General features: G+C 47.9%; 4 protein-coding genes and 1 pseudogene across 6 annotated transcripts; 3 read left to right on the forward strand and 2 right to left on the reverse strand.

Moving 5' to 3' along the window:
* The first annotated feature begins 9,693 nt into the window (after positions 1 to 9,693).
* Positions 9,694 to 68,980, forward strand: LOC144762105 (uncharacterized). 2 transcript variants are annotated; one of them, XM_078647227.1, is made up of 2 exons: positions 9,694 to 9,757; positions 64,726 to 68,980. In XM_078647227.1, the coding sequence occupies exon 2, from the start codon at positions 65,383 to 65,385 to the stop codon at positions 66,466 to 66,468; it is 1,086 nt and encodes a 361-aa protein (XP_078503353.1). In that variant the 5' UTR covers positions 9,694 to 9,757; positions 64,726 to 65,382; the 3' UTR covers positions 66,469 to 68,980. The 2 variants fall into 2 exon arrangements, with proteins under 2 accessions (XP_078503353.1, XP_078503352.1); XM_078647226.1 differs by lacking the exon at positions 9,694 to 9,757 and adding an exon at positions 25,439 to 25,489.
* Positions 68,981 to 125,369: 56,389 nt separating this feature from the next.
* Positions 125,370 to 871,000, reverse strand: LOC144761524 (uncharacterized). The gene is given in 19 exon segments (XM_078646848.1): positions 125,370 to 125,899; positions 197,707 to 197,823; positions 197,826 to 198,518; positions 199,301 to 199,439; positions 206,346 to 206,681; positions 208,837 to 209,883; positions 279,575 to 279,711; positions 321,264 to 322,295; positions 357,612 to 358,049; positions 468,683 to 468,851; positions 547,268 to 547,622; positions 676,181 to 676,195; positions 734,995 to 735,392; positions 735,513 to 736,057; positions 783,959 to 784,717; positions 792,823 to 792,877; positions 823,154 to 824,244; positions 854,766 to 855,620; positions 870,854 to 871,000. Coding segments are annotated over 18 exon segments (8,478 nt in total). The 5' UTR covers positions 855,388 to 855,620; positions 870,854 to 871,000.
* On the forward strand, positions 258,312 to 290,455 carry LOC144762106 (uncharacterized; annotated as a pseudogene). The gene is made up of 3 exons (XR_013596052.1): positions 258,312 to 258,374; positions 265,531 to 265,590; positions 288,756 to 290,455. The product of XR_013596052.1 is annotated as an uncharacterized LOC144762106 (transcript).
* Positions 547,633 to 605,108, reverse strand: LOC144764114 (zinc finger and SCAN domain-containing protein 12-like). Its single transcript, XM_078650284.1, has 3 exons — positions 604,804 to 605,108; positions 589,590 to 590,369; positions 547,633 to 547,944 (listed from the first exon to the last, which is right to left on the reverse strand). The coding sequence occupies exons 2-3, from the start codon at positions 590,148 to 590,150 to the stop codon at positions 547,633 to 547,635; spliced, it is 873 nt and encodes a 290-aa protein (XP_078506410.1). The 5' UTR covers positions 590,151 to 590,369; positions 604,804 to 605,108.
* A 30,968-nt stretch (positions 871,001 to 901,968) lies between the features above and the next one.
* On the forward strand, positions 901,969 to 1,127,703 carry LOC144761537 (extracellular calcium-sensing receptor-like). Its single transcript, XM_078646854.1, has 7 exons — positions 901,969 to 902,022; positions 969,923 to 970,214; positions 1,017,923 to 1,018,750; positions 1,090,423 to 1,090,536; positions 1,124,086 to 1,124,313; positions 1,124,523 to 1,124,646; positions 1,126,790 to 1,127,703. The coding sequence occupies exons 1-7, from the start codon at positions 902,015 to 902,017 to the stop codon at positions 1,127,701 to 1,127,703; spliced, it is 2,508 nt and encodes an 835-aa protein (XP_078502980.1). The 5' UTR covers positions 901,969 to 902,014.
* Positions 1,127,704 to 1,153,433: the final 25,730 nt, after the last annotated feature.

Consider the following 1,153,433-nt stretch of genomic DNA (forward strand, 5'->3'; position numbering starts at 1 on the left):
TAGGAATCAATGGCAATTACCGAATCGGTAAATACCGATTCAGTAATTACCGAATCATACCGATTCGGTAATTAAATCGGTAAAAATACCTACATCCCGATTGCCAGTTCTTAAATACCGAATCGGTATGATTCGGTATTTAAGAATTGTAATCTGGGATTACCTGCATCTGGCCCTCAGTGTCTGGAGTCTATCCCTGCACTTTCCTGACAACATTTCTCACAAGTTAGCACTCCACAGCTTTCTGTCGACCTGTCTATTAAGTAGACCCGGGCGGAGTTGCTCTACGCGAAGCTCTACAGAGTTGGGCAAAAACTCTGTGGAGCTCCGCTCCGCACCTCCCACCCCCCGCAATAAATATTTTTAAATTAAAATTACAATTAAAGTAAAATAAAAGCCCACTTACCTTTATCACGGCATCTCCGGCTCCTCGCCGTAATCCCCTACATCAGACGTACGTCATGGTAGGGCTGCGCATGTAAAACCCAAAGTGCTCTATTAGTGGTAGTGTGGGCGAGCAGCAGTAGGCCTAGCACAGAGGAGTGTAAGGCATTTATTGCACAGCAGTGATCAATAATGGACACACGACTCAAGATGGAGAACCAGACCAATTTTAGAAAAATATTATGTGTTTGGATTTTATTTTAAGAACAGGGTCTTCGTAATAAGGTAAGCACGTTTTTGATTAAAAATACTTTCCACTTTCAAAAATCGACACTAAGGGCCCCATTAGGATGACGGGCGGACATTGTCCGCCCGCCACCCTATCGGAGAACGTGACCGCCCGCCATAAGGGCGGGGGTCCCGTGGGGGGAATTAGGATGTGCCCGCCACAGTGGCGGGCACATCCTGTAGTTTTACCATTGTGACGGGCAGTGCACTCTCCACCGCCCGCCACAATGCAAAAAATGCTTTTACGCATTTGCATATGCAAAGCGGCAGGCACCGCGTGGTGCCTGCCGCTTTGCATATGCAAATGTGGGGGGGGTACCTTAGGTACCCCCCATGTGCCCCCCGACAGTGGCGCCAACCTGGGGGCCCTGCAGGGGGCCCCCGCAGCAATGTCCGCATGCCTTTCCGTGGCGGCATTTCCGCCGCGGAAAGGCCCACACATTTCGCCATCGTAATATGGCTGGCGGTGTCCATTGGACTCCGCCACCATATTAATCTATTACCGCCGCGGTCGCAAGGCGACCGCGGCGGTAAAGCGGCGGACGGTCTTTCCGTCCGCCATTGTCCCCTCCGCCATCCTAATCAGGCGGAGGGGAAAACGAGAGTGGTTGCCGGGCGGATTGCCTCCGCCTGGGTGGCGGTGGCCACCGCCACCCTGGCGGAGGCAATCCGCCCGATATCCTAATGGAGCCCTTAGAAACTTTTCGACACAGTCCAATGTTATCCTATGGGGAAAACAATATTGTAGCTAAACAGGTAAGTATTGCACTTCCAATCCCAGTTTTCGGGACCAAAAGTCAACAAGGGCCCAGGTCAGGTAACAACCAAAACTGCACCACCAGCGGCACAGATTCAGACGTCAAAATCGGAGCTTGACCCAATGCTATCCAATAGAGACAGCAGATGCCTGGAGCCACACTGATTGCAAGTAAGTAGATCTGTTGCAGGGTCCAAGCTTTGGGAGTTAGATTAAGCACTGGGGGAAACATCATTTACTACGAAGTCTTTACCACGAATTACTTTTAGTACGATTCACTTACCCCGCAAACGTCATCACCACGCAAAGTTCTTTCCTTCCAGTCTTCGTTCTCTCGTCCTGCTCCTTCATAATTAATAAAAGGGAACTATAAAAAAACAAGGGGGGCTGAGGAGGCTTGGGGGAGGGCTGGGGGGGGTCTCCCCCCCCAAAAAATAATATAGCAAAAAAAATAACAAGCAAAAAAAAGATATTAAGTGCCTCTGACGATCATGAAAAGAGCCTCCCCAGCGACGTGACATGTACGTCATTATAGTAGTCCTATCTCTATTTTTTCTAAACGTTTTTTGACACTCGTTTCCGTGAAGGGCAGTGGAGAGGTGAGATAAGGATAAAATGTTTATACATAAAAAATTAAAAATAAAGCGCATTGTAAATTAAAAATGTTTTAGTAAAAATGTAATCTGTAGTATTGTTTTTTAATAAATATCGATATTTTGCTTTGTTAGGCAGTTTTGAGATAATTTTTAGTAGCCTATCAGTATCATTATGTAAATTTAGAAGGGACGTAAGAGGTTAGTTAACGTAAAATTTGCGGAGTAGAATCATGCGTTATGAATTGCTGCATGGTAAAGACACATGCGAAGTAAAATTCGCGTGGTAAAGCCATGCGTGGTACAGGTAAGCTTTGTAAAATCATATATTCAAGCACTGGGGGAGCCACACAGCAGCACTAAACATATATCACCAGCAGCACAGTGGTGACCAGTTGAAGGTTGCAATTTCGATGTTCGGCAAACAATGATTTTCAACTGGGTTCTTCTTTTGGCAAAGAGGCTTCAGGCATGGCACCGGAGGATGCAGAAGGAAGAACGATGACAACAGAGGTAAGTAGAGATGGAGGGGGTCATAAGGGCACCGTTGGTTCAGCTCATCAGGGCCCAGGGGCTTCGGGTGCAGGGGTGTCATTTGACGTAGGAGTTTTCTTACCGGAGCCGGTCGTGGTCAGGGGTAGCCTCTGGATTCACATTACCAGTGCCGTCGTGGAAGGCAGGAGAGGTTAGTCTATGCTGGACACAAGGCCAGGATCGCCGGGGAGACTTCACTGCACAGAAAAACTACTCCGACTCGGGCTGTGGACGTCGGGTGTAAAGTGGGCAGGAGACGCAGATCCGCCGGGATCCGGAGTCCTTGGAGTAGTTTCCTTCAGGACAGGTCCACTGTCCACGGTAGATAGGAGTCTTTTCTGAAGGCAGCAGTCCTCCCAAAGGTTACATAGGTCGCTGGCTGCAAGACAGGTCGCAGGTTCTCAGAAGCTGGAGACAGGCCGGTAGAGCTGGGGCCAAGGCATTCGTCATCTTCAGTCTTCTCTGTAGGGTCACCTTCTTTCTTCTTAGGTCATCGCACATCTAGTTTCGATCTTCTTAGGTCATAGCACATCAAATTTAGGAGGCGTTTTAGGGGAGTAGCAGGTAGGGCCAATGGGCACTTTACCTGGGATGACTGCACCCTCTATTATGCCACACTCCTGGGGGTGGGGGTGCATAGACCAAGCCCTGATTTGAGGGGTCTCCCCATCTTCAAGATGGCGGGAACTGAAAGTTGTGCTTCACCTTGCCTTCCCCCAACTAAGGGGTGGGGTTCACAGAGGTGGGCACACCTCCTATTCTTTTGAATTTTTCCTTCCGGTTTTACCGCCCAAAGTGGGAGTGTAAACCAGGGGCTGCCACCTGCTGCTAGCAGCAGAGGCTGGGGTCGCATTACAAAGGTGGCAGGCCTTTGAAGCTTCCCTCTTCAAGCACTGGCCCCCCCTGGGGAAGGGGATATGCCACCTCTGCCTAGGATGTGCATCTATTCTGGTCCCAGAGAGTAGGGTCTGTCCACCCAGGGGTCCAGAAACATGTCTGTGTGCGGCAGGCTGTCTGAAGCCAGTCAGAGACCACACCAGGGTTGGTAGGTTTTCAGGGGGCACCTTTGAGGTGACCTTTGAGGACATGTTATAGTAAATAATATTTAAAAAATTCCGTTCTGTGTTCTTCAATGTAGGTGCAGCTAATAAGATTTAAACATGCAATGAACCAAAGAAATTAAACATTAAAAATATAGCAACACGTGAATTCATAATTTGCATTTATTATTCTGTATACAAATTAGAATAATACTTAGAGCAATTAAAACCATATATGATCTCAAATCATTTCAAGCAATCAATAATATCAAATAAAGAAATTTCTCAATATTATGTTTTCTTTACAAAAAAAATTCTTTACCATAAATTCCATCACATATATAAAACAGAGACCATTTTATACAAATCTCATTGCTTCACTTGCTTCACTATATAAATAAAACAGTGTACAATTAACAGTTATTAACTGTATCCTGTGTCAACGTGTTTCAGTGTGTTATGTTCTTTTTGAAAAACACCTTCCTCAGGACTTTATTATTAAAAACATTTAATCTTCATTGTGCCAAACAGTATATCCTTGTAATGAGATCAACATATATTATTTTGCTTCACAAAAAGGTAGTTAAAAACATGGTCTATTCCATAATGCCTCCATCAATTCAAGACCCGGTGGTATCTATATCTCACCTGTGGTATAATACACCCTGCCTTAGGGCTGTGAGGCCTGTGAGGCCTGTGAGAGGGGTGACTTACCTATGCCCCCAGGCAGTGTTAGCTGGCATAGCACCCTGGCAGGGTGCACTGTCAACTTTGTTGTTTTGTCCCTCACAGGGGCATGCAAGCTGCAAGGGCAGTGGCAGGGTCCCAGTGAGGGGGGTTCCAGGGACCCTCTTCAGCTCCCAGGCCCTGGGTACCCCGGGTACCATTTACTAGGGGTTTACAGGGGGTACAAGTTCCAATTGGGGATTTGTTTTTAGGAAGGAAACACTGGCACAGGGGACCAGGTTGGCAGGGGCCATGTGCACTGCATTTAAAACCACATCAAAACCAGCAGAAAAGTGGGGGGCTGACCATGTGAAAGAGGCACTTTATCACACTCACGCAGAGTGGTTCAGCACTCAACTTCCAAATCAATTGTAAATGTGACAGTATTTATAATCCATAGTTCACAGATAAGAGTAGCGGAGCAGTATCTCCTCAAACAACCAATATAAGTCGTTCCTTCTTTGAAAAAGATTCTTTTATTCTTTATTCATCAGTTTTTCTTAAAAATCACAGCATGCAATTGGTAGCCAATGTGTTTCGTCCATCTGGGACTTCTTCAGGGATACAAAATATATACAAAACATAAACTTATTTGCAAAATATACAAAAGTTAGAAACCAAGCATATTTACACTGCACAAAGAACCAGACAGTACACAGAATATCAATTTAAGTCCACAAAATTCATTTGTTCCTTTGTTACAACAATGATTCCCTTTAAATTCTGTATGAGAATGTCTAACAATAACTAACAAACACTATATACATATTTATACAGGGAGAAATACAAACTCATGTACATGTAATCACAATATTTTGTACAATCATTCCTTATCATAATAATACAGAGTGTTAACTACTAACCTATAGTTCCTGAACTAAGATGCCCCAACGTGAGAATTAGAGAGAGGACTCTCTACGTACTGCATGATTCATGATAACGCAATCACTAGTGTACACTTTGTAATAATTCCATGTTACACTATCATCCCTCACCCTCTCTTAAGGAACTCAGGGGCATATTATCAAGGGGGGGCGATAGGAAATTATCGACGCTTTAGCGGCCGTTTTCGGCCGCTAAGCGGCGATAATTCTATCGCCCTATTAGCAAGCTGTCGCTGACAGCAGTTAGCGACAGCTTGTAGGCGATATCGAGCGGTTTGGGGCCCGCTTTGCATATCAGCGATATTTATCACTAATGACATGCAAAGTGGGTGTACCCAACCTGTTAGCGACTGAAAGCAGTCGCTAACATCGCTATTACCAACACAGGCGTAGCAAAGGAAATATTTGCGCAAAGCGCGAATATCTCCAAAAACGAACGCCTGCTCAGACCAGTTCTATCCAATGGGAGGTGGATATAATGGCTAAGACCCTGTTAGCGATAATGCGTGAATATCACTGTATTCTCAGCGATATTCACGGATTTCGCCGCTATCGCTGGAAATGTTATCGCTTTTGAGATAAACGTTGCTAATAGCACGTTATCTCAGCGATAAAATCCGGTGATGCGCGGCGATAAAAAAGTTGCCGCTAACCCTACTTAGCGATAAGTATCGCTATTTGTTGATAATATGCCCCTCAGAGCGGGACTCCACCTGATTGTTCAACTGATTAGACCTTAGCAGCTTGTCTCTCAGCGCCTGGATAACCTGCGTATAAATAACAGCGCTTTGCAAATCTTGTCCGAGTGACTGATTGACAGACAGCAACTGCAGTGCTGCTGTGGCAGAAGCATACTCTTGTTTATGGGGTGAATCTCTATTAACTTCTATTCTCATCTTGGGATCTCCGCTTAAGATCACTTGCTCACCTCTCCAACCCGCCATCTTGCGATGTCCCTGCTGCCTGCGTGGACTATTTCTCAGTGTGGACTCCATCGTCTGGGATGTGATTCATGCCAGCAACTCCCATCGATGCTCAAATGTTGAAAACTGAGACGTAATCAGTCTCCTGGTTTCCTCAACGTCCTGATCTGTTTTGTTTGGGAGCTGGTACGGGGTCCACCTGGCCCTTTCTAACTCTTTGTCTCAAAAGCGGGACCTCTGAAACTTTTTCGCACTCTTGGTCCGTTGATGGAATTGTTTACGGCATGCAAATGACGATGATGATTGATCCACGTTGCTAACCTTCTCTTGCTCCCTCTTGGACTTTTGATGGAGCCCAACTGGATTTTAGGTCGCTCACCCTAACTGTGTTTTGTTTCCCCTCCTTACTATCTTCCCAATCCTGTTATCTCTCCCCTTTTTCTCTTCAATTCACAATTTTTTTTAGGAAACAATCTACACCAGATTAGATCTGTCTTTTACGGCAGTGGTTCCCAAACTTTTTTTGACCGGCGGCTCCCTTGACCTACTTGCCATTGGCCACGGCTTCCAATTATGCTAATGTTTTGGGGCGGGTGGAGAGATGTAAACCCAGCCTCGGGAGTACTTACATTTTTCTCCCTGAAAATAATTGGGATGAAGCTGATGAAGCTATTATAATCATACGGCCTCCCTCTCGCATGCAACCTCCACAGTGCCAGCAGTGAGCACATTCATGGATGCTGGTGCTTGGCCCTTCCCTTTAGCCTTTACAGGACACTGTGTGCCATTGGTGCTTTTACCTTTGGCCTCCTCTCTGTATGTCTGCAGGGCGCACACTTGTGCGTACATGGGGCAGTGGTCATCCTGGGCCGGCTCTCACGTCTCCACTAAAGTTCACTTTAGTGGGACTGCGCATTTGGTGGTCGTTTTGAATGGATTAAGTGCCCACAACACTTAGAAGATACATTGCACGAGCCAGGTTACGGCGGGCCACGAGAGTTGCTGGTGAAACACATTACTCTTGACACTAAGGAGGTGGATTTTAAACCTCTAATTGAACTCTGGATTCTGTGAACGAACTACAGGCTATTGTCAGAACTCGCCGCAAGATATTGGAGTTGCTCTTGTTATGTGACTTATTGTACACTCATGCAAAGGAATGAATTTGATCTCATGATCTTACTGACATTATACGGTATTGGATGCCCTGAAGAAGTTTTGGCTTCAGAACGAAACGCGTTGGCTGTGACTGTTTAAATAAAGAGAAGAATACACACCCTGAAAGAAGGAATTGCATTAATTGGATAAACTTTTTATATTTATGCATATTCAAGAAATTATATACTGAGGTGGTGCAACTTTAATGCAAGTGTTATGATAAAGTTCACTCGAAATGCACTTTCCTTCCTCAATCTCCATTAGTTTGTCCAGAAAAGGAGATGATCACCTTGGAATTGCCGCCCCATGTACACTCCATCCCCCTCACAGTGCCAGTAGCACTCACTCAATGCCACAGCAGGAGGTGGCTTGCCTCGGGCCTCTCCCCTCATGATTCCTCTGTGTACTAGCTCGGTGCTGGAAGTGTAGGTGCACACCTTGGGCCTTCCGCCCCTCGTTCCTCCAGGGTCTCTTTGCCAGCACCCTGACCCTGGGTGAATGTGCACAGTTTGGACCCACTGCCCTTCTCTCACCAACCCTCTTAATGTGTCAGCATTGTGCACAGGATGGAAGTGCACAACTGGTGTCCAAATGTCAATCTCCACTAACCCGTTAGTGTGCCAGCATCGCGCCTTGGAGTGGAAGTTCCCACCTGGGATCTCCTGCCCCTCATTGTGCCAGTTCTGTGCCTTGGAGTGAAAATGAATATCAAGGGCCTTCGCCCCCTCTACACCTGGCCTCTACTATGCCAGCTCTGTGCCTCGAGGTGCACCTGCTGTCCCTCTCTCCACCCACCCCTCAGTGTACCCTTCCCGGAGTGGAGGTGCTCACCTTGTGCTCGCTGCTGCCGATGGCGCCAGTCTGGGTTTGCGACATGGATGAATATTATTTATTTTTGACGTTGTTCTTATTAACGCTTCAACAATACCTGCGGCCGCCTGCTAAAGCACATTATGCACCCTGAAGGCAATTGTCACAAACCAATCCAGTGAGATAAGTGTACAAGGCCTTAACATGTGTGAGCACGGCTAAGAAAACTATTTATGGGGAAGTTTGAAAATACAGCATTGCCATTGAATTGCAAGCTCTTGTGGTACATTAAACTCAGCTCAGGTTTCAATGGTTTCAATTTATAATTCCTCTTTCGCTGAAATGCTTGGGAAAACCTCTTCAGTGTGCTCCAACCCCAGTGAGCATGTGCAGGATACGCGGCCATATACAGATTGTGTTTTATGTGTTCACATTCAGACCTCCCTAAGCGTCGCAATCCGCATGAAAAACATGCTGTTGGTGTTCCAAATAACCAAGAGCGACCTCATATACAGCCTGATTCATGAAACGAAAATCGGCTCGCAATTATTGCATTTGGGATTCATCATCCCAAATGCAATATTCGCTATTACAGAATTCGCTATTGTGCGAAGAATTGCATTTAAGGAATCTCTATTTGAGATTCCTTAAATGCAATTCATCAACCAATTTTAAATTGCTAATTCGCAATTTCGGGCCGCTATTTACCGAGAGGTCAGACCTCTCGGTAAATAGCAAAACCTTAGAAAAATGCTTTTAAACGCATTTTTCTAAGTTGCATGTTGCACACACACATGTCCTTTGGACATGTGTGTGCGCAACACCTGTTTCAATTTGCATTTAAGGGGTGGTACAGGGTGTCCTTTGGGCACCCCTGGCACCCTTTAAATCGCTATCTGATTTGCGAGTAGCAAATTGCTACTCGCAAATAAGGAATACTCCCCATTCATTCCTATGGGCCTTTTGGCCCATAGGAATGAATGGGGAGTTATTCCTTATTTGCGAGTAGCAATAAGAAATGTGTAGAAATCGCTATTTATTTAGCAATTCCTACATGAATACCGTTTTGCGAGTCTCTAATAGCGATTCCTTATGAATCTCTATTAGAGACTCGCAAAGCGGTACCTTGATGAATCAGGCTGATAGTGCCGCAGTGTGTTCATGTTAAACAACTGGCGCGTGAGTACTGATGCCATAAAACGGGCTGGAGCAGTGGCTCCCAAACTGGTGCGCACCCGTTCTCGGCGCCCTTGGCTAGTTTTGATGGCGCGCTGGGGTGTCGCGGCGCAGAGATTGGGAACCACTGTTTTACGGCAAAGTAACAGAACTCTCTTATCTTGCCTTTGCCCCTTGGTTCAGCCCCCCACTCCCCAGGGGGAGGGGGACAGTGGCTGGACCGGGGGTCTCAGTGGAGGCCCCCCCCCCCCCCCCCAGGCAGAGCCCGGGCACCAATGATTGGCGGGAGATAAGGGGAGCAAAGGCAGGGAAAGAGAAAGAGCAGGCCCACCAAGCATTGGGGCTGGGCCGGCTCAGCCATAAATCTAGGGTAGGAATGTGGTAGGGATGATAAGGGCTATTTAAGGGGGGGCACCGGGCGCAAGGCCCTCTTTCTCCGGGGAATTTTGTCAGGAGAAGAGGCGCAGCGTCGACAAAGTGCGAGGTGAGGTGGGGGGAGGGGTGGGCTGGGGGGTGCTGCAGCATGGTGGGCATAGGAGAGAATGGGTGGGTGAAGGGCACGGGGCAGCAGGGGCGGTGGGTGGTTGGGGGCTGGGAGTGCAGAGGAGGGTGAAGCGAAAGGAGAGGGGATGCTCGCGGTTGTCACTTTTGTAAGGCACCGTTCGATCCTCTTGTATTTTGTTGGCTCACGATGTCATTTTTGCCTCATTTAATGTAATGTTTGCTTTTGTAATCTGTTCACTTGTAATGTTCTCATGTTTCAGTTCTATTCCTATTGTGAAGCCTCTGACGCCTTCGGGTAAAGTCCGCGCTGCATAGAAATGCACAAATAAATAAATATGGTGCAATACAAGTAAAGGTTAAGAGTGGGTGTTTTAGGGCGGAAGGTAGAGCGACGCGGTTTGTCTGCCCGCAAATTAGCTGACCATTGACGGCGCAGGGAGGGGGGGGGGGGGGGGGGACACCAGCGGGGGTTAGGGGTTTGCTGCCTAATACTGGCTGGGGACGGCAAGGGGCAGGCTTGGGCTATTATGGGGATTGGTTCTGGGCGGGTAAATGCACGGCTATTGGTTTCAAGTAATGGTGACAAAGGCATCGGGCACAGAGGAGGTCGAAGGGGTGTCCGGCGAGGCAGTGGGGCGCTCAGGCGACAACAAGGACAGCAGAGGGAGTGACAGTGGGCAGGGGTGGGGGGGAGGCTCTACGGCTGGACGGTGAGTGCAGCCTCGAGGGATCGGACGGGTATGCAAGCGCTGCCGGCAGAGGGCTTAGTGGCGGCTACAAGGAGAGGTAGCGTCATGCGAGGAAGAGGGCGATGTCGCCTCTTAAATATAATAACGGGAAGGTGCGGAGTGACTATGGGAGACCAGACACCTCCAAAGACACCTCCAAAAGTGATTCACGTCCTCTTGGTATTTGGAGGAAGACTCCCCACTACTCATATTTTCCATGCCCATGGAAGTGCCCTCCCAGTGTGTTCCTGTGGTTGGAGTGTCTGCCTCTTTGGAGTATTTTCCATGTACTTGTGTTTGGTGCCCTTGTGTAACATGCACACACCACTTTGCCCTTGTAACACACGGTTTGCTACCTCTCACATGTTTTTATCGTTGATACTTGCACAAGTGCCACCCTGCCTACATAACGCTTGTTCTTGTTCCCGAATGCCTAGCACCTTTTGCAGTATTACACCTCAAATGATACTTTGTTTTCTCTTGTAACTGCACACTTGTCACTTTTTTCTTCCTGTGCACTTTTTACTACCTCATGTATTCAGTTTGCTCACAATTGTCACTATTACCTTTACTACCTCATGTATTTTTGGCTGCTCACAATTTCTACTACCTCATGTATTCAGTTTGCTCACAATTGTCACTATTACCTTTACTACCTCATGTATTTTTGGCTGCTCACAATTTTTACTACCTCATGTACTCAGTTTGCTCACAATTGTCACTATTACCTTTACTACCTCATGTATTTTTGGCTGCTCACAATTTCTACTACCTCATGTATTCAGTTTGCTCACAATTGTCACTATTACCTTTACTACCTCATGTATTTTTGGCTGCTCACAATTTCTACTACCTCATGTATTCAGTTTGCTCACAATTGTCACTATTACCTTTACTACCTCATGTACTTTTGGTTGCTCACAATTTTTACTACCTCATGTATTCAGTTTGCTCACAATTGTCACTATTACCTTTACTACCTCATGTATTTTTGGCTGCTCACAATTTTTACTACCTCATGTATTCAGTTTGCTCACAATTGTCACTATTACCTTTACTACCTCATGTATTTTTGGTTGCTCACAATTTTTAATACCTCGTGTATATTGTTTGATCACAAATGTCACTATTACTTTATGTAACGCAACGAATGCTTTTGTAATGTTTCTCATTATGTTCCATTTCTGTTCCTTTTGTGAAGCGCTCTGACACCTTCGGGTAAAGTCTGCGCTATATAAAAATGCATAAATAAAATAATAAATAAATATGGGATGCACCAGAACGTACATTCAAGGATAGCGAAAAAAAGCGCCAACGAGGTAGCCATGGAGGAGGCATAAAGGGGCGGTTTACAGGGTAAAGGAGGGAGGCATGGGGTGGCTGGGAGGGGGCGACCAGGAGAAGGAACGTGGGAGGAGAACAGGGACGGCCGCCGATGGTACTAAGGGCCGGGAGCTCTACCTTGTGGCCTAACTAGGTACATTGTCCCACTCTTTTTCCCTTATGTAATTTAGGGCCAGATGAAGGTAGGCAAATACCGGTCGGTATCGCCCCCAAATTCGGTAATTTCGGCTGTTACCGACCGGTATTTGGAAAATGAGATGTAGGGCCACCTAAAATACAGATTCGGTAATTTTACAGATTCGGTAATTTTACAGATTCGGTAATTTTACAGATTCTGTAAAATTACCGAATCTGTATTATGAGATGTAGGTAGCACTGTAATCAGTGCTACAGGGCTTTAAGAATTCGTTATTTATCACCAACTAGAAGTTGGTGGTAAATAATGAAAAGCATTGAGAAAAAAAAAGCAACATGTGCACCCATACACGATTGAGGGGTGCAACAGGATGTCAAAGTGACACCCTGCCACCCTTCAATGTTTCCCCCAAATACCGAATCGGTATTTACTGATTCGGTATTTGACATTCATTCCTATGGGACTCCAGGCCCATAGGAATGAATGGCAATTACTGAATCGGTAAATACCGATTCGGTAATTACCGAATCTTACCGATTCGGTAATTACCTAATCTTACCGATTCGGTAATTTTAAAAGAGAAATTACCTACATCCCATTTACCTGTTCTTAAATACCGAATCGGTATGATTCGGTATTTAAGTGTAGGTAAATTGAGATTACCTACATCTGGCCCTTATTCCCTTAGCCCTCTATCTGGACCTTCCTATATGCTTTTTTTGTCTTCATTTATGAAAGCCTATCAACATTTACCTGTTGGTCTGTAGAAATACTAGAATAGCATGCTGATATTGTCCCTACAGTTATTCATCTCCTGTTGACATCCTAGTAACCTACCTTCACTATTGAAGTCTTTGTTGTGGAACTCTCTAGCCCGTTGAGCCCCCGCTAATCTCTACCGCTTACGAGGCACTTATGGCTATAAGTTTGGACTATTCTTTCCATTCCTGATTTGCAACTGTTATTGTTCTGTCCCAGACCATCTAGACTACTTTATCTTGCACTCCTGTGGAGGCCATACTACTACTTTTACCTTCTTTTTATCTTGTTGGTACTTATATTTGCAGCTGAGTAGGAACACTTGGTAGGAGCGCACAGGCTGCGGATCTCTGCTTTTCAGTGTCCCTCCCACTCTCCTCCCCCTGATACATCCCCCTTTACCTTACCCCTAATTGCCCTCACGTCCTTCTACATCCTGATGCATCCCCCTTTACCTTACCCCTGCTTGCCCTCGCGTCCTTCTACATCCTGATACATCCCCCTTTACCTTACCCCTGCTTGCCCTCGCGTCCTTCTACATCCTGATACATCCCCCTTTACCTTACCCCTGCTTGCCCTCGCGTCCTTCTACATCCTGATGCATCCCCCTTTACCTTACCCCTGCTTGCCCTCGCGTCCTTCTACATCCTGATACATCCCCCTTTACCTTACCCCTGCTTGCCCTCGCGTCCTTCTACATCCTGATACATCCCCCTTTACCTTACCCCTGCTTGCCCTCGCGTCCTTCTACATCCTGATACATCCCCCTTTACCTTACCCCTGCTTGCCCTCGCGTCCTTCTACATCCTGATACATCCCCCTTTACCTTACCCCTGCTTGCCCTCGCGTCCTTCTACATCCTGATACATCCCCCTTTACCTTACCCCTGCTTGCCCTCGCGTCCTTCTACATCCTGATACATCCCCCTTTACCTTACCCCTGCTTGCCCTCGCGTCCTTCTACATCCTGATACATCCCCCTTTACCTTACCCCTGCTTGCCCTCGCGTCCTTCTACATCCTGATACATCCCCCTTTACCTTACCCCTGCTTGCCCTCGCGTCCTTCTACATCCTGATACATCCCCCTTTACCTTACCCCTGCTTGCCCTCGCGTCCTTCTACATCCTGATACATTCCGCTCTACCTTACACCTAATTGCCCTCATGACCTTCTTCTAACTCTCTACTTCTCACCCCTGATCTAACATGCCCCCTTCAATCACTCATTCATCCCCATGACTACACTCTCTCCAAACATGGCCCTAACTCCTGGACCATCCTTTACCCCCCAATCTGTCTAAAAATGCTAAGAAAAACTTCAAACATAAACTACTCATTCGTAACCCTGAAACACTTATCGTCGATAACTACCTCAGCCTCTCTTCCGCCATAAAAAACAACTACATCTTTTATTCCAAACGCCGCTCCAAATGGAAAAGCACTTTCCTACGTCAGCTCCCAGTCACACACTCAATCAAAATTCCCCATGGATTTAAATTATCCACTACTCCCTCCCTAATTTTCCCTGGTGAAATCAACATCTCCATCTTCAAAACGGGTAACATCCTCATTCAAGCTGCCGAATCACACCTCTCCATCTTTTGAGCACCACTTCAGCACCCTGTCTCTCCACCTAAACAAATTGAGCCCTATTCCTCTGTATACCCAACCGATCAACACGTCCCCCGCTCTCTCCCCTTCTTCTACACAACTCCCCCTCCCCTCTCTTCTCTCCCACCAACACCTTAGTCCAAACACCTACTTCCCACACCCCCTCCCCTGTCATCTCTACAACTAATACCATCTTCCAATCACAGTCACCCATATATTATCCCCCTCCAATGACCCTCCCTCTTTCTGACATTCCCACTGCACCCCCCCGCTTCCAACCACCCACATCCGCCAATGACCTGTCCCCCTCTCCCCTTCTAGAATACCTAACCCTTATCCTCCCTCCTTGACCCCCCCAACCTGAATCCCTACCCCTCCACCCTGGCTCTTCCACTGTCCCACCTCTGGCCGTAGCCTTGCCTAATCCTCCTTCTCTACCGCCGAATTTCTCAGCACCGTTAATCCCCAATGCAGTCCTTCTTCAAACTCTTTATCACTACCCACATCACCCGAGTTTTCTAATCTCTTGTCCTCATCATGCCACCACCTACGCCTAATATCCCTATTTCTACTCACTCCACCTCCATCGACCCCTACACACCCCACACACAATTGCCCCCCCCACAAACACTATCCCTTCCTTCTCACCCTCATCCTCCCCTTCTAAGATCCCCCTCTCCCCTATAACCCTGACCCCACACAACATTGAACGCAATCTCTCCTCACTGTCGAATGAACTCTCTCGACTTAGAGAAGATGTTAAATCCCTCAGCTCTGGAACCCTACTCAAACGTGCAAACTCACCCCACCCCCAAAATCACCGCCAACATCAATCCTCATCATTGGAATACTTCCCCCCTCCACGATCAGATGTCTAGACCTCGTCGCACCTCGAACCACCTCTCCCCATTAGACCTCTCCGACCTATGCACTTCTTACCATCCTAATCCCTTAGTCAGCAACCCACCTCCCCCTACTCCAACATCCCCGTCATTCTAGGTACTAACAGAATACACTCCTCTCCCGGCTCCCCTAGACCCCCTCCACAACTCACCACCATCCACTCCTGTCCTCCCCCAAAACAACCCTAAACCGCTCACTTGCATGCTTGTTAACTGTCGTTCAAGCCACTGAAATCTTCGAATCTATCCTTAGCGAATCAATTGACATTGCGTCCCTCATGGAAACATGGCTCAATGACCATTCAACGAGCATGCTTGATCTACTTCCCCCCCACATATTCTATCCTCAGAATAGGCAGACCTGATAGAATGGGGGGGGGCCTGACCATAATCTTCAAAAGTGAACTTCAGCTCTCCCTTGTTAACCACTCTGGCCACTCCACCTTCAAATACCTTGGAGCTGAACTTAAAGTTCAAGATGCCCACCCTATTTGCTTACATACTATCTATCACCCTCCTGGTGATCCTCAACCCTTTATCGACAAACTTTCTGACTTGATGATACTAGCCGCATTATCCAACTCAAACAATCTCTTCCTTGGAGACCTTAACCTCCACTTGAATGACTCCAATGATCCCACTAGCACCCTCTTCAACCACCTTCTTGAGATCAACGACCTCAAACAAATATGTCAGTCCCCCACCCACACCAAAGGAGCCCTCCTGGACGCCATCATTATCAACAATGACTTGGCATTCCTGACCAACATCATCCCCATTGACTGGTCCGACCACCACCTCATAATGTTCACCATTGCATTCACGCCCCTCCCTACCAAACAAATTAAAAGCATGAAATGGATCAGAAATCTAAAATGTACCCCTCCTGATGAGCTTGAGTCCAAACTCCAAGCGCAACTGCTCCTCATTCCTCCCTCACAAAACGCAAATGAGCTTACTGAGCACTTTGATCAAGCTGTCACGGATGTCGTAGACCAATTGGCCCCTCCTAAACTTAAAACTCTAAGAAACGTCCCTTCCAAATCATGGTTTAACCTAGAACTTAACAACGAAAGATGCTCATTAAGACTGATGGAAAGAACCTGGAGACAGCATCCCTCCCACTCAAACCCGACACTCCTCAGATCAGCTGGATCTACATATAAAAAACAAATTTTTAATGAAAAGGCATCCTTCTTCCGCACGCAATTCGATCGGGCCAAAAACAGACCTAAAGAACTGTTCAACATTATCCGTCACCAAACCTCCTCAGCTCCGCCTAACCAGACGGCCTCTACCGCTAGATGTGATGAAATTGCCCTCTTCTTCTCTGAAAAAGTCACCAAAATAGATCAATCCTTCACGCAACGCTGATCCCAACCAAACCACTACTTACTCCTGACATCTCCTCTAAGTCACACCCTACACTCCTTACACCCCCTGGAACCCCCTCTCACTCCCCCGCTTCCTCACCCTAACCCCTCCTTTCACATTCCTTCCACTATTGCGACCCTACACCACCCCTCACACCCTTCCACCACTACTCCTCTTGTACCCATGCACCCAAAATCACAACCAAAAAACAATGCCTCCTGGCAAAATTTCCTCCCTGTGACTGAGCGTGAAGTCCACAGCATCATTGCTAAACTAAAACCATCTTCCCATACCAGAGACCCCCTCCTTTCTAACCTTGTCCAAGACCTAAAGCACATCATTGTCCTATCCTGGACCACAAGCATCAGCACCTCCCTAGCTACTGGAAATGTCCCTAGCTCTCTTCAACTGAGTCAAATCTCCCCCATTATCAAAAACACTAATGCTGATCCTAATGACGTAAACAATATCTGCCCCATCACTAACCTCCCCCTTCTTTCTAAAGCCCTCGAAAAATGTGTCTTGCTCCTAATAGACAAACACATCGAAAATTCAATCTTCTGGACCCCGTACAATCAGGCTTCAGAAAAGGCTGCAGCACTGAAACTGCCATGCTTAACATTGCTGACGATATGCACCACTCCCTTGATAATGGCGAGACCTGCCTACTTATCCTCCTTGATCTCTCCGCAGCTTTTGTCACTGTTAACCACTTTGCCCTACTTAATGTTCTCAAAGATCGTTTCGGCCTCAATGGTACTACCCACAAATGGTTTGTCTCCTATCTTTAACATCAAACCCAGCAAATTAAAATTCAAGACTGTCTATCGAAACCCACTCCCTTCAACCTAGGAGTCCCCCAGGGTTCTATTCTCTCTCCCTCTCTCTTTAACCTCTTTATGGAACCCCTCACCCTCATTCTTAAACAAGCTGGTATCAACTACCACCTTTATGCCGACGACACCCAACTCTATTATAAGATCAAAACCCAGTCTGACATCATTCACCTTAATAACACCCTCACTAAAATCCACTCCTGGTTCCACCTTAATCATCTCAAACTAAACCCCCAAAAAACTAAAATTGTTCTCTTCTCCCCTAAAAACAACCCTCTCCCCATTCAAACCTGGATCTCCGACCTCAATGCCCTCAGCTGCTCTCTCTCCTTGTCCAACTCTGTAAAATCTCTTGGTGTCTCCATCAATAACAGTCTAAACCTCAATATCTACATCAAAAATTTGGCTAAAGGAGCCCTCCTCACTCTCCGTCATCTCAAGAAAATCAAACCCTTTCCCCCAACTGAAGATTTTAAATAAGAAGTTCAATTCCTGGTCCTTTTGCGAGTTGATTACGGTAACACCATCCTCATCGGAATCTCCAAGGTCCACCTAGCTCCACTCAAATCTGTACCTATTCGTGAAGCCAGGCTCATCACCGACTGCAAACAGTTCGACCACATCTCCCCTGCCCTCAAAACTCTTAAATGGCTCCCCATCGAAGGCAGATCTGCCTACAAAAATGCTTGCATCACACACAAAGCACTCCATCAAAATACACGCCATACCTTGCCAATAAACTCTGCAAAGCAGGCAGCACACAACCTCTGAGAAGCACTAACGCTCTCCTCCATGTCCCCCCCGCTAAAAAAGAAATCTACACAATCCCGCTTCTTCTCTGGAAATGCCCCCTACATCTGGAACGCCCTCCCCAAAGACCTACAATGTAACCCCACCTACTCTAGCTTTAAAAAAGACCTCAAAATGCAACTCCTCAACAAATATTGGGGGTCTTTACCTGCACCTTAAACTCGAGGGGCCTCATTTATGAAAAGTGACGCATCGCTGCATGAAAACAGCGATGCGTCACTTTTCATTGCGCCCTCCTTGCGACACCAATGATGCGTCATATTTACAGTATGACGGATCATGTCGCAAGGAGTTACAGATACGTCAGTATTTCTGACGTATCTGTAGGCGCAAAAGTGACGCATTGCTGGAGTATGTCACAAAAGTGACGCAACTCCAGCAATGTGTCCTTTCACATGGGGCAAGCCCCATGTGAAAGGACCTGCGTCAGTCTTACGCCTGCTGTGAGGCAGGCGCAAGATTTTGACGCATTTGAGTCCTAGAAGTGGCGCAGTGAAATCTCATAGATTTCACTGCGTCACTTCTATGACCCTTTCTTGCGTCAGAAAGCCCCCCCTTGCATACATTATACCTGGCGCAGGTATAATGTGGCGCAGGGGTTTACAAAGTGACCCATCTACCTAGATGCGTCACTTTGTAAATATGGCGCAACAAGGCGCATTTTTTACGCCTCTGGTGCGTCACAGCGGCGTAAAAGTGATGCACAGCCTCATAAATGAGGCCCGAGGTACTTAACTATTTACTCTTTCTAGCTATTTACATGATTTGTATAATCTCAAGCTGCTCTTTCTTCTGTGTTTACCTGCAGTTATTCCATGATGTTGTTGTTTTGCGTTACTGTTACTAGCTCGGTCATATAAGTGCTCTGATGTTTTGTTATTCCATGATGCTGTAATTTGTTTCTGAACGTAACTAGCTCTATCATGTAAATTGCTCTGATACCCCCGGGTCCTGCCAGCGCTGTATAAAACCTCTAAAATAAATAAATATTATGGTACTCCTGTTACTCATTCCTCTGGTCCTGGTTATCCTAGCTGTGATCATCCTCATAATCTTCTAACTTCTGGCCCAAATCACGCTCCTGATTCACCTGAACCTCCTTCTGCTCCTTCTCTTCCAGGTTTTCCTCCTTGTGAGGGCTGTCCACAGCCTGTCACCGAGGCGTGAGGGCTGTCCATAGCCTGTCACTGAGGTGTGAGGGCTGTCCATAGCCTGTCACTGTGTGAGGGCTGTCCATAGCCTGTCACTGAGGTGTGCGGGCTGTCCATAGCCTGTCACTGTGTGAGTGCTGTCCATAGCCTGTCACTGAGGTGTGAGGGATGTCCATAGCCTGTCACCGAGGTGTGAGGGCTGTCCATAGCCTGTCACTGAGGTGTGAGGGATGTCCATAGCCTGTCACTGAGGTGTGCGGGCTGTCCATAGCCTGTCACTGTGTGAGTGCTGTCCATAGCCTGTCACTGAGGTGTGAGGGATGTCCATAGCCTGTCACCGAGGTGTGAGGGCTGTCCATAGCCTGTCACTGAGGTGTGAGGGCTGTCCATAGCCTGTCACAGTGTGAGGGCTGTCCATAGCCTGTCACTGAGGTGTGAGGGCTGTCCATAGCCTGTCACAGTGTGAGGGCTGTCCATAGCCTGTCACGGAGGTGTGAGGGATGTTCATAGCCTGTCACTGAGGTGTGAGGGCTGTCCATAGCCTGTCACTGTGTGAGGGCTGTCCATAGCCTGTCACTGAGGTGTGAGGATGGGCCATAGCCTGTAACTGAGGTGTGAGGGCTGTCTATAGTCTGTCACTGAGGTGTGGAGGCTGTCCATTGCCTGTCACTGATGTGTGAGGGGGGTCCATAGCCTGTCACTGAGGTGTGAGGGATGTCCATACCTGTCACTGGGGTGTGAGGGCTGTCCATAGCCTGTCACTGAGGTGTGAGGGATGTCCATAGCCTGTCACTGAGGTGTGAGGGCTGTCTATAGCCTGTCACCGAGGTGTGTGGGCTGTCCATAGCCTGTCACTGAGGTGTGAGGGCTGTCCATAGCCTGTCACTGAGGTGTGGGGTCTGTCCATAGCCTGTCACTGAGGTGTGAGGGCTGTCCATAGCCTGTCACTGAGGTGTGAGGGATGTCCATAGCCTGTCACTGAGGTGTGAGGGCTGTCTATAGCCTGTCACCGAGGTGTGTGGGCTGTCCATAGCCTGTCACTGAGGTATGAGGGCTGTCCATAGCCTGTCACTGAGGTGTGGGGTCTGTCCATAGCCTGTCACTGAGGTGTGAGGGCTGTCCATAGCCTGTCACTGAGATGTGAGGGATGTCCATAGCCTGTCACTGAGGTGTGAGGGCTGTCTATAGCCTGTCACCGAGGTGTGAGGGCTGTCCATAGCCTGTCAATGGGGTGTGAGGGCTGTCCATAGCCTGTCACTGAGGTGTGAGGGATGTCCATAGCCTGTCACTGGGGTGGAGGGCTGTCCATAGCCTGTCACTGAGGTGTGTGGGCTGTCCATAGCCTGTCACTGAGGTGTGAGGGCTGTCCATAGCCTGTCACTGTGTGAGGGCTGTACATAGCCTGTCACTGAGGTGTGAGGGCTGTCCATAGCCTGTCACTGAGGTGTGAGGGATGTCCATAGCCTGTCACTGGGGTGTGAGGGCTGTCCATAGCCTGTCACTGAGGTGTGAGGGATGTCCATAGCCTGTCACTGAGGTGTGAGGGCTGTCTTTAGCCTGTCACCGAGGTGTGTGGGCTGTCCATAGCCTGTCACTGAGGTGTGAGGGCTGTCCATAGCCTGTCACTGAGGTGTGGGGTCTGTCCATAGCCTGTCACTGAGGTGTGAGGGCTGTCCATAGCCTGTCACTGAGGTGTGAGGGATGTCCATAGCCTGTCACTGGGGTGTGAGGGCTGTCCATAGCCTGTCACTGAGGTGTGAGGGATGTCCATAGCCTGTCACTGAGGTGTGAGGGCTGTCTATCGCCTGTCAGTGAGGTGTGAGGGCTGTCCATAGCCTGTCAGTGAGGTGTGAGGGCTGTCCATAGCCTGTCACTGAGGTGTGAGGGATGTCCATAGCCTGTCACTGGGGTGTGAGGGCTGTCCATAGCCTGTCACTGAGGTGTGAGGGATGTCCATAGCCTGTCACTGAGGTGTGAGGGCTGTCTTTAGCCTGTCACCGAGGTGTGTGGGCTGTCCATAGCCTGTCACTGAGGTGTGAGGGCTGTCCATAGCCTGTCACTGAGGTGTGGGGTCTGTCCATAGCCTGTCACTGAGGTGTGAGGGCTGTCCATAGCCTGTCACTGAGGTGTGAGGGATGTCCATAGCCTGTCACTGGGGTGTGAGGGCTGTCCATAGCCTGTCACTGAGGTGTGAGGGATGTCCATAGCCTGTCACTGAGGTGTGAGGGCTGTCTATCGCCTGTCAGTGAGGTGTGAGGGCTGTCCATAGCCTGTCAGTGAGGTGTGAGGACTGTCCATAGCCTGTCACTGAGGTGTGAGTTCTATCCCTATTCAGTTACTTGGTGGGTTGAGAATATCTTTACTGGCCGGTCAATGGGTGGAGTAGGTTTGGCTGGTCACTGGGTGTGTTGTCCAGCCTTTTACACTGTCGATACTAGGGAGTCACTGAGTGATGGATCTGGGGAATGTCAATAAGGGGAGTGGGGGCTGAATTCTGCCATTTGCTTGTCACTGAAGGCAGGGTCTGTCTACAAACTACGATTACTGAGTATTACAGAGTGAGTGAGTCTTGTCAATAGCCTGTCACAGGGTGTGATAGCTTACTGCAGCCCAGTACTGAGGTGTGAGGGCTGCCCATTGCCTGTCTCAGCTGTGATTCAAAAAGGGGGTGGTGATGGACAGAGTATTCTGAATTAAGCAGAACACTCCTACCCAGTCCACAGATCAGGGCTTGATCCATCACCGTTTTTTAGCTCACTGCACCATCCCAGTTCAGAACCTGGCTATATGCAAATTAGTCTGTCCCTGGCCCAGTGCATCATGGGAACAGGGCAGACCAAACTACCAAGCCAATTCTTTACCGGAAAGGAAACAAGCTTCCGGGGACCGGTTTCTGGCATTACAGCCGTCTTCGGCCCGGCTTGCTTGAATCCTGATGGTGCAGTGAGCAAGGGACTCATGTCTGAGCATACCCTTCCACACTTGTAGTGGCCAAAACGATTCAAAAAGGGGGTGGTGATGGACAGAGACTCTGTCCATCACCACCCCTTGTTGTAAATAATTTTGTCTCAGCTGTGAGGCATGCCTGTAGCCCACTATTTGGGCTGGAAGGCATGTCTACAGTCTATTACATGACTGTAATGCGGATCATGGCTTGCCACTGTGGGGTGATGCCTGCACAGAGCCTGTTGCTTGGATTCAAGGCCTGTCAGTGACCAGGGAACAGAGTTTTGTTCATAGTCGGTCACTGAAGGTGAAGCTCAAAGCTCACCTCTCAAATCACCCTCCTTTGAAATGTGTCACTCTCCTGGGACTCCCTCTACCCTCCCAGAAACATATTTGCATTTCTATTGATGACAGTGGAAGCCTCTTCAGCTCTCCCTGACCACTGAGAGGGGCGTGCCGAGCCTGTCACTGGGGGTTAGTCCTGTCTACAGCTGTGACTCAGGAAGTGACGTAGTGAGGACACTATGGGCTCTAATGTTATCAAGGAAACTGTCCAATTCCCCCAGTTCACTTTTTAAAAGAAAGCATTGGGTCGTTGGCCCTCTCACCCCTGGGCTCTGGTGACACTGCACCTGCTGCACTAATGAAGGGGCTGGAATAGAATAGGGTTCCCCCTTTCATATGAAAAATACTGGTCATTTGTTTGTTTTGCTATTCAGGGAGAGACAAGAGTTGGAAGTGGGAAAAGAATTTGTAAAAAATTGGCAAGATGCTCCCCCCTCCCCCCCCAAGGGTACTGTGCCGCGTGTTTATTCTTGTTCCAAATATTTTATTGTGTTTTTTAATAGAACACACAGTCAAGCAAAGTACTGAGGGGCCATTGCGATACCCTGCACTCACCCCTGTAACAGGGGGCCATGGATATTACAAATATGATCTGGTAAAAAGACACAGGTGCAACGCATCTCCCGTGGCTCGAGCAAATAATCCAATCATCGAATCATTCCAACTATCCAGCTGGGTCTAAAGCCCCTGACGCAGTGTGTGATCTGTGGCGGTTTGTTTATGGTTTCTACGTGATGTGTGTCATACAGCTAGATTCATCAAAGACCCGTTTTACGAGTCTTTAATAGCGAATCATAAGGAATCGCTATTACAGACTCGCAAAAAGGGATTCATGTAGGAATCGCTATATTTATTGCGATTCCTACAGCTTCCTTATTTGCGATTAGCTAATTGCTAATCGCAAATAAGGAATAACTCCCCATTCATTCCTATGCGCCTACAGGCCCATAGGAATGAATGGGGAGTTTTTCCTTATTTGCGATTAGCAATTAGCTGCTCGCAAATAAGGATGCGAATTCAAGGGTGCCAGGGGTGTCCAAAGGACACCCTGTAGCCCCCCTGTAATGCAAATTTACACAGGTGTTGCGCACACACATGTCCAAAGGACATGTGTGTGTGTAACATGCAATTGAGAAAAATGCACTAAAGTGCTTTTTTCTATTTTTTCGCTATTTACCACGAAGTCAGACTTCGTGGTAAATAGCGACCAAAAATTGCGAATTCGCAATTTAAAAATGGTTAATGAATTGCATTTAAGGAATCTCAAATAGAGATTCCTTAAATGCAATTCCTCGCAAATATGCGATTTCGTTATTTTGCATTTGGGATGATGCCCTCTCCTGGCCCCGCCCCTTCCCTGCCCCCTGTGCACTCTCCTGGCCCCACCCCTTCTCTGCTCCCTGTACCCTCCCCTGGCCCCACCCCTTCTCTGCTCCCTGTACCCTCCCCTGGCCCCGCCCCTTCTCTGCTCCCTGTACCCTCCCCTGGCCCCGCCCCTTTTCTGCCCCCTGTGCCCTCCCCTGGCCCCGGTCCTTCTCTGCCCCCTGTACCCTCCCCTAGCCCCGCCCCTTCTCTGACCCCCTGTACCCTCCACTTGCCCCGCCCCTTCTCTGACCCCCGGTACCCTCCCCTGGCCCCACCCCTTCGCTGCCCTCATGTACCCTCCCCTGGCCCCGCCCCTTCCCTTGTGTCCCCTCCCCTGGCCCCGCCCCTTCCCTGACCCCTGTACCCTCCCCTGGCCCCGCTCCTTCTCTGACCTCTGTACCCTCCCCTGGCCCCGCCCCTCCCCTGCCCACTGTACCCTCCCCTGGCCCCGCCCCTTCTCTGACCTCTGTACCCTCCCCTGGCCCCGCCCCTTCTCTGCCGTCATGTACCCTCCCCTGGCCCCGCCCCTCCCCTGCCCCCTGTACCCTCCCCTGGCCCCGCCCCTTCTCTGACCTCTGTACCCTCCCCTGGCCCCGCCCCTTCTCTGCCGTCATGTACCCTCCCCTGGCCCCGCCCCTCCCCTGCCCCCTGTACCCTCCCCTGGCCCCGCCCCTTCTCTGACCTCTGTACCCTCCCCTGGCCCCGCCCCTTCTCTGCCGTCATGTACCCTCCCCTGGCCCCGCCCCTCCCCTGCCCCCTGTACCCTCCCCTGGCCCCGCCCCTTCTCTGACCTCTGTACCCTCCCCTGGCCCCGCCCCTTCTCTGCCGTCATGTACCCTCCCCTGGCCCCGCCCCTCCCCTGCCCCCTGTACCCTCCCCTGGCCCCGCCCCTTCTCTGACCTCTGTACCCTCCCCTGGCCCCGCCCCTTCTCTTCCATCACGTACCCTCCCCTGCCCCCGCCCCTCCCCTGCCCCCTGTACCCTCCCCTGGCCCCGCCCCTTCTCTGCCGTCACGTACCCTCCCCTGGCCCCGCCCCTCCCCAGCCCCCTCCCTTTCCTGGCCCCGCCCCTTCTCTGACCTCTGTACCCTCCCCTGGCCCCGCCCTTTCTCTGCCCTCGTGTCTCCTGGCCCCGCCCCTTCTCTCAAAGTCCCGTCACTCAGGGCATCTGTTTTTGGAGTCGATGTTGGATCGAATCAGAGGCCTTCTCTCTTTCTTGCACCTTTAGTGACTGAAGCCAATGAGCGGCAGCCTTAGGTCAACAAATCAGAAGCGCGCTTTACTAGCCAATCGGAGTACGCGCCGCGTGCTTGTCCTAACCAATGGGATTCGTGGGAAACTCGGCCCTGCGAAGAAAGCGGCGAGAGCCTCGAACAACTGTGGGAGCCCGGAGCCCGCGGCTGGAGGGTAAGTCAAGGAGCTGAAGCCCGCGCTGCGGCCCCGGGGGGAGGGGCAGGGCCCCCAGGGTAACTGCGCACCCCCCTGGCTCCCTGCTCTCGGTGTCCTCTTGTCCTGTGCAGTCCTTTTATTTTATTTTAATTATTATTATTCTTTTTTATGCAGTCCTTTATTTATTTATTTATTTTATGCGTGGTTCTTTAGCGCGGACTTTACCTGAAGGTGTCGGAGGCTTCACAATTGGAACGTTAATGATACATGAGGAGAACATTACAAGAGAACAAATTACAAAAGCAAACGTTAAGTTACATGAGGCAAAAGTGACAATTGTGAGCAAACAAAATACAAGAGGAGCAAACGGTGCATTACAGGAGGAAAAAGTAACGTGTGCAGGTTACAAAGGCGAACAAAGTACAAGTAGAGGTGTAATACTGCAATGAATGGAGGACACTCAAACACAAGAACAAACGTTACGTAGGCAATGGTGGCACTTGTGCAAGTATCTGAAGCAAACAAAATGTAAGAGGAGCAACCAGTGTGTTAAAAGAGAAAAGTGACGTGTGCATGTTACAAAAGAGTACCGAACACAGGTAGAAGGATAATACTGCAATGAATGGCAGACACTCAAACCACAAGAACACACTGTAATTGTATTGTATTGTAAATGCATTTATATAGTGCTTACTACCCCTGACGAGGCGTCGAAGCGCTTTTTCGGCGGGTAGCACGCTACTCCAGGACCCTTGGAGGATTAGTGTTGAATTAGTAGTGAAACATGCAAGTACATTTTAAGTGGTGGATTGGTTAGTCAGTTATTTGGATTTGGAATGATGCTTTCCTCACTGTCGCCCCCCACCGTATCTGCCTACTGTTTACTCAGTACCTTTGCCTCAAGCCCCTACTTGTTGCCTCTTAACGCCCACAGCACCCCGTTGACTGCCAGCCGCCTGCATCACCACTCTCAAATGTTTGACAAAACTAGATTTCCACGGGTCCTGCCACGCAGCACCGCGCACTACCCGGACACCCCCTTATTCTCCTCCAGCCCCTTAAATAGCTCACTGCTCTTTATCAAACACGCTCTGGCTCCAAAGCACACCCCTCAAAATCGCCCACTCCGCGTGTAATGACATATTTTATTACAACATTCCTTCGAGGCGGGAATCTGAAAAGTGACAGAAGGCACAGCATCGATTCCAGGCACGTTTCAAGGCGCCACGTGATGGCTTGTGTCGGTCTGATGCTACAGCCCACCCAGGGCGGACCAAACGACGCGTGGCCAGGCCTGTTATCAAGCAAGCATCTACTCCAAAGCCGGACACCAAAGTCCAGGGCCACACTCGAGGGACTGCATGAAGGCCGGGTGTCTACAGCAGGTCGCAAGGCCCAGGCTGAAGGTGTGGCTTCACTTCAGGGCCACACAAGGTGCCAGGCCAGGGGCTAAAGTCCATTGCATCACAAATAACATTTTAATTTTACTTTATTAATACTGAGAGCACCAGTCTCAGCCGCTCAGAGACCACATTTTGCAGTTAACGCAAATGGAGAGCGTGGACTCTTTCTTATGGTAAACTCGGGAGTTCACCCTGAAGGGGGTTCGTGTACTTCTATCCCAGCCGACCAAAGCACACAAAGGAAAATGAGTGAGTCAAGGAGTATCTTTAATAGTCACTTAGAGTGCATGGTGAACTTTCCTAGAGCGAGAAGTGAGAGGCAAAGAGGCTCTCTATGGACTAGTTCTTACTGCCACAGAGCACACAGTGAGCCGTCTCAGTTGGAGAGGAAAGAGTACGTCTGACAAACATCCAGAATGCACAGGACGTTCACTCTGAAATGGGGTATTTTTAATTTCAGAGCTGGGACAACCTCCACCGTCAAACTTTCCCCACCATCTCAGCTCTGTAAAGCTCTGTAAAGTTTCCCAGGTCCACGCGTAATGTGCTGCTCCAGTACAGGTTTTTCTTTTTTGAATTCCGTGACTTCTTGTCTCGTCTATTCAGTTATACAGCAGGACTACAAGTCCCAGAATTCAAACGAGAAAAACATGATTGGACGAAGAGAGCATCCATGGACCTCGGAAACTTAGCATTTTTTGCATCAGGGATGCATCATCCCAAATGCAAAAATCACTATTTAAGGAATCACTAAATTTGCAATTACTTAAATTGCGATTGCATTTAAGGAATCACAAATTGCGATTCCTTAAATACAATGCCTACGCCTCGCATTTCATCCTATATACTCCATGCCGCGTCTTTCCTTTGCCCCGTACTTCTGTTCTCACTGAAGCGACCTTCAGTATCCTTGGCCCCTCTTCTCCTGTCCTCAGGGCCCACTATCTCTCGCAGTGGTGCTTTCTCGACTAGAACGTATTTCCCACACTAGGTAGCTGCATGGAGATTAGCCCTAACCCAAAGCCCCCTGAACAGCCCCGGGCGCGAGGAGTGCCGTGAACCGAGCCTTCAGTTTTGAAGGCCTGGGAGGAGGTGGTGGTCCCGAGCTGAGGCGGATTGAGTTCTAGATTATCACCACGTTGCCTGAAAAGGATTGGGCCATCAACCTTTCCTTCTTGAAAGTGGGAGGTTCAAGCAATAGATTTTCCACATTACGTGAGGGTCTAGAGCCTCCAGAGAGTTTCAGTTTATTCGCCAGGTAGCGGGGAGAGGAGGAGTGCAAGGCTTTGTGGGTGATACAGGCAGTCTTGTAGATAGATCTTGCCTCGATGAGAAGCCAGCGGAGGGTGGATAACATGGGTGTGATGTGGTCACTTCTTGAGGCCCCATAAATGAAACGAGCTGCTGAATGGAGAACAGATTTAAGGGGTGACAGGTGGGATTTGGGGAGGCCAGTGAGAAGAGCATTGCAGTAGTCCAGTCTGGAGAGGACCAGCGATTGGACCAGGGTTATAAGGTCCTGCTCCGGGAAGAAGCGTCAAATTCCCCAAAGAAAGCGCAATTGGTATCGAGCAGATTTTGCAATGGAATTGATGTGGGAGATTAGATTGGGTTTTTTGTCGAGTATGACACCAAGGGATTTTGCGCTGTCGACAATGATGGGTTTATTGTTAAGTAGATTCATCTGATCCATCCATGATTGAACCGGGGGAGGAGAAAGTGAAGAGGAGAGGAGGAGGAATTCAGTTTTGGCGGGATTCAGAATCAGTTGATGAGTTGACATCCAGTTTTGAATGGAGTCGAGAGTAAAGCTTAGGATGGAGAGATCATGAGTGGAGGCAACCTTGAGGTAGATTTGAGGGTCGTCTGCATAGAGATGATAGTGGATCCCGGATTTACTTAGGAGATTTCCCAGAGGTTCCAAATAGAGATTGAACAGTGTGGGTGCAAGTATAGAGCCTTGAGGAACACCTTGACCTACCACCAAAAGAGATGAAAGACTGGGATCTATCCGAGAGGAAGGAAGCAAACCATTTAAGCACAGTGCCCTCCATGCCCATTCTCTGTTTTATTTTAAAGGTTTTATATAGCGCGAACATGTCCCTTGCGGGTATCAGAGCGCTTTACAAGTAAGGTAATTAAACAAAAAAAACAATGTACAAAAGAAACATAGTATTTCGAGATAAAGACTTATGTTACAGCTGGTTGTTCCAAGAGTCCAAAATAATGTTCATGTAATTTTCGTCATTAGAAGAGATTTAACTTCTTTTTTGAAGGATGCAGATGATGGGTTGAGTCTGGTTTCTGGGGTAGTGCATTACAAATCCTTGGAGGCTGACATTGACGGATGTGGATAAGTCTGTGAGGGAGCTTTTTAGGTTTCTCTTCCATACTTTAGGCCTTGTTAGTTGTGCTGAGCGCATTTTAACTGATACCTTGATGGAGAAGGTGATGCAGTGGTCATCAAACCAATCACAGGGGAGGATTGTGTTAAGTTGAATGGCCTCTGGGTTGGCAATCACCAAGTCGTGGGTTGAGCCTTTGACATGTGTGGGGCTATTGCAGATTTGGTTGAGGTCAAGGTCCGAAAGGAATGTTTTGAGGTTATTTACTGCCGGGTCCTTAGGGTTGTTCCAATGGAGATTGAAATCACCGAGGAAGATTTGGATATTTAGTTGACCCGTATGTGTGGTCACAATATCCATGAGTTGCTCGATGAAGGTGAGGTTATCGCCTGGCGGGTGGTAAAAAGTGTGCAGTGAACAAATTGGTTTGTTATTACTTGTGACATCTAAGCAAAGATATTCACATGAGGAAAGATCCGGTGAGGGTGAGCCGTTCACTGCAAGGCTGTTCCGGTAGATGCAGGCAATACCGCCTCCTGGTCTAGTTGACGTGCTTTATAGAAAATGCATTGTTCCATTGACCCTGTATCCTCAGATTTCCTAAATGTGCTCCATCACTTGTGGGACTTATCTGTTGTCACGGTCACTGAGGGAGTAGGTGTTTTGAAAGGTCCACCAAGTGTTATGTACTTAAATGCCCACCATTGTATCTCAGTCTGAACCCTTTGTGTTACAACCACTAGATCATCTCAACACCATGTGACTTGGGGCCAACTGCTGCAACTGCAGAGGGCGCATGTGGAGGCGTGCATGAGTGACGAGGGGATGCATGATGCGGTCATGCCCATGAGTTTCATGACAGTCCTCACTGTCAGAGTCTGACAATTCTGATACAAGCGAGTTTCTTGTTTGATAGCTTGTATTCTCCTTTGGGTCGGGTATGTCCATGCAACCTTGGAGTTTAATCTTGCTCCTAAGAAGGTTATTTCTTGTTCTGGCTTCGATGATTTTTTGTGGTTTATTGAAAACCCCAATTTTTGCAGCGTAGTGATCATCTGCTGGACATGTAAGATTTTTGCTTTGAATTTGCCTTCATCAGCCAGTCGTCTAGGTAGGGAGAGACGTGGATTACTCTCCTCCTTAGGGATGCTGCAACCGCTACTAGGCACTTTGTTCAGACTCTTGGTGCCGATTCTATCCCGAAAGGCAGCACTTTGAATTGGTAGTGAGTGATCTCGTGGAAAAACCCAAGGTATTTTTTGTGAGCTTGGCTCATGGGGATGTGTAGATAGGTGTCCTTTAGGTCTATTTTGCCATCTTTCTATCCTCCACTGAAAGCTTTTTCATTATTTCTTCGATGTCATCCCATTGTTGGTAGCCATACCTGTTGAGGAGAGCAATGCGCCATTGTGTTGCTGCTTTGTTTTCCATTTTTCTCCCTATCATGTCCATTCTTTTGCTTTCGCGGTCTGGAGGTGGACCAGTGGAGGAATGGGCAATGCCCCTTCCTGCCGTGATGACAATGATGGAGTCTGGCACTGTTTCCCTGAATGTATTTAGGGTCTTTTGTTGAGGGTTTATATTTTTTCTCCACCCTTGAGGATACCCCTTTTGCTGAGTCAGGCTCCTTGAAAGCCTCCTTGCCTTGGCCCAGGATGCTTGGAAGCTTTGGGCGGTATTGTGTGCCCTTGGTGGATGGTGCCAGAGTCTCTAGAAGGAAGCAGGAGTCTCCTTTTTTCCTCCTCTAGGGGGACCCCCAAAGCTATCAGCTGCTTTCTTGATGAGGCTGTTGTAGAAGGCTATATTCTCTGGTGGAGAAGCCTTTGAGGGATAGCTACAGACTTCTTTTGGACTTTCTGTGTCAAGTTTGTTCTATTCTTCCTCGAAAGTCCCCGCGGGGTCCTCTTCTTCTGGGGCGTCGCGCTCCTCTTCGACATTGTCTTCGCGCGGTTCGGGGGCTGCCGGAGATTTGAGGATAGCTTCCTCTTCGGTGTTTTCTGGCGTCGCCGGCAGGCTTCAAGGGTATTCGGAATTCCATTGGTGCCTTGTTGAACTCCTCCTTCTGTTGAAGGAGTGCCGCCATTACCGCTTCCAGCCGTCTCCTCTTTCTCCACCAAAAGGGCCCTTTCGGGGGTCTATGGCCAGGAAGATACTCTACTTGGGTGTGGGGGTTTCAGGCTCCCAGGGTATGTTCTTTCCCTTCATGGCCTTTTGTTCAGCGCTTGCCTTTGTCGATTTAGACGATCTTCCCTAGTCTGTATCTCTGGGGTGGGATCCATGGGGTTATTTTGGTCACTGCTGGCCCTCTGTCGCCGTTTCCTTCGAAGCCTGGGATGACTTTTGCGCCTTCCTTTCGTGGCCCTTGGTTTCAGGGTTTCTTACCTTGTTCGTCTTCTTCTCAGTGTCCTTTGTTGCTTTCTTTGCCGTATGCCTTTTCTCGGTTTCCCCTTCGAGTATCTCAACGTCTGACCCCTGTGTGTTGATTCTGCGGGTACTCCCTGCTCATCCTCATCGCTTAAGAGGACTAAGTCCCTCAGCAAAGGTGGTTTCTGGCTTTGGAGCATGGCTGCGTAATGGTCCTCCCTCTGCTTTCAGAGTACCTGGAGTGTCTTCGACACCAACACCGCACAGGCCTCTCAGTTCTTATCCTTGTGATCCCTCGGCAAGCAGAGGTTACAAACGTTGTGTGGATTGCGCTGAGTAAACTTGTGGTGGCACTTGGGCAGAATTTGAAAAGGGTATTTTCCATGGCCTCTACCTCGTCCCCTTTAGATACATGTGCGTCGTTTCATTGGGGTCCACTGACGGAAAAAGTATTCGGAGGTCTTTCTTCTTCTCTGGTGTCTTTGTAGTCGATGATCGATGCTATTTTCAATTGAATTCTTTGATATTCTCTGGGATTTCGTCCAAATCTTTGGAGAGTCTCCCTTTGCTTCCAGACTCAACGGTGGAAAAAAGAATCAGAAGATTGTGGTAAATAAATAATTAATTACCGGTTCTATTTTTGACTGGATACAATATAACAGATAGCTCAATAAATAAGAGTCAAGATTCGAGGTAGCTAGAGTTGACAGGCTTTAATTAAGCATAAAGGACTGGAACAGGACAGCCTGTACGGGGATGGGATGGCAGGGCCCGGCAGCTGCCGGGGCAGGATCTGGGAATGGCTAGCAAACTTTTAATAACAGTGCACAATATTTATAGTTAAACAAATACATTGTATTCAATACAGTAGGCGTAGCAGTAGGCGGAGTTTGTAGCAGTCGCGAAAGATAAGGCATAAAGTGGGTGTAACAAGAGGTGTGTACAGGGCGTATACATAGACATGTGATGTAAACGTAACAGAATATGTCATAAAAAGGGCGGAAACATGGAGGGGGCTACCTGAGCAGCTGGGACCTCTAACCTAGTGGTGCGCGCAAACTGACAATGACGTGTTACCAGGGAGAACTGGGGGCTATGACTTCTGCGCTAGAAGAGGAGACTAAAGTCTGGAGGGTCAGAGCGACATGTACCTAAAGCCTATCTAGTATCTCGTGTTTAGAGAACATGTTGATAGAATCCAAAAGTTATCAGGGCAAAGGCTAACAGACACTAAGACTGGTGCATGCATTATTCTAAATGTATTGCATGTGCGAGGAATATTCTATGAATATTAATACAGTATTTCTCTTACATGGAGACATAAAGGCTAGACCATGACGGAAACTATTGATGCGATTCAGTAGCTTAGGAATGCAGAGAAGGAGGGCTGGACTGATAACTAGAATCATAACATACTCTTGGCAGACTCGGAGGCAGAGCCAGGCCGAGCCGGGCACTGCGAGACATGAAAGTAAGCTAAGGGTCAGGGATACAGGTGGGGGCTGTATCGCTCCTCGGAGAGGGTTCAGGAGACAGGAGCTGAATCTGAGTCCGGGCCCTTTTGAGGCCTAGAAACGGGGACTTTTCAATGAATTAACGTGCACACTGTAAAACGTGGCAACGTAGGATTACATAGGCCTGATATTCGTTGTATTCACGAGGACTGGAAACTGGCATACTAGAGATGGACACAACTGTAATTGCGTCTTTAATTGATCAGAGGGGAATACATGCATATCGATCATGCACATATAACATAAGATGGGGAACACGTAGGCACATACAACATGGCAAAATTTACTTTTCCACATTCCCTCCTTGTGCCCTACGTTTCCATCAGGAAACATCTATATTCATGATACCATCTATCATTTCATACAGCATCATTTGCTCGTCTCGAATTGTCTTGGAACGGGACTTAGGACTAGGAATACAAGAGGTAGCACAAATGCCGCAAATCGCAGGGCCACATTGTATACAGAGGCAGCAACTGAATATGATCATTACTGCAATACCTAGGAATGACAATACTTTCCATCCCCAGGCAGATATAATACTCCAGAGCCAACCGGACCATGTCCAGGTGCCTGGATTCTGGTGTAACTGATGGCCAATTTTATGAAGTCTGGTTATAGCTGAATAAACAGACGGCGCGTTATTAGGAATGAAAATGCAGCAACTAGATCCGATGACTCTACATGCTCCTCCTCTATCGGCCAGTATGACGTCAAGAACGAGACGATTTTGGAGCACGACAAATCTCATAGCAGATTGCTCTTCGGTTAAGTTACCTAGAGCAGAAGTAGTCTCATTCACTACTGCTTCAAGGGTTCTGGTTAACCTACGTATTAACTTACTATTCTGGACAGGGCCTATAAAAAAGAAGAAACCTTTATTAAAGTCTTGATATTGTTCTAGAGTAGTTTCAGTTTGATCGACAATTGGGGACTCGATCTCCCTTCTATGCCTGACGTGTACTAGATGTGTGTTTCTGTGATAATCAGATGGGGCTAGAAAAACTGGTGGCAGTAGGAAGGCAATGTAACAGGTTCCATCCCAATCGAGGGGCAGACGAATATATGCGGTCTGACCACAAACAAAATAAGAATGACGTGATGCTCTGAAAATAGATTTCCCACTGTCACTGTACTCGACAGTAGTAGTGCAATCACTATGTCCTACATGTGCGGAACCATTCTTTCGGACACATAATTCGCCTTTGACTGGTAGTACTGAAATAGCAGGTAAGTCTGGAGTAGTATCAGACTGAACATTCAGGACCATAAAATTCGAAGAATAATTACCTAAATCATATACTTCATTTTCTAGATCTAACCCTGTTCTATGGGGGAGACCTTGCTTGTCTGGAAAACATGTTCTATTCAGAAGGGACATATCATTTGAAGATGACGTTAACATGGACCATGCTCCACATGAACCATTATGTGAAAACGGATAAGGAAAGAGTGGCAGAACTCCCTTCGGTGTCTGAAAAGGGGGGAGTCGACCACACACCCAACAATTAGTGGCATTGCTGGTCTGGTGTGAATAGTGTAACATTCTTATAAATGTATTATTTCTCATAGCAAGACGATAGGATAGCTCGTGAGGAGGCAGATCACTAAATGTGTGCTCTACTGTAGCATTAGAAAACTTATTTACATGAGAAATTGGAAAACATAAATGCAATGCATAACTTGTGCAGGTAACCATCAAACTTAGAAACAATATAAAACTTAGAAAAACGATACATCTTATAGAGTTTTGACTAACTCTCTCACTATGGGGGTCTATCTCATACATGTCAGATACCTGTCTAACCGTTTCACCCGAGAGGGACTTAGACAATTAAACTGGCTGACTTATTTTACTAGACCGGAGCTTTAATTTATACTCCTGCTGCAGAGTTTTCTCTAACAGAGGAACTTTCAGTTCGGGATTGAAATTAATGTCTGATTTAGAGTCTTGTTTCAGGCAGTCTTTAGTAATGGAACAGTCTTTGGAATTGTCATTAAAAGTCTTTTTTCGGATCCCATGAAATTTCTTGATATGCGACAGATGGACCCAACCCTTGCGGCCCTCCAACTTCACGGCCGTACGGGTGGTCAGAAGGACTAGTCTCGGCTCCTTCCAGCGAGGCTCCAGCGGACTTGAACGATCAAAATTCCGGACCAACACGAGGTCGCCTGGAATGACCTCATGTGGTTTCACTTCAGTATTGTCTGGAAATGCGGCGGCAACCTGTGAACGACAAGAGTGTAGGGCAGACATCAAGGAAGCTAGGTAATCTGTCAGCATATTACTGGAAACATCTGTAATACTACGGGGTCTAGGTGTACCCCACATGTTTGGGGGGCGGCCGAATACGACCTCATAAGGGGACAGACCTGACCTGGAATGTGCGACCATACGCATAAAGAATAAAGCAACTGGCAGGGCAACTAGCCAGTCTACCCCTTTCTCTTTACATGTCTTAGCAATACGGATTTTCAGGGTTTGATTATGTCTCTCTACGAGACCGGCTGCTTCAGGATGGCGCACACAATGGAACTTCCACTGGTACCCTAACAGAAGGGAAACATGTTTCATCAACTCAGATGAGAATGGCTGGCCGTTATCAGAATACACGACCCTAGGGAGTCCATAACGGGGGAAGAATTCACGAACCAACTGCTTGGCAGTGGTCGCTGCTGTGTAATCTGGAACTGGATATGCTTCTGTCCACCTGGACAAAGCGCATACAACTACGAGGACATACTTGAAACCTCGACATCGCTCCATCTAAATATAATCCATCTGGAGGACTTCAAAAGGGTGGTCAGGAGGTTGGAATCCACCTTGTTCCACCGGGACACTTTTACCTGGATTGAACTGACAACATATCATACAAGTACGGACTTTCTGCTTGGCTGCAGCTCGTAAGTGCTTGTTGAACCAAAGGTTCTGGATACTGTCTAACATAGCTTTTTCTCCTAGGTGTGCTGGACTATGTGCGGTATTGATAATGACTTGAATGGCTTGGGAAAGGTGCCTGCATGCGCTATACTAGTCGCATTTAAGCGTGCTGCGCTTATTATTGATTTTAAACCTCGTTTTCTGACATTTGCACTATTTTGTTTGGAGCCTCGTTTTAATTGTATAACTGTTTCTGGCCTCATACCTGCATTTTAATTTGTGCCCCCACCGCGTTTTTTCGCGGAATTTCACCGGTTTTGTAATTTCTTCGTGGCGCTTGGCCGCCATCTTGGGGTGGTCTCTGCCTCCTGTGCCACTTGCTGCAGCGCTCTAGCGCTTCATGTAGCCCAGGTGAGCTGGTATTTAAGGCGAGCTCTCCCACTGTCCTCCCTTGGGAAAGGTGCCTGCATGCGCTATACTAGTCGCATTTAAGCGTGCTGCGCTTATTATTGATTTTAAACCTCGTTTTCTGACATTTGCACTATTTTGTTTGGAGCCTCGTTTTAATTGTATAACTGTTTCTGGCCTCATACCTGCATTTTAATTTGTGCCCCCACCGCGTTTTTTCGCGGAATTTCACCGGTTTTGTAATTTCTTCGTGGCGCTTGGCCGCCATCTTGGGGTGGTCTCTGCCTCCTGTGCCACTTGCTGCAGCGCTCTAGCGCTTCATGTAGCCCAGGTGAGCTGGTATTTAAGGCGAGCTCTCCCACTGTCCTCCCTTGGGAAAGGTGCCTGCATGCGCTATACTAGTCGCATTTAAGCGTGCTGCGCTTATTATTGATTTTAAACCTCGTTTTCTGACATTTGCACTATTTTGTTTGGAGCCTCGTTTTAATTGTATAACTGTTTCTGGCCTCATACCTGCATTTTAATTTGTGCCCCCACCGCGTTTTTTCGCGGAATTTCACCGGTTTTGTAATTTCTTCGTGGCGCTTGGCCGCCATCTTGGGGTGGTCTCTGCCTCCTGTGCCACTTGCTGCAGCGCTCTAGCGCTTCATGTAGCCCAGGTGAGCTGGTATTTAAGGCGAGCTCTCCCACTGTCCTCCCTTGGGAAAGGTGCCTGCATGCGCTATACTAGTCGCATGTAAGCGTGCTGCGCTTATTATTGATTTTAAACCTCGTTTTCTGACATTTGCACTATTTTGTTTGGAGCCTCGTTTTAATTGTATAACTGTTTCTGGCCTCATACCTGCATTTTAATTTGTGCCCCCACCGCGTTTTTTCGCGGAATTTCACCGGTTTTGTAATTTCTTCGTGGCGCTTGGCCGCCATCTTGGGGTGGTCTCTGCCTCCTGTGCCACTTGCTGCAGCGCTCTAGCGCTTCATGTAGCCCAGGTGAGCTGGTATTTAAAGCTCACTCTGCTAGCGCAGCGGTGACGCGCAGCGGTAGCGCCTGACTCGCGCCGGAGTCGAGCCAGAGTCTGCCCGTCTGCGCCCGTCCGCGCTAAGTACGCGCGGTACGCCAGGGAGTTTATCTTTTATTTTTACCTAGTGTATATTTGTGTGTCCGTAGCTGTCGCCCTGTCAGGATGATTATGTATTCCGGTGCCTCGCTTCTTGCCATCAGAGATACTCTACCACGCTGCTCTACCACACCCCACCATCCGCTGTGTGGCCCGTTTCAGTGTGCTTGCAACAGATGGTCATTGGACCAGCCTGTAGGTATTCGCGAGCTCGCCACTTCTCCCGCCCCACGAGCTCCTCCTGGTCTCTCTCCGTTGCCTGGTAGCTTGGGATCTGGTCTACGTTTTTTAAATCTGAACACCAGATCTCTAGTGAAACACCATCTGTCTGTGGCTGACCTCATTCTGGATAAGACACCAGATCTGTTGGCTGTAACTGAAACCTGGCTACAAGATACTGATGACGCCATAGTCAATCTTGCCTGTCCTCCGGGCTATTCATGCTTTAGATCCAACCGCCACTCTAGAGGTGGAGGAATCGCCTTATTTATCAGATCCGCCTATACATGTACCTGGACGGTCTTGCAGATTGCTGGATGTGAGAGTGCGCTGTTTAAGGTTTCCATCAGCCCACAGTTCTCGCTGTCAGGGATGGTTGTTTATCGCCCTCCAGGCAGCGATGTAGCTTTTAGAGGTGCCTTTCCGGAGGCTGTGAGCCTCTTGGCTAGTGGATGTGCAAACTTTTCTATCTTGGGCGACCTAAATCTCCACTTTGATAGGCTAGAGTCTCTGGCCATCAGTGGTTTTTTGGCCGATTTAGAGGCTTTGCAGTTGACCCAGCTTATTTCTCAGCCTACACACGTGGCCGGCCACACCCTTGATCCGTTTTTTACCACTCTCTCTGATGTTCGGATTGTGGCGGTTGATCCTGTGATATGGTCTGACCACTATCTGGTGTCTGCTTGGCTTCCCCTCCCTGCTAATCCTACTATACCGCCTCCTTTGCGGATACCCCGGCGTCACTGGAACAAACTTAGGTTAGAGGACCTTCACCGTATTTTGGGTGCTGAGCCATTAGGTCCCCTGCTGAATGCCACCTCGGGCTATGACCGGTTCTGTAACTGGATTACCAGGGCGCTGGACGCCCTGGTACCCATCATCTCCAGCAAATCCAGTCCTCGGCAGGCTAGCCCTTGGTATGACAGCGCGCTGCGTGCAATGAAGTCCTCTTGCAGACGGGCGGAAAGGGTGTGGCGTAAGTCGTACGATGCCGACAAGAAATCCATCTACCTGGCCTTAGTTAAGCTTTACCATCGAGCTATATGCAGGGCCCGGGCGGCGTTTTACGCAGCCGAATTTCGAAATAGCCTTAACCCGACTAAAACCATCTTTAAGACCATAAAAGACTTAATGGCAAAGAGAGTTCCCCCACAGTTGGACAGTTCCACTGCCCACTGTGAAGCCCTAGCCACCTTCTTTTTGGATAAAGTCAGGAAGATCTATCTGGCGTTTCCAAGCACATTGTCTCCTGTGATTCCCTGGAGCGGCTCTAGCAGCTGTCCATCGCTGCACTCCCTTCCTACCATCTCCAATGAGGAGTTCGCAAAGTGGGCCCTGCGAGTCAAGTCTGGATCGCCTGCAGACCCGGTAAGATCTGCTCTCTTCAGGGACGTTGCTTTTCAGGGCCGCACAGCAGTGTGCTCCCTGATTAACCTCTCCCTAACCTCTGGCCTGGTCCCTGCCAAATGGAAGCAAGCGGTGGTTTCCCCGATCCTAAAAAAACCATCTTTGGATCCATCGAGACCTGAAAACTACCGCCCTATATCTTTGCTCCCTTGGCCGGCCAAGGTTATGGAGGCCCATGTAAATCGGGCCCTCACGGAGCATATGACCCTTGTGAATGTCCTGGATCCCACGCAGAATGGGTTTCGTGCTGGCCACAGCACCGAGACGGCCCTTCTGGCAATGGTTGAGCATTTGCGAAGTGTGCTCGATGCAGGTCAAACGGCAGCGCTTATTTTACTAGACCTGAGCGCTGCCTTTGACACTGTCTTCCATCGCATCTTGCTACACCGCCTGCAGGACATTGGCATTTGTGGTTCAGCTCTGCAGTGGTTCCGCTCCTTCCTCAGTGATCGCTCCTTCTGCGTTGCCACCCCTCCTTTTCAGTCCAAGTACCATCCTTTGGACCTGGGGGTCCCTCAGGGCTCCTCGCTGAGTCCCACGCTTTTTAATCTGTACGTGCAGCCGCTGGCTGAGGTCGTCAGGCAATGGGGCCTTACCATGGTCTCCTATGCTGACGACACTCAGTTGGCGGTTACGATCAGCGGGGATGCCAAGCAGGATGCCCTCAGGTTCCGAAGTGGACTGAGAGAGGTGGCCAGCTGGATGAATAACAACTGTCTCCAGCTGAACGCGTCAAAAACAGAGGTGATGATCGTTGGAAGGGAAGCGGACCACTGGGGGGACGAATGGTGGCCTCCAGAGCTGGGATCAGCGCCGGCCCCTGTCCTGGAACTCAGGAATCTCGGAGTATGGCTTGACCACACGCTAAGCTTTGTGACTCATACAAAGAGAGTGGCGGCCTGCTGTTTTGGAGTACTACGCGGGCTAAGACCCCTGCTGCGATTCTTCGATGCTCCTACAAGACAGCTGGTCATTCAAGCAATGATCATCTCGCGGTTGGATTACGCCAGTTCTCCTTTTAGGAGCGAACCAAGCCGAGATTCTCCGTTTACAACGAGTCCAGAACGCGGCGGCTAGGGCGGTGGTTGGTCTGCCTCGAACCTGCCCCACCTCTAACACCCTGCGGTCCTTGCACTGGCTCCCGATATGCAAGCGTATCCAATTCAAGGCTCTCTGCCTGGTTTTTAAAATTCTGAGAGAGTTGGCACCCGGAATACTGAATACACTGATCTCTCCCTATGTTCCTACCCGCTCACTACGATCCCTTGGACAGTCCTTGGTGGTCGTCCCCCGCTTCAGACTTAGTCGGATGGGGGGTCGCTCCTTCCGCGTGAAAGCCGCAACCCTCTGGAATGCGCTCCCCTTGGAAATCCGCCTTTCGAATGACCTAATGTCTTTCCGTAGGGCCCTGAAAACCTTCCTGTTTTAATTGTTTCTAGCTTTTACTGTTTGCTTTTTGTTACCGGACCTAGTGTTGTGTTGTGTTTACCTTTCCCTGCGCCAGGACGCTCCTTCGCTGGAGCAGCTGTGCGCATTAAAATGCAACTAACATAACCATAGAGTCGGGGAGAAACCATGTGGCTTTTCCCTTCGTCACCCATCCCTGATCTGTCTGGACCCCTCCTTGTTCGGACCATTTCTTGATTTCTTCAGGAGTAGCATGTAACTGTATGTCTATGACATCTTGTGTAGGGTCCTTAACTGTCATACATGTAGTCTGTTCTGGAATGAATGTCTGTGTCTTGTTAACTGGAATGTCTGGTGTCTGAGCTGTAAGCTTGGCTGTTCGATCTGCTAGATCATTACCTTGGGAAATGATGTCAGTAACTTTCGTATGTGCCTTGCACTTCATGATAGCAATAGCTGTCGGTAAATGTATTGCATCTAACAGAGCTTGAATGAGGAGACCATGCTGAATCTTGGTTCCATGAGAAGTCATGAAACCTCTCTCCTGCCAGAGCACTCCGAAGTCGTGTACAACTCCGAATGCGTAACGTGAATCTGTGTATATATTTACTTTCAGGTTCTTGGCACGTATGCAGGCTTGGGTCAGAGCAACTAGCTCTGCTGCTTGAGCAGACAGGGTGTCAATACGGTGTGTCTCTATAACTTCAGTTTCAGTAGTCACTGCATACGCGGCTACTAGTTCTCCTGTACTAGTTCTCATACATGAACCATCCACATAAAGTGTAAGGTCGGGATCAGGTAGTGCAATGTCTGTCAGGTCTTGTCTTGGCTTGGTCATAGTGTTAATAACTTCCACACAGTCATGTGTGGCAGGATTTGAAGTAACTGACGGTAACAGTGTAGCGGGATTTAAAATGTTGCAGCGTCTGATTTCTATGTGTGGCTGGAACGGTGTCAATTCGTAACCTGTTAAACGTGCAATTGTCAAGTGCTGTGTCTGTGTTCGGTTCAAAAGAACTTCCACGGAGTGTGGAACTTGTACTGTCAGGGAGTGTCCTAACACTATGGAATCACTTTGTCTGATAGCTAGAGCTGTGGCTGCAACTGACTTGAGGCACGCAGGCAGAGCCTGGGCTACTGGATCTAATGTGCTCGAAAAATAAGCACAAGGCTTGATTTGTCCTGCTTGATCTTGTGTGAGAACAGATAATGCTGTACCTTCACGTTCTGTGACAAAAAGTGTAAAAGGCTTACTGTAGTTCGGTGTAGCTAGAACAGGTGCTTGGCATAAAGCTTTCTTTAATTCATTAAAACTAAGTGTATGTTCAGATGTCCAAGGGAGGACAGTCGATACGGCTGCCTCCTGTGTCGTTAACTGTATCAGTGGCTTTGCTAGAAATGCATACTGAGGAATCCATTGTCTGCAGTAAGAAGTGAGGCCGATAAAAGCACGTACCTCCTTCTGTGTCTTGGGCTGTGGAAGACTCGCTATTAACTGGATACGGTCTGGTGTCAACTGCCTACCCCACTTGGACAGTAAGTGGCCTAAGTAGATCACTTGCTGGACACAGAACTGGAGCTTCGAAGGGGACACCTTGTGCCCCATCTCGGCTAGGAAATACAGAACTGTAAGTGACGCTCGCTCGCAAGCATGTTCAGAACGGGCTGTGATCAGTAGATCATCGACATACTGGAGCAGGGCAGTGTCAGTTGGCATGTGAATGTTGTCTAGTTGTCTCTTAAGTGCTTGACTGTAAATACTAGGACTTTCTGTGAAACCTTGAGGAGCTCGTGTGAATTTATAGCTCCTTCCATTTAAACAGAATCCGAAAAGGTACTGGCTGTCTGGATGAATCGGAACACTGAAAAATGCGTTCTTGAGGTCTATTACAGTAAAAAATGTAGCTTCGGGATCAATAGCTGTCAATAAGGATGAAATATCTGGGACTACTGGATACTGAGGTATGATACATTTATTAAGTTCTCGAAGGTCAATCACTAATCGATATACTGGAGGTGCATTTGGATCAGTACGTTTCATGACTGGAATGATAGGAGAATTACATACATTGGAGTCAGTTTCTACAACCACTCCTTGAGCAATGAGCTCGTCAATAATTTTGGATAAGGCTGCTACAGCCTCAGGTGGCAATTTGTACTGTCTGATCCGTGGCAGGACTATACCTTGCTTGAGGGTCACACGATGGGGTGTGATTTGCATAAAACCTACATCAGTTGGACCTTGCGCCCATAGATGCTGGGGGACATTCAGTAATCTTGGATCAAAATCGCGTAATACATAGTGACCTTTAAAGTCCCTTAAAAACAAACGTATTCCTTCTGGGGAACAACAAATTACTGCACCTAATTCTTTCAATGTTTTAATGCCTAACAAATTTTCTGGACATGACTTCGTAAGTAACAAATCAGTAGTTCGGGACAATGGACCAACTTCTAGAGTAACTGGCTGTGATATCTCGTTTACAATAGGCTTTCCTGAAAATCCAAGGGAAACATTTTTAGAGCCTGAGAGCGGAGCCCCTGGAACCTCGTCATGACTGATAGTAGTCCTACTTGCCCCTGTATCAATCAAAAACTTTCTGTCTTTCCCCAATACTTGACTGTGTACATAGGGACCCTCTTGATCTACAGGTATCTCGATGAGAGGCAAGCCTACCACCCTCTCTAGGCTGTTTCATGAATACTGTTGATACTCTGGATACTCTGTCTGAGCATACTGGTACATTTGCTGTGTAACATGCTGTGTTGCAGCGATGGGCTGCAATGCTGGAACTGTCTGTTGTGCATTCTGTGGTGACTGAGAAGTCTGTGAGACTTGTTCTTGTCTAGGCGGACGTGGTCTTTCTTTAGTCTTACCAGTGGCTATGTTATGTTTCAGAACTGCACACTCGTTTATAAAATGACCTGGCTGTTTACAATAATTGCATGTCCCTTTAACGGGAGCTGCTGGATGACTGGCTTGATTCGGACCCCTCTTCTGACTGTCTTGTGGAACAGATTGGGCAACTAATACTTTCATTTTCGTGTCTTTCATACGTTTCCTTTCGTGTTCTTGCTCTTCCCTGATTCTGTTCTGGTGATACTGGAGCATCTGGAGCATTTGTGACGGGGTATTAGCTTGCCAGGTACTTTCGACTTTCAAAACTCGATTTTTAACTTGTGGGCTTGAATTCTCGACTAGTTTAGTAACAAAAAGATGAGGGTATGACTCGCTACCTGTCTTCAGACCACTGTTAATTATAAAACATTTTTCGAATCTAGAATAAAAATCACTAGTGTCTTCGTCTAGTTTCTGTTTACAAGCTGAGATTGCATCCCAATCTTCCTTTTTCGTGGCTAATAATCTTGGCAAAACCTGAATCAATAACTCGGGTAATTCTTTACATTTGTCCCCAAGACCGGTACCTGGTACTCGTGCATTATCTTTAGCTTCTAGAGCTGTCCAATCAATCTTTTTCTCTCCCACCTCCCATTCTTTTTCCTTGAGTTTTTCATATATGCCCGCAGGCAACAGGACTTTTAGCATTTTAATAATATCTGGATACGTGTATTCTCCCATACGGAGCATGTCTTTTAATTCTCGATGGAACCCTGCTGGATCTTTGTCGTGACAGGGAATTAATTTTTTCATCTCTAAGAGTTCCATCTTGGTGATAGGGGTGTAAACAAATACTCGTTGCATTTGACCATCCGGTGTCCTAACTGGGTGTACTTCTCGTAACGGATGCTGTCTATCTATGTAGAATGGTTTACTTTCTGGAGGTGAGACGTGAACAAAATGCGGATTCAGAAACGTTCGGTATTTGTGGCGCTGTTCTAGAATGGTACTAATTGTCTAGAATGGTACTAATTAAATCAGTACCTAAACCTTTCCATCTATACTGGAGCAACTCGTTCAGAACATCATGTAACGGACCTGGATCAGAATGTTGACCCTCATACAGTGTAATGAGGTGCTGGATCATATACATACCCACCAGTCGCTGCTCGGCTGGTGGCAGTTTCAGAAACATTTGTGCCACTATTTCGTCTGGAAAAGTGGTAGAATCAGTAATCCATCGGACTGCTGATCGGGCTAGTTCTTGTTCATGCATGGTACTAAGTTCACTATAACCGATTCGTGATTTCAGAATGTGATCGGTAGCTTGAAATACTTGCTCAAGAGAACCTTGTTCTGGTGCTGGAAGATGAAAAACTTTCTTGTGTTCTAGGCGTGAATGTCGGTCTGGAAATCTAGATTTACCTACATACGCTATTCTGATGGGATTCTCGTCGTCTACCTCTTCAGTAGAAGAGTTGTCTTCTTTCTCACTTACTTGTGCTGCTTTACGATTGTCGTGTAACCTTATTATTTCCTTACGAATTTTCTTGTACATACTCTCTATACTACTGAGTGTCTTGTGTCTTCCCTCGGCTATATTATCACTCCACCTTGTCAGAACTTTCATTTCGGTCGGATCTTTAGTCGGACAATCTTGTTCCCTTATTAAACAATTAATTAGAAACTTCAATAGCATGAGCTGGGTCTCAGCTTTCCTTAGAGACATGATTTCGCCAATACTTTCTGGATCGTCTCCTGTACGGATGAAACGATATATTCTGTCTAGATCTTCTTTCATATTCGGTAGGGTGTCCAAATACTCGGTCACCCGTCTTACACGCAATGAATATATAACCATATTATCATCGCCTGGGACTGGATCATAACGGCATTCGGTAAGAGCTCGTCTGATATCTGCAACGGACTGATGTTTGGGCGTACGCTGTAACGCACGTTCATGTAACTCGACTAATGTTACACGTTTGTGTGGCGGCGGGGTACCAGGAGGACCTCCCCCCGCGGCCCCTAAACTGGAATCGTCGACTGATACTCTTCGTGCTGGCAGAGTGACTGATGTAGCGGGAACTTGTACTGTGGGCTGGACCGGGGGTACCGTAACAGGTGCTGTAACAGGTGCCCCGGTGGCTGGAAGAACAGGTATTACATTATTTACAGGAGCTGGCGGAACAGGATTTGCATATTCTGGGACTGTGTCGTCCAAATAGGACGAGAGAAAAATATCAGCTGCGGTCGGTTTGTGACGTAGCTTAATCGGAACTAATGGCGGCGGAAAATTACATGGTGCTTCCGGGGTTGCTTTCGGCAAGCCCTCGGCAAGAAGAGGATACATACCCTTAATGAGGGCATTTCTCTGTCTGTCTGACTGTTCGGCTTTAACTCGTTCACCTATTTCTATCAGTTCCCTTTCTTGGGCTCTTTCTGAGGATTCTCTACTTAATTCTGACTTTCTGATTTCTTTTTCGGTTCTTTTATGAGATTCTTTGCGCCATAACTCGATGGCATCTTTCTGGGACTGTCTGGATTTCTTTTTCCATAATGCTTCTTCTACTCGCATGATGCACTCGGCATCCCATGTACCTGATACAGGCCATCTATATTTCTCTTCTAATTCCTTGGTATACTCGACCCATAAGTCTAGATATAATATGGCACTTATGCCATGCTTATGATACATAAAATGACCTGGACTGTCCCTAGGCGGGACAGGAACTGCTTCCTCGAGCAGACCTTTTCTAGTTTTGAACTGACGTAACTTTGAGAACAGAGGCATGACTGGACTGGAGTCTAGACACAATACAATACACAATAAACACAATAATAACTGTAATACGAATCATTCATACCACGACATTGAAAACACATGAAATAACATTTACAAAATACTACCTGGAATACTAAGAACAGAAACACATGAATTTCTCGAGAACAGAACTGACTAGAATTACTAGATGCACTGCTGAAACAGTACGAAACTTACCGGTCCCATTAAGAGACACGTCAGGACCCGCATCCACCTAGGTGGACACTTCGTGTTGGATCTGTGTACCCAAACCCACGGACCAGAGACAAATTAATTGACCCTCTCTAGATACTACCCCAGCAACGGTACTCACCGGGCAGCAAGAACGGAAGGCCTCGGACTGGACTGGACTGCTACGACGACGGACGGACGAACTTCGGACTTCAGTTACAGGTGGGCCTCCGGATACCTCGGACCTTGGACTCTCGGCTTGGGCTCTGGTCGGGACTCGCCGCGTTCCTCCACCGCCTCGTCTGGATGCTGGACCGCAACCTCCGTCTCCTCCGTGGGCCTGAGGGATACTTGAAGCAGAAATATCTGCACGTGCACGGTATGATTCCGTCACGGCTGCAGAGGGTCAGGGGGCTTGCGTGGCTTCTCCGGCACGTGGGGAAAGGGCAAGTCCCTATTCGGGCGCCATTATGTGGTAAATAAATAATTAATTACCGGTTCTATTTTTGACTGGATACAATATAACAGATAGCTCAATAAATAAGAGTCAAGATTCGAGGTAGCTAGAGTTGACAGGCTTTAATTAAGCATAAAGGACTGGAACAGGACAGCCTGTACGGGGATGGAATGGCAGGGCCCGGCAGCTGCCGGGGCAGGATCTGGGAATGGCTAGCAAACTTTTAATAACAGTGCACAATATTTATAGTTAAACAAATACATTGTATTCAATACAGTAGGCGTAGCAGTAGGCGGAGTTTGTAGCAGTCGCGAAAGATAAGGCATAAAGTGGGTGTAACAAGAGGTGTGTACAGGGCGTATACATAGACATGTGATGTAAACGTAACAGAATATGTCATAAAAAGGGCGGAAACATGGAGGGGGCTACCTGAGCAGCTGGGACCTCTAACCTAGTGGTGCGCGCAAACTGACAATGACGTGTTACCAGGGAGAACTGGGGGCTATGACTTCTGCGCTAGAAGAGGAGACTAAAGTCTGGAGGGTCAGAGCGACATGTACCTAAAGCCTATCTAGTATCTCGTGTTTAGAGAACATGTTGATAGAATCCAAAAGTTATCAGGGCAAAGGCTAACAGACACTAAGACTGGTGCATGCATTATTCTAAATGTATTGCATGTGCGAGGAGTATTCTATGAATATTAATACAGTATTTCTCTTACATGGAGACATAAAGGCTAGACCATGACGGAAACTATTGATGCGATTCAGTAGCTTAGGAATGCAGAGAAGGAGGGCTGGACTGATAACTAGAATCATAACATACTCTTGGCAGACTCGGAGGCAGAGCCAGGCCGAGCCGGGCACTGCGAGACATGAAAGTAAGCTAAGGGTCAGGGATACAGGTGGGGGCTGTATCGCTCCTCGGAGAGGGTTCAGGAGACAGGAGCTGAATCTGAGTCCGGGCCCTTTTGAGGCCTAGAAACGGGGACTTTTCAATGAATTAACGTGCACACTGTAAAACGTGGCAACGTAGGATTACATAGGCCTGATATTCGTTGTATTCACGAGGACTGGAAACTGGCATACTAGAGATGGACACAACTGTAATTGCGTCTTTAATTGATCAGAGGGGAATACATGCATATCGATCATGCACATATAACATAAGATGGGGAACACGTAGGCACATACAACATGGCAAAATTTACTTTTCCACATTATGGCTACCGTGCACAGGGACTGACGTCACACAAGGGATGGACATAGCACCAAATGGTGGCCGACGACGCCCCAAGCACAAAAAAAACCAACAACAACAAAACCAAAGACTATTTCAGACTCAACCACTAGATGGTGGATTAATACACATGTGAATCCAGAAAAGGATTCATGCTGCAAAAACCCACTTTCCTACAGGTGGCGTTTTAGAGGAAGGATGCTGACAGGCAGGCAGGGTTGGTACCAGGTCAGCTGCTTCTCTCCTCCACTTTTCCGGCTCTTCAGTGTCCTTTTCTCTTAGCTCGTCACGATCTGCTTCTCTGGTGCCAGGGACTCCCCTAAATACTGAATTTTGGGTTGTTAGGGAAGTAGCCTACTGGCTACTGACCATTGGGGTCACTACTCTTCCTATATGACCCCTTCCTGTGGGAACTGGGTATAACCCTGTCCCAGAAATCATAACTATGCCATCACAAAGATGGCTCATTCTGTAAACTTGTGTCCACCTCACAGTAGCCCACCTTAGGGGTGGTACTAGCCTGGAGGTGACACCTACCAGACTAGCTAATTTTCCCACTTGTCCAAGTGTCAACTTTTAAAATACAATAATATTCCTTAAAAATCACTACTGTAACCAAAACGCTTTTACTCAACTGTTTACAGGAGATGTCCCTGGACTGAATCTAGGATCCAGTCCGGTGGTTAGAAAAGTAATCCACAAAGTAATTAATTGCATTGAACTAGAAATTCCCATTGAGCTCAATATCATATTGTGTTTGAAATTGTATTGCCTATTGCAACAACTAACTATTGTACCCAAAAAGTCTATTGCCTATTTTAAAAGTACTTAACTAAAGTAACTCATTCTGAGAAAGTATATTTTGATACCTTGCTGGTTCTATAATAAAAACAACCATATCTTTTTATACAAACAATTGGCCTGGAGTTCAGCTATTGAGTGTGTGAGACCATTTGCTGACTGAGTGTGTACAACAAATGCTTTTCACTGTCCTCTGATACTGCCTTACTGCTCGACCAAGCTACCACTTTAGAGAGTAAGGTTATATCTAACTTTAGTCTCTGCCAAACCTCTGGGGACTGTGGACTCTGTACACACTGTACCTTACTTTGGTCCAGTATTTACAGAGCCAATTTCTTACACTTACAGAGGGTACTAAAGGTTTTGTCAATTGGGAGGATCAATTGTACAGTTTTGGGAAAGAGCTCTGGCACTGGGGACCTGGTTTGTAAGAACCCAGTGCACTTTTTTTTTTTTTTTTTTTTTGGGTTCAACCTGCTTTATTGGTGTAAACAAAATATGATACACAGCTTGAGTCGCCTACAACCCGGAGGCCGGCAGCAAAGTTAACGAACAATACACAGCCCAGTAGCCGGCATCCCGGGGGCCCGGCGGCGCATAGAAAGACATATAGGATACTGGTTCAGCAGCCTGGGGAGTAGGACAAGCAAGGATAAGCAGCAGTTGAACAGGGTTTTGTGGTCGAAAGATGAGATCCCTCACCGTTATGTTTGTTGCTAAAAAAAACAGGAACCCAAAACTTCCCAACTCAGGTTATAACTACGAGGCCGATCGTGACTGTACTAAAGTGCGAATGATGAGTGGTGCAGCAAGGTGGGTCAGGCAGGCCGTAGCCCATGGCGGAACTGATGTCTGGGTCTGCTATCCCTGTGTGGCAGAAGTCTGCAAAGGTGTGTCCTACAGACGTAGAGTATAAAACGGGGTATCTTCTAGCAAGATCATGGAACGGGCTGTGGATGCAGAAAAAGGGGAATAGTCATGCCCAAAGTGGAGGGGGGGGTGTGGGTCAGGCCACGCCTGGGCGGCCTAGTTCATACAGGACGTCGCAGGGGCATGAGAGCGTGTGGGGACGAAGAAAGTCAGATGTCGCAGGAGGTATCAAGGGGCTGCGATCCGGGAGGGATATCAGCGCGCTGAGGAGGGGGAGGCAGGTCGCCCGAGCGTGCATCGTCATCCGGACGCGTGAGCAGATAGTGCGTTAGTGGTTCCCAAATATCTCTGGGCCTGCAGGAGAGGGGTACTAGTTCGGCAAAAGTGGTGTGCTGATCTTGGCAATACGTCAGATCTGTAAGCCAGTCCTTAAACTTAGGCGCTCGTCCTCTGCCCCAGCGGCAAGCAACTCGTCGCTTGGCTAAGAGCAAGGCGGTGTCAACAAATTTCCGGCATCCTTTAGGCATGTGCATCGTGTATCCGAGTATGGCGACCAAGGGGTCTGCAGGCACCGCCTCACCCACCATCTCCGCAAGAGCCTCCACAACCAACTGCCAGTAATGAGCAACCTGAGGACAGTCCCATGCCAGGTGCAAGAAATCAGCATGATCAGCACGGCAGCGGTCACATCGGTCGCTGTCAGCCAGACCAAACCTATATTTCCGAGCCGGAGTATAATATATCCTCTGAAGGAATTTGTAGTGAATAATTTTCAATCTGCTGCTAGCAGATACACGAGAGGTGAGCGTGCAGCAATACTTCCACTGCTCATCGGTAATGTCGATGGCAAGTTCAGTCGACCAGCGCAACCGAGTATTAGAGTCCGGCTCAGGGGCAGCAACGCGAATTTGGCGGTAAAGACCGGAGACCAAGTGGGTCCCGTCTTGTGACCCCAGCAGGAAGTGCAGTGGCGCTAGGGTATCAGGTTCATTGGGATAATCAGGTAAGATGTCCCGCATCCCCGCACGTAGCCGAATGTAGTAAAAGAGTTCAAGGGAGGTGTGCGCTTGTGCCTTGAAGAACAATTCCTCAGTCTTAAAACCACCCTCATGGAACAGGTCACCCCAACAGGCGATGAGTAATTTGTCACACAGTTGACGGAAACCGCGTTCCGACAAGAGAGATAGTTGTGGGTGGTAAGAAAGTGGCAGTTTAGGAGAGTAGGGCAGCGGGCATGACAGGTGTCTAGCAATGCGGCGCCATGCATCTAATGTGCAGGAAACTGAGGTGTTCGCAGTGGTGATGGACGTCTCAGGACAGTGCAGCAGACCGTTGAGTGGTATAGGGTGTACGATCCAGTCCTCTACCGCTATGTGCGGCATGAAAGGAGTTGGAGCCATCCAATGGTAGGCAAAGTGCGCTTGTGCACATTGGTAATAAGTTTCAAAATCAGGGACGTCAAAGCCACCTCTATCGTAGGGGAGGGTCAGCGTCGACCATTTTAAGCGGGGGGATTTGCCACCCCAGAAAAGCCTGCGCAGTTCCGTGCGGAGCGTTCTGAAGAAAAAAGCGCCAGGGTAATAGGGGATGTTAAGGAATAGATACAGGAAGCGAGGTAAGATCACCATTTTAATGAGTGAGGCTCTACCCGCCATGGAGAGTGGCAGAGTGATCCATCTGTCCACTGAAGCAGTTAATTTGGTCATGGCTACTCCATAGTTGGCACGTAACGTCTCATCTCTATCGCGAGAGATACAAATCCCCAAATATTTAAGATCATCGCTACACCACTCTAGTGGGTAATCGAGAGGGAAGAACTGTACGGCATCAGTGAGGGGAAAAAACTGCGACTTTGCCCAATTGATGTGGACACCTGATACCCCTCCGAACATTATGAATTCTCTAAGCAGGGGATTGAGATGCGTCTCAGGACGTTTAACATATAATGTGATGTCATCAGCATAGAGGGACACATCTATTTGCCGCTGCAGACATAGCACTGCTCCCTCTCGGTGTAGCTGCCGTAAACGACAGGCAAGCGGTTCGACCGCGATGGCAAACAGTAGGGGAGAGAGCGGGCATCCCTGCCGGGTGCCTCTTGTAAGTGCGATAGGTAGTGACAGGCGGCCATTGATTAGCACTCTCGCAGTTGGGTCAGTATACAAGAGTCGAACCCAAGAGATAAACAATTGGGGGAAACCCATGCTGGCTAGAACCGAAAAGAGGTAAGGCCACTCGATCGAGTCGAATGCCTTAGTGGCATCTAGGAACACGGCTGCGACAGGGACGTCGGGGTGAACCGTGCGAAGCACGGCAAAGAGGGTGCGAAGATTATGGGATGTAGATCTTCCCGCCACAAAGCCAGACTGATCAGGTAGGACCAGCCTGGTCATGAGCAGCGACAGTCGGGTGGCTAAGACCTTGGCTAGGATCTTGACATCGCAGTTTAGGAGGGACAGTGGTCGGTATGACTCACAGGTGGTGGGGATTTTATCCGGTTTCAGAAGGGAGGTGATCACCTCACGCATAGAGCGGGGAAGTATCCCATCAGCTAGGGATTCCGTGAAGACCTCGCGGAGCACCGGCGCCATTATGTCGATGTAGGTTTTATAAAATTCGGCCGGTAGGCCTAGAACCCAGTGCACTTTAAGTCGAAATCACATGATTTACCGGGCAGAAAATGGGAGTGACCATGTTAGAAAAGAAAACAAGTTACTTACCTGTAACTTTGGTTCTCCAGTATTGGTAACTTTCATAGATTCCCATGGGTGTCAAAGGTTGCAGAAAGGTCAAGGAGAATTAGAAGATAGATCCCCCCCGAATCGAGTATCCGCAGCGCGTCATCAATCACTTGCAGCAGGGCCGTTTCAGTGCTGCAGTTTTGGATGAAGCCGGACTGAAGATTGTCAAGAAGATCATTGTCCTTGATATGACGAGAGAGTTGTTTCGCTGCACATCTTACTGTGATCTCCGCAAGAAAGGGTAGGTTAGTGATGGGGCGGAAGTTGTTGAGGTCATTCGCATCAGCAGTGGGGTTTTTAAGCAGAGGGGTGACCTGCCCAGTTTTGAAGGAGACAGGAAGGAAGCCTTGACAGAGGGAGAGGTTGACCAGAGTGGTCCAATAGGAAAGAGAATGGGTATAGAAGTCAATGGCAATGGCACTAGGGATGGGGTAAAGAGAGTGGTTGGAGGGCTTTGTTTCGAGAATGCATTTAAGGAGGGTATCTTCAGAGATGGGGTCAAAGTTCTGCCAAATGGCTAAGGATTTGCGCTCCTCTGGAGGGGTAGGATGAACGACCTGATCCACAAGTGATTTCACTTTTTCGTCAAAGAATATAGCGAAATCCGCTGCTTTCTTTGTAGAATCGTCCAACTTGGAGGTTGAGGGAGAAGAGTTAGGATTCTTGATGAGATCAAATAGTTTCTTGGGTCTGTTTTTGGCGGAGTCAAGGAGTGTTCTAAAGTGCGACGCTTTCCCAAGGAAGATGTGCTTGTGGTACTTGGATCTTGCTGAATGAAGCGTGGCCAAATTATCGGTGGAGGGTGCTTGCCTCCATTGTTTCTCCAGGATTCTTATGTGCTTCCTTTCTTCATAGAGGGATTTGTTGAACCAAGGTGCTGAGGGAGTGGGCCTTTTCTTTTTGCTTTGGAGAGGAGCGACGTTATTGATTTCGACTGCAAGGACTGTGAGGCATTGGGAGGTGAGTTTGTCAACATCTAGGTTCGGGTCTAGCCTTGGAAGTGACAGCAAAGCTGATTCACAGAGGGAACCGAGGTCAATATTTTTAGTGTCACGGAATCAGGAGGGAGGCCTCTTAGGTTGGCCAAGAGTTATAGAGTGTGATAGGTGAAGAGAGAATGGGATGAGGAGGTGGTCAGACCAGTCTACATGAATAGGGGTAGCGATCGAAAGCATGTCTGCTTTAGAAATAACAAGGTCCAGGATTGAGCCCTTAGAGTGTGTTGATTCTGTACAGTGTTGGATAAGATCTTTTTCAGAGAGGAAGGTGGCCATGGAGTTTGCAGAAGAGTCTTGCGGTAGGCCCCAGTGGAGATTGAAGTCACCCACGAAGGTCTGATTGTCACTTTGCGAGTATTGGTCGCTGATGAAGTCAGTGAGTTCCTCCATAAACGAAGGGCCGCTACAAGGGGGGCGGTAAATGGCATGGAATCTGAGGGGTGAGCGGTGGTGTAGTTGAAACTCAAGAGAAAGGCATTCAAAAGTGCGGAAGGTCGAGTGAGAGCTATCGTTGAACCAGCTCTCTGTGAGGAAGTCAAGTCAAGTCAAGTCAAAAATTTGTATAGCGCACTACTCACCCAGAGGGTCTCAAGGCGCTTGAGGGGGGGTGGGGGTGGTGTTCGTTACTTATCAAATAGCCAAGTTTTGAGTTGTTTTCTGAAGGAGAGGTGGTTCTGTGTAAGGCGGAGGTGGGAGGGGAGAGAGTTCCAGGTTTTGGCCGCTAAGTAGGAGAAGGATCTTCCTCCCATGGTGGCTCTTCGGATGCGTGGAATCGTGGCAAGGGCTTGATTGGACGATCGTAGTTGGCGGGTGGGGGTGTAAAAGGTCAGGCGCGTGTTGAGGTATTTGGGTCCCAGGTCGTGGAGGGCTTTGTGTGCGTGGGTGAGGAGACGGAACGTTATTCTCTTGTTGACTGGGAGCCAGTGAAGGTCTCTCAGGTGACCGGATATGTGATTGTGGCGGGGTATGTCTAGGATGAGTCGGGCGGAGGCGTTCTGAATGCGTTGGAGTTTATTCTGTAATTTGGCTGTGGTTCCGGCGTAGAGGGTGTTTCCGTAGTCCAGTCGGCTTGTGACAAGAGCTTGGGTGACCGTCTTTCTTGTTTCGGTGGGGATCCAGCGGAAGATCTTTCTGAGCATACGTAAGATGTTGAAGCATGATGATGAGACGGCGTTGACTTGTCTGGTCATCGAGAGGGAGGAGTCTAGAATGAATACCACGTTGCGAGCATGGTCCATTGGTTTGGGTGCGCTGCCAAGGGCCGGTGGCCACCATGAGTCGTCCCATGCGGAGGGGGATGATCCTAGGATGAGGACTTCCGTCTTGTCAGAATTCAGTTTTAAGCGGCTGTTCTTCATCCACTCGGCAACGTCTTTCATCCCTTCGTGTAGGTTAGTTTTAGCGGTGTTTGGGTCTTTGGTGAGGGAGAGGATCAGCTGGGTGTCGTCGGCGTAGGAGATGATGTTGAGGTTGTGCTGGCGTGCGATGGATGAGAGGGGGCTCATGTAGACGTTGAAGAGGGTGGGGCTGAGCGATGATCCTTGTGGTACGCCGCAGATGACTTCGTGGCCTCTGACCTGAAAGGGGGGAGGCGGACTCTCTGGGTTCTTCCAGCGAGAAACGAGATGATCCAGTCCAGTGCTTTACCTTTTATCCCGACGTTTCTGAGGCGTTGTACAAGGGTGCTATGACGGACCGTGTCAAACGCTGCGGAGAGGTCCAGGAGGATGAGGGCAGCTGTTTCCCCGTTGTCGAGAAGTGTTCGGATGTCGTCTGTAGCTGCGATGAGGGCGGTCTCGGTGCTGTGTTTGGCTCGGAAGCCGGACTGTGAGGGGTCGAGGGAGGCGTTAGATTCGAGGAAGGCTGCGAGCTGATTGTTGACGGTCTTCTCTATGACCTTGGCAGGGAACGGGAGGAGCGAGATGGGGCGGTAGTTCTTAAGTTCAGTCGGGTCTGCTGTGGGTTTCTTCAGTAGAGCACTGAGTTCGGCATGTTTCCAGCTTTCTGGGAAGATAGCGGTGTTGAGGGAGCATTTGATGATATCTCGGAGATGGGGTGCGATGATGGAGTCGGCCTTGTTGAAAATGTGGTGGGGCCATGGGTCGGTTGGTGATCCGGAGTGTATGGAGTTCATCAAGCGGATGGTGTCTTCAGTGCTGATTGGGTCCCAGGCGCCAAGGGTGGTGGTGCGGGGCTTCAGTTCGGTGGTGGTGAGGGGGGTGGACTGGTCGCCAAAGCTGTTATGTATGTCAGCGATTTTGCTGTGGAAGAATGAGGCTAGGGAGTTGCAGAGGTCTTGAGAGGGAGTGATGTCGTTAGAGCCGGCGCTGGGATTGGTTAGCTCTTTGATGATGCTGAAGAGTTCCTTGCTGTTGTGGGCGTTGTTGTCGAGTCGATCCTTGAATGCTAATTTCTTGGTGGATCGGATCAGCTGGTGGTGTTTGCGGGTGGCGTCCTTGAGGGCGGTCATGTTGTCTGTTGTTGGGTTTTTTCGCCAGGCTTTCTCGAGGGTGCGGCAGTTCTTTTTGGAGTTCTTGAGGTCGTCATTGAACCAGGAGGCTTTTTTGCTACCTGGTTTGTTGTGATGGTTTTTTAAGGGTGCTAATTCGTCGGCGCAGTGGGTGATCCATTGTGCGAGATTGATGGCTGCTTGGTTTGGGTCCGATGGTTTGGTGGGAAGGTTTTGATTTAGCGATGTGGTTAGCTGGTTGGTGGTAATTTTGTTCCAGTTTCTGCGTGGGACTTGTTGTGGGTGGTGGTGGGTTGTGGTCTTTCTGAAGTTGAAGTGGATGCAGCTGTGGTCCGTCCAGTGGAGTCCTGTGGCGTGAATGAAGGAGATATGTTTGCTGGAGGAGAAGATTGGGTTGAGCGTGTGTCCGGCGTGGTGGGTGGGGGTGTTTACCAGTTGTATGAGTCCGAGAATGGCGAGGTTGTCCAGCAGGGTGGTGGTGTTGCTGTCGTTATTCTTTTCCAGGTGGAAGTTGAGGTCCCCTAGGAGAATGTAGTCCTCGGAGGGGAGGGCGTGTGGGCTGATAAAGTCAGTGATCTCTTCGCTGAATTGTGTGCGGGGTCCTGGTGGTCTGTAGATGAGGGTGCCTCTTAGTGTGGTCTTGGGGTCGGTGTGTATCTGGAAGTGGAGGTGTTCGGCGGCGGTGAAGGTGTCGTCGGAGCTGGTCGTGATGCGGATGGTGTTCTTGTGGACGATGGCGATGCCTCCTCCTGTTCGGTTGATGCGGTCCTTTCGGATGATCTTGTAGCCGTCCGGGATGGCTATGGCGAAGTCGGGCGCTGATGCAGTATTCATCCAGGTTTCTGTAAGAAAGGCGACGTCCGGCGTTGTGGTGTCCAGTAGGTTCCATAGTTCAATGGCGTGTCTGTGGACCGAGCGGGTGTTGAGCAGGATGCATTTCAGGTGGTTATTGTCGGAGCTCTGTTTGGCATTAGTGAGCATAGTGTAGGTCTTGATGCAGCAGAACTTGCAGGATTGGCAGATGAAGGGTCCATGGGTGCGTCCTGGGGCGGCTTGGTGGAAGTTGTGGAGTCGGCCGGTGTTGAGTGCAGAGAGGGTTGCGGCGTCGTAAGTTAGGCGGGGAGGAGTTGGTTTGGCGGGGGCCAGGGGGTCTGGCACTGGGCGCGGTCCAGGCGCGGACGGGCATAGACGGGCTTACCTTTGGCGCGCCTTCGGCGCGCATGGGGCGCGACCGATGCGCGTGAACACTGCGCTTGCGTGCATCTGTCATAAATGGATCGTGGAGGGGGCGGAGCGAGGGAGGAGCAGCTGGGAGGCGGGAGCGGGGTTGCGAGGTCTGGGGTTGCCGGAGGGCTACGGGGGAGGGGCCGTGGGGGAGCAGGAGAGGCACAACAAATGGCACGAAAAACAATGCAGGACGGGATCGGGGGGCACAATCTGGCAAAGACACCCAAAGCGGCGATACCAGGCAAAGCGGAGCAATATTATGTAATGAAATGGGCAAATCAAAACAACTTATTTGCAATGGCAGGCGCAGCAATGAGCACAATATTATATGACGAAATAGGCAAATCAAAACAACTTATTTGCAATAGCAGGCGCAGCAATGAGCACAACGATACCAGGCAGCCCAGGAGGGAGCAATGTGGACACCAGGCAGCCACGAACACCAGGCGGCTCAGGAGCGAGGTGGAGCGACCGGTTCTGACCAGGGAAGAGTGTCAATATTGTGAAGGGTGATGGTATTGGAGATTTCAAGTTTGTGTTTTATTGCAGATCTGTAGTTGTGGAGCAGACAGCGCAGCTCTGTCAAGACTGTTTTGGTGACAGGGGGACTCGTGGCTCTGATGGGTGATCGGGATATTGTACTTATACGGGGGTCCTCGGGAGGGTTTAGGTGGATGCATGGTTCTTACAGAGGAGATGGTCGGAATAGTGTAGATAGTAGGGTGACTAGGAGATGTAAGTTGAAGAAGGGTGGCGTTCAAGGGCTTGTGTGAGTTAACGATGTTTGCAGACGACAGGTTATGCTTGGCTATAATGGGGTGAGGGGGCAAGGTGAATCTCGTGGGAAGGTGAGAGTTTTCCAAAGGAGTTGAGGTGTATGGAAAAGTGGAAATCTTGGAGCTTAAAAGTGAAATGGTCGCTACAAGCTGGGAGATGGAGGTGATAAGAGAGCCTAGCTTATTTTCCAGAGAGAGTAGGGCAGAGCACAGAAGGTTGGGTGGCTCGATGGAAACAGTAGGGGGTGAAATTGGTGGTGGTTCAGTTATCTGCGCACTGAAGGGCCCGGACCTTAAAGTACGTGCACCACTCTGCGCGCTGAAGGGCCCTGGCCTTAAACTGCCAACGCCCCTCTGCGCACCGAAGGGCCCCGGCCTTAAAGTACCGGCACCCCTCTGCGCACTGGAGGAAAATGAAGAACACCCATTCCGGTGCCCCCATGGACCCCTGCCCCCACCACAATAACGGCAAAGCCGCAGATCAGCGCCCCAAGCTTCAGCGTATCATCAACCGCCCCTTCGAGACCACCTCCTTCCCCGACGACTTGAAACACGCTGAGATCAACCCTTTCCTGAAAAAACCTTCAGCAGACCCCACTGCTGTGATCAACAAGAACCTCACCCGCAAACTCCAGAACGCTGTGGCTAGACTAGTCCTTAACTTACTGCGACACCTCCACATCAGCCAACACCTGCGGGCCCTACACTGGCGCCCCATCGAGAAGAGAATAACTTTCAAGCTTCTTACCCATGCACACAAGACCCTCCACAACACCGGACCCGCAAACCTGAACCACCACCTTGTGTTCCACGCTCCCCAGCGCTCTCTCCGCTCGGCCCAGCTCGCCCTCGCAACGGTAACTCTGATCAAGAAAAGCAGAACAGCGGGCGTGGCTAGCCAACACCCAAGATGGCTGCATTTGCTAGAGCCCCGACTGCCACTTGAATAATCTTTCCCCTATATCCATTACAACCATCTGGTGAGCCAGCTAAAAGCACCGACTCGGAGCCCCCCGGACGTGGCTCTTCGAAGGAACTCAGTGAACCTCCGGTATCCGCAGAACCCCCCTCCCGCCTATTCTCCACCAGCACGTTGAGACCCATTCCGGGTGAGTAGCTTGTGCTTTATAAACCCCTGATTGATTGATTGTCCTTGCTGCAGGCGGACTCCTGATCGCGGTGGCGGCTGAGTGGGGCCTTGGTGCGGCCTGTGGTGCGGGCAGTCCTGCTCCTGTGACTCCCCATACCCTAGAGTTCCCTTATATGACCTTCTTGGCTCCGTTATTTGAGTAAGCATCTCAGCGACAATTGTGTCCGCTTTCCTTTACTGACTGCTCGTGCTGCACCCTTGGGACTGAGATCTGGTGGGGTCTGGCGGGTCAGGGGTCCCTGCAACATCTCGACTGTCTTGATTGGGCACCTGAAGTAGTCTCACCATGACAAAAGGCAAAGCACCATGGATCAATTTACTAGGGCTGCTGTGGCTGATCCCCGGGGGAGGAGGCCCTAATGCCGGTCCCGATAACGCAGCACTGCTGGCAGCCATCACCCAATCGAGGAGAAATCGGGGTATATAGCGAGGGGAGGAGGGGGTAGAGAAGAGGGGGAGAGGGAGGAATAAGCGGAGAGTAAGGAAAGTTAACTGGGTGAGAAGGTTGGAGGAGAGGTGGACTAAAAAGGGGGGTGGCAGGTAGGAATAGGGGGGAGTACCGGGACGGTGCAGATTGGACGAGGAGCGTATTAGCTAGAGGTAAGGCTGAAGTGATGAAGGTGGGGTATACTGTGAGGTGGAGGAATGGGAGAGGAGGGCACAGGGGAGGGGGAGGGAAGAGGGCCAACCTGTGCTTCTCGAGGGTGCAGCCTATTGGAGTGTAGGGGGGTCAGGGGAGGAGAAAGGGAGTAAAGGGTGGAGCTAGATGAAGAGTCAGGGGATAACCGCAGAGGAGGGGAGTAGGGAGGGTAAGAGGTGGTCAGAGAGAGAGAGACAGGTGTCTTTGCCTTGGATCATGACAGTACCATTGTTATAGAGTGAGTTAGTGAGGGAGCCGTTGAAACACGCGGAGGGGGAAATTTTTAGTTGTTTCCCATGAGGGATAGGAGAGGAGGAGGTGACGTTAAGGGAATTGTATAAGCTGGTGGACCAAGAGGGGGTGTCTTGAGTGAAGAAAATGAAATTGTTTTTGAGCCTCCCAAAACGACCATTGTAAAATTGATCAACAAAAAGGGAATCGGGGAAACATTCAAAAGTGTTATGCTTCAATCGTTTTACTGAAGCTTTAGTCTGGTTGGAAAGATAAATGATTTTGTAGCAATTAATTCCATCTTTAACTCGAGTGGTGGCCATGTTGGGAAAATGAGGAGGAGGAGGGTGGGGGGGATATGAGAAGGGTGTTACTAGAAAAGTGGTGCCGTCTGGGAAGTGAGGTGATTAGGAACAGGTTGTTACTGGTGTGGTCAGCAGCCACGGGGCTCCATGACACCCCAGTGCATCAACACCGACAGCCCCGTGCATCAACACCGACAGCCCCGTGGATCGACACCGACAGCCCCGTGGATCGACACCGACAGCCCCGTGGATCGACACCGACAGCCCCGTGGATCGACACCGACAGCCCCGTGCATCGACACCGACAGCCCCGTGCATCGACACCGACAGCCCCGTGCATCGACACCGACAGCCCCGTGCATCGACACCGACAGCCCCGTGCATCGACACCGACAGCCCAGGGCATCGACACCGACAGCCCAGGGCATCGACAGCCCAGGGCATCGACACTGACAGCCCAGGGCATCGACACTGACAGCCCAGTACTGTCACCACTCTGCGAATCAAAGTGCCCGGCCTTAAAGTACCGGCCCCCTTTGCGCACTGAAGGGCCTTAAAGTACCTGCACCCCTCTGCGCACGGAGGACCCCAGCCTTAAAGTACCGCCCCCCCCCCTCTGCGCATGAAGGGCCCAACCTTAAAGTACCAGCAGCCCTCTGCGCACTGAAGGGCCCAAGCCTTAAAATACTGGCCCCTCTCTGTACATGAAGGGCCCCAGCCTTAAAGTACCGGCCCCCCTCTGCGCACTGAAGGGCCCCAGCCTGAAAGTACCGGCACCCCTCTGCGCACTGAAGGGCCCCGGCCTGAAAGTACCGGCACCCCTCTGCGCATTGAAGGGCCCCGGCCTTAAAGTACTGCTACCCCTCTGTGCACCGAAGGGCCCCGGCCTTAAAGTACCGGCCCCCCCTCCGCGCATGAAGGGCCCAACCGTAAAGTACCAGCACCCCTCTGCACACTGAAGGGCCCTAGCCTTAAAATACCAGCCCCTCTGTGCACTGAAGGGCCCGGCCTCAAAGTACCAGCACCCCTCTGCGCACGAAGGGCCCCGACCTTAAAGTGCTGGCACCCCTCTGCGCACTGAAGGGCCCTGGCATGAAAGTACCAGCACCCATCTGCGCACGGAAGGCCCCAGCCTTAAAGTACCGCTACCCCTCTGTGCACTGAAGGGCCCCGGCCTTAAAGCACCAGCACCCCTCTGCGCACTGAAGGGCCCGGGCTTTAAAGTACCGGCACCCCTCTGCGCACTGAAGGGCCCGGACCTTAAAGTACGTGCACCACTCTGCGCGCTGAAGGGCCCTGGCCTTAAACTGCCAACGCCCCTCTGCGCACCGAAGGGCCCCGGCCTTATAGTACCGGCACCCCTCTGCGCACTGGAGGAAAATGAAGAATACCCATTCCGGTGCCCCCATGGACCCCTGCCCCCACCACAATAACGGCAAAGCCGCAGATCAGCGCCCCAAGCTTCAGCGTATCATCAACCGCCCCTTCGAGACCACCTCCTTCCCCGACGACTGGAAACACGCTGAGATCAACCCTTTCCTGAAAAAACCTTCAGCAGACCCCACTGCTGTGATCAACAAGAACCTCACCTGCAAACTCCAGAACGCCGTGGCTAGACTAGTCCTTAACTTACTGCGACACCTCCACATCAGCCAACACCTGCGGGCCCTACACTGGCGCCTCATCGAGAAGAGAATAACTTTCAAGCTTCTTACCCATGCACACAAGGCCCTCCACAACACCGGACCCGCAAACCTGAACCACCACCTTGTGTTCCACGCTCCCCAGCGCTCTCTCTGCTCGGCCCAGCTCGCCCTCGCAACGGTAACTCTGATCAAGAAAAGCAGAACAGGGGGCGTGGCTAGCCAACACCCAAGATGGCCGCATTTGCTAGAGCCCCGACTGCCACTTGAATAATCTTTCCCCTATATCCATTACAACCATCTGGTGAGCCAGCTAAAAGCACCGACTGGGAGCCCCTTGCGCTCAGGAGTCTCCCGGACGTGGCTCTTCGAAGGAACTCAGTGAACCTCCGGAATCCGTAGAACACCCCTCCCGCCTATTCTCCACCAGCGTGTTGAGACCCATTCCGGGTGAGTAGCTTGTGCTTTATAAACCCTTGATTGATTGATTGTCCTTGCTGCAGGCAGACTCCTGATCGCGATGGCGGCTGAGTGGGGCCTTGGTGAAGCCTGTGGTGCGGGCAGTCCTGCTCCTGTGACTCCCCATACCCTGGAGTTCCCTTACATGACCTTCTTGGCTCCGTTATTTGAGTAAGCATCTCAGCAACAATTGTGTCCGCTTTCCTTTACTGACTGCTCGTGCTGCACCCTTGGGACTGAGATCTGGCGGGTCAGGGGTTCCTGCAACATCTGGACTGTCTTGATTGGGCACCTGAAGTAGTCTCACCATGACAAAAGGCAAAGCACCATGGATCAATTTACTAGGGCTGCTGTGGCTGATCCCCGGGGGAGGAGGCCCTAATGCCGGTCCCGATAACGCAGCACTGCTGGCAGCCATCACCCAATCGAGGGACATGTTGGATGCCAAAATTGGTGCGGTGGCTCACATGTCAATGTACTGTGTGAAAATCTACGGAAGGGGGTTGAGAAGATCACAGAAACTGAGACCAGGGTATCTAATGTCGAAGATATCGCAACTTTTCTCCAGCAGAAGGTGGCCATGCTCACGACGTTACTAAGTAGCGGGCTGCGCGGGCCGAGGATGCGGAGGGCCGTGCCCATCATGGCAGCCTACGGTTTGTGGGTTTCCTGAAGGCTGCGAGGGTGTCAGTGGACAAATTCCTCATTCAACTGATTAGGGCAACTGTTTCCCCGTCGTCTCTCTCCTCCTCCTTTGTTGTAGAACATACCCATACGGCTCTGGTGAGGCTGCCCTCCTGGGTGCATGGCTGCACCGAGTTATTACTAAAATCCTTAATTTCCTGGATAGAGATGCTATCCTGGGGGATGACATAGACTGATCATAAAACTACCACGCTGAGGAACAGAGGGGCAGTGTAATTTAGCCTCCTTGCTCACCCAACCCCTCAGTACAGTCAGATACAGTGAACAACCCCTGCTGGGCTTCTCGGGGGGGGGGGGGTCTGTCTGCGCCACGCAGTGGAACACACCATGCGCCAAACAGAGGGCAAGAAATCTAAGCTGCATTTTCCTGCCTGGAAGAACGATCCCAGCGAGACTGAGGGTACAGCTTCACAAAGAGAAGAGGGAATCCCTGCCTCTGCTCCCACACAGGACTAGGATATAAAGGCATTGCTATTAAATATGCGCCAAAGCCTCACATCCATTGAATACAAAATGGACGCCATGAATATGCGCACGGAGTTCATTACACAAAAATTAGAAAAACATCGTCTATATCTGTTACTGTCTAATGGTTGTTTCAGCACACCTATTTTACACTTTAGTAACAACTGTTTAATAAATGCTTATTGAAGACGTCCCTACTGTTTATTCTGTGTATCTCTCCGAGACTAAGCGAGCACAAGTTTCCACGGTCTTGAGGGATCAGGGTTGTCATGTTCGATAGTTGCCAAGAACGATTCTCTCCTTGGTAAGAGGAGTTTCTAGTGGCACTGTGAGCTAGCTGATACACTGGCCTACATATCCGGAGGGGGTATCTGGAATCAGTCTGCACAACAAGCCCGCAGTGTATATTGTCCAAACGTGCAGATCCTGTATAGGTTTTATAGGAACTACACAACACTAGTTAATCCCATATGATCAGAGAAGGAGACGTCCTTTATTAGCTTTGTGTCTTCTACTCATTCACATTCCATTGTGGGCTGCCATTGACTCTATTTAACATAAATTAGAACATTGGAATGTTGGGAGCTCCATTGAAAACAATGGCGTGCTCTGGGCTTCTAATGGCTGGTATAAGCCTGGAGCTCCAACGTTCCAATGTTTCTTTGTTCACAGCTCTGGCTGTAAACAAAGGCTTCAGGGAGCCTGAGGGGATTCAAATCCCCTCACGCTCCCATAAGGCTTTGTTTTTTTTGTTAGAACATTCTGTCCTCTAGTGACAGAATGTTCTAATAGCCTTATAGCCCTTCGTAGATGGGCTATACCGCTATTAAAGTCCCTCTCCCTTGTTAAAGGCCCTCGCCTTCGGCTCGGGGCCTTTAACGCTGGAGAGGGCCTTTAATAGCCGGTATAGCCCTCTACGGCAGGCTATAAGGCTATAGAACATGGTCTTGGTTTAGAGTTGGACAGGCAGGGACTCAGTCACAAATGTGTGGTTATCCCCTCTGTCCTATTACTACTCCATTATATCCTAATAAATATATATAAAGTGGACCAGATATCTGTCAGGTTTGTGACCAAAGTACCCATCAATCCACTGCGCTGTGAATCAGACCCAAAGTGTTAATTATTGTTTAGAAGTTTATTCTCATGCAGCCCTAATCTAGATTTCTTTTTTCCCCAGTCTGACAGGTGATTGAAACACAGAAAGAAAGTAAAAAAACCTTAAATGTCTATAAGGAAGTCCTCTGTTCAAATAGATTCGGAAACACAGAACAAGGAAGTCCCTTGAATTTATTTCAAGAATCAAAGAAGAAGCTTCTCAGACATCGGACACTAGAGCCGCATCGAGGAGACACCAAGTCTGAAAAATAAAAAGAGAAACAAACTGAAGATTTTCATCTATGAAAAATCATGTGTATTTCTCATAAATGTGAAAGCGACTTTGAATGCGAAGAATTTCTTTCAGACACCCACTGGCACCGCACACCAAAGAGCTGATCTAAGTATGTTTATGCCTGCACTTTACCTGGAGTGGAGCGTGAGTCTGTTAGCTGGAATGCCCGTGAAACAGGCTACATAAATGTACAACATGACTATACCTTCAATGTAAAGAGATGAAACAGAACATCAAAATACTAATAAATAAGGATATTAATAGCAGAAGACATAATATAAATACTCTGAATTATTCAACAATTTTATTAATTGAAGATGAATATCTTAAGATAGGAGCCACAAAACTGCGGAAGTTTGGAAAATGTTCTGAATTCAACAATACTGGTAATATGCAGGTACAACCAAGAATCCACCTGAAAATCCACAAATGTTCTGATGTGACATGGCTTCTGCTGCAGATTACAGTTTATTAGTCCATCAGAGAAGTCTCACTGAAGAGAAGCCGTATAAATGTTCCGAATGTGACACGGCATACAAAACAAAGGAATATTTATTAGTCCATCTCCGAACCCACACTGGTGAGAAACCATATGAATGTTCTGAATGTGACAACGCTTTCAGGCTAAAAGAGCTTTTATCAATTCATCTCCGAACCCATACTGGTGAGAAACCATATGTATGTTCTGAATGCAGCAAGGCTTTCAGGCAAAGGCCTCATTTAGTAAGACACCAGATCATTCACACCGGTGAGAGGCCGTATAAATGTTCTGAATGTGAAAGGGCTTTCAAGAAAAAGGAACATTTATCTATGCATGAGCGAATACATACGGGTGAGAAACCATATAAATGTTCTGAATGTGACAGAGCATTCCGTAAAAAGCAGCAGTTATCAGTACATGAACGAACGCATACTGGCGAGAAGCCGTATAAATGTACAGAATGTGACAAGGCTTTCAGTCAAAAGTCAGATTTTATACATCATCAGAGAACCCATACTGGTGAGAAACCATACAAGTGTACAGAATGTGATCGATCTTTCAAGCTAAAACAGTTTCTTACAGATCATCACCGAACACATACTGGTGAGAAACCATTTAAATGCTCTGAATGTAATAAGGGTTTCACACGAAGATCTTATCTAATAATTCACCAGAGAAGCCATACTGGCGAGAAGCCGTATAAATGTACAGAAAGTGACAAGGCTTTCAGTCGAAAGTCTTATTTTTCACATCATCATAGAACCCATGCTGGCGAGAAACCATATAAGTGCTCCGAATGTGACCGCTGTTTTAGCTTCAAAGCTCTTTTATCAAGTCATCAGCGAATACATACTGGCGAGAAACCATATAAATGTTCTGAATGTAATAAGGCTTTCAACCGAAGGTATCATTTAATACTTCACCAGAAAACCCATACTGGTGAGAAACCGTATCAATGTCCTGAATGTGGAAAGGCTTTCAGACAAAAGAGTCATCTGTCAAAACATGAGAGAACCCATCTGAGGCTTTCACCTCAAAGGTACAGCTGATAGGACTCAGGCAAAACCATACTATGGAGAAGCCTTGTAGGCGTTCTGAATGTGATAAGGCATTCAATAAAAGAGCATTTATAAAAGCATTAGCTAACACATAATGGCAAGAAGCCTCTTCGAAGTTCTGGATGTGACAAAGCCTTCAAGTGAATGATTTGCTTTTATTTCTACATCAGAAAAATAGGATTTTATAATAATTAGAATGCTGATTCATCAGGTGAACTTGTTTGTCCCTGAAAGAGCCTGCCTCAGACTTTTTCAGATATCCAAGTTTGGCTTCAAGGACCTTCCTAAAACTGAACTCATAAATAACTCACTATTGTATCCAGTCTAATCAAAAAAGCTCAGATAAAGTGCTTTGCAACATGATCCTCAGTGCACTGAAGAAACTCTAAGCTTTACCATTGTCTTCTTCATGGCCTTCATCGCCAAGAAAATGCGGAATGCTTGGTACAAGCTCTCTCTTTTCCAAGGTTCTCTACGGTGGGATTGTAAATGCTGTTTTTCTGTCACATGGATGGGGCCAAAACCCTGCTCACTAACAACACTGAATCAATCTTAAATTCTCAGAAAAGGTATATACGAGGCTGCTGATTTAAAAATATATTCAAATATGATCATATTTTTCTAACCCAAATCAACACTGGTTGTTGCTGCAATTAAGTATCCTCTTCAAGGTGCTTTACATTGCAGATAAAACCGTGCCAACTAATGCATTTCTCTATACATGACTGAAAAACGAAACCCCTCATGAAGGAGGACGAGCAACATTACAACATAAGACACCTGAACGTTGCAAGTGAAGACGTGCAAAAACTAACAAGCATCCGCAATGCCAACTGATCTCCCCCATTGAAGCTATTTGTTTTGCTAGCTTCAAGTGTTTTGTTATTTTTCAAAGAGAGTGTGGAAATTGATGCACTCTCATGGAATACTCAAAGCTAATTAAAAAAAAATGCCTTCCTCATATCAGCAGTAGAAAGATGCAGGTCAACCAGTTAGAAACACAGCAAAGCAGAAATGCTGCGGGTTGGAAGCACACAGGGGCGCCAAAGAGCGCTTATCCGAGATCCCACGCTTAAGAGAGATGCTTCACTTCCTGATCTAAATAAAAAATGGATCCATTTCCACTCTTGCCAGGAATTGAAAGTTTGTGGGGCTATTTAAACCGGTCCTGCGATCAATCTGCCTGTAGCTGTGGCTGAAAACACCGGGAGCCGACTGGGGTCATAACGGAGCAACACTGTAACTGATTGAAGGACAGTATTTGCAGACTGTGTGGGACTTGTTTATGAAAATTTGGAACTCTCAAATGTGTGCTAAACTTGTATTTGGGAATGCGATTGTCTCTTGTTGCTGCCTTGTGGAGCCCTGTTATTGACCTAACGCAGTGACTCAACAGGAAACTATAAATGTGGGACCGCACCAAGCTTCAGACCTTCGGCTCAAGAACAGTAAAGCAACATTGTAAGATGGGAGAGGGTAGATACAGTTCTTGAGCTGCAGCAAGTGGTGCGTGAGTAGCCTTCGGTTGGTGGATTCAGGCTACCCTAGTCCGTAATGCCCATGTTGGATTTAATGGTGAAACATTCTTTACTTTCAATTTGATGTTTGTAGGGTGTTGGGGGAAGATGTTTTTTTTATTGGTGATTTGGGTTCTCGGTGTGGGTGGCGGAAGGAACAGTTTGGAGGGAAGTAGGTAATTGATTTGTTGCAAACTCTACAGTGGAATCTTATGATCATGTGCCTCCTAAGAGGAAATGAAGAGGTTACTTTATAGGAGTCCTGTGATTGGTTCCATACATTCTCATAGACTCCCACTGAACAGTCCAGGTTAAGTATGCTTCAATCGGATGTTAAATATATCATGTAGTACGGCTGCTAAGCCTGCTTTCTAACATAAATCATTCACCTTGTGATAGAATGCTGTAAAATGGTAGACACTCGAATTTGTATTAGTAATCGTATAAGAGCAAGACCTCAAGTGGATCTTGCCTATGACGTCATATAGTCTAATCGAAATCAAAGATGGCCGACAGATATAAAAAAATCCTTTTAAATCTTCAGATTTTCGTCAAATTTGGCACAAAAATTTGTGTACACGTAGAGTGCATGTTATATGCATGCCCACGTTGGATCTAGTGTGTAACATAAATATAAATCCAAAACAGCCACCTATAAGGACACCAGGAATAAGTAACACACACTGTAGCGAAAGTAAACTTATAATTTGCATCATTTGTATCCTTACAGCACATACTTTGAACATGTGGATACTTTTTCCATTGTAATTAAGCAATACAAGATTGAAACTCAAAATAATCTTTATCCAATAATTTCCCAGATGATCATATAAGACGTACATGATTTAAAACACCACAAGTAATATAAAAACAATCAAATATTTTAAAATGCGTCAATAAAAATAATATAAATACCAGGCACAAAAGCCATAAAAAAAAGACCTGTTCTAAAAACGTGAAATTATGTAATACAATCACAAAAGCCAGGACATAAGGTGGAAGAAGAATTGAGTGTTCGTTTTTGAAATAACACACTTTCTCACACGTAAAATGTCCCTCAAAAAACGGCCAACCAAGTAACCGGTATGTTGGCCACTTAGTTGCTGTAAGAAGAGCAAAGCAGCTTTGCATTTAACCGCATCGATGTGGCGCATTTTCCCCGCTGTGCGCTAAGAAATGCAGAATCCCGCGGTTCATGACGAGCTGAGCTCGTCATGAGCGTCGAAGGGGTTAATACATTTGTACCTGCACAACAGAGGCAATAGAAATTTCCTGGTACAGGGAATATAGAAATTACAAAAAGAAAACAAAGTGCAATAAGGTCTGGTTTGATTGCTCTCACACAGGCAAATGCAAATATCGTTTGGAGAGTATTGCCCTAAGGGGAAACAACATCCAGCGTATCGTTCCTAACAATACAAGATTATATTAAACCCTGATAACATTTCTATTTGAAACAGCGATGATTCGAGTTTGTATGCTGTCTTAATCTTGATGAGTTTTCACTGCAAAAGCAAAGGTCGGTGCGCGTGAGGCTCGCCTTTGAGCATTTGCATTGATTTCGGAACAACTTTTTGCTCCCACAGCTAATAAGTTCTTTGCTTGCATTAGATGCCTCCGGAATGGTTGTCCAACGTGGTACCATTACTCCAATCTGCTTCCAGTCCCAATCCTTTATATTTGCATTTATATTTGAAACAAATACCGAAATAAATGAACACTTATAATTTAACAAGCATTGGCATAGCCAACAGGTCCCGCCTTTGGGACCTTGTAAGTGTTTAGCTGGAGTTGTTGGATTTGCAAATGTCTTTAAACTATGTTGTAGAGCAGTGTGGCTGCTGTGCTGTGCAGTATGTTGAAAAGTTATAATAAAAAGAGAGTTATGCAAATTTTTGTTACCTTTATATATAACCAAGAAGGCATTATGTACAAATGAACAACCCTGTGATAAAAATGAATTAACATAACAAAGATCTTCTAGTTTTTTTGTCCTTACAATGCTGGCAACTTCTTTCTGCCGGTTCTAATGCTTGTTCGTTGTATTTTTTTAGGTCTCGCCTAAGCCATCGTGTTAACGATGCTTTGGCAAGATATTAATTAGGGACTTTAAAAAATGCTTCCAAAGGCTTTTCCAGGCGGATTGCCTACAGTGCATGTGTGCAGGCGCGTGCTCATCGCACACCACTGGCAGCCTGTGAGCCTCTCTCCGCACTGCTGGTTTGCTTGCAGCCGGCATCAGACTTCAAAGGAATCCACTCCCCCGCCGTTTCTGGCTTTGCTTGCTGAAGGCTGTCATGCCCAAGATCACACCGACTATCAGATGCAGCAGTGAAATGAAAAAAGCCCAACAGTTCACTTTGAGAGATCCCTCATGCTGCTGCTATTACCTTGCCCCCTGGTAGCTCCCTGATGATAGGAGGTGCAGGTAACACAGGACCTGCACATGGGTGTGAATTGCATTGGTCGTGCCACATAGTTACACGCCACATAATTATTCTGCACTCAATGCAACATACACTCCAAATACCACTCAGTGCCACATAATTACACACCACATAATTACACTCTACTATATACAACATACACTCCAGACAATACCACTCAGTGCCACATAATTACACGCCACATAATTACACTGCACTCAATGCAACATACACTCCAAATACCACTCAGTGCCACATAATTACACGCCACATAATTACACTGCACTCAATGCAACATATACACTTCAAATACCACTCAGTGCCACATAATTACACTCCACATAATTACACTGTACTCAATGCAACATACACTCCAAATACCACTCAGTGCCACATAATTACACACCACATAATTACACTCTACTGAATGCAACACACACTCCACACAATACCACTCAGTGCCACATAATTATATGCTACATAATTACACTGCACTCAATGCAACATACACTCCAAACAATACCACTCAGTGCCACATAATTACACGCCACACAATTACACTCTACTGAATACAACATATACTCCACACAATACCACTCGGTGCCACATAATTATATGCTACATAATTACACTGTGCTCAACGCAACATACACTCCAAATACCACTCAGTGCCACATAAATACACTGCACTCAATGCAACATGCACTTCAAATACCTCTCAGTGCCACATTACACGCCACATAATTACACTGCACTCAATGTAACATACACTCCAAATACCACTCAGTGCCACATAAATACACTATCTATCTATCTATCGCCCTCACTCTATCTATCTATCGCCCTCACTCTATCTATCGCCCTCACTCTATCTATCGCCTTCACTCTATCTATCGCCCCTCACTCTATCAATCTATCTATCTATCGCCCCTCACTCTATCAATCTATCTATCTATCACCCTCAGTCTATCTATCGCCCTCACACTCTATCTATTGATCGCCCTCACTCCATCTATCGCCTTCATTCTATCACCCTCACTCTATCTTTCGCCCTCACTCTATCTATCTATCACCCTCTATCTATCTCCCTCACTCTATCTCTCTATCTATCTATCGCCCTCACTCACTCACTCACTCTATCTATCGCACTCACTCTATCTATCGCACTCACTCTATCTATCGCCCTCACTTTATCTATCTATCGCATCATCACAGCATCTCTCAGCACCACCACGGCATCACTCAGGGGCACCACAACATCACTATGCGCTACCACAGCATCACTGAACGCCACAGCATCACTCGTCGCCACCACAACATCACTCGGCGTCACCACAGCATCAATCTGTGCAACCATTCAACAACTGGTTCAAATATGTTTTTTCAATGTTTCAAGCTTTATTACAAATGTCACAAAAAGATGTTAATATTTCACTTCTTGGATTTTCGTCACAATAAAATACACTGAACATAATCTTCACAAAAGTTATTTACAAAAGTTTAAGCTATTGCCATTATAAATTACAATAACTTTTATTTAAGTATTAATTATTAAAAAAAATTAAAATACATTGTTATTTGTAATATCAATACATCGAAGTCATCTAAATACAACACATATTGCAATACAAATTCTATAGGTGTCACATTTGCCAAAGTTATAACTATTGGCATTGTAAATGACAAAGCTATTAATTCCGCTATTTTCAAAACCAACACATAAATAAAAAAATTGTCATTTACAATACCAATAGCTCAAACTTTCCTAATGCGAGACCTATTGCATTGCAAATGCTTGTTGAAGTCAGTGGCTACAAATCTCATTTTGCCTAGATCGTGCCCTGCAAATGTTGTTGCGAATTGCGCTGTTTTAGTGCTTGTGTGAACACATGAATGCATGTGTTAGTGTAATCTTTTGGATAAGCAAAATGCTATTTGTCGATGCTGTGAAGCATTGGCAAAAAACCAGAAAGCACAAAGACGCGGATGCTGCGGTCGGCCACGTCATTCTGTAGGTGCACACGTGATGATGTATGCACACACAACTGAAAACATATTTCATGTACCCTGAGGGGTAGGGTAAGAACCAAGGAGCAGATGGGAAGTGGGTGAAGCAGAAGCAACAGGAGTACTTCTATTTGAGAGGGTGAAATAGCACAAAAGCAAAGAACAAAAAATACATGCACTCTCTTGGAGGGTGTAATGAAAAATAAAAATGTAGTTCTCTAAATGTGAGTAATGGAAGTCAGCTACTGAAAAGGAAGTGAAAAAGGATACCCTCCAGAGGAGGGACAAACACAGGGAGAGGCAGGTAAGTCACTGAATAAGAAGCAAGCAAACAAGAGTAACCATACAGCCGACCAATTGTAAGCAATAGGCAGGCTCTAAGCCCACTGTAAGGGTTTGTTTTGGTCCACAAGAGGCTTTCAGCTTCAGACATAAAAGCGGTTTGGTAGGTGAGATATAAAAAATACCCATTTTAAAGGATTAGCAACACCTCCAAAACAAGGAAGCCTTGAATTGACATGAACACATGGCAACAGTAAGGGTTAACTTTTTGTAATGATAACTACGGTGGACAGTTCTATAATCTTTAAAGTTCCTTGTAAGAAGAACAGGTTATCAGATCTGAATGGGATTCTTCTATGGAATCTAGGGCTCTGTTTGTTGAGAGATTATCTCTGACTTTTAATCCTGAAGTACATTTGATATAAATCTTTTTCATTCCACAAAATATTAATAAATAAATAACCTGGTGTTTGTACATCACGAACTAATCATCCGTAAGGATCTCAAGGCATGGGGAAGATTAGACACGCTATTGCCCAGAATCACATGGTGCTGGGCTGACCTGTCGCAGGCGCCGGGGATCGAACCCTGAGCCCTATATTCTAGTGAAACAAAAGGGGATGATCGACGGAGCGTTTGAGCAAATCAAACACTCACCCCCAGTCAACTGATCTGGGTTTAATCCATCACCATTCTTTAGCCCACTCTGCCACCCCAGTTCAGACATGGCCATATGCAAATTAGTCTGACCCCGTGCCTCATGGGAACAGTCCAGCGCGAACTGCCAAGCCATGCCTTCCCTGGACCGGAAACAAGCATCCTGGGACCGGTTTCGGGTTCATAACCCTCATTAGCCAGGCTATCTTGAATCCAGTGGCCAAGTGAACAAGGGACTCCCGTCCGAGCATACCCTGCCACACTTAGGGCGAACTAAGCAAAACAAAAGGGGATGATGGATGAAGCGTTTGAGCAAATCAAACACTCACCCCCTGTCAACTGATCTGGGTTTAATACATCACCATTCTTTAGCTCACTCAGCCACCCCAGTTCAGACATGGCCATATGCATATAATCTATATTCTACTGTCAGCCACCCTGGCCACTGCGCCACACCTCTTCCCTGTGTGGAAAAGTGTCCTGCTTAATGTTAAAATCAGACAAGAACTCATTACCTATCACTTAGAGTAAAAAAAATAGACTGTCTCATGCAGCCCGAGATTACGATTCCTAAGGATCCTACTTACTGTCCCATGGAACCAGTCGGACATCGTCTCCTGCACAAAAGGGCAGTGCAAGAACTCTTCGGTCTGCCTTTTCTTTCAGTGCAAGCCCCATTCACCTCACAAGTGAGTTCTCTGTGTTGGGTTTTGATCAGTTTTGCCAAAGTGGGAAAATGTGGCATTTGGGTCCGGGCTTGCCCATCACCAAGGAAAACCTACAACTTGGGTAAAATCACTCATATTCTGCTAATTTCTGTGAGAGAACGTTCCAGAATTTGTGGAAATCCACACAGTTCCTACCAACCAGCATTCCCACACACCTCTCAATAAACAAGGGGCCTCATTTATGAGCCCTTGCGTCACTTTTACGCCGCTGGTGCATTACTTTTAGAGACGCACCAGTGGAGTAAAAAATGTGCCTTGTTGCACCACATTTACAAAGTGACGCATCTAAGCAGATGCGTCACTTTGTAAACCCCTGCGCCACATTATACCTGCGCCAGGTATAATGTATGCAGAGGGGGCGTTCCTCCGCAAAAAGCCTCGTAATAGTGATGCAGTGAAATATATGAGATTTCACTGCATCACTTTTAGGACGCTGTTGCGTCAAAATCTTGCGCCTGCCTCACAGTAAGACTGACACAAGCCCTTTCACATGGGGTTTTCCCCATGTGAAAGGACGCATTGCTGGAGTTACGTCACTTTTGTGACACATTCCAGCAATGCGTGACTTTTGCGCTTACAGATACGTCAGAAATACTGACATATCTGTAACTCCTTGCGACATGATGCGTCATACTGTAAATATGACGTATCATTGGTGTCGCAAGGAGGGCGCAATGAAAAGTGACGCATCGCTGTTTTCACGCAGCGATGCGTCACTTTTCATAAATGAGGCCTATGGTACCTCACTTGTGTTGTGCGCAGTGACTTCTTCAGGGCTAAGAAACAAACAATAGTGCAGAATCGGGAATGAAAGGTATGCCACAATAGCATCCAATGTCAGTTTCCCGTTGTGACAGACTAACGTTGAAGGATCGGCTCATGTTGCCTTCTCGAGCCTGTGGAAACCCATGCTGTCTTAAATGTGTTACCTCGGTTGTTTAGTGACAAACTAGTGAAATTTAAGAAAAATTATAAGAACACTTTTAGATCAAATAAACTCGTCCAGAGTTAAGGCATGCTTGTTCCCTGTGAGTCCAGTTGTGACATATGAACCTAAACAGTCAACAGTGACTTTGCTACAGTGAATTTAACATAACGACACCCACTTAACCCCTTGAATGCGGCCAAAATGTTCCCGCAGTATGGGAAAATTTCATACGTCCGCAAATCGGACGTCTCCCACCTGTCCGACGCACACGCCCACCATTACGTCCGGCGGCTGGGGGCCGTCTGACGCATTCAAGGGGTTAATGTTGCCTGGTACCCGAAGAAATGTAATAAAAAACAAAATACCTATACTCAAAACATGAAGGCCTTAGGGGAAAAAGACGGGTAAAAAGAAAGAAAAATAATGCTAAGTACACAATCCCTGTAAGAGCAAGTTTATCGTGGTAAGGTGACCAAATCTGACCGGGAAACCAACCTTGAATCCGGTTGTATTTCCTTCCCGAATGGGATTCAATAGGGTCCAATGTCAGACACACAGTCGAGACTGCACATATCCTGTGTCCATAAATAATCCCTCCTACTCACAGTATACGTATCCTGGATGTGTTTCCCAATGAGGAGTTCCTGAGGATGAGTAAATAAAGAAAAACGATCTAATTACATCTAAAAATACACCCAGAGGGAAAATTTCAGGGGCATATTCTATATACTTTAAGAGTATGGTATGTGGTCCCACGTACCTTAAACGAGGATTTAGTGGTAGTGCAAGTTTATTCAGGCATGAATAAATAAAATCTGTGGTGCATTGCACCCTCTCGATGCAGGTTGTGTTAAAGAAAATAACCGGCAGCCAAATCCTAGCCGGTATTAATACAAGACTTTTGCATAATAAAAAGGATCAAAGGAAAGTGTGTCAGAATAAGCGAGTAGACAGACCCCGTGGTGAGTACTTAAAAGATGCCCCCAAACGCAGATGCTTGTATCTAGCTTAATTGTCACTGTACCGCTAATTGCAGAATAACTTTCAGTTAGTTATGGGTGCTTACCTCTGTGATAAACAGACCTCCTTCCGGTATTTATGCAGGAGAACACACGATTATATAGGCCTGGGTGCGGAAACAGTTGTAGGACTGTATCGGCTCCAAAGATGTTGGCCATCTTGGAACGGTAAATTCAGTACCCAGCTTAACAATAAAGGTTTAAAGTGGGCAATTCATCAGCCCCTGAGGTGAGTTGATGTAGAACTCAAGGGTCGTGGGGTATTGATCAGCATTATGCTCGATGGGCTAATGTATAGTAGTAAAACAAATACCGTCGGCCATCTTGGAGTGTCTAATCTCCGCATCTGGCTTAGTAACAGAGAGAGTGATGGGCAAATAACAGCCCGAGAAGGAGTAAAGAACATATCAAATTAAAGCAATTGTAGCTGTGTGCATTCAATAAGGATCTGAAAATATAATTTTGATTATCGTTGTGTGCATACAAAAAAAAGGTTGGTAGAAAGAAAACAATGCTGATGCCCCCATGTAATGGTGTGTCCACAGCAAGTTTCGAAATGTGAAGGAGAAAAATGTAAAAAAACATAATAGACGGAACGTGGGTGAACCAACCCTAGGGTAACGAATCCATCTGGATACAAGTTACCTGAAACAATAAGTTTTTAAATATTTGAATCCAAGAAAAAAGGGGGTCTCTAATAGTAGACTTCTAAGGCAACATTAAAGGAGAGTCCAGGTAAAGGGATTCCCGAGTTCAGTGTGTGCTGCAATCGTCTAAATCGAACTGTACGGAATAATAGTTATCAAAAATCCAAATAACACATATTGTATGCTCACAGGATCTACATGCACAATCCTGTGGGTCATCTTAAGATAGTTAAAATTATACAGTAATACATTGGTGCCAGAGTAAGCATATCAGTTCCAGAGTAAAGAAGATAGGTTGTGATAGTAGAATCCTAAATCCGAGGGGAAAAGAGAACAGGTACAAGGAGCATGATAGATGCTTAGCGAACAAATGAGCGTCTAAAGTGACAGCCTATGGTGCTGAGGAAATCAAAACCATGTTACGACGTGTAGTCCTAGGTAAGCTTGCACGTAAGCGTATGGAAGCAGACTTCAAAACTTCATTTCGAACTCAACAGTAGTAGTAAGATAGAAATCGCATCACAAACAAGTCAGAAGACCACATGAAGATTGTGGTACTGAGTAAATAGATATTTCATCTTTGTAACATTACACCTCATGCGGGGACCGTGAACGCTAGTCTCCCAAAAAGTTGTGTAATTCATGGTCTGTTTAGGCCCATTTCCACACTTCTTAATCGCATGATCCAAGTTGCCTTCCTTCTCCTCAATGTTAGTTCCCTATTGCCACCTCTCTCGTCGCTGGGTGTGGGGTCAAAGCCGTAAAAGGAGAAGGTTTTGTGGCTACCCTGAGCAGGATATTCCAATATGTGCATGGCTACGGGGTACCTGGTGTCAGCCTGTTTGCCCGCCCTGATGTGTTCTAAGAGGGGGTCTTTCAGAAATCTGATTGTCCTGCCAATGTAGCTACGTTGATATTTGCGTACAACTGCGTAGACCACATAGTTGGTCCGACAGTTGATGTTCGTATTTATCTTGTAAGACCGGCCATTCGGGCCAGAAAATTCTTTCTTTTTGTCAGTGGTCCATCTGCACCATCCACATTTGAAAAAAACAAATCTGTGAGTCGAGAGAAAATGTGCCTGATTGCCCATCCTAGGATAGCTAGGGCTAAGTAAGTTTCGGCTCTTCCCCTTGCGGAAAGTTGTTTCTGGTTTGGAAGAAATGAAAGGTTCTAACGTCTTATCAGCACATAGTACTTACTGCTCAGGGTAGCCACGAAACCTTCTCTTTTATGGCTTTGACACCATACCCAGGCAGGGAAATTACCACACCTTCCCTCGACTCCCAGTGGATGATCGTGCCCACTTCAACACTACGATGACTGAGACACTATAGTAACTGAGAAACTGAGGATTTCAGGCGTCAGACAGGGCTCAAGAAACACTTATATGTCATTTTGAGTGAATATGGAATTTGTTAATCTGTGTAGGAAAATAGGATCTGCTTCCGATAGTTACCTCCACTTTTTGCTGACGTCTCACAGTTTTTCTCATAGTCTGACTGGGATCCTGCCATCCAGGACCCCAGTCTATCTGCTCTCTCCCTTACATCGATATGTTTGGACTTAAGGGTACCCCAGTATCCAATCTGGAGTGTACCTAATCAGTCCCTAGTATTTGGTAGACATGTACCAAGGGCATAGGTACCCCAGAGGCCTCCCAGGGGCTGCAGCATGTATTATGCCACCCATGAGAGGCCATTCAAAAAGACACAACAAGTCTGCTACAGCAACCTGTGTAAGCCGGCGCTTGTGCCTCTTACTTAGATATAGTTACACTATATCTATCTAAATCACTACAATTAAAAACCTATCAGTCACCCCTATGGCAGGCCTTATCAATCCTGAAGGCAGGGCTCTGGGTTTTATGTGAGAGGGTGCCCCGGCATGAGTAGGGCCCCTCTGCAGCCTTGGGAGACTATTCTCCGGGGTTGTCTGTGATGCAGCCAGACATATAGGTTAAAGTGCATTATAACCTCGCGGTAAATGCTAACTTTAAAACGGCTGCTTAGAAACATGTTGTGTTTGGTGTGAAACACCTTGGAATCATACCTCCACACCGTAACTGGTGTGGGAGGTATGATTCCACCCTTCTGACACCACAACTGTGGGTCACCGGTCTACCCGGTACCAGCTTTCCTAACCCGGGCAGCACAAAATGGATGCTGCCAGACACAGACACATTTCTGCCCTCCTGCTGCTGAGCCAAGCTCAAGCAGAGGAAGGCATGACAATAGGTATCCTGTCACAGGGAGGTGTGACCATCTCCCAGACAAGATTTAGTGTATTGGGGCTGGGTGGGTGCACTCTGAGAGTGCCAGAAAGTCTGCACTGGGAGCACATTTGGTGTCCCTGTGCATAGTCCAGCTCAAACCAGTTCTGGGAGCCATTGGCTCCTGCTCTGGTGCACAACTGGACAAAAGTCATGGGTTTAGCCACCGTTCTGTCCTGCCCCTCCCATAGGAGGGTCCCCTGAATCTATCCACCCCTTCCCATGGGTATAAAATGGGTTACCTGGCTACAGGACATTGGATTTTACCTGGACAAGATTCTACTATAGAAGATACCAAGTACTATGACTGTCTGCAAGACACTGGACGACTGAAGAATCTCCCTTGGAGTAAAGGAGCAGGGCCGGCTGTGCAAGCTGTGCACCTGCTCAGGGCCACCAAACCCCAGGGGCCACCACGCCAATATATATCCTTAATATATTAATCCTCTGAGGATGGATACATATTTGCGTGGTGGCCCCTGGCAGGGATTTGGCAGCCTCCGGCTCTGTTCCACTTCCAAACACCCTGACCCCCTCCCCTCTTTACTGGCCTGCGCGCTCCGCCCCGCCCTGACCCCCTCTTCCGGGCCCCCTACCTACGCTCCCTGCCCAGGGCCACCATGAGCCTAGAGCCGCCCCTGCAAGGAGTTACTCCCCTGCAGTAGCAGGCACCTAGGCGCCTCAGTCCGGCTTGCATCTCCTGAGCTCCTGAGGACTCTGAAGAATTCTGCAACACAGGAGGTGGGTTTCTGAAGGTGCCCTCTCAGCAATTGTAAGGCCAGTATCCCTCATGGGGACTGCGTGACCCGAACCCCTGTGCACCGCGTACATTTGTACTTGCATATGCTTGTTGGCGATTCCCGAGCTTGTGCATTGGACTCCATGTAGTCCTGACCCAGAGCAGTATTTGCACCAAAGAACTCCGACCTCCTTGCACTGTGTGCTTCGTGGGCTGCTCGAGGTCTTCTCGCTATCCCTGGTCCATTGGCTTGTGAGTCCTGGCGAGGGTCACCTTGTTTGTTCTTGGACTTCCCTGGTTTCTCCAAAAGTGCCCTGACTCTCCATTGCTTGGAGAGTCCCCTGGACCTTGCTGGTCCACACCGTAACCTGTTTGTCCTTCCTGTGTGGGCTGCATTTGCCAGGGCTTTTTGGTGCTTCAGCCGGACACCGACCCCTCAGCACTCGACATCCTTCACGGGACAGCTCACCTCTGGATTCTGGTCATCCTTGACATCTCCTGGTCCTCGTGGCTGAAGAGTCAAGCATCCCGTCGACACACCTGAAGCCCCTGACATTGGTGGGCATTCTACTACCGAGCCCCTGGTCACCTGAAGTGACCCAGCCTCTGTCCCCTCTGCTTTCAGGTTCCTTACATCCAGAATCCAGGCTTGGATTCCACTGGACACTTTTCATCTTCCCGGCAGCAGTACTTCTTTGCAGCTTTCCATTGAAAACAACAGAGGTTTCCGAAACCAATTGACCCTTATGCACCCGGCTCCTCTGGGCTAGGTATCCATGGGTGGGTTGGCCTTAAAACTTCTTAAGTACCAAAGGATTTGCCCGAAGTCCTCCTAGAAGTGTCCTTAACGTGTAAAACTGTAACCGTGACTTTCGCATAGAGTTGTACGGAGCCCACGTCTGTGCTCACACACTGCACCCGTCCTCCGTGGGGTCTCGATCTATTCACCAGGGGTGGTTCCTTGGGGTCCTAGCGATTTTACGTACTCTAGGCACTGTGTCTATTCAAGTCGCGATTGTTATACCATTTTTTTAGTATATGGTTTGGTCTCCTCCTGGAGCCCGCTGTGTATTGGGCTACATACATTTGTTCTATTGATCTAATATTGTGTACTTTGTGTTCTATTCTCTTGTAGAGAACCGTAGAGAGTGTTGTATCAATAAATACATATTTTTATCTAAACACTTTGTGGTTCTACTTTCATTTGGTCATTCAGAAGGTGGTATTCTGGTAAAACAAGTTGCTTTACATTCCTTCAAGATTAAGCCTGAAGGCTGCTCTCCACAGCTACCACTAGGATAGCTTTTATTAAATGTTATCTTTGACCTCATACATCATAACGGTCGTTTGGACTGGTGCACGATGCCCACTTTAATTAGTGGACAGCATATACCAGGCCACTTTCTCACATCGGTGTGCAGCGGTTGGGATTCAAACTTGCATTGTTTTACCAGATAAATCTCATTGAGTGATTAACTGAAAACCACTAAGTATTAGGCACATATAATACTAAGAATAGAATAAGTAAGTTCTACTGAACTTAGGGCTGGGTAAGTCAAGGGTCTAGCACAACCTTTCTTCAACCTAAGAGAATTTAGTTCCCACTAGGGTAGGTAGGCGCCTACACCACACCGCGCTAGTAATGTCTTCTAAAGGAGAAGCCAGCGGCTCTCTGCCTACTAGGTACAATGGCTTGAGATTCCAATAATTAAAAGCCATGTGCGTGTCTAGGAAGCTGGGGACAGGGAGAAACCCTAGTACTCAACGCCTCATTGAGGTACAAGTCTTAGATGACCTTAGGAAGACCCCAGGGTCAGATGAGGTGGAAAGAGTGGATGGGGCAGGAGATGAGGAAGGGTTAGGAGGTCTCACCATCTGTGACGTAGACTCAAACCCTGACTAGGAGGATCAAGATGATTCTAACCTGGACAACCACGCCCAGGAAGAGGATGGGGAAGGCCTTGGGGGCCCTCTCTTTACTCCTCCTGGTAGAGTACAGAGTTTGCCTTGGAGAACTAGAACTAGGACTCCCTCCGTAGAATCTGACCACTCGGGAACTTCAGTAGCGACTTCCAAATCCCATAAGAGATCGAGCTCCTATGACAAGCAGTGCCAATTTCTAGAGCTTGAGACAGTCAAGCTGCGGCTCAGGCAAGAGCAATTGGCACTAGATAGGGAGTCCCTACAGCTCCAGAAGGCAAGACGAAAGTTGGGGCTAGAGCCCCGTGGTGGCAGCAACAGTATCCCTAGGGTTAAGGAGTACAACCGTGATCATAAGAACCTGACCAAGAAAGTCCCTCCCTACCAGAATGGGGATGACAACCACAAATGGATAACTGCGCTGGAGAGGGCCTGCAAAGTACAGCAGGTCCCTCAGGAGCAGTGGGCAGCAATCCTGTGGCTCTCCTTTGCAGACAAAGGTAGAGACAAGCTCCTCGCTGTCAGAGCAGAGGATGCTGATAATTGCAAGTGCTCTGATTGACGGGTTTGGCCTAACCACTGAACAATACAGGATTACGTTCAGAGACACACAGAAGACACAGACTCAGGACTTGATTGTGCTACTAAGGCTCTGGAGGGCTGGTTACTTGGCAGTAAAGTATATGATTATACAGAATTGTACAACTTGATTATGAGGGAGCAGATCCTTAATAATTGTCAGAATCAGCTGTTGCATCAGCACCTGGTAGACTCTGGTCTGACCTCTCCCCAAGAATTGGGAAAGTAGGCAGACAAATGGGTCAGATCCAGGGTGAAGCAGAAGGTACAGAACCAAGGTGGTGACCAGAAGAAGCAAGATGTTAAAACTCCAGATAAGGGTGGGGAGAAGGGTAAGAGAGGAAGACCGGCCCCAATGGCCCCCTTACACTGGGCTCAAGGACTAGGTGGCTATCCTTGAGGCAAGGTGTCGGGTAGAAATGGTATTTTTAACTAAGTGATCGTGCACACAGCCCGCGAAACCTGAAGACCATGGCATGTCTGTCCAAACAATCAAACTGGCAGAACTTACGACCGCAGACGACAAAGCTTCTGTCAGCTGTGGTACTCCCTCATTAATGACGAGTACACTCACAGGATGGTTGCCAGGGTACAGAGTGCATGCAAAAACCCACTGATCAGCAGGGTGAAAGTTGTCGCATCACTCCTCCTTGGAGCAGCAGAATGACATACAGATGCTCTCAGCATGGACAGCAGGACGCAGATCGCTGCAGGAGGTACGCCTGGCAGTACGGGGGCAGTGTGCCAGGAGAGTGCTGGGGGCTCCGAGACATCCTTGCCTGGAGTGGAGGGCATGACCTTGAACTCTTCTGGACTGGGCTCAAGGCTATCTGAGTCGAGCCTGGATCAGGAAGACGCGGTCTCTCGCCCGCTTCTTCCTATATTTACCTTTGGCTTTTATTCTTGTAGATTTCACTGCGTCCCTTTTACGAGGCGTACTTGCAAGGGAACGCCCACCCTGCACTGGAACGCCCACATGAAACCTCATGTGGCGCAGGCGTTTACAACGTGACGCATCTCCCTAGATGCGTCACGTTGTAAATACGGCGCAACATGGCGCATGATTTATGCTGCCGCTGCGTCACAGAAGTGACGCAAGGGCGGCGTAAATGTTTCGCAAGGGGCTTGTAAATCTGCCCCTGAGTCTTGTCCCTGAAGCGCTTTAGTGTTGACTGCATGGAGGCCAATCCTGATGGTGATCTAATAGGACTAAGGGCCCTGTTACATTTGTGGGTCTGCTGGCTCTGAGGGTGGTTGACCTGCCTCATGCTTCATTGTCCGAGTTTCCTGTGTATTATACTCTTAAAATAGCATCTGCTGTTTCCTTCGGTTTTCTGTCGGTAAAGGACAGGACTTCGCAGCTTGGGGGTATTTCCCGCGACAAAATATATTGCTGGCAAACCACTCACTGCTGCAGATGAAACCTATTACAACCACTAGAACAAGGTACGAAAAACGGCACAATCAGGGGACAGAGGCAGGTAAAACGGCACAATCAGGGGGGCAGAAGCAAGGTAAATGGCACAATCAGGGGGGCAGAGGCAAGAAAAACGGCACAATCAGGGGGGCAGAGGCAAGAAAAACGGCACAATCGGGACAGAAGGCACGAAAAACGGCACAATCAGGGGGGCAGAGGCAAGATAAACGGCACAATCAGGGGACAGAAGGTACGAAAAACGGCACAATCAGGGGGCACAGGCAAGAAAAACGGCACAATCAGGGGACAGAAGGCATGAAAAACGGCACAATAAGGGGGCAGAGGCAAGAAAAACGGCACAATCAGGGGACAGAAGGCACGAAAAACGGCACAATCAGGGGCAGAGGCAAGAAAAACGGCACAATCAGGGCACAGAAGGCACGAAAAACGGCACAATCAGGGGACAGAAGGCACGAAAAATGGCACAATCAGGGGACAGAAGGCACGAAAAACGGCACAATCAGGGGGGCAGAGGCAAGAAAAATGAGCTTACCTGCAGTGGAATGGAATGGAAGGCACGTCTCCTGGCTGCTTCTGGCGGTGGAAGTCATGTCTCCTACTGCTCCGTTTTCAGTAGACGATGACGTCAGACTCTCACGAGAGAAACCTGCAGCTCCAGGAGAGGAGCGTCATCACGTCATCCTCTTCGCCCGCCCCAGCCACAGATTACCTCCAATCCGAGCGAAGGGCTAGACGAGCTACTCCCGGGGTCTCCGCAAGCTACCGGTAGTTCGCGATCGACCGGTTGGAGACCCCGGCTCTATAGCAACAAATCACAAGACGAATGCCAATAGTGATATCAATTCTTCATTTCATTCGCATACCATGGTCACACTTCTCAATTGTCATGACCATAAATCTATTTATTAGTGTTTTTACTTTTTTTGTGTTTTGACAAAGAAGAGACTTTTTTAGATATATTATTCAGAAACTTGAAAAAACAATTTGTAGAACGTTTCAATACACAGGGGCACTACTGATACAATATTTACAACAAAAAACATATCACGTAGGCATTACACAAACAAATATCACATTGCATACAGTCTTTACAAAACCATTTCAAAGCTCAGGTTCTGTTTAAACGAAACCTTATTTAGAAACCAAAAATGCCCTTGGAACTTGCATTGTGACAAAATAATTAAATTTGTTCCTCCGAGGGCTACTGCCAAACAGGGTCCCTACTAAGATCATAGAAGTGCACCACTCAAGCTCATTACCAACAGAATTTACAAAGATTTGTGATTTTATCTTTGCGCTTAGTAGGGACCCTGTTTGGTGTGAATGAAATAAATAATTGATATCAGTACTAACTTTCTAAAAGTGGCGTTTTCAGAATTGTAACTTAAAATCTTACTTCATCATTACAGAGTTTTAAATTACAACCAATTTGAGTGTAAATAGTAATTTCCTAACATAGTTCCATCCATAGTTATCGCTCATTAAATGTTATAAGGCTGGGGTCACCAACCTTTTCTGTAACGGGAGCTACTTCTGATCTGTGAACATCAACATGAGCTGCTAATGGCCAAGCAACTCGCGCATTTCTACGAGAGACCCTCCCCTTGCCCAGCTCCATTGACTTTAACCCCTTCGCTGCGGGGCTGTTTCCTCTGCTGTGCTGGGGGGGCGCGCACAACGCCCCGGTGCTCATGACGAGCTCAGCTCGTCATGAGCCATGGCGCTCCGGTGCTCATGCCGAGCTCAGCTCGTCATGACCGCACCCGTTTAATGGAATGCTCAGCACAGCAGGGGAATCAGCCCAGCGTGCGAGCGTTCCAACGGTCATGACAAGCTCAGCTCGTCATGAGCACTGGAGCGCCGTGGCTCATGACGAGCTGGGCTCGTTATGAGCACAGGACCGGTTAAGCCTAATTTATTTCAGCCCATCCTGTGATTTGAACAAAATACTTTAAAGTTTCCTAGAAATATTGATAGGAATGCCTTTGGATTTGTGTTGTCAACACGTTTCAAGACCTTTCAATTAACAGCAGTCCCTTAAATTATCATTATAATGCAGCTCAATTAACAAACATTAAAGAAAATCAAAGGAAATGTGGAACTGTGTGATATTCTTAATGCTGCGTAATCTGGAATTCTGGGAGGGCGATGCCGAGGATGTCGTTATTGTAGTCGCAGTGCGTGGCAGTCGGCCGGTGCACAGCTTTGCTGAATTACAAATGCAGATGGTGTCAAAGAGGTGTAACTCTCCGGCTGCAGCTGCGACAAGATGGCTGTATTTTTCAAGGTCCGGATCAGCTGAATGTCAGATTTGTTTTACGCAGCTACTTGACTGGAGCATGAAACGAAGCACGGAGTTTGTCCTCTACTCCGCATTCTTTGAAAGGTTAAGTATTGACTTTAAGCTTCTCATGGCTCCCTTTCCTTTCTTGCTGTCAGTAAACCACACGTTTCTTTGTTCTTGTTCAACTAATGAAGCAACTGTGAAAGGTGAGAAATAGGAATTCCGCACACAAAAAACAGTTAATACTTTCCAAAAGCATTTAAGTCAAAGTCATTATTGATAGTCTGAAGAAATCCTTCAAGTCCATGCACTCTTGTTTTCTTTTTGAAAAATGATTCTTTATTGAAAGCGACGAGTAAATCAAGCAGATTAAATCCAATATTCACATTCCATTAGCCGACGCGTTTTGTCCATGAAAGGGACTTCTTCAAGGCTCTAAAGTTAGATCAGGATGTACATTCACAATCAAAATATGTGTATCTGCTATTGGTTCTTATGATAAAAAAAAACATCAAGGCACGGTGGCTGAAATTCAGCGTCTCAGCATCTGATTCGAATTTTTAGGATTGCAACTTCTGTTAGTGGGACCTTACGAAAATGAGATGCAAGGTAGGCGTTCCCGTGCAAAAACTGCCTCCTGCAATATTTACAAGGAATTCCTTGTACGGTGCATAACCAAAAAACTGCCTCTGACTCCAGTTCGAGGCAATTTTTTTAAGTCCAGAAAATAGCTTGTCTTAAAAATGGTGCAAACACTTGAGGCCTCATTTCAGAAGGTTCTGGTGCAGGACTGCACTGCATGGAATGCTGCTGTGCTGCCCTGCGACCAAACTACAGGGCAGGAATGCGCACAGTCAATAAGATAGGACGCATTCCTGCGCCTCATTCATGAAAAGTGTTGCATCGCACTGCACCACTCCTATGGGGCTTTGTTGGGTGGGAACGCCCACCCTGCATACATCAGACCTGATGCAGGTATAATGTGGCACAGGGCTTCACAAGGTCACGTATATGCCTAGATGAGTCACTCTGCAAATATGGCGAAACTTGGTCAAGAATCACGCTGCAAGTACGTCAAGAAAATAATGCACCAGGGGAGTGAAACTGTCCTAAGGGGATCATGAATAAGCCCCCGGGTTTTTTTCCCCTAAGTTGGCGCACAATGGCTGCCATGCACCAACACAGGCTCCCTTGTGCCACGGTGCAAGGGTGACTGTGTTGCGGAGTTGACTGATGTTGTAGCTTCATCTCTTCTCGAGACGTCTGCAGGTGGGGCTACACTAGTGGAGGGTGGGAGTGAACCAGTTGGTCTTCTTGGTGGGTTGTTTGCCTGGTCTTTTCTTGAGGGGTGCCAGGCTGTTGGTGTAGTTTGAGATCCATCGGTGGAGGTTGCGCGCTGCGGTGTTGGCATCTGTAAGTGTTGGCGGAGTGGTGCTGCTGATGGAGTTGACAGGAAGTTCTTCGATGGCCTTGATTCAGCCGGAACCGGGGGGGCAATGATGGCGATGGTGTACAGTGGGCGGGGTGAAGGTGTGATGTAAACAAAGATGGCCAGTACAGGAGAGTCCTGTGGTGTGACTGTAGTTAAAGTTCCCGCTGGCGGAGAAGAATGACTCGAGTGTGTGCCAGGCTATGTGGGTTGGTGCGGTGACTAGCTGCTTGAGTCTGATGTTGGCAGGGCTCTCCAGGATGGAGGTGGTGTTCTGGTCACTGGGGTTGTCCAGGTGGAACTTGAGGTCTCTGAGTAGGATGTAATCGGTGGATGGGAGAGCCTGAGGTGCGATGAGGTCTACAGTGGCATTGTTGAATGGGGGTTTCTGGCCCGGAGGGCCTGTAGATGAGGGTGCTACAGAGGGTGATGTTGGGGTTGGTTTGGATCCGGAAGTGGAGGTGTTCCATCGTCACTGTTGGGTTATATGAGTGCGTAGTCAGTCGGAGTGTGCCTTTTTTGAACAATGGCAATGCCACCTCCTGGGGTGGTCCGTGCGGGTGAATTTGTAGCCGTCTTGGATGGTGATGGTGATGGCGATGTCCGGGTTGGAGCGAAGGTTGGTCCAGCTTTCCATGAAGAAGGCAATATCTGAAGAGGTGACATCCTGGTACCAGATTTCTATTGTGTGTTTGTGGAGGGACCACACATTGAGGAGGATGCAGTTGAGCCGGTCGGCTGCACTTTTGGTCGGCAGAAAGCGCTGGTGTGCTGATGTGGCAGAAGGTGCGTTTGCGGTTTCAACAGGTGCAGGCTTGCTAGATGGCAGGCGGTGTGGCATCCAGGGTTGATGGCGAGGAGGGTGCTGGTGGTCCGAGAGGAAGGGTCCTTAGTGCTGGGAGCGGTCCTGGGGTGGATGGATGCAGACAGGCTTGCCTTTGGCGCATCAGTGGTATCGCCTCTGAGCATGGCCGCACAGCGGCTGCCATTCTGTAGTGTTGCAAGGGGGACTGGACAGCTGGGAGGGGGAAAACGTGGGAAAGGACACTAGAAAGGGGAGGGGATGCAGGGGTTGTAAATATTTGTTTTTTCAATTCTTACCTCGAGGCCGGTCCCACGTCTTCTCTGCTACTGCTCTCCTGAGTCTGCTTCCAGGAACAGGAGGCAGGCAGCCAGGCTTCCTCCCCTAAGCCAATCACAATGCTGCAAAGAGGCATTGTAAATGTTCTTGAGCGCCGTGCCAAGGCATTCAGCCAGGGGCTGGAGGGGTGGGCATGTTCTCCATGCAGGCTGTAATGCAGCCTGCATTGCGAACAGGGAGGTGCGCATGACTGCTTTGGGCGGCCTGAAACGGCAGACCAAACAGTCTTTGCACACTTGAGTGGGCATACCACTGCACCCCTGCCCTGCTCCATGGGTCGTGCAGCCCCACCCACCCTGCCACCCACAAAAAAAGCATAGCATGAGTACCTCAGAAAGTTAGCATGTCATGTTTCCTCTTCCTGCACTGCTTGAAAGCAGTGGGGGTGACGCTCTTCCGCCATAGCAGATGAGCCGTCACTGGGGGTGCGTCACCCACAGGTGCTAGGGCTGGACCAGACTCGACCCCCGGGCCTCCTCCGATACGGGTCCCACCTTTTCCTCACCTGGACATTGACACCGTGGCGCAATCTGCTGCACTCTCTCTAAATCTGTGACTCAGCCAGCAGGAGCTTCAGCCGGCCGGGATTTCACAAGCCTGGGTTCAGCAGTCACCACCAAGTCTGCTGCTGAACCTCCCGGTGCAGGTGATGCATGTTGGACCCGGCCTCATGGCGTGGTCCTACCCCTCCCGCATGGCGGGCCCAGGACAACATCAGCCCTCCTCCGGACCTCGGGCGGCCCCTTCGGCCCGACCCTGCACACCCCAACACCACCGATCCCGCTACCTGCCCGGATCCCCATCATCGGCCTGGCCCCAGCGTAGGCCCCTCACGACCTCAGCACGAGGCCGTGCCGGACTCCATCTTGGGCCCACCACGTCACGACCACGTGGCCTCGGCCCAAGCCTCGGCCCCAGCGAAGCCCAGACATCGAGGCACCAAGATCCATCCAGGTGGTCGAGTGGCCACCCGACAGATCCCGGAGGGAGAGGAGTTTCGATGGCCCTCCAGCCGTCCCCGGACGCCTGGTATCGATCGCCCTCCGGCCTCCCTGGGCGCTGGCTCCACCCCCCTGCTGGGTGTCTGGACACCATCATCCCGGCCCCTCTGGCCCCCAGGCGTGAGGGTCCGGACATCAAAGGACCTCCGTCCTATATCTGGGCCAGCCCCGGAGTAGGACGCTAGTTGTATCCTGGACTGGAAGCCCTGCTGACGCTGTCACGGCCGACACCAGACGAACTCATCCTTCTTGTAACCTGAACCATCTGAGAGCCTGCTGGCGCTGCCGCGGCCTACCTTGCTGAACCATCTGAGAGCCTGCTGGCGCTGCCGCGGCCTACCTTGCTGAACCCCCTGAGAGCCTGCTGGCGCTGCCGCGGCCTACCTTGCTGAACCACCTGAGAGCCTGCTGGCGCTGCCGCGGCCTACCTTGCTGAACCACCTGAGAGCCTGCTGGCGCTGCCGCGGCCTACCTCGCTGAACCATCTGAGAGCCTGCTGGCGCCGCCGCGGCTCGAACCTCTCGGAACCCCCCAGCTCGAGGATTGAGAGCTGTGCGTAGGGTATCCCTTCCTCCACCCAGAGTAAGACTGTCCCGCTACCTTACCCTCCTTGTCCGAGACTTTACGGATCCCGCGATCCAGCTGTATATACTGCCAAGAACTCTCAACCGTTATTACTTATAAAAGCTTGAGAACTTGACCTCCTGTGTGGTGTCCGTTTGTAGTGTTGTGATTACTCTGCTGTACGATCCTAGGAGGGGCCCTCATTCAGGAGGCCTCTCGGCAACGCTCGGCTACTTCTCGACAGAGGGGTTGACCTAGGGGTGGTCAGTCAGACATCTTCTGCCTCCCCCGGGTCGCCTTTCTAACATTGGTGGCAGCGGTGGGATCCGAGCCCACGCAGATCGTACAGAGAGTGATTCACTCGCTACCCAGAAAAACCCACTGCGACCATGAGCACAGAATTCCAGAAGGAGAAGATGGAAGACTACAGTCACAAGGAGCTGAAACAATTCTGCAAAGATCTAGGCATCGCTACCACTGGCTTAAGCACCAAAGAAGACTTCAAATCGGCCCTGCAGGCCTGGGTGGACGCCGGTGAGGCGCCACCTCCGAGTGAAGATAACCCGGGCCCGGACGGAGGCCCGGAGGCTCAGCTGAACCCAGCGGGAGAGGGACCCGCAAACCCAAACACGGGCCTCTCCCACGAAGACGCCCGAGAACGAGAGAGGAACCGGCTCCACGAGCTGGAGCTTGCGCGACTCAGACAAGAAGGAGAGATCCAACTGGCAGAAAGGAAGCTAGCCCTCGAGCAGCTACGGCTAGAAGGAGACCTAGAAGAAAAGCGAAGACAAAGAGACCTCGAGGAGAAGAAACTCCTGCTCGAGCACGAGCGCGTCCTCAAAGAACTAGAATTTAAAGCCAAGGCAAACGAGACTGCCACCTCCGGGGGTAAGACCTCACCTCCCCCGGTAGACACAAAGGTGCACATACCCAAGGATGTCGTCAAGGAGTACTATAAGAACGACGACATCCAGCAGTGGTTCAAAGCTTACGAGGTCGCCATGGCCGCCCATCGAGTACCCCTCAGGGACTGGGGTGCCGGCCTGTGGGGGAAGTTTATCAACGAAGGGAGAGACGCCCTGCTGGAGCTCCCTGATACCGAGAGGACCTCGTACGAGCACATGAAGACCGCCCTCCTCACTCGCTACGGACTCACCCCCGAGATGTACCGGCAGCGATTCCGAGACTGCAAAAAAATCCCCGGTACCACATGGGTGGAATACGTGAACTATTACAGTCGAGCCTTCGAGGGGTGGACTCGGGGCTGCCAGGTCACCACCTACCAGCAGTTAGTCGACCTCATTCTATGGGAACACCTGTCCAATAACTGTTTCGTCGAACTCCGGCAGCACCTCCTCGACAGCAAATTGACTGAGCCCCGAAAACTCGCTGTCGAGGCAGACCGATGGGCGAGCACCCGAGTTCCCCGGAACACGATGGGAGATTACGGCGGGGGGTCCCCGGGGAACCACCGACCACGAGGTGGCGGAGTAGGCCAGAGCCGGGGTCGAGACGCCCCCCAGGGGTCATCCCCTACCTCCACGTCGCCAACCCTGGGCCGGAGAGGGGGCCCCCCAGCCAGGCCGGGGCCCCGCCCAAACGTTACGTGCCACAGATGCCAGCGACAGGGTCATTATGCGAATGACCCCCTCTGCCCGATGAACCAGCGACCCGGCACCACCGGGCCCCCAGCCCGCCAGATCGCGGCAGCTGCCCTAGGTGAAGAAAGAAGTGAGGAAGAGGACAACGACCACGAGCAGGCCGAGTGGGAGCCCGCCGCCATGACCTTAGCCTGCCTGGGTACTCACGACATGATCCCCCGAGGGCCGATCCCCGGCAACACCCAGAAGTACCGCCAGTGGGTCACCATCAATGGTCGCCGGACCGAAGCCCTCCGCGACACTGGGGCCAGCGTGACAGCGGTCCGCTGCCATCTGGTGACCCCGGAACAGATCCTTCCTAACGTCCTGTGCCCAGTCCGATCCGCAGATAACTCCGAAACTATGTGTCAGATGGCCCGCATCCCCTTCGAGTGGGGGGGAGTGTCGGGCGTGCTGAAAGTGACTGTCCGCGACGATGCCCCCGTGGACTGCCTCCTTGGGAACGACCTGGAAAGTTCCCCATGGGCTGGCGTCGAACGAAGAGAGCACCTGGGGATGCTAGGCCTTCCCGAGTGGGTCTGTGCGACCACCCGCTCCATGTCCGCCCGAGCCTCCGCCCCGGCGGTGGAGGCTCCAACAGAGGAGCCAGAATGGCCCGCACCTCCACCACCCGTCGTCCCCGAGGACGCCGACACCGAGCCCGGCCCCCAAGGGCCCGACCAAGAAGGTCTCACCGAGCTCAACCACCTCCCGGAACTCGCTCAATGGCGCCAAGAAGGTGGCCCCACCCGCGAACAGTTCCGGCAGGAACCGAAAACCTGCCCCTCCCTCGAGGGGATGCGACAGCAAGCCGCTACGCAAGCCGCTGGAGACCCCGCGGGGTCCCACTGGGTCTACTGGGACAACAACCTCCTTTACAGTGAGCAGAAGATTGCCGAGCTAGGGGCCGGCCGGGTGCTAGTTGTACCCCTCCGGTTCAGAGACTTCCTCCTGAACTTAGCACATGATGTGCCCCTCGCCGGGCACCTGGGGCAGGACAAAACTTACAGCCGCCTGGTGACCCATTTCTACTGGCCAAAAATGCGCACTGATGTACAGAACCACTGCAGGACCTGCCCGACCTGTCAAGCCAGCGGGAAGAGCGGGGGGAAAGTCAAAGCCCCGCTCCAGCCGTTCCCTGTGGTAACCACCCCCTTCGAGCGAGTGGGAATAGACATCGTAGGGCCCCTGGACCCTCGCACCTCGCAGGGGCACCGCTTCATCCTCGTCCTGGTGGACCATGCCACCCGCTATCCTGAGGCCATCCCCCTCCGAACCATCACGGCCCCCGTGGTGGGCCGAGCCCTCATGAGCATCTTCTCCCGAGTCGGCTTCCCCCGAGAAGTCGTGAGTGATCGGGGGTCCAACTTCATCTCGAAGCATATGCGGTCCCTATGGCAACAGTGCGGGGTCGCATATAAGTTCACCACCCCGTATCATCCCCAGGGAAATGGACTAGTGGAACGCTTTAACAGGACACTGAAGGGAATGATCAAGGTCCTAGAAGAGCCCCTCCGGCGCAAATGGGATGTCCTGCTGCCCTGCCACCTGTTCGCCTACCGAGAGGTACCCCAGAAATCCCTGGGGTTCAGCCCGTTCGAACTCTTGTACGGACACCCGGTTCGAGGCCCCCTTAGCCTGGTCAAGGAGGGCTGGGAGACGGCAGTTCGAGATGCCCCACCGGATGTCTACCGGTACCTCCTGACACTCCGCAACCAGACTCGGAAGTTCAGGGAACTTGCCGAGGCCAGTCAGGAGGAAATGAAACGCTGGTATGACCAGAACGCCTCGTCCATCGAGTTCGAGCCGGGCCAGCAAGTCTGGGTCATGTCCCCGGTTGAACCGTGTGCCCTCCAGGACAAATGGACGGGGCCCTTCAGGGTGGTGGAGCGCAAGAGCCCCGTCACCTACCTGGTAGACATGGAGTCCCCCAGGAACCCCCTCCGGGTTCTACACGCTAACCGGCTCAAGCCGCACTTTGCACGCACTGAACTGAGTCTGCTGCTGGCGACCGATGACGGAGCTGAAGACGACTCCGAGCCACTACCAGATCTACTCAGCACCACCGAGAAAGACGGCTCCTTCGAAGGGGTCCGGCTCTCCTCTACCCTGACCCCAGAGCAGCAACAAGACTGCCGGAAGCTGCTGGGGCAGTTTGCGGATCTGTTTTCCCTCACGCCGGGGGTCACCCAGTGGTGTGTCCACGATGTGGACACCGGAGACAGCCCCCCTGTGAAACAACGTGCTTTTCGAGTGCCCGACCGGGTTCGGGCCTGCATCCAATCCGAGGTAGCCAAGATGTTGGCCCTGGGGGTCGTCGAACCCTCCAACAGTCCCTGGGCCAGTCCCGTTGTTCTGGTCCCGAAAGCCGCTTCCCCCGGAACAGCGCCCGAGCTCCGGTTCTGTGTTGACTACCGAGGACTGAATGCAGTCACCAGGACCGACGCACATCCCATCCCCAGGGCGGATGAACTGATCGATCGCCTAGGGGCCGGCAGATACCTCAGCACCTTCGATCTCACGGCGGGGTATTGGCAGATCGGCCTTACCCCTGGCGCACAAGAGCGATCGGCCTTCTCGACGCCAGATGGCCACTATCACTTCAAAGTGATGCCCTTCGGCATGAAAAATGCGCCGGCCACCTTCCAGAGACTAGTGAACCAGGTGCTGGCCGGACTAGAGGAGTACAGCGCCGCCTACCTAGATGACATTGCGGTGTACAGCCTTCACTGGGATGAGCACCTGTCCCACCTCTGGGAAGTCCTGACGGCCCTCCGGCGGGCCGGACTGACAATCAAAGCCAGCAAATGCCAGATAGGCCAAGGGTCCGTGACCTATCTAGGACACCAAGTGGGGAGCGGTCAAGTGGCTCCCCTCCAACCAAAGGTAGACGCCATCCGGGCCTGGGAGCCCCCGGTCACCCAGACCGCCGTCCGAGCCTTCCTGGGGCTCACCGGATACTATCGGCGATTTATAAAAGACTATGGGAGCATTGTGGGGCCCCTCACCGAACTGACCTCAAAGAGATTACCCCAGAAGGTGCACTGGACCCCTGCGTGCCAGACAGCATTTGAGACTTTAAAGACTGCCATGTGCACCGCCCCTGTGCTCCAGGCCCCCGACTACAGCAGAGAGTTCGTAGTCCAAACCGACGCCTCGGAGCACGGCATTGGGGCGGTCCTGTCACAAGTTAACCCCGAAGGAATCGACCGGCCTGTGGCCTTCATCAGCCGACGCCTCCTGGCAAGAGAACAGCGGTGGAGCACCATCGAGAGGGAAGCCTTTGCCGTGGTATGGGCCCTCAAGAAGCTCCGGCCTTACCTCTTCGGCACCCACTTCCGAGTCCAGACCGACCACCAGCCCCTGCGTTGGTTGATGCAGATGCGGGGAGAAAACCCGAAACTGCTGCGCTGGTCCATTTCTCTGCAGGGGATGGATTTCACTGTGGAGCATCGCCCCGGCAACGACCACGCCAATGCCGACGGCCTGTCCAGATTCTTCCACTTCAGCGAGGAGAATCCCCAAGAAAATGGGTGACTCTCCCCTGCCTTCAGCTGGGGGGGACGCGTGTTGGACCCGGCCTCATGGCGTGGTCCTACCCCTCCCGCATGGCGGGCCCAGGACAACATCAGCCCTCCTCCGGACCTCGGGCGGCCCCTTCGGCCCGACCCTGCATGCCCCAACACCACCGATCCCGCTACCTGCCCGGATCCCCATCATCGGCCTGGCCCCAGCGTAGGCCCCTCACGACCTCAGCACGAGGCCGTGCCGGACTCCATCTTGGGCCCACCACGTCACGACCACGTGGCCTCGGCCCAAGCCTCGGCCCCAGCGAAGCCCAGACATCGAGGCACCAAGATCCATCCAGGTGGTCGAGTGGCCACCCGACAGATCCCGGAGGGAGAGGAGTTTCGATGGCCCTCCAGCCGTCCCCGGACGCCTGGTATCGATCGCCCTCCGGCCTCCCTGGGCGCTGGCTCCACCCCCCTGCTGGGTGTCTGGACACCATCATCCCGGCCCCTCTGGCCCCCAGGCGCGAGGGTCCGGACATCAAAGGACCTCCGTCCTATATCTGGGCCAGCCCCGGAGTAGGACTCTAGTTGTATCCTGGACTGGAAGCCCTGCTGACGCTGTCACGGCCGACACCAGATGAACTCATCCTTCTTGTAACCTGAACCATCTGAGAGCCTGCTGGCGCTGCCGCGGCCTACCTTGCTGAACCATCTGAGAGCCTGCTGGCGCTGCCGCGGCCTACCTTGCTGAACCATCTGAGAGCCTGCTGGCGCTGCCGCGGCCTACCTTGCTGAACCCCCTGAGAGCCTGCTGGCGCTGCCGCGGCCTACCTTGCTGAACCACCTGAGAGCCTGCTGGCGCTGCCGCGGCCTACCTTGCTGAACCACCTGAGAGCCTGCTGGCGCTGCCGCGGCCTACCTCGCTGAACCATCTGAGAGCCTGCTGGCGCTGCCGCGGCCTACCTTGCCGAACCATCCTGTTAGCCTGCTGGCGCCGCCGCGGCTCGAACCTCTCGGAACCCCCCAGCTCGAGGATTGAGAGCTGTGTGTAGGGTATCCCTTCCTCCACCCAGAGTAAGACTGTCCCGCTACCTTACCCTCCTTGTCCGAGACTTTACGGATCCCGCGATCCAGCTGTATATACTGCCAAGAACTCTCAACCGTTATTACTTATAAAAGCTTGAGAACTTGACCTCCTGTGTGGTGTCCGTTTGTAGTGTTGTGATTACTCTGCTGTACGATCCTAGGAGGGGCCCTCATTCAGGAGGTCTCTCGGCAACGCTCGGCTACTTCTCGACAGAGGGGTTGACCTAGGGGTGGTCAGTCAGACATCTTCTGCCTCCCCCGGGTCGCCTTTCTAACAATGCAGCAGGGCCCCCTTAGGCGTGAAGTTGCTGCGCTCCCGCCACACAAGTTTGGCGCAGATCAGGGGTCTCACCCTCCACAGCGTCCGACCAACCAACATCCTCCAGGCCGTGATGCAGAGAGACGCGTCCCATCATTGGTAATCTCCTCCGTGCACCCCGGTGTAGGGGTGGCACATTCTATGCGATACAGACTTCCCTATGTTGGCACGCAAGAGCACCTCTACCATTCGCAGCTCCAAGGGGCACCAGGGGGTCTCACACAGAAAGCAACATGTCTCCATGTGACCTGGCAGACTTCACCATCAGATAAGGCTGATTGTTGAAGCCTCAATATCTAGAACAACGGCCCAGCAACTCCACACCAGCTCTGCCTCCCACTTCGGGGCCCAGACGCAGGACCAGCGAGGCCTCCGGACCCCGGGAACTGTCTGCGCTTTCAAGCTTTTCGATGCCATGGTGTCACAAGGAGTGCCCAATAATAACTGATGCATCACTGGTTTTGCCCAGCGATGCGCCTCTTTTCCTGATTGTAGCCCTGAATTTCCTCTTCCCCTGGGACTCTGGCTGGTCATCCTGGCTGTTGGAGGGCTTGGGATGGTTGTTGATCTGTGCTGCACTTGGCCTTGGCTGCTCCAATCTGCATTCCATTGATTTTGCTTCCTATTTTTCATTGGAGGTGGACTTATAGGCTAATTCGCCTGTAGAGGCAAAAAAGTCACGTTGGGCTGACTAACGTGAGTTTTTTGCCCGCAAATTGGCCTTTTGTCAAGGCCCGCTAACGCCAGAATTTATATTGCCTTCACACTAGTGTTAGCTGCAGTTTTCACCACGGCTACCTGAAACTATAGCCATGTAGCGACGTATTGTAAATACATCGTTAACAGGGTGATAGTTTTTGGTGATAGGCCGCGTTAAGAAAACTGCAGCTAACCAACGCTAATGCTAGTTAGCGGCAGTTCTTATACATATTCCCCAAAATGTCTCTTTATCCGGGTGACCAATTGCTCTTTGACCGGCCCTGTTGCCAAACGCGGGGTCCCTGAGCACTGCTGCTCTGCACTGTCCCTGTGCTCTGCTTGTGTCTTATCTTGTTTATGAGTACGCCACAGGCCACAACTCACTCTGTGAAGCACTGAAAGTGGTCAACCCATCTTTGGGGAGAAGGAGATACCCATTGGCTGAACTGTACATCATGTTCTGCAGTTCAGTTGAGAGCTGGATGGCCGGTTCAATCGAAAAACAGCCAGGTCTTGAGGTTCTCCCTGAATTGAGGTAGTGATGGCGATCGCCTGAGATAAAGAGGAAGAGAGTTCCAGGTCTGAGCAGCAGAAGGGTCTTCCTCCGGCTGTGGTCTTGCGAATCTGTGGGATGGTGGACAGGGCCAGATGAGCGGGCTAGAGTTGTCTGGTGGGAGTGTAGAAGGCAAGGCGGTGGTTGAGGTACTAAGTTCCGATGTTGTGGAGGGCCTAGTAGACGTGAGTGAGGAGCTTGAAGGTGATTATCTTGTTGAGCTGGAGCCAGTGGAGGTCTCCCAGGTGCCAAGAGATGTGTCTGTGGTAGGGAATGTCCAGGATAAGTCTGGCAGCGGCGTTCTGGATTCTTTGCAGCTTCTTTTGGAGCTTCTGAGGGGTTCCGGCGTAGTGTGTGTTGCCGTAGACAAGCTTGCTGACGAGTTCTTTGGTGACTGTTTTTCTGGATTAGATGGGGATCCACTTGAAGATCTTTCGGAGCAGGCAGGGCGTGTGGAAGCAGGAGGATGAAACAGGTTTGATTGGGGGTTCATTGAGAGTTAGGAGTCGAGAATGATGCTGAGGTTACGTGCGTGGTCAGTCGGTGTTGGGGGGACTCTGAGCATTGTGGGCCACCAGGAGTCATTCCAGGATGAGGGGTAGGATCCCAGGATGAGGACTTCTGTCTTGTCGGAGTTGAGCTTGAGGCAGCTGACATTCATCCAGTGGGCCGCTGCCTTCATTCCAGTGTAAAAGTTGCTCTTTGCGCTGCAGGTTTGTCGGTGAAGGAGAGGATCAGCCGGGTGTCGTTGGCATAGGAGACGATGTTGAAGCCGCAGTTTCTGACGATGTCTGCCTGTGGACCCCTGTAGATGTTGAACAGGGTGGGGCTCAGGGAGGTGCCCTGGGGGACGCTGCATCTGATCTCTCTAGGTTCGGATGTGAACAGTGGGAGCCTGACTTTCTAGATACGGCTGGTGAGGAAAGAGAGATCCGCTCTAGGGCTCTGCCATGGATGTCGGCATTGTGGACTCTTGCGCAGAGGGTGTAATGGGAGTCAGTGTCGAAGGCAGCAGAGAGGTCCAAAAGGATGAGGACTGTGGTTTCGTTTCAGTCGAGGAGATTGCAGACATGGTCTAGTGCGGTGAGGAGAGTAGTCTTGGTGCTGTGGTTGCTTCTGAAGCCAGATTGGGAGGGGTCCAGATGTGGTTAGTTTAGATGAATTCGGTGAGTTGGGCGTTAATGGCTTCCTCAATGACTTTGGCCGGGAAGGAGAGCTGAGAGATCGGTCTGTAGTTCTTGAGGTCTGTTGGGTCTGCAGAGGGTTTCTTCAACAGGGGATTGATCTCTGCGTGTTTCCAGTCTTTAGGGAAGGTGGTGGTCTCGATGGAGCAGTTGATGGTGCAGCAGAGGTCGGGTGCAATGGTGACGCCGGCTCAGTTGAAGATTACGCGGGGGCAGAGGTCCGAGGGAGCTCCGGAGTGAACGGTCTTGATGATCCGTAGTGTGTTGTTAGTGGTGAGGGTAATCCAGTGGGTCAGGGTCGGCTGGGATCTGGAACATTTGGGTGCGGTGGTTGTAGGGGAGGGGGTTGGTGGGTCTTGTGTTATGAAGCTATCGTATATGTCTGAGATCTTGCGGTGGAAGAAGTTGGTGAGGTTGTCACAGAGGGCTTGGGAGGGGTGGATATCTATGGTGTTCAGGTTGGGTTTGGCAACATTTTCGATCCCAGTGATCTTTGCTGTTGTGTGGGTTGGCATTGATTCATTCCTGTATGGCAGTTTTCTTTGTGGCTCTCATGAGGCAGTAGTGTGAGGTGGCTGCAGTTTTGAAGGCAGCATGGTCTGCCATGATCTTACTGCTCCTCCATATTCTCTTGAGTCGTCTGCAGGTGCCTCTGGAATCTTGGAGAGTGGGGGACAACCAGCTGGGTTTCTTGGCGGTCTGTTTCCCGGATTGCTTCCTGAGGGGAGCCAAAGTGTTGCCACAGTCGGAGATCCAAAGGTGGAGGATGCGTGCTGATCTGTTGCCGTTAGTGGAGGTCGGCGGTGGTGTGTTGCGGCGGTGTTGGGCGTGGTGGAGTTGGGTGGGTTTGGTGAATGAGAATATGGTAGGTCCATTTGAGTTCAGAGGTGTGACTGACGGAGATGTTGTTGCTGGCAATGGGATCGAGCGTGTGTCCTGCTGCATGCTTTGGAGGGGTGACCTATTGCTTGAGTCCGATGCTGACTAGATTCTCCAGTAGAGATGAGGTCGCCAAGGAGGAAGTAGTCTGTTGAGGCGAGGGCGTGGTGTGCAATGAAGTCGGCTTTGGATTTGCTGAAGGGGGTGTGGAGTCCGGGGGTCTGTAGTTGAAGGTGCAGTGGGAGGTGGTGTTCGGGTTGGTCTGGATCTGGAAGTGGTGGTGCTCCATGCCGGGTGAGTGGTCATCAGTGCTGGTTGTAAGGCGGAGGGTGTTCCTGTGGAGATGCCTCCTCCTGGTCAAGTTGGCGCGCCCCTTGTGGATGATCTTGTAGCCGCCGGCGATAGTGGTGGCGATGTCCGATGCAGATGAGGGGTTTAGCCAGGTTTCCGTGAGGAATGCGACGTTGGGGGAGATGGAGTTGAGCAGCAGTTCCCAAATCTCCAGGGCATGTTTCTTGAGGTGTGTTGAGTAAGATGTACCTGAGGTGGTCGTGTAAAGATCTTGGGGACGTGCGGTGGGTGAGTCTGGTTTGAATAGGCTGGAGAAGGCACCGTTGCACAGGTGAATGGTCCATGGGTGTCTGGTGATGCGAGGTTGCAGACGGCGTTGCATCTGGTGTTGAAGGCGTGGAGTAAGCAGGCGTCCTATCTGTAAGCAGTGCAGGAACCAGGCTTGCTGGCGCAGTCCAGGTGCAGACGGGCGCAGGTGGGCTTGCCTGTGGTGCACTTTCGTCTGCCATTAAGTAGTGGTGCGGAGATGGGAGGTGCTGGTCAGCTGAGAGGTAGGAAGCGGCGATGGGAAGGGGCGGGCTGCAGGGGCAGGCAGCACTGAGGGCGGGAAGCATGACAGGAAGCGAAGGAGGCACAGAGAATGGAGACGGAGGAAAAAGGGCACAGAAAGAGAAATACAAGAAATCTAGAGAAATACAAGAAAAAAGAACAAAAGGAGCAGACAATACTCACCACTGGACCAGGGATGAGGCGCTGGTGGGAGCCTGCGGGTGGAGGAGGGCCCCGAACAGTATTACCGGAGCGTAGAAGGAGAGATAGCTACCGGGTGGAGCTGCGCGGCCAGGGGAGCAACGCACGCTGAGCAGGTCAGTGAGATCGCTCTGTGATTCTCACCTCAGTGGTATCCAACTGAGGCTGCTAAGCAGCTACTACAATCTGCACAAATAACACTGGGACCTGAAGAGCTGTTCAAAGCTGTCGGCAGATTGAAAATTATAAACTTACAGCTTCACCACTGCGCTTCATCCCATAACCATAACTGCGCCTCGGTGTTCAGGCAAGACAAGGAAACACATCCCACAGGATCAGAAACCAAAGAAAATACTCCAACCACCCACCCTACGCACGCCATTGCGTGCTGAGCATGTAGGTAAGTGCTCAGTGCCACACATTGGGTTAGTAAGAGCTATAACAATGCTGTATTCATTATCAAATAAATCAAGGGAGAAAAGATATGTCACAAATGAATATATATGATTTTCTTTCATGTCCGGGCCTTTGCAGACAATTAAAACAACAACAAAAGGCCGGTAGTGGAAAGGTGGTAACCCTTGTTTCTCTATGTGCATTATTTTTTTTTTAATGACAATGCATGCTCACGTCTATATTCTCATTAAATGAACATTTCGGCCATCATCTCTGTTTAGGTCTCGCCTAGCGATGCAGCGTGAAGCGCTGTTGCTAGCGGGATCTATTGTTGTCGACTTGAGTTTGGAAGGGGGACAGGACATGTGCACGCATATGTTTTAAAACAGCAGGTGCAAGTTTGCCCTGGGCACAAACCTGAACCAGGAACTTCATTTTGTGACAATTTAATCATGGAAAGAAGGTTGCTGGCTTTGATTTGCGAGCTTGCGACTAGCTCAGACAGGTGCAATGTATTTTAAAAAAAGAGTCTGAAACGCTTCTTTAGTGCATGACAAATGTTCCCAGTATGTAACAACTTGAATCTTGTTTCGGTGAAGGATGGGGTATTCTGGGCCTTGCTTCTAGTTTGAATTTCATAATAGCCAGGCAGCTGTCCAACAAACAAATCAGTATGGATTATCACTCTAATTAAAGATACAATCACCACATGGTAAGGAGGGGTGTAACCTTATTATGAAACGAGAGAAACATCAGCAAAGTGAATCCATAAATCAGTGTTTGATAAATGGCTTTTTTGGGAAACATTTACTTTACTAGGGTGAAAAGGCAAAAAGGGGCAGTTGTTTTTCTAGATTCTTATTGGATGAACCATTTCATATTAAATGTTTTTGGAGGCCCCCAGGGTGTACATCTGCCTCAGACCTGCCTGACCACTTCTTTAGAAGATAAGACAAAAGAGAGTTGCTTTATTGTACATGGTATTCTTGTATGCCAAAAGTCTGAAAACCTCATACCAACATGTTCACAAATTAGACATGTTGGTTTCAAATAAAAGTTTTAAAAGTGACAATATTGGGCGAGAACACAGTTAAAACAGGTGCACGCCCCTTGATTACTGTCAGCGCCAGTCTGTATACCTATATAAGAATTGTTTTTCATCCCTCCACCTGTACATAAAAACCCCCTATAAATAACTGAGCAATGTTCCCACGTCCCCGCCCTTGAATCTGGCACCTGGTTCTGAGACTCTTTAGCTGCGTCTAATCATGAATGTAAGAGGGTTCAAATTCAAACACTATTTAAGATACCAATGTGGTCCCTTAGCCAAGTGTCCCGCTCAGTCTCTGTCGAGCAAAGAAAAGCAGACGGGTATCTTTAATGAAGGCCGTGGGCTGCATGCTGGCCCTGTCATGGTGCCGGGGCAGCGGACTCAGAGGATTAATGCACCTGCTGCAGAGAAGTGTGTACCTGCTGCAGAGATTTTATTTATTTATATTTATTTATATTCATTTATTTATTATGAGTTTTATATGGCGCTAACCAGACCCGAATGTATCGGTGCGCTTTACAACAAGAATCACTCGTAGGATACATTAAGCAATTTAGCATAAAAAAAATTTAACTGGTAAAGTAACATATCGCAGTAGAATGTAAAGGGAACATATGACGCCCGCTGAGGTAGTCGCAGGGAACCCCATGACTCGCGGAGTGAGTGGGGGCGGGAGGTCGTCATGCGGAGAGTGAGGTAGAGGTCATTGGTGACAAAGTGTCCGTGTGCTACGACGGTTTGTCTTCGGCGACAGGCTTGAAGCTGTCCGTTTGGGGGAGATCGGTTGAGGAAGAAGTCCTTGAGTTGCCTTTTGAATTTTATGTACGAGGGGTTAGTCCTGGTATGGACTGGAAGGGAGTTCCATATTTTCGGTGCACTTCCTGCGAAGGGTCGAGATGCGTTTTATTGTCTGCGAGATTTTGGGGGGATAAGGAGTAGAGTGTTTGTGCTCCTCAGGGTTCTTGACTGCCCGGCCTTCTGGAGTTTAGCAGCCAGGTAGGCTGGTTTCCCTGTTTGCAACACTTTGTGTGTGAGGCAGGCAGTTCTGAAGTTAGCATGCATTTCGACAGGGAGCCATTTTAGCTCTTTGAGTGCAGGCGAGATGTGATCATATTTCCAAACCCGTAGTCCAGTCTGGACAGTACCAGGGATTGTGTAGCTTGTTTGAGGTCACTCGGAGGGATGAAGGGTTTTATTTTGTTGAGTAGTTTAAGGTTGAGAAAGGCGCTCGTTGCAGTGTTTTGATGTTTTTGTTCATATCTAGTTTGGGGTCCAGAGTGATTCCCAATGATTTTGCGGAATCAGCTAGGGTGAGGATGTGGTTGAGAGCCTCGATGGTTTTTATCCAGTCTGTGATTTGGGGGTTCTCCTCTTAGTTGGAGATGAGGAGGATTTCCGTCTTATCCTGATTTAGTTTTAAGTGGTTGCATGAGAGCCAGTGCTGGACTTCTCATAGAGTGGCGTTCAGTCTATAGATGTCTTCGATGGAGGAGGTATCCAGGTAAATTTGGGTATCGTCTGTATAGAGGTAGAGGGGAATGTTAGTTTTTTTTAGTATGATGGTAAGGGGCACCATATAGATGTTGAAAAGTTGGGGGGTGATTACCGATCCTTGGCGGACACCCCTACGTACGGGGAGTGGGTCAGACAAGAAGTTCTTGATTTTTATACTTTAGGTGCGGTTCTGTAGGAAAGAGGTGAACCACTGTAGGACGACCTCCTCTGCTCCCGCCCTTTCTTGAAGTGTTTTGATAAGTAGTTTGTGGTCAATCGTGTTGAAGGCTGCCGATAGATCCAAGAGTATGAGTAGGCAGCATTGGCCTTTGTCCAGAGATTTGTGCATATCGTCTATTACATGTAGGATCGCTGACTCTGTACTAGAACCTTTTCTGAACCCCGATTGATGAGGATCAAGAAACTTGGTGCTGTCTAGGTATTGAGTGAGTTGGAGGAGAACGTATCTTTCCAGAATTTTCTCTAGGAGAGGGAGGTTAGAGACGGGTCTGAAGTTGTTCAGATAGTTTGTGTCGGATCCAGGATTTTTCAGTAGAGGAGTGACTTGGCTGATTTTGAGACAGTCAGGCATGACTCCAGTACACAAGGAGCTGTTTATAATCTTAGTCCAGTGCGGGGCTAGGCATAGTTTGAGCTTTTTGGCCAGTTGGGCAGGTAAGGGATCCATGACGTGTGCTGAGGGTTTGGTGTTCGAGATCATTTTGATGACCTCTGCTTCGGAGATGGGGTTGAAAGATTTCCAGAAGTTAGGGGGGTGCTTGTGTGTGATGTCTTCTGACACAGTGGGCGATATACTGTTGTGAGGAGAGCTTCGTACGTCCAAGAAGAGTTCTATCATGGGGATTTTGTCATTGAAGAAATTGGCAAAGTTGTCACACAGGTCTTTGGAGACTATAACTTGTGTCATGGGGGTTTGGAGGTTTGTTTCTTGATGAGGCTGAATAGTTCCTTGGGTCTGTTCTTTGCTTTGTCCAGGGCGTTGCAAAAGAAGGACTTTTTTTCATTTGTATGTGTTTGTTGTATCTCCCTCTTACTGCTTTGAGTCTAGCTGGTAGGAGTGTGGATGGGTTGCTTTGCCACAGTCTTCCTGCCGCTCTTGGTTCTCTTCTTTCTGAGTTCAAGTCTGAATTGAACCCTGCTCTGGAAGGAATGTTCCTGACTCTTTTTAGTTTCAGGGCGGATATTTGGTCCATAATAGAGGTCATTGTGGAGTTGTACCAGATCTTCATCCCTCCCACGTTACCTGAGGCGGAAAGCCGGGTGCGGGCGAGCGGGTGTATTTTACCGACATTGGCTAATTTTAATGATTGTTGCTACTGACAGTGATTTTTAAATTGTATTTGCTTCTGTGTTCATCGCGCTCTATTAGCTGCTAATCACCTGTATCAGGCGGAAAACCGGGTGACCTCTAGGACGCTTCTGCGCTTTACTGATCTCTGCTATCATTCACCCCTCATTGTCCTGCCGCATTTGTCGCGCTGCCTCGCCCTGAGTATACATCACCCAGTCAGCCGATCTAGGTGCTGAAGTGGGTGCAGGGACGTGTAGGCTTCACGCTTGTGGCGGCCATCTTGGGAGGGGGCAGGCGCGCTGGGCGGCAGTCTAGTGGTTTTCCCTAGCGCCGGCGACGTCTTAAAACTAAGCACACTCGCTTCCAGCGGACGTGCCTAAAGAGCGCCAAAGGAAAGCCCGTCTGCGCCCGTCAGTGTCCCGGAGGCGGACGGGTCGGACGGGTGACTGCGCGAAGGATGCTAACATACTCCCATGATGAGCTGCTGTCTCTCAGGGTCAAGTCTAATACCTGTTGCACGGTATTTCCCAAACTAGTCAAAGGCAAAAGGCGCTGCCCCGGATGCAGTTGGCTACCAGGTAATGGCTCCATATCCATTCCTAAATTCATTCCCAAAAAGAGTAACTGCGTATTACTAAACACCAGGTCCCTAGGGAAGCATGCACTGGAGATCTATAATCTATTGACAGATACCAAGCCCACCTGTCTCTTCCTGACAGAGACGTGGCTGGGAGACAGTTCAGGTCCGGATATAGCCACTGCGATTCCCCCTAGCTATGTCATCTTTAGAAAAGATAGAGCCAACAACAGGGGTGGTGGGGTGGCCTTGGTAGTGGACAAGCGATATGCATGCTCTATTATAGACACTGATGACATCTTGGGTTGCGAAACTTTGGGATTCTCTCGTTCCCTGTCGCCACACCAGTCGTGCTCGGGGCTCTTGGTTTATAGACCTCCTAGCCCTATGGGCTCTTTCCATGAGGAGCTCCACTCAGTAATCTCTGCTCTTTGTATAAAATCACAGCACTGCCTGCTTTTAGGCGATTTTAATATCCACATGGATATTATGGATACAACAGACAGCATTTAGCTGAGTGATACTACTGCCTCTGAGGGACTCATTCCCTATCTCTCGGCCCCTACACATGTCAAGGGTCATACACTGGACCAAGTGTTTTCTACCATCCCGATCGACATCTCCACTCCTGTACCAGTCCTTTGGTCGGACCACTTTTTAGTGGACTTTCAGATCACTCTTGCAAACAAAGCATGTTCTAGTGGCCTGGCCCGCACGGCTCAGAACAGTAGAGCCTTCCATCGCGTCTCTCCAGACCTGCTAGCGCAGGCCTTACTTTCTCACCCATGCCTGCTGACTGGCGCCCTAGAAACCAATCTTAGGCACTTGCAGACTTGGCTTCTTCAACAATTTGAGGACTTCGCCCCCCTTCGTGACGATCGCACTAATTCTCCCAGATTATCGGCCCCCTGGTTTTCTTCAGCTTTGGCTGAGAAGCGGCGGCATTGCAAAAAAGCCGAGAGAATTTGGCGTAGGCATTATGATTCTTTATCTAAGGAAGCTTACAGAGAATCTATGAAGGAATATCACCATGACATCATCACAGAAAAAAAGTCCTAATTTGCAAGAAGAATTGAGGAAGCCACTAACTCTTGCAAAGAAATTTTTCTGATAGTGAAGGATTTTATCTCTCCTTCCTGCTGTACGCCCAGAAGCTTGCATTCTGAGCTCTGGGTTAATGAGCTAGCTAACTTTTATGCAAATAAAATCATATCTATTCAGGCCTCCTTTTCTGTTGTGGATGTGACATGACCATAACCCAATCTGGATCCCACGGCACATGCTAACTATAGACCTATTTCTCTTCTGCCTGCTTTGGCGAAAACTGTGGAGAAACACGTCCATCTAACTCGTGCCAGTTTTCTTGAGACACATAACATCCTACACCAGTCACAGTCGGGCTTCCGTTCCAACATGAGTACCGAGACAGCTTTGCTTGAAATCTCGGAGGCCATCAAAGAAACCATGGACTCAGGGGGCAGAGCGCTGCTGGTGATGCTGGATCTCTCGGCGGCCTTTGACACCATCCCCCATGGCCGTCTCCTTTCTAGACTCTGGGAGATTGGTTTAAGGGGGTCGGTGTACAGTTGGTTTGAGTCTTTTTTAGCTGACCGCCAACAAACGGTCTGGGCTCCCCCGTTCTCTGCCATGATGCCGCCATTAGAGGTGGGAGTTCCCCAGGGCTCAATTTTGAGCCCTACTCTTTTTAATATCTACATGGCCCCCCTGGTGGCACTGGCAGAGGCTTATGGAGCTCAGATTGTGTCGTACGCTGATGACACCCAGCTCCTATTCGCGTGTGATAGAGGCTCCGATTTTGACGGGGGGATCATCAGAGGCTGTCTAGAGGCTGTATTCGACTGGTTTCAGCAGAACAGCCTCAAGTGCAACTCTGACAAATCGGAGGTGTTGTTTTTTGGTTGCCCTCCAGGCCTGCGGCGATGTTTCCCCCCGCCAGCGACTCTGCGGTCGCCAAAAATCTCAGAGTACAGGTCGATAACGGCCTCTCTCTGAAACCTCAGGTGTTAGGACTAGTGGGCAAATGTTTTGGTCTTCTCAAAATGACCAGGAAATTCCTGCCCCTACTCTCGCTGGAGCACAGAAAAGTCATTGTGCAGGCATTAATAGGCTCACGCCTGGACTACGCCAATGTGTTGTATCTTGGCCTTCCGGATTTTCTCCTAACGCGCATGCAAATTGTCCAAAACTCTGCCGCGCGTGCCATTTTTGGCCTCAATCTGAGAGCCAGTGCTAGTGATCTTCTTAAAACCCTCCACTGGCTTACAATTAGAAAGCGCGTTGTGTTCAAAGCGCTTACTGTGGCCTTTAAAGCACTTCATGGCACAGGAGCTGCGTACATCCGAAAGCGGATGGCGTTTTATCAGCCATTCCGATCGCTTAGGTCTTCCACCTTGGCCTTGGCAGCTGTTCCAGCGATTCGGTGTGCCCGGTGTGGGGGACTTTCGTTTAGACGTCTGGCTCCACAGCTGTGGGACACCCTGCCTCTGCCTTTGAGATCCAATGGCAATTTGCTAGCTTTCAGGAAGGACCTTAAAACTCTGCTTTTTGTTCAGTACATGCCCCGCTCTGCCTCCACCGTCTGTACCGCCGAGGGTTTTAAAAGCGCCGGGACACTCCTCGGAGTAGCTGAGCGCTATATAAAACTCCCCCTAACATTAACATTAACATTAACAAGTGAGTTCTGTTGTTGAGCGTTCATCCATGTGTAAAGGGAGGAGGGAGCTTACACTCTCCTCCAGGTCTGCAAGTGGGATTTGGCTTATATTTCTCACCCAGCGCAGAGGGTCCCAAATGCAGGGTTGGTCTTGAATCCTATGGTTTAGGTGGAACAGAATGATATGGTGATCCGACAAGTCCACAGGCAAGGTTTGGTCGATGGAGAATTTATTTGCTTAAGCGATAATGGCGTCGAGGATAGAGCCTTTGCTGTGTGTTTTCTCGGTGCAGTGTAGGGTGAGATTGAGGTTGCTTAGAAGATCATTGAGGCTTTTGATTAGCGCTGTGTATTCATCTTTCCAGTTTAAGTTGAGGTCACCTAGAAGTATGTTGTTTGGGCTCTGGAGTGAGGAATGGTTTAATAGGTCGGAGAGGTACTCTCCGAAGGGGAAGGTGTTTCTTGGCCGATGGTAGAGGAGATGTGTGTACCTGCTGCAGAGATGTGTGTACCTACCTGCTGCAGAGATGTGTTTACCTACTGCGGAGATGTGTATACCTTCCTGCTGCAGAGATGTGTGTACCTGCTGCAAAGATGTGTGTACCTACCTGCTGCAGAGATGTGTGTACCTACTTGCTGCAGAGATGTGTGTACCTACCTGCTGCAGAGATGTGTTTACCTACTGCGGAGATGTGTATACCTTCCTGCTGCAGAGATGTGTGTACCTGCTGCAGAGATGTGTGTACCTGCTGCAGAGATGTGTGTACCTGCTGCAGAGATGTGTGTACCTGCTGCAGAGGTGTGTGTACCTGCTGCAGAGATGTGTGTACCTGCTGCAGAGATGTGTGTACCTGCTGCAGAGGTGTGTGTACCTGCTGCAGATATGTGTGTACCTGCTGCAGAGATATGTGTGCATGCTGCAGAGATGTGTGTACCTGCTGCAGAGATGTGTGTACCTGCTGCAGAGGTGTGTGTACCTGCTGCAGAGATGTGTGTACATACCTGCTGCAGAGATGTGTGTACCTGCTGCAGAGATGTGTGTACCTGCTGCAGAGATGTGTGTACCTGCTGCAGAGATGTGTGTACCTGCTGCAGAGATGTGTGTACCTACTTACTGCAGAGATGTGTGTACCTGCTGCAGAAATGTGTGTACATACCTGCTGCAGAGATGTGTGTACCTGCTGGAGAGATGTGTGTACCTGCTGCTGAGATGTGTGTACGTACCTGCTGCAGAGATGTGTGTACCTGCTGCAGAGATGTTTGTACCTTCCTGCTGCTGAGATGTGTGTACCTGCTGCAGAGATGTGTGTACCTGCTGCAGAGATGTGTGTACCTGCTGCAGAGATGTGTGTACCTTCCTCCTGCTGAGATGTGTGTACCAGCTGCAGAGATGTGTGTACCTGCTGCAGAGATGTGTGTACCTGCTGCAGAGATGTCTGTACCTTCCTGCTGCGGAGATGTGTGTACCTACCTGCTGCAGAGATGTGTGTACCTGCTGCAGAGATGTTTGTACCTTCCTGCTGCTGAGATGTGTGTACCTGCTGCAGAGATGTGTGTACCTTCTGCAGAGATGTGTGTACCTGCTGCAGAGATGTTTGTACCTTCCTGCTGCTGAGATGTGTGTACCTGCTGCAGAGATGTGTGTACCTGCTGCAGAGATGTGTGTACCTGCTGCAGAGATGTGTGTACCTGCTGCAGAGATGTGTGTATCTGCTGCAGAGATATGTGTGCATGCTGCAGAGATGTGTGTACCTTCCTGCTGCAGAGATGTGTGTACCTACCTGTTGCAGAGATGTGTGTATCTGCTGCAGAGATGTGTTTACCTACTGCGGAGATGTGTATACCTTCCTGCTGCTGAGATGTGTGTACCTTCCTACTGCAGAGATGTGTGTACCTACCTGCTGCTGAGATGTGTATACCTTCCTACTGCAGAGATGTTTGTACCTTCCTGCTGCTGAGATGTGTGTACCTTCCTACTGCAGAGATGTTTGTACCTTCCTGCTGCTGAGATGTGTGTACCTGCTGCAGAGATGTGTGTACCTGCTGCAGAGATGTGTGTACCTTCCTGCTGCTGAGATGTGTGTACCTACCTGCTGCAGAGATGTGTATACCTTCCTGCTGCAGAGATGTGTATACCTTCCTGCTGCAGAGATGTGTGTACCTTCCTGTTGCAGAGATGTGTGTACCTACCTGCTGCAGAGATGTGTGTACCTTCCTGCTGCAGAGATGTGTGTACCTACCTGCTGCAGAGATGTGTGTACCTGCTGCAGAGTTGTGTGTACCTACCTGCTGCAGAGATGTGTGTATCTGCTTCAGAGATGTGTGTACCTACCTGCTGCAGAGATGTGTGTACCTACCTGCTGCAGAGATGTGTGTACCTTCCAGCTGCAGAGATGTGTGTACCTACCTGCAGCAGAGATGTGTGTACCTTCCTGCTTCGGAGATGTTTGTACCTACCTGCTGCAGAGATGTGTGTACCTGCTGCAGAGTTGTGTGTACCTACCTGCTGCAGAGATGTGTGTACCTACCTGCTGTAGAGATGTGTGTACCTGCTGCAGAGTTGTGTGTACCTACCTGCTGCAGAGATGTGTGTATCTGCTGCAGAGATGTGTGTACCTACCTGCTGCAGAGATGTGTGTACCTACCTGCTGCAGAGATGTGTGTACCTTCCTGTTGCAGAGATGTGTGTACCTACCTGCTGCAGAGATGTGTGTACCTGCTGCAGAGTTGTGTGTACCTACCTGCTGCAGAGATGTGTGTATCTGCTGCAGAGATGTGTGTACCTACCTGCTGCAGAGATGTGTGTACCTACCTGCTGCAGAGATGTGTGTACCTTCCTGCTGCAGAGATGTGTGTACCTACCTGCTGCAGAGATGTGTGTACCTTCCTGCTGCAGAGATGTGTGTACCTACCTGCTGCAGATATGTGTGTACCTTCCTACTGCAGAGATGTTTGTACCTTCCTACTGCAGAGATTTGTGTACCTACCTGCTGCTGAGATGGGTACACCTTCCTGCTGCAGAGATGTGTGTACCTACCTGCTGCAGAGATATGTGTACATGCTGATGAGATGTGTCTACCCACCTGCTGCTGAGATGTGTGTACCTTCCTGCTGCTGAGATGTGTGTACCTGCTGCAGGGATGTGTGTACCTTCATGCTGCTGAGATGTGTGTACCTGCTGCAGAGATGTGTGTACCTGCTGCAGAGATGTGTGTACATGCTGATGAGATGTGTCTACCCACCTGCTGTTGAGATGTGTACACCTTCCTGCTGCAGAGATATGTGTACATGCTGATGAGATGTGTCTACCTACCTGCTGCTGAGATGAGTACACCTTCCTGCTGCAGAGATATGTGTACATGCTGATGAGATGTGTCTACCCACCTGCTGCTGAGATGTGTGTACCTTCCTGCTGCTGAGATGTGTGTACCTTCCTGCTGCTGAGATGTGTGTACCTGCTGCAGAGATGTGTGTACCTGCTGCAGAGATGTGTGTACCTGCTGCAGAGATGTGTGTACCTGCTGCAGAGGTGTGTGTACCTGCTGCTGAGATGTGTGTACCTTCCTACTGCGGAGATGTGTGTACCTACCTGCTGCAGAGATGTGTATACCTTCCTGCTGCAGAGATGTGTGTACCTTCCTGTTGCAGAGATGTGTGTACCTACCTGCTGCAGAGATGTGTGTACCTTCCTGCTGCAGAGATGTGTGTACCTACCTGCTGCAGAGATGTGTGTACCTGCTGCAGAGTTGTGTGTACCTACCTGCTGCAGAGCTGTGTGTACCTGCTGCAGAGATGTGTGTACCTTCCTGCTGCAGAGATGTGTGTACCTACCTGCTGCAGAGATATGTGTACATGCTGATGAGATGTGTGTACCTTCCTGCTGCTGAGATGTGTGTACCTTCCTACTGCAGAGATGTTTGTACCTTCCTACTGCAGAGATGTTTGTACCTTCCTACTGCAGAGATGTTTGTACCTTCCTACTGCAGAGATGTTTGTACCTTCCTACTGCAGAGATGTTTGTACCTTCCTACTGCAGAGATTTGTGTACCTGCTGCAGAGATGTGTGTACCTACCTGCTGCAGAGATGTGTGTACCTGCTGCAGATATGTGTGTATCTACCTGCTGCAGATATGTGTGTACCTGCTGCATAGATGTGTGTAACTACCTGCTGCTGAGATGTGTGTACCTTCCTGCTGCAGAGATGTGTGTACCTTCCTGCTGCAGAGATGTGTGTACCTACCTGCTGCAGAGATGTGTGTACCTGCTGCAGAGAAGTGTGTACCTGCTGCAGAGATGTGTGTACCTTCCTACTGCAGAAATGTGTGTACCTTCCTTCTGCAGAGATTTGTGTACCTGCTGCAGAGAAGTGTGTACCTGCTGCAGAGATGTGTGTACCTTCCTACTGCAGAGATGTGTGTACCTTCCTTCTGCAGAGATTTTTGTACCTGCTGCAGAGAAGTGTGTACCTGCTGCAGAGATGTGTGTACCTGCTGCAGAGATGTGTGTACCTGCTGCAGAGATATGTGTACCTAACTGCTGCAGAGATGTGTGTACCTTCTACAGAGATGTGTGTACCTGCTGCAGAGATGTGTGTACCTGCTTCAGCAATGTGTGTACCTGCTGCAGAGAAGTGTGTACCTGCTGCAGAGATGTGTGTACCTGCTGCAGAGATGTGTGTACCTGCTGCAGAGATATGTGTACCTAACTGCTGCAGAGATGTGTGTACCTTCTGCAGAGATGTGTGTACCTGCTGCAGAGATGTGTGTACTTGCTGCAGGGATGTGTGTACCTGCTGCGGAGATGTGTGTACCTACCTGCTGCAGAGATGTGTGTACGTACCTGCTGCAGAGATGTTTGTACCTTCCTGCTGCAGAGATGTGTGTACCTTCCTGCTGCAGAGATGTGTGTACGTACCTGCTGCAGAGATGTTTGTACCTTCCTGCTGCAGAGATGTGTGTACGTACCTGCTGCAGAGAAGTGTGTACATGCTGCAGAGATGTGTGTACCTGCTGCAGAGATGTGTGTACCTGCTGCAGAGATGTGTGTACCTGCTGCAGAGATGTGTGTACCTTCTGCAGAGATGTGTGTACCTGCTGCAGAGATGTGCAGAGATGTGTGTACCTTCATGCTGCAGAGATGTGTGTACCTTCTGCAGAGATGTGTGTACCTGCTGCAGAGATGTATGTACCTGTTGCAGAGATGTGTGTACCTGCTGCAGAGATGTGCAGAGATGTGTGTACCTGCTGCAGAGATGTGTGTGCCTGCTGCAGAGATGTGTGTACCTGCTGCAAAGATGTGCAGAGATGTGTGTACCTTCATGCTGCAGAGATGTGTGTACCTTCTGCAGAGATGTGTGTACCTGCTGCAGAGATGTGTGTACCGGCTGCAGAGATGTGCAGAGATGTGTGTACCTTCATGCTGCAGAAATGTGTGTACCTTCTGCAGAGATGTGTGTACCTGCTGCAGAGATGTGTTTACATACCTGCTGCAGAGATGTGTGTACCTGCTGCAGAGATGTGTGTACCTACTTACTGCAGAGATGTGTGTACCTGCTGCAGAGATGCGTGTACATACCTGCTGCAGAGATATGTGTACCTGCTGCAGAGATGTGTGTACCTACTTACTGCAGAGATGTGTGTACCTGCTGCAGAGATGTGTGTACATACCTGCTGCAGAGATGTGTGTACCTGCTGCAGATATGTGTGTACCTGCTGCAGAGATGTGTGTACCTGCTGCAGAGATGTGTGTACCTGCTGCAGAGGTGTGTGTACCTGCTGCAGAGATGTGTGTACATACCTGCTGCAGAGATGTGTGTACCTGCTGCAGAGATGTGTGTACATACCTGCTGGCAGAGATGTGTGTACCTGCTGCAGAGATGTGTGTACCTGCTGCAGAGATGTGTGTACCTGCTGCAGAGATGTGTGTACCTGCTGCAGAGATGTGTGTACCTACTTACTGCAGAGATGTGTGTACCTGCTGCAGAGATGTGTGTACATACCTGCTGCAGAGATGTGTGTACCTGCTGCAGAGATGTGTGTACCTGCTGCAGAGATGTGTGTACCTGCTGCTGAGATGTGTGTACGTACCTGCTGCAGAGATGTGTGTACATACCTGCTGCAGAGATGTGTGTACCTGCTGCAGAGATGTGTGTACCTGCTGCAGAGGTGTGTGTACCTGCTGCAGAGATGTGTGTACATACCTGCTGCAGAGATGTGTGTACCTGCTGCAGAGATGGGTTTACCTACTGCAGAGATGTGTGTACCTGCTGCAGAGATGTGTGTACCTGCTGCAGAGATGTGTGTACCGGCTGCAGAGATGTGCAGAGATGTGTGTACCTTCATGCTGCAGAAATGTGTGTACCTTCTGCAGAGATGTGTGTACCTGCTGCAGAGATGTGTGTACATACCTGCTGCAGAGATGTGTGTACCTGCTGCAGAGATGTGTGTACCTACTTACTGCAGAGATGTGTGTACCTGCTGCAGAGATGCGTGTACATACCTGCTGCAGAGATATGTGTACCTGCTGCAGAGATGTGTGTACCTACTTACTGCAGAGATGTGTGTACCTGCTGCAGAGATGTGTGTACATACCTGCTGCAGAGATGTGTGTACCTGCTGCAGATATGTGTGTACCTGCTGCAGAGATGTGTGTACCTGCTGCAGAGATGTGTGTACCTGCTGCAGAGGTGTGTGTACCTGCTGCAGAGATGTGTGTACATACCTGCTGCAGAGATGTGTGTACCTGCTGCAGAGATGTGTGTACATACCTGCTGCAGAGATGTGTGTACCTGCTGCAGAGATGTGTGTACCTGCTGCAGAGATGTGTGTACCTGCTGCAGAGATGTGTGTACCTGCTGCAGAGATGTGTGTACCTGCTGCAGAGATGTGCAGAGATGTGTGTACCTGCTGCAGAGATGTGTGTACCTGCTGCAGAGATGTGCAGAGATGTGTGTACCTTCATGCTGCAGAGATGTGTGTACCTTCTGCAGAGATGTGTGTACCTGCTGCAGAGATGTATGTACCTGTTGCAGAGATGTGTGTACCTGCTGCAGAGATGTGCAGAGATGTGTGTACCTGCTGCAGAGATGTGTGTGCCTGCTGCAGAGATGTGTGTACCTGCTGCAAAGATGTGCAGAGATGTGTGTACCTTCATGCTGCAGAGATGTGTGTACCTTCTGCAGAGATGTGTGTACCTGCTGCAGAGATGTGTGTACCGGCTGCAGAGATGTGCAGAGATGTGTGTACCTTCATGCTGCAGAAATGTGTGTACCTTCTGCAGAGATGTGTGTACCTGCTGCAGAGATGTGTTTACATACCTGCTGCAGAGATGTGTGTACCTGCTGCAGAGATGTGTGTACCTACTTACTGCAGAGATGTGTGTACCTGCTGCAGAGATGCGTGTACATACCTGCTGCAGAGATATGTGTACCTGCTGCAGAGATGTGTGTACCTACTTACTGCAGAGATGTGTGTACCTGCTGCAGAGATGTGTGTACATACCTGCTGCAGAGATGTGTGTACCTGCTGCAGATATGTGTGTACCTGCTGCAGAGATGTGTGTACCTGCTGCAGAGATGTGTGTACCTGCTGCAGAGGTGTGTGTACCTGCTGCAGAGATGTGTGTACATACCTGCTGCAGAGATGTGTGTACCTGCTGCAGAGATGTGTGTACATACCTGCTGGCAGAGATGTGTGTACCTGCTGCAGAGATGTGTGTACCTGCTGCAGAGATGTGTGTACCTGCTGCAGAGATGTGTGTACCTGCTGCAGAGATGTGTGTACCTACTTACTGCAGAGATGTGTGTACCTGCTGCAGAGATGTGTGTACATACCTGCTGCAGAGATGTGTGTACCTGCTGCAGAGATGTGTGTACCTGCTGCAGAGATGTGTGTACCTGCTGCTGAGATGTGTGTACGTACCTGCTGCAGAGATGTGTGTACATACCTGCTGCAGAGATGTGTGTACCTGCTGCAGAGATGTGTGTACCTGCTGCAGAGGTGTGTGTACCTGCTGCAGAGATGTGTGTACATACCTGCTGCAGAGATGTGTGTACCTGCTGCAGAGATGGGTTTACCTACTGCAGAGATGTGTGTACCTGCTGCAGAGATGTGTGTACCTGCTGCAGAGATGTGTGTACCGGCTGCAGAGATGTGCAGAGATGTGTGTACCTTCATGCTGCAGAAATGTGTGTACCTTCTGCAGAGATGTGTGTACCTGCTGCAGAGATGTGTGTACATACCTGCTGCAGAGATGTGTGTACCTGCTGCAGAGATGTGTGTACCTACTTACTGCAGAGATGTGTGTACCTGCTGCAGAGATGCGTGTACATACCTGCTGCAGAGATATGTGTACCTGCTGCAGAGATGTGTGTACCTACTTACTGCAGAGATGTGTGTACCTGCTGCAGAGATGTGTGTACATACCTGCTGCAGAGATGTGTGTACCTGCTGCAGATATGTGTGTACCTGCTGCAGAGATGTGTGTACCTGCTGCAGAGATGTGTGTACCTGCTGCAGAGGTGTGTGTACCTGCTGCAGAGATGTGTGTACATACCTGCTGCAGAGATGTGTGTACCTGCTGCAGAGATGTGTGTACATACCTGCTGCAGAGATGTGTGTACCTGCTGCAGAGATGTGTGTACCTGCTGCAGAGATGTGTGTACCTGCTGCAGAGATGTGTGTACCTACTTACTGCAGAGATGTGTGTACCTGCTGCAGAGATGTGTGTACATACCTGCTGCAGAGATGTGTGTACCTGCTGCAGAGATGTGTGTACCTGCTGCAGAGATGTGTGTACCTGCTGCTGAGATGTGTGTACGTACCTGCTGCAGAGATGTGTGTACATACCTGCTGCAGAGATGTGTGTACCTGCTGCAGAGATGTGTGTACCTGCTGCAGAGGTGTGTGTACCTGCTGCAGAGATGTGTGTACATACCTGCTGCAGAGATGTGTGTACCTGCTGCAGAGATGTGTGTACATACCTGCTGCAGAGATGTGTGTACCTGCTGCAGAGATGTGTGTACCTGCTGCAGAGATGTGTGTACCTGCTGCAGAGATGTGTGTACCTGCTGCAGAGATGTGTGTACCTGCTGCAGAGATGTGTGTACCTGCTGCAGAGATGTGTGTACATACCTGCTGCAGAGATGTGTGTACCTGCTGCAGAGATGTGTGTACCTGCTGCAGAGATGTGTGTCCCTACCTGCTGCAGAGATGTGTTTACCTACTGCAGAGATGTGTGTACCTGCTGCAGAGATGTGTGTACCTGCTGCAGAGATGTGTGTACCGGCTGCAGAGATGTGCAGAGATGTGTGTACCTTCATGCTGCAGAAATGTGTGTACCTTCTGCAGAGATGTGTGTACCTGCTGCAGAGATGTGTGTACATACCTGCTGCAGAGATGTGTGTACCTGCTGCAGAGATGTGTGTACCTACTTACTGCAGAGATGTGTGTACCTGCTGCAGAGATGCGTGTACATACCTGCTGCAGAGATATGTGTACCTGCTGCAGAGATGTGTGTACCTACTTACTGCAGAGATGTGTGTACCTGCTGCAGAGATGTGTGTACATACCTGCTGCAGAGATGTGTGTACCTGCTGCAGATATGTGTGTACCTGCTGCAGAGATGTGTGTACCTGCTGCAGAGATGTGTGTACCTGCTGCAGAGGTGTGTGTACCTGCTGCAGAGATGTGTGTACATACCTGCTGCAGAGATGTGTGTACCTGCTGCAGAGATGTGTGTACATACCTGCTGCAGAGATGTGTGTACCTGCTGTAGAGATGTGTGTACCTGCTGCAGAGATGTGTGTACCTGCTGCAGAGATGTGTGTACCTGATGCAGAGATGTGTGTACCTGCTGCAGAGATGTGTGTACCTGCTGCAGAGGTGTGTGTACCTGCTGCAGAGATGTGTGTACATACCTGCTGCAGAGATGTGTGTACCTGCTGCAGAGATGTGTGTACATACCTGCTGCAGAGATGTGTGTACCTGCTGCAGAGATGTGTGTACCTGCTGCAGAGATGTGTGTACCTGCTGCAGAGATGTGTGTACCTGCTGCAGAGATGTGTGTACCTGCTGCAGAGATGTGTGTACCTGCTGCAGAGATGTGTGTACCTGCTGCAGAGATGTGTGTACCTGCTGCAGAGGTGTGTGTACCTGCTGCAGAGATGTGTGTACATACCTGCTGCAGAGATGTGTGTACCTGCTGCAGAGATGTGTGTACCTGCTGCAGAGATGTGTGTACCTGCTGCAGAGGTGTGTGTACCTGCTGCAGAGATGTTGAAAAAGAGAACAGGAGTATTCCATAAGCAATTCGTCTCATACGTCATGATTCCACTCTCCATTCAGTAAGTTATCTTCTCTTTATACGGCCTGCTCAGCCATGCTACCTTCCTGCACCTCCTCAGGCTGTGCACTGGTTCACCTCTCGCCTCCCCCGCCGGGTGCCCTTCCCATTTGTCTCTCTATCCACACTCTCACTTTCTTACGAACTCGTCATGCTTCTCATATTGGTTCACTTCAGGTCTTCGAGACGTTTCTTTCCAATGCCTTTTCAAGATTTCCGTCGCTCAAAACCGCGCTCTAGTCCTCTTGTTGGAGTGTCTCTGCATACACAGCTGCACCTTCTTTATGATCTGAGGCCTACTCTCTCCTTCCTTCTCTTACATTCTTTCTGCTCCTCGATCTGGAGTTCATTCACCACTTGGTGCACAAATGAACTATCCCTCTCTGTCTTCCTTTCAATCTTTTCTGTGCAGCTCTCACCCCCAGCTATTCACCATGCCACATAATTCCACTACACACCACACATTTCCACCGCACACAATTACACAACTAACAATTCCACCTCAAACAACATACATCCACTCTACTCCAAACCAAAACATGAGGGTAAAAGACATTGGGCCATATGTATGAAGCAAATTCGCATTCGCAAATGCCAAAATTCGCAGAATTTCGACGTTTGCGAATGCGAATTTGCAAAATGGTATGTATAAAGGAAAACCTGCTGCAAAATAAGGAATCACAAAATTTGCAAATTGTAAATTGTCCCTAAGGAATCGCAAATTACCACCAACTTCAAGTTGGTGGTAATTTGCGAATTCCTTGAAAAATGCCCATTTTTGCATTTTTCAAAGTGCCACATGTTCACCCATGCATATTTCAGAGGTGCAACAGGGTGTCCTTTGGACTCCCCTGCACCCTTGAAATTATTCTCAATTTGCGATTTTCAAATTGCGACTCGCAAAATTGAGAATACCTTCCCATTCATTCCTATGGGACTCCTGGCCCATAGAAATGAATGGGAAAGTATTCCTTAATTGCGATTAAGGAATACTAAGAATTCGCAAAAAAATGCGAATTTGTACATACATAGCAATTGGCGATTCTGAAATAGCGATTTCTTAAAATGGGTACCTTAATACATATGGCCCATTTTCATTTACAATGCCAAAAGCTCTAACTCTTGCAAATGAGAGACCGATTGCATTGCAAATGCTTGTTTTAATTAGCTTTGAGTGCTGCATGGGATGCGCCGCGGGGCAAAAATGGCACAGATGCGTGACGCTTCTGTGCTGTAAAGGCGGCGCATTGCTGGAGTTGCATCGCAAGCGCGACGCAGGTCCAGCAATGCTCTGGGGGGCCCTATCTATACAATGCTGCGTCAATCCTTACGCCTGCTTCAAGCAGGCGCAGGGTTTTGACGCAGCATTGGCCTTAAAAGTGACTGAGTGAAATCTTGTAGATTTCACTCAGCCACTTTTAGGAGGCGTTCCTGTTCCAGAACACCCCTCCCTGTGTAGGAACTCCTCCTTCTGGCGCAGGGCTTTACAACGTGATGCATCGCCCAGATGCGTCACCTTGTAAATACCCCTCACTATGGTGCATCTTTTGCACCGCCGCTGCATCACAAAAGTGACGCAACGGCAGCGTAGAAGAGGCGCAAGGGGCTTGTAAATCTGCCCCTTAATGTAGAGCCAGTGTTGTTAGTGCCCCGGGCGCTGGCACCATCCATTGTGAGTCTGCCATCATTTCCGACCCTGCTGTAGAGATCCAAGCGAAGGACGTGGCTTGCACCAAACATTCGCAGTTTTTTGGTGAAGAAGGCTGTGAAGAAGACAATGGTAAAGCATATAGGGCTAGATGTAGGTAATTTAAATTTACTGATTCGAAAATATCGAATTTTACCGATTCGGTATTTCCGAATCGGTAAATGCTATGTAGATAAAAAATCGGTAAAAATTACTGAATCGTTAAGATTAGATCGATAAGGTAAGCACAGAAGCACTCTTCAAAGTGCTTCCTACATTTCATTTACCGATTCGGTAAATATCGAATCGGTAAATGATGATTCGGTACCGAATCAGTAAATTTGCCACCTACATAGGAAAAGCCTATTACCAGTCGGTAACGGCTAATTTCGGCCGTTACCGACCGGTAATGGCCTTCCTACATCTGGTCCTTGGTTTTTTCCTTTACATTGAGAGGTGGTGAAGAAGTGTCTAAAATCAGGTTGCGACGCACTTTATCTGAGCTTGTGTTTTTATATTTGTGATAAAAGTGAAATATGTTTGGGTTCAGTTTTAGGAAGGCCTCAGTAAACGAAGCTTGTTTGACAAACTGAGGAAGGCTGTCTCCAACGTTGGCTCTTTCAGGTACCATGAATAGAATGTTCTTGGGTGCCTTTGCATTCAATCCGTCAGTCGGTATATATAAAGCGCTGCAAATCCCCCGTGAGGGTCTCAGGGCGCCGGGGTTGCTAACTGCTTCACAGAGAATGCAGTACAATCGAGGCAAAAGCAGGAGAAAGCACCCAGAAAAACAGGGAGGCAGGAGAGGGGTGCAGCAGCATGGGAGAGCTCGGCCCGGAGTCTGCACAATGGGGTAGCGCTGCGGCCTCCATTAAGTAGGTCCTGGGAGGAAGGAGGGGAGATGGGAAGCAGTGGGCAGGGCAAAGCGGGAGGCAAGAAAACAGGCATCAGGCGGAGCAGCAAATGGGGGGAAAAAACAGGACAGTTTTTGCGACTCCGACGCAACTGTAGTGAAGTGGCCACTTTCAAGACCCAGGCGGATGAACTCACACAAAAGCTTGAGAGACGGGGCTACCCGAAGATGATCCTCAAGAAGAGTTATTAGAGAGCACGAAACCAGAACAGGGATGTTCTCCTGGAGGAGACTATCAAGACCCCAGGCGACATCCCGCTAACCTGTGTGACGACATACAACAATGCCTCTTTTGAAGTGAGTAAATCCATCCGAAAACATTGGAAGATCCTAAAAAGTAACAACCACAATTGGGAACTACCCTTGTTTTCTTATAAGAGAGCTAGGAGCATAAAGGACTCTCTAGTACATACTCGCCCAAGGGCCAAGAACTCTGCCAACACCAACACTATTACCACCGCATGGGGCCTCCCGCCTGTGACAGGTCACTTCCCCTGTGGAGCATGCAGTGTGTGCCACCTAACCACAGCCACGAAACAACTGGAGCTGGAACCAGGGAAAGTTTGGCGACAGACTACCCACACAAACTGTAACTCCACAAATGTGGTGTATCTTATTTCCTGTCCTTGTGAGCTGCGGTATGTGGGAATGACAACCAGGAAGATTAAACAACGAGTGTGCGAGCACCGGAGTAATATTAGGTGCCGAAAAGCAAGTACAAGACTGACGGACCATTTTCTGTCTTTGAGTCACACCACCAATGACCTAAAGTGGACCATATATAGATTATAGATCGTCTTTAATAGCAAAGAGTACTGAATAGAGTATGGACCGTCTTTAATAGCAAAGAGTACCGAATAGAGTATAGATCGTCTTTAATAGCAAAGAGTACTGAATAGAGTATAGATCGTCTTTAATAGCAAAGAGTACTGAATAGAGTATAGATCGTCTTTAATAGCAAAGAGTACTGAATAGAGTATGGATCGTCTTTAATAGCAAAGAATACCGAATAGAGTATAGATCGTCTTTAATAGCAAAGAGTACTGAATAGAGTATAGATCGTCTTTAATAGCAATGAGTACTGAATAGAGTATAGATCGTCTTTATTAGCAATGAGTACTGAATAGAGTATAGATCGTCTTTAATAGCAAAGAGTACTGAATGGAGTATAGATCGTCTTTAATAGCAAAGAGTACTGAATAGAGTATAGATCGTCTTTATTAGCAATGAGTACTGAATAGAGTATAGATCGTCTTTAATAGCAAAGAGTACTGAATAGAGTATAGAACGCCTTTAATAGCAAAGAGTACTGAATAGAGTATAGATCGCCTTTAATAGCAATGAGTACTGAATAGAGTATGCAAGTTCATTCTTTAAGGGGTTGTCTTTTTCCCCGTCACTTCATTTGCACCTTTCCCTTCTTCACCCCCCTCGGGGCAGCCTGGCACTGCCTTTTCTTGCCTGAACGCCAGGCGTTGCACGACCCCCTTCAACGCCTGGAGACAGTTTTATTTTTAATATCTCATTATTTTCAGCCATGAATGAGCAAAAAGAAGTAACCTCTAGGGGGCGGCACCAGCACTTCCAATAAAGGTTTTGATTTGAAAGTTTTATTCTGGGATTTTGTATTTAATAACGATTTGAGCGAATGTCTATGGCTGTATGGCTGAACACTTTTGTTTTTCTTGCTGTGTGTAGTGTTTTGGGGTAAAACCACTTAAACTAACACCTTGTTTTGACTCTGCACTTCCTCCTTCCTCCTCAACAAGACAGAGGCTGGTTATGTGGTGAATGGGGGTCTGTCAGAGGGACGGCCAGAGGGTTCACACTGAGGAAATGTTTTCTTTTATATGGTGCGCATGTAGTCAAAGTTGAGTTCAGAGCAATTTAATAAAAGGCATAGTAGACATTGAAAACTATTAACATTTAGAGTTGAAATAATTGAATCACGACGCTCTTCAGGGGTAGTAAGCATTATATAAATTAATACATTGCCTTGCACTCCTCTGTTTGTCACAGAAGTGCTCTCTCGATGAACACAGGCTGTAAGTGAAGCGTTTGAAAACCCGCAGTATGTTTGAAAACCTGCACGGCCGGAAGAGGCACAAGACAAAAAAAAAAGGATATGCGTGATGACCCCTTACCTTGGCCATGAGAGTTTGGTGGGCCGTTGGCCTTGGAGGGTGGCGGGCACAGACGGAGCCTTACCAGCACACACAGGCCCTTCTCCTCTGTAGAGACCCGCCCCTCCCCCTTTGTACCAGCACATTCTGGGCAGGCCCGGCGCGGTGCTGTGAACCGCTGATAGGAGTTTGCCCCCCCAACCCCTTCAACTCTCTGCCCCCCGTCAAGAGGAGTATGCAGATGCCCAGTAGGTGTTTGAGCCCTGAAGCGGGGGGGAGGGCAGGCAGATCTCAAAACCGGCCCTACTTGTTCAGGATGGGCTCGTCAAACCCACCATACATACCCCCCTCCCCCAGAAGCACCTATGGACCTCCTACTCCCACACCATTTTTATTTTATGCATTTACGTGATTTTCAATAGTGCGCATCCTGCCGTAGGCGCCAAGCGCATAACAATTTTAAAAAGTTGCATTGCGTTAAAGATGTGCATAAGATTGCCCGAGAGTTAATTAAGTGGCAGGCTGAAAACAAGAACAACATTACGCCAATGTTATACGCATTTTATACACGTACAGAGTTACACAAACTTTACAAACTATAGAAAGGAGGCTAAGCAAAATAAACCAGGTTCCTCTTGCCGACGCAAAATATCATCTTAGCACTTAGAAACGGCAGCCGTGAAGTAAACCTCTGTTCATTGTTAACTTCTTACATGCACCTTCTGGGGCCAGAAATCAGTGGTACTAAGAAAATACCACTATTTGCCTGTAATAATGTGTTACAGAGAAGGAGTGAAGTTACAGTATCGCACTGCTCTGAGCCCCACAGCATGGTAACAGAAAAATTAACCTGTGCGAGGGCTTTGCTCACATCAAGAAAACGGAGAGCAAGTACTGCAATCCTCTAGGTTGATCCGGGGCTGTCCTGAAGAAAAACAAGCATCGATCTCTTGTCTTTATGGGGCCATGTGTTTCTAATTAGAATCACATGGCCCCATAAAGATAAGAAAGTGCTTTGCGACAGCAGCAAAACAGGCAACCAAGTCCAGATCGGAGGCCAAATCGCGTGAACCAGAAACCATAATTTCCAATGGCAGGCCACCGTTTAGCATAAACGGTGAAGCCAGCCTATGGAAATGAGGGGCGGGGCTTAAAGCCCTCTTCTGAAAGTCCTCATTAACAATAAATCTCGCCAAGGCGAGCAGCGCTTCGCGCTGCAATGCCACGCGAGACCTAAAAACAAAGGAAAAGCACTCAGAAAAACAGGGGAAGGAAAGAGAAAGCAGCGAGAAAAACGAGGGGAAAAGCAGGAGAAAGCCCTCTGAAAAACAGGGAGGAAGGAGAGTGGAGCAGTAACACGGGAGAGCTTTGCCGAGGCTCTTGGTGCTGTATAACTGCTGTTCAACAGTCTGTCATATTTATAAAAAGCATGTTTTATCAACAGTTTGATTGAGTGGATGCTGTATCAGATGTTCCTCCACAGTTTAGCATCAGTGATTTCTCCCTCACCAATATCAGCTACTGTTACATTTAGTGAAAGCATATTCACACTTACAGTCTTGTGTTTCCAATGTAGAAATAAAAGTATGTTTCCCTTGAAGGCATCGTCACATTCAGAACATCAAAGTGGTTTCTCGCCATTGTTAGTTGATGGATTGATTATTGCTCATTTTTATTAAATGCCCTACATTAAAAACTCTCATATGGTTTCTCAATAGTATAGTTTTGACTATATTGTTTCAACTGTGGTCCTGAGGTGAAAACCTCTGATGGGTTTTCCGATGGTTTGACAGAACAGAACTATGTCTGTAAGCTTTTCCACATTCAGAACATTTATATGGCCTCTGTATGTATTCGCTGATGCTCTGCTAAAAACAGTTTTATCATGAAAGCTTTGCCACATTCAAGACATTTATATGGTTTCTCACCAGTATGGGTTCTCTGATGATATGAAAAATCTGCCTTATGACTGAAAGTCTTGTCACATTCTGTACATTTATATGGTTTCTCACCAGTATGTGTTCGCTCATGTACTGATAACTGATGCTTTGTAACGAACGCTCGGTCACATTCAGAACATTTATATGGTTTCTCACCCGTATGAATTCGTTCATGCATTAATAAATGATGTTTAGGTCTGAACCTCTTTTCACATTCAGAACATTTATATGGCTTCTCACCGGTGTGAATGCTCTGGTGTCTTAATAAATAACGCTTTTGCCTGAAAGTCTTTTCGCATTCAGAACATTCAGAACATTTAAATGGTCTCTTATCTGTATGTGTTCGGAGATGAATTGTTAGAAGCTGCTTTATACCGAAAGCTTTCTCACATTCAGAACATTTAAATGGTTTCTCGCCAGTATGTGTTCGGAGATGAATTGATAAAAGCGGTTTTAGACTGAAAGATTTGTCACATTCAGGGCATTCATATGGTTTCTCACCGGTATGTGTTCGCTGATGGATTAATAAACGTTCATTTGTCTTGTATGCCCCGTCACATTCAGTACATTCATACGGCTTCTCGTTCGTGTGAATTCTCAGATGGACTAGTAAACGATGCCTTACAGCAAAACCCTTACAACATTCAGAACACTGATATGATTTCTCACCAGGGTCATCTTTTAGGTCGACTCTTACTGCCTCCATTTTGTGGCATCTCTTCAAAGGTTCATCTTCCATTAATAAAATTGTTATTTAATCCAGTGTAGTTACATGATATCATCTGTCATTAATTTAACTGTGTTTTTATTGTTGTGTTTAATATCTCTTTATGGTCAACGTTTAGTCACTCAATGCACTTATGTTGCCTGTTTCCTCTGCACTTCAGCTTTCAGACTCAAGTTGAAATTCCTGTTAAAGGGTTGGTATAAACATACAAATATCAGCTCCTCGGTGCGCTCTGCAAGAGGGTATCAGGAAGAGCTTCATTGCATTGGAAGATGTTCTTACATCCATGAGAAACACATGATATTTGGGAAATTATAATCTCCAGTTTTAGTCTCTCTTTTTTATCTTGGTATCTCGACGATGGAGCTCTAGTTTCTGATGTCTGAGAAGTGTCTCCTTCGACCCTTTATATCGTATTAAGTTATTAAGATTTATACAGCGCACGAATACCACGCGGTGTCTTGACGCTAACAGTCCAGAAGCGAGCGAGTGCTGATTCTTGTTCAGTGTTTTCACATCTATTGGCACAGAGGACTTCTTTACAAAGATTTAATGTTCTTCTTTACTTTCTTTCTGATTTTCAATCACCTGTCAGAATTAAAAATAAATCTGGAATTGGTGCTGCACGAGCAAAACAATTTAAAGAATCATAAACTATAAGCTAGGACCATGGGCCTGACTTAGGGTTTGGTGGACGGACGGACGGACACTCTTGTCACGCACCTGACAGGTATCTGGTCCACCTTGTATAAGTGAATTAGGATATAATGAAGTAGTAATAGGAGACAGGAGATCTGTCTCGTTTGCGATGGAATACCTGCCTGTCAAATTCTAATTCAGGCCTCATGTTCGTTATGTTAAACAGAGACAACAAACATTCACAGTGCATTGTGAGTGAGTACCCAACACAAACCTAACACTTCTCTTCCTCTCCGATCATGTGAATTAACCACTATAAGAAAAGATGAGGTTTTATTGGTCGCCCATCAGCGTCCATGCCTTGCACCTATACGTTTGGGTGAATGAAGCTATAGAACGAACTCTGCAATATTAAAGCACTGAAAAGAAGACCTGAGTCCGCCACAACATTACCATATACAATGAACTCCTGTCACACTGCACTCTATCAGTCATTCTCTGCACACATCAGCTCTCTTCCACACATCCTGGACACAACAGACCTGGTTTCCACACACCAGCCATGCTCATGTATGCACTAAGGGAGAAGCAGAAGAGAACATTTAATTATCTGAGTTTTGAAGAATGCAAAGGAAAGGAGCTGCCCGCGCACCATAGGTTTCTGAGACGGGAGAAGGGTGCAGAGGATGAAAATGAATCTCAGGGAGATGTGATGTAAAGGGACTTGGGCGCCAGTTGATGTACAGAAGAATGCTCACAATGCACGTCTCCACTGTGCAGCCACCCAGGGTCCTCTACTAGTCTTTTTCGAAAAGCACATTTTTGCTGTGTCCCCATTATGGAGTGTGCAAGACCTATTCTCCCTCATAAGTTGGCATCAACTCCAGACATTGACCCAGCTATGGACGACTTCCTTAAACAAAAAAAGGTAAAATGGAATTGATAAAGCACTTAGACACTGCCAGGATAAATGATTAGGTATCCTGTGTCCTTTGACTCAATTTTAGAAATATCAGGAGATGCTGCCCTCATAGGGACACCTGTCAATTTGCCTATTCTCAGAGGTTAGAGCCAATGGGCTATCTGCCTCTTGAGCAATGTCAATGCTGCTCTAGCAGCAGAGAGGTGGAAATCTATCCTCATGAGAATAGACCCTAAGCGGTTGGACATGTCACAGAAGGACCTTGGTTCTGAAGCAGAAGGGCATCTCTTTGGTGATCACTCCATCACGGATATAGCTGCCTACGTAAAAACCTTCACCTCTCTGGATGAGGCGCAACGAAACCTCAAGAAAGTCTTTACCCCTCGTGTTTTTCACAGAGCCGTGCAAATACAGGCATGTCATGTTGTTTTAAATCCCCCCTCCCCCTTTGAAAGCTGGGTGGTAGACTCGCTCTCTTACTCAATAACTGGAGGCAAATTACTTCAGACCAATGGGTTTTTCAAACAATTCAAGGATATCGAACACAATTTTACTCCACTGCGGTTTTGTTTTGTACAGACATTTCAAAATGGAGGGAATACATTGCCTAAGAGACTATTTTCTGAAGAACAACTTAATGAGCAAAATAAATCTCAAGCAAGCTGATCTTTCCATTCTCATTCGTCATTTACATTCTTGTTACCTACAATTCATTTGGCAAGGCCGCAAGTTCCAATTCCTCTCATTACCTTTTAGCCTCTCTTCAGCCTCCTACTGTTTATCCAAACTCCTGAAGCCAGTGGTAGCCTTCAATCAGGGGATTTTAAGTGTGCTAATCACCCGTGAAGGTCTCAAGGCGCTTGGGGGGGAGGGAGCATCTCCGGTCAGTCGAAGAGCCAGGTCTTGAGGGTCGTCTGAAGATGAGCAGGCTGGGGGCTTCTGATGTTGATCGGAAGCTCGTTCTAGGTCTTGGCCGCAATGTAGGAGAAAGGTCTCCCACCTGTTCTTGCTCTGCGGATGCGCGGGGGTTTAGCGAGGGCGGTGGATTGGAGGTTTCTCTTTGGTACGTGGAATGAGATTCTTTTGTTGAGATATTGAGGTCCTGTGTTATGGAGGCATTTGTAGGCGTGTGTGAGTATCTTGAACGTTACTCTCTTCTCGACGGGGAGCCAATGGAGGTTTTGCAGGTGTTAGATGATGTGTTTGTTTCGAGGGATGCCGAGGACGAGTCTGGCTGCAGTGTAGAGATTTGCTGATCCCGGCATAGAGGGCGTTTCCATAGTCCAGTCTGCTGGTTACGAGTGCGTGGGTGACGTCTTCCTTGATTTGGGGGGATCCATTTGAAGGTCTTCCGGAGGATGCGGATGGTGTTGAAGCAGGTGGTGGTGACTGGAGAGGGAGGAGTCGAGTACGATGTAGAGGTTCCAGGCGTGGTCCGTTGGGGTAGGGGGCTGCCGAGTGCGGTGGGCCGATAAAGAATGTAGGAAAGCCTTGCACAGCTGGGTAAATCCGTTGTAAAGCAAAATTGGTGTCTGTGGCGTGCGCCCGGAACTACGCTGTCTGGCCAGTCAGCGTGAACACTCAAAGACTATTGCAAAGCTACCCCCACTGGAGGAAGACTCCCGGTGCACAGCAAAGGAAAAGACTGACACGTCTTGTGTATGAGTGTAAAGTCCATCCAAAGTTAAATCATGAAAGATAAGAAAGTTCCTTAGTGTTTTTATTCCATCATGGTAATTTCCAAACGATAATTCATCAATGCTTCAAGATGCAAAACCACCAACATAATCCATAAACGATATCATGCAATCATCACTGATCCCAATGCATTTCGGGCAGATGTAAAGCCCTTCCTCAGGGGATCGCTCTACAAACGTAATACTCTGAGAGCACTTTGGGTGATTGAGCACTGCAATGCTCACGTTTTACTTAGCATGTGTTTCACTATGTGCACGTCGTCACATTTTTGGTTTGTTCCATATTGACGTTTTATTCATTCACCAGCACATCGGGTCGTGTGTGTTTTTCATCTTGTTTCCACTTTGTGTTTAATTTAGCACTTGATCGAGGACTGGGTAGTGGTGTAAGAACATTATGGCATTGATAATGACATTACTATGTTTCCTTTTACGTTTGTAGAGCGATCCCCTGAGGAAGGGCTTCACATCTGCCCGAAATGCATTGGGATCAGTGATGATTGCATGATATCGTTTATGGATTATGTTGGTGGTTTTGCATCTTGAAGCATGGATGAATTATCGTTTGGAAATTACCATGATGGAATAAAAACACTAAGGAACTTTCTTATCTTTCATGATTTAACTTTGGATGAACTTTACACTCATACACAAGACGTGTCAGTTTTTTCCTTTGCTGTGCACCGGGAGTCTTCCTCCAGTGGGGGTAGCTTTGCAATAGTCTTTGAGTGCGGTGGGCCACCAGGTGTTGTCCCATGTAGAGAGGGAGGGTCCGAGGAGGAGGACCTTTGTCTTCTCCGAATTGAGCTTCAGGCAACTGCTGTTCATCCAGGATGAGACGTCCTTCATTCCTTCCCGGAAGTTGAGTCTGGTGGTGATAGGGTCCTTGGTGAGGGAGAGGATGAGTTGGGTGTCGTCGGCGTAGGATACCATGCTGAGTCCGTGCTTTCTGACGATGGTTGTGAGGGGGGCCATGTAGATGTTGAAGAGCGTGGGGCTGCGCGATGATCCTTGGGGTACTCCGCAGTTGATCTCTGTGGGTTCGGAGAGGAAGGGTGGAAGTCTGATTCTTTGGGTTTTGCCGGTGATGAAGGAGTGGAGCCAGTCGAGGGTGGTTCCCTGTATGCCGGCATCATGGACTCTGGCGGTGAGTGTGTGGTGGGAGACGGTGTCGATGGCTGCAGAGAGGTCGAGTAGGATCAGGGCCGTGGTGTGTCCTTGGTCGAGGAGGGTGCGCATGACGTCTTCAGCGGCAAGTAGAGAAATTTCAGTGCTGTGGTTGCTGCGGATTGGGAGGGGTCGAGGATGGAGTTTTCTTTGATGAATTTCATTAGTTGGGCGTTGATGGTCTTCTCAGTGACTTTGGAGGTGAAGGGGAGGAGGGAGATGAGTCTTGAGGTCCGTAGGATCTGCTGCGGGCTTCTTGTTACGTCTTCATGGAGTACGATTAATTATATATCTGGACAATATATTAATTATGGCCAACTACATGAAATTACTACAAACACAGACCGTGTGGGCAATATCTCTTCTCTAGAATCTAGGGTTTATAATAAATCAAAAGAAACCAATTCTAATTCCATTGCAGACAATTCAGCTCTGAGGTTTCTTTATAGATTCCAAGAAATCCTCTCTCTTTCTCGCTCGGAAGAAGATCAAAGTAATCAAGAAAGATATTTGTTCTGTTCTAAAACTAAACAAACTTTCTCTCCGCAGACTGGCAACAATTGTGGGCCTTCTTTCGGCACCCATTGAAGCAATTGTTCCTGCTCCTCTTCATTATCGAGCGCTCCAACGCCTCAAGTTCATCATCTTCAAAGGGGCCTCCCTTACTCAGTGTTAGTTTCGCTTTCCACGGTGGCACAGCAGGAGTGTGAGTGGTGACTCTCCCAGATGAAGGCCTGGAATGGAAGATCCATTTTTGGCCAGGACCCAGATATCACGTTTGAATCCAACGCCTGCAGATCCGGCCGGGGGAGCACGATGTGGAAATGTTGTAACAGGAGGAAAATGGTCCCCAGAAGAAATGCAATCTCATATAAACTGCTTAGAGCTGCTTGCAGGTTCCTTGTCTGTAAAAAGCCTAGCTCCGTCAAATGTAGATTGTTCTATTCCTCTGCAAATGGACAATGTCTCCGCGGAACGTTACATGAACAAACTGGGCGGAGTAAAGTCCACAATAGTAACTCTCTTCTGGCCCTCACAAGTGTGGTTCTCTCAACTGCTAGAACTCACTGTGGACTTTCCAAGAATAAGTCCCACGTTTCTCTTGAACCCTCAGGGTTATCCTCACGATTTGATCATCAAAGGACATTTGCATCTGATGACCTGGAAGATTTCAGGTCAACCTGGGATGTCTCAGGACTTTCGTCAGACGCATTGTCAGTTACTAACGATTCCTGGGCTCCTTCCACTCAATCCAGTTATGTATACGCCTGGGCTTCCTGGGTTAGCTGGTGTGTGGAGAGAGAGATAAATCCCATACCTGCATCTCCTGTAGACGTTATCAATTACCTTATTCCCCTTTTTTGTGGCTGATAAAGCCTAAAGAACAGTTGATTCTGACACCTCAGCTATTTCTGCTGGACATTTTCTTGTGAAAGGAGAACCGGTAGGTAAACCTTGTTTAGTATGTAGAGCTCAAAAACCAATCAGACTCAACATTCCCGCAAAACTGAAATATTCATCTCTAAAGCCTTTACTTCAGCAGGCCGCCTGGAAGAGATCCTTAAACCAGCCGATTGGTCGAGGGAGTCCACTTCCCGAACATTCCATTTTAAACCAATTGATCATGTGTCTTCTAATGTTATTGCACAGCTTTAAACTTGTCATAATCAAACCTCCGGTCTTGTAATGGAATGTAAATCCCCCCCACTAACGAGACAGGAGGTTTGGATTCTATTAAAGACACGGAGGCGAAGATTATCCCACTCTGCCCTCCCGAATAGTTATAAATACTTTTATCTTCCAGCTTGAATGCAGTTGGCGGATCCCACGTGGTCGTAGATGGTGGCCCTTTCGGGTGGATACCTTTCTACTTTGGAATGTTTCAAGTTTATCGTTTACGTTACAAGTCGAGACATGTCTAAGATGGACTCTTTGGATTGTTCTGCTTTTACGGCAAAGAAGAGGGCAGTCGCTGCTCAGCAGGGATAATTACTGTTCACTGATTGGTGGATCGCACATGAGGTCACAGCTGATCTAGACAGCTGACCTCCTTCATACTTTTGCTTATAATTTTGGCATCCATGTTGTGTTTCACTTTGCTGCTAGAGCTACAAGTAAAGAAGTTCAGTCATAATTTTCACCTCCGTGTCTTTAACCCCTTCGCTGTGGTGGCTATTCCGCTGCAGAGCTAAGGGGGCAGAGGGGGCGCGCGGCGCTCCGACGCTGGTGACGGAACCGCTCCGTCACCAGCCTCGGTGAGCTGTGCTGATGACGGAGCGGTTCCGTCATGGCCCCTCCCGCTCAATAGAACCCGCCGCACAGGCGTGAAATCAGCGCCGCGCAGGCGCGTCGGGCGGGTCATGACAGAACAGCTCCGTCATCAGCGCAGCGCCACCGCGGCTGATGACGGAGCGGTTCCGTCATCAGCATCGATGTGGTTAATAGAATCCAAACCTCCTGTCACGTTAGTGGGGGAGATTGACACTGTCATTTCAGTGCTCTAAAAGCCTGCAAGGTGTTTCATTCCATGGAATCTCACAGATTACTATACATGTGAGGGAACCAGCGTTTGGGCCTTTGAATTCTGAAAAGCTCTGGGAGCAGATGATTGGCACTGTGAGAAACCACCCCAGGCCCCCGGTCGACAGGTTGTATATGGTTTGAGGCACATGCAATTTGGCACAGATTCTTAATTGTATGCATCCTATTTAGTCATGCATTCATTAAAGTACATTTAAAGGTGTGGCTTGACAGTGTCTGCTCACAATCAAAACCTTTTAACAGTTTACCCAGTACAAGCAAATATGCACCCCTATAACATTTTGGTATCTCAAACATGCAGAATTTACTGAGAAGAAAAGGTCTGGCAATGCCAGGGCATGCATAATGTGATGTGCAAAACATGCCTCATTTTTTAGACCAATCTCATGGTCAGTGCTACTAACCAGACCATTTAAATAAAACTGGGAGCGCCTGTTCTCAAAAGGAATGATATAGTCTATCAGGAACACCCGCAAGACTCCATTAAACTTCAGAAACGGGCCAGCCCAATCCAGCACTACGCTTCGCAGTTTGCACTACTAGTACAGTGCAAAAACTGTGCTATAACACGTAGCGTAGCAGCAATATCAACAATACCCACAAATGCTTTGATAAAGCACTTTTACATGCTAAAAAGCATATAACCAATTCACAAAAAATTAACTGTAAAAGAAATTTTACGCAATGAGAGAGGTGATGATGTTGGAGTCCCCCCTAACCTTGGGAGAGGACCAAGCAGATGCCTTGAACACAAAGAGCACATTATGCTGAACGATCCGGTGGTGGTCCCATCCTCTTAGGACCACCCCAAGCACAGTTATGGGCAAAAATACAATCCCAACCAAAGGCCCTGCAAAGCATCATGGTACGGGATTAGCAGTGGGCAGTGAATATTGAAGGGCCCAATTCACAGAACTAACTTAAGACAAAATCCTAAACTTACTACCATTTTGGTATTCACAGAAGTTAGGACTCGTAACTTTAGGACTCCTAAACTGAGAAAAACACTAACTTTAAGACTTTCGGTATTCACAGAAGGCATTTAGGAGTCCTAAAGTTAGGACTCCTAAGTTCTGTGAACACCGAAATGAGTAGGTGCCTTCTGTGAATGCCAAAATGGTAGTAAGTTTAGGATTTTGTCTTAAGTTAGTTCTGTGAATCGGGCCCATAGTGTCCAGTATCAAAATAATTCTACAAAGAGCTGCAGTTCCATTAGTCGTTACTAGATGTCCCTCATGAGTCAAATGCAAAATCAATTAAACCCTTTCATGAAGCTTTTGCATTTGTGTTCAAGGCATCTGCTCGGTTCTCTCCCTATGTTAGGGAGGATCCCAAAATCATCACTGCTTGCTAAATTATCGTTTTCACTTTTGGGAAATGACTATATGCATTTTAGAATATAAAGGCAGAGATACTTATTTTATCATAACTTTTCAATTATTGCTCAGAGCAGACAGGCACACCGTGGTAACAGCTACGCACTACGTAGTTGAGCGTAGTTCAGAGTATACTTTGCATGGCTGCGTGTATTGCTAAAACACAACCTACGCCCAGGGTTACTAATAATGAGGAAGCTCCAGTGTCGGCGGGAAGAGGGCCTGTGGGGGAGTGTCCCATTTGTAAGCCCCTTTTATTTCATTCCTTCTTTTTAAATGTCATTTCCTTAAAAGCACCATCCCCCACACCGTGCTGCTGCTCTGCTCACGTCAGCTGTAGTGCACAGTAATGCTTCTACATTGGAATGCCATCTTAGAATAATTATATTGTCATTAATGTATCATTGCTTCACCGTTCGAAGAAGGCCACCACCTCTGGAAGCAACAATAATAATACAATACGCACAAGAAGAAGGCCACCGCGTGTGATGCTTCCAGAGTGGCCATCTTGGAATGGAATTATGCATTATTTTATTATTCCACAGATGGTGGACACATTGCTTACTTATTTACTTATTTATAGGTTTTTTATAGCGCCTGAATCACCCCCGAAGGGGTATCTCTGCGCTTCGAACAGTGCTGCCGGAAGTCTGACGGGGCAATGTTAGAACAGGGTGGTCTTGAGAAGCTTTGTGAATTGGAGATAATCTGAACAATGTCTCATAAGGATGGGGAGCAGGTTCCAATAAAGGGGAGCGAGGTAGGAAAAAGCTTTCCCACCCAATCTTGATTTCCTGACCCGGGGGCCAAGAGAAGAGATTTGGTTTCAGAGCGAAGAGTCCTGGAGAGGACATAGTGATTACATTTCTCAGCAAGATAGGAGGCGCCATTGTTACACAAGGCCTTGTGAACGGTGCAGCAGGTTTTAAACGTAATCCGCTTACACGCCGGAGGCCAATGGAACTGTTGAAGGGGAGGAAGGGAGGCAGTTTTCGGGGGGCATTCAAGACAAGGCGCGCTGCAGTGTTCTGAACCACCTGCGATCTGCTTAGCGAGGACTCGTTGGCTGAAATCAGGAGATCGTTGCAGTAGTCTAAGCGGCTTGATACCATTGTCTGAATACGTGTTTTACGTGTGGAATCTGGGAGAAAAGGAAAAAGTCGCTATAACAAACCCAGCAAGTGGAAGCAGGAGCTAGCTGTATAATGCTCCTTCATGGTCAGGGCCTGATCTAGGCGGATTGCCAGGTTCTTAACGAGGGTCTTGGGGGCAGTAGGAGCACCAAGGTACGTCGGCCACCACTCTGATGCCCACAGCAAAGGTGCCTCTCCGAAAAGCATAATCTCAGCCTTCCCTCCGTTAAATTTGAGAAAATCACTTCTCATCCAATTGGAGATGGCTTCTAAACAATAGAGCCATGTTTGAACTTTAGGGGTGTGGCTCAATGGTTAGAGCGGCAGACCCTGATGCAGAGGTCTGGCCTGGGACCAGGGTTCGATTCCCGCCTCGGCGGGGTCTCGGGCTCAATTTCCTCGGACCTGTTAATTCTCGCCTCGGTGCCTATTCTAATCACGGGCCCCACGCTGCAACTCTGGGCAATAGCTTGCTTAGCCTCCACAACGGCCCCCACAACGCTAAGGATGCCTGGCTTCACCCTGGGGGTGCCCAGGAGTGGACACTTCACAGGGAAAGCCAGGAGGGGTTCCACAGCAGTATGAGTATTAGCGCCAGTAAGCCAAATAGGCGACACCGCAAGGTGACCGTCTGGTGACAGTGCGCTCTATAAGTACCACGACATTTACATTGACAAAACAATAACATAAACAAAGAATATGGTTTTACCCCCTTCAGTGCTGGCCACGTTCAGCGGACGTCGCGTGCACTACCTCGGTAGTGCTGCGCACGTCCGTTGAACGTTCCGGCCCCGCCCGGGCAATAGAACGTTCCGCACCAGCACAGAATGTTCAGCGCAGCAGAGGGGTTAAGTTGCATTGTGGAACGGATTACACATAATGAGGTTTTCTCTCACTGCTAGTCGGGTTTTCATGGGAGCATTAGTAAAGTTAACCAAGTTTTTAGCTTGAAGCTGTACTCACTTTGAATAATCTGAGACTACAATGAGTTTCCACTTTTGACTTTGTGCTAGATTTTTCTGGAACAGTAACTGGGTAGCTAAGTGCCTGAGTATAACATTCTCAAACAGATCTGGCCAAGAAATATATTTACTTTGAGGCTGGGCTTTCCCTCCAGCACCGAGAGCTTCTTGAGCCCAAGCGTTGACTGCAGATTGCTGTGGGAGGAAGATTGAGGTGGACCGACTAATAGTAAAAGATTAGTCTGGGCTCCCCAAAGTACACAGAGTATTCCCATTCACTATGCACTAATATTATTTCCAACTAATGCTGCGTGATCATCAATGCTGTACTGCGTCCGTCTACGGGAAAATACAGCAGCAGAGCTTCATAGAGATGCCCTGTATAATGTGGAGAAGTGTGGCTCAATGGTTAGAGCGGCAGACCCTAATGCAGAGGTCTGACCCGGGACCAGGGTTCAATTCCCGATGCGGCGGGTCTTGGGCTCAATGTCCGCGGACTCGATAATTCTCGCCTCGGTGCCTACTCTAATCATGGGTCCCACTGTGGTATATAAATAAATAATACCGGATCTAGGTTTTACTGGACATAGCAATAACAGATAGCTCAATAAATAAGAGTCAAGATTCGAGGTAGTAGGAGTTTGCAGGTTTAATACAGCATAAGGGACAGGAACAGGACAACCTGCACAGGAATAGGATGACAGGGCCCGGCAGCTGCCGGGGCTGGATCTGGGATGAGCGCGCTAACATTTAATAACAGTACACAAGCATATATACTAAAACAGTTGCATTACAATGAATACAGTAGGCGGAGCAGTGGGTGTGGTCAATAGCAGTCGCGAAAGATAAGGGTGAAAGTAGGTGTAACAGGAGGCGTATACATAGACATGTGATGTAAACGTAACAGAATATGTCATAAAGGGGGCGGAAACATGGAGGGGGCTACCTAAGGAGCCGGGACCTCTAACCTAATGGTGCGCACAAACTGACAATGACGTGTTACTAGGAGAAGCTGGGGGCTATGAACTCTGTGCTAGGAGTAGAGACTGAAGTCTGGAGAGTCAGGGCGACATGTACCTAAACAATATCTAGTATCTGATGTTTAGAGAACATGTTGATATAAACTAAAAGTTATCGGGGTAAAGGCTAACAGACTCTAAGACTGGAGCATGCATTATTCTACATGTAGTGCGTGTTGAAGAATATTAAATGACCATAAATACAGTATTTCTCTTGCATGGAGACGTAAAGGCTAGACAATGACGGAAACTATTGATGCGATTCAGTAGCTTAGGAATGCAGAGAAGGAGGGCTGAACTGATAACTAGAATCATAACATATTCTTGGCAGACTCGTAGGCAGAGCCAGGCCGAGCCGGGCACTGTGAGGCAGGAAGTAAGTGAAGGGTCAGGAACACAGGTGGGGGCTGTATCGCTCCTCAGCGAGGGTTCAGGAGACAGGAGCTGAATCTGGTGTCCAGGCCCTTTTGAGGCCTAGAAACGGGGACTTTACAATGAAATAACGTGCACACTGGGAAACGTGGCAACGTAACTTTACATAGGCCTAATACTCGTAGCTTTCACGAGAACTGGAAACTGGCATACTAGAGATGGACACAACTGTAATTGCGTCTTTAATCGATCATGGGGAATACATATGCATATTAATCATGCACACATAACATAAGATGGGGGACACGTAGGGACACAGAACATGGCAAAATTTACTTTTCCACATTCCCTCCTTGTCACTACGTTTCCATCAGGAAACATCAATATTCATGATACCATCTATCATTTCATACAGTATCATTTGCTCGTCTCGAATTTTCTTGGAACGGGATTTAGAACGGGACTTGGGACTAGGAATACAAGAGGTAGCACAAATGCCACAAATCGCAGGGCCACATTGTATACATAGGCAGCAACTGAATATGATCGCTACTGCAATACCTAGAAAAGACAATACTTTCCATCCCCAGGCGGAAATTATATTCCAGAACCAACCGGACCATGTCCAGGTGCCTGGATCTTGGTGTAACATATGGCCAATTTTATGGAGTCTGGTTATAGCTGAATAAACAGACGGCGCGTTATTAGGAATGAAAATGCAGCAACTAGATCCGATGACTCTACATGCCCCGCCCCTATCGGCCAGTATGACGTCAAGGACGAGACGATTCTGGAGCACGACAATTCTCATAAAGGATTGCTCCTCGGTTAAGTTACCTAGAGCAGAAGTAGTCTCAATCACTACTGCTTCAAGTGTTCTGGTTAATCTATGTATCAGTTTACTATTCACAACAGTACCTAAATAAGGGAAGACACCTTTATTGATATCTATATATTGTTCTAGAGCAGTTTCAGTATAATCGACAATCGGGAGGTCTCTTTTGTGTCTAGTATGTACTAGGTGGGAATTCCTATGGTAGTCAGGTGGGGCTAGAAAAACTGGTGGCAGTAGGAAGGAAATGTAACAGGTTCCCTCCCAATCGAGGGGCAGACGAACATATGCGGTCTGACCACAAACAAAATAAGAATGACGTGAAGCTTTGAAAATAGATTTCCTGCTGTCACTATACTTGACAATAGTAGTACAATCACTATGTCCTACATGTACGGAACCATTCTTTCGGACACATAATTCACCTTTGACTGGTAATACTGACATAGCAGGTAAGTCTGGAGTAGTATCAGACTGAACATTCAGGACCATGAAATTCGAAGAATAATTACCCAAATTATAAACTTCATTTTCTAGATCTAACCCTGTTCTGTGGGGAAGACCTTGCTTGTCTGGGAAACATGTACTGTTAAGAAAAGACATATCTGTTGAGGATGACGTTAACGTGGACCATGCTCCACACGAACCATTATGTGAAAATGGATAAGGAAAGAGTGGCAGAACTCCCTTCGGTGTCTGGAAAGGGGGGAGTCGACCACACACCCAACAATTAGTGGCATTGCTGGTCTGGTGTGAATAATGTAACATGCGGATAAAGGAATTATTACGCATAGCAAGACGATATGAGAGTTCATGAGGAGGCAGATCACTAAACGTGTGCTCTACTGTAGCAATAGAAGACTTATTTACATGAGAAACTGGAAAATACAAATAAAATGCATAACCTGTGCAGGTAATCATGAGGCTGAAAAACAATATGAAACTTAGAAAAACGATACATCGGATTGAGTTTTGACTAACTCTCTCACTATGGGGGTCTATTTTATACATGTCAGAAACCGGTCTAACCGTTTCACCTAGGGGAGGACTTAGACAATCAAACTGGCTGACTTATTTTTCTAGACCTTAGTTTTTTCTTATACTCCTGTTGCGGAGTTTTCTCTAACAGGGAGGGTTCAGTATCATTGTCTTTTGCGGGACAGTCCTTAAGAATAGTACTTTGGCAGTCCTTAAAATCCTCGGAAATGTTCTTTGAAACAGGCTTTAGTCCGTAAAATTTCTTCACATGTGACAGATGGACCCAGCCCTTCCTGCCTTCCAGCTTGACGGCAGTACGGGTGGCCAGGAGGACCTGTCGGGGTTCCTTCCAGCGAGGCTCCAGCGGACTTGAACGATCAAAATTCCGGACAAGAACCATGCATCCGGGAACGATTTCATGCGGTGCCACCTCGGTATTGTCTGGAAATGCGGCGGCAACCTGTGAACGACAAGAGTGTAGGGCAGACATCAAGGAAGCTAGGTAATCTGTCAGCATATTACTTGAAACATCGGTAATACTTCGAGGTCTAGGTGTACCCCACATATTAGGGGGGCGGCCGAATACGACCTCATACGGGGACAGACCTGATCTGGAATGTGCGACCATGCGCATATAAAACAAAGCGACTGGCAGAGCTACTAGCCAGTCCACACCTTTCTCTTTACATATTTTAGCAATGCGGATTTTCAGGGTCTGGTTATGTCTCTCTACGAGACCGGCTGCTTCAGGATGGCGTACACAATGGAACTTCCACTGGTACCCTAACAAAAGGGAAACATGTTTCATGAGCTCAGATGAGAATGGCTGGCCGTTATCAGAATATACGACTCTAGGGAGTCCGTAGCGGGGGAAGAATTCACGAACCAACTGCTTGGCAGTGGTCGTGGCTGTGTAATCTGGGACTGGATATGCCTCTGTCCACCTGGACAAAGCGCATACAACTACAAGGACATACTTGAAACCTCGACATCGCTCCATTTGAATATAATCCATCTGGAGGACCTCAAAAGGGTGGTCAGGGGGCTGGAATCCACCTTGTTCCACCGGGACACTTTTACCTGGATTGAACTGGCAACATATCATACAGGTACGGACTTTCTGCTTGGCTGCAGCTCGTAAATGCTTGTTGAACCAAATGTTCTGGATACTGTCTAACATGGCTTTTTCTCCTAAATGTGCAGGACTATGTGCGGTATTAATAATGACTTGAACCATAGAGTCGGGGAGAAACCATGTGGCTCTACCCTTCGTTACCCATCCCTGATCTGTCTGGACCCCTCCTTGTTCGGACCATTTCTTGATTTCTTCGGGAGTAGCATGTAACTGGATATCTATGACATCTTGAGTAGGGTCCTTAACTGTCATGCATGTAGTCGGATCTGGAGTATGTGTCTGTGTCGGATTAACTGAAATGTCTGGAGTCTGTGCTGTAAGCTTGGCTGTGCGATCTGCTAGATCATTACCTTGAGAAATAATGTCAGTAACTTTCGTATGTGCTTTGCACTTCATGATAGCAATAGATGTCGGTAAGTGTATGGCATCTAATAGAGCCTGAATAAGGAGACCATGCTGAATCTTGGTTCCATGAGAAGTCATGAAACCTCTCTCCTGCCAGAGCACTCCGAAGTCGTGTACAACTCCGAATGCGTAGCGTGAATCTGTGTAAACATTAACTTTCAGGTTCTTGGCGTGTATGCAGGCTTGTGTCAGAGCAACTAGCTCTGCTGCTTGAGCAGACAGGGTGTCAATACGGTGTGTTTCTATAACGTCAGTGTCAGTAGTCACTGCATACGCGGTTACTAGTTCTCCTGTACTTGTTCTCATACATGAACCATCCACATAAAGTGTCAGGTCGGGATCTGGTAATGGAATATCTGTCAGATCTTGTCTTGGCTTAGTCATAATGTTAACTACTTCCACACAGTCGTGGGTGGCAGGATTCGAATTAACTGACGGTAACAGTGTAGCAGGATTTAGAACGTTGCAGCGTCTGATTTCTATGTGTGGCTGGAACAGTGTCAGTTCATAACCTGTTAAACGTGCAATTGTCAAGTGCTGAGTCTGTGTTCGATTTAATAGAACTTCCACGGAGTGTGGAACTTGTACTGTCAAGGAATGTCCTAATACTATGGAATCACTTTGTCTGATAGCTAGTGCTGTGGCTGCAACTGACTTGAGGCACGCAGGCAGAGCCTGGGCTACAGGATCTAGTGTGCTTGAAAAATAAGCACAGGGCTTGTATTGTCCTGCTTGATCTTGTGTGAGAACAGATAATGCTGTACCATCACGTTCTGTGACGAAAAGTGTAAAAGGCTTACTGTAGTTCGGTGTAGCTAGAACTGGAGCTTGGCATAAAGCTTTCTTTAGCTCATTGAAACTAAGTGTATGTTCAGATGTCCAAGGGAGGACAGTCGATACGGCTGCCTCCTGTGTCGTTAACTGTATCAGTGGTTTAGCTAGAAATGCATACTGAGGAATCCATTGTCTGCAATAAGAAGTAAGGCCGATAAAAGCACGTACCTCCTTCTGTGTCTTGGGCTGAGGAAGACTCGCTATTAACTGGATACGGTCTGGTGTCAACTGCCTACCCCACTTGGACAGTAAGTGGCCTAAGTAGATCACTTGCTGGACACAGAATTGAAGCTTCGAAGGGGACACCTTGTGCCCCATCTCGGCAAGGAAATACAGGACTGTAAGAGATGCTCGCTCGCAAGCACGTTCAGAACGGGCTGTGATCAGTAGATCATCGACATACTGGAGCAGGGCAGTGTCAGTTGGCATGTGAATGTTGTCTAGTTGTCTCTTAAGTGCTTGACTGTAAATACTAGGACTTTCTGTGAAACCTTGAGGAGCTCGTGTGAACATATAGCTCCTTCCATTTAAACAAAATCCGAAAAGAAACTGGCTGTCTGGATGAATGGGGACACTGAAAAATGCGTTCTTGAGGTCTATGACTGTGAAAAATGAGGCTTCGGAATCAATGGCTGTCAATAGGGAAGAAATATCTGGGACAACTGGGTACTGGGGAATAATACATTTATTGAGTTCTCGTAGGTCAATCACTAATCGATATACTGGGGGTGCATTTGGATCAGTACGTTTCATGACTGGAATGATCGGAGAATTACATACATTGGAGTCAGTTTCTACAACTACTCCTTGAGCCATGAGCTCGTCAATAATTTTGGATAAGGCTGCTACAGCCTCAGGTGGCAATCTGTACTGTCTGATTCGTGGTAACACTACACCTGGTTTGAGAGTCACACGATGGGGTGTGATTTGCATATAACCTACATCAGTTGGACCTTGCGCCCATAGATGCTGCGGAACATTAGACAATCTCGGATCAAAATCTCGTAATACATAGTGACCCTTGAAGTCACGTAGAAACAGGCGTATTCCCTCTGGGGAGCAGCAAATAACTGCACCTAATTCTTTCAGTGTTTTAATACCTAACAGATTTTCTGGACATGACTTCGTAAGTAACAGATCAGTAGTGCGGGCCAATGGACCTACTTCTAGAGTAACTGGCTTAGATATCTCGTTTACAATAGGCTTTCCTGAAAATCCAAGGGAAACATTTCTAGAGCCTGAGAGCGGAGCCCCTGGAACTTCGGCGTGACTGATAGTCGTCCTACTTGCCCCTGTATCAATCAGAAACTTTCTGTCTTTCCCTAGTACCTGACTATGAACATAGGGACCTTCTTGATCTACAGGAATCTCGATGCGAGGCAGGTCTACCTCCCTCTCTAGGCTGTTTCATGAGTACTGTTGGTACTCTGGATACTCAGACTGTGCATACTGGTACATCTGCTGTGTAACATGCTGTGTTGCAGCAATAGGCTGCGGTGCTGGAACTGTCTGTTGTGCATTCTGTGGCTGAGAAGTCTGTGAAACTTGTTCTTGTCTGGGCGGACGTGGTCTTTCTTTAGTTTTACCAGTGGCTATATTGTGTTTCAGAACTGCACACTCGTTTATAAAATGACCTGGCTGTTTACAATAATTGCATGTCCCTTTAACGGGAGCTGCAGGATGACTGGCTTGATTCGTACCCCTCTTCTGACTGTCTTGAGGAACAGATTGTGCAACTAGTACTTTCATTTTCGTGTCTTTCATACGTTTTCTTTCATGATCTTGCTCTTCTCTGATTCTATTCTGGTGATACTGAAGCATCTGTAACATTTGGGACGGGGTACTAGCTTGCCATGTACTTTCGACTTTCAAAACTCGATTCTTAACTTGTGGACTTGAATTCTCGACTAATTTAGTAACAAAAAGATGAGGGTATGACTCGCTACTTGTCTTGAGGCCACTGTTTATGATAAAACATTTCTCAAATCTAGAATAAAAATCACTAGTGTCTTCGTCTTGTTTCTGTTTACAGGCTGAGATTGCATCCCAGTCTTCCTTTTTAGTGGCTAATAATCTTGGCAAAACTTGAATTAACAGCTCTGGTAATTCTTTACATTTCTCTCCAAGACCGGTACCTGGTACTCGTATCTTATCTTCAGCTTCTAGAACTGCCCAATCGATCTTTTTCTCTCCCACCTCCCATTCTTTTTCCTTGAGTTTTTCATATATGCCTGCGGGCAACAAGACCTTTAGCATTTTAATAATATCTGGATACGTGTATTCTCCCATACGGAGCATGTCCTTTAATTCTCGGTGGAACCCTGCTGGATCTTTGTCATGACAGGGAATTAGTTTCTTCATCTCTAAGAGTTCCATCTTTGTAATCGGAGTGTAAACAAACACTCGTTGCATTTCACCATCTGTTGTCCTGACTGGGTGTACTTCTCGTAACGGGTTCTGTCTATCTATGTAAAACGGTTTACTTTCTGGGGGTGAGACATGAACAAAATGCGGGTTCAGAAACGTTCTATATTTGTGGCGCTGTTCTAGAATGGCACTAATTAAATCGGTACCTAAACCTTTCCATCTATACTGGAGTAACTCGTTCAGGACATCGTGTAACGGACCTGGATCAGAATGTTGACCCTCATACAGAGTAATGAGGTGCTGGATCATATACATACCCACCAGTCGCTGCTCGGCTGGGGGCAATTTCAGAAACAATTGTGCCACTATTTCATCTGGAAAAGTGGTAGAATCAGTAATCCATCGGACTGCTGATCGGGCTAGTTCTTGTTCATGCATAGTACTTAACTCACTATAACCGATTCGTGATTTCAGAATATGATCGGTAGCTTGAAATACTTGTTCTAGAGAACCTTGTTCTGGTGCTGGATGAGGAACAGTTTTCTTGTAGTCTAGACGTGAATGTCTACATACGCTATTCTGGCGGGATTCTCGTCCTCTACCTCTTCAGTAGAAGAGTCATTCTCTTTCTCGCTTACTTGTGCTGCTTTACGTTGTTCATGTAACTTTATTATTTCCTTACGAATTCTCTTGTACATACTCTCTATACTACTGATAGTTCTGTGTTTACCCTCGGCTATATTATCACTCCACCTTGTCAGGATTCTCATTTCGGCCGGATCTTTGGTCGGATAATCTTGTTCCCTTATTAAACAATTAATCAGAAACTTTAATAGCATGAGCTGGATCTCAGCTTTCCTTTGAGACATGGCTTCACCAATACTTTCTGGATCATCCCCTGTACGGATGAAACGATATATTCTGTCTAGATCTTCTTTCATATTCGGTAGGGTATCCAAATACCCGGTCACCCGTCTTACACGGATGGAATATATAACTGTACTATCATCACCTGCAACTGGATCATAGCGGCATTCAGTAAGAGCTCGTCGGATATCTGCAACGGACTTATATTTGGGCGTACGCTGTAACGCACATTCATGTAACTCGACTAACGTTAAACGTTGGTGTGGTGGCGGGGTACCAGGAGGACCTCCTCCTGCGGCCCCTAAACTGGTATCATCGACTGATACTCTTCGTGCTGGCAGAGTGGGAAATTGTAATGTAGGCTGGACCGGGGGTACCGTAGCAGGTACTCCGGTGTCTGGAGGAGCAGGAATGGCATGATTTACAGGGACTGGCGGAACAGGATTTGCATACTCTGGGACTGTGTCGTCCAAGTAGGACGAGATGAAAATATCAGCTGCGGTCGGTTTGTGACGTAGTTTGGTCGGAACTAATGGTGGCGGAAAATTACTGGATGCCTCCGGGGTCGCTTTTGGCAAGCCCTCGGCAAGAAGAGGATACATACCCTTAGTGAGGGCATGCCTCTGTCTGTCTGACTGTTCGGTTTTGACTCGTTCACCTATCTCGATTAATTCCCTTTCTTGGGCTCGTTCTAAGGATTCTCTACTTAATTCTGACTTTCTGATTTCTTTTTCGGTTCTTTTATGAGATTCTTTGCGCCATAACTCGATGGCATCTTTCTGTGACTGTCTAGCTTTCTTTTTCCATAATGCTTCTTCTACTCGCATGATGCACTCGGCATCCCATGTGCCTGATACAGGCCATCTATACTTTTCCTCTAACTGTTTGGTATACTCTACCCATAAATCTAGATACAATATGGCACTTATGCCATGCTTCTGATACATAAAATGACCTGGACTGTCCCTAGGCGGGACAGGAACTGCTTCTTCTAACAGACCTTTTCTGGTTTTTAACTGACGTAGTTTAGAAAATAACGGCATGACTGAACTGTAATCTGGACACAATTACAATACACAATGAACACGATATTTACACCACTCTCATACCACGACATTAAAATACATGAAGAACATTTAAAATAACAGTTCGGACAGAATACTACCTGGAATACTGAAAACAGAATACATGGATTTTCTCGAGAACAGAACTGACTAGAACAGAAACTAGATGCACTGCTGAAACAGTACGAAACTTACCGGTCTCATAAAGAGACACGTCAGGACCCGCATCCACCGAAGTGGACACTTCGTTTTGGGATCTGTGTACCACCAAACCCCTCGGACCAGAGACAATTAGATTGACCCTGTCTAGATACTACCCCAGCAACGGTACTCACCGGGCAGCAAGAACGGAAAGCCTCGGACTGGACTGGACTGCTTCGACGCCGGACGGACACACTTCGGACTTCTGTTACGGGTGGGCCTCCGGATACCTCAGACCTTGGACTCTCGGCTTGGGCTCTGGTCGGGACTCGCCGCGTTCCTCCACCGCCTCGTCTGGATGCTGGACCGCCACCTCCGTCTCCTCCGTGGGCCTGAGGGATACTTGAAGCAGAAATATCTGCACGTGGCCGGTATGGTTCCGTCACAGCTGCAGAGGGTCAGGGGGCATACGTGGCTTCACCGGCGCGTGGGGAAAGGGCAAGTCCCTGTTCGGGCGCCATTATGTGGTATATAAATAAATAATACCGGATCTAGGTTTTACTGGACATAGCAATGACAGATAGCTCAATAAATAGGAGTCAAGATCCGAGGTAGTAGGAGTTTGCAGGTTTAATACAGCATAAGGGACAGGAACAGGACAACCTGCACAGGAATAGGATGACAGGGCCCGGCAGCTGCCGGGGCTGGATCTGGGATGAGCGCGCTAACATTTAATAACAGTACACAAGCATATATACTAAAACAGTTGAATTACAATGAATACAGTAGGCGGAGCAGTGGGTGTGGTCAATAGCAGTCGCGAAAGATAAGGGTGAAAGTAGGTGTAACAGGAGGCGTATACATAGACATGTGATGTAAACGTAACAGAATATGTCATAAAGGGGGCGGAAACATGGAGGGGGCTACCTAAGGAGCCGGGACCTCTAACCTAATGGTGCGCACAAACTGACAATGACGTGTTACTAGGAGAAGCTGGGGGCTATGAACTCTGTGCTAGGAGTAGAGACTGAAGTCTGGAGAGTCAGGGCGACATGTACCTAAACAATATCTAGTATCTGATGTTTAGAGAACATGTTGATATAAACTAAAAGTTATCGGGGTAAAGGCTAACAGACTCTAAGACTGGAGCATGCATTATTCTACATGTAGTGCGTGTTGAAGAATATTAAATGACCATAAATACAGTATTTCTCTTGCATGGAGACGTAAAGGCTAGACAATGACGGAAACTATTGATGCGATTCAGTAGCTTAGGAATGCAGAGAAGGAGGGCTGAACTGATAACTAGAATCATAACATATTCTTGGCAGACTCGTAGGCAGAGCCAGGCCGAGCCGGGCACTGTGAGGCAGGAAGTAAGTGAAGGGTCAGGAACACAGGTGGGGGCTGTATCGCTCCTCAGCGAGGGTTCAGGAGACAGGAGCTGAATCTGGTGTCCAGGCCCTTTTGAGGCCTAGAAACGGGGACTTTACAATGAAATAACGTGCACACTGGGAAACGTGGCAACGTAACTTTACATAGGCCTAATACTCGTAGCTTTCACGAGAACTGGAAACTGGCATACTAGAGATGGACACAACTGTAATTGCGTCTTTAATCGATCATGGGGAATACATATGCATATTAATCATGCACACATAACATAAGATGGGGGACACGTAGGGACACAGAACATGGCAAAATGTACTTTTCCACACCACGCTGCAACTCTGGGCAATAGCTTGCTTAATCTCCACAACGGCCCCAACAGCACTGGGATGCCTGGCTTCACCTTGGGGGTGCCCAGGAGGGGGCATCTCACAGGGAAAAGCCAGGAAGGGTTCCACAGCGGTATGAGTGCAGCGCCAGGACGCCCCATTGCTGGGGCAGCAGTGCGCTATACAAGTACAAATTCATTCATTCATTCAATGTTCTCTCAAAGAGAGCAGAGGGTTAGGATGGAGTAGGGGGGCTTCTAACCTGCTGCAAGCAGTCTGCTTAGACTGGACATGGAGGGACCCTAATACTACTCAAGTTGTGAAAATTGCTTACGGGGCTGATGGAAGGAAACTAATATTACATGAATACAAAACTGGGAAGATAGACCGAGAACTCTTATTTAGGAGTGGGCGGAATTTGCATAATCGTGTTACGGAAATCTCTGCGAAATGGTAAAAAATCTCCGGGAACACGCAGAAATACCTCAAACATGCGAAATTGCTTGTTCGCGATGCTTTTTTACTGTTCGCAATCGCTGTTTGCGTGCTCGGGGAGAAATATTTCGCGAACAGGTCGAGAATCAGCCTGGCTGCTGCATTCTGTATCGTCTGGAGTCTTTGCACGAATTCAGAGTTTGTGCCAGCATAGGGAGCATTGCCGTAGTCAAGACGGCTGGTGATGAGGGCCTCAGTCACTGTTTTTCTGGTGTTGGCGGGAGCCATCTGAAGATTTTTCAGAGCATGGGGGGGTATAGTGTTGAAGCAAGCTGATGCGATGGAGTTGACCTGGCGTCTCGTGTGAGCTCGCTGTCCAGTATAATGCAGAGTTTGTGAGCGTGGTCTTTTGGTGTGGGGGGTGGTCCGAGCTCATGTGGCCACCAGGAGTCGTTCCGGAGGGAGGTGTGTCTGCTGAAGAGGAGGATTTTCGTCTTGTCTGTGTTCAGCTTGAGACAGATGTCTTTCATCCGTGTTGCTGGGTTCCTCATGAAGTTGTGGAAGTTGGCCTTAGTCTGGGTGGTGTTTGCAGCGAGTGCGAGGACGAGTTGGGTGTTATTGGCGTAGGAGATTATGCTGATGTTGTGAGATCGGACTATGTCTGCGAGAGGAGCCATGTAGGGCTGAGAGATGAGCCCTGGGGTAATAAGCAGATATTAGGCCGGGGGTGCGAGACAAAGGGCGGAGGCAGAATCTCTGGGTGCGTCCTGTGAGGAAGGATGCTATCCATCTGAGTGCATCGCTTGTGATTCCGATCTTGCGAAGTCGTTGGATGAATGTGTGGATTGACACCGTGTGAAGGCAGCAGAGAGGCCGACGAGAGCAGCGGTTTCCCCTCTCTCTAGTAGGGCTCAGATGTCATCTGTTGCTGCGATGAGGGCCGTCTCTGTGCTGGGGTTGGTCCGGACGACTGATTGGGATGGGTCCAGTAGGTCTTTGCTTTCCGTGTTTTGGTGAGTTGGATGTTGATGGCCTTTTTCAGGACTTTGGCGGGGAACAGGTGTAGGGAGATCAGGCGATGGTTCTGAGGGCCTTGAGAGTCCACTGATAGTTTCTTGAGGAGGGTCCTGACCTTTGTGTGTTTCCATGCATCGGGGAAAATAGTTGTGGAGGCATTGAGGATGTTGAGGAGTTGGTGGCTAATTTTGTTGCATCCATGGTTGAAAAGACTGTGGGGGCAGTGGTCGGTGGGGTCTCCTGGGTGGATGGATTTTATATGAGGGGGTTGCTGGTGTGCTGAGTAGTTCCTAAGAGGTGATCATGTGTCTGGGGGTTGTTGTCGATGGGTTGCAGAGGATGTCGGAGGGTTGGGGTTCGAAGTTTGTGTAGATGGTCACTATTTTGCTGTGGATGTGGTCGGTGAGGGAGTCGTAGAGTTCTTGGGAGAGTGGGATTGAGTTGTCCGTCGCTGTGGGGCTGGAGAGTTCTTTGATGATTGTGAAGAGTTCCTTGGTTCGCTTGGTGCTGGTTTTGATGCGCTGTACGAGGACCTTCTTTTTCGTGGCTTTGAGCTGGCGGTGGTAGTTTTTGGGGGTGGCTTTGTCTGTGGCCCAGTTGCTGTTGTACTTCCTGATTCTCCATTATCTTTCTTGTTGTTTGCATTCATGTTTTGCTGCGATACCAGATGTTAGGAGCACTAATGTCATGCACTTCACGAGGCGGTGTTGTGGCGTCGGTGTGGCGTGCTAGTGGTGGAGTCAACATCACTGTCAACGGCAGCCGGGCGATGGAGTTTCACTGAGGCAGAGAAACTAGTGGAGTTAGTGAAGGGGCTAAGGTGGTGTCATCTTTGAGTCAGGCAGTGCAGTCAAAGTCGCTAGGGCGGTGTCGATGTTCAGCAAGAAGCGGTGCTGACGGTGAGACCGGGGCTGTGGTGTCGGCAGGGTCAGTGCTGCCCACTCCCAGTGAGCAGGGTCGGTGGCGTTGGTGCAGGCAGTGGCATCGGAGATGCTTTACTTGCTGGTTACAGCTTAGTAGACACCTCCAAGGGCCCAGAACTGGTGTTGGAACCACAAGGGAGGACAGAAGTCCCAGCAGTGGAGTTAAGATGCTATAGATCAAGTCTTTTGTGGCCCGGAGACGTCTAAACAGGAGGCAAGCACCCCCAAGCCCTTGGATATTCTTCTCAAGCAGGATACACAGCAACAAGGACTAATCCTGAGAGCTCTCCGGCTCTTTCTCTTGACAGTCTCCTCTTAATCCAAAAGTATTCTAAAAGTCCGGGGTTTTAGGTCCAATACTTATACCCCTGTTGGCCTTTGAAGTGAGCCTACTTCAAAGGGCACTCTTTGTAATGCACAGATCCTGCCTTGCCCGGTCTTCACTCCAGAAACACTCCAGGAGGGTGGCGACAGCATTGTGGGAGGCCTGGCACAGCCCTATCAGGTGGCAATGACAACTCTTATACCCCTCTAGGGTGGCGGTGGCAACTCTCCCACCGTGGCGGTGACAACTCGTCCACCCCTCTAGGGTGGCAGTGACAACTCGTCCACCCCTCTAGGGTGGCAGTGACAACTCGTCCACCCCTCTAGGGTGGTGGTGATAACTCGTCCACCCCTCAAGGGTGGCAGTGACAACTCGTCCACCCCTCTAGGGTGGTGGTGATAACTCTTCCACCCCTCTAGGGTGGTGGTGACAACTCTCCCACCCCTCTAGGGTGGCAGTGACAACTCGTCCACCCCTCTAGGGTGGTGGTGATAACTCTTCCACCCCTCTAGGGTGGTGGTGACAACTCTCCCACCCCTCTAGGGTGGTGGTGATAACTCTTCCACCCCTCTAGGGTGGCAGTGACAACTCGTCCACCCCTCTAGGGTGGTAGTGACAACTCTTCCACCCCTCTAGGGTGGTGGTGACAACCCTTCCACCCCTCTAGGGTGGCGTGACAACTCTTCCACCCCTCTAGGGTAGCAGTGATAACTCTTCCACCCCTCTAGGGTGAGAGTGACAACTCTTCCACCCCTCTAGGGTGGCAGTGACAACTCTTCCACCCCTCTAGGGTGGCAGTGATAACTCTTCCACCCCTCTAGGGTGAGAGTGACAACTCTCCACCCCTCTAGGGTGGCAGTGACAACTCTCCCACCCCTCTAGGGTGGCAGTGACAACTCTTCCACCCCTCTAGGGTGGCAGTGACAACTCTTCCACCCCTCTAGGGTGGCAGTGATAACTCTTCCACCCCTCTAGGGTGGTGGTGATAACCCCTCACATTATGTCTCTATCATATATAGGTTGTGAATTATAGCTAAAGCACAAAGTGTTCTTACAACATATTTGAAAGTGAAAAAGAAAAACCTACCTGAAGGTTACACTTGATTTGTACCTTGTCCCTAAGAGCCACAAACATCAGAGTTGCCACTATATAGTGTACATGTCCTAGTTACATGCTGCAATTTAAATTAAGTCAGTACCTCATATGCTTCAAGAATTATAGTGCACAACATAGTCTGTAGTATATCCTATCCATTTCAATTGGGCGACCAGATGGCCGCAAATTGAAAATCGGGTCGTATGGATTCAGATTGCGTTGTATGTACCTTGTGTGTAAGCCACATGCATTTAAAATGACACAATGTAGTAGGGTATGCTATAGAATGTGTTGCGGTTGGAAATCAAGCTCTATCTAGTATGGATCATGACTGATGACACAATATACGTGACTCATTTTGCAAAAAATGGAGGCAAATTTTATAAAACATGCGTTTAATCAATGAACGATCCTTACCACTTCTAAGCATGGCAGAGGCATGGAAATGACTAGATTGTATGGTTTTAGAATTATGGGCCAAAGCGTAAGGCATACTTTTTCAAACATGTGACGTAATTGAAAAACATCATACATTCAACTTCACATTTTGACTAGTTCCCTATATGCCACATACACGATACTTCACATGGGTATGTAGAACAGGACTGGGAACAATGCATTTTACATTATGTCTCTATCATATAAAGATTGTGATTTATAGCAGAAAGCGTAAAGTGTTCTTACAACATAATTGAAAGGGAAAAAGAAAAACCTACCTGAAGGTTACATTTGATTTGTACCTTGTCCCTAGAGGCCACAAACATCAGAGTTGCCACTATATAGTGTACATGTACTAGCTACATTCTGCAATTTAAATTAAGTCAGTACCTCATACGCTTCCAGAACTATAGTGCATAGCAAGGTTTTTCCCTTGGCTGGAAGCTGAAAAAAAAACGTAATATAATACCAAAGGTATATAGATCACATCAAAGCATCAGATCTGACCTTTCGTATAAGTGTATTTATATCTTGTGCACTCAAACAGTGTATCTGATATCCATTCTGAGCTATTTGGAAAATTAGCAAATCTTGTCAAAAAAACTTTCTAGTTTTGGAGCCAAGGACCCCATAGTGTACCTCAGATGACATTGCAGGAGTGTCTATGACCCATTTCTAGACTCCAGGGGTGACTTTTTGAAGTTTTTGGGTTTAAGGGGGCAAAGTCACTTCTTCCACCCAGCCCAAGGTGCTCAGAATCGGGTACGATATCAGGTTTTTCCCTTGGCTGGAAGCTTGAAAAAAACTTCAGATAATACCAAAGGTACATAGATCACATGAAAACATCAGATCTGAGCTTTCTAACAAGTATATTTAGGTCCTGGGCACTCACAAAGTTACTGTGATATCCATTCTGAGCTATTTGGAAAATTAGCAAATCTTGTCAAAAAAATATTTTTTAACGATTTTTGCTAATTTTCAGTATCAACCCTAATGACTGTTTTCAGGTCCCTGTAGCCACCAGGACCCCCTTATATAGCTCAGGTGATATAGCAAGAGTGTCTAGGGCTCATTTCCAGCCTCCAGGTACATGTTTGACTCCTATTTCTGACATTTCGAGGTGTTTGGTGTCAAACTCCTTTTTTCCATTATAGGCCATAGAGCCCAGAGTCACATCACATTTCTAGTTCTGGAGCCAAGGACCCCATAGTGTACCTCAGATGACATTGCAGGAGTGTCTATGACCCATTTCTAGACTCCAGGGGTAACTTTTTGAAGTTTTTGGGTTTAAGGGGGCAAAGTCACTTCTTCCACCCAGCCCAAGGTGCTCAAAATCGGGTACGATATTAGGTTTTTCCCTTGGCTAGAAGCTGGAAAAAAAACTTCAAATAATACCAGAGTTAGACAGATCAAATGAAAGCATCAGATCTGACCTTTCTAAAAAGTGCATTTATATCTCGAACACTCAAACGGTGTCTCTGATATCCAGTCTGAGCTATTTGACAAATTAGCAAATCTTGTCAAAAAAAGTTTTTTTGACGATTTTTGCTAATTTTCGGTATCGACTCTCATGACAGTTTGTGGGTCCTTGTGGACATCAGGAACCCAAATTATACCTCAGGTGATATATCAGCAATGTATGAGACCCAATTCAAGCATCCATCCACCTGTTGTAGTGATATTTGTCACATTTTAGCTGTTCAGGGTACAGAGTCACTTCTTCTACAGAAGGCTATGGTGCTTCATGTGCTCCAAGAGGTCAAAAAAATATATAACACAAAATCATTTAAAAAGTGTACAGGTGCAACTGCAGTGTTTGGAATGCTATAAATGTGCAATTGTAGTGTCCTGTGCACCTCCAAAATGAATTTCTATCACCTTTGAAGTGTACCTGAAGCAAAAAATGGCTTTGTCTCAAGATGCATCAAAGTGTGAAAAAATGCAAAAAAATTGATTAAAATAAAAATAATTGTGGCTTTCTTGCATTATAAACACACAATGAATGAAACAGAGTCAAAAAATAAAAATAAAGTTGAAAATTAGCATTTTCAGTTTCAGGGGGACATGGTCACTTCTGTGTACGAGGTCGTGGAACTCTGAGCTGGGTAAAAGTTTAGCTTGAGTGCCCTCCCCATGGAGGTCAAAAATGTTAATACATCAAAATCATTTAAAAACTATATAGGTGTAATTGCAGTGTCCTGAATGCTATATGACTGCATTTGAAGTGTTCTGTGTCCCTCCAAAATGAATTTATAACACTTTTGAAGTCTGCTGAAGCAAAAAATGACTTAGTCCAAAAACATCATAAAGTGTTACAAAACGGTCAAAATTGGGTTAAAATGAAAAAAACAAAGTGCTACAGTGGCCCAATAGCATGCTGAACATATAATGAATGATATAGAATGAATAGTTTTACAAAAACATTAAAAAAAATGTATTTTAAATTTCAGGGGGACAAGGTCACCGAAGTCATGGAACTACGAGCGGGGTAAAATTTCAGCTTTCCCCCTTATGGAGGTCAAAACTTTTAGTGCATCAAAATCATTTAAAAACTATATAGGTGTAATTGCAGTGTCCTGAATACTGTATAACTGTATTTGCAGTGTTCTGTGCCCCTCCAAAATGAATTTATAACACTTTAGAAGTCTGCTGAAGCAAAAAATGACTAAGTCCAAAAACATCATAAAGTGTTAAAAAACGGTCAGAATTGGGTTAAAATGAAAAAAACAAAGTGCTACAGTGGCCCAATAGCATGCTGAACATATAATGAATGATATAGAATGACTAGTTTTACAAAAACATTAAAAATTGTTATTTTAAATTTCAGGGGGACAAGGTCACGGAAGTCATGGAACTCCGAGCGGTATAAAATTTCAGCTTTCCCCCTTATGGAGGTCAAATATTTTAGTGCATCAAAATCATTAATAAACTATATAGGTGTAATTGCAGTGTCATGAATGCTATATAACTGCATTTGCACTGTTCTGTGTACCTCCAAAATGAATTTCAAACACTTTTGAAGTCCCCTGAAGCAAAAAATGACTAAGTCCAAAAACATCAATGGTGCATCAAAGTGTTCAAAAATGGATTGAAATGAAAACAAAGGAGTGTTAAAGTGGCCTTAGAGCATTATAAACACACAATGAATGAAACAGAATGAATAGCTTTACAAATAAACATGAAAATTAGCATTTTAAATTTCAGGGGGACAAGGTCACTTTTGTGTCCGAGGTCATGGAACTCCGAGTGGGGTAAAATTTCAGCTTGCCTCCCTTATGATGTTTAAAATTTTTAATACTTCAAAATCATTTAAAAACTATATAGGTGTGATTGCAATGTCCTGAATAGTTCCCAAATGTATTTTCAGCACTTTTGAATCATCCCTCATCACAATTTTCATCAATTTCCCAATCATCACCAGCGCTTCAAAGTGACATAAAACGGTCAAAAATGGTGGAAAATGAAAAAAAGCAAGGAACATGTGCCTAATAACATGCTAAACATAATGTATATCTCCATTAATTTTGAAATCAATTTAACCTTTTCATGCATCACTAGTGATGCACACTAAACCTGATATGCAGCACTGGTGATGCATGTGCATCACTAGTGATGCAAATGCATCACTGGTGAGACAAGAGTCACCTTTGACCAAGCCGGAAAAAAAAGGTGCTCAATCATAATATTTTGACGCCCTCTTTCATATGCACCCCCCTTTTTTCAGAAAAAAATATTGGGGTACCCTTTTTTCTAGAGAGCAGCACCAGTGATGCATTTTTCCCCTGGGCCCCTCCCCCAAACGAAAACACATTGACCTGAAGCCTAAGTGTATTCTGAGTCATAAAAAGTTTATTAGATGAAAAAATATTGTACGGGCACTTTTTTGCACAAAAAGTCACTTTTTGGCACTTTTTTGAGAGAAATAAAATAGTTCGCAGATTTTTTTTAAATCGACCGAATTTAAAAAAAATGCTCTTGTTGGATGGCTTTGGACATAAGGCCGCATAAACAAAAGGAATTTTTCAAATATCTGTTTTTCTCACTTTTTTATTGCTGTTTGAAATTTCTGACTTGACTTTTTGCATCATTGGTGATGCATGTGTTTAACATTGAGCTTGGGAAAAATGAAAAAAAATAGACTTTGGGGATTGTTTACTAGGGCAAGTGATACATCAAATTAAGACTCATATGGTAGCCTGACCTTTGACCAAGCCGGAAAAAAAAGGTGCTCAATCATAATATTTTGACGCCCTCTTTCATATGCACCCCCCTTTTTTCAGAAAAAAATATTGGGGTACCCTTTTTTCTAGAGAGCAGCACCAGTGATGCATTCACCCGAAAGGTGTTTTTTCCCCTGGGCCCCTCCCCCAAACGAAAACACATTGACCTGAAGCCTAAGTGTATTCTGAGTCATAAAAAGTTTATTAGATGAAAAAATATTGTACGGGCACTTTTTTACACAAAAAGTCACTTTTTGGCACTTTTTTGAGAGAAATAAAATAGTTCGCAGATTTTTTTTAAATCGACCGAATTTAAACAAAATGCTCTTGTTGAATGGCTTTGGACATAAGGCTGCATAAACAAACGGAATTTTTCAAATATCTGTTTTTCTCACTTTTTTATTGCTGTTTGAAATTTCTGACTTGACTTTTTGCATCATTGGTGATGCATGTGTTTAACATTGAGCTTGGGAAAAATGAAAAAAAATAGACTTTGGGGATTGTTTACTAGGGCAAGTGATACATCAAATTAAGACTCATATGGCAGCCTGACCTTTGACCAAGCCGAAAAAAAAAAAGGTGCTCAATCATAATATTTTGACGCCCTCTTTCATATGCACCCCCCTTTTTTCAGAAAAAAATATTGGGGTACCCTTTTTTCTAGAGAGCAGCACCAGTGATGCATTCACCCCAAAGGTGTTTTTTCCCCTGGGCCCCTCCCCCAAACGAAAACACATTGACCTGAAGCCTAAGTGTATTCTGAGTCATAAAAAGTTTATTAGATGAAAAAATATTGTACGGGCACTTTTTTGCACAAAAAGTCACTTTTTGGCACTTTTTTGAGAGAAATAAAATAGTTCGCAGATTTTTTTTAAATCGACCGAATTTAAAAAAAAATGCTCTTGTTGGATGTCTTTGGACATAAGGCCGCATAAACAAAAGGAATTTTTCAAATATCTGTTTTTCTCACTTTTTTATTGCTGTTTGAAATTTCTGACTTGACTTTTTGCATCATTGGTGATGCATGTGTTTAACATTGAGCTTGGGAAAAATGAAAAAAAATAGACTTTGGGGATTGTTTACTAGGGCAAGTGATACATCAAATTAAGACTCATATTAAACTGAACCTCAAGCTGAAAAAAATAAATAGCATTTACGATCACTTTTTTATAAGCGACTTTAACAATTGTTTTTTAGCTATATTAAAAAACAAGGTAACGCCGTAAATTTTAGAAAAGAGATTTTTTCAAAGTAAAACATAGGTGTGACCTGACTTCACATTAGGCTTCATAAACAAAAGAAAAAACATCTCTATGTGTTATATTCACTTTTTAATAACACATTTTCGTTTTAGGCACAAGCAAAAAGCAGCATTGGTGATGCATGTGTTTTTCAATGGGGTTTTTTAAAGTCTACCAAAATACGGTTTACCAATACATTTTCATTATTTTCTCCTTGGTATCTCATTATGCACATGTTAATAAACAGGTTCATGCATTATTAGCTAAATAGCATAAAAACACACTGAATTATTAACAATAATCTTTGAGATTTAGGTGACCAGATGGCCGGAAATCGAAAATCGCCTCGTATGGATTCAACTTCCATTTCGTGCACTTTCTATGTGGGCCACATGCATAAGAATTGGTACAATAATGCATACGAATCTTAGCAATTGAAATTAAGTCTTTAACTTATATGCTTTAAGAATTCAAGGGCACATTCTGCTATGTATTATATCCTATCCATTTCAATGGGACGACCAGATGGCCGGAAATTGAAAATCGCATCGTATGGATTCATATTGTGTTGTATGTACCTTGTGTGTAAGCCACATGCATTTAAAATGACACAATGTAGTAGGGTATGCTATAGAATGTGTTGCGGTTGGAAATCAAGCTCTATCTAGTATGGATCATGACTGATGACACAATATACGTGACTCATTTTGCAAAAAATGGAGGCAAATTTTATAAAACATGCGTTTAATCAATGAACGATCCTTACCACTTCTAAGCATGGCAGAGGCATGAAAATGACCACAAGGCAGTGGCTTGATGTTAGCTGTATGCTGCACGTGGAATTATGGATCCAGATTGTATGGTTTTAGAATTATGGGCCAAAGCGTAAGGCATACTTTTTCAAACGTGTGACGTAAATGAAAAACATCATACATTCAACTTCACATTTTGACTAGTTCCCTATATGCCACATACACGATACTTCACATGGGTATGTAGACCAGGACTGGGAACAATCTGCATTTTACATTATGTCTCTATCATATACAGATTGTGATTTATAGCAGAAAGCGTAAAGTGTTCTTACAACATAATTGAAAGGGAAAAAGAAAAACCTACCTGAAGGTTACATTTGATTTGTACCTTGTCCCTAGAGGCCACAAACATCAGAGTTGCCACTATATAGTGTACATGTACTAGCTACATTCTGCAATTTAAATTAAGTCAGTACCTCATACGCTTCCAGAATTATAGTGCATAGCAAGGTTTTTCCCTTGGCTGGAAGCTGAAAAAAAAACGTAATATAATACCAAAGGTATATAGATCACATCAAAGCATCAGATCTGACCTTTCGTATAAGTGTATTTATATCTTGTGCACTCAAACAGTGTATCTGATATCCATTCTGAGCTATTTGGAAAATTAGCAAATCTTGTCAAAAAAACTTTCTAGTTCTGGAGCCAAGGACCCCATAGTGTACCTCAGATGACATTGCAGGAGTATCTATGACCCATTTCTAGACTCCAGGGGTGACTTTTTGAAGTTTTTGGTTTTAAGGGGGCAAAGTCACTTCTTCCACCCAGCCCAAGGTGCTCAGAATCGGGTACGATATCAGGTGTTTCCCTTGGCTGGAAGCTTGAAAAAAACTTCAGATAATACCAAAGGTACATAGATCACATGAAAAATCAGATCTGAGCTTTCTAACAAGTATATTTAGGTCCTGGGCACTCACAAAGTTACTGTGATATCCATTCTGAGCTATTTGGAAAATTAGCAAATCTTGTCAAAAAAATAATTTTTGACGATTTTTGCTAATTTTCAGTATCAACCCTAATGACTGTTTTCAGGTCCCTGTAGCCACCAGGACCCCATTATATAGCTCAGGTGATATAGCAAGAGTGTCTAGGGCTCATTTCCAGCCTCCAGGTACATGTTTGACTCCTATTTCTGACATTTCGAGGTGTTTGGTGTCAAACTCATTTTTTCCATTATAGGCCATAGAGCCCAGAGTCACATCACATTTCTAGTTCTGGAGCCAAGGACCCCATAGTGTACCTCAGATGACATTGCAGGAGTGTCTATGACCCATTTCTAGACTCCAGGGGTGACTTTTTGAAGTTTTTGGATTTAAGGGGGCAAAGTCACTTCTTCCACCCAGCCCAAGGTGCTCAGAATCGGGTACGATATCAGGTTTTTCCCTTGGCTGGAAGCTTGAAAAAAACTTCAGATAATACCAAAGGTACATAGATCACATGAAAACATCAGATCTGAGCTTTCTAACAAGTATATTTAGGTCCTGGGCACTCACAAAGTTACTGTGATATCCATTCTGAGCTATTTGGAAAATTAGCAAATCTTGTCAAAAAAATATTTTTTGACGATTTTTGCTAATTTTCAGTATCAACCCGAATGACTGTTTTCAGGTCCCTGTAGCCACCAGGACCCCCTTATATAGCTCAGGTGATATAGCAAGAGTGTCTAGGGCTCATTTCCAGCCTCCAGGTACATGTTTGACTCCTATTTCTGACATTTCGAGGTGTTTGGTGTCAAACTCATTTTTTCCATTATATGCCATAGAGCCCAGAGTCACATCACATTTCTAGTTCTGGAGCCAAGGACCCCATAGTGTACCTCAGATGACATTGCAGGAGTGTCTATGACCCATTTCTAGACTCCAGGGGTAACTTTTTAAAGTTTTTGGGTTTAAGGGGGCAAAGTCACTTCTTCCACCCAGCCCAAGGTGCTCAAAATCGGGTACGATATTAGGTTTTTCCCTTGGCTGGAAGCTGGAAAAAAAACTTCTAATAATACCAGAGTTAGACAGATCAAATGAAAGCATCAGATCTGACCTTTCTAAAAAGTGCATTTATATCTCGAACACTCAAACGGTGTCTCTGATATCCAGTCTGAGCTATTTGACAAATTAGCAAATCTTGTCAAAAAAAGTTTTTTTGACGATTTTTGCTAATTTTCGGTATCGACTCTCATGACAGTTTGTGGGTCCTTGTGGACATCAGGAACCCAAATTATACCTCAGGTGATATATCAGCAATGTATGAGACCCAATTCAAGCATCCATCCACCTGTTGTAGTGATATTTGTCACATTTTAGCTGTTCAGGGTACAGAGTCACTTCTTCTACAGAAGGCTATGGTGCTTCATGTGCTCCAAGAGGTCAAAAAAATATATAACACAAAATCATTTAAAAAGTGTACAGGTGCAACTGCAGTGTTTGGAATGCTATAAATGTGCAATTGTAGTGTCCTGTGCACCTCCAAAATGAATTTCTATCACCTTTGAAGTGTACTGTTAAAAGTTAGATTGAGAATGTCAACATTATCGGCACCATCTTGCTCTCCTTGGGCCCATTCGTGCGCGTAAGCGGCAGCCATTTTGTACACCATGGCCTCCCTGCCCCTCGCCGATAGCCAGCGTCTCTCTCTCTCTCTCTCTCTCTCTCTCTCGACCTCGCAGGCAACCCCCCGCGCGCTGACAACCCCCCCCCTCCACTCTCACATGTCTTGGGTCATAAACCCCTCTTCAGCGCGGCTCTGCCTCGGAACCCCATCCTGTTCCCAGCGCGACACTTCCCTTCATTCCTTTTATGGTCCCAGGCCCTTTGATGCAAACCCCCTTTTCCTGTGTGCCCGTTTGTCTTCCTCGTTCCCAGGCCACCACCTAAGCTCTGCGGGTACTGTTTATTGCCCCCCCCCCGTACAGTAGGAAGCTTCCCTCATTAAAGGACCCTCGAGTTGATCAAAGCCCCCACCCTATGAGATCCGATCAAACCCCCCACATTCTGTGAATCGGCGGAATGTCCCGCTGCGCGATAATCATCACCTGTTGTGACCGGGGTGGGGACTTCAACTGTAACTGTGTGTGGGAACGGGCCTGAAGGGGAGATTCGGAGGATATCCTTTCCGTACATCAAAGCATTACCAAGAATGTGTTGTATGTAATAAAGCAATAAACCTGTGTATAAGAGGCCAGGCCTCAGAGATGCGGGTAGAGCACCTCGTGACGATACTTGCTGTCCGATCTGATGTGTTCTCCTCCGGAGAGATTCTGAATAAAAACCCTTGTTTCCTGCCTTCCAGTCTCCAGCGCCTGCCTCTTCATTGATTAATATCTTGTGGGTTTAGGAGGCGACACCGCCGGGCAATACTTGGATCTTTTAATCTGGTTGGTAGCCTGACCCTTTAACAATTGGTGTCCCAAACGTGGGGCCCATCAGTGACTCATGGATCCAGTGGGAGAGGTCCTGACGACAGAGTGAACGACTGCAACGATCGGGAGCGCGCCTGTCTGATAGACCCTCGTCTGACAGCCGATCATCCGAACTTCACTGGTTCCGAACAGACCTCTCTCGAGTGATCTACGGTCCTGACTGGGAACCATCAGGAGTGCCGCGAGGAATACAAGGAAAAGAGGACGATCGGGCGCTGGATTCGGAAGACAAGAAACTGTCCATGCGGTCCGGGTAAGGTCGTGTGAACACGACGAATTGCGAAATGGTTATTTGAATTGTCCAGAAAATACTAGTATTACTCTTTGTTAATTTATTTGGAGATCCTCTGTCTGCAAACGGAGAAACAACAGGCTCTCCCTTTGCAAACAGTGGAGGATAGGTAATGCAACTGTTGTGTCTATGTTTCTCCCCCACTGATTAATTACTTGAAACTGAACTATTGTTCACAGACTGTTTTCTGGAGATTCTCTGTCTGCAAACAGGAAAGAGCCCCTCTCCCCCCCCTTTTTACAGATAGTGAAAGGGTAGGTAACGCAGACCTTTGCGAGCCTACTTATTCTCCCCACTGAATTGTTTTTTTATTTTTTGATATTGGTTCATGAGGTATTCACTGCCTGCAAACAACGTAGAATAGAAATATTCTGTCCAGTCTTTGCACGCAGTGATAAGATAGGCAGTGCTGACTTTTTGTCCCTCGTTGCGAGCCGTCATGTCTGTCTTCTCCCCACTGATCGGTAGCCTGTTTAGCCCGGACCGCTTATTAGAGATGAACCATCCGGCTCCACCGGAAGGCACCCCTAATAAGGACATGTTCATGAAGCATGGATTGATCGCTATAGCCTATAACAAACTGTGGCATAAATATACGAAAAAGAATGGAGAAAGTCAGTAGCCACTGATAGGATCCTTCGATGATGACAAAATAAACGTGCTAGAAACAGCCCTAGGTAAAAATAAAACAACGCCCACTATGCTTGATAGTTTCGGCATGTGGCGCAAAGAAACTGAACAACATAAAAGGAAAATTGAGAGTAGGTTGGAAAAAGAGCTGCGAAAAGCAGCCCACCTAGCTGCTCAGAAGCTAGAAGGAGAGATAAAGGAAAGAGAGAAAGCCAAACAGAAACTAGAAATGGAAACATCAAGCCAGTGCCCGGTTAGAACGCCCTCCATGCTCTACCCTGATTTATCCTCGAGACAAAAACGAGCGAGCGATGATCTGCTGTTAGGCCCTCCGGCCATCTACATGCCCCCTCCATATGCCCCTTCCCAACCCCTAGCACAACACCCACCACCCCCAGGTGCAAATGAGGGTAGTGCCACAGCTTCGGCCCCCATGGTCTCTGTGCCGGCCGAACCCCTTGTACCAAATACTCCGCAAACAACAACGTTGGGCGACCCTGAGACCCGAGGGGCCGGTTCCGCAAGAATAAACAGACTAAGGAAAGATGAGCGAACAGGGATCGATAAGATAGCAAGGACACTGGTAGAAAGGAAGGAAGGCGAAGAGTACATCACGGATATGTTTAAATCATATACGGGGAGTCACAGACGACACTTTACTGTACGACTGTGTTACCATGTCTTGAACGCATACGAGGACCGATATCGAGACCAAGGTCCCGAGAGCCTAACGACTCTGTACCGGAAGGTCGATATCGGGGATGAGGGCGAGTGTGATGTGACGGACCTCCTTACGCGCACGCTTGAGGTTTTCCGCCACCTCACTGAACGAGAATCGGGAACTAAACCCACGACATCCGTGGCGACCGAACCACAAACTGAGCAACCTAGCACCATGATGCCAATACGAGAGGCTGCCCCTTACTGGGTTCCTCCACGAGGTGCAGGGACTCACGATGATGCAAACCACCAAGATGCAAAAGGAAGAGTAGTGTACAACTGGGTCTACCAGCCATGGGACCGACAAGAGATTCTGACATTCCGAAAATCTCTGCCTGACCTACGTAAAAACCCCACTGCCTTATATACTGAATTGGGTACAGCCCTAGGTTCAACGATTATGACCCTGGCTGACATCGACTTGTTTTTTGGGTTATGTCTACCAGCTGATGTGTGGAAGCAAATCCGGAAAGTCGACCACCTTGAGCTGCTCGGACATACCTGGACACAACTCGAGGAAATTGACAAACAACGGGGACCGGGACAAAAGCCTTTGATATCCATTTTAGACCTCCCGGATAAAATTGTACAGAAATTAAAAACCCTGATTCCAGAAAAGAAAGTGGACTGGTCGATAGTAACGGCCTGTCGCCAGAAACCCCAGGAGGATGCATCGGAATACTTCTCCCGGTTCGAAACGGTGTTCTCCGATTACAGCGGCCAGGACATGACCACCGCAACCGGACACCATCTGTTTGTCCAGAATTATGTTAAGGGTCTGTCATCCGAGGTCTCCCAGAAACTGCAGGCTAGCGAGAGTAGTTGGGCAACCTCCAAACCTACGGCTATCCTCCAGATGGCCCAATATTATGAACATCAGAAAAATGAAAACGATAGGGCAACCGAGAGAAAGAAGAAGGATTTGAAAGAAAGGGTGATGATAGCCCAGCTGCAAGGGGTGACTATAGGACGAGACCAATACCGGGGAAACTATCAGACGAACGCCCCTAAATCCCAAGACCGTACTTCGACTCCCCACAGTGGACGTACAGACATTAGAGAGGACCAGTGTGCTTTCTGTAAAGGGACTGGCCATTGGAAATCCCAGTGCCCAGTTCTTCTGGACATGGTCAGAAACAAAGACCCCAAGGACATAGCAAATGGGCCGAGAAATAAGGGACAACAGCGAGGGCCCCCAAATGACACGACTAACGACAGATCAGGTAGACCAAATACATTTGATCGACCCAGGCAGAACCAATACCAGCAATCTGACTATGATGACACCCACAACTTTGCATAGGACTGCCAAGGGCAAGGGAGGGATCCAGTCGAGCTCTATGTTGACCAGCAAGGCCCTTACGTCACTGCTAAGGTCCTGGGTACCAAGTCTCCATTTCTGGTAGACACTGGCGCAACACGTAGTGCGTTATCTAAACGACTGATTCCGGGGGCACCCTTGTCTGGCTCACTTATAACATCGACAGGTTTCGATGGAACGCCCTCCACTAATCCTTTGTCCGCCCCGATCCTCTTTGACGTAGAAAACAACACCACTGACACCTAGTTTTTGCTTTCCTCCAATAGCCCTGACGCCATTATGGGACTTGACCTATTGAAACACTTCCGAGCGACGATTAGATGTTCTCAAGACGGAGTTCGAGTTTTTCTTTACGACAACTCTGTCCTGCTTAGACATTGCCCTCCCCGACGCATGTTTTCCATCACCGACACTGACACATCCCTACTTGACACTCTGCCTCCATATCTATGGGCCAAGACGGATTCGGACGTAGGGCGCATGTTGATCGACCCAGTGCACATTACTGTCCGACCAGACGCAACTCTCCCAAAACTTCCACAATATCGGATATCGCCCGAGGGCGAGAAGGCATTGGTAAAAATTATTCAGTCGCTAGTCGACGCCGCAGTGGTGGAGGAAGTAGTTAGCAACGTTTGCAACAGCCCGATCTTGCCCATCATCAAGAAACCGGGAGAAGGAGATGAGAAAGCATACCGTTTTATCATTGACCTTCGAGAGATCAACAAAGTGGTGGTACCCCAGTACCCTGTGGTCTCGGACATCACCACCATCCTGACTTTGATTCCTTCTACTGCCACCACCTTCACTGTCATTGACCTCAAAAATGCATTCTTTTCCATCCCCATCCACCCAGACAGCCGATACCTCTTCGGCTTCACCCTAAAAAAACGCTCATATAGGTTCTGCCGAGCACCCCAGGGCTACACAGAAAGCCCTAGCATCTACAGCCAGGCCCTCAAGAGACAACTATATCAAGTCCAGTTACCCGACGGAGTGGTGTTAGTGCAATATGTCGATGACATCCTCTTAGCGGCCGACACCACTCCATTAGCAGTCACAGCCACCATTCAACTCCTGCACTTCCTTGCGGAAAATGGCCACAAGGTCTCCAAGAAGAAGTTGCAATTCTGCCAACCCCAGGTCACTTACCTAGGCCACCTTTTGTCCAAAGAAGGAAGAAAACTCACTCCTGATCGAATCCAAACCATTCTAGATACTCCTGTCCCTAAGACCCAGAAGCAGGTTCGCTCCCTATTAGGCCTCACCTCCTTCTGCCGACAGTGGTTACCAAACTTTAGCCTCGTTGTGAAACCACTGCTTTCTCTGCTAGGTAAAGACATCCCTTTCCCACTCCCTTGGACCCCTGAGTGTCAAACCTCCTTCACGAAACTACGAGATGCCCTTTGTTCAGCCCCCGTCCTAGGTACCCCTGATTACAAAAAGCCCTTCTCCCTTTACACTCACGAAAGGGAGGGGTGCGCTTTATCTGTCCTGACCCAGGCCATTGGCCCTAAGCAACGACCGTGCGCTTACTTCTCTGCCACTCTTGACCCTGTAGCCAGAGCCTTGCCTGCCTGCCTTCGAGCCGTAGCTGCTGCTGCGATCTCTATCCGACAGAGTGAGGGGATCGTACTCTCGAATTCCCTCACGGTACTGGTACCCCATGCAGTCGACACCCTCCTGAACCAAACCAAAACGCAACATCTGACGAGTGCACGACTGACTGGATACGAACTGACTTTGCTTGCACCCCATATCGCCCTGAAAAGATGCACCACACTGAACCCGGCAACTCTGTTACCCTTGCCAGAGAACGATCCCAACGTGCACCCTGTACATGACTGCGTGACTCTTACGGACGAACAGACTAGAAGTAGGGTTGACCTTAGAGACACGGCTTTCCCTGACCCTGACGGAGAGCTGTGGGTGGACGGTTCTTGCATCAAACTCCCCGATGGCACCACTTCCGCTGCCTATGCAGTCACCACGGCCCGAACTGTAGTTGAGACAGCCCGTATCACGCAACGATCTGCCCAGGCGGCGGAACTGATTGCCCTGACCCGAGCCTGCATCCTGGCAACAGGAACTACAGCGAACATTTACACCGACAGCCAGTATGCCTTTGGGGTGGTTCACCTTTTTGGGCTCCTTTGGAGGGAAAGGGGATTCTTGACCTCACACGGCACCCCTATTTTGCACGGGGATCTAGTCTCCGCCTTGATCGAGGCCGTCCTTCTCCCCAACAAGCTTGCAGTCGTCAAATGCCAGGCACACAAAAAGGTGACAGACATCATTGGGCAGGGAAATGCGCTAGCCGACATCACTGCCCGAACGACAGCTGAAAATAGGACGACAACACATATGTACGTGACCAGGTCACAAGCAGAAAAATGGACTGATGCTAGAGACACTATTAGGGACATTCAAACGGCTAGCACACAACACGAGTTGACTGAATGGACACGGGTGGGATTACAAGACGATGAAGGCTGCTGGCGGACAAGAGACACAAACAAGTGGTTGCTACCTGATTCATACCTGATTCCCATACTGGCTATGGCACACTCCCCTGCCCACATAGGATCAGCCCCCATGATTGAACTTGTCTCCAGAGTTTGGCACAATGATAAAATCACAGACTCCGCCAAACGTCTGGTCCAACAATGCTTGATATGCCTGCAACACAACCCCGGGAAAGGAACTGTAGTGCCCCGGGGAGGATTTGGGGTCCCAAACCACCCATTTGAGGTCCTGCAAATGGACTACATCCAGCTGGACAGGTGCCAAGGCCTGAAATATGTACTTGTCGTGGTGTGCGCCTTTAGCAAATGGGTGGAAGCATACCCAACCCGTGACAACACTGCTATGGCCACCGCAAAAGTACTGTTAAAGGAGTTTTTCCCCCGTTACGGCCTTTGTCGTATTTTATGGAGCGATAATGGCCCCCACTTCATAGCCGAAGTCATCCAGTTCCTCTTGAAGGGGTTGGGCATCAAGCAGAAATTTCACGCAGTCTTTCACCCCCAGTCCGCTGGACTTGTTGAGCGACACAATGCCACACTAAAACTTAAACTGGCCAAGATAGTAGCTACCACGGGTCTGAAATGGCCAGACGCCCTCCCACTAGCATTGCTATCGATGCGTTCCACCCCCACCAGACATCACTTAACCCCTTATGAAGTTGTTTTCGGCCGACCCATGAGTATCTGGTCTGCACCAAAGCCAACTTCCATTCATGACGTCCCGGACGTCCTAATGTCTGATTATCTGTATAAATTGACTGAAACTCTGTCTGTCATTCATCAGCAGGTGCAGCAGGCCATCCCCGATGCTTCCAGGGGTCCGGGTCACGCCATCCAACCCGGGGATTTCGTGCTGATCCGAAACTTTCAGCGGACGAAAAGTTTGGAACCCCGGTGGACGGGCCCCTGGCAAGTGTTAATCACCACCCGGACGGCTCTTCGTGTGGAGGGGAAAAGGCATTGGCTGCACGCGCACCACTGTAAGAAGGTCTCCCCGACCCTGGCCACGGCAGAAAACATCGGCGACCAAGAAGAGCTCCTGAACAAGGACCGACCGTCACTAACCTGCTATCCTGATACCGAAGCACTTGAACTTTCCAAATTCTCTGATCCCACTGTGCCATCCAGAGAAGGGTATTTCCTGCGTCGAAAGGAGGGAGCTTCGGCTAAGTAGACCACAAACTAAGTTGAATCTCAAAACGGTGACCCAAAGCAATCAAGGGTTGCCTAGAGAGAGGCTAAACTAAGTCTGTGGTTCTGCCCACTACCGAGCACCTTGAAAATGAAGATGATGGAAGCGCCAGATAAGAAGATGATGGAAGCGCCAAATAAGAAGATGATGGGGACAACAGGAAATACCCACTACAGAAACCCAAGAACAGACAGACTCCACAGCTCAAAGACAATTGCACTCTTCATCGCAATCCTTTTTTGCTTTCTCCTCATGACCACACTCTGGATTGTGGAAGAAAATGCACCTGCTCATGAGACATTCCTGACCACTGCTCAGCCTATCACCACGAAGGAACATTATCTGATTTCGCTCTCTCCCCAACTCAGAGAGAGACGAAAGGAGTTTTGGAATAACTCTTTCGTACAGCTCCTTCACCAGCACAATCTCGCCACCAATGCCACCAACTGTTGGATCTGTGGGTTGCTACCCCACGCCACTGGACACTCGATACCCTTCATCCCCTCACCCTTCTCGGTTCATGGCTCCTGCCTTGCTTGGCTGATCCTCCTGCAAGAAAGCTATAAGGACAATGCCACCTCCAGCAAAACCGTAACGCCTTTCTCCCACGGGGTCCGGCGAAACAAAACAAAGACACACTTCTGCCCACAGACCTCCAACGACTCCATCCACATGGACATCCCTGCTAAAGAACGAATTGAAATGCAGGTGTTCAACAGTCCAACCAGACCCACCTTCTCCTACCTGCGGAAACGAACGGCTGCCACTCTGACTGTGGCCCTATCAGTCATCAACGTCACAGGCCACATGTGCATAGAAGGACATGGGACACAGCTGGTGGGCCGCAGCGCGTGCCGATTTACCCGAACTTTGGACACTACGGATCCACCTTCCTTTGTGTCGTCCCCAAACATGTATTTCGTCTGCGGCACAAAGGCCTACACCTGGCTCCCCAAAGGCTGGGGGGGCACTTGTTTCATCTCCTTCGTCCTTCCTCCGACTTATGTGGCCCCAGCGAATCATCATAGGCAAAAATGAGCCAAGGACATTGAGCAAGCCGACTCAACAGGAGCACAGTTCCTCGATGCTATGAAGGGACTTGTTCCTCTTTGGGGCCCGATGGCAAACAGCCGGGCCATCCGACATTTGACTCAGGCAGTTGAGACCACAATGAATATCACAGCTGGTATCTTTGCCAACAACACCGCCGAACTCCAAGCGGTCCGCTTGGTGGCCCTACAGAACCGCCTTGTCCTAGATGTGGTTCTTGCGGACCGTGGTGGAGCATGCCGCATTATTGGGTCCAGCTGCTGTACATACATACCGGACAACTCGCCCTCAGTGTATAAAGCCATCGAACATCTTCACAGACTCTCTTCGGAAGTCCACCAGGAACAGGAAGAATGGTCGCTTGGTGGATGGTTCTGGAACACCGTTAAGAACTGGGGCTGGAGACTGTTCACCATTATCCTAATTCCTGTAGTAGTAATATGTGGCCTATGCTTAGGAATTCAATGTCTGCCACCCCTGTGTTCATTATGTGCGAACTGTATTTGCCCTAAGGCCGTGGACTTTGGAAACGAACGCATGGGAGCATTATATGATGCCGAGGTTGGGAATTTGATGAAGATTGACATTGAGTAGGCAAGTTGGCTAGATATGTTGAAAAGGGAGGACTGTTAAAAGTTAGATTGAGAATGTCAACATTATCGGCACCATCTTGCTCTCCTTGGGCCCATTCGTGCGCGTAAGCGGCAGCCATTTTGTACACCATGGCCTCCCTGCCCCTCGCCGATAGCCAGTGTCTCTCTCTCTCTCTCTCTCTCTCTCTCTCTCGACCTCGACCTCGCAGGCAACCCCCCGCGCGCTGACAACCCCCCCCCTCCACTCTCACATGTCTTGGGTCATAAACCCCTCTTCAGCGCGGCTCTGCCTCGGAACCCCATCCTGTTCCCAGCGCGACACTTCCCTTCATTCCTTTTATGGTCCCAGGCCCTTTGATGCAAACCCCCTTTTCCTGTGTGCCCGTTTGTCTTCCTCGTTCCCAGGCCACCACCTAAGCTCTGCGGGTACTGTTTATTGCCCCCCCCCGTACAGTAGGAAGCTTCCCTCATTAAAGGACCCTCGAGTTGATCAAAGCCCCCACCCTATGAGATCCGATCAAACCCCCCACATTCTGTGAATCGGCGGAATGTCCCGCTGCGCGATAATCATCACCTGTTGTGACCGGGGTGGGGACTTCAACTGTAACTGTGTGTGGGAACGGGCCTGAAGGGGAGATTCGGAGGATATCCTTTCCGTACATCAAAGCATTACCAAGAATGTGTTGTATGTAATAAAGCAATAAACCTGTGTATAAGAGGCCAGGCCTCAGAGATGCGGGTAGAGCACCTCGTGACGATACTTGCTGTCCGATCTGATGTGTTCTCCTCCGGAGAGATTCTGAATAAAAACCCTTGTTTCCTGCCTTCCAGTCTCCAGCGCCTGCCTTTTCATTGATTAATATCTTGTGGGTTTAGGAGGCGACACCGCCGGGCAATACTTAAGGATCTTTTAATCTGGTTGGTAGCCTGACCCTTTAACATTACCTGAAGCAAAAAATGGCTTTGTCTCAAGATGCATCTGAGGGGATGAGTGTTTGAGGATTTTAAACGTCAGAGTGAGAGACTTAAACATTATTCTTTGAGCCACCGGAAGCCAATGGAGATTATGAATGGTTTTCCTGGCTGAACAGAATTTGGGTAGGCCAACCAGAGCCCTGGCGGCCGCGTTTTGAACGCGTTGGAGACGGGAAAGCTCAGCCTGATTGACTCCAAGAAAAAGGGAACTGACATAGTCTAGTTTAGACAAAATCATGGCTTGCACAATGAGTTGTCGGGTGGGAGCGTCGAAGAACTTAAAGGTGGATCGAAGTTGACGCAAGATCCCAAAACACGTTGCAGCCGTCCTTTTTGTGTGGACGGAAAAGCTCAGTTGGGAGTCAAACCAAACCCCAAGATTTTTTACTTCAGTGACGGGGGTAGGGGTAGGACCAAGCTCATGCGGCCACCAGTTATGGCCCCATAAATGAGTTTGTTTTCCCACAATGAGCACCTCGGTTTTCTTGGCATTCAATTGCAGGAAATTGTCATTCATCCAGTGAGCCACAGATATTAGTCCCTCACGGAACTTAGTAGCCTCAAGATCGGAAGCCCCACTAATGGCAACCGCCAGCTGAGTGTCGTCAGCGTAGGACACGATGGATAAGTTCCCACGCTTGGCGACATCAGCTAGCGGTTGAACATAGAGGTTGAATAAAGTGGGGCTAAGAGCTGATCCCTGCGGAACTCCCTGGGCGATCACATGTGGTTTGGATTCAAACGGGGGGGGGTGGTGACCCTGAAGGAGCGATCAGATAAAAAAGATCTGAACCATTCAAGGGCCAAATTGTCCACCCCGGCCTCAGCCAGACGTTGGAGTAAGATGACGTGGGAGACAGTGTCAAAGGCGGCACTTAGATCAAGTAGCACCAGTGCCGCGGTATGACCTGAATATATATATATATAACACAAAATCATTTAAAAAGTGTACAGGTGCAACTGCAGTGTTTGGAATGCTATAAATGTGCAATTGTAGTGTCCTGTGCACCTCCAAAATGAATTTCTATCACCTTTGAAGTGTACCTGAAGCAAAAAATGGCTTTGTCTCAAGATGCATCAAAGTGTGAAAAAATGCAAAAAAATTGATTAAAATAAAAATAATTGTGGCTTACTTGCATTATAAACACACAATGAATGAAACAGAGTCAAAAAATAAAAATAAAGTTGAAAATTTGCATTTTCAGTTTCAGGGGGACATGGTCACTTCTGTGTCCGAGGTCGTGGAACTCTGAGCTGGGTAAAAGTTTAGCTTGAGTGCCCTCCCCATGGAGGTCAAAAATGTTAATACATCAAAATCATTTAAAAACTATATAGGTGTAATTGCAGTGTCCTGAATGCTATATGACTGCATTTGAAGTGTTCTGTGTCCCTCCAAAATGAATTTATAACACTTTTGAAGTCTGCTGAAGCAAAAAATGACTGTCCAAAAACATCATAAAGTGTTACAAAACGGTCAAAATTGGGTTAAAATGAAAAAAAACAAAGTGCTACAGTGGCCCAATAGCATGCTGAACATATAATGAATGATATAGAATGAATAGTTTTACAAAAACATTAAAAAAAATGTATTTTAAATTTCAGGGGGACAAGGTCACCGAAGTCATGGAACTACGAGCGGGGTAAAATTTCAGCTTTCCCCCTTATGGAGGTCAAAACTTTTAGTGCATCAAAATCATTTAAAAACTATATAGGTGTAATTGCAGTGTCCTGAATACTGTATAACTGTATTTGCAGTGTTCTGTGCCCCTCCAAAATGAATTTATAACACTTTTGAAGTCTGCTGAAGCAAAAAATGACTAAGTCCAAAAACATCACAAAGTGTTAAAAAACGGTCAAAATTGGGTTAAAATGAAAAAAACAAAGTGCTACAGTGGCCCAATAGCATGCTGAACATATAATGAATGATATAGAATGACTAGTTTTACAAAAACATTAAAAATTGTTATTTTAAATTTCAGGGGGACAAGGTCACGGAAGTCATGGAACTCCGAGCGGGGTAAAATTTCAGCTTTCCACCTTATGGAGGTCAAATATTTTAGTGCATCAAAATCATTAATAAACTATATAGGTGTAATTGCAGTGTCATGAATGCTATATAACTGCATTTGCACTGTTCTGTGTACCTCCAAAAAGAATTTCAAACACTTTTGAACTCCCCTGAAGCAAAAAATGACTAAGTCCAAAAACATCAATGGTGCATCAAAGTGTTCAAAAATGGATTGAAATGAAAACAAATGAGTGTTAAAGTGGCCTTAGAGCATTATAAACACACAATGAATGAAACAGAATGAATAGCTTTACAAATAAACATGAAAATTAGCATTTTAAATTTCAGGGGGACAAGGTCACTTTTGTGTCCGAGGTCATGGAACTCCGAGTGGGGTAAAATTTCAGCTTGCCTCCCTTATGATGTTTAAAATTTTTAATACTTCAAAATCATTTAAAAACTATATAGGTGTGATTGCAATGTCCTGAATAGTTCCCAAATGTATTTTCAGCACTTTTGAATCATCCCTCATCACAATTTTCATCAATTTCCCAATCATCACCAGCGCTTCAAAGTGACATTAAACGGTCAAAAATGGTGGAAAATGAAAAAAACAGCAAGGAACATGTGCCTAATAACATGCTAAACATAATGTATATCTCCATAAATTTTTAAATCAATTTAACCTTTTCATGCATTACTAGTGATGCACACTAAACCTGATATGCAGCACTGGTGATGCATGTGCATCACTAGTGATGCAAATGCATCACTGGTGAGACAAGAGTCAAGCTGGTAGCCTGACCTTTGGAGTTTTTTCTGTAATTTGGCTGTGGTTCTGGCGTAGAGGGTGTTTCCGTAGTCCAGTCGGCTTGTGACAAGTGCATGGGTGACCTACTTTCTTGTTTCGGCGGTGGGGACCCATCGGAAGATCTTTCGGAGCATGCGTAAGGTGTCAAAGCATGATGATGAGATGGCGTTGACTTGTCTGGTCATCGAGAGGGAGGAGTCTAGAATGAATGCCAGGTTGCGAGCATGGTCCGTTGGTTTTGGTGCGATGCCTAGGGCCGGTGGCCACCATGAGTCGTCCCATGCAGAGGGGGATGATCCTAGGATGAGGGCTTCCGTCTTGTCAGAATTCCGTTTTAAGCGGCTGTTCTTCATCCATTCGGCTACGTCTTTCATATATTCGTGTAGGTTGGTTTTGGCGGTATTTGGGTCTTTGGTGAGGGAGAGGATCAGCTGTGTGTCGTCAGCATAGGAGATGTTGTTGAGGTTGTGCTGGCGTGCAATGGATGCGAGGGGGCTCATGTAGACGTTGAAGAGGGTGGGGCTGAGCGATGATCCTTGTGGTATGCCGCAGATGACTTCGGTGGCCTCTTAACTGAAGGGGGGAGGCGGACTCTCTGGGTTCTTCCGGCAAGGAACGAGATGATCCAATCCAATGCTTTTTCTTGTATCCCGACGTTGCTAAGGCGTTGTACAAGGGTGCTATGACAGACTGTGTCAAACGCTGCGGAGAGGTCCAGGAGGATGAAGGCAGCTGTTTCCCGTTGTCGAGTAGTGTTCGGATGTCGTCTGTGGCTGCGATGAGGGCGGTCTCGGTGCTGTGTTTGGCTCGGAAGCCAGACTGTGAGGGGTCGAGGGAGCCGTTAGACTCGAGGAAGGCAGCGAGTTGACTATTGACGGTCTTCTCTATGACTTTGGCAGGGAATGGGAGGAGCGAGATGGGGCGGTAGTTCTTAAGTTCGGTGGGGTCTGCTGTAGGTTTCTTCAGGAGGGCACTGAGTTCGGCATGTTTCCAGCTTTCTGGGAAGGTAGCGGTGTTGAGGGAGCAGTTGATGATATTCCGGAGTTGGGGTGCGATGATGGAGTCGGCCTTGTTGAAGATGTGGTGAGGGCATGGGTCGGTTGGTGATCCGGAGTGGATGGAGTTCATCAAGCGGATGGTGTCTTCAGTGCTGATCGGGTTCCATGCGCAAAGGGTGGTGGTGGGCTTCAGTTCGGTGGTAGAGGGAGTGGGCTGGTCGCCGAAGCTGTTGTGTATGTCAGCGATCTTGCTGTGGAAGAACGAGGCTAGAGAGTCGCAGAGGTCTTGAGAGGGAGTGATGTCGTTGGTGTCGGCGTTGGGATTGGTAAGCTCTTTAACAATGCTGAAGAGTTCCTTGCTGTTGTGGGCATTGTTGTCGAGTCGATCCTTGAATGCTGATTTCTTGGTGGATCGGATCAGCTGGTGGTGTTTGCGAGTGGCGTTCTTGAGGATGGTAATGTTGTCTGTGGTTGGGTTTCCTCGCCAGGCTTTCTCCAGTGCGCGGCAGTTCTTTTTGGAGTTCTTGAGGTCGTCATTGAACCAGGAGGCTTTTTTGCTTCCTGGCTTGTTGTGATGTTTTATCAAGGGTGCCAATTCGTCAGCGCAGTGGGTGATCCATTGTGCGAGATTGATGGCTGCTTCATTTGGGTCCGATGATCTGGCGGGAGGGTTTTGGTTTAGCGATGTGGTGAGCTGGTCGGTTGTAATTTTGTTCCAGTTTCTGCGGGGGACTTGCTGTGTTTGGTGGTGGGTCGTTGTCTTTCTGAAGTTGAAGTGGACGCAGCTGTGGTCCGTCCAGTGGAGTCCTGATGCGTGATTGAAGGAGATGTGCTTGCTGGAGGAGAAGATTGGGTCGAGCTTGTGTCCGGCGTAGTGGGTGGGGGTGTTTACAAGTTGTTTGAGTCCGAGATTTGCGAGGTTGTCCAGAAGGGTGGTGGTGTTGCTATTGTTGTTCTTTTCCAAGTGGAAGTTGAGGTCCCCTAGGAGAATGTAGTCCTCGGAGGGGAGGGCGTGTGGGCTGATAAAGTCAGTGATGACTTCGCAGAATTGTGTGCGGGGTCCTGGTGGTCTGTAGATGAGGGTGCCTCTAAGTGTGGTCTTGGGGTCGGTGTGTATCTGGAAGTGAAGGTGTTCGGCGTCTGAGAGGGGGTTGTCGGAGCTGGTCGTGATGCGGATGGTGTTCTTGTGGACGATAGCGATGCCTCCTCCTGTTTGGTTGATGCGGTCCCTACGGATGATCTTGTAACCGTCCGGGATGGCTATGGCGATGTCGGGCGCTGATGAGGCGTTCATCCAGGTTTCTGTAAGAAAGGCGACGTCCGGTGTTGTGGTGTCGAGTAGGTTCCATAGTTCGATGGCATGTCTGTGGACCGAGCGAGTGTTGAGCAGGATGCACTTCAGGTGGTTGTTGTTTGAGCTCTGTTTGGCGTTTGTGGTTGTAGATTGGTTCTTGATGCAGCAAAACTTGCAGGATTGGCAGGTGAAGGGTCCATGGGTGCGTCCTGGGGCGGCTTGGTGGCAGTTGGGGAGTCGGCTGGTGTTGAGAGCAGAGAGGGTGGCGGCGTCGTATGTTAGGCGGGTGGAGTGGTTTTTGCGGGGGCCAGGGGGTCTGGCGCTGGGCGCGGTCCAGACACGGACGGGCGTAGACGGGCTTCCCTTTGGCGCAACTTCGACGCGCATAGGGCGCGTCCGCTGTGTGTAAATTGCACTGCCATGAATGGATGATGGAGGGGGGCGAAGTGAGGGAGGAGCAGCTGGGAGGCAGGAGCGGGGTGGCGAGTGGGGAGGGGATCGGCTGTAGATACTGTAGGAAGCGGGGGTGGGGCTGCGGGCGAGCAGCGGCAGGGAGCGGGGAGGAGAGCCGGGCTGGGGCACAAAATGGCACCAAACAACAACAACAACAATGCAGGACGAGATCGGAGCGCAGTCGAGCACAGTCTAGCACAGATACTGCTGCAAAGATGTGTGTACATGCTGCAGAGATGTGTGCACCTACCATGAGTACAGAGATGTGTGTAGATGCTGCAGAGATGTGTGTATCTACCTGCTGCAGAGATGTATATACCTACCTGCAGCAGAGATGTGTCTATCTGCTGCAGAGATGTGTATAACTTCCTGCTGCAGAGATCTGTGTACCTGCTGAAGAAATGTGTGTACCTGCTGCAGAGATGTGTGTACCTGCTGCAGAGATGTGTGTGCATGCTGCAGAGATGTGTGTACCTGCTCCAGAAACGTGTGTACCTGCTGCAGAGATGTGTGTACCTGCTGCAGAGATGTGTGTACCTGCTGCAGAGATGTGTGTGTGTTAGAAAGGCGAACACGGGGAGGCAGAAGGTGTCTGACTGACCACCCCTAGGTCTACCCCTCCTTCAGAGAAGGGACCGAGCGATGTCGAGAGGCCTCCGACGGGAGGGCCCTCTCCTAGAATCGTACAGCAGAGTAACCACACCACTACAAATGTACACCACACGTAGATAGAGTTTTCAATCTTTATCGGGCAATAAGTATCGTTTCAATATATACAGCAGATCCAGGGATCTGGAAAGTCTCGTGGCCAGGGGCAAGGTAGCGGGACAGTCTTATAGATGGTCGGTTGCAAGGGGACCCTACGCACAGCTCTCAATCCTCGAGCTGGGGGGTTCCGGAAGGTTGGGCCGCGGCAGCGCCAGCAGGCTCCAAGATGGTTCAGCGAGTGTGGACCGCGGCAGCGGCAGCAGGTTCCAAGATGATTCAGCGAGTGTGGACCGCGGCAGCGCCAGCAGGTTCCAAGATGGTTCAGCGAGGGTGGACCCCGGCAGCGCCAGCAGGTTCCAAGATGGTTCAGCGAGGGTGGACCGCGGCAGCGCCAGCAGGTTCCAAGATGGTTCAGCGAGGGTGGACCGCGGCAGCGCCAGCAGGCTCCAAGGTGGTTACAGCGAAGATGGACCGCGGCAGCGCCAGCAGGCTCCAAGGTGGTTACAGCGAAGATGGACCGTGGCAGCGCCAGCAGGTTCCAGGGAGAGCAGCAAGGGGAGTTCGTCTCAGGGTCAGCCGCGACAGCGTCAGCAGGGCTTCTCGACTCCGGGATACAACTGCCGTCCTACTCCGGGGCTGGCCCAGATATAGGTCTGGAGTCCTTTAATGTCCGGACCCTCTCGCCTGGGGGTCAGAGGGGCCGGGATGATGGTGTCCAGACACCCAGCAGGGGGTGGGGCCAGCGCTCAGGGAGGCCGGAGGTCGATCGAAACCAGGCATCCGGGGACGGTTGGAGAGCCATCGAAACTCCCCTCTCCTTGTCTCTGGTTGAGTGGCCACTCTCCCACCCGGAGGGTTCTTGGTGCCTCGATGGCGGGCTCGCTGGGGCCGTGGCCGCGGCTGGTCCGGGACCACGTGTCTGTGACGTGATGGGCCCAAGATGGCGTTGGGCCTGGAATGAGGGTCCGGGGTGGGCACCGGACCGGTAATGCTGGGGCGGCCCGAGGGTACCGTGTCAGTGGTTGTGGGCCGCCGGGTGGCGGATCTGGTGGTTTGGAGGGCGTGCAGAGGGGTGCCCGAGGCTGACCCGGGCTGGGTGGAGGGCCGATGTCGTCCGGGGCCCGCCATGCGGGAGGGTATAAACCACGCCACGAGGCCGGGTCCAACAGTGTGCATGCTGCAGAGATGTGTGTACCTGCTGCAGAGATGTGTGTACATGCTGCAGAGATGTGTGTACCTTCCTGCTGCAGAGATGTGTGTACCTGCTGCAGAGCTGTGTGTACCTTCCTGCTGCAGAGATGTGTGTACCTGCTGCAGAGATGTGTGTACCTGCTGCAGAGATGTGTGTACCAGCTGCAGAGATGTGTGTTCCTGCTGCAGAAATGTGTGTACATGCTGCAGAGATGTGTGTACATGCTGCAGAGATGTGTGTACCTTCCTGCAGCAGAGATGTGTGTACCTACCTGCTGCAGAGATGTGTGTACCTACTGCAGAGATGTGTGTATCTGCTGCAGAGATCAGTGTGCATGCTGCAGAGATGTGTGTACTTGCTGCAGAGATGTGTGTGCATGCTGCAGAGGTGTGTGTACATGCTGCAGAGATGTGTGTACCTTCCTTCTGCTGAGATGTGTGTACCTGCTGCAGAGATGTGTGTACCATTCTTCTGCTGAGATATGTGTACATTCCTCCTGCTGAGATGTGTGTACCTGCTGCAGAGATGTGTGTACCTACCTGCAGAGAAGTGTGAACCTGCTGCAGAGATGTGTGTACCTACCTGCAGAGATGTGTGTACCTGCTGCAGAGATGTGTGTACCTACCTGCAGAGATGTGTGTACCTTCCAGCTGCAGAGCTGTGTGTACCTGCTGCAGAGATGTGTGTGCATGCTGCAGAGATGTGTGTAGCTGCTGCAGAGATGTGTGTACCTGCTGCAGAGATGTGTGTATCTGCTGCAGAGGTCTGTGTGCATGCTGCAGAGATGTGTGTACCTGCTGCAGAGATGTGTGTACCTGCTACAGAGATGTGTGTGCATGCTGCAGAGATGTGTGTACCTGCTGCAGAGATGTGTGTACATGCTGCAGAGATGTGTGTACCTTCCTTCTGCTGAGATGTGTGTACCTGCTGCAGAGATGTGTGTACCTTCCTTCTGCTGAGATGTGTGTACCAGCTGCAGAGATGTGTGTACCAGCTGCAGAGATGTGTGTACCTACCTGCAGAGAAGTGTGTACCTGCTGCAGAGATGTGTGTACCTTCCTTCTGCTGAGATGTGTGTACCTGCTGCAGAGATGTGTGTACCTTTCTTCTGCTGAGATATGTGTACCTTCCTCCTGCTGAGATGTGTGTGCCTGCTGCAGAGATGTGTGTACCTACCTGCAGAGAAGTGTGTACCTGCTGCAGAGATGTGTGTACCTACCTGCAGAGATGTGTGTACCTGCCTGCTGCAGAGATGTGTGTACCTGCTGCAGAGATGTGTGTATCTGCTACAGAGATGTGTGTGCATGCTGCAGAGATGTGTGTACCTGCTGCAGAGATGTGTGTACATGCTGCAGAGATGTGTGTACCTTCCTTCTGCTGAGATGTGTGTACCTGCTGCAGAGATGTGTGTACCTTCCTTCTGCTGAGATGTGTGTACCAGCTGCAGAGATGTGTGTACCAGCTGCAGAGATGTGTGTACCTACCTGCAGAGAAGTGTGTACCTGCTGCAGAGATGTGTGTACCTTCCTTCTGCTGAGATGTGTGTACCTGCTGCAGAGATGTGTGTACCTTTCTTCTGCTGAGATATGTGTACCTGCCTCCTGCTGAGATGTGTGTGCCTGCTGCAGAGATGTGTGTACCTACCTGCAGAGAAGTGTGTACCTGCTGCAAAGATGTGTGTACCTACCTGCAGAGATGTGTGTACCTGCCTGCTGCAGAGATGTGTGTACCTGCTGCAGAGATGTGTGTATCTGCTTCAGAGATCTGTGTGCATGCTGCAGAGATGTGTGTACCTGCTGCAGAGATGTGTGTGCATGCTGCAGAGATGTGTGTGCATGCTGCAGAGATGTGTGTGCATGCTGTAGAGATGTGTGTACCTGCTGCAGAGATGTGTGTATCTTTCTTCTGCTGAGATATGTGTACATTCCTCCTGCTAAGATGTGTGTACCTGCTGCAGAGGTGTGTGTACCTACCTGCAGAGAAGTGTGTACCTCCTGCAGAGATGTGTGTACCTACCTGCAGAGATGTGTGTACCTGCCTGCTGCAGAGATGTGTGTACCTGCTGCAGAGATGTGTGTACCTGCTGCAGAGATGTGTGTACCTGCTGCAGAGATGTGTGTATCTCTGCGGGTAGGTACACACATCTCTGCAGCAGGTACCTGCTGCAGAGTACCTGCTGCAGGTACCTGCTGCAGTGTGTACCTGCTGCAGAGATGTGTGTACCTACCTGCAGAGATGTGTGTACCTTCCAGCTCTAGAGCTGTGTGTACCTGCTGCAGAGATGTGAGTGCTTGCTGCAGGGATGTGTGTACCTGCTGCAGAGATGTGTGTACCTGCTGCAGAGATGTGTGTACCTGCTGGAGAGATGTGTGTACCTGCTGCAGAGCTGTGTGTACCTGCTGCAGAGATGTGAGTGCTTGCTGCAGAGATGTGTGTACCTGCTGCAGAGCTGTGTGTACCTGCTGCAGAGATGTGAGTGCTTGCTGCAGAGATGTGTGTGCATGCTGCAGAGATGTGTGTACCTGCTGCAGAGATGTGTGTACATGCTGCAGAGATGTGTGTACCTTCCTTCTGCTGAGATGTGTGTACCTGCTGCAGAGATGTGTGTACCTTCCTTCTGCTGAGATGTGTGTACCTGCTGCAGAGATGTGTGTACATGCTGCAGAGATGTGTGTACCTTCCTTCTGCTGAGATGTGTGTACCTGCTGCAGAGATGTGTCTACCTACCTGCAGAGAAGTGTGTACCTGCTGCAGAGATGTGTGTACCTTCCAGGTGCAGAGCTGTGTGTACCTGCTGCAGAGATGTGTGTGCATGCTGCAGAGATGTGTGTACCTGCTGCAGAGATGTGTGTACCTGCTGCAGAGATGTGTGTACCTGCTGCAGGGATGTGTGTAGCTGCTGCAGAGATGTGTGTGCATGATGCAGAGATGTGTGTACCTGCTGCAGAGATGTGTGTACATGCTGCAGAGATGTGTGTACCTTCCTTCTGCTGAGATGTGTGTACCTGCTGCAGAGATGTGTGTACCTTCCTTCTGCTAAGATGTGTGTACCTGCTGCAGAGATGTGTGTACCAGCTGCAGAGATGTGTGTACCAGCTGCAGAAATGTGTGAACATTCTGCAGAGATGTGTGTACATGCTGCAGAGATGTCTGTACCTTCCTGCAGCAGAGATGTGTGTACCTACCTGCTGCAGAGATGTGTGTACCTGCTGCAGAGATGTGTGTACCTGCTGCAGAGATGTGTGTACCTGCTTCAGAGACGTATGTACCTGCTGCAGAGATGTGTGTACCTGCTGCAGAGATGTGTGTACCTGCTGCAGAGATGTGTGTACCTACCTGCTACAGAGATGTGTGTACCTGCTGCAGAGATGTGTGTACCTTCCTTCTGCTGAGATGTGTGTACCTGTTGCAGAGAAGTGTGTACCTTCCTTCTGCTGAGATGTGTGTACCTGCTGCGGAGATGTGTGTACCTGTTGCAGAGAAGTGTGTACCTTCCTTCTGCTGAGATGTGTGTACCTGCTGCAGAGGTGTGTGTACCTTTCTTCTGCTGAGATATGTGTACATTCCTCCTGCTGAGATGTGTGTACCTGCTGCAGAGATGCGTGTACCTACCTGCAGAGAAGTGTGTACCTGCTGCAGAGATGTGTGTACCTACCTGCAGAGATGTGTGTACCTGCTGCAGAGATGTGTGTACCTACCTGCAGAGATGTGTGTACCTTCCAGCTGCAGAGCTTTGTGTACCTGCTGCAGAGATGTGTGTGCATGCTGCAGAGATGTGTGTACCTACCTGCAGAGATGTGTGTACCTTCCAGCTGCAGAGCTGTGTGTACCTGCTGCAGAGATGTGTGTGCATGCTGCAGAGATGTGTGTACCTGCTGCAGAGATGTGTGTACCTGCTGCAGAGATGTGTGTACCTGCTACAGAGATGTGTGTGCATGCTGCAGAGATGTGTGTACCTGCTGCAGAGATGTGTGTACATGCTGCAGAGATGTGTGTACCTTCCTTCTGCTGAGCTGTGTGTACCTGCTGCAGAGATGTGTGTACCAGCTGCAGAGATGTGTGTAGCTGCTGCAGAAACGCGTGAACATTCTGCAGAGACGTGTGTACCTTTCGTCTGCTGAGATATGTGTACCTTCCTCCTGCTGAGATGTGTGTACCTGCTGCAGAGATGTGTGTACCTACCTGCAGAGAAGTGTGTACCTGCTACAGAGATGTGTGTACCTACCTGCAGAGATGTGTGTACCTGCCTGCTGCAGAGATGTGTGTACCCGCTGCAGAGATGTGTGTATCTGCTGCAGAGATCTGTGTGCATGCTGCAGAGATGTGTGTACCTGCTGCAGAGGTGTGTGTACCTGCTGCAGAGATGTGTGTGCATGCTGCAGAGATGTGTGTACCTTCCTGCTGCAGAGATGTGTGTACCTACCTGCAGAGAAGTGTGTACCTGCTGCAGAGATGTGTGTACCTACCTGCAGAGATGTGTGTACCTGCCTGCTGCAGAGATGTGTGTACCTGCTGCAGAGATGTGTGTACCTACCTGCAGAGATGTGTGTACCTGCCTGCTGCAGAGAAGTGTGTACCTGCTGCAGAGATGTGTGTACCTACCTGCAGAGATGTGTGTACCTGCCTGCTGCAGAGATGTGTGTACCAGCTGCAGAAATGTGTGAACATTCTGCAGAGATGTGTGTACATGCTGCAGAGATGTGTGTACCTACCTGCAGAGAAGTGTGTACCTGCTGCAGAGATGTGTGTACCTACCTGCAGAGATGTTTGTACCTGCCTGCTGCAGAGATGTGTGTACCTGCTGCAGAGATGTGTGTATCTGCTGCAGAGATCTGTGTGCATGCTGCAGAGATGTGTGTACCTGCTGCAGAGATGTGTTTGCATGCTGCAGAGATGTGTGTACATGCTGCAGAGATGTGTGTACCTTCCTTCTGCTGAGATGTGTGTACCTGCTGCAGAGATGCGTGTACCTTTCTTCTGCTGAGATATGTGTACATTCCTCTTGCAGAGATGTGTGTACCTGCTGCAGAGATGTGTGTACCTACCTGCAGAGATGTGTGTACCTGCTACAGAGATGTGTGTACCTGCTGCAGAGATGTGTGTGCATGCTGCAGAGATGTGTGTACCTGCTGCAGAGATGTGTGTACATGCTGCAAAGATGTGTGTATCTTCCTTCTGCTGAGATGTGTGCACCTGCTGCAGAGATGTGTGTACCAGCTGCAGAGATGTGTGAACATTCTGCAGAGATGTGTGTACATGCTGCAGAGATGTGTGTACCTGCTGCAGAGATGTGTGTACCTTCCTGCTGCAGAGATGTGTGTACCTTTCTTCTGCTGAGATATGTGTACATTCCTCCTGCTGAGATGTGTGTACCTGCTGCAGAGATGTGTGTACCTACCTGCAGAGAAGTGTGTACCTGCTGCAGAGATGTGTGTACCTTCCAGCTGCAGAGCTGTGTGTACCTGCAGTAGAGATGTGTTTATCTGCTGCAGAGATCTGTGTGCATGCTGCAGAGATGTGTGTACCTGCTGCAGAGATGTGTGTACCTGCTGCAGAGATGTGTGTGCATGATGCAGAGATGTGTGTACCTGCTGCAGAGATGTGTGTACATGCTGCAGAGATGTGTGTACCTTCCTTCTGCTGAGATGTGTGTACCTGCTGCAGAGATGTGTGTACCTGCTGCTGAGATGTGTGTACCTGCTGCAGAGTTGTGTGTACCTTCCTGCAGCAGAGATGTGTGTACATGCTGCAGAGATGTGTGTACCTTCCTTCTGCTGAGATGTGTGTACCTGCTGCTGAGATGTGTGTACCTGCTGCAGAGATGTGTGTACCTGCTTCAGAGACGTATGTACCTGCTGCAGAGATGTGTGTACCTGCTGCAGAGATGTGTGTACCTGCTGCAGAGATGTGTGTACCTACCTGCTACAGAGATGTGTGTACCTGCTGCAGAGATGTGTGTACCTTCCTTCTGCTGAGATGTGTGTACCTGTTGCAGAGAAGTGTGTACCTTCCTTCTGCTGAGATGTGTGTACCTGCTGCGGAGATGTGTGTACCTGTTGCAGAGAAGTGTGTACCTTCCTTCTGCTGAGATGTGTGTACCTGCTGCAGAGGTGTGTGTACCTTTCTTCTGCTGAGATATGTGTACATTCCTCCTGCTGAGATGTGTGTACCTGCTGCAGAGATGCGTGTACCTACCTGCAGAGAAGTGTGTACCTGCTGCAGAGATGTGTGTACCTACCTGCAGAGATGTGTGTACCTGCTGCAGAGATGTGTGTCCCTACCTGCAGAGATGTGTGTACCTTCCAGCTGCAGAGCTTTGTGTACCTGCTGCAGAGATGTGTGTGCATGCTGCAGAGATGTGTGTACCTACCTGCAGAGATGTGTGTACCTTCCAGCTGCAGAGCTGTGTGTACCTGCTGCAGAGATGTGTGTGCATGCTGCAGAGATGTGTGTACCTGCTGCAGAGATGTGTGTACCTGCTGCAGAGATGTGTGTACCTGCTACAGAGATGTGTGTGCATGCTGCAGAGATGTGTGTACCTGCTGCAGAGATGTGTGTACATGCTGCAGAGATGTGTGTACCTTCCTTCTGCTGAGCTGTGTGTACCTGCTGCAGAGATGTGTGTACCAGCTGCAGAGATGTGTGTAGCTGCTGCAGAAACGCGTGAACATTCTGCAGAGACGTGTGTACCTTTCGTCTGCTGAGATATGTGTACCTTCCTCCTGCTGAGATGTGTGTACCTGCTGCAGAGATGTGTGTACCTACCTGCAGAGAAGTGTGTACCTGCTACAGAGATGTGTGTACCTACCTGCAGAGATGTGTGTACCTGCCTGCTGCAGAGATGTGTGTACCCGCTGCAGAGATGTGTGTATCTGCTGCAGAGATCTGTGTGCATGCTGCAGAGATGTGTGTACCTGCTGCAGAGGTGTGTGTACCTGCTGCAGAGATGTGTGTGCATGCTGCAGAGATGTGTGTACCTTCCTGCTGCAGAGATGTGTGTACCTACCTGCAGAGAAGTGTGTACCTGCTGCAGAGATGTGTGTACCTACCTGCAGAGATGTGTGTACCTGCCTGCTGCAGAGATGTGTGTACCTGCTGCAGAGATGTGTGTACCTACCTGCAGAGATGTGTGTACCTGCCTGCTGCAGAGAAGTGTGTACCTGCTGCAGAGATGTGTGTACCTACCTGCAGAGATGTGTGTACCTGCCTGCTGCAGAGATGTGTGTACCAGCTGCAGAAATGTGTGAACATTCCGCAGAGATGTGTGTACATGCTGCAGAGATGTGTGTACCTACCTGCAGAGAAGTGTGTACCTGCTGCAGAGATGTGTGTACCTACCTGCAGAGATGTTTGTACCTGCCTGCTGCAGAGATGTGTGTACCTGCTGCAGAGATGTGTGTATCTGCTGCAGAGATCTGTGTGCATGCTGCAGAGATGTGTGTACCTGCTGCAGAGATGTGTTTGCATGCTGCAGAGATGTGTGTACATGCTGCAGAGATGTGTGTACCTTCCTTCTGCTGAGATGTGTGTACCTGCTGCAGAGATGTGTGTACCTTTCTTCTGCTGAGATATGTGTACATTCCTCCTGCAGAGATGTGTGTACCTGCTGCAGAGATGTGTGTACCTACCTGCAGAGATGTGTGTACCTGCTACAGAGATGTGTGTACCTGCTGCAGAGATGTGTGTGCATGCTGCAGAGATGTGTGTACCTGCTGCAGAGATGTGTGTACATGCTGCAAAGATGTGTGTATCTTCCTTCTGCTGAGATGTGTGCACCTGCTGCAGAGATGTGTGTACCAGCTGCAGAGATGTGTGAACATTCTGCAGAGATGTGTGTACATGCTGCAGAGATGTGTGTACCTGCTGCAGAGATGTGTGTACCTTCCTGCTGCAGAGATGTGTGTACCTTTCTTCTGCTGAGGTATGTGTACATTCCTCCTGCTGAGATGTGTGTACCTGCTGCAGAGATGTGTGTACCTACCTGCAGAGAAGTGTGTACCTGCTGCAGAGATGTGTGTACCTTCCAGCTGCAGAGCTGTGTGTACCTGCAGTAGAGATGTGTTTATCTGCTGCAGAGATCTGTGTGCATGCTGCAGAGATGTGTGTACCTGCTGCAGAGATGTGTGTACCTGCTGCAGAGATGTGTGTGCATGATGCAGAGATGTGTGTACCTGCTGCAGAGATGTGTGTACATGCTGCAGAGATGTGTGTACCTTCCTTCTGCTGAGATGTGTGTACCTGCTGCAGAGATGTGTGTACCTGCTGCTGAGATGTGTGTACCTGCTGCATAGTTGTGTGTACCTTCCTGCAGCAGAGATGTGTGTACATGCTGCAGAGATGTGTGTACCTTCCTTCTGCTGAGATGTGTGTACCTGCTGCTGAGATGTGTGTACCTGCTGCAGAGATGTGTGTACCTGCTGCAGAGATTGTGTATCTGCTGCAGAGATCTGTGTGCATGCTGCAGAGATGTGTGTACCTGCTGCAGAGATGTGTGTACCTGCTTCAGAGACGTATGTACCTGCTGCAGAGCTGTGTGTGCCTTCCTGCTACAGAGATGTGTGTACCTTTTGCAGAGAAGTGTGTACCTTCCTTCTGCTGAGATGTGTGTACCTGCTGCAGAGATGTGTGTACCTGTTGCAGAGAATGTGTACCTTCCTTCTGCTGAGATGTGTGTACCTGCTGCAGAGGTGTGTGTACCTGCTGCAGAGATGTGTGTATCTTCCTCCTGCAGAGATGTGTGTACCTGCTGCAGTAATGTGTGTACCTGCTGCTGAGATGTTGAAAAAGAGAACAGGAATATTCCACAAGCAATTTGTCTCATACGTCATGATTCCACTGTCCATTCAGTAAGTTATCTTCTCTTTATACGGCCTGCTCGGCCATGCTACCTTCCTGCACCTTCTCAGGCTGTGCACTGGTTCACCTCTCACCTCCCCCGCCGGGTGCCCCTCTCTCTCTCCACACTCTCACTTTCTTATGAACTTGTCATGCCTCTCTCATATTGGTTCACTTCAGGTCTTCGAGCCGCTTCTTTTCCATGTATTTACAAGATTTCCGGTCCTCAAAACCGCGCTCTAGTCCTCTTCTTGGGGTGTCTCTGCATACACAGCTGCACTTTCTTTATGCATCTGTGGCCTGTTCTCCCCTTCCTTCTCTTACATTCTTTCTGCTCCTCGGTCTGTAGTTCATTCACCACTTGGTGCACAAATGAACTATCCCTCTAAATCTTCCTTTTAATCTATTCTGTGCATCTCACATCCCCTATCAATTCACTGTTATATTTGGGGGTCTCTAGTTGGCACAGGTAGGTACTTGTGACAAATAGGGACCCTCTCCTCCAGTCAGGGAAAGGATTACACTCCTAAAATAACCCCTGCTCACCCTCAAGGTAGCGTGGCGAGAGCAGCCAAGGCCTTATTTCAGAGGCGTTGTAAGTTAAGCAGTTGTGGTTGGTTGAAAGCTTTTATTCGATATGCAAGATGTCTTGAAAGCATACATACACATGAGACATATTTATAAAACAATGCAATGTACGTTAGTCAGTTAAATGTTAAAACAGATAAAAGTGGGAATAATCCATGATAAATTAGCTAAAAAATGAATTAAATTGAAACTGAGAGTCTCTTGCAACGAATCAACCTTGGAAACACCACAAACTATTAGAGGGGCGGAATCGATCATTAAAATCCGTAGTGCGACCAAATGCCTACGTGTTCCCAGGCGTTTAAAACGGGGTTTGAGCCAATATCTCCTGGGTTTAATATAGTCTGGGCACTCAAAAAGTATATGTGCTACAGTTTCTGGCCTAGCTGGGCAAAGAGCACAGAAGGACTCCCTTCCATTTTGATACAAAGGTCCCAATCGGAAGGGTACCTACCCTAAATTTGTAGTACAGGGACCTATCTGCTGGCAGGGAGATTAGATCCAGAAAGGGTTCAAAAACAGCCACATCCTTTAGTTCCAAAAAAGATGCAGTCAAATTGCAATGGTGATGGTTACTGATGAGGTTGCCAGAAACCCACTCCCAATATAACTTTTTGAGGTCAGCCTTTGGAGGAGCAGATTTTGAGATCCAACAGTCCCCCAAGCCCAACTCCCCCAAAAGACTTTTAATGTCCCTCAGCCACTTGATCTTGGCCCAACCTCCCATGTTCATTATCTTTGCCAGGCCGTCAGCATAGGACTTCAGCTCCGGGACCCTCCAAATGCGGGACAAAAGAAGCAGTGGACGGAGGCGAGCCTGATCTTTAATACTCTTGCAGCCAATGTCCAGGAGCACCGGGACTGTCGGGGTGCTTGAAGGGAGGGCTAGGAGATCCTTCAAAAGTTTATTCTCTGCCTTAGTGAGAGAGTCCATATTGCAATGACCCCATAACTCTGCCCCGTACAATGCTGATGTTACGCCTCTTGCCTTGTAGATCTCAATTGCAGGGCTCACCGCTTGTCTCGGAGATGCTCGAAATTCTCTGAGCAAAGCACCTCCTACCTTTTTATGGTTGAGAACCATCTTATCAATGTGGGCGGACCAGTTCATATTGTCAGTAATACGTAGCCCTAGGTAGTCGAATTTTGAGACTTTCTCCAGGGGGGCGGAGTTCAAGACAGGCGGCTCTCCCAATTTCCTTGGGGGGTGCAAAATCAAATATTTCGTTTTTGCCACGTTTATAACCAGACCCCTAGATACACAGAAGTCCTGGAAGCGGGTCAATAGCTTCTGTAGGCCCTGGGGAGTTTTTGAAATAAGCAGAGTATCATCTGCGAAGAGCAGAGTGGAGATCCTTGCTCCCCCCAGACAGGGTGCGTCCGCTGGTTCTTGCTGGAGATGCTCAACCACACCGTTTACGTATAGCGAAAAGAGTGTGGGAGCTAACACGCAACCCTGTCTGACTCCCCGACAGACCGGTATCCTGTCCGTTGTTTCCCCATTTTGCCCCCATCGGACCTGGGCATAATTACTGGTGTGGAGTTTGATGAGTAGGGATAGCATGTAGGGGGGCAGTCCCAGTCCCTGAAGCACCCTCCAGAGTTCCTCCCTAGGAACCAGGTCAAAAGTAGTCTTCAGGTCAATGAAGGCCAAATAAAGACTGCCCTTGCCTAGTTCCACAATTTTCCAATTTAAGAGTGCTAATCTGAAAACCTGCTCGATGGTCCCCGTTCCTGAGCGGAACCCAGCCTGAAAGTCAGATAGCACTCTATTTTCTTCCACCCAGTTAAGAATCCTGCCCAGAATTACCTTTCCTGCCACCTTTTGGGTAGAATCGATCAGGCTTATTGGCCTATAGTTCCCTGGGCTGTTCCTACAGCCCTTTTTATAGATGGGAACGACCACCGCCCCTTTCCATGAATCAGGTACAGGACCACCCTTTAAGATGTCATTTAAAAGGGCAGCAATTACAATGCCCCAGTCAGATGGGTAAGCACGTAGGAGGTCGCCAGGAAGACCATCCGGTCCTGGAGCTTTCCGCGGTGCCAGCCATTTTATGACATCCTCGACCTCCCTACCTGTAAACAGATCTAAGGTGACGTCTCCTAGCGAGGCTGGGGCAGGGGCAGGATCATTTAGGGGGCCATCTACAGGAGCATATAGGGATCCAAAGTGTTTCGACCAACTCTGGGGAGGGATATTACAGGTCCTCAAAGTATCGTCTGGTCTGTTGCGGGCACCCCCCAGTTTCCAAAAACCTCTAGCATCCTTGCGTTTACTGGCAGCTAGTAAGTCAGCCCAAAATGTTTCCTCCCAGTCCTTCTTCGCAATTTGGAGGGACCTGGAGTAAGCCTTCCTAGCCTCTCTGATCTTAATTTGAGATTTAGATTTAACTGCTGCTACCAGTCTGGTCTTGGACTCTCTACATATGTGGGTGTACCATCCCTTGGAAACTCCCTGTCTTCCCTTTGTCGCTCGTCTATTTGGGGGAGCAGTGAACAGTTTGATTAGGGCCTCAGTGAGCTCACTAAAGACACCACACGCCATTCCCAATCCTCCCTCAGAGTTCCCTAAGTTAAGTTGTGCTTGGGCTAACCGGTGCGTTATGGCTGCAACCTTTTCCTCTGAGAGAATCAATTTTTACCACTTTATTTTCCTCCCGCACAAAGCTACTTGTGACTCGCCCAGTTCCACTACAGGGGGGGTGCCAGGCTTCCCCTATCAACTAGCCACAAAGGATCTAAAGTGAGGGAAAGTGAGTTGTGATCGCTCTCTATTGAGGGGACCACAGACATGTCCTTCACCGAATTCCACAAACACACATCAAGCAAGATATAATCAATTCTTGATGTGTGGTTGGGCCTGTTGTATGTGTGTACCCCCCCCCTTATCCGACTCTGTCCTCCCATTTAAAGCCCTCAAGTTAAACTCCAAGCTGAGGGTATACACCTGCAGGGCCACCTCGGTCCACCTCTTAATGGGGGCTATTCCAAGGGCAGGGATTCCCCTCCTAGCGTCCTCCTCGTCCTGGTCCAGGGAAACATCCGAGCCTAAGGGCTCGAATGTGCAGTTAATATCACCGGCAACCAGGGTACAAGCCTTATATGGAGTTGATCTCAAGAGATCCTCCAAGAGGGCAATTGTAGGGGACTGCCTTCCCCCCTTAGTGCCACGTGCATAAATGTTAAAGATGTTCAAAATGGCGCGACCCCTGGAGTCCTTCATGGTAATATTAAGGATGTCCGGGCTACCAATCTGATGCTCCCTCATCCTACAATTCAATGCGGCAGCAACCCAGATAAGAAGGCCACCAGATGGGCGTCCCCTCCCTGATTCTGAGCGAACTGCTGGGGTAAAGAAGGTAGAGTATCCCGCCTTATGAATAGGATCCATGCTCCATGTCTCCTGAAAAATGCATATGGAGTGCTCGTCCACAAATGCATTCCAGTCAGGTAGTGTCAATTTCCCTGAAATTTCGGTGACGTTCCAGCTGAGAACCTTAAAAGATGGGTCCGTCACAGCTGGAACGCCCCCGGATGCCAGGTCATGTGTTGGGGCAACCTCTTGGAGATCCATCGGGGTTCCAATTTTGTCGGGTATCTCTATCGTTCCCAGTGCATCTAATAGTGTGGAGTGGATTTCAGATGGGGGAGGCGATGGGGGCTGCATCAAGGGATGGGACAGGGGCTCTCTCAATTTCTCTACCAAAGTCCCGCCCCCGGCCTTAAGTCAGTAACCCCTGGGGCCCCAGGTCATCTCCGGCCGTCCGGTTTGGGGAAGGAAGAGGGGCGCCACGGGATATCGTGGACTTCCCCTAGGGCCTAAACAAATATCCCCATTTACAAGCCTGGGCGGATTACCAGCAGGCCTAGGGTAGAAGTAGGTCAGATCCACTGCTCTTATTCCAGCGCCTTCCCCTTCTTGTTTTTGGCCACAAATTACCTCAGACACTCTACTATCCTAGAAGTTAATAATAATACAATCTCCCTCCAACCGCTTTTTACCCTGGCCCACCCAACCAACCCTTCGAACACCAAGGATTAGTCCATCCATACCTATTGGGAGTGGTTTGTTAGCTTTTAACCAATGGAGACACTTGTTTTTTAAAGCCTGGAGGGACTCGGGCTGGGTAGGTTTCAATGGTGGAACATTAACGAGCACTACTACAAAGGGGTGGCAGTCAGGGGGAAGATTAACCGGGGGTATCCGAGAGGTAACCTTGGGGGGAGCTATTTTGGCAGCATCAGGTGCCGAGTTAAGACTAGACACCTTAGCTGGCTGGACGGTCCCAACCCCCTTGGTATTTGCACTCAGCTGAGCAGATTGATTACTCTTGGCCAACCACACGGCTGACGGAGTGTGTATTTGAGATGGTTTATTGGGTGCACAGACATAATATCGACTCCAAAATATCGTTTGGACAGAATATCGAGTCTTAAATATCGTTTGGACAAAATATCGACAGGACAGAATATCGACAGCCAAAATATCGTTTTTAAGGTAAGTGAAGTAATATCGACTGTAAATAATATAGAAAGTGAAAATATCCAAGTATATAATCTAGATAGTAAAAAATATCGTTTTTTAAATAATATTTAATTATTTATAGTGTTTTTATGTTATAATATGTGTGAAAAGTGTCATTTTATGTTATAATTATTTTTAATTAATGATTTTTTTTTAATTATTGTGTAATTTTATTCTGTAGCGGGTTGTGGGTTTATTAATTGGTAGTAATAATTAATTAATTGGTAATTAAATAATATTTGTTAATTATTTAAAATTTAATTGGTAATTAATTTAATTTAATTAATTAATTGCTAATTATGTACATTAAAATAATGTATTTCCTGTAGCGGGTTGTGGGTTTATAGGGGAATAGGGTGGGAAGTAATGTAATTATAAATAATTAAATATGTAAATGTATTAATTGGTAGTAATATTTAATTAATTGGTAATTAAATAATATTTGTTAATTATTTAAAATGTAATTGGTAATTAATTTAATTTAATTGATTAATTGCTAATTATGTTAAATTAAAGGGGTATTTTTAGGGTTCAGGGTCAGTTTTTAGTTTTTGGGTAAAGGGGTATTTTTAGGGTTCAGGGTCAGTTTTTAGTTTTTGGGTAAAGGGGTATTTTTAGGGTTCAGGGTCAGTTTTTAGTTTTTGGGTAAAGGGGTATTTTTAGGGTTCAGGGTCAGTTTTGGGTTTTTGGGTAAAGGGTTTTTTTTAGGGTTCAGGGTCAGTTTTGGGTTTTTGGGGTACAGGGGTACAGTGTAAAAATAAAGTAAAATTAAATTTACATTAATTTAATTTAATGAAATGAAATGAAATTAAATTATATTAAATTAATTTTAAATAATTTAAATTATAAAAATTATTATATACTTACCAATACTTACGTTGTAATGGTAGTGCGTTGTAAAAGTTGCGTTGTAACGTCATATATCCACTGTTGCACTCTTTGGAGTGGGAATAGTAATTTTAACCCCTACGCTATCCAACGCTTTCCCTACTGTTGCACCCACTGGAGTGGGAATAGTAATTTTTACTCTTTTGTATTTGTACGTTAATAATATTGGCTATTATTTAATTACATTTTGTTACTATATATATATATGTTTTAAGAAATATGATTAAAAAATATTATTTTTTGACTTTCATTAATTATTTAATTATTAAAAGTTATTTTAAGTATTGTTAAGTATATTTTAGTAATTAATTTTTTATATTAATGTAATTAAACATTGTTTTTATTAAAGTCGATATTTTTTACAACTATATTTTTGTAAACGATATTTTTAACTCGATATTTTTGTACTTACCTGTTTGTAGATAGAAACTCGATATTTTGTCTCTCGATATTTTGTCAACGATATTTTTGTTGGTCGATATTTTGTCCCTCGATATTATTTCAGTGATCCGGTTTATTGGGCTGATTTTTAGATACCATAGGGGGTTTTGCTTTTAAAATAGGAATAGGAGGGACGGGGCCTGGCTTAGTGTGTTAAGCAGTTGTGATCACATACAGTAACCCAGTGACAACACTACAAATGGACACCACACAGGTTTTATATAAAAAATAAGTAGACTTTATATAGAGTTACCACAAGACCATAAACGACAAAAGTACACACTATGATTACTTTTAGATGGCAGTTTTAAGCTTAGTTCAGTTCAGTTCTTAGATGCAACACTCTGCGTCAATGTACCTTAGGTTGCGTTGCGCTTCCACGACAAGCAATATCGCAACGATGGGAAATGCTTCACAGTTCAGATACAAAGAAATAAAGATGTGAAGATCTTCCAGATGCGGCACGCTTCTCGGGGATACGAGAAGCTTCTCAGTTCGATGTGTGGACTACAGCGGCGACATCCAAGATGCGAAGGCAGCAGCTCGAGCGGCAACACTCTTCTCCCACGATGCGTGAAGCTTCCGCTCGATGCGACAACTACAGCGGCGACATCCGAGATGCGATGGCAGCAGCTCCGATGGCGGTGCGCTTCTCGGGGATTCGAGGTGCTCTTGGTCGATCCCCTGCAATGCGACAGTTCCAGTGGCGACACCCTCCTTCCCTGGAGTTGCGACGCAGGCACAGTGACGGCGACACGCTCCGACCTCGTTGCAAAATTCTTCTCCTGATGCGGTGCAGTGCGACAGCCACAGCGGCGACACTCTCCTTATTCGGAGTTGCGATGGCAGCAGCAGCAACGGCGACATGCTTCTTCTCGTTGAGTCACACTTCCAGCTCCTTGCGACACGCAGTTCCTCAGAAGGCCCAAAACAGCAGCAGGCACTTCCACAAGAACTCTGGGGAGCTGGGGTTTGAAGTCTGTTGTCCCTGAGACTTCAGCAGGAGGCAAGCTCTTTTCCAAGCCCTTGGAGATCCTTCACTAGTTGAAAGCAAAGTACACAAAGTTCTTTTCTCCTTCCTTTGGCAGTAAGGTAACCACTGCAGGCCAATCTCCTAAGCAGCACTTCAGCTTGGGAATAGTCTCTCCTCAGTTTCTTCAGGTTCCTCTCCTCAGTAAAGGTTTCTTCTTGTAATCCAAAAGTGATCTGATTTCATGGGAGCAGGGTCCCAATATTTATACCCAAAATCCTTTGTTCTCTGAGGGGAGAGGGGCCTTTGCCCAGACCAAACCAGTTCTGAAGCACTCTGTTTACCAGACTTCTCCTTTCCTTTCACAGTGCAGGACAGAAACGTCAGACGCCCCACAGGAGGTGGAGCCAGCATTGTGGAAGGCAAGTACAGTCCTGGAGCACTTTGTTGACAGGACTCCTTCTCTTCTTTCAGTGTGCAGGGCAGAGACATCAGCCGCTCCCCAGGGGGCGGAGCCAGCATGTGGAAGGCAGGCACAGCCCTATTCAGAGTTCAGGTGAACTCCTCCCTCCCATCTAGATGCACCACTGGATGACTCAGCCTGTCTCCTGGAATTCCCCAGCCCTGTCACTCACACAACCAGACATAGGAATACACAACCTACCAGAGGCAGGTTTGAATGGTTAGGCAAGCAAATACCTACTTTCTAAAAGTGGTATTTGCAAACACAGAATATTAAAGTAAACTTTACTAAAAGATGTCTTTTATTATTCTGAGTTCAGGCATACTAAACTCAAATTTCTACCACGTTCTCTGAGCCTGTTAGGATTATAAAATGTAACAATGCTAATAGCCCATTCTGGCCTATGGAGAACAGGTAGCCTTGCAATAGTGAAAAACGAAAATGGCTGTAATTCACTATTAGGACATGCCACACACACCAGGGCTCGTCCTACCTTATACTTACAATGCACCCTGCCCTTGGGCCTACCATAGGGGTGACTGATATGAAGAAAAGAGAAGGTTTAGGGACTGGGAATCGGGTGCACTGGCCCAGTCAGCATGACAGTGCCAGACTGCACGCAGGCTCTGCAATGGCAGACCGTAGACCCATTTTACAAGGCTGCTTCTGCGGGAGGCACAACCAGTGCTGCAGGCCCACCAGCAGCATTTGGATTACACGCCCTGGCACACGCAGTGCACTAGACCAGGGTCTGACAAGTAAACCAGATAGCTAAACATGGAATCACAAATCCATACATCAATTTACAACAGGGAGCACTCGCACTGTGGCACTGGACAGCAGTGGCACAGTGCCCAAAGCATCTAACACCAGCAAAAACACATGAGGCAACAGCAAAAATGGAAGGGAGACCCACGCCAATGGTGCCAGGTCTAACATTCACCATGCCACATAATACCACTACACATTACACATTTCCACCCCACAGAATTCCACAACTAACAATTCCACCTCAAACAACTTCCATCCACTCTACTCCAAACCAAAACACATGGGTAAAAGACATTGTCATTTACAAGGCCAAAAGCTCTAACTCTCGCAAATAAGAGACTGATTGCATTGCAAATTCTTGTTTAAATTAGCTTTGAGTGCTCCATGGGAGTGCATCAAGTTCCACCCTCGCTCTTTGAAAAATGAATACTTCGCAAAAAGCCAATAGTTCCTCCATTAAGTAGGTCCTGGGAGGAAGGAGGGGTGAAGGGAAGCAGTGGGCAGGGCTAGACGGGAAGCAAGAAAACAGGCATCAGGCGGAGCAGCAAATGAGGGGAAATAAACAGGAAGAAGCAGTGAAAAACGTGGGAAAAGCAGGAAAATCTGTTAGAAACACAGGGAGGGGAAGGAGAAAGAAGTACAAAAAAACAAGGGAAAAGCACTCAGAAAAACCGGGGAAGGAAAGAGAAAGCAGCAAGAAAAATAAGGGGGAAAGCAGGAAAAAGCCCTTTAAAATACTGGAAGGAAGGAGACTGGAGCAGCAGCACAGGAAAGCTGGACCCGGGGCTCTTGGTATGGTATAACTGCTGTTCAACAGTCTGTCATATTTTTATCAACATTTTGATTGAGCTGATGCTGCATCAGATGTTCCTCAACAGTTTAGCATCTGTGATTTCTCCCTCACCAATATCAGCAGCTAATATATTTATTGACCGCATATTCACACTTAGTCTGGTGTTTCCAATGTAGAAATAAAAAAAAATTCAATTGAAGGCCTCGTCACATTCAGAACACCAAAGTGGTTTCTCACCATTAAGTGTTAGCTAACGATTGATAAATGCTCATTTTTATTAAATGCCTTACATTAAAAGTACTCATTTGGTTTCTCAATAATATAATTTTGACTATATCGTTTCAGCTTTGGATCTGAGATAAACACCTGTGATGGGTTTTCCGATGGTTTGACAGAACAGAACTATGTCTGTAAGCTTTTCCACATTCAGAACATTTATATGGTTTCTCGCCAGTATGTATTCGCTGATGCTCAGCTAAAACAGTTTTATCTTGAAAGCTTTGCCACATTCAGGACATAGATATGGTTTCTCACCGGTATGGGTTCTCTGATGATATGAAAAGTCTGCCTTATGACTGCAAGCCTTGTCGCATTCTGTACATTTATATGGCTTCTCACCAGTATGTGTTCGCTCATGTACTGATAACTGATGCTTTGTAATGAACGCTCGGTCACATTCAGAACATTTATATGGTTTCTCACCCGTATGAATTCGTTCATGCATGGATAAATGATGCTTTAGTCTGAACGCCTTTTCACATTCAGAACATTTATACGGCCTCTCACCGGTGTGAATGCTCTGGTGTCTTAATAAATAACGCTTTTGCCTGAAAGTCTTTTCGCATTCAGAACATTTAAATGGTCTCTCATCGGTATGTGTTCGTAGATGAATTGATAAAAGCTGTTTTATACCGAAAGCTTTGTCACATTCAGGGCATTTATATGGTTTCTCACCGGTATGTGTTCGCTGAAGGATTAATAAACGTTCATTTGTTCTGAATGCCCTGTCGCATTCAGAACATTCATATGGCTTCTCATTTGTGTGAATTCTCTGATGGACTAGTAATCGATGCCTTCTAGTAAAACCCTTACCACATTCAGAACACTGATATGATTTCTCACCAGAGTCATCTTTTAGGCCGACTCTTACTTCCTCCATTTTGTGGCATCTCTTCAAAAGTTCATCTTCCATTAATAAAATTGTTATTTAATCCAGTGTAGTTACATTATATCATCTGTCATTAATTTAACTGTGTTTTTATTGTTATGTTTAATATCTCTTTATGGTGAACGTTTAGTCACTCAATGCACTTATGTTGCCTGTTTCCTCTGCACTTCAGCTTTGTAAATGTACATGTATTTATATAGCGCAAATCACCAAGCAGTTTCCAAGCGCTTGCTTTGGGAACCCATCCTGGTATTCCCCTGTGAGATAACCCCGCAGGGTATCCGCAAGGTGAAAGCCAGGCATCCCGCCGTGAGGGGCCGTTGTGGAGATTAAGCAAGCCATTGCCCAGAGTCGCAGAGTGTGAACCCGTGAATAGAATAGGCACCGGAGCGAGAATTATCGAGTCCATGGACATTTTAGGACTCAAGACCCCGCCGAGCCGGGAATTGAACCCTGGTCCCGGGCTGACCTCTGCTTCCAGGTCTGCCTCCTCTAACCAGTGAGCCACACTTCTCAGACTCAAGCTGAAATTCCTGTTAAAGTGTTGGTATAAACATAAAAATATCAGCTCCTCGGTGCGCTTTGAAGAGGGTGTCACGGAGAACTACTTTGCATTGGAAGATGTTCTCAACTTCATGAGAAACACATGATCTTTGGGAAATTATAATCTCCAGTTTCAGTTTCTCTTTTTTATCTTGGTATCTCGACGATGGGGCTCTAGTTTCTAATGTCTGAGAAGTGTCTCCTTCGAGGCTTGATATCATGTTATGTTATTAAGATTTATACAGCGCACGAATACCACGTGGTGTCTTGGCGCTAACAGTCCAGAAGCGAGCGAGTGCAGATTCTTGTTCAGTGTTTTCACATCTATTGACACAGACGACTTCTTTACAAAGATTTAGTGTTCTTTTTTTACTTTCTTTCTGTGTTTCAATCACCTGTCAGAATGAAAAGGAAATCTGGAATTAGTGCTGCACGAGCAAAACAATTTAAAGAATCATAAACCATAAGCTACGACTATGGGTCTGACTTAGAGTTCGGTGGACGGACAGATGGACACTCTTGTCACAAACCTGACAGATATCTGGTCCACCTTGTATAAGTGCATTAGGATATAATGAAGTAGTAATAGGAGACAGGAGATCTGTCTCGTTTGCGATGGAATACTTGCCTGTCAAATTCTAATTCAGGCCTCATGTTCGTTATGTTAAACAGAGACAACAAAATTTCACAGTGCATTGTGAGTGAGTACCCAACACAAACCTAACACTTCTCTTTCTCTCCGATCACGTGAATTAACCACTATAAGAAAAGATGAGGTTTTATTGGTCGCCCACCAGCGTCCATGCCTTGCACCTATACGTTTGTGTGAATGAAGCTATAGAACCAACTCTGCAATATTAAAGCACCGAAAAGAAGCCGCGAGTCCGCCACAACATTACCCTATACAATGAACTCCTGTCACACTGCACTCTATCAGTCATTCTCTGCACACAACAGCTCTCTTCCACACATCCTGGACACCACGAGCATGCCTTCCACACACCAGCCATGCTCATGTATGCATTAAGGGAGGAGCGGAAGAGAACATTTAATTAACTGAGGTTTGAAGAATGAAAAGGAAGGTAAACATCCTTTACAACTTTTACCACGAAGTGCTGTTACAACGCAGGTTTTATTACGCATACCATTACAACGCATTACACTGGGGGGCGCTCTAGGATAGGGAATAAGTTTAATTTACTATCCAACACCTTCCTTAGTGTCCACGGGGACTGGAGTTGGAATAGTAAATTAAACTATTCACTATCCCGCATCCCCAAGTGTAATGCGTTGTAATGGTATGCGTAGTAAAACCTGCGTTGTAACGTCATACATTCAAAAGGAAGGGAGCTGCCCGTGCACCAATGGTTCCAGGGGAGGGGAGAAGGGTGCAGAGGATGAAAATGAATCTGAGGGAGATGTGATGTAAAGGGACTTGGGCGCCAGCTGATGTATAGAAGAATGCTCACAATGCACGTCTCCACTATGCAGCCACCCAGGGTCCTCTACTAGTCTTTTTCGAAAAGCACATTTTTGCCGTGTCCCCATTATGGACTGTCCCAGACCTATTCTCCCTCATAAATTGGCATTAACTCCAGACATTGACCCAGCTATGGTCGACTTCCTTAACCCTTTAACCGCAGCGGAAATTACGCAGCGGTGCGGGTGATTTATGGCGTGGGCGTGGTTCGGACGGCCCCCGGCCGTCCTCCGCACACGGCCACCGTGACGTCTGACGGCCGGCGGCCGGCCGACGCACGCAAGGGGTTCAATAAAAAAAGGTAAAGATCCAAAAATGTAATTGATAAAGCACTTAGACACTGCCAGGATACATTATTAGGTATCCTGTGTCCTTTGACTCAATTTTAGAAATATCAGAAGATGCTGCACTTACATGAACACCTGTCAATTTGCGTATTCTCAGAGGTTGGAGCCGATGGGCTATCTGCCTCTTGAGCAATGCCAATGCTGCTCTAGCAGCAGAGAGGAGGAAATCTATCCTCATGAGAATAGACCCTAAGCTGGTGGGCATGTCACAGAAGGACCTTGGTTCTGAAGCTGAAGGTCATCTCTTTGGTGATCACTTCATCACGGATATAGCTGCCTACGTAAAAACCGTCACCTCTCTGGATGAGGCGCAACGAAACCTCAAGAGAGTCTTTACCCCTCGTGTTTTTCACAGAGCCGTGCAAATACAGGCAGGTCATGTTGTTTTAAATCCCCCTCTTCCCCTGAGAAAGCTGGGTGGCAGACTCGCTCTCTTACTCAATAACTGGAGGCAAATTACTTCAGACAAATGGGTTTTTCAAACAATTCAAGGATATCGGGTAGACTTTTATTCCACTGCGGTTTTGTTTTGTACAGACATTTTAAGATGGAGGGGATACATTATTGATGGAGCAAGGACTCGCATGTAACGCGACTTGCTTGTATTAAGTCCTCTCGACATAACGTTAATACACTAATCAACATGTTTGTCTTATTAATATTGCATTACACGACACAAATGGGTGTCCGAGTGAAGCTTGCTTATGTGTTTTACTAACCGTAATACTCTTGCACCTAAGATGGCTGCTGCTACTCAGGGTTTTCTACTGCGCATGCGTCTTTCATACTCACGTGACATGACGTATTCTTTGCTTTGGAGGGAATCTTACGCGTCTGCGCACTAGTATTAATATGGCTGAACTATGTTCTCACATGCAAGAACTCAAGTCGCTTGGGGGGGGAGGGAGCATCTCCGGTCAGTCGAAGAGCCAGGTCTTGAGGGTCGTCTGAAGATGAGCAGGCTGGGGGCATCTGATGTTGATCGGGAGCTCGCTTTAGATCTTGGCCGCAATGTAGGAGAAGGGTCTCCCACCTGTTCTTGCTCTGCTGATGCGCGGGGGTTTGGTGATGGTGGTGGATTGGAGGTTTCTCTTGGGTACGTGGAAGGAGATTCTATTGTTGAGATATTGGGGTCCTGTATTGTGCAGGCATTTGTAGGCGTGGTGAGTATCTTGAACGTTACTCTCTTCTTGACGGATAGCCAATGGAGGTTTTGCAGGTGTTAGATGATGTGTTCGTTACGAGGGATGCCGAGGACGAGTCTGGCTGCAGTGTAGAGACTTGCTGATCCCGGCATAGGGGGCATTTCCATAGTCCAGTCTGCTAGTTACGACTGCGTGGGTGACGTCTTCCTTGATTCGGGGGGGGATCCATTTGAAGGTCTTCCGGAGGATGCGGATGGTGTTGGAGCAGGTGGAGGTGACTGGAGAGGGAGGAGTCGAGTACGATGTAAAGTTTCCAGGCGTGGTCCGTCGGGGTAGGGGGGCTGCCGAGTGTGGTGGGTCACCAGCTGTTGTCCCATGCAGAGAGGGAGGGTCCGAGGATGAGGACCTCCATTTTCTCCGAAATGAGCTTCATGCTGCTGCTATTCATCCAGGATGAGACGTCCTTCATTCCTTCCTGGAAGTTGAGTCTGGTGGTGGTGTGGTCCTTGTTGAGGGAGAGGATGAGCTGGGTGTCATCGAGGTAGGATGCTATGCTGAGTCCGTGCTGTCTGATGATGGCAGCCATGTAGATGTTGAAGACCCTAGGGCTGAGCGATGATCCTGGGGGTATTCTTCAGTTGATCTCTGTGGGTTCGGAGAGGAAGGGTAGAAGTCTGATTCTTTGGGTTCTTCCGGTGATGAAGGAGCGGAGGGAGTCGAGGTCGGTTCCCTGTACGTCGGCATCGGGGACTCTGGTGGTGAGTGTGCAGTGGGAGATGGTGTCGAAGGCTGTAGAGAGGTCGAGTAGGATCAGGGCTGCGGTGTGTCCTTGGTCGAGGATGGTGTGGATGTCGTCTGTAGCGGCAAGTAGAGCGATCTTGGTGCTGTGGTTGCTGCAGAATGCGGATTTGGAGGGGTCTAGTATGGAGTTTTCTTCGATGAATTTCATTAGTTGGGTGTTGATGGTCTTCTCGGAGACTTTGGCAGTGAAGGGGAGGAGGGAGATGGGTCAGTAGTTCTTGAGGTCTGTAGAATCTGCTGAGGGCTACTTGTTACGTCTTCATGCAGTACAATTAATTATATATCTAGACAATATATTAATAATGGGCAACTACATGAAATTACTACAAACACAGACCGTGTGGGCACTATCTCTTCTCTAGAATCTAGGGTTTATAATAAATCAAAAGAAACCAATTCTAATTCCATTGCAGACAATTCAGCTCTGAGGTTTCTTTATAGATTCCAAGAAATCCTCTCTCTTTCTTACTTGGAAGAAGATCAAAGTAATCAAGAAAGAGATTTGTTCTGTTCTAAAACTAAACAAACTTTCTCTCCGCAGACTGGCAGGAATTGTGGGCCTTCTTTCGGCACCCATTGAAGCAATTGTTCCTGCTCCTCTTCATTATCGAGCGCTCCAACGCCTCAAGTTCATCATCTTCAAGGGGCCTCCCTTACTCAGTGTTAGTTTCGCTTTCCATGGAGGCACAGCAGGAGTGTGAGTGGTGACTCTCCAGGATGAAGGCCTGGAATGGAAGATCCATTTTTGGCCAGGACCCAGTTATCACGTTTGAATCCAACGCCTGCAGATCCGGCCGGGGGAGCACAATGCGGAAATGTTGTAAGAGAAGGAAAATGGTCCAAAGAAGAAATGCCATCTCATATACACTGCTTAGAGCTGCTTGCAGGTTCCTTCGCTGTAAAAAGCCTAGCTCCGTCAAAAGCACATTGTTCTATTCCTCTGCAAATGGACAATGTCTCCGCGGAACGTTACACAAACAAACTGGGCGGAGTAAAGTCCACAATAATAATAGTAACTCCCTTCTGGCCCTCACAAGTGTGGTTCTCTCAAGTTCTGGAACTCACTGTGGACTTTCCAAGAATAATTCCCACGTTTCCCACGTTACTCTTGAACCCTCAGGGTTATCCTTACGATTTGATCATCAAACAACATTTGCATCTGATGACCTGGAAGATTTCAGGTCAGCCTGGGACGTCTCAGGACTTTTGTCAGACGCATTGTCAGTTATCAACGATTCCTGGGCTCCTTCCACTCAATCCACTTATAGTTTTTTTTTTTTTTTACTTTATTTTTTCAGCAGAATAAACAATACTTTCCCCCCCCAAGATTGGCATCATTGTATGGAAAATACAAGTGTACGCAGTTCACACCCCCAGCACGGCTTCAACAGTTGCAGATAGAACAGGAGATGCAAGAATCAGATCCACGGGATACAGTGCAAGTATAGAGACCGACAATAGGTAACATGTGCGCAGTCATCAGGGTAGTACCCCAGCCCCTACTCTCCCTCCCCATCACCCGCCACCCCTTCCTCAGGTCCCGATTCCTCGGAAGAAAACAATGCAGCACTAGTAGCATCGGAGTCGCAGTCAGTCGACTCCACAGCACACATCATACGCCATGCAAGCAAGTCCTCCTGTAGCCGCTCATCCCTACGCATATGTAGCATGTGCGTTTCTTCAGCTAATGTCCATTCCCCCACATCCCGAAGCCATAATGTCATGTCTGGCGCCCTTTGTCCCATCCAGGTGATAGCCACCCGCCGTCTAGCCAGCACTAAGAGCAGCTGCAGCATCTTATATGACAGATTCCTCTTCTTAGGTTTGGGGACCAGGGCTAACAAGCAATGGATCGGGGTCAGGTCAAGACGCAGTCCCGTGACCCTCCGGATGTGGGCTACTACTACCCTCCAGAAGTCGCCGACCAGTGGGCACTCCCAAGCTAAATGGAGAAATCCGGCTCCTACTGAACCACACCTAGGACAGGCATCCGATTTATCTGCCGCAATGCGGAGCAGAGCAACTGGGGTTACGTAAGTGCGGTGCATGAAATTAAAATGGATTAATTTGAAATGTGCGTTACACAACACCTTCTTGGTGAGCGTCCCTATCCGCCCCCGCTGTCACGGGTCCAAGGCAACCCCTAAATCTGCCTCCCACGCCGCCCAGGACGGAGACACCGGAGGCGCCGAGTCGCTTCTCATCGCTGTATATAAAAGCGATATCAATCGCCGTCCCGCGCCGCACGATTGCAGGATATTCAAAGTATGGGACACCTGGGGCGCCTCAGGGAACTGTGGCCACGTCGCTCTCGCCATGTCCCGCAGGCCGCCATAGTGAAGGTATTGGCCCCCAGTAAGACTGAAGGCCTCGATAGCTCTCTCCAGGGTCACAAAGGACTCGTCCGGATATAAGTCTGCCAATGTGTCGCAGCCGCCCTCACGCCATTCCCGAAACGACATGTGCTCCTCCATTAGTGTGACCGGTGCCAATATCCATATTGGCAGCTCCCTATGAAAAGGGGCCCGTCTCAGCACTCTTTCCACCACTCGCTGCCAGATCCCCGCAGTATGTCGAACAATATACGGAAGGTTGCCATCCGCCCCTCTGCCACGCATCAGAGCCAATTGCAACGCCGTCTCATCTGCGCTACCAGCCAGGAGTCGCAATTCCCAATTTTCCGCGCCCGCGAACCAGCGCGCAGCCGGTATAAGTTGGGCCGCGTAATAGTAGAGATCAAAGCGTGGGGCCTCCAAGCCCCCCTCCTCCCAGCGTCTGACCATCGTATGTAGCACAACTCTGCTGCGTCTGCCCGCCCAAAGCAGGGAGGTAAGCATCGTATTAAGCTTGTTGAAAATTCGAGGAGGAAGAGGACAGAGGGTATTTTGTAGGATATACAATATTCTAGGCAGCATCACCATCTTTGAGACGGCCAATCGTCCCATGAGAGAGAGTGGAAGCGTATTCCAAAAGGATACAGATTGTTGCAGGGAACTAAGCACACGGTCGGCGTTTCGGGCCAGCAACTGTTCATCAGAAACAGCCACCTGAATACCCAGATAGCGGAAGGCCTCCATCTCCCACCGCAGCCCCAGGGGCGCGAAACTCACACGAGGGTCTTCACCGCATCCCGCAAGGGGAAAGATCAGGGATTTCTCAGGATTAAGACGCAGCCCAGAAGCTGCACCAAAGCGTTCCAAGTGGCGTAACAGGATCGGTAGCGACTCCCGCGGGGAGGTCAGGTAGAACAACGCATCATCCGCATAAAGCGAAACCAGGTGTACCACATCCCTCACTCGTATTCTCCGCCCGTAGTGTCACTGCAAGGGGCTCAATCGCCAGAGCGAACAGGAGTGGTGACAGGGGGCACCCCTGGCGGGTGCCCCTGCCCAACCGCCACTCCTCCGAGCGGGCCGCTCCGAGCCTGACCCTGGCCGTAGGCGCACTGTAAAGGATACAAATCCAAGTGCAGAAAAGGGGCCCCACCCCCGCCAACCGAAGCACCTCCAATAGGTACCCCCAGCTAACTGTATCGAAGGCTTTAGCCAGGTCTATCGAGACCAGGACCTGAGGATCCTCCCCATCGCGCACCTCATGTAGAACGTGGTTCAGGCGCCGGAGATTCATGGCGGTGTTGCGGCCCGGAATGAACCCGCACTGATCATGATGAACCAAGTGCGTCATATGTGGAGCCAGCCGGGTGGCCAAGATCTTAGTAAGAATTTTGGCGTCGGTATTGATTAAAGTGATCGGCCGGTAGACCACAGGATCACAGTCATCCCCACCCGGTTTCAGGAGCATGCAGACCTCACCCTGCTGCATGGTGGTCGGGAGCGCGGCTCGCTCCACCGCTTCATGGTAAACCTGCAAGAGAAGGGGCGCGAGGGTATCAGCAAACGCCTGTTAAAACTCTGGGGGAAAACCGTCTCCACCCGGCGACTTACCCTTCGGCAGGGCGGCCACTGCCACCTTGACCTCCTGAAGCGTCACTGGAGTGTCCATGTCCTCAGCATCCTCTTTAGAGAGGGTCTGAAGGGGCAAATCCCGGAGGTATGGCCTCTGTCACCAGAGGGTCAGCAGTATAGACCTTCTGCAGATGTGTGCGGAGCACCGCAAGGAGGTCCCGTTCCGAGTGTACTAGGACCCCAGCGGGATTTCTCAATGCAACAATCCTCGCAGGGGCCGATTCCCTTCGGAGAATCCAGGCCAGCAATCGGCCCGACTTGTCCCCCTCACGGTGAAGGCGTTGGCGATACCGACCAAGAGTGAATCTATCTAACCGGTCTAGGATATCATGGACGCCTTCTCGGGCTGTCCACTCCGAGTCCACGTGCGACCCATCCGGGTCCGGTAAGGACTGGTAGTGGCTGAGGCGCTTCTCCGCACACGCGAGGTCACGGAGCAGCTGTTTACGGACTCCATATGTCAGACCCATACAGGCGCCCCGCACGACTGCCTTAAGGGCATCCCATTTGGTCGCAAAAGGAATATCACCCACTCCCCAGTTTAGGTCCAGATAAGTACGTAGAGACGTCTCCACATGGTCCCGTCCCACCGGATCCTGCAGAAGATCCCCTGGCATCCGCCAGGTCCTTGGGCGGGAGGATGGGTCCACCCACTGTACCGTGCACGTCACGGGCGAATGGTCGGATAAGAACCGGGCCTGATGTGTGACCGATAAAACAAGGGATGCGCCAATGTTGGCCGCAAGGACCCTGTCGAGCCTGCTATGTGTGTTATGTGTGGGGGTATAGCAAGTGTAAAGCTTCAGTCCCGGATTACCGAGGCGCCAGACATCTACAGCACCCAGATTATCCATCACCTCCCGGAGTCGTGTCGTCATCCGAGGTTTTGTACCCGCCCGGGGGGGATGCCTGTCCAGCAGTGGATCCAGTACACAATTAAAATCTCCAAACCAGAGGAGGGGGACATCTAGGTCCGTCGCTATAAGCTCCTGCAGGCCGGTAAAGAAACTCGGGTCATCTATGTTAGGTGCATAAGAGTTCACCAGCAGGAAGTCCTTCCCATCCAGTTTCACACATATAAGAACATATCTGCCCTCAACATCAGCCTCAACATACTGGACCGCCAGGGGAACCCCGGGTGCCACCCAGATCAGGACCCCCCTAGCATAGGTAGAGAAGGAGGAATGGAACACCTGACCCCTCCACTTCCTCGCCACTGATACTCCATGCCGACGAAGGAAGGATAGCACCCTATGCCGCTTGGAGCTAGTACCCAGGCCACGCACGTTCCAAGTTAAAAATTTGAATCCCATAAGCGTTTGTCTTGCCCATCCGGGCACCCAAGTTTAACCTCTGCAAGCAGCCTCCTAGGGGCGCGAACAGTAGTACACACCATGCCAAAAACAAATACCCCCCACAACTCCCCCCAACCCCACATTACCCGCAACCACCCAACCCCTGAAACAGTCCCCCCCCTCCCGCACCCACGAGCAGGAATGACTCAACAGGGAAACACACCATCCCAGTCATTCCATGCCAGCGCCATCCAAAAACAATAGGACTCAACACCCCATCAGAACCAGTCCCCCCCCCACCCGCGAGCAAGAGGACAGCAACAACCAAGAACGCTACTCTGCCATTCCCCTGCCAGTGCCAGGATGTGCACAGCCACCCCATACACCACACGCACCCCACACTCACACACAACCAACCAAAACCACCCCCCCAACTCCCCGAGGACCCAATGTTCCAGGACAGTCTCCGGGAATGGTCATGAAAGTCAGTTCCAATGCTGGGCGACGGTACGCCATAAACTCTTGGACCTCGCACCACATCGCCTCGGCCAACATGGTATCCATCCTCTGTTCAGCCCACCAACCAGGGTTCCCAGAGCCAGGTAGAGACAGCATTGGGTAGGCAAAAACCAGGATGGACGACTCACCCAACCTCCCAGGGCAACAACATTTTAACAAGACAGTACCTCATATCAGAGTTCACTCAGGCCGTGTGTCAGAGAGAGCAGTTTCCGGTACCACCGGGGGAGCAGAGTGTACATCCGGCAAAGTTTCCTGCAAGGTATCTGGGACCAGGATCTCACCAGGTGCAGGGGCCTCAGGTGACTCCGGAGCGGCCCCCGCCGTCGATGGCCTCACGTGCAGCGCCCCATCCTCTCCTACGGTAATCCGGGGCTCGGGAGAACCCCGGGATCCAGACCTGCGTCTCCCTCTGCCTCGCCGGCGCCTCGGGGGCCGGGTCCCCCAGGTCTCGCGGGGGCCACCTCGCTCACCAGGTGGTAGGTCGTCTCCCCGTATCTCGAGCCACTCCCACACCTCCGCCGGGGACTCGAAGAAGTGAGCGCGTCCTTGGGAGAGCACCTTGAGTTTGGCCGGGTAAAGGAGCATGTATTGTAGCTTCATGTCCCGAAGTTTCTGCTTGACTCCCAGGTAGGACTTCCGTTGCTCCTGCACCTGTTGAGTATAGTCTGGGTAGATGGAAACACGACTATTTTCAATGGTGATGGACTCCATTTCTCTCGCGGCCCGTAGAATACAATCACGATCCTTATAATTTAGGACCTTTGCAATGATGGCTCTAGGTGACTCGCCTGGGCGTGGAGGGGGAACCAGGGCCCTGTGTGCCCTCTCAATGACAAAGACACTGGACAGTCCGGTCGGGCATAGCTGGGTACGGATCCACGTCTCCAAGAAGCGTTCAGCGTTTCCCGCCTCAAGGCGCTCCGGCACGCCAAGGACCCTGATGTTGCTCCGACGGGCCCTGCCTTCCGCATCTTCCGCTCTTCTCTCCAGTGCACGGGTAGCGGACGTCAGGTGCGCGACCGATTTCTGCAGGGAGGCCACTTCAGTTTGCAATTGTGCGATGTTGCCCTCCGCGCCTGAGACCTTGTCCGCCACCTTACGGAGGTCCGTCCGGAGGAGGTTTACATCGATCGACACAGTCTCGATCTGTCTCTCCAAGGCAGAATAGGATCCCTGGATTGCCTTCAGGATCTCTGCTCGGGAAGGTTCATGCGGGTCCTCGCCCCCATCGTCCGGTCCCGTCTGCCGCGTGATCCTCTGCGATGGCAGTCTTGGGGTGGTATACTGCACGATGGTGTTGGGTTGGGAGGATTTCGCAGTCCTATCCTTGCGGGTCGTCATCCTGGGGGGCAGACCGGGAGCCCCCTTGAGGCCCCTCAGCTAGGACTCGCCCGGTCCCACCGGGTAGGCACAGATCCCAACAGCAAAGCGAAGGCGGGAGGACTGGGGGAGAGGACAATTCAGCAGGGCGCACCAGGCAAATCCGGCCCAAGCGACGACCCCCACCACTAGCAAAGGGAGAGCGTGGCAACCAGTGGGCAAGATGCACTCACCGAGCTGGGCGGGAGGACCTCCAATAATCAGATCAAAAGCAGCTTACCGCCAACCAGCGCACCTCGGGCGAGCCCCCTCCAGTTCCAGGCGCAACAGTGTGATTTTCAAGCCTCTTGGGGCAGCACAGTCCGAGTTCCGCTGCCACACAGGGGGGGGGCCGCTCCGGCAGTCGGGGAAAATAGCACGTAGGTTATGGGGGGGCCCCAAGTCGCCCGTGTCCCCCAGGAGTTGACACTGCAGGACGCCACTAAGTACAGCGCCAGGGCAAGGTCCACGTGGAATGGTCTCCGTAGCACTCCGCAGTAGGGACGGAGGCCGCAATCCCCACAGCTGCAGGGAAACCACAGGGGACAGTCCGCACAGGCCGCACCGGCTCGTAGTGCAGGGGCGGACCTTAATGCCAAGAGGCCCGGCGGGCCAGCGTCCAGCTCACGGCGATTTCACCGCCTCAGTCCCCCAGGAGTCGCGTAGAGCCCCAGGCACCAGGGGAAACACTCACCCTGAGCTGCTCTCCGCAGCCGGGAGCTCCGGTGAAGGATAGGGTCGGTGGGGGGAGGGGCCAGCACCTCAACCCCCTGCACAGGTCAGCGGGAGTCACCGGACCCCAGCTCAGCCCTCCACTGGCCTCACAGGACGTCCGCTACAGGTCTCTGATCATCGGGAGGTCCGCCGTGCACGCGAGCACCTCCCCAGCCGGGATACTTCTTCAGCAAGCGGGCCGCACGCACCGCTACTCCCTCGTGCAGGCCCAGTCCGCGGTCTCGCGTAGAGACAGGCGGAGCCCTCCGAGCGCCGCGGTGTTTTCCGGCGGTGTTAACGGGGCACCGGAGGCTGTCCTGGCAACGTGGTGGTCCCAGACGGGACAAAAAAGGATCCGGACCGTCAGCACCCCTTTGGAGGGTCCAGCAAGGATCTCTTTGGCAGGATATAAAGGGTCCTCGGACGGAGCTGGTGAAGCTCACGTCCTGTCGGCCATGCTGCTTGGCCACGCCCCCCAATACACTTATAGTTACACCTGGGCTTCCTGGGTTAGCGGGTGCGAGGAGACAGAGATTAATTCCATATCTGCATCTCCTGTAGATGTAGTCAATTATCTTGTTCCACATTTTTGTGGAAGGAAAAGCCTACAGAACAATCGATTCTAACACCTCAGCTATTTCTGCTGGACGTGTCCTTGTGAAAGGAGAACCGGTAAGTACATCTTGTTTAATATGTAGAGCTCTAAAACCAATCAGATTCAACATCCCCACAAAACTGAAATATTAATCTCTTTGGGATGTAAAGGTGGTATTGCATCTCTTTCTTAAGGATCCTTCACAGGTATTACATGAGGCGGAGAAAACTCCGAATATTGGTATTACATATACATCGGAATATATACGATCTTTAAGAATCCCTAGGTCACCTCTTTGCACTTTACTAGAATTAGGAAAAAGAGATGTTTGCCAAAATTGTAATATCACTACTAATCCAGTAGGAACTAAAACTAGTGAAGTCAGAGCTTGTAAAACATCCTCTGATAATACATCTCAGTCTTTTTCCTTTCTGAGTTTGAATTGTCGTTCTCTTCCTGGACATAAGACGGAGATTTTTAATTTGTTACTTGATGAGGCACCTGATGCCTTATTTTTGACAGAAACTTGGCTTCAGGACAGTTCTGATCCTGACATTGCAGCAGCTCTCCCGGGCTCATATGCGATTGTCAGACAGGATAGACCATTGAAACTAGGTGGAGGTCTAGCTATTATTTTTAAGAAAAACTATAATTGTGAATTTAGCACACTTCCATGCTCTGGTTGTGAAGGTGCTATTTTTAAGCTTATACTTGCTCCCAACTACACCTTTTCAGGTGTCCTTGTCTATCGACCGCCTGGCGCAGTATCTAAGTGGCAAACCACCTTTTCAGACCTGCTCAGCCCTTTGGTAATGAAGGCGGCAAATTTCACAATCATTGGCGACTTAAATGTACACTTGGACAAAGAGGATTGTATAACTGCTATTGATCTTATTGCCGATTTAGCTTCCCTTAACCTAAATTTGAGAAATACCGGACCCACACATCGTGCTGGTCACCTATTAGATCCTGTCTTTTCCAATATTACAGACATGATTATGTTCCCCGCCCTACCTATTCCTTGGTCTGACCATTTTGTAATTAAATTCCCCATTCAAATAAATACGGGACAAAATGAAAATACATTGAACACTAATCAATACATTAGGAAGTGGAAAAAAGTTAGATATTGATGCTCTAAATGCATTCCTTGAAGCACATACCCCATGCACAAAGACAGAGGTTAAAAATCTTTCCCCACTAGTACAGAAATGGCTCATGACAGCCATTGATACGTGCCTGCCCAAAACGAAATTAAGAGGTCACGTCCATCGCCCCCCTGCCCCCTGGTTCAGTGATATTTTGAAAAAAGAGAAAACCTAATGTAAAAGCGCTGAGAGCAACTGGAGAAAAACGTATTCCCTTGAAGCCAAACAAGAATATAAAACTAAACTGACATACTACCAGATGCTGTGCAGGAAAGCAAAAACAGAATATGTTTGTATGACGATTACGGATGCTCTTAACCAATCCAAAACATTGTTCAATATCGTTAAAGAACTAGCTGGGTCAAATACCGTTCAAACACCTCCTGATTTAAACAAAATGCAATGTGACCAATTAGCTTCCTTTTTTGTAAATAAAGTGGATAAAATTTACCAGGGTATTGAACGTATACAAAAGGACCAAAATCAGTCGAACATGACTATCCTTAGTAGCCCAACCGAGGACTTATGCAATAATATTAATGTATCAGATTCAAGTGTCACTGTTAACATGCACGCTACACTAGAAAGTTGGCCTTTGCTGAGGGTTGATTCGGTCATCGACTTACTAAACACGATCAAATCTGGCTCACCAAAAGACCCTCTACCATGTTCTATTCTAAAGCAATTAAATAGGAACGCCATGACTACGATCACGGACCTTCTAAATGCTTCCCTTCAGGAAGAATATGTCCCAGCAGAATGGAAGCATGCAATGGTTCATCCATTGTTGAAGAAAGTTGGAGCTGATCCAAACATGCCCTCAAATTTTAGGCCAATTTCTCTTCTGCCTATTTTTTCAAACATTTTAGAAAAACATGTTCTTCAGTCCCTCACTGAAGGGTATATTATCAAGGGGTTTTATCTCCGCTTTTTTTGGCTTTAAAAGCCAAGAAAGCGGAGATAAAATGATCTCCCTATTACCAAGCTGTCGCTAAAACCAGTTAGCGACAGCTAATAGGAGATAGCGACCATCATGGGCCCCACTTTGCATGTCAGTGATATTTATCACTAATGACATGCAAAGTGGGCGTGCCAAGATGTTAGCGACTGGAAACAGTCGCTAACATCGCTATCTCCTATTACCAACTTTTGGAGATATTCGCGCTAAGCGCGAATATCTCCAAAAGCTAACACCTGCCCTGAGCAGTTCTTAGCCATGTTATCCAATGGGAGGTGGATAACATGGCTAAGAGCATTTGCTCGATAATGCATGAATATCGCTGACTTTTCAGCGATATTCATGCATTGCGGCCGTTTTTTATCGCATTTGCGATAAACCTTGCTAATAGCAAGGTTTATCTGCGATAAAAATCGCCGGTTTGCGGCGATAATTTTTGTCTCTAAACAAGTTAGAGACAAAAACTATCGCTAGTTGTTGGTAATATACCCCTGAGTTTATAAGGACACACGATCTCTTGCCCCCGCAACAATCTGGTTTCCGCATAGGCTTTTCAACTGAGACTACGTTGCTTGGAGTGACAGAGAACATCCGCGCCATGATGGATAGAGGAGAAACGGTTGCACTCGTATTATTAGACCTTAGTGCCGCGTTTGATACGGTGTCACACGCGGTACTTTTACGAACACTCTCCTCTATAGGTATTCATGGCGCTGCTATAAACTGGATTAAGTCCCTGCTAAGCAATCGTACGTTTCAAGTCTTCTCCCAGTCTGCCTGCTCAGAGATTTTAACTCTTAAGCATGGAGTACCGCAGGGTTCAATTCTAAGCCCATTGCTTTTTAACTTATATATGAGTCCACTTGCCAGAATAGTAGAAGAGGCAGGTTTAAATATGTTTTCCTATGCTGACGATTCTCAGCTCCTTTTCTCTCTCTCTTCAGCAGAAAGCGATCATCCCTCCACGTTAAAACTAGGACTGGGTAAGATCGCGGGATGGATGCAAGCTAATTTTCTAAAATTAAACGGCGAGAAAACAGAGCTAATTGTTCTAGGAAGAAATAAAGAACTATGGGGACCACAGCATTGGCCATCTGAAATGGGCCCTCTTCCGATGCCAGTCCTACAGGCTCGAAATTTAGGTGTCATCATTGATGAATCTTTGAATATGCACCAGCAAGCCGTTAAGACTTCAGCCACCTGTTTTGCAGTCTTAAAATGGCTAAAAAAATCTGTTGGATGCTACCTGATTGTACAAAAAAAACAGTTATTAATGCTTTGGTAACTTCAAGGCTTGATTATAGCAATGTGCTATATTTAGGGGCAAAGAAAAGAATCAGAAGGATGCAAATGGTGCAAATGGTGCAAAATGCGGCGGCGAGACTCTTATTCAAAATCCCTATGTCTTGCTCTACTTCTAAATACATTCGTGACCTACATTGGCTGAAAGTCGAAAATAGGATTAAGTTTAAATCCTTGTGCTTTATGCATACAATCTCAACCGGCACTGCCCCAAAATACTTGCAGAAACTTGTCCGTCCTTACCAACTGTAGGAAGGTTGAACCCTGACTATGGTTGCCCCCAACTTTTTGCCTGGTGTTTTGCTGGTTTTCTGACTTAGTTGACCTGAGGCCCTGCTATTCAGGACCTCAGGCCCACTGCTCTCTCTGTAAAATGGATTCCATGTACCTTAGGTACATATCTAAATTGGATACTGAGTCACCTTATCAGTCCCTGTACAGTGTACCTTAGGTACCCAGGGCATAGGTGTACCCAGGGCCTACCAGGGGCTGCAGCATGTATTGTGCCACCCCTGGATGGCCATCCAAATCTGACACAACTGGCTGCTTGACAGCTGGGGCAAGGTGGTGTAATCACCCTTTGCTTTAGATATAGTATACCTATATCTAACCCTAAAAAATGGACACACAGATCTCCTATCAGTCACTCCTATGGCAGGCCTTAACAATCCTGAAGGCAGAGTGCTTGGAATCGTGTGAGATGGTGCTCTGGCATGAGCTGAGCCTGTCTGCGGCTTTCGGGATCCATCCCTTAGCCGTTTCCATGATATCGCATACCATATACTCTTAAGTGCATTATAATCCTCGCGGTTATATGCCAACTCTGGTATCGCTTTATCAAAACATGTCGAGTAAGGTGTCATACGAATTGGAATACTAACCCCTCGCCAATTCTGGCGACGGGGTTAGCATTCCACCCTTCTAGAGGGACACGACATGTATGTAACCCCTAACCCCGGTTAAAGTCAGACAGAGCCTTAGCATCCACAAAATGGATGCTGCCACCGAGACACAAGTCTGCCCTCCTGCTGCTGGGAGTCCTCCCAGAGCAGGAGATAAGGACAAAGGGTTTCCTGCCAGGGGCGGTGCCAGCACCGTCCCAGACAGGGTTTTGTGTATTCCAGGTAGGCAGGGCTTTAGAGGAAGGTGACTGCACGTGGCACCCCGGTGCTCACTGTGCATAGGCTGGCTGGAACCAGTTCCAGGGTCACTCCAGACCCTGTGCTGGGGAAAAGCCCGCCAAGGAAGTGGGTGTAACCACCCCCCTCCTAGTCCCACCCATAGGGCAGGACTTAGTCGCGTGCCAGCCCCTTTTTACAGGATAAAGGTAGGAACTGGCCCCCTTCCAAAGCAGATCATCTTTGAATCCTGAAACTACTTTCTGCGAAAGGAACTCAAGACTTCTTCCTAAGATTTCTCCCTTGTGACTAAGGAGTAGTCACCCTGCATCCGCAGGCACCATCTAAGAACACTGCGGTCTGCTGCAAGTCCTTCCTCCGGAATCCGACTGCCCAGCTCGACGAGAACCGGCTTCCCTGGCACCTCTGACCTCTACCTGCATCATCAGTCACGCTGAGATTCGTGGGTGTGACGAGACCTCGAGGGACCGGCCATCTTCAAGACTGCACGACTTCTTTACAGCAAGCCCGCCGAGTGAATTCCTGGTGAGTGCTTTGGGGTCCGAGAAGCCCCCACCCTGAGCAGCTCCAGCACCGAAGAGCAGCCCCCCAGCATCTCCAAGATCTGCGTGGGGCCCTTCTGCTTTTTTTCTGCTCACCGCGTTGTTTGGCTACTAGCCCGCTGGCTTGTGGCCTTCCTGACGACGCCCGACGACATTTCTGCTGCTGGTCTGGTTGCTCCAGACTGGCCCTTGCTTCCCTCCATCGGAGAAGTACCCTGGACCCTCCTGGTCCGCCCAAGACGCCATTTTAGGTCCACCGCGTGGGCCTTGCATTTGCCAAGACTTGTTGCCCAATCCTGGGTCCAGCGACGTCGACAGCAAGAACCTTCGTGGGACAGCTCGCACCTCCATCCTGGTCGCCGACAACGCCTCCTGGTCCGAGAGACTGCAGAGCCCAGCAGTGCCCACTCACCTGACTGCGGTGACTTCGCCCGGTGCCATCCTGGTGCCCACTTAATCACTGGCTAGTGATTCAAGAACTTGGTCCCCTCTGCTTTCAGGTTTTCTTCTTCCTTGATCCAGGCTTGGATCCATCGAACTTTTCTTCACTGGTCGCCTGCCAGCAACTTCTTCCTTCCAGGCTCCTGGTCCGGCAACGAGATCCCCGACGTCTTTTCAGACCTATGCAGCTGCAGCCCCTGGGCTAGGTAACTTCGGCACTTCGGTGTCCCAGCATAGCCTCACTATCCTAGGGTCAGGATCCACTGTCGTTTTCTTCCTACCAGGTCGGGTTCGCCCGTGAACACTAACTTCGCCTTTACTAGCCTCCATAGACTTTGTCCCGCATCCCGCGTGAGAGTGCACACTCTGCACCCGAGTCCCCTGGGTCTCCTAGTAGTAATCTAACGATTCCCTAGTCCAGTCCTAGCGATTCCAAAGCCTATTAGAACTGTTATTTACCTGCTAGTAATTCGCATTCCACTTTTAAAGTATATGGTTTTTCGTGCCCCTCGGGCATTTGTGTATAACGTGCTAACTTAAGTATTTTCGTAAGAGTTTTGTTGTGTGCCTAGCACCCTGTCCTCATAAAGAGTACAGGGTTGTTGTGATTCTAATAAATACATTGTTTATTTTCATAACACTTGTGTGGTGTCCTTTCACTGGGTGTTCAAGGGGTAATGTGATGGTAAAACAGCTGGCTTAACACGCCCTCTAGAGTCTTAGCCTTAGACTGCTCGTATCCATGCTACTAGGATAGCTGGTCTATAAGGTTGACTTACAACCAATCATCAATAAGGGTTGTTTGGACTGATATATAGTGATCACTAGAATAGTGAGCACTGCACATCAGGCCAACTTCTCACACCAACCATCTAGAACCCTTAGGTCAGCAACAGCCAATAACTTCGTGATCCCTAAAACCAAACTGTCACGGATGGGTGGGAAATCTTTTGTTTTCCTGGGTCCATCTCTCTGGAATGCGATGCCATATGCATTACGTACGGAGATGAGCCACGTGAAATTTAGAAAGGCCTTAAAAACCTGGCTATTTAACATCTAATATTGCTTGGCACTAGAACGCACTTCTGAATTATCAAGCGCCGGGAAACCCTTTGGTGGGTAGCTGATTTGCGCTATATAAATTAAATAAATAAATAAAAATAAATTTCTTTCTTGGCCTCTTAATGAATTCCTTTCTTTGAAACAATTGTCTACAAAATTAACAATCCTTTTGTGTTTGTTTCTGATGTTGAAGCACGTGATGTTGATAATAAATCATTTTGTCCACAGGGGGTAGCATTTTATCTTACTAGACGTACAATGAAAAATTCATCCTCAATTGTTTACCCTACTTTCAATGAATGTGAGAAGTTATCTGTGGGCTCTTGCCTTCGTTGTTATGAATCTCAAACTGCTGCTTTTCGCCCTTCATCAGTATCCCAACTGATTATATCTTCCAAGAACCCTTATTCCCGTGTCTCCTCTACTTTGGCCAGGTGGGTTTGATGGATCATGGCAGAGGCGGGAATAGGCGTTACCTTGTACGGAGACCATTCAGTCAGAGGACTTGTAACCTCTAAAGTCTTTATTTCAGCAGCCGATTGGAAGAGATCCTTAAGGCAGCCGATTGGTCGAGAGAGTCCGCTTTCTGAACATTCTATTTTAAACCTATTGATCATGTTTCTTCTTTTGTTATTGCACAGCTTTAAACTTGTCATAATTGAGCCTTGGTTTGTAAGAGAATGTAAATCTCATCCACTAACGTGACTGGAGGTGTGGATTCTATTAAAGACACGGAGGCGAAGATTATCCCACCCCACCGTCCCAAATAGTTATCAATACTTTTATCTTCCAGCTTGGATGCAGTTGGCGGATCCCACGTGGTCGTAGATGGTGGCCTTTTCGGGTGGATACCTTTCTACTTTGGAATGTTTCAAGTTTATCGTTTACGTTACAAGTCGAGACACGTCTGTTGAAACCTGGGTCGGGTCGGGGACAATCGGTATTTGCCCAGCGGTATTGCCTCTGTGACCCTCTAGTTATTTAATCAATGAAGAGGCAGGCGCTGGAGACTGGAAGGCAGGAAACAAGGTTTTTATTCTCTCCGGAGGAGAACACAACAAAACGGGCAGAAGGTATCGTTCTGAGGTGCTCTAACTACATTTCTGAGGCCTGGCCTCTTATACACTGTTTTATGACTTTATTGCAGATTACATATTCATGTTAAAGCTTTGATGTATGGAAAAGACATTCCCGGAACTCCCCTTTTGGGCCCGTTCCCACACACATTTACAGTTGAAGTCCCCACCCTAGTCACAACAGGTGATGAGTATCGCGCAGCTGGATATTCCGCCGAGTCACGGAATGTGGGGGGTTTGATCGGATCTCATGGAGTGGGGGCTTTGATCAACCCGGGGATCCTTTGATGGGGGAAGCTTTCTATTGTACGGGGAGGGGCAAGGAATGGTATCGGCAGTGCTGGGTGTCGGCCTGGGAACGGGGAAGACAAACGGGCATACGGGGAAAAGGGGGTTTGCATCTAAGGGCCGGGGATCATGAAAGGGAAGAAGGGAGGTGTCGCGCTGGGAACAGGATGAGGGCCTGGGGCAGAGCAGCGCCGAAGAGGGGTTTATGATTCTAGGCAGGTGCAAGCAGGGGGTTGGTCAGCGTGCAGGCTTAGTGAAGGCGAAGGGCTATGTCAGGGGCCAGCGGCATGAAAAAGGGTTCGTTCGGATCAGGGCATTCAAAAATGGCGGGTGCGCACGACAAAAGTGTGGCATCAGGGGAAGAGGCAAGATGGCGCAGATAATGTTCACCAAACCGTACTAATTTTCAACAGTCCTCCCTTTAACATATTCAAGACATCTTGCTGGTTCATTTTCTACTCGGTTCTATTGTGGTGGGCATGAGAAAGAAAACGGTAGGAACCCTAGATGAAAAAGAGTTGTAAACAATACATTTTAACATTTCTAGGTTTAGGAGGTGGACCTATTTGATAAACTTTGATCAAGTTGTTTTAGCAGGAAAGTCATAGAAATGTAATACAAAAAAACGATTCTGTAGCGAGAGCAGCGAATACATTTCATAACGTGAACTGGTAAGTTACTACATATATCAGATTCGGGTTGGAGCATGATCAATACAATGGCGGCTGGGAGAGAAATGAGGCATAGCAGAAACGGTGATTGAGGATGTCAAATGTTCGAAGTTAACGAGTTCTCATTATTCTTTGTTGTCTTTCGTTGGCGCTGAGGAGCACCGGCGGGGGAGCTACAAGTCCAGCTCTGTTCTAAGTTCTGCGTTGCAGGGCACGACCCTTTCCTCGCGTTTCTGGTCGGAAAGATCCTTTTCGCCCTGTGTCCTTTGAGGTGATTGTCAGAAAGTTCAGATGGAAGAAGAGCATACAAAACAGTCCATAGGGTAGGTCGGAGAAAAAGGGGGATGGAGCAAGGCCAAATTAGGAACAAACTAGGGGAACGAGAGACTTCAGATAGGCGGGCGTGTGACGGAATTCAGAGAGCGGGGACTTGTCGGCAAACACTGGACATCGAGCAGGGGCATCAGGTCGGCCCTTTCTTCTCAGGTTGTCGAAAACAGTGCCTCGTCCTGCCGCTCTTTTCTGTCGTGGTCTCGCCTTGGCTAATGTCGCAGGTGTTCCTTAGTCTGCAGTCAGGCCTCGTGCTCCCACATCCGGTCCTTCTCTCCTCCAACAGCAGTACCCTTAAACAAGTTTGAAAAGACAGTCTTTAGAGAATTTGCAGATGAAGATAATCAAAAAGTCTATTTCTCTCCCAGCTCCAGGCAAAGAATGAAAAATGTCCGTTATATTAGGGTTCACAATTAACATATAAATGACCGATGACGGGCCTGTTGGATTTACTAGGACTTTCCTTCACAATTATTTATTACAGTTTCGACAGTTCATCTGATGGAGACCCACCTTCGTAAGACGGGTTTGACAAAGATATGCCGTTCTCTAGGGCTTTATATTTACCAAGGGTACTGTGTGCTATCGACATGGTACTAAACAGATATTTTGCTGAGGGACGAACATAGGCTAAACATTTATTTTCTATCAATGCCTCCTGCTTCTCAACTAAACATTTTCGCTTTCGGCATGGTACAGTGTAATGGTTTTCTTTGCTCCAGTCTAATCTTAACTTTGCAAAACATCATTCTGGTCCCTATGCAGCCTCTCGCGGCCGGATTACTAAATTAGAGAAGACAGGGGTCTCATCGGAAGACACCTAGGGACATAGAAAACTTATGGTAAGGGCGTAAATCGACCCATCTCTCATAACCGGGAATGAGGGGTAGTTTCATAACTCCAATTTGGAGCGGCTGATACAGGGGATGTAACAGGGGTGATCATTTTTCCTGTCTGGGTATTGCGACAATTCGGGGCGGGGAGGGTCGCGTATTCTGAGGTCCTTGTTTTATACTATAGGAGCCGTTGACATGTAGTTCCCTTATTTCGGGCCAGATTAGGGAACCTCTGTCGTCTTACCTGTCCTTTCCCTTACGGCCCAACCTCGGTTCATTGACTTCTAGCGGAAAAGGAGAGGTAATGACACGGTCTCAGGGTGATTGTATTAAAGACAAGTTTTTGTGCAAATACTGACGGTATTTGAAGCCAATTAGGTGGTGCGCTAGGGGTGGCAGTCTGCCAATTTCGGGGCTAATCACTCGGAAGAGTGGGAGTGCAAAAATAGAGGGAGAGAGAGAGAGAGAGAGAGAGAGAGAGAGAGAGAGAGAGAGAGAGAGAGGGGGAGGGAGAGAGAGAGAGAGAGAGAGAGCGCAACGGCAGGCTAAATAGTACACGTGCAACAGAGAGGGTGGCAGTGTATTCAAGAAAGGCTATTTAGTGCATTACACAGTAAAGGGCATTCACGGGTCTGCGTTAGAATCTTGTAATCATGCAGTTTGAGCATTAGACAGGGTAGAGGGGACGTGCCTTGAGAAAAAGGAAAGAAGAAAGGAGGTACCATTTTGTCGCACTTTCTCGCATTCTCGGTCCTTCGACCAGTTGGGTCAACGCCTCCGTCACACACACACATTCTCTCATAGTTTCGCATCATACGTGACATGGGTTCATTCGTCCGGTCTGGTTTAAGGGTGATCACTTTTTATCAGGTTGTGCTAATTTTTTTTCGGGTTTGTTCGATACGTGAGTAGTTTGCAGGCGTGCTTAGGCACCACCTTGCGGCGCTAGTCTGCTTCGTGTATTAGACATGGCAAGGCTTCAGATCTTCGCCACACCTCGGCTGTAATCTCTGATGTAACCTGCAGAGGGAGGAAAAAAGGGGGTGGGGGAGACAGCATTCGCGCATATTCAAATACATGGATTCATAAGTCCTTTACTTACCTCTTACTCGTCTTTCCTCCTCGGGGCAGGGTCCCCGGGGATATGGTTTCTGGAGTCGAGGGGGGTAGTGTGTCCATATAGGTCGTGTGCGGGGAAACGTGAAAAGGAAACCAGAGGTGCTTAGTGCGAGGTATCTAGTCAAAGGATGTATCTCACTATCGGGATCCTTAAACCTCTTTCAACGCTGTGGCGTTCTAAGGTTCTTCGGTTCTTGGGTCAGCTCCGTTCCCTGATACCTTGGAACGTTGTACTTTATAACATTTACATTATTTCATTTCACCCTCCTTTTACATTCCCTCATTTACACCGTTCGTTTTACCCATCCTCGGAAGTCATGGTCTTCCTCTACGCGAGAGTTCATGAGTCAGTCGCGTACTTTGAAGGCAGAGTGTCGTGTTGTCGATCCGATCCGTCCTCCAGGGCTGGGCAACCATCTTCTTTTAACCTTAAAGAGAGAGCAGAGTAGGGTGCACAGAAAAGAACTTTCCCACCGATCCCACATTTTTTTAAAATAAAGCATGCAATACCCGTCCATAGTTTCAAAAAAACTTTATTTTGCAAAATCATTTCAGCACGTGGATTATGAGGGTGCGGTCGTATTTGGCCGGTCGTGGCAATGGCTAAAGTGCGTACAGTGGGGGGTGTCGTTTGCAGCAATAAAAACATCGGGAAGTTTTATTCATTCATTTGTAAGAAACTAAAACGTCTATTAATTGGCTGGGGGTTCGGGGGGCATTTATTTTCATAATTTAGAAGCATAATCATAATAGTTGCAATCAGATTTCCTATATGCATACTGTATGTGTGCATCGTAGATGAGGTTATACATCAGCTATAAGAAAATATATTACATTGTACATTTGTGATCAACATTTGTAACGGGATCCTTTCATACTGTTCGTCGAGTGAGCTCTCCTTGTCTTTTCTAGCCAAGTGTACAAAGGATCATATAAAGTCTCAGAACATCAAGTTTATATTAGCGCGAAGGAACACCACGAGGTGTTCATAAGTTCCGATTGATACCAGCGCCATCTTGGGCGGGGCCGGCTCAGTCCGGAAGCAGCATCAGGGGGAAATGTTTCCCATTACTGGCAGTTGGACCAGAGTCCTTTTCGGCAGTTCTAGAATTCATGCTAACAGAGGGAGTGGCAATGTCACGTTTATTTCGTTGGCGATCAAGGCAGCCGTCCCTTACCGGAAACCTGCAGAGGCCGAAGGTTCCGCCGGGGACCTTTGTAGGATCTTCAAGGCTGCGGGGATGCTGTCGGAGATGGGGGCTCGTGCCCCAGTGGGCAAATGTTCGAGTTACATTGCTGGTCAAAGTTACTCTAGTGGCCGGGGCCCGCCTTCCAGCGGACCCGGACGCCATTTTGAGGCCCTACAGGGGCCACTCTCGTCGAGTTTGCAAGAGTGGGAGAGATCCTTTGGAGTGAAAAGAAGAGGTCCCTGTTGTGTGAAAGCGGGACGTTCAGCTGGGGTGCAGCTGTGATGCCCCCACCTGGGGGGCGAGGGAGACTCGTTCGCGCCGTCTCCTTCTCCCGGTGCACTCCGTGCTGCTCTTTTTCATCGCCCCGCATGAAGGTCTCTCCACATCCGGTGTTCCCCAAGTCTTGTGCTCAGTGCTGTGGGAGTATGGCCACCTGTGGCGCGCATTCGGCGCGGCACGAGTATCAGTGCAGTCATTGCAGGTTCGGTGTTCCGAAAATATGGCCACCATTGCACGTTCGGTGCTGCGCAAATACTGGGGTGCCACCATGGTGTGTTCGGTGCTGTGGAAGTATTGGCACCATCGCCTGACTGGGGGTGTTCGGCGTTGGGCCGGGGGCTGGGAGACCTCCTATCGGTGGAGGTGGGAGAGGCTCGTCCGCGTCGCCTCTCCCTCCCAGCCCGACCTGGACGCATTCCTGCAGGGGTATGGACAGGACGTCCCGCCGCCCAGAGTTGCTGCGGCTGTCACGGAAGGGAAAAGAAAGAGGTGCCTCGTTCTTCTCTGGACATGTGGCGGGACTACTTAAGTCTATCCAGGCCCGTTGCGGCTGGCCGAGGAGACATGTGGCGGGACTACCTACAACTGCCCAGGCTGCTGGCTCCTGCCTCTCCTCCGGCTTCCCCATATGTTAAGATTTCCTGACCAAGAGTTGGCAGCGGGGCCCGCCTTATATGGGTTGTCGCTGGTTGGGCGTAGCCGTAACCCTACCCTCCTTCGGAAGGTTCCAGAATGGGGGGGGGCGAATGTTCTGTTTGACTTTCATTTTCTACAGTTTACCGTTATTATTTCTTGTTTGTTGAGTTAAATTAAAAGTTCAAGTTCATCAATGGTCTACGGATTTTGTTTTACCATTTCTTTCTTTCCAGGTTGCTTTTATGCTAAGTTTCTGCTAACAGAGGTTGAGTAACACGGAAACACGTGTAGAGGGATGACGCAGATTCGTACATTACATACACACAAACTCAGACGGGGGACAGTACAAGTACGACATACAAAGACCCAAGACGAATATAAAACAGTTATTGGTCATGATTATCTCTTTCCGTCTGTGAATTTTAAAGCGAGGCTGGGTTCCCGTCTTGACGTTGCCCGACCTAGGAGAACTTGAGCATGCCGCTGAAATTGTCCTGGCGAAATCTGTGCCATCGGGCATAATCAAACGTGGTGGTTCTATCTGGTCTGTCTATGTAAGTCAGGTTCTTCTTTGTCTCGCGCTTTTTCTCGTACTGCCGGTCTGTCGTTCCTGTCGGCCCTTTGCCTTTTCTCACGCTCAGCAGAGTCGGGCATTGGGCTTTCCAGTGTCCGACATACCTACAAAAAGCGCATTGGTCTGGCCCTAAGTCTGGTCGTCTTTTGCATAGTGTCGGGGGATAAGTTGTGGGTAGCGGTGTCCTGGGGTTGTCCTGTCGGTATATTTCTCTACTTGGTTTGTCCTCGTCTTTTCTCTGTCGTTGCATAGCCTCTCTGCGCCACATACCGAGACTGTCGAGCATAATTGGCGTTGTCTTATTATTTCGAAGGGCTATTTCTAACGTTTCTATTTTATCAAGGTCAAAGGATCCTGCCAGTGGCCACTGTTTGTCTTGACTTTCTTTGGTATACCTGTGCCACAATTTATTATAGGCTATGGTAACTAATCCATAGTTTATGAACATATCCTTATTAGGGGTGCCTTCTAGTGGAGCTATATGGTCCACCTCTAATACACGGTCCGGGCTGAACCAATTATCAATCAATGGGGAGAAGACAGACATGACGGCTCGTAACGAGGGACTAATAAGTCAGCAGTGCCTATCTTATCACTAGGTGCAAAGACTAGACAGAATATTCCTATTCTACGTTGTTTGCAGGCAGTGAATACCTCATGAACAAAAATAAAAAAGAGTAACCAAGAACGCGGAACAATCAAGCAATTAATAAATAAATAAATAGGATAGAAAAAGGACAATGGGGAGAGTAAGTAGGGCGCAAAAGTCTGCGTCCTCTACCCTTTCACTAACCGCAAAGAGGAAGCTGTTGTTTCCGGTTTGCAGACAGAGAATCTCCAGAAGACAATCTGTGAACAGTAGTTCGGGGTTAAAGAACCCAGTTAATCAGTGAGGGAGTGGGGAGTCTCCCAAAAACCGTTGAGAAATAATAGAGTCAGTGGGGGAGAAAGATAGGCGCGACGGTTACGTTACCTATCCTTCACCGTTTGCAAAAGAGAAGGAGCCTACTGTTTCTCCGTGTGCAGACAGTGAATCTCCAAATAGGTCAAACAAAGAGTAATACTAGTATTTTATAAATAATCAAGCAATCAAACAATCAAGAAATCATTTCGCAACTTGTCGTGATTACACGACCTTACCCGGACCATGTGGACAGTTTCTTGTCTTCCGAATCCTGCGCCCGATCGTCCTCTTTTTCTCGTATTTCTCACGGCACTCCTAATGGTCCCCAGTCAGGACCGTAGATCACTCGAGAGAGGTCTGTTCGGAACTAGTGAAGTTCGGATGATCGGCTGCCAGACGAGGGTCTATTGGGCAAGAGCTCTCCCGATCGTTGCAGTCGTTCACTCTGTCGTCGGGACCTCTCCCACTGGATCCACGAGTCGCTGATGGGCCCCACGCTTGGGACGCCAATTGTTGAAACCTGGGTCGGGTCGGGGACAATCGGTATTTGCCCGGCGGTATTGCCTCTGTGACCCTCTAGTTATTTAATCAATGAAGAGGCAGGCGCTGGAGACTGGAAGGCAGGAAACAAGGTTTTTATTCTCTCCGGAGGAGAACACAACAAAACGGGCAGAAGGTATCGTTCTGAGGTGCTCTAACTACATTTCTGAGGCCTGGCCTCTTATAAACTGTTTTATGACTTTATTGCAGATTACATATTCAGGTTAAAGCTTTGATGTATGGAAAAGACATTCCCGGAACTCCCCTTTTGGGCCCGTTCCCACACACATTTACAGTTGAAGTCCCCACCCTAGTCACAACAGGTGATGAGTATCGCGCAGCTGGATATTCCGCCGAGTCACGGAATGTGGGGGGTTTGATCGGATCTCATGGAGTGGGGGCTTTGATCAACCCGGGGATCCTTTGATGGGGGAAGCTTTCTATTGTACGGGGAGGGGCAAGGAATGGTATCGGCAGTGCTGGGTGTCGGCCTGGGAACGGGGAAGACAAACGGGCATACGGGGAAAAGGGGGTTTGCATCTAAGGGCCGGGGATCATGAAAGGGAAGAAGGGAGGTGTCGCGCTGGGAACAGGATGAGGGCCTGGGGCAGAGCAGCGCCGAAGAGGGGTTTATGATTCTAGGCAGGTGCAAGCAGGGGGTTGGTCAGCGTGCAGGCTTAGTGAAGGCGAAGGGCTATGTCAGGGGCCAGCGGCATGAAAAAGGGTTCGTTCGGATCAGGGCATTCAAAAATGGCGGGTGCGCACGACAAAAGTGTGGCATCAGGGGAAGAGGCAAGATGGCGCAGATAATGTTCACCAAACCGTACTAATTTTCAACACGTCTAAGATGGACTCTTTGGATTGTTCTGCTTTTACGGCAAAGAAGAGGGCGGTCGCTGCTCAGCAGGGATAATTATACCAGAGATTGTTCACTGATGGGTGGATCCCACATGAGGTCACAGCTGATCTAGACAGCTGACCTCCTTCACACTTTTGCTTATAATTTTGGCCTCCATGTTATGTTTCACTTTGCTGCTAGAGCTACAAGAAAAGAAGGTCAGTCATAATCTCCGCCTCCGTGTCTTTAATAGAATCCAAACCTCCTGTCATGTTAGTGGGGGAGATTGACACTGTCATTTCAGCACTCTAAAAGCCCGCGAGGTATTTCATTACAGAGAATCTCACAGATTACTATACATGTGAGGGAACCAGCATTGGGACTTTGAATTCTGAAAAGGTCTGGGAGCAGATGATTGGCACTGTGAGAAACCACCCCTGGCCCCCGGTCGACAGGTAGTATATGGTTGTGCCACATGCAATTTGGCACAGATTCTTAATTGTATGCATCCTATTTAGTCGTGCATTCATTAAAGTACATTTGAGGTGTGGCTTGACAGTGTCTGCTCACAATCAAAACCTTTTCGCAGATTACCCAGAACAAGCAAATATGCACCCCTATAACATTTTGGTATCTCAAACATGCAGAATTTACTGAGAAGAAAAGATCTGGCAATGCCAGGGCATGCATAATATGATGTGCAAAACATGCCTCATTTTTTAGACTAAACTCATGGTCAGTGCTACTAACCAGACTAATTAAATAAAACTGGGAGCGCCTGTTCTCAAAAGGAATGATATAGTCTATCAGGAACACCAGCAAGACTCCATTAAAGCTTCAGAGTTTCATCTACATTCTGCCTTCCCCCATGAAAGTGATCAGCACGAGGCAACCGGCCAGCCCAATCCAGCCAGAGGACCCATTGAGCTGTATATATCCAGAGCCGGATGATTCGGTCCTGATCTCCGTCCCGTATTGCGCTCAAGATGTTGTTGTACTGACTTTATGTCCTGCCTCTGCTCCTTGTTCTTGTTTTGTGTCCTCATTTTCCTTTATAGCATATTGGTATTTGCGGTGAAGTGCTCTGATACCCTCGGGTCCAGCCAGCGCTATACAAAACTTGAATAAAATAAATAAATAAAAACTTCACTCAATTAAAGATGACTAACAATTAGCCCTGGGCATAGTACTAGGCTTCGCCGTTTGCACTACTAGTACAGTGCAAAAACTGTGCTATAACACGTAGCGTAGCAGCAATATCAACAATACCCACAAATGCTTTGATAAAGCACTTTTACATGCTAAAAAGCATATAACCAATTCACAAAAAATGAACTGTAAAAGAAATTTTAGGGAATGAGAGAGGTGATGATTTAGGAGTCCCCCCTAACCTTGGGGGAGGGCTAAGCAGATGCCTTGAACACAAAGAGCGCATCATGCTGAACGGTTCGGTGGTGATCCCATCCTCCTAGGACCACCCCAAGCACAGTTATGGGCAAAAATACAATCCCAACCAAAGGCCCCGCAAAGCATTATGGGACGGGATTAGCAGAGGGCAGTGAATATTGAAGGGAACGATTCACAGAACTAACTTAAGACAAAATCCTAAACTTACTACCATTTTGGTATTCACAGAAGGCACTTACTCGTTTCGGTATTCACAGAAGTTAGGACTCCTAAACTGAGAAACATCCTAACTTTAAGACTCTCGGTATTCACAGAAGGCATTTAGGAGTCCTAAAGTCAGGACTCCTAACTTCTGTGAATACCGAAATGAGTAAGTGCCTTTTGTGAATACCAAAATGGTAGTAAGTTTAGGATTTTGTCTTAAGTTAGTTCTGTGAATCGGGCCCATAGTGTCCAGTATCAAAATAATTCTACAAAGAGCTGCAGTTCCACTAGTCGTTACTAGATGTCCCTCATGAGTTAAATGCAAAAGCAATTAAACCCTTTCATGAAGCTTTTGCATTTGTTTTCAAGGCATCTGCTCGGTTCTCTCCCTAGGTTAGGGAGGATCCCAAAATCATCACCGCTCTCACTGCTTGCTAATTTAACGTTTTCACTTTTGTGAAATGACTATATGCATTTTAGCATGTAAAGACAGAGATGCTTATTTTATCATAACTTGCCCTGTGCAAGATGTGGTTTGCAATTATTGCTCAGAGCAGACAAGCACACCGTGGTAACAGCTACGCACTACGTAGTTGAGCGTAGTTCAGAGTGTACTTTGCATGGCTGCGTGTATTGCTACTACACAACCTACGCCCAGGGTCACTAATAATGAGGGAGCTCCAGTGTCGGGGTAAGAGGGCCTGTGGGGGAGTGTCCCATTTGTAAGCCCCTTTTATTTCATTCCTTCTTTTTAAATGTCATTTTCTTAAAAGCACCATCCCCCACACAGTGCTGCTGCTCTGCTCACACCAGCTGTAGTGCACAGTAACGCTTCTACATTGGAATGCCATCTTAGAATAATTATATTGTCACTAATGTATCATTGCTTCACCGTACGAAGAAGGCCACCACCTGTGGAAGCAACAATAATACGCACAAGAAGAAGGCCATCCCGCGTGACGCTTCCAGAGTGGCCATCTTGGAATGGAATTATGCATTATTTTATTATTCCACAGATGGTGGACACATCGCTTATTTATTTACTTATTTGTAGGTTTTTTATAGCGCCTGAATCACCCCCGAAGGGGTATCTCTGCGCTTCAAACAGTGCTGCCGAAAGGCTGACGGGGCAATGTTAGAACAGGGGGGTCTTGAGAAGCTTTGTGAATTGGAGATAATCAGAACATTGTCTCATAAAGATGGGGAGCAGGTTCCAATAAAGGGGAGCGAGGTAGGAAAAAACGTTCCCACCCAATCTTGATTTCCTGACCCGGGGACCAGGAGAAGAGATTTGGTTTCAGAGCGAAGAGTCCTGGAGGGGACAAAGGACCATATTACCAAGATGTGCGTTAAAAAACTCACAACGCACATTTCCCTATCGCCGGATTTTATCGCCGTGTTAGCGCGTCATTATCAACGCGCAACACGTAGGCGATATTAAATCCAGCGATAGGGAACATTAGCGCGTGAAAACAAGCGTTGTTGTCACACGCTAATGTGTGCCTTGATAATATGGGGGGGTGGATTCAGCTTTATGATCCACACCCCCATGTTATCAATGCCTAACACCTGATCAGAGCAGGCGTTGGGAGACCTGCGATAAACGAGTTTATTGCAGGTCTCCTTCTCCCAACGCCTGCCTTGGTGATAGGGTGTTACCACCTCCAACCACATTTTACATGTGGTTGGACGTGGGAACGTCCACTTTGACATGCAAAGTGGGCTTGAGGCAGGCATTAGCATGCCCTTGTTAATAGGGCGCTAGAAGTATTGCCGCTTTCTCGGCACAATACGCCGAAAAAGCGGCGATACTTCACCTTGGTAATATCGCCTATACTGATTACATTTCTCAGCAAGATAGGAGGCACCATTGTTACACAAGACCTTGTGAACGGTGCAACAGGTTTTAAACGTAATCCGCTTACGCGCCGGAAGCCAATTGAACTGTTGAAGGGGAGGAAGGGAGGCAGTTTTCGGGGGGCATTCAAGACAAGGCGCGCTGCAGTGTTCTGAACCACCTGCGATCTGCTTAGCGAGCACACGTTGGCTGAGACCAGGAGAGCGCTGCAGTAGTCTAAGCGGCTTGATACCATTGTCTGAATATGTGTTTTACGTGTGGAATTTGGGAGAAAAGGAAAAAGTCGCTGTAACAAACCCAGCAAGTGGAAGCAGGAGCCAGCGGTATAAGCAGCATGCTCCGTCATGGCCAGGGCCTGATCTAGGCGGATTGCCAGGTTCTTAACGAGGGTCTTGGGGGCAATAGGAGCACCAAGGTACGTCGGCCACCACTCTGATGCCCACAGCAAAGGTGCCTCTCCGAAAAGCATAATCTCAGTCTTCCCTCCGTTGAATTTGAGAAAATCACTTCCCATCCAATTGGAGATGGCTTCTAAACAATAGAGCCATGTTTGAACTTTAAAACAATAACATAAACAAAGAATATAGTTTTAACCCCTTCAGTGCTGGCCACGTTCAGCGGACGTCGCCTGCACTACCTCGGTAGTGCTGCGCACGTCCGTTGAACGTTCCGGCCCCGCCCGGGCAATAGAACGTTCCGCACCAGCACGGAATGTTCAGCGCAGCGGAGGGGTTCAGTTGCATTGTGGAACGGATTACACATAATGAGGTTTTCTCTCACTGCTAATCGGGTTTTCATAGGAGCATTAGTAAAGTTAACCAAGTTTTTAGCGTCAAGCTGTACTCACTTTGAATAATCTGAGACAACAATGAGTTTCCACTTTTGACTTTGTGCTAGATTTTTCTGGAACAGTAACTGGGTAGCTAAGTGCCTGAGTATAACATTCTCAAACAGATCTGGCCAAGAAACATATTTACTTTGAGGCTGAGCTTTCCCTCCAGCACCGAGAGCTTCTTGAGCCCAAGCATTGACTGCAGCTTGCTGTGGGAGGGAGACTGAAGTGGACTGACTAATAGTAAAAGATTAGTCTGGGCTCCCCAAAGTACACGGAGTATTCCCATTCACTATGCACTAGTATTGTTTCCAACTAATGCTGCGCTGATCATCAATGCTGTACTGCGTCCGTCTACAGGATAATACATCAGCAGAGCTTCATAGAGATGCCCTGTACAATGTGGGGAAGTGTGGCTCAATGGTTAGAGCGGCAGACCCTGAGGCAGAGGTCTGGTCCGGGACCAGGGTTCAATACCCCCCTCAGCGGGTCCTGGGCTCAATTTCCTTGGACCTGATAATTCTCGCCTATGTGCCTATTCCAATCATGGAGTCCCACGCTGCAACTCTGGGCAATAGCTTGCTTAATCTCCACAACGGCCCCCACAACGCTAGGATGCCTGGCTTCACCTTGGGGGTGCCCAGTAGTGGCCATTTCACAGGGAAAAGCCAGGAAGGGTTCCACAGCGGTATGAGTGCAGCGCCAGGACGCCCCATTGCTGGGGTAGCAGTGCGCTATACAAGTACAAATTCATTCATTCATTCAATGTTCTCTCAAGAGAGCAGAGGGTTAGGATGGAGTAGGGAGGTTTCTAACCTGCTGCAAGCAGTCTGCTTAGACTGGACATGGAGGAACCCTAATAATACTCAAGTTGTGGAAACTGCTTACGGGGGCTGATGGAAGGAAACTAATATTACATGAATACAAAACTGGAAAGACGGACAGAGAACTCTTATTTAGGGGTGGGCGGAAATTTCGAAATTGTGTTACGCAAATCTCCGCAAAATGGTAAAAAATCTCCGGGAACACACAGAAATTCCACAAACACGTGGATTTGCTTGTTCGCGATGCTTTTTTACTGTTCACAATCGCTGTTTGCGTGCTCGGGGATAAATATCTCGCGAGTAAGCATTTTGAGAACGCGAACAAGCTAAATTTTTCGCGAAGCCGCGGAATGCAGGATTTTGGGCAATTTCGCGTCCTCCACGGAATGCAAAATTACGCGAAATTTCCCAAATTCTGCAAAGTCCGCAAGCGGAACGGAATTCACTGCCCAGGCCTACTCTTATTCTCATCTCTTGTAAGGTTCAGTTGGATCTGGTCGATCCACAGTAGTCGAAGACACTGCTTTTGCATCTTTGTATTGTGTATTGCCGCCCTCCATGAGCTGGGCTAACACGGCACGTGGGGCATAATACAAACTCACGTGGCAGTAGAGAATGAAGCTGATTTCTTATTCTTCTGCTCTTTATTTGTGAAATGTAGGAAACTATTCTTAATCTCATGGTTGAAGAAGTTAGAGGTCAGACATTTTGTGATAGCACATAGATTATGTAAATCTGTGAATTCGCGGGGGGAGAGGGAATCTTTCTTACATACCTGAACCTGTTTATGCCTGGAACAAATGTATCTCTAAAAAGTAGTTTAATATAAAGTATTTATAAGTTTGAGATGTTTTATGGTGATTAAATAGTTTTTAACTTGTTTGGCTACATTTGTTAAAGTATCTTAACTAAAATGTGATGCTTGTTATTAATGTCTAATAGATTATCTATTTATTGAATCTATTTATTATGCTATAACAGGTTTCCAAAATAAACTAGAATTTTACTTAAGTCGTTTTTATATAATTTATATAGGCAAAGCATGTCTCTGATTTGAATTTGTGGGAAGACATCAAGTCTTTTCCCTGAAGAAGGTGGTTGAATCATTTCAACCCACCGAAACGCGTCACGCTGGTTCAACAAAAGCACTAAATCAACTTTATCCTAGCCAAAAAAGAGATTGTCCACAATAGTGGTTTGACCAATGACTTTGTTTAATTCGTGTGTAGCAATGACAAAAAATTATTGTCTGTGATAATCTCACATTTTACTATATGTATTTACTGGGATTCTTTGTAATAATGTGCATACACTCAACCAGGGATGAAACGGTCCATAGATATATACATTCGCTATAGAGGTCAACCTGCTCTGCTGCGATCTTCTGAAGGTTACCAAGAGAGTCACTGCAAATGAGCAAAAGGTACACACCCTACAGAAGGAGATAAATACCTTACGGACTACAGTGGGGAAGCTTTGAAAGAAAGTGACCCGCCTAGACTACCGTACAGAAGATTCCAAAGGAAGATCGCAATGGAACAATCTGCGGTTTCTAGGATTTCCCAAGAGGAGTGCAGGGAGTTTGTGGAAACACACGCATTGCAGATTGAACTCCAGGAGATCGAAGTCAGTCAGTCAATCAAGTAGTATCAACCGATGGGGTATCTAGCAACTGTGCTGCAGGTTTCAGTCAAAGAGCCAGGTCTGGAGTTCTCTCCTGCAGTGGCTGAGCGAAGGTGCACTGCTTAGGCAGAGAGGGAGGGACTTTCATGTTTTGGCAGCAAGGTGAGAGAACGAGCGACCTCCGGTGTAGCTGACGCATGTAGTCTGAGCGAGGGCGAGGTGTGTGAAGCACAGGTTCCTGGTGGGTTGGTGGAAGGTCAAGCGGCGGTGCATGTCCTATATTGTGGGCGGCCTTGTATGCATGGATGGGAGCCGGTGGAGGTTCCTGAGGTGTTAGGTGATGGACGTTCTCTTGGGCAGGTCGAGAATCAGCCTGGCTGCTGCATTCTGTATCGTGTGGAGTATTTGCATGAGTTCAGAGTTTGTGCCAGCATAGGGAGCTTTGCCGTAGTCAAGTCGGGCGGTGATGAGGGCCTCTGTTACTGTTTTTCTGGTGTGGTGGGGAGCCATCTGAAGATTTTTCAGAGCACGTGGATGGCATTGAAGCAGGCTGATGCGATGGAGTTGACCTGGCGTCTCATGGTGAGCTCGCTGTCCAGTATGATGCAGAGTTTGTGAGCGTGGTCTTTCAGTGTGGGGGGTTGTCCGAGCTCATGTGGCTACCAGGAGTCGTTCCAGCGGGAGGAGTGTCTGCTGAAGAGGAGGATTTTCGTCTTGTCATTGTTCAGCTTGAGACAGATGTCTTTCATCCGTGTTGCTAGGTTCCTCATGCAGTTGTGGAAGCTGGCCTTAGTCTGGGTGGTGTTCGCAGAGAGTGCGAGGACGAGTTGGGTGTCGTTGTGAGATCCGACTATGTCTGCAAGAGGAGCCATGTAGGGATGAGGGATGAGTCCTGGGGTTCTAAGCAGATATTAGGCCTGGGGCGCGAGACAACGGGGGGAGGAAGACTCTCTGGGTATGTCCTGTGATGAAGGAGAAGTCATAAGTCATAAGTCAAAAGCTTTTGTAGAGCGCACAATTCACCGGACGGTCTCAGGGCGCTTAGCAGTGAAGAACAACAACCTTGACAGAGGCTAGGGACTGAAGTCACAGCGATTATTTTGGGAAAAGCCAGGTTTTTAAGTTTTTACGAAACGACTGGTGGTTTGTAATTAATAAAAGATGGGGGGGTAGTTTATTCCAGTGTTGAGGAGCCACATAGGAAAAAGACTGACATCCATTACGCGACGTCCGAGCCCGTGGCTGAACCAGAAGAGATTTTGAGCTGGATCTTAATGATCTAGTAGGGCGATATCAGACCAGTTTTTTTGCAAGATATGCGGGCCCGGTGCTGTAAAGGAGTTTGTGGGTCAGACTGAATACTTTAAAATGGCTTCTCTGGCGGATTGGCAGCCAGTGCAGTTTCTTGAGGCTTGGGGTAGAGGCTGATCTAGGGGGTAGGCCTAGCACCAGTCTCGCCACAACATTCTGCAGCGTTTGTAATTTAGAGAGTAAGCATTCATTGATTGTTGCGAACAGAGCGTTGCCGTAGTCCAAGCGGCTTAGACCTTGCACCAGTGGCTTTCTGGTTTCTAAAGGTAACCATTTAAAATGTTTTCGCAATTTATGCATGATCCCATAGCAGATGCCGGATACTTGAATAATATGGGTTTTCATGGAGATAGAACAATCTATCATGATTCCCAGGTCACGTACCACCTCCTTCTTGGGGCCACCAGTCCTGTGACCAAACTTCATTAGCCTTACCAAACAGAATAATTTCCATTTTACTGGAGTTCAATTGGAGTTTGTTGCCACACATCCATTTGCTGATGTCAATCATACACTTTTTAAATCTAGTACAGGTTTCAGAAAAATCAGAATTACAGGTGATAAGCACCTGAGTGTCGTTGGCATAAGACACTGTTGTGAAACCATGGGATTTTATTATATTGGCCAACGGAGTTAAATATAAGTTAAATAACATGGGGCTGAGAATCGACCCCTGAGGGACTCCTACAGTAAGAGGCCGACTACTAGATACGAGAGTGTCTACGTTAATAGAGGTAAGGCGATCCGCAAGGTAGTTTTTAAACCAGGATAGGGCCTTGCCTCTGACACCTATCTCCCACAGCCGATGTTTCAGAATGCTGTGGGAGATGCGGAATCGCCTTTATCTAGTGTAAGTCTAATGTTGTCCACGATCTCCATATCAGCTGTCTCAGTGCTATCCATCTGAGAGCATTGCTTGTGATTCCGATCTTGCGAAGTCGTTGGATGAATGTGTGGATTGACACCGTGTGAAGGCAGCGGAGAGGCCGAGGAGGATGAGGAGGAGGGCAGCGGTTTCACCTCTGTCTGGTAGGGCTTGGATGTCGTCTGTTGCTGCGATGAGGGCTGTCTCTGTGCTGTGGTTGGCCCGGACGGCTGATTGGGATGGGTCCAGTAGGTCTTTGCTTTCCGTGTTTTGGTGAGTTGGATGTTGATGGCCTTTTTCAAGACTTTGGCGGGGAACGGGGGCAGGGAGATTAGATGGTGGTTCTGAGGGCCTTTAGGGTTCGCTGATAGTTTCGCTGATAGTTTCTTGAGGAGGGTCCTGACCTACGCGTGTTTCCATACATTGGGGAAAGTAGTTGTGGAGGCATTGAGGACGTTGAGGAGTTGGTGGCTAATTTTGTTGCATCCAAGGTTGAAGAGACTGTGGGGGCAGTGGCCGGTAGGGGCCCTCTGAGTGGATGGATTTTATCCGGGTGGGGGTTTTCTGGTGTGCTGAGTAGTTCCTAAGAGGTGATCATGTGGTGATCATGTGGCTGGTAAGTTGTTGTTGGTGGGTTGCAGAGGGTTGGGATTCGAAGTTCGTGTAGATGGTCACTATCTTGTTGTGGATGTGGTCGGTGAGGGAGTCGTAGAGTTCTTGGGAGAGTGGGATTGAGTTGTCTGTCGCTGTGGGGCTGGAGAGTTCTCTGATGATTGTGAAGAGTTCCTTGGTTCGCTTGGTGCTGGTTTTGATGCGCTGTACCTTCTTTTTCGTGGCTTTGAGCTGGCGGTAGTAGTGGCCCAGTTGCTGTTGCTTTTCCTGATTCTCCATCATCTTTCTTGTTGTTTGCAATCATGTTTTGCTGCGATACCAGATGTTAGGAGCACTAATGTCATGTACTTCACGAGGCGGTGTTGTGGCGTCGGTGTGGAGTACTGGTGGTGGAGTCAACGCCACTATCATCGGCAGCCGGAGATTGAATTTTATTGAGGCAGTGCAAGAGGTGCTGAACTCGGAGGCGGTGCAACTAGTGGAGTTAGTGCTGGTGCTAAGGTGGTGTCATCGGTGAGTCAGGCAGTGCGGTCAAAGTCGGTAAGTGCAGCCACGGTGCAGGCAGCGGTGTTGATGTTCAACGAGAAGTGGTGCCTTCGGTGAGACCGGGGCTTCGGTGTCGGCAGGGTCAGTGCTGCGCTCTCCCAGTGACCAGGGACCATGGCGTTGGTGCAGGCAGTGGCTTTACTTGTTGGTTACAGCTAAGAAGACACCTCCAAGGGCCCAGAACTGGAGTTGGAACCACATGGCAGGACAGAAGTCCCAGCAGTGGAGTTAAGATGCTGTAGATCAAGTCTTTTGTGGCCCAGAGACTTCTAAACAGGAGGCAAGTACCCCCAAGCCCTTGGAGAATCTTCTCAAGCAGGATACACAGCAACGAGGACTAATCCTGCGAGCTCTCCGGCTCTTCCTCTTGACAGTTTCCTCTTAATCCAGAAGTATTCTAAAAGTCTGGGGTTTTAGGTCCAATACTTATACCCCTTTTGGCCTTTGAAGTGGGCCTACTTCAAAGGGCAGTCTTTGTAATGGTATATTCACTGATATTCTAGGTCACTTGTAACAACGGCCTTCTGACTGGACCTGATGGGTCTTGTTTAAAAACCCTCACACACCAAACTGGTTGGTGTCATGCTTCATCATCGGGGTCCAACCAGGCAGCCGAATGCCGCCTGGTTGTGGTTCCACGTCTGACTACAGCGGAGCAGGTGTCGTGCAAACGTGTGATGTGGATGAAGGTGAGTTTTAAAAGATACCTCTGGGAATCCTTACCTACTGTTTTATTCTTGGTGGCCCAGGGTATTGTTAAAAAATATGTGATGCAACTACAATTAGAAAAATTGTTACTAAGGGTTGGCTTATGTGGTCTACATGTTTCAGTCCCTTCTGGAAAAAATAAGCGGGACTTTCTTCAGGACCAAAAGGTAGGTGAAGTGAGTGGCAACATTTGGTACCACGGGTGATTTTTGTCCGGCACACGCGCTAAGGTGTGTGGAAAAAGGTGAAAAGTAAAATGAGTGTTTGTATACTTACAGACACTAAACAACTGCAAGAAAAAACCTGTGAGAAAAAGGAACAATACACAACATGTATGATGCAACACTTTAAAAATTGGCATACAATGCGATTGATTGGGTGTCATGCATGATAGTTCCTGTGGGGCCAGATCAAGTGACAGATGCTCGGAGAGCGCAGCATGCACGTACTGGTTTGTGGCATGCTATGGCAGGGTCAGGGCGTAGCGCTTGCTGGTAAAGGAACTGCCAAATGGCTAGTGAGTAGATCAAGTGGGTAGATCAACATTGGGGCGTGCTGAAGGGGCGGTGGAGGGCCCCACGCTATTGAGGCACGTCGTGTACTACATGGTGGTCTAAAACAGGGCTGTGAGGGGTGCCTTGGTGAGATTATTTCTCATAACGGTATTGCTACCAAATATATTGTAGAATATAGTCTACAATATATTTGGTAGCCATACCGTTATGAGAAATATTCTCACCAAGGCACCCCTCACAGAGCACGGGGTTGCCCTGTTTTAGACTTGATCTGGTCCCAGAGGGGACCCTGGTTGGACCCCGATGATGAAGCATGACATCAACCAGGTTGGTGTGTGAGGGGTTTTTATACAAGACCCATCAGGACCATTCAGAAGGCCGTTGTTACAAGTGACCTAGAATATCAGTGAATATACCTACACATAGTGGGCTGGTCCACATTGATTCTACATAATACATTTGGGGACAGGATGCGCCCCTAAAACCCTTGCTCTCCCCTTTGATTATCCCACAGTCTTTGTAATGCACAGATCCTGCCTTGCCCAGTCTTCGCTCCAGACACACTCCAGGAGGGTGGAGACAGCATTGTGGGAGGCCGGGCACAGCCCTATCAGGTGGCAGTGACAACTATTCTACAACTCCAGTGTGGCGCTGACAACTCTTCCACCCCTCTAGGGTGGCAGTGACAACTCTTCCAGCCGTCTAGCCCAGGAACACCCATTAGCCTGGTGATGGTCCATCAGGATATGCAGGGCACACCTCAGCTCCCTTTGTGTGACTGTCTAGAGGGAATACACAAACAGCTCCTGTCATTCTTAATCAGACGTTGATTCCACAGGCAGAGGCAAAACATGGTAAAGCAAGAACAGCCCGCTTTCTAAAAGGGGCAATTTCAAACACACAATATAAAAAACACCTTCACAGAAGGATGTTTTTTTTAAATGCTGAGGTCAGGGAACCCAATCTCCAAATCTCTCTCCCTTCCCAATTGAAAGCTACACTTGTAAAATGTTAAAAGGTGGCTCCAATAATAACCTACGAGAGGGAAAGTCCTTGCAATAGTAAAATATTGCTAATGTCGTCATTATTAGGACATGTAAAACACACCAGTGCATGTCCTACCATTCACACTGGGTCGGATTGGTAAATCGGGCAATGGCCGAGGGGCCGGAATACGAGTTCCAGCTGTGGGCTGCTTTTCTGAGCAGCCTGGGGTCTTATTTGGGCGGTGTCTTTGTTGTTCGGATGCTGCCAGCGGCCCAGTGGGTGCCTAAGTGGCCTTTCTGGAGGCAGCTGGGTGTCCATTACCCCCCTTATATCAACGGGCTGTGGTGTCACTCCTCTTGATGGCCCATTATGTGTGCAGATTGAGCGGGGGCAGGTGGCCTGAGCAGAAGTGGCATCACTTGTTTTCAAGGTGTGTTTCACCGGTGTGAACTAATCCGTGCATACATGGGGCTACCTGGGAGAAGTGTGGCTCACTGGTTAGAGGAGGCAGACCTGGAAGCAGAGGTCAGCCTGGGACCAGGGTTCAATTCCCGGCTCGGCGGGGTCTTGAGTCCTAAAATGTCCATGGACTCGACAATTCTCGCTCCGGTGCCTACTCGATTCACGGGTTCACACTCTGCGACTCTGGGTAATAGCTTGCTTAATCTCCACAACGGCCCCTCGCGGCGGGATGCCTGGCTTTCACCTTGTGGATACCCTGCTATCTCACAGGGGAATACCAGGACGGGTTATCTAAGCAAGCGCTTAGAAACCGCTTGGTGATTTGCGCTATATAAATTCCTGTACATTTACATTTACATTTACCTACCTTAGGGGTGCCTTTCATGCAGATAAAGGGGACGGTTAGGGCCTGGCACGTAGGTGCACTAGCCAGGTCGACATGGCAGTTACAAACTGTGCGCAGACACTGCAGCGGCAGGTCTGAGACGTGCTTCAAGGGCGCCTCATGTGGGTGGCACAATCAGGGATGCAGGTCGGCTGGCAGGATTTGATTGACAGGCCCTGGGCGCACACAGGCTCATTTTACTAGGGGCTTACCGCTGAATCAAATATGCGAATAATGGAAAACCAATTTACACAGGGAGCACTTGCCCTCTGTCACTGATCAGGCGTGGTGAAGTGCAGAGTATACAAGCCACAAAAAACAAAGCCCCGCAGACCATCAAACATACCGGCGGTAGAGTCAAAAAAAACAGGGGAAACCATGCCAGCCAAAGCAGCAACCTCCAAAACAAAGCAGCAACCTCCAACAAAACTAGACATAAAGCACCCCTACCAAAGACTGAACACACAACTGCAAAATAAAGAATACTTGGGGCATATTTACAAGGGCATTGTGCCACCGGAGCGTCACTTTTTATGACGCTCTGCTGGCGCAGTGCCCTGCTCCATATTTACAAGGCAGCGCTAAGCCACTTTGTGTAGCTTAACACCGCCTTGTAAATAGGGGTCTCCTCGCCTCCGTTTTCTACCACAAAGGGACGTGCAATGGATGCTGCTGTGGTTGTACCCACGCAACACCCACTGCTCTTTGACACGCCCCCAAATTTACAACGATCTGTACATCTGAGGCCGCGCCAAAAACTAACGCCTTTGAAAAGGAGGATTTAGAGTGGCGCAACGAGGAGGAATACTTTTATTTCTAACCAGATGTGAAGGAGACTGAACAAGAAAAAAAGGATACATAGAGATGAAGGGCAAAGGAAAACAGGAAGAAAAGGGGAACGAAGAGGAACAAAAGGGGAATAAAGAATGGGATTACACCTGGAAGAAAGTGGGAAAAAGGTGAATTAAAAAAAAATAAGGTACGTGTGTCGGTGTCTGTCTGTCTCTCAGCTGGGGTTATCTGTGGTTGGGAAGACCCCCCCCCCCCTCACCACCCACACCTGAAGCTCCCCGTCACCTGTCTTTGGTTTGGACGGTCATTTGCGTCTCCTGAATTTTAATTTAAAACCAGTGCGGCTGCTTCATTCAGAAGCGGAAATAAAACAGATGCAGATTTGCAAGATGCAAAAGAAGGGTCCCCCATCCCCCCTCCCCCCAAGTTACAGACCAGCGCATGGGTGGGGCTGGGGCACTAAACCGCCTGCATTCCAGTACTTAATTTGTAAATAAATAAATGCCAGGGCTCTCGTCAGGAGACACACACATTGCCCCTGCCAGGCTGCTGATGATAGTAACACAACTTCCAACCATCCCACTCCAAAGAGAGGGACAATTCAGACTATTCCAGGCCCCCGAAGCTATAAGAGATTGAGTTGTGCCGCAGGTAATTGGCATTTTTCATGTATATTGAATTAATAATGGACTGTTGCTGTGGTCATCTCTAAAGTAGCCAGACAGCGCCTCCCTGTGGCAGACTGTCACAAGTACCAGTGTTGACAATTAGGTGTCGGTGCCGAGCACCGGTTCAAATTAAGTAGGCCTGGGTGGTAATTTCCCTTCCGCTCGCGGAATTTGCAGAATTTGGGTAATTTTCCATTCCGTGGAGAATGCAAAATTACCGAAAATTCTGCGATCCGCGACTTCGCGAAATTTTTTGCTTGTTCGCGTTCTCAAATGCGAACAGTAAAAAAGCATCGCGAACAAGCAATTTCGTTGTTCGCAGAATTTCTGCGTTTTCGCAGAGATTTTTTTACCGTTTCGTGGATATCCTGTGGGCGCCGTACCGAAGCAGCTCAGGATCAGTGTCGGGGTACAGGGGTGAATTAGGGGAGTCAGACACGGCTGCACTTACACCAGGTGACACCAGAGGCGTAAGGGGCAGGTTTGGAGCTTTGGGAGAAAAGTGGTTCATACCTTTTCTCTGTGACGCAGATCAGTGATCCCCTTGTCCTCTTATCCATCCACCCATCCTTTCACTTATCTATCCACCCTTTACTTCATCCACCCATCCTTTAATCCAGCCACTTTTTCATGTATCCATCCATCCACCCTTTCACTCCGCCCATCTATCCCTACACCCTTCCTTTCTCTTGTCCATCCATTGTTTCACTCATCCACCCTTTCACTCATTCATCCTTTCACTCATCCAGCCGTCCGTCCACCCTCTTACTCTTCCCCACTTCTGTCCATCCATTCATCCACCCATCACTCATCTATCCACCCATGCATCCAGCGGGGTTCACACTCCTGCATTACTCACAGTGCCCAGAGGTGGCGCTCTGGTTCCTGTTTGTTGCTCTTTTTTGCGCCACAAGCTCGGCCCCGGGCTTCTGGGCGCTTCACAGGAGCCCCAGCTCCATTGGAGGTTTCATGATCTGCCCAGGATCACAGGGTTGAGAGCCCGCGCCGGGACTGGCCCTGCCTCCCCCCCTCCAATGAAAGGGCTGCGTGGGGGGGCTGAGGGCGGATACTGAGGCCTCTCACGCAGGAGGGGGCCCGGGTGCTGCCCCCGCCTAGCGCCCCCCCATGCTGGGCTGGGAGATAGGGGTGTTGGGGTGGGGGTGGGGAGGGAGGAAGGGGGGGCTGTGCTGGGAGGAAGAGATAGTGCTGCCCCCGCCCTGCCCTGGCTTTGAGGGGGCCCTCTGATGCCTCCCACGCTTGGACGGGGCAGGTGTGCCCCCCCCATGCAAGTGCTAGCTGCCCCCCCCCCCCCCAGACAAGTGCTGGCTTTGGAAGTGGCCGCTGCAGGATCGGACATTTAAAACACAAATGCACGTTTTATTTTTACCTTTCAGCAGCATGGAGCGCAATGGCAGCCAGAGAGAGGGATGCAAGGGTGGGGCACCACAGGTCTTTAAAAGACCACCCCCTTGTTAATGACGCTTTGTTGGTTTTCCACTCCTTAGAGAGCCCCTGCATGGCCACTCTGACTATTGCTGGAAGAATTAGCACTTTACACAATACCAAGCCCTGTCAGCTGAAACCCCCGAGGAATCGGGAGGCGGGAGACTAGCCCTGAAATCGGCAGTCTCACGCCTGAATCGGGAGGGTTGGCATGTCTGCCCCCCCCCCCCATGACAAGTGCTGGCTTTGCATCTGCCCCCCCACTCCTTCGAGACAAGTGCTCTGCCCGCGCCCCGCACCCACGTATAAATACAATAATAATAATAATAATATATCTATATTTATAAACTATTCTTTATAACCACGGAGCCGCAGCGCGGGCATTAACCAGCTGAGCTACCTACCACCACTGCTGCCGGAGGCTCCCACTGTCCGAGGCTCTCCCTGTCCGAGGCTCCCACTGTCCGAGGCTCTCACTGTCCCAGCCTCCCACTATCCGAGGCTCCCACTGTCCGAGGCTCCCACTGTCCGAGGCTCTCACTGTCCGAGGCTCTCACTGTCCGAGGCTCCCACTATCCGAGGCTCCCACTGTCCGAGGCTCCCACTGTCCGAGGCTCTCACTGTCCGAGGCTCTCACTGTCCCAGGGTCTCACTGTCCATGGCTCTCACTGTCCGAGGCTCTCACTGTCCGAGGCTCTCACTGTCCATGGCTCTCACTGTCTGAGGCTCTCACTGTCCATGGCTCTCACTGTCCGAGGCTCCCACTGTCCGAGGCTCTCACTGTCCGAGGCTCCCACTGTCCGAGGCTCTCACTGTCCGAGGCTCTCACTGTCCCAGGGTCTCACTGTCCCAGGGTCTCACTGTCCCAGGCTCTCACTGTCCCAGGGTCTCACTGTCCGAGGCTCTCACTGTCCGAGGCTCTCACTGTCCGAGGCTCTCACTGTCCATGGCTCTCACTGTCTGAGGCTCTCAATGTCCCAGGCTCTCACTGTCCGAGGCACTCACTGTCCGAGGCTCTCACTGTCCGAGGCTCTCACTGTCCATGGCTCTCACTGTCCGAGGCTCCCACTGTCCGAGGCTCTCACTGTCCCAGCCTCCCACTATCCGAGGCTCTCACTGTCCATGGCTCCCACTGTCCCAGCCTCCCACTGTCCGAGGCTCCCACTGTCCCAGGCTCTCACTGTCCGAGGCTCTAACTGCCCATGGCTGTCACTGTCCATGGCTCTCACTGTCCGAGGCTCCCACTGTCCGAGGCTCTCACTGTCCCAGCCTCCCACTATCCGAGGCTCTCACTGTCCATGGCTCTCACTGTCCGAGGCTCCCACTGTCCCAGCCTCCCACTGTCCGAGGCTCCCACTGTCCCAGGCTCTCACTGTCCGAGGCTCTCACTGCCCATGGCTGTCACTGTCCCAGCCTCCCACTGTCCGAGGCTTTCACTGTCCGAGGCTCTCACTATCCGAGGCTCTCACTCTCCATGGCTCTCACTGTCCGAGGCTCCCACTGTCCGAGGCTCTCACTGTCCCAGGCTCTCACTGTCCCAGGCTCCCACTGTCCCAGCCTCCCAGTGTCCCAGCCTCTCACTGTCCGAGGCTCTCACTGTCCGAGGCTCTCACTGTTCAAGGCTCTCACTGTCCACGGCTCTCACTGTCTGAGGCTCTCTCTGTCCACGGCTCTCACTGTCCACGGCACTCACTGTCCGAGGCTCTCACTGTCCATGGCTCTCACTGTCCGAGGCTCTCACTGTTCGAGGCTCTCACTGTTTGAGGCTCTCACTGTCCACGGCTCTCACTGTCCGAGGCTCTCACTGTCCCAGGCTCTCACTGTCCCAGGCTTCCACTGCCCCAGGCTCTCACTGTCCCAGGCGCTCACTGTCCGAGGCTCTCACTGTCTGAGGCTCTCAGTGTCCCAGGCTCTCACTGTCGCAGGCTCTCACTTTCCCAGGCTCTCACTGTCCCAGGCTGTCACTGTCCCAGGCTGTCACTGTCCGAGGCTCTCACTGTCCGAGGCTCTCACTGTCCCAGGCTCTCACTGTCCCAGGCTGTCACCGTCCCAGGCTCCCACCTCTGTCCCAGGCTCTCACTGTCCCAGGCTCTCACTGTCCGAGGCTCTCACTGTCCGAGGCTCTCACTGTCCGAGGCTGTCACTGTCCGAGGCTGTCACTGTCCGAGGCTCTCACTGTCCGAGGCTTTCACTGTCCCAGGCTCTCACTGTCCCAGGCTGTCACTGTCCGAGGCTCCCAAGTCTGTCCCAGGCTCTCACTGTCCGAAGCTCCCACTGTCCCAGGCTCTCACTGCCCCAGGCTCTCACTGTCCGAGGCTCCCACCTCTATCCCAGGCTCTCACTGACCGAGGCCCCCACTGTCCCAGGCGCTCACTGTCCGAGGCTCACTGTCCGAGGCACCCCCACTGTCCCAGGTATTCACTGTCCGAGGCTCACTGTCCGAGGCACCCCCCACTGTCCAAGGCTCTCACCAGTGTCCGAGGCTCACTGTCCGAAGCACCCCCCACTGTCCCAGGTGCTCACTGTCCGAGGCTCACTGTCCGAGGCACCCCCCACTGTCCAAGGCTCTCACCAGTGTCCGAGGCTCCCACTGTCCGAGGCTCTCACTGTCCGAGGCTCTCACTGTCCGAGGCTCTCAATAGTGTCCGAGGCTCTCACTGTCCCAGGCTCTCACTGTCCGAGGCTCTCACTGTCCGAGGCTCTCACTGTCCGAGGCTCTCAATAGTGTCTGAGGCTCTCACTGTCCCAGGCTCTCACTGTCCGAGGCTCTCACTGTCCCAGGCTCTCACTGTCCCAGGCTCTCACTGTCCGAGGCTCTCAATAGTGTCCGAGGCTCTCACTGTCCGAGGCTCTCACTGTCTGAGGCTCTCAATAGTGTCCGAGGCTCTCACTGTCCCAGGCTCTCACTGTCAGAGGCTCTCAATAATGTCGGAGGCTCTCACCAGTGTCCGAGGCTCTCACTGTCTGAGGCTCCCACTGTCCCAGGCTCTCACTGTCCGAGGCTCCCACTGTCCCAGGCTCTCACTGTTCGAGGCTCTCACTGTCCCAGGCTCTCACTGTCCTAGGTTCTCACTGTCCCAGGCTGTCACTGTCCCAGGCTCTCACTGTCCGAGGCTCCCACTGTCCCAGGCTCTCACTGTTCGAGGCTCTCACTGTCCCAGGCTCTAACTGTCCGAGGCTCCCACTGTCCCAGGCTCTCACTGCCCCAGGCTCTCACTGCCCCAGGCTCCCACCTCTGTCCCAGGCTCTCACTGACCGAGGCTCCCACTGTCCGAGGCTCTCACTGTCCGAGGCTCACTGTCCGAGGCACCCCCCACTGTCCCAGGTGCTCACTGTCCGAGGCTCACTGTCCGAGGCACCCCCCACTGTCCCAGGTGCTCACTGTCCGAGGCTCACTGTCCGAGGCACCTCCCACTGTCCAAGGCTCTCACCAGTGTCCGAGGCTCACTGTCCGAAGCACCCCCCACTGTCCCAGGTGCTCACTGTCCGAGGCTCACTGTCCGAGGCACCCCCCACTGTCCAAGGCTCTCACCAGTGTCCGAGGCTCCCACTGTCCGAGGCTCTCACTGTCCGAGGCTCTCACTGTCCGAGGCTCTCAATAGTGTCCGAGGCTCTCACTGTCCCAGGCTCTCACTGTCCGAGGCTCTCACTGTCCGAGGCTCTCACTGTCCGAGGCTCTCAATAGTGTCTGAGGCTCTCACTGTCCCAGGCTCTCACTGTCCGAGGCTCTCATTGTCCCAGGCTCTCACTGTCCCAGGCTCTCACTGTCCGAGGCTCTCAATAGTGTCCGAGGCTCTCACTGTCCGAGGCTCTCACTGTCTGAGGCTCTCAATAGTGTCCGAGGCTCTCACTGTCCCAGGCTCTCACTGTCAGAGGCTCTCAATAATGTCGGAGGCTCTCACCAGTGTCCGAGGCTCTCACTGTCTGAGGCTCCCACTGTCCCAGGCTCTCACTGTCCGAGGCTCCCACTGTCCCAGGCTCTCACTGTTCGAGGCTCTCACTGTCCCAGGCTCTCACTGTCCTAGGTTCTCACTGTCCCAGGCTGTCACTGTCCGAGGCTCTCACTGTTCGAGACTCTCACTGTCCCAGGCTCCCACTGTCCCAGGCTCTCACTGTCCGAGGCTCTCACTGTCCCAGGCTCTCACTGTCCGAGGCTCTCACTGTCCAAGGCTCTCACTGTCCGAGGCTCTCACTGCCCGAGGCTCTCAATAGTGTCCGAGGCTCTCACTGTCCGAGGCTCTCAATAGTGTCCGAGGCTCTCACAGTTCGAGACTCTCACTGTCCCAGGCTCTCACTGTCCGAGGCTCTCACTGTCCCAGGCTCTCACTGTCCATGGCTCTCACTGTCCATGGCTCTCACTGTCCATGGCTCTCACTGTCCATGGCTCTCACTGTCCATGGCTCTGACTGTCTGAGGCTCTCACTGTCCATGGCTCTCACTGTCCATGGCTCTCACTGTTCGAGGCTCTCACTGTCCGAGGCTCTCAATAGTGTCTGAGGCTCTCACTGTCCCAGGCTCTCACTTTCCCAGGCTCTCACTGTCCATGGCTCTCACTGTCCATGGCTCTCACTGTCCGAGGCTCTCACTGTCTGAGGCTCTCACTGTCCATGGCTCTCACTGTCCATGGCTCTCACTGTCCCAGCCTCCCACTGTCCGAGGCTCTCACTGTCCGAGGCTCTCACTATCCGAGGCTCTCACTGTCCATGGCTCTCACTGTCCGAGGCTCTCACTGTCCGAGGCTCTCAATAATGTCGGAGGCTCTCACAAGTGTCCGAGGCTCTCACTGTCCGAGGCTCTCACTGTCCCAGGCTCTCACTGTCCGAGGCTCTCACGGTCCCAGGCTCTCACTGTCCCAGGCTCTCACTGTCCCAGGCTCTCACTGTCCGAGGCTCTCAATAGTGTCCGAGGCTCTCACTGTCCCAGGCTCTCACTGTCAGAGGCTCTCAATAATGTCGGAGGCTCTCACTGTCCCAGGCTCTCACTGTCAGAGGCTCTCAATAATGTCGGAGGCTCTCACCAGTGTCCGAGGCTCTCACTGTCTGAGGCTCCCACTGTCCCAGGCTCTCGCTGTCCGAGGCTCCCACTGTCCCAGGCTCTCACTGTTCGAGGCTCTCACTGTCCCAGGCTCTCACTGTCCTAGGTTCTCACTGTCCCAGGCTGTCACTGTCCCAGGCTCTCACTGTCCGAGGCTCCCACTGTCCCAGGCTCTCACTGTCCGAGGCTCTCACTGTCCCAGGCTCTCACTGTCCCAGGCTCTCACTGTCCATGGCTCTCAATGTCCATGGCTCTTACTGTCTGAGGCTCTCACTGTCCATGGCTCTCACTGTCTGAGGCTCTCACTGTCCATGGCTCTCACTGTCCATGGCTCTCACTGTCCATGCCTCCCACTGTCCGAGGCTCTCACTGTCCGAGGCTCTGACTATCCGAGGCTCTCACTGTCCATGGCTCTCACTGTCTGAGGCTCTCACTGTCAGAGGCTCTCAATAATGTCGGAGGCTCTCACCAGTCTCCGAGGCTCTCACTGTCTGAGGCTCCAGCTGTCCCAGGCTCTCACTGTCCGAGGCTCTCACTGTCCCAGGCTCTCACTGTCCCAGGCTCTCACTGTCCGAGGCTCTCAATAGTGTCCGAGGCTCTCACTGTCCCAGGCTCTCACTGTCAGAGGCTCTCAATAATGTCGGAGGCTCTCACCAGTGTCCGAGGCTCTCACTGTCTGAGGCTCCCACTGTCCCAGGCTCTCACTGTCCGAGGCTCCCACTGTTCAAAGCTCTCACTGTCCCAGGCTCTCACTGTCCTAGGTTCTCACTGTCCCAGGCTGTCACTGTCCCAGGCTCTCACTGTCCCAGGCTCCCACTGTCCCAGGCTGTGACTGTCCGAGGCTCTCACTGTTCGAGACTCTCACTGTCCCAGGCTCCCACTGTCCGAGGCTCTCACTGTCCGAGGCTCTCACTGTCCCAGGCTCTCACTGTCCGAGGCTCTCACTGTCCAAGGCTCTCACTGTCCGAGGCTCTCACTGTCCGAGGCTCTCACTGTCCAAGGCTCTCACTGTCCGAGGCTCTCACTGCCCGAGGCTCTCAATAGTGTCCGAGGCTCTCACTGTCCATGGCTCTCACTGTCTGAGGCTCCCACTGTCCGAGGCTCTCACTGTCCGAGGCTCTCACTGTCCATTGCTCTCACTGTCTGAGGCTCCCACTGTCCGAGGCTCTCACTGTCCGAGGCTCTCACTGTCCTAGGCTCTCACTGTCCATGGCTCTCACTGTCCCAGGCTCTCACTGTCCGAGGCTCTCACTGTCCCAGACTCTCACTGTCCCAGGCTCTCACTGTCCATGGCTCTCACTGTCCATGGCTCTCACTGTCCGAGGCTCTCACTGTCCATGGCTCTCACTGTCTGAGGCTCTCACTGTCCATGGCTCTCACTGTCCATGGCTCTCACTGTCCCAGGCTCTCACTGTCCATGGCTCTCACTGTTCAAGGCTCTCACTGTCCGAGGCTCCCACTGTCCCAGGCTCTCACTGTCCGAGGCTCTCACTGTCCCAGGCTCTCACTGTCTGAGGCTCTCACTGTCCCAGGCTCTCACTGTCCCAGGCTCTCACTGTCCATGGCTCTCACTGTCCATGGCTCTCACTGTCCGAGGCTCTCACTGTCCATGGCTCTCACTGTCTGAGGCTCTCACTGTCCATGGCTCTCACTGTCCATGGCTCTCACTGTCCCAGTCTCCCACTGTCCGAGGCTCTCACTGTCCGAGGCTCTCACTGTCCGAGGCTCTCACTGCCCATGGCTGTCACTGTCCATGGCTCTCACTGTCTGAGGCTCTCACTGTCCATGGCTCTCACTGTCCATGGCTCTCACTGTCCATGGCTCTCACTGTCCTAGGTTCTCACTGTCCCAGGCTGTCACTGTCCGAGGCTCTCAATAGTGTCTGAGGCTCTCACTGTCCGAGGCTCTCAATAGTGTCCGAGGCTCTCACTGTCCCAGGCTCTCACTGTCCCAGGCTCTCACTGTCCCAGGCTGTCACTGTCCGAGGCTCTCACTGTTCAAGACTCTCACTGTCCCAGGCTCTCACTGTCCGAGGCTCTCACTGTCCCAGGCTCTCACTGTCCATGGCTCTCACTGTCCCAGGCTCTCACTGTCCCAGGCTCTCACTGTCCCAGGCTCTCACTGTCCGAGGCTCTCACTGTCCGAGGCTCTCACTGTCCCAGGCTCTCACTGTCCGAGGCTCTCACTGTCCCAGGCTCTCACTGTCCGAGGCTCTCACTGTCCGAGGCTCCCACTGTCCGAGGCTCTCACTGTCCACGGCTCTCACTGTCCATGGCTCTCACTGTCTGAGGCTCTCACTGTCCATGGCTCTCACTGTCCATGGCTTTCACTGTCCATGGCTCTCACTGTCTGAGGCTCTCACTGTCCATGGCTCTCACTGTCCATGGCTCTCACTGTCTGAGGCTCTCACTGTCCATGCCTCTCACTGTCCATGGCTCTCACTGTCCCAGGCTCTCACTGTCAATGGCTCTCACTGTCCCAGGCTCTCACTGTCCGAGGCTCTCACTGTCCCAGGCTCTCAATAGTGTCCGAGGCTCTCACTGTCTGAGGCTCTCAATAGTGTCCGAGGCTCTCACTGTTCGAGACTCTCACTGTCCACGGCTCTCACTGTCCGAGGCTCTCTCTGTCCACGGCTCTCACTGTCCGAGGTTCTCACTGTTCGAGGCTCTCACTGTCCCAGGCTCTCACTGTCCCAGGCTCTCACTGTCCCAGGCTCTCACTGTCCCAGGCTCTCACTGTCCATGGCTCTCACTGTCCATGCCTCTCACTGTCCATGGCTCTCACTGTCCCAGGCTCTCACTGTCCATGGCTCTCACTGTCCATGGCTCTCACTCTCTGAGGCTCTCACTGTCCGAGGCTCTCAATAATGTCGGAGGCTCTCACCAGTCTCCGAGGCTCTCACTGTCTGAGGCTCCAGCTGTCCCAGGCTCTCACTGTCCGAGGCTCTCACTGTCCCAGGCTCTCACTGTCCCAGGCTCTCACTGTCCGAGGCTCTCAATAGTGTCCGAGGCTCTCACTGTCCCAGGCTCTCACTGTCAGAGGCTCTCAATAATGTCGGAGGCTCTCACCAGTGTCCGAGGCTCTCACTGTCTGAGGCTCCCACTGTCCCAGGCTCTCACTGTCCGAGGCTCCCACTGTTCAAAGCTCTCACTGTCCCAGGCTCTCACTGTCCTAGGTTCTCACTGTCCCAGGCTGTCACTGTCCCAGGCTCTCACTGTCCCAGGCTCCCACTGTCCCAGACTGTGACTGTCCGAGGCTCTCACTGTTCGAGACTCTCACTGTCCCAGGCTCCCACTGTCCGAGGCTCTCACTGTCCGAGGCTCTCACTGTCCCAGGCTCTCACTGTCCGAGGCTCTCACTGTCCAAGGCTCTCACTGTCCGAGGCTCTCACTGTCCGAGGCTCTCACTGTCCGAGGCTCTCACTGTCCAAGGCTCTCACTGTCCGAGGCTCTCACTGCCCGAGGCTCTCAATAGTGTCCGAGGCTCTCACTGTCCATGGCTCTCACTGTCTGAGGCTCCCACTGTCCGAGGCTCTCACTGCCCGAGGCTCTCAATAGTGTCCGAGGCTCTCACTGTCCATGGCTCTCACTGTCTGAGGCTCTCACTGTCCGAGGCTCTCACTGCCCGAGGCTCTCAATAGTGTCCGAGGCTCTCACTGTCCATGGCTCTCACTGTCTGAGGCTCCCACTGTCCGAGGCTCTCACTGTCCGAGGCTCTCACTGTCCATTGCTCTCACTGTCCGAGGCTCCCACTGTCCGAGGCTCTCACTGTCCGAGGCTCTCACTGTCCTAGGCTCTCACTGTCCATGGCTCTCACTGTCCCAGGCTCTCACTGTCCGAGGCTCTCACTGTCCCAGACTCTCACTGTCCCAGGCTCTCACTGTCCATGGCTCTCACTGTCCATGGCTCTCACTGTCCGAGGCTCTCACTGTCCATGGCTCTCACTGTCTGAGGCTCTCACTGTCCATGGCTCTCACTGTCCATGGCTCTCACTGTCCCAGGCTCTCACTGTCCATGGCTCTCACTGTTCAAGGCTCTCACTGTCCGAGGCTCCCACTGTCCCAGGCTCTCACTGTCCGAGGCTCTCACTGTCCCAGGCTCTCACTGTCTGAGGCTCTCACTGTCTCAGGCTCTCACTGTCCCAGGCTCTCACTGTCCATGGCTCTCACTGTCCATGGCTCTCACTGTCCGAGGCTCTCACTGTCCATGGCTCTCACTGTCTGAGGCTCTCACTGTCCATGGCTCTCACTGTCCATGGCTCTCACTGTCCCAGCCTCCCACTGTCCGAGGCTCTCACTGTCCGAGGCTCTCACTGTCCGAGGCTCTCACTGCCCATGGCTGTCACTGTCCATGGCTCTCACTGTCTGAGGCTCTCACTGTCCATGGCTCTCACTGTCCATGGCTCTCACTGTCCATGGCTCTCACTGTCCTAGGTTCTCACTGTCCCAGGCTGTCACTGTCCGAGGCTCTCAATAGTGTCTGAGGCTCTCACTGTCCGAGGCTCTCAATAGTGTCCGAGGCTCTCACTGTCCCAGGCTCTCACTGTCCCAGGCTCTCACTGTCCCAGGCTGTCACTGTCCGAGGCTCTCACTGTTCAAGACTCTCACTGTCCCAGGCTCTCACTGTCCGAGCCTCTCACTGTCCCAGGCTCTCACTGTCCATGGCTCTCACTGTCCCAGGCTCTCACTGTCCGAGGCTCTCACTGTCCCAGGCTCTCACTGTCCGAGGCTCTCACTGTCCGAGGCTCTCACTGTCCCAGGCTCTCACTGTCCGAGGCTCTCACTGTCCCAGGCTCTCACTGTCCGAGGCTCTCACTGTCCGAGGCTCCCACTGTCCGAGGCTCTCACTGTCCACGGCTCTCACTGTCCATGGCTCTCACTGTCTGAGGCTCTCACTGTCCATGGCTCTCACTGTCCATGGCTTTCACTGTCCATGGCTCTCACTGTCTGAGGCTCTCACTGTCCATGGCTCTCACTGTCCATGGCTCTCACTGTCTGAGGCTCTCACTGTCCATGCCTCTCACTGTCCATGGCTCTCACTGTCCATGGCTCTCACTGTCCATGGCTCTCACTGTCCCAGGCTCTCACTGTCCGAGGCTCTCACTGTCCCAGGCTCTCAATAGTGTCCGAGGCTCTCACTGTCTGAGGCTCTCAATAGTGTCCGAGGCTATCACTGTTCGAGACTCTCACTGTCCACGGCTCTCACTGTCCGAGGCTCTCTCTGTCCACGGCTCTCACTGTCCACGGCTCTCACTGTCCGAGGCTCTCACTGTCCGAGGCTCTCACTGTCCGAGGTTCTCACTGTTCGAGGCTCTCACTGTCCCAGGCTCTCACTGTCCCAGGCTCTCACTGTCCCAGGCTCTCACTGTCCCAGGCTCTCACTGTCCATGGCTCTCACTGTCCGAGGCTCTCACTGTCCGAGGCTCTCACTGTCCGAGGCTCTCACTGTTCGAGGCTCCCACTGTCCCAGGCTCTCACTGTCCGAGGCTCTCACTGTCCCAGGCTCTCACTGTCCCAGGCTCTCACTGTCCATGGCTCTCACTGTCCATGGCTCTCACTGTCCATGGCTCTCACTGTCCCAGGCTCTCACTGTCCATGGCTCTCACTGTCCGAGGCTCTCACTGTCTGAGGCTCTCACTGTCCGAGGCTCTCACTGTTCGAGGCTCCCACTGTCCGAGGCTCTCACTGTCCGAGGCTCTCACTGTCCCAGGCTCTCACTGTCCCAGGCTCTCACTGTCCATGGCTCTCACTGTCCATGGCTCTCACTGTCCATGGCTCTCACTGTCTGAGGCTCTCACTGTCCCAGGCTCTCACTGTCCCAGGCTCTCACTGTCCGAGGCTCTCAATGTCCCAGGCTCTCACTGTCCGAGGCTCTCAATGTCCCAGGCTCTCAATGTCCCAGGCTCTCACTGTCCCTGGCTCTCACTGTCCATGGCTCTCACTGTCCCTGGCTCTCACTGTCCATGGCTCTCACTGTCCCAGGCTCTCACTGTCCATGGCTCTCACTGTCCCAGGCTCTCACTGTCCGAGGCTCTCAATGTCCCAGGCTCTCACTGTCCGAGGCTCTCAATGTCCCAGGCTCTCAATGTCCCAGGCTCTCACTGTCCCTGGCTCTCACTGTCCATGGCTCTCACTGTCCCAGGCTCTCACTGTCCATGGCTGTCACTTGTGTCTGGGGCTCCTGGTTAAAGCCTGGAGGAGTTACTCCACTCTGCAGATACGGATTGGCTGACAGCCTGCTGACTTCCATTGGTTTCTCCTGATAGGCAACCTTGCTTCGGATTGCCTGTCAGCATGCTGGCTCGGATTGGTCGCTGCTGATTGGACCGTGAGGACTCTCTTGTGAGGCTTTGTTATTTATTTGTTAATGACTTCTACAGACTTCCCCAGAGGCATCTGAGGCTTCAGAATAGCCCCAGGGGATCAGAGGCCTCAGAATAGCCCAAGAGGCATCAGAATAGCCCCCGAGGCATCGGAATAGCCCCAGAGGCATCGGAATAGCCCCAGAGGCATCAGAGGCTTCAGAATAGCCCCAGAGGCATCAGAGGCTTCAGAATAGCCCCAGGGGCATCAGAATAGCCCCCGAGGCATCGGAGGCTTCAGAATAGCCCCAGAGGCATCAGAGGCTTCAGAATAGCCCCAGAGGCATCAGAGGCTTCAGAATAGCCCCAGAGGCATCAGAGGCTTCAGAATAGCCCCAGGGGCATCAGAGTCTTCAGAATAGCCCCAGAGGCATCAGAATAGCCCCAGAGGCATCAGAGGCTTCAGAATAGCCCCAGAGGCATCAGAGGCTTCAGAATAGCCCCAGGGGCATCAGAGTCTTCAGAATAGTCCCAGAGGCATCAGAATAGCCCCAGGGGCATCAGAGGCTTCAGAATAGCCCCAGAGGCATCAGAATAGCCCCAGAGGCATCAGAGGCTTCAGAATAGCCCCAGGGCATCAGAGGCTTCAGAATAGCCCCAGGGGCATCAGAGGCTTCAGAATAGCCCCAGAGGCTTCAGAGGCTTCAGAATAGCCCCAGAGGCATCAGAGGCCTCAGAATAGCCCCAGAGGCTTCAGAACTAATAAATTCATTTCCATGTCCCTCAAGGAAGCCCTCTCAATATTGTACGTTTGTAATCTATGCCTGTACCATCTTCATCCTCACGTGTTTTTTGTGTGACTGCCATCTATTGTTTTATTTTACTTTTTGTTCTTCCTCGTTTGTGTCTGTAAAGTGTAAAGATGTAAAATTCTCCTCTTGTAACATACTTAGGCCTAGATGTAGCTAAATGTGAATTACCGATTCATAAATACCGAATTTTACCGATTCGGTATTCATGTATAGGTAATTCAAATGTAGGTAGAAATTCGGTAACAAATACCGAATCGGTATGATTCGGTATTTACCGATTCTGTAATTACAGAATCAGTATTTGTCATTGATTCCTATGGGCCTTGAAGCCCATAGGATTCAATAGCAAATACCGAATCGGTAAAAATACCGAATTTACAAGGGGGACAGGGTGTCACTTTGACACCCGGTTGCACCCCTGTTTCTGGCTTGTGTGCCATGTGACACACAGACATGCCCTTAGGGCATGTCTGTGTGCCACATGGCACAGGTGTACATGCACAGATGTGCTTGTACACAGGAATTCGTTATTTACCATGGAATAGTATTACATGGTAAATAACGAATCGGTAAGGGCCTGTGGCACTGATTACAGTGCCACCTACATATTGATTTACAGAATCGGTAAATTTACCGATTCCGTATTTTACCGACTCTGTATATTTACCGAATCGGTAAAATTACCGATTCTGTAAATCAATGGCTCCCTACATGACAAATCCCAAATACCGGTCGGTAACGGCCGAAATCGGCCGTTACCGACCGGTATTTGGCGAGCTACATCTGGCCCTTAGTTCTATTGTGAAGCCCTTTGACACCTTTGGGTAAAGTCCGCGCTATATAAAAATGCATTAAATAAATGAAAATAAATAAATAAAAACTCTGTTTAGTTCCCACAGGAAATTCTGTGCCAACGTGTTTGTATGCATTTTGCATCTTCCATTCTACAGCGATTTACAATTTACAAGTTTAAATAATTATAAAGACTAAAACAAACTAGCAAGTGTATATGATTAGAATTATACAGTGGCCATACTTTTGACCCTGTCAGAAAATTCAAGAAAGAAATGAGCTCAATTGATTCAGGGCTCGCAGCTCGTGGTTCATTGTGTTCAGTAAATTCATGGCACAAATGGAGATGTGTAAATGAGTCGTTTTGTTGAGAATTGTAACTCAAATAATCTATAGTATTCTTTGTACGAGGGGACATATGCTCATTGGAAATGATCATCTGGTAGAAACCAGAAATAAGTGTGCATTTGATATATAAGGTCCAGACCACAGACACTGCTAGTTACATGTCTTGCAATGGTGGATGCTGCAAAGCCAGGCACCAAAGGGCCTGTGTTTTATTTTTGTTCTTCCTCATTTGTGTCTGTAATGTGTAAATATGTAAAATTCTCCTCATGTAACATACATGGTTCTATTGTGAAGCGCTCTGACACCTTTGGGTAAAGTCCGCGCTATATAAAAATGCATTTAATAAATAAATAAAAACTCTGTTTAGCGCCCACATGAAATTCTGTGCCAACGTGTTTTTATGCATTTTGCATCTTCCATTCTACAGCGATTTACAACTTACAAGTTTAAATAATTATAAAGACTAAAATAAACTAGCAAGTGTCTAGGATTAGAATTAAACACTGGTCATACTTTTGACCCTGTCAGAAAATGTCATGAAAGAAATGAGCTCAATTGATTCAGGGCTCGCCGCTCATGGTTCATTGTGTTCAGTAAATTCATGGCACAAATGGAGATGTGTAAATTAGTTGTTTTGTTGAGAATTGCAACTCAATAATCTGTAGTATTCTTTGTACGAGGGGACATATGGTCATTGGAAAAGATCATCTGGTAGAAACCAGAAATAAGTGTGCATTTTCTATATAAGGTGACATGTAACCAGCAGTGTATGTGGTCTGGTAGTCTTGCAATGATGGATGCTGCAAAAGCCAGGCACCAATGTGGCTGTGATTTCACCCTCACCCTGCCCAGGCAGTGCCTTGGGAGCTCTGATGAGCCACCCACTTCCTGACCAAGGCTTGATGACATGTTTTATTTTATTTTTTTATTCTATTTAATGCGATTTTCTATAGCGCGAACATTACCCGAAGGTGTCAAAGCGCTTTACAGAAGAACCAGTTGCGATACATAAGGGCTTAGGATTACATGAGTTACATAAAAGATACAGACAGGAAAAAAAATTGCAAATGTACAAGTTGTAAAGTCACTTAATGAAGAGATACAAATGGATAAACTCCAAGAATCACATAGGAATGGTAGTGAGTACAAAGGTCAACTACATATACTAGAGGTTAGAGTTATCTCTATATACATATATATACAAATAGTAGATTTTCTCAGGATTCCATTTTACCAGCGATTCGGCTTGCACAAGAATATATCACATATTTACAGACTGAAAAGAGAAATAAAAAAAATAAAAAAGAGGGTTGAAGCAGTTTCATGATATTTTACACAACTGCTCCCTGCTTCTTTATGCTTATCTCTTCCATGGACTTCACTGTTTGGGAGAAAGTGTCACTCCAAGTGTCACACATTTGACTGTCGAATGTCACTCAAATAAACTAAACTTTAAAATGTCACGCATTCAGCGTGAGCACCTGGCAGCTATGAGAGAGAACGAGACTGTCCACAGAGAGGACCGAGCGTATGAGCAGTGACCAATCCGAAGCTGCACGCTGACAGCCAATCCAAACTCACGCTGCTTTGAGCAGCAACCAATGGGAGCCAGCAGGCTGCTGCTAATCGGGAAACCCACACTGCTTGTCATAAACAGCCACCGCCAGTCAGCACGATGACAGCCAATCCGAGCCCGCGCTGCTTATCAGTGGCAGGCTGCCAGCCAATCCGAGCCCGCGCTGCTTATCAGTGGCAGGCTGTTAGCCAATCCGAGCCCGCGCTGCTTATCAGAGGCAGGCTGTTAGCCAATCGGAGCCCGCAGAGAGGAGTCACGCGGCCCTGCAGGGTGGACCCGGAAGAGACGCGCGGTGGGAGCCTTGAACGGTGGAGCCTCGACCCGTGGCTGGTAGGTGACGCAGCGAGTCGGTGCAGGCGCCCCCGGGGGGCTCTCAATGCTCCCGGGCAGATCAAGACCCCCCCCCCACGTGCCTACGAGGCCCCTGACCTTTGTAATGAAACCGGGGCTCCTGTGAAGCGCCCAGAAGCCCGGGGCCAGCTCGAGGCGCTTGAAAGAGCAACAAACGGGAACAAGAGCGCCACCTGCAGGCACCGTGAGTGATGCAGGACTGTGAACCCCCCCAATGGATGCATGGGTGATGGGTGGATGCATGGGTGGATGCATGGGTGGATGCATGGGTGGATGGATGAATGCATAGCTGATGGCTGGATGCATGGGTGATGGGTGGATGCATGGCTGGATGGATGACTGATGGCTGGATGCATGGGTGATGGCTGGATGCATGGGTGATGGGTGGATGCATGGCTGGATGCATGGGTGATGGGTGGATGCATGGGTGATGGGTGGATGCATGGGTGATGGGTGGATGCATGGCTGGATGGATGACTGATGGCTGGATGCATGGGTGATGGCTGGATGCATGGGTGATGGGTGGATGCATGGCTGGATGCATGGGTGATGGGTGGATGCATGGGTGATGGGTGGATGCATGGCTGGATGCATGGGTGATGGGTGGATTGGCTACAATGGTGGACGTAAGGCTGGATGAGTGAAAGCGGAAATGGATGGCTGAGCGAACTGGTGAGTGGACGGATGTGGAAGAGGTGTGGCGCCGCGGCCAGGGCGACTGACTCCGGAATCTGGGGATCACGGTTCGATCCCCGGCTCCGGCGGCAGGTCAGCCCAGCACCATGTGACTCTGGGCAATAGCTCGCTTAATCTTCCCGACGGCCCCCAGCGCCTAGAGACTCTTACGGGTGATTGTGCGCTTTACAAATGTGGATTATTATTATTTATAAGAGTGAAGGGATGAATGGCTGAGTGAAAGGGTGGATGGACAAAGGAGTGAGTGAAAGGATGGGTGTACAGGTGAATGAGGGCAAGAATGGATGCACAAGAGAAAGGATGGGTGGAGGGATAGATGGATGAATGAAAGTGTAAATGGATGGATGGTCCGCTCGCAGCCAACCTCAGTAGACAGAGACTCCACATCATCTCCCACGCCGACAACACCCAGCTGATTCTCTCCCTCGTCAACGAACCAACAGTCGCCAAGAACAACTTTCACGGCTGGATGAAGAACAGTGGCCTCAAGCTGAACTCCAAGAAGTCCTCATCATGGTCTCCACCCCCTCCGCCTGGACGATTCATGTTGGCCCTCAGCACCTCGAACTTGCCCCACACCCACAACAACAGACAACGCGCAGAACCTCTGCATCACCCAGGACTCCTCGCTCACTATGAGCCGCCAGATCTATGCCTTCTCATCCTCCTGCTTCCACACATTTCCCCACCTCCGAAAGATCTTCAGGTAGATCCCCACCACATCCAGAAAGACAGTCACCTAAGCACTCGTCAGCAACAGAATTGACTACTGCAATACACTGTACTCCGGCATCACTAAGAAACTCTTCTGCAGAACTCCTCCGCCAGACTCCTCCTCAACATCCCCCACCGCAGCCACATCACCAGCCACCTCAGACACCCCCACTGGCTCCAGTCTACAAAAGAATCCCCTTCAAGCTCCTCACATATGCAACACAGGACCTGCATACCTCAGCCACCGCCTCGCATTCCACGCACCCACCAGAGACCTGCGCTCCGCCCAACTGTCCCTGGCTACCGTCCCATATATCTGCAAGACCACAGCCAGAGGAAGATCCTTCTCCTACCTCGCAGTGAAGCCCAGGAACACTCTGCCTCTCCAACTTAGGCACTCACCGGCTCTGCCTCAATTCAGGAAGGACCTCTAGACCTGGCTCTTCGGCTGAACCACAGCGCCTCGACGGACACGCAGCTCTTTCCCTACCCCACCCCCCCCCAGCACCTTGAGACCCTTACGGGTGAGTAGTCGGGCTTTACAAGCCTGTGATTGATGGATAAGAGAAAGGATAAACGGATGGATGTGGGAAAGGATGGAGAAAAAGTGTGAATGGTTGGATGGATAAGTGAAAGGGTGGATGGAGGAATGGATGAGTGAAGGATAGGTTCGGAGATGAATGGCTCGCTTCATCGATTTGCGTCCAATACAATTTTACGCAGTATGTGTTTACATTAAAGTTCATTAGCATTTCAGGAATCTTTGCTAAAGTTCCTTTGAGTGAACAGAAAGCGCGTTCGATGGGAGTTCACTACGTAGTGCTAATTAACTTTAATGTAAAAAGCTTCCTGAAAATGCATTGAATGCACTTTCTGTTCACCTAATGGGTGTTTAGTAAGTATATTTGAGCTGCAGTGTAATTTTGTTATACACTACAGTAGGACTCTGTTATATATATATATATATATATATATATATATATATATAAAGAAAAACAATTTGTAGGTGTGCGCATTTGTAACTTTTAAAAGGTGTATACCCAATGGCAACTTTCCTTCTTTTTTTTTGGCTAGATTTGGAATTACTTTTGTTAAATGAGTCAACATGTAAAGGCTTTAAAGGTTTCCTTAGTTCGATTTCTCCCCTCCCCCCTTCAATACAGTAACATATGTTGCATGTAGGGGGTTAGATTCATGCTTACCTGTAAACACAGCATTTGTGGTAAATTTCCGGAAGCCTTTGATGGCGTCAGCAGAGGGTTTTCTATTACTGAGGGGTTATATTGGTCTATGGGGAGGTGTTCTTTAGGGTTGGCTGAATTCCTCTCCATCCCCACCAGCACAGAAAAAGCAATAATAGAACTAGAGATGGTGCTTATCAGATTGACTTAATTGAAGACTTGATCAGGGATTTTGTACACGCTCTCTTTACCACCAGGGACTTTTAGATTGTTACTAAGCAGCAATGGGCACTGTTGGAATTGGTGGTCTCTGGTTGGCGCAGTGCAGCACTGGCGACAAGCAGGGACCCTCTCTTCCAAGTCAGGGCAAAGGATTACTCCCAGAAATAACCCCTGCTCACCCTCTAGGTAGTGTGGCGCAAGCAGTCTAGGCTAAACTCTGGAGTACATATGGTTAAACATTTGCAGGATCACACACAATAACCACCAACCCACCACACAATGACACCAAACTGTATTTTAGTAAAAATATATCTTTATATATATAGATTTAAGCAGGCTTGTAAATACAGTCTTATCAGTTAACACGGGTTCCAGTTACTTTCAATAGACCATATATACTCTTCAAGCAGTGCCTTGTAAATACAGTCTCTTCACTTTCAAGAAATGGTTCCAGTTACTTTCTGATTATGTCACAGGTCTTTATAGCAATATTTAGGGCCTTCTGCCCACTTTCCTGAAGGTATGGTGCTCCTTAGTCCTTCTATGCGCTTCGTAGCGCTCTAGTTCGCTTTGTGCTGCTTCGCGGTAGATGCCCTGCTAAACCTCACGCATCTCGCGTGAGACGGCGTTCGGCGCGAACACTGAGAATGGCTGGTACAAGGCTACAAGCAATCCCACTGCCAGCGCACTGCTCTAAGCGCGCTCTATGCCTCTGGGGCGCCCAGCCTCAATGCTCACACGAGGGGGGCAGAGGCAGGAGGGGTGTATGCTGCACCCAAGGCGCTCGGGGGCCAATCACTCAGACAGAGGCTTAGAGCTGGCAGTGCGAGACGTCAGGACTTCAAGGCGCACACTGCAGGCTCCGTTCAAGTACATATCATGACGTGCACACTTCAGCTACTTTGATGTGCACACTTCTTGGGTGAACCTTAAAAGCGGACAGTCAAAGGCAAGTTTAAAGCGCCCAGTTCTTTTCAGAGTGCAGCCGTGCGCTGCGTGTGAGGCACAGTACCTTGACTTTCCTTGGCGGTTCGGGTCGGACGGCTCTAGGCTGTCGTCCAGCGGGGCGGTGCTGTCCTGGAGGGCGGGGTGACGCGGGGGCCACGGGGTTGCTTTCCTCCAGGCGGGCGGTGCTCCGGGGGACACAGGCTCACAAGGGCAGAGTCCTGGGGTCCTGGAGAGGGGGGCAGCAGATTGGATGATCGCTTACAGCAGGTCTTCTCATGGAAGGCGAGCCCACGCTTCTGGTCCGTTTTTTCTGTACTTTCCACGGGCGGGGGCCAGCAGATCGTGGTGATTGGACCGGACGGGTCCTCTGCTTTGCGTTGGGAGCTTCAGCCCAGGGAGGCAGTCACGGTGCTGGGGTCAGACAGCGCTGACCTTTGCGGTGCGAGCTGCGGCTCGGCGGCAGGAGCTCACGGTGCTTGGCAGGACAGGGGCAGCGCAGGCTTGTCAGAGAGCACGATGGGGGCAAAGCGCACTCAGCTTTCCGGGGCAGCGATGCAGGGACACAATCCTCAGCAGCAGTTCCTCTTCCAGGGGGGGGTAGCGCCCACTGTTCCTGGGGCGCAGTTCAGGGGGCAAGTTCCACAGCAAGCCCTTGGAGATCTTGGTGAAAGTTTGGCACAAGTTGAAATTAAAGCAAAGTCTTTCAGTCTTTCTTTCCTGCTCTCCTTCAGCAGCAAGGCACCCACCACAGGCCAGTCTCTTGGGGTCAGAGGCAGTACTTCTCCATGCAGCTTCCAGGGTCCTCCTCTTCAGGCAGAGCTTCTTCTTTGCGCAAACAGGATCTGATTTACAAGGAGCAGGGCTCCTACTTTTATACAGCATTTTCTTTTGTTCTTACAGGCCAGGGGGGCCTTTGCATAACTGCTCTCAGCCCCTGAGCACTTGTTGGGGTACTTCTGGCTTCTGCTTTCAGTGTGAGGGCAGGCACATCAGTCGCCCCCCAGGGGGGCGGAGCCAGCATTGTGGGGACAGGGGCTGCCAGGAGCACTTTGTTGACAAGCTTCGCCCTTCCTGGGCCAGGTGCAGGCTGAGTCATCAGTCGCTCCCCAGGGGGGCGGAGCCAGCATTGTGGTGGCAGAGCACAGCCTGATGCAGAGCCCAGGGAAACTCCCACCTCCCACTAAGGTGTAATCTTCCCATTCACCACCTGTCATTCCCCCAGCCCTGTCACTCACACAAACCAGACAGTCAGATACACATCCAAGCAGAGACGGGCTGAAATGGTTAGGCAAGCAAATGCTAGCTTTCTAAAAGTAGCATTTGCAAACACAGGATATTAAAATAAACTTTACTAAAAGAAGTATTTTATTATTCTGAGCTCAGGCATACTAAACATTAATTTCTACCATGTTCCCTGAGCCTGCTGGGATTATAGAGTGTAATAATTCCAGCAGCCCATCTGGCCTAAAGGGAACTGGTAGCCTTACAATAGTGAAAAACGAATTTGGCAGTAATTCACTATTAGGACATGCCACACACATCAGAGCATGTCCTACCTTACACTACAATGCACCCTGCCCTCAGGCCTACCATAGGGGTGACTAATATGAAGTTAAGGGAAGGTTTAGGGGCTGGCAAGTGTGTGCACTTGCCCAGCCAGCATGACAGTACCAGACTGCACGCAGGTTCTGCAATGGCAGATCCTAGACACATTTTAAGGCTGCTTCCCTGGGTGGCGCAACCAGCGCTGCAGGCCCACTAGCAGTATTGGCATTCACAAGCCCTGGCACTCCTGGTGCACTTTACTGGGGACTGATAGTAAATCCAATGAACCAATCATGGAAATCAATCACATATACATTTTGCACAGGGAGAGCATATGCACTTTGGCACTGGTCAGCAGTGGCAAAGTGCCCAGAGTCATTAAACCAACAAAAACAGGTCAGAGAGAGTATTGGAGGAGGGCAAAAAGTTTAGGGATGACCCTGCCAAGAGGGCCAGGTCCAACAGGCACCCAGTTCCAAAGTCGGTAGCTCTGGATATTATATTGCATCCTCTTTCCAAAACAATCAGCATTTTTTTGCATCTTAACGAGGCTACTTTAAGAACTTTTGCTTTTATGGGATTGACCATATAGGCGCTGATCCTCGAGGAGGTAACAGGGAACTTACCTTGCGACGCAAAGAAGCCATGCGGATAATGCGTCTAAAATCAGTAGAACAACAAGGCCTCAACATAGATTATGAGCTACAGTAATTACTTTCTAGGAGAATGCAACAAACGGTATATACATGAACAGCGGACTTGGAGATGATTGGCATATGTGATGATCTATATGGAGAGTCCGCACTTCTCGTCTAATTGGTTCCATTGATTATTTCAACTGCCATTATGACAACGATGTAACCACCCTGCGCAAGATATGTGGTTACCCAGTGGATGATGTACAAAGCAAACAATAGTTTACACTGACACTGTTACTTGATAGGGTGCAAGTGAACAAAATGTTAAAACATGGTCTTTATACCTAGATGGAAAGGAGCTATAATAGATTTAAACAATAACGTAAATTCATGTGGAACTTGTTAGGTCTTCGAAAATGAAGTGTCATCTTGCAAGGCGTGGTACTGTTTTAAGAGACCAGATGGAGACTTGTCATTGTATTGAAGTATTAGTGTTTTTTTTTTTTTTGTCTCCCTAAAGTGCAATGGGGGATTGATTGGTCATGAGTCAATAATATTTTAGTAGCAAGATGGGGAATATTTGCATGCTGTGCAATAAACGATGATAACCAAGGGAATCAGTGTAGACAAACCCAACGCGGAATTTACAAAAATAAAGACAGGATGGCACATGTAAGATGGCAGCTGTTCTTGGATGACACATGACTAGGCAGCACATCGCATTAGACGCGCAGTCAAGCTACAATTTTTAATACCCGGCAGGGTAAAGGGTTCCTCTATCGCAGCCTTATAATCGTGGCGTGGATTATAGACACTACGCTGTAAGGCGTACTCCCTGTTACACGCTCCACCCTGTCAACAGGTATGCCCATTGCTGTTGGTTGGAGAAGGTTAAGATTTTTGCTCCCTTAGTTTTAAATAAGCGGATAATGAAGATGTATACTTTTTAGGAATTTATTACAGTAATTGAGAACACTACAAAGAGGAAGACGGTCATTCGCAGCATTATTCGGATATTAATGCCATGACTTGCACAGTTTTGAATTTGAAATAGTAAAGATAATATGATTTAAGATTACTGACGGGTGTGCTACGGAACACTGGTGAAACATGACATAATAATAGGGCAAATGCCCCGTATTTTGGGTTTTGCCCGATTAACATCTATTAGAATACTTTTATTTTGCACAGATGCACCCTGCAAGATTATATTCATCTAATATCCGGGCCGAACGTACATTCGGAATTAAGGTAGGATAAACCCCATAGCAGCAATTTGGTTTGCTTGGCATTATGGTTTAATACTGACAATATATGGCATATATTTGACTGCTGGATTGAACGCACAAGCTATATTACTGGTGAAAACACCTGACCCGCAGCACCCGGAAACACGCAGCACCCTGAAACACAGATGACCCGCAGCACGCTGAAACACAGCTGACCCGCAGCACGCTGAAACACAGCAGGCCCGCGGCCCCATAAAGCACAGCTTCATGGGGCTGGCAGCACCCAGGAACACAGCTGACCCGCAGCACCCAGGAACACAGCTGACCCGCAGCACACAGAAACACAGCTGACCCACAGCACACAGAAACACAGCAGACCCACAGCACCCAGGAACACAACAGACCCGCAGCACCCAGGAACACAGCTGACCCGCAGCACCCTGAAAAACACCTAACCCGCAGCACGCTGCAACACAGCTGACCCACAGCACGCTGAAACACAGCTGACCCACAGCACGCTGAAACACAGCTGACCCACAGCAAGCTGAAACACAGCTGACCCACAGCACACAGAAACACAGCATACCCGCAGCACACAAAAACACAGCTGACCCGCACCACACAAACACCGCAGCCCTGCAGACCCATGAAGCACAGCAGACAGGCAGCACCCTGAAACATAACAGACCCGCAGCACGCTTGAACACAGCTGACCTGCAGCACCCTGGAACCGCAGCACACAGAAACACAGCTGACCCGCAGCACCCTGGAACACAGCTGACCCGCAGCACACAGAAACAAAGCTGACCCGCAGAACGCTGATAGGCTGAATTCTCACCCCTTCCACTAGATTTGTGCCCTCCCATCTATCACCTCCTATGTATCTTCACTGTTCCTTGCCTCCAGTAGACCAGTCTTTTGCGAGCCAGCTAGGTTTGTGCTACAGAAATACCAATCCATACTACTTGTTTTAAAGCTCTTTACTTAGAGATCGCATATGGGCTGGCGACAACTTTGCTACCAAACTTAAAAAGGAGCAAAGTTATTCAATTTTGGAACATAATCTATCGTGTTTAGGATTCAAACTAATGGTTTGATCTTTCTACCACAATGGTGCATTATGCACAAATCAGTTTTCTAGTTCTTTTGTAAAATTATGGTCTGTTTAACGCATTCTTGTAACATGTTTTTCGTTGTGGACGTCACTTGAGTGATGAATGAGGTACTTCATACAATGCCACCTCGAGATGTTGAAGCAAAAGAAACGCTGATCTAGTCTACGAGGCAACATGCTCGTTGCTCCAATAGTTGGGTTCTTATCTCCCCAATAGGAGTTCAGGTCAATGTGAGCAAACCATGTGTTAACAAGGTGGAGGGAGTAGGGGACATATTACCAACAACTAGCGATATTTATCAATACATGGGCTTAGCGAGTTTTTTCTTATCGCCAAGCATCGCCGGATATTATCGCAGAGATAACGTGCTTTAAGCAACGTTTATCTCTAAAGCGATAAAATAACCGGCGTTAGCAGCGAAATGCGGCGTGAATATCGCTGTTAATACAGCGATATTCAGGCATTATCGCCAAAGGGGACTTAGCCAGAATATCCACCTCCCATTGGATATAATGGCTAAGAACTCGTCTGAGCAGGCGTTAGGTTTTGGAGATATTCGTGCTTAGCGCGAATAGTTCCATCTCTATGCCTGCGTTGATAATAGGCGATAGCGATGTTAGCGACTGTTTTCAGTCGCTAACAGGTTGGGTACGCCCACTTTGCATGTCATTAGCGATAAATATCGCTGACATGCAAAGCGGGCCCCAAACCGCTCGTTATCGCCTACAAGCTGTCGCTAACTGCTGTTAGCGACAGCTTGCTAATAGGGCGATATAATTATCGCCGCTTAGCGGCCGAAAACGGCCGCTAAAGCGGTGATGATCTCGTCTGCGGACAATAAATCAAAGGAGGTCTTCAAAATCATGAATGAACTTACCTCAGACGACAGAACTCTCCCGGCTCAGACCCCCACCCAAGAGACCTGCGATGCTCTCAATCTTTTCTTTATCGAGAAAATCAATAAAATCAAGGACTCAATCCCCCCCTCCCTCAGATACCCCCCCAGACACCCTTCCGAACAACTTACTGACCTTCACCCACTTCCCCACCCTCAACCCCAACTCACTAGCTGAACTTGCGACCCGGGTAAAATCGGGCTCTCCGAACGACTGCTGCCCTCCTTCGGTCCTACGGGATGTCTGTCTCAAACTACCCGACTGCATCTTACCCCTGCTGAATGGCTCTCTCAGCACCGGCATTGTCCCCAGCACCTTCAAGGAGGCCATTCTAGTGCCTCTCCTGAAGAAACCGGGTGCGGTCCCGGCGGAACTCTCTAACTACCGTCCCATATCGCTCTTGCCCTACTTTTCCAAGCTAATGGAGGCCCACGTCACCCGGTGTCTCTCCAACTTCATCGAGACCTCCGGCCACCTGGAGCCTAACCAGGCCGGCTTCAGGCCAGCCCATTCCACTGAGGCCGTCATCCTAGCAGTTTTAGACACGTTGAGGAGGAACGCTGACATAGGGATTCCCCAGGCCCTCGTACTCCTGGATCTGTCGGCCGCGTTCGACACGGTTGACCACAACATCCTTCTTCACGGTGTCGAGCGGGCAGGCATCCAGAGACCTGCCCTCAAATGGACGCAGTCCTTTTTGACCGGCAGAACACAAGCCGTCCGCTTGGGCCCCTACACAGCGTCCAAAACCCCCACGACTTGTGGAGTCCCTCAGGGTTCTTCCCTGTCACCCCTATTATTCAACCTCTACCTCCGGCCCCTGATTCACTCGCTTCAGAGCTGGGACATCACAGTGTACAACTACGCTGACTACCTGCAGATCATCTTCCCACTCAACTCCTCGGACGCCGTGAACAACTTCCATTCCGCCATGATACACATCCAGCAGTGAATGAACTACAACCAACTAAAATTAAATCCTGGGAAAACTGAGCTCCTCCTCCCCGGCTCCAGCCTTTCCCACTGGGGTCCGCAGTTCTGGCCTAACGAATTAGGCCCCTCCCCGGTCCCTGTGAAATCAGTAAAAAGTCTTGGTGTGACCATCGATGCCGAACTCTCCCTCCGATCTCAAGTGGGCGCTGTGATCTCCTCGTGTACGTTCCAGCTTCGTAAAATCCGTAAAGTCAGTCACCTTCTACCACCAGCCGCTCTGGTCCAGGTTATCATCTCCCTAGTACTATCCCGTTTGGACTTTTCCAACTCCCTGTATCATGGACTCCCACAATCACTGCTGCGTCGCCTCCAGGTCGTGCAGAATCAAGCAGCCCGTCTCATCTACAAAACTCCTAAATGGCAGTCGGCCAAACCTCTGCTACACAAACTGCACTAGCTACCTATAGAACAAAGGGCGGCCTTCAAGCTGGGCTGCCTCACGTTCAAATCCCTCCACTGCTCCAGCCCCGCCTTCCTGACAACCCACACCGTCCAACGCGCAATCTCCGTTCAGCTCACCTCAACCTGCTTGTTGTCCCCAGAACCCAAACCAACAAATTTGATGGCCGTCGGTTTGCCCACCTACCCCCGAAATTTTGGAATCCTCTTCCCCTGTCCATCAAATCCAGTAGCTCCCTTCTTCATTTCAGAAAACTGCTCAAAAACTTCCTTTTTCCCCCCACCCGGCTAAACTCCGCCTCCTCAGACCCCACACTCACCTCTGTCTTACAGTGCCAGGAAACCCACGGTGTCAGTGCGCTCTACAAATTTCATCTAACATAACATATCGCCAGGCTTGGTAATATGCCCCTAGATCTTTAAAATGTATTGTAACGATCGAAGACAAAGACCTTTACCCCTAGGGGAAAAAAAAGAGTCTCCTTCAATCATTGATCCAGTGGGATTCTGAGTCTTTGAGCAAATACCAAAAAATGAGAGCGGTTGTGGGGGAGGGTGTTTTTGTAAACACTGTAAACTAATTTGGCTGTTATTCTGGGTAAATGAAGAGTTACTTGTTTACAACGCGTCTTTTGTGAGGCAGGCAGAGACCGCAGGTAGGTGTGTGTATAAGCCGCCTGAGCCATTGCTGGTGCACGTTACCTGGAACATTAAGTTGCATTGTTCATAAGAAAAAAAATAGACAAGTTTCAGCACATTTTAAAATGTGAACTCTTATTAACTCTAAACAGAAATAAAACCTTTTAATGAAACGGAGGCAAAAAACAAGACAGGAGTGAGTCATCTGCTAAATGTTAAGATGCAATAGTCCAAATCACTTAATAATTTGCAAGAATTGTTCTGCCACATATCAGATACGTTCACATTGTTTGATAAGAAGCCACTTTACAAGTTTATCCAGGAAAAAGGTGAAGCATACAAGTGTTAAATGTCTGATGGATTTTCACACTAGTCGTGTGGATAGTGATGAAATGACTAATAGTAGATGTGTCCTACATTTGAAAGAAGGCCCAGTTGTAATTATAGACGAGGTTTCACCTGTATGACATTCCGAAGGGGTTAAATTGCATATATGTTACAGATCTGGGAATGCCTTACACTGTTGTAGTGGAAGGGGTTTAGAAAAACAAGTTTGTGGGAAAATTGGCTGGAAAAAGCATGACCTTTTGACATTAATCTGAACACCTACACCGGAGAACCTATATCTCAGGATTTAGACATTTCAACCTCAATGTAGGGACTCACAACTCAATAAGTTATCGTAGTTGGACAAAGTGTGCAAATAGATAGTAGGATCCTAAAGAAATCCTTAAAACTATTTTCAGGCAGTTCTTTGAGGTGAAAAAGTTTTTTCGCGTTAAATTATTCAAAAAGAAAATGCTTTACCTAGAGTAAGGAATGTCGGAGGTATGCCCTGGATATGTTAATGATTTTTATAACTCGTAGCTGCTGCCCGAAAGGGTGTTGTTGAAATGGATCCAAAACAACCGTGATTTTCATAGTTTATTTTCTGCTGCACAGCTGTGCATCCTTCTGTGAACAGGTCCAGATGCAACGAACTTTAAACAAACACTTTAAGCAGAACCTAGCACACATCTGAAAGTAAGCATACCGCATGCATGGCTGTGGGTCTGATGATACTAGGGGGCCCATTAGGATGGCGGGTGGATCGCCCTCGCCAGGCCGGCGGTAGCGGGGGCGATCCACCCGCCATCCTAACCAGAATGACCCCCCGCCATGTTAGCATGGCTGGGGGGTCCGCGACGGACGACGGCTTTTCTGCTCCGGTCGCAAGGCGACCGGGGCGGAAAATGGTTTATATCGTGGTGGTGTCTATCAGACACCGGCAGCCATATTTGGATAGGCATTTTGCAATGGCTTTCCGTGGCGGCCATGTGGAATCTGCTTTGGGGGCCCGTTGCGGGCCTCCAAGGACTCCGGGGGGGGGTGCACATGGGGGGTACCCCCCAGCAGTTATTGCACCTCATGAGGTGGTGCTACGGTTCAAACAGTACCCTTCGGCATTGCAAGAAGTAGCACCACGAGCCAAGAAAGCATGGTTTATTTATATCCGCACAGGGACTCAAAAGAAGGCGGTACAAAACACAAGGGCACAACTTATGTACATATAAGGTAATATCGAGAAGCACAATCGATCAGTGGGAGTAGCTAACAGTCTTGGGGGCTGACAAACACATTCCTATCTGGAACTAATCATTAACAGATGTGAACCCTAACGGACATCAGCAAAGTAGGGGATGCTAAATATAACTTGTTTCCGGGCAGATTCCAAGCGCCGTGAACAGGAAGATAGGACAAAGCACATGGTCGGCACTAAGCAGCATGTAGCAAGTAAAATGGCTGCCACGAATATAAAATGGAGTCCGCTAAATGTCAAGATAACGGCTAGAACTAAGATGTCTTCTGCTAATGCTTAATCTAATCGCTGTCAAATTACAACAGCCATGTTGTGCATGGAAGTGCACAGCATGCCTTCCTTCCGCCCGCCACAATGGTAGGAATGCTGGATGCGCCCGCCACTGTGGCAGGCTCATCCTAATGCCACTAACGGGACACCCGCCCTTATGGCGGGCGGTCTCTTTCCATGACAGGATGGCAGGCGGACAAAGTCCACCCGTCATCCTAAAGAGCTCCTAAGAGTCAGAAGCGCTTGCAAGGAATGCAAATGAGAATGTAACAGGTGTCCTGGTGGGAGGCAAACAGAGGTTTACAGTCGAGGCTACGATATGAACACTGCTAATTGAAGTAGCGGGGACTTAAGCTGAAACACCCGGTGTGTGAGTCCCTCGGAGCTCTATTCTCGATCAGAAGCCAGTACAGTTAGGGTCTACAGGGGGAGGGATGACTCTTTCTGTGTAGGCCAATGATGGTGTGAAGTGCGCAGATTTGGATCAGCCATAACCTTGATTAGCCGGTCGGACAAATTAAGATATACACAATCTCAGTAATTGAAGCTGCAGATTGCCCAATTCCCCCACAGTGGTCCCCGGTGCTGTCTGTGTGCAAGATTAAAGTTGCAAAAGTCATGCCCTGGGAAAGCTAAACAGCTTTTTAACATGACCGCATACATGGCTTGTCAGTGCTGTGGTCGAGTAAGCCTTAGATTGGGTGGATGGAAGGACTTTTGCCTAAAGAAATGTGGAAAAGAAGGCCTCGGCCAAGCCCCCCCCTCCCCCAAAACGTAAAAATAAACAAAAGGGGATAGGGTAGGAACACCCTGACCTCCTAGCCGTGGTCCCCCAGGAACGCCGCTAGGGCCTAAATCAGTTTTGCTTTTAATATTTTTGCTGCAAGATCAAAAAGATTCCCGACAAAAATAAGGGGTATGGTCTCTCACGCCTCTATAAAATGAGGCCCCCGGGTGGGCCAGCTCCCCAAAGCATATTTTAACTCCTGGTGCTTTCTAAGTTGGGGGATTAAGTCCCCTTGAATCCTGAGGGACAACTAGCCCACCAGGTACCACCAGTAAGCCAAACACAGCTGGATTGCTGAGAGTTGTCCGAGGCCACGCCCCCTTTATACACCACTCTTCAAACGCGCCTCCTGGTGCACTGCTGCTCGGGGGATGAAGTCCACTTTGGTCCTGAAGTGCTCTGGACGCAAGAGGACCTCATTGCCCCACCAGAAGTGCACCAGGAGGTGCGTTTGTGCAGTGGTGTAAAAAGGGGGCGTGGCCTCAGCCCACTGCTAGCAATCCAGCTGTGTGGGACTTACTGGAGGTACCTGGTGGGCTAATTGGCCCCTAGGAACTCTCAATATTCCATTAGACTTAATCCCCCAACCAAGAACGTGCCAGGAGGTGCGTTTGCAGACTGGTGGAGAAAGCAGGCGTGGCCTGTGTCCACCTTTCAGCAATCCCACTATCTGGGACATATTGGAGGTTTCAAAAGTAAAAGTAAAGTCCACATTTGTAAAGCGCACAATCACCCGTAAGGGTCTCTAGGCGCTGGGGGCCGTCGGTAAGATTAAGCGAGCTATTGCCCAGAGTCACATGGTGCTGGGCTAACCTGCCGCCGGAGCCGGGGATCGAACCGTGGTCCCCAGATTCCAGCGTCAGTCGCCCTGGCCGCGGCGCCACACCTCTCCCAGGTTTCAGGTAGGCTAGTTGGCCCCTAAGGACCCCCAACAGCGAAGGGGACTTTAATCCTCAACCAAGAGCGTGCCAGGAAGTGCGTGTGCAGAGTGGTGGGGAAAGGGGGCGTGGCCTGCTATGAGAATTTAGCAATCCTGCTGTGTGTAACTTACTAGAGATAATCGGAGGGGTGGTTGGCCCCAAGGTTCACCTTTTACATCCAGTAAGTCCCACACAGTGGGATTGCTAAGAGGTCCTCGTAGGCCACACTCACCTTTCTCCACCACTCTGCAAATGTGCTTCCTGGTACAGTACTGGTTGGGGGATATAGTCCACTTTACTCCTGAGGGACTTTGGCGGGCAAGTACCCCTCCTGGTACCTCCTGTAATTCCGATGCAACGGAATTCCTGAGCGCTGGTCGGAGTCCCAGCTCCCTTTTTCCACCACTATGCAAATACGACTACCAATTAAAGAAGCATTTGTAGTGTAATCGGAGCTATTGGCTTTTTACATGTAAACGTTTTTATTAATGTTTTGTGTAGTGGAATTATGTGATATGTTGTGCAGTGAAATTATGTAGATAGAAAGTATGTGGTATTTAGTGTATAGGAATTATGTAGAGTGGGATTATGTGTTATGGAGAGTGATTATGTGGTATGGTAGTCTGTGTTGTGGAGTTGTAACCTAAGGTTTAGTCTTCTTTGTTTCCATAGAAGATAAACTATAAACTCCATGAGACACAAAAAGAAGGAATCGCTGAGGAGCACTTGTGGACCTAGTCAGAGGTATGAGCTGGGCCACTGGAATTATGCGACTGTTTGGCTGCTTCGACTTTTGCACAATTATACATTTTCCGCATTAGCCACATAATCCATCATCGGCTGCCTAATCTGCAGATTTGAACAAAAAAGGCCTTGTTTCTAGCTCACACGTTCCAAAGAAGTTAGCGACAATTGTTACAGCGTGTGTATAGTCAAGAGTGGCAGGTAGCTTAATTTTTTATAAAGAAGGACATTTGCGGTCCAAAGTATAATTACAATGGATGCTAGCATAAAGGGTGTAGTAACAGCTTACATAAAAAGAATAGAGCTGAACAGGAGTGGTGGTAGCATTCACATGACACTTTCTCCATCAGAAGAAAGTTGTTTATTAATTGAGCAAGAGACATTGGTTTGCATATGAAGGGTTTGGAACAATTCTACCAGCTTATTTGGAGGTAAGAGTTTTTAAGTGGACTTGAGTGCAGAAATGCCCTCTACATCAGAATCTGAGCCCATGTTCTGTGCAGACTCAACATCACCCATAACGCTGCCAGACTCCACTGAACCTCCCATGAAACAGCCACATCTATCCACACCTCAACATTCTCCACTGGCTGCCGGTCCAAGAAGACGTACGTGCAAGCTACTCACCCACACCTATAACCTATAAAGCTCTTACCAACACCAGTCCAGCTTGCCTCAACTTCTACCAAGCCACCAGACTCCTTTTGATCTGCGTCCCAGGCCAGAGCACACCACCCTCGCTTCAAGAAGAACCAGAAGCGGTGGAATCTCCTCATACCTCACAGCCAAGAGCTGGAACGACCTTCCAAAACAACTGAGAACCTCCCCCTCCCTCACGGACGTTCGAAAGAACCCTTAAGGAATGGCTCTTCCGACAAAACCAGCATTAGCTCCTCCACCGTCAGGCCTGCCCTACACAGGGCCTCGATGCCCTCGCGGGTGTGCAGCTGCACTCAACAAATCAACATAACACAGTATTATCTCCTTACAACAGGTAGCATGCAGAATGCGGCTGCACGCATGGCAGACTGTCTATGAGCCTTCGATCCTATACAGAGTTGAGTATGTGTCAGGGGATGAGAATGTAGTTGCAGATTTAGGATACACTTACCAATGAAGGAGCGTCGGAGACCGATTAGACGAAGTGCTATTACTATGAAAAGGATGGAAGACTACGCGGAGGAAAAAGACTTGTCCGATGTAACAATTCCTTTGAATGAGGAATTATCATTTAAAAAAAACTTGGGTAATCTGGGAAAATCAGTAATTTGTGAATGGGGAATGGATGGTTGTTTAGGAAAAGGAATGACATTCTCTGGGTGGCCTTGGGCAGTTTGATTTGTAGATGAGCCATGAGGATGACATCGTGAAGACCAGAGCTAAGAAATTGTACTGGCGGGTGGGTCCTGATTTAGACACAGCATCGAATGTGAGAAGGCTGACCAGCCCCCAGGCAATGCGTAGGCCTCGTTTGCGTCCTTTGACAAGTCCATGCATGCTTTATAAATGTCTGACAGTCGGTATCATTGATTGGGCTGGTAAAGAACTTCCATACGTATATGGATGGTGTGAACGCAAGGAAAATATATAGTAGCCCGTTGAATGCTTGACTGTTCAGAAGAATATCCCTTTAAGTGCGCCCGTCGGGCAACGGCCGTCGCGAGCACTACCTCAATAGTGCTGCACACGTCCGTTGGCCGACGCGGCCCCGCTCACTCAATGGAACGCCTGCACCGTGGCGGAAATGCCGCTGCGGTTAAGGTGATCTGGAACTGTTGGGTTCTTGATATCGGAGAATTTCTGAAACCGATATGCATGCGAGTGGAACCTCAAATGAATCTGAAGAAAAGAGAGGTAAGGTGAACCGGTTCGGAAGAGTCATATTTGCCTCAAAGAAGTTTGAGGAATTCATTTGAAAATTTAGTAAATTAGGAATAGTTTTAGAGTGCTTTAAGTGGGGGTCGTGTGTAGAAAGTTTTTCCCTATAAGTGATAATATCTATTAGGGGTCAGGTGTGTCATTATATATGTAAATAGAAAATGTTTCTATTGAGGAGAGCTTGCCTGGGGATTTTTTTGGGGGGTGGGCGTGGGGTATTAGTAATGAAGGATGTGTAATATTAGTGAAACTTCTGCACTGCTTTCTGGTTCTGTGCTTGTCTATTGAACATTTGGTGTTCCTTCTGCTTCTGATATGAACAAGAGGAGTTGGAGGAAGAGTTGGTGGCATGCAGATGCTGTCATTGTATCCTGCAGGGTTGCAATAAAAGGAAGTGTGGGCACGGCATACAATTATTTGTACATGGGGGTCCCACCCTGTTCCCTTCTGCAGCATAATGCCAAGCCTCAGCCAGTTGTCATCCTAGGTGAGTCCAGTGGTTTGGGAGTTCTATTAGTACCAATTGTCCTTCTTATTCAACACTTTGGTACATTCTTCTGCTATCGCGAGGGATAGGTATGCATTTTATAAATACCCAGAAGAGAAACGGAATCAACACTATAGTTAAGGGTTATATTAGTCCACCTTTTAAACTTAGACATTGAGGGCCCGATTCACAGAACTAACTTAAGTCAAAATCCCAAACTTACTACTTTTGGTGTTCACAGAAGTTAGGATTTTGTCTTAAGTTTATCTTAAGACACACTTAAGACAGACTTAAGTTAGGAAAATCCTAACTTCTGTGAATACCAAAAGTAGTAAGTTTGGGATTTTGTCTTAAGTTAGTTCTGTGAATCGGGCCCTCAAACATTTAGCCTAATTGGCATTTTCTTCCGTGAGGAATATTTTTAGTGTTTTCGTTCACTGTGAAAATGGTTTTGTAAATTAGATGTCACATATACCAAAGAAAATTACAGTATAGCAGTCAGTGAAAAATCCCAACAAAACATGAAATTCACCCACACCAGGAATTGTGCATTAGGATGACATATTTCAGTGTGTGGCGAAACCTAGGAGCACCTGGATCTGTTTCACGGTAGTCGGCACAGGCCAGGTCTCAATGGCCTGTATCTTCTTTGGGTCCATCCGAATACCTCCCGCCGAGATAATGAACCCCAAGAACTCCACCTCAGGGGTACTAAACTGACACTTCTCCAACTTAGCGTATAGTTGATGTTCCTGTAATGTCTGTAACACTTGTAACACGTGTTCAGTATGCTCTGCCCTGATCTCAGAGTAGACAAGAATATCGTCCAGATAGACGATAACAGTTCGGTCTAGATATTTACTGAGGACCTCATTGATAAAAAAACTGGAATGCCGCTGGTGCATTACATAAGCCAAACGGCATAACAGTGTACTCGAACAGACCGTACTTTGTTTTAAATGCCGTCTTCCACTCATCTCCGGGTCGAACCCGAATAAGATGGTAGGCGCCCCGCAAATCTAATTTGGTAAACACTGTTGCTTTGCGGAGCAGGTCCAGTAACACAGAGATGAGTGGAAGAGGGTACCTGTTCTTTACAGTAGTGGTATTCAACGTTCTATAATCCACACAAGCCCTCAATGTCCCCTCCTTCTTTGGAATGAAAAATATGGCCGATGACACAGGCGAGGAGGAGGGACGGATGAAACCCAACTGCAACATCTCATCGATGTATTCTTTCAGATGTATCTCTTCGGGTTCTGACAGTGCATAAACACGGCTGCAAGGCAGCGGAACCCCTGGCACCAAATCGATCTTACAGTCGTAAGACCGATGCGGAGGAAGACCTTGAGCACATCCTTTGTCAAAGACATCCTCAAAGGAAGAATACTGTGGCGGGACAGATCTCACATCAACCACAGCACAGGACAATGGATTCATCTGCTCCCCAGCCACCCTATAGCAGTTCTTCAGGCGGTGCACTGAATCTAATGTCACCAGTCTCTGGACCCAATCAATCTTAGGGTTATGCTTCTGCAACCACGGAACCCCCAACACCAAACCAAAAGAGGGGGCATCAATCAAATCGAAGATCACCTGTTCAGAATGCCCATTCTCACACAATAAGCGTAGGGGAGCAGTCTGACGAGTGATGCAGCCAGAGGTTAGCTCAGTCCCATCAATAGCCCTTACTGGCTCCGGTTGTTCTTTCAGCTGACAAGGAATCATCAATGTCTCTGCCATAGAAATATCAATAAAATTCCCGGTAGCGCCGGAATCCAGCAACACCGACACAGGAACATGGTTTTGTACCGAAAGTAACAAATGGGCATTGATAACGAAATGTCTTGGGACTTGGTCTACGGCTCCAACCACCTCATACTGTTTATTCCGTTCTTCGCGCGTATGACAGCCCACCTGTACACAGGCTACCTTTTTGCCAAACCCTACACCTGACGGTTTCACAGGACATTCCCGTGCGAAATGACCTCCCTGTCCACAATATAGACATAGGTTTTTCTCTCTCCTCCTCTTTTTCCCCTCCGGAGTCAATGGTCCCCTCACCCCTCCTATTTCCATGGGCTCGGGCGCTGTCTTACTCTCCCCCACTGACTTTGCCTCAGCTTTCTCATAACTAACTCGGGAAGCCTGAAACCGACTGCGTTCTCCATGCCGCTCTGATACCCGATGGTTTAACTTGACTACAAGGTCAATGAACGCCGCACAGTCCTCAGGCGGATTCACCACCTGTGATACTATGTCTTTTAGCTATTCACAGAGACCCTGATAAAACAGGGACGTCTTTTTTTCGATTGGCCAGTGAGTCTCGGATATCAACCGATTAAAGGAGGCTATATAAGACAATAAATCCTGCCTGCCCTGCCGTAGCTTCAGGAGCTCTGCATCGCTCGCCTGCATGAACGCATGCTTGGCGAACAAACCCCGCATCAATTCCTTAAATGCTGAATAATTATACAGCACCCGATCATCACTTTCCACCAAAGGAATAGACCACTGGGCAGCGCTACCAGCCAAATAAGATATCGTGAAGGCGACTTTCGCAGAGTCATCGGGGAAGGCGCTCGGTCTACACATAAAGTGTAGCTGACACTGGTTCATGAACATCCCAAATTTGTCGCTATCCCCGGTAAACCTTTCAGGTGGGGCCCTAGGAACCGCAACCGGAGATGTCACTGTTACCGCTATAGGATTGCTACCACCAACAGCGCTTTGTCCCGCCCCACCGCCATACTGAAAGGTAGCAGGCTGTATAACCGGGCCCGTCCCCCTTTGTTGCAGCTGCTCTCTGGCCCTTACAGCCACTAGCTCCTGTTTCAGACCCACGTTCTCTTGCTGGAGATCCCGTACCTGTGCCTGTAACATCTGTACAGCCCCCATTATGTCCTGCATTGAGGGACTACCCGTACCCCCACCTAATGGGTTCCCATCCTCATCCATACTTGTCCGGGCAGTGCTATTTATCGTGGGCTTGATATTCTGTTGGACTCCACCCGGCCCGAGCACTGCAGGAACGAAGTATGCACCAGTCCCCTTCGCCTGCCCACTGGCCACTCACAAGATAACCACTATGAGTGCACCAATGAACCTGAAAAGAGGGTGGTAATTGAGGAGACACAGTCTTCCACCCTTATATAACGTTAGGACACAGCTCCCTCCTCCACGCTTCTGCACCTATATAAAACAGAATAAAGACACACCCTGCATAAGTATATGCTTCACACTGCACTATCCCAACACCAGTGACCATGTCCTGCCACAACATTCACAACATCTCTTACCAGTGGGCAGCGCAGGCTCTGCTTCGTGAAGGCACTGGGCACAGGAGAAATAAAGTAGGCAATCCAAGATAAAGACTCTTGAATCGACAGGCCAATCAGGAGCTCATATGCACTTTGTCCTTCGTTTTTGTTATATGCTTAGGAGGGGAAAAAGGACTATGACAAGCTATGTCTTATGCCAGAAAAAAAACCTTCGTTTTCTTTCCTAGGGTCAAAAGGAAAAGGGACTGGTAGAAGGCACTTCGGGAGCACCGAGAATCCCAGCGTTTGGAAACTGAGCCCTTCGCGGAATGACCCGAAACATCACTTCCGCCTAAACGATGCAAAGAGGCGTCTAAGTGAGGACGCGCTAGAAGCAAGCAAGACGCTTCGAAAACCACTAGCGTCCTCTCCTTCTGTAACTTCAAAATAAAGGGCACTAGATCAACAACAATATATGGCGAACGGGAGCCCCCAAACCACCAAGATCAATAACGAACGCTGGTAAAAATACAAAGGGGGAAAAGGGGAATGCAAAGAAAAACGGGACATGAAACTATCTATCTACAGTAGGGAAAGGAGATACAAGCAGGGGAAGCAAAGGCAGGGACAAGAACTCATCTCACGAGCCCGTGAGAAAGGAGGGGGATAGGATCCAGGACAGCAGGTAACTTCCAGCAAAACAGCGACCAGGAGACCAGGATACCAGAATCCATACAATGGCAATATCAAGCAATGAGGTAAAGGTAGGACCAACATTTATCCCACCGCCCACAGGTCATGTGATGTCAGTACATGGTCACTGAGAGAGGACTAGCCCCAGACCCTAACAGGATTAGCCATGGAAAGGTGCCCGGAGACCTAAGGGCCAACAAAAAGAAGGTGGGAAAAATGAGGCAAGGGCGAAAAAAATAGGGAAAGACCACCCTAGGGTTGACAGGTCTAACATGCGTCCCCCCCCCCAGCCGAAAGAGGGGAGAACTACCCAGCCTCTAGGGAGTTCTCGTCACTAAGGCGGAAAAACCGGGAGAGACTGTCAGCATTGGCGTGGTCAGCTCCGGGCCGATTTTCCACCCTAAAGTCCATCCCCTGTAGGGAAATGGACCACCTTAGTAACTTGGAATTTTCGCCTCTCATCTGCATGAGCCAGCGAAGGGTTCGGTGGTAGTTTTGAATCAGGAAGTGAGAGCCAAAAAGGTATGGCCTCAACTTCTTCAAGGCCCAGACCACAGCAAAGGCTTCTCGCTCGATGGTACTCCATCGCCGTTCCCGAGGGAGAAGTCTTCTGGAGATGAAGGCCACAGGTTGATCTTGGCCGTCGTCGTTGAGTTGCGATAGCACGGCGCCTACGCCATACTCTAAGGCATCCGCCTGCACGATGAATTCTTTCTGGAAGTCCGGAGTGGCCAGCACCGGAGCGGTGCGCGTCAGTGTTTCAAATGCCTCCTGGCAAGCAGCCGTCCAGATCACCTTGCGTGGCTGCTTTTTGGACGTGAACTCTGTCAAGGGGGCCACGATGGTGCCATATCCCTTGACGAACCTGTGGTAGTATCCAGTGAGACCGAGGAAGGCTCGGACCTCAGTTTGGGTCTTGAGGGGCTCCCAGGCCATGATGGTCTCAATTTTGGCCTGGAGTGGTTGCACCTTACCCCCGCCCACCAGGTGTCCCAGGTAGATGACAGATCCCTATCCAATCTTGCACTTGCTAGCCTTGATGGTGAGGCCAGCACGTTGCAAAGCCCGCAGCACCTCCTGGAGATGCTGCAGATGGTCCTCCCAGGTGCTACTGAAGACAGCTATATCATCCAGGTACGCCGCTGAGAAGGACTCCAGGCCAGATAGCACCTGGTTCACAGACCGCTGGAAAGTGGCCGGAGCATTCTTGAGCCCGAAGGGCATCACTCGGAATTGGAAGTGGCCCTCGGGGGTGGAGAACGCTGTCTTCTCCTTGGCTCCATCGGCCATGGCAATCTGCCAGTACCCTGATGTCAAGTCGATGGTGCTGAGGTACTTGGCTGCTCCCAGCCGGTCAATCAGCTCATCTGCCCGTGGGATCGGGTGAGCATCTGTCTTGGTGACAGAGTTCAATCTCCGATAGTCCGCACAGAACCGAAGTTCTGGTGTGGTGCCCGGTGGGGCCGCTTTCGGCACCAGCACGACCGGAATAGCCCACGGGCTGTTGGAGGGTTCGATCACCCCCAGCTCCAGCATTTTAGCCACCTCACCCTGGATGCTGTTCTTCACTTTCTCTGACAGCCGGTAAGACTTGGTTTTTACTGGCGGACTGTCCCCTGTGTCCACATCATGGGTACACAGATGTGTAATTCCAGGCGTGAGGGAGAACAACGAGACGTGCTGCGCCAATACCTGGCGGCAGTCCCTCTGTTGCTCTGGGGTCAAGGATGGGGAGAGGACAACTCCCTCCACTGAACCATCCTTCTCCTGGGCCGCCAGAAGGTCAGGAAGAGGCTCACTCTCCTCCTCCTCGCTCCCATCCGTCACCATGAGGCGAGCAAGCTCCAATCGCTCATGGTGAGGCTTCAGGCGGTTGACGTGGAGCACCCGATGGGGCTGACGAGGGGTCTTCAAGTCAACGACGTAGTTGGTCTGGCCTCGACGCTCCACAATCTCGTACGCACCAGTCCACCGGTCCTGGAGGGCACTAAGCTCCCCAGGCTCCATGACCCACACCTTCTGTCCAGCGTCCAACTCCACCATCCGAGCGATGCGGTCATACCACTCCTTCAGGACGGCTTGGCTAGCCTCTAAGTTGTCCGAGGCTTCCTTCCACAGCTTGGCCATCTAGCTGCGGAATGCCAGCATGTAGCTGACGACATCTCGGGGAAGCTTCTTCGAAGTCTTCTCCCACCCCTCCTTGACAAGGCTGAGGGGTCCCCTAATGGGATGGCCATAGAGCAGTTCGAAGGGGCTGAACCCGACTCCCTTCTGTGGTACCTCGCGGTACGAAAACAGCAGGCAAGGGAGGAGGATGTCCCATTTCCGCCTTAAGTCCTCTGGCAGGCTCCGGATCATCCCCTTCAAGATCTTGTTGAAGCGCTCTACGAGCCCGTTAGTCTGGGGGTGGTAAGGAGTGGAGAACAGATAGGTGTTAAGTGACTACACAACACACACACCCATTGAGACAATAAGTGCACACACAAAGATGAAGACCACAACAGTGAGCTTGAGTAAAAATCAAATCAATTTACCTAGAGCTGTGCATCAAAGATAAACATTTCATTAGATCCCTTCATCCAGAGCGCAATTCAGTATTCAGTATAACCCGTCGCGGTAACCATAGCATTAATCAAAGGCAGAACATTTCATTAAATCATTTCATCCAGAATAACCATTTCCTTGAAGTAGTAAAGGGGGTAAGTCAATAAGCAATATAGCACATCTCCATAAATGTTCCATGAAGCCCGCCCCTGCAAGAAATTCAGTACAAGGCATTCAATTATCAGTTCAGTTAGCAGGCATAAAACATTTCCCTAGCAAGTAGTTAACCAACCGTTCCCTATGGAGGAATAACCAATTCATTAAGTACAGAGAACAAGGCACCAGGTAAGTTCACGCATTTGCCTTCAGTCTAGGTAAAAGTTTTCAGTTAGGCCACATTCACCAGTGCCTACAGTCATAGAAGCAACCTGGTCAATTCCGTGAGCTGTTATAACCCGTGCATCAGTATATGAACATTTAACTTTACCCCAGGCAGGGGTTTGCTCTTTCCGTGTGCCCCCCCCAGGGTTTTAAGGGGCCCTGGCCCCGGTCCGGTTTCAAAGGGGCCCAATTCAGGCTCACGGGGCCCAGTCTTAGTTCTCCCGGGGGGAGAGGGACGTTCCCGGGGCCTCCACCCTGGAGGCCCTGCGTCCATGCGTGTTCGCCGCCCTCCTCCCCCGGGGGTTACCTGTCCGCTTCGGCCTTCTCGGCCCTTGCTGTGGTGTCAACAGGGGAGGGCTCTCGTTCCTCTCAGAGAGCACTCCGGAGACTGGCAGGCCTCAGTCTAAATCTCCTGCGTGGGTCCCCCAGGTCAGTGATGCCCCAACTGACTAAAAAAAGTTCCCTCCCTTGCTTATATATGCCCAGGTCAGGTGACCACTCTCTAAGGCGGCAAAAATAGGATCCGCCTTTCTTCTGAAAGGTTCCAGGAGCTCCCCCACTCTACCTATGGGCAGGCGATGGCAGGCTGGCATTGCAACAATGTATGGGATCCCAGCCAGCTCCTGGCAACTAGGGTGCTACACTAAAAAGACCACGCTGCAGTAGCAGGGGCCAGTGGCAGCCATATTTGGAGTAGAGAGCACCTGCACCTTAAAATGGATTGGCCATGGAAAGGTGCCCGGAGACCTAAGGGCCAACAAAAAGAAGGTGGGAAAAATGAGGCTAGGGTGAAAAAATAGGGAAAGACCACCCTAGGGCTGACAGGTCTAACATGTTGCCAATAGCACGTTATCTCTGCAATAATATCCGGCGATGCTTGGGGATAAAAAAAAAAACTCGCTAAGCCCAATTAGCGATAAATATCGCTAGTTGTTGGTAATATGCCCCAAAATCTTTTCTTCTACTGGTAAATTTGTGATCATAGGGGAGCAGTATTAGCTTTGTGGCTTCTAATTCACAATGCACTGTGAATTCTCATTGTCTCTGTTTAACATAAAGAACTTGCAGCCTGATTCATCAAGCTAAATTGCGCCCGCAATAGCTGCGAAAAAGCAATTGCGGGCGCAATGTCGGTAATCGGCATTCATCATTGAATCGCAAACACAAAATAGCGAATACGCAATAATAATCGCACAATCCCGGTAGGAGAGCACTAGCGAATCGGAAAATGTGACTATCCACGGATTATGCGAAATAAATAGCGGTTTCGCTAAACAATCGCAATCGGTATTCATGAATTACCGCAAATAGAGAAAAACCCATAAATCGCATTTTGCGCGGCGCAAATTAAGGACAACTCAAAGCAGGTGGTAACCATAAAAGCCATGTTAAAAAAAAAATCAAAAAACTGTTGGCCAATCAGAAACAGGTTCAGGGCTGACCAATCACACATAAGGACATACAGCAGCTGCATTAGGAGTTCCACAATGCCAGGAATGTACATGGTCGTGAGGCGCCGAAGGCTACAGCGAGCAGCACGGAGGAGAGGCCAGATCCAGGAGAGGATATTCCGCCAGCGGGTGACCTTGCTGGGGCAAACAAGAGAGCAGATTTATGCTAAATACAGGCTAAATGGGGAAATGATAATGCAGCTCATACACGACCTTGACCCCCTGATGCAGCACCCAACAAGGCGTACCAATGCGGTGCCTACACATGTGCAGGTATTGTGTAGCCTGCACCTCCTGGCCTCTGGGAGCTTCCAGGGGATAGTAGCGGCTGCTGGGGGGATATCCCAGCCCACCATGTCACGCTGCCTCAAGACTTTTGTTGACGCAATGCTGACCCAGCTACACCGATACATAAAATTTCCCACCAGCCAACAGGAATTGCAGTTAACCAAGCTACAATTCTACAATGTAGCACATTTTCCTCATGTACTCGGATGCATAGACTGTACCCACGTCGCCATCTGCCCACCAGCTGCCACGGAGTATATGTTCCGCAATCGGAAGTCCTATCACTCCCTCAATATACAGATGGTCTGCAATGCCAAGACTTACATCACTGACATTGTGGCCCAGTACCCAGGGAGTACCCATGACTCCTATATATTCCGGCACAGCGGCCTACACACACGACTGGCCAGGGGAGACTTTGGGGAAGGACACCTACTTGGTAAGTACACTTTGTCGACAATGTCACATTGCTATGAAGTAGCAGCGCAGCACAGGCCCTCACCCTCTGCTCCTCTCATTCAGGTGACAGTGGCTACGCCCTCCGTGATTACCTCCTCACCCCATACCTGAACCCTGCTACACCCCAGCAACGGCGCTACAATGTTGCGCACATTCGGACAAGGAACTGCATAGAAAGGACATTTGGGTTGCTCAAAAGCAGGTTCCACATACTGCACAAGACAGGTGGGGCCATGTATTACAGTCCTGCAATGTGCTGCCGCATTGTGGCTGTCTGCGCAATACTGCATAACATTGCAACCAAGCGCCGGATACCAGTCGACATATCTGGCAGTGAATCTGAAGGGGACGACCGGCCACCTGCTCATGCGCGCCTTGCACACGGGGAGAATCCTGCTGAAGGCCACAGACGTCGCAACCACATCACACTGAACAGTTTCTGATGCACCCTCCACCCTCACCCCACAAATCACAAATGCATGCAAAAATCAAAAATGACACTACGCCAATGTGTGCTGTTAAAATAAATATATTTGTTTCATTCACAATAATGGTAAAACTATTAATGTTGACTTAGCTAACAGTATTTCTGCATACTGCTGTGCGAAAGGACAGGGCAGGCTTATACTCAGCCTGTGCCTGTAAGAGTCATAGAAAGTCATGTGCGCCTCCTGCGCGTACCACCCAAACGCCTCTGTGGCTCCTCGTCTTCCATGGCACGTGCAGCTGGTGTGGGCCTGGTGCTGCGCCTGAGTGTCCCTATGTGTGAGGCAGAGTGGCTGCTCAAACTAGATGTCCCCTCACTGGCATCATCACCACCAACAGTGGCAGGTAGATCAGGACGGTGTAGTGCTGTCACGGCACTGGTCAGGTGCTCAAGGACCCTGGCCACATCCTCGCAGCACTGGATGAGCTGCAGCTGCTGCGCAAGGGACCGCCGCGACAACTGTGATGTGGCATTGCTAATTATATAATTGGACCTGGTGTAGGCGCTCAGCCTGGTCAATAGCTGCCGGTGGCGGCGGCGTGCTGCGTTGCGCTGCGATGTATTCGCAGCAGTGCTGGCCTCCATGGCTGCAGTCATGCGGGCCATACCCTCCCCCACACCTTGCTGCCGTGCTTGCAGCTGATGGATACGGAGCATGCGTCTTTCCACGCTCACTCTCAGCAGCGCCGGTCCATTCCCCCTCCTGCTGCTAGGTGCATTGGTCTGCAGGCGAGGCGTGCCACGCCTGCTCTGCTGGCCTGACACAGTGGGTGGCCGCTGTGTTGGCGCTGTCGCAGGCCCTGATGTAGAAGCACCAGCTGCTGGTGGTGTCACGGCAGGCGTTGTTGGTGCGGCAGGGGCTGGAGGCACCCTGGTGGTGGATCTGGCTGCGGGAGTATTTGCTGGGGCAGGGGCTGGAGGCACCCTGGTGGTGGATCTGGCTGCGGTAGTATTTGCTGGGGCAGGGGCTGGAGGCACCCTGGTGGTGGATCTGGCTGCGGTAGTATTTGCTGGGGCAGGGGCTGGTGGCACCCTGGTGGTGGATCTGGCTGCGGTAGTATTTGCTGCGCCAGACGCAGGAGGCACACTGGTGGTGGATCTGGCTGCGGGAGTAGTTGCTGGGGCAGGGGCTGGTGGCACACTGGTGGTGGATCTGGCTGCGGGAGTAGTTGCTGGGGCAGGGGCTGGTGGCTGTGTATGTGGCGGCACCTCCTCCTCATCCGGTGCCTCCTCATCAATTTGCAGCCTCTCGCTGTCGCTGCTGTCTGCACCACCTGTGAGGGGAAGTGGACGTTCATTAGTTGCATGTATCTGTCACACGTGCAGTTGCTACATGCAGGCTGGGTGACATTCCCTGACTGGCTATGGCTTTGCGTACTTTGGAACCTGTCTGGCTGCATTGTGGTAATACTACATTGTGGCCACGCTACATGTCCCACAATGCTTCAGGGCATTGCCTGATGTGCAACGATGGCATGACTATGGAACAATATGGGAGGCTAATTGGTCATGGACATTCATAGGGGACAGGGTCGCAGTCGCATGCCACTTACCTCGGGTGTCTTGGGTGGTGCGGGATGAGTCCATACGAGTCACTCCGATGACCGCCTCTGTCTCCAGGGTGTTCTCTACCTGGTCCTCCATCGGGGTGTTTGGAGGGACTGTAGGTTCTCCCCCTCATGTGCCCGATGATTCTCCAAGGCGCTCTGCCACCCTCTCCTTGGCACGACCCCGGAGGTCGTACCAGCGTTTTTTCAGTTCGTCCAGTGACCTGTCGGCCACACCCACGGAGTTCACCGTGGATGCTATACCCTGCCAGATCCTGCGTTTTTCCTGTTCTGCCACCCTCCTGGAGTCCTTCCCAAACAGTTTGGAATGGTTGGCCACCACCCCTTCAATTAAATGCTCCAGCTCCTGCTCGGAGAATTTCAGCTTTCTCTTCCGCCCTGTGGTGTTGCTGGGCCCAGGAACTGGCTCCTCTGACATTGCTGCACTGTACTTGCTCAGTACTTTCCTCACAGATTTGCTGGAGCTCTTCCAGTTGCTGACTCGAGGTCTGCCTCACTGTGGTGTATGGGGGTGGGCCTTGGCTGCTTCCTGGTTGTGATGTCATCGCTGTGCTCGACATGCAACTTCCTGATCTCGCGCTATTTTAGGTCCCGCTATTGACGATCTCGCTATTAGAGAAATCGCTATTTCGACACGGATGTTGCCGGAAATAGCGATTTATATGCGATTTTCGAAAGTCGCAACCGGTATTTGCGGCCGCATGCGAATCGCTTTTTTTTCTCTAAATTATTAATGAATACCGTTTTGCGTGTCCTTTATAGCGAGTCGCTATAATTCGCTATTAGGGCCACGCAAACCGTCCCGTTGATGAATCAGGCTGATAGCCCCTGATTTAGAGTTTGTCAGGCAGGTATTCCATTGCAAACATGACGGATCTCCTGTCTCTCTTATTATTACTAGGATGCTTGATTCCGGTCCAAGGAAGACATGGCTTGGCAGTTCGGGCTGGACTGTTCCCATGAGGCACAGGGTCAAGGCTGATTTGCATATGGCCATATCTGACCTGGGGTGGTGTGGAGTGCAAAAAAACGATGGATTTAGGCCCAGATCTCTGTACTGGGGTGGATGTATGACATTGTTCTGCATTCTGTCCATCAACTTTTATTTTGCATTTCTCTTATTATTACTTCATCATATCATAATGCACTTATGTAAGGTGGACCAGATACCTGTCAGGTTTGTGACAAGAGTGCCTATCTACAGAACTCTACCTCGGGCCCATAGTCGTAGTTCATGGTTTATGTATGCATTAAATGTTTGCTGATAAGTCTGTTACGGGGTTCCCTGTCATTCTTTTATTTTTTGCTCCTGCAGCACTAATGCCAGATTTCTTTTTTTATTCCGACAGGTGATTGAAACACAGAAAGGAAGTAAAAAAGAACATCAATACTTGTAAAGAAGTCCTCTGTGCCAAAAGATGTAAAAACACTGAACAAGGAAATCTTCGATGAAATCTAGGGTCGGAGGAGACGCTTCTCAGATATCTGAAACCAGAGCCTCAACCTGGAGATACCACGCCTGAAAAGAAAGAGAAACTGAAACTGAATATTTTAATTTACCAAAGATCACGTGTTTCTCATGAACGTGCATGCAGCTGCCAGTGCAAAGAATCTCTTCCTGGCGGCCACTGGCACTGCATACCAAAGAGCTGGTATGTTTTTAGCAAAACTCGAACAGGAAGTGGATTTGGAGTCCGTAAGCTGAAGTTCTATGTAAACAGGCCACATAAATGTATTGAATGACCAAACTTTCACCATAAAGATATAAAACAGAACATCAAAATACTGATAAATAAGGAGGTAATGGCAGAAGTTATGATATAAACACATTGAATTAAACAAGGATTATTTTAATGGAAGATCAACATTTGAAGTTCTGAGCCACAAAATGGAGGAAGTACGACTCCACCTAAAAGATTACGCTGGTGAAAAACCAAATAACTGTTCTGAATGTTATAAGGGTTTTGCAGTGAGGTATCATTTACTAGTCCATCAGAGAATCCACACAAATGAGAAGCCATATGAATGTTCTGAATGTTACAGGGCATACAAGACAAATTACCGTTTATTAATCCATCAGCGAACACATACCGGTGAGAAACCGTATAAATGCCCTGAATGTGACAAAGCTTTCAGTAGAAAACAGGTTTTATCAATTCATCTTCAAACACATACCGGTGAGAAACCATATAAGTGTTCTGAATGTGACAAAGCTTTCGGTCTAAAACAGCTTTTAACGATTCATCTTCGAACACATACTGGTGAGAAACCATATAAATGTTCCGAATGTGACAAGACTTTCAGGCAAAGGCCTCATTTATTAAGACACCAGAACATTCACACCGGTGAGAGGCCGTATAAATGTTCTGAATGTGAAAGGGCCTTCAAAAAAAAGGAACATTTATCGAAGCACGAGCGAATACATACTGGTGAGAAGCCGCATAAATGTTCTGAATGTGACCGAGCGTTTGTTACAAAGCATCAGTTATCGGTACATGAGCGAACACATACTGGTGAGAAACCGTATAAATGTACAGAATGTGACAAGGCTTTCAGTCGAAAGACTGATTTTTCATATCATCAGCGAACGCACACTGGTGAGAAACCATATCTATGTCCTGAATGTGGTAAAGCTTTCAAGATAAAACTGTTTTTAGCAGAGCATCAGCGGGTACATACTGGCGAGAGGCCATATAAATGTTCTGAATGTGGAAAAGCTTATAGACATAGTTCTGTTCTGTCAAACCATCGGAAAACCCATCAGGTTTTCACCTCAGGACCACAGTTGAAATAATAATATCAAAACTATACTATCGAGAAACCATGCGAGTGTTCCTAATGTAGGGCATATAATAAAAAGAAGCCTTTATCAATCCATCAGCTAACACTTAACCCCTTCGCTGCGGGGTTATTTTCCCGCTGTGCTGGGCGGAGAGGGGTGCGCAGGGCGCCCGCATGCTCATGACGAGCACGGCGCTCCTGTGCTCATGACGAGCTCAGCTCCTCACAGGTGCATTACCTGCCGTGGAACGCTCAGCACAGCAGGGGAATTATCCCCGCATGCGAGCGTTCCACGGCTCATGACGGGCTAAGTTCGTCATGAGGCACGGCGCTCCGGTGCTCATGACGAGCTCAGCTCGTCACAGGTGCATTACCTGCCGTGGAACGCTCAGCACAGCAGGGGTATTATCCCCGCATGCGAGCGTTCCACGGCTCATGACGGGCTGAGTTCGTCATGAGCACCGGAGCGCCGTGGCTCATGACGAGCTCAGCTCATCATGAGCATGGAAGAGGTTAATGGCGAGAAAACACTTTGATGTTCTGAATGTAACAAGGCCTTCAAGTGAAAAAAATTTTTTATTTCCACATTGGAAACAGCAAACTGTAAAATGTCAATATGCTGTCATTACATGTAATAGCAGCTGATATTGTTGAGGGAGAAATCACTGATGCTAAACTGCAAATGTTCCAAGGAATTTATATCAAAAGGGAGTCACCGTTCCTAAGTAGAGAAAGAAAGAAGGGAAGTAAGAGGTACTCTCGGTGTGTGCTACTCTATTTGAGGGGGGCAGTGTGTCCTCCTCTTGATGCACTCAGACACCCCGAAGGATGTCCTGCTTCATCCTTGTGCTTTTTCTCGTCGTTGGGTTGGCTCTGCAATGCCCTATGGGTCCCCCGAAGCGTCTCTTTTTTGGAGATCATTTGATGAAGCCGTATGGGTGCGTGGGTGTAAGTGGCAGTGCAGTCCTAGAAGGTGTATTAAAAAATGGCTGGAGGGAGAGTGATTAATTTTATCAAGGGGATCCCTCTGTCATTATTAAGACAAAGTGTATGGTGCTGCTTTAAGGGATATTATGTCCCTTGGTAGCTGAGTAACTATATGTCCCTAGTGGGCATATGTTCTGGTCAACATGTTTCGCGCTTTAGTGGTCTCAGGGGCGATCCAGGGCGCTTCGTCAGGACAGAGTAAGAAAGTTGTATTTACAGTGGCCTGAAATTTTCCGTGCTCCTGGATAAACGAAGGGAGTAGAACTTCCCTTAGTAGGGAGGGTTAGATCCCATGAGAGCAGTGAAGGTCACTTGAGGGGGTTCTCTCGGTGCATCTGTCAAAACAATGCTTCTCTCCCCCTGGCTGAAAAACGAAATCCCTCATTACGTTACAACATAAGCCACCTGAACATTGCAAGTTAAGAAATGCAAAAATTAACATACACCGGCAATGCCAATAGGTCTCAGCCATTAAAGCGATAGGATTTGTAAAGTATTTGTTTTTCAAAGAGAGAGCGTGGAAATTGATGCACTCCCATGCAGTAATCAAAGCTAATATAAAAAAATAGTCTCCTCGTTTCAGACGTAGCCTGATACAGGTCAACCAGTTAAACATAGTAAAGCAGAAAAGCTTTAGGCGCTGGAGCATAAGGGGGGGGTAGAGAGCCATTATCCAATATGTCCTCTTGAGAGAGCGGCTCCGCTTCTGGAGCCTGATCTAATTTAGAAATTAACCACCTTTACCATCCTGCCAGGAACTGAAGGTTTGTGGGGCCGTTGAAATCAGTCCTGGCCATGTGGAGAGTTGCACTCAGGGGCTAGTGTGTGAAGGCCAGACTGGAACCTGGAGTGGTTTGCCGTGCAGGTGGCGGAAGGGCCTGGTGTGGCCACGGACCTGGAGTGGGCTGCTCTGGGCTTGTTGACAGGGTAGGAGGACGCTTAAGTGAGAGCTCTTGGCGAGCCAGAGGCTGCACCACTGGAGGGAGAGGGCATTTTTCCCCATATGTGGTGCTGTGAATATATAATACCTTATTAATTTCAAAATTTCCTAGTGGGCCTGTAGGTCTGCTACTCTGGTTTGAGGAGTTATACTGTGCTAGAGGGCTGCAAATTAAAGCAGATAAGACCAAGGTTGTTATTCAATAAGAATAAATCCTTTAAAGGCAACTTACCTTTAGGGTGCTTAACATTAGAGAGGGTGGACTCCTAATTACTGGGGAATTAATATATCTGCAACTATGACCTGGAAAAAAACATGTGGACAACAGGACTTTAAAATCTAGGCAGATCACTGGCATAATCTGCAAAGAGCATTTTGCATCTTTCCATAAAACAACAGTCCCGGCTCTCAGGATGTGAGGCAAAAGCTGTGGGATCTGCCCGGTATGGCTCCAAACTTTGGGGTTTATCAAGTGCTCTGGCCGGACACTCTCTGAGAATAAGTTCATAAGAAAAATTGCCCACCTTCCGCCCAGCACTCCTTTGTGGCTTGATATGGGGTCAAGGGTTATAGGCAATTAGGCAAGATTGCCCCGTGTTTTATTCTGAAGGAGGATATTGTCCACTCTAGAACTTAATTATTATGTCATTGCCCTGCAGGAAGTTATGCAGGTAGAGCAGTTTAATATAATTAGCTGGCTGACACATATTAGGAAGCTCTTGTCTTCGCTGTGTTTAAGGGATCTTTCAGAGTTTCCATCTTCCATACAATGCCATCAATAGAGCAGTTGAAAAAGCAACGCTGGGCCTGGGCGCTGCAGGTCGATGCCCACACAGCCGCAAGATCTAGGTTAGCAGAGGAGTTCCTTGAATTTAATTGCACTGGTGTTTGTGAATCCTTTATAAAAGTTATATCTGTCCCAATGGTCAGGAAATTATCAGCCAGATTCATCATTGAAAATTGCGCTCGCAAAGGCCCAGATTCTGAGAATCTGGCCCTTTGCGAGCGCAATTTTTGCATTTGGGATTCATCATCCCAAATGCAAAAGTCGGTAATAGCAAAATCGCAAAATTGCGAGGAATTGCATTTAAGGAATCTCTATTTGAGATTCCTTAAATGCAATTCATGAAACTTTTAAAATTTGCGAATTTGCAATTTCCGGCCGCTATGTACCGCGAAGTCTGACTTCGTGGTAAATAGCGAAAACTCAGAAAAATGCACCTTAGTGCATTTTTCTAAGTTGTATGTTACAGACACACATGTCCTTTGGACATGTGTGTGCGCAACATCAGTCTACATTTTCATTTCAGGGGTGCTACAGGGTGTCCTTTGGACACCCCTGGCACCCTTGAAATCGCATCCTTATTTGCGATTAGCAAATTGCTAATCGCAAATAAGGAAGCTGTAGGAATCGCAAATTTGTTTGCGATTTCTACATGAATCCCGTTTTGCAAGACCTTAATAGCGATTCCTTAATAATCGCTATTAAGGACTCGCAAAACGGGACAATGATGAATCTGGCCGAATATTTCCAATTCAAAGCAGGTACGCTCCCCTTGAGAACTTGTACCTGCAAATGGGCAGCAAATGACTCTACTCTGTGCCCACCCCGTACCAATGCTGATGAATCCATTGCGCGTGTCCTCTTCGGTTGCTCTGCATATGCTGGACCTCGTCAGGCCACTGTGTAAACAACTGGGCATAGGCAATTATAGCGTTCTTAGAGTCTTACGGTCTGACGCCCGCCCACTGTATGCATGTTCTGTTGCTAAATTCCTGGGGCAAATTTGGAATATGAGAAGAAAGGCCATATTAAGCAGGGAACAATGTTGACTGAATTGTATACGCAACAAATCACAATTCAGCTTTTTACACTGATTTTTATTCTATCCTGCTGATGGTCAAGAACGAACACAGTTTTACATTGTAATGTGTGAATGATTTTAATGATTTTTTAAATATACCATTGTAATACATTGATCTCTATAAATTATTTATACTTTTATAGCAGTGTTGCCTAAATAAAGGTATTATAACAGCTATATATGGTGATCTCATTTCCCAGGTGTCTGCTTGTACGAACTTGGGTTATCTATTGAGGGGATGGAAGCTACACTCGGACAACACCACAGTCCTGGTCAAGGTGTACCACAAAAGTCACTAAATTAACCAGTGCTTAACCGCCCGGTAGCTTGGCACAAAAGCAGTCAGGCTTAACTTAGAGGTAATGTGTAAACATATTTATGCAGCATACAAACAGCAATAAATGTAAAACAAAATGCCAGAAAAATCCTCAACCAATTAAAAAAAAAATAGCAAAACAATTAAATCAGAATGACAAATATCCAATCATTAGAACCGAAGACATTCAATTTTAAAGTTTTAAGTGAAGCCAGGAGGTGTGAGCTGTCGTCGATGTAGCACAAAGAGCCGGCCGGTTGGGTGTCGTCGACAGTCGTTGCTGGAGCTTCACACTGGCAGTCACCGTGGACTGTCATTGCTGTAGTGTGGAGTGCAGCTCTTGCATTGCCAGTCATCGCTGGTGGGGGCTGTAACACACACAGCCTGGCGCTTCGCTTTGGTGGGTGGCAGAGTCCGGGCACAAAAGGGCTCGATCACTGAGCCCAAACTGCAGGACTTCACCTTTTCTTCATAGGAGGAGTTCAAACTGATGCCAGTCAAGGTCCCAACCTGGAGAGGCACCACTTGGGGATCAGGAAGACACTCTAGCAGAGGGCAGCAGGGCTCAGCCATGCCAAGTTGCGGGTCCAGTGCAGCTGTGAAGTTGTAGGGAGGCCTCTGGAGCATGTTGTCTCTATAGCTCCGACAGTAGGTGAGCCAACTGTCCCTGGGAGTCACTCCGGTCATATCAAACAAATAATGAAGCACTCGTTACAACTGTAAATAAATCAACTTGGCTAAACTGTGCATGCACGGTCTCGAAGAGACATGTTGTATTTAATATGTGGGCTTCTGCCCGCCCACCGGCTTCCCATTTGCTGGCTCCATCTGTGCTGTCGTATTCTTTCTCCCCATTTGTCCATGACATGCATGCATCATGCCTTTTCCTGTGTTTAGCCCTTCCCAAGAGCATAGACCAAATACTAGTATGCATCCACTGCTCCAATTTTAATGTTTAAGGAACTACTTTTTTAATTGTTTTTGATAACTTGTCACAAATACTGTGCATTCAAAGACTGAGATCAAATGTCAGACACTGTTTTCAGAGGGTGCCTGTTTAGTTTTCTTTTTCAAACTTCAAAGTGAGTGCAATTTTCTGTTATCATCCTGGTGTTGTTTGCCCGTCCCCTAACCACCTCCCACTTTGCTGCTTAAAAAGTCCCACCCACCCCCTCACTGCTGCTTGCCCCCTCCTTGTTTTATAAAGTTGCACCTATATTGAACTGCTTCTCCACATCCTTGCTGTTTGTATGTTTGTTGTTATCTTGTATCATCCAGTACGTTTTGTGTCACCGTGAGATTTATAGCACAACAGGTTGCAGCACAGTTGAATTTTGTTATAAAAACCAGCCCGTTAGAAACACCAGGTTGTAACCAATCACAGAAACTCCAAAAACTATTGTAAAGTCCATTTCCACATCAGACAGTCGTGGGAGGCCGTAAACACCAGAACAACATGAGCTTATTTTGCAGTGCCGTCACTTTCTTTCCACATATGTTGATGGTCAGTGTTCTTCATGGCTCAGCACTGCTGCAGTGGAAAGTCTTGAAAATAAACTTGGGTAAGGGTGCTGGGGTGGTCCCTATATAGGTACCACACACATCACTTCGGGCACAGACGGTGCCACAGGAAGCCACCTACCCTTCCTATACAAAAAACTATGGCTGGCCCACCTGAAAGCTATTCCTACTTGTTATGTGTGCTGCACACATGCAAAGTGAGAAAACATGGAGAAATGAAAAGATTTCGCTTTCTAAAGTCTGTTTTCCAGCAGTGTTAATTTTTGGCACTAAACCCTGTCCATTCATGTGAGTAGATCAGCTTTAGCATCAATAAGCATGGGTGGTGGCATGGGAACGCATATGTACCACACCTGTAATGCCCCCTAGATGCAAAGTAATGGAAAGCAGTGTGTTGCGCTAGTTGCGTTACTTTCCCCTGCAAAACAACACTGATACCAATTAGCGTTGGTTTGTTAATCCCCAAACGTAGCGCTAACCCAGCCCTAAACCTTTGTGAATCTGGACTTAAGCCACTTCCCTCTACTCAACTCAGCTCTACTCTACCCAATGCCACTCGTCTCCACAACACTCAAGCCCTACTGAACTATATGGCACTCTACTATAGGAACTCTACGCCACTCAATTCTACAGCAGTCTGTGCCACTTTACTCCACTCTGACACCCCACTCCCACTCTACGCCTCTCTGCACTGCTCCGCTCTAAACCACAACACATTCGGCCACTACTCAACACTCTACACTACTCCACAACAGTGTGTGCCCCTCTACGACACTCAACTATATGACACTTTAATCTACCCTAGTTTACAGCATTCCACAGTACTCCACTCTACGCCACTCTGACACTGTACTGCCCTCTACGCCACTTCACTCTACAACACTCTACTATGAGACTCCACTCTATGACACAACACTTTACACCACTCTGCGACACTCTACAACACTGTACTCTACAACAGTTCACACAACAACATTCTATGCCCCTCCACTGTACGACACTCTACTCCTCTCTGGCACTTTATTCCACTTTAAGACACTTTACTATGCAACTCTGTGTCCCTCCACTCTTCTGTGTGCTACTCTAAACCACTTCATGACACTCCACTCTATTGCACTCTGAGCAAATCTACAACACCCCATTATGTGCTACAAATTGTTTGCCATGCTGAACAGCAGCTACACTGGTGTACAACATAGGGAAAAAAAACATTGAAAAAGCCAATAGCTCTTACATAGAAGAGACCTATTAGCTTTGCTAATGCTTGTTTTACTTTGCCTTGACACAGTCAAACATGGAATATAGTTGCTCAAATAATACAACATACAAATGATTCAGCCAACGTGTTTTGTCCGACCATGGCCTTTTCCAAAGCTATATAAGGAAATGTTATGTCAAACTTAATTGATTGACCTGTTGTCTACTGTACAACTCCCAAAAGGCCGAATAATGTTTCTACAACAATTTAAAAAAAAGAAATCATCATATAGAGTCCAAAAAGCTTGGATTCCGCAATTGCCTGCTCCCATCAAGGTTTAGTAAGGTATAGTTCCTCAATACCATGTACCCTGCCCTATGAACTTTTAGAGCCTACTTTAGGGGTGTCATGTGTATTTAAAAGGGAGGTTTAGGCCTGGCAAAGTTTATTTTGCCAGGTCAAAATGGCAGTATAAAATGACATACACATGCTTCTCAAGGTCTGTTATGACCAAACGTCAGAACTGATTGAGTACCAACCGGGGCAGCGGGTGTGGGTGTTGGAGCCTGTGGCCCTCCAGGAGGAGTAGACTGGGCCCTATCCCATTGTGGAGAAGAAAGTGCAAGTCACCGACTTGGTCGACTTAGGCACTCCTCGGAGTCCGCACAGAGCTCTCCATGTAAATCGGTGAACACCTCACCAGAACAGAGCTGACATGTCCGTGCTCGTGGTCACTGATGGAGGCCAGGAGGAAGGTGAGCCCTTCCCTGACCTGCTGTCAAACAACCCACAGGAGGGGTCACGTTGAGGGGGTTGTTTTAGCAGACGTACTGCACAGCAGCAATCTGACTGCAGACAAGTCCCAGGACAGTTTTCTTTGACTTCTGGTCAGACAACATGGTGTAACCATGATGTAGACACTGGTGACAGCCTCCCTGTCAAAAATAAAATATACAGACTGTCTGATTGAGTCAGTCTGCATCAAGATGCTAGAGGTGACTGAACTCTGACATTCCCTGCACTAGCCCAGCGGAACTGGTCCCCAAACCTAGCTCAAAGAGTGGAAAACCAGAGATGCAGTTTAGTGTGGATTAGAGGGGTTTAAATGTCGTTACTAAAACTGATGCACACCCCATTCCAAGAACAAATTAGCTTATTGATGAGCTGGGTGCAACCAACATCCAGAGTACTTTTGATTTAATATCAGGGTACTGGTAGATTAAACTCACCCAGGGAACAAAGGAGCGTTCAGCTTTTTCAAGACTCAAAGGCCACTTTCAATTTAAGGTGATGCCTTTTGGACTGAAAAGTGCACCTGCCTCTCCAAAGGTTGGTGAATTGAGTTATTTCAGGTCTGGACACCTTTAGTGCAGTATATCTAGATGACATAGTTGTCTTTAGCTCCATCTGGGAGGATCACCTGAACACAGGTGCTGCAGGCCACGAAGCACCAGATAGGGCAGAGTTCAGTTGTGTACTCGGGCCACCTTGTAGGTGGAGGCCAAGTGCAACCTCTCCAGGCAAAGATCCAGACCTTTCTGGATTGGGAGACGCCCAGACCCAAGTCAGGGCTTTCCTTGGCTTGACTGGGTACTACAGATAGTTTGTGAAGGGGTATAGGACCATTGTGGCCCCCTCACTGAACTTACATCCAAGAAGGTTATCTGGACCATAGGATACCACAAGGCCTTTGACACCCTGAAGGAGGCTATGTGCTCCGCAGCTGACCTGAAGGCACCAGACTATGGAAAGGATTTCATTGTCCAAACAGACGCAAATGAACAGTGGATTGGGGCAGCGTTGTCACCAACAAATGATGCGTGCCTGCATCAACCAGTTACCTATATCAGCAGGCGTCTCCCCCTAGAGAGCAGCGTTGGCGTGCCTTGGAAGGGAAGCTTTGCTGAGGCTTGGACCCTGAAGAAGCTGAGACCATACCTGTTTGGAACTCACGTCAAGGTTCAACCCAACCACAGGCCTCTCAGATGGCTGATGCAAAGGAAAACCCCCAAACCTGAGGTGGTCCATCTCCCTATGAAGGACTGGAGGTATTTAAGACCCAGCGGTGCCAGGGAACAACACCTATAACCTTTGTGGGATACCTGTTTCGGCGCACAAGTGACAGAGACACGGGAGGCTTCCTTCGGCGTCAAAGATCAGAGTTTATTACTGCAGGGAGGCAAAAGTCATTAGAAGTACAACAGCGTGTAGGTTCTATGAGTCTGCTTCAACTTGCATATGTGAGTCGCTCTCTTTTATACAGGATTTTGCCATTGCACAACATGTGAACAAAAGGTTACAACCCAGTTCCCACAATAAAATTCAAAAAGGGTCGCTTTCATGCTTTCAGAACTCCGGAACGTAATCACAGTAGCATTACCAGTCCCCAACTGTAAAAGCACATCTTCCCATCGTTAGGCACATTCCACTTGAGTTGTAAATGAGCAAGAGTAAAGGGACAAGAACAGCTGCTAGGAAGTCAGGCACACCTAAAGAAAAGAGTGTGGGGGTAATATTGAAAACATGATCATAGGATCAAAGAGCTTGATCCCAGCGCATGCACGGCTGAAACAATAGGCCGGTACGGCATGATTACCCTCAAGCTGAGCCATTTGCCTCTGCAGTGTCATTCCTCCGGTCATAAAGGAGCATGAAAGGAAAATGCGTCTTCCGTATGTCTTGGGAACTAAAAGTTCATGGTGCGGACACTTGCCTGTTCACTGACTACGTGAGGGCAAGGAACAAAATGGATGCCGTATCTAAAATGGAACCCACGGGTTCAGATGTAGAAACACGTGAATAAGGCGAACCAAGCAAGGTAGTGTAGTGAAAACGCGTACACTTACCGAACTCGCCATTTATGGTTCATAGATACCACATTCGTCCATATTCAGTAATGCCCAAAACACCGTAACTATTTTCACGGAACCTCAGACGCTCCTTTTGCCCTCATGTAGGCAAGTACTAGTCGAAATCAGAATCGATCTCGATATTCATCAGATCGTTCAGGTGTTGCTGGAACATTATTCTATCCATCAATGCCTCTCTGGAAACAGTCGGCCTTCTTATACACGTTGTAGCACAAAGGCCACATAAGGCAGGACCACACTGTACACAAAGACAACACGTGAACAGGAACGTCACAACAACCCCTATGATCATCAGAATCTTCCAACCCCAGGTCGACATCAGGCCCCAAAACCATCCTAGAAGCGTCCAATCTCCCTCGTCCACGTGTATGGACTCCGAGATTTTGTGCAACTTGGAGATGGCTTGATAAACCGTTGGAGCGTTATCAGGTATGAATATGCAGCAGCTCGAATGGATGACCTTACACACACCTCCTCTATCTGCTAGAACAATGTCGAGAACCATACGGTTCTGTAACGTCATAAGCCTATCCGCTTGAAGCTCTGCTGTCAAATTACCAAGGGCACTTGCGGTTATGTTAGCAGTTGACTCTACTACACGGGTTAACTGTCTCAGATTTCTGCTATTAACCATAGGGCCCCAGAACGGTAGGAAACCCTTAAAGAAGTCTCCTGCTTCTTGACCGGCAGTATCTTCTTTGCTAATAACACCTCTCTCAACTCTGGCTCTGTGATAATCTGAGGCAACAGTGAAGGTCGGAGGCAAGAGATTTGCAATATAGCAGATACCCGAGAAATCATGAGGTAACCACGTATATGCTCGATCATGACATACAAAATAGGTACCCTTGGCAGTTAAGAAGACAGGGGAAGAGAGCATCGGTAGAACGTAAGTATCCACACAAGCGCTCTTCCCAAGCTGGGCTCTTGGATTTCGGCCACGACCTTGCAGACAAAAGTGGCCTAGGTGAGGTACAATCCAGATTGGAGATTAGCTTTTAAGCTGCCTATCACCCACTGATATACTATACTCAGCCTCACTAAGGTACTTATAGGCCTGCACTTCCTCCTCTGGGATAAGTGAGGTATCGAAAATGTCTCTCTCTAGATCAGCAATCGCTGTCGCCAGAGACTTATGGTATGGGCCTGGACCAAAGCTTGCTGAGCGTGGCTCTCGGTGGGGGTAGGAATCTAGTGCACTATGGAACATGATTTGGTATGCTCGAGCTGACCCTTGGGAACTATAAGGAAGGACCAAATACGGAATACCCTTATCCATGGTATGTGGCATTCACCCGCACACCCAACAATTGGTAGTATTTACCACCAACTGATGCTGATGCAGAAGTTGAACAAAGGAATTATTTCTAAATTCTGCACGTCTGACTTGTTCGTGTTGGGGCAGTAGATGAAAGGAATGTGGAGAAGCAGTAGAGACGAATTTTAGATCTTTAGGAGGAGAGGTAGGCAAGGCAGAAGGCAGTAATGATTGAAAACCATAATATACTCCACTCACCAGCAGCATAGAAACAGTTAGGAACAACATGAAAACCTGTAGCAAGAAACATTTTGTACGCAACACCTTATCTAATGCAGATCTTTGCACCGGCATTTTCTCTCTTTTCGACAGCTTAGAAAATTCCATCCTCTAACGACCGTCCGCGACGTTCTTGACGCACTTCGTTCTGTGTAGCGATCATCAATTCCCAGGAGTTCCCAGAAATCGACAAAAGAAACCGACCTAGTGTCGATAACTGCTAACCAGAAGAAAGTACCCGCACGGCCCTACGGCCAACCCGGATGATAGGTTCTAGATAAATTGAACATTCAATTTATTATAAGGTTCTCGGCTGCACGAAAAAGGAGAAAGGTACACCATATAGAATGTCCACAATGTTCAGAGTTACTGCGGGATCCAAAAATAAAAATTCATTTTATTAGTCTTTTGTGCGTGGGCGAAAAAAGTATCGGCTGCTCCCAGGGCGTGTCTGATCTTCAAACAATGAATTGGATGGCAAATGAGTGTTCGATTGTTCAGACAATTGTTCAGCACTTGAAGTTTTCAAGGTAGAGGAAAAGGAAATTGTTTGAGGGGAATCAACAAGGGTGTCAGATATGGGCTGAGCTTCGCTGAACGGGACAAAGCGTTGTGGGGCGTCGGTCTCGGACGAGGAAAAACCCTTTTTTATCCAAGTATCCGCCGACAAAGGAAACAGGACTTTCTTGGTGTGGGTGGCATGCACCCAATGCTTCCGTCCCTCCAGCCGAACCGCCGTCCTCGTTGCCAGTAGCACCTGGAAGGGTCCCACAAACCTCGGGTCAAGGTTTCGTTTTCGTCCGAAGTTGCGGGTGAGGACCCAGTCCCCTGGTTGCAGCCGATGACCAGGACCCTCTGTCTGTGACGGCAGAGCCTCAAAGACCTGTTGATGAATCAAACTCAATTTAGCAGTCAGATCATGGAGATAATCAATCAGCATGGGATATTCGATTCTGTCAAATTCTTTAGGTCTCGGGACTCCCCAAATATTAGCAGGACGGCCGAACACAATCTCATATGGGCTAAGCCCTACTCGAGAGTGCACAGTTGCCCTGGTCGATAAAAGAGCTAGAGGCAAAGCATCTGGCCATGATAAACCAGTTGTTGCCTGAATTTTTGCAAGTTTCAGTTTCAGGGTGCCATTGTATCCTTCCACCAAACCCGCTGACTGAGGATGATTAGCACTATGAAATTTCTGCACTATACCTAAACCCCGACACACACTCTTCATCACACTTCCCACAAACTCACTTCCGTTGTCCGACCATACAATCCGAGGCATGCCGTATCTGGGGAAATACTCTTTGAGCAGAATTTTTGCTGTGGATAGGGCAGTATTATCCTTAAGGGGGTAAGCCTCAATCCATCTGGAGAAAGCACATACTACAACCAACACATATTTCAAATTGTTGCATCTCTCCATATGGATGAAGTCCAACTGGATAACTTCGAAAGGGCATGTAGGAGGGGCAAAATGACCAGGTGGAGTGGAAGTGCCCTTACCGGGATTATACATCAAACACACCATACAATTCTTAACCACTCTCTCTGCACATTTAGTGATACCATCATTCTTCCATACAGGAGACAACAACTTGCATATGCCTTTTGCGCCTATGTGTGCTGGACCATGAGCCATTGTAACAACAGCGATCACATATGCATCCGGTAACATCCATCTCTGCTTTTCTGACAAATCAACCCAACATCCATTTTCATCCAGCTTCCCCGTGCTCTCTTTCCATTTAGTCTTTTCCGTCTCAGTGGCCTCATTCTGTATTCCCTTCACACTTTCAACTGTGTCTTCACACATACTAGTCTCCGTTGGCCATCTCACTGAACTCGTAACATACATTCGATTTGTCAGATCTTTAGCTGTCTCCTTAGCAATCTCGTCTGCAAACGCATTACTACGACCAACATCATCCGTCACTTTCCGATGCGCACTACATTTGATTATTGCCACCTGTTTAGGCAATGTAAGTGCTTCTAGAAGGTCGTTCACAAGCTGACCATGTTGAATCTTCGTGCCATGCGACGTTAAGAATCCTCTTTCTCTCCACAATCGCCCAAAACTGTGCGCCACACCAAAAGCATACTGGCTGTCGGTAAACACATTCACCCGTTTTCCTCTGGACAACACACACGCTCTCGTCAAGGCGATCAGCTCAGCAGCCTGAGCCGAATTCTGACTTAATCTTGCAGTTTCTACAACCGTACTCAATGTCACTACAGCATACGCAGTCGTCACATCACCATTCGGCAACTTAAAACAGGAACCATCCACATACAAAGTACCATCGGGATCTACCAATGGAGTATCTTTCAGGTCAATACGACCCTTTGTTTCCTCCTCAGTTCTCAGATAACAGTCATGTGGTGCTTCACCACTTGACTCCATGTTGATTGGCAACAAAGTTGCTGGGTTCAACACATTACATCGTTTGATGCGTATGTGACTAGCCAGTAACGTCAACTCATACCCAGACAACCTTGCGCTCGTCAAATGTTGAGTTTTCGTTCGGTTCAAGAGAGTGTCAACTGCATGCGGAACCATCACCGTAAGCATATTATCCATGACCAGACCTGCGGACTGTCGAATGGACGCCGCGGCTGCCGCTGTTGCTCTTAAGCAACTCGGCAAAGCTCTGGCTACTGGGTCTAAGGTGGAAGAAAAATATGCGCATGGGCGCTGTTTGTCACCAAATTGTTGTGCCAGAACACTCAACGCACAACCATCCCTCTCGTGAATGTACAGTGTAAACGGCTTACTGTAATCAGGAGTACCTAACACAGGAGCCGAACACAACGCATCACGTAATTCAGAGAAACTTTTCTGACACTCTTCAGTCCATGGCAAAGGAGTCGGAACATCCTTGCACGTGAGGGCTAACAATGGTTTCGCCAATAGTGAAAAATTTGGGATCCATTGTCTGCAGTATGACGTAATACCTAGAAAGGCACGTACATCTCTCTGAGTTTTAGGCACAGTCATTCTAGAAATCGCTGCAATTCTCTCTGGGGTCAACCTTCTCCCTTCTTTTGATAATAAGTGACCTAAGTAGGTTACTTCTTGGCAACAATATTGCAGCTTGGAAGGTGACACCTTGTGATGTAAGTCATGTAGGTAGCGCAATAGTGATACTGTAGCCGTTTTGCAAATAGCCTCCGTATCAGCTGCCACTAATAGGTCGTCAACGTATTGAATCAAAGCCGCACCCATCGGTAACACAAATGCATCCAGTTGGCTTTTGAGTGCCTGGCTATAGATCGACGGACTTTCACAATAGCCTTGTGGTGCGCGTTTTAGTCTGAAACTGCGACCACCTAATGAAAATCCGAATAGGTCTCTGATTTCCTCAGCGATCGGGATACTAAATAAAGCATTCTTTAGGTCGATCACCGTGAACCAGGAGGCAGAAGCTGGAATCAGGGTCAGCAAAGCCGTGATATCAGGGACCACGGGGAATTGTGGAATCACGATTTTATTCACCTCTCTCAAATCGATTATGAAACGGTACACAGGAGGTTTAGATGGATCAGTGCGTTTTAAAATTGGTAATACAGGACTATTACACAGATTTCCTCGAGTTTCTTCAACGACATCCTTTTTGATCAGATCGTGTACAATCGCTAATAGCGCTCGTTCTCCCTCAATGGAGATACGATACTGTGGTATACGTGGCAGTCGCACATTTGGTTTCAGCTTGATCATATAAGGTGGGATGTCCAAGAGACCCACGTCATTGGGACCTGTGGCCCATAGAGACGCAGGAAGGGAGCTCAATTCCGGTGGGAGTTTATCGATCGACAAGTACATAGGAGAGATTACTTTCCGACCTAATGTAAGCTCCACTCCTTCGGGGGAGCAATACAAAGTCGCATATAACCGTTTTAACAAATCCAAGCCCAAAAGATTCTCACCACAACCAGTAGATAGAATCAATGGAGCCTCCAGATCACGAGGGCCAATCGTAAGTGGCAAGGGGCTGGAAACAGGATTGCTAACAGGGGCGCCAGAGAATCCAACGGAAACATTTGTTAAGCCAGACAAAGGTGCGCCAGGGAGTTTCGAATGCATGATGGAACTTTTCGTCGCACCAGTGTCTAACAGAAAAGGCTCAACTACGCCAGAAGTAGCTACTGCGACGTAAGGCCCACTCTGATCAACCGGAACTGATACTACTCCCTCTCTTTGTCGGTGGCTGTCCTAGTAATGATCGTTTGCAACAGTCTCATGTTCAACGTAGTAATCGTCCACATGATATTGTGTAGATCTAACTGGCCCCGCATTTCGCTGGTCAAAACAATTATTCGTATCTGGTGAATTCTGGGGGTGATCATTCTGGTTGTGAATAGTACCGCGGCCTCTACCTCGAGATGTCTGCTGAGGACCACCACGGCCTCCTCGTGGCGATACACCATTAAGACGGTCACGCAAAGCGGGACAGTCGTATTTTATGTGACCCTCCCTTCTACAATACGCACACTGATTATACCCAAGTGTAGATCTATAGTCAAAGGAGTCAGAACGTGGCTGTGTTCTGGAGGACTGTGATTGTGGTCTATATTGTTGTTGCGACTCATTTTGATTCGAACGTGGAGGATACGCTTGTTGCAACAAAACCTTCGTTTTGAGCTCTTTCGTTTTCTTATCTACGCGATCACTTTCTTCTTTCTCCCTATTCTCATAATATTGAGCCGTTGCTAATATTTGTGCAGTGGTTGAGACAGCCCATGCACTTTCTGAATTTTTCAATTTGTTGCATAGTTCTGGCAACAAATTTAATACGAATTTATCGACAAATAAACGTTGGCCTCCCTCAGTGCCCATATCCTGACCGCTATGATCGACAAATGCCTCTTCGAACCTAGTGAAGAAATCGGAGACACTCTCGTCTTTCTTTTGCTTACAAGCTGATAATTTATCCCAGTTTACTCTCATCGCCGGCATAAGTGTTTTCATGAGCGTAATTATTCTCTGGGGCAGGTCTGAAATTACCTGCTCAGGCTTAGCCCCACCAACTTGTCGACCATCAGCCGCTATTATTGCAGCCCAATCACCGCCTAACTCATTCGCATGATTTTCCTGACGAATTTTTGCCCAAACTGGCTGTGGTACAACATTACCGAACAGCATGTCGATGTCGGCAAGGTTCATAATGGTCGCATCTACCAATTGAGACAACTCCTTGTAGTAACCCGCCGGATTCTTGCGTGGATCAGGCAAGGACTGTTTGACTTGTAAGACTTCTGATCGCTTCCATGGGAGGTGTATCCAAACTCTTTGGAAATGTGGAGGGACCGGAGGGGCAGCACCAGGATCACCTGGCATCCATACTGGCGGAACTTCTCTCATAGGATACTGACCAGGAGCCGCTTTCCAATTCTCATAGTCGTCATCAAACGACACTCGAGAAGGCACTGTTGACCTATGGGCTAACAATCGCTCTAAGGCACGTCGTACATCTCCACCTACAATCATACCATTCGAAAATTGACTCTGAAGTTCAATCATATCGGGCGGTACGGTATCGAAATCATCATTATACCATTTCTCCCTCAAAAAGTTACACATTTCTTCGAACACGAATCTCTGTGTAGGCTCATTAAATTGAGAAAACGTGTCGAAGACCACTCGTGGAGGGTAATTAACAGGATGTCTTATCCACCTATGTGCCATTGTCACTAACGTCTCTCTCTCCCTTCCACCAGGGATTTGACTTCGTCTCTGAGAAGTTTCAGAAACGCTGGGCGGCAGTATCGATCCAGACAGTGGTGAATAGAGCGTAGCAACAGTATTAGGGATACGGGTACGAACAGAAGGAGAAGTAGGAAAAAGAACAGGAGCGACAATATTAGAAGTGAACGTAGGAACAGTAGAGACAGACGAAACAGTCGAAGCAGCAGAAACTAGCTGCTGAGGGGGTAGAAGCAAAGGTGCAGTAGGAATAGGAACAGGTGGTGGGATAAACGTAGGATTAACAACGGGCTGACCAGCAGCCGCCGTAACAACAGGAGGGACAACAGGAGTAATTACAGGTGGGACTACTGGAGGAACTACAGGGGCTGTAGCACCCTGTGCATAAGGAGGTGGCGATTTCATCAAATACGCTAACAGGGGATCCTCCTTTGAATCCTCTTCTTTCTTATCAAGACTAGCCGGTAAAACCGGATAACATTTGTCTATCCTCATGTGATGTAGTCTAGTGGAAACTTCTATTTCTTTCTCTTCTTTATCTCGCTGACATTGTTGTACAACTTGCATGATCGGAACGAAACCTTCTCTTCGATCCTTTTTAAGCTGTTTGATTTCTTTCTGCTTGGCCTCTTTACGCCATAACCGAAAAGAATCAAACATAGCTGGCCTAGCTTTCCTTTTAAATAATTTAGCTTCAAGATTATCTAAAATCGTAAGTTCAAAACTTCCATGCGGTGGCCAACTAAGGACACCATCGTTTCTCGTGTAACGGACCCAATATTTATTATAAATAATAGGACCCACACCATGTCGACTATAGAGCTCATATATCGGAGTTCCAACTGGAGGTATCGGACACGAGTCCTCCAACCGGGAATCCTTGTTGCAACATTTAAGAAAACCAAGAAATCCACTATGGCTAGGCATCGTGCACACTAACCTAGTATCAAACTTCAAGGGTTACCGAAACACTAATTCTTCGTGAAAAACAAAACCCTCGGTTTTTGGCAATTGCAATTGTCAAATAACAACTAAGGACCAACAACTAAGAACCACAAATGCAATGGAACCATGCATACAACAAAGCTTTAAAAAGCTCGACAACAACTAAGGACTGGGAGCGACCCACAAATACTTAACTGAGAACTTCAATGGCGTCACCAGGAAGGCCCGTCTATCGTCTCGCTTGTACGGAAGGTCTACGCCGGGCGTCGAAAACAGGTCGACAGTCAGGGCATCGGTCCGTCGCAGCCGTCAGGAGGCGGGAATCTTCGCGGGAAAAATCTTCGGACCACTTATTTCGACAACAGGATCGATGAAGCGGGGTGCACCTTTTCCTCGGAGATTTCACACGAAGTTCCTCACAATCGTCAGGCTTTGGACCGGTACCGCCGATGTCGCCCCGAGTTGGGCGCCAACTGAAGGACTGGGGGTATTTAAGACCCAGCGGTGCCGGGGAACAACACCTATAACCTTCGTGGGATACCTGTTTCGGCGCACAAGTGACAGAGACACGGGAGGCTTCCTTCGGCGTCAAAGATCAGAGTTTATTACTGCAGGGAGGCAAAAGTCATTAGAAGTACAACAGCGTGTAGGTTCTATGAGTCTGCTTCAACTTGCATATGTGAGTCGCTCTCTTTTATACAGGATTTTGCCATTGCACAACATGTGAACAAAAGGTTACAACCCAGTTCCCACAATAAAATTCAAAAAGGGTCGCTTTCATGCTTTCAGAACTCCGGAACGTAATCACAGTAGCATTACCAGTCCCCAACTGTAAAAGCACATCTTCCCATCGTTAGGCACATTCCACTTGAGTTGTAAATGAGCAAGAGTAAAGGGACAAGAACAGCTGCTAGGAAGTCAGGCACACCTAAAGAAAAGAGTGTGGGGGTAATATTGAAAACATGATCATAGGATCAAAGAGCTTGATCCCAGCGCATGCATGGCTGTAACAATAGGCCGGTACGGCATGATTACCCTCAAGCTGAGCCATTTGCCTCTGCAGTGTCATTCCTCCGGTCATAAAGGAGCATGAAAGGAAAATGCGTCTTCCGTATGTCTTGGGAACTAAAAGTTCATGGTGCGGACACTTGCCTGTTCACTGACTACGTGAGGGCAAGGAACAAAATGGATGCCGTATCTAAAATGGAACCCACGGGTTCAGATGTAGAAACACGTGAATAAGGCGAACCAAGCAAGGTAGTGTAGTGAAAACGCGTACACTTACCGAACTCGCCATTTATGGTTCATAGATACCACATTCGTCCATATTCAGTAATGCCCAAAACACCGTAACGATTTTCACGGAACCTCACCTACAGGGAATGGACTTTGCAGTGGAACACAGACCGGCGACTGACCATGCAGATGCAGATGGCCTTTCAAGATCTACCAGGGAATAGGTTCTTTGTTTATCACCTTTCGTCTTGGGGGGGTGGGGGTAAGGGGGTGTCATGTAGGAAAGTGCCCTTTTTGTATGGTTTCCCCCCCCCCCCTTTTGCTCAGTACTGATGGTCATGACTGAAAGTGCACCGGAACCGGCTGCCCAGGCCCCAGCGCCAGTGCGCTCTCCCTGAAATTGATACATGTGAATGGGTAACTCCGATTGGCAAGGACTCTGACCCCTTATAAGTCTATTGAATATTGCAACAGTGGCATCCAGAGCATGGGCGTTAAAGGGGTCACCAGGGCCTGCAGCCACCCCGAGTAAGCAAAGTAAACCGATGCCAGCAGGCCTGCCATGGCACACTGCAGGAGCCGTGCAAACTGCCCGAACTCGACTTTGCCCTCACCATGTGTGGCAAGGTCAATGCACTGTTTTTGATATATGCCGGTCACTTCAAGGAAGGCCTCCTGAGCCCAGGAGATAGGGTGCATTTTATTAAAGGCATGGGCATGAAAGTATGAGCTATATGTCCTTATAGAGGCCTTTAGCATTGAAGGACACTATAGGTGATAGGTTGTCCATAGGATAACATGGGCAACCTATAGGTCGCCAGCTCCATTATGATACTGCCGAAATATGTCATGTTTGGTATCAAACAACGTGCCCCCTCACTTCTGACACAATTCTCCTTGTGTCAAGATCGTACCATAGAAGTTACCCACCTAGTTGCCCCAGCCTTTCCTGTGCTCTGGTTGGCAGCCCGCAGCTGCTGCCACCAAGTCAGGAATCTGACACTCTTGCTAGGAGGTGCAAACTCTCCCAGAAGTCAGGAAGGATGGCCTGGATGGGAAGGAGATCACACCACCCTCCCTGTCAGGATCGTTAGTGGAGTGGCACATCAAAGCCTGGTCAAGCCTGCATTGACTGTTATATGCAAGCAGACCGCTTCCCCCCCCCTAGCATATTTGCACCCAGGCAGGCAGGAAAAGTATGTAATTATGAGGTGTACTCCCCCAGAAGGATAGCCACACATCTAGGGTGGGCTACCTGGTCTGTACAGCTAAGGAAGGTTTCTGCTATTTTTTTTAGAAATGGTAGAATGAAAGGTTATGGGTGGAAAAGGTGACATACACGGATGTGGTCACCAAAAGGGTGGCTTAGTCGCTGGGGCTAGTAGCTCATTGGCCACTTGCAACAATACCCCTATTGCCATGAATTCTAGGATTTAAGAGACTCTCCTGACACCAGAACAACAGCCCTGATCCGACTTGCAACAAAGAAGAGATCCGTGCAGGGCCTGCAAAAAGCAAAGGAATGATACTCTGCACCTGTGGCAACCTTCTTGGAACTGCATGACTGTGACCTGTCCTGGACCAAAGACCGAGGGAACCCTTTGAATGTCAAAGGCAACTCCAGACTCCCCTTGACAAGTGGCACTAGTCCCCTGCACACCACAGGTAAAAGAAGTATCGTAACCAAAGAATTGCTGGCCATCGGGCCTTCCAAAGGATTGCCCAGAAGTAGGTGGTCCAGTGCATGGTGGGAAATGCAGTCTTGCTCTTCAGCAAGTTTCAGGCAGCTACCGCCTCCCCAGACGTCAAAACAAGTTCTTGCTGCCCTTATCAGTGCCAAGTCTTGTTGGTGGTGGCCAGTCAAGAAACCACCACCGTTACTCAATGCTGCATCTCGAGAGGACACCGCAGTACCTTCATCTGACACCAGAAGTGGCCTTGTTGACTTTTTGCACCCATTTCCTCACCAGTACCTGGAAATCCCGCTTCAGCACCAAGGACAGCCTAGATAACTCTGCACCAGGGCTTCTCGAGCCAAGTAAAATCAAACTGACTGTTGTGGCTGGTCCTGGGACCTGCATCACCTTTACCCTCCCTTGGGTTCCTCGCAACTCGACCTGCAATCGCCCGATTGCACTAGTTCTTTTACCCATTGATCGCAATGGTAACGTTTTGCAGTATTGACTCGTAGTGATTTATTATGGCTTCTAAAATCCATATCTCTGGTTGTTCTAATCAGATTTACTTTGTTTTGGAGTCTACGTTTATATACAAATCTACTTCATTTTTTAAAAATGTGTGGCAGATTTCTTTGGACTCCTGTCAATTCCTTATCGTCAATGTTGCTACTCTGAAATGCTTAACACAGTTTCCTCTAGTAAAGCCTGGCTGCTCTTTGTCGCGCTACCAGGACTGAGCTAAGGATTTATTAGTGTGAATCCAAGGACCATCTTTGTATTGTTAATGTATTGCAGAGTGAAGCCTAACCTGCCACACTACATAATACTCCACCTTCCTACACATAGTTGCTGGTTCAACTCCTGACCTTGGAGACAGTACCTGTTACGTATGGCAATCTTATTCAACCTGCGATAATCCACGCACGCTCTCAACTCACCATTGGCCTTTGAGATAAAAAAAACAAGATGAGGCTGCGGGAGAACGGGATGGTCGGATGAACCCTATGTTTACATAGTGGTCCAAATAGTCTTTCAAGTGTTTTGTTTCAGGGACTGATAAGGCATATACTCTACAAGATAGTACTACAGCTCCGTCCACCAAATCAATGCGACAGTCGTACTCTCTGTGCGGAGGTAGTTGTTCCGCCATGCTCTAGCTAAAGACGTCTCTATACTCCTGATTACACTGAGGCAGGACCACCACCTTTTCTGCTGCAGTAGCTATGCTGTATGAGTTTAACAAGGCGTTAGCCTGTGTGTCTGGATCTTGAAAGATATGTTCCTCACAACCGGGGTCTAAAAACTGTATAGTTTTGTTCCTCCACTGTACTGTGGGATTGTGATAGCTCAGCCAAGGCATACCCAGAATAACTTCGTACTGTGGGGCATCTATGATGTTCAATCTTAGCTCCTCCCGATGAGTACCTCCTCTTACAGGCACAGATAAGACTAGACTTTCTGTCTGTTCGGTTATGAGACCTGACTTCAATGGCTTCCCATCCACAGCCCACACTTCCTCGGGTTTCTCCCTACGTACCCTATGAAGAGCCAATGTGGAAACCAAACTGCTATCCACGAAGTTCCCTGTGGCACCTGAATCTACCATTACCATCACTTGATGGACATGTTCCTGGTTTTCTAAGGTCATAGGAAGCACTATGTGGGATTCATGGTCCTGAACTGTGGAGGCGGTGAGGGAAGGGAGTTTCCACTTAGTTTCTTCCCCCACCAACGGTGGTGTGTCCACCACAGAAGTGGATGATACGGCCACTCTCTTATTTCTTGAACATCCCCCAGTGTTCTTGGGTTTCACGGGACATTCCTTTACGAAATGGCCCTTTTTTCCGCAATACATGCATAACCCCAGGGTTCTATGGCTCTCTAGCTCCCCCCTGGACAATGGTGCTCTAACTGCTCCGATCTCCATCGGTTCGCTAACTGTCTCTGTAGGGTTCCCCCCTTTCCTTGGGGAATACTCTGATCGATAGAAGCCCCTCTCTGCTTTACGACGTTCGCCTCCCCTTTCTGTGAGCCTGCCATCCAACCTTAAGGAAAGATTTATCATGTCCACACACGTGAGGGGTTGTGGATCTATCTGGGCGATAATGTCCTTTAACCCGTCTCTTAGCCCCTGGTAATACAGCGACATCCGCTTCTCCTCTGGCCATGCAGTTTCCGCTACCAACCTGTTAAAGGTTGTAAGGTACGACACCAAGTCTTGTCTCCCCTGTTTTAACTCCAACAGCTCTTTGTCTGCACTAAAGGTGGTGGCCCTTCTATCAAAGACTTTCTCAAACTCTGCACGAAACGCCGTCCGGTCGGACAGTATGGCATCGTCATTTCTCACTAGAGGTACTGCCCAATTGGCTGCATCACCACTCAAATATGAGATTGCAAACGCCACCCGTGAATGATTGGTGGGAAAAGATGATGGTTTGCACGAAAAGTGCAACATGATTTGAGTCAAGAAGACCTGGGTTCTTGATGGATCACCTGAATATCGTTCAGGACTTGCCAAGGGAATGGGAGGAGGCACCGTGACTTGTATTTGTGAAGCTGTAGTAGAGGCATCAAAATGATTTCTAGGTATCTTATCCACTTTCTCTCAAGGCAGCTGTTTCAGCTTTTGAGGAAATTAGTTCCTGCTGTACCAAAACCAGCGCCTGGAGCACATCATCCATCGCGGCCATGACCCCTTCAACCACCGGATCGGGTGGAGCAGAATTCGTGGGCGCGTAATTCTGTCAGGATTACGCTCCACAGGATCCGATCGTTGCTATAAAGGGGTTCACCTCCTTATGTTACCAGCTCCCCGCCTATTAACAGGGAGTTCGAACCATAAGGCGAGGGATAAACAGGGAAGGAAAAGGAACAGCGGGGATTATAGGCTCTGAAAGACACAAACATGAAACACAGTTATACACAACATACCACTAAAATGCTACTCTCATTATGGTCTCACTAGGATGTTGGAATACCTGAAAGCCACCAGAACACACCTCCTTTTCAGTACAATGCCAGTTCAATAAGCTGTTCCTTAGGAAAGTATCAAAGAATAAGTGGCAGAAACCCAAACTCAAGAAACAAGAGAACAAGGCTTTCCCCCCTGTGTACTACTCCTTGTAAATCCAGAGTAGTTCGAAGAACAAGAAAACAGCTCGTTGTCAGCTCAGGACTCTGAATAGTTCTAGGAGTATTGTATCATCATAATCCTAAAGAGAGAGTCAAGGACAATCCTGTTAATGTTCATGTACACACGGTAGTCTATAGTAACACTACTGAAATCCACTGTACCTATTCCAAATGAATACGCAAATGAAGAAACACGGTAGCTAGTGGCCAGCCCGACTCACAGAGCTCCGCTAAAGTAACAGAAATAAGACAAACCAGCAAACGGTAGCGCGTGGCGGAATACACACAGCACTCCACTGCTTTCCAGAATACAATCCAGATTAGACTTGAAATTCACCACGGCAACACGTAGCAGATAACTACTGTGTTCCGCAGCTATACCAACGAATGCAGGGTCAAGTTCGGAACGGTAACGTGTGGTCGGCCGACACACTTCCGTTCTAAAGTTTAAGCGCAGCCGCGCTTAACGGACTCACCGATCCTAGGCTCAGATGGTGCAGCAGGATTCCTCGCAGAAGAGCTGTCAGCAGGGATCTGGGAAGACAGCGAGGCAAGGCAATCAGGGACGCCGGTAGACTCAAACAGGAATACTGAATTACGCGCATCCGCCTCAGTGCGCTTCCCCGTAAAGTACCTCCCTACTGCAAAGGTTCATGGGAGTTGTAGTTTATACGTCAGGCAGGCGCTCACGCTCGCAAAACCTGACAGTCGTCACTACCGGTTAAGTGCCAACAGTCAGTTGGCTCCTAGTGGTTCAAAGGCATGAATCCTTGATCCTGCTGCAGAGTGACCAAGGATTAAGTCCTGTCCCTAAGTAGCGGCCTGAAGATCACTCGAGGCAATACAAATCTGTGGTGCAGTTTTTTTTCCAAGTATATTTTGTCATCTTCCCGCGCAGGTTAGAAATCGCCTGCAGATTTTGTACCCCTCACAGAAACCCTAAAAGGGCTGTATTTAAACCGTCGCTGCAGGTGGAGGGCCCGTAAACTCATTTTGGGGCAGATACTATGTTCATCCCCAGGCTTAGATCTAAATAGAGCGAGAGAGTGACATGCAGAAAACTAAGCAATTGGAGAATATTGTGACAGGAGAAAAGACTGGGGTGAAAAAGCACCTATAGCCGCGAGATAAATAGATAGGAAGTGTAGGGAGGTGCAGAAACACACATGACGTGGATGCAAAACTAGGCAGCCTTGGGATTCAGCAACCCTGCCTTTCGGAAGTAGCCTCAAAGAAACAATTCTGACTCCCTGTAGTGATAACAGTGGTTATAATTGTTACAATCAGTCCTATTGGTACGTTCTGTCCACCCCTTCCCTCTTGTCCCAGTTGGGTTCTCCCACCCTGAAGCTCCCTGTGGAACGTTGATGTGCTCTCCAGTGAGGAGAGTTAATGGTCAATAAACAGCATCTTCTATTTACATCTGCGTCCTGTCATCTTTAAGGAATTCTAACACTGGCGACGGAACTGCGCAGGGGGCAGTAATGACCATTTCCCCTTTGCGTGCTCTCTCTACACGTAAGGAAAAGTCACAGGAGTAAGACAGCTACGAGCGGAATAGCACTAGTGCTGGATGAAGAGGAAGAGGCTGATCATCTTCAGGACGGTGTGGCGTCTACCCGAGTCGAAGAGGAAACGAAGGGTGCGACTTTGAGTGCAGAAGGCAGAGTAATAACAGTAAAAAACAAAAAAAGACTGGATGACAACCCGATCTGCTAGGCATCCAAGGAAGGACGCTGATAAAAAGTATTCAAGTAAAATTCATGTGGAAATATTAGCCTAACAGAGAGTGAGAAGAGAGTGGATTTGCGACTAGCGCAAGGTGTGGACTTGAAAGTGATATTAAATCGGGCGGAACGGAACCAGAATCTTGGTACTAATATACTGTCTAAGAGAGCATTTGCTCGACTAGGTGCGGAGTTCTGTAGTCGGAGTGGAATCCATGACAGCTGAGGCAGCGTAACGAGTGGTACCGATGCTGTACAGTAAAGAAATAGAATATTCACCTGACTGAAGTGTGGAGTTCTGAAGTCCGATTTAGATCGAAGACAGCGTTGGCAGCGGGACAGGACTGTGTTCAAATCACCATGGCTACTGTTTGGAGCAGAGTGTGAGGAATCCTGTCAGTTCCAGTCAGTGTGTTTCCGTGCTGAGGTGCCTGCGCTGGAATTTCTCCGTCAGCTGTGGGGGCCGGACCGGATCGAGAGACGTGTAACGGTTGGCGCTGAGTGTGAGAAATCCTGTCAGTTTCCAGTCAGGCTGTTTGTGTGCTGAGCCGCCTGCGACGGAATTTCTCTGTCAGATAGGGGGCAGGACAGGATCGAGAGGAGTGTGAGTTCCTGGAACTGTAAATCCGGCTGGCGCACCAGGTGTCAAGGGCCGGCTGGCCAGTCTGACGGGACACGGTACAGTGAACATTATCCGGCGCAGCGCTAATCGGAGGGTATGAACCATTAGTCGATGTCACTGAATGGATTGAGAACAGTGTATTATCAGCATATTTGGGACAAATAAGGTGCAGTGTGAGGATCATATTTGTGTATTATAAGCCTATTGAGGAAGCGGTGAGTTATCGACAGGCAGTCTATCCCATGGTCCGAGAGTTAGCGTATCTAAGCACCTTTCACCTCAACCTGTACTCTTGACTGTGGGGCACTGTTAACTCATTCTAACAGCTTAAGTGTGTAAGTTAGGGTTCTTAGTGTGCAGCTTTGTGATCTGTGTGGCGCTGATAACTATTCAATCAGCTTTACTGTGCATAGAGAGAGTTCTCGTTGTGCAGTTTGGTGATTTCTACATTTACAAACATACCTCTTGTATTCCTATAAATTTCCTGCCCACCCATACCCTTACAGTAAAAATGGCAGCAGCAAGCATGAACCAACCCCGCCCTTTCTGAATGATATCGGGGAACCAGAAATAAGTTGGAAGGAATGGGTTAAACTATTTGAATCCTATCTCATAGACATTGGTGGACAAAGGCTAAATTCTACAAGGAAACAGCATATTTTACACCATAATTTGGGTGTGCAAGGGAACAAGGTATATGAATCACTACCCACACAAGAACAGGAGGGAAATGCTGGAGTAGAAGTAGATGTATTTGAACAAACAATGGGAAAACTGGAGAAACACTTTGGAGATAGAATCAATGTGGTTCTAGAACGCCACAAGTTTTTTAGAAGAAGTCAAGGAAAACAGGAGTCAGTGCAGAATTACATTGCAACTTTGTGGGGCCTTACACAGCTATGTGAGTTTGGCGAACTCACACATTCTTTAATAAGAGACCAACTGGTGAGGTGCACTAATAACCCGCATATCCAAGAGAAATTATTAGCCAAGAATCCGGGGCTAAGAGAGGCTATAGAAATAGCCAAGTCAGTAGAACACACAGCAAGATGTGTAAAGGAAATGAAACCTGATGGGGAGGTTGTGGCAACTATCAATGATGTAGAAGATAGGATTGATGTGTATAAGATGAATTATAAGGAGAATGCCAACATCAGGGTAGAGTACAGAGAGAAAGGTCCTAAGTGCTACCGGTTTGGTAGCAACAACCACTTTGCAACTTTTTTCCAATGCCCTGCCAGGTATGTGACGTGCAAAAAATGTAATAGGAGGGGGAATTTTGCAAGGGTGTGTAGGGAAGGTGAATTACATACAGGAGAACAGAATAGGAACAAAGAGAATGCCATCAGTAAAGAAGTGAAATGTATTGAACAAAAAATGGAAAAGTACATTCTGCAAGTAAAAGATGTCAGTGATACTGTGAATTCTATTTATCCAAAATGTGAAGTGTTAGTTGATGATGAAAGAATAGAAATGTATGCAGATTCATGTTCCCCTTTCACTCTGATTTATAAGGATGACTTTGTGTCCCTAGGCAACAATAAGATCAGCGAGTTAAAAGCACCAGATATTTCCCCAGCAGGATACATCAAGGGAACTATTCCCCTTATAGGTATGAAAAAGGTACAGTTGCAGTTCAAGGACAGGAAAACAAATGGGACAGTATATGTGGTAAAGTCGGGTTCTAACCTGTTAGGATGGGTACACCAGAAAGAGCTGGGAATCATTTTAAACCCCAATAGTGCAGAATAAGTGTTGCTCACAGAGAAGTGTTACAAGGGGGATAAAATTTGTGAAGAGTTTAAACAGCTATTCAGAGAGGAATTAGGTTGTCTGCACAAATTCCAACATAAAATCAAAATGAAATGTAATGTAAAACCTGTAGTTCACGGTGTACGTACTGTGCCCCTTAAACTAAGAGAGCCCCTGGAGAATGAACTGTGCAAACTATGTGACTTGGATATAATTCAGCCTATAGACTGTTCGGTGTGGTTGGCCCCGATAGTTATCGCGGCCAAGTCCAATGGAGAAGGAATCCGCCTCTGTGTGGATTTGCGCAGCCTCAATGATTGCATCTGGGTGGAAAGACATCCCTTGCCTATAATCAATGAAATGCTCAGTACAATGGGCCCGGCAAAGTATTTCAGTGTGATAGACCTGTCCATGGCATACCACCAGATAGAGCTTCATCCGGAGTCAAGGCCACTCACGGCGTTCATTACACCTTTAGGAGCATTTATGTTCAAAAGGATGCCTTTTGGCCTTGCGTCGGCTGCGGCTATTTTCCAAAAAGTAATGCAGAAGATATTGGAAGGGGTAGAACAGACCATGTGCTTCCAGGATGATATCTTGGTTTATGGCCACACTTCTGAAGAACATGATGGTGTTTTGAGACAAGTCTTTAAAAGACTCATGGATGCGGGCCTTACAATGAAGAAGGAAAAATGCAAGATTGGGGTACAGCAGGTGGAATACCTTGGACATTCAATCTCTGAAGAAGGATTCAAACCTAAGAGCAGTTTGATCAGAGTTGTAAAGGAAGCTCCTAATCCCAGAAACAAAGAGGAACTCAAGTCCTTCTTCGGACTCATGGAATACATATCCAAGTATGTGGAAAGTTTTGCGGCTAAGTGTGAACCCATGAGAGAAATTTTGAGGAAAGACAAGGAGTTCGTGTGGAATGAAGAGCAGGAAGCAGTGGCGAACGCCTCGAAGGAGGATTTAATCAACTCCCCAGCCCTAGGAACATTCGACCATTCTAAAAGAACCATACTCGCAACAGACGCATCGAATAATGGTTTGGGGGCCACGCTTTTCCAAAAGGAGGGAAATGATGAGAAAATCATTGCCTACGCGTCAAGAAGCCTTTCCAAACCAGAGAAGAACTACTCCGTCATTGAACGAGAAGCCTTGGCACGCTTTTGGGCAGTCAGGCATTTCAAGTTTTTTCTATGGGGTTTAAGATTCACGATTCGGACTGATCACAAGCCGCTCACGTTCATTTTTACAGTGAAAGGCCTTGAGAATTACACTCCACTTATCAGCAGATGGATTCTAGGACTGGAACATTACAATTTCAAGATAGTGCATGTGCCGGGCAAAGAAAATAGAATTGCAGACTTTCTATCAAGATCGCCCTTGCCAGAGGTAGGAGTCCTTGAGGAAGCTTTAGACAGTCCTATTATGATGATGGAATTTCCTGCGATCACGGAAAAGGAGTGGGAAGATGGAATGATTGATTGATTGATTGAAAATAATTTACAACGCGCAAAAAAAAACAATAACCCGGAGGTATCAAGGCGCCTAACCATAAAATCAGAAAGTAGAACCAATCATCCATTACACATAGGCTTGCAGGAAGAGGCGAGTTTTAAGTGCACCACGAAATGCCTGTAACGTGGGCAAGGACCTGAGATCCAAAGGGAGTTCGTTCCACCATTTAGGGGCAAGGGTGGAAAAGGCCCTACCACCCCATTTGGCTCTTCTTATGCGAGGGGCTGACAGAAGCAATTTCCCGGAGGAACGCAAGTTCCTTCCAGGGATGTAGTTGGAAATGATGGAGCTTACTCCCGAGTCGCTGTTTTTTGTGATGACTTTATATGTCATACACAGGACCTTGAACCGTACTCGGTATTCTACCGGAAGCCAGTGCAGTATTTTCCTGGCTAACGTAGCCGAAGTACGTCTGGGAGCATCCAAAACAAATCTTGCTGTGGCATTTTGAACCACCTGTAAGCGCTGCAGGAGGCTCTTTTTTAGCCCCGCGTACAGCGCATTACAGTAGTCTAACCGTGAGCCTATTAATGCCACAGCTACCTGTTTTCTGGATTGTAACGAAAGATATTTCCTAATCCTTCGCAGGGTGTGAATTAGGCCCCAACAGGTGGAGATGGTTCTGCTCACCTGTCCATTCATATCCAGGACTGGGTCTATCATCACCCCCAGATTCTTAGCAGATGTTGTGGGGGAAGGGCAAGCTCCAAGCGAGTTGGGCCACCAGCTGGCTGACCAGATGTTGTTGTTCCCTCCGAACACCATCACCTCAGTCTTCTCCCCATTCAGTTTAAGAGAGTTCTGAATCATCCAGTGACCAACCGCCTCCATACAAGATCTAAACTTGGAGGCGGTCTGCACGTCTGAATGGGAGAGAGAGACGAGGATCTGGGTGTCGTCAGCATAGGAGACTACCTCCATCCCGAAAGATCTTATAAGTCTGGCCAGTGGGGTCACATAGATATTAAACAGGGTCGGACTAAGAGCCGACCCTTGAGGGACCCCACATAGCACAGGTCGGGATGGAGATAGAAACTCACCCAGTTTGACTCTTTGCTCCCTCCCAGCAAGGAAGGAGGTCAGTAGATCTAAAGCTGCCCCCCCTCACCCCCACGTCCCTCAGACGAGATGTAAGTACTGAGGGGGAGAGGGTGTCGAAGGCCGCAGTCAGATCCAAAAGGACCAGGAGGGTGGTCTGGCCCCCATCCACTGTCCTACGGATGTTATCGAGCACAATGGTGAGGGCCGACTCGGTGCTATGTTCCCTCCTGAATCCGTGCTGGGAAGAGTCCAAGCAGCCCGAGCATTCCACAAAAACCGCAAGATGCTTGTTCAGGTGTGCCTCAAGCATCTTCGCCGGAGCGGGAAGCAACGAGATTGGACGGAAGTTTTTTAAGACCTCCGGGTCGAGGGAGGCCTTCTTTAGCAGTGGTTTTACCACTGCCTTCTTCCACTCCAAAGGGAAGACACCATTTCTTATAGCTAGATTCATTATTGCTAGTAGCGGTGGTAAAAGGGTCTCCCTACACTGCTTGATGATTTTCAGTGGGCAAGTATCCATAGGGGAACCAGATTTGATCTTATTAGTCAGGATTTCAAGATCCTTCAGAGTAAGAGGTGGAAAGGAGTCCAGGGTGCCCAATGAAAAGGGGTCGGTGGCTGGTATATTTATCTCGGCCATGACAGTAGGCACACTAATACAGGCTCTTTGTTTTTCAAGAGCTAGGTGGATGTCCTCTATCTTAGTGTGGAAAAAAGAGGCAATCCTATCGCATAAATCCTGCGAAGGTACGACGGGGTCAGGGGCTTGTAGATTGACAAGTGAGTCAACAATTTTGAAAAGCTCCTTCGGTGAGGAAAGCGAGGATGTCAGGGTTACAAAGTAATCCTGTTTAGCCTGCGCGATCTCGGCCTTATATTTCCTGATAAGGAGTTTGTGAGCCTCTTTATTCTTGAGGTCCCAGCTAGAGTGCCAAAGCCTCTCCATCCTCCTCACTTCTTGCCTAAGGAGCCTGAGGGAGTCCGAGAACCACGGGGCAGATGGTCTCTTCCTGGCTCGGCGGCGGGTCAGTGTTGGGGCCAGTTCATTCATAGCCTCAGTGATAACATACTCAAAGTGACCGACTGCGGTCTGTACATTATCCATGCCCGTAGTGGAAAGGCTAGCAGCCCAGGGCTCAAAAGAGTGACTGTTAATATTCCTAAAGTTTCTAGCCGTTTCCACAACGTGATTTCCCTTTTTGCCTCCTTCCTCCCTATCATACTCCAAATGAAATGGGACTGCAAGGTGATCAGACCAGGACAAGTGCAACGGATCCTTAGTGGTTAGGCGAACATCATTTGAAAAGATTCCATCTAGCATATGGCATGCCCGATGAGTGGCCCCGCGGACTAACTGCAAGAGTCCACAGGACGCCAGCCCCTCAGTAAGACTTAAAGTATCAGAGGTATCATGTCGTTCTAGGTGGTAGTTAAAATCGCCAAGGATGGTAAAATTCTCTCGACCAAAGTATGGTTTCAGGGCCTGCAGGAGACTGGAGGTAAAACCAGTTCGCGGGCCTGGTGGTCGATATAATAGAATACCATTAAGGAAAGGGCGCTGTACTTCCTTTATGGTGAAATAAAGGGCTTGAAAGCACTCCGGGAAGTCAAGAATAGGTACAATATGGCATTGTAAGTGATCTTTATAAAAGATCGCTATGCCCCCTCCCACTCGACCCTGCCTGTCAAGTCTAGCCAGGCAGTACCCTTCCGGGACTGCTTCAATTAGGTCGGGGCCAGACGACTCTTTAGCCCATGTTTCGGTGACAAATACAAGGTCAGGCATTCTATCCAAAACCATCTCCCTGAACATTATCTTATTTTTAACAAGGGAGCGGGCATTAACCAGAATGCCTTCTACTCCCTTGGTCCTAGATGTGGTGGGATCCGAGTGGCCAGAGGGAAGATGTTGAAGGGAGTTAATAAGCGTAGGGTTGAGATGGCAGCCACATTGTAGGGGAGAAAGAAAATCGGCAGGTTCAAAAGAATGCATACAACCTGATCTGCGAGGTTTCAGGCGCAGCATTTCCTGCAGGGAGTAGCTATGGAGGGGTGATATAGTATGATCGAAATCCAGAGTCCAGCCGCCCAGCGCGTCCTCAGCGCGGATGGGCGCAGACGGGCTGGACTCTGGCGTGACTCCGGCGTTACTGCGGCGCCCACAATGCGCGTACACGCTGCGCGTCATATCCATACAGTTCTGAAGGGCTCTAGTGAGTCCACGTGATAGGCTTCAGCCAGTAGCTGAAGAGCGACTACCTCGACCCACCCAAGATGGCCCCCAGGTCAACAAAGCGCTGGGACCGGGCTGCCCAAATGGCAGTGAAAGTGGCGTAGTGCCACAGTGTGAGGATGCGGTCCGTGACTAAAGAACACAGGTAGGGGGGACTATGAAATTTTAACAGTTCTAGGATAGATTTAAAAACAGGGGACAAACCGGACAACTCAAATAAATAAGCGACAAAACGGGGCGGTTAAAAGTTATAAGTAGCCAGTAACAGCGCGCTTCTGACGAGCAGCGCTATGTGCTCAGCAAAGGTTCAAACAGGGAATAAAGGCTTTCTCCTACCCGCATTAAGTACTGCTCCAGAGTGCAGCCTCTAGCGAGTCCACGTGATAGGCTTCAGCCAGTAGCTGAAGAGCGACTACCTCGACCCACCCAAGATGGCCCCCAGGTCAACAAAGCACTGGGACCGGGCTGCCCAAATGGCAGTGAAAGTGGCGTAGTGCCACAGTGTGAGGATGCGGTCCGTGACTAAAGAACACAGGTAGGGGGGACTATGAAATTTTAACAGTTCTAGGATAGATTTAAAAACAGGGGAAAAACCGGACAACTCAAATAAATAAGCGACAAAACGGGGCGGTTAAAAGTTATAAGTAGCCAGTAACAGCGCGCTTCTGACGAGCAGCGCTATGTGCACAGCAAAGGTTCAAACAGGGAATAAAGGCTTTCTCCTACCCGCATTAAGTACTGCTCCCGAGTGCAGCCTCTAGCGAGTCCACGTGATAGGCTTCAGCCAGTAGCTGAAGAGCGACTACCTCGACCCACCCAAGATGGCCCCCAGGTCAACAAAGCGCTGGGACCGGGCTGCCCAAATGGCAGTGAAAGTGGCGTAGTGCCACAGTGTGAGGATGCGGTCCGTGACTAAAGAACACAGGTAGGGGGGGACTATGAAATTTTAACAGTTCTAGGATAGATTTAAAAACAGGGGAAAAACCGGACAACTCAAATAAATAAGCGACAAAACGGGGCGGTTAAAAGTTATAAGTAGCCAGTAACAGCGCGCTTCTGACGAGCAGCGCTATGTGCACAGCAAAGGTTCAAACGGGGGAATGGAAGCAGACAAAGAACTGAAAAAGCTAAAGGATCACATTAGACAAGGATGGCCTAGCAAGAAGAACAAAGTGGAAGCAGGGATTGAAGAATTTTGGGAAACAAAAAACGAATTGAGCATCATTGGAGAAAAGGTATATCGCAACGACAGGGTGATACCCCCAATGGAACTCAGGAAGAGAGTGATTGAGTTGGCGCATGAAGGTCACCCCGGGCGAAGCGCAACCAAGGCAAGAGTAAGAACAAACTTCTGGTTCCCAAAAATGGATGCCATGGTTGAACAAATAGTTAAGGAGTGTGGCGCATGTGCAAGAAGTGACAAGTCAAAGGTGTTGCACAAGTCTCCGCTGTCCCACGTGACTAAGACGTGGAACAAGATGGCAATGGACATCATTGGCCCAATGCAGGAACTGGGTGTGCAAAAGAGATTTATGCTGGTTTTAATTGATTATACGTCCCAATGGATCAAGAAAAAAAATTGTTCACAGTATCACAACCAAATCGGTGATTACATTTTTAAAAGAGGTGTTTTATGAGGAAGGTATACCCTCAACATTGATCACCGACAATGGGGTGCAGTTCACCTCGGAAGAAATGCAGGAATTTATGACAGGTCTAGACATAAAACATGAAACCACAGCATTGTATTGCCCTAAAGCAAATGGACTGGTGGAAAGGGCTAATACGATCATTAAAGAAAATATCCAATTAGCTGCCATCAATGGACATGAGGTTGAGAGCTCTCTTAAAGAATGCTTGTGGGCATATCACACGTCACCCAATAGAGTAACTGGGGTTTCACCTTTTGTGTCATTGCGTGGAAGAGAACCATGTACCAAGTTTAATCCCAGTTGGTTGGGTGGTGGGAGTATCAGGAGAGTAGATCAGGATAAAGCAGGGGAAAAAATCAGACTTCATCAAACCAAATACAAACAGTGGTACGACCTAAAGCATGGTGTCAAAGAGAAAGATTGGCAGGTGGGGGATATGGTGCAAGCCAAAAGGAACACAAAGGTGGGGACCACTCTCAGCAAATTTCATTCTCCCAGCAAGATTGTCAAAGTGCTTAAGAATGTGGTCCAGCTTGATAATGGTCAATGGTGGAGTTTTGACAACATTGTAAGTGTACATACATGACTTATCCTGCCTCTTTATCAATTGTTATTGTTCTGCAGGCAGTCTGTCTACCGGCTACCCGCCACCTTAAGTGTCCTGTTCCGGGCTTCTTTTCCTTCTCTATAAGGAAGTGAGATGTGTTACAATCAGTCATATTGGTACGTTCCGTCCACCCCTTCCCTCTTGTCCCAGTTGGGTTCTCCCACCCTGAAGCTCCCTGTGGAACGTTGATGTGCTCTCCAGTGAGGAGAGTGGATGGTCAATAAACAGCATCTTCTATTTACATCTGCGTCCTGTCATCTTTAAGGAATTCTAACAATAATATTACGTAATGTGAGGAAAAATCCCATCAGAAAGGAAGGAGGAATGCCGGGCCACAGAAAGGGGCTGCTGTATATATAGACGCTGATCGAGGAGCCATGATGGAGGCTCAGCTGAGGCACGCTGGGCCGGACACGGAACACCTCAATATAGAATGACATTTTCGTTTTCACTTCCGTAATTGTTACAGGTTATCCACAACTTTCTAAAAACCCGTTTCCGAATTCTTTCCCATATTTAGAAACAATTTGACTGCATCTACATATACTTATGACGCAGAATAGATGGCACCTCTCAAAATAACGTTAGGGTTTCGAATAGCTGTATCTGGTTGTAAAATGGCACGTACACATTTGCCCGCCCGGTTCTAAAGTAAAAAAGTGCGTGGTGAATAAAAGAAGTGCTATCAATTCAACTGGCGCACACAAGATTCTTTGGCAACGGGAAAGCTCTGTCTCTCAACTGAAAGGCCCATTTATTTCTGAAACCTTGTCAGGCTACTGCCAATTATTAAATAAAGCAGGGTTGTAAACAAACATTTATGAAAGCGGTAATTCCAAGTAGAGGTGACTCAATGCAAAACATTAGAAAATATAGGGAGCACTTTCAAATGCTGAATGGCGCCACGTATTCTGGCGTTCGGTGAGGACTGTAAACAGTACTTAATATGTAAAGGACTCCGTCTGACTCACTTGATGCATACGGAAAGGGTGGGGGGAGGGAAATGATGCATATGTGCTAGAAGGCACTCGTGCTTGTGCTGCCATGCACCTTGCAGGAGCGAGCAGCAGTGGCGCGAAAGACATATGTGGTCAATTACCGCGCGTGCCGCTGCTCGCTCCCGCAAGGTGGATGCCAGCACAAGCACGAGTGTGGGGAAAAGGAGCAGACCGATTTCTAAAGGTCATCTCCTGTAGTGTAGTTCCTATATTCCCAATAGGCTCTGCGCATTGGAATATTATAAACAGCAGTGTAGACGTAGGATTGAGGTCATCTAGGTCTCTACTGACTATATTAGACTTAATTAGTTTTGCCAGCTAGTTCAGAGACCCCTAGAAACTTTCTCGAATGTTCAGGAAAGAGTTAACTCTCCTGATTTAGACAAGAAGGGATTAGTTTCTGACAATTGCATAAACATGACAACTTTGCTCCCTCAGAAGATAGAGCATATCTCTAGAGTCGTGTGAAAACAATAGACAGCTATTTCACTCAGTCAATCGTGCATGCTTAATTTCACCAGAGTGCAGAGAAATAGAGAGACGGGCGTTTTCAATAAAAGGTGTTATTTATTGAGCAGTCTTCTTTCTCATGCAAGAGAAATGAATTGCCACAGTTGCAATACTTATCATAAAGTAAAGTGCGTACAGTAAAAGGAGTATTATGAAATAATACTGTAAAAGCATTGATATGGTTTCTTAGCCATATGATACTTTAAAATGGATAAAATATATACATACTTAAAAACATTGACTAACATACTCAACTGGTGCTTCTAAATACGCCTACCCCGGTGTACCTGACCTAAGCCTAATACTTGGGAAGGAGTACGTAAGTAGCAGTTGAAGTTAAGTTGGTTTTTGCCAAGAATCTGAATCAAGAATTCTCTTAAGGGTTTAGTCAGCTCCGTACCTTGGTTCTAGAATGAAGGAGGTCTTGTATCTCTTTCTCAGGACTCGATCTCCCAGCAACCCGCAAGGGTGACTGGAAACACCGGAGCTGGATTTTCTCGGCTGGAGAAAAAGACAGCGTCTCTCTCAGTGCGTCAAAATGGGAGGGTCGGCTTCCTTCGGCTCTCGCATCAGCTGGGCTTCGGGTAAGTAGATAGCCGCTCTGCTCCAAACCACTGTGTGTTTGCTTAAGGCAACGTTGGTATATTTATACCTGAAAGGTGCCGAGTTTGACGTAAGGTTGGACATAAGACGTCACTAAGAACTAACAGTTCTTTCTGGACTCCAGGAGTTCTTGCGCAAATCAAAACAAAAGCAGGGGGATTTCCCGGGCTGCTGGAGGCTTGGTTTGTGTAAAGAACGCGTTGTACTTTCTAGGAGTCTATGGGAGTAGCCTTGCCGTATTTGGACCGCATTGGCTATTACTAAGTATGGATATGATTCTTATGCCTTTATAAGGATATTATTTGTTATAACCACATAAGGGCATGAATCGAGAATATCGAATTAGGGTCCTAGATAGAATCACAACACCCACTCCACGTATTAATGTCCATCATTACTAATTACTAAGCAATACTAAACATATAACGATGCATGTGTTTTCCAACCCACCCCAAAATACATAAATTGCATTTGAAATGGTGTATGGCATATACACGAAAATGAGTATTGGTACTGTACGTTTTTCAAGCAGTGGTATCATTTAGTTAAATGCATATATCTATCAGCTGAATGAATTGCGAAAATACACATGAAATAGCTCTGAATACAGAAAAGAAGGTCGAGACCATTTCATCACATATTTATACAATACTGTACATGTGCTAGAGGCTGAGGTAAAATATTGTCTCTAGTATCTCTAAAAACAGAAGCTCTGTTCTCTAAGAATAGTTCTACTTTAAGCAGAGTACCATGTGCCAGAAAAAGTAAATATTTTGGAAATAGAAAAAATAATTTCGCTTTCAGGGAAAAAATAGTTCCAAATGTTTTCAGTAGTATTGTTTATTTAAGGCCGAATTCAGGGTTCAGGGAACGCTGTGTGCTCGTTGTTTAAAAGTTATTCTTGTTGTTCAGGGGAGAACATCATATCAGACAGGCTTGCGAAAAATTGGTCTACAACATCAGGTGAAAGTTCGACCAAGTTTGAAAATGCTGAAATTGTGCATATGTGAGAATGATTGCTATCATCGATGTTTGGATCAGCAATGCTCACAGAAGGTTGTGCCTGTTTGGTGCTGCATTCCTCTCGTACTTCACCGCCACCTACTCGTAATGGTGAAGTCTCAACGAATGCAGTCATCAGAATAGGTAGCCGCTGGGGACAACACGTTGCATGAGTCTTTACCGGACCTAGCAAAGTATCGATATCCATTGGTACTGCTGATGGTAGTGTAAGACAGACGTCCAACACACATTCTTCTCCGCATAGCAGACACCGAAGCACAGGTAAGATGCAATCTTGCCAGATTGGTCTGAATGAAAGAAACCAAGTTGTACTCAGATCTTTTAGCCGGGCTAATCCGAGGACTTTAGTGATTCGGTCTCGGTAGCGTATTGCTAAGATCGTTTCTCCAATCGTAGATGGAGTTTTGTTTGTGGCTTGGCTTGCCATATCGGAGCAGAAGGATCAAAAATAAAATTCCTGCTACGAGTCCCAAACCAAGAGGCAGTCCGCCGAAAAAGGAATGGACAAAATTCGGGAAAATGCCCAGAACTGTTTCAAAGGGTGCTAACAGTCCCGAAAATTCTTTCTTAAATACATGTGCGATGCCACTGGTATCAGACATGTTTAAGATTTGACCTACATTTCTACAAAATGGACGGGGCAATTTGTTGATAATAGGGAATGTATCTCTGCTGCTGTCCTTGCAACTTGCAGATCATACGTCTCTTAGGACGAGGTTAAAGGCACAGTTGTCTGTAAAAGAGTAGACTTCATTCTGCTTAAAGTGTCAATTCGAATAGAAGAGATATTCAAAGAAGGCCATATTGCCGCCTCCATGTCTGGATTGCTGTTTGGATACGATACTTGCATACAGCAAGTGACCATGGAAGTAACGCTCACGAGATAGGCTTTTCCTGGCACCATGCCACAACAGCTGTGGTCACTTATTAGAACATAACTGCCGTTGGAAAGTTGTCTGAAAAATTACTCTGTGTTGCAGGAGTGCCATGCAGGTGACATGAAAGGTTATTTGATGAACCATCGCAGGCTCTATGCAAGTTAATACCTTGACACAGAAGTGTACCGCTTAGTGATTTTTTACAATTGTTACCACTAAGGAATACCTCTTTTTTCCCTTCATAACATTTGTGTGTATAAGGTAAATTCCATGTTGACTTGATGTATCCTTTACCCAACCTTTCATATAGGCCTGCTGGTATATATTTTTGGCAATACTTAAACTGGAAAGTTGTTATCGGAATTGTAATTGTTCCGTGTATTATCCATTCAATGACAGGTCTTTCTGACATTTCAATGCTCAGAATCGTATAGTCTGCTCCTTTTTGTCCCAAACTGATTTGTTTATCAGTAAGGTTAAAGATAGAAAATAATGACGTTATGTTGATTAGACGCCATGGCACGTAGCCTGAACGCAGGTTTTGCAACGTCCAGCCAAGTTGTACAATAGAACGCAATTTGGACTGTCCATGTTGTAACATTAGTAAGTCCTGCTCTATTATATCAATAGCAGATGATACAATGCTGTCCAGTGAATATATTCTGGAGGACAGAGTCATTAACCCATTGTCCACTACAGAAAGTGATTTTTCCAAATTTATACGATCAATTTCTCGTATTTTTTCGGCTGTTTCAATTTGTGTCACTTTCCAAGCTTTGTTGTAAGCAGCGTATATACCGGCATATATGAAACGTTTTTGACGCTGTTTGCGTGGTCCCAGTATGAAATCACGCAAGCCAGCAAAGTAAGTAAAGTCAAGTGTTGCTTAATTTCAGCCAGTGTGGATTTCTGTAGCCACTCAAGGCATAGTTTCCCTACACTGAATGTTGTAACTATCCCTGGATGTTGACTCGAGGAGTATCTTGGGTCTGGCCTGTTCTGTTTGAACCCCTGTGTTTTGTTCAGGAATCTATCATGACAGTTATTTGTGTCTGTGGGCCAGATCAACCATTTTTTCCAATCAGGATTTGTTCTGTTTTGGTGTAAAATATGGGATACGTCTATCTCCACATCTGTAGTGCTATTACTATCAGGTATGGGCTTCGGAATAGACAGTTTATTTAAGTCTTTTAGCTTGGCTAAACCAAGACAGGTTGTTTGCTGAATTGTGTCATTCAGAAATATTATCTGTTCTGGGATCATGCAGGCTCTAAATAATGCCTCTAGACCTTGTACCTGCCAGTCTTTTGAACCCCAGATGGTTTTTGTTTCAATGTTGTTTTTCCAAAATTCAAAACCAAATGTAGACATTTTGTCATAACATTTTTCAGAATAAATCAATTTAGTATTTGTCAACATTGTTTTCATTCCTGTCTTATTTAACATTTTAAAATAAAACGTTTCTGGATCACTGTTGTTAAACCCTGAGAAGTATGGGAATTTCTCATAAAATGTTTTCGAGCTGCCTTTTGGCGAAGTTGGACAATGTTCCCATTGGTTATAATTAGGCTTTCCTGTTTTCAGTTTCTATTTTTGGTAAATTCTGGTGGTGTTTTTTCAGTGTTTTCCAGTGATTTCCATACCTCAAAAAAACAGTGCTTTTCAATGTTTACTCATTTTCGCGCCATAAAAAACAACTGAAACGGTGTTTTGCCGGTGTTTATGGAACGCTTTGCTTTTATGATTGCTTTTTCAATTTTTATTCAGAAATTGTATACTTCTCTGCAGTTCAGAAGCTTAATAAAGTCATTAAATACTTTCCATTGTTCTTTGATTCTGCAGCTCAGATTTAACAAGCATTTGCAATGCAATAGTTCTCGCATTTATGCGAGTTTAAGCTAATGGCATTGTAAATGACAAAGACTTTTATTTATGTTTTAAAAACAAAAACAAAAATAAAATGCATTGTTATTCGCAATGTGAATAGCTCAAACTGCTTAAATGCAAGACCTACTGCATTGTAAATGCTTGTTTTAAATGGAAGCATGCATTGGTCACTCAGCAAGTGTTTGTCAAATATACGTAGAGAGGTTTTTTTAATGCTATTATGAAATCTCAATGTGGCTGAAGGGGCATATGCAAGTCAAACAAGCATTGGCATAGCCATAAGGTCTCGCCTTTGGGACCTTACAAGTGTTTAGTTATCCAGCACAATATCCTTCGTGCAACAACATCAAGTGTTGCGTGGCTAAACACTTATAAGGTCCCAAAGGCGAGACCTATTGCCTATGCCAATGCTTCTTTGGCTTTTTGAGCTTGCACATTCTGTGTGCTCAGCGCAGACTTCGAATGATTTTAGCGAGGATGTCAGGCAGAGGATGTATGCAAAGAAAGTTGTTTTTTGTTTTGTTGAAACAATGCGCTTTGGTTCTATTCACCTGAGAGTATGGGCTCGCATGACGGCATCAAAGCACCCAAGCCTTAACAAGCTCGTTAAATGGAGAGTAGATAAAGGAGCCCTTTGCTTGTGCTCCCAGGTTACCCTGGTGCCCTACCCTTTTGTTTAACTGGCTATCGGAATTTGGCGCCATTCCACTAATCTGTATTGCCCTGCCTCCACAGCAAGTGTAGTCCTACAACAAACTTACTCTGAGCTTTCCGAGCACGAGCAGCAAGGGTGTAGGAGACATCCCATTTCTGGGGAGAACGCACAGCCCGAGAGAGCTAAGCCAGGGGCTCTGGCTCGGCCCCAAGAGCCAAAGCACGAGTCATCAAATGATGTAAATCCGACAACATGTCATGAAACAATATGATCACGGTTTTAAAATTAAAAAAAGAAATGTACCAGTGTCTCGGGTACATAAGATTTACATCAAGGCATTTTTAATTTTTTAAACATGAAATATTCAAGAACACATACATATTCCCATGCCCTGACTACCTTCCCACGAGTTACCCAAAATGCCAGTTTACTTTCTCTAATTGTTTATACAGCCCATATTACTATTAAATGTAAAGCAAGATTGTTTTATGTTACACACAGAGAAGTTCGGTTTTTAGAACACAGATCCTTTACCAAATTATTTCAATGTGCTCGCAAAGTGAATAGCTAAGGAAAATGATACGTAGTTGTGGGCACTGGAATTATGCTGCAGAAGAGGGCCAATTATGCTGCAGAAGATGTCCAATTATGCTGCAGAAGATGTCCAATTATGCTGCAGAAGAGGGCCAATTATGCTGCAGAAGAGGGCCAATTATGCTGCAGAAGAGGGCCAATTATGCTGCAGAAGAGGGCCAATTATGCTGCAGAAGAGGGCCAATTATGCTGCAGAAGAGGGCCAATTATGCTGCAGAAGAGGGCCAATTATGCTGCAGAAGATGTCCAATTATGCTGCAGAAGAGGGCCAATTATGCTGCAGAAGAGGGCCAATTATGCTGCAGAAGAGGGCTGAGGTTCCGTGACGATTTTACTCGTGTTTGTAACATTGTCGTAAATACATAATTTTGGTATCAGTGAACCGCAAATGATCCATTTAGTACACCCTGGTGTTTTCGCTATGCTACGAGCAAGAGCACTCCAGTTACAAACACATTTCTGTTCTACCCGTGGCATCCATTTTAGAACACGGAAGCCATTTTGTATTCCTTGCCCTCACATAGTCAATGGACACGCAATGATCTCTTTCCATTAAAGGACACGTAGGCTTTAACCGGCAATTCACCTTGCTAGTGACACGTGCACCTTAGGCCAGCAACGCTGTAGCAGCATGACTCGGCAAGAACTGCCTCCCCAGCCTGAGGCCAGTCCTGCTATACTGGTTCTTGTGTTCGTTGGCCTGATCATGATTAGGCGGCCGAAACTGGTAACCGTGCCCATTTACGACCCACAAACATTTCTTATCCTGTCTTTCTATCTTCTACACCTGGCTCTGCTCCTTTCCTTCTGGGCCTTTATTAGGGGGATGTAACGAAATTTACGATGAGGCGGTCCGGGTCTTGAATGAAGAATTGACATGGGATTATGATGGACTAGTGGGAACCCCTCATTCGTAATGTTTTGACATCAGATACTGTTGACGATTCCTGTGCAACGCCAAATATTTATTGTTTAAGACACGAATGTTTAGAACGGTGGTAACATGTAAAGAATTTGCCTGAAGCCCAATATTTAGTATATAAGGAGCAATCCTCTTTGTACAAATTGAACAGGCTCCTAGATACTGCCCATGTGTAGTTTCTGTGACTTCTGTGTCCCTGCAGTAATAAACCTTTGGTCTTTGACGCCACCATCGAGAAGCCCGTGTTTCTGTTTGTTTGTGTACCAAGACAGGTTGAACTCCGGGGTCTTCGGGTGTTGTCCCTGACACCTCTGGACAGAACTAAAAAGTCCAGAACTCCATTTGGCGCCCAACGTTGGGCGACGTCATTCGGTACCGGTCCAAAAGCCTGAAGAGTTCGAGGAGCTTCGTGTGAAGATTTCAGAGGGAGGCGCCCCACTTCATCGATCCCGGCATATCGCAAAAGTGGCCCCGACGTCCTCTTCCACGAGGGTTCCCGTTCAGACGGCTGCAGTGCTCCGTTGCCTTGACCGTCGCCCTGTCTTGGACCCGAGGTGCAGTCCTCAGTACGGCGAAACGTGACGGGTTTCTCCTTGGTGACGTCTTCAGTGCCTCAGTGCCTCAGTTAAGTATTCAGTGGTTGCTAGTTAAATATTTTGTGAGGATTGCTCCTGTTTGGATAATCCTTTTAGTTCTCAGTTCAGTTCAGTTCTGTAAGGTTATCACTGGTTATTCTGGTTACGATAATCATTCTGTTCAGTTCAGGTATCGATACATTTGTCAGTTCTGGTAGGCCTAAGTTCGTGGTTCGAGTGCGCATCTTTTCTGTTTGTGTCTTGTTTGTCTTGTGTTCCGGATTATAAAATGGTAAGTCGGAAAAATTGTATGTTGTCTTGTTTTAGTTGCAACAGTGATTCCCGGTTGGAGGACTCGTGTTTGGTTCCTCCGATTGGAACTCCCCTTTATGATCTATATTGCAAATTTGGTGTGGGCCCTATCTCTTATAATGAGGTATGGATCCGCTTCACAGAGAAAGACGGTGTCCTTAGTTGGCCACTACATGGTAGTTTTGAACCTGAAGTTCTTGATAATTTAGAAAGAATGTTGTTTAAGAAGAAAGCCCGGCCGGCAATGTTTGATTCTTTCCGTTATTGGCGAAAAGAATCTAAACAGAGAGAAATTAAAAAGTTGAAGAAAGAACAGAAAGAGCAAGAGTTGACTTTAGAACAGTCTACTAGGCAGCTGCAACTCAACGAGTCTGAGAAAGCGATGGAGGTGGCCGATAGAGAGCGTAATTTAGCGATAGACAAGTGCTATCCTGCTTTGCCATCGAGTACGGCTAAGACAGTAGAGGACCCTGAAAAGGATCCCCTATTGTCTTACTTGTTACGATCACCCCCACCGTATGCACAGGGTGCTACGGCTCCACCTATACCGAATGTTCAATTACCGGTTGCTGGACAACCTGGTGTCCCTGTTCCCGTTCCCCTGAATCTAGTTCCTGTACCTCCTGTGGTCAAAATTAATGTTCCTTCGACAACCCCTCTTCTAGGGTTGCCGGCTTCTTTTCCTATGCCTGTGTCACTCACACCTGCCACTTCACAAGCTATTTTGCCTGCTACTCCTACTATTCCTGATCTATCTATTCCAACTACTACTCTATTCACTGCCTCTGCAAGTATTATGACTCCGCTTTCTGTTCGACGAAGAATCACTGATTCTGTCTCTAATATTCTATCTCCCTTCTATAAAACTCTGATTAAGACTCCTACCTCTGACTCTGTGCAGAGACGTAGTCAGCTTCCCAGTACTGAAGAAAGAGGAATATTAGATTCCACTGCCCTTAGATGGGTTTCGAAAGTTGGAAGATATAATGTACAAAATGTATTAGATACATTTATGCAATGGAACGAACCGACACAACGATATGTGTTCGATGAAATGTGTTTCCTTCTACGTGAGGAATTGGAAGAGGATGACCCTGAATCAAATTTAGGAGAATTAATTAATGTTCAGAAAGAGTTTGCTACAGGTATGATAGTTGGTCAAAATATAAAAGAAGCGATGGAACTAATTTTAAGTTATAGATCCGACTCATCCCTTCTTTCACCGAGAGAGTTAGAGAAACGTAGTACGAAACGAAATCGTCAATATCCAATGAGAGAGGTTCCACCAATTTGGCGCGAAGCTGTGCAAGCTAATGCACCGCTTGGTATTGCAGCCGCTCCGGCCCAATTCCAGAGAGTCTGGATACATATTCCATGGAAACGAGCTGAAGTGTTAGCAGTAAAACAGGCCTTGCCAGATCCGCGTAAAAATCCTGCAGGGTACTACAAAGAGTTGGCTCAAACAGTTGACGCTTGTGTATTGAATCTTGCTGACATAGATCTGCTATTTGGTAACGTAGTACCGCAACCAATTTGGGCTAAAATTCGTAAAGAGAATCATCCAGTTGCCCTAGGTGGTGACTGGGCAGCTATAACTGCAGCGGATGGTCAACAAATAGGTGGTTCCAAACCTGAACCTTTAATTGCTAACTTGCCTGGTAGAATAATCGATTTAATGAAAACCTTAATGCCTGCATTACGCGTTAACTGGGATAAATTGTCCGCATGCAAACAAAAGAAAGACGAAAGCGTCTCCGACTTTTTCACAAGATTCGAAGAGACTTTCGTAGATCATAGTGGTCAGGATATGAGCACAGAAGGAGGCCAGAGATTATTTGTTGATAAATTTGTGCACAATCTGTTGCCAGAACTTAGTGGTAAATTAAAGAATTCTGAAAGTGCGTGGGCTGTCTCTACGACTGCGCAAATACTTGCGACTGCTCAGTACTACGAAAATAGGGATAAAGAAGAGAAGGAAAAATCAGATAAAAAGACGAAAGATTTAAAAACTAAAGTACTTTTACAGCAAGCTTATCCGCCTCGCATGAATCAAACTAATATGCAGCAAGGGTCATATCAAAGAACGGATTATAATTTTCAAAGGCCACAATACCAATGGAATCAATGTGCTTATTGCAAAAAGGAAGGTCATTACAAAAGTGATTGTCCAGTTCGGGCGCAAAATAATGATGCGGCCGCTCAGAGAGGTCGTGGTAGTTCCATGCAAAACTCTAGAGGTCGAGGACGAGGTGCTATGCCTCCACAGACAAGTGATCGCCCCTCTAATTATTTCGACCAGCGTAATGGACAATCTGCCCAACAGAATAGGTCTCCACAGTATCATGTTGAAGACTATTATGAAGCTAGTGAGGAAGGTCAGCAAAGTGAATACTAGGACAGCCATGGACAAAGAGAGGGAGTAGTATCAGTACCAGTAGATCAGAGTGGGCCTTATGTCGCGGTAGCAACATCAGGTATAGTCGAACCGTTTCTGTTGGATACTGGTGCAGCAAAAAGTTCTATCATACATGCGAAACTCCCTGGCGCACCTTTGTCTGGCTCAACAAACGTTTCAGTAGGTTTTTCGGGCGCCCCTGTTCACAACCCTGTTTCGGGTCCTTTGTCTATTTCTGTTGGACCCCGTCAATTGAAAGCACCCCTGATTTTGACGACAGGTTGTAACGAAAATCTGCTTGGTTTAGACTTGTTAAAACGCCTGTACGCGACATTGTACTGTTCTCCAGCAGGTGTACAGCTTACGTTGGGTAAAAGAATAATCTCCCCGATGTACTTGTCGATGGATACGCTCCCACCAGAGCTGCGTTCACTCCCTGATACTCTTTGGGCGACTGGTCCTAATGATGTAGGTCTATTGGAAATTCCACCCTATGTAGTAACTTTGAAAGCAAATGTCAAACTTCCACGAATTCCACAATACAGAATCTCTAGTGAAGGTGAGCGTGCGCTCCTACTGATAGTACAAGACCTGATCAAGAAAGATGTTGTAGAAGAGACTAGAAGTAATGTCTGTAATAGTCCTGTACTGCCTATTTTGAAACGAACTGACCCTACAAAGCCTCCAGTATATAGGTTCGTAATTGATCTTAGAGAGGTTAATAAAATTGTGATCCCACAGTTTCCTGTGGTTCCAGACATTACTGCATTGTTAACGTTGATTCCTGCTACAGCAGCATGGTTTTCGGTTGTCGACTTGAAAAATGCCTTTTTCAGCATTCCGATAGCCGAGGAAAGCAGAGATATCTTCGGTTTCTCTCTAGGAGGACGAAGTTTTAGATTTAAACGCGCTCCACAAGGTTATTGTGAAAGCCCATCCATTTACAGTCAAGCATTAAAAAGCCAGTTAGATTCCTTCGTACTTCCTCGTGGTTCTGCTTTAGTACAGTATGTCGATGATCTTCTAGTGGCTGCCGATGACAAGGAAACTTGCAAAACAGCTACGATTTCTTTATTGCATCACTTGTCAGATTTGAATCACAAGGTGTCACCTTCAAAAATGCAATACTGCTGCCAAGAAGTGACCTACCTAGGTCATCTCTTATCAAAGGAGGGAAGGAAGTTGACCCCAGAGAGAATAAAAGCAATTACACAGATGAACGTTCCTAGCACGCAGAGAGAAGTACGTGCCTTTTTGGGTATTACCTCATATTGTAGGCAATGGATCCCAAATTTTTCTCTTCTAGCAAAACCATTGGTAGCCTTGACTGGGAAAGGTGTCCCGAGTCCGGTACCATGGTCTGCTGAATGTCAACAGAGTTTTTCTGAGTTACGGAATGCACTGTGTTCAGCACCTGTATTGGGTACACCCGACTACAGTAAGCCATTCACGCTCTATGTCCACGAGAGAGAAGGTTGTGCATTGAGTGTTTTGACGCAGAAATTTGGTGATAAACAACGCCCTTGTGCGTATTTTTCATCAACATTAGATCCAGTAGCTAGAGCATTGCCTAGTTGCTTGAGAGCTACAGCCGCAGCTGCAGCTTCCATTCGACAATCTGCTGGTTTAGTAATGAACAACATGCTAGTAGTCATGGTTCCTCATGCTGTGGATACACTCATGAACCGAACCAAGACGCAACACCTTACCAGTGCTAGATTATCAGGTTATGAACTGACACTGTTAGCTAGTCATATTCAGATCAAAAGATGCAATGTATTGAATCCAGCAACATTGTTGCCGACTAGCGAAGAGTCGAGTGATTCCGAACCACACGACTGTTGTTTCAGAACTGAGGAAGAAACAAAAGGACGAATCGACTTAAAAGACACTCCGTTGTCAGAACCAGATGGCACGTTGTATGTTGACGGGTCTTGCTTCAAATTGGAGAATGGTGATGTGACTGCTGCTTATGCAGTAACGACTTTGAGTACGATTGTGGAGACTGCAAGAGTGAGTCAGAATTCTGCCCAGGCTGCAGAATTGATCGCGCTAACAAGAGCGTGCGTTTTAGCTAAGGGAAAGAGAGTGAACGTGTTCACAGATAGTCAGTACGCGTTCGGCGTGGCCCATAGTTTTGGCCGTTTGTGGAAAGAGAGAGGTTTCATTACGTCCCATGGGACTAAGATTCAACATGGTCAGCTAGTTAATGACTTGTTGGAATCTCTAACCTTACCGACTGAAGTTGCGATTGTGAAATGCAGTGCTCATAAAGCAATCACGGATGATGTTGGTCGTGGGAATGCTTTTGCTGATGAGACTGCAAAACAGACAGCCAGAAATATGATGAGTAGAATGTAAGTTGCAACGTCTGCAAGATGGATTTCTGAGTCTGGAATGTGTGAAGACACAGTGGAAAGCGTGAAAGAAATTCAGAAAGAGGCGACTGAGGAGGAAAAACTTGCATGGAAAGAGAGCACGGGTAAATTGGACTCGAGTGGGTGTTGGATTGACTTGTCGGAACAACAGCGTTGGATGTTGCCTGATGCGTATGTGCTTGCAGTAGTGACGATGGCACATGGAACAGCGCACATCAGTTCAAAAGGGATTTGTAAGATGTTGGCTCCGGTCTGGAAGAATGACGGGATTAGTAGGTGTGCAGAGAGAGTGGTGAGGAATTGTATGGTGTGCTTGATGCATAATCCTGGCAAGGGAATCCCCACACCTGCAGGTCACTTCGCTCCTCCTTCCTGCCCCTTTGAAGTGATCCAGCTAGACTTCATTCACATGGATCGTTGTAATAACCTGAAATACGTCCTAGTGGTAGTTTGTGCTTTCTCCAGATGGATCGAAGCATACCCACTGAAGGACAATACTGCCTTATCCACTGCCAAAATTCTTCTTAAAGAATACTTCCCCAGATACGGAATGCCACGGATTGTATGGTCAGACAACGGAAGTGAGTTCATAGGGAAAGTTATGCAGAGTGTGTGTGCCGGCCTAGGGATTAGACAGAAATTTCATAGTGCGAATCATCCCCAGTCCGCGGGTTTAGTCGAGGGTTACAATGGTACCCTTAAACTGAAACTCGCTAAGATACAAGCATCCACGGGTTTGTCCTGGCCAGACGCATTGCCTTTGGCTTTGCTATCAACAAGAGCAACTGTACATTCTAGAGTAGGGCTTAGTCCCTACGAAATAGTTTTCGGTCGTCCTGCAAATGTTTGGGGGGTACCTAGACCGAAAGAATTTAAGCAGCTGGAATACCCAATGTTAATTGATTACCTTTTCGACTTGACTGCTAAATTGAGTCTTATTCACCAACAGGTTTTCGACGCATTGCCAAAGCCATCGGAGAGTCCAGGCCATCAGCTGAAACCGGGTGATCAGGTGGTCATCCGAAATTTTGCAAGAACGAAAAATCTTCAGCCCAGATTTATTGGCCCGTTCCAAGTCCTGCTAGCAACGAGAACTGCTATTCGTGTGGCCGGAAGAAGAAATTGGATCCATACGACTCATGCTAAACGTGTGCCTCTGCCACTTCCTTACGACAACTGGGTAAAGAAAGGAATCGGTGCCTCTGAAACGGAACAAATCCCCAGGTTCATACCTTTCAGCGATGCAGAACTGATCACGGATTCACCAAATTCTGACTCTCCTCCTGAAACTGCTCTTTTGAACCCTGAACATTTGTCATCTGTACCAAAAGAACATTTGTCATCTGCGAACGTGAACATTGCAACGTCAGCTGAAAATACATTGTTTCCAGATCAGACAGCTCCTGCAAAACTGAGATACAACTTACGTTCTCGCAATATGGACAAATAAAGCAGGAAACTGCCTATTTTCAGATTTGAATTTGCTATACATTGCCTCCAGCCAGGAAGTTTGCTAATACTATGTATTGTTTCTTTTTGTTTTAAAATTGCCTTGCCGTCTGGGTAGCCGTAGGGTCGTGGCTGTGTGCCTAGTTGAATCTGCGGGGGTCCGACACAAGGTCGATCTTTCTGTTAGCTCTGGGAACTCCCAGGGCTGATAGAGGCATTTTCATCTACGTACACATCATCAGTGGTCGCGAACGGTCGTAGAAGATGGAGCTTCCTGAGCTACAACGAGAAAATGTAATTTATGTTCGCAGAAATAGACTGAACAGAATACTACACAGCAAATGCTTTCTAATGCAATGTGCAGTTACATTTTTAATCGTTTTAATAACGTTGGTGGGTGGAATCGTCTTTGGTGTACATTTGATTTTTATGCCAGTAACTACAGTACCTTCCCTTGATCCTACTACTTCTACGGTTTCTTCTATGCATTCTTTCCACTCATTTCCTGAACACGAACAAGCTCGACGCTCAGAATTTATTAACAATACATTTGTACAGCTCTTGCATCAACACCAACTGATAGTTAATACTACAGACTGCTGGGTGTGTGGCTTGATACCTCACACTATGGATAAAGGCATTCCCTATTTAGTCTTGCCTTTCAGCTATAATGGATCAGTTCAGGCTTTTCAGACCATTTTTTCATATGCCCTTGAGACCTATCCTCCGCGTCCACCACGGTCCACTAAATACAACTCAGCCAACAAAGCTTTAGTCCAGGGAATTATTGATATGATTAAAGACGTCAATAATACTCCATCTTATCCTAGAGATGAATTACTGGTGTATTTGAGTTGGAACTCTACAGAGTATCGCCTTGGTTTGGGAGAAAGCAAGCGTAAAAGCTCCACTTCAGTTTGGGTCGTGCCTCACCGAGGTCAGGTCTGTTTGCAAGGAAATGGGAGAAATCCGAGAGCTCAGCTAGGGAGGAGTGAGTGCGTTGAGACTTACGTATTTCCGTCTGACTCCTCCCCTGCCTTTCTGACTGCTAGGGGTACCTACTTCATTTGTCAGGACAGAGCATATACATGGTTGCCTGCTGACTTTTCAGGTTCCTGTTATATTGCTCGATTGTTACCTCCGACATACACTGCTTCTTCAGATTATCACAAAACCAGAGTAGCAAGAGGTGTCTTCAGCAAGGAAGATACCGCTGGTCAAGAAGCTGGAGACTTCTTCAAGGGTTTTCTTCCGTTTTGGGGGCCTATGGCCAATAGTAGAAACCTTCGTCAACTAACACGGGTAGTTGAATCTACTATTACAGAAACTGCTGGTGCCCTTAGTAACTTAACAGCTGAGCTTCAAGCGGATCGTCTCATGACGTTGCAGAACCGTATGGTTCTAGACGTAATACTTGCAGATCGAGGTGGGGTATGCAGAATGATCCAATCGAGCTGCTGTGTCTTTATTCCAAATAATGCTCCAACAGTCTATGAAGCAATCTCTAAGCTACATAAGATTTCCGACTCTATACACGTAGATAAGGGAAACTGGTCCTTCATGGAGTGGTTTTGGACTCTGGTATCAGAGTGGGGATGGAAGGTTCTGATGGTCATTGGTGTCATCCTAGTATGTCTGTTCTCGTGCTGTCTTATTATCCAATGTGGTCCCGCTCTGTGTAGCCTCTGTGCTGCAACCTGTTTCAAAAAACCACCTACATTAGGAGAAAAGACACGAGACAGGATGATGATACAACAACATGTCACTGACCTAATGAGCATAGAATTAGACTCTGACTCTGATATAGACTGAGTAATTGCCTATGTAAGGGCAAAAGGAGGGTCTGAGGTTCCGTGACGATTTTACTCGTGTTTGTAACATTGTCGTAAATACATAATTTTGGTATCAGTGAACCGCAAATGATCCATTTAGTACACCCTGGTGTTTTCGCTATGCTACGAGCAAGAGCACTCCAGTTACAAACACATTTCTGTTCTACCCGTGGCATCCATTTTAGAACACGGAAGCCATTTTGTATTCCTTGCCCTCACATAGTCAATGGACACGCAATGATCTCTTTCCATTAAAGGACACGTAGGCTTTAACCGGCAATTCACCTTGCTAGTGACACGTGCACCTTAGGCCAGCAACGCTGTAGCAGCATGACTCGGCAAGAACTGCCTCCCCAGCCTGAGGCCAGTCCTGCTATACTGGTTCTTGTGTTCGTTGGCCTGATCATGATTAGGCGGCCGAAACTGGTAACCGTGCCCATTTACGACCCACAAACATTTCTTATCCTGTCTTTCTATCTTCTACACCTGGCTCTGCTCCTTTCCTTCTGGGCCTTTATTAGGGGGAGGTAACGAAATTTACGATGAGGCGGTCCGGGTCTTGAATGAAGAATTGACATGGGATTATGATGGACTAGTGGGAACCCCTCATTCGTAATGTTTTGACATCAGATACTGTTGACGATTCCTGTGCAACGCCAAATATTTATTGTTTAAGACACGAATGTTTAGAACTGTGGTAACATGTAAAGAATTTGCCTGAAGCCCAATATTTAGTATATAAGGAGCAATCCTCTTTGTACAAATCGAACAGGCTCCTAGATACTGCCCATGTGTAGTTTCTGTGACTTCTGTGTCCCTGCAGTAATAAACCTTTGGTCTTTGACGCCACCATCGAGAAGCCCGTGTTTCTGTTTGTTTGTGTACCAAGACAGGTTGAACTCCGGGGTCTTCGGGTGTTGTCCCTGACACCTCTGGACAGAACTAAAAAGTCCAGAACTCCATCAGATACTGTTGACGATTCCTGTGCAACGCCAAATATTTATTGTTTAAGACACGAATGTTTAGAACTGTGGTAACATGTAAAGAATTTGCCTGAAGCCCAATATTTAGTATATAAGGAGCAATCCTCTTTGTACAAATCGAACAGGCTCCTAGATACTGCCCATGTGTAGTTTCTGTGACTTCTGTGTCCCTGCAGTAATAAACCTTTGGTCTTTGACGCCACCATCGAGAAGCCCGTGTTTCTGTTTGTTTGTGTACCAAGACAGGTTGAACTCCGGGGTCTTCGGGTGTTGTCCCTGACACCTCTGGACAGAACTAAAAAGTCCAGAACTCCAGGGCCAATTATGCTGCAGAAGAGGGCCAATTATGCTGCAGAAGATGTCCAATTATGCTGCAGAAGATGTCCAATTATGCTGCAGAAGATGTCCAATTATGCTGCAGAAGATGTCCAATTATGCTGCAGAAGAGGGCCAATTATGCTGCAGAAGAGGGCCAATTATGCTGCAGAAGATGGCCAATTATGCTGCAGAAGAGGGCCAATTATGCTGCAGAAGATGGCCAATTATGCTGCAGAAGAGGGCCAAATTACGTGGCAGGGTTGACCGAATTATGCAGTAAGAAAATGTAAACTATGCTGCCTAATGCGGCACATTTACTGATAGTATTGCTTCACTATTTCAACACTTGTTAACACTGTCTGGGAATAGGTTGTACCTCATTAGTACCAAGTTTAACAGTCAAACATAACCATAAGCAACAGAAAGGTGACCAGTCAACCTTTACAATGGGCCTTCCGTCACGCTGCGACACATGGCACGAGGCTTTGCCAATGCTTGTAGCTATTGCGATCAGGAGCTAAACTTTCCTAAAAACACTTTGTTTTCAAAACAGGCGTTCCAGCTGTAGCTTTAACATAAAATAGCTCCTTCATTCCCCGTCGCTGGGTCCCTTGGCTTACATAACTGAACGATAAAAAATTAAACAAAGATGTTTCATTTTTTATTGTTCAGTTATGCACTCTTCGCAGAAGCACGACGGAGAGCACTAGGTCACGAGCGAGATTTATTTATATTTATTTATTAGAGCTCGGTTCCTGGGTCTGGGCAAGAGAACTCAGGAAGGGGAGGAGGTGGGGCGCCACTGCTGGAATAGCAAGGGGCGCTGGAGAATCAGTTGGGGTCACGGTTTGAACAGGGGTGCTGCTGTAGCAGAGTTCTATGGCTCCTGATCAGGCGGGCAACTCGAGCCAAATTTCGGGAAGGGGGGGGAGGGGGGGTTGGGCTGAAAAATATCTCGAGGGGAGGGGGGGCTAATTCTAACAACCATAGACAGTGGCTGTAAGAAGAGCTGAAAACATGACAAAAGCCTAAATTACAAGTAAATGGTCTTTTAAAGACCTGTTAACTACTCGGGTGCGGCTGCAATCAGACCGTCGCCAGGCACCAAAGCTGTGCCAGCCCGGGCTGACACACAGGAGGGGGGGGGCTGATACAATGAAGACGAAAGGCGCAGCGAGTCCGCTTTAGGCTGCTCCCTGTCACTGTGTGGCATCATTCTCTGGGCTCGGCAGACCCCCCTTGCCAGGACGATTCTTCTGTTTGGTCCCGCTGGTGATCTGCTACCATACTTACAGAAGACAATTATTTTTTAAAACAATTTTCAGACATAATCCTCAAATTACGCAAGTGAGGTTCATTGGAAGGCATAAACTCTTGCCGAATACGAGGCAGGTTATTACGAGCTGATGCCCCATTACAGATGAAGCCTTAGCATTAGGGTCTGCTCTGTGACACCTCGGTGCTCTCCGTGACCCCCAACACTGCGGCAACTCTCTCCTCACAACAAGGGGGCGAAGCAGGGCCCTGTAGCCCCCGCAGTGCCTTTGTTAACAACATCAAAGCCTTGTTAAGGAAATGGTCTTTTTAAAGACCTGTCAAGTACTCAGGAGCGGCCTGCGGCAGTAATACAGCAGAGCACAACAGCTCCTCACCCCCCATGTGAGCCAGGCAGGGGGCCTGGTGTTGCTATGGTCCTTGGGCCATTCACACCACGGCTCCCCTTGTGCATGTGCTGAACCGGGCCAGAAGCACTGTTTTCGCCTCACACCTCCGCGCCAGGCACCACAGTTTATTATGCTTTGGCTCCCTCAAGTGGCCAAAACCTGCAACAACGATGAAAATCAGTGACACTCGGTTTAAACCAGGTCAGCTGATTTTCATCCTGTGGGTTATTTTCGAGTAGAGTCGGTTTTAACCGAATTCCGGACAGCCTAGTTATAATTAAAAACATTTCTAGGTTGAGCAGATTCATGCAAATAGTGATGACCAAAAGGATTATAACAATATAACTCTTCATAATTTGATGAACCCTGTAAATAATCATGTTCTGTGAATTTAGCTGACATTACTAAATCTGACATCATATTATTAACATTTTCAAAGTCCCAATCATCAGAGAAAGTACTTGGGGGCAGATTTATGAAGGCCTTGCGCCGCCGGTGTGTCATTTTTAACATGGGAAAAAGTGACGCACCGGCGACGCAAGGCCTTCATAAATCTGCCCCCTGGTGTCACAAAGTCACTTAAGGAAACCTTAAACTGGTGTGGATATTTCAAGAGCTCAATTGGGCCACAGATTTCATTATCCGTTTTGTCCCATGCTACCCCACCAGGTATTGGATTGGCTGTGATGTTCACTGATGACAGTTCTCTTTTCTCGATGTGAGAGGATCTGTGTGGCTTTAGGACCAAGTTGATGTTCTGACTTGCTGTGTCCATTGTACTATATTTTCCATCAATAAATCTACCCAAACATAAAACCATGATGAGCCAGAGCAGGAGGAAAAGTACACCTAACATAATACAAAATTCAATCCATGGTGTAATCAGATATGTTTCTATTAGTTGGTGAAAAAGTTCAGTCATTTTTTCTTTTAAAGTATTTGTTGCTGGCGTTTCTTCATGCTCGCTTGGATCTTCAGAAAAGTCATCGAAATTTATGAAGTAGCCAGATGCAGTTCTGTCAATTGTTGGAATTGCTTCCGGATTTTCATTTGCCTTTGGATCTTTCTTTGTTTCATTAGCATAGTCTGAGGCTACATCGTTGTAGACTGGTGTTTCTTGACGAACTGTTGCAATTTGCGTTTCAAGAGGCATAAGTTCCATGGCTTTGTTGCATAGTCCTTTTTTATTCACTGCAGGTTTATCAAATGTGATTAGTCTTTCAGTTTGAACCTCTTGGATTGTAGCAAGATTTGGTCTTCTGCTATTTCTTGGGAGTCCACTGGGCCTACTACTTATTATTGGCCACATGATTGTGGTTTTACCAGGTCGATGGATACAACTCTGTTCTCCTTTTTACCAGCAAGGGGCTACGACTGATCTTGTTCCGCTGACAGCTAAGACAGGTACTGCTTTTCTGTAAGAAGGCCCAAATTCCTTCTTCACCGCGATCTTTTCTCTGACCAGATCCCCAATCTTTGGAATCCAGACAGGTCTTGCTGGGACAGGTGGTTTTTCTTCAGTGGCTGTTGGCTTTAACTTTATGTTACTTAGACTTCTTCTTGTTTCATTTAAGTCCTGTAAAACAGCCAAACGGTCTTTGATATCAAAGGCTTTTTCTTCTACCACTGAAGTGTGACAATTTAAGTCCTGAATGTGCATTCTAGTGCCGAACAATAGTTCACAGGGAGTGAGACCTTTTAGAGAATTCCTTGGCTGATTGTTAAGACTACGTTGGACACTTGTTAGATGTTTGACCCACCCATCACCCGAAACTAATACCCTCGCCGTTATAGATTACTTTTTCTCACGGTTTTTTCTTTCCACTACCGCATTTCCCTCAGGGTGGAAGGGAGAAGAGTACCGCAATGCAATGCCCATGCTGGCCACGGCCTCCTTGTAAGCCCGAGAGCTAAACGCAGGACCCTGGTCAGAACGTAGTATGCCAATTGCATATGTGCCGATATAGACTCGCAAATCTTTTATAACAGTTCTGGCGTCAGCCGAACGCTGGGGTCACATCCTAAGTGAATCTAGTCTTAATTATGGGGATGCATTTCTCAGGATGGATTTCTGCGTATAGATAGCCTGATGTTTTCTAATAAAGGAGTCCTGGCAGTGGTCTGGTCCGGTTCACAACTGCGATCTCTGTTGCAGTCTGGACAATCCTTTGCAAATTTGTAATTTTGCAGGCTCATCCCCGGCCACCAGTATTCTGATTGTAATTCTTTTAGAGATTTCACGATCTCTTGGTGCCTTAGACCCTGTCCCATGTGTGCTTCTTGAATCAAGTAAGCCCTCCGGTTCGTGTTTGGAATTACTCTATCCCCCACTCCAGGGATTTGAGCAAAAGGAACGGAGTTTGCATCAATTATGTATGTATTATTGAGTGGATACTCGAGAGGTAATGCTGCATAGTCGCCTTTTAATGAGGCTTTTACCACCAGCATGGTTTCTCCGTCTATGTGTTTTTTAGAACGCTTTTTTGTGGCTACGGAAACCGGATGAACCGCTGCCGCTGTGGCTCTGTCAGCCAATGAATTCCCTGCAACGTCAACACCATCACGTTGATGACTCAGTGTATGTATCACGTGAGTCTTTTGTAGTTCTTTCTGCAAAAGAACTACTTGTTCCCAGAGCATTTTATGCTTTATTGTGGCACCTGTGTCATCTTTGTAATCGTTTTTGATCCATGTCTGCATGTCATTATTGTAAGACTTGACGCAGAAATGCGAATCGCACACTATTAGTGTTGGGAATTCACGATCGGCATTTTCAAGCGCCATCTTTAAAGATCTTATTTCAGCTCGCTGAGCTATACAGTTTCTGAGTGATTCAGTTTTTGTGACTATTGGTCAGAATTTAACAAAGCGCCAATGACCTTTAACAATCGCGCACGCTGTGTTGTAGGATTTTTGTATCTACATCGTAGTGTTGTGGAAATCTGTCCATGTTGATTACACATGTGTACTGTTCGAGAGGCAGAATTTCGATTGGCAGAGGATATTCTTGTTCATATTCTAGATCTTCTAGTTTTTTCATTTTCGGGTCAAAATAGTGCTTCACGTCTTCTGCAGCAAGAGAATTTTCCCATTGTATCCATTTTGGATCTAATGCCACAGCATTTAGATTGCGTGGGCTTGTTAATGCCTCAAGGGCTGATTCTGCTGTTAAAACAGATATCCTCTTGCCTTGGGCTAGGGCTCTTTCTTTTGCTACAGCAGTTTGAACCACTATTAGAATCTTTTCAGTAGAACTGAATTTCATTTCAGCTTGTGTGTACAAGTGAGATTTGTAAGCTATTGGTACTGTTTCTCCCTCATTAGAGGTCAGGTACGTGAATCCGCATCTTCCTGGGATGACTCAGGTTACAAGGTTGCGTACGTTTTCGCGTGTTTGCAATTTTGTTTTAGCTAACATGTCTGTTTGTAATGATCTTAAAATTTCTGTGTGTTTCGGAGTCCAATTGATTGGTTTGAAATCAGGTTTTATTAATTCATAGAGAGGTTTAACCCTCTCTGCATAATTTAGAAGGTATGTTCTTCCGAAATTCAGGAAACCTAGTATTGATTGTAAATTCTTCAGCGTTTTTGGAGCTTGGAGTACAGCACACTTCTCTAAGAAGTTGTCTGCTAGGCTTTTGCCTTCACTTGATAATTCATATCATAAAAACAGGACAGTTAGGTGAGCAATTCGTGACTTTTTAAAGTTGAATTTGTACCCTTCAGCTGCGAACCCAAGAATTATGGTGTTCATTCTTTTCAAGTGTGTCTCCAGGTCATCATCTGTGAGATAGATGTCATTGACATAAGATAATGCCTTATCATCATACATTTGTAGTAACTCTGTTACCCTTGCTGAGAATAATCCTGGGCTGTTCTTGAACCCCTGTGGGAGTCGACAGAATTGTTTTTGTGACCCCATTATTGAGAAAGCGGTCAAATACCTGCTTTCAGGTGCAATGTTTTGACATAAGAATCCATTAGAGATATCTAATGTCGTTTTATATTTTTTGCGCACGATGTTATTCATTAGTGCTGCACTGTGTGAGTTTTGTACTGCAAATGTTTTGCAACAGGAGTTTAGGTGTCTGTAGTCCAAAACTAGACGATATGAATCGTCTGGCTTGGAGACAGGAAACAAAGGATTGTTCATTTGTGAGGTGCATGTTTCAATAACCCCCTGATATTCAAGTTGATCTAAGATCTCCCTGACTTGCTTTTTAGCTTCTTGTTTAACTGGGTACTGCCTTTGCGCAGTGGGTTGATTTTTTAACTGGATTTTGTGAGGAGAATCCTCATCCCATCCTACATGATTTTTATATAATGCAGGAGCTTGGTCCACTGCCCATTTTCTTGCAAATGTATATTTTTTATGAATTGGAATATGATTTGAGAAGGCAGGCATAATCATTTCTTCACCATGAGGGCACGCCCTGACAAACTCTGGTGGCCAGTCTTTCTCAGCTAACAGGATGTCATAGCCTTTCGAAAGGTTATCCCAAAAGAGACCCCTTACTTTTCTAGTTTTGTCCCCCTCTATAAGCAATATTATTTTGTATATTTTATGGGGTTTGCTAACCCTGGTGTCTGCAGTTTCCACCTGAATATATTCATTCGTGTCCACTGTCTCCAGATGATTCATCAGGATCTTGCGAGCTATGGTTACTTCTGCTGCGCTGTCTAGCATTGTCTGGGCCCACTCTCCGTTTTTCAGTTGTGTCCTCAGTATGCTCGGCATGTTTTATTCTAATACTTGCTACCTTCTTTTTGGAAATTGTAATTTTTTACTTTGTTGATCAGGTTCCTTGTCTTTGGACTTGACGTGCTCTTCTTTGTGTTCTGACCGTCCTCTTGAGGTTCTTTGAAATCTGAACCTGTGTTTAAAATATCATTATTCTGCTATGATTTTGATATCAGAGAAACGAAAATGGCAAGTTTTATATGTGTGTGTATTTTCATCACGATACAATGATGAATGCAGAAGTTATTGACAAATTCATTCTGAGCCCACAGGTCTCCAGGTTGTGAGCAGCGTCCATTTTAGTTGTTGCCCTTTACATAGGCATATACATGAGCCAATGATTCTGGTAGAGCAAGTATTAAAGGACACGTACCCCTTAGCTTGAGTTCTCCCTGACTCCCATTTGACCTGAACAGGCTGAATCTGCCTACGTGATGTTGGCCTCACCAAACCAGTCCATGCCCTCTAGTCAATCTATATTAAAGATCTGAGCAACTTGTTGTGTACATTGGCCTGAGCAAGATTAGAAGGCCGAATACAGTAGCCATGCCTGTTTATGACCCACAAGCATCCCTTATCCTACATTTCTATCTTCCACACCTGGCTCTGTTTCTCTGCTTCTGGGCTTTTACAATGGGGAGGTGACTGTTTATATGATGGGGAGGAAACCAGTTCTATTGTGAGCTTCTCCGGCCTGCACAGGAAAATATGTGAAGTTTGACATATGTTCATGATGGAAGATGGGTTGGTCAGTTTGGGCAAGTAGAATGGAATTCATAATTATAGCCTGCTTTGTTATGGTACCATGGGAGCGACCTACAATGATGTGTTTCAAAGCAAGAATGTGAGCCTAGGGCCAAACTTTTTGTATAAAAAGCCTGCCTGAGAAAGCTCAGGCAGGCTCCCTCTTTCAATTGTAAAACTACGGTTGGACGACGAAGCCTCATAATTAATTATAATAAAGATGTCTTTTAATTTTACAGATTGCCTGTCAATTCCTTTGCTGCTTTATTATGCAAACTGCTGGATAGATCCCTGGTGGGGAGAGTGAGTCATTTTCTACTTTTCCTCACTCTTCTTTCCGATTTCTGTGAGGAAGTCTGAAAAGATCGAGAGGGACATGTATCAATATCTTGATATCTATCAGGTTTTCTCAATTTATCCCTATCTCTAAGGTTGTATCTTTTCTCAGAGAGCTCCCTCTGGGGAGACTTGCCTCCTCGTTCTGGAGATCTATCTCTCCGTTGAGGAGACCGTCCTCTGGACTGGAATCTTTTTTCTCTGGGAGTGGATTGTTTATTACCATCCCAACTCTTTTTTGGAGTGTTTAGATTATTTTTAATAAAGGTTTTTTCAGGATTTTCAGTTAGTTGGGGTTTTATTGGTTTCCCACCCAAACTATCTCTTCCTAGTATTTTTCTGTGATTCTGGCAAGTTCAAAAGGTTGTTCTGCTATATCTGTTTCTTTCAATTTCTGTAGGTACGTTATATCGTCCATTGCCAATTGAACTAATTCTCTATATGCCTTTGTTAATTCTTTTAGTATAGCTAAAAGTTCTTCGCTTGACATTTTTTCAATGTCTGGCTCTGGTGTGTAGCTGGCTAGAACCGGCCACGTGGCTCCTGGTCTACCTAGTGGACCGAGCCTGGTGATGTGATTTTGATGTTTTAGGGCGCCTTTAAACCGGAGCATGTGCTCTTGGTAAGTTAGTGGGATTTCAACGTCCTCGAAAGGAGCGTATTCATCCGGAGGTTCCTCTATTTTGTAATAGTGGAATTTGTGTGTCACAGCGTGTGCTGCTGGAAATTGTATCCATGAATAGAATACCTCTGTCTGCCGATATTCATGTGCCTCTACCACGAATATGACTGTACCACCTCGTGACGATACTCCATTTTCTATACGTTTTTTAGTTATAGTTTTTCTTACATTTACCGGAATGATTATAGCATTCGAGTCATTTTCTTGGAAACTTGTGTCATCCGCTAGGAGTTGAGCTGCTAATTTAGCTTCCTCCCTTTCGTCGTCACTTTCCGTCATTTTTACTAACAGAAAGCTTTCTGTTGCAGATCAAGTTTCAAGGAAACAAAGATTAGGTGCACAATATTTTAGAACACTGTATCCTTCAACGTTGACTAAACCAAAAACTAATACATAGGAATCTCTTCCTACTAAGTTCCGGCGGATATTAACCTTTTACCCACTCCAGACGTCTTTTGGAGTTTTTACGGGAAAAAGGGGTCTGTGCGAAATGCACCACTGAGTTACTCTAATGTCTTGCGTTAAATTATCGCCTTACCAAACGTTGGGCGCCATGTAGTGTAGTTCCTATATTCCCAATAGGCTCTGCGCATTGGAATAATATAAACAGCAGTGTAGACGTAGGACTGAGGTCATCTAGGTCTCTACTGACTATATTTGACTTAATTAGTTTTGCCAGCTAGCTCAGAGGTCACTAGAAACTTTCTTGAATGTTCAGGAAAGAGTTAACTCTCCTGATTTAGACAAGAATGGATTAGTTTCTGACAACCGCATAAACATGACAACTTTGCTCCCTCAGAATAAAGAGTATATCTCTAGAGTCGTGTGAAAACAATAGACAGCTATTTCACCTAGTCAATCGTGCATGCTTAATTTCATCAGAGTGCAGTTAAATAGAGAGACAGGCGTTTTCAATAAAAGGTGTTATTTATTGAGCAGTCTTCTTTCTCATGCAAGAGAAATGAATTGCCACAATTGCAATACTTATCATGAAGTAAAGTGCGTACAGTAAAAGTAGTATTATGAAATAATACTGTAAAAGCATTGATATGGTTTCTTAGCCATATGATACTTTAAAATGGCTAAAATATATACATACATAAAAACATTGACTAACATACTCAACTGGTGCTTCTAAATACGCCTACCCCGGTGTACCTAACCTAAGCCGAATACGTGGAAAGGAGTAAGTAAGTTGCAGTTTAAGTTAAGTTGGTTTTTGCCAAGAATCTGAATCAAGAATTCTCTTAAGGGTTTAGTCAGCTCCGTACCTTGGTTCTAGAATGAAGGAGGTCTTGTATCTCTTTCTCAGGACTTGATCTCCCAGCAACTCGCAAGGGTGACTGGAAACACCGGAGCTAGATTTTTTCAGCTGGAGAAAAAGACAGCGTCTCTCTCAGTGCGTCAAAATGGGAGGGTCTGCTTCCTTCGGCTCTCGCATTAGCTGGGCTTCGGGTAAGTAGATAGCCGCTCTGCTCCAAACCACAGTGTGTTTGCTTAAGGCAACGTTGGTATATTTATACCTGAAAGGTGCCGAGTTTGACGTAAGGTTGGACATAAGACGTCACTAAGAACTAACAGTTCTTTCTGGACTCCAGGAGTTCTTGTGCAAATCAAAACAAAAGCAGGGGGATTTCCCGGGCTGCTGGAGGCTTGGTTTGTTTAAAGAACGCGTTGTACTTTCTAGGAGTCTATGGGAGTAGCCTTGCCGTATTTGGACCGCATTGGCTATCACTAAGTATGGATATGATTCTTATGCCTTTATAAGGATATTATTTGTTATAACCACATAAGGGCATAAATCGGGAATATCGAGTTAGGGTCCTAGATAGAATCATAACACTCCTAGTGCAGGACATGCGCGTTGCCTAGGCGAGACCTAAAAATCTAGGTCTGTTATGAACATATAGCATAAGTCACTGGGTATTTTATATTGTTTTATGAATTGGGAAGCTTTTTGTTAAGGTTCTAACTAACTACACATTACATTAAGTCTAAATCTACTGCAGGAAATTAATGAATTTGCTCTGGGATTCAATCATTTTGCGATTCTTCCAAAATGAATGTTGGAACAATTTTGAAGGGTTTCAAAGTGATGGTAAAGTTTCCTTTGTTAACATATGCTGGTTCCTGGGTGCAGGTTAATCAATGTTTCACACAGGCCACCTAAGAAATCAGAGCAAACGGCACAAAGGCTTAGAATTTTAAATATTAACAGATTAATAAGGAATATATATATATATATCCAAACCATGTAAAATTCTACATTTTAAGACATTCTGTAAAGTGAAGGAGTCCGAAATTGGAGCCTAACATTTTTAGTATCCTCAGATATATTTGTGGGAGCAGTGGAAGTGTAACCAACAGAATATAGTATGGACTATGAGTGGTCTCGATTGAATTTTGAAGCGCTCCAACCTTCCTATTAAAATTTTCATTCATTTTTTGTTTGTGAATTAAATAAAATATTCCAATATTTGTGTACTTGTTTGAAGAACGCTTGTTTCAGGTTTGTTGTTTTGCAGTTAAAATCATCGAAAACGCTTCGTAATGATTCAATGGGGGTCCTGAATTCCAATAATGTGTCACTGCGGTCCCTAGAATCCAGTATTAAGTGGGGTCCCCGGGTTCCAGTAATGATTGGGGGGATTGAGCGACAGAAGTCAAAAGGTTAAGAACCAGTGGACTACTAGAATTCACCCAGTTAGTCTAAACATGTTGATCGACTCTAGAAAGGTTGTTTGTCTGAAGAAGGAATACTTCTATATAATTTGATCATGATATAAAAAACTGTTACTTATTTGTCATGAAAATGTCTGTGTCTGTGCAAGCGGAGTCATAACTACATCTCACACAGTGTTCTCCCGTCAGCAGTTAAGCGACAGCGGACACAATTTAGAAGAATCCAAGGGTCATTTTCGCGCTATATAAAACTTTTCAAATTAAATTAAATCAAAACATGTTTTTTATGGACAATGCCATGCATTTCCAAAGGGATTCTTAAAGAGACACAAACATAAATACGACACAGGACTGTTTTATAATTTAAAAAGGTGCTTCAAGACAAAAGTTATGGTGCACAGTGTAAACCTTGAACTTTTTATTCTGGGACTAGTAATAAACATTGCTGAACAGGACTATGTTACTTATCCTGTAAGCATCTGTAGTGTAGTTCCTATATTCCCAATAGGCTCTGCGCATTGGAATAATATAAACAGTAGTGTAGACGTAGGACTGAGGTCGACTAGGTCTCTACTGACTATATTAGACTTAATTAGTTTTGCCAGCTAGCTCAGAGGTCACTAGAAACTTTCTCGAATGTTCAGGAAAGAGTTAACTCTCCGGATTTAGACAAGAAGGGATTAGCTTCTGACAACCGCATAAACATGACAACTTTGCTCCCTCAGAATAAGAGTGTATCTCTAGAGTCGTGTGAAAACAATAGACAGCTATTTCACTCAGTCAATCGTGCATACTTAGTTTCACCAGAGTGCAGAGAAATAGAGAGACGGGCGTTTTCAATAAAAGGTGTTATTTATTGAGCAGTCATCTTTCTCATGCAAGAGAAATCAATTGCCACAATTGCAATACTTATAGTAAAGTAAAGTGCGTATAGTAAAAGGAGTATTATAAAATAATACTGTAAAAGCATTGATATGGTTTCTTAGCCATAAGATACTTTAAAATGGATAAAATATATACATATATAAAAACATTGACTAACGTACTCAACTGGTGCTTCTAAATACGCCTACCCCGGTGTACCTGACCTAAGCCTAATACGTGGGAAGGAGTAAGTAAGTAGCAGTTTAAGTTAAGTTGGTTTTTTCCAAGAATCTGAATCAAGAATTCTCTTAAGGATTTAGTCAGCTCCGTACCTTGGTAATAGAATGTAGGAGGTCTTGTATCTCTTTCTCAGGACTCGATATCCCAGCAACCCGCAAGGGTGGCTGGAAACACCGGAGCTGGATTTTCTCGGCTGGAGAAAAAGACAGCGTCTTTCTCAGTGCGTCAAAGGGGAGGGGCGGCGTCCTTCGGCTCCTCGCATCAGCTGGGCTTCCGGGCAAGTAGATAGCCGCTCTGCTCCAAACCACCGTGTGTTTGCTTAAGGCAGCGTTGGTATATTTATACCTGAAAGGTGCCGGGTTTGACGTAAGGTTGGACATAAGACGTCACTAAGAACTAACAGTTCTTTCTGGACTCCAGGAGTTCTTGTTCAAATCAAAACAAAAGCAGGGGGATTTCCCGGGCTGCTGGAGGCTTGGTTTGTTTAAAGAACGCGTTGTACTTTCTAGAAGTCTAGGGGAGTAGCCTTGACGTATTTTGACTGCATGGGCTATTACTAAATATGGATATGATTCTTATGCCTTTTTAAGGATATTATTTATTATAACCATATAAGGGCATAAATCGGGAATATCGAATTAGGGTCCTAGATAGAAACGCAACACATCTGTTCATTGCATGTAGAGCTAAAGATTCGCATGCTTTGCGCACTCCTGCCATCTAGTGGAGGGGCTTGGCTGATTGCAGCTGGTTTATCTTTCTTTGAAGAAGTTTATCTGAAGTGCCCTGGATGTGGAAAGAAGACTGAGAGCGGGTTGGTCTGGTTAAGGCGGAATGAGGAGACCACCTAGGATAAGAATGTTGGATTATTTCTAAGAACCGCTAAGGCCGGATATAGCTGGGAAAAGGGTTGCTGCAACGTGAGGGCCTGCAGTTCACTAATATGTCTGAGAGAAGGTATGTCTACTAGGAAGGCAACCTTCCAGGAAAGAAACTTCACAGTGATGAATGCAAAGGCTCAAAGGAGGCCCCACAGGTCTGGTGAGGACAACTTTGAAATTCCAGACCACAGGGACAACAAACAACATTTGCAGCGGCTCTCGTCATGCTCTGGCGAGAAGCAAAGACTACATTTGGCGTGAAGATCAGCCCTGGGTATTTAGAGTGACTCTGGGGGCACCTTGACGGCAGGAGTAGGCAGAGCACGTGTATCTACAGCCACACATGCCACGAACATTGGTGCTTCCGTGCCAACATGCAAGACAAACTAATTAAACTATTTGCAAATATTAATTTTAAAAGTACTTGCTGAATGTGTATAATTTTCTTTCTTGAAAAGCAGTTATAAAAAAAGTCAGATCTCTGTTATGTCAGTATGTTAAATTGTGAGATAACGCTGCATAATGTTCCACATCATTTCCCTTTGATAATATAATATGATCCATAATGTGCCTTTTCGTGCCATATAATTTAGTCATCCAATTCTCATCCTTTGATCCTCTACTGCTGCCTAAATCCAGTGGCCGCCACTATATCAATAATCAGCGGATATCTATTTCGTTTCGTTTCTCATTTTCACTGTGTAGCGTGGCCTGCCCAATGCATGACCGTGGTTTGATTTGAATAATACGGGTATAGGAGTGAGACGAACCCAAACACGATGTAAACCATGTTGGAGGGACTGACTTGTTGCTACAGGCAACAGTCTGACCAGTCTTCCATCTTTATTGCAGGTTCAAGAGGGCACGAACGCCATACACTGGGTCCCTTACAGACAGTCTGGGGTATCTCGAGTGGGTGAACGTGGCTTTGTCGCTCGCAAAGGAGGCAAACAGCAGAGCCATGTGAATGCGTTAGTATGACGGGCTTCCTCGAAGTATTTAAGAGTTGAGCCACACACACGTTTCCATAGAACTAGTGGTACAATCAGTAATGGTGTGTGGACTGCTGAATGCATTGCACCATGCTAGGAGTGGCCACAGAGTGTTGCTGCGGAAGACAAGTCCTTTAGCATCAGCACAGACCCCACTTCATTTTCACAACTTCTCATTAGTGGAAAATTAGGTTTTAATTGGGCCCTTGCTTGAACGCTTAATAACTGAAGTCCTTTTTGAGTTACGCGTCTCTGTCTCAAACACAGAAATGTCTTTTAGGAACTCCTCCGCACTGTAGCAAGAGATGTGGATTGCTTTGTGTCTGATCAGGTTTGAGGACTCGCTGAAACTCTTCCCACATTCATCACACCCATATGGTTTCTCTCCTGTGTGAATTCTCTGATGCCTGTTCAGATCTGAGGACCATCGGAAGCTTTTGCAACACTCTGAACATTGGAAGGGTTTCTCTTCAGTGTGCACTTTCATATGTGAGAGTAAATGTGCCTCGCGAAGGAATCTCTTCTCGCATGCGGTGCACTGAAAGGGTTTGTCCGCTTTGTGGATTTGCTGATGCTTGACGAGTCTAGAGGCCTTAAGGAACATCTTCCCACAGTCATCACATTTAAAGGGTTTATATCGAGCATGGATTGTCTGGTGATTCCTCCAGTCTGTTAACCGCCCAAAAGTCTTGCCACATGTACGGCATATGCTCAGACATTCTCTGTTGTGAACTTTCTGATGGATTACAAGGTTTCCTTTTCTCTTGAAACTTTTTTGACACACAGTACATGGAAAATCCGGGTCTGTTGCTGGCTTCTTCTGCTCCTTTTGGGGCTGCGCTTTTTTCGTACACCTTTCTTCAGAGTTCTGAACAAGAACGGTCTCCTGTGCTTTCCAGAATAGTGTCTCTTTTTCTTCCGGTGCTGGAGAAGTTGCTTCGAAATTACTGTCCACACATTTCTGCTTGACTCGGAGGTCCCACTCTGTTGGATTAAAATAGAATGAGATGTTAATTAATTAACACAACCGAAGTCTCTGAAAGTAAGTAGAGCAGTATGTCAACCAGATGCACTTATCGGGTTACTGACAGGTAACCAGTAACTACGAAAAAAACAGTGAACCCAGATATACTAATAAAGAGGTCACCATTTTAAAATGCTTATACAAAATAACATTGTCTAAGTTTTCCTTGATAAAAGCAGCTTATAATTCTGTAGAACGCTACCGGATTGGATTTTTTAAAAACAAATCACTCCTCTTAGCTTCTAAATAAATAATCCTCTTGCTTGATGAGTTTTTAGGGCTTGCCTGCTAATGCGCTTGCGCATAGCTGGCGAGCTATATTGTGGCTTAACGAGAGCTTAACCATCTCGGCGATTTCTTGCTGTGCCAGAGAAAAACAAGCTCAATGCGCAAGCGCATTGGCAAAAAGCGAGTGCACATCAAAGCCACCAGCCTCCCTCCCACAGGCATCTCAAGCTTCCCCCAGCCGGCATTTCTCCTCCCATAATTATTCACTGCACGGCCGGCCGGCACATCAAAGGCTGCTCCTGCCGTGACTCGCATTTCTCCTCCCTCCTCCCCCTTCACTGCCCAGGCCGGCCGTACTTTCACTTTACACGGCTCAAGTTTATTTTTTTAACATGGCAGCTTTTTTTTCCCTTCCTTTTCTGGCTCATTTAGGTCGCTATGTCATTCATCTGTGATTGTGGCAGTGCCCGCTACTTGTGGCCCTCCTGCTCACTGGGTGCAACATTTCTCAGCTTCCAAAGCACACCGATTTTAAAGGTCTTGGCGGCTTTTCCAGTCCTCTCAGCACCCTCCCCTCACTTCTGTGCACATTTGAATTTTATGTCCTGCGCATGAGTCGCCCTTCCCTTTTCAAGGCCTTCTGCCTTTACTGTGCCAACTGCTGTTTCCAAATTAGCACCCACCACCCAGCTCCACCGATGCACCCACCACACAGCTCCACCGATGCACCCACCACCCAGCTCCACCGATGCACCCACCACACAGCTCCACTGATGCAACCACCACACAGCTCCACCGACACAGCTCCACCGATGCACCCACCACCCAGCTCCACCGATGCCCCCACTACACAGCTCCACCGACACAGCTCCACCGATGCACCCACCACACAGCTCCACCGATGCACCCACCACACAGCTCCACCGAGGCACCCACCATACAGCTCCACTGATGCACCCACCACCCAGTTCCGCCGATGCACCCACCACACACCTCCACCGATGCACCCACCACCCAGCTCCACCGATGCACCCACCACACAGCTCAGCTGATGCACCCACCACCCAGCTCCGCCGATGCACCCACCACACAGCTCCGCCGAGGTACCCACCACACAACTCAACCGAGGTACCCACCACACAACTCAACCGATGCACCCTCCACACAGCTCTACCGATGCACCCACCACACAGCTCCACCGCTGCAACCACAGCATCACTCAGCGCAACCACAGCATCACTCAGCGCAACCACAGCATCACTCAGCGCAACCACATCATCACTCAGCGCAACCACAGCATCACTCAGCGCAACCACAGCACCACTCAGCGCAACCACAGCACCACTCAGCGCAACCACAGCACCACTCAGCGCAACCACAGCATCACTCAGCGCAACCACAGCACCACTCAGCGCAACCACAGCACCACTCAGCGCAACCACAGCACCACTCAGCGCAACCACAGCACCACTCAGCGCAACCACAGCACCACTCAGCGCAACCACAGCACCACTCAGCGCAACCACAGCACCACTCAGCGCAACCACAGCACCACTCAGCGCAACCACAGCACCACTCTGCGCAACCACAGCACCACTCTGCGCAACCACAGCACCACTCTGCGCAACCACAGCATCACTCAGCGCAACCACAGCATCACTCAGCGCAACCACAGCATCACTCAGCGCAACCACAGCATCACTCAGCGCAACCACAGCATCACTCAGCGCAACCACAGCATCACTCAGCGCAACCACAGCATCACTCAGCGCAACCACAGCATCACTCAGCGCAACCACAGCATCACTGGTTCAAATGTTTCAATCTGTTTTCAAGCTTTCACGCTTTATTACAAATCAAAAAAAGATGTTAATATTTCACTTCTGTTCTTGGATTTTCGTCACAATAAAAAACACTGAACATAATCTTCACAAAAGTTATTTACAAAAGTTTAAGCTATTGCCATTACAAATTAAATAAATTATTTAAGTATTAATTATTTAAAACAATTAAAAGCCATTGTTATTTGTAATATCAATACATCTAAGTCACGTAAATACAAAACATGTTGCATTACAAATGCTATAGGTGTCACACCGATGCACCCACCACCCAGCTTCACCGATGCACCCACCACACAGCTCCACCGACACAGCTCCACCGATGCACCCACCACACAGCTCCACTGATGCACCCACCACACAGCTCCACCGATGCACCCACCACACAGCTCCACCGATGCTCCAACTAAGCTCCAACAATGCACCCACCACACAGCTCCATCAATGCACCCACTAAGCTCCACCGATGCACCCACCCCACAGCTTCACCGATGCACCCACCACACAGCTCCACCGAGGCACCCACCACACAGCTCAACCGATGCACCCACCACACAGCTCCACCGATGCACCCAACACACAGCTCCACCGATGCACCCACCACACAGCTCCACCTACACAGCTCCACCGATGCACCCACCACACAGCTCCACCGATGCACCCACCACACAGCTCCACCGAGGCACCCACCACACAGCTCCACCGAGGCACCCACCACACAGCTCCACCAATGCAGCCACCACACAGCTACACGGACACAGCTGCACCGATGCACCCACCACCCAGCTCCACCGATGCACCCACTACACAGCTCCACGGACACAGCTCCACCGATGCACCCACCACACAGCTCCACCGATGCTCCAACTAAGCTCCAACAATGCACCCACCACACAGCTCCATCAATGCACCCACTAAGCTCCACCGATGCACCCACCCCACAGCTTCACCGATGCACCCACCACACAGCTCCACCGAGGCACCCACCATACAGCTCCACTGATGCACCCACCATACAGCTCCACCGATGCACCCAGCACACAGCTCCCTGATGCACCCAGCACACAGCTCCACCGATGCACCCAGCACACAGCTCCACCGAGGCACCCACCACACAGCTCCACAGATGCACCCACCACACAGCTCCACAGATGCACCCACCACACAGCTCCACCGAAGCACCCACCACACAGCTCCACCGAAGCACCCACCACACAGCTCCACCGAAGCACCCACCACACACCTCCACCGATGCACCCACCACCCAGCTCCACCGATGCACCCACCACACAGCTCCACTGATGCACCCACCACCCAGCTCCACCGATGCACCCACCACACAGCTCCACTGATGCAACCACCACACAGCTCCACCGACACAGCTCCACCGATGCACCCACCACCCAGCTCCACCGATGCCCCCACTACACAGCTCCACCGACACAGCTCCACCGATGCACCCACCACACAGCTCCACCGATGCACCCACCACACAGCTCCACCGAGGCACCCACCATACAGCTCCACTGATGCACCCACCACCCAGTTCCGCCGATGCACCCACCACCCAGCTCCGCCGATGCACCCACCACACAGCTCCGCCGAGGTACCCACCACACAACTCAACCGATGCACCCTCCACACAGCTCTACCGATGCACCCTCCACACAGCTCTACCGATGCACCCACCACACAGCTCCACCGATGCACCCACCACACAGCTCCACCGATGCACCCACTAAGCTCCACCGATGCACCCACCACACAGCTCCACCGATGCACCCACCACACAGCTCCACTGATGCACCCACCACACAGCTCCACTGATGCACCCACCACACAGCTCCACCTACACAGCTCCAACGATGCACCCACCACCCAGCTTCACCGATGCACCCACCACACAGCTCCGCTGAGGCACCCACCACACAGCTCCGCTGAGGCACCCACCACACAGCTCCACCGATGCACCCACCACACAGCTCCACCGATGCTCCAACTAAGCTCCACCAATGCACCCACCAAACAGCTCCACCAATGCACCCACTAAGCTCCACCGCTGCACCCACCACTCAGCGCAACCACAGCATCACTCAGCGCAACCACAGCATCACTCAGCGCAACCACAGCACCACCTAGCGCAACCACAGCACCACCTAGCGCAACCACAGCACCACTCAGCGCAACCACAGCACCACTCAGCGCAACCACAGCACCACTCAGCGCAACCACAGCACCACTCAGCGCAACCACAGCATCACTCTGCGCAACCACAGCATCACTCTGCGCAACCACAGCATCACTCAGCGCAACCACAGCATCACTCAGCGCAACAACAGCATCACTCAGCGCAACCACAGCATCACTCAGCGCAACCACAGCATCACTCAGCGCAACCACAGCATCACTCAGCGCAACCACAGCATCACTCCGCGCAACCACAGCATCACTCCGCGCAACCACAGCATCACTGGTTCAAATATGTTCTTTCAATGTTTCAAGCTTTCACGCTTTATTACAAATCAAAAAAAGATGTTAATATTTCACTTCTGTTCTTGGATTTTCGTCACAATAAAAAAACACTGAACATATTCTTCACAAAAGTTATTTACAAAAGTTTAAGCTATTGCCATTACAAATTAAATAAATTATTTATTTAAGTATTAATTATTTAAAACAATTAAAAGCCATTGTTATTTGTAATATCAATACATCTAAGTCACGTAAATACAAAACATGTTGCATTACAAATGCTATAGGTGTCACATTTGCGAAAGGTAGAACTATTGGCATTGTAAATGACAGAGCTATTAATTTAGCTATTTTAAAAAATAACACATAAATAAAAATAAAAAATCATTTATAAGACCAATAGCTCAAACTTTCCTAATGCGAGCACTATTGCATTTCCAATGCTTGTTACTTTTGATATGAACACATCCAAACGGGAATCGTTAAAAACAACAATATCTGCTCTGTCAATGGAGGCTTGGCAGGGGTTCTCCCCTGCCCACAGAGTGAAGCAACAACCGGAAGTTCAAGAGACTCCAGTGAAGGTATACCTTATTGGCCAACTGGAGAGGCAGAGGTTTTGGCCGTTCTTGGGGGTGATGGGGCAGTGGATGCAGATTACAGGCCTACTGGGCGCGGACCACAGTTGTTTGGGGATCACAGCCTGGGGAGGGGGTATGGGGAGATACGGAGGGTGCTGTTGTGGTTCTGGATTCAGTTGTGGGGAACGGGATTGCTCAACTGTGTTGAAGCTGAGGGGCTATGATGGTGAAAATATATACAATGGACCGGATTTGTTTGCTTCTTGCATCTATATTGGAGGGCTGTAAAGATCTGCGGGGGCAGCATGTACGTTGTCTTTGTCGATCTCAAATCGCCTGGTGACTCAGTCGCCCGCAAGAAGCTATGGCAGGTACTTGGCAACACGGGCATGCCTTTGGACCGGTTTACCATATTAATTTGTATACATGAGGGCAATTATGCGCAGGTGCGATGAAGCAGCCGGGGCGAACGAACGGACCGGTTTCCCCATCAATAAGGATGTTCGCCAAGGCTGCGTCTTGGCTCCTACCCGGTTTTCTTTATTCCTTAATGATATTGCTCATTTTCTTTCTTTTTTCCCTACCCAGGCATAAAAACACCAATACTGTTGTTCGCAGACGACACCCTACTGATCTCCAAAGCACCTAGCGGGTTGCAGCTTGTGCAACTCCGTTTTGACGAATTTTGCAGAGAACAGGAATTGAAGATTAATTCAAGACAAAGTTTATGTCCTTTAAGAAACACAGATCGTTTAAGGGCAGATAGAGTTGGGGGGGGGGGAGGGGCTTGCCACTCCAGAGGGTAGACGTCTTTAATTATTTGGGTGTCACTTTGTCTTCAACCCTCTCATGGAAACCTCACGGGGACTTAATGTCGCTCAAACACAGGTAGATCACGGGTGTAGTATTGAAAGAACATAGTAGCTCCTTTGGTAAACCCATCACTCCAGAGCCGCAGATTCTGGATGCCAAAGCAGTGGGCTCAGTCCTAGAAGGATCAGAATTGTGTTTTTTTTCAACACATCTTCTCTAACGAGATCTGAGAATAAAGTTCTGAGAAGTTTAGCTCGTCTCCCACCCAGCACTCCACAGAGACGTTTAATGCTCAACATGGGTAGGAAATCATTAGTCAATGAAGCGAGACACAGGCCTTTGCTATTTTAGAGACGGTTATGGTCCCAACCAGAATTAGTTCAGTACGCCATGGCCCTTAGTGATGTGATGGAGGCGAAGAGGTTTAACCAAATTGTTTGGTTTCAGCTAATTAAAAAGCTACTAGTAGCTTGAGAACGCTATGGGAAAATCTATCTTCCAAACCCATTCTGACAGCCAAGTCGCTGAAAAAACATTATTGGCCGTGGGTCGTACAAAGCGAGGCTGGGCTGGCTGTTACGGGCGGGGGTTGGGTGTTGTGGTGCAAGATACTAGATGGATCTTCAATGGAAATTCCTAATGCGGAATGTACGGGGCCTAGGACAGTTGACGATACGCAACAGGATACACTTCTATCTCAGGCGCTATGGACTCTCCATAGCGGTTCTGCAGTAAACGCTTGTGTCGGGGGATAGCGTTGGATATTTGAGGAGAAGATGTAGAGGACAGCTGTGCGTGACCTCGTATTCTGGTTATGCAGGTGGGGCTTTAAGTTGGGCGGTACCTGGAGTGCCGTTTAGTTCAAGGGCGGTGAATGTGCCCCAGAGCATCTGCTGTAACTCCCATGTTTAGGTTTTAAAATTTTTAGCAAAAGGCTTTGGAGTGTTGCAAAAGCGTACGCTGAATTCACAACGTCACCCACTATACGACAACTCTGAGTATAGGATTAAACTGCATGTTCCATTTACTTGTTCTAATTGTAAGCAAGAGTTTAGCAGAATCCTGCAAGATATTGTCTTACCTTTTAACCCCTCCCACGCTTGTGACAGAACCGTTCCGTCACGCCCCTCGGGTGGTCTGTGCTGGTGACGGAACAGTTCTGTCACGGCCCGCTCGCCGCTGATTTTGTGCCTGCGCTGACGTTCTAAAGAGCGGGCGGGCCGTGACGGAACCGTTCCGTCACAAGCACAGCTCACCCAAGGGGCGTGACGGAGCGGTTCCGTTACCAGCGCGGGAGCGCCTCGCGGCCCCCCCGCCCCTTAGCACTGCGGCGGAATAGCCGCCGCAGTGAAAGGGTTAAAAAGTATGGTTTACTTTTCAGCTAATATTGGGGGTTTAGGGAACTGGGGTAGCTGGAAATGTATTCTTTGTATCTCAATACTCCATTCTACAAAATGTATTGTTCACTTCCTTCAACTGCTTATATACAACCTGCGGGATGGAAACTCCCCTCCAACAATTGAAGCCTTCTCCAAGTTCTCTGCATGTTTGGTTATTACAGTTTTATTTCTTATCATTATTGGGATCTCTTCATTAAACTATCAACACAGGGCCTGCTTAAATCCTGTTTGTCTGATCTGCAAGGTTAAAAAAATATATATTTTGGACATCACCTATGGGTGAAGGAAACAGTTACTAACCCGGCAAGCGTCTGTTTTTAGCGTACATGGCTGTAGATTCCCATGCTCTGGATACTCGTGCCATCTTGTTTTGGGTTCGGAGTTTGCAAGTTATTTTATTTCGAATACGTTTTTCAAGTCACAAGAGCCAGTGACTCCTTCCTACTTGGCAATGCACACGGACACAGACTCTACGTCAGATCATTTTCTGCACAGCGTGTGAGAGTAGCATTGAGTAGTTAGTGAACACTCTATGATGCACGTGTGTTTTCACAAAAAATATATTAACTGAAAAGAGAAAAGATTTGCGATCAGAGCCACACACTTCCTGGAAGGAGGGAGAGAGCATGTGTCCCTATGGCACTACATGCTACAAACAGATTCTTACAGGGTAAGTAACATATTCCGATCGTGGCGTGTGTTGCTGGAGAGATGCATCCTCTGCATAGACCGTACAGCAGTGACCTCCTGTAAGTAGTGGCCTGCGTGTGGATGAAGATGTCTGGCCAACCATTGCCCGTTGTTTGACTAGAACCTCCACCCAACAGCACTGTAGATGTGTGGGTTTACAATCTAGCTGCCATGCATGTATCAGCAAGGTGAATGCTTCCTAAAGAAAGCAGTGGTTGAAGCCTTCTTGTGGGAAGGGCAGGTCGCGGAGGTAACAGGGAGGGCTCTTGGCTTTTTGATAGCATGCCTGGATACACCCAACTATGCTTCTAGCAAACCCTGCTTTGGAGATTGGTGGCCCTTGTGAGGCTTTGCAAAGGCCACAAACATTTGGTTTTCTTTTTAAAAAAGTAACTCAGTCTGTATAGTACATAACAGTGCGCTTTTAGTCTAGGGTATTACGCACTTTCTCTGCTACCCAGTCTAATTGGGAAATGAAGACTGGGAGCTCTATTGTCAGGTTAGGATGGAAATGAAAAACAATCTTAGGAAGGAACTTCGGGTTTGTCCTGAGCACCACCGCATCTTCATAAACTTGCATGAAGTGTTCTTGTAGTGTGAGGGCTCGCAGCTCACTACTGCCATAGAGAGAAGGTATCACAACTTGAGGTAGAGGTGAGCTTCCTACCCAACTTGAGAGTGGTCCGTGGTAACAGAAAGGCCTGCCCCGCAACAAGTTGTTGCTGCTCTACCACTGCAGACAGCATTGGGTACCGACAGTTACCAACACCAGATCTACTATTCACACATTCATGGCGACAAAGTCCTCAAGGCAAGGGCCCCGAAGAGGGCCCGAGGCACTGACTGTGCCGGAGGTACTGACTGTGAGGCGTCAAAGAAGGCTAGTGTCCATTGCACGTCGCTCTGCAGAAAATATAAAGGGCTCACCAAGTGAAGTTTCTTCCAGTACAACCAGACAAAGTAACTGAAAGGACCAGAAGGAAAGTGCTACAAGACCAGCCCGAACACAGAGCCCTATCACTACACGTCCGAACCCAATGGTGGGAAATAAACTAACATGAGTCGATGATCATGCACATTGCCAACTAAGGTAGGAGTCACTACATCTCGTGACTCGAAAGACTTATTTGCCGCAAAATAACACAACTTGCAAATGCCTGAACCCAACACTAGACGGGAGGAATGTGCAGAGCACATGTATCAACAGCAATACATGCAACAAACGCTCTATCACAGGTTTCAAACTGCATCTATTTGCAAAAATGCTTAAACTGTGTATTTTGGCTCAAATTCCTAAACTTAAGATAGAAAGGAGCGTGCCCTTCTGACAATTCCTTGTGCGTTAGCAGAAATTAGAATTAGGTGTGGAGCTTTACTTTTCCCTGGAAGGCAAGACTGAGATCAGCTCACTGTAATTTAATTCACAGGCACATGTTGTTGTGATAGTAAAGTAAATAAAAAAATTTCTGAACACAATGAATAAGCATGCTGTCCTCGCACAATCATTCCACTTTTACGATGCAGACCAGCCAGGAGAACCAAACTAAGTACATACTACAAATCTGTGTGTGCGATTAACCCGTTGCGTGCGCGTGACGGAACGGTTCAGACACGGCCCGCTCACCGCGCCTGCGCGCCACGAATTCCGCGCCTGCGCTGAACGTTCTTTTAGGCAGGTGGGGCCGCAATGAAACCGTTCCGTCACAAGCACAGCCCACCCGAGGCTCGTGATGGAGCGGTTCCGTCACGAGTACGGGAGTGCCGCGCCGCCGCCCCTCCCCCTTAGCGCCGCGGCGGAATAGCCGCCGCAGCTAAGGGGTTAATTGGAGAACAGAAGAAATCTCTTAAACTGGGAGGGCGCGGCTAAGATGGCAAAGCGGTGAGACACTTCTCACCATCGCTCCCGCAGGTCACAGCTATTAGGCAAATGTGGGTGACAGCAACAATGCAGGAAACACAACGAATCTCCCGGCGGCATGTTGCAGAGGAGGCACTGCTGTCCCTGGGGTGCTTTACGACACCTGCGAGCATGAATGGAGCTGTCAAATTGTGATTTGTGGACCGCAGCAGCAGCCTCCAAGATGGCGGCGCAATGGACGCCACCTCCAAGATGGCATCTGCAATGGATGCCACCTCCAAGATGGCATCTGCAATCGATGCCACCCCAAGATGACTGCAGCAACTAGCTGGGCATGGAGCCCCCGAGGAGTCGGGAAAGGCCTTCCTGATGCACAATCAATGATGGAATAGTGTTCGCGGACTGGAGCTGGAATCTCGATGGCTTGGCTGGAGCTGGGCTGCGAGAGTCAGCTGTGGGGGGAAGCTTGACCATCTGTTAAATATTGGAGGGATTTGTTAGCATGAGCTGAAAGCCATTTTGTATTTCTGGCAGCCATCTTGTTTCCCATGTGCTGCCACGTGCTCGCCATGTGCTCTGTCCTCCCTCAATGTTGACTGCTCTTGTAATCTGCCTAGAAAAAAACTATATTTAGCATCTTCCACTTTCGCACATGCTCAGTTGAGCTTGCAGCTATCCTTGCAACTGTTTCTAGTCTGTAAATGTCAGGATGTGTTCACCAGAATTAGCAACTGTTAGCTCCTCACACTTTGTTGAGCAAGCAGATCTTGCATGCCCATCCTAGTCATTTTTGCATGCTTACATGTGCCAGGACTGCCCCTTGGTCTTATGCTGACTATGTAACCCTAAGCACATATAAGGTCCCTGGTTTCTGTACTCCTTAGACTGCCTCATTCAGTTGCTAAGACTTTTGTGTGACGTAGTCCCCCTCATTTGAGGTTAATAAAGATGTCCTTTTTATATTTCAGCTTCTGTGCTAATTTCTTCTTTGTTGGTTTAAAAGGACCAATTATCAGTGGGACCCCTGAGAAGGTTTCTATTTTCAACACATCCATCAAGCACAACGAACGGAGAACCTCTCCATGCCCCTTAAAAAGAAATCAGCTGCACAGACCGCTCTCTGCGCATACCTCGATCATCCACAGTCAGACGCAGCAGACTGACATCCCAAGCCCATGCAATGGCCCTGACAAAGGCAGAGATCCTGGAACTTCTAGTGCCTTCAAGATAGAACTATGGGAGGAAATTAAGATGGCTCAACTAAGAGTGTGGCTGCCCTCTGAGTTGACTTGGGTACGCAGATAGGTGGTGGTAGAGCAAGTGTTGCTTCCCAATATCACATCAGATATTTGTTCAGTTCGGAGCATAGGCTATGCCATGGCAGTAGTTCAAAATAGGTTGGGCACATCAGCAATACAATATACATCCAAAGCTTTATTACAAAAACTAACAAATATAAAGAACAATCTGGAAGGTGCGGAAACTAGAGACTGGGCAGTGTTCAACAGCGAGTGCGTGTGTTTGCGTGATGCTTACCGGCCAGGCGGGCGGAGACAGGCATGTACCCCTCAGCAGTGAGGCTCTAAATATAAGATCTGCCAAGTGCGCAGCAGTGGGGGGGGAGGGGGAGAGGGGCCCGGCGGGAGGGCAGGGGGGAGGAAACCCCAATCGGAACTACGCAAGGGGAGGCATTAGCGTTTAAACAATGCCACTTTGCAGGCACACCTGATGGTAGGTCGTTAAGGTGCTATCCCAGTCTAGTGCTATGGGATACTTGCGGAGCCCCGCTGTTTCTTCGCTGTGTAGCGCTGCACTTTCCGCCCTTGCCCAGTTGTCAAAAGATCTACGCCAGTGTAGATCCTGGGGGGGGGGGGGGGGGGGGGGGGGACAGGGGGGGGGTCGGGGAGTGTTATTTTTCCAGCGCTTGGTACTGAGGCGTTTCGCTGTTATCAGCCCCGGGTCCCAGAACCTCTCCCGGACTTTTTTCTGTTTCGTCCTTCTGAACAGACCCAGCAAACATGCTTCCCATGTATGTGGCAAACTGCCTCCCGTCAAGGTGTCTGACACCGTGGACCAGTAGGTGCGCAGGGAGGGGCATGTCCAGAGTGCGTGTAGGAGTGGTGCATCTACAAGTCCGCATCTGGGGCACGCTGAAGTAGTTAGTCCGAAGTATCTATTGATCTTGTCAGGGAACAGATAGGCACGGTGCACGATATAATATTATATAATCTTAAAACAGGCATTGCGCGGTATGTGTATTATCCCGGCCAGTATCTGCGTCCATTCCCTGTCAGTCCAGTCCCGGCCCCTATCAGCTGTCCACTTGTCTCGCAGCCACTGTGACGAGAACTGCGTGTGTGTGTGCAGCGCCTGGGCGAGCCAATGTATCACGTGAGAGCCGTTCCCCATCACATGTAGATACTGAATCAACAGGTGCGTTGGGGGCTCCTCCGTTAGTGTTCCCCAGGCTCGTGTCAATACATGCAGGAGCGTTGCGTGTGTCAAGAATTGTCCAGCCGGTAGGCCCGTGCCGTCCGCCAAAGTCGCAAAAGGAAACAGGGCGCCATCTTCAAACAAGTCGCCCAGGCTCTCCAAATCAACTGCCGCCCAGCTGCTCAACGCAGGCCCCACGAGTGCCCCCCCCTCCCAAGGTGTACCCAGTAGTGGTAGGTTGGGTGCGTATGGCTTGGTAGCGCTCGTGAGTTTGTCTCCTCATATAGCACTTTCTCGCCACCGCGAGGTGCAGTTGGTCAGGGCAGCGGGACTTAGATAAGGGGTGAAATAACGCATGTATTTGCGGGGCCGTCATGACCTCGTCAACTGAGGCAGTATCCCCCAAATTCTTCCCACTCAGCCAATATGTGACCCACTGCAACTGCGCTGCTAGATAATAAAGCTCGTGATTAGGGACCGACAACCCTCCATTCTCCGTCGCAGCATATAGGGTTTTCAACGCAACTCTGGGGCGCCCTTTGTTCCAGATCAGGCGTCTGATTAGAATTTCCAGTTCTCGGAAAATACGAGTAGGGACATACACAGGTAGGTTTGCATAAAAGTACAGCAACCGAGGTAGGGCGACCATCTTTGCCAGTGTAATGCGACTGGGGACGTTCAACGGGAGAGAGGTCCAAAAGGACACTTGGGCTGTAAGTGATGAAATTGTTCTGGTGATATTACCATCCAACAGATCAGTGGAGTCACGAAAAACTTGAATTCCCAGATATCTAAACAAGATTGGATACCAAAGAAGTCGCTCCCCTATCACCATAATGTCGCACTCCGGGGTGTCCGTGGCGAAAGAGTACACCCCTGATTTCGCCCAATTGACACGAAGTCCCGACACATCTCCGAGGGGAGGGGGGCATCCTTGTCTGGTGCCTCTTCGCACTCGGACCGGATCAGAGAAAAGTCTGCCTGTGCGTACCCGCGCCACCGGGTCAGAGTAAAGGAGTTCCACCATTCGGATGTAGTCAGCACCCAGCTCAAATTTTCCCAGGACCTGCATGAGGTAGGGCCATTCCACTGAATCGAACGCCTTCTCAAGATCCAGTATAACACATCCCGATCGCGGCCATCGGGACACAGCCAGGCTCTGTACACGAAATAGCCGCCTGATGTTATAAGATGTGCTACGGGTGGGCACAAAACCGTTCTGGTCAGCGTGTACTAGTGTGGGGACCAGAGGCGCCAGCCTCTGAGCCAGTGCAGACGCCAGGATCTTATAATCCGTGTTAAGGAAGGCCAGTGGCCTATAAGATCCCATATTGAGCCGTCTCTACCAGGCTTCAGAAGCGAGATCACGTTTGCCTCGTTAAGAGTGGGTGGAATAGTGGCATCGTCTATCGCCGCCTTATACATCCGCAGAAGCTCGGGGATGAGGGTAGTCGAATAGGCCTTGTAAAACTCCGCAGGCAAGCCATCAGGGCCTGGGGTCTTACCGTTAGAGAGGGAGAATATAACAGCTCGAAGGTCCTCCGTCGTGAACGGCGCGCCCAGTTCGGCGCGTTGTGCATTAGTGGCCGTTGGCAGTGGCAGTTCCGATAAGTACCCGGAGATATCATCCCCAGTGGCTCGCAACCGGGAGCGGTACAGATCCACGTAGTGACTAGTAAAAGCCTCATATATGGCCCTCTGTGTGTATATCACGGTACCTTGTGCAGTACGGATTGACGTCACCGGTAACGTTTGAGTGTCTCTCCGTATCAGCCAAGTCAAGAGCTTGCCTGGCTTGTCTCCAGCGTGGTGTGTGCAGGCCGAGTGTGCGGCATAATTCAGGTTCTTCAACCTATCCAGAAGTTGCCCATGTTGCTCGCGGGCGGTCACTAGTCTCGTGTCGTTGCCCTGCATTGCCTCCTGCTCGCCATCCAATAGGGCAGACTCCACCCTCGTCAGATCCCTATCCACCTGACGCCTCAGTCCCGCCTGTGTGCCCAGACAACGACCACGTGTGACCACTTTAAACGCGTCCCACTCAATCTGCGAGGTGGACGCAGTATCAGTATTATCCTTAAAATATTGGAGAATGTGAGACGAGTGTTTCCCAGAATGGGGCGTCCAGCAAGACGCCTGGCTGGAGTCTCCACGTGGGGATCGGTGGGTGTGGGCGTTCCCAGGTAAAGTCAAGGGTGTGAGGGTTGTGATCTGAGTGAGTGCGACCTAGATAGCAGGAGTCTGTGACATGAGGCAGTAGGTCACTAGATAACATGAATCTGTCTAGTCTGACATGCAGCGTGTGTGCCCCCGAATAATACGAGTATATCCTTGTGTTGGGATTGCGATTACGCCAGTCATCGTGGAGATCCCACTGTGCTGCCCAGTCAGCGAATGCTCGCGATGTTCCGGTTATCGGTGCATTTGCCAGTGGGGGGAATGAGCGGTCCAGTTGGACATCTAGCACACAATTGTAGTCGCCCCCAAGCAAGAGTGGGACGCCTGGCCACGGCGCTAGTGCCGTCGATAATCGCGTAAGAAAACGTCCTTGTTCAGTGTTAGGGGCATACACAGAGGCTATGACTATCTGCTGTCCATCTAGTCTACCCTGCAATATCACATATCTGCCTTCAGGTTCTAGCGTGCTTTGAGTGAGAGCAAAGGGGACCCCTGGGCGAGTCCATATCAAAGTTCCACGCGCATATGCTGAGAAACCTGTGGCATATAGTTGTCCCCTCCACCTGTGCCGCAGTGTGTGTGTCTCTTGTTCTGTCTTGTAGCAGTGCTACCTGTACTTGGTGTCGTTTAAGATATGAGTATACCTGGTAACGTCGCGAGGGGGTATGCATGCCACGTACGTTCCAGGTGCAAAAATTAACAGTAGACATTGCAATTCCGTTTCTCCACCCCCCGCCCCCCACCACCCACCCCCAATATCCCACCCAACAGCACAACAGATCAAATTGTCACACCATGTCCATCGCAACGCCCGTACGGTCCCACCGCCCCGCAAGCACACAGCAAAGGGAAAGGGAAAGAATATCAGTCTCATAAACTTGGAAAACGTAATCATAATTCCAAAAGGACAACAGCGGAACATGTTGTCGTCCAAACGCTCTAGTGAGCACCAACAGTTCGTAAATTCAAGGGGGGGTGCACTGAGGTTGTAGTGTCAAGTGTACCAAGGATTCACGCAATCAGGGTGAGGGTGAAGACTCCCCACCACAGGCAGTCATTGTTATGCTGCCCATCAACAGCGAAAGTCTCCAGTACATGGGGTAGCCAGTCTGAGCGGGCCAAGCACCAGGTAATCGGCAGTAGCATTGGGCGGATGGGCAGGTCCTTCTATACGTGCCTCCTCCTCTATTTCAGACATCGTTAGATAACTCGGGCCTGGAGCAACTCAAGGGGTCAATGTACGGGACACACCTCAATCTCCCAGCTCCGCCCCCCACAGAGACCAAGATCAGCTCTCATCCCCTCAGCTGCTTACAGGTGGGAAGAAGGAGCTGAAGTGAACTTGTTGTTTTGCTTGGACCTGAATGCTGCAGAGACCTTTGGACAGCAGCAGCCTCGCCTGCTTGTGGGATGGGTATGCACAGGTCCCAGATTGTCCTACGATCCACTGCTGAGGGGCACCCAGCAAACCCCATGCTTGAGGGACATTTCTGGGAGGAGAAGGGTCTTTGCCTGCAGGGAGACTTTGTGAGCTCTTTTTCGTCATCTGGGACATATACTGGTTCTTAGGCTGTAGCCGACAGAGGAGGAAGGGAGACACAAACTTTCTGCAGCAGTCTGGATCAGATTAGGCAGAACCCCTAGATATGATGCCCATACCTGGCCACGGAGACAGGCTTCCTGCCCCTCCACAGAGTGTACATGGGAGGCCGCCGCCCTCTACCCTCTGATCGTTGGGGTGCAGTGCTCCCCGGTTGATGCACCCTGTGGTAGCAAAATACTGTGGTTTGATTAGATTTGTTTTTTCATTTTTCTACTTTTTCCATGTTGGGGAAATTCTTGGGGGGTGGAAGTGAGGGGTCTCTACCGGGTCCGCCATACTGACATCCTTTCATCGACCACTACCGCTTTACATCAATGCGCACACCGCTCGCTCAGTGCAATGCTGCAGATTGTCTCACTTAAGGCGTGGTTTTTGAACTCGAATAAATGGGGGGCTATTTGGCATGGACTGGGAAGCCACATGCCAGATATAATTTGTCTATAGGAAACCCACCAAAAATGGCCATATCAGGGTAAACTGAAGCACAGGTCGTAACCTACAAGCTATCACTCTTCAGCCGCCACCAAAGAAAGGGGGCGGTGGGTGGCAATATAACTGAAGCGCAACCTCCCCATGACTGTGCAAGACGTTTGGGCAGATAGAGATGCGAGATCTCTCATCCTCGTGGGTGCGATAGGGGGGCAACTCTTTATGGTGGCCACAGTCTATGCCCTAATTCATCCCAAGATTCGAACCTCGTAATTTTCTTGGAAATGCAGGCAGGGGTAGCCCAGGGAGAATTTATACTCACAGACCACTATAATGCAGTGTGCGTCCTTGCCACGGCAGGGACGGCGGCGTAGCCGCCCACTCAGGCGCTTTCTCTAAGCATCTCAAAGAGCTGCTGTGAAAAATGTACTGCAAGACATCTGGCGGGAGCTCCACCCTGCCATTACGGCCTTCCCTTTCTTCTTGCGTGTTCACCGTACACATTCACCAATGATTATGTACTGTTAAGCAATACCTTGGTAGGATTGATGGACGAGGCGCATATTGGGCCAATATCGGTCTTCGATCATGCTCAAGTTACAGAGCAAGTCCGCATTGGTCAGCGATAACGGAGTACACACACTGCCCGCAAGCTCCTTCCTTCATTTATCAGCTACCTCCATCACCCCCAGCTCCCACTTCCTTCACTGGTGATCATTATCCCTCTACTCTTTTCCATTGTCCCTCAGCTCTATTGTCCCCCGGCTCCTTCCATTGTGTCTGGTAACCTTCACTGCACCCCAACTCTATCCATTGACCACGCACCGGGACCACGCACACAATTCAGCGAAGACATCGCTGACTTCATCAGCCCGCACGCCCTCCCCTCCGCTGACTACATCCTCCTCGGGGACCTCAACTTCCACCTGGAGAACAACAACGACCGCAACACCACCACCCTGCTGGACAACCTCGCCAACCTGGGACTCAAGCAGCTGGTGAGCACCCCCACCCACTACGCCGGACACACACTCGACCCCGTCTTCTCATCCTGCAAGGACATCACCTTCAGCCACGCCACTGGACTCCACTGGACGGACCACAGCTGCGTCCACTTCAGCTTCAGAAGGACCACGATCCACCACCACCAGCAACAGGTTGCACGCAGAAGCTGGAACAAGATCACAGCCGACCAGCTCGCGACTTCCCTGAGCAAGAACCCACCCACCAGCGCAACGAACCCAAGCCAGGCGGCCACCAACCTCGCGAAGTGGATCAGCAACTGCGCAGACGACCTCGCCCCTCTGAAGACCCCGCCTAGCAGACCCGGTAGCAAGAAAGCCCCATGGTTCAACGACGAACTCAAGAGCTCCAAGAAGAACTGCCGAGCCCTCGAGAGAACATGGCGCAGAGACCCAACACCGGACAACATGACTGCCCTCAAGCGCGCCACCCGAAAACACCACCAACTCATCCACGCCACCAAGAAAACCGCATTCAAGGAACGACTGGACAACAACGCACACAACAGCAAGGAACTCTTCAACATCGTTAAAGAGCTCTCCAACCCCAACGCCGGTAACAACGACATCACCCCTTCGCAAGACCTCTGCAACTCCCTCGCCTCCTACTTCCACAACAAGATCGCGGACATACACAACAGCTTCAGCACGCAACCGACACACGCCACGACCGAACCACCGCCCCCCACCACCACCCTCCGCGCCTGGACCCCGATCAGCACCGAAGACACCGTCCGCACGATAAACTCCATCCACTCCGGATCTCCTACCGACCCCTGCCCTCACCACGTCTTAAACAAGGCCGACGCTGCCATCGCACCCCACCTGCGGGACATCATCAACACCTCCTTCGACACCGCTACCTTCCCGGAGAGCTGGAAGCACGCCGAACTCAGCGCTCTACTAAAGAAACCATCAGCCGCCCCCACCGACCTCAAGAACTACCGCCCCAACTCGCTGCTCCCATTTCCTGCTAAAGTCATCGACAAGACCGTCAACAAGCAGCTGGCCGCCTTCCTCGAAACGAACGGATCCCTCGACCTCTCGCAGTCTGGCTTCCGGGCCAACCACAGCACAGAGACCGCCCTGATCGCAGCCACCGATGACATCCGAGCACTGCTTGACAACGGAGAAACAGCAGCCCTCATCCTCCTAGACCTCTCCGCGGCCTTCGACACGGTCTGCCATCGTACACTAGTGCAGCGACTCAGCAGCGTCGGAATCCAGGAGAAGGCACTGGAGTGGATCATCTCCTTCCTCGCCGGAAGGACACAGAGTCCGCCTCCCCCCGTTCAGATCTGAAGCCACCGAAGTCATCTGCGGCGTTCCTCAAGGCTCCTCGCTCAGTCCAACCCTCTTCAACGTCTACATGAGCCCCCTCGCAGACATCGCACGCCAGCACAACCTCAACATCATCTCCTACGCCGACGACACCCAGCTGATTCTCTCCCTCACCAACGACCCCGCCACCGCCAGAGCCAACCTTCACGAAGGGATGAAGGAGGTATCCGAATGGATGAAGAACAGCCGCCTGAAACTGAACTCGGACAAGACGGAAGTCCTCATCCTGGGATCCTCACCCTCCGCCTGGGACGACTCCTGGTGGCCCTAGGCAGCGCACCCAAACCAACAGACCACGCACGCAACCTGGGCTTCATCCTGGACTCCTCCCTCTCCATGACCAGACAGGTCAACGCAGTCTCCTCGTCGTGCTTCAACATCCTGCGCATGCTACGTAAGATCTTCCGGTGGATCCCCACCGAGACCAGGAAGACGGTCACCCAGGCCCTCGTCACCAGCCGTCTGGACTACGGCAACTCCCTCTACGCCGGAACCACCGCCAAACTCCAGAAGAGACTCCAGCGGATCCAGAACGCCTCAGCTCGCCTCATCCTGGACATCCCCTGTCGCAGCCACATCTCCGGACACCTGAGAGACCTGCACTGGCTCCCGGTCAACAAGAGAATCACCTTCCGACTCCTCACCCACGCACACAAAGCCCTAAACAACCAAGGCCCAGGATACCTCAACAGCCGCCTCAACTTCTACGCTCCCAAACGCCAGCTTCGATCGACCGGCCACGCCCTCGCCGCCGTCCCCCCCCATCCGAAGAGCCACCACAGGGGGACGGTCCTTCTCCTACCTCGCCGCCAAGACATGGAACTCCCTCCCGACCCACCTCCGCCTGACCCAGGACCACCTCGCCTTCAGGAAGCGACTCAAGACCTGGCTGTTCGAGCAGTAGCGGACCCCCCTCCCCCAGCGCCTTGAGACCCACTGGGTGAGTAGTGCGCTATATAAATGCTTTGATTGATTGATTGACCTCTAGTTAACCTCCATCGTCCCCATCTACCTCCATTGTACCCCGGCTACCTCCATTGTACCCCAGCTACCTCAATTGACTCTGGCTAGCCTTCAATGGCGCCCCAGCTCCATCAATTGACCTCTAGCTAACCTCCATTGTCCCCCATCTACCTCCACTGTACCCATTCTACCTCTATTGTACCTCGGCTACCTCAACTGTACCTCGGCTACCCCCATTGTCCCCCGTCTACCTCTATTGTCCCCCGGCTACCTCCATTGACGCTGGCTAACATTCACTGCCACCCCAGCTCCATCCATTGACCTCTACTTAACCTCCATCGTCCCCCATCTGCCTCCAATGTTTCTCATCTACCTCCACTGTACCCAGTCTACCTCTATTGTCCCTCGGCTACCACCACTGCACCCCGGCTACCTCCATTGTACCCCGGCTACGCCCACTGACACTGGCTAACCTTCACTGCACCCCAGCTCCATCCATTGACCTCTAGCTAACTTCCATTGTTTCCCATCTGCCTCCACTGTACCCCGCTACCTCCACTGTACCTAGTCTACCTCTATTGTCCCTCTGCTACCTCCATTGTACCCCGGCTACCTCCACTGTACCCTGGCTACCTCCACTGTACCCTGGTTACCTCCATTGTACCCTGGTTACCTCCATTGTACCCTGGCTACCTCCATTGTACCCCGGTTACCTCCATTGTACCCTGGCTACCTCCATTGTACCCTGGCTACCTCCATTGTACCCTGGTTACCTCCATTGTACCCTGGTTACCTCCATTGTACCCTGGCTACCTCCATTGTACCCTGGCTACCTCCATTGTACCCTGGCTACCTCCATTGTACCCCGGCTACCTCCATTGTACCCCGGCTACCTCCATTGTACCCTGGCTGTGAGAAGTTGGCCTGATATATGATGTTCACTAGTTCTAGTGACCACCTTGTATCAGTCCTAGCAACCCTAATGGTGATTGGTTGTAAGTCAACCTTATAGACCAGCTATCCTAATGGTAGCGTGGACAAAGCAGTCTTAGGCTAAACTCTTTTGGCATGTGAAGCCAGCTGTATTACCATATGTAACCCCTTGAACACCAAGTGAAAGGACACCACACAGGATATATATTCAAAATATATATGTATTTATTACTACAAATGGGGGGCGGAGCTAGCCGGCGAACGAGATGGCTGCCTGAGTCCAGAGCTCCTCCTTTCTGAACCACTATCCTTGGATTATCCTGCACATTTGGGACTGCCAACGTAATATCTTGGTGCCTGGAAGGTAGAGTTGTCATCGCGACCCCGCTGGAAAGGGAACGATTGAGCTCGCTGACCGGAGGACGGAGATCTGCGGATTGGCGAGGGGCGGGCCTGTGAGACCGCAGCCTACATTACCATCGCGGCCGACCTCGGAGCTGTGTTTCCCGGCACTGTCCCCTGCACGATCTCGCGCTGGGGGGGCTGGCCGCGTCTCCTACCCATGGCGGTGTAAGTGGGTGAGTGTTTGCCTCAGGAGAGGCTGCTCCCTTCTTCCCTGCTCCTGATTTGGATTACCTGATACGCCGAAGCGGAGACTGGCCTGTGGCGCGCCTTCGGTCTGTGCGGCCTGGAAGTGCTGTGGGGCGTTGGCCTTGGCGGGGCCGCCCGCGTGGACACTGAGCTTTGGCGCTTTTTTGATCTACACGTCTGCGACTGGTGCCTTGGGGGCTGTGGCCGACTGCTCCCCCTTCTCTCCTTCTGCGCTGAGTGCCGGTACAACTTTCTTGGCCTAGTGGGTACGAGCGAAGGGTGCGTTGCCTGTTGCGCTACACCGGGGCCCCGGGGACTCTCCTCTCTCCGCCATGGGGCGCCAAGACAGGACGCAGCCGAAGCTCTCCTTCGCGAAGCAGGCCTCGAAGACGGCAGAGGCTGAGGGAGGCGGCAGGGCGACTGGTGGGGACCCGCCGGTGGTGACGCCTCAGCAAGACCTGAGGGAGATACGCCTGGCCATGGAAAAGAACCTACAGGGAGGTATGACGGCCATCGGCACGAAACTCGACGCTTTAACATACCGCATGGATCGCATGGCGGAACGGCTGGATAAACATGCGGAAAGGCTGGATATGTCGGAACGCCAAATTACTGAGGTGGTGGAGGCTCATACCACGCTGGAGACGGACAACAGACAGCTTGGCAGGGCTATGCAGACACTCCTGGATAAGACCCCCACCGGCAACATGGAGTGATTTATGGAGGGCCTGCTGAAGAAGCTGTTGGAGGATGAGGCATTCTCCCACATGTTTGTGGTGGAACGGGCGCATCGATCCTTGGGACCACGGCCCAAACCGGGTGCGCCACCGCGTCCCATCATAGCCAAACTTTTGAAATATCGAGATCGAGACATTGCGCTCAAATTGGCCAGAGAAAAGCAACCTTTGCAGTACGAGGGATCTACCTTATCTATTTATCCTGACTTTACGGCTCGTGTCCAGGAGGCCCGGAAACAATTCGCCCCTATGTAACGCCAACTGAGAGAAATGGGCGCTGACTATGCGATGCTTTATCCTGCGAAGCTGCGTGTCAACCGACAGGGGAAATCTCTCATCTTTACTGACCCTAAGGCGCTCCAAAAGACCCTGAAAGAGTGGCAGCGTGAGAGGCGACACCCGTGACGTGAGGACGCTGAGCAGGATGGGGGCTCCCAGGAGGACCAGGGCTGATTGGGACTTGATTTGAACTGATTGCTACCCGGTTGAGACACCTCAGGTTTGGCTGCTGCTTTCTTTATTCTCTGATGGCAGTTATAACGCCTGACCTGACAGGGCCTGATGTCCTGGAAGTGCATGATTCAATTATCCACTACTCCGGCATTGTCAGGCAACTGCTTATCGAACTTGCGACAGCTGGGTATATGATCCTCTGAGTTGATGCACCATCTCGGACAATGTATATGGCTGTACCATTATAACTTCTTGACTGTTACTGACTATAAACTATGCTTGAACGTGCGCGCCTGTTTGCTACCTGTCGTGGGCGGGCTAGTGCCCCCATTGGGCGGGGCGATTCCCCCCTATGTCCTATTCTTAGATCCGACTCTGCTTGGTTCTCAAGTGTGCATGTTGTGGTACTGATGCCACGCTTCCTTCTTCAAGGTTCTGGGGTGCGGGGGTGACGGAGGGGCGGTTTATGGGCTGTTGTTGAGTACCTTTGGTACGCACTAGCCTGGCTACCTCTGCCCTCGTGTGCTTACCACTGTTTCTATGGTATTTGTGCGGGGGGGGAGGGATGGATGTTTTGTGGGGGGGAAAGGGAGTTTGCGATTGTTGTAGTGCAGAGGGTTGTATGGAACGGGGGGGATGTCTGTTGGGGTGGATGGATGACCGCGGCCTAGTTGGGGTAGGGCAAGCGTGGGTGGGGGGGATGGAGTGGATCAGTTCTAAGGGCCTTTTTGTTGCTTGGCGCTGTGGAGCAACTGTTGTTCGTGGTATGCGGATTGCCTAGCAGTGGTGACAGCGATAGACATGCAATTCTGCAAGCTGCTAAAATGTATGTGATTGACGCGATTTCTTTTACTTCTTTATGGCGGGGGACATGACAGACGGGGAGGCGACTCCTGACACACTGCGGCTCCTGACATGGAACGTGAGGGGCTTGAACGATCACCGCAAGGTCCGTAGGGTTCTCCAGTACCTAGCAAAACACAGGGTAGACATTGCAATTTTGCAGGAAATGCACCTGGCGCCTCATAGTCCTATCCTTGGGTATAGAGGGCTCCGTGATAATATCCATGCTGCAGGTTTTACAACTCATGCCCGAGGGGTTCTTACTTGGCTTAATCCTAAATCATCCTTCACTTGGACGCCTGTGGCCACGGACAGTGAGGGGTGGTTCACAATTACGGTCTGTTCTAGTAAAGGTCTGGACATGTACATAGTGAATACGTATGGCCCCAATTTTGATCTCCCTAGCTTTTACACGACACAGGCTCAGAAGGTCTCTGCATTTGTAGACAAGGTTGTGTTTTGGGGCGGTGACTTCAATCTGACTTTGCGCCCAGCGTTGGACAGGTCGGACGGCCCATACAGGCCGCCTTCGGCCTCTGCCCGCACACTGACTACGCATTTATCTACCTTGGATTTACTTGATGTCTGGTGTAATAGATACCCGATGCAGGGCAGGTTCACACACTATTCTGCCCCCCATAACATTCACACGAGGATAGACTACTGGTTTGTGTCCTCGGCCTGTCTGCGAGACGTGCGAACCTGTGAGATCCTTCCGTGGACTTTCTCGGACCATTCGCCTATTTTACTCTCCTGCTCGGTGCCGGTGCGACGGATACCACCCTTTTCCTGGTGCTTCCCCCCTTATTCCTTATTAGATCCTCTCTTCAAGGAGGAACTCTTAGAGGCTATGGAAACATATTTTGAGGCCAACGTGGGCTCTGTCGACTCGTTCCAATCGGTTTGGGAAGCGTTTAAGCTCTATGCCAGGGGAGTTGTTATTTCAAAGCATGGAGGCGTGTTAAAATCGATTAGGAGCCACCTAGCACTTCTGGAACGGAGGCTTCGAGATCTGGAAGAGCTGCGCTTGCACACTGGTGATGACTCTGTCCACCGGGAGATTGCTGTGGTTCTCCGGGAGTACAATGACAAGGCGGATTTAGAGATTAAACACTTGGGGAAATATGCTATTGCCAGATCTTACTGTGAGGGTGAGCGACCGGGCGCGGTGTTGGCCCGCTTGGCTAAGCGGGGCAGGGAGCGCTCTTCTGTGCCGATCATGAGATCTGATGACGCCGGTCCCCCGCTACCACATGATGAGATAATCATGCGCTTTAGGGACTACTACGAGGCCTTGTATGCCTCGAGAGGCCCTGCTCCGGAGGAAGGGATAGTAGACTACTTGTCACACATAGAGCTCCCGTGGCTCTCCAATACGGATCGTAGGTTCTTGGCTCGCCCCTTTGAGAGGGAGGAGGTGGTGCTGGCACTGTCATCCATGCGGGACGGGAGCGCCCCGGGCAGTGACGGTCTTACGGTGACTTTCTACAAGGCCTTTTCCGAGTTGCTGCTTCCCCATCTGCTGAGCCTGTTCAGCGATATGGTCAATTCTGGCACCATGCCGCCCTCCATGCGGGAGGCTGTAATTGTGGCCATTCTTAAACCGGGCAAGGACCCCAATGACTGTGCCTCGTATCGCCCGCTCTCCCTGATGAATGTAGATACGAAGATCTTCGCTAAAGTACTCTCTAATCGCTTATACCCTTTGGTCACGACACTGGTGGCCCCAGAGCAGTCTGGGTTTGTCCCTACACGCAATCTGGTTTATAATATTAGAACGGTTTTCGCTGCCTTTCAGCATACCCGCCCGGAGGTACCAGCCGTTGCCGTATTCTTAGATACGGAAAAGGCATTTGATTCTGTAGAGTGGACTTTTATGCATCATGTTTTGCGCAGAATGGGTGTTGGCCTCCTCTTCCTGCAGTTGATATCGGTCCTGTACTTCCGGCCGGGGGCCCGGATCCGCATCGGACCTTTGATCTCTGAACCCATTGAGGTAGGCAGAGGCACGAGGCAGGGATGCCCACTCTCTCCGATGCTCTACGCTTTGGTGGCCGAGCCCCTTGCTTGTGCCCTCCGTGAGTACCATGCTCATCGGGGCATCCGCTTCCCTACGTACAGGCTTATCGTCTCTACCTACGCGGACGATACGCTTCTTTATGTACGCGATCCTGTGAATCACCTCTCCCCGGTATTGCGGGAGGCAGTCTGGTTTGGCGCCCTTTCTGGCATCCGGGTGAACTGGACGAAATCGATCATGTTTCCGCTCACCGCGGCCAAGGTGCAGTTTGACCCTGAGTTTCCACTACAGTGGACGACTGAGGCAGTCCGGTATCTTGGCGTCCGACTGCATACTGACTCGGAGATTGTTCTGCGTAAAAATTATGGCTGTGCGGTTTCGAAATTGGAAGATGACAGAGAGATGGATTGCTCTTCCCCTGTCTCTTTTGGGACGCATTGCGTTAATGAAGATGGTGGTGCTCCCACGTTCCCTTTTCCTGTTCAACACTATCCCTATGGTACTTTCAGTCCTGTTTTTCCGCAGAATACAATCGCTGCTGGTGCGCCTAGCTTGGGCGGGAAAACAACCTAGGGTTGCTTGGCATATTCTAATACGACCTTATGCGGCGGGCGGGCTCAATGCCCCAGATCTGGAGCTCTACTATCGTGCGGCGCAGTCTGCTCATGCTTATGTGTGGATCCACGGTCCGCAGGACGCCCCCTATGTCCGTATTGAACGGATAGTTGCAGACCCGACCCCCCTGCCGGCCTTGTTAACGCAGGCTAGGGACCGGCGTACGGGACTGGTCGATTCTTTATTGCCGGTCACACATGCCTGGCACTACATGGCGAACGCTCAAGCGTGTTCGCTCCTATACTCCCCAAGCGCTAACCTTGAATGGTGCCACTGGTTGGGTCCCTGTAAGGAGAAAGGAGTGATTTTGGCACTGATGCGGGTTGGCATTCATACCATGGGCGACTTGTTCTCGGGTGGCACGGCGCGGACGTGGGACGAGGTGACTGTTGCGATGGAGGAACCTCCCTTGATGGCGCGCTTCCAATTCCACAGGGTGCGCAGTGCTTTGCGAGACCTTCTTGGACCGGATATGACAGAGCCAGTGACGGTAACTACCTTTGACTATTTGGTCACTGCTAAATCCCCTCAGATTGGTTCCCACTCTCTATTGGATAGCACAGGCGGAGCTATGTGCGGATTACACCAAGCCATGTTTGGCCTGGCAACGTGATCTGAGCACAGATATGACTGAGAACCTTTGGGGCTATTGCTGCGCCAATGTCCGCAAAATCTCCCCGAACGGCCGTCATAGACTCACGCATTTTAAATTCCTGAACAGGACCTACTACACTCCAGAGAGGCTTCATGGATATGGCCTTCGTGAATCCCCGGAAAGTGAGAGGTGCAGGGCCCCCTTGACGGATTTCCTTCGTGTTGCATGGTCATGCCCCACGATTTTTTCTTTTTGGCAATCAGTTTTTGTTGAACTCAATCAGACGGCGCACCTGACACTGACCCCGGAACCCTTATTGGCTCTCCTGGGCTACTCCAGACCCTTGCCCTCCTCCCAACGACGTATTGTGGACCTGGCGCTCTTAATGGCCAAGCGTTGTATTGCCAGGGCCTGGATGAGGGGCCCCCCACCTACGGTGCGAGTGTGGAAGAGAGAGCTGATTTATTGCTGCACTCAGACTGGGCTGTATAGCGATCTGATGCCCCCCAAGAGTAGGCCTAAAAACTACTGGGCGGCGGTGTTGGAGGGGGCGGCGCAGGTGGATGTGTCTGCTGAGACTGCTGAGGCTCCTGACGAGGAGCGGAATGGTTCACGGGGGGAGACTCTTATAGCCGACCCTGCTGCACTTCTGGAGGCTGAATCACCCCCGTAGGAGTCCATGGTGATGAGGGGGATATGTTGATGTGTGGCTGGACTGAGTTTCTTGACCCTTCCCCTGTTTCTATTTGGTCTGCCGCACCTGCTGTGCTGTACAGTGTCCACATGCTGATTTTTGCTATTTGAAGGAACATTTGCTGTTTGCCCGGCAATGGTACTGTCCGCATACCTGTGATGCTGTTTTTTTGTTCTTATTTTCTTGGTTCGATGGTGAAAAGCAAAGTTCATTTAGACACGCTATCACTCATTTGTCTACCTTGTACAACAATCGTTTTGGATGCCTATTACTAAATTGCCGCCGAGCCCCCGGGATGTCGGATGATGGGCTGTGTCTTATTGGACTCTGTTCTTCTTGATATACGCTGCCGGCCCCCGGGTTGTAGGCACCCAGCTGTGGTACGTGTGTATTATCCAAATAAAGTCTTTTGAACTTTAAAAAAAAAAATAAGTATTACTACAAATAGTCCCCTGAACTCTTTATGAGCACAAGAGCAAACACGTTAAAACAATTCAATTGATAAGTATACAAAAGTTGCACAATTATGGATTGGCCCTGGTGGCCCCTAAAACCATATACTAAAGAAGCGGTATAAGTACCACGAGTCAAAAGGAAGTAAGGCCTAGGGCCTGGTGAATCGCTGGGGCTGTGCTGTACTAATGCCAGTTAGGAACTAGGAGGCCCACGGGATCTGGTTTGCAGTGCACAAAGTTAGAAGCAATTTACATTGAAGTCAATGGATGCGTAAAAGTTAAAAAGGTAAAGGTAGGAAGTCTTCCGGTCAGTCTAGAGCTTAACCCTTTGGAATCTGGACACTAGGAGTGTTAAACTACGCGGGGGCACCGGAGTGCCAGCGTTACCTCACCCACAGGAAGCTGGTGCAGTAGTGCCAAAGTGTGTCGGGATTCTGCAGGAGTTTAGATGGAGCCTTGGAGTGTTGATGCTGCAGGCGACCTGATGTGAAGAGTTCCGGTGGATCCAAGGGTGGATCTGAAGTGATGAAGACCTGAAAGCAGAGGGGACAATGTTCACAGTCACTAGCCAGTGACCGGCGTGGAACCAGGAAGGAACCAGGCGTTGTCGGGTGCCAACAGGTGAAGTCGTGAAGCTTGTCTCTTCAGCAGCGTGGACTAGGCGACGATGACGATGACCAGGAGTCACTCACGAGCTGTCCCACGAAGGCTCTAGTTGATGGCGGTGTCAGCTTCTTGATCGGAGCAAACAGGCCTTGGCTAATGCAAGCCACGCAGGAAACAAAGAAGGCTTCTCACTCTAACCAGCAAGGTCAGAGGGGGTTACTGCTTTTGGGAGCAGTAAGGGCCAGTCTGGAGCAACCAGGTCAGCGGTGTAAAGATGTCGTTTGGTCGCCAAGATGGCCACTAGCCAATGGACTAGTAACCGGATAGGCGCGTCGAGTGGAACAAAGCAAACGGGCCCCACGCAGATCTAGTGAGAGCTGGAGGGCTGGTCCTTGGTGCAAATGTAGCTCGGTGGTGGGGCTTCTCAAGACCCCATGCACAGCGGTGATGGTGCCTCAGGTGCTGCGCAGTCAGCTTCTCGTGGACTTTTCAAGAGGTCCGGTCCCACGTCTCAGGTCGCCTCCACTCATCTCAGCTTTGCAGGGACTGTGGATCGAACTGTTAGATGTCTGGGAGTCTGGTTCTTGTCAGGCTCTGGGCTCTGGCTCCGGCGGGAGGCGGCGGCAAAGCAAGTCGTTGATCGCTGGATGGTACCTGTGTTCACAGGTTGGCCACAAGGGGGATTCTTCAGTCTTCTGAGCAGCAGAACGTCGAAGGTCCAGAGTTTCTTCTTATGTAGTCGAATTTCAGGGTAATCTGCAGTCTTGGGACTCAGCTCCTACTTTTAAACCAATTCTAGGGGCTGGACTACCTACTAGGTCCCTCCTCTGGGTGGGACCAGGAAGGGTGGTGGTTACACCCCCTTTCCTTTGTCCAGTTTTGTGCCAGAGCTGGGGCTGGAGTGCCCCAGCACCTGTTTGAACTGGCCTATGCACGGGGACACCTTGTGTGCCTGGGGCATGTCTGATTCTATTCAGCCCTACCTAACCAGATACACAAAATCCTGTCTGGGGTGGTGCTAGCACCTCCCAAGGCAGGAAACCCTTTGTCCAAGCCTCCCTCGCTGGAAGGACTCCCAGCAGCAGGAGGTCAGACTTGTGTCTGTGGTGGCAGCATCCATTTTGTGATGCTGAGGCTCCGTTTAACTTTAACTGGGATTCAGGTTCTGTACATGTAGTGTCCCTCTAGAAGTGTGGAATGCTACCCCCGTCGCCATAATTGGCGAGGGGGTAGTATTCCAATTAGTATGACACCTTACTCGACATGTTTTGATAATGTCAAACCAGAGTTAGCATTTAACCGCGAGGTTCATAATGCACTTAAGAGTATATGGTATGACGCTATCAGGAAACAGCTAAAGGACGTGGTTCCGAAAGCTGCAGACAGGCTCAGCTCGTGCTAGAGCACCATCTCACACATAACCAAGCACTCTGCCTCCAGGATCGATAAGGCCTGCCATAGGAGTGAGTTATAGGTTACTGTGTGTCCTTGTATACGTTAGATATAGAGAGATACTATACCTAAAGCAAAGGGTGATTACACCACCTTGCCCCAGCTGAGTGATCAGCCAGTTGTGTCAAATATGGAGGCCAGTCCAGGGGTGGCACAATACGTGCTGCAGCCCCTGGTAGGCCTTGGATTCACCTATGCCCTGGGTACCTAGGGTACACTGTACAGGGGCTCACAAGGTGATCCATGTTCCAATTGGTAATGCACCTAAAGTGCATTGGCATAAATTTAGAGAGAGAGAACAGCAGGCTGTGGGTCTGATTGGCAGGCCCACAGCCACATTAAGTCATAAACCAGTGAAGCAAAAAGCAAAAAATTGGGGTGACCATAGGATAGCAGACCCTACTCTCCTACAATGGCTACCTCCATTGTACCCCAGCTATCTCCATTGACTCTGGCTAACATTCACTGGCACGCCAGCTCCATCCATTGACCTCTAGCTAACCTCCATTGTTTCCCATCTGCCTCCACTGTACCCCGCTACCTCCACTGTACCCAGTCTACCTCTATTGTACCTCTGCTACCTCCATTGTACCCTGGCTACCTCCATTGTACCCCGGCTACCTCCATTGTACCCCGGCTACCTCCATTGTACCCCGGCTACCTCCATTGTACCCCGGCTACCTCCATTGTACCCCGGCTACCTTCATTGTACCCCGGCTACCTCCATTGTACCCCGGCTACCTCCATTGTACCCTGGCTACCTCCATTGTACCCTGGCTACCTTCATCGACCCCATCTGCCTCCATTGTTACCGCTGGCTCATCCACTGTCACTCCAATGCCCTCATCTTCCACCAACGTCCCTCAACTCCCTCTAACATACCCCAGCTCCCCTCCATATTCTCCCACTCCCTTCACTGGCCATCATTAGTCCCCAGCTTCCTTCATTGCCCCTCTGCTTCCTCTATTGCCCCTGGGACCCTTTCATTGTTCCTTGGACCCGTTCTTTCCCCCCTTTGGACCTTTCCATTGTCCTCCAGACCCTCCTCACCGGCATCCTCCCACTGCCCCCTGGCATCCTCCACTGGCCCCCTGACCCCTTCCCTTCTACTAGGCACCCTCCACTGACCTCCGGCCCCATCAATTCCTATTAACCCCCTCCATTGCCCCAGCCCCCTTCATTTCCTCCAGCCCCCTCCATTGCCCCCGGCACATTCCAGTGTGGCCTTCCCCTGATTCCGGCTCCCTCCATTATGCCACTGTTCCCTTCACAGACCGCCACTTCACCTCATGGACCACCCAAATATTTATTATATTTTCTCATTAATCTCAAGCTCTCTTCATTCATCTTCTTCCCCAGCTTTAGCATCATCCACCCGCTTGTTATGTAACCACGGCCCCCTTTGCTTCCTCTTCCATACGGACTAGTACGAGAGCATCACTAGCCCGAGCTTCCTAGATGAGCCGGGCGTTCCATTCAATAATACTAGGAGCCCTTCAGTATCCCACTGCTCTCTCCTTTATTCCTGAGCTCCTTCAGTGGCCCTGCTCGCTTCTTACTCCATCGGCCTCAATGTCCTTAATAGAGCTGCAGTCGCTTTCATTAAATTCCTGCTCCCTCCACGCAGTGCTACTCTTGCCCTCATCCGCACTCCCATCACTTAGCCACAACTACCTTCATACACACTATGCCCTTTCACATCATTCCTCTGATTAGACTCCAACATCCTTAATCAACTTCCTTCTCTGTTGATTAGTCTTCGAGTCGGTCATTAGCCCTCAACTCTCTTCCCTGATCCCTGGTACTGCCATAACTCGCCCCAGCTCCACTATCATTAACCCACAGCTACGTTCGTACCTTCACTGTTTTCCTCTTCCTTACAGACGAGTGTCAGAGCATCAGAGCTGCAACCTTTGGATGCTTCACTCGCCAAGTAACCTTCAATCAACAGGACAGCACTTTCCACAGACTGCACCTTGAGAGGACTCAACCAATCCTGGGCTCCTTGTGGTAGGATCTGGACAAATTGTTCCAATATGATGAGGTCCACTATTTCTGTTGGGCTACGGATCTCTGGTTTTAACCACATCCGGCCCCACTCCTCCAGCTGATTAGCCAAAGTTTGCAGTCTGACCTCTGGTGTGAATGTAAGATTACGGAACTTTTTACGGAAGCTTTCTTCACTCATTTCGGTTTCATCCGGGAGGATAACTTTCTGTCTATCATAGTCTTCAGCAGTACGATGTGGCAAACCCTCGTAGGAGACATGAGCATCTCCTGCGGACATGGAAGACGAAGCTTCACAAGAATCCTTTATCCACAAAGATCCTTCAGCTGGACATCCATAAGCCAGCAGTAACTTTTCGGGGTCATCCTCTGGCTCTATCTTCACACACTTGATATCATTGGCCGACGATTCGGATGTCTTTAGGAGCTCCCCTGGCGATGTCTGCTCAGTGACTGGTGCCTCCTGAATAACTTGCACCAGTGATTCCACCTTGGCCTGTGTACCTTTCACACTGGTTCCTAGCTCCATGTCGCTGCAGTTCAGTTTCACTTTACTCTGGGAGGTGTTGCAATCCAAATGTTTGGGGTGTTTGACACTCTTGACTGTACGGATAGCCGGAAAGGTTGAAAAAAGACGAGTACTGCTCCAATCAATAGATGCCCATTTTGGAATTTAGATGAGTCGCAATTTCTCCTGTCACCAAACTTTCTGAGAAGCACCTCCAATGAGGAGGATGTAGGACACACCTGAAACAAAAACACAATTGTAAGACGTTGCAGATCATGAAACAATTACTTTGTACTTATTTGTGAACTCAGTTATTTGGACCCTTACCCCATAAAAAGACATGTCAGTGGATTTCATGTTGGGTCATGATTTGTGTAAAAAGAAAAGTGTTGCACTTCAGGGGACAGGAGTGTAATTCCGCATTATAGGTAAGGGCATGTTAGAGAGACAGTAGGTGCAGCAGCAGAAGGAGGTCATAGCAAAGGGTAAATCAGGAACAGAGAGAACTTAAATACACTAATTGGCTCCATCGGCTGGGGCCTAAGTAGCAATGTGAAGATTCGAGGACAGTGAAACGGATGCCCATTAATCAAGAAATCTGTGAAGAGAGGTAAACAAGACTGTAGTCTGCAGAAGATCCTCTGCACACGCTCAAAGTGTACAGTCAAATGACAATAATAAAAACAAGCATTTGCAATGCAATAGGTATCGCATTATTAAACTTTGAGCTATTGGCATTGCTAAATAATGCAACACCAATAGCTCAAACTTTAATAATGCGAGACCTATTGCATTGCAAATGCTTGTTTATGGATGGTTTTAGCTGCAAAGGCTTACTACGGTTAATACACGGGTGGAGTTTTGTAAATAATCAATAGGTTGCAGGCTGTGTTTTTGCAAGAAACAGAACATATTTGCCTGCTGAAATGTGTATCAGTTTCGAACGAATTTGAGGAATATCACACCATTGACACGTTTGAATATGGCATAAGATACTTTTTTCCCCCAAGTTGCTGTAAAGCAATGAATGACACAGGAGAGGTGAACAAACATTGATGGCAGGTCTGCCAGAAATAGAAGGCCGCTATGCTGATCTTTTTAAATCTAGATTCTCTCCCTGGTACGAGGTTGTAAATAATCTGTATCTTTTCCCTTTGTTTCACGCTAGTATCAATAGTCTGCCATTCAGTGCTTCATGTTTCCTTATTTATACGTTTTGCTTCTTATGAAATGCATTCCTATGCATTCTCCATACTTCTCTACATTCACCACACTTCTCATGTTGCTACCAAGCATAACCATGAAGTTTCCTTGGCTCCCTATTTTTAAACTCCAATGTATCCACCCTGCACTCAACTCTGCCTTGACATACTATTTCGGAACTGAATTCACAAGGTCTTACCCGTCAGTCTCTTGTTTTGTGGCCTCATTAAACACAACGTTAACTTCTATTCCCTAAATTAAGTATGTGGTTAATATACTTACCGATATTCATAGGCTTTCTTAATTTTTCCCCACTCCTTTTGGCATTTTAACTCTGTTGGTATTGTCTTCAAATATGCTTTCCTTCACTCTCATTCTCATTACATTACAGTCGGGCATTCAAAAACAAATTGGACGTGGCTATGACAATGGTAGCAGTAGTGTTGTCATGTCTGCTCTTGCACAGTCACAGGTGTTGATAAACACCCTTTTTATGACCAAATGCCCCTTTTTAGGTCTTGGCCTGCGAAAGACTGCGCACATGCGCGGTCGAGCTGGCGAGATTTAATGATGTAGAGTGAGTTTCACTAGCGAGGTTAAGCCCCGCCCCTCTTTTCCATTGGCTGGCGTCACCGTTCATGCTAAACACCTGCCAATGCCCCAGACCCAGGAACTGCCCCCTGGCAATGCCCCCAGACCCTGACACTCCCACCTGCCAATGCCCCAAACCCTGAAACTCCCACCTGCCAATGCCCCAAACCCAGGAACTACCACCTGCCAATGCCCCAAGAACTGCCAACGGACAATGCACCAGACCCAGGAAATGCCCCTTGACTATGCCCCAAACCCAGAAACTACCACCTGCCAATGCCCCAAACCCAGGAACTGCCACCTGCCAATGCCCCAAACCCAGGAACTGCCACCTGCCAATGCCCCAAACCCAGGAACTACCACCTGCCAATGCCCCAGACCCAGGAACTGACAACTGACAATGCCCCAGACCCAGGAACTGACAATGCCCAGACCCAGGAATTGCCACCTGCCACTGCCCCAAACCCAGAACTGCCACATGCCAATGCCCCAAACCCAGGAACTGCCATCTGACAATGCCCCAGACCCTTAAACTCCCACCTGCCAATGCCCCAAACCATGAAACTCCCATCTGCCAATGCCCCAGACCCAGGACCTGCTACCTGCCAATGCCCCAAATCCAGGACTACCACCTGCCAATGCCCCAGACTCAGGAACTGCCAATGGACAATGACCCAGAAACTGCCAACTGACAATGGCCCAGACCCAGGAACTGCCACCTGCCAATGCCCCAAACCCAGGAACTACCACCTGTCAATGCCCCAAACCCAGGAACTGCCACCTGCCGATGCCCCAAACCCAGGAACGGCCACCTGACAATGCCCTAGGCCCAGAAACTGTCACCTAAGCGATCTTTTCATACAGTTGGGTCTTGTACACCCCCAAGTGAAAGGAATTATAGTTTCTGAGTGAAAGACCAGGATTAGGGGGGAAATGAGGAATAACCAGGGCAGTCAAGATCAGACTTACTACTCTCTCTACTACTCACTCTCTACTACTCTCTCTCTACTACTCTCTCTCTACTACTCTCTCCCTACTACTCTCTCCCTACTACTCACTCTCTACTACTCTACTACTCACTTTCTACTACTCTACTCACTCTCTACTACTCTTTACTACTCACTTACTACTCTACTCCAGAACCTGAGAGAATCCTCCTGAGGCGGAAGCCGGGAGAATAGCTGCGCATGAAATTAACTTTTAACAATTTTAAAAAACTGTGATTTTGTTTGTGTTTTTGTTGCCGTGATTACTACTGCCCATTTGCACAATCCTCCTCCCTGTCACTCACATCCCCCTCAGCCGCATCGGCGCTGGGATCGGGAAAACGCTGCCGCCATATTGGGGGAAGAGCTGGGTTGACGCTGTAGCTGTTCGGCCCCCCCCCCTCCCAATATGATGAACATCCCGCGGGCGGGCGCAAGCCCGTCTGCGCCCGTCCGGGGGGGGGGGGGGGGGGGGGGGGGGGCCAGGAGCCACAAACCCTGCTCCACGGTCGGTCTTGATGAAGCACTATAGCCCGGACCTTCTTCATAACCTAAGATTCCCTGCGAAAGTAAGCTGCTGCCACTCATATCAACCCTTTGACTTACCTACCATCTGTCCACACTGCAATGCAAGAGTCATTGGTGCTCAGAAGGAGGCCAAACATCAGAATTTTAAAATGTTTCTATTAAATTGTAGGTCTCTTCCGAAGCACAGCACGGAAACCTCACTATTATTGGACGAATTTGCACCTGATGCAATTTTTTTAACAGAAACATGGCTAACTTCTGACTCAGAACCTGACCTAGTGCAAACACTCCTACCTGGCTATCAAATTGCACGTAGGGACCGCGCCCAGGGGAAAGGCGGGGGCCTCGCGATTATTCATAAAGCCCAATATACTTGCCACTGTACGATGGTTTGTATTCCAGACTGTGAAAGTTTGTCTTTTTCCATCAAACTCTCCCCTAATGACTGCTTCTCAGGGATCCTCATTTACCGCCCCCCAGGTTCACTGAACCAATTTCACACTGCACTACCCTCCCTTGTAACAGAATCAGCTACGTCTCCCTCCAATTTCATACTGTTGGGGGATTTTAACATCCACTTTGACAAGAGCTCAGACAATACGGCCAAAGAGTTGACAGCAAGTTTGGCTGCAGCTCAGCTGGAGCAGTTAGTATCAGCTCCAACACACATTAAAGGGCACTTGCTGGACCCTGTATTCAGCAATTGTGCAGAACTCAAAACAGGCCCCCCCATCCACCTTCCATGGACAGATCATTTTTTAATCCCTTTTAACTGGTCGATATACAGACCCGCTCTAGGCACTCCCAATCCGCGAAAGATGAGAAACTGGTCTAGACTCCCATTAGAACAGTGGTCCAGTTCTTTGGCAGCCTCTAGACCATTGTTTTCCCAAAACCCCTCACTAGATAATAGGGAATTCGACAACTGGATCCGGAAATCCCTTGACGCTATCCTCCCCTTGAGAAAAATCAGTTTAAAAAGGCCACAAGAAACAGCCCCTTGGTACTCAGAGGAGCTCAGAGAAAAAAAACGACACTGTAGAAAGCTCGAAAGAAAATGGCGCCTGGGATACGCCACTACAGATAAAGTCACATACAGGGAAGCTATTAGAGCCTACAAATCAGAAATAAAATTGACTCAATCCACATACTACAGTGGCAAAATTATGAAGGCCAGATCGAAACCGAGAGAGATTTTTCAAATCGTCAAAAGTCTTACTAAACTTTCCCCTCCTACAGTCCCCAATGATAATCCTCTCTCCCGCTGCAATGAATTAGCGGACTTTTTCCATCAGAAAATAAATAAAATGTATCTGTCATTTGCCACCACAGTCCTGGAGCCCACCGCTGATGAATCTCTCTTCCCTACGGAAGCTGATCAGCCCTCTCGAACAACTCTGGACCATTTCCCTCTGCTAGACCCAGAAACACTAGAATCCTTGATTCTACAAGTAAAATCAGGCTCCACTTGCGATCCCGCACCTCCACGTACAATGGTGGCAGCCAGCCAAGTTATTCTCCCCACCCTGTTGGATCTGCTCAATATCTCCTTAACCGCAGGTAGTGTTCCGTCCACCTGGAAACAAGCTATGGTGAGAGCACTCCTGAAAAAGCCTAACCTAGACCCTACTAATCTCAATAATTACCGCCCCATTTCCCTGCTACCCTGGGTGAGCAAAATCTTGGAGAAACATATAAACCACCATCTAACAATGTTTCTCGAAAACAATCATCTACTTGATGCTTCCCAGACTGGATTCCGCCCTAAACATGGGACAGAAACGGCCCTGTTGGCCGTGACGGAGGAAACCAGGCGGATCTTAGATCGAGGAGGATCAGTGGCAGTCATCCTCCTCGCTCTAAGTGCAGCATTTGACACGGTAAGCCATAAAATTCTGCTTCACCGACTCGCCAATCTGGGAATATCAGGAACCGCTCTAGCCTGGCTCAAATCCTTTTTGAGCGAAAGAACATTCCAAGTCTTTGACGGAGACTCTATCTCCTCAAGTAAACGTCTGGATTGTGGGGTACCGCAGGGATCGTCATTCAGCCCTGCCCTATTCAATGTGTACATGAGACCACTGGCTGAGATCGTTCACCCATACGGTATTAAGATCATTACTTATGCGGATGACACTCAGCTGGTGGTCTCTCTTGCACATAAGAATTGCGAATCGACGCAGACCAACTTAACGGCCTGCATGGAAGAGATCAAAAACTGGATGACGACATCGTCCCTTAAACTCAACGGGGACAAGACCGAGCTTATGTTACTCGGTCCGCCAGCACTCCCTACCATCGACCTCTTATGGCCCTCAAGCCTGGGCACTCCACCTACCCCGAAAGAAAACATAAAAAGACTTGGAGTTTGGCTGGATAAATCCTTGACCCTTAACACTCAAGCAACCAAGACATCTGCGATTTGTTTTGGCATCATCAGAATGTTAAAGAAAATCTTTTCTCTCTTACCGTTTGTAGCCAAACAAGTGGTAATACAGGGCTTAATTCAATCCCGTCTGGATTTTAGTAATGCCCTGTATTTAGGGGCACCGGAATATGTCTTACAAAAACTCCAGCGGACCCAGAATTGTGCCGCACGCATGCTGCTCCAGCTCCCACGTAGAGCGTCAGTAGAACCCAGGTTAAGGACCTTACATTGGCTACCTGTCAGGGAACGAATCAAATATAAAGCCATGTGCATTTCCCACCAAGCCTTCTGGAAAACTGGACCAAAGATCAACCATTTTCTGCTCTCCTCCTATCAGCCCAATAAACAACTCCGTTCCACTAATGCATTTCTAGCCATGGCCCCTCGGATTAGGAGATCAAGAGCTGGAGGCAGGTCCTTTACCCACAACGCCGCCAAAGTCTGGAACTCGCTCCCTTTATACCTGAGATCCAACCCTAACATGTTATCCTTCCGTAAGCAGCTCAAGACTTTCTTCTTTGCTAAAGGAAAATAAACTTCTAAGCTACTGCAGCACGAGGTACTATCTCTCTTCTTCTCTAGCGCTTGGACGCCCGAGGGCAGCAGTCGCACTCTACAAAACACCTTTTTATTTATTTTATTTATTTTATTTACTGATCTCTACTCACTCTAGTACTCATTACTACTCACTCTACTACTCACTCTAATACTCTCACTACTCACTCTACTACTCACTCTATAACTCTCCAATACTCCCTACTCACTCTACTACTCACTCTCTACTACTTTCTGCTACTCACTCTACTCACTCTCTACTACTCACTACTACTCACTCTAGTACTCTCTACTACTCACTAGTACTCACTCTACTACTCACACTCTACTACTCTCTACTCACTCTCTACTACTAACTATACTCACTACTACTCACTCTAGTACTCTACTACTCACTACTACTTTATATTAATAACTATTACTCTCTAGTACTCACTCTACTACTCTACTACACATACTACTCTACTACTCTACTACTCATTACTACTCACTCCAATACTCTCTATTACTCACTCTCTACTCTCTAGTACATTTTACTAACTCTTTACTACGCACTCTCTACTACTACTCTCTGCTACTCACACTCTACACCTCTCTACTTACTCTCTACTACTCTCTAATACTCTGTATTCACTCTCTACTACTCACTCTAACTACTCTCTACTATCTACTACTCACAACTCACTATTACTCTCTCCACTATCTACTACTCACTCTACTACTCTCTAGTACTCTCTAGTACTCACTAACTACTGCTCTCTAACCTCTACTCAATTTTACTACTCATTCTCTACTACTCGCTCTACTAAATCTACTATCTACTACTCACACTACTATCTACTATTCACTCTACTACCCTCTATTACTATCTAGTATTCTTCATTAATCTCTACTACTCACTCTCTACTACTCTCTCACTCTCTACTACTCGCTATCTCCTACACACTATCTCCTACTGACTCTATACTACTCACTCTCTATTACTGCCTACAACTCACTACTACTCTACTCTCTACAACTCTACTCTCTACTAGTCTACTACTCACTCTCTACTAACTACTACTCCCTACTACTCTCTACTGCTCACTCAACTACTCACTCTACTAATTACACTACTAACTCTCTAGTACTCACTCTCTATTACTCTCTAGTACTCTCTACTCACTAAGTACTACTCACTACTCACTCTCTACTACTCAATCTGCAAAAACAGCCTAACCTTACTCCAAACCTGTACTCTTTACGTAAAGGCACTAGTGCACAAAATGCCATAGGTCTCATCTTTATTACACATAAAGCAATTCTGTTTGTAATCAGGTGTTTTTTTAGCTTTAGCTTCATTAGTGTTTTTCACACTTTCATGAACATAACATGCATATATATGCATAGATATATGTATATATATATACATACATATATAAACATATAAACATCTGCATATCTATAGCAATACCAATAATAATGCATACTTTCATATACATAGATGCACACATATGCATGTTATGTACACGGGACTTTAAAAAACACTAATAAAAGCAAAACTAAAAAGCCACCTAATTACAATCAGAATTGCTCAAACTTAACTAAAGCTGAGACCGTTGCATTGCAAATGCTTGTTTTAACCCCTTGGGCGCGGCCGCGATTCTGCGCGGCACATTCCGATCGCGGATGCGGTCATGACGGCCGGGGCCGTCATCAGCACACGAGCACCGTGTGCCATGACATCTCCCGGCCGTCATCAGCATGGAAGGGGTTAAATTCATTGTACTTTATTATTTTAAAGTCTTCATATTTGCATATATTGCAAAGCTTGGAATTGGCAACAAAAAATAATTCACTGATCGGTATATTATGGTAGGAAATGCCTATGCCAAACACTCAACACTAATGGAGGGCTTTAGCTTTCAAATTCTGGGTTGCCTGGGCAGATACTTAGAACACTGCTGTTTTGTCCGTACAGGGCTCCAAAGAAATGAATAATGCTATACACTGTTTCAGTTGGGCTTTCTCGGTCTGTATGTATTTATGTTTTTCGAAAACGTGCCCCCTTAGAGTCTAAAATTATTACTGTGACCAACATTATGGTTTCATAAAAACGTTAATCTGACAGTTGGCTTATATTTATATTTCCCCTGCTTATGAACTAAATTAGTTTTTTTTTGTTTTGCTGTTGAACATTTTATGGAACTCGGGACGTAATCTACAATTATGTAAAGTAACTGTCAGTTTTATATTTGATTTTATAGCTCTTGTGAAAATCTAACCTGTTATTTTTCTAACTCTCTGCATGGTGAATTACAATTAAATTTTACTATGCCCAGGATTTTGGACTGCAGCCATGTATCGCCTTTAAAGTAAAATTATGTATCTCAATATATTTTGAGGCGCCCCTGTGAGTGTTTGCGATGTTGAAGGAGTGCACCAAATGTTTAATTTTTAATTTGTACAGTGTTTGACACCCCTTTATTCCTACCGTAAGGTTTTGGGATAACCAGCCTGTGATGTTGTGGTTCAGTTTCACATGTGTGGACTGCAAACATGTTTACATTATAGTCGTCGGGCTTCCGAATAGTTTACAAATAGGTTTCTCTTGAACATCATACAGGGTCGCCACAGCGCTTCAAAGTCAGTTTCATTCACATGATAAAACGTTGCCTAAAGTTCTTGAATGAAACATGAACACGTCTTTGGTAGGGTTTGTAATGTAGAGCGCGCAGGTGCTCCGAGGAGTTATTACGCACTTGATGATTTAGCGGATATGAAGGTGCCACATAAGATACGGAGTTACATGGCGCCAATGCCCATGAGCTCCAGTGGTCCAGTGCCTGGTTGTTTCTACTGAAGTTGGGCCACCTTTTACCACTGCCCCAACCCCTCCTCCATGCTGTATGGACTTTCTTGGATTCCCTGGCGCAGGTAAGGTGGATGAATGCGTAAAATCTGCTTCAGTTCTATTTCCACTACTACTAAATTAAGAATTTGAACCTGGAAAACTGAAATTCCAGAGACTGGTAAATCGTGCGTCGTTTGTTTTGGTAATTGTGAAACAGTCCTGACAGACGACACACGACCTCTGATTATTATCAACTCAGCTCCTGCGGGTGTCCCGTGCTGATCCCCTAGGCAGCCTTCTCTCTATTTCTACCTGACTCTGTTGTTTGGCGATGCGTTTACTTTGTCTGCTGTTCCTCCGGTGCTCCCGCGTCCCACCTCGTCATCTCCCGGTCTCTATGTTCCACCGATCGAGTTAAGTTTCTATTCCAGAGAAAGTGAAAGCTAAGAGCTTAGTGTACAGCTGCTGGCTCCACCTTCATTTTTCAGGAAGGAGGCAGAGGGGGCGGTGTATGGAAACTCGCGCTCCGCAGGAAAGAGGCATATTTAGGGTGGTTGGGGGTAAAACCGTGCATGGCAACATTTCGAAACAGGAAACATGGAGATAGTGAAAAAACGGGCGATTTAATTCCCCCTTGACTTATATTGAAACAGAGGCAATTTACTTTGATGTTCTTATAAGTCAAAACCAATTACTTATTAAGTGCCTGCCTCTCTGTGAGTTTTCTATTATTCTATCATTGCATCCAGGCATTTCACACAAAAAGCCACAAGTAAAGCGATCGCGAAACTGAAAGCGATCGCTTTTGGAACCATAGAAAGCCACGAGTGGTGTGCGTGCGCGCGCCACAGCGAGCAATATGGTTTCAATTATCGCGCCCGTGTCTGGGCAAGATAATGGAAACCATATGGCAGCAATGCGGGAGAGGTGTGGCGCCAGGGCGTCTGACGGTGGAATCTGGGGATCAGGGTTCGATCCTCGGCGCCAGAGGCAGATTAGCCCAGCACCATATGACTCTGGGCAATAGCTTGCTTAATCTTCCCGACGGCCCCCAACGCCTAGAGACTCTTACGGGTGATTGTTCGCGCTTTACAAATGTGGATTATTATTATTATAATGCGCGTAATAGACACTAATAGGCCATGGGCAGAGCAATTCGCCCGCCTTTGACCTATTGCGTGCAATCTCAAAAACAAACACGCAGGCAAAAGCCAATAGCACGACACAAAACAAAAAACACACACACAAGCGTGTACTATTCCAGGGTCCGTTTCGGAACCCCTGACAAAAGGGCTCTCGCCTGCGCGACAGTGCTGTGCACTGCAACGCTAGGGGCGAGTCCTAATAAGCAGTTGTCTTCTTTCGTTTCTTTTATAATTCATTCTTCAGTAGGTTGAATGCCTTTCTAAGCAGTTGAGTCTTTTTTTAGCCGAAACCTGTTTCGTCACCTACTGGGAAGAGATCCCACGACTTTCTCAGGGCTAATATGGCTCCTTCAAGAGTCATTAAGTCCAGTTATAATTCCAACCCGAAATTCATTTGTATGGTTTTCTCCCAAACTCAAAGTGATGCAATGTGAATCCAAGTTTTTGCCTCAATACGAAGCCCCAAATATGGAGACAACTTAACCTCGTGCCCGTTCAGGCACATCTAGTCTTTACTGTCGTAACACGTGTTTCGTTGCCTAATGGGAAGAGATGCTGCAACTTCCTCAGGGCTAAGAAAATATACACATTTTTAAAAACTATGGTGTATGAAGTTACAATACATGTAAGCATAATCATCCCATAGTGACTTACTGCCAAGCATTTAGGTCCAAAGAACTAGTATGTGTGTAGTGGTGGAAACCCGTGCGTAAAGGATAGCGTCAGATTGTCTATATTGCACAGGATGCATTGTTTAAAAGATTAAGACAAATAAAAATAATAAATGGTGAAAAACCAGGATATAGTTACGTCTTCTCTAGAAATTTCATTTTATGCAATGATTAGTAACATACATAAGAGATACAAGTAGGGATTCTTCCCTTGTGCTGCCGATAAACATGACCCGTAATCAAAAAGATGTCAAGTGCTCCCCCTCCTCCTGGGGTAATGTGACAAACACTAATACATAATTCGATACCAGATACGGCTCCTTCAAGAGTCCTACAAAACAAATGCGAAAGGAGCAGAAGTGACTGTTTAAACTGTCAACTCTAATTAATCTATGACCTGCTTAGTGCAATTAAACTAATAATGGGGCCAGACATACCTTAAAACCTATTATAATCCTGATAGGAAATAAATGTATACAGTTTCTCCCAAATTCAAAGCGATGCAATGTGAATCCAAGTTTTCTCCTCAATACAAAGTCCCAAGTATGGAGACAAATTAACCTTGGGCCCACTCCTTAAAAGGGAAGAGGGAGGAGATGTCAAAATAATACTTTATCTCCTCATCGCATGGACACAGCTCTGTCTCACAGTGATCAAAACCCAAAATTGCTTACCAGCACACCTAGTCGTTCCTGTCGTCCAACAGTCAGCGAGTATGCCGAGTGTAACTGAGCAGGACCAGACATCCTCAATCAAAGCTCTCAGCAGAGATGTGGAATATAATAAAATATCTACTTGTCCATGGGGCTGGTTGCTTAAAAAACTACTTGTCCTGTAATAAAATCCACCTGTCCCTTTGGTGCCATGTAGTGCTACGACAAATTATAGCAGCAATCACATTATATAAGTGCTCTGTAATAGCCTCTCTGATTATGCCAGGGCTTATACCTGTAATTGTAAAGGATTTAGGACGGGCACCCCCACATTTACATAACAGACGCCAAGATGTTGTCATTCCAGAACAGAATACAATACTCTACCCTGTCCTGAACCAAACTGTTTACAGCAACAGTGCTTCATTGTGTCACCAATTTCCTCCTGTACAACATTCCACATCGAGCTCCCTAATACAATTTGCTTGCATAAGGCTCTAACGTGATTACAGGAACGAAGTATAAGATAGATCTTACTTTCAAAGCCTCTATACGAGAGAGAGAGCCAGAGAAAGTAACGCAGAATATGGGAGTCCCTTTTTTAAACACAAGGCTTTCAGATTTTGAGCAGCTTCATAATAAAGTGAGGCCGTGAATATGGATTGGATGTGATTAGTAACACTACAATCAGGCTAACTTCCAAAGGGAAAAACTGCCAAGCTCAATAATGCCCAAATCTCCTTTATGACTTTAAAAAAACACAAAGGTTACAAGTCCGTTATAGTTAGGTTCAAATTTCACTCATACAAAACCAGTGAATTCAAGCAGTTATAGTTACCGGAGCCAACTGACGCCTCTGCAATGCACAGCTTATGACCTCATATATTACATCACTCATGACATGGTCAGTGACATCACTGATGACTCCTCAACTGACATCACTGAGGACATCGTCCAGTGAGTGTTCGTGCTTTGTAAAGGTTGTCAAACTTAAAGTGACATACTAAGCTACTACAAAGTTAAATTACTATACATTGTATACTACTATTGAGGGATATTACTTCTAACATATATTATGCGGGTGGCCGTGTGACTGTGTATTCGTATGCGAGTGGCTGTATGGGTGTGTGAGTGACTGTGTGAGTATGACTGATAGTGTGGGTGTGTGAGTTCTATGGTTCTATGAGTCTATAACTGGATGTGTGAAGGGTTGCACGGGTGTGTAAATGGGTGTGTAGTGACTATGAATGAGCAGGTGTCTGAATGGCTGGGTATATAAGTAGCTGTTTGGGTGAATGAATGGCTATTTGAGTTGGTGTTTGGTTGGTGTGTGAGTGGCTGTTTTGAAAAGTGAGTGTTTGTGTGAGTGGCTGTATGGGCGTGTGAGTGGCTGTATGGATGTGTGAATGGGTATGCAAGTGGTTCTGTGGGTGTGTGAGTGGTTGTGTGGGTGTGTGAGTGGTTGTGTGGGTGGGTGAGTGAGTGAATGGCTGTTTTGCGAGGTTGTACGGGTGAGTGTGTGGCTATGTGAGTGAGTGGTTGTGTGAGTAGCGGTGTGGTTGTGTGAGTAGCTGTACGAGTAGCTGTTCGAGTAGCTCTACGGGTGAGCGTGTGCGTAGTTGCATGGGAGGGGGAATGGATATGTGAGTGGTTGTGTTGGTGCGTGAGTGGTTGTATGAGAGGCTGTATGGTGGTGTGAGTGGTTCTGTGGATGATGTCATCAGTGATGTCATTTGAGATGACATGAGTGATGTCACAGACCATGTCATGAGTGATGTAATATGCGAGTCATGAACAGTGCATTGTGGTGGTGTAAGTTATAGTTAGTTCGGGTAACTATAACTGCTGATATTCACTGGTTTTATACAAGTGAAATTTGAGCCTAACTACAACGTCCCTGTAACACTTGTTTTTTTCAGTGAATTTCTAAGTTAAAAAAAATCCTAACAGTAACCGGTCACCTATGAGAGTGAATGTGTGAGTGGCTGAATGGGTCTGTGAATGAGGGTATGAGTGTTTTGGTGGGTGTGTGAGTATGTGGCTGTATGGGTCTGTGAGTGGATGTGGGAGTGTCTGTATTGATATGTGAGTGGGTGTGTGAGTAGCTGTGTGGGTTAGTGACGGTGTGCGAGTGGCTGTATGGATCTGTGAGTGGGTGTCTTAGTGGGTGTGCGAGAGCCTGTGTGGGTCTGAGAGTGGGTGTGAGTGCCAGTGTAGGTCTGTGATTGGGTGTGTGAGTGATGCTATTGTATACATTGAAAATCCGAGAATTGACTCCTGAGGCGGAAAGCCGGGAGTAAGGCAGCAGTATTTTAGAAATCTAAAGTCACAGATTGCTTGTGTTTTAATGATTGATTGTCACAGATTTCATTGTGTATTTTAAACCTTGCTTACCGGAAAACAGCCGTGCACGCAGCGGAGCCAGCGCTGACGTGACACGCACACTCCCCCTCGCGCCCTCCCGCCACGAGCGGAGGCCACGCCCCTTTCAGGCCACGCCCCCTCATCCAACAACCCTAGAGCAACATAAAATATGTGCAATTCCCGGTCGCGCAGGGGGCGCGACGTTTGCGCGCCGAAGGCGAGCCTAAGGCAAGCCCGTCTGCGCCCGTCCGTGACCGACCGGGACTAGGGGCTATACCCCCTATAGGTTCCAAACCACCTACGCCTACACCCATCTGTTATGCACGTAGCGACCTACTTGCCCTTAACAAAGCTACTACGGATGTTGGAACTCACCTATGTATTCAAACCGGCCCCGGCCTATCTTATGGACCTATCTCCTGTCTCACCTGTCGCTGGTCGAGTATAGCCCAATCACCAACCGACCACCATACAAACTTCACCAAAAACCAGCTGGTATTGAAATGCCTATACCTGAATGCTAGATCCCTACCCAAACATTCCCTGGATGTATGGGACATGCTGACTTACCGGACCCCGGACCTGGTCTTTATTACCGAAACATGGCTATCGGACACTAGTACTCCAGATCTCGCCAATGCCCTTCCCCCAGAATACAAAATAATTACTCAGAACAGACAAGGCAAGAAAAAAGGAGGCGGAGTCGCCGTGATCTTCAGGAACCATCTAACATGTCTCGCGGAAACCACAACCTTGTACCCCGAACATGAGATATTACCATTTAAAATTCTCCTCGAGGGCCTCATCATCTTAGCTGGCGCAGTCGTTTACAACCCTCCAGGGCAACAAGTCAATGTAGGTGCTAAACTACTGACTCAACTGCTACCATTCTGTCTAAAATATAAAAATTATATGGTCGTCGGAGACTTCAATGTCCATTACGAAAAAACTGACGCCCCCGGATCCTCCCAGTTGAAATACGACATGGAAATCCTACAATTTAAACAATGGATCGAGGGCCCCACGCACTTAGCTGGACACACCTTGGATCTTCTCTTCACCAACATAGAATCAACTACCATAAACGAAATTCTTCCCCTGTCCTGGTCCGACCATTCCCTGTTATCTTTCTCATTTAAACTTCCTGGTAAACCCTTAAAGTCTAGATCTACCCCTCTTACCACCAACAGAGCTTGGAGGCTAATTAACGACTCTAATTTTCAAAATCACTTTCTTGAGACAGAGGTCACACTAATGGAAGACTTATCTATCTGTAACAATGTCACTCTTATAGATACCGGAATCCGCCAAGCGCTAGACAAAATAGCCCCTATGCGGGAACTAAGGAAAAAAACTGCCTCCACAGAGAAATGGTACACCCCCCTCCTTAAAAGTCTTAAAAAGGAATGTCAAAAAGACGAACACCGGTGGAGACAAACTAAAAACTTAGAAACCAGAGCAAGCTATGTGGCCAAACGAAAACAATATATCCTAGCCATCAGAGACGCAAAAAAAGCGTACTTCACTCAACGAATTCACGAGAACCACAATTCCGTTAAAGAATTGTTTAAAATAGTGAAAGAGTTCAGCGACCCATCCAGCACCTCACAATCCCTCACCCCTTCAACTGAGGCTTGTGAACGTATTAGCACTTACTTTGTGGATAAAATTTATAAAATCTACTCTACCTTCACCCCTCAAAACACTCCTATCTTGCCTGAGAATACTGACAAGCATTCTCCCACAACAAACAAATGCAACGACCAACCAGACTCAGGTAATACACCGCACCTAACTAGCTTCCAACCATTTTCTGAAGAGGAGGTATCAGCGGTATTAAAAACTGTCAAATCTGGCTCCCCCGCGGATCCCTGCCCTCACTTCGTGTTCTCCAAAATTTCATCAACACTCTGCCCTCTCATCACTAAACTTTTCAATAAATCACTTACAACCGCGTCGTTTCCGGAATCCTGGAAACACGCATCTGTAACCCCCCTTCTGAAGAAGGCTGGATCTGACATCTCCAATCCGGAGAATTATAGGCCAATCTCCCAGCTCCCGTACCTCTCCAAAGCCTTGGAAAAACTGGTCAACACACAACTATCCCGATACCTGGAGAGCAACTCACTTCTGGACCCCTCCCAGACAGGCTTCAGAGCCAATAATAGTACTGAAGCAACGTTGCTGGCAGTGTCGGACAGTATCAGATGTACCACAGACCAAGGTGGATCAGTGGCGCTGATACTGCTTGACCTGTCAGCAGCGTTTGACACCGTTTCACACGATTGCCTACTAAACACCCTTTTACGTAAAGGAGTGCAATCCACAGCACTAAACTGGATTAGATCTTTTCTTAGCAATCGTACCCAGGCAGTGCACATGGGCCCTTTTCACTCTAAACCCTGTCCCATCGGCTGTGGGGTCCCACAAGGGGCCTCGCTAAGCCCCACTCTCTTCAATGTTTACGTTTCATCACTGGCTAACATTGGAAGAAGGTGGGGCATCGGCATATGTTCTTATGCCGACGAGACACAGCTGATGGTGACAATGGAGGAAGGGCCGGAGATAACGAAGAAAAAGCTACATAGTTGTCTCACCGAAATGGCCCTATGGATGCATAATCACTGCTTAAAACTCAATGCCGGAAAGTCGGAAATATTACTGTTCGGAGGAGCTAAACTTACATGGAATGCCACATGGTGGCCACCCTCATTGGGATCAGCCCCTACCCCAAAACAGCATACCAGAAATCTGGGCATCATCATGGACGACGAATTGTCCATGAAGGACCACATACGACTACTCTGGGGCAAAGGCTTTGCAATACTTAAACTCCTGGCAAAAATCTTTCCCTGGATACCACTGGACTGCCGACGCACAGTCACTCAAGCCCTTTTGGTCAGCCGCCTCGATTATGGCAATGCACTTTTCGAAGGGATGAATAAACAACTCTTCTCCCGCCTACAGGTTCTACAAAATCAGGCGGCCAAACTGGTCTGTAATAAAGGCAGGCGAGACTCAGCATCCGCCTGCCTTAGGAAACTCCACTGGCTACCGATGCGCCAGAGGGCCACTTTTAAAATACTCTGTCATGCGCACAGAGCTCTCCATAAGACTGGTCCCACAATCCTTCAAGGGAAAATTGACTTCTATGTCCCTAACAGGAGCGTAAGATCAAATCACCTAGCTCTGGCCAAACCCAAACGTATTTATAAAACTAGAACGGGCGGACGCGCCTTTTCATATCTGGCAGCCAAGATGTGGAATGAGCTACCTGTTGATCTTAGACACACCACAAACTACCTCCAGTTCCGCCAAAAATTAAACTCATCTTTTCCCCAAAAATTAATCCCCCGGCATAGCCATCAGCAGTCTTCCTCGTTTTCATAGCGCCGTGATATCCCATGGGATGAGTGTTGCGCTTTACAAATACCGGAAATAAATAAATAATTAAATAAATAAATACTTAGGGTTTTTAAAAAGGGAGACCCACAGCCTCTGCTCTCACCAGGAGACAAGAAAGAAACCACTCATCAGTCACTGCACACGATATTGTGCTCCAATAGCTCAGTGATTAATTCACCTCCATTAAGGATTTCATATTGTTTTTCAACATGGAATATGAGTGGAAACAGAGCTGCTTTGCATTTGCGAAGCTCAAGAAGTTAGGATAATTTGTGCTTCACAGAAGTGGAGCTTCAACTGGGGCACCTGCTATGTTTAGATTTGTGCTTTACAGAAGTGGAGCTTCAACTGGGGCGCCTGCTATGTTTAGATTTGTGCTTTACAGAAGTGGAGCTTCAACTGGGGCGCCTGCTATGTTTAGATTTGTAAGTGCTTCCCGTAGAGGTTGAATTTTTGTGTGATAACATGAATCGTCGTCAAGAGAACACAACAAACTACAAACAGGAGAATCTTCATCAAACAGAGGTACTTCCTCTTAACTACACGTGAGCGCTTCTTTGTTTGGTGGAGATGTCCTCATGCGGTCACCAACATTTGTGGGAAATGCACTGGGCGACCTTTTGGTTAGCTGCCCATTACACAGGCAAAAACGAGAAGACCTTTGCTTACTACTACGGTGGGCGGGGAGGGGCAAAATGGGTGAGACTTCCAGGTGATTTTGCATATTTGCAAACAGACCCGGGCCCCCTGCAGCTGCTCACCTGGGAGGGGCTCTTCCTCGTGGCTGCCGGGCGGGGCCCACACGGGGTCTGGGAGGAGGCTGGGGGCCTCTGCTGCCGGGCCCTGGAGGGGGAGGGGCTGGAGAGGGGTCTTCTGCTGCCGAGGTCGCAGGGGCGGGGGTGGGAGGCTGGGCCGGGCACCGCTCCCGGCTCTGAGCACACACCGGCTCGGGCCTCGGTGGGGGGGCTGCGGGTGCGACGGGCCCTGTGCTGCCGCTGCCCCCTTGACCCTGCCTCACCTGCCTAACTATGCCCCGGAAGTAGCTGGCCTGACCCGGAAGAGGCCGGCTACCTCTGTCCCTTCTGTGAGCAGGAAGCGGCTCGGCCTCACCTGCCTTCACTATGACCCGGAAGTAGCCGGCCTGACCCGGAAGTAGCCGGCCTGACCCGGAAGAGGCCGGCTACCTCTGTCCCTTCTGTGACCGGGAAGCGGCCCGCCTCAACTTCCTTCACTATGACCCGGAAGTAGCCGGCCTGACCCGGAAGTGCAGCCTCCCTCGAGTCCACCGCGCCACATTCGACACAAACCCCGCTGGCGCCCGCGCGGAGCCGCTCGGACGGAAATAAAAACTATGAGCAGCCTTTAGACTGAAGCCCCGCGCCCCATCATTTGTATCAATGGCGATAAAATAGTGGGAGTTTTGAAAAAAAGGCATAGACTGACAGCTCGCGCAGGAAGTCCCGCCCTCCTCATTGATGACGCCAGTGTGCCAGACGAATAGAATGCCGGATGTCCTGCCCTCTCCCCCGATGCTGCTCCTATCAGGGATAGGAAGAGACAGGAAGTCCCGCCCACTCATGGATTTCTCACGCTGGGAGAGACGGGAAATGCGGTCCCTTCCCCTCACTGGTTGTCAATCAGGCAAAAACTTTCTTTCGGCTGTACAGCCATAAAAGCACAGATGAATATAACATTTCATAAAAACAAATAATTATTACAGATAATAGATAGGGGCTAGGGGCAAGGGGTAATTATACAAAATATAATTAAATAGATGTGCAAAATATGCTGCATAAAATAAATAAAACGAAATAAATAAAAATACAGATTTGTTGTATAGTAGGCTATCACCCCTACTGCCCGACCCCCTAATATTGGCGACCACATGTATCAGGTACACCCAGGATTTCCTACATTATACAATTAAAACCATTTGAACACTGCAAAAATTATTATTTTTTAAATAATTTAAAGGTAAGATATTCAAATTACTCAACCATAAAAAAAGTTTCTATGCATTTCTCTAAGTGATGATATGTGCAAATATAATGCAGTAATATTTCCAGTGGGAAAACAGTCAAATTATTGCCCATCCCTTTCTCCTTTATAATACCTCTACGTATGGTCCACATCGCAAATAAAAATATCGAGGTAGCGACTTCAAAAAGTGGATGCGTCTCATATTTTAGTAGCCTAAAAATCTCGATTCACTGGTTGTCTGTTTGCAGTACTTGGGTTTTCTTCGAGATAAGTGGTATAAAAAATGTACTATTGACCGGGTGATTTTTAGGGCTCGCCTGCTGATGCGCTTCAGCGCATAGCTGGCGAAGCTCTATAGGGGCTTATCCAGTGTTTATCCACTGGCGATTCCACTGGCGATTCCTTCAAGTGCATGTGCTTTTTAGGTCATTGCGCTTGCGCAAGCCCTAAAAAGCGCGTGCACAATGCCACCAGCCGCCTGCCTGCCTGCCTGCCTCGCATTACCACATCAAAGGCAGCCCTCCGAGCGCATTTCTCACCCCCTAATTATTCACAGCCGGCCGGCAGGCACATCAAAGGCTGCTGCTGCCGTGACTCGCATTTCTCCTCCCTCCTCCCCTATCACTGCCCAGGCCGGCCGTACTTTCTCTTTACAAGGGCGCCCATTCCTGAATCACTTGAAATCTCTCCACATTATTTGCATTTTGTTAATTAAAAAAATTAACTTCAACACAGCGTTGCACATTTTTCTCGACTTCGGAAGGATGAGTCCCAATCTCATTTGTACAAAGTGTTGTAATGGGATTATTGGAGAGTTAGAGAAACGTGCTCACAAGTTACATTTTTATGCAAATCATCTGAGTAAATAAACAATAGCATGGTGCCGTTTGCGTCCTTGACTTGATCTGGTTTTTATTTTTATTTTGCTATTATTCTCACAAAGGCTAAGAAGGTCTGCCTACTTTAGTATTAAGTGCTATACGTCGCATAAGCAACAGCTAACCATTCACTCACCCACGCAACGCCACTCACCCATGCAACGCCACTCACCCATGCAACGCCACTCACCCACGCAACGCCACTCACCCACGCAACGCCACTCACCCACGCAACGCCACTCACCCACGCAACGCCACTCACACACGCAACGCCACTCACACACGCAACGCCACTCACACACGCAACGCCACACACGCAACGCCACACACACACGCAACGCCACACACACATGCAACGCCACACACACATGCAACGCCACTCACACATGCAACGCCACTCACACATGCAACGCCACTCACACATGCAACGCGACTCAACCACGCAACGCCACTCACACACGCAACGCCACTCAACCACGCAACGCCACTCACCCACGCAACGCCACTCACCCACGCAACGCCACTCAGCCACGCAACGCCACTCAGCCACGCAACGCCACTCAGCCACGCAACGCCACTCAGCCACGCAACGCCACTCAGCCACGCAACGCCACACACACACGCAACGCCACACACACACGCAACGCCACTCACACACGCAACGCCACTCACACACGCAACGCCACACACACACGCAACGCCACACACACACGCAACGCCACTCACACACGCAACGCCACTCACACATGCAACGCCACTCACACATGCAACGCCACTCACACATGCAACGCCACTCACACACGCAACGCCACTCACACACGCAACGCCACTCAACCACGCAACGCCACTCACCCACGCAACGCCACTCACCCACGCAACGCCACTCACCCACGCAACGCCACTCACCCACGCAACGCCACTCACCCACGCAACGCCACTCACCCACGCAACGCCACTCACCCACGCAACGCCACTCACCCACGCAACGCCACTCACCCACGCAACGCCACTCACCCACGCAACGCCACTCACCCACGCAACGCCACTCACCCACGCAACGCCACACACACACGCAACGCCACACACACACGCAACGCCACACACCCACGCAACGCCACTCACCCACGCAACGCCACTCACCCACGCAACGCCACTCACCCACGCAACGCCACTCACCCACGCAACGCCACTCACCCACGCAACGCCACTCACCCACGCAACGCCACTCACCCACGCAACGCCACTCACCCACGCAACGCCACACACCCACGCAACGCCACACACACACGCAACGCCACACACACACGCAACGCCACACACACACGCAACGCCACACACACACGCAACGCCACACACCCACGCAACGCCGCTCACCCACGCAACGCCGCTCACCCACGCAACGCCGCTCAGCCACGCAACGCCGCTCAGCCACGCAACGCCGCTCACCCACGCAACGCCACTCACCCACGCAACGCCACTCACCCACGCAACGCCACTCATCCACGCAACGCCACTCATCCACGCAACGCCACTCATCCATATGCAAAACGAAAAATGTCAAACTCTTCTATTGCGAGACCTATTGAATTTTTAATGCTTGTTTACTTTAGGTGTTACCAAACTTTGGTTACGTGGGCAAGCATATGTGCTTCCAGCCCACCACACCCTGGGTGAACGTTCTACCACCCATCTCTGCGAAGGTGACCGGGTATCCAACTATTCCCCTGCCACAGGCTCTGCCCTTAATTGTCTACTTAATTGTTTGCTTCCGGTTCTCCTGAACAAGGCCATTGGGGGAGCTTGCCAGTACCCAGTGGGTCCTGACTGTCCCGTTTGTGTCCTCTTCCCATTTCGCAACCTGTTTTATTTTTGTCGGATCGCTTTGTAAGTCCTGTCATGCCCCGTGGGACCTTTCGCTGCCAGCGCCCTCCCCCCCCCACCCACCATAACTGCGTCCCAATTCTTTAAAAACTACCAACAGCCCCTTGCATTCAATGCTGCTCGTATGTTCCGTAGCAGGACATCTGTCCCAGTGTCGGATAGGTACACCCCATCTGCTTTGTAATAGTGTGGCTGCCGCAAGTTAATCAGGCTATGCCTAATGCTGCCCAAACCTACCTAGCACAGAAATTTGACCATGAGGCTGTGTAGCCTCCTCCTTGACCACGCTATGCCCGTTTGGGAGCGAGCACCAGCCCTTACCCTTCTGGAAATGATCTCAGACCATATAACTTTTGTGGTATCCATGCTCCTGGCTAAATTGGTGAGATCTTTCTTTAGCATGTGCAGTAGATTACCCCTCCTTAGCACCGGAAGGTCATTTCCCCCCCAAATGAATTACTAAAACATACGGGTCCTTTGAGTGGGTGCGGCACTCTTGAATGACACTGTCCAATTCTCTCCTCTGTAACCCTGTCTTCCCAAACCATTCCACACTTGTACGTTGAAACAGGAATGCCGCATCCCACCCTTTGTTGCCAGCTCTGGTTGCAGCCCTGGACACGTAAGAGTGCCCGGCGACCCACACGGTTTTATACTCTGCGGAGTAGAACAGAAGCACAGAAAGGTAAATAATGAGTCGTTGAAACCCTTTTTTCAATCATAAAGTTAATATACATAGGTGTGGTACTGCTTCCTAAAAACTCGCCGCCCAAACCTACCTCTTATTAATTTTTCTGTTGAGTGTTTGGGCGAATATAAACCCGAAACCTGTCTGAGTCCCATCTTCCTATTCGTTTTATTGCATTTGCCGACATCCCCTCCTGGAAGGCTGTGGTTGCTGCTCCAATGCGAAAGGAATGTGTAGTATAGTGATGCCCATGGAGCCCTGCAATTTGGACTGTTGCAGCTAACACCCTTTTAAGGTGATAAAGTGTCAGAGGAGTACCATCTTTATTGGTGAGAAGGTATGCGTCGCCGTTGACCCCTTCCCGTTTCTGGATGTACCCTGCCAGAAGCAATTTGAGAAGTGCCCCTCCATCCTATTCAGTCTAATGTACTGTCCCCTTCCCACCTGATCTGCTTTAGAGCGTCTCACCTGTAAGGACACATTGTGTTTGCTTAAGCATATGTCCTTAACCAACAGGGCCCTGCTGCTTGTATCTCCTTTGGCTCTGGCCACTAGTTCACTAATGCGAGAAGCCCAAAAAAAGGCAAGTGAGAAAGTTAAATGAAAGTGTTCTTTCAATGTCAGAGTGGCACACTAAAGGGAGGTGATCACTTAGAATTTTTAGTGTCTTAAAATCAATCGGAAACCTGGTATCCTGCTTTTTGCTTTACCCTTTGGCCCAACCAAAGTATGGAACACGTTTCCGGGTAATTTAGGATGTGTTACTGAACTCATTGGTTTTATGAAGCCCGTATAGGATATGTAATTTTAGGAGTTCTTTCCCTGAACTCTGTTGCCATAGTTTTTGTCTTAAATATTTGGTAAGGTCCACGATTGGGGGCGGTAATGACAATATTTCTTTTCTCCAGGCCGCAGTGTCTCCTTGCACTGTTGCACTCTGTGAGAGGGGGCTTTGTGACTTGGAGGCCAGGGCACTGCTTCGGTCCTCAGTGGGGTAATATCAGCACGCAACCAGGGTGCGAGTCAGTCAGGGCTGTGTGCACATCTCCGAGCTGCAACCATGCCGCTCACACACTACCACCCCTATTACCCCACAGCGTAAGCACCAATCTCTCAACACTCCTGTGCCTCCGTCTGAAAAAAGCCATCCCAAATACATTTAAAAAAAAAAAGACTACTGTTAATTTTAAATATATTTTTGCACTCGATGTGGGCCTAGCTCTTGGCACACAAAGTTAGCCCTCTGTTCTGAACGCCGCAGTTCAAGTGCATCTCTCCACCCTACTATGATAGGAAGATCACATTACTCACTATCAATAGTGACAACATGTTCTCAATTGGGCTATTGTGTTGATAAGGCACTATAAAATAGGTCATGGGACCATCGCTGCACCTCAACAAGCCACTATATTTTAAAATGGTGTCCTAAATGCGCTCAATTTTGAGCCGGTCAGTGCCAGCTAATAGTTGATGGAGGAATGTCTGCCCCCGTGCCTTGCCAAAGTCAAAGTGGAGCACAGAGGTGGCAGGATTATTTTGTAAGTATTTTCCTGTTTCTATATATAAAGGTTTAGTCTGTATTTATATGTAAAAATCAGTTTAAACGGAAAACCGGGAGCCTTAATTATGATACTGCCGAAATATGTAATGTTTGGTTTCAAACAACGTGCCCCCTCACTTCTGACACAATTCTCGTGTCAAGATCGATGCAGCACGCACCCAGGTGGCTACCTTAGAAGTTGCCCACCTAGTTGCCCCAGCCTTTCCTGTGCTCTGGTTGGCAGCCCGCAGCTGCCGCCGCCAAGACAGGAATCTGACATCCTTGCTAGGAGGTGCAAACTCTCCAAGAAGTTAGGAAGAATGGCCTGGATGGAAAGGAGATCACACCACCCTCCCTGTCAGGATGGTTAGTGGAGTGGCACATCAAGGCGGTGAGTTTCAAAGCCTGCATTGACTGTTTTATGCAACCAGGCTGCTTCCCAAAGGAGGAAACAACCCCTCCAACTCAGTGCATATGTGCACCCAGGAAGGCAGGAAAAGTATGTAGTTATGAAGTGTACTTCCTCAGAAGGCTAGCCACACCTCTAGGGTGGGCTACCTGGTCTGTACAGCTAAGGAAGGTTTCTGCCATTTTTTTTGAAATGGTAGAATAAAAGGTTCTGGGTAAAAAAGGTGACACACACACACCCGGATGTGGTCACCACAAGGGTGGATTAGTCGCTGGAGCTAGTAGCTCATTGGCCACTTGCAACTACACCCCTAACGCCTTTAAAACTAGGATTTAAGAGACACTCCTGACACCAGGACGTCAGTTCTGAAGTGACTTGCACCAAAGAAGAGATCCATGTCTGCAACAACAGGGCCTGCACAAAGCAAAGGAATGATACTTTGCACCTGTGGCAACCTTTCTGGAACCGCATGACTGCAACCTGTCCCGGACCAAAGACCGATTTCCCCAGACAGAGGGAACCCTTTGAGTGCCAAAGGCAACTCTAGACTCTCCTTGACTAGTGGCACTAGTCCCCTGCACACCTCAAGAAAAAAAAAAGTACTGTAACCAAAGAATTGCTGGCCATCGGGCGTTCCAAAGGATTGCCCAAAAGTAGGTGGTCCAGTGCATGGTGGGAAATGCAGTCCTGATCTGCAATTTTCAGGCAGCTACCATTCCACCCCCACCCCCCTCACAGACGTCAAAACAAGTTCTTGCTGCCCTTACCGGTGCCAAGTCTTGTTGGTGGCCAGTCAAGCAACCACCACCTTTACCCGATGTTCCATCTCGAGAGGACACAGCAATACCTTCATCTGACACCAGAAGTGGCCTTGTCCACATTTTGCACCCATTTCCTCACCAGTACCTGCAAATCCCGCTTCAGGCCCAAAGACAGCCTTGATAACTCTCTCACTTATTTCACTGTCTCAAGAGGCTGAACAATCGCCATCAGATTGTTCCCATATCCCTTGGTCCTGAAGAGACCCTGCACTGTAAAAAAGGGTCGAAACGCCGTCGACTGTATTTGAAAGCGAACCAGTTTAACAGCTCTGACTATTGTACACAGAAGCTGGAATCATAACTAAGTTAATCTTTGGTCACCTTTTAAAAAAATTGTGGAAACAAAACTGTACATGTTACATGTTTTTCAGTTTGTTTTAAGGTTCCATTTCACTTGGGGACCCAAAAGCACTATTGTTTTTTCTTGTTCTGGGTATATATCAATTAGAATTTTACAAATCTGATAAAAAGAATTAACGTGAACATAAAGTCTGCAAGGCCCTCTTTCTTTCTGACGTCACCTTAACCCGTTTTTGTGATTGCGATTGTGCATTTGATTATTATTATAGATTAGCCTAACTTTCCGCTGGAACCGTTGTTTCTGTTACACATGACATATGCTGGTTCCTAGTGAGTAGGGTGCCCCTTGTTCTTGTTTTCGCCTGCTCGTTGTAGCGGCCCCACCTCCCTCCTTTCCCGAAGTCACAGATAAAATTCTCACTGCTGTAGAAAAGGAGAAATATCGGGAATTGAAAATACGGGGCTCCCTCCAGAGGTGATTAGATAGTCGCGGACAGCTGTGGGGGTTAAGTGAGGAGGCAGGCCTCTTCCATGTGGTTTGTTGTGGGGGTTAGGGTGTTGCTGGTGGACATGTGCACCATAGGCAGGGCAAGAGTGGACCGATGATTAGTTAGTCCTGGATCTTCATCAGCAGCTTTAATTATCCGATGTGAAAGGCCACCTCTGGTTTGTTTTGATGCATTTTTAACTTTCTTCATGGACACGTTCGTCGACGGTAGATGACACAACTGTTTTACCCGCCCACCCATCTACACTTGTTTCTAGGACTCAACGCCACTATGGTTTGTTTCCCTGAGCTTTCGTGTTTTCAGTGTTTCTGCTTTCATGTCTGGTTAGCATAGGTTAGTATCACCAGGAACATGGCAGACGCACTGGCAGACTATGGGCTAACTACTCTGCGCAGTGCTGCTGCCCTCAAGTTACATTAACCCCTTGGGTGCTCATGACGGGGTCAGCTCGTCATGAGCCACTGCGCGCGCCCATTCTGTGGAACGCTCGCACGCTGGCCTGATTCTCCTGCTGTGCTGGGCGTTCCATGGAAAGGGGTGAGGCCATGACGAGCTCAGCTCGTCATGAGCACCGGAGCACCGTGGCTCATGACGAGCTGACCTCGTCATGAGCACCTGGGCGCTGTACGCGCCATCCCGCCCCCCAGCACAGCAGGGGAATGTGCTCGCACGGAAGGGGTTAAGCAAGCACACGCAGGCCAGTGTGCCGGAGTGAGAAGGGGAGCGCTCAGTGCTGCTGAGCCTTAGATTGCTGTTGCATTCACTGCCGCTAGGGTGGTGCCGCAGCGGACTCGGTAGGCTCCAGTCAGCTTACTCTTGATTTATTTTTTTATTAAAGCACTAACTAGAATTTAAATATCATTTCGGGAACTTTCCGTGCTGCTCGGCTGTGGTGGAGATCCCGCTCACACTGACAGCAGTGTTTTACGTCCTGCTGTGCCCCCTGCTGCATCGCCAGCCCTGACCCCCAAGCAGAGATTCCCGTGGCCTGGGTGTCTGTCTTGAGAACCTCTGACAGGACTGGAAATCTGGCACTGCAATATAGCTACTTTTACGATATGCTGAGAGGGCTGTATGGATGTATTTGAACACTTTATCAAAGCGTAGGAGTCCCCTTTAAGGGCCATCTATAACATATCAGCATATGGTGAGTCGTCTTTACTCTCCGAGTAACTCACTATGTAAATATTTATACCCAATAGAAATATAAAATATTATATTATCGGATAACTTCAGCAAAAAATTTTGCCGTAAAATATTACAAAGAGATTGCAAAACAGGTTAGTGACATTGAAGTAATACCATTAGCAATTGTGCAGTGAAAATCAATTTAATAAAACGCCGCTTAAGCCAATATGAGTTTACTATGCGTTACACATATGAGTGACTGAGTTTGTTCTTCTGAAAGACATCCAAAAAAAGCATTTGCAATGCAATAGGCCTCTTCCTCCAGTCTTGCAGGCTCACACAGCAGAGCTATCCCTCGGGTTACACAGCCTCTTCCTCCAGTCTTGCAGGCTCACAGCAGAGCTATTCCTTGCTTTACTGCTCCTCATTTCATCCAGTGGCGCAGGCTGCCACAGCAGAGCTATCCCTCGGGTTACACAGCCTACCCCTAATAAGACATAACAATTCTGCCTCCAGGGGTAACTGATACCCCGGCTATAGGTATATTGGATGTACGACATTACAACGCATGCTTTTACCACGCATGCTTTTACATCGCAATTTTTACAACGCATACCATTACAACGCATAGTGCTTTGGGGCGCTGGATAGTGAATTATTTAATTTACTATTCCAACTCCAGTCCCCGTGGATAGTAGGGAAGGTGTTGGATAGTAAATTAAATATATTACCTATCCTAGAGTGCCCCCCCGCGCAATGCGTTGTAATGGTTTGCGTTGTAAAAGTTGCGATGTAAAAGCATCGCGTGGTAAAAGTTGCGTTGTAAGTGATGTTTCCCTGGTATATTAGCTGATGTGTTGTAAAAGAATATGGAGTTTCACAAGAGAATGTACTATAGTACAAATGCAATCCAATTGATTTTGCAATTACAACAAATTGAGCTATTGTCATTTTCAATTACACCATTTGATTAATACTTCACGAAAGGAAAAAAAACAATAACATGTTCAATGCCAATAGCTTAAGACAATGTAATTGCAAGACCTATTGCTTTGCAAATGCTTGTTAAAAATTGGTGTCAGATTTCTTTGGACTCCTGTCAATTCCTTATCGTCCACGTTGCTACTCTGAAATGCTTATCACAGTTTCCTCTAGTAAAGCCTGGCTACTCTTTGCCGCGCTACCAGGACTGAGCTAAGGATTGATTAGTGTGAATCCAAGGACCATCTTTGGGGTATTGTTAGAGTATTGCAGAGTGAAGCCTAACCTGCCACACTACATCATACTCCAGCTTCCTACACATAGTTGCTGGTTCAACTCCTGACCTTGGAGACAGTGTGCTGGAAGCATTCTCTTCTACCTTTAGGGTCGGAGAACTTCCGACTCTCTCTATTCCTCTGCCTTTCACAGTTTTCTACACAGAGAAGCTGGTCTTTCGCTCCCAACGGTCCTTCTTATCCAAGGTTGCACGTGTATTTCATATGAATCACTAAATTACCATTCCATTTTTTTTACTTCCTCCTCAAACAAACAAGGAAGAAACAATGTTGCAGAGACTGGACCACACATGTGGAGTTTTATATTACATTCAGCACACGTGGCATGGTAGAGTGAAAGATCAACTATTTGTAGGCGTTGCCAAAGCCAAGGGAGCCAACACAGTAACCAAGGGGCCTATCATCAACAAGGCGATTAAAAATTATTGCCGCTTTTGCGTCCGTTTTCGGACGAAAAGCGGCGATCATTTTATCGCCTTATCATTAAGGTCACGCTATCGTGTGAAACCTTGCATTAGATCCTGTTTTCTGAACGCCCTACTTTCCATCTCTAATGAGATGCAAAGTGGGCGTTCCTGCCCTGACATAACTGGAGAAATGTCGCTAAGCGACATTTCTCCAATTATCAATGGGCACGCTAACCTGCAGAGCGACAAGCAAAGTAGCGATAACCTCTGTTATCGCTACTTTCCTTACGCCTGCTTCAAGACTGACTTAGCCATGATATCCTATGTAAGGTGGATATCATGGCTAAGAATGCCTTGCCCTATCAGCAACCTATCGCCAAACTTTGTGAGATTATCGCTGGATTTCCAGCGATAATCTCACATTTGGCAGTTAGCGCTTGGAATTTTATCACTTTTGAGATAAGCGTTGCTGATAGCACGCAATCTCAGCGATAAAATTCCACTTTACCCGGCGATAATTATCCTAGCGCTAAGTGCGTTTACCGATAATTATTGCCGGTCCTTGATGATATGCCCCCTAATCCTCTATTTCACACTCAAAACTCGGCCCAAAAGGATACTCTGGACGGCATTTGTGTCCATGCCACTAGGTCCATGGCCGCTTCCCTGGTCCTGACCACTTCTCTTGTTTTTTTGGCTGTAGCCCAGATGTCATTTAGACATCCTTTTATACTTTGTGCAAGGAAGTCAGGCAGTAGTGCTTAGCAAATCACAGTGCTCAAACCCACCTCCCCTGGGTACTGTGTAAGGAGTTATTCAGATGGTGAAGAAACTGCAGTAAGATGTATATATCAGAAGTAAAGTTTCCCTACCTTCTGTAACATTATTTCTGGTGGATACATAATCTTACTGAAGACTACGCGCTGCCCGCCCTCTTCCTTTGGGATTCCTCCTGCTAACGCGGCGCACCTTACACCTCACCTTTGTCTCTGCTTGCTGTGTGCTGTGTGCCGCCCCTCCTCGCTTCGCGGGTCCCTCTTCGCGGATTCACAGCAGCAGTCTAACTTCAAGGGGCTTCATCTGACCGGCAGGGCTGCGAGGGTAGAGCGGAGGACTCCACGGACCAGGAGTCCCCGCGCGCCCGTTTCCAGCTGGGCTCCTCTCCCTGCCGGCCCCGCCCCCATCTCTGGGAAAGTTAAAAGACAGCTGAGCCTACCTTCGGTGGATTCCTCCTGCTAACGCGGCGCACCTTACACCTCACCTTTGTCTCTGCTTGCTGTGTGCCGCCCCTCCTCGCCGGACCCGCTTCGCGGGTCCCGCTTCGCGGATTCACAGCAGCAGTCTAACTTCAAGGGGCTTCATCTGACCAGCAGGGCTGCGAGGGTAGAGCGGAGGACTCCACGGACCAGGAGTCCCCGCGCGCCCGTTTCCAGCTGGGCTCCTCTCCCTGCCGGCCTCGCCCCCTCGGCGTTCCCAGCAAAACTATAAAAAGAAGGAAACCTCCCCGCTGCGCGGGAGCGCGCGGGAGGGCGCCGGGAGAAGCCCGGGACAAGGGCGGGACCGTCTGTGGCCGTCCGGGGTCGGACGAGGTTGGGTTGGGCCTAGAGTCCTGGTTCAATCTATATCCTGTAATACCTCATTTAGTTACATCTATAGGCTTTAACATCATCTCCTAATTATGTTATTAAGATCTGGTAAACAGCGCTTAGTGCATATACAAACTTCAAAGGGTGTTGTCTCAGGTCCTCTTGATGCTTTTATCTCTAGAGCTACAGGAATTTTAGAAAAAGAAATAGAACTGGTAGAACATAGATTGTCCCTGGACTTAGTCACTGGGAAACGCTCTTCTATAGGTGCCTTGGCCCGTGTTAAAAGCCCTTTAACTAATGCAGCGTTTAATTGTATTTCTACCATAGAGACAGAAGTAATAGTCCATGCAGATGGTGATGGAGCCACAATAACCACGGCCAATGAAAATATGGAACTGAACTCCGATAACCTGACCAGCTTAGAAGTTGATAGCCAAAATTTTGAGGACGACGAGAGTAGCACGTCTGGCGCCTCACAATCAAATGTTCTTACCTTACCCAGTATGCCCGTTTTGCAACAAGTCACCACTAATAATATTTCTCGGAAAAGAAAACACGTCTCAAGTCCACAGGGAGAAAAGGAACAAAAACAACCCAAAATAGATCACGTCAATAGGACGAGCTCCTCCCACTCCCAGACCAACCAAGAACCCCCAATAGTGTACTGTCCCTCATTAGCCCACTCTGGGTCCTCTAACCCCTGTCCAACGTGTTTTAGCAGTGACGATGTCTTGTTGGCCAAGATGGAAGCAATGTTTAAAATCTTATTGCTTCCGGTCTTAGAAAGAACCAGGATAATGTCCGCTAAAATAGATGTTTTGGAAGCAGCCGTCAATATCAACATGGACCTTTTGCAAAAACTCACAACTTCTAGTATTAAGACAGGGGGTCATAATTCCACAGGGGGGGCTAATCAAAATGGGGGGTCAATCACAACAATCCCCTCAGGGACATCAACTACCCACAATAATAAGAAGCCACTAATAGGGGCAAAATCAGCAGCTGCTACACCGACTACTGTCAGTAGAGCCCCTACTAAAGAAATACCAAAGGTCAAACCCCCATTGGCTCCCAATAACGCGCCAGCGAAACAACATTTAGCGAACGGCACGCTAAAACAAATAAATAATACCACAGTGCAAACACCATAATCGGGTAAGGAGAAGAAAACCCTCCATCCAGAAAGGAATCCGAGGACAGATAACAGAAACACACGACACCCTCCCAGAGTTAATCTACCTCCAGAAGCGTCACAATACACCATCGTCCTAACTGGGGTGGCCCCTCTAAGAGAGGGCATCAAAGAGTCTCAAGGGGACTTGCGGAACAAGGTCACATTCTGGCTAAACAAACATCGTCCACTCCCTCCGTCATCCCCCACTGAAATCCTCTATGTAAGGAGAGTTGATTGGGTAGGCAAGGGTGAAAAAGACCTGGAAGGGGACTGTATTTTGATTTCTTTTAAAGATCCCTGGGTGGTGGATAGAATTCAAAGGAAAGCTAGATTTGCCCGTCTCGGTGATGTCCAGACCTTGCACCTTGATTACTTCTACCCCCACATGTACCATAACTATTCAATGGGCCCCAATCATTGGAAATCTAGAGGGGGGAGGCCTCGAGAGCCTATAACTCCCTACCCCCCATACTACCCCCCTCTCTTTAACCATTTCGAGGCACTGTCAGATTTGGAACGGGTTGACTGACTATGTGCACCGACCCAGTTACCAAATCTAGTTATAGGGAATGGGGAAGGAGTGCATAACCCATCCTTCCCTACCTCGGATTTCATAAGGGAGCAACAGATTTTGCTCCATAACAAAACTAGAACACAGGGGGGGCTAGCTGGGGAAGAGGTCTCCACTTCTAATGTAGAAGAAATCAGACCAACAAGTGCGTGCTCACCGAGCCCCCTTTCCCCCGCCACTGTTAGTAACAATCTTGCAGAAATAGACATACTAACTTCACACATGGTGTCTTGGAATGTTGCTGGAGCCAAGACACGTCTGGTTTCTGAGGACTGGTTGGAGTTCATAGGTAAACATGAGGTTGTGCTTCTGCAAGAAACTTGGGCCACTGTTCCGTTTTATATGGTTGGATTTGTAAACTTTTTCAAACCAGCAATAAAAGGCACTAAAGGGCGGGCGTCAGGGGGACTGACTATATGGGTAAAACAGGCCTGGTGTTACTCAGTTTCCGAATTGTATGTGGATAACCCTGATATATTGGCTATAAGGTTGAGTAAAGCAGGGGGACAGGACATGCTTATTATTAACATATACTCTAGAGGCCTCCCTGGTGGACGATGCCCCAAGCTGATAGGTGCCCTAGATACACTACTAACGGGCTGGAACAAAGGCACATTTATTATGTTAGCAGGTGACATCAACTGTACAATTGAGCCACTGTACCTGCCGGAGGATAATTGGGGGTTTGCAGAAGATGCGACATGGAAAATCCCAGAACTTTCTAACAAAATACCAGTTAAAGCGACGGAGGCTGCTCTGAATTGGACTGCTTTTTGCCTCACTTGGGGACTAAGGGCCGTAAACGGTCGTACCAAATCGGACATTGGAGCCAACTTCACCTTCGACAATGGTGTCAGAAAGAGCCGTATTGACTATATTTTCTTAAAAATGGAATATTGGAGCCTAATTGTTGATATGGAAATTGTTATGCGTCCGGAAAGCGACCACAACCCACTGTCCCTGAAATTTAAAATGCATGACCTGATAAGTTTAGTGGAACCTGATCCTAGGGGCCAAGGGGTTGTAACCATATCAAATGACCGGAGGAGACTGAAATGGTCAACCATATCAAATGATGTAGTGATTCAGGCCAACATAGAAAATGTGGTGAAGAATGCTTTAAATAACATGAGGTCTGTTGTTGTTGAGAGGGGCCATAGCGAATTAGATAAGATTATGGGCATACATGATAAATGTTTCTCTGAGCTTAATAACCTTCTCTCTAAACCGTGTAAGCCAAACACCGGGCATCTAAATGCCCCAAGAGCAAAATGGTATAACAGAGAGTGTAGGGAGGCCCATAGTTATCTAATAGAGAAAGTCAAAGCTAGAGACCTGAGTGCAGTAAAGGTGGCTAGGCAAAGGTACAAAAGAGTGCAATGGGAAGCAAAGAGGGAATGGGAAGATGATTTTTGGGCGGACCTTCTGGACGCCAGTAAATCTAATAACCAGACTAAATTCTGGGATATTGTTAAATGTGGAAAGGATGGTGACTTCCGTACTCCATCAAACCATGTATCCCCGGAAGACTGGATAAATCACTATTCCACCCAATTTTGCTCAGAGGTTGTTGACCCAATGTCCACATCGAACTTGCTACATGCAATACCCACTGGCAATGTGATCATGTCCTTTACAGAAACGGAAACGGAGATTGCACTAGGCTTAACAAAGCGGGGGAAAGCTCCTGGGTTGGATCAAATTCCAGCAGACCTATTTAAAGCCAACATAGGCCTTTGGGTACCTTATTTAACACGCATAGCTAACACCATAGCGAGAGGTGCCCGTATCCCCAAGACATGGAAGGGGGCGGAGATCCTCCCTATACATAAAAAGGGAGATAGATCAAACCCAGGGAACTATCGCCCGATTAGCCTAATTGACTGCTTTCAAAAAGTTTTTGCTCGTATAATCCTGGCGAGGGTACATGGGTGGATGGAACTCGAAGGAATATTGTCCCCATTACAGGCGGGCTTTAGATCTGGTACAAGTACTATTGACCAGGTTCTACGGTTCTGCATGATCTTTTGGAAGGTCGTCATACTTGGTGGGGGCACCATCTTTGCTGCCTTCATAGATTTGAAATCAGCTTTTGATTTGGTGCCGAGGGGAAAATTATGGCAGGTATTAAGGGACTTAGGAATGCCGGGGGAACTGGTTGAGATGATCATTAGACTACACGAAGACAATTTTGCTAGGGTAAGATGGGGGGCTCAAGGGCAATTTACGGACTCGTTTCCGGTCTCACGAGGAGTCCGTCAGGGGTGCGTTCTCGCCCCCACCCTCTTCTTACTCTTTATTGATCAGGTAGTCAAATTCTTTAGGTCCACTAACACTGATGCACCATCCTTGGCGGGGACGAAATTCCCAATGTTGATCTTTGCTGACGACACCCTCCTCCTATCAAAGACCAGGGGAGGTTTACAGCAGGCTTTAAATCACTTTGAGGAATATTGTAACAAAAATGACCTTCAGATAAATGTGGGAAAAACTAAGTTTATGGTTTTTTCCAGGAAAAAACCAATACGTAGTAGTGTACAACTAAACGGGGTTAACCTGGAACAAGTCGACACAATGACGTATCTGGGGGTCACTCTGGATTCCCGATTGTCCTGGAAAGCACAAATAGAGACCCAACAGTTAAAACTTGCCCAACTGACTGGATGTCTCTTGCGTGAGCAAAAGAAAACTATCACGAAAAGGGTCGCCCCTGCCCTACAAATATAGGATGTCAAAATTAATGCTGCCACACTCTATGGGGCAGAGTTATGGGGTTTTATGGACCTTTCGAGTTTATACAGAATCCAGTGTAGATTTCTTCGTAACCTGGTGGGGCTGCCCCAATCAACCCCACAGATCCCACATTGCCACGACACGGGTTGTCTTCCAATAACGGACATGGCAAGATACAGAGTAGTGTCCACTTGGAGGCGCTTATGGACTTCTGAGGATTTGGCACTTTTTGCAAAGGAGCTAACCGAGGTGAAGGCTATGGGGGGTTCGGAGCGAATTCCATGGCTTCGCTCAGTGAAAAAGAGCCTGTATGATATGGGCTTGAGTCATCTATGGGTCTCCCCAGGCACTAACAATTTCCCCTCGAAAAAGGAATTTAAGGGTTTATTCTGGGCCTCAATCCGCCTTTCTTTGGCACATGCTTCTAGTTCTGAAGGTTTGACGGGACGCTTTTTAAGCTTTAAGATGGACCCTGCCCGTGAGACATACTGGGACCTTATTACCAGGCCAATGGACAAAAAATTGTACCACCAATTTCGGGTGGGCTCATTACCCTTGAATTCCTTTACCTCGTCCTGGGACAAAACCTCCTCAAATCTTTGCAGATATTGCCCTGGATGCAAGGAAACTGAGGGCCACTTTCTGTTCGCTTGTCCTCAATATAAAGAACCCCGTTCCAAATGGCTAAAACCCATCTTCAAACGCTTGTCCTGTAGAAAATCCTCGGACGCAACACGGGCTTTAAAAACAAATACCTCTGACTTTATTGTGATATGTTTGGCCAAGTATTTAGGTTGGGCATGGGCAATCAGAGCTAGAAGGAATCTAACTGCCCCATGATCACAATGCGCAATGTGTAAATGGTTTCTCTTGCATATGTCAATCCTACTTTTACGATTAGTATTACTTAATGTCTGGTTTCTCCAATAATGGTTTAATAACATTTTAACTGTGGATTTTAGCCCTATTGCATATTTGATAATACACTGACATTGTTTTTTAATAAGATTTTGTATAATGTGGAGATTTTTGAATTGTTCATGAATGTTTTGTCAAATTTGTCTTTTATGATTTTATCATCGAAATAAAGACATTAAAACCTGAAAGCTGATTAATTACAACTCAGGGTATGGCAGCGCGTTGACGCGCTGTGTACTGTGCGTGCAGTGATTCTCTTGGTACATTTCCGCCTACCTTGATGGGGTGCAAAAAAAGGTTTCAGGAACTGATGCCAGCGCATCAGGTGGCACCTAAAACACTCATTGTCATCAGGCCTGGCGGCTGACTGGCAGCTGACACCACAGGGCGTCACCCGGTGGCCCTGGAGAGACACTGCTGGGGGAAAGATATCCAGACTATTCTGGAGCTGAAAACTGTTAATGAGAGGAATCTGTGGCAAGACTATAGATCTATCAGGAATATTGCTACCAAAGTTCAGTGGATGTTTTTGGGTGGTTGTTTATGTTAGGGCTAGATTCAAACAAACATTAGGGACTGAGCTAACAAAAGTGTCGTGGTTTTTGAAAGGGAAAGGGCTATGTTAAATTTTAGGGTTAGGTTTGAGATTTAAGATTAATGGGTTTAGTTAGAGTAAAGAACAGCAGAAGGTGTAGTCTTCTGGCTATAGCTGAAGACTATGGAGTTTGAGGACATCGGTTATAATCCCAGCTCCAGTACATGATTGAAATAGTGTGATTCTGGGCAAATCACAACCTTCCTCTGACTAAATGTGAGAAATTCAATGCAATTGTGAAACTTTTCACCAAACATGCATAATACCGTATTGTGTTTCAAACCCCCAATTAGAGTGCTGCGTTGCTACCCCGCAAGGTCCACCCTATTTAAACAACCAAAGAGGGTTAAGCTTTTGTGTGGATTCCTGGACTCATACATCAACCTTGAGAAATTAATCAATTTGCTCTGGAATTCAATCGTGTTTTTCCTTCAAAAAGAACTTTGGATCAATTGTGAACTGTTTCCAAGCGATTGTATAGTTTCCTTCCTTAACATATGCCGGTTTCAGGCCCATCAAGGTTTCAGGTTTGCCACCTAAGAAATCTGTGCCAACGGTGATCCTGAAAATACGATTATTGTAGAATTCCGCCTTCTGCACTTCAGTGTGACATGAGTACGACACTTTAGCTGCGATTCTGGGTGGCTTTAAGTCATGAGTATTGCATGAATGACTCCCGGCATAGCACGTCTCTACCACTGTGTAGTCTTTCAACAGGATTTGCATTGACTGTGGTTAGGCCGAATGGTCTAGTATATGCTGCTACGTTTTCACTATGCGGTTCCTGAAAATGTATTCAAGACTTGATTTTAGACACGATTATTGCACCTTAGCCATGATACTCGATCTACGCGAAACACGATTTCTCTAGGATTGCTCTCCATTGCATGTTAGCATTTATACAGGTTATGTTTTTAAACAGAATTACACTTTGGCCCTGACACTGCATTTGCTTCTACCTATGATTACTTCATGAATTATCTTTTATAATGCTGGTCTGTAAATAGAAAAAACAAGCATTGGCATAGCCAATAGGTCTCGCCTTTGGGACCTTATAAGTGTTTAGCCATGCAACAGTTGACGTTGTTGCACCAAGGATATTGTGCTGCATAACTAAATACTTATAAAGTCCCAAAAGCGAGACCTATTGGCTATGCCAATGCTTGTTCTTCTTAATTTGGTGTGTGTGTTATCCGGATGTGTGATTGAGTGAATGTGAACATGAAACCATATTTGGAGCAGTGAGTGAGTGGATCGATGCAATGAAGCAATGAATAGTCGAGTTCACGGCTACCTAAGAGTGTACACAAATTAAATGCAAAGAAGGCTGGGTGAGTAAGTGCACGGATGTACTCCGAGAAGTTATAGCATAGTACGCTTACACATGCAACTCGCTGCCCCCCCCCCACTGAAAAGATTCTCAAAGGAATAGACAATAGACAAAAGCAATTATTGTGGTTTGTCCAAGGGCATTAGAATCCCAGCAATGAAAACTCAGCCTTCCATCCTTCTGGGATCTGTAAATTGAGCGTTGTAATTCAATGTTGTACACTGCTTAAAAATGACAAGTGCAATATACAAAACGGCATAAAAAAACAAATAATCTGGAATAGGGCGAACAGAACTACTCGTACTATAACAACAGTTATAAGTGCTCCTACTTTTGTATAGCGCTTCAAATTGCACTTCTGTAATTTGTAAAAGCTATAAATGACAAGTTAGCGTAGCATTTGGCTTCTTGGCGCCAAACCAACATTAAATATTACGTTGTTGATATGTATAGCCTTTACATCCATGATAACGACATTGTTGCGCCTACTCCACAGCCCCAAGTTGGATCAGATGTAATCCTCTTTGCTGCCACACCTTTCCGCTTTGCATTCTGGTACTTGCGGTCCTGTATTGTAATGGACACAAACACAACGACAAGCACCAGAATGCAAGTAGAGCTAAATTAGCAACTAGTGGCCTGGTGTGACGTCACTACCGGTTAAGTCCCAAGAGTCAGTTGGTTCCTAGTGGTTCAAAGGCATGAATCCTTGATCCTGCTGCAGAGTGACCAAGGATTCAGTCCTGTCCCTAAGTGGCGGCCTGAAGATACCTCGAGGCAATACAAATCTGTGGTGCAGTTCTTTTTTCCAAGTATATTTTGTCATCTTCCCGCGCAGGTTAGAAATCGCCTGCAGATTTTGTACCCCTCACAGAAACCCTAAAAGGGCTGAATTTAAACCGTTGCTGCAGGTGGAGGGCCCGTGAACTCATTTTGGGGCAGATACTATGTTCATCCCCTGGCTTTGGTCTAAATAGAGTGAGAGAGTGACATGCAGAAAACAGAGAACTAAGCAATTGGAGAATATTGTGACGAGAAAAGACTGGGGTGAAAAACCACCTATAGCCGCAAGATGAATAGGCAGGAAGTTTAGGGAGGTGCAGAAATACACATGACGTGGATGCAAAACTAGCCAGCCTTGGGATTCAGCAACCCTGCCTTTCGGAAGTAGCTCAAAAGAAACAATTCTGACTCCCTGTAGTGATAACAGTGGTTATAATATTAACTAATGTGAGGAAAAATCCCATCAGAAAGGAAGGAGGCATGAAGGACCACAGAAAGGGGCTGCTGTAAATATAGACACTGATCGAGGAGCCATGATGGAGGCTCAGCTGAGGCACGCTGGGCCGGACACGGAACACCTCAACATAGAATGACATTTTCGTTTTCACTTCCGTAATTGTTACAGGTTATCCACAACTTTCTAAAAACCCGTTTCCGAATTCTTTCCCATATTTAGAAACAATTCGACTGCATCTACATATACTTATGACGCAGAATAGATGGCACCTCTCAAAATAACGTTAGGGTTTCGAATAGCTGTATCTGGTTGTAAAATGGCACGTACACCTTTGCCTGCCCGGTTCTAAAGTAAAAAAGTGCGTGGTGAATAAAAGACGCGCTATCAATTCATCTGGCGCACACAAGATTCTTTGGCAACGGGATGGAGTTCTGGACTTTTTGGTTCTGTCCAGAGGTGTCAGGGATAACACCCGAAGACCCCGGAGTTCTACCTGTCTCGGTGCACAAACAAACAGAAACACGGGCTTCTCGATGGTGGCGTCAAAGACCAAAGGTTTATTACTGCAGGGACACAGAAGTCACAGAAACTGCACAGGGGCAGTGTCTAGGAGCCTGTTCAATTTGTACAAAGAGGGTTGTTCCTTATATACTAAATATTCTGCTCGGGGCAAATTCTTTACATGTTACCACAGTTCTAAACATTCGTGTCTTAAACAATAAATATTTGGCGTTGCACAGGAATCGTCAACAGTATCTGATGTCAAAACATTACGAATGAGGGGTTCCCACTATTCCATCATAATCCCATGTCAATTTCTCATTCAAGACCCGGACCGCCTCATCGTAAATTTCGTTACCTCCCCCTAATAAAGGCCCAGAAGGAAAGGAGCAGAGCCAGGTGCAGAAGATAGAAAGACAGGATAAGAGATGTTTGTGGGTCGTAAATGGGCACGGTTACCAGCTTCGGCCGCCTAATCATGATCAGGCCAACGAACACAAGAACCAGTATAGCAGGACTGGCCTCAGGCTGGGGAGGCAGTTCTTGCCGGGTCATGCTGCCACAGCGTTGCTGGCCTAAGGTGCACGTGTCACTAGCAAGGTGAATCGCCGGCTAAAGCCTACGTGTCCTTAATTGAAAAGAGGTCATTGCGTGTCCATTGACTATGTGAGGGCAAGGAATACAAAATGGCTTCCGTGTTCTAAGATGGATGCCATGGGTAGAACAGAAATGTGTTTGTAACTGGAGTGCTCTTGCTCGTAGCATAGCGAAAACACCAGGATATACTAAATGGATCATTTGCGGTTCACTGATACCAAAATTATGTATTTACGACAATGTTACAAACACGAGTAAAATCGTCACGGAACCTCAGACCTCCTTTTGCCCTTACATAGGCAATTACTCAGTCTATGTCAGAGTCAGAGTCTAATTCTATGCTCATTAGGTCAGTGACATGTTGTTGCACCATCATCTTGTCTCGTACCTTTTCTCCAAATGCAGGTGGTTTTCTGAAACAGGTTGCAGCACAGAGACTACACAAAGCGGGACCACATTGGATAATAAGGCAGCACGAGAACAGAAATACTAGGATGGCACCAATGACCATCAGAACCTTCCATCCCCACGCTGATACCAGAGTCCAAAACCACTCCATGAAGGACCAGTTTCCCTTATCTACGTGTATAGAGTCGGAAATCTTGTGTAGCTTAGAGATCGCTTCATAGACTGTTGGAGCATTATTTGGAATAAAGACACAGCAGCTCGATTGGATCATTCTGCATACCCCACCTCGATCTGCAAGTATTACGTCTAGAACCATTCGGTTCTGCAACGTCATGAGACGATCCGCCTGAAGCTCAGCTGTTAAGTTACTAAGGGCACCAGCCGTTTCTGTGATAGTAGATTCAACTACCCGTGTTAGTTGACGTAGATTTCTACTATTGGCCATAGGCCCCCAAAACGGAAGGAAACCTTTGAAGAAGTCTCCAGCTTCCTGACCAGCGGTATCTTCCTTGCTGAAGACACCTCTTGCTACTCTGGTCTTGTGATAATCTGAAGAAGCAGTGTATGTCGGAGGTAACAATCGAGCAATATAACATGAACCTGAAAAGTCAGCAGGCAGCCATGTATATGCTCTGTCCTGACAGATGAAGTAGGTACCCCTAGCAGTCAGGAAGGCAGGGGAGGAGTTAGACGGAAATACGTAAGTCTCAACGCACTCACTCCTCCCTAGCTGAGCTCTCAGATTTCTCCCATTTCCTTGTAAACAGACCTGACCTCGGTGAGGCACGACCCAAACTGAAGTGGAGCTTTTACGCTTGCTTTCTCCCAAACTAAGGCGATACTCGGTAGAGTTCCAACTCAAATACACCCGTAATTCATCTCTAGGGTAAGATGGAGTATTATTGACGTCTTTAATCATGTCAATAATTCCCTGGACTAAAGCTTTGTTGGCTGAGTTGTATTTAGTGGACCGTGGTGGACGCGGAGGATAGGTCTCAAGGGCATATGAAAAAATGGTCTGAAAGGCCTGAAATGATCCATTGTAGCTAAAAGGCAAGACTAGATAGGGAATGCCTTTATCCATAGTGTGAGGTATCAAGCCACACACCCAGCAGTCTGTAGTATTAACTACCAGTTGGTGTTGATGCAAGAGCTGTACAAATGTATTGTTAATAAATTCTGAGCGTCGAGCTTGTTCGTGTTCAGGAAATGAGTGAAAAGAATGCATAGAAGAAACCGTAGAAGTAGTAGGATCAAGGGGAGGTACTGTAGTTACCGGCATGAAAATCAAATGCACACCGAAGATGATTCCACCCACCAACGTTATCAAAACGATTAAAAACGTAACTGCACATTGCATTAGAAAGCATTTGCTGTGGAGTATTCGGTACAGTCTATTTCTGCGAACATAAATTACATTCTTTCTTTGCAGCTCAGGAAGCTCCATCTTCTACGACCGTTCGCGACCACTGATGATGTGTACGTAGATGAAAATGCCTCTATCAGCCCTGGGAGTTCCCAGAACTAACAGAAAGATCGACCTTGTGTCTGACCCCCGCAGATTCAACTAGGCACACAGCCACGACCCTACGGCTACCCAGACGGCAAGGCAATTTTAAAACAAAAAGAAACAATACAAAGTATTAGCAAACTTCCTGGCTGGAGGCAATGTATAGAAAATTCAAATCTGAAAATAGGCAGTTTCCTGCTTTATTTGTCCATATTGCGAGGTCGCAAGTTGTATCTCAGTTTTGCAGGAGCTGTCTGATCTGGAAACAGTGTATTTTCAGCCGACGTTGTAATGTTTACATTTGCAGATGGCAAATGCTCAGGGTTCAAAAGAGCAGTTTCAGGAGGAGAGTCAGAATTTGGTGAATCCGTGATCAGTTCTGCATCGCTGAAAGGTATGAACCTGGGGACTTGTTCCATTTCAGAGGCACCGATTCCTTTCTTTACCCAGTTGTCGTAAGGAAGTGGCAGAGGCACACGTTTGACATGTGTCGTATGGATCCAGTTCTTCCTTCCGGCCACACGAATAGCAGTTCTCGTTGCTAGTAAGACTTGAAAAGGGCCAATGAATCTGGGCTGAAGATTTTTCGTTCTCGCAAAATTTCTAATGACCACCTGGTCACCTGGTTTCAGCTGATGGCCTGGACTCTCCGGTGGCTTTGGCAATGCATCGAAAACCTGTTGGTGAATAAGACTCAATTTAGCAGTCAAGTCGAAAAGGTAATCAATTAACATTGGGTATTCCAGCTGCTTGAATTCTTTTGGTCTAGGTACCCCCCAAACATTTGCAGGACGACCAAAAACTATTTCATATGGACTAAGCCCTACTCTAGAATGTACAGTTGCTCTTGTTGATAGCAAAGGCAATGCGTCTGGCCAGGACAAACCCGTGGACGCTTGTATCTTAGCAAGTTTCAGTTTAAGGGTGCCATTGTAACCCTCGACTAAACCCGCGGACTGGGGATGATTCGCACTATGAAACTTCTGTCTAATCCCTAGGCCGGCACACACACTCTGCATAACTTTCCCTACGAACTCACTTCCGTTATCTGACCATACAATCCGTGGCATTCCGTATCTGGGGAAGTATTCTTTAAGAAGAATTTTGGCAGTGGATAAGGCAGTATTGTCCTTTAGCGGGTATGCTTCGATCCATCTGGAGAAAGCACAAACTACCACTAGGACGTATTTCAGATTATTACAACGATCCATGTGAATGAAGTCTAGCTGGATCACTTCGAAGGGGCAGGAGGGAGGAGCGAAATGACCTGCAGGTGTGGGGATTCCCTTGCCAGGATTATGCATCAAGCATACCATACAATTCCTCACCACTCTCTCTGCGCACTTACTAATCCCATCATTCTTCCAAACTGGAGCCAACATCTTACAAATCCCTTTAGAACTGATGTGCGCTGCTCCATGTGCCATCGTCACTACTGCAAGCACATACGCATCAGGCAACATCCAACGCTGTTGTTCCGACAAGTCAATCCAACACCCACTCGAGTCCAATTTACCCGTGCTCTCTTTCCATGCAAGCTTTTCCTCCTCAGTCGCCTCTTTCTGAATTTCCTTCACGCTTTCCACTGTGTCTTCACACATTCCAGACTCAGAAATCCATCTTGCAGACGTTGCAACATACATTCTACTCATCATATTTCTAGCTGTCTGTTTTGCAGTCTCATCGGCAAAAGCATTCCCACGACCAACATCATCCGTGATTGCTTTATGAGCACTGCATTTCACAATCGCAACTTCAGTCGGCAAGGTTAGAGATTCCAACAAGTCATTAACTAGCTGGCCATGTTGAATCTTAGTCCCATGGGACGTAATGAAACCTCTCTCTTTCCACAAACGGCCAAAACTATGGGCCACGCCGAACGCGTACTGACTATCTGTGAGCACATTCACTCTCTTTCCCTTAGCTAAAACGCACGCTCTTGTTAGCGCGATCAATTCTGCAGCCTGGGCAGAATTCTGACTCACTCTTGCAGTCTCCACAATCGTACTCAAAGTCGTTACTGCATAAGCAGCAGTCACATCACCATTCTCTAATTTGAAGCAAGACCCATCAACATACAACGTTCCATCTGGATCTGATAACGGAGTGTCTTTTAGATCAATTCGTCCTTTTGTTTCTTCCTCAGTTTTGAAACAACAGTCGTGTGGTTCGGAATCACTCGACTCTTGGCTAGTCGGCAACAATGTTGCTGGATTCAATACATTGCATCTTTTGATCTGAATATGACTCGCTAACAGTGTCAGTTCATAACCTGATAATCTAGCACTGGTAAGGTGCTGCGTCTTGGTTCGGTTCATGAGTGTATCTACAGCATGAGGAACCATAACTACTAGCATGTTGTTCATTACTAAACCAGCAGATTGTCGAATGGAGGCTGCAGCTGCGGCTGTAGCTCTCAAGCAACTAGGCAACGCTCTAGCTACTGGATCTAATGTTGATGAAAAATACGCACAAGGGCGTTGTTTATCACCAAATTTCTGTGTCAACACACTCAACGCGCAACCTTCTCTCTCATGGACATAGAGCGTGAAAGGCTTACTGTAATCGGGTGTACCCAATACAGGAGCTGAACACAGTGCATTTCGTAACTCAGAAAAACTCTGCTGACATTCAGCAGACCATGGTACCGGACTCGGAACACCTTTCCCAGTCAAGGCTACCAATGGTTTTGCCAAAAGAGAAAAATTTGGGATCCATTGCCTACAATATGAGGTAATACCTAAAAAGGCACGTACTTCTCTCTGCGTGCTAGGAACATTCATCTGTGTAATTGCCTTTATTCTCTCTGGGGTCAACTTCCTTCCCTCCTTTGACAAGAGATGACCTAGGTAGGTCACTTCTTGGCAGCAGTATTGCATTTTTGAAGGTGACACCTTGTGATTCAAATTTGACAAATGATGCAATAAAGAAATCGTAGCTGTTTTGCAAGTTTCCTTGTCATCAGCAGCCACTAGAAGATCATCAACATATTGTATTAAAGCAGAACCAGGAGGAAGTACGAAGGAATCTAACTGGCTTTTTAATGCTTGACTGTAAATGGATGGGCTTTCACAATAGCCTTGTGGAGCGCGTTTAAACCTGAAGCTTCGTCCTCCTAGAGAGAAACCGAAGATATCTCTGCTTTCTTCGGCTATCGGAATGCTGAAAAAGGCATTTTTCAAGTCGACAACCGAAAACCATGCTGCTGTAGCAGGAATCAACGTTAACAATGCAGTAATGTCTGGAACCACAGGAAACTGTGGAATCACAATTTTATTAACCTCTCTAAGATCAATTACAAACCTATATACTGGAGGTTTTGTTGGATCAGTTCGTTTCAAAATAGGCAGTACAGGACTATTACAGACATTACCTCTAGTTTCTTCTATAACGTCTTTCTCAATCAGATCATGCACTATCAGTAGGAGCGCACGCTCACCTTCACTAGAGATTCTGTATTGTGGAATTCGTGGAAGTTTGACATTTGCTTTCAAAGTTACTACATAGGGTGGAATTTCCAATAGACCTACATCATTAGGACCAGTCGCCCAAAGAGTGTCAGGGAGTGAACGCAGCTCTGGTGGGAGCGCATCCATCGACAAGTACATCGGAGAGATTATTCTTTTACCCAACGTAAGCTGTACTCCTTCTGGAGAACAGTATAATGTCGCATATAGGCGTTTTAACAAGTCTAAACCAAGCAGATTTTCGTTACAACCTGTCGTCAAAATCAGGGGTGCTTTCAATTGACAGGGTCCAACAGAAATAGACAAAGGACCAGAAACAGGGTTATGAACAGGGGCGCCCGAAAAACCTACTGAAACGTTTGTTGAGCCAGACAAAGGTGCGCCAGGGAGTTTCGCATGTATGATAGAACTTTTTGCTGCACCAGTATCCAACAGAAACGGTTCGACTATACCTGATGTTGCTACTGCGACATAAGGCCCACTCTGATCTACTGGAACTGATACTACTCCCTCTCTTTGTCCATGGCTGTCCTAGTACTCACTTTGCTGACCTTCCTCACTAGCTTCATAATAGTCTTCAACATGATACTGTGGAGACCTATTCTGTTGGGCAGATTGTCCATTTCGCTGGTCGAAATAATTAGAAGGGCGATCACTCGTCTGCGGAGGCATAGCACCTCTTCCTCGACCTCTAGAATTTTGCATAGAACTACCACGACCTCTCTGAGCAGCCGCAGTATTATTTTGCGTTCGAACTGGACACTCATTTTTGTAATGACCTTCCATTTTGCAATAAGCACATTGATTCCATTGGTATTGTGGCCTTTGAAAATTATAATCCGTTCTTTGATATGACCCTTGCTGCATGTTAGTCTGATTCGTGCGAGGCGGATAAGCTTGCTGTAAAAGTACTTTAGTTTTTAAATCTTTCGTCTTTTTATCTGATTTTTCCTTCTCTTCTTTATCCCTATTTTCATAGTACTGGGCAGTCGCAAGTATTTGCGCAGTCGTAGAGACAGCCCACGCACTTTCAGAATTCTTTAATTTACCACTAAGTTCTGGCAACAGATTGTGCACAAATTTATCAACAAATAATCTCTGGCCTCCTTCTGTGCTCATATCCTGACCACTATGATCCACGAAAGTCTCCTCGAATCTTGTGAAAAAGTCGGAGACGCTTTCATCTTTCTTTTGTTTGCACACGGACAATTTGTCCCAGTTAACGCGCAATGCTGGCATCAAGGTTTTCATTAAATCGATTATTCTACCAGGCAAATTAGCAATTAGGGGTTCTGGTTTGGAACCACCTATTTGTTGACCATCCGCTGCAATTATAGCTGCCCAGTCACCACCTAGGGCAACTGGATGATTCTCTTTACGAATTTTAGCCCAAATTGGTTGCGGTACTACATTACCAAATAGCAGATCTATGTCAGCAAGATTCAATACACAAGCGTCAACTGTTTGAGCCAACTCTTTGTAGTACCCTGCAGGATTTTTACGCGGATCTGGCAAGGCCTGTTTCACTGCTAATACTTCAGCTCGCTTCCATGGAATATGTATCCATACTCTCTGGAATTGGGCCGGAGCGGCTGCAATACCAAGGTTTGCATTAGCTTGCACAGCTTCACGCCAAATTGGTGGAACCTCTCTCATCGGGTATTGACGATTTTGTTTCGTACTACGTTTCCCTAACTCTCTTGGTGAACGAAGGGATGGGTCATTCCTATAACTTAGAACCAGTTCCATCGCTTCTTTTATATTTTGACCAACTATCATACCTGCAGCAAACTCTTTCTGAACATTAATTAATTCTCCTAGATTTGATTCAGGGTCATCCTCTTCCAATTCCTCACGTAGAAGGAAACACATTTCATCGAACACATATCGTTGTGTCGGTTCATTCCATTGCATAAATGTATCTAATACATCTTGTACATTATATCTTCCAACTTTTGAAACCCATCTAAGAGCAGTGGAATCTAATATTCCTCTTTCTTCAGTACTGGGAAGCTGGCTACGCCTCTGCACAGAGTCAGAGGTAGGAGTCTTAATCAGAGTTTTATAGAAGGGAGATAGAATATTAGAGACAGAATCAGTGATTCTCCGACGAACAGAAAGTGGAGTCATAATATTAGCAGAGGCAGTAAACAGAGTAGCAGTTGGAACAGATAGATTAGGAACAGTAGGAGTAGCAGGCAAAATAGCTTGTGAACTAGCAGGTGTGAGCGACACAGGCATAGGTAAAGAAGCCGGCAACCCTGGAAGAGGGGTTGTCGAAGGAACATTAATATTGACCACAGGAGGTACAGGAACTTGATTCAGGGGAGCGGGAACAGGGACACCAGGTTGTCCAGCAACCGGTAATTGAACATTCGGTATAGGTGGAGCCGTAGCACCCTGTGCATACGGTGGGGGCGATCGTAACAAGTAAGACAACAGGGGATCCTTTTCAGGGTCCTCTACTATCTTAGCCGTACTCGATGGCAAAGCAGGATAGCACTTGTCTATCGCTAAATTACGCTCTCTATTGGCCACCTCCATCGCTTTTTCAGACTTGTTGAGTTGCAGCTGCTTAGCAGACTGTTCTAAAGTCAACTCTTGCTCTTTCTGTTCTTTCTTCAACTTTTTAATTTCTCTCTGTTTAGATTCTTTTCGCCAATAACGGAAAGAATCAAACATTGCCGGCCGGGCTTTCTTCTTAAACAACCTTCTTTCTAGATTATCGAGAACTTCAGGTTCAAAACTACCATGTAGTGGCCAACTAAGGACACCATCTTTCTCTGTATAGTGGATCCATACCTCGTTATAAGAGATAGGGCCCACACCAAATTTGCAATATAGATCATAAAGAGGAGTTCCAATCGGAGGAACCAAACACGAGTCCTCTAACTGGGAATCACTGTTGCAACTAAAACAAGACAACATACAATTTTCCCGACTTACCATTTTATAATCCGGAACACAGAACAGACAAAATACAAACAAAAGGGTGCGCACTTGAACCAAGAACTTAGGCCTACCAGAACTGATAAATGTATCGATACCTGAACTGAACCGAATGATTATCGTAACCAGAATAACCAGTGATAATCTTACAGAACTGAACTGAACTGAGAACTAAAAGGATTATCCAAACAGGAGCAACCCTCACAAAATACTTAACTGAGGCACTGAAGACGTCACCAAGGAGAAACCCGTCACGTCTCGCCGTACTGAGGACTGCACCTCGGGTCCAAGACAGGGCGACGGTCAAGGCAACGGACCACTGCAGCCGTCTGAACGGGAACCCTCGTGGAAGAGAACGTCGGGCCACTTTTGCGATATGCCGGGATCGATGAAGTGGGGCGCCTCCCTCTGAAATCTTCACACGAAGCTCCTCGAACTCTTCAGGCTTTTGGACTGGTACCGAATGACGTCGCCCCACGTTGGGCGCCAATTGGAGTATTAGACTTTTTGGTTCTGTCCAGAGGTGTCAGGGATAACACCCGAAGACCCCGGAGTTCTACCTGTCTCGGTGCACAAACAAACAGAAACACGGGCTTCTCGATGGTGGCGTCAAAGACCAAAGGTTTATTACTGCAGGGACACAGAAGTCACAGAAACTGCACAGGGGCAGTGTCTAGGAGCCTGTTCAATTTGTACAAAGAGGGTTGTTCCTTATATACTAAATATTCTGCTCGGGGCAAATTCTTTACATGTTACCACAGTTCTAAACATTCGTGTCTTAAACAATAAATATTTGGCGTTGCACAGGAATCGTCAACAGTATCTGATGTCAAAACATTACGAATGAGGGGTTCCCACTATTCCATCATAATCCCATGTCAATTTCTCATTCAAGACCCGGACCGCCTCATCGTAAATTTCGTTACCTCCCCCTAATAAAGGCCCAGAAGGAAAGGAGCAGAGCCAGGTGCAGAAGATAGAAAGACAGGATAAGAGATGTTTGTGGGTCGTAAATGGGCACGGTTACCAGCTTCGGCCGCCTAATCATGATCAGGCCAACGAACACAAGAACCAGTATAGCAGGACTGGCCTCAGGCTGGGGAGGCAGTTCTTGCCGGGTCATGCTGCCACAGCGTTGCTGGCCTAAGGTGCACGTGTCACTAGCAAGGTGAATCGCCGGCTAAAGCCTACGTGTCCTTAATTGAAAAGAGGTCATTGCGTGTCCATTGACTATGTGAGGGCAAGGAATACAAAATGGCTTCCGTGTTCTAAGATGGATGCCATGGGTAGAACAGAAATGTGTTTGTAACTGGAGTGCTCTTGCTCGTAGCATAGCGAAAACACCAGGATATACTAAATGGATCATTTGCGGTTCACTGATACCAAAATTATGTATTTACGACAATGTTACAAACACGAGTAAAATCGTCACGGAACCTCAGGGAAAGCGCTGTCTCTCAACTGAAAGGCCCATTTATTTCTGAAACCTTGTCAGGCTACTGCCAATTATTAAATAAAGCAGGGTTGTAAACAAACATTTATGAAAGCGGTAATTCCAAGTAGAGGTGACTCAATGCAAAACATTAGAAAATATAGCGAGCACTTTCAAATGCTGAATGGCGCCATGTATTCTGACGTTCGGTGAGGACTGTAAACAGTACTTAATATGTAAAGGACTCCGTCTGACTCACTTGATGCATACGGAAATGGTGGGGGGAGGGAAATGATGCATATGTGCTCGAAGGAACTCGTGCTTGTGCGGCCATGCACCTTGCAAGAGCGAGCAGCAGTGGCGCGAAAGACATATGTGGTCAATTACCACGCGTGCCGCTGCTCGCTCCCGCAAGGTGGATGCCAGCACAAGCACGAGTGTTGGGGAAAAGGAGCAGACCGATTTCTAAAGGTCATCTCCTGTAGTGTAGTTCCTATATTCCCAATAGGCTCTGCGCATTGGAATAATATAAACAGCAGTGTAGACGTAGGACTGAGGTCATCTAGGTCTCTACTGACTATATTAGACCTAATTAGTTTTGCCAGCTAGCTCAGAGGTCACTAGAAACTTTCTCGAATGTTCAGGAAAGAGTTAACTCTCCTGATTTACACAAGAAGGGAATAGTTTCTGACAACCGCATAAACATGACAACTTTGCTCCCTCAGAATAAAGAGTATATCTCTAGGGTCGTGCGAGAACAATAGACAGCTATTTCACTCAGTCAATCGTGCATGCTTAATTTCACCAGAGTGCAGAGAAATAGAGAGACGGGCGTTTTCAATAAAAGGTGTTATTTATTGAGCAGTCTTCTTTCTCATGCAAGAGAAATTAATTGCCACAGTTGCAATGCTTATAATGAAGTAAAGTGCGTACAGTAAAAGGAGTAATATGAAATAATACTGAGGAAAATGAAATTTTGCCTGACCAATGTGTCCCCTGCGTGTACCCTATGTTTAATGTATGTGCATGTCTCCCATGCATTTTCCCGTAGTGGCCTGAATAACAAGGCCTCTGCAATCACGTCCTGCTTTAGGATGCCAGTCATCAAGTCTCCCATGTAAGAAACGTTAAGTTAGCATTAAGCATTAAGGCCCATGTGTTTTTGCATTGTACACTTTTAATATCGAGATGAACCCTTTTTGTGGTTCAGTCTGAACCAGTCTCTGAATTAGTGTTTTTCATGACTCCAGACACTCTGAGAGCTACAGTTACGTATCCCTGACCTCGCATACTTCTGGCTCAGCCGAAAGAGGCCCAGCAAGGGTTGCCAAGACAGTATTTTGCACAACAGTTATCTGCTTGCTCTACAGAATCACATTCCTGCCTAGTGAAGAAGGTAAACAGAACCCGTCTGCAGAGATAGGGACCTAGCCTTTCTGTCTCCGTATAAGTAAATTACAGTACTTGCATCCATAGAAAGCTCACAGCCCCCACGCAATGAACGAAGAAATATATGCCCTCTCTGACTCTTAGCGATGAGCAACCTTTGCTTCAGATAATACATTCCCCGACTCAAGATATCAGATAGTACCAGACGTGCTGGTCGCCCTGACACTGAAGGCTTCCCTACTAGACTTAAAGTCAGCCCCCCCAGTTACACGTCAATTGCACGTCATGATCAAGTTGCGCGCACAAGTAGGGCAAAGTTCCAGCTGGCCATGCAACTCCTCCTCTATGTACCCACCCACCTATGACTCACCTATGACTCATCAAGTGTACACCCTCATGCACGCCCACATGCTCTTATCTCTTATTCTTTCTGCTCTGCCTTGAGCGCTCCTCCCTATGTACGAGATTAAACATATATATATCATACTCTGTAAATAATTGTTAGAAGACCCTTCCTGAACCTCAGTGGTGATGGAACAGATTCTCCCTTAACTCGAGTTATTGGAATAAAGCCCTTTTAAATTGGACACCACGGACTCTGCCTCTCATTTAGTGCATGATGCATGTTTATGCCTAGAAATTATGTCAGGGTAATATTTTATTTACCACATTAATCTGGCGCCCGAATAGGGACTTATCCCTTTCCCCACGCGCCGGTGACGTAGGTCCAGCCCTAGCCCCCTTCTACAGCCGTGACGGACTTCAAAGTGTACACGCCAGCGGGACTTCCTGCTTACTCCCTCAGGCCCACGGAGGAGACGGACTGCGACCAGGCGTCCACACGAGGCGGTGAGGATCGCGGAACATCCCAACCAGAGCCCAACCCGTGAGAGAGCAAGGTCTGAGGTTTCCGGAGGCCCACCTGTTGCGAGGCGCATGCGTAGTATCGAGTTTCCGAGGCCTTCAAGTTCTGCTTCCCGGTGAGTACCACTATGGGGAATGCATAAAGTTCAAGACGGGTTCATTTTATATGAACACGGTCAAGACGGGTTCACGTTATACGTGAGCACGGTAAAGACGTGTCTCATTCATGTGAGCACGGTAAAGACGTGTCCGTTCACACGAACACGGTAAAGACGGGTCCACGGTAAACGTGGGCACGGTAAAGACGTGTCTCATTTCTGAGACCGGTATGGTTGTACTGTATTCCAGTGCATAAAGTTAACTGTTTTCAAGTACTTGTTTTATTACAGGTTAGGCTGTAACTGTTTTAGTGTTTAATATTTGTTTGTGTGTGAATGATTGTTGATTGTTTCAGTCTATTTTTGTGTATTGTGTTTTCATTGTGTTGGTTTCAACATGCCACTGTTTTCGAAATTACGTCAGATAGGGACCAGGAAAGGTATACTAGAAGAGTCAGTTAACATCCCGCCTAGAGACACACCTGGTCATTATATGTATAATAAGCATGGGTTAGACGCCATTTTGTTTTTAGACTTATGGGTAGACTACACAAAAGATCTAGAGGAGAAATATAGATGGCCTATCTCGGGAACATGGGATTCTGAATGCATTATGAGAGTAGAGGAAGCGCTATGGAAAAAGAAGTCAAGACCCTCTCAGAAAGATGCCATTGAGTTATGGCGCAAAGAGTCACATAGGAGAACAGAGAAAGAATTCAATAAAGCAGAGAGAACTAAACAAGCAGTGGAAAAAGCTAAAGAAAAAGAACTGCGGGAGGAGGGGGAGCGGGTCAAAACAGAACAGACTGATAGAGAAAGAAATGCCGTCGTTACTGGTATTTATCCCGTCCTGTCAGAATAAGTAGCTAGAGTGACCACCTCAGTAAGTCCCAGTAGGTCGCGAACGCCACCACCTGTACCCTTTAGAGTATGTAGAAAGAAGCCAACAGCAACAGAGGCTTTTATTTCCTCCTATCTAGAAGAGCCCGCACCGGACTACATAAACGCAGATTTCCCTCCGCCCCCATCGGCCATATAAGTTTACTGTGGAGTTCCTTGTAAATAGCTCCTTGTAAATATGGTTTATGAAGAGCATGTCATTATTATAACTTGTTGAGTTTCATGTGAATATGGCTTGTGAATAGCACCATGTGGTTATGGTTTGTGCAGAGCATGTTATCATTACGTTAGGCAGGAGAGAGCTGGATCTCTTTCAAGTGCTTGGAGAAAACGTTTTGAAGATGTGCGTACGTGTTATGTGATAACGTGGAGAGATGAGTTCATGACTTTCCCATGTACTGCAGTCATTGGGGAATGATTGTGCTTCAGCTGCCAAAGGGTTAATATCTTGTATTGAGAAGGCAGTATTTGTTTTAACATGCTGTTTAACATGCATGGTTATGTGAGCTGACACTAAAAGTCAGTGAGTGTTAGATGAATGATGGTTCGATTTAACTTTTTCATTGGTTGCTGGGTCTGCCTATGTGCTTTGCCAGCTTGCAGACTGAATGGTAACATTTTGCATGGAGAGTAAAGAAGTGTTCATTTAACATTCTATTTCAAATGCGTCCGCGTATTTGTGTGGGTTTGTCTTGGAACACTTGATTTAATGTGTTTGACTCAGAGGTCGGTAAATTGTAAATAAACCAGTCGGATTGAGATTAGGGTTTGCACGGAGGGTGCTTTAATGTTTTCACGGTTGAGAAGAAAATATAAAACAGACCATCATAGAATGTGCTTTTAATTAGTGTAATGCAACCGTGTGCCTTTTTTTTAAAAATAGAAATGGGTTCTACAAAATATACATTATTATTTTTCCCAATGCAAGCTGCCCTTTAGAATAGCGTGTGACAGTTAATCCACTCAATTAGAAAACATGGCTTTTTGAAAAATGATGAATCTGGCCCTTTTAATAGGTAGAATAGAAGAGCTTGCACACTTAATTATGAAAATCTTGGTTATGCAATGCAAAATTATGGTGTTTCACATGTTATTTTCAAAAAGTAAAATGTGATGTGTTTCCATGCCATGTTGTTCTGTTTCTTTTTTTCCTTTGCAGCTAGTAACAATATTTTATGATATAATTATTTTAAAATGCTAGCATGTGTCTAAGTTACGAAATAAAAGAAATATGTCCTTATTAATTACTGATTTTAGGATGCTTTTTATCACGTTTTAAATTTGCTTCAGTTAAGTTAGAGAATGTTGGTTAGCTCTCTGGCCTGGGTACAGATATGTTTTGAATTACAAAGAATGTGTTTTTCGACCTTGAGGTGGCCTGGCTCCCAGGGAAAGATATTTTGTGAAGGGAGGGCTTTTCCCTCTTGGAGCGCCGAGCAGTGCCTGTCTTGTTATTATTGGCCATACTCCAATTCTTTTCCGCGGACAGTTGTTGACAGTCCTCCAACTGACTCAGGCTTCCTTCGCATGCAGATAAAGAATGCTTGCAGTTTGACCAAGCTCTCTCTTCAGTAACTTGGCAGCTCTTCTTAGCTCTCAGAGTTTTGAAAGGGTGGAGGAACCGCCCTGTGGGTGACATCACGATGAAGGGGAAGGCAGTGTAGAGGAAAAAACTTGATGAGCCGCGGTGAAATGTTTATATAAGGAGGGGGTCAAGTTGCTCTTCCTTACAGTCAGCACTGAAAGCTTCATTGACTTCAGATAAGGCATGCTTGCAAATGAATAGTTTTTCCCTCGTAGTGTAAACAGAATAATTGGCAGGAGTTTCGCTCTTGCAATGAGTCCTAGCATTTACAGTCAAGCATTAAAAAGACAGCTGGACAGTATTGACATGCCTACCAACACTGCACTACTCCAGTACGTAGACGACATCCTAATTACAGCACGATCTGAACCAGACTGCGAAAATGCATCACTGACAGTTTTACATTTTCTGGCTGACAAGGGGCACAAAGTGTCCCCCTCAAAGTTACAATTCTGTGAACAGCAAGTGGTGTACCTTGGACACTTGCTGTCCAAGGAGGGTAGACAGCTTACACGAGAACGTATACAGCTTATTGCTAACCTTTCACAGCCAAAGACACAAAAGGAAGTACGTGCCTTCATTGGCCTCACTTCATACTGTAGGCAATGGATTCCCCAGTATGCCTATCTAGCCAAACCACTCATACAGTTGACAACACAGGAGGCAGCCACTTCGACTGTCCTCCCCTGGACACAAGAACATACCTTGGCATTTGAGGAATTAAAAAGAGCATTATGTCAAGCGCCAGTTCTAGCGACTCCTAGTTACAGTAAACCTTTTATGCTTTTCGTAACTGAACGGGATGGAACAGCGTTATCTGTCCTCACACAAGATCAAGCAGGAAAACACAAGCCTTGTGCTTATTTTTCTAGTACAATGGATCCAGTGGCCCAGGCTCTGCCTGCGTGCCTGAAATCGGTTGCAGCAACAGCCCTAGCCATAAGACAAAGTGACTCGATAGTGCTGGGTCACCCTCTGACAGTACAGGTACCACATGCAGTTGAAGTTGTCTTAAACAGGACACAGACACAACATTTGACTGTAGCGAGACTGACAGGATATGAACTGACATTATTTCAACCGCACATAGAGATCAGACGATGCAACATTCTTAACCCTGCTACACTTTTGCCCTCAAGTACAGTAAATGCACCACCACATGACTGTGTGGAAGTAATGAATATAGTGACGAAACCAAGACAAGATCTGACAGATATTGCACTTCCAGACCCTGATCTAACACTCTATGTAGATGGATCATGCATGAGAACGAGTGCAGGAGAGTTAGTAGCAGCATATGCCGTGACCACTGCTACTGAAGTCATAGAGACACAAAGAATAGACACACTATCAGCACAAGCAGCAGAGCTCATCGCTCTGACACAAGCCTGCATAAGAGCTAAGGACTTGAAAGTGAACATTTATACAGATTCACGATATGCCTTTGGCGTAGTTCATGATTTCGGAGTACTGTGGAGGGAGAGAGGTTTCTTAACCTCTCATGGAGCCAAAGTTCAGCACGGCCCGCTTATTCAAGCCCTATTGGAAGCAATACATTTACCTACAGCCATAGCTATCCTGAAATGCAAAGCTCACACCAAAGTTACAGACACCATTTCCCAGGGTAATGACCTGGCAGACCGAACAGCTAAACTTACAGCCCAGACACCAACAGACACGACAAGGACAGAGGTACCATTACTGACAAAAAGTATGACAGTCAGGGATCCTTCTCAAGATGTACTCGACATACAGACACATGCCACTACTGATGAAATAAAGAAACAAGGAGGGGTCCAGACTGACCAAGGTTGGATGACTAAAGGAAAAGGCACATGGTTTCTTCCAGATTCCATGGTACAAGTAATGATAAACACAGCACATAGTCCAGCACACTTGGGAGAGAAGGCAATGATAGACAGCTTACAGAATATCTGGTTTAACAAGCACCTGCGTGCAGCAGCGAAACAGAAAGTACGAACATGTATGATCTGTTGCCAGTTCAATCCAGGTAAAGGCATTCCGGTGGAACAAGGCGGATTTCATCCTCCTGACCACCCTTTTGAGGTCCTCCAGATGGATTATATCCAAATGAACAGATGTAGAGGTTACAAGTATGTCTTGGTAGTTGTGTGTGCACTATCTAGATGGACAGAAGCGTATCCAGTTCCTGATTATACTGCTGTGACAACAGCCAGGCAATTGGTGCGCGAGTTCTTCCCCAGATATGGTTTGCCCCGTGTCATCTACTCAGATTACGGGCAGCCATTCTCCTCTGAATTAATGAAACAAGTGTCTCTTCTGTTAGGATATAATTGGAAGTTCCATTGTGTACGACACCCTGAAGCAGCAGGCCTTGTAGAAAGACATAATCAGACAATCAAGACGAAACTAGCGAAGATCTGTGCAGAAAAAGGCGTGGATTGGATGGTAGCCTTGCCGGTTGCCCTCTTTTACATGCGTATGGTAGCTCATTCCAGAACAGGCCTATCTCCGTATGAAGTGGTTTTCGGTAGACCGCCAAATATGTGGGGTACGCCTATGCCTAAGAAAATAACTGATGTTGACAGTAACATGCTGACAGATTACCTGGCTTCCTTGATGTCTGCACTACTCTCTTGTCGTTCACAGGTTGCTGCCGCCTTCCCTGACAACACCCAGGTCAAGGAACACGCCATAGTCCCTGGGGATTTCGTTTTTGTTCGGAATTTTGATCGATCAAGCCCCCTTGAGCCGCGTTGGAAGACGCCAAAGTTAGTGCTACTGATCACGAGGACTGCAATCAAAGTGGAAGGAAGAAAGGGGTGGCTTCACGCGCACCACTGCAAGAAATACTTTGGACAATCTGGAACTTTGGTAACGAATAAAGACATTAAGGACAATACAGACTTTGCGCCGCCCTTGCTAGAAAAGACTCCCCAGCAAGAGTATAGGTCTAAGTTACGATCTAGTAAGTCAGACGAGGTTTAATTGTCTAAGTCCACTCGATGGTGAATCGGTTAGACTAGATTTCTGACATGTATAAGATCACATACGAGAATAGTAAGAGGAACAAGATGAAAGAAAAATACTGCAAGATATTACGCAGTAGATGTATAGTTTCTTTGGTTATTCTTTTTCTTCTGTGCATTGTTATAATCTGTGTCAGTTTGATACTACATGTTTTCTTTCCTCCTTTTGCCTCACACATGCACTCTTCCATTAACAATACCGTAGAGCATACATTCAGTGATCTGCCACCCCATGAATTGTCATATCGACTTGCCCTGCGTAACAATACCTTCATTCGAATGTTACACCGTTCTCACCAGACCAGCAATGCGACTGATTGTTGGGTCTGTGGCCAACTGCCACCTTATCAAAAGACGAAGGGAGTTCTGCCCTTCTTTCCTTTACCGTTCTCCCACAATGGTTCGTGTGGAGCATGGTTTGCCTTAATGACCTCACTAGATAAAAAGACCATAGTTTATAAAGATGGCTGGATTTATGGAAACTTGAATAAAGTAATGAATGAGGTATGTTTTCCAGACAAAGACGGATTTCCCCAAAGGAAGGGAACCGATCTAGAAAATAAAGAGTACGAGCAAGGAAATGCATCTGTTAGTTTTGTAATGCTAAATGTTCAGCCCATGCAAAATGTAGGTCCACCGTTTATTTCAGTCCTACCAGCAAAAGGTGATTTATGTGTTAGAAAGAAGGGTTCAGTACATATGGGACACAGTGAGTGTAAAGCCGTAGTAGAGTTTAATGATAAAGGACAGTCTTCTTTCAAAGCATCACACCATACCTATTTCATTTGCGGTCAGACAGCCTATGTACATCTGCCCTTAGACTGGGGTGGGACATGTTATATAGCGTTCCTGCTGCCACCTGTCTTTCCGGCCCCATCCCATTACCATCGAGATTCACGACTAGAGTATGTTAGACAAAGGAGAGAGACTGATGCCTCAGGGATCGATCAGACTGAAACAGCTTGGGAGCAATATACAGATTTCAACAAAGGATTCTTTTTCTTCATAGGTCCCGTCCAAAACAGTAAACTGATACGTAGGTTAACAAGGACTCTTGAAACAGTTGTGAATGTGACTGCATCTGCCCTGGCGAACTTGACCCAGGAGCAGTCTGCCATGAGACTTGTTGTTCTTCAGAAACGCCTTGTTCTTGACGTCATACTGGCGGATAGGGGCGGAGCCTGTAGAGTGATCAGCTCTAGTTGTTGCATTTTCATCCCAAATAATGCGCCATCAGTGTATGCAGCAATAACAAGGCTCCACAAGATTGCTCATGATATACATCAAGACCCAGGCACATGGACTTGGTCCAGTTGGCTCTGGGGTGTGATATCGGCTTGGGGATGGAAAGTGATGTCGTTCCTAGGAATGATTCTGCTTATGATATTCGGTTGCTGTCTCTGTCTGCAGTGTGGCCCGGCCATTTGCGGCCTGTGTGCAACTGCCTGTGTTCCACATCCACGTATACAAAGGATCAAGGATGAACAAATGATGCTGTATGATCAGATATACGGTCCCATGAATATAGATGTGTCCTGAAGGGTAAAGTAGGGGACAAGGAGGGAATGAGGAAAATGAAATTTTGCCTGACCAATGTGTCCCCTGCGTGTACCCTATGTTTAATGTATGTGCATGTCTCCCATGCATTTTCCCGTAGTGGCCTGAATAACAAGGCCTCTGCAATCACGTCCTGCTTTAGGATGCCAGTCATCAAGTCTCCCATGTAAGAAACGTTAAGTTAGCATTAAGCATTAAGGCCCATGTGTTTTTGCATTGTACACTTTTAATATCGAGATGAACCCTTTTTGTGGTTCAGTCTGAACCAGTCTCTGAATTAGTGTTTTTCATGACTCCAGACACTCTGAGAGCTACAGTTACGTATCCCTGACCTCGCATACTTCTGGCTCAGCCGAAAGAGGCCCAGCAAGGGTTGTCAAGACAGTATTTTGCACAACAGTTATCTGCTTGCTCTACAGAATCACATTCCTGCCTAGTGAAGAAGGTAAACAGAACCCGTCTGCAGAGATAGGGACCTAGCCTTTCTGTCTCCGTATAAGTAAATTACAGTACTTGCATCCATAGAAAGCTCACAGCCCCCACGCAATGAACGAAGAAATATATGCCCTCTCTGACTCTTAGCGATGAGCGACCTTTGCTTCAGATAATACATTCCCTGACTCAAGATATCAGATAGTACCAGACGTGCTGGTCGCCCTGACACTGAAGGCTTCCCTACTAGACTTAAAGTCAGCTCCCCCCAGTTACACGTCAATTGCACGTCATGATCAAGTTGCGCGCACAAGTAGGGCAAAGTTCCAGCTGGCCATGCAACTCCTCCTCTATGTACCCACCCACCTATGACTCGCCTATGACTCATCAAGTGTACACCCTCATGCACGCCCACATGCTCTTATCTCTTATTCTTTCTGCTCTGCCTTGAGCGCTCCTCCCTATGTACGAGATTAAACATATATATATCATACTCTGTAAATAATTGTTAGAAGACCCTTCCTGAACCTCAGTGGTGATGGAACAGATTCTCCCTTAACTCGAGTTATTGGAATAAAGCCCTTTTAAATTGGACACCACGGACTCTGCCTCTCATTTAGTGCATGATGCATGTTTATGCCTAGAAATTATGTCAGGGTAATATTTTATTTACCACAAGGTGGATGCCAGCACAAGCACGAGTGTTGGGGAAAAGGAGCAGACCGATTTCTAAAGGTCATCTCCTGTAGTGTAGTTCCTATATTCCCAATAGGCTCTGCGCATTGGAATAATATAAACAGCAGTGTAGACGTAGGACTGAGGTCATCTAGGTCTCTACTGACTATATTAGACTTAATTAGTTTTGCCAGCTAGCTCAGAGGTCACTAGAAACTTTCTCGAATGTTCAGGAAAGAGTTAACTCTCCTGATTTACACAAGAAGGGAATAGTTTCTGACAACCGCATAAACATGACAACTTTGCTCCCTCAGAATAAAGAGTATATCTCTAGGGTCGTGCGAAAACAATAGACAGCTATTTCACTCAGTCAATCATGCATGCTTAATTTCACCAGAGTGCAGAGAAATAGAGAGACGGGCGTTTTCAATAAAAGGTGTTATTTATTGAGCAGTCTTCTTTCTCATGCAAAAGAAATTAATTGCCACAGTTGCAATGCTTATAATGAAGTAAAGTGCGTACAGTAAAAGGAGTAATATGAAATAATACTGTAAAAGCATTGATATGGTTTCTTAGCCATATGATACTTTAAAATGGATAAAATATATACATACATAAAAACATTGACTAACGTACTCAACTGCTGCTTCTAAGATACGCCTACCCCGGTGTACCTGACCTAGGCCTAATACTTGGGAAGGAGTAAGTAAGTTGCAGTTTAAGTTAAGTTGGTTTTTGCCAAGAATCTGAATCAAGAATTCTCTTAACGGTTTAGTCAGCTCCGTACTTTGGTTCTAGAATGAAGGAGGTCTTGTATCTCTTTCTCAGGACTCGATCTCCCAGCAACTCACAAGGGTGACTGGAAACACTGGAGCTGGATTTTCTCGGCTAGAGAAAAAGACAGCGTCTCTCTCAGTGCATCAAAATGGGAGGGTCGGCTTCCTTCGGCTCTCGCATCAGCTGGGCTTCGGGTAAGTAGATAGCTGCTCTGCTCCAAACCACCGTGTGTTTGCTTAAGGCAACGTTGGTATATTTATACCTGAAAGGTGCAGAGTTTGACGTAAGGTTGGACAGAAGACGTCACTAAGAACTAACAGTTCTTTCTGGACTCCAGGAGTTCTTGTGCAAATCAAAACAAAAGCAGGGGGATTTCCCAGGCTGCTGGAGGCTTGGTTTGTTTAAAGAACGCGTTGTACTTTCTAGGAGTCTATGGGAGTAGCCTTGCCGTATTTGGACCGCATTGGCTATTACGAAGTATGGATATGATTCTTATGCCTTTATAAGGATATTATTTGTTATAACCACATAAGGGCATAAGTCGGGAATATCGAATTAGGGTCCTAGATAGAATCACAATACCCACTCCACGTATTAATGTCCATCATTACTAATTACTAAGCAATACTAAACATATAACGATGCATGTGTTTTCCAACCCACCCCAAAATACATAAATTGCATTTGAAATGGTGTATGGCATATACACGAAAAACGCAGGACCCTGGTCAAAATGTTGCATGCCAATTGCGTATGAGCCGATAAAGACTCGCAAATCTTTTAAAACAGTTCTGGCGTCAGCCAAGCTCTGGGGCCACATCCTAAGTGAATCTAGTCTTAATAATTATGAGGACGCATTTCTCCGTCTGGATTTCGGCGTATAGAAAGCCTGATGCTTTCTAATAAAGGAGTCCTGGCAGTGGTCTGGTCCGGTTCACAACTGCGATCTCTGTTGCAGTCTGGACAATCCTTTGCAAATTTGTAATTTTGTAGGCTCATCCCCAGCCACCAGTATTCTGATTGTAATTCTTTTAGAGATTTCACGATCTCTTGGTGCCTTAGACCCTGTCCCATGTGTGCTTCTTTAATCAAGTAAGCCCTCCGATTCGTGTTTGGAATTACCCTATCCCCCACTCCAGGGATTTGAGCAAAAGGAACGGAGTTTGCATCAATTATGTATGTATTATTGAGTGGATAGTCAAGAGCTAATACTGCACAGTCGCCTTTTAATGAGGCTTTTACCGCCAGCATGGTTTCTCCGTCTCTAAGAAGTTGTCTGCTAGGCTTTTGCCTTCACTTGATAATTCATATCCTAAAAACAGGACAGTTAGGTGAGCAATTTGTGACTTTTTAAAGTTGAATTTGTACCCTTCAGCTGCGAACCCAAGTATTATGGTGTTCACTGTTTTCAAGTGTGTCTCCAGGTCATCATATGCGAGATAGATGTCACCGACATAAGATAATGCCTTGTCATCATATATTTCTAGTAACTGTGTTACCCTTGCTGAGAATAATCCTGGGCTGTTCTTGAATCCCTGTGGGAGTCGACAGATTAGTTTTTGTGACCCCATTATTGAGAAAGCGGTCAAATACCTGCTTTCAGGTGCAATGTTTTGACAAAAGAATCCATTAGAGATATCTAATGTCGTTTTATATTTTTTGCGCACGATGTTATTCATTAGTGCTGCACTGTTTGAGTTTTGCACTGAAAATGTTTTGCAACAGGAGTTTAGGTGTCTGTAGTCCAAAACTAGATGAGATGAATCGTCTGGCTTGTAGACAGGAAACAAAGGATTGTTCATTTGTGAGGTGCATGTTTCAATCACCCCCTGATATTCAAGTTTATCGAAGATCTCCCTGACTTGCTTTTTAGCTTCTTGTTTAACTGGGTACTGCCTTTGTGCAGTGGGTTGATTTTTTAACTGGATTTTGTGAGGAGGAGAATCCTCATCCCATCCTACATGATTTTTATATAATGCAGGAGCTTGGGCCACTGCCCATTTTCTTGCAAATGTATATTTTTTATGAATTGGAATATGATTTGAGAAGGCAGGCATAATCATTTCTTCGCCATGAGGGCACTCCCTGACAAACTCTGGTGGCCAGTCTTTCTCAGCTGACAGGATGTCATAGCCTTTCGAAAGTTTATCCCAAAAGAGACCCCTTACTTTTCTAGTTTTGTCCCCCTCTATACGCAATGTTATTTTGTATATTTTATGGGGTTTGCTAACCCTGGTGTCTGCAGTTTCCACCTGAATGTATTCATTCGTGTCCACTGTCTCCAGAAGATTCATCAGGATGTTGCGAGCTATGGTTACTTCTGCTGCGCTGTCTAGCATTCTCTGGGCCCACTCTCCGTTTTTCAGTTGTGTCCTCAGTATCCTCGGCATGTTTTATTCTAATACTTGCTACCTTCTTTTTTGGAAATTGTAATTTTTTACTTTGATGAGCAGGTTCCTTGTCTTTGGACTTGACGTGCTCTTCCCTGTGTTCTGGCCGTCCTCTTCTTTCCGATTTATGTGAGGAAGTCTGAAAAGATCGAGAGGGACGTGTATCAATATCTTGATATCTATCAGGTTTTCTCAATTTATCCCTATCTCTAAGGCTGTATCTTTTCTCAGAGGGCTCCCTCTGGGGAGACTTGCCTCCTCGTTCTGGAGATCTATCTCTCTGTTGAGGAGACCTTCCTCTGGACTGGAATCTTTTTTCTCTGGGAGTGGATTGTTTATTACCATCCCAACTCTTTTTTGGAGTGTTTAGATTATTTTTAATAAAGGTTTTTCAGTTAGTTGGGGTTTTATTGGTTTCCCACCCAAACTATCTCTTCCTAGTTCTTCATAGAATTTTTCTATGATTCGGGCAAGTTCAAAAGGTTGTTCTGCTATATCGGTTTCTTTCAATTTCTGTAGGTACGTTATATCGTCCATTGCCAATTGAACTAATTCTCTATATGCCTTTGTTAATTCTTTTAGTTTAGCTAAAAGTTCTTCGATTGACATTTTTTCAATGTCTGGCTCTGGTGTGTAGCTGGCTAGAACCGGCCACGTGGCTCCTGGTCTACCTAGTGGACCGAGCCTGGTGATGTGATTTTGATGTTTTAGGGAGCCTTTAAACCGGAGCATGTGCTCTTGGTAAGTTAGTGGGATTTCAACATCCTCGAAAGGAGCGTATTCATCCGGAGGTTCCTCTATTTTGTAATAGTGGAATTCGTGTGTCACAGCGTGTGCTGCTGGAAATTGTATCCATGAATAGAATACCTCTGTCTGCCGATATTCATGTGCCTCTACCACGAATATGACTGTACCACCTCGTGACGATACTCCATTTTCTATAAGTTTTTTAGTCATAGTTTTTCTTACATTTACCGGAATGATTATGGCATTCGAGTCATTTTCTTGGAAACTTGTGTCATCCGCTAGGAGTTGAGCTGCTAATTTAGCTTCCTCCCTTTCGTCGTCACTTTCCGTCATTTTTACTAACAGAAAGCTTTCTGTTGCAGATCAAGTTTCAAGGAAACAAAGATTAGGTGCACAATATTTTGGAACACTGTATCCTTCAACGTTGACTAAACCAAAAACTAATAGATAGGAATCTCTTCCTACTAAGTTCCGGCGGATATTAACCTTATACCCACTCCAGACATCTTTTGGAGTTTTTACGGGAAAAAGGGGTCTGTGCGAAATGCACGACTGAGTTACTCTAATGTCTTGCGTTAAATTATCGTCTTACCAAACGTTGGGCGCTATGTAGTGTAGTTCCTATATTCCCAATAGGCTCTGCGCATTGGAATAATATAAACAGCAGTGTAGACGTAGGACTGAGGTCATCTAGGTCTCTACTGACTATATTAGACTTAATTAGTATTGCCAGCTAGCTCAGAAGTCACAAGAAACTTTCTTGAATGTTCAGAAAAGAGTTAACTCTCCTGATTTAGACAAGAATGTATTAGTTTCTGACAACCGCATAAACATGACAACTTTGCTCCCTCAGAATAAAGAGTATATCTCTAGAGTCGTGTGAAAACAATAGACAGCTATTTCACTCAGTCAATCGTGCAAGCTTAATTTCACCAGAGTGCAGATAAATAGAGAGACGGGCGTTTTCAATAAAAGGTGTTATTTATTGAGCAGTCTTCTTTCTCATGCAAGAGAAATGAATTGCCACAATTGCAATACTTATCATGAAGTAAAGTGCGTACAGTAAAAGTAGTATTATGAAATAATAATGTAAAAGCATTGATATGGTTTCTTAGCCATATGATACTTTAAAATGGATAAAATATATACATACATAAAAACATTGACTAACATACTCAACTGGTGCTTCTAAGATACGCCTACCCCGGAGTACCTGACCTAAGCCTAATACTTGGGAAGGAGTAAGTAAGTTGCAGTTTGTTAAGTTGGTTTTTGCCAAGAATCTGAATCAAGAATTCTCTTAATGGAATTGACGGAGGTGCCTGTACTGTCCTTTGATGAATGCACGGTGTTAGACGCGGATGTCACGTCAGATGAGATTTCGGACGCTATAACTAAACTGAAAACAGGGAAAACGCCGGGACCGAATGGATTCCCTGCGGAATTCTTTAAACGAGCGACTGATCTCTTGACGCGACACCTTAAAGTCCTATTCACCGAATCCTACCAAGAGGGGACCCTTCCACCAGACCTCCAGCTAGCCACCATAGTGCCGGTCTATAAGGAGGGCAAACCGAAGGAGGAGTGCGCCTCATACCGTCCCATTTCTCTCCTTAATATGGAGGTGAAAATCATAGCGACCATACTAGCACAGCGCCTAAGAATAGTGATCCCGAACCTAATCCACATGGACCAGTCGGGTTTCCTGCCAGACAGAGCGACTAAACTAAACCTCAGGCGGACTCACAACTGGCTTCAGGAGGTCAGGGGGAGGAGTAAACCACATTGGTTCCTCTCCCTCGATGCAGAAAAGGCATTCGACGCTGTTGGACACGGCCTCGTGGCGTGGGCCTACCCCTCCCACATGGCGGCCCCCGGACGACATCGGGCCGCCGTCAAGCTGCTGTCGACCCCCCTGACACGAACAGTTCCGAACCCGCAAGAAGGGCCGCCCCCTGGCAACCTACGGCTCTCCCTCTCCCTAGTCCCCGGCGGACCCTGCTCGCCAACGCCGCCGGTCCAGCCACCATGCCTGGCCCCATCTCTGGCCCGACTCCATCTTGGGCCTATCACGTCCCGAGCACGTGGCCGCCGCCACCCGGGCCCCAGCGAAGCCCCGACATCGAGGCACCAAGATCCTCCCAGGGGGTCGAGTGGCCACTTGACAGATCCGAAAGGCGGGAAGTTTCGATGGCCCTCCAGCCGTCCCCGGACGCCTGGTATCGCTCGCCCTCCAGCTTCCCTGGGCGCTGGCTCCACCCCCCTGCTGGGTGTCTGGACACCGTCATCCCGGCCCCTCTGACCCCCAGGCGCGAGGGTCCGGACATCAAAGGACTCCAGTCCTATATCTGGGCCAGCCCTGGATCAGGACGGGAGTTGTATCTGGAGTCGAGGCCCTGCTGACGCTGTCGCGGCCTGACCAAGCTGAACTACCCTTGAGGCCCTGCTGACGCTGTCGCGGCCTGACCAAGCTGAACTACCCTTGAGGCCCTGCTGACGCTGTCGCGGCCTGACCAAGCTGAACTACCCTTGAGGCCCTGCTGACGCTGTCGCGGCCTGACCAAGCTGAACTACCTTTGAGGCCCTGCTGACGCTGTCGCGGCCTGACCAAGCTGAACTATCTTCGAAGCCCTGCTGACGCTGTCGCGGCCTGTCCAAGCTGAACTACCTTTGAGGCCCTGCTGACGCTGTCGCGGCCTGACCAAGCTGAACTATCTTCGAGGCCCTGCTGACGCTGTCTCGGCCTGAACCCCTGAACTATCCAAGCACCAGTGGGTGCCGAGACTGTCCCGCTACCCCATTTTTCCCCCGAGATCAAGACATTACGGGTCCCTCGATCCTTGCCGCTATCCTGCCAAGAACTTGCTTTGAGTACTTATATAAAGATTCTTGTGAACCTCCTTCCTGTGTAGTGTCTATCTGTAAGTAGTGTGATTACCCGGCTGTTACGATTGTAGGAGAGGAGCCTCGCCAAGGAGGCCTCCCTACGGTGCTCGGCCTATTCCATACAGAGAGGGGGGTCTCGGGCGGACAGTCAGACACCTTCTGTCTCCCCTGGGGCCGCCTTTCCAACATTGGTGGCAGCGGTGGGATCCGAGCCCACGCAAATCGTACAGCGAGTAACGCGTCACTACTGACAGAGACCCACAGCCACGATGACTACTAAGGAAGCCGGAACGACCGCAGAATTCCAGAAAGACCTGTTAGAGGAGTATACCCATAAAGAACTTAAACAATTTTGCAAAGACTTGGGTATCGCTACCACTGGACTTAGTACAAAGGACGATTTCAAAGAAGCGCTGCAAACCTGGGTGGAGACCAGAGAGACCCCACCCCAACCGAACGATGACATTGTCCATGAAGTACCCGGGAGTACCGTCATAGCCCCCATAGAGGAAAGAACCGCCAACAGGGACCCGGGCCTCTCCCATGAAGATGCCCGGGAGCGAGAGAGGAGTCGGCTCCATGAACTAGAGCTCGCCCGACTCCGGCTGGACGGAGAACTCCAATTAGCAGGAAAAAAAATGGCCCTTGAACAACGGCGATTGGAGGGAGATCTGGAAGAGAGGCGGCGGCAAAGAGAATTGGAAGAAAAAAAACTCGCATACGAACACGAGCGTGGCCTCAAAGAACTCGAAATCAAAGCCAACCTCGAAGGAACGGGCGCCACGGTAGCCCGGAACCCCTCACCGCCTGCCGACCCAAAGGTCCACATCCCGAAGGATATCGTCAAGGAGTACTACAAAAATGACGATATCCAGCAATGGTTCAAGGCGTACGAAGTTGCCATGACCGCGCACCGCATTCCGCGATCAGACTGGGGTGCCGGCTTATGGGGGAGATTCGTCAGCGAAGGAAGAGACACCCTGCTGGAGCTGGCCGACGACGTAATGTCCTCCTATGACCACATGAAGGACGCCCTGCTTGTCCGGTATGGCCTCACCCCCGAGATGTACCGGCAGAGATTCAGAGACTGCAAGAAAATACCCGGTACCACGTGGGTCGAGTACGTGAACTTTTATAGCAGGGCCCTGGAAGGATGGATAAAGGGCAGCAAAGTGTCCACCTACGAGCAGCTGTTCAACCTCATCGTTTGGTAGCACCTCTCCAACAACTGCTTTGTCGAGCTCCGACAGCATCTACTCGACAGCAAGCTAACCGAGCCCCGGAAACTCGCCGTCGAGGCAGACCGATGGGTGAGCACCCGGGTCCCCCGAACACCGATAGGAGAAACCGGTCAGGGCGGCCGGGGGCACCCCCGCCAGCGGGGAGGCGGAGGAGGACAGAACACGAGCCGAAGTTTCCCGCCAGCCTCGGGCCGGGGGCCCCCTCCCGGGTCCCCCCCGAGTAATACCTCGCCGTCACTGAGGAGGGACCCCCCAGCACGGCCGGGCCCCCACCCGAACATTACTTGCCACAGATGCCAGCGGACCGGTCACTATGCCAGTGACCCCCTCTGCCCCATGAACCAGCGTCCCGGCACCACTGGGCCTCCGACCCGCCAGTTCGCTGCTGCAGCTCTGGGAGGAGAGGGAGAAGAAGACGTAGAGGTCTACGAGGAAGAACAAATCGAGTATGAACCGGCCGCCATGGCCCTAGCCTGCCTGGGCAATAGAGACATGGTCCCCCAGGCCCCGCTACCGAGCAACACTCGAAAATACCGTCAGTGGGTCCACATCAATGGACGACGGACCGAAGCCCTCCGAGACACGGGAGCCAGTGTGACCGCCGTCCGCTGCCACTTGGTGACCCCCGAACAGATCATCCCGAACGTACGCTGCCCCGTGAGGGCCGCCGACAACTCCGAAACTCTATGCCAGATGGCCCGAATTCCCTTCGAATGGGGGGGAGTGTCGGGCACCCTCAAGGTGACCGTCCGGGACGACGCCCCCGTGGACTGCCTCCTTGGGAACGACCTCGAGAGCTCTCCCTGGGCCCAAGTCGAGCGGAGAGAGCACCTAGGAATGATGGGACTACCAGAGTGGGTCTGTGCGACGACCCGATCTATGGCGGCCCGAGCCCCGGCAGCGACCGAGGCCGCCCCGACCGAAGAGCCGGAGTGGCCCGAGCCACCACCCTCGGCCATCCATGAAGAATGCGACTCCGAGACCAGACCCTCGGAGCCCGAAAACCACCACGAGCTCAGCGACATCCCCGAACTCGCCCAATGGCGCCAAGAGGGTGGTCCCACCCGAGAACAGTTTCGGCAGGAGCAGAAGACCTGCCCTTCCCTCGAGGGGACCCGCCAACAGGCCACTGCCCAAGCTACCGGGGACACCTCAGGGTCCCACTGGGTCTACTGGGACCACGACCTCCTATATAGTGAACAGAAAATTGCCGAGCTGGGGGCCAGCCGAGTGCTAGTGGTTCCCCTGCGATTCAGAGACTGTCTTTTGAAACTGGCGCACGATGTGCCCCTCGCAGGGCACCTGGGGCAGGACAAAACTTACAGCCGCCTGGTGACCCATTTCTACTGGCCCAAAATGCGCACGGATGTACATAACCACTGCCGCTCCTGCCCGACATGCCAAGCCAGCGGAAAGAGCGGGGGGAAGGTGAAGGCCCCGCTCCAACCTTTTCCAGTAGTGACCACCCCCTTCGAGCGAGTGGGAATAGACATTGTAGGGCCCCTGGACCCTCAAACCTCGCAAGGGCACCGCTTCATACTTGTCCTAGTGGACCACGCCACCCGCTATCCTGAGGCCATCCCCCTCAGAACCATCACCGCTCCCGTGGTGGGGCGAGCCTTGATGGGGATCTTCTCCCGAGTAGGATTCCCCCGGGAGGTCGTGAGCGATCGAGGCACGAACTTTATATCTAAGTATATGCGGTCCCTGTGGCAACAGTGCGGGGTCACATACAAGTTCACCACCCCGTATCATCCCCAAGGGAATGGACTTGTGGAGCGGTTCAACCGGACACTCAAGGGGATGATACAGGGCCTAGAGGAGCCACTACGACGCAGATGGGACGTCCTGCTGCCCTGCCTCCTGTTTGCCTATCGGGAGGTACCACAGAAATCCCTGGGGTTCAGCCCCTTTGAACTCCTGTACGGACACCCTGTCCGAGGTCCGCTCAGCCTGGTCAAAGAGGGCTGGGAAACTACCGTCCAAGGCGCACCCCCGGATGTCTACCGATACCTCCTGACCCTCCGAAACCAGACTCGGAAGTTCCGGGCCCTTGCAGAGGCCAACCTGGAGGCCAGTCAGGAAGACATGAAACGCTGGTACGACCAGCACTCCTCCTCCATCGAGTTCGAGCCGGGCCAGCGGCTCTGGGTCATGTCCCCGGTCGAACCCTGTGCCCTCCAGGACAAATGGTCGGGGCCCTTCAAGGTGATCGAGCGCAAGAGCCCCGTCACTTACCTCGTGGATATGGAGTCTCCACGGAACCCCCTCCGGGTTCTGCACGCCAACCGGCTCAAACCTCATTTTGCCCGTACAGAACTGAGCCTGCTACTCGCTACCGACGATGGGACCGAAGACGACTCCGAGCCCTTGCCCGACCTCCTAAAGTGCACTGAGAAGGACGGCTCCGTCGAAGGGATCTCTCTCTCCCCCGACCTGACCCCCGCGCAGCGTCGAGACTGTCAGGAACTGTTGGGCCAATTCACAGATCTGTTCTCCCTCACCCCCGGGGTTACCCAATGGTGTGTCCACGATGTCGACACCGGGGACAGTCAGCCAGTACGACACCGGGCCTACCGGGTCCCCGACCGAGTTCGGGCCTGCATCCAGAAGGAAGTCACCAAGATGCTGGCCCTGGGGGTAGTCGAACCCTCCGACAGTCCCTGGGCCAGCCCAGTGGTCCTGGTCCCCAAGGCCGCCGCCCCTGGCACCCCGCCAGAACTCCGGTTTTGCGTCGACTACCGGGGGCTGAATGCCGTTACGAGAACCGATGCACATCCCATCCCCCGGGCCGATGAACTGATCGACCGCCTGGGGGCCGCCAAGTACCTCAGTACCTTCGACCTCACCGCCGGGTATTGGCAGATCGGCCTCACCCCTAGCGCCCAGGAGCGCTCAGCCTTCTCCACACCCGATGGCCACTTCCAGTTCAAGGTGATGCCCTTCGGCATGAAAAACGCCCCGGCCACCTTCCAGAGACTAGTAAACAAAGTACTGGCGGGGCTAGAAGAGTTCAGTGCCGCCTACCTAGACGACATTGCGGTCTACAGCCTCCACTGGGCTGAGCACCTGAAACACCTTTGGGAAGTCCTGACCGCCCTCCGCCGGGCCGGGCTAACTGTGAAGGCCAGCAAATGCCAGATAGGCCAAGGGTCCGTGACCTATCTGGGACACCAAGTGGGGAGCGGCCAAGTGGCTCCCCTCCAACCCAAGATCGACGCCATCCTAGCCTGGGAACCCCCGGCCAACCAGACCGCCGTCCGAGCCTTCCTGGGGCTCACGGGGTACTATCGGCGTTTTATCAAGAACTATGGGAGCATCGTGGGGCCCCTCACGGAACTGACCTCGAAGAACCGGCCACAGAAAGTGCAGTGGACACCCGCGTGTCAGGTGGCCTTCGAGACCTTGAAAACAGCCATGTGTACCGCCCCGGTGCTCCAGGCCCCCGACTACAGCCGAGAGTTTGTAGTCCAGACCGACGCCTCGGAACACGGCATCGGGGCGGTCCTATCTCAGATGGACCCCGAGGGAATTGACCATCCAGTCGCCTTCATCAGCAGGCGGCTGCTGACCAGAGAACAACGATGGAGCACCATCGAGAGAGAGGCCTTCGCCGTCGTGTGGGCCCTCAAGAAACTCAGGCCATACCTCTTCGGCACCCACTTCCGGGTACAGACAGACCACCGGCCCCTACGGTGGCTGATGCACATGCGTGGCGAAAACCCGAAGCTGCTGCGATGGTCCATCTCCCTCCAAGGGATGGACTTCACTGTGGAGCATCGCCCTGGCAACGACCACGCCAACGCTGATGGCCTGTCCCGATTCTTCCGCCTCGACGACGAGAGTCCCCAAGACGATGGGTGACTCTCCCCGCCTTCAGCTGGAGGGGACGTGTGTTGGACACGGCCTCGTGGCGTGGGCCTATCCCTCCCACATGGCGGCCCCCGGACGACATCGGGCCGCCGTCAAGCTGCTGTCGACCCCCCTGACACGAACAGTTCCGAACCCGCAAGAAGGGCCGCCCCCTGGCAACCTACGGCTCTCCCTCTCCCTAGTCCCCGGCGGACCCTGCTCGCCAACGCCGCCAGTCCAGCCACCATGCCTGGCCCCATCTCTGGCCCGACTCCATCTTGGGCCTATCACGTCCCGAGCACGTGGCCGCCGCCACCTGGGCCCCGGCCCCAGCGAAGCCCCGACATCGGGGCACCAAGATCCTCCCAGGGGGTCGAGTGGCCACTTGACAGATCCGAAAGGCGGGAAGTTTCGATGGCCCTCCAGCCGTCCCCAGACGCCTGGTATCGCTCGCCCTCCAGCTTCCCTGGGCGCTGGCTCCACCCCCCTGCTGGGTGTCTGGACACCGTCATCCCGGCCCCTCTGACCCCCATGCGCGAGGGTCCGGACATCAAAGGACTCCAGTCCTATATCTGGGCCAGCCCTGGATCAGGACGGGAGTTGTATCTGGAGTCGAGGCCCTGCTGACGCGGTCGCGGCCTGACCAAGCTGAACTACCCTTGAGGCCCTGCTGACGCTGTCGCGGCCTGACCAAGCTGAACTACCCTTGAGGCCCTGCTGACGCTGTCGCGGGCTGACCAAGCTGAACTACCCTTGAGGCCCTGCTGACGCTGTCGCGGCCTGACCAAGCTGAACTACCTTTGAGGCCCTGCTGACGCTGTCGCGGCCTGACCAAGCTGAACTATCTTCGAAGCCCTGCTGACGCTGTCGCGGCCTGTCCAAGCTGAACTACCTTTGAGGCCCTGCTGACGCTGTCGCGGCCTGACCAAGCTGAACTATCTTCGAGGCCCTGCTGACGCTGTCGCGGCCTGAACCCCTGAACTATCCAAGCACCAGTGGGTGCCGAGACTGTCCCGCTACCCCCTTTTTCCCCCGAGATCAAGACATTACGGGTCCCTCGATCCTTGCCGCTATCCTGCCAAGAACTTGCTTTGAGTACTTATATAAAGATTCTTGTGAACCTCCTTCCTGTGTAGTGTCTATCTGTAAGTAGTGTGATTACCCGGCTGTTACGATTGTAGGAGAGGAGCCTCGCCAAGGAGGCCTCCCTACGGTGCTCGGCCTATTCCATACAGAGAGGGGGGTCTCGGGGCGGACAGTCAGACACCTTCTGTCTCCCCTGGGGCCGCCTTTCCAACAGACGCGGTACACTGGCCCTTCCTTATGGCGGCGCTCCAGAAATTTGGCATGGGCCCCAAGTTCCGGGGCTGGATACGCCTGCTATACTCGGCACCGAGAGCGCGAGTACGGGTAAATGGGAGACTGTCTCGTGAATTCAAGATTGAAAGGGGTACGCGCCAGGGGTGCCCGCTCTCGCCGCTCCTATTTACGCTGACGATCGAAATCCTGGCCGCAAAGATTCGGCAGAACCCAGCGATTCATGGCTTCCTTAGGGGAACCGCAGATGTCGTGCAGGAAAAAATATCCCTGTATGCAGACGACGTGCTGCTATACATCACTCAACCTGACACTACTATACAGGCGCTCTTTGCGGAACTGGACGGTTATGGGGCGAGAGCGGGGCATAGGATCAACTGGCATAAGTCGGTGCTGTATGACCCGCGTGGAACAGGGGAGTGGGGGACCTTGCCCGATGCATTGGTAACAACCACAGTAGGATTTCAGTACTTGGGCATTTACATCACCCTAGATGAGGCGGTATCATTCAACAGGAACGTAGCACGGATCATGGGGGAGGCGGTGGCGGATATGACCAGATGGAAACAACTGCCGCTTACTCTTCTGGGCCGGGCGGCCATGTATAAAATGATCGTACTCCCAAAATTCCTCTATGTGCTCCAAAATGAATATTACCCACTCCAAAAGGCCACCATGCCAAAGATACATGCAGACCTACGCTCCTTCCTGTGGTTGGGAAAGCAGCCACGGATAGCGCTACAGACACTCCAGCGCCACCAATATAGCGGAGGGATCTCGCTGCCCAACATAGAAGCATATTACTGGGCGGAGCACTTGACCCCCATAAATGAATGGATACACGCCCCGGCAGACCACGCGACTTATGCACTCGAAAGGCACAAGATGTCACCCAAAACTATACTATACTACCTCTACGGTGGGGGGTTACGTAAGTCGCTACTGCCGGCAACGAAACTCACACTGAGGGCCTGGTCCAAAGCCACAAAACGCATGGGCTGGGAGGGCAGACCCACTAGACAGACACCGTTGTGGCAATGCCAATGGTTGACCGAAATTTGTAAGTTAAGGGGCTTCCGGAGGTGGGATGACATTGGTATTTCTACCATAGGAGATGTGGTCTCACGGGGAGAACTGAAAACATTTCAGGTACTACAGACAGAATTTGGATTACACCACGCACAGATGTTTAAATACACGCAGCTCAAACACGCATGGAGGGCCCAGAACATCGAGCTTGCAGAAATGCCGGAATATTCGCCTCTGGAGGGCAGACTCCTTCAGGAGCGGATATGTAGTCAGGCGGTATCCCTCACATATAAAACCCTCACCAACAACATACTGGGTGACCTGACCAAATTAAGGGGCGTATGGGAGGCAGAGCTGGGAGCGATGGAAGATCTGGATTGGGAGTTGGTCCTCATGCACCCCCGGGAAGTCGCAATAAAATCAAGGCTACACCTCATACAGCTGAATGTGCTTCATAGGACTTACTATGATAGAAAACGGCTTCTTAGAATGGGGAAGATAAATGACCCGACATGCCTGCGCTGCCGCCAGCAACAGGGGGACTTCTTTCACACTATGTGGGCTTGTGCTCAAATACACATCTATTGGCAACACATTCTTACTGAACTGGGGGCGGTGTTGGAAACGGAACTGCCACTAGACCCTAAGTTGGCCCTACTGGGCATGACAAACGAAGTGGACCTACCACGACCACAACTCATTTTCCTGGTGTTCGCGTTGGTGGTAGCTAAGAGGGACATCGCTAAGCACTGGGGAGCCGCAGAGACACCTGACATCGAGGAATGGAGAAGGGGGATGGACCTCTACATGGCGGCCGAGAGGGTGACCTATAAAGCTAGGGGCTGCCCCAAAAAGTTCCGCAGAGTATGGGCCAAATGGAGGCAATACCACGGGCTGGAGGGTGGAGTGCAAGAGGAGACCCCAAATGGAGAAGGGGGGGTGAAACTGCAGGTTTGACTTGACTAATGTACTGCTGATGACACTGAGCCATGATTGGGGATACGGAGGATTTTTGGGGCGTAGAGTGGGGGGATCGGATATTGTGCCATATTATCTCGTGCTGGGGGGTGGTGGGGTGGGGATGTTCCGTACTGTCTTGCTAAAGTATTCAGGATACCTTCTGAAATTACAGATTGAACTGTGTGACAGGCCCGCTTCTGAAGCACAGGCACAGGTATGTGTTGACAGTGTACAGTTGGGGGGGAGGGAGTGTTGGGGATTAAAAAGTCAGAAACCAAAACGGGATAACTAACAAACGTAAACTGGGAAAAAAGCAGAACATTTCGAATGTTTTACCGATATACATGGTATACTGTGAAAGTGCCGTCTGACGAGACGTGAGAATTGCCGCCCGACCCCAGGGTTGCGGGCTGAAGGGCCGTGTGATAAATGTACCTTTAACAATGTTTTCCTGCAGGGGGAGTCATTGGGCTCCTCAATCTGATGTACCGTTTTGTGTTTCTGCAATAAAATAAAAAATAAAGTTAAAAAAAATAATAATAATTCTCTTAAGGGTTTAGTCAGCTCCGTACCTTGGTTCTAGAATAAAGGAGGTCTTGTATCTCTTTCTCAGGACACGATCTCCCAGCAACTCGCAAGGGTGACTGGAAATACCAGAGCTGGATTTTCTCTGCTGGAGAAAAAGACAGCGTCTCTCTCAGTGCGTCAAAATGGGAGGGTCTGCTTCCTTCGGCTCTCGCATCAGCTGGGCTTCGGGTAAGTAGATAGCCGCTCTGCTCCAAACCACCGTGTGTTTGCTTAAGGCAATGTTGGTGTATTCATACCTGAAAGGTGCCGAGTTTGACGTAAGGCTGGACATAAGACGTCACTAAGAACTAACGTTCTTTCTGGACTCCAGGAGTTCTTGTGCAAATCAAAACAAAAGCAGGGAGATTTTCCGGGCTGCTGGAGGCTTGGTTTGTTTAAAGAACGCGTTGTACTTTCTAGGAGTCTACGGGAATAGCCTTGCCGTATTTGGACCGCATTGGCTATTACTAAGTATGGATATGATTCTTATGCCTTTATAAGGATATTATTTGTTATAACCACATAAGGGCATAAATCGGGAATATCGAATTAGGGTCCTAGATAGAATCATAACACTCCTAGTGCAGGACATGTGCGCTGCCTAGGCGAGACCTAAAAATCTAGGTCTGTTATGAACATATAGCATAAGTCACTGGGTATTTTATATTGTTTTATGAATTTGGAAGCTTTTTGTTAAGGTTCTAACTAACTACACATTACATTAAGTCTAAATCTACTGTAGGAAATTAATGAATTTGCTCTGGGATTCAATCATTTTGCGATTCTTCCAAAATGAATGTTGGAACAATTTTGAAGGGTTTCAAAGTGATGGTAAAGTTTCCTTTGTTAACATATGCTGGTTCCTGGGTGCAGGTTAATCAATGTTTCACACAGGCCACCTAAGAAATCAGAGCAAACAGCACAAAGGCATAGAATTTTAAATATTAACAGATTAATAAGGAATATATATATATATATATATATATATATATATATATATATCCTAACCATGTAAAATTGTACATTTTCATCTCGTGAGGGTGAACGTGGCTTTGTCGCTCGCAAAGGAGGCAAACTGCAGAGCCATGTGAATGCGTTAGTATGACGGGCTTCCTCGAAGTATTTAACAGTTAAGCTACACACACGTTTCCATAGAACTAGTGGTACAATCAGTAATGGTGTGAGGACTGCTGAATGGATTGCACCATGCTAGGAGTGGCCACAGAATGTTGCTGCTGAAGACAAGTCCTTTAGCATCAGCACAGACCCCACTTCATTTTCACAACTTCTCATTAGTGGAAAATTAGGTTTTAATTAGGCCCTTGCCTGAACACTTAATAACTGAAGTCCTTTCTGAGTTACGCGTCTCTGTCTCAAACACAGAAATGTCTTGAAGGAACTCCTCCGCACTGTAGCACGCGATGTGGATTAGTTTGTGTCTGATCAGGTTTGAGGACTCACTGAAACTCTTCCCACATTCATCACACTTATAGGGTTTCTCTCCTGTGTGAATTCTCTGATGCCTGGTCAGATCGGAGGACCATCGGAAACTTTTGCAACACTCTGAACATTGGAAGGGTTTCTCTTCGGTGTGCACTTTCATATGTGAGAGTAAATGTGCCTCGCGAAGGAAGCTCTTCTCGCATGCGGTGCATGGGAAGGGTTTGTCCGCTTTGTGGTATTGCTGATGCTTGGTGAGTCTAGAGGCCTTACTGAACATCTTCCCACAGTCATTACATTTAAAGGGTTTATCTCGAGCATGGATTTTCTGGTGAATCCTCCAGTCTGTTAACCGCCGAAAACTCTTGCCACACGCACTGCATATGTACAGTTTTTCTCTGCTGTGAATTTTCTGATGGTTTGAAAGGTTTCCTTTTTTCTTGAAACTTCTTTGACACACAGTACATGTAAGATCCGGGTCTTTTGCTGGCTTCTTCTGCTCTTTTTGGGGCTGCGCTTTTTTCGTACACCTTTCTTCAGAGTTCTGAACAAGAACGGTCTCCTGTGCTTTCCAGAATAGGGTCTCTTTTTCTTCCGGTGCTGGAGAAGTTGCTTCGAAATTACTGTCCACACATTTCTGCTCGACTCGGAGGTCACCCTCTGTTGGATTAAAATAGAATGAGATGTTTATTAATTAACACAACCGAAGTCTCTGAAAGTAAGTAGAGCAGGATGTCAACCAGATGCACTTATCGGGTTACTGACAGGTAACCAGTAACTACAAAAACACAGAGGACCAAGTCATACCAATAAAGAGGTCACCTATTTAAAATGCTTATACAAAATAACATGGTCTAACTTTTCCTTGATAAAAGCGGCTTATAATTCTGTAGAACGTTACCGGATTGGATTTTTTAAAACAAATCACTCATCTTAGCTTCTAAACAAATTAATCCTCTTGCTTGAAGAGTTTTTACTTTTGATATGAAGACATCCAAACGGGAATCATTAAAAACAACAATATCTGCTCTGTCATTGGAGGCTTGGCAGGGTTTCTCCCCTGCCCACAAAGTGAAGCAACAACCAGAAGTTCAAGAGACTCCAGTGAAGGTATACCTTATTGGCCAACTGGAGAGGCAGAGGTTTTGGCCGTTCTTGGGGGTGATGAAGCAGTGGATGCAGATTACAGGCCTACTGGGCGCGGGCCACAGTTGTTTGGGGATCACTGCCTGGGGAGAGGGTAGGGGGAGATACTGAGGGTGCTGTTGTGATTCTGGATTCAGTTGTGGGGAACGAGATTGCTCTACTGTGTTGAAGCTGAGGGGCTCTGATGGTGGAAATATATACAATGGACCGGATAGGTTTGCTTCTTGCATCTATATTGGAGGGCTGTAAAGATCTGCGGGGGCAGCATGTACGTTGTCTTTGTCGATCTCAAATCGCCTGGTGACTCAGTCGCCCGCAAGAAGCTATGGCACGTACTTGGCAACACGGGCATGCCTTTGAACTGGTTTACCATATTAATTTGTATACATGAGGGCAATTATGCGCAGGTGCGATGAAGCAGCCGGGGCGAACGAACGGACCGGTTTCCCCATCAATAAGGATGTTCGCCAAGGCTGCGTCTTGGCTCCTAACCGGTTTTCTTTATTCCTTAAGGATATTGCTCATTTTCTTTCTTTTTTCCCTACCAAGGCATAAAATCACCAATACTGTTGTTCGCAGGCGACACCCTACTAATCTCCAAAGCACCTAGCGGGTTGCAGCAAGTGCAACTCAGTTTTGACGAAATTTGTAGAGAGCAGGAATTGAAGATTAATTCAGCCAAGACAAAGTTTATGTCCTTTAAGAAACACAAATCGTTTAAGGGCAGATAGACAGGGGGGGGGGGCTTGCCACTCAAGAGGGTAGATGTCTTTAATTATTTGGGTGTCACTTTGTCTTCAACCCTCTCATGGAAACCTCACAGGGACTTAATGTCTCTCAAACACAGGTAGATCACGGGTGTTGTATTGAAAGAACATAGTAGCTCCTTTGGTAAACCCATCACTCCAGAGCCGCAAATTCTGGATGCCAAAGCAGCGGGCTCAGTCCTAGATTGATCAGAATTGTGGGTTTTTTCAACACATCTTCTCTAACGAGATCTGAGAATAAAGTTCTGAGAAGTTTACCTCGTCTCCCACCCAGCACTCCACAGAGACGTTTAATGCTCAACATGGGTAGGAAATCATTAGCCAATGAAGCGAGACACAGGCCATTACTATTTTAGAGACGGTTATGGTCCCAACCAGAATTAGTTCAGTACGCCATGGCCCTTAGTGATGTGATGGAGGCGAAGAGGTTCAACCAAATTGTTTGGTTTCAGCTAATTAAAAAGCTACTAGTAGCTTGAGAATGCTCTGGGTAAATCTATCTTCCAAACCCATTCTGACAGCCAAGTCGCTGAAAAAAACAATATTGGCAGTGGGTCATACAAAGCGAGGTTGGACTGGCTGTTACGGGCGGGGGTTGGGTGTTGTGATGCAAGATACTAGATGGATCTTCAATGGAAATTCCTAATGCGGAATGTACGGGGCCTAGGACAGTTGACGATTCGCCACAGGATACACTTCTATCACCGGCGCTATGGACTCTCCATAGCGGTTCTGCAGTAAACGCTTGTGTCGGAGGATAGCGTGGGATATTTGAGGAGAAGATGTAGAGGACAGCTGTGCGTGACCTCGTATTCTGGTTATGCAGGTGGGGCTTTAAGTTGGGCGGCACCTGGAGTGCCGTTTAGTTCAAGGGCGGTGAATGTGCCCCAGAGCATCTGCAGTAATTCCCATGTTTAGGTTTTAAAATTTTTTAGCAAAAGGCTTTGCAGTGTTGCAAAAGCGTACGCTGAATTCCCAATGTTACCCACTATACGACAACTCAAGTATCCGACTAAACTGCGTGTTCCATTTACTTGTTCTAATTGTAAGCAAGAGGTTAGCAGAATCCTGCAAGATATTGTCTTACCTTTTAACCCCTCCCACTCTTGTGACGGAACCATTCCGTCACGCCCCTCGGGTGGTCTGTGCTGGTGACGGAACGGTTCCGTCACGGCCCGCTCGCCGCGCCTGCACGGCGCTAATTTCGCGCCTGCGCTGATGTTCTAAAGAGCGGGCGGGGCCGTGACGGAACCGTTCCATCACAAGCACAGCTCACCCGAGGGGCGTGACGGAGCGATTCCTTCACCAGTGCGGGAGCGCCGCGCGGACCCCCGCCCCTTAGCACTGCGGCAGAATAGCCGCCGCAGTGAAAGGGTTAAAAAGTATGGTTTACCTTTCAGCTAATATTGGGGGTTAAGGGAACTGGGGTAGCTGGAAATTTATTGTTTGTATTTCAATCCTCCATTCTAGAAAATGTATTGTTCACTTCCTTCAACTGCTTATATACAACCTGCGGGATGGAAACTCCCCTCCAACAATTGAAGCCGTCTCCAAGTTCTCTTTGTGGGAAGGACAGGCTGCGAAGGTAACAGGGAGGGCCTCTTGGCATTTTGATAGCATGCCTGGATACACCCAACTATCCTTCTAGCAAACCCTGCTTTGGAACGTAGGTGGCCCTTGTGAGGCTTTGCAAAGGCCACAAACATTTGGTCTTCGTTTAAAAAAAGTTTAACTCAGTCTATATAGTACATGACGGTGCGCTTTTAGTCTAGGGTATTACGCACTTTCGCTGCTACTCAGTCTAACTGGGAAATGAAGACTGGGAGCTCTAGTGTCAGGTTAGGATGGAAATGAAAAACAATCTTAGGAGGGAACTTCGGGTTTGTCCTGAGCACCACCGCATCTTCATGAACTTGCATGAAGTGTTCTTGTAGTGTGAGGGCTCGCAGCTCACTACTGCCATAGAGAGAAGGTATCGCAACTTGAGGTAGAGGTGAGCTTCCTACCCAACTTGAGAGTGGTCCTTGGTAACAGAAAGGCCTGCCCCGCAACAAGTTGTTGCTGCTCTACCACTGCAGACAGCATTGGGTACAGTTACCAACACCTGATCTGCTATTCACACATTCATGGCGACAAAGTCCTTAAGGCAAGGACCCCAAAGAGGGCCCGAGGCACTGACTGTGCTCGAAGCACCGACTGTGAGGCGTAAAAGAAGGCTGGTGTCCATTGCACGTCGCTCTGCAGAAAAAATAAAGGGCTCACCAAGTGAAGTTTCTTCCAGTACAACCAGACAAAGCAACTGAAAGGACCAGAAGTAAAGTGCTACAAGGCCAGCCCGAACACAGAGCCCCATCACTACACGTCCGAACCCAATGGTGGGAAATAAACTAACATGAAGTCGATGCTCATGCACATTGCCAATTAAGGTAGGAGTCACTACATCTCGTGACTCGAAAGACTTATTTGGCGCAAAATAACACAACTTGCAAAAGCCTGAACCCAACACTAGACGGGAGGAATGTGCAGAGCACATGTATCAACAGCAATACATGCAACCAACTCTTTCACCGGTTTCAAACTGATTCCATTTGCGGAAAAGCTTAAACTATTTATTTTGGCTAAAATTCCTAAACTTAAGATAGAAAGGAGCGTGCCCTTCTGACAATTCCTTGTGCGTTAGCAGAAATTAGAATTAGGTGTGAAGCTTTACTTTTCCCTGGAAGGCAAGACCGACATCAGCTCACTGTAATTTAATTCACAGGCACATGTTGTTGTGATAGAAAAGTAAATACATTTTTTTCTGAACACAATGAATAAGCATGCTGTCCTCGCACAATCATTCCACTTTTACGATGCAGACCAGCCAGGAGAGCCAAACTAAGTACATGCTACAAATCTGTGTGTGCGATTAACCCGTTGCGTGCTCGTGACGGAACGGTTCACGACCCGCTCGCCACGCGCCGCGAAATCCGCGCCTGCGCTGAACGTTCTATTAGGCGGGCAGGGCCGTGACGGAACCGTTCCGTCACAAGCACAGCCTACCCGAGGCTCGTGACGGAGCGGTTTCGTCACGAGTACGGGAGCGCTGCGCCGCCACCCCTCCCCCTTAGCGCTGCGGCGGAATGGCCGCCGCAGCTAAGGGGTTAATTGGAGAATAGAAGAAATCTCTTAAAGAAGGTTAAACTGGGAGGGCGCGGCTAAGATGGCAAAGCGGTGAGACACTTCTCACCATCGCTCCCGCAGGTCACAGCTATTAAGCAAATGTGGGTGACAGCAACAATGCAGGAAACACAACGACTCTCCCGGCGGCATGTTGCAGAGGAGGCGCTGCTGTCCCTGGGGTGCTTTATGACACCAGCGAGAGTGAATGGAGCTGCCGAATTGGGATTTGTGGACCGCAGCAGCAGCCTCCAAGATGGCGGTGCAATAGACGCCGCCTCCAAGATGGCATCCGCAATGGATGCCACCTCCAAGATGGCATCTGCAATGGATGCCACCCCAAGATGGCTGCCGCAACTAGCTGGGCATGGGGTGCTTTACGACACCTGCGAGCGTGAATGGAGCTGCCGAATTGTGATTTGTGGCCCGCAGCAGCAGCCTCCAAGATGGCGGCGCAATGGACGCCGCCTCCAAGATGGCATCTGCAATGGATGCCACCCCAAGATGGCATCTGCAATGGATGCCACCCCAAGATGGCTGCCGCAACTAGCTGGGCATGGAGTCCCCGAGGAGTCGGCAAAGGCCCTCCTGAAGCGCAATCAATGATGGAATAGTGTTCGCGGACTGGAGCTGTAATCTCGATGGCTTGGCTGGAGCTGGGCTGCGCGAGTCAGATGTGGGGGGAAGCTTGACCATCTGTTAAATATTGGAGGGATTTGTTAGCATGAGCTGAAAGCCATTTTGTATTTCTGGCAGCCATCTTGTTTCCCATGTGCTGCCACGTGCTCGGTCCTCCCTCAGTGTTGACTGCTCTTGTAATCTGCCTAGAAAAAAAACTATATTTAGCACCTTCGCACATGCACAGTTGAGCTTGCAGCTATCCTTGCAACTGTTTTTAGTTTGTAAATGTCAGGATGTGTTCATCAGAATTAGCAACTGTCAGCTCCTCCCACTTTGTTGAGCAAGCGGATCTTGCATGCCCATATTAGTCATTTCTGCATGCTTACATGTGCCAGGAATGCCCCTTGGTCTTATGCTGACTATGTAACCCTCGGCATATATAAGGCCTCTGTTTTCTGCCTCATTCAGTTGCTAAGGCTTCTGTGTGACTTAGTCTTCCTCATTTGAGGTTAATAAAGATTTTCTTTTTATATTTCAGCTTCTGTGCTAATTTCTTCTTTGTTGGTTTAAAAGGACCAATTATCAATGGGACCCCTGAGAAGGTTTCTATTTTCAGCACATCCATCAAGCACAACGAACAGAGAACCTCTTTATGCCCCTTAAAAAGAAATCAGCTGCACAGACCGCTCTCTGCGCATACCTCGATCATCCACGGTCAGACGCAGCAGACTGACACCCCAAGCCCATGCGATGGCCCCGACAAAGGCAGAGCTCCTGGAACTTCTAGTGCCTTCAAGATAGAACTATGGGAGGGAATTAAGATGGCTCAACTAAGAGTGTGGCTGACCTCCGAGTTGACTTGGGTATGCAGATAGCGACCCTTCGCATCGACATCGACTCAGTGGGGCCGCAAGTATTGGACACAGAGAGGAGATTGGATTTGGTGGCGACTGCCCAGGCAGGCATTTCGGAGACCTGCGCAATTATGGAAACTCAGCTGAAGGCCACCTTGGAAAAACTTAAGAGACTCAGAAATCCACTCGCAAAGAGAGAACCTCTGCTTTAGGGGCCTCAATGAGGAGATTTCGAATGCAGGTTTGGAAGCTTTGGTCACAGTGGTGCTCTCCTCGCTATTGGGAGATACCCACCCTGAGATCATGATCGACCAGATTCACTATGCTGGCCCCTTACGGCAACATCCGCACCCTGAGACGTCCTGATAAAAATGTTATCACTTTTGGGAAAAGGAGATGGTTCTTCAGGAGGCCAGGAAGGTTGGCGTAGTAAAATTTCAAAGTTATTCTTGCACTGTCTACCTGGATGTCTCATCAATCCACACTGAAACATTGAGCAACCTTTTGGTCAGTGACGCAGAAGCGATTACAGAGGTGGAATAAGCTGCCGAGCTATTGGGCATTACCATTGGTGCACCACCGAGCAGCCCTTGCACCTCTGGCAATGGCAATGGACAATTTCGGAAAGGCGGCACAAATAGGTGACCACTATGAGGCCTCTGACTTGGGTGTCGCTTGCAGCCTGGGCAGGTCCTTCTATACGTGCCACTTCTCCTCTTTTTCAGACATCGTTAGATAACTCGGGCCTGGAGCAACTCAAGGGGGTCAATGTACGGGACACACCTCCATCTCCCACCTCCGCCCCCGACAGAGACTGAGATCAGCTCTGGTCCCCTCAGCTGCTTACAGGTGGGAAGGAGCTGAAGTGAACGTGTTATTATGCTTGGACCTGAATGCTGCAGAGAACTTTGGACAGCAGCAGCCTCGCCAGCTTGTGGGATGGATATGCACAGGTCTCAGATTGTCCTACGACCCACTGCTGAGAGGCACCCAGCAAACCCCATGCTTGAGGGACATTTCTGGGAGGAGAAGTGTCTTTGCCTGCAGGGAGACCTTGTGAGCTCTTTTTCGTCATCTGGGACATATACTGGTTCTTAGGCAAGCAGCCCGGTGGCAGAGGGCTAGTGCGCGACTGTTGGAGCGCTGCTGCAATCTATTTTTAACTTTTGTCTTGTCCTGCTGATTACGAGCAGTGAAACCTATTTTCTTGACCTTTGTCCTGCTGACTACTAGCAGTGACACTCACCTCTTAACTTGGTCGTCACCCTCCTAGAAGCCAAGCCACCCGCTGTGGGCTGACCGCTTAACGGGCTCCCCAGTGGCCGCGGGCGCCATCCTGGGTTGGGTTGGTCGGCGAGCTCGATCTTCGCCACACCCCCCTCGTCATCATCCTATTTAAACATCCACTATGTGTCAGCGCAGCGGGCCCGTCGTAGGCGCGCCCGAGTTGCGCCTGAGTTAAGCCCGTCTGCGCCCGTCCGCGGCCGGCCGGGGCTAGGGGCACGTCACTCTGCCTCTTTCCTCACATACTCCCGCTCCACCCTCATTATGTGTCACGATCCCGCACTCCCTCCACCTGAGTCATCCCCCAGGCTCGCCTTATTTGGCCTATTCACGGTCCGAAAATCTTTTCCTGAGATTACCTACCCCTCACCCACCGCCAGGTCTCCAGCCTTGGGGCCCAGGTCCTGTACCTCTCCATCGGTAAGAGTTTTAAAATCTTCTCTGTTAATGACCTACCTCAACACCCGGTCCCTGGTCAGCCACCAGTCAGATATTTTTTATCTCCTGGGGTCGGAACAGCCGGACATCTTGTTCCTGACCGAGACCTGGCTAACAGACGATTCTTCCCCTGATATCCTGGCGGCCATTCCCCCTGGATACTACATATTACAAGCCAACCGTGCCTCTGGCAAAGCTGGAGGGGGGGTTGCGGCCATCATTAAGCACCCGATTCGTTTTTCCATTGTGCCCACTACCAGTATCCCCATGACCGACTGCCTGGTACTCAGACTAGAACAGCCTGGGTCATCCCTCATATGCGTCCTGGTCTATCGCCCCCCTCAACCTATGCCCAATTTTCCGTCCCAGTTTGGCGATCTTATCTCCCAGCTCACTATTAATAACGCCAACGTCTTGGTCCTGGGAGACTTCAATTACTGGCCGTCGGATGCCCATGAAACCCTAGGCTCTCTAGCTTTCTCAGACCTCATGTTAGGCCTAAACTGCATCCAACAAATTCACTCACCCACGCACATCAAGGGTCACACCCTAGACCAGGTTTGGACATCCTGCCTAGATATCTCTGCTCCCCTTGTTCTCCCCTGCCTTTGGTCAGACCACTTTTTAATTACTTTTACCCTAGCGATGCCCTCCCCTGCCACCAAGACCCGAGAAACCAACTTCCTGGCCCGCAATTGGAACAGGGCAGACTTAAATGAATTTACCTCTCTTCTTAGCTCATCTGTTCCACTCACCACTGGCCCATCTGTCTCCATCGATTCCCAGAAATTGAGCCTCACCCACTGGCTCACTTCTGCTGCTGATGTGGTAGCACCTTTAAAACTAGTTAGAGCGAGACGATGCCACGACGCCCAGAGGTGGTTAACAGAGGACTTGAGAGCCCTAAAACTTGGTCTTCGCCAGGCAGAACGGCGCTGGCGCCGGGGGTATTCCCCCGAGACCAAGGAGATATTCTCTTCCCTGCTCAAAAAGTATAAATCAGCTATAGCATCGGCCAAATCCCTCTATTTCTCCAATAGAATTTTAGGTTCTTCCAACAAATCTAAGGATATATTTTCAATCGTGGAGGAACTGTCTAACCCCGCGAGAGTAACCATTGCGCCCTCCCCCTCCCAATCCTTGTGCGATTCTTTGAATCAATTTTTTGTTGATAAAATTACCAAAATCAAAACCAGTATCTCTGTCCAAGCCCCGTCAGCCCCTTCTCCGCTCACCGACCCTACCAACTTTTTCAATCCTCACATCTTAACCCAGATCCCCCCTATCTTGACAATCAACTTTCTCTCCCTTTTGCACAAAGTCTCTTCCGGCTCTCCACGCGATTGTTGCCCTCCCTCGGCCCTTCGGGAAGCTTTCACTTCCTGCCCTGAACCCCCCTTGGCCCTCTTAAACAACTCTTTGGCCACCGGGGAGGTCCCTGTGATGCGGCACCCGCTCCTACCCGCCATGGTCCACGTCAGTACGGTCCATCGCGTACAACAGAGGTCCCGACCCGAGCGTCCATAGTAACGACACGCCCCACCAAACGTCCAACCCTCTGTCCTCTGTTCCAGGACCCAATCCGGAACGACGGACACCCGGAAGCGCTACCTCCCGACCCCGGAAGGACCTCCCCCTCACGACATCCGGACACTGGAAAAGCCGGAACCAGGAAGCAGTCCAGCGTCGGAACAAGCTTGTGGCAGGAGACCCCGACCGGAGAGGCGAAGGAGACGGCGACCGAAGACGAAGAAGACTGGTCCGAGGATTGGTGGAGTCCAACGGAGGTTGCTGGGGAGCGGCCGCAACTCAACACGGAGAGTTGCGGCGGGCCGGGTGAGTGACTCGGAAACCCCTTGTGGCACGTTAGGTGCAGTGTACATATCGCCCTTGTATAGTTATTCTTCCCTCCTTTTAGGCCCACTACGCCACCCGTAGCACTGTGTATATATTGTGAAGCACTCATCCACTCTGTAATTATACCCCAACCCTGCACGCCCTACCGCACTACTCCTTTACCGTTTCTCGTTACCCTGCTTGCCTTTGCTTCCAACCCCGACCCTACCGTCCCCTCCTCACTTTCGCCTTCATACCCCTCACAATCCCTGGTGTTGGTAACAGGGTTAAATCGAGAAAGTCCGGCAGGACTAACGGCTCCTTTCTTTGTTTCTTTTCCCTCCCGGTACCTCCGAGGACATCCCCGAGACCGGAACCCAGGAGAGCCGCTGGATACCGAACCCCGACCCTTCGTCCACCCGAGGAGCTGGACTTTGTTTTTGTGGAACATTTATAACAAATCAGAACCCTATTTGTGCCCGGCTGTGTATTCAATAAAATACCATTGCCCACTATATACGGCCTCCGCGCTTGACATTCCGGTCCGCCACATCCCCACGTGGACAGTTGGTGTCAGAAGTGGGATCCGGAAGCATGGAGGCCGTCGTCCAGAAGATGGCCGAGTCCCAAGAGATGTTGGGAAAGCTGATGGAACGTTTCTTAAAAACGGCCGAGGAGGACAGGGGACAACTGCACGACGTCCTCAAGGGTCAGGGGGATGCTCACGACCAGGCCATGGGTAAACTGACGGACGCCATCGGTCAACAACAACAAGAAACGAACCGGGGCAGAGAAGACCCATCCCACCGAACACCTATAAGCACAGTCCGACCCCACAGACCCCCCCCCTCCACGTAAGGCGGAACCACCTCCCCTGTTGCCAGCACCGCTAATATACAGACCACCCAATCCGGGTCCACAGTGTTACAATTGCGGCGGCTATGGACATATAGCACGAGTATGTCCACAGAAAGACGAGCCTATGGAGGTGGGCCTGGTACAGAACTATGTATGCGCAACACCTGGAAAGACACCCCCCCCAGTTCCATTGCCCCGTATACGTGGACGGACATCCCCTCCTGGCTTTGGCTGACACGGGCTGTCGCCAGAGCGTTCTACGTCCTCAGGATTTACCGACTCCACCGAGACCACCCACAGGCATGGTAGCAATACAGTGCGTACACGGGGACACCAAAAAGTACCCCACCACCCAGATACGTGTACGACACCCAGCTGACCCCGGGTCTGATCTCACTGTGGGCCTGATACCGAATCTTCCAGAACAGGTGATCCTAGGGAGTGACTATGCTGGACTGCCTAGACTAGTGCAAGACACTACAGACTCCCTGCACCGATGGTGGGAAGAGGCACCCTTTTCTAGGGAACAACCGGTCGCTGAAGAGCGGGTCAGAACCCGGAAAACCCGAAACCAGAAAAGAAAAGAGAAGCGTGACTACACCACCGCCTATCCTATTGTTCCTGACGTACATCCCTGGCAAACAGACAGGGAATTCCGGGCGGCACAGCAGGAAGACCCGGTCTTGCAGGAGGCCTGGGGAAAGGCCTTAGACCAGGAAGACCCCCTTCACGTATGTCCCTATTTTTTTAAAAAGAATGAACTCATGTATAGAAAAGGGAATCCTAACCAACCACCCCAACTATTAATCCCCGAACCCTTTAGAGAGAAAGTACTCTTCCTTGCCCACAGCCATCTCCTAGGGGGCCACTTCAGTGATGAAAAAACCAGTCTATCCATCCTAGAGAAGTTTTACTGGCCAGGGGTACATCAGCAGGTCAAACAATACTGTAGGGAGTGTCCGGTGTGTCAGAGGAACAGCAGATACCGACCTCCCAGGGCCCCTTTACTTCCCTTGCCCCTCATTGACGTCCCCTTCACCCGGGTGGGAATGGACATTATAGGCCCCTTACTTCCATCTCGCAGTGGCTGCCGATACGCCCTGGTTCTGGTGGACTACGCCACTCGCTTCCCCGAGGCCGTGCCCTTACGTCAACCCACGACACAAACCATAGCTAAAGCACTCATTTCCATATTCTCGAGAGTAGGGTTTCCCAGGGAGATCCTTACAGATCAAGGCACCCCATTCGTGTCGGCCCTGATGAAACAAGTATGCTCGAACCTAGGGATAAAACAGATTCGTACCTCCGCCTACCACCCCCAGACGGATGGGCTGGTAGAGCGCTACAACGCTACCCTTAAAGTGACTCTGAAAAAGATGTTGGCCTTGGAGGCAAAGAGGTGGGAGGAGATGTTGCCGTTGGCCTTGTTTGCCATACGCTGCAAGACCCAGAGCAGCACAGGATATTCTCCATACGAATTGCTGTATGGACGGCCACCCCGCACCCTCCTAGACATGGCACAAGAAGCGTGGGAGGCAGAACCTGACAGAACTCGACCCCTGCCGGAATATGTCGAGAACTTAAAGACCCATCTCTCCCAACTGCGTGACATAGTCCGCCAGAACATGGAGAACGCCCAAGCCAGCCAGAAACGGCAATATGATAAGGGCACCAAACCCCGTTCTTTTAGTGATGGGGGATCTTGTGCTACTGATGAGACCATCATCTGACCATAAATTATTGGGACAGTGGCAAGGGCCCTATGTGATCCTTCGCCGGGTAACACCTGTCACCTATGAGTTGGAACTCGACCCCGCTCGGGGAACCACACAGATTTATCACGTCAACCTTCTTAAGAAATGGGAGGGACCCCGGCCCGTGCTATCCGCCACTGATCTCTCTCTCTCTCTCTCTTTTGAACCCTGTTTTGACTCCGAAATGACAAAAGGGCAGAGACAGAGCCTACGAGAGGCGTTACAACCCATACAGAGAGTGTTTTCTTCTTCACCGGGTCATACGACCATCACCGAACACAGCATACAAACAGAACCCGGAAAGATTGTGCGGCTACGACCCTACAGGGTCCCTGAAGCCCGTAGAAACGTGATCAGGCAAGAGACAGAACACATGCTGGATATGGGGATCATTGAACCATCCATCAGTGAATGGAATTCCCCCATTGTTTTAGTGCCGAAACCGGACGGGTCCGTCAGGTTCTGCATAGATTTCCGAGAGGTAAACAAAATATCAACCTTCGACACCTACCCACTTCCGCGTGTCGATGAAATGGTCGAAAGTATAGGGAAAGCTCGGTACATTTCCACTTTAGACCTCTGCAAAGGGTATTGGCAGATTCCACTGAGAGCCCAGGACCGAAAGAAAACTGCCTTTTCCACCCCGGACGGCTTATTCCAGTTTACAGTGCTACCCTTCGGGTTACACGGTGCACCGGCCACCTTCCAAAGGGCGATGAACCATGTATTAAGACCACACACTGGGTATGCCGGGGCCTACCTCGACGACATTGTTATTTATAGCAACAGCTGGGAGGAACACCTCGAGCACCTGAGCAAAGTCGTGACGTCATTGGGTGGTTTTGGGTTCACCATTAATCCCGCAAAGACCACTCTAGGAGCACAATCGGTGAAGTATCTGGGTTATCTCCTAGGCGAGGGTATGATACGTCCCCAGGCTAAGAAAGTTGAGGCCATTCAGTCCGTTCCATTTCCCCAGTCACGAAAGGACCTCCGGGCATTTTTGGGTCTACTTGGTTATTACCGCAGGTTTATACCCAGCTTTTCCCAGACAGCCGCTCCCCTCACTGATCTCCTAAAGAAGTCGGCCAAAACAGACTCCATCCTAAAGAACCCTTCTCCCGTTTTGCTCCTGGCCTTTTCTCGGCTCAAGACAGCCCTAACCTCCAAACCTGTGTTGGTCAGTCCGGATTATACACGGACCTTCCTCTTGCAGACAGACGCCTCCGAACAGGGCCTAGGGGCGGTTCTGTCCCAAAAAGACGACAAGGGAAATGAGAACCCTATACTGTTCCTGAGCCGCAAACTGTATCCCCGCGAAACCAGCTATGCTGTCGTAGAAAAGGAAGCATTGGCCATTAAATGGGCGGTTGAAAGCCTGCGGTATTACCTGGAGGGGAGGGAGTTCATCATCTACACTGATCATGCCCCTCTGGAATGGATGGCCCGGAATAAAGGACATAACGACCGGGTCCTCCGCTGGTTCTTGGCCCTACAACCATACAGATTCCGGACAGTGCACCGTAAAGGGACCGAACAGGGCAACGCCGATTTCCTCTCCCGATACCCCATGACTCAAACCCGTACTAGTAGGACAGCTAGGGGAAGGGGATGTGATGCGGCACCCGCTCCTACCCGCCATGGTCCACGTCAGTACGGTCCATCGCGTACAACAGAGGTCCCGACCCGAGCGTCCATAGTAACGACACGCCCCACCAAACGTCCAACCCTCTGTCCTCTGTTCCAGGACCCAATCCGGAACGACGGACACCCGGAAGCGCTACCTCCCGACCCCGGAAGGACCTCCCCCTCACGACATCCGGACACTGGAAAAGCCGGAACCAGGAAGCAGTCCAGCGTCGGAACAAGCTTGTGGCAGGAGACCCCGACCGGAGAGGCGAAGGAGACGGCGACCGAAGACGAAGAAGACTGGTCCGAGGATTGGTGGAGTCCAACGGAGGTTGCTGGGGAGCGGCCGCAACTCAACACGGAGAGTTGCGGCGGGCCGGGTGAGTGACTCGGAAACCCCTTGTGGCACGTTAGGTGCAGTGTACATATCGCCCTTGTATAGTTATTCTTCCCTCCTTTTAGGCCCACTACGCCACCCGTAGCACTGTGTATATATTGTGAAGCACTCATCCACTCTGTAATTATACCCCAACCCTGCACGCCCTACCGCACTACTCCTTTACCGTTTCTCGTTACCCTGCTTGCCTTTGCTTCCAACCCCGACCCTACCGTCCCCTCCTCACTTTCGCCTTCATACCCCTCACAATCCCTGGTGTTGGTAACAGGGTTAAATCGAGAAAGTCCGGCAGGACTAACGGCTCCTTTCTTTGTTTCTTTTCCCTCCCGGTACCTCCGAGGACATCCCCGAGACCGGAACCCAGGAGAGCCGCTGGATACCGAACCCCGACCCTTCGTCCACCCGAGGAGCTGGACTTTGTTTTTGTGGAACATTTATAACAAATCAGAACCCTATTTGTGCCCGGCTGTGTATTCAATAAAATACCATTGCCCACTATATACGGCCTCCGCGCTTGACATTCCGGTCCGCCACATCCCCACGTGGACAGTCCCCTATTCTTTTAAACAGGCCGAGGTGGTCGCTATCTTGAAAAAACCTTCGGCAGACCCCTCCATCATGAGCAACTATCGCCCTATATCTCTTCTCCCTTTCCTCAGCAAAGTCTTGGAGTCGCATGTCACTCACACACTCAGCACCTTTGTCGAAGATTCATGTGTCTTGGACCCCCAGCAGGCCGGATTCAGACCTGCGCACTCCACGGAGGCAGTCATCCTCTCCGTGATGGATGAACTGCGCAGAGGGGCCGACGCTAACATCCGTCAGGCCCTGGTCCTCTTAGATTTATTGGCCGCTTTTGACACGGTCGACCATGGTATTTTGGTCGGCCGTGTCAGAGAGGCCGGTATCCAGGGTACCGCCCTGGCCTGGGTTCAGTCCTTCTTGACTGAACGCCAACAAGCCGTCAGATTGTCCCAGTTCTCTGCTACCCAGGTCGCGCTGACCTGTGGTGTCCCGCAGGGCTCTTCTTTGTCCCCCCTTCTCTTTAATTTGTACCTGGTTCCTCTACTTCGCTCCCTCCGTGGGTTCAATGTCGCCGCGTTTAATTACGCGGACGACATTCAACTGGTTTTCACCATAGACTCTTCTGATGATTCCATCACTACCTTCCAAAACACGCTCGGCTTCATTAGTAATTGGATGAGCTCAAACCACCTGAAGCTCAACCCCGACAAGACCGAACTGATTCTTGTCGGGGGACCCTCCAATCCTTGGCAGCCGTCCTTATGGCCTGGTAGTCTGGGTAGCCCTCCCTCCCCAGTTAATTGTGCCAAAAGCCTGGGTGTTGTCATTAGCAACGATCTTTCTATGACACCCCAGATCAGCGCAGTAGTGTCCGCCAGCCATTTTCAACTCAGGAAAATTCGAAAAATTTCTCGCCTACTTACCACCGAAGCCCTTACTCTGGCTCTGCTTGCGTTAGTCATTTCGAGGCTTGACTACGCAAACGCACTGTATGTAGGCATCCCTGACTATCAACTGAAGAGACTCCAGTTGATCCAAAATCAGGCTGCTCGCCTGATTTACCACCAACCTAGAGATCAACATGTTCGTCCTCTCCTAAAAAGTCTCCACTGGCTCCCGGTATCTGCTCGCTGCAAGTTCAAGCTCGGCTGCATTATCTCAAAATCTCTTGCAGGCCAAGGCCCTCTCTTTATCTCTTCTCTTCTCCACCCGTATGTCCCTCCTTGCAATCTCCGGTCATCTCAGATGGCCTTGTTATCAGTTCCTAGATTTAAGAGGAGGAAACATGGTGGCCTCAGCTTTTCATTTCTGGCTCCATCTTTCTGGAATTCCCTTCCCTTTTCTCTTAGGCTGTCACCCTCATATTCCGGGTTCAGATCACTCCTTAAAACCCTCCTTTTCACTGAGTCCTATATTTAGATTCTGTTTCACGTTCCCTTCACCGCTCCCTCAGCATAAGCGCCAAGAAACCTAATGGTGTTAGTCGCGCTCAATAAATTCTTTTAACATAACTTTTAACATAGGCTGTAGCCGACAGAGGAGGAAGGGAGACACAAACTTTCTGCAGCAGTCTGGATCAGATTAGGCAGAACCCCTAGATATGATGCCCATACCTGGCCACGGAGACAGGCTTCCTGCCCCTCCACAGAGTGTACATGGGAGGCCGCCGCCCTCTACCCTCTGATCGTTGGGGTGCAGTGCTCCCCGGTTGATGCACCCTGTGGTAGCAAAATACTGTGGTTTGATTAGATTTATTTTTTCATTTTTTAACTTTTTCCATGTTGGGTAAATTCTTGGGGGGTGGAAGTGAGGGGTCTCTACCGGGTCCGCCATACTGACATCCTTTCATCGACCACTACCGCTTTACATCAATGCGCACACCGCTCGCTCAGTGCAATGCTGCAGATTGTCTCACTTAAGGCGTGGTTTTTGAACTCGAATAAATGGGGGGCTATTTGGCATGGACTGGGAAGCCACATACCAGATATAATTTGTCTATAGGAAACCCACTAAATATGCGCAGACCGGGGTAAGCTGAAGCACAGGTCGTAACCTACAAGCTATCACTCCTCAGCCGCCACCAAAGAAAGGGGGCGGTGGGTGGCAATATAACTGAAGCGCAACCTCCCCATGACAGTGGGCAGATAGAGATGGGAGATCTCTCATCCTGGTGGGCGCGATAGGGGGGCAACTCTTTATGGTGGCCACAGTCTATGCCCTAATTCATCCCACGATTCGAACCTCGTAATTTTCTTGGAAATGCAGGCAGGGGTAGCCCAGGGAGAATTTATACTCACAGACCACTTTAATGCAGTGTGGATCCTTGCTACGGCAGGGACAGCGGCGTAGCCGCCCACTCAGGCGCTTTCTCTAAGCATCTCAAAGAGCTGCTGTGAAAAATGTACTGCAAGACATCTGGCGGGAGCTCCACCCTGCCTTTACGGCCTTCCCTTTCTTCTTGCGTGATCACCGTACACATTCACCAATGATTATGTACTGTTAAGCAATGTCTTGGTAGGATTGATGAACGAGGCGCATATTGGGCCAATATCTGTCTTCGATCATGCTCAAGTTACAGAGCAACTCCGCATTGGTCAGCGATAACGGAGTACACACACTGCCCGCAAGCTCCTTCCTTCATTTACCAGCTACCTCCATCACCCCCCAGCTTCCGCCAGCGACCCCAAGCTCCCGCCAGTGCCCCCAGCTCCCACTTCCTTCACTGGTGATCATTATCCCCCAGCTCCCGTCATTATCCCTCTGCTCTTTCCATTGTTCCTCAGCTCCATTGTACCCCGGCTCCTTCCATTGTGTCTGGTAACCTTCACTGCGCCCCAGCTCCATCCATTGACCTCTAGTTAAAGTTCATCATCCCCATCTACCTCCATTGTCCCCCGCCTGCCTCTATTGTAACCCGGCTACCTCCATTGACTCTGGCTAACCTTCAATGGCGCCCCAGCTCCATCAATTGACCTCTAGCTAACCTCCATCGTCCCCCATCTACCTCAACTGTACCCCGGCTACCCCCATTGTCCCCCGTCTACCTCCATTGACGCTGGCTAACATTCACTGCCACCCCGGCTCCATCCATTGACCTCTACTTAACCTCCATCATCCCCCATCTGCCTCTAATGTTTCCCATCTACCTCCACTGTACCCAGTCTACCTCTATTGCCCCTCGGCTACCACCACTGCACCCCGGCTACCTCAACTGTACTCCGGCTACCTCCATTGTACTCCGGCTACGCCCACTGACTCTGGCTAACCTTCACTACACCCCAGCTCCATCCATTGACCTCTAGCTAACCTCCATTGTTTCCCATCTGCCTCCACTGTACCCCGCTACCTCCACTGTACCCAGTCTACCTCTATTGTCCCTCTGCTACCTCCATTGTACCTTGGCTACCTCCATTGTACCCCGCTACATCCATTGTACCCCCGCTACCTCCATTGTACCGTAGCTACCTCCATTGTACCCTGGCTACCTCCATTGTACCCAGTCTACCTCCATTGTACCCTAGCTACCTCCATTGTACCCTGGCTACCTCCATTGTACCCGGCTACCTCCACTGTACCCAGTCTACCTCCATTGTACCCTAGCTACCTCCATTGTACCCTGGCTACCTCCATTGTACCCGGCTACCTCCATTGTACCCTGCCTACCTCCATTGTGCACCGCTACCTCCATTGTACCCCGGCTACCTCCATTGTACCCCGCTTGCTCCATTGTACCCGGCTACCTCCATTGTACCCTGGCTACCTCCATTGTACCCTGGCTACCTCCATTGTACCCGGCTACCTCCATTGTACCCTGGCTACCTCCATTGTGCCCCGCTACCTCCATTGTAGTCTACCTCTACTGTCCCTCTGCTACCTCCATTGTACCCTGGCTACCTCCATTCTACCCTGGCTACCTCCATTCTACCCTGGCTACCTCCATTGTACCCCGGCTACCTCCATTGTACCCATGCTACCTCCATTGTACCCTGGCTACCTCCATTGTACCCTGGCTACCTCCATTGTACCCTGGCTACCTCCATTGTACCCTGGCTGTGAGAAGTTGGCCTGATATATGATGTTCACTAGTTCTAGTGACCACCTTGTATCAGTCCAAGCAACCCTATGGTGATTGGTTGTAAGTCAACCTTATAGACCAGCTATCCTAATGGTAGCGTGGACAAAGCAGTCTTAGGCTAAACTCTTTTGGCATGTGAAGCCAGCTGTATTACCATATGTAACCCCTTGAACACCAAGTGAAAGGACACCACACAGGATATCTGGTTTGCAGTACGCAAAGTTAGAAGCAATTTACATTGAAGTCAATGGATGCGTAAAAGTTAAAAAGGTAAAGGTAGGAAGTCTTCCGGCCAGTCTAGAACTTAACCCTTTGGAATCTGGACACTAGGAGTGTTAAACTACTCGGGGGCACCGGAGTGGCAGCGTTACCTCACCCACAGGAAGCGGGTGCAGTGGTGCCAAAGTGTGTCGGGATTCTGCAGGAGTTCAGATGGAGCCTTTGAGTGTTGATGCTGCAGGCGACCTGGTGTGAAGAGTTCCGGTGGATCCAAGGGTGGATCTGAAGTGATGAAGACCTGAAAGCAGAGGGGACAATGTTCAAAGTCACTAGCCAGTGACCGGCGTGGAACCAGGAAGGAACCAGGCGTTGTCGGGTACCAACAGGTGAAGTCGTGAAGCTTGTCTCTTCAGCAGCGTGGACTAGGCGACGATGACGACAACCAGGAGTCACTCACGAGCTGTCCCACGAAGGCTCTAGTTGATGGCGGTGTCGGCTTCTTGATCAGAGCAAACAGGCCTTGGCTAATGCAACCCTTATGGTGATTGGTTGTAAGTCAACCTTATAGACCAGCTATCCTCATGGTAGCGTGGACAAAGCAGTCTTAGGCGAAACTCTTTTGGCATGTGAAGCCAGCTGTATTACCATATGCAACCCCTTGAACACCAAGTGAAAGGACACCACACAGGATATATATTCAAAATATATATGTATTTATTACTACAAAGGGGGGGGGGGCGGAGCTAGCCGGCGATCGAGATGGCTGCCTGAGTCCAGAGCTCCTCCGCTCTGTACCACTATCCTTCGATTATCCTGCACATTTGGGACTGCCAACGTAATATCTTGGTGCCTGGAAGGTAGAGTGGTCATCTCGACCGCACTGGAAAGGGAACGATTGAGCTCGCGGACCGGAGGATGAAGATCTGCAGATTGGCGTAGTGGCGAGGGGCGGGCCTGTGAGACCGCGGCCTAGATTACCATCGCGGCCGACCTCGGAGCTGTGTTTCCCGGCACTGTCCCCTGCGCGACCCCGCGCTGGGGGGCGGGCCGCGTCTCCTACCCATGACGGTGTAAGAGGGTGAGTGCTTGCCTGCGGATAGGCTGCTCCCTTCTTCCCTGCTCCTGATTTGGATTACCTGATACTCCGAAGCGGAGTCTGGCCTGTGGCCCGCCTTCGGCCTGTGCGGCCTGGAAGTGCTGTGGGGCGTTGGCCTTGGCGGGTCCGCCCGCGTGGACACTGAGCTTTGGGGCTTTTTCGATCTACACGTCTGCGACTGGTGCCTCTGGGGCTGTGGCGGACTGCTCCCCCTTCTCGAGCCGGTATTCGTCCTACGACCTGTCGGCCATGTGGGGACGGCAGACGCCTCTGCTTCTCCTTCGGCGCTGATCCTCCACTGCGCTTAGTGCCGGTACAACTTCCTTGGCCTAGTGGGTATGAGCGAAGGGCGCGTTGCCTGTTGCGCTAAACCGGGGCCCCGGGGACTCTCCTCTCGTCGCCATGGGGCGCCAAGACAGGACGCAGCCGAAGCTCTCCTTCGCGAAGCAGGCCTCGAAGACGGCTGAGGGAGGCAGTGGGGCGACTGGTGGGGACCCGCCGGTGGTGACGCCTCAGCAAGACCTGAGGGAGATACTCCTGGCCATGGAAAAGAACCTACAGGGAGGTATGACGGCCATCGGCACGAAACTCGACGCTTTAACATACTGTATGGATCGCATGGCGGAACGGCTGGATAAACACACGGAAAGGCTGGATATGTCGGAACGCCGAATTACTGAGGTGGAGGAGGCTCATACCACGCTGGAGACGGACAACAGACAGCTTGGCAGGGCTATGCAGACACTCCTGGATAAGACTGAAGACTTAGAAGCCAGTTCTCGCCGCTGTAATCTGCGCATCACGGGCCTTCCGGAGAGCACCCCCACCGGCAACATGGAGTTGTTTATGGAGGGCCTGCTGAAGAAGCTGTTGGGGGATGAGGCATTCTCCCACATGTTTGTGGTGGAACGGGCGCATCGATCCCTGGGACCACGGCCCAAAACGGGTGCGCCACCGCGTCCCATCATAGCCAAACTTTTGAACTATCGAGATCGAGACATTGCGCTCAAATTGGCCAGAGAAAAGCAACCTTTGCAGTACGAGGGATCAACCTTATCTATTTATCCTGACTTTACGACTCGTGTCCAGGAGGCCCGGAAACAATTCGCCCCTATGAAACACCAACTGAGAGAAATGGGCGCGGACTATGCGATGCTATATCCTGCGAAGCTGCGTGTCAACCGACAGGGGAAATCTCTCATCTTTACTGACCCTAAGGCGCTCCAAAAGACCCTGAAAGAGTGGCAGCGTGAGAGGCGACACCCGCGTCGTGAAAACGCCGAGCAGGATAAGGGCTCCCTGGAGGACCAGGGCTGATTGGGACTTGATTTGAACTGATTGCTACCCGGTTGAGACACCTCAGGTTTGGCTGCTGCTTTCTTTATTCTCTGATGGCAGTTATACAGCCTGACCTGACAGGGCCTGATGTCCTGGAAGTGCATGATTCAATTACCCACTACTCAGGCATTGTCAGGCAACTGCTTATCGAACTTGCGACAGCTGGGTATATGATCCCCTGAGTTGATGCACCATCTTTGACAATGTATATGGGTGTACCATTATAACTTCTGGACTGTTACTGACTATAAACTATGCTTGAACGTGCGACCCTGTTTGCTACCGGTCGTGGGCGGGCTAGTGCACCCCTTGGGTGGGGCGATTCCTCCCTATGTCCTATTCTTAGATCCGACTCTGCTTGGTTCTCAAGTGTGCATGTTGTGTTACTGATGCCACACTTCCTTCTTCAAGGTTCTGGGGCGGGGGGGGGGGGGTGACGGAGGGGCGGTTTATGGGCTGTTGTTGAGTACCTTTGGTACGCACTAGCCTGGCTACCTCTGCCCTCGTGTGCTTACCACTGTTTCTATGGTATTTGTGCGGGGGGAGGGATGGATGTTTTGTGGGGGGAAGGGAGTTTGCGATTGTTGTAGTGCAGAGGGTTGTATGGAACGGGGGGGATGTCTGTTGGGGTGGATGGATGACCGCGGCCTAGTTGGGGTAGGGCAAGCGTGGGGGGGGGATGGAGTGGTTCAGTTCTAAGGGCCTTTTTGTTGCTTGGCGCTGCGGAGCAACTGTTGTTCATGGTATGCGGATTGCCTAGCAGTGGTGACAGCGATGGACATGCAATTCTGCAAGCTGCTAAAATGCATGTGATTGAGGCGATTTCTTTTACTTCTTTATGGCGGGGGACATGACAGATGGGGAGGTGACTCCTGACACACTGCGGCTCCTGACATGGAACGTGAGGGGCTTGAACGATCACCGCAAGGTCCGTAGGGTTCTCCAGTACCTAGCAAAACACAGGGTAGACATTGCAATTTTGCAGGAAACGCACCTGGCGCCTCATAGTCCTATCCTTGGGTATAGAGGGCTCCGTGATAATATCCATGCAGCAGGTTTTACAACTCATGCTCGAGGGGTTCTTACTTGGCTTAATCCTAAATCCTCCTTCACTTGGACGCCTGTGGGCACGGACAGTGAGGGGCGGTTCACAATTACAGCCTGTTCTGGTAAAGATCTGGACATGTACATAGTGAATACGTATGGCCCCAATTTTGATCTCCCTAGCTTTTACACGAGACTGGCTCAGAAGGTCTCTGCATTTGTAGACAAGGTTGTGTTTTGGGGCGGTGACTTCAATCTGACTTTGCGCCCAGCGTTGGACAGGGCGGATGGCCCATACAGGCCGCCTTCGGCCTCTGCCCGCACACTGACTACGCATTTATCTACCTTGGATTTACTTGATGTCTGGCGTCATAGATACCCGATGCAGGGCGGGTTCACACACTACTCTGCCCCCATTACATTCATACGAGAATAGACTACTGGTTTGTGTCCTCGGCCTGTCTGCGAGACGTGCGAACCTGTGAGATCCTTCCGTGGACTTTCTCGGACCATTTGCCTATTTTACTCTCCTGCTCGGTGCCGGTGCGATGGATACCACCCTTTTCCTGGCGCTTCCCCCCTTATTCCTTATTAGATCCTCTCTTCAAGGAGGAACTCTTAGAGGCTATGGAAACATATTTTGAGGCCAACGTGGGCTCTGTCGACTCGTTCCAATCAGTTTGGGAAGCGTTTAAGCTCTATGCCAGGGGAGTTGTTATTTCAAAGCATGGAGGCTTTTTAAAATCGATTAGGAGCCGCCTAGCACTTCTGAAACGGAGGCTTCGAGATCTGGAAGAGCTGCGCTTGCACACTGGTGATGACTCTGTCGACCGGGAGATTGCTGTGGTTCTCCGGGAGTACAATGACGACGCGGATTTAGAGATTAAACACTTGGGGAAATATGCTATTGCCAGATCTTACTGTGAGGGTGAGCGACCAGGCGCAGTGTTGGCCCGCTTGGCTAAGCGGGGCAGGGAGTGCTCTTCTGTGCCGATCATGAGATCTGATGACGCCGGTCCCCCACTACCACATGATGAGATAATCGCGCGCTTTAGGGACTACTACGAGGCCTTGTATGCCTCGAGAGGCCCTGCTCCGGAGGAAGGGATAGTAGACTACTTGTCACACATAGAGCTCCCGTGGCTCTCCGATACGGATCGTAGGTTCTTGGCTTGCCCCTTTGAGAGGGAGGAGGTGGTGCTGGCACTGTCCTCCATGCGGGCGGGAACGCCCCGGGCAGTGACGGTCTTACAGTGACTTTCTACAAGGCCTTTTCCGAGTTTCTGCTTCCCCATCTGCTGAGCCGGTTCAGCGATATGGCCAATTCTGGCTCCATGCCGCCATCCATGCGGGAGGCTGTAATTGTGGCCATTCTTAAACCGGGCAAGGACCCCAATGACTGTGCCTCATATCGCCCGCTCTCCCGGATGAATGTAGATACTTAGACCTTCGCTAAAGTACTCTCTAATCGCTTATACCCTTTGCTCACGATACTGGTGGCCCCAGAGCAGTCTGGGTTTGTCCCTACGCGCAATCTGGTTCATAATATTAGAACGGTTTTCGCTGCCTTTCAGCATACCCGACCGGAGGTACCAGCCGTTGCCGTATTCTTAGATATGGAAAAGGCATTTGATTCTGTAGAGTGGACTCTTATGCATCATGTTTTGCGCAGAATGGGTGGAAGAGGTGTGGCGCCGCGGCCAGGGCGACTGACTCCGGAATCTGGGGATCACGGTTCGATTCCCGGCTCCGGCAGCAGATTAGCCCAGCACCATGTGACTCTGGGCAATAGCTTGCTTAATCTTCCCGACGGCCCCCAGCGCCTAGAGACCCTTACGGGTGATTGTGCGCTTTACAAATGTGGATTATTATTATTATTATTATTGGCCTCCTCTTCCTGCAGTTGATATCGGTCCTGTACTTCCGGCCAAGGGCCCGGATCCGCATCGGACCTTTGATCTCTGAACCCATTGAGGTAGGCAGAGGCACGAGGCAGGGATGCCCACTCTCTTCGATGCTCTACGCTTTGGCAGCCGAGCCCCTTGCTTGTGCCCTCCGTGAGTACCATGCTCAGCGGGGCATCCGTTTCCCTACGTACAGCCTTATCGTCTCTACCTACACGGACGATACGCTTCTTTATGTGCGCGATCCTGTGAATCACCTCTCCCCGGTATTGCGGGAGGTAGTCCGGTTTGGCGCCCTTTCTGGCATCCGGGTGAACTGGACGAAATCGATCATGTTTCCGCTCACCGCGGCCACGGTGCAGTTTGACTCTGAGTTTCCACTACAGTGGACGACTGAGGCGGTCAGGTATCTTGGCGTCCGACTGCATACTGACTCGGAGATTGTTCTGCGTGAAAATTATGGCTGCGCGGTTTCGAAATTGGAAGATGACATAGAGAGATGGATTGCTCTTCCCCTGTCTCTTTTGGGACGCATTGTGTTAATGAAGATGGTGGTGCTCCCACGTTTCCTTTTCCTGTTCAACACTATCTCTATGGTACTTCCAGTCCTGTTTTTTCGCAGAATACAATCGCTGCTGGTGCGCCTAGCTTGGGCGGGAAAACAACCTAGGGTTGCTTGGCATATTCTAATACGACCTTATGCGGCGGGCGGGCTTAATGCCCCAGATCTGGAGATCTACTATCGTGCGGCGCAGTCTGCTCATGCTTATGCGTGGATCCACGGTCCGCAGGACGCCCCCTATGACCGTATTGAACGGTTAGTTGCCGACCCGACCCCCCTGCCGGCCTTGTTAGCGCAGGCTAGGGACCGGCGTATGGGACTGGTCGATTCTTTATTGCCGGTCACACATGCTTGGCACAACATGGCGAAAGGAGTGATTTTGGCACGGAGGCGGGTTGGCATTCATACCATGGGCGACTTGTTCTCGGGTGGCACGGCGCGGACGTGGGACGAGGTGACTGTTGCGATGGAGGAACCTCCCTTGATGGCGCGCTTCCAATTCCACATGGTGCGTAGTGCTTTGCGAGACCTTCTTGGACCGGATATGACGGTAATTACCTTTGACTATGTGGTCACTGCTAAATCCCCTCAGAGATTGGTTTCCACTCTCTATCGGATAGCACAGGCAGAGCTATGTGCGGATTACACCAAGCCACGTTTGGCCTGGCAACGTGATCTGGGCACTGATATGACTGAGGACCTTTGGGGCTATTGCTGCGCCAATGTCCGCAAAATCTCCCTTAACGGCTGTCATAGACTCACGCATTTTAAATTCCTGAACAGGACCTACTACACTTCGGAGAGGCTTCATAGATATGGCCTTCGTGCCCGGAATGTGAGAGTTGCAGGGCCCCCTTGACGGATTTCCTTCATGTCGCATGGTCGTGCCCCACGATTTTTTCTTTTTGGCAATCAGTCTTTGTTGAACTCAATCAGACGGCGCACCTGACACTGACCCCCTAACCCTTATTGGCTCTCCTGGGCTACTCCAGACCCATGCGCTCCTCCCAACGACGTATTGTGGACCTGGCGCTCTTAATGGCCAAGCGTTGTATTGCCAGGGCCTGGATGAGGGGCTCCCCACCTACGGTGCGAGTGTGGAAGAGAGAGCTGATTTATTGCTGCACTCAGACTGGGCTGTATAGCGATCTGATGCCCCCCAAGAGTAAGCCTAAAAACTACTGGGCGGCGGTGTTGGACGGGGCGGCCCAAGTGGATGTGTCTGCTGAGACTGCTGAGGCTCCTGACGAGGAGCGGAATGGTTCACGGGGGGAGACTCTTATAGCCGACCCTGCTGCACTTCTGGAGCCTGAATCACCCACGTAGGAGTCCATGGTGATGAGGGGGATGTGTTGATGTGGGGCTGGACTGAGTTTCTTGACCCTTCCCCTGTTGTTTCTATTTGGTCTGCCGCACCTGCTGTGCTGTATAGTCTCCACATGCTGATTTTTGCTATTTGAAGGAACATTTGCTGTTTGCCCGGCAATGGTACTGTCCGCATACCTGTGATGCTGTTTTTTTGTTCTTATTTTCTTGGTTCGATGGTAAAAAGCAAAGTTCATTTAGACACGCTATCACTCGTTTGTCTACCTTGTACAACAAACGTTTTGGATGCCTATTACTAAATTGCCGCCGAGCCCCCGGGATGTCGGCTGATGGGCTGTGTCTTATTGGACTCTGTTCTTCTTGATATACGCTGCCGGCCCCCGGGTTGTAGGCACCCAGCTGTACTACAAATAGTTTCCTGAACTCTTTATGAGCACAAGAGCAAACACGTTAAAACAATTCAATTGAGAAGTATACAAAAGTTGCACAATTATGGATTGGCCCTGGTGGCCCCTAAAACCATATACTAAAGAAGTGGTATAAGTACCACGAGTCGAAAGGAAGTAAGGCCTAGGGCCTGGGGAATCGCTGGGGCTGTGCTGTACTAATGCCAGTTAGGAACTAGGAGGCCCACGGGATCTGGTTTGCAGTGCGCAAAGTTAGAAGCAATTTACATTGAAGTCAATGGATGCGTAAAAGTTAAAAAGGTAAAGGTAGGAAGTCTTCCGGTCAGTCTAGAACTTAACCCTTTGGAATCTGGACACTAGGAGTGTTAAACTACTCGGGGGCACCGGAGTGCCAGCGTTACCTCACCCACAGGAAGCGGGTGCAGTGGTACCAAAGTGTGTCCAAGGGTGGATCTGAAGTGATGAAGACCTGAAAGCAGAGGGGACAATGTGGAACCAGGAAGGAACCAGGCGTTGTCGGGTGCCAACAGCTGAAGTCGTGAAGCTTGTCTCTTCAGCAGCGTGGACTAGATGGCGATGACGACGACCAGGAGTCACTCACGAGCTGTCCCACGAAGGCTCTAGTTGATGGCGGAGTCGGCTTCTTGATCGGAGCAAACAGGCCTTGGCTAATGCAAGCCACGCAGGAAACAAAGAAGGCTTCTCACTCTAACCAGCAAGGTCAGAGGGGGTTACTGCTTTTGGGAGCAGTAAGGGCCAGTCTGGAGCAACCAGACCAGCGGTGAAAAGATGTCGTTTGGTCGCCAAGATGGCCACTAGCCAACGGCCTAGTAACCGGATAGGCGCGTCGAGTGGAACAAAGCAAAAGTGCCCCATGCAGATCTCGTGAGAGCTGGAGGGCGGGTCCATGGTGCAAATGTAGCTCGGTGGTGGGGCTTCTCAAGACCCCAAGCGCAGCGGTGAGGGTGCCTCAGGTGCTGCGCAGTCAGCTTCTCGTGGACTTTTCAAGAGGTCCGGTCCCACGTCTCAGGTCGCCTCCACTCATCTCAGCTTTGCAGGGACTGTGGATCGGACTGTTGGATGTCTGGGAGTCTGGTTCTTGTCAGGCTCTGGGCTCGGGCTCCGGCGGAAGGCAGCGGCAAAGCAAGTCGTTGATCGTTGAATGGTACCTGTGTTCACAGGCTGGCCACTCCTTGGCCACAAGGGAGATTCGTCAGTCTTCTGAGCAGCAGAACATCGAAGGTCCAGAGTTTCTTCTTATGTAGTCGAATTTCAGGGTAATCTGCAGTCTTGGGACTCAGCTCCTACTTTTAAACCAATTCTAGGGGCTGGACTACCTACTAGGTCCCTCCTATGGGTGGGACCAGGAAGGGGGGTGGTTACACCCCCTTTCCTTTGTCCAGTTTCGCGCCAGAGCTGGGGCTGGAGTGCCCCAGCACTGGTTTGAACTGGCCTATGCATGGGGACACCTTGTGTGCCCGGGGCATGTCTGATTCTATTCAGCCCTACCTAACCAGATACACAAAATCCTGTCTGGGGTGGTGCTAGCACCTCCCAAGGCAGGAAACCCTTTGTCCAAGCTGCCCTCGCTGGAAGGACTCCCAGCAGCAGGAGGTCAGACTTGTGTCTGTGGTGGCAGCATCCATTTTGTGATGCTGAGGCTCCGTTTAACTTTAACCGGGGTTCAGGTTATGTACATGGTGTGTCCCTCTAGAAGGGTGGAATGCTACCCCCGTTGCCAGAATTGGCGAGGGGGTAGTATTCCAATTCGTATGACACCTTACTCGACATGTTTTGATAATGTCAAACCAGAGTTAGCATTTAACCGCAAGGTTCATAATGCACTTAAAAGTATATATTATGACGCTATCAGGAAACAGCTAAAGGACATGGTTCCGATAGCTGCAGACAGGCTCAGCTCGTGCTAGAGCACCATCTCACACATAACCAAGCACTCTGCCTCCAGGATCGATAAGGCCTTCCATAGAATGAGTTATAGGTTACTGTGTGTTCTTGTATATGTTAGATATAGAGATACTATACCTAAAGCAAAGGGTGATTACACCACCTTGCCCCAGCTGAGTGATCAGCCAGTTGTGTCAAATAGTAAGGCCCGGCCAGGGGTGGCACAATACATGCTGCAGCCCCTGGTAGGCCTTGGATTCACCTATGCCCTGGGTACCTAGGGTACACTGTACAGGGGCTCACAAGGTGATCAATGTTCCAATTGGTAATGCACCCAAAGTGCATTGGCATAAATTTAGAGAGAGAACAGCAGGCTGTGGGTCTGATTGGCAGGCCCACTGCCACATTAAGTTATAAACCAGTGAAGCAAAAAGCAAAAAATTGGGGTGACCATAGGATAGCAGACCCTACTCTCCTACAATGGCTACCTCCATTGTACCCCGCTACCTCCATTGTACCCCGCTACCTCCATTGACTCTGGCTAACATTCACTGGCACCCCAGCTCCATCCATTGACCTCTAGCTAACCTCCATTGTTTCCTATCTGCCTCCACTGTACCCCGCTACCTCCACCCTACCCAGCTACCTCCACTGTACCCCGGCTACCTCCATTGTACCCCGGCTACCTCCATTGTACCCCGGCTACCTCCACTGTACCCCGGCTACCTCCATTGACTCTGGCTACCTCCATCGTCCCCATCTGCCTCCATTGTTACCGCTGGCTCATCCACTGTCCCTCCAATGCCCTCATCTTCCACCAACGTCCCTCAACTCCCTCTAACATACCCCAGCTCCCCTCCATATTCTCCCACTCCCTTCACTGGCCATCATTAGTCCCCAGCTCCCTTCGTTGCCCCTCTGCTTCCTCTATTGCCGCTGGGACCCTTTCATTGTTCCTTGGACCCGTTCTATCCCCCCCCTTTGGACCTTTCCATTGTCCACCAGACCCTCCCCACCGGCATCCTCCCACTGCCCCCCGGCATCCTCCACGTGCCCCAGCACCCTCCACTGGTCCCCTGACCCCTTCCCTTCTCCTAGGCACCGTCCACTGACCTCCGGCCCCATCAATGCCTATTAACCCCCTCCATTGCCCCAAGCCACATCCATTGCACCCGGGCACATTCCAGTGTGGCCTCCCCCCAATTCCGGCTTCCTCCATTATGCCACTGTTCCCTTCACCGACCACTACTTCACCTCAAGGACCACCCAAATATTTATTATATTTTCTCATTAATCTCAAGCTCTCTTCATTCATCTTCTTCCCCAGCTTTAGCATCGTCCACCCGCTTGTTATGTAACCACGGCCCCCTTTGCTTCCTCTTCCATACGGACTAGTATGAGAGCGTCATTAGCCTGAGCTCCCTAGATGAGCCGGGCGTTCCATTCAATAATACAAAGAGCCCTTCCGTATCCCGCTGCTCTCTCCTTTATTCCTGAGCTCCTTCAGTGGCCCCTGCTCGCTTCTCACTCCATCGGCCTCAATGTCCTTAATAGAGCTGCAGCCGCTTTCATTAAATTCCTGCTCCCTTCACACAGTGCTGCTCTTGCCCCCATCCGCACTCCCATCACTAAGCCACAACTACCTTCATACACACTATGCCCTTTCACCTCTGATTAGACTCCAACATCCTTAATCAACTTCCTCCTCTGTTGATTAGTCTTCGAGTAGGTCATTAGCCCTCAACTCTCTTCCCTGATCCCTGGTCCTGCCATAACTCGCCCCAGCTCCACTATCATTAACCCACAGCTACGTTCATACCTTCACTGGTTTCCTCTTCCTTACAGACGAGTGTCAGAGCATCAGAGCTGCAACCTTTGGAAGCTTCACTCGCCAAGTAACCTTCAATCAACGGGACAGCACTTTCCACGGACTGCACCTTGAGAGGACTCAACCAATCCTGGGCTCCTTGTGGTAGGATCTGGACAAATTGTTCCAATATGATGAGGTCCACTATTTCTGTTGGGCTACGGATCTCTGGTTTTAACCACATCCGGCACCACTCCTCCAGCTGATTTGCCAAAGTTTGCAGTCTGACCTCTGGTGTGAATGTAAGATTACGGAACTTTTTACGGAAGCTTTCTTCACTCATTTCGGTTTCATCCAGGAGGATAACTTTCTGTCTATCATAGTCGTCAGCAGTACGATGTGGCAAACCCTCGTAGGAGACATGAGCATCTCTTGCGGACATGGAAGACGAAGCTTCACAAGAATCCTTTATCCACAAGGATCCTTCAGCTGAACATCCGTTAGCCAGCAGGAACTCTTCGGGGTCATCCTCAGGCTCTATCTTCACACACTTGATATCATTGGCCGACGTTTCTGATGTCTTTAGGAGCTCCCCTGGCAATGTCTGCTCAGTGACTGGTGCCTCCTGAATAACTTGCACCAGTGATTCCACCTTGGCCTCCTGAATAACTTGCACCAGTGATTCCACCTTGGCCTCCTGAATAACTTGCACCAGTGATTCCACCTTGGCCTCCTGAATAACTTGAACCAGTGATTCCACCTTGGCCTCCTGAATAACTTGCACCAGTGATTCTACCTTGGCCTCCTGAATAACTTGCACCAGTGATTCTACCTTGGTCTGTGTACCTTTCACACTGGTTTCTAGCTCCATGTTGCTGCAGTTCAGTTTCACTTTACTCTGAGAGGTGTTGCAATCCAAATGTTTGGGGTGTTTGACACTCTTGACTGTACGGATAGCCGGAAGGGTTGAAAAAAGACGAGTACTGCTCCAATCAATAGACGCTCATTTTGGAATTTAGATGAGTCGCAATTTCTCCTGTCACCAAACTTTCTGAGAAGGATGCAGGACATACCTGAAACAAAAACACAATTGTAAGACGTTGCAGGTCATGAAACAATTACTTTGTGCTTATTTGTGAACTCAGTTATTTGGACCCTTACCCCATAAAAAGACATGTCAGTGGATTTCATGTTTGGTCATGATTTGTGTAAAAAGAAAAGTGTTGCACTTCAGGGGACAGGAGTGTAATTCAGCACTGTAGGTAAGGGCATGCTAGAGAGACAGTAGGTGCAGCAGCAGAAGGGGGAGTTATGCCACCAAGGGAAAATCATTAGGGTCAGTGCGAGTCCAACTTCTGAGGCCGGTCATAGCAAAGGGTAAAGCAGGAACAGAGAGAACTTAAAGACACTAATTGGCTCCATCGGCTGAGGCCTAAGTAGCAATATGAAGATTCGAGGACAGTGAAACGGATGCCCATTAATCAAGAAATCTGTGAAGAGAGGTAGACAAGATTGTAGTCTGCAGAAGATCCTCTGCACACGCTCAAAGTGTATAGTCAAATGACAATATTAAAACAAGCATTTACAATGCAATAGGTCTCCCAGCATTAAAGTTTGAGCTATTGGCATTGTATATTACAATGTGTTACATTAATTTGTTATCAAACTCTGAATTGTTGTATAAAGATGATTTGCAAACTGTCAAATGTTGCTGAATAGTAAGCAACGTTGTGAATAATATTGTTTGCTAGTCATCCTTGGGTACCAGAGTACTTCACTTGAGGCAGCTCACTACTCTGCACTCACTACTCTGCACTCACTACTCTGCACTCACTACTCACTACTTTGCACTCACTACTCACTACTTTGCACTCACTACTTTGCACTCACTACTCACTACTCTGCACTCACTACTCTGCACTCACTACTCTGCACTCTGCACTCACTACTTTGCACTCACTACTTTGCACTCACTACTCACTACTTTGCACTCACTACTTTGCACTCACTACTCACTACTCGGCACTCACTACTCACTACTCTGCACCCACTACTCTGCACCCACTACTCTGCACCCACTACTCTGCACCCACTACTCCTCCCTCCTCCCAGTCTCGGGGGCGGTTTGTATGTTACAGTAGTGGCCTAACGGCCAGAGCTGTCAACGTTAGAACTGGGAAGCCAGTTCGAGTCTCTGCGTCGACTCAGCATCCTGTGTTTCTGGGCCAATCACGTAATCTCCCCGTGCCTAAAAACATGAATGTGTCCTTGTGTGATATTTAATGATGATGCTCATTTAAAGCGCTCCAGTACCTACGGGTCGAGTTAAAGCTATATAGAACTGCACAAAAAAAATAATACTGTGCTCTAAATCAGTCCACCAAACTGCAGCGTGCAATATGGGTTTAAAGATAACATACTCCCCCCACCCATAGCAATAGTGTTTTCACTGGAGTCACCTTAATCTATCCATCCAACTCCAATCTCTGCCCCATTTAAAGTAGTGAAGAATCCATACATCCGTTAATCCTATTTATGAGTGGAATGCAGAATTGGGATGGTATTGAAGGCCAATGTTTGGAAAAAGTTCTGAATATGCCCATGTCAGCTTGACAAACAAAGCTTTCACGTAACCTAAAAAAGAAAAGGTGACCCCACCGGAAACCACTGGATCAAATTAAGCATTGCAGCCGCAGTGCCGATATTTTGTACAAATCAGCCAGTAAATGGGTATTTGGATTTCAAAAAGAGGTCTGTGAGGAGACACGGGATTTCAACATGGCGGACAGCTGGGTCCGTATTACGCCGATAGAGAACATTGCAGCCCTCGCCGAGCCGGACTTGATAGGACTGCCCCTCCCCTAAGAGCTCCCATCCGGCAGACGTCACGAGAACGAATATGAGAGAGGAGCAGCGTGGGATCACAGACCGGCAGAGACGGGCAGCGGGCAACGAGAGGAGAAACCGGCGGAATCCAAGGACTGCACGGAAGAGAACAGGACCGGACAACTTAGTTGTAGGAGGTAGGAGGGGGTCTCGGTGCACTTGTGTGTGTGTGTGTATGCTCGTGTGTGTATGCCCGTGTGTGTATGTATGTGTGCGACGGCGGGGGGGCCTCGGTGCACTCGGGTGTGTGTATGCATGGGAGAGTGTGTGTCTCTGTATGTATGTATGTGCGTGCATGGGCGCTCGTGTGTGTGTCTGTGTGAATGCGCATGCGTGTGGGAGCTTCCCAGGAGACAGCAGCTGGCCACAGCGCTCGTTCGCGTGGCCCGCTCAAATCGCCTCCTCTGAGAGAAAATGCGCGCGGCCAGGTGCTGTCTCCTGGGAAGCAGACCCAGCGACAAAAGATCTCCTGGCGGACACAGCGCTTACGTGCTGTTAAACGCCAGGAGACCTAAACAAGCATTTGCAATGCAATAGGTCTCGCATTATTAAACTTTGAGCTATTGGCATTGCTAAATAATGCAACACCAATAGCTCAAACTTTAATAATGCGAGACCTATTGCATTGCAAATGCTTGTTTATGGATGGTTTTAGCTGCAAAGGCTTACTACGGTTAATACACGGGTGGAGTTTTGTAAATAATCAATAGGTTGCAGGCTATGGTTTTGCAAGAAACAGTACATATTTGCCTCCTGAAATGTGTATCAGTTTCGAACGAATGTGAGGAATGCCACACCATTGACACGTTTGAATATGGCATAAGCTACTTTTTTTCCCCAAGTTGCTGTAAAGCAATGAATGACACGGGAGAGGTGAACAAACATTGATGGCAGGTCTGCTAGAAATAGAAGGCCGCTATACTGATCTTTTTAACCCCTACCGCGCTACTGCGTTTTCCCGCTGTGCGCTGAAAAAAAAATGGCTTGTTTATGACAAAGCCAGCTCGTCATCCGCGTAGCGCAGGTAACGCCCATGACGAGCTGGCTTCGTCATCAGCACTGAAGGGGTTAAATCTAGATTCTCTCCCTGGTATGAGGTTGTAAATAATCTGTATCTTTTCCCTTTGTTTCACACTAGTATCAATAGTCTGCCATTCAGTGCTTCATGTTTCCTTATTTATACGTTTTGCTTCTTATGAAATGCATTCCTATGCATTCTCCATACTTCTCTACATTCACCACACTTCTCATGTTGCTACCAAGCATAACCATGAAGTTTCTTTGGCTCCCTATTTTTAAACTCCAATGTATCCACCCTGCACTCACCTCTGCCTTGACATACTATTTCGGAACTGAATTCACAAGGTCTTACCCGTCAGTCTCTTGTTTTGTGGCCTCATTAAACACCACGTTAACTCCTCTTCCCTAAATTAAGTATGTGGTTAATATACTTACCGATATTCATAGGCTTTCTTAATTTTTCCCCACTCCTTTTGGCATTTTAACTCTCTTGGTATGGTCTTCAAATATGCTTTCCTTCACTCTCATTCTCGTTACAGTCGGGCATTCGAAAACAAATTGGACGTGGCTATGACAATGGTAGCAGTAGTGTTGTCAGGTCTGCTCTTGCACAGTCACAGGTGTTGATAAACATTCCTTTACCCTTTTTATGACCAAATTCCCCTTTTTAGGTCTTGGCCTGCGAAAGACTGCGCACATGCGCAGTCAAGCTGGCGAGATTTAATGATGTAGAGTGAGTTTCACTAGCGAGGTTAAGCCCCGCCCCTCTTTTCCATTGGCTGGCGTCACCGTTCATGCTAAACACCTGCCAATGCCCCAGACCCAGGAACTGCCCCCTGGCAACGACCCCAGACCCTGACACTCCCACCTGCCAATGCCCCAAACCCTGAAACTCCCACCTGCCAATGCCCCAAACCCAGGAACTACCAGCTGCCAATGCCCCAGGAACTGCCAACTGACAAGGCCCCAGACCCAGGAACTGCCCCTTGACTATGCCCCAAACCCAGAAACTACCACCTGCCAATGCCCCAAACCCAGGAACTGCCACCTGCCAATGCCCCAAACCCAGGAACTGCCATCTGGCAATGCCCCGGACCCTGAAACTCCCACTTGCCAGTGCTCCAGACCCTGAGACTCCCACCTGCCAATGCCCCAGACCCAGGAACTGCCACCTGACGATGCCCCAAACCCAGGAACTACCACCTGCCAATGCCCGAGACCCAGGAACTGCCAACTGACAATGCCCCAGACACAGGAACTGCCAACTGACAATGCCCCAGACCCAGGAACTGCCAACTGACAATGCCCCAGACCCAGGAATTGCCACCTGCCACTGCCCCAAACCCAGAACTGCCACCTGCCAATGACCCAAACCCAGGAACTGCCATCTGACAATGCCCCAGACCCTGAAACTGCCACCTAAGCTGTCTTTTCATACAGTTGGGTCTGGTACACCCCCAAGTGAAAGGAATTATAGTTTCTGAGTGAAAGACCAGGATTAGGGGGGAAATGAGGAATAACCAGGACAGTCAAGATCAGAATTACTACTCTCTCTACTACTCTCTCTCTCTACTACTCTCTCCCTGCTACTCTCTCCCTACTACTCTTGCTCTACTACTTTCTACTCACTCTCTACTACTCTACTACTCACTCTACTACTCACTCTCTACTACTCTTTACTACTCACTTACTACTCTACTGATCTCTACTCGCTCTAGTACTCACTACTACTCACTAATACTCTCACTACTCATTTTACTACTCCACAACTCTCTAATACTCCCTACTCACTCTACTACTCACTATCTACTACTTTCTGCTACTCACTCTACTCACTCTCCACTACTCACTCTAGTACTCTCTACAACTCTCTACTACTCACTAGTACTCACTCTACTACTCACACTCTACTCACTCTACTACTAACTATACTCACTACTACTCACTACTACTTTATATTAATAACTATTACTCTCTAGTACTCACTCTACTCCTCACTCTCTACTACTCACTTTCTACTACTCTACTCACACTCTAATCACTCTACTACTCATTCTCTACAACTCTACTACAACTCTCTACTGCTCACTCTATACTACTCTCTACTACTCATTACTACTCACTTCAATACTCTATTACTCACTCTCTACTCTCTAGTACACTTTACTAACTCTTTACTACGCACTCTCTACTACTACTCTCTGCTACTCAAACTCTACACCTCTCTACTACTCTCTAATACTCTTTATTCACTCTCTACTACTCACTCTCTACTTCACACTAACTACTCTCTGCTACTCACAACTCACTATTACTCTCTCCACTATCTACTACTCACTCTCTACTACTCTCTACTACACTCTAGTATTCTCTAGTACTCACTAACTACTGCTCTCTAACCTCTAATCAATTTTACTACTCATTCTCTACTACTCGCTCTACTAAATCTACTATCTACTACTCACACTACTATCTACTATTCACTCTACTACCCTCTATTACTATCTAGTATTCTTCATTAATCTCTACTACTCACTCTCTACTACTCGCTATCTCCTACACACTATCTCCTACTCACTCTCTATTACTGCCTACAACTCACTACTAATCTACTCTCTACAGCTCTACTCTCTACTTGTCTACTACTCACTCTCTTCTAACTACTACTCCCTACTACTCTCTACTGCTCACTCAACTACTCACTCTACTAATTACACTACTAACTCTCTAGTACTCACTCTCTAGTACTCTCTAGGACTCTCTACTCACTATGTACTACTCACTCTACTACTCAATCTGCAAAAACAGCCTAACCTTACTCCAAACCTGTACTCTTTACGTAAAGGCACTAGTGCACAAAATGCCATAGGTCTCATCTTTATTACACACAAAGCAATTCTGTTTGTAATCAGGTGTTTTTTTAGCTTTAGCTTCATTAGTGTTTTTCACACTTTCATGAACATAACATGCATAGATATATGTATGTGTATGTATATATACATACATATATAAACATATAAACATCTGCATATCTATAGCAATACCAACAATAATGCATACTTTCATATACATAGATGCACACATATGCATGTTATGTAGATGGGACTTTAAAAAACACTAATAAAAGCAAAACTAAAAAGCCACCTAATTACAAACAGTATTGCTCAAGCTTAACTAAAGCCGAGACCGTTGCATTGCAAATGCTTGTTATGCCGGGTCTGGTGGCTCAGTGGACTAATGCGTCTACTGCAGGGGCCTGTGTTCGACCTCATGGTTACAGGTTCAAATCCCGGCGGGTCCACTCAGCCTTTCATCCATTGGGGTCGATAAAATGAGTACCATTGAGTTGGGTAACAACAAACATCTGTTATTTCAGCGCCAAGATGCCCGTAGTGGTGAACGTGCGCTTTACAAATACTCATGTTATGTGTTATGTTAACCCCTTGGGCGCGACCGCGGCACATTCCGATCGCGGATGCGGTCATGACGGCCGGGGGCCGTCATCAGCACACGAGCACTGTGTGCCATGACGGCTCCCGGCCGCCATCAGCATGGAAGGGGTTACATTCATTGTGCTTTATTATTTTAAAGTCTTCATATTTGCATATATTGGAAAGCTTGGAATTGGCAACAAAAAATAATTCACTGATTCAGTATATTATGGTAGGAAATGCTTATGCCAAAATCTCAACACTAATGGAGGGCTTTAGCTTTCAAATTCTGGGTTGCCTGGGCCGATACTCAGAACACTGCTGTTTTGCCCGTACAGGGCTCCAAAGGAATGAGTAATGCTATACACTGTTTCTCGGTCTGTATGTATTTATGTTTTTCGAAAACGTGTCCCCTTAGAGTCTAAGATTATTACTGTGACCAACATTATGGTTTCATAAAAACGTTAATCTGACAGTTGGCTTATATTTACATTTCCCCTGCTTATGAACTAAATTTTTTTTTTTTGTTTTGCTGTTGAACATTTTATGGAACTGGGGACGTAATCTACAATTATGTAAAGTAACTGTCAGTTTTATATTTGATTTTATAGTTCTTGTGAAAATCTAACCTGTTACTTTTCTAACTCTGTGCATGGTGAATTACAATTAAATTTTACTATGCCCAGGATTTTGGACTGCAGCCATGTATCGCCTTTAAAGTAAAATTATGTATCTTAATACATTTTGAGGCGCCCCTGTAGAGTGTTTGTGATGTTGAAGGAGTGCACCAAATGTTTCATTTTTAATTCGTACAGTGTTTGACATCCCTTTATTCCTACCGTAAGGTTTTGGGCTAACCAGCCTGTGATGTTGAGGTTCAGTTTCACATGTGTGGACTGCAAACATGTTTACATTATAGTCGTCGGGCTTCCGAATAGTTTACAAATGTTTCTCTTGAACATCATACAGGGTCGCCACAGCGCTTTAAAGTCACTTTCATTCACATGATAAAACGTTGCCTAAAGTTCTTGAATGTAACATGAACACGTCTTTGGTAGGGTTTGTAATGTAGAGCGCGCAGGTGCTCCGAGGAGTTATTACGCACTTGATGATTTAGCGGATATGAAGGTGCCACATAAGATACGGAGTTACATGGCGCCAATGCCCATGAGGTCCAGTGGTCCAGTGCCTGTTTCTACTGAAGCTGGGCCACCTTTTACCACTGCCCCAACCCCTCCTCCCTGCTCTATGGACTTTCTTGGACTCCCTGGCGCAGGTAAGGTGGATGAATGCGTAAAATCTGCTTCAGTTCTATTTCCACTACTACTAAATTAAGAATTTGAACCTGGAAAACTGAAATTCCAGAGACTGGTAAATCGTGCGTTGTTTGTTTTGGTAATTGTGAAACAGTCCTGACAGACGACACACGACCTTTGATTATTATCAACTCAGCTCCTGCGGGTGGCCCGTGCTGATCCCCTAGGCAGCCTTCTCTCTATTCCTACCTGACTCTGTTGTATGGCGATGCGTTTACTTTGTCTGCTGTTCCTCCGGTGCTCCCGCGTCCCCCCTCGTCATCTCCCGGTTTCTATGTTCCACCGATCGAGTTAAGTTTCTATTCCAGAGAAAGTGAAAGCTAAGAGCTTAGTGTACAGCTGCTGGCTCCACCTTCACTGTTCAGGAAGGAGGCAGAGGGGGCGGTGTATGGAAACTCGCGCACTACAGGAAAGAGGCATATTTAGGGTGGTTGGGGGTAAAACCGTGCATGGCAACATTTCGAAACAGGAAACATGGAGATAGTGAAAAAACTGGCGATTTAATTTCCCCTTGACTTATATTGAAACAGAGGCAATTTACTTTGATGTTCTTGTAAGTCAAAACCAATTACTTTTTAAGTGCCTGCCTCTCTGTGAGTTTTCTATTATTCTATCATTGCATCCAGGCATATTACACAAAAAGCCACAAGTAAAGCGATCGCGAAATTGAAAGCGATCGCTTTTGGAACCATAGAAAGCCACCAGTGGTGCGCGTGCGCGCGCCACAGCGAGCAATATGGTTTCAATTATCGTGCCAGTGTCTGGGCACGATAATGGAAACCATATGGCAGCAATGCGGGAGAGGTGTGGCGCCGCGGCCAGGGCGTCTGACGGTGGAATCTGGGGATCAGGGTTCGATCCTCGGCGTCAGAGTCAGATTAGCCCAGCACCATATGACTCTGGCCAATAGCTTGCTTAATCTTCCCGACGGCCCCCAACACCTAGAGACCCTTACGGGTGATTGTTTGCGCTTTACAAATGTGGATTATTATTATAATGCGCGTAATAGACACCAATAGGCCTTGGGCAGATCAATTCGCCCGCCTTTGACCTATTGCGTGCAATCTCAAAAACAAACACGCAGGCAAAAGCCAATAGCACGACACAAAACAAAAAACACACACACAAGCGTGTACAATTCCAGGGTCCGTTTCGGAACCCCTGACAAAAGGGCTCTCGCCTGCGCGACAGTGCGGTGCACTGCAACGCTAGGGGCAAGTCCTAATAAGCAGTTGTCTTCTTTCTGTTCTTTGATAATTCATTCTTCAGTAGGTTGAATCCCTTTCTAAGCAGGTGAGTCTTTTTTAGCCGAAAACCTGTTTCATCATTTAATGGGAAGAGATCCCACGACTTCCTCAGGGCTAATATGGCTCCTTCAAGAGTCATTAAGTCCAGTTATAATTCCAACCCGAAATTCATTTGTATGGGTTTCTCCCAAACTCAAAGTGATGCAATGTGAATCCAAGTGATTGCCTCAACACGAAGCCCCAAATATGGAGACAACTTAACCTCGTGCCCGTTCAGGCACATCTAGTCTTTACTGTCGTAACACGCATTTTGTCGCCTAATGGGAAGAGATGCCGCGACTTCCTCAGGGCTAAGGAAGTATACACATTTTTAAAAACTATGGTGTATGAAGTTACAATACATGTAAGCATAATCATCCCACAGTGACTTACTGCCAAGCATTTAGGTCCAAAGAACTAGTATGTGCGTAGTGGTGGAAAGCCGTGCGTAAAGGATAGCGTCAGATTGTCTATATTGCACAGGATGCATTGTTTAAAAGATTCAGACAAATAAAAATAATAAATGGTGAAAAACCAGGATATAGTTACGTCTTCTCTAGAAATTTCATTTTATGCAATGATTAGTAACATACATAAGAGATACAAGTAGGGATTCTTCCCTTGTGCTGCCGATAAACATGACCCGTAATCAAAAAGATGTCACGTGCTCCCCCTCCTCCTGGGGTAATGTGACAAACACTAATCCATAATACGATACCAGATACGGCTCCTTCAAGAGTCCTACAAAACAAATGCAAAAGGAGCAGAAGTGACTGTTTAAACTGTCAACTCTAATTAATCTATGACCTGCTTAGTGCAATTAAACTAATAATGGTATGTCCAAATGAGGTCGCACACTACTCGTCCCATCAGCGTGTGACCCGGAGCATGATGGTCGATGTGGTCAGTATCAGCGGGTGCGCTTCTACCCGAGTCTTGAGTCTTGAGGGTGTTCACTGGTGTGCTTGCCATCCCTGGACACGTGTTTCGCGTTCATTAACGCTCATCAGCAGGGATTAGGCGTGTGCACGGGGTTGCTGCGTGGGCTGCCGAAAATATTTGTAGGTCCAGATACCTCTTAAGGCGCGCAGGTGCGTTGTCTCGAGGTCGTCACCTCCACCGGCTCAAGGGAGCCTGTATAAATAGTATGTCCAAATGAGGTCGCACACTACTCGTCCCATCAGCGTGTGACCCCGGAGCATGATGGTCGATGTGGGTAGAAGCGCACCCGCTGATACCAACTACATCGACCATCATGCTCCGGGGTCACACGCTGATAGGACGAGCGGTGTGCGACCTCATTCGGACATAAACTAATAATGGGGCCAGACATACCTTAAAACCTATTATAATCCTGATAGGAAATAAATTCATACAGTTTCTCCCAAATTCAAAGCGATGCAATGTGAATCCAAGTTTTCTCCTCAATACAAAGTCCCAAGTATGGAGACAAATTAACCTTGGGCCCACTCCTTAAAAGGGAAGAGGGAGGAGATGTCAAAATAATACTTTATCTCCTCATCGCATGGACAAAGCTCTGTCTCACAGTGATCAAAACCCAAAATTGCTTACCAGCACACCTAGTCGTTCCTGTCGTCCAACAGTCAGCGAGTATGCCGAGTGTAACTGAGCAGGATCGGACATCCTCAATCAAAGCTCTCAGCAGGGATGTGGAATATAATAAAATATCTACTTGTCCATGGGGCTGGTTGCTTAAAAAACTACTTGTCCTGTAATAAAATCCACCTGTCCCTTTGGTGCCATGTAGTGCTACGACAAATTATAGCAGCAATCACACTATATAAGTGCTCTGTAATAGCCTCTCTGATTATGCCAGGGCTTATACCTGTAATTGTAAAGGCTTTAGGACGGGCACCCCCACATTTACATAACAGACGCCAAGATGTTGTCATTCCAGAACAGAATACAACACTCTACCCTGTCCTGAACCAAACTGTTTACAGCAACAGTGCTTCATTGTGTCACCAATTTCCTCCTGTACAACATTCCACATCGAGCTCCCTAATACAATTTGCTTGCATAAGGCTCTAACGTGATTACAGGAACGAAGTATAAGATAGATCTTACTTTCAAAGCCTCTATACGAGAGAGAGAGCCAGAGAAAGTAACGCAGAATATGGGAGTCCCTTTTTTAAACACAAGGCTTTCAGATTTTGAGCAGCTTCATAATAAAGTGAGGCCGTGAATATGGATTGGATGTGACTAGTAACACTACAATCCGGGCTAACTTCCAAAAGGGAAAATCTGCCAAGCTCAGTAATGCCCAAATCTCCTTTATGACTTGAAAAAAACACAAAGGTTACAAGTCCGTTATAGTTAGGTTCAAATTTCACTCATACAAAACCAGTGAATTCAAGCAGTTATAGTTACCTGAGCCAACTGACGCCCCTGCAATGCACAGCTTATGACCTCACATATTACATCACTCATGACATGGTCAGTGACATCACTGATGACTCCTCAACTGACATCACTGAGGACATCATCCAGTGAGTGTTCGTGCTTTGTAAAGGTTGTCAAACTTAAAGTGACATACTAAGCTACGACAAAGTTAAATAACTATACTTTGTATACTACTACTGAGGGATATTACTTCTAACATATATTATGCGGGTGGCCGTGTGACTGTGTATTTGTATGCGAGTGGCTGTATGGGTGTGTTAGTGGCTGTGTGAGTATGACTGATAGTGTGGGTGTGTGAGTTCTATGGTTCTATGAGTCTATAACTGGATGTGTGAAGGGTTGCACGGGTGTGTAAATGGGTGTGTAGTGACTATGAATGAGTGGGTGTCTGAATGGCTGTATGAGTGAGTGGCTAGGTATATAAGTAGCTGTTTGGGTGAGTGAGTGGCTATTTGAGTTGGTGTTTGGTTGGTGTGTGAGTGGCTGTTTTGAAAAGTGAGTGTTTGTGTGAGTGGCTGTATGGGCGTGTGAGTGGTTGTATGGATGTGTGAATGGGTATGCAAGTGGTTCTGTGGGTGTGTGAGTGGTTGTATGGGTGGGTGAGTGAATGGTTGTACGGCTGAGTGTGTGGCTATGTGAGTGCGTGGTTGTGTGAGTAGCTGTGTGGTTGTGTGAGTAGCTGTTCGAGTAGCTCTAAGGGTGAATGAGCGTGTGTGTAGTTGCATGGGAGGGGGAATGGATATGTGAGTGGTTGTGTTGGTGCGTGAGTGGTTGTATGAGAGGCTGTATGGTGGTGTGAGTGGTTCTGTGGATGATGTCATCAGTGATGTCATTTGAGATGACATGAGTGATGTCACAGACCACGTCATGAGTGATGTAATATGCGAGTCATGAACAGTGCATTGTGGTGGTGTAAGTTATAGTTAGTTCGGGTAACTATAACTGCTGATATTCACTGGTTTTATACAAGTTAAATTTGAGCCTAACTACAACGTCCCTGTAACACTTGTTTTTTTCAGTGAATTTCTAAGTTTAAAAAAAAAATCCTAACAGTAACCGGTCACCTATGAGAGTGGGTGAGTGAGTGGCTGAATGGGTCTGTGAATGAGGGTCTGAGTGTTTTGGTGGGTGTGTGAGTATGTGGCTGTATGGGTCTGTGAGTGGATGTGGGAGTGTCTGTATGGGTCTGTGAGTGGATGTGGGAGTGTCTGTATTGATATGTGAGTAGCTGTGTGGCCTGCTACCATTACATAAGTCTTTTTTATGTTTATATGTAAATCTAAGCTCCCCATAAAGTCTGCATACCTGTCCAAATGTTATACAAACACGGGTTAACCCAAGGAGTCACTGGGACCTGGGCGGCGGATTGATACAAACAAAATGGCCCCAGATAACAGTTGCAATATACACAACTTACGAACAAAGATATAGATAAATACACAGAAATTTATAACAACATTGTTTTTAATCACAACGTGTTTAGTATGAGTTATTCATAAAACACAGTATATATTGAATCACATTTTCAGTATGCCCCTATGGTAGTGGAAGTAGGGAGGGTAGTGCTGGGATAGTGAAAAGATAAGAGCTTGGGAAGAGGTCAGCAAGACCAAACTATAATAATTTTTATACAATAAAACAATTAATTGTACATATATTTAAAGAACAGTCATGCCTCAAAGACAATCAATAATAATAAATGATAAAGGAGGCTGAACACAAAAAGGAATGTCGACGTTTCGACCCAGTTGGATTGCAGGCACGTATAAACCTTGCTAGAGGGTCTTCATCAGGACAGAGGAGTGGAAGGTGGGGCAATGGATCTGTCGAGCGCAGAACAGGGCACCAGTAAATATGATGGTGTACAGTAAGGGTGGTCGATCCTTTATGATTCCAAATAGCCTAGGTCTGCTTATAGCAGAGCTGTATCTCGGACCTGTTCAGTGGTTTGTAAAACTGCGTTTTGATGGCGCTGCTCAGTAGTCTAAAAGGATGTTTTTCACGTTCACAAAAATGAGGTCAGGGAAATGTAGTTAAACCCCATGAGGTTGCTGCCTTGAATGTGAAGCCAGATTCAGGACGTGAAGTTATCAAGGAGGCGAAAGCTGAAGGTTCTGGAGAGCAACCGTCGTTGGTTAGAAACGTGCTGCAAGCTCCGGGGTAAAGATCGTCAGAGGTGAACGCGAGGGGTTCAGTCCGGTATCCACTTCCACTACCATAGGGGCATACTGAAAATGTGATTCAATATATACTGTGTTTTATGAATAACTCATACTAAACACGTTGTGATTAAAAACAATGTTGTTATAAATTTCTGTGTATTTACCTGTCCAAAGCCTTCTGTAATGCGCGTGGGGTACGAGCCAGTATCACGGCGTCGTCCGCGTAGAGCAGAGCGGGAATCGGACGTTTTCTTACTTGCGGTAGATCCTGGCCTCCCCTCAACATTGCCACCTCTAGACCATTTGTATACAGTGAAAACAGAAAGGGGGCAAGGATGCAACCTTGGCGAACTCCACGCTCTACTCCAAACGACACAGATAATTCGCCTTTTACGTCAAATCGTACTCTCGCAGAGGCTTTCGAGTAGAACTCCCTTAAAAAATCTACAAGAGGAGCGTCAACTCCCATTTGTGACAGAACAGACCAGAGCTTTACATGAAAGACACGATCAAAAGCAGCGGACAAATCAACGTAAACCCTGTATAACTTGCCCCGCTTTGGGTGAACATATTTACCCAGCAACATTGATAGGTTCAGGGCTTGTTCTGTTGTACCAAAGCCCTCCCGAAACCCAAATTGAAGGTCGGAGAGGACCCCACCATCGTCAGCCCACTGCTGGAGACGCTCAAGCACAACTCTACCCACAACCTTGCCCAGCGAATCCAGCAGTGAGATCGGGCGATAACAGGAGACCTCCTGCCGGTCTCCTTTTTTAAATATAGGAACCATGATGGATTTGGTCCAGGAGTCCAACAGGGCATTCTCAGTTGCTGCCTTAAACACCCTGGTCAACATTGGGGCCCACAGATCCATATTGGTTTAAATAGATCTACGGGAACCCCGTCAGGTCCCGGGCTTTCCCGTTTTTACAAGCATTTAATGCCGGAAGCACCCCGGAAATGTCAAATTCTAGCAGGATAGGGTATAAAACCGCAAGGGGGCTACTAGTGGAAGCTACGTCAATTCCTGTTAATGTTGGGCCTTTCTGGAATATTTTAGAGAAATGGGCCACCCAGACTGATTCCTCGATAGCTACTTCTATTCTTGGGAGGTTTTTGTCATCTACTAAAAAGGGGGATTTTACCACTCTCCAAAAAGCCTCACTGTTTTTGTCTATGGAGCTTTTATGAAGTTGGTCCCACAAGGCTTGTTTTAATTCACCCTTCCTCTTCTTACGTGCAATATTATAACCTTTTCTAAGCTTACTTATTGCCTGTTGGTCTCTGTTGGTTTTATTCAATGCTACTTTTAGTTTTGTGTGGGCTGCCGTGCAGCTATGGTTGAACCACCCTACTTTCCTGGGTCGATCTCTTTGGATCTTTACTGTCAGTAATTCATTTATTTTTACTAGAATAACCGCAAAATTACTTAAAACTTCCTTCTCTGAAGCTGCTAGGTCTAGGCTTCTAAGAATAAATGGATAGGCTGCTCTTATCACCTTTTCGGTAATTCCCCCGGGTCTACCTTCTCCCATCTTAGGGAGTATCCATTGGTCCTGTCTAGATGCAAGGTGTTCTGACTTAGCGCTCTTAGTATGGACTGTGAGGTAGACTGAGAGTGTGTTAAATGGAGTTCTAAGCTGAGGGCAGAATGATCGCTTAGTGTGTTGACTAACAAATCAAAACTCAAGACTCTATTGGCCAGAACATTCGATAATAACACAGTCAACTGTTGTTTCATGCCCTCTCCCCAAGAATGTTGGTTCGAGCGGATATAAAATCGGATCCACTTTATTAGCTATCATGAGACCTAATGCTGAAAGGACTTCATTCAGGTACGACCCCATGCTAGAATGGTTAAAATGAACGATGGGGCCATCATATTCATCCCACAACCCACAAATGTTACTACTACTGCGTGAGCAAGAATGCAGATTAAAATCCCCCCCCATACAATGCTTACACTTACTCTGTCTCCAAGATCCTGTGTCAGCTGAGAGAGTTTATCTCGCAGGTTGAGCAAGACCTTCAAGACCAGTCCTTCCGAAAGGTTGTTAAAGAAATTAAGCAGAAGGATAGTCTCTTTATTGTTAAAGGAGAGGCGGAGGAGCCGGTAATTTACATCCAGCTGCACTACGGTTATTTTCAGTCCTTGTATTGTATTGGCTATAAAAAATAGTCAGTCCTCCTTTGGGCCTGCCCATGATTCCTGCTAATGCTGGGGTGAAATAGGTTTTATATCCTGTCAGATGAAGTTCGGTCGTAGACCATGTCTCCTGGAGGCAGATTACGTTATGCTTCTGCAGAAAAATCAGGGCGCTTCCGTCTTCAACCTTGGGGCGAAGGCCCGCAATATTCCAAAAAATGACTTTTAGCGATTGGGAGTCATTGGCTAAAGGGCTGCCCACTGGGGGGGGGGTGGGGTCAACTTGCTCCCGACAACCAATCGAGGGCCCCTTTGTCAGTGATGGTCAATCAACCATCTCCAGACAGCTGTACCTATTTGTAGTCGGGATTCCTCTCCAACTATCCCTGTAGGCTGCCTCCCCACTCCTCTCAGTCTCCTCCCAGGTCTCGATGGCCCACTCTATGTCAATTCCCTTCATAGGCTGGGCCAGTACAATTCCTAGGCGGATTAAAAAAAGAGAGTTGTTTGGTTTCTATGCCTTCATTTTTACCTGGGGTTCCCCATGAGCAAATATGACGTACGTGGATCCTCAAAATTAATCAGAACGCAGTCACCCTGAATTCATTTCCTTCCATGCCCCACCCAGGGAACCCTGCGTACCATTAAGATCTTACTCGACCAATAAGGTGGTAGCGGTCGGTTCATATTAAGCCAATGTTGGACCTTATTCTTTAATGACCAGCTAGGTTCCTCTGTGGGGTCTACCAACTCCGGGACGCCAGTCATCACCACCACGAAAGGCCTAGCCTCAGGGGGCAGGTTACCAGCAAATCTACCGTCAGAATCTCCCCTATTCCAGTCTCTATTAGGATTTAGAGCGGGGGCCTTGGGAGTGTTATTCTCCTGCCTGATCTGCGCAGTGTATTCTTTGGGCTTCTCTACACTATTCTTCTCTATTACTGTAGGGGTTTTCGATTTTACATTTACCCCTGTAGCAGCTGTTTTTTTTCCTTGTAAACCTACCGGTTTGATAATGATCGGTTTGTTTCCCCCAATCTTTGGGGCCCCGTGATTTGGCGGATTTTTGTAAAGGGCAGACAGTTCGACTAACTGTTTTTCAATGTGCAGTAGTCTAGTTTCTATCGAGGAAAGGTAGAATTTAAATAACTCTCCCAATTTTATTAGAAGTTGGCTATTAACCTCGTTATCATTGCTTCCCACTGCCGAGTTGACCAATGCCTCTATACTTCCGTGTCCCAAGATCTCATTTGACACAAGGTTTGGAGGCTCAGTATGCCTGTTTTTTTTCCTCTCTCTGTAGTTTGGTCTGACTTGTCCCCCTGGTTTTTGGGTAACTCACGTATCTCATTGACCTTTGTTATTTTTGGTTTTTCCCTTTTTTTTCGTACGGCGCCCTTCCTCCTTCCCCTCAGCTGTCTTGTGTCCTCTGGTGTGGTGATCATAGCTAATTCTGGAGTCTTTTCCAGTTACGAACTTAATTGTGAGTCAGATAGAAGTTCTGATGCCGATAGATCCACCACATTTGGTAGGCTATGCATATCGGCACGAACTTCTATCGGGCCAGACTCTCTACCCTGCTCAGGTGTTCTAGCGGTCGCAAAATGGCCCATGGAAGATCTTCTTGCCAGAGCTAGGTCTTGGGACACTCTGCGTTCCATAAGGGAGATACCTTGATCTATGAATGAGTTTGCCCTAATGATAAAATTATCTAAGGGGCCTATTAGCTGAGCCCCTCCTGCGGCTGTTTTGCTCCTGCTTCCTCGTGTTGTCATGATACTAGCGTAAGTACGATGTACAATCACAATTCAGAGCTTTTAAAAATATATTTAAAGTCTATTAAAAGGAGAACTGGAGCATACATACAGTTTGTGAACAGTTCATATGACAGGAGGAGTTAGAGGGGGGGCCTGGTGCGGTCTGTAACGGGCTAGAACGGGCCCGCCCTTGGCATGGGCTTCGCCCGGCGTGCGTCCCGCGTTGCACTATGGGGGCGTAGTTTTGTAGAGCGAGTGGACGGGCGGGAAGAGGCACCAGGTGTGTTAATGCTGAGAATCCTGGTCCTCGCAGTCGTCGTGGCAGTCCGCGCCCTGGTCAAGTAGCACGTAGCTTCCGAGGAGATAGCAGGGAAAGAGAGACTCGTCCTGTTTGCACCAATGTCCCACTGCTACGAGCGGTATCAGTGGGGGCCCGCACTCTGCCGTCGTCAGTGGGGGCCCGCACTCTGCCGTCGTCAGTGGGGGCCCGCACTCTGCCGTCGTCAGTGGGGGCCCGCACTCTGCCGTCGTCAGTGGGGGCCCGCACTCTGCCGTCGTCAGTGGGGGCCCGCACTCTGCCGTCGTCAGTGGGGGCCCGCACTCTGCCGTCATCAGTGGGGGCCCGCACTCTGCCGTCATCAGTGGGGGCCCGCACTCTGCCGTCACCAGTGGGGGCCCGCACTCTGCCGTCACCAGTGGGGGCCCGCACTCTGCCGTCACCAGTGGGGGCCCGCACTCTGCCGTCACCAGTGGGGGCCCGCACTCTGCCGTCATCAGTGGGGGCCCGCACTCTGCCGTCATCAGTGGGGGCCCGCACTCTGCCGTCATCAGTGGGGGCCCGCACTCTGCCGTCATCAGTGGGGGCCCGCACTCTGCCGTCATCAGTGGGGGCCCGCACTCTGCCGTCATCAGTGGGGGCCCGCACTCTGCCGTCATCAGTGGGGGCCCGCACTCTGCCGTCATCAGTGGGGGCCCGCACTCTGCCGTCATCAGTGGGGGCCCGCACTCTGCCGTCATCAGTGGGGGCCCGCACTCTCCCGTCATCAGTGGGGGCCCGCACTCTCCCGTCATCAGTGGGGGCCCGCACTCTGCCGTCATCAGTGGGGGCCCGCACTCTGCCGTCATCAGTGGGGGCCCGCACTCTGCCGTCATCAGTGGGGGCCCGCACTCTGCCGTCATCAGTGGGGGCCCTCACTCTGCCGTCGTCAGTGGGTGCCCTCACTCTGCCGTCGTCAGTGGGTGCCCTCACTCTGCCGTCATCAGTGGGTGCCCTCACTCTGCCGTCATCAGTGGGTGCCCTCACTCTGCCGTCATCAGTGGGTGCCCTCACTCTGCCGTCATCGGTGGGTGCCCTCACTCTGCCGTCATCGGTGGGTGTCCTCACTCTCCCGTCATCGGTGGGTGTCCTCACTCTCCCGTCATCGGTGGGTGTCCTCACTGTCCCGTCATCGGTGGGTGTGCTCACTCTCCCGTCATCGGTGGGTGCCCTCACTCTGCCGTCATCGGTGGGTGCCCTCACTCTCCCGTCATCGGTGGGTGTGCTCACTCTCCCGTCATCAGTGGGTGCCCTCACTCTCCCGTCATCAGTGGGTGCCCTCACTCTCCCGTCATCAGTGGGTGTTCTCACTCTCCCGTCATCAGTGGGTGTCCTCACTCTGCCGTCATCAGTGAGTGCCCTCACTCTCCCGTCATCGGTGGGTGTGCTCACTCTCCCGTCATCGGTGGGTGTGCTCACTCTCCCGTCATCGGTGGGTGTGCTCACTCTCCCGTCATCGGTGAGTGCCCTCACTCTCCCGTCATCGGTGGGTGTCCTCACTCTGCCGTCATCAGTGGGTGTCCTCACTCTGCCGTCATCAGTGAGTGCCCTCACTCTGCCGTCATCAGTGGGTGTCCTCACTCTCCTGGCGTCAGTAGTGACGGTGAGTTCAGCCACCCCAGGGACTGTCGTGACCCGACAGTGTGGGCAATGGACAGTGGGGCATTAGGACCCTGTGGGGCCTCAGGCAGAGTGACCAAGTCACCGGACACCAGATCCGGTGACGGGGACAGGAAGGGGACACACAATGGCTAGGAGGCAGATGGGGACGGACGTGCTGACCAACAGCTGACCAGATGATAACCCGCTGTAATATGCAATGTAAATAAAGGAGTATAAGAAGAAACTGTGTCCCGTGTATGATGTATCTCCCGGCGCACAGACAGAACACGACAACTGGCGACGAAGGGTGGGATGAAAAAAACCCCAAGCGTGTCTGGAGGCTTGAGTGCGCTGCGGAAAACGCCCACCGAGTGCCCACCTCGGCGGCGGAATAGCGTTAAACAAAGCGCCTACCGAGTGCCCACCTCGGCGGCGGAAGCGTGTGGCCAAAGAAAACGCCTACCGAGTGCCCACCTCGGCGGCAGAAGCGTGTGGCCAAAGAAAACGCCTACCGAGTGCCCACCTCGGCGGCAGAAGTGAAGGAAATTGCCCTACCTTGATGGGTGACTCAAGCGGTGGACCACGACTCCGGTGAGTGAAATCGCCGCCTAACTGGCCCCCTCCCCGCCGAAGAAACGAGCAGAAACGACCGAAATCTCGCTGAAAACGAGATTCCCGGCGGCCATCTTGAAGTCAGGCAATATTGACCAATCCCCTGCGAGGGATCATCGGCGGCCATTTTGAAGTCAGGCAAAGAGCCTGAAACAGCAAGTAAGCACTGACAAGCAACAAACAAGCATTGGCAAGCAACAAACAAACATTGGCAAATACAACGGCTGTAACAAAAAAGCATTGGCAAATGCAACAGAAGGAAAAAAAGCATTGGCAAATGCAACAGATAGACAATAATGGAGCGGCCGTTTTAGGGCCAAATAACGTCGAAAAAGAAGGAAATGAGAAAGGAAAGACGACGAGAAGTAGTAATAAATAAAACAAAAAGCCGGAAATAAGGAGAATAAAGGGGCATATTAAGGACAAGAAAGGACAAAGACGACCAAAGGGACATTTTGAAGGGGACATTCAAGGAAAGGCCATAGGAGAAAGGAGAGCAGCCATTTCAAAGCCAGGCAAAGGGCAAAGAAGAAGAAGAACATAAGACAAGGTGAATAAAGGAGAACGCGAGCAAGAAGAAAAGACGGGAAGAAAAAGAAGAATAAAGGATAAATAACGGAAAAAAAAAAAAAGCGCACAAGTGGAAAAAAGAGCAATAAGGCAAAGGAAGATGATGGTGCAATAAGAAAAGAGATTACGAGAGAATAACAAAATGACAAATAGAGAAAGAGAAAGAAAGAAAGAATATATACACATATAAGAAAAAAGAACAAGAGAGTGGAAGAAGTCGGAGAAGGCTAATTAAAAGACAGAAAAGAGACAACAATATAAAGAAAGAAACAAAAGGAGAGAAAGTAGAACAACAAAGAGAAATAAAAGGACAAAGATCGCACAAGGACGAAGAAAGAGCAAAGGAGAAGTTACAAGGCAATAAAGAAAAGAAGAAAGAGGAGTAAAATAACGAGGAAAGAAGGGACCAAAGAAACAGGAAAGAGAAAAGGAGAACATAAAAGAAAAAGAGAGAAAAAGGAGACACAAAGACAACAAAAAAGGGACAGAGACACAAAGACAACAAAAAAGGGACACAAAAGAGACAAGAGAAAAGACAAGGAGAGCCTAGAAAAGGCTAAAAGAAAAGGAGAATAACAAATGAAGAAGGAGAAAAAAAGGACACAAAAGGGACACAAGAGAAAAGGACAAGGAGAGCCTAGAAAAGGCTAAAAGGACAAGGAGAATAACAGAAGAAGAAGAAAAAAAAGGACACAAAAGGGACACAAGAGAAAAGGACAAGGAGAGCCCAGAAAAGGCTAAAAGAAAAGGAGAATAACAGAAGAAGAAGAAGACAAAAGGGACACAAGAGAAAAGGACAAGGAGAGCCTAGAAAAGGCTAAAAGGACAAGGAGAGCCCAGAAAAGGCTAAAAGGACAAGGAGAATAACAGAAGAAGAAGAAGGAAAAAGACACAAAAGGGACACAAGAGAAAAGGACAAGGAGAGCCTAGAAAAGGCCAAAAGGACAAGGAGAGCCTAGAAAAAGGGGTAAAAAGGAGCAACACGGAAAGACATACCGCAGGAGAAAGAGCAGCAAAAAAAAAAAAAAAAAAAAGAAGAAGAAGAAGAAGAAAGGACAAAGACATGCAATGAGCAGAGCGGACAAGCGCCACCAAGGAAACAAAGGCAAGAGGCACCTCAGGGCCAGGACCAAAGGTGTTGAGACAGAATGAATATAGAGACAAGACAACAAGTTCTCCAAAGAGTCACTGGCGGTGACGAAAGTGAAAGGATAGATGATAACGGCTGCCGACGAACAACAAGAAATAGATAGCATTTCAAGGACAAAGAAGGCAGAGGAAGAAGAAATGGCAGCGACAACGGCAGCCACATGGACGGTGGAAGATAGAGGACAAGGAAGCGATGGAGACATTAGATTCATGAAGAAATGTAGAATGACAAGTACTCTCTCTCTCTCTCTCTCTCTCTCTCTCTCTCTCTCTCGTTCGTTCACCCCTTCCATATAATTGTGAATGAGGACTATGGTAAATGTGTCACGAACTTTTGTTTGCAACAAGGGGGGAGGTGTCGTGACCCGACAGTGTGGGCAATGGACAGTGGGGCATTAGGACCCTGTGGGGCCTCAGGCAGAGTGACCAAGTCACCGGACACCAGATCCGGTGACGGGGACAGGAAATGGACACACAATGGCTAGGAGGCAGATGGGGACGGACGTGCTGACCAACAGCTGACCAGATGATAACCCGCTGTAATATGCAATGTAAATAAAGGAGTATAAGAAGAAACTGTGTCCCGTGTATGATGTATCTCCCGGCGCACAGACAGAACACGACAGGGACCAGGCCCCGCGCCCTGCCAGGCTCCCAGTCAGTGACAGACTGGAATGAGCTGCTCAGCCTGGTTATGTGTGCGTTGGAATCTTGGTCAGGTTGGAGTCAGTCGATCTATGGGCCGAGCGGCATGCAGACTGGGGCTCCTTACTTAGATACTTTATCACCTGTAACTTCAATCTTCAATAAATGTACACGAAGTTACCAACTACGAATGGACATTTATTCTCATTTTTACACAGCCCCGGGCCCCCTGCAGCTGCTCACCTGGGGGGGGCTCTTCCTCGTGGCTGCCGGGCGGGGCCCACACGGGGTCTGGGAGGAGACTGGGGGCCTGGAGAGGGATCTTCTGCTGCCGAGGTCGCAGGGGCGGGGAGTGGGCCCTCGGCGGGGGCCGGGCACCGCTCCCGGCTCTGAGCACACACCGGCTCGGGCCTCGGGCCTGGACACGCTGGGGGGCTGCGGGTGCGACGGGCCCTGTGCTGCCGCTGCCCCCGTGACCCGGCCTCACCTGCCTTTACTATGACCCGGAAGTGGCTGGCCTGACCCGGAAGAGCCCGGCTACCTCTGTCCCTTCTGTGACCAGGAAGCGGCCCAGCCTCACCTGCCTTGACTATGACCCGGAAGTAGCCGGCCGGACCCGGAAGTGCAGCCTCCCTCGAGTCCACAGACGCGCCACATTCGACACAAACCCCTCTGGCGCCGCTCGGACGGAAATAAAAAAACTCTGAGCTGCCTTTAGAGTGAAGCCCTGAGCCCCGCGCCCCATCCTTCGTATCAATGGCGATAAAACAGTGGGAGTTTTGACAAAAAGGTATAGACTGACAGCTCGTGCAGGAAGTCCCGCCCTCCTCATTGATGACGCCAGTGTGCCAGCCGGATGTCCCGCCCTCTCCCCTTATGCTGCTCCTATCAGGAATAGGAAGTGACAGGCAGTCCCGCCCTCCTCATTGATGACGCCAGTGTGCCAGACTAATGGAATGCCGGATGTCCCGCCCTCTCCCCCTATGCTGCTCCTATCAGGGACAGGAAGAGACAAGAAGTCCCGCCCACTCATGGATTTCTCACGCTGGGAGAGTCGGGAAATGCGGTCCCTTCCCCTCACTGGTTGCCAGTCAGGCAAAAACTTACTTTCGGCTGTACAGCCATAAAAGCACAGATGAATATAACATTTCATAAAAACAAATAATTATTACAGATAATAGATAGGGGCAAGGGGTATTTATACAAAATATAATTAAATAGATGTGCAAAATATGCTGCATAAAATAAATAAAACGAAATAAATAAAAATACATATTTGTTGTATAGTAGGCTATCACCCCTACTGCCCGACCCCCTAATATTGGCGACCACATGTATCAGGTACACCCGGGATTTCCTACATTATACAATTAAAACCATTTGAACACTGCAAAAATTATAATTTTTTAAATAATTTAAAGGTAAGATATTCAAATTACTCAACCATAAAAAAAGTTTCAAGGCATTTCTCTAAGTGATGACATGTGCAAATATAATGCAGTAATATTTCTAGTGGGAAAACAGTCAAATTATTGCCCATCCCTTTCTCCTTTATAATACCTCTACGTATGGTCCACATCGCAAATAAAAATTTCGAGGTAGCGACTACAAATAGTGGATGTGTCTCATATTTTAGTAGCCTAAAAATCTCGATTCACTGGTTGTCTGTTTTCAGTACTTGGGTTTTCTTCAAGATAAGTGGTATAAAAAATGTACTATTGACCGGGTGATTTTTTACTTTCGGTGTTACCAAACTTTGGTTAGGTGGGCAAGCATATGTGCTTCCAGCCCACCACACCCTGGGTGAACGTTCTACCACCCATCTCTGCGAAGGTGACCGGGTATCCAACTATTCCCCTGCCACAGGCTCTGCCCTTAATTGTTTACTTAATTGTTTGCTTCCGGTTCTCCTGAACAAGGCCATTGGGGGGGGCTTGCCAGTACCCAGTGGGTCCTGACTGTCCCGTTTGTGTCCTCTTCCCATTTCGCAACCTGTTTTCTTTTTGTCGGATCGCTTTGTAAGTCCTACTATACCCCGCTGGGACCTTTCGCTGCCAGCGGCCCCCCCACCATAACTGCGGCCCAATTCTTTAAAAACTACCAACAGCCCCTTGCATTCAATGCTGCTCGTATGTTCCGTAGCAGGACATCTGTCCCAGTGTCGGATTGGTACGCCCCATCTGCTTTGTAATAGTGTGGCTGCCGCAAGTTAATCAGGCTATGCCTAATGCTGCCCAAACCTACCTCGCACAGAAATTTGACCATGAGGCTGTTTAGCCTCCTCCTTGACCACGCTATGCCCGTTTGGGAGCGAGCACCAGCCCATACCCTTCTGGGAATGATCTCAGACCATATAACTTTTGTGGTATCCATGCTCCTGGCTAAATTGGTGAGATCTTTCTTTAGCATGTGCAGTATATTACCCCTCCTTAGCACCGGAAGGTCATTTCCCCCGAAATGAATTACTAAAACATACGGGTCCTTTGAGTGGGTGCCGCACTCTTGAATGACACTGTCCAATTCTCTCCTCTGTAACCCTGTCTTCCCAAACCATTCCACACTTGTACGTTGAAACAGGAATGCCGCATCCCACCCTTTGTTGCCAGCTCTGGTTGCAGCCCTGGACACGTAAGAGTGCCCGGCGACCCACACGGTTTTATACTCTGCAGAGTAGAACAGAAGCACAGAAAGGTAAATAATGAGTCGTTGAAACCCTTTTTTCAATCATAAAGTTAATATACATAGGTGTGGTACTGCTTCCTAAAAACTCGCCCCCCAAACCTACCTCTTAATAATTTTTCTGTTGAGTGTTTGGGCGAATATAAACCCGAAACCTGTCTGATTCCCATCTTCCTATTCCTTTTATTGCATTTGCCGACATCCCCTCCTGGAAGGCTGTGGTTGCTGCCCCAATGCGAAAGGAATGTGTAGTATAGTGATGCCCTTGGAGCCCTGCAATTTGGACTGTTGCAGCTAACACCCTTTTAAGGTGATAAAGTGTCAGAGCAGTACCATCTTTATTGGTGAGAAGGTATGCGTCGCTGTTGACCCCTTCCCGTTTCCGGATGTACCCTGCCAGAAGCAATTTGAACAGTGCCTCTCCATCCTATTCAGTGTAATGTACTGTCCCCTTCCCACCTGATCTGCTTTAGAGCGTCTCACCTGTAAGGACACATTGTGTTTGCTTAAGCATATGTCCTTAACCAATAGGGCCCTGCTGCTTGTATCTCCTTTGGCTCTGGCCACTAGTTCATAAATGCGAGAAGCCCAAAAAAAGGCAAGTGAAAAAGTTAAATGAAAGTGTTCTTTCAATGTCAGAGTGGCACACTAAAGGGAGGTGATCACTTAGAATTTTTTGTGTCTTAAAATCAATCGGAAACCTGGTATCCTGCTTTTTGCTTTCCCCTTTGGCCCAACCAAAGTATGGAACACGTTTCCGGGTAATTTAGGATGTGTTACTGAACTCATTGGTTTTATGAAGCCCGTATAGGATATGTAATTTTAGGAGTTCTTTCCCTGAACTCTGTTGCCATAGTTTTGGTCTTAAATATTATGTAAGGTCCACGATTGGGGGCGGTAATGACGCTATTTCTTTTCTCCAGGCCGCAGTGTCTCCTTGCACTGTTGCACTCCGTGAGCGAGGGCTTTGTGACTTGGAGGCCAGGGCACTGCTTCGGTCCTCAGTGGGGTAATATCAGCACGCAGCCAGGGTGCGATTCAGTCAGGGCTGTGTGCACATCTCCGAGCTGCAACCATGCCGCTCACACACCACCACCCCTATTACCCCACAGCGTAAGCACCAATCTCTCAACACTCCTGTGCCTCCGTCTGAAAAAAGCCATCCCAAATACATTTAAAAAAAAAAAGACTACTGTTAATTTTAAATATATTTTTGCACCCGATGTGGGCCTAGCTCTTGGCACACAAAGTTAGCCCTCTGTTCTGAACGCCGCAGTTCAAGTGCATCTCTCCACCCTACCACGATAGGAAGACCACATTACTCACTATCAATAGTGACAACATGTTCTCAATTCGGCTGTTGTGTTTATAAGGCACTATAAAATAGGTCATGGGACCATCGCTGCACCTCAACAAGCCACTTTATTTTAAAATGGTGTCCTAAATGCGCTCAATTTTGAGCCGGTCAGTGCCAGCGAATAGTTGTTGGAGGCATGTCTGCCCCTGTGCCCTGCCAAAGTCAAAGTGGAGGTGGCAGGATTATTTTGTAAGTATTTTCCCGTTTCTATATATAAATACAGACATAAACCAAAAAGGTTTAGTCTGTATTTATATGTAAAAATCTGTTTAAACGGCAAACCGGGAGCCTTAATTATGATACTGCCGAAATATGTCATGTTTGGTTTCAAACAACGTGCCCCCTCACTTCTGACACAATTCTCGTGTCAAGATCGATGCGGCACGCACCCAAGTGGCTACCTTAGAAGTTGCCCACCTAGTTGCCCCAGCCTTTCCTGTGCTCTGGTTGGCAGCCCGCAGCTGCTGCCGCCAAGACAGGAATCTGACATCCTTGCTAGGAGGTGCGAACTCTCCAAGAAGTCAGGAAGAATGGCCTGGATGGAAAGGAGATCACACCACTCTCCCTGTCACGATGGTTAGTGAAGTGGCACATCAAGGCGGTGAGTTTCAAAGCCTGCATTGACTGTTTTATGCAACCAGGCTGCTTTCCAAAGGAGGAAACAACCCCCCCAACTCAGTGCATATGTGCACCCAGGCAGGCAGGAAAAGTATGTAGTTATGAAGTGTACTTCCTCAGACGGCTAGCCACACCTCTAGGGTGGGCTACCTGGTCTATACAGCTAAGGAAGGTTTCTGCCATTTATTTTAGAAATGGTAGAATAAAAGGTTCTGGGTAAAAAAGGTGACAGACACACACCCGGATGTGGTCACCACAAGGGTGGATTAGTCGCTGGAGCTAGTAGCTCATTGGCCACTTGCAACTACACCCCTAACACCTTTAAATCTAGGGTTTAAGAGACCTTCCTGACACCAGAACGTCAGTTCTGATGTGACTTGCAACAAAGAAGAGATCCATGTCTGCAACAACAGGGCCTGCACAAAGCAAAGGAATGATACTCTGTACCTGTGGCAACCTTTCTGGAACCGCATGACTGCAACCTGTCCCGGACCAAAGACCGATTTCTCCAGACAGAGGGAACCCTTTGAGTGCCAAAGGCAACTCTAGACTCTCCTTGACTAGTGGCACTAGTCCCCTGCACACTTCAGGAAAAAAAAAGGATCGTAACCAAAGAATTGCTGGCCATCGGGCGTTCCAAAGGATTGCCCAAAAGTAGGTGATCCAGTGCATGGTGGGAAATGCAGTCCTGATCTTCTGCAATTTTCAGGCAGCTACCATTCCACCCCCAACCCCCTCACAGACGTCAAAACAAGTTCTTGCTGCCCTTACCGGTGCAAAGTCTTGTTGGTGGCCAGTCAAGCAACCACCAACTTTACCCGATGTTCCATCTCGAGAGGACACAGCAATACCTTCATCTGACACCAGAAGTGGCCTGTCAGGACTTCTGTCCCGGCTACTAGGTAAGCGGAGATAAGAGCGAGTCTGGGGGTAAGGTTTACCAGCTTTATTACTCCGTTTTGGTTTCGAGTGCTCTGGCTGGCTCATGAACAAAACGACACACTCTGGATGTGTTTCAGTTGTACAGTCACTGAAGTAGTTCTTTAACAAACTAAGGACAGTTAATTCAAAAGGAAACTGTGATCCTGGACAGGGTCTGGATGCTTGATCTCTTCTTCATCTGGTGGAGCTTGACGTCAAGAAGTAGATGGGGACCGGCCTCCAGAATCCAGGGGGGGCATAGATAAGGAAAGAAAACACAAGCGTCAGGGTCTCTGTCTTCGCTTTTGTACATTCAGGGAAGGGGATGTGTGCACCTTCTACCAGTCCCTAACTGTGAAGTGCCTAAGTGGGGGGGAAGTACTGGTGTTAGCGACGCAGTGAGGTGCTCAGGCGGCCTTTCCACCACCCTTTAAACCAACCCCCGGTCTCCCCCGTCACTTGCCTGTTGCCACGGTCCCAGGTGACCGTGGTATCGTGAGATCCTGCCGCCTCTGCTTCCCTCAGGGGGCCGGTCTCGCTCGTTTTCTCTGGGGTTCTTTCGGCATCTTCGCTCTGTCCCTCGGCGTCCTCGCAGCTCTCCCCGCTCCTTTCGGCGTCTGCTCCTCGGTCTCTCTCCCTCGGGGCGTCTTTCGCGATCTCCTCTCTGTAGTCCTGCTCCCGCTCCGGCTCTCTCTTCTCTGGTCCCGTAGCCTCCGCCATTTCTGACCACAAAGCGGATGTTGCAGGGATTGCTGGATTGTGGACAACTGGGACGCCGACCTGACTTCCGGTTGGGTCCAACCCCGCGGCCATCTTGGGTTGGGTCGGCAATCCCTCACACTGCCTTCCCCCCGGGAATGGACGATCTGGCCATTCCGACAAAGGACACCGGGAGAGGAAGTCCACGTTGTCCTGCATGCTCCCCGGCAAGTGGAAGGTGCTGTAGGAAAAAGGCTGGAGGGCAAGAAACCACCGCAAGACCTTGGGGTTAGTATCTTTATGTAGGGACAGCCAGGTCAACGGTGCATGGTCAGTCAAGAGAATAAAATGACGGCCCAGGAAGTAATATTGCAATGCCTCGACGGCCCATTTAATCGCAAGGCATTCCTTTTCAATCGTTGCATATGACACCTCCCGGGGGAACAGCTTGCGGCTGATATACAAGACTGGGTGTAGTAGACCCCTCTCATTGGGCTGAGATAGGATGGCCCCTAAACCCCTGTCGGACGCATCGGTCTGAAGCACAAAGGTTTGTTTGAAGTCAGGGCAGGATAGGACGGGGTCTTTGCACAGAGCGGTTTTCAGGTCCGTAAAACTCTGTTCTTGTGCTGCGGTCCAGAGCAGTCTGTTTCTGGCATGGGGTTTGGTAAGCAGGTCTGTTAAGGGACTGGCCAAGGAGGAAAAATGGGGTACAAACCGCTGGTAGTAACCCACTAGACCCAAAAAGGAGCGGACCTCTTTTCGTGTTGTGGGGCGAGGGATATGGGATATAGCGGCCACTTTATTCACCTGTGGGCGTACCTGACCGTCCCTAATGTCATATCCCAGGTATTCTATGTGGTTAGCACCTAGGGTTGTTTTCCGGGGATTGAGGGTCAGACCTGCTTCCTGAAGGGCTTTAAGTACCTGATGTAAATGACTCATGTGGGTGTCCCAGTCTGGACTGTATACTACGATGTCATCTAGATACGCTCTTGCATACTCTCTATGGGGACCCAGAATAATGTCCATCAGCCGCTGAAAAGTCGCTGGTGCTCCATGGAGGCCGAAGGGCATTACCCTGAACTGAAAAAGACCCATGGGTGTCGAAAAGGCAGTTATATCTCTACTGTCTGGGTGAAGGGGGATATGCCAATAACCTTTGGTCAGATCAATACATGACATGACCCTGGCCTGCCCTAGCGTCTCGACCAACTCGTCCACCCGTGGCATCGGATATGCATCGAATTGGGATACCGCGTTTACTTTCCGAAAGTCGATACAGAAGCGGATGCTTCCATCCGGCTTTGGGACCAAGACGATGGGAGAGGACCAGGGACTCTTTGATGGTTCTATAATCCCTGCCTCTAACATCGTCTTGACTTCGTTTTCTATCGCAACTCGCCTGGCTACTGGGATGCGGTATGGAGCCTGTTTAATGGGTTGGGATGTGTGGGTGATGATGACATGTTCCACGAGCGTCGTTTTCCCCGGTGTTCCGGAGACCACCATGGGAAAAGAAGCGCAAAGGGTTTCTAGCTGCTTCTTTTGTTCCTTTGTGGTTTGGGAACCCCAGGAGGGGTTTTCAGTGGTTTCTTGAGTATAATGCGACACTTCTAAGGGTTTGTTTGTGACCACCAACCCAACGTTCGTCCCAGAACCAGAAGGGAGCATATCCGGTTCTTCCCAGGCCTTTAAAAGAATGATGTGATAGATCTGAGAAGCCTTATGGTGATGTGGAACAGCCACCCTATACGTGACCGGTGTGATTTTGGCTATCACGGGAAAAGGTCCTTGCCAGGTGGCTAACAGTTTTTTGTCGGAAGAGGGCAACAGAATAAGCACCTTATCACCCACCTTCAGCTCTCGTAATCTGGTATTCCTATCATACAACCGTTTTTGCTGTGTTTGTGCACTCTCTAAGTGTGTGTGTGCTTCTTCCCATACAGCTGACAGGGTATCTTTGAGGTTTTCACTATACTGGAGAAGGGGTTTTCCTTCGTCCTCTGCTTCCACCCACTGTTCTGCAGCCATATCCAGGAGCGTACGGGGCTTCCTTCCGAACATAAGCTCAAAGGGAGAGAACCCCGTCGACTTCTGTTCATGGGTGCGGATGGCGTAAAGGACCAGGGGTAGCTGACGATCCCAATCTCTGCCTGTTTTATCTATGTGTTTCCTCAACAAGGTCTTGATGGTCTTATTGTATCGTTCCACCAGACCATCGGTCTGGGGGTGATACACGGAAGTCCTTAGCTGCTTGATCTGTAGGATGTCACAGACTTGCCTCATAAGGCGTGACATAAAAGGAGTCCCTTGGTCACTGAGGATTTCGTTGGGGAAGCCCACCCTTGAAAACAGAGTCACCATAGCATGGGCTACTGCCTTAGAGGTCGCGGTGGTAAGAGGGAAAGCCTCAGGATATCGAGTGGAATAGTCTACAATGACCAGGATAAAGCGGTGTCCCCGGGCAGAAGGTATTAGGGGTCCCACTAAGTCCATTCCTACCCTGGAAAAGGGAATATCGATAATGGGTAAGGGATGAAGGGGGGCTCTAGGTAAAGTGGGGTTATTGACTAGCTGACAGCGCACACACTCAGCACAAAATCTAGCTACTTCGTGATACACCCCATGCCAATAAAAACGATCCAACAGATAATTAAGGGTCTTTTCTTTACCACAGTGTCCTCCCCCTGCTTGACTATGGGCCAGCAACAATACCTGGGGCCGGAATGGACCTGGTACAAGAAGCTGTTCCCTTTTCCCTCTAGCGGTATGAGTCAAACGGTACAACAACCCCCTTTTAACTACAAAATAGGGTCCTACCTTTCCCTCTTGCTCGTCCTCAGCCTGTGTCCATGCATTCTGGAGCGAGTTGTCTTCGCGTTGGTCGGCCCTAAAATTGCGGTAGTTGCTCGGAGACTGTTCTGGGGAGGAAAGAACATGCACTGTGGGTTCATACAGTTGTTGGGAATAAAGAAGCCTTTCCTCCCTCTTCTCTTTTTTGCTTTTTACCCTTCGGTCCGCTGGTAGTGCTATGGGGGTGTTGGAAAAGGGGGCGTTCGTCAACCACTCTGTTGTGGAGGGGGACCCTGTAAACGACTGTAGGTATTCAGAAAAACGTGGCAGGCAGTCCCTAAGAGGACACGTTCGGGCAGCTTAGGGATCACCCCCACTTTACGCAGCTGGACCTCTTTTTGGATCTCCAGCGTCACTTCGGCAAGCGGGTACAACTTATGTTCCCCATGTACTCATGTGACTTTTACCTGGGTGTTAGGTATCAGAAGGGCCTGGGGCACTAAGTCTGCGGCCACTACTGTTTGTTGGCACCCTGTATCAAGCACGGCTATCACAGGTTTCCCATTGACGTGTACCTTCATGTTGTATGGGCTGGTGGTCTCCCCTGTGCTAGAGATTTTCCCCTTTGCGTATCCCACATCCATAGGTTCAGGCCCAGGGGTTCTAGTGGGACAGTTGCGTGCAATGTGACCCCACTCGGCGCAATGAAAGCACTGGGGTCCTTGGTGGGGAGTGACGGGGGACTGAAATCTAGGGGTTGGTCTACTGGAAGGAGGGGTATTCCGGGGTTCGGGTGGAGGGGCAGGTGGACGTAAAGGAGGGCGGACCGGTGTAAAGGGAGTGCGTTGCCCCAGGGGACGGAAATCAGGGGAACGGTGAAAGGCACAAGCCAAATCCACCGCTAATGCTACAGAGAGATTTGGGTGTTGTCGTATCCATGCCCTGGTGTTGCCGGGCAGTGCTTCTAGATACTGCTCCAATACAACTTTTTCTGTTACATTCTCTACAGAAGCATTGTCAGGCTGTAGCCAGCGACACCCAAGGTCGCGAACGCGATAGAACAAAGTCCTGGGGTTGTCGCCTGTCTACCACTTATCTTTCCGGAAGCATGTCCTATAATATTCGGTGTCGTATCCTAATCTCTCTAGGATCGTTCTCTTAATTTCCACGTAAGTTGTACTTCCATCGGGGTTAGCAGCCTGGTAGGCCGCCTGTAATTCTCCAGAGAGTAAGGGGGCTACATACTGTCCCCATCGTTCGGGGGGGCCAGGCAGCAGTGGTGGCCACTCTCTCGAAGTTTACAAAGAAAAAGTCAGGGTCTTCGCCTGTTTGATATTTCTGAAGTACGGCACTGGGCACGTTAGGATGGACCCTGGCATTGGCCACAACAGCCGACAACCGCAGAATGGCCGTGTCCTGTACTTGTTGATTATTGACCAGTAAGGAAGCCTGATCTCTGAGTGCTATGTGCAGCTCCTCTCTGCCCTTCTGGGCTTGTTTTCCCTGCTCCTCCACCATCAACTGCAGGTGGCGCTGCCCTTCCGCCAATTGGGTGACTATTGTATCCATGTTGGTAGGGTCCGACGGCGGTGTCGCGGTCGAGATCCCACTTCTGACACCACTGTCAGGACTTCCGTCCCGGCTACTAGGTAAGCGGAGATAAGAGCGAGTCTGGGGGTAAGGTTTACCAGCTTTATTACTCCGTTTTGGTTTCGAGTGCTCTGGCTGGCTCATGAACAAAACAACACACTCTGGATGTGTTTCAGTTGTACAGTCACTGAAGTAGTTCTTTAACAAACTAAGGACAGTTAATTCAAAAGGAAACTGTGATCCTGGACAGGGTCTGGATGCTTGATCTCTTCTTCATCTGGTGGAGCTTGACGTCAAGAAGTAGATGGGGACCGGCCTCCAGAATCCAGGGGGGGCATAGGAAAGGAAAGAAAACACAAGCGTCAGGGTCTCTGTCTTCGCTTTTGTACATTCAGGGAAGGGGATGTGTGCACCTTCTACCAGTCCCTAACTGTGAAGTGCCTAAGTGGGGGGGAAGTACTGGTGTTAGCGACGCAGTGAGGTGCTCAGGCGGCCTTTCCACCACCCTTTAAACCAACCCCCGGTCTCCCCCGTCACTTGCCTGTTGCCACGGTCCCAGGTGACCGTGGTATCGTGAGATCCTGCCGCCTCTGGTTCCCTCAGGGGGCCGGTCTCGCTCGTTTTCTCTGGGGTTCTTTCGGCGTCTTCGCTCTGTCCCTCGGCGTCCTCGCAGCTCTCCCCGCTCTTTTCGGCGTCTGCTCCTCGGTCTCTCTCCCTCGGGGCGTCTTTCGCGATCTCCTCTCTGTAGTCCTGCTCCCGCTCCGGCTCTCTCTCCTCTGGTCCCGTAGCCTCCGACATTTTTTACCACAAAGCGGATGTTGCAGGGATTGCTGGATTGTGGACAACTGGGACGCCGACCTGACTTCCGGTCGGGTCCAATCCCGCGGCCATCTTGGGTTGGGTCGGCGATCCCTCACATGGCCTTTGTCGACATTTTGCACCCATTTCCTCACCAGTACCTGCAAATCCCGCTTCAGGCCCAAAGACAGCCTTGATAACTCTCTCACTTATTTCACTGTCTCAAGAGGCTGAACAATCGCCACCAGATTGTTCCCATATCCCTTGGTCCTGAAGAGACCCTGCACTGTAAAAGGGTCGAAACGCCGTCGACTGTATTTGAAAGCGAACCAGTTGAACAGCTCTGACTATTGTACACAGAAGCTGGAATCATTACTAAGTTAATCTTTGGTCGGAAGCTGGAATCATTACTAAGTTAATCTTTGGTCGCCTTTTTAAAAATAAATTGGAAACAAAGCTGTACACGTTACATGTTTTTCAGTTTGTTTTAAGATTCCATTTCACTTGGGGACACAAAAGCACTATTGTTTTTTCTTGTTCTGTGTACATATCAATTACAATTTTACAAATCAGATAAAAAGAATTAATGTGAACATAAAGTCTGCAAGGCCCTCTTTCTTTCTGACATCACCTTAACCCGTTTTTGTGATTGCGATTGTGCATTTGATTATTATTATAGATTAGCCTAACTTTCCGCTGGAACCGTTGTTTCTGTTACACATGACATATCCTGGTTCCTAGTGAGTAGGGTGCCCCTTGTTCTTGTTTTCGCCTGCTCGTTGTAGTGGCCCCACCCCCCTCCTTTCCCGAAGTCACAGATAAAATTCTCACTGCTGTAGGAAAGGAGAAATATCGGGAATTGAAAATACAGGGCACCCTCCAGAGGTGATTAGATAGTCGCGGACAGCTGTGGGGGTTAAGTGAGGAGGCAGGCCTCTTCCATGCGGTGTGTCGTGGGGGTTGAGGTGTTGCGGGTGGACATGTGCACCGCAGGCAGGGCAAGAGTGGACCGATGATTAGTTAGTCCTGGATCTTCATCAGCAGCTTTAATTATCCGATGTGAAAGGCCACCTCTGGTTTGTTTTGATGCATTTTTTACTTTCTTCATGGACAAGTTCGTCAACGGTAGATGACACAACTGTTTTACCCGCCCACCCATCAACACTTGTTTCTAGGACTCAACGCCACTATGGTTTTGTAACGGCGGGACCAGAAAAGGGTAGGAGACGAGTTTTTGTTACTCTAGATTTTAATTGGTCGTATAAGGCGTCTGTACAGGTTTTTCGTATAACTGTTCTCCGTGGAGACCGGCTTCTCTCCTTGCGCTCCTTTCGACGAGTTCCCTCTTCTTTTTTCAGGACTGGGCTCCTCCGCCTAGGGGGTTCTGGAGGCTCCGTGCTGGCCACCCACGCCGACACCGAAGGGAAGGAAAAAGAGAGGCACGTATCAGTACGGAACAACAGGGAGGTAGTTGTCAATCCCAGGGAAGGGTAGTGAGGGGAAACACCCGGTGCAAACCTCCTAGACTGGTGTGTTACTCTAACGAGTCGGGCGAGTGCTTGTGCTGGGCTTCAGGGAGTCGTCCCTCAGAATCCTCCCCCCCCTCTCAGTTAAACCTCTAGCCTTAGTAGTGAACCACCCCAGGAAGCGATCACGCACCTCAGTGAGCCGTACCCCTCCTGGCGTACGGCTGGGCGGCGCGTGTTGGTGGCCTCCAGGCGTTCCCCTGTCCTCCTCTGCTCTTTCGGCGTCTTCTCCCACTGTCCGTGCGCGGTCCACGCTGTCCTCGTTGATCTGCTCCCAGCTCTGCTCCCAGTCCGGCTGTTCTCCTTCCGTCCAACGGTTCTCGCCGCTCCCTTTGACGCCGCCGCTCTGCTGGATTTCGCCTTCTCCGCTTCTTCCTCTCCTCCGCTTCACTTCTCTGCTCTCCCGTCCGTCTTCTCTCTGCTCTTCCTCGCTGCTTCCCGCCTCTCCGCACCTCTCCGCTCTGACCACTCCTCCGGTGTAAAGACACCCCTGGTGCTGGGCGTTCTCTGTATTTATCCACCTGTGGGACTCCTCCTCTTCTCGGTATCCTGACGGGTTAAAGGGCCAGTCGTCTTCCTCATCACAGCTATACGTGTTTGGCCTGGTCCACTCAGAGTATTGCGTGGGCTGTGGAAAGACAAGGGGGGGGTCACAAGTGGTTAGTTCGCGCCCTAAGGGGGGGGGCGCCAGGGGGACCCCGTTACAGGTTTGTTTCCCTGAGCTTTCGTGTTTTCAGTGTTTCTGCTTTCATGTCTGGTTAGCATAGGTTAGTATCACCAGGATCACGGCCGACGCACTGGCAGACTATGGGCTAACTACTCTGCGCAGTGCTGCTGCCCTCAAGTTACATTAACCCCTTGGGTGCTCATGACGAGGTCAGCTCGTCATGAGCCACTGCGCTCTGGTGCTCATGACGAGCTGAGCTTGTCATGACCACGCCCGTTCTGTGGAACGCTCACACGCTGGCCTGATTCTCCTGCTGTGCTGAGCGTTCCATGGAAATGGGTGTGACCATGACGAGCTGAGCTCGTCATGAGCTATGGAGCGCCGTGGCTCATGCGAGCTGACCTCGTCATGAGCACCGGGGCGCTGTACGCACCCTCCCGCCCCCCAGCACAGCGGGGGAATGTGCCCGCACGGAAGAGGTTAAGCAAGCCCACGCAGGCCAGTGTGCCGGGAGTGAGAGGCGGAGGGCTCAGTGCTGTTGAGCCTTAGATTGCTGTTGCATTCACTGCCGCTAGGGTGGTGCCGCAGCGGACTCGGTAGGCTCCAGTCAGCTTACTCTTGATTATTTTTTTTATTAAAGCACTAACTAGAATTTAAATATAATTTCGGGAACTTTCAGTGCTGCTCTGCTGTGGTGGAGATCGCGCTCACACTGACAGCAGTGTTTTACGTCCTGCTGTACCCCCTGCTGCATCGCCAGCCCTGACCCCCAAGCAGAGATTCCCGTGGCCTGGGTGTCTGTCTTGAGAACCTCTGACAGGACTGGAAATCTGGCACTGCAATATAGCTACTTTTACGATATGCTGAGAGAGCTGTATGGATGTATTTGAACACTTTATCAAAGCGTAGGAGTCCCCTTTAAGGGCCATCTATAACATATCAGCATATGGTATGTCTTCTTTACTCTCTGAGTAACTCACTATGTAAATATTTATACCCAATAGAAATATAAAATATTATATTATCGGATAACTTCAGCAAAAAAGTTGATTTCTTGCAGAAAAAAATTACAAAGAGATTGCAAAACAGGTTAGTGACATTGAAGTAATACCATTATCAATTTTCTAGCAACTGTGCAGTGAAAATCAATTTAATAAAACTCCGCTTAAGCCAATATGAGTTTACTATGCGTTACACATATGAGTGACTGAGTTTGTTCTTCTGAAAGACATCCAAAAAAAGCATTTGCAATGTGTAGCAGGGCGGGTTTGATAAACAGGCGTGGAGGCGGTAGAGGTGGTTTAAAGGAAGAAGGTTTATTTAAAGAAAATGACGATGTGATAGGAACTTGTAAGATTTCTTCGAAGTGGTCTTCTTCTTCTGAGGTTTCTGGGGAAGTGTCAGGTGATGAATGGTCATGTGTGGTCTTCGCCTTGTCTTCTGGACGAGGTAGGTTTCCCCGGTGGCTCATAAGAGAAGGAATAAATGAGGGGTCCGTGAGAATAACTATAATAAATATAGAAAGACGTTGTTTCCCTTCACCACACCTTTGTGTCACTGCCAGTCAGTAGAAGGGTAATGGAGCATGCAAACAATAGAGAAGTTCGAGGTAGGCTTAGGGCTAGGGGCAAGAGTTTTATGGTGCCTGGGGTAGAACAATCAGAGTGCTCACAGTTTTATAGTGCTTAAGAGGAGGTATTAAGTGTGTTCATATATTGCCCATTAGAAGAAAAACATGAAGAACAGTGCGCTGCGCATGCTTGGTTCGAGTATTTCACTATCACGCGGTAGTCCTGAGAAGCAAAACAAAGCCAAATACACCCACTTTAAACAATCCCTCCCCGTACCGTTCCCACCCGCTACCCGCTTCAGTTTCCCTAGAGCTGATGTCACTCACCGACCCTGCCGTAACTCTTCCTAGAGTCACGGCCACTCTCCAGCATCCACCGGGCACCACCAGTCCTCACACCAGCTCTCTTCGTCGATGTCCGGTTGGTGGGCTGTCTGGAACTCTTTCAATGGGTCCCGCGTCTTCCTGCACCGGGTCCACGTAGCCTTTCAGGGTTTCTGCCTCTTCAACGGGTCCCGCGTCTTTCCTCTCCGTCACTGCCGATAAACTCCTTCCTCCGTCTTCCGTGAGAACCAATGTTTGTTCCGCCCTCGCCTCTTTGTAGGTGTCTCCTATTCGTTCTGCCGTGCTGTTTCCGGGTGATTCCTGCTGCACTTCCGGGGCATTCTTTTCACGGCGTCCGAGGGTCTGAGGAGAAACAGCAAAGGAGCGTGGTTGTTGTAGGCCGTTTTGAGGGTTGCGAAAGGTATGGTTCTTTCTTATTTCAGTCTCCTTCTCACATCCCCTTTCCCTTTCTGTCCTTCTTCTAGAGTCTGTACTTTGGGGATATCTAGACAGGTAATCAGCGTTGCCTTGGTCTTTCCCTTTTCTATGCTTCGTATGAAACCTATAGGGTTGTAAGGATAGAAACCATCTAAGTACCCTTTCGTTATGGCCTTTATTTCTGGCTAGCCATTCCAGGGGTGCATGATCAGTAAATAGCGTAAACTCCCTTCCCTCTAGATAGTATCTCAAGGAGTCAATGGCCCATTTGATGGCCAGGGCCTCTTTTTCAATAGTCGCATAGTTTTTCTCTCGTGGAAACAGTTTGCGACTAATGTATAAAATCGGTTTCTCCCCTTGTTGAGCTTCCTGTGATAGAACTGCCCCCAGGCCTTGGTCAGAAGCATCTGTCTGCAAAATAAAGGGCCGGGTATAATCAAAACAGTATCTGACGTTAGAGAATGTTTTAGTGCGTTGAAAGATTTTACTACATCAACAGGTGGAGATCTCAAGATTGTTTCGGTTTGACTGTTTTTTTGTAGTAGATCGGTTAAGGGGGCCGCCACCTGAGAAAAATTCGGGATGAACCTTCTATAGTATCCCAACAATCCCAAAAAAGCTCTCAAATCCTTTTTGTTTCTGGGCATTGGAATTTGTGAAATAGCTGTCAGTTTAGATGTCTGAGGTCGTATCACTCCCTCTCCTAACAGATATCCTAGGTACTTCACTGTTTGTGCAGCCAAATGGCTTTTGGCGGGATTTATTCTCAATCCATATGACCCCAAGGTCTGAACAACCTGAGAAAGATGTGATAGATGCTGGTCCCAGCTATCGCTATATATCACAATGTCATCGATATAAGCCCCGGCGTAATGGCTATGAGGTCTCAACACTATGTTCATGGCTCTCTGAAACGTTGCCGGGGCTCCATGTAAGCCGAACGGCATTACTTTGAATTTATATAACCCATCAGGGGTAGAAAAGGCTGTTTTTTCTCTATCTTCCTTCTTGAGAGGAATTTGCCAATACCCCTTACATAGATCGAGGGTACTAATGTACTTGTCTCTTCCTATCCTCTCTACCATTTCGTCCACCCTTGGAAGGCGGTAGGTATCAAAATCAGAAATTTTATTGACTTCGCGAAAATCTATGCAAAATCTGACTGAACCATCTGGTTTAGGTACAAGCACAATGGGTGAATTCCATTCGCTCCTAGATGGTTCAATGATATCCATCTGTAACATGTTTTGTATCTCTTCACGTATCACTTGTCGGCGTGATTCTGGGATACAATGTGGTCTTAATTTGACTCTTTTACCCGGTGGAGTTTTAATGATGTGTTCGATCAGAGTTACCCTCCCAGGACAGGTAGAGAAGACATGGGACAAAGACTGTAACTTCTGAATCAACTCTCCTTTCTGAGGAAGGGGTAGGTCTGTGTCAATACTCTGTTGAGACAAAGGGACTGGGGATTCCACCACATTCACTGTCGCTGGTGCCGGTCCTTCCCATTTTTTAAGCAAATTAATATGGTAAATTTGGGTGACGTGTTTGTCAGCATCAGTTTCAATGCGATAGGTAACTGGGGTGACCTGAGCAATGACTTTATAAGGTCCCTGCCATTGTCCCAACAACTTTTGGTCTGAGGTAGCCATCATGAGCAAAACGAGGTCTCCTATTTGGAATGATCTATTCTTAGTCCCTTTGTCATATTGACCCTTTTGGTTACTCGGAGCATTTTCCAGGTTAGTTCGTACAATATCTCTAATTTGTCTCAAATGTGTCTTTAAGTTTGAGATGTATTCTGGAAGGGGTTTCGTATTATCCGGTTCAGTCTCCCACTGTTCTTGAGCCATATCAAGTAAGGTGCGGGGTTTATGTCCATATAACAACTCAAAAGGAGAATATCCATTACTTTTCTGCTTCTTACACCTAATGGCAAAAAGAGCTAGAGGGAGAATGTCTTCCCACTTCGGTGCTTCTAATGCCAGTAGTTTCTTTAACGTGGTCTTAATGGTGGCATTGTACCTTTCAACCAAACCATCTGTCTGGGGGTGATAAGCTGCTGTCTTTATTTGTTTCACGCCCAACTGGGTACAAATGTCTCGCATCATCTTAGAAACAAAAGGGGTACCTTGGTCGGTCAGGATCTCTTTGGGGAATCAGACTCTAGAAAAAATGCCAATCATGGCTTTGGCAATGTTGGCAGTGTCTGGACGGCGAAGGGGTATCGCTTCGGGAAATCGTGTAGCATAATCTACAAGCACCAAAACATATCGACAACCACTACGTGATGGCAATAAGGGCCCTATTATGTCCATGCCTACTCGACTGAATGGTTCATCGATAATAGGAAGAGGACGCAAAGGCACTCTAGGTGGCTGATATCGACTGTGTTTCTGACAAATTGGGCATTCCCTGCAATATTGTTTTACCTGCTGGTATATCCCTGGCCAATAAAACCGCTCTAGAATGGTTTTCTCCGTTTTATCTGCCCCAAAATGTCCCCCTAAAAGATGACTATGAGCCAGGTATAATACTTTGTCTCGAAACTGCTTGGGGATTATCAACTGAGCTTTCTGATGAGGCCCTCCTTTTCTATATAACAAACCCCCTTTTACAAAGAAATAAGGACATACATGTTGTGGTTCTTCGTTTTCATGAGCCTTTTTCCATGCTTCTTGGAGCAAAGGGTCCTCGCTTTGGGCAGCATGGAAATTCCTGTCTGTTTCCCAGGGATTCTCTTCAGGTATTACAGGCAAAACCATGGGCTCTCTCCCTTTTACCGCCCTTCTTTGTCTTCTACTTTTCTTTGGTTTGGCTGAAGGCCATTCTTTCCCTGTCTCATTGGAAAAAGGTGCAGTGGACAGCCATTCTTCTTCGGGTGCAGAATCATTTTGCAATAACTGTGTCAACTTGGGATAGTCATTTCCCAAGATTACTTGTTCTGGTAGTCGGGGTATAAGGCCTACAGTCATAGATGTACCAGCATCATGAGAATGTTGGATCTGAACCTGAGCAGTGGGGTAGGGTTTGATATCTCCGTGAACAAACTTAATGGCCACCATTCCATCGATAGGTCCTAACCTTCTTCCCAAATCTTGAGGCCTGACTACGCTATGTAAACAACCTGTGTCAGCCAAAGCAGTTAAAGGTTGTCCGTTTACTGAAACCGTACACCTGTATGGGGGTGGCTTCTTCTCATTAGGTGAACAGTAGTAGTTACGTGCCATCCCAATCTCCATGGGTTCCTCTTTCTGGGTACAGAACCTAGCTATATGTCCCATCCCTTCTCACTGAAAACATCGTGGGCCTACAGAAGGTGGACGCAGAGGAAGAGGAGGGAGAGTTGGAGCACTTGGCATGAAAGTCAGGGATTCAGGTTTCTTTACTAGCGATGGTCGGGGATGTCTAGCTCCCATATGTCCTCCTGTTTTCCCTGTGGATTCCTCTTTTCCTTTTTGAAAATCCAAAGCTCTGTGGTAGGCACTAGCTATCTCGACAGCGGTTTCTAAAGTGAGGTTTGCCTGCTGTCGTACCCATCTTTGAATTGGAGGGTGTAGAGAGGTCAGATATTGTTCTAGATAGATCTTGGCCATAATCCTATCCTTATCCGTAGTAGCAGGTTTGAGCCACCGATCTGTCATATCCTTTACTCTGAGGTATAAGGCACGCGGGGTTTCTTGAGGTCCTTCTTTCATTTGCCTTAACTTCACCCTATAAGTTTCCTCATCTATTCCTAGTCTCTCCAGTATACATCTCTTGATATCCGCATAGGGAACTTCTCCTTGTAGAGTTGCAGCTTGGTATGCGGCCTGTAAGTCACCTGATAACAAAGGACCCAAATATTGACCCCATTTCTCAGCCGGCCAGGATGCTGCAGTGGCCATTCTCTCAAAATTATGAAAGAAAAAATCGGGGTCTTCTCCTGCCACGTATCGTTGCAACACTACTGAAGGTAAAGTAGTAGGGCCTCTTTGTTGTCCTAGAACTTCAGTAAGTTTGCCCATAGCTGCTTCATGTGTTTGACCTTGTCCGGATATGACCTTTTGGATCTTGTCCCGGTCTTCTTCCACAACATTCAAAAACCGTTCCATGATTTTTCCCAAGTGTTCTTGGTTCTCAGCCATCTTTGCCATGGCAGCCTCCATCTTGCCTTGTGATCCCACTTCTGACACCACTTGTAGGAGGGCGGGTTTGATAAACAGGCGTGGAGGCGGTAGTGGTGGTTTAAAGGAAGAAGGCTTATTTAAAGAAAATGACGATGTGATAGGAACTTGTAAGATTTTTTCGAAGTGGTCTTCTGGTTTCTGGGGAAGTGTCAGGTGATGAACGGTCACGTGTGGTCTTCGCCTTGTCTTCTCGACGAGGTAGGTTTCCCCGGTGGCTCATAAGAGAAGGAAGGAATAAATGGGGGGTCCGTGAGAATAACTATAATAAATATGGAGAGACGTTGTTTCCCTTCACCACACCTTTGTGTCACTGCCAGTCAGTAGAAGGGTGATGGAGCATGCAAACAATAGAGAAGTTCGAGGTAGGCTTAGGGCTAGGGGCAAGAGTTTTATGGTGCCTGGGGTAGAACAATCAGAGTGCTCACAGTTTTATAGTGCTTAAGAGGAGGTATTAAGTGTGTTCATATATTGCCCATTAGAAGAAAAACATGAAGAACAGTGCGCTGCGCATGCTTGGTTCGAGTATTTCACTATCACGCGCTAGCCCTGAGAAGCAAAACAAAGCCAACTACACCCACTTTAAACAATCCCTCCCGTACCGTTCCCACCCGCTACCCGCTTCAGTTCCCTAGAGCCGATGTCACTCACCGACCCTGCCGTAACTCTTCCTAGAGTCACGGCCGCTCTCCAGCATCCACCGGGCACCACCAGTCCTCACACCAGCTCTCTTCGTCGATGTCCGGTTCGTGGGCTGTTTGGAACTCTTCAACGGGTCCCGCGTCTTCCTGCACCGGGTCCACGTAGCCTTTCAGGGTTTCTGCCTCTTCAACGGGTCCCGCGTCTTCTCTCTCCGTCACTGCCGATAAACTCCTTCCTCCGTCTTCCGCGTGAACCAATGTTTGTTTCGCCCTCGCCTCTTTGTAGGTGTCTCCTATTCGTTCTGCCGTGCTGTTTCCGGGTGATTCCTCCTGCACTTCCGGGGCATTCTTTTCACGGCGTCCGAGGGTCTGAGGAGAAACAGCAAAGGAGCGTGGTTGTTGTAGGCCGTTTTGAGGGTTGCGAAAGGTATGGTTCTTTCTTATTTCAGTCTCCTTCTCACACAATGCAATAGGCCTCTTCCTCCAGACTTGCAGGCTCACAGCAGAGCTATTCCTTCCTTTACTGCTCCTCATTTCATCCAGTGGCGCAGGCTCCCACAGCATAGCTATCCCTCGGGTTACACAGCCTACACCTAATAAGACATAACAATTCTGCCTCCAGGGGTAACTGATACCCCGGCTATAGGTATATTGGTATATTTGCTGATTTGTTGTAAAAGAATATAGAGTTTCGAGGGAGAATGTTCTATAGTACAAATGCAATCCAATAGATTTAGCAATTACAACAAATTGAGCTATTGTCATTTTCAATTACACCATTTGATTAATACTGCACGAAAGGAAAAAAACAATAACATGTTCAATGCCAATAGCTTAAGACAATGTCATTGCAAGACCTATTGCTTTGTAAATGCTTGTTGAAAATTGGTGTCAGATTTCTTTTGAGTCATGTCAACTCCTTATCGTCCATGTTGCTACTCTGAAATGCTTATCACAGTTTCCTCTAGTAAAGCCTGATGGCTCTTTGTCGCGCTACCAGGACTGAGCTAAGGATTTAGTAGTGTGAATCCAAGGACCATCTTTGGGGTATTGTTAAAGTATTGCAGAGTGAAGCCTAACCTGCCACACTACATCATACTCCACCTTCCTACACATAGTTGCTGGTTCAACTCCTGACCTTGGAGACAGTGCTGCTGGTAGCATTCTCTTCTACCTTTAGGGTCGGAGAACTTCCGACTCTCTCTATTCCTCTGCCTTTCACAGTTTTCTACACAGAGAAGCTGGTCTTTCGCACCCAACGGTCCTTCTTATCCAAGGTTGCACGTGTATTTCGTATGAATCACTAAATTACCATTCCATTTTTTTTTTACTTCCTCCTCAAACAAACAAGGAAGAAACAATGTTGCAGAGACTGGACCACAAATGTGTAGTTTTATATTACATTCAGCACATGTGGCATGGTGAAGTGAAAGATCAACTATTTGATCGACGAAAGAAAGGTTTTTTGTCTGAAGAAGGAAAACTTAAATACTTATATATTTGTCATGAAAATGTCGGTGTCTGTTCAAGCTGAGTCATACATCTCACACAGTGTTCTCCAGGCAGCTGTTAGGCGACAGCGGACACAAATTAGAAGAATCCAAGGGTCATGTTCGCGCTATATAAAACTTTTCAAATTAAATTAACACAATGTTTTTTTATGGTCAATGCCATGTATTTCCAAAGGGATTCTTAAACAGTTACAAACATAAATACGACACAGGACTGTTTTATAATTAAAAAAGGTGCTTCAAGACAAACGTTATGGTGCACAGTGTAAACCTTGAACTTTTAAATCGTATGTTGGATGCCTAGAATGAGAGACAGTGATGTTCTAGCAAGTTGTGCACATGTAAAAGCTTGCTTCCTGCGGAGTGCAGCACTGTATTTATTTGCAAGAAAACATTTTATTCTGGGACTAGGAATAAACATTGCTGAACAGGACTATGTTACTTATCCTGTAAGCATCTGTTCATTGCATGTAGAGCTAAAGATTCACATGCTTTGCGTACTCCTGCCATCTATAAGGGGGGGCATGGACGATTGCAACTTGTTTATCTTTCTTTGAAGAAGTCTTTCTGACGTGCCCTTTCAGCCAAAGAGTCTGGACGTGGAAAGAAGACTGGGAGCGTGATGGTCTGGTCAAGGCGGAATGAGGAGACCACCTGGGATAAGAATGTTGGATTATTTCTAAGAACCGCTAAGGCCGGATGTAGCTGGGAGAAGGGTTGCTGCAACGTGAGGGCCTGCAGTTCACTAATATGTCTGAGAGAAGGTATGTCTACTAGGAAGGCAACCTTCCAGGAAAGAAACTTCACAGTGATGAATGCAGAGGCTCAAAGGGAGGCCCCACAGGTCTGGTGAGGACAACTTTGAAATTCCAGACCACAGGAGACAACAAACAGTTTGCAGCGGCTCTCGTCATGCTCTGGCGAGAAGCAAAGACTACATTTGGCGTGAAGAACAGCCCTGGGTATTTAGAGTGACTCTGGGGGCACCTTGACGGCAGGAGTATGCAGAGCACGTGTATCTACAGCCACACATGCCACGAACATTGGTGCTTCCGTGCTAACATGCAAGACAAACTAATTTAATTATTTTCAAATATTAATTTTAAAAGTACTTGCTGAATGTGTATAATTTTCTTTCTTGAAAAGCAGTTTTAAGAAAAGTCAGATCTCTGTTATGTCAGTATGTTGAATTGTGAGATAACGCTGCATAATGTTCCACATAATTTTCCTTTGATAACATAATAGGATTCATAATGTGCCTTTTCGTGCCGTATAATTTAGTCATCCAAGTCTCATACTTTGATCCTCTACTGCAGCCTAAATCCAGTGGCCGCCCCTATATCAATAATCAGTGGATATCTATTTTGCTTCGTTTCTCATTTTCACTGTGTAGCGTGGTCTGCCCAATGCACGACCGTGGTTTGGTTTGAATAATACGGGTATAGGAGTGAGACGAACCCAAACACCATGTAAACCATGAGGGGGGGTGACTGATCTGTTGCTACAGGCAACAGTCTGACCAGTTTTCCATCTTTATTGCAGGTTCAAGAGGGCACGAACGCCATACACTGGGTCCCTTCACAGAGAGTCTGGAGTATCTCGAGTGGGTGAACGTGGCTTTGTCGCTCGCAAAGGAGGCAAACTGCAGAGCCATGTGAATGCGTTAGTATGACGGGCTTCCTCGAAGTATTTAAGAGTTGAGCCACACACACGTTTCCATAGAACTAGTGGTACAATCAGTAATGGTGTGAGGACTGCTGAATGGATTGCACCATGCTAGGAGTGGCCACAGAGTGTTGCTGCTGAAGACAAGTCATTTAGCATCAGCACAGACCCCACTTCATTTTCACAACTTCTCATTAGTGGAAAATTAGGTTTTAATTGGGCCCTTGCTTGAACACTTAATAACTGAAGTCCTTTTTGAGTTACGCGTCTCTGTCTCAAACACAGAAATGTCTTGAAGGAACTCCTCCGCACTGTAGCACGCGATGTGGATTTGTTTGTGTCTGATCAGGTTTGAGGACTCGCTGAAACTCTTCCCACATTCATCACACCCATAGGGTTTCTCTCCTGTGTGAATTCTCTGATGCCTGGTCAGATCTGAGGACCATCGGAAACTTTTGCAACACTCTGAACATTGGAAGGGTTTCTCTTCGGTGTGCACTTTCATATGTGAGAGTAAATGTTGCGAGCGAAGGAAGCTCTTCTCGCATGCGGTGCACTGAAAGGGTTTGTCCGCTTTGTGGATTTGCTGATGCTTGGTGAGTCCAGAGGCCTTACGGAACATCTTCCCACAGTCATTACATTTAAAGGGTTTATCTCGAGCATGGATTTTCTGGTGATTCCTCCAGTCTGTTAACCGCCGAAAACTCTTGCCACATGCACTGCATATGTACAGACGTTCTCTGCTGTGAACTTTCTGATGGTTTGTAAGGTTTCCTTTTTTCTTGAAACTTCTTTGACACACAGTACATGTAAGATCTGGGTCTGTTGCTGGCTTCTTCTGCTCTTTTTGGGGCTGCGCTTTTTTCGTACACCTTTCTTCAGAGTTCTGAACAAGAACGGTCTCCTGTGCTTTCCAGAATAGGGTCTCTTTTTCTTCCGGGGCTGGAGAAGTTGCTTCGAAATTACTGTCCACACATTTCTGCTCGACTCGGAGGTCACACTCTGTTGGATTAAAATAGAATGAGATGTTAATTAATTAACACAACCGAAGTCTCTGAAAGTGTCGTGTATTTCTATAGGTTCTGAATCAGTCCCCCTATTCCTGACCCTATTCTGGTTAAACTAACTATCAAGTTAACTAACAGTCAGCCCATGAGGCAAGAAAAGCCCCCATGATGCAGATACCGTTATCTGACGCAGTCACACTCCGGCACAGGAACGTGTTATCTGATTAGGTCATAACGCTTGAGATCTAATTAGACAAGCGACATTCCTCCAGCCCCTGATAAGGCATACGACGTTCTCATAACAAATCAAACCTATGACAACCTGGATAATCCGTGCGGCCATTGTTTTGATTTCACAGAGAACTTTAGTAAAGAATGTGCTAACGAGCAAGTCGTATGACATCTTTATTGACGTATCTATGTCCATCCTTACGTCAATCTCGGCACCTTTAAGGTATAAATATTGCCGACCTTGCCCTATGCAAACACACGCGTGGTGACAAGAGCGGAGCAGCCCTACTTGCCGAAGCCGAGAGCAGAAGCAGACCCCGCTGGCGCAGCCCCGCCTTCCTGACACGCTGAGAGACGCGCTGCTATCTCAAGCCGAGAGACCCAGCACCGGCGCTTTCGGGCAGCCCTCGCAGGCAGCCTGGAATATCAAGAGCAGAGAAAGAGATACCATTCCTCATTCATCCTAACTTCCAGGTACAGAACTGAATAACCCCTCACAGAGAATTCTTTAGTTATTCACTTGGCAAAAACAAACTTAACTTAAACTGTAACTTTCTATTCCCGCCCACGCATTAGACTTAGGTCAGGTACACGGGGTAGGCGTATTTAGAAACACCAGTTGAGTACGTTTAGTCAAATGTATATGTGTATGTAAATATATTTTAATCATTTTAAACATCATATGGCTCAGAAACCATATCAATGTTTTTACAGTATTAGTTTATACTATTGCTTTTAATGTATCTACTTTACTTAACTATAAGTATTGCAATAATATCGATCCATTTCTCTTGTACGAGAAAAGAGACTGATCAATAAATAACATCTTTTATTGAACACGCCCGTCTCTTCCTTTTCTCTACATTCTGATGAGACTAAGAATGCACGTACTGACTGAGTAAAATAATTGCCTTGTGCTCACACGACTCTCGAGATTGACTCTTGATTAGGGGAGAGCAAAGTTGTCATGTTCTATGGTTGTCAGAAACTAAATCCCTTCTTGTCTAATCAGGGAAGTTAATCCTTCCTTGAACATTCGAGAAAGTTTCTAGCGAACTCTGAGCTTAGCTGGCAAACCCAAAAATTAAGTCTAGTATCGACAGTAGTAGACCTAGTTAACGTCTGGCCTAGGCCTTTACTGCTGTAGGTACTATTCCAATGCGCAGAGCCTATTGGGAAGATAGGAGCTACACTACATGGCGCCCAACGCGTTTGGAAAGGGCGATAAAACTAACGTAAGACATTTAGAGTAACTCAGTCGTGCTTTCTCACTCAGACCCCTTTTCCCAAATACTCCAAAGACGTCTGGAGTGGGTGAAAGGTTATATCCTCCAAAACCTCGCAGGAGGGAACTCCTATGTATGGTTCTTGGTCAAGTCAACGTTGAAGGATAAACAGTTCCAAAATATTGTACATCTAATCTTTGTTCCATAAAGAAACCTGATCTGCAAACAAACATAATACCATCCTGTCAGTAAAATGGGAGACAGTGATGAAGAAAGAGAGGCAGTTAGATTAGCAACTGAACTCGCAGATGCTGATGCTACCATGCAAGCAGCAGACCCGAATATAATACTCATTCCGGTCATCAAAAGGAGATCTATAACTCTAAAACTTATAGAAAATGGACTGACACCTAGAGGTGGCACAGTCATATTCGTAATCGAGGCACACGAATATCGGCAGACAGAGGTATATTATTCATGGATACATTTTCCAGCAGCAAATGCTGTAATAAAGTACTTCCACTATTACAAAATAGAGGAACCTCCTGAAATGTACACTCCTTTCGAGGAGGTGGAAGTACCACTCAAATTCCAAGAGCATTTGCTCTTATTTGATGGCGCCCTAAAACATAACAATCACAATACAAGGCTCGGTCCTTTAGGAAGACCAGGAGCAACGTGGCCGGTCTTAGCCGGATACACACCACATCCAGACATCGAAAGAAGGCCTGCAGCAGAGCTGTTAATACAGCTAAAACAACTACTAAAAATTCATAGACAATTAGTTCAGTATGTAATGCGGACTTCAACAATTCAGCCAGCGATTAAACTTCCACAGCTGACCCCTCACCAGGGGAACACAAATAAAATCACACCACAGAACATCCAATCCTGCCTAGGTAAAGTTCCAGCTAAACGGGAACAAATACCATTCTGGTTGGCACAGAAAATCACCCAAATAGAGGCGGTGTTTCCTGACACCACCCCGCTGGAAAAACACAGGATTCTGACTATATGTCTCCCAATGGGAATCGCACCACACATTGAGGACTGTGACACTTGGGGTACAGTCTTTGCTTCCATCTACACAAAAACGCACGGTGTTCCATCCATTTCGGTAATACCAGATGTGCTAAAACAAATTCAAGATGAATACGGTCCAGAACCTGCTTTAACTCTTGGTATGAAATTACTAAAAGACTTCAAGCAGGTCTCGGCTATATTATTAGCCAACATAAAAGGTGAGGCAGCAAACGTGGCGATCCGCCAGAGGTTAAAAGAGACAGATATAGCAGACCAACCAGCTGAAATAGCCAGAATCATAGAAAAATCCTATGAAGAACTAGGCAGAGATAGTCTAGGTGGAATACCAGTAAAACCGCAACTGACTACAAGTCCAGAAAAAATATTTTTTAATAATAATAATTCACCAAAAAAGAACTGGGATGGAAATAAACAATCCAATCCTAAAGAAAAGAAATTCCAGTCCAGAGGAAGGTCTCCGAGGCGAAGAGAGAAATCTCCAAACCAAAGACAGAGGTCACCACAGAGTGACCCCTCTGGGAATAGATCTAACCTTAGAAATAGGGATAATATTAAAAAACCTGATAGATATCAAGACATTGATACACGTCCCTCTCAATCTTTTCAGAATTCCTCGCAGAAATCGGAAAGAAGAGGACGATCAGAAGAGCACGCCAAGTCCAAAGACAAGGAACCTGCTCAGCTAAAAAAGAAATTACAATTTCCAAAAAAGAAGGTAGCCAGTATCAAGGTAGTTAAAAATGCCGAGAATACTGAGGACACAACTGAAAAACGGAGAGTGGGCTCAGACAATGCTAGACAGCGCAGCAGAGGTGAGCATAGCTCGCAAAGTCCTTATGAATCATCTGGAGACAGTGGACACGAATGAATACCTTCAAGTGGAAACTGCAGACACCAGAGTTAGCAAGCCCCACAAGATATACGAGATAACATTACGTATAGAGGGAGATAAGACTAGGAAAATAATGGGACTATTTTGGGATAACCTCTCCAAAGGCTATGACATCCTTCTGGCTGAAAAAGACTGGCCACCAGAGTTTGTCAGGGAGTGCCCTCATGGCGAAGAAGTAATTATGCCTGCCTTCTCGAATCAAATACCGATTCATAAAAAATACACACTTGCTAGAAAGTGGGCAGTGGCCTTAGCACCTGCTTTATATAAAAATCATGTAGGATGGGATGAGGATTCTCCTCCTCACAAAATCCAGTTAAAATCACAACCTACTGCACAAAGGCAGTACCCAATTAAGCAAGAAGCTAAAAAACAGGTAAATGAAATACTAGATCAGCTAGAATACCAGGGGGTGATTGAAACTTGCACCTCACAAATGAACAATCCTTTGTTTCCGGTCTCCAAACCAGACAATTCATATCGTCTAGTTTTGGATTACCGACACCTTAACACATGTTGCAAAACCTTTGCAGTGCAAAACTCACACAGTGCTGCACTAATGAATAACATAGTGCGCAAAAAATACAAAACTACCTTGGACATTTCCAATGGATTCTTTTGTCAAAACATAGCACCGGAGAGCAGATATTTAACTGCATTCTCAGTAAATGGCACTCAAAAACAATTCTGTTGGTTAGCCCAGGGGTACAAGAACAGCCCGGGGGTATTCTCAGCGAGAGTAACAGAATTACTACAACTATATGATGATGAAGCATTATCTTATGTTGATGACATTTACCTAACAGATGATGACTTGGAGACTCACTTGAAAAGAGTGAACACCATAATACTTGGGTTCGCTGCAGAGGGTTACAAATTCAACTTCAAAAAGTCCAGAATTGCCCATCTGACGGTCCTATTCTTAGGATATGAGTTATCAAGTGAAGGTAAAAGCCTGGCAGACAATTTCCTAGAGAAATGTGCCGTAATCCAAGCTCCTAAAACACTAAAAAACCTACAGTCAATTCTAGGCTTCCTAAATTTCGGAAGAACATACATTGCAAATTACGCAGAAAGGGTCAAACCCCTTTTTGATCTAATTAAACCAGACTTTAAAAGATCCAGTTGGACTCAAACACACACAGAAATTTTGAGACCCTTACAAACAGACATGCTAATTAAAACAAAATTAGAAACACGTGATAACACACGCAACCTTGTGATCCGAGTCATCCCAGGGAGATGCGGATTCACATACCTGACCTCTAATGAGGGAGAAAAGGTACCAATTGCATTCAAATCACACTTGTATACAGAAGCTGAACAGAAATTCAGTAATACAGAAAAAATCATTCGTGCAGTTCAAACCGCAATAGCTAGAGAAAAAGACATAGCTGACGGTAGACATATCACAGTCAGAACAGCAGAATCAGCCTTTGAGGCACTAACAACACCGTGTAATTTACCAACAACAACATTGAATCCGGAATGGATACAATGGGTGAATTCAATCACAACGGACAAAGTATACTACTACTTTGATCCAGAACTAGAAGAATTAAAAAATCTAAAATATGAAAAGACGCATCCTCTGCCAATCGACATTCTGCCTCTACGACATTACGCCTGTGTAATCTATACAGACGGACATGCTCAACCCTCCGTTTGGGGAGAACAAGCATACAACCCCACATGTGAGATTACAAAAGAAGTGTGGCACGGAGGTAAACTAAGACCTCTATTAACAAAATCACACTCAGTAGAAACTAATTCAGAAAAACAAACTGAAATAATAGCTTTGAAAATGGCGCTAGATAATGCGGATCGCGAATTCCCGACACTTATAGTGTCAGATTCATATTACTGCGTCAAATCATATAACAGCGATTTGCAGACATGGATTCAGAACGGTTACAAGGGTGACACAGATGCACAAATAAAGCAGAGACTGCTCTGGGAACAAATAGCTCTTTTGAAAAAAGAACTACCAAAGACTCACGTGACTCACTCACTGAGTCACCAGCGTGATGGCGTTCACGTTGTAGGGAATTCATTGGCTGAAGCAGCCGCAGCGGCAGCCACTAAACCGGCTCCCGTAGATCGAAAAAAGCGTACATTAAAATACATTGACGGTGAAACATTGCTGGCGGTGAAAACGTCATCAAAAGGCGACTGCTCAGCGTTACCGATCAACTATCCACTCAATTATACATACATAATCGATGCAAACTCCGTCCCTTTTGCTCGAATCCCTGGAGTGGGGGATAGAGTGATTCCAAACATGGACAGGAGAAACTTGTTAATCGCAGACGCACACATGGGCGAGGGTCTCAGACACCTTAAATTAAAAGATTCTCTGGAAGAATTACAATCACGGTACTGGTGGCCAGGCATGAGCCTGCACTACACCATGTTTGTAAAAAACTGCCCAAACTGCAACAGAGATCGCAGTGGGGAGAGAAGCCGTTTAATACCTCGTCGTATCAAGACAGATAATATTACCAGCAAAAAGAATGGCTTGCGATTAACATATACAGGCTAGTTTCCACTTATAATGTAGATCACCAGCACTCGGCTGACGTCCGGACTATTATACAAGATTTGCGAGTCTAAATGGCATATACGCTAAGAGCATGCTACGTTCGACCATTGTTTTCACTCAGGCAATCCAGTCTGGGGGGGAAACATGGCCAAATGAGCACAGCCCAGCGGGAATCTTATCACTTCCTTCCTGTGGGTACTGGATGGTGTAAAGAAAAAACCAAGGCAGAAAGCAATCTATAATGGAAAGGATATTAGGTTCGGGAGCTGGGTGGGTCAAACATCTAATAAGTGTCCAACGTAGTCTAAATAACTTGCCAAGAAATTCTCTGAAGGGATTCAGTCCGTACGAATTATTATTCGGAACTAGGATGTTGATCTCTGACCTTGATAGTCAGACTTCAGTGGTAATAGAAAAAACCTTTGATGTCAAAGACCGTTTGGCTATTTTGCAGGACTTAAACAAAACAAGAAAAGACCTGAGCAACATACAGTTGAAACAACAGCCAACGACCACTGAAGAATCACCACCTGTCCCAGCAAGACCTGTCTGGATTCCAAAAGTCGGGGATCTAGTCAGGGAGAAGATCGCGGTAAAGAAGGAATTTGGGCCTTCTTACAGAAAAGCAGTTCCTGTCTTGTCTGTCAACGGGACAAGATCAGTTGTACTACCGCCACTTGCTGGAAAAAAGGAGAACCGAGTTGTATCGATCGACCTGGTAAAACCACAACATGTGGCCGATAACAAACAGTAGGCCAAGTGGACTCCCAATAAGTAGCAGAACACCAAGGTTTGCTACCAGTACAGAGGTCCTAACAAAGAGGCTCATCACATTCGAAACGCCTACAGAAGAACAACAAGGACTATGCAACAATGCAATAGAACTCAGACCTCTGAAAACCCAAATAAAGACATTTAGCAGAGACACACCAATCTATACTGAAGTACCAAGTGAAAATGCAAGAAACAAAAATCCTGAACCAATTGGAACAATTGACAGAACTGCATCTGGTTACTTCATCAACTTCGATGATTCCTCTGACGGATTCAGTGAATCAAAGACACAGCCATCATCAAAATCCTTTAAAGACAAAGCTAAGGAACTTTTGAAAAATCTGAAAGAAACATATCTGGTTTCTCCATGGATTGAATTTTGGGTGGGTTTTGGTGCATTTATCCTCATACTTTGGCTCATCATGGTATTTACTTTGGGACGCTTCATTGAGGGAAAATATGCTAAAATGGACACAGCAAGTCAGAACATCAACTTGGTCCTCAAACCACACACATCTTCACACGTCGAGAAAAGAGAACTTTCTTCAGAACTTTCTTCAGCCAACTTCACAGCCAATCCGATACCTGGTGGGGTAGCCTGGGACAACACTGACTATGAAATTTATGGTCCGGTCGAGATCCTGAAATATCCACACCAAATCAAGATCTCTTTGAGTGACTTTGCAAAACCAAACTCATTTGCTGATGATTGGGACTTCGAGAGTATTAACAACATGATGTCTGACTTAGTAATGTCTGCTAAATTTACAAAACATGATTATTTGCAAGGTTCTACAAATTATGATAGTATGTATTGCTATAACCATTATGGTAACCATTTTTTACATAAATCTGCACAACCTAGAAATGTTTTAAGTTATAATCAATGGGAACATTGTGCTACACCTCCAAAAGGAAGCTCTAGAACCGTATATGACAAATATTCATATTTTTCAGGTTTTAACACAAGTAATGCTGAAACATTTTATTTTAAATTGTCAAACAAGACAGGGATGAAAACCATGATAACCAACACAAAATTGATTTATTCTGATTCGTTCTTTGAACAAATGAATACTTTTGGATTTGATTATTGGGACAAAAATGTTGATTTGAAAAGTGTTTGGGGTACAAAAGAATGGCAAGTACAGGGTTTAGAAGCTTTGTTTAGAGCCTGCATGATCCCAGAACAAATGATATTTTTAAATGACACTGTTCAACAAACCACCTGTCTTGGCTTAGCCAAAATCAAAGATTTAAATAACCCGTCTATTCCAAAGCCAACAATGTTTAGCAATAGCTCTGATACAGATGAAGAGATAGACGTAAACCATATATTAAACCAAAACAGAACACATCCTGATTGGAAACAATGGTTGATCTGGCCCACAGATACAAATTACTGTCAAGATAGATTCCTGAATAAAACACAGGGTTTCAAAATGACCAGGCCAGACCCTAGATATCCCCAAAGACATCACCCAGGGATAATAACAACCTACAGTGTGGGCAAATTATGCCTTCAATGGCTACAGACTTCCACACTGCCTGAAATTAAGCAACACCTAACTTTACTTACTGATGGTGCTGACTTGCGTGATTTCATACTGGGACCACGCAAACAGCGTCAAAAGCGTTTCATAGCAGCCTCTGTATATGCAGCATACAATGAGGCCTGGAAGGTTACTCAAATTGAGACAGCAGAAAGAATACGGGAAATTGACCGTATCAATTTGGAAAAATCACTATCTGTAGTGGACAATGGGTTAATGACTCTGTCCTCCAGAATTTTTTCATTGGACAGCATTGTGTCTTCAGCAATCGATATATTGTCGCAAGACTTACTGTTATTACAACATGGTCAGTCACAATTGCGTTCTATTGTACAGCTTGGCTGGACGTTACAAAATCTGCGTTCAGGCTATGTGCCTTGGCGTTTAATCAACACAACGTCACTATTCCAAATCTTTAACCTTACTGATAGACAAATCGGAATGGCGCAAAAGGGTGCTGATTATACAATCTTGAGCATTGAAAAACTAGAAAGATTACCAATGACAATGTCAGAACGACCTGTCAGTGAATGGATAATACACGGAATCATAAATATTCCAATCTCAACCTTCAGGTTTCAATACTGCCAAAAATATATACAGGCTGGCATGTACGAGAAATTGGGAAAGGGGTACCTTAAAACAACTTGGAACCTGCCCTATTCACATGCATGTGTCAGTAATAAAGGACAGAAAGTGTTTCTTAGTGGCAACAATTGTGCTATGTCACTAAGCGGCACGCTTCTGTGTAACGGTATTAGTTTGCATGGAGCCTGTGAAGGGAATTCATACAACCTTTCATGTCACCAGCAAGGCGCACCTGCAACTGAAATAGAACCATTCTTTCAAAGACTCTATAATGGGAGTTACATTCTTATTGTAGACCGCAGATGTAGTCTTATGCCCGGGACTCCTTATCTAGTCACTACAACGGCGAAGGTCAAGTGCTGTGGACGTTCTTTGTTCCCCAGCTCCTTCCCAGACAGGGAGGCAAGGGCATGGCCCAATTTGAAAATTACTTCTATTCGAATAGACACTTTAAGCAGAATGAAAAAAGTGCTTCTTCAGACGCCTACAAGGCTCACGTCATCAAAAGAAACGTATGATCTACAAGTCGCAAGGACGACTGCAGAGATACATACATTATTATCAACTAATTCCCCCGTACATTTCGCGGAAATCCTGAGCGAAATCTTAAATATTTCTGATACCACTGGGGTCTCAAAGGTATTTAAGACAGTATTTTCGATGGCATTAACACCATTCAAAGCCATACTGGGTATTTTTCCAGATTTCGTCCATTCGATTTTTGGCGGACTTCCCCTGATCCTGGGACTAATTGCAGGAATCCTATTCCTAGTCCTTATTTTTCGTTATGGCAACCCATGTCACAGATCAAACTCTCGCGACAATGGAAGATACGATCCTAGCCATTGGATACCGGGACCGGATATCAAAAATCCTGGGACTCTCCCGGCTTAGAGACCTAAACATGACTTGGTTTCTATCATTTCGACCAATGTGGCAAAGGTGTGTTTTACCTGTACTAAGGTGTCTGCTATGCGGAGAAGAATGCGTGTTAGACACCTGTCTGACGCTACAATCGGATGCGCCAGTGGATGCAGATACACTGTTGGTTCCTACCAAGGTTCACGCTTTGTGCTGCCCTCAAAGGCTGCCAATCCTGATGACGGCATTCCTGGAATCTTCACCACTGCGATTGAAGAGTAGTGAAGTTCAAGATGAAAGCAGCATCGAACAGGTACGACCTTCTGTCAGCAATGCGAATCAGAATGTCAATGGAGACAATCATGCGCACGAATGCATGGTTACCCCTATTTCCGACTTAGTGGAACTTTCCCATGAAGCTGTTGACAGTTTTTTCGAAAGCCTGAATGATATGATGTTCTCTCCAGAACAGAAATAGAGACTTGAGTAAACTCGCACACGGCGTTCCCTGAATTCGGCCTTCAACTTTAAAAATAAAGTCACATGAACAATTACAATCCAGTTCACGGACAGCAATTTTTTCAGCAAGCCCCTAAAATATTTTTCTTCCTATATTTTTTCCCGGGACACTGATCTTCTGCTTAAAGTAAGAAACTATTCCTAGAGAACTAAGATTTCTATTTTTAGATACTTTATAGACTTTAGCTGCCCGCTGGTATGTTCACAAATATTTTATTATGTGATGAAATGGTCTCGACCTTCCTTTCTGTATAGCCATATTAAGAGCCATTTCATGTGTATTTCTCATATAACAATAAGCAATAATGCATAAAAATGCGTGTTTACTTTTGCATTTAATTCATAGCTTAAGTGCATACAATATATATGACTGCAATTTTTCAGTATATTTGAAAATTTCAAAATGCATTTATGTATTTTAGGGTGGTAAGGTATACACTATACTCTATAGTATGTTGTACTATGTTATACTATGCATAGATTAGTAAATATGACCATAGTTAGCGTGGAGTGGGTGTCGTGTATTTCTATAGGTTCTGAATCAGTCCCCCTATTCCTGACCCTATTCTGGTTAAACTAACTATCAAGTTAACTAACAGTCAGCCCATGAGGCAAGAAAAGCCCCCATGATGCAGATACCGTTATCTGACGCAGTCACACTCCGGCACAGGAACGTGTTATCTGATTAGGTCATAACGCTTGAGATCTAATTAGACAAGCGACATTCCTCCAGCCCCTGATAAGGCATACGACGTTCTCATAACAAATCAAACCTATGACAACCTGGATAATCCGTGCGGCCATTGTTTTGATTTCACAGAGAACTTTAGTAAAGAATGTGCTAACGAGCAAGTCGTATGACATCTTTATTGACGTATCTATGTCCATCCTTACGTCAATCTCGGCACCTTTAAGGTATAAATATTGCCGACCTTGCCCTATGCAAACACACGCGTGGTGACAAGACGGAGCAGCCATACTTGCCGAAGCCGAGAGCAGAAGCAGACCCCGCTGGCGCAGCCCCGCCTTCCTGACGCGCTGAGAGACGCGCTGCTATCTCAAGCCGAGAGACCCAGCACCGGCGCTTTCGGGCAGCCCTCGCAGGCAGCCTGGAATATCAAGAGCAGAGAAAGAGATACCATTCCTCATTCATCCTAACTTCCAGGTACAGAACTGAATAACCCCTCACAGAGAATTCTTTAGTTATTCACTTGGCAAAAACAAACTTAACTTAAACTGTAACTTTCTATTCCCGCCCACGCATTAGACTTAGGTCAGGTACACGGGGTAGGCGTATTTAGAAACACCAGTTGAGTACGTTTAGTCAAATGTATATGTGTATGTAAATATATTTTAATCATTTTAAACATCATATGGCTCAGAAACCATATCAATGTTTTTACAGTATTAGTTTATACTATTGCTTTTAATGTATGTACTTTACTTAACTATAAGTATTGCAATAATATCGATCCATTTCTCTTGTACGAGAAAAGAGACTGATCAATAAATAACATCTTTTATTGAACACGCCCGTCTCTTCCTTTTCTCTACATTCTGATGAGACTAAGAATGCACGTACTGACTGAGTAAAATAATTGCCTTGTGCTCACACGACTCTCGAGATTGACTCTTGATTAGGGGAGAGCAAAGCTGTCATGTTCTATGGTTGTCAGAAACTAAATCCCTTCTTGTCTAATCAGGGAAGTTAATCCTTCCTTGAACATTCGAGAAAGTTTCTAGCGAACTCTGAGCTTAGCTGGCAAACCCAAAAATTAAGTCTAGTATCGACAGTAGTAGACCTAGTTAACGTCTGGCCTAGGCCTTTACTGCTGTAGGTACTATTCCAATGCGCAGAGCCTATTGGGAAGATAGGAGCTACACTACAAAAGTAAGTAGAGCAGGATGTCAACCAGATGCACTTATTGGGTAACTGACAGGTAACCAGTGACTACAAAAAAAAACAGTGAACCAAGACATACTAATAAAGAGGTCACCTATTTAAAATGGTTATACAAAATAACATTGTCTAAGTTTTCCTTGATAAAAGCGGCTTATAATTCTGTAGAACATTACCGGATTGTTTTTTTTTTTTTTTAAAACAAATCACTCCTCTTAGCTTCCAAACAAATTAATCCTCTTGCTTGAAGAGTTTTTACTTTTGATATGAACACATCCAAACGGGAATCATTAAAAACAACAATATCTGCTCTGTCATTGGAGGCTTGGCAGGGTTTCTCCCCTGCCCACAAAGTGAAGCAACAACTGGAAGTTCAAGAGACTCCAGTGAAGGTATACCTTATTGGCCAACTGGAGAGGCGGAGGTTTCGGCCATTCTTGGGGGTGATGGGGCAGTGGATGCAGATTACAGGCTGTGAGAAGTTGGCCTGATGTGCAGTGTTCACTATTCTAGTGATCACTATATATCAGTCCAAACAACCCTTATTGATGATTGGTTGTAAGTCAACCTTATAGACCAGCTATCCTAGTAGCATGGATACGAGCAGTCTAAGGCTAAGACTCTAGAGGGCGTGTTAAGCCAGCTGTTTTACCATCACATTACCCCTTGAACACCCAGTGAAAGGACACCACACGAGTGTTATGAAAATAAACAATGTATTTATTAGAATCACAACAACCCTGTACTCTTTATGAGGACAGGGTGCTAAGCACACAACAAAACTCTTACGAAAATACTTAAGTTAGCACGGTATACACAAATGCCCGAGGGGCACGAAAAACCATATACTTTAAAAGTGGAATGCGAAATTACTAGCAGGTAAGTAAAGTACTAATAGGCTTTTGAATCGCTAGGACTTGACTAGGGAATCGTTAGATTACTTCTAGGAGACCTAGGAGACTCGGGTGCAGAGTGTGCACTCTCACGCGGGATGCGGGACAAAGTCTATGGAAGCTAGTAAAGTTAAAGTTAGTGTTTACGGGCGAACCCGACCTGGTAGGAAGAAAACGACAGTGGATCCTGACCCTTGGATAGTGAGGCTATGCTGGGGCACCGAAATGCCGAAGTTACCTAGCCCAGGGGCTGCAGCTGCATATGTCTCAAAAGACGTCGGGAATCCTCGTTGCCGGACCAGGAGCCTGGAAGAAAAGATGCTGGCAGGCGACCAGTGAAGATAGTTCGAGTTGATCCAAGCCTGGATCTGGAAGATGGATGACACCTGAAAGCAGAGGGGACCAAGTTCGTGACTACTAGCCAGTAGTCAGTGGGCACCAGGATGGCACCGGATGGTAGTCACCTCGACTAGGTGAGTGGGCGACGCTGGCTCTGCAGATCTCACGGACCAGGAGGCGTTGTCGGTGACCAGGATGGAGAGGCGAGCTGTCCCACGATGGATGAAGCTGTCGGCGTCGAAGTTACCCAGGATTGGGCAACAAGCCTTGGCTAATTCAAGCCCACGCGGTGGACTCAAAATGGCGTCTTGAGTGGACCAGGAGGGTCCGGGGTGCTCCTCTTCGGAAAGGGAGCAAGGGCCAGTCTGGAGCAACCAGACCAGCAGCAGTGATGTCGTCGGGCGTCGTTCAGAAGGCCACAAGCCAGCGGGCTAGTAGCCAAACAACGCGGTGAGCAGCAAAAAGCAGAAGGGCCCCACGCAGATCGTGGAGATGCTGGGAGGCTGCACTTCGGTGCTGGAGCTGCTCAGGGTCGGGGCTTCTCGGACCCCAAAGCACTCACCAGGAATTTACTCGGCGGGCTTGCTGTGCAGAAGTCGTGCAGTCTTGCAGCTGGCCGGTCCCCTCGAGGTCTCGTCGCACCCACGGTTCTCAGCTGGGCTGTAGAGGTGGGTAGAGGTCAGAGGTGCCAGGGAAGTCGGTTCTCGTCGAGCTGGGCAGTCGGATTCCGGAGGAAGGACTTGCAGCAGACCGCAGTGTTCTTGCGATGGTGCCTGCGGATGCAGGGTGACTACTCCTTAGCCACAAGGGAGAAATCTTAGGAAGAAGTCTTGAGTTCCTTTCGTAGAAAGTAGTTTCAGGATTCAAAGATGATCTAATTTGGAAGGGGGCCTGCTTCTACCTTTATCTGGGAAAAGGGGGCTGGCACGCGACTAAGTCCTGCCCTAGGGGTTGGACCAGGAGGGGGGTGGTTACACCCACTTCCTTGGCGGGCTTTTCCCCAGCACAGGGTCTGGAGTGTCCCTGGAACTGGTTCAAGCCAGCCTATGCACAGTGAGCAGCGGGGTGCCACGTGCAGTCACCTTCCTCTGAAGCCCTGCCTACCTACAATACACAAAATCCTGTCTGGGACGATGCTGGCAGAAACCCTTTGTCCTTATCTCCTGCTCTGGGAGGACTCCCAGCAGCAGGAGGGCAGACTTGTGTCTCGGTGGCAGCATCCATTTTGTGGATGCTAAGGCTCTGTCTGACTTTAACCGGGGTTAGGGGTTACATACATGCCGTGTCCCTCTAGAAGGGTGGAATGCTAACCCCGTCGCCAGAATTGGCGAGGGGTTAGTATTCCAATTCGTATGACACCTTACTCAACATGTTTTGATAAAGCGATACCAGAGTTGGCATATAACCGCGAGGATTATAATGCACTTAAGAGTATATGGTATGCGATATCATGGAAACGGCTAAGGGATGGATCCCGAAAGCCGCAGACAGGCTCAGCTCATGCCAGAGCACCATCTCACACGATTCCAAGCACTCTGCCTTCAGGATTGTTAAGGCCTGCCATAGGAGTGACTGATAGGAGATCTGTGTGTCCATTTTAGGGTTAGATATAGGTATACTATATCTCAAGCAAAGGGTGAGTACACCACCTTGCCCCAGCTGTCGTGCAGCCAGTTGTGTCAGTTTAGTTAGTCAGCCCAGGGGTGGCATAATACATGCTTCAGCCCCTGGGAGACTTCTGGGTACACCTCAGCCCTGGGTACAGGGACTTGGAGAGGGCCCAGTGCCAATTCAGTACCTGAGTACAATTTGGATAGAGAGAACAGCTAGGCTGTGGGTCTGATTAGCAGGCCCACAGCCAGGGAAAGTCGTAAACCAGTGCAGCAAAAAGCAAAAATCTGGGTGATCATAGGATTGCAGACCCTACTCTCCTACATGACCCCCCCCAAACTTTGGGACAATAAACTAACCTTGACCAGGTGAGTCTTCTTGCTCTAAGTGGAAATACCTGGAGAGCCCATCAGCATTGCTGTGATCAGTACCAGGTCTATGCTCCACTGTAAAATCCATCCCCTGTAGGGAAATGGACCACCTAAGCAGTTTGGGGTTTTCACCCTTCATCTGATTTAGCCACAAGAGGGGCTTATGGTCTGTCTGAATGGTGAAGTGAGTGCCAAACAAGTAGGCCCTCAGCTTCTTCAGGGCCCAGACCACAGCAAAGGCCTCCCTCTCAATAGCTGACCAATTTTTCTCTCTGGGTGTCAACCTCCTACTAATGAAAGCAATAGGCTGATCATTACCATCAAAATTCAGTTGAGACAGAACAGCCTCCACACCCAACTCAGAAGCATCTGTTTGGACAATGAATGGCTTGGAGTAATCTGGACTCTTTAGGATAGGTGCTGTGCACATGGCCTGCTTTAGGTCATTGAATGCTTTCTGACAGCTTGCTGTCCACTGAACTTTCTTTGGCATCTTTTTGCTTGTCAGGTCATTAAGAGGGGTCACTATGGACCCATAATTTCTGACAAACTTCCTATAGTACCCAGTCAGGCCCAAGAAAGCTCGAACCTGAGTCTGGGTGATTGGAGGAGTCCAGTCCTTGATGGCCTGTATCTTACTCTCCAGTGGCTGAACCTGGCCTCCACCTACAAGGTGGCCCAGGTATACAACCTGTGTCTGCCCTATCTGGCACTTTGTGGCCTTGATAGTGAGGCCTGCCTTTTGCAGAGCCTCTAACACTTTCCTCAGGTGGACCAGGTGATCCTCCCAGGTGGAGCTAAAGACAGCAATATCGTCTAGATATGCTGCACAGAAGTCATCCAGCCCAGTGAGGACTTGATTCACCAACCGTTGGAAGGTGGCAGGTGCATTTTTCAGTCCAAAGGGCATTACCACAAACTGATAATGCCCTCCAGGGGTAGAAAATGCTGTCTTGGGTTTGGCCTCCTCAGCTAACCTGATTTGCCAATACCCAGCTGTCAAATCAAATGTACTTAAGAAGTTGGCAGAAGCCAATTTATCTATAAGTTCATCTGCTCTTGGTATTGGGTGGGCATCAGTCTTAGTGACTGCATTGAGGCCTCTGTAGTCTACGCAAAACCTCATCTCTTTCTTACCACCCTGGGTGTGAGGCTTTGGCACTAGAACTACTGGGCTAGCCCAAGGGCTATCTGAGGGCTCAATGACTCCCAGCTCCAACATTTTCTGCACTTCAGTTTTGATGCAGTCTCTAACATGATCAGGCTGTCTGTAGATTTTACTCTTGACAGGCAGACTGTCTCCAGTGTCAACATCATGGGTACACCAATCAGTTTGGCTGGGTGTCAGAGAGAACATATGTCTGAAGGATTGCAGAACTTGCCTGCAATCCTGTTGCTGATGTTCAGTGAGGCTGCCACAAAAGACAACACCATCAACTGATCCATCATCAGGATTCTGAGTGAGCAGGTCTGGGAGAGGGTCACTCTCTTCCTCCTGTCCCTCATCTGTGGCCATGAGCAAGCTCATGTCCTTCCTGTCAACATATGCCTTGAGCCTGTTAACATGGAGCACTCTGAGAGGGCTCCTGGGAGTTCCAAGGTCCACCAAGTAGGTAACCTCTCCCTTTTGCTCAATGATGGTGTGGGGCCCAGACCATTCGTCTTTCAGAGCTGCTGGGGCCACTGGCTCCAGCACCCACACCTTCTGTCCTGGCTGGTACACAGTCAGAACAGCCTTTTGGTCATGCCAAGCTTTTTGAAGTTCTTGGCTGGCCTCAAGGTTTTTAGATGCCTTTTCCATGTACTCAGCCATCCTGGAGCGGAGACCAAGTACATAGTCCACTATGTTGGTTGCAGGCTTTTTGAGAGGTCTCTCCCATCCTTCCTTCACCAAACACAGGGGTCCTCTTACAGGATGCCCATACAGAAGCTCAAAAGGGCTGTAGCCAACCCCCTTCTGTGGGACCTCTCTGTAAGCAAACAAGAGGCAGGGGATCAGGACATCCCATCTTCTCCTAAGAGTTTCAGGTAGTCCATGAATCATCCCTTTGAGGGTCCTGTTGAATCTCTCAACAAGCCCATTGCATTGTGGATGATAGGGTGTGGTGAACTTGTAGTTCACACCACACTCCTTCCACATTGCAGTCAGATATCCTGACATGAAGTTTGTACCTCTGTCAGAAACGACCTCCTTAGGGAAACCCACTCTGGAGAACACTCCAACTAGGGCTCTTGCCACTACAGGTGCTGTAGTGGTCCTAAGTGGTATAGCTTCAGGATACCTGGTGGCATGATCCACCACCACCAGTATAAACTTGTGCCCCGATGCTGTCTGGGGTTCCATTGGACCAACAATGTCAATCCCCACTCTTTCAAAGGGAACCCCCACCACAGGTAGTGGTATGAGGGGGGCCTTTGTTGTACCACCTGACTTACCACTGGCTTGGCAAGTGACACAGGAGCGACAAAACTCCTTGGTATTCTCATTCATATGGGGCCAGTGAAAGTGTGAGACAAGCCTGTCCCAAGTCTTTGTCTGACCTAAATGACCTGCAAGGGGAATCTCATGGGCCAAGGTGAGAAGGAAACCTCTCAGAGACAAGGGGATGACCAGCCTCCTGGTTGCACCAGGCTTGGGGTCTCTTGACTCAGAGTACAGGAGTCCATCTTCCCAGTATACCCTGTGGGCACCTGTGGCATTCCCTGCAGCCTCAGCAGCAGCCTGCTGTCTGAGGGGTTCAAGGGAAGGGCAGTCTAACTGTGCCTTCCCCATGTCTGCTCTGGAGGGTCCCCCTAAGCCCAGAAACTCAACTTGATCAAGTTCAAGCTCTTTAGGCTCAGTTTCCCTCAGTTCTCTCAGATCAGCCTCCTCAGAGACTTGATCCTCAACCTGGGGCAAGGGGGAAGGCAAAGCCTTACCCTTACTGCTCTTCTTCTTGGAAGGTGTCTGGTCCATAATTTCAGGATCCAGCACCTGTTCAGTGGGGCATTTTCTGGCCTGTGACCTAGTCACAGCAAGCACATGTGCTGGCAAGCCTAACATTTCCATGTGAGTCCTCTGCTCCACTTCTGACCATTGTGATGACTCCAAATCATTGCCCAACAAACAATCAACTGGGAGGTCTGAACTGACTACAACTTTCTTTTGTCCCTTCACTCCACCCCAGGAGAAAGCCACAATTGCCACACTATGACTAGTAGTGACATTGCTGGCATTGGTCACCAGGAAATCAGTACCTGGCATGATCTGTCCAGGGTCCACAAAGTTAGGTGTCACCATGGTGACACTGGCACAAGTGTCCCTATAGGCCTGAGCCATTTTGCCATTAATCAAAGGCGTCTGCCTGTATTTGCCCAAAGTATTGGGACTTATCTCAGGGGATATATCCATATCCCCTGTACAGACAAGGACAGCCTGAGTGAGTGTGCCAACTAAGTTGTCAGACCCCTCAGTTCCCAAGGTTAACCCAACTAATGCCTTGGGAGGTACACTACCACTACTGACTGTACTAGGGGGTGCAGTTGCCTTAGGGGCTGTAGTGGCAGGAGTTTGTCCTCCTCTTTTGGTGCACTCACTAAACCAGTGAGATTTACTTTTGCAGTACTGGCACCACCTTTTTGACTGGCCTTCTTGAGTCTTCTTCTTCTGGGAAGCCTGACCCCCACCCTCTTTGGTTTGTTGGGGACCTGGTGAAGACTTCTGGTCATTTTGTTCACTCTTTGCATTACCCTTCTGGTCTGCTTTCTTCTGACCACCCTGGTTCTGGTTCTGCTTGATCCTTGTCCTGACCCATTTGTCTGCCTTCTTTCCCAATTCTTGGGGAGAGGTCAGATCTGAATCAACAAGGTGCTGGTGCAACAACTGGTTCTGACAATTGTTTAAAATGTGTTCTCTCATCATAAGATTATACAATCCTGTGTAATCTGTACCCTTGCTACCCAGCAACCAGCCCTCCAAAGCCTTAGTGGCACTATCCACAAAGTCAGACCAGTCCTGAGACTGAGTTTTCTGGGTGTCTCTGAACAGCAACCTGTACTGTTCAGTGGTTAAACCAAACCCATCAATCAGTGCATTTTTCAGGACCTGGTAATCATTAGCATCCTCCACCCTTGTAGTGAGGAGCTTATCTCTACCTTTACCATCAAAGGAGAGCCACAGTATAGCTGCCCACTGACTTCGGGGAATGCACTGCACAGTGCAGGCCCTCTCCAAAGCAGCCATCCATTTCTGGATATCATCCCCTTGCTTAAAGGGGGGCACTATCTTAGTCAGGTGTTTAGTATCTAAACCCTTCTCTCTATCTCTTGGGAGATTGCTGCCACCAGTGGGAGCTAGCCCACTCATCTGCTGCTCTCTAGCAAAAGCAAGCTTTTCTTTGGCCAGGGCAAGTTCTTCCCTTTCAATCCTCAGAGCAGCCTGTCTCATTCTAGCTTCATGCTCTATTCTCTGAGGGGAAGTCACTCTCCTCTGTGGAGAGTTTCTCCTCCTCTGGGAAGAGGCATTGGAGTGCAGAGATCTATTGGAGTCCCTAGAAAGAGATCTATCTCTCCTAACTCCAAGGTTAGGCCCACTTCGGGTTAGTACTGGGGGGCCCCCAGATCCTAGCCCAAGTAAGTCTAAGTTGGCCCTGGTTAGCCTTCTGACTACCTCAAGACCTTTGTCTACCTCATCCCCAGAGAGTTCCTCTTGATCCTCCTCCTCAACTGCAGTAGCAGTGTTGGGGAGGTCTGGATCCCCAGAGGTTCCCTCTAAGGCTGGCATATTCTCATGTAACTGAGAAATCTTTCTGGCATCATATGTCTCTAAGAGACCTATCAGAAAGGGAATGGTGGGGTTAGACCCCTGCTTCAGTTTCCTGGAGGTACAGACTTGTCTCATCTCCTGGAAACTGAGAGCTGCATATCTTGAAGTGACCTGTGGAGGGTCAACACTGACCAGGGGAGTCTCAGTAGATTCTCCCTGGGTAGACATGCTTTTCTAGTGAGGTGTAAGTGGTGCACTTACCTACACTATGTGTTTGCCTACTGATCCCTTGCTAGAGTTGTAGTTTAGGGTGTGCTAGGCCCTAGGAGCTACAACAGCTGGTTCAGTAGAACTCAGAGTATTCTAAGCTAAGTTATATGTACCTTTAGTACTTATGTGATCTTTCACAAGATATTCTTAGGGCATGTGTGGTAAAACAACAGCAAGCTCAAATCCCAACCGCTGCTCACCAATGTGAGAAGTTGGCCTGATGTGCAGTGTTCACTATTCTAGTGATCACTATATATCAGTCCAAACAACCCTTATTGATGATTGGTTGTAAGTCAACCTTATAGACCAGCTATCCTAGTAGCATGGATACGAGCAGTCTAAGGCTAAGACTCTAGAGGGCGTGTTAAGCCAGCTGTTTTACCATCACATTACCCCTTGAACACCCAGTGAAAGGACACCACACAAGTGTTATGAAAATAAACAATGTATTTATTAGAATCACAACAACCCTGTACTCTTTATGAGGACAGGGTGCTAAGCACACAACAAAACTCTTACGAAAATACTTAAGTTAGCACGGTATACACAAATGCCCGAGGGGCACGAAAAACCATATACTTTAAAAGTGGAATGCGAAATTACTAGCAGGTAAGTAAAGTACTAATAGGCTTTTGAATCGCTAGGACTTGACTAGGGAATCGTTAGATTACTTCTAGGAGACCTAGGGGACTCGGGTGCAGAGTGTGCACTCTCACGCGGGATGCGGGACAAAGTCTATGGAAGCTAGTAAAGTTAAAGTTAGTGTTTACGGGCGAACCCGACCTGGTAGGAAGAAAACGACAGTGGATCCTGACCCTTGGATAGTGAGGCTATGCTGGGGCACCGAAATGCCGAAGTTACCTAGCCCAGGGGCTGCAGCTGCATATGTCTCAAAAGACATCGGGAATCCTCGTTGCCGGACCAGGAGCCTGGAAGAAAAGATGCTGGCAGGCGACCAGTGAAGATAGTTCGAGTTGATCCAAGCCTGGATCTGGAAGATGGATGACACCTGAAAGCAGAGGGGACCAAGTTCGTGACTACTAGCCAGTAGTCAGTGGGCACCAGGAGGGCACCGGATGGTAGTCACCTCGACTAGGTGAGTGGGCGACGCTGGCTCTGCAGATCTCACGGACCAGGAGGCGTTGTCGGCGACCAGGATGGAGAGGCGAGCTGTCCCACGATGGATGAAGCTGTCGGCGTCGAAGTTACCCAGGATTGGGCAACAAGCCTTGGCTAATTCAAGCCCACGCGGTGGACTCAAAATGGCGTCTTGAGTGGACCAGGAGGGTCCGGGGTGCTCCTCTTCGGAAAGGGAGCAAGGGCCAGTCTGGAGCAACCAGACCAGCAGCAGTGATGTCGTCGGGCGTCGTTCAGGCCACAAGCCAGCGGGCTAGTAGCCAAACAACGCGGTGAGCAGCAAAAAGCAGAAGGGCCCCACGCAGATCGTGGAGATTCTGGGAGGCTGCACTTCGGTGCTGGAGCTGCTCAGGGTAGGGGCTTCTCGGACCCCAAAGCACTCACCAGGAATTTACTCGGCGGGCTTGCTGTGCAGAAGTCGTGCAATCTTGCAGATGGCCGGTCCCCTCGAGGTCTTGTCGCACCCACGGTTCTCAGCTGGGCTGTAGAGGTGGGTAGAGGTCAGAGGTGCCAGGGAAGCCGGTTCTCGTCGAGCTGGGCAGTCGGATTCCGGAGGAAGGACTTGCAGCAGACCGCAGTGTTCTTGCGATGGTGCCTGCGGATGCAGGGTGACTACTCCTTAGCCACAAGGGAGAAATCTTAGGAAGAAGTCTTGAGTTCCTTTCGTAGAAAGTAGTTTCAGGATTCAAAGATGATCTAATTTGGAAGGGGGCCTGCTCCTACCTTTATCTGGGAAAAGGGGGCTGGCACGCGACTAAGTCCTGCCCTAGGGGTGGGACCAGGAGGGGGGTGGTTACACCCACTTCCTTGGCGGGCTTTTCCCCAGCACAGGGTCTGGAGTGTCCCTGGAACTGGTTCAAGCCAGCCTATGCACAGTGAGCACCGGGGTGCCACGTGCAGTCACCTTCCTCTGAAGCCCTGCCTACCTACAATACACAAAATCCTGTCTGGGACGGTGCTGGCACCGCCCCTGGCAGGAAACCCTTTGTCCTTATCTCGTGCTCTGGGAGGACTCCCAGCAGCAGGAGGGCAGACTTGTGTCTCGGTGGCAGCATCCATTTTGTGGATGCTAAGGCTCTGTCTGACTTTAACCGGGGTTAGGGGTTACATACATGCCGTGTCCCTCTAGAAGGGTGGAATGCTAACCCCGTCGCCAGAATTGGCGAGGGGTTAGTATTCCAATTCGTATGACACCTTACTCGACATGTTTTGATAAAGCGATACCAGAGTTGGCATATAACCGCGAGGATTATAATGCACTTAAGAGTATATGGTATGCGATATCATGGAAACGGCTAAGGGATGGATCCCGAAAGCCGCAGACAGGCTCAGCTCATGCCAGAGCACCATCTCACACGATTCCAAGCACTCTGCCTTCAGGATTGTTAAGGCCTGCCATAGGAGTGACTGATAGGAGATCTGTGTGTCCATTTTAGGGTTAGATATAGGTATACTATATCTCAAGCAAAGGGTGAGTACACCACCTTGCCCCAGCTGTCGTGCAGCCAGTTGTGTCAGTTTAGTTAGTCAGCCCAGGGGTGGCATAATACATGCTTCAGCCCCTGGGAGACTTCTGGGTATACCTCAGCCCTGGGTACAGGGACTTGGAGAGGGCCCAGTGCCAATTCAGTACCTGAGTACAATTTGGATAGAGAGAACAGCTAGGCTGTGGGTCTGATTAGCAGGCCCACAGCCAGGGAAAGTCGTAAACCAGTGCAGCAAAAAGCAAAAATCTGGGTGATCATAGGATTGCAGACCCTACTCTCCTACACAGGCCTACTGGGAGCGGGCCACAGTTGTTTGGGGATCACTGCCTGGGGAGGGGGCAGGGAGAGATACTGAGGGTGCTGTTGTGGTTCTGGATTCAGTTGTGGGGAACGGCCTTGCTCTGAAGCTGAGGTGCTATGATGGTGGAAATATATATAATGGACCGGATTTGTTTGCTTCTTGCATCTATATTGGGGGGCTGTAAAGATCTGCGGGGGCAGCATGTACGTTGTCTTTGTCGATCTCAAATCGCCTGGTGACTCAGTCGCCCGCAAGAAGCTATGGCAGGTACATGGCAACACGGGCATGCCTTTGGACTGGTTTAACATATTAATCATTATACATGAGGGCAATTAAGCGCAGGTTCGAAGAAGCAGCCGGGGTGAACGAACGGACCGGTTTCCCCACCAATAAGGATGTTCACCAAGGCTGCGTCTTGGCTCCTACCCGGTTTTCTTTATTCCTTAAGGATATTGCTCATTTTCTTTCTTGTTTCCCTACCAAGGCATAAAATCACCAATACTGTTGTTCGCAGACGACACCCTACTGATCTCCAAAGCACCTAGCGGGTTGCAGCTTGTGCAACTCCGTTTTGACGAAATTTGTAGAGAGCAGGAATTGAAGATTAATTCAGCCAAGACAAAGTTTATGTCCTTTAAGAAACACAGATCGTTTAAGGGCAGATAGAGGGGGGGGGGAGGGAGATTGCCACTCAAGAGGGTAGATGTCTTTAATTATTTGGGTGTCACTTTGTCTTCAACCCTCTCATGGAAACCTCACGGGGACTTAATGTCTCTCAAACACGGGTAGATCCCGGGTGTTGTACTGAAAGAACATAGTAGCTCCTTTGGTAAACCCATCACGCCAGAGCCGCAGATTCTGGATGCCAAAGCAGCGGGCTCAGTCCTAGAAGGATCAGAATTGTGTTTTTTTCAACACATCTTCTCTAACGAGATCTGAGAATAAAGTTCCGAGAAGTTTACCTCGTCTCCCACCCAGCACTCCACAGAGACGTTTAATGCTCAACATGGGTAGGAAATCATTAGTCAATGAAGCGAGACACAGGCCTTTGCTATTTTAGAGACGGTTATGGTCCCAACCAGAATTAGTTCAGTACCGCCATGGCCCTTAGTGATGTGATGGAGGCGAAGAGGTTCAACCAAATTGTTTGGTTTCAGCTAATTAAAAAGCTACTAGTAGCTTGAGAATGCCCTGGGAAAATCTATCTTCCAAACCCATCCTGACAGCCAAGTCGCTGAAAAAAATATCATTGGCCGTGGGTCATACAAAGCGAGGCTGGACTGGCTGTTAGATCCTCGTTGATGGGGAGGTTCTTAGATTTCAAGCGTGGTAGCTTTCTATTATTGCTGTGTGTTGGACTTGGCCCTTCTGGCAGGTTCACCCCTGAACTTTTTGCTTTTATTGGTGACCTGGTGATGGTGATTGCTGGTCTTTGCGCACTTTGATACTGAGGCGCAGTGTAAAGTGCGTGCGCTCCCTGAGTGCGTGGAGTAAGGTTGGCCTGCCCTCCCATAGGAATGCATGGGGAATGTATGTGTCCCTGGTAGTTCCTGATGCGTGGGGTGTACAGGCTCGAGTCTGGTATGTGCGGACTCGTGTGATTGAATGCTGCGAAATGATGTGTGCGGCATGAATGTGTCTAATGTGGAAGTAATACTTATGATAGCGTCATCCCAGTCGGGGATGACGTCCCCAGATGCACACTGTGTAGAAAAATTTCCTTTGTACACTTAATGCGTTCAAAATAAAGTTTTATTGAAACATTCAGTTTCTCAGATTGTGATCCTTAATTTTTCACGTAATTCATAAGTCAAACTTATATTTGGCCCAATGCATTTCGGGCAGTAATGCCCTTCATCAGGGGCATTGCTTCTCTATTAAGAAAAATGAAACACAACTGTCATCTATTCGTTCTCTTGTACATGTCAATTCTGATGATTTCATAATTCTAATCACATAATTCAAATCTGTACATTGATAGTGGAGTGAGAGTACCATGAAGATATACGAACATTTACCAGCATTTATATACAAAAATAAATCTCTCAAATGAATGAAATTAGTGATGTGAAACAGCCTGTACACTTGTAGTCAATGTTGTAGTTTGACACATGCATATCTTATACACAGCGTAAACGAAGGATAAAAGGACAAAAATGTGCCAGGAGAAGACAACAAAATTTTACATCTAACAGACAATCCGATGAAACATCGTCTTCGGCTGACTCTCAATCTAGGAGACAACCCTTGAGATTTCAACCTCCCACGAAAACAACACAAGAGCAACCAACCACATCCAGTGGCGCCAAACAAACTGGGGATTCTTTTTTGGAGAGAGGCCAAAAATCGTCCAAAGAACCAGGAGGGGCAAAAGGCCAAGCAACGGAAGATTCAATCTCAAGAAACACCAGGAGTCAAAAACCCTAGTTATTAACCTTTCCAAACAACATCTAACAAGCGCTGAAATTAATGTTCTACAAAAAGGAACCACGTTTGTTTCAACATTTCATTCTAAACTTTTGGACACACAAATATGTATTTACAAGTTCATAAGAAAACTACGTTTAAGACATTTTTTCAGTAACGTCGTCCAAACAACAGATGAACCTCCCAAAGACACCTTAAAGGGCCTCAGAAACAAAAGCAAATTTATCGCTCCAGTGAGCCACAAGGTTCTCGACGCATTTGAAAAAGTCATATGCAAGGACATAGAGAAACTTTACAAACAGCCTAAATCGAGAGTTACCAATCTTTCTAACAAAGAACGAAACATTTTGAAAAAACTGGCAGAAAATCCCGAGATCACCATACGCCAAGCAGACAAGGGAGGCGCCCTTGTTATTCTAGACACGGATTACTACAATAATCAAGTAAATGAACATGTCAATGATTCAAACATCTATTACAAAACAGATAGAGATCCCACAAAGGAATTTACTGAGATACTCTCCAAGCTCATAAACCACACAATGGTCCTAGGTGTAATTGGATCTAAGGAGAAACAATACCTTATCAAATCTAATCCATCAGTACCATATATATATATATATGATACCAAAAGTACACAAACATCAGACTCATCCTCCCTGCAGACCCATTGTGTCAACAATCAACTCTATTCATGAGCCAATAGGCAAGTACATTGATCAACATCTGCAACCATTGGTACAATCAATGTCTACCTATATCAAGGATACCACTCACTTCCTAAACATACTTGAAGACCAGAAAGCACAATTCACCAACGAAATGATTCTCTGCACCATCGATGTACAGTCTATAGTATAGTGCCACTATATACCTCAATTCCACACAATCTTGGCTTAGATGCGACCGCGTCATTCCTCATGTCATCAGAGATGGAAGAAGGTCTAAAGGTATTCATCATGGAACTCTTAAATTTCACACTATACCATAGTTACTTTTCATGGAAAGAGTCATTCTATATTCAAAGCTCTGGTACTTCTATGGGTAATTGTGCCGCACCTGCCTACGCGAATCTCTTCATGTACAGGTTTGAATTGGACAACATTTTGAGCAAAGATCAATGGTCAAGGAATCTTATCACATATAAGAGATACATTGATGATATTTTTGTTTTATGGAAGGGATCACAAATTGAGCTAGAACAAGCTATTGGAGATTTGAATGAAGTCAACGATCGGATCAAATTCACCCACAACATTCAAACGGTCAGTTTACCATTCCTGGATGTGCTCATCCAGAAGACTGAAAACAAACTTGAAACCAGTGTTTTCACCAAAACCACTGATAGAAACAATCTATTACATTTTGCAAGTTTCCACCAACATTCCCTAAAAAGACACTTACCATATTCTCAATTATTGCGAATAAATAGGATCTCATTAACAGACGAATCATTGAATCAAAGTATACAAACTTGTATACACAAATTTCACGAGCGAGGTTACCCAATGGAGATTCTGGAAGAAGCCAAAACCAAAGTATCTAAAATGGACAGAAAAACATTATTGCAGTCTCTACCAAAGTCAAAAAAGAAGAGAGAATGGTATTTGTCTCAAAATACTCAACGGAAAGCACCAAAATCAAAAAAATCATATTGAAAAACTGGTCATTATTGACATTGGAGGAGGATTTCAATAACATTTTGCAACAAAATCCACGATTTGCATTTCAAAGATCTTCTAATATCAAAGAGATATTGAATAAAAAAACACAGAGTTATACCACCAAGCACAAGGGTACATTACCTTGCCACAACTGTGGTAATTGCAACGCAATCATAAAAGGAACTGAAATAAAACATCCAAGCCAAGGATTCACCATCAAATTAAGAGTCACCGCAACGTGCGATAGTCGAAACTTGATTTATTTGATCAAATGCCCATGTGGCCTAGCTTACGTTGGGAAAACGGAACGCAAAATAAAGACACGCATGATCGAACATAAGAGTAATATTCGAACCAAGAATGTAAAATCCCCTTTGGCATCGCACTTTAACAACAACAATCACTCCCCAAGCCAAGTACGTTTTCTGGTTTTGGAAACTGTTCCTGTGCTACCAGGTAGAGACAATACTCAACATCTTTTGAGAAGAGAAATCTTTTGGATCTCCCATTTGAATACGGCTCAACCAAAAGGTCTTAATGAACGTGTGGATTTGAACTGTTTTCTGTAAATCACAAAACTCATGAACTTTATTGAACAAAGCATGAGCACAGAAAAAATGTCTGAATTTTGTTTCATTCAATAATGTTTATTGTAACTTTTGACGCACTGATTTTTAAGCTGTTTTGCTGGGAACATATTGAATCATGATTGACATCCCGTCATTTGTTCAGAGCAACACGTATTGTGCACAGATTGATTATGAGTATTTGACACGTAATGACCCAGACACGCATTACGTTTTTTCACTGCATTTAGATTTGCCTGTTAACACTTTTATTTACACCGAGCTTTTGGAAATTTAACACTATACACCGAACTTGCAAAATATCGCATTAATTTCCCATGAGAAACTACACACCGTCCGTTTTTTATGTCGTCAGTCACCTCGCGTACTACTTCCGGGTCGGGAGTGTTATACATCCGACGCCGGCGAAAACACTGCCAAACATCATTTCGAACCTACGGCAGGACTAGTTAACCGCCCGACGATACTCCAGATATTAGGTGAGTGCTGTAATCACCATGACGCTTCCATTCTACCGGCGTAGTTGATTAATTTTTATCCGAACGTGATTCAATTTTTATCCGAACGTGATTTAATATAGACACTGAACCTATCGGGTTCTCTTTTCAGAAAACAGTCCGTGAACCCCAATTGACACCGTCCACGTTCCAAGCCTGATGGAGGCGTTTTAAATTTTTCAGGTACGAACGCCCATAAACTATTGTCTTTTCTAGACATTACATGTTACCAACACGCACTACACCGAGAGCACTCACAAACTTTCTCATTCGTTTTAGGTTAACGCTTTTGGGTTCATGCGCATTGAATTCATTTATTTAAACACTTTCTATGAAAAAAACTTCCGACAGTTTGGAAGGTATGTGTCTGTTTTTTGTCCGTTTATAGTCGGTTTATCCTCCGTTTATCCTTCGTTTACGCTGTGTATAAGATATGCATGCGTCAAACTACAACATTGACTACAAGTGTACAGGCTGTTTCACATCACTAATTTCATTCATTTGAGAGATTTATTTTTGTATATAAATGCTGGTAAATGTTCGTATATCTTCATGGTACTCTCACTCTACTATCAATGTACAGATTTGAATTATGTGATTAGAATTATGAAATTATCAGAATTGACATGTACAAGAGAACGAATAGATGACAGTTGTGTTTCATTTTTCTTAATAGAGAAGCAATGCCCCTGATGAAGGGCATTACTGCCCGAAATGCATTGGGCCAAATATAAGTTTATTTTGAACGCATTAAGTGTACAAAGGAAATTTTTCTACAGTGTGCATCTGGGGACGTCATCCCCGACTGGGATGACGCTATCATAAGTATTACTCCACCCTCCAAGACTCAGAAGGAGGTACTCAGGTAGCACCTAACCACTTTTAGTACTGTTTCACTCGAACAAATAACTCTGAGTGCGAGAAGGTTCAGCTTCCATTTACAGTTTTCACCGTTCTAATGTGGAAGTGCCACTTCTAGACGTGTGCTTGTCTGTGCAGTAAGTATGCTGGCGCGTGATTGGCTGAAGCTGGCTGGGGAGCCTGGCTCCAGGAGTCTGTGTGGGTCTGCCCCGGTGGTGAATGGAGAGATTAGCATGCTGATGTGAGGGAGGGGCTGCACCTGTGTCCTGAATAGGGCTGGGCTTTTCCCACACAATGCTGGCTCCGCCCCCTGTGGTGCGACTGATGACCCTAGCCTGCCTGGTGAATAGATAGGGTGGCTGAGGTAAACACAGTGCTCCAAAACCAGCTGCGACTGGTTCTCCCCCCACCCTGCACCTGAAGACAAAGGGAAAATGTGTATAAAAGAGGGGCTGTGACCCCATGAAAATGTTCTTGTTTGCTGCTTGAATCTGCCAGGGGCGTGCTGCTGCTTGGGCCCAGGGGAAGGCTTGCCTCCCTGGGCCCTGCCCAGCCCCTGGATGCCTGAGGGATGCTCTGTTCTCTTTCCTGATGCCATAGCGCTTGGAAGCGCTTTATTTTTACCTCTAGCGCCTGGGGGCCCTGGATTCCTTCTCAAAGCGCCTGAAAGCGCTGGTTCTTTTCCCTAGCACTGGGGAGCGCTGTATCTTGCCATTAGCGCTTGGGAGCGCTCCATTTTGCCCCTAGCGCTCGGAGCACTCTATTTTGCCCCTAGCGCTCGGAGCGCTTTATTTCTCCTCCCGCGGCTGCCCACGCCGCATATTTACTTTTATTCTTATATTTAACGAGGGAGCCTACCCCTCGGTTAATTCTCCCCCAGCCTCTGAGTGCCTGAAACGGGCCGCTGCGCTGCCCGCGGCGACCCGGAAGTGCTGGGCCGGCCGGCCAATCCTAGCGCGGCCCCCGGAGAAGGACCGGAAGTCCCGCCCTTGGGACCGCGGCGTGAGAGAAGAGCGGCTACAGGCACAGGCGGGGCTCCGGTATCGTAGAGCGCCCTGCGCTGCCCAGAGGAGAGGCGCGCTGCCCAGAGGAGAGCCACCCCAGCATCTGAGAAGCCGGTGAGTGGGGCCCGAAGTGCTGAATCAGGGAGGAGGGCGTCGGGGCACATTGCCGGTGCCCGCCCCTCCCCTCCAGTATGTAGAGCCGGTTGACGCTCTTGGAGCATCAGTCTCTGTTCCTGAGTCCCCCGCGAGGGACTCCAACGAGAGGGGCATTTCTTTAGTTAGAGCCCGAGAGGCTCAGGCAGCATATCATTGTTTCCGAGCCCAGCGAGGCTCCAAGCCCACAGTTGTTCTTGAGCCCAGAGAGGCTCCCACATTGGCCCCATTCTCTACAACAGCTGCCCAGCACTTCGTGGGCAGCTGCTACGTTTAGGTTTTGGCGCAGTGGCGCAACCTGGACCCTGGACTTTTGATGTAAGTTCTGTGTTAATGTGATTTCTGCAAAGTGTTCTTTGTTACACCTCTGAATGTGTGTTTATGCATCATGTCTTCTCCGTGCTGCACCTCTGAATGTGTTGTAGATGCATCATGTGCCTTGTTCCTTACACCGCTGAATGTAGGTTCTGCATCATGTGTTTTCCTGCCCTGCACCTCTGAATGTGTTGTGATGCATCATGTGTAATGTGCCTACACCCCTACAGGTATTGTGATACTTAGGTGGTTGTTTTTCTCCTAGTGCAGGTGGTGCTAGTGAGGTCCTGGTTACCAGTGATTACTGGTTGTGTGCTATTTTGTGCTACAGTGATTTTACATTCTATGTTTTATATTCTATAAGTGTTACTTCTAAAAGTGCTGATTCCTGACAGTGGTCCAGGTGGCCCTGTCTTGTACATATGCCCTGTAAATTCTGCCCGTGCCTGTTGGCACATTGTAAAGTGTGTGTTTTCATCTAATGTGTTTTGGTGTAATACAAAGGCTATTTTTTTTATATAACCTTGTGTGGAGTTTCCTTTGTGGTGGGCCTTTGGGTGTTGTTGCTGGGGTGCGTGCGCAAATACTTAACTCACATCGCCTCCAAGTTTAGCCTTGCTGCTCGCGCCACGTTACCTAGAGGGTCCATCCACTCCGGATCTCCGACAGACCCCTGCCCCCACCACGTCTTCAACAAGGCCGACGCTGTCATCGCACCCCACCTGCGGGACATCATCAACACCTCCTTCGACATCGCCACCTTCCCGGAGAGCTGGAAGCACGCCGAACTCAGCGCTCTACTCAAGAAACCATCAGCAGACCCAACCGACCTCAAGAACTACCGCCCCATCTCGCTGCTCCCGTTTCCGGCCAAAGTCATCGAGAACACCGTCAACAAGCAACTGGCCGCCTTCCTCGAGACGAACGGCTCCCTCGACCACTCGCAGTCTGGCTTCCGGGCCAACCACAGCACCGAGACCGCCCTGATCGCAGCTACCGATGACATCCGAGCCCTGCTCGACAACGGAGAAACAGCGGCCCTCATCCTCCTGGACCTCTCCGCGGCCTTCGACACTGTCTGCCACCGTACCCTAGTACAGCGCCTCAGAAACGTCGGAATCCAGGAGAAGGCACTGGAATGGATCACCACCTTCCCCGCCGGAAGGACACAGAGGGTCCGCCTCCCCCCGTTCAGATCGGAGGCCACCGAAGTCATCTGCGGCGTTCCTCAAGGCTCCTCGCTCAGTCCAACCCTCTTCAACGTCTACATGAGCCCCCTCGCAGCCATCGCACGCCAGCACAAACTGAACATCATCTCCTACGCCGACGACACCCAGCTGATCCTCTCCCTCACTAACGACCCCGCCACCGCCAGAGCCAACCTGCACGAAGGGATGACAGACGTAGCCAACTGGATGTCGAACAGCCGCCTGAAACTGAACTCGGACAAGACGGAAGTCCTCATCCTGGGATCCTCACCCTCCGCCTGGGACGACTCCTGGTGGCCCCCCGCCCTGGGCAGCGCACCCAAACCAACTGACCACGCACGCAACCTGGGCTTCATCCTGGACTCCTCCCTCTCCATGACCAGACAAGTCAACGCCGTCTCCTCGTCGTGCTTCAACATCCTGCGCATGCTACGCAAGATCTTCCGATGGATCCCCACCGAGACCAGGAAGACGGTCACCCAGGACCTCGTCACCAGCCGTCTGGACTACGGCAACTCCCTCTACGCCGGAACCACCGCCAAACTCCAGAAAAGACTCCAGCGGATCCAGAACACCTCAGCACGACTCATCCTGGACATCCCCCGCCGCAGCCACATCTCCGGACACCTGAGAGACCTGCACTGGCTCCCGGTCAACAAGAGAATCACCTTCCGGCTCCTCACCCACGCACACAAAGCCCTACACAACCAAGGACCAGGATACCTCAACAGCCGCCTCAACTTCTACGCTCCCAAACGCCAGCTTCGATCGACCAGCCACGCCCTCGCCGCCGTCCCCCGCATCCGAAGAGCCACCACAGGAGGAAGGTCCTTCTCCTACCTGGCCGCCAAGACTTGGAACTCCCTTCCGACCCACCTCCGCCTGACCCAGGACCACCTCGCCTTCAGGAAGCAGCTCAAGACCTGGCTGTTCGAGCAGTAGCGGACCCCCTCCCCCCAGCGCCTTGAGACCCTCCGGGTGAGTAGTGCGCTATATAAATGCTTTGATTGATTGATTGATTGATTGAGCAGGGGTTATCTTGGCGTTTTACTCCCTTGCCCTGACTTAGGAGTGGTGGTCTCTGACTGACTTTGGCGAACGCCCTGGCCAGCCAGGGATCCCATTTCTAACATTGGCGGCAACGGTGGGATAAGGATTTGTGTTTGCGTTGTACCACAGTGGCAACTGGCCGCACTACAAAACTCTGCATTTTAGATGACCACATTTTAGGGGATTGTTTTTTTTTGAAGTTCCATTATTTTCTTCTCCTGAAGGTATCATTGTGCAATTGTGTCCAGTACATTTGTCCCCCGCCCTGCACCTAGAGTCGGTACCTGTGTCACGTGTGGTCAGGTTGAGGAATTAGGGGTGGTAGAAACTGCCTTACCAGTCCGAGGGGAGGGTTGTGTGTGGATGAATGGTGTGTGGCACTAGACAAGTGAGTGTGAGTTATCTGGGATAGAGAGCTTGCTGAATCCTTTGTGAATTGTGTACTCCTGTGTTAAGCTCAGACCCCTAGGTTCCCTGTGTAATCTTGTCTCTAGAACGTCCTGCCAAGATGGAGCTTGTTTTTGATCTCAGTGATCTAGTTTGGTACAATACGCAGGAGTTGGAAGGGTTCTGTAGAGAGAGAGACATAGGGGTGGATGGGTCAGATACTAAGTACGAACTTAGGAACTACCTGGTCCAATGGTGTAAGGAACAAAGCGATCTTGAGCGCAGTGAGGAAAGGGCCCGGGCCTCACACCAGGAGGGTGGTGGGTCTGTGGGGAGCCCTGAAGATTCAGAAGAGGAGGGAGAAGAGGTCAGTACCTGGACGCCAGTAGAGAGTAGAGACCCTATAGATAGGGAGTCCCTTGCTGGGTCCAGCGCAGGAGGCAGCGCCTCATCCCTTTCCCTGTCCCCAGAGGCGCTGGAAGATAGGAGGAGAGAAAGGGAGCACCAGCTGGCTTTAGAAAAGCTCAGGTTAGAGCATGCCCAGGCTATGGCGCAGCTGGGCGTTAGAAAGCAACAGCTAGAGACTCAGAGGGTCTTAGCGCAGGAAAGGATAGAGGAGGCTGAGAGGGCCTTCACCAGAGAGAAATTACCTCTGAAGGTTAGACTATCCCCTGCGCGCAGTTTTAATTTTCTGGACTCCCCAGGGCGGGTTGAGTCCAGTGGTGGCAGCTATATAGAGCCCAGTGCGAGCAGTCCCATTCCTAGTTCCCCGAGTATGGAACCTGTTTCCCAAGAGGAGGAGAACAGTTTGAAGTTCAGGAACCATAGGAAACCACCTCACCAGAAGTGGGGGTATTTTGTGGATGACTGTTCTGATGCAATGGAGGATTGGCTGGCGGCTAACCCGGACGATGAGAGGGACGGAGTAGTGAATATGTTTCTCAAAGAGCAGTTGCTCAGTATTTGTTGCCCAGAGTTGCGCCAGCACCTGTCGAAGTTTGGATACTTTTGCCCTTGGGAGCTTGCTAAGGAAGCAGAGCGCTGGGAAAGTGCTAGAGGTTCTCTAGAGTCATTAGGGAGTGATTGCAAAAGTAGTGGTTCAGGTATCTTCCAGCCCAGCGTGGTGGAAGAGGCTCAGTGTAGCCCAGCTAGGTACCAGGATAGCGAGGAGGGTGTAGGGGCTCACTGCCTGGCTCAGTGGAGCAGGAGTGAGGGGAAGACCGAGGGTCCCCAGACGCCCGAAGCCCTGCCTCAGGAGGGTTTCTGTAGGGAACACCAGGTTGGGGACCTAGGCTGTCCTGTTAGTCCATTTGAGGAAGATCTCCTAGTGAGTAGAGGACCTGGCGCGTCTGTAACCAGAGCTCCTGTGGTTCTAGAGTCTGGCAGTACCGCTCCGGTAGGGATGGGTACAGGAGTCCAGCGTGAGGAGTGATTGGGGGATGAGTTTCCCAGTGGATGCACCAGTGGACCAGGGACTAGCCAGTTGGGCTAGATCTTCTTGGGGGGACCCGGGTGGCGCCACTTCTGGTCTGGGGGATCTTCGCGCACTGTCAGGTGGACAGGGGACGGGAGATCTGCGCCAGACAGACAGTCACACAACATATGTCATTTGTTAGCCTCAGGGGGATGGTGTGCGAGTCCCCAGAAGTCCTGGAGTGCCAGGCAATTGTTCCACCAAAGATTTTAGATCACAGGTTGGGAGGCCAGGTTCAGGATCAGCCTGACCTGAAGGGTAGGACAACTGTAACCAGTGTCCTGACCGGTTCTTCTTCCAGAGGAACTTCTCCAGTTGGGAGAGGGCAGACCTCTGGAAGGGGGTGCAGAGGGTGGGAGAGCCCACCTCTGATCCCGGTGCAACCTGAGTGGTTAAACCCTGGGTTGGAGTGGCGTTGTAAGGGTACCCCTCGCAGGAGGAGGAGGAACCCTAGAAGAAGAGGTAGGGGGAGGAGAGCCTTGCCTGAGACTCCTGGTCCGCCTGAGGTTGTAGACCCTAGGCTGGAGAACCAGTGGCAGTCTAGCCCTGTCTTGCAGAAAGGAAGAGTGGAAAATGGCTACTATGTGCCAGTGGTTACTACCCCCCGCTCTGCGAATAGGGAAGGACCGGAGGCACCTGGGTGGCCGTGGGCCTAGTCCTGGCCGCGGACAGCTCGGGAGTACCAGTGGGGTAGCCCAGTTGGTCCAGACAGTGGTTTGAGAAGGAATCCCATGGGTTCACCGTGGCGTAGAACAAGAGGGTGTCCCTGCAGTTGCGGGCCCGCGTTCGTGTTCTATCGCCCCAAGCAGGGAAGTCCATCACGGTGGTGATTGGTCTCCCCTGCGTTTTGGCTGGAAGGGGGTTGTGTTGGACTTGGCCCTTCTGGCAGTTTCACCCCTGAACTTTTTGCTTTTATTGGTGACCTGGTGATGGTGATCGCCTCCAAGTTTAGCCTTGCTGCTCGCGCCACGTTACCTAGAGGGTGAGCAGGGGTTATCTTGGCGTGTAACTCCCTTGCCCTGACTTAGGAGTGGTGGTCTCTGACTGACTTTGGCGAAAGCCCTGGCCAGCCAGGGATCCCATTTCTAACACTGTGCCACTGGACAGGAAGCTATTTCCAATTCAGGTTTGGCACATAGTCTGTGAAAACATTTGCCAGCAAATTAGCTTCAATGAGGAAGTTCTGTGCCCGATCTGCAATAGCTTTGCAGAATCTATTGGAGAAGCACGGTTTGCCTGCCCGGGATATCTTGGCCCCTGCCAGAAAATGATCAAATTGCTCTGTAGGCAAATGGAGACTCGGAGCAGTTGTACTGCTCTCAGTATCCTTAGATCAAACTCAAGACCATTTTATGCATGTTCTGTCGCTAAGTTTCTGGGGTAGGTGTGGGTTATCCGAGCCAGGATCCTTGTCATAGGAGTGTAACCGAGATATCTCTGCTAATACTACTTGAGTGGAACTTGAAGAATGCATCTTTGAGAGCTCCATAGGGAAGCTGTAGAGCCCGTTAGTCGGGGCTATTTCCTAACCCCCCATATCAGTGCAATATTGGCTAAACTGTCCAAGTACAATGGTGGCACTAATCTGCTAGGATAAGCTCTAAATTTGAGCGTTCACATAAACTGTCACATTGAACTTTCACTTGAATACAATTGTTTTATGGTCATTCATTAGACTTGTTTTCTAAAACCATACGGGTACACCTATTGATGTGATATGCCTAAGGTGACAACATTTTTCATTATTTATTAGTCCAACAATTAGCTTTTATGCATGTTGTGTCTGTCAGGTATCTTATATCTGTATGTATGAGTAGTTTAGCTAGATTAGCTTCTTTTAAATACATTTCTTTTCACTTATCATTTTATTGCAATTTATTGTCTTCTTGGCGTTTTATTTTGTATTTATACGTAAGAAAATGTATTTGTGGAGAAGTGATGATATTATTCGCACAAGTGCAACTTACCAAGGGAGTTCCACAGGGCTCCTGTCTGAGCCCCACCTATTTAATATCTATGTGGCTCCCTTGGCTAATGTTCTAAGGACATATGGGTTTATCCAGATATCATATGCCGACGATACGAGCTGCTCTTTCCCTTAGATGAACTCACTCCTACCATTCAGGAGACCTTCACTTTGGGCATGAATGCCATCTCACAATGGATGAGGAGTAACTTTCTTCAATGTAATGTCGGGAAAACCGAGCTCCTACTTTTTCGGGAAGCTCCCATATTATGGTCCTCTAATTGGTGGCCCACCAATTTGGTAAGCCTCCCGTCCCTAAAATTTCTGTAAAAAACCTGGGAGTTTGGTTAGACCATGCCCTTACTTTCAAAGAGCATGCATGATGGTCGGACACTTGGTACATGCTTCCATACTTTGGGCCTACTTCGGCGAGTCTTCCCTTTACTTCTAGACTGTTGGACTTGGCCCTCTTTGCAGGGTCATCCCTAAACTTTTTGCCTTCCTCCAATATTCTCTCTGACCTGTTTTTGTTGGTTTAATGACTCTGGGCACTTTACCACTGCTGGCCAGTGCTAAAGTGCATATGCTCTCCCTATGAAAAGTGTACTTGTAATTGATTATCATGATTGGCGTAGTTGGTTTACTGTCAGTCCCCAGTAAAGTGCACCAGGAGTGCCAGGGCTCGTAAATACAAATGCTGCTAGTGGGGCTGCAGCGCTAGTTGCGCCACCCACAGAGGCCGCCCTTTAAAATGTGTCTAGGTCTGCCATTGCAGAACCTGCGTGCAGTCTGGTACTGTCATGCTGGCTGGGCAAGTGCACCCACTTGCCAGCCCCTAAACCTTCCCTTTACTTCATGTGAGTCACCCCTAAGGTCGGCCCTAGGGCAGAGTGCATTGTAAGCCTAAGGTAGGACAAGCCCTGATGTGTGTGGCATGTCCTAATAGTGAATTACAGCCATTTTCGTTTTTCACTATTTAAGGCTACCTGTTCTCATAGGCCAGAATGGGCTGCTGGAATTATTACACTCTATAATCCCAGTAGGCTCAGGGGACATGGTAGAAAGTCAAGTTTAGTATGCCTGAACTCAGAATAATAAAATACTTCTTTTAGTAAAGTTTATTTTAATATCCTGTGTTTGCAAAAACTACTTTTAGAAAGTTTGTATTTGCTTGCCTAACCATTTCAGCCCGCCTCTGCTCGTATGTGTATCTGCTGTCTGGTTTCTGTGAGTGACAGGGCTGGGGATGACAGGTGGTGAATAGAGAGATTACACCAGGATGGGTGGGGGGAGTGCCCCTTGACTCTGAATAGGGCTGTGCTCTGTCACCACAATGCTGGCTCCACCTCCTGCGGAGCTTCTGAGGTCCCTGCCCTGCTCTCTGAAAGAAGAAATCCGAGTCTGCAAAACAAAGTGCTCCAGAGCTGAATTGAACTATGCAAAGACCCCCATGGCCTGAAAAGACAAAAGAAACTGTGTATAAAAAGAGGAGCTCTGCTCCTAGCAAATCAGATCCTGTTTTACCCACGAAGAACCTCTGCCCAACTAGAAGGACCAAGAGAAGCTGAAGGAGGAGAGACTGTCCCTGACCTGAAGGACTGTCCTGCAGTGGTGCCTTGCCGAGGAAGGAGAGGAAAAGACCAGAAAGGACTTTGTTATATTTGTGCCTGAAACGATCTCCAAGGGCTTGATTTCAAGCTTTCCCCCTGAACAGAGTCCCAGGACCAGTGGACTCTATTGGGCCTTCCCTGCCCAGTTGTGGGGACTTGTCTGATCTTCCTGAGCCGCTGGAGCCCCGCCTGAAGTGTGCCTTGCTCACCCCCCTTGCAGCCCGTGCCTGACTGCCCTCCTGCCTCGAGCCACACCGCTCGCCACTGAGCCGTGCCCCGCTCCGCTGGGCCGCCCGCACTCTGCTCCCCCTCCTCCTCTGAGCCGCACACCTTGGCCGCCAAGCCTCAAGAAAATAGCCCAGAGCCTCTGGGAGTCGAGAAACGCCCGCACGCTGAAAGGCGCACTGGCCGCCTCCCGCCCCGCTCCGGCCTTGGGGGAGATCACCCGCATTGTCCGCCACCACGTAGCCGGAAGGTACGGTGTGTACCTCTGACGTGCGCTGCTTCGCAACGTACACCCCGGCTGAGGCTGCGCCGCACCAGTTGAGCCGCCGATACGTCCCGTACGCGCCGCCTCTACACCTGCCTTCTCCGCCCCGGACTAGCCTCCTGATCGTCGCCCACCCACAGGCGTGCAGTGTAGGAGTACGACTTGTCCACCGCGAAGAGGGCCGTGTGGGATTGAACGGTGCGTCTAAGAGCCGCGAACACTCAGGTACAGTGCCATTCGAACTCCAGTTTCAGCAGGAGTTCGCCACGGACTCGGGGTCTGCAATGTTCTGTTTTCCCCGCAACACTGTTTGCAACACGAACGAGTCATAAGGCCGGCCTGCGACTCGTACCCCGCTCTAAAGCCTACCGCGCCGTAAGCTCCTTACCGCAAGGCGCGTGAGCTTCAATAGGCCTTCTTCCTCCTTCCTGCACAGAGTACGCCAGCGCGCTTCGCAGAACTGTGCTACGAGGTCAAGACCCTCTTTGAGTAAATGGGTTGGCGTTCCAACCAATGGACCGTGCTAAATAAGTAATATATAAGAACTTGAAGGATTTCTTTCCCATACTAAAGAACTGTTGGCTAACATTCACTGGCACCCCAGCTCCCTCCATTGACCTCTAGCTAACCTCCATCGTCCCCATCTACCTCCACTGCACCCCGGCTACCTCAACTGTACCCAGTCTACCTCCATTGTACCCTGGCTACCTCCATTGACTCTGGCTACCTCCATTGTACCCCGCTACCTCCATTGTACCCCGGCTACCTCCACTGTACCCAGTCTACCTCCATTGTCCCCCGGCTAACATTCACTGCCACCCCAGCTCCATCCATTGACCTCTAGCTAACCTCCATCGTCCCCATCTACCTCCACTGCACCCCGGCTACCTCAACTGTACCCCGGCTAACTCCACTGTACCCAGTCTACCTCCATTGTACCCTGGCTACCTCCATTGTATCCTGGCTACCTCCATTGACTCTGGCTACCTCCATTGTACCCCGCTACCTCCATTGTACCCCGGCTACCTCCATTGTACCCCGGCTACCTCCATTGTACCCCGGCTACCTCCACTCTACCCAGTCTACCTCCATTGTCCCCCGGCTAACATTCACTGCCACCCCAGCTCCATCCATTGACCTCTAGCTAACCTCCATTGTTTCCCATCTGCCTCCACTGTACCCCGCTACCTCCACTGTACCCAGTCTACCTCTATTGTCCCTCGGCTACCTCAACTGTACCCCGGCTACCCCCATTGTCCCCCGGCTACCTCCATTGATGCTGGCTAACATTCACTGGCACCCCAGCTCCATCCATTGACCTCTAGCTAACCTCCATCGTCCCCATCTACCTCCACTGCACCCCGGCTACCTCAACTGTACCCAGTCTACCTCCATTGTACCCTGGCTACCTCCATTGTACCCTGGCTACCTCCATTGTACCCCGGCTACCTCCATTGTACCCCGGCTACCTCCACTCTACCCAGTCTACCTCCATTGTCCCCCGGCTAACAGTCACTGCCACTCCAGCTCCATCCATTGACCTCTAGCTAACCTCCATTGTTTCCCATCTGCCTCCACTGTACCCCGCTACACCCACTGTACCCAGTCTACCTCTATTGTCCCTCTGCTTCCTCCATTGCCCCAGGGTCCCTTTCATTGCTCCTTGGACCCGTTCTATTCCCCCCCTTTGGACCTTTCCATTGTCCTCCAGACCCTCCCACCGGCATCCTCCACGTGCCCCAGCACCCTCCACTGGCCTCCCAGCACCCTCCGCTGGTCCCCTGACCTCTTCCCTTCTCCTAGACACCCTCCACTGACCCCGGCCCCATCAATGCCTATTAACCCCCTCCATTGCCCCAAGCCCCCTCAATTGCCTCCAGCCCCCTCCATTGCCTCCCAACACATTCCAGTGTGCCCCCCAATTCCGGCTCCCTCCATTATGCCACTGTTCCCATCACCGACCACCACTTCACCTCAATGACCACCCAATTATTTATTATATTTTCTCATTAATCTCAAGCTCTCTTCATTCATCTTCTTCCCCAGCTTTAGCATCATCCACCCGCTTGTTATGTAACCACGGCCCCCTTTGCTTCCTCTTCCATACGGACTAGTACGAGAGCATCATTAGCCTGAGCTCCCTAGATGAGCCGGGCGTTCCACTCAATAATACAAAGAGCCCTTCAGTATCCCACTGCTCTCTCCTTTATTTCCGCGCTCCTTCAGTGGCCCCTGCTCGCTTGTCACTCCATCGGCCTCAATGTCCTTAATAAACCTGCAGCCGCTTTCATTAAATTCCTGCTCCCTTCACACAGTGCTGCTCTGTGCCCCCATCCGCACTACCATCACTTTGCCACAACTACCCTCATACACACTATGCCCTTTCACATCATTCCTCTGATTAGACTCCAACTTCCTTAATAAACTTCCTCCTCTGTTGATTAGTCTTCGAGTAGGTCATTAGCCCTCAACTCTCTTCCCTGATCCCTGGTACTGCCATAACTCGCCCCTGCTCCACTATCATTAACCCACAGCTACGTTCGTACCTTCACTGTTTTCCTCTTCCTTACAGACGAGTGTCAGAGCATCAGAGCTGCAACCTTTGGATGCTTCACTCGCCAAGTAACCTTCAATCAATAGAACAGCACTTTTCACGGACTGCACCTTGAGATGACTCAACCAATCCTGGGCTCCTTGTGGTAGGATCTGGACAAATTGTTCCAATATGATGAGGTCCACTATATCTGTTGGGCTACGGATCTCTGGTTTTAACCACCTCCGGCACCACTCCTCCAGCTGATTAGCTAAAGTTCGCAGTCTGACCTCTGGTGTGAATTTAAGATTACGGAACTTTTTACGGAAACTTTCTTCACTCATTTCGGTTTCATCCAGGAGGATACCTTTCTGTCTATCATAGTCTTCAGCAGTACGATGTGGCAAACCCTCGTAGGAGACATGAGCATCTCTTGCGGACATGGAAGATGAAGCTTCACAAGAATCCTTTATCCACAAGGATCCTTCAGCTGAACATCCGTAAGCCAGCAGGAACTCTTCGGGGTCATCCTCTGGCTCTATCTTCACACACTTGATATCATTGGCCAACGATTCTGATATCTTTAGGAGCTCCCCTGGCAATGTCTGCTCAGTGACTGGTGCCTCCTGAATAACTTGCACCAGTGATTCCACCTTGGTCTGTGTACCTTTCACACTGGTTTCTAGCTCCATGTTGCTGCAGTTCAGTTTCACTTTACTCTGAGAGGTGTTGCAATCCAAATGTTTGGGGTGTTTGACACTCTTGACTGTACGGATAGCCGGAAAGGTTGAAAAAAGATGAGTACTGCTCCAAATCAAAAGATGCTCATTTTGGAATTTAGATGAGTCGCAATTTCTCCTGTCACCAGACTTTCTGAGAAGCACCTCAAATGAGGAGGATGCAGGACACACCTGAAACAAAAAGACAATTGTAAGACGTTGCAGATCATAAACAATTATTTGTACTTATTTGTGAACTCGTTTATTTGGACCCTTACCCCATAAAAAGACATGTCAGTGGATTTCACGTTTGGTCATGATTTGTGTAAAAAGAAAAGTGTTGCACTTCACGGGAGAGGAGTGTAATTCCGCATTATAGGTAAGGGCATGTTAGAGAGACAGTAGGTGCAGCAGCAGAAGGGGGAGTTATGCCACCAAGGGAAAATCATTAGGGTCAGTGCGAGTCCAACTTCTGACGCCGGTCATAGCAAAGGTTAAAGCAGGAACAGAGAGAACTTAAATACACTAATTGGCTCCATCGGCTGAGGCCCAGTAGCAATATGAACATTCGAGGACAGTGAAACGGATGCCCATTAATCAAGAAATCTGTGAAGAGAGGTAGACAAGACTGTAGTCTGCAGAGGATCCTCTGCACACGCTCAAAGTGTAAAGTCAAATGATAATAAAAATAAGCAGTTGTCTTCTTTCTTTCTGTTCTTTATTAATTCATTCTTCAGTATGTTGAATCACTTTCCTAGCCAATTGAGTCTTTTTTAGCTAACACCTGTTTCGTCGCCTAGTGGGAAGAGATCCCACGACTTCCTCAGCGCTAATATGGCTCCTTCAAGAGCCATTAAATCTGGTTATAATTCCGACCCGAAATTGATTTTTTATGGGTTTCTCCCAAATTCAAAGTGATGCAATGTGAATCCACGTTTTCGCCTCAATATGAAGCCCTAAATATGGAGACAACTTAACCTCGTGCCCGATCCAGCACATCCAGTATTTACTGTCGTAACACGCGTTTCGTCGCCTAACGGGAAGAGATGCTGCGACTTCCTCAGGGCTAAGAAGGTATACAAATTTTTTTAAAACTACAGTGTATGAATTTACAATACATATAAGCATAATTATCCCTCAGTGACTTATTGCCAAGCAATTAGGTCCAAAGACCTAGCAATTGTGTATTGGTGGAAACCCTGTGTAAGGGATAGCGTCAGATTGTCTGTATTGCACAGAATGCATTGTTAAAAACATTCAGACAAATAAAAATAATAAATGGTAAAAAACGATGATCTAGTTACATGTCTTCTATAGAAATTTCATTTTATGTAATGATTAATAACATACATAAGAGATACAGGTAGGAATTCTTCCCTTGTGCTGCTGATAAACGTGACCCGTAATCAAAATGATATCAAGTAGGGTAATGTGGCAAACACTAATCTATAATACGAAAGCAGATACGGCTCCTACGAAACAAATGCAAAACAGCAGAAGTGACTCTGTTTAAACTGTCAATTCTAATTAATCAATGACCCGCTTAATGCAATTAAACTTCTAATAGGGCCAGACATACCTTTAATCCGGATACAAAATTAATGTATACAGTTTCTTCCAAATTCAAAGCGATGCAATGTGAATCCAAGTTTTTTCCTCAATACGAGGTCTCAAATATGGAGACAAATTAGCCTTGTGCCACGTCCTTAAAAAGGAAGAGGGAGGGGGATGTCAAAATAATACTCCTCATCGCATGGACAAAGCTCTATCTTACAGTGATCAAACCCCAGAATTGCTTACCAGCACATCTAGTCGTTACTGTCGTCCAACAGTCAGCGCGTATATCGAGTGTAACCGAGCAGGATCGGACATCCTAAATCAAAGCTCTCAGCAGGTATGTGGAATATAATACAATATCGACTTGTCCATGGGTCAGGTTGCCTCATAAATCTACTTGTCCTGTAACAAAATGCACTTGTCCCTTTGGTGCCATGTAGTGCGGCGACAAATTATGGCAGCAATCATATTATATAAGACCTCTTTAATAGCCTCTCTGATTACGCTAGGGCTTATACCATAGTAGTGTTTGAATACATGCAATCTACTTATGTTGCCACCTTTCCGCAGATCGTCATACTGGGGCTGAAGGTAGTAGTAAGCAACAGTTTGAGGGTAGAATGCCCTTTTGAGTCTGTGAAAACCTACTAACTTGCATGTTTTAAGGGTTTTCAACAACTCTTCTCTAATCTGTTCCCATATTGAGAAATGTTGGAAATGTACTCCTGCCAATGGCAGACTTAACCCTTCTTTCAGAGGTAGGAAAAAAGTGGTTGGAGGGAAAGTGAACTTGCAAACACTCAGATTTTCACAAGAGCAAATCTACACATGCACATTTGCTCATGCTAAAATGCAGTTCACAAATAGAGTTCTATTTCTTGTCCTACTTCTGTAAATTCTTGGAAATTCTCGAAATCCATATAGCTGCACTTAATGTAAATGTAAATGTTTTTGAGCTTGTAAAGCGCACTGCTACCCGTCCATAGGTCTCCTGGCGCTGTATAACTCTGGGGAACCCGTCCTGGCTTTCCCTGTGGGATGGTCCCTTGCTGGGAGTCACCAAGGTGGAGCCAGGCATCCCCGGAATTGGTGGGGCCGTTGTGGAGATTAGGCAAGCTAATGCCCAGAGTTGCCGAGTGGAACCCCTGATTAGAGTAAGCACCGAAGCGAGAATTATCGAGTCTGCTGACCAAGGTCCACGACCCTGCCGCGTCGGGAATTGAACCCTGGTCCCGGGCCGACTTCTGCTCTCGGGCCTGCCACCTCTAACCAGTGAGCCACACTACTCCACTTAATGCAAGGGCATACACCATGGGTGCACTTTTGAGATTTTTTTTAAATAATTGGGCCCCTAATTTGGTCTGGTGTTGACCATGACCTTTTAGGTTTATTAAAACTCGTTCTCTCTCTATGGCCTGGCTTCACTGTGAGCGAAAGCGTTCTGCTCTTTCACAAGGAGCAGATCGGCACACAAAGTAGTTTTGTTCAGTGCCAGTAACTACTGTGGCAGTGTGTGCTTTTTGAGACCAAAAACAAACTCTGCTTATGCCAATGTTTGTTATAATGGTGAGTGCCCGGCAGCTTCCACAAAAACCATGGCAAAAAATTCACACATTGACAAAACTAAAAAGCTGACCACTAATTTCAGACCTTCTGGCTTTGCCAATGCTTGTTTATTTGTGTTTCCCATAATCTTATTAAAACTGGTGCCACTGATTTTCCATAATGAATATTTTGGGAAAATACTAGTGTGCATCAACAACATGTTACTAGAAGTGTGGCTCAATGGTTAGAGCGGCAGACCCTGATGCAGAGGTCTAGCCCGGGACCAGGGTTCAATTCCCCGCCTCGGCGGGTCTTGGGCTCAAAATTCCACGGACCTGATAATTCTCGCCTCGGTGCCTATTCCAATCATGGAGTCCCACTCTGCAACTCTGGGCAATAGCTTGCTTAATCTCCACAACGGCCCCCACAACGCTAAGGATGCCTCGCCTCCACCTTGGGGGTGCCCAGGAGTGGACACCTCACAGGGAAAGCCAGGATGGGTTCCACAGCGGTATTCGTACAAGCGCCTTGAGACCCTTGCGGGTGAGTAGTGCGCTATACAAGTATCAATTTACATTTACTAAATTATGTTGCAAAGAAATGGTACCTGAACTTTTACAGTAGTTTAAAGAAATGTGTTGTTTTTTCCTGCTTTCGCATCTTGCATCTTGGCCAGCTAATCTCATCAGCAAATCAAAAGGGAGAGAGAGGACTAGGTAAGCTAGTCCGGATCCCCTGGTTATATGTAGGAATATCAATAAAGGACTAGCTAGGTTGTGTTAGTGAGACTTAGAAGGTACGTCTGTGGGCAAACCATTTGGTTTGGTCATGAAGCCCTCACACACCAACCTAGTTGGTGTCATGCTTCATCATCGGGCCCACCACAGTGACACCGAATGTGTCCCGGGTGTGCTGCGACTCCAGATTACTGAGGAGCTGGTATACTTACTGAGTGTGCAGTGAATAGTGGGTATGAACGTGCTGTTTAAAAGCTATACAGGTGGTCCCAGTTCCCGAGGGTGTAAGATTAATTTTAATTGCTGGGCCCCTGTTAGCAGATAAAAAGGCTTGCGGACGATGTGGAGTGTATTATGAGCTCCTACGTCCTGTGTGGTCTACATGTTTCAGCCAGGCCTTTTGTTAAAACTGGCTTTCCTCAGGACCAATGAGTATGTGTGAGTGAGAAATAAATAAACTATATTAAGTGATTTAGTGTGTGGTAAAAAGTGTCGCACTCGCTAAGGTGCTGTACATGTTAGAGGGGGGTTCCCTCTGCTTTACTGTACATTGAACACAGAGACATTTACAGACATACAAGGGAGAACCAATGAGAATGGTATTTAGGTTACACAACATGATGCCGGCTTCTAATGTGCGTGAGCGACCTAGAGCGGCAGTTAGAACGTGGCCATGAGTGTTTTCATGGCTGGAGTGAAATATAGCGGTAAAGGTTATAGCGCAGTGGCGGTGGTGGGCTACACAGCGAAACGAGCATAGCGTGAGGTACAGGTAAGTATTGTACATAATTCCTCACACTTGCTACTTGCTGTTAAAGCCTCCTGGGTCACCTGGCAGGGAGGGGAAGAAGACCCTAGACATTGTAAAAGGCATGTATTAGGACTGAACCTGTGGAGGGAAGATGCTGCTTACCCAGAGCGTCGTGGTGGATGGTTACTCACGGTATTTCCGATCAGAGTGCTCCTGCGACCTATCGTCCTGCTCCGGTGTCCCGAGTGAGGTTGCATGGCTCGGGCACGGGCTTATATAGCTTGTTCTATTGGCTGCACCTGGAGCGGAGAGAGGAGGGTGTGGTCGCGTAGGCCCCTAGTGCGCGTGTGTGGGGAATCAGTGCTGTTCGTATCGCGCATGCGCGGGGATCAGTGCTGTTCGTATCGCGCATGCGCAGACTGCAGGTGTAGTTACAGTGTTACAGTGCGCTTGCGCAATGTGCGCTAAGGCGATTCCATTCCGTGGAATGCACTGTCCAAATAGCCAGCCCTTTTCTGTATCCCTGTTCACTCTCAGACTCGTGGTCTGTCCCATCTCTGTAGCTAGCTGTGTTTTAAAAACAAATTTTTTAACTTTATTGTAATTCGTTTGTTTCCCCACAGTTGCTATCTTTTAATTCACCCCCTTATTTACTCTTGCCACAATTGCACTACTGGCCAATACCCTCTGGCCACATTGCTGTCTATTGAATCGCCTTAGCGCACATTGCGCAAGCGCACTGTAACTACACCTGCAGTCTGCGCATGCGCGATACGAACAGCACTGATCCCCGCGCATGCGCGATACGAACAGCACTGATTCCCCCCCACACACGCGCACTAGGGGCCTACGCGACCACACCCTCCTCTCTCCGCTCCAGGTGCAGCCAATAGAACAAGCTATATAAGCCCGTGCCCGAGCCATGCAACCTCACTCGGGACACCGGAGCAGGACGATAGGTCGCAGGAGCACTCTGATCGGAAATACCGTGAGTAACCATCCACCACGACGCTCTGGGTAAGCAGCATCTTCCCTCCACAGGTTCAGTCCTAATACATGCCTTTTACAATGTCTAGGGTCTTCTTCCCCTCCCTGCCAGGTGACCCAGGAGGCTTTAACAGCAAGTAGCAAGTGTGAGGAATTATGTACAATACTTACCTGTACCTCACGCTATGCTCGTTTCGCTGTGTAGCCCACCACCGCCACTGCGCTATAACCTTTACTGCTATAATTCACTCCAGCCATGAAAACACTCATGGCCACGTTCTAACTGCCGCTCTAGGTCGCTCACGCACATTAGAAGCCGGCATCATGTTGTGTAACCTAAATACCATTCTCATTGGTTCTCCCTTGTATGTCTGTAAATGTCTCTATGTTCAATGTACAGTAAAGCAGAGGGAATCCCCCTCTAACATGTACAGCACCTTAGCGAGTGCGACACTTTTTACCACACACTAAATCACTTAATATAGTTTATTTATTTCTCACTCACACATACTCATTGGTCCTGAGGAAAGCCAGTTTTAACAAACGGCCTGGCTGAAACATGTAGACCACACAGGACGTAGGAGCTCATAATACACTCCACATCGTCCGCAAGCCTTTTTATCTGCTAACAGGGGCCCAGCAATTAAAATTAATCTTACACCCTCGGGAACTGGGACCACCTGTATAGCTTTTAAACAGCACGTTCATACCCACTATTCACTGCACACTCAGTAAGTATACCAGCTCCTCAGTAATCTGAAGTCGCAGCACACCCGGGACACATTCGGTGTCACTATGGTGGGCCCGATGATGAAGCATGACACCAACTAGGTTGGTGTGTGAGGGCTTCATGACCAAACCAAATGGTTTGCCCACAGACGTACCTTCTAAGTCTCACTAACACAACCTAGCTAGTCCTTTATTGATATTCCTACAGCTAATCTCATCGCCATTTGGAACCAAACGTTTTATTCAATCTGCCTATTCAAACATACATGCAATTGGTTCATCCTCTACTATGAATGGAAGAACCATCTTGGGTCCAGTATCTCTAAACCAAGAATATGTGTAATTAAGGCAGGTCTACCAGCAAACATGGTGCAAATACAATAAAAAAAATATATATATATATTATTCGGAATGTTCATGTTAAGGAGTTTCAATCGCTATCATGACAGCCAACCATATAGTAAAAAACAACAGGTGATGGACAGAATGCAGAACAATGTCATACATTCACCCCAGTACGGAGATCTGGGCCTAAATCCATCATTTTTTTGCTCCCCATGCCATTCCAGTTTGAACCCAGTCATATGCAAATCAGTCTTGACCCTGGGCCCCATGGGAACAGTCCAGCCTGAACTGCCAAGCCAGGTTCTCCTTGGACTGGAAACAAGCATCCAAGGACCGGTTTCGGGCTTTCAGCCCTCATCAGCCTGGAAAGCTTGACTCCAGTGGTGTGGAGAGCCTGGGACTCACGTCTGAGCATACCCGTTCCACTCAGGGTGACAAACGCAAAAAACAACCATATTGTGGCATCTAAAAAGAGCAACATAAGGACAATGCCCAATTATTTCTCTTCAGCTCATTCGATCTGCGAGTAGACTGAATATAATGAAGGAGAACGGACATCCGTGTTCATAGCTCCGGTTCGCCACTAACATAAAAAATGGATCATCGAGAAATCATTTTCAATAATGCTCTTCCAACCCATCGCCATCTTGAAACCTAACATGCCCAACCTACATCTTCAAATCTTTGGAGGGTAATTGCTTATTCAGAATTTGGTCAAATTACCCTGTATCTGGGATCATCCAACACGGAGCAGGTATGTTATTAAAAAAAACTGATTTGTTAATGATCGATATGTCAGATTAAAATGTTCATTGTGGGGAAATATCCCCACATTGTATTATCGTGGAGGCAGCTCAAGCAAAGTTCCTACTTGTAAACGATCGTGGTTATTGAATCTATACAGTTAGAAACCCATCACCAAATATATATATATATATATATAAAGTTCTTCTTCATAAAGTTGAAGACGAAGCATATTAAAATATAACTCAACCCTACATTAGAACATCGTGAAGGTAGTACGGCGAAAGTGTTCGTACTTGTAAATGATTATGGTTGATAAGTATGTAATCATGAACTCCACAACAAATATAAACAGCGTTCCTCTGCCAAAATTCAACATGTAGCATATTACAATACACATCAAAACCATGTGTCAGACCAAGAATCAAACGTGGCTAGAAAATGATCCAACCTACTGAGGAATGAATCGATAAAGAAGAGAAAGAAAGGAGATGACTGCTTATTTTTATTATTGTCATTTGACTTTACACTTTGAGCGCCTGCAGGGGATCTTCTGCGTGCCTTTTTTGTGGTCTTCAACCACACATTAGCGATTGGGGTGGTTATCCCTACCTCTTTCGCACCGAATGTAATCTGAATACGTTTACACTTCTCTGTGGATATCTTTGGAGCGTCACTTCCCTGTTACATCCCACCCACATTTAAGTGAACATTGTAGTCTATCTTGTTTATTTTTGCGGGGAATGCTACTATCTGTGGGCAAAAGGAGATAGACTTGTTGAAATGGACATGCAACTTAAGTAGTTCTAGAGCTCTGGCCATTATTACATTCAATGAACTGGATGTCCAGCTGCAGAGAAAATTACAACTTGTGGACACAGTAAGTGGACGTCAAATGCAGTGAAATGGAAAACCAATCGCTAGGATGCTCTACAGCATGTGTAGCGATAAGAAGGTAAAATCTACAAAATGGCATCTATCGGGTAAAGGATGTGCTGTAGTACAAAGCAATCAAGACACTGTGAAACGCGCCTTTACACCAGAGGGCAGAAAAAGAAAGACGTTAATTAACAGGAGCATTATAAAAACCAATATTGATAAAGTAACACTTAACAAGCATGCTAACCATTATCCCCAATATTAGTCAATTCAATTCAAATCTCCTTTATTCGATCTTAGGAAAAGATCATAAAATTACAGAAGTAAAAAGAGGTAAATTAAAATATATATACAAAATACAATTCACAATATACAATTTCACACGCTATAAATTCATGATCTTAAAAACAACTGCGTTAATTCCGTGTAATCTCCATGGATTTTCTGCTTTGGATGGCCATTTTAAGAAAACAATAGGCATTAAAACAGATTTCCGGACTATTTAACAATTAAAGATATATTAATGCAGCCCTACATTGTCAAAAACCAGACCTAATCAATAGAGGTTTAAGACATAGTTGAAAGAATGTACGATAAAATCCACAAAAGAACATAAAATGCCGTAAAGATTGTTCTGTCTTTTTATCACAGGGAGTTGGGGGCGGTGGGGAGAGAGTACTGTACTCTACATTCCGAACAGTTCCATAGAAGCAAACTAAACACCAACCCATTCCGACCTAAATCTGAATAAAATAAATCTTTACCATAGAGTCAGCTCTTGTGTTAGGTACATGGTAATATCATGTGCTTAATACATAGTATAGTAATAGCAGACAATATGCTTCCTGGCAGCCTCCTGAAACCTCTGAGCAGTGACAAACTCCAGAGATCTAGGTTTTAGCCATTTTTTGGTAGAGCTAGTAATCAGATCATGGGCGCTGAACACTTCTTTTTCCTTCCAGAAGGGGAAGTGTTTGGAGTTGCGAGTACCGAGGTTGTGAGCGTGGCGCGCAGATGAGCTGCGAGTGCAGCGGCTCACCGCCGCAAGTGCATGAAAAAAGACGAGCAGCGAGTGGAGTGCCTGGCCAGCGAAGGACCCCGCTGAGCAATTGGCAGATGGGTGGTTAGCGCACGACCCTCTGCCTCGGCGGGGCTGCTACTTAGCCCAGTTAAGCTGGAGGAGACACTGTCAAGTGCTAATTATGCAATCTCCTAATGGCCAACCTCTGGTATCTAATTCTTTATTTACTCTTCAAAGAATTTTGGAATCAGATCTATCCCTTTTATGGAATATAATGGAAAACTCCCATCAGATACTGGATACTCAAATAGGCATGTTGCAATATTTAGTAGAGAATAAAAGGAACAACAACGTAAATGTCAATTAATACTAACAAACTGCGAAGAAACATCCGCTGAAAATCCTCACACTCCTAAAGTCACCTCAATAACTGATAACATACTTCCATTGAAGAAACAAATGGCGTCCCAAACGGGTCTGACCATCCAAAAAGAAAAGAAAAGGCCTGAGAATAACCACATTTTTTCCAATAGGAATCTATTTAAGGAACCAAACAATGATAAAACCCATCAGTAGGTCATACCCTATTATCCAATCTTTCAGCACTGATCTAAGGACTCACGTGAACCATACAACAATCTCTTGAAATTTAAAAAAGAAACAAAACCCATCGAATACCCTGCTTCAGCCGTTCCTGATCCAGCATCAACAAAAAAGGAAAAAAAAGAGGCAATAAGAACAAGCGGAAAAGGCTTAAGAAAAGAGCAACAAGAAGATTTGTGAAACAGAAGGCTCGGAAGTTAAAGTTTCCGAATCTCCTGAACATAAACCCCAGAAGAAGAGCAAATCATAAAAACCGCAACAAACACGAATGAAAAGGGGCAGCACAACTTAATATCCAAATCAAGAGCGAACTCCATTCACCTAAAACCTCTGGCTCCAAGTTTTTCCTTCGCAGAGAAAGGCAATGAGCCACCGGAAACATCGGCTGTTCAACTGGTAGAGCAGATTTGACGCGTGCACGGTTTAGACGGCCCCCCGGCCATCATTCACACTCGCCCACCGTGACGTCAGACGTCCGGGGGCCGTCAGACGCACGGAAGCGGTTAACAGAGGCTTGAGTTTGCGTCCCGGAACATAGCAGGGAAAAATCAGGAGAAACTAGCAGTAATCCTGGAAGATAGCCCGGGGATTGTGGCCTTACAAGAAACGTGGATAACAACAACTTTCCACCAAAATGAGCATTTCGTATATGACATTCAAGCAGAATCTGTTAGTCGGGTCAAGCAAAAGGAGGAATTGCAATACTTCTAAGCGAAGATTACCTCTGGGATCAAGAAACCATCCCGATGAGTACAAGGAATATCCAATGCATTAAGGTCAAGTGATGCAACAATACTATGGACACTCCGTTTGACCTAATAATTTTTAATGTCTACATACCAACCACCTGGACCCAAAATGGATGCACTCCCAATCTGAATATTTGAGGAAATTGAAACGGTGGTGGAAAGTCAGGGATTCTCCTCAGTTTTCCTCACAGGAGATTTTAACAGGAAAATCTCTAATGATCTTTTGGAAAAAAAGGGAATACGGCGAGCAAGAGGAAGCCTTGTAAATCCCAACACCAAATTTTCCCCCAGGAATTAAAGCAGACAAACGAGGGAAAATATTACTGTCCTCTCTTTGTCTTAAAAAGGTAACCTTAAGTCATCAATACTAGACTACATAGTATGCAGCCAAGACCTGTTTGGGAGAGTATTAAATACAAGCACTACATTTTTACAGGGAAGTGGCCATGCAATACTAAATCTTAAAACAGGTCTAATAGTGAAACTACCTCTCCAGGGTACATCAAGTATTTGCACAGCACCTTACTCGTGAACCAGGCCAAGGGCGACTGACATGGAACTCGAGAACACTCAACAAAATAAACTCTGCACAAGCATTCCAAATCGTTCCTTCTTCAGACCCAATAACAAACTTCGAATTAGTTCTAAATAAAATAAAAGTTGGTGCTTGGTGGGGTTGGAGTGTGAGTGGCTGTTTTGGAATGCGTGTTTGTGTGAGTGACTGTATGGATGTGTGATTGTATGTATGGATGTGTTGCCCTGACCCTGCTGTCATCAGTGGGTGTCCTCACTCTGCTGTCATCAATGGGTGCCCTCTCTCTGCCGGCATCAGGGGGTGCCCTCTCTCTGCCGGCATCAGGGGGTGCCCTCTCTCTGCCGGCATCAGGGGGTGCCCTCACTCTGCCGGCATCAGTGGGTGCCCTCACTCTGCCGGCATCAGTGGGTGCCCTCACTCTGCCGGCGTCAGTGGGTGCCCTCGCTCTGCCGGCGTCAGTGGGTGCCCTCGCTCTGCCGTCGTCAGTGGGTGCCCTCGCTCTGCCGGCATCAGTGGGTGCCCTCACTCTGCTGGCATCAGTTAGTGCCCTCACTCTGCCGGCGTCAGTGGGTGCCCTCACTCTGCTGGCGTCAGTGGGTGCCCTCACTCTGCTGTCGTCAGTGGGTGTCCTGACTCTGCCGTCGTCAGTGGGTGTCCTCACTCTGCCGTCGTCAGTGGGTGTCCTCACTCTGCCGTCGTCAGTGGGTGTCCTCACTCTGCCGTCATCAGTGGGTGCCCTCACTCTGCCGTCATCAGTGGGTGCCCTCACTCTGCCGTCATCAGTGGGTGCCCTCACTCTGCCGTCATCAGTGGGTTCCCTCACTCTGCTGTCGTCAGTGACAGACACGGGCCCCCTGCAGTTCTGCCAAGTATCACGCATCAGGTGTGACTAACGCATTTCAGTGCGGTGTTCCGCAGCAACGCACTGAAATGCATTGTCATGCATTTTTAATGCCTCCTCTGTGCCCCTGCATGTCGACTCTACTTCTCCCTGCAGGCTTGCCAGCAGCACTGGCTCAGACTGTTTGGTTAATAAACAGTTAACTAAATATTAATCTGCTCAGCTCTGGCTGAGTGTTTGTCTGTGCTACAATGTTGCAAATCAGCCGCCCTTCTGTCGTTGAATCCTGCCCGCGGTGCGGCTGTCAGTCACTGACTGACACTGCCGAATCAGACCCGGGGGCGGGGTCTGCCCTGCGCAGTAGTTGCTACTACTGGGGCTGTGTGGCACCGTGTGGGGGGGAATGATATCCGGATGTGCCCTCACCTCTGCCAAGTCTTCAGGTCTGGAAGAGTAAGTGAGGAAGTGGTGGGAAATTCAACCTGTTAGTGCACTGCTCTGCCCAGCCCTGCTGCTAAATAACCCGGCAGGGGGCCTACAAGTGGCCCCTGTGCGTCATCATGTCACTGCTGACAGTTCAGGTGAGGCTGCGCTTGGGACAGTGCAGTGAGGGGCCCAGCTGGAGGGACCAGGAGATCACCGCGGTAATCAGAATTGCAGAAATCTACGAGTCGCACTACAATTTGTTTAATGAAACTGAAAGGACAGGTCACTCAATTGAGAGCGTTTACAGCAGAGTTCACAGAACTCTAGAGGTCATCTGGATCTTTAAAAACTGTTTAAGTGCAGAGGGTGGCTGTGTTGTACTTGACCTGTGCTGCCTCGTACCAGTGGGTCAAGGGGTCACCTGTTAGTTGGGTATTGCAGTGGCTGGACTCTGTGCAGACCGTCACTTCTTCTACTAAAGAAATCCAGAAGAGGGTCTGCCGTCAAGTCTTTGCTCGGCTTGCCCAGATTGTTCATTTCTACCATGAGGTGTACATAAACTTTGTTACGTTATTCTCTTTTTCTGTGACATGCAGACAGTTTCATTGCATATCACAAGCAAGCACCCCTCGGAGGTATTCTACATTGCTGTGCACACTTGATTGATTCTTTTAAATTAATTTTTACGTATGCTGTATACATTTCAGATAAGACCATTTTTTTAAACACAGAAATATATTAAAACATGCTCTTTTCTGAAATGTATACAGCATACGTAAAAAGCTGTACTGAGATAAAAAATAAGATAATTATATCAAGGACTGAGTGAGCTACATCAGTCTTCGTACTTTGCTCATACTAAAGCTGCTTCTAGTGATTCTTATCTCGCTTGTAAATACTGCATTCCTAAACAGGGCCAAGAGATTCAATTAAAATTGAACATAACAAGAGGCATGCAGTACAAACACCACTGCAGCTGTGTTTCTGTGGGAAAGGTTTGCTTGCACTTGATCTTCCTTTTGCTAGGGTCATGATATTAGCTTTTCTCCCTAAAAGAACATTGTGTGATGATATACCACTTTTTTCCTCTCTCCCACACATCAGGCCTGCTGCCTCTGGTGGGTTTGGTGGGTTTTAAGGCCTCTACTGGGTAACAGAACTTTCCTGTTGATTCTGATGTCTAAGGTAGTTAGATTACTCCATTTAAGTAGGGACACAATGCTGTAGTCCTGGGATTTCTGTTAGTTCAAAGGATGCGAGCCAGGACTGCAATTACCAGAATGCAGTAGATTTGTTGTTGAACGAAAATCTACAACAGGTGCAAGGCATCTTTGGTAACATGGGGTTATCTTATCACCGTATTGATGTCTGTCATTAAATCCCTGTTTTCTCATCTCTAAGTACATTATAGTGTATAGACCGGATGGAGTTCTACCTCAAACTATTATAACTTCCAGAAGAAAGTAGGCAGCACTCCTCACCATTGAGGCACCCACGCTGCACGGGTACGAGCATAGATCTGTCAACATGCAGTCACGGAAGCATTGCTTATGAATACAGAGAGCTGTTAGAAGCAGCTGGAACCTTCTCCCTCTCATTTTTCCCTTTATTAAGGTGCCGGTCAACCTGGGTCCAATAGCGACTACTTTACTTTCTGCACTGATCAGCAGCGTCACTGTCAATAGCGCCTTTAGCTCTGTGACAGGCTGCCTGTGGCTGTTGTGATCTGGTGCTTGCTGCAGGGCTGGGCACATAGGCACCGCTCGCCAAATGGGGAGGACTGCTTAGTTAGGGTTAACTGTTTTTAACCCCTTCCATGCTGAAGACGGCCCCCGTCCGTCATGCAGCACGGTGGGCGTGTGCTGATGACGGCTGGGGGCCGTCATGAACCCGCCCACCCTTCAGAAGTGCCGCACAGGCGCAGAATCGTGGCCGCGCCCAAGGGGTTAATTGGGTTGAGGCTGCTATAGTGTTCTTGAAATAATAACATACAGTCTGGCTGTGACCTCTGTGTGTCTCAGCCTCACTCTCTGGTGTTAATTCTAATATTTATATTACTCGTGAGAAAGTGTCACTCATAATCGTTGAAATGTCACTCATAATTACAGTGAAATTATGAAAATGTCACGCATGGCCATCTGAAGCCTTGGCAGCTGTGGGACCCTGCAGCTGCTTACCTGGGGGGGCTCTTCCTCGTGGCTGCCGGGCTGGGCCCACACGGGGTCTGGAAGGAGACTGGGGGGGCCTCTGCTGCCGGGCCCTTGAGGGGGTGGGGCAAGAGAGGGGGGTCAGATGCCGGTTCCAGGGGGGGTCAGATGCCGGGTAGGGAGGGGGCCCTCGGCGGGGCTCTGAGCACACACCGACTCGCGGGGGGGGTCCTGGGTGGGAGGGGGGGGCGCGGGAGCCTCGCCGATCCCTTTCTCCAGACTCTGCGGGTGCGACGGGCCCTGTGCTGCCGCTGCCCCCGTGACCCGGAAGTGGCCCAACGTGTGACCCGGAAGTGGTCGCTCTGACCGCCTGTGACAAAGGAAGCTCCCTCCCTCCATATGACCCGGAAGCATGCCGCCGTCACCCGGAAGTGCTGAGTCAACCGCGCGGGCCCGCCTCATCGAACACAAACCCCCCCCTCTGGCGCGCGGACGGAAATAAAAAACATCCGCGGCCCTTTCGTGTGTATCAATTGCGATAAAATACTGAGGGTTTTGAAACGCGGATTGGGAGGATAATGCCTGTACTTAGTGCGCGCGCCAGGCATCTATAAATTTAATGCGAGTTTATAATTGAAATATGAATAAAAAGTCCTCTGTGCGCACTTCAGCATCGACTGACAGCTCGTGCCGGAAGTCCCGCCCTCCTCACCGATGACGTCAGCATGCCAGATAAATGGAGTACCGGAAGTCCCGCCCTCCTCTCCGACGACGCCAGTCACAGCTGCCAAGGTTCCAGATTGCTGTCTGTGACATATTCATAATTTCAGTATAAAGTTATTAACTTTATTGTACTTATGATGACATTTTCTCAAAAACACAATAAAAAATTATAACACTCATAATTTCAATGTAAGTAGGAGTGACATTTCAACCACTATGAGTGACACTATTCTGCGAGCAAAATAAACCAATAAAGACGAGAAAAACATATTAATATCAGAGAATACACCCATTTGAGCATCAAGAAACCCTAAGAAAATCTTAAAACTGCTTCAAATCACCAGAAATGGCACTAACCTAAGGGCATATTGTCAAGGCGGGCGAAATGAAATTATCGCCGCTTTAAGTGGCGATTATTTCATCGCCCTATTAGCAAGCTGTCGCTAACATCAGTTAGCGACAGCTTTTAGGTGATAGCGAGTGGTTTGGGGCCCGCTTTGCATGTCAGCGATATTTATCGCTAATGACATGCGAAGTGGGCGTACCCAACCTGTTAGCGACTGAAAGTAGTCGCTAACGTCGCTATTGCCTATTAGCAAGGCAGGCGTAGCGATAAAAAAAATTGCGAATATCGCTAAAAACTAACGCCTGCTCAGACCAGTTCTTAGCCATTATATCCAATGGGAGGTGGATATTCTGGCTAAGACCCTATTGGCGATGATGCGTGAATATCGCTGGTTTGCCAGCAATATTCACGCATTTAGCCGATATCTATCGCATTGGAGATAAACGTTGCTAATAGCACGTTATCTCTGCGATAAAATCCGGTGATGCTTGGCGATAAAAAAAAATTCGCTAAGTTGTTGAAAATATGCCCCCTAGTGATTTTGAAAACTGTTTGTAGTTTTGGGAATATGCAATGCATCATTGGACAGTCAAGTGCTTTCAACAGGGATATTTAACCCATCCTCTGAAAAATGACTGGGGTAGCCATAATTTAATAATACCTTCTCTCTAAAAAAGTCACAACACTGCACTGCTGCACCGAGGTGGGGAAAAATAAAAACAAATGCAGCTGCAGATGTCTTTGAGAAGTGTCCCTGTGAGTCTGTCTGTGTCCCACTCACTGGCTCAGCCCACTGCATACACTCCGCTGCTGTACAGTAGCAAAGTCAGTCTGTCCCAAGTCAAGACCACGGTGAGAGCCCCCAAGAGCTCTCAATTCTTTACTGGCACTGCTCGGCTAATGTGTGAGGCGTGTCTACCCTAAACACTACCTGCTCAGCCTCTCCCAGACTTATAGCACGTGTTCATGAGGCGTTCTAGTGTTGCCAGGCCATAGCAACAATTACTCGGGGCTGGGGTGCAGGCTGACAGATATATTATTATCGATCCAGTCTGTATATTAAAGAACAGTCGCACTCCTTAGTTAAGATGATAATCCTGGGTAAAAAAGATGAGTAGGTGCAACTAGGTTGACCCTCCTGAGTAAGAGGGTAAAGAATATAATCAAATCTGCATTCTCCCAGATAGTGGACAGTGTCCCCTAGATGCATTCAATAAAGACATTTCAATAATGGTGAACCACAGTTTTCAATGTTCTCCATTAATTTCTTTTCATTTTCTTCAAACTTCTTTAGTCAAAATAATCATAAATCCATCATATTTTTCAATGGTATGCCCAATGCATTTCAAGCATTCTGCCCTTCATCAGGGGACTTAATTTCTGTAACAAATACACAGCGTTTTATAGTTAAGTAACACATCACAATTACACTGTTTCATGGTCTTTAAGACAATATTTATGAACATAAATACCTTATATCCCAAAGGTGTAATCTTAGGGTTGTTTCGATGCCTTCTAAATGAAAGTGGTTTGGGATGAATACATGCACAATGGTTACGAACCTTAATATCACTCAGAAAAAATGTGCCCAGTGTAAACGCGAGGTGCATTACTGTGTGAGAAAAAAAGACTCAAGTGACAAACTCAACTCTAAACAAGCATTAGAAATGCAATAGGTCTCGGATTTATTCGAGTTAGAGCTAATGGCATTGTAAATGGCAATGTCTTTTAGCCATGTGTTATGGAGTGTATGCGTGTGGTGTGTAGTGAAATTATGTGGGTTGGATTGGAATTGTAGCAATGGTGGTATGCTGCGCTTTAGATGAATATGTTTAAAAGTAAAGTGCACCATACTGCGATTGCTACAATAGTTAATTGTGGATGCGTTAACAATTGATGTATGCACTGATGGCTGGTGGTGTCTGTGCTTGGTGGAAGCGTGCACTGCTGGCTGGAGATGTGTGTGCTTGGTGGAAGCGTGCACTGCTGGCTGGAGATGTGTGTGCTTGGTGGAAGCGTGCACTGCTGGCTGGAGATGTGAGTGCTTGGTGGAAGCGTGCACTGATGGCTGGTGGTGTGTGTGCCTGGTAAAAGTGTGCACAGACGGCTGGAGGTGTGTGTGCCTGGTGAAAGCGTGCACTGATGTCTGGGGTTGTGTGCCTGGTGGATGCCTGCACTGACAGCTGATGGTGTCTGTGCCCGGTGAAAGTGTGCAGTGACGGCTGGTGGTGTGTGTGTGTGTGTGTGGTTGCGTGTGTGGTTGTGAGTGTGTGGTGGTGTGTGTGGTGGTGAGAGTGGTGTGTGTGGTCTTATGTGTGTGGTCTTATGTGTGTGGTTTTATGTGTGTGGTCTTATGTGTGTGGTCTTATGTGTGTGGTCTTATGTGTGTGGTTTTATGTATGTGGTCTTATATGTGTGGTCTTATGTGTGTGGTCTTACCCTGCACACTCACTCTTACTCTGCAGTCATTCTGCACTCAGTCTGCAGTTATTCTGCACTCACTCTCACTCTGCACTTATTCTGCACTCATTCAGCACTCATTCTGCACTCACTCACACTCTGCACTCCCTCTGCACCCATTCTGCATTCACTCTGCACTCTGCACTCACTCTCACTCGGCACTCACTCTGACTCTGCACTCATTTTGCACTCACTCTGCACTCACAATCTGCATTCACTCGCACTCTGCACTCACTCTGCACTCACTCTCACTCTGCACTCACTCACTCTCACTATGCAGCACTCACTCTCACTCTGCACACACTCTGCACTCTCTCAAACTCTGCAGCACTCACTCACACTCTGCAGCACTCACTCTCACTCTGCACTCATTCTGCACTCACTCTGCACTCACTCACACTCTGCACTCACACACACTCTGCACTCACTCTGAATCTGCACTCTGCCCTCACAATCTGCACTCTGCACTCTGAATCTGCACTCTGCACTCACAATCTGCACTCTGAATCTGCACTCTGAATCTGCACTCACAATCTGTACTCTGCACTCTGAATCTGCACTCTGAATCTGCACTCTGAATCTGCACTCTGCACTCACTCTCACTCTGCACTTATTCTGCACTCATTCAGCACTCATTCTGCACTCACTCACACTCTGCACTCCCTCTGCACGCATTCTGCATTCACTCTGCACTCACTCTCACTCTGCACTCACTTTGCACTCACTCTCACTCTGCACTCATTTTGCACTCACTCTGCACTCACTCACAATCTGCATTCACTCGCACTCTGCACTCACTCTGCACTCACTCTCACTCTGCACCCACTCACACTCTGCAGCACTCACTCTCACTATGCAGCACTCACTCTCACTCTGCACACACTCTGCACTCTCTCAAACTCTGCAGCACTCACTCACACTCTGCAGCACTCACTCTCACTCTGCATTCATTCTGCACTCACTCTGCACTCACTCTGCACTCACTCACACTCTGCACTCACTCTGAATCTGCACTCTGCCCTCACAATCTGCACTCACAATCTGCACTCTGCACTCTGAATCTGCACTCTGCACTCACAATCTGCACTCTGAATCTGCACTCTGAATCTGCACTCACAATCTGTACTCTGCACTCTGAATCTGCACTCTGAATCTGCACTCTGCACTCACAATATGCACTCTGCACTCTGAATCTGCACTCTGAATCTGCACTCTGCACTCACAATCTGCACTCTGCTGCACTCTGAATCTGCACTCACAATCTGTACTCTGCACTCTGCACTCTGAATCTGCACTCTGCACTCTGAATCTGCACTCTGCCCTCTGAATCTGCACTCTGAATCTGCACTCTGAATCTGCACTCTGAATCTGCACTCTGCACTCTGAATCTGCACTCTGAATCTGCACTCTGCACTCTGCACTCTGAATCTGCACTCAGAATCTGCACTCTGCACTCTGAATCTGCACTCTGCACTCTGGGCTCTGTATCTGCACTCTGAATCTGCACTCTGAATCTGCACTCACAATCTGCACTGTGCACTCTGAATCTGCACTCAGCACTCTGAATCTGCACTCTGCACTCTGAATCTTGAATCTGCACTCTGAATCTGCACTCTGATTCTTGAATCTGCACTCTGAATCTGCACACTCAACACTGCACACTCACACTCTGCACACTCACAATCTGCACTCACTCACACTCTGCACTCACTCACACTCTGCACTCACACTCTACACTCACACTCTGCACTGACACTCTGCACTCACAGTCTCGAAGTATCGCTCGTATAAAAAACCTGTAAGCTGTAACTTCAATGCCTGCCTCAACTTTGGCAGCTCCAAGATAAAGGTGCATCTTGTTTATTGTATAGACAGTGCATAAACTCACTGATTTCACCCACATTGGGCGTACTAGTGCTGCGTTTGTCACGTGTAGTAGATCATGGTGTAATTATAACATACCTCTATATTTATATATGTATGTATATATGTCCGTGTGTGTGTGTACATAAACATGTATCTTTAAGTATCTCAGTGTGATGAAAGGCGGAAATTGTGAAATGGACTCTCGCGCGAGAATAAAAGCAGTTGAGCTGACTCAGACGTGCTTGATAAAGTGATATGCGAATACGACACTCTCTTGGCTATACGTTTGTGAAACTTGTTTTCTCCTCGCCCATTCCGCGCTTGGCTGGCTAGGGTGATGAGTCACCGGCAGATGGGCATGTTTGAGTCCTCTAGACTTCTATGCGAGTCCGGCTTATTGCGGGTTTGACAGTTGTGGTCAAGTGTAACCCGATACCACCTCGCTTTGTATCAGAGAGGGTGCCTGCCGTGCACAGCACAGGGGAAGGCTGCATTCAAGCAATTGTGCGCTGATTCGCAGATAGACGAGGGAAAAGTGCTTACAATGGATCCACGCCGAGGTGTAATTTCATGTACGACCACAGAGGTGCTCTTGTTAGCTGACAAGCATTACATTACGGTGACCAACTATTTTCATAGAGTCTGCGTGGACTGCGCCATATTTATGTGACTGGAATACAATTGTCAATTAGATCATCACATTCGCGAGCGGACGAGGGCGGGTTGCGCTGGTTTCCGTGACTGGAGTGCCGGCTCGCCTCGATGCTTAACTACTCTCGTTTTTGGTGTGTTTACAGTGTATTTATGATCTGAGTGCAGTAGCCGGCAGCTTGAAATGGGTAATTGCACAATGCTCATCTACACGTATGGGAGTACACTCCTGTGAGACAGGGACGTGTTCAGTCTGCACATCTCACATGTGTAATTATAGTCGATTATTCGGATGTCAACATTAAAAAAAACGCCAGCGAGTGGTGCACACGCGTGCGCCACTGCCACCATATGTCTTCAATTATCTCTGCAGTGACGGCCGAGATAATTGAAGATATATGGCCTTCTGGTGCGCGTAACAGACACCAATAGGCCATAGGCGGAGCTACTCGACCGCCTATGTCCTATTGCGTATTCTGTTTCTAAAGCACACGCACACGAAGGCCAATGGCAATGCAGCTAGCAAAAAAAACACCAAAAACCATGAGCAGCCTGGAATTTGTTAGGTACGTTTTTGGAAGCCCGGAGAAAAGGACTCCTAGGCCACGCCCACTGCTGATGCAGTGTGACGGTAGGCCTGAGCCCTAAAAACATGAAAAAATGTAGAGGTGTTACAATTTTTAGGTAACCAGTACTATCTAAATAAAAAACGCAAACACCGTGCTCACCAATATTAGTTCAATCGCTTACCTCCTCGGGTCCCGCGCTCTTCTGCAATTTTAAACTTACAAGCGATCCTTCAACATGCATTACTTCAGTTTATTTGGAAGCCTGCGACCTCTGTACCATAGCTTAGAGACCTCGGTGCTCAAGTGTTAGATTGTGAGTGTGGGCATCTCACAAAAAGTGAAGGACTGGTCTCACACACCACCGGGTGTCCTGCTTTATCATTGACCAGTCCTCGCCCTCTAGAAACTTGGTTTGGTAGAGGGCGGGCGTACACTTGACTACAGGGATGCACTTCTAACCTAAGTGGGGGCCCGTGAATGAGTGAGTGGGGTTAAAAACCAATATAGATACCAAATGAGTTTTAATGTGACCGGCAGCTATATAGTATTAAAAACAAGTGAACAGTGTAATGGGGATATTATTGTTCCCCCACCGTGGTGAGTATGGTCGACATGTTTCTGCCTTTTGGCCCAATTGGGTCTGCGGCATTCATCAGGACCTATAGAAAAGAAGTGGGGCTCCGCTCTTACCAAATTGTGGTGAGAAGGTACCACTTCGTGGGGTGACCTATGTCACACTCCACTGGAGAAAGGCTTGTGTTATTTAAGCCTGAAAGACAAAATATACATTGAGGATACAATTAAAATTAAAATCACCTAGGTCACTTTAAAAAAAAAAAAGGCAATTCAACCACATGCACAGTCTTTATAGTGAGTGGCTACATGTGTTATGTTATGTTAAAAGTAATTTGTAGAGCACACGTTCACCAGATGGTTTCTTGCCGCTGAGAAAGGATGGTAGTAGTATAAGAGTGAACTTCAATTAAGTGCTTGAGTAAATAGCCAGATCTTAAGTAACTTTCTAAACTCAGTGTAAGAGCCAGCGGTGCACAAATTAGAAGGGAGGGTATTCCAAAACTGGGGGGCCAGAGTCATATGTCTGAGACCTCCATGTTTCTTTCTGTGAAACTGTGGAGAACCAGCATATTTTTATTTGAAGAACGTAGGTCATGAGCTGGAGTGTATCTCTGTGTTTTAGAAGCAATGATGGCGGGCCCGCGTCCAAAGAGGGCTTTATAGATGGTACAGCCCAATTTGAACAGGCAGCGTTGAGGTAAGGGGAGCCAGTGAAGACTTTTCAATAATGGGCTCAAGTGTCGGTGCTTGGGTTAACCGAAAATAAGCCTAGCTGCTTGATTCCGAACCATTTGCAACCTATGTAACTGGCAGGCTGGAATGCCATTATACAGGGAATTTGCATAAACAATGCGAGAGATGACTAGAGCTAGAACCACTTGGGTCAAGGCCGCAATGGACAGGAATCTACTAATTTTCCGAATTCTTCGGAGATGGCAAAAGCATGCAGACCACTGAACTGATCTGAGCCTTCATGGTTAAGTCATTACTGATGTAAATTGTAATGTAAATTGATACTTGTATAGCGCACTACTCACCCGCAAGGGTCTCAAGGCGCTTGTACGAATACCGCTGTGGAACCCATCCTGGCTTTCCCTGTGAGGTGTCCACTCCTGGGCACCCCCAAGGTGGAGGCCAGGCATCCTTAGCGTTGTGGGGGCCGTTGTGGAGATTAAGCAAGCTATTGCCCAGAGTTGCAGAGTGGGACCCATGATTGGAATAGGCACCGAGGCGAGAATTATCAGGTCCGTGGAATTTTGAGCCCAAGACCCGCCGAGGCGGGGAATTGAACCCTGGTCCCGGGCTAGACCTCTGCATCAGGGTCTGCCGCTCTAACCATTGAGCCACACTTCTCCACTTCAGACTTTTTACCGAGCTGACTGGGAGAGGGGGACTCCCTAATGGTGGAGGCCAAAAGTTGGAATTCCAGGGATTGGCCAAACCACCCGTTAAAATCAGCTCTGTTTTGTCTGGGTTTAGCTTAAGTTGGTTAGTGTTCATCCAATCACTAATGAAATTCAAAGTAGATTGGAAGCTGGACACAGATGATACAGAGGTGTCAATGTTGAAAACCAGCTGGAGGTCGTCAGCGTAATTGAAGACCACGACCTCTCTTTTACGCAGGGCCAGAACCAAGGGGAGAACATACACATTAAAAAGTAAGGGTGAGAGAGAGGAGCCCTGCGGACCACATAAGTCAATTTTGTCTGTTCTGCCCTGAAGCTAGCGAGACGCACCGATTGAGAGCGGTTACTAAGAAATGAAGTGGTCCATTTCAAGGACCGACACTGAATTCCAGCACAGCCGACACGGTCGATCAAATGATGTGCGCCATGTGACATACATCTGTGCACACACCTATGTGTGCAAATATTATCTCCTATATCTTCCCCTAGGGCAGGAACCTTTATGCCCCATAGGAGGGGGGGAAGGAAGACTCCTGTAGTCAAACTCTAAAAATTGGTAGAAAACAAAAGGGACATGTAGCACCAATTCAAACGAAAGTTTTCTCAACAGTAGACATAAAGAAAACTGGGAGCCTGTAAGTGCTCATTTTTTATTAATATCAGCATTCAATCGCACAAGCATGCACCCAATCACTCCCTTACTGCCTTAAGGTGCGCCTTCCGCGTCAGCACCTAGCTGTGCACTCCTCTCCTCCTCAACGATAAGTGGGAGCTAAAGGCTAATAGGGCCTCATTTATGAGGCTGTGCGTCACTTTTACGCCGCCGGTGCGTCACTTTTTGTGACGCACCAGTGGCGTAAGAAATGCACCTTGTTGCGCCATATTTACAAAGTGACGCATCTAAGTAGATGCGTCACTTTGTAAACCCCTGCGCCACATTATACCTGAGCCAGGTATAATGTATGCAAGGGGGCGTATTGACGCAAGGAAGGGTCGTAGAAGTGACGGAGTGAAATCTATGTGATTTCACTGCGTCACTTTTAGGACACCGTTGCGTCAAAATCTTGCGCCTGCCTCACAGCAGGCGTAAGACTGATGCAGGCCCTTTCACATGGGGCTTGCCCCATGTGAAAGGACGCATTGCTGGAGTTGCGTCACTTTTGTGACACACTCCGGCAATGCGTCACTTTTGCGCTTACAGATAAGTCAGAAATGTTGACGTATCTGTAACTCCTTGCGACATGATGCGTCATACATTAAATATGACGCAACAGGAATGTCGCAAGGAGTGCGCACTGAGAAGTGACGCATCGCTGCTTTCACTATAATATTTATAGTACTGTCAATCAGCAGTGAAAGGTAATTAGCGCCGTGATTAAGTGAAGTGGCTGCCAGTTAGTGGGATCCGTTGTCCCCCAACGTGCTGCTGTAAATATGCCCTTGCGCTGCCTGACCTGCCTGGAGAGGTATCACCTGCTGTCGTGGAGCCCTGTCCGGAAATCCGGTGTACGAACCGGAATAGTTGCATGAAAGACAGGATGCTGCCTGACCCTGGTGGTGTTCTTTTTTACAAAAATCAAGAGGGGGGGGGGGGGGGAGAATGGACCACTTGTCCTGTATGACCAGGGTCTTTGTGCATGTGGGAACCATCATAAAAAAAAACCCTCATACATGTACACAGGCCGTGGTAGTATATCTTGGTTCTCCGCCTGAGTGTACTGTTACAGCATCATCATTGGGTCTTTTTCTTTGTAAATATGCTGACCACCACCTGGAGGAAGACCTACTGGTTTGTCAGTAGTGGTCAGAAATAGAAAAAGAGGGTGTGCTCGTGCTCTGGTGTAGTGAACTAAAATTCCCTACATCACTTTTCAGAAAAATATTTATTGGAGAAGTTGTGAGGTGAGAAAGTGAAAAAACGGTAGTGGTGCTTGTGTAGATCCAGTTGTAAGGTCAGATCTGTAGTATCTGTACCTTCTTTTTGCGTGTTGTTTGGTCTCCTCTGGGTGCCAGTGAGCTAAGGGGAAACCTTGTTCTGGCTCTGTGCGCAGTACCCCGGGTGGTCCATTCTCCCCCCCTCTTGATTTTTGTACTAACCATTGGAAGCCGAATGGACCACAGCTTCTCTTTCCCTGCTCATTGATTATGAATAAAGGCGCTCTTTTTACTCCAATAGGGTTGCGGCTTGTGGTTTGTTGGGGCGTGGTTTAGCCCATGTGTATCTGTCACACAGAGAACCCAGGTAAATATCGCCTGTGCTCCAGATTATGTGCACGCGGCATCACATGAGCTTATATGCACATGATAGTTTTAATCGATTATATTTTTTGTATTGCAACGGTTTTAATTAACTATGCAAATAAACTTGACTTGACTTGACGTGAGCTCAACACACACTGTCTCACGCTGAGAAAGCAGCCAGTTTGAAAAGCGGTGTCAGCGCCGTACCCGATTGATGCGGGAAAGCATTTATAAAGGAAGCTAACAACAAAGCTTGTAATCAGGTTCCTTTAGAATTAGAAACCTGCGTGAGGGTTTGTGACAAAAAATGCTGGGTACCAAATCAGTGCTCTTCCGCTATGAGGAGAGTAAAGGGCGCATTTACCTGGAAAACACTGCTCACAAGCGGGTTTTCATGTCATCTTGCTTTTTGTTTTAAAACTATATTTTTGGGTAGATTCGGTCAACTTTTCAGATATGGGAGGTATTTAACACCCCAGTATCCATATGCCTGGCCCGAAGATCATAATTACAAAGCGGTCTAACTAGAGTATAAAGATGTTATACATGGGATAGTTTGTTCCTGAGGTGATAGCCATCATGGTTTGTGGACAAACGGGGTGGTTGGTTAACGTCCTAGCTGTAACCATGGGATCTCATCATTGAGCCCCTTTTCCCATGACCGAAGTCGATAAACCCACCCCTGTTCTCTAATATGTAGGGGTTTGGTCAAGTCTGTCTTGTTTTTCTTCATTACCTCCAGGACCACCCACTTCAGGTGGGTGTCCTTCTGGTTAAGATCTAAGAAGTGCCTTGTCAGTTTAGTGTTGGCTTTCCTGAATCTAATTATACTCCGGTGTTCATTTATGCGGACCTTAATTTCCTTGTGGTCGTGCCCACATACATGAGGCCACAGGGACAGGTGAGGAGGTAAACCACATTCTCTGTGTTGCAGTTACTGAAGTTTTTGAGTTTCCAGGGATTAATGGTGCTTATATCCACTTCTTAGTGGCCGTAGTTAGTGGGCATGTGACACAACTCCCGCATGAGTAGTGTCGTGTTAGTCTCTGCGAATTCCAGAGTGTAGGTTGGTCTTTCTTCTCCTGGGTCGGTGTTTTTGCATGTACCAGCTCATCCCGCAGACTTCTGTTTCTCCTGAATGCAAACAGTGGAGGTTCCCACTGTTTTCTCGCACCGTACAAAATATGCCAATTCTTCCGTATGATCTTTTGCACAGTATTTGTTAGACCTGACATCATTGGCGTGAGTCTCCCTTTCATTTTTGACGGATTGCCTCCTCTGTTTCGATATGTTTTTGCTGGATTTATGCTTTGGGCACTGTGCCACTGCTAATCAGTGCCACAGTGCAAGTGCTCCCTATGTTAAATTAATGTACTGATTGGTTATTCCATGATTGGGTTATTTGATTCACTGTCAGCCCCTAGTACAGTGCACCATGTGTGCCCAGCGCTTGTAAATCAAATGCTGCTGGTGGGCTTGCAGCACTGGCTGTGCCACCCACAGAGGCAGCTTGTAAAGTATGTCTCAGGCTTGCCATTCCAAGGCCTGTGTGCAGCCTAGCACTGCCATGTTGACTTGGCCAAGTGCACCTACTTGCCAGTCCCTAAACCTTCCCTTTTGCTTTATGTTAGACACCCCATATGGTAGGCCCAGGGGCAGGGTGCATTGTAAGTATAAGGTAGGACATGCTCTGATGTGTGTAGCATGTTATAATAGTGAATCACAGCCATTTTCGTTTTTCACTATTGAAGGTTACCTGTTCTCATAGGCCAGAATGGGCAGTTAAGATTGTTACATTCTTACAATCCTAACTGACTCAGGGAACATGGTAGAGATTCAAATTTAGTATGCCAGTATGCCTGAACTCAGAATATTAAAATACATATTTTAGTAAAGTTTATTTTAATATTCTGTTTTTGCCAATACCACTTTTAGAAAGTAGGTATTTGCTTCCCTAACCATCTGAGCCCGCCTCTGCTGAGTTGTGTATTCCTTGTCTGGGTTTGTGTGTGACAGGTCTGGGGAAATTCCAGGAGACAGGCTGGGACAGCCCAGTGGTGAATAGATAGATTTACATCCAGATGGGAGGGAGGAGTGCACCTGGGACCTGAATAGGGCTGGGCCTTCCCTCTACAATGCTGGCTCCACCCCCTGTGGCTTGTCTGATGTCTCTGCCCTGCACAGTGAAAGAAGAGGAGGAATCATGTCAACAGAGTGCTCCAGAGCTGTATCTTCCCTCCCCTGTGCTGGCTCCACCTCCTGTGGGGCGGCTGATGTCTCTGCCCTGCACAGTGAAAGGACAAAGAGAGCCATGTCAACAAAGTGCTCAGGAACTGGTTTGAACTAGGGAGAGGCCTCTCTGCCTTCAGAGAACAAAGGATTTTGGGGTATACGTATTGGTACCCTGCTCCCAAGAAATTAGATCACTTCTGGAACAAGAAACCTTGGAAGCTGCAGGAGTTGGACTGCCCCTCTGCCAGTGTGCTGTTTGCTGGGTTGGCCTGCAGTGGTTGCTTCATTGCCAAGGGAAAGGAGAAGGAACTTTGTAAGGATTTTCATCTACAGAATATTCTCCAAGGGCTTGAACTGTGCTTGCCTCCTGCTGAAGTCTCAGGGCCAAAAGACTTCACCTCCAGCTCCCTCATGAATTTCCTTGCTGGGAATTCTGACTCCATTCACTTGTGTGCCGCTGGGAGCTGGAAGCGGCACGCATCGAGAAGAAGCGTGTCGCCGCCGCAGCTGAAATCATCGCATGGCCGGAGAAGCGAGCGTTCGTCGCATCTCCCTGGAAGCGTGTGTTCATCGAAGCTGTCTGCTGTCGCATCACACAAGAAGCGTGACGCCATCGAGAGAGTCGCCATCGCATCACCGGAGAAGCGTGTCGCGGCTCCAAAGTACAGAGTCGTCGCAAGGCTGCCAGGGCGTCCTCGCATCGTCATCGCATCGCCGCATCAAGGGCACCATCTTCTCACATCGCAACTGGATCATCGCATCGTCATCGCATCACATCAAGACGCCATCTTGCGCACCGCAACGGGCCCGCAGGCCGAGAATCTACGCATCACCTCCGCACCGTTAAGGCTCACGATGAGTCCCCTGCTCTGCGCAAGCATTGAGGAAGGACGCAACCGTTCCCCTGGGTCACGGAACCGACGCATCTCCCCTTCTGCTAGTCTTTTTCTTTACTTTGCGTTACGCATCCAGGTACTTTGTTGAGAACTTTATCGTATCTACCATCAACTTGAACTAAGAGACTTTAATCATCTTTTAAGTCACCATAAGTGTAATATTGTGGATTTTTGTCGTTTGAGGTCTTGTGTTTAAGTCTATATAAATAATACTTATTTTTATAAAAACCTGTGTTGTGTCCATCTGTAGTGTTTTCACTGTATTACTGTGTATATTTACAAATGCTTAACACACTGTCTCTGAGATAAGCCTGTCTGCTCGTGCCAAGCTACCAAGGGGGTGAGCAGGGGTTATTAAGGGGTATAATCCCCTTATCCTGACTTAGAAGTAAGGGTCCCTATTTGGACAAAGGTGAATACCATTGCCAACTAGAGACCCCCAGATCTAACATCGGTGGCAGCGGTGGGATTTGGACTTTGCATTTGTGTTTCATATACAGTGATTGGTGTACACTACTAGTGAGTGCAGACCAAGCGCGACCACATACTTTTTTAGAATCCTTTTTCCTTGGACTGTTAGTTTTTTCCTGAAGACTCCCAATTTTTACTACCATGAGTAAACCAGAATCTGTTGCATCTATGGACCTTGATTTTGAGGAAGATAGGTTGGAAACCTACACTGTGAAACAGCTCAAGTATCTCTGCAGGAAATTGAAAGTTGCTACACCAGGCATTTCTAAAAACGAAGACTACCAAAAGGCGCTGAGGGCCTGGGTAGAAGCCAGAAATGTCCCTGATCTTGTGGTAGATCCTGTAGGGGATGCAGATGGGCAAAATGATGGGCCAGAGTTTCCAGCCAGGGGAGGGGAGTCGTCCCCACCTGGCAGCAGCATCTCTTCCAAAGACCTGTCCCCCAGGCAGCTGGAAGACAGGGAGAGAAATAGAGCACTCAAGCTGGAGTTGGCTAAGCTTAAGATGGAGGGTCAGAGGGAAGCAGAGAACAACAGGTTGTCTTTGGAAAGAGAGAGAATGAGAATGGAACATGAGAAGATGGTGAGGGAGTTAGAGATCAAGGCCAAGGGCTTAGGAATCAATCCCTCTGGTGGCAGCGCACCATCTGTGCCTTCAGAAGGTAGGGTACATATTCCCAAGGATGTCATCAAAGATTTTCACAAAGGTGAAGATATTGGTCAGTGGTTTGCAGCCTATGAGATAGCAATGTTGGCCCACCAGTTCCCTTAGAAGGATTGGAGAGCGGGGTTGTGGGGCCGCCTTCTGACTGAGGGGAGGGATACTTTGTTAGACCTACCCAGTACTCATAGGATGTCTTATCACCACATGAAGGAAGCACTGATGACAAGGTATGGATTAACTCCAGAGCTCTATAGACAGAGGTTTAGGAATTGTAAGAAACTGGAGGGAACCCCTTGGGTAGAATATGTGTCTTTCTTTTGCAGAGCTATGGATGGTTGGGTGAGGGGTTGCAATGTTGATAATTTTCAAGCGCTCTATGACTTGATTGCTAGGGAGCACTTGTCTGCTAATTGTTTTCCAGTGGGTGACCATCAATGGCCATAGATTGGAGGCTCTCAGAGACACAGGAGCAAGTGTGACAGCTGTCAAGTGTCACTTGGTCTCTGAAGAACAGGTAGTCCCTCATGCATTCTTCCCAGTTGTTGCCGCTGATAACACAGAGAGCCATTGCAAGGTGGCTCAAGTTCCCTTTGAGGGGCGGGGGGGGGTCTCTGGTACTCTTCAAGTAGCTGTGAGGCCATCCATGCCTGTTGATTGTCTGTTAGGCAATGATTTAGAAAACTCCCCTTGGATGAAGGTGGAGAGGAAGGCGCATTTGGAGATGTTGGGTCTGCCTGAGTGGGCATGTGTGACCACTCGGTCTATGGCAGCTAAGGGTGTTCAAGAGACCCTGGAGCCTGAAAATATGGCCCAGGGACCGGCCTTAAAGAGAAGAGGTCAGGGGCGTGGGAAACCAGCCTCTATTGTTCCCACGGTCCAGGAGGAGGCAGACCTTGAGTGGGATGCCCTGGAACCCACTGGTGAGCAAGTTTCTGAACTGGGGAACCTACCTGAGCTGACCCATTGGCAGCAAGAAGGGGGTCCCTCCAGGGAGGAATTTTGTGAAGAGCAGAAGAAGTGCCCTTCTCTTGTGGGTTTGAGGCAACAGGCCACAAACCAGGCAGCAGGTGATCAGTCTGGATCACATTGGATCTACTGGGAGAATGGTCTCCTGTTTAGCGAGCCTAAGGTTGCTGAGCCTGGGTCAGCCCTTTTGCTGGTGGTACCCCAGCGCTTCAGAGCCTTCCTACTGGGTTTGGCTCATGATGTTCCTTTAGCTGGTCATCTGGGGGCAGAAGAAGACCTTTGAAAGGCTTGTCTCCCACTTTTATTGGCCCCAGATGAGGACGAGTTCAGATACTCATTGTAGGACCTGTCAAACTTGCCAGCAAGACAAGGCCCCTCTCCAACCTTTCCCTGTAGTCAGTACCCCCTTTGAACGGGTGGGCATTGACATTGTGGGGCCACTGGACCCCAAGACAGCCATGGGCAACAGGTTTAATCTGGTCTTGGTGGACCATGCTACCCGGTACCCGGAAGTCATTCCGCTCAGGACAGTGACGGCCCCAGCGGTGGGACGTGCACTGATGGGGATCTTCTCCCGTGTGGGGTTCCCCAGAAAGGTTATGTCTGACCGAGGTACAAACTTCATTTCCAATTATATGAAGTCTCTGTGGAAGGAGTGTGGTGTTACCTACAAGTTCACCACTCCTTACCACCCACAAGGAAATGGGCTGGTTGAGAGATTCAACCCGACCCTTAAGGGCATGATCATGGGTCTTGAAGAACCAATGAGGCGTAAGTGGGACGTCCTCTTGCCATGCCTTCTGTTTGCCTACCAAGAGGTGCCACAAAAGTCTCTAGGGTTCAGCCCCTTTGAGCATTTGTATGGTCACCCGGTAAGATGACCTTTAAGTCTGGTCAAGGAAGGCTGGGAGCAATCTCCCAGGAAACCTCCCCAGGATGTATATAGCTACATGCTGGCCTTCAGGTACCAGACTCGGCGTTTCAGGGATCTCGCTCAGGCGAATCTGGAAACCAGCCAGGAAGAGATGAAGCGGTGGTACGATCAGAATGCCACTCTGATTGAGCTTCAACCTGGACAGAAAGTTTGGGTCATGGCCCCTGTGGAGCCTTGTGCGCTCCAGGATAGGTGGACAGGTCCGTATGAGGTGGTCGAGCGCAAGAGTGATGTCACCTATCTGGTGAACTTGCGGTCTCCAAGGAACCCTTTGAGGGTCCTTCATATTAACCGCCTGAAGCCCCACTTAGAAAGATCTGAAGTGGGCATGCTCCTAGCGACAGATGATGGAATGGAGGAGGAGACCGAGCCTCTTCCTGACCTCCTGTCTGCAACAGAGCATGATGGGTCAGTGGACGGCGTCAGCCTCTCTGCCACACTGACCCCTGATCAGCAGCAAGATTGTCACCAACTGGGGGGCGCTAGAGGGCGCACGAGCAGAATGGCCGCACTTGCGTGAGGCTCCTGCTGCCTGGATCATTAATCCTTTATTTATCTGCTGAAACTAACTCCATATCTGTCAAAATTACGATTGAGTGCAGAACACACATATTTGCAGCGGCGGGGAAATTTTGGAGGCTCTACGACCCGGCATGGTGACACTGGGACCAGTGATTTTCTTGCCGAGACCTGCACTGGAGAGCGGTGGAGCAGACTGCGGGGACCGGAACCCTACGCCAGCCCGCGGCGCTACACGAGGCGACCAGGCCTCGCACGGAGAGACGACCGAGGAGGCGCCCGCCTTCGGAATTGCTGCAGCCCGGGAAAATACAGTGCCCTTCGGTTACAGCGACATCGGCTTGGCACATAACGTGACCATTGCGCCTCCTCTGAGAGAGCTGTGTGCCGGTGCAGGGAAAACAAGAAACACCACAGAACTGCGGTAAGGAGCTGGGTTCGGGACGCTACAGCAGCCATCCGCTGGTCACGTCGACTGGCTGGAGCTTGAGTCGGAACGAAATAACTTTGAGGCGATTTGGATGAAAAGGCTTGTCTCCTCCCGCTGCCCCTTTCTGAGATAGTGACTACGGGCACTTTGGCAGCAGCGCGTCCCCTGCAGCAGTGGAGTCAGGGACGTACTGTGCTTGCTGTCCTTCATCTAGGTAGCTGCCCGGGCCTGAGTGACTGGTGACAAAGCCCTTACACCGCAGACCGAAGTAAGGGCTAAACTAGCGCTGGGGTTAGCTGGCGCCCATACACGCATACAAGGAGGTCCCGCGGCCGCTGCAGGCCTCAGGCGGCGAGGCGGGGTGCGGGCGCTGCGGGCGCTTAAACGGCTGGGCGGCCCTACGACATGCTGTGGAGCACGATCCTGGGACACCACGGAAATCTGTAATGCGCCATTGGAATCTCCCTTCTATCCCTGCGCAGTGGTAGTGCAGAACATATTTGTAGCACATTGACGCCTTAGGGAACCATCGGCACTGTAGGGCGACGCACTGTCTACAGACTCGGTAAAGGTGCACGAGGGTCACTGTCTTGGCTCGGCTCGTACATGTTTCCCTGCAACGCTTCAGGTGCTGTGGCGCAAAGGCTGGGAGTCTAATTGGGTAGACTCGACCTCTGAAATACCGCCTTTGAGTGCGGCGAAAACACGAGGGGGGGACTTTCTGCTTGCCCGGCCTAGTCGTGACCACGTGGCTCATGCTGCTCCCTCTGAGATTCCAGGCTGAGAGACCTGCCTGCCACATTTTTATCATATCTTGCTGCTCTGGTACAGGTGGATTGGTTGCCCGTTCTCTTACACCAGTGGTATACCTCTGTGGCCTATCCGGCCTGCCTTGAACACCAGTGATAAAGACAGCCGGTTGCACGGTTCTGTGCATATACGATCGAGCGCTTGCCCAAGCCGTATAATACGAGACCCACGACCATCGTCTGTTACCACCAGCCCATACCAACAGACTACAATGGGGAAACCAGATAATAAGCAGCCTAAGCTGACATTTGAAAGTACAAGCAGCAAGAAAGGATTGTGTCATCCGCCTGATGCGGCCTGTTCCCAGAGCCCCTCGACGGCTGAGGCGAGCCTTGCCTCCTCTGAGTCCGCAATGCAACAACTGATGCAGGAAATGAGGCAGGGGTTTGCTACAAAAGTGGACAAAGTGGATCGAATCTCATCCAGAATGGACGCCATAGCTCAAAAAATGGATATACATGAGGAACGCATCACGGAAGCCGAACGGCGCATATCTGATCATGAGGATACGACGGCCTCTCATTCCACGCACCTCTCGCGAATGGACAATGTCCTCAGGGTTATTGCGGCTAAGAATGAGGAGTTGGAGGCCCGCAGCCGCAGGAACAATATTCGAGTGATAGGTGTGCCGGAATCCACCAACACGGGGCGCATGGAAGACTACGTGGAAAAGATACTGTTAGCTGCGGTTGGAACAGAAGCATTTTCCAAGCAATTCATTGTAGAGCGGGCGCACCGTTCGCTTGGACCGCAGCCAAAACCAGGAGCCCCACCAAGGCCCATAATTGCGCGTCTTCTTAACTACCGTGACCGCGACACTGCACTGAGAGCAGCGCGCACCAACCGCAATCTCTCCTGTGACGGAGTCAGCTTCTCCATTTACCCTGACTTTACACCTGTGGTGCAGGAACAACGGAGGAAATTCCTGGATGTAAAGAAGAAACTCCGCGCTCTACAGATTGACTATGCGTTATTATACCCTGCTAAGCTAAGAGTAACCCACCAAGCAAAGCAACGCTTCTTTACAAATCCACAACAGGTAGAAGATTTTTTGAAAAGCCTGCGTCGTGCAAGAGCTGACCAGAGAAACAATGAAGGTGGAGAGCGTGATGACGACGAATCACTGCATCAAGACCTGTAAATCTAGGGGCCGATCTTATTGAACATTATGCTGACCTATTGACATTGCTCGAGCGTCCCTGAGAGGTAACCGGGTGTACGACTCCGCCGCTGCTAAGCGAACATACCATGGACGGATCCTGGACTGTTGGTGGTAATGTACTCCAGGCACCACCCCCCCTTCCCCTTTGCTTTGCTCCCTGGAGGCCGTACGGGATGATGGGTGCGGTGGCGGGGGGTGGCTTTGTGCTTGCCTCTTGATGGTCCCCATAGGGTATACCCCATTGACAATGTTGCATACTTTGCAAATCTTGAATTGTTTGGGTGTTGTGATGGGTGGTGGGTGGGATGGGGATTCTGGCAAGTTGGGGATGCTTCAGTGGGTGGGGGGCGGAATGATGGTTTATTTGTGTAACTCATTGCTCCGTAGTATACAGGCAGTATTGATGCATGTACGATACGAATGATTAGCGGGGACTGCTTCTGTACCGTGATATGTTCTTGCTCACTCAGAAGACTAGATAGCACTGATGTCCGGGCCCGTCTTATGATACCTACACGGGACGTCGGTTGGGAGGAGGGAGGTACAACTGCCCCTGTCGTTGGCCAACTTGCATTCCTGAAAATGGGCCTGTCATGTGATGTATATACTGCTATCACTGCTGCCACGGCAATGGTGTTTTTTGCCACCTGCAAGGGGTGGATATTTCAGTTTCGGGGCATGGGAGGGGGGGGAGTTCAGGAATGTTATGGTTTACTTTGAAGTAACAGATGTCGAAGAATTGTTCAAACTGGATCCTACAGGATCGCTTGATGAGAGTATTACTAGGACATACGCTGAGGTGCATATGGTACACATTCACACCAATAACAGAAATTTCGTTGGCGTGTACAACTCGAGGAGGCTTGGATTGGCGGGTCGGCGCAGCAGCGACATAGAATGCTTTACACCTGCCCTTGCTCGCAGTGACTGGCTGCGGTGGTCTTTACTGACACATTCTACAACCCTTGGACACGACCACACTAATGGAGGGTACTGATTTGAATGTGCTAACATGGAATGTAAGGGGCCTGGGAGACCCGAGAAAAAGGAGGCAAATCTTATCCTATCTTGATCGCCATTCAATACACATAGCATTTCTCCAAGAGACCCACTTCAGCCATCGACCAGGTCCCACCTTTGCTAGTAGATGGGCGCTGAACACTGCCTTCTCCTCTTACTCAACATATGCGAGAGGCACAGCGATTTTGGTGAAGACAGGCACACCTTTTGTCTTAGCCGGCACCAAGGTGGATGGGAACGGGAGGTATTGTATAATGTGGGACAGACTGGGACATACAGCTATTACGTTGGTATGTTGTAATGGCCCTAACACAGATGACCCCATTTCTTTGAAGACCTGTGGGCGGCTATTGTAGGCACGGGTCCCCAGCACCTTCTCTGGGGGGGGGGGGATTTTAATACTTCACTTAACCCTGTTATAGATAGATCACACCCTGCCCCACATCCCTACACTAAAGCTAGAATGCCATTGCTTGAATCTATAAAAGATCATAATCTTCTGGACGCTTGGAGACGTATGCACATGGATGGGAGGGAAGGTACACATTTCACGGCACATGCGCGTTCATGGGCGAGGCTTGATTATATACTCATCTCACCGCAGCTAAATGCTGCGCTTACTGCAGCACAGCACCTCCCTAGAACCTACTCTGATCACTCCCCAGTCAAAGTTACGTTGCGATCAACGGACCTTGGTCCTCCCCCGACTGCTTGGCCGTTACAGCCCACGATGTTGTTAGATAATGCTTTTCAAGAAGAGCTGAGAGAGGAGTGCTTAGACTTCTTTAGGCGCAATAAAGATTCTGTAAAAGATGTGGAGACTATCTGGGACGCCTTTAAGGTCACACTACGAGGCATATGCATAGCGAAGGGGTCGGGAATTTTAAAGAGTATAATGGGTCGATTGCGTCTTTTGGAGGACAAACTCAAGGCCCTTGAGCACGTTTTGGTTGATAGTCCTGACAATGCCACCCTTTCAAGCATACGTGACACACTGACCGAATACACAGATGAGGCCACGAGGGAAAGCAAATTTAGGGGCAAATACTGGACGGCTCGTCGATTCGGTGAAGGCGAGAGGACGGGATAGGCGCTAGCTGCGACTATAAAATTAATGCGGCCGTAACATTGGAGCTAGAACCCTCGGAGGGACTGGTATATAGGGACACTATGCAGATCCTTAATGCATTTGTGAACCACTATGGCGCACTATAAACGTCCACTAGAACGAACAGGTTAAATTTGCAAGATTACCTTGCTGATGTATCCCTAGAGTGGCTAAGTGATGCACAAAGAGCCTTCCTAAATGCCCCATTTGAGCTTGATGAGGTGAGGGAAGCTATCATGCACATGCAATCATGGAAGGCTACGGGGCTTGATGGAATCCCAATAGAATTCTATAAAACATACATTGACTTTATGGCACCGGTATTGAGAGAGGTTTATGAAGATGCCCTAGAGGTTGGCCACTTACCCCCCTCCATGCGCTTCACCCTCATCACCTCACTTTTGAAACCGGGTAAACCGGCAAATAAATGTGATTCTTATAGACCGCTCTCATTGCTTAACTGCGATGCGAAAATACTGGCTAAATTGATTACCACCCGTATCAGTCTCCTGCTCCCTAATCTGATCCTGCCAGACCAATCGGGCTTCGTGCCTGGCAGGGCAACGTCCCATAATTTACGTACTTTCTTCTCGATCCTGAACACTGTTTCTGAGGATCTACCAATGGCGGCTGTTTTCCTTGATGCCACCAAGGCGTTTGACACCTTAGAATGGGATTATTTATTTCAAGTAATGGAACGCATGGGATTTCCGGCCCTATTTCTTTCATGGATCAAGCTCCTATATGAAGCTCCAGAGGCCAAGGTACTCATCAACGGTAAACTCTCCACGGCATTCCCTATCACTAGGGGTACCAGGCAGGGATGCCCCCTATCGCCGCTGTTGTTTGCTATAGTGACGGAACCGCTTGCGGCAAAACTGCGACAGCACCACAACGACAAGGCGCTCAGGTGTTTTCAACGACAAATACTTCTATCTCTGTACGCAGACGATATTACTTTATATATACGAGAGCCCAGTGCTAATTTAAACCCGATTCTTCGTGAATTTGTGCGTTTTGGTAGACTCTCCGGAGTTCAGATCAACTGGGGCAAGTCTTGTATATTTCCTATCACAGCCTCCACGAAGCAGTTTCCGCTAGATTATCCTCTAGCCTGATGTGAGGGCAATTTCAAGTACCTAGGTATCCACATAGAAAAAACCCGAGACGAATTGATGAGGGCCAATTATGGTACGACAATGAATCGCATCACAGACAATATCTCCCGATGGATCACGTTACCACTTTCCATGGCGGGTAGAACTTCGTTGATCAAAATGGTGATCTTGCCCCAATTGTTATATTTATTTTTAAATATTCCTTACTATCCAGGCCGTTTTTTTTTCTCGCAGCTGTGAACGGAGCTTATCAGGTTAGTGTGGGGCGGGAAATCGCCTCGGCTCAAGTGGGAAGTCCTCATTGTGCCATATAGTAAGGGAAGATTTGGCGTTCCTGATTTTGAGCTCTATTATCAAGCTGCTCAGGCTCAATATGCCTTCTATTGGGTGAAACAACCTCGATACATGTCTCAGTTAGCAGCGGAGCATTGGCTGGCTCATCTAATACCTATCGAAGGTGCGCTGTACACTCTAGTTCCCGGCAGGGATACAACGTCCACGCTGGTGATGAGCACAGTGACGGCTTGGACCCACTTGACTCGCAAATTGGAAATTGGCATGGTGTATGCACCGCTCTTGCCCCTTGCCTATCACCCAAGTATGCCCCTTCTACAGAAGGCAGGATTTCATAAGCTACTTCATAAAACTAATATCAAAACGTGGGGTGATTTATATCACAATGGAACATTCCGTTCCATAGAACATCTCTGGGAGGGCGTCCGGCTGACTCCACTCGATGTCTTTCTCTACATTCGACTCAGGCAAGGGATTAAAGCTGTTACACCTGAATTTCCGAAAGAACCCCTGACGGTTGCCCCCCTGCAGCGCATGCTCCAAGATGATACCCCTCGCAAACTAGTCTCAACTATCTATAGGTCAGTCCACTGGTCGGTGGCCGGCCCGCAATTGCCGGCTAGGGCTAAATGGGACCAAGAGTTGGAGACCCCTCTGTCTGACAGGCAATGGGAGTTCTGCCTTCAGCAGACTGAACGCATCTCCTCCAGCAGCAGGTTCAGGATTATCCATTATAAGTTTGTGCATAGACTTTATTGCACTCCAGCCCGGATGTATCGCTTCCAGCTTCGCACTACAGATAATTGTGATAGATGCCATGCCCCAGGTGCGGACTTTCTCCACTTGGCGTGGACGTGTGATGCGGTTCAGAGCTATTGGTGTCAGGCGTTCACCGCCCTCTCAACGATGATAGACTTAAAAATTGACCCGTCCCCTATCATGGCACTTTTGGGGTACGTGGAACCTATACAGGCAGCACACCGCAAATTTATTGCTCTTGCCTTCCTAATGGCCAAGAGGCGAGTGGCATGCAGATGGGGCAGGGGGAGGGCCCCTAAATTCAAGGACTGGCTACGAGACCTCACCTATTGTCAGGAACAGATTACCACGTACTCGGAGCTATTGCCAATAACCTCAAGACCTGCTGATATCTGGGGCCCACTCAAAGGCTATTTGAGTAAAAGTGACGAAGATGAAGGAGATGAGATACATGATTAGATGCACGTCCGCCCATTTGCTGCGACACATTTATGTATTCCTCAAAAGCACCCCGTCATGTAGATACACTCACAACATCAGAGAGACAGTCACGTACTTTGTGTGGGTTGCAGGGGGGCGGTATTGAAATTCGATGCTCCTATGCCTTCAGATTTGCCTATACAGGAGTGTGGTGTGCACAGTGGAGTTAACATTTCCTTGTCATTGGTGATTGCTGAATTGCTTGATGCTCATCGATGTGATTGGATGGGGCGGGAAGATGTGGCTGCGATGTGGCCCTGGGCGGGAGGGATAAGACCAGCTGGCATAATGCTGCACTGGGATGATGGTTGTGTCTAGACTCTTGGTCCCTGCCTCTGTACATGCAATTCTCGTTACTGTATATGATATGCAATGTGTGTTCGTAACTGCACCTCTTGTTGATGTACTGTCACTTGAAATATAAAAATAAAGTTTAAAAAAAAAAAAGATTGTCACCAACTGTTGGGGCAATTCTCTGATCTATTTTCCTTGGTTCCTGGTGTCACGGAGTTGTGCGTCCATGATGTGGCCACTGGCACAGTCCTCCTGTGAAGCACAAGGCTTACAGAGTGACTGACAATGTTAGGGCTTACATTAAGAAGGAAGTCTCCAAGATGTTTGCCTTAGGGGTCATTAAGTCCTCCAACAGTCCTTGGGCCAGCCCAGTGGTCTTGGTCCCAAAGGCTGCCTCGCCGGGTGCCACACCTGAACTCCGGTTCTGTGTGGACTACCGAGGGCTCAACTCAGTCACCAGGACTGACGCGCACCCCATCCCCAGAGCTGGTGAGCTCATTGATCGGCTAGGAGCTGCACGGTACATCAGCACGTTTGATTTGACGGCTGGGTACTGGCAGATCGCCTTGACCGATGGGGCCAAAGAGAGGTCAGCATTCTCCACACCAGATGGGCATTTCCAGTTCCGGGTTATGCCATTTGGGATGAAGAATGCCCCTGCCACCTTTCAGAGGTTGGTCAACCAGGTGTTGGCTGGGCTGAAGGAATTCAGTGCTGCCTACCTGGATGACATTGCTGTGTTCAGCGCTGGTTGGGAAGACACTTGCAGCACCTTTGGGAAGTGTTGATGGCACTGCGCAAGGCAGGCCTCACGATCAAGGCAAGTAAGTGTCAGATCGGGCAGGGCTCCGTTGTATACTTGGGTCACCAGGTAGGAAGCTGCCAGGTGGCACCCCTACAACCCAAGATTGATACCATCCTGGCATGGGAACCCCAAAAGACTCAGACACAGGTGAGAGCCTTTTTAGGACTCACAGGGTACTACAGGAGGTTTGTCAGGAGGTATGGCAACATTGTTGCACCTTTGACTGAGCTGGCTTCCAGGAAGCAGCCCAGGAAAGTGATCTGGACTGACACCTGTCAGGAAGCTTTTGACACCCTGAAGACTGCCATGTGCACAGCACCCGTGTTTCAGGCACCCAACTTCATTGTACAGACAGACGCTACAGAGCATGGTGTGGGGGCTGTTCTGTCACAGATTACTGAAGAGGGCTTTGACCAACCTTTAGCCTTCATCAGTCGGAGGTTACTTCCACGGGAACAGAGGTGGAGTGCAATTGAGCGTGAGGCATTTGCTGTGGTCTGGGCACTGAAGAAGTTGAGACCATACTTGTTTGGGACTCACTTCCGAGTTTAGACCGACCACAGGCCCCTCAGATGGCTGATGCAGATGAGGGGTGAGAACCCAAAGTTGTTGAGGTGGTCCATCTCCCTACAGGGTATGGACTTTACGGTGGAACATCGCCCTGGTACAGAACACGCCAACGCTGATGATCTGTCTAGATTTTTCTGCCTTAGCGAAGAGAACTCCCAAGGGGAAGGATAGTTCTCCCCACATTTCACCTGGAGGGGACACGTTAGACCTGACATTATTGGCGTGAGTCTCCCTCTCATTTTTGACAGATTGCCTCCTCTGTTTTGATATGTTTTTGCTGGATTTATGCTTTGGGCACTGTGCTACTGCTAATCAGTGCAACAGTGCAAGTGCTCCCTATGTTAAATTAATGTACTGATTGGTTATTCCATGATTGGGTTATTTGATTTATCTGTCAGCCCCTAGTACAGTGCACCATGTGTGCCCAGGGCTTGTAAATCAAATGCTGCTGGTGGGCTTGCAGCACTGGGTGTGCCACCCACAGAAGCAGCTTGTAAAGTGTGTCTCAGGCCTGCCATTGCAGAGCCTGCGTGCAGTCTAGCACTGCCATGTTGACTTGGCCAAGTGCACCCACTTGCCAGCCCCTAAACCTTCCCTTTTGCTTCATGTTAGACACCCCTATGGTAGGCCCACGGGCAGGGTGCATTGTAAGTATAAGGTAGGACATGCTCTGATGTGTGTAGCATGTTCTAATAGTGAATTACAGCCATTTTCGTTTTTCACTATTGAAGGCTACCTGTTCTCATAGGCCAGAATTGGCAGTTAAGATTGTTACATTCTGACAATCCTAACTGACTCAGGGAACATGGTAGAAATTCGAATTTAGTATGCCTGAACTCAGAATAATAAAATACATCTTTTAGTAAAGTTTATTTTAATGTTCTGTGTGTGCAAATACCACTTTTAGAAAGTAGGTATTTGCTTGCCTAACCATCTGAGCCCGCCTCTGCTGAGTTGTGTATTCCTTGTCTGGGTTTGTGTGTGACAGGGCTGGGGGTATTCCAGGAGACAGGCTGGGACAGCCCAGTGGGGAATAGAGAGATTTACAACCAGATGTGAGGGAGGAGTTGCACCTGGGACCTGAATAGGGCTGGGCCTTCCCTCTACAATGCTGGCTCCACCCCCTATGGCTTGTCTGATGTCTCTGCCCTGCACAGTGAAAGAAGAGGAGGAATCATGTCAACAGAGTACTCCAGAGCTGCATCTTCCCTCCCCTGTGCTGGCTCCACCTCCTGTGGGGCGTCTGATGTCTCTGCCCTGCACAGTGAAAGGAAGAAGAGAGTCATGTCAACAAAGTGCTCAGGAACTGGTTTGAACTAGGCAGAGGCCGCTCTGCCTTCAGAGAACAAAGTATTTTGGGGTATAAGTATTGAGACCCTGCCCCCAAGAAATTAGATCACTTCTGGAACAAGAAACCTTTCTGCCAAGGAGAAGAACCAAGGAAGCTGCAGGAGTTTGGACTGCACCTCTGCCAGTGTGCTGTTTGCTGGGTTGGCCTGCAGTGGTTGCTTCATTGCCAAGGGAAAGGAGAAGGAACTTTGTGAGGACTTTCATCTACAGAATATTCTCCAAGGGCTTGAACTGTGCTTGCCTCCTGCTGTAGTCTCAGGGCCTAAAGACTTCACCTCCACCTCCCTCATGAATTTCCTTGCTGGGAATTCTGACTCCAGTCACTTGCGTGCCGCTGGAAGCTGGAAGCGCGACGCATCGAGAAGAAGCGTGTCGCCGCCGCAGCTGATATCATCGCATGGCCGGAGAAGCGAGCCTTCGTCGCATCTCCCTGGAAGCCTGTGTTCATCGAAGTTGTCTGCTGTCGCATCACCGGAGAAGCGTGACGCCATCGAGAGAATCGCCATCGCATCACCGGAGAAGCGTGTTGCCGGGCCTGTTGCAGCTCCAAAGTACGGAGTTGTCGCAAGGCTGCCAGTGCGTCATCGCATCGTCATCGCATCGCCGCATCAAGGGCACCATCTTCTCGCATCGCAACTGGATCATCGCATCGTCATCGCATCGCATCAAGGGGCCATCTTGCGCACCGCAACGGGCCCGCAGGCCGAGAATCTACGCATCACCTCCGCAACGGTAAGGCTCACGACGAGTCCCCTACTCTGCACAAGCATTGAGGAAGGACGCAACCGTTCCCCCGGGTCACGGAACCAACGCATCTCCCCTTCTGCGAGTCTTTTTGTTTGCTTTGCGTTACGCATCCAGGTACTTTGTTGAGAACTTTATCGCATCTACCATCAACTTGAACTAAGAGACTTTAATCATCTTTTAACCCCTTCGACGCTCATGACGAGCTGGGCTCGTCATGAGGTAGCCTCCTCGCACGCTCATGACGAGCCCAGCTCGTCATGAATAATGGGCTTTACAAATTCTCAGCGTGCGGGCGGAAATCATGCCGCACGCATGTGGTTAAGTAACCTTAAGTGTAGTATTGTGGATTGTTGTCGTTTGTGGTCTTGTGTTTAAGTCTATATAAAGAATACTTATTTTTAAAAAACCTGTGTTGTGTCCATCTGTAGTGTTTTCTCTGTATTACTGTGTATATTCACAAATGCTTAACACACTGCCTCTGCGATAAGCCTGTCTGCTCGTGCCAATCTATCAAGGGGGTGAGCAGGGGTTATTAACCCCTTTGAGGCTGATGACGAGCTCAGCTCGTCATGAGTTACGCCTCTCGTACGCTCATGACGAGCTGAGCTCGTCATGCACCACGGGGTTTTGAAAAACGGTAGGGTGTTGAAATATCGATTACAAAAATATAGTTGACAAAAATATAGTTGTAAAAATATTGTTTACAAAAATATCGACACCCTATACCTAAACAGGTAAGTACATAAATATCGACTCAAAAATATCGTTGTAATAAATATCGATGTAAAAAATATCGACTTTTTAAATTAATTAAAATTACATTCAATATTAAATAAATATAAGTACTATTAACAAAATACATTACATTACTTTTATTTTTGACTATTGAAAACAAATTAACTACACTTTTTCATTATAAACTTAATAAATGTGTACATATACATATATTTAACACATTACTTTATATAACAACAATAATACATACATATAATTAAAATATAAAATATATTATTAATTAAAACATTTGATAGCGAAGGGGTAAAAATTACTATTCCCACTCCAGAGGGTGCAACAGTAGGGAAAGCGTTGGATAGCGTAGGGGTTTAAATTACTATTCCCACTCCAGAGGGTGCAACAGTAGGGAAAGCGTTGGATAGCGTAGGGGTTTAAATTACTATTTCCACTCCAGAGGGTGCAACAGTAGGGAAAGCGTTGGATAGCGTAGGGGTAAAAATTACTATTCCCACTCCAGAGGGTGCAACAGTAGGGAAAGCGTTGGATAGCGTAGGGGTAAAAATTACTATTTCCACTCCAGAGGGTGTAACAGTAGGGAAAGCGTTGGATAGCGTAGGGGTAAAAATTACTATTCCCACTCCAGAGGGTGCAACAGTAGGGAAAGCGTTGGATAGCGTAGGGGTAAAAATTACTATTCCCACTCCAGAGGGTGCAACAGTAGGGAAAGCGTTGGATAGCGTAGGGGTAAAAATTACTATTCCCACTCCAGAGGGTGCAACAGTAGGGAAAGCGTTGGATAGCGGAGGGGTAAAAATTACTATTCCCACTCCAGAGGGTGCAACAGTAGGGAAAGCGTTGGATAGCATAGGGGTAAAAATTACTATTCCCACTCCAGAGGGTGCAACATTAGGGAAAGCGTTGGATAGCGTAGGGATAAAAATTACTATTCCCACTCCAGAGGGTGCAACAGTAGGGAAAGCGTTGGATAGCGTAGGGGTAACAATTACTATTCCCACTCCAGAGGGTGCAACAGTAGGGAAAGCGTTGGATAGCATAGGGGTAACAATTACTATTCCCACTCCAGAGGGTGCAACATTAGGGAAAGCGTTGGATAGCGTAGGGATAAAAATTACTATTCCCACTCCAGAGGGTGCAACAGTAGGGAAAACGTTGGGTAGCGTAGGGGTAAAAATTACTATTCCCACTCCAGAGGGTGCAACAGTAGGGAAAGCTTTGGATAGCGTAGGGGTAAAAATTACTATTCCCACTCCAGAGGGTGCAACAGTAAGGAAAGCGTTAGATAGCGTAGGGGTTTAAATTACTATTCCCACTCCAGAGGGTGCAACAGTAGGGAAAGCGTTGGATAGCGTAGGGGTTTAAATTACTATTCCCACTCCAGAGGGTGCAACAGTAGGGAAAGCGTTAGATAGCGTAGGGGTAAAAATTACTATTCCCACTCCAGAGGGTGCAACAGTAGGGAAAGCATTGGATAGCATAGGGGTAAAAATTACTATTCCCACTCCAGAGGGTGCAACAGTAGGGAAAGCGTTGGATAGCGTAGGGGTAAAAATTACTATTCCCACTCCAGAGGGTGCAACAGTAGGGAAAGCGTTGGATAGCGTAGGGGTAAAAATTACTATTCCCACTCCAGAGGGTGCAACAGTAGGGAAAGCGTTGGATAGCGTAGGGGTAAAAATTACTATTCCCACTCCAGAGGGTGCAACAGTAGGGAAAGCGTTGGATAGTGTAGGGGTAAAAATTACTAAATGTATTTACAATGTTTAAAAATTAACAAATCTTTATTTTTATTTAATTAATCATTAATTAAATAATTATTCAATTAAAATGTAATTAATTCACTACTTTTTCACTTAAAAATTCAACTACACACATCTAAAATTAATTAAACAATTAACGTAATTAAGTTACATAATTATTAATCAATTAACTAATTGACATTAATTAACTATTATTTATTACACTATTTATATTCATTTAACACATTAATTAATCAATTATTTTATTATATTTACAATGTTTAAAAATTAACAAATCTTTATTTGTATTTAATTAATCATTAATTAAATAATTATTCAATTAAAATGTAATTAATTCACTACTTTTTCACTTAAAAATTCAACTACACACACCTAAAATTAATTAAACAATTAACATAATTAATTTACATAATTATTAATCAATTAACTAATTGAAATTAATTAACTATTATTTATTACACTATTTATATTCAATTAACACATTAATTAATCAATTATTTTATTATATTTAAATTACTTCCCACCCTACTCCCCTATAAACCCACAACCCGCTACGGAACTATTAACACTAAATTCAACATAAAATACGGTATTAACTAATAAAATACTACAAAAAATACTACTTTGACAACCAATACTCATTAAAAACACTTAATTACTTATTATTATTTAAAAAACTATATTTTTGTAAACTATGTTTTTGTAAACGATATTTATTACAACTATATTAATGTTAACGATATTACTTACCTGTCTGTCGATATTCTTGTCAAACTATATTTTTGTCTTCGATATTTCTTCTTGTCGATATTTCTGCGGCGATATTAAGGTTAGTCGATATTTTTACGACGATATTCCCGCTCTGCACCTTGAAAAACGTAGCGCACAGCGGGAAAAACCGCCGCGCGCATGCGGTTAAGGAGTGTAATCCCCTTATCCTGACTTAGAAGTAAGGGTCCCTATTTGGACAAAGGTGAATACCATTGCCAACTAGAGACCCCCAGATCTAACAGTATTGGATACTGGGGTGTATGTAGTAACACACACAATTCTATTTACTTTTTCTTTAGGAATGTTCTCCAGTAGTGCCTCCCGATTGTTGTTTCTGGCCCTCTTTTTGGCTTTTTTAACCATTTTCTTTGGATAGTGAAGGTCGAGTAGCTTCCTCTCTAGTTCTTCTGCTTGTTCATTATAAGTTCCAGTCTCTGAACAGTTCCTGTGGACCCGGAGGAATTGTCCCACCGGCAGATTCTGCCGTAGAGCCCTTGGGTGGTAGCTCTTATAGAGAAGCAGGCTGTTTCTGTCCGTGAGCTTAAATTTATTTATTATTGTTCAATACACTGTACCTTGCTATGATACTGTAATTACTTTATCACTGTTATTTTTCAGCAATGCACAATACACTGTAATCATTTATTGTATTTTGTGTTTTTCTTCGTGTACATCACCCTGGATCGTCCATATATATACACACTATCTTGTTAACTTGACTGTAATTCAACATTGGACATATTTTTAATCACCTTTGTGTCACTATCAGTAAATGACCTTGTTTTTTGTTTATAATTGTTTATATGTCCATATGGCTATAATATCTTTATGTTCGTGATGTTTATTCCTTGGAAAGAGCAGTCTGTTTTCACTACCGATTATCTGAAGTATCAGCATGTCATGGGTTAATATGTCTAATTCCAATTCACCCATTGTTATGCCGGCATGTCTTGTTCTGGCGCTCATATAGAATTAGTTCTTCCATCCAGGCTTGTTTTATGCCTCGTTAAACATCGCGCAAATAAGGACACTCCACACAACTCTGCTATATAGCATAAAAGGTCACTTTTATTATTAGGACAGCCAAAGACAGACTCCGAATCTTACGTTTATTAAACAAACACCTTTGTATAATTTTTCCCAAACCTTTTCCCCAACTGGTTTTACATCACCATTCCCCAATAATTTCATTATTTTCCAAAAAATCCAAAACTGTTTTAATACCAATCCAATGTTTTTCCTTCCAACTTTCCCTTTCCCTTTCCACCTACCCTCCCTACCCCCCAGAGAGAAAGGATACGTCCGCTCTAGACTATCCTACCACTTAAAAACACGCCTAAACAAAAATATAACACAAAAGGAGAACTGTCAAGACTGCCCTAGAGTGACATCTCATTAATTAATTAATTTATTTATTATTTTTTTTAACAAAGACAAAACAGACAGATATACAAAAACCACCCTCACCAACCTCCCAAAAGTTAAGGGCGGGTGGGTGGGTCAAAAACACGACGTCACCGCTCCTTCACTCCTGTCGAGTGACGTCACCCTCCCGCTCCCGCCCCGCGCACGAAACAGCACCTCCCCAATCCTTCCAACAGCCAATCGCGCCGCGTGGGATATTCCATCGCGCGAAATTTCCAAGGGGGACACCGGCTCATGCCAGGTCCCCCCGGGACCCATTCTCCAAGACGAGTCTGTCTTCACCAGACAGCAACGGGACACACGGGTAGCCTGCAACCTGTCAGAGTGAGAACGCACGTCCTGAACGTGCACTTGCTCCCGAGCAGCATCTATTTTTTGCGCGCTGACTCACTCCCAGTCCCTGACTTGCAGAGTACAGCGCGGATCACCGGGACTGCGCCGCCAAAGTCTAATAAGGTAATGTTAGATTCCACAACGCTAGCGCCACATTCGTGCTCCTTCCGGTTGAATGGGAAGTAAGGAGCCCTTTTATTTTCCTTATTCCAGATGCCATTGGCAAATTAATTACCAGTGATTGATTCAATCTACACTGCAGCCTTCATACCTATTCAACTCACCGCTGCATCATTGCGGGTAAGTAGACGGTGTTCTACTGAACTGCGTCTGACATGAATAATTCCAACCTTAGCGCAGTAATGATGGGACCCCCTCAAAATATGGAATACGGCCAGGGAACAGAGGGGAAGAGATAAAGTACAACTAGAAAGAAGTTCCCTCATTGGCCACAATTATTCATTGCAAGTATACATCACATTATTCATGTTGAAGGTGACAGATACACAACAAACTTTTTTTTAATTTTCTTCAAAAAATATATGAAGTGTTTAATTTTTTATTTTTAGCATTGCTTTCAAATTTATATTTTCATTTAAGTTAGAATTCATAAGAAACACACAATCACAGTATTGACATATCATAAATGATTTCATAATTCATACAAAAAAGAAAAAAGAGAAAAATTAATTGCATTAACAATAACTAATCGTGAAAAAGACAATTAATACCAATACGTATGCCCCTGATAACACACAACCAGTCACAGTATACTAACCCATTCATACTAACATTACATACACATACACTACGTGTGAAAAAGGAATCCGGGAACTAATCAGCAGGGATCCCCCTGCCAACTAACAGGTCTCAAAACTAAGTATGAGACCCCGCACTCTGGTCGGCGCGCGTTTCGGCGGCACCCGGCCACCTTCCTCAGGACCTCTTCCAGGCAGTCAGAAACCCACAAGAACAGGGGACCTAAAAAGTATAATAGAAAAATTAGTTGTATGTACACTGTCACCAAGGAATATAAAAAAAAACAAGGAATAGACCAAGTCAGTATACACAAATTATTTACATAGTTAAAAACTAGCGTTGACACTTGAGCTCAACATGTGACACAACATAACCCAAATCTTCAGTAAATGTACAAAGATACTAGTTGATAAAGTCCTATGAGAGCATAAAGAAGGTACTATGAACAAGTACTGATGAAACCTACTCAATTGGTCTAATAATGTAACATACATATCCTGTAAGTACAGAAAGACAGAGGTCGAAAAAACCTAACAGAGTCTAAAAAACATGAAACATATCAAGATGCATAATAAGTGTACAGTTACTTACACTAAAAACCATGGATTCTGCTTAATTCTCAAACGGCAGTGTCATAGACATGAACCACGTAAAGAGATAACTCTAAGTTAATCAATATCTGAAAAAAGGAAAAACGTGCTCAAAAATTAAATATAAGATCGATGAACAGATTATGCTACCTCAAGATGATCATACCTTACCTATATTTAAAATGTGGAAGTCTCTACAATTATCCAAAAGTAATGGGTAGACGATGTCACAAATCCAGAAGAGCAATGATTGATCTTTATGTCAACTGGAATAAATCACAACAGAGGGAAAGAGATGTAATAAACTCCATAAGTGTCCCCCACATACCATCTAATACTGATGGTATATAGATAGTGCAAAGAACCCACCTTAAAATCAAGTGCATTATTATAATCTCATGAACCCATGATACTCCTTTCAATTATATTTCATTAATGGGTCGTATGAAGAAAAACTGCGTCTGGTATCCTCAGCAGTCCTACAAAATACAAAAAAGAGATGAGGCTCAGTCTCACCGAGATAGTGCAGGACTAGTACATTATCCTAAACGATAAAAAATGAAATAGCTATTAGAGTACCCGGACCGAATAACTGCCTTTAAAGCATGCAAATCTAAACAAAAACATAACTGTCTCCACAAATCAGGCCCTAACGAGAGGTGCCCGTCTGCTAACTATAATCGTTTGTAACGTTATTCGTTTATACAAGCTCCAGATATGACTGTTTATAGGTCAGACGCAGCTTGGTAGATGCAATAGATTGACCAGAGCAATGTATATAAATATCTATTTGAAGTACACGAACGGAAACAGAAGCCTACAGACATCTATCTCAGTCCGATATTCATAAACACTCATAAATCCGTTGAAAATAGTACCTCACTCCCTGCACTAAAACGTGAGTATTATCGGCTAGCTGGAGAGACCATTAATAAAAAATGGGTAAATTCGCATACAGGCATATAGTGAGGAACAATGCAATTAAGAACCTAGCCCTGCTCATTACCGTGAACTAAAAGAGGATAATCATAGTTCGCGTAGGTAAGTACTTACTAAATCTGTGCACAAAGTGCGGATCAAAGAGAACTCCCACGTGGACAGGTGGTTCCAAACGAGAGTAAGGACCACCGGATATGTATTTAAGCAAAAGAAACGGCAGAAGTCTCGCGATATCTTGAGAGATTATCGTAAGTAAAATCATAAGAATAGAAAACGGACTCCCGATTTCCATGTTTACCAGTGCTGGTAGTATCACGATTTTAAAGTGACAAAAACTGGAAACACGCCCCATATTGGAGGAGTATGATCATGCCGTAAAGGCACAGTTATATTTAGTAAGGGGTCAAACTGTGACCCAATCTGAAGGAACCCATTATTTACCCAATTGTATCGACGGTAAGGCAAAGATAAGAAGCAAAGATAATCTGTTAAATCAAAGATATTAATTCGTACAAGTCTAATTATTTTAGAAACCAAATAAGAGAAATAAAGGATATTATTAACATAACTGCATATAATGTGCTAAAAGATAAGATGAATAACAAATAAGTATCTCCCACAAGACAGGTGAGTTCTAATACTGTCAACCAGTCACCTGTAATAACCACTGCCAAATAAATAGGCAGGATATAGTGGTTCCGAAAACACATCTAGTATCCAGGTTGGAGTGACAATTTACGACTGTATGGAATGAAGTGCACACTATTGTGTGATATACCAAGATATTTCCTCATTCAGACCATGTCTGACACAGTCTAAGTGGTATATCCAAAAAGTTTCACGTTTCTTACGTGTTGTTTCTGTAAGTTGACCTCTTCTAGGTAGCACTTTCTCCAAAATTGATCATTTGATGTCCTGCTCATTATGGTTCATTTTCAGAAAGTGCTCAACTAACGGCGCCATCATTCTCTTAGTCCTGATCGCAGATTTATGTTCGCTAAAACGTGTGCGAAATTCACGGCCAGTCTCTCCTACATAGGCCAACCCACAACCACAGAACAGAATATAAATTATATTACTGCTGCGGCAGTTTGTCAGATGGCGGAGTTTAATTTTCTTATCATTATATTCAATAATCTCAGATGTGATCGCAGAGTCACAAGCGTGACACGAGCCACATCTGTGATTTCCCAAGATGATGGGAAGCCCTGTGATGGAACGTAGGCCATCTGAGGAAGATCTTTTAGTCTGGCGAGTATGCACTAATAAGTCCCTCAAGTTCTTATTTCTTCTATAAGCTAGTAAGGGAAGAGGCATAGAGGGAACATGCTCATCTGTATTCAGGATTCTCCAGTTTTTATTTATGATGTTCCTGATCTTAAAATTCAGGGTTGAATGATTTATAACACAAGTTATACGGTTGTGTTCCGTGCGATTAGACCCTTGTAATAAAGCTACTCTGTCATAGTATTTAGCTCTTTTAAAAGCATGTCGTACTAGATGATGGGGATGACCTCTCTTGAGTAGTCTATCCTTAAGCTCATCTCCATATTTGTGGTAAGCCGCCATATCTGTACAATTGCGGCGAATCCGTAAAAATTCCACAAATGGGATAGATTCCCTCTGGCAATTGGGATGGTAGCTATCAAATTTTAGGATGCTATTTTTAGCTGTAGGTTTCTTAAAAAGGCTAACTTTCAATTGTCCACTGATGCCCTCAATGCTGACATCTAAAAAGTCAACCTTATAGTTATTATAGTTTACTGTAAATTTAAGATTGGGGTCACTGGCATTGAGCCAAAGAACAAACGCTTCCAGCATTTCAACTGATCCACTCCAAATAAAGAAAATATTGTCTATGAATCGTTTCCAAACAGAAACATTTTCAAAAAAAGGAGCCAACTCATTAAAAATGTTGCATAATTCCCACTCACCCATAAACGTATTAGCCACACTCGGGGCACAAGATGCTCCCATTGAGATGCCCTTGATTTGTTTGTAGAGAGTGCCATTATATTCAAAGAAGTTGTTCAAGAGAACCACTTCAAGACATTGTAAAATAAAAACATCTGGGCGATTATCAAGGAACCTATTGAGGAGAGCTGACACCGCCTGCAACGCCCGACACTGAGGGATATTGGTGTATAACGCCTCAATGTCGAGCGTTACAAGGATATCAGTCTCATGGTTGAAAGAAAGTCCCTCAATTTTTTTGATAATATCGCCCGTGTCATGAATAAATGAAGCATTTTTATGTGTGAGGGGACACAGAAACGTATCCACATATTTGGATAAGGGCTCAGTACATGACCCAATAGTGGATATTATTGGTCGCATAGGGGGATCAGTTTCAGACTTGTGTGTTTTTGGTAAACCGTAGAGGGCAGAAATAATCGGGCATGATTTGTTAAGGAAAGAAAGTTCATCCTCACAAATAAAACCATCTCTAAATGCCACTTGGGTTATTTCCTGAATATGTACATTTAATCTTTCTAGTTCCCTTCTTTGTGCTGGTCTACAGTGATCTGTCACTGCCAGCATCTCACTCATTTTCTGGTCATATATGTCTTTGTCAAATACTGTAACGCCGCCACCTTTGTCGCAAGGTTTGATTATGATGGAAGAATCTGTCCCAAGTTTATTTAGCGATGTAATTTCTAGTTTAGACAGGCTGAATTTAGGTTTCTGGGGGTTCTTAATTACACGCTCTATGTCCCGAAGGACATTCTGTTCAAAGATGCGTACCTCAGCACCCACCATATCCAAAGTAGGGGTGAATGTGGATGGAGGTTTACACCTAGATAAATTATTGTCCTCATCGTTCATGGGTCTATCTGAAAAGAACTTGTTCAGTCTCACCTTCCTAAAGAAGGCGAATAAGTCTTCGTGTAATTTAAATTTATTTAAACACACGCTCGGTACAAATGACAGACCTCTACTCAACACCTGAATATCCTCAGGTACAAGGTTGCTTGTGGAAAGATTATAAATAGGTAAATTTTCACTAGTGGGGCCAGATGTCTCAGATATACCGTCTACCACCAGTATTGTTGGTTGCGGGTCCTGACATACTGTTGAGGAGGTTGAGGGCTCATTTGCTGTTGTGCTCCTTGATCCTGCCATCGAACATTTCTCCCTCGATATTGGCCCCGGGGTAAAAAAGCACGTCCATGAAATGGTCGTTGATTGGTTCTTCCTCTAAATGGTCTTGAATTATACTGACCTGTACCTGGATCTTGGTAATTATCCCCATCAGACCCAGAAGAACCTGAGTCTGAGAAGTTGGTGTATCTCCTATGTTGGTAACTATTGAAATTAGGGTTATAATTACCCGGTGTTGCCTGTTGATAATGGTTTGGATTGAGATAAGGATACATTTTTTCTTTTGTAAACCATCTCACATCCTTTCGTAATTTCTCTGTCTTTTTATTTGTAAGATAGATGTCAAAATCATTCATTTCAGATTGGATCTTATCTAGACAGGTCTTGGCTTCCTCCACAGTTGTAGATGTATTAAGCTTCGCTTCTAACTCATCAATTTCTTTTTGGAGGGCAGATGCTATATCCTACGCTGTTTCTATGATGAGCATCATCCAGTCCCTGGAGCAGCGGTTAGAACAAGTTCTAACCTATATCCTCAATTCTTACAGACAACTACCTGAGGGGCTGTATTCCTGACTTCACCTAATCATAGGTCAGTGAGTTGACACACATTTCCGCCTTTTCTAATTTTGGTTTTAATGAATACATTATCTAACTCAGTCCAATTGTACCTTCAGGTTGTCTCCCACCCCTTACCCCACCGTGTCCTGAGGAAGACCCGCCTGCAGAGGATACGAACTACCCTCCATGCACGAGAGTCGAAACGTCGACATTTTCCCCTAGTGGGCCTGTACCAGACCTCACCCCAGTCCTGCCTTTTAATAAGTGAATACAACCTTGTGCACCATCAAGAAATAGCAAATAATCCATGAAATCAATGAGAGACAGGCCCTATTGTAAGTCTGGTGCTACTGTATACCGCAACCAGTTTACTGAGGATATGAATAAATGAAATTATGTTTTCAAAATTACTCTTTGATTTCCCTCCCTATATATCTGTTCTATTTTCACGAGCACTCTCCTCATTCACACTCCCCCTGGAGCAACCCCTTTTTGTTTTGAAACATTGTCTACAGTGATCTGTTATAATAACTGTGAAATTAAACAGTCACTATTGACGCTATCTAAGGTGCATGTGTGTCATTTTGAGGATATACTTAATCAAATTGAAAAGTAACCAGGTACACTGATGCTGTGATTTGATCTCTATGTCTACCCTATATATTCTGATCTAATTGAATACCTTCTTAAGAGAGGAAGTCTAGGATCGCTGTTTTTCTTTACCGATTGCTACCCAGGTCCATGGACTAGTATGGGTTACCCCATTATTACATAACTAGCAGCCCGCCCCGACGTTGTCCGGGGGCAATGAGGCTCAGTGTGCAGTCCTCCGGAGCGCAACCACCACCTTCAGGGCCCCCACAGACCTCCGGCAGCATGTCGCGTCTCGAATCCCAGGCCCCCAACCACCTGTGCAGCCGTGGGCCAAATACCGGGTGACACTCACCGCCGCCGCCGCTCCTCAGCCTCGCGCTCCTGGCCTCTTCTCCCCGCGCTCGTGGCCGCTCCTACCCCTGGGCATGTCAGACCTCTACCATAGCCCACCGCAGGCGCCGGTGCTCCTCAGCCTCGCGCTCCTGGCAGTTCCTCCTCGCGCTCCTGGTTTACTTCCTGAACTTTACCAAAATGTCTGACGGTGTTTTCAGCACGTTCCTCGTTAGTGCACACGCCCACCTCAGACATGGCACTACTTCCAAGGGACTACTTTGGCAAAGAACGTACTTTGCCCTTGTAACATATATTTTTTGCTGATATATAGCCTATGACCATCTGCTTACCCTGACCTTTCCAACGCTGTAGTGAGTGTTTTGATTGGCGCTGTGGTTCCCGAGTTTACCCGCCTCAAAGGTTCACAGTTCTCTCTTTATAACAGTAGTAGAGATGGTAAATATATGGCCGGGCTGAACCCAGTGTCCTAATCTGCTGCCAAGAAGCTTCCCTACCTACGCTCGCCTTATGCCCGCCTTTTCCAGCCCGGGTTCTGCTCCCGGGGGTGGCCTCCACTAGGCCCTCGACCCAGCCACATCCCCCTTCCTTTGGGGAGGGAGGGCCGAACCAAGGGGCATAGTGAAGGCACCCCCCACCTGGTCGCCCCACCCGGATCCCACAAACTTAGACCACACCAACTTCACGTTATGGCAGAATTGAGGCCGCAGTTTATTAGTCAGTTTAAACTTACAAGCGATCCTTCCACATGCATTACTTCAAATTATTTGGAAGGCTGCGACCTCTGTACCATAGCCAGAAGCACTGTGCCCTACATTCATTGACGGCCATCATTTACTTCCACTCTAGGCAAGCGTCTGCTTTCAGCCTCAACCGGGTGACCTTTCACTCCTGGTGCAACCACACGTTTCGTTCCGGGTAAGCATCTACTTCCAACCTGACCGGGTGACCTTACACTTCCGTTACCATCATGCCTTTCCTTCCGGGTAAGAGTCTGCTTCCAACCCGAGCGGGTGACCTTGCACTTCCGGTGCAACCACACGTTTCGTTCCGGGTAAGCATCTACTTCCAACCTGACCGGGTGACCTTACACTTCCGTTACCATCATGCCTTTCCTTCCGGGTAAGAGTCTGCTTCCAACCCGAGCGGGTGACCTTGCACTTCCGGTGCAACCACACGTTTCGTTCTGGGTAAGCATCTGCTTCCAACCCGACCGGGTGACCTTGCACTTCAGGTGCAACCACACGTTTCGTTCTGGGTAAGCATCTGCTTCCAACCCGACCGGGTGACCTTGCACTTCCGGTGCAACCACACGTTTCGTTCCGGGTAAGCATCTACTTCCAACCTGACCGGGTGACCTTACACTTCCGTTACCATCATGCCTTTCCTTCCGGGTAAGCGCCTGCTTCCAACCCGACCGGGTGACCTTACACTTCCGGTGCCATCACACCTCCCAACTTCTTCTGGGCCACAGGCTCCGCTCTTGACTATTTTCTTCCGGTTCAACCCCCAAGGCCATTGCAGTAGCCTGAAAGTACCCCCTGGGTCCTGACTGTCACCAGTTTGTGGCCTGTTCTCCTTCAGCAAATGCTATTTTTACATAGTATCGCTTTGTAAGTACTGCCAAGCCTTTCTGGGAGCTTTCGCTGCCAGGAAGGCCCCCCCTGCCATAGCTGCACCTCAATGCTTCTAATACACCTACAACACTTTGCATTAAATATTACCCATATGTTCCGTATAAGATTTGGCATGAGGCTGTTTATGGTTGTATCTGACAACTGTATACCTCCACCCTTGGGATGGAGCCCCCGCCAGGGGCCTCCCGGGAATAATCTCAGAGTAACCCACTTTGTGTAATACATGCTCTTTCCAAGTTAGGAGGTATTTCTTTATAATGAGAAAGACGCTGCCCCTTCCTGGGAAGTTGTTTCCTACCGAAGTCGATGATCACAACATTAGCATTTGTTGACCGGGTGCGGCACGTTTGAATCTTTAAAGCAATGCACGCTTGAACGTTGGAGGGGCAATCTCTGACGGTACGGGGAGCTCAGATGTGGAACACCCTCCCTGATGCTCTAAGATATTCCCCCAACCTGACCAATTTTAAAAAATTGTTAAAAACCCACCTTTTCACACATTCTGAATAGCTGTCTCGTCGCTCACTCTGACACCGTTTCCTTATCGCGCCAGGACAGTCCCGACTAACAGAGCGCGATACAAATCATCATATAACATAACATAACATAACATAACATAACGTTGAAAGAGGAATGCTGCATTCCCCCTGTATTGCCGCCAGCTCTGTCTGTAGCCCTCGAAAGGTAACAGTGTTCGATCGCGCACACCGCTCTGCACTCTGTGAAGTAGAACAGAAACACAGCAACGGTGAACAATAATCTCTTAGGAATGACTTTAATATACTGCTTAAGCGTTACATTTTTCCATGACTTTTTGCACCGATGTCCACACAAAGTACCCCCTGAGCTTCTGGCATCCCATATTTGCGGGTGAGGGTCTATCCTAGTGATCGACTCCTGTCTGTTAGACCTGTACCCAGCCAGGAGCCTAACTGGGCAATAAGGGCTGTCCACCTCTATGCTATATACAGTGATTCAGGGTCACCTGCTAATTTGATCTGTTTTATATGGCTGAACTGAGAAGTCTATGTTGTGCAGTTTGAAATTAGCTATACTCAACAAAAGGGGGGGGGCTGTTGCTTTTGTCACCTTTGGCTGTTGGTACCCGCTCAATAACCCGGAAAGCCCAATTGTTGGTCTTAATTCACATGTGGCCCATCCCGCAGAACCAATTATTTCCTTTTGGTATTGTACCATTCAGCTTTACATTGCATACTACTGCACGCAGGTCCTTTGAGACGCAGGGCCTGATTCACAGAACTAACTTAAGACAAAATCCTAAACTTACTACTTTTGGTATTCACAGAAGTTAGGATTTTGTCTTAAGTTTGTCTTGTGAATCAGGCCCGCAGAACCTATATTTACTTGCAACCTTGGCCCATATCACAAAGTATTTGCTTCCGCACCACCAACTCCTTTAAATTGTCTGTTGAAATTGAAACTCTATCTGTAATGCTTGCAAAAGTTTGTACACAACACCGGTACTGTTGCTTTGTTCCAACCGCTACATCCTTCTCCGTCATGCCCTTTTACTGAGCTCCTAATTCCTGAAATGCTTTACCCTGCTTCTGAACAATACCTTTTTTGCCACCTGACCAGACTCTTTCCTGCTGATAACTTATAAAGAAAAGCAACTTATTATAGCCTTATAGCCCACCGTAGAGGGCTATAAGGCTATTAAAGGCCCTGTCAAGCGTTAAAGGCCCCGAGCTGAAGGCGAGGGCCTTTAACAAGGGAGAGGGACTTTAATAGCGGTATAGCCCATCTACGAAGGGCTATAAGGCTATTAGAACATTCTATCACTAGAGGACAGAATGTTCCAACAAAAAAACAAAGCCTTTTGGGAGCGTGAGGGGATTGGAATCCCCGCAGGGTCCCTGGACCCTTTGTTCACAGCCAGAGCTGTGAACAAAGAATTATTGAAATGTTGGAGCTCCAGGCTTATACCAGCCATTATAAGCCCAGAGCACTCCATTGATTTCAATGGAGCTCCCAACATTCCAATGTTCTAATAATATTTATGTTTCATTCCACATGATCACGTGGCTTCGCAGCAGCTGCAGTCTTATGCTCCAACACTTGAGCCCTCCTCCCAGCATGCTCTTTCTTTCCCTATGCCCTATAGCCTAATTGGTTGTGTTTTTTTTTGTGTTTTTTTTTACTTTCTTACTATGTGAACAGTGAAGAATCTGTGGAGAAAAACTCCCTGGGCCTCATTTATGAGAAATGACGCATCGCTGCGTGAAAGCAGCGATGCGTCACTTCTCAGTGCGCACTCCTTGCGACATACCTGATGCGTCATATTTAATGTATGACGCATCATGTCGCAAGGAGTTACAGATACGTCAGTATTTCTGACGTATCTGTAGGCGCAAAAGTGAGGCATTGCTGGAGTGTGTCACAAAAGTGACGCAACTCCCGCAATGCTTCCTTTCACATGGGGCAAACCCCATGTGAAAGGGCCTGCTTCAGTCTTACGCCTGCTGTGAGGCAGGCGCAAGATTTTGACGCAACGGTGTCCTAGAAGTGGCGCAGTGAAATCTCATGACGCAGTGAAATCTCATAGATTTCACTGCGTCACTTCTACAAAGCTTTTTGCGGGGAAACGCCCCCCTTGCATACATTATACCTGACGCAGGTATAATGTAGCGCAGGGGTTGACAAAGTGACGCATCTGCTTAGATGCGTCACTTTGTAAATAGAGCGCACCAGGAGGCATGTTTTACGCCGCCGATGCGTCACAAAAAGTGACGCATCGGAAGCGCAAAACTGACGCAAGGCCTCATAAATGAGGCCCCCTCTGTTTAACGTTTAATCGTCTATCTTGTTTGCCCTCTTTAAAACCAACCTTGTCAACCCGACAGTCCATTCTCCATATTTCAATACTGGTATTACAGTATAAAACAAACACACTAGAAATCATCTCTTTTGGCAATCATTTAGCAAGCGCTGACTCCTTCCAATGCCTGTCTGTGAAAACGCTTTTGTTGCATAAACCTCCAACCTTTTATCCCATCCCATATACCTTCTGTAGTATACGCCACACCTCCCTCCCCTGGACCATGCCGGGGGGGGGGGATAAGGACCAGGGAGCGCTTACTCTCCCCAACCCCGCCTTTTGGCATGGTGGCCTTGCGCACCCACCCCAGTGAGAATGCACCAAGGGATACTCCTCTTTATAGCTGAACTAGTATTTTTTTAAAGTTTTTTAATTTATTTATTTTTAATATAATCACGTTTTGTGAGCGACTCCGGCCCATGATACAAAACGTGCTTTGAATTGTCGTCATTATAATTGTCAGTGTGAACCCAACCTTCTTGCGGCCTGTGGAATGCGTAAAGCCTCACCTTGTCAGAATCCCTCCCTCCTGTAATGACTCCATTATGTAGACTCTATGTGCAAAAGATACACCTTTCCTATCTATATGTCTTTCTTTTGCAAATGTATTTATTTATACTCTCTCCCGAATTGCAGTTGGCCTCAAACTTTGACGTTGTACAGGCAAGCTCGACCATCTCACGTTGGTGCCTTTTGTTTTGGAAGCACAAGTATTTAATCCATAAAATTGACATTTTCTGTTGCTTATATATCCATTTATTTACTTATTTATTTATATATTTTTTTCCATTTTTGATCCTAAAATATTTCACCAAAACCTCCTCCAACCACCTCAGCTCCCTTCACCTGCCGTGTGCCCTCACTGTGCGTTTGCGTCTCTTGAGGTGAACTGGTGCTCGAACACCACTTATGCCTTTGCAAATCGGCCAGTGCATCCCCCAATGCACCGGAAAAAAGGGGGTCTATTGCCAAACAAAGTATACTGGTTGCACCTCGCACCTAACCATCTGCAGTGAGTGCTAAACGATGCCCAAGGGAATACATTATTCATACCTTGTTACTGGGCCATTTTTATAAGTGGTAGGTCCCTACCTACACTTACTAATAATCCACCTTCTAAGGACATGTGTCCCTGTGAGCCACCAAAGACTCACTCCAACTCCCTCAGTTCCCTCCGACTGCGGTGGGCCCTTACTGCACGTTCCCATCTGTTACGGTGAACTGCTGCTAAAACTGCATCTATGCCTGCGAATTGGGCAGTGCTCCTCCCATGTTCTGGAAAAGGGGCACTAAACTGGTAGCACCTTGCAGCGAACTTTCTGACAGTCTGTGAATAATGGCAAACCTCCTGCTTGTGTTTAACGCTTTACGTGCTCATGACGAGCTCAGCTCATCATGAGGCACGGTGCTCCGGTGCTCAAGACGAGCTGAGCTCGTCATGAGCCGTGGAACGCTCACACGCGGGGATAAATCACCTGCTGTGCGAGCGTTCCACGAGAACGGGAGTGGTCATGACGAGCTCAGCTCGTCATGAGCACACGAGCACTGTGCCTCATGACGAGCTGAGCTCGTCATGAGCACGGGGGCGCTGTGCGCGCCCCCGTCCCCCAGCACAGCGGGGGAATTACCCCCGCTGCGAAGGGGTTAAATACCCCACCAACCCCAGCCAAATTCCTTTGCTTAAATTTATGGCTCTGCTGAACCCAGTGTCCGAATCTGCTGTCCAGTAACTTACCTGCCAATGCTCCCCTTACCCCGCCCTTTCCAGCCCGGGATTTGCTCCCGGGGGTGGCCTCCACTAAGGCCCCCGGTCCAGCCACAACCCGTTCCCTTTGGGAAGGGGGGGGGGGCCGAACCAAGGGGCAGTCCTGCGATATTCTCGCATTAACGCCAATAGGGGCTTAATGTGATAATCCACCCCCCATTGACTATACAGGTAAGTCAACTTTTTAGCAGGCGTTAGACTCTAGCGGTAATCGCGCTTAGCGTGATTTTTTTTATCGCTTCGCTTGCCTTGCTAATAGGCAATAGCTGTGTTAGCGACTGTTTTCAGTTTGGGTACTCCCACTTTGCATGTCATAATGACATGGTGTATATCCACCAATCAAAGTGTCTCTGTCCCTATAACTTGGACTTTCACCAGACCACGTCCTCTTTCTTTGCCAAGAACGAGTAATGTCCTTAACATCCGATGACAACAGCTTGCAGGGAACTAAACTAATTTCAATGGAAGTTCAACCAAGATACGAAGCACCAATTGAGACCTCCAATGTGGCGAAGCACCACTCTCCTTTTTGTTCTGCACCTGGAATAGAAAATCAACCCGTGATAACTGAGAAAATACCCATATGTCAGGGCGGATAATAAATTACAACTGTGGGATAATCCTCACCTGCATGTTCTTAATAGAATTGAGAATTCTTGGTGCGAATGCTAGCAAATGTTTTATTTTATTACAGGACCGGAGGCTTCGGATTATGCTAGTTTAACACTTCTCAAAAACAACAGATGCAATGTGTCGCCCACAGGTTTGTAATAAAACTGTTTCAATGTAGAATCAGACGACCAATCAGCTGATTTCATTATATCTTGAATATTTGAACCTAACATAAATGACGTTGATGCCATAACACCGCTCACAGAATAAGCAATAAACACTTGTGTGTCAATACCAGCTACTGCCATAACAAATGTCAGCCATCAGGCAATAGTGGCAGATGTAACTGCTTTGAGAGGCTTTTAACATTCTTGTACTACCCTCCGGACGAATCGTCTGGGAACACTCTTCATATGCCTTTAGACATTTAACCACACATAATGTATCATTAGCTGGAAAAGCATTATAATCAATAGATCGTGAAAATGTTTTGGTCCTAGCAGACATGGTAAAAGAAGCCCCTTCCGGGGAAAATACTCTACCTGTCAAGTTCAGAACTCTCAAGTCAGCGACACTACGACAAGCAGGTAAACAAAGAAGCATGGCTAACTTGGCGGATAACTGTTTCCTAGATAATTGTAAATTGTCTGGCTATTTTTCAAACACATCCCATAATACAGAATACTTAGCCTTAGGCACAGGCCCGGACTGGCCGTTGCGGGCACCGGGCAATCCCTCGGTGCGCCGGAAGGGTGGGGGCCGGTTTGGGGCCCTGGGGGCTGCTTTTGTTACAGGGCCGTTTTAGCAGCCTAGCTGTAAAATCGACCGTGTAACAAAATCGGCCGAAACCGGCCCTGGCAAAGAGCTCGGTTGCACCCCCAGGGGGCTGGCCGAGCACTTTGCCAGGGCCGGTTTTGGTTCTCAGTCCGGCCCTGCTTAGGCAGGTTTTCTACCCGGTTTCCTTTGAGTGACTTACTAATCAGCGGATGCATCCCCACCGGCCTGCCACCCACCTGAGCATGCCCTGCCGAAATGGCGGTTCGAAAATTATTCACACACCTGTATGTCAACCCTTCTGAAGCTTTCTGCAAGCGAAAATTGATCACTTGAGGTAGCGTTGCCTCCACAGGATCCACGTGCTTTTCCAAGTACCAACCCAACCATCCTCGCCGTGCCAACGAGTACCGCTTCCTAGTGGAAGGAGCCCAAGCCTGGTGGATGAAATCTAAAGCTGCCTGCAAAATTCCTGGCAATGACCACAGTTGCATGAAAAGCCTCCAGGCCATCAGGGACAGATGCAACTCTCCCTTAGGGCCCTTGAGTATCGTCAGAGACAATGGAAGAAGGAGACGATAATCGCACGCCAACTCCAACAGCATGGGAAGCCAGAGTTGAGTTATCCATAGAGGGGTGACCAACAAGATGGTTCACTGACAGAATATCGACGCCCAAAATATCCCCATACACAAATATCGAGTCTTAAATATCGATATCAAAAAAATCAACATCCAATATTTAGAATGGTAAGTATAAAAATATTGAAAATGAAATATTGATGTAAAAAGTATAGATGCACAAAATATCGATTTTTTAAATTTATATAAAAAGTTAATGCTAAATATATTAAATAAAAAATTCACTTAAAAATTATTTAGATGTAATATACATTTTAACAAATATAAGAAATACATTTAAATTAAAAATATTTAACCATAGGTCACTCTGTCACAAGGATGGTGTCATCAGTGATGTCATGAGTGATGTCACTGACCATGTCATAAGTGATGTAATATGTGACGTCATCAGCAGTGCATTGCACGCGCAAGTTATAGTGAGTCCAACTTACTATAACGTGGGAATTTCAATGGTTTTATGCGAGTAAAATTTCCAGCTAACTATAACTGGTGTGAAACCTATGGTTTTTTCAGTGAATTTAATAGGTTTTTTAAATGCTAATTCCTAACTATAACTGGTGTGAAACCTATGGTTTTTTCAGTGAATTTAATAGGTTTTTTAAATGCTAATTCCTAACTATAACTGGTGTGAAACCTATGGTTTTTTCAGTGAATTCCATAGGTTTTTTTAATGCTAATTCCTAACTATAACTGGTGTGAAACCTATGGTTTTTTCAGTGAATTTCATAGGTTTTTTAAATGCTAATTCCTAACTATAACTGGTGTGAAACCTATGGTTTTTTCAGTGAATTATAGTTATTAAAAATAATAAATTTTAAAGCGAATTTTATATTGTATAATTATGTCATTTTTTATTTATTTTTTTATTTTTCACCTCGGGGCGCTCCTGAGGCGCGTACCGGTGAACGCACGGGTAAGCGCAATGTTACGGCGCGCCCCGGGGCGCGTACCGGGGAGCGTCCCGGAAGCGCTAATCCCGCGAACGAAAACAACATCGTGACGTATCGCGTAGCCGCCACGCCTTGCGTCATAAGACACGTATCGCGTAGCCGCGAGATGCGTCTTATGACGCACCCCGTAAGCGCACCCGGAAGCGCATACGATCGCGCAACGTAAGCGCCCCGATGCGCTTACGATACACGCCCCGGGACGCGCCCCAGGGCGCGTAGCGTAAGCGCGTCAAGCCATGTGACTTTAAAATAACACTTTTCATTGGTTCAGAACTTTTTTTTTTCCAAATTGTGAAAAACCCACCCATTTCTCTCACTATTGCTTTGTACTTGGAGAGAGCAAGAGCTGTTCTGTGTACTGTCTTCATCTCCTACTTTCCTGATCTACAGCAATGGCTACAAGGGAGTCATCCAGCAGTGATTCCGACGAATTTTTGCATGAGGACCCTCCTCACCAGAAGAAAAAGAACCATTTCATCTGGAAATTCTATGACATCCCAGAAGGACAAAAAAAAGTCAATGCTGCAAAAGTAACCTGCAAAATATGTGGCAGTACTTTATCCAGAGGCAATCCTCTAAAAAAAGATAGCTTCGGAAATGCCAATTTAATCAGGCATGTCAAAAGAAGACACCCAAACAACTTTGCCAGGGAGAGTGTCAGGGAGCTGGCACGGAATTTACCCACAGATGGCGGCAGCACCTCCACTGATGGAGCAACACATTCGGGAAGAATGGTCCCTAACATACAGCCGGTGTTTGCAGGCATCAAATTTCTGTGCACGCAGTGTGACGAACTGCTCTGCTATGGGGAGCAGAGTGTTGAACTCATTGCCATAAAGAAACAGGAACACCGCTGCCCTGCCAGTCCCTAAATTTTCACATTTTTTTGCTCCTGTTGAGCAGTTTTGGAATCCCTGTTTTTGAGTTTCCCCTGAAAAAAATCCAAAAAAATATAAAAATCGTTTTAAAAAGTCTAAAAAAATATAAAACAACAAAAACAAAAAAAAGTTCTTTTCAGAACTACCTCCAATTTATAAAAAAAATGCTATTTAAAAAAAAAAAAGTCTGTCATTTTTTATCTCAATGGTACGCTCCCCGGTGCGCGTACCTAGCGCCCCCCCCCCGCGGGACCCTTTTATGGCCTCCACATCAAACCTAGGGGGTCAGGGGGGGTGTACCCTGCCCCCTTTTGCTCATTTCCCCCTTTGATTTTTGCCACCTCTTGTGTCTCAATCCTACCGAGACACAAGATGGCGGCCGCTGCGGACTGTTTCGCATGTTTACAGACACCCGAGAGCCAATCAGCTTGCCGTGCGCAAGTCGCGTGGCGCGCCCGGAGCGCTCCCCGGTACGCGTACCGGGGCGCGCCTATAGATATATAAATTTTTTGAACCTAAATTACTCAGAATCCTCTGGAGCACATATCTTGAGACATAGCAAAGGCACATCGGGCTACCAGTCCCTACAATTTTGCCAAGTTTGGTGAAAATCCATTCAGCCGTTCGAGCTAAAAGTGCGACAGACCGCCCCATGGAAATTAACATGGGGAAAACACGTTTTGGGACCCCCCTTTTATCTCGGCCCCCGCTTGACGAATCCCCCCAAACTTTCAAGGAAGGAGCGGAGAGCCGCGAGGCAAAGTTGCGGAAAAATTCAGGCTGATTCCTCAACCGGCGCTAAAGTTATTCCAAATAGAATGTTGCGATTTCCCTATGGAAATCAATCCTAACTATAACTACCTACTGGCGACCGCCAGTAGGTAATATATTTACATACACTTATAACATAAAATCTAATTTTGCACTCTGAGTACCACAGTAGGGAAAGTGTTGGATAGCAGACAAATCCTACTACAGTGAGTCCAACCGTAGGGAAAGTGTTGGATAGCGAAGGGGTAAAATTTACTATTCCCACTCCAGTGAGTTGAACAGTAGGGAAAGTGTTGGGTAGCGGAGGGGTAAAACTTACTATTCACTCATGACAGAACCACCCCGTCCTGAGTCACGGGCGGGCTGTGCTCATGACGGCCTGGTTCAGTCACAGCCCCGCCCGCTCATTAATTAACCCGCACAGGCGGGGAATTAATGCCGTGTGGGAGGAGCGGCAGCCGCATGATGGAACCACGCCGTCATGAGCACACTCTGCCCATGGCTCATGACGGCGTGGTTCCGTCATAAGCAGGCAAGGGGTTAAAAAACAAAAAAATAAAACATATAAATATATTTCAAAATACAGAAACATATTATAATGTTGAAAAGATCAAACAAATACCTAGAAAGATTATTTATAAAAAATGTAAAAATAATGTACAAACAAAAAACTATTTTTTAAATAAAAAACATTATTACATAAATGTAATCTTTTTTATTTCCTACCCTATGACACCACACAATTCACAACACAAATCGATTTTTTTAAATGTACCCCATAATTAACATAATTATCAATTAAAGAAATATTATTAATTAAAAAACAAATTAAAACAGATACAAATGTATTAAGTCCCCAAATGTTACCCGTATAAAACCAAAACTCCCGTACAAAATAAAAAATAAACAATGACCATAAACGTTTATCAATTGATTGATTAATATTAATAATCAACTAATTATTAATTAATTAAATATAAATTACTTTCCACCCTCTACCCCAATAAACACCACAACCCACACCTAAAAATCATAACACAATTTTCCTAACTAATTTTACATCAATAAATTAATATCAATTAACCACTTCGCTGCGGTGTTAATTTTTCCGTGGTGCGGGCGGGGCTAGGGGTGGGCGTGGCGCCGCAGCTGCTCATGACGGCTCCCGGCCATCATAAAGCACAGTGGGCATGTGCTCATAACGCCCGCACGGGCGGAGCGGCAACGTTCTGACGCTCCCGGCCGTCATGAGCACACGCCTACTGTGACTCATGGCGGCCGCGAGCTGTCATGAGCACCGAAGGTGTTAACAATTTATTAATTAATTTAAAAGAATTTAGGGGCATATTATCAAGGGCACTATTGCCGCTTTAGCGGGACTTTCTCCCGCTAAAGAGGCGATAATTTTATCGCCCTATTAGCAAGCTGTCGCTAACAGCAGTTAGCGACAGCTTTTAGGCGATAGCTACAGGTTTGGGGCCCGCTTTGCATGTCAGCGATATTTATTGCTAATGACATGCAAAGTGGGCGTACCCAACCTGTTAGCGACTGAAAACAGTCGCTAACACAGCTATCGCCTATTAGCAAGGCAGGCGAAGCGATAAAAAATATTGCGCTAAGCGCGATTATCGCTAGAATCTAACGCCTGCTAAAAAGTTGACTTACCAGTATAGTCAATGGGGGGTGGATTATCAGATTAAGCCCCCATTGGCGTTAATGCGAGAATATCGCTGGATTTCCAACTATATTCTCGCCTGGAGCCGCTATCGCCGGATATTTTATCGCATTGGAGATAAACGTTGCTAATAGCATGTTATCTCTGCGATAATATCCGGTGATAGGCAGCGATAAAAAAAATGTGCTAACCGCATTTAGTGATAATTATCGCTATTTGTTGCTAATATGCCCCTTACTTCACTCCCTTTACCACTATAAACCCCACAACTTACATCTAAAATTAATTACACAATTGCCATATTTAAGTTTTAATTAATTAATTAGCATTTATTATCAAACAATTATGAATTAATTATAGATAAATTACTTCCCACCCTATTCCTCTATAAACCCCACCACCCGCTCCTAAAAAAAATGACACAATTAACACAATTAATTACCAATTAATTAATAAGTAACAACCAATTAATACATAATTAATAATAACTTAATTTCCACAATGAACTTTAAAAAATATAAAATAGATAAATATTACATAAAAAATATGAATACATTTGGGCTTAGTAAAATCATGCAGTGGATGCATGCTAATTCACACAAGCTCAATTGGGAAAAGACAGAGGTGCTCATCCTGGGGAATAACAAAGAGCTTTGGGGCCCCCAACATTGCCCCCTGAATTGGGTGCCACCCCTCAGCCTACTAAACAAGCCGTAACTTGGGATTTACCATCGAGGATCATCTTTCGATGAGGCCTCAAGCTATAAAGGTGGCTGCAACATGCTTTTCCATACTTAAATGCCTCAAAAAGATTTTATGGATGTTGCCGGACTCCACAAAAAGAACAGTAATCCAGGCTTTGGTCACCTCTCGCCTGGACTACGGCAACATCCTCTTCCTTGGAGCCAATAAGGAGGTCATCTGTAAGTTGCAAGTTGTTCAAAATGCTGCTGCTCGCCTGCTCTGCCAGATTCCTAAAATTACATCTGTTTCTAGTTCCTTGCGCAACCTCCACTGTGGAGAATCGCATTAAATTTAAGACCTTAATTTATATGTAGAGGATTAAAACAGGCAAGGGCACTCAATATCTAAATTCCATTGCTCACTCGTATGTCCCTTCTCGTCTTCTACGTTCAGCAAACCAGATAAAATTTGAGGTCCCGAGATATAGATTATCCAGGGTAGGCGGCCGATCTTTTTGCTATTTGGGCCCTACTTTGTGGAATTCTCTTCCTCTGTTTTTGAGGAATGAGCCTAGTTTTGTGCACTTTCGTAAGCTGTTGAAGACATGGCTCTTTAATCAATAGGTTTTTCCATCTTTCTTTTGATTACTCTGAACTTTTCAGGCGGGCCCGGGAAACCTTGGGTATCTGAGCGCCTTATAAAAGTAAATAACATAACATAACATTTATTATAATTACTTTCCACCCTATTCCCCTATACACTCACAACACGCTCATAAAAAAGACACAATTAATATAATTGCAAATTAATTAATTAACAACCAATTAATAATAAATTAATTAACACTATAAAATCTAAATAAAATAAAGAATAATACATAAAAAATAATTTATTTATTATAATGAAATTACTTCCCACCCTATTCCCCTATAAACCCACAACCTGCTCCTAAAAAATTAACATAATTACCAATTATTAAATCAATAATAATTAAAAACCAATGAAAATGTAATTAATAATAAATTAATTAACACTATAGAATCGAAATTAAATAAATACTAATACATTAAAGAATTCTTATAATAAAATTACTTCCCACCCTATTCCCCTATGAACCCACAACATGCAACAGAACTATAAAACAACTCTTTCCAGCTTCTGTCCTCTGTCCTCAGCCCTCAGCCCTCACATGCCCTTGCCCTTTGCCCCCACCATGTTTTTCTGTGAACCTTAGACAGACTTCCTTTCCTCTCTATGGTTGTCTCTCTTCCCTTATCCTCACTCTCTCTCCTCCCCTAATCCCCACTACTTTCTCTCGCCTTTCTCTCCTCCCCTAATTGTATTGCTGATTGTTTGATTTAATGTTTATTTGTTGATCTTCTTCTAGTATATTGTTGAACCACATTGTTGCACTTCTTGTCGTCTCTCCTATCGTCTCCTACCGCAGCCTCCCGCTACTTATGTCCCTCCCTCCTCTCTCAATGTTTTGAGACGGAACTATTTTGTATGATGCCCGATGGAGCTACTTGGTTTCTCTATAGGGGAGATGGGCCTTGGATTCCCTCCTTGGTCGTCACCTATCCAGTCGGTCTTTAGGCAGACTTCTTTTCGTCTCTTTCGTCTCTCCTTATTGTCTCTTCCCTAGCTCCTATCCTCTTGCCTGCTACTCTGCCTACCCCCTGTCCTTTGTGCCCTTTGACCAAGCACTCCTTCTCCCCTTGTTGGGGAAAGATCCAATATCTATACTCTGGAGTCTCAGCGAACCCGCTGAGTGAGTCCACTGCGCCAAGGGAGCCACTCACACTTAAGGTATGGTATGGCACCCCTTGCCAAAGCACTCCCTCTCCCCTTTTTGGGGAAGGATCCAGTTTTCTAGGCCTTGGAGTCTCAGAGACCTCTCTGAGAGAGTCCACTGCGTTAAGGGAGCCTCTCGCAATAGACTTCCCCTGGGATCACAGCTTACTGGACTTTGGATGTTGCCTTGACTAGTCTACCGGTTTGTGTCCCCGTCACCCTTCCCCTCGTCTCCCCATGCTGTGTCTCTCACCCTCCCCTCCTCTTTTCCACCTTCATTACCTGTCTACTTCCCCTACTCCAACCCCCCCTGAATCTCTCACCTTGCCTTCTTTTCCCCTTACGTATGTGTGCTTATTGTTTATCTCGACCTTACAAGTAACTATGTTGCCATGCTCTAAGAACTGTGTGACCTTTGTAACAATGTAACCTGTAACTATGATCTGATGCTCATGTAAAGCGCTCTGATATCTCCAGGTCTAGCCAGCGCTATATAAAACTTTTAAAATAAAATAAAACATATATTAACAAGCATTTACAATGCAACGGTTTCGCCTATGCAAAAGTTTGAGCTATTGGTATTGTAAACCATAAGTGACCTATTGTGACATAATTCACCATACGTGACCTATTGTGACATCATCTAGTTGTTTTTGCCTGTTGACTGCAACCTGGATTTTTTTAACAGAGGTTTCAAAAATAACAATAGCTGGTGGAAGAAGCTCCAAGTAGACCAAAAATCATGCTCTGTCAATTACTGTGACACCGTCACAAGGTGTCATAGAGTGTGGGGTGTTACTTCCGCTAACCCTCCATCTTGGGAATAATACAATACAGCAACACACTATCTGGAAAGATAGATTTCGGCTCAGACTCGGTAAAAATGATTTCAGACACAATCGTAGTACAAAAACCATATCTATGTTTGTTCGTAACTTACTCAACTCAGAATGTACTTATCATCTTAAAGTCAACATTTTATATTTTTTCTGCCATTTTATTTCAACCAATATGATAAGGTGCAAAAAACAAAACCGTTAAAGAAAGTCTGCCTGTGTTTGATACATTGCAGGGATACATTTTTAAGCAGGGAAAGATAGAGACGCGAAACGTGTATTTACCGAGTTGTAAACATGTGCAGAGGCTTCCTCTTTATCTGACGCTCCCGCACAAATAAAGCTGTCACAGATACTCTACTTGTGACAAGACGGAGTCACGAGCCGCCGGGATCTGATAATGCCGGCCTCTGCAGACATCCTGAGAGCTCGTGACAGGGGCCGCCCCGGGGGCTCGCTAACATCTGGGCTCCGTGTCAGACGGGGGCTGGGCCCTGTTACACAGCATTGCTTCCGTTAGAGGACCTGTGCTCGGAGTGCATCGCACACATGGAAGTGCAAGCAGCCAGTGGGCGTGGCTCCTGCTTGGAGTGCACATGTATGTGCTTCCACGCGAAGGCCCCTGCCAGGAGTGCAGAGCACGCATGTATGTGCTAGCAGCCAGTAGCTCCTGCTTGGAGTGCACATGTATGTGGTCCCAGGAGAGGGATCCTTCTCGGAATGCAACGCACACATGTATGTGCCTCCAGGCATGGGCTCCCGTCCGGAGGGCAGTGCACACATGTATATGCCTCCAGGCATGGGCTCCCGTCCGGAGGGCAGTGCACACATGTATGTGCCTCCAGGCATGGGCTCCCGTCCGGAGGGCAGTGCACACATGTATGTGCCTCCAGGCATGGGCTCCCGTCCGGAGGGCAGTGCACACATGTATGTGCCTCCAGGCATGGGCTCCCGTCCGGAGGGCAGTGCACACAGTGCAATGTAGACATCTATGTGCCTCCAGGCATGAGCTCCAGTCCGGAGGGCAGTGCACACAGTGCAATGTAGACATCTATGTGCCTCCAGGCATGAGCTCCAGTCCGGAGGGAAGTGCACAGGGGCCTGCATGCAAGAGCTCCTTTTGGCAATGCAGTGCACACGTGCATGCTGCCCTGGCTGAGGTCTGGTGCTTGTAGTGCCCACGCATGTACCAAGGGGATCTGCCAGTACGATGTGTACGCGCCCCCAGTCAAGGTCTCGTGTCATGTGTTTAGCACCGCACATGGACTCCTGCTGCTAGTGGAGATCACACATGTTATGCACCTACAACCAGGGGCCTGCTGGGAGTGCTGCTCACATATGTATGTCCCTGCTGCCTGACTTTTCATGCGCCTGTCTGCGTGAGACAGGAAGTTTAAATTTAAAGGCGCGAGAGAGGAAGTTTGCAAAGTAGAACAAAACACGCTTTTGTCTCAGCCTGGCTCACTCCAGGCGTCCGCATGTATGCTGCGGCGGGGGTGCAGAGGGGCAGGTGGTTAACTCAAAGGGAAATAACGCGCTGGTGAGGGAGGGGCAATGTGTGCCACCTTTGAACCGCAAACCCTGTATTCGGCGCGCCGATCCAGCAGGGCGGCTATTAAAGGGGCGGAGACGAAAGTAGTACAGCTAAACGGTATGGGGTGGGGGGGTTCATTCATGCTGCTATGGGGTGAGGGGGTAATTCTTCAAGGTAGCACTGATGCGGTATATCTTTCCAAACGACCATTGCATGGCATGCATACAACATATACTTAGCAAATGCGACTAGTGGTCAGTGTTTCATTAACTGACTGAGATTGTGTGCTGTGGGCAGGTAAGTACCTATTGTGGACTTGTGTCTGAAGGTGCTGGGTCTCCGGTCTGGCGGAAGAGAACTCTACGAGGGAACTAGGTATCCGAGGGAGCACCTGGAGTGCTTGATTAGTCAACCCATACTCAGTCACTCCTTACTCACAGATGGGTGCCAGCTGGAGCATGTTCTGGCGAGAAGAAACACGGCTTGTTTGTTGTTGGTCGGGTGGAACACCATAATTAAACTAAACTAACCACTATAAGAAAAAGTGCTGATTCTGTGCGTTTATCCGTTACCAGGGGTAAGCTCTGCAACTCCGGTATATGTCTGTCTGTAAGGAAGGAGGTGAACGCTTCTATAAGGCAGGTATTTTTAGCTCTAGAATCGCTGTGCAGGCTGTGGGAGGGTGGAGGCCGGAGACTGAGGGCGCGCTGGATCGGCCGCGGCCCGCCATGCGGAGATAGATCGCTGCACCCGCGGCGGAGGTGACACAGGCGACGGCGCATTATAGCCGCGGGGGGAGACCACTGGTGTCCGAAGAGGCCCCGCACAACTGCAGCTTTTTGCCGGCGCGGCCGGGCACCGGAGGTCGCACGATAGAGTTGCGCAAGTCACCCAGTGCCTCCGGAGGCGGTAACTTCAAAAGCTGCCCCCCACGTCAAGGACATTGTGACCGGTCATCAGGGGTGAAGCGGCCTGACGCAACGCGGCAACCGGGACGTCGAGTGGAGGCTGCTCCCGGGCCTTCAGAGGTAGACGCGACTGACGGGGAAAAGTTAAGCAGCCACCACCGTGCAAACCGCAGTCGGACGGTGCACCCGAGGTCGGGGACATAAGAAGGACCACCAGTGTGCGTAGTACTCCGGTGCGGCTGGGGCCCATTGAGTCAGCTGAACTGACCCGGGATGCAGTGGATGTAAGCGACCGGCGTAAGATAATTACTGCCAAGTCCGGTGAAAACGTGCAGCACTCGAGCACAGACACCGAAGGGCCAACAACTCTAAGGGTGCTCATCCGTAACAGTCCACCAGCAGGAGTCGGAGGAAATAGACCGTGAGGGCCATCAAACCCACCATCTGGTTACAACACCGGTGCAGACGCGGTGAAGTGCGCGGCGGAAATCAGACTCGCTGCCCTCGAGCGGACCACACCTGACGGCACCGAGTGATAGGCCTGCTAGAGGAGCTACTCTGGCGCAGAGATGAGTGGGAGAGGGCCTAGAAAACAGTGGGTGTACAAAATAACTCTATAAACCACAAGATGGCAAGAAGACAGGCAGCAGAATAAACAAACAAGTCAGGTCCCGGGCCGGCAGCCAATCACAGCGCAGCCCGGGAATGACGTCACGGGGGTGTCCCGGGCCGGCAGCCAATCGCAGCGCGGCCCGGGACAAAGGGGCGGGGCTTAAAAAAAGCACCAGAAACGCCCCCGAATCGCGTTTTCGTGAGAAAGCGCGATTGACAGCCTCTGTCTCCCAATGGCTAGCCTCCATTTATGGAGCTAGCCAATGATAGACAGAGGCGGGTCATCACCCCACATAGAAATCAAGAGGTTTTGCTAGCGCATGCGTACTTCGTACGCATCGCTAAGGCAAAACCTAAAAACAAAAGTAATTCTTATACAAAAAAATCACATACTTTTAAAAAACATAACACTAATTGAAACATCAATATTTTAAACAACTATATTTTTCCAAACAATAATATTAACTTCGTTATTTCCAAAAACAATATTTTTTCCCTGCAAGTCGATATTCTTGACCACGATATTCTTGCTGCCGATATTTCTATATCACAATATTTCCAACTCGATATTTGTGTATGTCGACATTTAAAACTCAATATTCTGTCTGCACCCAACAAGATCTCCTCTTTCTGATCGGATATCTGCTTTGCCACTCAGGGAATGAGGACAAATGGAGGAAACGCATAGAGGCAGATTTACGTTGCCTGGCGCATCTCTGCAAATCGGCAGAGATGCGCCAGGAAAGATACGGCACGCAAGTTCATCCTTGCGCCACCCATGATGCGCCCCATTTACAATGCGGCGCACCATGCGTGTCGCATCTTGGGCGTAAAGTTGGCGCAGTGCTGAAGTTGTGTTGCGTGCGGCACGCAACTCCAGCACTTTTCCAACTTGCCCTATCTTTAACGTGGTGCGTCAAGTCTTACGCCTGCTTCAAGCAGACGCAGGGTTTTGACGCATCAGCGTTGGGAAAGGGACTCAGTGAAATCTTGTAGATTTCACTGAGTCACTTTTCAGGGGCGTTCCTGCGACGGAACGCCCCCCCCTGCACCGGAACGCCTACATGAAACCTGACGCAGGTTTCATGTGGTGCAGGGCCTTACACCGTGACGCATCTCCATAGATGCGTCACGTTGTAAATGCCTCGTAGGGATGCGCCACATTTACGCCGCCTTGCGTGACGCAACAGCGGTGTAAACGTGGCGCAAGGGGCTTGTAAATCTGCCCCATAGTTCAATGTCTTCGACCAATCCTGTGAAAAAGCATCCATGGCTTTTGCCAGAGTATCTGGCCTCCAACTGAAGAAAATCTCCAGTTGGTGATTGAGCCTGGAGGCAAATAGGTCTATCGTGACACACTGCCCATTTCAGTTTTGCGACAAATTGACCCACCTTCTCTCTCTCATGTTCTTCAATTGCTTAACACTTCTTTAACGACCTTCACCGTTCCTTTAAGTTGGAAGCACACAATGGTGGTCCCATTCTTGAAAAAAAAAATTAACGCTGATCCTACCCTTCTTTTCAATTTTCGCCCTATTTCTCTTTTACCTACTCTCTCTAAGATTCTTGAGAGACACATTAATGGACATTTATCCAAATTTATTGAGACTAATGGGCTGCTCCACCCTACCGAATCCGGCTTTAGGACCGGTAATTCTACCAAGTCTACTCTGCTAGGACTTACAGAAGCACTCCATCATAACATCGATGAGGGTAAGACCACGGCCTTAGTGCTACTTGACCTGAGTGCGGCCTTTGATACGGTCTCTCATACCGTACTCATAAAGGCTCTTCAATTCTCAGGTGTCATGGGGACCGCCTTGAGCTGGCTGAGCTCGTTCTCTCGGACCGCACCTTGCAGGTCTTTTCATCTACCTCCAAATCCAAACCTCCTCTCTTGCCCTTTGGGGTCCCCCAGGGTTCAATTCTCAGCCCTCTGCTGTTCAATATTTACATCAGACCACTGGCAGCTCTAGTAGAGGAATCTGGGTTGTCGCTTTTTTCATACAATGATGACACCCAGATCCTCTTCTCTCTGTCAGCCGACAAACAATCTGAGACCTCGGCACTTAGATCCGGCCTCAGTAAAGTTATGGTTTGGATGAACGCCAATCTTTTGAAACTCAATGGCGACAAAACGGAGGTTTTGATCCTTGGCAAGGATCGCGGTATCTGGGGCCCCCAACACTGGCCTCCAGAAATGGGTACACTACCTCAGCCTGCCACTCAGGTGCGCAATCTTGGCTTTATTGTAGATGACTCGCTTTCCATGCGGCAGCAAGCCACTAAGGTTGCTGCTACCTGTTTTACCATTTTGAAATGGTTAAGGAAGATTGTGTGGATGCTTCAATTTTATACCCAGCGTACCGTGGTTCAGGCCCCGGTGACTTCCAGGCTGGACTACGGGAATATCCTCTATCTGGGTGTCACCAAAGAAATAACACGTAAACTACAGCAAGTACAAAACTCTGCCACGAGATTACTCTGCCGAGTTCCCAAAACTGTTTCAACATCCAGGTTATTGCTCGATCTCCACTGGCTCTCAGTGGAGAATCGAATCAAGTTCAAGGCCCTCACGTACATGTTTTGCATTAAGTATGCTAAGGCCCCCGACTATGTACAACAGCTGGCCATTCCCTATGTCCCCTCCCGCACTCTCAGATCCTCTACTCAAGAGAAATTCCAAATCCCAAGAGTCAGACTGTCTCGTATGGGAGGGCGTTTGTTAGAAATGGGATCCCTGGCTGGCCAGGGCTTGCGCCAAAGTCAGTCAGAGACCACCACTTCCACGTCAGGGCAAGGGAGTTACACGCCAAGGTAACCCCTGCTCACCCCCTTGGTAACGTAGCACGAGCAGTAAGGCTAAACTCGGAGGCAATGTGCGTTAAGTGTTTGCGCGCGCACCCCAGCAACAACACCCAAGGCCCACCACAAAGGAAACTCCACACAAGGTTATATATAAAAATAGCCTTTGTATTACATCAAAACACATTAGATAATAACCACATACTTTACAATGTGCCAGAGGCACGGGCAGAATTTACTGGGGATATATGTACAAGACAGGGCCACCTGGACCACTGTCAGGAATAAGCACTTTTAGAAATAACACTTTTAGAACATAGAACATATAATTGAGTGATCTCCTCAGTAGGCCTGAGAGGGCAGTGGCGACCTGCGCGCTACAAGCGTTTGGTTGGGGCGACCAAGGTGTGGGCTCAGAGGAAGAGGGGGCAGGGTGCGGGCGGCACAGCGAAGCGGACGCGGCTCAGAGGAGAGCGGCGCGGCTCGAGGCATGAGGGCGGCCCAGGCACAAGCTGCCGAGGTGCAGGATGTGGGCGGCCCAGGCGGAGCAGAGCACGGCTTCACAAGGAGCAGTGCGGCTCATGGCGGGGGCGGCTAGGCACGAGCTGCAGGGGAGTGAGCGAGGCACACTTCAGACGAGGCCCCTGCGGCCCAAGGAGATCAGACAAGTCCCAGCAATTTGTCAGGGAAGGCACAATAGAGTCCACTGGTCCTGGGACTCTGGTCAGGGGGCAAGCTCAGTATCAAGCCCTTGGAGATAGTTAAACACCAAATAATCATATAGCACACAACCAGTAATCACTGGTAAGAGGTAAGTACCACCTACGCAACCCTAACCACCTTAGGAGAATGTCACGCAGGGAACCAGGAACTCACTAGAAACACCTGTACTAGGAGAAAACAACCACCTAAGTGTCACCATACATTTAGGGGTATAGGCATGGGAACAAAACACATGATGCATAAACATACATTCAGAGGTGTAAGAACAAGGCACATGACGCATCAAAACACATTCAGAGGTGCAGCAAAGAACAATTTGCAGAAATTACATTAGCACAGAACTTACATCAAAGTCCAGGTTGTGCCACTGCGGCAGAACCTAAACGTAGCAGCTGCCCACTACTGGCTGGGCAGCTGAGGACAGGGACAGAACAGGGCCTAAACGCTGCAGCTGGCACTAAGTGCTGCGCAGCTGCTGAAGGCCAAGGTAGGGATGAAGGAGTGCGACTCACTCCTAAGTCCAAAGACTTGTTCCTAAAAAGCAAAACCTAAACGGTGCAGCTGCCCACTACTTGCTGGGCAGCTGGAAAACAAATCTGCGACAGGAGCCCTCACTGGCCCCTCAGGAACAAAACTACATCAACTGTGGGAGCCATCTGGCTCTGGGGTAGAGGAGGCGCAATACGTGGGAGCCCTCTAGGCTCTAAAACCATACATGTGTCCCCTGGAGCGTTGGAGTCCCCCCCTCTGGGGACTCGGAATACCGAAATTCCCCCTGAGCCTCGTGGGCTCTGCACACAAATGCCCCCTCAACGTTGGAGCCCTCTGGCTCTAGGACAACTTGGGGCATATTTGGGAGCCCTCTGGGCTCATGAAAGAAGACACGTGCCCATCGTTGGAGTCTTCGCGGCTCTAAATACATAACGGCCCACGGGACGTTGGAGCCTCTCGGGCTCTCATCACAAACGTTGGGGCGGCCCACTGCCATCCGGGGCCGCCCTAAATGCACTCCTGGCTCTGTGCCTTACACCGGCACTAATGCAGGCAAGGAGGTAAGCACTCACCGGGGCTAGTGCGCAGTCTACTCACCGGAGGTCCGTGGCAGCCTTCTCCGGTCCCCGGCATCATGCACTGGAGAGCCCTCGCTCCTCTGGGACTCTCCCTCTTATCTTTCATGCGGTGGGGGGGGGGTCAGTCTCGCCCCTCGTCAGCGTGGCACCAGCAGGTGCCTGCCTTCACCCGGTCCCTCATCTCGGGACCGGGACTTCGTGTAGAGCCCTCGAGGCTCCGGGCTGCCATCTCCTTCCGGGCAGCCTCCAATCAGTGCGTGGCGGCGGGCGGGACTTCCTTTCCAGACCGGAAGTCCCGCCCAGAGTCAGGCACTACGGTGCCTGACTTCCTATTTTGCGGCGCGAGGGCCGCGGCGGTGATTTCACGGGGGCCAAATGAGGGGTGGGCACCCTCGATTGATAAAATAAATGTTGAAGCGGGGTGGCACTCGTATCTAAAAAAATGAAGCAATTACTGCATAACGCAGGGTGGGCACCTGCGAGGGGCACACAAAGGGCAGGAGCGTTTCCCTCCTCGGTAAAATGACAGCGCTCTGCCCAGAAATGAGAAATAAAGCGCCCTCAAGGCGCTAGGGGCACAGACAGCACCAGGCCCCTCAGGAATGACCCCTACAACAAGAAGGGTCCCCAGCAATCTAGCCCCCATAGGTGAGGAGGCAAGAGGGTCCCACAAAGTCCTGGATCATCAAAAGATGGAGCAAGCAGCTCCCAAGAACAAGGAAAATTCCTCCAGCCTCCCAGTCCAGCAGGCATCCAGGCAGCCAGGGGCTGGGCAGGGCCCAGGGAGGCAAGCCTTCCCCTGGGCCCCAGCAGCAGCACGCCCCTGGTATATTCAAGTCAGGAACAAGAACATTTTGTAAGGAGACACAGCCCCTTTTTATACAGTGAATTCCTTTGTCTTTGCTCAGGGTGAGGGGAAAACCAGTCGCAGCTGGTTTGTGAGCACTCTTGATGTGCTCAGCCCCTCACTCTATTCACTGGCAGGGCTAGGGTCGTTAGACGCACCACAGGGGGCGGAGCCAGCATTGTGTGGGGAAAGCCCAGCCCTATTCAGGACCCAGGTGCACCTCTCCCTCACATCCCACATGCTGATCTCAACACTCACCACCGGGGCAGACCTATCATGACTCATGGAGCCTGGCACCCCAGCCAATCACACGCCAGCACCTTTACAGCACACGCACAGCCATGTCTAGAAGTGGCACTTCCACACTAGACACATACACGCCGCATACATCATTTTGCAGCATTCAATCACACAAGTCCGCACATACCAGACTCGAGCCTGCACACCCCACGCATCAGGAACTACCAGGGACACATACATTCCCCATGCATTTCTATGGGAGGGCAGGCCTATCTCACCACACGCACTCAGAGTGCGCACGCACTTTCCACTGGGACACAGTGAAAGTGCGCAGAAACCAAGAACCACTAATGCCATGTCACAATTAAAAGCAAAAAAGTTCAGGGCTGAACCTGCCAGAAGGGCCAAGTCCAACAGCGTTCTTTCTCTCACCTTGGCCTCACTTTGTGGAATGCACTTCCATTGCCCCCCCGCCCACACTCTGACCTTCTGTCTTTCCGCAGATCCCTAAAAACGTGGCTTTTTGGCCAATAATTCCATCCTCCCTCGGTTGTTCTCTGTCGGTGCCGGGAAAACCCTTTGGGGTAGCTGTGCGCTGTTATATAAATTTAAATAAATAAAATAAATCATTCATGGTCCCAAATTGAGTGAATCATCTGAAATAAGGATTGGTGACGCTGACAGTCACTGTAATCTTTCAGATGGTGGGAACTTCAGTCCGCCACTGTGTTGGATTGACCAGGTAAGTACTCTGCTATTACTGAAATCTGATGAGATAGGCAATAATCCGAGAAGTCCTTGGCTATCTCACACAAACATCAGGGATTTCGTACCCCCCAAATTGTTGATGTATCGCACTGCGATATATTGTCCATACGAAGAAGGGTGTTTCAAGATACCGACTTGGGGGAGAGGGTCCGAATCGCAAACGACCCTGCCAGGAGCTTCAGGCAGTTGATGTGAAGGGACACGCCTTAGAGGGACCATCTGTGGATACCTCACCGCAATGGGCTCCCCAACCCTAATGGCTGGCATCAGATTCTATCGCTATCTCCAGGAGGGACCCGAATATTGCCATGCCGTTCCAGGCATCTACGTGGGCTAGCCATCACCGAAGCTTCTCTCTTACGTCCTCCGTCAGAGGAACCTGATCCGAGTAGGACTATCCCTTCTGAAGGTGACGTATTTTGAGGCGCTTTAGGGCCCGTTGGTCGGAGTTTCGCAATGGACTCCGGCTGGGTCTCAAAGTTGTGTATTAGGAAAAAGATTCACAGTCATTGCAGGATTCTTTTTTTTCCGGATGTTTTGCAAGAATTGTATGGTTTAGAACTGCATTAATGGTTTTCTCCTGAATTCTGAATAAAGAAAGAGGACACTTAGACGATGTCAAAAGTTTATATAGAAAAACAAAACAAGAAAGGCCAATACTGATACTCTAGAAAGAGAAGAATTTGTATATAAAATGTTCTGCTTTTTGACAAATATATGTTGAAAGTTTAAATATATGCACTTTCAAAATTCATTTTGTAAAATAAAATAGCGATTAAAAAGCTTTTCCCATTTTTTGATCAGGCGACTTCTTTTGGTTGTTAGAATAAGGCATTAAACAGAGTATCAGTATTGGCCTTTCTTGTTTTGTTTTTTGATTATGTGGGCTCAGCCTTACTGATTAGAGCCAACCCTGGTTGTTTTGGAAAGGTTTATATATAGGGCAATGGCTCTATGGTTGGTCATGTGCTAATGTGATATCATGGGAAATGTAGTATTCATAAAACTTTATTGTGATTGGCTGCTGTGAGATGTAGTAAAAAAGAAAGTGAAGCATTATCCTCGCCTCCATGTCCTGAATAGAATTGAAAATTCTTGTCAGGAATGTTCGCACAATTTTAATTCTATGTCAGGACCAGAGGCGAGGATATGCATTACTGTCTTTACCTTTATTAAACAGCAAGTTCAAAGTTCAAAAGTAAAACACATCAGTACACAGTACTACATCTCCCATGAACCATAGGGAGTAACCATAAGCCAATAGTGCAACAGTCCATTTATTTTATTTATACAGGATTTGTAATGCGCATGGCTGCCTCAGCCACGAGGCGTCCCAGCGCAACCAGAAACCGAGAAGGTGCAGAAAGACTCACAAGCGTCCGACATCAGATGGTAGGAAACAGCCATGTTTTTAAGGACTTCCGAAAACGTCAAAAGATTAGAGACGACTCGGATACGTCCTGGAAGGGACTTCCAGAGTTTGGCCGCCAAGAGGACAAACGAGCGCCCCCCGCTCTCGCTTTTTTTACTCGGGGCGACACAGACCAGACCGTTATTGGCAGTTCGCAAAGCACACCTGGGCATATAGGGCTTCAATAGACCCGATAGCCCAATAGGGGCTTGGTGCTTCAAAATGTTGTAGGCGATGCAGAGCACCTTAAACTGAATACGTTCTTCAATGGGCAGCCAGTGCAACTTAAAGAGCACATGAGCCACCGACTGAGATCTTGGAAGCGCCACTAACATATGTGGTGCCGTGTTCTGAACCCTCTGCAGGCGTTTAATACTAGCTTTATTGGCACCCAGATATAAGGCATTGCCATAATCAAGCCTAGCAGGAATGGAGGCCTGCAGGATGGTTTGGTGCACTCTGGGAGTAAAAAAAACAAGCAATGGCCTCAATCCTCTCAGGAGTTCAAAACAAACAGCGGCAACAGCTCTTGTCTGTTTCTCGAATGTTAGTCCAGTGTCGAACCAGACACCCAAGTTCTTTACCGTCTCCTTCGATGACGGGCGGGTTTCAGATGATCAGGCCACCACTGCTCTGATCAGAGCTCCTGGTCCTTCCCATACAGTAGAATCTCGGATTTTCTGGCGTTTAATTGAAGACAATTTGCCTTCATCCAATCCGAGATGACCGACAGATCCTCCTTGAACTTCTCCAGGTTGCCGCTGCAATTTTTGGAAAAAGCGATCACCAGCTGGGTGTCGTCTGCGTACGACACCAAGGACAGCCCCCTGCCTCTGGCCACCTCCGCCAAGGGTCTCACATACAGATTGAATAAAAGCGGTCTCAGGATGGAGCCTTGAAGGCACCCCGCGGCACAAGGCATGTTCCTGAGAATGAAAAGGAGGCACTGACACTTGGAAAGACCGCCCAGCCATCAATCAATCAATCAATCAATCATAACATTTGTATGGCGCACTACTCACCCGGAAGGGTCTCAAGGTGCTTGGGGGAGGGGGTCCGCTACTGCTCGAACAGCCAGGTCTTGAGTTGTTTCCTGAAGGCGTGGTGGTCCTGGGTCAGCCGAAGGTGGATGGGGAGGGAGTTCCATGTCTTGGCCGCCAGGTAGGAGAAGGATCTTCCTCCGGCGGTGGCTCTTCGGATGCGTGGTACGGCGGCGAGGGCGAGGGTTGTAGATCGTAGCTGGTGGGTGGGCGTGTAGAAGGTCAGACGGGCGTTGAGGTACTTGGGGCCCAGGTCGTGGAGAGACTTGTGTGCGTGGGTGAGGAGTCTGAACGTGATCCTCTTGCTGACGGGGAGCCAGTGCAGGTCCCTCAGGTGGACGGAGATGTGGCTGCATCGGGGGATGTCCAGGATGAGTCGGGCGGAGGCGTTCTGGATGCGTTGGAGTCTTTTCTGTAGCTTGGCTGTGGTTCCGGCGTAGAGGGTGTTTCCGTAGTCCAGTCGGCTGGTGACGAGGGCCTGGGTGACCGTCTTCCTGGTTTCGGTCGGGATCCATCGGAAGATCTTGCGGATCATGCGTAGGGTGTTGAATCCATGAAACCATGTAGCCTAAACCACGACATAGTCCTTCCTGTTTCTTCACTGCTTCGCGTCTGTTGTCATGTCTCTTTCCTTTTCTGACAAAATATTATTCATGGGGATATTTGGGCTTGTCGACGAAGTGTTTCTGCTTATTTCTGCGTAATTATGAGCGTTTTTGATGTTGCTTTTAGCAACGCACACTTTGTCAATTTGCTCAACGTGCTGCAATATAACCGCCCGAGCGCATCCTTATACCACGCCGGTGCGGTAGGTAGTGCACTTTCGCATTCCCAATCGGCACTTTAGAATGTGTCACAGAGCAGCTCTGTTTAGTGCTCTTGCTACCGCGTTGTGCTGGGGGATTTTCGGCGAGTTCCACACTCTGTGCATTTCTCCCCCCCAACCCTTGCTTTACAAAACGTGGGCGGTAAGATTAGGGTCCAGTTCCGAGGTTGTAAAAAATAACACACAATATTCTGACCCTGTTAATGTTTTGAGTCCTGAGCACCAGAAAGGGGGCTGCCCTATTAACCCGTTGGCTGCTTCCGCTTTTTTGCGGCAGTGCGGCCATTTTAACCCCTTCAGCGCGGGTGACAAAGCCAGCTCGTCATGGGCGTTACCTGCGCTGCGCGCATGACGAGCTGGCTTTGTCACAAACAAGCCATTTTTGAAATTTCAGCGCACGGCGGGAATTCGCGGTAGCGCTGAAGCGGTTAAAAAACGGGCGCGGTCGCGTCGGCCATTGTCCGACGACAGCACCAGCGAGGTAGGCCGACGGCAGCAGCCAACGGGTTAAAATAGATACAGAGAGTAATAAATGGTATGCTCTCACCATTTCTTATTCATGCAGTCCCAGCGATACCATGATTATTCACCCTCTTTTTCCTCACTGGAGGCATGACCCCACCCAGCTGCGCCTTCCTGCAGAGGTGGACAGGATCACCACACAGGCTATTTTCCAGGCACTTGCTCCTCTGCAGGAGAGTGTCGCTAAGCTGATGGCCCAAGGTTCCAAGTGCACAGGAATCCTGGCGGATTAGGGGCTGGGCCTAGCGTGGCGACCTCGGTCCCCACACGCAAGGCTGGCAAGCGTGGCACAGGGCACCTGGACGGCTTTGACTGGTTGGCTTCCATGAGAGTGCACGCATGCTGAAGGATGCACCCTACCAGGAAGAGGAAACACCCGAGTTAAAGTGTGACGTTGTCGCAACAGACTTTGACCCCGAGGAGGGGTTCCCCGATCAGGGGGAGGGTGATCTAGAGGATGACGAGGCTTCTTCAGATGAGGCCCAGGACTTGGGTAGATTCTGGCACCAGAATTTGGCCACCTCAGAACCATACGGGGGTTGCTGCTCCTTGTGACATGTTTGACCCTGTGGGCATATATCAACCTCGTTCAGGGGAGTGGGTCCTGGACAAAAAATTGGCAGACTATGTGGTGAGTAAGATCTACCAACCCCTCAGCAAGGAGGTGCAAGCTCATCTCCGAGCGGAGTGTCCCAGACCATCCTTGGGGAATAGGGTCACAGCGGTGCCTGATATTGACCCTAAGCTGTGTACCTTTTTTTGGCAAATACATGAAGGACCACAAAATAGGGATTGACTGCCCCTGGAGGACGTGTCAGGATAAACTCAATATGGTAGGACCCTTAAAGAAGATTATCGAGCTGGCAGAGCAGGCTAAGCAGACAGGGAGACCCCTTCCCACACATGACATTGCGGGTTGGGCTCAGAGCGCAGTCTGCCTCCTAGGCAACGCCAACTGTGCCCTCTCCGCAGACCATCGCCGCTCCCTCCTCATAAAAATAGACCCCAAGCTGGGGGAGCTCTCACTGTTGGAGGCGGGACCTGTAGCGCAGGGCAACCTGTTTGGCGAGCCTTTCGTCAAGGAGTTGGGGACTTTTTTCTCAACTTTTTCAGCCCTTGACAAAGTCTAGTCATCCATGAGAAAGATCTTCCCGGGGAAGGTTTTTGTAGGGGCCGAAGAGGCAGGGGTCACTCTTCCAGCCGCCAGTCCTACCAAGGCCCTAACAGAGCCCAGGTCAGGAGGAACAATGGATGGCACGGCGGCCGTCAGGGGACATTCTACCACACCTGCGGCGGTGTAAGAGGAAGGAAGAACGGGGCCAGTGGAGGAGCCAACAACAGCACCAGTTACAACGGTAAGCCCCAGCCTTTCATTACCTCTCCGTTGGGGGGGTAAACTGTGTTGGTTCATGCACAAGTGGGTGGAAATCACGGCAGACCAATGGGCGCCGGCGACTGAGTAAGGGTACCACATAGAGTTCTACAGAATTACGGTCCAAGCAGCAAAACCCTGCCCACTGTGTTTTTTCACACAGGACACATTTCTTATCGACCAAGAAGTACAAGACCTTCTGGTGAAAGGCGCAATATGCACTTCCGCTCTTCACTCCAGAGGCTTCCTCAGCAATCTGGTTCTGATGAAGACAAAAGATAAAGGCTTCCGCCCCGTGATCAACCTCAGATCCTTCAATGAATGCCTGATTACCATCATTTCAAGATGGAGGTGACCCATCTCCTCAGGGACCTTCAGTTAGAGTACGATTGGTTATCAACTTGGGGCTTGTCATCAACCAACAGAAGTCAGATTTGACTCCACAGCAGAACATGACTTTTGCATAAACGTCAGCACGGCGACCCTGAGATTGCCAGATCAGAAGATAGTCACGATCAAGAAAGAACTGAAGAAGATTCTCAGGAGGGATAGGACCTCCCTGCGGCAGCTGGCCACGATTGCTGCATTGTTAGTCAAGTCAAGTCAAGTCATAAAATTTATATAGCGCACTACATACCCAGAGGGTTTCAAGGCGCTTAGGAAGGGGGGGGTGATTATTTGTCAAATATCCACGTTTTAAGCTGCTTTCTGAACGCTAGGTGATTCTGGGTGAGGCGAAGGTAAGCGGGGAGTGAGTTCCAGGTTTTGGCAGCCAGGTAAGAGAAGGATCTGCCTCCCATGGTGGTCTTGTTGATGCGAGGTACAGTGGCGAAGGCTTGGCTGGAAGAGCGGAGTTGGCGGGAGGGGGTGTAGAAGGACAGTCGAGAGTTGAGGCAGTCTGGTCCGATGTCGTAGAGTGATTTGTGTGCGTGGGTGAGCAGTCGGAAAGTAATCCTCTTATTGACGGGTAGCCAGTGGAGATCTTTAAGGTGACCAGAGATGTGTTCGTTGCGTGGGATGTCTAATATGAGTCTGGCTGAGGCGTTTTGGATTCGTTGTAGTTTATTCTGGAGTTTAGCGGTGGTACCTGCGTAGAGGGTGTTACCGTAGTCCAGTCGGCTCGTGACCAGAGCATGGGTGACTGTTTTCCTTGTTTCGGTGGGGATCCAGCGAAATGTTTTTCTGAGCATGCGAAGAATGTTAAAGCAGGAAGATGATACGGCGCTGACTTGTCTGCTCATTGAGAGTGAAGAATCCAGGATGACGCCAAGGTTCCGTGCGTGGTCTGTCGGGGTGGGTGCATTTCCGAGGGCTTCTGGCCACCAGGAGTTGTCCCATGCAGAGGGGGAATTACCTAAGATGAGGACCTCTGTTTTGTCTGAGTTCAGTTTCAGTCGGCTTTGTTTCATCCATTCGGCGACTTCTTTCATTCCTTCGTGAAGGTTAGTTTTGGCGGTGCTGGGGTCCTTGGTGAGAGATAGGATCAGTTGAGTGTCATCTGCGTAAGAGATGATGTTGAGGTTGTGTTGGCGGGCGATGGCCGCGAGGGGGCTCATGTATACGTTGAAGAGGGTGGGACTGAGTGAGGATCCTTGTGGTACGCCGCAGATGATTTCAGAGGCCTTGGACTTGAATGGTGGGAGGCGGACTCTCTGGGTTCTTCCGGTGAGGAACGAGGAGATCCATTCCAGTGCCTTTCCTTGGATTCCGATGTTTCTGAGGCGTTGTAAAAGGGTGCTGTGGCAGACAGTGTCGAAGGCTGCAGAAAGGTCGAGGAGGATGAGGGCGACTGTGTCTCCATTGTCCAGTAGAGTTCGAATGTCGTCTGTTGCTGCGATGAGGGCGGTCTCAGTGCTGTGTTTGGCTCGGAAGCCAGATTGTGAGGGGTCGAGTGATTTGTTGGCTTCGAGGAAGGCGGCGAGCTGGTTGTTGACAGCTTTCTCGATGACTTTGGCCGGGAATGGAAGAAGCGAGATGGGGCGGTAGTTTTTGAGTTCGGTGGGATCTGCTGTTGGTTTTTTCAGAAGGGCGGTGAGTTCAGCGTGTTTCCAATGTTCTGGGAAGGTAGCGGAGTTGAAGGAGCAGTTGATGACGTCTCGGAGGTGCGGAGCTATGACGGAGTCTGCTTTGTTGAAGATGTGGTGAGGGCAAGGGTCTGTGGGGGATCCAGAGTGGATGGAATTCATCAGGCGGATGGTGTCCTCAGTGGAGATAGGGTTCCAGGCGTTAAGGGTGTTAATGGGGGGAAGATGGACAGCTGATGGTAGGGTGGGTTGGCTTCCGGGTTGGTTGTCAAAGCTGTTGTGGATGTCAGCAATCTTGTTGTGGAAAAAAGAGGCTAGGGAATCGCAGAGGGTTTGAGAGGGGGTGATGTCGTTGGAGTTGGCCGAGGGGTTGGAAAATTCCTTGACGATGTTGAAAAGTTCCTTACTGTTGTGGGCGTTGTTGTCAAGTCGATCCTTGAATGCTGTTTTCTTGGCTTTACGGATCAGTTGGTGGTGAGTACGGATGGCGCTTTTGAAGGCGTCTTTGTTGCTGGTGGATGGGTCTTTTTTCCAGGCTTTTTCAAGGGAGCGGCACATTTTCTTGGATTTCTTAAGATCATCGTTGAACCATGAAGCCTTTTTGCTGCCAGGTTTGCTTTGACGTTTCTTCAGTGGTGCTAAGGTGTCGGCGGTGTTGGATAGCCAAAGGGTGAGGTTGGAGGCGGCTTCGTTGGCGTTGGAAGAGAGGGCTGGGGAGGTTTGAAGGAGCGATGTGGAGATCTGCTCCGTGGTGATTTTGTTCCAGTTTCTTTGTAGGGTTGGTTGGAGGTGGTTGGTGGGTTTCGGCTTGTTGTAGGTGAAGTGAACGCAGCTGTGGTCAGTCCAGAGGAGATCCGTAGTGTGGCTGAAGGAGACATGGTTGCTGGAGGTGAAGATGGGGTTGAGTGTGTGACCTGCGATGTGGGTGGGGGAAGTTATGTTATCTTCCTCGATACAAGCCATCACACTACAGGCTGTTGTAAATCATTAGTGTGTATGGTGCTTTTTTTATACAGAGTGCCTCCACGACGTGCACCATAATGGTGGCCGATTGTGAACTCCAGAACGAGGTACAAACAGATGGGCAGATTTACAAGGAACTGACGCATCTGCATAGATGCGTCAGTTTCCTTGCGCCAGCACCAAATGTCCTTGCACCACTATGGATGTGCTGTATTTACAATACAGCACTCCATGGGGCAAGGATTAACAGATGCGTCAGAAATAATAATGCATCTGTCGGCACATAAGTGACGCATTGCTGGAGTTTCTCATGAAAGTGACGCAACTCCAGCAATGCGCCACGATAGGTGAGTCCCATACAAAAAGTCCTGCGTCATTCTTTGTGCCTGGTCAGGACAGGAGTAGGGATTTTGACGCAGTGAAGGCGTAGAGTGACAGTGAAATGTTGTACATTTCACTGTGCCAGTTCTACATGGCTTTTTGCGTGGGAACGCCCACCCTGCATACATTATACATGGCACAGGTATAATGTAACGCAGGGCTTTACAACGTGACACATCTCCCGAGATGTGTCATGTTGTAAATTGAGTTGCGCCACCAATGCTCCATAACACGTGACACAATCACAGCGCAATGTAGCGCCAGGGGCTTGTAAATCTGCCCCAGAATGAGGATAGGATTGAATAAAGGAAAGCATTAAAAACCTCACTCTATTCGCGAGGACTGCTCTTCATCACTGTGCTACTCCCTGGGGGGTGAACCAATGTAAAGCCAGAGATGCGGGGGTGCGGGGAGCGTTGCGTTCAGAGCCACTTCTCGGGTCATATTAACAAGCAATAGCGATAATTATCGCTATTGCTTGGTTAGAGAGACAATGTTACCGCTGAGCTGCGGCGATTTTTACCGCAGATAAACCTTGATATTTTTATCGCAAATGCGATAAAAAACGGCCGCAATGCATGAATATCGCTGAAAAGTCAGTGATATTCATGCATTACCGAGCTAAAGCTCTTAGCCATGTTATCCACCTCCCATTGGATAACATGGCTAAGAACTGCTCAGGGGCAGGTGTTAGCTTTTGGAGATATTTGCGCTTAGCGCGAATATCTCCAAAAGTTGGTAATAGGAGATAGTGATGTTAGCAACTGTTTCCAGTCACTAACATCTTGGCACGCCCACTTTGCATGTCATTAGTGATAAATATCACTGACATGCAAAGTGGGGCCCAAGATGGTCGCTATCTCCTACTAGCTGTCGCTAACTGGTGTTAGCGACAGCTAGGTAATAGGGAGATAATTTTATCTCCGCTTTCTTGGCTTTTAAAGCCAAAAAAGCAGAGATAAACCCCCTTGATAATATGCCCCCTCATCTTTTGCTCGAAACACTCTTCTGTCTGCCCTCTCCTCCACACCCCTCCCCCACAATAGACTAGTCTCATTTATAATGACTTGTGCTTTCCTGAGACATCGTTCAGAAACGAGTTTGCATTAGTTTATTTTCTTTCTGACTGATGTTACCACCTGGTGAGCCATTTTCACAAATGGCGTTACAGGCAGGGCTGACTAGAATAACCAGCAACAGGCACAGTCCACCCTCCCGCTGCAACAACCACTTGCTATGAAGCGCTGATGCGTTGCCTGAGGGCTTCAGCGTACACCCATGGAAGCGCTGCCTGAGGGGTCCAGCGTGCACCCATTGAAGAGCTGCCGCGCTGCCTGAGGTGTTCAGCGTGCGCCCATTGAAGCGCTGCCTGAGGGGTTCAGCGTGCACCCATTGAAGCGCTGCCTGAGGGGTTCAGCGTGCACCCATTGAAGAGCTGCCTGAGGGGTTCAGCGTGCACCCATTGAAGCGCTGCCTGAGGGGTTCAGCGTGCACCCATTGAAGCGCTGCCTGAGGGGTTCAGCGTGCACCCATTGAAGCGCTGCCTGAGGGGTTCAGCGTGCGCCCATTGAAGCGCTGCCTGAGGGGTTCAGCGTGCACCCATTGAAGCGCTGCCTGAGGGGTTCAGCGTGCACCCATTGAAGAGCTGCCTGAGGGGTTCAGCGTGCACCCATTGAAGCGCTGCCTGAGGGGTTCAGCGTGCACCCATTGAAGCGCTGCCTGAGGGGTTCAGCGTGCACCCATGGAAGCGCTGCCTGAGGGGTCCAGCGTGCACCCATTGAAGAGCTGCCGCGCTGCCTGAGGTGTTCAGCGTGCACCCATTGAAGCGCTGCCTGAGGGGTTCAGCGTGCACCCATTGAAGAGCTGCCTGAGGGGTTCAGCGTGCACCCATTGAAGCGCTGCCTGAGGGGTTCAGCGTGCACCCATTGAAGCGCTGCCTGAGGGGTTCAGCGTGCACCCATTGAAGCGCTGCCTGAGGTGTTCAGCGTGCACCCATTGAAGCGCTGCCTGAGGGGTTCAGCGTGCACCCATTGAAGCGCTGCCTGAGGGGTTCAGCGTGCACCCATTGAAGCGCTGCCTGAGGGGTTCAGCGTGCACCCATTGAAGCGCTGCCTGAGGGGTTCAGCGTGCACCCATTGAAGCGCTGCCTGAGGGGTTCAGTGTACAGCCATTGAAGCGCTGCCTGAGGGGTTCAGCGTGCACCCATTGAAGCGCTGCCTGAGGGGTTCAGTGTACAGCCATTGAAGCGCTGCCTGAGGGGTTCAGCGTGCACCCATTGAAGCGCTGCCTGAGGGGTTCAGCGTGCACCCATTGAAGCGCTGCCTGAGGGCGTCAGCATGCGCCCATTGAAGCGCTGCCTGAGGGCGTCAGCGTGCACCCATTGAAGCGCTGCCTGAGGGGTTCAGCGTGCACCCATTGAAGCGCTGCCTGAGGGGTTCAGCGTGCACCCATTGAAGCGCTGCAAGAGGGGTTCAGCGTGCACCCATTGAAGCGCTGCCTGAGGGGTTCAGCGTGCACCCATTGAAGCGCTGCCTGAGGGGTTCAGCGTGCACCCATTGAAGCGCTGCCTGAGTGGTTCAGCGTGCACCCATTGAAGCGCTGCCTGAGTGGTTCAGCGTGCACCCATTGAAGCGCTGCCTGGGGGGTTCAGCGTGCACTCATTGAAGCGCTGCCCGAGGGGTTCAGCGTGCACCCATTGAAGCGCTGCCTGAGGGGTTCAGCGTGCACCCATTGAAGCGCTGCCTGAGGGGTTCAGCGTGCACCCATTGAAGCGCTGCCTGAGGGGTTCAGCGTGCACCCATTGAAGCGCTGCCTGAGGGGTTCAGCGTGCACCCATTGAAGCGCTGCCTGAGGGTTCAGCGTGCACCCATTGAAGCGCTGCCTGAGGGGTTCAGCGTGCACCCATTGAAGCGCTGCCTGAGGGTTCAGCGTGCACCCATTGAAGCGCTGCCTGAGGGTTCAGCGTGCACCCATTGAAGAGCTGCCGGAGGGGTTCAGCGTGCACCCATTGAAGCGCTGCCTGAGGGTTCAGCGTGCACCCATTGAAGCGCTGCCTGAGGGGTTCAGCGTGCACCCATTGAAGCGCTGCCTGAGGGTTCAGCGTGCACCCATTGAAGCGCTGCCTGAGGGGTTCAGCGTGCACCCATTGAAGCGCTGCCTGAGGGTTCAGCGTGCACCCATTGAAGCGCTGCCTGGGGGGTTCAGCGTGCACTCATTGAAGCGCTGCCCGAGGGGTTCAGCGTGCACCCATTGAAGCGCTGCCTGAGGGGTTCAGCGTGCACCCATTGAAGCGCTGCCTGAGGGGTTCAGCGTGCACCCATTGAAGCGCTGCCTGAGGGGTTCAGCGTGCACCCATTGAAGCGCTGCCTGAGGGGTTCAGCGTGCACCCATTGAAGCGCTGCCTGAGGGTTCAGCGTGCACCCATTGAAGCGCTGCCTGAGGGGTTCAGCGTGCACCCATTGAAGCGCTGCCTGAGGGTTCAGCGTGCACCCATTGAAGCGCTGCCTGAGGGTTCAGCGTGCACCCATTGAAGAGCTGCCGGAGGGGTTCAGCGTGCACCCATTGAAGCGCTGCCTGAGGGTTCAGCGTGCACCCATTGAAGCGCTGCCTGAGGGGTTCAGCGTGCACCCATTGAAGCGCTGCCTGAGGGTTCAGCGTGCACCCATTGAAGCGCTGCCTGGGGGGTTCAGCGTGCAACCATTGAAGCGCTGCCTGAGGGGTTCAGCGTGCACCCATTGAAGCGCTGCCTGAGGGTTCAGCGTGCACCCCTTGAAGCGCTCCCTGAGGGGTTCAGCGTGCAAGCATTGAAGCGCTGCCTGAGGGGTTCAGCGTGCACCCATTGGAGCGCTGCAGCGCTGCCTGAGGGGTTCAGCGTGCACCCCTTGAAGCGCTGCCTGAGGGGTTCAGAGTGCACCCATTGAAGCGCTGCCTGAGGGGTTCAGCGTGCACCCATTGAAGCGCTGCCTGAGGGGTTCAGAGTGCACCCATTGAAGCGCTGCCTGAGGGGTTCAGCGTGCACCCATTGAAGCGCTGCCTGAGGGGTTCAGCGTGCGCCCATTGAAGCGCTGCCTGAGGGCGTCAGCGTGCACCCATTGAAGCGCTGCCTGAGGGGTTCAGCGTGCACCCATTGAAGCGCTGCCTGAGGGGTTCAGCGTGCACCCATTGAAGCGCTGCCTGAGGGGTTCAGCGTGCACCCATTGAAGCGCTGCCTGAGGGTTCAGCGTGCACCCCTTGAAGCGCTGCCTGAGGGGTTCAGCGTGCACCCATTGAAGCGCTGCCTGAGGGGTTCAGCGTGCACCCATTGGAGCGCTGCAGCGCTGCCTGAGGGGTTCAGCGTGCACCCCTTGAAGCGCTCCCTGAGGGGTTCAGCGTGCAAGCATTGAAGCGCTGCCTGAGGGGTTCAGCGTGCACCCATTGAAGCGCTGCCTGAGGGGTTCAGAGTGCACCCATTGAAGCGCTGCCTGAGGGGTTCAGCGTGCACCCATTGAAGCGCTGCCTGGGGGGTTCAGCGTGCACCCATTGAAGCGCTGCCTGAGGGGTTCAGCGTGCACCCATTGAAGCGCTGCCTGAGGGGTTCAGCGTGCACCCATTGAAGCGCTGCCTGAGGGCGTCAGCATGCGCCCATTGAAGCGCTGCCTGAGGGCGTCAGCGTGCACCCATTGAAGCGCTGCCTGAGGGGTTCAGCGTGCACCCATTGAAGCGCTGCAAGAGGGGTTCAGCGTGCACCCATTGAAGCGCTGCCTGAGGGGTTCAGCGTGCACCCATTGAAGCGCTGCCTGAGGGGTTCAGCGTGCACCCATTGAAGCGCTGCCTGAGGGGTTCAGCGTGCGCCCATTGAAGCGCTGCCTGAGGGCGTCAGCGTGCACCCATTGAAGCGCTGCCTGAGGGGTTCAGCGTGCACCCATTGAAGCGCTGCCTGGGGGGTTCAGCGTGCACCCATTGAAGCGCTGCCTGAGGGGTTCCGTGTGCACCCATTGAAGCGCTGCCTGAGGGCGTCAGCGTGCACCCATTGAAGCGCTGCCTGAGGGGTTCAGCGTGCACCCCTTGAAGCGCTGCCTGAGGGGTTCAGCGTGCACCCATTGAAGCGCTGCCTGAGGGGTTCAGCGTGCACCCATTGGAGAGCTGCCGGAGGGGTTCAGCGTGCACCCATTGAAGCGCTCCCTGAGGGGTTCAGCGTGCACCCATTGAAGCGCTGCCTGAGGGGTTCAGCGTGCACCCATTGAAGCGCTGCCTGAGGGTTCAGCGTGCACCCCTTGAAGCGCTCCCTGAGGGGTTCAGCGTGCAAGCATTGAAGCGCTGCCTGAGGGGTTCAGCGTGCACCCATTGAAGCGCTCCCTGAGGTGTTCAGCGTGCACCCATTGAAGCGCTGCCTGAGGGGTTCAGCGTGCACCCATTGAAGCGCTGCCCGAGGGGTTCAGCGTGCACCCATTGATGCGCTGCCTGAGGGGTTCAGCGTGCACCCATTGAAGCGCTGCCTGAGGGGTTCAGCGTGCACCCATTGAAGCGCTGCCTGAGGGGTTCAGCGTGCACCCATTGAAGCGCTGCCTGAGGGGTTCAGCGTGCACCCATTGAAGCGCTGCCTGAGGGGTTCAGCGTGCACCCATTGAAGCGCTGCCTGAGGGGTTCAGCGTGCACCCATTGAAGCGCTGCCTGAGGGGTTCAGCGTGCACCCATTGAAGCGCTGCCTGAGGGGTTCAGCGTGCACCCATTGAAGCGCTGCCTGAGGGGTTCAGTGTACAGCCATTGAAGCGCTGCCTGAGGGGTTCAGCGTGCACCCATTGAAGCGCTGCCTGAGGGTTCAGCGTGCACCCATTGAAGCGCTGCCTGAGGGGTTCAGCGTGCACCCATTGAAGCGCTGCCTGAGGGGTTCAGCGTGCACCCATTGAAGCGCTGCCTGAGGGGTTCAGCGTGCACCCATTGAAGCGCTGCCTGAGGGGTTCAGCGTGCACCCATTGAAGCGCTGCCTGAGGGGTTCAGCGTGCAACCATTGAAGCGCTGCCTGAGGGGTTCAGCGTGCACCCATTGAAGCGCTGCCTGAGGGGTTCAGCGTGCACCCATTGAAGCGCTGCCTGAGGGGTTCAGCGTGCACCCATTGAAGCGCTGCCTGAGGGGTTCAGCGTGCACCCATTGAAGCGCTGCCTGAGGGGTTCAGCGTGCACCCATTGAAGCGCTGCCTGAGGGGTTCAGCGTGCACCCATTGAAGCGCTGCCTGAGGGGTTCAGCGTGCACCCATTGAAGGGCTGCCTGAGGGGTTCAGCGTGCACCCATTGAAGCGCTGCCTGAGGGGTTCAGCGTGCACCCATTGAAGCGCTGCCTGAGGGGTTCAGTGTACAGCCATTGAAGCGCTGCCTGAGGGGTTCAGCGTGCACCCATTGAAGCGCTGCCTGAGGGTTCAGCGTGCACCCATTGAAGCGCTGCCTGAGGGGTTCAGCGTGCACCCATTGAAGCGCTGCCTGAGGGGTTCAGCGTGCACCCATTGAAGCGCTGCCTGAGGGGTTCAGCGTGCACCCATTGAAGCGCTGCCTGAGGGGTTCAGCGTGCACCCATTGAAGCGCTGCCTGAGGGCGTCAGCGTGCACCCATTGAAGCGCTGCCTGAGGGGTTCAGCGTGCACCCATTGAAGCGCTGCCTGAGGGGTTCAGTGTACAGCCATTGAAGCGCTGCCTGAGGGGTTCAGCGTGCACCCATTGAAGCGCTGCCTGAGGGTTCAGCGTGCACCCATTGAAGCGCTGCCTGAGGGCGTCAGCGTGCACCCATTGAAGCGCTGCCTGAGGGTTCAGCGTGCACCCATTGAAGCGCTCCCTGAGGGGTTCAGCGTGCAAGCATTGAAGCGCTGCCTGAGGGCGTCAGCGTGCACCCATTGAAGCGCTCCCTGAGGGGTTCAGCGTGCACCCATTGAAGCGCTCCCTGAGGGGTTCAGCGTGCACCCATTGAAGCGCTGCCTGAGGGGTTCAGCGTGCACCCATTGAAGCGCTCCCTGAGGGGTTCAGCGTGCAAGCATTGAAGCGCTGCCTGAGGGCGTCAGCGTGCACCCATTGAAGCGCTCCCTGAGGGGTTCAGCGTGCACCCATTGAAGCGCTCCCTGAGGGGTTCAGCGTGCACCCCTTGAAGCGCTGCCTGAGGGGTTCAGCGTGCACCCATTGAAGCGCTGCCTGAGGGGTTCAGCGTGCACCCATTGAAGCGCTGCCTGAGGGTTCAGCGTGCACCCATTGAAGCGCTGCCTGAGGGTTCAGCGTGCATGCATTGAAGCGCTGCCTGAGGGGTTCAGCGTGCACCCATTGAAGCGCTGCCTGAGGGGTTCAGCGTGCACCCATTGAAGCGCTGCCTGAGGGGTTCAGCGTGCACCCATTGAAGCGCTGCCTGAGGGGTTCAGCGTGCACCCATTGAAGCGCTGCCTGAGGGGTTCAGCGTGCACCCATTGAAGCGCTGCCTGAGGGGTTCAGCGTGCACCCATTGAAGCGCTGCCTGAGGGGTTCAGCGTGTGCCCATTGAAGCGCTGCCTGAGGGGTTCAGCGTGCACCCATTGAAGCGCTGCCTGAGGGGTTCAGCGTGCACTCATTGAAGCGCTGTCTGAGGGGTTCAGCGTGCACCCATTGAAGCGCTGCCTGAGGGGTTCAGCGTGCACCCATTGAAGCGCTGCCTGAGGGGTTCAGCGTGCACCCATTGAAGCGCTGCCTGAGGGGTTCAGCGTGCACCCATTGAAGCGCTGCCTGAGGGGTTCAGCGTGCACCCATTGAAGCGCTGCCTGAGGGGTTCAGCGTGCACCCATTGAAGCGCTGCCTGAGGGGTTCAGCGTGCACCCATTGAAGCGCTGCCTGAGGGTTCAGCGTGCACCCATTGAAGCGCTGCCTGAGGGTTCAGCGTGCACCCATTGAAGCGCTGCCTGAGGGCGTCAGCGTGCACCCATTGAAGCGCTGCCTGAGGGGTTCAGCGTGCACCAATTGAAGCGCTGCCTGAGGGGTTCAGCGTACACCCATTGAAGCGCTCCCTGAGGGGTTCAGCGTGCAAGCATTGAAGCGCTGCCTGAGGGGTTCAGCGTGCACCCATTGAAGCGCTGCCTGAGGGGTTCAGCATGCACCCATTGAAGCGCTGCCTGAGGGGTTCAGCGTGCACCCATTGAAGCGCTGCCTGAGGGTTCAGCGTGCACCCATTGAAGCGCTGCCTGAGGGGTTCAGCGTGCACCCATTGAAGTGCTGCCTGAGGGTTCAGCGTGCACCCATTGAAGCGCTGCCCGAGGGGTTCAGCGTGCACCCATTGATGCGCTGCCTGAGGGGTTCAGCGTGCACCCATTGATGCGCTGCCTGAGGGGTTCAGCGTGCACCCATTGAAGCGCTGCCTGAGGGGTTCAGCGTGCACCCATTGAAGCGCTGCCTGAGGGGTTCAGCGTGCACCCATTGAAGCGCTGCCTGAGGGGTTCAGCGTGCACCCATTGAAGCGCTGCCTGAGGGGTTCAGCGTGCACCCATTGAAGCGCTGCCTGAGGGGTTCAGCGTGCACCCATTGAAGCGCTGCCTGAGGGGTTCAGCGTGCACCCATTGAAGCGCTGCCTGAGGGGTTCAGCGTGCACCCATTGAAGCGCTGCCTGAGGGGTTCAGCGTGCACCCCTTGAAGCGCTGCCTGAGGGGTTCAGCGTGCACCCATTGAAGCGCTGCCTGAAGGGTTCAGCGTGCACCCATTGAAGCGCTGCCTGAGGGGTTCAGCGTGCACCCATTGAAGCGCTGCCTGAGGGGTTCAGCGTGCACCCATTGAAGCGCTGCCTGGGGGGTTCAGCGTGCAACCATTGAAGCGCTGCCTGAGGGGTTCAGCGTGCACCCATTGAAGCGCTGCCTGAGGGGTTCAGCGTGCACCCATTGAAGCGCTGCCTGAGGGGTTCAGCGTGCACCCATTGAAGCGCTGCCTGAGGGTTCAGCGTGCACCCATTGAAGCGCTGCCTGAGGGTTCAGCGTGCACCCATTGAAGCGCTGCCTGAGGGGTTCAGCGTGCCCCCATTGAAGCGCTGCCTGAGGGGTTCAGCGTGCACCCATTGAAGCGCTGCCTGAGGGGTTCAGCGTGCACCCATTGAAGCGCTGCCTGGGGGGTTCAGCGTGCAACCATTGAAGCGCTGCCTGAGGGGTTCAGCATGCACCCATTGAAGCGCTGCCTGAGGGGTTCAGCGTGCACTCATTGAAGCGCTGCCTGAGGGGTTCAGCGTGCACCCACTGAAGCGCTGCCTGAGGGGTTCAGCGTGCACCCATAGAAGCGCTGCCTGAGGGGTTCAGCGTGCACCCATTGAAGCGCTGCCTGAGGGGTTCAGCGTGCACCCATTGAAGCGCTGCCTGAGGGTTCAGCGTGCACCCATTGAAGCGCTGCCTGAGGGTTCAGCGTGCATGCATTGAAGCGCTGCCTGAGGGGTTCAGCGTGCACCCATTGAAGCGCTGCCTGAGGGTTCAGCATGCACCCATTGAAGCGCTGCCTGAGGGGTTCAGCGTGCACCCATTGAAGCGCTGCCTGAGGGGTTCAGCGTGCACCCATTGAAGCGCTGCCTGAGGGTTCAGCGTGCACCCATTGAAGCGCTGCCTGAGGGTTCAGCGTGCACCCATTGAAGCGCTGCCTGAGGGGTTCAGCGTGCACCCATTGAAGCGCTGCCTGAGGGGTTCAGTGTACAGCCATTGAAGCGCTGCCTGAGGGGTTCAGCGTGCACCCATTGAAGCGCTGCCTGAGGGTTCAGCGTGCACCCATTGAAGCGCTGCCTGAGGGGTTCAGCGTGCACCCATTGAAGCGCTGCCTGAGGGGTTCAGCGTGCACCCATTGAAGCGCTGCCTGAGGGGTTCAGCGTGCACCCATTGAAGCGCTGCCTGAGGGTTCAGTGTGCACCCATTGAAGCGCTGCCTGAGGGGTTCAGCGTGCACCCATTGAAGCGCTGCCTGAGGGGTTCAGTGTACAGCCATTGAAGCGCTGCCTGAGGGGTTCAGCGTGCACCCATTGAAGCGCTGCCTGATGTAGAGGCATATATGTGTTTATTGTATGAGACTGTGTGTGTGTGCCCAATACGGGCACACACACACAGTCTCATACAATAAACACATATATTTTTTTAGCCGGTTCTTCGGTGTTGGAAATGGGATCCCCGGCTGGCCAGGGCTTTCGCCAAAGTCAGTCAGAGACCACCACACCCAAGTCAGGGCAAGGGAGTTACACACCAAGATAACCCCTACTCACCCTCTAGGTAACGTGGCGCGAGCAGCAAGGCTAAACTTGGAGGCGATGTAGGCTAAGTATTTGCGCACGCACCCCAGCAACAACAACCAAAGGCCCACCACAAAGGAAACTCCACACAAGGTTATATAAAAATAGCCTTTGTATTACACCAAAACACATTAGATAAAACACACACTTTACAATGTGCCAGAGGCACGGGCAGAATTTACAGGGGATATGTACAAGACAGGGCCACCTGGACCACTGTCAGGAATCAGAAGTAGCACTTTCAGAAAGTAAAATTACTTTAGCACAAAATAGCACACAATATAACAATAGAGCGCACAACCAGTAATTACTGGTAACCAGGATCTCACTAGCACCACCTGTACTAGGGAGAAAACAACCACCTATGTATTACAATACCTGTAGGGGTGTAAGAGGAAAACACATGATGCAATGCATGACATTCATTCAGAGGTGTAAAAGGCACATGACGCATAAACAATACATTCAGAGGTGCATAAACAATAACAATTGCGCCAAACTCACGTAAGTCACCACCTGTGACTGTCCCTAGGCCCTCTGGCCTTGTTGGGGCTAGGACGCCCTGTGTCCAAAGTGTCAGGGTCCTAAACGTGGCAGCTGCCCACAAAGTGCTGGGCAGCTGGGTGCAATTGAGGAGGATGTGGCCACCCACTAGAGCCTCGCAGGCTCTGGCAAATAGAATTTCCCCTAGAACCTCTTTCTGGGCTCAAAGAACCACCACTGTGGCACTGGTGAGCCTCTCTTAGGCTCTCTCACCAGCAAGGGGGGGCTGCTGAGCCTCACAGGGCTCCAGCAACAGGAAGGTACAGCCTCGCTGGGCTGGGGGGTCCCTCGCTCTGGGGACCCAAAGCAATAATGCTGGCCAAGAGCCTCGCTGGGCTCTAACGCTACTGGTGCCCCCGGGGCACCTCGTGGCTCCACAAACGCGGAGGTGCTCTCTCTCGTTGGAGCCTCTCTGGCTCGGGTTGGAGTCCCCCTCTTGGGGACTCGGGTCGCTCACAAGTGCCCCCTGAGCCCTCAGGCTCAAAACACAAAGGCGCGAGGTCGCGCTACAGAGAGGGGGCGGGGCGGACACCGGCAATGTGTCCCGACGCTCCCCCCTCCTCTGCAGGCACCTACCGGGTTCGCGCTGGGCTCTCCAGCGGAGGCGGGTCTCTCCCGCTGGTCCCGGGGCTCTCCTCTTCACACGGGAGCCTCGGGGACCCGGCCGGCAGCTTCTCTCTCCCCGGCTCGTCGGAGGAGGCGGGACTTCCGGTCGGCCTTTCCTGGGCCGCGCTGCGATTGGCCGGGCGCTTTACTACTTCCGGGTCGCCGCGGGCAGCGCGGCGGCTCGCTTCTAGGCAGGCAGGCGGCTTCCCAGATGATCCGAGGAGTGGGCTCCCTCGTAGATCGATAACCACGGGCACAACAAAGCGGCGAGGAGCGGGGTGGCACCCGCGCCGCCAAAGCAAATATAAAGCGAGGTAGGCACTCGCTAGGCCACCACGAGCAGGGTGGGCACCTGCACAGCAATTGGCGCCCTCCCAAGCGCTAGGCAGATAATCACAGCGCTCCAAGCGCTATAATTCAAAATAAAGCGCTCTCAGCGCTGGGGTGAAGGCACAGCGCTCCCAAGCGCTACAAGCCAAATAAAGCGCTCTTAAGCGCTATGAGTAAAATAAAGCGCTCCCAGGTGCCCTCAGCAAGCAGGGCAGATTCCCAGCAGTCCTTGGGCAGGCAGGGGGGACAAGGCTGGGCCCAGAGCCAGCACACTGGGTCTCCAGGCAGGGAGACACCCAAAGTGGCGGTCCTCTGGCCCAGCAGCAGCAACAGCCCCCCTCAGGATCCTGGAAGAGAACAACTTCAGTGGGGACACAGCCCCATTTTTATACAGTGCATTCCTTTGTCTGAGGGTGCAGAGTGGGGGCGGAACCAGTCGCAGCTGGTTCTTGAGTACTCTGTTTACCTCAACCACCCTCTCTATTCACTGGCAGGGCTTGGGTCATTAGACACACCACAGGGGGGCGGAGCCAGCATTGTGTGGGGAAAACCCAGCCCATCCAGGACACAGGTACACTCCTCCCACACATTACTCATGCAGATCTCCCACTCACCACCGGGCAGACCCATCCAGACTTCCTGGAGCCTGGCATGCCAGCCAGCTCCAGCCAATCACACGCCAGCACCCTCACAGCACACGTACAGCCATGTCTAGAAATGGCGCTTCGCTACTAGACACATACATGCTGCATACACCATCTCGCAGCATTCACTCTCACGAGTTCACACATACCAGACTCAAGCCTGTACACCCCACGCATCAGGAACTACCAGGGACACATACATTCCCCATGCATTCCTATGGGCGGGCAGGCCTAGCTCAGCACATGCACTCAGAGTGCGCACGCACTTTCCACTGGGACACAGTGAAAGTGCGCAGAATCCAAAAATCACCATCTCCAGGTCACCATTTCAAGCAAAAAGTCTCGGGGTGAACCTGCCCTAAGGGCCAAAGTCCAACATTCGGTGCCTCGGGCTGCATTTGTTCCACTTTAGATCACATATCAGTGGTGGCTTCTCCACCCACACATGGTGCACATTCCGCTGGTCCAGTCATTGGTGCAGCACATTCCTCGGTGTGGCCGCGCAGCACTACATTGGAAAAATCCTATTTACCTTCCTTCCTGGGCAGTCCATGATGGCTCTATTCACGCAGACAGAGGAAACCTCGAAAACGGGTGACATTGTAAATTGTAAATTGATACTTGTATAGCGCACTACTCACCTGCAAGGGTCTCAAGGCGCTTGTACGAATACCGCTGTGGAACCCATCCTGGCTTTCCTGTGAAATGTCCACTCCTGGGCACCCCCAAGGTGGAGGCCAGGCATCCTTAGCATTGTGGGGGCCGTTGTGGAGATTAAGCAAGCTATTGCCCAGAGTCGCAGAGTGGGACTCCATGATTGGAATAGGCACCGAGGCGAGAATTATCAGGTCCATGGAATTTTGAGCCCAAGACCCGCCGAGGCGGGTATTGAACCCTGGTCCCGGGCCAGACCTCTGCATCAGGGTCTGCCGCGCTAACCATTGAGCCACACTTCTCCATTAGCTGGGTTATTGTCTTTCTTCATACACAAGCCTAGTGAAGAACATTAGAACCCCAAAATAATTAACTAGCTGCTCTGGAAACTGGTAGTTAACTCTTACTCTATTGTGAAAAGGTAGGAAACTATGGCAATTTTAGAGGAATTTGCTGTACAACAGGTTTTGAAAATGGACCAACTGGTCACCTGAGCGCTAGCCTAAAACGCATGCATGTGTGCACTGTTAGCAGGCTATAGGTTGTATGCATCACTTCTGGAAATGTTTATTACATCCCAGCCCTGGAATTAAAATATATTGTTTTGGGAATGTTCCATTATGTGCGTGAACACATCATTAATTAGTCGGCCCTTTCGTTCACCACCCCCACCTGAACGCCAAAGACGATTACACACCCATTGGTGAGACCTCTTGGGTTTGCCAATGCTTGTTTTTTGCAGTTTTCTATAGCGTTAAGCAGCCTTGCCAAGTGCCACGTATCAGGGGTTAGACTCACACATTTAAGTGTGGTGTTCGCATCACCACACTAATTATGCATTCCTAGTCTTTCAAATGCAGAAGCGGTCACGCTCCGGGACCCAGGTAGGACGTCTGCCAAGTCCTGCCACCCCCAGCCTCACCTCTGGCCCCCAGACAGACTCGCGGCCGCAGGGTGAACTTTGATAAGAACCGCTGGCCTCCACATCTGTCTGGGCGGCGGTGGTGGGGGCACACAGGTCACTTCTGTCCACTCCATGGAGCCCTGCACTGATTTCAAATGTGCATCTCACTGAGCAGCCTGTGACTGTGGGTACCAGCAATGAGGTGTACAGACAGACAGACAGACAGACAGACAGACAGACAGACAGACAGACAGACAGACAGACAGAGGCCCACTGGACTCAACTGCAGAAGGTCTAAAGTCCACACAGAGGCTCAGCGCTGAGTCACCAGCAGCATTGAGTCAATCAATAGACAACAGCTGGCTTTACCAAGGTGCCTTGACAGCCGACTGAAGAGAACAACCAGGCAGGGTGTTCAGATCTAGCGACAAGACACAGTATATACCTCATTTAAGCAGCTGTGACGTTTTACACCTATGACTTGCAGTCCGCGTGCGTCTCCTGACGCCCTTCATAACTCCCTGGGCGATTACAATAACTATAATACAATATATAGGATACCAGCTTGTCGTTACAAGGCAGTAACCCACTGAGCTGTCCACCTAATAAACACATTTGTGAGCTGCATATTTTAAGTTGTGCCTTGCAGCAGGAACTTTAACCTTCTAAGCTATTTAGTATTTCTCAATTCTTTCTGTTTACGTGAGCCTCATTGGTGGTTTTATTTGTGATAAAGTGTTGAAAATTAGTACGTTTTGGTGAACATTATCCGCGCCATCTTGCCTCTTCCCCTGATGCCACACTTTTGTTGTGCGCCCCCGCCATTTTAAGACGCCCCGATCAGAACGAACCCTTTTGCATGCCGCTGGCCCCTGACATAGCCCTTCGCCTTCACTAAGCCTGCACGCTGACCACCCCCCCCTGCTTGCACCTGCCTTGAATCATAAACCCCTCTTCGGCGCTGCTCTGCCCCAGGCCCTCATCCTGTTCCCAGCGCAACACCTCCCTTCTTCCCTTTCATGATCCCCGGCCCTTAGATGCAAACCCCCTTTTCCCCGTGTGCCCGTTTGTCTTCCCCGTTCCCAGGCCGACACCCAGCTCTGCCGATACTATCCCTTGCCCCTCCCCGTACAATAGAAAGCTTCCCACCTCAAAGGACCCCCGAGTTGATCAAAGCCCCCCCCACCCCATGAGATCCGATCGAACCCCGCATTCCATGAATTGGCGGAATATCCAGCTGCGCGATAGTCATCACCTGCTGTGACCAGGGTGGGGATTTCTACTGTAGATATGTGTGGGAACGGGCCCGAAGGGGGATTCCTGGAATGTCTTTTCGTACATCAAAGCTTTATCATATGTATGTAAACTGTAATAAAAACCACAAACACTGTATATAAGGGGCCATGCCCCAAAACGTAAGTTAGAGCACCTCAGAACGATACCTTCTGTCCGTTTCGTTGTGTTCTCCTCCGGAGAGAATAAAAACCTTGTTTCCTGCTTTCCAGTCTCCAGCGCCTGCCTCTTCATTGATTAAATAACTAGAGGGTCACAGAGGCAATACCGCCGGGCAAATATCGATTGTCCCCGACCCGACACAGGTTTCAACAAAAGTGTCACTCGGAATGTCACCCCTTTGCATTAGAATGTCACTGGTAAGTACACTGAAAGCATGCAAGTGACTCACAAAAGCAACCTAAAATCTTGGCGGCTTTGCAGAAGGTGTTGGAGAGCTTTACTTGAGCACCAGAAACATTAAACTTGGACATTTGTTTCTCTCAGGCACTGTGGGCCAGATTCACAGAACTAACTTAAGACAATATCCTAAACTTACTACCATTTCGGTATTCACAGAAAAACTTACTCATTTTGGTATTCACAGAAATTAGGACTCCTAACTTTAGGACTCCTAAATGCCTTCTGTGAATACCGAAAGTCTTAAAGTTAGGATTTTTCTCAGTTTAGGACTCCTAACTTCTGTGAATACCGAAATGAGTAAGTGCCTTCTGTGAATACCAAAATGGTAGTAAGTTTAGGATTTTGTCTTCAGTTAGTTCTGTGAATCTGGCAATTTAATTTGGCCCGGACATGGTCCGAAGGCATCAGAGCGATTTACAACAAGCAGCATACAAGGGTTACAACAATAGTATTAAACTCGGATGTTTACATCAGTGGGATTCCCCGTCTGGATTCCCTCCATTACGGTCGCTCCCCCAGCACTCCACCCGCATTATGGAAGCCTTCCACTCGCTGCCTGCCTTGCCTGCCCTGTTACCTGCTGCCTGCCGCCCTATTACAGCGCATAGCTCATTCCACTGCGCTTGGTATCGTTTTTGATCACATTGATTAATTCTATTTAAATGCATAGCTGATGAGCGCCTAGTATCGTTTCTGCTCACATTGATTTGTTCTAATTAAATGCATAGCTGATGTGCGCCTAGTATCGTTTCTGCTCACATTACTTCACTGTGATTAAGCGCATAGCGGCGGATGTAACTGTTGCTGAAGCGTCTCTCTGTATACTTTGTATCAAGTTTCATTGACTGAAACTCTGGCTGTGCCCCAGTTTCGATTTCTTACCGGGCGGCCATTTCAGTTTGTTTTACTTTTACCGTGACTCCTCCCAGACCCCGCCTCCCAGCTGACCCTCCCACGCTCCGCCCCCTCCACTCTCCATTTCTGTCCAATGACCCAACGCGCAGCGTCCACGCCGAAGGTGCGCCAAATGTAAGCCCGTCTACGCCCGTCCGCGCCTGGACCGCGCCCAGCGCCCGTCCCCCTGCCTTATGCCGCTCCCAACCCCCCAGAGTAACTTATGATGCCGCTACTCTCCTCGCCTTCAACGCCGGACGCACCCCACTATGCTGCGAAGCTACCCCAGGACGTACCCACGGCCCATTCTCCTGCCTCTCCTGTAAGTTCAACTGCTTCAGGACCCTCACCAAACACACTTCCTCCACACTCAGCTCCGAACCCAACGACTTGAAATGCATCCTACTGAACACCCGCTCGGTCCACAGACATGCAACCGAACTCTGGGACCTAATCGACACTGTGTCATCTGACATCGCCTTCCTCACTGAAACTTGGATGAATGCATCTTCTGCCCCCGACATCGCCATAGCCATACCGGACACTTACAAGATCATTCGAAAAGACCGCACCGATCAAACTGGAGGAGGCATCGCCATCGTCCATAGAAACACCATCAAAATTACAACCAGCTCTGACGTCAATCTTGCAACCGCCGAACACCTCCACTTTCAGATCCACACCGACCCCAGGACCACCCTTAGAGGAACCCTCATTTACAGGCCCCCAGGCACCCGATCTCAATTCAGCGACGACATCACTGACTTCGTCAGCCCGCACGCCCTCGCCTCCGAGAACTACATTCTTCTAGGAGACCTCAACTACCACCTTGACAACCATCTCGACAACAACACCACCACCCTTCTGGACAACCTGTCCAATCTCGGACTCAAACAACTTGTTGACACCCCCACTCACACAGCCGGACACACGCTCGACCCTATCTTCACCTCCAGCAAGCACATCTCCTTCGATCACACTACAGCTCTCCACTGGACGGATCACAGCTGTGTTCACTTCAGCTACAAAACAACCCTGACCCACAACCGTCCACAACCCATTCCCCGAAGAAAATGGAACAAAATCACCACCGACCAACTCCTCGCATCCCTCAGCCAAAACACTCCCACCCTAACAACGGACCCAGACCAAGCGGCCACAAACCTCAGGCAATGGATTACACACAGTGCGGACGAACTAGCACCCCTGAAAAAACACCAGTTGAAATCATTCAGCAAAAAGGCTCCCTGGTTCAATGATGACCTTAAAAAATCCAAGAAGACATGCCGCACCCTGGAGAAGAATTGGAGAAAAGAACCAACCTCAGACAACATGGCCTCCCTCAAGACAGCCACCCGCAAACACCACCAACTGATTTGATCCGCCAAGAAATCAGCATTTAAGGACCGTCTCGACAACAATTCTCATAACAGCAAGGAACTCTTCAATATCATCAAAGAATTCACCAACCCTCCCGCAGCATCCAACGACATCACTCCCTCCCAAGACCTCTGCGATGCGCTATCCTCCTTCTTCTACAACAAAATTGCAGACATCCACAACAGCTTCAAGAATACTCCCAATGACCAACTCACCCCACCCCCTTCTGTTCCCACCCCTCCAACTAACTACCTCAACTCCTGGAACACAATCACCATTGAAGATACCATTCGCCTCATGAACTCAATCCACTCTGGCTCGCCTTCTGACCCCTGTCCCCACTACATCTTCAACAAAGCTGACTCCATCATCGCTCCCCAACTCCGCGATGTCATCAGCTGCTCCTTCAACTCCGCCACCTTTCCAGAAATATGGAAACACGCCGAACTCAGCGCCCTTCTGAAAAAATCAACAGCAGACCCCTCAGAACTGAAAAACTACCGACCCACATCCCTCCTCCCTTTCCCGGCCAAAGTCATAGAGAAAGCCGTCAACAGCCAACTCGCAGCCTTCCTTGAATCCAACAACTCACTGGATCCCTCACAGAATGGCTTTCGAGCCAAACACAGCACCGAGACCGCCCTCATTGCGGCGACCGACGACATCCGAGCACTCCTGGACAACGGTGAAACAGTGGCCCTCATTCTACTCGACCTCTCCGCCGCCTTCGACACTGTCTGTCACAACACCCTCATACAACGCCTCAACAACATCGGCATACAAGGAAAAGCCTTGGACTGGATCATCTCGTTCCTAACCGGGAGAACACAGAGAGTCCGACTCCCCCCTTTCTACTCAGAGCCCACCGAAGTCATCTGCGGCGTACCTCAAGGCTCCTCACTCAGTCCCACCCTCTTCAACGTCTACATGAGTCCCCTCGCCTCCATCGCACGTCAACACAACCTCAACATCATCTCCTACGCCGACGACACCCAGCTAATCCTTTCCCTCACCAAAGACCCCAACACCGCCAAAAACAACCTTCACGAAGGTATGAAAGAAGTAGCCGAATGGATGAAACAGAGCCGCTTAAAACTCAACTCAGACAAAACGGAGGTGCTCATCCTTGGATCCTCCCCCTCAGCTTGGGACGACTCCTGGTGGCCTTCCGCTTTGGGATCAGCGCCCACACCCACTGACCATGCACGTAACCTTGGCTTCATTCTAGACTCCTCTCTCTCAATGTCCAGACAAGTCAACGCCGTATCGTCCTCCTGCTTCAACGTCCTTCGCATTCTCAAAAAGATCTTCCGCTGGATCCCCCTCGAAACAAGAAAGACTGTCAACCATGCACTGGTCACGAGTCGACTGGACTATGGCAACACTCTCTATGCCGGAATTACAACAAAATTGCAGAAAAAGCTCCAGCGCATCCAAAACGCATCAGCGAGACTCATATTAGACATCCCGCGCCAAGAGCACATCACCGGTCACTTAAAAAACCTCCACTGGCTTCCCGTCAACAAAAGGATTACTTTCCGCCTTCTTACCCACGCACACAAGGCCCTTTATAATCTAGGACCCGAATGCCTCAACACCCGACTGTCCTTCTACTATCCCACCCGCCAACTAAGATCATCCAATCAAGCCCTCGCCGCAGTCCCACGCATCCGAAAAACCACCATGGGTGGCAGATCCTTCTCCTTCCTGGCTGCCAAGACCTGGAACTCACTCCCCACCCACCTCCGCCTTACTCAGAATCGCATCTCCTTCAGAAAAGAACTGAAAACTTGGCTATTCGATAAACAGTGAACCCCTCCCTCTAGCGCCTTGAGACCCTCTGGGTGAGTAGTGCGCTTTATAAATACCTGAACTTGAACTTGGTGTGTCCAAGAGTTATCCCAAGAAACAGTTACGGTGAATGCGCAGGGAGAACGCACAGTTAAAGCATCCACTTTGAGGGTGGGGTCACATAACGAGGGCTTCTCAGATTGCAGTGGATAGAGGACTTAAGTCTGGTCGAGGGTGAATTAACCAAGATGTCTGTCAAATAGAAGGAGCTTGAGGTTCTTCTTGAATGTCGCGAGGCAGGTGTTTCGACGGAGGGAAGGAGGTAGAGAGTTCCAGATTCTAGTGGCGCTATCAGAGAAAGACTGGTTCAAGTACCGTTCTCGACTGAATGCGGGGGTTCCACAAGCATGGATTGGTCATTTCTGGTGCCCTTATTTGCTCTGGAGATTTTCAGTTTCTCATTTAGATAGGAGGGTGTGGAGGAGTGCAGCTTTTTGTGGGTAATGCAAGCGATTTTGAATTGGGCCCCCGCTTCAATGGGAAGCCATTGGAGGGCTAGCAGGGCATCGGACTTTTGGCTTTGTATTGTTTTCTCACTTTACGAAGCTTAGTCAAACTCAGGTGGTGCTTATCTCCATTCTTTCGTGAATTTTCTGACAAGCTTTCTTTCTTCATAAAGCTCTTTAGAGAACCATGGCCGGCAGGATTTTTGTCTGGATAGTTTTCACTTTGAGGGAGCACATTTGTAGATAAGGGATTCCATACAGGAATTGTATTTCGTTAGTGTCCAGATGAGGCGTAATCGAAATTAGGGTGGGAAGGCCATGATGGCCACGGCTTCTGCGTCAAGGTTGGATGTGTACCAGAACCATATTTTCTCTTTCCTGGGTTGTCCCGATGTTTTGGTATAAGACCCGGTTAGAGAGAATGGAATCTGCACGCGGTCAGACCAGTCGACTAGCATGGGGTCAGATTTGTTAGGTTGCGGGAATTAGAGATTGTCAGATCCAGAACGGCACCTTTGTGGTGAGTGGGTTGTGGCAATTTGTTGGAGATCGTAGGCTTTGAGAAACGAGGTAATAGTGTCCACAAAACTGTTGCCCATGCCTCCCCAGTGGATGTTGAAGTCTCCTAGGAACATAATATTGTCAGAGCTGATAAGTTGAGAGGTGAAGAGATCTATGCATGCCTGGAGGAAGGTGTTGTTTTGACCAAGTGGGTGGTAAATCACATTAAATCTGAAGTTGGAGTTAGTGGATGTGGTCGGTTCCATCGACATCCATTCGAAAGACTAAAAATGAGCGGGATTAAGTCAATTGGGGCAAGAACTCTGCCAATGGCTTGCAACATGATCTTCCCATTGTAAATGAATACAGAAAGGTTGCCTGCGAGGTCAAACGGGGAAAGCATTTGAGTTTGCGTCTAATGGGGATGTTGGAGAGAAATGAGGATGGGGGAGCATCCATAGGTCAGTGTTGTGTGTAAAGAGGAGGAGGTCAGTTTTGAGAGAGCCTTTGTGTTGGTAATGTTATTGGTCTGCGAAGAGGGTTTCCGTGAAGTCCTTCGCAGTCCTTTGTTTAGGTTTTCATTGCCGGTTTAGAGAGATTTGGGAGGTATTTGATCTTAAAAGCATTGGTGCCAGATCTGGAAAATGGTAATGGGAGGAAGCTGGTGGCAATGGGTATCGTCGTCATGTTGTAGGCTGATGCCAGTTGCGATATAGGTATGACCTAGGCAACCATTTCTAGGATAAAGATGGTAGTCACGTGGTCATCCCCAACCTTGCGAAGTGAACTGGGTTTGAAGGAGACCTCATTTAATAGTCTTAGGAAGAGAGGTTGATGGAACTGTGATTAGGATCACAAAGTCATCAATAAGATGCGCTGGTGGTATTGGGCAGATATCTGAGGTAGGTTGGGCTTGTACTGTTGGAGTTCTGGTGCCCGAACTGTGGTAACATTACAGGAACTCAACACGAAAAAGGGGAGAGGGCCATAAGTGTTTAAACTCTACCACCCCGGACCCCCGAGAACTCAAATGTACACACAAAAGGGGGTGTATAGAGTATACAGCAAAAACGAATACAAAACAGGCAAATCGCTCTGTTTGAGAAACATTACAGGAACCCGAACAAGGTGTAGCAAGATTCAATAAGGCATGGTAGCAGAGAGGTAGGTAAAGAAGGTGTGGGAGGTGTGCATCTCGATTGAGGGAAAACCCCGTATTGCGGGTTTGTTTTTCTTGAGATTTCTCAAGCGGCCGCCATGTTCGACAGAGGCAGACTGGTGTAGAGAGAAATGCGCTAGAGCCAGTGGATCAGAAGCAACAGAGGGGGGCACTCACCGGTGTCTGGGTAAGGGAGACAGGTCTCAAGCAGGAACAATATGTTATGTTAAAAGGGCTTGTAGAGCACGCAGCTACTCAACAGAGTGTCCCGACGCTAAGACAGAAGAGACGGGGACCTAAGGAAAACTCCGATTACAGGGTTGACATGTTGGATGAGCATGTTATGTTGAGGAAATTTTATTGTAAAAATCATGTACACCTAATTTATGCCAACACTCCCAAGAAGCGAGGGAGAGCAGTGATGCCCCAACCCCCCACGAAGGAGGTAGAAAATACATCAGGACCACGTCCTGACTCACGTAGTCCGTCTCTCTCTGCCAACAGCATCATCCCCAAAAAGGGAGACAGCCAAGGGAGGAAGGGTCAAATTCCACGGTCTACCCACCGTTTTACTACGCAGTGGCTAAAAACCCATCTGTGCCTGACAGAGACCACAACAGAAGCCACAATGGGGACCCAAGCCTGGCAGGGGTCCCTACCTCATGTGTCCTCACCCACTCAGGGCAGGAGAGAAAAGACAGGAAGCGATGTGGGTGAGGAAGATGTATATACCATCCCAGGGTGGGGTTACTCCACCTCTTCCTGTTTTCCTCTCCAGGCCTGAGGTGGAGGCAAACTCAGAAAGTAATGACTGGGACAGAGGGATAATCAGTGATTTTCCCAGAATCACAGGATGTTGATCCGACACTGAGACTCAAACCTGGTTGCCCAGTTCTAAAACCGTGAGCTCTGGCCGTTACACCACATCCTCTTCTTCAGGGATACTCAAAGTACGGCCTGGGGGCCTCATGCAGCCCTCCTGACCTTTAATTGCACCCCCCTGGTAAACAGCACCACTGAGGTGCTGTTCACTGGACAGAGCAGGAACTTTCAGAAAGCTGCAAAACAAACAGGGATACTAGACTTACACGTGTTACACATTAACTAAAGTACCCATAAGGAAGAAAAGAAGGTGCACTAGACAACTTATCTTTAGAAACACCTTTAGTTTTGAAGACATGTTGACCAAAAATGTAAAAACATGATAAACTCTCAGCAAACTTCAAAAAAGTGTATTTTATTAACATGTATGAGCGTTTTACCTCAGTAGATCATATTGGTATTAGACAGAAGTCATGTGAAGGCTCAGTTTGTTGTCCACACCAGGGACCATCACCTTTCATCACCCGACCCTCCCATTGCTGGCATCAGTGTGGCCCTCGGGCATGCCACAGTACTTTGTGGCCCCATGTGAAATGTCGGGCCTCCTTTATGAAAAGTGACGCAGCGCTGCGTGAAAACAGCGATGCGTCACTTCTCACTGCGTCCTCCTTGCGACACTAATGATGCGTCATATTTACAGTATGACGCATCATGTCGCAAGGAGTTACAGATACGTCAGTATTTCTGACATATCTGTAGACGCAAAAGTGACGCATTGCTGGAGCGTGTCACAAAAGTGACGCAACTCCAGCAATGCGTCCTTTCACATGGTGCAGCCCCATGTGGAAGGGCCTGCGTCAGTCTTACGCCTGCTGTGAGGCAGGCTCAAGATTTTGACGCAACAGCGTCCTAAAAGTGACGCAGTGAAATCGCATAGATTTCACTGCATCACTTCTACGAACCTTCCTTGCGTCAATAAGCCCCCTTGCATACATTACACCTGACGCAGGTATAATGTGACGCAGGGGTTTACACCTAGATGCGTCACTTTGTAAATATGGCGCAACAAGGCGCATTTTTTACGCCACTGGTGCGTCACAAAAAGTGGCGCACCGGCGGCGTAAAAGTGACGCACAGCCTCATAGATGAGGCCCCATGTGTTCACGTGTAAATCCCTTAGTTTCAACACCTAACCTCTTGTTCTCTTGTAAAGTGCTCTAATGTCTCCAGGGCCAAATGTGGGCATTATAAATTGCACCCAAAAAAATAATAACAAATAAAAAAAATCCTACACAGCATAGAAAATAAACTAGTAATGATCAAATCTCCCTGCTGTTATTTTGGGGTGTTCGGCTGTTCACCCTACAAAACTCTAAACTACACCCACATGAAGGCTTGAACTGATCATGTTTACTGTGTGGATGTCTGCATGGTTCTTCCAGTCTAGGAACGTGTCCTTGAATTCTGAGACTTGGAGTCTTGATTTTATTCTGTAAATCTTGCTTCACTAACCTCAGCTCTCAAGATGACTCACGCGTCACAGCTGAAGGGCTGGAGACGGGAAGGTCAGTGGTGAGGAGCGGTCACGTGATGAAGAATGCTGCAGGAAACTGTGGATGATAGCTGTAGGTACCTGCACCATCCCAGGGGCACCATCTCAGGGGCCCCATCTCAGGGGCCACCATCTCAGGGGCCCCATCTCAGGGGCCACCATCTCAGGGGCCCCATCTCAGGGGCCCCATCTCAGGGGCCACCATCTCAGGGGCCCCATCTCAGGGGCCACCATCTCAGGGGCCACCATCTCAGGGGCCCCATCTCAGGGGCCACCATCTCAGGGGCCCCATCTCAGGGGCCCCATCTCAGGGGCCACCATCTCAGGGGCACCATCTCAGGGGCACCATCTCAGGGGCACCATCTCAGGGGCCACCATCTCAGGGGCCACCATCTCAGGGGCACCATCTCAGGGGCCACCATCTCAGGGGCCCCATCTCAGGGGCCCCATCTCAGGGGCCCCATCTCAGGGGCCACCATCTCAGGGGCACCATCTCAGGGGCACCATCTCAGGGGCCACCATCTCAGGAGCCACCATCTCAGGGGCACCATCTCAGGGGCCCCATCTCAGGGGCCACCATCTCAGGGGCCCCATCTCAGGGGCCACCATCTCAGGGGCCCCATCTCAGGGGCCCCATCTCAGGGGCCACCATCTCAGGGGCACCATCTCAGGGGCCCCATCTCAGGGGCCACCATCTCAGGGGCACCATCTCAGGGGCCACCATCTCAGGGGCAAACATCTCAGGGGCCACCATCTCAGGGGCACCATCTCAGGGGCCACCATCTCAGGGGCACCATCTCAGGGGCACCATCTCAGGGGCCACCATCTCAGGGGCCACCATCTCAGGGGCCCCATCTCAGGGGCCACCATCTCAGGGGCCCCATCTCAGGGGCCCCATCTCAGGGGCCACCATCTCAGGGTCATGGTCGGTGCTCAGCCGAGTTAGGTGCTGAGTCTCACAGACCCGGGCGGTGGAACATTGCAGCGGCCATCTTAGGTGGGAGGCCATCACATTCGCAGTCTAGTCGCCAGCGTAAAAGGAGACGGACATGCCTCCGCGCAGCGGACGCGCCATCATCGCGCCTGAGTCCAGCCCGTCTGTGCCCGTCAGCGCCGAGGAAGCGCCAGGGGCCATGGAGGCTGGCGCTATACATATCCACGCCCTAGTAAGTCCTCTCTATTCCTTACAGGAGCTACAGGCATTAAAACCCCTCTGGCAGCCCTGTCATCATGCGTCCCTTCCAGAGATGCTGCTCGGTGCTTTTAAGTGTAGTTGCACACAGAACGGAAGTTGCTCCACCACTCCAGTCCCTATAAAAAAGCAGCCCATGCCTAAGAAGCATGCCCTCCCCAACTGAGTAAGGAAACTGGTTTCCTCATCAATGCACGGTCCCTAGTTAAGAACAATATTGCGTTCAGGGATTTTATCTCCGAAAGACAACCCTCATGGGCTTTTATCACTGAAACTTGGGCATCTGAATTCACAGGGCCCGAGCTTGTAAATGCCATCCCCAAGGGATATGCCCTAGCAAGAATGGATAGAGTGGGTCGTAGGGGGGTGGACTGGGCATATTGTATAAAAGTTCTATAAAATGCCGGACTGAGTTCCTCCCCTCCCCTCTGGATTCCTTTCAGGCCATGTATTTTTCTCTTAAATCCTCTCCTACTGTTTCCTTTTCTGGCCTCCTGATTTACAGGCCCTCGGGCCCTAGATCTGCCTTTAGTCATGACTTACTGAAAATCTTTGAACCGTATATCGACAGACTTAATATGACCATCTTAGGAGACTTTAATTTCCATTTGGAAAATATAAACTCTGGTGATACCTCTCTTTTGGTAGACTCCTTGGCCTCCTGTGGATTGCCACAAGGAGTGCGAAGCCCTACCCACTCAGCTGGACATATACTGGATGGGGTGTTCACAAACGACTCTAGGCTAGCAATAGGTTCCCCTTTTCCCCTCTCATGGTCAGATCATATGGCCGTCCCACTTGAACTTGCATTCCACCATCCTTCTGTGTCCCTATCGGACCTTAGTAAGTGGGAATCAAAAAGGAATTATAGGGGAATTAGTAATGAGACACTTGCACCTTTCATGTCCAGTCTCAGGCCTTCTGTGATGAGGGACACCAACACGGTTGCCCTTGATCTTTTTAACCCCTTCCACCCTGATGACGAGCTGGGCTCGTCATGAGGTAGCCTCCTGCTACGCTGATGACGAGCCCAGCTCGTCACGTAAAATGCGCTTTCGCAAATCGCCGCGTACGGGCGGAATTCCGCCCACACGTATGCGGTTAATACCATTGTGAGCGCCGTTGATACTCTTGCCCCTGTCAAACAGCACTATTCCGCTGGGAAACGACCTTCCGCTCCCTGGTTCTCAGACACCCTCAGACTGCTAAGGCATGGCTGTAAGAAACAAGAGAGACTTTGGCGGTTGCATCTTGATCCGAGGGAGACGGAAAAACATAAAAGCCTCCTTAAGGGGTATAAAACAGCGGTGACTGCGGAAAAGAATGCCCACTTTGTTAAGTTGACGACTTCCCTTAGCTCTCCTAGTGCACTGTTTAAGACCATAGATTCTCTGTCCACCCTCCAGTCACCAGACCCTATAGTGGCTTCCCAGGAACTGTGCGACCAGATCTCCACTTTCTTTCACAATAAGATAGTGGATATTTATACCGCCCTGGAGTCGCTAAATTCTGATCTAGAGGCCTCAGCTTCCCCGATGGATCTTTCAGCTGAAGGCCAAGCTAATGGACTTTGTAGTAACTTTTCTAATTTTCCCCCTCTCACCTTTGAACAACTGAATCTGCTTCTGGATAAGCTCAAATCTGGATCCCCTTTGGACCCCTGTCCTTTGAAGATTTTTAAGGAGTGCAGGGAGGTAGTGCTGCCCCCTCTTTTGGAGGTGATGAACTTAGCAATCTCCGAAGGTACCTTTCCTGCCTCTTGGAAAATAGCGATTGTCAAGCCCCTCCTAAAAAAGGCTTCTTTAGATCCCGGGATCCTGAAGAACTTTCGTCCCATATCCCGGCTTCCTGCCCCCGCTAAGATGCTCGAGGCCCATCTCAACCATCATCTGAGTGCCTTCCTGGATAACTCCAGCATGGCTTCAGGAGGGCACACAGTACTGAGTCCGCTCTCACAGTGGTTATCAATAACATCCGCACTAAGGTCGACAGTGGCCAGACTACCCTTCTGGTACTGCTCGACCTGACAGCTGCGTTTGATACCCTGTCCCCCTCCATTCTAGCTACTCGCCTTAGGGAGATGGGAGTGAATGGATCAGCACTGAGCCTCCTAACATCTTTTCTCAACCGACGAAAACAAAGGGTTAAACTGGGTGACTTCCTTTCTCCCGTTAAGCCTGTGCAGTGTGGGGTTCCTCAAGGCTCGTCCTTGAGCCCCACGCTCTTTAAAATCTATGTGGCCCCACTCGCCAGGTTAGTAAGATCATTCGGGTTGGAAGTGTCATACGCTGACGACACTCAGATCATGGTTTCCCTCTCCCAACCGGTGAGTATCATCGCCCTTAATTTTAGGAATTGTATGGAAGCAGTCTCGCGCTGGATGATTCAGAATTTCCTGAAATTAAATGGGGAGAAAACCAAAGCCCTTATCTTCGGGGGCAAACAGGAGATCTGGTCGAGTGATTGGTAGCCTGTCCTCTGCCCTCCCCCTCTGCTCGCAACCTGGGTGTAATGTTGGACACCACACACTCCTTCGACAAGCAAGTCAGTAGGACGGTTTCAACCTGTTGTGGTGTTATTAGAATCTTGAGAAAGATTACACACTATCTCACCCCGGAAGCTCGAAAGCAGGTTACGGTGGCCCTCGTCTCCTCAAGGCTGGACTACTGCAACGTACTATACTTAGGAATAAATAAAAAGCTGATTCAATGCCTACAAATAGTGCAAAATGCGGCGGCCAGGTTTGTCGTTGACGCCCCAAGACTTTCATCAGGCTCCCTAATTAGGAAAGACCTTCACTGGCTTCCAATCCAGTCCAGGATAAACTTTAAGATCTTATGCCTCACCCACAGCGCCCTGCATGGGTTTGGAGCAGAAGATATTAGGTCCCTTGTGTCCTTCTATGCGCCCAGCAGGGCTCTACGTTCCACCAATAGGAAACTTTTGTCTGTCCCTCGAGTTTTCAAAGCCAGATGGGGAGGGAGGGCCTTTTCCTCCCTCGCTCCAAGACTGTGGAACTCGCTTCCCGCTGAGCTAAAAGGGCAAACATCGCTCGCGCTTTTTCGTAGAGCATTAAAAACCTGGCTTTTCTCAGAAGACTACCAGTAGTCGGTGCATCTTCTCACATCACTAGCAGCTGTACCATCTTTTAAGCGCCTTGACGCCCTTGGGCTAAGTTGCGCTCTATAAATTTTCATTCATTCATTCAGGGGCCACCATCTCAAGGGCACCATCTCAGGGGCCACCCACTCCCACCCTCTCTCCCATAGTGTGAGTGTAATCATTGTTCAGAGACACCCAAAACCCTAGACACGTCCAAATCCTGTCCTTTCTGTGCCTCATGCTCCTCTTGGCCACTGCTCACAGACCCAAAACGTCCAGACACCCCCTCCCACACTCACCTTGAAAACCGAGTGTAACAAGGCCAGCATGGAAACACACACCTCCAGGCTCAGGTTTCCAGACTGTAAAGCACCGTGAGTTGCCCCTCCCTCATCTCCAGCCCTGAGTTTAAGGCCATCGAAGGAACTGTGCACCCCCTAGGGATTGTCACATCCGCTATGGCGAGCACAATCTTCCCACTCCAGGACATCACCAGGTGTCTACTTCCACCCTCGGTAAACGAGCCACATGTGTGTTGGTGCTAAACAGCTGTAGCGAGCCACCCGGCTCGTACTGGACAATGTATCCACTTCAACCCCCTGGGCCGGGCGCGGACTGGGGGAGTATATAATAAACGTGATGTCAGTGCTCGTGGCGGATGGCACAGACCGAGAACTGAGGGTGGCTGCATATCATTCTGTTCCAACATTACTAGGTCCCCATCACCCCTAGCACCCCTGTATACTGCTGGCTACCCCAGCCGCTACACCTTCCACCTTCTTAACCCCTTTGCCGCGACGTTAATTTCGCTGTGGCGCTGTAGGTGGGGGTGTCCGTGGTGCTCGGGTACTCAGGACGGCTCCCGGCCGTCATGAGTCACAGTAGGCGTGTGCTCACGACGGCCGGGAGCTGTCCGAACTCCGCCCACTAATTAATTCGCCCGCACAGGCGGGGAATTAATTGCGCTTGGGCTGAACGGCAAGTTCGGACGGCTCACAGCCGTCATGAGCACACACCTACCGTGACTCATGACGGCCGGGAGCCGTCATGAGCACGGAACGAGTTAAATAAGGGTCTGTTTCTCACCATTTGCTCTTGCCTTTGTGCATCTGTTGTCGTTGTCCCATTCTCTGCAACCCTTTTTCAGGGTACAAACTCCAACAGGTTCTGAACTTTGCTCCTGGAAGCCCGTCCCCAACAATTGCTCTCACTGTCGTTGGTTTGTTGCCACCTCTGTTGATTGGCATGGGTGCCCAGATGCTAAGGTTCTTGATGGCATGGCCAACTGAGATTGAACCCGGCCGGCACGGAGGCGACTGCAGTGAATGCACAGAACATTCAGAACTGACCATTCTGTTCTCATCCTGCTCCACCCCAAACTTGAGAGGTTTATTTAGGGTTTCTGTAATCCTTTCAACCTCCCATTTGCCTGGGACTGGCCTGTGATTATCGTCTCTAAACACTGCTAGGTAATCTTAAAATTCTGCCGCTGGAACGAAGGACCGTTGTCCCTTTTGGGTCACAGCAACCCTCAGCCGCTGATGCTTTCGCTGGCATGGATGTAGTGGACGAGACCGTCTCCACCATAGAGATTAACTGAAAAGCCACACTGACCTTTGACTGCGCTATAAGGAAATAAAATGAAATGAATTGATTTTTTAAATGTATTGTATTTAATGACGTGGGATTTTTTTATTGTGTTTATGTACTTCTTTTGGTGTGCTTTTATGGTCTATTCTATTTAGATTGAATAAAGCTGGTACTTGACTTGACTGCGCTGTATCAGGTGCAACTTCTGGGATTATCCGGCCGAATGGACGCCATATCAGTCACTTATCAAAACTGAAAGTGTTTTAAGGTATCCTCCACCCAGCCATCAATTCCTGAACGCCATACGTTCTCTGAGGTGAGCTCACGTCTCGCAATCTCTTAGTGGCCTTCTCTCTAAGGAACATGGGGGCATATTACCAAGCAATAGCGATAATTATCGATATTGATGGTTAGCGGCTAAAATAATATCGCCGCGCTCCGACGATTTTTACCGCTGAAATACCTTGCTATTATCAAGGTTTATCTCAAAAGCGGTAAAAATCCTACGAAATGCATGAATATCGCTGAAAAATCCGCGATATTCATGCATTATGGTGACAATGCTCTTAGCCATGTTATCCACCTTCCATTGGATAACATGGCTAAGAACTGCTCTGGGCAGGCGTTAGCTTTTGGAGATATTCGCACTTAGCGCGAATATTTCGAAAAGTAAGGCTCTGTTGATAATTGGAGATAGCGATATTAGTGACTGTTTCCAGTCGCTAACATCTTGGCACGCCCATTTTGCATGTAATTAGCGATATATTGCTGACATGCAAAGTGGGCCCCCAGATGCTCGCTATCTCCTACTAGCTGTCGCTAACTGGTGTTAGCGACAGCTAGGTAATAGGGCGATAAAATGATCGCCGCTTTAGCGGGAAAAAGTCCTGCTAAGGCAGCGATAATGGCCCTTGGTAATATGCCCCATGATGTCCAGGGCTTCCTGGAATCACAGCTTTGTCACCAGCAGCACAAGCCTAAACGTAACCTTTCGCACTGGAGGAGGTGTCCCACCACAGGTCTCTCAGACTTGACATGAAACTTTAATAATGTTGCTTATCCTTTTTAATAGTTCTGTGTAGCCTACCTCCGCCGCCATTAGAACTTTTAGAGTTTTTCATGTTCTTATATCGAGGACAGCAGCCATTTGTGCTTTTATCCGGACAATCAAGATTCAGAATCGTCTTTGTGTTACTGCCTAGCAGCCACCAATCACTGCAGGGGGAATCATTTTGCAATTTAACAAGAAACAAAAATGATTTCATGATGGTAGAAAGCATTCCCCGTGGTCTCCAATTCTCGGTCCGTGTCCCATTCCCACCTAAGCTTTATCTCCTGGTTGGTTAGTGAAAACTCCTGATAAATGAGAAAAATTTAAAACAACGAACACTCCAGCTTTACACCTTCAATCAATCAATCAGGGAATTGTGAAGCGCGCTACTTAAATGTGAGGGTCTCAAGGCGCGGGGAGCAGCTCCGAGTCAGACAAAGAGCCAGGTCTCGAGGCTCCCCCTGAATGTGTGCAGAGGGGGGGGGGGGACATCTGATGTTCAGCTGGAGTTCATTCTGTGATCTGTAGATCTGTGAGGTCGGGCTCTCCACGGGACCCTACCACACCAAAACGTCTGACAGAGAGTCTGGTGGTATTGGAACCATACATCAGACATCTATTAGACATGTCTTTCAGCACCAAGACCGTACCTAAAGATTGGAAAAAGGCGGTGGTCCTACCCTTAAGGAAGAAACCCACTATCAGCTTCAAGAAACTAGAGAACCTCCGTCCAATCTCACTTTTACCTTACCTGGCTAAGGTCGCTGAAAAAATGGTCAATATGCAGCTGATGGACTTCGTGGAAAAGGCTTCTCTATTACATGACACCCAATTTGGCTTCCGTCCTCGCCACTCAACGGAGTCAGCGCTCCTAACGGCGGTGGAGACTCTTCGCCAGGGGGTGGATGAGGGTCATACCATGGCCCTCATCCTATTGTACCTGAGTGCAGCATTCGACACTGTAGCCCATGCCACCCTGCTACAGTGTCTGAACAATGGAGGAATATCCGAAGCTGCACTCCAATGGATCCAATCCTTCCTGACTGAAAGAAGTTTTCAAGTCCGCCAGGGTGACTACTATTCCAAAGACATACAATTGGGCCAGGGCGTTCCCCAGGGATCGTCCCTGAGCCCAACTCTATTCAATCTTTATGTCTCTCCAGTGGCCCCTATTGCTATGGGCCATGGACTGAACATAGTATCATACGCCGATGACACGCAGCTGGTTATCTCCCTCTCACGTGCACCCGGACTTGCCACGGACAGCTTCAGGGCGTGCATGCAAGACCTTGCAACCTGGATGTCCATTAATTGCCTTAAGTTAAATGGCAATAAGACCGAGGTGCTCATGGTGGGGAGGAGTCCATCTGTCTGGTCGTCTGCGTGGTGGCCTCCATGCCTAGGAGTGGCTCCCGTGCCACGTCAGGAAGTCAAAAACCTAGGTGTCTGGCTCGATGCTGACCTGTCTTTTGGACCCCAAATAGATCGGGTGGCGGGTGTATGTTTCAGCATTTTAAAAACTTTACGGAAGGTTCTTGCTCTCCTTCCTATGTCCGCCCGGAGAACGCTGGTTCATGCCCTCGTCACATCGCGCCTAGACTACGGCAACCTACTGTACCTTGGAGCGACCGCTAAGGCAATAAACCGCCTCCAGGTATTACAGAACGCGGCAGCCCGCCTCGTCTTAAAAATCCCCAAAGGATCGGATTCCAAAGCTGCCCTTCAAACCCTCCATTGGTTGCCAGTGAGAAGCAGAGTGGAATTTAAAGCCCTCTGTACTTGTCACCGCATCCTCGCCAAGAAAGCACCAATACCACTTCAGAACCTAGTTTCTAGGTACGTACCATCACGTGCTCTGCGCTCTTCTCACAGAGGCCTACTAAAAGTCCCTAGGGTTAAAAGGGCCCGAATGGGAGGACGCTCTTTTCGCCACTTGGCAGCAAAGAGTTGGAATGCCCTGCCTCCCAATCTCCGCCTTGATCCTTCCGAATCCAGCTTTCGGAAGAACTTAAAAACACACCTATTCTCAAAATAAACATGCTTTCTTCTTGCTTCTACTCTGAGTTCCTCCCTAGTTGCAGCGCGGGGACACGCTTCTGCATAACCAAGCGCTTTACAAGCTTCCCTATATATATATATATATATATATTCCATGTTTTGGTCGCGATGTAGGAGTAGGCTCGTCCACAGGTTCTGGCTCTGCGGATGTGTGGGGGTTCGGCGAGGGCACCTGAGCGGAGGTTTATCTTGGGTGCGTGGAAGGAGACTCTTTCGTTGTGGTGGGATTTGTACGTTTGAATGAGTAGTTTGAAGATCACTCTCTTCTCGACGAGGAGCCAGTGGAGGTCTCGTAGGTACTGGGTAATGTGTTCTTGTTGTGGGATGCTGAGGACGAGCCTAGCAGCGGAGTTCTGGATGGTCTGGCGTTTCTGGAGCAGGGATCTGTTGATTCTGGTATAGAGGGCATTTCCGTAGTCCAGTCTGCTAGTTATGAGTGTGTGGGCGACAGTCTTTCTGGATTCGGGGGGGGGGGGGATTGACTTGAAGGGCTGGCGAAGGATGCAGAGGGTATTGAAGCACGTGGAGGAGACGGCGTTGATCTGTCGGGGCATGGTGAGGGAGGAGACAAGTAGGATGCCGAGGTCCTGGGTTTGGTATGTGGGGGTCTGCCAAGGGTAGTGGGCCGCAAGGTGTTGTCCCATGCTGATGGGGTGGGTCCGAGGATGAGGACTTCTGCACTCTCCGAGTTGAGCGTCAGACAGCTGCTGCTCTTCCAGGATGCAACGTTTTTCATTCTTTCCTGGAAGCTGAGTCTAATAGTGTTGGGTTGCCTCGTGGGGGAGAGGATGAGCTGGGTTTTGTCGGCGTAGGATACTCTGCTGAGTCCGTGCTGTCTGACGATTGCGGCAAGGGGGTCCATGTAGACGTTGAAGAGTGTGGGGCTGAGCGATGATCCTTGGGGTACTCTGTAGTTAATCTTTGTGGGTTCAGAGAGGAAAGGCGGGAGTCTGACTGTGTTCGGCCGGTAAGGAAAGGGTGGATCCAGTCGAAAGCAGTTCCCAGACACAGGTGCAGGGGCACTGTAAATGCAGCTAACCTATCGAATACATTTGTCACCAAAACCAAACTGTCGAAGGGTTGCGATAAGCCCAATGGACTCAGTCAAACAAGTTTTCAGCATCGATGAAGAGAAGAAGAGATTCCTTCGGTGATCGATGGATTTTGTCTAGGAGAAGCAGGAGCCGCTTGGGTTTATTTCCGCACTGCTGTGTTGGAATGAAACCCGCTTGGTCCAGGCCGACCAAACCTGGCATGGGAGGGTTCAAGCGATGTGCTAAAATGCCAGTGTAAAGCTTGACATCCATGTTCAACAAAGATAGGTCCATAAAAGCTGCAACGAGAATGATCCTGGTCAGGTTTAGGGATCACTGAGATAGCTGCTTCCAGCATAGACATAGTCAGGGAGCCAGAGTCCAGAAATGAATTATAAAGCCGAGTCAGTACAGGTGCAAGTTCATGACCGAAAGTTTTAAAAAATAAAGCGGTAAAGCCGTCTGGGCCAGAGGATTTTGAAATCTTGAGTCTAGCAATAGCAGAGATCACCTCATCCAAACGTATGGCCTGACCAGCGAAGCCACTTCCGCTGGTGGCAGTGACATCAAGGGTACACTATCTAAGTATTGAGCGGGATCCCCGTGGGGCTATCAAAAGATGAGTAGAGAGAGCCGTAAAAGGCTTGAAAGGCCGAGGAAATCTCCGCCACAGAGTGAACAGCCGTAGAGCTGTTAAGGCGGATCTCTTTCACTGCGGTAGAGCAGATTTTGTTTTGAAGGCGGTGAGCTAGCATACGCCCACACCTGTTACTACCGAGATAAATTTTGTTTCAAGCGAAGGAAAATATATTCTGCTCTGTCAAGATCTAGGAGCGTAAGAAGAAACCTACTTGCCAGATTCTACGGGCTCCCGATCCGCTTTTGGTTAAGCCTTAAGTTCCACAACCACACATTTGAAAAGACTTGATGTTTGTCTTTACATGTGCGGTTTTCAGCAGCCAAAATGGCGATGAATTCTCCCCTCATCACCAATGAGAGCTTCCCAGACCAACGCCTAAGGGACCTCCCGGGAGTCATTAGCATAGAGATAGAATATCAGGAGCTTCTGTACAGAGTGAGCGCTAGCTGGGGACTGCAAAAGGGAGTCTCTCAGATGCCAATGAGTCGGCTGGGATTGGGTGATATCAAGCTGGAAGGTCAAGGTAATGGGAGCATGATCCAAGAGCGATTGGGGTGCAATGGCCCCTGCTGTGGTGTACGATATCAAAGAAAGACAATAAAAAAATATATAAATACAGGCATACATTTTATGGGCAGCAGATAAAGTGTAGTCCCTCGTGGAGGGATGAACAATGAAGATGGTGCCAGACATCAAGCAACCCCCCCCCCGTCGGGCAACCACCCAAAGCCTGAGGGTGAAAAAGCTCCAGTTTGATTGAAAAATTGTCCGGAGCGGTCCCTATCAGAGTCCATCGATAAATGTAGGTCCTCTTCGACCAAAATGGCGGTGTCAGGGGTATCAAGGACCCCAGGTCACCCCCCACGCCGCACGGCTCCTCGTGACCGAGTCTCTGACCTCTGCTCCGCCGCTGCCGAGGGCTCGCCCCTGGTATCCGCTATCCGTGGTTTTGTGGTTCATGTGTTTTTGTGGTTCCTTTCTACCCTTGTATTGCTTTGTATTGTATTTTTAGGCGCTCCCTGCAGCCCTCTGTGCCCTCTGTGCCCCCCCCGCTCCCTGCTTCCCGCCGCTGGTCCCCCGTGGCCCCACCCCCTTTCCATTCAGGTTCCCCTGCCCTCGCCCATTGGCCATCCTGCTCCCGCCTCCCAGCTGCTCCTCCCTTCCACTTCACCTCATATGGAGGACGCGCGCGGCCATGCAGCGGATGTGCGCCTCTGGCAAGCCCGTCTGCGCCCGTCCGCGCCTGGACCGCACCCAGCGCCAAAACCCCCGGACCCTGCGCCCCCCACCACGCCAGACTGCACTACGACTCCAGCACCCTCCGCGCACTCAACACCGGACGAGCCCACCCCTGCTACCGGGCCACCCCGAAGCGCACCTAAGGACCCTTCGCCTGCCGGAATTGCAGATACACCAGCATCCAGCCCACCAAACCACCAGCCATAGAACCCAACCACCTCCGCTGCATCCTCCTCAACACCCGCTCCGCTCGCAAGCACGCCATCGAACTCTGGGACCTCCTAGACTCCACCGCCCCCGACGTCGCCTTCCTGACGGGGACATGGCTGACCGCCACCTCAGCACCAGACCACGCCACTGGACACACACTTGACCCCATCTTCTCCGCAAGCCCCCACGTCTCCTTCAACCACACCACCGAACCCCACTAGACCGACCACAGATGCGTCCACTTCACCTTCAGGAAACCCACCACACACCACCGCACCCAACAGCTGCCGCGCCGCTGCAGGGGCAAGGTCACCGAGGACCAACTGACTACCACCCTCGCCCTGAGACGACCCACCGACCCCATCAACCCAGACACTGCCACAACAAACCTCACACAGTGGATCAACGACTGCGCCAACACCCTCGCCCCTCTCAAGACCTCCACAACCAACCACACCAACAAGAAAGCCGCCTGGTTCACCGAAGACCTCCGAATCTCCAAACACACCTGTCGGAAGCTGGAGAAGAAATGGCTCCACGAACACCAGACAACCACACAGCCCTCAAAAGCGTCACCCGCAGACACCACCAACTCATCAGGACCGCCAAGAGGACCGCCTACAAGGACCACCTAGACAACAACGCACACAACTCCAAAGAGCTCTTCAGCATCGTGAAAGAACTCTCCAACCCCAGCTCCAACACCAACGACATCCCACCATCACAAGACCTGTGCGACTCCCTGGCCACCTTCTTTCACCGCAAGATCACCGACATCCACGACAGCTTCAACTCCGACCCCCCCGCACCCACCACCGAGTCCACCATCCCTGCGACTACCACCCGTACCAGTCGCCTGACCACCTGGTCCAGCATCAGCGACGAAGACACCATCAAAACCATGAACTCCATCCACTCCGGATCCCCATCGGACCCCTGCCCTCACCACGTCTTCAACAAAGCCAGCACAACCATCGCGCCCCACCTCCGGAAAGCTATCAACTGCTCCTTCGAGACAGCCACCTTCCCGGAAGCGGGAAGCACGCCGAGATCAACGCCCTTCTGAAGAAGCCCAAGGCCGACCCCAAGAACTTCCGACCCATCTCCCTACTCCCATTCCCGGCAAAAGTAACTGAGAAGATTGTCAACAAACAGCTAACCCGCTACCTCGAAGACAACAATATCCTAGACCCTTCCCAATCCAGCTTTTGCAGCAACCACAACACCGAGATCGCCCTCATCGCCGCCACTGACGACATCAGGACCCTGATGGACAGAGGAGAAACAGCCGCCCTCATCCCCCTGGACCTATCGGCAGCCTTGGACACAGTCTGCCACCGCACCCTATCAGCACGCCTCCATGACGCCGGTATTCAAGAGAAGGCCCTGGCCTGGACCTCATCCTTCCTCTCCGGCAGAACCCAGAGCGTCCGCCTCCCACTCTTTCGCTCAAAAACCACCGAGATCATCTGCGGCGTCCCACAGGGATCCTCCCTCAGCCCGACGCTGCTCAATATCTACATGACACCTCTCGCCCACGTCACACGACAACATAATCTCAACATCATCTCCTACGCCGACGACACCCAGCTGATCATATCCCTCACCGAAGAACCCCACACCGCCAAAGCCAACCTCCACAGAGGAATGAGGGACATAGCCGACTGGATGAAGGACAGCAGACTGAAGCTGAACTCAGACAAGACGGAAGTCCTCATTCTCGGACCCACCCCATCAGCCTGGGACGACTCCTGGTGGCCCACATCGCTATGCACAGCCCCGGAACCCACGGACCAAGCACGCAACCTGGGGGTCATCCTCGACTCCACCCTCTCCATGACCAGGCAAGTCAATGCCGTCTCCACATCCTGCTTCAACACCCTCCGTATGCTCCGCAGAATCTTCAAATGGATCCCTACCGACACTAGAAAAACCGTCACCCAGGCCCTCATCACCAGCAGACTCGACTACGGAAACGCCCTCTACTCAGGAACAACAGCCAAGCTCCTGAGACGACTACAACGAATCCAGAACGCCTTGGCCCGTCTGATCCTCGGCGTCCCCCGCCGCAGCCACATCACACCTCACCTGAGAGGCCTGCACTGGCTCCCCGTCCACAAGAGGATAACCTTCAAACTCCTCCTCCACGCACACAAAGCACTACACAACACCGGACCTACCTACCTCAACAACCGACTCAGCTTCTACACCCCCACCCGAAGCATCCGCTCAGCCAACCTCGCCCTCGCCACAGGGCCATGTATCTGGAAAACCACAGCCGGCGGAAGATCCTTCTCCTACCTCGCCGCCAAGACCTGGAACACTCTCCCAAACAGCCTACGATAGACCCAGGACCTGCCGGCCTTCAGGGGACTCCTCAAGACCTGGCTCTTCGATCAGTAGCGCCCCCCCTCTCTCCCCGCCCCCAGCGCCTTGAGGCCCTCATGGGTATGTAGCGCGCTTTATAAATGCAATGATTGATTGATTGAAGGACAGACAACTAAGAATAATAAAAGCTACTTAGTCATCATTAGGGGCATAGATGTTCAACACGGTAAAACAAAAGGTGCCCAATTTAATGCGCACAGCCAACAGAATGAAATGAAATGAAAAGGGGATTTGTATAGCGCGGCTGCTGCCCAAAGGCGTACAAGCGCTAAGTAGAGGGCAGAGTACTCTGAGGAGGCTGGGGGTGAATTCGTTTTTGAAGAGGAAGGTTTTTAGTTCTTTGCGGAAGGACAGAAGGCTCTGGTTGGATCTTAGTAAGAGGGGAAGGGAATTCCAGAGCTTGGCGGCGTTGAATTCGAAGGACCTGCCTCCAGCCCTGGATCTTTTGATTCGAGGAACTGTAGCAAGGCAGGCATTCGCTGAACGGAGTTGTTTCCCGGGGAAGTAGGGGGTAAGAAGGGAGTGGTTGATTTCAGGGCTCTCTCTATAGAAGGCCTGATGGGAGATACAGAGGGCCTTGAATTTTATTCTGTCTCTGACTGGGAGCCAGTGGAGTGATTGGATCCCTGCCTTGACTGATTCTCTCCGGGGTATCTGGAGTAGGGTGCGGGCTGCGCAGTTCTGGGTCCGTTGGAGTTTTTCCAGAACGTATTCTGGAGCACCCAAGTAGAGGACGTTGTTGAAGTCAAGCCGAGACTGGATGAGGCCTTGAATGACAATTTGTCTGGCTTCAAGGGGTAGGATAGGAAGAATTTTTCTTAGTAGCCTGATTAGCCCAAAACAGGTTGCTGATGTTTTTGTTGCCTGAGTGTTAAGAGTTTTATCTAGCTTGATATCCTCCTTCGGAGATGGAGGTGTGCCCAAACTAGGGGGCCATAACTGATTGATGGTGGTGGGGGAAGGGGGACCGAGAAGCATAATCTCGGTTTTGTCACCGTTTAGTTTCAAGGAGGAAGCCCTCATCCATCTTCCTACCTCCTCCATACAGGCGGCCAAGTTGACCTGTGGGTGCCCGCCGCTCCTTTGTGCCAGAGAGACCACGAGCTGGGTGTCGTCCGCATATGATATGATCTTGATGCCATATTGACGGACGACCCCAGCCAGTGGTCTCATGTACACATTGAACAGCGTGGGGCTTAAAGAGGAGCCCTGCGGCACCCCACAGCTCAGAGCTTTACTGGTGGAGCAGGAGTCGCCATCAAAGACCTGGAAGGTCCTTCCGCTCAAAAAGGATCCTAGCCAGGTAAGAGCATCTCCGGAGACTCCCAGATCGTACAGTCGTCGCACCAGAGTTTTGTGGCATACCGTGTCAAACGCGGCGCTAAGATCGAGGAGGACCACTGCCACTGATCCTCCTTGATCTAAGATCTTCCTGGATTCTTCCACCACGGCTAAAAGGGCCGTTTCGGTGCCATGTTTTGGGCGGAATCCTGTTTGGGTGGCATCCAGTAGAAGGTTTTCTTCGAGATGTTTTGTTAGGTGGAAGTTTACGTGTTTCTCTAGTATTTTACTTGCCCAAGGTAACAAGGAGATGGGCCGATAGTTGTTGAGGTTGTTCAGATTGAGATTAGGCTTTTTCACTAGTGCTTTCACCATCGCCTGTTTCCAAGTGGCGTCCAACAGGCATCCCTTAATCTCAAACAGTGGACGAAACCTCACCCCGAGAAAGGAGAATGGCTACTCCATTCTTCTTACAGGAGCCAGAATACCAAAGTTGACGGGGAAACCATTCTGAGTGCATTCTGGGGACATCTTTGGAAGGTAGATGGGTTTCTTTCAGGAGGCATATGTTGCACCCAGAATGATCTAACAGGGAAAGTTCTGCTGGACGCTTAACAGGGTTATTTAGAACCTGGACATTGAAACTAAGTACCTTGAGGTCCTGGAATGGGGAGGACAAATAGAAAAAGCTGTGTAATGCTCCAGAAGTTTAGAAAAAGCAGTAGCTTTTCAAAATAACCAGAGTGGTAGACTACCCAAAAGCAAAAGAGCAGAACGCATGTGGAAGAAAACGCATGGAGGAGCAAAGAAAAAAAAAACAACATATAAACTGAGCCAACCTGATCACAAACTGCAACAAAAATTATAAAAAAACTGTCAAAGGTGAGAGGAAACATGGGATAAGCAAAAGAGCAGAGAAACACTCCCAAGCCTTATAGAAAGTGTCAGTCCTAAGGGGAGAGGGGTACGAGCCAGCCCCATCTATATATGATGTCCCCCTCTCCGCCACAATGAGGCTGTCCTGCCTGTAGGTAAGATGAATGCATGCTTGGGTCCATTTCATCAGGGTATTTCAGATTGTACAGGAGATCCGGATAGTGTGGAAAGCACATATCGTCTCTCCTTGGCTATGGTAGCCATATCAAGTTTCAATCCTGTTGAGGCTCCTTTATTCCATTACATGAGACAGAGACTGGGTAGGCGAAGGGCTACTCACCATGCCACTTCTAATTGTGTGTGAGCGACTCGACCTGAAACATAAACGTCAGCTTTTGACCTACATAAAACGGGGTCTCGAAACAATACAAGGTGACACTCAACCTTGTATGACATAGCACAGCTGGCGACTTGATTAATCTGCCAAATTGAATACTCCAGCCCTGCAGTAGTGTAAGACTATTAGGATACTATCCTTTTACGGTCCTGACCAATTGCCAATAGACGCCTTACGGGCTAATGAGGCAAGAAACATGTTGACCAAAACTAAATAGCACATATGCTCTATAGGATCATTATCTCCGATACGAGCTACAATGTTTCTATTTAGGTTAGTGAACTGCATTAATTAAAATCTATTTAATAAGAGTCTACCTAAACCTATTTTAAATCACACTTACTACACTACTCGCTCCAGTTCACATACCCTCACTCACCAAACCGCTTTATCAAAAGAACTCCGCCAAAGAGCCCCTTCGTGGGTGCCCGTCGGGCACTGCAGCGCCAGCCAGACGAGGAGCACACCCAAAGGATGAAGCATGACACCTTTTTTGGGGGGGGGGGGATGGAGGGTGGGCACTACCTCCATTTGGAGGTTAGACCAAAGACCTGACTATCACCTATATCCTTAGGAACTGCAGACCCATACATTGAAACTAGCCTTTATTCCGTTGTCATTAGGGTCTCCTCCCACAGTTATCGTTTGAAGGTCTAATATGGCTGTCGAGCCCATGATTCCAAGAACAGTGAGAGCCTCCCAGATAGATCGCAACTGTAAGAGCTTCCTGTCATGGTGAAATATAATGCGGAAAGGATGGCCTCAGGGGTATGATGTTCCGGCTTCGCATAGATGCGTGGTAACAGGGCGAACATCTGTGCATTTCTGAAGTGTTATAGCTGATAACTCCCGATACAGTACACGTGATTGGCCCCTGAATTGAATCGGACAAGCCTCTTGTGTCTTGCATAGGGCTTTTTTCTTTTTTTTTAAACTGAAGTTTTATAAAGTGTGAACAAGACCAACATTTAGGTGTCAGAGAGCTGTGCAACCTAACAAATAGCATCAAATATACTAAAAGCAAAATATAGAATATACAGCATGACAAGATAATAAAAAGAGACATAGTGAAAACGCCAGCAATGAAATCAAATTGGCATGGATAGTCGCTTCAAATAGGAAGTAGAATATTCAGTTGTCTCATTTTTACTTTTTTAAAAGAGAGAATGAAGGGATGGTCCTGATCTCTGGGGGCTTAGAGTTACAAATTCTTGGGGAAATTCCAGAGCAAGTTCTCTTAAAGGTTTTTTTTTGGTGAAATATTTTGGGGTTTCAGTAATAGTGAACATGTACTACGAGAAGCTCTATTCCTTCCAGATAGAACCAGTTTCTGAGCCAGGTAGTGAGGAGTGTTGTGGTGGATGTTTTTGTATGTCATGCATGCTATTTTTAGGCAGATCCTAGATTCATAGGGTAGCCAGTTCAGAGAGTGGAGGGCCGGGTTGATCATTTTTCTTTACGCCTGTGATGAGCCATGCCGCTGCATTGAGGGTAGCCCTCAACGGTGCTAGTTTTATTTTTGTAAGGCTAATGAGGGTAGCATTCCCATAGTCAAGTTTGGAGATCAAGAGAACCTGAACCGCCATCTTGAGATCTGCTTTGGGCAGGAAAGGCTTTAGTTTTCTTAAGACGTGGAGATGGAAATTGCCCCCTCTGGTTGTGGAGCTGATGTGATTCAGCATGAGAGGTTGCTGTCTAGTGTTATTCCTAGGGAATTTGCTGAATCAACGATATGTGGGGTACAGTTCAAGGAGGTGGGGTTGGGTGGTGAGGTTAGCAGGAATTCGGTTTTGAGGACGTTAAGTTTAAGGAGATTGAGTTAACCAGTGTTGAGTTTTAATGGAGATGTTATTGAGAGTGGCGATTTCGTTATGGGAGCTAATCTTTATGTACAATTGCATATCATCAGCGTACATACGGTAGGAAACGCTAGAGCGTTTGAGGATTTCAGTCAGGGGTTCCATGTAAAGATTAAACAGGGTGAGGGAAAGTGAAGAAATTTGTGGAATGCTGATGGTGACCGGCGTCCTAATGATTGATTAGGACTCGTTGACATCTGTTTTGTAGGAATGGGCAGAACCATTTCAAGACAGTACCAAAGAGACCCGTTCTAAGAGGTACAGGAGGATTTCATGTTTGACTGTCTCGAATGCTGCTGATAGGTCAAGAAGGATTAAAAGACAGCATTCATTATGATCTGGAAAGCGTAGAGCATAGACGACAATGTGGACCATGGCAGTTTCAGTACTGTGACCTGGTCTGAAACCAGATTGGCAGTGGTCAAGGAGTTGGTGCTGGTCAATGTGGTTGCAGAGTTGTTGATTAACACATTTTTCCAGGAGCTTGGCTAAGCTTGGGATGCTCGAAATGGGGTGAAAATTGTTGGGACCAGAGAGGCCCGTGTCTAGCTTTTTAAGGATAGGTGTGACCTGTCCACTTTTTAGACAGTCCGGCATGGTGCCTTGCGTATGAGAGACGATAATATTCTCCTTTATCTGAAAGTCATGGATGCAAGTGACAATGTCCACAGGAGGAGCGTTACCTGGTTTCGGGAGGCCCACGCGGTGAACGCGGTCAAGTTGTAGATCTGTGTGCATAAGAGGTGACGAAAAAGAGCCTGGACATATTCTCTAAATCACCTCCTTCTACTTGGGTCGGAACACCTCTAATACTTATATTATTCCGATGGGACTAATTTTCCAGGTCCTTAGCATGGGCCTGTAAATCAATGTGTTGTTCCTTTAGACCGATGATTTCCTTTTGCATCATTTGAATCTCCTTGTTCCTCCCGGTTTCACGACCCTCCATGGCGGACACCCTGATGCCAACCTCCTCCAGTTGACTGAAAACTTGTTTCAAATCTGCAGAGAGTTCAGTCTTTATCCTTTGCAGATCATAACGGACAGATGTGAAAAGTGCTTCCAAGAAGGATTTTGTCACACGGCCCTCTAGTTCCTCTGATTCCGACAGGTGCTCCATGTCTTTGAGAGAGCTGTCTTTTTTTTACAACTGACAGCAGACATAATGTGGGTCCTGTGAAGCCTGTGGCAAAGTGGCAAACCACTCGGAGTGAAGGCACGGGAGCACTTCAGCAAAGTGCCAGGCCAGATCGATGACGTGGGCCAAAGTACCTGAGGTCCGTGCATGTAAAGGCGTTCAAGAGGAAAGCTGGTCCCCAAGAATATTTGAACAGCAGGCATCCCTAAAAGGTATCAGGTTCACGGTGAAAGTTAGTGGGTCAGGGGCGGACCAAGGCAATGGAAGGTGCAGCAGCCTGAATCCAGATCTCCACATTACATGTTTGAACTTTGGCCCGAGCCCCACCTCGATCTGACTGGGCCTTAGCACAGTACGGTATAGAATTAAGCTTTAAGGGCCAGGACAGCAAGGAGACAGCTGCATTCAAGGTGGTCTAGAGAGTTCCTCGAAGCACTCACTGGCAAGTTAATCGCAGTCCGTTGCAAGGCAGATTGTAGGGGAGCACAGACAACGCTCCCTCCCTCAGTCAGTGCAAGAGAGGGAGAGCACAATTGTCCAGTAGGTGCAGGAGTTCACAGGGCAGCACTGTCCTCTCACCCAGTCCGGGCCCCCAGTGTGCGATCCAGGGAGAGATGGTAATCAGCTATATCTCTCCACAGATAGCAGACGAAGAGCCTGCAGGGGTCTCGGCTAATGCTGGAGCCAAGTGTAGGGTATGTGAAGCCCAATGTACAAAACGGAGTGGTACCATTCCCTCGTGGTGCAGTGCGCAGGCCTCCCCAGAGAGGAGACCAGGAGGCTCCAATCAGCAACTAAGGTCCCACAGAGAAGGTAAGGGGGGGTTCACCAGCATCCACACCTCCCACGTAGGGGCGAAGAGGGCCCCACACATTGCCCCTCACTCACAGAAATAGATGATCCACCGGACAGGCCGGTCTCCTCCTCTCAGGCTGTAGCAGTGAGACGCAAGGCACCAGCTCCGCACTACATGGCTGGCAGTTAGACTAGGCAGGGAGTTGCACGGGGGCCTGGCGTCAGCTATGTCCCCTGGTGGCAGGAGTCTTCTCAGATGGGAAATCACTCACTTCCCTCCCTCGCCAGCTGCCTTGCTTGTCACCGGAGTGTAGGAGCCACAAGAGGCCTCGCCTGCTCCTAGGGCTAATCACCAGGGGGGATATAGAAAGAAGGTGGGTGTGCCAGCACCAGTACCTTCTTCTCAACCCCACTTGACGTCAAACTTGTTCCTTGTGCCGCTTGCATCTCCTCGCCGGGAACCCCTGCTCCTGGGTGCTCATGTGCCGGGCCGTCCCAAAACTCCAGTGCCGTCCACAGATTCCACTTTATGTTGCAGAGATGTAGGGAGGCCTTCAGCCCCAGCAGAAAGTCACACAGCGTTCTCCCATGCTAGCAGTGTCCCAGAGCTTGGGCCCTGCGAAGGGGCCGGTCACTGCCTCCCTCAGAAGGACGCCATTTTGTCCTCTGGGGCAGCTGCGCAGCTTACAGACCTCAGTACTTCTGCACGGAATCAGAGAACCACTGATGTTGGCCGGATCAGCAGGAATGGAGAGAGAAAAACTCTCCCCGAGCCCCAACAAGAGCGCTGGGAAAAAGCAGGCAGGATGGGCGCTTTTTAGTGCTCATGATTTGCGGGTACGGAGAGACAAGGGAGTATGGCTCACACGTCTGCCATCATGACCACATGTCAACTTATTAACCTTATCGATGCGTCGGACGCCCCCCCGGCCGACGGACATCAGGGTGGGCGTGTGCGTCGGACGGCCAGGGGCGTCCGATCTGCGCACGCGTCGGATTCGGCCGCACCCCGGCGGAATGTCCGCTGCGGCGAAGCGGTTAATTCTAAATACTTTAAAACGACTAATATCTGCCAATCAAGCCACTTATAGCTTTGGGGACATAGAATAGTCTGAATTGTCACACTTTTAGGAGCGCGATGGTTAGTAGCTGTGTTGGAACTCTTATTGACAAAGCTGGAGGAGCACAGGGTAGTGCACGCTGTAGTGGCCTTCTTACAAGGTCCCTGGCACTCACTTTCTTACAAATTAAGAACCGTGTAGAACCTCCTCACTTACTCTTCCTTCCCAATTCAGGACCACCAGATTTGTATCACAACTGGATCCTGAGTGTGAACCCCCAGCTCGCTGAAAGTTCTTGACCTGTGTAGTGGTGTGGCTCACTGGCTAAAGGCGGCAGACCCGGAAGCAGAGAACGGCCCGGGACCAGGGTTCTATCCCCGACGGGCAGGGTCATGGACCAGGGTCAGCGGACTCGATAATTCTCGCCTCGGTGCCTACTCTAACTAGGGATCACACTCGGCAACTCTGGGCATTAGCTTGCCTCATCTCTACAACGGCCCCTCACATACACCGGGGATGCCTGGTTTCACCTTGGAGATACCCAGAAGGGACCATCTCACAGGGAAAGCCAGGACGGGTTCCCCAGCGGTCTACAGCGTGGAGATACCCCATGTGGGGTGATTCATGTGCTTTACATTACATTACATTACCGGTGAGGCTAGTACAGCGGCAAAACATGCATCGTGAGGGTGTCCAGGGAGCCTTCCATCAAAAAGCAATTCATGGTCTACCTTTGTTTGCTGCTTCTAGACTCGGACATACACTCAACTGTTGGAATTCCAGTCATCATTGACAAAATGCTTCAAAATGAATTGAATCTAAAAATGAAGAATTCAAAATACAGAGACCACAAGTGAAGATGGTGAGTGTTGCATGGTGAGTGTTGCAAGATTCACACAAAGAATAACAAACATTAGGGCAGGAACCAACAGTGGAAGGCATATTTTCACTTTAAGAAATATTTGATACAATATTAAATAAATTAAACAATAGGTTTCCCTTTCCGTGTCCGCACATACAAGTTACTTTGTCGAGGGGAAGCAGTTTGTAAGAGTTTTAAATTAAGTTGATAGTCATACAGCATTGCTAAAAAGTTTTTTTTTTTTAAAACAGCCTGACCAAGACCAAAGACACTTCCTTTCCATTCCTGCCCCTGCAATATCTCCCCTCTCCTAAGGCTGATAATAAGTTGAGGCACAAGCTAGGCCAAAGAACACAACAGAAATCTACCAAGAACTCAAACAATTCATTTTCATTTAGAAGATTATATTTATTTACAAATTAGGGTATTGGTTTAGGAAAACCATATATGGAAATGTCCAGGGTTGAAAGGTTCTATTAGAAGGAGCTCAGCATTTGATGCAGATTTAAAAATAACAAAAAAGCATTAAAGTGACCTCTCTGTCTCATGTCACCCTGGGCAGGTTTTTGTAATAGACCGTCACAGCGGAGCAACAGTGGAAGTCCAGCTGCCCTCTTGGTTGCTTCTCATACATACACACTAACCGTACACGTCAGTTCATAGAGCACAAACAGGATTGAAAACCCACTGAGGGGCTCTGTAATATTTCATAGTTCTGTCAGATCACCATATGTGTTTTTAGATAATTGTAAACTATTATTGCCCACTGAGCATAAAAACCCTTACGTTTAAAATCACAGAACAGCCATATATTGTATCACCATAACCAAAAGTCCACTGAACGCTACAGGCAATGTCTCTTTCATGGGCGGCTGGTCCGATGCATCGATAACACTGAGGCTGCTGTGCAACGGATTCTAATCTCAAAGGTCATTCACTTGTTTTCTCATCTCTACCTGAGACCCTGTGGACAGAAATCCCTTAACCCGTTGGCTGCTTCGAACGTTCTGCGCCAGTGCTGAACAATCGAAGAAACGGGTGGGGCCGCATCGGCCAACGGACATGCGCAGCACTACCGAGGTAGTGCTCGCGACGACCGTTGGCCGACGGCAGCAGCCAACTGGTTAAAGCCCATCGCGTATCATTAGCTCACTGAGATGTATGCTGCCAGTTTAGACTTATGAAGGTCACAATCTGCATGTGTTATTTGAACCTGTGAGAAATGTTAAACCCAATTTATACAAACCTCTCAAATGGCTTCTCATAGAGGCACAGCAAAGGTTATAGGACGAATGCACACAGCTTGAGAAAGAGTCTTCCTTCTTTGTGCTTCTAAAACTCCAAAGGGGTGAAAACATTCGCTGGTGGCAGAGAGGCCAGGCCTGAAATGTTCCTTAACTGAACATATGTATGTATGTATATGGTATTTCTATAGAACAAAACTAGCCGAAAAGGCTAGCGCTTCACATGGTCAAAGATAAGCATACAGTGTATAAGGGAAGGGATATGGCCAGCAAATGCAATGTGATGTGTTCTCTTGTTCTTTAAAGACTTTAGCTCTTTCCTAAATTAGTGCAGCGTTGGAGTGCTCCTCATGTGGACAGGGATGTTGGAGCATAGATGGAGAAGGACCGACGCCTTGGTTTTTCTTTTTGACACTTCTCAGGCTGTAGTCTGATGGTGTCCTCGCTGCAGGTGTGTTGAGTACAGCAAGAGATGGGGGGCTTGTCTGTAAGATAAGTGGTCCAGCCAGTCATTATGGCTTTGTAAATGATGCATCTGGTTTTAAAAATAGTGCGGGCTGCAACGGTAGCCAATGGAGTTCCATCAAGATGGGGGTGATGTGCTCATATTTCTTCAGGCCCTGGAAGAGACGTGTTGCGCCACGTAGGATGCGTTTAAGGGGTTTCAGTGAGGAGTCCGGAAGGCAATGGAGCAGGGCCACACCACCATCCAGATGCCAGAGTTCAAGGCTTGAACAGCCCTTCAACCCTGCGAGTAAGAGACATTTGGGGACAGATGTTCTAACGTTTGGTGCATCAAATGGAGAGGATAGGAATGCGTCGTATCTACTAAGATATGGTGCATGGCTGCTCTCCCTCTGCGTTGGAGCACTTGTGACTGCCATGCGCCAACGCAGACGCCCTTGCTCCGTGGTGCACGAGTGCCTGCGTGACAGCCAGGATTGTTCTTACGCAGGATGGGACAGCTTCCTCCACCAAAACAATCCATGGATTGTGCAGAAACAGCACAAGTAGATGGAGGAAAAAACGAGGAGAAATAAACCTATTTCTCCTGGTTAAACCTCCCCTGGGAGGCGGGACCATTTTGACGCTTTCCCAAGGTTACGAATGCGCCAAAAACCATGGGTGGAAGCAGGGAACACCCACGCTGCATCCATGGAACAACTTCCCAGGGCAGAGCAATGCAAGGCAGCGACTTGCATGTCTGGCATTTCTTTATTATGCCGCGCAGAGCCATGCAAGGTGGCATAGAACATTTGACTTAAGGGCTTGCGTTGTCCCTGCAACACCTTGCATGGCGCAAGAACAGCGCAAGCCCTTGATAAATTAGCCTGGGTGTCTTTGGAGAACCAGTGAATTCAACAGAACAACCACTCTGACCTACAATGCTTCCAGCATTCAAATTTGCAGTCTTTTGCGATCAGTCAGACACATGGGCTGTACCACATTTATCCCCGCTTGCCAGGTCTCATACCCAGTGCCTGCGTGCCTTCCTTCACCTCAGATGGTCTACTTTCTCCTGATGATTTCTAGACTGCGGCACAGTTTGCCTTGCCTGAGGCTTGTTGTATGTGACTGTGCTGTATCATTGATACTGCCTGCACTGTCGCGATCTGCTCTACATGAGTTCAACAAACACGTTTCGTTCTTTATTCTCTGGTTGAAAAGAAAAACACATATTTTGCTGAACCGTACAGGTGCTAGGGAATACTTTCCCGTTGGCCTCTGGGACAGAAGTGCACTGTTGCCGTCACCTCTCCCTGCTGAGGTATAAAACCACAGCCAGGTGTCCACCCTGGGTTAGTGGCGGCTCCTGGAAAGTTACGGCGAGTTTATCAACCACGGACTACTAGAAACGCATCTCGCTGCCTTGTCTCTGCACTAAGGCCGGGTTGGAAAAGTATGAGGGCGAGGACGAGTGCAGGAACAGCGGTTCTGGAGGAGCAAGTGTAGTAACAATAGGACGAACTGCAGCCTTGCTCCAGAGGGTGGGTGTAAAGCACATCACGACTCACAGGTACAGCAGGGAGAAGCGAGGTGGTCTGGGAGGAGAGAACCCCACACGTAGGGCTCTTAAAGGGAGAAGAAGTTTACAAAGCCAACCTGCATGATGAAACAAATATACATAACATAAAACCCCTCCATTTCCAATGATCTTTATTGGTGAAAGACTGGGCGAAGGGAAGAGAAAGGCACATTTCTCAGACATATGGAAGGCGAGGGTGACAAAAGCAGCTTGGATTCGTGTGGACCAACAGGCAAATCAGACGCCGAAAAGGAGACAGTGTCCTGAAGTCTGAACCCAGGCGGATGTGCAGACTTCCCAGACCCAATTACAAATATTAGACCTAATTTGTAAAGGTATTTGTGCACTCACTTGACTATTGGGTCCAAAAATACCATTATTTACCCGGGTAAATTAAAGTATTTATTCACAGCAAGTTAACATGTCTCCATAAACACATTTAATAACACTTAAAACTGCATTTGCAGGGTGCGACTGTAACCGAGTAAAGCTCGCAGGTCTGGGTTGTGGACAATCCAGGGTGGGGAGTCTTGTAACAGGAGGTGAACTGCCACAGTTTATAGATCTTTACAAAACATTTCCGGGTATTTTACCATTCAGAAAATGGCTGCACATTTATTGTTATTGAGGGAAAGGGATTAGTTCACAGTAAACAATATTTCCCAAACAAGAGAACATTATTCGATGCAAATGCAGTGATGTGACGCATTCACCTATGTGGAAAGGTTTACACAAACGTAAGTGGAAGGCTACTCTAGTAAATTTCTCATTTTTTGTCTATTTTGGTCCAGGTGAGTCCACAGTTCTGTTTTTCCTGCTTTTCCCTGCGCTTCCTCCCTGCGTTGATTCCTGCATTGCTCAGTTTGTCGAAATGTATGGATCCACTGTGCAGAACAACACTCACAAAGTAAATCCTGGTGAACTTTTAAAGGTTTCAACCAAGCTTTGTCTTCAACATGAGAACATTGTAAGTTTGTAAGAGGGGCAGAAAAAGAACAGTAAGACTTTCCTTCGGAGCCCGGGATCAGGGAAGACTTGCAAGACTTGTAAACCTATATATTATAAGTTTGAGATACGGTTCAGGCGATTTACGAAGCTACGATTGTCCCGATGAACCCCTCAAATGCTTGTCACATTCACTGAACTGCTCGGGAATTATGTGGTGAAAACCTAAGCACTGCCGTCATGTTGATTTAGAAAAATTCTTGGTGAATGTGTTGATTTTTCAAATGTATGTGCAAGAACGCGATCCGACTCAAACACCATCGATCTTAGGCCTTTCTTTCTTCATGCAACCTCACTCAGTCAAAACCACAACTGCATCATTTACTCTCCAGCAGAAGGCAGCTCATGCAACATAGGGGCATATTATCAAGGGATTTATCTCCGCTTTTTTGGCTTTAAAAGCCAAGAAAGCGGAGATAAAATGATCTCCCTATTACCTAGCTGTCGCTAACACCAGTTAGCGACAGCTAGTAGGAGATAGCGACCATCTTGGGCCCCGCTTTGCATGTCAGCGATAATTATCGCTAATGACATGCAAAGTGGGCGTGCCAAGATGTTAGCGACTGGAAACAGTCGCTAACATCGCTATCTGCTATTACCAACTTTTGGAGATATTCGCGCTAAGCGCGAATATCTCCAAAAGCTAACACCTGCCCTGAGCAGTTCTTAGCCATGTTATCCAATGGGAGGTGGATAACATGGCTAAGAGCATTTGCTCGGTAATGCATGAATATCGCTGACTTTTCAGCGATATTCATGCATTTCGGCCGATTTTTATCGCTTAGGAGATAAACCTTGATAATAGCAAGGTTCCTAAGCGATAAAAATCGCCGCAACACAGCGATAAAATTATTGCTGCTAAGCCAACATAGCGATAATTATCGCTAGTTGTTGGTAATATGCCCCAAACTCACTCCAGATGGAACAGTCACCCGCTAAAATACCTCCAAGGGAGCCTGATACAGAGATCCTCGTGCAATCTGCAGAGGACAGGCCTGGATGCTGGCAGGGCAAATTAATCCTGCCATCCGCCCCAGGTCAATAAATTAATGAATGCTGATGTGTAATAGCAATGAAGCTCATCACTGTAGCAGCAAATATGGAATTAAAAATAAGATGCCCATCTGTGGCAAACTGGCACCTTATAAATGTGGATAGACAACACAATTATTCATTCTGCAACTTTGCACAGAATTATAAATTAAAAGTCGAGATCAATATAACAACAAGTTGCCTTTTTTCCACTGGGATGGGTATTCGAGTTGGGGTTCTCGTGCAAGCTTCGATCGTGTGTTTTTTCCTCAACCTCAGAGCATGTGCGCTTCCTTACAGCACTCACCATAGCTTGGAAACGTTCCCCACACAGGTTTTCCTGCGAGTTCTAATGCGCCCTGCCATCTTGTGTACTCAATGTCATATTATTACATGCAACGTATCACTTGATGTAAATATTGTTCCTGTAGTTGTAGCTTTTCTATTATGGACTTCAAGGGGTGACATTTTTGTAGACAATGTTCAGGGCACAATAATTACGCCAGTTCGCAAGGATAGTTTAATACCAGAGCTTCTGTGTTTACATGCCTCAACAGTGACAGACTCACCACAGATTCATGTCTAACACTTTTGGCTACATACATAAGTAAGCCTTGGTTCTTCCATTACTCAAACCTTGTTTCGGCATCGAAGCGGTGTAAACTGTGGCATAGTTTGTTGCAACTAGAAGCACCCCTTAGGTCATCCTGACATGTCTGTACGACACATTCAAAACAGACTGGCCCCCAAAATACATGGAAGAGTTGACTCTGGTCTTTTAATCCATGCAGAAAATGATGATGTCTGACTGCATGTTCAGCCCTCCACATCTCACTTCTAGGTTCCCAAATGTCAAGTCCTGCGCACCTTAGTATTCCAAATCAGGTATTTTAAATGCAAGACAAATAAAGTTCTAAAAAGCATGTATCTCCTGAGCCGGCCTCTCAAACATTTGCCTTTGCTGCTTGTTAAGACATCATCACTTCACTGTTTCTAATCCAGTGAGTTTCTTATGTGGTTTCAGTTCTGTGAAAGGCTCAGCCCCATTCTAGAACAAATAATCCAGATCCAAACACGATCTATTGGGGACATCTGCAGAAGTACAACTGATCGATGTGTCGTGCACAAACACAGCCACTTTACAGCCCGGAGAAGCAATCTTGCCACATGTTGCTTTTTTTCTGCAATAACGAATAGTCAGGGAACTCATGTGTGTCAGGTCTGTTGGGGTTACGTAGCATTATTATGAATGTGTGAGTTCACAGCTTCGTCAGATGTGTGGACATAGGCCCATCTGGCACTTTCCACCTCAAAGAGAGCTTGCAACAAAATTTAAGAACACAACGGGTTAAGAAGCTTCATGGCTCTCTATTAATGTCGCGTACACTGTACATAATTTTACCCAGCAGCTGGCAGGGATTAGACTCTGCAATGTTTTGACAGTTTTTGCTCTCAGTGGATTTTGGAAACTGTCCCTCCCTCTGGCTGAGTGTCAACAAATATCTTGTTTAAGAGGTGATCCTGTGGACAGTTCCATCACCCTTCAGTGAAGTTCCCATTTTGATAATGATGGCAGTGAGTGCACCAGTGACTGAAGATATTAGAAACATCAAATCCCCTTCCTCTCCAGAGAAAGGCCCCAGTCGGGTCAGGAGAGCACAGGAGATGAGGTCTGTCTGGCATCCGGGGTGCACTCCTCACTCGGGGAAACGGTCAGGGGTGCGACTGTAGCCCTTATAGAACAGCATCTGTACATGGGCGAGGCCAGCTTTACTTTTAATAAACCTGTAGCAGAACCTTTTTTTGTTATTTTAAATTAAAAATAAAATAAAATTTAAAAAATTTAAAAAAAAAAAAAATTTTTTTTACACCTTTTAGATCATCCACAAAAAGAGACTGATTTGGGGAATACAGAATTTAAGAGAAGGCAGTGACTTACATCTGATATGAATGAAAATGTATGAACACGAGTAAAGTGCAGCACAAACTCAGTGCAACAGATGAGCATGGAAGGTCTAAAACCAGGCATTCTTCTGGAGACTAGATCAACATGGAGGTACTGCACGTGCATGAGCCGGAATCACAGGAGGGAGACGAGGTTCAGGACACAGGATCCTAGAATTAAAGTATGTGGAATGACCAGGCTTGCCCAGATCTGCTCCAAACTGTGTCAAGAGTGCATCCTTCCCTATGGCTTATTCAGCATCAGCGAATCTTTGGTTCCATGGGACTTACTTCTGTTGCCCCGGTGATCTATTGCCATGATACGAGTCAGATATGTATCTTGCGTGCTTTCTATAGTGCTGTGCGGATGCAGTGTGCTGGTTAACATCACATATTGTTTGGGTAATACAAGATTTTGTTTTGGGAATGCTTAGTGCTTTCCACATTTTTTTAGAAACAGCCCGATGCTCCACCATCCACAATGATCTAACCACACTCTCAGGTAGATAGGACTAATATTAGAAGCACAAAGTGCCCTTCAGTTTATCACCTGCCAATCTTCCTCTTGCCATGTGTGTGACAAGTGATTACAGGTAAGAAGAAAAAAAATCATCTTTGTGGTGGAAACTGTCAATATTTTGTTATTTTGTGCACCCAGTATGTCCACTGAATTCTTGATCCAGGTTTTCTTTAGATTTTTATCCAAACCATTCTAAATATGCTTTCTGTAAGGGTAAATGTGTATTCATTTGTCGCCATTCCTTCCCAGGTAAGTAGTCCAGCCTCTGATGTATGTTAGCTGTATCTTTTCCAAATGTACAAAAGGCTGGTGACTTTACTATTTTCTTAAAAGTACAGAGGCCTTTTAATATCATTAGACCACGGGATTAGTTTAGTTTCTTTAAATTCTCATTCAATTTTTATGATACGACCAATGATTTCAGGGTATCCCAGATCCTTTGTGCTGTTACAAGGTGAACTGAGCAGGTAACACACAGGCAGAAGACTCTGCCTCTTCCAAACAGCACTTTCGGCATCTCCCAAATATTTCCAGTCATTACACAAATCAATCTAGTTCTAGCGTTACGGAGCTCAGTAAGCAAAAGGCCAATATGTTTAAAAAATGCAAGGCCAATGAACACGCTTTGCATCTTTAACGTGATTTGCATAAGGCATACCGAAGGCCTTTTATGAAGTCACTTTCTTTAGGACATCCTAAATGTTTTTTCGCCATGTCCCGCGGTTCACGCTAGCTTCTGTGGTTTCAATCACTCAACAACCCATTTAAATTTGCCTTCATTCATTTCATCCTGCAGCAGCTTTTTCTTCTTGATTTTAATCTGAGACCTTCCGCGCACACAGACCATCCCCGGTCTTTCTCAGTACATCTCGTGCAAAGCTTGGACGTGATAATTTTTTTTAAAGCAATCTCTCCATGACTCGTATCACTATTGAAGTAGAATGTCACTTGCGGAGATGCAGTAAAGAGGAGACACACCGAACAACGAGGGGAAAACCCATCAGTCAAGACTGCTCCCCCAGGTGGATTTCTTCCATTTCCCACAGATTTTCACGACTGGACCCCACCGGTCTCGTCATTCTTTCCATTTTCATCACTTATGGGTTCAGTTGGCGATCCCTCCTGCATAGCAGCGTGGGTTTGCAAGTGGGCCACTAAGTCTGCTGGCTGGCTAAAACTTTTACCACATATGCTACATATGAAGGGTTTCTGCCTCGTGTGTATCTTCTGGTGGGATGTTAGAGCCGACGAGTGCCTGAAGCTCTTTCCACATTCACTACATGTATATGGTTTAACTCCAGTGTGTATTCTCTGATGTGTGATTAGATTTGATGACCCAATGAAACTCATGCCACAGTCTTTACACTTGTACGGTTTTTCACCTGTGTGTATCCGCTTGTGAATAGTCAGATAGCCGGACTGCCCGAAGCTCTTCCCACATTCATTGCATGTATATGGCCGTTCGCCGGTGTGCGTTCGCTGATGTATGATGAGGTCTGCGGATCGGCTGAACAGCTTTCCACATGCGATGCACGTATACGGCTTCTCTCTTGTATGCGTCTGCAGGTGGGCACTCAGTGCAGAAGAGTGCCTAAAACTGGTACCGCATTCACTACATGTGTACGGTTTCACTCCCGTATGTATGCGCTGATGCGTGATCAGATTTGAGGAACCTCTGAAGCTCATGCCGCATTCACCACAAGTATATGGTTTTTCTCCTGTGTGTATTCTTCGGTGTATGGTGAGATCGCCAGACTGTCTGAAATACTTTCCACAATCATTGCATGTATATACGTTCTCACCCGTGTGTATCCGCTGATGAATAACTAGTTGTGAGGACTCTCGAAAGCTTTCTCCACATTCATTGCAGGCATACGGTTTTTCCCCTGTGTGTATCAGCTGATGCTCTATCAGTTGGGTGGATTCCCTGAAGGTCTTCCCACAAGCAGTGCAGATATACTGCATCTCGTCGGTGTGGATTCGCTGATGGTCGGTCAGACTAGTAATGTTATTAAAGCATCGCCCACATTCAGAACATATACATGCGATGTTTTCTCCTGGCTTGCTGTGCTTCCACTTGGCCCGGCCCTGGGTCTGGACACTTGCTCTCTTCTCTGTAGCGTGGGGAACATCCTGATTGGCATTCCATGACGCCGCATCATCCGTTTCCACTTTGACTGTGCATATTTCAGGATTGATGTCTGCACTTTTCCCCCAAGATCCAGTATCTGCTGAAATGAGAACAAAGTCACAGCATTAATTTATCACACAGTGAAAAGTGGCAACAGTGGCTGTACCACTATGTCAATCAAACAGATCACAACACTGCCAAATCTATACACAAACACTGGAATACAGTTATTGTAATAAACTTTACAATAAATTGTGGATAGTCTAAATTTTACAGCCCATATGATTTGGGTACAAGTAACTTTTATTGCAAGCTACCCTTTCCTTACTCTGTTTTACCCTATTTGGAAACTGCTATAGCAACCCTTCTTCCACAGGACTCGGGCAACATTCCAAGAAACAGGACCTATTCAATCCCAACTAAAATAATAGGTATTTCCAGAAGGGCTATGAATATTGTCAAATAAAGATGACCCCATTGTGAGAAACGAATGCATTCCCACAACCAGGCCAATGCACCTACTGCATTAACTAGAAACGCTACAATGAATTACAACCACATGGGACAGTTACAGCGACTCAGGTTCCTGCACACCGTAACGCTTTTTGCAAAGTTTGAGTGCTCATCTTTAAGTTCCTTGTTGCAGTATTTGGTTGTTGAATTGTTTCTTATAAGGTGAACTCCATTCCCACACGCTACTACCAGGTGAAAATATGAAAAAAATAATGAAGTATTACACAAAATGTGCTCCATTATGCAGGATAATTTGCCTTTTATTGGTGCATAATTTATTCAATGCCGCCGCACAGTTTGGCCCTCCTCTGCCGCATAACTGCAGAGGCCCGGTTTACAGTTTACACAGTGGCGAGCAACTACCATATTACTTCTCTACCTCCTTTTTTAGGTCTCGCCTGCGAAAAGCGCGCGAAGCGCGTTCTCGCTGCGAGAACTATAGTCGTCGGCTCAGCCGACAACGAGTGGAGACAAGAGATTGCCACGCGTGCAGCATTGTCAATGGTTGACAAGAGATGGCCACGCGCGCAGCATTGTCAATGGGATTTGGTCGCGCGCGTGAGTCAGTCTCCAACTCAGACATGGAGCTTGCGCCGGGAGAGCCGATGTGCACGCTCACAGCGACGGCGTCTCGTGCGCTCCCACCGCGCTTTCAGTTTCGCGGCCGGCGATCAAGGGAGCTCCATGCACCATGGCCACCGCCATGAAGATCCCGGGGGTCACGATGTGAGGCTTGTTTTAAATTGTGTCTTCTTGCTCTTGTTACCAAACCTCGCGGACCTCCTCTGCGAAGCCATTAACGTACATTTAGAAAACCTGGGCTGTCATTTTACCGAGCTGCCTGGTAACAGCCTCTCGCTGCCTGCCCTTAAGCTTCGGTTAGTTTAGTATTGCTAGCGCTGTTAAAAATAAGTCTCACGATGGCTTTGAAAACTTCCTGTGATTGTAAAGGGTACCGGGCTTGGCAGGATGGCAGCCCGTGGGACTCCCTCCCTCGAGGGCATCCTCTGCCAGCCTCGCGCAAACTTTCGGCGCTCACAATTCAATAATCTGCGTGGCGGCTTGGATGTACCGCCTCTTCCCACATGCCGGCGAGCTGCGATATGGCGAGGAGGGAGGGAGGGGTGCGCGGGCCACCGAGTGAGTGGCATCTGCAGACAGCCCTGCCCTGACTCTGGCTGAATGAAGGACAGCTGCACACACCGGGCTGTCTCTTCTGTGTACTCCGTGACCCGTGCACATTTGATGTCATATCGACATTCAGCACTAATGGGTGAACAGTGCACCAGCCCCATAGAATCGGCGGATGCGCTCTAATTTAAGACTGTTTTTCTGTTCATTGCTCACATTATAGAGTAAGTAGGAGGTGAGTTGGTTTCTGCTCAGAATTGCAGTTGCTGCAGCACCCTGCTGTGTGGTAATGCAAATGACATCTAGATGCTTTCATTGCATGCTTCTCTGAGACCCTGGACTTCGTGTGCCCATACCAACTTAATGACAGCACCAGAGGCTAGTAAACGAAACTTAGGAATGTTTACCATCGAACCCCAGCATTGAGAACCCCAGAAGTGTAAATTAATTACCACCACGTTCCTTTTGCTATCCAGGAAACCGAGATCCACACCGAAGGAGGGCTTTACGATTTTTCATGTCACAAATCTGCAGTTAAATTGGCGGGGTAAATAAAGTTCGTGAAATGGTAACACTAGGGTAAACAAAGTCAGCTGAGCATTGAGAGAGTTCTTTGGCAAGGCGGCCTTTACTAAAACACTGCCATTTGACGTTAGCGGTTCTTCATGCTACTGCCTTAAACATTTGCTATTTCTTTGGAAACTAATGCAGAGTTTCCCGTAATTCTAACTTGCTTAAAACACTGCACGAGACCTGCCTCGAGAACAAGGGCTAATAAATAATCTCTGAGGCCGACTGGCTGAAGTCCGTCTTTGAAAGGGCATTAGCTGCCATAACAGTTACCCGGGAAACTAATCGTGAAATGCTGAGCAGTAAGAAATGGGTTTTTATGTGTTTCTAATGGAAGTAATGGTTACTGCGCGAGGTATTCCATCTCCAATAACTCGCTGGTTAGCTGGAAATGGCGCTCCTCAGTACTAGGCCATGGCATATAGGACACTCACAACCAGTGCACCCACCCCTTGACATTGCTCATGCTCACCCATTTGCTTTGCAGCCAGCGAGGCACTGCATAAGAACCAAAACCAGCTGCGTGGTAGGCATTACCTTTCGTGCCCTGCACGGGGAAGAAGACGAGAAAAGCTCTCACGCGCCTTTAGGCGTGTTATCGCACATACACGTCTTTTTTAAAGTGATGCAACATTTCCACACCTGCCCCCCACGTACATGCAGTTTGTCTGACACATTCAAAGGCCGTAGGGGGAATAACGTTAACTTACCAGTTTGATATGAATGCAATACACGTCAGAAAGTGTTTTACGGCCAAATGTGTGGTGCCACAAATCTGCCTTGCCACTGTAACTGCCTCACCTTCCTGTCGTGATGGTAAGTTCTTGGTTAAATCCGGAATTGTCAAATTCCCAACGCAAATTGCATCCTTCTGGTCAGAGTGCATTGCATCTTATTTCTTGTTTTTTCTGCAGTTTTATATAGCTTGAACTCTACCCGGAGGTATCAGGGCGCTTTACACGAGCGGGATAAACAGAATGGAGAGCACAACCAGGCGGCACTCGGCTGCCTGGTTGGACCCCGATGATGAAGCATGACACCAACCAGGTTGGTGTGTGAGGGGTTTTTAAACAAAGACTGCTTGTGCCCAGCTGACACAGCTAGATTCACAGGTGACATGGAACACTAACTAGATTCCATCACTCTAACACAGTGGGCCAGTCCTCGTTGTTTATTCGCTTTACACGAGCACCAGCTGTTCCAGACGGGACCATCCATGTTTTGTTAGACGCTGGGAGATGAAGTGATTTGCCCAGAATCACAAGAGGTTGAGCAGCAGCGACTCGATCCTGGTTACCCAGCTTCGAGGTCATACGCTCTAACCGTTAGGTCACATCTTAATGAGTCCAGCCTGCAGGGACAGGGGCCCCTGTACTTACACTCCAGAGTTTGTCACTCCTGGGCGTGTCACTCTTAAGTTTGTCAGTCCTGTTGTTTCTCTCCTGAGGTTATCACTCCTGGATGTATCACGACTGGGTGTGTCATACCTGAGGGGTCACTCCTGAGTGTGTCACTGGGGCATGGGTCACTCCTGAGTGTGTCACTGGGGCATGGGTCACTCCTGAGTGTGTCACTGGGGCGTGGGGGAGAGCAAACAACCCCGCACTGGTCGGTGTCTTCTATTTGTATGCCAATGCTTGTTTAAACCCGAGAGGCGCTTGGTGGGCACTATACCCCGACCTGGTCAATTGAGAGCTTGTTTATTAGTTTTCACTTTTATATAGCGCAAACTTTACCCACTGGTATCAGAGCGCTTTAAATCAGCATGCTTATAACAAGCAAGACTAGCACTCTATATTACTTCCAACTTTGCTTAGCATAAGCAACAGCTAACCATTCACAAACAATGTTTATATACCAATTGCAAAAAAAAAACCATTAATGCAAAGCATTGTCATTTACAATGCCAGTAACTCAAACTTTAATGCTGCAAGACCTATTGCATTGTAAATGCTTGTTTACAGCCTGTGTCCAGCTAGTGGGGGTCAGTGTTTCCAAAACGCATGTGCGCCTAATGCACCATAGGTGTGTAGAGGTTTTGGGCACATTATAAACCTTTGTTTTCAGAAGTAACTAAGTGTGAAAGTGACGGTTGCTGGCTTGCGTCCAGTACGTTCCACACCAGTTTTTTGGTACTGCAGAAAAAGTTTCCAACAGGGCAAAGATTCAACGTAGTAGATACTAAGTATTGTAAGCAGCCTAGGCTGGTTAGACAGAATCGTGTCAGCAGAACTATTTCTAAATGAGATCGAAAACTGTGTGCACCAGGTGCTAACCTAGGTACGTGTACTCGATTAGCTTTCACCACAGTATGAAAGCTGCATTTTTTTAAAAACTTTTATTTATGATTTTCCATCATGCATCACAATACACACTGAAAATAATGCAGTATAAGGACAGTGCAAACAATTACAGACGTACAAAAAGGAAGAAACAAAAAGGACTACAGCATCGACATCAATGCAATCAAAAAAGAAGGAGACCATAGTGCATTTACAGCGCAAGGTGGACTTCACTTGTCGTCATGCAACTACAGCGACACAACACCATATTTAGAGACAATAATAACAGAGACATAATGTACAGCAATGGAGCGTAGGTAATTCAAGAGGGGTTCCAAAATATCATTTGGCCGGGAAGTCACAGGCAATTCTTCTGCATACAACACTAAATCCTCCCTACAATATGTCAAGTCCTTACGCCACTGTGCCTCCATTGGGCTACATTTACTATCCCACACCATTGCCACTCTTAGTTTTGCAAGGAGCAATGCTACTCTGGTCAGCCTACCCACCGCACCTTTTAGAAAAGGGAGCAGGCCTAGCAGGCACACCTGAGGCGACACTTCTACTTATACAGGACAGAACATACATTTTAATTTAATTTTTATTTATTTTTAGGGCTTGCGCCCTGCGTTGCACTGCGCAGCAGTACTCGCGCAGGTGAGCGCCCTTTTGTCCGGGGTTTGCAAACGGACCGTGGAATCGCACACGCTTGTGCGTTTGCTTTTCCTTTTGGGTTCAGCTATTGGGCTTTGTGTGCGTGTGTTTTTTTTAACAGAGCACGCAATAGGCCAAAGGCGGGCGCATTGCTCCGCCCACGGCCTATTGGTGTGTGTTATGCGCACCAAAGCCCATATGTTTTCAATTATCGTGCCCAGACACGGGCGCGATAATTGAAAACATATGGCACGCGCACTACTCGTGGGCGTGTTTTTTTTTTTACACTAGCGATCGCTTTTGCGATCACTTTCAGTGCCGCTTGTTTTTGTAAGCAGCGCTGCACAAGGCGCTTTTTTAATGCGGTTGCATGTACCAAGAAATGAGAAGACGGTGGCACATGAAAGGCTCTGTGGGGAGCGTTCGGCACATGAACAAACAATGTGAGGAACGTAGGACAATCACAAATGGTGAGACGCCGGGGGCAGGTGTACTGATAGCATGACAAGAATGAGGTACATGGGCCGGCAATGCAAAAATGTTGGCAATTTACGAAAAAAGTACCAAATTAGTTTGGATTTCTGGCGGGTAGCAGGGCCCATACTCTGAAATACCTTAAACATCAACCACCCTTTTGTGTTAATTTAGTGTTGTAAGGATGCATTGAGCTGCAGTGACCGAATTAATTTCCTATCCAAGCCCTACAAACATATTCCTTTCTACTCTTTTCCGCCTCTCTGCTGTGTACTTATCTGTTTGTGCAGATAGTGCTTCGTTTCAGAGTCGCCCCGGGGACACTTACCTGTTCGTACGGATGGTGCTCTACTTCGGGGTGCAGGCTCTTTTCCTGGTTGCGGGACTACTGTTTCTCTCTAGCTTCACAAGACCTTCTCGCCAGGGAAACCCTCTTGCGCCTGCACCGGTTTAGTCTCAGTCCCTGCTCCCTCTGTCAGCCCGGCCCAGTGTCAAGGGGCTGCTATATACAGCCAGGAACCACACAGGAGCAGAATGCCGCTAAGTCCCAATGCCCCTCTCAGAACCCCACTGCCAGGTTGATTGTTTACTCCTTAGCAGGTAAGTACTAAGGGGGGAAAAGGGGATTGGGATAGAGAAGAGACCGCTCCAAAACTCAGCCTGCTCTGCTTCTTCCGGTCTTCTTCTTCTTCTTCTGTTTTATTCAGGCTAAACAACAAGTACTCATATAACTTTTTCTGTTCGCATTTAACTTACTTTCTCATTAGACATATGAATAACTTATCTGACCAGAAAGTAGTTTTGGGGCTAGCCTCTCTTCTTACTTCTCTTAATGTCTATCTTTTTTCACTAAAAGAAGTCCTCACTAAGTCTCTTGTTCTTTTCTTTATAGGACTTTCGACTTTCTTCTGTGCTCTGTCATCATGAGAAAAAACAAGTAAGTAATGTTCTTCTTTCTATTCTGGTATATGGTATCTTGGGGTTTCTTCCTAAGGCATACTCACTTAACAAGTAGACGTAGTGACTTATAATTGGGGTTCTGAATTGCTGGGGCGAGTCTTTCACTTCTCTCCAAAAACCAACCCTCCAAACTTATTTTATAGAATCTTATTAATAGGTGGGGCGCAGATTAAATGTTCTATTACGGGCTAATGAGAGGATTTGCCTTGGTTGCCAAAAGTATTTCTGTTGAGAAACCTTTAGCTCTGAAAAGCCAAGAACTCAAATTATTGTGGTTCTGAAGAATAAACAACACAGTGCCAAAAGCTTTTACACGTGTTTATTCTTCCATTAGGCAAAAGACAAACTTGGTTCCTAGAACTAATTAACTGCGAGTGTCAAAGTGAATGATTGATAAGCTTTTAATTCGAGCAGCATGAAGATGAAATGCTCGCTTCGAATATTCAATTCTTATCTTTTAAATGTAAGGTTCAATGCTGCATGAAGGGAAAATGTGCAAGCATTAAACCTTCAAAAGAATTATTTCTCTAATGAGGCTCATAAATAATCTCTGAGACACGGCGTTTTGAAAGGTCACGCCCGTGTCAACTTGACTAGAGAATATTTCTTAGTACATTTATTTCCTGAATAAAGGCTGTGCTTGGCTGTCGTTTAAACAACTCTACTCTATGCAAAAACGACCTTTATTTCCTCAGGTTTACACAATTATTCTCAACAAGGGAAATGTATTTTAAACGTTCATTTCTTCAGGAAGAATGCTCAAATTTTGCACTAACCTTTTATTTGACAACTGTGACTTTACCGACGAAGCTAAACCCGGGTAATTCGATTCTACCCTGACTAACTAACACAACGCTCCTTTTTCAGATGCTCTTCTGGAGGAATCTTCGGTGAAGTGCGCAGTAGAATGTTGGTTAGCACTTCACCAGACCTTGATTGCATGGAGGACTAGACTGCTAAACAGCATTAAGCCGTTGCAGTGAAAAAAGGTTGGCAGCCATGTTGGAGTTTCTGCGGGCCAACTAGCACTCCAACTTAATGGATGAATGACTCTTTGAGTTTTGAATGAGAGGGTAGAAGTCATCGAGGAGGTATGGGGAGGAAACCTCCCGTGATTCCTGACAGCACTCCCTCCCAACGGGGTTTTCTCCTGTCGGGGTTTGGCAGGGAATTTGGCATGGAAGGCTGTAATTAATCGGGGAGCATGGACATTTGTACTCTTTTCCCAAGAACGCTCATCAGGTCCATAACCCTTCCAGTCATTGCGAATGACTTTTGAATCTAGAATTCTTTTAACTTCATATTCAGTCTCACCATGAAGGAGGAAAGGAGTAGGAGGAGAAGATCTACGCAACCCTGGATGAATTGGATTCAGGAGAGAAACATGAAAGACAGGCTGAATTTTCGTAGTACTGGGAAGAGATAGTCAATAGGTGACCGGGTTTATGACTTTCTCAATTGGGTAAGGACCCATAAAACGAGGTTGAAATTTACGAGGACCTTTGAGTCTGAGATTTTTTGTGCACAACCAGACTAAATCACCTACATGAAGCTCAGGAGCCTTTTTACGTTTTCGGTCAGCGAAGTGTTTGTAACGAGCCTTCGCGACCGACAAATTCTGAGTTACTGTGCGATGGATCTTAGTTAATTGGTTGGCAATATCTTGAACCGCAGGGATGGTAACCTCGTCAAAATTAGCAAGGGAGTTAGGATGTCTGCCAGAATTTGTAAAGAAGGGGGAGCAGCCTGTGGATATATTAAGGGCATTATTATAGGCAAACTCCGCCGTCCACAAATGATCAGGCCAATCATCTTCGTCATCTAACAAATAAAGTCTGAGGTGTTGTTCTAATTCCTGATTAATGCGTTCAGTCTGACCATCAGTTTCTGGGTGAAAACTAGTGGAGTAACGGTGGTCAATGTTAAGACCCTTGATGTAGGCCTTCCAAAACCGGGAGAGGAACTGGGAACCCCTATCTGAAATGAGTACTTTAGGAATCCCATGAAGGCGAATGTGTTGATTGAAAAGTTGTGACAGTTGTTTAGAAGTGGGAGTCCCTTAAAGGGTACAAAGTGTGCAATTTTGTCAACCACGACAAGAATGGTATCATAACCATGGGAAGAAGGTAAATCCACAATCAAATCCAACGAGACTGTGTGCCAGGGATATGGAGAAATGGGCATGCGTTGCAAAAAACCTTTGGGGGCCTGTCTGTCCGATTTTCCCCGTGCATAAAGTTCACATCCCAAAACGTATTGGCGAACATCACGGCACATATATGGACACCAGAAGTTTCGTTTAAGTAGATCTTCAGTTTTAAAGATGCCCTTGTGACCAGCCAATGAACTGTCATGACATTCCTGCATTGCTTTTAACTGGAGGTCCTTGGTGGGTAAACACAAGGCAGAATCCTGATAAGGAAGGCCATTGCGGATGGATCGTTGAGAATCTTCGGTGGCCCAAGTTTCCATATCGAGTTCCGACATCAAGTTCCGCAAATGATGCTCAAAAGGTTCCAAGGAAATCGCTCCAATGAATTTGGTGTCGGGAATGATTAGTTGATTGTCAATGACAGGAGATCGATTGTCTGTATCAAGTCTTGAAAGTACATCAGCCTTTCCATTTTTAGATCCAGGACGAAAGCTGATAACAAAATCAAAGTCGGCGAAGTACAAAGACCAACACAACTGACGTGGTGTGAGTGTACGAGCAGATCGTAAAAACTTTAGGTTTCGGTGATCTGTAAACACCGTTACAGTATGCTTAGCCCCCATGAGGTAATGCCTCCAATCCTTGAAGGCGTCCTTGATCGCCAGAAGTTCTTTTTCGGTAATCGTATAGTTGCATTCTGCAGGGTTAAGCTTGCGTGATCGATACGCTACCGGATGCAGTTGCCCAGTGTCCTTATGCCTCTGAGAACGTATTCATCCAATGGCTAAATCGGAAGCGTCTGTCTCCAAATAAAAAGACTCAGAAGGATCTGCATGGAGTAACACTGGTGCAGTAGTGAAACACTTCTTCATCAACTGGAAGGCTTCTTCCGCTTCCTCAGACCATTGGAACGAAACACCTTTTTTCAAAAGACAAGTCAAAGGGAGTATCTTAGATGAGAAATCATGAATAAATCTTCTGTAAAAATTGGAGAACCCAATAAAGCTTTGAACATCCTTGATACATTTGGGGGATCTCAAGTCCGTTATCGCCTGCACTTTTTGTTCGTCCATTTGAACACCATTAGGCGAAAGTACAAAGCCAAGAAATTCCACTGTGTCAGTATTGAATAGACATTTCTCAAATTTGACGTATAGAGAGTTCTCCCGTAGGCGTTGGAGAACAGCTCTGACCTGGTCACAATGTTCTTCAATGGTGTTAGAATAAATCAGGATGTCATCGATGTAGACTATAGCACATTGGTCAATAAAGTCGCTCAACACATCATTAATGAAGTACTGGAAGGCCGCAGGAGCATTACAAAGACCATAGGGCATTACTAGGTATTCGTGGAGCCCAAATTTGGTTCTGAACGCTGGCTTCCACTCGTCTCCTTCGCGGAGTCTGATCAAATGATACCCTCCTCTTAAATCTAAACAAATGTAAATCTTGGCTTCCTTGACTTGATCAATCAGTACTGAAATGAGAGGTAACGGGTATCGATTTTTAACCGTGATCTTGATGATAGCCCTAAAGTCAATGCAAGTCCTAAAATCGCCCCCCCCCTTCTTTGGTTAAAAAAAAAGGGGGGAAGAGACAGGGGACTGGGAAGGTCTAATAAAACCGTTTTCCAAATTTTTTGCTAAATGGTCCTTCAAGTGAACATTCTCCTTTTCAGTTAAGGCATATACTCTGCTGCATGGTAGGTTCGCGCCAGGTTCCAGGTCAATTTTGCATGCGTAAGGGCTATGGGGGGGGTAAGGTTTCAGCTTTAACTGCGTCAAAAACATCTGCAAAATCCTGATAAGGTTCTGGTATGTCTGTAGTTTGGATCACACATACTGAACCTCCATTGGTGCATAACTGAGTAGCCGGAGTCGTCATCTTAGAATGAGTCGAACCGTCAAAACAATGTTTGGTGCAGTATTCTGAATTTAATTGCATAGTACGGGCTCCCGAATCAATCAACGGGTTGTGTTCCGTCAGCCATGGGAGACCTAAGATTAGTTGGAATTGAGGAGCGTCTATTAAATTAAACTGTAATGTCTCTTGATGGCCTTCAATAGTGGTCATGTGTACCAATTCAGTATGGCTGGTAATTGGTCCAGAAGTCAATTCAGTGCCATCCACTACTCGGACCTTCTCGCTCTTCCCCTTTTGTATAGATTGTAATCCGATCAGACAAGCAAATTTGAGATCGCAAAAGTTACCAGTTGCTCCAGAATCCACCATGACATTGACTCCATCCAACATTATACCTCGAAACCTTAGGGTTACAGCCATTATCAAATGAGGTGAAGAAACTTGTAACGTATTTGCTAACTGGTGACTAATTGGAGTTGTTACTCTATTCTCATCCACAGGTCCAACCCCGCGTACCTGTGGTGCCTCTAGTTTTCCTTCTCCTTGGCAGGCAACTTGGGTCTTTTCAAACAATTTTTGACAAATTGTCCGCTTCCTCCACAATATAAACATAATTTGTTTTATCTTCTTTTTTCCTTTTCCTCTTTAGAAAGGGGGCCCCTGACTGCTCCAATTTGCATGGGTTCAATTCCAGTGGAACTCTCGTCAGGTTGTGAAGAGTCAGTTTTGGCTCGGTCGAAACGAGGAACACTAGACCTAAACTACCTTTTTCGCTCTCCCTTTCGCTCACTTAGACGATAGTCAATTTCTAGAGTTAGATCCACTAAGGCTGAGATGTCAGTTGGTCTATTCGGAATTTGCAAAAGGGCGTCCTTCAGTTCCTCTCGTAACCCCCTGTAGAAAACTGCAGCTCGCTTATCTTCAGGCCAACTTGTCTCGACCACCAGTTTATTAAATTGGGCTAGATAAGCTACTAATTCTCGGTTTCCCTGTTTTAATTCCAACAGTTCGTTGTCTGCGGCTTGGGATGCTGTTCTTCGATCAAAAATGCGGAGGAATTCCTTTTTGAAGTCGTCTAAATTGTATAAAACTGGGTCATCCTTAGACACTAGTGGCATGGACCAAGGGGCGGCATCTCCACTCAGATAGGAAAGGATGAACGCCACACGTGATTGTGCATCAGGGCAAATCGTAGGACGGCACATAAAATGCAACGAACACTGGGTCAAAAAAATGTGAGCCTTCTGTGGGTCTCCGTTGAATCTCTCTGGAGGGGCAAGAGGAATTACTGGGGATAGTGAGTGGATAACTTGTGTAGGGGCATAGGTTGGTGTGCTAGTGTTTGGGTTCTGCGTTGCAAAGGATGTGGAAGCTTGACTAGCACCCAAAGCTGGTGTTCCTGTTTTAAAAGGTTATTATCTCTTGTCTCAATATCTTATTCTCCTCTCTCACTGCCTCCAATTCCTTTTGTATATTACTCAAGATCTCGCCTAAATCTTTAAGGTCTAAACCTTCTGCCATTCTGCTCGGGTGTTTGTACCAATGTGGGCACTTCACTCTGTCAAGGGGCTGCTATATACAGCCAGGAACCACACAGGAGCAGAATGCCGCTAAGTCCCAATGCCCCTCTCAGAACCCCACTGCCAGGTTGATCGTTTACTCCTTAGCAGGTAGGTACTAAGGGGGGAAAAGGGGATTGGGATAGGGAAGAGACCGCTCCAAAACTCTGCCTGCTCTGCTCCTTCCGGTCTTCTTCTGTTTTATTCAGGCTAAACAACAAGTACTAATATAACTTTCTGTTTGCATTTAACTTACTTTCTTATTAGACATATGAATAACTTATCTGACCAGAAAGTAGTTTTGGGGCTAGCCTCTCTTCTTACTTCTCTTAATGGCTGTATCTTTTTTCACTAAAAGAAGTCTTCACTAAGTCTCTTGTTCTTTTCTTTATAGGCCCTTCGACTTTCTTCTGTGCTCTGTCATGAGAAAAAACAAGTAAGTAATGTTCTTCTTTCTATTCTGGTATATGGTATCTTGGGGTTTCTTCCTAAGGCATACTCACTTAACAAGTAGACGTAGTGACTTATAATTGTGGTTCTGAATTGCTGGGGCGAGTCTTTCACTTCTCTCCAAAAACCAATCCTCCAAACTTATTTTATAGAATCTTTTTAATAGGTGGGGGCGCAGATTAAATGTTCTATTAAGGGCTAATGAGAGGATTTGCCTTGGTTGCCCAAAGTATTGCTGTTGAGAAACCTTTAGCTCTGAGAAGCCAAGAACTCAAATTAGTGTGGTTATGAAGAATAAACAACGCAGTGCCAAAAGCTTTTACACGTGTTTATTCTTCCATTAGGCAAAAGTCAAACTTGGTTCCTAGAACTAATTAACTGCGAGTGTCAAAGTGAATGATTGATAAGCTTTTAACTCAAGCAGCATGAAGAAGAAATGCTCGCTTCGAATATTCAATTCTTATCTTTTAAATGTAAGGTTCAATGCTGCACGAAGGGAAATGTGCAAGCATTAAACCTTCGAAAGAATTATTTCTCTAATGAGGCTCATAAATAATATGAGACGACGTGTTGAAAGGTCACGCCCGTGTCAACTTGACTAGAGAATATTTCTTAGTACATTTATTTCCTGAATAAAGGCTGTGCTTGGCTGTCGTTTAAACAACTCTTCTCTATGCAAAAACGACCTTTATTTCCTCAGGTTTACACAATTATTCTCAACAAGGGAAATGTATTTTAAACGTTCATTTCTTCAAGAAGAATGCTCAAATTTATGCACTAACCTTTTATTTGACAACTGTGACCTTACCGACGAAGCTAAACCCGGGTAATTCGATTCTACCCTAACTAACACGACGCTCTTTTTTCAGATGCTCTTCTGGAGGAATCTTCGGTGAAGTGCGTAGTAGAATGTTGGTGAGCACTTCACCAGACCTTGATTGCAGGGAGGACTAGACTGCTAAACAGCATTAAGCTATTGCAGTGAAAAACGGTTGGCAGCCATGTTGGAGTTTCTGCGGTGCCAACTAGCACTCCAACTTAATGGATGAATGACTCTTTGAGTTTGGAAGGAGAGGGTAGAAGCCACCGAGGAGGTATGAGGAGGAAACCTCCCGTGATTCCTGACACCCGGGCACCGCTCCTCTGAGACTCCAAGACTCTCGGGCATTACCTCAAACGTATTTCTAGCAGGGGCAGCGCGGGCCGGAGTAAGATAGGTGGGGCTAGGGAGAGCAGTTGGTGACCTCCAGGAATGACCCTTCACCCAACTGCTGGTCACGCACATCTAACTTCCCTAGGTTTAGGAAAACAACTACACAAAAATGATGAGCTCACGGTGACTAAAACCGAAATTGTTGTCTTAGCATCTGAAAAATAATTTCTAACTGCTGAACGATGACGGCCTGACTCTAGCCGGAAGTGACAATGACCCTCCAATACCGTTCAAAGGCTCTGATTAGCCATTCCATACTTTTGAGCTGCTCCATAACTTTGTAATGTTCTAATTAACAAGAACAGTAGTTCTAATACCGATATATTTCCTTTATAACTTTAATAACTCACTTTTCATTGTTTGTAAGATAAAATAGATCCATTTTAACTTCTTAATTCTTCTCAGCAGGACATGTTATGCTCATCTAAAAACATGCATGGTTGCTTGTTGCAAACATAATGGCATATTCCTGCATTGCTCTTGCATTTTGTTATGTTACATATGTTTTATATGGCCAACTTTCCATTTATTTTGCTTGCTGGTGCAGTTGCCTGTCCCATTAGCAAAGTTCATCAACTGGTAGTGGGATACCTTGTTCGGGAAACCCTTTATGGTGCGAGGTGATGCCAGTGAGATGTGGAGTTCAGTTATTATGTTTGTGTGCCCCAGCCAGAGTATCCATGTCTGCGTCTTCCTACCAGCAAGTGTCTCTCTAACCATGTGTGTCCCTCTCTCTATTAATGCATGCGTCTCTATCCATGTCTGTGTCTGTGTCTCTCTATGTCTGTGTTTCTCTATTTCTTTGTCTCTCTATGTCTGTGTTTCTCTATTTCTTTGTCTCTCTATTTCTTTGTCTCTCTATTTCTTTGTCTCTCTATTTCTTTGTCTCTCTATTTCTTTGTCTCTCTATTTCTTTGTCTCTCTATTTCTTTGTCTCTCTATTCCCTGTCTGCTTCTTCCTGCCTATGTCTGTGTCTTCTTAGCAAGTGTCTCAATAACAAGGTGTGTGGCCCTATCATGTGTTGTGTCCTGCTATCCATGCCTGTGTCTCTCTATCCATGCCTATCTCTTCCGAGCAAGTGTCTCGATGGCCATGTGTGTCTACCCATCCATGTCCTTGTCTCTCTATCCACGTCTGCGTCTTCCTATCCAGCTGTGTCTTCACAGCAAGTGTCTTCCTCTACATCAGTATCTCTCCAACCATGTCTGTGTCTCTCTAGCCCTACCTGTGTTTCTCTATCCATGCTTGTGTCTCGTTACCTATCTCCGCGTCCATGCCAGTCATGTCCGTTTCTCAGAGCCCTTCCTCCCTGCCCAGTGCTGAGCCTGTGTCTCCAAGCCCAGAGTCTAATCCCTTGTGTGTTTCCCTGCCCTGCTGTAATTGCCTGTGTGATTGCCTCCTGCTTCAGTGTTGATGCCAGTGTTGCCACACCTTTGTGTCTGTGTCCTTGTTTCGCTCTCAGAGCATGCATATGTGACCCCTGGCCCCCTGCTGGAGCCTGAGTCCTCTCGCCTTCCGTTCTGTGTGTTTATGCCGTGAAGTCCATGTTCATATGATTTTAACTCCACAAGAGCAATGAGAATGACGTTCTACAGGGAAACCAACAGAAGTTGGTTTTTTTTCCAAGTGAAACAGAATCACATCTTAAGAAGAAACATCTGCCTGTGTATCCATGTATTTGGGTTCTTGCCTTCTACACGAGTGCCTGATGTATGCCTGCGCGACCAGGGCTCTGCATCAGTTTGAGCCATGAATTCTGATTGTGCCTAGCGCTGCCCGACAACACAACATACACAACCACACACCCACACACACACACACAAAACCATACACACAACCACACACACAACCACACCGTCAGTGCACACTTTCACCGGGCACAAACACCACCAGCCGTCAGTGAACGCTTCCACCAGGCACACACCACCAGACGTCAGTGCACGCTTTCACCAGGCACACACACACACCACCAGCCGTCAGTGCACGCTTTCACCAGGCACACACCACTAGCCGTCAGTGCACGCTTCCACCGGGCGCACACACACACCACCAGCCGGCAGTGCACAATTTCTACAGGCACACACATACGACCAGCCATCAGTGCACATTTCAATTTTTAACGCATCCACAATTACCTTTTGTAGCAATTGCAGTATGGCGCACTTTACTTTTGAATATATTCATCTAAAGTGCAGCATGCCACCATTGCGACAAAAATAAATACACATTTTTTTGGCCTACAATTTATAGACTTTTGCTGCAATTGGTGTTGCAAGATTTAGCAATGCCAATAGCTCAAACTTAATTAATGCGAGACCTATTGCATTGCAAGTGCTTGTTCTTTATGTCCTGTCCCTTTCTTTACTGCTCCTGCCTCACCCCCCAACCCTTCATTTGCAGGATATGGTGTTCATACCACATTACTAGAACCAACCCCTACCTCTACTTCCGCCTTCTTTCCCACTGCCCAAACCCTAGCCGCCCTTTAGTTGCTGCATCTCCCTTCTTCGCGCCCATCCCTGCATTCCCTAGTCCATCACTTCCTCACAGCATTGACCCCTTCTCGGGTCCCAAACACATTTCCCCAGACATCATCCGATCACATACTAACAGTCCCTCATCATGGAACCCACAGGCACACATACTTACACCATCAACTACCCCACCAATCTTTCAGAAAAAAGCTTCCAAGCGCTTCAAACACAATTTGATAAAACTACACCCTGAAACACGCATCTCTGATCCCTACTGCTCAACAAACAAAGGGTATATAACCTCGGATATTCACTTCTACACTAAACGTAGAGCACAATGGAGGAAAGCGTTCCTAGCTATATTTCAGATCTCCTCCACTAGGAAAACCGCGCATGGTTTTATTATTTCTCTCTCCCCCTCCCAAATTTTCAAAGCGGCTGCAACCATCAAGATCTATAATAAAGGAACCATTCTCATGCAATCTACAGACCGCAGCTTAAACCTGTTGGATAAGATCTTCCCCATTATCAAAGAAAAGTGATAAAACCCCAATCCCCTCCCCAGGTAACGCACACCACCAGCACACAATCTAGTTCACCTCCTAACGCTACCTCTAGCCACGCCCCACTATTATCCCGACTAATATGTACACCCGAACTCTATGCCACCTCCCTTCCCCGTGCGACTCACCCATAAGACACCCCCCCTTCCATCTGCACCAGTATCTACACCCATCACAGACCTACACACCACCACTTCAGTATCACGACCATTAGCTACAATTAAGCTCCCCTCCCCACCAGATTCCCCCATAAGACACTTCCCTCTTACTGCGGTTCCAGCACGCACACCCTTAACAGAATCAGAATCCTCCCATAGAACAAACTTATCTCCCTTACTGTCATCACTACCCCTTGCAAAACCAGCACTCCCACGACCACAGACTCACAGCACACCGCTCCGCCTTCTGCAGCTACTCCCATTCCCAACATTGTCACCATTATCCACCGCAAACCCATCATTCCATTCCCACGATCACAACCCCACCACACACCTCTACGCCTCCTACACCTTCTCCACATTCATGTCCTCCCACCCTTGATATGGAGCGGGAACCAGATAGGACACCGCATAACACCACCACCCTAGAAGATTTGCCTCCCTCTTACCATCCACGGGACATAAGAAGAGGTGTGGCGCCGCGGCCAGGGCGACTGACGCTGGAATCTGGGGACCACGGTTCGATCCCCGGCTCCGGCGGCAGGTCAGCCCAGCACCATGTGACTCTGGGCAATAGCTCGCTTAATCTTCCCGACGGCCCCCCAGCGCCTAGAGACCCTTACGGGTGATTGTGCGCTTTACAAATGTGGACTTTACTTTACTTTACTTACTTTACTCCTTCCACACCCATAATACATCCACAAATCTCGCTTCCATCCTCACCAGATCCCAGATTGGACGAGATCATATTCTCGGTACGACAAATCAAAGAAGAACTTCAAGCCCTATCTGAGGTTTCCTGAGCAAACCCTGGAACACTAGCTATGCACGATAGATTAAATCAAACTTTCACTTGACTCATTCAGTACTCACGCCGAAATGTTCGACCCCCAGATGGAAATCAGTTCCTTTTCATAATAAATCAACCCACCCAATCCGTAGGTCTAATCCGCTATCGGAGAATGATTTGCTAGCTCTACTCCATTCATAGGAGCCCCCACACCGAAATCACAACACTTTGCCTCCAGTTAGCCCTCCAAAACTGGCTCTAATCCCAACCATCCCCCCCAACACTCACAGACCCACTAAACACAACACTAGAGGCATCGTCGAAAATAACCTTAGGCAAGTTCCCCTCATTCTGGAACCCATTAGATCCCTCATTACGCCCCGCCTTAAGTGTATTCTACTAAATTGCAGATCGGCCTCAAGACACGCGGCCGACATAGCTGACCTCATTCTCACACTAAAACCCGATTTGCTCATTTTAACTGAAACTTGGTTAAAGGAATCCTCTACACCCATCATTGACGTAACTAGTACCCCGAACTATGACATCATCAGACTGGATAGAATTGATAAGACAGGGGATGGTATCGCTTGCGTACACTGGAATAATATCTCAGTAAACAAATCCATATCCCCTGTATTCCCTTCTTGTGAATACATATGCCTTGACATCAATAGCTATGGCAAACCAATATGCTGTCTACAGACCCTTTATCACCCACCGGGTGATAACCTCACTTTTACCGAACACTTCGTGGACATAGTCTCTACTAACGCCGGACATCAAATTACCCAAATATTTCTCGGAGACCTCAATCTCCACTGGAATGACACCAAAGATGCAGTGGTCAACAGTTGCAAAAACTTTCTCACGGACCTTGACCTCACCCAAATTTGCAACAGCTCTACACACGATAAAGGATCAATCCTTGATTTAGTCATCTCTAAAGTTGATTCCATCCAGCTAGATTCGATCCATCCATGTGATTGGTCAGATCACATCATCACCTTCTTTATCAAAGAAACTGTGAAATGCAACTTCGTTCAACCCACAAGACCTAAAGTATGGAAGAGGGATCTGAAAAACATTGACCCCAACATAAGCACAATTCACAGCTACAACCTACTTCTTCCTCCTGAAGAGATATCAGACGTTCATGGTATCACCAACCACTATTTCAACTCCACGAACACGATACTAAATGAGGTAGCTCCCCTGCAATTGAAGAGAGTCTCCACAAAAGATTCTAAGCCTTGGTACGAAGGAAGATTAAACAAGGATAGACGAGCCCTAAGAATAACTGAACGCAGATGGAGATCAGCTCCATCCTCAACCATCTCAAGATACTAAGAAAGAAGAGGAACTCATAATACAGAAAGATCAAACGCACTAAAGCAGACTTCTTAACACACCAATTAAAACAGACAAGAAATCGTTGCAGAAAACTTTGAGTTAATCAAAACTCAATCTAAGGATGCACCTCACTGCCCCCTAGATAATTGTGGCGTACGACCGAACTGTGAAGAATTTGCTACCTTTTTCACTCAGAAGACAGATACCATAAAGAAGGTCCTTCTCAATGACCTAATAATTCACACTGTCTCACATATGAACCCCCCACCTTCCCTTCTAAATGTCCCACAACGAAACTCATCAAAGTTCAATTTAAAAAATAATGCATCTTGGTCTTCTTTCAATACCTACAACGAAGAATCTATTCTCAAAATGCTTACTGCCCTGACCCCGGCCAATCACTTCAACGATCCGCTCCCTGCAAACTTCGTAAAAGACTTCACCCCGTTGCTGTTGCCGCTTTGGAGCAAGATCATAAATAACTCTTTACGCCAAGGATGCATCCCTGACACCCTAAAAGTCGGGCAGGTATCCCCCATTCTAAAGAAACCTACGGCAGACCCTGTGGGCTTAAACAATTACCACCCTATATCCAATATCCCCAACTTGGCCAAACTCCTGGAAAAATGTGGACAACTCCAGCTGATAAGACATATTGAACATTTTAACCTACTCAACAAATACCAATCAGGTTTCCGGGCAGGTCACAGCACTGAATCAGCCATGACTCATAGAACTGATGATGCTCTACAAATCCTGGATCAGAACGGAGCCTGCTTACTCATCCTGCTAGACCTTTCCTCGGCCTTTGATACCGTCAAACACGATAACCTGATCAACCTTCTAAAACACAGAATGGGATTATCGGGATCAGTGCTAAAGTGGTTCACTTCTTTCCTCCAAAACAGATCGCAACGATTTAAGGTCAACCACTCATTGTCCAAACCCGTCCCGGTCACGTTAGGAGTCCCTCAAGGATCTTCACTGTCGCCGACATTGTTCAATTTATTTATGGAACCACTTACTGAAATTCTTAACTCCTCCAATGTGCAATATCACATGTACGTTGACGCCGCACAACAATACCTTAAGATCCATACCCTAGAAGACATCAAAGCACTCAACTTAACTCCTGGAAAAACTCAGACCTGGCTGGCAGAAAACCATCTAAAACTGAATGCCCTCAAAACCGAATTCCTCCCAATCTCTCCTCCCACTCAAGTACCCAGAATGCAAGAATGGATCAAACACCTTGCTGCACTCAAATGCCAACCTCTCATCGTTTTTCACTGGACAGAAACCTCAATATGCAAAAACACATTAGCAACGCAACAAAAAGGAGCAAACTTTCAGATTCATACTCTGAGAAGACTGTCGGAAAAGGACTTCAAACTGGCAGTACAAGCGCTAGTCATCCCAAGAATTGACTATGGGATTGTCTCGCTTTGCGGCCTGCCCAGAGCTGCAACGGCCCCTCTAAGAGCCTCAATCAACGCTGCAGCAAGACTTATCACTGGCTCCAAAAGAAGCTCCCACATATCCCCTGACCTAAAATCCCTTAATTGGCTACCTTTTGAAGCTAGAATACATCTGAAAATAGCATGTATGATGCATATAGCCATTCACTACAATGCACCTAGCTATCTAGTACAGAAACGGGCGCCCTCCTGTGGTGTCAGATCTTCAAGAAGTGCTAAAAACCTACTAAAACCGCAAAGATTCAACAAAAAGAAATCATATAACCAAACCTTTTCAGGGATGGCGCCCAGAATATGGAATGCTTTACCCCAGAAACCAGACTTAATCCCTCTACGGCATCTTTCAAAATCGCTTCTCATGGCTTAATTCACCTGACCAGGGACTACTGTTTTATTGCTTCCAAACATATCTTCTACATAGATCCTTTTATTGTCTATTGTACAACCAGGTCTTGGATACCGTATCTATATTTTGCTTGTTATACATTTAATGTTTTGTTAAGTACCTTATTCCCATGTAGATATGTTAGGAAGTTTATACTATGATCGACCAGCATTGAACCTATGTTATTTTCTTTGTTTTTATGTAACTTTGACACCTACCCTGTAAAGCGCTTCGATACCCGCAAGGGTCTGGTTCGCACTATATAAAACTTTCAAATAAATAAGAACAAATAGCCCCATTCAACCGAATCAAACGCCTTGGCGGAGTCTAACATAACAGCCACAGCTGGCAAGTCGGGTGAAAGAGTGTGGAATAGTGCAAATAAAGTACGGAGATTGTAAGATGTAGATCGCGTGGGTATGAATCCTGATTGATCTGGAAGAACCAAGTTTTGCATTAGCGGTTGGAGGCATGTAGCTAGGATTTTTGCCAGGATTTTTACATCAGTGTTGATTAATGAGAGCGGCCTATAGGAGTCACAATGCTCAGGAGACTTATCTTTTTTCAAGAGCGTGATGATTAAGGCCTCGCGAAGGGACGGAGGGAGTGGTGTGGCTCACTGGTTAGAGGCGGCAGACCCGGAAGAAGAGAACGGCCCGGGACCAGGGTTCAATTCCCGACGCAGCAGGGTTGTGGACCAGGGTCAGCGGACTCGATAATTCTCGCCTCGGTGCCTACTCTTACCAGGGACCACACTCAGCAACTCTGGGCATTAAGCTTGCCTCATCTCTACAACGGCCCCCCACAGACCCGGGGATGCCTCGTTTCACCCTGGAGATACCCAGAAGGGACCATCTCACAGGGAAAGCCAGGACGGGTTCCCCAGCGGTCTCTAGCGCCGGGACGCTTACGGGCAGCAGTGCGCTTTACAAGTCCCACACATTTACATACCCGAATCATATGCCTCTGCATACATCTCTAATAAAAAAGGGGAGAGTTCTTCTGCGTACGCTTTATAAAATTCAGATGTAAAGCCATCTGGACCCGGGGCTTTCTTATTAGGTAGGGAGGCAATGGCTGTACGTACATCTTCCAACGCAAAAGGAGCCCCCAGATAGTCCCGCTGCCTTTCCGACAGCCAGGCAAGAGCGACCCCTGACAAATTTGCCTCCAATTCCACCTGATCAGTCTCTCCCTGAGATGTGTACAATGTCTCATAGGTCCGTTGAAATTGCTCCGCAATGTCAGGGGTGCTATAGTGAGCCTGACCAGATTCATCAGTAATCTTAGTGAGGATGTCGCGGTTCAGACAATGTGTGATTTTTTTTTAGCTAAGTGGTGCCCAGGACGTCCACCCTCCCCGTAAGAGAGAGCTACATACTGCTTGGACACATCTCATTTCTTTCTCCGCTAATTTTGCGTGCTCCAGTATGGCTTCTTTGAGAGAGGCCAGAATTGAGGCAGTGGGTGTACGTTCGTAATCACGTTCGAGGCGAGTAAGCGTAGCCTCTACCATGGCAATCTGACCCCGAAGATCTTTTAATATGCCAGCCGTCGTACTGATGCACACACCCCGTATTGTGGCCTTAAATCCCTCCCATAACTCTCCGGCACTGTCTATAGTTCCCACATCCAGCCAGTGACGCATGCACAACAGCATAACACCCCTCAGAGTCTATATGTGTGAAATGAGCTGTAAATGTGATACCTTTCCTTACTAGAGTAAGAACCCCTCGGCTATATGAGGAATAGGAGTAGGCAAGACGAAAGCCAGCCCAGAGGGTCTCGACTTGCTGATCCGTGTGCCACATCAGGTGAGTTTCTTGAAGTAGGGCAATGCTGATATTGTATCGATTAGGTGAGCCAACACCGGACTAATTTTTTGGGGTGTGTTTAACCCCCTTACATTCCAAGTTAAACAATGAATATTCCCACAGTCCCTATGCCCAGTAGAAATGAAACATAAGTAATGGAATCCACCTTTCGTCCTAGATGCATATAGAAGAACAGAAGCAATTATCAATGAAGTAACTAGTTGCCCAACCACATAAACAACCCATATACCTTCCCTACCCCCACACATCCCCCCTCCCACTTCAGCAACCCCAACATACCGAAGCCATCCCGAACACCCGCAAACCCCTCCTCAGCAGAATACCCAGGAGAAAACCATTGGCGGGGAACACCCATATATGGGGGCGCCAAGCGCAAACTCCCTCCAGGTGTAAGTAGGAGGTGGCCAAGCTATCAAGAGAATCGGCCTAAAAAGCAACATGTAGGTAACCACCCAGCACATGTAGAGTAGTCATCACATCACAACATAACAGGTTAGTCATCAATAAGTTTGTAGCCAGTAACTCCAGAGCACACCCTCCCACCAGTGATCCCAGCAACCATGAACTTAAGGCAACAGCAAGAATATGAGATTAGTGGCAGATCTCACTGGCAGATCAGTGGCATTAGCGCCCACCATGTGCTGTAGCTGTACCCCCAGGGCCTCAAACTTCCGAGTCCCCCAAGGCCCTGGGGGACCGATTGCGCCGGGACACAGTCTTCGCAAAATCCAGAGCTGCCTTGGGGCATGCGAAGATCTTGAATTTCCCGCCGTCTTCCACCCGTAGCCTGGCAGGGTAGAGCATGGCATACGGAATTTGCGCAGCTAGTAGTAATTTCTTTGCAGGCTGGTACTCTCAATGGGCCTCTTGTACTGCCACCGTAAAATCAGGATAAAAGGCAAGGGTATTGCCATCGTGCGTGATGGTTCCCCTCTCCCTGGCAAGGCAGAGCACCACATCCCAATCTTGATAATTTAAGAGGCGGGCAATGATGGGGTGCGGTGGGGCACCCGGCAGAGGTCTTGCAGCCAGAGAGGGTGTGCGAGCTCCACAATGAAGACCTGTGAGAACTGCTCCCGACCAAAGATATCACCGATGAGTTCTCCAGGTAGGTCTCCAGGCGCCCATTATTTGTAGATTCTGGCCGGCCCGTAATGCGCAGATTGTTGCAGTGCGATCTGGCTTCCAAATCTTCATTACGGGCCTGGATGACAGCTAGAACCTTGTCCATGGAGGCCGTCTTCTGAGTGACCTGGCGGAGACCATCTTCTGCGTCTGAGATGCGCATCTCAGCCTCCCCCAGACGTTGCGCATGTTTGTCCAGGTTGGATGACATGTGAAGGTTGAGATGGTCTATCTTGCCATCAATTGTTTGTAGGCTTGCCTGCACTGCGAGGAGAGTCTTGTCTATGTTTGTTAGCTGGTCTGCTGTAGCGTCCGCCTCCGAGTCCGAGGCCACATGCTGAGTCGCTCTCCCGGTTCTCTGGGGCTCAAACGTGAGACGCGGTTGGATCTTCCCCATATTGCCCACCTAAAGCACCAGGCCTCGTCGCTAAAGCGACGAGGCCACGAGGACCGACGCCGCAGTCAAATCAAGTCGATGTCTCAGGAAGCAGCTGTGAGACGGCAGCCTCCACACTATGGCCCCACCAAGTGCTTGGGATGATACTGAATCAGCAGCGCAGGCAAAGCAGCAAGTCTTTCACGAGACGAGATCTCGCCGTTCGATAGGGATTCTCAATGTCCTAGCCAGCAAAATGGCTGCAGGCAGGCAAGACAAGTAAGCACCAATAACAGTGATAACATTGGAGCTGGCGGCCCGCACTTCAGTCCGGCGTAATTCTGAAGAGATATCCGAGCATCTGGCCTCGGTGCACAGCCGCCCTCGTGCTGACACTTCTGCCTGGAGCGCCGATACAGAGGATAAGCTCAGCGACAGAGATGTGGACCGATAGTCATGAGAGCACCACGCAGCAGACTCAATGGGTACAGCTCCACAAGCATGTATGCAACGTCTCACAGATAGACAGTCCTGCTCCGGGCCATAGAGCAACTGGAGCCGAGGCAAGGTGGCCAACCCCACACGACAGCACGATGGTTTCACCGGCACAACACCCTCAGGGCCTACAACAGCAGGGAAGACTACCAGTCAATGGCGGTGCAACACTCCGGCCAGGCTCACACGCTGAGCAATGGCAGCCCAGTGCGCCCGTCAGTCCCACCGAGTAGCTCACAGCAAGGCCGGAGATACACGCCGATGGGCCGCGGGGTCCAGAGACACGGCACAGAGCTACACCCGTCCCGCCGCCAGTAGGCCGTGCAGCCTAAGCCCCGGAGGCAGTTTGCTCCCGGAGCGCTTTTGAGAGGCCGCTGAGCGTCGCCGCCACACAGCACACCACCAGCCGAAGGGGAGATCCGCGCCTAGCTCCCGGCACCCCAGATCACCCCCAGCACCAGCCGCCGCCCACCTTGAGCTCTCGGCAGGAGCGCGCCCAGAGCAGCCACGCTGTTCACCTCGAGTCCGGGGCCTAACTAGGTGATCTCTCTAGAACGGCGCTGTGATTCCTTCCGAACTCCAGCCACCGTAGTCCGCCGCTGTCAGGGAAGCTACCACAGCGATTTAGGGCCGGTAGCGGCCAAGATTGCGGGGATAATTGCCTGATCTTGAGCTCGGCCAGCAGAGCAGCTCTAACAAGCAGCCATTACGCTATGCGCCCTCTAGCGCCCTCAGTATGAAAGCTGCAGTTAGTGTCTCTTTGGAGAGGTTTTCCAAAGAGTGAACATGGTTCTTAGTAGATACTTTATAATAGTCTGTGGTGTATTGCTCATGAGAGTTACACGGTCTGCAAACAGTGTGGTAAAGAGGAAACTCTCTCTATAGCATAAAGACTGTTTACAGTACCCACTTTTCAACACATTGGCTTCCTATCTCACGAGAGATTCCCTAACTGTGAAGGGTTTGATACGGGTTAAAGGCTGTAAAGTAGAGCATTACTTAACTTATATAATTGGGCCTGATGTGTTTGGAGGAAGTTAGTATTCTCTTGGATTTACATATTGTAATTAAATATTACAAACCCTTGAAATGTATTGAAAAAAATAAAGGTTGAAATAACATTATAGTTAGGTGTGATAGCAAGATCTGTATTTGTAACTAAAAAAAAAAAAAAAAAAAAAAACACTACCGTTGAAATTCACTTAAGAAAACCAAAGGGGGGGGGATGCGTGGCCAACAGCCCAACATGGCGGTCGCAGCTTAGTGGAGCTCCTGCAACTCCTTTCTAATCTGACATCATCAGTGCAAGTCCCCGCTTTCTTTGACCCCCCCGACCCTGGCAAGGAACGGACACCCTATGGGCGCTCCTGTGATACCGACAAGGGAGGTTACGCTGGCGAACGAGGGTCGGTCGCGGCTGAGGCTGGGGAGTACTGCTGCAGCCTACCCTTGAGCGGATTACAGTCCACAGCAGATACTGAAGGTGGAGTGAGCTGCCGGGGACTGAGATTGATGGGCCCGCTAGGGTGATCCCGTCTGAGTGCTGCGGAGTGGAGAGAGTCCGCAGTGATCCGACCGGCAGCTGGAGTGCCTGAAGAGACCATACCTCGAGGCAGTGTGGCCCCGGCGAGAGCCCAAGGGCTGACAGCTGCTGCTGGGTCCGGAACAGGGCTTCTGCATTTTGGTTCTCCTGGGGCCCATGTGCCCCACTGCTTGTTGAGGGGGTAGGATCTGTGAAATGACCCCATCAGGAGCCGGAGCGTACCCAGGGCTCAATCCATGAGCGATCCAAGGGAAGGAGGGGCCAGAATGTAACAGATAAGGGATTCCCAGCGTGCCGTGGCCCCCCCTCCAATGCTGTGCATCAGGACTGATCGGGGACTGTGGTGCTGTCTGGACTTCCCAGCATCTTAATTGTGCAGGAGTCCTGGGGACTGAATCGACCCTCAGAGAAATTATGTATGACTGCCATCCAGAGCATAAAAGGCACTCTTGAACCCAAACTAGACTCGGTTGTGGTAGAGATGTGGCTGTTGCGGGCTGATATTAATAAAGGAAAGGACCGCCTGGGAGAAACAGAAAGAACCGTGGTGGGCGCCTCAGAGGTCACTACCACACTCCAAAAACAAGTAAACAGTCTGCAAAAGGATAATGCCACCATGCCGGCACAGCTGGAAGACGTGGAGGAAAGATCCAGGTGTAACTACCTCCACTTGAGGGGGTGCCCGAGCAAGTGGATGAACCAAGTACAGACCTCTTTGTTGAAAACTTCATCATGAATGTTTTGCAACCCAAAGATCTTTCCAAATTACTTTCTGTTGAACCGGCCCATCGGGTGCCCATGACTGCTTCTAGGCCAAGTGCACCTCCCCGTACTATCATCGCAAGAATTCTTAACCATAGGGATAGAGACGCCATACTTCAGGCGGTGAGGGGCAAACTGGACTTGAAATTTGAAAACGCAACGGCTAGCCTGTATCCCAACTTCACTCTCAGGGTTCAGCGGCGTGGCTTTAAACAGGTAAAATGGGAACTTCTGAATAAGAACTTAACATTTTTTTATTTATTTATAGAATTTACAAATCGCTCCGTCACCAACTGGTACCCTGGTGCTAGTTGTTAAAAACACAAGAGATCAGCGGAGGGGTAGAGACCACAAACAAAAGCAGAGAGAAAGAAAAAAATACTCAAAATGAATGAGTCCGATGATTGATGACAGCGCCTAGACTCAGATTACTTAGGGAAGCGACAAGTCTGCAGCACATCGATTAAACACCTTAATGAGACAGGAAGTAGATTCCATGACTTGGCCCCACTGACCATAAAGGTCCGGACACCTTGCCTGGATTTCCTAAACTTAGTCACACACAACAGATTCGCTGACGAAGACCGAAGGGGTCTACTAGGAGTGTATCTTATCAGTCTCTTTCTCAAGGGGCCGGGCCTAAACCCCGAAGAGCTTTGAACGCGTCACAGAACGCTTTGAACAGAATTCTTTGCTTTAGTGGTAGACAATGGAGGTCCTTTAGTGCCAAAGAGGCAGAGGCTCTCCTGGACCTGTTCATGGCAAGTTTGGATACTGCGATCTGGACTCTTGACAGACAATGTAATAGATACTCTGATGCACCCAACAAGAGAGCATTGCAGTAGTCCAAACGGCTAAGAATAACACTACGAACTACTAATGTTCTGGCTTAAAGGGGTAGCGCAGACAATATCTTCTGCAGAGCTATAAGGAGTGCAAAGCAGGTGCTCGCGGTTTTATTTATTCACATGACTCTCCATATTCAGTTTGTCATCAAAGAGGACTTCCAAATTCCAGACCAACGCAGCAGGAACAACGGGCCCGTCAAAAGACACCGAGCAAAAATTTGCAGGGAGTACAACCGGGACTTTATTGGCTGAACATCGTAGAAGCCCAGTCTTATCCCCGTTGAACTTCAGGGAATTTAGACGCTGGAGAATGCCCTTTATGCAATCATGAAAGGAGGAAGGCTGGTGATTGCTTGCCAGCGAAAGAATAAGATGTGTGCCATCGGCATAATTGACCACGGTCATCTTATGAGACTTAATAAGTGTGATCAAAGGAGCCATATAGACGTTATACAGAATCGGGCTAATGGAGGAGCCTTGTGGCACACACTGTGAAAAAGTTGAGAGTAAACTGGGGCCTCGTCAGGTTTCAATGCAGGATGCACAGCTAAAATGCACAAATAAATAAGCTCAAACAGTTTCTTCACTTCTTAATCCATTTAATTTCATCATGTGTGAACAAAAGTCCATATTAATCCAGCACCTTCATACGCAAAATTCGACATGTGGACTTTGGTTCACACATGATGAAATTAAATGGATAAAGAAGTGAAGAAACTGAACTTATTTGTTTGCGCATTTTAGCTGTGCATCCTGCATTGGGGCCTGACGAGGCCCCAGTTTATTCTCAACCTTATTGCACGCGCACAGACGAGCGCGCTTCAGGGTAGTAGGCTGTAACTTTCAGCCTTTGAGCATTCCTTACACTTTATTAAGGTGGTGTGCATTCTACCACTTTGTTTAAAAGAATACAAAATGTGAAAAAATACACCTTGGCAGGGTATTTTACGAGAAAAAAAAAATCTAGAACATATACAGAACATTGACTTTTTTTTTTAAAAAGGCAAATTTTTTTACTGTAACGGATATCAAAAAGTTATTTATCATTTTTTCCCAAAATGTATCAAAAGCTATAGTTTTATTTGGATACATATATTTTTGATATATATTTTTTAGAATTTTGTTTAACCCCTTCCATGCTGATGACGAGCTCAGCTCATCATCAGCGTTATCTACCGTGTGCTGATGACGAGCTGAGCTAGTCATGTAACGCTGTAATTTGAAAAATGCCGCATACCGCGGGAAAAACGGCCGCACGCATGCGGTTAAAAAGTTATGTTGTCATGCTCATCAGTGAATACATGAAAAACATTGATAAATAGTACATTCATGCCAAGGAGGCTGGTTATTTATCACATCAATAAATAATACATAGTTATTGATTATTCATAATATGCAGGCCAAATGTCGAAACGATGTGAAGAGACTGGCAAAGCCTTCGTTAGGACTCCATCACAGTAATCACTGAATAAAATATAGGACAACATAAGAGAACTAGATATTTTAAGCCCGGCCGATCATCCACCTGCTTCCAGGCCACCCCAAAGCTCACCCACGGACCCTTCTCCTGCCGAAGCTGCAGCTTCACCAGCCACCGAACATCGGCACGTCCTGCCCCTCCCGCCAGGGCAGGTCACAACCATCTCAGATGCATACTACTCAACATCAGCTCCGTCCACAAGCACGCCATGAACTCTGGGACCTACTAGACTCATCCTCCCCAGACGTCGCCTTCCTGATGGAGACCTGGATGAACCCCATCGCCCGACATTGCCATAGCCATCCCGGAGGGCTACAAGATCACCCGCAGGGACCGCAACAACAAACCAGGAGGAGGAATAGCCATCGTCCACAGGAATACCCTCAGGATTTCGACTAGCACTGAAGACACCAAAAAGCACTGTCGAACACCTGCACTTCCAAGACCTCTGCGACTCCCTAGCCACCTTCTTCCACCACAAGATCGCAGTCATCCACGAAAGCTTTAACACCCAGACGCCCCCCGCCCTGACACTTCAGACTCACTGCCCCCCAACCACACCGGCCTCCTGCTCTCCTGGAACCACGTCAACGACACCATGCAAATCATGAACACCATCCACTCTGGCTCACAATCCAAACCCTGCCCTCACCACATCTTCAACAAAGCGAGCTCCATCATCGCACCCCCACTGCGGAAGATCATCAACAGCTCCTTCGAGACTGCCACCTTCCCAGAGAGCTGGAAACACGCTGAGATCTACGCCCTACTCAAGGAACCCAAACCGGACACAAAGGACCTCAACAACTTCCGGCACATCTCCCTGCTCCCGTTCCTGGCGAAAGTCATTGAGAAGACTGTCAACAGGCGACTGACCCGCTTCTTCAAGGAGAACAACATCCTGGACTCGTCCCAATCTGGATTCTTCAGCAACCATAGCACTGAAACCGCTCTCATTGCCGCCACCGACAACATCAGGACCCTGCTGGATAACGGCGAATCCGTGGCCTTATCCTCCTGGACCTCTCACCACCTTCGACACCTTCTGCCACAACATCCTACGCACACGCCTCCTTGACGCAGGGATCCGTGACTAAGTCCTAGACTGGATCACCTCCTTCCTCACCGGCAGAACCCAGATAGTCCGCCTCCCCCATTCCGATCCGAGGCACCAATATCACCTGCGGCGTACCCCAAGGGTCATCACTCAGCCCGAGCCTTTTTAACGTCTACATGGCAACGCTCGCCAAGATTGTCCGATCGCACGCCCTCAACATCATCTCCTACGCCAACGACACCCAGCTGATCCTTTCCCTCACCAAGGCCCCCATCACCGCCAAAACCAACCTCCACGAAGGAATGAAGGCCATTGCAGAATGGATGAAGAACAGTCGCCTGAAATTGAACTCTGACAAGACGGATGTCCTAATCCTCAGACCCACCCCCTCCGCCGACTCCTGGTGGCCAGCCACGCTGGGAGCTGCACCGACACCCACCAACCACGCACGCAACCTGGGGTTCATCCTGGACTCCTCTCTCTCTCTATGAACCAACAAGTCAACGCCGTCTCCTCCTCCAACACCCTCCGCATGCTTCGCAAGATATACAGATGGATCCCCGCCAGAACCAGAACGACGGTCACCCAAGCCTTCGTCAGCAGCAGGCTGGACTACGGCAACCACCAGAGAAGACTTCAACGCATACAGAACGCCTCCGCACGCCTCATCCTCGACATCCCCCGCCACACCCACATCACTGCACACCTGAGAGACCTGCAATGGATCCCCCGTCAACAAGAGGATCACCCTCAAGCTCCTCATCCACAAGCTCCTCACCCACAAGCTCCTCACCCACAAAGCTCTCCACTACATCGGTCCAACATACCGCAACAAATGACTCACCTTCTACACCCTGAACCGCCAACTTTCCTCTGCGGACCTCGCCCTCGCTCCACTCATCTACTGAGCGACCACCGGCGGCAGATCCTTCTCCCACCTCGCTGCCAAGACATGGAACACTGTCCCCATTCACCTGCGACAGACCCATGACCTGCTGACCTTCAGGAGACTTCTCAAAGTGCAGGCACAATTACGACGCAAGCGTAAAAATTGGCCAAGCTGTATGCTGTTCTTTTGGGCAGGAGGGTGAAAACTATCATAATGCAACAAGGTGATGCGTACTGTTGGTTTGGTTTAGAGATCTACAGCTAATGATCACATCCAAGAATTCGGTTCTTACTGGCATTACTCGTGAAACGTATAATGTTTTGATAAACACATTTTTATTCAGTTTACAGAAGAAATGCACCAGCCAATCAGCACTGTATTTCAATAATCGAGAATTACCTACACAAGTTTTTCGTTACCCAATGTACAGACATTAATAAAACAAAAATTAGATGGAAACAGTCAAACCCTTCACGATTAGACAACCCCCCACCACCACTTCTCACAAATTTTACGATATTTCTTAGGGCATCCACGTGCCACATACATAATTTTCTCCTGTGTGGCGCACCAATCCACCCCTGTCCGCCAACGCCCCACACTTGGGGGTTCAGGGCATTTCCAGGAGGCCGTAATGTCTCTTTTAGCTCCCATCATAGCTGTTCTGAAGAACAGTTTTTCGTTGCGTGACCCGTCATGCCCATCAGTGATGCCCAGGATCGTGTTCTTAGGGTCGTGTGGAACACCCACCCTAGAACCTCAGAGTTCTTCGATGCCCTCCCAAAATCCCGCCAGGTGGGGCAGTCCCAAACCATGTGAAGGAAGTCATCGGGGTCATGGCCACAGCTGGTACAGGCTGAGGACGGACTAAACCCAGCGTGATGAAGGCGTAGAACCGGGGTGAGATATGCGGCATGTAGGTAATAGAGCTGCACCAAGCGCAGCCTAGCGGAGGTGGTGACCGTTCTGGGGACCATAAGAGCATCACACCAGTCTTCTGCCAAGGTGCCCACCAAGTCCTCTCATTGTGCCGGAAGTCGGTCCGGGGAAGTCGGGGTGTTGTTAATCAGTGCACGGTAAATGCGGGAAATGCCACCCTTCCCCAGGTCCGCAAACATAATCTGCCGGGCTATGATCCGGCAACCGCGTACCTGGTGTGAGCGTAGGGCATGCCGTAGCTGGAGTTACTGAAAGAATTGCGAGTGCTGCAGCGAGTATCTGGATTGGAGATCTTCGAAGGAGCGCATATGATCCCCCACCCAAATGTCTCCCAGCTGTGTGATACCTATGACGTCCCAAGCTTCAAAGCCCCGAAGCCCGGTCACTTCTTTGAGCCAGGTTCCATACCACAGGGGTGTACAGTGGGTCAGTGCGTGTGTCCATTTGGTGTGCCGCAGTGCTGCCCGCCAGGCCAGTAACACCGAGTGCGTCACCTCCGGAAGACGGGAAGAAATCAGGGTTCCATATAGAAAGGATTGGATTTTGACGAGGCCCAGCTCCCCTAGTTCGAGCCTATGAAATGATGATGATGAAATGATTACGCTCTTGTATAGCGCACGACTACCCGTAGGCATCTCGGCGCTTGCTTAGGGAACCCGTCCTGGTATTCCCCTGTGAGATACCCCGGCAGGGTGTCCACAAGGTGAAAGCCAGGCATCCCGCCGCGAGGGGCCGTAGTGGAGATTAAGCAAGCTATTGCCCAGAGTTGCAGAGTGTGACCCCGTGAGTTGAGTAGGCACCGGAACGAGAATTACCGAGTCCGTGGAATTTTTGAGCCCGAGACCCGCCGAGGCGGGGAATCGAACCCTGGTCCACAGCTGATCTCAGCTTCCAGGTCTGCCGCCTCTAACCACTGAGCCACGCTTCTCCACCTATCGGCCGGATCGGACCACCCCGTTGAACCAGTCATGTATGGAGAGAAGTTGCGTGGCTAAATAGTATAGATAAAGGTGAGTCATCCCCAAACCCCCGTCGAACGAGGGGTTCCTGCAAGTATTGAGCGCCAGTCTGGACCTACCTTTCCCCCACAAGAACTTGCTGGCTAAAGCGTCGAGTTCACGGAACCAGGCCCTGGGAAACCACATGGGGGTGTTCTGAAGCATGTAAAGGAAGCGGGGAAGCACCATCATCTTAACAAGCATTGGAAATGCAATAGGTCTCGCATTAGGAAAGTTTGAGCGAAAGGTATTGTAAATGACACTTTTTTTATTTATGTGTTGGTTTTGAAAATAGCAAAATTAATAGCTTTGTCAGTTACAATGTCAATAGTTTTAACTTTCGCAAATGTGACACCTATAGCATTTGTAATGCAATGTGTGTTGTATTTACGTGACTTAGATGTATTGATATTACAAATAACAATGGCTTTTAATTTTGTAAATAATTATTACTTAAATAAAATTTATTGTAATTTATAATGGCAATAGCTTAAACGTTTGTAAATAACTTTTGTGAAGCGTATGTTCAGTTTATTTTATTGTGACGAAAATCCAAGAACATTGCATGTGCACCTACACACACACACACACACACACACACACACACACATATAGATGTGGTGGTGGTGGATCTGGGGGATATGGTGTTGGTGGATGTGGTGGTGGAAGTGGTGGTGGTGGTGATGGTGGATGTGGTGGTAATGGTGGATGTGGGGGTGGATGTGGTGGCGGATGTGGTGGTGGTGGAGGTGGTGGATGTGGTGGATGTGTTGGTGAAATTGATGGTGGTGGGTGTGGTGGATGTGGTGGTGGATGAGGTGGTGGATGAGGTGGTGGATGTGGTGGTGGTGGATGCGGTGGTGGTGGTGGTGGTGGTGGATGCGGTGGTGGTGGTGGATGTGGTGGATGCGGTGGTTGTGGTGCATGCGGTGGTGGTGGAAGTGGTGGTGGATGTGTTGGATGTGGTGGTGGATGTGGTGGTGGTGGATGTGACGAAATCCAAGAACATTGCATGTGCACCTACACACACACACACACACAAACACACACATATAGATGTGGTGGTGGTGGATCTGGGGGATATGGTGTTGGTGGATGTGGTGGTGGAAGTGGTGGTGGTGGTGATGGTGGATGTGGTGGTAATGGTGGATGTGGGGGTGGATGTGGTGGTGGTGGAGGTGGTGGATGTGGTGAAAGTGGTGGTGGATGTGTTGGTGAAATTGATGGTGGTGGGTGTGGTGGATGTGGTGGTGGATGAGGTGGTGGATGTGGTGGTGGATGTGGTGGTGGTGGATGCGGTGGTGGTGGTGGATGTGGTGGTGGATGCGGTGGTGGTGGTGCATGCGGTGGTGGTGGAAGTGGTGGTGGATGTGTTGGATGTGGTGGTGGATGTGGTGGTGGTCGATGTGGTGGTCGATGTGGTGGTGGATGTGGTGGTGGATGCGGTGGTGGATGCGGTGGTGGATGTGGTGGTGGTGGATGTGGTGGATGCGGTGGTGGTGGATGCGGTGGATGTGGTGGTGGATGCGGTGGTGGATGGGGTGGTGGATGTAGTGGTGGTGGATGTGGTGGTGGTGGATGTGGTGGATGTGGCGGTGGATGTGGCGGTGATGGTGGAAGTGATGGTGGTGGATGTGGATGTGATGGCGGTGGATGTGGATGTGGTGGTGGTGGATGCGGTGGTGGTGGGTGTGGTGGATGTGGTGGTGGTGGATGCGGTGGATGTGGTGGTGGTGGATGTCATGGTGGATGTCATGGTGGATGTGGTGGTGGATGTGGTGGTGGATGTGGTGGTAGTGGTAGGTGATGGTGGATGTGGCGGTGGATGCTGTGGATGTGGTGGTGGATGCGGTGGATGTGGTGGTGGTGGAAGTGGTGGTGGATGTGTTGGATGTGGTGGTGGATGCGGTGGATGTGGTGGTGGATGCGGTGGATGTGGTGGTGGTGGATGCGGTGGTGGAGGATGCGGTGGTGGATGTGGTGGTGGATGCGGTGGTGGATGCGGTGGTGGTGGATGTCGCGGTGGATGTGGAGGTGATGGTGGATGTGGTGGTGGATGCGGTGGTGGTGGATGCGGTGGATGTGTTGGATGTGGTGGTGCATGTGGTGGATGTGGTGGTGGTGGATGTGGCGGTGGATGTCATGGTGGATGTGGATGTGGTGGTGGATGCGGTGGATGTGGTGGTGGTGGATGCGGTGGTGGATGTGGTGGTGGATGCGGTGGTGGATGCGGTGGTGGTGGATGTCGCGGTGGATGTGGAGGTGATGGTGGATGTGGTGGTGGATGCGGTGGTGGTGGATGCGGTGGATGTGTTGGATGTGGTGGTGGATGTGGTGGATGCGGTGGTGGTGCATGTGGTGGATGCGGTGGTGGTGCATGTGGTGGTGCATGTGGTGGATGTGGTGGTGGTGGATGTGGCGGTGGATGTCATGGTGGATGTGGATGTGGTGGTGGATGCGGTGGATGTGGTGGTGGTGGATGCGGTGGTGGGTGTGGTGGATGTGGTGGTGGTGGGTGTGGTGGATGTGGCGGTGGATGTGATGGTGGATGTGGTGGTGGATGTGGTGGTGGATGTAGTGGTGGATGTAGTGGTGGATGTAGTGGTGGATGTGGTGGTGATGGTGGATGTGGTGGTGGGTGTGGTGGTGGGTGTGGTGGTGGATGTGGTGGTGATGGTGGATGTGGTGGTGGATGTGGTGATGGTGGATGCGGTGGTGGTAGTGGATGCGGTGGTGGTAGTGGATGCGGTGGTGGATGTAGTGGTGGTGGGTGTGGTGGATGTGGTGGTGGTGGGTGTGGTGGATGTGGCGGTGGATGTGGTGGATGTGGTGGTGGATGTGGTGGTGGATGTGGTGGATGTGGATGTGGTGGATGTGGTGGATGTGGTGGTGGATGTGGCGGTGGATGTCATGGTGGATGTGGTGGTGGATGCGGTGGATGTGGTGGTGGTGTATGCGGTGGTGGTGGAAGTGGTGGTGGATGCATTGGATGTGGTGGTGGATGTGGTGGTGGATGTGGTGGATGTGGTGGGTGTGGTGGATGTGGTGGATGTGGTGGTGGGTGTGGTGGATGCGGTGGTGGTGCATGTGGTGGATGAGGTGGTGGTGGATGTCATGATGGATGTGGAGGTGATGGTGGATGTGGTGGTGATGGTGGATGTGGTGGTGGATGCGGTGGATGTGGTGGTGGTGGATGCGGTGTATGTGGTGGATGCGGTGGGGGTGGTGGATGGAGTGGTGGTGGGTGTGGTGGATGTGGTGGTGGTGGGTGTGCTGGATGTGGCAGTGGATGTGGTGGATGCGGTGGTGGTGGTGGTCGATGGGATGGATGGAGTGGTGGATGGAGTGGTGGTGGGTGTGGTGGATGTGGTGGTGGATGCGGTGGTGGATGCGGTGGTGGATGCGGTGATGGATGCGGTGATGGATGCGGTGATGGATGCGGTGATGGATGCGGTGATGGATGCGGTGATGGATGCGGTGGTGCATGTGGTGGATGTGGATGTGGTGGTGGATGTGGCGGTGGATGTCATGGTGGATGTGGAGGTGATGGTGGATGTGGTGGTGATGGTGGATGTGGTGGTGATGGTGGATGTGGTGGATGTGGTGATGGTGGATGCGGTGGTGGTGGTGGTGGTGGATGGGGTGGTGGTGGTGGATGTAGTGGTGGTGGGTGTGGTGGATGTGGTGGTGGTGGGTGTGGTGGATGTGGTGGTGGTGGGTGTGGTGGATGTGGCGGTGGATGTGATGGTGGATGTGGTGGTGGATGTGGTGGTGGATGTGGTGGTGGATGTGGTGGTGGATGTAGTGGTGGATGTAGTGGTGGATGTAGTGGTGGATGTAGTGGTGGATGTGGTGGTGGATGTGGTGGTGGATGTGGATGTGGTGGTGGATGTGGTGGTGATGGTGGATGTGGTGGTGGATGTGGTGATGGTGGATGCGGTGGTGGTAGTGGATGCGGTGGTGGTAGTGGATGCGGTGGTGGATGTAGTGGTGGTGGGTGTGGTGGATGTGGTGGTGGTGGGTGTGGTGGATGTGGCGGTGGATGTGGTGGTGGATGTGGTGGTGGTGGGTGTGGTGGAGGTGGGTGTGGTGGGGGATGTGATGGTGGTGGATGTGGTGGTGGATGTGGCGGTGGATGTCATGGTGGATGTGGAGGTGATGGTGGGTGTGGTGGTGGTGAATGCGGTGGATGTGGTGATGGTGGATGCGGTGGTGGTAGATGTGGTGGATGTGGTGGTGGTGGGTGTGGTGGATGTGGCGGTGGATGTGGCGGTGGTGGTGGATGTGGTGGTGGATGTGGTGGTGGATGTGGTGGATGTGGTGGGGGATGCAATGGTGGTGGATGTGGTGGATGTGGTGGTGGATGTGGCGGTGGATGTCATGGTGGATGTGGTGGTGGATGCGGTGGATGTGGTGGTGGTGTATGCGGTGGTGGTGGAAGTGGTGGTGGATGCATTGGATGTGGTGGTGGATGTGGTGGTGGATGTGGTGGATGTGGTGGGTGTGGTGGATGTGGTGGATGTGGTGGTGGGTGTGGTGGATGCGGTGGTGGTGCATGTGGTGGATGTCATGATGGATGTGGAGGTGATGGTGGATGTGGTGGTGATGGTGGATGTGGTGGTGGATGCGGTGGATGTGGTGGTGGTGGATGCGGTGTATGTGGTGGATGCGGTGGGGGTGGTGGATGGAGTGGTGGTGGGTGTGGTGGATGTGGTGGTGGTGGGTGTGCTGGATGTGGCAGTGGATGTGGTGGATGCGGTGGTGGTGGTGGTCGATGGGATGGATGGAGTGGTGGATGGAGTGGTGGTGGGTGTGGTGGATGTGGTGGTGGATGTGGTGGTGGATGTGGTGGTGGATGCGGTCGTGGATGCGGTGGTGGATGCGGTGGTGGATGCGGTGATGGATGCGGTGATGGATGCGGTGATGGATGCGGTGGATGTGGATGTGGATGTGGATGTGGCGGTGGATGTCATGGTGGATGTGGAGGTGATGGTGGATGTGGTGGTGATGGTGGATGTGGTGGTGATGGTGGATGTGGTGGATGTGGTGATGGTGGATGCGGTGGTGGTGGTGGTGGTGGATGGGGTGGTGGTGGTGGATGTAGTGGTGGTGGGTGTGGTGGATGTGGTGGTGGTGGGTGTGGTGGAAGTGGATGTGGATGTGGATATAGCGCATACTTATGGCATGACAAAAAAAAAAGCAAGCTGGTTCTGAGCCGCTGCGGGCTCTTAACGACTGAGATGAAATCAGCAGCATTCCTGGATTTCTTAAAGTTTGTCGGAGGGGAGGGGGGCCGTGGGCTTTGCAGCACTCAGGAGGAGGTTTTATACATGTTGGTTATCCATTCGTTGTGGGCAAGAGATGGGGAGATTACCCGTGACGGAGGGCGCAGACCTTTGCAGTTGTGAGCGCATTCAATTAATGAAAAAAGAAAAGGAGACACGGCCGGCCGACCGTGAAACTGAAAGCACGGCCGGCCGTGAAAAAGCCTTTGATGCAGCAGGGGGTAATTAGGGGAGGAGAATGGCTGGGCTGAGGCAGAGCGGGAAGAGCTGCTGGCGGCACCAAGCTAACGATTTGATGCTGTGCTCGCTCATTTTAACTAATTGCGCTTGCGCATTGAGTTAAAAGTGCACATGCCCTCCATCAAATTGCCAGTCTAGGTAAGCTCTGTTTAAGCCCCTATAGTCTCGCTCTGCTCAATGCGCATTGACAGGCGAGACCTAATAAGGGCCACCCTCCCCATGGGGTTGAGGCGCAGCGACTGCCACCGCTGGAGGTCGGCCTTGGGTCGCTTCACCAGTGGAGTGACATTGAGGGCCCAGCTGAGATTAGGAAGCAGGGTCACCCAGATACCCAGGTACTTGAATGATTGACGACAGAGGTATTTCGGATTGCCAGTCAAAGCAGTCCCAGGAGAGGTGAACCAGGGCCGATTTGTTGGGATTCAAACGGAGGCCAGAGGCTTGTTCGAAGGATTGCAAGCTGCGAAGACAATGGGGGCCAGACCGGGCAGGATCTGCCAAATAGACAAGGACGTCATCCGCGTAGAGGGCAATTTTATCCGGTTCAGCGCTGGGCCATTTCCATCCCTGCATCCGATCGCAAGACCGCATCAAAGACGCCAAGGGCTCCATCACTAAAGCAAAAAGCAGGGGGGAAGGGGACAACCCAGCCTTGTCCCTCTACAGACCGAGATGGGCTCCGACAGGCATGAAGGGCGGAACGTACCACACGCCCCCAGCACACGCCCACAGCACAACGGAGACACGCCCACAAGGGACTACTTTGCTGGCACGGTTCTTTTACCTTTTAAATGTATATGGTGGGCGTCTGCATAGCCTATGTCCTTCTGTTGCAACTGCCCTTTCTAACGCTGTATTGGGTGTTGTGATTGGTGCTGTGGTTCCTGAGATTACCCGCCTCAAAGGTTTGGGCTCTCTCTTGATTATATTAGTATAGATTAACCTCCTTTCAAATTGGGAACTATATATGTTGGCTACCATTGGGGCGCATGCTGCCCCCATACTCACCCCTTTAGTCTGTTTGTACGGCTGACTGTTAAATTTGAAGACGTTGTCTCAAGTACAACTTTGAGACATTCTAGAATGAAAAATGTTGGGCATGTGATGTTATATTCCGTAATGAACCAGCTGACTGCTTCCAAAGCCCCTAGTATAGGTATATTGCTATACAACGCTTCTATGTCCAATGTGACCATTAGTTGTGAACCGGCATAGAAAGTAGTATGTTATTTATAAACCATGTACCTAGGGGAATATCAGGCCACTCCCTGGTGTGGTTGGATATATGAGGATAGAGGAATAGACCTCTGGTCATTAACGCTTGGCACCTCACAGATAAAATACCAATGCACAAATTGGAACTGGCTATTGTTTCTTATTTTGAGAAACAAGGGATCGCTCAGCACACAGCTAATGGGGGGGGGGGGGCGGGGGGGGAGAAAAAACTACAGGAGCGGGTCCAAACCCTGGAGGCTGGCATACTGGCCCTGGAGCAGCTGGAAGGGCAGGGGACAGATAAGGAGCACATACACGTCCTCAGACTTACGTAAAAGGAGTATAGAGACTTGGCCAAAGGGAGTGCGAATGCATGTAACATACAAACCCAGAGACGTCTTTACATCATCTGAAATAAAGCGGGAAGGCTATTGGCCTGATTGGAAAAACGTGATCATGCACACGGTTGGGTCCTGCACTTCACCACCGAAAAAGGGGAGATTATATGAGACACAGATAGGATAGCTGACACATTTGCAGACTACTATGAATCAATCTACTGTGCAGAAACACATTGCACTCCCTCAGATGGGATAGCCTTTTTAGCAGACATTAGGCTTCCCCAACTCACAGAGGACCATAAACACCGCCTTGAAGTAGACATACATCCACACGAAATAGGCCAGGCATTACATGTAGTTCATATCGGCCCATCTCCTTTCTGAACGTAGAGATAAAACTCCTGGCCAAACTCCTGACCAACCGTCTTCGCCAGGTAAATAGCATCCCTGGTCCATCCGGCCCAATCCAGCTTCATCCCAAACAGGGGGATCCTCTAGAGGCTCTTTGGGGTCATGGCAGTATCTAGGGACAAGACCGTGTCCACAATGGTGTTATCTATGGATACCTCCATGGCATTCGACACTCTGGAGTGGCACAACATGTTTGGGGTGATGGAGCGGATGGGGTTTGGTTCCAACTTTAGAGGCTGGATGCGACTTCTATAAAGCAATCCCATGGCGCACGTTAGGGTAAACAGGATGATTCCCTGTAACTTCTTCCTCGCCGAGGAATGAGACGGGGCTGCCCACTCTTCACACTAACTTTTGCCCTGGCCTTAGAACCCTATGCGGCATGGGTCTGGCAGGACCCTCTGATACAGGGTACACATTGGGGTGCCCTGGGAAGAGCATTTTTCATTCGACGCTGATGATATCCTCTTTTCCGTTACCGATCTCCCGTGACAATAGCGAGGTTGACCCAGATCTGGGCAACACTCATGATATACTATTAATTGTGACAGATCCCTTATGCATGTCATTAAGGGGTCTGTGCCTGTCCTCCCCAGTGATATTCATCTGCCTATGTCTAGCGAGAGCTTCAAATATTTAGGGATTCCACGTCACGAAAGACTCCCACCTCTTCTACCCAAAAAATGTAGTCCGCATATTGGACCACTTCGCACCGGATGGCCTGCATTGAAGGTGATTGCAGCTCTCTTACTAGGTAGAACTTTTGATCTGTTATCAAACCCATGACTGTTACTGAACCTACATTGAGAAATTAAATGGATCGGAGTAGAAAAGTGGGTACTGTGAACAGTGTTTACTCTATGGGGAGAGTTTACTCTGTACCACACTTTTTGCAGACAGTGAAACTCTCACGAGAAATAGACCAGAATTAAAAAGTAGCTACCACGAACAGTGTACACTCCATGCAAAACCAGTCCCAAGAGTGACTATTCACTTCAGATGATCAATGCCCGACGGTGCTAAAGATCATACTACCTGCAGCCTTCGTACTGTGGTGAAAACCTACCGACAGCTCATCTTCTGAAGCTAATCAAGCACATGTAGATAGGTTAGCACCTGGTGCACACAGTCTTCTATGTTATGTAGAAACGGTCATGCTGAGACGATTCTGTCTAATAACTAAAGGCTTAAAATACTTAATATGTTTTATGCACTATGTTTGCCCTGTTGGAAACTTTTTCAGCAAAAAAAACTCATGTGGAACACACTGAACAAAAGTCAACTGTCACCTGCAGGGGATTTGGACAAACTATAGAGTGGTAATTATCAAGATACAGAAATAAAAAATATTGGGATACAAAAATATCAAGGTGCTGAAATATGGTTGTCAAGAATATCGATTTTTTTCAGGTATGTATTGTCATTTTTAAGAATATTGTTTTTGTCAATATATCTTTTTCAATAATACAGTTGTAAAAATGATCATTTAATCATCTTAGTGTTATTGTTTGTATAATTGTTCATATTTTTAAATATAGGTTGCAATTTTTAGTGCGTTAAAAAATGTTATTGCTCTTTGTAAATGATAGTGTTGTAGAGGGTTGCTAGGTTTGTGAGGGTATATGGTGGGAAGTTAATTAAACCATTAAAGAACGTTGGATGATGTCATCAGAGAGGTCATCAATAATGTCATTTGAGAGGTCATCATTGATGTCAAACAATGTCTTAGAGCATGACATAAGCAGTGTAATATGAGCGGTCCTAAGCAGTGCACAGCAGGGGTGCACGGTATAGTTTGTGCTGCCAACTATTACTGGTGAATTTGTGGGTTTTTTTGTTGTTCAAAACGTTAATGCCGTCATTGACATATTCACCTAACTAGAACATTACTTTAACTTTATATATAGTAGGATGTTAAAAAGAGGCATCGCTACATTAAAAAAAAACATTAACCGCTGCGCATCAGTACAACTAGAAAAAATATTTGTGGAATCGCTATTTTTTTATTCAAAATGACCTTATACAGTTTAATCAGAACAAGGAAAAAACAGCAATACAGACGTTAGTACTCGCTGCCCCAGAGTGAAAGGTGTTGAATAAAGAAAAATATTAGTCTCACAACCTCTACAGTAAACTGGGTCATGTAATACACCAATCCACTCTCCACAAAAAATGAAAATTAAGATTTTAGTTCCTGCCATACAAAAGAATTCAATTCTATGGGGTTAAACAATCTGTAAAAAAAGAATATGTTTATTAAAAAGGCAGCGGTGTTTGAATTACAGTAGCAATTGTGGAAACAACGTCAATAGTGCTCTTATAAAACATTTTCATAAAATGTCAAAATTGAGAAGATCAAACATCTCAGTTTAGTGGCGCAGCTCGAACTGCTCGTAATGATTTCAACTTGGTGTATTAAAAAAAAACAACAAGGGGGAGTGACGCAGGACACTGCACACTCTGCACCCGCACACAGGCTTTGCCTTGAAGGACCCTCCTTATGAAGGCTACATCTGCATGGGTAACTGCACACTCAACCCCTAGAAATGCTTTTCAGAAGTGGAAGGACGCCATAATTCAAAGTACAGAGCAAAACCTCCTGAATGATTTGCCTCCCATTTGTCCTTTCTGCCCCCTCATCCCTCAAAATATTTATTGAAAAATAAATGAACTGCAACAGCGCCTCGAAGGAACAAACACTGAACTATAAACCAAGCGCATCGGTTGGTGACATTCTTCTCGAGCAATGAACCCACATTTATTGGGGGCTACTTCTTAAACGAGGATCCAAACAATCCTACCAGGATATCGTAACAAAAAAAATATTAGTAACAACTTTGCCCCAGGATTAAAACACAACCTGTAGCAGCTCCTACCATGGTACCACCGACACCCTCTCCAAGCATCAGCTCAAACTTCGGGACGACTTCTTCTGGATTGCTCGACAAAAATCAGTGCTGTATGAAAACATATTGTATGCTCTTCAGCAGTCCTGAAGCTTAGTGTGTCGCATCGCCTGAATGGAAGCCATCTTACCACTAGACACTACCTCCAAAATATATCACACAACAAGAAGCTACCCTGTCTCAATGTCTGATTCTTAGTGAAAGATAAGGCACATTATGCCGATTGATTAGGTGGTGTGGGACATTTCCCCCAAAAAATGATGGACTGGCCTCACACACCACCCGGTTACATGCTTCATCGGCTGTCCTCGCCCTTTAAAGCCCACGTTTGATAAAGGGCAGGCCTGCACCTGGAGATAGGGAGACACTTCTATAACTAAGAAGGGGCCCGTGCTGAAAAAGAGAGCGAGTGATGTTTAAAAGCCGATGCAATCAGTCAATCAATCAATCAATCAATCAATCAGGAGTTTGTTAAAGCGCGACTACTCACCCGTAAGGGTCTCAAGGCGCATGGGGTGGGGGGGGATTTGGTGGGGTGCAGGTTCCATTCCATCAAGGAGGGGGTCTGTCGAAGAGCCAGGTTTTGAGGTTTCTTGCGAAGATGGGGAGCGATGTTGTCTGTCTGAGGTGGAGCGGAAGGGCGTTCCATGCCTTGGCCGCGAGGAAGGAGAAGGAGCGGCCTCCCGATCTGGTCTTTCTGGTGCGGGGGACCACAGCGTAGGAAAGCTGGGCTGATCGTAGGGTCCTTTGGGGTGTGTGGAATTTGAGTCGGCTGTTCAGGTATGCTGGTCCGGTGCCGTGGAGGGCCTTGTGTGCGTGGGTGAGCATCTTAAAGGTGATTCTCACCTCGACGGGGAGCCAGTGGAGTGTGCGCAGGTGCTGGGAGATGTGGCAGTGTTTTGGCAGGTTGAGGACCAGTCTTGCGGCGGCGTTCTGGATGTTCTGTAGCTTGCAGATGAGGTTTTTGTTTATTCCGGCGTAGAGTGCGTTGCCGTAGTCGAGTCTGCTGGTGACCAGGGCGTGAGTGACTGTCTTTCGGTGTTCGAGGGGGATCCATTTGAAGGTCTTACGAAGGAGGCGGAGGGTGTGGAAGCAGGAAGATGAGACAGAGTTGATCTGGCGGTCCATTTTGAGCTCGGAGTCCAGGATGATTCCCAGGTTGCGTGCGTGGTCTGTGGGGGTTGGCGGGTTTCCGAGGGCGGTGGGCCACCAGGTGTCACTCCAGGCGTCGGGGTTTGGGCTCATGATGAGTACTTCTGTTTTGTTGGTGTTTAGTTGTAGGCAGCTGTTTTTCATCCATTTGGCGACGGCTTCCATGCCTTCTCGAAAGTTGCGTCTGGCGGTGTTGGGCTCGTTGGATAGGGAGAGGATGAGCTGAGTGTCGTCTGCATATGACACGATGTTGAGTCCGTAGGTTCTGACGATGGGGACAAGTGGAGCCATGTAGACGTTGAAGAGCGTCGGGCTGAGGGAGGAGCCCTGGGGGACTCCGCAGGTGATAGGTGTGGGGTCCGAGAGGAAAGGGGGGAGGCTGCGTCCTGCTGGAGAGGAAGGAGCAGATCTAGTCGAGGGCCTTGTCCTGGATTCCTGCATCGTAGAGTCTGCGTATTAGGGTGCGGTGGGAGACTGTGTCGAGCGCCGCTGATAGGTCGAGGAGGATGAGGGCTACTGTTTCTCCTTTGTCCAGTAAGGTGCGGATGTCGTCTGTTGCGGCGAGGAGGGCGGTTTCCGTACTGTGGTTTTTTCTGAAGCCGGATTGGGAGGAGTCGAGGATGTTGTGTTCTTCAATGAATGTGGCGAGTTGGCTGTTGATGGCTTTCTCGATGACTTTCGCTGGGAACAGGAGCAGGGAGATGGGTCTGTAGTTTTTGAGGTCGGTGGGGTCCGCTGAGGGTTTCTTTAGGAGGGGGTTGACCTCGGCGTGTTTCCAGTCGTCGGGGAATGAGGCGGTCGCCAGGGAGCGGTTGATGGTTTGGCGGAGCATGGGTGCGATGGTGTTGGCGGCTCTGTTGAAGATGTGGTGGGGGCAGGGGTCTGTGGGGGCCCCTGAGTGGATTGACTTCATTGTCTTCAGTGTGTCTTCGGTGGTGAGGGCTGTCCAGTCATCAATCGCTGGTCTCCGGGTGTCGGGGGTGGTTGGTGAGGGTTCAGTGTGTTGGTTGTCTTCGTCGAAGTTGTTGTAGATGCTCTTGATTTTGTGGTGGAAAAAGATGCTGAGTTTGTCGCAGAGGTCTTGTGAGGGAGGGATGTCGGTAGACTCGCTGGTGGGTTGGGCAAACTCCTTGATGATGCTGAAGAGTTCCTTGCTGTTGTGTGCGTGGGTGGAGATTCTGTCTTCAATCGCTTTTTTCCTCGTTTCTCTGATGAGTTGATGGTGGGCGTTGGTGGCGGCTCTGAAGTTGTTGTGGGCTTCTGTGGATTTGGTGTTTCTCCAGGCCTTTTCGAGGCGGCGGCATGTGCGCCTGGACTCTCGAAGTTCGGTGGTAAACCATCTTGTTTTCTTGGCACGGGTATTGTTGTTTTTCTTGAGGGGGGCTATGGTGTTGGTGCTGTCCGAGATCCATCTATGCAGGGTTCGGGCTGCGGTGTTGGGGTCGTCGTTTTCCGCGATGGTTGGGGTGGAGTTGTTGAGTGAGGAGGTGAGCTGGTCATCTGTGATTTTGGTCCAGTTTCTTTGTGGAAGCAGGTGCTGGTGTCTGTGGATGGTGGGTGTTCTGAAGGTGAAGTGGATGCAATGATGGTCGGTCCATGGGAGTTCGGTGGTGTGGCTGAAGGTGATGGAGTTTCCTGTAGTGAAGAGGGGGTCGAGGGTGTGTCCTGCTGAGTGCGTGGGCTCGGTCACGATCTGGCGGAGTCCAATGTTGTGGAGGTTGTCCAGGAGGGATGTGGTGTTGGGGTCCAGTTGATTGTCGAGATGCAGAAAAGAGCAGAAAGGTGAAAGATAGAAAGGGTAAAAAAACGAGTGAAGGAGCAGAGGGAGAGAAAGGGAAAGTGGGCAGAAATAAGGCACAAAAGAGGAGAGGTGCAGAAAGGTGAAAGATAGAAAGGGGGAAAAAACGAGTGAAGGAGCAGAAAGAAAGAAAGGAGACAGAGGTCCACTGGACCACCAGGGATGAGGCGCAGGGAAACCTGCGGGTGGAGGAGGGCCTCGATCACCAACACTCAAGAGTGCAGGGGCAGGGGCACCTCACTTAATGGTGGAGCTGCGAGGGTGGGAGAGCAATTTCACTGACAATGAGTCAGTGGTCTTGCACAGTCCTACGTGGGAACTTTAATGGTGCAGAGCGTGCTAGATATTAAAAATTAGTGGGGGAGACTAAGGGGTTTAGTACCCGCATCTCCATATGTGTTGCCAACATGTTTCTGCCACTATGACCAGGAGGGCCCATGGCATTCATAAGGGCGTAAGTGAAAGGGGCTCCCATCTTGTCTCTTAGAGACAAAGATGAATCCACTCTCGTAGGCTGGCTCTAGTCCAACTCTATCTAACTGAATTATTTAGGAACACCTGTAAGGAAAGATGATATGTTACAGCATAAGTGAAACAATAATAACACTCACACTGGCCAGGAGGGAATCAGACTGTAAATCATGCACTAAGTATATTAAAGTGCATGTGGTGAGCACGCGCGTCATTGCATACGTGGTGCTCCATAACAGAATAGTCGTGAGACCAGCTCACACTCTTACCCTATTAAAGGTGTAGGATGTCCCATGGGAAGGGAGGAGTTGAGGGACCCCTTTAGTCAAACTCTGAGAACAGAGTTGTTTATGAAACGATAAATAAAAAAAAAGGGAATAACATTAGAGAAATGCGTTAAATATGCCCAATAACGCATTCACTCCTATTAGCAGTGGCGACTTGTTCCACAAAAAAGCTCACTTGCACATCCACTCATCCCCTTACTACATCAAGGTGCGTCCCCCGTGATGTTCCTACGGTCAGTCCTCGTTGCTTCCCTGCTGGTGTATGGCTTGTGGAGGAAGCGCAGTATATATATATATATATATGTGCGGTGCGGTAGTTAATGGATTCATTAGCGTATGGATCAATCGCACCTGTGGTTACGGGTGGTATGTGTTTGACGCGTCACCCGGCGCTGTAATAACTACCTCCAATATGACATTCTGCCTATCCATCACAAGTCTCAATACACTTGCTAAAATAATAATCAGTGACAGGAATTATACAATTAATATTTAATTTTACACCTAGACTATGAAAGTTACCTGCTCTTTCCACTCCTGAATCCTTCGTATCGTCAGGTTTTTCTTCCCCCTTCTGAGCAGAAGTCACAACTTTAGACTTTCCACCATGTTCCAATTTGCGCTTGCGGACCCTTTTGGACAACAGAGTGTCCTCGATCAGCTGGACTGCGCTGTCAAGGGTCTGCACCTGCTGCTGCCGCAGCCACTCGCCCGCTCCCTCTGGTAGGATCTGGGTGAACTGCTCCATAATGATGACCTCCGACATCTCAGCGGTGCTCCTGCTCTCTGGTTTCAACCACTTCCTGCCCCAGTCTTTCAGCTGATGAGCGATGGTCTGCAGTCTTACCCCTGGCGTAAATGTAAGACTGCGGAATTTTCTGCGATAAGTCTCTTCACTTATGCCCACATTACGAAGAATAGCCTCTTTCAAGTGATGGTAATCGCCAGCAAGGCTAGGAGGAACAGTCTGGGAGATTTCCTTAGCTTTCCCAGAAAGTAATGGAGTCAGCCGGGATGCCCACTCTTCTCTTGGCCACATCGAGCCTTCCGCCACACACTCAAACTCCAAAAGGAAAGCTTCCAGGTCATCCTCGGGTGCCATCTTGACGATAATGTGGTTCTGGTCCTCTGATCTCGGCAGAGGATGTTTTTCCTCCTCCTCCTCTTCCTGGTCACTTTGTCTCTGCTCCGGAGAGTCTTCTGTTGGCGTTTCGATGGGAGAAGTAATGTTTTCTAGGTGATTCTCTGTCTCCATGTTGGTGCTCTTAGTTTTTGTATTTCAAGGAGATGGATCAAACAATACTCTTCATTCCAAGATGCAAATTCTGCTGCATGCTGCACCTGAGGACATGAGAAAAAGGTTGATACAAAGAATCAAACACTCATGTGGAAATTAATCTAAATCGTGCAATTCTAGTTTCTTTGAGCAACAAACAGATCAGTTTAGGCATCGGACCATTGCTGAGTGATAATATATCTACTATAACTATTAATATCTAGGCAGGTGACTGTGCAGGGAATGGACATTTCGGAAGGATTGCTTACACAATGTGGTAGGAGTAGAAGTGGAATGTAGAAAAAAAGAAGTCATAAGTTACATACTCTTCATGAAATGTGACTGATAGATCACTACAATCCGAGGGACAGATGAGATACGCTGGGCTGATTCAGCATCTGGTGGAGCAAGTGGCCGGGCATAGTGTGAACCCCAATCAGTACATCCCACAGTTCTCTACCTTACTTAGAGGTGGGGAACCACCATGCTGCCGATGAAGGCACCTCATCTACCTTTCACCAGCAACACACTTGCCAAGTCTCCATATGGGAGGAAGAACTCAACACACATCAGCAACATATTTTTATCAGAAACAAGGCCCTACTTTTGGCATGTGTTTCTCCAAAGCAAAAAAAGACGAGGCTCCCATGATATGGTTTGCTCTGTATGTGTTTTTACCTGAAGTGCTACAGTAGTGTTTGCAATTGTGCTTTTCAGGATAAGGTGCCAGCCTGGGTGGTGGTAAGCTCCAGACTTGGCAGGCGGACTGCTGCAGGGCAGGCAGTGTATCAGCCAACTAAGAGACCTGCTGTACAGAATGCTCAGCATTAAATGGCACTTGCATCATCTTGTTATGAAATGTACTGGCCATAACTTGTAGCAGGGAAGTAGTAATCCCACGGGCACACTTTGTAGTTTGCTATTTGAAAACACATTAGAAGTAATTGTTCTACATGTGAAGAGTAAATGATTTAATGTAGCCTCCCAAAGAGTTCCAGCACAAACCAGACCTAAGAGACCTGAGGATGTACTGTCTGGATTATGGTGATAGGAACAATTCTTCCACATGAACAGGTGCAGCTCTTTTTTGCCATCGAAACATCCATCAGTTTTAATCTTGTAGGTAAATTTGCTGAAAAATAGATTGTCTAAGGACACTTGTACCTTGGTGTAAAGGGCTGACCATGGTGAGCCAGAAGATTTTCCGATACTTCTATTGATGTTGTAGGTTTTCTTATTGATTTTGCTGCTCACTTGGACTTCAAATTGTTCCGATTTTTGCACGGAATCCCTTAGACCTCACCACCTTCAAATCAGCCCTCAAGTAATACCACCTCCATCTCAGGAAGGCCAGAAGGAAGCCCCTGCCCACTGTATTGAGGCAAGTGCCAACCACACAAATGAACTTTTAAGTATCGCCAGAGTTCTCCTGCACTTCGAGAACACGATCCACCCTTGTAATGCAATGTAATATGGACTTATAAAGTGCACTATCACCTCATGGGTATCCTGGCGCTGAGATTAACAGGGGTTCCCCTAAATGCACGTATTTACCCACCGGATGATTATCCTGCACTACATCCTAGGAAAGAGATACGCGGCCTCTTAAAGGCTAACTTTGCAACTATTGTCTGTATTCTTTGCAGTTTCATAATGAGGAAAGTAGGTGCACCCTTCCCAGTCCTATGCGACCCCCTAGCAGACTATTCCCACAACAAGATTTCTGACGTTTACAGCAACTTCGACCCATAACACACCGTACTCAATCACCTCCTGACACCCACCGGCATCTCCCACAGCCACCTGCTCAGCAACTGGAAATAGCTCATCACGCAAAACACCCAAACATCATGAACCCGATCCACTCAGGAGCACTGACACGAGACCCCTGCCCCACCACATGCCCTTACAAACATCCTCAACGCATCCATCACTACAGCCATCGTTCCCAGCGCATGGAAGCACCCAACGGTCAAAACACTGCTGAAGAATCCCTTCTCTGACCCCAACAAACTCAACAATTATCACCCCATCTCGCTGCTCGCCTTCCCAGTCAAGGTCCTGGAGGAAACCATCAATCGCCAGCTCATGCCTGGATTCCGCCAGGGTAGATAAGCCATGCTACACAAATACTGTGTGATTTACTATGGGCCAGATGTATCAAAAGGGTTTAACCCATTCTGTCTATGGAAAAATGTCTTCATACATACGGCCCCATATTCTATATGTCCTATTTACTGAGAGCCTTCATGGCATTGAGTGTACGTGTTTGCATTCATGAATTCTGTGCCCCACCTTTTGAATTTTTGTAATAAATCTCCAAAATGTATTTTCCCATTCAAGAAGTCAATTATTGACCCTCCCCTTTACTTGATTGACTGCATTTTTGATGTGCAATTAAGGTGCTGTATTGCAGGGACACATGGCCTCATGAAACTGAGGTTTAGCCCAATCTCCAATGCATTCACCGGGGGTGAGCTGTTGAGGTGATATTTAGGGTGAGCTCATTTAGGGTGAGCTCATTTAGGGTTTCCCAGGTGCACAATATAAATATTATATTTTCCATTGACCCACATGCTCAATATTTTACCCTGCATTTACACCCTGCTTTTGTACTGTTTGGAAGACCACGTCACACTTTTTTCTCTTTTTTTTACCCTGGCCCAGCCCTGAGGCCTCCTGCCCCCCTGCAAGGGGGGGGGGGGGCAGGATGTACCTGTCTCTGCCCCAGCCCTGAGGCCTCGACACCCCGGGGGGGGGGGCAGAATGCACTTGATCCTGCCCCCCCCGCAACAGCCGGGGGGGGGGGGGGTCAGGATGCACCTGTCTCTGTCCCTGCCCCCCTACCCCAGCCCTGAGCCCTCCACACGCCCGGGGGGGAGGGGAAATCAGGATGCACCTGACCCTGCCCCGGCCCTAAGGCCTCCCCCCCTGCAGCCGCCGGGAGGGGGGGGTGCTCCTGTCCCCGCCCCGGCCCCCCCCTGCTGCTGAGACCCGCACGGGTCGCGCCTCACCTGCCGCCGCTCTCCGGCCTCCCTCCTCCTCTCCCCCCGGGGGTGGCCTCGTCGCTGCTTCCGGCCGCCCTGCAGCTCTGCTTCCGGTGGGATGGCTGACAGCGGCGGTTGAGGGGGTCAGGCCCGGTGGTGCTTCCGGGCGCGTGCTGCCGCTGCCGCCGCTCACCCGGAAGTGCAGCAGCATTGTTCGCAGGGCGGCCTCTGATTGGCTGCACGTGCTACGGTTTGCTACGAAGGGCTCGGCGGAGTGTCAGATCTGTGATTGGTTACTGGAGCTGAAAGACTATATACTGGCCTCTGATTGGCTGTTAAGTAGAAAGTGCAGACGGGTCGCTGCGATTGGATGCTGAGTTGAAGGCTGAAACGAAGAAACTTTTTTTAAACCCACTACCTGCGCTCCAGCAAGACGTAGGATCATGTCATTGGTTACAATGCTGAAACGGGGATCCTGATAGGTGCTTCGATGGGACATCCGGTTCCTGACCCCCCCACTCCACCCCAGGCGGCATCGCGGCCTGTGATTGGTCGCCGAGAGGGACTGTGCCACAAACACAGATGCCAACTTTCAGATTTCTTATGTGTGACATTTTCATAATTTAAGTGTAATTCTATGTCAGGAGGGAGGCGGGGATTATATATATCTTTCTTCACTTTATTTGCATAACAGGTTAAAAGAATATTAAACAAAAACCTGAGTGTCTGCATATATTGCAGTATTTTACCTCTAATTGTACTTTTTCTCTTGTAACCTGCACACTTGTCACTTTTTCCTCCTGTAATGCACCGTTTGCTCCTCATCTATTTTGTTTGCTCACAATTGTCACTTTTGCCTCATGTAACTTAACGTCTGCTTTTGTAATTTATTCACTTGTAATTTTCTCCTCATGTATCATTACTGATCCTATTATGAAACCTCGGACGCCTTCGGGTATTTATTTATTTTTATTTTAAAAGTTTTCTATAGCGCTAGCTTGACCCATAGGTATCAAGGCGCTTTACAAACACACAGTAAACAGCAGAAGGATATTACATTACATAGTAGGAAGGAAGCAAACCACAGAACACAAATACAGCATGGTAGATAAACATGCAGTGGAGCGGAGGGTGGGGGGGAGAGATCAATAAAAGAAATAGGCAACAGTGACATAGTCCGGTCACCACTATTCTTGAATGTCCAGGTAGGGAGGAGACAGATAAGGAGGGTAAAGTCAGCGCTATAGAAAAACACATAAAAAAAATAATAATAAAAAAGTAAACATTACAGACTCCGGGGCGTAACACAGGCCCCTGCATCCCCACGGTGTGGGGGGGCCCCCAAGCTCCAGGGGGCCCCCCTCAGCACAGCACTCTGGCTGCAGGGCTCCTGATTGAGTCCGGAGGGGGCCCCTCCAAGTGCCTTGCAGGGAGGCCCCTTCGAGTTTCGTTACGCCAGTGTACAGACTACACATCCCATGAACCATAGGGGAATAGTCTCCAAGGTAACCGTAGTCCAGTCAACTAACAGTCCATAGTTTATAACCACGTGATGTCACTTCCTCTTCCTTCACTGCTCGTCAGTTAAGTGCATTCCTTACATTCTTCGCTTAATCTGACGTTTAGTAGAGTTTGTTTAGCGGTTTTATTGGCTAAGTCAGCTTGTGCTGTTATCCGCTCATTACGCAGCAGGCTCTTGCCCAAGTACGTTGTTCCCCATGCGGACATCCTGGTGTGCGCGTCGCGCACTGTGAGTTCTGTCAGGCGCGCTGGGGCCCAGCGAGGCAGCTCCATCGAGCGCTCCCGCTGGCTTTTGCGTGCGTTTGGGAATTCAGTCACCGAGCTGGCCCGATTCCTACCAACCCTCGCCGTATTGACACCGCTAAGCGGTGATTGCCCCCACACAGTCACGTTCTGTGGCTGCAGCGCCACCTGGTGGTGTCCGATGGTTATCGTTTCGGAATCAGGAAGGAATTTGACAGCTTTGGGCAATCCCAGCTGTTAGAGCACCGGCAAGGGGGCTGACTTAAATATCCTAAGGGCATTTTTTATGTGCTCACACCCTCTGTTGCCATGTCTTCTTTGGAGGACCACTTTTATTCCTCTTACCAGGAGGTGGAAGAGGAATGGGCGCCCCCAGCAACTTCCACCAGCAGTGGACCCGGCCCTCTCACATGCTATTACTAGGGCGCTGGCTCACCTTAAGGATAAGGTGGATAATCTGGCGAAGAGCATCCCAGGGTTGCTCAGCGATCCCGATCTCGCGGAGGCGTGTCCCAGTGGCACCCAAGTGGGGAATAGAAGGGCCATTAGGCGTAACGCAGGGCACTTGGAAGAGTTTGATAAACTAAGAGAAACCTTCCTTAAGAGTGCGCGAACGCTAGAACATGCACCCTGCCGGCAGGAGGAGGAGCCTGGAGAAAATTGCGACGCTGTCACCCCTAAGGCGCTTAGGGGGTTACGCAGATCAGGTCTTGAGGGTCTTCCTGAAGGTGTTCAGGGAGGGGGCGCATGTGATGTCTGCCGGTAGCTCGTTCCAGATCTTGGCTGCAATGTGGGAGAAGGATCTTCCACCTGCTCTGGCTTTGTGGATGCATTGATGTGCTGTACAGTGTAATGTCATCGTGTCCTGTCTACATTTAGAGGACTGACACATGCATTGTTCAAGACAAAGAGTGGCCTGTTTATATTTTGAGAATGAATAACACTTACACAGCACAACAGCCGCTCTGGCACTCAACAGATGCACACAGGTGTACACAGTATTAAGCATTCTGAAATAGCTAGGTTTTCAGCTGGTTCAGAAGGGCTACCTCTGCAATGACGTGGCAACTCATTCCAGAGTTTGGAGGCAAGAATCGGTAACCAATACAACCTTTTCAAATTATGTCCATAGACTAGTGACAGGGGTATTCAGTAATACATTTGATGCAGCATTTTTCACCACCAATAGCCAGTAGAGCAAATGTAAGGGCAGACCAGAGATAAGGCATTGGCAAAGTCCAGATGAAATGTTTATTTTAACCACTATTACGTAAATGGGATCAACCAAGCAATACACAGCACTTTTGTCTTGTTGTGTATAGCACTTCATAAAACAGAGGCTGGAAACTTCAATCACACCAGCAGGTGAACACAACATCTGTTACTCAGAATAGGTTGTTGAAGGAAATCCTCCTCAGCTGGGTCACACCTGGTTTTCTGCCTTTTGCAGGACCCTATATTTTTGCTGGGTTTAGAACGCTTTGGAATTTACCCTGGCACACCAGGAATAAAATGCTGGTGCTCCTCCTTCAAACATGGGCTAACTGGCATATTCCTTGGTATATTTAACTTACCTATAACTCCTTAGCATATGCTACAAGATGTGCCCAGGGCCTGGGAGTTAAAACCCACTAGTGGACGGCAACACCTCTTGTGCCATCCACAAGAGCGCAGTGAAAATATGGCTTCGGGCCTACAGGTGTGGCATAACTGCTGCAGTGTAAAAAACTACAATTTGACTTGTCAAATTAACCCCTTTTGACAGGTCAATACCTTGCTTTTTAATATTAATAAGTCACTCCTATGTAGGCATTGTAGTTGGCAAGGCAGGGTGCAAGGTATTTAAAAGTAGGGCATGTAGAAATCTTATGTCAACATGGCCTTACAGTGTCTAGCACCCTGAAGCTATTTTGCACTGTAGCATGCTTAGCTGTTCTAAGCAGAAACCCAGAGTACAGATTAAAATACTAAGGGGCAGATTTATGTTGGGAATGCGCCACGTTTGCGTCACGCAACTGCGGCGTAAACGTGGCGCATCCCTACGACCCATTTACAACGTGACCCATTTAGGTAGATGCGTCACGTTGTAAAGCCCTGCGCCACTTGTGGGTGTTCCGGCGCAGGGTGGGCGTTCCGGGGCAGGTGCGCCTCGCAAAAGTGGCTGAGTGAAATCTATAAGATTTCACTCAGTCACTTTCATGCCAATGCTGCGTCAAAACCCTGCGCCTGCTTGAAGCAGGCGTAGGTCTTGACGCAGCATTGTAAAGATGGGGCACCCACGAGCCATGCTGGAGCTGCGTCGCGCTTGCGACGCAATTCCAGCAATGCACCACCTTTACGGCACAGATGCGTCACGCATCTGTGCCGTTTTTTCCCCATGGTGCGCCGCATTGTAAATGCGGCGCACCATGGGTGGCGGAGCAGCGGCGCAAAATAACTGGCGCATCCCTGGGGATGCGCCAGTTATCATAAATCTGCCCCTAATACTGTATCTCAGGAATAGAACTAGCTAGAATAATAATGAAAAAGCTAATTTTAATAGATTATTAAAAATTCAAATCTATGGTGGACACAATTTTAGTAAATATTTTAGAAAAGTAACTTTAGAAAGTTACCTTTTCCCTGCTTGAAGTTCCTGAAGGCTAAATTTGCATTTGCTCTGCTAATTTTGCTAGTCAGTAATAAGCATTTGAATAGGTGTGAAATGCCTCTCAAGAGCAAAGAATAGGTGGACGTAAATGGAAAGAGATGACTCCTCTGAACCTCCCAGTGTCACAGTTCGTTGTTTGCATTGTTTACGCTGACCTTGTTTGTCCCGAGTTCCCAGCATGCCCGGGACGTTAGCGACGTGATACGCATCCGCGTACAACCAGGAAATAAAGACGGAATGGAGAGACCCGGCGCTGCCGAATATTTTTGCCTCTGACTGGTGATTCCACAGACTACGGATTGGGGTAAGTGCTATTAGGCTCGCACTGCCTCCCAGGTACCCCGTGATTGCAGGGTACTTGTCCTTCTGCTGAGACTTTGGTGACGATCGTGCAAGGTACCGCTCCTCCTTGTACATTGTTGGTTCTCAAACCAGTGCCGGCGTTTGTCTCCTGAGATCGGGATCGATTTCTTTGACATTATTGAAACGGAACTGGTTTTCTAAGACTTGTGCTTTGGTACCAATCAGGAATTCTTCGTGTGGTGTAACACGAGACTTTGGGTGCATTTCGCGGTGATTGTTACATGGATCGGGGGTCCAGGCTGGACTCGCCTATCACCTATTGAAACATATTACTGTGTGTCAAACCGTTGAAAGACTTAACAGAGTCCAATGAATGCATGGGTACAGAGACGTTAAGGAGTATTACCGTTTCCAGCTATTTTTGCCTGCTTTCTTTTCTCCACAACCTGTTCTTTTTGTTTCTATACAGAAGAGAGTTTACAGGGGATTTACAGGGGATCACAGTCCTAAGGACATCACACGAAATGTGTTGGTAGGTTGTGACCCATATCACGAAACGTGCTTACTCCACGATTGAAATGTTCCCTAATGGTTGTTGTCTCTTCCTAGAGGTCTGATATCTCCTGGGGTCTCCTTATCTCTTCTTACGTACAAGACCACAATATTTTCCTTTTCAGGTAGGAAATGTTTTAAGGTGTATTTAGAGGTAAAGGAAGAGAACTCAGTTGATCGATACTTAACCTTGTGGTATGTGTACTGAGTGTATCCATTGTTGTGGTTGCAGATCTCCCTCCCCGCTGTCCCCTTCCTTTCCCTCCCTCGCTTGACTATCCTGGTGCTCTGTATATACAATCTCAGACACCGGGGACGTCAGGAGTGGAACCCATTTATCTTCAGCACAATCCCGAAGACACAGGAAGACTGAGCCTGACAGAATATTCGGCCCACGTATGCATTTACTTCCTGATTGTGCTGAAGTTGATCTTTCATGGCTTCCCTTGATGATGTGATGGCCGCCCTGGCGTTGGTACAAACAGAGTTGGCTGCTTCTCGTCAAGAAGTAGCTGATTCTAGAGCAGAAACCGCACAGTTGCAAGCCCGTGTAGACAGGTTGCAGGGAAATCCCTTCAACGCCAGTGGAAGCCAGGTCCCTTCGGCTTCAGTGGTCGTTGAAATGCCTGCTCAGATTCCCTTAGCTCCTCCGGAACGCTTTTTTGGAGATAATAAAAAGGTGCAGGTTTTCATGACACAGATCTTACTTCACTTCATGTGTAAACCTAAAATGTTTTCCACCAATCAGGCCAGGGTGGCATTTGTGATCTCATACCTAGGGGGTGATGCAGCGCAGTGGGCTGTTCCAATAGTGAAACGAGAGGACCCCTTGCTGTACGATTGGGATGAGTTCCGCAGAGAATTTGAAAAAAAACATTTGATCGGAGAGCGGAAACGTTCTCTTCTGACAGGGATCTTCTGGAATTGAAGCAGGGATTATCTGACTTGGTAACATATCTTAACCACTACCGTAGATTGGTGGCAGAAACCGACTGGCCTGAGTCCAAACAATCTGCTGTGTTTTATCCAACGACGAGTTAAAGGATGCCTTAGCTCACATCGACCTGCAACCCCGCACTTGTACAGCTCTTATTGAACTCACCCTGCGGCTGGACCATAGACTTAGGGATAGAAAGGGAGACCATAAGAAAAAAGAACGCTTCTTGCAACCCTATGAACGAGTGGGACAAGGCGAAGAACCTACAACCACCGTGGAACCCATGGAGATTGGAGCCGTGAGGGCCTCACTGACAGTGAGCGAGCGGGATCACCGAAGAAAACAGGGATTGTGTCTTTATTGTGGGAAAAAGGGGCACTATCTCCGAGAGTGTCCGGTTAAGCCGAAACCCGGAAGGTTTCGATCTGGACAAAACGTGGCTGGGATCGCTGAGAAGGGTGCGGAAAACTCCAACGCTTGAGGGTAGATGAAGGAGAACCCTCGAGCATCAACATCATTCCTTCATTGACTCCGGCTAACACGCAATTGAACAACCATGTGTTTATCACCATGTCTATTGTCATAAACAAAGTAGAAAACGAGATAAATGCTATGATGGATTCAGGAGGATGTTTTATGGATTATGATGTGGCTCAGAGATTGGGGGCTCTTCTCGTGGCCAGGAATGTACCAGAAACGGTGTACGCTGTGGATGGGAAAGAACTGGAAGCTGGACCCATTCGGTATCACACCCTTGGGTATGTTCTTACTTACGAATCTTACCACCAGGAAATTATGTCCTTAACATCATTCAAGCCCCCCAGTATGGCGTTATTTTGGGACTTCCGTGGCTGCAGAAACACGAGCCATTGATACATTGGTCTTCCAGAACAGTGCGGTTTGAATCCGAGTATTGCCTGTCCCATTGCATGCTACAGTCTGGCAACCCTTCAAGAGAACTTGCCTGTTCCTCATACATTGCCACAGCAGCTGAAAAGGAAATGGTTCTGCCTCAAGTGTACCGAGCGTATGAGGATGTTTTTAGCGACGTCCAGGCAGAAGTCCACCCACCACATAGGGAATACGATTGTCGAATCGATCTTATCCCAGGAGCCGTGGTTCCTAGTGGACGAATCTATGCACTCACTCTGCCCGAAAACGATCTACTTCGTAACTATTTGGACAAATATCTGGCGGCTGGGTTCATCCGACCCTCGAGATCTCCGGCAGCTTCCCCTCTGTTTTTTATTCCTAAGGCTAACGGGGAGAAACGGTGTTGCATCGATTATAGGATCCTTAACTCTATAATGGTGAGAAATCAGTATCCTTTACCGTTGATCCCGGTGCTACTGGAACAAGTGCGTCAAGCCAAGATATAACCAAACTTGACTTGAGGGGAGCTTACCACCTCGTTCGTATTAAACAAGGGGACGAATGGAAAACGGCTTTTAAGACGCGGTATGGGCTCTACGAATATTTGGTAATGCCATTTGGGCTCTATAATGCCCCAGCCGCTTTTCAATTTTTTCTGAACGAGGTGTTGAGGGAACATCTGGACCAGTACGTCGTTGTCTATATAGACGACATCCTGATCTACTCTGACAACACAGAAGAACATGTGGAGCACGTTAAAAGAAAATTACACTCACTTCAGGAACATCGGTTGTATTGTAAAATCACCAAGTGTGAGTTCCACGTTACCACAATGGAGTTTCTGGGAGTCATGTTAACAACGTCTGGTCAGGTAATGGCTGAACGGAAAGTCCAAGCAGTGAAAAATTGGCCTCGCCCTGAAAATGTTAAAGATATACAAAGTCTGCTTGGCTTTGCCAATTTTTATCGTAGATTCATTCGGGGATTCTCTGAGATGGTTCCCCCATTGACTCGTCTTACCAGGAAAGACACTCCGTTTGAGTGGAACGAACACGCACAAGACGCTTTCATCCAATTGAAGAAGGCGTTTTCTTCAGCCTCCGTTTTCATTCATGCCAACCCAGATGTGCCTTTTGTGGTGGAAGCCGACGCATCCGAAGTAGCGTTGGGAGCGGTTTTGTCCCAGAGAAATGACACGACTGGACAACTCCACCCTATTGCCTTCATGTCCAGAAAGCTGAAACAGGCTGAAACGAATTACACGATCGCAGAAAAGGAGCTCTTGGCTATTCGAGACGCATTCCTGGAATGGAGGCATTGGCTCATGGGTGCTTGCCATCAGGTGGTTGTTTATAGGGATCATCGCAATCTGCAGTTTGTGCGATACGCCCGCCATCTCACTCCTCGGCAGTTGGGGTGGATGCTGTTCTTTGAGGAATTCCATTTCACGTTAACCTACAGGCCTGGGGTAAACAACAAGAAGGCGGATGCATTAACGCGTCAAGACAATCCAACTATGCACGCTGTAACCCCAGAGAGAGCCATAATCAACCCCTCTAACGTGTTGTGCACAACAAGGACGGAGGATTTCCTAGGACGAGTAAAAGCAGGAGTCCAAACCTGTACTTGGAGAACTTGGTTAAGACATCACAAGGATTGGAGGTTGAGACAAGGAATACCCATGGAAGGTTCACAGGTATTGATCCCCACCGTAGGATTACGGAAGATCGTGTTTTCATGGTGTCATGATACTCCTTGTGCTGGACATACAGGGTATGCAAAAACATTGGAAAAAGCATTAAGACCGTTCTGGTGGCCCTCCATACGTCCAGATGTGCAGAACTGGTCGAAGAAATGTGTGAAATGCGCTCAAATGAAATCAGACAGGCAACAACCTCAAGGATTGCTACAACCTATGCCCACTCCTGATCTGCCGTGGGAAAGTTTCTCTGTGGACTTCATAGTGGGCCTCCCTAAAGACCAAGGAAAAACAGCCATCATAGTGGTTATAGATTACCTCACTAAAATGGGACATTTTATTGCCTGTAACCGAGTTTCCACCGCAGGACAATTGGCGCATCTCCTTCTGGTACACGTCGTGCAGCTGCATGGTCTCCCCAGGGTCATAGTCTCTGATAGGGGGTGTTGGAAATGGGGGTTGCCCAAGTCTCAAAGGGGGTAGCATGGCATCGAGCGGGCAGGCCAAACTTCGAGGACATGTGAAGCATTCACGCAGTACCCACAGACAACACACCAGGCACACCACAAAAGAGGCAGGACACCAATTTGAGTTGGAAAAAGATACGTCATTTAGTAGGGTTTCCAACCTGCAAGTCAAAAATGCATTAACAGTGTCATCATAACACGGCGCCAACTGGCACCAGAGCCAAGTATTTCAGAGGGGGAATTATTTACATAGGAACAAAAAGGGGTTTGAGTCCATAGTCCATAGCTGTAAGGAAAAAGGATGGTTAATTAAACATTAGACCTGGGGCCAATCTGGCGGGGCCAACTCAGGCTCTCATCCTTAGGGGGTTGGCTGAAAAATGTAAGTTACAACATTATGCATAAATACACCTCATGCATTATAACGCCAATCCCCACCCCTGTAAGGGAAAAACAGAGCATCACAGCACATTTAATATTAGACAGGAGCACCTATCATGAATCAACATGGCTGGCTCATCAATCTGGTACATAAACAAGGGCCTGGAATAACATCAGGCCAACCCATTGAACAACCTAGGCGGAACATACATCGCCCAGCATAGATATCAGGTAGGGGCCCTACTTCTGGACCAGGAGCACCTGTACGAAAACAGCAAGGCTTCCTCTACCATAAACCCTGGAGAATCAACATCAGGGTGTACACAACAGCCCACCCTTATTACTTCTAGACTCCCTTAGACATTTCCTTGCCCAGACTTCCTCTCTAACTGGGGACCCCAGGACAACCCATAAGGTAGGTACCTAAATTTGCAATGAGGGGGAATAAGACTCTCTCTACCCCAGAATATGCAATAAGGGCAGTTTGTGTCAGGAAAGTTAGGGCAGTTCAACAAATCTGGAGCCCAAGTCACAGGTGCCTTCCGCAAAACGGGGCGCCTGTCAAGGCGACACGGTCCCAGGGGCGGGCACCGGCAATGTACCCCGTTGCCCCCCCTTCCACCAACTTAAGACAAGCCCCACTCACCGGGCTCAGTAGGTCCTGCGGGGCGTCCTTTGGGGTCTCCTCTGCAGGGGGGAACCAGGCACCGACAATGTGCCTCGAGTCGCAGGATTCCCCGGTGATCTGCGCCGGTCACTTGGGCCCACAAGGCCTCACTCAGGCCTTAGCGCCGCAATCGGGGCTCCCTCTTCACTATGGGGGCCCCGTTACACAACTCCTGCTGCCTTCTGGCCTCCTCTAGGCTCCGCCCCTTTCCTAGGGGGGGGCAGGCACCGACAATGTGCCTCGAGGCCCCTCCCTCCCTGTGGCATCACTCGGGCCCCCCCTCTCCTCCCGGGGGCTCGAGGGGGGTTCACTGCATCTCGGGGCAGCCACACTCGCCTCACCCGGGGTTTCAGCACTGCCTCAAGAAGGCCTCCGGGGAGACACGCGGTGTCTAGGCACTTGTGGGGGAGAAGCCTGCCTGGCTTTCCCCCCTCCTTACACGGCTTCCGCCGTTCACTCGGGGCTCCCTCGTCCTCCTGGGAGCCCCACCGGCACTCTGCTCCGGCCGCCTCAGGTCGAGAGGCGGGGCTGGCACCGACAGTGTGCCCCGGCCCCGCCTACTTCACCGGCCCCTCGCGTGGGGGCACAGACCGGCGGGGTAGGCTCCCGCTCCGGTCACTCAATCCTCGGGGCTCCCCCCTCGTCCACGGGGGCCCCGCTCCAGCGCTTCACCCGGGTCCCCCTCCTACCTCACGGGGACCCGGGGCTGGGATTCCGCTTCTCCTGGCCTACCCGGCCAATAGCCAATCCCTGCGCGGCCTTCAGGGGTCACGGCCGCGCAGGCCAATCAGTGCGTGGCGGGGGCGGGCCGATGACGCGTCAGGCCCCCGTCACATGACTAGGTAGACGGCGGCTTCAGGGCCCAGCGCGGCCCTCACTCCACTTCGGCGGCCCTCTCCTGGCACCGGGGGCCGCCGCAACGAGGCCCTCAGCAGTGGGGGGGTCCCACACACGCCGGACCGCGGCAGAGAATCCCAGCGGCGATAAGGGGTAGGCTCCCTTGTAATTAATTAATAATAAGGCGGACAGCGTGCTGGAACGAGGGTAGGCTCCTCAGCGCTATTCCTCCTCACAGTTTCCTCAGCGCCTGCACAGCGCGATTCTCCTCAGCAGATGGCGCTATTTACAGCGCACTACTCCTCAGACCACAGCGCTATTTCTCCTCACAATCTTCTCAGCACTATGGCGCTATTCACAGCGCACTGCTTGTTCAGCAGTCCAGGGGCAGGTTGACTGAGGCAGATTAGTGAGGCACAGTTCCTCGGGGGCACAATCCTCCCCGGGCAGCTCCTCCCGGTCCAGCGCTTCCACAGGGGCCGCAACTTCCCAGTTCAACGCTTAAGGCAATGCAGCAGCAGCACTTCCAAAGGGGGCCACAGCTTCCTGGGGGAACAAACCTCCCCAAACAGCGTCTGACAGGCGCACCTCACGGAGGGGGGCGAATAGTTCCACAGCCAGCCCCAGGGGCACACTCCTCACCTCCTGGGGGGTTCAAGCCCACAGCATTCCTCCTCATGGGGGCACCTCTTTCCCTCAGCGCTGGCGTAGTTCAAGGTCCCACAGCGTCAGTGTCCTGGGTAGGGGCCCTCCCTTGTCAGGGGCCCATGGGGACAGCAGCGGGGGGGGGTTTATAGGGGTGCAGGGCCCAGCTCACAGGCCCATGTGGCGGTAGCACCTCACAACAGGTCCCCTCCCTTCCTTGTCCCAGCGCTGACTGACTCTCTGGTGACACTTCACCCTATTTATACCCTTCTCCCAGGCAGTGCCAGGACCTTCTAGAATGTTGGCACATCTAGCCTAAACTGGTTCTAGGGGAGGGGGTGAGCACCCTGGGTGCCAGGCTTTCCCTCCAAAACTAGGGGTAGCTGGGTAATATTATCTAGACCGCTGACCTATGTCAGTCCAGTGGCAAAACCCATGGCCATGGCATCCATTTTAAAAACAATACATTTCAGTCAGGTACATTTCCAAAATGGGGGTGCAGTTTTAAAATGGGGGATTTTACAAGTGCTCACATTATGTCAGGTAATTACATTTTCACAAGGTGTCTCACACCACTTATGGCCTATACAGGTTTAATCCCATGGGGGAGACAATCCAGATAAGGGGGTCAAAAGCGAAAAAATTTGGGGGGAAAAGGCCAAGTCCAACAGGGGGACACAATTTACAGCTCGGTTTTGGAAGACCTGGTGTGCAGAATTGCGGATTTCCTCTTCCCTTTCTACCAGTTTTCACCCCCAAACCGATGGGCAGACGGAGCGGCTGAACCAAACGCTCAAACAATATCTGCGATGTTATGTACAGGACAACTCCGATGCCTGGGTAGATTGGTTGTGGGTGGCGGAGATAGCATATAACAGCACGCAACACTCTTTCACACTACACACCCCTTTTTTCAGTTCCTATGGCCACCATCCTAGGTTCAACCCTCTGTTGCTCCCCAGTACCAACAACCAAGTGCCAGACGTCAGGGACAGATTGTTGCGTGTCCGCAAGATTCTTCTTGCCACACGTTCGAATCTCTTACGTGCCAAGACTAGGTACAAGACTCAAGCTGACAAGCATAGGTGACCTTGCCCTGTGTACAAGAAGGGGGAGAGGGTGTGGTTATCCACCAGGTACATTAGGTTTAAGAAGCATAGTGTGTTCAATCCCCGGTTCATTGGCCCATTTCGAGTGATAAAACACGTCAACCCTGTGACAGTGAAGCTACGGTTGCCAGCGCATCTCAGGATTCACCCTGTTTTCCATGTGTCCCTCCTGAAGCCCTCGCTCTGCCCTGTTCGACGGCCTCCTTCGCCAGTGTGGGTGCTTCATGACAGAGAGTATGAAGTTCAGAGGGTGCTGGATTCTAAGAGGGTGAGGGGACGTGTACACTATTTGATTTCCTGGAAGGGTTATGGGACTGAGGAGAACTCGTGGGAACCCGCTGGGGCGGTTCATGCCCCTCGTTTGGTGGCGAGGTTCCACTGTCTGTGTCCGGATAAGCCGGGTGCTGGTCAGCGTCCCTCGTGAAGGGGTATGTACTGTCACAGTTCGTTGTTTGCATTGATTACGCTGACCTTGTTTGTCCCGAGTTCCTACGTTCCAGGGCATGATCTACATTTCCCAGCATGCCCGGGACGTTAGCGACGTGATACGCATCCGCGTACAACCAGGAAATAAAGACGGAATGGAGAGACCCGGCGCTGCCGAATATTTTTGCTTCTGACTGGTGATTCCACGGACTACGGATTGGGGGTAAGTGCTATTTAGCCTTGCACTGTCTCCCAGGTACCCCGTGATTGCAGGGTACTTGTCCTTCTGCTGAGGCTTTGGTGAAGATCGTGCAAGGTACCGCTCCTCCTTGTACATTGTTGGTTCTCAAACCAGTGCCGGCGTTTGCCTCCTGAGATCGGGATCGATTTCTTTGACATTATTGAAACGGAACTGGTTTTCTAAGACTTGTGCTTTGGTACCAATCTGGAATTCTTCGTGTGGTGTAACACGAGACTTTGGGTGCATTTCGTGGTGATTGTTACATGGATCGGGGGTCCAGGCTGGACTCGCCAATCACCTATTGAAACATATTACTGTGTGTCAAACCGTTGAAAGACTTAACAGAGTCCAATGAATGCAAGGGTACAGAGACGTTAAGGAGTATTACAGTTTCCAGCTATTCTTGCCTGCTTTCTTTTCTCCACAACCTGTTATTTTTGTTTCTATACAGACGAGAGTTTACAGGGGATTTACAGGGGATCACAGTCCTAAGGACATCACACGAAATGTGTTGGTAGGTTGTGACCCATATCACGAAACGTGCTTACGCCACGATTGACATGTTCCCTAATGGTTGTTGTCTCTTCCTAGAGGTCTGATATCTCCTGGGGTCTCCTTATCTCTTCTTACGTACAAGACCACGATATTTTCCTTTTCAGGTAGGAAATGTTTTAAGGTGTATTTAGAGGTAAAGGAAGAGAACTCAGTTGATCGATACTTAACCTTGTGGTATGTGTACTGAGTGTATCTATTGTTGTGGTTGCAGATCTCCCTCCCCGCTATCCCCTTCCTTTCCCTCCCTCGCTTGACTATCCTGGTGCTCTGTATATACAATCTCAGACACCGGGGACGTCAGGAGGTGGAACCCATTTATCTTCAGCACAATCCCGAAGACACAGGAAGACTGAGCCTGACACCCAGAATATGCGAAGTGAGGGCTGCAAGCACCCTTTTTGACATGACAGTGTCAAATCTTACTTGATAGGAATGCCGGGTTTACATATAATAGTTTGGGGAACACTTGAAAGGCCAGAGAACAGGAAGCAAAGATAATTTGTGCGTTTCCACTGTCTGGTTGCTGAAGGACCTGCTTTGTTGCACCGGACCTCCGTCCCTAGGTTTTACCCAGAACACTGGGGCCACAATTGAAAGGAAGGGAAACCGAATGCCAAAAAATTCTTGTGTATTCGCTATTTGATTGCTGGAAAACTCTACATCATTTTTTTTACCAGACTTCTATCTCTAGGTTTACATTGGGTATCATGGCGGCCCCAAACTTGATCAGATGAGGAAGTACACTAGGATTACCACAGTACAATCCCCACGCACATACCACCAACCCTAAGAGCCCAAGTTTAGTGGGGCTGAAGACTTTCGTCAGTTTGAAAATGCCCAAAAGAGTAGGGTTGGTGCCGGAAATGATTTTCACATTGGTTATGGTATGCCCGGCAGTCATTTCTACCCACTATCTCATGCCAAGCAACAATGTGGTACCTCCAGGCATCCACTTCAGAACTCTATTGGACCTAAGAAGAGATGGGGACTGGACCTACTATCTATGACCCAAGACAAACCCTAAAAGACTAGACCTGCTCCCTTTTGTACTTAAGACAAAGAAGTGGACTCCAAGGGTCATACGGCCAACCTCCTGTTCAGGCTACAGGGACACAACACTCTACAAGAGACCTTCCCTGCGACTGCCCAGCTGACAAGTAGCATGTGGACCTGAAATGGACCCTGATGTTGACCTTTTCTGACACAATGCAAGTCTCCACATGCCTCCCCTGAGGTCCTGGAAGGTTTAGAAATATCCCCCGGAGATGGACTGGGAATTAAAGGAGTAAAGTTAGAATGTAAAATCTTTGTCCAGGACAGGTGTGGCTGGTGTATACGACCCATGCTCCATCGAGGTCAGCGTCAGATCCCGGTCCACCATGACCACTGACCATCGTTAACATGTTCTGCTTCTTGGTGCTGTTCCTACTTAAAACATTACAAATTCATGCTTGGTTCCCCTTATTGGAATTTTGCCATTTTGGTGGCATTTTGTTTATTACATGTTACTCGGTTAAAAAAAGATTTGCATTTTAACTTTATTACTGTTATATTGCACCAATTGAGCCTGTTTGGTCTGTGCCGTGGCTACCAGGGGCGAGATCTGGTTTATTTTGTAACTTTGAGAGTTCACCCTGACAAGGGCTGTGGTTATTCCTTGAGTTGGGCAAGTCAACTCCTCGCCTTAGTTTGCAGAATACCTACTACTCGCCGCAAAATACTTCAAGGCCTTATCAGGGGTAGTAAGTGATGTATGTAAATATGCCTTTCCACTACATTAGGTATGCATAATGGGCAATGTAGTGCAAAGTGCCCAATTATGTATGAAAGTGAAGTACAGAGCGTAGTTGCTATACTTGCTATCGTTGGGTCATACATTTGTGTGGACTTGTCAGTACTGACCGGACCTTCTGCAGTACTGTTTTTTCCAGATTTCTGGAGGTATTCAGTGGATTGTGCATAATGGGGCTCTTGAGTCAGCCCCTGACATTCCACCTTTGGCTGTCACTCCCCCCTCTTGCACACCTCCTCATGTGGTCAGTGTGCACCTTCCGCTGACCATGCTTACCCATCCTCTGGTGTCCAGCCAATGGTAAAGGACGGAGACGCCATGGGAGATTTCCTGTGGCGTCTTCGCTGCCAAAGCGCAGTGACAAAGCAAGATAAGAGGCCAACTTGTATTCTCACGCATATTAAAGCACTTTGGACACTGGCCACTTGGCACGGAATCTGCCATCCAAGCTCTTCCTTGGAATACAGCAATTCACATCAGTAAATTCACTTTGGTGCTTCGTCAGGTAGTATAGAGCGTTATGTAAATAAAAAAATTCATGGGCAGTGTCAAAAAGTAAATCAGTGCTTTTAAGAAGACCTAATTATTTTCCGGCATCTTACTTGGAATACAAAAATTAAAAATCTGGAGGAGGCAGAATGAGGGACTAGGTCTTAGATGCAGAGAATTTGATGTACACTGTTCTAGAATTGAGAAAGCAAGTGAAAGCGGGCCTCACATATGAAACAACAGGAGGGTGGGAAGGGGAGCAGGGATTAACGGTCACCCTGAAGAACAAGTTACTTACCTTCGGTAACGATATATCTGTAAGAAACATAGGCTAGTTATAGATTCCTTACCGTAGATACCCCCAGGCGTCAAACTGGAACCCGGAAAGTGTTTTCGTCAGCAGTACCTCTGCACGTCAGAAGGTGGCGTCGGTCGACTCCGGGTTCGTCGTCGTAGTCGCCGGGATGACGTCGCGGTAGTTACTTAAGACACCGCCCTCGCGGCAGGGAGTAAACTCTGTAAATAGCTGTTTATATGGAAAGACAGTGTCAGCTACAAGTGTGAATTAGAGAAAGTGGCGGGGGCTAGGAGGAGTGTGGGCTAAGGGCAGCAGAAAAGGGTAGTGTGAGAAGTGTGCAGGACAAATCAAAATATTCATTGTTTATTAGGAATAAAGTCCTTTTATCGGATCCAGAGTAATGAGAGCAAGACTCTTTCCTTCAGAGACTTTGAGAACTCAAAGGAACAGAAAACAAAAGGTTTTGTGGCACAGCCTACACGTGTTTCGCCCCCTATAATCGGCCTTTCAGCCATGGGGCTTCATCAGGGCTGCCAAATCAAATAGCAATAAATGAATATAAAGGAAAATAAAAATACGGTACATTAGGAAGTACAATTTTACAGAAGAAAAGGAATTCAGAGACGGGGAAATAAACAGATACAAAAGAAATACAAAAACACCAAAAAACCAAGAAAGCGAATGTATAATTAGGAACCTGCATGTGTTTTCTTGCTCTCGCCCCCATGTGCTGCTTCCTCAGACATCACCGCTCCAGAGTTCTCTGTGAGCCACCCCTCTCCCAAATCCGGTCATCCATAAAAGCACAACAATGTCTATTTTTCCAGGTTTGAATAAAGAGTAGACTTTGCTGGGTTCTTAATATTTTATCCCACGCTTTGGCACAAAGGCAGTATTGAAGACCATAGTTTGATTACTTTTGAATGAGAGAGAAGGGCCAGAAATCTGGTTCCAGTGCTGCTTCTGGGACCAAATAGCCTGTGCATTTGTTTCAGGTCAGTCATCTGGAAAGCAAAATCCTTTTCCTTTAAATTCTGATGCATCATCACACAGAGGCTATGTTCTTTCAAGTACTAGGAATTAATTTAACCTGGATCACGAGCAACAGCCCTATTAAATTCTGTTCACTTTCCTGTTTATATAAGAAAAATAAACCAGCCTATCTCTAAAGATTAAAAATGTTGCACGTAAAGTTCAGATTTGAGATACCTTTAGATATGATTTTGCTTTTCCTCCAGTATTTTCATTTTCTTTTTTAAACAGTTCTTTACAAAAATAAGGCAATAGCTTAAATTCACATTATAAAGGCATGACCTACTGGCTTTGCCAGTGCTTGTTTAGAGGGTAGCTCTGTGTGCAGCACTTTCTACTTACAGACATGGGGGATACAGCACACGTGCCAAGTACCTTAGTACGGAAAAACTGGCTCTCGCGGCTCACGTTTATATGATACTGCCCCCTGCAGGTTTAGGGCACGGTATTGCGACAGAGTAGAGTTTAGACGCATGTCAAAAAGCTGAAGGGGTATAGTTGTGTACTGTAGGTAGGCCTGGGCGGTAAGTTTAGTTCCGCTCTCAGAAATTGGGATAATTTGACATTTTTGCGTTCCGCGGAGAGAGCGTGAAAATGTCAAAATTTTCGAGATCTGCTCGAGATTTTTTCTAGCTCGCGCTTTAAAAATGCGTTCACGCACGCACGCTAGCGTCCCTGCGTTCGCCGACGAGTTTTCCTATGTTGGATTGTTGGTAGCCGGTCGCACTATACCGCGTGAGTTTGCGATCGCGAATACGTCATGCGAGACCCCGAACAGGAAATAAGCATCGTGAGCGGGCGGGACAAGTGAAAACAGGATGGCGACCGCATGGGCAAGTTGGCGAGATATTTTTCTACGCGATCACGCAGAAAATATCATGAACAGGCGGGGGGAAAAAAACTTTTGCGTCTTTGCGATATTTCTACGTGTTTGCAGAGATTTTTGACATTTTCGCGATAATTTGCGAAAGTGAATTTCACAAATTCTGCCCACCCCTAACTGTAGCTTGGGTCAAGCCCTTACCCCTCCTACGTGGGGTGCTGTGAAGCATACATCTACACCGACGATACACCACATAAGTGTGTGGCTGGAGATGGCCCACAGGCAAATTGTCCCTGAGGGCCCGAGGGTGGTATGACTGGTAAGACAACAACGAATTCCTATCGGTTTCCACAGTACTTCTGTTTTCACAATATAAAAACTGAACTTTTGTTTAATTTTTCGCAGTAAACTGATGGGGAAGGATTTTTATTGAGGGTTGCAGTTGCAGCTTCATGGGAAGTATACCCCCCGGCCGGTACGAGTAGGAATGGCCGAGTGAGGGTAACTATTACCAAGGTGTATGCTTTTGGGTGTAAGTGGCTTGAGCCCCACACACAGGTTGTTTACGAAGGTGTGTTTTTATGTCTTTTCAGTTGTGCAGACCAATCTGTCTATATGCAGTGGCTTTAATGTACATGACGCCCTGAAGAAATTGCCCAAATCTTTTAATGGCAATGAAACATGTCGGCAAGTATAGTAGTGGTGGTTGGATAGTTAGTGACCACACCTACTATTTTTAAATTTCCACACCCAACACAAGAGAGAGAATAAAGTTGTATATCTGTGTTGCTGTGTGATGTGTTTTTACATGTTGTTGGATTCTGTGTAGGTCACTGTTTGATCTCTTTTTCACTGCATATATCTTTACACAATTTCTTTGTGTTTTTTGGACACTTTATTCTTTTCTGAGCTTGAAGGCGCCAATGATGAAAACAGGGCAATCCTGGTGAGTACCTGCCAGGTTCCCGTTGGTGGTGCGCCCGTGAGGTGCCTTCTCGCTCTCACTCACATTTTTTTGTTGTCCATGTATCACGGTTTGACACCAAAGTGTATATGTGTGTGTTGTCTCACAACTGAATCGAATTATGCTTGGAACGGGCGACTGTTAAATGAGGCACTATCCAGGGCTATACCGACTACCCCAACAAACTAATGATAGGGGAGTGACTTCTTGCAAAAATATTGCGAAAATTGGTATCCCCGTAGTAGAAGGATGATTTCTATAAGTGCCTATCAAGTCTAGGTCTTGTGTGTATATGTTGCATTATGAGTGGAGGGCGACCTATGACTAGCTTTACCCTCTAAGCTCCCTTGTTTTTGAATACTGTGTTTTTAACCGCATGCGTGCGGGCGGAATTCCGCCCGTACGCTGGGAATCCGTAAAGTGCACTTTACATGACGAGCTGGGCTCGTCATGAGCGTGCGAGGAGGCTACCTCATGACGAGCCCAGCTCGTCATCAGCGTCGAAGGGGTTAAGTACCCAGTCCGATATACTAATCTGGCTGTGGAATGAGGTCACCTGCTCTCATCTTAGGGGTCTGTGTGAGGTCACAGGTGAACATAAGAAGTGATGGGATATCCGAGACCTTCCCCGATAGGCTGCTTATACTTTACCTTAATAGGGACTCTCTTATGAAACATCAATTAAGGAGTTTGTTCAGCTCTGCACATTCTACGGCTGTACTTGCTCGCATGTGTAGACCCTTCCGCCCATATGTTCATCTCTGCAGGTCCTATGGCTGTAGTTGTTCGCATGTCTGGACCTTTCCCTGCACAAGTTTAGCTTGTTCACTTGTGTAGACCTCTCCATGCACATGTTCAGCTGCACATTCTATTGCTGTACTTGTTCATATGTGCAGACCACTCCATGCACATGTTCAGCTCTGCACATTCTATGGCTGCACTGGTTTGTATGTGTAGACCTCTCCACACACAAGTTCAACTCTGCATATTCTACGGCTTTACTTGTTCATATGAGTAGAACTCTGCGCACATGTTCAGCTCTGCACACGCTACGTCTGTACTTGTCCGTACCTGTAGACCTTTCCATGCACATGTTCAGCTCTGCACATTCTACTGCTTTACATGTTTGTATGTGTAGACCTTGCCTTGCACATGTTCAGTTCTGCTTATTTCACTGCTGTACTTGTTTATATATGTAGATCCCTCCATGCACATGCTACTGCTATACTTGTTCATATGTGCAGACCTCTCCATGAACATGATCAGCTCTGCACATTCTATGGCTGTACTTGTTCATATATTTAGACCTCTCCATGCACATGTTCAGCTCTGCACATTCTACGGCTGTACTTGTTCACATGTGTAGACCTCCCCGCACATGCTCAGCTCCGCACACCATGGCTTTACTTGTTCGCATGTGTAGACCTTTCTGGCACATGTTCAGCTCTGCACATTCTACTGCTTTACTTGTTTGTATGTGTAGCCCTTGCCTTGCACATGTTCAGCTCTGCATATTCTACGGTTGTACTTGTTCATATGTGTAGACCTCTCCATGCACATGTTCAACTGCACATTCTACTGCTGTACTTGTTCATATATGTAGACCTCTACATGCACATGTTCAGCTCTGCACATACTACTGCTGTACTTGTTCATATGTGCAGACCTCTGAATGCACATGTTCAGCTGTGCACATTCTACGGCTGCACTGGTTTGTATGTGTAGACCTCTCCGCACACAAGTTCAGCTCTGCACATTCTACGGCTTTACTTGTTCATATGAGTAGACCTCTCCGCACATGCTCAGCTCCGCACACGCTATGGCTTTACTTGTTCGCATGTGTAGACCTTTCCGGCACATGTTCAGCTCTGCACACGCTACGTCTATCTTGTCCGTACCTGTAGATCTTTCCATGCACATGTTCAGCTCTGCACATTCTACTGCTTTACATGTTTGTATGTGTAGACTTTGCCTTGCACATGTTCAGTTCTGCTTATTTCACTGCTGTACTTGTTTATATGTGTAGACCTCTACAAGCACATGTTCAGGTCTTTACATTCTACTGTGGTACTTGTTCATATATGTAGACCTCTACATGCATGTTCAGCTCTGCACATTCTACTGCTGTACTTGTTCGCATGTCTAGACCTCTCCACGCACATGCGCTAAGCTCTGCAGGCTACTGCTACTGCATTCCACGGATGTACTTGTTCATTTTGTAAACCTCTCCATGCACATGTTCAGCTCTGCACATTCTACAGCTGCACTTGCTCGTATGTGTAGACCTTTCCGCCCATATGCTCATCTCTGCAGATCCTACAGCTGTAGTTGCTCGCATGTCTGGACCTTTCCCTGCACAAGTTTAGCTTGTTTGTACGTGTAGACTTCTCCGCACACATGCTCAGCTCTGCACATTCTACTGCTATACTAGTTCATGTGTAGACCTCTCCATGCACATGTTCAGCTCTGCACATTCTACGGCTGTACTTGTTCATGTGTGTAGACCTCTCCATGCACATGTTCAGCTCTGCACATTCTACGGCTGTACTTGTTCATATGTGTAGACCTCTCCATGCACATGTTCAGCTCTGCACATTCTACGGCTGTACTTGTTCATATGTGTAGACCTCTCCATGCACATGTTCAGCTCTGCACATTCTACTGCTGTACTTGTTCATATGTGTAGACCTCTCCATGCACATGTTCAGCTCTGCACATTCTCCGGCTGCACTGGTTTGTATGTGTAGACCTCTCCGAGCACAAGTTCAGCTCTGCACATTCTACGGCTGTACTTGTTCATGTGTAGACCTCTCTGCGCACATGCTCACCTCTGCACACGCTAAGGCTTTACTTGTTCGCATGTGTAGAGCTTTCCGGGCACATGTTCTGCTCTGCACACGCTACATCTGTACTTGTTCGTACCTGTAGACCTTTCTGGCACATGTTCAGCTCTGCACATTCTACTGCTTTACTTGTTTGTATGTGTGGACCTTGCCTTGCACATGTTCAGCTCTGCATATTCTACGGTTGTACTTGTTCATATGTGTAGACCTCTCCATGCACATGTTCAACTGCACATTCTACTGCTGTACTTGTTCATATATGTAGACCTCTACATGCATGTTCGGCTCTGCACATTCTACTGCCATACTTGTTCGCATGTGTAGACCTCTCCACGCACCTGCTCAGTTCTGCTTATTTTACTGCTGTACTTGTTTATATGTGTAGACCTCTACATGCACATGTTCAGCTCCGCACATTCTATTGCTGTACTTGTTCACATGTGCAGACCTCTCCATGAACATGTTCAGCTCTGCATATTCTACTGCTGTACTTGCTCATATGTGTCGACCTCTCCATGCACATGCTCAGCCATGCACATTCTAATGCTGTAATTGTTCATTTTGTAGACCTCTCCATACACATGTTCAGCTCTGCACATTCTGCTGCTATACTTGTTCATATGTGTAGACCTCTCCATGCACATGTTCGGCTCTACACAGTCTAAGGCTGCACTTGTTTGTATGTGTAGACCTCTCCATGCACATGTTCAGCTCTGCACATTCTGCTGCTGTACATGTTCATATGTGTAGACCTCTCCATGCACATGTTCGGCACTACACAGTCTAAGGCTGCACTTGTTTGTATGTGTAGACATCTCCGTGCACATGTTCAGTTCTGCACATTCTACTGTTATTCTTGTACATATGTGTAGACCTCTCTGCGCATATGCTCAGCTCTGAACATTATACTGCTATACTTGTACGTATATGTAGAACGTATAATAATAATCCACATTTGTAAAGCGCACAATCACCCATATGGGTCTCTAGGCGCTGGGGGCCGTCAAGAAGATTAAGTAAGCTATTGCCCAGAGTCACATGGTGCTGGGCTAACCTGCCGCCGGAGCCGGGGATCGAACCGTGATCCCCAGATTCCGGTGTCAGTCGCCCTAGCCGCGGCGCCACACCTCTTCATGCACATGTTCAGGTCTGCACACGCTATGGCTGTACTTGTTCGCCTGTGTAGACCTTTCCAGGCACATGTTCAGCTCTGCACACGCTACTGCTGTACTTGTTCACATGTGCAGACCTTTCCACACACACACACATTCAGCTCTTCACATTCTACAGTTGTACTTGTTCACGTGTAGAGCTTTCCATGCACATTTTCAGGTCTTCTTTCACCACCAGTTCACAAGTTTAAGTCTGTTGCTCCTAACAGGTAATGCTCACGTATGCAGATTTCAGGATGTCTGATGAAGACACAGTTGCATTGGTAAAAGAAAGAACATACACACGTATAGGGATCTGATCTACATTTATTGGAGTGTAGTTAAAGCAATAAAGCTAATCTCAGTACCAAGCCTGACCTATGGAAGCCAGTAACAACAACTACACACGTGGGAAAGAAATGTACAGTCTGCTCCACCCAGGTATAATTCAATGTGCCGTGAGGGCTTTGTATGGAAGAGGCATGAAATACCTTAGGCAGACACAACATTACTAACATTGAATGTAATAAAGCACTTAAAACACTGAACCAAAACAGAATTAACATTACGCATGATAGTCAAGAGGAGGTGAAGCAAACCTGGCCAGATCCAAGAGGGAAGCCCTGGCCACTGGTATGACGCACGCAGACAGACTTTCTGCTGGGATACGGCAGGGAAACTGGCCAGCGGCCGTCACCAAAAGAAGCACTGCCTTCCTCTTCAGGCACAGTATAGGTTGTAGGGTTACCACATAGTATACTGTAGCACGCCTCTCTTACTAAAGAGTCACCAGATCTTAAATACTGAAGACAAGCCGGGAAAGGCACCTCTGTTATGGATGCAATGTTGTGATTAATCCTGACCACATAATAGACAACAAATAAAACACAGTTTTTATTTCAAATTCTAAGTTTGTTTTCGATTCCAAAATGTTTGAAGATCTAAAGAGTTTTTCAGGGGGAAATTAACCTTTGTTATTTTTATCAATACGGATTCAAATATTAAAACATGATAAAAACATTTTCATTCACTCAAACTGTTAGAAAACAGTAAACAACTTTTTTTAACAAAATCGGAGTTTTCCAAGATTAGTAGAAAATATTTGTTTATACATACTTTTTGAAAATGCTACAAATAGTTGCTTTAGTCGAGTATACGTTTGTACTCCTAACAAACATTTCTATTTCATGCTTAAAAAAAAAATACAAACGTATTATAACTTTTTACCTAACCATCACAGCTTCCAGAAAACAATTCAAAATTTGGATACCTCTATTGATTATGCCAACATTTAATTTTAAGAAACTAATAAGGGTCTAGAAATTCTCTTGCAAGTATTGTATGATATTTTTCATACATAGAACATTATTTTGGGCCAAAGATTTGGGCTAAAACAAACTAATGAAGAAAACAAAAATCTATCAGCTGTTTTTGGGATGATTTCTAACCAATATGGTTTCTAAATGAAACCGATATGCAAAGGAGTATCGAACCTTCTGAACCAATTTGCGAAGCCTCGTTCATTACACTTAATTCTTGAACTCGATCACACTGTATAGCAAATGCCACCGTCTTTGGTGGGCTGGAAAGTACCTTATAGATATTAACTTGAAAGAAAAACAGGCCTGTCCATACTGTGCACCCGTGGCCCTCCGTACTTGCAACCCCACCCTTCCTTGCACACCTGTCACACTGCCCATACTCATGGGATCGGGAATTGCAGCACAACCTAGACCCAAGTTATGTGGCATGTTGGAATAAATTATGCAGCAAGAAAAGGCAAATTATGCTGCATAACAAGACGAAACATAACATTTTTACTTCACAATATTGTCACTTTAACACAGATTGATACTGTTTGTGAAAACTCATTAGTATGCGTAAAACACCTGAAGATACCAAAGAGGAACTGAGGTGACAGTTAACCTTTGGAAAGGGTCTACCCCTGTACAGCACCACATGTAGATTATTGTGTTTTCAGTGACCCTTGATCTGTTCAAGCTAGAAGCATAATTGTCGGTAAGTTACATAGCAGATATGAATTACATGGCGAGTGCTGCCTAGATGGCCCCTACACATTTCTAAGTCTGTGCTGCGTCTTGGAAAGGCAGAGGTTTCCTCTGTATTTCTAGAAAGAGCACAGGAAGCCAATTTACTTACTAACGTGCCTCAGAGGGAACTAGACATGCTGGAAACATTTCCACCTCAGGCACTTCCTTTGAAAATGTTAAACAGGTGTTTGGAAACAATACAGGGTCATAAAATCAAAACTAGATCACAAAGCAGAGGCAAGTGTCATGTTGTACTAAGTAAACACACTTATTACACCAACAAGGGCTGACGGGCATCTCCACAAAACCAGTTAGTGCATAAACAGAATTATATTTTCTTTTCATACACAGCAAATTTGCTGTCACGTAACCAATGGTCACAAGTGCATCGAAGCGCCTTAAGGACCCCAGTCGTGATCGCTTCAGATATCGCTCGATGGACTCTTCGCACCAGTTGGTGAACGTGGAGCTTTCTGCCTAACCTGGTGCAGCCAATGTCTGCGGCCACTGGAAATAAAGAAACAACTCGAGAACTGGACGAAAGACTACCACACAGTGAATCTCTTTAATGGTGGATGTGCTGGAGACGCGGTCAGGCTGACTGCTTCGTCTCTTTGGTCAGGAGTCGCAACAATATGAACCAGGAGCCGGAGAGTGAACGTGTCAAATGCCGCTCAATGTGGACGACAGAACAGAGACCAGTCTCGAAATACAGGAAAATGATGTTCAGAATTTACCTTTATAAGTATAAAAAGAACAAATCTTGGACGATCTATGATCTGTAACGAACTGACAGCTGTACATTTTAATAACGTAGAGCATGTTTCACACGTGTTCCTTTTTTGTTGCCTTGTTTTTTTATTGCCTGCGTGTACAGTTTACCAACAGACCGACTTGTTTAGGTTTGATCTCTTAGAAATGTTGAACAGATCAGATGAATTAGAATATTTCGTAGTCTTATTTTTTAAATTCTTACCGTACAAGATAAATTAAAATGATTATGTAAATGTTTCTATACGATTCTTGATATTAATTGTAAAGTGTAAACTAACTTCGCAGCGTCCTTATTGCACTTTTCCCTGAACTTCAAGCAATCTCGATTTATCATTAAATCAAGATCTCGGATGGACTGAGGCGCCCGGCCCAATACTGCACTGAAGGGAGGGACAGAGAGGAAGGGAAGAATAGGGAAATAACACACAGACAAAGAGAGAAAGAGTAAATAGAGAACACAGAGGAGGAGAGAGCGAAAAGTCGTTGAGTTAGCGGTTGGCAAAAGAAATTGGAGATGCAAGGTATCCTTTGGGAGAGGGTGTGTGTGTGTCTGTGTGCCTCTGCCTGCGTGCCTCTGCCTGCGTGCCTCCGCCTGCGTGCCTCCGCCTGTGTGCCTCCGCCTGTGTGCCTCCGCCTGTGTGCCTCCGCCTGTGTGCCTCTTGGATACGCAACCTTGCAGAAGGTGTACCTTCTGCACCGAGTGCATATACTTGGATTTAGGAGTCTGCTGTCCACATGGGTAAAGATTTACGTATAAAAAACGGTGTCTCGTCTGATGTGGTTATTGAGCATCTGGTCTGCTTTTTAAAGGAGGCATTTGATCCACCTCTACAGCTCTCATTTTATAATACCAAGGAATTGGGGAGATATTCTGAGAAAATAGTGGCGATGCAAGTGGGATTGGGGAGGGATACACGCATAACCACCCTTGGTACTCTGTAGCTGCTCCCATGAGGATTCATACATCTCAGATGCTGTCCCACCTTAAGATGTATTCTCTTCAATGATGGTTCTGCAGAAATAGGCCCCTGCCCATTAAATTGCACACTCGTCAATAGCAGTAGTACCAGATGTTCTCCCGCCAGCAGGCTCCACAAACTAGTACTACTGCCCAGACATTCTTGCGCCCAGGAGAATACATACTCCTCACCGGTGGTACTGCTCTGAAGCTCTCCTGTCCACGACAAAGCATACCCTTGGTAATCAGTAGGGACAGAGTCCCACTATCTTTGAATAAACCCTGCTTTTCCAGCGTGAATCTTTCTGGATTCACTATGCTGTGCATTATTCCGCGGTCTAGTGGTTGGGTCGGGAATCGTAGTTTTTCTTTTTTTTTTGTAGCCCAGGTGGGCGTCGACGTCACACCTTTTAGTGCACTTCCTGCGGTAGCTCCCACCTTTGGGCGCCATCTTCAGATTCTATTTTCCGCCGTTGGGTCTGGATCGTTCCCAAAGGGGCTCCAGTGTTTTGGAGGAAAGAAGACGCAGAAAAGTCGAATTTTGCACTGAGAAGACGACGAGGAACAACACCATCGAGCCGGGACGACAAAGGAGAAGGAGAACTTCGACATCCAATGGAGTATGCGCCGTAACTACCACCACAAATACGCGCAGAAGGACCAGCACCCAGTTTGTAACCTCTGCCTACCGGTCGACCACTAGAGCAAGAACTGCAAAGCCTGCTCCGCCTTCACACCAAAGACTCTCCGGGTTAGAGAGCGACCGAGAAGAGCCAGTTACAACATGCAAGATACAACCATCGTCCCTTCAAGACCTGGGCCTCTCGTGCGACGAGGAAGACCACGTCGCCAGAGAAGACGACGACTACACAGTCGTAGAGACCGAGAAGAAGACTTCTAAAGAGGTAGGAGAGTCGATGACCCCATAGCCCCCGACAGACTCTCGAAAAACAGTCTAAGTCCTCGAAGGGAGCACTGGCGCCAAACATCTCGACAGCCTGAGCTGCATCCAAGGACAAACAGCCCAGCGGATCCTTCGAAAAGGACTCCCAGGCGGCGAAGACCGCCGAAAAGCCAAGGTCGTCGAAGCATGTCCCCGAAAAGGAACGTTTGACTTTGAAAGAAAAGGACCCGAAGGTCGCTTCGGCAACCATTAAAGGACCCGAAGCCCATTTCGACGTACACGTCGAAGAGATCAGCCGAACCGTCCGACGCCGAACAGGCCGCCGAACTGGAGAGAAAGAAAAGACGGCTCGAGGCCAAAATGGATAACATCCTGCAAAGAAAGAAGGAGTTCGTCGAAAAGATGAAGAGGTTCGCGATTCTGTCAAAACCAAAGACGGTGATCGACGAAGTAGAAGAGGAGGAGGACTTCGAGGCCGAAGAGCCGCCGAAAAGTCCTGAGACCCAGGGTCATTAAGAGGAAGAAGCCTTCTACTACGAGGAGGAGGGCGACAACGATCAGCGGACGATCCTCGGCTCAACATCCTCGGGGACACAGGACCTGGAGTGGCAGGACCTCGACACCGAAAGCCCAGAAGAGGCCTTGGACACGTACCCTTCGAGGCCTTCGCCGCCAGATAACATTGGGGCATACAATATGGTCATCAAGAACACGGCAACAGCTTTTGGAGTCAAGCTAGAGGAGGAAAAACCAAAAGCAGACTTCCTCTTGGAGACCCTGCTCCCCACACAAACTAGGAGCCAGTACCTCCCCATGCTTGAGAGTGTCATGGCCCAGGGGAAAGAGGTGCTCAAGGAACCGGCAACATGCAGGTCAGTGACGCCAGGGACAGAGAAGAAATATAAACACTCCTCTATAAGGATCCTCCCTACATCCGAGGATCAGTTACGGCGGACTCCATTTTTGCGGCGACCGCCAGGAAAAGGGCAAGTGTGCCAACAACATCAGGACCACCACAAGACAAGGAAAGCAAGAAGATGGACCTAACGGGGAGGAAGATAGAAAGAAATGCAGCGATGCACTGGCGCATGGCAAACTCTAACGCCTGCTGAACAGGCACCAGTACCAAATTCTAGACAAGATCGGACAGCTGCTCAAGCACCTCCCAGACGATTACCAACAAAGAGCTTCTCACCTTGTGGAAGAAGGGAAAAACGTGGCAAATTTTTGCCTCAAAACAGCCTAGGATGGAGCGGACATGTCCAACAGGCTGATGATGTTGGGAATCACGGAGAGAAGGCAGGCCTGGCTCAGGCTTCAAACCAGCGGTCCAGCACAACATTCGAAGCACCCCGTTCAATGGGGAGACAATGTTTGGGGCACCGGTGGATAAAAAACTCACCCAGCTCAGAAAAGAAAACGAAACTGCAAGGTCCATGGGGGCCTTACAATTCAGGGGGACGAAAAGGGGTACACCGTCGCGGAGACCGAACGGAAGAGGGGGAAACCAGCCAGGAAACCGTCACACCAGACCTTCCAACAGTCCCACCAGGGAGACAGCCAAACACAACAAGGGCATCAAAAACAAACCTGGCACTACCAGCAAAGGGGCCAGTCCTTTCGCGGGAGGGCGAATGGACGTGGACAAAATAAAAGAGGGGGCCAACAACCCACCACTAAGTGACTCAGTCACGTACTACGTGCCCGCCCACGCAACTCCTCCCAGTGTGGAGCACAACAAGACCAACACAGGCTTACACGGACAAAAAAAATCAACGAACATGTAACACCAGTAGGAGGCAGGCTAAGTCATTTCTTCCGGGAGTGGAAGAAGTTAACCACAGACAAATGGATACTCAACATCATACAGTTTGGATACTGCATAGAACTGGAAAAGACACTGCCAAACAGGAAACCAAAAAGAAGGGCGCGGTCAGGAAAGGAGCGAGAGCTAGTTCAAAAGGAAGCGAAGGAACTCCTCCAAAAAGAGGCCATCGAACCAGTACCATACAGAGAAAGGTACAAGGGAGTGTACTCAACCTACTTCCTGGTACCAAAGGTGGACGAAACACTGAGACCTGTCCTGGACCTAAAGTTCCTAAACAAGTACATAAAAACACAAAAATTCAATATGACGGCTCTACAAGAGGTCATTCCTCAGATAAGGGACGGAGACTTCATGGCCACCATAGACCTCAAAGATGCCTACCTGCACATCCCAATGAACAGGCAGCACAAGCACCTATTGAGATTTACCATCAACCAAGATCACTACCAGTTCACAGCCCTAGCATTCGGACTAAAATCCGCACCAAGGGTCTTCACAAACTGCCTCGCAGCAGTGGCAGCGCTCCTAAGATGGGAAGGGATACATGTATACCCTTACCTGGACGACTGGCTAATAAAGGCAAGTTCACACAGGACATGTAAAGAACACGCACAGCACGTGACAAGCACACTGGTGGACCTGGGATTCTCCATTCACTGGGGGGAATCCTCAATGGAACCAGAGCAAGTGAAGATCTTCCTGGGTGCACAGATCGACGCGGTACAGAGCAGGGTGTTCCCCAGCGACAAAAGAACACTGGCCCAGCTGATGGAGACTCGCCTCTACCAGAAGGGGCAAGCTCTGACAGTGAGGACAGCGAGCAAGATCGTGGGCATGATGGCCTCCTGCGTACATCTGGTCCCAAATGTACGGCTCCACATGAGACCATTCCAAGAATGGCTGCAAGAAAAATGGTCACAAGCTACAGGAAGTTGGGAAGATCTAGTGGTTGTAACGCATGCAGTGCAGGAGGAGATGTCGTGGTGGAGTAAGGAGAACATAACAGAAGGGAAGCCTTTAACACCACCGACCCCAACGGTGACCATCACCACAAACGCATCCCAGAAGGGATGGGGGGCTCACATGAGCAAGCTCAGGGTGAGGGGTCTGTGGACTCCAGCGGATGCGGTGAAACACATAAATGTAAATGTAGCCGTATTTGTAAAGCGCACTGATACCCCGGCAAGCAGTGTGTCCTGGCGCTGTACTCATACCGCTAGGGAACCCGTCCTGGCTTTTCCCCGTGGAATGTCCACTCCTGGGCATCCCCGAGGTGCAACCAGGCATCCCCAGTGCTGTAGGGGGCCGTTGTGGAGGCTAAGCAAGCTATTGCCCAGAGTTGCAGCGTGGGACTCATGCTCAGAGTAGGCACCGAGGCGAGAAATCAGGTCCGGGGAATTATGAGCTCAAGAACCGCCAAGATCAGCCGAGGCGGGATTTGAACCCTGGTCCCGGCCAGACCTCTGTACCAGAGACTGCCGCTCTAAGCAGTGAGCCACACTCCTCCACATCACATCACATACATCACATCACATCACAACACATCAACTACCTGGAACTAAAAACAGTGTTCCTCACCCTGAAGGCCTTCCAGACAAAAAACTGTACAACCAGAGATTTTTGATCCAGAGACAACACAACAACGATGTTCTACATCAACAAACAGGGAGGAACACAATCAGCCCCGCTATCGAACCTAGCACAGGAGATATGGAGATGGGCCATCCCACTAAAAATAGACCTGCTAGCCATACACCTACCAGGGAAGGACAATGTGGAAGCGGACTGGCTCAGCAGACAGACATCGGCATCCCACGAGTCGGAGCTCAATACACAGGAAACGCAACGGCTATTCAGAAGGTGGGGAACACCGACAATAGACCTATTTGCAACACGCCAGAATGCAAAATGCCGAAACTTCGCATCCAGGCAACCAGGGCAAGGATCCCTAGGGAATGCCCCATGGATAAGCTGGTTGAAAACATTTGCTCACGCTTTTACCCCCGATACCACTGATACACAGAGTACTCAACAAATGCAGAACCAGCAACATGACCCTGATCCTGGTGGCACCTCAGTGGGCCAGGCAGGCCTGGTACTCACAGATAATGGACATGGCACAGGGTGCACCCCACAAGTTCGGGAAAAGGAAAGGCTTACTCTCCATGCAAAACGGAGAAGGACTACACCCAGAGCCAGAGAGCCTCAGCCTAGCAGCATGGCTCCTGAAGACAGAGTTTGCACACCTGAAGTTACCCGAGAGCAACCTGCGGGTACTACGAGAGGCGTGGAGGCCTAGCACACGATGGTGCTACGTGGCAAAATGGAAGAGGTTTACACAATGGTGCAGCAAGAAAAAGCTACACAAGAAGATGACAAGGGAATCAACGGTGCTAAGATATCTCACGCACCTACTGCAGGCAAAACTAAGTTAATTCTCGCTTAGTGTACACCTAGCTGCGGTAGTAGCCTACACAAGAGGAGAAACAGGGAAGAGCTTCTTTACTTCACAGATAGTAAAAAGATTCCTGGAAGGGGCGAGGAGGATCGCACCACCAGAGAGGATGCCACCACCGGCACGGAACCTCAATTTAGTCCTAACAGAGCTCATGAAAGTGCCCTTTGTACCCATTCATAAGGCCTCCCTACAAATGCTAACAATGAAAACAGCCTTCTTGGTGGCAATCACCTCACTGCGCAGGGTGAGCAAACTACAGGCGCTAACGCTACAAGAACCCTACATCCAAATACACAATGATAGGGTGGTGATGAGAACGGACCCACACTTTATGCCAAAGGTGGTGTCAAGGTTCCACATCAACCAGACAATACAAATACCAAGCTTCTTTCAGAAACAGACCACAAGCGCAGAGAGGGCACTGCACACTCTGGACGCTAGAAGGGCAGTCATATACTACCTCGAAAGAACAAAGGAATACAAAACAGTTCTTTGTGTCCTTCGCAAGCAGTTTCCTGGGTAAATCAGTAACAAAGGGAACCATCGCATGATGGATCGCACAAACTATACAATTCTGCCACAAACAAGCAGCCCAAGAACTAGCAGAAGGGGCACGGGCCCACTTTACTGGGAAAAAAGGAGCAACGCTAGCCTTCCTGGCTAACACACCCATTCAAGACATATGCCTGGCGGCAACATGGGCTTCAGTGCACACGTTCACTAAGCACTACTGTGTGGATATACAAATGAACAAGGAAGCACAAGTCGGACAGAAGGTGCTTCAACAAATATTCAACCACCAATGCTCATCTTCCACCCAGCCGCCACAGACATAACAAACCGCTACAAAGTCTATGCACAGCATAGTGAATTCAGAAAGATTCACGCTGCAAAACGAACAGTTTCTTACCTGTTGGTGTAGTTTTGCAGCTTGAAGATGTTTCTGGATTCACCAGCGAACCCACCCACCCCCGCCAGAAAGAGGAGGATGGAGAAGCAGGTGGTAATACAAGGACAATATACTAACAGACACCTTGAAGGACAAAGCGGATAAATCACTTACTTGAAAAGGAAATACAGAACATTGCCAAAGGATTCGCAAACAGAACACAAAACAGGAAAAAAAGATTCCGAAGATGGCACCTAAAGACGGGAGCTTCCGCAGAAAGCGTGCCGACGTCACAGGAAGTACACCAAAAGGTGGGACGTCGACACCCACCTGGGCTACAGAAAAAAAAAAAAAGGACTACGATTCCGGACCCAACCACTAGACCGCGGAATAATGCACAGCATAGTGAATCCAGAAACATCTTCAAGCTGCAAAACGACACCGACAGGTAAGAAACTATTCGTTACCGCTGTGATTCATAGCAGGAAATGTTCTGATCTGTTACAAATTCTCCTCTTTTAAGAAGAGACAGGATTAGACCTGGCTGATATTTACATTTTAAATGCCTTACTAGTACGGCTGGACTATACACAGGCAGTTGGCTCTTCGTCCGTGGGAGATGAAAGTAGGCTTGTTTCCAATGATGAGCAAATCAAAGTGTTGCTTAAACCCCTTGAAATACACTGGAGACACTGAAATAGGCAGCACGGTCTTGCTAAGTGCTATGTCCAGATACACAATGGGAAAGTTCTGCACAATCTCATGAACATTTATCGTTAATTTGATCAATGCTGATAAATACTCAAGCAGTGTAAGCTGGACAGCAATTTTGTTAGGACTTCTTTCCTTTAGAATCACAAAGTCAGCGTTTGAGATGTGCACTTGGAGTTCTGGAATTCAGCTTAAGCTATTTGGAGGTAAACGTGATCAGTCTCTTCAAAAATGTGAGTGCCTTTGGTTTCACTGAAGAACACAGCAAGACCTTTCTAAAACAGGGGACACTTGCCCACTATTCAGGCATGATTGTCGTCTCGATTTTTATGAAGATGAATACTTTTCCAAACTTTTAAGCCGCGGGTCATAGTGTTGGAAATTGGACGAGAAAGGACCGGTGGGTTCAGCCAGAACTAGTTTGTCCTGGTTTATCCTGCACTTCTTGAGTTGGGAACAGCAAGAGGAGACTGCTCCTGGAAATATTCTGCTCCTTAAAGGAGACGAGTATCTCATTGGTAAAAAAAGGACTGTTTTGTAAGATGCAGACCAAGGGTTTGAATTTCCCTTCTTTGGAAGACAAACTTAACCCCACCAAGATGCTTCTTAAGGATCTTTTTTACTCACCTCAACTCCCTTTTCTCACTTCTTTGTAAGTCTATTGAATAATGTTTTCCACCCAACAAAGATTTGGGGGGGAATCGCCGTTCTGATGCTGGCTCAGTGGAATATTTTTCTACAAGATAGAAGTGATCTCCTAATAAAATGCCCCGGCTGTTCGCATCAGTGAATCTTCTCCATGTGCTCTGCTGCTTCAGATACCTCGAGACTCCTTTATAGGTTACGGGTAAACGTTTCATCTGGAACTTTGGGATGTGCTTAAAATGTTTGTTTACACTTTCTATATTGTTGTTGACCCCTTGGTGTGTTTGAACATACCCAAACGCTCGTACTATTGCAACCAATGGCACAATCCAGACTATAGGGCAATGGCTATGAATGACATTGTCATTCTTATATTTGGTAACTAACGTATGTAAAGTAAACATTCTTCATAAAGGGATATTTTCATCTGTGTCTCCAGCATTTGCAACTAACAAAGCTCCTTCTTGAGGGTCGGTAAAGAGACAAAAAGCAAAATCACCAAACTAGAAATTCAACATCCACAATAATTATTCAAATTGGAGAGAAAAAAAACAGACGTTAGTTGTCTAACTAACTTGGTATATCTATATTTCCCTTTCTACGTATATATTTAGATTGGCATTCGATTCCACTGTGCAGACATTTGTAACATAAAAAGCATCAGTTCTCCGAACTCAAAGCTACCTGTCAAAAGTTAGCAGTTGACCGTCTCCACTGAAACACTGTCCTTCACTCCACCGGGGCTTCCATCTCTATAATCATCGGACCGCCATCGCTGGGTTTGAGCCTTTGTGTGAGGAGGTCTGCGGAACAGAAGTTTGAATGCATCCTGTGATGCGAGATCAGACCCGCGGAGTGCCTGAACCCTGCACCACAGTCACTACATGTGTACGGTTTGACGCCCATGTGTGTCCGCTGGTGGGTTATCAGGTTTGAAGAACCTCTAAAACCCATCCCACAAACAATGCACTTGTATGGTTTTTCACCTGTGTGTATTCGGTAGTGTATATTTAACCCACCGGATTGACGAAAGCTTTTCCCACATTCTTTACATTTGTACGGTTTTTCACCTGTGTGAATCCGCTGATGAGTGACCAGGTCGGCCGATCGACTGAAATCCTTCCCACATTCAATGCACGTATAGGGTTTCTCTCTGGTATGGATTTGCTGGTGCGCAGTCAAAGCGGACGAGTGCCTGAAACTGGAACCACATTCACCACAAGTATATGGCTTCACTCCTGAGTGAATGCGTTGGTGGGTAATCAGATTTGATGACCCTCTAAAGCTCATGCCACATTCACCACATTTGTATGGCTTCTCACCGGTATGTATGCGCCGGTGAATGTTCAGGTCTCCAGACTGCCGAAAATGCTTCCCACAGTCATTGCAGGTGTAGACATTCTCTCCAGTGTGAATTCTCTGGTGAATAACCAGCTGAGAGGACTCGCGGAAACTGTCCCCACACTCGCGACACATGAAGGGTTTTTCCACAGTGTGTATCAGCTGGTGTTCTACCAGGTGCGAATGCACTCGAAAGTTCTTTCCACACACTGTACACACGTGCAAATTCTCCTCCGTATGGATTCTCCTATGATCAGCGAGCTTGGAGCCGGTACTAAAGCTTCTTCCACATTCACTACAATTAAACACCATATCTTGTACTGATTTGATCTCTTCTCCACTGGGATCGTTCTCTGTTATGGAGCCGTCTCTCTGCTCTGAACTCTGGAGCACAGCCTCTTTTGCATTCCACGATCCGGCTTCATGTGGTTCTAGTTTTATGCATCGCTCAGGGTCCGTCAGCGTAGATTTGACACACTGTCCTTGGTCTGTGGGGGAAGAAAGAAAAAATGAAGGCATGGATTATTCGGCTTTTACAAAACAACATTATTCATAGCAGAGAGAACTGGGGTTTGTTGATATGGATCACATGCCTGTCAGGAAGGCTGATGTAAACCCTTTAAAATGAGTTTGATAAAACTATACATGGTTAACAGCTCTTCTTGCGCAGCCAGTAAACCGCTGCCTTTGGCTTGACCTGGATAACAATCTTTCACTAGAGGTTAGAACTAGCCAGAGTATGCCTCTGAAGTAGAAGTGTGGTACACTGTAAACGAGCACTGGTCCCTTCTGTTACTATCCACTAACATGCACTCTCAGCAGGCCAATATTGTACTATCAAACCAGGACACTAGACAGTCACTGCAGACCAGCGAGCCAGGATGTCACATGACTCGCCCACAAGCATCAGCAAGAAATATAACGTAGAGGAATGATGAAACTATAAACAATTCAGCACCTCTGTCTGCGAGCCGTGGGAGACCAACCAGTCTTCTTCCAAAAGGAACACGAACGTAACGTGGCAAGAAACTGTCCTGTTGTATTGTGGTTTCCTAGTGTGTAGCGTTTCCTAGTGAAATATGTATCGATGTATATATACTGTTATTCATATAGCGCAATCCGAGCAATGTAGCAACAGAACACGGTACAATGGGAGGGGGGTTGGAAGATGACCTACAAAAAGTGTGATTACACAGATACATTTCACAAGTTTACGTATAGGGAGAGTAACTGATTTGACCAGAATCACACAGTGTTGAGTGACGCGCCGTGACCGGAATTAAATCTGGGCCCCCAGGTTCCAAGTGCAGCGGTTCTAGCTGCTAGAGCACATCTCCTCCGCGTGAAATACTACTGCTGCTGTAAATAGAGAATACATCGACACCTCCTCTTTGAGATAACTATTTACAGCACAGATCTCACCAAACAGAGGCGTTCACACTGCACACAGAAAATACGCGTAACGGATGGAATACTTGAATTAATTTTTTATTACATCTGTGCTATTAGAGACAGTAAATCAGCCTCTATCCGGACCCGAAAGGGACAGCCCAGCCCCACCTGTCTGGCCGCATGCCTTTTGAACGGGACAATCAGAAACCCCAGACCAGGTGTAACCATGTTGGATCTTGTGCCCCACTTACTATCTATTACTTACTATCTATTTAACCCCTTCGCTGCGTGCCCCCCTCAACCCAGCACAGCGCCCGCATGCTCATGACGAGCTGAGCTTGTCACAGGTGCATTGCCTCCCGTGGAACGCTCAGCACAGGAGGGGAATTCTACCCGCACCTGAGCGTTCCACGGCTCATGACGAGCTGAGCTCGTCATGAGCATCGAAGAGGTTAATATGAATTGACTCCAACGCATCCAGAACGCCTCCGCACGCCTGATCCTCGACATCCCCTGCCGCAGCCACATCACACCCCGCTTGAAAGACCTGCACCGGCTCCCCGTCAACAAGAGGATAACTTTCAAACTCCTCATCCACGCACACAAGGCCCTAGACAACACCGGACCAACGTACCTCAACAGACGACTCAGCTTCTACACCCCCGCCCACCAGCTCCGCTCTGCAGACCGCGCCCTCGCCACCGTCCCCCGCATCCGAAGTGACTGCCAGTGGCAGATCATTCTCCCACCTCGCCGCCAAGACGTGGAACACCCTCCCACTGAGCCTACGACAGACCAAAGACCTCCTAACCTTCAGGAGACTCCTCAAGACCTGGCTCTTCGAACAGTAGCACCCCCCCCTACCTCCCCCCCAGCGCGCCTTGAGACCCTCACGGGTATGTAGTGCGCTTTACAAATGCTATGATTGATTGATTAAGTTCACTCATGAGCACTCTCTTTGTACCAGAGAAGTAAAGCTAGGAAAAAAACAAGCAGCAGTTCTGCTAGTGAAGCAATACTAAAGTCTTAGGTTCGTTCCCCAGAGTCTTATCGTAATTCCAGGGGAGACTTTTCCAGGTCAGACCAACTCAAACTCCACACGTTCTGGGTCTCCACCTCTTAAGCTTCAGTGCATTCTACAGCAGCAGAGAGCTGGGTCTGGAACAGTGTTTGATGATCGTCTGAAGCGAAGACCTGCGGCCCACGTCTGTGGACGTTTCTGTCCATGATGCCTGAGGTTTTGAAAATGACCCTCTGATGAACTGGGAGCCATTGCAACGGCCGTCCCCTTTCACTGACATGGCGGAATACTTCAGATTTAATGAACTTCACCGCATTGATGCGGTGCATTTTCCCGCTGCACGCGGCAATTTGAAAATTACCGCGTTACATGACGAGCTCAGCTCGTCATGAGCGTACGGCAGGTTACGCTCATGACGAGCTGAGCTCGTCATCAGCCCGGAAGGGGTTAAAGCGGCAGAATTTTGGATTCTTTGACTGTCCTAAATGCCCTGCACCGCCCTAGTCGATACAGAACTGAATTGGAGCTTTAACAATACTCCTCTGAGAAAAGGACACAAATAGAAAAAGCAACTCATTATCCCTGCGCGACAGCGTCTAGAGTTTGAACCCGCAGTAGCCTGATGGAGAGCGCCCGCTTGCCATCAAGTAGATCCATAACTTTATCTCTGCATTTACCGGTTTGAGAGTTAATCGCAAGGACTGCGGTCAATGTTTGCATACCCCGCAAAAACATACTGTTGAAGACCAACTACATTTTCATTTTAGATGTATTAAGATTCACACAGCTTTCCACCATCCTCCAGAGGAGGGGAGGGTGGGGGGGGAAATCAGAAATGTGAAGCTCCACGTGATGCTGTAAATACAATAGAAGTATCGTCAGCGTACATATGCGTATTAAGGTAACAGTTTTGCAGCAGGGGAGGCAAAGAGGATGTGTAAATATTCTACAGTAAAGAAAATGGAGGGTCTTTGAGGAAATCACTAATGCAAGAGGAAGCCTGAAAAATAAATGAACCTAGAAGGATCGCTCAAGTTATTTCATAAAAAAAATAAGGCAACTACGCAAGCTCGGCGCCAAAACGGACACCTAAGACTAGTCGATTTTTTTTCTACGAAGTTTTATATTCAACGCAAACTAGACCCGGATCAGGTATCAGAACAATTTACATGAGCACCAGTTGGTTACATGAGGACACATTCATTTTTTGTTCTATTAATATGAACATCATGGTCGACTGGCTTGAATTCAGCAGAACGAAGTAAAATAACTACACCAATGCAAAAAATGATTTTAAGTTGCAGTAAAAAACACAATTCCTATACAATAAATCACAATAGTATCAAAATAACAAAAAATAAATCAAATAGCACGCCATAAAACAGAGAGAGTATAGGCAAATTAGACAGGTAAACTGTGTCTTCAAGGCATACACATCCGTCATATCACAAAATGTGAGGCAAGGTGAACACCTTGCCTCACATTTTGTGATTTTGTGATATACTCTCTCTGTTTTATGATGTGCTGTTTGATTTATTTTTTGTGATTTTGATACTATTGTGATTTATTGTAAAGGGATTGCGTTTTTTACTGCAACTTAAAATCCTTTTTAAAGATTAATAAATGTATGCATTTATTTTTAATTGATGTGATTTGTATTATTCTATGTTTTATATGGTCCAATCGTTTGAATGGTGAACAAACAAAGTGGGTGATGGTAATTTTCAGCTTGTGAGTGAGAGCCGGATAGAGTGTTGGTTAAGAATATTATAAGTCACCCAAAGGGATTTTACCTTCACCTACTACTCATTAATGCTACGTTTTACTATTAGGGTGAGTGCTATAAGGGAATGCTGTGAGCTCGACGAGCGCTGCCGTCATTAGTTCCAGCATAAAACCGTTTGAGGTTTAGCATCATGAGGCGACCTATAATGCTCCGAGAATACGTTCTGATTTGATGCAAATACTTGTAGAAGCTTGAATGAAAGATTGAGGATTCTTTACTTTGAAAGTAAAATGTACACAAAAAAAGCAACTAGAAAAAACACTTTGCTAAACTACTGTGAAATCTTAAGGACCATTTAATTGAAGAGACATTTAATAAAACGCTTTTGATACAGGCTAATATTTCCCAAAAATATTAATAGTGGAAAATTAGTGTAAATCCAGTTGCGGTAAGATTATACAAAAACAAGCATTTACAATGCAACGGTTTCGCCTTTGGAAAAGTTTGAGCTATTGGCATTATGAATGACAAACATTTTATTTATGTGTTAGTTTTGAAAACAGATAAATAAATGGCATTGTCATTTACAATGGCAATAGCTTAATCTCTCGCAAATGCGATTTGTATTGCAACTATTTCACTTATCATTTTGCACTACAATGAAAACTGGCTTGTGCATTTACTCCTGCAGAAGAGTATCAAGAGGAGAGGCCCTGTTGCAGACCCGTGGAGTTTCAAGTATCTGTTGTGCATCACCTCATAACAAACAGCATAATTGTAAACGGGACTGAGAAAACTTTTTTTTTTTTTTAAGAGGAGTGCCCCTCTAAAAGAAAGGCCCCGGTCTCTACTGCTTTCTTTTACAAGGACGCACTTGGTTGTTGTGAGGCGCAGGTTGAAAAGAGAAATTGCGTTGTCAGTCCTCGCCCTGGTCCAGTCAGCAGGGCCACATTGGTGCTGCCATACCCAACCTAGCGCTGCCAACTGCATGCCCAATGAACTCAGTGCAGCAACGTGTGCCCACCCTCATGCTAAAGCAAGCCACCCTGTCCTGAAGGCAGCAGCCCTGGTTCCGCCGCGGTGTCGCCGCCCTGGTCTCCCTGGTCCAGCGGGTGTCTTCCTGCTGCGCCCGCTCTCTTATCGACCAGTCAGTCACTTTCCCTCATCCGAAGCCCTGCTCCGTGCTGCACGTGTTCCTACCCCGCTGAAGGTGCCCCTCACCCGGGGCAGCTGCCCTTCACTCCTTCTGCGGGTGCCCCATTTCTGTCTCCTCGTGCAGCTGCCCTTCACAGCCCCCCCTTGCAGGAGCCCCTTTCCCTGCTGCAGGTGCCAGTGTCTATCTCCCTTGTGCAACTGAACACCCCCACCCTGCTCCCCACGGTGGTACACCTCTCGCCCTGGCGAAGGAGCCTCGCTGCCTGACGCATGTGTCCTGCGCCCCTCTTCCGGGTGCACCAGCCCCACTCCCAGGTGCCTCGCCCTCATCCTGCTTCCCCTCTGCATCCCCTGAGCCCTAGTGCAGAAATCTCACTCCAGGCCTCCCTCTCTCCAGCGCAGTTAGCCCTGCCCCTGGAGAATGTGCCAACTCTCCCTGTGCCCTTGGTCCATGCTGATGTAGTCCATCTCGCCAGTAAACGTGTGTCAGTCTCTGAATGCAGCTGTCCCTCATCTGCACGCGGCAGTCTCTTTTTCCCTTTTGTGCAGGCCTCCCTTCACTTGTGCAGCTCTCCCTCTCAAGGTGGTTCTCCCCATGAACGGGCCCCTCTCTCTAATGCAGCAGCCCCTACCCCACAGGTCTCCCTTTCCTGGTCGAGCGCCCCTACCCCCTAATGGGAATGGGCCCTTCTTCTCTTATGCAACACCCTGTCCCCGGAGCGGTAGTCTCTCGTCCATGTCTAGCACTCAGTAACCCGCTGCTTTATGCCCCGGCACGGCTCGGCCCCGGCCTCTGAGATCATTTACACGCACTTTATGGCTCTGATGGGCCGGGCGCATGTTCTCATCAGGAACAGGGTCAATACTGTTTGCATTAGGGGGTGGGGAGAGGATCAAGTGAGCAGAAAAACGAGGATGGATTTAACCCAGATGTTTCGTAATTCAGTAAATAATTACCTGTATATTTAGCAGGTGTCGGTAATACCGAGCAGGAATCCTGTAGCTCACAGAATCTTTTTCAAGCAGCAGTGACTGCTGGAGAAGCACATCCTTGATGTCCGATCATGTTGCTTTCATCTAGGATCTTTCTTGTTAAATTATTGCCGTTTAGACCTTGGTAATTATTTTGACTGCTCCATATATACACGGAGAACGGTTAAGTTTGCGAGCAATCATTGAACCTGGGGCACTGTGCGTATTGCTTTTGTGGAATCGTTTGGCCATGGCTGTCTCTGACTTTTTGGCACTCAAATATTTAAAAGTCCCTTGAGAATATTGATTTGAACTTACTTGCTGTCCTAGATCAGTTTAGTGCATGCAAGAATAAATCAATTTAGCTGTATATTTCCATAGGCCCACAAACCTCTCGGTGACGAGTGGCAGTTATTGTTCAAGCCCCGCTGTCCCAGCACCGACGGCCAGGTGCACTTCTACACGGAGGACTTTAAAAATCCTTTAAATTACTTGAATGTATCCCGGGAGAGTGCACTCGTCTCGGGGCACGACGGTGTCACGACAGCCCTCGTGCAATGGGTGCCCCCTCCCCTACACGCACATATATGCACACCCAGGCGGACACACACAAACAATACACACTCTCACACTGATACTCAACAACACGTAGACACATATGCAGAGACATGCAGACGGACGAGCTGACACGCACAGGCACACTCACTCAGACATACACAATGCGCAGACAAACATACACACATGAAGAAACCCGCACAGACCCACGTGCACAAACACACAGGCGCATATACATAGTACGTTCACACTGTTGAGCTTCACACGATACTCCTGATCTTATGTGTCTGTTTCCAGTTTGCCGAGGCAAAGACTACAGGGAGCAGGAAAGGCACACGGACAACGGGAGGGCGGGAACCGCACACGGACAACGGGAGGGGGGGGGCGGGAACCACACACGGACAGCGGGAAGCAGGAACGGGCACTCACCTGGACTTCTTCCGCTTGCACACATTTTGCGAAATACAGTGACATCCCGTAATTTCTATCTTCCGAAACATCGGGATCAGCTGCGGCTCGGGAGGCGGGGATCTGCTGTGGGAGGGGAGGGGGAGAGCGGAGGCCGTGTTACAACGGCATCGGGACCGGCTGCGGCTCGGGAGGCGGGGATCTGCTGTGGGAGGGGAGGGGGAGAGCGGAGGCCGTGTTACAACGGCATCGGGACCGGCTGCGGCTCGGGAGGCGGGGATCTGCTGTGGGAGGGGAGAGGGAGGCGGGGAGAGCGGGGATCAGCTGCGGCTCTGGAGGCGGGGATCTGCTGTGGGAGGGGAGGGAATGCTGCAAAGACAATGGGACACAAGGGTTGTTTTGCTTCTGTGGGAGGGGAAGGGGACACGGACGGCCGGCGGGAAACGTGCACAGGACAGCGAGGAGGGGGGAGGGGGGACGGCGGGAGGAGGGACACGGAGGAAGGCAGGACAGCAGCAAGCACGGCCCGGCCGGACCAGATTCGGGGGCGTTCCCGGCTGACGTCGCGTGACGTCGGCAAAAGCCAAAGAATCTCGGGAACGCCCCCGAATCTGGTCCGGCATTGACGGACAGGCCCCTCGTCCAATGGCTAGGCTCCATTTATGGAGCCAGCCAATGAATGACGAGGGCCGACCCAAACCCACACTACAGTTCTCATTAGATTTCTCCTGCGCAAAAGCTGCTTGCGCAGCTTTTTGCAGTCGAAACCTAATAAACGGGCACTGGCAAAGCCAATAGTCTGGTGTTGGTTGTCAGCTTTTAGGTTGTGTCAATGCATGTATTGTTTTGACATGATTTTTGTACAATGTTGTCGTTGCAGCTTTCGGGCCCTCGCCAATACAACAAAACACAGGTAGGCCTGGAAACAGTAATCCTAGGAAAGGGTTTGAACTGTATTTTAGCCTGAGCAAATGTGCAAGTGTATATTTGCTCAAGTTCACTTTCCCTACTACAACCCTTCTTTTCCAACCCAGGAAAATTGTTTTACTTGTGCCCTTGTTAGGTGTAAGTTTCCAGCCTTTCCCAGAGTGGAAGATTTGAGAAGAGTTGGTGAAAATCCTTAAACATGCAAGTTTGTAGGTGTGCTCAGACTCAAAAGGGCATTCGAGCTATGGAAATACTTCTTCCCTCTACTCCCAACCCAAGTATGTAGATTTGCGGAACCGTGGCAAAATCTGGGCACTGCTAATATCAACACCCTGCCATATTAGTCCTAGCATAATCAGAGAGGCTGTGTCAGAGCTCTGATATAAATGAGAATGCTGCCTTAATCTGTTACTTCACTCCATGACCTCAAAGGCACAAGTGGATTATTTTTATTTACAGGACAAGTAGCTTTATGAAGAATCCCGTCCCAAGGATGAGTAGATACTTTATAAAATGTCCACACCCCCGATTAATAAAATGATTACCCCAGAAACTTCTTCTAATGATTTATGAATAAAACCCAGGCAGACTTCCGGTGGGTAGCCAGAGGTTTTGTTATTCTGCAAGACATACAATTCCTCTAACAGTGCAAGAAGCTTGATAGAAGAAAAGGTTTCTTTGGAATTTCGATAGATTATACGCAAGCTTTTATGAAAGTCACCAGATTACGAATAGCCAGTTGATTCGCTAACAAATTCAGGACACAAAACAATGTGGGATTAACTGCATGCAGATAGTATTTCATAGACGTAAAGGCTTTTTTGTAGGTCTAATTAAGTAACTGTACTCCCATAAAAATTTTATTTAGTTGTTTTTAGGTCTTGCGCCTAGCGTTACACTGCGCAGCAGTGTTCATGCAGCGAGAGTCCTTTTGACCGGGTTTCAGATATGGACCCCGGAAATGAACACGCTCATGCGTGTGTTTTTCCTATGGTCTTCTCTGATTGGGCTTGGAGTGCATGTTGTTTCGTAACAGAACACGCAATAGGCCACAGGCGGCCTGAGGCACACAGCCTGCTGGGACATGTAGTTCCACCCACAGCCCGCCCGCTGCAGAACCCCCCTCTACTGGTCCATGCCCAGCGACCCTCCAGGTGCCAGCTGTTTGTCCTTCGGTCCAGCAGATACCTGCCGACTCAGTCTCTCATTCTAGGGTTCCCATAAAACCCTGGTTGTGCACGGCCCCTACTGCTCTGCTGCCTCTCCCACTGCTCTGCTGCCTCTCCCACTGCACTGCTGCCTCTCCCACGTGTTGTAAATATCTCCATCCAGGTTCTCTGCTGTACTGCACTGGTGTTTACTCACTTTACCGGCCTTGGAAGGATAGGCGGCCGGATTTACCCGACAGGGAGTGGCACCCATGTCCTGCAGACCAGCCCAGATGTAAAGAGACTCATGCCTACAGTGCAGTAGTACTAGGATCCGCACATCACACTACACAGGACACACCCATCCCTACACAAACCAGGCGCCGCTGTCCTCTTCACCTGAAACCCCAAGTGCCTCGAGGCTGGTCTGTGCCCAGGGTCACGCCCTGACAGACAAACTACCTGGGCACCAACATAACAGTGGGCCCCTTCACCGAGTCAGATGCCTACAAAGAACAAGCAGTGGCAAAGCCAAAAGATCTCGCATATGGAAGAGATATTGGCTAAATCTGTTTGCCAGACATTAGATATTTAGAAGCTTTTCAAAAAGTTTATTAGAATTGTACAAAATCTTGTGCATTCAACAGTCCAAATGGATTTTGTAGCGTTGGAATGATAGAGGCGTCGTCTGCAGCGGGCGCATAAGTCGCTGAGCTGTCCCGGCAGGGACTGCCAGGGCAGCGCTCTCTGCGGCCTGAAGGCCCTGTTAAGGGCTCAGCACGTGCCGTGGGAGCTTATTCCGGCCGCGATATAAATAGGTGCCTGCTTCCCGAGCAGGAATCTTTAATAAGGTTCAGGGCAGGCCGGGGTGTGTCAGCTTTTTTTTTTTTCATTGTTGCAGCCGGCGACGCATTTCATCAGTGTTTGTCTAACGTGGGATGCACGTATGACCTCTACCCGTAAGGGGAATGCATCCGTTTACAACGCGGCCCAGCTGAAAGTCTCTTTCATCCTGTTATCTATTCATCTATCTTCAGCGCTATAGCTTATCCGATTTCGAACGTTTTAATCCTATGTACATGCAGTTGAGCATCGACATTGCCGCATTTGAATGCACAACGTACCGACTTTTGTCTGCAATATTTCTACATTATTACATACTATTACACCACTATTGAAGCTGTGACTTATGAATTATCACACACACATTTTTGGACGTCAAATATTTGATTTATTGTCGCATTCAGCTGGGATGAATATGGAGCCTTAATCCATCCGGTGTGGGCATCAAGAATCCAGCTCCAGAAACTTTATTTTAGTGCAATAGACGGCTACCTGATGAAGGCATGTATGCCGAAACGCGCGTAGTTTACACCTACCGCACTGCCTCCATCATCTCTACGTCTATCGTACAAATCTATGGAATGAATTTATGTATGTTGATTTTTGTCAAATGTTTCATGTGAAATAAATGAACTCAAAAAGACATTTTTATGAACCAAAAAGTAGATTTGACTATTAACTATATATAAAATAATAAAACAAATATTTTTTTCTAGATCTGTCACTGTGTGTATACTTGTTAGAGGAGGGGTTATAGCTGTTTCTAGAGAGATGTAGAAATGTTGTTGGTTTGATCATTATCTAACTATATACTTTTACTTATTGCGCCGGAACCACAGCCAAGCTACAGAAAAGACTCCCACGCATCCAGAACGCCTCCGCCCGACTCATCCTGGACATCCCCCGACGCAGCCACATCTCCGGCAACCTGAGGGACATGCACTGGCTCCCCGTCAACAAGAGGATCACGTTCAGACTCCTCACCCACGCACACAAGGCCCTCCACGACCTGGGCCCCAGGTACCTCAAGAGCCGCCTGACCTTCTACACTCCTACCCGCCAGCTACGGTCTACCAGCCATGCCCTCGCCACCGTACCACGCATCCGAAGAGCCACCGCCAGAGGCAGATCCTTCTCCTACCTGGCGGCCAAGACATGGAACTCCCTCCCCATCCACCTTCGGTCGACCCAGGACCACCTCTCCTTCAGGAAACAACTCAAGACCTGGCTGTTTGAGCAGTAGCGGACCCCTTCCCCCAAGCGCCTTGAGACTCTTTCGGGTGAGTAGTGCGCTATACAAATACTATGATTGATTGATTGATTGATTGCATTATTTTCCCTATGTTTAGCGCGTTAGTATATATATATAGGGGTCCCCTGTTTTCCAAAGAGTAGGACTGCTGTGCCAGGCCAGGGATCCCACTGCGCATGCCGGGTCCTTACGATTGCAGACAGTTTGGGGTCCCCTACCACTCATGCTTGCATGAAGATGTCTATTTAACGCCCAAGATCCTCCCGCGTGTACCTTGCGGTCCAGTCTGGTAGATTGATGGCATAAGGCACTTCCTCCATCGGAGGAGACTGTGTTTGACACGGCGGTCCCAGGTTCGAATACCACTGGGTCCATTTGGCATTTCTTTCTCCCCGATGTTGAAAAACCAGTTCCATAAAGTTTGGCAACAATAAACATCCTCTGTGAATAGCGCCACGAGACTCCGTGGAGCTGAATGTGCACGAGCCTATACACAATACCAATGTCATGTTCTGTAGTAATAGTCCAGTGTTTTGACCTGCCTCAGTGGTGTGGCGCGAGTGCGATGAAACGCCTCTGGCTGGTTCTTTTTTTCCTCCGTATTCTTCGCTTCCTTCCCTGGTCTGTCTCTAGTCCTCTCTCTAGTCCTCTCTCTAGTCCTCTCTCTCTCGCTCTCTCGTTCTCTCCCTCCCCCTCTCCCTCCCTCCATTTATATGCCCTCTCCCCCTCCATCTGCCTGTGTTTCCTTATGCGTCTCCTCGCCCTCAGAAGCCTCTTTCTTTCATTAATATATTATCGTATCCTCTTCACGTTGTCAGGGAAGTAACACAGGTTCCTGCTTTAAACTATCAAACGGCACAGTACAAAGTGGTGGAAGAGAAGTTTACTAATGCAGTGGCTTCCAGAATGCTGCAAATGGAGAGGGCTGATGAACAAGACCAGCTTTCAAAAATGCTTTATTTCCGATGTTGCAATCGGAATAGTACACAACATCGAAAATAAAGCATTTTTGAAAGCTGGTCTTTTTTATCAGCCCTCTCCATTTGCAGCATTCTGGAAGCCACTGCATTAGTAAACTGCTCTTCCGCCACTTTGTACTGTGCCGTTTGATAGTTTAAAGCAGGAACCTGTGTTACTTCCCTGACAACGTGAAGAGGATACGATAATATATTAATGAAAGAAAACATATATAACTATGCCCTTCTTTTAATTAAGACGTTCACTACTAACGTGTTAATTGTAGCAGTGCATAGCTATAGTCTTACGTTCTAACTTTCACTAGGCGTGACAACATTGCACATTGCAGACTGCATAGGGCGCAGATGCAGCATTTACAATGCAATAGGTCTCGCATTTGCAAACGTTTGAGCTATTGGTATTTGTAAATGACAATGCCTTTTATTTATATGTTTTTTTTAAAAACTGATAAATAAAAGGCATTATCATTTACAATGCCAATAGCTTAAACTCTTGCAAATGCGAGACCTATTGCATTGTAAATGCTTGTTATCTGTATGGTAGTACCTACTAAGCCAAATAGTTTCCAATTTTCTAAAATAGTTCATTCCTGTTTGAGCTCAGCAGTAAACCATTATCAATTAAGATGTTAGGTTTGATCATTTTCATTTCGGTCTTGCAAGGGGAAATCCTATCCAAGGCAGATTCCATCCAATGCAACTCAACTGTACCCATTGGCTCGATACCACTGGAGCAGCTATGAAGACGTCCTTTAATACTGTAGCACTCAGTGATGGGGACCCACGTCTGGATAGAACGGTCACACTCTGGGTGTCACATTAGCAAAATCAAAAAGTGACAGCTGAGCTAGTTTTAGCCACTGGTAATTTCTCTGGACGTATAAATCAAAGGAGAGAGTAAGGGAGATTGCACAGACTATGTGTAGTGGGAACTCCTGGTCCCCAGGGATAGATTTAGACAACAATGGAGGAGTACCCCCTGGAAGCAAAAGATACAAAGAAGGAATTATCTTCTGTATCTGGAGCTTAAGGCTCAAGTTAGCAATAAATGCCCCAACCCTTAACCGGACAGTAGTAGTCCTTTTAAGAAGACCCCTCACTCACCAACCTGGTTGGTGACATGCTTCATCATCGGGGTCCCACCCCATAGGCCGAATGCCCACAGGGTGTGCTACGACACCTGGTTACAGTGGAGCGGGTTTCTTGTTTTTTATATGTGCAAAAAGTAATAGTGATAAGTGTATTAAAAAGGGCCAAGGCTACTCACATCAAGACTTTATTCTTGAGTGCTTGATCCCTGTTAAAAATAATGTGGCACCAGTGCCTAATTAGGAAGGCTTTGGTGTCTCAAGAAGTGTGAAAAAACTAAAAATAGCGTAGTGTGCTATGTGAATTAGTTAGCAAATAGGTCTACATGTTTCAACCATGTTAAAAATTATTAGGTTTTCGTCAGGACCGTGTATATTGAGCGGGGTGGTACGCACACGCTAAGGCGCGCCCTACCCTCGCTCAAATATAGACCACAAATTATGGTCTAATGTAAAAATGTGTTTTAATCCTGATTCAGGAAAAAACCTGCAAGAAAAAACATAAAGGGTTGGGATTACGTACTGGGGAAGACAAGACAGGGGTACACACTTAATAGCTGAAGTACTGGGTGGGTTCACCAAGACTAAAGTGGTGGTGTAACGCCTCATGATCAGGTCGTACCCGTGGTCTGTCTATAATGCAAGACAGCAGTGCTCAGGCGATAATTACCGGAGCGTGGATGTGCTTAACGAAACTGGTTCGTATACTGGTAGTTGTGCTAAACGAAACTAGTTCGTATGCTAGTTAGTTGCCGGTGAAAAGGGGAGGGAGGGAGGTGTAGGACGATCGCCACTAATCCTGCGGCGTCACAAAGCACGCCCAGGCATCACTGGAAAAGATCGGTGATTGTGCCTCACAAATGTGGGTTGCCATTGTGAAAGGGTATATCATATAGAAATACAACATTGCTTACACTTGAAGCGGTAAATTAGCGCTTCATGGGCATCGAGTAAACCAAGACGGCAAGTGTCCGTCACCTGTGAATTGCGAAAAATGAAAAGCGCACATTCAGTTAAAATGTCGCCTGTCTTGAAAGCATATGGGTCAGAGATGCATGAACATGCATCTGGTCACAGAACACTTACTTGCGGCTTCTGCTCGTCTTGCGTACAAACCTACTTGGTTCTCACTCGTGAATGCCCCGTGGAGTGTTCCGATGCGGCAGCAAACGCTGTAAAGTAAACGCTTCGTTACTTCCTTGTTGGGCGTGGCTCCGATCAGAGGCTCCTCGCTGGCCAAACAGAACGAGGTTCAGGGGCGTTGACCGCTGACGTTACGTCTGACGTTCTGTCTTGTGTATCGTTATTGAGGGTTGTCACAGCAACCCCTCGGAACGAGGTTCAGGGGTGGTGCCCGCTGACGTTACGTCTGACGTTCTGTCAAGTGAGTATCGTTATTACAGGTTGTCACAGCAACCACTCGGTGGACGGGGCTCAGAAAGGAACCGAGTCCTTAACGTAAATGCTTAAAAAGGGACCAAAATGGTCTTAACATTAAAACAAACAAACGGAAGGAAATAATCAGCCTGAAAAGGAATAAACTGAAAAATGGGGCAAGCAAATGAAAAGTCAAGGGTTCGGATATGTTTAGCCCATGTCACCCGGTTCATTAACCCATGTCTCGATGTTGTTTACGATGTTATGAACCGAACACGGGTGGTCCCTGTTCGGTTTATATCTCATTGCCGGGTGCATAAAGCCTGATGTATGTATACATATTAAAAATCAATGTATTGTCATGAGAGACAATCAGGGACATATTTATGTCTAGTCTCAGTGTTTAGATTGTAACTTAAATAGTGGCCACTATTAAGTCACATAACAGGGTACGATGGAGGAGATTAACCCATTGCTGAATGCCATGGAATATTATCGTTAAGTCCAGCCGTATGTGTTGCCAGTCTATACACCCATCTTTGCTCTTTTTCAAAGAGGCGTTGGTTTAGGTTGGCTCCTGATCTCACTTGTTCAATTATAGTCCATTGTATTTCATCAGGGCTATGCCCCACCGACAAAAAATGTTCGGTAAGTCTGGTGTTGGCCTTTCTGCACCTGATGGTGCTCCTGTGCTCACCAATACGTGTTTTTATTTTTCTACTGGTCATCCCCACGTAACGTAGGTTGCACGGGCAAGTTAGTAGGTACACCACATTTTCACTATTACAGTTTGTGTGCCCTCTGATTGTCCAGATTTTGTTTGGCTCCAGTTCCAGGGTCTTAGTATTGTTAGTAAAAGGACATACGCTACAGTTGCCACATTTATAGTGGCCTGTCACATTTGGTAGCCCCCATGCATTAAGAACTGTCATTTTCCACCGTGACCGCTCTGGGTCTAGTGTTCACCACTGCATCTCTGATGCTTCTTGCCCTTTTATAAGAGAACAGGGACCACCGAACAGGGACCACCCGTGTTCGGTTCATAACATCGTAAACAACATCGAGACATGGGTTAATGAACCGGGTGACATGGGCTAAACATATCCGAACCCTTGACTTTTCATTTGCTTGCCCCATTTTTCAGTTTATTCCTTTTCAGGCTGATTATTTCCTTCCGTTTGTTTGTTTTAATGTTAAGACCATTTTGGTCCCTTTTTAAGCATTTACGTTAAGGACTCGGCTCCTTTCTGAGCCCCGTCCACCGAGTGGTTGCTGTGACAACCTGTAATAACGATACTCACTTGACAGAACGTCAGACGTAACGTCAGCGGGCACCGCCCCTGAACCTCGTTCCGAGGGGTTGCTGTGACAACCCTCAATAACGATACACAAGACAGAACGTCAGACGTAACGTCAGCGGTCAACGCCCCTGAACCTCGTTCTGTTTGGCCAGCGAGGAGCCTCTGATCGGAGCCACGCCCAACAAGGAAGTAACGAAGCGTTTACTTTACAGCGTTTGCTGCCGCATCGGAACACTCCACGGGGAATTCACGAGTGAGAACCAAGTAGGTTTGTACGCAAGACGAGCAGAAGCCGCAAGTAAGTGTTCTGTGACCAGATGCATGTTCATGCATCTCTGACCCATATGCTTTCAAGACAGGCGACATTTTAACTGAATGTGCGCTTTTCATTTTTCGCAATTCACAGGTGACGGACACTTGCCGTCTTGGTTTACTCGATGCCCATGAAGCGCTAATTTACCGCTTCAAGTGTAAGCAATGTTGTATTTCTATATGATATACCCTTTCACAATGGCAACCCACATTTGTGAGGCACAATCCCACAATCACCGATCTTTTCAAGTGATGCCTGGGCGTGCTTTGTGACGCCGCACGATTAGTGGCGATCGTCCTACACCTCCCTCTCTCCCCTTTTCACCGGCAACTAACTAGCATACGAACTAGTTTCGTTTAGCACAGCTACCAGTATACGAACCAGTTTCGTTAAGCACATCCACGCTCCGGTAATTATCGCCTGAGCACTGCTGTCTTGCATTATAGACAGACCACGGGTACGACCTGATCATGAGGTGTTACACCACCACTTTAGTCTTGGTGAACCCACCCAGTACTTCAGCTATTAAGTGTGTACCCCTGTCTTGTCTTCCCCAGTACGTAATCCCAACCCTTTATGTTTTTTCTTGCAGGTTTTTTCCTGAATCAGGATTAAAACACATTTTTACATTAGACCATAATTTGTGGTCTATATTTGAGCGAGGGGAGGGCGCGCCTTAGCGTGTGCGTACCACCCCGCTCAATATACACGGTCCTGACGAAAACCTAATAATTTTTAACATGGTTGAAACATGTAGACCTATTTGCTAACTAATTCACATAGCACACTACGCTATTTTTAGTTTTTTCACACTTCTTGAGACACCAAAGCCTTCCTAATTAAGCACTGGTGCCACATTATTTTTAACAGGGATCAAGCACTCAAGAATAAAGTCTTGATGTGAGTAGCCTTGGCCCTTTTTAGGTCTCGCCTGTCGATGCGCATGCGCATCGAGCAAGCGAGACTATGGTGGCTTATCCACTCTTTATCCAACTTGCAAGGAATCGTGGCGATTCCTTGCAGTGCACGAGAAATTTAAGCTCAATGCGCATGCGCATTGAGCTTAAAAGCGCGTGCACATGCCCCCAGCCGCCTGCCTTGCCTACTCTCCCAGCTGGTGCCGCTCCACCCCCTGCGGCATCAAAGGCTTTCACGGCCGGCCGGCCATGCTTTCAGTTTCACGACCGGCCGGCCGTGTGAAGTACATTTCAAAGCCCGCTCTCCCTGCTCCGCCCCCTGCTCCGGCTGAGACGCATTTCTCCTCCCTCCTCCCCCCTCCTGGGTCAGGTTACCCTGCTTTCTCTAGTAAACCTCTAGTAACTTAAAGCAGTCACGTTCAAGTTTTTAAATTGAAACCCTAGCTACCTCTCATTGCCAGAATTGGTATATACTTTATTAACATAATTGCCAATTTGGCAGTCAACAAATGCCTTGATTTTAAGGCTTTTATATTGTCAACGCTAATATAAGAATATGTTGCTGTTTGCAAAACGTATTTCACAGGGAAAAGAGCATAAAAAGGCCCCTGCTTACAGGACATTATGTCGAGTGCTCTGTGTGCTCGCCATTCTGTATCAAAGTGCCGAGATAACATCTGATTCTAAAGGTTCTTGCTCACAGTATTACTCCAGCAAGAGCTTGATCAGCTTTACACTGGACTCTTTGCATCTGTATGTTCACCAGAATATGCTAAAATTCAGTCATACTGATATTGTTGTCTGTTGAAACGTACCATAATATTACCCGCAATGCTTTTTTAGTTCTTGACGGGCTATGCACTGCAAATTTATTTTGCTTCCCTCCATCTTGTTACATCTGTATGTGCTCTAGAAGCACAGCATGCAGGGAGTTGTTGAGCCCTGAATGCATCACGCATAAAACCTGTGTTCCAACAAAAATAACAGCAATAGATTTTGTCCTAAAACCAGTGTATTTTTATGACTTGTTTATCCTTATCCTAAATCTAATAGCAGTGTCACCCAGTTTTGATTTTGAAAGAAGTCTAACTTTCCTTTTGTGCACCCACATATGATCTTTAGTCTTTCATGTTTCCCTTATTGAAGGGTGGGTGCAGTGCGTTTTTCAGTCTCTAATAAGGCCCCTCTTATAACTTCATAAATGTACGCATCTTTGTTTCGAAAAGTTGATTGATCAACCGCGAAGTTAAGCATGCTAACCTATATTCTGATATATAGAACAGTAAAATAATGTATTTATCTTAACGTTTTCCATTTGAGTTGTAGTTGCCAACCCAATCTTACACTGTTCTCCAGTCGATGATACACAAAGCAGTGCATCCATGCTACATTTTTTCACTTTCCTTATTTGCTTTCTGTAGAGGGTCATCAAGCATTTCACTTGACCACTTTTCCTCTCCTTCGAGATTTCTTTAGATCAAAATTAGTAGTAGTACTCATTGCCTTTAGGATTTCATACAAATAACAAACAAGTATTTTCCACCAAGACAACTCTCTCCCTATCGTCCTCCAATCCCACCCCTCATCCACGCACTTTTATAACTTTCTATTCTGATTAATGTTCCTCATATCACAGAAGGGGACTGCAGGATCTACTGTCACCTAAATGTAAATGCTTGTTGACAGATATGTTGCAACACTTGTGCTGTGGTACATATGTAGAGATACTTATCAATAACGCTCACACCCCCTAACAATCACCCCCTAACCCTCACCCCCTAACCCTCACCCCCTAACCCTCACCCCACCCCCTCACCCCTCACCCTCACCCCTCACCCCCTCACCCCCTCACCCTCCACCCTCACTCACCCTCAACCCCTCACCCTCACACCCTCAACCCTTCGCCCTCAACCTCTCACTCACCCTCACTCACCCTCAACACCTCAGCCTCACCCTCACTCGCCCTCACCCTCACTCACCCTCAACCCCTCACACTCACTCACCCTCACCCTCACTCACCCTCAACTCCTCACCCTCACTCACCCTCATCCACACTCACCCACACTCACCCTCCCTCAACCCCTCACCCCCACTCACCCTCAACCCCTCACCCTCACCCTCAAACCTTCACCCTCAACCCCTCACTCACCCTCACTCTCACTCACCCTCACTCAGCCTCAACTACTCTCACTCACCCTCAACCCCTCACCCTAAATCACCCTCACACTCACTCACCCTCAACACCTCACTCACCCTCACCCTCACTCACCCTCAACACCTCACCCTCAACCTCAACCCCTCACCCTCACTCACCCTCACCCTCACTCACCCTCACCCTCACTCACCCTCAACCCCTCACCCTCACTCTCACTCACCCTCAACCCCTCACCCTCACTCACCCTCACTCACCCTCAACCTCACTCACCCTCACCCACCCTCACCCTCACCCACCCTCAACCCCTCACCCTCACACAGTGCAATAGGTCTCAGACCATTTCAGTTACAGCTTTAAGAAATGTTTATGGCTTTTTTTTATTTGTAATTCTTTAGCATTGGCTACAGGAAACAAAAATGCTAAACATTTACAAAAAAAACCCATAAACAATTCTAAAAGCACTAACTCTAATGGTGCGAGACCTATTGCATTTCCAATGCTTGTTAATACACTTATCACTATTACTTTTTGCACATATAAAAAACAAGAAACCCGCTCCACTGTAACCAGGTGTCGTAGCACACCCTGTGGGCATTCGGCCTATGGGGTGGGACCCCGATGATGAAGCATGTCACCAACCAGGTTGGTGAGTGAGGGGTCTTCTTAAAAGGACTCCTACTGTCCGGTTAAGGGTTGGGGCATTTATTGCTAACCTGAGCCTTAAGCTCCAGATACAGAAGATAATTCCTTCTTTGTATCTTTTGCTTCCAGGGGGTACTCCTCCATTGTTGTCTAAATTTCTCTGGACGACCTCGAGTTAATCTAGTCTTTGCTCACTACAGACTGGGACCAACCACATGCAAATCAGCGATGGATCTGCCCCAACAGAACAAGGAGGTCTGAACTGCAAACCCAAGGGAGGGTGAAGTGAAATGTAATGTGAGCTCAAAAGCTGCAATACGAGTCCACGTATGGGTACAGTCTCTTCGGAATCCCAGACAGCTAATCAGGGTCAAGAGTATTTGGAATCCAGAAACAGATGCTTTAGAGTAGAATTTCATAATACGAAGCTTGCCTAGTTCCCTTATTGTCATAGGGGCACTTTGCAACCATAGGAGGCAGGCCACTGCAACAGAGGTCTGTTAAAATACACCATGGTCTGAAAAAGTATAGAAGATCGGAGAATACTCTACTAGCAACCTCCTCCCACCAGCTCACAATTCTACGAACATGGGGTTCTGCTGCAGTACTTCCATCCTCTCCCCACCCTGCCCCCCCCCCCACACACACACCACACACTTTTTGCCTGGTATCTGATGCAACTTCAATTGAGTATGCACTGGTTTCCTGCTAACCAGGTTTCCAGTGCCAGCTTCAGACACCACTGTAAGATCTGAGTAAATGGTCACCCTGGTACGTAGGGCATTGGTACTGAAGAGGGTACCCAAGGGCGGCAGCAATAGTTGTGCCACCCTGGGAACCCCTCACCAAGGCCAGGCAAACTGCCACTGCAGGCTGCGTGCCTTGGTGCAGAGAAAAATGAACATTCGACATGGCACATAGCCCTGTGTGCCGCGCCAAAACAGCACTGCCAAGGTATGTGTAAGTGACCCCTCTGGAAGGCCTCTCAGCCCCAAGGCAGGCGGCAATATATCTATAGTGAGGATCTACATGCATGAGCAGATATGACCCTGCAATATTAAGTGTTTTCTTAATATTCTAAGTGACAGTGAAGCCATATAGATATGTGGGCTGGAAACACTACAAACTCGAGTTTCAGAGCACAAGGACCACTTTACTGAACCTAGGAGAGTTTGACATCAAACTGCTCCCAATAATAAACACTCCCTGATGCCAGGGTTGGGTTTATTTAATAAAATGCACTTAGGGGCCCCCATAGAGAGGTCCCCTGAAAAAACAACAGCTCTAGTGTGTTTCTTGACTGGTTTGAGCCAGTCTGCTGCCCTGAGATGCTCTTTTGGAGACCTGGGGGAGCGACAGTGCTCTCTGAGCCCAGAACAAAACCTGTGCACACCCCCTCCCAGGGTAATGAGAGGGTAATCCAAGGCGGTGAGCCTCAAAGGGCTTAGCCTCCTTTGGTCACCACCCCCAGCCTCGCGGTAGGAGGAGAAGCCCCCCTTCCAATCCCAGCCCATTTTGGAGGGAAGAAGCACAATAGCCGGGAGGTGTGCCCTCCTCTGCCAACCCCACCTCTCTGGTGGGGGAAGTGAGCGAAAGCACAAAATTCACTTTCTGCCATCTTCAAGATGGGGAAAGATAGCCGATGGGGTTTAGGGAACTGCCCCCTTCCAATAGAGGAGGCACTTGGGGGTGTAGCCACCACTGGCCTTTGCCCTCTACTCCCCTAAAACACCCCCTAAAGGTAGCATTTAGGGGCCTCCCTGAACCAGAACGACACATTCCACAGACCAAACATCGAGGAAGCGTAGGAACCACTGGTGGAGCCAGAACAGAAGATCCTAAGAGGAATTTTGACATCAACCCCCTGCCTACCACTCTGGGACTCAAGAATCACCCCCCATCAGCCACTCTTGCAGCTGTGTGGCCCCTACGAGTGCTGCCAGCCTTAAAAAATAACTGAAGATCTCCCTTGGGACAGAGGTACTGTCCCCCTGCAGCAACAGGTACAAAAATCCCTGAAGTCCGGTACCGCGTTTTTGCTCTGCCCGTCAGAGACCGCTGAAGGCTGAGCTTTGGTACCAAGCCTCAGGAGGGCCTAATCGAACATCACACCAAATGTGGTGGCCTCAGGACCTTCACAGACCACCCGGGACCAAAACCCGGGGTACCAGGCCACCACCACCAAAAACCTGGTGAAACGAGTCTTAGTGGGCTCCCACATGCCAGCACCCCTCAAGGGACGTCCAGCCTCCGGAGATCAACTTCCTAAGAGACCCAGAAGACTCAGAACCCCTACGAGAATCGTGCCGGCCCGGACCACAAGGCTCTCCAAAAAACTGCTGTGGCCCGAGGTCCCACAACGCTGGCAACCTTCTCCCTCTTTGGGAAGACCTACGACTTCCTTGGAAGTCCCCTTCTACCGCCTTCATCCGAGTGGCCCCCCCCTTTGGTGGCGCACCAACCACATTGATCTTTTGTCCCGTTCTCTTGTCAAAACTCAGGAGTTTCCGGCGAGACGCTCTGTGGAACCGTGGACCAGAACTGTCTGATGTGATTTGCATTTTATAAACCGCAAACACATACCCTGAGGCGTCTCTGCACTAAAAAAAAAGAGAACAATCAGATCGTATTTAGTGAACAGGCTGGCTTTTAGAAGCTAGTGAAACCTCAGGAGCGAGGAAGCAGATTTTATCTCCAAGGGCAGCAGATTCCAGCTTCATGCAGTACAGAGGTTGAAGCTCCTGCCTCCCCAAGAAGAGAGCTTGTGAGATGGTACCTCAGATTCATGGCTATACTCGACCCGAGTCCTGGTAGGGGACATATCTCCTAAGTTTTCACAGGGAAAAGTGGGGCCCAGCCACTGAAGTGCTTTGTACGTGATAAAGAAAGCTTTCAACAGAAACTTCTGGTGTACAGGAAGCCAGTGCAAACTCACCAAGGCCTGGGAGGCCGACTCACGGGCTTTGTACGTGATAAAGCTTCAAACAGAATCCTCTGGTGTACAGGAAGCCAATGCAAACTCACCAAGGCCTGGGAGGCCGACTCACGGGCTTTGTACGTGATAAAGAAAGCTTTCAACAGAATCTTCTGGTGTACAGGAAGCCAGTGCAAACTCACCAAGGCCTGAGAGGCCGACTCACGGGCTTTGTACGTGATAAAGAAAGCTTTCAACAGAATCTTCTGGTGTACAGGAAGCCAGTGCAAACTCACCAAGGCCTGGGAGGCCGACTCACGGGCTTTGTACGTGATAAAGCTTCAAACAGAATCCTCTGGTGTACAGGAAGCCAATGCAAACTCACCAAGGCCTGGGAGGCCGACTCACGGGCTTTGTACGTGATAAAGAAAGCTTTCAACAGAATCTTCTGGTGTACAGGAAGCCAATGCAAACTCACCAGGGCCTGAGAGGCCGACTCACGGGCTTTGTACGTGATAAAGCTTCAAACAGAATCTTCTGGTGTACAGGAAGCCAGTGCAAACTCACCAAGGCCTGAGAGGCCGACTCACGGGCTTTGTACGTGATAAAGAAAGCTTTCAACAGAATCTTCTGGTGTACAGGAAGCCAGTGCAAACTCACCAAGGCCTGGGAGGCCGACTCACGGGCTTTGTACGTGATAAAGCTTCAAACAGAATCCTCTGGTGTACAGGAAGCCAATGCAAACTCACCAAGGCCTGGGAGGCCGACTCACGGGCTTTGTACGTGATAAAGAAAGCTTTCAACAGAATCTTCTGGTGTACAGGAAGCCAATGCAAACTCACCAGGGCCTGAGAGGCCGACTCACGGGCTTTGTACGTGATAAAGCTTCAAACAGAATCCTCTGGTGTACAGGAAGCCAATGCAAACTCACCAAGGCCTGGGAGGCCGACTCACGGGCTTTGTACGTGATAAAGAAAGCTTCAAGCGGAATCCTCTGGTGTACAGGAAGCCAATGCAAACTCACCAGGGCCTGAGAGGCCGACTCACGGGCTTTGTACGTGATAAAGCTTCAAACAGAATCCTCTGGTGTACAGGAAGCCAATGCAAACTCACCAAGGCCTGGGAGGCCGACTCACGGGCTTTGTACGTGATAAAGAAAGCTTCAAACGGAATCCTCTGGTGTACAGGAAGCCAATGCAAACTCACCAGGGCCTGAGAGGCCGACTCACGGGCTTTGTACGTGATAAAGCTTCAAACAGAATCCTCTGGTGTACAGGAAGCCAATGCAAACTCACCAAGGCCTGGGAGGCCGACTCACGGGCTTTGTACGTGATAAAGAAAGCTTCAAACGGAATCCTCTGGTGTACAGGAAGCCAATGCAAACTCACCAGGGCCTGAGAGGCCGACTCACGGGCTTTGTACGTGATAAAGCTTCAAACAGAATCCTCTGGTGTACAGGAAGCCAATGCAAACTCACCAAGGCCTGGGAGGCCGACTCACGGGCTTTGTACGTGATAAAGAAAGCTTCAAACGGAATCCTCTGGTGTACAGGAAGCCAATGCAAACTCACCAGGGCCTGAGAGGCCGACTCACGGGCTTTGTACGTGATAAAGCTTCAAACAGAATCCTCTGGTGTACAGGAAGCCAATGCAAACTCACCAAGGCCTGGAAGGCTGACTCAAATCTCGGAATTTTTATCAGCAGCCTGGCTGCAAAGTTCTGAAGAATCTGGAGTCTCTTCAGTGGGGCCTAGGTTAAATTGACAAAGTCCATTACAACAGTCCACACTGGACATTACCAGGGCCAGAACAACCGTTTCAGCAAGTGAGCTGGAAGAAACCGCTCTGTTTTCCTGACCATGCGAAGCGGGAAGTAGAAACAACGTTATTGACCTGATCTTTATGGGTGAGCTTATCCTCTAATAGGATTACCAGTTTTTTCAGCTTTTTTGCTGGAAGCGAACCCAATTCTTCCAGCCACCAAGAGGGATTCCAAACGGAGGTATTACTCCCAAACCGGATAGCTTCAGTATTTGAGGAGTTGAGAAGGTGAACCTCCGAATGCTGTGTGTTCTATGTTTACCTACTGTGTCAAATTTCTCCTTAGGAAATGCATTGGGTGCCATTGCACACCCCTGGTGAACACTGCCTTTGAAACCGAAGTCCCTTGCAAAAATGCTTTCACTTGAATCTGAAGTTTAATACTGCCTTTCAGTAAAACTATTTCCAATACATACCTGTTAACCCCTTCCAGGCTGATGACGAGCTCAGCTCGTCATGAGCGTAACCTGCCGTGCGCTCACGACAAGCTGAGCTCGTCATGTAACGCGGTTATTTCAAAATTACCGCGTACAGCGGGAAAAGCTGTCGCAGCGATGCGGTTAAACGTCGATTGTATTACATTTTGCTGACACTGCACTAGGGGCCCGATGTAGGTCGGTCGGTAACGGCCGAAAATCGGTATTTTCGGCCGTTTCCGACCGGTATTCAGTAATCGGTATGTAGGGACACATTATTTTACAGATTCGGTAAATTTACCGAATCTGTAAAATACCGATTCGGTATTTATACCTATTCGGTATTATTGATATGTAGGTGGGACTCTTCTGAGTCCCACAAGCCTTACAGAATCGGTATTTTACCATGAAATCCAACTTCATGGTAAAAAACCGATTCCGGTGTGCATGCACATGTGTGCATGCACACCTGTGCCATATGACAGGCAGACCTGCCCTTAGGGCAGGTATGCCTGCCACATGGCCCCCGAATCTTTTTTGGGGGTGCTAGAGGGTGTCAAAGTGACACCCCCTGCACCCATGTCAAAATCTGTATTTACCGATTCGGTAAATACCGACCGGTAATGCCCCATTCATTCCTATGGGCTTCAAAGCCCATAGGAATGAATGGGCCATTACCGGTCGGTATTTACCGAATCGGTAAATACAGATTTTTACTGATTCGGTAGCAGGAACATCTGGATGTTCCTACATCTCAACCCCTTAGATTTACCGATTTTTAATTACCGAATCGGTATGAATCGGTAATTTAAAATCGGTAAATCTATTTTACCTACATCTGGGCCTAAGTGTTGAGGTCTTAAAACGTTACAAAGTATTTACCAACACTGCAAAGTATTTTTATACTACTCTAAAGTATTTTACTGCCTTTACAAAACTACTCCTACTGCATTTTGAAAAGTAATATTACTATTGAAGTCTTACTTACCCGAGTTTCTCTTGGTTCTAAAATAAGATAACAAAGTAATACCTTTTTATATAAAATAATTGGTCTTCGATTCAGTCTTTGAGTGTGTGCAATCATTTCTTGCCTGAGTGTGTACAACAAATCCTTCACCCTGCCCTCGGATAAGCCTGACTGCTCAACCACACGACCACAAAAGACGGTAAGGTATTATCTACTCTAGCCTCTGTAAAGCCTTTGAAGATTCCCTGGACACTGTGCACACTCTACCTTACTTTGGTGTAGTATATACAGAGCCAGCTTCCTACATTGGTGGATCAGCGGCGGGGTCTACCACTTTGCATTTGTTGGACTGCTTAGTTAACACCGGTTAACACAACTGCAGTCCAAAATTGCCTTTAGGGACAATTTGTTTGAAATTTTTAAAAGTCTTGTTAGGTCCTGGGTTAAGTGCATTTAGTATTATAAACGTTAAAGTTAAAAGTTAAAAACCTACTGTAGTCAGGGGTAAAAACGAAGACTTTTTTTAGGCCTCTTAAAAAGATCCCAACTATTAGCAAAATAACGGGTGCAGAGAATATTGTTGTGGAGCTTGACCTGGCCCCCTTACCTCTCAAGATGGGAGAGCGAAGGTCTTGCTGTAAACTTAAACCGCTAACACCCTCCCCAGAAAAGACAGTAGGGCACTCTGAAAAAGATAACAGTGAGGAGTCCCCTGTAGGCCCCATAAAACCTGTCCAGGAGGGTGGGCGCAGAGACACTTCACAAACTACAAATGGGTACCAAGTAAATAAATGGGATCCCAAGAAGACTTTGTGCCTCAACTGTAACAGGACGGGGCACCTAGGCAAGGACCCTTGCTGTCCTAAAAAACAAACCGCTAGGGTAATTTCAGGGGTTGCCAGTGTAGCCTTCGAAGATGGGTCCTCAGATGAGGAAGTCCTCCTAGCCTTCAACTGGAAAGTGGGGCCCAAAGGTGAGTTGGAGATCCCAGAGAGGAGTAGACACTTCCACCACCTACTGGTAAATAGAATCTTCACCACAGTCCTGAGAGATACCTGTTCCAGTCACCCTGTGGTGCATGACAGGTTGCTACTCTCAAACTAGTATGCCCAGGGGGAGACCAAAAAGAGTAAGGGCTGTCCCAGGGGGTGTCACTGATAGGCCTGTGGCTGTAGTGCCCCTAGAAATAGTTGGGCCCTTAGCTGGAGGAAGATGGTAGTCAGTAAAAGCCTCCCTCTTGATCGTCTCCTGGGGAATGACCACCCACGGGTTGGTCTGCGCCAAAGTGAGGCCCTGGTCCAGTATCAGCCATTACCCGAGGATTCTGAAGGTGCTGGGCCTGCAGTAAGTGAAAGAATCCCTCGGGGCGATGCAAACTGCCACTGCAGGCTGCGTGCCTCTGTGCAGAGAAAAATGAAATGTTGACGTGGCACGTAGCCCTGTGTACCGCGCCAAAACAGCACTGCCAAGGTATATGTAAGTGACCCCTCTGGAAGGCCTCTCAGCCCTAAGGCAGGCGGCAATATATCTATAGTGAGGAAATATCTGCATGAGCAGATATGAACCTGTAATATGAAGTCTTTTCTTGATATTGTAAGTGACAGTGAAGCCATATAGACTCAATGGCTGCAAACTCCACAAATTCGAGTTTCACAGCACCAAGATGGCTTTACTGAACCTAGGAGTGTTTGATATCAAACTACTTCTAATAATAAACCCATGCTTATACCAGGGGCGGATTTAAAAAAAATGCCCTCAGGGGTCCCCTGAAAAAACAACAGCTTTAGCATGTTTCTTAACTGGTTTGAGCCAGCCTGCTGCCCTGAGATGCTGTTCTGGATACCTGGAGTGAGAGCCAGTCCTCTCAGAGCCCAAAACAAAGCCTGTGCTGGGTGGAGAGCTCCACACCCCCTCCCAGCCGGGATGGGTAATCCAAGACGGTGAGCCTCAAAGGGCTTAGCGCCCTTTGGACACCACCCCCCAGCCTCTCCGGTAGCAGAAGAAGTCCCCCCTTCCGATCCCAGCCTCTTTTGGCAGGAACAATGGAGGGAAACCCACAATAGCCAGGTGTGCCCTCCTCTGCCAACCCCACTTTCCTGGTAGTGGAAGCGAGGTAAAGCACAAAATTCACTTTTCACCATCTTGAAGATGGGGAAAGGTAGCCAATAGGGTTTAGAGAACTGCCCCACTCCCAATGGAGGCTGGCACTGAAGGGGTGCAGCCACCCCAGGGTAAGGGGCCCATTGGCCTTTGCCCTCTACTCTCCTAAAAGGTAGTATTTAGGGGTCTCCCTGAACCAGAAAAGCAGATTCCACAGACAAAACATCAAAGAAGAGGCAGAACCTCTGCTGGAGCAAGAACAGAAGATCCTAAGAGGAATTTGGGCGTCAAACCCCTGCCTACCACTCTGGAACTCGAGAATCACCCCCATCAGCACTCTTGCAGCTGTGTGGTCCCTACAAACCCAGAGTGCTGCCGGCCTTCGAAAATAACTGAAGATCTCCCTCTGGACAGAGGTACTGCCCCCTGTAGCTGCAGGAGCAAAAAGTCCCTAAAGTCTGATAACAGGGAGGGATCCATCGTAGATTTCCCTAAAGTCTGGTGCCGTGTTTTTGCTCTGTCCGTCCAAGACCGCTGAGGTTTGGTACCTAACTCCAGGAGGGTCAGATCGACCACCATACTAAATCTGGTGGTCCCAGGACCTTCCTAGCCCGCCCGGTACCAATACCCAGGGTACCGGGCCACCGCACCAAAAACCTAGTGAAACCAGTCCTAGCGGGCTCCCACTTGACAAGAGTGCCAGCACCCCTCAAGGGACATCCAGCCTCTGGAGATCAACTGTCTAAGAGGCCCAGAAGACAGAAATGTTGTTCATTCAATGGAGGAGGAAACCGCCCCTGCATTGGGCAGAGTCTTCAGCATTCTTCACCACTGGACTGATGTTTGGACCCACAACCACCTTGTGCGCTGTCAATGTTTTTATCTAACAGATCCCCAAATTTGGGTAAACTGGGGGATTTCATAGTGGGGTGCCCCTCTACTATAAATGGTGCCACTGGTGATATTGAAACCAACTGTGTCCATTTCTGGTCGCCAAAGCAAACTGTGCCCTCCCTGGACACCAGTTCGAGAAAGTTTGGAAATCACTGACTGGTACTGGACACACCTGGTACTGGACCTAAGACTTCACTTACATTAAAAAATAGGAGTCGTGTGTGGGTGCTGGTTTTGGCCACAAAGGGATTTTGACTATTTTTAACTTAAAGATGAGCTGTTGGTGTTTGAAATCTCGAACCTATCCAGTGTGGCTCCCAGAGGCACAGGCCGTGATAAAGAGGGCAGCAGTACGCTTGCTCCATTTTAACTCATTATCTGACACCTTTACCTTACTGACTGCTCAGATTCTGTAAGCGCCACCGTGAAGTCTGTTAGTCTAAAGTCTTATAAACTCACCCAAGCATAGTCCTTAGAATATCATTTGTGAACAAGAAAATGGTGTAGAACCATGGGGTCATCTCTCACTCAGCCTACGCAGGAGCTAACAACCTCTGGTTTTATGGTGCATCACTAGGCCTTATTTTGATTGACCTATTAATGAAAGTCCTAACCTTCGTAAAGATGTAGAACTGGCTGGAGATTGAGGGCCCACTTCACAAAGGGACCTATGACTCAAAGTTACGCGTGCGGGGCTCTGCACTCGGAGCGGGGTCTCTGCACTGCAGTACTAAGTGCAGATATTCCGCTCCCAGCGCTTGTAATTTTACGAGCCACAAGTCCCTTTGCGAGTCAGGCCCTGAGTTTATTTAGCGTTCTCTTTGTCCTGCTGTATCTGAGTTACTAATGCCAACCACTCCTACAGTAAGGTTATCTGCTCAGCTTTGTTACCCGAGTGGAGTTAGTGCTGTAAGGGTGTGACTTGATTATCCAATTGGAGTGCACCAGCATTGGTAGCTGCGGGAGAACAGTACTCGCAGGCGACTGACAGCAACCACCGACTCTCCCAGGACTCCAAGAAAAGGACGGACCACTGATATATGCTACCGCCCGGCAACCACAGAGTCTCCCAGGAGCCGAGAAAAGGACTCACAACAGATACATCCTACTTTCCTTGCAACTATAGACTTTCCCAGGAGCCCAAGAAAAGGACTCATAACTGACACATCCTTTTGCATCCACTAGGTTTTAATCTCCAATTTCAATAACTTGTCCAACTTATTTCATTTTCCTTCTTGTGCACATTTTGAATAAACTTATGGTCAGCTACAAGTGATTAAGTATCACCCGGTGGGTTCAAGTAAGCAAACCCACCGGGTGGCACCATCATCATCTGACCGACTTAAAAGGACCGTTCTCCCGTTGCCTATCTGAGTGGCAGCATGTTAATAGGTGTTCACACTCCTTAAATAAATCTGTATAAGATTTATGCAAAATGTACAAGTTAATTTATCCTCAAATACTTTGCTTCCTTTATGGCTTCAATGGCCAGTGCTTCCCTCTCAACTGAGCTAAGAACCGCTTCTCACTCATAGTAGCAAATATCCGCTTCAGAATGGCATGCGTTACACAAAAATCTTACCTCTTACCCTCCCCAGATATCTGAATAATGAAAGACACCCCAGGAGGCGGCAGCACTGGAGGATAGAGGCATCTTCCATGCGAATCGCTACGCGGCCTGCATGGCGGCGTCTGCGCTACACAAATACAACACACACTGCACGAGTACCTTGCTGTAGGTGCTCCTCTTCCTGTTTCAGAGGCCTGGAGTTTTCGTCTGGCTCCGCTGTGAAGTCTTCCCCAGGCAGGTAGCCCTCGATCAGCAGCACGGCCTGCTCCAGGGACTGCACCTGGTGATGGCGCAGCCACTTCATCGCCCCTTCAGGCAGGATGTCGATGAACTGCTCCACGATGACGATCTCCAGGATCTCTGCCGAGCTGCGGCTCTCCGGCTTCAGCCACCGCTTGCCCCAGTCCCGCAGCTGGTTGGCCACCGTTCGTGGTTTGACACCAGTGGTGAACGAGAGGCTGCGGAACTTCTTACGGCAGCTCTCCTCCGTCACACCCATTCGACTGAGGATGGTATCCTTGAGAGCATCATAATCACGGGTGATGCCAGGCGGCAAACCCTGGCATATGTCCCTCGCCTCTCCGGAAAGGAATGGGAGCAGCTGAGCGGCCCACTTGTCTTTGGGCAGCCGAGAACTCTCCGCAGCACATTCGTACTCCAGCAGGAATGCTTCCAAGTCATCGCCAGACTCCATCTTCAAGATACGGAGGCCTGGACTCTGCTCCGCAGTATGCGCTAAGGGTTTTCCATTGGGTTGACCTTCTGCCCCCTGCTGGTCCATGGTCACCGTTACTGCGTCTCAAGCGTCTGCACAGAGTTTAAAATGCTGATGCTGTAGGAACAATGGTGGCTGGGCAGGTTTGTCAAGGCTATGAAGGAAAGTCCCATCTAAGTCAGAAGAGAGTCTACACAGCAGAGATGTCTGCCGCCGGCTCACAGAACTGCAAACAAGCTTTAAATCACGGTCTTCAGAATCATCAGCTCCTCTTCACAAGGCGAGACAGCAAACAGCACCTGAAACAATAATTGCACTTTGTTAGACGTACATAAATTATTATGGTAACTGTGTTTCTGATTCATCCCCCCATGCGCTCATGCCAGAGAGACATCACATTCTTTACTGAAAGAGTCAGATAGCCAGCTGTGAATTCATATATACTGGCGAGGGCCCAGCTGCTCTCCCAACAAGAACGTTTTACGAAACCCATGATGAAACAAACAAAAAAAAAGTATTGTCAAAGATAAGACTGGCAAACAACGACAGATGTATTAGCTTTGCCAATGCTTGTTTCGCAGGCTTTTCCCTGCCTCTTTTTTCATCAGTTGCCAAAATTCCTCCCCTGACAAGCTGTTCATGTATTTATTCAAGCACTTATAAATAGCACAAACGAGACCAGAGGGTAAGCAAGTATTTTGTTCTAGGTATAAACATCACACAGTAAATACATGAAGCACAACTACTGGTGGCAGGAATAGAGTCCTCCCTGTCCTAAGCAGGACAACAAGCAGGCTGCGTAATACATTGATAAATGGACAACAGTGCGCAAGGAGGCTTATTAGTATCATATGTCTAGACCGAAAGAATTTTTAGGGGCTGCTACAAATCTCCCGGGAGGATGATAACTTTCTATATCTCGGTATCGCTGAGTAGGATCGTGTTTCTTGAGCCTGGATGGTTCCTAAAGACGCGAGTTAGAGCAAGGCGTGGCATCCCCCCCACACGTGTGGGTTTTGGAGCAGGTATTTCAGGGTGCCTCGATACAAGATTTGTGAGTAATGCATGCAACTTTCAAAATGCTGCCAACTTCTAGAAGTATTTAGGTGCGATTAAAGATTCAAGCTCCTTTTCCAGTTGATCCGGAGAGATTTGAAGAATTCAACGAGTTTGGGATCACGGTTGATGGCAGCTCGCTAAGCTAAACAGCCTTGAACCTGGGTGACGTTTTGGGGGACTGGGCCAGGGGCATTGGGAGGGTAGTGAGGGGAGATTAGGAGGAATTTTATCTTATGTGGATTCAGTTTCAGGTGGTTGAAAGAAAGCCACACTTCAATGTCACCAAGGGTTAGCAATAGGGTATATACATGAGATGGATGTTTTAGGTACAGCTGTGTCATCCACATAGAGATGAGGTGGCATTCGTGCCCGTCCCCTAACTTTTTGACTTCAGCACCTGTTTTGCTGAGCTCATTTTTGCTGCCCTTAGGATGCTGCACACTTTAACACTGCTAACCCGTGCTAAAGTGCTTGTGCTCTCGCCTTAAAACATGTTAGATTGGCCTATACTCAATTGGCATATTTAATGTACGTATACATTCTTAGTAATGTGGCACTACCTGTGCCCAGAGCATGAAAATTAAATGCTACTAGTGGGCCTGGAGAATTGAATTTGGCATCCTCTCAAGTAGCATTTTAAACATCTCAGGTCTGCTGATGCAGCCTGCTTATGTGCAGTTTTATTTTTGATAACCAAGTTTTATTGATTTTTTAGAGGTAACAACACACAATTAATCGGTTCCACTGATTTAAAATCAGTTTAAATTCATTAAGATCCCATTTCCAGCACCTGGTATTCCCACCACTAGCCCCAGATCTTCTGTTTGACGGCATCCCATTGCTTCATAAATCGACGTTTCTTGGCGGGAACACCAGTCCACACCCCTCCCCCACTCAAATAGCAAGGGGGCGGGGGGTCTGGAGACTTCCACCTGCGAGCAAGGTCCTGTTTAGTTGGCAATGTGGTCACCCGACAAAGGTCCTTTCGATCCCCTGCTCCCAACCCCCTCCTATAGGCCCAGCGTTGCAATCCTTGGGGTAAGGTTAACCTGATGGCCTAAAATCATAGAAAGCTCCCTTCCTATCTCCTTACAAAAGGGGGTCAGTACCGGGCAAGCCGGACCACCTGGAAGAAATCAGCCTTAGTCAGGGATCATCGCGTACAGCAAGCTTGATGGGCTCTGCCAGCGCGATGTAGTCGCCGGAGGTCAATTAGGCAACATGCAAGTAATTAAGTTGGATCAAGTGGAGCCGTGCAGGAAAAGGCTAGTCTTTAAGGGGCCAAATAGGCCTCTCACCAATCATCCTCGTCACGATCCCCCACCTACAGCTCCTACCGCCCGTGCATGTGTGTATGTGCAGTTTTAAACTACCATTTTGACCTGGAATGTAAACCTTTTACCAGGTCCAAGCTGTATCCTGGAGGGTGACAGATGATGTGTAACTTGGAGGGCTTTGAGTGTCTGGAGTTACTCTCAGGTATTCAAGTGCAGAGTATCTCTCTGCACTGAAGCTTTTGATTGATATCAAGTTTTTGTGGAGGCCTGCAATCCCTCCAATGGGAAGGCCCTCGCGATGCATGTGAGGTTGATTTTAGTAGTTGCTGTGGAAGGAGGAGAGATCGGCTCAGTAATGAGAATATTGGGGTTCACTCTTTTTCCCAGGTTGAGATGACAATTGGGAAGGCGATTGTACCCTAGTCAGGGACTCTGGGCACGGTTATTATTACTCATAATAGCGCATGTTATTCGGCTTCACTTCACTCTTGCTGCTTCAAGCATTTGGCAGCGGTAAAATTAGTTCGTGATTTTTACGTTTATTTGTTAAACACGCAGATGTATCGCTTTTCACTTTCTTTTACGCAAGTTCATATTATCCTTCAAACTCCAATAACTTTTTCTCACTCACGACTGTTTGCTAAAAACACCTTGCAGCAATAAAATACGTTACAGTGATTTTTTACAACTTTGGCTTCGTCAAACGCGCATGTAAACCGTTTTCACTTTTCTTCGCGGAAGTCTACGCTATTGTACTTGTTAATACTCATTTATATCGCTTTTTCACTCTTCTATGCAAGTTCAAACAATTCTTTCATGCACGGATGACTCTTGCTTGCCTATGCGCTCTGTAACGCTATTTTCGGTTATGGTAATTTTCCACTAGACTACAATAACTGGTCCATGGTCAATTGACATGGTTAACCCATTGGCACTAAAGAGTCAGTGCGGTAAACAGCTTTTTGATATTTAAAGGTTGTGACGTTTCGGAGCTTTAACTCTGCAGATAGCATGCGGAGAAGATCAGAAAGCAACTTGAGACTAAAAGGCAACTAGAACAACTGCAAGCAGATAGACAGACACTAGGTATGGACAGCAGACAACTACTAGCAGGGGAACGCAGACAAGTCGACCTCTGGGATAGTCTAGATAACTTCACAAGACCAGATTACAAACAAAAACTTCACGCAGAAGGAGACCGACTGGCAGAATGCTGGCATTGCTACTTAAGTGGGAACGTCAACAACCCTGTGCTACTGGCGTTGAACAAACCAGACGGTACGATCATCTCCACACAGTTGAGGATTAACGAGCTACTCAAGAACCACTTGCAGATCCTCTTCTGGGAGAAGGCATCCGCTTTGGCATGCAGAGTGGTGGAGTTCTTGGAGATAGTAGTGCTCCCTAGAGTGACAGGAGAACAACGCACATGCCTGGGGGCAGGCAGGGGGTTGCTGGAAACTTAGTTGAGGCCATTCTAGAACTCACAGGACACCTGAGCTAGACAGACTGCCGACTGAGTTTTATCATTGCTACTCAGTGCAATTAGCCCCTAAGCACTTGGAGACATTGCAGGAGGCCAGCAGGGTAGGTACCCTGCCACCCACTGAGAGCGAAGCCACAATAATAATGATTCCTAAGCCGGGTAAAGACCCCAGAGAGCTGGGGTCAAATTGACAACTCTCTTTGATCAATGGTGACGCAAAGATATTCTCCAAGGTACTAGCAATGCTGCATCGAAGTCTGAGTGGACCAGTTTGGCTTCATGCCAGGCAAAGGTACACACATGAACCTCTGCAGGCTATTCCATGTCCTTCACGTTACTAAGGGAACAGGGGTGGAGGGTGCCTTATTGGAACTCGACATTGAGAAAGCGTTCAACACACTAAGTTGGAACTACCTCTGGCTGGTATTACCGCAGATGGGATTCGGCCAGAGGTTCATAAAATGGATAAAACTGCTATACCCCCACACTATAGCAAAGCTCCGCACTGGAGGTATGGTCTCTGGAAAGATCACGATTACGAGGAAGGCAAGACAGGCCTGCCCCCTCTCTCCCTCACTTTTTGCCCTGGTCATGGAGCTGTGGGCAGTGCATAAGACTTCAGGAACTTCAGACTTTTGGTGCCGCCTCAGGTTTCAGGGTCAACAAGACTAAGGGCCTGATATACATTTCGGGGGGACGGGCTACTCTGCCACAGTGGTGACGGATATCCTGTCCACCGAAATATAAATCCCACCGGATATTATGGGATTTATATTTCAAAGGGCAGGATATCTGTCGCTGTTGCCTGGGACGACACTTGGTTGCAGGGTGCTTTCGCCTGGGACGACACTTGGTGGCCCCCAGCGCTTGGACCCCCCCCCCGCACACCCACGAACCACGCACAAAAACGTGGCATCATTGTGGACGCCTCGCTCTCAATGAACCGCCAAATCAATGCCTTTTCGCCCTTCTTCCACACGCTCCGCCTCCTACATAAGGTCTTCAAGTGGATTCCCAAGAAGTCCAGGAAAACAATTCACCCATGCACTCGTCAGCAGCAGATTCGACTACGACAATCCCCCCAAAAACTGCCGACCATTCAGAACGCCTCCGCCAGAGTCATCCTGAACATGCCACGCCACAACCACATCCCCAGCCACCAGAGAGACCTTCAACAGGAGAATCACTTTAAAAAACTCCCATGCACGCCTACAAAGCCCTCCACAACGCCGGACCAGGGTACCTCAGCCACCGCCTCTGCTTCTACACTCCCACCAGACATCTCCGCTCCGCCCAACTGGCCCTGGCCACCGTCTCACAGATCTGTAAAACCACGGCTGGAGGAAGATCCTTCTCTTTCCTCGCTGCGAAGACCTGGAACTCCCAGCCTCTGCACCTCAGGCAATCACCATCGCTCTAGAAATCCAGGAAGTACCTCAAGACCAGGCCTTTCGACCGCAGACCCCCCCCACCCCCCACAGGCACCTTGAGACCCTCAGCTGTGAATATTCGCGCTTTATAAGATTCCGGCTCATTGGTTGTGACAGAGTAACCTGTCTGCCGAAATCTACATCAGGCCCTAAGACAGTGATGTTCCCACTGGGTGGGAGGATGGGGAAAAGAGAGGAGCCCGGGTCGATGTAGACTTTACCTAAGAGACAAGGACATTCCGCTACCTCAGAATGCCAATAACCCACGCCCCTGCAGATCAATACGAATATAATATGGGCAGAGCACTACAGGGCCTCCAGGGCTCAATCAAGTTTTGGAACACTTTCCTACTTTTGGTTATGGGGCAGGTAGCGGTTAGCAAGATGGTATTCCTGACGCACTGTCTTTATGTGCTCCAGAACTCTTTCTGTATGATCCCAAGGAGGCAGTTCAAAAATTAGTCTCCTGATATTCTTGCTATGGCCGGGAAAGCACAGGTGGGTTAAATCGGACAGGTTTAAGCTAGATAGGGAGCACGGAAGCCTCAGACTCCCCGACCTCCAGATGTATTACATAGTTGGGCTATTATAATTAGGGCTCCCGGTTTTATGGTATTTATTTTTTTGACATTTCCTTCTGTATGTATCCATATGTATTTTGGGTTTTGTGGATAAATGAAGCTGAAATTAGTATATTTACACTTTTATTTAAACTGTAAATATATACTCTTGTATGAATGCCTACCAGGTTTCAATGCTGTAAACACCAGCAGAAGATATATTAATGCACTGATAAAAAAAATGCAAATTTCAGTATCAACCGTGTGCATATCGACTGCTGTTAAAGCCTCTTTACTAAAATTCCTTTCTTTTTTAGCGCCCTTTCCTATCAATTCCCACAGCTATTGGCCTGGAAGTCATGGCAGACAGTACTTAGAATTACTCAAAAAGCAACCAAATTTCAGTTTTTATCCACATTTAATAATAAATAGAGACAAGAAAATAATTGTTTTCGGTCTGCATTTATCTGTAAAAATCAGTAAATACAAAAAAAAGGAGCCTTAATTATAATATGCAACACAATGGAGCGAAGAACAAAACATGGAAAAGAGATTGCGGAGTGGCATTAAAAGATAAAACGGAACTCCCCCGATAGCTCATGAGTGGGTTGCAACTACTGACACTTTATACTGCGCCAAGTAGCGAGGGCTTGGGGAACAGCAGTAAAATACATCCTGAGCAGACCCCCATATGCAACGATGCTAGTTTAATGGTGGATGCGACCCTTCCGGCAGATACAGAGAGATATGGATATGCGACCATGGCTGGAGGGAGGCGGCCACTTGCTCAGTTTTTCTTGCACATTTTTTGTCCTTCTTGCTCCTAGGTATATTTTATCGAACCTTCCCACCAAACTGCGACCTCTATATTGTATATCTTATTGTGTTTAGCAATTGTTTTTTACTTTTCATCTAGTGTAACCTTTATCCTATGTGGTGGAATGCTTACTTTTGAATCAGCTTTCTGTACTTATACACACTGTACCTGTATTTAAACACCTTTCTGTTACAATTGTAAAGCGCTCTGATACCTCTGGGTTCAGCCAGCGCTATATAAAACCTCTAAAATAAAATAAATAAATAAAATAAACTTGCTGGTAGATTTATACCAGGACGGTGAATCCTCGACTTCCCCAGGGCATGGAAGAGGTTTAACTTAGGCCCGGAACAATTTATACAGTTTGTCACAATGTCAAGAACAGCGCAGGAGATATGGGCGGATTTCCAGAAGGATCAGTTAGTCACAAACCCTCACATTGATACTAAGTCAAGGAACATGTAGAGGCCGGATATCACATTTATTCAGCACTAAAGGGTGATAGAAGTACCACACCAGTAGCGGTGCGCAGAAAATGGAGAGCGGAATTTCAGGAGCAGGTGTCCGATGAGGAATGGGTGAGTGTGCGCAGGAGGTAGTTAGCAATGCCAGATTCAAACACACACAGTTTTACCACCTACACCAGGCATATCTTAACCCGCAGCTACTTCAAAGAATCTTTCCTGCTAGATCTGAAAAGTTTCGGCACTTCAATGCCAGACCGGCGACATTCATACATAGAGCGTGGGCATGTACTGGCTTGAACGACTCTTGGGTGAGAGTAGTAGATATACTCAGGGGAAAGGGGGGGGTGGAGTCACCTCTGCTTGCCTCTAGAAGGCAGCAGCATACCTTCGGCATTACCACCTATGAATACATCGGCAGCACAGGCCGTCCTCTGCTCCCCTCTACACTGAATCTCTTGGGCATATCTCTACAGAGCTAGACTCGGCTCTACGTACATACCGCTATAAAGAAGCATCACCAATGGGCAGAGCTAATGTATGGTACTTCTATAGCGCAATGTCTGGCATAGCTCCTGGATTGGGGTAGATTGTCACCGAGTTGTGTGGCATGAAGTGGATTGGAGTGGCATGCCGATAAAGCACTTTAAGACGCGTCAGAGATAGTAAGCGCTATATAAATACAATTAAGTTTGAGTGTAGTGAAGAGGCTTTGAGTGTAGCGACACAGTGTGGCGGGGAGTAGCTTTGTGTGAAGAGAAGTGGCATTGTGTGGCCAGGAGGAGACTGGCATTATGTGGCATGGCTTTGTGAAGTGCGGAGTGGCACCGTCTGGATTGGAGTGGCCTTGTGTGCAGTGGGGTTGCACTGTGCATGATTAAGTGCAGCGGCATTGTGTGGTGTGAAGTGCCAGATTCTAAGGCTGTCGCGTTTTTCACATAATTGTAGATTTGCTGCATTTGCCACAGGAACCATCTGTAGATTTTAACAAAAAATATTGTACCTACCTTAAACGGTTCAAAAGTTACTAAAAACAAAGTGTTGTTGCGCAGTGGAATGCTTATTTCTTACTTTGATGGATCTCACAAACCTCATAAACGTTAGTTTACATCTGCGTTTGTGTAAGGCAAGGGTTGCTTTACTCCCAAAATGTTAATGTTTGTTACGTTTCTTTTTTTGTTATATCCCAGCAGTAGCATAAGTAATACAATAAAATCCACGAAGCGAGAAAAGGGTGCAGTACCACGGGCTGTTACTAGGTGTCCCTGTGGAGTTGTAAAGGGACCTCTATTGCACACGTAAGGTTCTGTATCCTTAGTGATGCTGCTGCTGGGATACTTGTTAAGCAAAAAAAAAAAACTAATAACCATTATTATTTGCAACGCCATGAGCCCAAACTTTCAGTGATGCAAGACCTTTTGCATTGCAAATGCTTGTTAAACCTGGGGACTACAGGTTTCTTAGCTCCATTGGAGCGCAGGTTCCTGCCAGGGTCATTCCATTTAAAACAATGTTTTAAGTAGTCAGGACCGTTTTCATGGAGGGCTTTATGTGCTAGACAGAGAGCTTTGAATCTGATTCCCTGTCTAATGGCGAGCCAATGCAGCCCACTAATGGCGTGTAAAGCCAATTTATGTTTAGCAATTCCAGCCAGCAGTCCAACGGCTGCTTCTGCAGGACCTGTAGCCTGTTCGGGTGCTGATGTTGCATGTTTAAGTGCAGGTCATTGCAGTAGTTTATCTTCGAAAGAAACAAGGCCGTTACCTAGTGGAGGCTTGCGGGGATAGGGGATGGCAGGAGGAGGGGGTAAAGAAAAATAAATAAAACTTACCTCTTCGCCGCGATTTCTCTGTCATCTCTCCGCCTCATCCCTCAGCTGGGCTGGAACAGGAAGCACCCAGGCTTCCCTGACCAATCACAAAGCTGCAATGCCGCGGTGTGATTGGTCTGAGTGCCGTGGTTCGGAGCTCAGCCAGGGAATGGGAGCCTGGTCATGTTCTCCACCCGGGCTGTAATGAATCCTGAGTGGAGAACATTCAAAGTGGGCATGACTGTTTGACCTGTCTGAAATCTGTGGAACTGAGTGGAGTGCAATTGAGTGGACTGACATGAAGTGGCAGTGTGCTGCACTGTGTGGCGAGGAGTGGCACGGTGTGGAATTGTGCGACACTGTGGAATGGAATCGAGTGTCATGGAGTGAAGTGGAAATGTGGCACTGAGTGGAGTTAAATTATGTGGCTTATGTTTCATGAAGTGGAACTGTGTGGCATTGCATTTAGTGGAATGAATTGTGTGGAATAATATGGAATGGATAAGAATTATGTGGGGTTTAATTGTGTGCCATGGAATCGAGTGGGGTAAATATGCGTGGAGTGGTGTACCATTGGGTGGAGTAGAGTAGTATTCTGTGGCACAAAGTGGCGTGAAGTGGCAGTGCTTGGAATGGCTCTGCGTGGAGTGGAATTGTGTTGGGTGGAGTGGGGCACTGTGTGGTGCAGGAAGAATGGCATTGTGTGGCGTAGAGTCGAGTGCCACAAAGTGGCGTGGTGTAAAGTGGAGTGAAATTGTGCGACAGTATTTGGAGTGACATTAGGTGGAGTGGAATTGTGTGGGGTGGAATTTATTGGTGTGTGATTGTGTGGCATTGTATGGAGTGCAGTAAAGTGTTATTGAGTGGAATGCTAGCACTGTGTGGAGTGGAGTGAAAGTGTGTCATTCTGGATAGTGGAATGAAATTGTGTGCCATAGTGTGGAGTGGAATTGCATGATGTAGAGTGGAACTGTGTGGCACTGTGTGGCTTGGAGTGAAATGGATTTTTGCGGCGTGGAGAGGAATGGCACTGTGTGGAGTGGAGTAGAATTGTGCAGTGTAGAGTGGCACTGTGTGGAATGGAGTAGAATTGTGCAGTGTAGAGTGGAACTGTGTGGTATTGTGCAGTGTGGAGAAGAGAAAAATAGTGTGGTCTGCAATTGTGTGACATTGTTTGGAGTGGATTTGTGTGGCGTGGAACTATGCAGCACTGTGTGACAGAATGGAAGTGTGTGGAGTTAAATTGTATGATGTGGAGCAGAATTGTGTGGAGTGGTACTGTATGGCAGGGAGCGGAGTGAAATTGTGCGGCGTGCACACATGTATGTCACTCTCCCATCTTAAATTGAACAGACAAGGTGGGCGAGTTTACAAGAGCATTTTAAGAACGGTAGCTGATTTCTGTAAACTGAACGAGAGAACACAGAAATGAGGTAGATGGATTGGAGGCCAAGCACAGTGAACAATCACAGTGCAACAGCAGACGGACACTAATCAAGGGAAGTAATTTGTGCCTGGCGTATGCTTCACAGAAGAAAGAGGAAGTGGTGCCTGGTACGGCTGGCCAAATAGGAGGCTGTAATAAAGGTCTTAGGGCCCACCCAGTGCTTGCAGCCATGAACTGCAAGCACTGGGTGGGCCCTAAGACCTTTATTGTAAACAATACAACTTGTAGCAACAGCGTATGCACGGTCGGCAGGCGAGTCCTAAAAATAATCCTCAGAGCTCCACCCTGCATGTTCTGTCAGGTTATGGGGGCGTCATTTCTGCCCATTCAAACCAGCCAATTGTTTGCTCCTAGGAGCAAATTCACACTTCTTTCCCACCGATTCAAATCAAATACTAACTACTGGCTGGCAGACGTGGGGGAACAAAATACAGATTTAGCTTCCATGCAGGGCAAAGGGAACTTTGTAAAAGTCCCCTTTCCAAAATATTTTTTTGCATAAATGTAATAAATATTTCCAAAGGTCCAGAAATGAAAAGTGTAGGGTCTCCTAGCTTGAGATAACATTTTTTTAATATATATTTCTTTTTATTAACACAAGGCATCAAAACAAAATTCACGACATGACATGGAGGAGACAGTCTCCCATATTGCTCACCATCTAACAAAAGGAGAGGGGGGTGGCAAAGCGGGAAACATAATACAGAATCATACACAATCATGGAGAAGTAGGAATATCAATGGGTGCATCTACAGGTGGCATACAAATGTCCCCCCTATAACGGTTCCACAGCCCCCACACAGGTGTCCACTTACGGGGGCGGCCCATTGCCATATAAACAGTTTCCTCGCGGAACATACACCAATCCATGTTTTCCGTCCATTCTTCAACAGATGGTACCCTCTCAGACCCCCACCGCTGCGCTATATTCCGTTTCGCTATCATATTATCCAAAGTTAACCACTTGATCTGCGTCACATTTAGATCTGTATGTTCCCAAATATTCAGGAGGCATCTCCGCGCTTCTGGCAACACAGCGACTCCCAGACCCTCCCGCATGACATCATATATCCCACTCCAATACTCGGTCACAAAACAAAACTCCCAGATGATATGAAGGAAAGTACCCACAGAGCCACAACCCTGTCTACACAAATCCGTTTCCGACAGTCCCATCCGAACTGAGATAACATTTATTAAACGTATTATATCGCAATGTTTTCTAGGAACAGGCAACTTTGCTACAGCGAAAATAGCTTTTAGAGCTTTTTCACTGTAAAGCCATGTTTGATCTTTAACATTTCCTACTTTTAAATTCTGCGCACCCTGCCTTATGGGCAATAAGGCCTACTTTAGGGGTGACTCAATATTTAAAATGCTCCAACTTTGCAGTCAGCGAAAGAAATGTAAGCACCAATCCCCAGGCAAAATAAGCAGCAGTTGGAAAGAAGACAGATACTGTCTTTCCTGGAGACCTCAATAGATTTTTCTACGGCTGTGAATAGTTGAATTTGCAGATTAATTCTGCACAGCCAGGCTACGACAGGACTTGAGGCATGCTTTACAGTGAACTGCACTAGATGGCATAACGAGTGCTGCGATCTACTGGGAGCAGGCCCTGGGTGAACTTGGGAACATATACTAGAACTTATAGGCAAGTTAAATAAGCCAATCAGGTGTATATTAATTGAGCCATATTGAAGGGAGCTGCGGCAAAGTGCCCAGAATTGTACGCCAGCAAAAAGGCAAAAACAAGTGGGGAGACCCAGCAGAAAGGGGAAATTTGCAACACTGGAAATAGCAGTAAACAAAGGTCTAAAGTACTTTCTATGGAAACAGGAGTAGGAAGACAGGCCTGTCATTACTAAGCATTGTTGATGGGAGTGAGGGTTTCTTAAGAAGAGGCTTCGCTGGTGCCGATTTCCATCTATGTGCAGTCCTGTCAAGTATTATGCATCAGGCGTGACTAACGCATTTCAGTGTGGTGTTCCGCATCACCGCACTGTCACGCATTTTGCCCACTCTTTGCGGACCGCTGAAACTGGCTGCCATAACGCCAGGGTGCTAGCGCGCGCTGCCTGGTGCCTCTAACTTGTGTGAGCACCAGCTGCTCTGCCGAGTGCTCAGCTCCCCGTAGACTTGCCAGCACTCCCGGAGACAGAGTAATTGACATCATACTGGCAGCTCTGGGAGATTGCTTACTACAATGTTGCAAAATGGGGTGGGCAGGCTGCTGGCGCTGCTTGATTCCCGCCCGAGGCGCACTAAAAGTGAGTCATGATGACAGAATAACCACCTGCCCAATTAATTACCGAGACCCGGGGGCCTGCCCTCAAGTCGTGCCTACTGGCCGAGTGACACCTGGGGCCCATGACCTCAGAGTTTTTAACGAGCTATAGGGCGGCTGGCTAGTTCGAGGCAGTGCTTCGTAGAAGTGCTGCAAAATTATCATGGCGCCGGCCGCAGCGCTCTGAACGCTGCCTGCTGCAGTTAAGTTAGGCACACTCTTGGCCCACGCACGTGGCGCCAAACTTAAATTGACGTCACTGCAGTCAGTGCCGAATGCTGAAGTAGACAGTAAGACGCAATGTGGGACCTTGAGTCAGGGTCCGTCCTCCTGCTGCCACCTGCGCTTCTTGAAATTCAAATGTGCAGCTCCTGTTCCTGACCTCGCTCGGGGTGCGGGGACGAGGTGAAGGATCTCCGTCGTGGACGGTCAGTGCACCAGGGCAATTCAGACTCAAAGCTGCTGACACCGCCGTCTGTGGCTCATGGCTTCAATCTGGAATCGGATCCCACATGCACCATTCCGGCCCCAGACAGGGCCTTAGCAGCTGACCCACGAGCGAGTATCACTGAGACAGCGCTGGGGGCCAGTTGCAGTGAGAGTGGGTGCAGCAAGCTGCTGTGCTCACCGGGTGCAGCATGATTAATGGCACAGCGGCGGTCGTAATATCTCACACGACCAGGACCCAGAAAACCGGGCCGCAGCACCACCAGCCTGGCTCAGCTGCCCAGTGACGATCAAAAATAATCAGTTAGTGCCTGGGAGAGCAGGTAATCTATTATCTGTAATTATCAATCACGTCTTTTTTAAAACACTTTTCCGTAACTGCCATGTATAAATTGCTGAAAGTACAGTACTAAGCTATGTGACTAGGTAAGTGTAGCATAGTGCTTTGCGACGTTTATTTCCTCCTTTAGACTGTGCCTCAGCCCGGCCCCCCAGAAATTCTTGCTGTCGCCTGGCAACACTAGAACTCCTCATGAACACTGCTCTGAGTCTGGGAGAGGGGGAGGAGGTCGTGTTTAGGGCAGACATGCCTAGCATGGAACTACAAATCTAATGAAAGCAATTTTTTAACAGAAACAAACCAAGCATCGTTAATTCATAGAAAAACTTCCCATTAATGCACAAAATACAAACATGCATTCCAGTGACCAGTTTTACAATCAGAGGTCCTCACCAGTCGTGACTGGGGACAGACTGACTTCGATACTGTGCAGCACATGAGAGAGTATGCAGCCGACTGAGCAGACAGAGATACTTCTCAAGGACTTCTGCAGATGCATTATTATTTTTTATCCACCTAGGTGCAGCACTGTAGCGTTGTCACTACTAGAGAAAAGGTATTATAAAACTAGTGATTTCGCACAGAGAGGGGTTAAATATCCCTGTTGAAAGCTCTTGATTCTACCAATGGTTTATTATATATTCCCAAAACTACGACCAGTTTAAAGGGCACAAGGTTAGTGCCCTTCTATTTCTGTGATTTGCTGCAGTTTTAAGATGTTCTTAGTTTCTTGTTGCTCAAATGGGTGTAATTTCTGATATTTGTATGTTACCCATGTCTTCATTGCTTGATTTTGATCCAGAGGTAGTGTCACTCACTGTGGTTGAAATGTCACTCATAATTTCACTGAAATTACAAACAAGTCACACATAGCAACCTGAAACCTTGGCAGCTATGTATCTGTGACTGTTTCATTGTCCAAGCTACTATGAAGTGCAGTTTGAAACATCTTAGGGGCCTGTATTATAAATGGTATAGCCATCTGCCAGGGGAAGGAACCTCTTCAAGTGGTGAGGAAACAGTCACTCGAGCAAATTGATCTCTATTTTTGCAAACGTTCTGTCCTTCAACCGCAAAATGAACCAATTATTTAAAGATGTTGGTAGTTTATTTTTATTTTTGCAATTTCGTGTCGCCTTTCATTCATTTAACCTCAAGAACGCAGGGCATCACTGAACAGGTCTTATGAAGGAACTGAATCGGAAAATGCAGCCTTACTGCACTACATAAGAACAGCAACTCCTCTTCAAAACTGAATCACCTCTACTGACCTCCAGAGAGAGGCAGCAGGATGTCTGCATACCCTTGAAGGCCAGCATCATTCCTACATCTCTCTATGATACCGTCGCACCTAGGGGTGGGCGGAATTTGCGTAATCGCGTTACGCAAATGTCCGCGAAACGATAAAAAATGTCCGCGAACAAGCAGGAATTTTGCGAAAACATGCGGAATTGCTTGCTCGCGATGCTTTTTTACTGTTTGCAACCGCTGTTTGCGGGGAAATATCTTGCAAACGCGCATTTCGCGAACGCAAACTGGCAAAAATTTTGCGAAGTCGCGGAACGCAGCATTCTGGGCAATTTCGCGGAACATGAAATGACTCAAATTCAGCGAACAGGACGGAATTTTCCGCCCAGGCCTAGTCGCACCCCTGCCAGTCTCTGCAGGTCCCTGCCCCCCACCGCAGGGCTCTGTGCGCCCCTTCCATGTGTGCACTGTCAGCGCCTGAGCAGCTCCCCCTGGGCACAGCGGCGTAACGCAGGGAGGTGGGGGGCACAACCCTCCAGGGGCCCCTTCATCCCAGGACCAATGAATATTTGTGGGATATGGGATACCCAGGGGCCCCTCAATGCGCTCTGCAGGGGCCCCGTCATAATGACTTGCACCGCTGCCTGTGCATGCCTCTGGAGGGCAGCTTCACCTGGGGCCCCTCTCTAGATCTGCGTCACTTCCGCCCAGCCTCTGGCTCTACGGCCAGGCTCCCCTGAGACCCACGCCCGGTGTGACCCATGACCCCCCGCCCTGGGCGGCCGCCCCGAGAGAGCCTGAGCCCGGGGGCCCCGCGGCGGCAGCGGGGAGCGTCGAAGCGGCGCTGAGTGAACGTTACCTCTGGGTGTGTCTGGAGCCCCCCCTCCTCGCTCCGGGCGGGGCCCTCGAGGGGGCGCTGCGTGTCCCGGGGCCCTCTCTCTCTCCCTGGCGCAGCCTCGGCCTCTGGCCCCCGGGGGCCCCTCAGCACCGCCCTCCCCGCCGCGGCTCCTCGCCTCCGCCGCCCGCGCCGGTGCTGCCGCTGCCGCCGCCAAACCGGAAGTGGAGCGCCGACCCGGAAGTGGAGCCGCGCGCTTCCGGTGGGGGCGGGGCCCGGGCCTGCCTGCTGCACAGCCCAGAGCCTGGCCCTCTGGCTTGGTTCATGTATTTATTTATTTGATTGATTTATTTATTTGATTTATTTATTTGATTGATTTATTTGATTTATTTTTATTTATTTTTATTTTTGTTTTCATTTCTTTTTATTCATTTTCATTTAATGCCATTTTATCTCGCGCAAACTTTAACAGCAGGAGCGCTTTACAAAAGGACCAGTTACATGATATAAGGACTTTAGAGGACAAGAGTGACATAAAAGATACAAACAGACAAACTCTAAATTCACAACAGAATAGGTATATATGACCACTACAGATACTGGTGGTTAGAGTTACATATGTGCAAGTTGAAAATTCACTCAAGGAAAAGATACGAAGAGAAAAACTCTAAATTCACATAAGAATTGATACTTTTGTGTAGAGCGCCAACTGTGCCCGCAGGCGTCAGAGCGCTGTAGAGTAGAACCATTACCAAGACTGGGTCTGGGATCACTGGCAATAAGGACAAGCCTCACAATCAATATCTATAAACCAACACAAGCACCAATATTGCCTAGCTATTTCCACAATGGATCAAAAAATGATCGCTCGAATTACCGATACCAAACAGTAACTCTCAGGGGTAGTATTTCTCCGGATTTAATCCAATACTTTTTATTATTTTTGCATCAAAAGAACCATGTAAATGAGCAATTTTTCATTTTAAACATACAAACTGTTTAAACTCCACATCACATAAATATAGACCATTTTTTACAATCAACCAACTTTCATACAAACACTCATACCCGACAAAACATTAATATATATACACACAAAAAGTTTCTGGAACTATACACAATTATTTACAATTTCCTGATTTTGAAAACATAGCATTGGATAAAGGCAAATGAAATTTTTCAGTATTTCAGTAATCAAATGGGGTATTCCTAATGCTGGATGGGGGGGTCTACGCGTTTCGATAACCCCTTAGTGTGGGGAAATCTCATCAGGACCAGGAGCCTCGTAAGTGCTCGGTTTTCTTTGGATGAAAATAAGTTAACCCATATTGCAGATTGGCAGGAGTGGAGAATTTAGTTAAGGCGAGTGTGGCAGCCGGGCTTCGGTTCCGGGTCTGGTAAGCCTGCTTGGTGCTTGGAATCACTTAGGTGATTGCTCGCGCTGGATTGATCTGGGGTCCACACTATTCGGCATCCGTCATTCTATGCCGAGGATCTCACCAACTAGTCGGGAACCGACCTGGTCCTGGTGAGATTTCCCCACACTAAGGGGTTATCGAAACGCGTAGACCCCCCCATCCAGCATTAGGAATACCCCATTTGAATACTGAAATACTGAAAAATTTCATTTGCCTTTATCCAATGCTATGTTTTCAAAATCAGGAAATTGTAAATAATTGTGTATAGTTCCAGAAACTTTTTGTGTGTATATATATTAATGTTTTGTCGGGTATGAGTGTTTGTATGAAAGTTGGTTGATTGTAAAAAATTGTCTATATTTATGTGATGTGGAGTTTAAACAGTTTGTATGTTTAAAATGAAAAATTGCTCATTTACATGGTTCTTTTGATGCAAAAATAATAAAAAGTATTGGATTAAATCTGGAGAAATACTACCCCTGAGAGTTACTGTTTGGTATCGGTAATTCGAGCGATCATTTTTTGACCCATTGTGGAAATAGCTAGGCAATATTGGTGCTCGTGTTGGTTTATAGAGTAGAGTAGAACCAAGCACATTACAAAAGGACCTCAGAGGACATGAAGGACACAAAAAATACAAACAGATTAACTCTAAACTCACTTAAGAATAGTAGTAAGCACACACGTCTGCTACAGATACTGGTGGTTAGACTTACATATGTGCAAGTTGCAAATCACTCAAGATGACATTTTAAGAAAAGTTGAAGCGGTTACGGTTGGACAAATATATATTACATATTTACACAGCATGATCTCACCATTGCTGGGGGTCCTGCTTTAAACATGGCCACCACGTAGGAGCTCCTGCCGAGGAGCTCCTGGGCTAGGGATTGACTAACGGCATAGATCCTTGGGGAAGCCCCCCAACATGTCGCCACAACCTGGCCAGCGAGCCAGGGCGCAGTACCCACTACACACTGCTGGTCGCAGCAGCGAGGACCCTGCAGATGCAAGAGTTGTTGAGGTGAGGGGAGAGCCCGGTGCAGAGGTGCCGCTGGTGGCGCGCACTGAGGTGGCAAAATTGTATTGTATTGTATTGTATTGTCATTTATATAGCGCGGTTGCTGCCCAATGGGCGTCCAAGCGCTGAAGCACAAGACAGAACTGAAGAAGACAGGAGGGTTAGAATTCGGTGGACCTCGCAAACAAGTAGGTTTTCAATTGTTTGCGGAAGGAGAGTAGGTTTGAGTTAGTCCGGAGCTGTAAGGGGAGTGAGTTCCACATCTTAGAGGCGTTTAAGGAGAACATCCTACCCCCTGATCTAGCTCTCCTTACTCTGGGTACTACGGCCAGGAAGGCCTCCGTAGATCTGAGGTTTCTCTTAGGGTGGTATTGCGTGACTAGTTTTTCAAAGATGGCTGGACCCGACTTCCAGAAAGCCCGGTGGGCAATACATAGTGCCTTGAATGCCACTCTCTGTCTCACTGGAAGCCAATGTAGACTGTTCAATGCGGGTTTAGCCGACTGAGTCCGCGGGATCTGTAACAGGGTGCGGGCTGCACAGTTCTGCACCACCTGTAGCTTTCGCAGGGTCATCTCTGGAGCTCCAACATACAGGGCGTTGTTTGAGTCTAGCCGAGACTGAATCAAACCCTGTATTGCCACTTGTTTTGCTTCCATTGGTAGAAGGGGGAGAACTTTTCTTAGTGTTCTTAGTAAGCCGAAACATGTGGCGGATAGTTTGGTGGCCTGAGTGGAGAAGGAGAGGTTTTTGTCAAGCCAAACTCCTAAACTTTTTACGCTGTCCTTGGGAGTTGGCAGGGTACCCAGGCACGGAGGCCAAAGGGGGGTGAGAGACACTGGGGATACTGAGCCCAGGAGCATGAGCTCAGTTTTGTCTCCGTTAAGTTTTAAGGAGGAGCGTGTCATCCACTCCTTAACATCCTCCAAACATTTCATCAGGCCTGCTGAAGTGTGCCTGGTACCCTCCTGAGCCAATGAGACCACTAGCTGGGTATCGTCGGCATACGATACAATTTTTATGCCGTATGGTTCGACGATCCCGGCCAGTGGTCTCATATATACGTTAAACAACGCAGGGCTCAGTGAGGAGCCCTGCGGTACTCCGCAGTTCAGGGATTTACTGGCTGATACTGTGTCCCCGTCAAAGATCTGGAAGGATCTGTTGTTAAGGAATGAGTCAAACCACCTTAGAGCATCGCCTGTGACTCCGATGTTGCATAAACGGTTCAGCAAGGTGGCATAGCTGACCGTGTCAAAGGCCGCACTAAGATCAAGGAGGATCACTGCCACTGATCCTCCCTGATCTAGTATCTTTCGTGACTCTTCGGTGATCGCAAGTAGGGCAGTTTCCGTGCCGTGCTTGGGCCTAAATCCTGTCTGGGTTGGGTCCAGGAGCAAGTTATTTTCCAGGAATTGTACTAGCTGGTTATTTATGTACTTCTCCAGCACCTTACTTACCCAGGGAAGTAATGAGATTGGGCGGTAGCTGGAGTGGTCTTCTGGGTTGAGAGAGGGTTTTTTTAACAGTGCCCGAACCATGGCTCTCTTCCACCCAGTGGGTACTGTACAGGAGGAGATGGAAGAGTTGAGTAAGTCCAGCACCACGGGGAGTGTGGCTTGGCTTGCCTGGAGTAGTATCTCCGGAGGAACAGGGTCGCGGGGGGAGCCCGATTTAACTTGCCGTGCCAGTTTGTGAAGGGTGTCCAGGTCTAGTGGAGGGAAGCATTCCAGGGTAGGCTGATCTGGGGGGGGGGGGAGTTCTCAGGGGAGTATAATTGAGTGTTCCTGAATTGTTGGCTGCTATCGGGAAAGAGGAATATATTTGAGAGACTTTGTTATAAAAAAAGTCTGCTAACTCGTTGCATTGTTCCGGCGTTTTTGTCGGGGGGGGGGGGCAGTATTCACTTTAATGCAGTTTTTTACTAAGTGGAAGATCTCCTTAGGTTTTGAGTTAGCTGCCATGATCTTATCTGCGAAGTAAGAGGCCTGCGCCGTCCTGATCCCATTTCTATAGGTTTTGATTGCCTCTTTATATTGGGATTTTTTGTCCGGATGAAAATCAAGTCGCCAGGCTCTCTCTTTTTTCCTGCAAAGGCGTTTTTGGTCTCTCAAGGTATCTGAAAACCAGGGTGCAGTTTTGTGTGACCTCTTTGGTATAGATTTCCGTAGAGGGAGGATAGTATCTAGTGAATCCCTGATCCAACTCTCGTAGTTTTTATTTGCTTGGTTGGGGTCTGTGCAGGATGGTGGGCAGGAGCGCTCTAGGTTCGTTACCCACGGCTCTATAGGGAGTTTTTTCCAATTACGCTTGGTTACGGGTTGGGGGGTGGGTAAGGAGGACTTGTCGGTGAGCCAGGTGAATGGGACAAGGAAATGGTCCGACCAGGGGAGATGGGTGGGTTGCCCCACTATGAGCTTAGTGCAGTTGCTAAATATTGGGTCTAGAAGATTACCCTTTTCATGGGTGGGGGCTGTGACCAGCTGGATCAACTGTAGGGCTGCAAGATCGTCTGTTAATTCTCTGGCGGTGAGATCTGTGGGGGAGTTAAAATGGAAATTGAGATCTCCTAAAACCGTGTGGTTGGCAGAAGTTACAATTCGGTTGGCTATGATATCTGGTAGGGATTTGTGAAACAGCTTAGCTGGTTCTGGGGGCCGGTAGATCAGAGTACCAGAGAAGGAGATGTTCGCAGTGAAGTCTATGCTGAATGCTAGGCTTTCGCACTCAGGAATAGCTTCAGTAGTGGTGCGGCAGCAGTATATGTTTTTTAAGATGATAGCCAGGCCTCCACCTCTCCCCTTAATCCGGTCTAGTCTATGAATTTGGAACCCGGGGGGAAGGGCAGAGACTATATCTGGCTCTGAATGAGGCGTGAGCCATGTCTCCGTCAGGAATATGGCGTCTGGGTTGTACTCCTCTAGTAGTAAGGCCATTTGAGTGCTATGCCGCGGTAGGGATCGGCAATTAAGCATATACATACGATATTCCTGCGTCGTGACTGACAATACAGTATTGTCGAAAGAGTGGTTACAGCCGGGGCAGCGGGTGGGGAGATCGACTGGGGAATAGGAGTGTGGGCATAGTGCAGCTGTGGTATTCCTAAGATTTTGAATGGCCGCCGAGCTGTAGGTCTTAGCCTGGAGGAAGTTAGGGGCAGGGGTTGTGGCCCCTGGTCCCGTCTGGTCGCGGACGGGCGCAGACGGGCTTGCCTTTGGCGCGCCTTCGGCGCACCGCCGGCGCGCCCGCTGCGCCCGTCCGCTGCGCTTCCGGAAGCTGCACATTCTTTTGTATCAATGAAAGGGGCGTGGCCAATTTCAGTGGGCGGAGCCCGGGGGGTCACGGTGGTTGCCCTGCAGCCCGCTACAGCGCCTGACTCGGCTGCGCGGCGAGGCAGTCACCAGGTAAGCAAGGAGTAAAAACGTTTTAAAAACACAGTATTTAAACACAATACAATCTTAAAAATCAATCTTTCAAGATATTTCCTAGCTCTCGGCTTTCCGCCTCAAGAGCTCTGTCTAAGCCTGTCTAAATGCATGACAATACATTTCAGTGCGGTGATGCGGAACACCTCTCTCTGCAGCCTCACGTGATTTATTACTACTAACTAGTACATGATGAGTCATGCTGATGACATCGCAGGTGAGCTTAGTTGCGGGAAGCGACGTAGGCAGAAACTGTCTGTTATGGGGAAGAGCATTTACGATGACGTTACAGAGCTGGAGTGTGATGTCATATGTGAGGGGAAGTGATGCAGTTTGCAGGAGTTTGGTGTGTTGTTTTGATGCTTTTCATTTTTGTGTCTCGTAGTGCTTGGAGTTGTCTCTTAGGTATTGTAGATACTTCTTACAAGTTACGTTTTGCACTACTGCCAGGGTTTCATTGTGCTTATTTATGTGTGACATTTCTATGTTAGTGGTATGCCTAAGAGTCACGTTTGATTCGATGGGATCATCAGTAATTTTTGGCTCTGAATTTAGATAGTAGGTTTGGCTGCATATTGAAAATGACTAAACTACAAAGGACCGTATTTCTGTGGAGAAAGGGACAAACTAGATGGCGCACTTGAAACCCCTTGTTATGTCTCAACCCACTTTTATTGTTACGACCATAGCAGCTTTATTGTCAGTAGTAAAAAATCTCCAGTCTGCTTTTGAATTCATTCTGTCGGAAACCTTACAGACAAAGAAAAGAGAATCCTGTGCAAGTAAACATGGAACGTGCACCCAGGAGCACATGCTTAGCCAATGGTCTCTCTGAAATCTAGACTGGGTACTTTTTTGCAGATACCTGGGTTTTGACGAGAGGTTATACCTACTGCATCTGAAAAAAGAATTTCACACAGGCATCGATCTGCAGGACTGCTCTGTCTGATCATCCTTCTGGAGTCAGTGAGCCTCAGTCCTGGTTTAGTTATCTCTCTGCAGCCAGTCTCACCTGATTATCACAGTTATATGCAGGCGCGGGCCGCAGGCTGCTCTGTCTGAGTCTCATCTAGGACACTGAGAGAGTACAGTAGTTAGGTACAATTATCTTCAAGTCGGGTCAGTGCATGACTGTTAACATGGCTCTCTCTGCAGTGTTCAATGTTCACAGTGGGTTTTTTCCATTTGTGCCGGCCTGCCCCGCAACACACACTGACGTCACACACACAGACCTGTGTTATTGACTTACAGTACAGTCAGGTTACAGGAGGGCACACCAGGGTTAGTTTCCTTCCATTTCTGGTGCTCTGCAGCAGTTTCAAGAAGTTCTTGGAGTTTCTTGTTGCGCAAATGGCTGAATTTTCTGATATTTATATCTTTCCCTCATCTTCATTGCATGATTTTTGCTCGCGAGAAAGTGTCACTCATAGTCGTTGAAATGTCACTCATAATTTCACAATAATTATAAAAATGTCACTTATGGCAATCTAAAACCTTGGCAGCTATGAGACGGCTGCCTGCCCTGCCACCACACAACGCATGTCCCCACTTGCAAAGCAGAGGCACCCCCCACCTAGTCACCCCACCCGGATTCCAATAAATTCAGACCACACCAAATTTAAATTTTTATGGAAGAATTGAGGCCGCAATTTATTAGGCATTTTACAACTTACAAGCGATCCTTTAATACACCAATAATTTATTAGGCGAGCCTGTGTCCTTGAGCCATAACCTCCGCTCTGTGCCTTCCATTCAGTGCTGGTCCCATTGCCTTGTTGACCTATCACCTTGGGGCCGAACCCTTCACTTTCACTCCGGGCAAGCTTCCGCTTCCAACCTGACCAGGTAACCTTTTAATTCTGGTTGCCACACACTCCCGGGTAACCATCAGTTTCCGAACCGGCCGTGTGACCTTTCATTTCTGGTGTCCACACATTTCCTTCCGGGTCATCGTTTCCCCCCAACCCGACTGGGTGACTATTCACTTCATTGGCCGACCACTGGATGTCAGCAGATGGCCTATGGTCCTACTTCCTGTACAACCCATCCTGTTGCCAGAGAAGATGGGATTCCAAGCTGGGACCAGCCATGGCAATCCTGACCCCATAGCGACCCCCGTCTGTCAGTCTGTTTACATATCCTGTGTCCCCCACAACCCACCCTCACCCCCCACCATGCTCTGCTAGTCAGGGTCATCAAGGTACGGGGAGGTGGACCCCTCCAGTTGATGCTTCTCAGACAGTAGCTGTCATGACCTGACAGATAAGGACTGGAGGACACTAGGACCCTGTGGGTCATGAGGGAGGTGACCAGGTCACCGGACACCACATCCGGTCAGGGGACAGGAAGGACGTTAGATCGACCAGGACGGACTGAGGGGATGACGTGTATGTAATCTGCAGCAGAGAGAACGCAATAAAGAATCAGTGAATAACTAACCTGTGTGCAGAGTTCGGCATTTGTCCTGCGCCCACTAGCGAGACACGACAACTGGCGACGAAGGGTGAAACGAGCCAACGCGCAGATCGTCGCACATCGATTGACGGCGACATCGGAGTATCAAGAAGAACCAGGTGCCCACCCTGGATGTGCCAAGAAAAAGAGGAGAAAAGGAGCGACATCGGAGCCCACCCGATCGCTTCTGAGGAATTGCCTGCAAACCGCGGTAAGAGCGAAGGAACATGTGATCTCAAAATAGAGGCGCGAGCTCTCGCGAGAGTCTCGGCGGCCATTTTGAGATCAGGCGGCTAGGCCAATCAGAGGCGAGATCTGGGAAGCGGCCATTTCTAAGTCAGGCGAGCGAGATTTCGATCGCGAAATCTCGCGAGAAGAGCAGCGGCCATTTTGGAAAAGGACAACACGAAGAGGGTCCATAGAAATCAACAGGGCGGCCATTTTAAGGTCAGGCAAAGAAGAAAAGAAGCAGAAAAAGATACAAAAAAGACAAGAATAAAGGCAAAAAGGACTAGGAAAGCCCAGAAAAGGCTAAACAAAAAAAAAAGGAAGGAGAAAGAGACAAACAAAAGAGAAAAGAAGAAAAAGGCAGACAAAAAGAAAAGGAGGAAACAGACAAAAAAAAAAGAAGAAGAAAAAGGCAAAGAGCAAAAGAAACATATAAAGAACGCACAAAGGAGCGAAAGAACAAGAGGAGGAAAGAGCAGATAAAGGCAAAAAGGCAAGAATGGCAGACCCAATGCCCAGCGCACAATACAGGAGACCACTGCCGTTCAACTTATCGGAGCCACAAACAGGAATTCGATGGGAGAAGTGGATCAGACCGTTTGAAAGATATATGGAAGCGACAGATGTAAAAGACGGAAAGAGACTAGGGTTACTGCTGAACTTAGCAGGGGATGACGTCGAAGAACTTCTGGTGACACTGCCTACCGAAGAAACAAAGACATATGAGAAATAAAAAAAAAATGCCTAACGGCCAAGTTTGACCCACAGCGAAATATTGACTTTGAACGATATACCTTTACCATTGCATGTCAACAAGTTGACGAAACGCTAGATGACTTTGCGACAAGACTGAGAAAACTGGTGACACATTGTGAATTCGACAAATTCGATAACGAACAAGCAATAAGGCTACGGATCATTGAAGGCTGTCATGACACAGGATTCAGGACAAGAATACTGAAGGAACCGACCTCATTTGAGAACATCCTGTCACTGGCAAGAGCAGAGGCGAGAGCAACAGCGCATGCTAAGGAAATAGAAAGAGGGAGGAACGTTGAAATCGAAAACGCACACTTCACGACAAGCAAATATCGCACAGGTCGGTGGAGGAATGACTGGAGGGAGCAAACAGAGAGGAGACAGCCTGAAGGAACATGCTACAGGTGCGGAATGGAATTTCCACACAGAGGCCCGTGCCCAGCATTTGGGCAAACGTGCAAAAGATGCAATGGAAGAAACCACTATGCCAGTGTGTGCCAAGGCGTACAAGTCAGAGATGACAGAGGAAGAACAGGAAGATAACAAGAGTCGACAACAAGGTATGTCAGGTATGTCGACAGAGAAAGGAGAAGTTCATCACGAGGATCAGGCGAAGAAGAGGAAGAAGAGAAAGTGGAGAGACTATACCACATGTCGGAGGTTCACACAGAACTGAGTGGGGAAGACGGAAAAGGAGAAACACCACAGCTAACAGACAGAAGCACCCTAGGAAAGACAGACTCGGCAAAGATAGGAGTAGGAGCGCATGAAGCGGACTTTGTACTCGACAGTGGTGCAACGTGCAATGTCATGTGTGTATCAGAGTACGAGAAGATGGAAGTAAAGCCAACACTGAGAGCGTCCAATGTGAAGATTTTCACCAGGGGGTCAAAGAAACAGGTGACAAACCTGGGAAAGTTCACAGAAGAACTGAGATTTAAAGACAAAAAGAACAAAGAGGACATCCATGTTCTAAAGGGCGATGTCCCAGGACCATGCCTGATGAGCAACAGCACCGCCCAAACAATGGGTTTTATGACCATGACATATGAAAAAAATAAAAGACAAGCTGAAGGCAAGCGAAGAGAAGACGCAGGGACCAGAGAAAGAGGAAGAGAACGAAAAAGAATCCCGGAGGGAACAAATACAACAAAGGGCGGCCGGAGAAAGAGAGGAGCCAGAAGCAGACGAAGAGAGGCTGGCAAGTGGAGAGAAGACAGAGAACAACTGAAAAACAGAAGCAAAGCTGATGGCAGAGAACAAGAGGGGAATGCAAGGGAACAAAGAGACTAAGTGATGAAACGTAGGAGGCAGAGACTGGGGAGAAGGGTCGACCAGACCTATGGACTCTCTCTCTCTCTCTCTCTCTCTCTCTCTCTCTCTCTCTCTCTCTCTTCTTACTCACCGACAAGGAACAGTACCATGGACATTTGTTTGCAACAAGGGGGGAGATGTCATGACCTGACAGATAAGGACTGGAGGACACTAGGACCCTGTGGGTCATGAGGGAGGTGACCAGGTCACCGGACACCACATCCGGTCAGGGGACAGGAAGGACGTTAGATCGACCAGGACAGACTGAGGGGATGGACCTGTATGTAATCTGCATCAGAGAGAACGCAATAAAGAATCATTGAATAACTAACCTGTGTGCAGAGTTCGGCATTTGTCCTGCGCCCACTAGCGAGACACGACAGTAGCATTGACCTATTTATTTATTTATGCATTTTTATATGGCACAGACTTTACCCAAAGGTGTCAGAGTGCTTTACAATAGAACTAAGTAAATCACATAATGAATGAGAGTAGCATGGAAGTATGTAACACTACTTATAGGTACTTCTGGTGAAAGTTACAAATTGACAAGTTACAGATTCATTTAAAATGACAAAAAACGAAAAGTGGCGCAACTAGCATTATATAAATATAGAATACATATTTACAAAATTAAGCTCTCATGAGTGACAAGAGGCAATCAGGGTCCTGACCTGTGGTGAGGAGAGTTATTCATAGAAGTATCTTTGGAAGACAAGACTTTTCAGATCTGTTTTGAAAATCCAGAAAGAGGAAGTGGTCCGAAGGATTGGAGATAGCAAGTTCCAAATTCTAGTTGCATTACCTAAGAAGGTTTGGACCATACATCTTTCCCTTTTGAAAGTTGGAGATTCGAGTAGGACATTTTCAGCATTGCGTGAAGGTCTCTAGCTTCCTGATATTTTGAGTTCGTTGGGCAGGTAGCGAGGGGTGGAAGTGTGAATTGCTTTATGGGTGATGCAGGCAGTCTTGTAGATTGACCTAGCTTCAATGGGAAGCCAGCGAAGAGAAATCAAAATGTAAAATGATCATTTCTTTTGGCCCCATAGATGAAATGTGCTGCTGAATGGAGGATGGATTTGAGAGAGGATAGGTGGGTTTGGGGGCGGCCAGCAAGTAGAACGTTACAGTAGTCCAGTCTGGAGAGAACCAACGATTGGACCAGAGCTTTCTGGTCTTGCTCAGGAATGAAACACCGAGTCTCCCAGAGAAGTGCAGTTGGTAGCGAGCGTTCTTGGCCATGGTGTTGATTTGGGAATGTAAGTTAAGTCTTTTGTCCAGGGTGACACCTAGGGATTTTGCACTGTCAATGATGAAAGGTTTGTTGTTAAGAATGTTCAGATTATCCAACCATGATTGAACAGGAGGAGGAGAGTTCGAGGTAGAGAGAAGAAGGAATTCAGTTTTAGAGAGATTGGGAATTAGATGTAGAGATGTCATCCAATCTTGGATGGAGTTGAGGGTGGTGTCAAGGAGAGAAATGTTGTGTGCGGAGGACAACTTTAGGTAGAGTTGTGTATCATCAGCATAAATGTGTTAACGGATTTTGAACTTTTTTAGAAGATTTCCCAGGGGTTCCATGTAAAGATGGAAAAGGGTGGGCGTGAGGCTCGAGCCTTGAGGGATGGCTTCATCCTCAGCCTTTGATGCAGAGAGACAGTTTGCTATTTTTAATTCTCTGAGATCTGCCCGAGAGGTATGATTCAAACCATTTGAGCACTGTGCCTTCAATTCCCATTCTTCGATTTAATGTGTTCAGAAGAGTGTTGTGATTAACAGTGCCAATGGCTGCAGATGGGTCCAGAAGGATCAGGAAACAGGTCTTGCCTGAGTCGAGTACTCGCAGGGCATCGTCGATAACTTGTAGCAGGGCTGTTTCAGTGCTTCAGCCTTGATTGAGGCCGGATTGAAGTTCATCAAAAAAGTTGTTGTCCTTGATATGTTGGGAGAGTTGCTCTGCTATGCATCTTTCAATGATTTTAGCAAGGAAAGGTAGGTTGATGATAGGGCGGAAGTTGTTAAGGTCGTTCACATCAGTAGAGGGTTTCTTCAGGAGTGGGGTAACCTGACCTGTTTTGAGGGCAACAGGAAGGGAGCCTTGGCCGAGGAAGAGGTTAACCAGACTAGTCCTGTAGGGGAGCGTGTAGGTGTAGAAGTCAATTGCCATGTCTTCTGAATAGTGCATGAGGATGGAGGGGTGGGGGGAAAGGGAGGACAGCAGTTAAGTCACTTAATGTAAATGTTTGTGCAACTAACCCCTAGTACATAAGCAACAGCCCCTCAACTGAGTGCTCCACTCATATCTGACCACAGAGCGGTGAAAATGAAACACCAAGAGATGCTGTTTATTTACTTTTAACTTTTACAACACTGACATCGCAATGCAGACACAAGTACGTGAAAGGAACACTGCATTCAATTGAGCTTGGGAAATACTTGTATGTTTAGCCGTGCCAAGAAAGTAATTTTCTTTCCATGTGGCTACAGTATTAAAATGGGAAATACAACTGCAATTCCCAGAATTCAAAGCATTAAGAACGCAGGATGAAGGAAGTAATAAGGTCTTCGGCTCTATAGCCCTGGCTCGTGTTGGGCCATGTTCCACTGTTGTCTAGGCTATGGCTTGAGTAGGCCTCCGGATGCCTCATAGCAGGCATGGCTGCTCGGCACAGTGCATTCTGGTGCCAGTAGTTCTAAGACCATAAATACTTAACTAAACCCAGAATGCACCTGTACATCCACGAGATGGGCAGGTGTTGGGCGTGAGCTCAACAACCAGAGAGTTATCCAGCTGCTGGCGTATTGTACCTGCGGTGTCTGAATAGAGCACACCCCCCCTGTGTGTGTCAGAGCACTGAGCACCGCTGGCTTCTTGTTCTGAATATCATTAGGATGGCTCCTCACGGTAAAAGGGACCGCCCGCCATAAGGGCGGGGGTCCCGTGGGGGCAATTAGGATGCGCTGGCCACAGTGGCAGGCATATCCTGCATTCCTGGCATTGTGGTGAGCAGTGCACTCAGCACCGGCCGCCACAATGCCAGGAAGGCATGATGTGCACTTCCATGCACAACATGGCAGGCACCGCGCATGGAACTGATGGGGGGTACCATAGGTACCCACCATGTGCACCCCCAGAGTACCTGGGGACCCGCAAACGGGCCCCCGCAGTCGATTCCCGCATACCTTTCCATGGCGGCAATGCCGCCACAGAAAGGCATCGTTCCACACCCATGTTAATATGGCTGGCGGTGTCTAACAGACACCGCCACCATATTAAACCCTTTTCCGCCGGGTCAACTCGCTGACCCGGGGGGAAAGCGGCCGACGGTCTTTCCGTCCGCCACGATCCCCTCCGCCATAGTAATATGGCAGGGAGGAAATGGGTGGCGGGTGGGGTCGGATGACGAGCGGATCGCCACCGCCATGCGGGCAGTGGCGATCCGCCTGTGATCCTAATGGGCCCCTAAATGTGCAGTACCAAGCAAGAACAGAATTGACCACAAACACTACTGCCCATAATTGGGGTGCCGTGGGCCCCAATGCACTCCACCTGCTGCACTAATGATGGCTGCAGCCCTGAGAAACAAGCTATTTCCTCTTCTTTCATTCCTTCTCCACCATGTCTGACCATCACTTCAATCTCAAAACAAGTCTAGCCTCTGTCTGAAAGAAAATTAGCTACTGCATGCTTCCTCAATTGTTTTGCGCCAATGGCGTCATCTGTCCTAATGCTAGCAAGGAAAATGAGCCCCCATGCCCAAATTCTATTGTAAAACATTCATAATTGTGATGCAGTGGGCCCATTGGCAAAAGTGTCTAGCTTCACTAATAATAGCTGCTGCCTTGCTGTCGCTTCTGACCGTTCCCAACATGGGATCCCATCTCACACCAACCCTCTCCCTCCCATCACTCTTCACCCTCTCATCTCTCTGATGCCCAAATCAAGGTGTCGCCTCGGTTTAATTTCCCCCTCCCTTGGGTCATTGCTCCAAGTCTCAAAGAAAAACACTGGCACAGGAAGTGTGCCGGTGTCCTCTCAGGCAGCTGCAGCATCAAAGATGCCTACAGCGCTGCAAAGCAGGCTGTCTACTCAGCCCACTCAGCTGGGCTAATACTTGTAGGTCAGATGCCCAAAGAAGGCTTTCTCAAAAACATAACCACGTGAATAGCACATTTAGCTCGCCTCCTTCCACTGCTTGGGCCCTGTTCTGTGAGGAACAATGGTGTCCTGGGCCCTAATGCTAGCAAGGAAAATGCACCCCATGTTCTTTTTCATAGCTAGACTGTCATAACTGAGATCTAGTCCCCACTCACAGAGTGTCTGTGGAGGGGAGGGCTCTTGTGCGGCAAAACAGATTGAGAACTAAAGAAGGAACATGCCTTCTCACCAAGGTGCCCGATACCTGAAAGAAATGCAAATGTGTGCAATGGTTGGAGCCAGTGTAGGCTTTAATTAATAGTCACTCAGTTTCATGGTGACAAATATTTATTCTTTCTGAGAGGAAATATATGTCCATTAAAAGGAGTGCGCCCTTTTAATGGGCGTATATAAAAATATTTACGTTAGGTATAGTCTGGATTCTTATCACTAAAATGAATATTTTTAAAGCACTTCTTTTTATATTAAAACATATTTTGCTTCAGTCTGTTTTATACATTGTAATACAATTTTAAAACAATGACATTCACAGTGCTTTCTGTCACAGACTGGGACATTGTAGCACTATTACTCAATACACCGAGGAGGAGTTAATTCTGTAACTCAGTGGTCAAACACGAAGACATCTACAGTGATCACATTAGCTAAATGAGGTTCCATAAGGTAAAAGAGTATAATTCCTTCTGGTTAGTTTAACTTGCATTTATTTTTCAACTAAGGTGTGTGCCTCTTTATTACAAATATAATTACATCTTCAAAAATAGAACATAAATTAGATATTGCATTTTACAAAATGTAATGTAGTCTCGCAGACACTAAGATGTAGTTTCTGTGACAAAACAAGATGTCTAACTGCAAAACCTCAAAGTGCTTTACCAATTGTCAGTGTGATGCAGTAATTGAGTGCAGGACAAGTCACCATCATGTATGTCAATGCCCCAACGAGAATGTTAGGTGAGAAATGCCATCCATTTATCACTCTCCTGCCTGCAATCTCCACACTTGAAAGCAAAATCGGAAACATTGTGAGCACTTTATTCTCACCAGCTCCAAAATACCATAAAATGCAGCAGTATGTCCGGTGAGGTTGTACTTGTGCAAAGTTTGTTTTCACAAAAAAGAAAAATCTGTTGTTTGTTGTGCCTCCCAACATGTAGTTCTTAGTACTTTTCTCGTTGATGCCTTTCGATGACCACTGGTAGTTGATGAACACTTTCACAGCTTAAACGAGATAGGGTTTTAGTTTCTCTGCAGACATTTCATTCCATTCCCCCACAGATTACGCTGTTATTATATTATTATTATAAAGGAATTTATACATCGCGCACTGCTACTCGAGAGTGTCTTGGCGCGTGGGAGAAAAGTAAACATGGGAGGCAGGAGGGACTAAATGAACTGTTTAAACAGATAAGTTTTTAGCCTTTTTTTTAATTAAGCCAATTCCTCGATGTGCCGAAGATCCTCAGGGAGCGCATTCCAAAGCGTGGAGGCCTTAACTGAAAAGGACATCCCCCCCAAACGCGCTCTCCGGAATATAGGGATCACCAGCCGTCTTTGCATTGCAGACCGCAAAGGACGGTTGGGAGTATAGAGGGAGAGCCTGGCACCAATATAGGCAGGTCCCTGACCATGAAGTGCCTTATGGGTCATAGTAAGTGCTTTATAATGCACTCGCTGGGCAACAGGTAGCCAGTGCAGATTACTCAGCTGCTTGCGCACGCTTAGGCATCTAGGGATGTTAAATACAAGCCTGACCGCCGCATTCTGGATGACCTGTAATTTTCCCAGACGGTATCCTGGAATGCCAGGGTAGAGGGCATTGGCATAATCCAGGCGTGCCAGTATTAGGGCCCTGACCACCGTCTCCCTGGCAGCGCGGGGAAGCAAGGGAAAGAATCTTCTCAGGGCTTTTAGTGTGCCAAAGCACACCCCTGACAGCCGTATAATTTGTTCATGAAAGCCTAAATCGCCCCCAAACCAGATTCCCAGTTTTTTTGCAACACCGCAGTCTCCTGAGGGGCAAGGAAATCCAGGAGGCCAGAGAGACTCTCTAAAGGCAGGTGGAAAATGACCATAGAGGAGCACCTGAGACTTCTCTTCATTGCATTTCAGGCTAGCCTGGGCCATCCATGAAAAAACTGCTGATAAGCAGCGATGGGCCACCTCCGTTTGCAAGTCATCCCCCTTCCAGGTAAAGAGAAGCTGGGTGTCGTCCAGGAAAACCAGGAAGAATCGTTAGTGATTAATATCTCGGATACCGCCCTTACGGAACACCAATTGAAAACACTTCAAAAAGGAATGTCATTTATCCCCACCAATAACACCAATCTCCTAGAGCTGGAAGTGAGCACCTTTAAATTTACCCGTAAACTACGTCTAAGACACTTTTTTGAGAAGGTCCTGGAACCTCCCAAAGATACTAAGCCGGACTTACTTTTGGGCCTGAGACCATCAAGCACCTACATACCCCCCAGCAGTCACAAAACCATTGACACTTTTGAGACCCTGGTAAGACAAGATATTTCAAAAATTAATTTCAGAAGGAAAGTTCGCAATAACATCACTAATAAGGACATGGACGCCTTAAGGAAAATCGCCAATAATACTTCTATCAAATGCCTCAAAGCAGACAAGGGTGGCGCCCTCGTCATCCTCAACACCAGTCTATACAATCAACGGATAACGGAACACGTAACGGATTCAAACAAGTACATGCCACTAAGTGGGAACCCCACCAGTGAATACAAAACTGAATTATCAGAACTCATTTGCAAAGCATTTGATAACGAAATCATTGACGAGAGAACCAAAAGGTACTTGACAGTCGAACATCCGAGAAGCCCCACCATCACTATGCTACCGAAAATACACAAAGACCTCATGAACCCTCCTTTTCGTCCCATCGTGTCCACCAGAGGATCCATACACGAACCGATCGGCAAATTCATTGACCGCTATTTGCAGTCCATTGTCACCAACCTTGAAAGTCACATAAAGGACACCACGGGATTTCTCAATAAACTCTCGCTAGTAAAGATCAACGAGGAAGAACATTTGATCTTATGCACAGCAGACTTAAAAAGTTTATACACCTCCATTCCCCATGATGGTGGGAATGACGCAGTCGAACAAGCCTTACTTTCCAGTGACATTTCTGACTCTCTCAAAACATTCATCCTGGAACTTATGATATTTACCTTATATCATAGTTATTTTTCGTTTGACCAAAAATGGTACCTCCAGATGTCCGGCATGGCCATGGCCATGGGCAATTGCGCCGCACCAACTTATGCAAATATCTACATGGGGAACTTTGAACTCAACAACATTTACATGAACAAAACATGGACAGACAATCTAAAAATTTATGTGCGTTACATTGACGACTTATTTTTCATTTGGAAGGATTCCCGAGAAAACTTAGAACAAGCCCTCACGGACTTTGGTGTACACCATACAGTCATTTACTACAATTGTGGCACAAACGGAATATGATCTTATACAATCCCATTTTGTATTTATCTAGCCCTGAAGATTCGCAGTTGTTCCCTGCGATGAAACACGTGTTGGCTTATGATTTTGGAACATTAAACAGGAAATGAACACTATAAGAACGGACTATAGATCTTATTACAGCCTCCACTTGTGCTCTTGATCACTGAATTTTGAATATTCACTATGTGTTTGGATTTAGCTTGACTATTGCATGTTACTACATAGTATTATCATATCATACAATTTGTGTATAGTGCAGGGGCACTGCAGTTTGATTTGAACTCAACAACATTTACATGAACAAAACATGGACAGACAATCTAAAAATGTATGTGCGTTACATTGACGACTTATTTTTCATTTGGAAGGATTCCCGAGAAAACTTAGAACAAGCCCTCACGGACTTGAATTCTAAAGATGATCGCATTGAATTCACATGGAACATCAGTGATGAGGAAATAACATTTTTAGATGTACTCATAAAAATCACTGCCAACGGCTTACAAACAGACCTTTTCCGCAAACCCACGGACCGCAACAACACCTTATTACACAGCAGTTTTCACCAAAACTCTTTGAAGAAACATCTACCATTCAGCCAAATGCTGAGGATCAAACGCATTGTGTCTGACCCCGAAACTACAACTTCTCAAATGCAAACCATGGCAACAAGATTTCTCAACAGAGGATACCCTAATGAAGTGATCAATGAAGCTGTCACAAGAGCATCTAGGATCCCTCGTTCAGAAGCTCTAAAGGATACCATCAAGGTTGACAACAAGAAAATAGCTCTGGTTTCAAGCTATTCAACATCCAGTAAAACCTTCAAAAGTATAATCATGAAACATTGGCGAATTTTATCCTCTGAACCAGATTTTGGGGAACTCTTCAAGGAACCACCGATCTTTGCCTACACCCGCTCACAAAACCTCATAGAGATTTTGTCAAAAACTAGCAAGGAACCAATGAACCACACGGGCACACGCCCCTGCCACCACTGCAATAACTGCAACAACGTAATTAAAGGAAACAGTTTCAATCACCCCATGAGAGGCTTCAAAATAAAACTGAACGTAGACGCCACATGTGACACATCTAACTTGATTTATCTCCTCAAATGCCCCTGTGGCATGATATATGTCGGAAAAACAAGTAGAAAGATAAAAATCCGTCTTAACGAACATAAGTCTAACATTCGCACAAAAAATATCAAATCCAGCGTGGCCACTCATTTCAACGAAGCGAACCATAACGTGGCTCAACTGAAATTCCTAATCCTGGAAACTGTTCCTAAAATTGAAGGAAGAGATATCAATAAGGTACTTTTGCAGAAGGAAACAGCATGGATTTATAGACTGCAATCACTGAAGCCATATGGCTTAAATGATCGAACTGAATTAAGTTGCTATTTATAGTACCCCTATGGTACACTAACGATACACTGTGACCGAGTTTTGCTTGTTGTGATTATTCTGCATTGTTTAATGTTTGATTCACTTTACAAACCGATTCGGCTCTACCACTTCCTTTGTTTTACCCCACTCCAAGATGGCCGCACCACACGTTCACGTGAACCCCTCATTAGATTTTACATTTGTTTAGACCTGGGTTAGAGACTCCGCGTTCACTTCGCGAAGTCATTGGACTCCGGTGCAGATACCCCGTGAAGCCACGCACGACCCAGTATTCTCAGTAAGTTTAAATCCGAGGCCAGTTATGTGCCGAGGTTGCAATCACCAGCGAGCCGAAACTTATGTACCCATTCCCTTATGTTTCCCCAGATTCTATGAGGAACCGGTAAAGCGCATCACGTAAGTCTCGTTTTTTAACGAGCGGCTTGGTTATCTATACCATATTTTTCACCATATATTTTTTACCGTTTTATCATCCCCGTTACTTTCCCTGTTAAACGCACCTACGAAATAGCCATCCCAGCATGAACTCGCCTTAATGTTTTTAATGATTTGCGCACGACCACGCTCCCACCTTTCCCAACACCGAAATTCGACAAACCACCACAATGCGTTTGGACACACACTGGTGCAGGTGGCTTGACCACGTTATGTAAATCTTTCACGTTGAAACATTGATCACGTTCGCAAATGAATTGTTGTTTGGCAAATGTTTACAACCATTGATTGGAGCTATATCCTGTTTCTTTTCAGCGCTCCTTGATAAAGGACCCTCCGGGTCCGAAATGCATTGGAGCATTTCTGATCAAAAGTTCAACTAAGTGGATATCATGAACTTCTAAATGTTATTTATGGAAAACCCAAGAATTTGAAAATGAACATTCGAAATAAACTGCAATAATTTGAACTTTCCTTGAATCTTTTTGGAGTCAGTTGTGTCACAACAACGAACCACATAAGTGTGCCCTCAAGCAGGGATGCGCCTACACTCCAGTAGTGCACTCAACCCCTCAACAGTCTTGACGCATTAGGACAGTTGCGTCACCTGCTGAAGCACCTTGATCTCTTTTTAAATTTTCACCTATCTTCACAGTACATAACTTCTTTCAAACTTGAAGCTGTGCGCCGTGCCTACACTGTTCATCTTGTCGTCGGCATTAACCATAACTTTGGCACCCAGCCTCTCCGCAAGACCGATCAGGGGGGTGAGGTAAACATTGAACAAAAGGGGGCTCAAGGTGGACCTTTGAGGAACACCTGTTGCTACCATGGTATCTGATGAAGAGAAAGGGGGCATCCACACCTGTTGGGAGCGGTTATCCAAAAAGGATCTAACCCATTCCCAAGCCGTACCATTAATCCCGATGTCAGACAGGCGGGAGAGGAGCTGGAGGTGGGGTACCGTATCGAAGGCGGCAGAGAGGTCGAGTAAGATCAGAGCCGCCCTGCCGCCTGCATCCAGACACTCCCTAATAGCCTCCGAAATTTCCACAAGGGCCGTTTCAGTGCTAAATGCTGTTCTGAATCCGGATTGAGCTGGATGTAAGGCTCCTGTGGACTCCACAAATCTCTCCAGTTGTTTAAAAGCCACCTTCTCGCACACCTTAGCCAGGGCTGGAAGGAGGGAAATGGGGCGATAATTGGAGAGAAGTCAGGGGTCAGCAGAAGGTTTCTTAAGGAGGGGGAGGAGTTTTGCATGTTTCCATTGCATAGGCACCCTGCCTGATTGAAGTGAGTCATTCACCAGCTTCACTACCTCCGGCACTACTGTCTCTGCCACCCCACTCAGGACCCTAGCATGGCAGGGGTCTGCAGGCGAGCTAGATTTGAGTGATTTGAGTATGGCTAGGACGTCTTTCTCCTCGGCAGTGGAAAAATGTGAACAAAATTGGCTGGGAACAATGGGACATAGGGCAGGCTGAATAGATAGAGGGGACTGTCCTAATGGGATAGTCCGTAGGCTGTCTTGAATCTTTTGTATCTTGGCGGTGAAAAAATTAGATAGGTCCTCACACCTTTGGAATGAGTTCAGAGAGGGGGGAAGTTCCGCACTAGGGGTTAGAAAACTGCGGACGATAGCAAAAATCTCCTTGCTGTTGTTGTTAGCTTTAGAAATTCTGTCTGCAAAAAAGTTGCCTTTAGCTTCTTTAATAGCAGCGTAGTACTCCCTCTGAGCTGCACGAAGTGCCGTCTTCGCACAAGGACAATACCCACGGCGCCAGCCCCGCTCCAGTTTTTTACATACTATTTTCAAAGCTTTGAGGGAGTTGTTAAACCAAGGCTGAGAGGGGGAGCCCCGGGGGGAGCCCTTCGTAGTGGACTGAGGAAGTGAATTAGCTGCCTGGCAGATCCAGTTGGAAAACATTTCCACTGCACCATCCAAGTCGGCGACTTTGACCGGAGATGTAAGGGCCAGAGCTCTAGCTAAAGCTGGGATATTGATCTTTTTAGGATACTGACTGACAGCCTTACCAGGTAACAAAGTAGAGCAGCCTATGTTCCAATTGAAGCAGACCAAAAAATGATCAGACCAGGTGACAGGCCTAGGGGCTAATACCCTGAGCTCAAAGTTAGAGCATATTGGATCTAATACATGCCCACAAATATGGGTGGCTGCCGAGACCTGCTGGGTCATTTGAGTTACATTACATAGATCCAACAGGTCCCTCGACCCAGGGGCCTGCTGGTTCTCCAAATGTATGTTCAGGTCACCTAGAAGTAGAAACCTGGAGAACTGGAGAGCCCGGGAGGCAATGATCTCATCAAGAAATTTAAGGAAAGTGCCTGGTGAACCCGGGGACCGATAGACCAGTACCCCACCTAGAGTAAATTGTGGAGACAGGGCCAGTGAGAATTCTAATACCTCGGCCTCCGGGATCACCCTTGTACATTCCTTCTTAATCGACCATATATCTCTGAACACTATGGCAACACCACCCCCTCTGCCAGATTGACGGTCCACCCTCACTATCTTATACCCCCTAGGGATAGCTAGTTCCACCACTGGCGAGCAGGAGTCATTCAGCCAGGTCTCGGTGTCAAATAGGAGATCTAGTTGTTCGTCAACAATCAATTCGTGGACGTCAGCGGCATGTTTTACCATAGACCTTGCATTGATGAGTGCCGCTCGGATATTAGTTTTGTGGCCTGAGAGAAGGGCGGGAACAGGTTGACTCAAGTTGAAGTGGAACTGACAGAAAGGGCAGACCCTCGTCCTATCCTTCAGGACGTCCCAGTCTCTGGAGCCACAGGAGACACTACCTAGTTTAAGCAATGTATCCCGGTTATAAGAAATCCTTACTGCCACATCCTTGACCGCAAAGGGATCAGGGCTCCTGGCCCTGGGCACTGCCGAGGCGCGGACGAGCGCAGACGCAGACGTCGCGCCCGCTGCGCTCGTCCGCTGCGCGCACGAGGGCACATCGCGTTTTAATGGCGTGCACCCCAGAGCAGCTGGACCGCTAACTGCGGTCAAACCAGCCTTCAGGCTACACCCAAAATGGCACCCGCCCTCCACTCAATCGGCACGAGCAGCCGTGGTGGACCGGGGCTGGGGAGGCCACACAAGAGGTAAGAGAACACAGATTATGATGTATTTTAAAAACGCAGCTTACATAAAGAAAATAGCACACATTAAAAGAAAGTTCGGCGCCTGCATCTAAATCATGCAGGAGCGCCGCTTGTCATCGGTTAAAAAGAACAGTAATAATCACTGCAGCCTCTCGCTGTCACAATGCCCCCAGTGAGGTACAGGAGCTGCCACCACCTGCAAAACCCACAGCGAGCCCTGTGAATGCTGCCGCTTTATGGCGTGCACCCCCGAGCAGCTGGACCGCTAACTGCAGTCAAACCAGCCTTCAGGCTACACCCAAACTGTTGCCTAATGACCCGGCACTACACCACGCTCTATAGGCCTAATTGATCGATAATTGATTATTTGTCCTCGAGTTGTGTGCGTGTTTCTATTTGTAGTTATTCCAAGGTGAACAGAAAACCTTGGAATGCATTTTTTCCTTCTTTTTAGCCTGGTCTTTCACCGTACCTTCACACTCACTGGCCTCCCCAGTGCCACTTACTAATACGTCCTTTCACTTTTTTGTGGCGTTTAACTACTGCATGTAAATGAAGATGGCCTAGAACAGCATCTTTCGCGCTTCCAGGCTATCTTCATTTACTTGTAATTGCAGACCTATTTGCGCCCCCCTGGGAGCATGTCCACGCCCCCCCAGGGGGGCGCGCCCCACAGTTTGAAGACCTCTGCCTTATACTCACACAAACCCATAAATCCAGGTGGATGTATTTGATTGATTGATAATCTTTATTCGATTATATAAAAATAATAATGAAAGAACAATAAAATACAAAATTCATAAAAATACAGTTATTTGCATAAAATACCCACCAAGTTGAAACCGCGACATAAAATCCCACTCATACAGCGACTTTAATTACAAAGCATACTAACAAATGACATACTATGCATTCAATATAAAGTGCATAATTACATAGAGGGGGCTATTCGGTCTCCGTCAAAGCAGGGCAGGGACATCGGCACGGAGCAGAGCTCGGACAAAAGTTGATTTTACCTCCGGTGGATCTTTCCCCTGTAATGTGAAGAAGGAAATCAAACCATTTACAAATGTGAGTAACAAAATGGCGGCCAGGACACTGCCCTGTCTCACACCTTGAAATAGCCCAGAAAGATCAGTACACTCTCCTTCAGTACCATCCCCAACTACCCACAGTGTAGTGCACGTAAAAAACCTACAAAAGACGAGGGCAACCCTATCTGAGAAAGAGTGGGTGCAATGTGTTGCATCATTAGTAGCACCTACAGGTGTTAATGTCTGTTTCCTTAGTTGTAGTTTCATGATGTCATTGCTATTGTTCACACAAGGCGATGCTGGACGGAGCACTGAAACTTGACCCTGTGCCTCATGGGAACAGTCCAGCCGGAACTGCCAAGCCAGGTCTTCCCTGGACTGGAAACAAGCATCCTGGGACCGGTTTTGGGCTAACAGCCCTCATCAGCCGGGCTAGCTTGAATCCAGTGGCAAAGTGAGCAAGGGACCCACGCCTGGGCAGACCCTGCCAATTTAGGGCGAACAAAGCAAACACAAGGAGATGATGAACGGAGCGCTGAAACTTTTCAGACACTCACCCGTCACAGATCTGGGTTGAATCCATCATCATTCTTTAACTCACTTCACCATCTCAGTTCAGACCCAGTCATATTCAAATCAGTCTTGACCATGTGCTTCAGGGGAACAGTCCAGCTCAAACTGCCAAGCCAGGTCTTCCCTGAACCGGAAACAAGAATCCTGGGATCGGTTTCTGGGTAATACCCTTTATTGGCCAGGCTCGCTGAATCCAGTGGCAAAGTTATGTTACGTTATATGTAGTTTTATAGCGCGCTCAAATACTCAAGAGTGTCCTGGCGCGTGCACATGCAGAAGGACGGTAGGCAGAGAAATGGGAGAGTTACTCAGTCATTTTAAAAAGATGAGTTTTGAGTGATTTTTTAAAAACTTGAAGTCCTGAGTGGCCCGAAGCTTCACGGAGAGGGCGTTCCATGCAGTGGCTGCTTTCAAAGAGATAGATTGCCCGCCTCAGTGCGCGCGTCGAAATCGTGGAGTGGCCAACCGGAGGGGGCGGTTAGGCGTATACAAAGTGAAGCGCCTCCTCAAGTACAGAGTGGATGGCTCTGTAAGAAAAGATAAGGGTCTTAAACAATACCCATTGAGCCACTGGGAGCCAATGTAGACTACGCAGATGCTGCCGGACACTAGACCTCCTTGAGATGTTAAAGAGACGTCTAGCCACAGCATTCTGTATAATCTGGAGGCGATTGATCAAATAGGCCGGAATACCAATAAACAAGGCATTGGCGTATGAGGGCACGCGCCACCATTTCTTTGGCCTCCCTCGGGAGCAGGGGGAAAAATCTTCGGAGGGCTTTGAGGTTACCAAAGCATACACTGGTTAATTTCTTAATGTGTTCATCAAATTTTAGGTTTTTCCCGAATCACACCCCAAATTTTTTCGCCGGATTTCCCACAGAATTAGGGCGGGGCACATCGGAAGGCCACAACGATTCTCTGAAATTGGCAGGGAACTGTCCATAGAGGAGGATTTCCGATTTGTCTTCATTGCACTTCAGTTGGGCAAGTGCAAGCCAGCGGAAGACTGATGACAGGCAGGTCTGGACAGATGAAGTATCCAGATCCGATCCCGGCCAAGTAAATAGTAGCTGGGTGTCATCCGCGTAGGCTATAATTTTTGCACCCAGTTCCTCAGCCAAGAAGATCAGTGAGCAAGGGACCCACGTCTGGGAATACCCTGCCAACTTAGGGCGAACAAAGTAAAAACAAGGAGATGATGGCTGGAGCTCTGAGACTTTTCAGACACTCACCTCCAGTCGCAGATCTGGGTTAAATCCATCATCATTCTTTAGCTCACGTCGCCACCCCAGTTCACATCCAGCCACATGCAAATCAGTCTTGACCCTGTTCCCCACTGGACACTAGAACAAAAAAGATCCACGGAAGGTTCTGGAGATATGGATTTTACAAAAAATAATAAATCACAGCATTTTCACTCAATAGCGAACAAACCTTGGCAAATTCAATGAATTGGGCACTTAGAAGCTTTTTCAAAGAAAACATAGGTGAGTGTCAATGCAGTCGGTGGAAATACTTGAGGCGACAAACTCCAGCAGGGAGCTAGTCAGGGGAACTGGCAACGTCCTTAGAAACAGTTACCTCCACAGAAGAAGCAGTTCCAGGCACTTTATTCTCGTTGCAAATGATTCCTATGGAGTGGTCCTGATGCAAGGGTTAAAGGATTCTGAAGATGCTCAAAGGATGCTGTAGATGCAAGGTGGTTGACGGAGTCTTCTCACAGGGACTGCTCGGTTTACAAAGATGTTAAGGGGGTCCCGTTTGTAGGGTCGAGGTCCCACAAAGTCCTCTCCGGTCTGGCCAAAGTCCAGTTGCCAATCGACTACTAGTCGCCTATTGTCCCAGTCACAGGCCAATCTTTCCTGGGTCGATAACTTGTCCTCCTAGGGTCCCAACAACTCTCCGACAGCACTCCCGGGTTCAGAAAACTTGGGTGCAACTCTGTATATTGGGTGTTCGTCCTCAGTACTGCACGGCAGAGGTAGTAGACACTTGAAGGTTTTGGGCTACCATCCCTGCCGCCCCCCCCCAGCAGGCTTTCTTACCTTTCTTACCATTCAACTGGCCCTTCTTGAATAGGACACAGCAGTCACAGTCCCTCTCTTCACTGGCCACCAGGTGCAGCAGGTGCAGTCCTCATCAGTACAGCCTCTTTTTGCTGGTTCCTCAGTGCAGCAGAGCAGTCCTTCTTCCAAGTCAGTCAAGATTTGAGGTCTGGGTGCCAGGGGTGCCTCTTTTATGCTCAGAAAGTGCCTCAGAGCAGGATGCGATTGGTAGCCAAAGGGCTACCAGGTTCCATCTCTGCTGGTGGCCACTTCCTTTAGACCCCTCTCTCAGTGTTCAGACCTCACAAGCCCATCCCAATGATGTGGCTACCTCAGGGCTATACGCTTCTGGTGAAACCAGTTTGACAACTGGTTTCTCTTCTCTACTCCCCGTGCCAGTACCCATACCTCTCTCATCTAATCCTCATCTACCATACACTAACCTTCCCAATACTAACACACCCTTGTCTTTTGTGTTCCCTCCCCTCCTAACCTTTTTTCATTTTTCTTTTTCCTCTTCTCTTTCCTAAACCCCGACCTATTTGCCCTCCCCACCACCCCCTTTACGTGTTCACAACACTAACCGACTATGTTCCCTTCACTAAATTATGTTTGTACAGCCCTGAGGAAGCCCCAGGCTGGAAGGCCATGTAAGGGGGCGAAACACGTGTTGGCTGTTTCTCCTTTCACCTACTCTTACGAATAGAGTACAAATAAATTTACAATCACCGCATGAAAAACCAGTGCGTAATTGGAATTTCTTCCAGAAAAATTCAGATGAAACTAATCTTGCCCAGACAAACCTGTTTAAATCTTGCTTACTTTGGGGGGCTAGGGGTCACTCCCCCTGTCAAGGGCAAGAGCCAGAAAAAGAAGAATCCACGCTCAATTTCTGGCTAGTAAGGGATTGGGACCTTTTTACCCCTCACTCCCTAAAAGTACCCCTCTAACTTACATGCCCTGGATACCAGAGCACCATATACCTAGGACTCACAGGTAAGTTAGCCATTTCCAATCGGGTACAGCCAATACAACATACATTTAGGGTCAGGGCACTGAGGTCTGGTTAGCAGATCTCAGTGCACTCTTAGAGTCGTAAAACCAGCTGCATCAGTCTAAAGACTTGGGAGTGACAGTAAAAAAGAGGCATTTCATTACGTGGCCTCCTCCCCGACGAAAGGCGATGAGCAGCTAACCTTTCTCATCATCTAAGTGGGAGAACCTGGAGAGGCCATCTATATTGGCATGGGCACTCCTAGGTCTGTGCTCCACTGTGAAGTCCATCCCCTGTAGGGACATGGACCACAGTAACAACTTGGGGTTCTCTCTTCTTATCTGCATTCCCCATTTGAGGCGTATGCTGTTGGTTGGAACTTGAAGTGAGACCCAAACAAGTATTGTCCTATCTTCTTCAGGGACCAAACCACAGCAAAGGCTTCCCTTTCAATGGCACTCTAATTCTGCTCTCTACGAAGGAGCCACCCGTTGAAAGCGACTGGTCGATCCTGACCCAAATCATTCAATTGTGACAACACTGCACCTGTCCCATGTTCAGAGGCATCTGTCTGGACAATAAACTCTTTGCTGAAGCCGCGGGCCTTCAAGACAGGTGCTGAGCACAGTGCTTTCTTGAGAGTGCAAAACGCCTTTTGACACTGCTCACTCCAGGTAACGTTTCTTGGCTGCTTTTTGGAGGTCAAGTCAGTGTGACTGTGGTACCATAACCCTTCACAAATCTCCTATAGTATCCAGTTGTCAGGCCTAAGAAGGCTCTGACCTGGATCTGGGTCTTAGGAGGCTCTCAAGCCAGGATGGTCTGGATCTTGGGCTGGAGAGGTTGTACATGGCCTTCACCAGCCTGGTGGCGCAGGTACACAACAGAGCCCTCCCTTGATAGTCAGGTCTGCCTGCTGCAAGGCCTTGAGGCACTTTCTTGAGTTGGTCCAGAGGCAGGGCCAGACTGGGAACCAAAACCGGCCGTGGCAAAGTGCTCGGTTGCCCCTCCCCCCCCCCAGGGTTTGGGGGCACCGCCGAGCTCTTTGCCAGGGCCGGTTTCGTCCGATTTTGTTACAGGGCCGATTTTGCAAAAACGGCCCTGTAACAAAATCGCCCCCCAGGGGCCCAAAACCGGCCCCCACCCGTGCGGCGCACCAGGGGATTGCCCAGTGCCCACTACGGCCAGTCTGGGCCTGACCAGAAGATCTTCCTTGGTGGAGCTAAAAACAAACTGCTATATCATCAAGATAAGCTACACTGAAACTCTCAAATCCTGACAGTACGTGATTCATCAACCTCTGGAAAGTGGTGGGGCATTCTTCAACCCAAAGGGCATTACTTTGAATTATAAGAGGCCCTCAGGAGAGAGCAGACCTCTCCTTGGCTCCTGGAGTGAGGGCAATCTGCCAAAAACCTGATGTCAGGTCAAAGGTGCTCAAATACTTAGCTTCCCCCAACTTATCAATGATCTCATCAGCTCTTGGAATGGGGTGGGCATCAGCCTTAGTGCCTGTATTGAGGCCCCTGTAGTCAACACAAAACCTCATCTCAGGTTCCCCCCCCCTTTGGGGTTGGGATTGAGCACCAGTACCACTGGGCTGGCCCATGGACTACTGGGGGGCTCAGTCACGCCAGCCCCAAATTCTTGGAAGCACCAACCTTGATGCTGGCCTTGACCTGGTCAAACAATCTACACATTTTGGCCTGTTGACGGCAAGCTGTCACCGGTGTCCACATCATGACTACACCATGTTGTGAGACCTGGGATCAGAGAAAACAGTCCGCCAAACTGCTTCAGCAAGTGATAGCAGTCCTTTTGTGTCAGATACCAATATTACTGAACAGAGAGTGACTAACCTGTGATAACCGGCCCAGCAGGAGCGAATCACGATGCTTGTCCATCCACACCCCCGATGCTCAACCAAGCGAGTTGAACAAAGCACTCATTCTGGCGTTACACCAAGAGGAATGGGACACAACATGAAAATAGCCAATTGCTGACTGTATGACAGCTTCCTTGTATCACCCCAGGCTCGTCTGTCATCTGCCTCTCAGTGCTCGAGTGTCTGAACAGCAAGAAGAACAAATATTTAGTTTAAAAAAAAAACCTTTACAGTTTTTGATTTACAGTTTCAATAATTTACATTGCATCTCTCAATCTAGACCCAAGATACCTGTCAAGATACCTGTTAATTCTCATGAAAATCCTTATAAACATTAGTTCTTTCTCTCCTTTCTCTTCTAGTTCTTTCCTCACTGGAATTAAACTTGTCTCTGGATTGGGCACACGCTTCGTGATTTCCTTAATGTTTCTCTCTGGTTAGCGCAGGTAGCACGATTCACTGAATAATAATTAAGTACCTTCAGCCACATGCATCAAGCGTTTTTGCATTCGCAAACGGTGCGAATCGCAAAATTCGGCCGTTTGCGAATGCAAAAACCTTTTTTGGGATGCATCATTTTTTTTTCATTTTTCGCAATTTAAGAAAACGCAATTTGTTTGCGATTTCTGAAATTGCGATAGCATTTAAGAAATCGCAAATTTTGCAATTTCTCAAATGCTGTGCATGAATTTTTTTAAATTTGCGAAATCGCAATTAGGAAGGGGAAAATTACCACGAAGTAAACCTTCGTGGTAATTTGCGAAAAGTTTAAAAAATGCACAAAAGTGCATTTTTGAAACTTATATTTTACACACACACATGCCCTTGGGACATGTGTGTGAGTAAAATGTACTTATGTGACATTTCAGGGGTGCAGGGGGGGTCCTTTGGATCCCCCCTGCACCCTTGAAATTGCATGCTCAGTTTGCGATTCCTTAATTGCGAATTCGCAAAATGAGAATGCCTTCCCATTGATTCCTATGGGCCTCTAGGCCCATAGGAATCAATGTAAAGCGATTCCTTATTTGCGATTCGCAATTAAGGAATCGCAAATAACGAAAATTAAGAAATCGCAAAAACTTTTGCGAATTCTTGATGCATAGGAATTTGCGAAACCTAAATTGCGATTCCTTAATTTTTGCAATTTAGGAATCGCAAATTCCTACAATGATGCATGTGGCTGTTAGTGAATAATTGCGTATTTTGCATTTTTGTCCACCATGTTCTTTTACTGATGCTCAATCGTGATTCCTTTGTCTCAAATTCCTGACTTGTATACAAGCATGAAGGAGGTAAACATTAAATGAACTTAGATTTCTCTTTTCCCTTTCATCTCTTGCAGATCGTTAAGAACTCTCTCCAGGAAGCGCAAGTTTCACCGTGGCAGACTTCCTGGATGCGCAGGTGAGGTGGATTGAAAGGAAAAACATGGACGATGTCTTCACTGGAACTCTGATTGCCTAGCAGAGGGTTTAGTCCAAGGGAATGGTACTCATACCCTCCTGAAATGAAAGATTGCTGCCACCATCACATGGCTGTTTCCACAACCTTTTAGATTGTTCTAGATAGATTACAATGTGCTTTCAAAGTCTATTTATAAGCTAAAGCGATTCCTTGACAACCTTGTTTCCTTTTACCGACAGTCTTAAATTATGTTTGCTCATTACAGATCTATTACATTTTAACAGTTATGTTATGTTATGTTAGGGTTTTTTTGTAAAGCGCACGTACGCCCGTGGGCTTCATGGCGCTGTTGAAGTAGGAACCTAACACAACAACTTACTGAAAATAAGCCTGTCTGAACAGCCAAGTTTTATAAGAACGTCTAAAAGTTAGAAAGTCTGGGCTGAGCCGAAGGGAAAGTGGTAGGGAGTTCCATAGGACAGCAGCTAAGTAATGGAAACAGCTGCCGCCCTGACGCTTACTCCTGTAAGAGGGAACAACCAGCAAGTCTTTATTGATGGATCTAAGATTGCGAGTGGGCTTGTATTTGGAGACCAACTGATTGATGAACTGAGGCCCTATGTTTTGTAGACTCTTGTATATGATACAGCCGGACTTAAACATGATTCTTTGAGATACAGGCAGCCAGTGTAACAGTTGTGTTTCTTCCCTACTTTCAAAGCTTTGGCAACCACTTTTTTTGCATCTCCACACAAGTACCTAAAAAGACCAGGACCCTGGGATGTTCTGTGAAACTCCTGGTTCTGTAAACTGAGTGCCATGACACTTTCTTTCTGGTTTGTCCGTGTGGGAGGAAGCTACTCCCACCACCGTTCCATCTTTTTGCATTAGTAGATAGGAGGTTGGGGACAGGATCACTTTCGGCCTCCATCTGTTTCCATCAACACTGTGATGTCTGCCCTTTCATGGAATGGCTTGAGCCTCTTTACTTGAATTTCCCTGTAAAGGGTTCCCTGGAGCACCTAAGTCCACCACATAGGTGACTTCCCCCTTTTTCTTTAAGATGGGGTAGGTCCCAGCCCATTTGTTCTGTTCGGCAGTGGGTGATACAGGCCCTAAGACTTACACCAATTGCCCTGGTATTCCATCATGGAGGACATTTGGTCGTACCAGTGTTTGACAAGCTCCTAGCTGGCCACCAAATTCCTATTTGCCTTCTTCAGCATTCAACCATTCTGAATTGAAAGCCAAGCATACAGTGCTATATGTCCTGCTTGGATTCTTCGAGGGGTCTCTCCCACCTTTCCTTAACCAAGGTGAGTGGACATCTCACACGGCGTTCAAAGAGTAGTTTAAAGGAATTGAAGCCAACTACTTTTTGAGGGACCTCCCTGTAGGCAATCAACAGGCAAGGGAGGAGAATGTCACATCCCTCCTGAGTTTCTTAGGCAAACCCTTGATCATGCCTTTTAAGGTGTTGTTGAATCTTCCAAATAAACCATTACCTTGGGGATGATATGGGGTGGTGAACTTGTAAGTCACAGCAAATTCTTCTCACATTACCTTCAGATAGGATGACATGAAATCCGTGCCCCTATCTGAGATTACCTTCATAGGAAACCCAACCCTGGTGAAGATTCCAAGGAGATCCCTAGCCACTGCTGGGACAGAGACAGTCCCTAGGGCCATTGCCTCAGGGTACCTAGTGGTATGGTCCACTAGGATAAAACTGTTCCCTGAAGCTGTGGATGGGTCTAGGGGACCAACTAACAATGTCTATCACCACCCTCTCGAAGGGTGTCCCTGCCACTCATAGTTCCATCAGGGTAGCCGTTGGCTTGTGTCCTGCCTTGCCACTGGCTTGGCAGGTCACCCAGGAGTGACAAAAGTAAAACTCCTTGACCTTCTCAGACATCTGGGGACAGTAGAAGTGGTTGTCTAGCCTTTCATAGGTCTTGATCTGTCCCATGTGCCCAGCCAAAAGTATATTGTGGGCCAAGTTAAGGAGAACCTCTTTGTACTATTGAGGGACCACCGGTTTTCTGGATGCCTTTGGTTTGGGGTGTTTTGGCTCATAGTACAGAAGTCCCTCTTCCCAGTATAGCTTATGGGTAACACCGGCATCCCCTTGTACCTGTTTGATAGCTAACTATCGCAGGTCTTTCAGAGTGAGATAGGTCCTTTGTCCATTGCTCAGCCGCCCCCCCCTAGAGAGACCCCCTGCTCCTTAAAGTTCTGCCACCTTTGGCCGGTTTCCAGGACTCAGTTCCTCTTCAGGCACCAGGCCTTCTCCCTGGCGGTTGGGTGCTTTCTGGGCCCGTGGGGCATTCAAGGCTGGGCTGCCAGCCTCCCTGCCCCTCCTCTTGGAATTAGCGATCTGGTCCACAGCTCCAGGATCCCTTGACTCTCTCTCAGGGCCTTCCGTTCTCTGGTAATAACCCACACCCATTCAGGGAGATCAAATATTGCTGTCCATGCAGAAGTGTTTAATTCATTGCACAGCAGACACCCCAGTGGGATGGCAGGGGTCCCAGCTACCTTCTTTGGGCCAGTAACCCCTCCCCACTGAGTCAACCACAGCCACATGGTATGACTTTGAATACCCTGGCACCGTAGTTTCATTCCACATCTTCCGATTCCGGGTTTTGACATTTTCTGCTTTTGCAGCAGGCAAGTGAACCTAGGTGCTGCCGTTGTGAAGCGGAAGTCATTGCCGAAGTTGTTGCAGTACTCCCTGTTGCTATCAAATCGTAGCCCCTCCTGCGGAGGCATCCTGTTGGGGTGAAGTGGTGATGGGGGGGGTCTGCATGAATCTGCTGCTGTTGAACAGTCATGCTCCCTGCCTCTTATTCTCAGTTCCCCTGTCCATGGAGGTGGCCCGGTGTGGCGGAGACTGGGTGCGGCTTGCGGTTGGGGGGTCGGCACCAGATCCAGCGCCTGCAGCAGAGGCAGATGGTGAGGAGAGGGGCTTGCCTGCCCCCATTCAACACCCAGAAGGCCTTCAACCTGCACTTTCCTCCCTTGTGGTGGCCCCGGGAGAGAAGGTGTGGGCCTGACTGAGGTCAAATAAAGCGGCCTGACAGTGGTCTGACAGCTAAGTATTGAACTTGAGGAGGAGAAGGGGAGAGCGGGTTTAAAAGTAAAGGCGCTGCCCTTATGCCCTCAGCTCTCTGCAAGACCTACCACATTCCTCTCCTAAATCTGGTGCCCTTACCACCCTCGGTACCTTCATCCGTGCTCGTATTTGTGCGGTCTAGTCTGAATTTTGATCACTCTGAGGCCAATATTGATCTCCCATGCCTCTTTAATGGATGCCTAGCCTGCCCAGATCAATTTCTGCCAATTTGAAAGGAAGAACTAGGAAAAGCAACATAGATCCTGAAGTGCAAATAAAAAGGCACTCCAACAGAAGTGGACCAGAAGTTACTCAGCCAAGAAGAGTCGCGGACAGATACCAATGTTGATATAATTTACAGAGTGGAACAGTGTTAGAAATGGAGGTCTCTAGTTGGCAGCGGCTGGAGCCTAGGTCCAAATAGGGATCCTTCTTCCTAAGTCACAGTAAGGGGGCTACACCCCTTGATAATCCCTGCTCAACCCTGTGGTAACGTAGCACGGGCAGACAGGCCTATCTCAGAGGCAGCGTGTGAAGCATTGACGACCATACACAATAACGCAGTGATGACACTACAAAGGGACACCACACAGGTAATGTACGCAAACGTCTTCTGAGCTATTGGAAGAGATTCCCTCATTTGAAGGATGAATAAAGCAGTTTATTTTTCCCCAGAAATCTTGCGCTGTCACTCTGTTTGGTGTCGGCATGTAATTTCGCCCAGAGCTCTTCCTCTGCGGATCTGTTAGCTTTCAAATTTTGTCTCCTCAGCAGCACCTTTTGCTTTCGTAGCAGTGGTAGTTATGTTTTGAAAGATGGGTTCTACAAGGTGTCTCAACGTATGATAAATTGAGTTTTCAATAAGCTTAATCATCTTTTCGTCAGTTTTTTACATGTGCATCATACTGCTGTGTCCTTAAGGGATAATTGGTCTGATCGAAGTGGCGTACGCTGCCATTGTTGTGGTAAAATTCTCCCATTTTCCAGTTTTGCTTGATCCAACCCGTGACTCAAAATGAAGTATTGCATTTTCCAGCAGGCTGCCGTCCACTGCTTGTGTGAACTTAATTCTTCGAAAGTTAATTGTAAGCTCTGATCCTTGAAGGGTCAGAGACTGATCGAACATAGGCATGTTTGTTCTAAGCATGATTTCTTGAGGGCGATGGTCGCTATCAGCTTTGTCACCCAGCTGAAATGAAGAGATTTGAGGAAATAGAGTTAGAGAGATAAAAGTGTAGTCTAGTATTGCGTCTACTAATGACGAGTAATGAGTGATTGCAGGAGGGTTGTTACCGGCAGATCTGCTGTTGATTGCTCAGAGGTTAAGGTGATAAGGTCCTCAAGTAGCCGCTTTCTGGTTTTGGTTGATTGGCCTGGTGGTGGCTTCTCTCGCGGTGGAATGTTCCAGATTAAATTTTGAAGGGACACTTCGTCATCTATTGAGGCACCCATTAGGTTGAGGTTTAGATCCCCGGTGAGAATAAGGTCTGTTGTTGCCCCTTCGCTTATGTATGCCTCCAGAAAATCGCACGATTCCTTTCCGTCCGTAGTTTTCCATTGTCGGTGGACATAAGCATTGATTATCATGATGTTGGTACCCCTTTTTCTGGTGTTGCCAATGGAGTCAGAAGGTTTATTGCCGTAGTTCCTGAAGACTCTGGACCGATTGCACGGGCTGTAGGTATACTTGTGTTGGATACATAAGTTTCAAGTCCACCCTGAAGGTGAACATATTTTGCCCCCTTGGGGGCTGGGGTGAAAAAACACAGATTTCCCGGAAGTAGCGGACGATCCATCAGCCAAGTTTCTTGTAGTGCTACGATGACAAATGACCTTAGGTAGGTGACAAGATCTGGGTTTGTCATTTTATTGGCTAGACTGTTTACATTCCATGAGCATATTCGTAAGAGTCCGTTTGCGCTGGTTGTTCGTGGTGTACTGGTGTGTTGTCAGTTTTTTGGATTGTGTATTGTCCTTGAGATCCGTCTCAGATCTGTTTACCAGGTTGGTGGCGTTACGGGATCCTGACGGCTGCTGCAATTTTCTTAAGGAATCTCTTTGTTTGTTCGACAGTGCCCCACTGCTCTTCGGAGCGCTGATATTTCAGTTCTTTAAAGAATTGCTTGTGCAGCAGTTGTGTTTTCTGGAATTAGCAGAGAAGTGTGGCTCACTGGTTAGAAGCAGCAGACCCTGAAGCAAAGGTCGGCCCGGGACCAGGGTTCAATTCCCGTCGCGGCAGGGTCTTTGGTCAATGTCCGCGGACTCGATAATTCTCGCCTCGGTGCCTACGCTAACCATGGGTCCCACTCTGCAACTCTGGGCAATAGCTTGCTTAATCTCCACAACGGCCCTATCAGCGCCGGGGATGCCTGGCTTCACCTTGGGGGGGTGCCCAGGAGGGACCATCTCACAGGGAAAGCCAGGACGGGTTCCCCAGCGGTATGCAGCGCCAGGACACTGCGTGATAGAGTAACAGTGCGCTTTACAAGTATATTAAAAAAAAAAAAAGATCAGGCTCTCCGGGCCCGGTGTACGGAGTGATGATTCTCCCCCAGGTTCTAAAGGTGCAGCTTTCTGAAAGTATTTTTTGTACAGTTCATGACAATCCCCATGTCGTCTTTGTATCTTCTCCTTCCAAGGAGTCCTTGCGTCGAATGAATTCTATTGAGACCAAGTCAGACGTCGTCACCTCTGTAAGAGTTGGTATAGGGGACAACAGGCGCAGTATGTTCCCTCGATTCAAGATGTCATGTCTACCTTTTGATCTATATTCAGGTGTGAACCAGAGGGTGTTGATTTCCCTGCCGTAGATCTCAGGTGGAGAGGTTTTGTGATTTTTGGGGGGCTGGGTGATGGTCTCGGTACCTAATGCTCCTGGTGAGGCTGAGTGCCTGGGGACCGCCGCCGTGCTTCCCTCACTATTTTGACTTTTTAGATTGTGTACAGTTCCATGCTGTTGTCCTATGTTTCCCTGACGGAGAATTTCCAAGCTGTCCTGATTATGCTTTTGGGGTACCTGAACTTCCGGCCTCCCTTGAAAGCTTGGTTGAGCGGTGGAGTCAGTTTGTATTTTACTTATGCTTTTATGATGGATTTTACTTGTCATTGTGCCATTTGGCTCCCTGGAGTCTGAGTGTTGGTCATTGTAATTTTTCAGGCTTACCATGGTTGCCTGAACGCCCTTATCGGCGCGGTAATCGGTGAGTGTTGTTGATGGGTTGCTGGTTTGCGAGTGTGTTGGATTTGATCCAATCAGTGAGCTGCTCGTTGTAGTTCCCGCTGACTCCTCCTCTTTGTTGCTTCGAAGGTTGGCAATGTTGTTGTTTGGATGAAAGAGTTTTGTATCTTCTTTCGCAGCCTTCATAAATGGCTGAGTGGTGTTTACACCTTGCGTTTCTATGGTCTAGATTTGATTTTGTCCCATTTCAACATCTGTGTTATGTTTATGACTCCCTTCCGATGTGGTTGGGCTTCTTGATTTGTCTCGTTTTGAGCTGATGTTGACCTGAAGAGGCGCAGGAAGCCTTCCTGATTTGAGCCCGGTTTTTGGTTTCAGCCTTTCCGTCTTGGTGCGCGTCTTTGCCTTGCATTCATTTTATTGTCCAGTTGGTCTTTTGGGAGAGAGCCAGCAGGTTGGCTTGGTGTTGTTTCAATTTTGCATCCCTCGTTTATTATAATGTTATGTTTTGATATTGTCTCGATGGAAAGAATCTCTTCTTTCAGGGTTGTGGTCTGGTGTGTTGCCGTGCATTCTTGGGTCGCAATAGTGGATTTGTCATCTGTCATCATTTGTCAAGTGACGTTATAGTTAGATATGGTAAAAATGTCAAAGGGGCCGATTCACAGAGCTAACTTAAGACAAAATCCTAAACTTACTACTTTTGGTATTCACAGAAGTTAGGATTTTGTCTTAAGTTTGTCTTAAGACAAACTTAAGACAGACTTAAGACAGACTTAAGACAGACTTAAGACAAAATCCTAACTTAAGTCTGTCTTAAGTCTGTCTTAAGTTTGTCTTAAGTCTGTCTTAAGTCTGTCTTAAGTCTGTCTTAAGTCTGTCTTAAGTTTGTCTTAATTCTGTCTTAAGTCTGTCTTAAGTTTGATCTTAAGTCTGTCTTAAGTTTGTCTTAAGTCTGTCTTAAGTTTGTCTTAAGACAAAATCCTAACTTCAGTGAATACCAAAAGCAGTAAGTTTAGGATTTTGTCTTAAGTTTGTCTTAAGACAAACTTAAGACAGACTTAAGACAAACTTAAGACAGACTTAAGATCAAACTTAAGACAGACTTAAGACAGAATTAAGACAAACTTAAGACAGACTTAAGACAGACTTAAGACAAACTTAAGACAGACTTAAGATCAAACTTAAGACAGACTTAAGACAGAATTAAGACAAACTTAAGACAGACTTAAGACAGATTTAAGACAAACTTAAGACAAAATCCTAACTTCTGTGAATACCAAAAGTAGTAAGTTTAGGATTTTGTCTTAAGTTAGTTCTGTGAATCGGGCCCAGTGTATTCGAGCGTTGGGATGCCCTTTTGAGTTATGTGCACAAGTTAGTCAGCATGGATGGAAGGGAAGCTAGTTGATCAACAACCAGGGCACATCCACAGCTTAAATTGTTAGTTTGTGTGTGGTCCTATATGTTTTGTAGAAAAGTGTTTAACGCACCTACCTTCATGTCAATGTCAACCACGAAACCTGCCAGGGTGTTCAGTAAGGTTAGCTGTGTGTCCATTTTATCAGATTGGTATTGGAGGGCCTCCACCAGGAGTTGCACTGTTTTTAACAAGCTTGTCAGGCACTTCCACGGTCAGGTTTTTGTGCCTCTCCTGGTGGTCCTCCTGATCCTGTGTCTGTGATTGGGTTGCCCGCCGCTTGGATCTCCCCAACTTCCTGGTTCCCCTTAGCTGTCGATTTTGCAGGAGAGTCGTTCTCATGCTGAGCTGGGGAGCCCCGAATATAGGTTGCCAGGAAACCCTCCCACTCTTCCGTGCCAAGGTATGAGAGTTGTTCTGGATCCTCGGGCTCAAATTCTCGTGTCTTCTCTAATTTGGTTAGTAATGATGGTGAAAATGGTGATGGTGTTTTATGTTCTATGTCCGAGCCGTTCGTTGGTGGTGCAGATTTGAGTTTCGTATCTTTAGCGACTTTATGCAGCGTACTGTCCGACTGCGAGCTTTCCAGCTTGCATATGGTTAGTACCTCTGTTCTAGTGCTGTTGCCTCCTTTGTTTTTACTTTAAAATGCGATTCCAGAGGTGGGTGTCTCTGATACACAATCTGCCAACCTTTCAGGGGAGGATGCCTCACTTTCGTCGGTCCGTGGTCTCGGTTTGCTGTTACGTCAGCCATCACCAGCTTGACCGGAATTTGAGGATTCTGGGGCCAGAGTGTAGTTTGGCACTGTGGGGTCTGTCCTGAGACTGCTGACGTGGATTTGTCAGCCCCAGTGTCTGGGCTTTCCCTATTGCTGCTGCTACCCTGTGAACGGGATAGTTGAAGCAGCTGGAGAGGTGTCTGGAGCTCCTGGACTTCTGTGGTGGGATGTATGTCATTTCAACGCATGCTATTACAACGCATGCCTTTACGACGCAAGTTTTACAACGCAAGTCGTTACAACGACTTGCGTTGGGGGGCGCTGGATAGTGAATAGTTTAATTTACTATTCCAACTCCAGTCCCCGTGGATAGTAGGGAAGGTGTTGGATAGTAAATTAAAACTATTCCCTATCATAGAGCGCCCCCCAGCGCAATTCGTTGTAAAAGTTGCATTGTAATGGTTGCGTCGTAAAGGCACCTCGTTGTAAAAGTTGCGTTGTAAACGCTGTTCCCCGCTGTGGTGCTTGAGAGGAGAGTATCGCCCGCATTTTTTTAAAAAGTGAAATTTTGTGTGGGTCTTTGGCTGAAGGAGAGTCGGACAATGTTTTAGGATTTTGTCTTTTCCCGTTCTCGGAGAGGCGCCGCTTGAGTCAGGACTGTCATGTCTATTTCATTTAAAGAGCAGTCTCGCTGTAGGTCTGGCCTGGATTTCGGCTGTGGTTTGTCCGCAGAACCTTCTGATGTCTGGGGCTTTTTTTTACGCTTGTTTAAGTTGCTCTTGAGAGTTGGACCTCCTCGTATGCGGCCTGATCTCATGGTGTGCTGTGGCGGTCTTATATAGTTGGAGTTTGGTATATCCTTAATTGGTCCTAGACAGCTATAACTGCTACTGCTTGCTTGGTTGATTAAACGCTTACTTGATGGGGCGATGAGCAGACAAGACACCTGTGAGGGGCTGTGAGGGATGATGAATGGCCAGTTGCGTCGCTATATGCTGTTGTATTGTTGTAGGCGGGGCAGCTGGAAGAGTTGGAGGTTGGAGAGCTGAGGCGGAGTAAGTCAGGCTCCTCGCCTCCCCCCTCACTGCTACTGCCTTTGTGGCAATGGAAGAAAAAGTCTCTTGCCGCACTACAGCTTTCACCCACTTTACCCCCCTCAACCCCTTGCTGCTTGACACCTAGCCTGTTGATTGGCGTTGGCCCCCCAGCCCCCCCACGGTAGGTGAGCGGGGCCTCCTGGCAGTGCTGCAGGCTGCACCCACACCTAGTTGGGCCACCCCCACAATATTGCCACGGGCGCGCACTTCGCGGCCACCAACTAATGGCGGCTGCACTCGCAAAGGAGTCTCGCTAAATCACCCATGCCGCAGACCCGCTCCAAAACTCTGAACCGCTGGCCCACCTCTTGCAACCGCAGAACACAGGGACACGGTGCGGGTTTATTAGATTGGTATTGAAGGGCCTCCACCAGGAGTTGCACTGTTTTTAACAAGCTTGTCAGGCACTTCCAAAAGATTTAGCGAGACTCCATGAGGTGGCGGCTGCTCTCCCATGTCCTAGTGCATCGCCCCTGTCCTCGCGTCCTTGTGCTGCCTCGCTGCCCTGCTCCACTCGACGATCCTCGCCACACCCACTAGGCTCCAAGCCGGAAACTGGAAAAACCAGCAAAGCGAACAGGGGGTGGTTAATGTCAATGATAATGCCATTTCTAACATGCTCGAATCACCCCGCGGGGTATATTGGCACGTGGTGGAGTGTAGACAGGTGATGGCATTGAAAAAGACCTCCGAGCTCCAACTGTCCGTCTCTGTGTCTTTGCTAAATCAGTTGATCCCAAGCTTTAAGAATAATATCAAATAAAAACGGTATCCAGACCTAGTCAAAATACAAAATGTTGTAGTGCCAGCGAACACATTTTGGGAACAGATTGTCACTTGTTCAAGGCTTATTTTCAGTTTTCATGATTCGTATCGCGAGACATCGTAAACAAATGCAATAGCTGCATTTTCCTGATGCATAGTTCAGCAACAATCAAAAATATTAGGGGCTGAATACGAGTTTGGCGGTCCGTGGTACTGTCAAACACGTGGTGGAGGTGCGGTGGTGGTCGGGGACCGCAGCGGCAGCAGTCTGACTGCCATATTACGAGTGCACCGGTCGGGCCTCCAGAGAACCGCCGTCTTGAGGCAGCAATTTGCTTGGCAGTGTTACTGCGGCCTTACCAAACATATTATGAGTTTCCCCACAGCCAGCCTTTTCAAGGTGGTGAGCCTGCCATGAAAATGATGGCGGTGGGAAACAGAAGGGGCCCCATTGCCCCTGGGCATGGGGATGCATGCAAGGGGGCACATGTTGTGCCCCCCTGTGCACATGCACCCCCTGTCCTGCACAACAAGGACTGCACAGTACATCCCGTACTGGAACGGCCTTTGACGCTCCCATTGCAGTGCCTTTCTTATAAGCACCACCATGGAACCACCTTGCCGCCGGCCCGCCAGACGACAAAAAAACGTAACTAAGCTGGCGGCGATCAGCTTTGACGGTGGCGTGGCGGCCCGCTCCCAGACTGTCAAAATCGTAATCAGGCCCATAGTAGTTTCAAGTTCTAATGATTCAGAACAGTTAGCCGATATGACTTTTTACATTATCATCAAGTAAACAAGCACTGGCAAAGCCAATAGGTCTGGCGCTGGCCTCCAGGCCTTTTGGCTATGGCTATTCTTATTTTGTTCTGTTATGTTTTTATGCAAAATTTTATTATTGTGAAAGCTGCCAGGCACTTACCATTCTTAACAAAAAAATGGCTAAAAGCAATAAGCAGGCATTACCATATTAATGCACAGAAGAAATCTCCTTTCTGTGTGGGTGCACTCAGGCACAGAGAAACCAATTTTAGCGCCCCTCCTCCTTCACGCCTTATATTGTTTTGCAGTTTTATATAGCTTGAACCTGCCCCAAAGGTATTGGAGCGCTTTACATAAGCACCAGTTGTAAGTAAGTACATTTAACCGTACGATTAATTAAAATCATTTCAGTAACATAGGTATTAGTTATCTCCCCCCTCCCCCATCACCCCAAGTCTCCAAGCAGCTTAGTCCCACAGGTCACATATCTTCTCGACTCATTGTTAATTTGCACTTACAAGAAAAACAGCATCTGGATGGTTTATATTCTATGTCATTAAAATACCTCGTTTTATATTTTCTTAACAAACCTGATTTAATAAAATAAGAAAGACTGGAAATAGATTCATTTATAGTTACTGATAGTGGTACTGCCCCCCTGCCTGGGTCAGGAGCCTGCTTCCTAGGCGCTTAGGGGCAGATTTATGAGGCCCTTGCGCCACGTTTACGCCGCTGTTGCGTCACGCAAGGCGGCGTAAACGTGGCGCATCCCTGCGAACGATTTACAACGTGACGCATCTAGGCAGATGCGTCACGTTGTAAAGCCCTGCGCCGCTTGTGGGCGTTCCGGCGCAGGGTGGGCGTTCCGGGGCAGGTGCGCCTCGCAAAAGTGGCTGAGTGAAATCTATAAGATTTCACTCAGTCACTTTCAGGCCAATGCTGCGTCAAAAGCCTAATACCGGTCGGTAACGGCCGAAATTCGGTAATTAATCTAATTAAATGTGTAAACTTCGCCACTCTTGCGAGGCTGCAGACCTTGGTTTCCTCAAAGCACAAATCCAAGGCCTCCTTGCAAGTCCTCGCACCCTTGGCCCTGAAGATGATGTGGAGCGAGCAGGGGCAAACTTCGGCCAATTTGGGACAACAGCACAACAAGTGCAACCAAAATTGCTTGTGGGATGAGCATAACATAATTTACAACTGAAAAATCTCCATCTACATTCCACATTAAACACCTGCTTCTTGCGCCCAGCGGCAGAAGCAAAACTTGACCCATTCATGAGTCTTTTCATAGCCTCCTGACTAGAAACATGACATTCCTAAATCAGGAAATGGAGGAAGTCTAGCAAGATGAGAGAGTAATTCGAATCGGCCTCGATATAATTCAGTATATAGGATAGAGGGGCATATTATCAAGGGGGTTTATCTCCGCTTTTTTGGCTTTAAAAGCCAAGAAAGCGGAGATAAAATTATCTCCCTATTACCTAGCTGTCGCTAACACCAGTTACCGACAGCTACTAGGAGATAGCGACCATCTTGGGCCCCGCTTTGCATGTCAGAGATATTTATCACTAATGACATGCAAAGTGGGCGTGCCAAGATGTTAGCGACTGGAAACAGTCGCTAACACCGCTATCTCCTATTACCAACTTTTGGAGATATTCGCGCTAAGCGCGAATATCTCCAAAAGCTAACACCTGCCCTGAGCAGTTCTTAGCCATGTTATCCAATGGGAGGTGGATAACATAGCTAAGAGCATTAGCTCGGTAATGCAGGAATATCGCTGACTTTTCAGCGATATTCATGCATTGCGGCCGTTTTTTATCGCATTTGCGATAAACCTTGATAATAGCAAGGTTTATCTGCGATAATTTCTGACGATGCTTAGCGTTAAAAAATTTGTTGCTAAGCATCGTTAGTGATAAATATCGCTTAATGTTGGTAATATGCCCCAGAGTACCCCCGGGGTACATTACGAGGATACTCCGTGCCACCAATGAGTTCTGTGGCATGTGGAGGAATGAGGGTGAAGACTTGGGGGCATATTAGCAAGGGTGTGCGATAAATATCGCAAATCGCGCTTAGCGCATATTTTTTTATTGCTGTCTATCGCTGGATCTTATCGTGGAGATAGCACGTTTTTACCAACGTTGTACTCCAATGTGATATAAGATCCAGCGATAGCGGCGAAATCCACCAAAAACGCAAGTAAAACAGCGATAAAACTTTTATCGCTAACGTAAACCTTGCTAATAGGAAGGGGTGGATTCAGCCTTAGTATCCCTCCCATTGAAAATAATGGCTAAGTCAGGATTTTGGCAGGTGTAAAAATTCCTGCGATAACGCCGGTTAGGGCAACTTTTTACATCGTTAACCGGGCCCTGGGCCTCAAGCTGATAGGCGTTAGATCTGTTAGTGGCTGTTTACCAGATCTGTTGGTCGGGAACGCTTACTTTGCATGTCATTAGCGATAAATATCACTGACATGCAAAGCGGCCCCCAAACCGGTGGCTATCGCCTAAACGCTGTCGCTAACAGCTGTTAGCGACAGCTTGCTGATAGGGCGATAATAATATCGCCAATTTAGCGGCAAAAAGTGCTGCTAAAGCGGCGATATGGCCCTTGCTAATATGCCCTCGAGCTCCTCTGAAAGTTGACGTCAACCACAGGTGACGTGCGATGGGCAGCGCTGCTGTATTCGCCAGTTTGAAACCAGGGGGTGTCGGCGTTCAGGGCCCTAGAAAACGGAATCAGCTCAAAGTGGTTTCCACAACCTGTGGAAACTGTGTGGTGTGGATTCTCTCCCACCCCAGACACACTGAGACCAGTCACTGTCAGTGAGTCTGCATTTTGAGGTTGCCTGTGTGGGGGGGGGGGCGCTAAAACATTGAGGGGCATATTATCAACAACTAGTGATATTTATCGCTAATTGGGCGTGGCAAATTTTTTTATCACCAAGCATCGCCGGATTTTATCGCAGAGATAACGTGCTATTAGCAACGTTTATCTCAAATGCGATGACATTTCCGGCGTTAGCGGCGAAATGCGCGAATATCGCTGGTAATCCAACGATATTCACGCATTATCGCCAATGGGGACTTAGCCTGAATATCCACCTCCCATTGTATATAATAATAATAGCGACAGCTTGCTAATAGGGTGATAGAATTATCGCCGCTTAGCGGCCAAAAAAGGCCGCTAAAGCGGTGATAATCTCTTATCGCCCGCCTTGATAATATGCCCCTGAGTCCGTCTTTAAATGCGTTTTATTTGAACATGCCGACTTGAAGGGCTGGGGGCAACTTTACATGCAGATATTTTGCATATCAGATGGTATATTGGTTTGTATAACGCACTCCCTACCCGAGGGGGTTTCCAGGCGCCTTGTGAATACTTCTAGACGTTTTAGACCTGTACGACTTGTGCAGGTTTTCATGCGCCGTCCTGCAGCTCAGGAGAATTCAGAAAGGTGGGAAATGTACCCCCAAATGGAAGTAAACTTCCAGGAGGTTTGGATATATTTATTGTTCTACTGTTTGTTTTCATTTGTTTTTTGGCTTTTGCGTTATTGTGCTATATTTTCTATTTCTATTGTGTTGTTTGTGTGTTTTATTGTGGTTGTCTTCTAATTTGACTGTTGTGCTGGTGTGCACAGTGTTGTTTCTGTCTTTAGGTCTCGCCTACCACCAGCCTTTTGCTGCATGTCACCTATTGTAAACCATGCCGCAGTAGCTTGTCTGACTCTTATCACACTTTCATTTGCCAATGCTGTTCAGCATTAACAGTAGCCATATTCATATTTTGCTGTTACGGAACAACATCACATAAAAGCATTGCCAAAGTCAAGACGTCTGCTTGCATTAACAAAGTCAAAAGGTGAGACTTGTTGGCTTTGCCAGTGCTTGTTCTGTAAGTGAGTGTGCACCAGTTCTTGCCAATGTAAATGTGCCACTGAATCAACTCACTAAAGTGTCACCACGTGCCAGGCCGTGGCCCCGGGGGACCCGCCTGTGAACCCCTTCAATTGCAGCACGGGCCTTCTCATATTACGCACACACATGACGTCACTTCCGGGCTCACATGCATTGAGCTGTTGGGGTGCTGCACATTTACACCTGCGGGGCAACACTCTCTGGTACAGGGCAGGGGCTCTCAGCGGGTGGAAGTGGGGTGCAAGGCAGGGGCTCTCATTAGAGGTTGGAAGTGGCGTACAGGACATAGTGCCAATATCGGCAACACTCCTCAGTTCTCATACAGCAACATACATAAATAAACCACAAGACACCTTGTTAGTGGAGAAAATTGCTGCAGGTTTATTTGCATAACAACTATGCCAACATGGTGGGTTATCTTACGGGCGATACAAGGGCAGGCCCGCCCCTATGCTGCCGGATGAGCCCAATTGCACCGTGGCTGTCGCCAATCGTTGGTTACCAATTTTGGGAGGGGCCACCCCTCCTAACAGTGGACTGCCAGTCCATGCACTGCCAGTCCATGCACTTACTCATGCCCCCCAAAAGGGGGGAGCGTTCCAGGCAGCCCCCGGTTGCTCAGGCCCACAACTGCCCGTGGGACTAACGGGGCGCCATCGTTCTTCCAGGGGACGCTAAGACATCCCTGGGTATCCTTGGCTTAGCACCCTTGTTGTGCTGCTACATGTAGTAGCCTTCTGTACCTTTCAGACCCTGGATCACCCTGTAACTTCTCCACAGCTCTGGGGGTGGCCACCGTCACAACCAGGGCCCCCCACCGAGGTAGGCATCTTTACCTACATCCTGCTGATCCCTGGGCCTCTCCCAGGTCCAGCCAAAACAAGTCCAAGCCCATACCGGACCGGAGGCCAGCATGCCGCTTCTGGACAGGTGCCCCCATCCTTTCTAAACTCCCCGTGGACTTTAGACTGATAACCAAAACCCCTCTGTTCAGGGATGGATGCACAAATTACACCAGGGGGATTAAATTCTGGCAGCAGGACCCTCCTACCCTGGAAAGTCAAAATATTGCCTCCCAGCTGTCAGACCCCAGTGGTGAGAAGGGAGACACCCCCGCACCCCCGCCTGGTCCGCTGCTTCTACAGAAGCTGTTCCAGAGCCTGCACAATTACACCACCCCTCCCGGGGTGGCTTACGGCCGGCTGTCCCCTTAACTGCCTTGGGATTCCCATCACCGCACCTGTTAGCCTGTCCTGCTGAGTGTGCAACTGGGAAGGGGACCCAGTATCCGTGGTACCCGCCTCGCCCAGCCCTTCATGTATATTCGCCCAGGATGACTTAAGACCAATAGATTGGTGTTGGTTCGATGTTAACATTGTCTGGCTGAAGAGCAATACCGTTGACAAGCCACTCCTGACAAGAAGTGGCAATACGGGTGGAAGTAAGAGTTAACAAGCCCGCCTTACTTCCTCTTGATTGTATGACGATACAACGCATACTTTTATAACGCATGCCTTTACAATGCATTTTTCACATCGCAACATCCCTTACAACACATTCCAATACATTGCATGACACGGCATCGCATTTTAAGAAACTACCTTTACAAAGCATACCATTACATTGCATTTATGGTAAGTGTTGGATAGTGTAGGGGTACAAATTACTATTCTAACTCCACGGGGTGCAACAGTAGGGTAAGTGTTGGATAGTGTAAGGGTACTATGCGTTGTAATGGTATGCATTGAAATGGTATGCGTTGTAATGACTGCGTTGTAATGACATGCGTTGTAATGGTATGCGTTGTAATGACTGCGTTGTAATGACATGCGTTGTAATGGTATGTGTTGTAGTGTCATGCAATATAATGGTTGCGTTGTTATGGCATGCGATGTAAGGGATGTTGTGATGTAATGACTGTGTTGTAATGGTAGTGCGATGTAAGAGTTGCGTTGTAAAGGTTGTTTCCCTTCCTCTTTCACCCAGTTATCTGTATATAGCACTTGTCAAAGTATGTCCATCGCATTCGGTCAGTCACCACCCTAGGTGACACCTTGCCCTCCCAAACGTCTGCTAGTATACCAGGGAGCCAACAGGACAGTGTGAACCAGAGGGGAACCAAGTTTAAATATCTGCCCTTTCTTGAATAATAGGAACGCCAAGTGTTCTTTAATACTATGTAGCCAATTTGTGTTTAACCCAGGGCACACTCGTTGGAGGACAACTTCCACAACCTGCATGACTCCCAGCCAAGGCCATAGGGCGGGAGAATATGCACACGATATTGTTACTCAACTCAATGGTACTCGTTTCATTGACCTCAGAGGATGAACTGCTTAGTGGACCTACCCGGATCTGAACCTGTGACCAGCGCTCAAACCCAAGCCCCTTTCAGCTCCACCTGCCTGTGAACTTGTATCCCAGGACAGACTTCAGGCATTATAACCCATACTTGGGCCTGCCTGAGCTAGAGACACACATCTAAACGGCCTGCCAACCGGCTAACCACCAACCTTGAAGTCCGAATGTTCGCTGACAACTGCCAACGAAAATTCGCTTAACTGAAGCAGCTGGTAACATGACAACGATATAATCAATTTAACCTTCTATGACTGCAAAATGTGCTCTGGTAGTTTTCCGTATTAGTGCTTCAGCCCCTCCATATCAGCACTAACCAGGCAACCCGCACCCTCTTGGTACTGGTACACTCCCGCCCCAGCTGACAGAAAGTGCCTATTCGTGTGTAGCCCATAACCTTACGTATAACACCAATGGTATACCCAGGGTACGTTGAAACTCAGCTAGCTCTACTGCTGAGTGCGTGTTGCACCATCACTGGTACGTCTTTGCCTATTCTATGTCTGGCTGCAAAGTTTGACGACATTGCCCGCCCCAACCCGGGCGACATAGAAGGAAGCTTTACTGCTACCCCTGTGAGCCGCTGCTGGTGCTAATGATTGTACCAATAGCCTGTTGAAACTCGATGTAATTCCCTTACTACTGTTGTGCCAGAACCCAAACCATTGGCTCTCCATGGTTCAATACCTTCCTGCTAATAATGCTTTCCTTGAAGAATGTTGACACTTCTTATGTTCTGCGATGGAGGGACTGCAAGATCGAATGAGTTTCTTGTAAGGTACACCTAGTTCGACACCCACAAAATTACCACTTTATCGCCGTGTTGCATGAGTAAGGGCAACCTGTCAAAGTATCCAAACGCAACCAAGAATTCGAACCTTACCCTGAAAGTAACCATCACTGGTGCCCCCTGCTTGCTGTCCTTGCAAGGGCGTGGGCCTTCAGGACTACTTAGCATGCACCATTCTACCAGTGCCTAAAAGACCTTTGTCGTGCTGCAGTCGCCTACAGCAAGCAGGACTATGGACTCCAAGAGTCACATCAGGAGTCACAGCCACTACGCCGGGAACGGACGTGCTCACCCCGACCTACTTATGCTCAGACCGCTTGCTTAACTGCACTCCAAAACCCACTAATGACCTGCCGCACTAAAAGGCCACAAAGAGGAGGGGCCTACAAAACAGATGCCCCCCCACCACTGCACGCTCGGCCATTATGCGGTCGTGCTCGTTCACTGCCCTATGCGACACAATGCACATAGAACACAGTGGGAGCCCAGGCACCTGCTGGGGATGCGACTCACCCACGCAGTTACACAGCGGATTCTCCCTAATACAAAGTGTCTAGGCAGTTCAACTATACTGCTCCCCATACGAGCTGGGGCCAGCCCGTGCCGACGGGCGTCCTACAGACCCAACGGGCCCCGGCGCAACCAGGACGCGATCCCTGAACCTCTGTTACTCTTTGTGCCACCCCCAGCTCGCAACCTGAAAACAGTTACCATCGCGGCCCTCAGTCACGGAAACGGCCTGTATTGGGTGACTGGGCTTGCCCAAGCCGGTTGTACGATGTTACAACGCGATAAAAATAATCGCGGTACATCACAACGCATGTTTTACAACGCAAGTCGTTACTACGACTTGCGCTGTAGGGCGCTGGACTTAGGAATAGTTAGATTTAGTATTCCAACTCCAGCCTACGTACAGTAGGGAAGGTGTTGGAATAGTAAATCTACTATTCCTTAGTCTAGAGCGCCCTCCAGCGCAAGTCGTGGTAACAACTTGCGTTGTAAAAGCCGCGTCGTAATGGCACCGCGGTGTTTTGACCGCGGTGTAAAGGTTGTATACCCCCAAGCCACTGTAACGCATGGGCACCCATACGACCAGTCATCCCCGTTCAAACACGGGTCAAAACAACTGCCTGCCTAAAAACCACATGCCCAGTTTACCTAGTTCTTAAAGGGACAACCGGCCCCAGGAACTTCAGATCACCACGACACCCGCGGCCCGTGGCAAGACTTGAGCAGGGGCCACCCATGCCTATGACAGCAGAACAGAGGCGCCTCCGACGCTGCCGAGCCCACCGGCACCTAGTGCCTCGAGGGCAGGCTCGCAGGTCACACCAAACCATGCAGCATCTGGGCACGTGGCCGACCTCTCCTCCAAAGTTGGCACACAAGGCCCCCCCCCAAGAAAAACCTGCATCCCACCATTCCCGAGCCGTGCAACCTGTGGACATCCCGGGGTGCATGGCAGGAGCAATGTGCACCAGAAACCTGGAACCCTACGCTCCTTTTCGATTTTGAAACCAGATGAGAAACCAGATCAGGAGGCTGCAAGTTGGGCATACTCTGCGGGTAAGGAGCAACGCGGGGGCGAAAACTAAAGTCCCGCTGCCACCCAAGGGATTAGCAAGCCGGGGATGAGGCCCACCCCCTCCACCCCCCGGGCCTGTGATTAGTTGCAGTCCCAGGTGAGGGGGAGCCTCGCGGCGCCTGCAGCTCTCTCTCCAGCACGACATGGGGCTACACTGGCTAAGACCTGACAGGGCAATCCTGTGGCAGTACTAGTGGAGAGGGGGGTGGGATCCTTGCCCTCCCCAACCCACGCAATATTCGGCTCGAGCAGGCCCGAGGGGATCCTGGTTGATCTGCCCATGAGCCTGGCAGGGGCCACTGCTCCATATGCCCCGGGAGCTGACTTACCCATCCCCCAGACGGACTGCAGCCAAGGCGATGGACGGGCCCAGCAGCCCTGCCTAAGGGGAAGGGGGTGGGGGGGACTCACCGCAGTCAGCTCCTGAGATCCCGGGGGCAGCATAAAAACAGCGAGTGGGCAGCAGACAAGAGGCTGCACCGTAGGCGGGGGAGGGTATTTGTATCCTTGTCCTCCCCCACCACGGCCGGAAGTGTCACAGCCGACTGACCCCCTGGTCCCTAGACCGGGGGGCTCTAGTGTGCTGGCTAGCATGCCTTCCTGTGGCACTAAAGTGGCCACCCTGTTGGAGGCTCCCCTATGTGGCCCCCCGGGCAGCCTCTGCAGGGGCTCTCAGAGGCTGGGTGTGGGGTACAGACGTGAGTCCTGTGCTCTCCACGCCACTGGAGTCAAGCTATCCGGCTGAAGACGGCTGATAGCCAGAAACCGGTCCTGGGAAGCTTGATTCCGGTCCAGGGAGGGCGTGGCTTGGCAGTTCGGGCTGGACTGTTCCCATGAGGCACAGGGTCAGACTGATTTGCATATAGCCATGTCTGAACTGGGGTGGTGTGGAGTGCAAAAAAACGATGGATTTAGGCCCAGATCTCTGTACTGGGGTGAATGTATGACATTGTTCCGCATTCTGTCCATCAACTGTTGTTTTTGGGTGTGGGGTACAGGGCAGGTGTAGTGAGGCATTGGAGTAATAACGAGGCACACACCGGGCTAGAGTAGGAGTATTTATTATCTAAATGGGAGCACCGGGAACAGCACCAGCTAGTCTCGCGGCTGGCTACAGTGCGCTCTCAAAATGGCCCCTCGCGCTCCCAGTGTTCCCAGTCATCACGTGACTGGAACTCTAGAGCGCTACTCTACATATCTCCCCCCTTTAGCAATGCTGCAATACAAACTATAACAACCAAGTAATGTGGCTCAAGATAGTTCATGTCGATAGGTGGTTATATTAATGTCACTCCCGATACCTTTTTGGCAATACCACGGCTCTGCCTGTGCGGGTGTTTCTCAACGGGGTGCATGTTCTCATGTCTCTGCTGTCACTGGGTGGGGCCTCGTTTGGTGTCTCCACTTCGTGACACCCAGTGTCCACCCCGCACGCTCCTTGATTCTACTGCTGTTCGTGTCGACCTGTGTCTTCTGGACTCTTTTGTGTTCTGGTGGTGTTCGTCTCTTCTGCGTTGGTGTCCCTTGTGCTACTGCGAGGTGCTTCTGTGTCCGCTGTATATTCTTCCTCCTCCAAGTTCCAGTTGTCATCTTTTACCTGTTGCGTTGCTCCCATCGTGGCCCACTTCAACACTTTGTTGCACTTGGACATTCTGTCTTGGGACCATATCTTTCCGTCGCTTAATAAGGCAGATCTGGTGTACACTTCTCATACTTGCAGGGGCGTACTAAACTTGCTGTCTCCCTTTCTCCTCAACTGAGCAAGCTTCACTCTGACCCATTCCCCTCTTTCCAGCGATGTTTCTTTGACCTTGTGCCGCTTGTTGTAGTGGTCCGTGGAGATCTGTTGTGCTTTTTCTAAGTTGCTACGCACCACCGCCGGTGACCATTTGCTCTGTACTGTGCATTGTTTCCACGCCACATTGTCTCAGGTGAATGGGTCACAGCCTCTCAAAATTTTGAATGGGCTATATTCTGTTTTGGTGGGAGTGATGTGATGAGCCCATACTGTACATCGGAGTTCTGCCTCCCAATTCTTTCCTGCATTGATAGCTGCTTGTACTGACCCCATGACGACCCTATTGAATCTTTCAGCTAGGCTGTTCCCGGCCAGGTGATATACCGGGGTGCGTTTTGGCTGTATGCCGTTCCGTTCCTTGAAAGCATTCCACTTGTCGGCGTGAATTGGGGTCCATTGTCGCATGTTAAGACTCTTGGAATACCTTTTCTCAGAAATGTGGAAGTGAGGAAGGCAAGTACGGTGTCGGTGCTCACTGTTTCACATATCTCGATTTGCGGCCACTTGGAATACCAGTCTATGAGCACGATGACATATTTGGGTACTCTCTGCATGTCTAATATTGGGCCCAGGATGTCTACTGCGAATTCGTCCCATGGATTGACTGGATTGGTGAACTTCCCTAATGGTGGTCGCAGTGTGGCCTGCGTCTTGTCTGCATTGCTGCACTGTGCACATTCTCTGACATCCCCTTGGTTGTCCAGTGCAGGCCACCAGTATGCTTGTTTGACTCTCTGCTTAATTTTCAATATGCCTAGATGTCCTTCATGCAGTATCGTGAGTAATCGCTTTACCAGTTGACCCGGAGGGACTACTTTGTCTCCCCGCAGCAGGAATACCTCTTTGTCCCCTACGGACAGCTCTTTCCGGACTTCATAGAATTTCCGTTCTGCATCCAACTTCTTCTTTTGCGGCCACCCTGTGACTGTGAACCGTTTAACTGCTGTGAGGCTTGCGTCATTGTCATATGCCGTCTCCCACTCTTGTGCACTTATGACTGTCTCTTGGTCCTCCGCGAATGCTATGGTGTAGTCATCTTCCTCCGTGGGCTTGGATGCCTCCTCCATCGCTGCCTCCCTGATGAGGTAGTCGGCGACTTTGTTCTTGGCGCCCAGGATGTATTCGACATCATACACATAGTCCAGTAGCTTCAGCGTCATTTTAGCTATGCGAGGTGTGGCATTTGCGTGTCCACTGGATGTGAGCACCTTAACCAGCGGCTTGTGGTCTGTTCTGAGCAGGAATCGAGCACCCCAAAGGAATTGGCGAAATCTCTCCATTGCCCAGATTGCTGCTAGCATCTCTTTCTCCACCACACTGAACTTTGCTTCATTTGGGGCCAGGGATCGCGACGCAAAGCTTACTGTTGTCATTTCACCCTCTTCGGATCTCTGCATTAGGACTGCTCCCAGCCCTCTGTCACTCTCATCTGTGGTGAGGATAGACGACGCACTCTGGTCGAATCCATGTAGAGGTACCGCATCGCAGATGTCTTCTTTGATTTGTTGAAATTCTTCTTGGGCAGCCTCCGACCACGCGAATGCGGTCTCTTTCAGTAGTTGACGCAAATTGTGCGTTTTGGTGGCGAACTGGGGGACGAACTTGCTGTAGAATTCAGCCATTCCTAGGAAAGAACGGACGTCGTCCTTGTTTCTGGGTGTGGGTGCACCCTTTATTGCCCTCGCATTCGCCTGTTTCGGTGCAATGCCCTTGTCGCATATATCGTGGCCCAGGTATGTAACCGAGATTACTCCAAACTTTCACTTGTCCCATTCTGCAGTGAGGCCATTGTGCGTCAGGATGCGCAGCACTGCTGTTAGCTTGGCGGCATGGTCTGCTTTGGTTCTCCCCATGATCAGGATGTCCTGAAAATACTGCACCCCTTCTGTGTCACTGAAAAGTTTGTGCATCAACTTCTGGAACACTGCTGCGGCCAACGCCAATCCGCCGGAACTGGTAGCACCCGAATGGTGTGATACACGAGGTTAGCTTCTTGCACGTGGGGTGTGGCGCTATCTAGTGGTATGCGAAAGTTAGGTCGATGGTGGAGAACCATTTAATGCCCTTCGTCTGGGCCATCTCGTTGATCCTTCTCTATTATAATGTTTTTGTTGAGCTCCCTCAAGTCTATGCATAGGCGCATGTTAGAATTGGGGGTCTCTGGTTGGCACAGGTAAGGACTTGTGACAAGCAAGGACTCTCTCCTCTAGTCAGGGCAAGGGACTTACTCTTTAAAATAACCCCTGCTCACCATCTAGGTTGAGTGGCGTGAGCAGACAAGGCTAAACTTCAGAGCGTTATGGGTTAAGCATTTGTAAGTGCATACAGTAATTCAATGATAACACCACAAAAGGGATACCACACGAGGTTTTGTATCAAAAATAATTACTTTATATAAGGCTTAGCACAAGAACCAATTACGTTTTAAAATTAGGCCACAATACTATTAGAAAGGCAAAAATTTACTTCACAAATGCGTGTCTTAATGGTCTCTGCATGTCGTGCTGACTGTGCGGTTCTCTCGTGTCATAAAAGAGTAAAAAAACGTTGCGGACTCGCTGGTCCGAAGCGCCAACAGTCAGGGGCGACTCTCACAGCACCTTGAAGTTCATAGGGGTCGAGGCTGATGATGAAGGTGAAGGTGTCCCAGGAGCGTGTGTGGGCTCTTCTCCGGTGCGGGCTTGGCTTGGTTAGATAATAATAATAATAATACTGGCATTTATAAAAGCGCGAACAGCTACCTCACATGGAGGTGTCCCGGCGCGGTTCGGGGCATCTGAGCGGGGCTGCAGGGCGAAGCGGACGGTCCGGGTCGTAGCGGCTTCACAATGCGGCATGGGATGCGCATCGTGCCTAGGAGCGGGGATGCCAATCCGAACCCAGCTTCACAGTACGGTGCGGCCGGTACGCCTCGAGCGTACGAGCCGTACTCTTCAGTGCGCGGCTGCGACTTCGGTTTCTGTAGTGCGGCGCCAGGGGAGCCGGTACGCTTTGAAATACTGGGCGGATTCTCCTTGCGGGGCGCTCCGGTCTTTAACTGCCAGCGGCAGGTGCAGCGAGGCGAGCAGTGCCGCTCATGGGGGGAGGGTGCAGCGGGGCGTAGGCGGCCCGGCAGAGGACAGTGCGGGTTACGGCTCGTACAGAGCAGAGCCACACTGTGCGGGCGGCCCCGGACATGGCTGCAGAGTAAACAGGGTTTCGAGTCGCACTTCGATCACGGCTCCAGCGGCAGGGCAAGTTTTGGGCAATGTCCAGCGGCTCTTGAGGCAGGAGGAGTCCAATATTCCTGGGACTCCGTTCAGGGGGGCAAGCTCACCCACAAGCCCTTGGAGATTTGGTTGAAGCACAAGTTCTGCAAAGTCTCTCTCAGTCTTTTCCTCTCCTTTCTCAGCAAGGCACCCACTGCAGGCCAATCCCCCAGGTCAGGGACAGTACTCCTCCTTCAGCTTTTCCAGGTCCTTCTTGTCGGGCAGAGGTTCTTCGTGGTTCAAGCAGGATCTGATTTCTTAGGAGCAGGGCTCCTATATTTACACTCCATTTCTTTTGTTCTTTCAGGCCAGGGGGACTTTGCCTTGTTCAGTCCAGGTTCTGAGCACTTTGTTGACATGATGCAGGCTTCTGCTTTCAGGGTGCAGGGCAGAGACATCAGACGCTCCGCAGGAGGTGGAGCCAGCATTGTGGTGGCAGAGCACAGCCCTATTCAGAGTCAAGGGGCACTCCTCCCACCCATCCTGGTATAATCTTTCTATTCATCACCTGGCTGCCCAGCCTGTCTCCTGGAATTCCCCAGCCCTGTCACACAGAGAAACCAGACAGCAGATACACATCCTAGCAGAGGCGGGCTGAAATGGTTAGGCAAGCAAATACCAACTTTCTAAAAGTGGTATTTGCAAACACAGACCATTAAAATAAACTTTACTAAAATATTTATTTTATTATTCTGAGTTCATGCATACTAAACTCGAATTGCTACCATGTTCCCTGAGTCTGTTGGGATCATAGAGTGTAAAAATTCCAACAGCCCATTCTGGCCTATGAGTACAGGTAGCCTTACAATAGTGAAAAACGAAAATGGCTGTAATTCACTATTAGGACATGCCACACACATCAGTGTTTGTCCTACCTTATACTTGCAATGCACCCTGCCCTTGGGCCTACCATAGGGGTGACTAATATGAAGTTAAGGGAAGGTTTAGGGACTGGTAAGTGGGTGCACTTGCCCAGTCGGCATGACAGTACCAGACTGCACGCAGGTTCTGCAATGGCAGACCTTAGACACTTTTTACATAGCCGCTTCTGTGGATGGCAAAACCAGTGCTGCAGGCCCACTAGCAGCATTTGTATTTACAAGCCCTGGCACTCCTGGTGCACTTTACTGGGGTCTGACAGTAAACCAGATAAGCCAATGATGGAATCCAATCAATATAGCATTAATTTATAGTAGGGAATGCATATGCACTTTAGCACTGACCAGCAGTGGTAAAGTGCCCAGAGTCATTAAACCAACAAAAACAGGTCAGAGAGAATATAGGAGGAAGGCAAAAAGTTCAGGGATGACCCTGCAGAAAGGGCCAAGTCCAACACAACCCCCTTCCAGCCAAAACGCAGGGTAGACCAATCACTACCAAGATGGATTGGGGCGATAGAACATGGACCTGGCCCGCAACAGCAGGGGCATATTCCAGTTCTACGCCAATCTGAACCCATTTCAAATCCTCTGTCCACACTCTCAGGGTCCACCAAGCTAATCCTTGGGGAACTCTTCTCTTCACCTGTGGACACCACCTGGGTAGCATCTAACCTTAACTTGCTCACAGGTGTGTCCCAACAGACAGACAGCAAGTCACAGTGGCCACTGACAGTAGTCAGGGATGAGGCCCAGGCCTTATGCCTCTCAGGGCTCTCAAACCTCTGTGGCGTTAGAGAGCGGGGGGCGGTAGACCCAGGTGCTTATCACCCTTGGTCCACTCTCCCGCCTGTCAGGTCAGGTATGTCATCCTGGCACTGACCCACCAGCCCCAGACCTGTACCCGGTGGCTGGACCAAAGACTGGGGTGGGCTCTCGCACACCCGGACCTCCTCCTTGGGGCTTTGTACCCTCCCACCTGGAGTGGTACCCCCTTCCAGAATTGTCAGGGCACCTGTGGCAGGTGACCTGCACAATTCGCCCTCCAGTTCAGGGGTGCTATCCTGCAACTGGGGTACCAGGTTAGGGGGGACACCCTGCACCTGGCCCTCTAACCTAGGGTCTAAACCCTCAAGCTGCACCAGGGTCAGAGGCGAGGACTCCCTCCCTCTGCACCCTCTTCCAGACGGCTGTACCCTCCCACCTGGAGTGGTACACCAATAAGCCACTTTGGTCAGGACACTGATAACAGTTGCCCCTTCCTCCAGGTCAGACAACACCTGAACCTGTCTCTCCAACCTAGGGTCTAAACCATCAAGCTGCACCGGGGCCAGAGGCGAGGACTCCCTCCCTCTGCACCCCCTTCCAGACGGCTGTCCCCTCCCACCCAGAGTGGTATGCCAGGAAGACCGACTGGTAGGGACACTGATTACAGATGTCTCCCCCTCCAGGTCAGGTAACCCCTGTACCTGGCTTCCCAACTCAGGGACCCAACCCTGCAGTTGAACACTTGCCTGGCGCACCAGGACTTCATTGGGAGCACGCATGCCCCCCAAGGGTAACACATAACTCCTGTGTTGTGTGACAGTCTGCCTGGCGCAGATCTCCCGTCCCCTGTTCATCTGACAGTGCGCGAAGATCCCCCAGGACAGGAGTGGGGTCACTATGGTCATTCCCTGGGGACGCAGCCCTTCTGGCTGGCCTCTGACCAACTGGTTCTTCCACTGGGGACTCTTTCCCCCTCTCACCCCAACATCTGGACTTCTGCACCCTCCCAACTGGAGCGGTACTGCCAGATACCAGGACTACTGGAGCTCTGCTTACAGAGTATCCACGTTCTCTAGATACTGGGAGATTCTCCTCAAATGGCCTACAAGTACAGCCTAGGCCCCCGACCTGATGTTCCCTTAAGAAATCATCCCGGCCCTGAGACTGGGTTTCGGGTACCTTGGGACAGAACCCACACTCACTCCTCCTCTGAGACAGGATGCGAGCCCCTACACCCCACCCACTACACAGAGACCTAGCTGGGCTACACTGAACCTCTTCCATCACATAGGACTGGAAGTTACCTGACCCACTCTTGTTGGAATCACTCCCCAACGCTGCTTCAGACCCTCTGGAATCCACCAAAGGGTCAGCCTCCAATGTGAGCTCCCTGGGGTCAGAGAACTCACTCTCAAATAGGTGTTGGCATAGCTCTGGAAAACAGGGACTTAAAATATGCTCTCCCACAATTGGATCACACAGCCCCCTAGCAGGGTTAACCAAACTATCCTTCAGCTCACCATCCAGTGCCTCACACACATAATCCACACCACTCTCCTGAGATTGGCAAGACAGTATCTGACTGTCTCTGTCCCACAACCCACACTCTTCTGGGCAGTCTCCACACTCGCATTCCAAGACTTCAACTTTGGCGGATCCCCTCTCCCTGTACCTCTCATCTAGAGTCAGTAGAGTGTCCCTCCCACTACTAGCACCATGAACCCCTACGCCAGTTACCCTATTCCCTTCAGGGACGCTGTGCACTACTGGAGCTACCTCATGTCCTTGAACCTCCTGGTGTATGTTAACCCCCTCCAAGTCAGGTGCCACATCTCTGGGTACGTATACTACTCTCCCAGCACTAGATAACTGAATGTTGCTGCCACCATCTGAGCTGGACTCCACCCCCAACTCAGCAAAGCTCAATCTCTGAGCTACACACATTCCTTGTTGCTGGGCTGAAGCCCTCCTGGCTTCAAGCTCTTCGAGCTCCAAACCAAGTTTCCTCATTCTCAAGTCGTGCGCAAGCTGCCTTTTCCTTTCTTCCAGGGATAACTTCCTAGCTTCTAGCTCCATTTGGACATTCAGTTTTGCCATCTCCATTTCATGTATCCTGGTCTCCCTTCTGTCTGCCAACTCCTCTGGCGACAGACCTCGGGCAGAAACACTGCTACCCAACGGGGAGGTTGCACCCCTCCCTTCTGGACCCAGTGGTCCCTCTAGCTGCTGCTCTGCATCCTCAAATACAATATCCTTTCCAGGGGCATTCCTTGCCTCGACCCAGGCCCTCAGCGCCTTTTGGAACTGCTCCCTTCTGGAGAGTCCGGTCATGGGAATTTTAAAAACGTTGCGGAAGCTCCTGAGATGTTTGTTGGTGTAGTTTTCTAGTTTCTCCCAATCACAGTCAATAGATGAAATGGGTGCTGTCTTTTCCCTTCTCACTGAACCAGGCATGACTTTTCTTTAAAAATGGAGATCTCTAGGCAAAACAAAAATCACAAGTTTGTGGCTGCGTTATTGGTCTGAACTCACTACGTGGTGTTCACCAATCACTGTATATTAATTACAAATGCAAATTCAAAATCCTCACCGCTGCCTCCAATGTTAGAATTGGGGGTCTCTGGTTGGCACAGGTAAGGACTTGTGACAAGCAGGGACCCTCTCCTCTAGTCAGGGCCAGGGACTAGGGGCCAGATGTAGGTAAATGGCATTTACCGATTCGTAAATACCGAATTTTACCAATTCGGTATTTACAAATCGGTATATGCTATATAGGTATTTTTACTGATTAATTTACCGAATCTGTAGAATTCGGTAATTACCGAATCGGTATTTACCGATTCGGTAATTGCCATTGATTCCTATGGGCCTTGAGGCCCATAGGAACCAATGGCAATTACTGAATCGGTAAATACCAATTCGGTAAAATTACCGAATTGACAAGGGGGACAGGGTGTCACTTTGACACCCTGTTGCACCCCTGATTCAGGCTTGTGTGCCATGTGAGACACATACATGCCTTTAGGGCATGTCTGTGTGCCACATGGCACAGGTGTACATGCACAGATGTGCATGTATACAGGAATTAGTTATTTACCATGCAATAGTATTACATGGTAAATAACAAATTCTTAGGGGCCTGTGGCACTGTTTGCAGTGCCACCTACATATAGATTTACCGATTCGGTAAATTTCCCGAATCGTATTTCAAAGAATCGGTAAATTTACCGAATCTGTAAATTTACCGATTCTGTAAAATTTAGGCCCCCTACATCTCAATCACCAAACGGTATTTGGTGACCTACATCTGGCCATTACTCTTTAAAATAACCCCTGCTCACCCTCTAGGTTGCGTGGTGCGAGCAGACAAGGCTAAACTTCAGAGCCTTATGGGTTAAGCATTTGTAAGTGCATACAGTAATTCAATGATAACACCACAAAAGGGATACCACACGAGGTTTTGTATCAAAAATAATTACTTTATATAAGGCTTAGCACAAGAACCAATTATGTTTTAAAATTAGGCCACAATACTATTAGAAAGGTAAAGTTTTACTTCACAAATTCATGTCTTAATGGTCTCTGTGTGTCGCGCTGACTGCGCGGTTCTCTCGTGTCTTAAAAGAGTAAAAAAACATTGTATACTCGCTGGTCCGATGCGCACACAGTCAGGGGCGACTCTCACAGTACCTTGAAGTTCGTAGGCGTCGACGCGGATGATGCGGCAGGTGAAGGTGTCCCAGAAGCGTGCGTGGGCTCTTCTCCGGTACGGGCCTGGCTTGGTTAGATGCCTCGGTTCGGGGCGTCTGAGCGGGGCTGCAGGGTGAAGCGGACGGTCCGGGTCGTAGCGGCTTCACAATGCGGTGCGGGATGCGCGTCGTGCCTTGGAGCGGGGATGCCAATCCGAACCCAGCGGCACAGTACGGGGCGGCCGGTACTCCTCGAGCGTACGAGCCGTACTCTTCAGTGCGTGGCGGCGGGTTCTAAAAGTGGTATTTGCAAACACAGACCATTAAAATAAACTTTACTAAAAGATTTATTTTATTATTCTGAGTTCAGGCATACTAAACTCGAATTGCTACCATGTTCCCTGAGTCTGTTGGGATCATAGAGTGTAACAATTCAAACAGCCCATTCTGGCCTATGAGAACAGGTAGCCTTGCAATAGTGAAAAACGAAAATGGCTGTAATTCACTATTAGGACATGCCACACACATCAGGGCTTGTCCTACCTTATACTTACGATGCACCCTGCCCTTGGGCCTACTATAGGGGTGACTAATATGAAGTTAAGGGAAGGTTTAGGGACTGGCAAGTGGGTGCACTTGCCCAGTCGGCATAACAGTACCAGACTGCACGCAGGTTCTGCAATGGCAGACCGTAGACACTTTTTACAAGGCTGCTTCTGTGGGTGGCAAAAAGTTCAGGGATGACCCTACAGAAAGGGCGAAGTCCAACAGCGCACATTTCCGTTGGTCATCCTGGCTACGACCAGGGGAGCCAGCGATTCTGCGCTCTCAATGGGCTCAATTATTCTGTTGTCTTCCAAGCGTTGCAGTTCTTGTTGCACTGCCTCTCTGCAGTTAAAAGGAATGTTCCTTACTTTATGGCTTACTGGTTTAGCTCCTTCCTTGAGGCATATCTTGTGGGTAAATTATGTCAACTTGCTGATGGTGCCTCCAAAAACCGTCAGGAATTCTGACTTCCACTTGTTGTCTTCATATGTGTGTGCGGGAGCTGTCATCAGTACTTGGTCATGCCGCTTGGATTATTTTGAATCTCCAATTCTCCTAGATCCACCCATCCTAACACGGAGGGTCCCTTCTCTGCCACGTAAAGTTTTCCATCTGCCGTGCGGCCTTTGAATTCAATTTGTAGGTGGCGAAATCCCACCATGGGAATAGGTTCCCCTGTGAAGGTGACAGGATGGATGTCTGGGGGAAGGAGGTGTGTGCCTATGATCTGTGCGAAGTCTCTGTCCCAAATTCTGCATTGTATGATGGCATATGGGGACCCTGACTCGGCCACCATGGATACTTGAATCCCTCCTATGGAAAGGTCGCACAACGGTTTGCGTGTCCGTGAGCAGTCTATGCCCAAGATTTGGTCATCTATGCACAGTACACTGTCCTCGTCTTCTTCACCCCCTCCTTCTTCTGTTTCGGAGTCCAGCTTCACATACTTTACTGACTACTTCCTGGGTTTGCGTCTGCAGACCTTCTCGAAGTGTCCCATGATCCCGCAGTATAGGCACTTGGCTCTGAAGGCTGGGCAACGTTTGTCATGGGCTGCGGGTGCCGTACTGCCGCATCTGTAGCAATTGTTCCTGTCCTCTCCTTGGTGCCTGAGGTTTGTGGTCGCTTTGAGTGCGAACTTCTTGGGCTGCCTAGAGCTCTATACGAACGACGGCTTTCGCTCCTGGGGGGTGGTCTCCGTCACCTTGCTCACCGTGGCTTTACTGGCATTGTCCTTTTTTGGAAGCTTCTGCGCACCGCTTCAAGAGTTCCGCCTTTTTGACCATGGCCACTATCTCTTTGAGGGGGGCTTCGCCACTGACCCATAGCGTCTCTTCTATAGACGTGTTCACCTTGTGCATGATGATTTGGTCCCGTATGAAGTCATCATGGAGTCCTCCGAATATGCAGGTAACTGCTAGTCTCTTCAGTGCTGCCACATAGTCCTCCACTGACTCCCCGGCGATATGTTTCCTTTGAAAGAAATTGAAGCGGTCTATCGCGGTGCATACCACTGGCTGGTAATGGCAATCCAGGTCCTCTATGGCGTGTTGGAACACGTCGTCGTCGTCTTGAGGCCTGGTCTTTTTTACCAAGTTCGCATATACCCTGATGCCTTCTGGACCTAAATTGGGCAGTAGGATCTTCTTTTTCCGCTTACTCAGAAAGACTGTGCCCCCTTCGTCCTCCAGCGCCGACAGATAGTTCAGGAAGTCCTCCTTCCAGTCTTCCCATTTCAGGGCTGGTTCCCCCAGTTTCGGCAGAAATGGAACCAGGTTCGTGAGGGGAAGGTTTGGACGCACATGGTGACTTGCCTCCTTGGTTGTGCCTCGTCTGTCCTATGTGGGGGGCTCCCCGGTGCGCTTTGCTCGTCCTGGCTGGTTGCCCCTGCTTGGGGCGTGAGTTCCTCGCTCACGCTGCCTTGACCTTGGTGCGTCAGGGTCAGGTATCCTGCAGCTGCTTGACGTGATTTGTATGCTGGTTGCAGGTGTCTGACTTTGTCGCAGTTAGGACCGCGGTGTTACTGGAGTTGCTTCTTAGGTCGCTTGTGGGACCTGGGTCTGTGTGTGTCTGTACTGGCCTCCCTTCGTGGCTGCTAGGTGCGTTGTGGCAGGGTAGTACGGTCCTGGCACGTGGCTGCCTGGGGGCGTGCCCTTCTGCTCTCTCTTGGTGCTTCTAGAGTGGGCCACCCTCCTGAAGGCCAGTGCGCACCTTTATCGCCTCTCTTATGGGGGGAGGGGCACAGGATGTGGCTGCTTGAGGCCTTGCTCCTCAGGGTTTGTTGCACGCTCTCTAGGTATGGGGGCTGGTCCGCGCCTCGCTGTGAGCCCGTCTGCACAGCCTCTGCCACGTGGGAGCACCGTTGTACTCACTGGTCCGCCGCCCTCTCTCAGGTCCTGGAGTAGGCTGGCCGAGTGCGCCGCTTCTCGTTAGTCTTCCGTCTCTCGCCTCTCCGCTGCTGGGCACCCCGTGCCTTCAAACCGATGAATGGCGTTTCCTCTGCTGTGCTCCCTTCTTGGTCCCGGGTCGCTGGCGCTAGATCATGCCGCGTAGCGGTACTGACGCTGTGTGTCCACCTCCCCAGCCTTGTCACCAATTTGTATTGAGGCATTGGGGTAATACCGAGGCACACCGGGCTAGAGTAGGAGTATTTATTATCTAAATGGGAGCGCCGGGAACAGCACCAGCTAGTCTCGCGGCTGGGCCACAGTGCGCTCTCAAAATGGCCCCTCGCGCTCCCAGTGTTCCCAGTCGTCACGTGACTGGAACACTCGAGCGCTACTCTGCAGCAGGGGCTCTCAGAGGGTGGAAGTGGGGTACAGGGCAGGGGCTCTCATTAGAGGCTGGAAGTGGGGTACAGGGCAGGGGCTCAGAGGCTGTAAGTGTGGTACAGGGCAGGGGCTCTCAATAGAGGGTGGAAGTGGGGTACAGGGCAGGGGCTCTCAGAGGGTGGAAGTGGGGTACAGGGCAGGGGCTCTCAGAGGGTGGAAGTGGGGTACAGGACAGGGGCTCAGAGGCTGGAAGTGGGGTACAGGGCAGGAGCTCTCAGAGGGTAGAAGTGGGGTACAGGGCAGGGGCTCTCAGAGGGTGGAAGTGGGGTACAGGGCAGGGGCTCTCAGAGGCTGGAAGTGGGGTACAGGGCAGGGGCTCTCATTAGAGGCTGGAAGTGGGGTACAGGGCAGGAGCTCTCAGAGGGTGGAAGTGGGGTACAGGGCAGGGGCTCTCATTAAAGGCTGGAAGTGGGGTACAGGGCAGGGGCTCTCAGAGGCTGGAAGTGGGGTACAGGGCAGGGGCTGTCAGAGGGTGGAAGTGGGGTACAGGGCAGGGGCTCTCAGAGGCTGTAAGTGGGGTACAGGGCAGGGGCTCTCAGAGGCTGGAAGTGGGGTACAGGGCAGGAGCTCAGATGCTGTAAGTGGGGTACAGGGCAGGGGCTCTCATTAGAGGCTGGAAGTGAGGTACAGGGCAGGGGCTAACATTAGAGGCTTGAAGTGGGGTACAGGGCAGGGGCTCTCAGAGGCTGGAAGTGGGGTACAGGGCAGGGGCTCTCAGAGGCTGGAAGTGAGGTACAGGGCAGGGGCTCTCAGAGGGTGGAAGTGGGGTACAGGGCAGGGGCTCTCAGAGGCTGTAAGTGGGGTACAGGGCAGGGGCTCTCAGAGGCTGAAAGTGGGGTACAGGGCAGGAGCTCAGAGGCTGTAAGTGGGGTACAGGGCAGGGGCTCTCATTAGAGGCTGGAAGTGAGGTACAGGGCAGGGGCTAACATTAGAGGCTTGAAGTGGGGTACAGGGCAGGGGCTCTCAGAGGCTGGAAGTGGGGTACAGGGCAGGGGCTCTCAGAGGCTGGAAGTGGGGTACAGGACAGGGGCTCAGAGGCTGGAAGTGGGGTACAGGGCATAAGCTCTCAGGGGGTGGAAGTGGGGTACAGGGCAGGGACTCTCAGAGGCTGGAAGTGGGGTACAGGGCATAAGCTCTCAGAGGCTGGAAGTGGGGTACAGGGCATAAGCTCTCAGGGGGTGGAAGTGGGGTACAGGGCAGGGACTCTCAGAGGCTGGAAGTGGGTTACAGGGCATAAGCTCTCAGAGGCTGGAAGTGGGGTACAGGGCAGGGACTCTCAGAGGCTGGAAGTGGGGTACAGGGCATAAGCTCTCAGAGGCTGGAAGTGGGGTACAGGGCATAAGCTCTCAGGGGGTGGAAGTGGGCTACAGGGCAGGGCTCTCAGAGGCTGTAATTGGGGTACAGGGCAGGGGCTCTCAGAGGCTGTAAGTGGGGTACAGGGCATAAGCTCTCAGGGGGTGGAAGTGGGGTACAGGGCAGGGGCTCTCATCAGAGGCTGGAAGTGGGGTTCAGGGCAGGGGCTCTCATTAGAGGCTGGAAGTGGGGTTCAGGGCACGGGCTGTCAGAGGGTGGAAGTGTGTTTCAGGCCAGGGTTCCCAGCAATTACGTCTTTGACAATCCCTCTGGAACAGTAGCGACTAGAAAGGCAGTTCAATTCTGCACTCGGCGACAGATCACAGGCAACGAGACGGCCCCAAGTCTTGAGGCTCACAGAGAGCAACGCCGCCATTTTCTGGCTTCACCTTGCCGTGAGATGGAAGGCGGCCGCTGATCCTGCATGCTACCAACAGCTGCATCGAGGAGCGACTCTACGGAGCACGGCTGCTTTAGTTGTCGCTGGAGTGCTCTGCTTCCAGGCCTACCTGCCCAGACCCAGTATTACTTCGTACCACTCCTGAGGCGGAAGCCGGGAGCTGGGATTTCTTTGCATGACCTTTTAAAAAACATTGGGGCATATTATCAAGGGGGTTTATCTCCGCTTTTTTGGCTTTAAAAGCCAAGAAAGCGGAGATAAAATTATCTCCCTATTACCTAGCTGTTGCTAACACCAGTTAGCGACAGCTAGTAGGAGATAGCGACCATCTTGGGCCCCACTTTGCATGTCAGTGATATTTATCACTAATGACATGCAAAGTGGGCGTGCCAAGATGTTAGCGACTGGAAACAGTCGCTAACATCGCTATCTCCTATTACCAACTTTTGGAGATATTCGCGCTAAGCGTGAATATCTCCAAAAGCTAACACCTGCCCTGAGCAGTTCTTAGCCATGTTATCCAATGGGAGGTGGATAACATGGCTAAGAGACTTTTCAGCGATATACATGCATTGCGGACGTTTTTTATCACATTTGCGATAAACCTTGGTAATACCAAGGTTTATCTGCGATAAAAATCGCCGCAGCTCAGCGGTAAATTATTGTCTCTAACCAAGCAATAGCGATAATTATCGCTATTGCTTGGTAATATGCCCCATTGTAATTTTAATTAAGTGCTAGTACTCAGCAAGTTGATACTTGCTTTTAATTGCGCCGCATTTCGCCACCTTACTGCCCCCACTCAGCCGAGTAGGCGCTGAGTCGTTTTTGCCCATGGTGGCGGCCGGTATCATACAGCGGCCATCTTGGGGAGGCAGGCAGGTTGGCGGTCTAGGCTCTGGGACTAAGCTCTGGGATACGCGCTGGGACCGCATAATCAGGGGTCTCCAAACCGGTCCTGGAGGGCCGTATCCATGCCAGATTTTGTGCATATCCCCATTTAGATACATGTAGTCATTTTAAAAATCTGGCATGGATCCGGCCCTCCAGGACCGGTTTGGAGAACCCTGGCATAAATCAAAACGGTCATGTCTCCGCGCAGCGGACGCGATTAGCGGGCGCGCCTCCCTCGCACCAAAGGAGCGCCAAAGAAGAGCCCGTCTGCACCTGTCCGCGGCAGGGGCCGATATTCTGGGACACAGCAGAGCAGGTAAATTGATATATAGTGGGGAGCAGCTCTGGAAACTGAGAGGAGACCTAACAGCTTTATGTCCCCATTCTATATCACCGGAGGCGTCACTGACCCCCTGCCCCTACTGCAAGTATGTCATCGGGCCATCAGAAACCCCTCCTTCTAAAAATGGGAAAGTTAAGTCATACTCCCTAGTGCTTCTTAACTGTCGCTCTCTTCCCAAACATGCGAACGAAATCCGCATGTTGCTGGAAGATCGAGACCCCGACATCCTCTTCCTAACTGAAACTTGGATGACTGAGGCCTCGGACCCTGGTGTAGTCCGAGCCTTGCCACCTAACTATGTTATGAGTAGGCTTGACCGGGTGAGTGGGCGGGGGGGAGGGGTCGCAATTATTTATAGAAACACATTTGGTTGTCGGACCCTCTATTAGAATGTGAGAGTATGGCGTTTGCCATCTCTTTTTCTCCTACCTGTGCCTTCTCGGGGATATTGGTATACCGGCCCCCAGGAGCACACAATAACTTTTGCAACAATCTCCAAGATAAGTTCATTTATATCACAAGTACTGCCCCCAATTTTTCCATTTCGAGTGATTTTAACATCCACCTTAATGAACCGGAGGCGCCCCCCTCGCAAGATCTTATGGAAGGGTTTGGGATAATACAGCTTAAACAAATTGTATCCGGACCTACGCACTTAGCAGGCCACCTGGTTGACCACTTTTTTTACCAAAGTGGATAATATCTGTTGGGAAGAGTCACTCTTTGTCCCTTGGTCAGACCATGCCTTGTTATCATTTACGTGGTCGCCCCCTGACCAAAATCACCCGGTTAGATTAACTAGGAATCTGAGTTGGATCTGGTCTAGACTTTCTCTGGTTGATTGGGAAGCCAACCTGAATAAACCCCCCCCCCTTCTGTGATAATCCCGTTATGGCCAACACATCTTTTAACAGTTGGGTAGAGGCTTCTTTAGATCTTACTCTCCCCAAAACAGATGTCTTCCATCGCATTGGCTCCAATAAAATGCTGTGGTACTCCTTCGAATTAAAACTGCTTAAACAAAGTTGTAAGCGGTCTGAAAGAAATTGGAGAAAAAAAATTTCTGGCGATAACAAAAACCAATACAGATTGGCAGTACGGACATACACAAACCAAATAAAAATTGCACAATCTTCTTACTACCAAGATAAGATTGCTGCCGCCACCAACTCCCCTAGGGAAATTTTTTAAATGTTTAAATCATTGGTCATCCCTCCCAATTCCCCCAATGAATCATCGGACGCCCAGAAACGCTGTGATGAGCTGGCTAATTTCTTTGCCTCTAAGGTGGTGGATATTTACTCAGCTTTTCACCCCATGGACACTGCTTCTCCCCCGATAACCCCCGTATTGCCTGCAGTGCTGGAGTCTTTTCCGGTGCTTGACTTAGCCACCGTAGAAAGACTCCTTGGGAATCTTAAATCTGGCTCCCCCCTCAGATGTTGTGCCTCCATCTGTCCTTAAACTGGCTTCTGCGACTGTCTCCCCAGTCATTAGGGACGTTATCAACTCTTCCCTTGCCGCGGGTTTGGTTCCGCCACTCTGGAAGCAGGCTAGAGTCAAGGCACTTCTAAAAAAAACCCAGTCTAGATCCTGAAGACTGGTCAAATTATCGTCTCATATCCTTGTTGCCTGGGCTTGGTAAAATCGCTGAGAAACATGCGAATTCCGCACTATCATCGTTCATTGAGAACAACGAAGCCTTGCATCCCACCCAGACGGGTTTTAGAAGTAGGCAGGGCACAGAGACTGCCTTGGTTGCAGTGGTCGAGGAAGCCAGGAAAATTGTCGATGCAGGAGGCTGCGCTGCTGTGGTCCTGTTGGACCTCAGCGCAGCCTTCGACGCGGTTCATCACCTGCTCATGATTCACCGCTTGAGGGAGGTAGGAGTCACTGGGACCGCCCTCAAATGGCTGCAGTCCTTTCTTGCTGACAGAACCTTCGCAGTGTTTGAAGAAGAAGCAACCTCTAAACAGCTTCCCCTGCAATACGGCGTTCCCCAGGGATCTTCATTGAGCTCCACTGGGAAACATCCTTTACAACGCAACTTTTACCACGCAGTGCCTTTACGACGCAACTTTTACAATGCAAACCATTACAACGCATTGCGCTGGGGGGCGCTCTAGGATAGGGAATAGGTTTAATTTACTATCCAACACCTTCCCTACTATCCACGGGGACTGGAGTTGGAATAGTAAATTAAACTATTCACTAACCAGCGCCCTAAAGCACTATGCGTTGTAAAAACCGCGTTGTAAAGGCATGCGTGGTAAAAGCATGCGTTGTAATGTCATACATCCAGCCCCACCATGTTTAATATCTGCATAAGGCCTTTGGCCGATGTGGTTCTTCCCTGGGGAGTTCAGTTGGTCACCCCACGCCGACGACACGCAGCTGGTTGTCTCTCTCTCACGTGCGGATGCAGCCGATACAGGGGTAAACAACCTGTCCCCCTGTCTCACTAAGATTCTTGCATGGATGGACTGCTCCTTCCTAAAGCTCAATGGTTCAAAAACCGAAATCATGTTGTTAGGATACAAGGCCCCCATCAATCTAGATCCTTGGTGGCCGGAGTGTCTTGGCCCCGCTCCCACCCTGAAAAACCAAATAAAGAGTCTGGGTGTTTGGTTAGATCCTAGTCTGGGTTTTCGAGTGCCGGCGCGCAAGGCTGCTGCTACATGCTATGGTCTGCTCAGACTTCTAAGGAAGGTTCTAGCCCTTCTTCCTCCTGAGGCCAGACGCCTCCTTGTCCAGTCACTTATTCTATCCTGCCTGGACTATGCCAACGCGGTCTATCTGGGTGCACCGTTAGGCACCATCAAAATCTTACAGTCTGTGCAGAACTGTGCGGCCCGTCTGCTTATGGATGTCCCTAGACGTAGCTCTGCTAAGGCGGCTCTGCGACTACTTCATTGGCTGCCGGTGCAGGAAAGGGTCTGGTTCAAGGCCATGTGTATGGCCCATAAGTCAACTACTGATAATGGCCCGGCCCTTTTACGTCCTATGTTTCGTCACCATCAGATTTCCCGATTTCTCAGATCTAACCACAAAAACCTGCTGATAGTCCCTAGGGTCAAACGGACACGCATGGGTGGCCGGCGTTTTTCATTTCATGCAGCGAAATTTTGGAATCAGCTCCCCGAATGTATTCGGATGGAATCGAATCCTCTCGCCTTCAGGAAACGGCTGAAGACCTTTATGTTTCGCGGAGCGGTGATTACTTGTTTTGGTCTAAAGCGCTGGGATGCCTCCGGGTAGCCATGCGCTATATAAGCATGTATTCATTCATTCACCTGCCCTGTCACAAACCACTGGATTTAGAAAACTTGGCCTCAACATAAACCAGGACAGCAGCTACAGAATATTTCATGGTATAAAAGGAAAACTCATCCCTCGAACTCTTGGGTCCCGATTCACAAAGGTAAACTTAGAGCAAAAGTCAAAATGTACTACTTTTCTGTATTCACAATGGTAAGTTACTACTAGTAAAGTTAGACTTTTGGTCTAAGCTTACCTTTGTGAATACTGAAAAGTAGTAAATTTTGACTTTTGCTCTAAGTTTCCCTTTGTGAATCGGGCCCTAGGGTGGGAGCCACTTTCACTTTGCCCCTTGCATCCTGCCTTCCACTGAGGACTGTACAGTGGTCCAATAACAAACTTCTGACTACTTCGGCCTGAGACAGGTCCATTCTCTGGGCTGCCCAGGTCTCTTGCTCTTGTCTCTTAGCTCTTTTCCGATCCAAGGCAAGGAGTCTACATTTTGAGTCATTCAGTCCCTGCCTTCGAGGTTTGGATGAACCCAAATCACCTTGACGTCTCGCGTGGGCCACCTGCTTCATGCGCTCCATCATGGCCCCAGCTGTCCCTCCCTCCACCCCCCTGGACTCCTGAGCTTCCTCCCTGGGGTGCAGGATACCCCATCCTAGTCATTAGGCTGTTGCCACCTCCTGCCAGATGTGCTGGTAATTGACATGTTGTGGAAGATGATGGGTCTGCAGCTGAAAGGGTGCGCGACACGCTTCCAGCCCTCGACTGCGCGTGGATCCCAGAGGTGCACGACACGCTACCACCCTTGACTGCGCGTGGATCCCAGAGGTGCGCGACACGCTACCAGCCCTTGACTGCGCGTGGATCCCAGAGGTGCGCAGCTGCTGGAAGAGCCTGGTTAATAAATCCATAAAACGCGGACAGGGATCCATGATGTGACCTTCAAGCTCTCCGTGCAGGTGGTCAGTGCTCCGGCACGCCCCTGGGTGGAGAGGGGATCCAGGCTCGCAGCAGAGAGCCGTCTCCCCTGGTCAGGGGTGGACCGGTCAATGACTGCTTTTACTTCCTGCACCCAGAGCAGCTCAACCTTGAGTCAAATGTGCTCTTACTTGTGCTTCACTGGGCTTGGTAACGCCCCAAATACGCGCTCTGGCGTTTGTACAGAGGGTGGCAGGATGTCGCTGTCACCGATAGGCAGTGTTCGCGTTTCGTGCCACTAAGCGGGTCTGTGCGGAAGGATGGTGCCCTTGGCTCAGGGCTGGTCCAGCATTTCATTTCGGGATGAAGATTGATACCAAACACGAAGAGCCGTCATATCTAGCATCGAGAGAGGAACGGAGAACGGTGACCACACCTGACGTCCTAGAATGAAGCCCTGGGCGACTGTCCTACTGCTCCTGCTCCCCTCAGCCGTCTCCTGGGGGTCTTCCGATCCCCGCTGCCAGCTCCAGGGCAGGAGCATGATGTCCTTTTCCCAGGATGGAGACATCATCATTGGTGGAGTGTTCGTGGTTCACTCCAAGTTCACTTTCCCAGAGCCCATGTTCACTGATGTGCCGCGACCGGCCGAGTGTGAAGGGTAAGTGGAGATCACACCAGGGTTCCTGGTGGGTCTGCGATGGGGTAGACTGGAGATGTGAGTACCAGAGGGTGACGGATCTTCCTTTGTAGTGTAGTTCCTATATAACTGATAGGCTCTGCGCATTGGAATAATATGCACTATAGTTGTGGCTTAGGACTGAGGTCAGTTTACCTCTATCGAGCACATTAAACTTAATTACTTGTGGGGGCCAGCTAACTCAGAGGTCACTAGAAACTTCTCGAATAAACAAGAAGGGATTAGTTTCTGACAACCGCATAAACATGACAACTTTGTTTCCCTTAGAATTGGAACAGTCTCAGAATGGTGGAAACAAAAGATAACAGTTTCACTCGGTCAATCGTACATGCTTCGTTTCTACAGAGTTTCTACAAAAACATGTAGACGGGTGTTTCAATAAAAAGGTTAATTCAACAGTCGTATTTCTTGTACAAGAGATATGAACTGCTACAATCGTAAGACAGGATGTGAAGTATAATACGTACAGAGTTAGCAGTAGCATTAGATAATACTGCAATAGCATGGTTTGTAGCTATGACATATATTCATAAAAATACATACATAAATAACACAGGATAAAATGTGAATACTCATCTGGTGCTTCTATCTAATTCTACCCCAGTGTACCGAAGTGTAGTATGAGGTAAGAAGTCGGTGCTGTTTTTCTAGAGTATAGCTAGCTATAGTTTAGTTTTGCCAGAGTTGCCATGAGTCCCTCTAGGTTCTAATCTGCTCCATACCTCAGAATGAGAGAGGTTGGAATCTCTTTCCGGGTCTCGATCTCTAACATCCCGCAAGGGGAGTCAGAAACACTGGAGCTGGATTCTCTGCGATGGAGGATGACAGCGTCTGGTCAGTGCATCAGGCGGGGACGCGAATTCCTTCCGAACTTGCCGTGGCGAGCCGCAGCCGAGCCGTGCAAGTATGCGGTCAAGCAGTCCATATGTAGCTGTGCCTTGCCATGGCAAGTGAAGGTATATTTATACCTAGAAGGTGTTTAGGAATGCCGGTATTGACATAAAATTCGGGCAGAGGAACGTCATGAATGAACCCCTAGGGAATAGATGTACATGCATAATAAATGAGTTCTTGGAGAAATCAATAATTCAAGCAAAAGATAGTCCTAAAGGCTTAAAAGTCTGGTTTTCCAAGAACTCGTTGTGACGTGGATGGACGGATGTAGGTGGCCATGCCTGCATTTGGTTAGCATGGATTATGCCTAAATAATGGTTGGATTTCTAAGCCTAAATACGGGCAATGCAAATTTTGCCTATATAAGGGCATAAATCGGGAAACCTATATACAGTATCTAAATCCACACACAACACCTTGGGGAGTTAGGGAAGGGGTAGGTTGGGGATGTGAGTACCAGTGGGTGAGGGATCTTCCTTGGAAGTGGGAGGGGCCATGGATGGGTTAGACTGGGGATGTGAGTACCAGAGGGTGAGGGATCTTCCTTGGGGGGCAGGCGGCAGGGAAGGGGTAGGTTGGGGATGTGAGTACCAGAGGGTGAGGGATCTTCCTTGGGGGGCTGGTGGCAGGGAAGGGGTAGGGTGGGGATGTGAGTAGCTGAGGGTGAGGGATCTTCCTTGGGGGTGGGAGGGGCCAGGGATGGTGTAGGCTAAAGATGCGAGTACCAGAGTGTGAGGGACTCTACTCGATTGAGGATTACTTGTAGCTTCGATGCGTTTCTTTGGTCAACGTTTCCGCTGTTCGAAGACAGTCAAGTCAAGTCATAAAATTTATATAGCGCACTACATACCCAGAGGGTTTCAAGGCGCTTAGGAGGGGGAGGAGGATTATTTGTCAAATATCCACGTTTTAAGCTGCTTTCTGAACGCTAGGTGATTCTGGGTGAGGCGAAGGTAAGCGGGGAGTGAGTTCCATGTTTTGGCAGCCAGGTATGAGAAGGATCTGCCTCCCATGGTGGTCTTGTTGATGCGAGGTACAGTGGCGAAGGCTTGGCTGGAAGAGCGAAGTTGGCGGGAGGGGGTGTAGAAGGACAGTCGAGAGTTGAGGCAATCTGGTCCGATGTCGTAGAGTGATTTGTGTGCGTGGGTAAGCAGACGGAAAGTAATCCTCTTTTTGTCAGAGATCTTGTATCTCAAGCACTTTTGACAAATCACCGGCATTCATCGGTTACCTGCTGTACTTAATGACAAGTTTTAAATAGTCGGGCGTGAGTTCATTTTATTGACTTATTACTGCTGTCCTTGATTCCTAGTTACTCAACCTAGTCTCAAATTTGGAATTCCTAAAATAGAGCAGCTACTTCCATCAGCAAAATATCATCCACCTCTGTCCTTTTATGGCTGGTTTGGACTCCCTTGCACTCCACACCGTAACTATTTACTTCAGGGTTGGAAAGTCCTGCATCTCGAGATCTCCTTGAATCCAGACCCAAGTCCAGCCCAAAGATGTTGTGTTTGTTCGAAGCATTTTCTGATTTTATTTTATTGAACCTACCTTCGACTTCTGCTCTTTTATCCAGTTCATCTCCATACATTTTAGGAGCAATGGGCCATATGTATCAAGGCTTTTTCGATTCGCAAAGGCCGGAATTCGGCAAATTCCGGCCTTTGCGAATCGCAAAAGGCCGTTTTGCATTTACTGATATGTATCAAAAAATAGCATCATAAGGAATCGCATAAATTTGCGATTCCTTATTTTGCTATAGCATTTAAGGAATCGCATGTTTGCGATTCCTTAAATGCTATGTATGAAGCATTTTACCATAGCGAACTAAGCTTAAGAAATCGCAATTAGCCACCAACTTTCAATTGGTGGTAATTTGCGATTTCTTTAAAAAATGCACAAATTGGCATTTTTGAATGTGGCATGTGACGCACATACATGCCCATAGGGCATGTATGTGCGCCATATGCACACACATGCTGATTTCAGGGGTGCAGCAGGGTGTCCTTGAGACACCCCTGCACCCTTGAAATTATTCTCATTTTGCGATTAGCAAATTGCAAATCGCAAAATGAAATGCATTTCACAATCATTCCTATGGGCCTCCTGGCCCATAGGAATGAATGGGAAATTATTCCTTATTTGTGAATTTGCAACTTGCGAATTCCCAAATAAAGAAGATTAAGCAATCGCAAAAAAATGCGATTTTTTACATACATACCGTTTTGCGAATTCTAAATAGCGATTCCTTAAAAATCGCTATTTAGAATTCGCAAAACGAAACTATGATACATATGGCCCTTAAATTCTTATAGAGAGCTATTAGGGGGTCACTAAAAACACTTGGGACAGATATATCACAGTGATGCGTTGCCCTTGCGTCACGCATGGTAATGCAAGGACAGCGCAACGCTAAAGTCGTATTTACCAAGCAATGCACAGCCGCGCGGCGTGGTTCTTCGGTGCTTGGTCGATCTGGAGTAGCTCAAGGCATCGCATTTCCCTGCCCCAGGGACATGTTCCACGGATGGAGCGTGGATGTTCCCTCGCATCCAGCCATGGATTTTGGTGCAATCCCAGATTAATCATGAGTCGTAGACCTTGGAATGCGTCACCATCCTACGCCTTCCCAGGGCAGGTGTTCAATATATTTACATTCTGCAGCACAGGTAGAAAGAGAAAAAAGCAGCAGAGTATTGTTTTTGTCCTGTACGGTGACTCTTCTTGCACACTAACAATCCTGTCTGCAACACGGGCGCCCTTGTTACACGACGCAAGGGGCCCTGTGCTGGCGCAAGGCAGCACATCGTGCAGAAACGCAAGGAAAGGACAGGAATGTGCCATATCAGTGTAAAATGGGGCGCACACCCTGCCCTCTCCTGCTCACGCAGCACAGCAGGTGTCTTGTTGTGTTGAGTGACAGTTTGATCAATCAAGACCACAGTGCATAAACTTGGAGAGTGGATCGAGAGAGTCAGGCGAGCAGAAAAGAGGGCTGTGTGCAAGATTGAAAGGTGTATGGTTTGCCAAAGAAGTCGGACTGTGCTTTTGAACAATATATTCTGTATGGTGACTGAGTCTACGCAGACAATCAGCCCGATACCTGGGTAGCTCACGGTGCGCCATCGGGACCCCTAATCATGATGGTATCTGCATCCTCAGAATACAGCTAGGGCGGTCGACTTCAAATCTGGGGTACCAGGTTCGAGACTCGGCAACGACGCTCATCATCCTGTGAATCTGGGCAAATCACTTAGGGCCAGATGTAGGTAATTGCAAAATACTGATTTCTTAATACCAAATTTTACTGGTTCGGTATTAAGAAATTGGTATTTGTGATGTAGGTAAATATTCGGTAAAAAATACTGAATCGGTAATATTCCTTATTACCGAATCGGTACTTGAGATTCAGTAATAAGGAATACCTACCTATTCATTCCTATGGGCTTGGAGGCCCATAGGAATGAATGTGAAGTCATTCAGTATAACCAATTCGGTATTATCGAATCGGTAATACCGGGAGGTACTTCAAGGGTGCCAGGGTGTCCAAAGGACACCCTGTTGCACCCCTGAAATGCGCATGTGTGCACATGTGGCACACAAACATGCCCTAAGGGCATGTATGTGTGCCACAGTGCACTTTCAAAAAAGCAAAAAAGTGCTTTTTTAAAGGAATTCGGTAATTACCACCAACTTGAAGTTGGTGGTAATTACCGAATTCTTAAGGCCCAAAAGCACTCTTTAAAGTGCTTCCTACATTGCATTTAAGGAATTGGTATTACCGATTCCTTAAATGCAAGAGCAATAAGGAATCAGTATTAAGGAATCGGTATTTACCGATTCCTTATTACAGATTCCTTTCCTACATTGGGGATTGTTAAGTACCGGTCGGTAACGCTAAAATCTACTGATTTTCGGTATTACCGAGCGGTATTTAGCTACCTACATCGGGCCCTTAATCTCCCCATGCCTAATGGATGTGTCCTTATGCAACGCAACTGGTGCTCATGTAAAGTGCTCTGATACCCAATACCTTCGGGTCAAGTTTGCGCTATATAAAACTTCGAGAAAAATGAGCACTCTAATTCAACCAAGGAAACAGTGGAAACAGATCTTCCCTTTCGTTGTTTCCTCAGGCATGCTCAAAGGCTGACACAAGAAACACACAAATTGGCATTTCAAACATTTATTGAAGCAATTGGATTATTGTGTAAAAGACATGAGCTGCACTTTTTAGTATACGGAAGCACAGCATTGTTACAAGCATCACAAGAATGGCAAAAAAGATGAATAATTCATCCATTATAATGTTGCAGTGATTATATGAATATATATCGTGGTGGTGCTCTTAGCTACTATCTAGAGAGCACAGGCTGAATGCGGTCAGCCAGATTGGAGAGCTGGACTCACCATTTACCTGTGTGCATGATGTATCTGGAAGCCACTCGGGTGTGGCAAGGCCTACGTCCTTTTCCGAATAGTGGTGAGTCAGAACAGCTGGAAAACAGTCACGTGCGAATGTCCAGGATAATCCATGGAAGTGTTCCTCTGCTGAACCAAAGTTCAGGAGCAGGTTTCATACTCAAAACCGGTTCTATTTGCATCGTGCCTGATTTTGCACTGCGTATGGCATATTTTGACTTTCCGACTCAAACCTGTCTCCGAAGGGGCAACAAAATGTAGGGCAATGTGCGCAGTATACTTTTACTATAGAACAAAATGTACGGTGTTGTGATAAAAGTTCCTTCTTGAACCCCCCTCCTTCAAAAGAGAAACACTGTTGGCACAATCGTTCTCAGGTAATACGGTGAGAACCTGAAACTCGCTTCCTCCTTCGCTCCGCGCCATCACCTCCATCCAGATCTTCAAAGCGGACCTCAAATCTCTTTTATTCCAAAGACACTTTCAGAACTAATTCCTTCCTTCTCAGACCCTGCCAGGAAGTTCTTTAGTCATTGTAAAATGTGTCATATTTATTCTTACTTTTGCTTGTACACTCTGTTCAGGCTATTTTTGTTTGCTCTATTCCTGCAACAGTTCTCTTGTGTAACGTAACTGGTTCTATTGTACAGTGCTCTGACACCTTCGGGTAAAGTCCGCGCTTAATAAAAATGCATTAAATAAAATAAAATAAAAATGCAAGCAGGACGCATTCTGAATATGTTATCATGTACGTGTAAAAGCATGTCAGAAGCCACTGTCTAAAAAGTTGTAAAATTAAAATGTATTACCCAAAATGGACGCTAATGTGCACGGGCTCTCTTCAACCATAATAGACCACCCGTTGGCCGAAGGAGACTAGGAGCTTCAACCTATATGTATATATAAAAGCACACCTTAAAATGTAAACTTAATATTTTTGTAACCCTAAAACTAAAACGTTTAATAATGCACTTTAATAACCAAGCAAAATAAAAGCCAAATTGCAAGTAAAAAATAACAAATTTAAAATAAATTGTATATAAAATCTGAAAACTCCAGGATTGATCTATATGTTCTGTGTGTCATTTGGAACCATAATGGAACCACCATCCTGAGACGGCATTCCCTGTGGGGCCCGGACCACAAGCTCTAAAGCACAAAGGGCCATATGTAGGTAATCTCTATTTACCGATTCTGAAATACCGAATTTTACCGATTCGGTATTTCAGAATCGGTAAATAGTATGTAGGTAATAATTCGGTAAATTTTACAGATTCGGTAATATTCGATATTACCGAATCGGTATTTACCGATTCGGAAATTCCCATTCATTCCTATGGGCCTGAAGGCCCATAGGAATGAATGGGAAGCCATTCACTATTACCGATTCGGCAAATACCAAATCGGTAATGGGGGAACATATTCAAGGGTTGCAGGGTGTCACATTGACACCCTGTTGCACCCCTGAATCGTGCATGGGTGCACATGTGACTCACATACATGCCCTAAGGGCATGTATGTCTGCCACATGGCAATGGTATAAAAGCAAAAAATTGCTTTTTCAAAGGTATTCAGTATTTACCACCAACTTATAGTTGGTAGTAAATAACAAATCCTTAAGGCTCAAATGCACTCACTTGAGGGCCACCTACATAGGCTTTAGGAATCAGTAATTTAGCGATTCTTTAAAATAACGAATCGGTAAATTACCGATTCCTTATTTGCGTCCTCCTACATCTCAAATCCCTAAATAACGGTCGGTAACGGTGAAATGTACCGAATTTCACCATTACCGACTGGTATTACCCCACCTACATATGGCCCTAAGATGGTAAATTCCAACCCCATCGGCAGCCGCTGATGGCGTGACAGACAGTACTGTAGCCGCAGAGGAAGAGTCAGCAGTTGGCAATCCAGGAGCCGTACACAAACGAAAAAGCGAACCTTTATTCAGCACATATTATTTAATAAAGTTGCTGTTCATTGCGTATCTATGTGTTAATGGTCGACTTGTTTGCAACTATGGAAACCTTGTAAAATTGTCACAACTTTCCCTACTTCTGCAAGGTTTCTTTTTTCACTTGGGACAGTACGCACAGATGTCTTTTATTTTTTCTCTTATTGTACAAATGCTCATTTGAAGTATATAACAATACTATGCTATACTGAACCATCGGTGTGTGTGGCTTCTTCTCCCTCTGATATCACTTCAGCCCTCCATTGCGATTGCGCATCCTACTATCAATATTGATAGTATTATTCCACAGGAACCACAGTTCTTTTTTAATCAAATACTTACCCTGGTTCCTCTGTGAGTAGGGTTCCCCAATTCTGTTTCTCGACGCACAATCCATCAAGGGCTCATGATATGCATTCTGTATTCAATCGCATAGGACAGAACTGATGATGAATCCTAAAAGGAAATATTTGCAGATCCGTATCCATAGATTGAACCCGCTGCATTCCAAGGCCTACAAACAAAGCACACTCAAAAGTGCACACTAGACAGCGGAACACATGCTGTACGCAATGCAACCGTACAGGTCGAAAGGACAAAGACCAGTTGACATTTTAAGTTCCTGAAGCACAGACGCGCCAAAATATTGCATCATGCATTCGAGACACAACAGCACGTGTGCCCCTGAGGTGGTACCTCTATTGCGTAGCAGCTAAAATAGGGCCAGGATTCCAACAATTGGGAAAAGTACAAAAAGGTATCCCTTCAAATATGCTGGAAATCAATGAGTGTATAAAGAAAGAAATTATCTCTGGTGAGATGTACCTCCTCCAGATGGATTAGTTTATCTCTTGCGAGATGTATCCCCTCCAGTTGGATTAGTTTATCTCTGTCGGGATGTACCCCCTCCAGTTGGATTAGTTTATCTCTGTCGGGATGTTCCCCCTCCAGTTGGATTAGTTTATCTCTGTCGGGATGTACCCCCTCCAGTTGGATTAGTTTATCTCTGGCGGGATGTACCCCCTCCAGTTGGATTAGTTTATCTCTGGCGGGATGTAACCCCTCCAGTTGGATTAGTTTATCTCTGGCGGGATGTACCCCCTCCAGTTGGATTAGTTTATCTCTGGCGGGATGTACCCCCTCCAGTTGGATTAGTTTATCTCTGGCGAGATGTACCCCCTCCTGTTGGATTAGTTTATCTCTGCTGAGATGTACCCCCTCCAGTTGGATTAGTTTATCTCGGGTGGGATTTACCCCCTCCAGTTGGATTAGTTTAGCTCGGGCGGGATGTACCCCCTCCAGTTGGATTTGTTTATCTTTGGCGGGATGTACCCCCTCCAGTTGGATTTGTTTATCTTTGGCGGGATGTACCCCCTCCAGTTGGATTAGTTTATCTCTGGCGGGATGTACCCCCTCCAGTTGGATTAGTGTATCTCTTGCGGGATGTACCCCCTCCAGTTGGATTAGTTTATCTCTGGTGAGATGTACCCCCTCCAGTTGGATTAGTTTATCTCTGGCGGGATGTACCCCCTCCAGTTGGATTAGTTTATCTCTGGCGGGATGTACCCCCTCCAGTTGGATTAGTTTATCTCTGGCGGGATGTACCCCCTCCAGTTGGATTTGTTTATCTCTGGTGAGATGTACCCCCTCCAGTTGGATTAGTTTATCTCGGGCGGGATGTACCCCCTCCAGTTGGATTAGTTTATCTCTGGCGGGATGTACCCCCTCCAGTTGGATTTGTTTATCTCTGGTGAGATGTACCCCCTCCAGTTGGATTAGTTTATCTCGGGCGGGATGTACCCCCTCCAGTTGGATTAGTTTATCTCGGGCGGGATGTACCCCCTCCAGTTGGATTTGTTTATCTTTGGCGGGATGTAACCCCTCCAGTTGGATTTGTTTATCTCTGGTGAGATGTACCCCCTCCAGTTGGATTAGTTTATCTCTGGCGGGATGTACCCCCTCCAGTTGGATTAGTTTATCTCTGGCGGGATGTACCCCCTCCAGTTGGATTTGTTTATCTCTGGTGAGATGTACCCCCTCCAGTTGGATTAGTTTATCTCGGGCGGGATGTACCCCCTCCAGTTGGATTAGTTTATCTCTGGCGAGATGTACCCCCTCCAGTTGGATTAGTTTATCTCTGGCGGGATGTACCCCCTCCAGTTGGATTAGTTTATCTCTGGCGAGATGTACCCCCTCCACTTGGATTAGTTTATCTCTGGCGGGATGTACCCCCTCCAGTTGGATTAGTTTATCTCCGACGGGATGTACCCCCTCCAGTTGGATTAGTTTATCTCTGGCACGATGTACCCCCTCCAGTTGGATTAGTTTATCTCTGGCGGGATGTACCCCCTCCAGTTGGATTAGTTTATCTCTGGCGGGATGTACCCCCTCCAGTTGGATTAGTTTATCTCTGGCGGGATGTACCCCCTCCAGTTGGATTAGTTTATCTCTGCCGGGATGTACCCCCTCCAGTTGGATTAGTTAATCTCTGGTGAGATGTACCCCCTCCTGTTGGATTAGTTTATCTCTGGTGAGATGTACCCCCTCCAGTTGGATTAGTTTATCTCTGGCGGGATGTACCCCCTCCAGTTGGATTAGTTCATCTCTGGCCGGATGTACCCCCTCCAGTTGGATTAGTTTATCTCTGGCTGGATGTACCCCCTCCAGTTGGATTAGTTTATCTCTGTCGGGATGTACCCCCTCCAGTTGGATTAGTTTATCTCTGGCGGGATGTACCCCCTCCAGTTGGATTAGTTTATCTCTGGCGGGATGTACCCCCTCCAGTTGGATTAGTTTATCTCTGGCGAGATGTACCCCCTCCAGTTGGATTAGTTTATCTCTGGCGAGATGTAACCCCTCCAGTTGGATTAGTTTATCTCTGGCGGGATGTACCCCCTCCAGTTGGATTAGTTCATCTCTGGCGAGATGTACCCCCTCCACTTGGATTAGTTTATCTCTGGCGGGATGTACCCCCTCCAGTTGGATTAGTTTATCTCCGGCGGGATGTACCCCCTCCAGTTGGATTAGTTTATCTCTGGCACGATGTACCCCCTCCAGTTGGATTAGTTTATCTCTGGCGGGATGTACCCCCTCCAGTTGGATTAGTTTATCTCTGGCGGGATGTACCCCCTCCAGTTGGATTAGTTTATCTCTGGCGGGATGTACCCCCTCCAGTTGGATTAGTTTATCTCTGCCAGGATGTACCCCCTCCAGTTGGATTAGTTAATCTCTGGTGAGATGTACCCCCTCCTGTTGGATTAGTTTATCTCTGGTGAGATATAACCCCTCCAGTTGGATTAGTTTATCTCTGGCGGGATGTACCCCCTCCAGTTGGATTAGTTCATCACTGGCCGGATGTACCCCCTCCAGTTGGATTAGTTTATCTCTGGCTGGATGTACCCCCTCCAGTTGGATTAGTTTATCTCTGTCGGGATGTACCCCCTCCAGTTGGATTAGTTTATCTCTGGCGGGATGTACCCCCTCCAGTTGGATTAGTTTATCTCTGGTGAGATGTACCTCCTCAAGTTGGATTAGTTTATCTCTGTCGGGATGTACCCCCTCCAGTTGGATTAGTTTATCTCTGGCGGGATGTACCCCCTCCAGTTGGATTAGTTTATCTCTGGCCGCATGTACCCCCTCCAGTTGGAATAGTTTATCTCTGGTAGGATGTACCCCCTCCAGTTGGATTAGTTTATCTCTGGCCGGATGTGCCCCCTCCAGTTGGATTAGTTTATCTCTGGCGGGATGTACCCCCTCCAGTTGGATTAGTTTATCTCTGGCCGGATGTACCTCCTCCAGTTGGATTAGTTTATCTCTGTCGGGATGTTCCCCTCCAGTTGGATTAGTTTATCTCTGTCGGGATGTACCCCCTCCAGTCGGATTAGTTTATCTCTGGCGGGATGTACCCCCCTTTAGTTGGATTAGTTTATCTTTGTCGGGATGTACCCCCTCCAGTTGGATTAGTTTATCTCTGTCGGGATGTACCCCCTCCAGTTGGATTAGTTTATCTCTGTCGGGATGTACCCCCTCCAGTTGGATTAGTTTATCTCTGTCGGGATGTACCCCCTCCAGTTGGATTAGTTTATCTCTGGCCGCATGTACCCCCTCCAGTTGGAATAGTTTATCTCTGGTAGGATGTACCCCCTCCAGTTGGATTAGTTTATCTCTGGCCGGATGTGCCCCCTCCAGTTGGATTAGTTTATCTCTGGCCGGATGTACCTCCTCCAGTTGGATTAGTTTATCTCTGTCGGTATGTACCCCTCCAGTTGGATTAGTTTATCTCTGTCGGGATGTACCCCCTCCAGTTGGATTAGTTTATCTCTGGCGGGATGTACCCCCCTCCAGTTGGATTAGTTTATCTCTGGCCGGATGTACCCCCTCCAGTTGGATTAGTTTATCTCTGTCGGGATGTACCCCCTCCAGTTGGATTAGTTGTTTCTCTGGCCGGATGTAACCCCTCAGTTGGATTAGTTTATCTCTGGCGGGATGTACCCCCTCCAGTTGGATTAGTTTATCTCTGGGGGGATGTACCCCCTCCAGTTGGATTAGTTTATCTCTGGTGGGATGTACCCCCTCCAGTTGAATTAGTTTATCTCTGGTGGGATGTACCCCCTCCAGTTGGATTAGTTTATCTCTGGTGGGATGTGCCCCCTCCAGTTGGATTAGTTTATCTCTGGCGGGATGTACCCCCTCCAGTTGGATTAGTTTATCTCGGGCGAGATGTCCCCCCTCCAGTTGGATTAGTTTATCTCTGCCGGGATGTACCCCCTCCAGTTGGATTAGTTTATCTCTGGCGGGATGTACCCCCTCCAGTTGGATTAGTTTATCTCTGGCAGGATGTACCCCCTCCAGTTGGATTAGTTTATCTCTGGCGGGATGTACCCCCTCCAGTTTGATTAGTTTAACTCTTCCACGATGTACCCCCTCCAGTTGGATTAGTTTATCTCTGGCGGGATGTACCCCCTCCAGTTGGATTAGTTTATCTCTGGCGGGATGTACCCCATCCAGTTGGATTAGTTTATCTCTGGTGTGATGTACCCCCTCCAGTTGGATTAGTTTAGCTCTGGCGGGATGTACCCCCTCCAGTTGGATTAGTTTATCTCTGGCGGGATGTACCCCCTCCAGTTGGATTAGTTTATCTCTGGCGGGATGTACCCCCTCCAGTTGGATTAGTTTATCTCAGGCGGGATGTACCCCCTCCAGTTTGATTAGTTTAACTCTTCCGCGATGTACCCCCTCCAGTTGGATTTGTTTGTCTGGTGTTTGCAACGATTGTGCAGGTTTAAAGCAGTTTGTGTTGTATAAGGGCGGCCACCAGCATTATCTGTAATGGAGAAACTTTTAAGGGGATATGAAATGGTATTACATTAGGTTTTTTATGTGATTTTAATATTACCTTTTGTCTTAAATGTATTTTATGATGTGTGATTTATATGTGTACTTTTATGATTTTAATTAATCGAATAAAGTGGTTTGAACGAATGATAATGGAGAGACTAAGACATCCATCATTTGGGGTGTCCCTTGACCCTGTGCTTGGTGTCAATGGTTTTGGGTAACTTTCTAGACAAGGTCAGTTTGCGTTCTCTACTTTTAATCTCTTCATTTCTCCTTCCAGTTTTGCTTCTTTACTTTCTTGGGGTCTTCATCCCAGCTGCCTTGTGGGGGGCATTACTCCTTCCTTATCTCATAGGGTTTGAAAATAATTTTGATTCTAAGATACGGAGGAGAGCGGTTCAGCCTACTTTAAAAGTACACGAGGACAAAGTCTTAACTGGTCAACAGAGTGAAGCTTGGGGGCCATGCTAGAAATTGTTTGTAATTTATAATACTTATATTTTATAATCCTAACTGGATCCCTGCCCTGTTGTTATCTGAAACAATACCAGTGGCAGGTTCATAAGAGCTTCTTTGAATAGAATTGGTTCTCAGCTACAGGTTCAACTTGGTGGTATGGTAGGACCGCCTTGTGCTAAGGTTGGTATTTGTGGAAAGATGGCGGCGGTGATTGCTTAGCTATGGAATGAGCATATACAAATCAACAACTTGGCACAAGACTAAGCTGTATTCTTAGAGTTTTTAAAACAAGTTTGCAAGAGGGTGGTTTCCTATAGAGGAGTTTGCACCATTTAACTTCGGATGGATTTACAAAAGACCTCTTTGTAGATTTTTGAGGTTAGTGATAGCTGAACAGCAAAAAACAAACAAAAAAAAAGCAACTTAACATTGATGGGTGAAATGCGTGAATTAATCTCAACCTCTGATAATTACTTGGACCGCATCCCAGTCCATTGTTTTTCTCAAGCCGTAGGAATTCATCTGCACCTCACTGATAAAGTAGAACATGGCTGAAACTGGTCTGGGGGGGCTGAGGTGAATTCACCCGCCCCAGTCCTCACTTCCTGTTGTCCAGGAGAGGGTCCCTAGGGAGGGGGGCGTTTGTGGTATGCACGGGTATGAGTACAGAGCCTGCTGGGCCTGAGGCGTCAAACTGAGCCTCACTAATGAGATCTCACAAGGGGTGGGGCTTGGGGTGCATCTGTTCCTGTGTAGAGGGGGCGTGGCCCGGGACTTCGGGTCAGACTGGCTCTTTAGGACTGATTTGAATACGGTTGGTCTCTCTCTGTAGTGACAGAGATGAGCTAAAAACCCTTGGCTGGAAGGCAGCCCAGAGCGGTGGTCATTGGCTGAGATTCCCTTCCATCATCACTCTGTGTGCGGTCCAGTGCACCCGTCACAGCATCCTTCGTAGCTGAGTGCTGCGACAGCCACATGGCATGGAGGTGCCCCATAGCATTACCCTACAGTACCAGGGCTCTAATATTATCCTAGAATGTCACTCTTCACTGCTAGCGCTGTCTGCTACAACCAGCAGGGCTGCCCTCTGCAACCACCGGTGCCACCCACTGCAACCACTGGTGCCACCCACTGCAACCACTGGTGCCACCCACTGCAACCACTGGTGCCACCCACTGCAACCACTGGTGACACCCACTGCAGGTGCCGCCCACTGCAACCACTGGTGCCACCCACTGCAGGTGCCACTCACTGCAACTACCGGTGGCACTCACTGTAACCACCGGTGCCACTCACTGCAACAACCGGTGCCACTCACTGCAACCACTGGTGCCATTCACCGCAACCACCGGTGCCACTCACTGCACTCACTGCAACCACTTGTGCCACCGACTGCAGGTGCCGTCCACTGCAACCACCGGTGCCACTCACTGCAACCACCGGTGCCACTCACTGCAACCACTGGTGCCACTCACTGCAACCACCGGTGCCACTCACTGCAACCACTGGTGCCACTCACTGCAACCACCGGTGCAACCCACTGTAACCACCGGTGCCACTCACTGCAACCACCGGTGCCACTCACTGCAACCACAGGTGCCACCCACAGCAACCACCGGTGCCACCCACTGCAGGTGCTGCCCTCAGCAACCCCCGGTGCCACCCCCTGCAGGTGCCACTCACTGCAACCACCGGTGCCACCCACTGCAGGTGCTGCCCACTGCAACCACTAGTGCCATCCACTGCAGACACTGCAGGTGCCACCCACTGCAACCACTAGTGCCATCCACTGCAGACACTGCAGGTGCCACCCACTGCAACCACTAGTGCCATCCACTGCAGACACTGCAGGTGCCACCCACTGCAACCACTTGTGCCACCCACTACAGGTGCCACCCACTGCAACCACTTGTGCCACCCACTACAGGTGCCACCCACTGCAACCACCGGTGCTACCCACTGCAACCACTAGTGCCACCCACTGCAGACAATGCAGGTGCCACCCACTGCAACCACCGGTGCCACCCACTGCAGGTGCTGCCCACTGCAACCACTAGTGCCACCCACTGCAGACAATGCAGGTGCCACCCACTGCAACCACCGGTGCCACCCACTGCAGGTGCTGCCCACTGCAACCACCAGTGCCACCCACTGCAGGTGCTGCCCTCTGCAACTACCAGTGCCACCAACTGCAGGCGCTGCCCTCTGCAACCACCAGTGCCACCCACTGCAGGTGCTGCCTCTGAGAAGTTAGCTTGCATATGATGTCCACTAGTTCTAGTGGCACCTTGCACCCGTCTAATCAACCCTTATTGATGGTGGTTGTAAAGTCAACCTTAAAGAAAGATATCCTAGTGGTAGCATGGACCAGCAGTCTTAGGCTAAACTCCAGAGAGCATGTGAAGCTGTTTGTTTTACCAATTATAATTGAATACCAAATGAAAGGACACCACACAAGGTATATATCAAATATATATGTATTTATTTCTAACACAACCCCTCTGCACTCTTTATGAAGTCAGAGATCGAAGTACATTACAAGTTACTCAATTAGCATACGATAAGTTGCACAAATACAGTTTTGCCCTAGGGGCCTCACAAACCATATACTAAAATAGTGGTATAAGGACCACTTCAGAAATAGTGAGTAGGCCCAGAGCCTAGGGAATCACTGGGGCTACGCTGGACAACCAAAGGATTGGAAGTAGGAGGCCCACGGGAAACGCGTGCAGTGTCTAAACACAGACGCGAGTTACCATTGACTTATAATGGTGAACGAAGAAGTTACAAAGTTACTGCTTAAGGGCACTTCCGGATGGACTACGACAAAACCCCTTTAGACTAGGACACTTCGAGAGTCAAGACCCATGGGAAGCACTGATGTACTCGTGTTACCTCACCCAGGGAAGCTGGGCGCATAGGTGGCTTTTGGTGTCGGGTTTCGTCGTCGTTTTCTATGGAGATCTGCAAAGAAGTGCTGCAGGCGACCAGAGGAAAAGTGTCCGGGTGGATCCAAGGGTGGATCGAAGATCTGAAGAACCTGAAAGCAGAGGGGACAGAGAATGGGTCACTAGCCAGTGACCAGGAAGGAACCAGGAAGGAACCAGGCGATGTTGCGATGATCTCAGGTGAAGAAGGTGAGTTTGTCTCTTAAGCCACGAGGTCCAGGAGGCATCGACGATGACCAGGAGCTGGATTCGAGCTGTTCCATGACGGATCTAGTTGACTGCGGTGTCAGTATCCGGATTGGATCCAACAAGCCTTGGCAAACGCAACCCACACAGGATGTCGAGATTGGCTCTGTTGCAGACCAGCAAGGTCTGTGGTGCTTCTCCTTTGGAGGGAAGCTGGAGAAAGCCTGGAGCAACCAGGAAAGCAGTTTAGTTACAAAGAAAAGTCTTCAGGGGGCTCACTAGCCAATGGGCAAGGAACCGGGAAGACGCGTCGAGCTGAAATGCAAGAGCAGGCCCCACGCGGCACTCGTGGAGTGTGGAGGGTGGTGCAAATGGTGCTCGGGTCTGGGGCTTCTCGTACCCCAATGCACAACTGCGAGTTACCTCAGGAGTCGATGCAGTTAGCAGGATGTCCAGGGTGTCCAGTCCCACGTCTCTCTTGTCCGCCACGGGTCTCAGCTTTGCTGTGGATGTGGGTCGGAGTCAGAGAAGTCTGAGAGTCCAGTTCCTTAGTCGCTGAGCCTTCGGGTTTCGGGGGGAGCATCGACAAAGCAGACCGGCAAGTTACTGCTGGTGCCTGTTTGCACAGGGTGGTCACTCCTTGACCACAAGGGAGATGTCTTCCGTCTTTTAGTCAGAATAGAATGTTGAAGGTCCAAGAGTTCTGTATCAAAGTTACGTTCCAGGGTAATCTAAAGTCTGGAGACACAGCTCCTATACTTATACTAAGGATGGGGGCTGGATTACCTGCCTAGGTCCCTCCTATGGATGGACCTGAGAAGGGGGTGGTTACACCCCTTTCCCTTTGTCCAGTTTCGTGCCAGAGCGGGGCTGGAGTGCCCCAGCAACTGGTTTGAACTGGGCTATGCATGGAGCACCTTGTGTGCCCCAGGCAGTGTCTGAAAAAGCATCCGCTGATGCAGCCCTCCCTCCCCCAATACACAAAACCCTGTCTGGGGTGGTGCTGGCACCTCCTTCGACAGGAAACCTATTGTCCAGGCCTCCCCTGCTGGAGTTTCGTCCAGCAGCAGGAGGGCAGACTTGTGTCTGTGGCAGCAGCATCCATTTTGTGATGCTGAGGCTCTGTTTAACTTTAACCGGGTAAAGCAGTAACTACATGTCTTCTCCCTCTAGAAGGGTGGAATGCTACCCCCGCCGCCAGAACTGGCGGGGGGGGTTAGTATTCAAAAGTGTTTCACACCTTACACGACATGTTTTGATAAAGCCAATCCAAAGTTAGCATTAACCGCGAGGATTATAATGCACTTAAGAGTATATGGTATGGCTATAACATAGAACAGCTATAAGGAGATGGTTCCGAAAGCTACAGACTGGCTCAGCTCATGCTAGGGTACCCTCTCACGTAAAACCAACCACTCTGCCTCCAGGATTGTCGAGGCCTACCATAGGAGTGACTTATAGGTGCATATGTGTCTATATATAAGGTAAATATAGGTATACTGTATCTAAGCACCTTACCCAGGCTGTGTGATCAGCCTGTGGTGTCAGGTTAGATGGCCAGCCAGGGGTGGCACAATACATGCTGCAGCCCCTGGTAGGCCTTGGATGCACCTATGCCCTGGGTACCTATGGTACATTATACAGGGGCTCACAGAGGTGATCCAATACCTAATCTGGCATGTACCTAAAGTACATGGTATCAATTTAGAGAGAGAACAGCAGGCTCTGGGTCTGATTAGCAGGCCCACAGCCACACTAAAGTCGAAAAACCAGTGAAGCACAGCAAAAAGTGGGGGTGACCATAGGAATCAGACCCTACTCTCCTACACTGCCCACTGCAACCACCGGTTCCACCCACTGCAGACACTTCAAGTGCTACCCACTGCAACCACCGATGCCAACCATGCAGAGCGGTTTCCCTTAGAATGAGTCCGAAATCCAAATCAGCACAAAGCCCACACAACCCCTTCACACTTTGTGGGAGAGTAGAGGAAGGAATTTGTCAAAGGAGAAAATATTTTCCCGTTGAGTAATTAAAACAATAAATTTGTATTAATGCCCAAAATATTGCATGCATAATAATTTTGCACAAAGAAATGATTAATTCATTTAGTTCAGGCTTGCGGCTGACATATGTTCAAATAGATTGTTTTATTTTTGTATAAATATATATATATATTACCTACTGGCGGTCGCCAGTAGGTAGATATAATTAGGACATAGAAAATCTGCAACATTCTTTTTGGAATAACTTTTGGCGCCGGTCGACGAATACACGCGAAATTCTCCAAGAAAATGGCCTGCTCCTCTCCGCTCCTTCCCTGAAAGTTTGGGGGTGATTCGTCAAGTGGGGGCTGAGAAAAAAAGGGGGGTCCCAAAACGTGTTTTCCCCATGCAATTTTCCATAGGGACCTTTAAGTGAGGCTACAGCCCGAACTGCTGAACGGAATTACACCAAATTTGGCAAAAAGGTAGAGTTCGGTTCGCAGATTACGCTTTTTGTTAAATGGTGTAAATCCGTTCAGTAGTTCCTTAGAAAATCAAAAGTAAATTCATAGATATCTCTATAGACGAAGTACCGTACGCGTACCGTCAGAGGACAGTACGCATACCATTACGAGCACGAGCTGCATGCTAATTGGCTGAAAACTGTCTGTCAACACTCCAAACCAGAAAGTGTTGGCAGCCATCTTCTGTCTTGGTAAAACTGAGGCACAAGAAAAGTGATAAACAAGTGCGCAAAAGACGCAAAGGGGGCAGGTTAGAAAGACCCTGACCCCCTAGGCCTGCTCAGGGGGTTCCACAAGAACCCCCAAGGCCCCCCCCCCCAATTTTTTTTTTTAGAAAAAATCGCGGGATACGCGTACCCTGCCGATCCCCCCCAAAAAATGAAGGCACCACTCTGCAAACACGCCCCCTGGCGCGTTTGCAGAGGGGGAAATAATTCACCTTGAATACTGGGGGTCCCTGGGGGGCCAAGTATCCCACCTGGAACCTCCAGTATGCACCAGGGGCTGCCTTGCAGAGACGTGTGAAGAGGCCACGCCCCTTTTTACATCTCTCTGCAACGCAGCCCCCTGGTGCACAGTGGAGGTTCCTGGTGGGTTTGTTGGCCCCCAGGGAGCCCCAGTATTCAAGGGGAATTAGTTCCCCCTCTGCAAACGCGCCAGGGGGCTGCCTTGCAGAGAGGTGTAATGAGGCCACGCCCCTTTTGACACCTCTCTGCAACACAGCCCCCTGGCGCATACTTGAGGTTCCTGTCCCCCTAGGCCTGCTCAGGGGGTCCCACAAGGACCCCCAAGGCCCAAAAACAAATTTTTGTTTTAAAATCGCGGGATATGCGTAGGTTTACGCGTACCCTGCCGATTCCCCCCCCAAAAAAAGGCACCACTCTGCAAACGCCCACCCTGGCGCATTTGCAGAGAGGGAAATAATTCCCCTTGAATACTGGGGGTCCCTGGGGGCCAAGTAGCCCACCAGGAACCTCCAGTATGCACCAGGGGGCTCCCTTGCAGAGACTTGTAAAGAGGCCACGCCCCTTTTTACACCTCTCTGCAACGCAGCCCCCTGGCGCATACTGGAGGTTCGTGGTGGGCTAGTTGGCTCCCAAGGACCCCCAGTATTCAAGGGGAATTAATTCACCCTCTGCAAAAATGGGGATGGCCTCATTACACCTCTCTGCAACGCAGCCGTTGGCGCATTGCAGAGCACCCCAGACACCTTCACGAAAGGAAGTCACCAGAGTACCATATTTGAATCCATTGACACACCAACACAAGTTTCTAAAAACCCACTCAGTGATTCCTAGATCTATACACACATCTAATCACTTACCTACAGATTCACTCATACATGCTGTCAATGATCAATAGAATACTATCAAAAATACTTATACACCTATATCGACATTACACACCAGCACACATCCTATTCACTTATGAAGTCATCCTACTCACTTATGAAAACAATGGATCATACTTACATTTACTTAGCTATACACTTATACAAACACCACTTCATGTATTCATATAGATAGTAACTTATACTTAGTGTGTTATAAAATCATTATTAAAAGTATACAGTTATCCATACAGTCACTCACACAATCATTGTGTCTTATGTATACTTATTTATATACAACAACTGACACATACACTGCCTATTATTTTTCTAGTTTGTTGGACCTGTACCATTGAGAAATATATTTGCTCATCACCACACCCATAAAGATATTCACTCACCCAAACAACTGTTAGAACATGTAGTTTTAACTTCATATATCTACTGAATCAACTATTCACACATCTTTGGACAGTCACACCCCCCCCACCGAACCACACACACTTTCACACTCCCATACAAATACTCAGTTAACTAATCAATAACTAATATAGACTTTCACATAGCTAGTAACCAACTGTAGAATCAGTTTACACAACAACTGACAAAGTGATACAGATATTCACACAGTTTAGTCACTATCTAATATATTTAGTGAGACATTATAAATTGGTCAAGTAAACAGTCAATTACACTGCTACTAAATCCTCCATCGAGATATTTATATTTATATATCCACTAATTCTTCAATGTAAATTGCTATATATATAATGCATATTTAAATAACAAAGCAAACCACATTCTCTGGATGATGTCATCAGTGATGTCATCAGTGATGTCACTGACCATGTCATGAATAATGTAATATGTAACATCATCAGCAGTGGATTGCGGGCGCGCGAGATAAAGTTAGTACAACTAACTATATCGGAGGACTTTCAATGGTTTTGTACGAGTGAAATGTCCAGCTAACTATAACACCACTAAAACCTACGTTTTTTTCAGTGAATTTCAAAGGTTTTTTAAATGCTAATTCCTAACTATATCATGCCTGAAACCTTTGTTTTTTTCAGTGAATATATATATATATTCGTGAAGATTCATCAAAAGGCGCCAAAGTTATTGGAAGCCTGGATATCACAGGGGCATATCTGCTTTTTAATTTTTTTTAAAATATTTTTTATATATATATATTTTTTATATGCTCACATAAAATATAATGCACCCTGCCTTAGGGCTCAAAGGCCTGCTGTAGGGGTGACTTACATATGTTAGGTGCAGTGACTTTGGCATGACACACGGGAGTGTCTTGCTATGTTTTCACTCATTGGTTTGCACCTTGTCACTTAGCCTGCAATGGCAGTCTGTGTGGAATTTGTATGTGGGTCCTTTAGGGGAGCATAAGATACGCCGCAGCCCTTAGGGACCCTCTTTAGTACCCGTGCCCTAGGTATCTGGGGTATCATTTACTAGGCACTTACAGGGGTGCTAAAGTCCTTGTCCAATAGTAAAACAATAGACGTCACCTTGTTTTAGGGAAAAGGTCTGGTTACCCGGACTCAATGCACTGTCAGAGTCGAAAATCAGCATCCAGTAACTACAAAAGGGGGCACAAACTCGGGGGACAACTGCAACTCCTCTGCTTTTGTTGACATCTTCCCACCGTCCAACCCCTATCATTTTGACCAATTCACACTATTATCTGAAGAGACTTTTCTTTCCATCCTCCCTACTGTGAAATCTGGATCCCCAGTGGATGTCTGTCCTGCCCACATTATGTGTAAAATTTTTCAAACTTGCCCTCTCCCTCCCCTGACCTTTCCTAACGACTCTTTAAGAAGGGGAATTTTTGCATAAGTCAGCCACGATTGTCCCCATCTTAAAAAAGCCTGGGGCAGACCTCACAGTTTTATCCAATTATCGCCCTATCTCCCTCCTTCCCTACTTGGCCAAGGTCCTGGAGCGGCATATCACCAAAACCTTGAGTACCTTTGTTGAGACCAGTAAGTTCTTAGCCCCTTCTCAAGCTGGTTTCCGCCCCCTGCACTCCACCGAGAAGGTGGTGGTATCCGTGATGGACACACTCAGAGAGGGGCTGGACTCCAATCTTCCACAGGCGCTGATCCTTCTTGATCTTTCTGCCGCCTTCGACACGGTTGACCATACCATCCTTCTTTCCCGTGTCGAGGCGGCAGGCGTTGGGGGTTCCGCCCTGTCTTGGGTTAGATCGTTTCTCAACGACCGTACCCAGGCCGTTCACTTAGCGGACTTTTCTTCCACAGCTCACAAGGTACAATGTGGTGTCCCTCAGGGCTCTTCTCTTTCCCCTCTCCTTTTTAATCTTTATATTTTTCCTCTTATTTTTGCGTTACAGCAGATGGAGGTCACAGTGTTTAATTACGCTGATGACCTCCAGCTCATCTTTAACTTATCTGATTCTTCCTTTTCTATCTTTAACTTCCAGTCAGTGATGGTATTCATCAGGGATTGGATGAATACCAATCATCTAAAACTCAACCCTGATAAGACCGAGCTTGTCCTGACTGGTGGGAAACTTAACCCTTGGTCCTCTGTTTTCTGGCCCCCCTTGCTCGGTTCCCCCCCCTCTCCCTTCTTTTTCTGTTAAAACCTTGAGGATCACTCTGAATCAACACCTCACTCTCCATTCACATGTGAGCACGGTGGTTTCGGCCTGTTTTTTTGTTTTACGCACCATTCGTAAAATCTCACGTTTTTTTTCATTTTCAGCCCTTAAACTTATCCTCATGGCGATGGTCCTTTCACGTTTAGATTACGGCAATGCACTTTACAATGGTATCCCCAATTATGCTTTGCGCCGACTCCAGCTTGTGCAAAACCAAGCGGCCCGCCTAGTCTTTGGTTTACCTAGATCTCAGCACATCACCCCCGCTCTGTGCTCCCTCCATTGGCTCCCAATCAAAGAGAGAGCTCTGTTCAAACTTGGTTGTCTTGCCTTTCAAGCTCTGGCTGGAACAGCCCCGGCCTTTATGACATCTCTTATTCGCCCTTATGTTCCCAGCAGACAACTGCGATCCTCCGCCCTCTCTCTTCTGGTGGTCCCCCGCTTTAGGAGGAAGAGGTCGGGAGGATGCAAGTTCGCTGTCCTTGCCCCGTCCTTGTGGAACTCCCTACCCCTACCTATTCGTTCCTCAGCTTCCTACATGGAGTTCCGAGGGAGACTCAAAACTTTTCTTTTTTTGCAGGCATTTCCAGCCTGAGCCAGCTTGGAGTATGTAATTTGAATTGAGCTATCCCACAGCGCCATGAAACCGCCCGGTATACACGCGCTATACAAATATGTTTAAATTCAAATTCAAAAGCCCAGTTTCCTCCTGTGGCAATGTGTACATTAATATCCTCCATATGTAATAAGATTTATAGTTTAATTTTTTTTTGATCATTTGAGTGCGGGTTTCATTGGTGCTGTAAACATTATTGTGGGCTTTGTCCTTTGTGGGAATATATAGTGCCTGATCTCCCAGGCTTGTTGTGAGAAGCCTGGTCAGTATATGGTGCTCACTTATGTGAGTGTAGCACCCTGCATGAACCTGCGGGACCCTTATGGTGATTTTAGGGGTTTAGATAACCATAGAAAGCTCTCTAAGTGATAGCTGTGGAGAGCAGCCTTCAGGCTTAGTTAGAATGTAAAGCAGCTCGGTTCACCAGTGTCTAATCCTTAGTATAGGCTAAGTGAAAAAGAACCACACAGTGTACTTATAAAAATAGATATTTATCACTCACTAACTCTTTACGGTATCTCCTACCCGGAGATATTCACAATGCCCACAATACTTTGGACATAGCACAGCCGTTAGCACCAATACCCAGTGGTCCCCAGAGGGGATACAAACAATATATCAAAGTAATGGGAAGTGAACCACGACCTAAGTCGAGACTAGACCTAGAATACGTAGAAGAGTCATGGACCCAAGGAACCACCCAAGTTGAGGGTCGAGGAACCCCACAACGGTCGGGTGTGAGGGAATACTCAACCATATACTCAATACTGATCAGCGGGTACATCACAGTTGCAGGCTTACCACAGAAGGACGACAGTGTCTGTTGGAACTCAGAGGTGAGTTTGAGTCGAAGAGTGCCTGAAAGCAGAGGGGACAGAGTCTATGCAACACCGGGACGTCCAGGAGGCACGGAGGGCGAAGGCCACTCGAGTTGAAAAAATCAAGTTAAGTGAAGAGGTTTCAAGCTTGGGTACACTGAAGGGGTAGCTCTGCCTGAGCCACCGGGACGCTAAGGACAACAGAATCGGTCCGTCCAACCAACTGCGTCGGCACGGGTCCGTTATAGCGGGGACAGACTTGTCGACAGAATCTCTCGATACATATGACTCTGTTGGCATGAGTCAGTCAGGGTAACCGCTGCGGTCTCGGGTGATTGAAGCAATGCAGCGGCATTGTGCACAGGGGTTTGGTTCCAGGGCATTCTACAAAGGATGCTGGCCTCAACTCGACGAGAGGACAGCTCAGGCTGTGTTGCACAGCCTGTGGGAGCCCAGGTTCGCAAACCAGTCGGTCTTGTTGCGGTGCCTGCTGATGCAGGGGAGGGACTCCTTCACTCCAAAGGAAATTCCTTTGGATGTCTTTAGTTGGCCACAGGCTCAGGACGGAACCTGTACGGAGCACGTACACTGATGTTGCAGCGAGCTTGCAGGACGATGAGGTGAGGAGACAACCAAGTCTTCTCCATTGCAGTCTTAGTCAGGGAGCAAAACGACGATGCATCCTGTTCGGCACGGTCAGCACGACTCGGCTAAGATGTCCAGACGATCAACTAACAAGTGAAGTTGGATCTGAATCGAATCCCACGATGAATCTAGGGACCCACCCACAGGTAAGGCCTTAAGTACCCTAAGGGGAGGGTTGGGACGATTCAGGGGTCCCTCTCAGAGGAGGGGTTGGACAGTGGAGAGGAAACTCCCATGTCCTTTGTCCAGCTGCACACCAGAGCGGGAGCCAAGGGCTCCCTGATCTGGTATGAACTGGATTATGCAAGGAGGGCACCAAATGTGCCCTTCCAGCAGACTATGTGGCGCTGGCAAGTACTTCCGCCCCAATACACTAAGTCTTGTCTGGGAGGTGGTCACACCTCCCTGCGACAAGAAACCTATTGTCCTACCTTCCCCTGCTAGGGCATGACCCAGCAGCAGGAGGGCAGAATCGTGTCTGTGGACAGCAGCGGCCCTAGGTTGCTGACAGGCTCTGTTAGATCGGTCCCGGGAGCATGGAGGGCCTCCCAGTGGGGCCCTACCATGGATGGAATCATGCATCCAACACCAGTTACGGTGTTGGGGTATGGTTCCAACATGTTTGGTACCAAACATGCTCAGGCTCGTTCCAGTCAGTTTAGAGATGGCCATTGCGTAATGACGCAAAGCTCCTCTATATGTTATGTGGCTGATGTACTTACAACCCGGGAGAATGGACACTGTAGGCTGTAGGGTTGTCCTGCTCATGGAGGGGCGCCCTCACACTTGGAACGAAGCACCCTGCCTTCAGGACTGGACGGCCTGCGAGAGGGGTGACTTATGGGTCTCAAGTGCAGTGAGGGAGAGATATAAGGAACTTATATCCCTCGTGAGTGGCGCTTGCACCAACTCACGCAGGCTGCAATGGCTGCAATGGCAGGCCTGTAATGATAGTTTGAAGGGTGCCCCTGGGTGGCGTAATACATGCTGCAGCCAATAGGGGACCTCTGGGGTACTCATGCTCTAAGTAACATAGTACCATATACTAGGGACTTACCAGGGTGCCCAAGTAGCCAAATAGGAATGTACCAAGGTACTCACCATAACCGTGTTAGGGTGAACGCACAGTGACTGGGGTTCTGGTTAGCAGGATGCCAGTCAGACTAGTCAGAAAACAGTTGAACACCAGCAGAAAGTGGGGGTAACCATGGAAGCAGACCCTACTTTCCTACACTTGTGCACCAACCTGTATTTTCTAATCATTTTTGCATTCACTAGTGTGTTTCGTGTGATAATGATTGCCTCAGCTGTCTTTGAAAATCAATAGTTTGAGCCAAGTATATCTTGTGCCCCGCTATGCATGGAGTGTGACCTCACATATTACATCACACCTGATATGTTCAACTGCATCATTAGTTATTATTTGAGTTTTATATTAGCATATGGTTGCTATGAGCAATAGGTTATCTATATGTTTAGCGTGGTATGTTTGGTAGCCATTTCTAGTTTCATCTTAGTATAGTAAACGGTTTGTTTGAGTTTGGTGTCAGTAATAGGTTACCCCTGTATTGAGTGGGTTATACGTCATAGATTATATCCAGTTTACAAATGGTATTGGTAGTTGATTACTTGTTGTTAGACTTTGATACTAGTTGTGGGTTACCTCTGGATATGCATGATAGGTTAGCTGTTTTACTATTTGGGTATCAGTGATGGTTGTGATACTGACATCCATACATGTTCTAATGCCTTTGCTATTTTTCTTTTCTGCTCAGCTTCCACATTCGGTATTACCGGGATGTTCTGGCAATGGTTTATGCAATTGAAGAAATCAACAACACCCCAGACCTGCTACCAAACATCACCCTTGGCTTCCGCATCTTCGATTCCTGCATGTCGGAGGTGAAGGCGATCCATGGAGTGCTGACGCTGCTGTCCGGGACGAGGGATCCAACTCCTGGTTACAGTTGCCAGAGGGAGCCATTTGTGGCCGGTGTTGTTGGAGAGCTGATGTCATCTCTGTCGCTGCCCATGGCCAGGATTCTGGGTATCTATAAATTCCCCCAGGTGAGCACATCATGTGTGGTTCAGGTATGAAACACTTTGCTCATACAACAAAAAGACCAGGGGGACACTGCATGATGTGCACAGAGCACAATGCACAACTTTACATGGTCCCAAGCTGGTATCCCATCAGCTTGTCTGGGGTCAGGCGCTATCATTCCACGGTATCCAAAGAGCTGCAGTATGCACTTCTACAGGTCCCATGTTGGTATCCCATGAGCTGGTCCAGAGTTACGTTCTGTCATTGTCTGGTGGCCAGAGAGCTGCAGTGCACACTTCTTCAGGTCCCATAATGGTATCCCATGAGCTGGTCTGGTGGTAGGTGGCGTCATTGCACGGTGCCCACAGAGCTGCAGTGCACACTTCTACAGGTCCTACGGTCGTATTGTTGCGGGGAATCTGCACATACACAGAACTATGCACAGGAAAACAGGTCCTCAGTGAATAGGTGGTGTACCAACCTACCACATCTGTACCCAAAATCCCTTACCGATTAGATATCGGTAGATATTCGTTCTCTGTCTACAGCGAAGCTACCAATGATTAGAGAACCCAGAACACACACTCCATCTTGGGAATCGCAGAAGCCAGACACTCTTTCACTTAACCACTCATACTTGTCCACAATGCTAGTAATCAGAGACGCAGTATAGTTTAAAATGTTTATTTCAACTAACGCGCTCTATGGTGCAGTACCCGAGCCAATACTAGCAGTAGAATGCATAAACACAATAGTGTCAGCATTGTTACAATTCCATAGAATACAAACGGGGATGTCATGTTATAGAAAATAATGGAATAGGATGAAACGACCTAACCACCCTCCCTGTGACAAGAGATCGTTTATTATAAAATAGAAGACCTCTGGGCTTTGTCAGCAGACGGCCTAGATGCACTTTTCCCATCCCAGGACAAACACAGGTCATCTCTCTGGAAAGGTGTCTCTGTGTGTGTGTGAAAACAAGTTGTGTTTGCAATATTAAAGTACACGATTTCCAGGGATGCATCTGTGTGTAGCCTGTTATGTCTAGGTGCAAGGGACAGAGCAAAACCGAATACCAAGGGGCATTGTTGTTTAACCTTGAACATTGTGTGCAGACTAAACCTCAGAGCACAGCAAAGAACCTGCAAAGCAGACAGTTCTCATGTGTAAAGGGGCACAAATAAAGTCTTGCGAAATAGATGCTTGCAGTGTCGTGTGCAAAAGCAGCCTCATGGCAGCAAAGCTCATGCTTATTTAGCAATTGTCGACAATGGATCTATAAGCCTTAAAACACCCTCCTCCTGATATGGCCATCGTTTGTTGATCAAACAAGAAAGCAAAGTTCAATAAGCCTGAGCAGATATCAATCGGCGTGTCCATACAATTTGGAAAAAGCAAAAAATGAAAGTTCATGCAAATAAAAAATAAAATAAAAACCCAAGTCCTGGAAGAAGTCAAAAGTCAAGAAAGAGAAGAGTAAGTGATGGTAAAAAATTGTTGAAAGCAAGGCATCCAGAAATCCAGCCGATGTCTACTGGCAAAATGTACCTGAATAATCCATCAATCATTCAATCATAACACTTGTAAAGCGCTCTACTTACCCGCAAGGGTCTCAAGGAGCTGGGGGTGGGGGAATGCTGCCACTGCTTGAAGAGCCAGGTCTTGAGGAGTCTTTTGAAGGTCAGTGGGTCTTTGGTCTGCCGTAGGTGGGTGGGGAGGGTGTTCTAGGTCTTGACGGAGAAAGATTTGCCGCCGGAAGTCGTCTATGGATGCGGGGGACTGGGCCAAGGGCAAGGCCTTCGGAGCGGAGCTGGCGGGTGGGGGTGTGGAAGCTGAGTCATCTACTGAGGTACGCTGGTCCGGTGTTGTGAAGTGCTTTGTGTGCGTGGGCGAGGAGCTTGAAGGTTATCCTCTTGTTGATGGGGAGCGAGTGCAAGTCTCTCAGGTGGGGTGTGATGTGATTGCGGCTAGGGATGCCGAGGATCAGACGTGCAGAGGCGTTCTGGATGCGTTGCAGCCTTCTCAGGAGTTGGGCCGAAGTTCCTGCATAGAGGGCTTTTCCGTAGTCCAACCTGCTGCTGACGAGGGCCTGGGTGACTGTTCTTCTTGGTTCAGTGGGGATCCACTTGTAGATCCTGCGGAGCATGCGGAGGGTGTTGAAGCAGGAGGAGGAGACAGGGTTGACCTGCTTAGTCATGGAGAGGGTGGAGTTGAGGATGAGCCCTAGGATGCATGCGTGGTCGGTGGGTGTAGGGGCTGTTTCCAGAGTGGTCGGCCACCAGGTATCGTCCCAGGCCAAAGGGGTGGATCCGAGGATGAGGACCTCCGTCTTGTCCGAGTTCAGCTTTAGTCGGCTGTTCCTCATCCATTCGGCGACGGCCTTTATTCCTTCATGGAGGTTGGTTTTGGCGGTGTGAGGGTCTTTGGTGAGGGAGAGGATCTGCTGGGTGTCATCGGAGCAGGAGATGATGTTGAGGTTGTGTTGTTGGGCGACATGGGCGAGAGTTGCCATGTAGATGTTGAACAGCGTTGGGCTAAGGGATGAGCCCTGGGGTACGCCACAGATGATCTCGGTGGTGTTGGAGCGGAAGGGGGGTAGGCGGACGCTCCGTGTTCTGCCGGAGAGGAAGGATGTGGTCCAGTCCAGGGCCTTCTCTTGGATCCCAGCATTGTGTAGGCGTGCTCGTAGGGTGCAGTGACAAACCGTGTCGAAGGTGTATGACAGGTCCAGGTGGATGAGGGCCGCTGTTTCTCCGTTGTCTAGCAGGGTCCTGATGTCATCGGTGGCAGCGATGAGGGCTGTTTTGGTGCTGTGGTTGCTGTGGAACCCGGACTGGGACGGGTTCAGGATGCTGTCCTCCTGGAGGTAGCGGGTTAGTTGTTTGTTGACGGTTTTCTCGATGACCTTCGCCGGGAACGGGAGCAGGGAGATGGGCCGGAAGTTCTTAAGGTCCTTGGGGTCCGCCTTGGGTTTCTTGAGTATGGCGTTGATCTCGACATGCTTCCAGCTCTGAGAAGAGTGCTGTCTCAAAGGAGATGTTGATGACTTTCTGGAGATGGGATGCGATGGCTGTGATGGCTTTGTTGAAGATGTGGTGTGGACATAGGTCTAACGGTGATCCGGAGTGGAAGGTGTTCATGATTTTGCTGGTGTCTTCGTTGTTGATGGTGGTCCAGGAGAGGAGGCGGTTGGTGCGGGGGGTGGTCTCAGTAGTTATTGGTGCAGTCGTGACGTTGAAGCTGTCGTGGATGTCAGCGATCTTGTGGTGGAAGAAGGTGGCCAACGAGACGCACAGGTCGTGCGAAGGTGGGATGTCGTTGGTGTTGGAGCTCGGGTTGGAGAGTTCCTTCACGATGTTGAAGAACTCTTTGCTGTTGTGTGCATTGTTATCTAGGCGGTCTTTGAATGAGACCCTTGTGGCGGATCTGAAGAGGTCATGGTGTCTGCAGGTGGCGTTCTTGTGGGCTACGTGGCTGTCCGTTGTTCGTTCGTGGAGCCAGTTCTACTCCAGTTTTCGGCATGTTTGTTTGGAGGCCTGGAGGTCTTTGGTGAACCAGGTGGCTTTCTTGCTGGTGTGGCTGTTGGAGGGTTTCTTCAGCGGGGTGAGGGTGTTGGCGCAGTCATCGAGCCACTGTCTGATGTTGCAGGCAGAGGTATCGGGGTTGGTGGGGTCGGTGGGTGAGCTCTGGTCGAGGGTAGTGGTTAGCTGGTCTTCAGTGACTTTGCTCCAGCATCGGTGAGGCATTTGTTGGGTGCGGTGGTGGGCTTCCTGAAGGTGAAGTGGATGCAGCGATGGTCGGTCCAGTGGAGTTCTGTGGTGTTGTTGAAGGAGACATGGGTGCTTGTGGACAAGATGGGGTCAAGCGTGTGTCCTGCGGCGTGGGTGGGTGTTGTCACAAGCTGTCTGAGTTCAAGGTTGGCGAGGTTGTTGATCAGGGTGGTGGAGTTGGTGTCGTTGTTTTTCTCGAGGTGGAAGTTCAGGTACCCGAGGAGGATGTAGTCCGTGGAGGCGAGGGCATGTGTGCTGATGAAGTCGGCGATGGAGTCGCTGAACTTTGGTCGGAATCCAGGGGGTCTATAGATGAGGGTTCCTCTGAGGGTGGTGTTGGGGTCGGTGTTGATCTGGAAGTGCAGGGGTTTGGCGGTGCTGAGGGTGTCGTCAGTGTTGGTCGAGACTTTGAGGGTGTTCTTGTAGATGATGGCGATTCCTCCTCCTACTCCTTTGGTGCGATCCAAACGGGTGATCTTGTAGCCTTCGGGGATGGCTATGGCGATGTCAAGTGCTGAGGCGGGGTTCCGCCAGGTCTCCGTCAGGAAGGCGACGTCTGGGGAGGTAGAGTCACGTAGGTCCCAGAGTTAAACAGCTTGTTTGCGGGCAGAGCGGGTGTTGAGGAGGATGCATCTGAGGTAGTTTGGTTCTTTTCTGGGTGTTGGTTTGGCGGGGTGGTGCTGGTGAATCTGCAGGTCCGGCAGGTGAAGGGTCCTTGGGTGCGCTTCGGGGAGACCCGGTAGCAGGTGTGTTCTCGTCCGGAGTTGAGTGCGTGGAGGGTGCTGGCATCGTAGCGGAGTCAGGCGTTGGTGTTGATGGGGGCCAAGGGTTCTGGTGCTGGGCGCACGCAGGCGTAGAAGGGCTTGCCTTAGGTGTGCCTTCGGCGCGCCAGCAGCACAGCCGCATAGCGGCCACCATAAGAAGGGGAGGTGGGAGGAAGGAGCAGCTGGGAGGGGGTAATGACCAATGAGCGAGCAGGGGGCGGGGAAGCAGGGGACGCAGCGGCGGGAAAGTGGGACTGGCGAGGAACAGGGGGCAAAATGAGCACAACAGGCAGGGGGAGATAAGAACACAGGGGAAGCAAGCACAAAACATACAAAACCGAGGGGGAAAAACAAGCACAATAATACAGTTGCAAAAAAAACAACACAGTAGAGCAGACAGCAAGCCTTGACCTTACAGCAGCGGCTGGGACCAGAACATGGGCACAGTCAGGTGGAGCTGCGCGGCGTGGGGAGAGACCTGCCTGGTAACAGGGTCAAGGATCGCTCCCCATCCATCAAGGTGTAAGTGCAAAAGAATGCAATATCCTCCAGAAGGGCATCATTTTGGTTGCTGGAAAAGTGAGATGCCATCCAATTTAGCAAGTTGAAGGAACAAGAATGTTCGTCATAGTCGGGTGCTTCCATTAACATTGACGGATAACTTGCGGGATATTCAATGTAGCTCTGCAGTAGGAGATTCTGAAAAACCTCACAGATATCCCATTGTGCCAAAATGGCAAGTACAGCAGAAAGCGCCATCAAGCCAATCACAGTACACTCCTTCTCGTGAGCAACTAAGGGGCCCAATAGCCGATCGAAATCCAGGACTGGACATGATGTGTTGGTGAGACATAACTCCAATGCCCACGTAAAGTCACAGCGGAGGCACGAAAAAACAGGTTGCACGAAACGATAATCCATAAGACACACTGAGTGTCACAAGAGGCAGTGTATCGAAGCATTCATGCATCTCGCTCCTCCCATTCCCCGCCAAAGTCATCGAGAAAGCCATCAACAGTCATCTCGCCGCCTTCCTAGAATCCAACAAATCCCTCGACTCCTCTCAATCAGGCTTCCGAGCCAAACACAGCACCGAAACCGCCCTCATCGCAGCAACAGATGACATCCGTACACTACTGGACAACGGAGAAACAGTTGCTCTCATCTTACTTGACCTCTCCGCAGCCTTCAACACAGTCTGTCATAGCACCCTCATACAACGCCTCAGCAGCATCAGAGTACAAGGAAAGGCATTGGACTGGATCACATCGTTCCTCACCGGAAGAACCCAGAGAGTCCGCCTCCCCCCTTTCAAATCAGAGGCCACCGAAGTCATCTGCGGCGTACCACAAGGATCGTCACTCAGCCCCCACCCTCTTCAACGTATACATGAGTCCCCTTGCATCCATCGCGCGCCAACACAACCTCAACATCATCTCCTACGCAGACGACACCCAGCTGACCCTCTCCCTCACAAAAGACCCAAACACCGCCAAAACCAACCTACACGAAGGAATGAAAGAAGTAGCCGAATGGATGAAGAACAGCCGTTTAAAACTAAACTCGGACAAAACAGAAATCCTCATCTTAGGACCATCCCCCTTTGCCTGGGACAACTCATGGTGGCCACCAGTCCTCTGAACCGCACCCATACCTACGGACCACGCACGTAACCTGGGCTTCATCCTAGACTCCTCCCTCTCGATGACCAGACAAGATAACGCCGTCTCATCATCTTGCTTCAACATCCTACGAATGCTCAAAAAAATCTTCCGTTGGATCCCCACCGAAGCAAGAAAGACAGTCACCCACGCACTGGTCACAAGCCGATTGGATTACGGAAACACCCTTTACGCCGGAACCACAGCCAAACTACAGAAAAAACTCCAACGCATCCAAAACGCCTCAGCCAGGCTCATTTTGGACATCCCTCGGCAAGCTCACATTTCCGACCACCTGAAAGACCTCCACTGGCTCCCTGTCAACAAGAGAATAACGTTCCGTCGCCTCACCCACGCACACAAAGCCCTCTACGACCTGGGACCCGAATGCCTCAACACGCGTCTATCCTTCTACACCCCCTCCTGCCAACTACGATCGTCCAATCAAGCCCTCGCCGCAATCCCGCGCATCCACAGATCCACCATGGGGGGAAGATCCTTCACCTACTTAGCGGCTAAAACCTGGAACTCTCTCCCCACCCACCTCCGCCTTACACAGAACCACCTCTCTTTCAGAAAGCAACTAAAACCTGGATATTCGATAAGTAAATTCACCTCCCTCCCTCAAGCGCCTTGAGACCCTCTGGGTGAGTAGTGCGCTATACAAATTTCTGAACTTGAACTTGAACTCCGGCCAAGGAGCAGTTGCAGCCGGCCTGGTCTGCGCAGCACCACAAGAGGAGCAGCCATTGCGTAGGAGGCACAACAGAAGCAGGACACCCGCTGCCAATGCCAATAGTAACAATAAACCGCAAAAGACGCTGGAAAAGATAGAATGAATGAATGCAAGTATCACACCAAATATAGTCTGAAAAGAAGTAACAATGCCAGAACACACATGTTTAAAAAAATTTGCCAGGTCTTGAGTATGAGACGGATTGAAAATGCGATGAATGAACTCCCCAAAATGTAGTGGGAGGTATGTGTTTAAAAGTGTTGTGAATTTCAGTCGCCGCACTAGCCACCTGGAGCGTGAAGGTTTCACGTGCGGAAGTCAATGCAACTTCTTGTTGCGTTAACAGCACCTTTAATCTACTCAGCTTGCTGAAATCTGCCTTCAAAATTGGAATTGAAGACCGCACTGGACTATCCAGCGGCCCACGCGGGGGTGCAACAAATTACGCGCTGGGAAACCATTACAATGTAAGGAATGCCAGCCTGCAAGCCGCAGCATTTTTGGTTATTTAAAATAAGATAGCTACCGTTAGTAAGCAGTGTGAACGTGGGAATTATGTCTGGAGTTGGTCTACCTTTTAAAACACATGCAAGATTCGGAGCTGAAAGATTACAAGCACGGTGCAACTTTAGATTTTTACACACCAAGGAGTGTCCCACAGTGGAATCACAATCTTCCCCGGTTAGGTAAACGTCGGTGTTGTCTCTCAAACATCAATAAGTGAAAGGCAGAAACCACAGTTAATGTAAAAATGCACCTCCAAGAGGTTTAAACAGGCCCACAGGGTAATGTTTAATGCAGGAAGTAAATTGAAACAGTGAGAACGGTAAATTTATAACCCCATGGATTAACCAAACCGCAGAATCTGATTCCGCTACAGAAAAGTGTAAAGGGTCTATTTTTTCAATGTGCAAAAGAGTATAAGTTGCATTCTTTATGGACATAAATTGTTCTTTGTCTGTCAAATTAAATGGAGACAATAAAGCGGAAGCGTTCAAAAAAATCCCTTGGCACTTTTCCCATTTTCAATGATTTCAAAGTCCAATCAAATTGCATCACTGAACGCAATTGATTTTGACCACGATATAACAGAGAAACATCTTCCTGCACAATGTCAATAACAGAGGAAACAATATTATCTAATGTATAAATACTGGAAGACAGTGTGTTAATGCTGTTGTCGACAACAGCTAAAACTTTTTCCAAGTTTGCCTGGTCTATTTCCCGTAAACAGGATGCTGCTTCTATTTGTGACAATTTCCAAATTTCATTGTAAGCAGCATATATCCAACTCTTTGTTCTAGGAGCTCTCGGTCCTAAGACAAAGTCGGCCAAATTAATATTATTGGACAGTAAGGATAAATGTTGTTTAACAGACAACAGTGTCGAATGCTGTAACCATTGTTGACACCGTTTACCAACAGAGTAGGTCGTGACAGTATGTGAATCAGAGAATCTAGGGTCTGGCCTGTCTTGTTCATAACCTAAACTAGAGTTAAGGAAACAGAGTTGACAGGCATTCGAACTATTAGGCCGGATTAACCAACCTGGGGGATCCATGGCAGATTCATTAAATGAATTATTTTTCAATAAACTCTGTAAATCTTCAATGGTATAATTTGTGTGAGAGCGCCAATTATTATATTCAGCTAAAGTCGGAATGGGTGGGGCGTTCATTTGTTTAGGAGTCGCAAAACCAAAACATGTGGTTTGGTAAATAGTATTATTCAAAAATAGCACTTGAGTGGGGATGAGGCGCGCATGATGTAGGGCCTCGGATCCTCGCACCTGCCAGTCTTTAGAACCCCACATAGATTTTAAATCAATGGTTTCCTTCCAAATGTCATAACCCTTTATTGCCAGATTATGATGAAAAGAAGGAGAATATATACCTTTACTATGTGTCAACATGAGTTTCTGATAGGAGAGGCTATTCATTTTGAAATAGAAAGATTCATGATTGGATGAACCAAATTCTGTAACGTGGGTAAACTTTTTCTTCAATGTTTTCGAGCTCCCTTTTACTGGGGTAGGGCAATGCTCCCACTGAGTGTAATTTACAACAGGACGTAATGTACTAGTCTTGTGTATGAAATGATGCCCATAATGTTGATAATAGAAGAGGTCAGCATAATTAGCATAATTCATATACAAGTCTTCAGCATTAAAAGCAGCATAATATTTCAAAACTAAAAACACAGCTTGAATCGCATGCACATCCCAATCATCAGAACGAATGTCTTGTGTAACCACATCACCCATAGAGACCCTAAAGATGTACGGTACGCTAATCAGAGCTGTCGGACTGTAAATTTGGAAACCCACTTTATCCCAAATGATACCATCCGAAACAGGGAAGGCTCAAATGTTAACAAGAGTCTGGTCACGCTTCATGATGTGTGAAAATGAATGTGGGGCCAAAATTCAATCAACAACGTTCGCAGCAGAGCGTTCAGGCAAGTAGAGACCATTGATGAGTTGAAAAAATACAGTTAAAAACCCAATGAACATAAAAAGAAAAATTAAAACTAGCGTCAACCAAATGTATGTCCATGGAGGAACCAAATAAGTCTTTTAAACCAAGATACAAAAACTGACAATTTTGTAGGGTCACCTGATGATGTAGAGGATGCGCCAAGCGACAATCTGCCACGGTGTAAAGAAGTATGTTATGTTATCCTCCATTTATAGCGCGCACGGCTACTCGGAAGTGTCCCGGCACGAAAGCCAAATGGGAGAAGGAGCGATGGCCAGGTCAGACTGGGAGCTTACTTAAACAGCATCGTTTTCAGGTGTTTTTTTAACAGTCTGAGGTCACCGTTGTTCGGCAGTTCAAATGGCAGGGCATTCCAGGCCACAGCTGCTCTGACAGAGAGGGAGCTGCCCCCCATTCTAGCCTCCCATTCTAGCCAATCGATACCTGGGTACCAGAGCCAGGCATTGGCCAGAAGAGCGTAGCTGTCAGGGCGGCACGTAGAGCGTGAACCGACTTCTAAGATACTGAGGGCCAGACTTGTAAAGTGCTCCATGGACCAACATGAGAGCCTTAAATAGTATGCGTTGGTCGACTGGATGCCAGTGCAGATCCCGAAGAAGCGACCTCGCACTGGACCTTCCCGGCATACCCAGTTAAGCTCTAGCTGCCGCATTCTGGACAATCTGTAGCTTTCTTAATTGATATGCCGGTAGGTCTATATATAAGGCATTAGCATAGTCCAGGCGTGAGAGAAGGAGAGCCTAGGTCACCATTTCTTTAGCCATTCTAGGCAAAAGTGGAAGAAACTTTTTAAGGCCAAATCATGCTCAGAGTCACTTGTGGGATTTGTGTATTCAGCATCTGTCATATCTGTTGATACAGCAGGGAGTAGGAGGCTCATTAACAGTGATCATCATACAAATGGGCTAACCAGTTACTGTCAGTACCTAAGACTCTAGCTGTCAAGGATTGCTTTCAGTCATGGTTCATTCACTCTACAATTGAGTTGCCCTCAGGCCTATATGGAGACGAAAATTGCACCAGCACCCCCAAAGACCTCATAGCATCCTTGTACGCCTTAGAGGCGAATGCTGGACCCTGGTCGGAATGAAAGGTGCCGTAGGCAAAAATCCCTACAAAGACAGGCAAATCCCTGATGACAGTTCGAGCGTCAGCACTGTGTTGTGGCCACACCCAAAGGAATCTGGTGCACGAATCCACTGCAACTAAAATATATTTATATGCAGTATCTGAAGAGAAAGGACCTCAGTGATCAAGGTACACACAAGCAAAAGGCTGATTAGCAATGCTAAGCGGTCTTTGTGGAGGACGTGTTACCACAGATGGCTTAATCTGCTGACAAATGTCACAAGAAAGTATAATTGCAGGACTGTTTCTATAAACCACGCCACCTGTACCGCGGCTGCAAAATAGAGACAATAGCATACACTCCACCAGGTGCTGAAGCCATGCCTTTGTGTGCGGTTTTGATTAAAGTGTGTCTGCGGTCTGCGTTGGGAATCAGCCGATCTCCAACATCTGGTATTCTAGCAAAACGAACTTCTTCGGGAGTTAACTGATAAGAATATTTCGAAGGGAAACCTTGCGGGTAATTATTACACGCATAGTCTTCCAAAGGAAGTGTAGACAAAGGAGGTGGATGAACATGTTCATACTGAAAGAATTCCTGTGTCTGAAGAGAAGCGTCAAAGATAAAAGTGACATCCAGGGACATCTAAGAAGTAGCCCATTGAATCCAACGGGGATGCAAAGCTTTTGAGTTTGGCACACTTGCCTTAGTTACTGCCTGTGAGAAGTTGGCCTGGTAGGGGATGTTTCCAATTCTGGAACCACCTACTACCTGACCAAACAATCCCTTATGGTGTCTGGTTGTAAGTCAACCTTATTAGACAAGCTATCCTAGGGGTAGCATGGACTAAGCAGCCTAAAGGCTTAACTTAAGAGGTCGTGTTAAGCGAGCTGTTTTACCACATACAATCCTGTAATACCAAATGAAAGGACACCACACAAGTATATATTATAAAAATATATGTGTTTATTACTAAAAACAATCCCCAGTATTCTTTATGAATAAAGGGGCACAAGCGTTAAATCAAAAGCACTGTTTAAACATACAAGTTGCACAATTATGGATGAGGGCGGGTGGCCACTCAAACCATATACTAAACAAGTGGTATAAGAGAGGCCACTCGAACAGTGGTTAGGCCTAGGGCCTAGGGAATCGCTGGGAGCAGTCAGGACAAGCAATGCTGAAGTCGGGAATGGCCCTCGGGATTCGGGAGATGTGCGGAAAGCGCACGCATGCACCAATGTTAACCAATGGTGCGTAAAAGTCAAAGAGTTAAAGTTTAAGGACACTTCCACTGAACCTAGAGGAACAAAACTTAACACACAGACCCTAGAGGTGTGCACCAGTGTGGGAACACCGGCGGAGCAAAGTTACCTCACCCACAGGAAGTGGGTGCACAGGGTCGAAGTGGCGTCGGGTTTTGACACGCAGGCTCTTGGTGCTTGGAGCTGAAAGGGCTGCAGGCAGGTTGAAGATGAAGTGTCCGGTGGAGTCCAAGGGTGGACTCAAGTTGTAGAGTACCTGAAAGCAGAGGGGACAGAGTCTGGGTCACTCAGCAGTGACCAGGGTGGAACCAGGACGGAACCAGGCAATGTCGGGCGCAATCAGGTGGTCGTCGAGGAGCTTCTCTCCGCTGTCACGTGGGCTCTGGGGCATCTGCGACGTCCAGGAGCAGGTCACGATCTGTCCCACGCAGGCTCTCACCGTCGGTGCAGTCGGCTTCAAGTTTGGAGCAAACAAGCCTTGGTAAGAGCAATCCACGCAGGATCGGAAGATTGCTTCTCACTCGGACCAGGAAGGTCAGAGTCGGGGCTCCTTTTCAGGGGAGCTGGTGTGGATCTGGAGCAACCAGATTCACGAGTCTTCTTAGGTAGTTCGTCGGCACAGGGACCACTAGCCAGCTGGCAAGTGACCGGGCCAACGCGTTGAGCCAAATAGTGCCAAAGGGCCCCACGCAGCACTCGTCGAGTGTGGAGGGCTGAACTTCGGCTCAGGAGTAGCTCAGGGTGGGGGCTTTGTGGAAAAGTAAATTTTGCCATGTTCTGTGTCCCCACGATTCATCCATCATATGTTATGTGTGCATGACCAATATGCATATGTTATTCCCCATGTCTAATTCAGGACGCAATTACAGTTGTGTCCACCTCTAGTATGCCAGTTTCCAGTCCTCGTGAATACTACGAATATCAGGCCTATGTAAAGCTACGTTGCCACGTTTCCCAGTGTGCACGTTATTCCATTATAAAGCCCCCGTTTCTAGGCCTCAAAAGGGCCCGGACACTAGATTCAGCTCCTGTCTCCTGAAGCCTCGCTGAGGAGCGATACAGCCCCCACCTGTATCCTCGACCTTTCACTTGCTTCCTGCCTCGCAGTGCCCGGTGCAGCTTGGCTCTGCCTCTGAGTCTGCCAAGACTATGTTATGATTCCAGCTATCAGTTCAGTCCTCCTTCTCTGCATTCCTAAGCTACTGAACTGCATCAATAGTTTCCGTCATTGTCTAGCCTTCACGTCTCCATGTTAGAGAAATACTGTATTTACTGGTCATTTAATATTCTTCATCACGCACTACATGTAGAATAATGCATGGTCCAGTCTTAGAGTCAAGTTAGCTTTTCCCCTCATGACTTCTAGTTTATATCAACATGTTCCCTAAACATCAGATACTAGATAGGGTTTAGGTACATGTCGCTCCGACCCTCCAGACTTTAGTCTCTGCTCCTAGCACAGAGTTAATAGCCCCCAGCTTCTCCTAGTGATACGTCATTGCCAGTTTACGCGCACCACCAGGTTAGAGGTCCCGGCTCCTTAGGTAGCCCCCTCCTATGTTTCCGTCCTATTCATGACATATTCTGTTACGTTTGCATCACATGTCTATGTAAACGCCCAGTAACACCTACTTTATCTCTTATCTTTCGCGACTGCTACGCGTCACGCCTTCTGCTCCACCCACTGCTACGCCTACTGCAATGTAATGCTATGTGTTTGCGTTATGTATATAAGTTCATGCATTGTTATTAGAAGTTAGCGCGCTCATCCCAGACCCAGCCCCGGCAGCTGCCGGGCCACTCTAGCCCTGCCATTCTGTTCCTATGCAGGTTGTCCTGATCCTGTCCTTATGCTGTAATAAACCTGCAGAAACTCCTACTACCTCGAATCTTGACTCTTATTTATTGAGCTATCTGTTATGATATATGCCTAGTCAAAAATAGGGTATTATTTATTTATTTACCACATAATGGCGCCCGAATAGGGACCTGCCCTTTCCCCACGCGTCGGTGAAGCCACGCCGACCCCCTGACCCTCTGCAGTCGTGACGGAACCATACTGGCCAAGTGCAGATATTTCTGCTTCAAGTATCCCTCAGGCCCACGGAGGAGACGGAGGAGGCGGTCCAGCATCCAAACGAGACGGTGGAGGAACGCGGCGAGTCCCGACCAGAGCCCAAGCCGAGAGTCCAAGGTCCGAGGTATCCGGAGGCCCACCCGTAACTGAAGTCCGAAGTCCGAAGTTCGTCGTCATCAGTCCAGTCCAGTCCGAGGCTTTCCGTTCCGTGCTGCCCGGTGAGTACCATTGCTGGGGTAGTATCTAGACAGGACCAATCTAAATTGACTCCTGGTCCGTGGGTTGGTGGTACCCAGACTCACAAACGAAGTGTTCACCTAGGTGGATACGGGTCTTGATGCGTTCCTTTATGGGACCGGTATGTTCCGTACTGTTACAGCAGTGCATCCAGTAACTCTAGTCTGTTCCGTTCTCGAGAAAATTCTTGTATTTCTGTTCTCAGTATTCCAGGTAATATTCTGTTCGAACTGTTATGTTATGATATTGTTTAATGTATTTTCAATGTCGTGGTATGCCTGAATTGTTTTCCCAATTGTTATTGTTCTTTGTGTATTGTATTGTGTTCCGATTCAAGTTTACAATGCCGCTCTTTTCCAAGTTACGTCAGTTAAAAACTAGAAAGGGTTTATTAGAAGAAGCAGTTCCTGTTCCACCGAGGGACAGTCCAGGTCATTTTATGTATCAGAAACATGGCATAAGTGCCATATTGTATCTAGATTTATGGGTAGAGTATACCAAACAGTTAGAAGAAAAGTATAGATGGCCCGTATCGGGTACATGGGATGCCGAATGTATCATGCGAGTAGAAGAAGCATTATGGAAAAAGAAAGCCAGACAGTCACAGAAAGATGCCATCGAGTTATGGCGTAAAGAAGCGCATAGAAGAACCGAAAAGGAAGTCAGAAAGTCAGAGTTAAGTAGAGAATCCCAAGAACGAGCCCAAGAAAGAGAATTAATCGAGATAGGTGAACAAGTCAAAGCCGAACAGTCAGACAGACAGAGGCATGCCCTTATTAAGGGTATGTATCCTCTTCTTGCCGAGGGCTTGCCAAAAGCGACCCCAGAGGCATCCAGTAATTTCCCGCCACCATTAGTTCCGACCAAGCTACGTCACAAACAGACCGCAGCTGATATTTTTATTTCGTCCTATTTGGACGACACAGTCCCAGAATATGCAAATCCTGTTCGCGCTCCGCCAGTCCCTGTAAATCAGGCACTTCCCGCTCTTCCAGACACCGGAGTACCTGCTACGGTACCCCCGGTCCAGCCAGCATTTCAACTTCCCGCTCCGCCACGAAGAATGTCCGTCGATGATTCTAGTTTAGGGGCCGCAGGAGGAGGTCCTCCTCAAACCCCGCCGCCACACAAGCGTTTAACGTTAGCCGAATTACATGCACAAGCGTCACAGCGTACGCCTAGACATCAGACTGTAGCAGAAATAAGAAAATCCCTTGCCGAATGTGTCTATGATCCAGTTCCAGGCGAGGATAATATGGTTTTATATTCGTTCCGCGTAAGAAAGGTGGCCGAGTATCTAGTCACCTTACCGAATATGAAAGAAGATCTAGACAGAATATATCGTTTCATCCGTACAGGGGATGATCCAGAAAGTATTCACGAAGCCATGTCTCAAAGGAAAGCCGAGATCCAGCTCATGATATTAAAGTTTCTGATTAATTGTCTAATAAGAGAACAAGATTACCCGTCTAAAGATTCTGCCGAAATGAGAATCCTGACAAGGTGGAGTGATAATATAGCCGAGGGTAAGCACAAGACCGTCGGTGCCATGGAAAGTATGTACAAGAAAATCCGTAAAGAAATAATAAAGATACACGAACAGCGTAAAGCAGCACAAGTAAGTGAGAAAGAAAGTACCTCTGATCCTGAAGAGGAAGACGACGAGAATTCCGCCAGAATAGCGTATGTAGGAAAACCTAGATTTCCGGATCGCCATTTACGTCTAGAACCCAAGTCTATTTTCCGTCATTCAGTACCAGAACAAGGTTCTCTAGAACAAGTGTTCCAAGCTACCGATCACATTCTGAAATCACGAATCGGTTATAGTGAGTTAAGTACTATGCATGAACAAGAACTAGTTCGATCAGCAGTCCGATGGATTACTGATTCTACCACTTTTCCAGACGAAATAGTGGCACAAATGTTTCTGAAATTGCCCCCAGCCGAGCAGCGACTGGTGGGTATGTATATGATCCAGCACCTCATTACTCTGTATGAGGGTCAGCACTCTGATCCAGGCCCGTTACATGATGTCCTGAACGAGTTACTCCAGTACAAATGGAGAGGTCTAGGTACCGATTTAATTAGTGTCATTCTAGAACAGCGTCACAAATATAGAACGTTCTTGAACCCGCATTTTGTTCATGTCTCACCCCCAGAAAGTAAACCGTTTTACATAGACAGACAGAATCCGTTACGAGAAGTCCACCCAGTCAAAGGAACGGGTGGCGAAATGCAACGAGTGTTTGTATACACTCCGATTACAAAGATGGAACTTCTCGAGATGAAGAAATTAATTCCTTGTCATGACAAAGATCCAGCAGGGTTCCATAGAGAATTAAAAGACATGCTCCGTATGGGAGAATACACTTACCCAGATATCATTAAAATGTTAAAGGTTCTGCTACCCGCAGGGGTGTATGAAAAGCTAAAGGAAAAAGAATGGGAGGTGGGAGAGAAAAAGATAGATTGGGCAGTTCTAGAAGCTGAAGACAAGGCACGAGTACCAGGTACCGGTCTTGGAGATAAATGTAAAGAGTTACCAGAATTATTAATACAAGTTTTACCCAGATTATTGACAACGAGAAAAGAAGACTGGGATGCAATCTCAGCCTGTAAACAGAAACAAGATGAAGATATTAGTGATTTTTATTCTAGGTTTGAAAAGTGTTTCAGTATTAACAGTGGCCTCAAGACAAGTAGTGAGTCATACCCTCACCTTTTCGTTACTAAATTAGTCGAGAATTCAAGTCCATCAATTAAAAATCGAGTTTTGAAAGTCGAAAGCACCTGGCAAGCTAATACTCCGTCCCAGATGCTCCAGATGCTCCAGTATCACCAGAATAGAATCAGGGAAGAGCAAGAACACGAGAGAAAACGTATGAAAGATACGAAAATGAAAGTGCTAGTTGCACAATCTGTTCCTCAAGACAGTCAGAAGAGGGGTCCGAATCAAGCCAGCCATCCTGCAGCTCCCGTTAAAGGGAACTGCAATTATTGTAAACAGCCAGGTCATTTTATAAATGAGTGTGCAGTTCTGAAACACAACATAGCTACTGGTAAGACTAAAGAAAGACCACGTCCGCCTAGACAAGAACAAGTTTCACAGATCCCTCAGCCACAGAATGCACAACAGACAGTTACAGCACCGCAGCCTATTGCTGCAACGCAGCATGTCACATCACAGATGTACCAGTATGCGCAGTCTGAGTATCCAGAGTACCAGCCATATTCATGAAACAGCCTAGAGAGGGAGGTAGGCTTGCCTCTCATCGAGATACCTGTAGATCAAGAAGGTCCCTATGTTCACAGTCAAGTATTAGGGAAAGACAGAAAGTTTTTGATTGATACAGGGGCAAGTAGGACCACAATTAGTCATGCCGAAGTTCCAGGGGCTCCGCTCTCAGGCTCAAGAAATGTTTCCCTTGGATTTTCAGGAAAACCTATCGTTAACGAGATATCTAAGCCAGTCACTCTAGAAGTAGGTCCATTGTCCCGCACTACTGATCTGTTACTTACTAAGTCATGTCCAGAAAATCTGTTAGGCATTAAGACACTGAAAGAGTTAGGTGCAGTTATTTGCTGTTCCCCAGAGGGAATACGATTGTTCCTACGTGACTTTAAGGGTCACTATGTATTACGAGATTTTGATTCAAGACTGTCTAATGTTCCGCAGCATTTATGGGCGCAAGGTCCAACTGATGTAGGTTATATGCAAATCACACCCCATCGTGTGACTCTCAAACCAGGTGTAGTGTTACCACGAATCAGACAGTATAGATTGCCACCTGAGGCTGTAGCAGCCTTATCCAAAATTATTGACGAGCTCATGGCTCAAGGAGTAGTTGTAGAAACTGACTCCAAGGTATGTAATTCTCCGATCATTCCAGTCATGAAACGTACTGATCCTAATGCACCCCCAGTATATCGATTAGTGATTGATTTACGAGAACTTAACAAATGTATTATTCCTCAGTACCCAGTTGTCCCAGATATTTCCTCCCTGTTAACTGCTATTGATTCCGAAGCCACGTTCTTTACTGTCATAGACCTCAAGAACGCATTTTTTAGTGTTCCTATTCATCCAGACAGCCAGTTTCTTTTTGGATTTTGTTTAAATGGAAGGAGCTATATGTTCACACGCGCTCCTCAAGGTTTCACAGAAAGCCCTAGTATTTACAGTCAAGCACTCAAGAGACAACTAGACAATATTCACATGCCAACTGACACTGCCCTGCTCCAGTATGTCGATGATCTACTGATCACAGCCCGTTCTGAACGTGACTGCGAGCGGGCATCACTGACAGTTCTGTATTTCCTAGCCGAGATGGGGCACAAGGTGTCCCCTTCGAAGCTTCAATTCTGTGTCCAGCAAGTGGTCTACTTAGGACACTTGCTGTCCAAGAGGGGTAGGCAGTTGACACCCGACCGTATCCAGTTGATAGCGAGTCTTCCCCAGCCCAGAACCCAGAAGGAGGTGCGTGCCTTTATCGGCCTTACTTCTTATTGCAGACAATGGATTCCCCAGTATGCATTTCTAGCCAAGCCACTGATACAGTTAACGACACAGGAGGCAGCCGTATCGACTGTCCTCCCTTGGACATCTGAACATACACTTAGTTTCAATGAGTTAAAGACAGCTTTATGCCAAGCTCCAGTTCTAGCTACACCGAACTACAGTAAGCCTTTTACACTTTTCGTCACAGAACGTGAAGGTACAGCATTATCTGTTCTCACACAAGATCAAGCAGGTCAATACAAGCCCTGTGCTTATTTTTCGAGCACATTAGATCCAGTCGCCCAGGCGTTGCCTGCGTGCCTCAAGTCAGTTGCAGCCACAGCACTAGCTATCAGACAAAGTGATTCCATAGTTTTAGGACACTCCCTGACAGTACAAGTTCCACACTCCGTAGAAGTTCTTTTAAACCGAACACAAACTCAGCACTTGACAATTGCACGTTTAACAGGTTATGAATTGACACTGTTTCAGCCACACATAGAAATTAGACGCTGCAACGTCCTGAATCCTGCTACACTGTTACCATCAGTTAGTTCAAATCCTGACCCACATGATTGTGTGGAAGTAGTCAACATTACGACAAAGCCAAGACAAGACCTGACAGATATTCCATTACCAGATCCCGACCTGACACTTTATGTGGATGGTTCATGTATGAGAACTAGTACAGGAGAACTAGTCGCCGCATATGCAGTGACTACTGACACTGAAGTTATTGAAACACACCGCATTGACCCTCTGTCCGCTCAAGCAGCAGAGCTAGTTGCTCTGACACAAGCCTGCATACACGCCAAGAACCTGAAAGTTAATGTTTACACAGATTCACGTTACGCATTCGGAGTTGTACACGACTTCGGAGTGCTCTGGCAAGAGAGAGGTTTCATGACTTCTCATGGAACCAAGATTCAGCATGGTTTCCTTATCCAAGCTCTGTTAGATGCAATACATTTACCGACATCTATCGCTATTATGAAGTGCAAAGCACATACGAAAGTTACTGACATTATTTCCCAAGGTAATGATCTAGCAGATCGCACAGCCAAGCTTACAGCACAGACTCCAGACAGTCCAGTTAACATGACACATACTCCAGATCCGACTACATGTATGACAATTAAGGACCCTACACAGGATGTCATAGATATCCAGTTACATGCTACTCCCGATGAAATCAAGAAATGGTCCAAACAAGGAGGGGTCCAGACAGATCAAGGATGGTTAACGAAGGGTAGAGCCACATGGTTTCTCCCCGACTCTATGGTTCAAGTCATTATTAATACCGCACATAGTCCAGCACATTTAGGAGAAAAAGCTATGTTAGACAGTATCCAGAACATTTGGTTCAACAAGCATTTACGAGCTGCAGCCAAGCAGAAAGTCCGTACCTGTATGATATGTTGTCAGTTTAATCCAGGTAAAAGTGTCCCGGTGGAGCAAGGTGGTTTCCAGCCTCCTGACCACCCTTTTGAGGTCCTCCAGATGGATTATATTCAGATGGAGCGATGTCGAGGTTTCAAGTATGTCCTTGTAGTTGTATGCGCTTTGTCCAGATGGACAGAAGCATATCCAGTCCCAGATTACACAGCCGCGACCACTGCCAAGCAGTTGGTTCGTGAATTCTTCCCTCGATACGGACTCCCTAGAGTCGTATATTCTGATAACGGCCAGCCATTCTCATCTGAACTCATGAAGCACGTTTCCCTTTTGTTAGGGTACCAGTGGAAGTTCCATTGTGTACGCCATCCCGAAGCAGCCGGTCTAGTCGAGAGACATAATCAAACTCTGAAAATCCGTATCGCCAAAGTTTGTAAAGAAAAGGGTGTGGACTGGCTAGTAGCTCTGCCAGTCGCTTTATTTTATATGCGCATGGTCTCACATTCCAGATCAGGTCTGTCCCCGTATGAGGTCGTTTTCGGCCGCCCCCCTAACATGTGGGGTACTCCTAGACCCCGAAGTATTACCGATGTTTCATGTAATATGCTGACAGATTACCTAGCTTCCTTGATGTCTGCCCTCAACTCATGTCGTTCACAGGTTGCCGCCGCATTTCCAGACAATACCGAGGTGGCACCGCATGAAATCGTTCCAGGTTCGCTGGTGATGATCCGAAACTTTGACAGATCAAGTCCGCTGGAACCTCGTTGGAAGGAGCCCCGTCAGGTCCTCCTCACCACCCGTACAGCCGTGAAGTTGGAAGGCCGGAAAGGATGGATACATCTTTCTCATGTAAAACTTTTCAATGGATTAAAACCCGTTTCTAAAAACATTTCCAAGGATTCCCAGGATTTTAAGGACTGCCGAAATATTGTTCCTAAGGACTGTCCCGCAAAAGACATTGACACAACCCCTTCCCTGTTAGAGAAAACTCCGCAGCAGGAGTATAAGCAAAAACTACGGTCTAGTAAGTCAGTCAGTTTGATTGTATAAGTCCTCCCCTAGGTGAAACGGTTAGGCTGTTTCTGACATGTATAAAATAGACCCCCATAGTGAGAGAGTCAGTCAAAGCTCAATTCAATGTATCATTTTTCTAAGCTTCATATTATTCATCAGCATTATGATTTCTTGCATCAGCTATGCATTTTTCCTGTATTTTTCAGTTCCTCATGTAAATAAGTCTGCTAATGTTACAGTAGAGCACACGTTTAGTGATCTGCCTCCTCACGAATATGCTTACCGCCTCGCTATGCGTAACAATTCATTTATCCGTATGTTACATTACTCGCACCAGACCAGCAATGCCACTAATTGTTGGGTGTGTGGTCGACTCCCCCCTTTCCAGACCCCGAAGGGAGTTCTGCCACTCTTTCCTTATCCTTTCTCACATAATGGTTCGTGTGGAGCATGGTCCACGTTAACGTCATCCTCAACAGATATGTCTTTTCTTAACAGTACATGTTTCCCAGACAAGCAAGGTTTCCCCCACAGAACAGGTTTAGATCTAGAAAATGAAGTGTATAATTTAGGTAATTATTCGTCGAATTTCATGGTCCTGAATGTCCAGTCTGATACTACTCCAGACTCACCTGCTATTTCAGTACTACCAGTCAAAGGCGAATTATGTGTCCGTAGTCATGGTTCTGTACACGTAGGACATAGTGATTGTACTACTATTATCCAGTATAGTGACAGTAGGAAATCTAATTTTAAAGCTTCACGTCATTCTTATTTTGTTTGTGGTCAAACTGCATATGTTCATCTGCCCCTCGATTGGGAGGGAACCTGTTACATTGCCTTCCTACTGCCACCTGTTTTTCTAGCCCCACCTGACTATCATAGAAACACACATCTAGTACATACTAGACACAAGAGAAACCTCCCGATTGTCGATTATACTGAAACTGCCGCAGAGCAATTCATTGATATAGATAAAGGTGTGTTCCCTTATTTAGGTACAGTTGTAAACAGTAAGCTAATCCGTAGGTTAACAAGAACCCTTGAAGCAGTAGTAGATGAGACTGCCTCCGCTCTAGGTAACTTAACCGAAGAGCAATCCTTTATGAGAATTGTTGTGCTCCAGAATCGTCTCGTCCTTGACGTCATATTGGCCGATAGGGGCGGGGCCTGTAGAGTTCTCAGATCTAGTTGCTGCATTATCATTCCTAATAACGCGCCGTCTGTTTATTCAGCTATAACCAGACTTCATAAAATTGCCCATCTGTTACACCAAAATCCAGGCACCTGGACATGGTCCGGTTGGTTCTGGAATATAATTTCCGCATGGGGATGGAAAGTCCTGTCCTTTCTAGGTATTGCAGTAGCGATCATATTAAGCTGCTGCCTCTGTATACAATGTGGCCCTGCGATTTGCGGCATTTGTGCTACCTCTTGTATTCCTAGTCCCAAGCCCCGTTCTAAATCCCGTTCCAAGACAATTCGAGATGAACAAATGGTACTGTATGAAATGATAGATGGTATCATGAATATTGATGTTTCCTGATGGAAACGTAGTGACAAGGAGGGAATGTGGAAAAGTAAATTTTGCCATGTTCTGTGTCCCCACGCCTCATCCATCATATGTTATGTGTGCATGACCAATATGCATATGTTATTCCCCATGTCTAATTCAGGACGCAATTACAGTTGTGTCCACCTCTAGTATGCCAGTTTCCAGTCCTCGTGAATACTACGAATATCAGGCCTATGTAAAGCTACGTTGCCACGTTTCCCAGTGTGCACGTTATTCCATTATAAAGTCCCCGTTTCTAGGCCTCAAAAGGGCCCGGACACTAGATTCAGCTCCTGTCTCCTGAAGCCTCGCTGAGGAGCGATACAGCCCCCACCTGTATCCTCGACCTTTCACTTGCTTCCTGCCTCGCAGTGCCCGGTGCAGCTTGGCTCTGCCTCTGAGTCTGCCAAGACTATGTTATGATTCCAGCTATCAGTTCAGTCCTCCTTCTCTGCATTCCTAAGCTACTGAACTGCATCAATAGTTTCCGTCATTGTCTAGCCTTCACGTCTCCATGTTAGAGAAATACTGTATTTACTGGTCATTTAATATTCTTCATCACGCACTACATGTAGAATAATGCATGGTCCAGTCTTAGAGTCAAGTTAGCTTTTCCCCTCATGACTCCTAGTTTATATCAACATGTTCCCTAAACATCAGATACTAGATAGGGTTTAGGTACATGTCGCTCCGACCCTCCAGACTTTAGTCTCTGCTCCTAGCACAGAGTTAATAGCCCCCAGCTTCTCCTAGTGATACGTCATTGCCAGTTTACGCGCACCACCAGGTTAGAGGTCCCGGCTCCTTAGGTAGCCCCCTCCATGTTTCCGCCCCATTTATGACATATTCTGTTACGTTTGCATCACATGTCTATGTAAACGCCCAGTAACACCTACTTTATCTCTTATCTTTCGCGACTGCTACGCGTCACGCCTTCTGCTCCACCCACTGCTACGCCTACTGCAATGTAATGCTATGTGTTTGCGTTATGTATATAAGTTCATGCATTGTTATTAGAAGTTAGCGCGCTCATCCCAGACCCAGCCCCGGCAGCTGCCGGGCCACTCTAGCCCTGCCATTCTGTTCCTATGCAGGTTGTCCTGATCCTGTCCTTATGCTGTAATAAACCTGCAGAAACTCCTACTACCTCGAATCTTGACTCTTATTTATTGAGCTATCTGTTATGATATATGCCTAGTCAAAAATAGGGTATTATTTATTTATTTACCACAGCTTCTCAAACCCCGGTGCACAGCTTCGAGGGTCACTCGTGGGCTGCACGGTCAGCGTCTCGTGGTCAATTCAAGATGGCGTGCCCCACGCTTCCGGTCGCCTCCACGGGTCTCAGCTCTGCAGGGACTGTGGATCGGGCTGTTGGAAGGCAGGCAAGCTTGATCTCGTCGATCTCAGTCGCTCGAGTTCCGGCGGGAACTGCAACTAAGTAGACGTCGAGGGCTGGATGGTGCCTGCTGCTGCAGGGTGGTCACTCCTTGACCACAAGGGAGATTCTTCGGGCTTCCACGTTGAGATGGAGGGCGAAGGGTCCAGAATTTCGTTTCAAATGTTTCTTCCAGGAAATCTGATGTGCATTGGCACTGCTCCCACTCTTATTCGAATCTGGTGGGCGTGATTACCTGCTAGGTCCCCTCCTATGGGTGGGACCCAGGAAGTGGGTGGATACACCCCCTTCCTTTGATCCAGGCCGCCCTGGCACGAGGGCTGGAGTGCCCCAGAACCGGTTTGGCCGGATTATGCAAGGGGCAGCCTTGTGCGCCCCAAGCAGTGTCTGGTTTCTTTCAAACCTCCCTGCTACAATACACTATCTCCTGTCTGGAGGGCGGTGACACCCTCCTGTGACAGGAAACCCTTTGTCCAGGACCCATTTGGTCGAGTTTCGGTCAACTGCAGGGGTCCAGACATTTGTCTGTGGCAGAGGCATCCATTTTGTGGATCTTAAGGCCTTTGGAGAAATCAACCGTATTAAAGTAAAGTAACATGTCTTACCCCTCTAGAGGGGTGGAATGCCATCCCCGTCGCCAGACCTGGCGAGGGGATGGTATTCCAAAGCGTATGACACCTTACACGACATGTTTTGATAAAGCCAAACCAGAGTTGCTAAATAACCGCGAGGATTATAAGGCACTTAATAGTATATGGTATGGCATTATCCTGAAACAGCTTAGGGATTTGTTCCCGACGGCTGCAGACAGGCTCAGCTCATGCTAGAGCTCCATCTCACATAAAACCACGCACTCAGCCTCCAGGATTGATGAGGCCTGACTATAGGAGTGGCTCACAGGTTTACATGTGTCCAGATATAGGTTTAGACATAGGTATACTATATCTAAGCAAGGGGTGTGTACACCACCTTACCCCAGCTGAGTGATCAGCCAGTTGTGTCAATTTAAGAACCAGCCAGGGGTGGCAAAAGATATGCTGCAGCCCCTGGTAGGCCTTAGTGGCCCCTATGCCCTGAGCACCTATAGTGCATTATACAGGGGCTGACAAGGGGTCCATTTCCAATTGTGGTATGTACCTAGGGTACATGGAATCCATTTTACAGAGAGAGCAGATGGCCTGGGGCCCTGATTAGCAGGGAACCAGGTCAACTAAGTCAAAAAACCAGCTAAACACAGGCAAAAAATCTGGGGTAACCATAGTCAGGTAGCCACCTTCCTACATAACCCCCCCCCCCCAAACGAAAGGAGATAAGGCTATCCTTGGCCAGGTAAGCCTATATTGCCTGAGTGGCCATATAAGGAAGTACCTGCACTAGCATGGGTACCCCCTGTCTCATGGTCCACTAAGCAGTCCCTCACCCTTTGGGTATTAGAGGGTCTCCACCATAGGGAATCACTACCTTGGGTGTGTTTATGCAAAGTTAAAGGCTGGTTTGGATATGGAGTATTGAAGTGAGGCTCTACTAAGTCAGGGCTTGGCTTCCTCCAATTATCTTCCACCATGTGTGCCTTTCTTTCTTTAACTGAGTTGCACTGTGCTCTCAGGGTCAACCTCTGGCTACCTAAAGCTGGAGGCTGGGTCCCTCTGTTTGGCTTGCTGGAGGGACAGTTCAGGTTTGGGCCCTTTGGGTCCCAGGTTTGGCTGTGCCCAACAGAATCCACCTGTGGGAGGTCCCTAACTGTTTTCAAGGGGGCTCCCTTAGGAGTTTTTAAAGTTTTCACCTTACTAGGGCTACTAGTTTTGGTGCACCTAATCTTTTGATGGGGGTGCTTTATTTGACAGGGGGCCCTCTGGGTCTCACTGTCCTTCTTGTCCTCTGCAGCCCTGGGCTGGCTAAGGCAAGGTAGAGAGGGGCAGGTTACCTGCTCCAGACTGGGTCCCACCTGAGAAGGGTCCACTGACATCAGAGGTTCTGTCAGGCTAGGCCCAACCACCTCTGGGGCAGTTCCTTCATCAGGGGTAAGATCAGTTCCCTGAGGAGGCTGATCCTGTCCTAAAGTCTGGTGAGGGGGAGATTTCTCTTCCTCCTCCATGCTCTCAGTTTGTGTGGAGTTATCCATCATTTCAGGTTTCACAACACACGTGTCAGTTTGAGTTTGGGCTGTGGCCATCACAGCCCCACCAACCTTTTCAGGAGGAGACTCAGTTTGGGTTTCTGCTGTTATCATAACAGCTTTGCTATTCTGTTCAGGAAGAGCTTTTGCTAAAGATGGGGCAGAGAGTTTCTCAGCCCTACCAACCTTTTCAGGAAGGACATCTTGAATTGGGGCTGTAGCCATTACAGCCCCACTAACCTTTCCATTGGAATTCACCATTCTAGAATGGGTTTCCTGTTCAACCTCAGCCCAGGCTGAGATCTCCAAATCATTACCAAGTAGGCAGTCTACAGGCAAGTTTGGTGACACTGCCACTCTCTTTGGGCCAATGACACCTCCCCAGCTGAGACTTACTACTGCCATGGGATGATTTGTTTGGATTCCATCAATGTTTGTAACCTGGTATGTGGCACCAGGTAAAAGTTGCTTAGAGGGGACTATGCCATCAGCCACCATGGTGATGCTAGCCCCTGTGTCTCTAAAAGCCTCAACTTTCAAACCATTGATGATGGGTTCTTGTCTATACTTGCTCAAAGTATTTGGGCAAGCAGAGAAGTTGGCAAACCCCATGCCAGTTTCATAAACAAGATCATTGGGTGATGGGGACCTGGATAGGCCAGGGTCCACCTGAGCTCCAAAAGTAAACCCACCCAGATTCCTGGGTGTGCTTCCACTTCCTGGGGGATTACTGCTGACAGTAACAGGAGGGGGGAAGCTGGCTTGGGAGGTATATTTTCTTTATTGTTATTCTTGGGACAACAGTTGTCTGTTTTGTAATGCCCCACCTGTTTACAGGGATAACAATAAGGCTTTTTCTCAGTTGAAGAAGTGTCTTGGGACCCACCCCCATTCTTGGAGTTTTGGGGCCCTGGGGAAGTCTTTTCTTTATTTTTATCCCCACCCTTATCTTGAGGCTTGGTAGACTCCTTCTTCTGGTTACTGTCCTGATTCTTAGGCCTAATCCTGGTTCTGACCCACTTGTCTGCCTTCTTTCCCAATTCTTGGGGAGAGGTCAGATCAGAGTCCACCAGGTGCTGGTGTAAGAGCTGGTTCTGACAATTACTTAGGATCTGCTCCCTCATAATCAAATTATACAATCCTGTAAAGTCATGTACTTTGCTGCCATGTAGCCAACCCTCCAGAGCCTTAGTTGCACAATCAACAAAATCAGTCCAGTCCTGAGTCTGTGTCTTCTGGGTGTCTCTGAACTTCAACCTGTACTGTTCAGTGGTTAAGCCAAACCCATCTATCAGAACACTCTTCAGGACTTTGTAATTGTTTGCATCCTCATGTCTGACAGTGAGGAGCTTATCTCTCCCTTTCTCTGAAAAGGAGTACCATAAGATTGCTGCCCACTGTTCCTCAGGAACCTGCTGTACCATGCAGGCTCTCTCAAGAGCAGTCATCCATTTGTGGATGTCATCCCCTTCTTTGAAGGGGGGCACAATCTTTGTCAGGTTTCTACTATCCTAGGACCTGGGTTTCTCTTTAGGAATATTGCTGCCACCAGTGGCATCTAAGCCACACAATTTCTGCTCTCTTGCCAAGGCAAGTTTAGCTTGGGCCATGGTAAGTTTAGCTTGACTCAGGGCTACCTCCTCTCTCTCTATCTGGAGTCTGACAGCCCTCATCCTAGCCCTATGCTCAGCTTTCTGAGAAGCAGTCATGCCTCTCTCTGATTCTCTGGAGGCACTAGAAATATGAGAGTCCCCTGAGGGAGATCTCACTCTTCTGTTGCCTGGGAGAATCACATGTTGGGTTCTGGGGAGGTGCTGGCCCTCTCCATTCCCCAGTAGGTCCAAGTTGGCCTGGCTAAGCCTGCCAACTGGAACCTGGCTACCCTGTTCCTGAACTTATAAGTCCTCAACATCTGAGTCCTCATCTAAGTCATCATCATCCTCCTCTTCAGGGGGATCAGTTACAGGGGGGTTCCCTCCATTTCCTGTTTCTAGGGAAGCTTGCTTCGCTTTGTCTAAGTCATCCTGTTCTAGGATTTCTACCAGGATTAGGCAGGTGGGGCTTCTGCCCCTTTTTAACCCTCTTGCTTTGCACAAGGCAATCAAGTCTCTGCGGGTTAACTTGTCATATCCAAAAGTTGCCTGGGTAAGGTCAACTGTCACAGGAGTAGACCCTGAGGCTTTTCCTGTGTCAGACATGGTTACTAGTGAGGTGTAAGTGGTGCACTTACCTACACTAAGTGTTTTCCTACTGTACCTTGCTAGTGAGTTGTAGTCAGGGTGTGCTAATCCCTTTAATCTACAACTACTAAGTTCAGTAGAACTTAATATGCTAAGCTTTTGATTTATATGTACCTAGAGGTACTTGATGTGATCTTTCAATTTGATATAAAGATTGCAATGGTAAAACAACAGCAAGCTCAAATCCGCACCGCTGCTCACCAATGTGAGAAGTTGGCCTGGTAGGGGATGTTTCCAATTCTGGAACCACCTACTACCTGACCAAACAATCCCTTATGGTGTCTGGTTGTAAGTCAACCTTATTAGACAAGCTATCCTAGGGGTAGCATGGACTAAGCAGCCTAAAGGCTTAACTTAAGAGGTCGTGTTAAGCGAGCTGTTTTACCACATACAATCCTGTAATACCAAATGAAAGGACACCACACAAGTATATATTATAAAAATATATGTGTTTATTACTAAAAACAATCCCCAGTATTCTTTATGAATAAAGGGGCACAAGCGTTAAATCAAAAGCACTGTTTAAACATACAAGTTGCACAATTATGGATGAGGGCGGGTGGCCACTCAAACCATATACTAAACAAGTGGTATAAGAGAGGCCACTCGAACAGTGGTTAGGCCTAGGGCCTAGGGAATCGCTGGGAGCAGTCAGGACAAGCAATGCTGAAGTCGGGAATGGCCCTCGGGATTCGGGAGATGTGCGGAAAGCGCACGCATGCACCAATGTTAACCAATGGTGCGTAAAAGTCAAAGAGTTAAAGTTTAAGGACACTTCCACTGAACCTAGAGGAACAAAACTTAACACACAGACCCTAGAGGTGTGCACCAGTGTGGGAACACCGGCGGAGCAAAGTTACCTCACCCACAGGAAGTGGGTGCACAGGGTCGAAGTGGCGTCGGGTTTTGACACGCAGGCTCTTGGTGCTTGGAGCTGAAAGGGCTGCAGGCAGGTTGAAGATGAAGTGTCCGGTGGAGTCCAAGGGTGGACTCAAGTTGTAGAGTACCTGAAAGCAGAGGGGACAGAGTCTGGGTCACTCAGCAGTGACCAGGGTGGAACCAGGACGGAACCAGGCAATGTCGGGCGCAATCAGGTGGTCGTCGAGGAGCTTCTCTCCGCTGTCACGTGGGCTCTGGGGCATCTGCGACGTCCAGGAGCAGGTCACGATCTGTCCCACGCAGGCTCTCACCGTCGGTGCAGTCGGCTTTAAGTTTGGAGCAAACAAGCCTTGGTAAGAGCAATCCACGCAGGATCGGAAGATTGCTTCTCACTCGGACCAGGAAGGTCAGAGTCGGGGCTCCTTTTCAGGGGAGCTGGTGTGGATCTGGAGCAACCAGATTCACGAGTCTTCTTAGGTAGTTCGTCGGCACAGGGACCACTAGCCAGCTGGCAAGTGACCGGGCCAACGCGTTGAGCCAAATAGTGCCAAAGGGCCCCACGCAGCACTCGTCGAGTGTGGAGGGCTGAACTTCGGCTCAGGAGTAGCTCAGGGTGGGGGCTTCTCAAACCCCGGTGCACAGCTTCGAGGGTCACTCGTGGGCTGCACGGTCAGCGTCTCGTGGTCAATTCAAGATGGCGTGCCCCACGCTTCCGGTCGCCTCCACGGGTCTCAGCTCTGCAGGGAATGTGGATCGGGCTGTTGGAAGGCAGGCAAGCTTGATCTCGTCGATCTCAGTCGCTCGAGTTCCGGCGGGAACTGCAACTAAGTAGATGTCGAGGGCTGGATGGTGCCTGCTGCTGCAGGGTGGTCACTCCTTGACCACAAGGGAGATTCTTCGGGCTTCCACGTTGAGATGGAGGGCGAAGGGTCCAGAATTTCGTTTCAAATGTTTCTTCCAGGAAATCTGATGTGCATTGGCACTGCTCCCACTCTTATTCGAATCTGGTGGGCGTGATTACCTGCTAGGTCCCCTCCTATGGGTGGGACCCAGGAAGTGGGTGGATACACCCCCTTCCTTTGATCCAGGCCGCCCTGGCACGAGGGCTGGAGTGCCCCAGAACCGGTTTGGCCGGATTATGCAAGGGGCAGCCTTGTGCGCCCCAAGCAGTGTCTGGTTTCTTTCAAACCTCCCTGCTACAATACACTATCTCCTGTCTGGAGGGCGGTGACACCCTCCTGTGACAGGAAACCCTTTGTCCAGGACCCATTTGGTCGAGTTTCGGTCAACTGCAGGGGTCCAGACATTTGTCTGTGGCAGAGGCATCCATTTTGTGGATCTTAAGGCCTTTGGAGAAATCAACCGTATTAAAGTAAAGTAACATGTCTTACCCCTCTAGAGGGGTGGAATGCCATCCCCGTCGCCAGAACTGGCGAGGGGATGGTATTCCAAAGCGTATGACACCTTACACGACATGTTTTGATAAAGCCAAACCAGAGTTGCTAAATAACCGCGAGGATTATAAGGCACTTAATAGTATATGGTATGGCATTATCCTGAAACAGCTTAGGGATTTGTTCCCGATGGCTGCAGACAGGCTCAGCTCATGCTAGAGCTCCATCTCACATAAAACCACGCACTCAGCCTCCAGGATTGATGAGGCCTGACTATAGGAGTGGCTCACAGGTTTACATGTGTCCAGATATAGGTTTAGACATAGGTATACTATATCTAAGCAAGGGGTGTGTACACCACCTTACCCCAGCTGAGTGATCAGCCAGTTGTGTCAATTTAAGAACCAGCCAGGGGTGGCAAAAGATATGCTGCAGCCCCTGGTAGGCCTTAGTGGCCCCTATGCCCTGAGCACCTATAGTGCATTATACAGGGGCTGACAAGGGGTCCATTTCCAATTGTGGTATGTACCTAGGGTACATGGAATCCATTTTACAGAGAGAGCAGATGGCCTGGGGCCCTGATTAGCAGGGAACCAGGTCAACTAAGTCAAAAAACCAGCTAAACACAGGCAAAAAATCTGGGGTAACCATAGTCAGGTAGCCACCTTCCTACACTGCCTCTAAGGATGGGTAAGGTGAAACCACCAAAATGCGTTTTCCCTGTGCCAGGGTGGGTTCCTTTAGGACCGCCATTTGCACAGCTGTTAAAACTTTCTTGACAGTTGAAAACCTCATTTCGGCCGAAGTGTACAAATGTGATTTGTATGCGATTGGCACTGTGTCTCCTTCATTGTACATTAAATAAGTGGAACCCACTGCGCCTGGTACGATTCGTATCACCAAGTTAGTGTGGTTATCCCGCGTCATCAAATATTTAGATTCAAGCAAATCAGATTGCAAAGAAATTAATATAGCAGAATGTTCCGGTAACCAACTGGCTTTTGAGAAAGTAGGATGTATCAAGGCATAAAGTGGCTTGATACGCTGGGCATATTCGGGAATATAAGAACGCCCGAAATTCTAAAATCCCAGCAAGGACTGAAGTTTTTTCAGTGTGGTTGGAGATTGCAACCATGCGCATTTCTCCCAAAAATGAGGATCCAGGTCTTGACCTTCATTGTTGAGCTCATATCCCAAGAAGAGCACCGCATAACAGATGATGTCAGACTTGGCAAAATAAAACTTGTAACCGTAAATTGCAAAATGCAGAATTATGCGGTCAACTCGGCAGAGATGCGGCCATAATCCGTCGTCTGTGAGGTAGCTATCATCAACATACAAATATGCATCTGGGTCAATGCTGTCTAATAAAGAGACAACACGTGCAGCGAATACTCCATGGCTGTTTTTGCAGCCCGTTGGCAAACGCAGGTATTTTTATTGTATACCACCTGTTGTGAATGCGGTCCATTGGCTGCATTCAGGGGACAGATTATGGCTGTAAAAACCAGTTGAAATATCAAGTGTTGTTTTGTATTTTTTACGAACTATGCTGTCCACCAAGCCAGAACTATGGCTATTCTGTACCGCAAAGGTCCGGCAATGGGAGTTCAAATGCCGGTAATCAAAAACTATGCTGTATGACCCATCCGGTTTGGATACAGTAAAGAGTGGATTATTCATTGGCGATATACATGTCTCAATCACTCCTTGATAATCCATCTGAGTGGGAATGTAGGCGACAGGACCTTTAGCTTCCCGTCTAATAGGATATTGGGGTTGCGGTTGAGGTATCGACTGTAATGGATTATCCTGTGGTGGTGAATCTGTATCCCAGCCAACCTGATTGCAGTACACAGCCGGAGCAAAGGCCAAAGCCCACTCAGCTGCAAAGGTGTCTGCATGCTCTTGGGGAACGCAACGTGAAGAACTAGGAAATATCACATCCTCACCACGAGCCGCGGCCAGAACAAAAGGTGGGGGCCAGTCACCTCAGCTAGCAAAATATCATAGGAAGCGGTCAGATTCTCCCAAAAAATCCCAGTTTTTACACGCTCAATGTCATCCTCTTTACGAAAAACTATGTCGTACAGCCGATCCTGGGGAGCCACCCGATTGTCAGCTGTCTCAAAAATAATGAATCTTTCAGTTGCTGTCACCTCCAGACAAAGACGCAGTGCCTCCCGCACTATGGTAACTTCCACTGCGCTGTCTAGCAGGGTTAACGCCCAAGTCCAATCCATTAGTCGTGTTCTCACTGTCTCAGGTATATCTTGCTGTTTTTAGAAAAGACAGGGCGTCCATCTGTATCAGATGGAACCTTAGGCTGAGCCTGTGTTTGCACTTGATTAAAAGGTTTGTTCCCCAAACTATTGCGGCCAATGGTTTTATAATCCTGTGAAACAATTCTTGGTAATTCACATGGTTTGTCCAGTTCAGGGACTGCCGCCAAGCCGTTAGCGACTTGGAAGCTTACAGCATCGCCCTTGACAATGGCAAGAATCAAATCAGCCACCACGTTGAATACCCCACCAGACTCATCCCTAGTTCCACAGCTGCTTCAGCGCCATGTTCATCTTGAATGCGCTTTATCACGTAGGGGAGGAAAGTCATGGACGGCGTGCCGAAACACTTCGAGTATACAGCTGCAAAAACCTTTCCCCAGGTGTTACAATCAGCGAAATCCTTAGGCAAACTAATAGTTAAAATTCGATGTTTCTCTACCGGAGAGTTATTAGGAAAAACAGCCTCGAGCTGTCCAAATTTATCGGCAAGCCAATAAGGTAGTTCATCCTTATTTGTCAGACGCTTGCCCATTACCGAATTAACCATAACTGGACTGATAGTCACACCACCAGTCCCCGGAGGATGTTTATGACAACCCCAGGTGGAGCTGCCTGAAAAGCACGGTAAATGAACTGTATAACAGCTCTATGAACACAAATTAAGGAAGTATGCAACACCCGCTGCTCATCGAGATTAGCGTTTGTTAACCCATGGGGATGCGGTGCATACCCAGCTAACATCGGCCGTGAGGCTCCCTCAATTGATAAAGGACCTAAACGGACAGGTGTAAATGTGTGAGGAAGGGCACCATTAAACAAAAATTTGGTGTTGCCAAGCCTATAGAGGAACCTCTAGGGTCTGATATGGACGATACGCGACCGGAACCGCCGAGGCGGTATACTCATGAAACAGATTATCATCCGCTTCAACTGCCAGAAAGGTGACCCAAGAATAAAAGACTTTGAACGGATACGTAGGATCTGTTTCAACTACAAAAATTAGATCAACCCCTGCATTAGGGACCTCAAAGTTCCTTAAGTAGTCCCTGAGTGGGACATGACTGTGTGCAGCAATTTCATGCCCCATCACAAAAGTAGGATGTACAACTTAACGAGAGGCAGCACAGCAAGGGATAATAAGAGAGAGTAACCTTTTTTATTTATCTTCAAGTTTGAAAGAACCTATAAAAACTTCAATATAGGAGGTATTCCCGTCACAACCGCCTACGGAGGCGGATGTGAGGGTATCGTGGACAAGCACAAGCACTACTCAAGCATCTTGCAAATAAGAACCAGACCACGTTGGTCGCACCATGTTGCGGGGATTCTGCACATACACAGAACTAAGCACAGGAAAACAGGACCTCAGTAAATAGGTGGTGTACCAACCCACCACATCCGTACCAAAAATCCCTTACCAACTAGCTATTGTGTCTAATTCGTTCTCCGTCTACAGCGAAGCTACCAATGATTAGACAACCCAGAACACGCACTCTATCTTGGGAATCGCGGGAGCCATACACTCTTTCGCATAGCCACTCATACTTGTCCACAATGCGAGTAATCAGAGACGCAGTATAGTTTAAAATGTTTATTTCAACTAACGCGCTCTATGTTGCAGTACCCGAGCCAATACTAGCAGCAGAATGCATAAACACAATATTGTCAGCATTGTTACAATTCCATAGAATACTAACGGGGATGTCATGTTATAAAATACAATGGAATAGGACGAAACAACCTAACCACCCTCCCTGTGACAAGAGATAGTTTATTATAAAACAGAAGACCTCTGGGCTTTGTCAGCAGACCCCATACCTCAAGGCCTAGATGCAGTGTTCACATCGCAGGACAAACACGGGCAGTTGTGTTTGCAATATTAAAGTACACGATTTCCAAAGATGCAGCTGTATGTAGCCTGATATGTCTAGGTGTGAGGAACAGATCAGAACAGAGCAACAAGGGGCATTGTTGTTTAACCATGAAAATCGTGTGCCGACTAAACCGCAGAGCACAGTAAAGAACCTGCAAGGCAGCCAATTCTCATGTATAAAGGGGCATAAATAAAGTTTTGCGAAATAGATGCTTGCAGTGTCGTGCGCAAAAGCAGCCTCAGGGCAGCGAAGCTCATGCTAATTTAGCAATTGTCGACAATGGACCTATAAGCCTTACTACAGTATCCCATGAGCTGGTTTGGGGTTAGGTTGTGTCATTGCACGGTTCCCACAGAGCTGCAGTGCACACATATACAGGTCCCACCGTGGTATCCCATGAGCTGGTCTGAGGGTAGGTTGTGTCATTGCACGGTTCCCACAGAGCTGCAGTGCACATGTCTACAGGTCCCATCGTTGGTATCCCATGAGCTGGTCTTGGGTAGGTTGCGTCATTGCACGCTATCCACAGAGCTGCAGTGCACACTTCTACAGGTCCCACCGTGGAATCCCATGAGCTGGTCTGGGGATAGGTTGCATCATTGCACGGTATCCACAGAGCTGCAGTGCACACGTCTACAGGTCCCACCGTGGTATCCCATGAGCTGGTCTGGGGTAGGTTGCGTCATTGCACGGTATCCACAGAGCTGCAGTGCACACTTCTGCAGGTCCTACCGTGGTATCCCATGAGCTGGTCTGGGGTCGGTTGCAACATTGCACGGTACCCACAGAGCTGCAGTGCACACTTCCACAGGTCCCAAGCTGGTATCCCATCAGCTGGTCTAGAGTTAGTTCTGTCAATGTCCGTTACCCATAGAGGTGCAGTGCACACGCCTGCAGGTCCCACCGTGGTACTGATACAGGGGTAATTTCATGGTAATTTCTCAATGCTAAACCTCATCTACCTCTATTTTACAGCTGAAAGGGTGTTGGGCCCTTGACACTATGGGGGTCATTAGGATGACGGGCGGACTTTGCCTGCCCGCCGTCCTCACGGGGATTGGGACCGCCCGCCATAACGGCGGGGGTCCCGTGGGGGGTATTAGGATGTGCCCGCCACAGTGGCGGGCACATCCTGCATTTTTAGCATTGTGGCGGGCGGTGCGGGAGGGCGGTGCTCTCAGCACCGCCCACCACAGGGCTAAAAATGCATTAATGCATTTGCATAGACAAAGCGGCAGGCACCGCGTGGTGCCTGCCGCTTTGTCTATGCAAATGTAGGGGATACCACAGGTACCCCCCATGTGTCCCCCCACCTCTCCTCCACTGGCGGGGGCAATCCACCCGCCATCCTAATGGGCCCCCAAAGTATTACCTTCAGGAGACTTTACATAAACATGAAAAATCAAAATACAATTATTATTTAAGCCAATGAAGAGAGTTGGTGAGTTTTTTAAAGGGTTTTAATTTCTTAGTTAAAAGTTAAGGTTCTCTGACTCTTTATTCATTAGTCAAATATCAATCAGGTTACAGAATTCAAAATTGGGAAAAATAGCATTAATACAGAGCATATTACAGTCTGCATATAAAGCATCACATGTAGAAAAGAAAATGTGGCACAAAAGGTCTTGCAAGGCTAATCAATAATTAATAATTGGCAAAAATCTCCCATATAGAGAAATAAATGCATAAGTCAAATATATCTTTTCAAAACTAATTAATTAGTGAAAGCATAAATTTAGAGTTTAGCATCTAAATCTAAAAACCCTTTCTATGTGTTGCGCTCTCTGCCCCGGTCTGATCAATCTGCCTGTCTGTGCTTAGGAGTAATACAGCCCGCCCTTCACAAGTCCACAGAGGAATGTGATCTGCCTTGCCAAAAATATGACGTGCGAGGACTCTCTGAAAAAAATATGAGCAAGAAACCCCCACCTCTCTCTGGGCCTCATTTATGAAAAGTGACGCATCGCTGAGTGAAAACAGCGATGCGTCACTTTTCATTGCGCCCTCCTTGCGAGAACAATGATGCGTCATATTTACAGTATGACGCATCATGTCGCAAGGAGTTACAGATACGTCAGTATTTCTGGCGTATCTGTAAGCGCAAAAGTGACGCATTGCTGGAGTGTGTCACAAAAGTGACGCAACTCCAGCAATGCGTCCTTTCACATGGGGCAAGCCCCATGTGAAAGGACCTGCGTCAGTCTTACGCCTGCTGTGAGGCAGGCGCAAGATTTTGAAGCAACGGCGTCCTAGAAGTGAGGCAGTGAAATCTCATAGATATTTCACTGCGTCACTTCTACGACCTTTCTTGCGTCAATACGCCCCCTTTGCATACATTATACCGGGCGCAGGGGTTTACAAAGTGACGCATCTACCTAGATGCGTCACTTTGTAAATATGGTGCAACAAGGCACATTTTTTACGCTGATGGTGCGTCACAAAAATGACGCACCGGCGGCGCAAAACTGACGCGGGGTCTCATAAATGAGGCCCTCTGTCTCTCCTCGGACGCAATCTCCCAGGTTACACCCGCGACGATCACGTACCTAAACCATATGATGTCTGGTCTAATCTGCTCCCGCTCAACAGCTCTAATTCCTGGCTGACTATACTAATAATGTTGCAAGTTTTCAGTAAAGCTTGTACCTGATTGGTTAGCATAGATGGCATGAGGGTCTCACCATTCTGTTCTGATTGGAAATTCCAAACCATTTTTAACAAAAGAAGCGTTAACGATTAATACAATTATATGTTTCAGCAACATTTACTAGGAAAAATGTTTCAGTCTATTTCCTCCTTCCTGTCACATCGCATGCAGGAAGGACACATTCCACAAACACTGATACATTGGCAGGGTAACAAGAATGTAGAGTTCATGGTTGCCTTGCCTTCTTCCTCCACTTGAGGCCAGCTGGTATAATCTGCGCATGCCTTTTTCAGCACGATTCTCAGCCATGCTGGATTCTTAGGCAGCCATTTAATGGTGGGCCCATAAACAAAACAAACACAAAAATAGTATTAATTTACTAAATAAAACCCATTCAGCCTGATTCGTCATGCCGAATTGCGCTCGCAAAGGGCCAGAATCTGGCCCTTTGCGAGCGCAATGTTTGCATTTGGGATTCATCATCCCAAATGCAAAAATCGGTAATTGCTAATTCGCTAAATTGCGAGGAATTACATTTAAGGAATCTCTATTTGAGATTCCTTAAATGCAATTCATCAACCATTTTTAAATTGCCCGAAAATGCAATTTTGGGCCGCTATTTACCGAGAGGTCAGACCTCTCGGTAAATAGCAAAAACTTAGAAAAATACTTTTAAAAGCATTTTTCTAAGTTGCATGTTGCACACACACATGTCCTTTGGACATGTGTGTGCGCAACACCTGTTTCAATTTGCATTTAAGGGGTGCTACAGGGTGTCCTTTGGACACCCCTGACACCCTTTAAATCGCTATCTTATTTGCGATTAGCTAATTGCTAATCGCAAATTAGGAATAACTCCCCATTCATTCCTATGGGCCTTTTGGCCCATAGGAATGAATGGGGAGTTTTTCCTTATTTGCGAGTAGCAATTTGCTACTCGCAAATAAGGAATGTGTAGGAATCGCTATTTATTTAGCAATTCCTACATGAATACCGTTTTGCGAGTCCTGAATAGCGATTCGCTATGAATCGCTATTAGGGGCTCGCAAAACGGCCTGTTGATGAATAAGGCTGATTATGTTTTACCTCCCCATACTAGTACCCTGTATAAATGATTACCTAGCAAAAGCTATTCGTTTAAAGCAGCTTTTCTTATTATTTGTGCACAACATGCAAAAATGTGTAATGTGCAACATAGCATAAAACATGCACTAGTGTAAATTTTCAAAGCGCACACTGTTAATACATACTCATAGAAAAATGCTTTAATGTTTTAGATAGCTTTTCACGCAAAATGTCTTTGCCCCTCGTGTAGTGATGGTGCATGGTTAATTAACACACATTATAAGATGTGTTATGTACTGAATACAATTGTATAAATATGCAACACAGCCAAAGTCTCTTAAAACAGGAACAGGGAGTGTAGATTACAAGGGAAATGAGCTGGGGAGAGAGAACACATTCCATGATTATCTTCAAAGCTAAAAAAGGCCACTGAAATCACGAGTTTTCTCTACACGGCTAAAACACATGTTAATTCAGCACAAGCATTTCAGACTGACTAGGCCTCATTTCATGTCTCATGTGCCGTGGGTTTTCACCTGCACCAAAATGTGCGTGTCAATTTAAATGCAAGTCTGTCTGAAGCACAAAATAAAGAAAGGCCTGACTCCGGAGGAAATCTGAGCTCCATCAGTGCCCCATGAGCTGGTCTGGGGGTAGGTGCCGTCATTGCATGGTACCCACAGAGGTGCAGTGCACACTTCTACAGGTCCCACTGTGGTATCCCATGAGCTGGTCTGGGGGTTGCGTCGTTGCACGGTATCCACAGAGCTGCAGTGCACACGTCTACAGGTCCCACCGTGGTATCCCATGAGCTGGTCTGGGGGTAGGTCGCGTCATAGCACGGTATCCACAGACCTGCTGTGCACACGTGTGCAGGTCCCACCGTGGTATCTCATGAGCTGGTTTGGGGGTTGCGTCGTTGCACGTTACCCACAGAGCTGCAGTGCACACGCCTACAGGTCCCACCGTGGTATCCCATGAGCTGGTCTGGGGTTTGCGTCGTTGCACTGTACCCACAGAGCTGCAGTGCACACGCCTACAGGTCCCACCATGGTATCCCATGAGCTGGTCTGGGGGTAGGTGGCGTCATTCCACATTACCCACAGAGCTGCAGTGCACACTTCTACCGGTCCCATGGTGGTATCCCCTGAGCTGGTCTGGGGGAAGGTTGTGTCACTGCACGGTACCCACAGAGCGGGAGTACACATATCTACGGGTCCCATGGTGGTATCCCATAAGCTGGTCTGGCATTACCTTCTACTACGGCTTGATATTTCACAGCCTCTGCTGCAGCTCTATGCCAGGAGGCTGTTGTGCAGCTTCCAAGGTGCTATCCCCTCTGCGGGTGAGGCCAAGGCTCTGTTCCTAGTGAGTCACAGGGCTCACTAAGTTCAAGCTCTCTTTTATTCATTACCCCTAGGGAAAGAGAAAGGGTTCGGTCATCAGAATAAGAAGCAAGTTTATACGCAGTTAGGTGCGCTCCGTATGCAGAGGCTTACCTCTGGGCTCATCCCCCACTAGTAGTCTCAGCCTGGGGCCCCTGGTGAAGGCGATGGTCCCCTAGGAGGTGGCATGCACATAACAGGTGAGAGGTAAAGGAGTGAGATACATCTGCAGAGACACCTTCTCTCTCTGCCTGCAGGTCACTGCTAGGTCACTGCTAGGTCACTGCTAGGTCACTGCTGGGTCTGGGCATGCTGACGATCTGGTGCGGGTGGTCATTGTCCAGCAGTACTTGGGCCAGTGGCCCGGTCAGGCAGGGAAGATGTTGCATCTCATGCACCCTAACGTGTTACCGGGGGTCAGGGAGGGCTGCTGTTGTACACCCACAATGTAACTGACACCTTTCACCAGTCCCAGACCTAGTACTGTGGTTGTATTACTGTGAGAGGAACGGGCGGAAAAAGAAGCTAGCAGGTCTTATGCGTGGATCTATTTTGGCGTATTTATTTAAATCTTGGTGCACAAACAGCAAAATAAGCACAGGTGGGCGGGTGTTGGTTTCAGGTTGGTGCTGAGCTTCCTCTGCCGGTTGTCCTCCTCTCCAGGTGGGTGGCGTCGACGTTCCCCCGGGTAGCGTGCAAAGAGAAGAGACAGAGGCGGTAAGTATATCTGTCACGGTTTGTAGATTTGGCAAAAGAGTACCATCACCAAGGTGGTAGGGAACACCGGGTGCACTCAAGGCAAGGGTAGTGTAGGCGTTGGGAAGAGATTGTGCTACAAATGAAGGGAAAACAAAATGGAACAGAAGTCTTAGGGGCCCGATGTAGGTCGGTCGGTAACGGCCGAAAATCGGTATTTTCGGCCGTTACTGACCGGTATTGAAGAAATGGTATGTAGGGGCACATCTAACCTGGGTTTCTATTGGAATTCTATAACGCATATTAGCAAGCCCATTATCGCCGTTTTTGCGGCAGTTTCCTGCCGCTAAAACGGCAATAATTTTAACAAGGTTCTTGCTAATGTGCCCCCAAGTTTTTTACCAGAGAGCAGGAGAGTGATGAGAGCATTGTGTCCTATGTGGCTGCATTGCGCATTCTGGCTTCAGAGTGCAAATTTGAACATTTCACTTCTCAACTGATTTGTGATCAAATTGTGGTACATTGTAGAGACAAGATGGTTCAAGAAAAATGACTCACTTTTTTTTTTTTTGTAAATCTTTTTATTGAAACAAGAAAAAGCCATAGAAAGTGGTCTACATATTCAGACAGAAATTATCTGGCGCACAAGGGTCACACAGGAAGTACAGTATTACAGCAGTTGCTTGGCATTGCATTACGTTTAGAGTCTCTCTCGGGTTACGCCTTTAGCTGTGAACTGTGAACAAGGGGTGATTCACAGAGGGGTCCTCTGTACTCATTCCATTTGTCCCATATCTCCCCCCATTTTTTGGGGCATCCCCGGGAAGTGTACACGGTCTTTTCTCGAACCATGCACCAGTCCATGTCTCGCTTCTATTCAGTAATGTTTGGAGGCGTCACAGTTCCCCAGCACCTAGCGATGTTGCGCTTCGCCACCATCTGCCCAAGCGTCACCCAGATCTTCCCTCTCTCTGAAAGGTCTGTTGGCTTCCATACGTTGAGCATGCACCGTTTAGCCTCTGGTCGCAGTTCCTTTCCCCAAACCTCTTTCATACACCGAACCACTTTCACCCAGTACGACTGTACTATCGGGCATTCCCATATCATGTGGAAGAAGGAGCCAGCCATACCACATCCCTTCCGGCAACTATCATCCTCGCACCTACCCATCCTCTTAAGCCTGGTGCTAGAAATGTATGCCCTGTGGAGAATTTTAAGTTGGATGAGTCTCAGTCTGGACGAGATAGCTACTTCTTTTGGGGAAGCAAGTGCACATCTCCACTCCTCCTCGTCAATTTCCAGGCCATCAGCCTCCCACCGCCCTTTCTAGCCCAGAAGTAAGTCAGGTAGGTTATTGATGAGCTTCTTATATGTAAGTGAGATCGCGTGTTCCGGTATGTGGCCGTCTAGAAGTCTGTCCTCCAGGGGGGAGGCCGGAGGGGGGCACTGTACCATGCGGAATGTTCTTTTGGAGCAAGTGACGGACTCGCAAATACCTAAAGTATTCCGTGGTAGCGAGCTCAAATGTGTTTTGGAGGTATTCAAAGGTTTTCACACCCTTGGTATCCCATAGATCCTTCACCTGAGAAATACCAGTAAGGTCCCATTTGTGGAACCCCTTGGTACGGCCCAGCTGGCCAAGGTGCTCAGAGACCCAGAGAGGGGTAGCCATGGTGAGGGTATTATGCCAGCCCATACTGCGTTGGACTGCATGCCATAGTTGTACCGAGTGGAGGGTCGTCCCTGTGAGCGAGTGCCCGGCAGCCCTAGAATAGAGTGCCGCCTCGTAATTCCCTCCTGGCAGGAGCCACCTGTCCATGCCGTAACCCGGATTGTTGCCGTCACAGTAGGTGCCTTGATTTATGGCCGAGAGATGTGCAGCCCAGTAGTATCTGCGGATATCTGGTAGGGCTATCCCCCCATCATACCATCCTAGCGTCAATTTCTGCAATGCAATGCGGGGCGTACCGGACCAAAGAAGGTCCCTCTGTGCCGCCTCGATAGCCGCGAAGTAGGAAGACGGCACCAGATCAGGGTAGTTTTGTAATGCATAAAGGAACCGGGGTAGTGCCATAATTTTAAATAGAGCCACCCGGCCCAGCAGGGAGACCGGGAGCTTTTTCCAGGTGCCGGCGTCCCACTTAAGTCTTTGTAGGGGCGGGGTCAGGTTTCTATTATACATCAGTGTTTTGTCTTTGGATATAAAGAGGCCAAGATATGTGAAGTCTTCAGTGACCACCTTGATGGAGCAACCGCGGGGAAGCACAGGGGGGCAGTCATGCAAGACATAGAGGAGGGACTTGCTCCAGTTAATGCTGTATCCGGAGTTCTTCCCAAAGTTAGTGAAGATATCCAGCTCTCCGATGAGGGACCTCCGGGGCCGGGTGAGATAAATTAGGATATCGTCAGCATATAACGAAATCTTATCCTCCCAACCGTCCACCCAGCGAATTCCTTTCAGGAAGATATCTTGCCTGATCCAGGCGGCAAGTGGCTCAAGAGCAAGAGCAAATAGGAGAGGCGAAAGAGGGCACCCCTGGCGTGTCCCCCTCTCAAAAGGAAAAGCCTCCGAAACCTTGTTGTTCACTACTACTTGGGCGAGTGGATCCGCTTAGAGAAGTCGCACCCAAGAGATAAAACTGGGGCCAAACCCCAGCTTGTGAAGAACTGCCATCAAGTATGGCCATTCAAGGGTGTCTAAGGCCATGGCTGCATCAAGAGACACAACCACCGAGTCCTCAGTCAACGTATGGGTCCTCCCCACCACTCCGTTTAGTCGGCGGAGATTCAGAGACGTGTTGCGGTGGGGCATGAAACCAGATTGGTCTGGGTGGACCAGTGTGGTGAGGACCGGTTTGAGTCTGTTAGCCAGGTGTCAGGGGGTCCCTGCCGGCCACGAGTTGGGTACCGACATTAACCCCTATTCCTTTCCACCCCGGCACACACAGGATGGATACGCTCCCTTTAAGGCAGCCTGGGCTTACCCGGAGGAGGGAACTCCGTCTGCGACGTCATCCTTGTTTCTCCAATCCGGAACGACGGAGGCACTGTTAAGGCAACGTCACGAGGAGAACGGCGCGACCGGACTCGGAGAGGAGGAAGCGTCCAACGAGCCGTGGGAGGACTTCAGCGTCCCGCAGAAGAACGAGGGAGCCAAGTCGCCGCCCCAGGAGAGGAGAGAGGACACAGAAGCTGCGTCGCCACAGGAAAAGAAAGAGCCGGGAGGCCAACGGGACCATGCTCCGCCCCGCCACACTTCAGGAGGAGAAGTGTGGCTCCACAAGGTACGGGCGAGGCTGAGGGGAATGTTCTTGACACAGGGAGGGAACGAGTAGGGGGGGTTGAGGGTGGTCACGGGACCTGTATGTCTCGGCCTTGTCACATCCACAAGTACGAAAAAAAAACGCTGCACTGCACAAAGGGTTACGACCCCTGGTGATCCTCTTCACTCCCCGCCCCCCTCCTGTTCCATCCAGAGTATCAGTCACGCCAGTAACCTTGGCTATTGTTTTTCTTTCCTTCGAGTGCCTTCAAAGCCTGAAGCCTTTCTTTTGGAGTATCCCTAGGGAGTCTACATTGGAGGACCTACAGTTGGCCAGACATAACGGGCCTCCAGAACTTACCAGACAGTTTGCTATTACGGGACTCGTGTTGTGTTCCTAACCCTTGAAGTGCAACTCTGTGAATAAACGTTTGTCCCACCTGAACTCTCTCTGGGTGACCCTCCTTTTGCTCTACGGCTTGTTCCCCCCCCCGAGTACACCCGTGACACCAGGATTTTAGCTAATATCTTTGGTTCGGCATTAAGCAGGGAGATAGGTCTATATGACGAACACAGCTCCCTGGGCTTACCCTCTTTAGGAATAGCCACAATAGTAGCCAGTCTTTGGTCGTGAGGCAGTACCCCCAATGACTTGCTTTCCTCAAACATCCTTTTGAGGTAGGGGCTGACACCGTCCGGTTTGAGCTTGAAGAGCTCGATCGGAAGACTGTTAGGTCCAAGCGCCTTCCCGGGACGAAGATCTCCTATCGCTTGCTCCACCTCTGTTGTGGTGAGCGGCGCTTCTAAAAGGTTACGCTCCACGTCAGAGAGTGCAGGCATCCTGATGTCTGTCAAGAGTGCCACCGAGTCCTCCTCCGGGCGATCCGACCCCCTTTTATACACTGTCTCATAGTGACGGGCAAATTCAGCGACAATGTCGTGGGGTTCTGTAAGCACCGTGCCATCGGACGTGTGAATCTCAGCCACCACCCTACTAGCTTGTTGATTCTTATCGAGCCAAGCCAGGAGTTTGCCCGCCTTATCTCCCTGGTCGTAGATCCTGACCTCACGGGTGACAGCCATCTTCTTTGCAGCATCCGTGACCAACGCCTGGTACTCAGCAGTTTTTAGGGACAACCGATGACGTGATCCTGGCGTGTCATCACTTTGCACTATTCCCTCTAGACGAGACGGTTACTATTGTAAAGAGTATAGAGCTCTCCCAAAAAGCCTCAAAAGAGCTCAAACCTGATAATAGTGTTGTGAGTGTGGTTAAGGATCATAAAGATGTGAATGAGAAGATACAGAGAGACAAAACTAAATTGCAATCTGAACAAAAGGGGAACAGGTCTACATATACCAGAACGGGAAAAAAAACTACTTACTCTAGAAATCGTTGTACCAAGTACGGGTTCCCCTCGTATTTTCCCAATTCCAAGGTGTGTCCGGCAAGGAATGCTTATTGTCGTAAATATGGGAAACAAGGACATTTTGCAAAAATGTGCAGTTTCAGGGGAAGTGTTAATGTTGTGTACTCTGAGTGTGATCCTGTGTGCGAAGTTGTAAGCTCTCTTACCGATTTTGTTGTGGTTGTCAGGGAAGACTCTGAGGATTGTGTTGATCCTATTGTGGATGTGTTGGTTGATGATAAGTGTTTGCAACTGTTGGTGGATTCGGGAGCGCGAAGCACCATGATCACAGAGGAGTTATTTGAGAGTACATGGGGAGACAGACCGCTTAATCCCCCTGATAGAAGCCCTGTTTTATATGAAGTGAGGAGAATTGATTTAACTGTTTTTTTGTTACCTCCCTTGTTTTTAAAGATAGGCACATCCAAGGAAAGGTTTATGTGGCAAAAAAATGGCTTAATATTCTCGGTTGGTATCACCAGGGACAGTTTAGGATGACTCTTAAGCCTGGCACGTCTGAACAAGTCTCTGTTGTGGGTGAACAATCCGAAGGTGAGAATCTTGTTTACTGGTCAGGCAAATTCTCTAAGGTCTTTGGAGACAAGCTGGGCTGTATTAAAGGTTTCAAGCACTCCATCAAGGTCAATGAAGGGGCTCTCCCAGTTAAACATAAATTGCACAATTTGCCATTCAGTATCAGGGATGATTTGTCATTGAAACTCAAGAGAATGTGTGAGTCAGGAGTCATAGAACCTATTGAATCCTCACTTTGGTTATCTCCCTTGGTGGTGGCATGCAACAAGAATGGTACTCTTAGGGTATGCATTGACTTGCGCAGCCTATATTAAGAGATCTGGATAGACTCACATCCTCTTCCCCGTATTGATGACATTCTTTCAAGGTTTGCTGGTGCAATGTACTTCTCTAAGATCGATCTTGCATCGACATACCATCAAGTTGAGTTGGACCCGGGTTGCAAGCATTTGACTGCTTTTGTCTCACCTGTTGGCACATTTCAGTTTAGGAGGATGTCGTTCGGGTTAGCCCCGGCAGCCTCAGTTTTCCAACGGGTCAATGAGAAGGTCTTGGAGGGTGTCACAGATACTGTTGTTTTTCAAGACGACATTTTGGTGCCTGGGAAGAACAAGGAGTCACATGACAAAAATCTTGCGAAAGTTTTGGAGATTAGAAGGCAAGGAGATAGTGGCGAGCCAACTCAAATGTATGTTTTGTGTTGAGTCCATTGAATACCTTGGACATCACATTTCTGGTGATGGTATCATTCCAAGAGAGAATCTAATTGAGGCCATTTCCAACGCGCCGTGTCCCACAACAAAGGAACAAGCCTGCTCATTCTTAGGTTTGTGTGAATTTTATACTAAGTTTATATCCAATTTTTCTGCCAAGGCTGCTCACATAAGAGATCTTCTCAAGAAAAAATCTACATTTCTTTGGGATGATTCCTGTCAAGAGGAGTTTGTGCAGATTAAAAAAGAACTAGGGTCATGCAACATTCTCACCCCTTTTGACCCCCTCTTCCCATGCACAGTGTCTGTGGATGCTAGTGTAGATGGTCTAGGAGGAACGATTTCACAAGTCAAGAAGGGGAAAGTACACAGTAGGGTTCGTCTCCCGAGTGTTACGCCCGAGTGAAAAGAACTACTCGGTTATTGAACGAGAATTGCTGGCGTGTTGCTGGGCTGTTGAAAGTTGTAAGTGCTTTTTGTGAGGAAAGACGTTTACACTCCTCACAGATCATAAGCCCCTCATTCCTACTCATGAGGGTCGGATTATAAAAGACCATACCCCCAGAATTGCCAGGCTGAATTCTAAGTTGCTGCAGTATAACTTCGGTGTCGCACATATCCCCGGTGGGTGCAACACTCGAGCTGATTACCTGTCATGGTCTCCTCTTCCTCTAAACAAACATGATTGTGATGGTGATGCAGATGAGGAGTGTCTGATTGCTGCAGTTGATGCTTGTGGTGTGGGGTCTTTCACAGAACATGACTGGTTCTCTGGAATGGAATCTGATCTTGTACTTAGGGTGAAACGTTTCATTGATCTGGTTGGCCAAAGGAGAAGCACTTAGACAGTGACCTACATCCTTTGGCAAAAGTTGCTGATGAACTTACTTTGGAGGGGGAGAGATGATAATGCAAGGTGATAAGTTTGTTCCTCCAGAATTGCTCAGAAGCCGCATCATTGATTTTGGTCACAAAGGTCATCCTGGTCAGACGAACACAAAAAAAAAGGATTCGTTCTGTGTATTGGTGGCCTTCCTTGGACCGCCAAATCAATGTAGTATTCCTTTTGTCTATATATTTGCTAATGGTTTTCGGGGTTTTTATGTGTCTATGAAATTGACTTTGTAATATTGATTCTTTTTGAATTGCTCATTTGTGGTAATTTGGATTTTATATGTTTTTATGATGTATTGGGTATCAGAATTTTACTTGTATGGTTTTAACCAACCGAATAAAGTGGTTTGACTTGACTTGACTTGACCTGTAGTAAGAAATGCTTCGTCTTACAGATCAGCTACGGAGCCATGATTGCAACGCTGAGTGACAAGCGCCAGTTTCCCTCCTTCCTGCGGACCATCCCAAGCAACGCTTTCCAGAACGTGGCCCTGCCACGCCTGATCGGGCTTTTTGGCTGGACGTGGGTGGGCATGATCATCTCGGACGATGACGTGGGTGAGCAAGGAAGGCGAGACCTCGAGGCTGGCATCAAGGAGCAAGGTGGCTGTGTCGTTTTCACCCAAAAGATCCACCTACTCTACCCCCGTGATAAGCTCCTGCTCGTGGCGGAGGTCATCCGGGCCTCGACCGTCAACGTGATTGTGGTGCAGAGCACGGAGGTCCACGTGGCTGTACTGATGGAGGTGCTGCTTGAGCAGAATGTGACAGGGAAGGTCTTCATCTTCTCGGTCATCTTCATCATCACGCCCGGACTCTTCTCTAGCGCAGCCTGGAGGATGCTGAACGGCACCATTGGCATAGCCGCCAGCACCGGCAACATGCCTGGCTTTAAAGACTTCCTCCGTCGCCTGGACCCCTCCAGGGCTCCCAGTGACAACATGGCCAGACTCTTCTGGGAGAAGGCCTTCCAGTGCCGGATGAGGAACGAGACAGAACTCCCGCCTGCCCAGGGCCCTCAGGCGGTCTGCTCGGGGCGAGAGGTTCTGTCGGAGGGTCACATGTCACTCTTTGAGCTGTATGACCTGACCTCCACTTACCACACATACGCAGCGGTCTACACCTTCGCCTCCGCGTTGAACAAACTTCTGTCTTGCCAACCTGGAGAAGGACCTTTCGTGAATGGATCATGCACCAGCGCAGAGGCCGTCCAGCCTTGGCAGGTGAGGCTAACGTCACTGGCCGTGGTACACGGCACGCAAGGAGCCTCTTGTGGAGAAGAGTAATTGCATATCTCTTGCCTCTACCTCATACCACGCTTTCAAGGATTTATCCATTCTTTTTCAGGTGCACAAATAATGTCCTTAATGACACTGATGATGTCATACCAGGTGGTGGCACATGTTTTATCTTTTTTAAAATATATTTACAGCTCTCTCTTTATTGGTCTTTTATGTTGGCTCTGCTTTGGCGAAAGACTTTCTTAAGGAGGATGGGAAAGAAGGTGCCTCTAGAGAAAGAAAAAGAAAGACAGAGAGAGAGAAAGAGAGAGATAGCCAGAGAGAGAGAAAGGGGTAAGGGACACATGGATGCCAGGGCAGCAAGAGAATGCCACAACCTCCAGCATTGATAATGCATGCACTCATGCATGGCCAGACCTCAAAAGGAGCCCCTTCCTGATGAAATGGAAATAAGATTTATAGAGCATGACAATTACCCGGGAGTATCTAGGTGCTAAGCGGACACTACAGCTAGGAAGATCCAGAAGATGACAGAGTTATTTGCGGAAGAGACAGGTTTTTGGATGTTTCCTAAAAATCCAACAGATTTGTCTTAAGTTTAAGTTCTGTCGGAAGAGAGTTCCACAGCCTCGATGTGCCTCTCCCACCCCAGTTGGCTTTTTTAAATCTGGGGACTACCAGATTACCACTTGTGGATGAGCGTAGGGGGCATGCTCGGATGTAGCGTTGAAAGCGCTGAATCAAATAGTCAGGGCCGACAGCTTGTTGAGCCCTGACGGCAGTACAGAGGGGCATATTACCAAGGGCCTTATCGCCGCCTTAGCGGGAATGTTTCCTGCTAAAGCGGCGATAATTTAATCGCCCTGTTACCTAGCTGTCGCTAAAACCAGTTAGCAACAGCTAATAGGCGATAGCGGGCATTTAGGGGCCCACTATGCATGTCAGCGATAATTATCGCTAATGACATGCATAATGTGCGTGCCAAGATGTTAGCGACTGGAAACAGTCGCTAACATCGCTATCTCCTATTACCAACTTTTAGAGATATTCGCGCTAAGCGCGAATATCTCCAAAAGCTAACACCTGCCCTGAGCAGTTCTTAGCCATGTTATCCAATGGGAGGTGGATAACATGGCTAAGAGCATTTGCTCGGTAATGCATGAATATCGCTGTTTTTATTCATGCATTTCGGCCGATTTTTATCGCTTAGGAGATAAACCTTGATAATATCAAGGCTCCTAAGTGATAAAATCGTCGCTACACGGCGATAAAATTATTGCCGCTAAGCCAACATAGCGATAATTATCGCTAGTTTTTGGTAGTATGCCCCAGAGTGCCTTAAACTGAATGTTTTTATCTATGGAGAGCCAGTGTAGTTGGGTCAATGCTTGGGAGGCTGATTTATGTTTCAGAATGCCCAGTAGTAGCCGCGCTGCGGCATTTTGTAGCGTTTGAAGAAACCGCTTTTGGATATTGATGAAGAGGGAATTGCCGTAGTCTACTTTGGAAGAAATAAGAGTTGTAACTACCCTCTTCTACAGGCTCGATGGGATAAAAGAAAACACTTTCCTTAGGGTTTCCAAAAGAAAGAAACATGAGGAGGTGATGTGATTTATTTGTCCTTCAAAGGACAAATTGGTGTCAAAAATCATCCCAAGGTTTTTAGGTCTCGCTGAGCCAGCACATGCGCTGCTCTGTGAGACATTTAGTGTGTGTCTCTGGAAAATGCTACCACACGCTTTTGCTTGTGGCGGCCTAGAGCTTGCGGTTACGCGCACAAGCGCTCGCGCGCCTCGCTCCGCCTCTCCAATGCTCGCCATGCCTCTCCTTCTTCCTCTTTTCTTAAGGCTGTAACGCAATGAGGCTCGAGAATACTTCTGAGAGGGGCAGGCAACATGTGGGAGCGTGGTTGCTTTAGTGGACGATCGGGGACGGACAGAGAAGGAAAAGGACTCTGGGGCAGATTTACAAGCCCCTTGCGCCTCTTTTACGCTGCCGTTGCGTTACTTTTGTGACGCAGCGGCGGCGCAAAAGATGTGCCATGCTGCGGGGTATTTACAACGTGGCGCATCTGGGAGATGTGCCACGATGTAAAGCTCTGCGCCAGAAGGAGGCGTTCCGGGGCAGGGGAGGGGGCGTTCTAGCGCAGGAACGCCTCCTAAAAGTGGCTGAGGGAAATCTACAAGATTTCACTCAGTCACCTTGGGGCCCATGCTGCGTCAAAACCCTGCGCCGGCTTGAAGCAGGCGTAAGGATTGACACAGCATTAACTAGATAGGGCACCACCGAGCATTGCTGGAGCTGCATCACGCTTGCGACGCAACTTCGGCAATGCACCGACTTTACAGCACAGATGCATCACGCATCTGTGCCATTTTTGTCCCATGGCGGCGCATCAATGGTGGCGGAGGCATGGCGCACAATAAGTGGCGCATGCCTGCTGATATGCAGGGATGCGCCACTTATTGTAAATCTGCTCCTCTGTCTCTTCCTTACTGCCCAGAAAAGACACAGGCAATGTCCTCTTCTTTTCTGTGCTGGCAGCTGACCCCCCCCTTCCTATTATTCACTCTCTTTCTGTCTTGCTCCTCACTTACTGAAAACTGTGACTTGAAGAAACGGTTCACAACCTCTCTTTCCTTCTTACATTTAGTTGCTTCCCTGGGAAATGGATCAAAAAAAGAAAAACACTTGCAGGAAATGGCCTTATTTTGACATTTTTCTATTCCAAAGTGCAGCCTCGGGTTGGAGAGAAATAAAAGGTTTTAAATATGAAAATAAATACATAACTAAATAAAGCAAGACAGAGTGGTTGCAAATTGGCCAGATTGGTTTTATTCACATCCAGACACATCAGCCTCGCTTTACAGACTTTGCAGTGAAGCGCTACTTTTGTTTTCTCGTCTTTCTTTGAACAGCATTGTTGCCCCCAGGTGGGGAAGTGACCATTCCTGGATGTATCGCAGTACCTGGTTGAAGGGTGGATCGGAAAAGAAAATGTGTACCACGGCTCTGTGTTTATGGACGTGGTCTTTTTAAACCATACTGCTTACGTTTTGTAAGGATATAAGCAATGGACATTGAAACTGTTCCCTTCAGGGCCCTGTAGTCATGTCCTTAACTTTTCAGGTAAAACCACTCGCTGACTTCTGAATAGCGAGTGAGAGATCGTTAAGGTAACCATGTTGTTTCTGCTTACATTTCACATGTTTTACTTAATCTTGCACGCCCTATGAGTGCTTGCTTTTACTTTTTTTTTTCAGGCAGCATATTACTCTTATCAAATGTATAATTTGAATTAAGTCGCATCCTGGTGTTTATAGCGGGGCACAATTGGGTTGTAGCTGAAGGCAGTGTGAGTTTTTCTCAGTGGGGCAGTATGGTTATCAGTGGGGGAGAGGATGTGTCACTATGGCCAGAACTTTCAAATTTGAAACCGTGGAGCCGGGTTCAGCCTTCATGACCAGTCCCCCAGACCACTCTCCTGAGGGAGCACATTCCCATGCTAGACCTTAGAAGCCCAGGTGTCTTAGCACCAGCAGGTAGAGCATTGCGGAAGTGTGGGATAACCTTGAAGGCCTGTTCACCACAATCCATACTGAAGTTCATGTCCAGTCTTGCGGGCAGGCCTACGAAGCAACACCCTCTAGAGCAACAGTGATCCAGTCACTGTGACTCTGTCACTGAGGTCACATGAACCATGAGCAGGTTAGGGCGGTGCGAACGGTGTGACCGCACTGGGTACCTATTTCGGTTGGGTGCATAGTGTTTGCAAGTATATTATGGTTTTTAAAAAACTTGCTGCCTCCTTCCTGGCCTCCAGCAACTTCCAGCAACAATAAAAATGTCATGATAACTCCAGTGATTAATGTTCTTTCTAGAGAGAGATCGGCGTTTTGTCTAGTGAAAGGGTTGACTCCTGGAAAGGTGGCACAGAGGGTTAATGTGCCTGCTGCAAAGAACATGTACCATGCAGATAACAAAGTGCACATAATGTTAACTAAGTTAGTAGGTTACTGCTTGTGTCAGAGAGATCCTTTGGTTACTTGCAGTTTATAAGTTAAAATCCTAACGTAGAACAGTGAGCTATTAAACTATACTGCCTACTAGTATGGTTGTCATGTGGCTTCTATACCTTGTTTGCTTTGTCACTGGGGGTAGGCAGAATCCCTAGTTCCTGAGGCCCCCAGTTGTTGGACCAGAAAGAGTGATTATTGCCAAACAGCAGAACCTCAGTCTTTGAGGAGTTTACTTTCAGATAATTGCTGCTCATCCGCTTCCTGATATGAAGCATGCAGTCGTGAATAATAATAATAATAATAATAATAATACATTTTATAAAGCGCCTGGTTACACTGGGAGCAGTGTGTCCCCGCACTAAGTGTGACTGGCCTAAACAGCAGATGGGTCAGCCCCACCAGGTTCTCCCCTATTAACCTCCTCAGTTTCTAGTCAGAGGAAAGAGGTAGATTTTAAGTTGTTTCCGGAAGATACGTTCCGAAACTTCAGATCGCATTTCATATGGGAGTTTATTCCAATGTTGAGCAGCTTGTACTCGGAAGGAGCGTCCATCCATCCGAGCTCTTCTGAACCTAGGAACCTTCACCAGCCCTTTCCCGGCAAATCTCAGGACCCGGCCCGGGATGTAAGGGTTCAATAGATCCAGCACATATAATGGCCCCTTTCCCTGCATGATACGGTGGCTGAGCAGTAAGGTTTTATAGAGCACCCGTTCTTTAATCGGAAGCCAGTGGAAAGATTCCAGGGCTTTCTTAGATGATGCTCTTCTGGGTAATTTCAGGATCATGCAGGCCGCCATATTCTGTATCCGCTGAAGCCTAGTGATACATCTGTTATTGGCTCCTAAGTACAGGACGTTCCCATAGTCCAATCTCGAGGTAACCAGAGCATGGACTATGGTCTTCCTGGCTGTCGTGGAGAGTAGGTCCAATGTTTTCCGCATAGTTCTCAAAATGCCGAAACATTGGCCAGCCACCCGAGTGGTATGCTGCTCAACGGAGATCTTGCTATCTATCCAGATACCCAAGTTCTTCACTTGTTCACTAGGTGAGGGTAGAGGCCCCAGCACCTGCGGCCACCATGCCGAAGTCCACACCGATGGTGCATGTCCCACCACCAGCACCTCTGTCTTACTGCCGTTTAATTTCAGGCAGTTATTAGCCATCCAAACTGCTATGGCTTGAAGGCACATTGAAAAGTTGTTCGCTGCTGCCCCGTCTGACTGTGCAAGAGACACCACCAATTGGGTGTCATCTGCATAGGTAACTACTTGAACCCCAAACCTCTCCGTAATCTCTGCTATAGGTGTTACATAGAGATTGAAGAGGGTGGGGCTCAAGCTAGACCCTTGGGGCACTCCCTGATTAAGCATAATACTCTTAGACTGATGAGGGCCTTGGGTGACTTGAAAGCTCCGGTCCCGTAGGAACGATTCTAGCCACTCCAAAGCTCTGCCCCTCACTCCTCCTTTTTTCAGACACTGCAGCAAGATGTGATGTGCTACAGTGTCAAAAGCCGCGCTCAGGTCTAACAGAATCAGCGCTGTGGTATGACCTTCGTCCACCAACTTACGTATGGTTTCAGTGGACAGGAGTAGGGCAGATTCGGTCGAGTAAGATGCCCTAAAACCAGATTGGGTGGGATGTAGGAGTTTACAGGTTTCAATGTGCTCTGTCAGTTGTTTATTGACAACTTTCTCAGCGATCTTAGAGAAATAAGGAAGAAGGGAGATAGGTCGTAGATTGTCTAATTGCTCCGCACTGATATTGGGTTTCTTTTTTAGCGGAATTACCACTGCCTCTTTCCATACTGGCGGAACACTCCCTGAACCAAAGGACAGATCCAGCAGATGGCGTATGTGAGGTTCCAGTATGTTAGTACTTTCTCTAAGTATTTTTGCAGGTGCTGGGTCCTTAGGGGAGCCTGATTTAATTTTGGAGGCTATATCAATTAGGGTGTCTTCTTGAGGAGTACTGAAGGATACTAGTAACTCAGTTCCTTCACAGTAACTGGTGGTATCTTCTGTCACAAGCTTTGTTCTAGCTTCCACTGGAAATGAGGAATACATTTTCCCCACTTTATCAGCGAAATATTGGGCCACTCGGTCGCATGATTCCGCGGAGCATTCCAATGGGCCCGCGCTGCTTGAAAGGGAGCCCACTTCCTTGAACACCGCAAACAGTTCTTTAATTAAATTCTCCGCACTCTCTATCCTATATTTGTAATATGCCGTCTGGTGCTTCCTAATCGAAGCATGATAGCCCTTAAGCTTAGTTTTATAGGCCAGCCTGTCTACCACCGAATAGCCTTTCCTCCAGCGTCTGTCGAGCTGTTTGCAAGCCGCCTTTTCCTTAGTAAGCTCAGGGCCAAACCAGGGTGCTGATTTAGATTTCCTCCATGGTCTGTTATTTGTCCAAGGGGCTGTATGATCAAGAGCTTGCAAGATGCGGTTATCCAGCATTTTACAGGCAGCCCCTATCTCTTGACCTGCTGGGGGTCCACCCTGTTCCATAAGGTCATTAAATTTAGCACTGGAGAAGCCTACCCATTTCCTACGTTTAGTTATCTCGTCGGCCTTGTGTGCTTTTCCCTTTCGTACCACAATCTGAAAGGGGATCTGGTAATGGTCCGACCATACCACAGGCACCGGTGTATCTATCCTCAACGATTCCCAGTTGGAGAAAATGGGATCCAATAAATGACCATGATCATGGGTGGGAAGTTCGGATTTAAGCGTCATTTGCATAGCTGCAAGCTCATTGCGAAACTCCCGGGCTTCTTTATTAGTGGGCTCATTAAAATGAAAATTAAGATCCCCTAAAAGAAGCAACCTCTCATATTTTAGGGCGGGTTGTATCAATTGTTCTATCAGGCTTTCCGTAAATCTGGTCCCTGGACCTGGGGGCCTATAGATCAGAAACCCTTTCAGGATCTGACTATCTTGATCTGAAATAGAGAAAAAGCCTGCTTCACTTTCTATGATATCCATTGGTTCCAAGGTGCAACATATTTCTAGTTTAGCGATTATAGCTAGTCCGCCTCCACGCCCTATGGGTCTATCAATCCTCTTAATCTCATACCAAGGTGGTAGTGCATCTATTATGTCAGGTGCAGAATCTTCATTCAGCCAAGTTTCTGTTAAAAACAAGGCATCCAACTGTCCATCTATTAGTAGATCATGGACCTCCATTTTGTGCTTCCCCAGGGACCGACAGTTAATAAGGGACAGTTTCAATCTCTCCCCAGCATTCGCCACCTCGCGCTGCTGAACCAGAGTGAAGGGACAGTAGTTACATCGATCTTGCTTAGAGCCCAATGTAATATTATGTCTGCAGTCCTCCTCAGCTTCCTGCCTTAATGACATGAGTTGTTTGGCACTGTATGTCATTGTGACAGGGGTATCGACCAGGGGTCCGGCCCCTAGCCCTGGTCGGCCGCGGACGGGCTTGTCTTTGGCGCGTCTTCGGTGCGAAGACGGCGCTCCCGCTGCACTCGTCCGCTGCGGGTTCGCTGGGGCATGGCTCTTTTAACCTAAAAGTGCTCCCAACAACTAGAGCGCTAATCTCAACCACCGGAAGTGCCTGGCTCTACCTGCCTGCCCTCCGCGCAACGGTACTGGCTACCGCGTCGGACCAGCGAGGAGGAAGGAACGCTGAGTTCAGGCCTCCAAGTAAGTGTTATCTGCCACCCAGTACCCTCACAGTGTTGCCTTTATTATTTAAAAGATATTCCCATGCAAATAAAACAAATTGCCGATTTTTAAAATTATCACGAGAGCCTGGTAGAGGTGTAAGCGCTAATGCCCAGTCTTGTCACCAACAGCTCAGGGGGACACTGCCACTGCCCACCTTTGCCGTCCGAAACTGAGCTGCCATGGTTCCGGGGTTGCCAGTGATAGATATAACAATTTGCGTATCATCCGTGTAAGAGACTAAAGAGAAGCCAAATGATCTAATTAGGGCTGCAAGTGGGTGGACATAAAGGTTGAACAAAGTGGGGCTCAGGGATGAGCCCTGGGGGACCCCACAGGGCAATGAAAAGGCTGGTGAAGTGAAATCACCAAGAGAGACCGTCTGGATGCGGTCTGCCATGAAAGAGGAAATAAACTTAAGTACGTTGCCTTTGATCCCAATTGATTCATGGTGTTCGATTAGGAGAGGGTTGTTGACTGTATCAAATGGGGCCGAAAGATCCAAACGGATCAGAGCCGCATTGCCTCCGGTATCTACTGTCTGCCTGATTTCTTCCGTAGCTGTGATCAGCTGATCAATACTTTTGCTAGAAGGCGGTTCAAAATCAGATCTGAACCCAGCCCATTTAGCTACAGGAGACAATTCAAAACCTACCCTTTCCACCTCTAGCAGAGTTTTCTAAAGTGTCCTGACTTACTGTTCACTCTTTTGTGCTCCAATGCTATTGGTAGCTGCCAAACCTGTTGTAGAGGCTTACTTGGTTCCCTACAAAGTGTTTCATACCTTGGGGAGCAAAGAAACTTAGGTGAATAAAAAACAGGGTGTCTCAGGGTGAAAACCATGCTGTGGAACACCCTTAATGAAGGAGCGCCTATGCTGGACTACTAGATGTAGAAACCTAACGCCCTACACTGCTTTGCCTAAATGGCTGCTCTGGCAATTCTCCTATGCTCTTGACCAGGCGAGTGAAATAACCATGCTCCTGTGTGAAGATCTTGGAGTGTAGGGCTTGTGGGAAGGTGCCAGAGTGCAGGCTCCATCGAAGGGTGTAGGAGCCATGTATTTGCGAGATGGGGCAGGTGTGTAGGGCTAGCTGGAGGGTGTGAGAGTGCTGGGTCTGCGGCATCTCTTCGGTGGCATTTGAGAGACTACCTGTTAAGTTGGTGTGAGCACAGTGGTTCTAGGGTTCAAGTTTGCTTCTGGACTTCAAGTCCCATCTACCTAACAGAGAAATGCGCGGTCAAGCAATCTCCTTAAAGCTATAAAATGTACCATATTGGAGAACGAGTCTACAGTCCATTCTGACTCAGTTGCCTGAGACGGTGGCCGTGTGCTCATGATGAGCTGAGCTCGTCATAACGATCAGAACGCTCGCACGCTGGGCTAATTCCCCCGCTGTGCTGAACGTTCTAAAGAAACGGGTGTGGCCGTGACGAGCTCAGCTCGACATGAGCACACGGCCACCGTGGCTCATGACGAGCTGAGCTCGTCATGAGCATGGGGGTGCTGTGCGCGCTCCCCCTTCCCCCAGCACAGCAGGGTTATCAGCGCCGCAGGCAAGGGGTTAAGTACAGGTTGGAGAAGAGGTCACACATACTTCAGCATCCTTATGCAATGATAGCCACCAAAAAGAACGAAGGACTAGTTCTAGTGTAGTTTTGATGCCTCGATGACCAACAATGGGTGAATCATGGCACATCTGAAGAGCCTCCAGATGTACTTGTGTATATGGAAGGAATAGGGCTTTATCCCTATAACAATGTTTTTCTTCCTCACAGATCTTACTGTTCAAATAGTTCGAGTCTTCATTTATTAGGGACGCGTATCCTGACTGGATGAATCAGTGACATAATATCGATACAACAAATATCGACTCACAGAAATATCAAAACGTTAATATCGTGACCAAAAATATCAGCTCTCTATACATTACTATAAGAGTCACTTATATTGAACACATAAATATTGTTTTGCAAAAATATATAAATCTCCATATATAAAAAAATATCGATAGAAAAATATTGTGACATAAATAAACATATACTATGTTCAAAAATATCGAAAACCATATCAACTACATAAATATCATTAAAACAACAAATAATCAGATAACAAATTACTAAAAACAAATTATTTAAACAAACAACAATTACTATATCCTAAAATTATAACTAAACTATATAAATAAATAATACATTTTAATTCACCAACATTGTAACCTTAAACAATATTATTGTAAAACACCTCTAAAATTGATATTACACATATTTAGAACACATTTAAACAAAATAAACAATATCAATTCTAAACTCAATACAAATAAATATAATATTACATAAATAAACTTACACAAACAACATAAATTAAAAAAAAGTAATGTGTTTCACAAATGCAGATATAACTGCCATTTTAAAAAAAAATAAGCCTAAAGCAACTAATAATATTAAACTATACACAAATATAACCAATAAAATAGCTTAACCAATTAAACAAACAATAATAGCAAACAAATGAAATCAAAAAATATCTCACAAAACGCCAAACATTTCAAGAGGAGGAAACTGCTGGATGTTCCCTGCAAATCTCAACACTACAACATATACAACTATGGTCCCTAATATGATGTCGGGTGGAGTTTCCTCTGCCAGACATCGTCTTAGTCATGGGACCGACTGACACGCAACGGTGGTCCCGACCGACTAATGAACACTGTTCGGTCACATTCCTATACTTTACAATGGGATCATGTATTCTGGCTGGAATGCATGCTCCCATTGTAAAATAGAATGTGAAGTTCATCCCTGCACCCCGTGGCAGGCACCTCAAGGTGCAGGGTTCAATAGGGGGGCAAGATAGGTGCCCCCTTGAGCACCTATGTGGGTCCTGCTGGGGGCAAAAAAGTCGAGTTCCGACAGCCTTTCTGTGTCAGAAAGGTCGGCACCGAAAGGCTGTCAAAACCCAGCATTGTAATCCCATTGGCGGAAAGAGCTGCCCTTGGTGTTACTGACAGCATTCTGACTGGCAGACCGGCTCTCCGAGCCCATTAGAAGCCAGTCAGAATGACCCGTCGGATTCCTTTCCGACCGGCATATTACGACGCTGTCAGAAAGTCTCTGACGAAAGGTTGAAGCCTTTTACGACAACATCGTAATCATCCCCTATGTCTCCAAGTAAGTATTAATTCTGTTTAAAATAAAGAGCAAAATAATTGTAACTTGCAAAAATACAGTTTAAGAAACAATTTCTGTTTAACTTTTCACTTTTTAAACAGATTTCCCAACTTTCTATTATATATAACAACAAAAACTACACATCTTACACCACAAGCTAAAGTAAGTATATTTAAATAACAATTTCAAATGTACTGCAATAGTAATGCCAAATCGTGCTAATCACCCAAGTGTTGTCAAACAGTAAACCAAAATAACATGCAACAAATTAAACTGCTTATTCTCTCCCAACAGAAAAAAAGACATACCTGTTACAGGAAGAAACTTCCTGAAACAAAAGGCTGCTCCTAAACAAAACTTCAATAAAGATCATACAAGTAAGTTTAAAGTAGAAATAGGAAATGTATATTGAACTGTATAGTAAAAAATATATATATTAAATATCTATATTAATGAAAAACATATATTAAATATCTATTTTTTATATTATTACAGTAATCAAAGTAATAATCACAGAAGGCTCAAAATGTAAAACATCACAGAAGGGAAAACTGTTATTGTGTTACATGGGATATACCGTCAGCCAAGAAAATGCTTCTACTGAACATATTAATTGGAAATGTACAAAGGGTAACAAGACAAAATATCGAATTCAAAATATAGAATTACCAAAATATCGAAGTCAAAATATAGAATGGACAAAATATCGAATGGACAGAATATAGTAGTGAAAAATATCGAATTGAAGGTAAGTAATTTAATATCGAATAGTAATTTTTACCCCTACGCTATCCAATGCTTTCCCTACTGTTGCACTCTCTCGAGTGGGAATAGTAATTTTTACCCCTACGCTATCCAGCGCTTTCCCTACTGTTGCACTCTCTCGAGTGGGAATAGTAATTTTTACCCCTACGCTATCCAGCGCTTTCCCTACTGTTGCACTCACTGGAGTGGGACTAGTAATTTTTACCCTCCCGCTCTCCAACGCTTTCCCTACTGTTGCACTCTCTCGAGTGGGAATAGTAATTTTTACCCCTACGCTATCCAACGCTTTCCCTACTGTTACACTCTCTGTAGTTGGAACAGTAATTTTTTCCCCTATGCTATCCAACGCTTTCCCTACTGTTGCACTCTCTGGAGTGGAAATAGTAATTTTTACACCTACGCTATCCAATGCTTTCCCTACTGTTGCACTCACTGGAGTGGGAATAGTAATTTTTACCCCTACGCTAACCAATGCTTTCCCTGCTGTTGCCCTCTCTGTAGTGGGAATAGTAATTTTTACCCCTATTCTATGCAGCGCTTTCCCTACTGTTGCACTCACTGGAGTGGTATTAGTAAATTTTATATTTATTATTTCATTAATTTTAAATTATTTTTAAGACATTTTAAAAAATTCGATATTTTGACTAACTATATTTTTTAAAACAATATTTTTGATTCGATATTTTTGTACTTACCTGTTTTTAGATAGGAATTCGATATTTTTGCATTCTATATTTTTTCTTCGATATTTTGGTAATTCTATATTTGTGTATTCGATATTATGTCAGTGATCCACAATCACCCCCCAAATGTAACAGAAATAGAAGTCAGAGAAGTTTTATAAAATATCAGAGAAGCAAGCACGAATACTGAAGAATCCACCACACAAATACTGAAGAATATACTACCCCAAGTACCCGAACATGCAACAGGCCAATAACCTTCAATACCCACCTTAAAGCGCCCTATAACACACACTAAAAGGGCCACCAGTGACACCCCACCTACTCCTAAAACATGCAGCGAGATAGACATGCCAACATGAATCCATGGAGAGGAACCCTTCCTACTGTATGATAATAAAAATAATGACAAACAAATTCTAATCTTCTCTACCTCTAACAACTTGCTAAACCTGTCCCAATGTCAGGCATGCATGATGGATGGCGCATTTAAATGTGTCCCACCATTACTTCAACTTCACACCAGTCATGGTGAATTTCAACGCACCAATATTCCTTTTGTTTATTCTCTACTTCCTGATCAACAAGGCAGTACCTACATGGAACTGCTCAACAAAATAAAACAAAGAGCAAACAAATATAACTCCCTAAACATTATAATTGACTTTGAGTAAGCTATGATTCAATCTATCCTAAAAATATACCCCCACACAGCCATACCAGGATGTTATTACCATTTTAATTAAAGTATTTGGCGTCACCTACAGAAATCTGCACTAAGAGGCCTATTAGGATGGCGGACGGACCTGCGTCCGTCCGCCACCCCCGAGGTGGAGGGACCGTCCGCAGGGACAGCGGCGGTCCCTCCATTCCAATTAGGATGTGACCGCCACCCTGGCGGTCACTTCCCATATCTTTAACCTTGCGGCGTGAAGCAGCACCCGCCGGAAGGTTAAAAATGCATGCTTTGCATTTGCATGCACAAAGTGGCAGGCATCGCGCGGTGCCTGCCGCTTTGTGCATGCAAATGCAGGGAGGTACCCCCCATGTGCACCCCGACCCCCCAGAAGCTATTGTCCACATGCTTTTCCACGGCGGTTTTTACAAACCCATCGTAATTTGGCTGGCGGTGTCTTGCAGACACCGCCACCAAATTGCGTCCAACACCCCGCGGATCAGCGGCGGACGGACCTGCCATATACCATATATAAAATTATTCAATATATAATAATATTTGTCAATTAAAACTTACATTTTGTATGTGAAAATGTTGCAAACACTATACAAAAAAAATACAATGTTCCCAAAATATTTATATAACGTAAAAAATAACAACTATTAGTTTCTGTATTTGTTTTATAACTATTAAAAAACGTTATTATATATGTACATTAAAATTTAGGTCCTTATTACGAGTTTGGCTTTCCATAGGACCGCTGAACACGTGCTGGCAGTCCAAACACGGCCACGCTGCAGCACCGAGTGCTGCATTCTGAATGTGACGGTCAAACTGCCACAGGGCCGCCGTTTCTGCCGGAATCCAGGATCCTGCGGCGTGGCGGTCTGAGGCAGGAATATGCTGGTAGTGACGCAGCGGCACCACCATGAGCCTGCCATGAAAAGGGTGACAGTGAGACAACAAAGCAGACTCTGGGCCCAGGAGGTGAATGTGGGGGGGGCATAGGTAGTGCCATCCTGTATTTGCATCCCATTTCCTGCACGGTGGGGCATGTATGTCACACCGTGCAGGAAGGTGCAGTCGGCACTCTGGCAGAGGCAGTCTGCATGTGAGGCTCTTCTGTAAGTCTCACAGACCGCCGCTGTCCGACTGCTGCAGGACCGCCTGCCAGACCAGGTTTGGAGTCCTATTCTAGCCGGCGGCAGCACAATGTCTTTGGCGGTCCTAGAGCAGACGTCACATTGCACCGTCTGCTTTTTTAATTAATAAATATATTTTAAAACTTCTAAAAATTGCAATAAATATTAATTTTCTTGAAATAAAAAATTGTTTAATATATATGTGTGTTTTGTTTTTATTAAACTTATTAATGTATAAATACAAATATTTTAAAAATAAAGCTTTATGTTACCAGGCCAATAGAAAACAAAATTATCACAAACTATTTCACAATATCAAAATAAAACTTACTTTTCCCACTTCACATCAAACAAACTAAACACATATTTTTGACATTTAATCGTTAAAACTAACTATACACACTTCAATATAAGTTTACTTATATTGAAAGCATTATACACTTAATCTGTGATATAAAGTATTCCCACTGTAATATAAAATGACATGGGGTTGGTCACTAAAGTGACAACATTTACTATTTCTACTTCATTATAACTTAACTCAGGGAAGGTGTTGTACACTAGAGGGGCAACATTTACTATACCCACTACAATATAAACTAAGTAAGGAAAGGTGTTGGACATTAAAGGGGCAACATTTACTATTCACACTCCAATACAAACTAAGCCAGGGAAAGTGCTGGGTGCTAAAGGGGCAACATTTACTATTCCAACCCCAATATAAACTTAGGTCCTCATTATGATGCCAGTTGGACCAGCCTTCTGTGGTCCTGTCGGAGGCAGTCAGACTGCCGCACTGTCGTCCGAAGTGGTTGCTCCAACTGCTGGATTATGATGCACACATATACATCGAATTTCAACCGCCGCAGTCCCTCCGACCACCTGGAAAGTGTAGTAATTTGACCGGAGGCAGAGGTACGTGAACAGGTTTATTCAGATTACAAGGTCGTGGAGCACACAGGATGCTCCACTAGGCTCAGCAGGTGGAAGTGTCTCTCTGAACAAATACATTCCATCTCACTAAGCAACAGCAGTCACTTAGCAACTACAACATTCTACAGAGCATCAGCAATAATGAGTGGATGCAACCTACTACAGAAAGTTAGACGGCGGTGGTGTCGAAAAGGACCAATGGAGTTCGTCGGTGAGCGGACCGCCTTACAAACTGCCTGTCGAATTGCGATGTGCCTTTCCAACGAGCCGAAGGTGGTGGTCTGTAGTAATTTGAATAGATGAATAAATCCAATTCTGGTTGTTAAATGAAGATTTATTCTAAGAATAAAAGCACGTCTGGATAGGTCCAATACCAACAGGAACTGACCACTAGTAATACATAGAACATTCTAATACAGCATAAATGTAGAACTTTGCTACATGTCATATTCAAATGGATACTTATGTCTTAAAGTGATAACACTAAATATAGCGATTATCTAAGGATGTACTTACAATATAAATAATTAACATACTACATATCTTCTCCTCTTTTTTTTAATTTTATTTTTTACATAAAATAAAACAAAAGCAAAAAAATGTATTTATAAACAAGAAATTCATTGTATCTTATAGGTTTTTTAACTGACCTACCAAAAGAAGATTTCTGGACAGATGCAGGTTCCTGGTCATCATGATCGTCATCATGGGCAGATGTCGCCTCTTGATCATCATGAACACAATCATCATATAGACTGGAATTAATACCATCATGAATAGATGATGACTTGTGCATTTGAGAATCAGGGTGATCAGAGTCAAAACACTAAAAATGACCACGAGATTTCATTGCAGGAACACAATCATTGTCATTGAAAATTTGTTCGTGTGGATGTTGAGCTAACGCTAAACGACTTAAATGCCATTTTTCACCATTCTCTAAAGTAACGGAATTTTCATGAACTTTCACAACTTTCTTTGGAGAACTAAACTTGCTTTGACCTTTAGGAATTTTTCTAGCACTTTTAACACAGACAAAATCTCCAATTTGTAATTTGACAGGTTTAGAACCATGCTTATTGTCATGATACACTCTGTTCTTATATTGAGACAAGGATAATTTAGATTTGATCTCTCCAGCATTATAGAAAAACATATCATTTCTTTTCATCCAACTAGGATTAGTTTTTGAAAAAGGAATACGACATCTCATTAAAGTGAATGGGCATTTCCCAGAAGAAGGATGAGGAGTTACTCTATATGCCCATAACATTTTCTTAAATTCACTTTCCCACACAAGTCCAGATTTAACACATAACTGTATGGTGTTTTTGATGACCCTATTGAGTCTCTCCACAACACCATTGCAAGAAGGATGGTATAATGGAGTTAATTTATGATTAATTCCATTCGAAGAACAACTGCATTTCCTTGGATTTAAATTGGGAACCATTGTCTGTTAAAACAGATGAAGGACAACCTTCCTGAATAAACATGTGCTCTAAAAATTCAATAATAATAAAAGTGTTAGCTTTGTCGACAACTTTCATTTCAAACCATTTAGAAAATAGATCAACAATTACAATAACATACTTTGTATTGTCATTAAACCAATTGATTGGACCCATAATATCCATTGCTAATTCTTCCCAAGGGAAATTTGGAGCAATGACATTCCCTAAAGGTGGATTAAAGGTCTACTTAGATTTGTTTGAAATTTCACAATTTATACATGATCTAACAAGCTTCTCAATATCGTTATCCATTCCAGGCCACCAATACTGGTTTCTTACCCTGGATTTAGTTCGAGAAATGCCAGGATGACCTTCATGGGATAACTGCATAATCTGAACTCTAACAGACATAGGCGGAATTATTTCATCACTTCTAAGTAGAAACGAGTCAGAGACAGAAAGTTCATCTCTTACTTCCCAAAAACCTCTCAAAGAATCATTGAGATCTTTTTTACAAAAATCGCTCCATCCAGTTGACAAATGTAGAAGCGGTGGGATCAAACCCTTGCAGGTTGGGCGCACAGCAGATAGCTTTTTTTACAGTTTCAAAGGCTTGTTGACACTCTTGAGACCAAGTGAACGAAACCTTGTTCTTTAAAAGACATCTCATGGTATAAGTTTTCTCGCTAAAATTAGAAACAAATTTTGAGGAAAATTCTGCTAAACCCAAAAACGACCTTAAGTCATCTTTGGATTTAGGAGATGGAGCATCTAAAATAGCTCTAACAAGTTTGGTCTTAGGTCTTATTCCCTGAACACCAATTTCGTGACCTAAATACACAACTTTATCTTCAGAAAATTTACACTTTGAAATTTCAGCAGTAAGACATCTGTCGTTAAGGACATTCATAACTTTTCTCAATCTAGAATCATGTTGAGATGCATCTTTCCCCAAAATGAGAATATCATCCTGGAAGAAGATGACTCCGGACATGTCACCAAAAAGTTGTGACATAAGTCGTTGAAATACCGCAGCCGCGGACGCTAATCCAAATGGCATACGGCGAAAACGAAAACAACCAAAAGGAGTGCAAAATGCTGTTAGATCTCTGCTGGAATGGTTAAAGGGATCTGGTGATACGCTGAAGATAAATCAAGCGTGGAAAAGTATTTAGCCCCACGAGTTAAGGATAACATTTCATCAATCCTAGGCAAAGGATATTGATCCACAATTATATTGTTGTTAAGGTTTCTTAAATCAACACATAAGCGCATCTTTCCATTGGCTCGTCTGGCAACGACCAATGGTGAAATCCACTCTGCCGATTCAATTGGTTCTATAATACCATTATCCTGTAACTTTAATAATTCACTCTTCAAATCATCCCTAACTATAATTGGTATATTACGTACTTTATGAATTATAGGTACAGCATTGCTTTTTAATCTTATGCAGTGGGAGAAACCTTTGAATTTACCAATCTTACCTGAGAACACGTTAGGAAATTCTTTAAGAACCCAATTCTTGGTATCTTCACTTACACCAGTAACTAGGACTTGTTCGGGGCTGTTGGGATCAAGAATAATATGTAAGGATCTTTGATCCTTCCAACCCAATACAGAAGGACCATCAATGGCAATGTATAATTTACAAAATGCAGTGCGATTTTTAAATTCAAAAACTAATGGGCGAAAGCCTAACATTTCGATAGTGTTACCAGTAAAGCTTTCTGGAAGAATATCAGTAGGTTCCAGATGAGGACCTAATTCATTTACCAATTCCTTCTCCCAAACTTTCTTGTTGACAACAGTAAATGGGGAACCAGAATCAGCAGCAACCTGCAAAGGAATACCTCCAAATTTCACAATACATAAAGGTTTGCTTCTCTCATTCTCCCCGACAACCAAAACAATATTACATTGTAAATTCGTAGTAGGATTGGGTGAATAAATGCTTATATCAGAGTCATAGTCAGAAGAAGTGTCTGTAACACAAGTCACTTTAGGATGTTGGTAAGACTTCTTGTTACACACTTTAGCATAATGACCAATTACACCACAATTAGAACACTTTGCGGATCTAGCAGGACAATTCTCAGAGCCTGCGTTATGGCTTTTGTCACCACAACGGTAACAAGCAAAAGAAAATGCACTACTCTGGTTGGATTTTGACTTATTGAATGACTTGTTGTTTGATGATTTTGCAGGAAAATTCTTGTTGACTTGTGATTTCTTGTTGAAATTCTTTTTGGAATAGTCATTTTTCTTCTTATTATCAGAAATTGTATTGACAATGGGTGTAGAAGAAGACTCTGACTGATCAGACAATGTTTTAGAACTCCTATCGGACAGTTCAGCTTTTTTTAACAAAGTAATGACATCTTTAAGACTAGATTCTCCTTCAATCCAAAGTCTATCTTGAATACTTTTGGTTCTAGTACAAACAACAACTTGATCTCTGATCAATTTGTCATGTAAAACTCCGAATTTGCAATGTGCAGCCAGAATTTTCAGTTGAGAAACATATTCTTCTACTGTTTCATTCTGAAGTTGTTTACGTTTGAAGAAAGCGCGTCTAGTGACGCCAATACATACAGTAGGTGAGTAATGCTCGGTCAGGTCAGAAATAGCTGCTTTAAAGATATCAAAATCTCCTGACCTCTCAGGCTTTTGAATTTGATCATATACTCTTAGACCTTCAGGCCTGAGACTGTGTAACAGCATTCTCATTTTCCTATCTGATGACAAAGTACCAACATTATCCTCCAAGGTATCAATGTAGTTCAAAAAATAATTTTTCCACTCAGTCCATTTAATTACAGGATCACCAGGTGAGGTTAAAAATTCTTTAGGTGTACTGATGTTGATATTTATGCATGACGATGAAGAAGTGAAGGCACTGTTAGAAGTTGTTTGCTTGTTTGTAACACTCATGGTTAAAGTAAAAATATAGAACAAAATTATTATTATTTTTTTTTTTTAAAGGAAAGTCTTGAGGATGTGTTGCACTTAAAACGATAAAAATCGTATCAAGAAAATGAATCAAGGTGACTTACTTGAGAAAAATTAAACTTGCGAAATAGTCCGGAGAAGAAATGAAGCCAGACGTGCTTGGTTGAAGAAATTCAATATGGCGGCACGTACACGTTGCGTAGGGTCACGTTGATTGACCTCTGAAGTGACAAATGCGCGTGTAAAACGTATTCCTGAAGCGTTGCTATGCGCTAGCGCAATGGAGTGCTGAAGCGCGAGCAAGCATGTACGGACAGCAACGAAGGAAACTTTTGAAAGTAAACGCCTGAAGTGCGCAATGTCAAAGTGTGAGAAAAATTCCAGTAAATGACTAGTTACTTACAGTTCTCGAGAAATCTCGCACAGATCCGCCACTTGTTTAGTAAAGAAGTCTCAAAGTCAACTCGAATTAAAGAAAAAAATCTGAGTAAGTCCGTTTTTTTTATATATAGGAAGAAGGAAATTCGTCGTATTCGTCGTATCCCAATCGTCGCCAATATTTTGTAGTAATTTGAATAGATGAATCAATCCAATTCTGGTTGTTAAATGAAGATTTATTCTAAGAATAAAAGCACGTCTGGATAGGTCCAAAACCAACAGGAACTGACCACCAGTAATACATAGAACATTCTAATACAGCATAACTAGAATGTAGAACTTTGCTACATGTCATATTCAAATGGATACTTATCTTTTAAAGTGATAACACTAAATATAACGATTATCTAAGGATGTACTTACAATATAAATAATTAACATACTACATGGTCCAACCACCTCATGTGAGCTGGCGGAAAGGGAGCGATATCAGGCCAAAACTTCCCTGTACACAGCTCCTCACGTCCTGTGCTGACATGGAGCCTGTTGCACACATCCTGCCGCTCTTCTACCTGCTTGATGAAGCCCAAAATCGATACTGTTGACACAACCGCTGGTAAGTCTCATACCTACCTGTGTACCTGGAGTCCTCTGAAAATCGATCCACCACCATGGAAAAGCAGGGAAGTAGCTTGGCCAGTAACCATGATTGTGTGAGCAACATGTTTCCATGTAATCATACTGGAACATCTTGCCAATAAATACTTCATGAGAAGCAGGACATGAGGGGGCCTGAGGGGACAGTGCAGAGAGCGAGTAGTGTGAGTTGTGTAGCGGGGCTTGAAGTGGTCCGGGGTCTGGTGATTGGTCTGGTGGTTGGTTGGCACGGTCCGGTCAAAAAATCAGATGCAGAGACGGCTGCCATTGGACTCTCCATATTCGCCCCCACCCTCAGGGGGTGAAATAATTTCAGCTCTGCGGCAGTAGCATCTTCCACTGCCGCAGAGGTAACTGCAAAGAGACTCGTAATAGTCCATTCACAGTTTGTGAAGTCACAACTGAAGCGTTATCATAATCCTATGCAATGAAGCCACAGTTGTTGCTCCAAATCTAATGCAACCATTGGCAAATCCAATATTTCTGACTTCTTGTAGGTGCAATGTAACTCGTTGTATCAGATACCTGGATGTTGTGCAATGACAGAAGTAGGAATATATAATTTGTGCAAGAACCTATGCCAATCACAGATGTACAGCTTGCATGCTTGTAAGCCATGGCCTTCTTGTACATCAGCCACGCCCCTGTAAGAGACTCCCCCCGCCCTGCCCAGTGCAGTCATCCCACTCAAATTCCTTTTGTGGAGTATCTGAAAAACCCTATGAAAATCAAAATTCAGAACACTGTTCAGGTCCACAACAACATAGAAGAAAGAGAGCGTGTGTATGTGTCAGTGTCAACCTAGAGAAAGTTGCAGGTTAGATGAACAGCTCCTACCTTAAATTGAATGGAGGAAAACCGGTGCTCATGTTGCAAGGCAAAAATTATAGGAGGACCCCTTGTAGAAAGGTACAGGGACCAGGGGAATGAAATCTTAAAATACAGTAAAGTCCCTAGCGGTGTTGACCCAGGTTGGGTTGAAAAATGACAAAGAGAATAGCTTTCACTGCTCAGTGACGCTGTACAACTATCAAGTATTAGACCACATAAAGAAAAACCATTACTGTGTATGATAAATCTTACTATGCTATAACAAAAGAAAGGGGCTCGTCACAAAACTGTTCAAAAGACATATTGAATGAAAAAATCACATATTTTTATTACATATAATTATTTTTAAAATACTTTGTATTTCACAGTTTCACAAATAAACAGAATTCAATCAAGGTCAGTGTGCAATATACAGAATAATAGATCCACAAATTCCATCAAATTTAAAAAGTTTTTACATCAAACTAATCAATGAACATACAATATTAAAAAACACATAAGAAATTTAATTAAAAAAGGTCAACGCGGCGTTTCGGTTTAAAAAAGCCTTCTTCAGGACAGTGTTCTACAAAAAAACACAAAATCAAATAAAAAAACATAACAATATTCACATAATTTATCTTTAAGACTGACCATACATTTGTTTGAGGAGTTTTGTTCGTAAGAAAATCTATTACTCCATTGTCGAGATTATCACAACAATGGGTGCAGCATCACATCTTACACTTTTGGTTCAGTGGTCCCTATCTAATAAAATATAACAATAAACACTTATGGCTATATATAATTTGTTGTTGGTAGTTGTACACAATGGCACGTGGAAACTATAACCTCCCTGGAATTCCTATTTAGGCAAAACAGACATCGTACCAGAGTTGGATGCATACTAGTACAGAGCATTATTCATCCCAGTACCGATGTATGAGAATAAACTCTGCTTTAGATTAGTGAATTTATTTATCAAATTCGTTTACCTATTAGTAAAAAGGAGTAGCGTCCCTTTAGTTCAATGCTCAAAAAGACAGTGAATAACCAATTGCAAACATGAACTGATACCTTTGTCCCATGTGCTTAATTTTAATAATGGCAATGTGATAAAGTATCTAATTTGAGAAAATACGAATACGCCATACTTCAATATTTGTGTGCCAATCCCTGAAGAAAAGGACAATGGTAATCTATAAAAAACTCTCACCTTAACGTATAAGCATGGGCGTAAAATCCGCTCCGCTCGCGGATTTTTCGGATTTTCGGCAAATTCGCAATCCGCGAACTCTCGCGAATTTGTCAAAAATCCGTGAATCCGCTCGCGGCGGATTTTTTGCTTGGTTGCGGCGCGCGGCGTGGTGCACGGCGTTCACTTTCCGTCATTAAGCGTTTGCCGAGTTGTTTTTCTCGATCATATTTTGCGAGTGCCGCGCCATTTTGGATCTTGCTGAGTGATCCCGCGGGAGTTTGGCGCCCGCGAATACGTAATCGCGGCTTGCCACCTTGCACAGCACACCTCGCGAGAGTTCGCAATTGCGAACACGTAGTTGCGGCGGAAAGGAACAATCTCGCACTCGCGAAATAGAGATTTTGCAATTCTGCACAAGAAATCCACCAGCAAACAGGATAAACCTTCAGAAAATTATGATTTTTATCAGAATCACTCCTCAGGTTGACATTTGCATGGCCTTTTTTTTTGCAAGGAGTCCATTTTTTTTGGGGGGGAGGGAAGGAAGTGCCCCACAGTCTCCAACTTCCTGTTCCTGTCCAGCAGGCTCCTCCCAGTGCTTTGTCCATCTCCTGGTCACTTTCATTTGGATCTGGAGCTGGAAGGATTACTTTTTGTGGGTGCTGCTGGATATTTGGATTTGAGGCCTTTTTGACTTTCTTTGGATCACTTTTGAATTAGAAATCAACTTTCACAAGTAAGTTTGTTTGGGGCATTACAGTTGCTGCAACTACAATTTTTGAACTTTTTCAGAACATTAAATAAATTATATTGTGGGTAGCCACAGTATCCAGTAGGACCAGGGTTGGTTATGGGTGCATGATACAACTGTTTTGTTGAATTTAAACACCATTGAGGCCATGGATGGGCTGGGATTGTGCTGATTTTTGTTGTTTTTGTTGTTTTTTTGGGGCTGCTGGTGGGGCCCTTTGCCCAGGGGTGGTGAGTGTTGCATGGGCCTAGTCTTTCTGTGGGGTGTCTTCTTGAATTTAAACATCATTGAGGCCATGGATGGGCTGGGATTGTGCTTATTTTATTGTTTTTTGTCGTTTTTTGGGGGCTGCTGGTGTGGCCTTTTGCCCAGGGGTGGTGGTGCATGGACTGAGTGTGCCTGTGGTGTGGTCTCACTCTCTTTAATGTAAACATCATGGATGGCATTGGATTGTGGAAAAGTAAATTTTGCCATGTTCTGTGTCCCTACGCTTCATCCATCATATGTTATGTGTGCATGACCAATATGCATATGTTATTCCCCATGCCTGATTAATGACGCAATTCCAGTTGTGTCCACCTCTAGTATGTTAGTTTCCAGTCCTCGTGAATACTACGAATATCAGGCCTATGTAAAGTAATGTTGCCACGTTTCCCAGTGTGCACGTTATTCCATTATAAAGTCCCCGTTTCCAGGCCTCAAAAGGGCCCGGACCACAGATTCAGCTCCTGTCTCCTGAAAGCCTCGCTGAGGAGCGATACAGCCCCCACCTGTATCCTCGACCCTTCACTTACTTCCTGCCTCGCAGTGCCCGGTGCAGCTTGGTTCTGCCTCTGAGTCTGCCAAAAGTATGTTATAGTTCCAGTTATCAGTTCAGTCCTCCTCTTCTGCATTCCTAAGCTACTGAACTGCATCAATAGTTTCCGTCATTGTCTAGCCTACTCGTCTCCACGTTAGAGAAATACTGTATTTAATGGTCATTTAGTATTCTTCATCACGCACTACATGTAGAATAATGCATGGTCCAGTCTTAGAGTCAAGTTAGCTTCTCCCCTCATGACTTCTAGTTTATATCAACATGTTCCCTAAACATCAGATACCAGATAGGGTTTAGGTACATGTCGCTCCGACCCTTCAGACTCTAGTCTCTGCTCCTAGCACAGAGTTCGTAGCCCCCAGCTTCTCCTAGTAACACGTCATTGCCAGTTTTCGCGCACCATTAGGTTAGAGGTCCCGGCTCCTTAGGTAGCCCCCTCCAAGGTTTCCGCCCATTCATGACATATTCTGTTACGTTTGCACCACATGTTTATGTATACGCCCAGTTACACCTACTTTTACTGTTATCTCTCGCGACTGCTACGCGTCACGCTTTCTGCTCCACCCACTGCTACGCCTACTGCAATGTAATGCTATGTGTTTGCGCTATGTATATATGCCTGTGTTTTTGTTATTGAATGTTAGCGCGCTCATCCCAGACCAAGCCCCAGCAGCTGCTGGGCCTCTTTTCCCCTGCTGGGCCCCAGTTGTCCTGCTGGGCCCTGTCACTCTGTTCCTATGCAGGTTGTCCTGATCCTGTCCTTATGCTGTAATAAACCTGCAGAAACTCCTACTACCTCGAATCTTGACTCTTATTTATTGAGCTATCTGTTATGCTATAAGTCTAGTCAAAAATAGGGTATTATTTATTTATTTACCACATAATGGCGCCCGAATAGGGACTTGCCCTTTCCCCACGCGTCGGTGAAGCCACGCCGACCCCCTGACCCTCTGCAGTCGTGACGGAACTCTTCTGCGCAGTGGCAGATATTTCTGCTCAAGTATCCCTCAGGCCCACGGAGGAGACGGAGGAGGCGGTCCAGCATCCAGACGAGACGGTGGAGGAACGCGGCGAGTCCCGACCAGAGCCCAAGCCGAGAGTCCAAGGTCCGAGGTATCCGGAGGCCCACCCGTAACTGAAGTCCGAAGTCCGTCGTCGTAGCAGTCCAGTCCCGTCCGAGGCCTTCCGTTCCGTGCTGCCCGGTGAGTACCATTGCTGGGGTAGTATCTAGACAGGACCAATCTAAATTGACTCCTGGTCCGTGGGTTGGTGGTGCCCAGACTCACAAACGAAGTGTTCACCTAGGTGGATACGGGTCTTGATGCGTTCCTTTATGGGACCGGTATGTTCCGTACTGTTACAGCAGTGCATCCAGTAACTCTAGTCTGTTCCGTTCTCGAGAAAATTCTTGTATTTCTGTTCTCAGTATTCCAGGTAATATTCTGTTCGAACTGTTATTTATAATGTTCTTCATGTAATTTACTGTTGTGGTATGAGTGCGATGTGATTTCGTGTTCTTATTGTGTATTGTATTTTGTCCAGATTACAGTTCAGTCATGCCTATATTTTCCAAGTTACGTCAGTTAAAAACTAGAAAGGGTCTGTTAGAGGAAGCGGTTCCTGTCCCACCTAGGGACAGTCCAGGTCATTTTATGTATCAGAAACATGGCATAAGCGCCATAATGTATCTAGATTTATGGGTAGAGTATACCAAACAGTTAGAAGAAAAGTATAGATGGCCCGTATCGGGTACATGGGATGCCGAATGTATCATGCGAGTAGAAGAAGCATTATGGAAAAAGAAAGCCAGACAGTCACAGAAAGATGCCATCGAGTTATGGCGTAAGGAAGCTCATAGAAGAACTGAGAAAGAAGTCAGAAAGTCAGAGTTAAGTAGAGAATCCCAAGAACGAGCCCAAGAAAGAGAATTAATCGAGATAGGTGAACAAGTCAAAGCAGAACAGTCAGACAGGCAGAGGCATGCCCTTATTAAGGGTATGTATCCTCTTCTTGCCGAAGGAGTGCCAAAAGCGACCCCAGAGGCATCCAGTAATTTCCCGCCACCATTAGTTCCGACCAAGCTACGTCACAAACCGACCGCAGCTGATATTTTTATTTCGTCCTATCTGGACGACACAGTCCCCGAATATGCAAATCCTGTCCGCGCTCCGCCAGTCCCTGTAAACCAGGTAATTCATGCTCCTCCAGACACCGGGGTGCCCTTAACAGCTCCCCCGGCCCAGTCCGCCATACAAGTACAATTACCGACCCTGCCAGGACGAAGAGCCTCAGTAGACGACTCCAGTTTAGGGGCCGCAGGGGGAGGTCTTCCTCAAACCCCGCCGCCACACAAGCGTTTATCGGCACTCGAATTGCATGCTCAAGCATCACAGCGTACTCCTAAAAGTAATAAGTCTGTCACAGAAATCAGACAAGCCCTTAACGAATGTGTCTATGATCCAGTCCCAGGCGAATATACTATGGTTTTATATTCCTTACGTGTAAGGAGAGTGACCGAGTATCTAGTCACCTTGCCGAATATGAAAGAAGATCTAGACAGAATATATCGTTTCATCCGTACAGGGGATGATCCAGAAAGTATTGGCGAGATTATGTCTCAAAGGAAAGCCGAGATTCAGCTCATGATATTAAAGTTCCTGATCAATTGTCTAATAAGAGAACAAGATTACCCGTCTAAAGATCCCGCCGAAATGAGAATCCTGACAAGGTGGAGTGATAATATAGCCGAGGGTAAGCACAAGACCGTCAGTGCCATGGAGAGTATGTACAAGAAAATTCGTAAAGAAATAATAAGGTTACACGACCAGCGTAAAGCAGCACAAGTAAGCGAGAAAGAAAGTATCTCTGATCCTGAAGAGGAAGACGAGAATCCCGCCAGAATAGCATATGTAGGAAAATCTAGATTTCCAGATCGCCATTTACGCCTAGAACACAAGTCTATTTTTCATCATACAGCGCCAGAACAAGGTTCTCTAGAACAAGTATTTCAAGTTACCGATCACATTCTGAAATCACGAATCGGTTACAGTGAATTAATTACCATGCATGAACAAGAACTAGCCCGATCAGCAGTCCGATGGATTACTGATTCTACCACTTTTCCAGACGAAATAGTGGCACAAATGTTTCTAAAACTGCCCCCAGCCGAGCAACGACTGGTGGGTATGTATATGATCCAGCACCTCATTACTCTGTATGAGGGTCAACATTCTGATCCAGGCCCGTTGCATGATGTCCTGAACGAGTTACTCCAGTATAGATGGAGAGGTCTAGGTACCGATTTAATTAGTGTCATTCTAGAACAGCGCCACAAATATAGAACGTTTTTGAACCCGCATTTTGTTCATGTCTCACCCCCAGAAAATAAGCCATTCTACATAGACAGACAGAATCCGTTACGAGAAGTCCACCCAGTCCAGGGGGCGGGTGGCGTAATGCAACGAGTGTTTGTATACACTCCGATTTCAAAGATGGAACTTCTTGAAATGAAGAAATTAATTCCCTGTCATGACAAAGATCCAGCAGGGTTCCATAGAGAATTAAAAGACATGCTCCGTATGGGAGAATACACTTACCCAGACATCATTAAAATGTTAAAGGTCCTGTTACCCGCAGGGGTGTATGAAAAGTTAAAGGAAAAAGAATGGGAGGTGGGAGAGAAAAAGATCGATTGGACAGCTCTAGAAGCTGAAGACAAGGCACGAGTACCAGGTACCGGTCTTGGAGATAAATGTAAAGAATTACCAGAATTACTGATTCAAGTTTTACCCAGATTATTGACAACAAGGAAAGAAGACTGGGATGCAATCTCAGCCTGTAAACAGAAACAAGATGAGGATATTAGTGATTTTTATTCTAGATTTGAGAAATGTTTCAGTATCAACAGTGGTCTCAAGACAAGTAGTGAGTCATACCCTCACCTTTTCGTTACTAAATTAGTCGAGAATTCAAGTCCACAAATTAAAAATAGAGTTTTGAAAGTCGAAAGCACCTGGCAAGCAAATACTCCGTCCCAGATGCTCCAGATGCTCCAGTACCACCAGAATAGAATCAGGGAAGAGCAAGAACACGAGAGAAAACGTATGAAAGACACGAAAATGAAAGTGCTAGTTGCACAATCTGTTCCTCAAGACAGTCAGAAGAGGGGTCCGAATCAAGCCAGTCATCCTGCAGCTCCCGTTAAAGGGAACTGCAATTATTGTAAACAGCCAGGTCATTTTATAAACGAGTGTGCAGTTCTGAAACACAACATAGCTACTGGTAAGACTAAAGAAAGACCACGTCCGCCTAGACAAGAACAAGTTTCACAGATTCCTCAGCTACAGAATGCACAACAGACAGTTACAGTACCGCAGCCTATTGCTGCAACACAGCATGTCACATCACAGATGTACCAGTATGCACAGTCTGAGTATCCAGAGTACCAGTCATATTCATGAAACAGCCTAGAGAGGGAGGTAGGCTTGCCTCTCATCGAGATACCTGTAGATCAAGAAGGTCCCTATGTTCACAGTCAAGTATTAGGGAAAGACAGAAAGTTTTTGATCGATACAGGGGCAAGTAGGACCACAATTAGTCATGCCGAAGTTCCAGGGGCTCCGCTCTCAGGCTCAAGAAATGTTTCCCTTGGATTTTCAGGAAAGCCAATAGTTAATGAGATATCTAAGCCAGTTACTCTAGAAGTAGGTCCATTGTCCCGTACTACTGATCTGTTACTTACTAAGTCATGTCCAGAAAATCTATTAGGTATTAAGACACTGAAAGAGTTAGGTGCAGTTATATGCTGTTCCCCAGAGGGAATACGTCTGTTCCTACGTGACTTTAAGGGTCACTATGTATTACGAGATTTTGATTCAAGATTGTCTAATGTTCCGCAGCACTTATGGGCGCAAGGTCCAACTGATGTAGGTTACATGCAAATCACACCCCATCGTGTGACTCTCAAACCAGGTGTAGTGTTACCCCGAATCAGACAGTACAGATTGCCACCTGAGGCTGTAGCAGCCTTATCCAAAATTATTGACGAGCTCATGGCTCAAGGAGTAGTTGTAGAAACTGACTCCAATGTATGCAATTCTCCGATCATTCCAGTCATGAAACGTACTGATCCGAATGCACCCCCAGTATATCGATTAGTGATTGATTTACGAGAGCTTAATAAATGTATTATTCCTCAGTACCCAGTTGTTCCAGATATTTCTTCCCTGTTAACAGCCATTGATTCCGAAGCCATGTTTTTCACTGTCATAGACCTCAAGAATGCATTTTTTAGTGTTCCAATTCATCCAGACAGCCAGTTTCTTTTCGGATTTTGTTTAAATGGAAGGAGCTATATGTTCACACGCGCTCCTCAAGGTTTCACAGAAAGTCCTAGTATTTACAGTCAGGCACTCAAGAGACAACTAGACAACATTCACATGCCAACTGACACTGCCCTGCTCCAGTATGTCGATGATCTACTGATCACTGCCCGTTCTGAACGTGACTGCGAGCGAGCATCCCTTACAGTCTTGTATTTTCTTGCAGAGATGGGGCACAAGGTGTCACCTTCGAAGCTTCAATTCTGTGTCCAGCAAGTGGTATACTTAGGACACTTGCTGTCCAAGAGGGGTAGGCAGTTGACACCCGACCGTATCCAGTTAATAGCGAGTCTTCCCCAGCCCAGAACCCAGAAGGAGGTACGTGCCTTTATCGGCCTTACTTCTTATTGTAGACAATGGATTCCCCAGTATGCATTTCTAGCCAAGCCACTGATACAGTTAACGACACAGGAGGCAGCCGTATCGACTGTCCTCCCTTGGACATCTGAACATACACTTAGTTTTAACGAGTTAAAGAAAGCCCTATGTCAAGCTCCAGTTCTAGCTACACCGAACTACAGTAAGCCTTTTACACTTTTCGTTACTGAACGCGAAGGTACAGCATTATCTGTTCTCACACAAGATCAAGCAGGACAATATAAGCCCTGTGCTTATTTTTCGAGCACATTAGATCCAGTCGCCCAGGCGTTGCCTGCGTGCCTCAAGTCAGTTGCAGCTACAGCACTAGCTATCAGACAAAGTGATTCCATAGTTTTAGGACACTCCCTGACAGTACAAGTGCCGCATTCAGTAGAAGTTCTTTTAAACCGAACACAAACTCAGCACTTGACAATTGCACGTTTAACAGGTTATGAATTGCCACTGTTCCAGCCACACATAGAAATCAGACGCTGCAACGTTCTGAATCCTGCTACACTGTTACCATCAGTTAGTTTAAATCCAGACCCACATGACTGTGTGGAAGTAGTTAACATTACGACAAAGCCAAGACAAGACCTGACAGATATTCCGTTACCAGATCCCGACCTGACACTTTATGTGGATGGTTCATGTATGAGAACTAGTACAGGAGAACTAGTCGCCGCGTATGCAGTGACTACTGACACTGAAGTTATCAAGACACACCGTATTGACACCCTGTCCGCTCAAGCAGCAGAGCTAGTCGCTCTGACACAAGCCTGTATACATGCCAAGAACCTGAAAGTTAATGTTTACACAGATTCACGTTACGCATTCGGAGTTGTACACGACTTCGGAGTGCTCTGGCAGGAGAGAGGTTTCATGACTTCTCATGGAACCAAGATTCAGCATGGTCTCCTTATTCAAGCCCTGTTAGATGCCATACATTTACCGACATCTATTGCTATCATGAAATGCAAAGCACATACGAAAGTTACAGACATTATTTCCCAAGGTAATGATCTAGCAGACCGTACAGCCAAGCTTACAGCACAGACTCCAGACATTCCAGTTAATCTGACACATACTCCAGATCCGATTACATGCATGACAGTTAAGGACCCTACACAAGATGTCATAGATATACAGTTACATGCTACCCCCGATGAAATCAAGAAATGGTCCGAACAAGGAGGGGTCCAGACAGATCAAGGATGGTTAACAAAGGGTAGAGCCACATGGTTTCTCCCCGATTCTATGGTTCAAGTCATTATCAATACCGCACATAGTCCAGCACATTTAGGAGAAAAAGCTATGTTAGACAGTATCCAGAACATTTGGTTCAACAAGCATTTACGAGCTGCAGCCAAGCAGAAAGTCCGTACCTGTATGATATGTTGTCAGTTTAATCCAGGTAAAAGTGTCCCGGTGGAACAAGGTGGTTTCCAGCCCCCTGACCACCCTTTTGAGGTCCTCCAGATGGATTATATTCAGATGGAGCGATGTCGAGGTTTCAAGTATGTCCTTGTAGTTGTATGCGCTTTGTCCAGGTGGACAGAAGCATATCCAGTCCCAGATTACACAGCCGCGACCACTGCCAAGCAGTTGGTTCGTGAATTTTTCCCTAGATACGGACTCCCTAGAGTCGTATATTCTGATAACGGCCAGCCATTCTCATCTGAACTCATGAAACACGTTTCCCTTTTGTTAGGGTACCAGTGGAAGTTCCATTGTGTACGCCATCCTGAAGCAGCCGGTCTCGTAGAGAGACATAATCAGACTCTGAAAATCCGCATTGCAAAAGTCTGTAAGGACAAAGGTGTGGACTGGTTAATAGCTCTGCCAGTCGCTTTATTTTATATGCGCATGGTCGCACATTCCAGATCAGGTCTGTCCCCGTATGAGGTCGTATTTGGCCGCCCCCCTAACATGTGGGGTACTCCTAGACCCCGAAGTATTACCGATGTTTCATGTAATATGCTGACAGATTACCTAGCTTCCTTGATGTCTGCCCTCAACTCATGTCGTTCACAGGTTGCCGCCGCATTTCCAGACAATACCGAGGTGGCACCGCACGAGATCGTTCCAGGCTCCCTTGTGATGATCAGAAATTTTGACAGATCAAGTCCGCTGGAACCACGTTGGAAGGAGCCACGCCAGGTCCTCTTGACCACCCGTACTGCCGTCAAGTTGGAAGGCAGGAAGGGGTGGGTCCACCTTTCTCATGTAAAACTTTTCAAAGGATTGAAATCAGTCTCCAAAAACATTTCCAAGGATTTCCAGGATTCGAAGGACTGCCAAAACATTGTTTTAAAGGACTGTCCCGCACAAGACGTTATTACAACCCCTCCCTTGTTAGAGAAAACTCCGCAGCAGGAGTATAAGCTCAAATTAAGGTCTAGTAAAATAAGTCAGTCAGTTTGATTGTATAAGTCCTCCCCTAGGTGAAACGGTTAGACTGTTTCTGACATGTATAAAATAGACCCCCATAGTGAGAGAGTCAGTCGAAGTTCACTTCAATGTATCGTTTTTCTGAGTTTCATATTATTTCTCAGCATAATGATTTCCTGCACTAGTTACGCACTTTTCCTGTGTTTTCCAGTTCCTCATGCTAATATGTCTGCTAATGCTACGGTAGAGCACACGTTTAGTGATCTGCCTCCTCACGAATATTCATACCGCCTCGCTATGCGCAACAACACATTTATCCGTATGTTACATTACTCACACCAGACCAGCAATGCCACAAATTGTTGGGTGTGTGGTCGACTCCCCCCTTTTCAGACACCGAAGGGAGTTCTGCCACTTTTTCCTTATCCATTCTCACACAATGGTTAGTGTGGAGCATGGTCCACGTTAACGTCATCCTCAACAGATATGTCTTTCCTTAACAGTACATGTTTTCCAGACAAGCAAGGTTTCCCCCACAGAACAGGTTTAGATCTAGAAAACGAAGTATATAATTTAGGTAATTATTCGTCGAATTTCATGGTCCTGAATGTTCAGTCTGATACTACTCCAGACTTACCTGCTATTTCAGTACTACCAGTCAAAGGCGAATTATGTGTCCGTAGTTATGGTTCTGTACACATAGGTCATAGTGAATGTACTACTGTTATCAAGTATAGTGACAGTGGGAAATCTATTTTCAAAGCTTCACGTCATTCTTATTTTATTTGTGGTCAAACTGCATATGTCCGTCTGCCCCTCGATTGGGAGGGAACCTGTTACATTGCCTTCCTACTGCCACCTGTTTTCCTAGCGCCATCTGATTATCACAGAAACACACATCTAGTACACATTAGACATAGAAGGGAGTCCCCAATTGTCGATTATACTGAAACTACTCTAGAACAGTATACAGATTTCAATAAAGGTTTCTTCTTCTTTGTAGGACCTGTCCAGAATAGTAAATTGATCCGTAGGTTAACAAGAACCCTTGAAGCTGTAGTTAATGAGACTGCCTCTGCTCTAGGTAACTTAACCGAAGAACAATCTGCTATGAGATTTGTCGTTTTGCAAAATCGTCTCGTCCTTGACGTCATACTGGCCGATAGGGGCGGGGCCTGTAGAGTCATCGGATCTAGTTGCTGCATTTTCATTCCAAATAACGCGCCGTCTGTTTATTCAGCTATAACCAGACTCCATAAAATTGCCCATCTGTTACATCAAGATCCAGGCACCTGGACATGGTCCGGTTGGTTCTGGAATATAATTTCCGCATGGGGATGGAAAGTCCTGTCCTTTCTAGGTATTGCAGTAGCGATCATATTTAGCTGCTGCCTCTGTATACAATGTGGCCCTGCGATTTGCAGCATGTGTGCTACCTCTTGTATTCCTAGTCCCAAGCCCCGTTCTAAATCCCGTTCCCAGACAATTCGAGACGAGCAAATGGTACTGTATGAAATGATAGATGGTATCATGAAAATTGATGTTTCCTGATGGAAACGTAGTGACAAGGAGGGAATGTGGAAAAGTAAATTTTGCCATGTTCTGTGTCCCTACGCTTCATCCATCATATGTTATGTGTGCATGACCAATATGCATATGTTATTCCCCATGCCTGATTAATGACGCAATTCCAGTTGTGTCCACCTCTAGTATGTTAGTTTCCAGTCCTCGTGAATACTACGAATATCAGGCCTATGTAAAGTAATGTTGCCACGTTTCCCAGTGTGCACGTTATTCCATTATAAAGTCCCCGTTTCCAGGCCTCAAAAGGGCCCGGACCACAGATTCAGCTCCTGTCTCCTGAAAGCCTCGCTGAGGAGCGATACAGCCCCCACCTGTATCCTCGACCCTTCACTTACTTCCTGCCTCGCAGTGCCCGGTGCAGCTTGGTTCTGCCTCTGAGTCTGCCAAAAGTATGTTATAGTTCCAGTTATCAGTTCAGTCCTCCTCTTCTGCATTCCTAAGCTACTGAACTGCATCAATAGTTTCCGTCATTGTCTAGCCTACTCGTCTCCACGTTAGAGAAATACTGTATTTAATGGTCATTTAGTATTCTTCATCACGCACTACATGTAGAATAATGCATGGTCCAGTCTTAGAGTCAAGTTAGCTTCTCCCCTCATGACTTCTAGTTTATATCAACATGTTCCCTAAACATCAGATACCAGATAGGGTTTAGGTACATGTCGCTCCGACCCTTCAGACTCTAGTCTCTGCTCCTAGCACAGAGTTCGTAGCCCCCAGCTTCTCCTAGTAACACGTCATTGCCAGTTTTCGCGCACCATTAGGTTAGAGGTCCCGGCTCCTTAGGTAGCCCCCTCCAAGGTTTCCGCCCATTCATGACATATTCTGTTACGTTTGCACCACATGTTTATGTATACGCCCAGTTACACCTACTTTTACTGTTATCTCTCGCGACTGCTACGCGTCACGCTTTCTGCTCCACCCACTGCTACGCCTACTGCAATGTAATGCTATGTGTTTGCGCTATGTATATATGCCTGTGTTTTTGTTATTGAATGTTAGCGCGCTCATCCCAGACCAAGCCCCAGCAGCTGCTGGGCCTCTTTTCCCCTGCTGGGCCCCAGTTGTCCTGCTGGGCCCTGTCACTCTGTTCCTATGCAGGTTGTCCTGATCCTGTCCTTATGCTGTAATAAACCTGCAGAAACTCCTACTACCTCGAATCTTGACTCTTATTTATTGAGCTATCTGTTATGCTATAAGTCTAGTCAAAAATAGGGTATTATTTATTTATTTACCACAGGATTGTGGTGATTTCTGGCTGTTTTTCTGTTTTTTGGGGGTGTACTGTTGATGTGGACTGGCCATGTGGGTGGTGGTGGTGGCCATCTTGAGTGCTGGCTGGTACAAGCAACATGTGCTTGGGGTGCAAGGGGCCATTTTGAAGAGAGGCAGTGTCTGAGGCCTGCACTTATTTTGCCTACTTTTCATCCATTATGCCCAGGGGTAGTGAGTGTTGCATGGGCCTAGTGTTTCTGAGGGGTGTCTTCTTGAATTTAAACACCATTGAGGCCATGGATGGGCTGGGATTGTGCTGATTTTATTGTTTTTTGTCGTTTTTTTGGGGCTGCTGGTGGGGCCCTTTGCCCAGGGGTGGTGAGTGTTGCATGGGCCTAGTCTTTCTGTGGGGTGTCCTCTTGAATTTAAACACCATTGAGGCCATGGATGGGCTGGGATTATGCTGTTTTTTGTTGTTTTTGTCTTTTTTTGGGGGCTGCTGGTGTGGCCTTTTGCCTAGGGGTAGTGGTGCATGGACTGAGTGTGCCTGTAGTGTGGTCTCACTCTCTTTAATGTAAACATCCTGGATGGCATTGGATTGTGGTGATTTTGGGCTGTTTTTCTGTTTTTTTGGGGTGTACTGTTGATGTGGACTGGCTTGGGGTGTAAGGGGCCATTTTGAAGAGAGGCAGTGTCTGAGGCCTGCACTTATTTTGCCTACTTTTCATCCATTATGCCCAGGGGTAGTGAGTGTTGAATGGGCCTAGTCTTTCTGTGGGGTGTCTTCTTGAATTTAAACACCATTGAGGCCATGGATGGGCTGGGATTGTGCTGAATTTTGTCGTTTTTGTCGTTTTTTTGGGGCTGCTGGTGGGGCCCTTTGACCAGGGGTGGTGAGTGTTGCATGGGCCTAGTCTTTCTGTGGGGTGTCCTCTTGAAGTTAAACACCATTGAGGCCATGGATGGGCTGGGATTGTGCTGTTTTTTGTGTTTTTTGTCGTTTTTTTGGGGCTGCTGGTGTGGCCTTTTGCCAAGGGGTACTAGTGATGCATGGACTGAGTGTGCCTGTGGGGTCTCACTCTCTTTAATGCAAACATCCTGGATGGCATTGGATTGTGGTGATTTTTGGCTGTTTTTCTGTTTTTTTGGGGTGTACTGTTGATGTGGACTGGCTTGGGGTGTAAGGGGCCATTTTGAAGAGAGGCAGTGTCTGAGGCCTGCACTTATTTTGCCTACTTTTCATCCATTATGCCCAGGGGTAGTGAGTGTTGCATGGGCCTAGTCTTTCTGTGGGGTGTCTTCTTGAATTTAAACACCATTGAGGCCATGGATGGGCTGGGATTGTGCTGAATTTTGTCGTTTTTGTCGTTTTTTGGGGCTGCTGGTGGGGCCCTTTGACCAGGGGTGGTGAGTGTTGCATGGGCCTAGTCTTTCTGTGGGGTGTCCTCTTGAAGTTAAACACCATTGAGGCCATGGATGGGCTGGGATTGTGCTGTTTTTTGTGTTTTTTGTCGTTTTTTTGGGGCTGCTGGTGTGGCCTTTTGCCAAGGGGTAGTAATGCATGGACTGAGTGTGCCTGTGGTGTGGTCTCACTCTCTTTAATGTAAACATCCTGGATGGCATTGGATTGTGGTGATTTTTGGCTGTTTTTCTGTTTTTTTGGGGTGTACTGTTGATGTGGACTGGCTTGGGGTGTAAGGGGCCATTTTGAAGAGAGGCAGTGTCTGAGGCCTGCACTTATTTTGCCTACTTTTCATCCATTATGCCCAGGGGTAGTGAGTGTTGCATACTTGCATGGCCCTAGTCTTTCTGTGGGGTGTCTTCAATGTGAACATCATGGATGGCATGGGATTGTGCTGATTTTTCTGTGTTTTGTCGATTTTTTGGGGTGTATAACTGAACTGATGTTCCTCTGTCTTCCATTGCTTTTAGGTGCACAAGACTCAAGAGAACCACCAGTGCCAGGAAGAAGTCCTGCAGCGGTGTGTGTGTGCAGCATAACGTCACGCGACGTCACGTCTGGACACAGACAACTCTGCAACTCGTGCAACTGCTGCCTGCTGTTCTGACCTGCTCTGAAGAAGATGGCCCCAAAAAAAGTTACCCGTAGCTCCTCTAGCAAGAAAGGTGCCAGTAAGGAGCAGAAGAAGCAAGTTACCAAGGAGACTGGTGTGCCGGCCGCCCCTTTTTTTGGGAGTAAAAAAAAAAGTATGCCTGCAGCAGCAGCGGGATCTGCTGGGGACCAAGCTGGGAGCCGCACCCCCGCTCCATTGGGCTCAGTGCCACCACCACCACCACGCCAACTTAAGTCCAAGCCCTTGAGTGCTGCAGAGGCAGCCAGTATAGTTGTTCAATCACCATCGACCAGTGATGTTGGCTCATCGCAAGAAAGCAGCAGCAATGTCCCTCAATCAACACAGGTTGTTGTAGCTCATCTGACGAGTGTTGAACAACCACAGCCGCAACAACTATCACATGTGCAAGTACAAGCCCAAGTACATGTGGAAGGAGAGGCAGCGCAAGGAGATGCGCAAGCAGAGGTGCATGGAGGGTGACAAGTGCCCACAATAGTTGTTCCTCCCGAAGTAGGGGCACATCAGGAAATCGACAATCAAGGCGAGGTATCATTTGAGGAAGACACTCCTCCTGATGATCATTCATTGTCTTCCACACCCCTAGCAAGGAAGAGATCAAGGGTGGTGTCTACATCTTCTTCAAGCACACCTCCTTCTGATGATACGGATCAAAATTGGGAACCAGCACCACTGCCGTCTGAGAGTGAGGCACACCATGATTTGACAAAGGTAGTTAAGCGTAAAAGGAAGCTCGTCCAAAGTCTCAGAGTTATGGAGTGTGATGATGAGGCTCAGCAAGAAGTGGCGGATACTGCTGCTGATGAAGACTCTGACAACGATGACCCAGTCATCATAAAGGTAACTGCAGCCCCAGCGGGCATGCAGCAAACAGACATTTTGACCCTAGCCCGAAAAGCTGCTGAGCGTGATGATGATGATGTGTCGACGAGGAGGCAGTGGAAACACCACCACAATCATTGGAGTTAAGTAGTACACCAACTCGTACCGCTTCCATATTTCTTTCTGGCAAGAAGGGACCTCCATCCACCTCGACCTTAATTAGTTGCGGTGAAAGTGCACAACGTACAAAAGTTGGGCAATCCAGATCCTCCACTTCATCTGGCATTAGCAGCATGACCACCACCACCAGTATCGCCACCTCCTCCAGGCCCCACAGACACTTCAAGTCACCAGTTTGGGACTTCTTTACTGTTTGCCCAAAAAGGGAAAAGTTCGCCATTGGTACCCTTTGTAAGGTTGCAGTTAGTCGTGGTAAGTCAGGTACCAACTATGGTACCGGAGGCCAGAGAGGTCATCTTAAGAGACAGCACACTGTCCAATGGTTTGCGCACCTAAAGGCGATCAAGGAAGCCCGAATTGGAAGTCAAGAAAACGTTGATGTTTCATCTGATGATGACGAGGAGGAAGAAGACGTGTCAAACACTTCACTTACACCCAGTACCCCTGTCAGCAGCACACCCCATGAGAGGCACACTAAGAGTGTTGGAGCGAGTGAGACACCAACGCGCAAAAGTTCACCAGCGAGCATAATTGCGTCAACGAAGTCATTATCATCCCGTAAATGCTTGGTCCAGGGCAACATTAGAACCATGTTTTCTTCAGACGCGCCATATGAACGCAACCACCCACTGACGCGTCTGTATAACACTAAGCTGGCTAAAATGCTAGCTGTGGACCTTCTCCCTTTTTCTTTTGTAGAAGCGGTAGGTTTTCTAGAATTAGTGGCAACGCTCTGCCCTAAATGGAAGGTTCCTAGCCGGTTCTATTTTGCCAGAGTTGCGGTTCCAGCACTACATGAAGATGTGCTGGAGGCGATTGGGGCAGCTTTGCAGAAGAGTGCTGTTCACACTATACATCTGACAACAGACATGTGGACCAGTGGCGCAGGCGCTGATTACATGTGCATCACTGCACACTGGGTCTCTTTTTCAGGTGTTAAAGCAAAGCTAAACGCAGGTGTTGACCCGGACCAAGTTTTTAAAGCTGCTCGGAAACATGCAACACTAGCCATGTTTGGCTTGGAGAAAAGTCACACAGCACAAAACATTTTGGAAGAGTTTAACAAAAAGGTCTTTCACTGGCTGTCCCCAAAAAAACGCCGGATTGGTTATGTTTCCACGGATAATGGCGCCAATGTAGTTAAGGCCATGGCGCTGGGTGACTATTTCAGAGTGCCGTGTTTGGCGCACTGTATCAACCTGGTAGTTCAAAAATTCTTGAGTGATAGAGACAGTACAGCGTTCGAGGTAATGGCCACCTGCCGCAAAATGTGCAACCCTTTCAGCCATTCTTTTAAGGCCCGGAAGCATCTGAGGAGGCTGCTACTTGAACGTCGAATGCCAGTGAAAGCACTCATCCAGGAGGTGGCAACACGTTGGAACTCAACCTTCTACATGCTTGAGCGTCTGTATGAGCAGTATACGGTACTCGATCACTATTTCTTAACAGAGGGTACAGCTCAGATGGACCTGCGGATGGGTGCGGCGCAATGGGACATAGTTAAAAGCCTGACAGACATGCTTCGTCCTTTTGAGTTCTTCACGCGTGCAGTCAGCCAGGAGGACTGTAATTTGGGAAAAGCTATCCCATTGTTGTGCATGCTGGAGCACCAACTGAAGGCGGTGTCTTCTGAGTTTGAAAAAGATGCCAAAAAAAAGACCCTTTTATTTTGTCGGAGAAATTATTAGAGCGCCTACGTGGTGATGAACGTCTTAAAAAGATCAACTCAGAACAGCATTACATTTGTGCTACTATTCTGGATCCACGCTACAAAAAGGCGCTGGCAGGCCAAGCATTCTTTCCTTTTGCTGATGAAGATGTTAAAAAGTACAAACGTTGGCTAGCCTGGTCAGCCAAGAGGTTTGAAAAAGAACGGCAGGATATTGAAGGAGAAGAAGGCAGTACATCAGCATCAGCATCAGCAGGCCATCCCCAGTCAAAAAAATCCACTTCTGCACCTGTGGCTGTGACACAAGTGACCTCTCAGCCGTTAAAGACACCGGCAATCGGATCATCTGCACCAGACACAACAGTAACAGTGGCTGCTGTAGAGGATTGGCTAACTTTGCTTGGGTATGGTTCTCGAAAAAATGTCACAGGCACAGCAAAAAGTAAGCAAAGTGGAGGAACCGCTGAGGACCTTGAGTCGATGGTGCAGGACTATCTGAATGACTCAACAGAGGTCTTTCTTAATGATGAGCCATTGCAGTATTGGCATGGGAAAAAACAATTGTGGCCACAGCTCTCCAACCTGGCTATAAACTATTTGTCTTGCCCACTCGCAAGTGTGTCTTCTGAACGGGTTTTCAGTGCTGCTGGTGGCATTGTAACTCCCAAACGGAGCCGCCTCTCGCCCAAAAATGTGGAGCGGCTGACAATGATCAAGATGAATCAGCACCTCATACCACCAGATTACAAAGTACGAGAAAGCACGCCGCATGAAGACCAGGAGGACGGCAACGTAGATGAGGGGATTTGTTCTCTGTTCGGTCACACTGACCTCATCCTGCCTGAATTCGCAGAGTATGATGACGAAATCTTCTTCTTATTCCCTGACACCGAGCCCTGAAAATGAGACAATGAATCAATAACTTTCTTTTTCGTCCTTATTCACTTTTATTCCTGTGTGTCTGTCTTTCTTTGTTTTGCACAGTTAATTTAATTCAAACTTTAATCACCTAATCCCAAAAACAAGCCCATCAGCAGAACTGTCTTCACTTGTTTGCTTATTGATTTGAAGGTGCCGCAGTCTACATTCCTCAGGTTCACAAGTTCTGAAGAACATGCTCCTCTATCCTCCTCCTCCAGACTCCTATTTCCCTCAAAGCAGAGGGCTGGATTACGCCCAATGAAGAAAGACTCAGCACTTTTGGAGGTGTTCTACTTCTTTGCGGGTGAGTTGACGGCTCTGGGCCCATTGCTGTGAAGCTCTAATAACGGATAAAAGTGTTTTGGACCAAATATGACGCGGAAATTTCTTGCCGTTTTTGCTGACTTGCTTGCCTTTGAGGTGCTCTTTGGCGGGGTACCGGGTGTTTGTGGGTGAGTTTTGGGGTCTGGGAGCACTGCTGCGACAGTCTAATCTTGATTGCATTTGCTTTTCAGGAAATCCGTGGTGGAAAACAGGAGTTATGATGATGACCTAGCTGCACAGCGCGTTTGGACCGAAGGCCGAGAGATATTGTAAGTATGAGATTTTGCTTTTTGGCTGTTTGGGGGTGTTGTCGTGTGCTTTTTGGTGGGTGGGTTGGCGGGTCTCTTGGGGCATTCCTGTGAAGGTCTAATAACGGATAGAAGTGTCTAGGACAAAATCCATGCAGATTTTTTTTTTGCTATTTCTTCTGACATCTTGCTCAATGTAGCGTTTCCGGGGACCTGTTTGAGGGGCTTCCTGGTGTTTGTTGGTGGGTTTTGGTGTCTCTGTCGGAGCACTGCTGCGACAGTCTAAACTTGATTGCATTTGCTTTTCAGGAAATCCGTGGTGGAAAACAGGAGTTATGATGATGACCTAGCTGCACAGCGTGTTTGGACCGAAGGCCGAGAGATATTGTAAGTATGAGATTTTGCTTTTTGGCTGTTTGGGGGTGTTGTCGTGTGCTTTTTGGCGGGTGGGTTGGCGGGTCTCTTGGGGCATTCCTGTGAAGGTCTAATAACGGATAGAAGTGTTTAGGACAAAATCCATAAGGAAAAACCTTTTGGCACTTTTTGTAACTTAGGGTTCGTTAGGGTTAGCTAACTATTATTTTGGCCATACTTATTTATCCTTAAAAAGGTGACTCAGACAGAGTACGCAATTTCAACAATATTGTACTGTCTTAGGGAAATCAAAGTGTGACTTTTTGCACCACACAGCGTACATACCTTATATTTATTTATCAGTGGTATTGTAATAGCACTTCCTGTTTTACGTTCAATAATTACAGGCCGGGTTTCAGTCAACATCCGCCAGGCAGGCAGTGGACAGGGTGTCTTCTGTCAGTGGTCACCAACATTGATGGACGAAGCATCAGCTGGAATGGAGGAGTGCCGCTAATAAGAGGAATTGTTTGCTGCATGCAACTTACTTACCAAATTCAACAGGACAACTCCAACAACATACAGAATACAGATACAGTATCCATTGTTTTCTTCTATGAGTGTGACTGCATGTGGTTAGCTTTAGTTTGTACCCAAAGATTTCTTTATCTTCAATTATTGTTTGTCCATGCTGTGCTTTTTTTTTCTTCTCTCAACAAAACCTACCCAAAAAGAAACCCCCATTCCCATCCATTTTCCAAACCCTAACCCTCTTCCCCCGGGCTGTGTGGTTTTGCTTGATGACTGACTAAATGACATCAATAATTCCACACACTTGCTGGGGAGGATAAGGTCATAGCAACAGGCTGGTGAAGGAATACGAGGATATATTCTAGCCTTTATTTATTTATTTGCGAGTTTTTATAGCGCTGTGAATAGACTCCCGAAGGAGTATCTCCGCGCTGTTGGCAACCAGTAACGCAACTGACAAAGGAGCATTTCAATTAAAAAGAGAGTATTGTGAGGTTTCGAGTCCAGAAAATAAACAACTAAACTGAGCCAAACAGAAAGGTTTTCAGACATTTTCTGAATTGGAGGTGGTTATGACACTGTCTTAGTGAAAGTGGGAGGGAGTTCCAAAGATTAGGGCCTACTACAGACAAGGCCCTACCACCTAGTCTGGATTTGGTTATCCTAGGAACATTCAGTAACAGCTGGTCACTGGATCTGAGGGATCGAATAGGGGCATAAGGAACAAACTTGCTGGCTAGATACTCTGGTCCCAATTGATTAAGTCCCTTATGTATAACGCAGCAGGTCTTGAACTTCACACGTTGGCGTATTGGTAGCCAATGTAGTTTTTGAAGTAATGGTTTGGAGGGGGATCTAGGAGGTACATTTAACACCAACCTAGCTGCGGTATTTTGTACCACCTGTAGACGGTCTAGAACCTCCTCATTTGCACCTGCCAGAAGACCGTTACAATAATCAAGTCTGCTTATGACCAGAGCTTGAACTAAGGTTTTCCTATGGGAGTCCGGTAGAAAAGGAAAAATCCTACGGAGCAGACCAATCGCATGGAAACAGGATCCCACAGTGATGTTAACATTATGCTTCATGGTCAGCTCCGGCTCCAATGTGACTCCCAAATTCTTGATTACTGTTTTGGGCTCAGGAACTGGGCCCAAGTCTGAAGGCCACCAGTCGGGGGACCATTGAATCCTAGCTTCCCCGAAGAGCATCACCTCCGTCTTTCCAACGTTACATTGAAGGAGGTTGGAGGACATCCACCTAGCAACTGCCTTCATCCCATCGGAAAAAGATTGTATTATTTCCGGGGAAAGGTGTTTAAAAGGGAAGAGCAGCTGCGTGTCGTCAGCGTAGGACACTGGATAGAACCCAAAAGCTCTGGTAACATCTGCCAGGGGAGCCACATAGGTATTAAATAAAGTCGGGCTCAAGCAAGAGCCCTGTGGTACTCCCTTGGTGATGTTAACCTCTTCCGACCTAAACTCACCCATGCTGACAGATTGGGTGCGGTTGGAGAGGAAGCTCTTGATCCAGTCCAGTGCCCTGCCGCCGATTCCACTCCTGGACAGTCGTTCGATCAGAATGGTGTGGGAAATCGTATCGAACGCTGCCGATAAATCTAGCAGCACCAGGACAACAGAGTAGCCCCTGTCCTGGTACAGCCGCAGATCGTCCGTTACCGACAGCAAGGCCGTTTCTGTACTGAATTTTGGCCTAAAGCCTGACTGAGATCGGTCGAGGCTACCAGACTGTTCCAAGTAGGTGGATAGGTGCTTATTGGTGTGTTTTTCAATAATTTTCCCTAAGAATGGTAGGAGGGAGATAGGCCTCAGGTTAGACATGTTGGTCCAAGGAACAGATGAATTCTTCCTGATGGGTCTAACTAGGGCTTTTTTCCAGCACTGTGGGACAACTCCAGATGTAAGTGAGAGGTTCACCAGTTTCTGAACATCAGGGCCTAGTGTACTCCCTAGAGGGCCCATAAGTCTGGCTGGAAGCAAGTCCGCGGGACTTCCACTTTTGATGTCCGTAAACAGTCTCTCAACCTCTGCTAACGATATCTCAGGGAAATCATTGAAAGAATAGATGTTAGTAGATGCAGTCTGTACCAGAGTAGGGTTATCCTGGCTACTTATGCCAGAACTATATGCCTCTATTTTATTGTAGATGGCATCGATTTTGTCTGTGAAGAAGCAGGAGATGCTGTCGCAAAGCTGTTGTGAGGCCATGTCTGCACTTTCACACGCTTTGGGTTTCAGAAATGTTGTAACAATCTGATAGAGAGTTTTTGAGTCATTGCCGGCTGCTTCTAACTGGGCAGTGACATGGTTTTTCCGTGCAGATCTTATGGCTTTATGATAGGTACTAAGATTAGTTTTGTATTTGATTTTGTCTTCCTCCAAGGAGGTTTTTCTCCAAGTTTTCTCCGCCTTTCTAACTAAGCGTTTGAGATTACGCAGTTCCTCTGAGTACCAGACCTCTTGCTTCCTGGCTAGACTAATTTTAAAAGTCTTCATCGGGGCAATTTGTTGTACCACGGCAGTGACTGCAGAATCCCAAGTAGAGAGGGCAGTATTAATGTCATCTGTACAGAGAATAGGGGGAGAGAGATATTTCTGCGCAAAATCAGTGTTAGTTATTTTGTGCCACTGTCTGCGTTTAGGAGGAATTTGTATGTGGGAAATAGGTCGGTAGTCATTTATCGGCATAGAGAACTCAAGTACAAAGTGGTCTGTCCAAGGATATTGTTTGGGTGCACAACATTTAATACCAGGGAAGTTGGATATAATCAGGTCCAGGGTGTGTCCTGCCTGATGTGTAGGTCCATGGTTACATTGCTTTAATCCTAGAAGAGACATGTCAGTTAGAAAAGATTGTGCATCACTCAGCTTCAGTACTATTTCTTGTAGTAGTAGGAGCCAATGTCAAATAAATTCAACGCAAGTACTAGTTATACTTGCAATACTTTACCATTTGTTAGGCTACATTGTGGCACTGTTCTAGTGTACTGTCACCTGCTATATTCTCGATCGTGCCGTAACCGTTGTAATGCTACAGTAAGGACAAACCAGGTTTCGTTTTATTTTTTTCCATAGGCATGCAACTGCCACTGTGTCACACCACTAGTACCACCGCAATGAGGAAATTTCATCCGCCCAGGATTGCCAACCTTAATCCCCATTTCACGTGGAGCCAGCCCTGGGCCTAGCCCTAATTTCTAACACAAATTACAGGTAAGATAAGCGTTTGGTGGGAGGTAGTATAATGGAGTATTAGGACTAGACGAGAGATTGACGGTAGTACTACTAAAGTCCTAGGACTCTTCAGGAAAACAAACTTACTGTTACACCCCCACCCACCAGACTGAAAAGCAGTAAAAAACAGGTATGGTCAGATAAAGTTTAAAAAAGTATATGTATGTAGCCCTAACAAAATAATCTCCCTCAAGACCCTCCCTAACCCCAACGATTGTCTTTGAAAAGTCCCAAAAAGCACCCAACTCCCAAATCCCACCCCCCAAAAGTCTCTAAAAAAAGGGCAAGGGACACTCCACTACTGGAGGGTGCTGGTGAATTTTGCGGCCAGGGCATCATACTCCTTGCGGAGGGTGGCATGCTCGAAGCAGAGGCCCTCCACCAAGTTCTTGTACCTATGGACCTCCTGCTCCAGGTAGGACATTCTCACTCCTAGGTGGCGCTGGCGTGCCTTGCAGCTCCTGTGGGGGGCAGCTGGTCTTTTTGCTGCTTGGCGGTGGCGGTTGGCTTTGTTAGCCCGGCTCCGTACCGCTGGAGCACTGCGCTGGCTGGCAGCCCGTGGGTTCACGGAGGAGGATGCAGCTGTCCCAGTCGAGGATGTTGTGGTTGCACCGGTCGACTGCGTGTCCTCCGACTCCTCCAGGGCCACCAGCCGCCGATATTCCGCGACAGTGGCATCCAGCCTCCGTTGCCGGGCCATTCGAGCCTGCTCCCTCCGTGATGTCGATTTGGAAGGAGCAACTATATGAAGAAAGAAAGACATAGTCTGTAACCATTGCTCCTTAACATTAATAACACAAAGTGATTGAGCCGAAAGTTGTGTCACAGTACAAGTAGCAAATTGAAAGCACAGTACATAACTATTGAGGACAGTATCTATCTAACCTCCCACTTCTGCATCCTTGCTCTAACATTAGTGGTAGTTTAATGAACAAATTCTACGACCACTATGGACTTCCATTACAGTCGACTATGACAGTACACCAGTTTTATTCTTCTTCTTCTCTCTTGTTTCGGAAAATTGGTACGTTATCTTATGCAAGCCGGCAGAATGCCAGCGCAGTGAACTTGCACCCGAGAAAAACAGACGCACACCATGATGAGTGAGACAGACTTGCGTTACTGTACCGGTCCAGTACATGCAGGTGGTGAAGCTATTACTTTTCTATTACGGGTGGCACTGAGAATACTCTGTTACAAGGGCTACTGCTTAATTAATTTACCTTTCACCCTACAGTGCAAATAAGTACTAGAAAAGGAAAATGAAGAAGCTAAATAATTAGATTATCTATCACTTCACATGGGATGTATTTGATGACATATGGGATGACTTTAGGTGCTTTGCTTATTATTGAGTGAACAGTGATACACCCACACATGAATGACGTACTACTACTAAACTAAAGTTATTAAGAGAGGTACGGAGTGTCCACCGTAATAACCGGATATATGCTGTGCTTGCAGTTGCAATACAAACTATTGCTACTATTCATGGTAGTATTGGACAAATTTACAATTTCTTTTCCTTGCCTTCCCTACACTGGAACGGACGTGCGGGTGCGGTGGTACATGCTCTTCAAGCTAACACTTAGTTCATCCAGTGACCATCTACTCTCTCTAGATACACATGTGCTATCTAAGAGTCAGATAATACCATGCTCCAGGCATCCATCCATTCAAAGTATATGCACACATACAGTTTATGTTTCACCCACCCAGGCTGTTGTCCTTCCACCCATCCTTGCTTCATCATTGACCCAGCCATGCACCATACCATATTCTTTCCTTCCCAGCCACCTCGGGGGCCAAGCAAACACATATCATTCTTCTTTGCCAGCCATCATAAAATTTCTCGTCCTTCCACACTTACTTACACCCTTCTTTCGCTTTTCGAATATATAGCTTACCTGTGCCCGCCACCACCGTGTCAACCCTCACAGGCACATTGGTGTTGTCCAGCACTCGCACCGCCTCCTCCCCAGAAGAGTTGTCCTCCTCATCCACCACCTCCGCGCTGGCCCCGCCACCAGATGTTCCACCTACAAAGTACATTTTTAGAATGTTAGAATACACCACTCACTACTGTATAATATTTGGTAGAGGAGGAATAAAGAAAGTTAAAAAAAACGAAATACAATGTAATAATTTGTAACTGTATACTCTACAGTAAAAATGTCCCTTTTTTCAGGGAAGGCTGTTGTCTTGCTGCACTTTTTGTCACGACTGATGAATGCTTGCTTTTTATTTTTAACACACAACACTTTTTCTCCTAACAGAAGCTTGACTTCTAAGAACACGATCAGGGTCAAGCTCAAGTTCAAACCAGGTGAGAGCTCAGCTCGACCACAAGAAATGTGTCCAATTAATCGTTAGCACTAAGCACTTTTCCATTTTCAGTTAAACGTTTACTTTTATGACAAAGTTGATTTTAATAAATGTGTTTAGTTTTAATAAAGCTTTTAAACTTAAATAGACTCTGTGGTTTTTGGTCCTCCAGACTAGAGTGGATGAGCTAAAGGTTTTGGAATTTTTGCAAGCATGAGTGCCTCTGACACTTCTTGACTGTGACTCCGTACTCTTGCCCTGCGTAGGATAATCTAATGATCATTGGGGATCAATTATCGGTGACTTAGGGAGCTAAATGACTCTGCCACACTATCTAGTCAGTAAGGAGATTGGGGGTTCTTCAAAGTCTGATATCACTGAGGTATGTGGAAAGAAAGTCTACCTGCGCCTATTATAATTGATAAACAATGCACTATTTAGTGTTCATAGTTCGGTTTGTGCAGATTTGTCCCTGCAACAGTGGTAGAATGGATTGTCCTTCTATCCAAAACAAAAGTAAAGTAGTATCTTATTCTTTCTTGGTGGTCATTCACCTTTTTATTGTTGGCAATTGTCAAAGCATAAACATTTAGAAGACTTGAAAAGACATTATGGACAATCCCAGAGGACTGCACTCAGTGCATAGAGCTATTGCTGACTAGAATGGGAGTCCAATGGAATTGCCAAATGTGCAATCTTAGTTAGCTACACAGACAGACTAATAAGAATAATCTAGTAATACCACAGGGAGTCATAGTCGAGGCAGGATAAGAATTTAGATCCAGTCTACAAGAAGATCAAAGACGATTTAGAAAAAATCGAATGAGGAACGCTAGGAAAAAATAGGTACTCTTTATTAAAATGAAAACTTACTGGGGCCAGCAAAGGAGCCCTCGCCTGCCCGATCCTGGCCTGCATCCTCCTGAACAGCACCCTCCTCCTGTGTCCTCTTGCCCTTGGGGGGAGCTGATGTACAGCATGAAAGAAAGAAAGACCAGAAAACATGGATGAGATTTGTCAACCAAATCAAACATTTCAAAAGAACTATAACAAAATATTTTTGAGAAATAGCAAATAGATAGACAACTATTCCACGGGATATATTGACCTATCTCATGTGGTATACTACGTTATTCGTATTGCCTGATTTGCGGACCGTTGACTTTCAAAGTTCCTATGTAACTCAATAAACAGACTACTAAAAAGGTTTGCCTAGGCCTGGCAGGCAGCAGTCCGCAGCACGCAAAGTGACAGACAAAGTCCATCCTTCTTGCAGATCAGTGAATACTCAAACTATCAATCCACCGACCACCACCACTATTTCTTCTTATAGCCATGTGTCTAAAGGAAGGACTGGACTTCAGTCTGTTGGGGCTGATTTAGAAGTCCCTTGTGGCTCATTTTCCTCCATTGTTGCGTGACTTTTGTGACGCAGCGGCAGAACAAAAGAGTTGCCATGGTGCGACGTATATATTAAAAAAAACGCATATGGGAGATGCATCACGTTGTAAAGCCCTGCGCCATCAGGGGGCGTTCCGGCGCAAGGGAGAGCGTTCCTGCGCAGGAACGAATCCTAAAAGTGGGTGAGGGAAATCTACAAGATGTCAATCAGTCACTTTTAGGACAATGATGCGTGACTCAAACCCTGCGCCTGCTTGAAGCCGACGTACGGCTTGATGCAGCATTGGGGAGATAGGGCACCCCAGAGCATTGCTGGAGCTGCGCCATCGTTGGCACGCAACTCCAGCAATGCGCCGCCTTTACGGCACAGATGCGTAAGGCTTCTGTGACGTTGTGGGCCAATGGGTGGTGGTGGCATGGCGCACAATTACTGCTGCATCCCTGCTACTTTGCAGGGATGCGCCGGTAATTGAAAATATGACCCTTAGTGTCTAGCATTACGCAGTTCTTATCTTTACACTACACTCATACATAATTTCTCAGGCCAATGAAATGAACACAAAATACAAAACAAATAAGCATAGTAGCAAGCAAGGCTACTGAGAAGGAGAGCAGTGCACCTGAAATGCATAGAAGATTTTGAAATATAATTTACCTACAATGTAATCGGCAGCATTATTGCTCTTGGTAAAGAACAAAGATTTGCAAATAACAGAGCCGGATAAAACAGAGTAGTGATGAATAGCTACTACTACTCACCAAGCCCGGGGACCTCTACGCCGAGCGCGTCCAGCAAGTCCCGCTCCCGGTCCATGACATCTGTCCAGCGGTGGGTGGCCTGGTTATATGTGCGCCGGACCCCAGAGAGCTTAAACATGGCCCGGCACACCTTCTCCCACCGCTTCCGGCGCTCCCGGATGCCATAGCCGGTTGCGATCTTGCCGCCTCCCAGGATCGTCTTGGGGAGGCGGCGCTGGACGTGGAAGATTAGTGCGGCCACCTCCTCCGCGCTAAAGATCTCCCTCGGGACCACTTGCTCCCCCCTTAAACGCCCGCACGGGAGCCGGGCACGGGGTGCGGGACCCTTCCCCTTCTCAGGGTGCTTCCCGGCTCCCTTTACCATGGTCTGGGCAGAAATAAAGTTAAATGATAAAGAAGAAATAGAATAGTGAAGAAGAAAAGAAAAGAGTTTAAAAAAGTAGTTTAAAATTAACTAAAAGTAGCAGAAAACACAAAAATATAGAGCTAGAAAAATAGAGGGATAGATAATAAGTAAAATAGATCAAATAAACTTCAAACAAGCAAAGGATGGCAGAGATTCAGAGAGGATACAGAAAGCATGCCCAGAACCATAGCAATGAATGAGAAACAAGATGGCCGCGCCCATTCACGACCGCGTGGGTAAGTTCGCGCGAGATTTTCCTCGCGATCACGTGCGAAATTGTACTAGCGAGCAGCACACTTTGCGAGATTACACATAGCGGCCGGAAACGGAATTACGTCACGCAAACAAGATGGCCGCGCCCGTGTACGACCGCGTGGGTAAGTTCGCAAACGTATCACTACAAGCGCCTTGCGAACATGCAAAAAATCACGCGAACATACACGCCGCAAACAAAAAATTAATGTATTCGCACGCATTCGCTGCTTCCGAAATCGATCTCGCACGGATTCGCGCCCCGCCCCGCGAATAGCGCGAAATTGCAGAAAAACGATTTTTGCTAAACTGAAAGCAATCACCAGGTGCAAAAGTTCAAACTTAACATTAGTAACCATTCACTCTAGTGCTTCCTGAGGGGCCCCTCCAGAGTTCAGTTGCCTATTTGCAACTATTGTATGACCCTGCTATGACCCAAACAGCAGGCTCATAGAATAGCTACAAGTAGACCATAAAGGTCCTGTGAAAAAAAATAGCACTGCAACAGAAAGCAAATTACAGATAAGGAAGGAAGCAGGTGCCAGCCAGACTGAAAGTTTCAAAATTACTGACACATTAATCACCCCCAAATTAATTCATGGCAGTTGAAGAAGGGCAGGTGTGCTTGCTTTCACTGCAACAGAAAGCAAATTACAGATAAGGAAGGAAGCAGGTGCCAGCCAGACTGGAAGTTTCAAAATTACTGACACATTAATCAACACCAAATTAATTCATGGCAGTTGAAGCAGGGCAGGTGTGGTTGCTTTTTTTCACCCTCATAATATACAGTGATAAACAAACCTAATGGGTGGCAGTGAGGATGTACCAGAGGGTGGCATGGGTGTACCAGAGGGTGGCAGTGGTGAAACAGAGGGTGCTGTGAACCTGTGATGATAAACCAGACGTAGAAACAACATAGTTGCGGCCGTTGCGAGCCGAAAAGTAAGTTCGCAATTGCGAAATGGTCCACAAATCCTCGCGAACGCGCGCCAACACAAAAAACGTAAAAATCCGCAAATCCGCGAGAGTTCGCGTATTTTTGCGGATTGCGAATCCGTAAATACGCAAATTCGCGTACGCGAGATCCGCTAGATCCGCCCATGCTTACTAATAACGTTTGAAACTCAGTTGATAATTTCTGAGCTTGATTTATGAAACGGTGTCCTAGTATGGGTCCACACTGGAAGTGTTCGATGACCGGAATAATATGATCAAGACTAGAAAAGTTTTAGCCGTATCTGTGGAATCACAAGAAACGTGCGAGAGGGATGATTTATTAAGAATGTCCCCCAAATATGGTTTAATAGATACTTGCTTGGAGTACATTTAGATATATATATATACCTGATAGCCAAACTTAAGGGGTCCCTGCTGTGTAGGAGTAGCCACCGTTTATAACTTAGCGTTCATATTGGGTAATCTAGAAGATAAATGTAGAAAAGGGCTTAATGCCATTCTTTGTTAATGAATCTAAATTTATAGGATAATTATGAGTCCTCTGTTACTCACCTATGTATTAGACTTTTTTGACCCTGCTGCCTCTGCTTGCGGTATAGGCCTCAACAGCTATCTGTTTGTCAATTTCAGAATAGCGTCGCAATACGAAGTGAGTTCTGTGGGAATATTAGGAATTAGATTCTTGTATGTATACATAAATCGATTAAAACATGCATCTGTGTATTCATAATTAATTCATTCATTATTCTTTAAGATCTTCACTTATATGCTCAATAAGCATCCCAACACGCATGATTTCGCTGACCTACGTGCCGCTGCAATACTACTCAATTCATTGCGTTTCAGAACAAAACATTGCACTTGTTGTCTTTGTTATTCATTAATCAAAGAGAACGGATTATGTTTCCAAAAAAGAGAGCCCTTTTGTGGTATTATCAAAATAGACCTCGTTGGCCGAAATGGTCTAGTAAATGAAGCGCTAAGTTTTAACGTAAGGGAAGCAAACACATAGACTACACTCGCTATGTTGGAATTGCCTATGGTTGTTTTAATCCCAATGCGACATATACAATTCCTGTTCTCTAACTTATTGATTCACAAGCGCGATTGTATTTCTTCAAAATAGACCTCGTTAGCCGAGATGGTCTAGTAAATGAAGCGCTAAATTTTAACATAAGGGGAGCAAACACGTGGTCTACACTCGCTATGTTAGAATTGCCTCTGGTTATTTTAATCCTTATCCGACATATACAATTCCTATTCTCTCACTTATTAATTCCAAAGCGCGCTCGGATAATGACCCACTACGTCTGCTTGTGCTTACCGGAATTAAATGAATCGGCCTCCCTACTCCTCCTGACACAGCTACGGGGATTCTTCTGTTTACGATTGGAAACAGACGAAAGGACTCGGGGAGGGTTTTAAATACAAGGGACTCACGTATTAGTAACCGTCATAAGTGACGCGATTGGATATTAAACTGTCACGTGATCGCGAAGGGCTTAGAAAACATGTTATGTTATGTTATGTTAATAACTTTTATTAGGCGCACAGCTGCCCCAGCGAAGGGGCGTCCTGGCGCCTGATCAGATACCACAACACAACAGGTCAGAGCTGAGAAGAAAAGGATCAATTAACCGAAACTAAACAGGTGGGTTTTAATGGCGCGTCTGAAAAGAGTAAGGCTGTCCAGGGCACGGATGTGTACCGGAAGGGAGTTCCATAAATCAGCCGCCAGGACATGAAAAGAGCGCCCACCCATCCTACTCAGTCTGAACCTGGGCTTAATCGCCAGATGGAGAGATTCAGACCTGAGGGACCGTGTAGGAAGATACGGAGAAATAAGGCCCACAAGGGCAGGAGGGGAGGAAAGCTTCAGAATCTTAAATGTCAGACAGAGAGCCTTAAATTTGATTCTCTGTCTGACCGGAAGCCAGTGAAGGGAGGTCAGGACCGAGGAGACAGAACATCGTCTCGGAAGGCCCACGATAGCACGTGCCGCAGCGTTCTGCACAATCTGAAGCCTTGAGGCCTCAGCCTGGTTCACTCCAAGTAGCAGAGCACTCCCGTAGTCCAATCGCGACAAGATGGAGGCCTGGACCACCAGTTGCCGCGTGGGGGGGTCGAAGAACTTCAGGACGGGTCGCAGTCCTCGCAGGATACCAAAACAGGTAGCTGCTGTCTTCTTTGTATGACTGGCAAAAGAGAGATGGGAATCCAGCCAGACCCCCAGATTTTTAACTTCGGCCGCTGGAGTAGGAGAAGTGCCCAATTCGGGAGGCCACCACTGGTCTCCCCAAAGTTCCGTCTGCCTCCCTAAAATCAGGACCTTGTTTTTTTTTGCGTTAAGCTGTAAGCAGTTGCAACGCATCCACTTAGCTACAGCTATGAGTCCTGCCCGGAATCTGGGAGCATTTACCTCAGGGTCCCCGCTGAGTGTCACCGCCAGCTCGTGTGTCTTTCTTTTATGCCAATGTACTGCATAAACATGCACAATTGCGCAATAGATTTAAGTGGATAAAATACGATTGTATATTTAAATAGTGCCTTCGTGCGTACATACACATTAAGACACCATATAAAGGATATTACACTGTCACACAATCGTAAAGGGTTTAGAGAACATGCTCGTGTGTTTTTCTTTTATGTCAATGTGCAGCAAAAAACGTGCACACTTGAACAATAGAATTAAATGGATAAAGTGCAATTGTATGTATACATAGTGCCTCATTGTGTACATGCACATCAAGACACCATGTAAGGGATAATTTTTTTCTGATTAACTAAAAACTCATAACGAATTTTTCTGAAAGAAAAATATGTCCATGAATCTTGTATCATTATTTAAACGTTATGGGTAGGGAATTATAAAAAATGTATATTTCCCAAGATGTGTATAGTATCAGGTCATGCCGGATTTATGAATATAAAAGGTCATTACGACCCACAGCTTGCTGACTTCACTCCATAAAACCATGCTTGACGGGGTCGCTGATCAGTATTTAGCTAATGACACGTTCCCAATCTTCTCGACTGTTCAGGCCCAGTCTAACGCTGTTTAGCTTAGACATAAAAAACTGTTCACGTTTTCTTCTTTTTTGATCTATATTGCCTCCTCTAGTGCTTATGGTGACAGTTTCCAGACAACACCACTGAAAACCACTGAGAAGTGACTCTCCTCAAAACAACCATTCAGACTTTGTTACAACACGCAAAAGAGGACGGAGTTATATGTGATGAAGAGTATAACTTCTTGAATAATACCAATCCCACTACTCCAGCGTTATATGGACTTCCTCAGGTCCACAAAGATCTTAATAACCCCCCTATGCGCCCCATAGTTTCCTGTATTGGTTCCCTCACTGAGCCATTAAACAAATATGTAGACATATTTTTACAGCCGTTGGTTGTTGCTCAAAAAGCATATATTAAAGATACCACCTCGATTATCCAAATCTTAGAAGGTCTTGATTTCAATCCAGGGACCCAATTCTTGTTTACTCTTGATATTGAGGCGTTGTATACTAATATACCGCAGGATGCCACTATAGAAATGATCAAATCTATGCTGAGCACTGAAGAAAGAGACCTTAATGCTCAAGAAATTTTTATCATCGATTGCATTTCCCTAGTACTAAAAAACAACATCTTTTTATTTAACAACAACCTATATAAGCAAACCAAAGGCACCAGCATGGGAGCGACCTGTGCTCCCAGCCTGGCATGCTTGTACGTCTCTAGATTCGAGGAGCATCACATTTTCAACAACCTTGCCCCTTTCTTTGAAAACATCTCTTACTGGTCCCGTTACATCGACGATGTTTTTTTCATTTGGACTGGACCTCAAGAGATTCTTGAGGAATTTATTGTTTGGTTAAACCTAGGTGACATAAATCTTAAATTCACTTCTCATTTTGATACTAACAAATGCGAATTCCTGGATCTAATCATTAAACATGTAGATGGATATATAAATGTAGAGCTATTTACAAAACCAACAGACAAAAATACGATGCTCCATTTCTCTAGCAACCATCCTCCCTGTCAGGTTAATAATATACCTTTTGGTCAATTCTTGCGTCTTAAACACAACTGTACCACGATTCAAGACTTTGATAAAGATGCCACAACTCTCAAACAAAAATTTATCGATAGAGGTTACCCAAAACGTACAGTGAGACATGCCTACAAACGGGCAAAATATTATGATAGGGACAGCCTACTTACTACCAAACAAATAAAGGACTCTGGTAATCAACCACTTATCTTTGTGACTAACTATAGCTCAGTAAGTGTAAAAATCAAAAACATTATTAACAGGAATTGGCACTTGATTAACAATAAACAACACAACAACCTTCCAAAGCCAATGTTTTCATACTGGAGAAACTGTACCATACGTAACAGCCTGGTGCATACGTACAGAGACATCAGCCACCATGCGCAACAAAGTATTGACAAAGCACCTCTACCAACCGGCACTTTTCCTTGCGCTGGGTGCTCGAATTGCAAGGATATCATCAAAGGAAACATCATTAAACATAACAATAATTCGGTTTCAGTAAAAAGTTTCATGAACTGCAGGTCTAAAAACGTCACATACATGATTCGTTGCCCTTGTGATCAAATCTATGTAGGAGAAACGTCACGCGAGGTTCGTATCCGCATGAACGAACATAGATCTGCGATAAGGACACACAAAAAAGGTGCACCTCTCACAGACCACTGGCAAACAATGGGACACCATCTCAGTGGTTTTCAGTGGTGTTGTCTGGAAACTGTCACCATAAGCACTAGAGGAGGCAATATAGATCAAAAAAGAAGAAAACTTGAACAGTTTTTTATGTCTAAGCTAAACAGCGTTAGACTGGACCTGAACAGTCGAGAAGATTGGGAACGTGTCATTAGCTAAATACAGATCAGCGACCCCGTCAAGCATGGTTTTATGGAGTGAAGTCAGCAAGCTGTGGGTCGTAATGACCTTTTATATTCATAAATCCGGCATGACCTGATACTATACACATCTTGGGAAACATACATTTTTTATAATTCCCTACCCATAACGTTTAAATAATGATACAAGATTCATGGACATATTTTTCTTTCAGAAAAATTCGTTATGAGTTTTTAGTTAATCAGAAAAAAATTATCCCTTACATGGTGTCTTGATGTGCATGTACACAATGAGGCACTATGTATACATACAATTGCACTTTATCCATTTAATTCTATTGTTCAAGTGTGCACGTTTTTTGCTGCACATTGACATAAAAGAAACACACACGAGCATGTTCTCTAAACCCTTTACGATTGTGTGACAGTGTAATATCCTTTATATGGTGTCTTAATGTGTATGTACGCACGAAGCCACTATTTAAATATACAATCGTATTTTATCCACTTAAATCTATTGCGCAATTGTGCATGTTTATGCAGTACATTGGCATAAAAGAAAGACACACGAGTATGTTTTCTAAGCCCTTCGCGATCACGTGACAGTTTAATATCCAATCGCGTCACTTATGACGGTTACCAATACGTGAGTCCCTTGTATTTAAAACCCTCCCCGAGTCCTTTCGTCTGTTTCCAATCGTAAACAGAAGAATCCCCGTAGCTGTGTCAGGAGGAGCAGGGAGGCCGATTCATTTAATTCCGGTAAGCACAAGCAGACGTAGTGGGTCATTATCCGAGCGCGATTTGGAATTAATAAGTGAGAGAATAGGAATTGTATATGTCGGATAAGGATTAAAACAACCAGAGGCAATTCTAACATAGCGAGTGTAGACCACATGTTTGCTCCCCTTATGTTAAAATTTAGCGCTTCATTTACTAGACCATCTCGGCTAACGAGGTCTATTTTGAAGAAATACAAGCGCGCTTGTGAATCAATAAGTTAGAGAACAGGAATTGTATATGTCGCATTGGGATTAAAACAACCATAGGCAATTCCAAGATAGCGAGTGTAGTCTATGTGTTTGCTTCCCTTACGTTAAAACTTAGCGCTTCATTTAGTAGACCATTTCGGCCAACGAGGTCTATTTTGATAATACCACAACGGCCTCTCTTTTTTGGAAACATAATCCGTTCTCTTTGATTAATGAATAACAAAGACAACAAGTGCAATGTTTTGTTCTGAAACGCAATGAATTGAGTAGTATTGCAGCGGCACGTAGGTCAGCGAAATCATGCGTGTTGGGATGCTTATTGAGCATATAAGTGAAGATCTTAAAGAATAATGAATTAATTAATTATGAATACACAGATGCATGTTTTAATCGACTTATGTATACATACAAGAATCTAATTCCTAATATTCCCACAGAACTCACTTCGTATTGCGACGCTATTCTGAAATTGACAAACACATAGCTGTTGAGGCCTATACCGCAAGCAGAGGCAGCAGGGTCAAAAAAGTCTAATACATAGGTGAGTAACAGAGGACTCATAATTATCCTATAAATTTAGATTCATTAACAAAGGATGGCAACAAGGATGGCATTAAGCCCTTTTCTACATTTATCTTCTAGATTACCCAATATGAACGCTAAGTTATAAACGGTGGCTACTCCTACACAGCAGGGACCCCTTAAGTTTGGCTATCAGGTATATATATATATCTAAATGTACTCCAAGCAAGTATCTATTAAACCATATTTGGGGGACATTCTTAATAAATCATCCCTCTCGCACGTTTCTTGTGATTCCACAGATACGGCTAAAACTTTTCTAGTCTTGATCATATTATTCCGGTCATCGAACACTTCCAGTGTGGACCCATACTAAATCAAGCTCAGAAATTATCAACTGAGTTTCAAACGTTATTAATACATTAAGGTGAGAGTTTCTTATAGATTACCATTGTCCTTTTCTTCAGGGATTGGCACACAAAAATTGAAGTATGGCGTATTCGTATTTTCTCAAATTAGATACTTTATCACATTGTCATTATTAAAATTAAGCACATGTGACAAAGGTATCAGTTCATGTTTGCAATTGGTTATTCACTGTCTTTTTGAGCATTGAACTAAAGGGACGCTACTCCTTTTTACTAATAGGTAAACGAATTTGATAAATAAATTCACTAATCTAAAGCAGAGTTTATTCTCATACATCGGTACTGGGATGAATAATGCTCTGTACTAGTATGCATCCAACTCTGGTACGATGTATGTTTTGCCTAAATAGGAATTCCAGGGAGGTTATAGTTTCCACGTGCCATTGTGTACAACTACCAACAACAAATTATATATAGCCATAAGTGTTTTTTGTTATATTTTATTAGATAGGGACCACTGAACCAAAAGTGTAAGATGTGATGCTGCACCCATTGTTGTGATAATCTCGACAATGGGGTAATAGATTTTCTTACGAACAAAACTCCTCAAACAAATGTATGGTCAGTCTTAAAGATAAATTATGTGAATATTGTTATGTTTTTTATTAATTTTGTGTTTTTTTGTAGAACACTGTCCTGAAGAAGGTTTTTTTAAACCGAAACGCCGCGTCAACCTTTTTTATTTAAATTTCTTATGTGTTTTTTAATATTGTATGTTCATTTATTAGTTTGATGTAAAAACTTTTCAAATTTGATGGAATTTGTGGATCTATTATTCTGTATATTGCACACTGACCTTGATTGAATTCTGTTTATTTGTGAAACTGTGAAATACAAAGTATTTTAAAAATAATTATATGTAATAAAAATATGTGATTTTTTCATTCAATATGTCTTTTGAACAGTTTTGTGAGGAGCCCCCTTCTTTTGTTATAGCATAGTAAGATTTATCATACACAGTAATGGTTTTTCTTTATGTGGTCTAATACTTGATAGTTGTACAGCGTCACTGCGCAGTGGAAGCTATTCTCTTTGTCATTTTTCAACCCAACCTGGGTCAACACCGCTAGGGACTTTACTGTATTTTAACATGTTGCAAGGCAGCAACTTGCCGCCTTCATTTTGGGCCATATTACCAAGATGTGCGTTAAAAAACGCACATCGCACATTTCCCTATCACTGGCTATCGCCGGATTTTATCGCCGTGTTAGTGTGTCATTATCAACGCGCAACACGTAGGCGATATTAAATCCGGCAATAGGGAACATTAGCGCATGAAAACAAGCGTTGTTGTCATGCGCTAATGTGTGCCTTGTTAATATGGGGGGGTGGATTCAGCTTTATGATCCACACCCCCATGTTATCAATGCCTAACGCCTGATCAGAGCAGGAGTTGGGGGACCTGCAATAAACGAGTTTATCGCAGGTCTTCTTCTCCCAACGCCTGCCTTGGTAATAGGGTGTTACCACCTCCAACCACATTTTACATGTGGTTGGACATGGGAACGCCCACTTTGCATGTCATTCGCGATGTTCCTCGCTGACATGCAAAATGGGCTTGAGGCAGGCGTTAGCATGCCCTTGTTAATCGGGTGCTAGAAGTATTTCCGCTTTCTCGGCACAATTCGCCGAAAAAGCGGTGATACTTCACCTTGGTAATATGGCCCTTAATTTGAACTGCCTGAGTTGTCTAGCCCCACCCCAAAAACTGCTATTAATAGCCTTGGAATGTGGCTGGCCAAATGCCTGAAATTTAACATCCAAGCAGTAAAGCTGCCAGCCATCTGTTTTGGCCTACTAAGGATGCTTCGAAAATTCTTCCCTCGTACCTCCCATCGCAAAGAGGCTGGTGGTCCAGGCTATTATTCTTTTCTTGCCTGGACTACGGCAACTCGTTATACCTGGGTGCCTTGAAGTCCAAAATAAGAAAACTGCAGGTGATCCAGAACTCCACTGCCCTACCTAGCCACCAATCCGCCCGACAAGCCTTGGCTTCCCTTCATTGGCTTCCTTCCTTTGCATTGCACACAGGACGCTCCTCGATAAAGGGCCCATGATCTCCTATACTTTAGTAGGCTCCTACCTTCCCATTAGAATTTTGCTCATCCATGGCCCATTTAGCCATAGTTCCTAGGATCAGATTAACATTTGGAGCATGCTCTTCTGCCTGCAAAGTGGCTAAACTTTGGACCTTCCTTCGAAAATGTTTTAAAGACTTGGGGGCATATCATCAAGGGCCTGAGTTAAAATTATCATTGCTTTGGCGTTCGTTTTCAGACGAAAAGTGTCGATAATTTTAACGCCCTATCAGCATGGACACGCTAACACGTGAATCCATGCCTTAGAGCACATAAACTTATCGCCTCGCATCGCTAATGAGATGCAAGGTAAAATACAGCTATTCTCATCGCTAACAGAGGTTCTCCCTATCAGCAAGGCAATCGCTAACCGGCTTAGCGACATTGAAACTAGCGCTAACCCGCTGTATCGCAGGTTTCTTACGCCTGCTATTTTCCCGACTTGGCTATGTTCATAATGGGAGGTGGATCATTATGCTGAGTCCACATCTCCCTATCAGTAACGTTTATTTCTCACTCTTTTATTTATCGTAGGTATTCCTCCGTTATTGTCCCTTATTGCCGATATTGCCTGGATTTCTATCGCCTCGGCGATGCGCGTTGCTGATAGTGCGCTCACAGGGCGATAGAATCCGGCGATAGGCGGCGTTACGATTTCACACGCTACAGGCCGGCAGCGATAATTTTCGCTGGCCGTTGATGATATGCCCCACGGCTCTTCCAGACCAGATCCCTCTAACCCGATTGTGCCACACGACTAGCACTGGAATTCCTAAGGGTAGCAATGCGCTATATAGGTGCAGCATAGAACAGAATAGAATAGTGTGGGCAGGCAAAACACCCCAGCTTAAAATCTACAGACACTTCGCATCACCTGACTGCAAGCCCCTCTAGCCAACTATGTTCTACAGAATGCATCAATCATCGACTAGTGACACTTATACATCCCCCGGGAGCCACGACACCATGGATAATCCTAGGGGCGTTGTATTCCTGGTCCAAACATATTTTGTCGGCCCGTGTACGCAACATGACTGAGTGTATGTTCCCATCACATCTGCATGATGAAAGGCCACAATGTGAAGCCTCCCTGCGGATTTGGAATACCCAAACTAGGGGGACTCCTGGAAGGCAACGACAGCAGTTGTCAGACGTCTATTAAAGTATGTGGAAAAAGCTTACATATACATTCCAAGTACCAATTAGGTATGACAATACAACACCCCCATGAGTGTAGAAACACATACCTACTTTGCACACATGAAACACATATCCACCCTACATCTCTGCTAGCCGAAAGACGTTGGCATTGGCCAAGGCAAGCTGCAACACTTACCATAGCAGCTACTACCCAATGCAGAGTCAGCCCCCATTGGAACTCCTCCCACGTATACATCCATTGAACACTGACCCTCGGCCTCTGTAACTCCTTAACACCTTAAGTGCTCATGACGAACTCAGCTCGTCATGACGCACGGTGCTCAGGTGCTCATGACGAGCTGAGCTCGTCATGAGCCGTGGAACTCTCACACGAAGGGATAATTCCCCTGCTGTGCTGAACGTTCCACGGAAACGGGTGTGCTCATGACGGAATTACCCCCGCGCGAAGGGGTTAACTTGTCCCAAGGTCTGATTATACGTACCGCTGCAAACGGATCAGCTATCATGGTCAAACAAACACAACTGTGTCACACATTCCAAATGAGCCAATAACAACAAGTAGCATCGGAGGCAATGGCAGGACAAAGGTCTTCAAAACCAAGAAAGTTTTTATTAGAAACAAGAAATTAGTCTCTCAAAACAAAGGCCAATAATTGCCAGTCCAAGTAATAGCGTCTGATCCAGCACGCTGCTGTGCCACCAAACGTGCTTCGAGAACACTGCCAGGGAAACCTCCCCAGGAAGGGGCATCCAGTGGGCCGTTCGGGCAACTCAGTGATGTTACTCAGGTGGGCTGGGCTTGTCCTTAGGAGGGCCGGGCTCTGTATTGGGATGGATGGGTCTGTATTGGGAAGCATTAGTTGTTCTGTGGGAGGGCTGGTCTCGGTATTGGGAGGCTTGCTCACACGTGGGGCCTCATTTATGAGGCCTTGCATCAGTTTTGCGCGTCTGATGCGTCACTTTTTGTGACGCATCGGCAGCGTAAAACATGCCTCCTGGTGCGCTCTATTTACAAAGTGATGAATCTAAGCAGATGCGTCACTTTGTAAACCCCTGCGCTACATTATACCTGCGTCAGGTATAATGTATGCAGGGGGGGCGTTCTGATGCAAGAAAGGGTAATAGAAGTGGCGCAGTGAAATCTATGAGATTTCACTGCGCCACTTCTAGGGATCAAATGCGTCAATTTCTTATGCCTGCCTCACAGCAGGCGTAAGACTGGCGCAGACCCTTTCACATGGGGCTTGCCCCATGTGAAAGGAAGCATTGCTGGAGTTGCGTCACTTTTGTGACACACTCCAGCAATGCGTCACTTTTGCGCTTACAGATACGTCAGAAATACTGACGTATCTGTAACTCCTTGCGACATGATGCGTCATACATTAAATATGACGCATCAGGTATGTCGCAAGGAGTGCGCACTGAGAAATGACGCATCGCTGCATGAAAGCAGCGATGCGTCACTTCTCATAAATGAGGCCCGTGGTATTTTGTAAGCAAGAAGGGTAATGATGGGGGATGGGCGTGGCCAACTTGCTAACAAGCGCGTCTTGAGAGAGCTCCCCCTCCTGGCCCCATTATACGACGACATTCCTTTGCTCACGCTGCCATCTTGTGCCCCAATTAAGGTTCAGGACGCGGCTGATTGGCGTGGAGCACCCGGGGCTGTGAACAGGCCGAGTCACAGCGCCAGAGGACAACAAAATAAGTCTGGCGGCCTACCACACAGGAGACACGGGGCCGGGGCGCTGCTGCTCCTACTGAGGCGTCAACCCTGCAGCAGAGGGACCTCTGATGAACGGTTTGCAATAATGTTCGAAGCCGCACTGCCTCCGGGGCGCAGCTGCTCCCGACAACCCTGATTTGGCTGTGTGCTGAGCTGACCAACTTGCACGGACCGTGCCTGGGCTGTGTCGCTGTGGGGAAAGCAGTCGTTGACCAGGCGGTCGACCCGTCCAAGTGGCCTTGGACGGAGTCTGATCTCGGGCACTCCTGTGGCCGGGGCGCTGAGTATGAAGGAGAATGCAAGACGCCAGGTGTTCACGGGGTACCAAATTCCCCCCAACGTGCAGATCCACACTGAGATGATCCAGGAGCCTGTAGTGTAGTTCCTATAGTCCCAATAGACTCTGCGCAGTAGAATAATATATCCTATAGATTTGACGTAGGACTGAGGTTGACTAGGTCTCTATCGAATAGCAATGGTCTATGATTGGGGAAAGCAGTCGTTGACCAGGTGGTCGTCCCGTCCCAGTGGCCTTGGACGGAGACTGATCTTGGGCACTCCTGTGGCAGGGGCGCTGCGCATGATGGAGAATGCAAGACGCCAGGTGTTCACGGGGTTCCAAATTCCCCCCAACGTGCAGATCCACGCTGAGATGATCCAGGAGCCTAGCCGATCCCACGCTCAACAATCCAGGTGAGAGATGCAGGGCAGAGGAGACCGCCAGGCTCGGGCCGTGCCAGGCTTGGGCCTACATCATCCTAGCACTCTGCTGGAGCGCCTCGTGGCGCCTGGCCTGCTTTGCAGGAGCTTAAAGGACTGTTCGACACATCGGAGGGTGTCCTCCCTCACAGTCTCCCTTCCCTGTGTAGACCTGCTGCCTCTCCTGATCCCTGCTCCTGATCTACAGGAGTCCACTTAGTGCCCAGCCTTCTTCGACACCGATACAGTAATTGAGGCAGAATTACACCACTTTGGGAGAACATTTCGTTTTTTGGCAAGCACGATCTAAGCAGTGATATGAATATGCAATTCAAATTTGGGTGCTCCCTGAAGCAGGATTCAATTGAAAGTACGAATAAAAGACTGCAAATAAAGCCTTGAAGAAGTCTCGTGGAAACGAAACGCGCCGCATCGGCTATGATTATGTATCATGTTTTTAACAATTGAATGAAAATATCACCTATCAAAATGAAAGAAGAAGAAAGTCTCCAACAAATTGATTTTTCTTTGGGAGTTTATTCGCTGTGAGTGTGATTGATACTGTTTCCCATTTCAAAATTACGGATTGTATTTATATCATTCTTCATATTCTAAATATATGGGTATGTGCTGAGCTTTCTTGAATCTGGTATTAATTTTGGTTTTCCAAAATATTAAGGGAGCTAGGAAGGTCTGGCCCCCGGCTCACGCACTACCATTGTCTATTTACACTACCTAGTACAACCAAGTATACCAGTGCAGGTCTAGGGTGCCTTGACCTTTTATCTTGTGTTTTCATGCTTGATATCAACCAAGCCAAAACTAAAACGGTAGCATTCAGCCCAATTCCCAGCTTGAGAAATCGATGGTACCTGAACGGTGAAGGTCTTGCACATAGCAAGGAATACAAGTACCTGTGAATCCTCCTAGACAAGTGAGTACGGACGAATAACAGAGGTACAGGGCCTTATGGTAGTTGTAGTAATTTAATTCTCTCATACCCCATACTTGTCCAATGCCTAAATGTATGTGTGGTGAACCTCTGTAGTCACATAGCTGACAAGTGAGTACAAACAAACAAGTCCCTCCTATTAAGTGTTCAAGCAACAGGGTCTCATGGTAGCTGTTTCAATTTCCACTTGCCAACACTAGCAAACATGGGGGCATATTATCAAGAAAGGCGTTAAAATTATCGCCCCTTCTAAAGCGGCGATAACGTGCTTGATAATACGCCCGTGGAGGATTGCCATAGAAGTCCATGTTCTGTGAACCTGGGCTTCTATGGGAATTCACAAGGGCATATTATGAAGCCCCTTATTGCCGCTTTAGAGGCCGTTACCTGCCGCTAAAGCGGCGATAATGTTAATACTGTTCTTGATAATATGCCCCCTGGTTTGTTTTACATGCCTGTTTGCAAAATGTAGTTGTGCTGTGCCATACTATTAGACATTTGCACATATTATGGGTCCTGGGATGATGATTTGATGGCAATGCACTTACAGACAGCATTACCACAAGTGCAGTGTAATGGAGAATGATACATGTGATCTTATGTGCAGAGCTTCTGATTGTAACTGCAATTACACATCTCTGATACTTTGTCTACTGCATATAAAAAAAGAAGATGAGAAACACCATAGCAAGACAATTGGTGAGGTGTTACTTACCAGTTTCCATTCCCCCAGATATTCCTATCAAGCCCTCAGAGTGCAGGGTGGCGTGCACCTTTGCCCAGGGTGTGAGTTCTATGGTGGATCGGGAGGACCGCCGCCAGTCTTCTGGGCCACCAGGTGGTGCCTGGATTCCAGGTTCTTCACCCTCGTCCTCAGGTCGTGCCACCTGTTCCTGATGTCCTGCTATGTGCGCAGGGTGGTACCTACAGCATTCACTTTGTTGACTATCCTGCCCCACATTTCATTCTTCCTACTGCGAGGAGTTTCTTGGAGTTGTGCTCCAAACAATTGTGGCTCCACTCTAATGATTTCATCCACCATCACTGAGAACTCGGTGTCAGCGAAATGTGGATTTTTTGCAGGTGACATGTTAATTAAATAAAGTGAGTGACTGTGAAGAAAACGGAGAGTGGCTTTACAACAAGGAATGATTAAAATAGTGCAATAAACGCATGTGGAGTGTATGTATGATGGGATTGGGTGAAAAGGGCTGCCTTCCGGTCAGAATCGGACCCTGGCCATAGCGGTGGGACAGTTGTTCCGTCCACCACCATGACCAGCCCCTAATTTAGGAAAGGTGTTGGACACTAAAGCGGCAACATTTACTATCCCCCACTCCCATATAAACTAACTCAAGGAAGGTGATGACACAGATAACAATTACAAATCCAAAACTACTCAAAATTACGAACCAAAAATATTGCACACTACAAAAAATAATATTTATTATTACCAATAATTTCCAAAAACACATAAACATTTGAAATTTAAACAAACATCCTTAACTACAATAAATTCGATCTAAACAAAGTGATAAAATATATTTTATACAATAAAATATTTTCAGTTTTTTAACAACACTTCAATATTGACACAAATTATGTTAATTAAGTAATAAAGCCCTGATTATGAGTTCCGTGGTCCGAACGCCGGACTGCTGATGTAAATGTAAATGTTTTTGTACTTGTATAGCGCACAGCTACCCGCAGTGGGTTTCCCGGCGCTTGTACGAATACCGCAAGGGAACCCTTCCTGGCTTTCCCTGTGAAGTGTCCACTCCTGGGAACCCCCAAGGTGCAGACCAGGCATCCCTCGCGTTGTGGGGGCCGTTGTGGAGACTAAGCAAGCTATTGCCCAGAGTTGCAGCGTGGGACCCATGATCAGAAAAGGCACTGAGGCGAGAATATCCGGTCAGGGGAATTATTGAGCCCGAGACCCGCCGAGGCGGGAATCGAACCCTGGTCCCTGGCCAGAGCTCTGCATCGAGGTCTGCCTGCTCTAACCATTGAGCCACACTTCTCCACTGATGCAGCGGTCGGAAGAACAGTGCCAAACCAGCGGCATCCCAATTGCCGTATTAGGACATTACCGCTGTGTGTCGGTAACTGTGGCCCGGCAACGGCATACTTCGGTTCATAAAGAGAGCCTGAAGCACATGCCGCTGCAGTGCAGAGCCACTTGCACTTCTAGTGCAATTCTAGTGCACGGTTGCCATGCACCATGTTGTGCATGGCACACAATGCGTGCATGACAATGGTGGCACAACCCAGCACCAATTCCCAATGGGCAAAATCACCTTGGGGCCCCCCATGAAAAGGTCAGTGGAAAGGCAAGTCATGATCAGCACGGCGGTGCTGGCATAGGCACCACTGCAATAGAGCGCCACTTTCCCCACCGCCACGGGATCCAAGATCCTGGCTGTTTTGTGTCTTGTGGCGGTCTAACCCCGTCTCGTAAACGGGAAGTTGGACTACTGAGGAGGTGGAGGTCGGACCACCACCAACCATACGCCGATCTGAAGACTGCTGTACTCGTAATCAGCCCATAAATATCTTAATAAGATTTAGAAATAATATATTTTAAAATGAAAATATTTTTATATTAATTATAATAAAAAAAATATTTAGCAACTATTAGAAATATTGAAAACATAGTATAATTTCTATTTACTACTTTACTGGAATTTTATGTTTTAATATTTGTAAAAAAAAATAATTTTCCAACACTAGAAAATTACTATTCAAATTTTTATACATTTATTTATATTTCTTCATATTTCTAAAATTCTTTACATTTTTCAGAAAATGTGTTTTAAATTTTAAAAAAGTCATGATAAATTTTGATTTTTCAAGTAACAATAACAATATTTTGTGGACAAAATTACAGTATTCTTTTTATAAATTAATTTTTATAACACTTTAAAACCTCCCCACCCTTATCCCCCAAAAAACCAACATCCTGATCCTAAAATATATTTATACACATAAAAAATACTATATTTAAGCAATTTCAATTAGAAAAGCAACTTTCTTATAAACACATATTATTCAAATGTTAAACAACAATAATATAAAAAAATATAGATCAAAAATACAAAATAAAACACACTAGTTACCACCAAAAATGATATTATTACCAAAAATATAAACTACATTGATATTCAATACATCAATATTTTAAACAACAGCTAAAAAAATATTTTTGACAATGGTATTAAATTCAACAATGTTTTTGTGTCACAATATACTTTACATGATATTTGTGTAACATGATATTTTTTAATCAATATTTTGTCCAAATACTGACTGGACTCTATCTAGAAAAGACTGAGGGCCTGATTATGACTTTGATTGTGATTGATTGATTGTGGGTTTATATAGCGCTAGAATCAACTCCCGGAGGAGTATCTCCGCGCTTCGACCGCTGGGGAACCCGTCCTGGCTCACCCTGAGAGATGGTCCCTAATGGGTATCTCTAAGGTGCGACCAAGCATCCCCGGCGGTCTGGGGGGCCGTTGTGAAGATGAGGCAAGCTAATGCCCAGAGTTGCCGAGTGTGGTCCCTGACTGGAGTAGGCACCGAGGCGAGAATTATCGAGCCCGCTGACCCTGGTCCACGACCCTGCCGCGTCGGGAATCGAACCCTGGTCCCGGGCCGTCCTCTGCTTACGGGTCTGCCGCCTCTAACCAGTGAGCCACACCACTCCACTTTGGCGGTGCTGTGCCGGCACAGCACTGCCAAAGCCGCGCAAAGACCGCCCGCCTGGTTACGAGTTGAACTCGTGCAAGAGAACAGTCCTTTTGCCGTTCCTACGGCATCGCCTAGAAAAAGGGCACTGCAATGGGAATGGCAAATATGTACAAGCACGGCATGGACTGTGAAGTCCATGCCGTGCTGGAACTGGGGGTGCAAGCAGACAGGGTCGCAAATGCTGTTCCCCCTGAATTCATACCCATGGCGAGGGGGGCATGGGGGCCCTGTAGGGCCCCCTTTGTTTCCCCACTGCCAGCCTTTTTGTGGTGGGCTCACCACCATAAAAAGGCTGTCCGTGGAGGAACTCGAAATATGCTCGGCTGGACTGTGCCAGTCCTGCTCGGCATATTGTATTGCCCCTCCCCACGCCACCATCAGGGAACAGCAGTCCCATGGCGCAGCCAGCGTTCCACATCCTGGAACGATGCAGAAAGTCATATTCCGGCGGCCGGACCACAGCCACCGCGAGGCCATGGACCGCCAGACTCATAATCAGCCCCTGAGTTGTTATTATTATACTTTTGTGTCTAGGATATTCTGCTGAAGAGGAGTTGGACTCTCAGGATATTGTCGGGAAAGGGCATCTGCCAGAATGTTCTGGAAACCTGGGGCCTCATTTATAAGGCTGTGCGTCACTTTTACGCCGCCGGTGCGTCACTTTTTGTGACGCACCAGTGGTGTAAAAAATGCGCCTTGTGGCGCCATATTGACAAAGTGACGCATCTAGGTAGATGCGTCACTTTGTAAACCCCTGCGCCACATTATACCTGCGCCAGGTATAATGTATGCAAGGGGAGGCGTATTGACGCAAGAAAGGGTCATGGAAGTGACGCAGTGAAATCTATAAGATTTCACTGTGCCATTTCTTGGCCGCTAATGCGTCAAAATCTTACGCCTGCTTCATGGCGGGCGTAAGACTGACGCAGGCACTAACAACATGGGACTTGCCCCATGTGAAAGGACCCATTGCTGGAGTTGTGTCACTTTTGTGACACACTCCAGCAATGCGTCACTTTTGCACCTACAGATACGTCAGAAATACTGACGTATCTGTAACTCCTTGCGACATGATGCGTCATATTATAAATATGACGCATCTATCATGACGCAAGGAGGGCGCACTGAGAAGTGAAGCATCGCTGCTTTCACGCAGCGATGCGTCATTTCTCATAAATGAGGCCCCTGGAATATAGGTGATGGTGAAATCATATTGATCAAAAGGTAGGCCCATCATGTGTGACAAGTATTCCAGCATTGGATGTTATGAAGGCACTGTAGACTCCAATAGTCATTTTGTAGTTCGAGAGGTTCCTTGGTTCCCATGAGGAACTGTCTCCATTCACTGCAGACTAACTTCATAGCGAAAAGTTCACGCTCAAGAACGGAGTAGTTCCTCTCAGCGTCAGATAGGACGTGTGACAGATAAAAAATAGGGTGCTCTAACCCATCAACCTCTGGTTGCTGAAGCAAGACAGCTCCCACTGCTCTTATCAGAGGCATCTGTTTCAACTATGAATTTTCTGGAGGTATCGGAATGCCATAGAATGGGACTCTGAGTAAAGGCTGCCTATAAGTTTTGAAAAGTCATTTCGGAAGCTTCCGTCCACTTGAATCCATATCAAAAACATTCTCGAGAGTTTGAGATATGAGGCTAATCTGGCAGACAAAAATTTCAATGAATCTTCGGTAGAAATTCACAAACCCGAGAAAACATTGGGTTTCCTTAATAGAAGAAGGAGAAGGCAAATCAAAAATGGCTGATACCTGCTGTGGCTCCATGGCGATACCAGTTTTATTTAGACAGTATCCCAAATATTTCACTTCAGGCTGATCATATTCACATGTTTTAGGCTTACAGAACAGACTTTTTCAACGTAATCTGTCAAGAACTTTATTGACATGATTGTGATGGGAAGTAGGATTCGAAGATTAAATAAAAATGTTGTCTAAATATACCTCAACAGTCTTGTTTAATAGGTCTGCAAACATGTTATCCATGAATCTCTGAAAAAATGGATGGAGCACTACTTAACCCAATGGGCATAACAGGATATTCAAAGTGTCTTAAGGGGTTTCTGAAGGTGGTCTTCCACTCATCTCCTTCGATGCGTAGGAGATGGTAGGCTTCCCGAAGGGCTAGCTTGGTGTATATTTGTGCTCATCTAACTGACTCTAAAATGTGCTTCATCAGATGAAGGGGATACTGATCTTTTATGGTCACTTTGTTCAATCCTCTGAAGTCTATACATGGCCATAAATCATTAGTCTTCTTGAGTACCATAAAGAGAGAGGCCCCAGCAAGAGATGAGGACCATGTGATCAGACCATTTTGAATATTTTCCTCAAGATACTGCCTTAGGGTTTCTTTTTTGGTTTCAGAAAGTGAATATACTCTGCCAAATGGAACCGTGGCTTCAAGAACAATTGGACAATTCAAATTCTCTGTGAGGGGGCAAAGTTACTTCTTTAGGCTTCTGAAATATATCTGCATACATCTGGTAATGATCCGGAAACCCCTGTATGAAATGAATGGCATCACACTCAGTTTCCTTGGCTATGGACGTTTACTACGGCGCCCAGTAGTATTCTGTAAAATAACGAAAATGCGGACAAAAGTGCGACAATAAGGATATGATTCTTGTCTCCCAATTGATGTACGGATTGTGTCTGACCAGCCAAGGAATTCCCATTATCATAACATGTTTTGGAGCAGCAAAGGTCAAATGATAGGCACTCTTGATATTTTCCGAAAGATAACCAAAACCGGACCAGAGACCAATGGAGTTCTGTCATCTGTGTGAACCTGTTCAGGGGATTCCTTGGGAACTCGTAGTAGTTGTTTCTCTTGAGCCCACCTTTCAGCCAGGTAGATCCCACTTGCCCCACAATCTAATAAGGCCAACACCTTCTCTTTTTTTCCATTAGGTAATTCCAGATGCAAGGGCAAGAGAAATAGAGAAGTCGTCCGTTCCTTTGATGAACAAATGGAAGGTTTTCCAGACCATCCCGTCCCTGCCCTCTCACAGAAGATGGGATTTGGTATTTCCCGAAGACTTCTGCAGGGTATAGGACAACTATGAATTAGATGGAAACAGGAACCACAGTACAAACATAATCCTGCTTTCTTCTATGTTCTCATTCCACCTCTGAAAAGGCTCCCCTAGCTAGCCCGATCTGCATAGGTCCTTCTCCTGAAGAGCAAGAATTCTCAAAGATTGATGTATCAGCCTTACAGATATTGAGACGAGTCATTCCTGGATTATGCTGAGCTTGCGTCTTTCAAATCTGCATTCGTTGAGTCGTGTTCTGCGGGCAGGGCAAGATCCATTAATGCTGCCCTAGTATCTATGCGAGGCAAATGTATCAATTCATCCTTTATTTTCTTGTGAAGACCCCCGGCGAAAGAGAGTAACCAGTGTCCGCTCATCCCACTTGATGTCAGCTTCTAACTGGCAAAAGCGGGTTATGCATTGCAGAAAATATTGATTACCCAACTGATGTCACACAGAGCTTCTTTCACTAAAGTTTCCAAACCTGGCCATTCAAACATCTGTCTGAAGGCTGTAGTAAAGGATGCATAGCTAGTAAGGCACAGGTCTTCTGTGGCTACCAGAGGTTTTTACCAAGCTAATGCTGGGCCAGACAGAGCGCTGATCCGATGTCCCACCATGGCTCTATCCAGAGTAAATTGAGCTGGACAGAAGGTGGAGAAGATAGTCAAGGAGTCCAAAAACCTTTCAGCTTGTTTGGATCGCCAGAGAAACTTTGTTGAAGTTATGGATGGTACGTCTTGTCATTGTCAATGTAGGAGATTTGTAAAGCACTCTGTTACCATACGGTGTCTTGGCGCTAGTTAGCTGACCGGTACAGAAGGCCGATATCATTACCAGAAATGGGAGTTGCTGAAATGCAATGTTTTCAGCAACTGTCTAAAATTGAGCAAGGAAGTGGCTGATCGAATGGATAATGGCAGCTTGTTTCAGAGGGTTGTGGTTACAAGATAGAAACTTCTACCGCCTCAATTCATTCTATTGAATTTTGGCGCCACCATGGTCCTAGAGTTGGAAGATCTAAGCGGTCGATTAGGTGAGTACCATCTGAATTTCTGGCATAGATATTGTGGTTCTTGTTTATGTAAAGCTTTGTACGCAAAGAACAGGGCCTTGAATTGAATCCTTTCCATTTCTGGCACCCAGTGCAGCTGCTTGATGGTTTTCCTCACTGAGACATGTTTGGGGGTGCCTGTGAGAACTCTCGCTGCTGTGTTCTGCAGTACCTAAGTTTTCTTAGATGTTGGGCCCAAAGATTCAGGTATAGACCATTACACTATCCTAATCTGGCCAGCACCAGGGCCGATATAACCAACTTTTGAGAGATTTCTGGGATGAATGGCAAAATCTTTTTGATTTTTCTTAAAATGAAGAATGTGGAGGATGTCAAGGCATTAATCTTTTTGTCAAAGGAGAGCTTACAGTCTATAATTATCCCCAGATTTTTCACTTTTTCAGCTGGTTCAGGCAGGTCACCCAGATTTTCTGGCCACCAACTGGGGGACCAGATGTTTCCAAAGAGCATGACCTCAGTTTTATTGGAGTTCAGCTTTAAACAGTTAAAGCTCACCCAGGATCTAACTGCTGTCATGCAATCGTTAAATTGCTTACTGATGGTATGAGGTTGTTTCATGACTGCCACGACAATCTGCGTGTCATCAGCATAAGAAGTTAAGGCAAAGCTGAAGGATTTTACGACTTGGGCGAAAGCAGTGATGTAAATATTAAAAAGAGTAGGGCTTATAGATGAGCCCTGAGGAACTCCACAAGGAAGCTGAAAAAAATTAGACTTGAACGGATCCATGGCTACAAATTGTGTCCTGTCTTCCAAAAAAGACTCAGTGTAATTATGTGCCACATAGTTGCACGGATCACTGAAATAATATCGACGGACAGAATATCGACCATCAAAAATATCGTTGAGAAAATATCGACAGTCAAAATATCGAGTTTCTATCTACAAACAGGTAAGTACAAAAATATCGAGTTAAAAATATCGTTTACAAAAATATAGTTGTAAAAAATATTGTATTTACTAAAAACAGTGTTAAATTAAATTAATATTAATAATTAATTACTAAAATATACTTAAAATTACTTAAATTAACTTATAATAATTAAATAATTAATGAAAGTTAAATAAATATTTTTTTAATTTCATATTTATTAAACATATATATATAGTAATAAAATATAATAAAATAATACCCAAAAACTGAAAACTGACCCTGAACCCTAAAAATACCCCTGTACCCAAAAACTGAAAACTGACCCTGAACCCTAAAAATACCCCTTTGCCCAAAAAACTGAAAACTGACCCTGAACCCTAAAAATACCCCTTTACCCAAAAACCCAAAACTGACCCTGAACCCTAAAAATACCCCTTTACCCAAAAACCCAAAACTGACCCTGAACCCTAAAAATAAAAACGATATTACTTCACTTACCTTAAAAACGATATTTTGGCTGTCGATATTCTGTCCTGTCGATATTTTGTCCAAACGATATTTTGGAGTCGATATTATGTCCAAACGATATTTTTGAGTCGATATTATGTCTGTGCACCAGTTGCACGCCACATAATTACACTGCACTCAATGCAACATACACTCCAAATACCACTCAGTGACACATAATTACACACCACATAATTATACTACACTCAATGCAACATACACTCCAAATACCACTCAGTGACACATAATTACACGCCACATAATTATACTGCACTCAATGCAACATACACTCCAAATACCACTCAGTGCCACATAATTACACACCACATAATTACACTCTACTGAATACAACACACACTCCACACAATACCACTCAGTGCCACATAATTATATCTTATGCTACATATTTACACTGCACTCAATGCAACATACACTCCAAATACCACTCAGTGCCACATAATTACACACCCCATAATTACACTCTACTGAATGCAACATACACTCCACACAATACCACTCCGTGCCACATAATTATATGCTACACAATTACACTGCACTTAATGCAAAATGCACTCCACACCATGACACAATTTCACTAAGCGTAATTTCACAGAACACCACCGTTCCAGGCCTCACAATTCAACTCCACACATTTCCAATACACACCACATAATTACACCCCAAACAACATATTGCAACTCCAAAACTCCACAATCCACAACGTACCTCCAATACGCACCATATAGTGTCACCACCTGAGCACCAAGCATCATTCACCACCACCATTTTGCATCCGCGCACCACCTAAGCATCACGTCAGTCTGCCTTTGGAATCTGGCATCTGTTGATTCTCCCCTAGTGTCTGTCCGCTGCTCGTGTTCTAATTAAATTACTGTTTTCAAACATCCACTCCCCCGTTATTCATGTCCCGCTCCCCCATAACAAAAAAATTATAACAAACAAGCATGAGAACAGGCAGGAAGTAGTTGCCAGCAGTAAAAGCACAAAAAAAGTAGAAGACAATTTTTATGTTAAAATCTTTTTTTAATCAGGTTTTTCAGTTGCATATAATGTTGCCTTTGTTTGTATAAAATGCTTAACACTTTTTATTATAAGTTTTCAACATAATGCACAGCATCCACAATGCTCTACAACATAGCCAAAAGTTCTGGCTAAACACATAAGGTCCCAAAGACTAGACCTATTGCCTATGCCAATGCTTGTTATGTTATAATGTTATGTTATAAGGGACTTGTAGAGCGCTCGTTCACCGGTTGGTTTCTTGGCGCTAATGAGGCAGAGGGATCGCTAGACTGAACAGCTTATTTATATGCGCAAGAGAAGCCAAGTTTTGAGAGACTTTCTGAATTTAATAAGGTTAGTACTCAGTCTGATTTCCAGTGGGATGGAATTCCATAGTCTAGGGGCAAGGGTTGCGGACCTACAGCCCCCTTGATGCTTCAGTTTGAAGGTGGGTACTGTGAGGAGGTGAAGGTGGGCTGAACGTAGGTCGCGTGAGGGTGTGTAGCAGGAGATGCGGTCAGTGATGAATTTGGGACTGTGATTATTTAAGGATTTAAACACCAGACAGGCGATTTTGAAGGCACACCGCTGGGGGATCAGTGGCCAGTGCAGTTTTTTTAAGAGGGGGGAGGCGTTTTGCCGTCTGGGTTGTTGGTAGATAAGTCTGGCCGCTTGATTTTGCACTAGTTGTAGTCGTTTGGTAAGTCCAATTGGAAGTCCCAGAAAGATAGCGTTAGTGTAATCAAGCCGGGATAAGACCAGGGCAATTACGACCTGGATCAGTGCAGTTTGGGATAGCAGCCTGCTGATTTTTCTGATCTTGTGTAATTGAAGGAAGCAGGTAGAAATCACGGTGCCTATGTGTGCTTTCAGGGACAGATCATTGCTTATGGTGACCCCAAGGCTTTTTACTGAAGTAGCGGGAGTGGGGGGGAGGACCTAGATTGTTTGGCCACTTGCTTGGGCCCCAGAGGGTTTGTGCCGCACCTATCAAAATGAGTTCAGTTTTACTGGGGTTCATCTTTAAATGGTTGTGATCCATCCATGAGCGGATGAAGATCATAGTGTCTTTGAAGTCAGAGATTGACTGGGGGGGATTGTCGATCTGGAATAGGAGTTGGACATCGTCCGCATAATTGAACGTGGTGATTCCTCTCTTCTTGAGGACACTTATTAGTGGGTGAAGGTAGATGTTAAACAAGTGGTGGGAAAGGGATGAGCCCTGTGGGACCCCACAAGTAGTTGTTAGTTTGGGGGCGGTGAACGGGCAGAACGGACTGCCTGGGAGCGGTTGTTCGAAAAGGATTTAATCCAGTGGATAGCTGGGCCTCTGATACCGGCCTCTTTGATCCCGTGGCGACCGTATCAAAGGCCGCCAAGAGATCGAGCAATTCCAAGGCCTGTGGTGTACCTGTATCTGCTTTTTCACATAGGGAATCAAGTACAGCTAACATCACAGTTTTGGTTGAGTGTGCTGGGCGGAAGCCAGCTTGACAGGGATCGAGAAATCCTGTCTGTTCCAGAAAATTAGATAGGCAACTAGCCACATTAAGGAAGGCGAGAGCTGGGTCTGGAAAAGCTGAGAAGGCTGTTCTCAGGACATGGGGGGGGGGCAGTGATCCCGAGGAGAGCCTGTTTTAATTTTGGCCAATAATTGGCATAAAGTCTCAGTGTCAATAGGGGGGAATTGGTCGATAGTTTGGGGGTTTCTAATGGTAGGTGAGCCATTATTGTTTATTAATGTGGGAGTGATGCTTGCTTTGATAATATTTATTTTATCAATGAAATATGTGTTTTAGGAGTCGCAAAAGGCTTGAGAGGGTTTTGGTGTGTTTAATACTCTCTCTGGGTTTGATAGCTCATCTACAATTGAGAATATTTCTTTAGATTGGTTACTGGCATTAAGGATGCAAGATGAGAAATAGGTTGCTTTTGCAGTGATAATGGATTTTTGTATTCGTTTGTGGCTTTGACATAGTTGTGCTTTCTTTCTAATGAATAGTTCTACCTCCATTTCCTCTCTATTTGGCGCAGAGAGCGTTTTTGAGATTTTAGATCGGGTGAAAACCACCTCTGAGCATCGTGTTGGCGGGTGAGTATGATTTGTTTGGGGGGGCGTGGGTATTGCTGGCTGCTAAGAGCCAGTTAGAGAAGGACTCCTCATGGTGGTGAATATCTTGATTAGGGGTGGGTGCAGTGTTTCTGAGGGAATTGATAAATTCAACGTTGTCTATGGTGTTCCATTTTCTAGCTGTGCCGCCCTTTAAGGGTGGTAGTTTGCTGGTGCTTGGGAGTTTTAGACTGAATTTTATAAGAATGTGGTCTGACCAGGCACAGGGCTGTATAGATAGAGCTGAGACTGATAATTTGGAGATCCATAGTTGGTTGAGGGTGTAACCTTTGATGTGAATGGGGCAGGAAATTTGTTGGGTGAAGTTCAGAAATTCGAGTGATTCGGTCAGTTCACTTGAGTGTGGTCCTCCTTGGGGGTCCCTAGCCCAATTGTTGAAATCCCCCGTCAGCAGAATACATGTGTGGTCGGTGACTAGGGGTGCTAATTGTTCTCTCGGGAGGTGGGGGAACAAGGGCATATGTTGGGGGGGGGGGTGTAAATAAGTATACAGATAATAGGGGCTAACTTTGATTCGGGTTGGGGCACGGTGTTTCCTATGGTCGGTAGGATGAGTGGAGTAAGGGCAGAGAAGTTCAGTTTTTTTGTGAATGATTGCTGCAACTCCGCTGCCAGGCTTACCTGTAGAGCGGTTAGTTTGCAAGATGTAATATTCATTAGGTAGTGCAGCTATAATGTCGGGTGTAGATTCTGTGGTTAACCAAGTTTCCGTAAGAAAAAGAATATCCGGTCTAACTGTGTCGAGGAGGTCAAAGATTTCTAGTTGGTGCTTTACTAAGGAGTGAGTACTGAAATAACATAATGATAGTACCTCATGTTCTGTGTTTACATGTTTTAGTTGTTGGCGAGGCTTGTGGGGCGGCTGGATCTCAGGGAAGGCTGTTCTTTTATTATAGATGTTATGTTATGTTATGTTATGTTATGTTATGTTATGTTATGTTAAGGGGGGATTTTTAAAGCGCACAGCTACTCAAAAGAGTGTCCCAGCGCTGAGACAAACGAAAGATGCAGAGTCACAATAGGAAGAAAAGCGTAGACCCTAAAAATAGAGTGATCAGCCTGCTTGTTAAAATAAAGAACAGAGGATCCCTCGCGCTAACAGCAGCGTGTAACTACCAAGCAGCTTACTGTCTCTAATGTTATTGTTTAGTAGTCTAGTTAACAAAGTGCTTGCAGCTACAGACGATTCAGAGTGCATTGCTCTCAGTTCCTGGGAGAAGTATTTAAGTATTTGGGCAGAATGCATGGGCCCTGGACCCGGCAGGGCGTGGACGGGCTTGCCTTTGGCGCGCCTTCGGCGCACCCGCTTTGTAGCTGGCATTTGTGGCTGCCGGTTGCCTCGGCCCTCCTAGAGGTCACGTGATCAGGAAGATGCTAGGCGTTCTAATAGTCAGAGCAGCCTCAGGGGGTGAGTGTGCACAGCGCAATTTTGAAGTTTATAAACAAAGTGGTGACAATATTTTAAAAGCAGTTCCTCTAATTCCGTTCCTGTTCTAAGTAGACATGCAATGTCGGGGTCATAATGTTCCGCTCTCAATTTGTCCTGATTGACATGTTCTAATCAGAACCACAATGACAAGTCAGTGAGCAGTAACCATGTAAGGCCATATAATTTCAGAAGCAGTTGAGGCAGGATAGAAAACCCTCCGCCCGCATGGGGGTAACAAGAAACATGATAAGGGCAATATGGTTACAGTGCCCATAGCAGACGTTAGAACACCAAAACATTCTCACAAGGTTATGGTAGGCTAAGGAATTAACCGTCCGCATATTATTAACATTAGATACATTGGATACGGTGAGAACTATGGATTTTATAGGTTGATCTCAGACAAAATGATGCATCTCATTGTCCGCATTAAGACCCTGTGTGGTGGTTCGTAAATTACAGATCCATCTAGCTTCCAGCTGCCTGAGTCAAGTCAAGTCAAGTCAATTAATTTATATAGCGGCTACATACCCAGAGGGTCTCAAGGCGCTTGAAGAAGGGTGGGGAATTACATGTCGAATATCCAGGTTTTTAGTTGCTTTCTGAATGCTAGGTGGTTCTGAGTGAGGCGAAGGTGAATGGGGAGTGAGTTCCAGGTTTTAGCTGCCAGGTAGGAGAAGGATCTTCCCCCCATGGTGGTTTTGTTGATGCGGGGTATGGCAGCGAAGGCTTGGTTGGAAGAGCGCAGCTGACGGGAGGGGGTGTAGAAGGACAGTCGTGTGTTGAGGCATTCGGGTCCGAGTTCGTAAAGTGCTTTGTGTGCGTGGGTTAGGAGGCGGAAAGTAATCCTCTTATTGACGGGGAGCCAGTGCAGGTTTTTCAGGTGACCAGAAATGTGGTCTTTACGCGGGATGTCTAGTATGAGTCTGGCTGATGCGTTCTGGATGCGTTGGAGTTTTTTCTGAAGTTTTGCGGTGGTACCGGCGTAAAGGGTGTTTCCGTAGTCCAGGCGGCTCGTGACCAGTGCGTGGGTGACCGTTTTCCTAGTTTCGGTGGGGATCCAGCAAAATGTTTTTTGAGCATGCGAAGAATGTTGAAGCAAGATGATGAAACGGCGTTGACTTGTCTGGTCATCGAGAGTGAGGAGTCCAGGATGACGCCCAGGTTCCGTGCGTGGTCCGTCGGGATGGGTGCTTTTCCAAGGGCCTCTGGCCACCAAGAGTCGTCCCAGGCGGAGGGAGAGATACCTAAGATAAGGACTTCTGTTTTGTCTGAATTAAGTTTCAGACGGCTGTGCTTCATCGGCTACTTCTTTCATCCCTTCATGTAGGTTGGTTTTGGCGGTGTTAGGGTCTTTGGTGAGTGAGAGGATCAGTTGAGTGTCATCAGCGTAGGAGACGATGTTGAGGTTGTGTTGGCGTGCGATGGCCGCGAGGGGGCTCATGTATACGTTGAAGAGGGTGGGGCTGAGTGAAGATCCTTGTGGCACGCCGCAAATGACTTCAGTGGCCTCTGACTTGAATGGTGGAAGGCGGACTCTCTGAGTTCTTCCGGCAAGGAACGAGGTGATCCATTCCAGTGCTTTTCCTTGGATTCCGATGTTTCTGAGGCGTTGTAACAGGGTGCTATGACAGACTGTGTCGAAGGCTGCGGAGAGGTCGAGGAGGATGAGGGCGACTGTGTCTCCATTGTCCAGTAGAGTTCGAATGTCGTCTGTTGCTGCGATGAGGGCGGTCTCAGTGCTGTGTTTGGCTCGGAAGCCGGACTGCGAGGAGTTGAGGGATTTGTTGGTTTCGAGGAAGGCGGCGAGCTGGTTGTTGACAGCTTTCTCGATGACTTTGGCCGGGAATGGAAGGAGCGAGATGGGGCAGTAGTTTTTGAGTTCGGTGGGGTCAGCTGTGGGTTTTTTCAGAAGGGCGCTGAGTTCGGCGTGTTTCCAGCTTTCCGGGAAGGTGGCGGAGTTGAGGGAGCAGTTGATGACGTCTCGGAGGTGTGGTGCTATGATGGAGTCTGCTTTGTTGAAGATGTGGTGAGGGCATGGGTCTGTGGGGGATCCTGAGTGGATGGAGTTCATCAGGCGGATGGTGTCCTCAGTGGAGATTGGGTTCCAGTCATTAAGGATGTTCAAGGGGGGTGAAGGTACGGCAGAAGGTTGGGCGGGTTGGTCTCCGGGTTGGTTGTCGAAGCTGTTGTGGATGTCTGCGATTTTGTCATGGAAGAACGAAGCTAGGGAGTCGCAAAGGGTTTGAGAGGGGGTGATGTCGTTGGAGTTGGCAGTAGGGTTGGTAAACTCCTTGACGATGTTGAATAATCCCTTGCTGTTGTGGGCGTTGTTGTCTAGTCGGTCTTTGAATGTGGCTTTCTTGGCAGTCCGGATCAGTTGGTGGGGTATGCGGGTGGCGTTTTTGAAGGCGTCCCTGGTGCTGGTGTTTGGGTCTTTTTTCCAGGCCTTCTCAAGGGAGCGACAGAGTTTCTTGGATTTCTTAAGATCATCGTTGAACCAGGGGGCGTTTTTGCTGCCTAGTTTGATTTGACGTTTTTTCAGAGGTGCTAGGTTGTCGGCGCTGTTGGTTAGCCATTGAGTGAGGTTAATGGCTGCTTGGTTGGGGTTCGAAGAGTGGGCAGGGGGGTTTTGAAGAAGCGATGAGGAGATCTGGTCGATGGTGAGTTTGTTCCAGTTTCTTCGCAGAGTAGGTTGAGGATGGTAGTGGGTTGTGGTCTTTTTGTAGACAAAGTGAACGCAGCTGTGGTCCGTCCAATGGAGAACTGTGGTGTGACTGAAGGAGATATGCTTGCTGGAGGTGAAGATAGGGTCGAGTGTGTGACCTGCGTAGTGAGTGGGGGTATTAACAAGTTGTTTGAGTCCGAGGTTGGCGAGATTGTCCAGAAGGGTGGTGGCGTTGCTGTCATTGCTCTTTTCCAGGTGGAAATTGAGGTCTCCCAATAGAATGTAGTCCTCGGAGGGGAGGGCGTGTGGGGTGATAAAGTCAGTGATGTCTTCACTGAATTGTTCCCGGGGTCCTGGTGGTCTGTAGAGGAGGGTGCCTCTGAGTGTGGTCTTGGGGTCGGTGTAGATCTGGCAGTGAAGGTGTTCGGCGCTAGTGAGGTTGACGTCTGAGCTGGTTGAGATGCGGATGGAATTCTTATGGACGATAGCGATGCCTCCTCCTGTTTGGTGGGTGCGGTCTTTTCGGATGATCTTGTAGCCTTCCGGGATGGCAATGGTGATGTCTGGGGCTGAGGAGGCGTTCATCCATGTTTCTGTTAGGAAGGCGACGTCCGGAGAGATGGTGTTTAGTAGATTCCAAAGGTCGATGGCGTGCCTGTGGACCGAGCGGGTGTTGATCAGGATGCATTTTAGGTGGTTGGTGTCAGATCTCTGTTTGGTGTTAGTGGATGAGGAGTAGGTCTTGGTGCCGTCATACTTGCAGGAGTTGCATGTGAAGGGTCCATGGGTGTGTCCAGGAACGGCTTGGGCGCAGTTGGGGAGTCGACCGGGGTTTAGGGCTAAGAGGGCGGAGGCGTCGTATGTAATGCGGGTGGGGTGGGTGGGACGGGGGCCAGGGGGTCTGGCGCTGGGCGCGGGCCAGGCCCGGACGGGCGTAGACGGGCTTACCTTTGGGGCACCTTCGGCGCGCATGGGGCGTGACCGCTGCGCGGTAACGCATCTGACATAAGTGGGTAGTGGAGGGGGGGAGGGGCGAGGGAGGATCAGCTGGGAGGCGGGATCGGGTCGGAGAGGACGGTCTCAGAGGCACAATAACAACAAGATGGCAGTGGAGTGAAAACCGGGAACAGGATGGGGCACACAGAGCAATACGAGATCAGCAAACAATGCAAACAATAAGCGCTACAAAGATAAAGTCACAGAAACGAGCATTGCTAATTAGGGTCAAAGCGCTGATTTAGAACAGTGAGCCTGCGCATATGAGTCAAGCAATTCTTAAGTATGGAGATCGCTATTAATAGTTGCAAAACACTCGATAGCGCTATGGCAAGCAGCAGCAAGCGGAGCAAATCAAATTAGTGCAGCCAACGATACCACTGAGCAGGGAGCGTGGGGAGCGACCGCTTCTGGAGGCACCAGGACGGTCACCGTCCTGGTGCCTCCTTAGTGACAGCTGAGTGACAGCTCCCAGCTGAACGCATGGTAATGAAGGGCTGTCGTTGCTTACCCTCCTCCTGGACACTTTTCTTTTTGTTGACTAAAGTGACTTTCCTACTGGTATTAATAGCTCGATGTTCCGCTGCATGTAAGGTTTGCTGGTCGTACCCCTTCCTCTTGAGTCTGTCAGTAGCTAGTTTGGCTTGAGACACAAAGTTGGCCTCCTCACTGCAGCTTCTACGGATGCGTAGCAGCTCTCCATAAGGGATAGCTTCCTGGGTGGAAGGTGGATGTGCACTCCTGTAGTGTAAGATGTGATTCACTGCTGTCTCTTTCCTATGTAGTGTACTCTGAATTCTGTTGTAAGGAAGAGAAATTACCAATAAGCGACTCCCGGTAGAGAATGGCCAGGCCTCCGCCTTTCCTGTCTTTCCTGTCCAACATAAATATCCCGCAACCTCGTGGCGTAGCTTCTACCAGGCAGGGACCAGACAGAGCGTCAGCCCAAATCTCTGTGATGAAAATTATGGGGCATATTATCAAGGCGGGCGATATGAGATTATCGCCACTTTAGCGGCTGCTTTCGGCTGCAAAGCGGCGATAATTTTATCGCCCTATTAGCAAGCTGTCGCTAACAACAGTTAGCGACAGCTTGTAGGCGATAGCGAGCGGTTTGGGGCCCGCTTTGCATGTTAGCGATATTTATCGCTAATGACATGCAAAGTGGGCGTACCCAAACTGGTAGGGACTGAAAGCAGTCGCTAACATCGCTATCGCCTATTATCAACGCCTGCTCAGACTACTTCTTAGCCTGTATATCCAATGGGAGGTGGATATTCAGGTTAAGACCCTATTAGCGATAATGCCTGAATATCGGTGTATTTCCAGCGATATTCGCGCATTTCGCCGCTATCACCGGAAATTTTTTCGCATTGGAGATAAACGATAAAAAAAATTCGCTAAGCTTACTTAGTGATAAATATCGCTAGTTGTTGATAATATGCCCCCATGTCACGTCCTTGATTCTCGATAAATTCAGTGCTTTTGCTGCTATGTTTGACTAATAATCTAGCATTAAAAAGGGCACAGTACAGGGTTTTAGTATCTGACCTGTTCATAGCTGTTTTAACTTTAGGTCCCCCTAACTGCTTCACGCCTTGTCCAATGAATGTGGGTATGATGGCCTTACATACCAGACATAAACAGTTCTGTTTCTTCCCTTCCCACCCCATGACTGGGCAAACCGAAGCCTGCTTACCTCTAGGATTTAGCTCCAGTAATTATTTCCTTGAATATTGCATCAACTGCAGAGGAGTTACTTAAAAACAGGCAGGGTGGCTAGCGCAGATTTCCCCTGTTCTTTCGATAAAAACGATGCACCACTTTTATGGATAGGACTTTCACCATTGACAGGAAAGGCCCTAAAATGTAACGTGGAAACTTCAAGATTTTGCTTTTGAACTTCAGTCCTTCTGGCGTTGTGTGTAGCTGCGGTATTTGGGGTCAGGGAATGCCGGAACACAGGGAAACCTACCAACCCCAGATAGTTCTGAAAACTAGACACGCGAGGTAGAACGGGTTGGTATGGTGTATGCAGACCCCACCTCTTTTTGTTATCCAGAATGCCATACAGACAACAAACTGTGGATAATATTACAGATTTTGGAGGGGAATGTTCTGGAATATGTGGGGAGTTGTTTGGGCAAAACATCGGATAAAAAATATTGTGCTACAGAAAAACCTTGTCAAGAATATCGGGACTTCAAATTTATCGTGGACAGGAATATCAAAGGTAAAAATATAGTTTTTAGTGTTGTTTTTAATATCATTCTAAAAAATATCAATGTAATAAATATTGTTGCATATAATATAGATTTTGTTATTGTCAGTCTGTAATAGATTGTATTTTTATAATTCTAAAGATGTGTAAATTAATTATTTTGAATTTTAAAATGTGTCTTATGTTTTTCATATATTTTGAATTTTCATTTTAAATAAGATATATTTTTATGGATTCTTTCAAAGAAATTTTTTAATATTTTAAAATAGTTTTAGTTTTTATTTTCATTAAGTAGTTTATTTGGGTTTGTTTTAATTGAATTAAAAGTATCACATTCTTTTTATGAAATTATTAAAATTGTAAAAAAATGTATATAAAAAATAATTTTGAAAATTAAAAAACATTTATTTACAAAACTTTTACAATGAACAAATTGATAATTTTGTTATCTGAATTCTATGTAATTTTCTAAAGTTTATGAATGGTAGGCATTTTTTTTTTACAATATTATAATTTTTATTAGTACATTAGAATGTTGAGAGCTCCATTGAAGACAATGATGCAGCAGCACCCTGCATAAGCTGGCTTACGCCTGCTGCTCTCAACATTAAAATGTATTATTAAACAGCCTTTCTCTTTCCCTGCCTTTTCAAAAGACATGGAGTGGGCAAGGGAAAGCGAAAGGCTGAGGCTGTGCTGCAGGGCACGACGGAGCCTCCCCCTCCCTCCCCTTAGCTCAGAGTCAATGGAGCCTCGTAGGGAGGCAGGGCTAACACTGGTCAGCTCCTGGGGATCCCTGGCTCAGCTGAACAAAACAAAAGCAGTTTAGCCAAGTTGAATAAAACTGGGAATGACTTCAGCCTCCTTTCACAGCTCTTGCTGTGAATGTTCAACAGCTAACAGCTGTGGCCCGGCGCTTGACTGTTAGATGTTGAACAATCACATCAACAGCTGTGACTACAAGGCGTCGGTACTTCAGGTATTTTTTATCCCTCTGAAGCTCCAATGCCTTCATTTTTATAAGTGGCCCACAGGGGCAGAATGTTCTAATAGCCTTATAGCCCACCATAGTGGAGCTATACCAGCAGTTAAAGGCCTGCTCCCTTGTTAAAGGCCCTCGTCTTCAGCTTGGGCCATTAACACTGGAGCGGGCCTCTGATGGCTGGTCTTGCCCACTACAGTTGGCTATCAGACTATATAAAAAAATAAAATATAAATTTTTTATTTTTAGGTTACATTTTTTAAATAAAGGTTAGTAATTTAAATGAGTGTGTTTTAATATAATATTTTCGTTAATTTTGTAATATACTAAATGCGAGAATCTGTAGTATTAATTTTGTATTTTAGAATTTAGTTTTATAATGTTCTAGGTAAAAAGTTATATTTTGATCTGGATTTATAAAGTTTGAAGTCTTTAGTGTCCAACGCCTTCCCTTAAATTAGTATAGATTGGAGTGGGAATAGTAAATATCACCCCTTTAGTTTCCAGCAACTTCCCCAAGTTTTTTTTTAATGTTTCTTTTTATTAACCATCAGAGTCGACTTTACAGAGCATTGAAAATGTGTGCATGGTTCGAATCTAGAGCATTTATAAGCACATATATACAGGTAATTGTAGCTAACAACAATGACTATGGTGTAGGTTGGTCGTCCGACATAGGATCAAGGGGAGGAGCACAGATACTCCCACGGTAGATATTCTATTTGTTCCATACTGAGGACCACTTTTTGTTACATCCTCGGGAGACATACACCGTCTTTTCCCTGAAGATACACCAGCCCATGTCATTTTTCCAGGAGTCCACTCTGGGCGGGTCCCCCGCTCCCCACAGCTGTGCAATATTTAGTTTGGCTATCATCTGTCCCAGCGTAGCCCAGAGTTTATCCCTGCTATTGAGGTCAGTGGGCTCCCAAATATTCAATAGACATCTTTTAGCCTCTGGCCGTATGATCACTCCCGATACATGACTCTTACACTTGTGCACTCGTGACCAGTAGGACTGGATAAGGGGGCATTCCCATAGAATGTGCATAAATGAGCCGAGCTGCCCACATCCTACATTTCCCTTTTTAACCAGGGTTGGGCCAGAGACATAGACCCTGTGCAGGATCTTTAGCTGGACCAGGCGCAGTCTAGATGAGATTGCAACCTCCCTCGGGTAGGCCAGGGCCTCTTGCCACTCCTCATCATCTATCTCCAATCCATCTCCCTCTCAGCTGCACCTCAAGAGCATCAGAGGATTTGGAGTGTTGTTTATCAGCTTTTTGTACGTCAATGATATAACCCCATCTGTCAGGTAACCGTCTAAGAGTCTGTCCTTTAAAGGCGAAGCGTCAGGTAGTGTGGCATCTTTGGGTAGGTTTGACTGTAATGCATGTCTGATTTTCAAATATCCGAAGAGCTCCGAATCCATGAGCTTGTGGCTCTGCTGTAGAGCGGAGAACTGTATCATCGGACCATTTTTCCAAAGGTCTCCAATAGTGGAGATTCTGATCAGGTCCCACTTGTCAAACCCTTTTGTGGTGCCCATTGTACCCAGTCATTCCGAGTTCCATAGAGGGGTAGCCAGAGTGAATTTTTTGTCCCACCACATGCTTCTGTTTGCAACATGAACTTCCCCAAGTTGGTTTAGGTTGGAGTGGAAATAGTAAATGTCACCCATTCTTGGCCTAATTATGAGTTTGGTAGTTCTCAGACCGCCAGACTAGTGGTGGGGTGGCAATGGCGGTCTTCGGACAGCCACATTTCGACACTGGCAGTCGTGCAAGCCTAGAACCGCCAACGTCGCCAGGCAACCGCTATTCCTTAGCAGTGGCTTGGCTGTCTTGAGGCAGTAATATATTTGGCAGGACAGCCGCTGTCCCGCCAAGCATATTGCAACTTTCCTCACCGCCACTGATTTCATGGAGGTCTTTCTTCCATGAAAACAGTAGCGGTGAGGAATGAAAGGGAGCCCTATAGGCCCCCTTGTGCCTTGCTCGATGTGGATGCACACAGTGGGGCACGATATGTGCCTATTTTATAGGCACCGCTGTGGGAACAGCAAAGAATAGTCTGCCAATGAGTTAAAAAGTCATAATACTTCAGGCGGACCTCACGCGGGTTTGGCGGTGCAGCAGCAGGGCCCTCCAGCCACTGCACCGCAAAACTCGTAATCAGCCCCTTAGTGTTTAACACCTTCCTCAAGTTGGTTTAATTTGGACTGGGCATAGTAAATGTCATCCCATTAGTGTCCAAAACCTTCCTCAAAATGGTTTAGATTGGATTGGGGATAGTAAATGTCACCCATTTAGTGTACAGCTCCTTCCCCGAGTTGGTATAGATTGGAGTGGAATTAGTGCCTGTCACCCCTTTAGTGTCCAACACCTTCCTCAAGTTTGTTTATGTTGGAGTGGGAATAGTAAATGTCACTTCTTTTGTCCAAATAAGCCCCTACATCACATAGAAGAGAGCGCGCACACGAAGAGAGCTGGGTGTCGAGGCATTTGTTGTTCCTTAGGGCCTCCTCCGACCTGGCACACAAGAGAGATGCATTTCGGCTGTCACAACAGCCTTCCTTAATCAGTCACTTCTTTAGTGTCCAACACCTTCTCCAAGTTGGTTTGGATTGGAGTGGGAACGGTAAATATCACCCTTTTAGTGTCCAAGATTTTCTCCAAATTTAGTATAGTAAAAAGATATCATACATTTTGTTTGAACAATTTTTTTATTTATTGTACAGTTTTACATTATAACAAATATATTTTTTAATTAAAAATAAAAGCAATTATTTTAATTAAAAATAAAAGCAATTATAAAGAGAAGTAACTAAAATATTTTTTGTTAATTTTAACTAAAAAAACAAAAAGTAAATTCGTTTTTATATATATTTGTATAATGTACATTTTCAAATGTTATTTTGATTAATTACAATTTTTTTGCCTTCTATTAATTACTTTTTTAACATTATTTTAATATATTCTTTATTAGTATAAATTAAATAATTTTTTTTTTACACTTTTATTTAATTTATACATTACAATTTTTTCAAAATATTTTAGTTTTTACGTTAGACATGTTTAACATTTCTAATAATTTTTTCAATTTTTTTAACATTTGTAATAATTTTTACTATATTTCACATTCATTTCTTTGGGGAGATAGTCTTTTTTTAGTTTCATTTGGCGGACATTTTTTTTATCACTACCTTTTATTTTGTAGTCCATTGGTGTTATTTTGAGTCATTTTTCCAGGAAGTAAGTCACAGATAGGAGCTGCTGTTCGTCGGAATGGTTTTGAGAGTAGAGGGATTCAGGGTGCATGTTTAAAACTTGGGTATAGTGTTGTTTGTGATTTTTTGTTATATTTAAAGTATCTTTGGTAGTGTTTTGCACTATTTTGTCACCGTGCATTTCACACAAAAATTGTCATATGAATGTTTTCTGTTAAATTATGTGATATTATTATGTTTTGATGATTAAATGTATCGGCCCGATTCACAGAATGAACTTAAGACTTAATCCTAAACTTACTACTATTTTGTTACTCACAAAATGCACTTACCACTTTTGGCATTCATCGAATGAACTTACTACTTTTGGTATTCACAGAAGTTAGGATTTTGTCTTAAGTCTGTCTTAAGTCTGTCTTAAGACAAACTTAAGACAAAATCCTAACTTCTGTGAATACCAAAAGTAGTAAATTCATTCTGTGAATACCAAAATAGTAGTAAGTTTAGGATTGAGTCTTAAGTTCATTCTGTGAATCGGGCCCCATGTTTATATTTGGGACTGTAATGTATTATGAGTGTGGGTCTTTGTTTCTTAAACAGGGTTTTGTCCATAAATGATTTCTATAGGGAATTTAGAGTTTATGATTTTTTTGTAAAGGAAATTAGTTTTGGTTTATTATAAACTGATGGTTTTTAGTTAGATTTTCTTTTTTCATGTTTCCTGGAGTGGTTCTGTTGTTTAGAACACTTTTACTTTAAAATGGAGAAAGATCTTCAGCTATAAAACAGTAAGTTTTACTTCTTACTTTTTGTGGGTGGGAAATGTGATATTATATTGTTTCCTATATATGTATGTTAATATGTGGAATTATTTGTATTATGTGTTGTATTTATTTGATATGATGTACTGAATTTGTTTTTTGGTTGGTTGGTTATTGTAACTTTAAAAAAATATAATTAATATATATTTGTATTATATCAGTGTGTATTAACTTTGTTATTTGATATAGTTGTTTCACCGATGTAATAAACATTTATATTATTGATTAAAAAAACAAAAAATGTGCTCCATCACGTTAATTACAACATTGTCTTTTGTACTTGCCCTTTCAAAGCTTGCATTCAAATAATATTTAGTACATTTACAGTTTACAGTTTCTGTTAATGCAGATTCTTGGCTATAGGTGTAGCCATTGTAATTTAATAATTACTTTCCTTTCTGTGAAGTGAAGCTTCTTTCATTGTATCTGTAAGTAGTTTATTAGTAGAAATATATATTATAATTACATTTTACCATGTTTGTCATTAATATGCTAAAAATGCAGTTACTTGTTATTTGTTTATTTACTTGTATTTTTGTTGAGATGTTTTGGGCTTTTCTTGTCTTGTCTTTAACATGGAGCAGGTGCTTACCTGTTTGTCAAAAGAGAAAAAAAATTAGATTAATTAAAAATGGTATGTTGTTGCTAGTTTGTCAATGTTTAGGGAGATAGGTTTATTTTGGATCACTGATTGAAAGAGTTTATCATTTATTATTTTTACGTACTTACTATATTATATGTTCTTGGTTCTTTGTTTTTTTTTGTGGTGTCAGGAAGTCAGATCGATAACCACTAACCTGAAGCAAGCAACCAGCAGGGGCGATGTACGATGCGAGATAACCTTTGACCCCTGATGGTGCCTCCTGGGAGTGAAGGATGCACAGCTTGTTCAAAAGACACCACATGGGGAAAAGTGATGAAATAACAAAGAAAGAAACAGCTGTGAAGGAGTTGACAGTGTCGTCCCCTGAGGTAAGGCAGACACAGACCTATTCTCCCTGGGACAGGTAACTTGGCAAATGTGTTCTGCAGTAAGACAAAACAAACAGATGTATAAACAGAGTGCCTTTGAGCTCAGTGTGTCAGTATGTGCCGATTTGACAGGACATACTCACATTCCTCACACACAGCAAACAACCTTGGGATATCGTCACGATAAGGGCACGAGTAGCCAATTTATTGCACATGCCTAGGTCTGGTTGGAACATGTTTGCTTGCTGCGATTTGGAGAGCAGGGTAGCCGTTTTAAAGAGTTTTTTGGAGGAATTACCAGCATCCTCAATCTTAGTGGTATAAAAACGTCTTTTAGCGGCAATAATTGCCTCTTCATACTGTTGGAGAGCAAGATTATAGTTTCTTTTCTTAACTTTGCTATAGTCTTGTCGCCAAAGATGTTCTGCTCTCCTGCAGTTTACCTCTAGGCCCTTCAGCTCAGAGCTATACCAGGGTGACAAAAGCTTTGATCTCTTAACTGTCAACCATTTTTCAGGTGCCATATGGCACTAATTCAGTAATCACACACTCGCCTGCACATTCACACGCAGGCACACAGAGGGCGGGGGTTGGGGTATTCCTAAATGTGAATTGTACCTTTGGACTTTTGACCAGGGTTGTAACAAGTTAATATTTTCTGGCAGTTTGATGGATTAGAAGTTTTTTGGTTTTTTTAGGAAGCCAATGTAAAAATATAAATGTTACAGAGTGTGTTTCTATTTATTTGTTCAATTATATTTCTTAGTCAAATAACAGTTATTTGTCAGTTTAAATATAAGTATTACTTGATTATGAAGTTGTTGAAATGAATTATTTCTTTTGTAATTGCTTGTTGTGAGACTGGCATAATTTCCTCATCTTGCAGCGTTTGTCATTTTGTGAGTATTTAGTTGCTTTAATTAGTGTGTCTTTTATATTGTTAATTGTTTGTTTGATTTGATTGGTTTCAGTTGTTTATAGTGTTATTTTATTGGTTGGTTTAGTATAGACTGAATTATTTGTAATATTATTTTTAATAAGTTGATTCCTTGTTTGGTAACCGCTAACTTATGTTTTCTTTTTGTATGATAATATATAGCTTGTTTTATTTATATATGAATGTATTTGTTTATATATATTAATTTATATTTGTGTTTAAATGTTTATAGTTAATATGGATGCTTTTGGTGTTTTTATTGTATCTGTTTTAGGTGTATGATTTTTTGGAGTGAATATTTATTGTTTGGTAGATGTTTATTACAAGTTTTAGGTTCATTTGCAATAATTGTTTTATATTAAACTTGTCTTTTTGGTGTTTTTTTAAGGATTTATTAGTTATGTTTTGTTTCTGATATTTTTGTTATCAATATATGTGAAATCTGGGAGGGTTTGTCAACGATATTTGCATGCTCGATAATTTAGATTTTTATACTTAAGTATACGGGCCCGATTCACAGAACTAACTTACAACAAAATCCTAAACTTACTACTTTAGGTATTCACAGAAGGCATTTAGTAGTCTTAAATTAGGCTTTTGTCTTAAATTAGGATTTTGTCCTAAACTAGGATTTTGTCCTAAATTATGATTTTGTCTTAAATTAGGATTTTCTTCTAAATTAGGATTTTGTCCTAAATGAGGATTTTGTCTTAAATTAGTATTTTGTCCTAAGTTAGGATTTTGTCTTAAATTAAATTTAAGACAAACTTGAGTTAAATTTAAACCAAAGTCCTAATTTAAGACAAAATCCTAATTTAAAACTACTAAATTCCTTCTGTGAATACCAAAAGTAGTACGTTTAGGATTTTGTCATAAGTTAGTTCTGTGAATCGGGCCAACGGAGTCCATATTTTATTTTTTTGTGTATTTTGATATTGGTACAATCGATATTATGTCAGTGATCCATATGGAGATTGACGTATGTCGTACCAAATAGTATACCGACTCTTCTCAAGATAAAAACAAGTAGTCCACTGCGACAGGAACTGGTCAAATCTTGGAGTATGTGAAGGCAATGTGCTCTTCACATGGTTACATTTTGGTCTGTTACTAAGTTGTGCGGTCGGTGCACCTACAAATGGAGGGTCGCGTTTCTATCAGAAGTGTGGGAAAGCAGGATGGTGAAACTTTAGCCATGGAAATGCCTTCGATTTCTGTCACATTAATATGGGAAAGTAGTATTTTGTGACAAATGCTTTGACGTTCACAGGGCATTCTGTGTACAAAACATGCTGGGATTCACACAAACCACACTACCCTGGATTCCACTGGATCACTAGTTTTTGGAAAAAAGAGATAGGATGTATACAATGGGGCTATGATGGGTGAAGAAAGCTCAGTGCCTTTAAATGTTGGCTAATATGTCAGCATCTGAAAATGACAAGACCAGGTAAAAATCCAGTAAATAAATTGGAAGTTTTCCCAAAAATGTCGGAAAATCAATAAGCACAGGTTTAGCGGCAGTCAGCAATGCTGAGCCTAGTTTTTTTTTAAATATGGGCAAAACCTATAATGTTGTAAGAGTTGATGATAGTGCCAAGGAGATCAGCAAAATAGGCCGAGACTGTATGTTCAAAAGGCAGAGTACGTTATTTGGAGGATAAAAAAACAATCGACTCAAGTTAAAGAACATCTTTTGTTTAAAAATTAAGATTAGCGTATTCACTCTGTGAAGGCGCAACAGGAGTTAAGTGATCTTCAGTCAAAAGAGGATGGCAAAACCCTGACCAGGAGGAGAGTAGAGTGTAACACCACAACATTAGTCGTCTGAACACCAACAAGAAAGACACCATCTTGATGCAAGTCACAACATGAAATATTACTTCTGAAAACATGGCTGCCATTGTCAAGAGGAGCATAGGTATGAAAGAATCACAGATATGGGCACGCCCAATGACTAGCAACCAAGAACAGGCTTCACAAAGTCACAAAGACCAGGAAGTGAAAGTGTACTTCATAACAAGGAATTTCCTTAATGGGTCAAGGGTAGGGTAGTTGATGCACAGGAATTCTCCTGAAAGGAAAACAGAGGCAGCACACCAGGAGAAGGCTTGACGTGTAGAGCTCTAATGAGAGCAAGGACTGGTGGGGACAGACCTCAGTCGTGGAAGGAGCCCAGAATACTCTGCAGGAGGAGTAAGGGGTGACCTTTGGCACTTAATATCCACAATGCCCAAAGTGAACAGGCCCAAAGACGCGCGTCCTCAATCCTAACAGTCCCGACACATGTAGCCCACCCTCCCTCAAGGAAAGAACAAAACATGCGTGGATGCAAGTGGGGTGCAAACTACACATAGCTTTACAACCAACTGACAGTGCCTGGCATCCACGTATGCCCGCCGCTCCTTGTATCCTGTTCTTGAAGCGGAAGTCGCTTCTGTACCCTTGTACTGCCCTATGTTGCGCGTCACCACCACAACCACCATACTGCGGTTATCCACCAGCGCACTGTGGTTGGCTGTGGCTGCAACCCCCTCGACTCTAAATTCCTGACGAGGAGTATCTCTGAGTGAGCCATGGTGGTAATATGGAAGGGCACATCGATGTAATGGACCCGTGCCATGAGTAGGTTCAAACAACGCTGTGATAGGGTGGTTCTGGCCATCTTATTCGCTCACATTTTTCACTTTTTGATCACCTAGGGGCATATTAGCAAGGGCATTACCGCCGCTTTAGCTGGACTTTTTCCCTCTAAAGCGGCGATAATTGTATCGCCATATTAGCAAGCTGTCGCTAACAGCAGTTAGCGACAGCGTTTAGGCAATAGCGACCGGTTTGGGGCCCGCTTTGCATGTCAGCGATATTTATCGCTAATGACATGCAAAGTGGGCGTACCCAACCTGTAAGCAGTCGCTAATGCAGCTATCGCCTATTAGCAAGGCAGGCGAATCGATAAAAAAATGTGCGTTAAGCGCGAATATTGCCAAAACCTAACGCCTGCTCAGACCACTTCTTAACCTGTGTATCCAATGGGAGGTGGATATTCAGGTTAAGTCCCTATTAGCATTAATGCCTGAATATCGCTGGATTTCCAGCGATATTCACGCATTGAGCCGCTATCGCCGGATATTTTATCGCTTTTGAGATAAACGTTGCTAATAGCCCATTATCTCAGCGATAATATCCGGTGATGTGCGGCGCTAAGCTCAATTAGCGATAAATATCGCTATTTGTTGCTAATATGCCCCTTGTTTTTACCATTTTATTGTGAGATAGCTTCATAACCTGGGTCTCATCCACGGTAAACTCATGGTAAAATGGGCTGCAAGTGTTTACCGCCTGTGTCCGCCTTTTCAGATAAGACCGCTGTGGCGCAGCAAGGATAAGGGGCACTTGGATGGTTACAAATGTGCACGCGTGAGAGGGCTGTGTGCGGGAGACTCCTTTAGTGCGCAGCCCGAGAACTGCGCACGCGTAGCCTGGCACAAAAGGAACTATGCAGATTTGGGTAGTGACCTGGAATAGGCCCAATAATTCGACTGTAGTGACGCTCCATTAAATTTAAGTCTTCCAGTTTTCTGTTTTTACCGATTTTTACAGACAAATACAGACAGAAAAGAATGTATTTCCTATCTGTATACATTTTTTAAAACCTGAAAAATATTGAAATTGTGCTTCTTCTGAGAGACTCTTCATGCTGTCTTTCATGAAATCTAGGCAAACGCAAAGCAAATAGGCAGCATGGGGTATTAAAAAATCAGGATGAGATTTCCTTAAATATAGGTATATTTAAGCATATATTTGTGGTATAACGCTAATATGTACCTGTGGGTGGAGTGTTTTGTTATATCGTGCTGCTTATTTTGGTAAATATAGTTAAATGTAGATGGAAATGCTAAAAAGATAAACCCCATAAAACTGGGAGCCCAGATTATATTTCTATGGGAAAGGCTGCCCTAGGGCTCAGCTCCAGTTCTCTTGGGACTAGAAACTCCAGAGCCGCACCAATGTACACTGTTACCTGTGTGCAAAGAGCAATTCTGTGAAGTCCAAAAGCATATCTGTACAGCTTATGGGTCATCCAGGAATGTCATATTTCTCTGACTCAGCTCAGGATCAGAGCCCAGGCCTTTTTGTCGCCCTGCTGGGCTGGGTTAATTACTTTTCTCTCTAACTACAGGAACAAAGGCCCATCAAAGGAACCTATTAACAGTGCTTAAGTCAGCCCTGTGGGAGGGTGGATTCGGTTCACTACTCTGCATCAATCAGCCGGCTGTCAACCTGTGCCAGGAAGAGGGCCTGCCCAGGCCACTCAATAAAGGATGGAGTCCAGACCTTTGGAGCCAAACCAGAGGGGGGCACCTTTGAAGATTTGCTGAGGCGGGCCCTGGCAGTGATGTCAGCAAGGGTTAGAGTACACACCCTAAGAGCACATGTGGCAAGTGACTCCTGCGTGACGCCATTTTGAGCTATCGCAGAGAACTGTGCAGGGAGAGTGGAACCGGGTAGGAGAGATGATGTGGTTGATCAGGCTAGGCCGGGGGCGCAGCCCTGCAGGTACCCTCCGCCCACACTTAAAAGGTCTTGCACAAGGGAGAGAGCTCTCTGTTGGTTGTGCCTCTCTGCCGAACACTGGGACAGGAGGCAGGCACCAGGGACAATTGGAAGGAAGAACCCCCTGGCTGCCGACTGGATCAAGGACTCTGCCTCTGATGAACGCCAGGACCAGTGGGGCACACCCCAGGATGATGGAAGCTGGTCCCCTTATACCCTCTGAGGACTAGTCCAGGGACAGACTGGACTTCTGCAAAAAGAGGGAACACTGCCCAGAGAGATAACCAAGTGAAAGGCTGGCACAGGGAGCCAGTGAGACTTGCCCACTTCCAAGCTGGGAATATTTCAGGCCTGGAGGTCTAAAGAAAGGGCTCCAGGTGGCAAGGACTGGCCACCAGGAGCAAAAGAAGATCAGAATAGTCAAAAAAACAGCCCACCGGGGTCCGAGAGAGAAATTTTGGTGACCGTTGACCTCTCTTCAGTGGCGAAATGCGTGAGGCTCTGCTGCCATATTTGATTTCTGCCTCCGGGGTGGGCCAGGGCCCAGAGGCTACCCCAAGCACAAGAAATGCGGGGAGCTCCATCGCACTTTTGCCCCCTCGTGGACCCCAACCCTGAGCCCCTACGAAGAAGGTGAAGACTTGGAGCTCTGTCAGGCCTCCATAAATCGTAAGCCAAGGACCTCATCCCTGGGCCCTGGTGAAAAGGATGGAGGTGAGGAGCACCATCATGCCCCCGGGAAGCTACCATGGGCCCAGGACCCCATCGCTGGGCCCCGGTGACACCAAGGAGGAGGGGAAGCTCTGTCGCACGCCCCCATGTGGCCCGCTCACCCGGCCGCCCAGCATGCATCTGCCCGCGGGAGAAGGCAGACCAGAAAGAAGTGTTGGCTCCCACAGTGGCACGTAAGGGTGGGCTCCCCGAGCTGCTCTCCAAAGTTGTTAAAGGCCGTGTAGTGCCGGGGTTGAGACCGTGCACCCCGAGCAAAAGTAAAGCACAGCACAGAGGCGCCAAAAGGAAATCAGCGAAACTGATGCGACTCTACGCGATGCAGCCACTGTTTAAAAATTCATCTCGCTCAGAAGGAGCACCCCATAATGCCCTCTGGGGTTCATCCATTTCCCCCCCAGAATGTTACCAAAGTGTAGGGGGGCTGTAGGAGCAGCACAGCCGCCCCCCCCCAAAGAAAGTACCAGAGTCTCCACGCCATGGGGCCCATTAGGATGGCGGGCGGATTAAACCGCCCGCCATCCGCACCTAAATTCCCCCCGCCATATTAGGATGGCGGGGGGGACCACGGCGGAAGGAAAGACCGTCCGCCACTTTTCCGCCCCGGTCGCCATGCGGCCGGGTCGGAAAAGGTTTAATATGGTAGTGGTGTCTATTAGACACCGCCAGCCATATTAGCATTGCCCAAAACAGATGCCTTTCCGTGACGGCGATGCCGCCACGGAAAGGCATGCGGCCTTCACTTCGGGGGGGCCCCTGCGGGCCCCCGGAGTGAAGGACAGGTGGGGGTGCACACGGGGGTACCTGTGGTACCCCCCTGCATTTGCATTAACAAAGCGGCAGGCACCGCGCGGTGCCTGCCGCTTTGTTAATGCAAAAGTATATGTGCAATTTTAGCATTGTGGCGGGCGGTGCTGAGAGCACCACCTGCCACAATGCTAAACATGCGGGATGCATCCTAATATCCCCCAGGGACCCCCGCGGGCGGTCTCAAACACCGATGACATGGCGGGCGGACTAAGTCCACCCGCCATCCTAATGACCCCCTAAGTTTGGTGGGACTCTATGAAAGATAACCCCTCAAGGGTTTTAAGTGGCTATTAAGCCTCTCTTTGGTGTAACTTTTGATTTAGAGTTGGGAAGGCTGCGCCCTCTGTGGGTGATAATTATGGCTGCACCCAGTTGTGGCCTGAAAGTGTACAATATGAGTTTTTCATGTTGAAGGACATCCTCTAGGGGTGAAAGGTGGTATTTACACCTATGTGTAGTTACCAAGGAGATCTCCTTTAGGGACGATATTTAAAGTGCAGTATTTTTATGTCTGATAAAAGTGTTTGTGCTGCAAACACCCTCTAGGGGTGAAGGACTGTAATTACATAGACGTGATTATGTTTTTCCTATGGTCTGTTTGGGAAAAACTGCTTCAAGCTGATTTATTTTTTGCGCAATCCAAAATCGAATTTCTTCCCTCTTGGTGGGAACCTTACCCATAACTGCATTTACTGTTTGTCGGCTGAGGCCCGGTGTAACCAATTGTGTCGGGGCAGCTTGAACGGACCGCGCAGGAGCAAGTGACAATGTTCTGTGTAAGGCATCTGTATATTGTTTACTAGATTATTGTATAACCCCCACATCTGAATGGCAGACATTATTAATACTGCGATGTGTGTTTGTGGACGACATAAACTTAGGGATGATGGCAGACTGATTCCGTGCCCCCCGCAGGATATGTTTTTCCTTCGACCAGCGAGCTCACAGTGCCACCATAAGCCCCCCTAAACCTAGACAGGGAGGAAACACTTCTGACAACCCCTGAACCTGAGAATCCTGTTCCCTCAGGAACCGTGGAGACAGATCTAGAACCTTCCGCTCACACACTCGTTCTCTCTTGTGCTCAAAAAAATATACAAAGAATACACAGAGGGACATTTTCAATGTTTATTGAACCAACGTGATTCTTGCATAGAATATATGAGCTGCAACGATCAGTAGACAAAAGCAGATGAAACTGATAAGAAGTATCAAGAGAGTGAAACATACAAACAGTTCCACCAAAGCGCTGAAACAATGTGTATATGCAAGAATAAGAAATAATATAACAACACGGCGAACTCCGACTATGTGGACCCTAGTCTAAGGGTGTATGTTCTGCTGGACGATCCAGCCCCATTACCTGGTGGGTAAGTGTGTCGGACCCCGTCTTGGTCACGAGCTGAACACCCCTCACGGAGATGTTAGTCAGCTGCGGGCAAAAGCATCAGCCGAGAGAGACCTTTGGATGTCAGCAGTAGTGTCTCCTCTACCTACACCCAGAAACAGATGTTTATTTACAGACATAGCATCCTTGCCTTGTGCTGAGATTGTGATCAGGCTGCCATTTTTTGTTTTCTGCAAATCGCTGTCTTGCCATATGAACGAAAATAACAAACTCATTTGCACAATGTACGCTTCGCCTTGTACATAGTGCCAAGGCAATACAATAGTGTTCTTGCGACGTTGACTCGTGTAAGCAAGGTCGGGGTTTCTAGGAAACTGACCCAAAGTGTCACGAATGCAAATGTGTGTTAGAAGTCAATGTTACACGTGACGGCAACGTTTAGGAAAGCCCGGAGTACATGTAAAAAGGGAAAGTTATTCTTCTAGGCCTAAACGGGACACATGACAAGGTGAGTGAAGTGAATGAAAGAGGTAGACAATTGGTGTCTCGTTGTTTATTAAAATCCACTCACAACCCTTTACAGCACCTCAGCTGGAGGCAGGGGCCTCACCGACTACCAAAGACTCTTTCTCTACTCTCAGATGCTGCACTCCTGTCCTCACTGTGCTTGTTCCACTCTCAGACGCTGCACTCCTGTCCTCACTGTGCTTGTTCCACTCTCAGATGCTGCACTCCTGCCCTCACTGTGCTTGTTCCGCTCACGGATGCTGCACTCCTGTCCGCGCTGTGCTTGTTCCGCTCACAGATGCTGCACTCCTGTCCTCACTGTGCTTGTTCCACTCACAGACGCTGCACTCCTGTCCGCGCTGTGCTTGTTCCACTCACAGATGCTGCACTCCTGTCCTCACTGTGCTTGTTCCACTCTCAGATGCTGCACTCCTGTCCTCACTGTGCTTGTTCCACTCACAGATGCTGCACTCCTGTCCTCACTGTGCTTGTTCCACTCTCAGATGCTGCACTCCTGTCCTCACTGTGCTTGTTCCACTCTCAGACGCTGCACTCCTGTCCTCACTGTGCTTGTTCCACTCTCAGATGCTGCACTCCTGCCCTCACTGTGCTTGTTCCGCTCACGGATGCTGCACTCCTGTCCTCACTGTGCTTGTTCCACTCACAGATGCTGCACTCCTGTCCTCACTGTGCTTGTTCCACTCTCAGATGCTGCACTCCTGTCCTCACTGTGCTTGTTCCACTCTCAGATGCTGCACTCCTGCCCTCACTGTGCTTGTTCCGCTCACGGATGCTGCACTCCTGTCCGCGCTGTGCTTGTTCCGCTCTCAGATGCTGCACTCCTGTCTTCACTGTGCTTGTTCCGCTCTCAGATGCTGCACTCCTGTCCTCACTGTGCTTGTTCCGCTCTCAGATGCTGCACTCCTGTCCTCACTGTGCTTGTTCTGCTCACAGATGCTGCACTCCTGTCCTCACTGTGCTTGTTCCACTCTCAGACGCTGCACTCCTGTCCTCACTGTGCTTGTTCCACTCTCAGATGCTGCACTCCTGCCCTCACTGTGCTTGTTCCGCTCACGGATGCTGCACTCCTGTCCTCACTGTGCTTGTTCCACTCACAGATGCTGCACTCCTGTCCTCACTGTGCTTGTTCCACTCTCAGATGCTGCACTCCTGTCCTCACTGTGCTTGTTCCACTCTCAGATGCTGCACTCCTGCCCTCACTGTGCTTGTTCCGCTCACGGATGCTGCACTCCTGTCCGCGCTGTGCTTGTTCCGCTCTCAGATGCTGCACTCCTGTCTTCACTGTGCTTGTTCCGCTCTCAGATGCTGCACTCCTGTCCTCACTGTGCTTGTTCCGCTCTCAGATGCTGCACTCCTGTCCTCACTGTGCTTGTTCTGCTCACAGATGCTGCACTCCTGTCCTCACTGTGCTTGTTCCACTCTCAGATGCTGCACTCCTGTCCTCACTGTGCTTGTTCTGCTCACAGATGCTGCACTCCTGTCCTCACTGTGCTTGTTCCGCTCTCAGATGCTTCACTCCTGTCCTCACTGTGCTTGTTCCACTCTCAGATGCTGCACTCCTGTCCTCACTGTGCTTGTTCCGCTCTCAGATGCTGCACTCCTGTCCTCACTGTGCTTGTTCTACTCACAGATGCTGCACTCCTGTCCTCACTGTGCTTGTTCCACTCTCAGATGCTGCACTCCTGTCCTCACTGTGCTTGTTCCGCTCTCAGATGCTGCACTCCTGTCCTCACTGTGCTTGTTCCACTCTCAGATGCTGCACTCCTGTCCTCACTGTGCTTGTTCCGCTCTCAGATGCTGCACTCCTGTCCTCACTGTGCTTGTTCCACTCTCAGATGCTGCACTCCTGCCCTCACTGTGCTTGTTCCGCTCACGGATGCTGCACTCCTGTCCGCGCTGTGCTTGTTCCGCTCTCAGATGCTGCACTCCTGTCTTCACTGTGCTTGTTCCGCTCTCAGATGCTGCACTCCTGTCCTCACTGTGCTTGTTCTGCTCACAGATGCTGCACTCCTGTCCTCACTGTGCTTGTTCCGCTCTCAGATGCTTCACTCCTGTCCTCACTGTGCTTGTTCCGCTCACAGATGCTGCACTCCTGTCCTCACTGTGCTTGTTCCACTCTCAGATGCTGCACTCCTGTCCTCACTGTGCTTGTTCCGCTCTCAGATGCTGCACTCCTGTCCTCACTGTGCTTGTTCTACTCACAGATGCTGCACTCCTGTCCTCACTGTGCTTGTTCCACTCTCAGATGCTGCACTCCTGTCCTCACTGTGCTTGTTCCGCTCTCAGATGCTGCACTCCTGTCCTCACTGTGCTTGTTCTGCTCACAGATGCTGCACTCCTGTCCTCACTGTGCTTGTTCCGCTCACAGATGCTGCACTCCTGTCCTCACTGTGCTTGTTCTGCTCACAGATGCTGCACTCCTGTCCTCACTGTGCTTGTTCCGCTCTCAGATGCTGCACTCCTGTCCTCACTGTGTTTGTTCTGCTCACAGATGCTGCACTCCTGTCCTCACTGTGCTTGTTCCGCTCTCAGATGCTTCACTCCTGTCCTCACTGTGCTTGTTCCGCTCACAGATGCTGCACTCCTGTCCTCACTGTGCTTGTTCCACTCTCAGATGCTGCACTCCTGTCTTCACTGTGCTTGTTCCGCTCTCAGATGCTGCACTCCTGTCCTCACTGTGCTTGTTCCGCTCTCAGATGCTGCACTCCTGTCCTCACTGTGCTTGTTCTGCTCACAGATGCTGCACTCCTGTCCTCACTGTGCTTGTTCCACTCTCAGATGCTGCACTCCTGTCCTCACTGTGCTTGTTCTGCTCACAGATGCTGCACTCCTGTCCTCACTGTGCTTGTTCCGCTCTCAGATGCTTCACTCCTGTCCTCACTGTGCTTGTTCCACTCTCAGATGCTGCACTCCTGTCCTCACTGTGCTTGTTCCGCTCTCAGATGCTGCACTCCTGTCCTCACTGTGCTTGTTCTACTCACAGATGCTGCACTCCTGTCCTCACTGTGCTTGTTCCACTCTCAGATGCTGCACTCCTGTCCTCACTGTGCTTGTTCCGCTCTCAGATGCTGCACTCCTGTCCTCACTGTGCTTGTTCCACTCTCAGATGCTGCACTCCTGTCCTCACTGTGCTTGTTCCGCTCTCAGATGCTGCACTCCTGTCCTCACTGTGCTTGTTCCACTCTCAGATGCTGCACTCCTGCCCTCACTGTGCTTGTTCCGCTCACGGATGCTGCACTCCTGTCCGCGCTGTGCTTGTTCCGCTCTCAGATGCTGCACTCCTGTCTTCACTGTGCTTGTTCCGCTCTCAGATGCTGCACTCCTGTCCTCACTGTGCTTGTTCCGCTCTCAGATGCTGCACTCCTGTCCTCACTGTGCTTGTTCTGCTCACAGATGCTGCACTCCTGTCCTCACTGTGCTTGTTCCGCTCACAGATGCTGCACTCCTGTCCTCACTGTGCTTGTTCTGCTCACAGATGCTGCACTCCTGTCCTCACTGTGCTTGTTCCGCTCTCAGATGCTGCACTCCTGTCCTCACTGTGCTTGTTCTGCTCACAGATGCTGCACTCCTGTCCTCACTGTGCTTGTTCCGCTCTCAGATGCTTCACTCCTGTCCTCACTGTGCTTGTTCCGCTCACAGATGCTGCACTCCTGTCCTCACTGTGCTTGTTCCACTCTCAGATGCTGCACTCCTGTCCTCACTGTGCTTGTTCCGCTCTCAGATGCTGCACTCCTGTCCTCACTGTGCTTGTTCTACTCACAGATGCTGCACTCCTGTCCTCACTGTGCTTGTTCCACTCTCAGATGCTGCACTCCTGTCCTCACTGTGCTTGTTCCGCTCTCAGATGCTGCACTCCTGTCCTCACTGTGCTTGTTCTGCTCACAGATGCTGCACTCCTGTCCTCACTGTGCTTGTTCCGCTCTCAGATGCTGCACTCCTGTCCTCACTGTGCTTGTTCTACTCACAGATGCTGCACTCCTGTCCTCACTGTGCTTGTTCCACTCTCAGACGCTGCACTCCTGTCCTCACTGTGCTTGTTCCGCTCACAGATGCTGCACTCCTGTCCTCACTGTGCTTGTTCTGCTCACAGATGCTGCACTCCTGTCCTCACTGTGCTTGTTCCGCTCTCAGATGCTGCACTCCTGTCCTCACTGTGCTTGTTCTGCTCACAGATGCTGCACTCCTGTCCTCACTGTGCTTGTTCTGCTCACAGATGCTGCACTCCTGTCCTCACTGTGCTTGTTCCGCTCTCAGATGCTTCACTCCTGTCCTCACTGTGCTTGTTCTACTCTCAGATGCTGCACTCCTGTCCTCACTGTGCTTGTTCCGCTCTCAGGCGCTGCACTCCTGTCCTCACTGTGCTTGTTCCACTCTCAGATGCTGCACTCCTGTCCTCACTGTGCTTGTTCCACTCTCAGATGCTGCACTCCTGTCCTCACTGTGCTTGTTCCGCTCTCAGATGCTGCACTCCTGTCCTCACTGTGCTTGTTCTACTCACAGATGCTGCACTCCTGTCCTCACTGTGCTTGTTCCACTCTCAGATGCTGCACTCCTGTCCTCACTGTGCTTGTTTCACTCTCAGATGCTGCACTCCTGTCCTCACTGTGCTTGTTCCGCTCACAGATGCTGCACTCCTGTCCTCACTGTGCTTGTTCTGCTCACAGATGCTGCACTCCTGTCCTCACTGTGCTTGTTCCGCTCTCAGATGCTGCACTCCTGTCCTCACTGTGCTTGTTCTACTCACAGATGCTGCACTCCTGTCCTCACTGTGTTTGTTCTGCTCACAGATGCTGCACTCCTGTCCTCACTGTGCTTGTTCTGCTCACAGATGCTGCACTCCTGTCCTCACTGTGCTTGTTCCGCTCTCAGATGCTTCACTCCTGTCCTCACTGTGCTTGTTCCGCTCACAGATGCTGCACTCCTGTCCTCACTGTGCTTGTTCCGCTCTCAGATGCTGCACTCCTGTCCTCACTGTGCTTGTTCTGCTCACAGATGCTGCACTCCTGTCCTCACTGTGCTTGTTCCGCTCTCAGATGCTGCACTCCTGTCCTCACTGTGCTTGTTCTACTCACAGATGCTGCACTCCTGTCCTCACTGTGCTTGTTCCACTCTCAGATGCTGCACTCCTGTCCTCACTGTGCTTGTTCCGCTCTCAGATGCTGCACTCCTGTCCTCACTGTGCTTGTTCCGCTCACAGATGCTGCACTCCTGTCCTCACTGTGCTTGTTCCACTCTCAGATGCTGCACTCCTGTCCTCACTGTGCTTGTTCCACTCACAGATGCTGCACTCCTGTCCTCACTGTGCTTGTTCCACTCTCAGATGCTGCACTCCTGTCCTCACTGTGCTTGTTCCGCTCTCAGATGCTGCACTCCTGTCCTCACTGTGCTTGTTCCGCTCTCAGATGATGCACTCCTGTCCTCACTGTGCTTGTTCTACTCACAGATGCTGCACTCCTGTCCTCACTGTGCTTGTTCCACTCTCAGATGCTGCACTCCTGTCCTCACTGTGCTTGTTTCACTCTCAGATGCTGCACTCCTGTCCTCACTGTGCTTGTTTCACTCTCAGATGATGCACTCCTGTCCTCACTGTGCTTGTTCTACTCACAGATGCTGCACTCCTGTCCTCACTGTGCTTGTTTCACTCTCAGATGCTGCATTCCTGTCCTCACTGTGCTTGTTCTGTTTCTTTTCTTTTCATTTCCAGGTCCTCCATTATGTGAAAGGTGCCCAGGTGAAGCTGAAAACCGGTGAGAACATCGTTTTCGATGAGAATGGAGATGTCGACGCCGCCTACGACATCATCAATGTCCAGATATTTCAAGACGACTCCACTGAACTAGTGAAAGTGGGGAAGTTTGACCCCTGGGCTCCCAGGGGTCAGGAGGTCACGATCAACAAGAGCGCCATCTTGTGGAGTAGCGGATACTCGCAGGTACAGGCCTATGAAGGACTCCCATCATCTCACTTACACCTGGTGCCTTTGTCCCTCACTTAGCGATTTGTCCAGTTTCTTTCTGATTTCGATATAAATTCTTTCTAACAGCTGTGATGGTGAGATTGTACCTCCGAATCTTCATATGTCTGTGGTCCGTCCTGTCTGATGACCTCTCCCCTAAGTGCCCTCCGTCCCTTCCGTTGCAGGTGCTGCGTTCAGTCTGCAACGACGGTTGTCGCCCTGGATACAGAAAGGCCTCTAAGGAGGGGGAGCCTGCCTGCTGCTTTGACTGTGTTGCCTGTTCCAGTGGAGAGTTCAGCAATGAGACTGGTTAGTTTCCCTGCATGATACATCTGGGAATGTTCCTGATACCTTTCGGGAAACATCCTTTACGACGCAACTTTGACCACGCAGCGCCTTTACAATGCAGGTTTTTCAACGCAAGTCATTACAACGAATTGCGCTGGGTGGCGCTCTAGGATAGGTAATAGTTTAATTTACTATCCAACACCTTCCCTACTATCCACGGGGACTGGAGTTGGAATAGTAAATTAAACTATTCACTATCCAGCACCCCCCAACGCAAGTCGTTGTAATGACTTGCATTGAAAAACCTGCGTTGTAAAAGCATGCGTGGTAAAAGCATGCGTTGTAACAACGTACATCCATACCTTTCAGAGGGAAATGGTTGGCAGATGTGGTGCCAGAACTTAGGGCCTGATTACGGGGACAGTGGGACTGCCGCCGACAGCCCGTCGGTGTCGGTGCCACCGCCATTCGTAACCATGTTTTCCCCCTGCCATATCACAATGGTGGGCGGTTGGTTGGCGGTCAGAAAGAACGGCTGCCACGCATCCGACGGGCTCCTTGAGCCCGCGGGTGCGTCGGAGGGAGTTGTATTCCCTTCAATGGTGGCGGTGCCTGCCAGGGACTGCCATATGGATCACAATGTCCCTTTCCGCCCGCTGTTTCATAGCGGTTAACCCGCCATGAAAAGGCAGGCGGAAAGGAACTTTGGGAGCCCGTAGTGGGCCCCTCTTCTCCCATGGCCCTCAACTGTAGGTTTTGGGGGCATATATGATGCCCCCATATATATCCCTGCACCATGTGGCAGCCACCGAATGGTGCCTGGCACGTAGTGCATGGACATGTGCAGTGTACCCATTTTGCACTACGGCGTGTGCTGCAGCCAGCAGCGCCCGCCACAATGCAAAACATACACATTGCAACCTCCGTGGTGGCTGTCGCATCCGAATACCTGCTGCGGGATCACAGACAGTCTGTCTGGCGGTCCCTTTTACGAAAGAATGACAGATGGACAAAAGTCTGACCGTCATCCTAATCAGCCCCTAAGTATTCCAGCTCCAGAGAAAAGCAAACACAATAGTAAATTGTTGCTGTTTCCGGGGTTCGCTCTGGCTTTTCTTTGTGTGAGATGTCCAGGAGACAGAGATCAGGAACCCTGCACTCAACCTCAGGACTGACACCTTTCAAGAGAGATAGATCTAGTGTGCCGAAGACCAAGTACATTTTGAAGGACACTCCAGGGCTCATTGAAAAGAAAATAATCCTAGGTGGGGTCGCTTGCCAGCTCAGAGCCATGCACCATAAGGAAAGTGCAGAGAAGCATCGTATTTACAACAATACGGCGAATCCCTGTCCTTTCCTTTGCACTGGTGCCAGTTAGGCAACTTTGCGCCAATACAGACACCCTTGCGCCATGGCGCAAGAGCCTGCATTGAAATTGGGTAGTTTTTGTGCAGTAACGTACACCTTGCTTCACAAAAACGACTGTCTCGCCTGCCCTGGGAAAGCACACGATTTTGACGCATGTTAAAAATCATAGTCGTTGAGTGGGGACAGCCACCGCAATGCCCAAAATTCACATCCCCGATGCAGTGTGAGGCAACGCAGCGACTCGCGATGCGTTGCCTTAAACCATATCCACGAGGCCATGAAAAGCCAATCAGGGTAGCTCTCTGTGGCCTCATAGATATGGGTCTGCACTGTGCGCTGCGAGAACGTCAAAAAGTGATGGTATGGTTGTGCACTGGGCTTGTAGATAAGCCCCTCCATGTTGGGAAGATCTGCTCCCACTAGCTTGAAATAACAGCGTTTACAATGCAACTTTTACAACGAAGTACCCTTACGACGCAACCCTTACGACGCAACCCTTACAACGCAACTTTTACAACGACTTGTGCTAGGGGGGCGCTCTAGGATAGGGAATAGTTTTAATTTACTATCCAACACCACCTCTACTATCCACGGGGACTGGAGTTGGAATAGTAAATTAAACTATTCACTATCCAGCGCCCCCCAACGCAATTTGTTGTAACAACTTGCATTGTAAAACTTGCGTCGTAAAGGCATGCGTTGTAACAGCATGCGTTGTAACGACGTACATCCCCCCTTTGCAATCTGTTTCCAGCTGCTGTTGCATTCAGATAACTTACAGCCGTTTCTTTTTCAGATGCCTCTGCCTGCTTCAAGTGCCCTGATACTCACTGGCCCAATGAGAAGCGAGACGCCTGCAACCCTAAGGAGATAGAGTTTCTCTCCTACGGGGATCCGCTGGGCTTGACGCTGACTGCATTCGCCACATTCTTTACCCTCCTCACTACCTCTGTCGTCTGTGTCTTCATCAAGCACAGGAACACTCCAATCGTGAAAGCCAACAACCGCGATCTGAGCTTTGTTCTCCTCCTCGCCCTCATGCTCTGCTTCTTGTGCCCCTTGGTGTTCATCGGCCGCCCTGGGAGGCTCACCTGCCTGCTGCGGCAGACTCTCTTCGGGGCTGTCTTCTCCATCAGCATCTCCTCGGTCCTTGCTAAGACGGTCATCGTGGTCAGCGCCTTTAAAAGCACAGCTCCAGGCACCAAGAGATGGCTCGGAAACAGGACTCCGGCGTGGATCGTCCTCTCGTGCACCTTGGTGCAAGTTTTAATCTGTGCATTGTGGCTCCTGACCTCCCCGCCATACCCAGAACTGAACCTGACATCCGGTCAAGCGAACATCATCCTTGAGTGCAACGAAGGGGAGGGCCTCTTCTTCTACTGCATGATGGGATACATGGGCCTACTTGCCATGGTCAGCTTCGTGGTAGCCTTCGTCTCACGCAATTTGCCCGGCCGATATAACGAGGCCAAGCTGATCACCTTCAGCCTCCTGGTGTTCGTCAGTGTGTGGATCTCCTTCATCCCAGCATACCTGAGCACACGGGGGAAGTACATGCTGGCCGTGGAAGTCTTCGCCATCCTCTGCTCCAGCGCCGGGCTTCTTTGCTGCATATTCTTGCCCAAGTGTTACGTTATTCTGATCAGGCCCGAGCAGAACACCAGAAAACATCTCGTCCCAAAGGGTCGTCTCAATGAAATGGCACACTGACATCCATTTCAAGAACATTTGGAAGGGGAAGAAAAGGGCACAGTTCCTCCTCGTCTCCCCGTTACTACTCCTTCCTCCCCTCCCTCCTACGAATCTTGCAACATTGTTTATGTGTACTGTACCTTTCTAAGCTCTTGTATCTGATGTATCTTGTAACGCAACGATCCTAAATGTAAAGCGCTCCGATACCCTCTTGGGTCAGGTTCGATCTATATAAACATTTATAAATAAATAAAATAAATAAAAACTCTGAGTCAGGAGTAAACAAACTGAAGGAAGAAGACTGAGATTAAGAGAGAAAGCAGGACAGACGTGAGCAGGAAGGAAAACTGATTCCTTGTGGGATTTACAGAGAGAACACTATGCAGGACACTACAAGACTGGTGAAGTGTCAAGCCATAGGACAGTGACTCAAAGAGTTGTGCTTTTATGACTGTTTTATACAGCAGCCGAATAAAGCTTTCCTTGACTTGACTCAAAGAGTTTGCGTGGGTACAAAATGATTTCATGTTGTGCAAGACTGCAATTCTGCACCACAATTCTCTTGGAATAGCCACATATAGCATGATATGACTAAACCAAATGTTTATTTGAATGTTAAAATCCTGAACGTTATTACAAATGTTCTGTTGGCATCTTTGGTTGCTGCTCCGCTTCAAGCAGCGTGAACACCATCCTATAAGTAGGCAGTCCGGAATTCGGTTAAAACCGAATCTGCCCGACAATACACTACCGGTGTGACAATCAGCTGCCAAGGTTTAACCCGAGTGTCACCGATTTTCATTGTTATTGCAGCACTTGGCCACTTGATGGAGCCAAAGCATTCGAAGAAAAGCTCCAATTTAGGCCGAGAACAAAGCAGTTTGGCATGTGTGTCACCCCCATTAAATTCGGGGAGACACATTGGTTGGCAAGGTTGGTGGGTGGGGCCAGGTCCCATTGAAAATGCTGTCCGCACTTTGTCTGGCCCCACACACCGAAGCACACCGCAGCACATTCCAGTCCCGCACGACGACAAGAAGACGACCGCCAGTACTGCAAGTGCTCTAAGGCCCAGCTGGTAAGTGAAAGTGTGTGTTTTGTCGCACTTTAAAATTGCTACAGAATCGTCAGCTTTGATGCCCCCTGTACCTTACAAGCAGGGGCAGAATAGCGGAGGGAGGACAGGGCTGGCCTTTTGTTAAAACGTGCCTCGGTGTAAATTACAGCGCCGCCTCTGCAGGCTCACCTCCTCATTTTAAATGTTTTATTTGATGGGTTCAGCAGGGCCCTGCCGCCCCTCCCACCCCGTGCTGAGCATAACAACCCACGCGCCGATGCAGCAGTCACCAGCGCCACACCAGCGAGTGTTTGTTGCAGGGACTTGGCATGTGTAGAGGGCTAGAGGCGTCATTGTTATTTTTATTTCTTTGTGCATTTGCACTCGCATTAAGGGGTATGATTGCTGGCATGCGGGGACACAAAACGCAGAGGTATCAGAGCGCTTTACATGAGCGCCAGAGTGCAGGGGGCGAAGGCAGACAAGAGAATGGGGAGCCGAGGTGTGAAAGGCCAAAGGGCCAGAGAAACACCAGGCCCCCTGCCTGACTCACGTGGGGGGGAGAGGAGCTAATGTGTTTTGGCGTCTGTTTAACTGCAGCCGCACCCGAGTACTTCACGGGTCTGTACAAGACCATTTTACTTGTTGAGGCTTTCTTGTTTTTCACCCCTTCTTAGAATGGGGAGCTTAGCGCCATCAGACAGTCAATTTTGCACAGTTAAAATGTGCTTCGGTGTAAATGAATGTCGCGAGGCCAACAGATGCAGCGACTGCACGCATGTCCTTGCTGAAGCCCCAAAGTGTCCCCACTCGTTCATCGTCTTGGTGGTATTAATTAGCCGCTGGGACTCAGGGTTATTATTTTCAGATACGCAAGCTGGGTCCAGTAATGCGAAAACATTTCCTAGCATAAGAGAGCGCACAGGTTTTCTATATGTTGCTTCGAGAAGTTAGTATAAAACAGTCACATTCACATGCTTGATATGTTTGCCTATTTCACAGCTGCATCTTCAAATGCATTAGAGGGCCCCTCCCACACTGTGCAATTGCACAGGCTGGGGCAGAGACAGGAGTGGGTATGGAAAATCAAAGAATAGAGCACTCCATGGCATCCTGAGATTAGTCTCACACAGTGTAAGAGAATGTTGCAGGCGATATACACCTGTGTTCCCCTCATCTTGCCAGTGCAGGTCATTATTATTCGGTAGTGAGGGAGCGCTGCATGCGTGGCATTCCTTGTTTAATAAAAAAAGAGGGGGAAAAGCAAACTCCCCTTGTAGAATGAAGATACGGGTGTAGTTACTAGCAGACTATTGCATCCACTGTATGAGGACTGTGTTTGACCCTATGGCTCAGGTAAATCCCGGCAGGTCCACCCATTCTGACATCCTTCTGAGGTCGATAAATGAGGACCACCATTAAGTTGGCCATCAATAGACTTTTGTGTTTCAGCCAGGGGACACCTTCGGGGGGAAGCGTGCACCAATGCACATGATCGATCCCCTGCATGGTCTCCGTTCCCCCTTCTGTTTAAGGACTGGAACACATACAGAAAGAGCATCTGCCAGACACAGCGCTGCGATAGCAAAGTACGGTCTCAAGCGCTAGGTAAAACACATTATAGCGAATGTCCAATTCCATTGAGTTTTACATTTTTAAAACGGATCTCCCCCAACTCATGAGAGTTGTGTACCTTGGTTGAAGCAGTGGTGGTGATTGTGTGCAGTGCGCTCTGACCAATCTATTCTGTATTGTTTGCCTTGTATTTCATATTTTGCTGATGTTCGCACTTTCTTAGTGCATTTGCACTCGCATTTAGGGGTATGATTGCTGGCATGCGGGGACACAAAAACGCAGAGGTATCAGAGCGCTTTACATGAGCGCCAGAGTGCAGGGGGCGAAGGCAGACAAGAGAATGGGGAGCCGAGGTGTGAAAGGCCAAAGGGCCAGAGAAACACCAGGCCCCCTGCCTGACTCACGTGGGGGGGAGAGGAGCTAATGTGTTTTGGCGTCTGTTTAACTGCAGCCGCACCCGAGTACTTCACGGGTCTGTACAAGACCATTTTACTTGTTGAGGCTTTCTTGTTTTTCACCCCTTCTTAGAATGGGGAGCTTAGCGCCATCAGACAGTCAATTTTGCACAGTTAAAACGTGCCTCGGTGTAAATTACAGCGCCTCTGCAGGCTCACCTCCTTATTTTAAATGTGTTATTTGATGGGTTCCGCAGGGCCCTGCCGCCCCTCTCACCCCGTGCTGAGCATAACAACCCACGCACCGATGCAGCAGTCACCAGCGCCACACCAGCGAGTGTTTGTTGCAGGGACTTGGCAACTATATGTAGAGGCGTCATTGTTATTTTTATTTCAGTGCCATGTCCTTGCAGTAAAAAAAAAGATTTGCTCAGAACAGTCTTTTGATATCCAACTGGGCACTCTGGACTTCTATTTCCTCTACTCGCATTGGGGTCCATGGCAGCCTTGCTCCCACTGCCCGCAGCCCCCCTCCCCCACCCTCGCGCTCCAACAGGTCTCTTATCCAACTGTGGGGTGCAGAAGGTCTCCTCCCACCGTGAGTCTTCGACAGTGGATGGCACAGACGTACCATCATGGCAGATCTGGATGTACTGGAAACATGCAATGCAGTGTCACTTGGAATGCTGCTGCAGAGAGTTCTTACCAAGTTTAGCAAAGATTGGGGAGATATTGTTTGTATTTGCAGCGATTCAGCTACGTATATGAAAAAGTTATGTGATGACCTGTCAAAAGCAATACCTGAGCTGAAGTGTTTCCCTGTGAGAGATCCTTGCCACTTGCTAGATGGTATGCTGAAAGCAGCATTACAATCTTCTGAGCTGTTGAAGAATGCTATTGATTTTGTAGTCCATTCAGGCGCTGTTTCGTTATGCGCGGGAACTCAAATGCAAATATTTCTCATTTTGTGTTTTGTGTGGCAGCAAAGAAAGAGTCATCCCAACTGTGTCATTTAGTCGGTGGTTCTCAGTACTAGAGGCCGTGAATGCAATATTATCTATGTGGCGACCACTTACTGAATTTTTGCTTAGTGATGATGCAAAAGGCAAGAAATGTGAGGATCTTCTGGTGCATATTGATAGTGATGTCAAGAAAAGTACACTGTACTGCATCCTTAGATTTTTACAGGAAAACATGACTGGAAAACATGACTGCTGTAGTGGACATAATAAAAAAACTAGAGTCAGAAAACACCCTTGTCTACCAAGTGTTCAGTATAATTGGTGTAGATGTCAAACATCTCCTCGAGAGTAGGCTAGACGACACTTTTAGTGTCTTTGACACGGCAACATGTTCCCTGTTAGAATGCTTGCCACTTGGGAAGCAAAGAAGTGTTGAAGACCAATTCAGGAAATTTTATTTTACCATGCATGAGAAATGGCTAGCTATGATGCATAGAAATGTCCCTTCACCAACCATGGCGTTTGAAGTCAATGAAGCCTCACTTTGGTACGCTGCACAAGTGTTAGATCCATTCCGTAAAGGGGAATTTTCTCCGGACTTTTCAAAGTACAGCTTCATTTTTGACCACTTTAATACCTCTGAGGGCATGTGCACCCAGTTCAACACGTATGTTGCAGAACCTGTCCCAGAGAATGTCAACCTTGAGGTGCACCAGTACTGGCATGGGAAGCTACGTCAGTGGCCAGAGTTGGCAAGTTGTGTACTGGCTGTTTTGGCATTGCCAGTCTCAAGTGCCAATGTTGAGAGGGCATTTTCACAAATAAAAGTGTACATGGGAAGGAAAGAGAGAGCACGAATGACTAAAGAATCTCTGAAGAAATATTGTATGGTCTACTACAATAAATTTGACTTGTGAAAATGTATTTGGACTTCATATACACGTACGTGCACTGTCTATATGCCATGCATCAATGAAGAAAGTCAGCAATATTAAAAGCAAAGCATTCCATAAACACCGGAAAAACACAGTTTCAGTTGTTTTTTTATGGCGTGAAAATTAGAAATCACTGAAAAGCACTGTTTCTTTCAGGTATTGAAATCACTGGAAAACACTGACAAAACACCACCAGAATTTACTCAAAATAGAAACTGAAAACAGAAAAGCCTACCTATAAGTCACTCCCATAATGGATCTGTGAGAGCAATGTATATGGATGTATTTTATATATTTTAATGGTATAGATTAACAGAAAGTGTTGTCCAAATGTTTTCATTACAACTTTGTCTTTCTGCACTGAGGAACTTTGCTGACATTTCCTTGAGCTGGGCGGGCGGTTGTTGTTCTGCCTTTGCAGCAGTAGACAGAAGCAGATAAAAGTGATTACTAGCACCAAAATAGTAGATATAGTTCTACCATGGTGCTAAAACTGTGTATATATGCAGGCATAAAAACAAGGCAGTAATCAGGTGTACTCCTACTATGCGAACCCTACTTTGAGTGTACCTAGTATGTGTGTAGGTGTGAAGCCAAGAATACCCCGAGGGACGATCCAACCCCATTACCTGGCGGGAGAGAATGTAGGAGCCCTTCTTGGTCACAAACTGGACACCCTCTCACAAAGATGTCAGACCACTTGTGTGGTAAAGTCTCAGCATGCAGGGACCATTAGTGTCAGATGAAGTGCCTCCTCTGCCAATTTTTTGGGGGATGCTCATTACTTATAATAGGAAGCAGCCTTGTGATGTACGTATAGATTAGCAACCTTATAGATATGTAGATAGCCCTTCACCCCGTGGATGAAGATAGGATGGCAGTTGTACATTGTGCGTAACAAGGCCTTGTATATGGTGATTGATACATCGTGATAATGTCATGCGAAGCTAGATGTGTAAAAAGAAGTAGTTTCAGAGAAACGAATCCCACATTTTCATGCACACGCAAATATGTGCAAAAATTCACTGCAGAAAGATTATAGTGCAAAATTAGGACTGTTGGACTTTGGCCCTTAGGGCAGGTTCACCCCTAGACTTTTTGCGTGAAATGGTGACCTGGGTGGTGATTTTTGGATTCTGCGCACTTTCACTGTGTCCCAGGGGAAAGTGCGTGCGCACTCTGAGTGCATGTGCTGAGCTAGGCCTGCCCGCCCATAGGAATGCATGGGGAATGTATGTGTCCCTGGTAGTTCCTGATGCGTGGGGTGTACAGGCTTGAGTCTGGTATGTGTGAACTCGTGAGAGTGAATGCTGCGAGATGGTGTATGCAGCATGTATGTGTCTAGTAGGGAAGCGCCATTTCTAGACATGGCTGTACGTGTGCTGTGAGGGTGCTGGCGTGTGATTGGCTGGAGCTGGCTGGCATGCCAGGCTCCAGGAAGTCTGGATGGGTCTGCCCGGTGGTGAGTGGGAGATTAGCATGAGTGATGTGTGGGAGGAGTGTACCTGTGTCCTGGATGGGCTGGGTTTTCCCCACACAATGCTGGCTCCGCCCCCCTGTGGTGTGTCTAATGACCCAAGCCCTGCCAGTGAATAGAGAGGGTGGTTGAGGTAAACAGAGTACTCAAGAACCAGCTGCGACTGGTTCTGCCCCCACTCTGCACCTTCAGACAAAGGGAAATACTGTATAAAAATGGGGCTGTGTCCCCACAGATGTTGTTCTCTTCCAGGATCCTGAGGGGGCTGTTGCTGCTGCTGCTGGGCCAGAGGACCGCCACTTGGGGTGTCTCCCTGCCTGGAGACCCAGTGTGCTGTCTCTGGGCCCAGCCTTGCCCCTTGCCCCTTGAAAGGACTTTTGCTGGACTTTGGGCTGTCCTCTAGCGCTGGGAGCGCTGGAATTGCCTCTTAGCGCTTGGAAGCGCTTGCAGATTCCTCCTAGCGCCTGGGAGCGCTGTTGTTCTGCTATATCGCTTTGGAGCGCTTTCTTGTGGCTTGTAGCGCTGGGGAGCGCTTTAGTTGCGGCCCTAGCGCTTAGAAGCGCTTTACTTATCGGCTAAGCTCTGGGAGCGCTGTCATTGCCCTTCCGCGGCTGCCCACGCCGCTTTTGCTGATTTCAGAGTCCCCTGGCATGTGCCCACCCTGCCCGAGACATTGCCGCTGTTTCTGAATTATAATTTGGTGCACAGACATAATATCGACTCCAAAATATCGTTTGGACAGAATATCGAGGAAAAAATATCGTTTGGACAAAATATCGACTGGACAGAATATCGACAGCCAAAATATCGTTTTTAAGGTAAGTGCAGTAATATCGACTGTAAATAATATAGAAAGTGAAAATATGTAAGTATATACTATAGATAGTAAAATAAATTGTTTTTATTTTTAGGGTTCAGGGTCAGTTTTGGGTTTTTGGGTAAAGGGGTATTTTTAGGGTTCAGAGTCAGTTTTGGGTTTTTGGGTAAAGGGGTATTTTTAGGGTTCAGGGTCAGTTTTCAGTTTTTGGGTAAAGGGGTATTTTTAGGGTTCAGGGTCAGTTTTCAGTTTTTGGGTAAAGGGGTATTTTTAGGGTTCAGGGTCAGTTTTCAGTTTTTGGGTAAAGGGGTATTTTTAGGGTTCAGGGTCAGTTTTCAGTTTTTGGGTAAAGGGGTATTTTTAGGGTTCAGGGTCAGTTTTCAGTTTTTGGGTAAAGGGGTATTTTTAGGGTTCAGAGTCAGTTTTCAGTTTTTGGGTAAAGGGGTATTTTTAGGGTTCAGGGTCAGTTTTCAGTTTTTGGGTATTATTTTATTATATTTTATTACTATATATATATGTTTAATAAATATGAAATAAAAAAATATTTATTTAACTTTCATTAATTATTTAATTATTATAAGTTAATTTAAGTAATTTTAAGTATATTTTAGTAATTAATTATTAATATTAATTTAATTTAACACTGTTTTTAGTAAATACGATATTTTTTACAACTATATTTTTGTAAACGATATTTTGTACTCGATATTTTTGTACTTACCTGTTTGTACATACAAACTCGATATTTTTGCTGTAGATATTTTTTCCTCGATATTTTGGGTAGTCGATATTTTGGTAGTCGATATTCTTTCAGTGATCCTTATAATTTACCTCGAAGGAGGCCACCCCTCGGTAAATTCATCCCCCGCCTGCAGTGCCTGAGCCGGGCCGCCGCGCTGCCCGCGACGACCCGGAAGTGGTTGTCCGGCCGGCCAATCGGTGCGCGGCCGACCGGAAGTCCCGCCCACCGCAGCCGAGAGGACAGAGGAAGCCGGAAGCTGCCGGGAGCCGACCCCGGGATCCGGTGAGTGAGGAGGGAGAGCGGCGCCTGCCTTCCCAGCCCAAGAGCCGCCGCAGCACGACCGGGACCAGAGTGGAGCTCCCTGGTGTGGGTTAAGAGTCCAGCACTCCAGGAAGAAGTCGCCCGGTAAGTGGAGCCGGGCCTGGGGGGACTCCGTCGGTACAGACGAAGGGAGGAGGGCGTCGGGGCACATTGCCGGTGCCTGCCCCTCCCCCCTGTGCCATCCGGGTTGCAGGAACCTACCTGGGGGCATTGTGGGTATCTCGAGCCCCCAGAGGGGGGACTCCAACGACGGGCTGCCTTGTTCTTTAGAGCCTGCGAGGCTCGGGCGCAATTTGGCATAATTCGAGCGCAGAGAGGCTCCTGAGTGCCCACATTGTGTTTCAGAGCCCAGAGAGGCTCAGAGGAGGCATTTGGTAGCGTGAAGAGCCCAGCGAGGCTCAAGGGGAAACAAGTGCTTTGTGCAGAGCCTGAGAGGCTCCAACGTTGTCCCCCCCCCCAGCATCGCTTCCCAGCTGCCCAGCACTTTGTGGGCAGCTGCCACGTTTAGGCCCTGACATTGGGACACAGGGACTGCCACAGGTGGTGGCGAATGTGGATTTTGCGCTATTGTGTTGCTGTTCCTTGCACCTCTGATTGTACGTTGTGCTTCATGGGCTTTACCTTTACACCTCTGAATGAATGTCATGCATTGCATCATGTGTATGTTCTTACACCCCTACAGGTATTGTGATACATAGGTGGTTGTTTTCTCCCTAGTACAGGTGGTGCTAGTGAGATCCTGGTTACCAGTGATTACTGGTTGTGTGCTATTTTTTGTGCTATATTCTATGTACTAAGTGCTATTTCTGAAAGTGCTACTTCTGATTCCTGACAGTAGTCCAGGTGGCCCTGTCTTGTAAATATCCCCTTGTAAATTCTGCCCGTGCCTCTGGCACATTGTAAAGTGTGTGTTTTATCTAATGTGTTTTGGTGTAATACAAAGGCTATTTTTATATAACCTTGTGTGGAGTTTCCTTTGTGGTGGGCCTTTGGTTGTTGTTGCTGGGGTGCGTGCGCAAATACTTAACTTACATCGCCTCCAAGTTTAGCCTTGCTGCTCGCGCCACGTTACCTAGAGGGTGAGTAGGGGTTATCTTGGCGTGTAACTCCCTTGCCCTGACTTGGGTGTGGTGGTCTCTGACTGACTTTGGCGAAAGCCCTGGCCAGCCGGGGATCCCATTTCCAACATTGGCGGCAAGCGGTGGGATAAGGATTTGTGTTTGCCTTGTACCTTAGTGGCAACTGGCCATACCACAAAACTCTGCATTTTTAGATGACCACATTTTAGGGGATTGTTTATTTTGGAAGTTTCATATTTTCTTCTCCTGAAGGTATCCATTGTGTAATTGTGTCAGTACATTTGTCCCCCGCCCTGCGCCCAGAGTCGGTACCTGTGTCACTTGTGGTCAGGTTGAGGAATCAGGGGTGGTAGAAACTGCCTTACCAGTCCGAGGGGAGGGTTGTGTGTGGATGAATGGTGTGTGGCACTAGGCAAGTGAGTGTGAGTTCTCTGGGGTAGAGAGCTTGCTGATACCTTGTGAATTGTGTACTCCTGTGTTAGCTCAGACCCCTAGGTTCCCTGTGTGATCTTGTCTCCAGAACGTCTGCCAGAATGGAGCTGGTTTTTGATTTCAATGATCTAGCCACATACGGTGTGTGGGAGTTGAGAAAGTTCTGTGAAGAGAGAGGCATAGGGGCGGATCAGTCAGGCTGGTATGCACTTAGGAGATGCATGGTCAAATGGGAAGAGGATCAATGGGATCTTGAGCGCAGTGAGGAAAGGGCCCGGGCTTCACACCAGGAGGGTGGTGGGTCTGTGGGGAGCCCTGAAGATTCAGAAGAGGAGGAAGAAGATGACAGCACCTGGATGCCAGTAGAGAGTGAGGACCCCATAGATAGGGAGTCCCTTGCTGGGTCCAGCGTAGGAGGCAGCGCCTCATCCCTTTCCCTGTCCCCAGAGGAGCTGGAAGATAGGAGGAGAGAAAGGGAGCACCAGCTGGCTTTAGAAAAGCTCAGGTTGGAGCATGCCCAGGCTATGGCGCAGCTGGAGCTTAAGAAGCAACAGCTAGAGACTGAGAGGGTCTTAGCGCAGGAAAGGATAGAGGAGGCTGAGAGGGCCTCCACCAGAGGCAAAGTAGCTCTGGAGGATAGACTATCCCCTGCGCGCAGTTTTAATTTTCTGGATTCCCCAGGGAGGGCTGAGTCCAGTGGTGGCAGCTATTTAGACTTCAGTGCAGAAAGTCCCCTACCCCGTGCCCAACGTATGGTCCCTTGTTCCCAAGAGGAGGAGTTAAGGTTGAAGTTCAGGGGCAGTAGGAAACTGCCTCACCAGAGTTGGTTTTTTTTTATGGATGACTGTTCTGATGCAATGTGGGATTGGCTGGAGGCTAGCTCGGATGATGAGAGAGACGGAGTACTGAATATGTTTCTCAAAGAGCAGTTGCTCAGTGTTGTTTGTCCAGAGTTGCGCCAGCACCTGTTGAAGTCTGAATCCCTTAGTCCAAGTGAGCTTGCAGATAAAGCAGACCGCTGGGAGAGTGCTAAAGGTTCTCTAGAGTCATTAGGGAGTGACTCCAAAAGTAGTGGTTCAAGTATCTTCCAGCCCAGCGTGGTGGAAGAGGCTCAGTGTAGCCCAGCTAGGTCCCAGGATAGCGAGGAGGGTGTAGGGGCTCACTGCCTGGCTCAGTGGAGCAGGAGTGAGGGGGAGACCGAGGTTCCCCAGACGCCCGAAGCCCTGCCTCAGGACTTGGATGGTTTCTTGAGGGAACACCAGGTTGGGGACCTAGGCTGTCCTGTTAGTCCACTTGAGGAAGATCTCCTAGTGAGTAGAGGACCTGGAGTGTCTGTAAACAGAGCTCCTGTGGTTCTAGAGTCTGGCAGTACCGCTCCGGTAGGGAGGGTACAGGAGTCCAGAGTGAGGAGTGATTGGGGGAGTTCCCCAGTGGAAGGACCAGTGGGTCAGGGACTACCCAGTTGGGCTAGGTTCCCGTGTAGTGACCCGGGTGGCGCCACTTCTGGTCTGGGGGATCGTCACGCACTGTCAGGTGGACAGAGGGCGGGAGATCTGCGCCAGACAGACAGTCACACAACATATGTCTCATTTGTTAGCCTCAGGGGGATTGTGTGTGAGTCCCCAGAAGTCCTGGAGTGCCAGGCAACTGTTCCACCGAAGGTTTTAGACCAGAGGTTGGAAGGCCAGGTTCAGGATCGGCCTGACCTGAAGGGTAGGACGACTGTAACCAGTGTCCTGACCGGTTCTTCTTCCAGAGGAACTTCTCCAGGTGGGAGAGGGCAGACCTCTGGAAGGGGCTGCAGAGGGTGGGAGAGCCCACCTCTGACCCCGGTGCAACCTGAGTGGATAAGCCCTGGGTTGGAATGGCGTTCTAGGTGTACCCCTCGTCGGAGGAGGAGGAACCCTAGAAGAAGAGGTAGGGGGAGGAGAGCCTTCCCTGAGACTCCTGGTCCGCCTGAGGGTGTAGACCCTAGGCTGGAGAACCAGTGGCAGTCTAGTCCTGTCTTGCAGACAGGAAGAGTGGAAAATGGCCGCTATGTGCCAGGGGTTACTACCCCCCGCTCTGCGAATCGGCAAGGACCAGTGGCAACTGGGTGGCCCAGGGCCTGGTCCTGGCCGCGGACAACTTGGGAGTACCAGTGGGGTAGCCCAGTTGGTCCAGACAGTGTGTTGAGAAGGAATCCCATGGGTTCACCGTGGCGTAGAACAGGAGGGTATCCCTGTAGTTGCGGGCCCGCGTCCGTGTTCTATCGCCCCAAGCAGGGAAGTCCATCACGGTGGTGATTGGTCTACCCTGCGTTTTGGCTGGAAGGGGGTTGTGTTGGACTTGGGCCCTTAGGGCAGGTTCACCCCTAGACTTTTTGCGGGAAATGGTGACCTGGGTGGTGATTTTTGGATTCTGCGCACTTTCACTGTGTCCCAGTGGAAAGTGCGTGCGCACTCTGAGTGCATGTGCTGAGCTAGGCCTGCCCGCCCATAGGAATGCATGGGGAATGTATGTGTCCCTGGTAGTTCCTGATGCGTGGGGTGTACAGGCTTGAGTCTGGTATGTGTGAACTCGTGAGAGTGAATGCTGCGAGATGGTGTATGCAGCATGTATGTGTCTAGTAGGGAAGCGCCATTTCTAGACATGGCTGTACGTGTGCTGTGAGGGTGCTGGCGTGTGATTGGCTGGAGCTGGCTGGCATGCCAGGCTCCAGGAAGTCTGGATGGGTCTGCCTGGTGGAGAGTGGGAGATTAGCATGAGTGATGTGTGGGAGGAGTGTACCTGTGTCCTGGATGGGCTGGGTTTTCCCCACACAATGCTGGCTCCGCCCCCCTGTGGTGTGTCTAATGACCCAAGCCCTGCCAGTGAATAGAGAGGGTGGTTGAGGTAAACAGAGTACTCAAGAACCAGCTGCGACTGGTTCCGCCCCCACTCTGCACCTTCAGACAAAGGGAAATACTGTATAAAAATGGGGCTGTGTCCCCACTGAAGTTGTTCTCTTCCAGGATCCTGAGGGGGCTGTTGCTGCTGCTGCTGGGCCAGAGGACCGCCACTTGGGGTGTCTCCCTGCCTGGAGACCCAGTGTGCTGGCTCTGGGCCCAGCCTTGCCCCTTGCCCCTTGAAAGGACTTTTGCTGGACTTTGGGCTGTCCTCTAGCGCTGGGAGCGCTGGAATTGCCTCTTAGCGCTTGGAAGCGCTTGCAGATTCCTCCTAGCGCCTGGGAGCGCTGTTGTTCTGCTATATCGCTTTGGTGCGCTTTCTTGTGGCTTGTAGCGCTGGGGAGCGCTTTAGTTGCGGCCCTAGCGCTTAGAAGCGCTTTACTTATCGGCTAAGCTCTGGGAGCGCTGTCATTGCCCTTCCGCGGCTGCCCACGCCGCTTTTGCTGATTTCAGAGTCCCCTGGCAGGTGCCCACCCTGCCCGGGACATTGCCGCTGTTTCTGAATTATAATTTACCTCGAGGGAGGCCACCCCTCGGTAAATTCATCCCCCGCCTGCAGTGCCTGAGCCGGGCCGCCGCGCTGCCCACGACGACCCGGAAGTGGTTGTCCGGCCGGCCAATCGGTGCGCGGCCGACCGGAAGTCCCGCCCACCGCAGCCGAGAGGACAGAGGAAGCCGGAAGCTGCCGGGAGCCAACCCCGGGATCCGGTGAGTGAGGAGGGAGAGCGGCGCCTGCCTTCCCAGCCCAAGAGCCGCCGCAGCACGACCGGGACCAGAGTGGAGCTCCCTGGTGTGGGTTAAGAGTCCAGCACTCCAGGAAGAAGTCGCCCGGTAAGTGGAGCCGGGCCTGGGGGGACTCCGTCGGTACAGACGAAGGGAGGAGGGCGTCGGGGCACATTGCCGGTGCCCGCCCCTCCCCCCTGTGCCATCCGGGTTGCAGGAACCTACCTGTGGGCATTGTGGGTATCTCGAGCCCCCAGAGGGGGGACTCCAACGACGGGCTGCCTTGTTCTTTAGAGCCTGCGAGGCTCGGGCGCAATTTGGCATAATTCGAGCGCAGAGAGGCTCCTGAGTGCCCACATTGTGTTTCAGAGCCCAGAGAGGCTCAGAGGAGGCATTTGGTAGCGTGAAGAGCCCAGCGAGGCTCAAGGGGAAACGAGTGCTTTGTGCAGAGCCTGAGAGGCTCCAACGTTGTCCCCCCCCCAGCATCGCTTCCCAGCTGCCCAGCACTTTGTGGGCAGCTGCCACGTTTAGGCCCTGACATTGGGACACAGGGACTGCCACAGGTGGTGGCGAATGTGGATTTTGCGCTATTGTGTTGCTGTTCCTTGCACCTCTGATTGTACGTTGTGCTTCATGGGCTTTACCTTTACACCTCTGAATGAATGTCATGCATTGCATCATGTGTATGTTCTTACACCCCTACAGGTATTGTGATACATAGGTGGTTGTTTTCTCCCTAGTACAGGTGGTGCTAGTGAGATCCTGGTTACCAGTGATTACTGGTTGTGTGCTATTTTGTGCTATATTCTATGTACTAAGTGCTATTTCTGAAAGTGCTACTTCTGATTCCTGGCAGTGGTCCAGGTGGCCCTGTCTTGTAAATATCCCCTTGTAAATTCTGCCCGTGCCTCTGGCACATTGTAAAGTGTGTGTTTTATCTAATGTGTTTTGGTGTAATACAAAGGCTATTTTTATATAACCTTGTGTGGAGTTTCCTTTGTGGTGGGCCTTTGGTTGTTGTTGCTGGGGTGCGTGCGCAAATACTTAACTTACATCGCCTCCAAGTTTAGCCTTGCTGCTCGCGCCACGTTACCTAGAGGGTGAGTAGGGGTTATCTTGGCGTGTAACTCCCTTGCCCTGACTTGGGTGTGGTGGTCTCTGACTGACTTTGGCGAAAGCCCTGGCCAGCCGGGGATCCCATTTCCAACAAGGACAATGTAAGAAAATGTGCAGCTTCGGTACTTGGGCCTAACCTGGGTCCATAACACCCCCACTCACTAACTTACCAGAGACCTCTGCGGTGTAAGGGGAAAATCCTCCTCAGATGAGTAGGGAACCTATATGTATTGGTTGTAGGTTGTTCAAGCTTGAACCTTTGAAAGGATAACCCCACAGAGGTACCCTCTCTGAATTTCACACATTCAAATGTCTAATGCAGCACCAGTTAACATACCGGTGTAGTGCAGACATATAGTCATGCAAAGGCTACATCAACACGGGCTCCCCCTTACAGGAGGAGACGTTACCGTCGCGGCAAAGGCCCATGAAGCACACCGGACAGAAGTATTCTATTCATGGTTTACATTCCCAGCAGTAAATGCACAGTCAAGACATTTTCACGCTTACATCGTAGCTGCAGTTCCTAACAGCTACACAGCTTATGAAGCACTAGAAATAACATTAACATATCACAAACACCAAATTTGGTTTGAAAGCTCCCTACCACATAAAAGATGCAGGGGCATATTAACAAGGGTGATATTGCTGCTTTAGTGGGACTTTTTCCCGCTAAAGTGGCGATATTTTTATCGCCCTATTAGCAAGCTGTCGCTAACAGCAGTTAGCGACAGCTTGTAGGCAATAGCTACAAGTTTGGGGCCCGCTTTGCATGTCAGTGATATTTATCGCTAATGACATGCAAAGTGGGCGTACCCAACCTGTTAGCGACTGAAAGTCGCTATCACCTATTAGCAAGGCAGGCGAAGCGATAAAAAAAATCGCGCTAAGCGCGAATATCGCCAGAACCTAACGCCTGCTCAGACCATGACTTAACCTGTATATCATATGGGAGGTGGATATTCAGGTTAAGTCCCCATTAGCGATAATGCCTGAATATCGCTGTATTTCCAGCAATATTCACACATTGAGCCGCTATCGCCGGGTATTTTATCGCTTTTGAGATCAACATTGCTAACAGCACGTTATCTCTGCGATAATATCCAGTGGGAAAAAAATGCGCTAGGCGCATTTAGTGATAATTATCTCTACTCCTCGCTAATATGCCCCGCAATGATAGACTAGGTCCCCTCAGCAATGAGGGAGCAACATGGCCAGTCTTAGCTGGATACACACCCTACCCAGATGTAGCAAATCTGACATCAGCAGAACTACGTACACTGTAATAGGTCTGGTCAGAATATATAGATGTTTGACACAATATGTGATGTGAACAATGACAATGAATCCCGCAAGGGCTGCACAACCACAATTGGCACTGCCTGGATTTAGTCCTGGATTTAGTCCAGTGACCATCAGTGCAGTCATGGGTAAGGTTCCAATCAGTCAGTGCAAAACGCATTTCAGCATTTGTATACAAATGCAATTTATATCCAATGGGAACAGTATAGCCTTCATTGAACGTAAGACTGATCCTAGCAGCACATGAGGATCAAGCATCTGCGCACGCAGGGGTGGCGGCTATAATTTCACAATTGTAGCAACACTATTGATAGCCGGGTCTATATAAACAGACCAAGGACTTTGTCCTTAAATGTGACATCTTTCGGCAGATGAAAGTCTCTACTGTAGACCGCCAGCAACAGACATCTCTATTAGTCTCTGACAAGCCTCTTGCTTGTGTCTGTTTGGAACACTGCGGACCCTTACACTCTGACGGGTCTTACAAGTACATCATGGTAGCAGTGGATTCCTGCTCTTGATTCCTATGGGTTTGGCCACACCTATTGGCTGACGCTCAAACTGCTATAGAAAACTTGCAAATGTTCAGCGGGACATATGTAGTGGCCATATTCCATTCGGACCAATATCTGGAATTCGCCTCCAGGGCTTACTGAGACACCATGGGAAAATTGGATGTGAATGTACAGTACTCCTCCCCCTATCATCACAAGGGAAACGTGGTAGTGGAGAGGAAGAACTGTGGAAAAATACAAACTGGGGGGGCACTACCAACCAGAATATAAGATCCTTAATTATTGCCCGGCGATGTCGCCTCTTGAACCCACAAAGAAGTTAAACTATTGAAGAGGCAGGCGCTGGAGACTGGAAGGCAGGAAACAAGGTTTTTATTCGCTCCGGAGGAGAACACAACGAAAACGGACAGAAGGTATCGTTCTGAGGTGCTCTAACTGCATCCCGGAGGCCTGGCCTCTTATACACGAGTTTATCTCTTTATTACATGTAACACATTCTCGTTGATACTTTGATGTACGGAAAGACATCCTCAGAATCCCCCCTTCCCAGCCCGTTCCCATGCAAGGCTACAGTGGAAGTCCCCGCCCCGTTCACAACAGGTGATGATCATTGCGCAGCTGGGTATTCCGCCGATTCACGGAGTGTGCGGGTTTCGATCGGATCTCGTGGGATGGGGGGGGCTTTGATCATCTCGGGGGTCCTTTGAGGAAGGAAGCTTCCTATTGTATGGGGAGGGGCAAGAGAATGGTATCGGCAGAGCTAGGTGTCGGCCTGGGAACGGGGAAGACAGACGGGCACACGGGGAAAAGGGGTTTGCATCAAAAGGGCCGGAGGTCATGACGGGGAAGCAGGGAGGTGTCGCGCTGGGAGCGGGAGGAAGGCCTGGGGCAGAGCAGCGCCGAAGAGGGGTTTATGACTCAAGGCAGGTGCAAGCAAGGGGGGTTGCCAGCGAAGTTAGGAGAGAGAGAGAGAGAGAGACGCGCTGGCTCTCGGCGAGAGCCGGGAAGCCATGGTGTCCAAAATGGCGGCTGTTTTACGCGCACAAAAGGTTTAAGGAGAGCAAGAGGGCGCCGATAATGTTGACGGTTTTCAGCCTAACTTTTAACAGTCCTCCCTTTTCAACATATCTAGCCAACTTGCTTACTCAATGTCAATTTTCATCAAATTCCTAACTTCGGTATCATATAATGCCCTCATATGTTCGCTTCCAATGTCCACAGTTTTGGGAAAAATACAACTCGCACATAAAGAACACATAGGTGGCAAACATTGAATTCCTAAGCATAGGCCACATATTACAACTACGGGAATCAGGATAATGGTGAGCAGTCTCCAGCCCCAGCTTTTGACGGTGTCCCAGAACCAACCACCAAGCGACCATTCTTCTTGCTCTTGGTGGACTTCCGAAGAGAGTCTGTGAAGATGTTCGATGGCTTTGTACACTGAGGGTGAGTTGTCCGGTATGTATGTACAACAGCTGGCCCCAATAATGCGGCATGCTCCTCCACGGTCCGCCAGAACTACATCTAGAACGAGGCGGTTCTGAAGAGCCACCAAACGGACCGCTTGGAGCTCGGCAGTGTTGTTGGCAAAGATGCCCGCTGTGATGTTCATGGTTGTCTCGACTGCCTGAGTCAAATGTCGGATGGCACGGCTGTTTGCCATCGGGCCCCAGAGGGGGACGAGTCCTTTCATAGCATCGAGGAACTGTGCTCCTGTTGAGTCGGCTTGCTCAACGTCTTTTGCTCGTTTTTGCCTGTGGTGATTCGCTGGGGCCACATAAGTTGGAGGAAGGACGAAGGAGATGTAGCAAGTGCCCCCCCAGCCTTTGGGGAGCCAGGTGTAGGCCTTAGTGCCACAGATGAAATACATGTTTGGGGATGACACAAAGGAAGGTGGATCCGTGGAGTCCAAAGTTCTGGTAAAGCGGCAAGCGCTGTGACCCACCAGCTGTGTCCCAAGTCCTTCTACACACATGTGGCCTGTGACGTTGATGACCGTCAGGGCTACAGTCAGAGTGGCAGCCGTTCGTTTCCGCAGATAGGAGAAGGTGGGTCTGGTTGGATTGTGGAACACCTGCATTTCGATTCGTTCTTTGGCCGGAATGTCCATTTGGATTGAGTCGCTGGGGGTCAGCGGGCAGAAGTGTGTCTTTGTCTTGTTTCGCCCGGCCCCATGAGAAGAATGTGCTGCAGCTCTGCTGGAGGTGGCATTTTCCGTATAGCTCTCTTGCAGGAGGATCAGCCAGGCAAGGCAGGAGCCGTGGACGGAGAAGGGTGAAGGGATGAATGGTATTGAATGTCCAGTGGCATGGGGTAGCAACCCACAGATCCAGCAGTTGGTGGCGTTGGTGGCAAGATTGTGCTGGTGAAGTAGCTGCACGAAAGAGTTGTTCCAAAACTCCTTTCGCCTCTCTCTTAGTTGAGGAGAGAGCGAAATTAGATAATGTTCCTTCGTGGTGGTAGGCTGAGCAGTGGTTAGGAATGTTTCGTGAGCAGGTGCGTGTTCTTCCATAATCCAGAGCGTAGTCATGAGGAGAAAACAGAGGAGGATTACGATGAAGAGTGCAATTGTCTTTGAGCTATGGAGTCTGTCTGTTCTCGGATTTCTGTAGTGGGTATTTCCAGTTGTCTCAGTCGGCTTCTTGTTTGGCGCTTCCATCATCTTCTTATCTGGCGCTTCCATCATCTTCGTCTTCAAGGTGCTCGGTAGTGGGCAGGACCACAGACTCAGTTTTAGCTTCTCTCCAGGTAACCCTTGGTGGTTTGGGTCACCGTTCTGAGATTCTTAAGCTTAGTCCGTGGCCTACTTAGCCGAAGCTCCCTCCTTTCGACGCAGGAAATACCCTTCTCGAGATGGCACAGTGGGGTCAGGATGTTTTGAAAGTTCAAGTGTCTCTGTATCAGGGTAGCAGCTCAACGATGGTCGGTCCCGGTTCAGGAGCTCTTCTTGGGTGTTGACGGTGTCTGTCGTGGCCAGGGCTGGAGAGACCTTTTTGCAGTGATGAGCGTGCAGCCAGTGTTTCTTCCCCTCCACTCGAAGTGCGGTCCGAGTGGTGATCAGCACTTGCCAGGGGCCCGTCCACCGGGGTTCCAAACTCTTTGATCGCTGAAAGTTTCGGATCAGCACGAAGTCCCCCGGCTGGATGGCGTGACCCGGACCCCTGGAAGCATCGGGGATGGCCTGCCGCACCTGCTGATGAAGGACAGACAAAGTTTCAGTCAATTTGTACAGATAATCAGACATTAGGACATCCGGAACGTCATGAATGGACGTTGGTTTCGGGGCAGACCAGACGCTCATGGGTCGACCGAAGACAACTTCATACGGGGTTAAGTGATGTCGGGTGGGGGTAGAGCGCATCGATAGCAATGCCAATGGGAGGGCGTCTGGCCATTTCAGGCCCGTCGTAGCCACTATTTTGGCCAGTTTAAGCTTTAGTGTGGCGTTGTGTCGTTCGACAAGCCCAGCAGATTGAGGGTGGAAGACTGCGTGGAATTTCTGTCTGATACCCAGCCCATTTAGGATGAGCTGGATAACGTTGGCTACGAAGTGGGGGCCATTATCACTCCATAAAACACGACAGAGGCCATAACGGGGGAAAAACTCCTTTAACAGGACCTTTGCTGTGGCCATAGCGGTGTTGTCGCGGGTTGGATATGCTTCCACCCATTTGCTAAATGCGCATACCACGACAAGTACATATTTCAGGCCTTGGCATCTGTCTAGCTGGATGTAGTCCATCTGCAGGACTTCAAATGGGTGGTTTGGGACCCCAAATCCCCCCCGGGGTACTACAGTTCCCTTCCCGGGGTTGTGTTGCAGGCATATTAAACATTGTTGGACCAGGCGTTTGGCGGAATCTGGGATCTTGTCATTGTGCCAAACCCTGGAGACAAGTTCGATCATGGGGGATGATCCTATGTGGGCTGGGGAGTGTGCCATGGTTAATATGGGAATCAAGTATGAATCAGGTAGCAACCATCTGTTCGTGTCTTTTGTCCGCCAGCAGCCTTCATCGTCTTTCAATCCCACCCGTGCCCATTCAGTCAATTCGTGTTGTGTGCTAGCCATTTGTATGTCTCTAATTGTGTCCTTGGCGTCAGTCCAGTTTTCTGCTTGTGACCTGGTCACGTACATACGTGTTGTCGTTCTATTTTCTGCTGTCGTTCGGGCGGTGATGTCGGCTAGTGCATTTCCCTGTCCAATAATGTCTGTCACCTTCTTGTGTGCCTGGCATTTGATAACGGCAAGTTTGTTGGGGAGGAGGACAGCTTCGATTAAGGCGGAGACTAAATCCCCGTGCAGAATGGGTGTGCCGTGTGAGGTCAAGTATCCTCTCTCCCTCCAGAGGAGCCCAAAATGGTGAACCACCCCGAAGGCATACTGGCTGTCGGTGTAAACGTTCGCCGTGGTTCCTGTTGCCAGGATGCAGGCTCTCGTCAAAGCAATCAGTTCCGCTGCCTGGGCAGATCGCTGGGTGATGCGGGCTGTTTCTACTACAGTTCGAGCCGTGGTGACTGCATAGGCAGCGGAAGTGGTACCATCGGAGAGTTTGATGCAAGAACCGTCCACCCACAACTCCCCGTCGGGGTCAGGGAAAGCTGTGTCTCTGAGATCGACCCTACTCCTGGTCTGTTCGTCCGTAAGAGTCACGCAGTCATGTACGGGGTGCACATTGGGGTCGTTCTCTGGCAGGGGTAACAGAGTTGCTGGGTTCAGTGTGGTGCATCTTTTCAGGGTGATATGGGGGGCAAGCAAGGTTAGTTCGTATCCAGTCAGTCGTGCACTCGTCAGATGTTGCGTCTTGGTTTGGTTCAGGAGGGTGTCGACTGCATGGGGTACCAGTACCGTGAGGGAATTCGAGAGTACAATCCCCTCACTCTGTCGGATAGAGACGGCAGCAGCAGCTACAGCTCGAAGGCAGGCAGGCAAGGCTCTGGCGACAGGGTCAAGAGTGGCAGAGAAGTAAGCGCACGGTCGTTGCTTAGGACCGATGGCCTGGGTCAGGACAGATAAAGCGCACCCCTCCCTTTCGTGAGTGTAAAGGGAGAAGGGCTTCCTGTAATCAGGGGTACCCAGGACAGGGGCTGAGCAAAGGGCATCTCGTAGTTCTGTGAAGGAGGTTTGACACTCGGGAGTCCAAGGGAGTGGGAAAGGGACGTCTTTGTTTAGGAGAGAGAGCAGTGGTTTTACAACGAGGCTGAAGTTTGGCAACCATTGTCGGCAGAAGGAGGTGAGGCCTAATAGGGAGCGAACCTGCTTCTGGGTTTTAGGGACAGGGGTGTCTAGAATGGTCTGGATTCGATCAGGGGTGAGTTTCCTTCCATCTTTGGACAGAAGGTGGCCTAGGTAAGTGACCTGGGGTAGGCAGAATTGCAACTTCTTCTTGGAGACCTTGTGGCCATTTTCCGCAAGGAAGTGCAAGAGTTGAATGGTGGCGGTAACCGCTAGAGGGGTGGTGTCGGCTGCCAAAAGGATGTCATCGACATATTGTACCAACACCACCCCGTCGGGTAACCGGACTTGGTCTAGTTGCCTTTTGAGGGCCTGGCTGTAGATGCTAGGGCTCTCCGTGTAGCCTTGAGGGGCTCGGCAAAACCTATATGAGCGGGATTTTAGGGTAAAGCCGAAGAGATATCGGCTGTCTGGGTGGATGGGGATGGAGAAGAATGCGTTCTTGAGGTCGATGACGGAAAAGGTGGTTGCAGTGGATGGAATCAAGGTCAGGATGGTGGTGATGTCTGAGACCACAGGGTACTGGGGTACTACCACTTTGTTGATCTCTCGGAGGTCGATGATGAAACGGTATGCTTTCTCATCTCCCTCTCCCTGCTTCTTGATAATGGGCAAGATAGGGCTGTTGCAAACGTTGCTAACCACTTCCTCTACCACTCCTGCGTCTATCAGTGACTGGATAATCATTACCAATGCCTTCTCGCCTTCTGGCGATATCCGATATTGGGGGAGTTTTGGGAGTGTTGCGTCTGGTCGGACAGTAATGTGCACTGGGTCAATTAACATACGCCCTACGTCCGAATCCGCTTTGGCCCACAGATACGGAGGTAGGGTGTCAAGCAGGGACGCGTCGACGTCGGTGATGGAAAACATGTGTCGGGGGGAACAATGTTTAAGCAGAACGGGGTTGTCGTAAAGAAACACTCGAACTCCATCTTGAGAACACCTAATCGTCGCTCGGAAGTGTTTCAGTAAGTCAAGTCCCATAATGGCGTCAGGGCTATTGAAGGAAAGCAAGAACGTGGTGTCGGTGGTGTTGTTTTCTACGTCGAAGAGAATCGGGGCAGACAAAGGGTTGGTGGAGGGCGTTCCATCGAAACCTGTCGATGTTATGAGTGAGCCAGACAAGGGTGCCCTTGGAATCAGTCGTTTAGATAACGCACTACGTGTTGCGCCAGTGTCTACCAGAAATGGAGACTTGGTACCCAGGACCTTAGCAGTGACATAAGGGCCCTGCTGGTCAACATAGAGCTCGACTGGATCCCTCCCTCGCCCTTGGCTGTCCTATGCAAAGGTGTGAGTGTCGTCATAGTCAGATTGTTGATATTGGTTCTGTCTGGGTCGATCGAACGTATTCGGTCTGCTTGATCTGTCATTAGTCGCGTCATTTGGGGGCCCTCGTTGTGTTCCCTTAGGTCTCGGTCCGTTTGCTACATCCCTGGGGTCTCTGTTCCTGATCATTTCCAGGAGAACTGGGCACTGGGATTTCCAATGGCCAGTCCCTTTGCAGAAAGCGCACTGGTCATCTCTAAGGTCTGTGCGTCCACTGTAGGGAGTCAGAGTGCGGTCCTGGGGAAATGCAGTCTTAGGGGCGTTTGTCTGGTAGTTTCCCCGGTATTGGTCTCGTCCTATAGTCACCCCTTGCAGTTTGGCAATCATCACCCTCTCTTTTAAGTCTTTCTTCTTTTTCTCTGTCGCCCTATCGTTTTCATTTTTCTGATGCTCATAATATTGGGCCATTTGAAGAATCGCGGTAGGTTTGGAGGCTGCCCAACTACTCTCGCTGGCCTGTAGTTTCTGGGAGATGTCCAATGATAGGCCCTTAACATAATTCTGGACAAACAGATGGTGTCCGGTTGCAGTGGTCATGTCCTGGCCGCTGTAATCGGAGAACACCGTTTCAAACCGGGAGAAGTATTCCGATACATCCTCCTGGGGTTTTTGGCGACAGGCTGTTACTATCGACCAGTCCACTTTCTTTTCTGGGATCAGGGTTTTTAATTTCTCTACAATTTTATCTGGGAGGTCTAGAATGGATTTCAATGGCTTTTGTCCTGGTCCCCGTTGTTTATCCAAGTCATCGAGTTGTGGCCAGGTATGTCCGAACAGCTCAAGGTGGTCGACTTTCCGGATTTGCTTCCACACATCAGCTGGTAGACATAACCCGAAGAACAAGTCGATGTCAGCCAGGGTCATGATAGTTGAACCCAGGGCTGTACCCAATTCAGTATAGAAGGCAGTGGGGTTTTTACGTAGGTCGGGTAGAGATTTCCGGAATGTCAGTATCTCTTGCCGGTCCCATGGCTGGTAGACCCAGTTGTATACTACCCTTCCCTTCGCATCTTGGTTGTTTGCGTCATCGTGAGTCCCTGTACCTCGAGGGGGAACCCAGTAAGGGGCAGCCTCACGTATCGGCATCATGGTGTTAGATTGCTCGGTTGGTGGTTCGGTCACTACGGGGGCCGTGGATTTAGCTCCCGGCTTTCGTTCAGTGAGGTGGCGGAAAACCTCAAGCGTACGCGTAAGGAGGTCCGACACATCACACTCGCCCTCATCCCCGATATCGACCTTCCGGTACAGAGTCCTTAGGCTCTCGGGACCTTTGTCTCGATATCGGTCCTCGTATGCATTCAAGACATGATAACACAGTCGTACGGTAAAATGTCGTCTGTGACTCCCTGTGTACGAGCTGAACATATCTGTGATGTACTCTTCATCATCCTTCCTTTCTACCAGTGTCCTTGCTATTTTGTCGATCCCCGCTCGCTCATCTTTGTCTAGTCTGTTTGTTCTTGCAAGGCCGGCCCCTCGAGTCTCATGCTCGTCTAACGTTGCCGTTGATGCGGGTTTTAATACCAGGGGTTCGGCTGGCACAGAGGCCATTGGGGCCGACGCTGCGGCGGTACCTTCGCTTGTACCTGGGGGTGGCGCGTGCTGCGCCAAGGGTCGAGAAGGGGCATATGGAGGGGGCATGTAGATGATAGGGGGACCTAACAGCAGGTCCTCATTGGCTTGTCGTTTCGAGGGTAAATCAGGGTAGAGCATGGAGGGGGTTCTAACCGGACACTGGCTTGGCGTTTCCCTTTCTAGTTTCTGTTTAGCTTTCTCTCTTTCCTCTATCTCCTTTTTTAGCTTCTGAGCAGCTAGGTGGGCTGCTTTTTGCAGCTCTTTTTCCAACCTACTCTCAGTTTTCTTTTTACGCTGTTCAGTTTCTTTTCGCCACATGCCGAAGCTATCAAGCATAGTAGGTGTTGTCTTGTTTTTACCTAGGGCAGTTTCTAGCGTTTTTATTTTGTCATCATCGAAGGATCCTATCAGGGGCCATTGACTTTCTTGACCTTGTTTTGTATATTTATGCCATAGTTTACTATAGGCAATAGCGGTCAATCCATGCTTCATGAACATGTCCTTATTAGGGGTGCCTTCCAGTGGGGCTGGATGGTCCATCTCTAATAAGCGGTCCGGGCTAAACAGGCTACCAATCAATGGGGAGAAGACAGACATGACGGCTCGTAACGAGGGACTAAAAAGTCAGCACTGCCTATCTTATCACTAGGTGCAAAGACTAGACAGAATATTTCTATTCTACGTTGTTTGCAGGCAGTGAATACCTCATGGATCACAATAACCAAAGACCAACAAATAACAATGGGGAGAATGAGTAGGTCCGCAAAGATCTGCGTTACCTACCTTTTTCACTATCTGCAAAAAGGGTGGTCTCTTCCCTGTTTGCAGACAGGGAATCTCCAGGAAACAATAATTTTGCGAACAACAGTTCAGTTTCAAGCAATTATAGGGTGAGGGAGAAAAAAATAAGCACGGCTGCTACCCTACCTATCCTCCACTGCTTGCAAAGAGAGAGACCTTTGTTTCTCCGTTTGCAGACAGTGAATCCCTCATGGATCAAGATAACAAAAGACCGACAAATAGCAATGGGGAGAGTGAGTAGGTCCGCAAAGATTTGCGTTACCTACCTTTTTCACTATCTGCAAAAAGGGTGGTCTCTTCCCTGTTTGCAGACAGGGAATCTCCAGGAAACAATAGTTTGTGAACAACAGCTCAGTTTCAGGTGACTATTGAGTGGGGGAGAAAAATAAGCACGGTTGTCTGCCCTACCTATCCTCCACTGCTTGC

The sequence above is a fragment of the Lissotriton helveticus genome, chromosome 6 (assembly GCF_964261635.1).
Source record: "Lissotriton helveticus chromosome 6, aLisHel1.1, whole genome shotgun sequence".
Lineage (NCBI taxonomy): Eukaryota > Metazoa > Chordata > Amphibia > Caudata > Salamandridae > Lissotriton > Lissotriton helveticus.

Bases quoted from the DNA above. Each gene is read 5' to 3' on its own strand.
- LOC144764114 (XM_078650284.1), bottom strand. From the start codon at position 590,150: ATGGAGCTAGAAACCAGTGTGAAAGGTACACAGACCAAGGTGGAATCA. The intron at 547,945-589,589 runs GTGCAGTCCGTG...TTAATCCAACAG, and splicing joins ATTGGTTGAGTCATCTCAAG to AGTGTGACCTCCGAGTCGAG.
- LOC144762105 (XM_078647227.1), top strand. From the start codon at position 65,383: ATGGCTTCTGCTGCAGATTACAGTTTATTAGTCCATCAGAGAAGTCTC.
- LOC144761537 (XM_078646854.1), top strand. The intron at 1,090,537-1,124,085 runs GTATTTCCCGAA...TTTCATTTCCAG, and splicing joins CTCACAGAAGATGGGATTTG to GTCCTCCATTATGTGAAAGG. The intron at 1,124,647-1,126,789 runs GTTAGTTTCCCT...TTTCTTTTTCAG, and splicing joins AGAGTTCAGCAATGAGACTG to ATGCCTCTGCCTGCTTCAAG.